This window comes from Pipistrellus kuhlii, unplaced genomic scaffold (assembly GCF_014108245.1).
Source record: "Pipistrellus kuhlii isolate mPipKuh1 unplaced genomic scaffold, mPipKuh1.p scaffold_m20_p_3, whole genome shotgun sequence".
NCBI lineage: Eukaryota > Metazoa > Chordata > Mammalia > Chiroptera > Vespertilionidae > Pipistrellus > Pipistrellus kuhlii.
Genome location: NW_023425529.1, coordinates 84,974,324 through 85,975,237, shown reverse-complemented (window position 1 = coordinate 85,975,237; position 1,000,914 = coordinate 84,974,324). Strand labels below are relative to the sequence as shown.

The window sequence follows — 1,000,914 nt, the reverse complement described above, 5'->3', positions numbered from 1 at the left end:
ATTGAAGACTACTGTATCCAGCAAGGCTATCATATAAAATTAAAGGTGAAATAAAAGCTTTCTTAAAAAAAAAAAAAAAAAAAAAAAAGTTAAAGGAGTACATTACCACCAAATCAGCAATGTAAGAAATGTTAAAGGGACTGCTTTAAGAAGAAAACAGGAGAGAGGATAATAGGCATAAAAAAATTAAAATGGTAATAAATAAATATGTGTCAATAATAACCTTAAATGTAAATGGATTAAATGCTGGAAAGGACAGGAGTGAATGAATGGATAAGAAACATGAATCATATATATGCTGTCTACAAGAGACCCACCTCAGAACAAAAGATATAGACAGATTGAGAGTGAAGACATGGAAAAATATATCCCATGCAAATGGAAAGGACAAAAAGAAAACCCTGGGATAGCAATATTCACATCAGACAAAATAAGACTTCAAAATAAAGGCCATAACAAGAGACAAAGACAGCCACTGCATAATACTAAAGGGAATGATTTTAAAAAATATATATATATAACACTTATAAACATATATGCACCCAATATATGAGCACTCAAGTACATAAAAAACAAACTCTTGATGTATTTTAAGGGCGAGATTGATAGCAATATAGTCATAGTAGGTACTTTAACATCCCACTGACATCACTGGATAGATCTTTCAGACAAAAATTTTAATAAAGAAACAGAGGCCTTAAATGACACAATAGATCAGATGGATCTAACTAATATTTACAAAACATTTCACCCTAAAGCAACAAAATATACATTCTTCTCAAGTGAACATGGGACAATCTCAAAGACGACCACATGTTAAGGCACAAAACAAGTCTATACAAATTCAAGAAGACTGAAATAATACCAAGAATCTTCTCCATTCACAATCGCATGAAGTTAGAAATCAATTATAATTAAAAAAAGCTCAAAAAACACTCAAATACATTGAGGCTAAATAACATGTTATTAAACAATGAAGGGGTTACCAATGAGGTCAAGCAAGAAATTAAAAACTTCCTGGAAACAAATGAAAATAAAATACAACTACCCAAATCATGATGAAAGCATTCCTGAGAGGGAAGTTCATAACATTACAGACCTAACTCAAGGAACAAGAAAAAAAAAAACAATAAACTATCTAACCCTACAACTATATGCATTAGAGAACAGTAAGAAAAGCTCAGAGGAAGTAAAAGGAAGAAAATAATAAAGATCAGAGGAGAAATAAATGACACAGAGACTATAAAATCAGTACAAAAAATTAATAAATCCAAGAGCTGGTTCTTTGAAAAGATAAACAAGACTAATGAACCAGCTAGCCAGACTCATCAAGAAACAAAGATGGCCGAAAACAGTTTAGCTCAATGGATAGAGCATCAGCTTTCGATTCCGGTCAAGGGCATGCACATTGGTTGCGGGCACATCCCCAGTGCGGGGTGTGCAGGAGGCAGCTGATCGATGTTTCTCTCTCATCGATGTTTCTGGCTATCTGTCCCTCTCTCTTCCTCTCTGAGAAAAATCAATAAAATATATTTAGAAAAAAAGAAAAAAAGAAAGAAAGATGATCCATATAAAGAAAATTTTAAAAATGAAAGAAGTGATATAACAACAGACACCACAGAAAAAGGATTGTACGCAAATACTCTGAACAACTATATGCCAACAAACTGGACAACCTGTGTGAAATGAACAAATTGCTAGAAACATACAATCTTTCAAAACTCAATCAGGAAGAATCAGAAAACTTAAATAGTCTAACAACAAATGATAAAATTGAAACAATAACTTAAAAACTTTCAGCAAACAAAAGTACTGGACCAGATGGATTTACAAGAGAATTTTACAAAATGTCCAAAGAAGAACTAACACTTATGCTCCTCATACTACTCAAAAAAAATCGAGAGGGAGAAACATTTCCAAACTCTTTTTTTTTTTTAATATATATATTTTGTATTGATTTTGTACAGAGAGGAAGGGAGAGAGATGGAGAGTTAGAAACATCAGTAAGAGAGAATCATCGATCAGCTGCCTCTTGTACACCCCCTACTGGGGATATGCCCGCAAACAAGGTACATGCCTTTGACCGGAATCGAACCCCGGACCCTTCAGTCCCCAAGCCGACGCTCTATCCATTGAGCCAAACTGGTTTCGGCTCCAAACTCTTTTTATAAAGCCAGCATTATCCTAAGTCCAAAACCAGATAAAGACAATAAAAAGAAAGAACATTACAGGCAAATATCCATGATGAACACAGACTCTAAAATCCTCAACAAAATAGTAACAAATCGGATTCAGCAATATATTATAAAGATCATAAACCAGGATTCGGTGGGATTTATTCCAGGGATGCAAGGCTGGTACAATAATCTCAAATGAATAAATGTGATATATCACATAAATAAATTGAAAGATAAAAATCACATGATCATATCAATGGATGCAGATCAAGCATTCCACAAAATCCAGCACTCTTTTGTGATAAATACTCTCAGTAAGTGAGAATAGAGAAATCAAATCTCAACATAATAAAATGCTTTTACTTTTTGCTTATTGAGTATGATATTGACCATAAGACAAACCTATGGTCAATATCATACTCAATAAGCAAAAAGTTAAAGCATTTTTCTTAAGAACAGAAATAACACAAGGATGTCTTTCACCACTCCTTTTCAATATAGTACTGGAAGTCCTAGCCACAGCAATCAGATAAGAAGACATAAAAAGGCATACAAATTGAAAAGGAGGAAGTAAAACTGTCATTATTTCCAGATGACTGATAATGTTCATAAAATCCTAAAGACTCCATCAAGAAACTACTACAGTTAAATGAATTTTGCAATGTAGCAGGATACAAAACCAATACCCAGAAACCAAGGGCAGTTTTATCCACCAACAATAAATTCTCAGAAAGAGAAACTAAAAAAAGCAACCCCATTTACCATTGCAACAACAACAAAATAAGATACCTAGTAATAAACTTAACCAAGGAGGTAAAAAGACCTGTAGTTGAAAAACTAGAGGACATTGAAAAAGAAATAGAGGAAGATACAAGTAAATGGAATACCATGTTCATGGATTAGAAGAATTAACATCATTAAAATGTCTACACTACCCAAAGCAATCTATAGATTCAATGCAATCCCTATTTACATACCCAAGGGCAAAGATCACAGAACTAGAATACTCCAAAAATTTATATGAACCACAAAAGTTGCAAAGAAAGAAGAAAGAAGTTGGAGGGATCACAATACCGGATAACAAACTATACTATAAAGCCTATATAACTCAAGCAGCCTGGTACTGGCTAAAGTACAGGTATATAGATCAATGGATCAGAACAGAGACCCCAGAAACTGACACAAACCACTACAGTCAATTAATATTTGACAAAGGAGGCAAGAACATACAATGTAGTAAAGACAGTCTCTTCAACAAATGGTGTTGGGGAAACTGGACAGACACATGCAAAAAGATGAACCTACATCACCAACTTCTACCATACACAAGAATAAACTCAAGATGGATAAAAGACTTAAATGTAAGGCATGAACCCATAAAAATCTTAAAAGAAAACACAGGCAATAAAATCTCAGACATCTCACATAGCAGAATTTTTGCCGACACATCTCCTCGGGCAAAGGAAACTAAGGAGAAAATAATCAAATGGGACTACATCAAAATAAAAAGCTGCTGCACAGCAAAAGAAACCACCATCAAAATAAAAATGGAATCCACTGTATGGGAGAACATATTTGTCAATGAAACATCTGATAAGGATTAACAACCAAAATACATAAAATACACCTATAACTTAACAAAAGGAAGACAAACAATCCAATTAAAAAATGGGCAGAAGACCTAAATAGACATTTCTCCCAAGAGGATATACAAATGGCCAAGAGACATATGAGAAATGCTGAAAGACACTAATCATGAGAAAAATGAAAATTAAAACCACAAGATATCACCTCACACCTGTTAGGATTGCTATCAACAAATGAGTGCTGGTGAGGATGTGGAGAAAAGGGAACCCTAGTTTACTACTGGTGGGAATTTAGACTGGTGCAGTCACTATGGAAAACAGTATGGAATTTCCTCAAAAATTTAAAAATGGAACTTACATTTGACTGAGTGATCCCACTTTTGGGAATATATCCTAAAAATCCCAAATCACTAATCAGAATATATGCACCACTATGTTCATAGCAGCATTATTTCAAATAGCTAAGATTTGGAAACAACTCAAGTTTTCATCAGTAGATGAATGGATAAAAAAACTGTGGGACATTCATACAATGGAATATATGCAGCTATATATAGACCCTTTGGGACAGCATGGATAGACCTAGAAAATATTATACTAAGTGAAATTAGCCAATCTGAGAAAGACAAATATCACATGATCCCACTTATTTATGGAATCTAAGAAACAAAAAGAATTCACCAATAAAATAAAACCTAAAGCATGGAGGCATGGAACAGTGTGAAATACCGCGATTTGGGGATGGGGAGATGAGAAGAGATAAAATAAAGAATGTATATACTTATATGCATAACCCATGGACACTGGCAATAGGGTAGTGAAGACCTGGTGGGGTGTGTGTAGGAACTAGAAGGAGGGGGGGTAAAGGTGGGGAAAATGGGAGATATCTGTAATATTATTAATAATAATTCTATATAATAAAAGCCTAATATGCAAATTGTCCCCTCAGGTGATTATTTGACAGGGAGTTCGACCATTCACTATGATGTGCACTGACCACCAGGGGGTAGCGCGAAACATGGCAAGCATCAAAAATGCACTGCGACCTCTTGCCAGCTACCTGGAGCAGAGTTGACCAAGATGGAGGTGCAGTGAGAATGCAGGGTGTCCACCAGTTTGCTCTCACTCCCTCTGCTACCATCCCCAGGGACACCAAGCTAAAGCCCCTGCACTGAGGTGACAGGCGCCCATGAGAAGCCCGTCACACACCTGGGCGGCGCAGCCTCTTCCAGGTGAGCCGGGCCGCAGCCACTGGGACCACAGGGGCTGGTTGGGCTCCCCGTGGTCTGCCAGGTTGGCCAGGAGAGAGCATGCTGCCCGCTCGGCTTCTGTGCAGCGCCAATGGGTGGCTCAGAGGTCCACGCTGTGCCCTGGCCTGCGGCATCTGGCCATGCTCACTACATCTCTGCATGGGGACTCAGGCGCCATGACTCAGGTGGGGGGGGGGGGGCATGCAAAGTCCAGGGGCCCAGATGCTTGCCCAGGGCCGAGAGGTCAGCTGCCCTTCCACGCTAGGCACTTGCACTTCAATTGCCGGCCAGAACTAGGGACTGCACCCATGCACAAATTTTGTGCACAAGGCCTCTAGTAAATATATAGAGAGAAATAGTAAGGAAAAAGCATGACTTACATGACTGTGTGGCTTTTCCATAGAACAAACTTGTGAGCACAGCATAAATCCAGACTAAATTTGTAAGATTTTGAACAAAACAAAACAAAATAATACTTTCCTATATAATAAAGCATATGTAAATTGACCATCATGCCATCACACAAGATGGCTGTCCCCATATGGTTAAAGATGGCCACAACAAGATGGCCGGCAGGGGAGGGTAGTTGTGAGCAATCAGGCCAGCAGGGGAGGACAGTTGGGGGGGGACCAGGCTTGTAGGGTAGGGCAGCTGAGAGCGACCAGGCCTACAAGGGAGGGCAGCTGGGGGCAATTGGGCCAGGAGGGAAGCAGTTATGATCAATCAGCCTGGCAGGGGGAGTGATTAGGGGGTGATCAGGCTGGTGGTAGGCAGGTGAGCAGTTTGAAGCCAGCAGTCCCAGATTGTGAGAGGGATGTCAGATTGCTGGTTTAGGCCTGATCCCTGTGGGGTCTCAGATTGGAGAGGGTGCAGGCTGGGCTGAGGGATATCTTCCCACCCCCCACAGTGCACGAATTTTGTGTACCAAGCCTCCAGTATATATGTAAGTTGCCATATTAACAAGATTAAAGGAAATAATCATATGACCACCTCAAAATATGCAGAAAAAACATTTAGTAAAATTTATTCTTGATTAAGAAACAATCCTATATAATAAGAGCCTAATATGCTAAGGGTCTGGTCAACCAGTCAGCCATTCAACCAATAAAAGCATAATATGCTAATGATATGCTAAGGCCCCTCAACTGCTCACTATGATGTGCACTGATCAGCAGGGGGCAAACAGTCAACCAGTCGCTATGACGTGCACTGACCAGCAGAGGGCAGAAGCTCTGACTGGTAGGTTAGATTGCTGCTGGGGTCTGGCCAAACGGGACTGAGCAAGACAGTTCAGATATGCCCTGGAGTCCCCTCCCCCACTGCAATCTCTCCCTAGCTGGCCAACCTCCCATGTTCCTCACTGGCCCCGATCATGCACTGGTAGGGTCCCTCAGTTTGGTCTGTGCCCTCTCGCAATCTGGGACCCCGCGGGGGAATGTCAGAGAGCCAGTTTCAGCCCGATCCCACAGGCCAAGCTGAGGGACCCCACTGGTACACAAATTCATGCACCAGGCCTGTAGTTAATTACATATAGGGAACATCTTTAACCTGATAAAGGTACCCACCAAAACCCCAGAAGAAATATCATATATAATGGTGAAAGTTAAGAATTATCATTAAAGACAGAAATAATAGTCTCCTTAATTATTTGCCATTCTATGAGTAAATACATACCAGCAATTTTTGATCACCAAATAGCAAGAAAAATGTATTTCATGGATTCCAATTTTCACTTCCTTTTTAATTTTAACATTTCTTTAATTGGGTTATGTCTTGTAACATCTGTGGGGTGACAGTCAAATTTGCAGCATGTTTTCTTTCTTAGTGATACATAAAACAATGTCGCAGTTTTTAGCTTGCCAATCTTTGCGGTAAAAAGACATAATATGATACGTTTGGGATAGATTTTGAGTGTATCAGTCTCACAGGTGGAAACTTGCGAAATTTTAGGTAGTCCCAAATGACATGATTGATTTACTTTTTAGAGACATCTAAATTGCTTTATAGATATTAGGTCATAAAATCGTAAGACTAAAAATCAGGAAGACCACTTGAGAGTTTTGCATTAATCCAGATGACCTAGATTAAAATCATAGTGACAGAAATGATGAGAGGCAAAGTCCAGAGTTAATACATGGAATCCAAAAAATTTCAACAATGTGCTCAGCCAGTGTTGCTCAATGGTTGAGCTTCCAAAAACCAGGAGGTCATGGTTATTTGACTCCTGGTCAGGGCAGGTGCCTGGTTTGCAGGCTCAATCTGCAATAGGGGGTGTGCAGTAGCAGCCTATCAATGATTCTCCCTCATCACTGACATTTTTATTTGCCTCCCAGTCTCTTCCTCTCTGAAATCAATAAAAATATATTTTAAAAATTTTGAAGAAAAAAATTCAATAGTGTAAACTGGGGGGCTAGATTATTGTAAACAGAAATTAATGAAATGATCAAGGTGAGCCTGTACAATTAGCAGTCCTGGAAATCTACCTGCAAAATCCAAATCCATGTCCTGGCAACAAAGAATTTTAGTATCTTGCTATTAGTTGGCACTTGATTTATTGGATTGATCCAGGGACACTGAGCTAGAACTGCAGAATCTCTGCCAAATTTGCCCTTCCCTTCATGGTTTACACTTCCTGGAATCTTCTTCTTTCTGAAAATAAGCACTACAGTTTACACTTCTTTGAGAAAAGACACTGTTCAGATAATTAAGACCCACTGCCTATAGTGCTATATTCAAACTTGAGTTATAGGAGGGTCTTAGTGTAATTTGATCTGAGATTGGTGTTGAAGATAGAGCTGAGAAGAATCCATTTCTCATTCAATAATTTTTTATTATACATACAATATTCTTTTGTGTACTGAAGATATAGCAGTAAATAATGAATAAAGTTCTTTGCCCTAAGGCACTTATTTTCCTAGGGCAACCTGATGATGAAAGTAAAGTGCACTTATTTTGTGTCAGACATAGTCCTAATACTTCAAATGAATCTCAGTCTAAAAGACAAAAATATAGGTACAGCCCAATATTAGAAAAGCCTAATATGCAAATCAACCAAAGGATGGAATGACGGAGGGAATGACTGATTGTTATGCATGCACTGACCACCAGGGGGCAGACATTCAATACAGGAGCTTCCCCCTGATGGTCAGTGCTCTCCCACAGGGGGAGAACCGCTCAGTCAGAAGCTGGCTTCATGGCTAGCAAGTGCAGCGACAGTGGCAGCACTAAGAAGCAGCGAGCAGGTGGGTGGTGAGGAGCAAGGGGTCCTGGACTGTGAGGGAGATGTCTGCCTGCCGGCTTAGGCGGGTCCCAGGCAGGCAGACACCCCCAAGGGGCCCCGGACTGTGAGAGGGCGCAGGCCAGGCTGAAGGACCTTCCCCCGCCCAGTGCACGAATTTCTTGCATCAGGCCTCTAGTTTTTATATATGAGGAAAGGAACACAGAGGTAATTCTTCCAAAGGTTACAAAATTAAGTGGTGAAACTGTTTTGGCTTATGCCTTTACAGGAACTAAGATTCAAATAACTCTCAGGTCAACTATATATTAGGTCTAGTAATAATTAATGTCGTTTTCTAATACTTTTTTTAAATCGAATTTATTTAAACAATACAACAAAATTTAATCAACAATATAGTTGCCGTTGTTTTCTACTACTTGTGCCCAACGCTCAGGAAGCATTTTAATCCCTCTGTTGTAAAATTCTTGTGATTTTGATGCAAAAAATTCGGTCAATGCATTTTTGAGGCATTCTTCATTGTTAAATGTTTTTCCAAGAAGAAAGTTTTGCAAAGAACGAAACAAATGGTAATCGGAAGGGGCAATATCAGGAGAATATGCAGGTTGAGGGAGAACTTCCCATTCCAACTGGCGCAGTTTTTCAGCAGTGATTCTTGCAGTATGCGGTCGTGCGTTATCGTGGTGAAGAATTACACCCTTCCGATTAATCAGCGCGGGTTCTTTTTCTCTTAAAGCTTGGGCTAACCTTTCCAATTGGGCACTATACACTGCATTTGTAATGGTTTGGTTAGATGGTAAAAGTTCATAATGAAGAATTCCTTTAAAATTCCACCAAACACACAACATCACTTTTTTCGCATGCAAGTCAGGTTTTGGCGTGGGCTGTGGAGCCTCATTTTTGTCCAACCATTGAGGCTGCCTTTTCAAATTAACATACAGCACCCATTCTTCATCTCCGGTAACAATTTGCTCTAAAAACGGCAAACGGTTTTGACCGGAGAGGAGCGAACTGCAAATTGTGACTCTTTGATTACGGTTGTTGTCGGTCAACTCATGAGGAACCCATTTTCCAAACTTTTGGACTTTGCCAAGTGCACGCAATTGATTGGAAATTGTTTTTTGTGAACAATTTAAAGTTGTCGAAAGCTCTTGTTGGGTAATTTGAGGATTTTGCACCAAAAGAGCTTGAAGAGCTTCTTGATCAAAATTGGACACACGGCCTCGACCACTCTTGTCATCTAACGAAAAATTTCCCTCGCGAAATTTCTCAAACCAATGCTGGCATTTTCTGGCGCTAACTGCATCTTGACCAAGAGCACTACAGATGTTTTTTGCAGCCTCACTTGCTTTTCTTCCTAATTGGAACTCGTAAAGCATGCAGTGCCGAATATGCTCTTCATCCGCCATCTTCTTAGCCCTAGTTTTGCAACAAAAACCAAACCAAACACAAACTTTTTCAAGCAAAACTTGTTAATTGCACTTCACACGTTCTGTAGATACCACGTGTTTGAAGGTTATGTCAATACAAGTCAATGCCAAGCAAGGTTTTAAACAAATGTTTAAAAACGACATTAATTATTACTAGACCCGATAGCAGCTTAATTTTTCCTCTTTAGCTCATGATAATAGAAAGTGATTACGTATTCAGGAATAGAAAACATAAGATCCTTAATTACTCTTTACTATATTCAACCCTTTCTTATTTTTCTTCTTAATTTTTCCTTTTGTTATTCGTCACTTCTTCCTACTTTTCATCTACTTCTTTTTGTCGTCAAACTCCCCTCTTCCTCTTCATCAGAAAGTCCCAGACAACAACTGACATTACCATCTTGTGTTAACAAAAGGAAAGACAATAAAGGAGAAGATCAATCAAAAGAGAGAGGGGGGGGGAAAAAAAGAGAGAGGCCAAAGGATAAATGTCATGATCACCAAATTTGTGACTCAACCTTCTGAGGCTTACAGCTGTAACAAGAAGTCTATCCTAATAAGGCAGAATACTAGTCACTACTGGTAGTGATGAGCAGGCACAGGATGATTATCTTCTGCAGATATTACCAAGAATTAATTACCACATCACACAAGGAATCGGAATGGTCAGCTTACTTCTAATATGCCTTTCAACTTCATGGTCTATTAGTCTATGAAATTATGGGGGGAAAATAGGATCTTCACTTCAAATGGCATTAAGATGTTTAAAAGCAAAATTTTAACATATTTAAAGCAGTCTATGTTTACCTTTTATATTTTTGTTAAGTAGGCATCTTAAACTGTACTAACCTGAATTACAAGACTTTCTGTGATTTGAAAACATTTGCAAATTCAGAGAATTGAAACTAATCTTAAATTCAGACAACTATTTTAGAACAGAAAGTTAAAAATTCTCAGATTATATACTATTTAGAGCACTGTATCTATAGCTGACATAAATCTGAAGGCAAATTATATAAAAATTAAATAATTAAACATGGAATAGGTAATTATAACAAAGTGATATGCATAAAGGAAAAGGAAAATTCAGCTATCCTGAGGGTGGGAAACTTTTATTCAATTAACTATTGTGCATTTACCAGTAATAGCTAATTATGCCTGAATAAAACTTAGCTTTACTAAATCTAAATTAAAATTTGTGTTGGTTAGAAAAACATTTATAAAAATCTACACAATTTCTTAAACTTTGATGTTGAACTAATTTTGAAATATGGCTCGCTGCTTGTGCTGATTTCTATAAGAAGACTTACTTTAAAACACATATATCGATATTTTTAATTTCAGAAAGGGAGAATGAGAGAGATAGAAACATCAATGATGAGAGAATCATTCATCCCCTGCCTCCTGCACACCCCACACTGGAGATAAAGCCTGCAACCAGGCATGTGCCCTGACTAGGAATTGTACCATGACAACCCAGTTTATAGATAGATGCTCAACCACTGAGCCACACTGGCAGGGCAAGAAGACTTACTTTTTATCCCTTGTTGATCATTTCTCATTTGTTTGTAAAGTGATATGTTTGCCAAACTGAGAAGACTTCATGAAAAATGTATGTGGCCATGGGCACCAGTGATATAAAACAGGTTTAGATAAAACAGGTTAGGTGAAGTCAGAGAAAGCCAAACCTAATACATTCTATCTTTAAATTACTTTGGCAAATGTTCAGAAATCTGGGTTATATAATACTCTGAGGCCTGAGTTTATTATTTAAAAGATGAACTAAAATATTAACTTTATATACGCTTTTCAGAGTATAATTTAGAGAATTCTGAACTCTTTTGAAAAAAAAGCATTTCCTGGTATTCTGACTACACACAGCGCATTCTCTTTTGCTAATGTAACAAGTTAAAGGCCTGAAGAAGTAAAGTCGGGGGAGGGTTCCCCATTAACACCATCTATATTAATAAAAGGCCCGTGGCCATAACACCGTAATGACCAAAAGAGCAGAGGCTCCCGCGGCGGGTGGGACAGGGCCTGAGTTACTAGTGGCAGCCAGCTACGGAGGGCGAGGCCTGAGCTACCAGTGGCTGTGGGCAGGGTGGCTGGCTGAGGCAAGCGGAAGCAAGCTACTCCTGCACACTAGGCCTCTACTATTAAATAAGGTAACAGCTTATATCAGATGCAGGCAGTGGTAAATTCTTGTCTCCAATGACATGATTCAAAACTCTCTTAAACAAAACCACCCCAAATCTGTCCTATTTAAAGAAACACAATGCTCTGGATGATAATAAATTTTATTTATAAAAATGGGAGCAGTTATGTAAATCACATAATGATATATTACAACAATTATGTAAAAGCAGAGAAAAGATGTATCAACTCAGATAATTCTCTATTTCTAGTTAATTTTCAGGATCACCCAAAAATATTATCTTTAACTCTATTTTTTTTAAAAACAACTTGATGAGCTTATTTATAATAACCATTCTTAATTGGTCAGAAATCTGACTAAAAAGATTCTAGCACTGTGCTGATGAAGTGTCTGAAAGACTAATTCAGAATCTAAGAAAAAGTAGAATTGAAACAATATGCAAACTAAATGGCATAATGTTTTTCATTATCTTGTAATATATCCACATAAATAGGTATGATACCGTGTTTCCCCCGAAAATAAGACATCCTCCGAAAATAAGACCTACTAACAGGTTTCCTTCTGAGTGAAATATAAGGCATCCCCCCGAAAATAAGGCCACCCTTAGGCTCTGTCTCAGAATGCTATTGCTAAGCATGAGAGATTTGGTCCATTGATTCTGAAAGAAATGGAGTCACAAGAAATTCACCAGGAAATTCAGAAATTGGATTGTTATGATGATGTTCCAGAATATGATGACATGATTGTCACTGAATAAATGAGTAAATTCTTGATACTGTAGGATTCACAGTTTGTCTGGTTTGTGTTGACAACTACCGTACTACCGTACCGTATACAGGTAATAAATTTCCTTTATTTTTATTTAACAAGAAATGTGTACCGTATTCTTCTTCATGGAAAAATAAGACATCCCCTGAAAATAAGACCTAGCGCATCTTTGGGAGCAAAAATTAATATAAGACACTGTCTTATTTTCGGGGAAACAGGGTATTTGCAGTTGTGACCTTTAGTAAAATTGAAAGGGCCACTTTTTTGTTATTTACAAATAATAAAACATAGTACATTGTGTAAGCTCAATATCACTATAAAAATTAAGCAAATGTAGCACTTATTAAGAAACTTAATGGATTGTTTGCAATCAGATGCTGTCAATCAGGAAAACTGCCCAATTGGTTATTTAAGTAAAAATACTCTAGAATAACCACAATATTCATGTTAACAAAATTAACACAAACTTCATTTAAGTTTGTCTTAACCAGTTGTTATCAATAAAACTTTTGTTTTATCTGCAAGCCTAAATTTTATGGATACAATTTTATGTTGTACTAGCTACACAATTAAACAAGAAAATCAGAGTAAATCCCAGGAGTCCCCAATAAATGAAGCAAATCACAAGTAATAAGCAAAGATTAAATCTGACAATTACAAAGCAGGTTTTCCCATGAAGCTGTGTGTTAAGGAAACATGCCTAATATGTTCCCAACAGTCACTTCAAAAAAGCTAAAGCACAGAGAAAGGGCAACACAGGACAAGGTTCCTTTCTCCCCAACTATTCAATTACTTTGTTGCTTTATCTCTTTCACCATATGGATAGTCCTAGGCCCTTTCTGTTTGTTCCCTCCTACTAAAGAATTTACTGGCCCCCAACCCCATTAAGGTCACAAGTGTATTCATGACTTTTTATATTTAATAGCAACAATCCTTTAACATAAAATACACTAAACTACACTGAATATTATGTGTAAACTTTAATAACAGAGTAAATAGATATTTTCCTCCAAAGTTTTACTACATAAATTTTATTGTTGACAGTATTACAGAAGGCCCCCATTTTCCCCTGCTGTGTCCCCATCCACCCAGCCCCTGCCCCACCCCAGGCCTTCACCCCATTATTGTCTGTGTTCACAGCTATCCGATCTAAAAAAGACGGAATATGCTGACTGTCACGCCCTCACAAAGATGGCAGCACCCACAGCCAATAAGGAAGGAATATGTTAATTGACTGCCGTGCCCTCAAATATGGCAGCACTCACGGCTACAAGATGGCGTCACCCAGTTCCCTCAGCCCAGCCGGTGGGGCAGGAACATGGCACGGCTGGGCCATTCTCAGGTGGGTCCAGCCACTCTGCGCGCCTGCCCCGGAGTCCCCCAGTCCCTTCATGCCTGTAACTGCCCAGGGTCAGCCCAAGGAGCAGGCAAGCCTAGGATGGCAGCAGCACAGACACCAGGGCTGGCCTGAGGCAGAGGCAAGCCTCGGATGGTGGCTGCCCAGCTGCCCAAGGCAACCTGAGGCTCAGGTAACCAGGGCCGGCTGAGGCTTCTGCTGCCAGCAGTGGTAGCAGCAGAGGTGTGATGGGGGAGTTGTCTTCCCCTGATCACCAGGTTGCCTCCCACCTGAGGGCTTCTGAACTGTGAGAGGGGGCAGGCTGGGTTGAGGGACCACCACCCCAAGTGCATGAATTTTCATGCACCTGGCCTCTAGTATATACATATGTACAATATATAAGTTCTTTGGTTAATCTCTTCCTCTTCCCACTATACCACCTGAGATCTATCAGTCTGTTAAACATTTCTTTTTCTGACTATCCTATATAATAAAAGCCTATTATGTTAGGTGTCTAGTCATCTGCTCAACCAATCAAAGCATAATATGCTAATGACATGCTAAGGCCACTCAACTGCTCACTATAACGTGCACTGACCACCAGGGGACAGATGCTCTGACTGGTAGGTCTAGCCTATTCAGGGCTGAGCAAGATGGGCTGGACACACCCTGGAGCCTTCCTGTGGTCTCTGCCTGGCTGGCCAACATCCCACATCCCTCCCTAGTCCTGATTGTACACCGGTGGGGTCCCTCGACCTGGCCTGCACCCTCTTACAATCTGGGACCCCTCAGGGGATGTCGGAGAGCCGATTTTGGCCTGATCCCGGAGGCCAGGCCAAGGGACTCTCTGGTGCATGGAATCATGCACCAGAGCTCTAGTCCCGTGGTTGGCAAACTACAGCTCACAAGCCACATGTGGCTTTTTGGCCCCTTGAGTGCGGCTGTTTCACAAAATATCATGGCCTGGTGAGTCTATTTTGAAGAAGTGGTGTTAGAAGAAGTTTAAGTTTAAAAAAATTAGGCTCTCAAAAGAAATTTCAATCATTGTACTGTTGAGATTTGGCTCTGTTGACTAATGAATTTGCTGATCATTGCTCTACTCTATGATAATAAAAGCAATTAGACCAGACAACTTTCTGAATGAAGTCAGGGCTGCTAGGGAAGCCCAGGTCCCGGGTGCCTGCTGGCAGCCAGAGGGAAGCTGGTGCCGGCAGCCGGGGGAGGAAGGCCTATTTTTGCATAAATTTTGTGCATCGGGCCTCTACTAACAATATAATAATATATGTTAACTGCAAACTATGCAGATAATTTATAAAGGTATTAAAGGAAGAAAATAGAACATGCCTGAAATTCTCCCACCCAGATATAAACCCTACTCACAACAGTATATTCTATAAAGGGCTGTATTCAAAAAGACTTTATTATCAATGTCAAGAAGTTTGCATAAAACAGTAAACTACTAAGTATTTTCTAAAGATTTAACTAAGTTTTTCCTTTGATATTATCTTTTCCTAACAATATCAAATACCATTTGAAAAAGAGCCTAGTATAGTGGCTTTCAAACCTTTTTGAACACAACCCACAGGAAGAAAATCATTTAATATTACATGGCCATATTCACATATAAACATATGTAATTGAAAAGAAGTTTCATGAAACAATTGCTTTAAATATATATGATGCACTTTGATATTTTTGCCATAAATAAATGTATAAAAGGCTGGTTGTGTAATGTGATTTCCTAACTCACTTATGACATACAATCTGCAATTTAGAAATCACTGACCTAGAGGAAAATTCCCTTCATTTAGTGGTCCAGCTTGGTTAGAGTTCTCCAAGTAACCAGAATTAAGTCATTTAAATCTTTGTTCCTCAGTTCAGCAGACATTAAGAAATACAGTTCAACAGACATTAAGAAAGTGCACCATAAACAAAAAATATATATAATCATGAGGAAACACTGATATTAGTAAGCAAAACTAGTAAATAAGGCAATCTTTCACACAAATATAAAGAATCAGATCCAAAATACCACAATAATTTGTGATGCTACCATCAATACATAATAAAATAACATGTCTTGACAAAACAGGCCCTATGAAATCAAGTTTTAGGGTTGACTTCTGAGAGTTCAATCTTACTTACCGGTTGGTTGCTAGGAAACCAAAACATCCTTCACCAAGGACAGCTAAAGCACCACCAAATGATTCTAAGTTACCCAGTATAATTAAAATAAACTGCAGGACAGCAGCACTATCAGATATTTAAAAAATAAGTCAGATTAAAGCTTTGAAATAGCTCCAGCACCTTCTAAATATGTTTAGCACTGGTCCTCAGGGCTATTTCACTTCCCCACTGGGATACTCCCAAAGAAAATTTCTGTAGAGATTTATTTCCTAGGAAATTTTACTATGGCATAAAAAACTATTTTGAATTGGTTTAGGACAGGAGTGACCAACTAGCAATAGGAGCGATACTACAAAACACTCCAATGTACAGTCAATTTGCATATTACTCTTTTATTAGATAGGATACTAGTGACCCAGCACGCGAAATTGTGCGAGACCCAGACCAGTGGGACATCGAGCAAAACCTGGGACCCAGAGTCAAGTCCTCACCCTCCCACTCATGCCTCGCCATGCACCAGCCTCCTGGTGACCCGTCTTTCAACTTGGCTGTGTCATGGTGCCCAGATATTTGCTCAAACATTATTCTGGAAAGTTTTCCATGAAGGAGTTCTTAGATAAGATTAACATTTAAACTGTGGAGTTTGAGTGAAGCTGTACCCTCCATAATATGGGTGGACCTCAGCCAGCCAGATAAACAGCTTAATGGAAAAGGGCTGATCTCCGCTGAGCAAAAAGGAATTCTTGCAGCAGACTGCCTTTGAACTCAAATGCAACTCTTCCCTTGGGTCTCTGGACTGCCTGCCCACCTGATATATAGATATTTTACTTTTCTAAAACTAAACAGTTTGGTTTGGATTCTTAAATTATATCACAAAAATACGTAGTGTTTCCTTTTGGACTCATCTTTCTTAAAACATCTATCATCAGCCCAACAAGGGTTCCAGTCACATCAAGGATTACAAACCCCAATTACTGATCTGCTATATATGATGATTAATAGTGATAAAATCTTTACTAAATACAATTATTAATTGCTAACGTTCAACTTCACGTGTGAAACAAAAAACTTCATAACTCTACAATCTCAACCAGTATTTCTATTAATAATAAAGTCAATGTTATTAAACAAAAGTTTCAATAACATTTTGGAATATTCAAATGGTATTTTTGAGGAATCTGTGCCATTTATCCAAATTAGTATGAAGTTTCTTGTGGCTAGTCAAAAACCCCACCAACCAGTTAAATTCATAAATCTATATAGACATGTTAAGGTAAGTATTGACATTTCATGTAAAACTGACTGGGAAAAAAAAGAATATAATTAATTATTGATTATATTTGTTCAATAGGGTAAATATTTCATCTGAAAATAATTAATATTTGAAAAGGATATAAAAAAATCAAGTTTTACATCTTCTGAGAGTTATTCTTCAGAGTAAATGCTTTGTTTCTATATATGTCTCATGTAGCTATAGTTGAAAAATTATATAACATCAAAACACCAAAATTTAATTCTCAGTTGGCAGGATGGTTGACACATTTTTTTTTCAAAAAACATGAAAATGAATCTTTCCTTTAGGAAATGAAGAATAATTCAAGAATTAGGCAGGTCAAACATTAACATGCATATTAGGTCAGAGGTTATCACTGGACACCATGGTTCAGTGGGCCTCTGTGTGCCTATAAGGGTTAGATGTTTAGAAAGAGCACTAAGAAGTCCTACACAGGCAGTGCAGATCTCATTAAGAAAAATAGGGAAATCAAGGAAGCAACAGTAGACAAATAATATATTACAGATTGGAAAATATTTTTGACTAAGAGATTATTAAACAGATGGCAGTGGCATATCAAGAAGGGTAGAGTAGTAGGATTGGTTTGCCTCAGCTGAATAGAAATACTTTATTACTGATATTATTCAGAATTGGCAGCACATGGTGATATTAAAAACCACTTTTAGCTTGTTTCATTATTATTTTAGAATCATCTACAGATAGTACATGTTCCTGTTGCCTACACCTTGGGTATACTGCTCCCATCATACCCACCTCTTCATGTAGCACCAACAACACAGATGACTAAATAATCTGTTATATACTATTCCTATGTCAAAGAAAACTTGTTTAAGGCACATTAACAGAAAGTATTCCCAAAAGAGAGGTAAAAGAATTGACTCCATAATTATTTTTACTACAATCTTTACTAATAAAGTGGTAATATACTAATTAGATCAGACAGACCATCTTTTAGACAACATTCCAAATGTCCTTCCTGACAAGCAGGGAGCATGGCCGGCCTGCAAACTACTCATGGCCCCTCGCCCAGGCAGGCCCCACCCCTAATAGGGCCTCCCACCCCCATAGGGGTGTGGCCAGGCTGCAAACTGCCTGCTACCCCTTGCCCAGGCTGGCTAACCCCCCAGTGGGGACACCCATCCCGATCGGGGGCGTGGCCGGCCTGAAGACAACCCGCTGTCCCTCGCCTAGGCTGGCCCCATCCCCCAGTATGACCCCTCCCACCCTGATTCAGGGCCCCCTTCAGGGCAGGCCAGCCAGCCCACACCCGTGAACTAGGCCTCTATCCTATATAATAAAAAGGTAATATGCAAATTGATCCTAACAGCAAAATGACCAGGATGACAGCTGGACCAGTCATTTATGAGGCACACTGACCACCTCTTTGTCCCTTTCCCCAGCTGGCAGGCTCCGATTGCCTGATGGCCACCCACGGCAAGGATGGGACTGGCGAGTGGGAGGGAAGAGCAGACCTCTCGGTCCCTTCCCCCAGCCATCAGGCACTGATCACCCAAAGGCGAATGGGGTACTGGGGATGGGTGGCAGAGGAGGTGGGGCTGGCTGCAGGCAGCTGGGGAAGATGGCCCTGATCATAGGCCAGGCCTAGGGACTGTACTTGCGCACAAATTTTGTGCACAGGGCCTCTAGTACTATATAATAAAAAGTATAATATGCTAAGTGTCTGGTCGTCCATTCAACCAATCAAAGCATAATATGCAAATGATAGGTTAAGGCCACTCAACTGCTCGTTATGACGTGCACTGACCACCAGGGGGCAGACACAATGACTGATAGGTTAGCTTCCTGACAGGGTCCAGCCGATTGGGACTGAGTGAGATGGGCCAGACACAACCTGGAGCCCTCCTGCAGTCCCTGCCTGCCTGGCCAACTTCCCGCATCACTCCTCAGCCTCAATCATGCACCAGTGAGGTCCCTCTGCCTGGCCTGCGCCCTCTTGCAATCTGGGACCCCTTAGGGCAGTGTTTCCTAAACTTCTGACATATGTGTACCCCTTCTATAATTTTTGTAACGCTAAGTACCCCTCGTACGCATGAGAACATAGAATTAGGCGCAGCTAAGCACGGTGCAGTGCCTATCCCCACCAAACTCCGGTGCAACGAAAAGCCCCACCAAACTCTTCCCGTACCCCTGGGGGTACATGTACCACACTTTGGGAAACACTGCCTTAGGGAATGTTAGAGAGCCGGTTTCAGCCTTATCCCAGAGGCCAGGCTGAGGGACTCCACTGGTGCACAAATTCGTGCACCAGGCCTCTAGTAGTTAATACTACTGTAAGTGGTTCAAGTACATTATACATTAACATAAAAACTTTAGGACTGGTTTAAATATCAGTTTGTATTCATGATGAAAATATAATTTATAATAAAATGCAACATTATCTCTATAGGAGGAAAATGCCCTTTTAGGCCCAGATTTCATTCTTTTAGAAATCAAAAGAAAGGTGAGTATCTCAAAAATAGTTATAGATTTTCCCTATGCTGACTCCACTACTTAAAAGCAGAAATTTTTAAGCTTCATAAAGACTAAAATAATTTCTCACTTTTGTTCTGTGAATCTATTTGTAACTAGATTACTCTAATTTTAATAAATATAAAGGTTGCATGAGGAAAATATTCTTTCAACCAAATTTCTGATGTGTTATCAATCTTAGTCTAAATAATTTCTAGATAGGAGAATTGAAGATAAACTAACTACCATTAAATGTACTTCCTGACTTATTGAAGGTAAATGAAATATAATATTGCAACATCTGATTTGAAGGACAGAAGTTAAATTCATTAAATATAGAGCAAAATGGCTGCCGAAGCCGGTTTGGCTCAGTGGTAGAGCGTCGGTCTGCGGACTGAAAGGTCCCAGGTTCGATTCCAGTCAAGGGCATGTACATTGGTTGCGGGCACATCCTCAGTAGGGGGTGTGCAAGAGGCAGCTCGTTGATGTTTCTCTCTCATCGACGTTTCTAGCTCTCTATCTCTCCCCCTTCCTCCTCTCTGTGAAATATCAATAAAATATATTAAAAAAATATATATAGAGAGAGAGAGAGCAAAACGGTTCAGTAGGGCTCTGTGTGCCGGTCAGCTGCACCTATCTACACATAAATAGAGATCAAATCATTTCCAGCACTGTGTTTATAACTGTTTGAAATAAAGGCTCTGTTATAAATCTTACTATAGTTGCTACCTTCACAAAGAAAAACAAAAGTACAACAATGTAATTATGTAGTAGAGAATTTGAGGTTTAAATAACTTTAATCTATTAAGTTTTAATAAACAATTTCATGTTAGATGATAAAAAAAAAGGCAAAAACTATTCTGCCACATAAAATAAAATCCAATTTCTGAAGTTTTTAAATTCTTAAAATTGAATGCACCTTAATATGTCAAAGCTTCTCAACGATATACTAAATTTTAATTAATAAAGGCTTAGTAGCATAAGAGTGCTACTAATATAGTGGATTAATATCTCCTAACAGGTAACTTAGCAAGCAGTTGGTTCCAAGCTTTATTTTCGTTATTCAGAAATATGTCAATTTCTAGAGTTTGCCTGGCCTTTAATAATCAATGAAAACAAGTGAATTCTTTATTTACAGACTTAAGAAAAACAAAAGCTTAGGAAAACAAATGTGTTCTCTTTCACCTCTTCAGTATATGACAGCTAGCTTTGTCAGAAAAGGACACAGTGTATAAAAAACTCAGTGCGAGGCTATGTTGAGGCTATAGCACTCCCACTCCCTCTATTAAGGTTTAAAGGCCTATAGAGCACTGATATCTAGACATAACTAGAAAATACTCCAAATATAAATGCATCTTTCTTGCTTAAATATAGCTACATATCAACTTACCAAATCTCTATGCAACACCCAGTTAGCATGCAGGTAGTGAATCCCATCTAGGATCTGATATAATAGTGACTTCACCATTCCCCGAGGTAACTGAACTGGCTTCTTATTTGCTTTAGAAGCTCGGTGAAACTTGATTATATGCTGGAGGGGGAAAAAAAGAAAAACATCACCAGACACTTAAAAAAGAGGGGGATGATAATGTGATGTATAATATTTTCCTAACAGAGAAAGAAACACAAGGATTTCCAAATACATTAAAAAAATAAATTCACATTCTGCTGAATAACAAGTCACTTATAAACTTCCTAATAACTGGAGTTAAATGTTCATTTCTAATCATAAGATAGTGTCTCACAAAATAAATGATTACAATAGAGAAGTAGGAAATAATGTGATTTTATTTTAAAGTATAATTAAAAATTACTTTGGGTATATTTAACCTTTATTTATCTAATAGAAAAATTTCCAGAACAGAATCTAATTTTTTTTTCCCTGTAGTGACTAAATGAAAAGAAAAACAGAAAAAATTTTAAGAGATACTTTCGCATAGATGTGCTATCTAATTTTGATATATGGGTTAAAGAAAGCAAATAGGCAAATAGTTCAATAAAATATACAACATGAAGAAATGATATGTAAATGATCAGTTCACACTGGAAATATTTAGAAATATGAAAAATTCCGATTAAAAAAAAAGTTTTGTACCCTCTGTCAAAGCTTTCTAGGTAAAGTATTAGTGGATGTCCAGGAAAATACAATACCACTTCATAAATATAAAAATGACCACTTTATAAATAACTGTATCTCAACAGAAATAAGACCCAATATCTCAAAATCTCGACAGCTTTTTTCATTTTAATAAAAGCACTCTAAAACTGCAAGAAAGTAGAGAAGTCAGCTGAGTCAGCTCTGTGGTATACGCCACAGCATATATGCACAAGAACGGACTGGAGCAGGACTTGTAAGCGGAAATTAAGCATGCGCTTGAAATTATTAATAGTAAACATCATTAAAAGAAGAGTGAGCTATTTTATATTATACGGTAACACTCATTTACTTCTTATTTTCTTATGATATAGGAATATCTAGTGATTAATGAGTGAAAGTATATTACCTTCCAAATATAAAATAGACATCAAAGACTACCTGGTGGGAAGTATCATTTACCACATATGTAGTATGATTAATCTATATTTTATTAGTAGCATTACATTATTTTAATTTTCTCCTCAATCACTTTTCTCAAAGCATTTAAGAGTAGGCAAAGAAAATAATAATCCAGAATGTTCTGTCACCTAAAAATGATGTGGCAATCAAGTCTGTTTAGTTTAGGATGAGTTAGTGGCTCTCAGAGCTTAATAAAATTAAATTAAAATACATAATCTTTTAAAAATGTAAAATCCACCATATAAAAGAAACACATATGGAGGGGAGATAAGATAATCAATTAATGCAACATACATTTCTTCAGTAATGCTTTCACTGGGGTTTTATAAATCATTTTTTACCAGTATTTTATAACTACAAAAAAACAGGGTGAACATTTTTACCTTTATTTTTATTACAGGACTATATAACAAATTTAAAGTATGCATACCATAAAATTTCACCAACACTTAAGTGATTTTATAAATCACACTTTTTTTCCTCATTTTTTTATTAAGGTATTATATGTGTACATATCTTACCATTCCCCCTCTCACCCCACTCCCATACATGCCTTCATCCCCCAGAGTTCTGCATCCATTGGTTATGCTTATATGCATGCATACAAGTCCTTCGGTTGATCTCTTATCTCTCCCACCTCTCCCTAACTTTCCTGTTGTAATTTGACAGTCTATTTAATGCTTTATTGTCTCTGTAGCTATCTTTTTGTTCAAAAGTTTATAATGTTCTTTATTATCCATAAATGAGTGAGATAATGTGGTATTTTTCTTTCATTGACTGGCTTATTTCACTCAACATAATGTTCTCCAATTGCATCCAGGTTGCTGCAAATGGTAAGAATTCCTTCTCTTTTTATGGCAGCATAGTATTCCATTCTGTAGATGTACCATGGTGTTCTGATCCAGTCATCTGCTGATGGGCACCTAGGCAGTTTCCTAAATCACACTTTTAATAACTATTTTTTGGTTACCCTCTGCTGTATTATATTCCAGTTCATTCATTAAAATATTCTAATTAAAATAAAATAAAACAAAACAGGTTTTAGTAAACTGAATTGTTATTTGATTTTCATTAAAATGAACATTAAAAGGACTTATCTGTCTTCAAAGAGTATTAATAAGAAGATGATAAAGCCAATATTGACTGTCTATACACATTTGGCAACATTACATACAGTATGATTTGTGGAATTATCATTATTATACCTTCATGTAAAGTGAAAATATTATGTACCAGCATTCTAGAAATCACAGTTTACACCAACCATTATCTCCTATGCGGAACTATGTTTCACTACAAATCATGTTTATAAACTAGCCAGTAAATCTACAATAATAAAAGTATAGTATGCTAATTAGACCAGATATCCTTTCGGCTTTCTCTCCAGGACAAAGCTGGGGCTGCAGCCACAGGATCAAGGCAGCCACGAGGCTGCAAGGGAGGGATCCAGGTAGCTGCAACTGCAAAGACCCACTCTTGCATGAATTTCATGCATCAGGCCTCTAGTCTTCTTATAAATTGGAATTACATTAATTTCATGATCACCTGATTTACTGAATTTGTATTAAAAGAACCCTAATTTGATTAGATTAGATATCTTTAAAAAGAACAGAAGCTAACAATAAAAGAAAAATATATACAACCAGCATGAACCCTGGACAACAGTTTCATAAAACAGAAAATTTCATGTATCTAATTTTCTGTTTGAAATAATTATTTCTAGATAACTTATAAAAACAATTTAAGTCATATCACATTTAGTATGAAAAATTAAAATCTACAAGGAGTGAAACTATTTCTTAAAAATCTGAAAGCATATAGCCCTAAGTGTTTTGGCTCAGTGGGTAGAGCATCAGCCTGTGTAATGAAGGGTCATAGGTTCAATTTGGTTCAAGGGCACATGCAACCTCTATCCCCAGTGTGGGGCATGCAGGAGGCAGCCAATCAATGATTCTCTCTCATCAGTAATGCTTCTATCTTGCTCTCCCTCTCTTTTCCTCTCTGGAACCAATTTTTAAAAAAATTCTGAAAGCATATAAAACCCAGGTAAGTTTCAATTTTTAAAAAATATATATTTTATTGATTTTTTACAGAGAGGAAGGGAGAAGGATAGAGCGCTAGAAACATTGATGAGAGAGGAACATCGACCAGCTGCCTCCTGCATACCCCCTACTGGGAATGTGCCAGCAACCAATGTACATGCTCTTAACCGGAATTGAACCTGGGACCTCTTAGTCTGCAGGAAGATGCTCTATCCACTAAGCCAAACAGTTTCGGCAAGTTTCAATTTCTGAAGTCTGTTGAAGTTAAAATTGTGTAGATAAGGCTAATTCTGAAAATTACCAAAAGTTTGATACTATTTTACTATTTTGGAAGGTGAATTTACTTTAAACAGTTTTTATGGAATTTGTGCTTGGTTTACTTCAAAATTTAGTATTTATAAGTGTAATTTACTAGAAGCCCTGTGCACTAATTCATGCAGCAGTCGGGTCCCTGGGTCTGACCTGTGGGATTGGGCCAAAACCAGCTCTCTGACATCCCTCGAGGGGTCCCAGATTTCGAGAGGGCACAGGCCAGGCCCAGGGACCCCACCACTGCACGATTGGGGCCAGGGAAGAACTCGGGAGGTTGGCCAGCCTGGGAGAGATCGCAGGAAGGCTCCATGGCATGTCTGGCCCATCTCACTCAGTCCTGATCAGTTGGACCCCAGCAAAAAGCTAACCTACTGATTGGAGCATCTGCCTCCTGCTGGTCAGTGCACATCATAGCTAGCAGCCTTACCATATCATTAGCATATTATGCTTTGACTGCTTGAATGGATGACTGGACAACTGGACACTTAGCAAATTAGGCTTTTATTATATACTAGAAGCCCAGTGCACAAAATTTGTGCATTGGGGGAGGTGTATCCCTCAGCCCAGTCTGCACTCTATATAATATGGGACGCCTTGAGGGATGTCTGACTGCCTGTGCCTAAATGGGTAGTTGGACATCCCTCTCACAATCCAGGACTGCTGGCTCCCAACTGCTCACCTACCTGCCTTCCTGATTGCCCTTAACTGCTTCTGCCTGCCAGCCTGATTTCCCCCTAACCACTCCCCTGCCAGCCTGATTGAGGCCTAACTGCTCCCCTGCCAGCCCAATCACCCCTAACTGCCCTCCCCTAAGGCCTAGTCACCCCTAAAAGCCCTCCCTTGCAGGCCTGGTCCCCCGCAACTGCTCTCCCCTGCAGGCCTGGATCTCCCAACTGCTCTTCCCTGCAGGTCTGCTCGCCCACAACTTCCCTCCTCTGCTGGCCTGGTCACCCCTAACTACCCTCCCCTGCAGGTATGATTGCCCCCAAATGCCCTCCCTCCCTTGCAGGCCAGGCCCTGCCCTCTCCTGCTGGCCATCTTATGGCGTCCACACGGGGCAGTCATCTTGTGTATTGAAGTGATTGCCAATTTGCATATTACTCTTTTATTAGATAGAAAGATAGCTGAATGAAAAATATAAATTATTTTGAAGATTTCTGAAAGTGAGTCAGGACATTATAATCCTTTACATATCAATATATATACAGGATGTGGCAAAATAGGTTTACAGTTATAAATGTGAGAAACACACATTGTGTTCTTGTATTTTTATTGAAACAGATATTATTTTGGTATTATTATTCATTAATCATTGTATTATTTTTCATGCAAACAATTATAAATCTAATTTTGCCAAACCCATATCTTTATTTATCTCAATAAATGCACTGCTATAATAAACTTAGAAAATACAATCCAGCATGCAAAATACAATAAAGTGTTAAAAGACCTTATTACTTTTAAATACCAGAAAAAAAATGTATAATTCACAGTAGTTAAGGTAATATGTACAGGGTGTGATTTTTAAATTGTACTCAGACCTCCCTTTTTCTCCCATTGCCCCTCCTCAGATCCTACACTCTCCAAGCCTTCATCACCATGTTGTCTATGTCCATGGGTACTACATGTATGAATATAGGTTTTTGGTTAATCTCTTCCTGCCCTCCCCTTTCCTCTTCCCTCTGAGATGTGTCAGTCTATCCCATGTTTTTATAATTCTCGTTCTAGTATATTTATCAGTTTATTTTGTTATTAGATTCCTTGTTCATTTATTTTTGTTTTTAGAGTAAATTGCTGATAGATATGTATTTATTGCCATTTTATTGTTCAGATTTTTATCTTTTTTTTTCTTCTTAACACATAACTGATCAGGATATAAGTTTTGAGACTATATTTCAAAATTATTTTGCCTATTCTATTACACATTTTTTAATATACTCTAGTGGCCCAGTGCACAAAATCATGCACAGAGGGGATGGTTCCCTCAGCCCAGCTTACACCCTCTCCAATCAGGAACCCCTTAGGGAATGTCTGGCTGCTGGTTTAGACCCAATTACAAATATGAATTTGCAGGAAACAGAGACAAAATCTCTGAGCGAAAAGGGACTAAATGTGAGTTCTATTACCAAGTAGGGGTCAAACTGAGAAGAGAACAAATTAATCCAAACTTTTTCAGATCCCAGCTTTTAGCACCACTTAAACTTTCCCATGTCTGGTCCATTTGTGAACAGCTGCCCTGTCCTTACTAATTTCATTCAAACCGTCCTGGTTTCCCCAGGAAATGCTTCTGAAGGAAGCTTACTTAAATCCTAATTGGCAACAAAAAATGAGGAAATATTAATCATCCAATTCGTGAAAAAAACTTGTGCGATTTTAAAAATTAGCTCAAGGTAAATTTAATAGATGAAATATGTCGTTCATCAAGCAACTAGGTAAGTGGAAGGTGAATTTTGCAATGCAAACATGCTAAACTCAAATGCATGTGCCTAATGGTCTTCTCATCATTTTGTGTGTTGATGTTATTGTTAAATTTTAGCTTTTCCAGCTGCAGCAGGAATTATAGAAGATGCATGTTTCTGGGCTCTTAAATGGACATAAAGTGCTGGTTCATTTCTTCTTCCTTGAAATCAAAACGTTTATCTCTCCTACACACAGCAATATAGAACTCCCCTAGAATCATCATGAACCAACGAGAAAGGTTTAGATAGAGAAAACGTGCAGAAAAAAACTATTTTCCAACTGTAGTTGCTCCCCTTTTATCCCCCTAGACTAAAATATTTGTACTGAGTGTGAATTATAGATTCTGATTTCTTGACAATAAGGAAGTTATACTTAAACCAGGTATTTGAAATTTTTTACTTTGGCAGCTAAATTACTCTAATTTTTACTGAAATTGAAAAGGTCTGAGTTTGTGTCCAATGATGTTATATATGCACTAGTGGCTCAGTGCACAAAATTGGGGAGGAGGTTCCCTCAGCCCAGTCTTCACCATCTCCAATCAGGGATCCCTTGGGGGATGTCCGACTACCGGTTTAGGCCCAATCCCATAGGTTTTGGGCCTAACCTGGCAGTCAGACATCCTCTCGCAATCTAGAATCGCTGGTTCATATCGCTCACCTGCCTGCCTGCCTGATTGCCCCTAACTGCTTCTGCCTGCCTGCCTGATCGACCCTAATTGCCCTCCCCTGCTGGCCTGATCTCACCCCCAACTGCTTCTGCCAGCCTGATCACCCTAAGTGCCCTTCCCTACCAGCCTGATCTCTCGCCCAACTACCCTACCCTGAAAACCTGGTTGCCCCCTACTGCCCTCCCCCAGCTGGCTTGATTTTGTCTCCAACAGCTATCCCCTGCCAGCCTGATCTCGCCCCAACGGCCTCAGACTGCCTGCTCACCTATAACTGCACTCTCCTGCCTGCCTGGTTTCCCCCAACTGCCCTCCCCTGCTGGCCTGATGTCACTACCAACAGCCCTCCCTTGCTGGTCTGATCTATGCCAATCAGCATCAAAAGCTCTGACTCCTGCCGAAACTGGTTTAGCTCAGTGGATAGAGCGTCAGCCAGCAGACTGAAAGGTCCCAGGTTCCATTCCGGTTAAGGTCACATACGTTGATTGCAGGCACATCCCCAAAAGGGGGTGTACAGAAAGCAGCTGATCAATGTTTCTCTCTTATCGATGTTTCTAACTCTCTCCCCCTTCCTCTCTGTAAAAAATCAATAAAATATATTATATGTATTTTAAAAAGCTCTGACTCCTAGGCAACCATTGCCTCCTCACACATCACCCAGATTTGGTTCTGACTGGTCGGTTTCTATGCCAGTCACAGTCAAAATCTCTGCATCCTAGGCAGCCATTGGCTCCTTACAGTTCACCCAAAGTTGGTTCTAATTGGTCGGTTTCTATGCCAGTTAGCATCTCCGGGCCTATCTCCGGGCCTAATCAAAAAGATAGGGCTGATCAACAGCACTTATGGAGGCCTGGAGAGAAAGATAAAGAGAGGCATGGCTACTGGCAAAGCCCAGAGAAAGAGAGAGGCAATGGCTAATCAAGAGCTGCCATGGAGCCGAGACCGGTTTGGCTCAATGGATAGAGCGTCGGCTTGGGGACTGAAGGGTCCCGGGTTCGATTCCAGTCAAGGGCATGTACCTTGGTTGCGGGCATATCCCCAGTAGGGGATGTGCAAGAGGCAGCTGATCGATGACTCTCTTTCATCGATGTTTCTAACTCTCTATCTCTCTCCATTCCTCTCTGTACAAAATCAATAATTAAAAAAAAAAAAAAAAAAAAAAAGAGCTGCCATGGAGTCTGTGGATCAGATCCTGCCTCTTTCTAGGCCTCTCTCTAGGCCTGATCCGCTGCCCCCTCGGCAGGCAGTGCTGGGACTGCAGGACTGAATTCTGGTGTTCGGTCGAGCCTTCAGTCAGTGGTTATGGAGCCTGGGTTTTTATATATTAGGATATCAGAATATTGTATCTCCAATATGGTATTTTACTTTATTTTATATTTTTATTTGTTTTTACTGTTGAAAGTATTACAGATGTCCCCTTTTTCCCCCCTCCATGGACCCCTCAGTCCTGTTTCTGCCCACTCCCCAGACCTTCATCTCATTATTGTCTATGTCAATGGGTTATTTATATATGCATATAAGTTTATATTTTTTTAAATGTAACTATTATATTTAACAAAGAAGTCAATTTTTAGATACTAAAGGTTTTTATAAATAAGAATTTTAAAAACAATCTTTTTAGTAAATACAAAATACTGAGGCAGTTGTTTGTATTGCAGCTGGACAAAGTATATTTAAATTCTAAGTTTATAATAATTTTTATCAATATAGCATTTTTTTTCATTATATAAACTAAACTAATAAAGTTCAATTACTTCACTAAGAATATTCAAATGTTTGGATCTTGATATTTAAAATTTTCTCATTATATGTCAGACAAACACTAAATAAATAAAAACAACAATCTAATCTACTTTCATTCTTTTTTTTTTAATATATTTTATTGATTTTTCACAGAGAGGAAAGGAAAGGGATAGATAGCTAGAAACATCGATGAGAGAATATCAGCTGCCTCCTACACATCCCCCACTGGGGATGTGCCCGCAACCAATGTACATGCCCTTGACCGGAATCGAACCCGGGACCCTTCAGTCCGCAGACCGACGCTCTACCACTGAGCCAAACCGGTGTCGGCTCTACTTTCATTCTGACCTAATTTTGTAGTAGAGCTCTCTTCCACAAAGAATTCTTCTTATAGAAAAATATGCCCAATTCTACTAAGTATAATTTTGAATTTCTGATAATGAAAATAGAAAATACATTAGAACACTGATTATCAATTGTGAATGATATTAAAATTATAATTAATAATATTTTCCTACATTTGTATCATATGTTTAGTTTATAAAGCTTTTTGAATGCAAAATTATGCTTCAAAAAATTCTGTAAAAAAAGGCAAGAAAAGTATTACATTTTACAGATGGAAGAAACTACAGCTTCACAGCCATTAAGACACTTGCCTAATAGCACATGACAACAGAACCACCAGATTTTCTAGTCTACCAAATATGATGTATTTGTCTCTCTACATGAGACCACCTTCTCATTTTATATTCCTTCACACTACAGAATAAAAGGAAAATATGCTGCTTTTAAATTTTACAACAAAAGTTTATACAGATTTTTAAATTTTTATCAAAAATGTACAGCTAGGCAACAATATTGAATAGCTGTTTATACCCTTCAGATTCTATTTTTTTCTGTAATATGTTACAAAGGTCAAGCTTGAAAAATCAAAATGTGACACAAAGCAAAATATTCTGGACTTGGCACTATATAAACCACATTTTATGAGATGACTTTTATTTTGAAATGTTTTTAGTTACTCTTATTAGGCCAGATTGAAACTAGTGATCCTATGTCTACCAGCAATTCACCTTACCCAGAGATCATGTTCAGCGTAGTCAAACAGAAGCCATACTTTTCTGTCTGCATGAGATAGAAACACCTTTTGAAGAGAGATGACATTTGGATGCTTAAGCTCTCGAAGTAACTGCAAAACAAAGGAAATTCACTTAAAAATCTTTGCCATAAAAATGTTTGAAAACACAATTTGTAAATCAAAGGCAATACAAACTGAATCCTAAAATCTAATAGTTTTCAATCCTAAAAATCTAGTAAGTCCTTATACAAATTTGACATGTCAATACAAGGTGCTTCAGTAATAATAGAGAAAAAAATCTTTGGGGAAAAGATATTATCAGAATAAATCTACCTTGTTATTTAGTTCAGTGGTCACCAACCTTTCAGACCTCATGAACCACCAGTGGTCGGGGAACCACTGTTTGGCAACTGATGGTTTAGCTGGTTTTTAAAAAATCTTTATTATTGAGAGTATTACAGATGTTGACCCTTTCTCTCCATTGCTCTCCTTCACCGAAATCCCACCCTGCCCCAGACCTTCACCACCCTGTTGTCTGTGTCCATAGATAATGCATTTATGCATATAAGTTCTCTGGTTAATTTCTTCCTGCCCTCCCTTACCCCTTTCCCTCTGAGATTCATTAGTTTGTTTCAAGTTTCCATGCCTCTGGTTCTATTTTATTCAGCAGTTTATTTTGTTCATTAGATTCCTTGTTTGTTTATTTTTACTTTTAGATTCAATTACAGATAGATATGTATTTATTACCCACATTTTTAATCTTTTTCTTCTTCTTAAAGAAGATCCTTTCACATTTCATGTAATACTGGGTTGGTAGTGAGGAACTCCATTAGCTTCTTTTCTGTGAAGCTCTTTATTTGACTACAATTCTAAATGATAGCTTTGCTGGGTAGAGTAATTTCAGATATAAATCCTTGTTTTTCATTACTTTGAATATTTCTTGCCATTCCCTTCTGGCTGGCAAAGGTTCTGTTGAGAAACTAGCTGACAAGTGTATAGGTGCTCCCGTGTAGGTAACTAACTGCTTTTCTCTTGCTGCTTTTAAGGTTCTTTTTGTTTAAAATGTTTTGCACTTTAATTATGATATGTCTTGGTGTGGGCCTCTTTGGGTTCCTCTAATTTGGGACTCTCAGTGTTTCCTGGACTTGTCTGTTTCTTTGACCAGTTAGGGGGAGTTTTCTGTCATTATTCTTCAATATCCTGCTGTCTATTCTCCTGGCAGCCCCATGATGTGAATGTTGGTACACTTGAAATTGTCCCAGAGGCTCCTTATACTATCTTCGTATTTTTGGAATCTTTTTTCTTTTTTCTCTTCTGATTGGGTGTTTTTTATTTCTTCAAATTCCATATCACTGATTTGTTTCTTGGCATCCCCTATTCTACTGTTGATTCCCTACAAAGTTTTTTTTGTTTGTTTGTTTGTTTATGCTGCTTCTGAGCCCCAAGGTAGGATGGAGCTACAATGATAGGCAATTAAGAATAGGCTGGCAAAAGAGAAGGCTGGGCAAGGCTGCACCCAAGGGCTTCCCCCTAGAAATGATCCCTTAAAGCAGGGGTGGAGAATGTCTGGCCTGTGGGCTGGATAAGACCAACAAAATCATTTGGTCTCGCCCTGTCAAAGGGGTGAGTTAAATAAATGTTTGACCATATATAAAAGGCTAACTTTTCAAAAATGTTTTTTATTGATTTCAGAGACAAGGGGAGAGGGAAAGAGAGAAACATTAACGATGAGAGAAAATCATTGATTGGCTGCACTCTCTACTAGGGATTGAGCTGCAACCTGGGAATCAAACCATGACCTGCTGGTACATAGGTCAACATGCAACCATCAAGCCATGCTGGTGAGAGAGCAGGCTAATTTTTAAAAATACATTTTTATCGATTTCAGAGGGAGAGATAGAAACATGAATGATGAAGAGAATCATTGATCAGCTACCTCCTGCATGGCTTGATACTGGAGCCTGCAACCAGGCATGTGCCCTGACTGGGAATCAAACCGTGACCGGATTCATAGGTTGATGCTCAACAACTGAACCATGCTGGTCTGGCAGCAGGTTTATTTTTCAGTTGATCGTAAAGTTTATCTTCATTTCAGTTAGTGAATCCTTCATTTTTTGCTGATCCTTTTTCATCTCTTTTTTGTTCTCACTAAGTTCCTTGAAGATCTCATTAAGTTCCTTGAGCATCCTTTTAGCCATTGTTTGAAACTCTTTAGTTTGCTTACTTCCATTTCATTTAGTTCTTTTTCTGGAGAATTCTTGTTCTTCCATTTGTGACATGTTCTTTGTCTCTGAAATTTGCCTGCTTCCCTGTGTTTGTTTCTATGTATTCAGTAGAGCTTCTATTTCTCCTGGAATTGGTAGAATGGCCTTGTGTACTAGTTGTTCTGTAGGACCCAGTGGCTCAGTTGGGCACTATAGATGTGCCCGTATGTGAGCTGTGTGCACAGTCCCATTGTACTTGAGCCTTGATTGCTGATCTTGTCACTATGAGGGACTGACCACCAGGCAAAATGGCTATGTGAACCAGCTATGACTACAGAGGGAGAGATGGTACGCAGGAGACACCCCTAGGGAGCAGAACATTTTGGTGCTCACTAGTCAGCCCCTTGAGTGTGTTGCTCATGGATATGGCAGGGTTGTAATCTGGCGTAGTCTGAACTGAGCACCAGGTGCACCAACTCTGCAGCCTCCTGGGAGGATCAAAATCAGCTACTGCCTATGCCCTGCCTGAAGCCACCTGGCACAAGCTAGAGTGATCTGCAAATAACTGTGCCCAGGAGAGGCCAAGCTGTGCAGCTGGTTGCTAGTGTCAGGCGTAGGGCCACTTATCAACAAGTATGGGATATGCTGAAGCCTGGTCCTGCTTATTTGAAAGATTTTAGGAAAGTCGATAATCTGAACTAGGACAGGCCATTCATATGGAAAAGTGACTGCAAACAACTTCAGTAGGCATGCAAACGGAGTGTGGTGGGGTTGCAGGGAATCACTAGGATGAGCAGTATGGACCATGTTAATGGAGACTCAGATATGACGACTGCCTGTTACGGGGAGGTCTCAGCAAAGGAACAATGACTTCTGCCAGCACTTCTATCTGGGAGAAAGCTGCCCCCAGTTACTGCCCTGATGCCAGACAATTTAGTTATTCCCTGCATATCCCTGGATCCTTTCAGGCTGCTGCCCTAGCACTGGAGCTCTGAGAGTGAGTCCCAGTAAGTCTGTGCAGCGGCCCTTTAATGGAAATGCCTGTGACTCTAGCCACCCTCGGTGTCACTCAGCCACAATCCCCTCTGGATTTTACAGCCTGAAGTTATGAATACTTCTCTTCCTGGCACTGGAACCCTGAGCTGAGGCTTCTAATGTGGCTTGGGACTCCTTGCTCCTCAGGGGTACCTCCACAGCCAACATATCCCTCCCAATTAAACAAACACTACAGGGTGGTGTCGAAGCAGCCCGTTATGTGCCTCTGCCACTCTTACTAGTCTCAATGTGGCTTTTTCTTTAATTCTCTAGTTGTAGGACTTCCGTTCCATCAGATTTCAAACAGTTCTGAAGGACGGCTGTTCTGTAGTTTCGTTGTAATTTTGAGGTGGTTGTGAGAGGAAGTGAGTACTGTATTTACCATGTTGACCCTCCTTCCTAGTTGGTTTTTAACTTTGTTTTATTTAATATATATTTTATTGATTTTTCACAGAGAGGAAGAGAGAGGGATAGAGAGTTAGAAACGTCGATGAGAGAGAATCATTGACCAGTTGCCTCTTGCACACCCCCTACTGGAGATGAGCCCACAACCAAGGTACATGCCCTTGACCAGAATCGAACCCGGGACCTTTCAGTCCGCAGGCCAACGCTCTATCCACTGAGCCAAACCAGTGCCGGCCTTTGTTTTATTTAAATACCAGAGGTCTGGTGAATAAAATTAGTGCATTAGTGGGGGGCTGGAGGGCTGTCCCTCAGCCCAGCCTGCAACTTCTCCAATCTGGGACCCCTCAAGGGATATCCAGCTGCCCAGTAGGATCAGGCCTAAATGGGACATCCCTCTCACAATCCAGGACTGCTGGCTCCCAACTGCTCGCCTGCCTGCCTTCCTGATTTCCCCTTAACCATGCCCCTGTCAGCATGATTGATGCTTAACTGCTCCCCTGCCAGCCTGACTGCCCCTAAATGCCTTCCCCTGAAGGCCTGGTCACCCCTAACTGCCCTCCTCTGCAGGCCAGTTTCCCCCAAAACTATCCTTCACTGAAGGCCTAACATCCCCCTCCCCCCCAACTACTCTTCCCTACAAGCCTCGGTCGCCTTCCCTGCAGGCCTGGTTACCCCCAACTTCCCTCCTCTGCCGGCCTGGTCACCCTAACTGCCCTCCCCTGCAGGCTTGATCACTCCCAACTGCCCTCCCCTGCTGGCCATCTTATGGTGGCCATCTTGTGTCCACATGAGGGCAGGATCTTTGACCACATGGGGGCAGCCATCTTGTGTACTGGAGTGTCAGCCAATTTGCATATTACTCTTTTATTATATAGGATAGAGGCCTGGTACATGGGTGGGGGGTGGATGGTTTGCCCTGAAGGGTGTAACAGATCAGGGTGGGGGGTCCCTTGGGCATCGGGCAGCCTAGGCGAGGGTCCTGTGGTGGTTGCAGGCCAGCCACGTCTCTTGGCAATCCAAGCGGAGGCCCTGGTATCTGGGATTGATTTATCTTCTATTATTGAAACTTTATAGTTTTGGAGGCCAGGGCTGGCCAGGGCAGGCAGGAAGCTTGGCTTTCTCCATCGCTGGGGGAAACCCAAGCTTCCTGCACTCTCCAGCTCCTTGACTGCCACCATTTTTGTTGGGATTTATTTACCTTCTATAATTGAAACTTTGTAGCCTTGAGTGGAGGGCAGGGCCAGCCAAGGTGGGCAGGAAGCTTGGCTTCCTCCTTCGCCAGGAGAAATCCAAGCCTCCTGCTTGCTCCAGCTCCATGGCTGGCTGTCATCTTGGTTGGGTCAATTTGCATACTCGCTCCTGTCTGGCTGGTGGGTGAGGCTTGGCATAGTGGAGTGATGGTTAATATGCATGTTTCTCTTTTATTAGTGTAGATTTTATATTTTTATTTTATTTTATTTTTAAATATATTTTACATCATTTTTTACAGAGAGGAAGGGAGAGGGATAGAAAGTCAGAAACACTGATGAGAGAGAAACAATGACCAGCTGCCTCCTGTACACCCCCCATCAGGAATGTGCCCGCAACCAAGGTACATGTCCTTGACCAGAATCGAACCCAGGACCTTTCAGTCCACAGGCCAACACTCTATCCACTGAGCCAAAGGGTTTCAGCAGTGTAGATTTTATTGTAGTAAAATTTTATAACAAAAAATTATCATTTTAACAATTTTAAGTGTACAATTCATTAGTAATAAGTTCATTCTCAATGTTATGCAACCATCCCTATTTTCCATTTTAGAAATTTTTCATTATCCTAAACAGAAACTTGGTATCCATTAAACAAAAAATCCCCATTTCCCTCTACCTCTCAGCCATTGGTAACTTCTATTCTACTTTCTGCTTCCATGAACTTGCCTATTCTATGTACTTTATATAAGTAGAATTATACAGTATCTGTCCTTTTTGTGCCTGGTTTATTTCACTTAGCGTAATATCTTTAAAGTTTATCCATATTGTAGCATGTGTCAGAATTTCATTCCTTTTTATGGCTGAATACATTCCTATGTAACTTTATACCACATTTTGTTTATCTATTCATCTGCTGATGAACATGAATTGTTTCCATGTTTTTGGCTACTCTGAATAATGTTGCTGTTAACATTGGTATACAGGTCCCTGAGTCCACTACTTTGAATGCTTTTACATAAATGCCTAGAAGTGAAATGGCTGGATCATATGATAAATTCTATATTTAATTTTTTAAGAAACCATCACACTGGTTTTACAGCAGCTATACCAATTTACATTCCCATTAGCAATGCATGAGGGTTTCAAATTCTCCACATCTTCAGCACACTTACTTTTTTAAACAGCTAAATCCTAATTGGTATGAAATAATGTCTCATTGTGATTTTGATTTGCATTTCTCTAATGGCTAATGATGTTGAGCATCATTTTATGTGCTTATTGGTCATTTGTATATTTTCTTTGGAGAAATGTGTATTCATGTCTTTTGCTCATTTCTGAGTTGGGTTTTTTGTTGTTGTTAAGCTATTATTCTTTATATACTTTAGAAATTAATGCCTTAACAGACACACAATTTAGAACTATTTTCTCCCATTCTGCTATGTTTTGACATCACAAAACAATTGAACTTGAAACAAATCTTTAGGTTGCAATTCTTTTAAAAATAAACTAATTAAAACATTAGAAAACACATTCATTAACACCAAATATCACATGAGAATTAAGATATGTAACTTTGTGAAATATAGTACCTATTTTTTTCAGGAATTTAATTATGTAGTAAAGTTTATTAAAATTTTGTAAACATTTTCATAAAATAATACATAATTTATAGACAGAAGCATCCAAATAGTACACATTTTCATGGGCTTAACCTTTCTCACCTCCTAGAAGAGTATTTTTCTATTTAAAGTCTTTTATCTCCTTATTTTATCCTAAATATTTAATAACCAAAGTGGCCCTAATTTTCCATCAGTTAAAAAAGCACTCCCATCCCATCAGGCAAAACACAAATAATATCAATAATGTCAAGAAAAATCTTCTAATGAAGCCTGGTATATTTTTTAAAAGTTAACTTACACAGTGCCTTCCAAATGTGTTCCAAATACATGACAGGCATGTAAGAATATCAAGGTCTTAGAACTTACAACTTCATTGCCTTTTATGAGAACACTGACACCAAAACAAGAATAATATAAACAGAATGTTAAGATATCAGGGGCTCTAAAATAAATTCAGAATGAATTGATTATATATTTTGTCACTTATTCTCTAAAAGGTGATAATTATTTTATTCAGGAGCAAGATTAAATTCAAGTTACACATTTCTGCTTTTAGAATATAATTTCAAACTTAAGAAACTTTAGAGATTAAGTACAAATCCTCAAACCTAAAGGCCAGTACCTAAAAGGGACCATATCCTAATTAATAAACAAGGAAAAGAATCTGATAGGGAAAGCCCAGAGCTCAGGGTCACCCAGGATAATCCAGCTGGTTGAAAGAGCTAAAGCTAGTGCTGAATTCATCTCAGTTCTGGGTCAGTGTTTTCTCCATTACCTCACACTTCTTGGCTAGGCAGCTATTTCAAGTCCTTTCTGGAAACTGGCAGAGTGGATATTAACACAAACAAATTCCAAAGCTCTGGCAAAAGTTCTCTCCAATTATTAGAAACCTACATATAAAGCTATTCTTAGATATTGCTTCAATTTCACCTCCAAGATAAGGTTTAGTTCCTGTATTTAAATTTTTTTTTAAAATAGCAACCATTTTATTAAGCTCTTCCAAGCAGCCAAGTTTGGTGCTAAGTATATAACATACATTATTTGAATCATAAATTAACCTATGAAATATGTATTTATATTACAGTTTTAATTTCTATAGTTTCAGATAACCAACCATCAACTATGGTCTAAAAATATTAAGTTGAAAATTCCAGAAATAATTGGGTGCCAATCTAAGTAGCATGATGAAATCTCATGCCATCTAGTCCCGGATATGAATCATCCCCCTTGTCCAGCATATCCACACTGCATACACTACCCACCCATTAGTCACTTAGTAACTGTCTCAGTTATTAGATTCATTTTCGTGGTATCACCATGCCTGTGTTCAAGTAACCTTTGTTTTACCAAGGTTACTAAATAATGAACCCCAAAGCCATTTACCTACCTTTTATTACAGTATATTGTCATAGTTGTTCTAGTTTACTATTAGTTATTATTGTTTATCTCTTATTGTGCCTAATTTGTAAATTAAAACTTATCCTGGGTAGCTATGTATAAGGAAAAAACAGAACTGACCCTCAAACAACATGGGTTTGAATTGCACAGGTCCACTTATAGATTTCTTTCAATAAATGCCATAAGTATATTCTCCTCCCAGAGAGGAAGGAGTGGGGAGACAAAACATCAGTGTCGAGAGAGAATCATTTGCCTTCTGCATGCCTCACCTTGAGGATCAAGCCCACAACTCAGGCATACACCCTGACTGGGAATCGAACCATGACTTCCTGGTTCTTAGGTTGATACTCAACCACTGAATCACGTCTGCTGGGCCCTTATGATTTTGTTAATACATTTTGTTTTCTTTATTTTAAGAATACATTATATAATACATATATTAAAATATGTATTAATCTAGTATTTATGTTATTCTTAAGGCTTCTGGTAAACAGTAGGCTTAGTTAAGTTTCTGGAAAGTCAAAAGTTATGCTTGGGCCCTGGCCAGTGGCTTAGTTGGCTAGTGTTGTTCCTATATGCCAGGTTTGTGGGTTTAATCCCTAGTCAGGGCGCATACAAGAATCCACTAATGAATGCATAAATAAGTGGAACAATGAATCAACAATTCTCTCTCTTTCCTTTTCTCAATCAATAAAATAAATAAATAAATAAATAAATAAATAAATAAAGCTCAGATTTTCAACTGTGCAGGACAGAGGGTGGGCAGCTTCAGTGCCCTAAACCCCATGTTGTTTAAGGGTCAACGAAAAGTATGTAGGGCTCAGTACTACCTGCTTGTTTTAGACACCCAGCAGGAGAACATATCCCCTGTGGATAAGGGGGGATTACAGTACTTTTATTTTACAAATGAGAAAATAGCGGATTAAATAATTTGCTCAAGATCATATTCCTAGGTAATGGTTAGAATCAAGATTTAAATGCTTTAAAAATTAATTAACTTTTAAAATACAAAGCCAATACTCCATGGCCAATACCAACCAATACCTCCCGAAACCTAATACCCTGGGGGCATAGTTCCTTTTACAATCTACACAAAAAAGGTTTAAATATATACTAGGTTATGAAATGAACAGTGGCAGGCACTGTGTCTTGCTGGACATTGCCTTACTAGCTTCTAACACACTGCTTGGCACCTGGTAGGCACATATTAAGTAATGGTACATATATAAATATATGAATAAATGAATTACTATGTTCAAAAAAGTGCCTAGGCTCCTCATCATAACCCTATGAGATACTATTGTAAAACCTATCTTACAAATGACAAAACTAAAACAAGGAAATTAAGTAAGTTGCTTTGGGCCCTTCAGGATAGTTAACAGGTAAAGCTAGAATAAGACCTCGGGTAATCTAATTAGGGTCTTAACCACTACCTACAATATTGTAAAATTGATGCTCTGACATTGTCAGAGCATTCCACATATCTGATAAATACAACTTCAGCATTTCTTCACCCCACACAGGGCCCCCGATATAGAAATGCCTATTTCTTAACATTTTGTACATTATTTTTTTGCCCTTTAGAAGATTTTGTGTCAAAACTATTTAAATAAAAAGGTTTAAATAACTTTATACAATGGTTTCCATTATAGAAACCATCTAAGTTTTTCTGATTCTACTGGGAATAAAATCTTATCATTTCCTTACTACTAAGATCACTGCTAAAAATATAAATGTTTTATTACATCATTTATAATAAACTTAATTCATTCCAATTGTACCATAAAATAGAAAATAGGTTAAGAAAACCTGTAATAATCTCAAAATAACTTTTAATTTTAAAAATTTTAAAGCAAAACAAAAATAATAAATTCTAAATTTATGCCATAAGTATGGCTGAATTAAAATTACTATGAAAGAATATAGAGAACTATTCCAAAATTTATTTTAATATTTTGAAAAGCTGTGGATCCTTTTCTTCAATAGAATTCTTGCAAATTAATTTTAGAAACAGGTGCTCAGGTTAAAGTGTATGTGGGCTTTAAAAATAAAGTCTTCACCTCTGCTCCCCTAAGCTTCCCTCTCCCAATTACAAGGCATCCTCTGGGAATAAGGAGGATCCACTAAAGCAGTTTGAAAATCAGTATGCTAAGAATTCCAGCTCACAGGAAATTTTGGAAACACAAAACAAACCATTTACAATACAATGAGGATGAAGATATGCAATGCTCTTAACTTTGGTAGAAATTCCCAGAGTTCTTTCCTTTCTCCCTTCTTTTAGAATTACTTAATGAGCAAAGACTACGTGTCAAGCCTAGTACACACTAATAAAGAAATGTCTTACAGTAAGTGTAGTGGGGGTAGGACCAACAAGTAGAAAATAAGTAAACAAATAAAAAGAAACTCCTTATAACTTGTAATAAGTGCTATGAAGAAAGGAAATTGGGTAAAGATTATCCTATATAATAAAAGCATAGTATGCAAATTGTCCCCTAAACCAGAGTTCTTGCAGGAATTTGACCAGGGGGTGGGCAGGCCAGGGGAAGGGAGAAAGGCCCTGGCCAGCGGTGGGGGTAGGCAGCCGGGGAAAAGAAGGGAGTATCCAGCCTTTAGCCACCAAGGACCCTATCATGCTCAAATTTCATGCATTGGGCCTCAAGTAAAAGAATAATCAAGGGGGTTGGGGAGGGGGCAAAGGGTGGGGTGGGAACCTGGTGGAAGGGGGAAGAAATGAGGAACCTTTGTAATAATATGAACAATAAAGATTGATTAAAAAGAAAAAGAAGAAGAAGAATGAAGGTAAGTGGTGGGAAAACAGGCTTCTCAGAGGAAGATTTCATACATGGAAGGGAGAAAAGTCTGATAAAATTTGGCAGAGAAGATGGGATTTTCTTTCCCTTTTTTTTATTATGGAAATTAGAGGCCTGGTACATGACATTTGTGCACTGGGGGGTGAGGGGGAGGAATGTGTCCCTCAGCCCAGCCTGCACCTTCTCCAATCTGGGACATCCCTCTCATAATCCGGGACTGCTGGCTCCCAACTGCTCACCTGCCTGCCTTCCTGACTGCCCTAACCACTTTTGCCTGCACGCCTGATCACCCCCTAACCACTAGCCTGCCAGTCTGATCAACACCTGCTATCCTGCCGGCCCAATTGCTCCCAACTGCCCTCCCCTGCTAGCCTGATCACCCACAACTACCCTCCCCTGCCAACCATGTTATGGCAGCCATCTTGTTACCACATGGGGGCAGCCATCTTGTGGAAGGGCATGATGGTCAATTTGTATATTACCTCCTTATTATATAGGCTTTTTAGAGAAGTATATAATATAGAAGAGTAAGGCAAATCCCTATATACATGGATTCTTGGTTCTTAAACTCACTTCATTCCAGAAGGATGTTGGGGAAATGATTTGTTTGAAAACCAAATCATATAGAAACTGTCAGAAAATAGAGGATAAAAAAATGGTCCCTAACTTTTTTCATGAGGACCCTATAATCCAGATACCAAAGGCAAAGACAAAGACAGTACGGCAAAGCATGTCAAACTCAAAGGCTAACACAGGCCAAATAAATAAGGATTAAGTTTATGTGGGCTGCAAAAGACCAAAATCTTCAATTTTCATAGAAATGTAGGTTTATTTCGATAGAGACATGCTGGATACAAAGTGCTGAAGAAAAAAAAATGAGTACTTGATATCATAAAATAATAAAAATTAATATTTTTAAAATAAAAATTAGCCCTAACCAGTTTGGCTCAATGGCTAGAGTGTTGGCCTGCAGACTCAAGGGCCTCAGGTTCAATTTCAGTCAAGGGCATTTACCTTGGTTACAGGCACAAACCCAGTAGGGAGTATGCAGGAGGCAGCTGATCAATGTTTCTCTCTCATTGATGTTTCTCTTTTTCTTTTTTTTAAATGAAATGTATTTTATATATTTATTTTTATTTTTATTTTTTTAATATATTTTATTGATATTTTACAGAGAGGAAGAGAGAGGGATAGAAAGTTAGAATAATCGATGAGAGAGAATCATCGATCAGCTGCCTCTTGCACACCCTCTTCTGGGTATGTGCCCGCAACCAAGGTACATGCCTTTGACCGGAATCGAATCCAGGATCTTTCAGTGCAGGCTTATGCTCTATCCACTGAGCCAAACTGGTTTTGGCTGTTTCTAACTCTTTATCCCTCTTCCTTCCTCTCTATTAAAAAACAAAACAAAAATCAATAAAATATATTTTTAAAATAAATAAATAAATATTAACATTTTTTCTTGAACATTAACTTACCAGATAATGAATAACAGCACAAATTAATAAGCGTAATGCAAATAAACCTATTTTTCTTGTTCTCTGAGAGTGAAATATTTCCTGTTGCACACACCAAAAAGTCAGTCCAAGACTAGTGTCGTGGCAATCGGCTGCTAAAATATTCTCTGATAGTATTAATGGAGAGAAATAGTGCGCCTGTACATAAGGCATGTAAGGGAAATGAAAGCAACACGATTATAGTAATCAGTCATTAGTAATTGTTGTAGTTCATTACTAATAATTATATATAACAGGATATTCTAAAAGTTAAGTTATGAAATTTTTATTAAAATGTTTCTCACATACTGTTATATTGGCTGGGCCGCAAAAATATTCATTTTGGGCTGCATGCGGCCTGCGGGGCATAAGTTTGACATGTTTGCAGTACAGGAAAGATAATTAGACTAACATCCTTCAAACTCATATTATCTAGAACTCCTTAACAACACAAAAAGCATTTGATAAAATTCAATATCATTTATGAAAAACTAGAAGGCAACAACCTAATCCTGGCTAATGACATCTATAAAAAAGCTGTAGTTAGCATTTTATGTAATGGTGAAATACTAAAATACTTGACCCCATGATTGGGAACAAATCACAGAGATCTGCTCTCACTACTATTCAACATTGCATGCAACGTCCTAGACAGTGCAATAAAAAAATTTAAAAGCATAAAGATGGAAAGAAGTAAAATCATTTTTAGTTATAGATGATATAATTATATAGAAAATCCCAATATATCACCAAAAACCAACCAGTGAATTTAGATATGTAATATATACATATGTAAGTACAATATATAAATATATATACAACATTAAAAAACCAATTGCATTTCTAAGTACAGAAGCAAATAAATGGAAAATAAAAACTTTCAAATAATTCCATGTATAATGTCAGAAAACATGAAGTGCTTAGGAGTGAATTTAACAAAAGATGTACAAAAACTCTATACTAAAAACTATCGATATAAAACACTGAGAGAAATGAAAGAAAACATTATAAAATTGAAAGTGCATCTTTCTAAATTCATGGCTTGGAAGTTTCAATATTATTAAGGTGTAAATTCTCTGAATGGATCAAAATCATAACCCCAGCAAGGATTTTTTAGAATTAGAAATTGACTAGCTGATTAAAAATTATAAATTAATAAAAATTAAAGATTTCTAAAAAAAAAATTAAAAATTTCTGTTCACCTTAGGCTGAAGAATCACAATTAGTATATTAATAAGCTTTCATATTCCTTTTTGTGCTTAAACTGGATTTACAGTTTTCATAATAAACATAAATATGTCTCCTGAAATCAATGGAGTTTTGTTTGTCTTTAAAACTTTTGGTTGAACTATAATAAACACAGAGAAAAGCACTCACCCACAAGAGCACAGCTCAGTGAGTTTTCACATATTAAGCCCATATAACCAGACTCAGAGTAAGATCAAGAAATAGATCATTACTAGCATTCTGAAAAATACCTTGTCCCCATCCATGCCACTCCATCTCCTCCAAAAGTAATCATTATCATGACTTCTGACGTCACTACCATAGTTCAATGGATTTTTATCCTTTAAACTGACTATAATATTAGGTGTTGAAGAACTGACAGTTAATGTACAGATTTGCCTCAAGATTCAAAATTATGAAAAATGTATCAATTAAATAAAATATGATTTCCAACCCAGCATACCTTTATAGACTCTTATTCTGTTTCTTTACTTTTACCTACTTTAGTTCCTGTCAACATGATAAATAATAAATGACTGTTAGTTAAAATTCTTATGGTATAGAATTTGTTAAATGAGTAAAATTATTTTTAAAGCCAGAAAAAAATACATTTGGACCCACTGTTTTACAATATTAAAAACTGAAAATCTCATGGGAGTAATACTCAATTTAATTGTATAACTAGTTAGTAGTGGATTAACATGAAAAATATTTTCCTTTGAAATCAAAATGAGATTCTAGTACCATATGGAAACCTATGCTCCCAAAAGAAAAAGGCATATATGTTTATATAAAAAGACAGATACTATGAAAATCAAACAACACGATCTCATTTTAAGGTCACATAAGTAACAACATCATTAAAATAGAAATGTTAATTTTATATGAACTAACATATGACATTTATTATACTAGATAAAATAATAAGAACTAAACCCTTATTTAGTGATTTTTATTGAAAAAATCTATATATTTACAATATATAGATAACAGAGATTGATTTAATACCAATAAAATAAATTTGCATAGAAATATTTGTTAGATTTACATGACACCTCTACATAATGAATATATTCTTCTACATATAGTTGATATGAAAATATTTACTAATTTTCAATTAATGTGTATATATGACAATCACAATTCAGAGACCTACATAATAGACCTTCTAAGACAGTTGGTAATAATGATGATAAAAAGAGCTCCACTTACTGCTATTTCTCTACATGCTGACATAGAGATTCCGGTTCCTTCTATTTGTTTTAAAGCATAGTCTTTATCATCTTTCCTGCAAAAACAAAGTTATTTTAATATGCAGATAAGTAAAAATTTGTATGCATTCAATAAAAAAATAAAAATTACATAGTTATACATTTAATGCCTCTCATATATATATGGAGTATCATACAAGAGAGATGTTTTTAGACAATCTAGTCCAATCCTATTATTTGAAGAGGGAAGTTAGATCCAAAGGAACGTAAGATTTGCCCACAGAAGACAATGGAGTTTCTGATTTCCAATAGTAGGTTTTTTCTGCTCTTATTTATGTTCTAGGGCCCAGTGCATAAAATTCGTGCACGGGGCGGGGGGGTGGGGGGGGGTGTTATCCCACAGCCCAGCCTGCACTCTCTCCAATCTGGGATCCCTCTCACAATCCAGGACTGATGGCTCCCAACTAACTGCTCGCCTGCCTGCCTTCCTGATTGCCCCTAACCACTTCTGCCTGCCAGACTGATCACCCCCTAACCACTCCCATGCCAGCCTGATTGATGTCTAACTGCTCCCCTGCCAGCCCGTTTGTCCCCAACTTCCCTCCTCTGCCAGCCTGGTTACCCCTAACTGCCCTCCCCTGAAGGCTTGATTGCCCCCAACTATCCTCCCTTGCAGGCCTGGTTCCTCCCAGCTGCCCTCCCCTGCAGGCCTGATCACCCACAACTGCCCTCCTTTGCAGGCCGGGTTCCTCCCAACTGCCCTCCCTTGCTGGCCATCTTGTGGTGGCCATCTTGTGTGCATATGGGGGCAGGATCTTTGACCTAATGGGCAGCCATATTATATATTGGCGTGATGGTCAATCTGCATATTACTCTTTTATTAGATAGGATAGAGACCTGGTGCACAGGTGGGGGCCAGCTAGTTTGCCGTGAAGGGTGTCCTGGATCAGGGTGGGGGTTCCCTTGGGACAGGCGTCTTCAAACTACGGCCTGCGGGCCACATGTGGCCCGCAGAGGAGTCTGATCCGGCCCACCAGGTTTTTTGGGCAGTGAGCGCAGCCGAGGTGTTACAGTAGGAATTTGAGAGTTCATATAGTCTGGCCCTCCAGCTCTCTGAGGGACCGTGATCTGGCCCCCACTTTAAAAAGTTTGAGGACCCCTGCCTTGGGACATGAGGCAGCCTGTGTGAAGGGTGTGTAAAGGGCCTGTGGTGGTTTTCAAGCTGGCCACACCCCCCAGCAACCCAAGAGGAGGCCCTTGTATCTGGGATATATTTACTTTCTACAATTGAAACTTTGTAGCCTGGAGTGGAGGCTTAGGCCTGCTAGAGCAGGCGGAAAGCTTGGCTTCTTCCATTGCCAGAGAAACCCAAGCCTCTGTGGCTGCAGCCATCTTGGTTGGGGTTACTTTGCATACTCACTCTGATTGGCTGTGTGGGCGTGGCTTGTGGAGTGGAGTGATGGTTAATTTGCATATTGCTCTTTTATTAGGTAGGATACACTTCCTTTCTATGTACAATACACACACATAAAAGAAAACTTGCTTTCTAAAACCCATACCCATTCACATGTTATTGATAGTAAGTTAAAAAAACAAATGCATCACTAAAGTACAAAATGGTTATAATTTAAAGTACCGTATTTTTCGGACCATAAGACGCTCCGGACCATAAGACGCACCAGTTTTTAGAGAAGGGAAATGAAGAAAAAAAGATTCTGAAACAAATAGTGTCCTAAAGTATTTTATGTGCATTAAAACCCAACATCACAGTCATAAACACATGTAATCAACCCTGTAAAGTAAACAGCAGCATTTAGAACCATTTTAGAGCCGGGCAAGCACACAGAGACCACACAGAGCCGGGCAAGTAAAAAAACTTTTTTTTTAAAGTATATGTGTAGGCTATATTTGGACCATAAGACGCAGGGACTTTTCCCCCCACTTCTGGGGGGAAAAAAGTGCGTCTTATGGTCCGAAAAATACGGTATGTTGGTATCCTCACATCCTCAAATTACCTTCAAAGAGATTCACTCAATGTGTGTTTATTAAGCAGTTGCTGTATATTCAGAACTGTAGGTACGAGGGTTACAATGGAATTTCCTCTTTTAAGCTTTCTATATCTACTAGACCAGATAGGTAAATAATTAATCTACCACAATAAAAAACAATAAATACTATGACAGGGCAAGTACAAACCACAGAGCGTATGTGTGTCAGTTAAGAGGGGAAATAGTGTGAAGGCCTATGAGGTGAGAGAAAAGCATTTGAGGAAAAAAGCAGATATACTAAACAACTGGAGATGGGGCTAGGGATATAATTAGGAAGAACATAAAAGTCTTTTTACTTAACAAACAACAGAAAGCACTCCATTGAAGATTTTAAACCAGAGAATATTAATTATATTTTACTTGGGGGAAAAAAAATCTTTAACTGTCTTTTGAATGCTTAGGGGGAGTAAATAAGAACAGGAGGTAGAGAGACCAGTTAAAAGAAATAGTATTAAAATTTCTTAGGTGAGAGATGATGGTGGCTATTATAGTACGGTGGTTGCTATAGAAAGTAAACAAGCAGGACCAACGCGGAGTAAAACCAACAGCATTTGGTCAATGAATATTAGAAATAAGGAATATGGAGGAATCAGATAAGTTCTGCCTCTGGCAACAGATCATTGACAATATCATGGACTGGAGTAAAATATAGCAGGAGAAAAAGATTTGAGGAAACAGGACTGTTCCATTTTGGGTAGGTTGAGTTAGGGTACCTGTGAGCCACCTAAATGAGGATGGCGAGCTAAATAAACACATCTAAAGCTAAAAAAATTAAATTAAATTTAAAAAAGTTTCTGTAATCAGCATATACATAGTAATGTAAAACCTGAGCGTAAATGAGACCAATGAGACCAACGGAGAAGAAATATAAAAAATAGCAAGAAAAAAATTTTCAAAAAGGGCACAAATAGTACTAAAAGTTGCCAAGAGGTCTAGTAAAAGGTGGACTAAAAAGAATATGCTGGGGGGAAAATAAAGAGTCTGCTGAATTTAGAAATGATTAAGTCACTATTGGATAGAGGCTAAAATAGTTGTAGTGATATAGTAGCAGAGTCTAGATAGCAGAAGACTAAGGGAATGAATGGGGCATAAGTAAATTGAAACAATAAATGTAGATAATTCTCTGAAGGGGAGAAAATAAAGCAGCAGCTGGAGAACACACAAGGTTAAAGAGTTATTTGTTTTTTTAAGATGGAAGAAACTTATTAAGTACTGACAGGAAGAAACCAGAGAAAATAAGCTGTTGATAGAGGAGACAGAGAAAAAGATTAAGAGAACAAAGACTGAAACATTGAAGAGATATTAGTGTCTAGAAAGAGAAATACTTCTTCCACTGTAATGGGAAGATGATAGAGAAAAGGATAAATATAGATGCAAAGAAGTTGGTTCAGAGGCACAAAAAAAAAATAAATGGAGGAGTTCTCATTGTGACGGCTTTTATACTTTTTTGATGTTAGAAATGAGGTCATATACTAAAAGAAGGGCAGAGATGGTAGAGCTGGAGTCCTGAATAGAGTGAAGGTTTCAATGAACAAATGCATAACTCCTTATAAAATCTATTAATTTAATACTTTATTTTAAATAATTATTAAAACCTATATAGTTTTATCTTTGTTTTTAAAATATATTTTACACCCAAACCTTGGTTGAGAAAACAAATACCAATTACAAAAATTTGTTTTATTACAATCAGCTTTTTCATATACTTTCTAGTAAAGCACCACAGGTTCTCATATTAAAAATGCAATAAAAGTATCTGTATTTGATGTTCATTAAGTCTGAATGAGTTCTGAAAGACTTAAAGAAGTTAAAGAGGGTGAAAAAAATAAAATGAAGGGACTGAGAAGTAGAAATGAGTAGTTACAAACAGTCATAAAGATGTAGAGTACAGCATAAGGAATATACTAGTAGTCAATAATATCAAAACTACGTATGGTGCCAGGTGGGTACGGGAAATATCGAGGGGAACACTGTGTAAAGTACATGATTATATAACCACTATGTAGTACACCTGAAACTAATATAAAATATTGATTGTAAATTGTAATTAAAAAGTAAAATTTAAATTAAAAATATTACTAAAGTAAATGTTATAGTAGTAGGACTTTGTCTTTTTGGTGCATGCTAGTACAATAATATTTTTATCTATCTATCTATCTATCTATCTATCTATCTATTTATTAGAGGCCCGGTGCATAAATTCATGCACATTGAAAAGAAATTAATTAGAAGAAATATTTTAATATTGCTATTCGCCCTTTCTCTATAATATAAGTGTCAACCAAATTCACCATTGACAATGACAGATGGAAACACACACATGTGATTGGCACCAGCAAGAGCTTTATACACACAAAACACACACATAAACACACACACTAGAGGCCCAGTGCATGAAATTCATGCACGGGGAGGGTCCTCAGCCCAGCCTGCACTCTCTCCAATATAGGACCCCTCGAGAAATGTCCGACTGCCCTCTTAGGCCGGATCCTGGTAGGATAGGGCTTAAAAGAGCAGTCAGACATCCCTTTCACAATACAGGACTGATGGCTCCCAACTGCTCGCCTGCCTGCCTTCCTGATTGCCCCTAACCTGCCAACATGATCACCCCCTAACCATTCCCCTGCAAGCTTAATTGATGCCTAACTGCTCCCCTGCCAGCCTGTTTGCCCCCAACTTCCCTCCTCTGTGGACCTGGTCACCCCTAACTGCCCTCCCCTGCAGATCTGGGTCCTCCCCAACTGCCCTCCCTTGCCAGCCTTATCCCTCCCAACTTCCCTCCCCTGCAGGCCTGGTCCCCCCCAACTGCTCTCCCCTGCAGATCTGGGACCCCCCCCCCCCCCCCCTACTGCTCTCCCTTGCAGGCCTGGTCCCTCCCAATTGCCATCCCCTGCTGGCCATCTTGTGGAGGCCATCTTGTGTTCACATGAGAGCAGCCATCTTTAACCATATGGGGGCAGTCATCTTGTGTTGGAGTGATGGTCAATTTGCATATTACTCTTTTATTAGATAGGATAAACTTATTTAATTAGTAAATTGACCATCTTTAACTGTCTTTTGAAGGCTTAGGGGGAGTAAATAAGAACAGGTGGCAGAGAGACCAGTTATCTGATTTAGCTAAATTTTTTCCAGCCAAGTGAAGCACCCCAACTTCTCTTTCAAGTAATTGTCAGCGACACAGCAGTAAATACTAACACGAAGTAGGGATTGTAGATCACGCAGGGAGAACAAAGGATAAAATATTAAACTGAAGCAGTACTTGACTATATTTTGCACAGTGAGAAAACCTGAAGTCATTTTCAAGGTCCACAATTTCTTTTTTTCAGTTAGGTCATGTTTCTAAGCTTTCTAAGTATCTGTTCTCCAGCTAATGAAAAGAAAATAGGATTTTACTGAGTCTCCTATATATCTACTCCAGGACTTCTGTGAGGATCAAATGAGATGAGGCACAGAAAACGCTTCAGTTACTTGGTTAAAGTGTAAATTGTCTGCACCTGGCATAAAGCAAGCCATGATACTGAGCTGAAGAAACTGCGAGGAGGCTAGTGGTCACTAGGAAGAGAAAGCCAGGCATTGCTATATGATGTCATTACCCGGCACCCACATTTTGTGGCATGGGGTCTCAGCTGCAATTGGTGGGCTGTCATTTCAGAGTGGTGGTGGGGCTGTGTCCCACTTGAGGGAAGCCAAGTGTTGCTTTGTGGGTGCCAGGTGCACAGCACCTTTTCTCTATAAATGGCCAGTGCTCGTCACGGCAGCTCCTGCGTTGAGTGTCTGCCTCCTGGTGGTCAGAGAGCATCATAGCGACTGATCAGACAGCAGAACACTTAGCATACTAGTCTTTTATATATGTAGATATTTTTTTAAATTCTTGACCAAGGACATTATTAGAGAGAGGATGGGAGAGAGAAAGAAACATCTATTTGTTGTCTTCACTACACTCCCTGACTGAAGATCGAACCTGCAACCCACACATGAGCCCTGACACAAAATAAAACCAGCAACCTTTGGGTGCACAGGATGATGCTCAACCAACTGAGCCACTCTAAGTGAGGCAATACTTTTTTAAAATTTTATTTATTTACTTACCCATTACTATTTATCCACCTCTACCAAGTAATAATTTCTTTAATCATTTTTTTATTTTTCAATTACAGTTAACAGAATTACATTACTTTCAGGTGTAAAACCCAGTGATTAGACATTAGATAACTTATTAAGTGATCATCCCGATAAATTTCATGCCCATCCAACACCATACATAGTTATTAGAATACTACTGACTATATTCCCTATGTTGTTCTTTACATGCCCATAACTATTCTGTAAAATCAATTTGTACTTCTTAATCTCTTCGCCTTTTTCATCCTTCCATCTGGCAATAATCAAAAGATTCTCTGTATCTATGAATATGTTTCTGTTCTGCTTGTTTATTTTGATCCCCTGAGGGGTCCTGGATTGCAAGAGGGCGCAGGCCAGGCCTAGGGACCCCACCAGTGCACAAATCCATGCACCGGCCCTCTAGTGTATTTCATAATTACACAATAATTATGGACAGTGATAGTGTATTATAAGCCTTGAAGTTGCTAAAAGACAAATATTTTAATTGTTCCCAACATACATACACACAAAAAATAACTATGTGATGGGAGAGAGATGTTAGCCAACACTGTGTTATTAATCACACTACAATATATACATTTATTAAATCAATACACTGTATACCTTATACTTATACAATGTTATGCTAATTATATCTCAATAAAAATTATTGCAAAAAGAGAAAGGATCAGGAATCAGGATACCTTTGGGCCTGTCAACAGCAGTTATAGAAGCTAGATGTTCTAGACTAGCTCTGCAATACAATCATGAAGTACTGATTACACTGTCAACAGCTATGGTATGGAGTTTAAGCTCTACATAAGAGCTGGCCTAGCTGGAGTGGCTTTGTGGTTGAGCATAGACCTATGAACCAGGAGGTCACAGTTCGATTCCCGGTCAGGCTCCATCCCAAGTAGGGGGCGTGCGGGAGGCAGACAATCAATGATTCTCTCTCATCGTTGATGTTTCTGTCTTGCTCTTCCTCTCTGAAATCAACTTTAATCTATATAAACAGACAGTTCTGAAGGATTACATCAACAGCTGCAATGACAGGAAAATGTTATGGAATAGTCAGCCAGATCAAGGAGCTTGCACCAGAATGAAAATCTGTGTACTGCTTCCTTCATGGAAAAAGTCATTCTTTAGGGGGGGAAAAACAAACAAAAAACAGCTGAACTAATCACTGAACTTCATTATGTAGTAAAAACTGTGAATTACATAAAGGCTAATGTGTGAAATTTAGATTTAATTATCTTTATTGTGTGATGATTTGGAAACATCATAAGCAACTGTTAATGTGTGCTGAGTTACAATAGTTATTGAGGGGAAAGGTCTGTAAGAATGCTGGATTACAGAATGAAATCTCAGTGATTATGCAAGATAATAAACCAGTTTGGTCCCAACACTATAGAGATGTGAGCTGAACAGCCTGGCTTGTTTTAGTGTGATACTTTTGGTATTTTTAATGATCTTAGTATCTCCAAGTAGAAAAAAAAAATGCTTTTAAATATACTATATTATTGCATCTTAGTGATATTTTAAGTCATTTTTCATAAAATTTACTTATTTTAAAAGATTAAAAGTTCTAATAATTCCTGTTCTTATTACTGTACTTTCAAATATTGCCTGGAATTAATTCTTAACTTTGGATACCATAATTAAGGTTCATCGTTTAAAACTCTTTTTGATTTTGCCTTTTGCGAATTAGGTCCCAAAATCAAAATAACAAAATTGACAAGAAGTCTTTCACAACTAAAATATCTTTGGATTTCCTATTATGAAAACTCTGTTTTCTCCAAATTCACTTATATGATAAATGACAAAAGTAATATTTAGAGTAGTTAAATGCAAATAAAATATATTCATGTATATACGTTCAGTGATTGCACTTTAAGAAGAGGTAGTCTCATGTTCATATACAAAAACTGATACAGTAACTGTTTCAAACTGATTTTTGGATCTAGGTATTAAAATTCCTATCAATCAGGGACAGCCATAGTATAATTGATGATAGAAATTAAAGGGTCATACAGGTTTGTTCAAGTCCTCACTATTCACACTATGTTCTAACACCCTGGATAACTGACTGAATCCTTATAAATTACTTATGTGCTATATGTCAATAGAGAAGCCATTCTCTTCTATTCTAATATTTACGGTTAACATAGTAATATTCCAGAGCTGTTCAATCTTCTCACTGATAGAATTATTTTCCCTTGCTAGAAAATCAGCTCTACCAGCTCCTAGATTAGGTAACTGGCTATTTTTGAAGCATTGTTAGGAAAAGACTGCACTGGAACCCCCATGGAAATAATCTTGCCATATTCTGTTAAGAACTAAAACAGCAGTGAAAACACCTTGTATCCATAGCACTCAATTACAGTGACACAACACTGTAATTATTGTATCACTGTAATTGACACACAATCATTAAATTACTGGAAGACTGTTCCAGCCAGAGACCTCAAACTGAGGATTCCTAGAAATTCTCCAAAAGACAATGTAAGAGAATGACAACACAGCTTCTCCCCAAGACCATCAAATCAAGCAGCACGAACAAGCTGCCATCAAGGAGCCAGGGAACAAGATCTAAATAGCCAGAACCAAAGATTATCATGCTTTAATCTACATGTTCTTATTCTTTATTCCAAAACTCTTCTCTTCCTTCTCTGCTGGTTTAAATTTCTGAATTATTAACAGACACTTGCTATCTCTAACAACGTTATACATAATATTGCTCTTTGTATCCCCTAGTCACTCCCTGTATGAATCCACTACCTGGCTACAATTTGATCAAGATTTCACTAAAATATGTTGAGATTGTTGAGATTATAGCCACTTTCTTTTTAGGTACAATTTAGCTCACTCTAATTTCTGGACAATTACACTCAATTTCTAAGCAACTCTATAAACAGGAAACTAAAAATAGTAAACAAGACAGACAGCCCCTTTAATGTCAAACCTAAGAAATTTTCTATCTACTCCAAAACCTTGGCTCTTGGCTTTAGAAGCAGATTAAAACTGTTAATAATCTTGTTCCATTTGTCAGTGTTACAGTGCTCAAATATTATTTCTAGAATCTTAAGTGAACACAGCCACCTTTGCTTCTGATGATTCAATAACTAACCTTACAAAAACAAAAATATGTATAAAGAACAAACTTTAGTACAATAGAAAGTCTGGTCAATGGAATCTGGCAACAGAGATCTGGATTTCCCTGAAACCAACCAAAAAGAGGGACTGAGAAGGTGAAAATAAACCCCACTGATAATTAGATTCTAATATCTCTAACAGATGAATGGCAAGCCAAGAGTAAGGAAATGAGAAAATAAAGCTTTGCTCAACTTTACAGTCCACTTATGAGTGAATACTACATTATTACCAAGATGTCCCAGCTCTGCTTCACTCCTACTCTTTAACAGAATGCTGACATACCCAACTACCAAAGTGACTGCACTTACGAACTGTAGTATCCAATCCTGGACTACATTCCTAGCCTTTCTTTAGAATCATTCAGCCCAAGCCAAAACCCTTGCCCACTTCATCTTATTAAGACATCTTACAGTGCCTAGATAGGTGTGTTCTCCCTTACTACAGCAGGCTAATAAACTTTATTTGACTACTAGTTGCTCTGCGCATGAATCCATGTGCCAGTAGGTTGCTGCCACCCTACTATAGCTCTCGCCTCCTGCTTGCTTGCTGCCCTGCCCCCTCCTGTAGCTTTCTGCTGCCCACTTGTAGTTCCCTCCCCACCCTCCTGCAGATCTGTGACCAGGTCATTAAGCAGTAGGTCATTATGCCTCAGGGCATAACAGATGATTAGCACATTCCTCTCCTATTATATAGGATAGGTGCATTCCCTGTGGCCTTTATCATTCATTATGCTCATTTATCTTACATGAAATTACAATGCATTAAAGCACACTGAAACATTTCTTTTCATTTAAATCCGGTCAATTCTGATAACAGAGCACATTCCAGTTAGCCAGGCTATATTTTACTAAAAAAAAAAAAAAAAAAAAATTGTCCTAATAATATGTTCTACTCTTTTGATCATTCTGACATATAAAACCCACTAGTTAACTTTTTGTTGAATGACATAAGCTTAGTTAACATTGTTAGAACTACGAAATCTAGAGTTAGTAGTTCTAACAATCTTTTAAACTATTGGCAATTTGGGGAAGTTTATGATATAAAGCAAAATCTAGTCACAAAGATTTTTCTACTTTAAGAAAATTAATATATTTCATTTTTGCATTCTATTTTTATTGTTTCCAGTATCTCTTAAGACTAATATTTAATATCACTTAATGGTTCTCATTTAAACTGACAAGGATAGCCTTCATGCATTGTTATTAAGAGTATAAATGGGTTCAACTATTTTATTTTTTAAATATATTTTAATTGATTTCAGAGAGGAAGAGAAAGGGACACAGAGAGAGAAACATTAATAATAAGATAGAATTACCGATCGGCTGCCTCCCGTACGCCCCACACTGGGGATGGAACCCGCACCCCAGGCATGTGCCCGAATCTAGAATTGAACCATGGCCTCCTGGTTCATAGGACGATGCTCAACCACCTAGCCATGCCAGGCAGGCGAATTCAAAAACAATCTGAAATAGTGACATTAAATATGTGTATTTCCTACACCTACAATTTCTTTCCTGATTATAAAACATGGAAAAGGTTTCATATAGCTACAAAAAGTGACATATTTGTGGAAGCAAATAGATAAGAGGCATATTATGTGTACATTACTGAGAATAGATAAGTACAATAATATGTGGTGTATGCATACATTAAGAGTATGTGGTCAAAAGCAATGAACTGGGTCTATATCAGTGGTTCCCAACCTTTTTTAGGCCATGCCCCACCTCCAAGAATCTCTAAAATCCTGATGCTACCCCAGTGACATATAATTCTTATTATTAAAATAGTGAATTCCTATTCATGTGTAGGAAGCCTAAAAGGCCTGTTGGTCTAAACAAGCTCCTAAAAAACATGGCATCCATAAAAGAGAAAAATAAAAGAATGAAAGGACAGCTGAAGTACTGAGAAAGAAATAACTAAGAAATTGTTTGAAAAAATAATAATATGAAGTGGTATAAAAAATAGCAAATAAAGTTTCAAAAAATATAATAGAGAACTGAAATGCATAAATATATCACAATATACACTGAGGGCCAGATTATTATGATATCTGAACACATAATAATCTGGATACTCAGTGTATATATTAGAGGCCCTGTGCATGAATCCGTGCATGGGTGGGGTCCAGCCAACCTGGCCTGGGGGAGGGGACATGGGCGGTTAGCCGGCCTGACTAATGGTCAAGAGGACAATCTGCATATTAGCCTTTTATTATATAGGATATACACTGAATGGCCAGATTATTATGTGTATAGAGATTATAATAACCTGGCCACTCAGTGTATATTTATATACTGTATGAAGCCTCTAGAACCATAAGAAATGCAAAAAATTCACTTTTAATAACTCATTCTCTAATTACCCCCCTAAAACTCAAACTGCCCCCCTGTGGGGCTTGTGCCCCACGATGGGAACCACTGGTCTATATATATAGTTAAACAGAAAGAGAAAATTTTTAAAAAGAAATCAGATTTATACCTCATAGAGGCCTGGTGCACAAAATTTATACCTCATAGAGGCCTTGTGCACAGAGGTGTGTGTGGGGGACACATGGGGTTCCTCAGCTCGCCAGCACCCTCAGGGGATGTCCAATTGCTAGTTTAGGCCCAATCCCTAGAACTGGGCCTAGTGGCGACCAACTGTTCTGCCGTTCGGTTGATTTGCATATTAGGGTTTTATTATATAGGACTTTGCAATAAACAACACTATAAACTAGGGGTGTCGAACTCAATCAGAGAAGGGGCCAAAATCTAAAATCCAGCCTAAATCGCGGGCCGAATGGTTTACATAAACTGTCATTGTGATGGAAACGCAGCGGAGTGCAGTGATGACAGCGCGGTGCGGGCCACATTGCAAGGCCTGGCGGGACGGATTTGGCCCGTGGGCCTTGTGTTTGACACATGTGCTATAAACAGATATGCTGTCATCCAGGCTTTGTTATTCCATTTCTAAAGCACAGGCAGAGTAGATTTAGCAAAATTCCTAAGAACCCTATGATTTTTGAAATGGCAAATGAATAGCATAGACTTCAACTTAAAGTCACCAGCTGCAATATCTCCTACGAGCAGAATCAGCCTATCCTTTGATGCTTTGAAGTCAGACACTGACTTTGTCTCTCTAGCTATGTGAAAGTACTACCGGCACCTTCTTCCACATAAGACTGTTTTGTCTACATTGAAAATCTATTAGTGTAGCCTCCTTCATTAATTGTTTAGCTAGATCTTCTGGATTACTTGCTGAAGCTTCTACATCAAGACTAGCTGCTTCATCATGTAGTTTCATGTTATGAAGATTTTTCTTAAAACAAACAAACCAACCTCTATTAGTTTCAACTTTTCTTCTGCAGTTTCCTCACTTCTCAGCCTTCACAGAATTTAAGACAGTTAGGGTTTGCAGTGTTTCCCAAACTTTTGACATATGTGTACCCCTTCTATAATTTTTGTAATGCTGAGTACCCCTCGTACTCATGAGAATGTAGAATTAGGCGCAGCTAAGCTTGGTGCAATGAATATCCCCCACCAAACTCCGGTGCAACGCGTACCCCCACCAAACTCTACCCATACACCTGGGGGTACACGTACCACACTTTGGGAAACACTGTTTAAAGGAATGTTGTGGCTAGTTTTATCTATCCAGACCACTAAAAACTTTTTCCATATCAGCAATAAGACTATTCATTTTCTTATTATTGGTGTGTTCACTGGAGTAGAACTTTTAATTTCCAGCAAGAACTTTTCCTTTGCTTTTACAACTTGGCTAACTGGTAATTTCAACCTATCCTGGCTTTGAAATGCCTTTCTCATTAAGTTTAATCATTTCTAACTTTTGATTTAAAATGAAGGACAAGATGCATGACTCTTCCTTTCAACTAAACACTTAAAAGCCACTGTAGGGTTATTAATTAGCCTACTTTCAATATTGTTGTGTCTATGGGAACAGGAAGGCCCAAGGAGAAGAAGAAAAATTAAACAGCTAGTTGGTGGAAGAGTCAAAATATAAATAACACTTAACAATTAAGTTCATCTTACCTAATAAAAGAGAAACATGCAAATTAACCACCACTTCGCTACACCCATAGCCAATCAGAGTGAGTATGCAAATCAACACAATAAATATGGAGGTAAATTTGCATATACAGGCATGGAGTGGAGTGAATATGAGGGAAAAGGGGGAGGGGGGGCGGTAGAGGGATCTACTGGAGTGGTGCTCCACACAGAAGTGAGGACTTGCTAGCTCCAGGAGACCTGGGAGCAAGGAGACACTGGCTCCTGGACAGCTAGGAGTGAAGCCAGGGGAAGAAAGGCATATTTTTGCATCAATATCATGCAATAGGCCTCTAGTTTTGTATAAGAGTGGTTCATGGTACCCCAAAGAATTATAATAGTAACATCAAAGGTCACTGATTACAGATCACCAAAACAAATATAATAACAATAAAAAAGTTAAAAATATTGCGAGAAATACAAAAGTGTGGCAGAGACAAAAAGAACAAAAGTTGTTTGGAACAATGGCATTGATAGATGTCCTCAATGCTCGGTTGTCACAAACCTTGGATCCGTAGAAGAACAAAAAACAAGAAAACCCCACAGATCCAGTAGGTGTGACTCAGTGGTTGAGCATCAACCCAAGAACTGGAAGTCATAGTTTGATTCCCACTCAGGTCACATGACTGAGTTTCAGGCTCAATTCCCAGCAAGGGGCAGGTACGAGGCAGGCATTCGATGATTCTCTCTCATCACTGATGTTTCTCTCTTTCTCTTTCTCCCCTATCTCTTTGAAATCAATCAAAATATATATTAAAAAAAAAAAAAGCCACAAATGAAAACCACACAGTATCTGCAAAGGGTAATAAAGCAAAGTGCCATAAAAACAAAGTATGCCTGCCGAATCAGTTTTGGCTCCGTGAATAGAGCATGGGCCTGCGGACTGAAGGGTCCCAGGTTCAATTCTAGTCAAAGGCATGTACTTTGGTTGTGGGCACATCCCCAATGAGGGGTATGTAGGAGGCAGCTAATTGATATTTCTCTCTCATCCATATTTCTAACTCTCTATCCCTCTATCTTCTTCTCTGTAAAAAAATCAATAAAAAATATATTTTAAAAAAACACAAAAAAAACAGAAACAAAACAAAAACAAATGAAGTATGCCTGTATTCTATGAACAAAGAGGACCAAGAGACCATGAAACAAACGACAATCTGAAGTTTCAAGTTTTATTTGAAGCATTCATAGACCTATGATCTTTTAATTATATAAAAATAAAAAATCAGCAATGTGAAAAAATTTAAATAATATATAAAATCTATTCAAAACCAAGAGAAAAAAAGCACAGCAATGATTATTAGAACTAGACTAACCCCAAAATATAAAGGTATTGGAAAAATTAATTTCTAAACAGCTCAGAAAAATGAGAGATACAAATTTAGATTCTCGATACCAAATTCTTAACATTTCCTACATATTATATAAGCTTTGCTAGTAGTAATAAATTGACCTTTTATACCTATAAAGAACTAAATTTTTCTAAATTAAAGTTGTCCTACAAGTCCTGGCCATTGTGACTTAGCGTTCAGAGCGTCAGACTGCGCGCCGAAAGGTCACGGATTTGATTTTCAGTCAAGGTCACATACCTGGGTTGCAAGGAAGCAACCAATCAATGTCTCTCTCAACTTTGATGTTCCTCTTTCTGTCTCTTTTTCTCTCTCCCTCCCTTCTGCTCTCTCTGAGAATCAATGGAAAAAGTATCTTCTGGTGAGTATAAACAACAACAACAACAAAAAAAACTGTCCTGGAGAAACCAAAATGGCGAAGGCGTAGGTGAGCAACTAGTCTGCCGCTTCCACAAAAATTTAAAAATTAAAACTGGGACCGGTTTGGCTCAATGGATAGAGCGTCGGCTTGGGGACTGAAGGGTCCCGGGTTCGATTCAGGTCAAGGGCATGTACCTTGGTTGCGGGCATATCCTCGGTAGGGGGTGTGCAAGAGGCAGCTGGTCGATGACTCTCGCTCATCAATGTTTCTAACTCTCTATCCCTATCCCTTTCTCTCTGAATAAAAAATCAATAAAATATATTTTTTTAAAAATTAAAATTAATATAAAGGACATCTATCATCCAAAACCACGAAAAGATTGGCTGAAAGAGAAAGAAGCACAGCACTGAAAAGCTGAGGAGTCCAGGTACGGAGGCACTCGAACCAGCTGGTGGCGAATCGGGCTGGTGGCAAACCGGGCTGGTGGCAGGCGACTGGGCACTCAGCTTTTCTTTTCAACCCAAAAGGAAACAAGCTCCCTATCACTTTGAAATCAAGTTTCTGTGGTCAGGTGGGGAACCTAGACGCCTACGGGGAGAAGCCCATTGGTCTGAAGTGAGGGCAACTCTTGCAGAGGTGCGCGCAGCAATCATTGTTTACTGCGTTGGATCACAGGGAAGCAGAGACTTGGAAACATGGACTTGGAAAGGCGAGGGCTGGAACAGCCATTGCTGTTAGCCACGCCCCAGCCTAGTGACATCCTGAGACCCCGCCCCACCCTGAGGCCCCGCCCCACCCTGAGACCCTGTCCTGAGGCCCCGCCCCCAGATTCTACAGACCTGCCCAGGCACCACACAGCTGCTTTTGCATATAAATGGCTGGTATTGTGGCAGCTTAATGAAATAAACTGCAGCTCCAACAACAAAGCTCCAGCAACAAAACCCACAAGTCCCAAGCAAATGAACTGTACCCATTGGTGATCCAAAAGCCAGTGTTCCTAGTGGTCAGTTTCAACCACTCACACCCATAAGTGACACATTCAAGAGACGGACTCAGTGAGCACCAAAGCCCCACTGAAACAAACCGAGTCTCCAGCGCAGCAGTTCTTCCTTTATAGACACAGCAGGTCCTCACAGACAATTGGCCTGGAGATCAATTCCTCCCAGAGTACCAACAGCAATCAAGGCTTAATTACACCAAGACTTTTCACTCAGCCCACAAAGAGATATACCAAAAGCGACCACCTCAGGTGATTGGGGAAGCTGAACTACTGGCCCCTATGGGTCACCTACCACACACAGCCAAAATGAGGAGACACAGAAACATGTCACGAATGGGAGAGATGGAAGAAAGTAAACTACGGGACAACACAGAGTTCAGAATCACATTTATAAGGTTACTCAAGAATCTCCTAAAAACCTTGAGAAACTTGATGAGACTCCAAGAAGCTTGGTGAGACCTTCAAGGACCTTAATGAGAATACCAAAAAAATGGAAAAGGACCAGTCAGAAATTAAGAATACACAATCTGAAATAAAGAATATACAGAAACTCAACTATAGATCAACGTACCCCAAGAATCAAACCAAAGATCTGGAATATAAGGAAGAAAAAATCACCCAACAAGAGAGGCAGAAAGAAAAAAGAATCCAAAAATGTGAGGATAGTGTAAGAAGCGTCTGGGACGGCTTAAAGCGTACCAACATCTGGATTTTTGGGGTGCCAGAGGAGAGTGAGCAGGATATTGAAGGCTTAATGGAAGAAATAATGACAGAAAACTTTCCTTATCTGGTAAAAGAAATAGACTTACAAGTTCAGGAAGCATACAGAACCCCAAACAAGAGGAACCCAAGGAGGGATACACCAAGAAACATCATAATTAAAATGCCAAGGGCAAAAGACAGAGAGAGAATCTTACAAGCAGCAAGAGAAAGACAGCTAGTTACCTACAAGGAAGTACCCATATGACTGTCAGCTGATTTCTCAACAGAAACTATGCAGGCCAGAAGGGAGTGGCAAGAAATATTCAAAATGATGAACAACAAGAACCTACAACCAAGATTACTCTACCCAGCAAAGCTATCATTCAGAATTGAAGGTCAGATAAAGAGCTTCACAGACAAGAAAAAGCTAAAAGAGTTCATCAACACCAAACCAGAATGATATGAAATGCTGAAGGGTATTCTTTAAGGAGAGGAAGAAGAAGAAAAAAGTAAAGGTAAAAATTATGAACAACAAAAAGACATAAAATACATACCTACCAACAAGCGAACCTAAAAATCAAGTGAATAAAAAATCTGAAGAACAAAATGGACTAGTGAATATAATAGAATCAGGGACATAGAAAGGGATTGGACTAACAATTCTCAGGGGGTGAGGGAAGAGATTGAACAAGAATCTTATACCTATGGATGAAGACGGGGGTGGGGGGTAAGGGCATGGGGTGGAGTTGGGGATCAGGTGGAGGGGAGCTATGGGGGAAGAGGGGTGAAAGAGGAACACCTGTAATAATCTGAACAATAAAGATTTATTATTTTTAAAAAAACTGTCCTACAAAACAATAGGTTGTATTTTGTAAAATGATCTGTCATGTGACATTTCAGCTGCTACAATAGTTGTAATTAAACACCTATAAAACTATTCATGAATCAACATCTGGAGAAAAGATCAATTGTGAGAAAATAGTTACCGTATAATGAAAAGTTAATGAGCAGATTTTCAAATTTTCCCAGATTCCACATCACTGACCAAGTGGTGGCTCTATGGATAATTTTTGTCTTTATTTCTACTATTATAAAGTAACTCAAAATGAAAACGTAACATATATCTTATAAACCTGATATCTAATAACGAGAGTGCCTACATGAAGACCAACTCTATAATTATACATCTACTAGAGGCCCAGTGCATGGGATTTGTACCCTGGTGGGGGGTGGGGGGGCAGTCTGCAGGGATTGGCCCAGTGTGGAAGCGCTGCTCATCCCAGACAGCCGAGCAGCTGTGGACCGCCCTCTGAGCAGCTGCTCCCACTGCAGGAGCAGCCGCTCATCCCAGTCAGCCAAGCAGTGCTCCCAGTGTGGGAGCGCACTGACCCCCAGGGGGCAGATCCTGCATTGAGCGTCTGCCCCTGGTGATCAGTGCGTGTCTTAGTGACCGGCTGACAGGTCATTCTGGTCGTTCTGCTGTTCAATCACTGAGTTTTTATTATATAGGATTTTGAATTGATAGCAGAGATCTAAATATGAAACAGACCTATAAAAGACTACAAACAGGAACAGAACCAAGATGGAGGCATAGGTAAATACCTGTACTTACTGCATCTCATAAGCACACCAAAATTGCAACTAAAAGACAGAACAACTATCATCCAGAAATGCAGGAAAGTTGGATGAGTGGAAGTTCTACAACCAGAGAGGTAAAGAAGAAAGTGCATTGAGACCGATAAGAGGTAGGGAGGCGTGGAAAGCGCTGACACCTGGGTGCGCTGCTTTTTTAACTTGGAGGGAAATACAAGCTCCAATTTGTTCTGAACTCCAGTTCCAGGTGAAACTCTGGGGACCCAGACAAATATGGGGGAAAACTAGACTGTCTGGCATTGGGGCAGGAACACGAGGGCAGCTTTTTTTCAGATGGAGGTGCTCAAAGGGATCATTGATCTTGTGCTGGGACCTCTCCTGGGCATGGCTGACTGGCACATGTTTGCTCCACCCTAGTTATTCCCTGAGACCCCACCCCACCCAATTTACAACCCCACCCAAGCTGTGTGCAGCAACTTTTGACAGGCATATGAATGACCTGTCCTTCTCAGCCTAAAACCTGTCAAACAGGCAGCAGATGGGTCAGGGAGGCCCAAAGCTATCAAAAGAAGGCCCAAGGCTGACAGCAGCAGCCTGCCTTGCTTCACCTTGCAGGGCCTTGTCTGGGCACTTCCAAACCCAATACAAAGAGGAAGAATCTGCAGATCACTCTGTAGCTCCTACTGGGTGTCTCCAGGCAGTGGCTGACTTTGCACCTCCTTCAAGATCCAAGAGCCAGTGTACCCAGTGGTCAGTGTGAGACCATATCAGATCACAACCCTTCACATCCATAAGTAACACACTCAAGGAGCAGACTCAGTGAGCACCAAAGCCCCACTGAAGCAAATCCTGCCCCATATGGGTGTCTCCTGCACAGCAGCTCTCCCTTTGCAGACACAGCAGGTCCTCGTAGCCAATTGGCCTGGAGGTCAATTCCTCCCAGTGATAGCAAAGGATCAAGGCTTAACTACAACAAGACTGTGCACACAGCCCACAAATGAGTACCAAGAGTGTCCACCTCAGGTGATTAGGGAGGCTGAGCCACTGAGCCCTATAGGACACCTATCACATAAGGCAATTCTATCAACTCAAAGAGACTTAGCAGCTACTCAATGCATAGAAACAAACACAGGGAAGCAGCCAAAATGCAGAGACAAAGAAACATGTCACAAATTAAAGAAATGGAAAAAGCAAACTACTGGCTATAGAGTTCAAAACCACAGTTATAAGGTTACTCAAGAATCTTCTAGAAACCTCTGAGGAACTTAGACCTTGAAGGAACTTAGTGAGAATGCCAAAAAATGGAAAACAATTAGTCAGAAATTAAGCATACACTGACTGAAATAAAAAATAATATACAGAGATCCAACAGTAGGCTAGAGGATCACAAGAATCAAGTCAAAGATTTGAAATACAAGGAAGCATAAAAACACCACCACCCAACCAGAAGAGCAAAATGAAAAAAAAATCCAAAAAATATGAAGATAGTGTAAGGAGCCTCTGGGACAACTTCACGCGTACCAACATCAGATTTATAGGGGTGCCAGAAGAAGAGAGAGAGCAAGATACTGAAAACTTATTTGAAGAAATAATGACAGAAAACTTCCCCTACCTGGTGAAAGAAATAGACTTCCAAGTCCAGGAAGCGCACAGAACCCCAAACAAGAGGAATCCAAAGAGGACCACACCAAGACACACCATAATTAAAATGCCAAGGGCAAAAGACAAAGAGAGAATCTTAAAAGCAGCAAGAGAAAAACAGTTAGTTAACTACAAGGAAATACCCATACGACTGTCAGCTGATTTCTCAACAGAAACTATGCAGACCAGAAGGGAGTGGCAATCAATATTCAAAGTGATGAATAGCAAGAACCTACAATCAAGATTACCCTATCCAGCAAAGCTATCATTTAGAATTGAAGGTCAGATAAAAAGCTTCACAGACAAGAAAAAGCTAAAAAAGTTCATCACCACCAAACCAGAATTACATGAAATGCTGAAGGGTATCCTGTTTTGTCTTCTGGATGGAAAGTATAGTGTTAGTTAGTCACCTATGACTGACTGGGTGCTTAACGTGTTAAGAAAAGGAAGACGAAGAAAAAGGTAAAGATAAAAAATTATGAACAACAAAGTGATAACAAATACATATCTATCAACAAGTGAGTCTAAAAATTAAATGAATAAAAAATATGATGAACAGAATAAACTTGTGAAAGAAATAGAATCAGGGGCATGGAAAGGGAGTGGACTAATAATTCTCGGTGGGGGGAAGGGGGTGGAGGGTGTGGGAAGAGATTGGACAAAGATCTTATACATATGGACAAGGACAGTGAGGGGATGAGGGCCTGGGGTGAGGTAGAAACCAGGTGAAGGGGAACTATTGGGGGAGAGGGGAAGAGGAACATATGTAATAATCTGAATAAAGATTTTTTTTAAAGGCTGATTCAAACAATAAATAAATAAACACACAAAACTACAAACAGGTAAGTTATTGCATCCTAGTCACCCAATTCTCCAAAACATAACCCATGGTTGCAGAGTTAACTTGTATTCTAATGTTTGATCTCCTTAAGCTGAATTAAAAGCAAAGTATTTAAATTGTTGATTTATAAAGAAACTTGGAAATGGCCTTTGGCTTGTATTTCCAAATCATAGTTTTCAAAATAAACCTATACTAAAAATACATCTATTAAATCTTAGATAAAAATACTTCATAAGACTTATCTCCAAAATAAAATATGAAAGAAAAAAATTAAATAGAAAAACGATCTGGTAAATAAGAAGTTAAAATAATGGACACCTATGGTGGATTAGAAAACAGCATCTTCAAAAAGCTCTGACATCTTTTCCCTGGTCTTCAAACTCTAGACTTCCAAAAAGAGTTGAAGTGAAAGAACAAAAGAGTCCACAGGGATGGACTATCCTCATTCTTTTTAATTCTTTTTCCTTTTTTTGGCCTTCCAATTGGGTGATTTCCTCTATCCTGTCTTCCTGATTCCTGATCCATTCTTCTGCATCATTTGATTTACTCCAGTCTATTTTTCATTTTAGTTTTTATATTCTTCAGTTCTGATAGGTCCTTTTTAAAAACAATCTTTACTTAACTGCAGAGTTTAATAAGCTTATTTTTATTACTATTACTTTGAACTATTCACCTAATAGACAGCTTTTTTTTTTTTTTTTTTTTTCAGTTTCACTTAGTTAATTTTCTCGGGTTTTGTTTGGAAAAATATTCTTTTATTTCCTCATTTTGCCTGCTAATTTCTATATATTAGGTAGGTCAGCTAACCTCCTGGTTTTGAAAAAGTGGACTTATTTTGAATGTGTCTTATGGAGTCCAATGGTGGAACCCTCCTTGTCACCAGAGCCAGGTGCTCCAGAAATATTCCCTGGGTAAACCAGTGTAGCCTCCTGCTGTCACTGAGCCACAACCTGGATAGCTGGCCCCTGGCCTGCTGGCTGTAAGGCCTGGCCACAACTGTTGCAGGCTCACTGGTATGCAGGGCACTGTTACAGACATACTGCTGTGTGTCAGTGCTGACTGAGGTGCCCACACGGTATGGCAGGGCAGGAGTCACTTTGGAGGGCTGCTAGCCTGGGTGGGTTCTCAGGGAAGTGCCAGTTGGGGTGAACAGTGTTAGCAATATTTGTTAATGGAGAGTGTCAGAAATTGTGCCTGCCAGTTTCAGACAAGGCAAGCTAAAGAAAGTGGGGGGCTGAGGGCACCTGCCAGCACTTCTGACTCAGGAGAAAGTTCCAACAGATCCCTGTCCCTCCAGCATGCAACCTAAAATTAGTCAAAGTATCACCTTCACATATGACCTAGGGTGCTTTTCAAATTACTGCTGCTGTGCCAGGATTCAGGAAGAGGACAACCTGGATTTTATATAGCCCTTTAGCTCTTCCAGAAGTAAGCCCTGCTGGTTTTCAAAGCCAGATGTTATGGGGCTCCTCTTCCTGGGTTAAGTCCCCCAGCCTAGGGTTTGGATCCCTTGCTCCATGGGGACAATCATCTGTAGTTGATATTGATGATAGCCGGTAAAAAGAGGGAAAAACCTAAAATATTTTTATATATACATTTATATTTTTTTTCAGAGAGGAAGAGGAGGGAGAGATAGAAACAATGAGAGGGAATCATCGACTTGCTGCCTCCTGCACACCCCCTACTGGGGGAAAAACCTCCAACCCAGGCATTTGCCCTTGACCAGAATCAAACCCGGGACCTTTCAGTCCACAGGCCAACACTCTATCCATTGAGCCAAACAGGCTAGGACTAAAAACCTAAAATCTCAATGACAACAATGAGGCACTGTGCCTGGAGAACTATAAGTAGAGGTTGCCTTAAATCTTGATTTAATGGTTTTATGAGATATTAAACTTCCTTACAATTTAAATCATTGTGAGACAAAATTTTCTATTATTTGCAGCCAAAAGCATAATAATTCATAAAACTATTAACAGCAAATTTTAGATTCAAATTATGAATCAAGGTAGCATAAATACCAAGGTGTTTGTTTTTGTTTTGTTTTAGATTTTAAAAAATGATCAAAAAAGGAAGCAAAATAATGCAGACACATTACCTGCAAATGAACAGTTAATAGAACTAACAGCTGATTTCTTAACAGGAACAACAGGAAACAGAAGAGCAAGAATATCTTAATATACTGAAAGAAAACAATTCCTAATCTAGAATTCTACACCCAGTGAATTATCAAGACTGATGGTGAAATAATGACATCTTCAGACAAATTAAAATAGAGATTGTTAGCAACAGTTTCATACTAAACAAAATACTAGAGTGTTCTTCATACTGAAAATGATCCAAAACAGTAATGCAGGCAAAAATAAGAAATGGTAAAGGTGGTAGTAATTCTAAATGACCATTGAGTGTATACAACAATGACAGTATCTTATTGAGTTTAAACATACAGAATAAAAATATAACACTATCATGTTAAATAAATAAAGTTGAAATACTCTAATATTCTTACACTGTTGGAAAAGGGTACATTGGAAAAGGATCCATGCACCAATTAATATTAGACCCCGGTAAGTAAAAAAATGCATGTTTTAATCTCTAGAATTACCATTAAAGAAATAGCAAGAGAGGAGGATCCAAGATGGCTGCTCAGGTAGACACCTAACCACAGCAGCACACAACAATTTCAATGGAATACAACTAAAATGTAGAGTGGACATCGCCCAGAGCTACAGGTAGTTGACTGACTGAAAATTCTACAACAAGAAGGAAAGAGAAAACAAGAAGGAAAATCAGAGGAGCTGAAAAAAAGCCTAAGGTACGGAGACATGCTGAGCGCTCGCACGCACGCGTGCAGAGAGGTCGCAGCCGGAGAGGAGGAGAGGGCTGGGTGCTGCCTGGTGTTCCCTAGCAGGAAGGAAATAAAACCCCCAGCCTGGGCTAAACCCCCGAACCAGCAGCGCTGACCCCCAGTTATGAGCCAGACCCTGGGGACCCAGGCTCCGGCAGGGGGAGACTCGGCTGTGAGGCGGAATCCCAAGCGAGCAGCGAAAAGCAGGGCCCCCGGAGTTACGCGCACATTGTGCGCAGAGGACTGAATGTTGACTCTGATGCTGGATTACCCTAGCGTGAAGAAACAAAGCCTCCGGCGGCGCTGAGCCTCAGTCCGGACTGCTCTGAACCCCAGTCCTGGACCAGACCCTGGGGACCCAGGCTCGGGCAGGGGGAGACAAGGCTATGAGGCGGAATCCCAGGGGAGTGGCGAAAAGCGGAGCCCCTAGAGTCGCGCGCACTGCGCGCAGAGGACAGGCTGTTGACTCTGATCCTGGACTCCCCTAGCAGGAAGGAGAAAAAAAAAGCTTCAGATTGGAGGAATGCGACAGGGAGCAGGAGCCCCTGCCGGACACCAGCCAGCCGGGCGCCTGCAGGGAGCCGGGCGACAGGGCCCCCGGGGGGGGGGGGGCGGGCAACAGAGCCAAGGCCAGGGGCTGCTTCCTGGGCGGCGCCGACCCCGGCAACAGGCTGGAGCAGCGCGGGAGCCCTCGGAGAACAAAGGGGTGCCACAGGCCAAGCTGCTGAGTTCCCAGAACAAGGAGGAAGAAACCAAAGTTCTCAATGTGAAGAAATCAAGTGAGAGCAAAAGATAGTAAAATTACTTAAGAAAGAATACAAAGAAGATCTTGAAAATTCAAAGACTAAGTCAGAACTCAACTCACCAGCCAACATTGCAACATAAATGCGTTAAAAAAAAAAAAAAAGGACAGAATGTTGGAACAGCGGCGGCCAGGCCTAGAGTACCCAGGCACAAAGCAATGGCAACCGGGCCCGGAGCAGCAACGGCCAAGCCCCAGAGCAGCAGCAGCCAGAACCAGAGCAACAACAGCCAGCACTGGAGCAGCCAGACCTGGGGCAGTGGCAGCCAGGCCTGAGGCGGAGGCAGCCAAGCCCAGGGAGGCCAGCCCAGGAACACCCAGACCCGGAGTGGCCGGGCCCGGAGAAGCCGGGCCCAGAGCAGCCGGGTTGGGAGCAGCCAGGTCCAGAACAGCAGTAGCCAAGCCCGGAGCATCCAGGCTGGGAGTGGCCAGGCCCGGAGCAGCCGGGTCTGGTGCGGCCAGGCCTGGAGCAGCGGCTGCCAGGCTGGGAGTGGCCAGGCCCGGAGCAGCCGGGTCTGGTGCGGCCAGGCCCGGAGCAGCGGCTGCCAGGCTGGGTGCCGCCAGGCCCGGAGCAGCTGGGTCTGGTGCAGCCAGGCCTGGAACAGCAGTTGCCGGGCTGGGAGCGGCCAGGCCCAGAGCAGCCAGGTCTGGTGCGGCCAGGCCCGGAGCAGCAGCAGCCAGGTCCAGAGCAACTAGGTCGGGAGCGGCGGTGACCAGACCCGGAGCAGCTGGTTGTGGAATGAACCAGAGCAACAGAGGCCAGGCCCGGAGCAGCCAGGCCTGGAACAGCTTGCTCCTCGCCTGCCCCTGCCCCACGGCTGCCTCTCAGACATAGCTGGAAACTTTTGTGGGAACTTGAGGGTCTGCTGAATCAAGTGACGAAGGCTTAGATCTGGATGTATAGGGCTGGGTGTTGATCTGTGAGTGCCTTGGGTGGGGCCTGGATGAGGCTGGTTGACCTATTTGGAAATGTCTTTTGTGTGAAATGTATCATTGGGCATGTATTATTGATATGAGAAAATGCTAAGTAACTGATTTACTATCTGAAAAGGGATTTACTATCGGGGAAAGGGAGGGAGGAAGAGACTGAACATAAACTGCACCTATGGATGAGGACAATGGGGGATGGGGAGGGGGCGGAAGGTGGGGTGGGAACCTGGTGGAGGGGGGAAGAAATGAGGAACCTTTGTAACAATATGAACAATAAAGATTGATTAAAAAAAAGAAAAAAAAAGAAAGAAATAGCAAGAGCATAGAACATCCAAGTTAATAAAAGGAATCTCTTTATAAAGACACTTGAAGATTCTATAATTAGAAAGGACAATGGAAAAATAATAATTCTGACACTGTTAAGAAAGTGACAGAAAAAAATTAAGTGGGTGACCAAGGAAGATAATATTATAAATAACGTCTCATTTTACCCTTAAACTCACAGGGAAAAATTTCTCTAAATATTAAAGTACAACCTTTCAAAATCTGTGTTAATGCTAATACAATATCAACCTTAAATCCTACCACTTTTATAGAACCTCTCCCCTGGAGCTAACATACTACTTCAGTGGTAGCATTACTCATAGCCCACAGATGACAGTGCTAGCTCAACTCCCTGGCGGCCCTTACCAATGCAACATCCCCCTCCCCCCTCCCCCCTCCCCCTATGACATCTCTACAGGTAATCTAATAGGGAGGGCTCTATTGTGCAGAAGCAATGACCAAATTATTATAAATATTCTCCTAATGGTCCGTTCCTTGAAATCTTCAAGGTCTTCCTTTTTTATAACTAAGTCACAGCTAATTTGGACATTCATTTAATGGTGTGTCTATATTTAAACCAAGCCCAAATTGAGTATCTCCAGTAAGTTGACTTTTTGTGGGGGGGAAAAAACAAACACAAAAAACACCCAAAAGGCTACTGATATTGGCATGTTTATTGGGGCTGAACCCACCAAGGTCTGACCAACCCATCCAAATATCTTCCCAAATTTGGATAATACTCTCTAGAGAAGAAGCTAAAAGGACTAAAACTAACAGTTGAAAACCTTACAAAGATTGGACTCATACCTCATACAAATCCTTGTAATATTTCCATCTTTGTGATTAGAAAATACATGATGGAAAGGAATACGGATTTATTCAGGATCTCAGGGCTATAAAATAGAATATTCATCCTCCTTCCCACTTCACTTTCCCACAGTACTATCACAGTCTCCTGTGATATATCACACTTGCAGATCTATGTCTTTCTGCAGTGTTTCTTTAGATCAAACTAGTTGATACTCGTTTGTCTTGAGAAAATTTACAGTACCTCTGAACAGTTACGCCAGAGGAGTTTACTGAGGCACACTTCAATTTTTCAACAGATCCTCAACCAGTACTTGGGGATCTTAAATATCCCTGGGTTTCTACTCTCTCTCTCTCTCTATATATATATATATATATAATTGATTTCAGAGAGAAAGGGAGAGGGAGAGAGAGAGAGAAGCATCAACGATGAGAATCATCAATTGGCTGCCTCCTGTACATCCCACACAGAGGATTGAGGCCACAACCTGGGTATGTGCCCTGACCAGGAATCAAACCATGACCTCCTGGTTCATAGACAGACACTCAACCAGTGAGCTACACCAGCAGGGCTCTATTCTAGTTTTAATATATGAATGACCTTTTGTTGTGTTCAAAATATGAGGTAAGCTCTAAGACGGATTACATTTTTCTATTTGAGCTCAGAAAGGACATAAGATTCCCAAAGAGAAGTTACAATCTTAATAAAATATACTATCTAGCTCATGATTTATCCTAAAGAGGTAAATCCCTTACTATTAAAAATTGTTCATAACTCCAAGGCATGTATCTAAGACACAAAGTTCCTAGATCCCACTGACTATTGTAGATAATGGGTTCCCATTTTTCAATAATTGTATGATTATTAAATTATTTAACTAAGTCCTCAATAACAAACCTCTTCCCTGGGAACCTAACCATGAGCAGATCTTTTGCAATTTAAAATAAACACTTCAACAACTTCCTACTCTGAGGTCACCTAATCATCATAAACTTTTCCACCTATTCATCCATGAAAAATCTGAACAAGCTCCTGGTGTTCTGACTTAACTTCATGAGAATAATCAGAAATCTAGAGGTTACTAAAGTTTCTCTTGACCCAGTGGCAAAAGGCTAACAATAGCCACAGTAAAGATCTTCTTTTAACTCCAATGTTCTTCATACTGTACAATCTTTGTACAATAGCTCACTGAAAAGACAAAACATGTCTGAGCAAGGAAGCTTAACTCATACAAAATCCTATTAACTTTATCCCTCACACATTTCCATTCATTGTTGTAATGCTTCAGGGATCAGCATTACAATAATGAATTTGGCCCACAAGTCAAATTCAGCCCATATTCTGTTGTGTGTTTTTTCACTGCCCATGAACTAAGAATGTTTTTTACATGTTTAAAGGTTTAAAAAATAAAACACAACACTGTTGTGTGGACCAGTGTTTAGGACCACTAAGCCTAAAACATGTATAACCTGGCCCTTTACAGGAAAGTTTGCTGATCCCTGCTACTCTTCTATTTCCCCCCAAAAGGGGAAACTCATCTCTGCTGTTATATTGTGCCCTGAATAGACTTAACATAAACTCCTCTAGAAAACTCATTCTTAATCTTCGTTGTTAATGGGCTTTATCTCAAGAATGAAACAAGAAAAAAGGAAGCAAAATACGTTGGAACAGATCTTAGCTTACCCATAGAATGTGACCCCTTAGTAGAGGCAAGACATGCCCAGACGACATAACTCAGTGCATTCACTACACTTTGCCAGTTAGCTAGCAAATTAACCAGAGATTAAAGGGTTAATATACACAAACTGAGAGTGGATTGTTTTGGGGATAGTCAATAATTTTGGAATGATCCAGAAATAATGATAGTTCTTGACTTCAATATTTATGCTTGCTAAAGGGATAACTATTATAAAGATGGAAGCCACCCCCCCCTTTTTTAAAAAGAATAGTTCATTGGCTTTTAAAGAGAAACATGGATGAGAGAGCACAACATGGATTAGCTGCCTCCTGCACGCTCCATACTGGGGATCAAGCATACAACTTCCTAGTGCATGTGACAATGCCCAATCAACTAAGCCACACCAGCTAGGGCAGAAGCCCATTTTTTAAAAAGGAGATAACATGAAGGTTAAATAAAATGCCCTGGCTGGTACTTATGGCAGACAGGCGTCCCTCACTAAGATCCCAGTCCACATGATAAGAAAAGACCAAATCTGGGTTCAAAGAAGCTATTAAAGAATGCCAGTGACTATCTCTGGAGTTGAAAGAGGAATATAGAGAGAAATTTGAGTACAGATTACTTAAATTAACTTCCAGTGCTCCCAGGACAGTTTCTTTGTGGCCTCAAAGGTCCTCAAATGGAACCTGGGGAAATTATCACATAAAATATATCCTGGTAAGGAGAAATTGGTTAGTGAATCCATTCAATGGGAAACTTTACTGAAATTGCTGAGACTACTGAAGTACTGAAATTGTTATGTCTCATCTCTCAGTAGAATAATTGTTCGGTAAAACAGTAAAAGTGAGTTATGGTCAGGAGTCCAAACCTCAAGATCTTTTTGAACATCTCCAAATGATTTTCATACAAGGGTTTTGAATGTGTCCTGGTCGTTGTTTGCTTATTCTTGGGGTAGACTTAAAGCCTTTCCAAGTTAGAAATCTACAGCTCAAACAGTAGCAAAAAAATAGTGCCTTTATGAAAGAGACTCCAGATAATTCCCTTGACCTCAGTCAGAGGTCACTTATGGGGCGGCTAATTCTAGGTTTTATTTGTATTGGGAGTTTCTGACTCCTACCCCCCTCTTTTCTTCTACTTCTGGCATCATCCATAGTTGAAGCAGGAGCAGGTACAGGCTGAACAGTCTATCCTCCTTTAGCAGGAAACCTTGCTCATGCGGGGGCCTCTGTGGATCTAACCATCTTTTCTCTCCATCTAGCAGGGGTATCATCTATTCTAGGAGCAATTGGGTCGGCAAGTAAGTAATTGCGGATTTTTTAAAGAAAATCAAAGACAATTTTTTCATGGAACTAAATAACTTTATTCTGTAATGTATTGCCCATTTTGATCAATGACCTTTTGCCATCTTTCAGGCAGCATCATAATCCCACGTTCAAAAAACTTCTGGTTTTTATTAGCAAAAAACTGAATCAGGTACGATTTGACATCATCATCATTATTGAAATTTTTACCATTCAAGGAGTTTTGTAAAGATCGAAACAAAAAGTAATCAGATGGTGCAAGGTCAGGACTATATGGTGGATGTGGCAAAACATCCCAACCAAGCTCCATTAATTTTTGCCGAGTGACCAAAGATGTGTGTGGCCTTGCATTGTCATGATGGAATACAACACCTTTTCGATTTGTCAATTCGGGCCGCTTTTCTTCAACTGCATTGTTTAATTTCGTTAGTTGTTCAATGTAGACATCAGAATTGATCGTTCGGTTGGGTGGTAAGAGTTCAAAGTAGACAATTCCTTTGTAATCCCACCAAACTGATAACAAAATCTTCTTTTGATGAATATCAGCTTTTGATGTTGTTTGAGTTGGTTCACCTGGCCTGTTCCACGATCTTTTCCGCTTGATATTGTTGTAAACAACCCATTTTTCATCGCCAGTTATCAGTCGTTTTAAAAATGGATAATTTTCATTACGTTTCTTTAGCAAATCGCAGCTGCTAATGCGTTGCGTTAACTGTGATTCTTTCAGTTCGTGAGGAACCCATGTATCGAGTTTTTGAACATAGCCAAGTTGTTTTAAGTGATTTTCAATGCATGTATGTGATACATGAAGCTTCTCTGCAATCTCACGTGTTGTACTGTGACAGTCCGAATTGATTATTGCTTTGATTAGGGCGTCATCAACTTCAACTGGATGACCAGAGCGTTTTTCATCTTTGAGTGAAAAATCACCAGAACGAAATTTGGCAAACCAATTTTGACACTGCCGTTCTTTTAAGGCTTCGTCACCATAAACAGCACATAACTTTTTATGAGCTTGCAATGCGTTTTTCCCTTTGTGGAAATAAAAAAGCAAAATATGACGAAAATGTTCCTTTTGATTTTCCATTTTTCAACGAACGCCAAACGAAAACTACAAAACAGATCAAAAAACTTTTTTTACTGATTAACAGCTGAATAGCCAACTATCAAATAACAAAATGTGTTTTACATTTGTACTACGTCTGCAAACCTAAAAATTCAACTGAAGCCATATATGTGCGAAACCCGCAATTACTTACTTGCCGACCCAATAGATTTTATGTTCCCATCTGAAGGAATACCAACCTGTCTCCCTTATAAGGGGTTACCCATTTTGCTGAAGCTATTATTAAAGTTTTCCAACGCCCTTCCACTTACTCAGAAACTTCACTGTCCATATCACCTCTAATCTTCAAGAAAAGGTACAGTGGTGCCTCACACAACGAACTTAATTCGTTCCAGGAGCAAGTTTGTTATGCGAAAAGTTCGTTATATGAAACGCGTTTTCCCATAACAATACATGTTAAAAAAAATAATTCGTTCTGTAGCATGAAATATGCTAAGATGACATAAAAAAAGATAAATTTTTTTGTTATTATTTTTATTTAGATACATCTAAAAACATATTTTTTTAAAAAAAAAACACACACATTTTTTTAATTTTAAGACAGACTAAGTAGAGTCTACCGAATCTTGCACATCTTCATCCATTTTCTGCTTTTTGGCTGATGGTTTCATGAAAAACCTGTCCAAAGTCGTTTGTTTTTCTCTTTTCTCCAACATCTGCCGGAAATAATGGACAAGAGTATCGGAGTAAAGATCGTTGATCCTGTTTGCTTCAGCTGAATCCTGTTTCATTTCAACAGAAACCACCTTCCTGCTTTTTTTAGAAGCCATGATATAAAAAAAATATTGAGTTTAACTTAAAAGGACGACTGCCGTGATACGTGCGTGATTTAATTCGTAATGAAGAACGATTGCCGAGATACGTGCTTAAGTTAAGCGCAGTGACTAACGACTGCCTGCAGTGCCTGCGCGGAAGGATGCAATACATCAGCAGCGATTGTGGAAGCTCGGGCAAAGCAGTTGTGGAAGCTCGGGCGACTTCGTTGTGTGAAACAAAGTTCGTTGTATGAATCATGAAACGAAGTTCATTGTGTGCAGCGTTCGCTGTGCGAGGCGTTCTTTATGCGAGGCACCACTGTATAACAAAAGGAATTCTGAAACTACTATTAGCAAAGATCTTAGAACTTCTATGGCCTAAGATACTGTCATTGCCTTTAATGAAAATGAAATACAGAACCTCGTTTCTCAAACTTAATTCGTTCTGGAAGGCTGTTCAAAACCCGAATCATTTTTCCCCATTAGAAATCATGTAAACTGAATTAATCCATTCCAGACCCCCCCAAATGATTCCCTGTTTTAATCTTTCTTATATACAGTACATGTGTATTATACTGTTCAGTCTATAAACACTTTATTTTTTTAAATATATTTTACTGATTTTTTACAGAGAGGAAAAGAGAGGGATAGAGAGTTAGAAACATCGATGAGAGAGTCATCAACCAGCTGCCTCTTGCACACCCCCTAATGGGGATGTGCCTGCAACCAAGGTACATGCCCTTGACCGAAATCGAACCTGGGACCTTTCAGTCCGCAGGCCAATGCTCTATCCACTGAGCCAAACCGGTTTTGGCCAATCTATAAACACTTTAAAACAAAAGGGACCTTAAATATAAATGGAAATTTAACAAAAAGAAAATATACAGTAAAAATGAAAATTTAACAATAATATTAAGCAGCAACAAAAACAAAAAAACAAAAAAATATTCACAGCACAGTATCCTGATATTTTAACAGTGGTAAACTGATTCATATCCATGTATTCCCTCCTTTGTTTGTCACCTGAGATGTGTGACTGATCATACAGGTATCAGCATGGAAGAATTATTACCAGATTGAAGTGAATTGTTCGAGATGGGAGACATTCGAGAAACGACATTCCACTGTAAATTCCTTCTGGAGCTCAACCACTCTTCATTTACGAGTTAGTACAGACCAGCTCATACCTTTGGGACAGGGGTGGGAAAACTTTTATCTACCAAGGGCCATTTTGGATATTTATAATTCCTTTTGTAGGCCATACAAAAATTATCAGCTTAAAAATTAGCCTGCTATATTTGGTCAAACATTTAACTAACTCATCCCCACTAATGCCTTGGCAGCGCCAGACCAAATGATTTTGCAGGTCTTATACAGCCCACAAGGCAGACATTCCCCACCCCTGATTTAGGAAATATCTCCGATACTGAACTCCATGCTACTGCTAGCAGACCTGGCCATACTGTCTGCCAGGAACTCATGCAATATAGTCAGTCTTACCATCAACAGTACAAACAGCTTTTCCGCAAAATCCTCTTAAACAACTCCTCTGTAACCTGAAACCTGGAGACATGGTTTTATGAAAGACACAGAGAAAGACAGTCCTTGAATCTGATGGAAAGAACTTATTTACTTTTAGCAGCTAGTTTGGCAGTACAACTGCTTGGAATCCTGCCTCTCAATTAAAAAAGTATAAGTGAGCTTTGAGTCACTGGAAGACTATTCCAATCAGACCTCAAGTTGAAGATTCTTAGGAATCTTTGGAACCTTAGAAGCAGAAGGTCTTTGGAAGAAGAATACTCCAACCAAAGCCCCCAGAACAAGACCAGTGACTATCATGCTTTAATCTGTTATTCTATTCTTTGTTTTCCTACCTATCTACTTTCCAGTTTTGCTATTAAGGTTACCTTTAACTAAGTTTTCCTATAAGGCCATTATGCTAAAAATTTTTTCATTTTTAGTCACTTCATGGTATAAGCCTGGCTAAAATTTACTCATGATTTGACTAAAAAAATAGATTGGGTGCCTGTGAAACAACAGAAATTGCTCACAGCACTGAAGGCTGAGAAGTCCAAGATTGAGGCACTGGCAGATTTAGTGTTTGCTGAGGGCCTGGTTCATACATAGCTAAGCTATCTTGTTGCTGTATTCTCTCATGGTAGAAAGGGCAAGGGAATTATCTGGAGTCTCTTTCATAAAGGCACTAATTCCATTCATGAGGGCTTGCCCTCCCAAAGAGCCCATCTCCAAATACCAACACTATGAATTTTGGGGAAACACAAACGTTCAGTCTATATCAATGACTATTGAGTTCATACCCCATTTTCCTCTGAGAGTCACCCAGCTTTCTTGGTACCATTTCATTATAAAGAATCAAATTGTCTTCTGAGTAACTGGACTCAAATGTTAAATAATTTTCTAAATGGTAAGTCCCACAAAATGCCATTTATCATATAAGTTCATATGAAGGAAGGTTGCTGTCTTCACCAAAACAATACACAGGGATCTTTCAAAGGAGGCGGCTTTTGTAACTTAACTTTCACAGAAATAGGCTTGGACTAGAGAACAGATAATATATGTGAAGGGTCTTACTTTCACATATCTCACAATGAAGATAAATTACTTAAATCCAACCCCAAGCTTTTCTGCTTTAGAGCTACCTTAAGGTATTGACATTAATGGCACCCCTCACCACCACCACCATTATTTTAATTATTCAAGCCAGAAACCTTAGAATAATTTCCAGCCCTCCCTTTCTCTCACTACTATCAATAGTTTGAGAGGACTAGAGCACTACGTTGCCCTATTATGGACTACATATATACCGTTTCCATGACCATTTCATTATTTTTAAAATTTTTAAGTATTGTTTAAAAAATATATTATGAGCGTGGGCTCATCAACTTTTATAGGCAAACCAACCATCTTCAGGTTTCAGCAGAGCTTATTGTATTTTTTCTAGATTCAGCCATTCAGGTCAATGTTTTCTAACTGATGATGGTTCCTTTAAAAATCTCAGCGCAGGTAGGCCTATATAAGTGATTTAACCTAAACACCCATCCAGTACTTGAGTTTCCTCTACAACAATTCCATCAATTTGTCATTCAGGATATACTTAAACCATCTGTAAAAAGATAGAATTCTTTATTTTCCACTTTGTGTTTAGACAACTTGGTTAAAAAATTGCTCCCAACACAACAATGCCAAAATGTATCTTTTTAGTGTTCAATAATTGGTCACAATTCTACATCTTGAATCACAAAGAAGCTACGTTCCTCTCCCACTTATGAGAAATAGCACCCACATGGGAAATCATACTTATTCCCTTCAGTTAACCTCAGAAGACTGAGGTTTATTCTTAAAATATCTTAATACTATTAGTAGCTAACTATAGATCTGTCATTTATGAATATACCTAAATTTACATAGAAATTCACTATGTTTTCAGCAGCAAACTAAAAGTATTGCAGGGACTCTATACAACTGTCCTATTTCAAAATTGGGAAAGAAACAATCAGCTCATAAAACTGAGATTTACAACCAAGCCCATATTCAACTTACCTGTATAATCTGTTTTCTATACTTCAAAATCCATCACTAAAAGCTTATATAAACTAAAAGTTTATATACTACAGTACCCAATATTATTATTTGCCTTTCTCCAAACTTGTTCTCGTTCTTCTCTTCCTACAATGTGACATTTGTCAAAAGTAAAAGAGTATTGTGATTATTTTATATAATAATAGGATAACATTTTCTACTTTGTTTTAACACATGATCTAAATGATACAGTGAATACCTGTTTCATGTGCCCAACTCCTACCCCTGTGTTTTTCTAGAATTGCCCATCCCCTACAATTTTCTGGAACTCATTCAAATGCTTATAATAAAAACAACCATATTTATACAACCAGATCCTAAATACTAAGTACAATTCACTGTACCAAACTTGAAATAATGTATGAAATGGGCCATTTGCAATAAACAAGTATTTACAGTACTTACTACAATATTTACTCTCTATTAGCAAATACAGAAAAGTGTCTTATAATGTGAGTTTTTATAACATAATGTAGCTATAACATCACCAATTAACTGGACAGGAAAAACCACCACATGAAGGCATTATTCTAATGCAAAATGGAATAATCACAGGATAAATAAGAAAACTAATAATTGCATACAAAGAATAGGCACACATAAATTGTTTGAGTATCTGGGTGTTCTTCTGAAACAGAACTGTTTTGTTTACCCAAGCATTCTTTCATGCTTTCGTTTACACCGGGCAGTGGTAACAAACAGTACTTCAAGAAACACAACCAATGCATTGCAGCAGCAGCACTATGGTTGCTATTTGCAAACAGACTTACTAGATGGGCAAAAGTAGGTTTACAGTTATTTGTATGGAAAATATAACTATCCTATATAATAAAAGCCTAATATGCAAATTGTCCTCGGGTGGTCATTCCACCGAGAGACTGCTCGCTATGATGTGCGCTAACCACCAGGGGGTGGCACGGAACATGGTGGGCAGTGACACAGTACTGGCAGTGGGAGCCAGTGGAGGCACTGCTGGCCCTGATGGACCCCAATGAGAGCGAGACCATGGAGGGATGGGGAGCAGGAAAGTGGGCAGTGCCAGGCCAAGACAAGTGCAAGCTGGAGCTGAATGCCACACCACCCGCCCCAACACCAGGGGACCCTGAGGGTGTGCTGGGGATCTGGGCCTGGGTCTCACGCAATTTTGGGATGCCACTGGTGGGTGGGGACTTGACTCTGGGTCCCGAGGAATACCCCAGACTCTGACAGGAGAGAGATTTTCATATGCATTTTGCTAATTTTCATTTCTGACACTTCTGTTATAGAAAAAGGGAAAATAGCAATATTAAAATATTTCTTCTAATTAATCCCCTTTTAATGTGCACCAATTTCGTGCACCAGGCCACTAGTTAATAAATAATAACACAAGAATAAATTGTGTTTTGCATACTCAAAACTGTAAACTTACTTTTGTCACATTCTATATTTAGGAAAATTATCTATTAACAATCTTAAATTCTTCTTTAAAAATTTGAATTAGAATACTTGGACATTGAAAAAACTAGAAAATCATTAATGACTGAACAAGTGAGATCAATTTAATAAATACAATAAAGTACATGTAACATATGGCCTTGTGAGAACTTTAAAACTTCTTTTACATGCTTTATCTTATTATGAAAAGGAACTTTGTGAGGTGAATTCCTTTTACAGATGAGAAATGTGATGTGCTCACAGAGATTACAAAAACTGTTTAAGCTCATAAAGCTAGCATACTGCATAAGATAACAATTTCATACCTAATGTTATGAGAATAAAAATTAATTAAGAAAACAAACACAAGAACACATTTCCATCTAAAATTAAAAGGCAAGCAGAAGCCGGTTTGGCTCAGTGGTAGAGCGTCGGTCTGCGGACTGAAAGGTCCCAGGTTCGATTCCGGTCAAGGGCATGTACATTGGTTGCGGGCACATCCCCGGTAGGGGGTGTGCAAGAGGCAACTGGTCGATGTTTCTCTCTCATCGACGTTTCTAGCTCTCTATCTCTCTCCCTTCCTCTCTGTAAAAAATCAATAAAATATATTTTAAAAAAATAAAAAATTAAAAAATTAAATTAAAAGGCAAAATACCACAACACTGCCATTATTAAAAAGTTAGTTGTAAAGTTATAATCAATGCAGTAACATAAATTTTCTAAAGTTGATATACTAGAAAGGAATTAATAAACTATTTGTATTTGCAGATTATATTAATATCTATCTAGAAAATCCAAGACAGTGAAGTCAAAGTGTTTAGAACCAATATGTATAAATATATAAAATCACATATTAGAAATAAGTATTTTAAAAAAATATATGATGAAAGATTCACAAATGCTATAAAAATTATTCACTAAGACAGGAACAGCAGAAAGTTTATCACTATTTGAGAACCATGGTATGTTAATTCTTTGTACTGTTTTAGAGTATATTTTTAAAATTCTGTAACAAATAGTTAACAAATAATTTTTTAGTATAAGTATATAACAAATATTGCACAAGACTAAGTGATACACAAGCCTGTACATAAGAATATTAAAATAAAATAAAATAAAATACCAAGTAATAAAAAATATGTGGAATCTATATGAAAAGTATAAAACTTTATAAAGATTCATAAGGTAAAATTCGAAATGAAAAAAATATAGCCAAATACTGAGTATGGAGAGTAGTTAATCTACATATTAAGCAAAATTTAAACCCAAGTCAACAATTTATTTTAAATCTTAAATTGTTGATTTTAAAGTTTACATGTAAAAATAGACAAGTATAACTTTTTAAAGAATAATAATGAAAGGGTATGACATTAACAGATATTGTAAAGCCATAATTCCATAGGTTTCTTATCAAATTTGCAAAGATTAAAAAAATAAACATACTATTTAAAATAATAAATATATTAAAGTACATGTAACTTATATGGCCTTCTGAGAACTTTACTGTTGTTCCTTATGAATGAGATTATAAATTAGTTCAAACTTTCTAGGAGAAAACCTTTATTTATCAAAAACTCTTAAAAAGTGACCCAGCAAATGTACCTCTAGAATTTTTTCCTAAGGGTGTCATGGAACAAAAATGTAGTAACAAAATTTTAATTGCAATGAAAAACTTGAATGTAAAAGTAAGATGTAAATGCAAATTATATTTTAAAAATTATGTCACCCAATACAGTAAATATATACAATAAAACTAAAAACGTTAGAGAGATGGCTAATATACATAACCTATTGTTGATGGAAAGAAGCAAGTTTCAAAGCAATAGGCACAATATAATCTAATTTAAAACATGCCTAGAACCCTAGCCCATTTGGCTCAGTAAACAAAGGGTTCCGGGTTTGATTCCCGGTCAGGCCACATGCCAAGAGGTTGCAGGCTTGATCCTCAGTGTGGGCATGCAGGAGGCCACCGATCAATTATTCTCATCATTGATGTTTCTCTCTCTTTTTCTTTTTTAAAAAACCAATGTATTCTTTATTGCAGACTGAAACTAAGGGCTCACACTGTGCTCTAATCTGGGGCTTCTCTGTTGTCCAGCTTTTCCAGAGAGGCCAGGACACACTCTCCAAGCAGAGTAGGATACAACTTCCAAAAACAACCTCTCTGAAAGGCCTGAGATGAGGACCTGGGGAAGTAGCACCTTGGCATTTGGGGTTGAACCAGAAAGGGAGGCCAGGGTGTCAGGCAAATCCAACCCTCATCTCCTGGGGACTACAGGTCACTCCCTCCCCGGGAGTGCCACACGGACTCTGAAAAGATCTGAGGCCAGGGGTGGGAGTGAAGGGCTGCTTTAGGAAGGGGGATGGGCACAGACTTGGTATTGGGGGAAAGCTGAGAAACTCCACCTTTCACTCCCAGACCATCCCCAGGCCTTGCTTCTTATACAGTAAGGTGCTTATAGGATTCCTGGGGATTTTCTGGAGTGCGGGTTCTGATCCCAGAAGTCCAGGATTGGGCCTGGAGCCGAGTTAAATAAAATGTTTTTTGCATATCAGGCAAATGCACCGCTTCTTCAACAAGGCGAAACCCCATTCCGGGCTGGGCTAGACTGCAGCCCTCACTTGTCCCCAACTGAACTCAGTAGCCCTGGAGATCTTATCTGGCCTTCTTGCCCTGAAAACCCTTTTCCCAGAGATTGACCCACCAGGCCTGGGAGATGAGCAGAGTGAACAGGCATCTCCTGGGACTCTGAGTTCTCAAGTGCTTGGTGACAGGCCTACAGTCTCCCAACCTATCAGCTTCTTGCCAAGACACAGGAGGCCTGAGCAGGGCAGCTTCAGGGCTGGAGTAGAAAAAGGGAAGAGGAAGGAAATGGGAACATTCTGAGAAAGGGTCAGTGCTCTGAGTGTGGAAGAGTGGCTACTGGCCCACAGATGCAAGATTTGTGTGGCCTGGTTTTCCCCAAGTCCTGGGGACTAAGGCAACTCCCACAGATTCCGACAAAAGTCCAGAACAGGTGGGTTCTGATCTGCTTGCTCCGTAGATGAGAAGGTGGGAGGTAGAGGTCAAGGGTTCTCCAAACCACAGGTATTGTCACAGGAAGCGGAGCCCCAGGCCTCACCTGGGGGAGCCGCCAGTCTCCCTGTTTGCAGTTCCTGACAGTCCTGAGCAAACACGGATGGCAGGTCATCCTATTGCCTGACCAGGCTCCAGGTTCAGAGCCTAGAAATGACAAGGTCAGCAGGGCTTTGAGTGGTGACCCAGGGGCTGGCCATCTATAATCCAACGGTCCATAGTGCCGCCTGCATCCAGGTGAACCAATGAAAAGGCAGCCAGTCTGCTGCCAGAAGGAGACTGTGCGGAGGGAGGCACAAGTGCAAATGGCTTTCTTTCTCTCTGGGCCACTCTCCTGTAGTTCAAGGGGTGATGCCAGGCACAGCTGGTCACTTGAGCAATTTTTTAATCATGAGGAAAGACAGAGCCACCTTGATCTGCTCCTGTTTCCTGGCCTGATGGCCGTGGGGCTCCTATGTAAACATTGTCAGCCCTGCTGCAGCCTCTGCACTCTCTCCTCAGCATTCCTCAACTCCCAGTTCAGGCTCCTGCCAATCTAGGGATCCACAGGGCTCAGGAAGGGGTACAGAGAAGGGTTGGTTCCCAGGAAGCAATAAGCAGATGCAGGTTGTCTTCTGTTCGTCTCAGGGCAGCGACTGGCTCTCAGCAACTAGAAGCAAGGCCTCAACCCACAGAGGCCCAAGAAATGCTCAGCTGCGAGCTCAGCAGATACCAAGGATTAGAAGACTTGGAGGCGTGTGTTCCCTAAAAAGCCTCCAAGGAACTCAAAGAGGCAGAGACCCACTGCCACTACCCCTTTCCCAAAATTATAAGTTCAGAAAGGGTGGGGGTCTGCCCAATTTTGCACAGAGGCTATGAATGCCCAGAGTCCTGGCTCTAGCTCCAACCTCGCCTCTTCCTCTGGGTATTCCAGGATTCTACAGCTCTAAGCTATCTCTCCTGTTCCGCTGCACCCCCTCCCACACACTGTTTCGCCCACCTAACCCCAGTCCCCCAAGCTTGGCCTCCCATGGGCCCTTGCTGCTCCCTCCTCTCAGGGTGCCGGGCCAAGTGGCCTCTGTCCCTTCTGAGTGAGCATGAGGAGGGAGGCTTAAGGTGGGGAGGCCCTCTGGAGACATAAGCACATCAAACTTGATGAGTGGCAGGGCGATGATGCGCACCTCGGCGTTCAGCGAGTTGAAGCACAGATTGATGCTGTGCAAGGCAGGCATGGCGGCTAGCTTCTCCATGGGCACATCTCATTCTCCTGCAGATTGATGGTCTCCAGTGCCGGCAGGATGATGAGCTGCTCAGGAAGTCATGAAACTGGTTCCGAGACAGGTGGGTGGCCTTGAGGTGCTGCAGGGCACTGACCTCGTTGGGGAGGCGGTGCAAGAAGTTCCCTTCCAGGCAGAGCTTTTGAAGCTGACAGAATGTGGTCATGAACTTGCTGGTGAGGGACTTGAGCTCACTGTTGGCCAACGTGATGAGGTGGATCTGGTCAGTGACATTCCGCAGGACCTAGTAGATGCCGATGGGATAGAAACCAGCTTGCACTCGGCCAGATCCAGGGTGTCAGAGTCACTCTCCACCATCTTGTTGACCTTCCTCACAAATGAGGCTACCACCTCACCCATCTTCCTCAGCATTCAGACGCTGGTGTCCTGCTGCCAGCCACCAGGCACGTATGCGGCTGACAAGGGGGCATCACAGCAACAATACCTCCTAGTGCCCTGCACAGCGCAGTCACACTCCTTCGGCTGCCAGCGGCGCCCCACCCAACAGCAGCAGGCGGTGATGTTTCTATCTCTTTATCCCTCTCCCTTCCTCTCTGAAATCAATAAAAATATATATATTTTTTTAAATGCCTAAAAAAAGTCTAGGTGGCCAAAATAAGGTGAATTTTATTTTCTTCTTAGAATTAATTTGCATGTTCTACTGTGATAATTATTATTCCTATGGTTTAAACAACATTAAGTGTCTTTTTCAAGTGACAGCTGACAAGAAGGGAAGAATAAAGGAAAACAACAAAGGCAAATGAACTCTAAAAACATAGCAGTTTATTCCAGGAGCCAACACATACAGATATTATATATAAATTAGATAATATATTTTAGAATGATTTTCATCCACAATGATTAAAATGAAGGTTTGGTGAATGAAAGTGAACCAGTTTCCTAAAAAACTTAATAAATTGGAACCAAACATACACACACATATTATTATTTCTAAAACATCCTAATACATTAAAAAAAAAAAAGTTAATACCAGATGTACTCAGAATTTAAATTTAATAAGCCACAGAATAGTCAAAAGAATTCTTAAGAAAGAATAAAGCTAGAGGATTCATATTTCCTGATTTTAAAACACTAGAAACCTAGAGTAATCAAAACAGTGTGGTAATGACATAAAAACAACCATATAGACCAATAAAGTAGAATAACTAGCCCAAAAATAAACCTTCACGTATATGGTCAAATGATTTTGACAAGGATGTGAAGGCCATTCAATACAGGAAAAAAATCTTTTCAACAAGTTGCTGAAAAGTGGATATCCATATGGAAGAGAATTAATTCAAAATGGACACATGACCAAAACGTACATAAGACAAAGGCTTCATGACACTGGATTTAGCAGTGATTTCTTAGACCTAACACCAAAGGTATAAGAATCAAAAGGAAAAAATAGATTAGACTTCATGAAAATCTTAAAATTTTATGTATTAAAAGACTATCTACAGAGTAAAATGGAAACCCACAGAATAGGAGAAAACATTCGCAAATCATCCTAATATATAAAAATCCTGGGTCCGTCATGTCAGGAGGCTCAACTAACGAGTCAGTCCTACAGTCAGTGCTGGGTTGCTATGGAGACCCAGCACTGACTGCTATGGCAGCAGGTGTAGTGACCCAGCACTGACTGCTGAGGGGGGGAAGGGGGGGGGCCCTACGAATCAGGCCCTTAGAGAGTCCTGAAGAGAGAAGCAGGGTTTGATCTGTAGTCTCTGTGGCAGCTGTTGATCAGCACTTGCCTCTCTTTTTTCTCTCCAGGCCTGGCAAGCAGCCGTGCCACTGTTTCTCTCCAGGCCTCCACTGGGGATGCGGATCAGCCCCACCTTTCTGATCAGGCCCCATTAATAGGCACAGAGATGCTGACTGGCATAAAAACCGACCAATCAGAACCAAATCTGGGTGAAGTGTGAGGAGCCAATGGCTGCCTAGAAGGCAGAGCTTTCAATACTGACTGGCATAGACACTGACCAATCAGAACCAAATCTGTGTGAACTGTGAGGAGCCAATGGCTGCCTAGGAGGCAGAGCTTTTGACGCCAACTGGCATAGAAACCAATCAATTAAAACCAAATTGGCTCCTTAGGGGGGAACAGGCCTGCAGAGGAGGGCAGTTGAGGGCCATCAGGCTGGCAGGGAAGGGTAGTTTGGGGGGGACCAGGCCAGCGGAGGGGGGGGGGGGACGGGGCAGTTGGGGTTAACCAGGCTGGGAGGGGAGGGCAGTTGGAAGTGAGATCAAGCTGGCAGGGAGGGCAGTTGGGGGTGATCAGGCTGGCAGGCAGAAGCAGATAGGGGCAATCAGGAAGGCAGGCAGGCAAAGCGGTTAAGAGCCAGCAGTCCCAGATTGTGAGAGGGATGTCTGACTGCCGGCAGTTGGACATCCCCTGAGGGGTCTCAGATTGGAGTGTGTGCAGGCTGGGCTGAGGGACACCCCCCCCCCCCAGTGCACAAATTTCGTGCACCGGGCCTCTAGTTTATTTTATAATGGATTCATATCCAGAATATATAGACAACTCCAAAAACTCAGCAACAAAAAGCTCACCATTTCTCTCCATTAATACTAGCAGTGACTATTTTAGCAGCCAATTGCCAAGTCATTAGTCTTAGATTAACTTGCTTGGTATGCGCAACAGGAAATATTTTGGTTTTCAAAGAACAAGAAAAATAGGTTTATTTGCCTTACACTTATTAATTGTGCAGTTATGCAGTGTCTGGTAAGTTAATGTTCAAGAAAAAAAATTAATTCTTATTAAAATGTTCTTTTATATGTTATTGATTACTCATTTATTTCAACTCTTTGTATTCAGCACATCTTTATCAAAATAAACCTCTGTTTCTATTAAAATTGAAGCTTTTGGTTTTTTGAGACCCACATAAACTTAAACCTTGTTTATTTGGCTGTGTTAGCCTTTGAGTTTGACATGCTTAATCTAAATAAAAGTAAAAGAGAACTAAGGGTCAGAGCTAAATCACTGGTTTGATGCAGAATACATTAAGAGCATCAATCATTTGTGATAGGAACAAAGTGTGGCAACAGTATTAAACTGGAATAAAGAAACTTGATGAAAGTAAACATAAAGATGTAAAAACATAATGATTATAATTTTAAACATCCACAAGGCACTTAAATTTTTTTATCCCAACGATTATAACTTTACAATGTATTTAACACCCATTATTTAAATATGTCATCACTGTACCTACTCCCATTTCTTCCTTACAGATAAGTTTTGTTTTTGGAGTTTTTCTTTGAGTATAATTGCTACAGGCTTTTTAGAAGACATAAGATTTGAAGCCCAGGCCTGTTAAGAGGTATATGCCTGGGAAATTGACCTGATATTCACCAGTCTTGCAGTAATGCACTGGGGATTTTACTAGCAACTTGTGCTTTGGCATGATGATCAGACTCTAGAACCATCCTTGATAGAAGCCAGGAGAAATAAAAACCCCTGTTGATATAGAAAGGGAGAAGCTTCTCTTGCTTTATGAAAACTTTGCTCCTTACCAATAGTATCATCCACAGCAAATATCCGGTGGGAACTTTGGGGACCTGGGAAGTTCTACCTTTAGCAGAGAAGTTGTTGTGTGCAAAGAGAGATGTAAAGGAAACTTATTGCAGTACTGTTGAAGAGCAAAAAAATTAAAACCTAAATGTCCTTCCACTGGACCAGCACATTACATTATATCCATAAAATGGAAAAATGAGCTGATGAAATGAATTACATTGTATGTACTGATATTGATCTCCAAAACATATGAATTGAAAAAAGAAGTGTACAGAATAATCTATATATCATGCAATTTGTGTTTAAAGATGACATACAGACCATTCTAAAGAATTAAGAATCATAACCCAGCAACCATTAAAGAAATTATTGCTTCATAAAAATTACGAGTTCACATGAAAAATGCCATAATATTGTATGTCAACTATACTTTACAGAAATAAATTAATTTTTAAAGAGAAAAATAATACCAGAAACAAAATCAAAAGGTGATTGTGTGTACAAACTAGAAAACATATACAAGAAAAATCAGTATACAGCTTGAGAAAAAATGAATGACTGGCCAACACAGGGATGATGAGATGTTAAGTTTTCACTTCCTCAGCATATTTACTTTTTTTCCATATGCATGTATATCTGCTCAAAATAAATAAAATATTTAAATAAATTTCAAGTCTGCCCATCCTATATAATAAAGATGAAATATGCAAATGGTCATTATGCTATGAAGTGTAACAACCGACTGCATAACAACCAGATCACATATTAGCAGGACAGTGGAGCAGCAAGCTACAAGTGGGCAGCAGAGAGCTACAGGAGAGGGAAGGGTAGCAAGCTATGGGGGGGTAGGGAGCTATAGGAGGGTGGGGCAGTGGGCGCAGAGCTACAGGAGGGCGGCAGTGAGCTACTGGCTACAAGTGGGCAGCAGAGTGCTACTGGAGGGGACAGGGCAGCAAGATATAAAGGGGGAAGGGATAGGGGGAGCTACCGGAGGGCAGAGCAGGGGGTGGAGAGCCACTGGAGGGCGGCAGCAAGCTACTGGTGAGCAACTGGCACACGGATTTGTGCACAAGGCTATTAGTACATACATATGCTTTTATATGCATACAAGAGGCCCGATGCATGAAAATTCAGGCACTGGAGGGGGAGGGTCCCTCAGCCTGGCCTGCCCCCTCTCACAGTCCAGGAGCCCTCATGAGCAGGAGGTAACCCCTTCAGGGGAAGGCAACGCCCCAATCACACTTCTGCTGCTGCCACTGCCAGCAGCACAAGCCTCGGTTGACTCTGGTTACTTGAGCCTCAGGCAGCCCTGGGTGGCTGGGCAGCCACCATCAGAGGCTTGCCTGCACCTTGGGCCGGCCCTGGGAAGCTGGGGGGCTGAGGAGATTGGGGTACTTCAAAGGCAGGCATGCGGAGCAGCCTGACCTGCCTGGAAGTAGGTCCAATTGTGCCGAGCATCTGCCACCCCGGTGGCACCGCCATCTTGGAAGACAAGGTAGTCAATTAGCATATTCCCTCTTTATTAGATAGTATACACAATTAGCTGATGACAATGATTATCCCTAGAGAGACAGATTTTCCTGAGTATCCTTAGTGCTGTTTAAATTTTTTTCAGGAGAATATGTTAACTTTATAATTTAATGTTGTTTTATAATAAAAATATAGTTGTTAAAAATATATAACCTTTGACCCTAAAGTTCCATGTCAAGGTATTGATACTATGTTGGAAAACTGCAAATATTTTCAAGAAGCTTTGCTAACTGTAATAGTTAAAATTTGGAGACTACTTAAATTTTGCCTGTCACTAGAGAATGGCAAATTAGATATATACTATGTTTACAAGCACATATATGTATATAAGGTGGTGCCTTAAGTAATTAAAATGACGACTTTGAGTTATATGTAGCAACATGAAAGTATGCATAATATTCTTGAATGGAAAAATATAAGATTATTGTAAGTTTCATTATAAATTACATCCATAAGAGTTACCTGGAAAGATGATGAGAAAAATAACTACCTAGGTGTACAGTTAAGGCTCTCAGTTTCTGTATACATTTCTGGATTATGAATTTTTTTAACAATGAACACATATCACCCTATGTAATAAAACCCTAATATGCAAAGTGACCGGCCAGAAGAACAATGGGTCACTATGACACACACTGACCACCAAGGGACAGATGTTCAACAAGGAACTGCCCCAGTGGTCAGTATGCTCCCACAGGGGGAGCACTGCTCAGCCATAAGCCAGGCTCACAGCTAGCGAGCGGAGTGGTGGTGGCGGGAACCACACCCGTCTCTGCTGCAGGCGGGCAGTAAGGAGCAAGGGGTCACAAACTGCGAGAGCCCTGGACTGCAAAAGGGCACAGGCTGGCCTGAGGAAACCCCCACCCCGTGCTCAAATTTCAGGCACCTAGCCTCTAGTCATTTTTATAACCAGTAAAAAAAAGTATTTTCTTTAAAAAAGAGAGAACTGCCTTTAATAGCAAGGGATGAAGAAATAAATGAATGATATTTACAGGTTGAGCTTCAGTCATAAAGCCAATATGGAACAAAAGATGGAAGTAAAGATTTTCTTCACTTTACCCTGAATGATAAGGCTAACTGTGACAAGACCAAAACATCCTAACTAATAAAGGAGTAATATGCAAATAGACTGTCACTCCAACACACAAGATGGCTACTCCCATGTAGACACAAGATGTCCACCACAAGATGGCAGATAGGGCAGTTGTGGGCAATCAGGCCATTGAGGGGACTCAGGCCTGCAGGGGAGGGAGTTGGGGGGAATGGGCCTACAGGGGAGGCCAGTTAGGGGTGACCAGACCTGCAGGGGAGGGCAGTTGGCGGAGGGGGGTGGGGGGGAGACACAAGGCCTTCAGGAGGGGACAGTTAGGGGAGACCAGGCCCGCAGGGGAGGGCAGTTGGAGGCGACCAGGCTGGCAAGGGAGGACAGTTAGGGGTTACTGGGCTAGCAGGGGAAGGCAGTTGGGGGCAACCAGGCCTACAGGGGAGAGCAGTTAGGGGTAATCGGGCTGGCAGAGGAGCAGTTAGGCCTCTATCAAGCTGGCAGGGGGATTGGTTAGGTGATGATCAGGCTGGCAGGCAAAAGTAGTATGGGGCAATCAGGCAAATAAGTGGTTGGGAACCAGTAGTCCTGGATTGTGAGAGTCTGTTGGGATTGGACCTAAATGGGCAGTTGGACATCCCTCAAGGGGTCCCAGATTGGAGAGGGTGCAGGCTGGGCAGAGGGACACACACCCTCATGCACGAATTTTGTGTACTGGGCCTCTAGTTTTGGATAAAAATCTACAAAATGTATTATAATGTAAGCTCTGGTGTCTATAAAAAACACACACACAAAAAAAAATCTTTAGCTGAACTTTTCTTTTGTTTTAAAGACTTTACTTAATTCAGACACCCCATTATATCTTTGCCCTTGGTGTGGCATATGGTACTGCCTACCACTCTTTCTGAAAATACTCTCCATGGTAGATAAGATTCTATCTATAAGGTCCTAGTTTTTCTCCACTCTGCTGTGTACAGCCAATAAGCTGTGTGTAGCACAATTCCTGTTGCACAATGGGGGACTCTGGGTTTCCTCCTCCTCAGAACTCAATTTCTGAGCCTCATGGATAGACATCTCCTCTTCTACATTCTGTCCTAGGTCCTCTTCTCACTCTACACACTATGCCTAGGCAATTTCAAAACCACTCAAGTATTTGATAGCACCCAAGTCTACCTCTATCCAGATCTCTTTCGTGAACAGTAGATTCATGTATCTGCCTAAAGGATATTTCTTCTTAGGTGTTTAACAGGCACCTAAAATTCAATATATCAAAACTCAATTCATCATTTTCTTCCTCAAACGTTCTCCTCTTCCTGTTTTGATTATCAATGTGAAAGGCAACATCTTGCTTCTCAAAACAGAAACCTAGGCCATTATCCTTGTTGTTTTCACTTCTTCCTCTCTCACATCCAATAATTCAAGTCCTATCATCCTCTCTGTCACTTCCCTAATTTAACCCACCAGCATCTCTCACCTGGGTTATTATTACATTCTTATAAATCCAGTTCTCTATAGCCATTCTAATTGTATCGCCAAGCAATATTTTTAAGTTGATACATCAATTGTTTGCTATCTATATAAAATCCCACAAATGACTCTCACTATCTTCAGAATAAAGTACAAAGTCCAGAAAGCATGATTTACAAAACCCCACTTACTTCTCGAATTTTATTTTTTAATAGGGGCCCAGTGCACAAATTTGTGCACCTTGAAAGGAACTGTGGGCCACAAGGCTCTGGTGGGTACAAGGTCGGGTCTTGGCCCATCCTCCATGCCCCCACCCAGCGCCTCCCGCCGTGGTCTCCGGTCCCCTCTCTGTGGCAGCTCCACTCCTGCCACTGCTCCCATGTAATGACAGAGCTGGCCTCACTTGCACCCACTGATGGAGCAAGTGGGGCCCGTGCCAGCAGTGGGCATGAGCAGGGCAGACACTAGCAGCGGGTGCAAATGGGGGCTGCTGCCCTGATCACCCCTCAGGAGCAGAGGGAGGTGGAGAAGCCCTCAGGGTTCATCGGAACCAATAACTGCCTCTTGCACCCACTGACGACACCAATGATTGGGACCAGCAGGTGTGAGCAGCAGCTCCAGTGCCAACTGCGGGTGCTGTTATTTACCTCAAATAAATAACTTAACACTTGTTTATTACATATTATTCAACCCCTACCACACTCCATTTTCAACCAGACTGTGCTATAACACCACTCAATCTTATTTAATAACCATTCACTTGGTAGTTTCTAATTACCTTTTAAGACACAACTGAAATAATCCTGGAGTCCCCAAGAGCAGATTAGGTACCCCATAGCAACCTATAATTTTCCCTATTACAGTCCTATTCCACTATATTATAATAACCTGTTTATGTGCCTATGCCCTTCAAAAGTCTTAAGTTCCCTAATGACTTATACCATGGGCTATTCACTGCTGAATCAGCTATATCTGGCATAGAACCTGGCATACTATGGACATTTGGTAAAGAACTACCAAACAAATCACAAATGTTCAAATGTATCTCTCTCACCCCCCAAAAAAACACTATACCTAAAAAAGAAACTATAAAATGTCAATATTTAAATGATTTAATTTTACATTTTTTAATTTACATTTTTTTAAATATATTTTATTGATTTTTTACAGAGAGGAAGAGAGAGGGATAGAGTGTTAGAAACATCGATAAGAGAGATTCAACAACCAGCTGCCTCTTGCACACCCCCTACTGGGGATGTGCCCGCAACCAAAGTACATGCCCTTGACTGGAACCAAACCTGGGACCTTTCAGTCCGCAAGCCGATGCTCTATCCACTGAGCCAAACTGGTTTCGGCTAATTTTACATTTTTTAAAGCATCTTCAGCCTGGCCACGTGGCTCAGTTGACTAAGGCATCATCCCCTACACCAAAAGGTTACAGATTCAATCCTGGTTGGGGTATGCAGGAAACAACTAATCTATGTTTTCTCTCTCTTTCTCTCTTCCCTTCCTCTCTCTGTAAAATCAATGGGAATGTATCCTTGATGGGGATCAAAAATAAAAGTACCTTCAATGTTGTCATCGTTAGAAAACAAATTACAAATATGACTTACTTTGTGCTTGACATTTTCTTGGAAACTGTATAAACAGCACTTTTTACAAACTGAGTTACATCATAAATATGACAAGGAGGGCTCACTTACTTAAAAATTCTTCTGTAAAGTGAAAAAACTCCAATTAATCTATTCTATAGGAATTTAAATTTTCACATGCTCTATTGGCCTTTCTTAAAGCAAAAGCCTTATAAAAATATTTTTCAATACCTACCTCTTCTTTCCCCCAAAATATACTACTTTAATATAAGCCATAATACCAATGATGGAAGCATTTTTGTTTGTTTTCAAATATATTTTATTGATTTCAGAGAGGAAGAGAGCGAGAGATAGCAACACCAATGATGAGAATCATTTATCAGTTGCCTCCTGCACGCCCCACACTGGGTATCGAGCTTGCAAACTGAGCATATGTCCCAACTGGAAATTGAACTGTGACCTCCTGGTTCATAGGTTGACGCTCCATGTGCCACACCGGCCAGGCAAGGATGAGTTTTTAATCTCTTTAGTTCTCTAGCCAACATATTAATATAAACAAACTCAGGTGTACAGAAACACCCAAAGTAGGTATTGCATCATGAGGTAAAAAATTCTTCTCCTTAAGATATTATTTGCCGAAATTCATGGGCCATTATGAAGTTATAGATCTTAAATGAGCTTGTCTAGAAAGATGAGTAACTGACTTATCTTAAGTAGTAGTTAACCTAAATAACTTTTTATTCACATAACAAAATAAATTTCAAGTATGAAGCAATTATGGATTTAAACAAAATTAAATGTCAACTGTGGTTCAGAAACTAATTATATTTTCCTTAAGTTTAGAAATATAGGTTTGATTTACATTTAAACTGATTCACAAGGCATATGTCAAAAAATACTTTCTTTGTAGTGGCTCAATTTTGGGGGCATTCCATTATTTTCAGCCAATTAACAAAGTTTATCTCTGCCTTTGGCTTTGGTTTTGTTCAATTCTGTTCCTGGTATCAATATAGCCAGCCCATCAGACTTTGCTCTTCTGGGTAAATCCACATGGTGCTGCTTTTCTATTCTATCATACTATGTTTAAATTTTTAATTTTAGCAAGTTTAAAAGGAAAACTTTTAAATATGAATTACAGGTATAACACAAATAAAAAAGTATTAAATATCTGTCAACATATGGCAATGTGCCAGAAACTGGGGGGAAGACAATTACTGCCCTAGAGGAAATTTATAATATCTAACCCATAAACATTCACCAGAAAGACCCAAAGGACATATAAACATTAACCACATATACACTGAAGTAGTTACATAATACATCTATGAAGGACTATGTTTTCTGGGCGATGAGTGAAGAGGGAATTATCCGAATTGTATGTTAACATAAAATAGTTAGAATTTCTAAAGCTAAATATTAGAACATATTCCAAGTGAGAGGAAAAAAATTCTAGCACAAGGTAGTCAGAATGGTGGTCTGATATGATGGAGAAGTTATATTACTTTATATTTCAGAATCACTGCAATAATATAAAGTGTGAACACTGTCCTAGCAATAGGAAGGCTAGTTGGGTCTTATAGACAAAGCAAAGATCTTGATCCTAAAACAAAGTCAAGGTAAAGGTATTCAAAAGTGATTCTCCAGCCACTTTGAAAAATTTTGGTAATTTCTCAAAAAGATCAACACAGAAGTACCATAATTCCATACCTGGATATATACCTAAGAGAAATTAAAACCTGTCCACATAACACGTGAAGGTTCAACTAGTACATGAAGGTTCACAGAAGCATTATTTATGACTAGAGTCCCAGTGCACTGCAGTGGGGGTCCCTCAGCCCAGTCTGCACCCTCTTTGCAGACCAGGAGCCCTTGGAGGATGTCTAACTCATGACTAAGGCCTGCTCTAAGCAGTCTGTCATCCTTAGGACTGCTGCAGAGGAGAGAGAGACTCCCGCCACAGCCGCTGTGCTCACCAGCCATGAGCCTGCTACTGCATTGAGCGTCTGCCTCCTGGTGGACAGTGCGCGTTATAGTGACAGGTCGTTCTGCCGTTCAGTTAATTTGCACAGTAGCCTAAGGATAGCCAAAAGAACGAAGAGCTCATTTTCATGAAAATTGGTGGCTGCTGAGTAGGACACAGATAATAAGGATAGTCTCCCACCACTCTCCCTTTCTGCTCACCACCAGTGCTCAGCAGCATGTCTGCGGTGCCACCCAATTGCTCACAGACCAGCTGTTCCCAGGAGAGGGGGAGGTCCTCAACCAGTTCAGCAATAAGTCCATCCAGCAGACCAAGTCCCTCAGGTACCATCTTACTAGCCTGTACCCTCTTACTAATTATACTTTTGGTACAAAAGAGCCCCTCTATGAGAAGGGCAGCTCTGTGGCAGCCAGTTTTCAACGCATGAGGGAGGAATTTGATAAAACTGGATGAGAACTGTAGAAGAGGTTCTGATTCTAACATGAGCACTGGCTACCATATGCTACTGTTTTACCCTGGGAACAACTTTCTTCAAGCTACCAAAGGAAGATGAAGATGAAGGACTAAAATGCTTAATGACAGAGATACTCGGTCATCAGGATAGAGTCCTAAAGACTGGGTACTGGTGGAGATCCAATTTCGAACATCCTCACTATCCATATATTCCTGCACATAATATAAAACCAAAGGAACATAAGTTGTTTTTGGTTCAACTTCAAGAGAAAACTTGTTTGCAGTCCCTAAAAATTACAAGCTGGTAGCTGCACCATTGTTTGAATTGTATGACAATGCACTAGGATCTAGATCCTATATTTCTAGTCTCTCTCAGCTTTTGAGCAGGTTCAACTTTATACACAACAGAATTCCCACACGGTGAAGTATGGTAAAAGAAACTGTGAGCACAGCTCTACAAAATACAGAATAGACACGGTAGAAATGTTTTTGTTTTATCTCTTTCCTAGCCCCTAAATTGTCACCTGCTTTCTATTGTTTCAATTGTAAAGTTGAAAGGAAGAACTAGATAGTGGTGTAAACAAATGTGATAATGTTTAATTTACTTTTGTTTCTATTCATATGCTTTTGTTACATTAAAAGATGTGGACTTCAAATAAAAAAAACAATTCAAATGTCCACCAATTGCTGAATGGAATTAAAAAATGAGGTATATCCATACAATGCAATATCATTCAACCACAAAAAAGAATGAAATACTGATACGTGAACAACATAGTCCCTGAAAACATGTTACGTAAAAGGCATAAAAGGCCAATACATATTACATGATTCCATTTATATGAAATGTTCAGAACAGACAAATCCATAGACAGAAAATAGACTAATGGTTGCCAGGAGCTGGAAGAGCGGCAATGTGGAATGACGGCTGATGGGCATAAGGTTTCTTTTCCGGGAGAATTAGTATCTCCCCAAATTTTAGAAATCGTAATGAAAACATAGTTCACTCATTTGTTAATTTCATTGGAATTTATGGAGTGTCTATTATGTATTTGATTCTATCATAATGTTTCTTGAGATCTTTCCCAAAGGCTTCTAGGCACCTTTTGTTATTAAACATCTTCCAAATTAAAAAAAAAAAAAAAAAAAAAAAATGCTGCTGAGAAGGTGGTGGCAACATCATCCAGAATTAAATAGTGGTGGTAATTGCACAGCCTTATGAATATATGTGTACAATTTAAAAAGGCAAATTTTATGGTATGTAATGTATCTCAATTTTTAAAAAGCAGTTCGCAACATTATCTCTGCCATAACACTTCTGATGGACATGACATAATTCCATTACTGAAGGCAGCTTGCTATAGCAGGAACAGATTTTGTGACTTTGACAATAACCATACTGAAGAATATTAAAAATCACTATACTCAAGGGCCTTCAAGTCTCAAGATCAAAATAACAGGTGAAAGTTACTTTTTAGTGACAACATCAAGAAATGCCTTGAGGTGACAAGAAATCTCTAAAAACAAACAAACAAAAAATCAGTAACAACAGGCCTACCAAAGCTGGTGTGAGTGAAAGGATTTACAAATTGTTTTGAAGGAGGAAAGGACTGTAGGATTTTCATTCACCAGCAGCAGTTAGTCCCAGAAAAAGAATAAGAAGACAATGAGGATTGGATTCAACAATAAAAGGCACTGTAAGAAAAATGACACCAGCTATGGGGCAAATATACATTTATCAACACTAAGTTCCCAACTTATATATGGAACACATTTCAAATGTTTGTAAATCATTATTCTGAACATATTTTTCCAGAGAAATCATTTTTTAAAAAGTAGTTGTTTGCACATAGCCTATAATAATTTATAATAATTAGTTATTATTTCTGTTTTTCTTGCTGAAATCCAGTATGCCAGAAGCCATTTCCCTACCTTCCATCTCTTCACACATCAAAGTCCCACCAAGAGAATGCTGCCCCTCCAATCTGTTGCCACCACCATCTCAGCAGCATAGAAGAGAATGTCTACCTACTCCTCATGTAGGTGAGGCCAAAGAAGTGTCATCTGCTATCCAGAGCTGTAATCAAAATGGAGTTCTGCCATGGCAGTTTTACATATGAGAGTCTTAAATCAGACACGTGGATTTCAGAATCTCCTTGTATTCTGATTTCCAACATTCTTGTAATGAAAAGCTGCCACACAGACAATTAAAGGTGTTCAGAGCATGCTGATAAATTTATCCCTGTTATTAAGTAACAGAAACTTTGTCATGTCCATTGGGTACAATGGAACATTTGAAGAGTGCATGTACTATACATGCAGCAGATAAAAAATGCTGGCAATAAAAAGAAATAGGGAGGAAAGGTGTAGGAATAAAAAAATTTTTAACCTCACAAAATGTTGGGGTCTGTAAGGGCATTGTAAAAAGTACCCCCCTTTGTCCCATTTCTGTAAAGGCACAACAGAAAGCACCCCTCATTTCCTCTTGAAATACGCTTTCTGATGAGATCCTCTCATCTTCTAATGGTCAAACAAAATGTTGTTATCTTTGAGAGGCTTTTCCTGAAAATCTTAAGCAGTTGGGGGCTTCCATCTCTATGTTCCAACAGCACTCTGTATTAGTAATTATAGTGCTTATTAAATTGCTACAGTTTATTTAGTATATGTTTGTTTCCCCCGCAGATCTCTCCTCAAATAATGGAAAATTTTATTCATCTTTCTAGTCCCAATACCTTGGACAGTGCTTGGCACATAGAATGAATTTCTTAAAATGTGGGGAGAAAAACTAATTTGCCAGACTTGCAAAAAAATGGGATATAAGCAAGAAACCTCTCAGTGGCCTATACCAGCGGTCACCGACTGGTGGTCCATGGACCACTACTGGTCCGTGAGGTCCGAAAGGTTGGCGACCGCTGGCCTAAACAGTAGATCTGAATGCACTGATACCTAAGGCAGATAAATTCAACTCACAGTAGGTAAGAAGTAAAAGTTACTCTGCTTTTCCCTTTCATCATGCTTTTTAAAGATTATAAGGAATACTCCTTATTGGGCATACAAAATCCCCAGTGATGGGGATTATTACATGTTGTATTTGGCACTCTGACATTTAAAGAAATATTTCAATTAAACTGAGTCTATATACAGGGACAACAGTAATCAAAGAAAAACTATTAAATTCCTTTGGAGAAATAAAGGATTCCAACCAACTTCATAGTTCAGGAACTAAAATAAAACTGAATAAAAGCTCCAGTGCAGACTGAATCAGAAGAGCCCTGTGCTAGCACCTAATGAATGGGTCACAGGGTGGGAACCGGGACTAGCCCGTAACTCCCAGCATCTTAAGAGATAAATAGGAAGAAATGTGAAGGTAGTATAAAACATGTTAGATAAAGTAGCTGTTAAGACTTTGTGAACTTCCTAACTTCTTTCTAGGAGTTGATGAGAATCCACATTAAAGCATGAGGCTAAGAAATATGGAGGTAAGCCATGCTCTAAAGTAAAATTTTTCTTTTCAGTTTTTACATAATCATGCATTAAGTATTACATTTCATATTCGTAATTTTTAGTTCCTTAATTCATAATACTAGAAAAGATCCTAAAAATTCTCAACTGAAACCCCCTAATCTTACCAGAAAGCAAGGTCTACAGGAGCAAATGACTTGCCCACGTCATATTGGTAACAAGAGGCAGAGTGTAAACGCAAACTCAGGTCTCCAGTCTTTCCAATTTTGAGTTCTTTTTACTAAATGAAGAACTTTCATATCTTAACATACATGTGTGCTATGATACACACTCATATCTACATACATACTTTAAAAAAAAAAAAACCACAGCCTTTTCAGAAATCTACTAAAACAAGTATACCAGTTGTCTGAAAAGACTAGTCCTGGGATAAAGCATTCATACTTTCAGAATGACCCACTAAAAACCAAATCTTGATGTCTATGTTTATCTTTATTCTAAAATATCAATTATATGAAGCATAATAGTTAAGAGCATGGGCTTTACAGTAAGAGCTGCTTGGAATCCTCTAATTCTGGCTCTGAAACTTTAGTAGTCATGTAACCTTGGAAAAATTTCCTAAGCCTCAGTTTCCTCACCAGCAAAACTATTAGAGAAAAACAAAACTGACTTGATATGGTACTTGTGAAGATTAAATAGAGGATGACCTTACAAGACTCTGCCCAGGACCTCGTACTTACACAATAACTTGGCTATTATTATTATTATCACTGCCTACTAATCTCTTCGTTTTCTATAAAAGTTTTCTATATATTTAAAACAAACACACCCACATACACCCAATTATTTTTTATCTGTTCTTTTGGACATAGGTTATAGAAGTCTAAGAACCCTATTCAAGAAAACTCCTTTTGGTCTGGCCAGCATGGGTCAGAGCACATGCCTGGGTTGCAGTCCCAATCCCCAATGTGGGCGTGCAGGAGGCAGCCAAGCAATGATTCTCTCTCATCACTGATGTTTCTACCTCTCTATCCCTCTCCCTCCCTCTCAGAAATCAATAAATATAGATTTTTAAAAAAAGAAAAACAAAACTCCCTTTGTCCCGGCCAGGTGGCTCAGTTGGTTGGAGCATCCTCTTGTATACCAAAAAGGTATGTGTGGGTTCAATTCCTGGTTGTAGCACATGCTCACGTTGCGTGCTCGAATTCCTGTTGGAGTGCACACAGGTGGCAACCCATCAATGACACATCGATGTTTCTCTGTCTCTCTCCCTTTCTCTTGCTCTCAAAAATCAATAAACATATCCTTGGGTGAGGATTAAACAATGAAGAAGAAAACTCCTTTTGCTTTTCTTTTTTGGAAATCAAACTCTTATTCCAAATAGATTTTTAAATTCTAAAAATGTCCAGAGTTCAGAACTTAAAAACATAGATTGTTTTTTTGCCTTCTCAGTTTTCCATTCTGTAGAACAAAATAAGTACAGCTGCCTAAATTCTGCAAAGAAAAAGTAAAATTGACTCAGAAAATTAATCCCCCTGCTTCTCACTAAAGTACCTTTTTAGCGTTCAGAACAAAGGACACTATCTCATTCATAACAATAGTAAGAGCGAATTATTCCCAATATTAATGGTGCATTTATTTTTTAACTCTATTAGAATTTGAAATCAGCACAATTATAAAAAGTCCCTTTTCTATGTATTTACATAATCATGCTTCAAATAAAGTATTTCTTCCTGCACCACATTCCTAAAATGCTGAGTTTAAGTGCAGTATACTAGCAGTATAGTGTTGCTAATCCTTTAACTCAAAGGAATGACCTTACAGACTGTGTATTTTCTAATTTTTTTCTAATAATTCATGTTCTATGGTGCTCTCTAGACAAATGAAACACAAAATTTAAATATTCATTTCAATAACCAAATTTGTATAAACAAAACATTTCATTTTATTGTAAATCTCAAGACTCTTTTTGAAGGTCTGGGTTCTGAGAATACTCTGAAATTTCAGTCACAGAATATGTAATTTAATTTGAAAGTAAATCAACACTAGAAAAATTATTGATCATCAACTTTCTATAAAAGATTTAACTACAAACTACAAATTTTATTTTACTAGGACTTAAATTACATTTCACTGACATAAGATTAAAAGGACCTCGTAAATACAATGCAGTATATTTTGCCATTGAGGTTATAAAAAATAAGCTAAACCAAAAAGTATTCCTTCTAGAAAACAAACACTGTTTTAAGTAATTTTTAAAACTCTGACATTGGATCCATTTTTTAAAAAGCTCATCCTATAAACAAAATCATTAAAGGTTGCTGGAAAACAACCCTGAAGAATTATAAATAAAAAAGTTATCTTTTCCCAAAATGCAATTACTTTTCGACTACCACAAATTACTAGGAAATGTTCATATACTATACATTAAGCTATTTTTAAATTGTACAATGCTTCTAAAATTATTTTCAGCCTAAATTAAAACCTGACCATAAGATATAAAATGTGGTTTATAGTACCTTTTGATAATATATGATATTACAGTTTTTAAATAACACATAAAATCAAAGTTAATTAAATTTGCAGATTTTATTAGCTTAAATTGGTAATGTATAAAAACAGAACTGGCTTTGTTCAGAGAGGTTAAAAATAATTTAAAGTCACCAGAATTTTATAAAACAAATGATAGACTGGTCAAATGTACAACAGTGTTCAATCTCATGGGATTGGGGGTATTATAATTATGCTAAAAAAAAATTATTACATTGGGAGATGGCAAGACCGTTAAATGTTTTTGAAAAATAATGTATGGAAAATAACAAATATAATTTTTTAAATATATGTTTTATTACAAAGTAATATTTCAACGAGAAATATAATTAAACAGTCAACATTCTCTCCAGACACTGATTCCTCAAATGTCACCAGACTATTCATTCTGCTAAGAAGTACTTTTCAATACATGAGGTACCCAGAGCCTCAAGTTTTCAAATTCCTATCTTTTGCAGATATCTGTACTGCTTTACTGTTGCATATAAACAATGAAATGCACAACCCAAAATCAGAATTACTCTATGACTCTTAGGATACATTTTATGTTTTTTAGAAAGATATCTCAGTAAATCTAAGGAAAAAAAATGTTGAATATACACTTCCTTTTTCAATATCCAGAATACTAAAGTAGTTATAAATATGGCTTCCCTTCCACACCCCCAGGTAACTTACTTCAGCTTTATGAAATGTTTCAAATTTAGTACTTATATAGTTCTAAACAAATCCACTTAAGTTGGGGGAAAAAGCAATTATTTTCATTGTTACACAGCAGCTAAGCAAATTAACAAAGATGATCAAGTAAAGCTACTTTGTTTATAATAAAATCTAAAGATTATATAATAAGCTGTGACATTATCTTTCCAGCAATGAGAAGGCAACAGAGAAACATCCGTTTATACAAGAGGAAACAAGGCATTAAATACATTTTCTCCTCAACTAAGAATTGCCTTCTCTTTTGTCAATATTACAAGACATTCATCTACTGACAAAGGAAAAAACGAACACTTCACTTGCCTGTTTAAGAAACTAAACGGGGAGCAATACCAATCATAGACTTAATTAAGCTATTAATAGGGAAGAATATTTAAAGCAAAGAGACTATTTAACGTTCATTGCTAGATGCTAAATTTGGGGGAACCAGCCGAACAAGGTAACCCCTATGTGTGCCTGCCATTTCACCCACCCTGCACCAAACCCCCATTGTTCTGTGTCAAACTCACACTAATGGTATCTAAACAGCAATTGCTACATTTATGTTTCAGAGGATCACTACGAGGAACTCTCCAGACGGGATGTACCTGCTGCTCCCTTTCCCCAAAATAAAACCCAAATTTGACAAAAAATCAATCACAAGCTGGTAGAGGAAAGGATCCCAGCTTCCCTTTCAGACTGGTGGATGTCACTCCAGCAGCAGGTGAGGAAATCCCCAGAAGTTTACCATAATAAATCGACACCCCCCGTCACCCACCCCCCCAAAAAAAGAATAAATGATCTAAGCTGACGTTTCATACCGAATTTCTTTTTTAAAATCTAGTACCGAAACCCTTGAAAAGTACACAGCCGGTGGAACAGAGACTCCTTTTCCCCATGCGCCACCGAAGTGGAGCCCGGAGGCGGCAGCACTCGGGGTTCTGTGGGTTTGGATCCCTCGTACCACTTCCTCCCCAGCCTGACGGCGGGGCAGATGCGGGTGCCGAGGAAGTGGGGGGCCGGCCTCCAGCGCCCCGCTCCCCGCGGGTACCTGCCGGGCCGCGGGCACCGCGGACAGACACGCACACTCACCCATCCTTCCTCTTGGCTTTGTAGACGTGCCCGTAAGTGCCTCGGCCAACTTTGCAGCCCTCGTATTCAAACAGGTCCTCGACCCGCTCCCGCTCGCTGCTCAGCTTCACTTTAAAGTCATAGTCCATTGTCACAGCCTCCGCGGCCGGGGCGCTGGGGTCGGGGGCCGGGGGGCGCGGGCGGGGGCCGGGGAGGCGCCGGCAGCCGCAGCCCCGGGAACCCTCCGCTCTACGCCCGGCGGCCGCGGCCCCGGCCCGGCTGCTGCGGCAGGAGCTGGAGGAGGCCCCGCGAGGGCGCGGGGGACATCCAGGGGGCGGCGGGCCGGCGGGGGTGGGGGGACGGGGAGGCTCCCCGGACGGAGGAGAGCAGAGCGAGCGGGGAGGGAGAGGGCTGGGGGTGGGGAGAAGGTTGCTCGCCCTTGTCCTCGCTGGCTCCCGGCGCCGGCTCCCCGGCTTCTCTCCGGCCGCGCGTCCTGCTCCCGCTGCGGGGAGCCGCCGGAGGCCGCTGCGGGTCCTCCTCTCCTCGAACGAACGCGCACTCACGCCTCAGCCTCTCCCGCACGCACGCTCGCACTCAGCCATTCACTCACTCTCCCATCCACTCACACAGAAAGGCAGCTCCGCACAACAGCCGGTGCCTCCTCAGAGAGGGGGGGGGGAGGGAGGGCACTCTCGGAACACGGCCGCAGCTGTCGCAAAAACGTCGCGAAGGCTCGGGCTCCCTCCGACCCTCCCTCCATCCCGCTCCGCCGCGGCGACTGCCCCCGCCAGAGCCGGCACCGGAGGACCCAGCGGAGCGAACGAGGGAGCTCCTGACCACAGCTGCAGCCAAGCGCACCACGTGGACGTCCCGACAGAGGCCAGCGCCCGAGACTACAATTCCCAGAATGCCCGGGCCGCTGCGGTTGCCACCTCCTCCTACGACTCCACCCCGCACAGTGTGGATATGGGAGCGTTGCATGATGGGATCAGTAGTCCAATATGAAATAAGTTTCAATCACTTAAACTTCTGGGGATTTCCTCACCTGCTTTTTTTATAGCGATATTGTTAGTGTCTGTTTTGAATCATAAACTTGACCAAAGAAAGTCACGTGTGGTGGAAGCTAACTTGTAGTAAAGTCACATTTTGTGCCACTTCCAAACTCCAGATTTCAAAGGTCATGATTTTTTTTTTTAAAAAGTCAGTATCTTTGTGAACAGCTGGTGTACTATCACTTGATGTGTTCTTGTCGTTCACTTTCTAATAAGGGCTGCAGAATGATATCAACATACTGATACACAGTAAAAGGGAACCATTGACAAGTGTCCATGCTAATCCTAAATAGTGTTACTCGTGACAGGTGACTATCCAAATGCTTCCCATCCACTCAGAGGGGACGTTATTTGAGCATGACCTGCACATCTGCCTATAAAAACAGCAATTTGTAGCCATGATTACAGCAGTGGATCTAAATTCATAGGATTTAATTTATTAATAATTTTAAAGTAGGGAAGGTGTCAGCTGGAGGAGTCCCGATACGTTGACAATAATTCCTTATTTGGTTTTAACATTCTTAATTAGATGTGTATTTTTTTATTTTATATTAATGTTATATTTGTATTTCTCTTAGAGTTGCTATTGTTTGCTATAATGCTCCCCACTGCCCACAGCACTTAATAACCTCTCCCACTTTTAAACCCCCTAACACTTTTTTCACCTTTCCTGTGGTATTCATCAAATTCTGTTTGTCTTTTATCTCCTCTCTCTCGATAGATTATAAATTCCTATAGGAAGTCATATTTGCATTTTCCATAATACCTATAATGCCTGGATTGTGGTACACAGGAAACATTGTTGAATTAATAAGTGTGTTTATTTCAAAAAGATTCATGTACAGATTGATAACAATGATGCCATTTTATGAAAACTTCTCATAAGTGTTCTCACATAAATTTCCTTGTAGAAAATAGTGAGTTCACCACTGGTTTCAATGAAGTTGTTTTTACCTAGTACATGAAATCTTTAGTGTTTAAGTACACTGGCTGGTTAGGTGGGCCTGATCGTGAATCCTGCTTTGCCATTTATTAGCAATGTGACCCTCAGTTCCTTTCTTTGCAAAATGGAAATACAAAAAGCCCTAGCTTACAGCAGGTGCACAACAAAAAGTAAACTTACATTAATCATTTGTTATATGTTTCTATTCAATGATATAAATTGGGTAATTGTCTAGCAGTAGTGTTTCACTTGCATTAAGTATAACATTTTCCCTAAATATGGATTTAAATAGACTTTTTCTGAAAAATGAATTTTGTTTTCTTGAAAGAGGAGGAGGGAGGGAACTTACACATAGATCTTGAGAAATCAAGCCACTGCACTGAAGGAAAAGTTGTGAAGACGCATAGAACTGGGCTTGGCCCTGCACTGTGTGCCCCACCCCATCACCCATCTTCTGCGTCATCTGCATGTGATATTCGCAAACCCTGCAGGTCCCAGCGTCTTTTTAAATATGTTTTTATTGATTTTTTTATTTTTTTTCTTTGAGAGAGAGAGAGGAAAAGAGAGGAATAGAGAGATAGAAACATCAGTGAGAGAGGAGCATCATTGATCAGCTCCTGCATGATCTCTAATAGGGATCAAACCCTGCAGGTGCCCTGACCCAGAGTTGAACCAGTGACCTCTTGGTTCTTGGGTCAAAGCTCAATCACTGAGCCACACTGGCTGGGCCAGATTCCCTTAAATGTACTTTTGACTACAGTTTTGACTCAATCCATTCTGTGGATGAAGGTAAGAATTCTCCATGAAGAGCCGAAACCGGTTTGGCTCAGTGGTAGAGCGTCGGTCTGCGAATTGAAAGGTCCCAGGCTCGATTCCGGTCAAGGGCATGTACATTGGTTGTGGGCACATCCCCGGTCGGGGGTGTGCAAGAGGCAGCTGGTCGATGATGTTTCTCTCTCATCGGCGTTTCTAGCTCTCTATCTCTCTCCCTTCCTCTCTGTAAAAAATCAATAAAAAGAATTCTCCCTGAAGAAAATGAGTTTTTTTAAAGTGAAAATTGTATAGATTTAAGATGTACAACATAATGATTCTTTTGTGTGTGTATGTGTGTGTGTTTTTCTGTTGTTGACAGTATTATAGATGTCCCCGATCCACCATCCCACTTTGCCCCTTTCCACCCATCCCCTATCCCACCCCAGGCTTCCACCACATTATTGTCGGTATCCATGAGCTATACATATATGCATATGTGTTCTTTGGTTAATCTTTTCCTGTACCCCTTACACCTCTCCCATCTGAGATCTGTCATGCTTTTGGATCTATTTTGTTCATCAGTTTATTTTGTTCATTAGATTCCACATATAAGTGAGATCATGTGATATTTGTCTTTTTCTGACTGGCTTATTTCACTTAGCATAATAACTTCCAGGTCTATTCATGCTGTCACAAAGGGTAAAACTTCTTCCATTTTTACAACTGCACAGTATTCCATTGTATGAATGTACCACAGCTTTTTTTAATCCACTCATCTACTGATGGGTACTTGGGCTATTTCTATATCTTAGCTATTGTAAATAATGCTGCTATGAACATAGGGGTATATGTATTCTTTCTTATTGGTGTTTCAGGATTCTTAGGATATATTCCCTGAAATGGGATCACTGGGTCAAATGGCAGTTTCATTTTTAATTTTTAAAGAAATTCCATACTGTTTTCCACAGTGGCTACACGAGTTTGCATTCCCACCAGCAGTATACTAAGGTTCCCTTTTCTCCACATCCTTGCCAGCACTTGTTTTTTGTTGATTTATTGATAGTAGCCAATCTTGCAAGGCTGAGGTGATAACTCATTGTAGTTTTAGTTTGCATCTCTCTGATGATTAGTGACATTGAACATTTTTTCTTATGTCTATTGGCCATCTGTATGTCCACTTTGGAGAAGTATCTATTCAGGTCCTTTGCCCATTTTTAAATTGGATTGTTTGTCTTCCTGGTGTTTAGTTGTATAAGTTCTTTATATATTTTGGAAATTAACCCCTTATCATACATATCATTGGCAAATATATTCTCCCATATAATGAGTTTCCTTTTCATTTTGTTGGTGGTGTATTTTTTTGTACAGAAGCTTTTTTAGTTTGATATAGTCCCATTTGTTTACGTTTTTCCTTTGTTTCCCTTGCCCTAGAAGATGTATCAGTGAAAATACTGCTATGTGAGATGTCTGAGATTTTACTGCCTATGTTTTCTTCTGGGATTTTTATGGTTTCACAACTTTCATTTAAGTCTCTTATCCATTTTGAATTTATTCTTGTGTATGGTAGAAGTTGGTGGTCTAGCTTCTTTTCTTTTCCTTCCTTCCCTCCATCTTTCCTTCCCCCCTCCCTCCTTCTTTCCTCCCTTCCTTCCTTCCTTCCTTCCTTCCTTCCTTCCTTCCTTCCTTCCTTCCTTCCTTCCTTCCATGCTTTGTCCAAATTTCCCAACACCATTTATTGAAGAGACTGTCTTTATTCCATTGTATGCTCTTGTCAAATATCAATTGATCATAATGGCATGGTTTGATTTCTGGGTTCTCTGTTCTGTTCCATTTATATATATTATATATACCTGTTCTTGTGCTAGTACAAGGCTGTTTTGGTTATAATGGCTTTATAGTATTGATATCCATCTAACTTTGTTCTTCTCTCTCAAGACTTATGAGGCTATTCAGAGTCTTTTTTTGGTTCCATATAAATTTTTGGACTATTTGTTCTAGATCTGTGAAATATGCCATTGGTATTTTAATAGGGATTGCATTGAATCTATAGATTGCTTTGGGTAGTATGGACATTTTAATTATGTTAATTCTTTCATATTAATGAACATGGTTAATTCTTCTATTGCAGTGATAAATGTTGTTGTTTTTTAGTTTCTCTTTCTGAGAGTTCATTATTGGTGTATAAAAATGCCATTCATTTCTGAATGTTAATTGTACAACATGATGTTTTGCTGTCTGTCTATCATCTATCTATCTATCTATCTATCTATCTATCTATCTAGTGAAATGATTCCTATAGTCAAACTAACAATGTTCCTACTGTCAGCAATCCTGGGGCAGGAATGGAAGCCAGCTTTAAATCAAGAAAGAGAAAAGCCTGCTTTCCTCTCTGAAGATAGGGTGAAAGTTAGAGGCCTGGACTCTAGGTTGGGAAAATATGTTATTATGAAGTAAGCTGGCCCCTTAACACAGCATCAGGATGGAGAGCTAAGAAAGAGATAGTCACTGGTGCCCCTTACAGGGGAGCATGGCTATGTGTTAAGAACAGTAATATCTGCCGGGACTGGTTTGGCTCAATGGATAGAGCGTCGGCCTGGGGATTGAAAGGTCCCGGGTTCGATTCCGGTCAAGGGCATGTACCTTGGTTGCAGGCACATCCCCAGTAGGGGGTGGGCAAGAGGCAGCTGATCGATGATTCTCTCTCATCAATGTTTCTAACTCTCTATCCCTCTCTCTTCCTCTCTGTGAAAAATCAATAAAATATATTAAAAAAAAAAAAAGAACAGTATTATCTAATACCAATTTCCGGTTCTTTCTTTTCTATGTGGTAATTTCCTTATGTTTTCCCCAAGCTATCAACCTAGTCTTTTCTGTGAAGCCTGTATGTATGTTTCCATGGTAAAAGCAAAGAGCAGCAGCCAGATATTCAATTATGAAAGGTAAGAAGTGGAACCAAAGCCATGAGCTAGGAAGGACTCATGAAGCATGTTAGTTGTTAGTATTCCAAACACTTGAGGAATGTAACCTGTTTTCAGAATGGACTTCTCATAGGTCAAAGCATGAGGGCTGAGACTTGTTATTTGACTGATTTGGAATTGAACATATCAAAGACATGGACATTTCAGTTTAATTTTCCACCTCAAATCATATTGATATCACAGATCTCTTTGCTCCATGATGAGCACCAGTGACATTATAGAGTCTATGACCTTCATTGACCCATGTTCCAAATAATGCACAAATAATGTTCAAGTGTCTTTTCATAAAATGTGATTTTATTTACATTCTAAATTTAATGTCTCCAATTGCTTCTCGGCCTTTTGGCTAAGATCAAGTGAAAATTTAACATCTTCAGTTGTAACATGCTCCCAAACACCCAATCCCACATTTCATCTGCCACCTGGACAGACTAAGGGGATAATCAACTGTCATGTCAAATTGAAAATTTCTGAAACTGAACATACATGCTATGCAATTCTATAACTAGCAATGCCTGTAAACAGACATTCTGTTGTTTCACTGCTAACCCTACAAGTTCAGGTCTTTATTAGCTGCTCATTGTCCTTCTCATAGCCAAATCTGCCTTTGTCTGGGCTGGATGCTTCCTCATACCATCGCTGACCTTTGCATTCCTACCCAACCTCTAAGGTGCAGCTCAGATGCCTAATTTCACTATGAAGCCCTACTTTGTTCATAAAACCAAATATAACCTTTTTTTCTTACCATGGCCTCCTACCCCATCCCTGGCACTCTTGTACTTGATTTGCAACTTGCATAAAAACATCCCTATTTCCTTGTATTTTTAGTCACTTATTTTATTCACTTAAAAAAAACAAAAACTATCCTATATAATAAAAGGGTAATATGCAAATTGACTGAATGGAGGAATGACCTGTCGCTATGATGAGCACTGACCACCAGGGAGCAGCCGCTCAGCTCAGGAGCTGCCCCCTGGTGGTCAGTGCACTCCCACAGGGGTAGCACCACTCAGCCAGGAAGCAGGCTCACAGCTGGTGGGCACAGCAGCAGTGGCAGGAGCCTCTCCTGCCTCCCCAGCAACGCTAAGGATATCCGACTGACTGCTGGCTGACGGCTTCCAGACTGCAAGAGGCGCAGGCCAGGCTGAGGAACCTCCCCCCCCCCCCCCCATGGCATGAATCTCGTTCACCACCTCTAGTCTATAATAATAAAAGCATAATATGCTATTGTAATTACACCTGACAACTGAATGACTGTCTGGAAGTCATTCTGGATGAAGCTACCACAACAGGGGTTGAGGCAGAGGCAGTTAGGGGTGATGAGGCAGACAGGCAGAATGGTTAGGGGCAATCAGGCAGGCAGGCAGGTGAGTGGTTAGGAGCCCACAGTCCCAGATTGCAAAAGAGATGTTCAAATGCCCATTTGGGATTAGGTGTAAACCAGCCGTCAGACATCCCCCGAGGGATCCCGGATTGCTGAAGCCTTGGCCCCCATGCACAAATTTCATGCACTGGGTCTCTAGTCCTTTAATAAAAGCCTTAATGATCGAGACTCTGGTTTACTCATCGCTATGTCTCTTACAGTGCCCAACACATAGTTTGCATAATTATATTTAATTAGAATGTGTTTAACCAGGTTAATTTCTAAAAGGTTGACTTGGACCTTAATAATAAAGGGGAAGCTGTCATTTTAAAACATTTAACATCTTGCCTCTGAATGTGTACTTTTTGTAGCATGCAGAGGGATTCAGTGCTTCCCCATAGAAGGCCCAAGTGAGACTTCGCAGAATCGATCACATGTAGTCTCTACATTTTTTTCTTATTAAATATAATTTTATTAATTTCAGAAAGGAAGGAAGAGGGAGGAATAGAAACATCAATGATGACAGAGAATCATTCATCCACTGCCTCCTGCATACCCACTACTGGGGGTTGAACCTGCAATCTGGGCATGTGCCCTGAATGGGAATCAAACCATGACCTCCTGGTTCATAGGTGGATGCTTGACCACTGAGCAACACTGGCCAGGCTGTCTCTACAACTTATAATTCAGTGATATCAGTATCAAATTATGCTTTAATTTTTTATTTTTTAAAATAAATCTTTATTGTTCAGATTATTACAGTTGTTCCTCTTCTTTCTCCCCATAGCTCCCCTCCACCCAGTTCCCACTCCACCCTCTGCCCTTAACACCCCCACTTTCCTCATCCATAGGTGTACGATTTTTTCCAGTCGCTTCCGGCACCCATCACACCCCTTTCCTTTGAGTATTGTCAGTTCACCCTGATTCTATTATATTCACAAGTTTATTCTTTTCATCAGATTTTTCATTCACTTGATTTTTAGATTCACTTGTTGTGTCTCCCTCCTGATTGAGAAAGACAACCACGTACTCAGTTGCCAGCCCCTGCCTCAAGCACACTTGCTTGCCTCTATACCTCTGCACTTTACTTCTGTAGCTCCTGTGAGTCTCAGTGTGCTTTTCTCTTTCCTTCTAGTTGTAGAATTTTCACTCAGCCAGCCTTCCTGTGGTCCTAGATGATGTCCATTTTGTCTTTTAGTTATAATTTTGAAGTGGTTGTGCAAGGCAGCAATTTCAGGTGTTTACCTATGCCACCATCTTGGTTTCTTATCAAAGTGTGCTTTAAATGTGAAGTATCAAACCTCCCATTCTAAGGTGGAATGTTTATTATCTTTATCACATATTAAGTATCTACATCTGAGTGCAGTGTGAGACACAATAAAAAAAAAACAAGTTAAAACAATCAACACTCAGGCCTTTTATTTTTTTATTTATTATTTTTTAAAATATATTTTAGTGATTTTTTACAGAGAGGAAGAGAGAGGGACAGAGAGCCAGAAACATCAATGAGAGAGAATCGTCGATCAGCTGCCTCTTGCACACCCCCTACTGGGGATGTGCCTGCAACCAAGGTACATGCCCTTGACCGGAATCGAACCCGGGACCTTTCAGTCCGCAGGCCGACGCTTTATCCACTGAGCCAAACCAGACTTTGCAACACTCAGGCCTTTTAAACTTTTCAAAAAAAATATTGTTGCAAAAAGTTTCTCAACTAACTTTATAAGCATCCAGAATGTAATTTAGGTCTTAAAAGAAAAAAAGAAAAGAAAAGAAAATGCTTCCAAAAATAACTTTTTCCTTCTCCCCTTTATCATGTGAGTGTCATTTGTTCTTATAGTCACTTCCTACACATGACTAGAAACATGGCCACTAGCAGTTGCTGAATTTGATATCAGATAATTTCTGTTATTAAAGAAGAATTGACTCTGTTTCTCAACTCCAGTTCTATGTGGTCTAGAAAGGACTCTGGTCCAGCTAGGTCAAGGGTCTATCCTGGACCAACCCAATGTCATGGGGTCAGATGAGAGACCACCTTCATTTGGAGGGATGAGAAAGATAGAGATAGGGAACTCACAGGAGAAGTGAAAGTACTGTGAAGGAGAGAAAACAGGGCAATGTGATGGAAGGCAGATATTAGACTCTAGAGAAAGATCCCCAAATTGGGAATCATTTCTAGACCTTTGTCCCTAGTTGTCCACCCCTATGAAATATTAATACCTCAGATATACTGAATATTTGCTTATGTACTGTGGTGTTTTAGAGGGCCAAAAGCCACTGTAATACCTGAAGGAATGGGGATTGCTTTAGATTGGGTGGATGGACAAGGACTCTCTGAGGTGATGATGCTTAAATTGAGGCCTGAATGATGAGGAGCAAACAGGCTAAGGTAAAAGAGCAGAGTGGTCCAAGTGGACTAGATGGACTATAAATGCAAAAGCATTAAGCTGGGAACCAAGCAGCAGAAAGAAGGCCTTTATGATAGGAGTGACACGAGTAAGAGAGAAAGTTGTGTGTCATGAAGACAAAGAGGCTGGCAGAAGCAGATTATATAGAGCCTGTTAGACCATAGTAAGAGGGTTAGATTTTATTTTTAGAACAATAAAATGGTATTAAAAGGTTGTGAGGAGGGGACTGACCAAATATGATTTAAGGTTTAAGAAGAATATTCTGGCTGTAATGTTTAGAAAGGATTGTAGGAGGCAAGGCTGAGATAAATAGATGATAGACAGATAGATAGATAGATAGATAGATAGACAGATAAATAGATACCGTATTTTCCGGGGTATAAGATGACCCCCTAATTTTACAGTTAAAACATAGGTTTAGACCTATATTCGCTGTATAAGACTACCCCCCACTTCCGAGGCAACACCAGTTCTTTTTTTAATAGACCGCCTCTCTGACTCTGGCCAATCTGAGCAGGCTTTTTACTAGAACACAGTGTAGCTTTGGGTACAGAACATGTATAATTTGCATGCATGAAAAGCCTGCTTGGATTGGCTGAGTTGGAGAGGCGGTCTAAGCAGCCTTGCAGTGATTGGTGTGGGATCGAGTTGGAAAATTTGTTTAGTGGCAAATCCAGATGATTTTCGGGATCAAGTTGGAAAATTCATTTAGCAGCATATCGAGGCGTTTTTTGGGATATACTCGGCGTATAAGACGACCCCCGGATTATTTATTATTTTTTTTTTCGGTTGACTATTTTTTGTTTCAAAAGTCGTCTTATACGCCGGAAAATATGATAGATAGATAGATAGATAGATAGATAGATAGATAGATAGATAGATGATAGACAGAGGAGGTAAAGAAAAGGAAGGAGTCAAGAGGACTTGTAAGGATGTTGCCACTTACTGAAATGGGGAAGACTTGAGAGGACCAAGTTTAGGAGAAAAAAGTAAGAGCTTCATTTTAGACATGTCAAGCATGAGATGTCTCATGTAAGCGAGCATAACTAATGGGCAGGTAGATATTAGACTCTAGGTAGGGGTGTCGAACTCAATCAGAGAAGGGGCCAAAATCTAAAATCCAGCCTAAATCGCGGGCCGAATGGTTTACTGAACAGTCATAAACTGTCATTGTGATGGAAACGCAGCGGAGTGCAGTGATGACAGCGCGGTGCGGGCCACATTGCAAGGCCTGGCGGGACGGATTTGGCCCGCTGGCCTTGTGTTTGACACATGTGCTCTAGAGAAAGATCCCCAAATCGGGATTAATTTTTAGACCTTTGTCCCTAGTTGCCACCCCTATGAAATATTAATGCCACAGATATACTGAATATTTGCTTATGTAGTGTGGCATTTTAGAGGGCCACAAGCCACTGTAATACCTAATAATTTTTTAGACCCTCCAGAACCAATTTTTTACCCCTTGTGGGTGATATCATTCCATTGAAACACATGATTTATGGATATACAAGTCATTTTTGACACTACTGTAAAAGTAGTTTTGGTGGTGAGATAGGGGTTGAAGTCAGTTTGCATTGGATTGAAGGGTAAGTGTTAATTAACTAAATGTAACAATGAGTGTTAGATACATTTATAACAAAATTGTTAAGAGAACTGACTCTAGCCATGCAATCTGGCTTTTGTACCCAAATCTGCAATGGGGTAAGCTGCTTTACTCTCTGGTGCCTCATTTTCCTTATCTATAAAATTGGACTAGCAGGAGTAACTATCTCATGGGGTTGTTGTGATGGTTAAGGGCATTAGTAATATGTGTAAAGTATTTAGAATTGTGCTTAGCATATGGTAAGTGTTCTATACATGTTACTAGTAGCTATTATCCTCTTTTATGGTGTTAGCTGTGAAGGAGAACTGAAGGATAGGGCCTGACTAATATAGCATCAGGCCTATCGCTGGAAGTGAACATGGGATTGAAAGAAACTTTATTAGTTAGAAGAGACTGGAGATATTTCATTGCTGAATAGACGGAACCAGTTGCAAGAGAGATATGAAGGATAATATGTAGTTCTATACTCCTAAAATAGCAAGAGAGAATGGGTCAGTGTGTAAGTGGAAGGCCTATGCTTGAGCATCTCCTTGTGGTTAAAAGGTGGGAAGGATAAGAATCATTATCACGTATACTTCTATTGCTGCCATACAAACAACTCCGAAAGGTAGACCATAAAACAATGAATTATTATTTCTTACAATTGCATAGGTTGGCTGGCCTTAACTGAGTGGTTCTGTTGATCTCACCTGAAGTTACTCATGTGGCTGCAGGGAGTTGCTAAACAGGAGTCTAAGATAACCTTATGTCTACGTCCGTAGCCTTGGTCCTGGCTCTTGGCTGGGCCTCTCCATTCAGCAGTCAAGCTCAAACTTACTTACCCCACGTGGGTGTGCTCTAAGAGGGCAAAGGTGAAAGCTTAAGGTCTCTTGAGGCCTGGGCTCTGGAACTAACACAATATCACTTTTTTCTTGGTTAAAACAAGACACAAGTGCAGCCCAAAAATGTAAAAGCTATCAAGACTACGTTATAAAATTTCCAAAAGCCTCCTAATATTTAAATTAAAAAAGGGGGTGATAGTGGAAAAATATCATGTAAGGGAAAATATCCTGTGAGTAAATTACATCTAGAAAATTTGTACTTTAGAAAATTAACTTTCATTTGAAATGCTAATAGCAAGACACCCATGAAAAACACACATGGTGTCAAAACAAGCCAGAGGAAAATCATTTGGGGGGGAGGGGATGAAAAAGGATCCCAAGTCAAATTTATATAAAATATCCCTTTATTAACTTTTGGTCAAGAATATGTATATTTTCAGAAAACAACTCCGAGACCATGTGGATTCCTGCAACAGAGAGGAATTGACAGGAGTGCTCCCGCCACGAAGACAGAAGAGAAACAGTCCAGAGACGGAAGACGCTGACAACGCCTTGCCATACAAGCAGACAGCAACTGTGTATCGCTGAAGGATGCCCAGGACCAAACCAGAGATGGTCGGACCTGCATCACCACCATTTGTCCACCAACCAGATATGAAATATTATGGCTGACATGTACACATAAGGAACTCTTTGACATTGAAATTGGAGCTAAAACAAACAAACAAACAAACAAACAAAAAAAAAAAACTGTTGGCCCAGAAAGGAACTCACTACAGACTGATTCATTTGCCTCTGAGCATAACCATTATGGCTTGTCTTATTTTTGGTTCTTATAAGGGATATCTTATATCAGATGATCGCACACATCTAGGGGAAATAAGGAACAACATAAACTGATGAACAAAAACAGATCCGGAGAAAGAGAAGCAGCGATCAGACTGTCAAACCTCAGAGGGAAGGTAGGGGAGGGTGGGGGTAAAGGGGAGAGATCAACCAAAGGATTTGTGTGCATGCATATAAGCCTAACCAGTGGTCATGGACAACAGGGAGGTGGGGGTATACGTGGGGAGGGGTTTGGGATGGAAATGGGGGGATGAGAACAATTATGTGATACCACAATCAATAAAGAAATTTTTAAAAGACATATATAAAAAAGAGAGAGAGATATCATCTTCAAATCACTAAAGGTTAGTCTTGCCCTAAAAGTTGTAATAGAATAATCCTATATAATAAAAGCCTAATGTGAGGAAAGAAAAAAAAGCAGCCCAGATTGAAAGAGTGGGCAAGTAGACTCTATCATGATGTAGGAAGTATAAAATACTGTGACCATGTTTTTTAATCTACCTAAGTATAGATCCATATGAATCTGTAGATTTGGTGAAAGTTGAAGCAGTTCCTTTTCAGATGGCTTTGGCTTTCTCTAGAAGGCAAAAGAAAGTTCTCCTGCTATGATGAAGAGATGAGGTGGAAGGTAAAAACAAACACACACACACACACACACACACACACACACACACTCAATGACTGCATATCTGAAAAGACTGCACATTTAATCTCTGAACAGAATGGGAATGAGAACTGGTAGGATTTCATAGTAGGGCTTGTAGCCAATGTCAAGGGCCCATTTGTATCGATAGGTGTTGCCTTGCATTTATAGAATATTCATCTGCTCTACTATTGAGATTTTCATCACCAGCACTCAACAGCCCAGGTGGAAGCCAAGGCAAAGACAGATGTTACATTCATCTAAGGTTAGGGCCTCACCAGGTGGGTATGATGACAATAAGGGGGTGGGTGGGGGTGGGGGGAGAGTTAGGATTATTGGCAGTAGAGTAGTTAAAGTGACAGATTATGACATTTAAGCTGGTACGGAAGAAAGGTAGAACATAATTTTCCCTTTTATATCATAACACGAGCTTGATTTTTTTTAATTTAAAATTTTTGCAAGATTATTTATAAAATAAATATCTGTGTAATTCTTTGCTTTCTTAATATTTGTGTGTTATAGTAAGACCTTTCCATCAAGTACATACTAAGTAAAACAGACAGCTGAATAATAATATAAGTAGCAGGTTAAAAGTTATTTTTCCTTTTCTTAGCTAACAGATTTCCATTGCTATGAGTGAGAAGGTCATCCCTAACTGGAAATCTCTCACATTAGTTGTTGATGAACTCTGCTCTCATGGTCTATAAGTATTCAGAATTTAAAGTATTTTTAAATTGATTCACAGTACTATGTAATCTTGTCTTTTTTTTTTTTTTTTACCATCATTGAATATCTTTTTCTTAAATAAGCATATTGCTTTCTATTTTTCCAGTTTAATATGTTTTGCTACACAATAGTGTAGCAGGTAATCTATATGAACACAGTTTAGTTCTGTGTTTACTTTTTCAAGACTTACTATATTACTCTGATTTATTCCAGTATGTTATACCTTCCAGCTAGCTGGACTCTGCTGCTCAGGTCCAATCACCAGAAAAGCCAAGTCTTTGCTGGCTGGCTCCTGTACAAACAAGGATCTCCTGTGAGCCACATAGCTCTCTATCACACACAAACATGGTGAGGTCACTCTACAATCACAATCACCTGACACTTAATACCCAAGGCTATTTGTTTCCATGCAACTCCATGCCCAGAACTTCTGGGATTTTTTTCTCCCTTAGAAGCCCTTCTCCCCTACCAGCCAAGGTCAAGTTCCATTAGATATTGTCCTTTCTGCTATGAAATCCTACATCCTGTTTAAATTTTAACATGTTTGTTTTATTTATATTATTCCTCTGCTCAAAAATCTTCTGGACCCTATGTGACCTTTCATTGCCTATGGCATAAAGTTTAAAATATTTCATCTAATTTTCCAGGCTCTGTATTTACTTTAGCCTGACTTATTTTAAGGCAGCTTGCAATAGAAACATTAGGATTAAATTAAAATAACTAGCTCTGCATAGCTAACTTTTCACAAACCGAGCTCTTCTGTATCTCTAATATCCTAACCAGTTTCTCATAAGCTGCTTCCTATTCAATAAAACAGTGGTTCTCAACCTTGAGTGCCCATTGGAAATATCTGGACTCACTCCAGCAGTTCTGATGTAATTGACCTGGGCTGCTGCCTGGCATTGGGATTTTTAAAGCTCCCTGGTGATGCTAATGAGAATCAAGGTAGAGAACCACCACACTAGAGCAAATTTATTGATGCTCCCTAAAACATTTGTCATTCTGCTAATTTTCCCATCAACACTCCTTCTTCTTTACTTCTCTAAATCTTACCCACTCTTTGAGATCCAATTCGGGTAGTTCTGGGTTTTTTCCTGATCACTTAGTGCAGATATACTCCGTAGCAATGACTTGTTTGCACTTATTTGACACTTAGCATTTTCCTTTTACCTGTGTGTTTATCCTATCTCTTCAACAGGATTCTAAGGTGTAGAAGGACAGACTGTTTTTTACAGCTTAAAAAAATTTTTTAATGCTTTTATTTGAAAAAGTTAATTATTCCTAAGCTAGTTTCCTGAAAAAGTTGACCAGTCCATTAAGTTCATTCCAGTGTTGTCCAGCAACCCCTCTTTGGTGAACTGCAATGTAACTGGTTTATTTTTTTTATTAAAAATTATTTTTCATTATTTTTTTATGGCTCTTTTATCCTCAGAACCTAACACAATACCTTTCACACTGTGTATTATTGTGTGTTTTATGGGAGGTGATGTTGGTGATGGTGATGATGCCAATTCAGTGCACTGACCCCTATCCCTGCAGATTACCTCTTTGTGGGACTATTACCCTTAAGCTACCAGAACCCCTTTTTACATACAAAGCTGAAGTACTACCTGGAATTAAGCCACCCCCACTTTAACTTAATGACTGTGGGTACAAGTATCAATTCTCCTGCTCTTATGGCCTTTGGTTGGGTCAGCACTGGAATGACCTACACTGTCTTCTATATCCCCTCTGAATTTAGGTCAAATTGTATTTTGTACCCTTACTTGGGCTTCTTTCCTTTCCTCTCACTCGCTTACTGGTTTTTCCTGGGAGCACTTCCTAAATAAATCATTTTCACATGACTTCTAGTCTAAGCTTCTGCCTTTGAGGGGGTGGGGGAAGAGCCAACCTAAGACACATAATAATAATGTGATAGTAGGAATAACAATAATCAATATTATTTACTGAATATTTTCCATGTGCAAGGTATTAACTCATTTAATCATCAAAATTAGGTAGGTACTGTAGTTATATACTCATTTACAGGTTAGGAAAATGAAGCATATATGGATTAAGTAATTTGCTCCCGGTCACACAGATAGCAAAAGAAGAAACTGAAAAAAAGAAAAGGATAAGCCTGCAGGGCAAGGACAGTAGGGGATCAAATAAAATAGAAATAAATTAATTTCAACCAAATTACTACTTAAACCCTGTGGGCTAGTTAGAATCTAAACCAGAGAGGAAGGGAGAGGGAGAGAGAGATAAAAACATTAATGGCATTGCCTCCTATATGCCCCACACTGGGGATTGAGCCTGCAACCTGGGCATATGCCCTGACTGGAAATCAAACTGTTACCTCCTGGTTCATAGGTTGGTGCTCAACCACTGAGCCATACTGGCTGGTCTCAGATATTTCCTACATGGAGGTTATTTCCTTCCACCTGACTTCTGTTCCATTCCTGCTCTGTTATTTATATGACAATATTTATTGAGTTTCTACTGCATGCTGTGCCCTCTGGCTTCTAGGGAAACAGTTGGTATATTGTCCGGAACATGATGGGTATTCATTAATATTGTATTTGCTTCCTTTCCACCGACATTGACATTCATATGGACTTGCCATATCTGTTCTGATGTCTCTTCTAGTAAAATAGTAAAGTATCAGAAGGAGGTGGGGTTGCAATGTAATGGAGGCAGAGCGGAATATGCTTCGCATGCAGGAGATTCACCATAGACATTTCTTGGTATTTCCATGCCTGATTGTAACTAAGAACTGGCAAATACAGCAACGACAGCCTGATAAGAGTGTGATAATCAGGGACTCAAAACCCTCAGTGATGAGTGCCTGGGCCAATTCATCAGTCCAGCACCTACAGCAGCAGAAGTGATATCTCTAGTGGAGGAGGATCCAGAAAGTGTGGTGGAGGAGCGAGATAATGAGTATCAGTTATAGCCTTGGGACCAGCTGTAGCAGTATGGTCTGTAATTAATCCCATTACCCTCCTCTTATGAAATTTTCCCAGAAATTTTGACTAAGACAAATTATGGAGAAACTGTGCTTGGATACAGTAACTTAATGTGAAAAGTAAGTGATCTAAGCAAAGGCAGGCTATAGTGAATTCTGTTTGTGACCTGCCCAAACCCATTTTCTAAGCTAGTGCATCTCTAGTCTAGCTGCTATGAGTGTTAAATAGCAACTCCAAAACAGGAGAATTGTCTTTGGCCAAAACAGGAGCCATCCCATTGATGAGGCTCTGCTGCCTTCCTGCCCCTGAAGATCTGGTCCAATAGCATAGGGCAGTGGTCAGTAAACTGTGGCTCGTGAGCTGCAGTTTGCCGCTCTGTTGATTAATGAGTTTGCCGACCACTGGCATAGGGGTACAAAAAACTACATTTTTGGTTAACACTGCTGGAGAATTTTGTGGGATTAGCTGAGTCTCATTCTTTCTTCTTTTTTTTTTTAAATATATATTTTATTGATTTTTCAGAGAGGAAGAGAAAGGGATATAGAGTCAGAAACATTGATGAAAGAGAATCATCAATCAGTTGCCGCAACTAAGGTACATGCCCTTGACCGGAATCGAACCCGGGACCCTTGTCTGCAGGCTGACGCTCTATCCACTGAGCCAAACCGGTTTCGGCTGAGTCTCATTCTTGTTTTCTTGTCTTCCTAGCCAGTTCTGCTTCCTTCCTCCCCTTTCTCCAGAAAGCACTCCCCTAATAAATCAAGGATCCTTGCCTCAGGCTCTATTTTTGGAGAACTTGACCCAACACAGCCTTTACCTAATTTGGTAGGTGAGATTGATGAGAATAGTGTTGAACACTATTTTCTTGCTCGAGCTCCATTCTCTCCTCTTCTAGTATGCCATCTTGTATAAACTCTGCAAAACTAACATTGATGTTACCTACACTTTCTTGCGACCACAGTTCTGGATGCAAATTATTTCTTCCAGTTAAATGTATTCACCAAAATGTGGAAAACTGAACCAAAGCAGAGGCCATATTTTACCCACTTAGGGCTATTTTTTCTGATGGTTTGGGGAAGGTGAGATTTTCTGCAGCAGTGATTCAGCTCTGGGTTACCAGGTCTCATAGTGTAGAGAGGTAATTGATGGCTCTTATGGCAGAGGTTTTCTGATGTTGGCTTCCAAGATCACTGTATTGTAGTAGCTGAGGCAGTGCATTTTTGAGCTTAAGACTTCCAGTGGCAACATCAGAGATGGTACCTCTCCTCTCAGACTGGGCCCCGAATGAATGTGGGAGTCTGTCCTATGCTCAACTTAGAGCCCACTCCTTTGTTCATGCGAATATTTTGTAGGTTCCCAATTCCCTGTAATAAATACCTTTCTGATCTAAAAGGGTAGTGTGATTTTTGTATCCTGCCTTATACTCTGGCTGATCAAAGGAAGATTCTTTAGCTGCAAGAACCCCAGTAAAAGAACCCAATTAAAAAGAGAATCTCACAAATGCATTTATTGGCAAAACAGCTAAGTCTCTTGGGTAAATAGAATGCTCTTTGTTTCTTTTCTAATTACTTACCTACTTGCCTATAGCCTCCACCTGAGAGGTCTTAGTCTTTTAGTCTATATGACCCTTCAGTTGTTTTACTCACAGTTTACCAACAACGTTTCCATGACATAATTCCAAATTGCCAGAAAATCTGGGATATGTATCTTGTTTTAAATAGCTGTGGCCTGAGTGATGAGGTCACATGGTTAGAGTTGCTCCTTACAAGCAGCAACTCTGAAAGGAAATGATGGATATTTCTAGAACACAGCTTTAGAAGGTTGAATTCTCCATTTCCCTGGACTCACACTTCTATCTGGAGGAATTTCTGGTAGAATAAAACTTTAAACTATTGCAATAGGTAGTTTATTACTTTGCTAGGGCTGCCATAACAAAAAATTTAAATTCTTAATTGTAAAAAGTCCTGAGTAAGAAGATGCATACACACTAAAAAGGCCAGGTACCATCCCAGTAAATGGAGAGTACAGCAGAGATTTTGGCAGACCCTGATACCTGGAAATACAGATATCCAGAATGATTCATCTCTCTGTCCCAGCTATCACTTCTTCTTCTTTTTTTTAAAAAATATATTTTATTGATTTTTTACAGAGAGTAGGAGAGAGTGATAGAGAGCTAGAAACGTCGACGAGAGAGAAACATTGACCAGCTGCCTCTTGCACACCCCCTACCAGGGATGTGCCCGCAACCAAGGTACATGCCCTTGACCGAAATCAAACCTGGGACCTTTCAGTCCGCAGGCTGACACTCTATCCACTGAACCAAACCGGTTTCGGCCCAGCTATCACTTCTACTCTCCTTTTCTAGTCACTTTGTCTTGGCTACAAAAACTGAAGCAAGGTATTGGATTCAACTTATATATATTGCCTATCTACTCACAAAAATCTGAAGCTTCTCATCAGGTAAATCATTTGATTGGATTTTGACTCAGGATATATACATTTTATCAGTTTAATATTTAAAATACTTTTGCACTCAATGGAATATTTCACTCTTTAAAACACATATAGATATATAACATTGTTTCTGCTTGGGTTTGGTATACTTCTATGAGGTTTCCTCTGACTTGTACTCACAATTTTTGAGGTCATTGCACTAACATGTATTAATCTTGTTTGCATTTTTCTCTGCTCATCCATGCAAAAGTCTGAGAATGTTGTGCCAAGTGCTATGCTAAGTTCTGGGACTATAAAAATGAATAAAATCATTTTTTAAAACAAGGAATTTAGACTCTTACATGAGGAGACTTATAAATTAACAGAAAATCATTGTAAGTACTTTCTCAGTGGCTTTGTTTCCATTGGAAAGGAGGGCAAGGACCTTTATTGTCTTTTTCTCTGCTGTTATCACTAGTATCTAATACACAGGGCACTCAATAAGCACTTAAGTGAATGAATGTGCTAAAATAGTTATACACAAAGGGACATCTTCCTGGTTTTATGTGTGGAGATTTGACTGGAGGGTGAGGTGAGGGTGTCACTTCAACGGTATAATTTAAAAAACTCTTGAAAAAGATTTCTGAGTTGAAACCTGGGAGGTAAAGGAAGTTAAATATATATATAGGGTTTGGCATTGCTTAAAAATTCCTCTGATGGTTGTCCTGTGATGCCAAGAGTCTGTAGAGGTATGCGGCAAAAATATCTGAAAGGCCTTGTAGACTGCAATATTTATTTCCACTTTAATATCTACAAGAATACGCTGACTTCTTTTTTACTTGTCTATCCACACTGGTAGCTCATCCATGCAAAGACAGTTACCCAAGCACTTAGTATCATGATGGAGAAAGAGTAGCTCCTCATTCCCTGAATGAATAAATGAGTAACAGCAGGGTGAGCATTGTGCAATGATTAAATCTTGTGGATAGTAAGATGTCAGGAATGTAGTTTATAACGAGGCAGAGCCCTAGTTAAGGGCTTAACTAATGGTGAGTTTAAGTGTCTCATCTCAGAAATAACATCAGACACGTGAGTGTGAGGGGTTTTCAAGTGCCTTCCTAGCGGTACAGTGAAGAAGCACAAATCTAAGCACTCCAGAATTGATTGGGATTTGTCATTTCCAGGTCCCTGTGAGCAGGAAGAGCCTGGCTGGTTAGCCATGGGGTACCCGAACATTGGGTAGACAGGAACAGACTGTTGGATAGCACTCTGTAGCCAGGCTCGGCAAACTAGCAACACCAAAGCTCAGAGTAGGTGCTGGTTCTTCCCGAGCATGGAACGCAGGCGGTGCTCCTGGGACCCTGCGGCTGCCGTGAGCGCCCAGCGGCCGGGTGCTCGGCCCCCGCAGGGAGGAGGCCCAGGGACGCCGAGCGCGATGCTGAACGCCGGCGTGGAGGGCGGAACGCGGCAGGCGGGCCTCCGGGATCGCGCCGGACGCAGTTCTCAGGAGCACTCCCGAGCGCCTCCTGGCCACGTAGGGGGTGAACCTGGCCGAGGGGGAGGGCGGCTGGGGCCTGCAGTTCCCCCTCCACACCCTCCCTCCAAAGACCCATCCCAAGCCGCGGCACCGGCTTCAGTAGAGATCAGAGGGCGCGGCGGCCGCCCGGGGCAAGCCCCTGCCGCCTCCAGGTCACAGCCGCCGGGGCCTGAAAGGAAAACCACCTGCCAAGGACTCTCCTCCGGGCAGGGGCACAGCGCCCCAGCAGCCGGCGGGGTCAGCTCGGGAGGACGCGCTGGGACCCACCGCCACTTCCGGGAGGCCCTGAGAAAGCTGGCCCTCCTGGACGGCCCTCATCTCTCCTCCGATTGGCTGGTTTCTCTCGGGCGGAGCTGCCCTCGCTGGTGATTGGACCAGCTGCACCGTCTGTCACCCGCCTCCGTGGGAAGCGGGTGCAGAGGGGAGCGTTCCTCGTGGCCGGGAAGAGGTTGGTGGGGCTCGAGCCCGGTCTGTTTGTTGTCGTGGAGCCCGCACCCGGCGCGAGCCTCCGTTGCAACCGCCAGAAAAGGAACCAGTAGCCGTATGGCGGGCGGGGGTGGCAAGAAGTGCAGGTTTAGAAGTAAGTTGGAGCCACCTAACCCTGGCAGCATCCGAACGGGGACGCGATAGGAAGGCAGGCCTGGGACCGGGAGCTGTGATCCCAGGAGAGGGACAGTGTAGGAGGCAAGGCCTGGATTCTGTGGCGAGGAAAAGGCCTTGGGGGAGCTTTTCATGATCGAATTATTTGGGGATCTAATTTTCTAGGTGAGCGTCTAACAAAATCCACTGGAGATTTTGCTTTGATTTTGCAGCAGGGTGGGGGACTACCCGCGGCTCCTAACCTTCGAAGAGACGACTTATTATTAAATACTTTAACTATCTTTTATTGCTTCAGATGGGCAGCTTCAAAAACACAAAAACCATTGAAAGATGGATACCATTGCATATATTAAAAGCATGTTGAAAGGAAAATTAGGTATTCATTTTGATTTAGTTATAGTTGATTATACAAGAAAATTACCTTTGAGGAAAAGCTCTTAAGTTTATGAATACTATCCAGGATAGCTTGATTTTATGATAGGATTCAAATTCTTAAATTGTTTAACATAAAAATCATATTATTGATGTACCTACCAAATATGCTCTTTACTAATGATGATCTTAGTCCTATTATTCTGAAAATAAAAAGAAATCTTGAGTCTTAAGATTTCTTTCGAGTCTTAAAATGTTAATTTGCATTTGGTTGGATAGTGCTCCTAGATCTTTCCTTAAAAATGATGTAATAATGACTAAAAAAAATCCTTGAATTGTAATTTAATGTTAGAATATGCATGGAATTGGATTTTGTTTACTCATACAATAGTTTAGACCTGTAGGCTGATTTCACTTTAAAGTAGTTTGCACCCTAGATGCGTTGGCTCAGTGGATAGAGCATCGTCTGCAACTGAAGTCCTGGGTCCAAGGTTTGATTGTGGTCATTGGGTCCTGCATGCTCCTCCCCGGCCTCTGCCTGGTAGCGGTTTGGGCAGGAGGCAACCAATCGATGTTTCTCACATCAATGTTTCTCTCAGTTTTCCCCTCTTCTACTCTCTCTAAAAATCAATGGAAAAATATCCTCGGGTGAGGGTTAAATATAAATAAATAAATAAAGTAGTTGGTTTATTAAACACTGAGAGTCACAACTGTTGCTTCATTGGCAACATAGTCATTTAATCGTCCAGCCTCTATTAAGTCATGTGTTATATCACATACCAGAAGTGGTTAAGGAATGATTTCATCCACAGAAACACCCAAGTTAGCACTTAAAGATTGACTTAGTCCTACCCTGGAAAATTCTGACCAAGGATTAGGGATAAGATCTGGGCATCTGTGTTTCTTAAAATTTTCTCGTGTGAGTTTGATGTGTACTCCTAGTTGACAACTGTTGCTTTAATGATTTACTAAATAGATTTGTTTGGCCCAGCTCGTGTTTAGTTGCTCAGTGGTCAACCCACGAACCAAGAAGTTTGATTCCCAGTAAGGGCACTTGCCCAGGTTGTGAGCTCCATCCCCAGTGAGGGTTGTGCAGGAGGCAGCCAATCAACCAGTGATTCTCTCTCATCATTGATGTTTCTCTCTCTCCCTCTCTCCTCCTCTCTATAAAAATCAATAAAAATTCTAAAATATTTATGAAACAAATAATTTCTTCCCCTTGATATTCTAATAATTTAAAATTAAGCTGCTCAGGAATGACATTTAAATATAATCCCAAAGATAGTGTTTGCCTAGAAACATCTGGGACTAGACCATTCCAGGTTTAGGGATGAGGTTTCGGAGAGGGAGACACAAAATGCTTTGACACACTTAAACAAACCTCAGTGCCATGCCTTGGGTATTTTTTCCTGTTAGACTTAAGGAGACATCAACTATAAGTCTATTCTAAGTTAGGCAACCCTGCTGAGAACCGCTGCTGTAGAGCCTAGGACAATTGGAAAACAGATTTTACATTATGATTCATTAACAGTAGCAAAATTACAGTTATGAAGTAGCAACGAAAATAATTTTATGGTTGGGGTCACCATAACATGAGGAACTGTATTAAAGGGTTGCAGCATTAGAAAGGTTGAGAACCACTGATCTATTCAATAAATACAGTCTGCTAAATTATTTTTACCTCAACAAAAGTATAATTGGATGAGGGTGGGGGTTCTAATATTAACATTTATGAGCTTTATTTTGGGAAGAATACCCTTGCTCAAAATAAATGTAAATAATACATTTCTAATAGCCATTTGCTTATTAAAAAAAAAAGGATGTGTATGATTCAAGCTTAAAATTTGTTAACATGAAGAACCCAGATATTTGAAACATTAATGAAGGCTTTTAGACCAACTGTACTTGAGAGTCAAAGGGTAAAAAATGAGATAATCACTTTGGTATTCAGGTATGAGATGTGTGGTGAAACCAAAGCCAGTTTGACTTAAATGATAGCTTTAGGCAAAGAAGTAGGTCCAATTGTGTTCTAATTCCTAGAAGCTGGTTTTAATTTTATATGTAAGTTCCTCACTGTAAGATTTGGCACGTGAAATCTTTGAGTAGGAGACAAAATTTTTAAATGAGTTTAAAAAAGCTCGCCGGGACCGGTTTGGCTCAATGGATAGAGCGTCGGCTTGGGGACTGAAAGGTCCCGGGTTCGATTCCGGTCAAGGGCATGTACCTTGGTTGTGGGCATATCCCCAGTAGGGGGTGTGCAAGAGGCAGCTGATCGATGACTCTCTCTCATTGATGTTTCTAACTCTCTATCTCTCTCCCTTCCTCTCTGTACAAAATCAACAAAATATATTAAAAAAATAAAAAATAAAAAAGCTAAGTTAAAAACATGAAGCCATGCGTAGTCTGTGACTAATACCTTGAATTTTATAATCTTGTTTGAACAGAAAGCCAGGAATCTCAGAATGAATCAGTCTAGATCTACATCAGATGATGGTGGTGAAGAAACCTTATTTCAAGACCATGATCATCCTGAAAATGAGAGAAGATGGCAACAAGAGCGTCTCCACAGAGAGGAAGCTTATTATCAGTTTATTAGTGAACTCAGTGATGAAGATTACCGGCTAATGAGAGACCATAATCTTTTAGGCACCCCGGGTAAGTGATGGTAAAAGAGGAAACACCTTTTTCATCATCAAAGAAGAATTTCGAAATAAGGAGAATTTTTTCCCCCCTTCTTCTTCCTTCCAAAATATCCTGTACTTTTTTTTAATCCTCACTTGAGGATATGCTTATTGATTTTAGAGAGAGGGGAAGAGAGAGAGAGAGAGAAACATCAATATAAGAGAGAACATCGATTGGTTGCCTTCTGTATGTGTCTAACTGGGTATGTGCCTTGACCAGGAATTGAACCCACAATCTTTCTGTATATAGGAGGATACTTCAAACAATTGAGCTACACTGGTAAGAACTTTTTAATATAACAAAATAGAAAATCATAGGTTTGTGTATTTTATAAATAGGTAAGAATATTATACATAGAGCACCGTTATACAACTGCCAAACTGACAGGTTAATGTACATAATATTTACATAGGTGGTCCTATTTTTATAAAATTATTGTAGTTGTGTGTCTGTCCCCTCTCCCCCCTGCTTATCCATAGTTTCTCTTTCCGAGGTTTCAGTTATCCAAGGTAAGAAATAAATTTCGCTGAAGCTGGTTTGGCTCAGTAGTAGAGTGTCGGTCCGCGGACTGAAAGGTCCCAGGTTTGATTCCAGTCAAGGGCATGTATTGTACATTGGTTGCGGGTACATCCCTAGTAGGGGGTGTGCAAGAGGCAACTGATCGATGTTTCTCTCTCATCAACGTTTCTAGCTCTCTATCCCTCTCTCCTCCTCTCTGTAAAAAAATCAATAAAATATATATTTTAAAAAAAAGAAATAAATTTTCATGCCATTCTGATTACCATTAAGAAACCTTTTTTAAAAAAAATATATCTTATTGATTTTTTACAGAGAGGAAGGGAGAGAGATAGAGAGTTAGAAACATCAATGAGAGAGTCATTGATCAGCTGCCTCTTGCACACCCCCTACTGGGGATATGCTGGCAACCAAGGTACATGCCCTTGACCGGAATCGAAACCGGGACCTTTCAGTCCCAAAGCCGACTCTCTATCCATTGAGCCAAACCGGTTTCGGCCATTAAGAAATCTTATGCTGTCCTGCGCTGGATGTAAACCATCCCTTAGTCTATCATATCACCCTGCATACATTACCCATCCATTACTCACTTAGAAGTTGTCTCTGTTATTAGGTCAACTGTGGTGATATTGGGGTATTTATGTTCAAATAACTCTTATTTTACTTAGTAATGGCCCCAAACCATTCACTTCATTATAGTATATTTTTATAATTGTATTATGATAGTTGGTGTACTTAATTTATAAATTAAACTTTATCATAGATATGTATATATAGGAAAAAACATACTATATATAGGGTTTGATATTATGCATAGTTTCAGACATCCACTGGGTGTCTTGGAACTTATCCCCTAAGGATAAAGAGGACTCCTGTAGTTAAAACCCAATTGTAACTTATTTGAAGCATTATAATTAATTTAACTGATTTAATAACTACCAAAAAAGTCCAATGTGCTCTATAAATTTTTTATAAATTTATTTTACAAATGAACTCATTGAAATTTGTATGCTTGTATCAATATATTATATATTTATATAGAGCACATTTGCATATTGTATATTGATGACCTATGTAATGAACTATTGAAGTTCAAGTAAATAAACATTAGAAATTTTCTCTATAAATACTCCCTTAATTTCTTTTTAACTTTGATGAAAATTCATGGAATTAAAGATTAAGTGTATCAACTGAGGGTACTTTATTAATTATTAAAATAAAGTCTTAATTTTAATAAAATATTAATGAAACCCAACCAAAATGATGTGTATTTGCAACATTTAAATATTTTTAACTGTCTTCAATGTATAGAACATGAAAACAATAAAATGTCTTCTACAGCTAAAGATTAGTCTTACCCTTCATGAGTTACAATAAAACTTTGTAATTTAAAGTTTTTCATTTCAGTGAACAATTTTTCATTGTTTTAGGGGAAATAACATCAGAAGAACTACAACAGCGGTTAAATGGAGTCAAGGAACAACCAGCATCTCGGCCTGACTTTAGAAATGGGACAAATACCAGAGGTACTGTGGACTCTCCGTGAGGAACGTGTCTGATTAGAGCAATTGCGGAAATGAACTTACTAGATCTTGTACAGCATTTTTTTTTTTTTAATAATTTCCAGTTTAGATGTACTACTCAGATAGCATTTATATATTATATGCAAAGCAGTATAATTAGGCAATATAGGACAGGGATGTGTAATTAGGTAATATGGACAGGCAATATAAATACAGAAATATCTTACACACAGAGATTTGCCTTCAGGGAGATCACATATATGAAATAGTATGCAATTAAATTAATTACCAGCATAGTTCTTTTTAATCTTAGAATGTACACACAACTTTGTTTAAAATAATATAACTAAACCTAGCTTCTAAAACTTTATGTAGGGCAATGCATCAGAAAACCTGTTTTACTTGTTTTGTTGTTTGCTTTGTCATTTTATTGAGCAAATACTAAATCATAATATAAGAAGCTGTGATAAAAAACAAAGTTCTTGTGAAAAGAATTCAAACTAAATAAGAAGTATATAAGTTTAAAAGTAAAGCCAACTTTAATGTTCTTCTTACCAGGTCTACTTCCTTCCCCAGAGGTATTTACAATATTACTAGTGGGTTTCATATGTAATGTAAGAGCATTATATTATTCAGGGCAAAGATTATTAATAACCAAAAAATGTAATGGCTCAATAAAATAGAAGTTTATTTCTCTTTCATGTTAATAGGCCAGGGAAGGTAGGCAAACTTTGCTCCATAAATCCTCCCGGACGGAACCCATTCAATCAGAAGTTTCTACAACTGTATTGTTTACATGTGACTAATGAAATAAAAAATGCAGTGCCACAGTCATGTTAGCCCCATTCGAGTGCTTAATAGTCACATGTGCCTAGTGGTATCTGCATTGGATAGGATAGATACAGGACCTCTCCACTATGACACAAAGTTTTATTGGACACAGCTTCTCCAGGATACTGTTTGCATGATCAAGCTAAATCACAGTCATATCCAGGTTCCAGCTGGCATGAGGGAGATGCAGGCACCAGCTTGAAAGTGAGATATATCACTTCCACTCCCATCCCATTGATGAGAACTTAGTCATATAGCCACACCTAACTGCCAGGCAGTCCAACGTGACTATTATGCTGCATTTACAATAAAAGAAAGGTAGAATAGATTTTGTTGGATAAATAGTGAACTCTTGGACACACACACTTACCACTACATTCTAGTAATTAAAGAAGGAAGTACCATTTAGGTAATGTTTACTTGCATTTTACTATGTGTTTTTCCAAATTAAAATGGAAATTGGATATTAACCCTTTTTCTACTTTATATTTAGATATGTAAATTATACTACCATATTGGTACAACTGGTAATACTGGTCCTTTGTTTTAATTGAAAATGTACTTACCACGTACAAAATAGTTTATATCTTTAAAATATGGCTAAAGTTGGTGTTTATTTTATACCTTCAGCTGATTAACAACCTTAAGACAACATTTAAAAAAAGTTTTGCCAGCCAGTGTGCCTCAGTGGTTGAGCATCGACTCATGAACCAGAAGGTGACTGACTGATTCCTGGTCACACATGCCCAGGTTTTGGACTCAATCCCCAGTAGGGAGTGTGCAGGAGGCAGCTGATCAGTTCTCTCTCATCATTGATGTTTCTATATCTCTCCCTTCCTCTCCCTTAGTCTCTCTGAAATAAAAAAATATATATATATTTTAAAAAGCTTTTTTTAAAAAATATATTTTATTGATTTTGTACAGAGAGGAAGGGAGAGAGATAGAGAGTTAGAAACATCGATGAGAGAGTCATCGATCAACTGCCTCTTACACACCCCCTACTGGGGATATGCCCACAACCAAGGTACATGCCCTTGACCGGAATCGAACCCGGGACCTTTCAGTCCCCAAGCCGACCCTCTATCCATTGAGCCAAACTGGTCTCGGCTTAAAAAGCTTTTTATGAGAGATTGCAGTAATGATATGAAACCAAAGCAATCTCATTTAATAGCTATTTTTGAGTAGAATAAAATCTATATAGTTAATGTGTATTAGTATGCCTTTCATTCAGTTTTGCACTTTGTATAATCCACTAGTTAAATAAGGAAAACTGAAGCTATTACCACAGTAGTAGTATCAGATCAAAGAAGACTATCAGGAATACATTAATTTCTAAAATTGATTCTTTCAATAAAATAAATTTCTAATCTGATTTGCATCAAATACTGTTATAGAGGTTGGAAATTTACCAGTGAATAAAATAAAATCCTTAGTCTTCATGGAGCTTGTTTTAAATGAACAAAAATGTATTTTGTTATTCAGTGTTTCCCAAAGTGTGGTACGCATACTCCCAGGGGTATGGGAAGAGTTTGGTGCGGGTACACGTTGCACCGGAGTTTGGTGGGGATATGCACTGCACTGTACTTAGCTGCACCTAATTCTACATTTTCATGAGTACGAGGGGTACTCAGCATTATGAAAATTATAGAAGGGGTACACATATCTCAAAAGTTTGGGAAAAACTGTTAATGCAAATTGGCTGTCACTCCAACACACAAGATGGCTGCCCCTATGTAGTCAAAGATGGCTGCCACCATGTGGACACAGATGGCTGTCACAAAATGGCCAGCAGGGGAGGGCAGTTAGGGGTGACCAGGCTGGCAGTGGAGGGAAGTTGGGGGTGACCAGGCCTGCAGGGGAGGGTAGTTGTGGGGGCGGGGGAGGGGAACCAAGCGTGCAGGAGAGGGCAGTTAGGGGTGACCAGGCTTTCAGGGATGGTGGTGGGGGGGACCAGACCAGCAGGGTAGAGCAGTTAGGAGCAATGAGGCTGGCAGGGGAGGGCAGTTAGGGGAAATCGGGCTGGCAGGGGAGCAGTTAGGCATTAATTAGGGTGGCAGGGGAGTGGTTAGGGGTGATCAGGCTGTCAGGCAGAAGTGGTTAGTGGCAATCAGGAAGGCAGGCAGGTGAGCAGGTGGGAAACAGCAATCCTGGGTTGTGAAAGGGATGTCCCAGATTGGAGAGGGTGCAGGCTGGGCTGAGGGAGACACCAGGCCTCTAGTATTATGTATAATGGCTAACATTTATTGAATTCTTTGTGAGTGCCAGGTATTGACTATTCATTTTATATACACTAGCTTATTTTATCCACTGTGACATTTATACTGCTATTGATACAGCTATAGAGAACTTAACATCCTAAGTTTTCCATAATATAGTTCTAACATTGTATTCAGAAAGCCAGTTTTCTTTAGCTGTACATTTTTTGCAATTCCTGAGAAATAGGAAATAAATTCCCAAGGTTACAAAAATATCTAGTTGCAAAAATGTCAATTGAGTTACCCTTACCAAAAGGATTCCACAAATTTAGGATGAATTATATATAAAATTTCCACATTATATAGTGATATTGCTATATGAATAAACCAGTATAGATGTATAATTTTTGTATAGGCATATTTTTCATTTGCCTTACTATTTTGCCTATAACAGGCATATAGAAAGCAAGGGTGAGGATTTCCTCACAGCTTTGCATGAATAGTATTTTACATAAATATATTTTAATATGCTAAAATAGTGTACTACAGGCCTGGTGCATGAAATTGGTATATTGGGGGGGGGGGGGGTACTGTCCCTCAGCCCAGCCCGCACCCTCTCAAACCTGGGCCCCCTCAAGTATGCCTGTGAGATTCCTGTGGGATTGGGCCTAAATCGGCAGTTGGGCATCCATCGCACAATCCAGGACTGCTGGCTCCCAACTGTTTACCTGCTTACCAGCCTGATCACCACCTAACCACTCCCTTGCCAGCCTGATCAATGCCTAACTGTTCCCCTGCCAGCCAGATTGCACCCAACTGCCTTTCCCTGCCAGCCTGATTACCCCCAATTGCCCTCCCCTGCCCGCCTGGTCGCCCCTCTCTCCCCTGCCAGCCTGGTCACCTCCAACTGCCCTCTGCAGGCTTGTTTGCCCCCAACTGCCCTCCCCCGCAGGCCTAGTCCCCCCAACTGCCCTTCCCTGCTGGCCTGATTGCCACCAACTGCCCTCCCCTGCTGGCCCAGTCCCCTGCAACTGCCCTCTCTGAGAGACCTTGTCCCCCTCCTCCCAACTGCCCTACCCTGCTGGCCTGGTCACCCCTAACTGCTCTTCCCTGCCAGACCGGTCACTGCAACTGCCCTCTCCTACAGGCCTGGTTGCCTGCAGGCCCGGTCCCTCCCAACTGTCCTACCCTGCCAGCCTGGTTGCCCACAACTGTCCTCCCCTGCTGGCCTGGTTGCCTACAACTGCCCTCCCCTGCCAGCCTGGTCACCCCAACTGCCCCTCCCTGCAGACTTGATCACCCCCAACTGCCCTTCTCTGCTGGCCTGGTTGCCTACAACTGCTCTCCCCTGCCAGCCTGGTCACCCCAGCTTCCTTCCCTGCAGGCCTGGTCCCCCTAACTGCCCTCCCCTGCTGGCCATCTTGTGGTGGCCATCTTGTGTCCACATGGGAGAGGCCATCTTTGACCACATGGGTGCGGCCATCTTGTGTGTTGGAGTGATGATCACTTTGCATATTACCTCTTTATTATATGGGATATCTTTTGCAAAGGTGTTTTTTGCCAATTTTTTATTAAAATGCACAAATGTTCTTCAATATAATTTAATGAAAACTTTATCTTACAAACTTTCAATAAAAAAATCTAAGGATAGATTTTAAGAATTGATCTTAAATTGATTTGGCTTGCTTTCAGACTCAGCAGTCCCTAGAGAAAGTTCAGATGAAGATTTTCTACTAGAATGGCTAAATACCATTCGTCGCACAGGCAATGCAATTCGAAGTGGACAAAATGGGAACCAAACTTGGAGAGCTGTGAGTCGAACAAATCCGAATAGTGGAGAGTTTCGGTTTAGTCTGGAAATCCACATCAATCATGAGAATAGAGGATTTGAAACTCATGGTGAAGATAATATAGGCATTCCACTTTCAGATATTAGCAGTGATCATACTACAAATAGACAGCAAAGATCAGCTAGTCCTGTGGCTAGGCGAACAAGAAGCCAAACCTCAGTGAATTTCAGTGGTAGTAGTTCCAACATTCCAAGAACTAGGCTTGACTCAAGAGGGCAGAATTCAGTAGAAAGATTTTTCTCAACCTCAGGAAGTTTAAGAAATGGAACTAGGAGACTAGTTAGCATGCCTAGAACTAGTGCTCCACGTGCTAATTTCAGTAGTCACACTAACCCGTCAGGTGATAGTGAACTCGGACAAAGGGAGGGGCAGCGATTTGGAGCAGCACATGTTTGGGAAAATGGTGCTAGAACTAATGTGACAGTGAGGAATACAAACCAAAGATTAGAGCCAATAAGATTACGGTCTACTTTCAGTAGTCGAAGCCGTTCACCAATTCAGAGACAGAGTGACACTGCTTATCATAATTCACAAAGAGAAGGTAGATCTTTACAACAAAACATTAGAAGGTCTTCTAGGAGGAGAGGTATGACTCGTGTCCTTTTAGAACGAGATAGAGCACACAGAGGAACAGCACATACCCCATTCTCTAGCTCAAGACTCGTGTCAAGAATAACAGTAGAAGAAAGAGAAGAATCTAACAGATCCTCGAGTGCTGCACGACACCCAACAATCACACTGGACCTTCAAGTGAGAAGGATGCGTCCTGGAGAGAACCGGGATCGGGATAGTATTGCAAACAGAACTCGGTCTCGAGTAGGGCTAGCAGAAAATGCAGTCACTATTGAAAGCAATAGCGGGGGCTTTCGCCGAACTATTTCTCGTTTAGAGCGGTCAGGTGTTCGGACCTATGTTAGTACCATAACAGTTCCTCTTCGTAGGATATCTGAGAATGAGCTTGTTGAACCATCCTCGTTAGCTCTTCGGTCAATTTTAAGGCAGATCATGACTGGATTTGGAGAACTAAGTTCTCTAATGGAGGCCGAATCTGAGTCAGAGATTCAGAGAAATGGCCAGCGCTTACCAGAGATGGATTCAGAACTAAGTAACTTAGTGAATGACATCAGCCAGCACCATGAAGATTCCTCTCAAGACAGATGGGCCCAAGAAGACAACACTGAAATGAGTGGTGAAGATGAAACCACTCAGCCTCATAACCAGAACAGTGATAGTAGAAGAGGTAGACTGTTGCAGAATTCAAATAACTTAGTGGAAACTGGAACACTACCTATTCTTCGCCTTGCTCACTTCTTTTTACTAAATGAAAGTGATGATGATGATCGCATACATGGCTTAACCAAAGAGCAGATTGACAATCTTTCTACCCGGAACTATGAGCATAACAGTATTGACAATGAACTAGGTAAAATCTGTAGTGTTTGTATCAGTGACTATGTAACTGGAAACAAGCTCAGGCAATTACCTTGCATGCACGAATTTCACATCCATTGTATTGACCGATGGCTCTCAGAGAATTGCACTTGTCCTGTATGTCGGCATCCTGTCTTAGGGTCCAGTATAGTATACAATGGATGAAGTGTTTAATAAAACAATGGTTTTATTAAAATACTGCATTTCAGTGGAGATGAGTATTCAAGCATTCTTTTGTTATTTGTGATGAACCAGGATGAAAAGTAACATTATTATAGTTAAACTATTTTTTGTGTGGTTTTTTAACTTGTTAAAAAGAGAACGTTTATATAAAATTTAAAATGTAAATGTTAAATTATCCAAAAGTACAGAATAGTTAATATTGCTAGAACCAAATAACCTTTACAATGATTTTATTTTGGTGATTTTGTCATGCTATGCACTTTTGTATACACTGCACAGTTCAGTGGGTTAAAAATCGATTTTCTTTTTCTTAATAGTACAATAGATTTTCTTAATAGTACAATAGAAACTTCAAATTCCATAGTCTTAGTACTATGTCCAGACATTGGTGTCTAAGCCTTTCATTACCTTTTTATTCTAAGGACAATATCTTCTCATGAAAAAACGTTTGGCTGAATGTTTGCTAAATGTATTTAAGTTACTTGAAATGTTAAATTTAATATGCAGCATACCATATGTGTATATATAGCTATATAATTTTAAAGTTAAAATATTTAATCTAAATGATACCAGTGTGGTGGTGGTTTAAGCTTTTCAGCTATTACTGCTGATGGCACAATGTTTAATATTTACAAGATCATCTCTGGGAGAGAGTGCATTAAGATATTTAAAAATAGAGATAATTTAATGAAGCGTCTCTGACAATCTGACTTAGACAGCAAGCAATATATAATACTGAACAAGTTTTTTTTATTTTTTTATTAGAACATGGACGTTTTAGAACATATAGGTTATTTAACTTGAGTTCAGCCTTTTTGTGATTTTTTGGAAAGTACAAAAATCTTCGATTATAATAAGTAAGGTACACAATGCGCATGGATTCTCAGATTTTATTTTAGCGTCTAAAGAATGTCTATAAAGAATCAAATGCATAGGTAATATGTTAAGTTCACTTGGAAGCCAAAAACTCCAAATAAAACAAAATACCCTTAAGAGAATGTAGAATTTATATAAACACAAAGTATGCTTTGAAGATCTATTTCTACCAATAAATATTAAAACAAAGCTGTGTGTGAACTGTCCTATTCCACTGTAGTATATTCACTCAAAAAATATTTATTTCATACCTACTAGGTGCCAGGCGATGTTAAGTATTGAGAATTGAGTAGAGCACATGTGTCAAACACAAGGCCCGCGGGCCAAATCCGTCCCGCCAGGCCTTGCAATGTGGCCCGCACCGCGCTGTCATCACTGCACTCCGCTGCGTTTCCATCACAATGACAGTTTATGACTGTTCAGTAAACCATTCGGCCCGCGATTTAGGCTGGATTTTAGATTTTGGCCCCTTCTCTGATTGAGTTCGACACCCCTAGAGTAGAGGATTAAAAGGCAAAGTCCCCATCTTCATGGGAAAAACATATTTGCTCTTAGAAATTGAAAATCAGTTGACAATGAATTACTGTTTTGATTTTCATGTTTGTAAATATATGATACTAGAGGCCTGGTGCATTAAGTTTGTCCCTTGGGGGGTTCCTCAGCCCTGTCTGTGCCCTCTCACAGTCTGGGAGCCCTTGGGGGATATCTGACTGATGGGTTAGGCCCGGAGGAAGCAGACCTAAGCTGGCAGTTGGACATCCTTATTGCTGCCATGGAGGCAGGAGACGCTCCTGCCGCTGCCACTGCACTTGTCAACCAAGAGCCCAGCTTCTGGCTGAGCGGCACTACCCTTGCATTGAGCGTCTGCCCCCTGGTGGTCAGTGAGCAGCCTAGCGACTGGTCATTCTGCCAGTCCGTTGATTTGCATATTACCCTTTTATATAGGATTGTTTTCCTGTGGTGAACTGCTTGGGCAAAGTCACAAGAACACATACCTGAAAACTAGATTCTGTAAGATTTTGTTATATCTCAAGATTTAGTTTTTCTTTATGATCAGTGGTTACACAGTAGAAGCAAAAGTAGGTTTTACAATTGTTAGTATGTAAAACAATTCTTTTATTATTTATTGTATTATTTATTATAACAGATGTAAACCTACTTTTGCCCATCCCTGTATTCAGTTCAATAGAGGCGTGCCCAGGAATTGTTAGGGAGTACATTTAATACCTGGAATAAAAGGTTTTAGAAAAGATCATTACTTCTTTTGAAATAAATGTTTATGTAGATCAGTTATGGAACACAGAACTGTGAAGTTTGATTTGAAAACTTTAAATACCAGACTAAGGAATTTTTACTTTACCTTACAGACTATAGATGTCTCTTGATGAATTTTAGTTCTGAGTGGTAAGATCATTTTTCATATTTCAGGAAGACTGGTGTGGTACAATGTGTAGAACACAGTGGACTGGAGAGAGATGGGAAGCAAAAAAAAAAACAATAATAAAGGAACTATCGTGATATTATCAGTTAGCATCATCATCATCATTTGTTATCTAACCTAGAGTGATGACAGTAAAACTGGAAAGAGAGAAGGATGTTAAAATATGGGGGGGGGGGGGGGGGAATGGGGGAAGGCATTTGGTTTCTAGTTCAATATGAAAACGTGGGAGGGTCATGTACTTACAGATGGAGAATTGCCTGAGTGGAGGAGGGTGCAAGCTATGTTGGTTTAGACACTGGTTTTAAATACTAATAGTCCATCGCGCAATATTGCGTACAGTAGGCCGCCTGCTGCTTCCACGGCCAGGAGGGTCCCCACTGCTTCCACAGGAGTCTGGAGGCAGCTGCGCCACTTCCGCAGGAGCCGGGAAGGACCCTTGCCAATTGCGCGGGAGGCAGGAGAGCCGAGCTGCTTCCGCAGGAGGTGGTCCCACCGCTTCTGGGCCTGTGCTCAGCTGTGGAGGCTGTGGGCCGGTCCTCCTGTCCACGTCTGTGTTCGTTCCAGCTGGGGGGGGCGGGGGAGGGGCGGTGCGGCCCAAGCCAGGGCATGGTGGCTCGCCGGCCCCCCTGTCTCTGTCTCCATCTACGCTCTGCTCTGGGCCTCACCTGTGCATGCAACCTCCTCCTATCTGGTCGTGACCTGTTATGGTATGTTGGCCTAATTTGCATATCCCCCCTTCTCTCTAGATAGATAAAACCTTAGTAATATTATCTCACTTATTTCAGTGTACCATTTGACAAGATCTAAATTTAGCATTTATTGCTCATATGGAATATTCCTCAGGAAGTCCTTCCCCTGGCCTGATTAGTTAAGAGAATTGAGAGGAAAGTGAAAAAAGGGGAAAATGAAAAAAATAGGAATTATTAATAAAACACACACACATACACACACACATTGATTATTTGTTTGACTTACTAGTAATTCTTTGCAAGACATGGTAGGACCAGCATGTGAAGAGATCCCAAATATGCATTTGAAATAGAAGCGGATGTGTACTATTTAGAAATCCCCTGAAAGCAGCAGTAAAGTTTAATGGATTTTGTAAATTGGCATTCTAGTTGGGAACAAAAGTGCTTTCTTTAATATTTTCATTCATTTCCCAGTAAACAAGGCTGATGACAAATACAAAAGCTCATTATCTATTTATAGCTTCTATTTTGCAACAACTGTGCCATTTGTGGTTCCAATTCAGAAAGGAACAGATAGTTGAACATTTTTCATTTGAATATTGTGTTCATGTCATGTGCTTAGAACTTTTGTTTATATTGCAGCAGTCTCACAAACTTCTATTTCTAAACTGCGTCAACTTGCCAATTGTTTCCCAAGTATTATATACCCTTTTACTTGTTCCCAGGTTTTATAGTTTCAACTAGCATTCTTATGTCACATACTTGATTATCTTTTATTCACTCATATGAGGTTATTTCAATGTTTAATGTGAATTCATAATTTAAACCTTCCAAGATCTTGAAACCTTATTGCTACCTAACATAGTAAGTGGCAGAGTTGAGGGGGTCAGTCACAGGACCATTTGCTCCAAAGCTTGTGCTCTTCCCACTGCACTGCATCTGAAGAAGCAGAAGTGCCCTGGAAAGTTTTCAGACTACTTTACCTCTTCTAAAGGTGTTTTTTTTTCCTAATTTTATAATTTGGTTATGTCATGTCTTTGTGATTACCCTAATTTCCATATTCAAATACATCCTTTCTGTATCAGGAATGAAGAGAGGAGGACTGCTCCTGAATGATAAAACAATCTGTTTTTTATGTAGGAATCAAGAAGAGGCATCTAAAGCAAGGCATCTGATGATGCTGTGTTAAGGACTAGAGTTAATAAGCTAACTCTGGGGCATTTCATGAATATTATTCCCAGACAAGAATTTATAATGAACTTCTAATCTTCCTCAGAGGAAGAATTGTGCAGAAATAGCACTCCACGTGAATGGGGTAGTTAGAATTCCCTTGGCATCGGCAGTAGGCCCATTTGTGGTCTCTTCCCTCAATTTTGTGTAACATCAGAAATCAGAGCTTGGATATCTGTTCACACATGTAGGAGATGATTTCCCAGGAAGCCAGACCCTTCTACTCAGAGGAGGCCAAAGGTTCTGTGTTCCAAAGCACTTGGTTATGAGTGTTGGTGGTGATTGTTTCTCAATCTCAAGGACAGATTATGAGGTGTTTTTCCCTCCATTAATTACGTGTGTATTAGGCCCTGAATATATCTGGCCTTATAATAACTGGGGACCCATAATTACAGTTATGCAATTTAGTTTTGTTTTTAAGCATTAAATCTCCAAAGACACCGAATTAGCCCCTATATTTTTCCTCTTTAAAAAAAATAAGTAATCACATTTCTTCTAGAAAAAAAAGAAAAAACACTTTTAGCCCTGGCTGGTGTGGCTCATTTGGCTGGAGAGTGGCAGGTTCAATTCCCCATCAGGTCACATAAATGGGTTGCAGGTTCCACTCCCGGTCAGGGGGTGTGTGGGAGACAACTGACTGATATTTCTCTCTTACATGGATATTCCTCTCTTCAAAATCAATAAAAACACCACCGCTTTCAGATGTATTTTTCCCCTTTACTATATTAATGTCTTATTTGAAGACAGAGTTATCTCCTCATGTCCCATAACATATTCACTTCCTTACACATTTAATTGCAAAAATGATCCTTAACCATGATCCAGCTGTCTTCTGAGCACTTCCAAACAATTTCACATTCTCCCCAATGGAGATGATCCAAAGTTAATTATAGTTTCTGTATTGTGAAGTGACACAATTTAGTCACTCTTTTGAGGGCAGATTCTCTCTGGATAGTGTTTATTCCTCCACTAGCTTGGATTTGATCCGGCTTAATTTCTACTATTTAGCTTATGGGATAAATGAAAAAATGAAGCTTCTGTCTACCTGATAAGGTGAAGTGGACTAAAGATCAAATTAAAAAGGGGAAAAGAAGTGTCATTGATGACATGGGTCACTGGGTATAGAATACACACCACATTTTGCTGAGTAAGCTTGGTAAGAGCAATGATCAGGACAGTGAGTCTCCTAAGTATCTCTTTGTTGACTCACTTATGTGGATGTAAGGTAAGCTGTTTGGCCAGCCAAGCTGGTCCAGATCATAAGTTAGGGACACCTTCAGAAAAGTGGTGGTGGGTGGGGATAGGGGTGGGAGTGGGGAGCTTTGAGGGGTACTTGTGATTTTGGCACTTTGATGTGAGTTCTTGGTTCAGGGGCTGCCATAATGTTGAACAGTCATAGGTTTCTATATAACAGGCTGAGTTTCGTTTGTTTGTTTTTACAATTACTACTTCCTGAAAACTTTAATTAGTTTCTTAACAATCTATTTTGGGATCTTGTATCCATCACCAGAGATCTTGTAAAGTATTTTTTTTTTTTTAATCTTCACCCGAGGATATTTTTTTCCATTGTTCTAGAGAAAGTGGAAAGGAGGGAGAAAAGGGAGAGAGAACGGAGAAGAGAGGGGAGGGGAGGGGAGGGGGGAGGGGGGAGGGGGGAGGAGAGGGAAGGGGAGGGGAGGGGGGAAGGGGAGAGGGGAGGGGAGAAGGGGGGAAGGGGGGAAGGGGAGGGGAGGGGAGGGGAGGATTCGTTGCCTCCCGCATGTACCCCAAACAGGGCTGGGGAATCTGCAACCAAGGTATGGGCCCTTGCCTGGGAATCAAATCTGAGACCCTTCCATCCAAGGACCTATGCTCTAACCATGAAGCAAACTGGCCAGGGCTAAAGTATTATTATTGATTTGCTACAAACAATAGTTATGGCCCTTACAATTCCTTTAGTGTTTTTCTTTTGATTTTTAACTTTTTGTTAGAAGGATCTTTCTATTGCTCTAATTCTTAGCTAAATAGATTTTGCTTGTGGAATAGTTGGGAACCCTTTTAAATCATCCCCTGAGTGTCACCCTTGTCCTTCTGCTATGTTTCAGAAAACTGTACTTTAAAATAGGAAAGAGGCATCCTCATTTGTGTCTGCAGGATGAAGCAGAATGACCTTCCTACTCTGACCAATAAGAGTCAGGTCACCTGTAACCATTTAGATTGAGAGAGAGTCATTTACATGATTATTCCCAGCATTGGATTACCTGATGTTCCCGGTAACTCCCTGTGCTACAGCTCCCCAAAATCACCACAGAGTAGTGGGTTGGCTAGGACTCACAGGACTCAGCATATAGTTGTGCCCAAGCTAACATTTGCCACAGGGCCAGGAGGCAAAGCCCAGTCTATGAGAGAAGAGGCTTATGGGATGAAGCCAAACAAGCTTCTAAGAGTTCTGTCCCAGCAGAGTCACACAATACACGCTCAATTCCTCCAGCATCAAACGTGACAAGCTAAGAGAAATGCTGTCTACCAGGGAAGCTCATTAGAGACTTGGTGTCCAAGGTTTTTACTGGGGCCTCATTGCATAGGCACCCTCAGCCAGCACGTACCAAAGTTCCAGACTCCCAGAGAAAAGCAGGTGTTCAGCATTATCCATATTCTATACACAAAACATTTAGGCACAGCAGACCATCCATATCAGTTAGGGGATGGTGGGGAAATTCCCCAAATCAAGTTTCCAGATGCCAGCCAAGGGTCAACCTTGCATGCAGGCCCTTCTGAGGATAGGCTGAGGCCTACTATGTGAATTCTTTTCTGCATATACTCACATTTTCAGTTCCAGCTCAGCACATTATCCACATTTGAGATTGCCTTGGTGAATGTCTGATAGGCTATTCCTTTGGAACCTCAGAGCTAACATATCTAGAACTGAGGTAATCATTTCCCCCAAAACTCTTCTTTACTCTCTCTTTTTTTGAGCTTACAATGCCTCTCCCATTTGCAAGTTCCACTAAGACAACCCTGTGTGGAGGTTAGGTAGGATAGATGTGGCTAGGATGAATCTGTCCAAGGGGTCAGAATGGACGGCAGGAGTACTTGGTACTCAAGACTATGAGTGCAAAGTGTCAAAGGTCGAGTATAAAATGAGCAATAATACACTGATCAGCCTCAGTACATAGGTCACCCTGCCCTGAGCAGGCAGACAGGCTGGCTATTCCAATGTGGGGAGAACCACACAGCCAAGTGGGAGAGAAGCTGACGGTTTCTGTGGGCTTTAGCAGAGCAGCTTAACCCTTTCACAGCTTAATTCTGAATGTATCTCACCATTAACTATCTATTTCATAAAGAGCAGTATTTTGAAAGGCAATTCCCTCAATCTGATCTTGATCATAATTTGATCCTTTCCCATTGCCAATAAGATGGAAGGGAAAAGGAGGGCCAACCCCACTTTGAAATGCTAATAATGATAACCAGCAAATCATCTTAATTTTCTGACATTTCATTTGTCCAAAGAGAATTCATGTTTATTGTCTCACTAGAGGCCCACTACACAAATTCATGCACCAGTGGAATCTCTTGGCCTGGCTTGTGGGATTGGTATGAAACCAGCTCTCTGACATCTCCAACGTGTCCCAGATTGCTAAAGGGTGCAGGCCAGGCTGAGGGACCCCACAGGTGCACGATCGGAGCTGGGGAGAGATGAGGGAGGTTGGCCAGCCGGGGAGAGACCATAGGAGGGCTCCAGGGCATATCTGGCCCATTTTGCTCAGTCCCGATGGGCCAGACCCCAGCAGCAAGTTAATCTACCAGTCTGAGCGTCTGCCCCCTGGTAGTTAGTGCATGTCATAGTGACTGGTTGACTGGTCTACTGCCTGCCCTCTGGTGGTCAGTGCATGTCATAGCAAGCAGTTGAATGGCCTTTGTAAATCATTAGCATATTACACTTTGATTGGTTGAACAAATGACTGGACAGCCAGACACTTAGCATATTGGGCTTTTATTATATAGGACTTGATATTGAGTAGATTTGATATTGTCTCTAGAGTAGGTTTAGTAAGGATTACTTATACTTTTTAAAAAAATATATTTTATTGATTTTTTACAGAGAGGAAGGGAGAGATATAGAGAGCTAGAAACGTTGATGAGAGAGAAACATCGACCAGCTGCCTCTTGCACACCTCCTACTGGGGATGTGCCCGCAACTCAGGTATATGCCCTTGACCGGAATCGAACCTGGGACCTTTCAGTCCGCAGACCGATTCTCTACCACTGAGCCAAACCGGTTTCGGCAGAATTACTTATACTTTTTCTGTAGAAGAAAAAGAAGTATGCAAAAGTGAATAATTTGTTCAAGTCAACCAAAAGGCCAATGACATCGCTAAAAACACACCTTGGTTCTCCTAATTTACAACTGGAGACTCTCCAGTTTGGTCAAACTGCTGGACACAGCTGTTACATTAAGGGTAGAATTCCATCTTTCTTCTACAGAACTGAGGTGGAGGACTACATAGCTACATAGGCAGCATCTCTTTGTGTTCCCAATAGTGAATAATCAGCCCCTGAAGCTTCCAGGCAGATCCAAAGCTGGGACACTGGATACCAGCCAACTGACTTTCAAATAATAAAACCAAACTTTTAGGTAGGAACATAAAATCCCAGGCACTTAATGAGCCTCATATTAGATGCATATTATTATTTTAGGAATCTGGGCCCAAGACTGCCTTAAGCAAAATCATTAATAATGCTGTACTCCTAGGGAGTATATTTAACCCACAGTTAGTTGCCTCAGGTATGATTTACAAGCAATTCTTTGCAGAAACAAGCCATTTTTCTAGTTAGTGTCTTAAAGTATTTGACTTCAATCAAGCGCTTTACTGAGGTTGTCAGCTATCTTAATTTTCAGCTCTGCCACCTGTAATAGAACACTCTTACCTTTCTTACCTCCTACCCACTCCTCATTCATCTTCTGCTTTAGTTATTTTTGCATGCTCAGCAACCCTTTCTCCATTCATTTGGGAAATTGTTCTTCTTCCATTTATGTTGTCCTGGTGGGGCTGCCAATCACATACCGTATTTTTCGGACCATAAGACGCTCCGGACCATAAGACGCACCAGTTTTTAGAGAAGGGAAATGAAGAAAAAAAGATTCTGAAACAAGTAGTGTTCTAAAATATTTTATGTGCATTAAAACCCAACATCACAGTCATAAACACATGTAATCAACTCTGTAAAGTAAATAGCAGCATTTAGAACCATTTTAGAGCCAGGCAAGCACACACAGACCACACAGAGCCGGGCAAGTAAAAAAACTTTTTTTTTAAAGTATATGTGTAGGCTATATTTGGACCATAAGATGCAGGGACTTTTTCCCCCCACTTCTGGGGGAAAAAAAGTGTGTCTTATGGTCCGAAAAATACGGTAATCTCTTTTGTGCGCAAATGTGACCAAATTAGCTTACACAGGTCATGAGGTAAGTACCTGGCTGACTATACAAGAAATTGCAAAATTGTTTCCCAAGATAGTCTTACCTAAACAGATAGGCAATTATTCCAGTACCTTGTATTTAATAATCTATTCAACACATCAACTCCACCCCCCAATTTGAAATAGAGGATTTATATAGAGGGTCTGTTTCATAGAACATTATCTATATCTCTACCAGTTGTTAAATATTCTAATTTTATAGCATCCTTTTATGAGGCTTGGATGAACACTGGAGTAGATATAATGGTTCTTTATTTTCAGGAGGAATTTGTGGAACTTCACTCTAGTTCTCTGCCATTTCATATGACTCATTCCCCTTCTGGATTTCTGTTTAATGCCAAATGAACAAAGGATCAGAATATATATATATATATATATATATATATATATATATATATATATATATATATATATATATATATATATTGTGTGTGTGTGTGTCTAGCTCAGTTGGTTAGAGCGTCACCTGGATATGCCAAGGTCACAGGTTTAATCCTTGGTCAGGACACACATAAGGAGCAATCAATGAATATATAAATAAGTGGATCAACAAATTGATGTCTCTCTCTCTCTCTCTCTCTCTCTCTCTCTCTCTCTCTCTCTCTCAAAAAAAAAAAAAGATATTGTTGATGATGAGAAGCCCGTGAATCTAGCAGCCATGACATCCTTCGGTAAGAGAGGTGGTGAACAATGACAAATCAAGTAAAATTAACAATAGTAAACCATTGTTTTATGGCTAATGCATGATCTCCAGCTCCTCTCAAAGTCTTCCTGGTAGTGTCTCACATGCTTGCAAACAAGTCCTCGAAGCTCCCACCACACTCTGAGGCTACAGTGTCAGTAAGGATCTGATATTGTAGTGGTCATATCTCAGATCTACCAACTCTGTAGCTGTCCCCCAAAACAAACTTCCTGTACAAGCAGACATTGAGGATTGGGTTCTTTTCCATGGTATTTATGGACATTAAGTGAGCAGGGTTTGGTTTGCTCAAATTCTCTCAATCATGTTACATATTTAAACATCCAAACCTAGGTAAAAGTAAGGAAAGAAACCACGTGGTAGTCACCTACCACAGTGAGATTATATTTTGCCTTATGGGAATGGAAACCACTGATCTCTGGTACTACTTATGTCCAATTTCCTTGCAATGATACAGGTAGTAAAAGAAGGGGACAGAGCTCTCCAGAACCTTGCAGAGAACTGAAAAGGATATCAATGTTATACCACTATTTACTAGACATGCCAGCATTGCACTGTCTTTTTTGGTCTCATCTTGGACCTTGCCCACGTATATTGGGAGTTTCAAGTTTCAACTCAGCATATCCCCTTAGGGGCTCAACAAAGTTTAAAAATAAGAATTACTGCCAAAACCGGTTTGGCTCAATGGATAGAGCGTCGGCTTGGGGACTGAAGGGTCCCGGGTTCGATTCCAGTCAAGGGCATGTACCTTGGTTGCGGGCATATCCCCAGTAGGGGGTGTGCAAGAGGCAGCTGATCAATGACTCTCTCTCATCGATGTTTTTAACTCTCTATCTCTCTCCCTTCCTCTCTGTAAAAAATCAATAAAATATATTTTTTTAAAAAGAATTACTGACAATGAAATTATCATCACAGGTACAAATTTGGTCCTTACCAAATCAATGTAGAAACACTTCCAGCAATCATTAATAAAATCTTCGAAAATATGACTAAAGTTGATCTGTAGCCAAATAAATGTCAGAAATCTTCTAAGTCTTAAAAGCAGATATGCCTAAAATAAATACACAAATTGAAAGGATCATTTTGTAACAAAGCATTCTCTTAAAAAAAAGGGCGAATCAACGAAGGAACCTCAAATGTTAATTATAAAATGTATCACTTTCCCAGAGGTTGTGCCATCAGATAATTCAGTCCACCAATGAACTTTTAACATTATAGTGTAAGCAGCAGAACCTCTAGGAAATCTGATATGGAAAAAAACAGATTTTTTTTTCATTTTCTATGTCAGGAAATTTGAATGAAAATTGATTAGGTTTATTTACAATATTTCAGTTACAGCTATATTTCAGAAATACCAGTACAGCATATGAAAATTACACTTTCCTATTACCAGCACCTAAGAATGCACATGGAGAAGCTGAATTTAGACCAAGAGAAACTAAGAATTTTAGTTAAATAACTAGAGGCCTGGTGCACGAAATTCATCCCTCAGCCCAGCCTGCACCCTTTCCAATTTGGGACCCCTCAAGGAATGTCCGACTGCCCATTTAGGCCCGATTCCAGTAGGATCAAGCCTACAAGGGCAATCAGACATCCCTCTCACAATTCAGTACTGCTGGCTCCCAACTGCTTGCCTGCCTGCCTTCCTGATTGCCCCTAACCGCTTCTGCCTGCCAGCCTGATCACCTCATAACCACTCCCCTGCCAGCCTGATTGATGCCTAACTGATCCCCTACCAGCATGTTTGCCCCTAATTGCTCTCCCCTGCAAGCCTGGTTCCTCCACCCCCAACCGGTCTCCCCTGCAGGCCTGGGTTCCCTCCCCCAACTGCCCTTCCCTGTAGGCCTGGTTGCCCCCAGCTTCCCTCCTCTGCCAGCTTGGTCACCCTTAACTGCCCTCCCTTGCAGGCTTGATTGCCCCCAACTGCCCTCTTTTGCAGGCCTGGTCCCTCCCAACTACCCTCCCCTGCTGGCCATCTTGTCGTGGCCATCTTGTGTCCACATGAGGGCAGCCATTTTTGACCACATGGGGACAGCCATCTTGTGTTTTGGAATGATGGTCAATTTGCATATTACTCTTTTATTAGATAGGATAGAGGCCTGGTGCATGTGTGGAGGCCAGCTGGTTTGCCCTGAAAGGTGTCCTGGATCAGAGTGGGGGTTCCCTCGGGGTATGGGGTGGCCTGGGTGAGGAGCCTGTGGTGGTTTGCAGGCCCACCACACCCCCTGGCGACCCAAGTGGAGGCCCTGATATCTGGGATTTATTTATCTCTTATAACTGAAACTTTGTAGCCTTGAGCAGAGGCCTGGGACAGCCAGGGCAGGTAGAAAGCTTGGCTTCCTCCATTGCCAGGGAAACCCAAGCCTCCTGCCCTCTCCATGGCTGCTGCCATCTTGGTTGGGTTAATTTGCATACTCGCTCCTGATTGGCTGGTGAGCATGGCTTGCGGGTATAGCAGAGGTATGGTCAATTTGCGTATTATTCTTTTATTAGATAGGATAAGAACAAATGCCTTGATGACCTTTACCCACTAAAGTATCTGACAGGTTTTACTTACATAGGTTGCCCCAGTCTAGAGCTCTGGTAAACTCAGTCACAGAAAGAGAAGGGGTAGGACTGGATTTTGTAGCTGGTAGAATTGGACACTGCATGAAGTGGCTCTTGTGCACCAAACATCTTTATATTACTTCTGAAGAATCCATCTTTTTTAGCTCTACAGGGTCAGACTTTTGCAGTTTCCAGTTATTTCTAGTTATCTGGTTCACATGAGGAACCAGCGTTGGACAGGGGACTTCAACTTTCCAAGTGCCTAGCTCATCTTCTATGTCTGTGTTTTAGTTCTTTTTTGATTTTCAGGATCTTTTCAGACAGTGTGCTAATCCATTGCCACTGAATTTTGAGTCTTCTCTGCCTTTCAGAAAACCTCTAACAATTGGAACAAAACACCCAGATTACTCCCTACCCATAGCCATACACCCAAACTAAAGGACTTATCAGCTCAGTTCTCCTTCACATTCGGCTGCTATGGTGTCAGTAGAAATTTATAGACTGTCCTTCCTCTAGCCTTTATTTATCTAAATCTATTCATCTTGAGCCCTGGCCAGTGGTACTTAGTGGTTAGAACATCAGCCTTTGCACCAAAGGGTCAAGGGCACACACCGAGGCAAGTGTGGGAGGGCAACCAGTAGATGTGTGTCTCTCCCATCAATGTTTTCTCTCTCTCTCTCTCCTCCTCCCTCCCTCCCTTCCACTCTCTGTAAAAGTCAATGGAAAAAAATATCCTCAGACGAGGATTAACAAAATAAACAAAAAATCTACTCATCTTGAAAGTCTACTTTTTTCAGGAAGACATGTTTATTTATTCCAAAAGAAGCTGTTGTCTCTCACAATTCTATCTACTTCAGGGCTAGAATAAGATCTTCAAAGGACTGTGGCTCTGAAAAGTTTTGGTGCTCCTCCATTATAATTCAAAATAAAAATAATTCTAAAATATAAAATATACATATAAAAGGTCTAACCAGCTTACCCCCACCCAAAATAATTGCTATTTAGATTTTTTAAAAAGATCAAATTCTTTAAAAAATGATTTTGATGCCCCTGATATGAGGTACTCAAGATGATGCTAAAGCGGAGTGTTGGCTCATCCACCTTTGCTGGAAGAAATGCATTGAGATTAGGGACTTTGGCTAATAATCACGGTATCTCTGAGGCCTAGACCCACATATAATAGGTGCTCAATTTGTTCAACTAATGAATAAAAGACAATCTTCTATATGTCTTAAAATATTTTGAGAACTTCATGTAGAGATTTTAAAAGAAGGGATACCACGTTGGTATACTCCTGTGTTTTTTTTTTTTTTTTTTTTTTTTTTTTTTTTTTTTTATCATTGTTGTTAATCTTCGCTTAAGGATACTTTTTCCAATGATTTTCAGAGTGGAAGGGAGGAGAGAGAAAACCATTGATAGGAATGAGACATACCTATTGTGTGTCTTGCCCTTGACCAGGAATCAAACCCGAGGCTCTTAGTGTGTGGGACAACATTAACCACACCAGCCAGAGCTATCCTGTGCTTTTTTTTTTTTTTTTTTTTAATATATTTTATTGATTTTTTACAGAGAGGAAGGAAGAGAGCTAGAGAGCTAGAAACGTCGATGAGAGAGAAACATCGACCAGCTGCCTCTTGCACACCCCCTACTGGGGATGTGCCCGCAACCAACCTACATGCCCCTGACTGGAATCGAACCCAGGACCTTTCAGTCCGCAGACCGACGCTCTACCACTGAGCCAAACCGGTTTCAGCTATCCTGTGCTTCTTAAGACAAGGGCTATGTATGAGAATTATTGAGACTAAACATAAGTCTTTTCTGACATTTAGTTGTTCAACATTACCCACCCTTGACAGCCTTGTGAAATGACTGCTCCGTCCAGGAAGTACTCAATCTTAGAGGAGCATTGTTGGGAGCCATCAGAGTTGGGACAAGCAACTCAGTCTTAAGGAAATAGAATTAAGTTCCTTCTAGCAGAAGTTATTCGGTGCCCTGAGGGCTTGGCCAGAAGATAAGATTAACCTGCCGCTTAGCATCTTCCTGCTGCTTAGCAACTTCCCCTTCCTGATCCTCCCCCCTAGATAGCCCAGCCTTGGAATGTTGCACCTTGGAATGTTATGCAAAGACCACTCTGCATAAGCAACCCTGCCCCCCTTTGTTTCTGCTGTATAAATACAGCCATTTCAGAGAATAAAATTGAGGCTTGATCAGAACCTTGTCTTGCCTCCATTCTTTCGCGTTCCTTGTTTGTTTCATTCTCTTAGGTGGTTCCTGCGTGCCCCTGTTGTTGTCCCGCGGGCTGGGACAGAGCATGTCAGGGGTTTCCTTCTTATTGAAAGGAATTGGAAGAGATAACTATGGTAGGCAGAATATTGCCTGCCCCATCCCCTTCAAAGATGTCTATATCCTAATCCCTAGAATCTGTGTATATTACCTTAACATGAAAGGGACTCTGTAGATGTGATTACAGTAAGAACCTTAAAATGGGGAGATCATCCTAAGTAATGGAGGTGGGTGGATAAGCAGTCTAATCACATGTCCTTAAAATCGAAGACCTTTCCCAACTGGTCAGAATCAAATACTGATGTGAAGAGGAGTTGGAGATGCAACTTTGAAGAAGAAGGGGCCCAGAAACCAACGAGTATGATTTGTCTCTAAAAGAAAAGGCAAGAAAAGATCCCCCTAATTGCATGCAGAAAGGAAAATAGCCTTGCCATCACTTTTTGTGTGTCAAAATTTGGACTTGTGTTAGAATTTTAATGCACAGGATCATAAAGATAATAAGTTTGTTTTAATCCATCAATTATGTTAAAAAACTAATTCAATGACCTTTAGGATTATTTGCCAGATCTAAGATTCCATGATGCTACATTGTTGGAGGAGAGATTGGATTTGAAAACAAATCCAAAGTTGAGGGTTATTGAACACTGAGGTGGGTTATCAAGTAGATTGTGAAACCCCTATCTCCAAGGAGCTTAAATATGGGAATGGATGACTGTGACCTGTCTAGATGAAGTATTACTCCTTGGAATCTATAAAGGAGCCCAGGCCCAGCTGGTTTACTAAATGAATGAGCATTTACCCATGAACCAGGAGGTCACGGTTTGATTCCTGGTCAGGGCAGGTCAGGGCACATGTCCATGTTGCAGGCTCAATCCCTAGAAGGGGGCAGCTGATCAATAGCTCTCTCTCTTTACTGATCAATAATTCTCTCTCTCTCTCTCTCTCTCTCTCTCTCTCTCTCTCTCTTTCTCTCTTTCTCTCTCTATTTCTCTCTCTCTCTCTCTCTCTCTCTCTCTCTCTCTCTCTCTCTCTCTCTCTCCCTTTATGAAATCAATACAAAAATATATTTTAAAAATGTTCAATAATAATAAAGATACCCAGAAGTGAAAGAGGCAGGGTCTATAACAGTGGGCAAATTGCATTTATATTTATTTATTTATTTATTTATTTATTTATTCATTCATTCATTCATTCATTCATTTAAATTTCCTTTAAATGAAAATAATTTTCCTTTTTATGTGTCTATTATTCATTTATTCAAATTGCATTTAAATAGAAACACGTTTCCTTCTGAATGCTCTTGGATTTTAAGTAAAAATGTCTAAATTGAAGCAATTTAAATCATTTTTCCTATTTGGCATGACATGAAATTTCACAGATCATTTACTTAAACAACATAGTCGTTGATAGCATGCCTAAACTGAGTCTGTCGTTTAATTCTGAATGATTGAGAAAGGCTGCGTATTTCCATTCATGAGTCTGTTACAATAGAAACCATTTGATTACACATACACTGAATGGCCAGAATTATTATGATCTCTGAATGCATAATAATCTGGCCCCTCAGTGTATATCCTATATAATAAAAGGCTAATATGCAAATTGTCCTCTTGACTAGGAGTTCCACCAGCAGGTAGACCAGCCAACCGCCCATGTCCCCTCCCCCTGGCTGGCTGGACCCCACCCAGGCACGAATTCATGCACCAGGCCTCAAATATTCGACACAGTTAAGTTCTTGTCAATGCCTGAAGGGAGGTGGAGAGGGATTGGATTAAAGGTAGCTAATGTTATCATTGTCTCCCTTGCATTTCTCTTCTGTTCTTGGGATCCAACCAATGTTCTCTTGTAGAGTCTAGTTTCATATCTGGGATGAGGAGGCCATTTAAGTATAGAGACACTGCTGCCCTCTATACTTAAAAGTCTGTCACCCAGGAGACACCATTAGGATAGGTTAAATAGTGGCCTGCAAGTGACCAGTTACAGTCCCCAGAATTCCTAGACCTTGCACATTAACCCCATTTCATCCAGAGGAAGCTGAAGCTCAGAGACTTACAGTCTTGTTTTAGGTCATCTCCTGATTTCTAGTCCTATTTTTGACTCCTAGTCAAGTGTGCTTTATACTCCAGGACACTGGTCCACGCTGGCTACAGATAGGGCTGAGGCTAAACATTTCAGGGACAGATCTAGCGTCGTTGGGAGTACAGCCTTTGGACTCCAAAATGCCTGGATTTAAATCCTGACTGCCACTTATTGGCAATGTGACCTTGGGTAGGTTACTGAACTATTAAGTCACTAAATAAATTTCCAGAATCTGGCCTAATCCCTAATTTGAAAGGGACCCAAAGAACAGGGCGATTTCTATTTTTTAACCAGCCCGTCATATGCAGGCAGGGAAAGGTGGGCCGATCAAAGGAGTCAGATATCAACTAAGATCCAGAAAATTAAGAGGCGCGATATTTCTTGCCCACCGGGAGCTCGCAGGCAGACATTTTTACCAGCTACACCACCACTCCCTGGGCTGTAAACCGCGCCTGATCCTCAAACATTCACCCCTCCCTGAACCGCCTTAAGTTTCCAGGCCCTTTCTTTCCCTTCCTCTTCGCCCCTGGCAGATCCCCACACTGAGGTTCTGGGGTCCCTCACGTTGCCCCGGGGCCAGAGGCAGGAGCAGCTGCCCTGGCCTCTGGCTCCGCGGCCGCAGACCCGGCGTGGGAAGCACGGCCCCCCGCAGGCCAGGCGGGCTCCCCGGGAGTCCCTGCCCGCGGTGGGTGAGAGGCGAGGGCGCGCGGAGCAGAAGCCTGACGCCTGCGGGCCCTCCCCGCGGTCAGAGGAAGGAGGCGCCGCCACACCCGGGACCATCCCGCGGCAGCAGCAGCGGCGCAAGACGCCCCGCGCCCGGTTCGGCCCCCAGTGGCTGCACAGAAGCGGGGATGCGCGCAACCGCTGACGAATTGCGCTGCGTCGCGGGTGGGGGTGGGGGTGGGGGTGGGCTGGGGGCTGGAGTAGGGGAACTGGGGTGTCGGAGTGCAATGAGTAGCCTGGCTGCGGGAGCATGGGAGTGGGGAAGGGGTCCCCGGGTAGCCTCGGAAGGCCTGGGGACCCCAGCTCTCCAGCTCGGATCCAAACCAGCGCGCCACGGCCAGCCGCGACCTTTCTGCGGAGGAACACGGAGGCACGCAAGCAGCTCACCGTCTGGATTTGTGTTTCAAACTGAGCGCCCTAGATCAGTCAGGTTTCCATAAATGTGTTGCTTGCTTTATTTCTTTGTTGTTGTTTTCCCTCTGTTTTGAAGCCTTCCACTGCAGGATGTCTGTCATGACTCTGACACGTTTTAATTTAGGCAATTCAGGGCAAAGAAAAAGTGAAGTGGGAGCTTAAGTCCACGACTTGAATTTTCACCCCCAAATAAAACCTGTGACTGGTTCGCCCACTGTGTTTTAGATAAAATCTATAATCTTACATGGTTTCCAGCCTCTGTATGATCTGCCCCCTTGGCCCTGTCTAAACCCACCCATCCTCTCCTTCTCCCTCCCCATAAGGTCTAGTCTATGGTCTTTACAGTTCTTTGAGACAAGTTATTCCTGCCTGGGCTAAGACTGTTTCCTCTGCTGAAAGAGACTTCCTCCTCGCTGCTTACCTCATTCTCATCTTTTATATTTCACTTTAAATGTGAGATGTCGACCAATATGGATGGTCATTAGCACCACTTTAACGCCAGCAGAAATCCCCAATTTGGGGTGTGATAAATAAGGAAATTATTCAGTGTAAGCCAGCTCAATGGTGATATAGCAGGGCGCATACTGTGAGGCAGCTGTGAGGCCAGCCAGGCGCCTCTTCAACTAGGCAGCTCAGCTCTGTTCTGGCCACTCTGCTCCTTTAAGCAACCTTCCAGTGTTTCAGCTCTAACCAGGAAAAGCAGCCTTCAGTGGAAAGGATGTGTGCTTACCCAGGGGAGCTGATTTATTCTATATAATAAAAGCCTAATATGCAAATTGTCCCCTCGGGCAGTCAGTGGACCTGGAGTTCGACTGCTTGCTATGACATGTGTTGACCACCAGGAGGTGTTGCAGAACATGGTGGGCATCAATGATGCAGTGCTTGCAGCTGGCAGCAGTGGAGGTGCTGCTGGCCCCAATGGGTCCTGATGAGAGTGGGACTGCAGTGAGATGGTGGAGCAGGTGAGCAGGTGACACTAGGCCAAGGGAGGTGCAGGTGTGGGTGCCAGTGGGGGCCTGATCGCCCCGCTGATTTCCCTGCACACAGTGATCAGTGGTGGCAGAGTGGAGCAGGGCCCCAATCGATTGTCCTGCAGGCGGGATGGTGAAGCAGGTGAGGGGGCAGCGAGGTGCCAGGTAAGGCTGCGGGGCTGGGGTATGAGCTGGGGCCCAATCTCTAGAGACCACCCTGAGGGACCCCACCCATGCACAAATTTGTGCACCAGTCCTCTAGTATAGATAGAAGTCTCTGCCCCTGGTTCCTGATTGGTCCATCTTCATGCAAATAAAGACTTCAAATCCTCTCAGTTTGATTTGTCCATAAAAACTCTCCTGATTACTGGTAGTTAGAATAGAGCCACTCCAATTGGTTGGAGCTGCACAGCTCCAACTGTATGGTGAAAGCCTCAGTCCTGTTGATTAAAAAGGATTCCAGAATGCCTTTATTTATTTATTTTTTAATCTTCGCTGAGGGATAGTTTTCCATTGATTTTTAGAGACAGTGGAAGAGAGAGGGAAAGACAGAGAGAAACATCACATCGATTGTTTGCCTCCTGCACAAGCCTCAGGGCCCAGGTCAAGGAGGAGCCTGCATCCGAGGTACCCTTGACCAGAATCAATCCTGAGACCCTTTGGCTCTATCCACTGAGCTAAACCGTCTAGGGGTCCATTGATTTTAAGAGGGAGTGGAAGGGAGGAGAGACAGAGAGAAAGAGAGAGACGGAGAGAGAGAGAGAGAGAGAGAGAGAGAGAGAGAGAGAGAGAGAGAGAGAGAGAGAAACATTGATGTGAGAGATACTTAGAGAGAGGGGGGGAGAGAGCGAGAGAAACATTGATGTGAGAGATACTTCGTTTGGTTGCCTCCCACACCTGCCTGGACCAGGGCTGGGGATCTAGCCTGCAACTGAGGTATGATGCTCTAGCCACTGAACCAAACCAGCGAGGGCCCAGGAACTCCTTTGTAAGGCTGGCTCAGATGGCAGAAGCACAGCACAGGCAGGGAGTTTAGTGCAGAGCAGGTAGTTCAGTGAAAGCTTTACCCTGAAGTGTAATTGATGTGAGTGGACCCTGTGTAGCAATGATACCTGTTTTAAAAATCCACACCTCCTTAGTCACCAAGAGCCCTTCTGGGTAGGAATCTTCTTTCTCAGTGTCCACAGTGTCACTCCCTGGAAGGGCCTTCACTGATCTCTCCAAACTTTATTCCTTGGCACTTAGCACAATTTATAATTTTTTAAAGGGGATCTTGTGTTTATTTGTCATGCCTATGTCGATAAGACTAAATTTCATGATGACAGGACTGTTACCAGCATTGGGGTTCTTGGATTCCCCAAGATAGAAATTGAGAGAGGAAACCCTAGAGAAATTTCCAGAGAGATTTTATTAAACTTATGCTCAAGCACAAGGGAGGCAGCATCGAAGAGAGAAAGGTCTTCTGAACTGGCTTGGGAGGTGGCTCTGCGTGGCTACCCCTATAAGCTGGGGACAAAGTGGGCTTGCACGAAAAGGCGGGCTTTTTGAAACTTGATATTTTTCCAATCCCCAGGCCCAAGTCCCTATGCTATCTTCGAATCATGTCGCTTTTACCTAGCACTGAATTTTCTGAACCTAGCAAGAGCTGGGACATAGTGGATATACCCTAAATACATATTGAATGTAGGAAGAACTTTCCAAAGGTGTAATTATAGACCTTTGATTTTGGGAAGGTGCAAGGTTCATAGTTTGCATAGAGGACACTTTTTTAAGGGTACATTACTTTTAGTAACAACTCTGTGTGTGTGTGTCCGTGCATTTCAAATGTATATTATTTTTAAAGCATTATAAAATATAATGAATGCTTATGTAAATTTATGTATTATTATAAAAAACATATAAAGTAGATGTTTTAAATAGCTAAGATGAAAATATTAGCTATAGTGAAGGCCTGGGGCAGGGGACAGAGTGAGGCTAAGAGGGGTCAATGGGGGAAAAGGGGACATATGTAATACTTTCCACAATAAAGATTTAATATTTAATATTAAATAAAGATTTAATATAAAAAAATGGCTATATAATAAAGTTCTAAAAATCTCACCCATCCTCCAACCCCCCAAACCCTTCCACCCCGAACCACACTTTGGAGCCCACTGTGGAGATCATTTGTAAGAAGAGATACTTATATTGTGCAGTCATACTGGGTCAGGAAACATAGAAACTTCTGCATGTGTAAGTGTCTCAAAACTGAATGTCCATCTTCTTAACATCATGGTCAGATCTCAATAAACCATAAATAGTCAATCTGTTTTCATGTTCCAACTCTCACAAGTTTCAGTCTGTTTATGGATATAGAAAAAGAGACAAAATAATCATAAGCAAATAAGAGTCCAGATCCCACTTCCTGTCTCCCAAAGAATACACTCACCAGCAAATATACACAAATGCACCAAAATGCCTAGGAAGGGTGGGGAAAGGAGAAGAGAAAGACGAAGTAGAATGGATTTAGGTGTGCCACTGGTTTTGAGTTCCTCACATCTGACAGAAGCTTCCTTCACAATTCATTGTATTTGTCTACTTTATTTCCATGACAAATGTCAGGCAGGAATATGATGCAGACAGCATATAATCCAACCTCAATATATAAAGGCACAAATATTCCAGAATTCCTACATCAAAGCCCACACCCTAATCCAATACTCACATTCCTCTTCCTATTCAAGGTTACCAAAGAAATTCTTTTTTTGATCTGTGTTTGGGTTCTATGAGATACCAAGTTGCATATGGCAATTGGAATTTCTGAAAATAATAGCTAACTTATTAATTAAAATAGAAAAAGGTGCCATTTCAGGGGAGAAACCTGGAAGATCTATTTTGATTAGATAATAAATTTGTCATTGTCAGCAATAAGATACATTGATATTTAATGCTCTTGAAGTTATATGAGGAAGATTCAATCCATCTTACATAGTATTTTTGCAAAAAATATTTAATATGAATCTAATTTGAGAAAATAAAAAGATAGATCCAAAATTAAGGGACATTATTTTAAAAAATTTTATTGATTCCAGAGAGAGAGAGATAAAAACATCAATGATGTGAGAGAATCTTGATTGATTGCCTTCTGCATGTCTCCTTCTGGGGGTCGAGCTCACAACCCAGGCATGTGCGCTGACCAGGCATCAAACTGGTGGCCTCTTGGTGCATGAACTGATGCTCAATCACTGAGCCACACTGGCCGAGCAAGGGACATTCTTTAAGACAATGTTCTAAACTCTTGAAAATGTTGATGTCGTAATTTTTTTAAAAGGTGGAGGAACTGCTGTAAATTCAAGTTGACTAACTACAATGTTTGGACTTTAATTGAATACTGGATCAGGAAGGGAGGAAAAAAAAAACAACTGCAAAAGACATTATTGAGACAATTTAGAAATTTGGATATGAATTGATATCAGATAATGTTATTCTAGCATATTAAATTACATACTAAATAATTTGAAGTGGTAAGGATATTGTGCTTATGTTATGTTCTCCAAGGACACATGCTGAAATAGTTATGAATAAAGTAACTTACTTCGAATGGTTTAGCATTCTCCCTTTACTCTTTAACTATATATAGAGACAGAATCAGCAAATTGGGCAACTATTTAACAATTGATGAATCTGAGTGAAAGGAAAAATGGGTGTTCATGTACTGCTCTCTCAACTCTTCAATAGATTTGAAAATTTTCAAAATAAAATAATTGGTAAATATAAACCCAGAGTCTGACCATTTATCATCCTCTCCATAACCTATCACCCTGGCCCAACTCTCTATCATCTCTCAATTGGATAACTGCAATAGAACAGCTTCCTAACTAGTATCTTTGCTTCTGCCCTGTCCCCTCCAATCTATTCCTCTCCCAGAGGCAGAGTGATGATGTAAGGTGTAAACCAGCTGTCCTCTGCTCAGAAGCTCGCAACAGCATCTGGATTTGGGGAGAGTGCAAACCCAGGTCCTCCAGGTGCGGCACTCCTTCCGGCAGCCATTTCTTCCTGCCTCTCCTCCTACTGTGCCTGGCTTCCTGCCTCAGCCACTGGCTCCTGGCTCCCTCCTTCTCTTTCCTGAGGCCTTTGCATTTGCTGTCCCCTCTATCGGTAAAGCTTCCCCCGATTTCTTCATGGCATCCTCACCTCCTCCGACTATTACTCAATCATACAATATCTTCTAAGAGAGGCCTTTCTTGTCCATTTCTTATTTCTGCTCTTTATTTTCCTCCATAGCACTGATCTCTGTCTAACATACCAAACATTTTGTTCTTTTGACTTGTATTTTCTGAATGTCACTCCTCATAATAGAATGTAAGCTCCACTAGGGTAAGGACATTTATTTGTTTTGCTCAGTGCTGTATCCCCGGCATTTTTAACTGTGTCTAGACTACACTTAGTAGTTATTTTAAAAATATGTGCTAGAATAAGTGAAAGCAAACAGATTTTATCTTCTGGTCATAAGCTCTCTTGCTAAGGACACAAAGCCAATCGAATATTCTGGTCATTATGTCCCCTTCCCTTTCCTCTTCATCTATCAATGCATATAATCAAACAAAATTCTCCACCAGCCCTCATTCTTCTAACAATGAGAACTCCCCTCCCTGACAATAACATCAAGTCATAGAAAATGTTTTGTTTATTATTAGAGGATACATTTTGAGTCCTCTAATAATAATGTTCTGACTTGGATTTAAGGGTCATTCCAATTCTACTGCTTGCAGAGAATTGGGTAAGCTCTACCATGACAGTAAAACATGTGTTCACAATATTTCTCTCTTTAAAAAAAAAATATTTTTATTGATTTCAGAGAGGAAGAGAGAGGGAGAGAGAGATAGAAACATCAAGGATGAGAGAGAATCATTGATTGACTGTCTCCTGCACACTCCTGAGCCCACAATCTGGGTATGTACCCTGATTGGAACTGAACCATGATCTCCTGGTTCATAGGTCAATCCTCAACCACTGACCCATACTGGCTGGGCTTAAACTTTATCTTTTAATGTTTGTCCCTCTTAATAGTAATATTATGTTATTGTTTTCTCTACATTTAAAATAAAAATCCAGTTCTTTTATAGAATACTAGAGGCCCGATGCACAAAATTCATGCATGGGTAGGGTCCCTAAGCCTAGCCGGCGATCAAAGCCTGTCTGTGGGCAACCTGTAGGGTGACTGGGGGGCTCCCCCGCTGGCCTGGGGCCGGTGGGCTGGGGGCAGCTCCTGCACTGAGCTGATTTGCATAGCAACTCGGGCCAACCCTAGGGACAGGTGGTGGCTAGTGGCCACGTTACCCAGCTCAAGTGGTTCAAGACTTGGGGTGTTCTATTTGAGATCCAGAGTGGTTGTCACAAGGTATTTTATTTACTTGCAGCAAGTAAAGGAGAGAGGAATTCATATCCAAAGCTCTACCTCCCCAAGGGTGGCTCAGCCTTTTCTGTTTGGTCAAACACATTGATTTCTTTACAACAGGCTACATTTACCCCATTGCCTCCAGCTCAAGCTCGTCCTGTTTACAACTGGTCTGCAAAACACTGTGCTACATTTTAACATTTAGTAAGAATAGTATTTTCTAAGAATGGCCCATATCTTGTTCTGTTTAACAGCCAGGCGCTCTGAGGACAGAGCAGCAGGCTTTGGGCTCTGGCCAGACCACTTCAAGCCTGACTGGCTAAGGACGTGGCCTGTCTGGGCCTCTCTTCCACGGTAAGCAGGACGCAGTGTCAGCGCTTCCCCCACAAGGCTGTGGCCAGAGCGGAAGTAACCACAAAGTGACCACTGAGGACACTCCGGCCTATCGTCGTCCGTGCTTAGTGATTGTGGCTGTAATAGGATCGTTGGGCACCCTTGTCCACCCTGAAAGCTCCCTGATAGCCTGGAGGCTCCGATTCTGCAGGGGGGAGGGGAGATAGTGGGGGGCTACACCGCTAGAAGGAGTAGCGGAAGCGGCGTTGCTCAGACCGCGGGAAGCCTGGCGCAGCCTCCCCCGGAGCTAGGAGTGCCCGGTTCTCCTCCGCCTCTGCCTGATCCTCCTCCATCTCAAAGCCTGTGGAGCCACTAATGCAGGGACAATAGAGACCCAGGACAGAGAATAAGAGTGAGGAGGCAGCGTATACCCGCACCGACTCTGGAAAGAATAGGCTGTGTCCGCGTCACGTGACCTGATCCAGGGCTGTAACTTATCAGTAATTTATTTTCCTCATTTGTTGAGGCCTGCTTCCTGGGGGCAAGGAGACAATGGTGTGAGCCAAATGGCAAGAGCTCCTGAAGGAACAGTTCGATGAAAAAGGCGCAGGAAGGCTAGAGACAGAGGGTGCCTTCCGGCCTCACCTGCAGCTAGGGAAAGCTGTCCTGCATAGTGGCAGCTTGTGGCATCGCCTGTGCTCCTGCTTCACCTCCCCGGTTGAAGGGTCAGTTTGCGGAAGGCTGTGTTGGGGACAGCGTTACTTCCTGTCAGGAGAGCTCTCTGGGCACCTTTCTGTAGGCTCTGAACCACAGTGTTCAAAAGTCAACTTTGGGCCCTGGCAGGTGTGGCTCAGTAGGCTGGGTGTGGTTCCATGCAAGGAAGGATTGCTGGTTCTATTCCTGGTCAGGGCATAAGCCGGGTTGTGGGCTCGATTCCAGTAGGGAGAATGCAGGAGGCCGCTGATTGATGTTTCACTCTGAGATTTGCTCTGTCCTTTCAAGCTACACATTTCAAAAACATTTCTTTTTAAGGTTGTATACTTCCTATAATGAATTGTTTTAATTAATTGCTGGGCTAGAGGAAATGAAGGTAAATGTGAGAAGAGTCTTCAGGGAAATGTTAAATGGCTGGCCAGAGGGCAATTCACCAACTGGCATTGTTGAAGAGCCATGGTTGAAAACATTAGACCCTGAGGGGTCATGGTTGAGTTGTCTAGCATTTCTTGTTAAATGCATTTGTTTACATATTAGAAACAAGACTGATGGAGTGCCAAGTTTTTATGTTTTAGGAAGTGAGAGTCTATAGTGATAAGCTGAAAAGTAAGCCCTCCCGCCAAAAGATAGCCATACCCGATTTGCCTCAAACGTGGGAAAGTTACCTTATTTTGCAGTTATGATTTAATTAAGGAGCTTGTGATGGTGAGGTCATCTTGGATTATCTGGGTGGGCCCTAACACAATCACATGTGTAGTATCCTTAAATAAGGAAGAAGGGTAGGGAACTTAGACACAAGAAAAAAGAGGAGGCCATATAAGAACGGGGGCAGAGATTGGAGTGCTTTGGCCACAACTCAAGATGCCAGAGTAAATTGATCTCATGCAATCCCAAGGCCAAAATAATAATAACCAAAATAGTGAAGCCATCAACAAAAAATTACAGCAAAATAATTCACCATAGCAACTAAAGAAGGAAAGGGGACTAAACCAATACTAAAAACCTCAAAGTGGGATGCCAAACGAGAAATATGAGGAGACTTGGCAGGCACAGCATGGTGAGATCATTAACCCAACTTTCCTACATGCTGTTTCCAGTATGAGTGAGCTGGAGGGAGACGGGGCTCCGGAAGGAAGGGAGTCAGCTCCGGGAAAGTGGAGTCGACCCTGGCGCTTGCAGGGAATTAGAAAAGGCCCGTGGAACCAGAGCGCAGTGGGCGAGGAAGTTTAAGGTAGTGGCAGAGTTTGGGGTGGTAGATTGGGGCAGTGCCTTGGAACATTTAAAGTTTGGGAATAGCTTAGACGAGGCTTACTAGAATGCTGATGTTGGAGATAGAGAAGTAGGCATAATCAAAGACTACTTCAAAAGTAGAATGTAAAACACTCAACCTGTTGCTGCACAAGAACTCGGCAACAAAATATATTAAATGAAACACAAAGTCTTTTCTTTTTTTGGGACTGAGAATCAAACAAAGATGTGTAATAGCACCACCCTTCTTCACTATTGTGGTAGAGTTACTAATCAATACAATAAAAAGAGGAAATAAGCATAAGCTTTGGAAAGGAGAAAAATCTACGTTAAACCATGGATGATGTGAGTGTGTATATAGAAAATACAAAAATTCTACAGATAAAATGTAAGTAATGAAAAAAGGCTGGCAGTTTGCTGGGCACTGATCAATATCTTAAAATCAATTGCATATCTATACTAATAATAAACTAGGGTTATCACTACCAGACAGACGACCTGTGCGGGCGGGAGCTCGCTCAGGCGCACTGGGCCCACCACCAGGTGTGGGGCCGAGCACACAAGGCCGGGTGGCCTCGGGGTAGGGGGTGGAAGTGGAGTGGGGGGAGGGGTTGGACGGACCGCGCTGGACAGGTCACAGAGCTGGATGGCGCCGGCGGGCTGGTGAAGGGCCACAGAGGCGCGGAGCTGTTAGGGCCGTGGCCAGGTGGGTCAGCGAGGCTGGGGAGCCAGGCAGGCCCCACGTCTTCGGGCGTCGCCGGGATGGGTGGCTGTCCAGAGTGGGAGAAAAAGCCCTTCTTTCTGGAAGAACGCGGATGGTTTAAAGATGCGCAGAGAAACTGAGGCGGTACCGACATGGCTATGTCAGTTCCCCTAGCCGCCTGTCGGTGCCTGATGGCAGGCTTCATTGTGAGGCGTAAGCCCAGATGTGGGCCAGGACGTGGCCTTGGCGGCCGGACTCACCACCGGCATCGCCTCAGCGTCACCACGTCACCCGCAGGTGCCCATCACTGCTGGTCTGTGGGCCAGGTGAGCCGGCACCGTGCATGCCCAGGGCAGCGCTCCCTGTGTTTCCATGGAAAGGACACTGTATGTGATTGATTCCTTACGGTTGAAACGGGCAGCCTGAACCTGCTTACGACGCGATCTTTTCTCCGTATTTTACTGCACAGTCTTCTCGGGCTCAGGGAACCGGCAGCCACAGAAGCGCCTGCTTGGCCATCCCACAGGCAGAGGCCACAGGAAGCACAGAAATGCCAAAACCCCAATGGAACCCATCGCGAAACAGACCCAGTTCACATATTGGAGTGGAAACAAGAAAACAGTGGCATTTGTTGGACCTCAGGTGGGACTGTGCCCGCCCTGTCTGCAAGGTTTCTGCACTTGGCCTTGGCCCAAGGGACGAGGAAGCTCTGCAAGCCTTGATTCTGGAGTTACGGATCTTAGCAAGTAGACAGGTGCACAAAAGCAGGAGTTGAAAATAGAAAGGTTAGACTGTGTGTGAGTGTGTGCATTTATACACATATATGCCCAATTCCCCCAGTCTTTTTCTGAGCTGTTTGAGAACATGCTCTACATATGACAGGATGCCCAGATACTCTCCTGAGTATTTCCCAAAAGCAGACACTTGTATATAACAATTCTCCACCCAACTGCATGAGGAAATCTCCATTCAAACGGTATTAAGGTTCAATCCAAAGACCCCTTTTGAATTCTGACAACTATATCAAAAATGTTCCCCTGTCCCCACCCCCAGGATCCCATCCATATAGGATGGGTCCTCTGTCATTCCTGTCCCTGACAGTTTTTTAGTTTTAATTCAAATAGACTTTTGCCCTTAAAAAAAAAATTTAAATAAATAAAAATAAAGAAAGACCTGCTGGATTGTTGAGGGATGTCCTGCAGGATTGGGCAGTCAGACATCCCTGAGGGGGGTCTCAGATTGGAGAGGGTGTAGGCCTGGCTGAGGGACTCCCCTACAACTCAGGGAAGGAATTTTATGCACAGGGCCACTAGTTTAATATAGTAGCAACAAATATTTTAAAAAATACAATATTAAAATATCATTTTACAATGGTAACAAACATTTGGAAAACATGAATAAGTCTAACAAATAATGCTCAAAACCTCTGAGGAAAAGTATAAAACTTTATTAGACATATAAATGGAGACATATACCATGTTCATTGATAGGAGTACTCAGTACTTTACGAAAATCAGCTCTCAAATTTATTGTAATCCCATCAAAAGCCCCAGGTGCTTGATGAGCTGCCGGTTCCCTGTGTTTTTTAAAGTCAATTGCACTTTATATATCTAATCAGAGTCAAATCTTCCTTGCTTTTTATATAGAATGCAAATACAGGAGCCCAACATAAGCATGCATTTTCATTATATGTTAAATGGTTTCTAAACACAGAACATGTATTGAAAAGCACTCCATTCTCTCCACTAAACTATAACCTAGTGAAATGCTTAGCAGCCTAATTACCAGAGTCACCCGGCAGGAAGGAAAACTGCAGGGGAAGGGCCAGGCAGGGAGTAGAGAGATGTGGATTCTAATGGAAATTTTTAATACTTTTTTCAATCTGTTTTCCTTTTCTCTTTTACCTTGCAGTACGTAGTTGTCACTGTTTGTCTAAAAGCTGATTTGGAGATGTTTTCTAGGAATAAAGTGAACATTTTTCTTTTTTTAATCCTCATCTAATGCTATTTTTCCATTGATTTTTTAAGAGAGAGTAGAAGAGAGAGGGAAAGACAAAGAGAAACATAAATGTGAGAGAGAGACATTGATTGGTTGCCCCCTGCAGGAGCCCTGAATAGGGCCTAGGCCAGGGAGGAGCCTGCAACTGAGGTACATGCCCTTGACCAGAATCGAACCCTGGGCCCTTCGATCCACAGGTCAAAGCTCTAATCATTGAGCAAAACCAGCTAAGGCTAAAGTGAGTATTCTTTAGACCAGTGTTTCCCAAACTTCTCTCATGATGAGAATCACCTGGTGGAGTTGTTAAAATTCAGATTCCTGAATCCCAACTAAGAAGTGCTAAACTAGAATTTTTGGGAACATATAGGTAAAATTGTATACTTAACTAGTGCTCAATGATATTGCCATTTTGGCTTCTATTCTTTAAATCTTGTTTTATGTATGCTAATTATTTTTCACAAAAATAGGATTTTAATGTATCTAGTATTTCATAACTTGCTTTTTCATTTAATAGATGTTTAATATTTTCTCATATCTTTTGTATACCTCATGTAATGACAGTATAATATTTCATCACATGGGTGCTTATTATTTACATGATTTTAAAAATAATTATTTTAATTTTTGTTACTATAAACAATGTATAATCTGCCCTGGCTAGTATGGCTCAGTTGGTTGAGTATTGTCCTGTTTACAAAAGGTTGCAAATTGGTCTCCTGGTTAGGGCACATGCTTGGGACTCTCTGTGCCTCCTGAACTTGTGTGATTTTTTTTTTCCCTTCACCAGATTAGGGAATTTCTCTGCCATTATTTCTTCAAGCACATTCTCAATCCCTTGCTCACTTTCTTCCCCTTCTGGAACTCTGAGTACTGTTGTTTCATGGTGTCCCACTGCATTCTTAAACTGTCCTCCTGTTTTTCTAGCTGTTTTTTCTTTTTGGTTTTCTGATTGAGTTATTTTTTCCCCCTAACCTGTCTTCTAATTCACTGATCTCATCCTCAGCTTCCTCCAATATGCTGTGTATTCCTTCCACTGTGTTGTTAGTGCTCTGTCATCCTTACAACATCCAAATGGAGATAAAAAGGCAACAGCTGATAGCAAGGATCCAAGATGGCTGCTCGGGTAGACACCTAACCACAGCAGCACACAACAATTTCAATGGAATACAACTAAAATGTAGAGTGGACATCGCCCAGAGCTACAGGTAGTCGACTGACTGAAAATTCTACAACAAGAAGGAAAGAGAAAACAAGAAGGAAAATCAGAGGAGCTGAAAAAAAAAGCCTAAGGTACGGAGACATGCTGCGCGCGGAGAGGTCACAGCCGGAGAGGAGGAGAGGGCTGGGTGCTGCCTGGCATTCCCTAGCGGGAAGGAAATAAAACCCCCAGCCTGGGCTAAACCCCCGAACCAGCAGTGCTGACCCCCAGTTATGAGCCAGACCCTGGGGACCCAGGCTCCGGCGGGGGAGACGGGGCTGTGAGGCAGAATCCCAAGCGAGCAGCGAAAAGCAGGGCCCCCAGAGTCGTGCGCACTGCGCGTAGAGGACAGTCTGTTGACTCTGATCCTAGACTCCCCTAGCAGGAAGGAGAAAAAAAAAGCTCCAGACTGGAGGAATGCGACAGGGAGCAGGAGCCCCTGCAGGACACCAGCCAGCCGGGGGCCGGGGCCCCCCCGGGGGGGGGGCGTGCCCCTGAGCCATCGACCTCTGAGCGCAGGCAATGGAGCCAAGACCGGGGGCTGCTTCCTGGGCGGCGCCGACCCCGGCAACAGGCTGGAGCAGCGCGGGAGCCTGCGGAGAACAAAGGGGTGCCACAGGCCAACCTGCTGAGCTTCCAGGACAAGGAGGAAGAAACCAAAGTTCTCAATGTGAAGAAATCAAGTGAGAGCAAAAGATAGTAAAATTACTTAAGAAAGAATACAAAGAAGATCTTGAAAAATCAAAGACTAAGTCAGAACTCAACTCACCAGCCAACATTGCAACATAAATGAATTAAAAAAAAAAAAAAAAAAGGACAGAATTTGGGAACAGCGGCGGCCAGGCCTAGAGTACCCAGGCACAAAGCAATGGCAACCGGGCCTGGAGCATCAACGGCCAGGCCCCAGAGCAGCAGCAGCCAGAACCAGAGCAACAACAGCAAGCACTGGAGCAGCCAGACCTGGGGCAGTGGCAACCAGGCCTGAGGCGGAGGCAGCCAAGCCCAGGGTGGCCAGTCCAGGAACACCCAGACCCGGAGTGGCCGGGCCCGGAGAAGCCGGGCCCAGAGCAGCCGGGTTGGGAGCAGCCAGGTCCAGAACAGCAGTAGCCAAGCCCGGAGCATCCAGGCTGGGAGTGGCCAGGCTCGGAGCGGCTGGGCCCAGGGCGGCCGGGCCCAGAGCAGCCGGGTCTGGTGCGGCCAGGCCCAGAGCAGCGGCTGCCAGGCTGGGAGCGGCCAGGCCCGGAGCAGCAGCGGCCAGGCTCAGAGCAGCCGGGTCAGGTGCGGCCAGGCCCGAAGCAGCAGCAGCCAGGTCCAGAGCAACTAGGTCAGGAGCGGCCGTGACCAGACCCGGAGCAGCTGGTTGTGGAACGAACCAGAGCAACAGAGGCCAGGCCCGGAGCAGCCAGGCCCGGAGCAGCTCGCTCCTCGCCTGCCCCTGCCCCACGGCTGTCTCTCAGACATGGCTGGAAACTTTTGTGGGAACTTGAGGGTCTGCTGAATCAAGTGATGAAGGCTTAGATCTGGATGTGTTGAGTTAGTATAGGGCTGGGGTGTTGATCTGTGAGTGCCTTGGGTGGGGCCTGGATGAGGCTGGTTGACCTATTTGGAAATGTCTTTTGTGTGAAATGTATCATTGGGCATGTGGTGGTATTATTGATATGAGAAAATGCTAAGTAACTGATTTACTATCTGAAAAGGGATTTACTATCGGGGAAAGGGAGGGAGGAAGAGACTGAACATAAACTGCACCTATGGATGAGGACAATGGGGGATGGGGAAGGGGCGGAGGGTGGGGTGGGAACCTGGTGGAGGGGGGAAGAAATGAGGAACCTTGTAACAATATGAACAATAAAGATTGATTAAAAAAAATAAAAAAATAAAAAAATAAAATATATAAAAAAAAGGCAACAGCTGAACATATATTTCCTCATGCTGTTGAGCATCTTTGCCACTAGTTTTCTGAACTCTATCTCTGATAAATTTCTTATCTCCATTTCATTTAGCTCTTCTTCCGGCAAATTCTCTCATTCTTCCATTTGGGGATTGATTTTTGTCTCCCAATTTTGGCTGCCTGTTTGGTTTTGTGACTATGTATTAGATAGATCCACTATGCCTCCTAATATCGAGTGCAGAAAAATGTCATACACTGTCTGTGACTGGCTCTGAGTACCCTGTTTGGAGCTACTAGCAATCCACAGCTTGTGGCTCCCTCTGCTGAGGATGAGTGCCTTAGGAAAGGCCAAGATATGCACCAAGGTCTGCCTTTCCTAGCCCTGGGCCCCAATTTAGATCAGGCAAAAGCTCAAAGTCTCTAGAGACCTACCTCTGTGTCAATCTGATTATATTCAGTCTTGATTAGCCTCAGGCTATTGACCACAGATTGGGTCAAGATGTTTTCCAACAGAGTGGGGCAATTGCTTCTGCCTGCAGGCTGATTGTTAGTCTCTTAATTGGCCTCAGAAACCTATAAGGTAGGGCAAGATGTTTTCCAGTTGGGTGGGGCAACTGCCTTCCACCCAGGCAAAAATCACCTGGATAATGAAGGCCAGCTGGATGATATCTATCCACAGCTTGTCTGCCTTCTGAGCTCTAACCCCAGAACCCCCAATTCTGGCTTCTGCTTTTACAGCTCCAGTCCACTCTGCCCTCCCTCTGCCAGAGCCCAAGGCGAGTGACTACACATGAAATTTTATGTGTTGGTCCTTTAAGAGGGTGCATGCATTTCCAGCTGTCTCTCCCTGACAGAGAGCAATGCTGCTGCTTCACATAGTCAGATGTTCTGTGGGCACCTTTCTCATTTCTGGTGCTCTGAACTGGGGAGCCCAGGTTGGGGTTTAGACCCAAGAGCTCTCAGTGACAACCCTCCACAGCTGAGATATCTTTCCAGACCTTCAGCTGCTGTCTATGGGTGCCTGGCCAACCCTTTCGTACCTCTGTATTTCCTACCAGTCTCTATGTGATCTTCACTTTCCCCGGTTATCAGGGTTCTCTCCAGCTAGTCTTCAGTTGATTATTCAGGATTTTTTTCCCTGTATTTTAGTTGTAATTCCAGTTTGGTCCTGGGAATGTATCAGTATAATATCCACTTACTCCTTCACTACCATCTAGGGAAAATTCTCTGCTTAAAATCTTTAAGGACTTCCTATTAGAATTAAATACAAAACCCTTCACAGGTTTCCAATCACAGTGACATGTTCCAGCCCTCCTTCCTTTCTCTCTTCTTCCATCTTTATCTTTTCTACACACTCAATTCACATTAAAAAATCCTATTCATTTGTTATATAGACTACTATTACAGCCCTCCTTTTTATTGTCTCTTTCCTCTAAACCATTAAGGCCTTTCCTTTCAAGTTGTTTTATCAAAATATTATATACTACCGTTTTATTTTTTCCCTATCCTCCAGAATTTCCTAAGGTAACTCTGTTGGTAGATGTATTCTATCATTCTCTTTTCAAGCTCTTTACAATGGTACTCAAGGTCTTTCACAAACTGACTTCACCTCACATTTCTAGGTAGTCTCATGTTTGTTGTTAATAGATCTGAATGTAAGCAGTTTAAAGTGGTGATCTCTAGACCTAGCCTGTTTGGCTCAGTGGATAGAGCTTGGCCTGTGGACTGAAGGGTCCCAGGTTTGATTCTGATCAAGGGCACGTACCTTGGTTGTAGACTCCTCCTTGGTCCAGGCCCTGTTCAAGGCTTGTGCAGGAGGCAACCAATCAATGTGTTTCTCTCACATTGATGCTTCTCTCTGTCTTTCTCTCTCTCTTCCACTCTCTAAAAAAATCAATGGAAAAATATACTTGGGTGAGGATGTAAAAATAAATAAATAAATAAATAAATAAATAAATAAATAAATATAGTGTAATTAAAAAATAAAATAAAGTGGCGATCTCTATGTTCCTTTTCAAATTATATCAATGAAAACTATAAATACGTGGATGCAACTTATTAAGTGGAAAAGGCAACACATACTATTTTACCATATGACTATATCACAATTTACTTATCTAACCCTCTATCTAGGACACTCAGGTTATTTATAAGCCCTTCATCATCTTTGAAAATCTTTTAAGTGTGTACTTGTGTATTCCTTAATTGAAATATTTTAGTGATAAAAATTGATTTTCACCTCCTTGATTATAAATGTTTGAAATGATTTAATTTATAGTAATTAAAATTCTTTGTAAATTAAAACTTTTACTTTCAAAAAGGAAAAGCATTAGTCAATAATTAGAGAGAAAAATAAAATATGAATAAAATTGTTAAATTTAATATTGACAATATTTAACGAAAAATGTAGCTAAACAGTCTTCACTGATATGTTCTTGGCCAGTTAACATTAAATTTCAAAGCACCCAAACTTGAAGCTTAGGAAATTAATAATCCAGTAAAATGGGGATTTATAAAACTTAATAATATTTTCCATCAGTGTTGTCATGTTTATTTCATAGAATATTTGGTAATGTGCATTTCTTTTGACTACATTACTGTAGCAAACATTGTTGGTTGACTACTCAGCATCCATTTTCCTCTAATTGCTTGCCAACAGAAACCTGGTTTTGTTCAGATATCCATCCTTTCTTTACATTGTTAAGTTCAGAGGTGAGTTCCTTTTTGGTTTAAGTCAATTGTGGTGATTCTATTCCTGAATATATGATTGGCTTAGAGATTCTGGCTAATGAGGTATAAGTGGTGCTGTGCTAAAATGCTTTTGGGGAAGATTATTTTTCTATTAAGAAGATTAGAGGAGATGGCCTCTTTCTGCTTCTGGAAGTTTCTTATCTGGATGCAATGCCTGGAATTGCTGCGGAGATCATAGGAGCATGAGGAGCCTTTTACCTCATCCAAATGGAGATATAAAGGCAGCAGCTGAACATACAGGTGGAGATCAGATAGAGATGGAAAACTGGTCATTGGTCTAGAGGTATATAGTTGGATGTGCTTGTTGAGGAGACAGATGAGAGTGAGAAAAGAAGTTCAGGGGCTTAAATTACTTGCTATCTATATAATAATATAACGCCAAATCTTGGGTATATGTCTGAAACACATTACTACCTAGATAGTGTTTAGGGAATCAGGTGAAAATGTTTGGATTCTATTTTAGGATCAGCACACACAGAATGACTTTAAGTGAAAAGGGAACTTTTCAAAGTCACTAAGCAAATCACTGAAACCTCAGGCAGAGATGTGGTAGCAATGGAGCATCTGGTATGCTCCCAGCAGGCTGTGGGGATTGGAACCTGGGACGTGGCAATGGCAACTATCGATAAATACCAGCAAATAAGATGCCCTCAGCTGACATGTAAGTTACATGAGTGGTTTCCAGGAATGTCAGCCTCATTCTGTGACTCATCAATGCTTTTGAATTTATTTGTAGTAAAGATTGTATTATGCAGTCACACACTTTGCCAGACCCTAGTGTGACATCAGGAAACAAGTAAATATTCCCCGACATCATGCAGGTTATGATCTAGTTAGGGAAAAATTTATTAAGTAATTTGCTTTGACAGAATCTTGACTATTCTCTGAAAAATATCCTTTCCCCAGTCATTGGGGTTCTGGGAAAAAATATTTCCTAACACACAAACTAACCCAACAATAAACTACCATATATAAATCACTTTGTTCCAAAACTCATAATTAAAGTCTTATTTCTCTCAGGAAGCTTTTTTTGGGAGGCATCCCCTGTGGAAAGGAACTTATTAAAGTTAAAGACATCTGCAGTCTATTGCCAGCCTGCATTTCTCGAAGCTGGCTGCTCAGACTTCTGGCGGCTGTTATTGGTTAGTAGTTACTCTAGCAATAGAACACTAGATGGAACCCGTGGCCTGCCCATTTCTTCTCAAAGCAGGCCAGCCATAGCCACATGTAGCCTTGGGTGTTATCCACCTGCTGACTTAAGCATTTGGTCCACTACCTAGCTAGAATGAAATACAATCTTCCCCTGTGAATTTATGATCACACACAAACTATAAGATCAGGTTTTCCCCAAATGAGGTGTTTTTAATCCAAGTCAGCATTTTGTCTAGTTATCTTAGTCTTTACATTTATGCCCAGACTGACCGGCCACATTTAATACTTTGAAAACTAAAAAAACTCAAAAAAACCCCAAAAAACAAAACACAAAAATTCATTTATATAACCGTGGACAAGTCATTTCTTGAGAATTCTTCCCTGTCCCCTCTCCCCCCCCCCCCCCCTACGAAACAAGAAGGCTGTCCCCAGGGAATCCTGAAATTTGACATCCAGGAATCCTCCGTTCTACGCAGGCAGGTGGGTGATCTAGAGGCACCTGTAAACCTGGGGAATACAGGCTACATGGGAGAGCTGGCGCCACTCCTGCCTGGGCGTATGTGGAGGTTGGGCTCCGGGATAGAAAGGTGGGTACCAGCTTCGGGCTGTATCTGTGCTGAAGCTTCCTTCCTTCGCGCTCACCCGAATTGCTCTACTGGGGCCAAACGTCCCACAGCCAGGGAAGCTGGATACCGCATCCAGAGGGAGGGAAGCGGACCTCCGGAAGCACGCGGTCCTTCCCCCCCCCCCCCCCCCCCCCCCGTTACTCCCGCGCCAGCTATCCCCTCCTCAGGCCCTGCCAGGCCACCCAAGTCCGTGGTCCCCAGTTTATGTTTTACTGGCTTCTTAACTTCCCTCGGGGCGTGCTGCAGACAGCCCGGAGGGTCCGCTGGAGCAGGGGCTAGGAGCTCGGGGGCCGGGGCGCTGGAGGCGCGGGGCAGCAGGTGGACCGTGCGCGGGTTCGGATGGGCTGAGGAGGTGCGGGGTCGGGAGGATCCGGGAGGCGGGGAGGGTGTGGACGGCGGGGCTGCGCACGCTCCCCGAGGAGGACTCCTCTGGACACAGCCCTGGACCGGGGGTGGGTCAGCCGTGTGCCTGCGGTTGCTGCCGACCACAAAGCAAGATGAAGCGTCACGGGCCACGTCCTGCAGACACCCAGCCTTCTCCCTCCTCACCAGCCACCTGCGCCTCGGGGGTCCCCGGTCCAGCAGCCGCGGGGCTGGCTCCGTGTGGGCTCGCAGCGCGGCCTTTCCTGGGAACTGGTTCTCTGCCCCCCCCCCCCCCCCCCCCCCCCCCCCTTCCAATCTACACAACCAAAGCTCTGGCGGTGGGCTCTCCCCCACGGGACCTGCGCTTATGACTGGCTCTCCGGGGAGTCGGATGCGGGAGAGGAGAGCGAACCGGCGCCTGCGGAGGAGCTGCGCGCCCGCACACCCGGCCCTTGGCTGCAAACGCAGACGCACAGGCTCACACTCCGGTGCTTCGCTCCTCAGAGTTTACCTGCTGCTCGAAGTCACGTCTTGCTGACCTGTGTGTGTAAATAACTATGTTCTGAATTGCACTGTCCAGGGCGGTCTGTACGTGAAGTCAGCATTGCTTCCCGGAAGCCACTGGGTGACCATTGGCCAGCATGAACGCCTGCCTCCCTGGGCTTTTAGGGGCAGAGTAAGGCTTGAGGGACTTTCATCAGGAAACACTAACGCTAACGGAAGCACGTTTATATAGATTTAGCAAGTGTGGTGCGTGCTGCCCTCCACTGACGATACATTTGAAATAAGTTGCCTCCAATTCCTACAACTTTATGCCTGGGTTCATTTATTTTTATTTTTTTAAAATACATTACTTTATTGACTTCAGACAGGAAGGAAGATGGAGAGAGAGAAAGAAACATCAAGGATGAGAGAGAATCGGTGATTGGCTGCCTCCTGCCCGCCCCGCTACTGGGGATCAAGCCCTCAGCCCAGGCATGTGCCCTTGGCTGGAATTGAACCTGGGACCCGTCTGTCCGCAGGCTGAAGCACTATCCACTAAGCCAAGCTGGCTAGGGCATATCTTGGTTCATTTAAAGTGCATAGTTGGATATTCTTTTACTAGGCATTCTTGTTCACATTCTTTTAATTCTTGATAAAAAAAAAAAAAATGAGGCATGACTATTGTTTTCACCTGCCCAATATCAAGGGGGCAATTTGTGTTGTGAAAATAGTCTCACTGAACCAGGAAAACACCAAACACTAAAAGCTGTGAACTTCTGGTTTCAATCCTCCCAGTTCTAAGTCAAACCAGGGCATCATTCACTATAGGGAAACTTACTCTCTTCTTCCTTTCCATAGATTCCTTTGGAAAACAATTGCATTATCTTTTCATGAAGACAAGGTTTGTTAGCAGATAAACTTTATGAAGTTTTTGAGCAGCCACACAAATTATTTTCTGAAAAGCAGTGCCTTTGTGTTTGAAAGAGTGAACGGTGTTTGAAAGACTGCCTGTTGTAAATGTCTTATATTGTAGGGAGGAGAGAGAATAAGGGGCTTGACAATAAGGGGCTCTTGTAGAAATATCATAGGGAGGGTAAAAATCAGCACAACCGACTCCAGCACTTGAGGAATTGTGAGTTTCTCAAAAACATGCAACCTGCTGTTCAATGACTTGTTGATACAACCGAGTGATCAATATTTTGTATCTCTGAGACATCTTTGGTACTCGTGTCATTTTGCCTTGGTCAGGTCAAATTGTGCCAAAGCAAACCTTTCCTGGGGTTTAATGTTCTCTAGGCACTGTGCTGGTGAATATTTGGGCCCTGGCTGGGTAGCTCAGTTGATTAGTGCTTCTACCAATATGCCAAGGTTGTGGGTTCAATCCCGGGTCAAGGCACATACAAGAATCAACCAATGAATGCATAAATAATTGGAGTAACAAATTTCTCTCTCCCTGCCCCTCTCTCTCTTTCATAAATTTTTTAAAAAAATTAAAATTAACAAAAGAAGATGAAGATTTGGCTCTCCAGGCAACAGGTGAGTAAAGAGATTCTCTGAGCCATATGTTCTGTTTCCTCCACAAATCACATGCATGAAATATCCTTTCCTGAAGTCCACTGCCTGGCTTTTAATTTCAATGATGTGTTTTAGATAGTTAAAGATTTTAAACATCAAATTTCTGTAGCTTCTAGTACAATGGGTAAGAGCACACACACACACACACACACACACACACATATATATATATATACAAACCACTCTTTTCACTTGTTTATGTAATTTTGTATATTTGTCTGATATGGGATTTCTTTTCTTTCCTAATAGCTTGTTTTTTGGTTTTGATAAAGGCTATTTGACTGTCTATCTTAGATTTAAACCAGATTAGAGTGGCATTCGACATTCTCAAGCCACTTAGTTTTTCTTCTTCCCATGGTCTCGTCAATGTCTGTGCTCCCCACAGAACCCCGCCTGGTTCCTCTGTGCTCTGGGCTTTCTCTTTGGCTGTGGTCTCTTCGCTCACCAAACTCTACTGCTTCCCATAGGCATTCAGTCCCCGTCCCCGACTCTCCTTGTAATTATTCGGGAAGTTTTCTTCACATATTCACTGATGGCAGCCCTCTGGTCATGACCCAGGCTCCTCTTAGGTTAGCCCCCTTTTACAGCTGGAGTAAACTCAGCGACACAGCCATCAGCAATACCAGGCCTCTTTGTCTCTCATATTTAAATAGGTATAATAATAATAATAATAATAATAATGTATCTCATAAGTAAGGATGGGAAATTAAAATTCATTTGTTATGGTGTGAATTGTTCTGAGTTAGGGGGAAATTTATAGGAATCTTTCTCCTGAAATAACGATTAAAAACATTTAAAATAGTGTAAGTCAGAGAAACCAAGATGGTGGCATAGGGTAGACACCCGAATGCAGCCTACCACAACAAATTTGAATTTAGAACTGAAAAACAGGGGAGGCATTGCCCTGAAGCGCCAGACGGCTGGCTGAGAGGAGGCTCTGCCATCTGGGAAGGAGAGAGAAGGCACGCTGAACCTCAGGAACTGTGAAGGTACGGAGAACTGTGTGCACGAAAAGGCACTGGCTTAATCCCAGTGCGGAGAGGAAGGGCCGGACCGAGATTGCTGCTGGCTTACTCCCTGCACGCAGAGAGGGCGGGCCGGGCTGAGTTCGCTACTGGCTTACTCCTGGCGCGGAGAGGGCGAACAGCTAACGCGGCTGGCTTTCTTGTCCAAAAGGAAAACAGAATCACCCTATTGCTCTGATAAATGGCCCCAGACAGGGAGAGGCCAGACTGTCAGGCAGTGGGCAGAGATCTCTTGGAGGTGTGTGAAGCCAGAGGCCATTACTGCGGGACTTGGGGAGGAGCCGAAGGGAAAACAAAGTTTGTCTGCACCAACCCGAGACTCCGCCCTACCTGTGGCTGAGCACAGAAGCTCTCCCAGAGGCTGGCTTTCTCTAAGGAGGGACTTGCAGGAATCCAAAGCTGGTCTGCGCCTTTACCAAAGAGCTGCGCGCGCGTGCCTGCAACCAATCTTCCAAAACTCCCACGAACAGGACTTTTCTAAGGCGAGACTGACAGGGAACCAAAGATTGTCTGCGCCACCCCAAGACCCCGCCCTATTCAAGCAGAGTACGGAAACCCTCCTAGCTGAGACACTGCTGATCCTCACAGCCAATAGGCTTGGAGATCAACGTTTCCCAGTGATACCAACAATAAGCAAGGCTTAACAACAAGACTGCACACACAGCCCACAAAGGGCTACACCAAGACTGTCCACTGCAGGTAACTGGGAAGGCTGTGCTACTGGGCTCTACCAGAACACCTAGCACACAAAGCTATTCCATAGAATCAGGGAAACAACTAAAATGCAGACAAGAAGAAGGACACAAAGGAAGGAGATGGAGGAAAAGAAAAGATTGGACATTGAGTTCAAAACTACAGTTATAAGGTTATTCAACAATATCCTAAAAAAGGCCGATAAAATAAATGAGACCTATGAGGATATGAAAAGGGAGCAACTAGAAATAATAAGGGATCAACAAGAAATGAAGAAAACATTGTCTGAAATAAAAAATATTATACAAAGTCCTAAAAACAGACTGGAAGATCGCAAGAATCAAGACAAAGATTTAGAACACAAAGAGCCAGAGGACACTCCTCTGCAGAAGGGAGAAGATAAGAGAATCCAGAAAGTTGAAGATAGTGTAAGAAACCTCTGGGACAATTTCAAGCGAACCAACATCAGAATTATGGGGATTCCAGAAGAGAGAGAGAGCAAGATACCAAAAGAGTACTAGAAGAAATAGTGACAGAAAACTTCCCCCACCTGGGGAAAGAAATAGACTTACAAGTCCAGGAAGCCTGCAGAACCCCAAACAAAAGGAATCCAAGGAGGACCACACCAAGACATATCATAATTAAAATTCCAAGAGCAAAAGACAAAGAGAGAATATTAAAAGAAGCAAGAGAAAGGCAGGTAGTGACCTATAAAGGAGCACCCATAAGATTGTCAGCTGATTTCTCAACAGAAACCATGCAGGCCAGACGGGAATGGCAAGAAATATTCAAGGTGATGAATAACAAGAACCTACAGCCAAAAATAATCTACTCAGCAAAGCTATCACTCAGAATCAAAGGACAGAAAAAGAGCTTCACAAATAAAAAAAAAGCTAAAAGAGTTCATCACCACCAAACCAGAATTATATGAATTGCTGAAGGAGGTTATTTAGGAAGAGGAAGAAGATAAAAGTTATGATCAACAAATACGTAGCTATCAACAAGTGAATCTAAAAACCAAGGGAATTAAAAAATCTGATGAACAATATTAACTGGTGAATATAATAGAATCAGAGGTATGGAAGGGGAGTGGACTGACGATTCTCAGGGAAAAGGGGAGTGGGGGTGCGGGAAGAGACTGAACAAAAACTGTGCACCTATGGGGGATGGGGAAAGGACAGAGGGTGGGGTGGGAACCTGGTGAAGGGGAGCAATTGAGGGGGAGATGAGGATCACATTTGTAATAATCTGAACAATAAAGATTTATTTAAAAATAAAATAAAATAGTGTAAGTCAGACCAAAAGACAGCAGGGTGCACGAGAGACGTTTTCTCCTCTGAGCTGCCTTGTTGCCAAGTTTACTAGTATGAATAAGAACACATTTACCTCCAATGTTATGTCTATAGCCTTTCCACCAGTGGGCTTTGTGCTCCATTCAGAGAGGTGGGACCAGGCAATGTTGCTCAACCTGTGGTGGCCCCTCACTTCATTTTGTCTTGGTTAATATATTTTCCTGTTATGAATCTTGCTCCCCCCAACACACACTATGTAAAAATCTAATTGGCTCTGTATTAACTAAAAAAAACCCACAACAACTTCTGGGCCAATAGATTACTATTTATCTGTTTCATATAACTTATTCCCAAAGCAGTAGCTGGGGCCTGGCTGGCATTGAAGTCAGGCAGCATCCTTCCACTTCAGAATTGTTTACAAGGTGTTTTAGAAAAAAAATATGTGGTACCGTTGTGCACAGAGTAGGAAGTATTTCCTAGAAAACACTAACAGGAAAAACAACCCCACCAGTAAACCAAAACAAAGCGAAAGTGGCAGTCATTACATTGTGCTCAATAAATGTTAGTTCTTGGATGAATTTGTAAAAGATGCTTTAGGAACTGTAGTATTCAATGTTCTTAACCCCATATACCCAATGATTAAAAATAATTTTTCTGTCCTTTCTTGAAGAATACGGGGAAATTTCAAAAGAAATGAATTGTTTGTTTCATTTTCCAGATAGTCTGTGACCTTATAACAATGAATTTTATGCTTGCGCCCATCAGAGACTCTGAAGTGTCTGCTTGCTTTGGTTGGAGAAGTCTCAGCTTTGGTCATGGAAGTAATTAGGACATATCACATAACTAAAGCGAGACAAATGTTCACTTTGCTTCTCTAGTCATCTCATATCAAACTCCCTGCCCTTTTATCTCACCTGTCCAGGCCATCTTCAGACTCCTGGTAGAGTTATCATCCAACTACATGACCTTGGCAAACTATGCTAGAACAACCGGCCCCACCTGCCTCAGTGCCTGCAGAATCCATCCTCCCTGACCCCCTCTCCCTGCCTGACCTCTCTCCCCACCCACTGATCCTGCCCCTCAAGACTGGCTTTTAGATGGCTTGTCTGCAGAGACTCCCCCTGCTGCCTAAAATGCCTTCTCTCTCTTCACCCAGCATAGAAGTCTCTTCTCCAGCCTCTTCATCAGTCTTCCCCTTGATGTTCTGGTTGAACTAATATTAGCACTCATCACATCTTGTTTCTATTCTATAGACTAAGTACCTTTTAAAAAAATATTTTATTGATTTTGTACAGAGCGAAAGGGAGAGAGATAGCAAGTTAGAAACATCAATGAGAGAGAGTCATCGATCAGCTGCCTCTTGCACACCCCCTACTGGAGATGTGCCCACAACCAAGGTACATGCCCTTGACTGGAATCGAACCTGGGACCCTTCAGTCCCCAAGCCGACGCTCTATCCACTGAGCCAAACCGGTTTTGGCCTAAGTACCTTTTTACTCATATACATCTTCCATATAGTAGATGCTCAATAAATGCTTGCTGGGTAAAGTTATGGCTAGATTAATAGAATAGAGTAATTCATATCTGGCTGCATTTTTTCTGTAGGTTTAGTGTTCTCACATCCTCTGGCAATGAAAGACTCATGGGTTTTAATTGGACCTTTATAACTTATTCTTATGGAAAGCAATGAAAATTCAGATCTGAGTAATCACTCGAACCTGTCATGTCTACTATAGAAAGCACTTTAAAGTTCCCTCCCAGCGTTCCAGAATGGGTGTGGACAGTTCGCTCTGGCCAAGAGTTTCCCTAGGAGCACACCTTCCCCAGAATTGGCACGGGCTCACTTCCAGTTTCTAATTCCACAGTCAATCTTGAATCCTTACAAGTTAAAATTTCATGATACTGATTTCAGAAGTAGCTTTGTAACAATTAACTAAAAGTTAGGCTATTCCAACAAAAAAAGTTCTAATGTAAGAAGTAAAAGCATGTCACATTTTTCTTCTCCTGAGTGTGTCATTTTCTAACTTCTAGGAAAGAAAATTTCTTTTTCTTTTTTTCTGTTATGTAATACACAATGCCTTTCTTTCTTACACACTCTTTTCTGCTGCAGTTTTAAAATAGCAACTACAGCTGGCAGTAGAGACTCTTTGGGGACTTTAAGGCCACTAATCAATTTCACAGCTGGAGGCAAAGTGCTTGGCTGGGAAATATTTTTTGCATGACATACAAGGTGCTGTGACCTCCGCAGGGCAGCCCGAGGGTTCAGCTTAAGGAGCAGAGAGAACTGCAGCAAAGTGAGGGGCCACCCGCAGGCTGAGCAACGTTGCCTGGTTCCACCTCTCTGAATGGAGCTCAAAGCCCAAACTTAACATATAAAGAGGAAAGTCCTCCTTTGAATAACACCCTTCCCTTAACCCTGTGGCTCCTCACCTTCATCAGGTATTGAAATCACAGACCTGGAGATTATTATGCTAAGAGAAATAAGCCAGGCAGAGAAAGACAACTACCATATGATCTCACTTATACGTGGAATCCAATGAACAAAATAAACTAATGAGTAGAACCAAAGATATGGATATAGCACAGAGCTGATAGATGTCCTAGGGGGGCTAAGGTGGAGAGGATGAAAGGAGGTGAAGGGAGTAGCTAAAGAACATACAATGCATAGCCCATGGGCACAAACAACACCGTGTGGAGAGCCAGAGGGAGGGGAAGATGGGTTCTAGGTGGAGGGGATCAAAATGGGAGAAAATGGGGGACATCTGTAATAATGTCAATAATGTAATAATGTAATAAAAACATTGCATAAAGGGGTTATTGAAACTCAATCTCGAGTTCTGATATTGTAGGTATGGGGTAAGGCTCCAGAGTCTGCAATTCTAACGCATTCCCAAAACCACCATAAGAACCTGCTGCTCTTCTCTACCCAATTACTTTACTTTCTTTGGATGGAATATTTACTCACAAGATAGTTTATTTCCATTGCATCTCACTGAAACATGCTGCTTCACTCACCAACACCTTCCCTTCAAATATCAATTTATTCTAATTGGAGGACGGTGCTAGACTAAGAAGCATCTGGTCAAATAATGGCACTTGCCTAATTTTTATTTATTATTTTTACTTATTTATTTTTTTAATTTTAATTCTCACCTGAGGATATGTTTTGTCGATTTGAGAGAGATAGAGGAAGGGAGACAAAGAGAGAAACATTGATGTGAGAGAGAAATATCCATCAGTTGCCTCCCCTATGTAACCTGACCAGGGATTGAACCCATAGCCTAAGCATGTGTCCTTACCGAGATTAAACGGACAACCTTTTTGGTATATGAAGCTATGCTCCAAGCCACTGAGCCATCCAGCTGAGCTGCTCTTGCCTAATGTTAGAGTAAATGTGTCAGGAGAGTAACAGAAAGGACTCTATTTAAAAAAAAAAATCATAATTTTAACAGATCTCCTTTCTTTAAGTTGCTAAACATATTTCATTGATATATGAGTTTCATTAACTGAGTATACTGTTATTGAACATCTGTGCCAGGATGGGGTGGGATTTTAACACTGCCTGCTGTCCAGACTATTTTTCTCCAGCAAATCAAGTTACTGTAGTTTTAATACATAGATATCAGTTTTCAAATGAAAGCAGCCTTCTTCATTTCCACACGAGGATAAATCGTTCATCAGGCCACAGGGTTACTTTCTGTAAAGTGAACCTCTCTGTTCTTGCTGGAGCTCACACCTCAGCCTATGGAGATCAAGAATGTAACTCCGTGGTTAAAAACACAGTTCTGGAGTCAGAGAGACCTGACTTGGACCTTAGAAATGTCCAGACCTTCATGAGCTTCTGCTGTGTATGTGTTTTAAATTATAAATTATCCTATATAATAAAGAGGTAATATGCACATTGACCCTCAAGCCATTGCACAAGATGGCTGCCCTCCAGGTGGTCAAAGATGGCCGCCACAAGATGCCAGCAGGGAAGGGCAGTTAGGGGCAACCAGACTGGCAGGGGAGGGCCAGCAGGGGAGGGCAATTAGGGCCAATGAGAGCTGCAGAGAAGGACAGTTAGGGTTGACCAGGCCAGCAGGGGAGGGCATTTGGGGGCAATTGGGCCGGCAGGGGAACAGTTAGGCATTAATCAAGCTGGCAGGAGAGTATTTAGGGAGTGATCAGGCTGGCAGGCAGAAGCAGTTAGGGGCAATCAGGCAGGCAGTCAGGCAAGTGGTTGGGAGCCAAGAAAAAAAAAAAAAAAAGCCATTATGCTCAATTAGTATTTGACAAAGGAGGCAAGAGAATACAATGGAGTTAAGACAGTTTCTTCAATCAATGGTGTTGGGAAAATTGGGCAGATACATGGAAAAAAAAAAAAAGAAAGAGAAAGAAAGAAACTAGACCACCAAGTTATGCCATACACACAAAAATAAACTCAAAATGGACAAAGGACTTAAACATAAGATGAGAAACCATAAAAACCCTAGAAGAATTAATAAGCAGCAAAATATCAGACATTTGTCATAGCAATATCTTTATTGATACAGCTCCTAGGGCAGTGGTTCTCAATCTTTCTAATGCCTAGGCCCTTTAATACAGTTACTCATGTTGTGGTGACCCTCAATCATAAAATTATTTTCATTGCTACTTCATAACTGTAAAATTATTTTCATTGCTACTTCATAACTGTAATTATTTTCATTGCTACTTCATAACATAATTGCTACTGTTATGAATTATAATGTAAATATCTGTGTTTTCTGATGGTCTTAGGCTGCTGTAGAGCCTAAGACCATTTTATGGTTGGGGGTCACCGCAACATGAGGAATTGTATTAAAGGGTCGAGGCATTAGAAAGGTTGAGAACCACTGTCTTAAGGCAATGGAAACTAAGGAGAAAATAAACAAATGGGACTACATAAAAATAAAAAGCTTCTGCACAGCAAAAGAAACCATCAACAAAACAACAAGAAAGCCCACTGCATGGGAGAACATATTTGCCAATGCTATTTCAGATAAGGATTTAATCTCCAAAATTTACAGAGAACTCATACAATTAACAAAGGAAGATAAACAATCCAATCAAAAAATAAGCAAGGGACCTAGTCACTTTTCGAAAGAGGACATACAGAAGATGCGAAGAGACATATGAAAACATGCTCAAAGTCACTAATTATCTGAGAGATGCAAATCAAAACAATAATAAGATACCATCTCACACTTGTCAGAATGGCTATCATCAACAAATCAATAAACAGTAAGTGTTGGCAAGGATGAGGAGGAAAGGAACCCTCTTGCACTGCTGGTGGGAATGCAGACTGGTATAGCACTGTGGAAAACATTATGGAGTTTCCTCAAAAAGTTAAAAATGGAACTCCCATTTGACCCAGTGAGCTCACTTCTAGGACTATATCCCAAGAAACCAGAAACACCAATCAGAAAGGATATATGCACCCCTGTGTTCATAGCAGCACAATCCACCATAGCTAAGATTTGGAAACAGCCTAAGTGCCCATCAGCAGATGCATAGATTAAAAAACTGTACATCTACACAATGAAATATTATGCTGCTGTAAAAAAGAAAGAACTCACTGTTCAAAACAGCATGAATGAATCCAGAGAGCATTATGCTAAGCGAAATATGCCAGTCAAAGATAAATATCACATGATTTCACTCATTTGTGGAATATAATGAACAACATAAACGGATGAACTAAAATAGAACCAGACACAGAGAAGCATTTAACAGAATGTCAAATCTCAGAGGGAAGACAGGGAAGGGGGCAGGGGCAGTAAGAGATCAACCAAAGGACTTGTATGCATGCATATGAGCATAACCAATGGACATAGACATCAGTGGAATGAGGGCATGTGCTGGGGGGTGGGAGAAGTCAATGGGGGGAAAAGGAGAAATATATAATACTTTAAACAATAATTTAAATAAAATAATACTAAAAAATAAAAAAATGATAGTAAAAAAACAAAACAACACAAAAACCCAACAGAAAATATAGTTCTCTAAATGTCACTTTATTTAATAAGAATGCTAGTATACCAAAACAATTCTATGAAGTTTAGAATTATTATATTGTATAATCTATTAATCTATATCATTTTGCTACTTATTATTTAAGTTTGCATAAACATTTATTGATTCAAAAAATAATGTTTCCTGAAGCTAACATGTATTCTTTTAAAGATAATCTTTACCGCTTTCACACTCAACATAGTCTTGCAATAATAAGATTGGTACTTCAACCGACTCACAGAATTCCACTTCAAGATTTTCACTCCAAGTTTCATGTAGAATTGCTTACTTATATTTGAAAGTAAACACTGTAACTAAATATCAACAACAGACCCCAATGTCACACCATGTTTGCATTTCTGATGTTGGCAGAATAATTAGGTACAATGGTAACCTATGTAAGCAGAGAGCCCCAGGTCACACAGTTTCAGAGATGCAGGGACTGTCAGTGGAGCAGCTTCTAAAGCTGAAGCCAAAGCAAATAGGAAGTTTCAGTTGATCCTGGAGGCCAAAGCTGAGCTCTAAATGGGACTATGCTTCTGAAGAGGTTTTAAAGAGTAAGTGAGGCAATGTATGTAGACAAGCTATAGCACGCGTGTTCAATAACCGACAGATAATGTTTTTCACTATTTTTACTTTTAGTCAGAATCTGTTATTTTTTTTTGCCTTTTGACTCCTAGTGAAACTTATCAGCAAGGCCCCTTGAGTCAAAACAAATCCAAAGTGAAGAATGGGCAATGTCTGTGCAGAAAGGATCTGGTCCCTTGGAGATTTAAGTTTAATGTATAGGAGCCTAGCTCCGTGCCTTGTTACCTCAGTTAACCAAACTTTCTGTGTTTCACTTTGCTGTGACTCTCAGTACCACAGCATCATGACAATTATTTCACCTCATTTAATGATATGTTGCAAATATGATTAAGCCCAGGACAGCTCCCAAGTGTATGGAATTTATAGATGGAATGTGTAGAATTATTTATGGTGATGTTTCAGAACCAAATGAATAACTATTGATTTTGGATGTAAAGTATGCTTATGGCAGCCTGTTCCAAGTGTGGAATATTAGGGTTCTAAGTGGGTAATTTATTTCACAAAAAAGGTTGGATTTCAGGACCAAATTGAAAATGTGACCTTATGGAGAGATGTGCACAAATCTTGCTATGAAAAGCTATTTAGTTCCTAGATAATCCACTGTTGTGTGCTACAGTAATTTATTACTGTAGTTGTATTTTGGATTAAATCTTTAAGATCATGTCTATGATGCAAATAAATGAGTTCTCATTCTTACATCACTCATTCAATAAGAAACACTACAATTCAGGAGCCTAGATTTAGGATTGGTGACTTGGAGAAAGATTATCGATAATTTAAAGTAAAATCACAATGACCAGCTGATTGCTCCCTTGCCTGACCCCACAAACCTTACCCCTGCCTCACTCTCTGTCTCCATCACTCAGCAGGCAATAAAACCAGGCTTCTCAGATTGACATTCCAGGTACAGAGTGTGGTTTTAGCCTCATAGCTATCTTTTTTTTCTTCTGATCTTGTAGATTGCTGTTTTTCTGTGGATATAATGTCAGTGCCTCTCTCCTTTAAATCTAGTGCTTGGGTGACTCTGTGTTATGTAATTAATTATAGCAATGTTCAACTTAACCATCTCACGTCCAACTTTTAGCCAGAAGATGGAGTGCAAGAGCCAAAGACAGGAAGTCTTGGGCCGTTTATGGCTTTCACATAGTTTCCTCTGTATCAAACGGCCTAGAATTATATCCTTCAACTTAGCACTTAGATTCAAAAGTTCAGCATGATAATATGTATAAAGTTAGCCAAGCTCTTAGGAGTGAGCTACCCAAATATGTTTTTTAATAAGCATGTAACTTAGATTTTATAATTCATTGACAACAGGTAAAAAATAAATCAGTGATCAGCATAATACAACGAGTTTTGGTTCAGGCCTGACAAGCAGTGCACCATTAGGGATGTTAGTGCTTTTTTCCTACATGTCCATATCATTGTTGGATATAAAACAGACTGCCAGAATGTTAACAATTGGTGATTATAGTGGAGGAATATATAGTTCTTTGTGGTATTCTTATTTTTACCTCTTTTTCTCTAAGTTTGAAATTATTTGCAAGTAAAGAGTAAAGATAACAACACGCCCCCCCCCCCCCCCCCCCTCGCCACAGATTTCCTAGTTTTTAGTCAATCAGACTAAGAACAAGAGCACGTGCCCTGGCTGGCGTGCCTCAGTGAGGTGAGCATTGTCCCATGTACCAAGAGGCTGCCTGTTCTGTTCCTGGTCAGAGAGTATGACAGGGTTGTGACTTGATCCCCCATAGGGGGCATGCAGGAGGCAGCGGACCCATGTTTCTCTCTTTTTTATCAGTGTTTCTCTCCTTCTCTCTCCCTCTTCCTTCCTCCCTCACTCTCCAAAATCAATAAACACATATTTTAAAAACAAAAACAAAAAACAAGAGTACTATATATTTACCTTAACCTACTTTTTAGGGGGAAAACGAGTTGATTACTATAGTTTGCTGAAATTCTATAGCCAATTATAAAATTAAACACAATGAGTATCAGTTAAGGAGTTCAAAGATTTGATACATGTCAATTATGATGATCCCAAGTTTTCATTACTCCAGGAATCTTGGGATATCCAGTGAGCTGGAGACATGCAAATAGTGCCAAAATCCCTCCAAAAGAGGCAGGGTCCACTTTCTGTGACATGTGGATACAGGAGGCTATTCTTGGACTTTTCTGCTTGTCTTTTAGAAAGAATCTTCTGGTTTATTGAGCTTGCTGTCTGTTCATGACTCAGCCACTGTGATACCAGCCCATGTCAGAGCACTCTGTTCCAGAACCAGGATTCAACAACTGGAGGGTTGTGCTTCCTGTATTTGGGAAGCTAAGTCTATTCAAATACTCAGACTTTAACATAAACCAAGCCCTGATCTGTTTCTCTGCCAAGACTACCAAAGCAGGACCCACCATAATGAAGAAAACAGTGGTGAGTGCTGGGCCTTGAAGTCAGTTATCCTTTTTTTATTATTATTACATGGAGTCTGGCTTAATCCTTCTCTTCCTATCAAGCAACATATGGATTATATTTTCTCAGAAATTAGGCTGTGTGGCAGTCCCATACAGGTTCTAGAAATGTATGAATGGGTTCAGACAGAAGTGAGGTTTTTTTGCTGGTTTGTTTGGTTGTGTTTTTGTTTTGTTGTGTGTCTGAGAACCCATTACCTATTCTCTACCAAGAGGAGATTAAATAGGGCTTTACAAGCACAGGTGAAATAGTACTTCAGGAGTTGGAGGTTCAGTTGAAAGAGCTGAGTTGGCCTCTCCTGTGGTTTCAGCACTCAATAGCACGACCACTGTGTTCAATCCAGTTGGCAAAGTTTTCTCAAGTGAAGTGAGAGATATGGGTTTTCTGCACTCTATAAATATGACCATTTATTGAGCCCAACATATTTATGTTCCCATTCATTCAGTGCTCACTTAAACTGTCCAATTTGCTTGACCCAGTCTATAAATGTATATTGCCTACTTCTGAAACTTACACTGGATGACTTTTGAGTGAGCAGGATTAGGAACTGTACGACTAATATAGCCCAAACCAGGTCTCAAGGTCACCTCCAAGCCACAAAAGTACTAAAATGTACATTATTCCAAAACTTTAATTAAAATAGTGGAACGAGAGAACAGACATATTAATAGAAGCAATTTTGTCTTATTTTAAAATAGTTTATTTGTTTGAGAAAGTGAGCAAGTTTGATCAATGTCAAAAGAACAAATATGAACCAGGTTTGCTGTTTTCTTTATTATAATCCCCCAAATTTTACATTGCAAAGCAAGGTTCATGGAATACTAGTAAGGAATCTCAAGAATTTAACTAATCCTGGTCCTATTGGCACAATTATCCTAACATTCCCCTCCTTCACAGGTTAGAGTTTATTTAACAAGTTCTTAAGGAACATGGGGGTTGGGAGGTTTCCTTGTCTCTTCAGCCATCTGCATTACTGCTTCTGCATCCACACTGGTTAGAGAGAGTTCTTTAAATAGCACTTTTTGTAATTTAACTCCACTCTTTCTGGTCAATTTTATCTGTACTGCAGGACCAAGAGCATCCTAAAATAATTCCTCATATTATTAAAGGTAGTTTTGTAATAACCCCCCTGACCTTACTTTCTTTAGGCGTATCTCAACACCTTAAACCTTCCTCTACTTTCCTGCTTTTCATTGTTCTCGCATTTTCTTCTGGATCTTGTATCTCCCAAGTAAATCGAGCCACTTTCAGAAATAAAGCAACTAAAAATATGTGCACCGTATAAAATCAAAATTGGCAATAGAAATTAAAAATGCCAGTGATTTGTGTATTTTCTCTAAGACATCTTATCTTGTTTGTGTAACGTTAGAAACCAGCTCATTGCAGTAAAGAGCTGACAAAGGAAATCTGACAATACTCGTATTAAAATGAACTGGCTGACATTCTGCAAGGGCTGGTAACTTCTTTTTAAATTATTCTGAAATTTTAGAAAAGTGGGTGAATTTAAATCTTTTTTTTTAGCTTATTTAATTACATACTTATTAGAAGAGACACTATAATGCTATCAAAGAATTTATTCCAATGCCTGACACACACCAGATGCTCAATAAATAGTAGTTATTAGGTGATTGAGCTTCAGTTGTACAACTATTCAGGTATATTTTCTAATATAAAAACATTTTTTAAAACTTTTCTTCTAATTAAGTAATGAAAGCTAGTAAGTTGGAGACTTTCCAAAAAACTGTTACATTATTACATAAGAACTTAAAATATGAAGTAAGAAGTGTTCAGAATACTGTAAAGCTGGGAAATGGTCTGAAGTACTTAAGTTTAAGGTGTTATTAGGATGCTAGCATTTTTAGGATATGGGACTCCTTAAACCTTTTCCTGCTCATTTGAATACGTTCTCCTTTATCCTTGCAATGGAGACATTTTGAGAAAATGCAGATGTGAGGTGCTATCCAAGGACTTTTGAACAAATACAAAGTTTAATTCAATTGATTCCCAAGACTGATTTTTTTTTTTTTTGCAAAAGCCAAAGACAATCTCTTACTAACCCAAAAGTTACAAAAAAAAAAAAAAAAAAAAAAAAAAAGAAAAAAGAAAAAAAAGAAAGAAAAGTTGAAATCATCAAATTGGGGAAGGCTTGGTTTGGAAAAGCTAAAGCATTTGGACAGGGATAATTACGATGACTGTGAGGCTGCACTGTGAATTCCACCATTCTGCTTCTGCTAAAATAAGCAGTACAATGGTTCTTTTATCTTTTTGTGGCTTTTTTTTTTTTTTTTTTTTTTTTTTTTTTTTTTTTTTTTTTTTTTTTTTTTTTTTTTTTTTTTTTTTTAACCAGGAGACTGGTGAGGCAGCTTTGAAGAGGGAAATTCCTATTTATACCAAATCTAAACACTCAGGAGAAATGGGATTTTAAAAACATGACCAGGTCATAGAAAAACAGTGATCTTAGTAATGAGACATCCCAATGAACCTATAATCCAAAATGTTTCTGAATTAAAGCTTTAATTAAAACTATGAAATTATATTCCAGGAACCTAGTTTTTTAGTCCGGATATAAATAAACTTAATTCCATTCTGCATAATATTGGATGTTTCTCCATCTTCTCTTAGTCTGCGGAGAGGAACCCCTCCCAGGAGTTCCTCTCACTGTGGGACTCCCCGCAGAGTGCATGTGTCCCCGTGGCTCCCCCCCCCCCCCCCCCCCCCCCCCCCCCCCCGTGCTTCTGAAGCCCATCCTCTGGCGATTGTTTCCTCGTGCAGCTGTAGCTCTGAGCGGAGCCGCCTCGTAGGCCGAGAACTTGACAGAGGGCATTGCCTGACCAACATCCCTAGGCAAAGTCAAGACTACCAGTGGCATCACAAAGAGCTTCTCCTGCCACTGATAAGAGCTGGTGGCACCAAGTGTGTGGATAGCTTACGCTTCAATTCCACGTGGTAACATCTAGGACACGGTGTTCTTTCTTGCATCATCTTTCACTGCAAGCCTCTCTTACCTCAAGCCTCAGATATAAGTCTATGGGGGTGGGGCCATGGGAGGCTCTGACTAGGACTTCCCTTCCCTTTGATCCCTTTGATCCCACTATCCAAGGATTTCTTCCCAGGGTTTTTTCATCATAGTCTTTACCAGATATTTTATATCCCAGTGGCTGCACTTAGAACAGCTTTAATATTTAGTGAAGTTTTATTGATTTCAAATTCACTGAAATTAACACTTCAACACTGAGTGTCTTTGTGCCTGCCATATAGTACATGGCCAGTAAATGTTCATTGACAGAGTAAATTGAGCCTACTCCAACTTAGACTTTGAGTGAGGACTTTAAGATGAGCAAGATTAAGTTTCCACCTTCAGGGAGTTATCTTCTAGATGGGAAGACAAAAGGAATCATAATCCCAGTTTTACCAATAGAGATATGAATAAAATGTTCTGGGGGAAATTGAACCTGGGTATATGTGATACTCGGGTCTTAGCAGCCAGTTGGCTACACTCCCTTCTCCCTCCAGTTTGGATGAGCACACATTTACTGTATCTTATTGCAGATGGATATCCAGTTTTCTCAAACTGTTTCTAGCACCTGCTCCTGTCACTTCAAGCCGTCCCCTTATGGTCCATAGGTAGAATTATGACCCAACCTGCCTCAAATTTTAGGAAAACCTTACAGTTGTCCTCCAGCCTTATTCCTGATGTTGGTGTATTAGAGGGAATAGAGAGAGGGAGGGTAGATTACTCAGCTCAGACCATAACAAAGTATCACAGCCTCTGAGGCGAAAAGCCAGAAGTTGGTTTTTCACAGTTCTGGAGTCTGGAAGTTTACACGGAGGAGCTAGCAGGTTTATGTCTCCTGAGTTCTCTCTGTGCTTGCAGAGGGCTGTCTTCTCATTGTGTCCTCACATGGACTCTTCTCTGAGCCCGAGTTCCCTGCTGCTCCTTCCTCCTGCTATTGAAGCCACCCTGTGACTTCATTTAATCTTGATTTTTTGCCAAGTATTGGGAATTAAGGCTTCAACCTATGAATCTGGGGTGACATAATTACATTCACTAGCTGATCATCTGTCAATATCATTTATAAGTTAGAGAATAGAGCCTTGAAAGTGGTAACTAGTTTCACAGCTGCAGCCTTTTTGTTTTTTAACTTTTATTTTTTTAGGTCTAGATTCCTTTTTATTGTGGTAGGGTTCAAATAATGTAAACATTTACCATGTGAGATTTACTATATTCACAATGTTCTCTAGTTCTAAAACATTTTCACCCCCCCCCCCCAAGAAAACTCGTACCCATCAAACAGTCACTTTCCCTTCTTTCCTCCCCCAGTCCTAGGCAATTTACTAATCTACTTTCTTTCTCTATGGATTTGCCGATTCTGGTTAGTTCATATAAATGGAATCATACAATGTGTTCCTGTTGTGTCTGGCTTCTTTCACTTAGCATGGTGCTTTCAAGGTACATTCGTGTTATAGCCTTTATTATCAGTACTTTATTCCTTTTTATGGCCAAAAATATTCCATTGTATGAATAGGCCAAATTTTGTTTATCTGTTCATCAGTTGATAGACACTGAGTTGTTTCTATGTTTTTTGGTTTTTATAAGTAGTGCCGCTTGCTGAAACCGGTTTGACCCAGTGGACAGAGTGTCAGCCTGCAGACCAAAGGATCCTGGGTTCGATTCCGGTCAAGGGCATGTACCTTGGTTGGGGGCACATCCCCAGTAGGGGTGTGCAAGAGGCAGCTGATCGATGATTCTCTCTCATCGATGTTTCTAACTCTCTATCCCTCTCTCTTCCTCTCTGTAAAAAAATCAATAAAATATATTAAAAAAATAAATAGTGCTGCTATGAATGTTTGCGTACAACTTTCAACTCTTTTGGGCATATACACTTAGGAGTGGAATTGCAGGGTCATACAGTAATTCTGTGTCTAATTTTTAAAGGAACTGTCAAATTGTTTTGCACAATCTTTGAATCATTTTATAGTCCCACTAGCAATCTGAAAGGTTTCTGGTTTCTCTACCTTTCTCCAACATGTGTTTTTTTCTGATTATTATTTTTATTTCCATTCTAGTGGGTGTGAAGTGTATCTCATTGTGATTTTGATTTGCATTTCCCTAATGACTAATGATGTTTAGTATCTTTTCATGTGCTTATTGGTTGTTGCATCTTTTTTTGGGTAAATAATCTATTCACATCATTTTCCTGGTTTTTAATTGGGTTGCTTTGTCTTTTTGTTGTAAAATTGAATACATACTCTGGATACTAGGCTTATCAAGTAACATGATTTGCAAGAATTTGCTGTAGGCTCTTTGATGCCATGTTGGTTTTGTTTATGCTGGTCTTTTGGATATTCTGGCATTATTGGAAGAAGTCCTGGAAGAAGTCCATATCTCCAAAAATAAAATATAACAATAGTAAACATCAGCATCAACATAAAAATGGTTCAGAAAACTCTGGGATTAGGAGTGAAGATGGGTGAGGGAGTGAAGTCTGCCTAGAGTTTAAAGTTAATGGAAGAAGAGAAAGAGAGCATTTAAAATATGGAAATTACTCTTCTGAAAGTCAGTATATTAATTACAAAGAAAAAATAGGTGGATAAAAGATGAAAAACTTAAAAGCATCAAGAAAGAAAACAAGCCGGGACCGGTTTGGCTCAATGGATAGAGCGTCGGCTTGGGGACTGAAAGGTCCTGGGTTCGATTCCGGTCAAGGGCATGTACCTTGGTTGCGGGCATATCCCCAGTAGGGGGTGTGCATGAGGCAGCTGATCGATGACTCTCTCTCATCCATGTTTCTAACTCTCTATCTCTCTCCCTTCCTCTCTGTACAAAATCAATAAAAAATATATAAAAAAAAAAAAGAAAGAAAGAAAACAAAATGTTATAAATTTTTTATTTTATTTTCAGATGATGTTAGGTAACTACAAGACAAAATCGAAAGAAATGTAAATTAACATATTTGTTGGACTTGAAGTCTTATTTGTTAACACAAATACTTTCATCTAAAAGAACTCTGGTAAACCAAATGTGAATTTTCAAAACTATATTTACAAAAGAGGGAGAAAAAAATGAATGAATTAGTGCAAGCCATTCTCCCTAACCAGACTGCTGACGGGTGTACAGATGCTAAGAACCTTCTGCTTTTGCTAAAACTTGCAGAAACAGCATTGTACAACTTGCCGTGTTTAGAACTGCCAGACAAACGACATGTGATAAACTCCATATGATTTGCATCAACCTCAGCTTGCAAAGTTATAAGTAATCATTTCTTTACTTATATGACTTTCTACTTGTACTGTTGAAGATATGTTAGAAGTTTGTTTTTAAGTCAATTGTATTTTATTCATATATAGTCACAGATTGAAAAGTGAAATAACCTGAAAATATACACCTGAACTTAATGTCTCTAGAATTCAACTTTTTAAGTGCTTTTTTTGTGTAGATTTTTTCACATATGTTTAAATACATTTTGGCAGACTGCTTGACATTTAGTTTTGATTATAATAAATTATTACGACTACCTATATGTTATGACTATTAGTTACAGTTTCCCAGAAGAGACTAGTAAAATAGTTTAGGTTTCTGTTAAGGACGGTGAGGGAGTTTCTTTTTAATTTTTAAAAATAACTATATTTTTATTGATTTCAGAGAGAAAGGGAGAGGGAGGGAGAGATAAAAATATCAATGACGAGAGAGAATCTTTGACTGGCAGCCTCTTGCACACCCCCTACTGGAGGGGATGGAGCCTGCAACTAGGGCGTGTACACTGACCAGGAATGGAACCTTCTGGTTCATAGGTTGATGCTCAGAGTTACAGGCTGTTTTTATTTCTTAAGGAAGGAACAAGACCATCTGAATATGTCCCCATAGAGAAGCTCAATAAGTATTCGATAAATTATTTTATAAAATTTCAATACTACATTCTAGATACACAAAGAAAAGATAAAAGCAGTCAGAAGGAAGAACAGAGCGATATAAGGGATCCACAGCACAATCCATCACCACACTGAGGAACAGGCCTCTCCTTAACCTTCAAGGAATAAAGAAGCAGAGCAATTAAAAAGAGGCTGAATTTATTCAAAGCTTTACATTTCCAAGTTTACCAGTTGTGGATTAAATCATAAACTATTTGAGAAGAACTCTGTGTATAAATGGTTGCACTGCCAGGACACTAAATCAATTCCAATGTGAAAATGTTCAACATTTCTTTCTTCATAAATAAACATTAATTGTGGGTGTGTTGGAGAACATGATAAATGAATAGTGGAAGGTATGGTATAGATACTGTCTGAAGAAATGTACAATTCTCTTGCATTAGTTTTTTTTTTTTTTTCCCCAAGAGAGAAAAGGGTGAAGTATTAACCCTCCGAATAACATTCAAATCCATTTATGGTGCCATAGGAAAATAATGATACCCAACTGTCTGGTGATTGGTATAGAGTTCCCAGTTACTCCTTGGCTTACTGTAATGGAGACAATAAAGCATGCTGGGCTGGCTTTAAAGTCCTCTAAGTTCGGGTGCTCTCCAGGCATGCTGACACTTATCTTATCAATTGGGCAAGTTATTGAGGATAGCAATCCTGTCTTCGTAGGGTGATGAGGATTAAGGGAGACTATGCATGTAAGACACCCCAGTGGCACAGAGTAAGCCCCCAATGAACACGAGCCGGCTGATAGTATTTTCTAAGAAAAAGACAAGCTGAAAAACTGTATTCCCTCAGCTTCTTCTGGTCTATTTTAAAGAGCCACTCCTCTGATAATTTTTCTGCCTCCCCTCCTCTCTCCACCCCCAGATTATGTGCTTAAATTGACACTTTATATCACCTGTCATAGCTTTTTTCATCTTTGTATTATATTTACTTATCCAATTCTTTGCTATTCTGTTCGATATCTGTCTTACTTCAGAGACTTTAAGGTCTGTTTGCAGGAAATAGCCACGATGTCTAACTTCTAGATGAATCCCCAATACCCAATACAGAGCAGAGTATATTGTAAGTCCTTAGCATGTATTTGTTGAATGAATAATTTCATTTAGAAATTTTTACTTATTAGATTAAGACAAGTTGGTGGCTGATGCATTTAAAGACATCATTTTATGTAGCCAAAACGACTAAAAAACCTGCTTGGAGAGAGATTTAGTGAGAAGAATAAGGTGTTTGGGGGTGGAGGGAGGTTGGTGTAGGATAGTTTTTCCTTTTGATTTGATTTGGTTGGAGTGGTGGAAGAGTGTCAGCCAAGTGTGAGTCTGTGCATTTACCAGGAATATTCCGTGTCCAAATGAACATCAGTGTCTTGCTGTGAATAAATTTGCCTTGTGTTCAAAGACTTGGAAGGAACCATTGTAGTCATCACATCCTACGTTTCACTTTAAAAACGTAGAAACCGAGAACAGCAAAATGCAATGATTCTTTACTGATATGGCTGAGCCTAGATTTCAGGTCATCTGATTTCCAGACCCAGTCGGAAGGGTCACTAAGTTCCTTTAAAAATAATCACTGCTGCTTTAATAGCATCAGCACCTGTTGTTTCAGCTTCCGCAAGAGAGAAGCTATTAATTTCTCCTCCATCAAAGCCGCATTTCTGGTCTGTCTGACCTTTGTTTTCTTCTAACTGCAGCTGTCTACACCAGTAAGGCCAGGCACCTCTCTGCTTGAATGCATTAAATCGCCACGCCCAAATTTAGAAAAAGGAAAAAAAAAGTCACAAATCAAGCAGACAGTGGTCAATCTGTGATGTTTTTCTCGAACTCTCTTCATTCCATCATTCCACCAGGCATGCGAACTCTGCCACCACCAGCATCCAAGTTCTTCCTCGCGGGGCCTGCGGCCAGCCACGACCAGGAAGGACATCAGCTGCTGGACGCTGAGAGAGACAGTGACTCTGAGCAGCGATTTCATTGTCCGAAAAATGTAATTATAATCCGTCTTGGGGAAGTTCTGAGAATCAAACCGAATTTTGAATGGCAGAGATCTTCAATAAGCAAGTTTAGCTCACTTTACATATCACTGTTTCGTTAGCAAGGCTTAGGTTGCATAAGTTGCGTGTTCTCCCGCGCCTGTTCCAGCCTGCAGCCCCCGTGGCCGCCCGCCGCTCTCCCACCGGGTCCGGGCGCGCCGGGCTCCGGCCCCGGGAGCCCAGGGGAGGGGAGCGCGCAGCACGCATGCGCGCCGAGCCGCCGCGGCCCCTCTTAAGAGCGCAGCCCCGCGGCCGCGCGGCGAGCGAGTTCGGGGCGGGCTTGGTGCCGGGCGCGGCGGCTTTGCGGGCGGCTGGCGTGCCCCGCTTCTCTGTAGCCCGGAGGCTGAAACTTTTGTGGGAGGCGCCCCGGCGCGCACCTCCCGGGAGCGCCGCGGCCGGGGAGAGGGGAGAGGCAGCGGCCCAGCGCAGTGAAGCGAGCCGCCGCTGCGGAGGCGAGCAGGGAGCCGGCGGAGCTGCCCGCCGGGGACCCCGCGCCGCCGCCGCCGCCGCCGCCAGGCTCCCGGGACTGCGGCCCCTCGCCCCGTCCCGGACGCCGCGTGAGCTGCAGAGATTGATCGCATGTCCCGCGGCGGGGGCCGTGGCGCACCCCGAGGGCCGCCGGGGCTGCGCGGCGGGAGCCATGCGGACCGAGGTCGGAGCTGAGCAGCCTGAGCGCGGCCGGGCAGCGCACTTGCTGAGCGCGGTTCTGGGCGCACCGCCCGCCTTCCCGGCCCCTTCCCGCCGCCCGCGAGCGGAGTGAGGGAAGAAAGGAGTGAGGGGAGGGAGACGCTCCCGGCTCCCGAGCGGTATCCCGCGATCCCAGCCCCGCGGCAGCGTCCTGGCTCCGAGTCCGCAGCGGCTTCCGCAGCGGTCACCGGACTGAAGGGCCGTCCCCTCGGGGATGCCCGGGGAGGGTCCTCTCGCGGGCCGAGCCTCCGGGGGATGCGGGAGGACAGCTCTGGGCGCCTTCTGAGTCTGCGCCCGAAACGTCCCGTCAGCGCAGACCCCCTCTCCAGGCTGCCCCGGGCAGGAGGAGGGCATGGCTTAGAGCCTTCGGGGCCAGCAGCCCGGCGTCGTTGGCTCCAGGGACGTCGCGGCAAAGGGCAGCGGGCGCTCCCTGAGAAGAGGGACGAGGTCCCGGCCCGAGCACCCCCGGAACTGGAACTCGGGGGCCGCGACTTGCCGAAGACCGTGCCGCGCTCCCCGGAGACGCGCGGCCCGCGCCCGGGTGCCATGCGGGGCGGCCGCCGCCCGCTCGCCGCTGCCCGAACCCCCGCCGCCCTCCTGCGGCTGCTGCTGGCCGCGCTGCTGGCGGCGGGCGTGCGGGCCAGCGGCGAGTACTGCCACGGCTGGCTGGACGCGCAGGGCGCCTGGCACGTCGGCTTCCAGTGCCCCGAGCGCTTCGACGGCGGCGACGCCACCATCTGCTGCGGCGGCTGCGCGCTGCGCTACTGCTGCTCCAGCGCCGACGCGCGCCTGGACCAGGGCGGCTGCGACAACGACCGCCAGCAGGGCGCCGGCGAGCCCGGCCGCGCGGACAAAGACGGCTCGGACGGCTCGGCAGGTAGGGAGGGGGTGCGGGAGCGGGAGGAAGGTTGGCTTTGCCCGGACAGTCCTGGGACCTGGAGAGGGGAACGGAATTAGGAGCGCTGAGATTTCGGAAAAGGGTCTTGGACCAGGAGGGGGTGCCAGCATCCCGGGCCAGCCGTTCTTGTCTGAGAAATGGGACACCAGTTCACTGTCCGGAGACTCAGTTTCCCCAGTTGTTAAAAAAAGGTTTGGGTTGGATTTTCCCAAGAGAACCACACGTCTAAGGGTGGGCCAAAGACAGCTCCATGATCCCCCAGTCCAAGGGAGGGCCTCGGGGCCGCTCCCTCCCATGCCGCCTGTCCCCAGAGGTCTGACTTCCAGGAAGGGTTAGCATCTTGGTTGTCCCAGAGGAAGCCCTGAGGGCTGGCGGGAGCACTTCTGTGAAGACTCCTCAGGAGGAAGCTCCTCAGGGCTCCCCGTGGGTGACCCCTTTACCAGATCCTGGAGACTCTAATCCTCTCTAGCAGGCTGCGGCATCGCTCCCCTGTCAGGCCGGGCCTCTGGTTTCTGGACAGTTGTCACCATGTTGGACTTGGGAGGTGTGACATTAGAGCCGTACCCAATCTTGCTCTTTGTGACTCTGATTTTTAAAAAATTATATATTTTTTCAAATTGCCAAAGCTAGAGTTGGAAAAATAAGTCCGTGTAAGAATTTGATAGGTTCCACTTCCTCTTCACAAACCTCCCAGAAGGCTTTCCTCCAGGGTCCATAACAAATATGTGTGTTCTAGAGGGAGGATTTAGGTTAGTGTAGGGGTAGAGGTCAGATGGCAGGCATGTCACCAAGAGGGCGGTGTCTCTCTTCTCTGCAGCTGGACAGGACTGTTCACAGGCACAAGGGCCGGGCGTTGAGTTACCTGAGTTGGTGCTTGTGGCATCTGTGTGGACAGAGCTGTCTCCCCTGCTAAGAGGCAGCTCTTTTTCAGTGCTGGTCCCTTTGCAGTCAAGCATTTTATTGGCAAGCCACTCCTGTTGTTCTGCTTCGCTGACTCTGAAGAGAGGAGAACTGAGGGTAATTCCAGAAAAGGTGGCATCTTAAAGCACAAGCTCAGCCTTGCCGGGTGTGTGGCCCTGGAAGGAAGCCTTGAGAAATGAGCCAAAGACGGAACTGCTGCTTCCGTGTGTCAGCTGGGTTGGGCTTAGTAATGGTCTCTAAAAAGTTAGGCTAGCTTCGGACACATCAGTAGGCAGCAGACTTCTCATGACACCCTGTGCTGTGCCTGGGTGCCTTCTTCACCCCACTTTTAAGTCTCTTTTTCCTGAAAATTCTGCTCCTCTTGATTCTCTTCTGCAGTTAAGAAGGACACCAGGCCTAAGGAAGCAGTGCTGAGGGATTGGAGGGGCGCAGCGTTCTTCATCCCTGCGTAGTTATTTACACTTCCCATTAAAAATTCTGGAAAGAGAACAGTTATTTCTCCCCCAAATTCATTATGTGGATCTAGGTTGCTTTCAGCTAGTTTTTGCTATAATGTTTGGGGTTTTTCTTACTATTCTTTCTTTTTTTTTAAAAAAAAATCCTCATCCAAGGATATTTTCCATTGATTTTTGGGGGAGTGGAAGGGAGAGGGAAAGACAGAAACATTGATGTGAGAGAAATACATTGATTGGTTGCCTCCTGCCTGCACCCTGACCAGGACCCGGGCTGGGGAGGAGCCTGCAACCGAGATACATGCCCTTGATTGGAATCGAACCGGAACCCTTCGGACTGCAGGTTGACACGCTATCCATTGAGCCAAACCAGCAAGGGCTCTTTTTATTATTTCTTTACTTCTTGACACCTTTAGGACTAGTATCTTAGTTTAGAGAATGAACTATTTATAGCATGTGGATGGAGATGCCCCCATCCCCTGCTCTAGTGTGCTTAAAGTGACTATGATTAGAACAGTCAGAAAGCCAGCTGTGCTGTAAACTGTAGCAAATATTTCTACCTGCTAAAGGAACACTATATATAAATACAGTATTTATTCTGTTCAGAGTGGATGATTAAGGAAATCAAATGTCAGCTTTGATTAAATACTTATAAAGTATGTTTTGCTTGTAAGGCATTGTTTCTCCATGACTTCATGTGCTACTGTATTCTAAAAACACTGACTCCAGGGGACAAAGGGTACCTCAGAGGTGTGGGAGAACTGGGCTCCCTCCTGAGGTTCTGCCTGTACCACTGAGCTGGCACTGCTTTGCCAAGACCAGCAAGACCTAGTCTCTGTCCCCCTGTGTTTTCCAAGCAAATAGTTAAGGACATGGGCAGGAACACACAAAGAAGTAGCTTCTCAGTTACCTCAGGTGGAATTCTACCAGAGTGGCTCCTGGCATTCTGGCGGCTCCTCCTTCTGATCCCTCCCCTCCCCGTCACTGGGTGTATCTTATCCAGCTTCTGGAAGCCCCATGCTGCTGTCCCCGTGGCTCACAAGAGTTTTTAGAGAAAAATAATAAAAAATACAGCTTGCTACCAATTTCACTAAAGTTACTATTTTTATTTTATTTTATCTCTTATGGTTTTATTTTTCAGAATAAACCTCACCTGCTAAATATGGTGCCCATTGCTTTATGCTCTGTAGGCGTTCCCTGTGGCTCCTCACACAGAATGCAGTGTGGGAATTCCAGGGTGACTGTTCCACCCCAGCCCGCTGGGCCTGCCTCGGTGCTGCCTAGTTCACTGTGGCCACTCTCCTTCCTGGAACAAATACCTTGTCACCCCCAACATTTGTTCTCCTCTGTACCTTGTTCCATGCGGCCTGAAATAACGTCCCTGCACACAAGTCTCTTCCCCTTTCCACCACCCAGTGACCCATGCGAGGCCCCTCTAACCTGCGCCAGTCTCAGCTAGATAAACATGGGGAGTTTTTCTTACCGTTTTTTTCTTTTAAATATATTTCATTGAATTTTTACAGAGAGGAAGAGAGAGGGATAGAAAGCTAGAAACATCGATGAGAGAAACATCGATCAGCTGCCTCTTGCACACCTCCTACTGGGGATGTGCCCACAGCCAAGGTACATGCCCTTGACTCCTTGTCTGGAATAGAACCTGGACCTTTCAGTCCGCAGGCTGACGCTCTATCCACTGAGCCAAACCGGTTTCGGCTTCTTACCGTTTTTTGACTTCTGTGCTTCACAGGCTCCTTTTGGAAATGGTCATGTCTAGAGTCTGATCTAAATTTTTTATTTATTTGCCTCTGGAAATAAAACTTGGTAAATAAAATATGGTAAATGGATTTTACAAGGAATACAAATAACTTGCTGGGGGAAGAAAGCTTCTTAGATAATTTCAACTCGTCTCTGTACAGATCTTACAACTATTGGACAAGTATGGATGGCTCAGTTATTGTAGGGATATTAGAACAGTCTCAAAACATGAAACACATGTTTTCAGTACATCGGTTTGCCTCAGCCAGTGCAGTTGGTGAATCTAGCTGTAAATATTAAACATTTTGCTTTAGAGGGACTGACCTGCCATGCCTGTTCAGTCTTCCCACCTATTCTGAGACGGAATAGAGGACAGTGCATATGATGGCACACAAACCAGCCCACCCGGGTCCTTCGGTTCAGTGTCGCTGCCGCTCCTTTCCGACCTCCGCTGCCAAGCACACTGATTTTTACTGCATATTTATAGTGACTCATAATGTTATGTTTTTGCCCTCCAGTCCCCATCTACGTGCCATTCCTCATCGTTGGGTCCGTGTTTGTCGCCTTCATCATCTTGGGGTCAATCGTGGCCGCCTGTTGCTGCAGATGTCTCCGTCCTAAGCAGGAGCCCCAGCAGAGCCGGGCCCCTGGGGGGAGCCGCTTGATGGAGACCATCCCCATGATCCCCAGTGCCAGCACTTCCCGGGGCTCGTCCTCCCGCCAGTCCAGCACAGCTGCCAGCTCCAGCTCCAGCGCCAACTCCGGAGCCCGGGCGCCCCCAACGAGGTCACAGACCAACTGCTGCTTGCCTGAGGGGACCATGAACAACGTCTATGTCAACATGCCCACGAACTTCTCTGTGCTGAACTGTCAGCAGGCCACCCAAATTGTGCCCCATCAAGGGCAGTATCTCCATCCCCCGTATGTGGGATACACGGTGCAGCATGACTCGGTGCCCATGACTCCTGTGCCGCCTTTCATGGACGGCCTACAGACGGGCTTCAGGCAGATCCAGGCCCCCTTCCCTCACACTAACAGTGAACAGAAGATGTACCCAGCCGTGACCGTGTGACTCAAGGTGCCGACTGGGTTCCATTATGAGACCGAGGAAAGAGGAAGCTGTGGAGTCGGCAAGGATTCTCAAAACGGCAGTCCATGCATGCTGGGGATGTTCATGGCACAATTCATTTGGATAGTTCCATTTGCCCCCAAACTGTGTGAAAACATCTCTCTCTGAATTAGCTTTTGTGGATGTTTTATCCCAGTGCATGATCGATCTATGACGGAAAAGGACATCACCTGGAGATGCCTGTGTTGTCACTGATGGTTGAATGACAAATCTTGAGCCCTTAAGTGCCCTTGAGGTATGGCTGTCAAAAGATTTTTGTAAACAGATGATTAAGGGTGTTTATTATATTGTTATTATTATTATTGTTTCTTTTGTTTTTGTTTTTTACTGTACCCAATCAGAATACCTATTCCTTGCCTCTTACCTGGGTAAGGCTTTTATAAGCATCCAAGGTTTAGGGAAAGATATTAGAACACAATTATTATACAAGGAAATCCAATTTGAGCTCCATGAGATTAGTCATTGGTCTCAGTATTTCATAGGTATTCTTTCTTTCATTGTAAAAAGACATATAAATGGTCTATTTTTGTGCTTTTTTTTGGTCTATTTTGTGCTTTTTTACCTTGTGTAGAGATCTTATTACAAAGTGATTTTCTACATTAAAAAGAGACTGAAAGAATTTGTTTAGTTACTTAACTAATGACGTTTCAGAACTCTAGGGTTTTAATCTTGAAATGGTGGGTGGTGTAGTAATAAAGCCATTCATCCCCTTCTTGATTGTATCTTCTAATTTTCCAACTTTACAGTGACATCTGAGAAGTAACTAGACTTTTTTATGTTGAAATTATAATCTATCACCTGCTACTTCTACAAATTACGTATGGCTTGGCATTTCTTTCTATTTGGTTTTTAGATCCCCATGTCTATGTAGGACCCAGTGCAGGTAATTACTGTCTTATAAATTAAGATCAGCATTTCTGCTTAGAACTGATAAAATATTTCTTGTTTCCCCTATAAATATCAAAGAAATGCTTTATAAAGGTTGAGTATAGCTTCTCAGCCATAATCCAAGGTTTTGGATGAAATTTAAACCACAAATATAATTTACTTTGCAAATCTTAAGGCTTTTTATACTCTTGTTATCAAAATGGCTTATTTTTCAGGCAATAGGGACTATTAAATCAGGAGAAAAGCTTTTCAAAGAGATATTGCCTTTCTTTCCCCACAAAGTTCTTATTTTTCTCTCCTAGTCCTCAGCAAGCACTATATTCATTACCAGTGTTCAGAATTATGAGATTCAAGTGAGTTTGTGTATTGTTTACTTATAAGAAATAAGTTTAAGTATGTGCAAGTAAATTTCCAACTGCTAGCAAAAACAAGATTTGTAATTAAACAAATGCATAAGGTTGGTCTTTGACACATTTATGCCAATGTCTGTTACCTTTCATCTACCCTATCTATCATCTATCTGTCTACCTACCTACCTACCTGTCTTTCTATCTAACAATCTAACATCTATCTCATGTCTGAATAATGTAAAACCACTGTTGGCAATTGGTATCTGCAAAGATACTCAAACATTTTTAATAACCAAAGGCAGGGGAAAATAATTTTACTTATTAATAAATATTTTATGGTATGAATTCCTAGGGGAGTTGTTTTTGTTTGTTTTTTTTTTTTCATTTTCATTCTACTTGCTAATTTTAGATGGTCTATTAAATCTGTTAATATAATAAAATTGCTCAAAATTATAAGTATTGCTTTCTAGAACCAAGAGACTACCTTTAAAAGTAATCAATATCTGAGAAGTTTATATGTAAATTCTATGAGCCAGTGACATTATTTTACATATTCTATGGTAAATGTTGACAACACAAAAGAGATAGTTCTTTTAAAAAAAATTTTTATTGATTTTTTATAGAGAGGAAGAGAGTGGGATAGAGAGTCAGAAACATCGATGAGAGAGAATCATCAATCAGCTACCTCTTGCACACCTCCTACTGGGGATGTGCCTGCAGCCAAGTACATGCCCTTGACCGGAATCGAACCCGGGACCTTTTAGTCCTCAGGCCGACGCCCCATCCACTGAGCCAAACGGTTTTGGCCGAGATAGTTCTTTTGAGATCATATTATAAAGTTACCTTGTCTTTGATGGTGGATTCTGACTACCTAAGGAAGTAAAATTCCTAGAAGATTGGAGGTAAAAGGGACATTAGAGATCATCAGCTTAGGGATTGGCAAACTTTTTTCAGTAAAGAGCCAGAGAGTAAATATTTTAAGATTTGCAGGTCATATAATCTCGTGCAACTACAAAGCTCAGCCTTTGCAGCACAGAAACAGCCATAATCCAATAAGCATGGCTGGGGTTCAATAAAACCTTATTGTTGGACTAAAATTTGAATTCTATAACATTTTCACATCACAAAGTATTCTATTTCTATTTTTTTTCTCTCCATTTCAAAATGTAAAAATCATTCTAAATTCCAGGGCTCTAAAAAGCAGGCAGTAGGCCTGATTTGTTATTAAAGACCACTAATCCCTGGTCTAGTCCATCCTTCCCCAGTGCAAGCAGCCCTCAGCCCATTTTAAAATACAGGGTTGAGGATGCTTATGTAAGAGTGTTTGCTTCTCTTATATAAGACTGTCCAACTTTTCTTTTTCTATGTGGTAATAACACAATAAAAGCAAAAACACACTTTAATAAATGACATGAGTTTTTCACTTGGTTCTACTTTCCAAAATACTATCATAATATATAAAAACCCAGGGTTGGTAATGACCAAAGGCTCGACTGACTGGATGTCAGTCCTGCAGTCAGTGCTGCGTTGTTGTGACGACCCAGCACTGACTGCTGCTGCTGAAGTCATGGTGACCCAGCACTGACTGCTGAGGGGGTTGTGGATCAGGCCCTCAGAGATCAGGTCTAAGTAGAGAAACAGGGTCTGATCCGTAGCCTCAGTGGCAGCTGTTGATCAACCCTTGCTTCTCTCTCTCCGGGCCTGGCCAGCAGCCACACCTTTTTCTTTCTGGGCCTCCTCAGGGCTGCTTATCAACCCCACCTCTCTGATCAGGCCTGGAGATAGTCTCAGAGACGCTGATTGGTATAGAAATTGACTGATCAGAACCTAATCTGGGTGAACTGCGAAGGCAGAACCTAAAGTGGGGGTTGAGGAGGGGTTTATGGGCAACAGCTGTTTGGTGTAAGGTGTAAGAAAGCGGTTCAATTTTTTAATGACCTGTTTGGCAGCATAGTGCATATGGCTGGCTAACAGTCCACATATAGGGACATCCCCTAAGGAGTCCCCAATTGGAGAGGGTTCAGGCTGGGCTGAGAGAACTTCCCCACTCCCCATGCATGAATTTTGTGTACTGTGCCACTAGTACCTAATGTAACATCATTGGATGCACACTCAGACCTTTTCAATTTTAGTAAAAATTGGAGTAATTTAGCTGTCAAAGTAAACAATTTCAAATACCTTTAAGTCTACCTTCCTTATTGTCAAGAAATCAGAATCTATAAGGTCTAATTTACATTCAGTACAAATATTTTATTGGGGGACAAAAGAGGAGCAACTACAGTTGGGAAAATAGTTTTTTCCGCCATGTTTTCTCTGTATCTAAACCTTTCTCATTGGTTCATGATGATTTTAGGGGAATCCTATATTGCTGTGTGTAGGAGAGATAAATGTTTTGATTTCGAGGAAGAAGAAATGAACCAGCACTTCATGTTCATTTAAGAGCCTGGAAACACGCAACTCCTGTAATTCCTGCTGCAGCCAGAAAAGCTAAAATTTAGTAATAACATCAACACCCAAAGTGATGAGAAGACCATTAGGAACATGCATTTGAGTTTAGCATATTTGCTTTGCAAAACTCATCTTCCACTTACCTAGTTGCTTGATGAACAACATATTACATTTATTAAATTTACCTTGAGCTAATTTTAAAAAATTGCACAATATTTTTTCACGAATTCGATGATTAATATTTCCTCATTGTTTTGTTGCCAATTAGGATTCAAGTAAGCTTCCTTCAGAAGCATTTCCTGGGGAAACCAGGACGGTTCTAACGAAGTTGGTAAGGACAGGGCAGCTGTTCACAAATGGACCAGATATGGAAGAGTTTAAATGGTGCTAAAAGCTGGGATCTGAAAAAGTCTGGATTAATTCATCCTATTCTCAATTTGGCCCCTACTTGGTAATAGAACTCACATTTAGTCCCTTTTCTCTTGGAGACTTTGTCTCTGTTTCCTGCAAATTCACGTTGTCTTTTGCTTATAGTTTCCGTCTCCCTCCCATATACCATCCTCCATTGTTCATTAAAGTGGTTTAAGTTAATGAACACACTTGTTTCTAGTTGCTTAAGCTTCCTAAATGCTTAAAAGGAAAATAAACTGTTTTTTTTTTTTCATGGACTTTAGATGGAGGCTTCTCATTAACATAGCCTGATCTCCCTCCAGTCAGTCAGAGTGTGAAATTAAAATGTGTAATGCGTATTTACTACCCTGTCCATGCACACCTGCACCCACAAGATGTGCATGAGGAGCTGGTCAGCGTCTGGGGCGGGCAGACTGACCCTGCCAGTCATTAGGATGGAATGCCAGCAGCTCAGGCACCTGTGGGCCAGACTGGACTTGATAAGTTCCTGCTAGGTAAATATGTAGCAGCACTAATGGCTAAGTGAACTTTCTAGGACTTCAAAAAAGTGTGATTACTTCCCCAAGTTTGCTTATTTCCTTTGCCTCTTGAGCAGGAGAAAAATCAAAGTGTCTGAGGAAGCTGTGTAATCTTGAGTGGAGGAAGCTCAACACAGAGTAGCTTTAAAAACCCAGGGAAGTCCTGGGAGCCCAGAAGTGGGTCTGGACCTGGCCATTGGGGAAGGCTCACCCTTTGTGACCCACTTCCAGAGCCCTATTCATTTTTCCAAGGAGCAGCCTAAATGTTACAAGGAGAAATAAATCATGCATATAAATGAGAACGCCATTCCTCATCACTCAACATTAATCCTCCTTTTATTCTCCTGGCCTAAATGATAGTCTCAAGGACATTTCCATCCTGCAGTGCCTCTCTCTTTCTTGTTTTAAGAGCCAGAAATCAGCCATTTTCATTCAGCTCATTCATTCCAAAACACTTACAGAAAATTTCTTTGACTTCTAAATTTTTTTAAATTGTAAAGCATGAATTATGATCCAAGTGCCTTTAAGGGATTGAGTAAATAAAAGATGACAAAAGTGAGAAATTATTAATTCCCCCTTCCTTCCCCCAAATTATAGCAGCAATACACTAGATAGTATGTTATTGATTTACACTTGCTTTTCTTCTAGATAGACTGATTTATCAGTGACAAATGGAAAATTAAAACCGGGTACAGTTACTCCTGTTAGGTATTTTTGAACATTAAATATAACCCCATTGCACCATGACAGAGCGCTTTGAGATAAAATACAAAGCTTTATGGATAGAGTTGGCTGAAAGGGTCATTTTGGTCTTCACACTTAAGTTTTCAGAATGCCTTCAACATACTCAAAATTGAAGGATCTTGACTCAAATCAAGAACAAGAAATTTAAAATTAATGCTTCTAAAACAACTTTTAAATGAGAGACAATAAAAGGGGTAAAAAGTTTATGATGGCAGCCTTAAGATTGATTTTAAACATAAAACATGTATCTTCATTTCAACCATCTTGAAGTGTAGGTCTTTTTTCTTAGAAAAATCACGCGTTACCCAGGCAGGATTTACTTGGGAGACGTAACAGCTGTGGAAGACTGAATACCATCTGCAACAAGTATATAAAGTTACCACACGTGTGGATACATATATATGTGTGCAGAACGATCACAGGAAAAATTGAAATGGAAAAAAACTTATTACATGAGGCTTTCTCATCCAAGACTCTGCTCTCAATTCTTCACTGTTTTTTAAAAATCGGAGTTTGTTTGTGGTGCTCCGCTTTCCTTGTAATTGTCTCTATAGGACTTCCTCTGACATTGGATGGACTCAGTTTAGAGCCCATTTCTCCCACTTAGGGGGTGGCCTTCACTTGCTTTCATATCTCAGACTTCAGTGTGTTCTCTGTCAAAAGGGTTGGTGTGGGGTCAAAGGATATGCATAGCACAGTACTAATGGCATCCAATGGGGTTTTATAATACACTCATAACTTTTTTTTCAGATATTTTTAACCTGCCCAATATAGAGAAACGCATAATTTATATTGACAAAATATATCAAACATATAATGCTCTTTATAGCAGAACTAGCTTTGGAGTGTTTTCTTATTTTTATTTCAATAACTTACCAGTTTTACCTAGGTTGGCCTGAATTTTTTATGTGTTAGATTTGCTTAAGAGACATGAGCAGAACTGGCCTTCTCTGACCCTTGAATCAATACCACTCTTTGGAATGCCCTAAGTAGCCTGTCTTATTTTTGGTACCATTGCTTTGTAAAACCACAGGATGTCCCTCCTCCCTGTATCTCTACTAGGTTTGGCTATTTCTACAGAGCCTTCCTCGTCTGCCACTTGGCACCTCGCTGAACCAACTGGAGTCCAGCAAGGAACACAAACGGAGTTACTTTATTTTAATTTTCTATTGACTTGTAACCAACATAAAGTAAAGCACACAAATCTTAAATGAACAGCTAGATACACTATGACCCAGGTGAAGAGAAAGAAATAATCCTGTGATAGCTTTCTTCAAAGATAAGTGCTCTTCTGATCTCTGTCATCATAGACGAGCTTTGCCTGGTTTTGAATTTCATATCAATGGAATCACACAGTATACTAGTGTACTCTTTTGTGTCTGGATTCTTTCATTCAATGTGACAACTAATGTTAAACGAAGCAGGAGTTTGTTGCTTTTAATTGCTGTGTAGTATTCCATCACCTGAACGTATCATAACTATTTATCCACTCTCCCGTTGATGGACATTTGGGTTATTTTCAGTTTGGTGTGGGGCTGCTAGGACCATTTTAAACACATGTTTGGTGAACATGAACACTCAGTTCTCTTGGGTGGACTTCCAGCAGTGACCGGCTATGTCCTAGGGTATATGTGTATTTGCCTCAGTAGATATGGCCATTGTCATTGACAACGCTCCAACCAGCTGAGCCACCTGGTAGGGACACCAGTTAATTCTAGCAGAGAGAGTTTGTATAAGGAATTGTTTAAAAAGGTGTTAGGGATCTGAAACAGCAAAAGGACACACTGAGGCAACACAGATATAGTAACTGCCTGTAACAGTCACCCCCCGCCCCAGGCCCAAAGGAACAGGGGAAGTGTGTGTGGGTGTATTAGAATCTATTGTAGAATTTTGAAACGGTCTTGACATGTTCACAGGGGGGGTGCCTGCTAAAGAATTCCCCTGGGAGACACAATGAGGCTGATTTTGGGAATGCCAAACATTTTGTTGATTTTAATCCTCACCCGAGGATATTTTTTCCATTGATTTTTAGAGAGAGTGGAGGGGAGGGGAGAAGAGACATCAACATGAGAGAAGACACACACAGAGATTGGTTGGCAGAGCCTGGGACTGAATCTATAATCCAGGCACATGCCCTTGCCTGGGAATTGAACCCTTGGCTCTTTGGCTTGCAGGCCAATGCTCTACCACTGAGACACACTGGCCAGAAACAAACATTTTTAAAAAATATATATATTTTATTGATATTTATATTTTTTTTTTTTTTTTTTTTTTTTTTTTTACAGAGAGGAAGGGAGAGAGCTAGAGACGTCAATGAGAGAGAAACATCGACCAGCTGCCTCTTTGATGTGCCCACAATCAATGTACAAGCCCCTGAATGGAATTGAACCTGGGACCTTTCAGTCCGCAGACCGATGCTCTACCACTGAGCCAACAAGGATTCCCTGGGCAGTTGCCTTGGTGGGGACTTGGCAGTCATCTTTTGGAGGCTGCTTTTGCACATTTTTTGAGATAAAGCACAGACTTTGGAGGAGGTGAGAGTTGGATTCAAGTCCCTCTTCCATCTTTGACAGCTGTGTGACAGTTCCAGAGACCTTTCTGAACTTTGTCAGGTTAGGACTCTCCATCACACCTCCTCACAGGGCAGTGGGTGGATGACGTGACATAACAGGGTGCTGGCCGCCACCAAAGCCTTCTCCTAGCAGGGTGTTGCTTCTATAGGCGACTTTCCTGGGCTCTGGTTTTATGTAAGTGGGAGGACTTTTGGTTTCATTTTAAATCATCTTTAAATCCTTACCCAGCCACGTTCTCCTGGGATCCTTTTGTTGTTCCCCTGCTTTTATGTGATTCAAAAAGCCTTAGCAATCAGGCTGCAGGGACTGGAAGCTGTGGACACCGGAGTGGGACAGGGCTGCTCTCTGCTCCTTTCACAAACACTTGGTGCAGTTTCTCTTTGCTTTTGTTCCTGTAGCACTTGCTTGTAACCTTATGTCACACTACCTAGTACTGTATTTAACTGTGCCCTTGCCCCTTATATGTCGAGTTGCTTGAGGATAGAAACCAAGACTCCCTCAGAGCTTAGTGACTCCTCAGCACCTATGCAGGTGTTAATATTTGCATAGGAATAAATAATATTTTAAAGTCAAGATTTTAAGTTTTTCAAAATGAATTTAATAAGAGGTATCATTAGGCCAAGGCATTACTACATTTACTTAAATGTAGGATCCAATATAACTAGGCATTATGTAGACTAGCACATGGATTTTTCTTTGATTACAACTAAATAAAATGCTTTTATTAGTTTCAGAGAGAGATGAAGGGAGAGCTCGAGAGAGAAACAAAGATGAAGGGGGCTCCATGCCCCCTCCTGGGGACTGAGCCTGCAACCTGGGCACAAGTGGAATGGGAGACCTCTCAGTGCACTGGACCATGCTCAACCACTGAGTCACAGGGGCCAGGGCACCACATTTTTTAAATAGCCATTCAGTTAACAATGCCTGAGTTAGGACAGGAACTTCAGCCTTATTTGCTTTATTTTTGGATCCTTCTTATGGTGATCTTTGTGAGAATGATATTTGCTGCTTCTGTCTAGATTTTAATCACAGAATGATTCCAAATATTTGGTCCCACAGAAGTAAGTGGGAATGGCAAAAGTGTGAAATCATTAGAGCCATCTTAAAACAATTTTTCTTAATAATAAGAAATTGGAAGACTAAAAGTGATCTGGAGTGGATTTTTCCTCCCTAGCTTTTATTATTGTTTTCGTTTTTTAAAACCAGTACTGCATTTCTATATTAGTTTTAGTTTTAAGAAATTTTAAATCTAATGAAAGGTGTATTGGAACAGAAAGTTCAATATTCAGTCAGCAATCATTAATTGAGAAGTATCAGAACCTTATTTGAGTCAGTGACTTCTCTATTTCACAATGTGATTATAAGAAAAAAAACCAAAAAACTGTGGACTGGACAGTGTGACTCAGTGGATGAGCATTGACCTTTGAACCAAAATGTCATGGTTCGATTCCCGGCCAGGTATTTTAGCTCACATTCATCTCTGCCATTGGTATAATTAGAACCTCACGACTACAATGTGCCTCGGACTGCATTGCATATGGTGGTGTTCCATGCATGCTGGTGGCCTTGGTTTGCTGCAGAAGCACCCCATCTGGACATCATCTACAAGGTGCTTGATTGCTGAAATGCATGCATATCTTTTTATATAGTGAGCCTGTTACATGCATTTTGAGGTTAGTAGCCCAGAGCCCTTTAATAAATTTAATTGGGGTGAGAGATAGGTGTATGTTAGATTGCATCTTATCATTTGGGAAGCAGCAGCAAAGCCAAGCCATTTTTTTAATGGAGAAGGAGAGAGATAGATACATCCATCAATGATGAGAGAGAACCATTGATTGGCTGCCTCCTGCACGCCCCCCTTGACCAGAATCGAACTCTCGATGCTTCAGTCCACAGACCAGTGCTGTATCCACTGAGCCAAACCAGCTAGGGCAGAATTTCCTTCCTTTTTAAGGCTGACTAATATTCCATTGTACCAACAGATCACATTTTATTTATCTGTTGAACATTTGTGATGTTTCTACCTTTGGTTACTGTGAATAGTGCTGCTATGAACATGGGTGTGTAAATATCAGTTGAGTTCCAGCTTTCAATTCTTTATACCCAGAAGTGAAATTGCTGGATCACATTATAAATCTATTTAATTTTTATTGAGGAACCCTAGTGTCATTTTAAGCCACTAAATGTTGAAGAGGTTTGTTACATAATAATAGGTAATATTCCGTTTATTTACATGTCTATCTCTCTTACTGGGCTGAGTTCTTTGGAAGCTTCATTCTTCTGTATTATTAGCACATAGCAATATGCCTGGAACATAAGTCTGAGGTGAGTGAATGGAAACTCTTGCAATCAGATGTGACCTTCAAATATTTATCAATCTAAATGGCAGTAGTTACTGATCATATGTAATGGACAAGTGCATTGTAGGGTCAGGAGTCTTGACTGCCAGGCATCACCACTTAGTTGCTGGATTGTGGAGATTTCAGAGATGGTGATGAAGGATACTGGTCTGCCCCTTTACTAATAGGGAACTGGATATTTATCAACTGATATGGAAGTATTTCAATATTTTAACAAGCAGAGGGTGGATGCTACACATCAGCCCTGTCATCACCATTGCTTGGAAGGAGGCAGGGAAGCTTTATCTCCAGTTCCATAGGTGAAAAAATTGTGCAGAGGAGTTAAGTGACTTCTGTAAGGTCATGAGGCTAATAACTGGCAAAATTTCTGAAGGCAGCTGCTTTGATTCTAACTTCATGTTCATCATATAACACAAGCTGCACCTGTGGCCTGATTGTGAGGAAGGTTATAACCTCCTTGGACAGATAGGCTTCTGTGTGAAAAATGCGTACTACAGAGAAGAGCAGGCCTGGAGTGCCAGAGGCTGCCTGGTGTAGAGATGGGTGCACCATTGTCTGAGAAGGGCTCTGATAAGGTTGACTATAATCAAGCCTCTAAGGGAGAAGAAGGGAGAGCGAGCAGAGAGATGGGGTGGGGAGGTAAGACTGGGTGTTGATGGAACTGGGTCTGGCTGAGGAAGAGGCCCTCTTTGGTGAGCAGAGAGGCTGCCATTAGGGGGGAAGGAAAGAACACCCTGTCACTTATCTGTATGGCCAGTAGGAAGAAGTCAGGACACAGAGAAATTTTAAGAGATTGGCAAGAGAAAGACAAGGACATTTGTTGAGTAAAACTTAACCATCCACTGGGAGCCACATATCTAGCCCTGGTGTCAGGCCGTGGAGGCTGCATCTAAGGGCAGTTACCACCTGCTATAAACTGAGTGTTTGTGTCGTCCCCAAAGTCCGATGTTGGAATCCTAACCCCAAAATGCAATGGTATTAGGAGGTGGCCTTTTGAAAGGTGTCTGGTCAGGAAGGTGGAACGCTCGTGGCTAGTATTGAGTGCCCTTATAATAAGAGACCTCAGGGAGACCCCTTGGCCCCACTGCCATGGGAGGCCCAGCAAGATGACAGCTGTCTATGAGTCAGGAAGCAGGCCCTCACCAGGAAAAGAACCTGCATCTTGAACTGGGCCTATCTCCAGAACTGGGAGAAATACATGTTTGTTATTTACTAGCCACTTGGTCCATGCATTTTTGTTATAGCAGTCCACGTTGACTCAGACACCATGTATGCTGCATGGCATGGTATCAGATTATGTAGCCTGTTGTTCATTGCCTGTCTCTCTCACTAGAATATAAGCTCCAGGAAGCTGGGGACCTAGCTTAGCTCACGGCTGCATCTCCAGTGTCCGGGGGGCACTGCGTATTTCAAGGAGCAGTGAGGAGGGGTGTCCTCGGAACGTCCTCCCAGCGCGGGCTCCCTGGGATGGTGGAGCCACGCTCCCAGAAGGGTTTGCTTGGCATCGGCACAGGAGCACACCTGCACTGCGAGACCCAGTGCTCCACCTCTGCCTGCTGGCTGAGGCCTTGGAGCAGCGGCCTCTGCAGCGTTAGCGGAAAGGCCCAGCTTCTCAGACAAACATCTGGCCACCTGGTCAGCCAGCACTGACAGGGCCCCGATGCATTTCCCTTTAGCACACTCAGTTGCCAGAAGTGGGTTTTCTCCTGTTTCCCCAAAATAAGAAGCGAGTGAAGCCTTATTTACCTCCCATGGCATCGTCGGAGCAGCTTTGCCAGATTCTCAAGGTTAAAAAGAATACTTTTCTTTTGTATTCGTGTACATTTGTGTCTACTCTGTTCTCTCCCACAGAACCATTGTGTGGGCATGTGCTTATGAACACCGTTTGAAAAGCACCCTGGACATCCGAATGGGGCTCCCTCTCGCACAAGGACCGGTGCTTCCAAGAGGCTCCCCTCATCTTCCTGCTCCTCCGTGACTCCCATCAGCAGGCCGATTGGAGCTTTTCACTGAAGAATTAGAAAGCTGGGTTCCATGGAAATGTTTCCAGTGAAAGTATTTAATAAATTTGCTCAGAGGTGGTTTCTGATATGAATGAGTAAGGGGTCCCCCTTCCCCCCTCCCCACACTCTCCCCATCCTCATCCCATTTTAAATGTAACATTGAAACAAATTCGAAGGCTTTTCTTGGGCCATCTTTGTAAGTAATTTGCCGGCAGCTTCTCTTAAGGACACTGGGAAGGGATAAAAGTGACTAACAGCTAAAGGGCTGTCCTATTTCAGCTCACGGCAGCTACTCAGACCCTCCATGAGGCCCTTTGGAAAGCAATCATGACAACCCCTGTCCCCAGCCAGGGGCAAGGCGTGTTAGGTCAGCAGGACTTCAAATCAAACACATCAGTGTGTGCTCAACTTCCATTTTGAAAGTTGGGGGGTGGGGGGATCAGAAAGCATTTCTTGGCAATTAATTTAAAATATTTCAAATGAAAACACATGTTCTTGAGACTATGGAGGAGAGTACGATAGCATTAAACCATGTAAACAACTCTAATAACAATGATACAGACTTCTGGGACAGACCTTCCAATTCCAGGCTCAGGCAAGGCTGTTCTCTAAGGATGGCCTGTGCACCCTTCCTGGAAGCATTCGTCACTCTGGAACCCAAACCCAAAGACAGCTCATCGCAAAAAGAGACAAACAGCCAAAGGAGGAGCTTCAAGGCCAACCCTGAAGAATGTGAAATCATTGTATTTATGTGTAACCTACTTTAAATAAATGAAAGCTTAATAGTTGGGAGCTGGACTCTGTGTGTTGGGACTTGTAGCTTTTGGTCGATGATTGCATTTTGTTACTTCTTAGGTCAGAGTGCCATGTGCTGTCCGGTTACCACTGCTTGACTTTCAACGATTATGGGAAAGTTCTACACATGTGGAACAGAGTGTAGTCAGACGGCATGAGGGGCTTTGATATACATGTCAATCCCTCCCATTATGTATGTGCCTCACACAAACAGTTTGTGAACAAATAGCAGAATCTGAATGATTTTTCAAAATATTCTGAGTTTTTTTGTTTTTTTTTTCCTCCTGAGAGAAAACTCCTTGCTTTAGGCAGAAACATAAGTTCTTTGAAGCTGCTAGGACCTCTCAAAGGTTCAAGTTAACACTGGTGATCACAAGTGAAGGATGATCTTTCCAAAAAACCACTGTGGCAGCCAAGGCAGATTTTGGAGATGCCACCAAAAAATGGCGAAGGTTGGAATAGAATACTTTACCACTGGTTGTGTGAAATGCTGTCATTTCCAGTTTCACATGATTATAAAAAGCCCAGGCCTATGTAGAGTAGAAGGAAGTCACTGCCTGCTGTTCTCGGAGCGGCAGGGCTCCGCCAGAAGTAAGGCTGCCCACTGCCCTGCAGGCCTGGCTACCAAGCCGGACTGCTGGCGAACCCCTTCTAATAGGACACAGGCCACTGGGAGGAGCCACTCAGCTAAGGGGACCTGCAACATTGACCTGGGCAATTAAGAGTTATTTTGGCTTCCAAACTCAAGCCTTTATAGGCAACCATCTCTCACAGGGAAGTCCTCTACCCTCAGGTTCTGTCCTCAGACCTGTGGGTGAAGGTGAAGCTGCCCAAACAAAGCCAGGCAGGCCCAAGCCAGAGCCTGATGCCACGTTCTAGTGAGGAAGCCTCTGCCCCATGTTCCCAAGGCCCACACATTGACACCAGCATGGCCTCTGCAGTGTGAGCTGTGCGCCCAGGCCCAGGGCTGCTCCCCAAGGCAGTGGACGCTGCCTGAATGCCAGGCACTGCTCCTACAGGGAAGGGATCTTTTTACACTTTTAAAAATAACATAGAGGAGGAAAACTTCCTTCTAGCCTCTTAGGTTCTGTGGCTAGTGTAAGCATTTAACTGAAATAAGGCAGATAAATGGGAGAAAAGTATACACATTTCATATATTTTTACATGTACATGGGAGTCTTCCGAAGGACAGTGAAGACTGCCCAGAAGCCGTTGGGCTCCAAAGCTTAGAAGGGAAGTTGTGGGTATGTGACCAGACAAAAGCTCTTGGGCCAGCGGCAATACACTGTGGGGCAGTGACCAGGGAATGCGGGGTGGGGGGATGAGTGAGGGAGGGTGGTGGTGGTGGTGGGGGAGAGACACACTAATGGAAAGCCAGGGCTATTTGGTAGGTTTGTTTGTACATGTCCATTCCAGCCTGCCCCTCCTTCCCCATCTCTGGTGATAAGAATGTTCTCGTCTTGCTGATGCAGGGAGGGCCCCTGTGTCAGGGGGAATGTGCTGATCTGCTTTTAGGCGGGAGTAGGAGAGCAGAGAACTTCTCCTGCATCCGGCGACTCTCAAGGGCCTTCAGCTCAAAATAGTCAATATGCTGAAGTGGAATGTTTGGGGGAGCATGCTCTGAACCCCTTCAATAACAGTGTCCTGACTTCATGCCTTGACGACAGAATTTAATCTCCCCACACTTCAGATTGCAGGGAAACTGAGATGTAGTAAAGGCAGTCAAGTAATTGTGGGAAAAAGACCTTCTAGGCACATTTTTTTCTTTAAATGATCAATCCAGACTCTGACCCTCTTCTCACGACGGGGACAGTCCTCTGGGAGGACACGGAGCTCATGCTAATCTGCAATTCAGATTCCCCCGCACTCCCGCCGCTTACCAGCTCTTCCTCCGAGCATTTCCCTGTGGCCTGTGCCTGCTGACAAACCGTGTGTGAGAGTCCGAAGTCCCTGTGGCACCAACTGCTTATTAGTGGGCGGGGGAAATCCAAAATAAAACACGGTCCAATCATTTCCCTTAACAAAACATTTATTTGAAACAGGTTTGTGCAGACATACACCAGTCAAGAGGATTGATCAAAGCCACAAATCACTACATTTCCCAAAACCTCTAAAAATACAAGTAAATGCCCTTCATTTGTATTCACTCCAGGAGGGAACCCAGCTCCGCTATAATGTGCTGCTGTAATTTAACAACCAGAGGACATTAATGGGATGTGAAAATGGTAACACTTCTGGAGGGAGGGAACAAAACCCCCGCGCTCCACAGAAGAGCTCACCGCTCTGCTGGGAGCCAATTAGAGGTGCCCCACAGCTCCGCTCCTCTCCGCATAACCAGATTAAAACCTCCCCGTCACAGGCAATATTTAAGCAATCTAAGCACAGAAGTGACAGCAGACAGGAGAGCACATGGCTTCACTTGCGTGAGGAAACACCACAAAGATGTTGCCTTCAAACGGGGATCCGGTGACCTGCAGGGAGGGTGACCCACGGAGGCTGGCCGCAGACCCGGCTGCCCAAGGCCGGCCCTGTGGGTGCCACCCCTGCAGCCGGCCTGGCTGCAGCTGCTGGCATTGCCCTCCGGAGGAGAGTTTGAAGGCCGGCAGCACGGGAGAGTGAGAGCCCTTGTATTGAGTTTATGAATGAAAAAATCAGAACTGTCTTTCCTTGCCCAGTGATCTCTTTGGAAGGAGGAAGGCTCTGCAACAGGGCAGACTTTCCTTTGCGGCTTCTGTATTGGTGTTTATTGATCCACCTGCACACCACGCTGCCTTAAAGAACCTAACTGAACCCAATCCCGGCGGGAGTGGGTTCACATCCTGATCTTTGGGCTCTCTCCTTTCTGGCTCTCTTTCTTCCACTCGGAGAGCTTGCCCATAAAAAGCTCTTGATAAGCTCTCTTGACCCCTGAGTTTCCTGGGCAGCACTATTTGGGTAGCGCTATTACTTCAACTTTCTTCTTCCTATTTCTGTCATAAATCACCGCTACCTGACACTCGGTTCCTGACTTTTAAAACGAACAGGACTCCTTTCTTCCTTTAGCCGGGACAGAAGAAATGCCGATGGACTAATCTTGTGTGTTTTTCTTGGTCTGATGCCTGGGAGAAAGCAGAGTAGATATCTCTTAGGCAACCAGAGCAAGAGATTGTCATTGGAAAATGAGCCAGCCTGGGTGTAAAAAGAATCATTCCTTTGTGTCCCCCAAGTCAGGGAGCAGAGGTGTTTGTCAGACTTAGCAGCGAAGCATCAGGCTGGGGGCAAGGAAATGCTTCCATTTCTTTTGAGGCTTCTGGCCGCTTCCATTTATGTTGGTTCAGCAGCCTTGCCTTCCCACTGAACACTGCACCCCGACTCACAAGTCCCCCATACCCAAAACACGGAGAGAGAGTTCAAACAGAGTACCCATATGAGCTTTGGCATTAGACGTAGCTGCTGTGATGGAGAATGGAAATGTGTACTGGGGGATAATTTGGGGTGCTGAGAAAAAAATACATGAAGAGCACAAATCAGGCTAGTATTATAGGTCTATCCCTTTTGAGAAAACTTATTAACATATCATTATGGGGGGGTCTATGACCCATGGAAACCCTTCTAATGGTTCTTCTTGCCCTTCAAGATGGACAAGTGGCTGGAATGAGGCTCAGTATTCTCCCCCAAGGCTACCCTGGGACAAACACAGCCTTCAGCAACAAAGCCAAGTGATGTTGCTCCCTCCTTGTGTGTGTGTGTGTGTGTGTGTGTGTGTGTGTGTTTTTGTGTGTGTGTGTGTGTGTGTGTGTGTGTGTGTGGCGGTGGGTTGCCTCCTCCTTGTTTGGGGAGGGGGGTAGAGGGACAGCTTTATTTTCACTATCTCCATCACTATTGTATTTGCCAATGAAATCATTTGCATAAAGACAGTATTTAGTGAATAGGATGGGGGATGCCACCTTTTGACTTGACCCGATAAACACATTTCTTAGCAAATTATTACTTCAGGTTCTGCTTAACCATAGTCAGTTTCCCTATTCACATTTTTTTTTTTTATGGTTCCCAGGAGATGAGAGCTACATTTCAAATGCTGAGGCTAAATCACTTCTTGAATTACGTTGGGACAATGACCCTGGGCAGTAATTCAAACCCTGGCTGAAATGTGTGCCGTTTTTTCACATGTTCAAAACCAAAGACAACATTCTATTGCAAACATTCTATTCAACTTATGGTCTAAGACATAAACACCCAGGACAAGAAGCTGATAGGAAGTTCTCTTCCGATGCTTCAAAAATAAAAATAAATAAAAATAAATAAATAAATAAATAAGATAAAGGTCACTGTTATAACAAATGGAGATTATAGACTAACGCTTTATTTAAAAAAATGCAACCTTAAAGTTGGTAATATATTCAACGATATGCATTTTCAGATGTTAGTTACCTACACTCACTTTTTTTTTTTTTCATTATTCACTGCTTCCTGACAAGTTATTACTGATTTTCACTGCCAGCTCCCTACAGCAAGTCCTGAAGCCTTGTCAAGGTAAAGGAAATGTCAACAGAGTTCTCAGTCTTGTTTTGCTGAAACTCAAGCTCCCGTTTTAGGATATTACTCCACGAGTGTTAAAGAAACAGCACCCCCTTTATCCAAACACAGGTCCTGTGTGCTGGACTGATCCAGGAAAGGGCCACGCACATATGCACCTGTGTGGGAGATGAGAGAAGGTACCGCTGGTCAAGAGGCCTGGAATATTCTGCCTAGAGACAGGATAGGCTCATCAGCTATATCTCCCAATTATTACAAAGCCCGTTCTGATCAGCAATGAAGTGCTAATCCCAACAACCACGTAGACATGGCTGGTTTACTCTGCTCGCTCCTCCTCTCTTTTCATTGTTTAGTTTCCACAGTCACCCTTGCCTGCCCATGCCTGAGTAGAGCTGAATTCAGAACCTAGTACTCCGAACCATTGGTCTCCCTCTGCAGAGTCAGCAGAATGGGCCAACAGCTCAAAGGAGAGTCGGCAGTCAGTCTGTGCAACTCTACACTAAGGCTGAGCCTGCCTGGGTTCTGCCCTTCAGCCCAATCCAGAGACAGGCCCCATGTGCTGACCGAGGGTGACCTGCCAGCCTGCGTGTCACTTATCGTGTGGCAGAGTGACAAGTCCCATGTGGCATTTCCACTGAGCTGACAGCCAGTGTATGCAACTCAGTCCAGTCCACCCTGCTCCCTGGGGAGGGGCTGTGTGTGTGACACTTTGACCTCAATTTAAAGATAGGACAAATGACACAGCCCCAGAGCCGCCCTGTCTAAATATTCTACATCACACATAGTGACAGCTGCTCCTCCTAGAAACCCAGTTTAGTCATCTGGCTACAAGATAGCTTAATTGCGTAAGAGAATAAATAGAAAGGCATCACATCACATCTCTGCGTGCGTATTTCATTATTGCAAAGACTCTTTAGTCTATTTCTCAAAAAAATAAAATAGAAAATATACTTAAATCTCAGAAATTTGAACTGTATTTAATGTGGAAGATAAAGTAAAAAACAAAAAACCCCAAACACCACACACACACATTCTAATTCACAAATCTGATTCAGAAGGTTTTCAGATCAAGAAAGAGTAAGTGTTTGACAAAGAACTGAGTTTGAGTTGCCTCTTTCCAAACAGACTTAGTTCTAAATGAAACCAAATAGCCAGGATGACTGATGCACATTCAATTCTCATTTTCATTTTTCCTCTGTATTCAGACCATCAACTTTATGGGTGTGCAACAAAGACATACACCTTGATTTGTGTTAATTATTAGACTCCCCTGCTCCCTGTAGCGGTAGTCCTTCAATGATGCACTTTGCTGGGTGCTATAATATTTAGTTTCATCACCTTTGGAGGAAGAAGTGGCAATTTTCTGAGCCTCACCTGTTAATTGCACTGCCTTGCTTCCCCTCAAGCTCTGGACCCTGGTCACCTCTTAAGTGAGGGATTAGTTTTCTTAGTTGATGAAAATCATAATTATTTCAATGCCCAGTAAGATGTAGATGTTCTAAAAATAAAGGGTTCGGAAGCAAAGTGCACTATTGTTTTATTTCCTAATTTAGCACAGCCATTCCCAGAGGAACCGTGTCATCGCAGCCAGGAACAGCTGCCCACAAGTATTTATGTTACGCTATCCAAAAATCTGGTTTGGCAACCAAAGCAGAGAGGAGAGAACGTGCCTCCAGGCTGGTTCTTTATTAAGGGCTCCAGGTGCTCACGTGACCGCCCGAAGGCATCCAGGTTCTGTCCAAATTTAGAACAAGGGACTCTGCAGTTTGGAAAGTCAATGACTTCCTTCCTTATCTTAGACTCAGGCCACTGCCTACTGTGAGCCATGCCGTAGGTAACACTGACTGAATAAGGAAGCAAGCCTTCTCGATATAAAAAAGCCTGTTGAAATGTTTGGAACTTTTTTCAATTAAAACTGCCTGTCAACATCTTGTTTAACCTTCTGAACATATTAGGCTGATCAGGACATTTGTCTGGGCTTCAGGACTTGATTTCAGAGTTCCTGCTCTGACGTGGTGGGAAGTGTCCTCTAGGCCCTCCTCCCTGTGTCTGTGTCTTGCTTGTTGCTTTCTCCTTCCATGGTCATCCTCCCTCCCACACTCAGGGGCCCTCTCTCTCAGCTGGGCTTGCATATCCTCTCTGGTCCCAGAGCGACAGAGTGACAGGTGTGTTCCTTCCCTGGGGAGACATGCTCTAAATTCATTCATTTTCTAACAATGAAAATCCAAAAGATGCTGTCAACTCCTAAGCAGACAAGCGTGAGACCTAAGTTAAGAGGATGCTGAGAGTCCCGTGGCCTGAAGGCTGGGACGTGCATATTGGGAGCCTGGCTAGCAGGGTCCCCTCCACCGTCCTGACCTGCAGGCTTCCCTGTCACCACAGAGAGGCAGGTAAACGTTAGAACGTCTGCAGAAGGGTTGCGTTTTCCCTTTAGTTATAGGAGGAAGAGGGCGGAGGAAGAAGGGACTTCTTGCGTCTGTATCTGTATCTGCGGTAGAGAACGGCCGGATGCGGGCTCGGGCTGATGCCCACCAGTGACCATGCACGGAGCACAGTGGCCAGCCATGCAGAAGGTGTGAGGATGAGAGACCCGGTGGCACTGGGAGGCCTGGGCCGACCCCGTGGGGAGGGCCCAGAAGGTGGTGTTGGAACACAGAAGGTTTGCCCACTGGGAATGTGGCTAGGAGGTCCACACCAACAGTCTCAGGTTTCCCACCCAGATATATTTATATGTATATAGGAAACCATAATATTTGTGATTTCATTGTAATCAAGACATTTATGCCAACTTCATACAAACATAATAGGAATCAAAGCAAGACAGTAACCTGCCGAAGGTGAAGTCTCCATGCTGTCGCTCGTGGACTCGATCTGTGAGGTAAAAGGACCGGAAGCCAGTGTGTCCGGCTCCCGGCCCGGGAGGGGCTTCTCACGCAACATAAAACCCTTTCATCTTCGCTCCCGGAACAACTAGTACTGAAGTTTAAATATCGGTGAAACATAACGTTCTTAATTTCACACCTCACAGAGCACAGCTGAAAGCTTCGTAACGACGTAAACAAAAGTTAGGCCAAGCACTGCAGACAAGGTGGAGGGAAGAATGGCTTCCCGCGGTGTCTATCCGGGTTTGCGCGGGAACACGTAACTAACCAACCGGCTGGCTAAGGCCACAGAAATGTGTTTTCTCGTATTTTGGCTGCTGACACCAGTCTCTTCTGACAAAGATGTGCTAACACTGGGTACAACAAACTGCATCTCTTCAATCAGGAAAACGCGACTCTGAGTTCTTCCTTACGTTCCAGCCTCATTTCCGCCTGGATTTCTTTTTGGTGGTGTCATAAGCACGAACGATTTCTTCCTGAGTAACAGCTCCATGCTCTTCCTGGGAGAAGGCGTACCCATCTGGAAGAAGCGCACAGGAGGAAGTGGGTAAGGGCAGGCCTGGGGGAGCACACGCGGTTTGGGAGAAGCTGCTTTTGAGGAAACGACAGCTGAGCTTCCACACATGGGCCCCCTCAGCCTTGGGTGCGTGGGAGCCTGAGACAGGGAGCCTGTGGCCCAGAAGGGGGGTGTGGGCAGTGCGGGGGTGGGGGCAGTGCGGGGGTGGGGGCAGTGCGGGGGAGTGGGCAGTGCGGGGGTGTGGGCAGTGCGGGGGTGTGGGCAGTGCGGGGGTGTGGGCAGTGCGGGGAGTGGGCAGTGCGGGGTGTGGCGGTGCGGGGGTGTGGGCAGTGCGGGGAGTGGGCAGTGCGGGGTGGGCCGGTGCGGGGAGTGGGCAGTGCGGGGAGTGGGCGGTGCGGGGGTGTGGGCGGTGCGGGGGTGTGGGCAGTGCGGGGGTGTGGGCAGTGCGGGGGAGTGGGCAGTGCGGGGGAGTGGGCAGTGCGGGGTGTGGCAGTGCGGGGGAGTGGGCAGTGCGGGGGTGTGGGCAGGGCGGGGGGGTGGGCAGTGCGGGGTGTGGGCAGTGCGGGGGAGTGGGCAGTGCGGGGGTGTGGGCAGTGCGGGGTGTGGCAGTGCGGGGGTGTGGGCAGTGCGGGGAGTGGGCAGTGCGGGGTGTGGCGGTGCGGGGGTGTGGGCAGTGCGGGGAGTGGGCAGTGCGGGGTGTGGGCCGGTGCGGGGGAGTGGGCAGTGCGGGGGAGTGGGCGGTGCGGGGGTGTGGGCAGTGCGGGGGTGTGGGCAGTGCGGGGGTGTGGGCAGTGCGGGGGAGTGGGCAGTGCGGGGGGGTGGGCAGTGCGGGGGGTGTGGCAGTGCGGGGAGTGGGCCGGTGCGGGGGGTGTGGCAGTGCGGGGGAGTGGGCAGTGCGGGGGAGTGGGCAGTGCGGGGTGTGGGCAGTGCGGGGGAGTGGGCAGTGCGGGGGTGTGGGCAGTGCGGGGGTGTGGGCAGTGCGGGGGAGGGGGCAGTGCGGGGTGTGGGCAGTGCGGGGGTGTGGGCAGTGCGGGGTGTGGGCAGTGCGGGGGTGGTGGCAGTGCGGGGGAGTGGGCGGTGCGGGGAGTGGGCGGTGCGGGGGTGTGGGCAGTGCGGGGAGTGGGCAGTGCGGGGTGTGGCGGTGCGGGGGTGTGGCAGTGCGGGGGTGGGGCGGTGCAGGGGTGTGGGCAGTGCGGGGTGTGGGCGGTGCGGGGGTGTGGGCGGTGCGGGGGAGTGGGCAGTGCGGGGGTGTGGGCAGTGCGGGGGAGTGGGCAGTGCGGGGGTGTGGGCAGTGCGGGGGTGTGGGCGGTGCGGGGGAGTGGGCAGTGCGGGGGTGTGGCAGTGCGGGGGAGTGGGCAGTGCAGGGGAGTGGGCAGTGCGGGGTGTGGGCAGTGCGGGGGTGGGGGCAGTGAGGGGGAGTGGGCAGTGCGGGGTGTGGGCAGTGCGGGGGTGTGGGCAGTGCGGGGTGTGGGCAGTGTGGGGGTGGGGGCAGTGTGGGGGAGTGGGCAGTGCGGGGTGTGGGCAGTGCGGGGGTGTGGGCAGTGTGGGGGTGGGGGCAGTGTGGGGGAGTGGGCAGTGCGGGGTGTGGGCAGTGTGGGGTGTGGCAGTGTAGGGGTGGGGGCAGTGTGGGGGTGGGGGCAGTGTGGGGTGTGGCAGTGTAGGGGTGTGGGCAGTGTGGGGTGTGGCAGTGTAGGGGTGTGGGCAGTGTGGGGGAGTGGGCAGTGCGGGGTGTGGGCAGTGCGGGGGAGTGGGCAGTGCGGGGGTGTGGGCAGTGTGGGGGTTAGGGGGTGCGGGCGGTGTGGGGGTGCGGGCGGTGTGGGGGTGTGGGCAGTGTGGGGGTGTGGTGGCAGGATGCAGCCTGGTGGGCTCATCGAAGGGGTTCTGGCTGCTGATGCTGGGATGGGAACGGCTCTGAGGGGCGGCCTCCCGTTTAGGAGCTGAGCTGAGCTCAGCCTGGGAAGCATAAACTGGGTCACTGGTCTGCACTTTCCCACCACCAAGCACGTTGTCCTGCTCCGGAAATGTGCGCCTGACGCTGCAGGCCAGCAGGGAATTTATGAGGCTGTAACGTGCCGGGCAAACACGCACCAGCTCACAGTGAAAGCTGGCAAAGGGCATGCTCAGAGCGGTCCTGTTTCTAAATTGGGCTGATTTGGGCTGGGAATAAGAACTTACAGTGGGTAACACTTCTTATTTTTATGCAAAGAAAAAGATCACAAGATAAAGGCAAGAGGAATTTAGTGATTGGCCCTGTGGCCACAGCAAAACTGGTTCTTACAATCAGCTCCAGTAATAATAGAAATAATAATAATCCCATATAATAAAAGCCTAATAAACAAATTGACCGACTGGTGGAATTACCAGTCAGTGGGGGCTGGGGCCAGTGAGTGGGCAGCGCCAGGCCAGCCAAGGCGGGAGGCAGTGGGCAGAGGGAGGGGACAGTAATCAGGGGGTGGCAACCGGCAGTGGTGGAGGGGCAATGGGGTGGGGCGTGGAAGGGAGGGGCGGGCCACTTGCTGGTCAGAGCTATCCTCTGATCACCCTTCTGGTTGCCTCCTGCAGAAGGGGGCAGACTGCAGCTTAGACCACAGGGAGCGGGCCTAAGCTGTCAGACAAACGTCCCTTGAGGGGCTCCTGGTCTGTGAGGGGGCACAGGCCGGGCTGAGGGACCCCCCACCCCGAGTACACGAATTATCATGTACTGGGCCTCTAGTAATAGTAATAATAGCAACCAACAATTATTAAACACTGTGTGTACCAGGCACTGTCCTATGTACTGTGCACAAATGACTATCTATTCCTACCCCTATGAGATAGATGCTAGTATTCTTCCCATTTCACAGATGGGAAAACTGAGGCATGGAATGATTTCACCATCTGCCCAAGATCACAGACCTAGTGAGTGTCAGTTTGGAGCCAAACCCAGGCAGTGTTTATGCAGGGCCCACCCTTTCCTGCATCACCAGTTCTTTAAAAGGTTTAGCAATAGTGGGCTTTCCTTCTTAATTGGTTCTGCCCACAGATGGGACATTTATAAGACTCCCTCTCTGTTGGCTAACCCTTCTGGCTCAGCGGTGCAGAAAAGTCCCACAGTTGGGCGAGACATTCTGACCAAGACAACACAGTAAAAAGCCTAACGAAGGTGACTCCCACCCACACCTATTTATGACTGATCAATAGAGCTGTTAATCATCATCGTCTATACAGGAGAAAAATAAATCAGAAAGTCTCCCGGATTATAATTAGTTATTCAGCTCAGACAGCTGGCTTAAAAAGGGGAGTGCTGGAGTATACAGACATACAATAACAATGTGTAAGAGAGCCTTTGAGGGGATGGAGAAGAAGAGACTTCAGAAGATTCTCAGGTGACTTCCTACTCTGTGTACGACCACAGACTCAGAGCTCTGTCCCTGGGCTGGCTTCCCAGTTCTGGACAGCCTGCCTGTCAGCACCACCCGGGAAAGCCGAGGGCAGGCGGGCCACCCTGGAGGCCACGGCTGCTCTCCAGAGGCGGGCTTGGGGCCGTCTGAGGACATGGCGGGGCAGCCGGGAGCGGGTGGGTGTGAAAGCAGAACAAGCAAGTAAGCCTGACCCAGAACAGAGAGCAGTCTTCCACAGGGACTCCTGTCTACCCGCTTACCTCCATCTCTAACAAAACCGAACCCACAAACCCCAAAACCCTACTCGGTGTGGTTGCCAGAGGAAGCAGCCAACCGCCTAGGCCAGTGTGAGCAGCACCTGGCTGGGTACTGAGCAGGCTTGTCACATGCCTGGAGCAGAAACTCAGAAGTAAGCCTGGAGAGGGGCTGCTGGCGTGTTCCGGCTCTTCTCCTGACCCCTCTCTCCCTCCTCACTCCCTCTCCCCTTTCCCCTCTCCTCTCCTTCCTTCCCTCCCTCCCTCTTCCTCCTGATGCTGGGCTGCCAGCCTGTCCCAGGACAAGTGCTCTTTGTGCAGCATCTTCATCGCAGTCCCAGAAGAGACACCTTTCCTAGGGATGTTTCAAAGAAAAATCTGACAAATACCACTGTCTCCTCCTGTAACAAGACTGTGTCCTGGGGTCCACGGGGACACTTCCTTCTGCAGCCTTTGAAAGGCAATGTTCCCAGTAAACACCTGATGTTTCTGGGAGTGGGTGGAGAGGGAGGGGTCAGGAGCCTTTGGTGTGACGGTCAGTTCACTGGAGGTGAATCTCTTTGGACCCAAGGTGCTGCCAGAACGATAGTCCTGCCAGGGCTCTGTGCCCCCAGGTGGATGCTTCTCACCCGACAGAGATGACTCTGGTCCCGAGCAATGAAAGGCCTCGGGAGTGCTCTTCCCGAACCTGCCTGGGACAGGTTGTGCTACTGCGTTCTCTGCCCTGCAGATGGCTTTCCCAATCTGCTCTGCTCTCACCATGGATCCGGACCTGGGGCTGAGGCACTGGGGGTAAGGGGCTGGTTCTAATCCCTGCCTGGCAGTAGCTTGGTCCCAGGACTGTGGCCTCTTTAAGCTTTCTGGGTCTCCTTGGTTTGCGTTCCTGTAAAACAAACGGCCTGGACCGGGTGAGGCCCAGGTTCTCACACTCTTGCCCTGGCTGGGTGTCCCGGGGCGGCAGAGCCCGCTGCCTCCGTGCCAGAAAAGGGCACCTGTCTCAGCAACCAGTCCGAACAGAACAACTGCCACCTCTCTTTTTGGATGTGTGTTCTGCGGGGAGAGGGGCGGAGGGAAAGGAATAAAAGGAACTTGTTGAGACAGAAACATTGTTTGGGAGCGTTCTTTTGGGAAAGGCATCTGAGCCTTTGGAACTGTCCACTCCCTATTAACCAGAAGGAGCGAAAATCTGGCCTTTCATTTGCTCTGTTTTTCATTCAGACCCCGCCTGTGCCTACTGGGAAGCCAACTGCAGTGGTTTTTCTGCTTGTAGCTCGATGGGCCCTGGCTTCTATCTGCCTCACTGGCATGAGGGCTTCGCAGTGGATCACTCCTCACTCAGCTTCCAGCAGAAGAGACGGCAGAGAGGGGCTCCTGGTCCAATAGCAAATCTTCTCTCGGGGCGAGCAGAGCACCCGAGGTCACTACCTCACTACCAGGTGGTCTCTGACAGTTCCTACTCACTGTCATCATGTTTGCACCTGTCATCATGTTTCCAAAATGTTGTGCACTAAGACTTTCTGAACCAGACTTTCTTAATCTCAACTGAGACTTAAGGTGGATTTTGCAATTCAAGACTAAAAGGAGGATGGCCCAATAGGACTACCCAGGGGGTGGAGATAAACTATTTCCCTCTCAGAAACCAGGTCTGGTTATAGTTAGAGTCACACTGGAAGAAGTGTCAGTGGGACAATGGCATTTGTGAGCCCAAAGTGGGGCTGCACCCCTCAGCCTGGCAAAGACACATCAGTTCACCAGCTCCTGTCTGATGACCATTAACCTGGCCTTGGCATCCAAACGGGCAGCTCCGGGGGAGCCCCCAGCGCTTAGCAATTCCCACTTCCGTTCATCTTTCAGGAAGTCCTGACAGTGCTGATGAGGGTGGCTAGACATGGGGTGATCTTCCTGGGTAAAGCACAGAGACTTTTTTCCAGTGATTGGAGAAAGCGCTCAGTGGTCCAGCTCTGAGCTCTCCCTGGCTGGCCTAGAACGTCTGCCTCCACAGAAGGAGGACAGAAGGAGGTGGGTGAAAGGAGATGCAAAGGCAGGTGAATCTCTTCATTATTTTGTCTAATAGGACATTTGGTGAAGTTTGTAAATTATGTCGGTCTTTTTTCATTATTTTGGAATAAAACTTCCCTTAAGTAGCATTCTTGTGAATCTGAGCTCTGATGATATCTTTATGTAAAAAATATATATTTTATTGACTTTTACAGAGAGGAAGGGAAAAGGATAGAGAGTTAGAAACATCAATGAGAGAAACATCGATCAGCTGCCTCCCACACAACCCCTACTGGGGACTGAGCCTGCAACCCAGGTACATGCCCTTGCCTGGAACTGAGCCTGGGACCCTTCAGTCTGTGGGCCAACGCTCTGCCCACTGAGCCAAACCGGGCACTGATAATATCTTAACAAAAGTAGCAGTTTTCTGCCTGGAAAAATATTCCTAATAGCAGTAGAATTGGGGGATACCCTGGGACGATAAGGGGATTAGACCATATGGGAAACACTGATTGGTGTGTTGGTTGGTGGCTCATAAGGAACCAAAAGTACTTCTAAGATTAGACTTTCCCCCAGTTTCCTGGGAAGACTGAGGCCCAAGACAGCTGATGGTTAGACCCAGGAGGACATGCAGGGGCCTAGACAAGCTACGCAGAACTTCTCACATCCCAGGAGCAGTTCCAACTGCTTGATAGCCTCGTATAGTTGTCCATGACAGAAACATTCTATTATCAATCAGGTATTACTATGCATTATGCTTCTTAAATGTGTTGTGATTTTAGAAGATTTTTCATTTTTGTACTTGCTCATTAGAATTCTTTTGTCCTTTAAAATATTAAAAATTCAGCAAAATGTTTAGTCGTTGTTTTAAGACATTTTATGACTCTTCCTCAGAAGTTCTCACTTGGTCTTTGATCTACACAGTTTACACTGTTAACTCATGAATCGTACAACTCTTGAACAACATAGGCCTGAATTGTGTGGGTCCACTGATATGTAACTTTTTTTCAATAAACCCTCTAAACATATTTTCTCTTCTTTATGACTTTGTTAATAACATTTTCTTTTCTCTAGCTTACTTTGTTGTAAGAATACAGTATCTAATACAATATAACATAAACAATATGTGTTAATCAGCTGATTGTGTTACCAGTAAGACTTATGATCAACAGGGGTATTAGTATTTATGTGTTGAGGGAGTCAAAAGTTACATGCAAATTTTCACCTGGGGTCGGCACCCCTAACCTCCTACTGTTCAGGGTCTACTCCCTCAATTCCTTCTTGATTACTTTGAAGCATATGTAGTTTGGAAACCAGCATGAGTTTCTCCGTGGTATAGAGAGGGCGCTTTACATCCATCATTGGGAACCCTCACAAAGACTAAGTAAGCTCATATTATTGTAACTCTGTTTTCCCCCAAAGGATAACAGAAGTTTCGAGAAATATGTAAGTTGCCCCCAGTTACTCAACTATGGCAGAAAAAAATAGTGATGCCTAACGTTTATTGGACTCTATATTGTCAGGCACAATTCTAGGCACCTTACGATATCATTTAATCCTCCCAACAGCCCCAAGTAGGTTCTCATATAATCTCCATTTTACAGATGTAGAAACAGAGAGGTCAACTTGCCTTCAATGACAAAATCGTCACCCCGCCGGAACCGGACTGAAGGCAGCTCAGCTCCGGAGGTGGACCTCACACACCTCACTCTTCGGATTTCCCTTCCAAGCCTCCTGACCTGACCCACTCTCTCGGATCAGAGACACCACAACTGTGATTCTGATCTGGGCCACACTGGGCCAGTTACTGTGCTGACCCCATCCTCTGCCAGGTGCTCTTGGGGCTGACACCACCTCTCTCCGGGGCAGTGGAGCACTAAAGGACACACCAGGCAGGTGAGGCCCCATGTGGAGCTGGCCCCTGCCCCTGTCTCTCATGTTGACATTCCAGTGGGAAATGAAGAGAGGAAGTGGATTACTAAGAGGGATGCCATTCCACCTTTCCCTTCCCTCTCTGTATTGCCAGACACCCCTGACATAGGTCCTTGAGCACCTGCCCTGTGGATGCAGTGATTATTTTCCCTAAGCTGCTCTTGGTCTACCATCGCTTCCTTCTCACCTCCTCGGGAGGAACGGGAAGCAGGAAGCGAGGCCTGTGTGAAGAGATGACATGTGAAGTGTAAGAGGGAGTGCGGGCAGAGAGATTGGCAGGTTCAGAGATGCAGGGTCCCACAGGCCTACAGGCCTTAGCACAGGAAACCTGCAATCTAATGTCACCCCTCAGCGGGGAGCCCAATGGCTGGATTGCCAAAATAAGCCTACAGCTTCCCCATGAACTGTGGCAGGGACCCCATCTGCTTTCATGGCCTCCCTTCAGCTCCTTTGGGCTCCAGTGCCACCTCAGAGACCCTGTTCAGAGCAGGTGCCTGCGGCAGAAACCAGTGGTCAGAGCGGAGACACCAGTGCTAGACATGGGGTGGCCTTCCTGGATAGAGCACAGAGACTTTTCCCCAGTGATTGGCATTATTTTAATTAATATACTAATCCTATATAATAAGACCCTAACATGCAAATTGACCAAATGGTGGAATGACCACGGAATGACCAGTTGCTATGATGCACACTGACCACCAGGGGGCAGACGCTCAATGCAGGAGCTGCTCTCTAGTGGTCAGTGCGCTGCCACAGGGGGAGTGCTGCTCAGCCAGAAGCTGAGATCATGGCTGAGGCAGGCAGCAGTGGTGGCAGGAGCCTCTCCCACCTCCATGGCAGGCGGGCGGTAAGGAGCGAGGGGTCGGGGTCTGTGAGAGGGGGCAGGCCAAGCTGAGGGACCCCATCCCAGTGCACAAATTTCATACACTGTGCCTCTAGTATTAAATAAAACCCTGCATATTGCTATCTTTGGGGAAACCAATTTAAAAGTAACATCACTTCAACCTTAGAAAAAATGCTACTGGGAGGCTGACAGAGGATCTTAACCACATCAGATTTTAAGTTTAAGAATTTTGTCATTCAGGCATTTGATTGGGTCCCAGGGAACTACCTATATGCAAGCTGTACTTGCCTCAGGCCAAACACACGCATTTCACTTCTAAACGCGGTGCTCCAGCTTGGCAGCTGTCTCCTTCCCTCTTAACGATGCCCAGGCCTTCATTAAGCTTCCCACCTTCCCGCGTGGGCCAGGTCTCGCTGGCCTGCGTGGGCCGTGGTGACTACTTACGTGGGACACTCTGCTGGATGGAACCTGCTCGGAAGAGAGTCGGGGGGGTCTTCTTGCTGAGCCTCTTTAACAAGTGGTCTCGCTCATTCATCCTGCAGGTAAATCAAACATGTCAGTCTCCAATTCACCTGGATACATCTCAAAGGTTCTGGTTGGATGACTTCCGGTTGTAAAATAAAACAAACGGGGGGTAGGGGGTTTGGAAGCTTCCTTCCCGCCGTCAAGTCAAACGTCCAGGTTTGCACACCGCGCACTGTTGACGGTAGATGCTATCTCGACACTTGGGGCGCACGGCCCCCTCTTCTAAAAGGCGCTCTGTGTTCGCCGCCCTGTGCACAGCGCCCCAGCCCTCCGCCTCCCTCCTAATTGAAGTGCACTACAAGTGCCCTTTCATACCGGGCAAACCCCGGCTTCCCGGAACACTTTGGAAGGAGCGATCTGTTTCTATGGTGAATGTCTTAAAAGCCTCAGTCCCACCTGCAGCCTCCTTTCCTCGAGCCAGCAAACGGCACTAGGGCCAGAGCCGCTCCCAGGTGCCCCGGACCCCGCAGGAGACAGGCTTCTTTCCACACTACCTGATGCTTATTATGAAACACAATAAAAATCAAGGTGAGCTTTCTTTGAAAACATAAGGATGGGGAGCTCTTCCTGCCTTTCCAGAAATTATTCCCGCCCAGGCCACCACAGCTGTGAACAGACATGAGCTGTCCCGGAGGACGGCGTCTCCATTCCTGTCAACCGAGTGGGTGCCTGAGAACGGCCCAGGCGGCCAGAGCGCTCTGATTCCTTTCCATCACTCTGCCTGCTCCCAAAGAGATTTCTACCCTGTTTCCCCGAAATTAAGACAGTGTCTTGTCTTATTTTTTTCTCCCAAAGTTGCGCTAGGTCTTATTTTCAGGGGATGTCTTATCTTTCCATGCGCTAGGTCTTATTTTCGGTGGATGTCTTATTTTCGGGGAAACACGGGTAGTACATAGCGTTCGCCAGTGCCCTCTATTATGGGGTAAATTGTGTCCATCCCCTCTCCCTCCCACACATTCATGGGCCCAATTCCTAACCCCCAGCACCTCAGAATGTGACTGCGTTGGAAGAGGGGGTCTTTAAGAGGTGATTGTGTTAAATGAGGTCATTAGGGTGGGGCTTTAATCCAGGACCACTGGAGTCCTCATGAGGAGAGGAGTCTAGGACACACGCAGAGGAAAGACCGCGTGGAGACAAAGGGAGAAGACGGACTTCTACAAGCTGAGGGGAGAGGCCTCAGGAGAAACCGAGCCTGGCCACACCCTGATCTTGGACTTGCAGCCCCATAACTGTGAGACAATAACTTTCTTTTGTTTAAGCCCCCAGTCTGTGGTACTTTACTATGGCAGCCAATACACCCCAATCTGCTGTCTGTGGGGACTGGAGGGTTAAGGAGCTTCAGCTGCTTGTGATCCAAAGCACCTCCCCTGGCCTGGCCCATGAGCCTCAAGCCCGAGGAGGCCCTTCTCCTGACCAGAGTCCATGTCACCACCTCCCTCCACCCCCACGGGCCTTTGAAAGAGGACCAGGGCCCTGGGTATTCTCAGTAGTTCTATGAGCTGAAGTTCATTTTGCACTTGGGTTTCCAAAAGAGAGCATTTTCTGGTCCTCTTGGTTGAAAGGACAATGTTTGACTCATCACCAATTAAAGGAGAGCCTGCGCTAGCTAAACATGTATGCACAGGTCCCTTCCCAGGGCAGGACTGAGCCACGGTTGGCAAGGGAAGGTGAAATACCCAAGTCAGCTAATCCTTCCCTGTGCTACCACTCTCCGGCTCAGACCTGCAAAGAATCTGGGAATCACCACACGCTGCCACCTTCATGAAGGTATTCACTGAGGTACAAACATTTTTCACCAAGATACATAGCTGTTACGTTGACTCATAACTTTCACAAACTTAGACACGGCTTGTGCTTTCCATCGCACTCATGCACCAAAACCTGTAAACGTCAGGAGTGGACCTGGTTGTGAGAACTACTTCAGATTTTAACCAAATAATAAAATCTCAAATATAAAGCCCCCTTATACTCTTCTCTGATTCCATTCTTCTTCCTTCTTCTATAATAAAGTTAGAAATAATATTTTGTTCATATTTCATACTTTGTTCTATATTATGCATTCACGTTAATATATAATTTTGTTTTAAAATATGTCTAAATGAAATTATTTATTTTATACTTCTAGTTTATCCTATTTTTGCTTTGTTCCTTCTTTTCTCCTTTCTTTTTTATTTATTTATTTTTTTTATTATATATTTTATTGATTTTTTACAGAGAGGAAGGGGGAGGGATAGAGAGTTAGAAACATCGATGAAAAAGTAGCATCGATCAGCTGCTTCTTGCACACCCCCTACTTGGGATGTGCCCACAACCAAGGTACATGCCCTTGACCAGAATCGAACCTGGGACCCTTCAGTCCACAGGCCGACGCTCTACCCACTGAGCCAAACTGGTTTTGGCATTTTCTCCTTTCTTATCATCTTTACATTATCTACTCACGTAGAGGACAAGTTAATCTCTTTTCCTTCTGGACACTTAAAACTTTTTAAAAAATTGATTTCAAAGAGGAAGGGAGAGGGAGAGATTCCAACATCAGTGATGAGAGAAAATCATTGATCAGCTGCCTCCTGCATGCCCCACACTAGGGGTAGCGACCGCAACCCCAGGCATGTGCCCTGACAGGGAATTGAACTAGGGCCTCCTGCTTCATGGGTCGACACTCACCAACTGAGCCACAGCGGCTGGGCTCTTCCGGGCACTTTTATAATCCTCTTTGTTTTTGGTGCTGTACACCTTCATAACAACACTTAGTATGACTAGGTGTAGATTTGTTTTATATTCCGCTCATTAGTCAATTGGAAAATTTAAATCAAATAGATAGCACTTAACATCTATTAAGAGGGCTATAATAAAAAAACAAACAAAAAGCAGAAATAACAAATATTGGAGGGAATGTGGAGTAAGGGGAACCCTAGCACATTACTGGTGGTACTGTAAAATGGTGTGGGCATTGTTCTCCAATCAGCTCAGCATGGAGTTACTGTATTAGCCAGGAAGTCCACTCCTAGATATACACCCAAAAGAATTGTGATCAGAATCAAATAGATACTTGAACACCAGTATCTGAAGCAACAGTTATTTACAACAGTTCAAAAATGGAAATGAGTTAGATATTAACTGATAAACAAAAACATTGTATATCCACACAGTGTAGTATCATGCAGCCATGAAAAGGAACGAAGTACTGATATGTGCTACACAGGCATAAACCTTGAAAACATTATGGTAAGTGGAGGGATACAAACCGAAAAGGCCATATATTGCATGATTCCATTTATAGGAAATCTCCAGAACAGAGATTTCCTGTGTAGAGACAAAAAGAAGACAAGTAGTTGCTGGGACTGTAGGTTGGGAGTGTGGGGAGGGGAATGGGAGTGACTGCTTAAGGCAAACACAGTTTTCGTTTGGGGAGTTGAACTATGTTCTAGGATTAGACATTAGCGATGATTCCACAACACTGTGACTATACCAAATGCCACTGAATTGCACACTTTAAAATGGTAAATTTCATGTTATGTGAATTGTATCACTCTATTAAAAAAAATCAATTAAAAAAGCAAAAAGGAGGGGAAAGGGCTCTGAATCAAGGTATATCCCCTCCCATCAGCTGCACTGTTGGTTTATTTCTCCAGTGGTGGCGTAAGAAGGTGCTGTCTTTGTTTTTTTTCTATCCTAGCTTAGCAGGTATGCTGACTGGAACGTGCAGATAGGAAATGTGCATGTAAACAAAAATTCACCAGAGGTACATGCACTCTTAGTGCCTCCCAAACAATAGTGATGAAACTCAGTCTCACACGAGTCTGTCCACCAGGCTCTGTTTAAAAGCTTGACATGAGGAGGTGGTGTGCTTCTGTCTCAGAAACTGAGCAGTGTTAAGAAGGAGAGGAGAGCTGAGAAGCCAGTGTTGGGAAATAATAAACTCTTTTGTCCACAGTCCTGTCAGGAGGCTATTCCTGCAAAAACTACGCACGCGTAACTGCCAAAGCTCAGGAGCATGGAGAATATAACAAATAACTGCACATTTGTTTTTAAATCTTGTCAGTGGTTATAGCTGGTAGGAATTGCAGCTGACACCTCAACAAATCCAAAAACAAATAGGTATTTCTAGAAACCTACCAGTATTTTTAAATTAATGCTGAACGGCCTTCAAAACATAAATTTAATAGGTTCCTCAAGAAAAAAGCTTGTCCAAAATTCCTTTTCCTTGAGGCAAGGCCAAACATCTACCAACTGATCAGAGTGTGGAAATTCTAACCTATTTTTAAGGATCCCTAGAAAATGAGATTTCACAGCCTCAATCCGTAACTTATTTTACTAATTATAATCTAAACATTAGGAAATGAGGACCATTTGGGCTCATGTGTATTCCAGACCTGCCTAGGCCTTTGTAGGATCACTTCATTCAGTACTCTTACAAAAAGTAGGTGTACAGTTGTGAATATCTGAAACAGAGTTTATTCTTGTATTATTTTTAAAATATATATTTTTATTGATTTCAGAGAGAGGCAGGGAAAGGGAGAGAGAGATAGAAACATCAATGATGAGAGAATCATTGATGGGTTGCCTCCTGCAGGTCCCACACTGGGGGTCGATTTTTATGGTTTCACATTTGTTTCATATGCCCACAAATCAGGCATATGCCCTGAGCAGGAATCTTATCGTGACTTCCTGGTTCATAGGGCGACACTCAACCATACTGGCCAGGCAATTCTTATATTATTGCTTATTAATTACTATACTATTAATTAATTATTTCATTTCCCACATGAACAACTGTAAACCTACTTTTACCTCATCTGGTAATGAGGGAAAATAACAAGAATAAAACTAAATAAAATAGGTTTTCCATGCAAACATTCCAATAAGATAGGAGTTACACCCTGGATTAGGAGTCCATCAATAATTCTCTTTTATTATATGGTAGTAAATTATTTTCTTTTTTTCTTTCTGCCAATTCATACCCAGCCCATTTTTATATTTATTTTCTTATTTTTATTTTGGATTCAAATTTCCCTACTATGTCCTTTGTACTTTTAAAAAAAATCTTCATTGTTGAAAGTATTTCCCCCATTGACCTCCTCTAACTGCCTCCACCCCTGCCCCAGGCCTTCATCACCCTATGGTCTATGTCCATGGTTTATGTATATACGCATACAAGTTCTTTGGTTGATCTCTTGCTCTCCCTCCTTCTCCTTCCCTCTGAGATTCCACAGTCTGTTTCATGCTTCTATGTCTCTGGATCTATTTTGTTCAAGAGTTTATTTTGTTCTTTAGACTCCACATCTTAGTGAGATCATGTGATACTTGTCTTTCTCTGACTGGCTTATTTCACTTAGCATAATTCTCTCCAGGTCCCTCCATGCTGTCTCCAAGGTTAAGAGAATTTTCTTTTTTACTGCTGCACACTATTCCATGGTATAAATGTACCACAGCTTTTTTATCCACTCATCTACTGGTGGGAACTTGGGCTGTTTCCAGATTTTACACAAATTGTAAATGGTGCTGCTGTGAACACAGGGGTGCATACATTGTTTCTGGTTGCTGTTTCGGGTTTCTTAGAAGTAGGATCACTGGGTCAAATGCAGTTCCATATTTAATTTTGAAGAAACTCCATACTGTTTTTCAGAGTGGATGCACCAGTGTGCATTCCCACCATACTAAACCTTTATCAGATGTATCATTGCCAAATATGTTCTACCATACAGTGTGTTCTCTTTTAATTTTGTTTATGGTTTCTTTTATTGTGCAGAAGCTTTTTATTTTGATGTGTCCCATTTGTTTATTTTCTCATTAGTTTCCTTTGCCCTAGGAATATCTGCAAACATATTGCTATGAGAGATGTCTGAGATTTTGCTGCCTATGGTTTGTTCTAGAATTTTTATGGTTTCATGACTTACATTTAAGTCTTTTATCCTTTTTGAGTTTATTCTTGTGGATGGTGTAAGTTGATGCTCTAATATTTTTTTTTCATGTATCTGTCTAATTTTCTCAACACCATTTATTGAAAAGACTGTCTTGATTCAATTGTGTACTCTTGTCTTCTTTGTCAAATAAATTGAGTGTTATGGCTTGGGTCAATTTCTGGAGTCTCTGTGCTATTCAGTTGATCTCAGCCTATGCATGTGCCAGGAGTACCAGGCTGTTTTGATTACAGAGGCTTTGTAGTATTACTTGATTCCTGGTCTTGATAGCTCTGACTTTGTTCTTCTTTCTCAAGATTGCTACAGTTATTTGGGTTCTTTTCTGGTTCCACATAAATTTTTGGAGTATTTGTTCTAGATCTGTGAAAGATGCCATTGGGAATTTAAGAGGGACTGCACTGCATCTGTAAATTGCCTTGGGTAGTATGGAAATTTTAATGATGTTAATTCTACCGATCCATGAACACAATATATTCTTCTACTTGTTTATATCTTTATCTCTATTTTTCCATTGTCCTATAGTTGTCTGAATACAAGTCTTTTACCTCCGTGGTTAAGTTTATTTCTAGGTATCTTAATTTTATTGTTGCAATGGTAAATGGGGTCATTTGTTTAGATTCTCTTTCTGAGAGTTCATTATTGGGTATAAAACTGCCATCGATTTCGGAGTATCAACTTTTTATCATGCTACATTGCTGAATTCATTTATTAAATGTAGTAGTTTTTTTCGGAATCTTTAGGGTTTTTTATTACAACATAATCTCATCTGCAAATAATGAGAATTTTACTTCCTCCTTTCCAACTTTGATGCCTTTTATATTTTTTTCTTATCTATCACTATGGCTAAGACTTCCAGTACTATGTTGAACAAGAGTGGTAAAAGTGGGAATCCCTGTCTTGTTCTTGTTCTTAGGGAAATAGTTTTAATTTTTGCCCCTTGAGTATGATTGGTGTAGGTTTGTCATATATGGCCTATATTATGTTGAGATATGATCCCTCTATTCCCAATTTGCTGAGAGATTTTATAAAAAACTAGAGGCCCAGTGCATGAATTCATTGGCCTGGCCGGTAATCGAGGTCTTTTGGGGGGCCAGCCGGCCGGGTGGAGGGACCCCAAGAAGTTGGCTGGCCAGCCCCCTGATCGAGGTCTACTGGGGGGGGGGGGCAGCTGGCTGGGGCGAGGGGCTGTGGGAGGTTGGCCAGCTGTGGGAGGTTGGCTGTGGGTGCGCACTGACCACCAGGGTGAAACTCCTGCATTGAGTTCCTGCCCATTGGTGGTCAATGGACGTCATAGCAACTGGTTGACTGGTAATTCTGGTCATTTGGTCACAATGGTTGCTTAGGCTTTTATATATATAGCTGGGTGTGGGATTTTGTTGAATGCCTTTTCTGTGGTTATTGATATGATCATGTGATTTTTTTTGTCTTTCAGTTTGTTTATGTCATGTATCACATTTATTGATTTGGGAATATTGTACTAGCCTTGCATCCCTGGAATAAATCCCACTTGGTCATAGTGTATGATCTTTTTAATATATTGTTGGATCTGGTTTGCTAATATTTTGTTGAGGATTTTAGCATCCATGTTCATCAAGGATATTGGCCTGTAATTCCCTTTCTTTGTACCCTGTTTCCCCGAAAATAAGACAGTGTCTTATATTAATTTTTTCTTCCAAAGTTGTGCTAGGTCTTATTTTCAGGGGATGTCTTATCTTTCCATGCGCCAGGTCTTATTTTCGAAGGATGTCTTATTTTCGGGGAAACACAGGTAGAGTCTTTATCTGGTTTTGGAATTAGGATAATGCTGGCCTCATAAAAAGAGGTTGAAAGTGTTCCTTCCTCTCACATCTTTTGGGATAGTTTGAGGAGGACAGGTGTAGTTGTTTGATTGTTTGGTACAACTCTCCTGTGAAGCTATCTGGACCAGGGCTTTGTTTGCTGGGAGTTTTTTGGTTCCTGCTTCTATTCCATCAGTTGTTATTAGCCTATTCAGGCTTTCTGATTCTTCCTGATTCAGTTTTGGGAGACTATATTCTTCTAGAAATTTGACCATTTCATCCACATTGTCCAGCTTGTTGGCATATAATATTTTCTTACAGTTCTTTGTATTTCTGTGGTGTCAGTTGTTACCTCACCACTTTTTTTTTTAATATATTTTATTGATTTCTTACAGAGAGGAAGGGAGAGAGATAGAGAGCTAGAAACATTGATGAGAGAGAAACATCGACCAACTGCCTCTTGCACACCCCCTACCGGGGATGTGCCCGCAACCAATGTACATGCCCCTGACCGGAATCGAACCTGGGACCCTTCAGTCCGCAGACCGACGCTCTACCACTGAGCCAAACCGGTTTCGGCACCACTTTTGTTTCTGATTTTATTTATTTGGGTCCTTGCTCTTTGTTTCACGATGAGCCTGGCTAAAGGGTCATCAATCTTGTTTATCTTTTCAAAGAAGCAGCTCTTGGTTTTATTGATTTATTGTTATTATTATTTTTAATGTCTGTCATTTATTTCTGCTATAATATTTATTATTTTATTCCTTCTACTTACTCTGGGATTTTCATACTCTTCTCTAATTATTTAGTTTCAGGGTTAAATAGTTTGTTATTAATTTTTCTTATATTTTTTTTATTTAGGCCTGGTAGAACTTCCCTTTCATGAGTGCTTTTGCTGTATCCCATAGATTTTGGGTTGTTTTGTGTCATTTTCATTTGTTTCCAGGAAGTTTTTTATTTCTTTTTTAATCTCATTTGTCACACCCATCGCTTAATAACATGCTATTTAGCCTCCATGTGCTTGAATGTTGAGTGCTTTTACTGTAGTTGATTTTCAATTTCATTCCACTGTTATCTGAGAAGAATGCTTGTTATGATTTCAATCTTCTTGAACTTATAGAGACTTGCTTTGCATCCTAAAATGTGGTCTATATTTGAGAATGACCCATGTGCACTTGAGAAGATATATATTCTGCAGCTTTGGGTGAAATGCTCTATAAATGCCTATTAAATCCATCTGATCCAGTATGTCATTTAAAGTCAATGTTTCCTTGTTAAGTTTTGGTCTGGCAATCTATCCAGTAAAGTCAGCAAAGGTGTTAAAGTTCCCTACCATGACTATATTGCTTTTCATCTCTCCCTTAAAATCCTTCAGAAATATATATACATATGTATGTGTGTATATATATATATATAATTTAGGTGCTCCTATATTGGGTGCATATATATTTGCCAGGGTTATAGCCTCTTGTTGCATTGATTCTTTTAATATTATGTAGTGATCTTTATTGTCTCTTGTGATGGGCTTCATTCTGAAGTCTATTTTGTTAGATATGCATATTGCTATCCCAGCTTTTTTTGTTTCCATTTTCATGGAAAGTTCCTCCCCTCCCCCCCATCCCCTCACTCTCATCCTGTATGAGTCTTTTGTTTTGAGGTGGGTCCAATCAGCTACCCTATGTATTTTGATTGGAATATTTAATTCAATTACATTTAAGGTTATTATTGACTAGTGGCCTGGTGCACAACATTTGTGCATGGGGGCAGGGTGTTCCTCAGTCTGGCCTGCACTCTCTCCAAACTAGGACCCTTCCAAGGATGACCTACTGCTGGTTTACAGGGATCGGGCCTAAACTGGCAGGCAGACATCCCTCTCACAATTTGGGACTGTTGGCTCCAGCTGCTTACCTGCCTGCCTGCCTGATTGCCCCTAACCACTCTGCCTGCTGGCCTGCTCACCCCCAAATGTCCCCTGCCAGCCTGATCATCTCCATCTGCCCCCCCCCCCCCCCTGCTGGCCTGCTCACCCCCATCTTCCCTCCCCACTGGTCTGCTCACCCCCAACTGCTCCCCTGCTGGCCTGTTCACTCCAAACTACACCCCCACCCTGATCCCTCTAACTGACCCCCACTGATTGCCTGCTTACCCCTAACTGGCCCTCCTGCTGGTCTGCTTACCCGCAATGGCCCCTGCCATCCCATCCAGCCTGATCAACCCCTGGCAACTCAAGGTCCCAGGCCCTCTCTTTTTTCTTTCTTTCTTTCTCTTTCTTTCTTTCTTTTCTTTCTTTCTTTTCTTTCTTTCTTTCTTTCTTTCTTTCTTTCTTTCTTTCTCTCTCTCTCTCTCTCCTCTCTCTCTCTCTCCTCTCCTCTCTCTCTCTCTCTCTTTCATTCTTTTCTTTTTTTTTTCAGTGCCTCCTTGAGTGGAGGCCAGGGCTGCCTGGAAGCAAGTATCTAGGATTTATTTATCATCTATAATTGAAACTTTGTAGTCTTGACTGGAAGAAAGGGCTGACCAGGATGGGTGGGAATTTTGGCTTCCTCCATTGCTGGGGCAACCCAAGCCTCCTGCTTTCTTCAGCTCTGTGGCCAGTCACCATCTTAGATGGGTTAATTTGCATACTCGCTCCTAATTGGCTGGTGGGCATGGCTTGGCGTAGTGGAGTGATGGTTAATTTGAATGTTTCTCTTTTATTAGTGTAGACAGGTTCTTATTTATTGGTATTTTAATTATTTATGCCTATGTTTATCTCTCTCTTCCTCTTTCTTTCTCACTCTTTCCTTCTCTCTTCTCATTAAAGTATTCCCTTTAGCATTTCTTTCAGTGCTGGTTTCCGTGATAAACTCTTTTAGTCAATCTTTGTCTGGAAAACTCTTTATTTCCACCCTCTATTTTGAATTATAGCCTTGCTGGATATAGAATTCTTGGTTTCAGATTCTTGCTTTTCATTACCTTGAATACTTCATGCCATTACCTTCTGGCATATATAGTTTTTGATAAAAAATTAACTGACAGCCTTATTAGAACTACTTTGTAGACAACAAAATGCTTTTCTCTTGCTGCCTTTAATATTCTCTCTTTGTCTTTAATTTTGGCATTTTAATTATTATTATGTGTCTGGATATGGGCCTGTTTGGGGTCTTCTTGTTTGGGACTCTCTGTGCCTCCTAAACTTGTGTGACTTTTCCCTTCACCAGGTTAAGGAATTTTTCTGACATTAGTTCTTCAAACAAATTCTCTGTCCCTTGTTAACTTTCTTCCCCTTCTGGCACTCCTAAGAACTGAATTTTGTTATTGTTGTCCCACTGCTCCCTTAAACTGTCCTCCTGTTTCTTTTTTTCTTTTTCTTTTAGGTTCTGTGACTGAGTGATTTTTTTCTACCCTGTTTTCTAATTCGCTGATCAGATCCTTGGCTTCCCCTAATTTGCTGTGTATTCCTTACACTGTGTTCTTTCTTAGTGTTATGTCCTCCTTAATAGTTATTATATCTTCTCTCATGATTTTGTGCATCTTTGTCATCATTATTCCAAACTCTATGTCTGATAAATCCTTTATCTCCATTTCATTTGGCTCTTTTTCTGGTGAATTTTCTTGTTCTTTCATTTGGGGCTTGTATTTTTATTTTTTATTTTTTATTTTTTTATTTTTGTCTCCCCATTTTGTCTGCCTGTTTGAGTTGGTGTCAGTGTATTAGGTAGGTCTGTATGACTCCTAATCTTTAATGAAGGATAAGGTCAGACACTGTTTGTGAGTGGCCCTGAGTACCCTGCTTGGAGCTATCAGTAATTCATAGCTTGTGGCTCCCTCTGCTGGAGCTGGGTGCCTTTGGAAAGGAACAAGATGTGCATCAGGATGTGCTTTTCCTAGACCAGAAGTAGATCACGCATAGACTACAAGTCTCCAGAGATCCTCCTCTACCTTCAGTCCAACTGTCACTCAGTCTTGATTAGCTTCAGGCTATTGACCACAGGGTGAGGGGAGAGGTCTCCCAACAGGATGGGGCAACTGCCTTCCCTCCAGACTAAAACCACCTGAATAGCAATGATTCACCAGAGAAAGATGCCTTTTTCAGCTTGAGGAAATGACTTAGCACAGGAAAGCTGGGTGGCTGCCCTCCGAACTCTAACCTCAGAGCCCCAATCCTGTCTTCTGCTCACACAGTACCAGTCCACTCTGCTCTCCCTATTCTGGATCCCAAGGTGAGTGGCTGCACATGAAATTTTGTGCATTGGCTCTTTAAGAAAGTACCTGCATTTACAGTGGTCTCTCTGGAAACAATCCTTCTTCTTTTCATAGACAGATGTTCTGTGGGCACCTTGCTTAGTTCTGGTGCTCTGGACTGGGGAGCCCAGATATCTTAGTGGGAACACAGCTGATATATCTCTCTTGAACTTCAGCTGCTATCTGTGGGAACCCAGCCAGTCCTTTTGCACTTCTGCACTTCCTACCAGTCTCTATGCAGTCTCTGCTTTTCATCCTTTACAAAGATAGGATATTGTATTTTGTTAAGAATTCAGATTACACAGAACAATTGGAGAACAGCCTGGCTGAAAAAAAAGAATAGGATTCAAGGTTACCTAACTTAAAATAAACTCCATTCCAAAATAATATAGATTCCTCTAGTTCTTCCTGGTCTCAATGTCTCCTCTGACTATCAAAACTAGGAACTGGAGGGAAGAAAGGTTTATACTAGCACAGATGTCACATTCTTACCCAGCAGGCATCAGTGGAGGCCAACTATGGAATCTAAATTATCTCATGCTGTCAGGAGGAAGGCTTTCATAAAGTCCAGCAGTAAAATGGGAATAGAGGGGAACTTCCTCAACTTGTCAAAGAACATCTACAAAAAAACATTCAACTAACACCATACTTTATGAGGAAAGAATGAATGCTTTCCCTCCAATATAAGAAACAAGGCAAAAATGTCCATTTTCTTATTCAACAAAGTGCTAGAAATTCTAGCCAGTGTATCAGGCAAGAAAAGGAAATGAAAGACACATGAATCAGAAAGAGGAATAAAAGCACTCCTATTTTTAGATAAAATGATTGTCTAGAAAATACCAAGAAATATAAATATATAAATATGGAAACAACCACACATATACAAGCAAAACTTCTAGAATGAATAAATGAGTTCAGCAAGGTTGTATGATGTAAGACCAACATACAGAAATCTGCTACATTTCTAAGTATTAGCACATGGATCCTGAAATTAAAAATAACAGTGCAATTTATGAAAACTCAAAAAATGAAATACTTAGATGTAAATCTAGCAAAACATGTACAGGATTTGTATGCTAAAAATTACATAATGCTGATGAAATAAACCTAAAAGGGCCTAAATAAATAGAGAAACATACCATGTTCATGGATTGGAAGACTTTATAGTAAAGTTATTAACTCAACTTCAAATTATACATAGGTTTAATGCAATTTCTATAAAAATCTCAACAATATTTTTTGTACATATAGACAACATTATTCTAAAAACTATATATAAAGTCAAAGGAACTAGAATAGTTAGAATTTTGAAAAAGAATAAAGTGGAAGAAATCATTCTAGCTAATTTTAAGACATGATATACTAATCAAGACAGCATAATATTGGTTGAGGAATAGTCAGAAAAATACCAAGAACAGAGTAGAGAACTCAGAAATAAACTCATCAAAGCAAACCCATCTAATTTTTGACACCAGTAGAAGGTAATTCAATGAAATAATCATTCTCTTTACAATAAATGGTGCTGGAGGAACTATGCATCCATAGGCCAGAAAACCTCAAAACAAACCTCTATACAAGTGTCACACCTTACACTGTTACAAATAGTAATTCACAGACTTAAAAAAGTAAAACATAAAACTATACAACCACTAGGAAAAAAAAACAACACAAAACAAAACCAGAAAAATATCATTGGGATTGAGCACTATGCAAAGAGTTCTTAGACTACATGAAAAGCATAGTCCATAAAGAAAAACTGATTAATTTTGGAGTCTGAGAAAGAGGCTGAAAGAACAAGCTACAGAGTGGGAGAAAATATTTGTCAACCATATATCTGACAAAGGACTAATGTCCAGAATATATAAAGAACTTGAAACTCAACAGGAAAAACCCATAGTATCTAATTAAAAATGGGCAACAGATATGGAGATGTTTTACTAGAAAGGATGTACATACAGATGGCCAAAAGCACATCGAAAGATATTATTAGCAAGTAGGGAAATGCAAATTAAAACCACAGTAAGCTATTGCCACATACCTATCACAAACACTAACAACAAAAAAAAGTGACACCACCAAATGCTGGTAAGGGTATGGAAAAACTAGATCACTTACACATTGCTGGTGGCAATGTAAAATGGCATGCATGGCCACTCTACAAAATAGTTTGGCAATCCCTTAAAAAAAAATACTACAACCATGTGGCTATATTAACAACCACTGAATTATATACTTTGAAAAGGTGAAGATTATTTGAATCTCAAAAAAAAAAAAAAAATCAGATAAACCTGGATTAATGTGTAGCCAACCCATAGAATTGTAAGCTAAATAAATGATTTTTGTTTTTAATTTAAAGGAAAAACCACACACTTAAATATGCAACTACTACTAACCCAGCAGTTCTACTCCTAGACATTTACCCTAGAGAAATGAAGACTATGTTCACACAGAAACCTATATACAAATATTTATAAGAGCTTTATTCATAATATTCCCAAACTAGAAACCCAGATATCCTTCAACAGGTGAATGGTTTAACATAACGTGGTCTATCTGTACCATGAAATATTACTCAGCAAGAAAGAGGAAGAGCCCAGCTGGCATGGCTCACTGGTTGAGCTTTAATCTATGAAGCAAGTCACAGTTTGATTCCTGTGTTGTGGGCTTGATCCCCAGTAGGGGATGTGCAGGAGGCAGCCAATCAATGATTCTCTCTCATCATTGATGTTTCTATCTCTCTCTCCTTCTTCCTTCCTTTTTGAAATATCTACATATTGGAGGCCCAGTGCATGAAATTCATGAACGGGGGGTGAGGGGGTGTCCCTCAGTCCAGCCTGCACCCTCTCCAATCTGGGACCCCTTGAGAGATGTCCGACCACCTGTTTAGGCCCAGTGGGATCAGACCTAAACAGGCGGTCGGACATCCCTCTCACAATCCAGGACTGCTAGCTCCCAAATGCCCTCCCCTGCAGGCCTGGGTACCCCCAACTGCCCTCCCTTGCTGGCTTGGTCTCCCCTAACTGCCCTCCTCTGCCAGCCTGATTACCCCCAACTGCCCTCCTCTGCTGTCCCGGTCACTACTGCCCTCCCCTGCAGGCCATCTTGTGGTAGCCATCTTGTGTCTACATGGAAGCAGCCATCTTTGACCACATGGGGGCAGCCATCTTGTATTTTGGTGTGATGATCAATTTGCATATTACTCTTTTATTAGATACGATAGAAAAGCATAATATGCAAATTGACCAAACGGCAGAATGACCAGTCGCTATGATGCACACTGACCACCAGGGGTCAGATGCTCAATGCAGGAGCCAACCTCTTGGTCCCTACCCCTGGTCGGCAGGCTCCGATTGTCTGATGTGAAATGGAGAACTGGGGATAGGTGGTGGTGAATGTGGACATGGGCGGGGGAGGAGGGAGGGACGGGGCCTGGCTGCTGGGAAGATCAAACCTGATTGGAGGCCAGGGCTAGGGACCCTACCAGTGCATGAATTTCATGCGTCGGCTTCTAGTTTGTACGAGAAACTATTGATGTATACAACAACCTGGATGGATCTCCAGAGAATTTTGCCAAGTGAAACAAGGTCACTACCCAAAGTTTCCATGTGGTAGGATTCATTCATATAACATTCTTGAAATGACAAAATTATAGAAATAGAGAACAGATGAACAATTGCCAAGGGTTAAGGAGAAGGCTAAAAGTCACTAGGCTATAAAAAGACACGAGGAATCCTTGTAATGCTGGACTGCCTTAATGTCAATGTTGGGGTTTTAATACCGTACTGTAGCTTTGCAAGATGTTACTATTGGGGGAAACTGAGTAAAGGGCACATGGAATCTCTCTATTATTTCTTTCAATGCCTGTGAACTTGCAATCATTGCAAAATATAAAGTTTAAATAAAAAAAATCCCTCTCAGTTTTTATGCATTCCCTCTATTTCATGTTTCTTTGAAGTCATCCTTTTTAAGCAGTGTGAAGAAATGCTACCTTACCGAGCTGCATTTAACGGGGGGCGGGAGACCTCATCCATCTCCTGCAGGTACCCTACCCGAGGGAGATGCTGTCCGCCACAGGCAGAGCCGTCTGACCTCATTAGCCAAACAGGCAAAGTCAAAATTGAGTGACAGCCCCGGCACATATGGAAACCATTACCCATTCCATGACTTTGCAATGAGGTGGTGAGATTCCTCTAAAACAGGCCAGGCTCTCTGGTCCAGTGCGTGAGCCTACGAAAGGTCAGGTCAGAGTCACGGGGCTGTTAGGAACAAATAAATTAGCAGGGCACCTGGCTGACCCAGAGAGGCCTCCGTGCAGTGCTGTGTGGGGCTGAGAAGCCCCAGGTGCAATGAGGACTAGTTAAGGCTCTGTGCGTTTCCTGATAGGGGCATTTGGGAAAGGACAAGACAAAACAACATTACAGTGGTGACGCACCATGCTAACCAGGGAGATGCAGCTTAGCAAACAGAGAGATATAGTAAGGTGTTTCCACCCATTGGACTGTGCTCAAAATCATATGCTTATTGCAAGACTTTCTCAAACCCAGGTTCCCTCGGTGCTCCCCTCCCTCCCTCTACCCCAGACACATGGTATTCCTTGCCATTCTGAGAGTACTCTAGTTTCCCACCTTTGCACTTGCTAGCTCTTTGCCTGAGATGTTCTTCCCACGGGTCTCTCTCCCTGAGTTCACCCAAAGCAGCCTCCTCTGCCCAGCTTACTGTATAACCTCTTCTCCTCACTGTCTATCCCTGTACTTTGCTTCTCCCCCCCCCCCCCCCCCCCCTGCCCACTTTTCACTACCAGAGTTTACTGTCTGTGTTCCCCACTAACATGTAAGTTCTACCAGGGCCGGAATTTTGTTTTTTGTTCACAGTTATATATGCAGAACCAAAATTGGTGCCTAGTACAGAGTAGATGCTCAAGAACTATTTATTGAAGGAATGAAGAGATGAATAATAAGTACAGGTGGGGCTAAAGTTTAAAAGCAAAGACAAAGATGGAAATGACAAGGCCACGGGGTCCTTCTCTTGCTTTTTCCAGAGGCCTCAGTGAGCACCCTCTCTGGCTGAGGGAAAGGTGGAGCTAGCCTCATCTCCCAGGATCTTGTCAAAAGGAGCTGCTTTTTTTTTTTTTAAAAATATATTTTATTGATATTTTACAGAGAGGAAGGGAGAGAGATGGAGAGCTAGAAATGTCGATGTGAGAGAAACTGATCAGCTGCCTCCTGCACACCCCCTACTGGGGATGTGCCCGCAACCAATGTACATGCCCCTGACCGGAATCGAACCCGGGACCTCTCAGTCCGCAGACCGACGCTCTACCACTGAGCCAAACTGGTTTCGGCAAAAGGAACTGGTTTTTAAAAAGCAGAATTCCTAGGGCCACAGGACTGCCGAGTCTACATTCTAATTTTGCCAAAAAAGAGTTGACACTTGTCAGACGGATGCAGTCTGGCTAAGAGTGACTTTCTAATACCATGCCTGGGAAATGCGCACTTCAGCCCAGGTCCAAAGCTCACCATCACGTGAAGCTTGAGCACAACAGCCTCATTGAAGCATGTTGAATTAATAAAGCAAGAAGGCCCATTAGACTGAGGTGGCTCTAAATCCGCAGCAACTTACATAAGCACCCCAAAAATGTAATTCTAAAAAATGCATCAGCTTTACAAATCTGAAACCTATGGAAAACCAATCACAGATAGCCCACTGGGCTTTAAAACACACACACACACACACTCACACACAATCAATAATTTCCTTATTGTGTTTCTCCCTTTTTTCTGTAAGTGTCCTTCCGGAGCTCCTGTCCCAGGAGTGCTCTGGCCCACTTCCGTTTTCGTGCTGCCTGGTTCCAATTGATTTGGAACATAAGCTCTTATTAAATATTTGAATATGCCTCAGTTTATCTTCTAAAGGGACAAGTGTGTGAATATAATAAAGGAGTGATGAAAAAACTCAGGAGAGTGGAAAGGTCACTTATAAAAAGGCTGTGATGATATTAAAGTATTTGATGATCATAGATAATAACTAGAGGAGAGAATGGCACAGGGTGCTCAAAAGAAGCAAAGGGAAATTTAAGCCAGGTATTAAGAACAGTTTTGAAGAGTGAAGCAGACTGGGTTGGAATATAATTTCCCGACGTTAGCTGACAGCTTTATCATGTAAAGTACTGAAAACTAAATGTTGGAAAAGCATCTAATATATGATGGTAAGGATATACAGATAATGATTGAATTTTATTTCTTAATTCCATTAATGTGAAGTTGCCCTTATATATAAAAAATAAAACAAATTTGCCTAGTAGAGCATAAGAAGGTTTGGATCAAGTTTAAACCATTGTTATTTCTCATGACTATTATTTTCTTTTCCAATGACAAACTTTCTGGTAGGCCCACTCTGCAAATTAAGTACAATAAAAATAGCTTTCCTGGTGCCATTTCTCTTCTTTTCCTTACAGGTCTCTAATACACAGCGTCTGGGCAATAAACATCGGACTTTACAAATTCAAATAGGCATCCAAACAAACTGAATAATTCAGAGCTGGCCACAGGGCCCTCCTGACTCAATTGTTGAAGTAATTAAAGAAAGATGAAGTTCATTACCAATTAGCCTCCTAAACACTAATTAAAGATAATGAGGGATCAAGGTGCCTGGTACAGCCCTCCTCTGTGTTCTCTGAGTTCATATGTGGGCTGGTGGCCCATGTAGGATGCACTGAGGAAAGGGATAAAGTGGATGCAGGTGCTGTCTTCCTGGGAAAATGCTCGGCCCAATTGAGGGAATACAATAAACGCTCTTGATAAGAATGACATAGAGGAAATCTTGCAGACTCAGCCTAAGTGTATTTGTTTATAGGACTTCAGATCATGAGTGAGTCACTCAAAGCTCAGCCCAGCTCACGGAGGAAGCTAGAGGACTTCAAGAAACTGGTTTTTAAACTATAGACTTCAGTCATGTTTTTGAGTTGCTTAAGCCTGTTCTAGAACCAGGTGTGTGTGTAAATAAGACATTATAGAGGGCTGAATGAACTCACGATCCCGAATACTCTGGAGTCTAGCCATGCCGCCACCAGCATTTGGAAGTGTTTTTCTCTCACCCTTCTCCACCTCCTCCCACGTGGAGGGATGTGATATTAGCAATGAAGTCCTAGGCAGACTCGCAAAGGCCATAGGAACAAGTAATTAGTGTGCACTTGAGCTTCCCTCACTTTTCTGGTGAATGCATTGTAAGTAGGCTGTGGCATGGGCTGAGGCATTCTTACAGTTTCTACAGCAACTGTAGATTGGTGGCTGAGCTGAGTGAGTAAAAAGTGTGCGGCTGCCACTCTCATCACATGTGAGTCAAGGCCTCTCCTGGGCTTCACACGCAGGTGCTGGGGCCCAGCATCCTCACTCTCAGATCAGAGAAGGCATCTGAGTGTGTGATGCTGCAGGGCAGGCAGTGAACATGAACAGCTGAGCTGATGCCCACACGTGGTGAGCCAGGGCTGGCTGAGCACCTAGGTGCTTGAGCTGGACCCTCCTCAGTCACTAACCCGTGACAGGTCTCCATTATCTAGTTGAGGTGCTTTGGAGTTGGAGTTAAAATTTCATTTTTCATCCAAAATCCTGTATAGATACATACACAACTTTGTTTCCTGTGGCCAAGCAGCTTCGCTAACTATCTGAAAATGTTCCTGGGTTAAAAAATTAACCCATACTCTTCAGCAGAAGATGAGTATACACAGTGGGTTTTCAAATCAGCAATGCAAAGAGAGCAAGAGTGGAGGAATTTTAAATTGAGGCCATACTTGCTGTAAAGTTCAATGTGGAACAACCAAGAACCATACCGCAGATGCCTTCTTTATGCTGATTTTTGAGAGTTAAGGTAAATGAAAAGGGAAAGTTAACGTTTTGGTGCAATTTGAGAGCTGATCAGATGGAGACCCAGATCGACAGCCTGGATTGCAGAAGGCTGAGAAATGTAACCCCGACTCCACTGGCTGGTGGCCGTGGTGGTCTAGGCAACTCCTCAGATCTCTCAGGTCCCCACCAGGAAGGAAGTGCTGTCCAGGAGGAGATGGGAGTGAGGTGATCCCCAGACTTCTCCAGGGCCTTCTCATTCTTTTAAAGCAGAGTTTAGAGAAAACTGATAAGCACATGGATAGCCAAGAGCCAAGCTCTTCAGAGGTCAGCCCTTGCCTTCTTCCAGGTAGAACAGCTGTTAAACCTGTCCAGTATTTCTGGCAAACCATTTATTTTAAAATCGCAAAGTAAGATGAGTGTCCACATCATTGCTTGCTCATGTTTTCCAGTTTGCAGAGGAGCCCTCACTGAAAAGACTAACCTGGATTACACAATGTGAGGCTGTCCTGACAGGTCTGGCTAGATTGCTTCACACTTGTTACCTAGCAGTCTGAGGAAAGACTCATTGCAACTGACGTGGGGATAGCATGGTGAAAGACATGGAAAAAATAAAAATACACAGGGCACAGGAGGAGGAATCTTCCCCTGCCTTAACTTTCCCAATGGGGGGAACAACCTTTGTATTACAATAAAAAAAAAAGAATTGAATGTTTGAAGTTATTTATATATTATTACTTGGCCTCTTCTTGGGTCATCCATAAAAATTATGAAATAGCAACTAAAAGTCACAATTTATCCCCAGTGTTTGACCACTGTTCTTCCTGAAGAAGTATACAGTACAGTGAAGTGCTGAAATCTAAGAGTATGATGCATTTCTGCTCTGAGAAGAGTGTTCTTTTTTGAAGATAAAGAATGACAGTGGGGGGTGGGGGGGGGCGCACAATGGTAAGATCTGTACACATATAATACTTTAATAAAAAGAAAAAGAAAAAAAAGAATGATAGTTGTCAGGGGGTTGGTGGATCCTTTAAAACTTTAATGCAAAGCTGACATGGAGGGATGTGGGGCATCGCTCTCATCAGTTTATCAGAAGGCTAAAGTAGACATTTCTTCCCTTTCCTGCTGAGGAACACTCAACAGTGACACCCACACCTCCAACAGAGATTGATTCTGGTGAGCCAACCTGTAAGGTTTGGCTTGGGATGGTCCCATCAAGGAAAACAGGAACTTGTTAACTGCTCATCAGGGCAAACTCCCCGCTCCATTGGTTTCGAACAAGGTTGCACATGGAGTGACCTCCCTGTAGTCAGAACAGGGGTGTGGGGCAAAATGATTATGACATGTTGGAGCAAAGTGAAAAGATGGAAGAAAAATTGGGTCCTTGATGACATTCCTGGCTGGGGACCACAGCCATGACTGCCCTAGAGCAGTATGAGCCAGCTACTTCTTGCATCCTGAAGAGCTTTTTGAATTAGGGCCTCTGCTATTTGGAACTGAAAGCATTGTACCTGATACAGGAGTTCTTTTTCCAAAATAATAAAGAAGTATTGGCCCAGGGACAGACTTTAAGGAACCAAGAGTGTATGCTCAGGACAGAGAGCAGGAGAATGCATGGAAAAGATATAGAGTGGAAGAGAAACAGAATGTGACCTTGGCCTTGTGACCTTGAGATATGCCTGGTGGTTATTTTTAAAAGTACACTTTTTAGATGTAATTCATAGCAATAATATGAATTTTATCAGCTTTTTATTCTTGTAACCGGCACACAGTATTTCCACAGAAGGAGTAGGTCTTGCATGAGAAACTGAATCCCACAACTTACCAGTGTCCTGAATGCCAGCGCGGGAGAGGGGTTTATGATCAGCCTCAGGGGCATCATTCTAAATTTGCACTTTTGGTTACTTAGTGCTTATCTGCCAGGCCCTATAATGTCCTTTTATCCTCAAAAAGGGTGTGGGCCACTGTAAGAAAACTTTTCCTCAGTGTTAAGTTGCTTTAGAGCAGAGGTGAGAGGTAACTTCCAAACACTTTCAGATGAAGTATGCACATCCCAATACGAACCTGCATGTGGGAGAGGAGTCCCGGGACACAGAAACTTTGCGGTCACAGGACAAACTGTGGAGACCCTGGTGAAGACTGGTCAACTGGCTCTTTTTTCATATTTTATATCCAAAGATCTCATTCTAGAGTTATTTCTTATGTGAGACTTTTGATAGTTCCCAGTGGCTTTCAGAATAAAGCCCCAACCTCATCACAGACCATATGATTTTGCTTTTACCTACTTATCCAACCTAACTTCTCACCACCCTGAACTCCTGTTCAGGACTGAGCTTTTCATTGTGCCTGGAAAACTCTTTACATCTGCCCAGCCATCCCCTGCAGCCCAATTCCCTTCCTCTGCTGGACTCCCTGATAAATTCTATTTTACCCTGGGCTCTGATGGCAGTTTCTCCATCACTCTATCAAAACACTTTTCACAATGTGTTCCTGTCTCTACCTATGCATCTGTCATCATTACTTGAATTTTTTTTTTTTATTGTCTAGCACGATCTCTAGAAAAATGCAAGGATTCAATACATGCTCATGCCTGAATTAGCATCACCAGGAAGGACGACAACACTGGCATCTCTGAGTTAGCGAATACATATGAGCAACCACGTGTAGAAAATTCTCAAAAAATCTACTTTTATCCAAGCTGACCCCTGTCAGAGAAACCTATTTAAAACTTCAACAACAGGATATCACCCAATCACACGCCTTAAAAAAATATCATGATCCTACTTGCTCAATGGGTGTTTTGTGAAAATAGTTTGTAAGAGTTTAGACCTAAATAGGTAATGGTTCATAGAAGAACATGAAAATTAAAAGCACACTGTGTCCTGCGCTGCTTGCAGATGGGTGGACAAAATGTTGGGAGAACAGATTATAAACGTCACTGTCAATTCTATGATCAGGTTTTTCTTTTGTTGTTGTTACTTCATTTTCTTTTGTTCCTGTAAACGGTAGAAGTAGGTGGGAAATGCTGCTCACTCACACACACATCTCACTTGTTAGAAATGTAAAAATATTTACTGCTGACACTAACATGAACAGCAGCACAGAGAATCAGAATGGCTAAAGAGAAGGTGCATTTGAGCCTGTACAACATTTCTAATGATGTCATACGTTGGACGTGCGCCAGCAGAGCTATAAAAGAACAAAAGTAAGAAAAAAAAAGAAACCTAATCATGGTATAAGCTGCTGTGTTCAGGAAAGGAATCAATGCAAGGAACACAGCAGTGACACAACGATGAGGTAAACTTGATGGAATGATGTGGTTATGTCCTCTGAGAATATTATATAAAAGGGAAGAAGAAAAAGTCACCTGTGAGAAACAATAAGAGCCTAGGATCTAAAGTACATAAATGAGGATGTCTGCTGGGCCTGATGGGAGAGGTTCCTGAAAGTCTGCAGGAAAATTCTTCCTCTGGGTCACACAGGGCACTTTGCCTGTGGACAGTCCTTACGAAACAGCACAGATACAAATTAGCTGTTTTTGAATACTGAAGAAACTAAAGTCAAAAACTTTGAGGAGCAGCAGAAATGTGATCTTCAGCCAGCTGAATTGGGGCGGCATGATTATGGACACAAGAAGAGGCCATGATGGAGCAGAACCCTATAGCTGCCACATTTCTCTGGGTTATCAAAGAAAAAGCTCACTTAGATTTTCCTTTGGAAAGGCATTGTGTCTCAAATGCTCCATATACAGAATATCTGTGAATGTCTTGGCAAAGAAGCAAAGAATACAACTGATTTGTCCAGCAACACGGCAGCAGCAAGGCTTGCACACAGCACACGGACACCTCTTTGCCTTTGAGTGCTGTGGTGTCTTTCATCTCTGCCGCGGGTGAAAGACTGCATGAACTAGGAGCGTGCCAAGGGTGCTGTCTCTGGCCTGTAGCAACTGGGGCAGTTCTTCACTTTTCAGTAGATTTATGAGGATGGAGAAAGATGAGAGCTTGAACAATGGGCCAATGAGCCCAAGTTCCACACAATAAAAGTATTTTCAGCAAGTTCCTATCCTCCCTTCTTTTTAAAATAAATTTTTATTGGTCTCAGAGAGGGAGAGAGAGAAACATTAATGATCAGAGAGAACCACTGATTGGAACAAACCCCATTGGGGATTGAGCCTGAGCCCTGAATGGGAATCGAACAATGGTCTCCTGGTTCATAGGTTGACACTCAACCACTGAGTCTTGCTGTCTGGGCGGCCTCCCTTCTTTTTAAAAACGCAAGTGCTTTTCTGAATAGGTAGGACACAGCCAGGAGGGCAAGAGATATGGGTAATATGTTAATGCTTTAATAAACAAAACAACTATCATTCTAGTAATACACCGAATAGCTAAAATTTCTCCATCTGAAATCCTCACTATTTCTTTTCTATTTTTTTTTAAATATTTTATTGATTTTTACAGAGAGGAAGGGAGAGAGACAGAGAGCTAGAAATGTCGATGAGAGAGAAACATCCACCAGCTGCCTCTTACACACCCCCTACTGGGGATGTGCCCGCAACCAACGTACATGCCCCTGACCGGATTCGAACCCGGGACCTTTCAGTCCGCAGACCGACACTCTACCACTGAGCCAAACCTGTGTCGGCTCTTTTCTATTTTTTTATTTGCAAGGCAAATATCTTTACTTCTGCAGAAGGGTGCACAAACACATGATCTGGAAGCACACACACACTGGATGGGCGGTCCGCTCAGGTTTTTATTTCTGACACACATGATCTGTCCCTCACTCTTGATTGGAAGAGCTTAGGCTCACACTCTTGTGTGATTGGCTAATTTAAAGGAAGGGGTTGACCATTGCCATTTCAAAATGGCAAGTCACATGAGCCAAAATGGCAGCTGCCTAAACTCCCTTCTTTGACAGGAAAGATTATTTGTTTATTCTCACAATTCTCCCTTTTCTTTATTTAGCTCTTTTCTTCAAACTCTGCTAACATTCTTTTACTTTCATGCTCTGCAGTGTCTAGGAAAAGATTATTTTGCTGTTGGTCAATGTTGTTTCAATTAACTTTTGCATAAGATCTCTCATACATGGGATGATAGATATAACAATTCCATTAATGTAACTCTTAATCAAAGAGGTGAATATGGATCCCACCATTTCCTTCCACTTTCCTAACCATTGCTCTAGTGAACTAGAGAAAGGATCCTCGATCCTAGGATTCTCAGCTGACTCAAGCCAGAGTTGTTAATCCCTGTGGGGCCTTAGTGAAGGTCCACTGGCTGTATTGTCTGGGATGAATGTACAACACTGGTCCCCCAACATTACACAACTCCTCCTTTTTCTGTCAGAATCCTTCCCAAGGCCTGTCCATTCTCCCATATCATCCTGCTGGTGGTATCTAGTTTTTCAGCTATACCTTTAACTGTATCTCGAGTATAGTTAACAATCCTTTGCTGGTTATAGTCAATATAATTAATCTAATTCACAATCTTGTTTATAGTGGGCCACTAGAACAGAATGGATTCAAATCCTGCAGCAATCTGATGAAATCCTCACTATTTCTGATTCTGATGAACTGGTTGAAGACCACATTTATGCTGCTCCTCAAAGTTTTTGACTTTAGTTTCTTCAGTATTTTTTAAATTTATTTTTGTTGTTGTTGTTATTAATCCTCACCCAAGGATAGCTTTTTGCATTGATTTTTAGAAAGAATGTGGGGGGGGGGGGGGAGAGAGAAAAACATCAATCTGAGACATATCAATTGAATGCCTCCTATATGCACCCTTACTGGGGCCAGGATGGAGCCTGCAACCAGGGTGCATGCCCTTAACTAGAATCAAACCCAGGACCCTTCAGTCCATGGGCCAAATCGGCTAGGGCTCTTCAGTATTTCAAAACTGATGGCTTTAATTTTTTTTATTCCATTAGTAATAAAAAGTTATATTTATCAGCAAATTCAATGAGTATATATATATAATTCTTGTCTAAATGATACTTTTTAATTTAAATACCAAAATTCTTCATTTTATATTCCTCAACTAGATGCATAAGTAATGTTAAAAAAATTGTGCTATTTCCTCTCTAGGTGTATATTCTTTCCAAAGACTTCAAAGCTTTCGAAGAATGTGTGTAACTGAACTTTGTGACTAAATTGTAATACAAGGATAATATATGCTTTTAAGATTACAGCACTATTTACATTCTTTCAAACACTAGTTTTTACACCACATTCTATATATATTAAATATTTTCAAAATATTTAACTAAAATATGAATCTATAAATATTTCATATAATTCAGATAAAATCTGAATTTTAAAGTTAACTTGTTTCTGTAAAGATTTCAGATTAAGGTTCTTTTTTTTAAATATATATTTATTGATTTTTTACAGAGAGGAAGAGAGAGGGATAGAGAGTTAGAAACATCGATGAGAGAGAATCATCAATCAGCAGCCTCCTGTACCACCCCCACTGGGGATGGGCCCGCAACCAAGGTACATGCCTTTGACTGGAATCGAACCCGGGGACCCTTCAGTCCGCAGACCGACGCTCTATCCACTGAGCCAAACCGGTCTCAGTGAGATTAAGGTTTTTATATTTGAATTTAGGAATAGGCTTATTAGGAAGGTTATATTGCATATTGCTTTTTTAAAGAAAACATTTTTATGTGTCCAAATAAAATAATACTGACAATGCATTGCTTGACCTATGCTCCAATCTGAATGTGTCAGTCAAGTAAGAGGAGAATAATCCATTTATTACATGATGCTATTTTAGGGAGTTTTAGTGCTTACATGAATGTTAATCATGTCTTTATATGACTCACATATTTATGATAAGAAATTTAAGCAAATTTAAAAATTATTTATGTATTTTTATATTTATATATCAATTAATAATTAAAGATAACTATGAAATATAATAAAAAATAAAAAAGAAATTTTCTGAGATTACAAAGTGAACTGTGAAACTGTTAAAACTGGCAATTAATCTTGGTACATCAGGATTTTTCTCAATACAACCCAATAGAAAATAGAAAAAAATTAGATATAGATGATATAAAACATCTGTCCTCCATAACACTTATTTCAAATTTTTTGACATTCTGAAAATCATTTGTTACCACTGGCTTTAAAACAAATAAATGTGCTAATCTGATCTTTTATAATAAATTTATACTAATAAATACTTTCTGTTTTATAGGTTAGGATTTTTCTTAACTTTAAAAAATATTTTTATTGATTTCAGAGAGGAAAGGAGAGGAAGAGAGTGATTGAAATGTCAATGATGAGAGAGAATCATTGATCAGTTGCCTCTTGCATGCCCCCCAACTGAGGATTGAGCTCACAACCCAACCATGTGCCCTGACCAGGAATCAAACTGTGACCTCCTGGTTCATAGGTCGACGCTCAACCACTGAGCCATGCAGGTTGGGCTTTACTTAACTTTTTAATTTGAGAATGGGATTCTATGGCTTTAATATGGCATGGGAATCACATCTTCTAGAAAACAAGGTCATACATTTCCCTTGCTTAAACCCTGGAGACTGACATCTGATTCCAGTCCTGCCCACAAATCCCCCAGTGTCTGCCCCTGCAGCTTTTTAGATGATTTTGCCCAATATTTTGAAGTCACCAGTCAAATAAAGTGTGTTCCCGCCTTGGGCTTTCCTACCAGCTCTTCCTCTGCCTGCAGTGTTTCTTCCCCAGATCTCTAACGAGTGGGCAATGTCTTCTATTGTATTTAGGTCTCAGTGTAAGTGTCAATTTGAGACACTTTCCTGACCTCTACACATTGTCATCCATTCTCCATTAGAAGCCCCTTTCATTTTCCTCCTAACAGTTGTCACTGACTCTCGTGTGTTCACTTGTTTGTTCATTGTCTGTTATTCCCACAGAATAGAAGCTCTAACAAAGTGGGAACCTGTCTGTCTCATTCCCTGCCACACCCGGGACTGGCATGTCCTCAGTCTTCAATACGTGTCTGTGGTGTGGATGAATAAATGAGTTGTCCCGTATTAAGTCTACTACTAATTCTATTTGCTAGGAAGCCAACATGTTTACTCATCAGTGAGTGTGAATTTCCAATTACCACCACCTGAGGTGCCTTGAGCCAATCCTAATTGCTAGAGGAAGAGAAAAAACACTGACAAACTGTATTATCACTGCCTTGTTAGAAAGGGCAGACTTAACTGGTATCACTGAATGGCTAAAGAACAGGCTTTATGATAAGTATTCCTGTGCTCTGGTCTCAAGAAGGATTTAATCCTAGGTGCACTACTGGAGACACACCAATTTCCCCCCCTGCTTTTATTAAAAGAGAAATCTCTCCAAAAGTCCAATAAACCTATTATTGCTAAGTACAGTGATTTCCTCTGCAATGACCACCTCCTAGCTGTAACTTTTACATATTCTTTATCTTCATCTCAACCACGAGGTCAAAGATATCATATTCACCTGTGACCAAACGGGCCTTAGTTATCTTTCCCAGCGGCAGACACAGAGATGGGGACCACGGTGCCTTACAACAATGACCACGCCAGGGACACCAGCTGTAATGAAAAGTGGCTAGCATTGATTCTTGGGTTCCTTTTCCTTCTGAGTCCAGTGCATCCAAGAGATTCCATAATTCTCTTAAACAAACTACAAAAACAACTCTGAACCTGTGCTTCCAGGGTGCCAGAAAGTCCACTCTTTGCTTCTCAGCTTCCTCAAGGATTTATGCGTAGCCCACTGAGAAATGAGCAATAGAATCTGGTTATTCTTGGGTTAGGTATAAACTCTAACTCAATTTCAGAATGGCTGTACCTGGTCACCTGTTTTCAGCTGCTTTAAAGGGAGAGGAGGAAGAGGAGTCAAACTGAAAAGCAAACAGGTCACTGATAATGAAGTAAAAAAGTGATTAACCAAGATCCTCTAAGAATCTCTTGAAGAACTAATCCTGCTTGGCATGAGGCATATCGGTATTGGACCTACATAAGGAAAAAAAAATTTAAATCTACCTTTGACTATTTCTATTATTGCTCATATGGGTTAAATAAAAACAAATTCCAGAAAAAGGACTGAAATATTTCATATTACTTTCAAAGGGACATAATGAGCCATCAGTACTAGTTAGTTACTGACATTAACTTCATGAGTAAAAATGATTTTTGAAAAGCGGTCTTATTGGCAAATAGAGAAAGTGGACATTAACTTAGGTTTTAATCCAAAAGTAAATTTTTTCAAGTCATCCTAAAATACAGCCTGAGGACATGCTATCAGTGCAGCATTGAGTAACAGCACACAGCTCCCCTCCCTCTCTCACAAGGAAGCGCTGTTCCTCCCAGTTCCTCTCCAGACATTCGATAAGGATGCTATAATCCTTTTATTACAGCACTGGGCAGTGGCTAAGCTCCTGGGCAGATTCTTGGTACTGTCAGCAGCACCACTTAAAGGTGCACAAGACATTCTTTTATTATGTCACAACAAATAACACATGGTATTTACAAAAGTTTAAATTATTAAACACTAGCCTATAACAACAACGATGATGACAGGGGCACTTGGGATTTAACAACCATAAAATAAGAGAGAATCTATTATTTTTAGTTGACACAGACAGCTTAAGCATTAACTAAATGCTAATTAGGCGTCTTGCTTCCTCAACAGTTTATTTTCCTCACCCTCTCCTGGTGCCCAGGATGCAGTCACCAGAAACCACCCTTTGGGAACCAGTCAGCCTTTCTGTAATTTCTTGGATCATTTGCTTCCTTTGTCCACCAATGCATTTCCTCCTTTGCTCTGAGCACTTGGCAGCGAGGCTGGAGGTTTCCTTTGGACATGTTGTGGACGCTCCGATTGTTTTCCTAAGATATTTGCTGGCATCGGGCCTTGCCCAAGGGTCTTTCCTACTCAAGATGAAACACATTCAACTCATTTCTTTTATAGACCACACCAGTCCCCGTGAAGGTGATTCTGGCTAGAGATCACCTTCCTCTGTTCTGTCTTCTTTCTGAGCGGTATGGAGGCAGTCACAGTGGCCACACACCCCTTTGCTCTATTTGCTCTGAAGTTGTCAGACTGTTTGACTTCTGTATTCCTCCAGAGGAGGGTCTGGTTTCTATGTTTGCTCCATACTCTTTCTACATAGAGGGATCTGAAAGGCAACAGCATTCAACTACCATTCTGCAGCTTCCTTGGAGTTTTGCACAGGATGTTGTCAAATTAGCAGACTTTGACCTTTTCCCTGCCTGGTGCCTCTAGGACTCTACTGCTTTCCACACTCTCCAATACAGATGACATTGAAAATGGAAGCACTGGGTGGCTCTCAATATCTTGGCTTTATGGAAAGAGGCTGGGCCGCACTGGGAAGGTCACTGAAACCGTGCTCCCTTTTCCGTGTGGGAGAAAATGCATGAGTAGGACATGCTGATAAGCTTAGGAGAAACAGAAAATGAGGCATGATTTCTGTTAAGCCCGTAGCATTGAAAACAAGAACAGGCAACCAAATTTGGATCTTCCCTAGATCCTAATACTAACCTAATAAAACCCTAAAAAGATAGGGTTGAGACAATCCTTAAAATCTGTTTATAAGCTATCAGTTAATACCAAGAAATTACTGTTAGTATTTCATATGATAATAGGCATTGAGGTTATAGTGTTTACATGTAATAACGCAGACATAATACATGTTAAAACACTTCATGTGATATTTAGAGCTATATCCTGCAGTGTATAAGGTAAAGTGCTGTCTAGGATTTGCTTAGGAGCAAAACCAGGCTAGATGAAGCAATTATGGCAAAATCTTGATAAGTGTTGAATCTGGACAATGGGTATATGTCAATTCATTGTGTCTCTCTGCTATTGTGTATGTTGAATATTTGAATAACTTAAAAAATACTTTTTAAAGGAATGTATTAAGGGAAGTCAGGCTGACACCACCATATTGGGAAAAGTCAGACACAGTGGAGTGATGTCAGAGTAGGCCTGGAGCTGGAAGCATCTGCTCCAGGATAAGAGTCTGTCTCCTCTGTCCCCAAGGACCCAGAGCTCAACCCAGCACCGACAGAGCCGGTAAAAGCAGTCCACGGAGAAGGGCCGAGGGCAGCATAAGGCACAGAGGAGCAAGGCAAGCTTGGTGCGGGGAGCTGGGGAGGGCAGGGAGGCAGGAGGCTAAAATGCACTGCAGGTAAAAAGAGGGAGAGGAGGCAGAAACCATCTGTGGCCCTGGTCTGTGCTTGATTCAACAGGGAGTGGGAAGCCATCCAAGGTTTCAGACCAGAGTGTCATGGCTAGGGCTGTGCTTGGGAAACAAGGTCTTCAGCTGTGTGGAGGATGGAGCAAAGAGGGAAAGGCGTCCCAGTGGCAGACCAGCTGGGATCACAGCACGGGATCGGTAACTGACCTCCAAAACAGGCTGTGGACAAGTGGGTGGAAAGCCGCCCATCTATGGGAAGGCACATGAGACTGATGTCCCTCAGGATGCAAAGATGAAGAGGAGACAAGGCTGAGAGGGAACGACCTGTCATTGCAGGGGCTGAGAACCACAATGAAAGGGCTGGTTCTGAGAGGGAAGGTGAGGTTAGGCGATGCCCTGCATTTCAGTGGATGTCCTGGGAGCAGTTCAGCAGGAGACTCTGGACTGGGGGAGGCGGCCTGACTGGTACAACCTCCTCTTTGCAAACAGGATGACTTGGGAAATGGCCAGGATTTTGAAATCTCCCCAATACCCACAATTCCAAAGCTCATGGCTCACAGGCTTGCCCACACTGCTCTGATATGCCTAGGATTGAGATGATCGCTGCCTGCTCCCTTTGCCTGAGGTGTATCCCAAAGATGTACCCCAGAGAATCTGCTATACTCACACTCTGTCTGTGCACTCTGGGTAAACCCATCTGAATTAAAATGGCCAGTGAAACTTAATTTTGATTCAGCTTCTAAGTCAGCAGATGGACATATGAGTATTAACACTTTCTGAATATCTACATATGCTATCGATTTAATATGTTCTATTCCATTTAAACCTCGAATCAAATGAATAATGAGAATACTAAAATTCAGAGAAGTTAATAACCCAGCCAAGGTCACATGGCTAAGTGAGTGGCAGGGCTTGGACTCCAACTCAGGTCCGTCTGCCTCTACAGTCTGTGCTCTTTTCTCTACGTCATGACCCAGCCATGGGAAAAATGTGGCTGGAAGTGAAATAAATCTTAACCAGGTGTTGGAAGCAGACATTTGCCACCTGGCCTGGAGAGATTTGCCAAAATGACACCATAATTTCCTACCCTTTTAGCTAATTAAAAAAACAAGAGAGTTCTGGCCTGTGTGGCTCAGTTAGTTGAGCACTGTTCTATGCACCAAGAGGTTGCTGGTTCAATTCTGAGTCAGGGCACAAGCCAGGGTGCCAGTAGGGGGCATGCAGGAAGCAGCTGATTAATGTTTTTCTCCCTCTCCCTTCCTCTCTCTCTAAAATCAATAAAAATTTATTTTACTTTTTAAAATCTTTATTATTGAAAGTATTACATATATCCTCCTCCCCCCTATTGACCCCTTCTAGGCCACCCCTGTTCCCTGCCCCAGGCCTTCACCCCACTATTGTCTGTGTCCATGGGTTATGCATGTCTGCATTCAAGTTCTTTGGTTGATCTCTTCCCACCTACCCACCCTTTCCTTCCTTCCCTCTGAGATTTGCCAGTCTGTTCCATCCTTCTATGTCTCTAGATCTATTTTGTAAAAACATATTTTAAAAAAAAAGATATTTTAGGGGAAATAAGTGTGGGAAACAGTGAGAAGAAAGCAAAGGGAAGACAGAAACTTGCATTGCCAATGCCAATATATTAAGAAAAAAATTTTGTCCCTGAAATAAAATAAATTATATTGGAGAAATACTACACAATAAAGCTGGTGTGCTTATATCTATTTTTGACCAGGCAGTTGTACAAATTTTGACTTGTACTTGTGACAACACCAAGAAGCTCTTTAAACATTAGTTTAAAAAACAAAGGATTTCTGCTTAAACATCAAAGCATATTGGATATATTTTAGGTGATTACTCACTCCAAATGTGGTTTTTTTTTTTTTTTGTTTTTTTGGGGGGTGAGTGTGTGTGTGTGTGTGTGTGTGTTGTTTTTAATAGAATTGGTTTTAGGAAGAGTATGAGGAGAGTGCTGCCCAGAGTGAGGGATAAGCTCTCATTGGTTTGAGATCTGGCTGATGTGTGGCAGGCTCTGTCCTGTATCAGGATTCCCAGGTTGGACCGGCGCCCTGCCTCTGTAGCAGGAGTCGTGATGAAATGGAAGCTGGGTGAGCACAGGCTCCCAGACGGAGGAGTGACTCAGATTTCTTTCCTGAATTTCTAAGAGGCGGAGGCTGTGTACATTACACTGTGTGCGCCGGCTCAGCCCTGGGGTCAGGAGCCCATGCATCAGCATTCAGGGAGAACATGAAACCCAAGGGGAGATTCAGTGATCGCGCACCATAAAGTGGTGACCTTGGCCAAAGGCAAAGAGTAAGCTATACTCAGGCAGGGAAAGCACTTAAGGAAAGAGAATCCCACCACCTTGCTGGCAAAAAGCAGGGGCAGCAACCAGAATTCCTTGACCTTGAAACTGGAGAAAATCAGCCCAGTGCCTTCCCCCCACCTCCCGTCAACTATGGTGAATAGAAGGAAGGTCTACAACAACACAAGGGTGTCCTTGTTGTTTATTCAAACTGAGTATGAGTGAAAAACTAGATGTTTTCATCAAATGTATTCACCTTTCTTCTTGCTTGACAAAATACCAAAAACTCTGAATACTCCCTCCCCCACACCAAGAAAGAAAAGCAATTCGAGGAGGAAAAATGCTAGTTTGTCCTCTTACTGACATTTTAGGGATTTGTTTAAATGATATTTTTAAAGGTAAATGGACATTAATGGGTCTTCTTCCATCAGAAAAAATTTGCATATGTTACACTTTAGGAATATAGAAGGGAGGAAATGACCTAAACATTGAAAAAAGGAATTCTTCCAATTAGCTCCTCATTTTTTAGACATGTGCGAAGTAAGGACATGCCTGGCAGACTGTTCCACACAGAGAGCAGCGGGGTGACTCTGGGGAAAGGCGACTGGGACGATGCTCTGGGGAAAGGCCTTCCACACAGTTCCGTGTAGAGATGGGTCTGGCCACAAACAGCCTGAAAAGGCTCCACCAAACACAGACACACTAAAACCAAGAAAACCACTGTTGTCATTATCTTCAGCATTTTTGAACTTTACTATACTTTCTAGTATGGAAAATATAGTTTTATCTAAGTCATGAGAAGAGGCTTATTTATGCATAAATTATGCAGGTTAATTTCAGAAGACAAGTTTCATCAATGCGACCATGCAGAAGCATTTAATAAAAATTTAATGCTTACCAAAATAGTGTAACAGTTTGGGGCTTAGACAATATTAATAAAATATTCAAGTCTTTTACTGAGTAAATAATGGGCCTAGAGGGATGCATAGACTGCCTAGCTACCATTTCAAATTGTAATTGTAAATTTGGCACATGAGGGTTTCTTAAAAGATTTTTGTTGTATTTCTTGTGCATACATTCCTGAGAAAAACTGCTAGTATATTTGCTAGTGACTTGGACATGGGCTTTATGACTTGGCGGAATGTCCTACAGCAGTATTTCCCAAACCTCTCTCCTGATGAGAATCACCTGGTGGAGTTGTTAAAACTACAGATTCCTGAATCCCAACTAAGAAGTGCTAAACTAGAATTTTTGGGAACATATAGGTATACATATATCCCCCTCCCTCCTATTGGTCAGTGAGAGGAAACTCTAGTTAAGTACACAATTTTACCTATATGTTCCCCAAAATTCTAGTTTAGCACTTCTTAGTTGGGATTCGGGAATCTGTATTTTAACGACTCCACCAGGTGATTCTCATCATGAGGGAAGTTTGGGAAACACTGTCCTGAAGGATTTCTGAATTGAGCTGAGTAACCCTGGGATGCAGGGATGCTCAGAACGCCTGAGGCGGAGAGGCTTTGCTGGCACCCGCGGCAGGACGGCGTGGGCAGGATGGCTGTGGGCTGTGGGGAGGACCCAACCCACGACTGTTCAACTTTGCTAGCACTAAATGTCTCTCCATCTGTGAGTTTTTGTTAGCTTTATTCTTAAGCCATGAGATAAGTGTCTCTCACTGGAGCCAAGTGACCACCTGCAAACCTATTAGCATTTCTCTGGGGACCCTTTTGACATGAGCTAACACACCCAGCACAGCAGCTCTGCACAGACAATGCAGTCAGCCTTCTTCCCTCAGCGCCACCTGACCAGACTTCTGTGTTTCCAGTCAGTCAGCTAACAAATGTTTGTGGTGCTTCTACCATGTCAGGCTAACAGCTAGAGAGAGATGCAAAATAAATGGAAACATCAGGTAGGGATCAGGAATAAGGAATGGGGAGTGTGGAAAGAGACCAGAATACTCAAGATCTCTCAACCAGAGTCTATAAATTTTTAGAAGAACAGAGCTGAAGAAATCGCCAACTCCTCCCCACTCCCATGGTGCTCCCTCCCCCAGCAGCACCAGAGGTGCACAGGACTCCAGCCAGGTGTGAAAGGAGCAAACAATGGTAAAGGAACAATTGTGAGGCAGCTCTGGAGAGGCTCAGCAGGACAAAACCTCTGGCAGAGAGCAGCACATGGCCATTATCTAGTTTGCAGATGGAACACCCAGAGAACCTGGGAGCAATTAGGAGGGAGAAAAACAAATGGGGGGCTGCTGAGGATGATGTGAGGGATGGAGTCCCAAACTACCTTCTGCTGGGAACTCAAAAGCGAGGCAAGACTCGGGGACCAGAGGAAAAGGAAACCATCTTTACCGCGTGGGGCTTGCACAATGACGTTCACCCACAGTCACTGCAGCCAGGGAGGTGACGACATTTACAAAGCGAGCAGGAGACAGATATTAAACGTAGGAGGTAGGAAACCACATCTGAACTCCGATGACCTTCTGATATCCATTTGAACATTTAAAAGTGAATTCTGAATGGGACAACTGAATTTTACAATTCTTTTTATCAACAACAAACAGAGATGGGCTTACACTGTCTTTCAAGGCTCAGTGCAGTAGCATGACGCCTCTGCCAATCTGAAGACCAACGGCTGATGTTCTGGTTCCTGCTATGGGTCAGGCAACATGCTGTGTTGTCCATATAGTTTTTTTTTAAATAAATATATTTTATTGATTTTTTACAGAGAGGAAGGGAGAGAGATAGAGAGCTATAATAGAAACGTCGATGAGAGAGAACCATCGACCAGCTGCCTCTTGCACACCCCCTACCGGGGATGTGCCCGCAACCAAGGTACATGCCCTTGACCGGAATCAAACCTGGGACCTTTCAGTCCGCAGACAGACGCTCTACCACTGAGCCAAACTGGTTTCAGCTGTCCCTATTGTTTCATAAACCGTAACTCCTTTTCCTCTCAAAACATTAGTTGTCTTCTCTAACAGATGAAGGCTACTCCTTTTGTCAGAAACACACTCTCATCATTTTTGTTTTTTCAATTTCTTTACATCCTCAAAGCCCTGTTTTTCATCCTATCTTGGACATGAAGCCTTTCTGAATCGGTTAAGCCAGAGCCTCCTGGAGGGCCCTCTTCTGAGGGCCCTCTGTGCTGCTACCTCATGGCCAGGTCGGCAAAGACCCTCCGCACATCAGCTCCAGCTCATTAAAGTGCAATCTCTATGCCACATTATATGTAGTGTTTTCCTGTCCAATGTTTGAAAGTTTTAGAATTTTGCTTTGAAACTCTTTTACTTAGAATTACTTATGACCTCTCAGCAACCCTGTGTAAACATTTGTTAATTTCAATTTGCAGAGATTTTCCCTTATTTTTAGAGCCTATGAATAAGTTTCTTTTTAGATTTCAAAGAATTTTGTAGGCCCTTGAAAATCTAGTAGGAGCTAAGCATTGTGCCTAAAGTATCTAAGGGCAGGACAGCCCTGTTCACGCCTGAGCCACATGCTACCTCACCTCTGGTAACAGGTAGATCTGCTGAGCCTAGGCCCTGCCGGGGGCCTCAGGATTGTAAGCTTACTGAAGACAGATTTTTATCTTATTGGCTGACTTTTTTAGAGTGACTAGCACAATTGCCATAAACGAATGCTATGGACTAATTTATTAAAGAATAAGTCCTAAATGAACACAAAACCCACAACTTCAACTACATATTATACAATCCCATTCCTAAAATAGTGACAATTATTGGAAATTATCTCCTTATACTTTTCAAAATGTTTGTTTCTCTTTCCTTTGAAAACATACTTTTTCTTTATTACTTTGAAAGATGGTACAAATAAGCAGACTATAAATAAGACACATAGTAGGAATCTGGAAGTATTCCTTATAGCTTTTTTTTCATTGGCAGTTAGCTACAGACTTCTTTCTAAGCATTTGTCTATAAAAGAGTATAGTTTTCCAGATGTCACATGTCTCTAATACAGTAGTGCCTCTTCATGACACTCACATTGCTCTTGGGCCCAGGTAAACTTCTTTGGTAGTTTTTGGGTTTTAACTAAATTTAATCTAATAACAATTTAGCATATGCGATTCAATAGAAACTACGCACCTGCTCAACTATGACGTGTGGGGAGGAGAAGGCTGATGCTCACTGAGAAATAAGGACAAGGAGCAATGGTATTTGTCTCCACAATCTAGCCAGTAAGATACTATACTTTCTCCACACCACTAGGAAATGATAATTCATTAATAACAAAGCCACAGCTATACATGAAGGAAACTGTGACACGATTTTTATGAATAATATGCACTTACATGAATGGCATACAAACTTCCATGGTAGATACTCACCCTTTAGTGTAATAATTGGGCCTGATATCCAAAGGCCTCGCTATTAAACTTTCTCACCTTAAGGTAATATTGCTACTATTTGTATTTTCTGCATCTGGCTTGCTTTGCTCAAGTCCAGACCAAGTCAAAATTCCAGTTGAACTTGTAGTCAGGCTCAGTGAACTAGAAAGTCAGGTTTTATGTTGTCATTGGGAGAGTGTGACTTAAGTCTCACCATGACTATATTCTCAGAGAATAACCAAAGTGCTTAAAACCGTGCACCCCACGCTCACATTGAAAACTGAGAAGAGAGAAACATGGGAAGGAACAGTAGAGAAAAGGGCTGGAGGACACGTGTTCTTCAAATAGTTAGATGGAGATGCCCACCTCTTTCCATTACTGTCCCGAAGCATTGCTTTTCCCATCTTCGTTTCCAGCTCCTGCACCTCCTCCAGCAATGTTTTATGACAGGTATGCTTGACCCTGTGTCACAAGGAAAAGGCAGTAAGAACATGAGACTTGAACTTTACACAGCTGTGAAGATTGGGTATTCTCTTGGGCCACATCTGGATGCCCTTTGACCGACTGCTGCTGAGGTTTGGGGCATTAGGGAGCATTCTCAGTCTCATGCATGGCAAAGACTCTACCTGGGGAGAATCAGGAGTCAGCCCCATAAAGACTTCTGCTTTTTTGCTGAAAGCCTGCAGATCTGAGGGTCACAGCCATTCAGAACAAAGACTGGGGTTCCTGGATATTCATGTGTCTGTCTAAAACTTTTCATCACATGATCTGACAACTCAGAAGATGCTTTAAATCCCCACCCTACTGGATGTGTGCTGGCCCCTTGCCCTGTCCTCTATGGTGACCAGAAAGTCAAGGGTAAGCAGCTTCCCCTCTTTCTTTAGTGTGAAAAGAGCCACTGCCATTATAGTGCTAGAGATCATGCTCTTCATGCCAAACCCTTGACCTGAGACTTGGGCTTGACTCAAATACCCAGGTACCGCTCCTCTTGCACAGCCTTGCTGCAAGGGCCTGCAGGTGTAGGTCTTGATGTTGTCAACTGGGGCAAGCTGGGCCTTTCCACCGCAGCTCAAACCTCAGCCGTGACACGTCCCTTCTCTGGAATTGGAGGAAGAGTTACTTGCACCCTCTTTCTGATTAAACTGAGAAGAATACCTTACAATGTTCAAGTAAGTTCAAGATCCTGACCTCAGGGTCTTCCTAAGATTGAGACTAAGCAGAAAGCTACTGGTTGAAAACAATGCAAGTGAAGAAAAGCATTTAACAAGATGCACGTTAGAAATATGGTGGAAAAAGTTGCAGAAAGAAAAGCACTAATAACTTTAGCAATGCAAGGCAGGCTTACATACAGGGTGGAGCAACAGTAGGTTTATGGTTGTTCATATGGAAAATAACACGATAAATAATAAATTGTAATAATACAAGAACCAATTCTGTGCTTCGTGTACTCACAACTGTGAACCCACTTTTGCACCACCCTGTATTATAAAAAGCTTTTCATTAAATTCAGTATAAAGGAGTATGAGGATCCTGCGAAACACCAGAGCTCAAAGACAGAAAAAGGACAAAGACTGAGCATATATCTGCAAAGAAGTGAAAAGTGTAACGGAGACATTCTGAAGGCTTGAGCTGCTATATTTAGTGGAATCACACACTCCTGCCCAGCCTCCACCTTCAAGGAAAGAAAGTCTATTGAGATAATGCCCAGTCATCCCCGAACACTCTGAGTTAATCTCTAATGGAGTATTAGTACTAAGACACTGTATATGTGCCTGTCATTCCTTTTCCCAAAGTAAACAAGAGAACTAAACCACACAGGTTTTAACACATAATACCTTAATTACATCAAGCAGTGTCCTGAGACTCAGTAGTGATAAAATACTGCAGTTCAAAGCAGAAACCATGGAATTTTAATTTAAACAATAATTGAGAAAATGTTTAACATTTTGCTGTGAAGAAGGCAGTCAAAAAGAAGGTTAACATTTACACTGTTCAATGTTAATAAACATGCTGTGCCTCAAACGTTCTCTTTTATCTCATGGGCTTACAGGGATATGCTGATAACAAGCCAACTGAGTGGCAACCCCCATCACAGTTGGATTCACCCCAGACAGACAGGGCCCATGAGAACGTGTCTGGTCAGTGCTCAGGGATGTGCACGCTCTCTCACTATTTCAGGATTGTCCTTACTCCACATCATCCTCCCTTCCTCCCTCCCTGAGGCCCCACACAGAGCCAGCAGGGTTCATCACCTCTAGACCAGCCCCCAGTGTTATTTCTTGGGCTGCAAGAGAAGAGCAACTCTAAGAATCAGGCTTGGAATAGGAAGACTGGGCCACTGGTCTCAGGACACTGGTTGTCAGAGCTTAGGCCAAGAATAAAAGGATGTGCCCCAGCTTCCACTCATTCACAGAGGGAAATGATCTAAATATCTGGAAGCCACCAGGCATCGTGCAGGTTCTCAGTGGATGTAACTGCATCCATGTTCAAGAGTCACGTGGCAATCCGAGAGCTAGCCTGGGAACCTATCAGTGTTTAAGAACATGAATGGCAACAATGGGGAGGATTCTGCTATTCTCCTCACACGTAGCACTAGGAGAGAAGGGATGCTAGCAACTTAAAAGTCTTTTCTCAACAACGTTTACCCAATAAGGCCTTAATTAGGCAGACAAATCTAAAATCTCCCCTGTCAAAGTCTGCATGTGAAATGACTAAAACCTAACGCAGGAAGGTTTAAGAAGCCAATCTTGAAGTATTAGCCCCTGGCCTGTAATTGAGGTCTCTTCAGGAACTGGAGTCTGGCTTGTTCTGAATCACAGCTTGGGCAGAGTGAGCCCGTTATCTTTGAGCAGCTAATCCCCAGTGGCCCAGGGCTTGCTTCATTTAACCCCATATCGAGAGACCAGATGATCACAAAGGGGAGGTGTGAAATTCATCTGTGAGCCCTCAGACAGTGCTAAAGGTATCTCCAGGTTATTAGGGAATTTTTAAATAAATAGATTGGCTTAGAATCTTGAACTTCCATTTCTTTGTTTCTAAAAGTTTCTCCTGGACTGTTCTTTTGCATGGAAGGATAACAAGTTAAAAGGAAATGTTAATTTCTAAATGTGGATGAAAATGTATACACAATGTGCTTCAAAAGAAATTAGTGTCGTTAGAAAGTTTAAGAAAACCAAGGCCCAATTGTACACAGAAATTTCTTATTACCTTTTATTTCCACTTAACTGCCTATGTGGGATTATAATAAGGAAATGAAGTCATTCTGGAATTGCTGAATGCATTGTGTGCTGACTGGTAGACTATAGGAGATACAAGTTAGGTTAAAGAGACTGATTTCGTGTTCAGTGGCCTTGAGCTTTATGTTATTTTTAGAAAGCAATCCTGACAAATTTCTCCTAGAGGAGAATAAGTACATGGCTGCTAACTTAAGAATGTTGTCATAGGTAAACATTTTGGAAGAGTGTAAGCTAAAGGATATTAAAATAGTTCTGGGCAATTTAAACTTCATGCTTCTAATAAAAATAGTCATTAGCCAGGTATCACATATAATCAATCAATGATTTTAATAAAAGATGTATTAGTTTGGTCCCTTATGAAAATTCTGGTGAACAGGATAACAGAGTAGGTATCTTACGGCATTAAAATCTGACTTAAGATAGTCTAACAATGAATCTTCATCCAGAAAATTGACAGATTTCATGGGAAAAATGACTGAATTACCTCATGATGTTTTTTTCTTATTCTTAACACTACAAGTCTCAAAATAGAAGAGAGAGACTAGGACAAAGAAGGGGGAAAATGCAAAAAGAATAACTTACTTTCTTAAGCACTCACAGAAATGTATGGGGAAAGGCAGGCCTACCTTGTGCTGGAAATTAAAAGCTCTTTTGAAATAGTTAACCACCAAAATCCAAAACAAAACAAAAAAATCCTGAAGATTGGTCCTAGGCAAGATTGAAAGACAGTAACAAAACTGAGTTAGATCCCTACCCTTGCCATCTGCCCTCACAGCACTCTCTGAAGTTGCGCCTCAGTTCTGACTCAATTCATTGGAAACTCTTCTTGTCCAAGGTGCATCATAGCACATCATGTTTTTCAATAAATATCTGACAATTTAAACCAAATGATGGGTGGACCTGGGCATTCAGGATTAATGTTTTAGTTCAGCATGCAGGAAGGGAAAACAGTTTATAAATCTGGGGTTCAGAAAGACAACTGAGAGTTCAGTGACACAGCAGCTCAGGTAGTGCTTTCTCTTTCTGGGAGAAGTCTCCAAATTTACTTGACTCAACAACAAATATCTCAGTCTGGAGGTATAATATGAGATAAAACCTAGGCCTTGTGGTCAGCTCAAATAAACTTGCAGAATTATTGTTTATGAGGAGAGAGGGGACTGTATTTTAGACATTAAATATGTATTATAAACTGAGCATGTACTTTGGGCAACTCCTCTAGATGAGCGCCAATATATGCCATCCTCCCACTCCCCCAAATAGACCAAGGCAAAAATGCATTTCTGGAAGTGCCTCTGGAATTCAGAAAGGGCCTTTCAGAATCAGCCCAAAGCAGGGGTGCTGTGCTCCTGGGAGGGCTGTCCTGGGCCTGCGGGGCAGGGCAGTGGGCAGGACAACACTGGTGGTCAGCCTCTGCTCAGGCTCTCCTCCCCTCCAGCAAGGCCTTCCTTACAGGGCCCCTAGCCTGCAAGACCTTTACTCTTTTTGTTTTGTGGAGCTGGAGGCAGGCTCATTTGCTTTAAAAAATGTAAGTGGTGCTAATTTTACAGTGCCAGGAGTCAAGAATAGGTAATATTCCTGCTTGAATGAACAAAGAATTTGCTTCCTGATTGATGAGGAAATTTTACTTGGAATGTATTGGAAAATATAAAAAAATAGAGAGAGAAAGAGGCAGACACTGTAATCTGAAAACATTCTCTTTGAAATGGTAGAAAGATACTTCTGCTAAAGTCTCACTTGGCAAATATACAGTCTCACAAAATTTTTTTTCCATGATATTCATTTAAGATAGTTGAATAAAATGCCCTAAGATTAACTTACAGTCAAATCACTATTGTCAGTCACTATAAATTTAAAAGTCATTGATGTAGCAAAGACCTAAAATTAACTTGATTATCTTACAAAATTGACAAAATCCGGTAAGGTAATATATTTTGCCACAATTAAGCTGTGTGCACGATAGAACTACCATTTTCTTTTGGTGCACTTAATAGATTGAGAAAACATCTTTTCTGACTATAATTCATTTCCAAAGATTCTGATTCTATTTATAAAGTACAGTTTTAGTAGGTAACATGGAAACAGTGGTAAATTGGAACATTAAAGAAATTAGAATTATTTAAATTTTACTAACAGTTGTAAAACTTAGTGAACAGAAGCAAAAAAAAAACAAAAAAAAAAAACACCACCAAAATATGTGCTATAAAATTGTGTCTCCTCTCCTCTCTCTCTGGTGCCATCGGCTGTCAAAATAATGCCAAAATGAAGACTCTTTCAAAAGACATCCGTAACTGTCAGGCAAGAACATTCTCATTGAGTGTGGGTGGGAATGAGTGAGAGAGAGAAATGAAATCTGATGTCTTTTCCTGGAAGGTTTGGATTAAAGTCTCAATTCTCTACCTCAGGGCCCCCAGATAATTATGCTTTGCCCAAAGAAAAGCCAATGCAAGAGTCTTAATTTTCAGGGAAGTTGGCAACTATTTGTAGGAGGGAGAAACCAGGCCTACCCAACTCAAAAATCAATATTATCTCATTTGCAGTATTCCATCTTTTGCTTACAGAATTAAAATTTACATTATCTTGTTGCTTCTTTTATATTGTGCACCAGATATTTCAGAAAGGATATATTTTAAAACATATAAACAAAACTTAAGCATGAATTATTTCCTGTTTAGCCTATATTATACTTTCATCTTTGTGGTTAATTTTCTCATAGACCTGTAAACTGACGCTCTGGAAGAATTATATTTGAAGAATTCCTATAGTGAATTACTTGGAAAAATAAAGAATACTTAACTCCAAGTATTTTGCAATTTGAAATGAATTAAATAGACACAATTTTCCTTAGAGACAGGCTATATTTGTGATCATGTAGCAATAACTTAGATATAAGGTAAATGGATTTCGAGTCACACTTCCTAAACCTGGAGGTATTGGGTCTGTAGTTAGAAACTTCCGCTTATACTCAAGTATAAGGAACATCCCTCTTGACCTTCACACAATGTGTCTTGGGACTCCCTTTTGGCTAAGGTGAAGCACAGGTTAAAAGGAAGAAAACCAAACACAACATCCTTTACATCCTTTGCTGGCAGGTGGCAGGAGACTGGTTTCTCCAAAAGTCTCATAGCATTTCATATCCTGTGCCAATGCTTGTGAAAGACAACTGCAGGGGCAGATGAGTAAGGCTTAGGGTTATTACAACAGTTTCCACTTACGCTCTCCATGCCACATCTTCGATCAAACATGCAGTAGGAACCAGAAATAATCCCAGCCAGAACTGTGCGGAGCTCAGAACCATAGCTGCCTGCAAGAAGCAGAAATGATGGGCATCTTTAATACTTTTCTTTCAAAAACATCAAGATATACTTTAATCAAGGCAAAACATTCCCTAACACAAAAACAACAGACAGCATTCAATTCAGGGACAGTTAAAGGTGCACCCAAGGAAGGATGTCAAGGGGCCTGATGGGACGAGCTCTTCTCCATCATCATCAGCTCTTGTCTCACTCCTTTATGAGGTGTTTGAAGCCCCTTTCCAATCAGAATACTGTCCTAAATCCCTCCTATGAGAAATGGGGACCACCAGACTCCTACGGAATAAACCTTTACCCAATAGGCTCCTTTCACCCACTTCACTCATCCATCAGCTCACGTTCCTTCACTGCTCATTAATTCATGGAACCAATATCTTGGAGTAAAGCACAGTGATTCTCAATACTCAGAAGAGGAGGATAAACAGATAATACATGCTTTGCCTTCAAGGAACTTAAAGTCATCTGGTACACACACACGAACATATGCAATTGTGTGGTGCCATTTACATGACACAGTGGGGTGTATATGTCATGATCATATTCTATGGAGCTTTAGGGAAAGGCTATTAGGCTAGAAGACTGGGAAGACTTCTTGGAGAAGACAGCATATGGGATGTGCCTGGAAAGATACGGGATTGGACCTGCTGGAGAAGGGTACAGGGGATGAGTCCAATTGGAAGGGTGGACGACAGGGGGACAGCCAGGAGCGCTACCTTTGAGGACACTGTTCCTGGCATACTGAGGCAGAGCTTGTTTGGGAGGAGCAGATAGAGAGGGTATGGAAGGAGAGAGTTGCAGGGCCAAATTTGATGTCAGTGAGGTAAGGAACTGAAAAGAATTTAGAGCAAACAAACGGGGGCTGGGAGTACAGAGTCCTTAGATTTTGGTTTTTGAGTGAGATTTTGGTTTTGGTTTTGGTGGCAAGGAACATGGAGCTGGCTGGCCATTGACAAGCTGGCCTAGAAGGATGGGATACTGGGAACAAGAACCGGGGATAAAGTGTGACAGACCCTCATGTTCATCGGGGTTCTGAAAATCTGGAGTTCTCACCATTTGATTCTGCCGGAATAGGTATTTTGCCACAACTCATTGTAGAGTGGAGTGAGGCTTAGAAGTGAGGGGCGTGGAGGAGATGTGGCAAGATTAATGTCAGGGACTCTTGCTGGAAATTGGTTGGGCGAAGAATCAAAGGGGTCCCAGAGCAGCCTTCCGCCATACTGCTCTTCTCACACAGAGAAGGTGTGGCCTCTGAACTCTCTCATGGGCCCTGTCTGCATCACTCAGGATCTGTGAATGCGAAACAGAAGCTTCACTCCAGCCCCAGCACTGGAGGACTCTCCTTTCTAAAAACAGGAGGGACGTCTTTCAGAAAGAACAGTTCAACCTTACAAATAGGTGAGTACCTTTTGCCCCATCAATCATAGCTTAGAATTCATTGCAAGGAAACAAGTAAGGAAATGGGTAAAGAAGCAAGTACCAAAATATTCACCATGATATGAACTATCAAGGAAAGTGAAGGATAAATGTCCAGGAAGAGGATTAAATACACTGTGGTCCATCCAAGGGGCTGCTATGAAGAAATTAAAGTGATATAGAATTACATGTGTTGACAGAGATGCCATGTTACATTCCTAGTGAAAACCTGGGTTCGGAGACAACCTCTTACAGGGCCCTGCATGGAAGTGGGTGTGTGGAAAGGAAGGAGATTGGCCCAAGCCTCAGAATTACACTTGAGATGCAGTCCACACACACGGAATGCCTTCTTTTCTTGTTGTTGTTACATATATATCACTATACATCAATATACATCATACTTTTTTTGTATTTCCTCACTTTTAAAAAGCACATTTTAGGATATCAAAAACAGTGGAGTGGCCAGGCCTTGATGGACTTGAGACTACTAACCTCTTTGCATATTGAGTGCTTATATGTTCAGGAGAAATGCATGGCATGGGATATCAGAAGGACTGTCTGAATAGGAGAATTGCTGGTTTTATTTTAAGAGATCTTTAGCTAGTTCTACTTCCTGATTTTTCTATAGAGAACATATATTACTTACATGAAAGAAAAAGTTATTCTCTTACCCCCCACCCCCAAGCAAACTTCCGGAAGGAGTTGAATGGTTAGTAGTCCCCATTCTGCAGTCCAGCCTTCCACCTCCAATAGCTAACCTCCTGGGTTCCCAGGAGCCCAGCTGAGGGGACTTGGGTTTTGCTCTTTCTACAAATGCCTAGGGCAGTGGTCGGCAAACTCATTAGTCACCAGAGTCAAATATCAACAGTACAATGGTTGAAATTTATTTTGAGAGGCAAATTTTTTAAACTTAAAACTATATAGGTAGGTACATTGTTATTAACTCAATTAGGGTACTCCTAAACTGGCCTTTGCTAAAAACTCAAGGGGCTAGGGCTGCATGTGGCTTGCAAGGCGCAGTTTGCCTACCACTGGCCTAGGGTGGTGCTTGGCCCTTGGAAGGCAGTCTTGTTCAGTCATATTCATAAAAGAATCCAATTATTGAAAGATAACACTTTACAACCATAATGTAATACTTTAAATACTTTATGAATCTTAGAACTTTTCACTGCTGAGGGGAATAAAGAAAAGGAACTTTGGACTACCCTGTTTGAAATATGAAGACCCTCCTAAATTAACACAGATAATTTGGAGATTTGAAAGTATTGTTATTTTGTTGTTGGTTTTTAAAACCTGGAGCTGTGAAGGTATCATATATATATAACTAATTTTAACAGTGTGTCTCCAGAAAGGTTTCTACCATCCTGATTTTCAGAATGACCAAATTCCTGAAGTATTTGCTAAAGCCACAGCCTTAGTCATTTAAATTTCGTTAGATTGTTCTTGTTTCTTAGCATAACAAAAAATGTTTATTGAGTTGAGCTAGGTGACAAATGGCTCTTAATTACTCTCCCCTCCCCTCCACATACACTATTGAGTGAGGTTTTAAAAACATCCTTTTGATGTGCTAACAGTCCCATTGGGAAGAAGGCACCTCTAGGTTAACAAGTCCTTAGCTAGCAGTCATTATTAACCAGTTAGGTGCCAAATACACAGGAACCACTCTGGTCAGTTAGAGGGAAGTGAGGCTCAGGTGGGCACATTTGAGAAATTAGGATACAAACTGGTGAGGGTGGAAGGGATGCACAGCAGCACCTCGAGTCAGGCAAGCACTTCTTAACCAGGGACACCCAGAGCCAGTAACAGGGGATCAGTGCACGCCTTAGCTTCAGTGTGCTACTCATCACACCACATGCCCTCAGTGCCCAGGGCCAGCCCTCTGGGAACATGGCCACGGGGGGGGGGGGGGTTGGGGGGGGGAGTTTAAAAAGGAGGCTGGAGTGACCCAAGCTAGGGAAGGTCACTATGTGTTCCCCAGTGTGGGGCAAATTTGAAAGGATGTGATAAAGATGGAGAAGGCAGTGGCTCACATGTGAGAAGGAAGCTAAGATTCTTTGCACATCACAGTATGCCAGACTTTCCATAGAGAACATCATTGAATCCTCCATAGTCCTCATTTTATAAAGAAGTATTAACTCTGCAACTTCCCCCAGAAGCCAGAGAATAGGGTCATCAGATTCAAACTGAAGTTCAAACCCAAGTCCTCCTCCTCTCGCCCCCCCCCCAAAAAAAAAAAAAAATCTCCACCTGCCTGTCCTGGCAGAAGAGACATCTCTAAGTTTAGAGAGAGCACAATACTCAAGGAACAAGTCTGACATCAATTTTACACCAGAAGCATGAGACAGCAAATTCAAAATTTAAGTAGGAGAAAAACTGCAGAGTGGGTAAAGTTACGAAAACAAAAAGAAACACAGGAAGAAAAATCTCCCTAATTCCTCTACTCCCACGGAGCAACAACAAAATCAAACCCAAACATAACGATAGGCTCCTAAGAATACATGTACTTGTAATCCCTTTCTCCGCAGCAGAAGAGAAAATGGGATGGCCACACAAAGCACTCAGCGAGACCACATTTACTTGCCACAGGAGGGAGGAAGCAAATTCCAGGCTGAAATCCAGTCCTTCATTTCCTGTAATCATTCTTCCCATACAAACGCCTAGAGCCTGGTGCCAATTTTAAGTTTCGATTTACTGAAAAGAGGAAGACATCTCAGTTTAATACTGTGCAACATCTTCTGAAGCAGGCAGGTCAGAAGCCTGGTGTGAATGCAAATGAATTTTCTGGAAAACAATCAAGTGATCCCCAAAGCACTGAACATACTGCTGATAGGTCAAAAAACTAGCCAGCACACTCCACCCTGATACCTAGTCCACCTGCACGAAAGGGGATTTGAGACTATAGACTCCACACAAACATCTGCCTCCTCAGCCTCTCTATTATCTGCACCTGACGGGAGAAATTAAGCAACCATCTAAAAGTTCCTACAAATACAATCCTATTAAAGACAAAAGATACAACCAGTACAGTCTTTTCAATGTTAATGTTTTTATCACAAAGCATAAGGTAGCTTTATCGGTGGATGCATTTTGAAACCCTCAAATGTTAGTGATGGTTCATTAACATCATCCTCTGAAAAGTAATCCTGTGTTCTTACCAAGCATATTTACCCACCAAGAGGTCAAAGCAGTGCTCTTGGAGGTTACAATTTAAGTACAACAGGTTGTTGAATATTGTAACTTTGTTCAACTTTATTTCATTATAATGTTGATGATGAGATGCTGTAGTAATTTTACTCTTGTTTATATCAATTAGTTGATGACCAAATTGGTTTTGTTGTATGTCAGTTCCTGTAAAGTAATATTAAGTGAGAACTATCCTATATAATAAAAACCTAATATGCAAATCATCAGAACAGCAGAATGACCGGTGGAACAACCGGTCGCTATGATGCACACTGATCACCAGGGGGCAGATGCTCAATGCAGGAGCTTCCCCCAGCCCACAGGCCCCAGGCCAGCCAAGGTAGGTTCCAGTGCCCCCCCCACCTCACGCCCCTGTCTGCCTCAGTTGCCCCACAGATCAGCCCTGATTGCCAGTCAGGCTTAGGGATCTTACCGGTGCACTAACTTAGTGCACCAAGTCTCTAGTACACTAATATGCACAAACCTTAAGTACTTAGTTATAAGATTTTTGACAACTGCCTACATCTGTGTAACTACCACTCAAAACAAGATATGACATTTTTTTTTCATTCACCCCAAAGAGTCTGCTGGGCCTTCTCTAAACAGTCTCCACATCCAACTGGCAATCACTGCCCTGCTTGCTGTCACTATGGCTGTTTTACCTATTCTAGAATATCACAAAACTGGAGAGACAGAATAGTAATTCTTTTGCATTTGGCTTCTTTCACCCAACACAATGTCTCTGAGAGTCATCGATGTTATTCCATCCATGTATCTGTAACTTGTTCTTTTTATTTTTTTCGAATAGTATTCCCTTGCATGAATATATCGCCATTTATTTATTCTGTGGATAAATGTTTGAGTTATTTCCAGTCTTTGGCCTATTATAAGAATAGGATGGTCTGCATATGCCTATACAGTCCTTTATTGTGTACATATGTTTCCCTTTCCTTTGGGTAAACACCTGGGGTTGCTCTGCATATGGGAAGTATATGATCAACTTTGTAAGAAACTGCGAGTTCTTTAAAGGGGTTGTTTGAGTGAAGTGAGTGTATGAGCATTCCAGCTGTGTCACATCCTCACCAACAATTGGTAGAGTCAATATTTTTTATTTTAACCATTCTGTGGCTCTCTGTGGTGGTGGGATTGTGCATGTGGGGTTACTCTGATACAATGCCATCATCCCATGGAAGCCACATGAGAAGAGGGACCCTTCTCCAATGACTGGCAGGGCAGCTCAAAGTTAAAAGCTACTGGAAGCAAGCCCTGAAGCTAATGAAGACTTTCCCTCTCCCCCTGCCCTCCCAGCACTAATCCCTGCTTCAGGGCATATAGAATGTGATGACTTTTTAAAAATTAGTGGTAACATTCAAATTATTAATTATTCCCAGCCTGTGAAGAGAAGGTATTTCCAATTTCCCCAAATAGGCTGTGAAGAGGTAGAGTACTGTCTCCGCAATTTGTCTACTTATTAGAGAGAAAGATAAGTCTTCAAATCCCTTGAATTATTAACTTATTTTCTTTTTCATGTAATGGTCATTTTGATTTCCTATTTTTTCTTTAGTGCCCCATTTTTTAATTTTTTTATTTTAAATATTTTCATTGATTTCAGAGAGGAAGGGAGAGGGAGAGAGAGGAACATCAATGATGAGAGAGAACCACCAATTAGCTGCTTCAGGGATTCAACCCTGCACCCCAGGCATGTGTCCTCACCAGGAATCGAACCCTGACCTCCTGGTTCAAAGGTCAATGCTCAACCACTGAGCCACGCCAGCTGGGAAAGTGCCCCATTTGAGAGACCAAATGGTTGGTCTAACCCAGTGGTTGGCAAACTCATTAGTCAACAGAACCAAATATCAACAGCACAAAGATTGAAATTTCTTTTGAGAGCCAAATTTTTTAAACTTAAACTTCTTCTAAGGCCACTTCTTCAAAATAGACTCGCCAAGCCGTGGTATTTTGTGGAAGAGCCACTCTTAAGGGGCCAAAGCCACAGTTTGCCAACCATGGGTCTAACCAAACGGCTGTACTAAATCTCCGGAATGACCCTGCACCTTGCTTTGCACTAACTTCCTACCATTTTTGGGGGTGTGCGAGACAGGCAATTCCTAGCAGTCTGGAATGGTAAATTAAAGCAGGGAAAATGGGACTCTCATTTCCGAGTTTAAAAGTGGTGCTGTGTAATCTGCATGTTCTTCTACTTTCAGGAACAAAAAAAGCAAGGTTCACAGGGACATACGTGCAGTCTCTATCTTCTCTGTCACAGGGGCACTTTCCCCGCAGGGACACCACGTACCAAAACTGACTTTCCTGCCGAAACCGGTTTGGCTTAGTGGTAGAGCATCGGTCTGCAGACTGAAAAATCCCGGGTTTGATTCTGGTCAAGGGCATGTATCTTGGTTGCGGGCACATCCCCGGTAGGGGGTGTGCAAGAGGCAACTGGTCGATGTTTCTCTCTCATCGACGTTTCTAGCTCTCTATCTCTCTCCCTTCCTCTCTGTAAAAAAATCAATAAAATATATATTTTTAAACAAATAAAACAACAACTGACTTTCCTGCCACAGAGGTGAGCTTGCTGGCTTCAGGAAATTATGCTGTGGGTCTGTGCGTCCGCAGCATAGTGTATAAATTATGAATTCATTGGCAATTCTAACAATCACGGTTTCTAGATTGCAATCCTGTGTCGTCGTTCAGAAAGCTAAGAGCACACTGTGCTGACAGTTATCTATCTTCCAGAAGAGAAAAACCAGATGTCCAACAGTTCCAACAATCCTGATCATTTAGAAAATTAGGCTCAACATTAAAGCACAGTATTTAGGACAGACGAATAAAAACGGCCCATCTTGCTGATTTCCATCCGAGTGATGAGCCCCCAGAAGGGATGAGTACCCCCCCCCACCCCCCCGATTATGACTTGCTTTCCCCCTGCATCTAGAAGGCCCAGAGACTCACAGACTGGTTCCAGGCACCCTCCAAGTTGCCTCTTTGCCCCCATAGGCCCAGGGCCCTGCCTAGATAGACAGAAGCCGCTTTGTGGCCATTCACTCGCTGGCTGCTGTGGCACCTAAATACAGTCTGGTGGCATCACCCACACTTGCTAAGGTAGAGTAAGGAGGTGCTCTGCTCACTCCTCCTCCTACAGACCTGGGTGAAACTGGGGTCTCAAATAAAGAGCTTGGTGGAGGCACCACTGGGAAAGGGAGTCTGAAAGGACCGAAGAGAGAGTGACTGGAAAGTGTTTCCTGAAAGGCTGAGGGGCTATGAGGATTTCTGCGGGAGGCGGGAGCACACGGCCTTTGCAAAGAGGCCTGCTGCAGTCAGCTCAGGCTGCCAGAACAGAATATCAGAGATCGAGGAGCTTAAACAACAGGCATCTGTCCTCATAGTTCTCAGACTGGGGTTCCCTCATGAGGCTCTCTTGGTGGCTTGTAGATGGCCCCCTTCTCACTATGTGCTCACATGACCTGTGTACCTGTGTGTGTGTGTGTGTGTGTGTGTGTGTGTGTGTGTGCGCGCAATTCTTGTATGGTTGCAATCCTTGTGTGGAGGAAGGGAGGGATGGGGAGAGAGCAAGCACTCTCTCTGGTGTCTCTTTTTGTAAGGGCACTAATCCCACTATAAGAGCCCCACTCTTATGGCCTCATCTAAAATTAATTACCACCCAACAGCCCCATCTCCAAATACCAACACAGTGAGGGATTAGGGCTTCAACATATGAGTTGAGGAGGAGGGCACAAGCATTTAGTCCATAACAAGCACAGGCAGTTTGCCTAGGCTCCAGTTGCAGTTTTACAACTTAATCTAACTTAATCACCATGCCTCACTGTCTTCCTCTGTAAAGTGGGAAAAATATAATACTTACTTTATGCAGTTACCATGCAGTTTCAATGAATAAATGTAAAGCACTATTTAAAAAGTGCCTGGTACATACTATATGTCATATCCATTACCTAGAATTGATTTTTTCGTACTATTGACATAAGCAAAAATCTTTAGACATCCTCGAAGTTGGGGACAGTAAGGTAGAGTGGCTCCTGAATAGGTTTTGAGGGGAGTTGGGTCTAGAAGGCTACATTCTGCTCCAACTGTCAGTGAAGGTTTACCAGGCACTGTTCTCAGATAGGTGGTGGGTTAAACTGTAAACTGAAAAATTCCTAAATTATGCTGCAAACAAGTTGCTTATTGGTGTTAGACAGCAAAATGTTAGTAGTAATGCAGGTAGAAAGGTAAGATCTATACTTTTTAAAAAAGTACATATATATATATATATATATATATATATATATGTTGATTTCAGAGAGGAAGGGAGAGGAAGAGACAGAAATATTAATGATGAGAAAGAATCACTGATGGGCTACCCCCTACACATCCCCTACTGGGGATCCAGACAGAAACCATGGGCATGTGCCCTCACCGGGAATTGAATTGTGACCTCTTAGTTCCTTGGTTAGATACTCAACCACTGAACACACTGGCCGGGCAAGATCTTTTCTTTATGCTCTAGTCTAAGCACATCTCACTTGTGCTTCCTGCTAATATGCTGTCTTCTGTTTTTGTTTTTTTTTAATTAATTAATTTATTTATTTTATTAAATTATTATCTGTGTACATATTTCTCATCATTTGTAGCAACCTGGATAGAACTAGAGAACATCATGCTGAGTGAAATAAGCCAGTCAATGAAAGAGAAATACCACATGGCCTCACTCATTTATGGATATTAAAGAACAGTATAAACTGATGAACCAAAGGACAGATATAAAGACAGTAAAGCAACAAGCAGACTGTCAAATTACAGCGGGGAGGGTAGGAAGATCTGGGGGAGATAAGAGATCAACCGAAGGACTTGTATACATGCATATAAATACAACCAATGTCTTCTGTTTTTGATGGACTAAGGTGGACTTCCTATCATTACACCAGGCCAAGCACTGTTGCTTATCTCTAGTCTCCATAGAATGGCACTTAGAGCCCAGACTCAGTGGTTCCTGTCCCTGAGTGAGGGATGTTCACCAATAACTTTGTGCCTGAATGGAAAAGAAAAAAGAGTAGGTGCTAATCTTTTCTTTCTGAGAAGCTGCATGCCAAAATGCTAAATACGGTGCCCGCCTGAATCACAGCCCCAGGAAGAGAGGAAATTTTCAACCTAAATTGTGTGCCATAGCTTAGCAGCTTCCATTGAACTGAGGGGTGAGTGGGGTCTCCTCAATCATACAGAACTGAACTGCTGTAGAATAATCAGACAATGGCCATTTTCCTATCCTTACAAAAGAATGAAAAGGAATTCAGAGCTGGAAGATCCTGAAGATCACCTTGGCTTTCAGGTTTTTCTGTAGACTCCTAGTTATCAGGAACCACAAACCAAAGACAAAAATCATTGTTTCTGGTGATAAAGACTTCTCCCACCCCTGGAGCTGGCTTGCAGGTACATAAGGCAAGTAGCAACCCACGTGACCTGAGAGGAGTGGCCCTGGGCAGAATCATCTCCCCAGCGTTTCTCTTTGACATTAATGAAGACAGAGACCATGGGAATTACATAATTAATAGAAGTGATACACCCATGCACAGATCTGAAATGTGAGATATTTATTCTGACTGGGAAGTCCTTGTCAATCACTCTTTTGGGCATTTGGAGTACCTTTAAGTGTTAATTTGACCTGGGAGACTTGTGTGTTTTTTTTTTAAGAATACCAATGTGTTGATATTTGCATAAAAGCACAAGAGAAACAAGATCTTAAATCTTCAATCTCACTCAAAGATTTGAAAAATAGATACTTTCATATTAAAATCAAGAATGTTTTTGCAATAATTTGAATAATTTCCCCCCTAAAGTCAGAGCCTTCAAATAAATATTTTTGAGAGGCCATGGGACATATCCCCAGGCCTCCGGGGGGCTTCATGTCTCCTCACTCCTCCACTGTTAGGAGTGTTTCATGGGCAAGTTTGAGGAAAGTGGAATTAACCGTCATGCATGCATACCTGAGTTAAACAATAATTTATACATTAGATGGTCTGTCAATAGGCAAAGGACATTCATAGGAATTGTAAGCAGGAACCATCATTGGACAAGAAAAGGTGTTGAGTCTTTAGCTACAACATGATTTTGTTCAGACCCAGGCTTTGCTTGGCTCTTCCTGTGGGTCAAGATTTTTCTGGTTCCCCCTCTTTGGGTTTCCTACGGGGCTTCCAAATCTATATCCCAGAACGAAGATCTAGGAGAAGGGTTCTCAGGAGAAGAGAAATGTCTCTTTGGGTACATGGCCACTGAGCTTCTCTGCTTCCCTGAGATGAGAGTTCGGATTTCTCAGTAGAGTATGGTGGTGAAGGATGGAATAGAATGGAATGGAATCATGCCTCTGGGCCTTAAACTATGACACTTAAACAAAACAGGTTAATTAATCTCCTTGTGCCTGTTTCCTCTTCTGTAAAACTGAGGTGGCCGAAGCCTCACAAAGCTGTCATGGTCCTCATAAGTGTTAGCAGTGTTCATAATACATTCCATTTCACCCAAACCTCGACAAGTCCTGCGCTAAACCTTCAAAAATAAGCATATACTTCTTCCTTCCTCCAACTTCTACCTTGCACCCCCACCCTCAAACATCTGTAAGGTGCCTTGTGCTGATCTTGAAACAGCTTGGGCTATAAAATGACTCAGATGGAGCAAATGAGCTCAGTGGCTGGCGCACAGTACCTGGGCGTCTGAGCCCCTGCCAGCTGGCTGCCATCCATCCTTCAGCTGGCCTTCCTTGAGCAGAACAATCTGGGGACCCCTCCATGAGACATTTTCTCCAATGTTTTCTTTAACTCTGACAACTGCAACTGAAATTTAGCAGCAGCTTGTGGCCCCCAGGGATTCCTTGAGCATATTTCTCTCTCTCACTCTTGCTGTTACTTTTTACTGCTCCTCCACATCAAAGTTCACATTTCTTTTTTAATAGGGAGATTAAAAGGTTATTGGGGAGAAATGACTTGACATAACAGCTTATGATGACCTACTGAATACTGCAAAAATATCCATTCCAAGTAGAAAATTAAGATATTAACATCTTGCTTTCTACTTTTCAAGATGATTTATTTCTTTCATGAAACTAAAAGCTTTACAGTCACAAATGATCTGCCTTCCTCCCTCCAGCAGTTTTGAGCACTCATCAAGTGTCATCCTCTCAGTTACTTATAAGAGACGCAAAGATGAAGAAAGAACCTCCTCCTCCTCACTTACAGGACTCTGTGCCCTGCAGCAGGTAGTGCTCATTATTAACCTACATACTCACCTCTTTGTATACACTGCTGAGTACACACAGTGATATATCAGCAGACCTTGCATTAACTCCAAACTCCCAAGAAAGGTATCTAAAATAATATACATGTCTATTATTCATCTAAAACCAACCCTCACATCTTCCCACCCCCTTCTCTAGTATTTCCTGTTTTCATTAATAACACCATTGGTCTGGGGCACAAATGAGAAGAAAGTAGGTCTTGGTTTTAGCTTCTACTGTCTTCTACCAAACCCCCCTTTCTGGGTATTCCCATATGTATTATTTCCAAACTCCATAGCAATTCCTGCAATTCTTTAAAGCATGTGAGAGAGCATTGACAGTTTAGAAAAGAATCATTTTTCTAAAAGGGAAGTAAGTTGAGTGAATAGAGGAGGCTTCTAATTGGCATACAAAGTCTCAAATCTCCTGCACAGAAATCAGGACCATCTTGGATGCTCTCTAGGTTCAAAACCTGGAGGCAAATGCTCACATTCCTCTAAATGTAGCTAGCAGAGTATCGCCAGGCCCTCGCTGCTCAGACCCTGCCCTTCAGATGTGACCCCAGAGACTTTGGGCCGGGCACAGAGTCCCATGTGACCCTACTCGATGTGGCAGTCCAGCCCTCCATCCACAGGGCAAGCAGGGCTTGGGGCATGGCACTGCTCATCTAAGTGAAAATACTCAGTTACACCCAACTTTCTACCACAAACACACACCCTCTCCAGGAAGATCATAGATATCAGGGTGAAAGGAAAAAGCTTTACAACTTTTAGGAAAAAACATAGAAGAATATCCTTTTGACCTTGACTAGCTTTTAGAAAATATACAAAATGACAGAAACGATGAAAGGAAAAAGATGAGTCTGACTGCATAAAAATGGAAAACTTCTGCACTAAAAGACACCAGAAGCAAAATTTAAAGAAAAGCCACAGATTGAGAATTGCCAATGGGTATTCCATGTGCAATTCTATACACTAGGGAAACTCAGACAAGCCCACAGATATGCATGTACAGGAATGTGTGCTATAGCATTTTTAGTAATTGCAAAAAAAATGGCAATGTAAATGTTTATCAATAGGAAAATAAATAAATTTTGATATATTTATATAACTGAAAAGAGCATTAAAATGAATGTATTACAACAATATCACTATGGATAAATGTCAAAAACAGTGGGAGATAAAATCATCCCAAACTACCTATTATTGAGTGGACAGGTGCATATAATACAATCTATATTAAGTTCAAAACCCTGCAAAAATCAACTTTGTGTATTGTTTATATTTTTGATAGGTTTATGCATACATAATACATGCACAAAAAATAGTAAACATTAAAGTAATGAGAGTATTTCTATTTCAAGGGGAAGGAGACTGGCACGGCAACTGGGGCAGGGAGGGCTCAACAATGCAGTTAACATTTTACAAAAAGACACGAGGCAAGCAGTATAGTAATATTTGAATAGGCCGGGTATTTAATGCATGTCCTTTGTGCCTGTGTGGGAAATTTGTCATCATGTTGAAAACTTCTATTCTGAGGCCATGGCGTGTGACACGGCTGTATGAGACCCCATATCAAACGCTGGGTTTAAAGGGTGGGTCCATAGGTAGAATTTACTAAGGTTCAGTTTAGATTGTGATGCTGCCAGGACCACTGGGGAACAAGAGGGGCAGTCCTTGTTCTCTAGCAGCCTTGGGTCACCACAGGAGGAGTAGGCAGAGTTCTGAGGCAAAGTGGAGTAACACTAGTTCTTTGGGATCATTGAGATTCCCCCAGCTGCAGGTGATGAAAAGCCCTCTGGCCAGAGAGCAGGATAAAGACCGAATAGGGAGTATATTCTGCTAAAGAAAAATGTGCTTGGGTTTAGGGTATATGTAGGGAAGTAAACCTGAAAAGGAAGGAAAGAATGTTGGGCTGAGGGGTTTAGATTTCACTCCTAGGACACAAAAAAGCTACAGAAGGCATCTGGAACAGGGAACATGGATCAAGGCACCAGCTTACAGGAGCTCCCAAAGTGAGAGCAGATTTTGGAGACCAGAAAGGAGGCCTCTGAAGTAGCCATGGGGACAAAGGAGAGCCTTGACTAGTCATAGGGGCAGCAGAGAAGGGAAAGGGCAGGGCCCAGCAAAAGCAGGAGCTGGCAATGAAGGGGAGGTGAAACCAAAGGTTCGGAGGCTGACCCGCTAACTTTCAGGAAGTTCTGATTTTGGGAAGTGTGGCTGTGGAGGTCACAATAAAGATGACCGTGGAGACTGATGAGGGCAGCTGTGACAACAAGGAAAGAGCTACATTTACTCTGTGCTGGTTGTGTGCCAAGCAATGTTCTCAGCCCTCTCTGTGAATTAGCTTATTTTATTCTCCCAGCAACCCGGGGGGCAGGCACTAGTGCCATTCCTGTCCCACAGATGAATAGCTCAGGCAAGAACAATCAAATAATATGGCCAGGGTCACACAGCTGGCACGTGGCAGAGCCAGGGCTGGAACCCAGCCATCAGACCCCAGAGCCCAAGCTCTCTCACCAGAGAGGTGGGCTAGACTATTTATCTAGGGGTCACTTGTACCATAGGGATGGGTGAACCTGAGTAAGAAAAGGCATGAGATTAGAATCTGGTTGACACCTATCTTAGGAGGTGGCAGAAAGAAAAGGAGTCAGGACCTAATTCAGTCATAGTCAGGGAGGAAGAAGACCCAGGATGGAGCTGTACTTTGAAGGCAAGGGCATTTTAGGGAAGATGTGGGGAAGGATGAAAGGAAGTGCAGCAAAATGCATTAATAAATGGGGGTGGGGGTGGGGGAGGGGATTATGGAGAGCCAGATTGTGTTTGGCCAGAATAATGAAATGGCAGTGGGAGAGGAGAGAGAATCTTGAAATGTAAAAATTCAAGAGGGAAACTGGTGGAGAGTGGTCCCAGAGTGAGTGAGAGGGCATGACATTGGGAGCCAAATGGGAAGAAATGGCTTTGGAAGTTCAAGGGTCAGTTGTGAACTCAAGAGATGGGAGGAAGGAAGCAAGAGTAGATGGCAATTGGAAGAGATCTCTGGGTGGCCAGAAGGATATGGAAGAAACTGATGGGAAGTGACCTCAATCCCTATGAGTAAATAGGTGTAGTCGTGTTCAGAACAAAGTTATCTGGGGCCACAGAAGAGAGAATAACCTTTGAATAATGCTGCTTGGAGACAGGAAGTCAAATAAGTAGACATGACAACACCAATGACAGCCCAACTTCTAAGACAAATAGGTCAATTTGATGAGGATACAAATAATTTGAGTTTTCCTAAAAATGTTGGTAGCCTAAGTAAAAGCTACGCAAGCAGATGGTGTGAGTGAGAAGGAAGAAAAATCAGAACCAAGAAGGGCAAGAGAATTAAGGAGGAGAATGAATGAACCACTTAAATAATTTATTTTGGAGTTCAGCTGAAAAAAGGGAAGATGAAGGCTGAGAGAACTGGTAAGGGTATATTCATAGAGTATCTACTGGACATCAACTATAAGGTTGCGATATTGATAACGACAATGAAGTTGAAAAGCAGTTTCAGTGGGAACAAGCAATTTCACTAGAGGTAGTAGGTGAACTGGAGTTGCTGTGAGCCCAATGGAATCGGATGCAGACAGTGTGCAGAAGACAAGAGATTTCAGTGCCAGGTAATGGAGGGGTAGCCTTGCCAAGGAATGGGGAGGTGCTGTGAAGGAGGACCTCAGAGGTGCTGAGGAAATCAAAGGACCAGGAAGACATGAAAAACAGAGGACTTGTCCACTACACTCCTAACGATGCGGCAAAAGTTAAGAGTGAAAAATCAGCGTGTATCTGACAAAGGTAGAAGGTACTATAAGTAGACACGTGAACTAAAGGGAAATGGCCTGGAGTATGCTTCAGGAAGAAGTATGTGGACTTCTACATCCTGGTCCCATGTCTGAAGTGAGAGCTATATTAGAATATATATTGTATAAGTTGATTGGATAGGTTTTTTTTTTTAAGCTAACAATCAACCAGATCAGTTGATTGAATGCTTTCAAAGGAAAATACTGTATTTTAACTTCTATAATGAGCCTAATATGAAAGAAAAAAAATGGATGGTAATTGGGCAAAAAACAGGGGCAAAAGGAGCATGTTAGAGATATGAGGCAAGCAGAGAAAAGGAGAAACTAGTTGGGGGACATATTTTGATCCTATATGCTCAATCTCAAGAATGTACTATGGACTTCATTCCACATATCCAGGACACTCATGACTTTTTACAATTGCTAAGAAATGTTGGTATTTTCCTAGCCCTTTCAGTGAACAACTGGACTTTGAATCTAAACTTGTCTCCCTTCTGCTCTATTCTGAGGTGAATGAACTGCCTGGGCTAGAAAGCTCCTGGGTGACTTGTGAAAAAAGCAGGCAATCCATTACGTGTCCTGTTTGCACCTTTGTTCCCATTACAACTGTAATTCAGATGAAATACACACATACACATGCATGTTTAGGTGTGAAAGTTAACACCATCTATAGTGATGTGAAATACTACATATGTGCAATGGGGTTAATTTACAGTTACTGTGGGATACATAACTCTGTAATTTCCTGGCTTTGGTCTGTATAGTTTTTCAGACTTGACATTTTATTAACTTTTTCTTTAAACCAGCTATCTGTCTTTGGCTAGTTTTCCCCACCGTATTAGCTTGCATATTTCCAAGCTGAATATCATGTTGTAAAAGTCTGTCCATTTCCTCTCATCTCTCCCAGTCCATCTGTATTTTTTTTACATCTAACCTCCTGGGTCCTCACCTTTTTTGGCTCTGTAAATTTAATTAATGTACTCTTGACTTTCTTTACCAAGCCACTTGAAAATTTACATAAAACAGATCCAATTTTTTCATCATATCCTAATAGAAACACTTCAGCTACATTTCCCTTTCCCATATATTTCAATTTATCTTTTCAATACAACTTCCCTAGTTTAAAATGAACAGATATAACTAAACATGAATATTTTAGACTGATTCTTCTATGGAAAGCCTTCTACAATACATTTGATGTTCTCCCATGTTAAAATTGGGTAAATATGTAAACAACATTTGCTATTATATACTTTTCATAAAATTGATATCTTCTTTTCTTATGTTTTAGCCCTGAAGGATTTATTTTGTTTTTATAGGACTGCCTTCCTATATTTCTATTAAATTTGGAGAACTGAAGATGTTTTCAGAGGAGAAACAAAATACAACAGTTATCCGTTTTTCCCATAAACACACACACACACACACACACACACACAAAACCCAACAAACAAAAAATGAGGTTACTCTGAATTGTTTTTTTGTTTGTTTGTTTTTAAAGAAAGAACTTGTAGCTGATTGAATGAATGAATTCTCCTAATGCATTTAAAATTTTGGATCATAGAATATTTATTGTAAGGATCCATTTTGTTTTTCCTCATATTTTATTTGCTTACTCAGTGTATTGTTTAATACCAATGATACACAATTTATGTCTCCTTCCTTGTTGGAAAAAATAAAACAAACATTTATTAGTAAGCTACTGACAATTTCTTTGTTCTCCACATGAACGACTTGCTTTCTCCCTAGCAGGAACATTTATATGCTTACCTCCAGAAAAAGCAACATATATACTGGTTGCTTCAAATCAACTCTAAGGCAGTAACAGTTGAGCTTACATATTTGCCTGTAATTCTTTCTGCTGAAATCCTTAACAGGCTATAAATATGTTCACAATGGAAACAATGGAGGAGAAAAATATGAAAAATGAGTTTTTGAATTTGGTTAATTTTAGAAACCCTTATTTAAATACTTTGCCTTACTTCTAATTTTTTTTTCGATGGCACTTACTGGTCAAGACAATTCTCATATCACCCTTTTCTTTGCAGCTCTTGAAATAATCTGATTTTAAAACCCAAACACTTACTGAAATGTACCAACAAATACATTTGGATTGCTATGAGAATTATCAAAATGAAGTTCATTAAATCTATAGAGAGCTATCCAAAAACAAGAAAGACAGACATTATCTCTGGTTAGCTTCCCACAGAGCAGTGCCACAGTAAGAGCTGGGGTCACAGGTGGTCCACTAAGAAGATACGAAAACTCATAACCTACGGCATTCTTGCCTTTGGACCTCCAAATCACAGTGTCTTGGGTAGTGAACTGAGTTGAGGGCTAGACAACACCATTGATGGAATAACTAGACAAAGAAATTCCAGGATGGCCAGAAATGGGGAGGAAGAAAAAGCTTTGTGATATATTGGGGTAAACTTCACACACACAAAAAGCCTCCAGCGATTCACCCTGGACCCAGTTAGACGTTCCATGTTGACACTTCAGTGTCATGATACATAGATTAGAACTTTAATGAAAATTTGTGGGATCAGGATTTCTTCCCTTCTCCATTCAGCTGGACTTATAGATGATGATTTACTATTTTTCTTTCAATTAAAGAACAACAGGAAAACATTTGTTTTGAGTCCTGATTCGCAGGCCCACCGAGGCTTGTTCCATCGAACTTCTCACTGAAGGTTCAGGGGGAGCCCTTCTGCGTCTCCACAACAAATTACTTCCGCAGACGCTCAGGCCCACAGCTTCCCTGAATCCTCCCTTATAATCCCCAACATCTGTTCTGTGTCCAGTGCTGACCAATGTGGGAATCAGTGAGTACTGGCTGTCAGCATCAGCACAGATGAGCACACATGCTCACAGAGCGTCAGCTGGCCCTGTGATTTCAGCTGAACACACCGGACATAAGCGAGGCTCCAGTTTAAACCATTTGCGACACAGAGGAAACACCTGTTTAGAACGCATCCAAAATAAACGTGTTGAGTATTTGAGGGGTTGGGGTTGATAGCAGCGGTTCAGGTTACAGAGCCTGGGTAGCTGGGTGCATTACATGCCCCAGATTCCTGAGTTGATACTAAAATGTATTTTTGAAATGTTTTTATTGAGGATTGTCTATATAACGTTGGTTTGAGACTTATTCCTTTTTTTGGGTGGCATGCAAAATTTCAACCTCAATCAAATGTCCCATATTACCTTATTTTGGACTCAAGTCTAGTACCTATCATAAAAAATGAAAACATAGTGTGCTGTTTTTAATATAATGCTCGATTTATATGGGAAAATGGTATGGTCCAAAGTACAGGTGAATCTCTGTATCAATGAGTTACACTATAATAGTGAGCCACTTGCACACTCCTACCTAATCAAAGGTCCAGCTGGGGAAGGGGGCCAGACTTATTCAAGTTGCATTATCAGTGGGGACAGTTTATTTTATTTGCAGTATTGCTTTGTTCCAAATGTATCCAAAAAACAAGTGAATTCAAATAACCAAGAAAGGCCACAGAATTTAACAAATGAGACAACATGTCCTTCAATTAGGCAGCTTGCCTAACTTAGCATAAGTTAATATGGTGAATTTAATGATTTAGTAATCTCCTCCTGCCTTAGTTTACGGTATACATATGTAAAATGATGCTATCTTATGTCTGCAGGTTGGTTGTTGGGCATCTAATAACATATATAGGTAGCTTAGGAGAATACTTGGCACAGGAATTTTTAGTACATTTTAAAATTTATCAAAATCTAACTCTCTAGAAATTTGAGGCCACTCATTGTCTGGCTCCTCTCATTCAAGACCCTGTTCTTGGCCTTCCATCATCAGCACCTGATACTCCAGCCACACTGATGCATTTTTCCAAGCCCTCAAAGTTCTTATTTTCACCCATTTTTTTCTCAGCGCAGCTGATGGTGCCCCACTTTGCTATTGTTCTAAGAATTCTCCTTCCTCCTTCCAAATTCAGTTCAAATATGACATCCTCTGCATCTCCAGGCAGAATGATAAGCATCGTCCCCTGTATTCCTCTTTAATGATATCTATTTTATTGCTACCATTGTTTTGCATGACTACCATTTCTAAGGCACTGAGCTAGTTATTGGCCTTATCCTGACTTTAACACACACAGATGAACCTACAACAAGGACATTATATTCCAATACATAAATGTGGAAAGTTTGGTTCAGAGAGGTCACATGATCTTCCTAAGCTTACACGACTGGCTAGAGGTAAGAACCATCATCTGATCTAGGCCCAGAGTCCAGAGTGCATGCTCTTTCCACTGTGCCCTGTGGGTTTGCATTACACTCAGTATTATGCTTGTTTACTCATCTTTATTAGACTGAAGGCTTCCTAATGGTTGGGATGTGTTCTCCACATCCCTGTATCCGCAGCAGCTGGTATGTCCCAGGGAGCCACTTATTAATAGGTTCACTAGAGACAATGAAGGGGGAGCTACTTCCTATACAGGCTTTCCATATCTACTGTAAATCCCATAGTGCCTACTTTATAAACATCTGGAAAGTAAGTGAAGGCCCAGCACGTAAGTACCATCCAGATAACACCTGTTTGTGAGTCTTTAGCAACTGACAGGATTTTTGTCTGGAGTCTTCACTTGGCATCAGGAGAACCTGACCTTGGGGGAGCTATCCAGCAGTTTGGGATTAGGTTAGGCCCTCAGCACCCAGGTCCATTTTGAGCTGATTGGGGAGAAACATGCAGTTGATGAGGGGCCTGTAATGTTCTCCCAGTCAGTTCGGACCGCCTCAGCCATGGCAGACATGACTGCTTGCCTTTAGATATTATGTGACCGCAATCCTGACTCTGGATGCTGTCTTCAGAAAGAGAGCCCCATAGGTAATGACAAACTCGCTGCAGCCGAGCGCACTGAAAATGCCTTTGGGGAAAGCCAGTCATGCACAGATACTCCACTGACCTCAGCTGTCTGTGTGGAGTTTCCATGCTTCAAGGCCTTCTCAGTCTGGGTGTCCTTTAGGGACCTAGGTGCACAACTCTTCTAGTCTCCCTGGATCTGTTGGCTGCAGCAAACAGGGATGCACTTACCTATGTGCTGGGATAATTCTGACAATTATCACTATTTATCAAAAACTGGTCCTGAGACAGGCATTGTGTAAGTACTTTAACATGAATTCTTTTATTGAATGAATACAATAAACACTATGATGTTGGTAGTTTCCACCACTCTAATCTCCTTCTTTCATGTAATATAACAAGACATAAAGCGATTAGGTGACTTGTCTAAGGCCAAACACACAAGAAGTGGTCCAGCAGGGCCATCCTGTGCTTGGAACCGCCATGCTATCCTGCCTGTCAGGCTATACTGAGTCTCAGTGAAGCAAAGAACATCTGTGCAAAGTGGAAAGGAACCCAAGAACCAGGCAGAAAAATGTAATCCTGTATCAGTGGAGGAGAAGCCGAGTAAACAGAAGTCAGAGTAAACGTTCACACACAACGACAACAAAGCTCTGGCACTGGGAAGCTTCAATAAGAAACTGAAAATTGGGAGGGCATTAAATATGGTTCCTTTCAGGTCTAAAGCCCATGACTGACTTCCCCAGCAGGCTCTGAGCAGTCAAAACACCCAGGACAAATCCCATAAGCATACCTAATTGAATAATACAGATTCTGTTTGCTTGGGTTTTTGAAGCATCAAAACAGTTCCTTTATATGCTTTCTTTGGCTCCCCTGCAGTTTTAATTATGCCTCCCCAAGGCTCACAGCATATTAAAATTAGGCAAAAAGGAAACCTGCGGCCTTTGATGCCAGTGACCACAAGGTGCAAGTCTTCTGGTTTGATCTCTGCTCCAGCAACTACCTCTGGTGCTCAATCCACCCAAAGGGAGATTTTTGTTTATTTTCCTTTGTGGGGAGGGGCAGTGATTACTCAAGTGATGAAAAGGTTTCTTTCTTGTGGAAAGTTGTGACAAAACAGGCACCAGGGAATCCCCAAGCTGACCAATCCCAAGAGCCTAGGGGGGGAGGCATCCTTTACCAATGACCACATTGCGGCCTTTGCCCTTTAAACTCCTCAACTGAGCTCCATAGTCAGCACAACATCCTCTCAGCCAGCTGAGCCAGGACTCGTCAGTGCTGCCTTTTTTTCTAATTTAGGGTAATGAAGTCACGTTATGCTGCACCATCTGATCTAGGCCCAGAGTCCAGAGTGCACAGCATGGAACTTTGTTATAACTCTACTTTACTCTTTCTTGGATGCTACTCATCATTTCTTATCAAATATCTTCTCCTCTGGGGTTGGCCAAGAACTTCAAGATTCTTCCCTGAAATGACCTCCATTTGGTTCATGTGTTTCAGATTGCTCAGCTCTCTCCCTGACTCAGTAATCTCAGATCGCAGCTGCCTCAGTCACTTGTTTCTCCAGCATGCCCACCCACCAAGGTGCTATGTTCAGCAGCGTGCTGGACACCAAGGCCAATGGGACACAATGCTTCTCCGGCATCTTACATTCAAGGTCAGGAGAGGAAAAGTACATAAAATTTCTGTGTATCGTATGGTTAAGAGCCAAAATGAAGATACAGCAATGTACCCAGGCAGAGATGACCTCTGGTTGGGGACAAATCCAAAATTCATTATAAAGTGACATGAACTGGATTTGTAAAGAATGGGGAGGGTTTCAATATAGAAAATGGAAATGGGAGAGAATTTACTCCCCATAGAGGCCCAGCAGCAACAAAGGGTGCAGGTGACAATGAAGAGTTTCGTTTGCTCAATCACACCCCATCTATGTGGGAGTTGGGAAAATTTTGCTGAGAGAAAATCAATGTTCTGATGCTTGAAATTAAGAGTTTCAGGGAAAAAGAGCTTTGTGCTGGGTAAGAGCATGGGGAAAAGGGCAAATGGACAGATTGGGAAGACCTGTTGGAGGAATAATGAGCAGGGCCTACTGATGAATTGGGCATGAGCATTAGAGACAGGGAGGTGCCAAGGTGGTGGTCTATACTGGCATAGATTGAAATAGGAAAATTAACGAGAATATTCCTACACTTAAGGGATAGCACAGAAAATAGAAATTGCAGGAAAGGTGTGAAAAATTTTGCTGAGAGAAAAATCTATGTTCTGATGCTTGAAATTAAGAGTTTCAGGGAAGAGGATGAGGAAGATTCAAGGATGACTTGAAGTAAAGATCTATAAACTAGCATTTGGAAGCAAACCACTTTCAACAATGGGCCAACGTGGAAGAAATTTGGGAATTATTCACATGGAAGTAATATTTGAAGTTGGGCACAAAGGAGAAGAAATTAGCAAGAGAGAAAATAGAGAGAGAAGAAAAATGTGACAGAACCTTGAGGAAACCTTGTATTTTAGAGGAAAAAGAAGGGAGAGCAGAGTAAGACTGGAGGGTAAGAGGAGAAACAGGAGCACTGCACCCGGGGGGAGAAGATAATATCAAATGCTGCAGAATCTGAGGAAGAGAAAAAGAAAGACTAACAGGTTCCAGAGACCAGAAAGGCACTCAGAACCTGTGAGAGGAAAGTTAAGTGGTGAGGGCTTAAGTCAGTGCCAGGAGGAGTGAGGAGAGGAATATGAAGGGAGGAGAAGAGCAAAGGTAGGTTCCTCTTGCCCCACACTTGCCAGTGAAACAGAGCTCAGAGTAATTTCAGGGAAGAAAAGCACGGACAAAGAAGGTGTTTGTGGGGAGCTCGTGTTAACGAGAAAGCCAACAAAGACAGATAAAAAATGTACAAGTCCCAGAGTTAGGCAACATTTTTATATTTGTTTTGTTTTGGGGAGAGGGTGTATCAGTTAGGTTATTTGTCTGTGTGTAACTAAAAATTCAATTACCATACAGTGGCTGCATTTTCTCCAAAATATATCTGGAAGTTGATACTTTCCTCTCAGTGCTATCAAGTACCCAGGCAAGTATTAACACCACCCTGGTGTTGGCTTTCTTTTCTCTTGTCGTGGCCGTTTAGTCCGCAGATGTCTGTTACAGCGTTAGGCATTCTATCTCCTTTCAGGGCAGGAAGAGAAGGTAGCCCTGCCTGCTCCACCTGGTGCTGGAAGCTCATGGCCAAAGTCCCTGAGTGCTGCAAAAGAGGGTGGGACATGGGATAATCCTCGAATAAAGCATGATCCAGGGAGGGAGAAAAGAGCTATAATCAGGAGAGAATAGGCGAACTTGAGAAGGTCATCAGGGCAATGTGATAGAGTCAACAAAATGGGTAATCCGTAGATTTACCTGCATAAACCTAGAACAAGTTCTATTATTGAAACACTACTTTTAATGATCAGTTTTCTTAGAATTACTTTGAATAATCATTTTATTTTTCTTTAAAGTCCAGCTTTCAAATTTGTGGAAGGTTCTTGCTCTATATTTTTAAAATATTAAAGGGCTGCATTAAGCTCATTTTGGAGAGGTAAATATAAATACAGGCCTAATGAAAGGTAAGCAGAAGACTGAGAAATATTGTCTACAATTTCCATTTGAACACAGAGAACTAAACTGAACAAGTAATTCTTCTACCTTCTTCAATGACAGAAATGACTCACTTTTGAATTGACTAAAAGGATACCAGTATCTACTTTTCCAAAGGGAGTCTTTAAATATGCACGTGTGCTGACTTTTTGCCTCTTCTGTAAAACAGACCCCAGTGTCTGCTCTGAGAAGCCCACAAGTGATCAGGAGGCTGTGACTTCTGCCAAGCAAGAGCTGCTTTCCAACTGACAGGGAGAAAATGGGAGCTTGCAGAACTTACCAATTGTTTTCTCTGGGGTCTGAAACCATAACATTTCCATTCAGAGGAAATAGTCTAGGATGTTTATTTTTTCTAACCTCATGAATATTAAAAGCACCATAATTCAAGCCAAAACATAAGAAAAATGAATGCAGTGACACCAAACGTGGGTGTTCTACATTCAAAACCGTCTTCATCAATGCAAAGTGTTTGAAGCAAAAGAAGATAAATGGTATAAACATAAAACTAGATCAAATGCAGTTTTGAAGACGAAATGATCACCATTTTATCTGGGCTTTTGCTAAGCTCTATGTTGGAAGGCAATATGAGAAAGAAAAGCATTGTTAGGTGAGTGGACTACAGAGAAGAACGAACAGACATCTACATAAAATTCAATGTGCCAATTCTTTTTTAAAGGTTCAGATTTATTCAGCCTGGATATACCATGAACCTCTGAGGATTTACATATCTTGAACTTAATGTGAAGAACTAATAACCAGTGAGCTGCTTAGATAAGACCTTATGAATATTCAAACCTTTAAAATCTTCCAGTGCCAAGACACACATTTCTCACCATGGACTCATCCACTGCAGCACATATTGTATTACTCCTTCTCCTACTCTGCTGGCCCAGGACCAGCTGCACTGTTACAGGAATACTAACTGGCATTAGGACAGAAAAAGTAACTGACAGTTACTGGCTTATTTTGGAATTGAGAATGACTCAGGGCTCCCCCCCAAAAATCAAACCTGATTTATTTTTTGTAAGAGAAAAACCAAACACTGAAGTCACTTCTGAAATAAAGAAGCCATTAAATTTTGTTCAGTAAAGTGAAAAAATACAGAATCTTAACCTTTTTATTAAATACCCCCCACTCCCCCTCCCCACCCAGTTGAGTAGTATAGGAGTTGTAAATAGGATGACAGTGGGGTTCCTGAGCACAAAGGTCAGCCCTGCTGGGGGTGGGGGAAACAATATGGAATTAGCATTCAGACACCTGGATTAGAACAAATTGAGCATGTGAGATACCAGAAAGGGGAGAAGATGAAAGAATAGAAAGTGGGCAGGAGAAAAAGGAAATACAAAGTAATCAAAGAAGAGAGGGAGCCAGGAGAATCTAGCAAAATTGCCTTGTCTATATTTGTGTGGTCCTCTGTGGCTTTAGGCACCCCGGTAAATTTCTACCAAGTCTTTCTTCACTCCACAAGTACCTCAGACTGTGATCTTGTTTAGAAATAGGATCATTGCAGATATAATTAGTGAAGATGAGATAATGAGGATGAGACTTCAATGTGACTGGTGTCCTTCAAAATGGAAGATTTGGACACAGACATGCAGACAGGAAGGGCTCCATGTGAACATGAAGACAGAGATTGGGGGTGATGCTTCCACAAGCCAAGGAACTCCAACAAACCAGCAGGAGCTAGAAGAGAGGCCTGGAATACATTCTTCCTCAGAGCCCTCAGGAAGAACCAACTCTGCCAGCACCTTCATCTCAGACTTGTAGCCTCCAGGACCATGAGATAATAATTTCTGTTGTTCAGGCCACCCAGCTTGTGGTACTTCCTTATAGCAGCCCTAGGAAATGAAAACATGTTAACAGGAGGTCTACTATTCATTGTTCAGATGCTCTTACTAAGCTTTCCATTACTCCACTCAATGGAGAGGCAGAGGAGACCACTGGGACAGAGTGGGAGCTGTTTTATAAGATGTACATGTGGGATAGTATCAACTCATTTAACTCTTGCAAAGGCAAGGGAAAATAAGTTGAAAGACAGCTTACTAGCTAGTATTATTTCTCCTACCAATGTAAGCTATTTGGAAAAGAATTACCCTTTAATAAGGATATGAATTCATCAAGTAAAAAGCCAGACATGTAACTAATAATATTATCATTTTCTGTATTGTCTTATGCAGCCAGAGAACAGGTTACTGAAAATGCTAGAATCACGTAAACCTATCTAGATGATACTCTTAGAAAAATAAAGCCAAAAAGGAATTAAATTATTCAATCTTCTGTCTACAGAAAGTGGAAGACCAAAGCCATCATAAAACACCCCCTCCGGAATGGAATGTGGGCAGCATCTTTAATGAGAATACTGCACAGGACCACCATTGTCCATTATTTTGAAACTTCTAGGTACAAGGGGACTTAATCTCATATCAATGCACAGAATAACAATGAAGGCCAGAGGCTGAGTTATCCCAAGGCTATAATGTGACTAGATGGTAGGATGGAATCTGGACTTGATCATTGTGCTTTCAGTCTTGATCATTTTTCTAAAATAAATGTTATCTAAATGGACATAAACATTAAGAGAGTAATTTTTCTTATCTTGGAAAAGGTAACAATAAAACACAGAAAAGATTTCACTCATTGAGCATCCCATGCCCTTTAGAGCTTAGCCCAGCCCTTGTGGCTGCAGACTATGGCTTACTCTAAGCGTTGTTGTGCCTTGTGGAGTGCTGGCTCGAAGCAGACGAACAATAAATGTCCACTGAAAGTGAAATAAAAGACTTTAATAAAATACTATTTTAGAAGACTTTGTGAACTGGCACGTGGACTGCTGCTCTTGGCAGAGCTCTGCTGGTGGATCTGGTTATGGGAAAACTTTACTGCATTGTTCGGCCAAATATGATAATTGCAAACCTTTTCTGATGTGAGGAGGGGCACTGTTTCTCACTATGTGTTCCTACCAAGACATGTGTTTTTAGGTTGTTTCTTGCTTTCTAAAGTAAACAGGGTAGCTGAGTCTGGATCTGCTTAACCCCACCTGTCCTTTCCCCTTTAAGTCGATAATAAAAAAAGGAGATTCCACATCAGCAAGACACAGCATCTAAGACTCAGTCCCCATAAAAGAAGTCGTTCTTTGGGTTCTCCCATAGGGAAGATTCTGGGTACAATGATGGGATTGAGGCTACAAGGATTAGAATTAGTGCATGTCACAGTCTGAAAGCATGGCTGGCAGGCAGGCAATTGAAATGCAAACAGATGAGCAACAAATGTGTGTAGCAGCCCAACCCTTTTTGGGAAACCACACCCTTGTGCAGGATATTTGGACACAGACAGGCATATTAGATGTGCCATACTAATTCTAGTAGCAGGCCAACCAAAGAATGCAAGGGGTTGCTAACGCTTCTGCTTAATGCTCTCTGAAGGAGCTCCAATAATTGCTTATTTATAACCTCTGAGCACTTGGTGGCCTTCCATGGAAGGAGCAGGCAACTGCCTACAGGAAACCAATTGCCCTGCCCACTGACTGGAAACACATGTTCCTTTCTGTCATCTTTGGGAATAGTTGCAATTCCACAATGTGATAGTTGTCAACTTATTTCCTTCTATTTGTGGTTCACTGAAACTTCAGGATCTAAAGAGCTCATCATCCTGTCACCAGACACTGTTAATGCCTAAAACACTGTTGCAATAATATATATATATATATATATATATATATATATATATATATATATATATATAGAGAGAGAGAGAGAGAGAGAGAGAGAGAGAGAGAGAGAGAATATGCAAATAGTCCAGGATGCCAAAACGTCATGATGGCTCAAGAGGAGGTTGTGTGTGCAGGTGGGTGGGAGGGGACTGCGTGCTTGGTGAGGCAAGCCATGGATAGCACAAGCCCGCAGAGAAAAGGGCCTTCCAGCTGCGGCACACTGACAGTCCCACCTCTGTGCCTGAGTTACAGAGGAAACACCTTTTCTGACCGCTCATTGGCTAAGCTCCCTGTATACCATTCACAGTGTTTTTGGTAACTTAAGTAATAAGGATCAAGAAGGTGATCTAGGGTTTTTCCACCTCACTCCTGGAGGAAAAAATAAAGGTCCGCTGCTGGAGGGGCTAAGTAATGTCATATCCTGCCCTAGCTGGTTTGGCTCAGTGGGTAGAGCCTCGGCCTGCTGATTGCAGGGTCTTGGTTGATTCTGGTCAAAGGCATGTACCTAGGTTGCAGGCTCCTCCTGGGCCAAGGCCCATGCAGGAGGCATGGGATCATGCATGAAGCAACCAATCGAAGTATCCCTCTCACAATGATGTTTCTCTCTGTCTTTCCCTTCTCTTCCACACTCTCTAAAAATCAATAGAAAAATATCCTCAGGTGATGATAAGGAAGAAAGCAAGAAAGCAAGAAAGCAAGAAAGCAAGAAAGCAAGAAAGCAAGAAAGCAAGAAAGCAAAAAAGAAAGAAAGCAAGCAAGAAAGAAAGAAAGAAAGAAAGAAAGAAAGAAAGAAAGAAAGAAAGAAAGAAAGAAATGTCATATCTTATGAAAGAGAAATCTTGAAAATGCCTAAAGAAGGTTGTCATTTTATCATGGTGAAGGGATTGGAGTCCAGGTTGATGAAAACACCTTGGTGGCTACAGCAGCAGGCAGTGGCAGCGGCAGTGGGGTGATGGAGGTGGTGCCTTTCCTTGACCAGCCCTGGTTGCCTCCTGCAGAGGCAGGCCAGACTGTGGCTTAGGCCTGCTCCCTGGCCTAAGCTGTCAGTAGGACATCCCTCGAGGGCTCCCAGATTGGAGAGGGTGCAGGTTGGGCTGAATTTTGTGCTCCTGGCCTCTAAGAAGACTAATAGTCATCCTTGTAAGGTCATCCTTTTATTCTAAACTTCTACAAATTCACATGGGGCCCTGATCAGGATCACTCCAATTTCCAAATTCTGAATACTAGAATAAAATTCTGAGTGTTTGGAATAAAATCTCTTAATAAGCATAATGAACTGACCACAAAGATTTTTTAAAAAATTGCATGTTAATGATTAGGATGATGGACACATATGTAGAATTTTAGAGTTGAAACAATCTTAGTGATCAGGAGGGATAGTTTCAATTTCTTATTTTACTTATGGGATATAGGCAATCACCATGCCAGGATTCTCCTGTTCTGTTAAAAAAAAAGTCAGCCAATACTTGCACTCCACAATTAAATGCAGTTAATTCTGCATCTTCAAAATTCACAAAATAAGGATATCACTGGTTTTCCATTTAAAATGTCTAAGAAATAAACCATAGAAGGAAAAATATTCACTATTGAAATAAATTATTTAACTTATTTCTGGTTTAGAACTATATTTAATATATATTTCACTTTTATACTATTTGATCAAATAAACACCAAGAACTGTACTTCAAACTATAAATATAATATTATTCTACAGTGTGTCACATAATTCATCAGAATAGCATATCTTGGCTTTTAGGCTAAGTCTTTCACACCAGCACAAGATTTTATAGGTAAATACATTAAGCATGACACATTAATATGACTTTACTTTTAGTTCAGTTTTTCTAGTAGCTGATAATTTTTTGACATGTTTTAAAAGGGAAAATGATTCAACAATAACTTCTCCTTGATATTCACTTATACTAGCTTATTCTGTTGTAGGCAAAGTCTTTAGCCTTGCTGTTGGTTTTGTTAGATGGTGTTTATTAGTCATTGCTTTTACAGTGTACGTGGGAGTGGGGGGGAAAAGGGCAGTCTTGCTTCTTTGGATACAAGGAAGGAAACAGAGTTTCTGCCCTCTGGATTCTCATGGTTTTTCTCAGAGCACAAATGAGTGAAAGTAAAATAAGAAAATGTTGGCCCTAGCCAGTTTGGTTAAGTGGATAGAGTGTTGGCCCATGGACTGAAGGGTTCCGGGTTTGATTTTGGTCAAGGACACATACCTGGGCTGTGGGCTTAAACTCTGGTCCCGGTTGGGGCACGCACATGAGGCAACCAATCAATGTGTCTCTCTCACATTGATGCTTTTCTCTCTCTGTCTCTCCCCCACCCTTCCACTCTCTCTCTAAAAAGAAAAAGAAAGAAAGAAAATGTTGGGAATATTCAGGAAAAGGCAGAGGAAGGGTGTGGGAGCTCAAAAGCCCTGGGGCAAACTGCAAAGCTGCAGTATAAGAACTCCTGGGGCCGCTTCAGCCAGAAATGGTATGCTTCTAATGAGGCCACAGGCTGGAAGGCTGGGAGACTTGGCAAAATTTCAGAAGTGGCAGGTTGGTGACTGATTAGGTTGGTGAGAGGAGGAGTCTAGCTCCTGGCTATATGAGCTGGTAGATGGTGGAGTCATTTTCCATTTTCGGAGACAGAAATGCTGACAGGTTAGGGGGATGCAGGGTTGCATCTCTCACACTTGCTGAACGTGGTGTGTGTGTGTGTGTGTGTGCGCTCGCGCGCGTGCTCCAAGCTGGAAAGTGGAAAGTCTGGAATGCATTAGGTCACAGAGTCTGGCATTTAGATGAAGGATCTAACCTTTCAGGCATTTAGACTTGGAAGTCATAAGCACACAGGTAACAGTGGAAGCTGGAAAAGCTAGACGAAAGCTAAGGATAGAGCCTTGGGGAGCATCAGCCTGGATATTATGGAGAAGGGAAAAGAGTCTAGAATGAAGAAGGCTGTTTGGAATATAGAAGAATCACAAAAGATGATTAAGGAAAAGAAGTGGTTAAAAAATAAAACAAAAACAAAACACCTACAGAAAGGTCTGTAAGAAGGAGACAAAAAATATTCTTTAAAATTGGAGTTAAGAGCTGATTGTAGACCTGAGTGAGACTAGTTTCAGAGGCATGATGAGGGCAGCAGTCAGCTCGGGTAGGTAAAAGGCTGAACTGGAAGCGAGAAGGGGATTTAGTAAAATAAACTTTCTTGTAAGTGTGACTGCAGAGTCTCTTAGGACTGAAGGTGGGGGTTGGTAGAGAATCCAGAGGGCTCACAGCATTTCTATTAATTTAGAGCATAGACTGCACCCTCTCTACTGGACCCTTCTCTTTAGCACATAAACAAATTACATTCTTTTACACACTAAAATCGAAATCCAAACCCAAATACCTCAAATCTCTATAGGAATCTGAACACAGTAATAAACGTGGTGGTACACCGAGCTAAGAATCTCATCAACCTTAAAATCACACCAATCCTAAATGTTAAAAGTTGTTATCCCTGGCTGATGACTTAGTGTAATTTTTGCAAAATGTAATTGCTATGTAATATACATATATTATAACAAACATACTTATGTATCTGAAAGAAAAACATTTCAAATCTAAAACTCAAAATTACAGTAAAAAAGTTGCAATCAAGATAATAGTTATAATAATAACAACCCCAAAAGTTGTATATTTAAAAATTAGCCCCTGGTCAATTAACTAGAAGTATGAACAATCAGCACATAGCACAGAGCCTTACAAATAGTAAATACACAATAAATGTTTGCTGGGGTGCATTCTAGGACACTTCTGTACTTGTGGCCGAAGCTCTGAGCCCTCGAGCTATTTCTAGAATCATACCAGCAGGCCAGGATTTCCTGCGGGTACAGGAACCCAATCTCAGTTTACTCTTGAAAGGTATTCACAAGCTCTTTTCCCCTGATTAGCTCAAAGACCACACGTAAGGAATCAATGAACAGAGAAGAATGTCATTTGCCATGATGCTGAACGCCTCAGCCAAGACCGTGTTTGTGTTTCCCCCCCTAGATGAACATGTGTTTTTTTCTACACCTAAGTCTTGTCTATGAGCTCACCTGAACATTCCAACTAAGAAGAACAATGCATAATTTTGGAAGATAATATATTAAAACATGCATGGCTTAATTTCTGGAAACATATATTCCTTTACAGGTGAATTTCATTTACTTTCTAGGCACCACTTAGTTCAGGGTGAGAAGTAAATTCATTATCTATAATCTTGGCTGGCACTGTCCTCCAATTCATTATCTTCCTCTATGAGGTCTCAAGCAACACAGATGCTCATACTGACTTTTAGGAATCACATATTTTAATACCCTTGCTTAAGAGGAATAATATTTTAAACCCCTTTTTCTACTGCTTAACTTCCATTTCTATACCAAACCCCAGGTAGCAACTTGCTTCCTTTAATAAGTCTTTTATGAAGAATAAATGGGAAGTTAATCTATAATAATAAAAGGCTAATATGCTAATTAGACCAGATGTCATTCTGGATGTTCTTCTGGATGAAGCTGGGCCAGAGGGAAGCCCAGGTCCCGGGTGCCTGCTGGCGGCTGGAGGGAAGGCAGCCTGGGTCCTGGGTGCCAGAGGGAAGCTGGTGCTGGCAGCTGGGGAAGGAGGCCTATTCTTCCATGAATTTCGTGCACCGGGCCTCTAGTTTAAAATAACCAGAGTAACAAATGTAATTCCCTAACATCATGTTATAAGTAGGATCCAAAATGAAATGAAACGTCCAGAGACACACTGCTGGGATGGATGGGGCACCAATGCCAGCCGTGTTAGTGGAGATAACGGTACCCTCGGTTTCACTGCTTCCAAGTCTGCCATGTACGGATGCATTAGTTTTAGGGGGGACAAAATGTTCACAAATTAGAGCAAATCTTCCTTAAAATAAGTCATTGTAATATTTAGCATCCGAACGCCTTCTCATTCCTTCTGCTTTGTGAGTGGACTCTTCTTTCTGGGTCTCCCTTTGGTGCCAGAGTAACAGACACGGTTTTCAGTTGAATGTTCCACACTGTGTGGGCCATGGGCCTTTTTTTTTAAAATCCGTACCCTGGGATATTTTTCTCATTTTTTTTTTTTTAAGAGAGAGTGGAAAGGAGGGAGGAGGGGGAAGGGAAGGAAGAGAGAGAGAGAGAGAGAGAGAGAGAGAGAGAGAGAGAGAGAGAGAGAGAGAGAGAGAGAGAAACATTGATGTGAGAGACACATCAATTGGTTGCCTCCTACTAGCAGCCCAACCCTGGCTGGTGATCAAGCATGCAACCCTTCAGTCCCCAGACCAACATTCTAACCACTGAACAAACTGGCTAGGGTCCTTTATCTTGTTTTTAATCATGGTTCTGGCTCTTTGTGCCACAATGCAATCACCAGCAAAAAGTAACCTTGTAATGGGAATATCACAGTCAAATTGACAAATACAGTATAACATTTTGACTTCCTCACTTCCTGTAACAAATTTCCCTCCCTCATATTTTAGTAATTGTTATTCTCCCCAAGAAAACCTTCTATCTACGTCTCATGTGCCTCTAGCATCTTGAAGTATTTTATTTTTATCGGAATTCTCAGGGAAGCCAATCCTTTAAGCTACACTGTTGCCCTTTCCTTTCTCCAATGCTCCTTATCTGGCAGCCTGTTCGAGTACATTTATGTGGTTTGGCCAGGATTTCCCCTTCATAAAGATGAACTCACTGAATCTAAAAACATATGTCCCTCTACAGATAATTAGTCTCTTTAAACATCCGCCGTGTCTTATTTTCTCTCATCTTCTTTTTTCATGGCCAACAATTTTGGGACTTATAATAGTCAAGGAATAAAAATGTATTCTCTGATATTTAAGGAATTTTAGAATTAAATAAGGTATCTTATTCTATTACACTCCATTGCTATTATACATCAATTAACATTTTAAAATGATACATTCCATTATGAAGAACTTATGTTTATACTTGCTGGGAGAAAAAAAGGCGTCTTTCCTTAAATATTTATCAGCATAGTGAAAGATGCTATTTTTAAACTTCACAAGACAGAATTTTCTAGTAAATTATTTATGTCAATATTAACTGGTAATTACTCCTGAAATTATAATTATTTGTATGAATTATAATTAGGGTAGTCACTGTAACATGGTATAGTAGCACAGTGTAGTGAGCAGGTCTGAAAGCACTCAGACCTGGGATTGAATCCCATCTTTGCATCTTAATAGCTCTGTAACACTGGGTACATTATTCAATTTCTCTCCATTTCTCAATTTGTTCAAAAAGTGTGGACAATAGGGTTACTTTGAGAAATAGATATAATCAATATAAAATAACTAGTATAGTATTTGGCTTGAATTAGACACCTACTAATCTAACCTGCAAATTTAGAAAGTCTTTAAATGGAAGAAAAAGGAAGAAAAGGAAAGGAAGGGAAGAAAATGGAAGGAAGGAAATGAAAATAATACGCCATTATGAGTGATATCTGGGGTCAGCCTTGATGACCTGTATCCATATTGGTGTCCAGAGGAAATGAGACCACTGTTCTGGCCAGGAGCTAAACTGGATGATGATCTCAAAGACACTAAAATTGTATCTACACATGAAGGTTGCTACCACGTGATTTAATCCTTTTGAGTTGAGTACGATTTGTTTATACTCCTAGCAGTCACAATGAGCGTGAGGTTTAAGGATTTAGGAGTGAGAGCAACTGGACTGATGGGAAAAACATAGGTACTAGGAGAACAGGAAACATGGATCCCAGACACTGTCTGGAACTCAGCAAGGGCTCAATAGATGATCTCTGTGTCCAAACCCCAAATAATTGATAAAAGAGGTATACAGAAAGAATGACTACAAATGAGTTAGAAATAAGAGGACCAAACAGAGGAAAAGCAGATTAACCACTAATAGGGACAATGACAACTCTGTAATACTCTGTTCAAAGTGAAGGTTTAAACAACTTCTGGAACCTGAGCAGTAAAATAAAACAGCAGTGGGCAGGAATGACATGAGTTGGGTTCCACGCCAGGTGTGTTGCCATCAGGACAGTTGAGTAACAGTTTTGGGGCTTCAGTTTCCTCATGAGAAAACAAAGGGTGTGGGAAGTGCTCTGAGATTCCCTCCACTTTGGTCAGCCACGTCTCAAACATCAGATCGCGTGGCACATTTTAAGTTGTGCCCCTGTGTCCGACCGATGCAATCTATAGGACTTTGCAGCAGCTGGGCAACGTCAGAAGAGTAAGCCTGAAAATTGATTCATAGCAAGGGCTGGATCTCTGAGGGTGCACGCAGCTGAAGCTGGGCCACGGGTGCTGCTGTGGTGACAGCCTGTCTTTCTTCCCTGGAATGTGTTCTTTGAGGAAAAGCAAGACCACTGAAAGAGGCAGGCAGGACCGGCACCCAGCCCTCTGCCTCAGACCTGCCGTCTCTGCCCACGGCCAGCCTGCGACACTCCTGAAGGTCTGTTCTGCGAGGCCCAGGGGAGCCTGGCCACAGACCAGGGAAGGAGCTGGTTCAAAGGCATATTCAAGATGAGTTATGTGAAAATTGCCCACAACATCCTTTTTTTCTTTTTCTCTCACATTGTTAGCATTTATTAAATCAATGTCTCCATTTCCCTTCCTGTATTTTAATCTGACTCACAGTAGGTGGAGAATGTTTTCAGAACCAACCCAGAGCTGATAAATAGCAGTGGCTAAATGTTAATAAAGGAACAGGGTTGAGATTGAACTAAAGCATGGGTTTAAGTAAATAATTATACAGAATCCATGATTTTATAAAGAAAAATTTCATAGAAATGTTTTATTTATTTATTTATTTTTTAAACATGATGATAAATGGAGGGAATGCACTGGTAGAGAAAGCATGATTTTAGACTTGGGAGGAAACTTTAAAGTTCATTTTAATCCATTGAATATTTATTAAATTTTTCTTGGTGCTAATCACTGTAGTTACAAAACAAGTGAGACGAGGTCCCTGTTTTTAAGCAGCTCTAAATATGTTAGGGAGACCAGTATGACCCGTGCCTGTGCTGGGTCTCTTCTGCACTCAGAGTTATTGAGTAGCCCCGCTCTGTTCATGTTACAGTGCCCGGCCCTGCAGCCCGCATGCTCTGGTAGCTCCAGCTGGGTTCTGCCAGTGGGAGGTTCTGGCATGAGATTAGAGGGTGGGAAGAAGATTGAAGCCAGGATTTGTCCCCTCTGCCTCGAGGTCTCCAGGAGTGGCCATGTTTCCCCAGGCACTTGGTGCTGCTGGACAGACCCACCAGGATCGCCACTCTGCTGTGACCCAGCCACTACACTGGGATACCACTGCCCTTTCCTTTGGCCCTCCAACCTAGGAAGGTGGGAACTTTCTGTTGTGATTCACTTCTGGGTTTTCTCTCAGCCCCTATATCACCTCTGCACCCTATTCTTTGAATTAAAATACACTATCCTATCTAATAAAAGAGTAATATGCAAACTGACTGTCACTCCAACACACAAGATGGCTGTCCCCATATGGTCAAAGATGGCTGCCCCCATTTGGACACAAGATGGACACCACAAGATAGCCAGCAGGGGAGGGCAGTTGGGAGGGACCAGGCCGGCAGAGGAGGGAAGTCGGGAGCACCTGGGCCTGCAGGGAAAGCAAGTTGGCGGGCAGGGGGGGGGGGGGGGGGTGACCCAAGTCTGCAGGGGATTGCAGTTCCAAGTCTGCAGGGGATTGCAGTTAGGGGTGACCAGGCCTCCAGGGGAGGGCAGTTAGGGGCAATCAGTCTGGCAGGGGAGCAGTTAGGCATCAATAGGCTGGCAAGGGAGTGGTTAGGGGGTGATCAGGCTAGAAGGCAGAAGTGGTTAGGGGCAATCAGGAAGGCAGGTAGGCGAGCAGTTGGGAGCCAGAAGTTCTGGATTATGAGAGAGATGTTCTAGCTTGGAGAGGGTACAGGTTGGGCAGAGAGACACACACCCCTGTGCACAAGTTTCATGCACTGGGCCTCTAGTCTATAATAATAAAAGGGTAATCTGAATTAGACTAGATGTCCTTCTGGACAAAGCTGGGGCTGCAGGGAAGCCTGTATCCTGAGTGCCAGCGGGCAGCGAAAGGGAAGCCAGCTCAAGACCCAGGTGCCAGAGGGAAGCTGATGCCGGCAGCTGGGGGAGGGAAGGCCTACTCTTGCATGAATTTCATGCATTGGGCCTCTAGTTTTAAATAATTAGCCTGGCTTTTGTACTGCTGGTTGACCTTGACTGATACAAGCTCTTTAATGATAGTGTAGTTTAAGAGCTCTCCTTCTAGCAGTTTGAAAAAAAACACTCAAGAGCTATCGGAGGGCACAGAGTGAAAGATTAATTTTGCTGGGAAGTCTTGAAGACCCCACAGAGATAGTAACACCTGTTATAGTGACATCTTGACAAAAGATGAGGGTTTGGTCTTTGAAAGGTGAGCCAAATCTTAATAGGTGAGGAAGGAGGAAGAAAGACCTTCAATAAGAAGAACATCATAACCAAAACTTGGAAACGGACAGCATGTCTCCAGCACAGGCAGCAGTGAAAGAGGTGGTGAGAGGGCAGGGAAAGGATCCCTGTGGGGCTCTTGGAAGCCCTTCACAAAGTCTGGGATTTGCTTTTCAGGAAGTTGTGACCCTTACCAAGTTTCTAAGCACAGAAAGGGTTGTATTATAGGAGTGAAGGAGGTTATGACATGGAGATCATCCAGAGTAGCTGTGCTATATTTGAGCAAAAGGTGATGATGGTCACAATCAGCATGGTAGCAGTGGGAATGTGGAGAGGAGTAGATTTGCAAAATATACTGATGAAGGAAAGGATGAGGTTGAAAAAAGATGGATATGTAGGTCAGGGAGTGGTAAGAATATAAGAAAAATTCTGTTTCATGTTTGAACAGAGAGATGTATAATAATGCTCATATGCACATAGGTTGTAGACAATGAGCTTATTTTTGAGTATGTTGAATCTGAAGTAACCATGCAAACACAGCTGGAAAGTGTGACAGGTTCTGAGAAATGCCAGTCTGGTGCTAGTGAAAGAGGTAAGAGCTAGAGATTTATATTTGCAATGCAAATATTTATATTTGGTTGAAGCATGGGAATGAAAGAGATGATCCTAGGGAGAGATAAGAAATCCATAAAGGACTGAACTAAATTCCATAAAGGTACACTATACTTAATGGCCAGAAAGGACAAGAAGAATCAGCAAATGAGATGGAAAGAAACAGGAGGAAATTAGGCAAAAGAAATAATTTAGATGTCAAAAGAGAAGAGTTTTAAGAAGTAGAAGGTAGCCATGGATATATCACAGGACAAACATCAAGTGAGATGACTGGAATGTCTTTTGCTCTGGTGTTGTGATGGTTAATTTCATATGTCAACTTGTTGAGGAGTTAAGAGGTCATCTGGTTTAATTCCCTCAGTTCACAGTTGAGGGAATAGATCCTGGGGCTCAGAACTATTTCATAGTAAAACTGGTCTAGTTCTTTGGCTTTTGATGATCAACCAGAATGTTTCCTACTAAAGAGCCCACTCTCCATGATGAGAACCAAGGTTTCTCATGGAGAAGCTCAGAAAGACTTGGTATTCTACATTAATCCCCTAACTAAAGTCACTTCAAGAAATGTAGGGAGAGGGGTTGCCAGTCATTTTTTAAAAATATTTATCCACACATCTTAAAACTTAATTCTTAACACTGAAATTATTCATCAGATCAAAAACTAAACAAACACAAAGCAGACTTCTGATTGACATGTTCTCAGTCTAAAGACCTTTACACCACAATTCAGGTGTTAGCATGCACACACACAATCTAGTTTATAAACTATATCTTTTCTTTGTGGGAGACAAATGACTATCATGAGAACTCACAACCTTAAATGTCTCCTTTCCCAATAAAGACTTGTCAGAAAGAAATACATGCTAGTTTTATAAAAGGAAGATAATTTCTTAATCAAGGAGATCTCAATGGTACTTGCAAATACTCAATTATACGACATTTTTTGTCATCTGTTGTTTTAAAAGATGAAAGTATTATTTTATTTATTTATTTATTTATTTATTTATTTATTTTTACCATTTTTTAATGTGTTTATGCTTTCTTTTAACTTCTAGGGATGACCTGACAGTGGGGCATCATGGAAGAGCATAGGCTTAAAGTGACAGCAGACAGTTCCCGTTATATCCCTATCATTTCCTGGCTGTACAATTTTGGGGTGATAATAACTGATAACATAGCAAGGGCCAGTATTTACTTGGTGCTGTATTGAATAAAATAATAGATGAGCCCATTTAATTGATCTCTGTAATTACTTTATGAAGCAGGCATTTTTATCCCCAAGCCCCCTTTCAGGGGCAGAAACTTAAGCTTAGGCATCTTAGTAATTTGCTTAGGGTCCCAAGCTAAGTTGGGAGAGGGACCCAGTTCAGTCTGACTTCAAAGGCCACAAGGTTACCCCGCGCAGCAGTTCAGATGCTTCACAGATACATCCTCCTCAGATTGGGTTGTACAATCTTAAAGGAAGGCTCCACATGAATTGCTAAGTAGAAAGTAGTGCCCACTCTATATTATAATGGGAGTGGAAAGGAGGAATGCTAGTTTACAATATTAACAATGATTAGAATTAGAATGTCAGCTGCAAAGTAGACTTTTGTTATGTGGCGAATCCCATCCCCTCTCATCCCTTCCTGACTTAGTTAAAAAATTAAAACTAATTCTCCAAGAACCTAAATACTGTACAAAATTATTTGTAAGATATCTAAGATTTGTGGTAATAAAGAGTGATGTGGCACTAGGTTTTGAGCTCATTTACCTTAACATTTGAAATGAAAATGTTTCTTTTCAAAGGGGGGAACTGAAGTATACAGGCTGGACATGAACTTGCGTTAAGTGTGAAAGCAGATGCTTTGGAACGTTTCTCCCTGTGCTGGAGCTGGCTGACCTGTCACTGACTAGGAGTCCTGAGCTGCCACGCTGACAATTCACTTCTTTAAACTACTAACGCGTTTCTTTATGATTCTGAGGATAGATTCTCAGCACATTCCCTCACGGTGAAGCCCAAATTAGTCCCCTCTCCTGGACTCCCACTGGGCTCCTCAGTACATCACAGGAGGCTGGCTGAGAAGACCTCTTTCTAGTCCCACAAATCATCCTAGTACCTGCTACTCTGACAGGCCCGGGCCATTATTTATTACAGAGTAAGCACTAGCTGACTAGGGTCAATTATTCCATTGACCAGGCATTACAATAATTCCTGGTAATTAAAAGAGGTACTTATGCGAATCTGGGTGCATATTGAAAGAAACATCAGTCCTTTTGTCAACTTGGCAAGTCTATTGTTCTGAGCCAGGCCCAACCAATTAGCATCTTTTGCCAATCCCTGTCAGCTGGGGCTTGAGAGAAGGAGAGAAAGGGGGTCAGTCAGATGCTAATTTAGATACAATTGTGTCAGGGCTTTTGGAAGGAGCTGGCTCTAAAGAAGCCACGGGGTTTAATGAAGCAAACAGCTTGGGTCCCGGTGACCCTGCAGGGGTAATTTTTAAAAGACCCCTCTGTGTTCCTGTGCCAAATAGCAGAGGGACATCACAAGAAGCCCTTCCTTTAAAAAAAAAATTGAGAGGGATAATCATCCGTTAAATCTGCTCATTAAACAAATCTCTCAGGCGGACTTAACGTGAATTAGCACTTCTCTAAAAAAGTAAAATGTGACATACAGGAGACAGTTCTGATCATTTGAAAGGTCACAGTTCCTTATTATAGACTCAGTTATTGTTAATGTATTAATATTTGATGATATGGAGCCAAGACCACCACCTTCATTCAACGTTGGGAGTAAAATAGTATATTTTCCTAACTGGAAACCAGGAACAACAAAAACACATTCCCCAGGTCCAACAGACCTAAGCACAAACAAAATAGAATTTCAAGTTTTTCAAACATAGAAATTAAGAGAAAAAGAAAACCAAATCTGTTGACTCCTTCTACTGCCTTCCACCTGCTACCTGCCAGGCTCACACATGGGGGATAGTAGCTTGACAGCCAAGCTCCCTCAGGACTGCAGTTCTCCAGGGAGCTCAGAAACCCCTGCACGCACTCCCCCGGGCCATTTGGGCTGGAGTACCACAGCCTGGACGCACAGGTTCAAGTGGCTGAGGCCCCAGGAAGATTCATGACTGACAGCGTCTGAGAGGCAAACTTCCCGGAAAATAGTGACATCTTTCTTTCAGAAGCAAAACATCACAGTGACACAAATACTTCTCTCACAGTCTCTCAGCCTTTCCTAAAGGAGGAATAATGAGCTCTCTCTTCATATTTACTTCATCATTTTTAGGTGCTGCGAATGGGCCTGTTAAGATGGTGTTTGCAACGAGGCATGAAGACTTACACAATTCTCCAACTTTGTCATCCTAGACCTTCAAATTAGAAGCTTATACCTATTAAAGTATTGTTTCATCTGAAAAGAGTAAAACAGCCAATCCTGGACCACGCTGGAGAGAAATACTTACTATTTCCTATTATAAAGAAAAGAGTGAGGCACGATTCTAAGAGACCAACACTGACACAGAAATGCTCACTGCAGCACCACGCACAGCAGCCAAAGGTGAAACAGCACAAGTGTCCGTTAGCAAATGAATGGATCACAAAATGTGGGGTTCAGGACACACTATCTCAATATATTAAGCTAAAGCAGTTTCGAGTAAGTGGCAGAAGAAGTGTTCTCCCCCATCTTCTCCTGCCCTTCTCATCTATTCTATCGGGTCTAGTAATAATTAATGTCGTTTTAAAACATTCGTTTAAAATCTTGCTTGGCGTTGACTTGTATTGACATAACCTTCAAACACGTGGTATCTACAGAACGTGTGAAGTGCAATTAACAAGTTTTGCTTGAAAAAGTTTGTGTTTGGTTTGGTTTTTGTTGCAAAACTAGGGCTAAGAAGATGGCGGATGAAGAGCATATTCGGCACTGCATGCTTTACGAGTTCCAATTAGGAAGAAAAGCAAGTGAGGCTGCAAAAAACATCTGTAGTGCTCTTGGTCAAGATGCAGTTAGCACCAGAAAATGCCAGCGTTGGTTTGAGAAATTTCACGAGGGAAATTTTTTGTTAGATGACAAGAGTGGTCAAGGCCGTTTGTCCAATTTTGATCAAGAAGCTCTTAAGCTCTTTTGGTGCAAAATCCTCAAATTACCCAACAAGAGCTTGCGACAACTTTAAATTGTTCACAAAAAACAATTTCCAATCAATTGCGTGCACTTGGCAAAGTCCAAAAGTTTGGAAAATGGGTTCCTCATGAGTTGACTGACAACAACCGTAATCAAAGAGTCACAATTTGCAGTTTGCTCCTCTCTCGTCAAAACCGTTTGCCGTTTTTAGAGCAAATTGTTACCAGAGATGAACAATGGGTGCTGTATGTTAATTTGAAAAGACGGCCTCAATGGTTGGACAAAAATGAGGCTCCGCAGCCCATGCCAAAACCTGACTTGCATGCGAAAAAAGTGATGTTGTGTGTTTGGTGGAATTTTAAAGGAATTCTTCATTATGAACTTTTACCATCTAACCAAACCATTACAAGTGCAGTGTATAGTGCCCAATTGGAAAGGTTAGCCCAAGCTTTAAGAGAAAAAGAACCCGCGCTGATTAATCGGAAGGGCATAATTCTTCATCACGATAACGCACGACCGCATACTGCAAGAATCACTGCTGAAAAACTGCACCAGTTGGAATGGGAAGTTCTCCCTCAACCTGCATATTCTTCTGATATTGCCCCTTCCGATTACCATTTGTTTCGTTCTTTGCAAAACTTTCTTCTTGGAAAAAAATTTAATAATGAAGAATGCCTCAAAAATGCATTGACCGAATTTTTTTGCATCAAAATCACAAGAATTTTACAACAGAGGGATTAAAATGCTTCCTGAGCGTTGGGCACAAGTAGTAGAAAACAACGGCAACTATATTGTTGATTATATTTTGTTGTATTGTTTAAATAAATTCGATTTAAAAAAAAGTATTAGAAAACGACATTAATTATTAGTAGACCTAATATACTCAGAGTGAAACAGCACGAATGCTGAGAAGAATCCAAACAAGCATGCCTTGCCAAATTTTCCCAGGGTACTACATGCAGCTCATACTCTTTGCCCTATCACATCTTTCCATGACTTTTTACTCTTCACCAAACCCAGCATAAAAACTTCCAGGTTCCCTGGCCAGTGTTTCTCAGTGGTTAGAGTGTGGGCCGCCCGCACCAAAGGGTTTCAGGTTTGATTCCCAGTCAAGGGAATGTACCTGTATTGCAGGTTCGATCCCCAGCCTTGGTCAGAGCACATGTGGGAGGCAATCAATAGACATGTCTCTCTAACATGTTTCTCTCTCTCTCTCTAACTTTCTCTCTCCCTCTCTCCTTCTCTTCTCCCATCCCTCCACTATCTCAAAAAAATCAAAGGAAGAAATAGCCTCCAGTGAAGATTAACCAAAAAGAAAAAACAAACACAAAAACACCTTTCAGGTTAACCACTAACATTTCTTTGGGCCTTTATTTCCTTATGACGGTTCCTATGATATACAATATATAAACGAATTTGTATGCTTCTACTAATTTATCAGTTTAATTTTTAGACCCCACCAGAGACCCTAAAAGATCAAAGAGAACTTTATCCCTCCTCTATAAAATATTCAGTGGCATAATGTTATTCAACCTTAAGAAGAAATGAAATTCTGACATTCACTACAACATGGAACAGACTTGAAAACATTATGCTACATGAAATAAGATAGACATGAAGGATGGATATTGTATAATTCCATTTATATGAGGTACCTAGATTACAGGAAGTATAATAAGGGGTGAAGAATGAGGAATTAACTAATGGGTGCAGACCTTCTGTTTGGGATAATGAAAAGTTCTGAAAATGGATAGTAGCAATGTTTGTACAACATAAATATATTTAATGTCACTGAATGTACATGTAAAATGGTTAAAAATAATTAAAATTATTATAAAATAAAATGGGCATAGTCAGTTGTAGTGATATTTATTACCAGTTACATTATTCTGGGAACTCATGTCATTAAGCTTGTGAAACTTACCTTAGGATAGTTTAATTATTACTAACACTTAAATATGTAAATATGTACTCAGAATTTCCTTTTTAAGAAAGTAAACAAATTATTATAAATAAGTAAATCAATAACTCCAATATATATTTGCGAGTCTCATATTCAGTTAAAATATATTAGGTATAAATAAAAGTTAATATACAGATAGTACTAGTAAATAGGTATACTCAAAGTTCAAACTATTGGACACAATCTAAAAATCTAATGCCATAATTCAATTTAAAGCGACATAAAATATATAATTTTAAAATACTCCTTAATATTGTTTTCTCCTCTTATAATCTGATAATATTTTCTACTTAAAAGTTAAGTATCACACACCAAAATTATTCAAAATTATTGAGTCAACTGTCTCCCCACAACAAAAAGCCAGAAAACTAGAATGCTGTTGAAGTAAAGGAAGTCGGAATCAAGACTGCCTGGAAGAGTTGCTTCTCTAAAGTCAGTTTCTTCAGAATAAAGCAGCAGTAGTTGGCATTTGAAATGTTTTCTTTCTCTTCGGAACCTGTTGCCTGAACAGTAAGTCATGTCAGGTTTGGCTCAGCCCCCTTGAGGCCTGAACCAAGTAAAGCCTGAAGTCACCAGTTAGCAACTACTGCAGTGACGGCGTCTGGAATGTGTTGAGAGCACTGAGTCTTAAAACAGAACAGCTGTTGTAGAATGCTGTTACAAGACACCTCTGAGGGCCTGGAGGCCGCACAGACACCCTTGTCTATTCTGAGTAAGGAGGCCAATCACTGCCTCATTCTTTCTTACAAGATAAGAATTTGCAAAGATGAAAGTCCAGGAGCAGTGTAAGGACTCAGGAAAATTCTCAGTTCCTTTGTAATCCCACCTGGGCAAGACACTTGATGGGTAAAACTGTCCAACACACCAAGGTGACTATTACCACAAACCCCTAAGGACTTAAAATAGAGTAACACATGCTGTGAGCACACAATGATTGTGACCTGCAGAAATTACTGAAACTGTTGATTAAAAGATCTGCTATGATATATGTAGGAGCAAAAAAAGTCTTTCTCAATAGGAAACTATCAGGTATTGAAGGACTATGAAACTTATTTTGAAAGTTTATTTCAAATCCTAGTATTTATATAAATTATTTCAATTTTGATATCTGGTAGGGAGGACAGTCTCATAGGAGTTGATTTATTATCATAGAACCTTTATTTGAAAAAAATCTGTCAAGGATATTGAAATAAGTTAGTATCTTATAGCAGAAAAGCAATGCAATAGGACATTTTAACTCCTGAAAAGAATTTGTAAGATCCTACCTTCCTATCATTTCATGATTTGGTCTATAACAGGATGCAGACAAAATCTTTTTATTCTATATTCCACTGAGCTGATTTAAAAGTAGAGTGAGCCCAAAGCATAGGTGCCTAACCTTGGATTAGAAATGAATTTAGGATACAAAGAAAGGAAGGGGTATGAAAAAAGCCTGTAATGGCAAAAAGGAAAACAAAATCACACACACACAAAACAACAGAAACAAAAACTCTGTGTAGCCTGGTAATCAAATAACGTTTTTGTCTTTAGAAAATGTTATTGCTATTATGCAATTGAAGGGGGACTTAGAAATTAACAGGTTCCCATCATAGGTAGTCATAAAATGATTGTTGAATGGCTGAATCAATAAACCCCTTTACTTTGTAAATGAGAAAAGCAAGAGATATAAAGAAATCTAAGGCCTGTCATGAAGAAACCCACTACGAAGGCCGAAATTCCAAATGGTTGTTAGTATAAATGATTATCAAAATGGAAGTTTGATTTTAATTTAGCTCCTTTTCAACATTATCATTTGTTGCAATGCAACAATATACCAGTTTGAAAGTATCCTGTTTTGACTGCTCATCAATAAGATATATTTATTAAGGACATCTGCTCCAAGTACTGTTGTAATCACCAAGGAGAAACAGATGAAGATCCAAAGCCTGACCAGGAAAGAGCACAGGAAAACATGTCACAGAGACTGGGGTTTGCTATCTTTGGGCTCTCATTTTGTTATCGTGATAATTAAGTAGAATAAACATTGGAAAAGTAGACCTGTGTAAGATGTATTCATAAATGAACGAGGAAAGGAAGAATGGGCAGATGTGGCTAGGTGAAGAGAAAGAGGGAAACATTTTATATAGGAAGAAGAAAAAAAGCATTCATTAATAGACAGAAGACAGGGGGAGGGGCCAGTGTCCAGGGAATCTGTAAGGTGGGTGAGGGAAACCTGGACAACTAAGTGGAGTTATGTGCAGAATCACTACAGATTCTGAGCAAAGTGACATAATGAAAATGGGCTTTGAGAAAAGTCAAGGTTGTGTTGTGTGTATTGAAAAGGAGAAACTGAAGGCAGGAAGACAGGAAGCAATAGAGGATAAGATAAGAAGGTTTACACTAGGACAGGGAAGAAAAAGTCAACAGGATGCACAGTCTGATTGGCTGTGAAGGGCAAATAAAGGGAGGAACAGTGAGATGATCAGAGGCTTGGGACTTAAGTCAAAAGATGAAGGACAAACAGAAATTAGCACAGATCTATTTTAAATGGGTGAGGAAGAGAAAAGATAAGTTTTAGACATGTAAAGTTTGAGGTAAGGACAGAAGAGATTATTATTAGCACACAGAAAGTACAGATGGTGCTAGCATAAAGATTGCAGGGAGAGTTGGGATAACTGTCACCTTCTAAGAGTTTTTCTTGAGGAGTACCAACAAAGAACAAAGGAGAAATTACCAAGACTTGAGGAGGAGACACAAGAGTGTGTTGAACACTTATGTGGCCACAGGCTTTCTCAAAAGCTCTCAGTGGTCTGCCAAGGTGAAGAAGGGCAGGAAGAGAAAAGATCATCAGAGAAGCAGGAAAGGAACCCAAGGGAGCACAGCCTCACAGGAGCCTATACTGTGTCCTTCAGGGAGGTAGGCAGCAAGAAATCGATACTGTATGTCAACAGGCAGAGGAGAACTGTAGAGAGTGCCTGGGAAGGCACATGGGCATTTCTTTAATTATTGCCAGCTGAATCCAGAGCGGTAGGCATAGTGCTGGAAACATATTCTGCCAAAAGGCAGAAGTGTTATTAGCTTGACTTTCATTTCTGCCCAGGTGCCAGCCAAGAACCAGGAATGAACAGGAATGAATAGAAAAATTTCCTGGTATTTGAGGGGTATAAAATAAACATGCAGCATCTGTTCTGGGTCACTGCCTCTCCATCAGAAGTGGGCAGCGGCCCAAACTTTTTACTTCTATCTCTGTCTGTCTATTTCTTTCATTTTTCTCAATCCCAGCCACCCCTACTCAGGAACTAGACGGCTCTCTAGCTGTGTTAGTCATGGAAGAGAGACAAATATTTACAGAGAACCATGATGGTGATGAGCACCAAGCCTGGAGTTTAGCTGGCAAACAGTGATCTCTGCATTAAGAATAGTGAGGACTCAGGAAGCAAACAAAAACTAACTACTCATCAACTTCAGACATTGAAGTAGTGGAGAGAAGACAGCAAAGAGAGCTCAGCACAGGGGATCAGGCAGGTGTTTTTCACAGCTCTTATTTTTAAGTAATTAAGAAAGACTAGAATATTAAAAGAGAAGGTGTGGAGACGGAGGAAGGGAGGGAGGGAAGGAGGGAGGGAGAGAGAGAGAGAATGAATAGGGATGAAAACAGAATTAAGGTCCATTAAGAAGAAATAAAAGATAGGATTAGAGAACAGGAAGAGGTTAAATCTGGAGAGGGTTAGGATTAGGAGAAAAAGAGAATATGGTATTTGTTTAAAAATGAGTACATTAGAGTTGTCACTTAGAAAGTCTTCCTTTAATTTTTTTTTTTTTTTAATACTAGTAATGTATCTAGGAGATCATGTGCTGAAAGAGATAGTAGCAGAGGTTAAATTTAGGGAAAGAGAACAAGGTGGGCCATTGACAGTAAGAGAAAAATGGGTAATTTGTGCTCTCTTTTCAGGACTAGGACAGAAAATATACACTTCTTACGTGTATGTGTGTATCTATCTCTGTCTGTGCAGGAATTGAGCTACACTACTGAATACTCCAGAAGTGGAAGACAGGAAGAAGACTAATATATAGATTTTGGTGAAAATCCATATTTTAAGGAAAATATGAGAATATGAAGCCAGTAAAAAAGAAGAGAGGAGACTCGATGAAAGGGGGAGTAACTACAGAGTTAATTATAACAACAGTGATCAAACTATATACTTAAAAAGTATATACAGAGAGTAAGTGGAAGTTACACTGACTCTCTCCGAGGACCAAACTGGAATTACAACTAAATAACAGAAATCAACTGAAGACTAGCTAGAGAGAACCCTGATAACCAAAGACAGAAAGTGGAGACCTCGTAGAAACTGGTAGGAAGTATGGAAGCTTGAAAGGGCTGGTGCGGCCCCTACAGACAGCAGCTGAAGGTTAGGAGGGATAACTCAGCTGTGGTAGTTTCCCACCAAGAATTGTGGAGTCTAAACTCCAAACTGGGCTCCCCATCCCAGAGCACTAGAACCAAGAAGAGTGCCCATGTAACATCTGTCTATGAAAATCAGCAGGGTTGCTATCTGATTGCTGGAAATGCAGGCAACCTCTTAAAGGGCCAATGCACCAAATTTGGTGTGCAGCCACTCACCTGAGCTAGAAAGAGAGAAGGTAGAGTGGACTGAAGCTGTGTGATGACAGTCCAGGGTTGGAGCTTGGTGAGCAGCCACCCCGGTTTCCGGTGCTGAGTCATTCCATTATGCTGCAGAGGAAATTTTACTCCAGTGGAACTTTGTTATCCACCATGCTGGAAGACCCCACAACCCATCCTGCAGTTGATAGCCTGAGGATAATTAAGACTAAGTGTCATTGTGAGTACAGACAGAGGAGGATCTCTGAAGTCTATGCCTGATCTATTTATGGGCCCAGGTTAGGAAGAACAGACACTGGTGCACATCTTGGACCTTTCCAAAGGCACCCAGACCAAGCAGAGGGAGCCACAAGCTGTGAATTGCTGTTAGCTCCAAGCAAGGTACTCAGGGCCAGTCACAAACAGTATCTGACATTGTCCTGCAATAGAGATTGGGAATTGTAGCAGATCTAGCTAATACACAGACACCAACCCCAACAGGCAGCCAACTGGGGAGGCAAAAACAAAAAAATCCCCAAATAAAAGAATAAAAGAATTCTCCAGAATAGATAAAGAGATAAGAAATTTATCAGACACAGAGTTCAGAATAATGATAGCAAAGTGCTCAACAGCATGAGAAATGATATAGTAACCATGAAGAATGACATAGCACTAAGAAAGAACATAGCAGAAAGAATACATAGCAGTTTCAGGAAAGCCAAGAATTAAATCAGTGAGTTAGAAAACAGGGTAAAAAAAATTACTCAATCAGAGAATAAAAAAAAAATAAAAAAAAACAATTAAAAAACAGGAGGACAGTTTAACGAAGCAATGTAATTACATGAAATGCAATAATATTCACATTATTGGAGTACCAGAAGGGGAAAAAAGTGAACACGCGATAGAGGACTTGTTTGAAGAAATAATGGCAGAAAACTTCTCTAGTCCCAAGCAAAAAGAACCCAAACAAGATCACAACCAAACACATCATAAGTAAAATGGCAAAAATTAAAGACAAAGAGAGAAGCTTAAAGATAGCAAGAGTAAAGCATTTTGTTATCTACAAAGGAGCTCCCATAAGGCAGTCAGCTGATTTTTTTAATTAACAACTCTATAGGCCAAATGGAAATGGCATGAAATATTAAAGGTACAGAAAAGCAAGGATCTGAAACCAATATTTCTATATACAATAAGGCTATCATTCGAAAATTGATGGTGGAATAAAGAGCTTCCCAGACAACAACAACAACAACAACAAAAGGCTAAAGAAGTTCATCACCACCAAACCACCACTGCAAGAAATGCTAAAGGGACTGATGTATTGAGAAGATATATATATATATATATATATATATATATATATATATATATATATATATATATATATATATATAGATAGAGAGAGAGAGAGAGAGAGAGAGAGAGAGAGAAACATAGGCATAAGAAATTAAAATGGCAGTAAATAAGTACCTATCAATAATAATCTTAAATGTAAATGGACTAAATGCTCCAATTAAAGACATAGGGTTGCTAAATGAAACAAACAAACAAACAAACAAAAAAACCAACCAAACAAACAAAAACACCCAATTACATGCTACCCTGTTTCCCCGAAAATAAGACAGTATTTTATATTAATTTTTGCTTCCAAAGATGCGCTAGGTCTTATTTTCAGGGAATGTCTTATTTTTCCATGAAGAAGAATACGGCACACATTTATTGTTAAATGAAAATAAAGGAAATTTATTACCTGTATATGGTACAGTAGTACGGTAGATGTCAACACAAACCAGACAAACTGTGAATCCTACAGTATCAAGAATTTACTCATTTATTCAATGACAATCATGTCAACATCTTCAGGAACATCATCATAACAATCCAATTCCTGAATTTCCTGGTGAATTTCTGTGACTCCATTTCTTTCAGAATCAGTGGACCAAATCTCTCATGTTTAGCCTAGGGGGGCCTTATTTTCGGGGGATGCCTTACATTTCACTCCGAAGGAAACCTGTAAGTAGGTCTTATTTTCAGAGGATGTCTTATTTTCAGGGAAACATGGTATTTACAAGAGACCCATCTCAGAATAAAAGACTCACATAGGATGAGAGTGAGGGATAGAAAAAATTTTTCATGCAAATGGAAATGGAAGATGAGCTGGGGTAGCAATATTCATATCTGACAAAATGAACTTCAAAATGAAGGCCATCACAGAAGACAATAAAGGTCAAAATATAATACTAAAGGGATTGATCCAGTAAGTGGATATAACCCTGGTAAACACATATGCACTCCATAGAGGAGCACCAAAATACATTAAAAAACTTCTAGAGAGATGAGCAGCAATACAGTCATAGAAGGGGACTTGAACATCCTACTGACATCACTGGATAGATATTCTAGACAAAAAAATCAACAAGGAAACAGAGACTCTAAATGACAGACTGATCAGATGGATTTAATAGACATTTATAGAACATTTCACCCCATGCTTTAGAATACATTCCTTTCAAGTGTACATGGGTCATTCCCAAAGACAGAGTATAAAACAAGTCTCTACAAGTTCAAGAAGACTGAAAACATATCAAGCATCTTCTCAGATCACAATGGAATAAAATTATAAATCAACTACAGTAAAATCATTCAAACACATTAAAAAACATGGAGGCTAAATAGTGTGTTATTAAACAATGAATAGGTTACCAAGAGATTAAGAAAGAAGTAAAAACTTCCTGGAAATATATGCAAATGAAAACAAAACAACCCAAAATCTGTGAGACATAGCAATAGCAGTTATGAGAGAGAAGTACATAGCATTTTTTTATTTATCATAAAAAAGATAAATTAATAATAAACTAATCCTACAACTTAAAGAATTTGAAAGAGAACAACAACAACAACAACAAGCCCAAAGTAGAAGGAAGAAAATAATGAAGATTAGAGGAGAAATAAATGATACAAACATTAAAAAAATACAAATAATCAATGAAACCAAGAGCTCGTTCTTTGAAAAGATAAACAAGATTGATGAACCATTAGCCAGACTCATTAAGAAACAAAAAGGGACCCAAATAAATAAAATCAGAAATGAAAGCAGTGAAGTAACAACTGACATTATAGAAATACAAAGGATTGTAAGAAAATATTAAGAACAACTATATACCCACAAGTTGTACAATATGGATGAAATGGACAAATTCCTAAAAAAAATAACATCTTCTAAAACTGAATTAGTAAGAAAACTTGAATAGGCCAAGAGACATATGAAAACATGCTCAAAGTCACTAATCATCCGAGAGATGCAAATCAAAATGACGATATAGTACCATCTCACATCTGTCAGAATGACTATCATCAACAAAACAAACTACAAGTGCTGTCGAGGATGTGGAGAAAAAGGAACCCTCATGCACTGCTTGTGGAACTGCAGACTGGTGCAGCCACTGTGGAGAACAGTATGGAGTTTCCTCAAAAACTAAAAATGGAACTCCAATTTGACCCAGTAATCCCCTTATAGGAATATAACTCGATAAATTAGACAAACCAGTCAGAAAGGATATATGAACCCCTATGTTCATAGCAGCACAATTCACCATAGCTAAGATTTGGAAACAGCCTATGTGCCCATCAGCAGATGAGTGGATTAGAAAACTGTGGGACATCTACACAATGGAATATTATGCTGCTGTAAAAAAGAAGGAATTTTTACATTTGCAGCAGCATGGATGGAACTGGAGAGCATTATGCTAAGTGAAATAAGCCAGGCAGAAAAAGATAAATACCACATGATCTTAATCATTTATGGAATATAATGAACAACATAAAACTGATGAACAAAAACAGATCCAGAGACAGAGAAGTATGGATCAGACCATTAAACCTCAGAGGGAAGGTAGGGGAGGGTGGGGGTAAGGGAGAGAGATCAATTAAAGGACCTGTAGGCATGCATATAAGCCTAAGCAATGGACCCAGACAACGGGGGGGGGGGGAGGGAATGAGTGGGGGGAATGGGGGGAAATGGGGGAATAAGGATACATATGTGATACCTTAATCAATAAATAAATTTTAAAAATGAAAAAAATTATTTACATTCTCAAAAATGCTTATAATTCATAGAAATGTTATTTGTGGTCTGATCATATAAAGCATTAAGTAGAAAAACAAAACAAACAACTGATTAAAAGCTGTAACCAAAAAAAAAACAAAACACCTCTCAGCAAACGAAAGCCATGGTCTGGATGGCTTACCAGGAAGTTTTACCAAACATTCAAAAAACAACTAACACTTGTCCATCTCAAAATATTCCAAAATGTTCAAATGGAAGCAAAGCAACACTTTCTACCCTTACTTACGAGACCAGCTTTATCCCAATTCCAAAACCAGATAAAGACACTACCAAGAAAGAGAATTAGAGACCAATATCCCTGATGACTATAACTGTTAAAATCCTTAACAAAATATTAGCAAATATGATCCAGCAATACATTGAAAAGATCATACACCACGACCAAGTGGGATTTATTCCAGGGATGTAAGGCTGGTACAGTATTCACAAGACAAATAAATGTGATTCATCACATAAACAAACTGAAAGGCAAAAATCACATGATCATATCAGTAGACCAGTGGTTCTACAGGGAGGCAATTTGATTTTTATGGGGAGCAATTTGAGAATGAGTTATTAACAGTGAATTTTTTGCATTTCTTATGGTTCTGAGGGCCTCATATACAGTATATAAATATATGTTGTAACATATTTATGCATTTCAGTTCTCTATTATATGTTTTGAAACTTTATTTGCTATTTTTTCATATCACTTCATATTACAATATTATTATTATTACTAGAGGCCCAGTGCACAAAATTTGTGCATGGGGGTGTGTGTCCCTCAGCCTGGCCTGCACCCTCTCACAATCCAGGACCCCTTGGGGGATGTCTGATTGCAAGTTTAGGCCTAACCAGACACTCACCTGCCTGCCTCATTGCCCCTAACCACTCTGCCTGCCTGACTGATCACCCCTAACCACTTGCCTGCCTGCCTGATTGCTCCTAACCATTCTGCCTGCCTGCTTGGTCATCCCTAATTGCTTGCCTGACTACCTGATCTCCCCTAACTGACTCTGCCTCAACCCCATCGCCATGGCTTCATCCAGAAAGAAGTGCAGAATGGCTGTCCAGTCTAATTAGCATATTACACTTTTATTATATATTTTAAACAATTTCTTAGTAATTTCTTCCTCAGTACTTCATCTTCCCTTTTATTCTTTTATTTTTATTTTTCTCTTTCATGGATGCTTTGTTCTTTGGAAGTTTGTTTAGACCAAGTTAATGGCCTTTTAGGCTTCCTCCATGTAAATAGAAGTTCATTTTTTGAATAAGAATTATATGTTACAGGGAGGCATTAGGATTTTAGAGAGCTTAGGTGGGAAATGGTCAAAAAAAAAAAAAAAAAAAAAAAAAAAAAAAAAAAAAAAAAAAGGTTGGGAACCACTGCAATAGATGCAGAAAACAACATTTGATAAAATATAACACCCACTTTTTTTTATGAAAACTCTCAGCGAAATGGGAATAGAAGGAGCATATGTCAATATAATAAAGGCCAAATATGACAAACCTACACCCAATATCATACTCAATGGGCAAAAACTAAAACCATTTACCCTAAGAGCAGGAATAAGGGATGAACACTTTTATCACTCTTATTCAATACTAGAGGTTCAGTGCACGAAACTCATGCATAGATAGGGCCTCTAGCAGCTGCTAGCTGTTAACTAGGGCCTTCCTTTCCTGGCTGCTGGCTGCCACCTGGGGCTTTCCTGCATTCCACACCTTCCCCTGGTTGTCAGTGCATGTCATAGCAAGCAATCAAAGCCCAGTTGGTCGAACTCCTGCGAGGACACTTTGCATATTAGACTTTTATATATGTAGATATGAATAGTACTGGAAGTCCTAGCAACAGTGATCAGACAAGAAGAAGTAAAAGGCATCCAAACTGGAAAGGAGGAAGTAAAACTCTCATTATGCATAGATTACATGCTATTATACAGAGAAAACCCTAAAAACTTTACCATTTAATAAATTAATTAATTTGGCAACATATTAGTATACAAAATTAGCACCCAGAAATTGATGGCATTTTTATACACCAATAATGAACTCTCAGAAAGAGAAACTAAATAAGCAATCCCATTTACCATTGTCAATAATAATAATAATAATTTTAAGATACTCAGGAATAAACTTAATGGTGAATGTAAAATACTTGTACTTGAAGAACTATGAAAAAGAAGATAAAGGAATATATAAAGCGGTAGAAGAATATACCATGTTCATGGATTGGTAGAATTAATAGCATTAAAATGTTCATACTACCCAAAGCAATCTACAGATTCAATGCAATTGTAATTAAAACACCAATGGCTTATTTCACAGATCTAGAACAAAAACTTCTAGAATTTATATGGAACCAAAAAATATACCAAACAGCCACAGCAATCTTGAGAAAGAAGAATAAAGTTGGAGGAATCACAAGACCAGATGCCAAATAATACTACAAAGCCAGTATAATCAAAACTGCTTGGTGCTGGCATAAGAACAGGCATATAGATGAATGGCACAGAACAGAGACCCCAGGAATCAACCAAAGCCATTATTTGACAAAGGAGTCGAGAGTATATAATGGAGTCAAGACAGTTTCTTTAATAAATTGTTTTGAGAAAATTGGACAGATACATGCAAAAAAAAAAAAAAAAAAAATGGAACTAGACCATCAACTTACACCATACACATGAATAAACTCAAAATGGATCAAAGACTTACATCTAAGTCATGAAACCATAAAAATCCTAGAATAAACCATAGACAGCAAAATTTCAGACATCTCTCTATAGCAATGTGTTTACAGATATTCCTAGGGCAAAGGAAACTAAGGAGAAAATAAGCAAGGGCTACATAAAAATAAAAGCTTCTGCACAGCAAAATGAACCATCAAGAAAACATAAAGAGAACACACTGTATGGGAGAACATATTTGGCATTGATACATCTGATAAAGGTTTAATATCCAAAATATATAAAGAACTCCTGCAACTTAACAAAAGGAAGACAAACAATCCAGTTAAAAATGGACAAAAAAATCTAAATAGACATTTCTCTAAAGGGGACATACAGATGGCCAAGAGACATGAAAAAATGCTCAGTCACTGATCAGAAGAGATGCAAATTCAAATGACAATGAGGTATCACCTCACACCTGTCAGAATGGCTACCATCAACAAATTAACAAATGACAAGTGATGGTGAGGATGTGGAGGAAAGGAAATCCTAGTACACTGCTGGTGGGAATGCAGACTGGTGTATCCACTGTGAAAAAACAGTATGGAGTTTCTGTGAAAAAATTAAATATGGAACTACGTACTATTTGACCCAGTGATTCCACTTCTAGGAAGATATCCCTAGAAACCTAAATTACCAATCAGAAAGAATGTATGCACTCCTTTGTTCATAGCAGCACAATTTACAATAGCTAGAATCTGGCAGCCCAAGTGCCCATCAGTAGAGGAGTGGATAAAGGAGTTGTGGTACATTTACACCATGGAATAATATGCAGCAATAAAAAGAATGATCTCTTACCCTTTGAGACAGCATGTAGGGTCCTGGAGAGTATTATGCTAAGTAAAATAAGCCATTTGGAGAAAGACAAGTCTCTCATGATCTCACCTATTTGTGCAATATAATGAAAAAAATAAACTGATGAACAAAACAGATCCAGAATCATAGAAGCAAGGAACAGAATGTCAAATCTCAGAGGGAAGGTGGGAAAGGGTGGGTGGGTGGGAAAAGATCACCAAAGAAGTTATATGCATATATCCATAACCCATGGACAAGACAATAGGATGGTGGAGGCCTGGGGTGTGGGGTAGAGGCGGGCTAGAAGAGGTCAATGTGGGGGGAAGGGGAGCATATGTAATACTTTCAACAATAAAGATAAAAAAGAAAGAAAACATGTATACACAGTTATGCACACAGTGAAAATGAAGGCATAATTAAGAATTTGACTATAAAGTTATTTCAAAGCTTTAAGACACATATACTCAATATTTCTCTCAGAAATCTTTAAAATCACCCCAAAAGTACAAAAATAACATTTTTATTATATATCATTAAGCAAAAAGTTATTCCTTTCTCTTTTCTCTCTCTATATATACACTACACTACACACACACACACACACACACACACACACACTCATACATGTGTCTTGGTATTTTAACTATTTTGCATTTAAGATAACTAAACATGCCTAACGAGAATAGGATTAGGATTATTGTTGGCCATTTTAAGCCATTTAAAATATTTTTGCTTATTTACTATGCTTACTTATGTGTTCACATTTAAGTCTCAAATTCTTAATATGTATAATAGATTTTTCTTCATAGGGAATCCATGAAACAATATGTTGTATCTCATTTGTAGATTTTTTATGTATTCATTTATATATTCATTCACATGTTGAATAAATATTGACACAGTGCAAAAAAAAAAAACCAATAAAGAACAAACACACACACACATATACACACAAAGGAAAATCCAATAAAGGTAGCTCATATCAAATTTTTGTTTTGGTATATTAACTAAAGAACTAACCTATATAATAAAAGCCTAATATGCTAAGTATTCAGTCATCCAGTTGGTCATTCAACCAAACAAAGCATAATATGCTAATGATATGCTAAGGTTACTCAACTGCTTGCTATGACATGCACTGATCACCAGGGGGAAGATGCTTCAATTGGTAGGTTAGCTTGCTGCTGGAGTCCAGTCAGGACTGAGCAAGATGGGCCGAACATGCCCTGGAGCCCTCCTGTGGTCGCTCCCCCAGCTGGCCAACTTCCTGTGTCCCGCTCCAGCCTGATCATGCATCGGTGGGGTCCCTCGGCCTGGCCTGCGCCCTCTTGCAATATGGAACCTTCAGGGTATGTTGGAGAGCTGGTTTAGGCCTGACGACAGAACAACTGGTCGCTATAATGTACACTGACCACCAGGGGGCAGCTCCTGCATTGAGCATCTGCCCCCTGGTGGTCAGTGCACTCCCACAGGGGGAGTGCTGTTCAGCCAGAAGCCAGGCTCATGGCTGGTGAGTGCAGTGGCGGTGGTAGGAGCTCCTTCTGGGGAGCAGCCTAAGCCATCCATCAGACATTCCCCGAGAGTTCCCTGACTGTGAGAGGGAGCAGGCTGGGCTGAAGGAGCACCCCCCTGAGTGCATGAATTTTGTACACTGGGCTGCTAGTCCTATATAATAAAAGGCTAATATTGCAAATCAACCAAATGGCAGAATGACCAGTTGCTATGATGCGCACTGACCACCAGGGGGCTCAATGCAGGAGCTACCTCTTGGTGATCAATGTGCTCCCACAGGGGGAGTGCCACTCAGCTAGAAGTCCTGAGCCTGGCTCATGGCTGGTGAGTGCAGCAGCCGTGGCAGGAGCCTCTCCCTCCTCTGCTACAGTGCTAATGATGTCCAGCAGTCGGCTTAGGCCTGCTCCCTGTCAGTCGGACATCCCCTGAGGGCTCCTGGACTGTGAGAGGGCGCAGGCCAGACTGAGGGACCCTCCCCACCAGTGTACAAATTTCATGTACCAAGCCTCTAGTATTTAATAATTTGCTAGATGTTAAGGATGCTTTTATAAATCTTTTAGGAATTAGAGTCTAATTGTAATGGAATGTGATATAAATAGGATATATAAAGTATATATATATAATAAAAGTAACCCTTGATTACTGGGATGGTTGTGTAGAAACCAGGGTATAAGGGAAAATTATATTTAACCTCTGCTATATGATTCAGAACTTTTCCCATGAGCAATTCACCAGACGGAGAGTGGAAAGATAACATTCTTGGCAGAGAAAAAGCATGTGCATAATCCATCTGCACAATGAAGACACACTAGGGAAAATACATATGTTTCCATAGGGGACTTGCAGGGGGACAGTGGATGGGTGGGAGGACACAGGCTGAAAAGTCCCCCAGAGAACTGATTTGCAGAGTCACCTTAAGCAGTTTGGGCATAAACTTACAGGAAAATGGAGAGCTGTTGAAGAGTGTTAAGCTGGGGATATTTACAGTTTAAAAAACCTCTCTCTGGTATCAATGGCTCTGAAGCCCAGGACCTTTTCAAAATATCATTTTCTGGACCCCACACCCAAAAGTTCTCATTCAATAGGTCTGAGGTGGAATTTGCACGACAGTGTTTTTTAAATGCTTTCCAGATTATGCTCATTCACTTATTTAAAAAATATCTACTTCCTGTTATTTTAAGCAGAGAACTCAACATTAAATAAAATAGACAAAAATTGCAGCTTTCTAGAACTTATGTATATGGGAAGACAAATCAAAGATGTAAGTAAATTCTATGGTATATCAGAAGGTGAACAGCACTGTGGATAAAAATTAAACATGGAAAGAAGGATAACATGGGTGGTTCGAGATATTGTACAATCTGTATAGTATAGATGGGCCTTGCTGAGGATTTGAGTAATGACTTGGAGTGGGTGGCAGGCCAGGAAACAGATTTTAAAGGAAGGGGGCAAAGTTCATAAGCCTGAGGATGGAATATACCTTGGGTTGAATGACAAGATCAGTGTGATAGAGGAGAATGTGTGAGGAAGATAGTAGCAAAGGATGGTCATGAATGCTCTTCTAGACCATCCCAAGGACCTACTCTGAATGAGGTGGGAAGCCACTAGAGGCTTCTGAATAGAGGAATGACATAAATGATTTAGGTTCTTGAAGGATCATTCTGGTTTGCTGTATTAAAGTAAAGACTGAGAATGCCCGGCATGGAAGTGGCAGACCAGGAGGGGGGTGTCAGGGTGGTGAGGAGCAATGTAGTCTGGATGGCTTTTGTGTGGAGGGCTGAGATAAAGGGAATAAATAAGAGATGTGGCAGCCAGACCAGTCAGGATGCTGTTGCTGTGGTCGAGAGGGAAAATAATGAGGGTAGTCCGAAGGAGATAAGCTCAAGACCAATGTTAGGGTACATACAGCCATACTTGGGACTGTTTGTACAAGAAAGTGTGGGAGTGGGAGAAGTCATGAATGAAATTCAGGTTCTTAGTTTGAGTTACTTGAAACAAAGACAGGATTTATAGCAGAAGAAACAAAATTTTTTTTTTCTGTTGTTTGCTCACTTTTGTTGCACACATGCATGTGTGTGTGTATGTGTTGGGGGTGTGTCTAAAGTTAATATTTTTACATGTTGATTTTGAGAGGCTTAGAGAACATGAGACATTTAGGGAGAAAAAATGATCAGTCAAAAAAGTGGAAATTCATTCAATAAGCCTGGGTCTGAGACCCAAGAAGAGGTTGGGTTGGGCTCAGAATTGGGATCACTAAGAGCAGTGGTTGATGCTGTGACTAAGCCATTCAAATGCTATAGCAGAAATTGTTTCAACCACTCATAATCCAAAATAAAAATCTCAAACACATAGTATTGACACTCTATTCTTTACCCACTTGATATGGGTTCTTAAGGATAGAAGCTGGATTTCCTATTTTAAAAGTGCTAATCATCTGAAAAATAACACAACCTGTTTGCACAGAGAAATTTCCAAAGGACCCCGGACCAGGCTTTGGGGAGGGTAATACAAAGACACTATGGAAGTTTCACTGTGCAAGTAAAGAAACAGGTAGGCTATTAGCATATCGCTCCACAGTCACATAATATTTCCTGGCTGGAGTTGGATTTGCCATTTGAAATGCAGAGATGATGGTGGAAGAAGCAGATTCCTGCAGACCTGTGGTACAATCTTCCTCTGGCTCAGTAAACTTTCCATTGTCCTTTTAAAAACCCCAAAGACCTTGTTTCATTTGATTGCCATGAATTTCTATTTTGATACCCTTCTTTATAAATACTAGGCAAGTTACTTAATGGATCGCAAATCTAGGTTAATATAATTAAATAATTTTGAATTAGCTTTACTTAGACATCATACAGGTTGGTAAATCAACTATCCTATCTAATAAAAGAGTAATATGCAAATTGACCATCGTTCCAACACACAAGATGGCCGCCCCAATGTGGACACAAGATGACCACCACAAGATGGCCGACAGGGGAGGGCAGTTGTGGGGCATCAGGCCAGCAGGGGAGGGTAGCTGGGGTGGGGGGACCAGGCCTGCAGGAAAAGGCAGTTGTTGTTGGTGGTGGGGGGGACCAGGCCTGCAGGGGAAAGCACTTGAGGTGAAACAGGCAAGCAGGGGAGGGCACTAAGGGGTGACTAGGCCTGCAGGAGAGAGCAGTTGGGGGCAAGCAAGCCAGCAGGGGAGGGCAGTTGGGGGCAACCAGGCCTGTAGGGGAGGACAGTTAGGAGTGACCAGGCTGGCAGGGGAGGGCAGTTAGGGACAATCAGGCTGGCAGGGGAGCAGTTAGGTGTTGATCAGGTTGGCAGGGGAATGGTTAGAGGTTTATCAGGCTGGCAGGCAGAAGCAGTTAGGGGCAATCAGGCAGGCAGGTGAGTGGTTAGGAGCCAGCAGTTCTGGATTGTGAGAGGGATGTCCGACCTCCTGTTTAGGCCTGATCCCTTGAAGGGTCCCAGATTGAAGAGGGTGCAGGCTGGGCTGAGGGACAGTCCCTCTCCACCGCATGCACGAATTTCATGCATCGGGCCCCTAGTTATTTTTATGCTTGTACATATGATATTTTCATTCAAATTGTCTTTATATGCATATTTCAGAAGAGCTATTCCCCTGAGCACCCAGTGATGAGCTATTGCCAGAAAGAGCAACGATCATTTACAAATAATAATCATATCCTGTTTGGACATAAGTTTCTCAGCCAACAGGGTATAAGAGGCCTTTGTAGAGTAACTGTAATTTAGCAAATGAGCTCCAGTGTGAAACTGAAGTTTACTTTGAAACCTCAGCCATCCATAGCAGTTGCTTTGTTATTAACGGCAATTTAAAACATGCATATTTACTCTCTCAGAAACTGACTTCTGAACCAACTTTGCTCCTGCTTCTAAGATTTGTATATGAAAATAATGGAATAATTTGAATATTAAAATGATTAAATTTTTTTTATTTTGTCCTATCACATTGATTTAGTTTCTTATAAAAGTCACACTTTAAATTATGTGTATGTAACATAGCCATGAATTTGTATTTATAACTATGATATATTTTTACATTAAAATACACATCTATTGGGTATAAATGAATTCCTTTACAGGTGTTGTGTGTTGGTTTGATAGGATTTCAAAGTCACTTGTTTATACCTTAAGTGAAGTGGCTTTAATCCACTTGTTTATGACAAAGGTAAAACAAAGTTGTTTCTAGAAGTTGTTTTGCCATAAGAGTGAGATAAGCTGTGGGAGGATGTCATCATCTCATCTCTTGTCACTGAGAAGTGTTCCATAGCTCAGCTGCTGAGGAGCCCGGCTAGGGCTTCTTGACAAGAACATGTGGAGAAGCAACTACAGCAAGGGAACATTTGACTATAAATACTCACAACCTGTGAGGAATAGCCAAGAATTTCCTTCTGGGTAAGGCAACACTTTGCTGACCTAAATACCTCTCTGAAGATCTTGATACACAAGATCTTCAAGGCGACTCTGGTTGGCAATGGTGCTAATCCTGCAAGGATCCCAGGAAGAGAAGGGACACCTATCTTGCATCAGCTAGGCACACATTGTAAGTCTGGGAGTGTTCACTCTAGGCAGCCAGTCTACCCAGCAACACTGGCATCTTAGTTCCCTACCAACATGTTCTGTTGGCACCTGGAAGTCAGCTTGTGATTGGCTAAAGCCATCTCTCCTGAGTGCCTACTTGTATAAAAAGGTCTACCTCATCTAAATTTGGACTTTCTTCCCCTTGCCTGCAATGATTGTGTAATTAGTCTATCATTTCTTTGGACTATGTTATTTCTTTACTAGAGGCCTGGCACATGAAATTCATGCACTGGGAGTGGGGGTGGGGATGGGTGAGTGGTCCCTCAACCTGGCCTGTTCCCTCATATAGTCTGGGACCCCATGAGGGATGTTCACCTGCTGGTTTAGGCCTGCTTCCTGGGGGTACAGGGCCTAAGCTGGCAGTCAGACATCCTTCTGGCAGCCTGAGAGCCCTTGGGGGATGTCCACCTGCCAGCTAAGGCCTGCAGTTGGATATCCTTAGGGCTGCCGAGGATGTCTGACTACCACCACCATTGCACTCCTAGCCAACAGCCTAGCCTGGCTTATGGCAGAGCAGAGCTCCTCCTGAGGGAGCACACTGACCACCAGGGGGCAGCTCCTGTGTTGAGTATCTGCCTCCTAGTGGTCAGTGCAGGTCGTAGTGACTGGTTGTTCCCAGGATCAATTTGCTGTTAGGATCAATTTGCATATTACCCTTTTATTATATAGGATTGGCTTATTAAGAGACATTATCCTCTATTGACTTATGACAATTCCTACACTAACCTTGTGTTAAATAAATTACTGGCAAAGACAAACTCAGTCTCTGAGCATAGTATGACACCCAAAACAAAACAAAAGGCATATACTTGCATTTGAAACTTTCCAAGTTCAAGTTCTACCTGTGCTTTTTTTCTTTTACACGAACAAATGCCACTGGAGCTCCTTCCTTAAGAAAAAATTTTCAATCTCACAAAACTCCTCAAGCCCTTTCAGTTCAGTCCATTGTTCTTTTTTCTTCCAGTCAAACTGATTCTCAGCTTCTCTTACCCTAATTCTACTCACAAAATCCTTCAGCCCAACACTATTAATTCTACTTACAAAATCCTTCGGCCCAACACAATTCATCAGCCACTTCTGCTGGCACCCAGATTGGCAGAAGCCTCCAGAAGTGTTTCTTCTTCCAGGCCTGGTGTTTTCAACAAATGTCACCAGCCTCCTTTGGCACCCACTTTAGCTGGTTTCTCTGCAATCACAGCACTGTTGCTACCACCCTGTCTTTCTTCCCTCCCTCCTTCCTTCTTCCTAGGCCAGTGGAGAGCCATCCCTGGGCCTCACCCTCTGGAACAGTGTCTATCGATAGTATATCACGGGCATGAATTCATTTGTGTCCAATGACTATATCCAGAGTTTTTGACAAAAGTGATCCCAAACTATTTCTGACAGATTAATACAATGAATTGAGAAGAATCCTGTAATAAGTGCCTTTTACCAAGTAACTATCAAAGGAGTTTATTGGACGCTTTCAAGCGTTATCTCACAAAACCCTTAATAAAATGGACTCTAAATCCTCCATTTGTCAGACATGCTCATGAGGTTAAGTAAGCTGTGACATGGCACACAGCAAGGGGCAGAGGGGCCAACAGCCTCCTGAGCAGAGCTGAAATGGCAGCCCTTCCTCACGCTGGCAGCAGTGGCACCTGGCAAGCCATCCCAGAGATAGACCGGCTCCACAGACTCCAGCGTCCAAACTGGGAACCACAAACAGCATGCATCCATGCTGGTCAGCAATGCCTTCCGCAGACCTGTACTAAGACAATACTTAATTCATATGTCCAAAGTGTTTGATAGAAACTCCAAACACCAGGCCTAGGAGCCATTAACCACCACTAACACTTTGTGGTGGCATTTAATGTCTTCAACCCTGGGTAGTGTTTGAAGAATATTTTCAATGGCAGCAGGTCCCTTAATGATCCCGTCTTCATTTTTATGCAAATAATCAAATGCCTCTGCATCTGCTCACAAAAGCAACAGGCCATGGTGCTAGGAGCGGAAAACCATGAGAAGCTTCTGGCTGGAGAGGGTAGAGTTCTGCCCTCCATATGCACAGGACGTCCCAGAATATCTCAGTGTGTAACAAAGAGATGTGGAAGAAAGGAGAAAAGGACACTAAGGGGTATGTATGTGAAAAAAGAAAGTTATTTGTTATTTCCATTGCTTTAACTTATTTTCCATAGGCATCCAGAAAATTCCACCCCTTCTGCCAAAATAAATATCTCATAACCAAAGAGATGCCACCTCATGCCAGACAGGCTGTACATGGTAAGCACCCAAGCTGACCCTACCCACTAATAAAAACAAGAAAAAGACTTCAAAGACTACACACCTCTGTTTCTAAAAGGATATGAAGAGTCAGAATCAAGCAAACAAAAACAACAAAATAACCTCTACAGTGCAGTCAGTCAGATATGTTACCCTGGGTACCTGTTCTTTTTAGCGTGTCAAACAAAAGACAGCTGTGGTTGGACTTTCAGCTTTTTGTCCTTCTCCCAGCATGGAACACGCTGGCCTACCTGGAGAAACACATACACTTCAGTGCAGAGGCAGAGACCGCACTGCATGCCCTCCAAAGTCAATCAGGACCTACTGTACAGACTCCCTACTGTGTGTGTGTGTGTGTGTGTGTGTGTGTGTGTGTGTGTGTGTGTGTGAGAGAGAGAGAGAGAGAGAGAGAGAGAGAGAGAGAGAGAGAGAGAGAAAGAGAGAGAGAGAGAAATTCCCAGGGATGAAGGTGGCTAGTGCCAGGGATCAAATGGTTTAGATCTATGAATATCCCAATTTCTACCCCTTTTTGAATTCTATAGGCTTTAACACAATATTTGAGTGGTATAACTTTGCCTGAAAGAAATATCAAGTACACAATGAAGAAAACCATGGGTTTCCTTGAGTGAGAGCAATGTACAGTATTTATTAATACAAATTTTCATTAAGCAAAGGTAAATCTCCAAGATAAGATAGCTTACATTTTTCACTCTACTTTTTGACTTGACTAAGTCGACTCAGGAGGAGAAGCAGGGTACCTGTCAGGCAACCCGAGGCTCACTCTCCTCCCTTCACAGTGCCCGTGGCCATCACGCAGCATGAGAGCTCTTCATCTGTCTCACCGCAGACCCTCGACTGCTGAGCTCTGCTGAACTGTCAAAATCCTGTCCCGCTTGTAACTTGGCAAATATGACTTAACTTGAGAGAAATTCTCTAAAACAAATTCTCATAACATCTGCCATGTCATTTTTAAGCAATAGCTTCTGTTTCTACAAAACTTAAACACAGCTTTGTTTTTAAAAGTGAAATTTCATAGGTCTTTTTTCATCTCCATGGGATATTCACTTCTGGCAATAAAAGGCTCCTACTAGGAACAAAACGTTCCCAAAAGTCTTAGCGTTTTTGCTCCATGGACTGATGGTCAAAATATCTAGTCCATAGCACGAAGGGAAAAAAAAGTCCTGCAAAGTGTCATCTCAATCCCCCAAATATCCATTTCCATAAGAAATCTGACAGAAGTAGTCCTTATTAAAAGCATATCAATTATAAGAAGAGTCTGTTGGTCATCATGACACAAGTATAATTATGCATCAGGGAAAGGAAACATCTGCATGGGTTCTTCCATCACTGTTTGGGGTGTATTAGAAGAATCTATAATAATAAAAGCATAGTATGCCAATGAGACTATACAGCTGAACAACCTTCCAGACATCATTTTGGACAAAGCCTCGGCGGTGGTGGTAGCCAAGGCAAGCAGGCAGGTGAGTGATTAGGGGCTATCAGGCAGGCAGACAGGCAGAGGGGTTAGGGGCAATCAGGCAGGCAGGAAGAGTGGTTAGGGGCAATCAGGCAGGCAGGCAGAAGCAGTTAGGGGTGCTCAGGGAAGCAAGCAGGCCAGCTGTTAGGAGCCAGTAATCCTAGATTGTGAGAGGGATGACTGACTGCCAGTTTAGCTCTGATCCCACCCACAGATATCAGGCCTAAACTGGCAGTCAGACATCCCCTGAAGGATCCCAGATTGTGAGAGGGTGCAGGCCAGGCTGAGGGGAGCCTTCCACCCACCATGCTTGAATTTTGTGCACCGGGACTCTAGCAAAATTATAAAATTGAACATAGAAATTAAGAAAATTTTACTGATGTGAGCATGGTTTTCATCTATTTAATATTTACTATGTACCAGGTATTCTGTTAGGTATTTAAAGATACCATATACAAAAGATGAAAAAGATCTATCTTCATTTTCAAATTAAATCAAACTGTAGACAACTATAAAGTGTTGGCCTAAAGATATATAGTTGCAAGTTGTTAGTTTTTAGCTGAAATTGAAGCCTTTGGTATATATGATGTAACTTAGGAAGAAAAAAAAAAAAAAAGTGGTTCAAGAAAGAATCCTTCAGACCAGTTATTTTAAGAGATAGGCCATAGAATAGGCCAAATAAATAAATAATAGTAAAGTAATAATCAAGAGAGATAGAAGAGAATTCTGTTTCAAGAGCAAAAGATAGAATTTCTAGAAGCAATGAGTGCTGAGTGCTGCCAGGAGATCAACCACCATGAAGGTTAAGAAGAGGTTATATTAGGGAGGGGGAGGGGGAAATGGCATTGACAATATCCAACAGGAAAGAGCTGAGATTTGTATAAAACCTATACTGAGCCTAAAATAATAGTCCATCTCAAAGAATACTTTATTAATATACCATTGAGCCTCAAGCAAGTGTGAATAGCGTTATGATCAGAACACATCTCAAAGGTTTTAAGAGGAATGAAATCATTTTATAAAGAGTTCTCTAGCTAAGAAATAGAGAGGAAAAAGTGATTTAAACAAAATTTATTCATACAATGTTCTGCCCATGAGATTTTCCACTTCCTGAAATCATAAAACCTTTTATTATTTTAAATAAATAATTTAAATTTATATTTATGATGATAAAACAAATTTAATAGAAATGAATAGACACTGGTCTTTGTTGGGAAATGGTGATCAGAACTGAAACAAAAACATAACAATAAAAATAGTAGAACAAATAAGTTATTTGTACAAATGGTGTACAAATAGCATGGAAGGTTAATTATTCCTTATTTAAAAAAAAAATCTCTCTCATGTGAAGGAACTTAAATTGTTTGCTTCCTGGCACAGTCCTTGACAGGTCATAGGAAAAAAACATGCCATATCAAGGTGAAGAAGCAGTATTTTCATATAAAATCAAACACATCGGAAGAAATATACCTATTCCAATAAAATTTCCATCTACCACAATGCCCCCACGAAGCACACACACTCCTCTGTACAAGCTGGTGGAAGAGTCCAGCTCCAGCACTGACCTCACTGATCATCCCAAGCACATGGATGCTTTTAGTTATGCACTGCACACAGGGTCCATATTTAGTTGCTTTCCCTTTGTTTTTAGCTTTTTCTTAACTTGATAAAGAAAAAAATCAAAAAGAAACTTCCCTTATAAGCCAGCTTCAGACATTTTATATAAGATATTTACAGGCATCTTTCAAAGTTCTTTAATGAAGAAAACTGTGGGGTTACTAAAGTCAGGACATTGTTTTGGTTCTAACCAAAAAATTCAGCCAAGAAATTTCACAGCAGCTAAAAGCCATTTCATCGTTTATGAGAAAACAAGACTGAATTATTCTACTAAGCTTTACAGAGTGAGCACGATACTCTGTCTAGCTAACTTGTGCTGCCTGTGGTGAGCAGAGGCCGGCATCAGCTGTGAGTGCCTGCAGTCCTTGGGGCTCTGGCCTCTGTTCTTTTCCTTAATCCCTTCCCCCCTTACCACCAATAGTGCCATCTACCTCCATAAACAGAGCCATTACTCCCGTGACTCTACCTACCATCTAAAATGATGGCGATTTCCAAGTCAGGACATTGAAATAAAAATTTTAGATTATTCATTACATAAGCAGCAACTGAAATACTTATTCAAAAACATCCTACTGAGATAAAAAGAACCCTGATATGCTTAGTCTATTAAAAAACAAATCTGGGAAACCAAGTTGGGAACCCTCAATAAACAAACTAAAACTTAATAATAAGAGAAACGAAACAGCTTCATAGGACAGGTGTGAAGAAAGTTCTACCCAGCTGGTGTGGCTCAGTGGTTGAGCATTGACACATGAACCAAGAAATCATGGTTTGATTCCTGTGGCTCGATCCCCAGAGGGGAGCATGCAGGAGGCAACCTAATCAATGATTCTCTCTCATCACTGATGTTGCTATCTCTCTCTCCCTCTCCTTTCCTCTCTGATACACACACATACACACACACACACACACACACACACACACACTGAGTCACCAGATTATTATGATCTCTGAACGCATAATAATCTGACCACTCAGTGTGTGTGTGTGTGTGTGTGTGTGTGTGTGTGTGTGTGTATGGTGCATGAATTCATGCATGGGTGGGGTCCAGCTAGCCTGGCCAGGGGAAGAGGACATGGGTGGTTGGCTGGCCTGCCTGCTTGTTGAACTCCTGGTCGAGGGGATAATTTGCATATTAGCCTTTTATTATATAGGATATACACTGAGTGGCCAGATTATTATGTGTTCAGAGATCATAATAATCTGGCCACTCAGTGTATATATACATATACATAAATATATATAAATATATATAATGTATATATAAATATGTATATATAGAGTTCCTAGCTCAGAGTGCCACATATGAAAACACCTACAGTACCTAATTAAAGCTGTTGCCTTCTTCTTTCTCCTTCTGTCTGAATTTATTATTAATGAAAGCTAGACTGGGGAAATAAGTTTTTCCTTATTTGCTAATGTCATATTTTAAAATGCAGACTTTCATTGAAGTTAGACATATACAACAACTGAGTGCACATATATTGGGACATTTCAAATGGTTTTTCATTTTCAGAAAATGAGTACCTATGGATAGAGTACTCAGAAAAACAAAACAAAACAAAACTAAACCCCAGAAACTTAGCAGAAAGCTTCTTATGCCTCTTCCGTTTCTTACTCATCCTCCCTCCACTTGAGCACAACCACTATCCCACTTTCCTGACCATAAATTAGTTTTGCAAGTTTTTGAACTTTCCACAGATGTAATCACACAGCATGGATGTTTACAAAGGCCACTTAGACATTACGGATAGCTGATTAGCAATCGGGAAAATGTTTTGTCTGCTAGTTGACTAGGTACTGCCAGCATGCCTAAATTGACGCTCCCTTTCTTTGCAAGCCTGACTATAGTGAACAGGGAGCATTCACAAAGATATGAAACCTGTGGAACACCAAAGGGCCAGGACTGGAAGCCTCCTCGTTTTTCATAATTATCCACTCTTATGGCAGGTAATCTCTGATGGCCCCTCTGGATAAGGCTCTGAGTCTCAGAACATTTTCCTATAAGCCACTCAACAGCCACCACATGGCACAGAAAGCTGCCATCTGGCTGAGCTTGGCTGCTGCTTGGCACAGGAACAGGGAGTGGCTGGGGGAGGTGCTCCGAACACAAGGCTGAGGCCTCTGTTCCCCTCCTTCCCACTGTCAGCATCAGCACATGTGGTGTGTAAGGCCATGCATGGCGTTGGTCTTATTTCACGCCACTAATCTGGATTTAGTGACCTGTTTACAGAAGGCAGACTGCACCTGCAGATGTGCCCCCAAAATAGGGAGGCCAAGAAGGTGGGCAATATACAACAGGCACTGTCTATAAAGCAGAAGCACAGAATTCCCTTCTAATTATAGAAACACAAAACTCAGCTAATGCCAAATGCCACCATTTCCGCATTGAGAATCTTCCAAAACAAGAGCTATTTTAGACTGATGACCTAATCCCAGCAATAAATACTTCATTCCACCAACACTACCCCCACATCCCAACTTCTTTGTTAGGGTTCCATATTAGGTGAGTTGGAAAATGTAATGTAATTTTATTGATTTGATCAGGTATAGAAAACCATACACCTCATCTAAAAGATGATATAACATTGTCTGACAGTTTCCAAACTAGCCACTGTAATATTCTTGGAGAAAAAACTTCCTTCAAACCAAATGCAATGTTAAAACAGTGGTGCATGAGCTGGCATCATGCTATTTAGAAGGCTGCTCTCTTAATCCAGCCGTTTTCCAACATCCTCTTTGGTAGTGTGTTCTTCATATTTTTCTCAGGAATTTTGAATCCACAGTCCCCTTTGCTTTTCTTTGAAAAATCTCTTCCTTCAACAGGAATGGTGGTCATTACAAGTTAATAATGAATTACCCAGGGCAAGAGAGAAGTGAGTCTAGGTAAATAGGCATTTCTTTAAGGAGTAATGCATGCAATAATCCCTGAGTTAAAGGCCAGCTTTAAAAGAGAAAAAAAAAATGCTTTTCTCTGATTGAACGGCCCTCCTATCAGGTTCTGACTTTAATTCTAAGAGAAACAAGACCTAGAATTAATAGGAATAGCACAACCAGAGACAGTGGGACACTCAGCTTGCTCTGGATTAGGACTGATCCATGTGGGCCATTGGTGACTCTAACACCAGCCACTCTCTATCCAGTCAATGAGCCGGAAAGGGACCATTCCTCAGACCATTGCCTGACCTAATATGTAGCCATTAAATTCCCTTCTTTCCGTAACATGCCTCCCACAACAGGTGGATGGATGGAAGGAGAGAAAGACAGGGTCAGGGAACAGGACAGGAGAAAAGAGGCAAAAGAAAGGAGACTGACCCTTTGTGAAATAAGTCCCGGGCAAAACAGGAACTGGAGGCCCGAAGGTCAGAGCGAGGCTGCTTGCTTGCCCTTGCTCCAAAGACAATGTCCCACGCAGGCAAGGACCACGAGCAAGCCTCTTTTATCTCTGTGGAGAGTTCTCTTGGTCACACAGAGGAACCAGTCCGCAGAGCAGGGAGAGGGGTGGGAGTGGACACGGAGGTGTGAAGAAGGCTCCAAGGGGGACAAGTGCCAGAGGCCAACGGATGAGAGAGAAACTGCAGCAGGGAAGTCAGATTCTGTTCACCCAGCCGGTTCCGGCCCCGTTCCTCAAATGCCTTACATTTCATAGCATGTTTAGGACATTTCAGGCCAATGTAAAAATAAGAGATGGGAGTGAAAATAGCCATCACCCTCAGAAACATCTATCAAGAGAAAGGACTTATCACTGACCCAGCTCAAGAGATCAGGGTGCAAAATTCCTCTGAAGCAAACTTGAAGCAAGAGCCAAAGCGGACACTGATTTGAGGATGATTCCTTGATTCCCTCGTACTCTGCTCTCTGAGAGCCTGTTAATGAGCAGAGAAAGCTGGAGGAGACAGGCAAGAAAAGAGAGTGGGCATAGAAGCAGGGAACTGCATTATCCACAAATAAATCAGTCCCTGGCTCTGGGAGTTGGTGTGTGGGTGATGAGTGACAGAGGACCAAACCCTGAAAGGACTTTCTTCAGCTCTTCAGCTGCCATCCTAAATCCTGAAGGACTGCAACACGGCTGTGGAGGAGGGAGCCGAGACCACCTAACTTCAGCTTGAACTGGTTTGCTGGAGCCAGTTAAGGCCACCGACCCTCCCAACAGAGGTCTCTGGGTCTTCACAGAGGCAAGAGTGCAATACCCACTGTCCTTCTCTTAACACATCTCCTTCCATGTTGGCAAAAGGTAGAATATTCAGGGTGGGCTAGATGGATGGGCTGAAGAGCTGGATTCCTCATATTTTTTTGTGTTCCCCTGCCCCAGATGAGCTCTCTTTCTCCTGAAGGGAGAAACTATGTGCACAAAAGGGATGAAATCACTAGAAATGAGAACTTGCTTTGGTTCCTGTCATCCTCAGCCCTGGGTTTCTGTCCCTCCTGAGCTAAAGGCAGTGTGTCTTCTGAGACTTTCAATCAAGGCCTCAGCGGCTTGTAAGATTTCCCCGAGTGTCTCCTGACTTGCACACGAAGGCTGCCTCACCGTTAGTGGGAGTTCTGTGTGGCTGCTGCAGACCTCAAGGTGGTATTCTCCCCGGAGTGGCCTACAGAGGACTGTTCTCTCACCTCTTAAAGAAATGGGCACAGGCCAAGAGACAAGGGCTGATCCCCAGAACTCAGCTCAGTGTTGGGAAGGTCAGACTGCCTGCAAGCCCTGCCAGAGGCCTGGGTCTCAGCACAGGAATGAGATGCTGGCTGCCCAACGCAGGAGGAACTAGTCACCTTCACTGAAGGCCTCCTGCCTGTCCCTTCCCTGAAATTTCCCACAATGCAGTATGAGACTTATGTACACATTAGTCTTTAGTAATAATAAAAGTATTTTTTCATAAATGAAATTATGTTGAAGACTCTAAGAGCACAGAGAAGGCATGTAGCACTCTGGGAGGGGGTTTGGGGGGTGGGGAGTGGGAGGTCTCAGAGAGAAGGCATTTGGAGGATGAGGGCTGCTGTTATGGGCCCTCCAGGCAGGCCTGGTCAATCCCAGCTGCCCTGCTGACCAGGCCTTGGTTCCTTGTCTGTAGAATAGGAATTGTAGTGAAGGTTAAATACAGAAAGCATTCAATAAAGTGTTGGCACTTTGTTACCTATTTTCATAGCAGCAGCAGCCCAGGCACAGCAGCATCAAGGAAAATATTTCCAGGTAAAATTAAAGAAGAACATGACTCTTCTCATTTATAGCCATCCCATTAGCTTCAGCAGACTAGTAGCTAATTTTTAAGCTGGGAAATAGTTGTCTCTTTGGAATAAATAACATTCAATGAGCTCCTAAAAAATGACAGTGTGAGAGTCATATTTTAAAAACAGTTAGGCAAGCTCACTGGTGTGACTCCATGGTTGAGCATCAACCTAGGAACCAGGAGGTTATGGTTCGATTACCATCCAGGGCACATGCCCAGGCTGTGGGTTTGATCCCCAGTGGGGGGTGTGCAGGAGGCAGCCTATCAATGACTCTCTCTCATCATTAATGCTTCTATCTCTCTCTCCCTCTCCTTTCCACTCTGAAATTAATAATATGTGTGTGTGTGTGTGTGTGTGTGTGTGTGTGTGTGTATATATATTATTACTATTATTTTAAACTGGGTAGATAAGCATCTTTGCCCAGCATGGCACGTGAGGATTAGTAAATATTAACTGGTGGTGATCCTTCAGCCCCTCAAATACTTAAGGAACATGAAGTGCCAAAAGTAAACCCCCCATTCAGCTTTATGGTACAAAAGAGTTGTCCTTAACCTATAGAACTCAATTCTCTTCCCTGTTTCTCACGGACTCAGTTTCGAAAGGGAAAAGGTGGATGTGAGCAGGTAATTGATATTTGGAAATGCTGACAGGCTGCACAGGACCATGGCACAGTCCTGCCCATTCTAAGCCTGGAAATCTGATCTGTATCAACTTTAAAAAAGAGCAGCCAGCAGTGAGTGAGCTTAAGCTTTTCAAATAATTAAGATTTTATCTATGCGAGCAAAGCCTCTCCAGTTCCACTCGGTGTGGCACTCAGCTTTGCATTGAAAACCTCCCTAATTCGATAACGATAATACCATCTTTTCCGCCATTATCTCGTGGTTGCAGGGCTATCTGGCTGATCCCAGTCAGGTTTTCAGGGCCACTGGCCCCTGCATTCCTGCCTGAGCCCTGCAGGAAACAGAGCCTCTGCAGCTGCCAGCGTTTATTTACACACATTCCTGCCTCAAATTGAATTAATGAGCATAATTTAACTCAGGCAATGTCCTCCTGCTCTCCTTCCTCTGTGCCCTGCTGGTTGGCCTGCCTCCTCCCTCCCAGCCTCCCGGGGAGGTCTTGTGGGAATGGACTCAGCACTCTGGGAGCATGGCCTGAACAAGGGCTTCAGCGCCTTTCCGTCCAAAGAACCACCGGGGCCTCTAGTTAAAATGCAGGTTCTTGTCCAGTAGCTCTGGGTTGGGTCTGAGATTCAGCATCTCTAACAAGCCTCTCTCTGGGGAGGCTGAGGCTGCCCAGCTGGGGGCCACACTTTGAGTAGCAGCATTACTGGAGGACTCACCTGCGCTGAACAGAACAAGCAATGCCCCGAGTCAGTAACCAAAAGGTGATGCTAACTTCTGAACGTTCCAACTGATCTGAGGTAACGTAAGGTTTATCAAAAGCACATGCACAGGGAGTCTGTGTACCTTGCCTCCCTTTCCATGCGTACATAACGAACACAGAGTAAGTCAAACCACAAGTCCTATTAACCCAAACACAGGCCTGCACAAATCCCAAAGCACAGGAGCTGAAGAAAGTATAGAATAGCAAGGCTGGGACCCTTACCTTTTACACAAAAGGCAAAAGTAACCTCACATAAGAATCATCGGTGTGACCGTGGTTAGACGCAGGAGGTCTGTTTATTGCATTGGGCAAGCCGAGAAGGAATTTCCCGCATGCTACGCCAAAGTCAGAGTGCAAGGAACTTTCTCTGAAGTGTGTGCAAGAAAACCAGCGGATCTCCTGTGTATTCACACTTTGTGCACCTCCGTTAGTTATCCCTGGCAAAACTCCCTCCAAACTCTACCAAGTGTGGAAGAGGATTAAAAAGAGGAGCAGGGAGAAAAACATTCCCCCCAAACAAAAGAAAGCAAAAGAGTATATTTGAAAACCAGTGTCAATGTGTTGGATTTTGTTCTTCCTGGATACAAATACATGTAATATCTTCAGCAATAAATATCCTTAACCTTGGACCCAAAACTGTTTGCCCAGGTCTACACAAATTCAGTATTTGGCTGCTTCAACAGAGAAAGGCTTTCATGTCAAATTTTGCACAGAAAAAGTAGGATTTGGGGAATTTTTTTTTTCCGAGGAAAGATTGAATTTATCATGGTACATATTTCACCAAGAAACCAGTAAAATGAACCACCTTTTTACCCAAACCACAAAAACGGCAAATTCCTTTGCTAGAAAAGTTGGCTGCTCCTGTTGAAAAGATTAACCTGTGCTGGGGTCGGGGGGAGGTGGAAGAGGCTAAAGGGGGATAAATGGTGATGGAAGGAGACTTGACTTGGGGTGTAAAACACACAATACAACATACAGATGATGTATTATAGAATTGTACACCTGAAACCTATATGATTTTATTAGCCAATGTCATACCAATAAATTCACTAAAAAAGATTAATTTGTGCTGAATAGCTTTATGGGGGCAATCAGGGGTAGATGGAACTAGGGGTACATAACAACGTGTAAAGATAAAGAGTACTTATCAGTACTTTCCTTTGTAAAGGTTCTTTCGGTACATTTACATAAATCAACCTTAACTGTATTCTAGAAAGATCCTTACAATGCTGCATCAACAAAATTCACCTCAAACTTTTCATTTTCAATCAAAGCTTCATGTAAGGATTATGGTTGGGGAGCAACTTCCCTTAGTTTTAGTAACTGATTTCCTCAAGCTGAAACTACCACAGTGTCTTAATTAATATGATGAAATAATGCTAATAACATTTTTTTCTTCTCTTTTTTCGTTGCTGCTGACTTGCCAGTATCAGAAATAAACAAGGGAATTATACTTTTTAATCGGAAGGAATGTTTAGCTACTCCACACGAAGCATGTCTGCCAAGAGGCAATACTGTATGGATTGGCTACTGATTATTATTTGAAGCACAAGTAAAGAAAAATTGTTACTTAGAGTTCATTAGACTCTGACATTAATCTCTGATTTTAGTATTATTTGACATCTGATTATCCATCTCAGTCCCTCTGCCCCAAGCAGGCCATCCTATGGACAGGCCCTTGCCCCTGCAGCTTATGTCCAGGATGCTATCTCCTTCTTACTTTCTACCTTTTTTTTTTTTTGTATGTAATATTTTTATTGATTTTAGAGAGATAAAGGAAGAGGGTGAGAGAGATAGAAACATCAATGAGAGAGAAACATCCAGCAGCTGTTCCTGCATGGTCCCTACTGGGGATCAAGTCTGCAACCTGGACATGCGCCCTGATCAAGAGTCAAACCAGTGACCTCCTGTTGTAGGGATGATGCTCAAGCAACTGAGCCACACCAGCTGGGCTGCTCTTTATCCTTTTTAGGTGGACCAAGCTCAACCTGCCTTCCACAGGCTCCCATCCTCTGCAAGTTTTCTTTAAAAATTTTGATTATTGTTTAAAGTATTACAAATAGTAGTACATATGTCTCCTTCCCTCCCCCCCGCCCACATTAACCTCGCCCCAGCCTTCCCCCCAAACATGTCCTCACCCCCCTAGTGTCTGTGTTCATTGGTTACACTTACATGCACGCATACAAGTCCTTTGGTTGATCTCTTACCCTCTCTCCAGCCCCAACACTCCCCTACCTTCCTGCTGAAGTTTGACAGTCTGTTCAATGCTTATCTCTGTATCTATTTTTGTGCATCAGTTTATGTTGTTCATTATATTCCACAAATGAGTGAGATCGTGTGATATTTATTTTTCTCTGACTGGCTTATTTCACTTAGCATAATGCTCTCCAGTTCCATCAATGCAGTTGCAAATGTAAAAATTCCTTCTTTTTATAGCAACGTAGTATTCCATGGTGTAGATGTACCACAGTTTTCTAATCCATTTATTTGCTGATAGGCACTTAGGCTATTTCCAAATCTGAGCTATTGTAAATTGTGCTGCTATAAATATAGGGGTGCATACATTCTTTCTGATAGGTGTTTCTGTTTTCCTGGAATATATTTCTAGAAGTGGGATTACTGGATCAAATGGAAGTTCCAATTTTAATTTTTTGAGGACACGCCATACTGTTTTCCACAGTGGCTGCACCAGTCTGCATTCCCATCAACAGTGTATGAAGGTTCCTTTTTCTCCACTTCCTCACCAGCACTTGTCATTCATTGATTTGTTGATGATAACCATTCTGACAGGTGTGGGATGGTACTTCATTGTTGTTTTGATTTGCATCTCTCAGATGATTAGTGACTTTGAGCATGTTTTCATATGTCTTTTGGCCTTCTGTATGTCCTCCTTTCTAAAGTGTCTATTTAAGTCCTTTGCCCATTTTTTTAAATTGGATTGTTTATCTTCCTATTGTTAAGTTGTATGATTTCCCTATAAATTTTGGAGATCAAACCCTTATCGGATATAACATTGGCAAATATGTTCTCCCATGCAGTGGACTCTCTTGTTATTTTGTTGATGGTTTCTTTTGCTGTGCAGAAGCTTTTTATTTTGATGTAGTCTCGTTTGATTATTTTCTCCTTAGTTTCCATTGCCCAAGGAGCTATATTGGTAAAGATATTGCTATGACAAATGTCTGCTATTTTGCTGCCTATGGCTTCTTCTAAGATTTTTATGGTTTCCCATCTTATATTTAAGTCCTTTATCCATTTTGAGTTTATTCTTGTGTATGGTATAAGTTGGAGGTCTAGTTTCATTTCTTTTTTCATTTTTTTTTTGCATGTATCTATCTAATTTTCCCAACACCATTTATTGAAGAGACTGTCTTGACTCCATTGTATGTTCATGCCTCCTTTGTCAAATATGAACTGAGCACAATGTCACTCAGTAGAGAGGAAACATGAAGGAAGGTGTCAGGGTGAGAAAACATCCAAGAGTTGTGCTTTAGATATTCCAGAGCATAAGATACTGGGAGACCAACCATGTGGATGACACAGAATTAGTCAAAATTGTACAGATTCACCATATGGTCAGTATTCTATAACATTATTCATTAGCTTTTATACAAGCTACACAACAAAAAAAAGTTACCGGGCATGTCTGAGGGGCCTGATTGGTGATGACTGAAGAAGCAGTTCATTTCATGCACACAGCCCTCCACTCCCACCTCAGTCACCTATTCTTTAAACTCTGACCTGTCTTCTACATGCAACTCAGTATGCTGTCATTAAGAAGTTTTCTATCTAAAGGGAATAACTGAAAACCTATTTTTCTCCAGTGTTGAGTGGAAGTGAGTGGTTCAACTATTAACCCTTTGCTTATAGTCTATTTACCAAATTATTTTCTAAGGCAATCTGCTAAGATTGACATATGCATTTCAGGTCTTGAAGGCTCTCTTTCTATGTACATTGAGGCTCTGTTAGGAAGCCACTAGAAAAAGGAGCATTTTCCCTTTGTTGGCAATCACTTGTAAAAAAGAATGTCTTGAATGAGCCCTTAACAAACACGGTGATGTTCCAAGCCATGGCTGAAGGTTTGGGGGCTCATAAAATGACTTAGGAATTTATGATGATAGTAATTTTGGTAATAAAACTCAGAGGTGTTGGGGTTTGAGATGGTTCTCTTGGTAAAACTGTGATCAAGAAACTAAAATTTAAACTTAAATAATCACAATAATGTACAAAAGCTTAGAAAGGCACCCATTCTAAGAAGCTCCCAGAAACTGATACTGAAGGAAAATTAGAGTTAAGGGAAGAGCCAGGGGGAAATGATAGAGGACATCAACGGGAATAAACAATAAAGAATTAGCTTCAAAGAAGGCAAAATATAAAGAAGACTAATGAATATAAACTTCACTGTGAAACTGAAAGCAAAATGAAATGGAGAATTCACAAACAGTACAGCTCCAAATATATCACATCATTCATCAAATGTTTAATGCTGAGAGTTCTTACTTTTAGGAGCTTGGTTCACTCCGTCAGAAGTTTGGTGGATAAAAAGGTGGGCTCTGCAGAGGTCTGGAAACAAACTTCAACTTTCTAGAATGACAACCCAATCTCAGTTGTTACATAAATGATACTGAGGAATAAAGAAGTAATTACTCGTCTTGAAAAAACATGTGGGGAGAAAGTGGCTCTAAAATGGCATATACTAGGTGGCAAGCTATCACTAAGATGACCTATGTCAGAAGAGCTTTATAAAAGGCCTGAATAAAATTCACATTTATGCTGAATTGTGAGAATACTACCTCCATTAACCTTATCCCACTAAATCTGAACCACTGAAAGCATTGGGGAAAAAATTAGTTTTTCTTTTAGCAAAATTAACAAGTCCCCATGTAGACAACTTTTTAATTATCTAAAGTTGCCTTCTTTTTCTTTTCCGGTTCTCTTGAGATATAATTGATATATCCTATATAATAAAAGAGTAATATGCAAATTGTCCCCTCAGGAGTTTGACCGACCAGGAATTTGACTGCACTCTATGACATGCACTAACCACTAGGGGACAGCATGGAATGAAGGAAGGCCCTGGCTTGCAGCTGGCAGCCGGGGAAGGAAGGCCTGGGTCTGTCCTGATTGCCAGCCAGGCCTAGGAACCCTACCTGTGTAGGAATTTCATGCACTGGACCTGTAGTAACATCATATTAATTTCAGGTGTGGAACATAATGATTTGATATACATAAGTATATACTTCAAAATGATAACCACAAGTTTAGTAAACATCCATCACCTCATATAGTTATACATTATTTTCTTGTGATGAGAACTTTTGTCTACTCTCTTAGCAAATATCAATGATAAACTACTGCTACAGTATTATCTCTCTATATAAAAGCCTAAGTTTGACCATCCAATCAATAGCATGACATGCAATGACCACCAGGGGGCAGATGCTCAATGAAGGAGCTGTTGAGCTGCAGTGACTTGGCAGCTTTGGTTCTTGGATGATGCACCTGGAACCAGAGAGGAGGGAGCCTGATTCCATGGTGTGTCACCTGAGAACCACCCTCTCGCAATCCAGGACCCCTTGGGGGATGTCAGAGAGCTGGTTTCAGCCCAATCCCTGCAGGCCAGGCTGAGGGACCCCACCGGTGCACAAATCCATGCACTGGGCCTCTAGTAAACTATAATATGATATTATAAATTATAGTCACCATGTTGTATATTACATCCCCACAACTTATTTATCTTATAATTAGAAGTTTGTACCTAAAATTGCTTCTTGAGTTTATATTCCCTGTGTAAAATAAACTAGTCTGGCATTATGAGCTATTTTCCAAAATCATGATCATCGCATATTTAAAAAAAAAATCTTAGTAATTTTATATTATAAAAAACTATTATAATTCCCTAAGGTAATATTTAATTATCTTCTAATGCTGGAAGAATTAAAAATTTTTACACAGCCCAGACAAGGCTATTATTTTTAAGATTCATTTTAACTGATTTAGCAGTCAGAAAGATTAATTCAGAATAACATTCATATGCCCTCTATTTCTTTTGTTTCTAAGAACTACTTTTCTCACATAATCATAAAAAGGCAAACTTCTAACTCATTATGTTACAGGACCTTTATTCATGGTCATTCTTATTCCTTTTTGATGCCACTTTGAGGAAAATTTCTCAACTGCCTTCAATGAAAGTTCGAAGTGCTCTCTTTTTAGCCTTCACTGCTCCACTTGGTCTTTTCCATCACTGAAAGACTTCTTGTCACCTACATGGCAGTCTCTTTGCCTCCCATTTTTTCTTTTCCCACCTCTGCTTCTTCTGGTTTTCCTGGATGCAGAATCCCTTTAGTTACTGCTTTTCTTTCCTTTAATTAAGATGTTGTATTTTAAAAATATATCTAGAGACAGAGAAGCATCAAACAGATCATCAAACCTCAGAGGGAAGGTGGGAGGTGAAGGAGTAAGAGATCAACCAAAGGACTTGGATGGATGCATATAAGCATAACCAATGGACACAGACACTGGGGGGCAGGGGTGAGGGCATGTGCTGGGGGGCGGGAGTGGCTGGGGAGAGGTCTATGGGGGGAAAAGGAGACATATGTAGTACTTGAAACAACAAAGATTTTTTAAAAAAGTGCTGTGTTTTGGGGACAGACTTTTCAAACCTTTAACTTTTTCTTTTCTTGTAATATCACTTTACTTGACGCTAAAAATTTATGTCCCAACTTGGCTCTTGATGCCAGATCCACCTCTTTAAGCCACCTCTTCTACGGCAACCGATGGGCCAGAAGGCTCCACCATCTGACTGACTAAGAAGTAATCCTGCCAGAGAGGGTCCATTTTTTCCATGAAATCATCCAAGATTTATTGGAGGCCAGCTGCTCACTAAACTCTACCTAAGCTTGACATTTTCTTGACCAAAATTTTCTCTCCAATTATGTGCTTATACTTATTACTCCAAAAATACCAGTCCTCTCAACAAAATAATGAAAATGCTGCCCAATGATGTACTGACTCAGGAAACATACATTTCTGCTAGAACTATCTGTGATCCACTATATTTATCGGTTTTATCTCCCATCGTAAGACAACTGGACAATGATTATCTCAGTACTTCCTTGAGTTAGGTACTAAAAAAATGCATTTTGATTCCATTTTTGCCTTTTCTTCAATATCAAATCCAAAACAAACTTTTTCCAAGAAGTAACTAAATTTTATTATTAACCCTTTACAGATTTCAATATCAATGATTATCATACAACAGATACCACCCATGTAGCTGAAATAGCTAACTAAAATTTTAACTGGAAAAGATCTAAAAATTTTGCAACTGAAAATCATTCTTTTGGTGGGGAAAAAAAGGTATATGCTACTGTGTTGTGTGTGTGTGTGTGTTTTTAATACACTTCTCTTTAGAAAGATGCTAAATTCATTAATCTATCAATCACTTAATATGTGAGGATCCTTGCAAGGTTATTTCCAAATGTTTGAGTATTTGCCACATGCTTGTGTTATGAAGCACATATTGCACAAAGCCAAATATACTCCCCAATTGTACATGAGAGGTTGTTAATTTAATTTTATCAATTCATTCATTTAAATATTTACTGAATGCCAGAGTAAGTGGAAGTTAGGTGCCAATAATATATTGAAGAGCATTCACTTTTCTCATAGAACTTACAGTTCAGATGAAGAAACTCATATTAATCATGAAAATGTAAATCTTTAAACATTGTGGTAAAAACATAAAATTTACCATCTTAATAATTTTAAAGTATATTGTTCAGTAGTGTTAACTATATTCACATTATTGTGCAACAGATCTCTAAAACTTTTTCATCTTGCAAAACTGAAACTCTGTTACACACTAAATTCATTTGCCTCTCCCTCCAACTCTTGGTAACCACCCTTCTACTTTCTTGTTTATACAAATTTGACTTCTCTAGGTACCTCAAATAAGTGGAATCATACAATCTTTTCTTTTTGTGATTGGATAATTTCACTTAGCATAATGTCCTCAAGATTCACCCATGTTGCAGTATGTGACAGAATTTCTTTCTGCATAAAGTAATTACTAAGCATAGATTAATAGCTCAGTTGTCCCCACATTTTAGGGAAAGCCCATGTAAGACCTGAGACCCTTTTATTGCAAGGGGTGAAAATCCAAGTCAGGTAGTCACACCCGGACTGCAGCAGAGGGACCTGGAGAACCTGGCAGTTGGGTTTCCTACTTGTCAATCTCACTTCCACTGCATTTAGTTCTGAAGAGTGACTCTGATTGCAAATATCTGTTGGTGAAAAGTTGTATTGTCCAATACAATCACCACTGGTCAGAAGTGGGTACTGAGCATTTGAAATAGGTCTAGTCTGACTTGGGATGTACTGTAAATCTAACATACACATGAAATTTCCAAAATTCCAGAAAAAGAATGTAAATTATCTCAATAATCATTTCTTTGATGTCACTTACATGTTGAAGTAATAATATTTTGGAAATGTTAGGCTAAATATGTTAATGAGACTAACTTATCCTGCTTCATTTTGCCTCTTTAATTTTCTTTTCTTTTTATCTAAAATTTTACATATGTTTCCTTTTTCCCGATTGACCCTCCTCCCCTAGCCATTCCCACCCTGAGTAAGCCCCCACCGCTCCAGTTTTCTGTGTCCATTGGTTATGCTAATATGCATGCATACAAGTTCTTTGGTTGCTCTCTAACCTCTCCTCCCCTTCTATTTGTCTCTGGTTCTATTATTGTTCATCAAATTATGTTGATCACTAGAGGCCTGGTGCATGAAATTTGTGCACAAGGAGAGGGGGTGGTGGTGTCCCTCACCCCAGCCTGCAACCTCTCCAATCTGGGACCCCCCACAGGATGTCTGACTGCCCATTTAGGCCTGGTGAGATCAGGCATAAACAGGCAGTCAGGCATCCCTCTCACAATTCAGGACTGCTGGCTCCCAACTGCTCACCTGCTTGCCTTCCTGATTGCCCCTAACCGCTTCTGCCTGCCAGCCTGATCACCCTCTAACCACTCCCATGCCAGCTTGATTGATATCTAATTGCTCCCCTGCCAGCGTGTTTGCCCCCAACTTTCCTCCTCTGCTGGCCTGGTCACCCCTAACTGCCCTCCCCTGCAGGGTTGATCATCCCCAACTTTCCTCCCTTACAGTCCTGATGCCTCCCAACTGCCCTCCCCTGCTGGCCATCTTGTGGTGACCATCTTGTGTCCACATGGGGGCAGGATCTTTGACCACATGGGGGCAGCCATCTTGTGTGTTGGAGTGATGGTCAATCTGCATATTATTCTTTTATTAGATAGGATAGAGGCCTGGTGTACAATTGGGGGCCAGCTGGTTTGCCCAGAAGGGTGTCCCAGATCAGGGTGGGGATTCCCTTGAGGGGTGGGGCAGCCTGGGCGAGGGGCCTGTGGTGGTTTGCAGGCCAGCCACGCCCCCTGGAGACCCAAGCAGAGTATCTGGGATTTACTTACCTTCTACAATAGAAACTTTGTAGCCTGGAGAGGAGCTAAGCCTCCTGCTCCTCCGTGGCTGCCACCATTTCTGTTTGGATTTGTTTACCTTCTATAATTGAAACTTTGTAGCCTTGAGTGGAGGCCTAGGCTAGCAAGGGCAGGCAGAAAGCTTGGCTTCTTCTGTTGCCTGGGAAACCCAAGCCTCCCTCCTGCTCTCTGTGGCTGTAGCCATCTTGGTTGGGTTTATTTGCATATTTGCTCTGATTGGCTGGTGAGTATAATGGAGTGATGGTTAATTTGCATATTACTCTTTTATTAGGTAGGATTATATCCCACAAATAAGTGAGATTACATGATATTTATCTTTCTCTGACTGGCTTATTTCGCTGAGCATAATAAGAGGCCTCTCTTAGAAAAGCTTCAATTTCCTTCCATGCTCTCTAGTTCCATCCCTGCTGTTGCAAATGGTAAAAGTTCCTTCTTTTTTATAGTGGCATAGTATTCCATTGTGTAGATGTCCCACAGTTTTTGAATCCACTCATCTGCTGATGGGCATGTAGGCTGTTTCCAAATCTTAGCTATTATAAATTGTGCTGCTATGAACATAGGGGTGCATATATACTTTCTGATTGGTGTTTCTAGTTTCTTGGGATATATTCCTAGAAGTGGGATCATTGGGTCAAATGGGAGTTCCATTTTTAACTTTTTTTTTTTTTTTAAATATATTTTATTGATTTTGTACAGGGAGGAAGGGAGAGAGATAGAGAGCTAGAAACATCGATGAGAGAGAGAGTCATGACCAGCTGCCTCTTGCACACCCCCTATTGGGGATATGCCCGCAACCAAGGTACATGCCCTTGACCGGAATCGAACCCGGGACCTTTCAGTCCCCAAGCCGATGCTCTATCCATTGAGCCAAACCGGTCTCGGCCATTTTTAACTTTTTGAGGAAACCCTGTACTGCTCTCCACAGTGGCTGCACCAGTCTGCATTCCCACCAGCGGTGCACGAGGATTCCTTTTTCTCCACATCCTCGCCAGCACTTGTCGTTATTGACTTGAATAAGACAAAGAAATCATTTTACCTTTTAAATGGTGCCATTAGAAAATTTTAAATTACATGTGTCTCCCATTATATTTCTATTGGATGGTGCTATTCAGGACCATTTGACTCTAAGCCATTTCGAATTGTTGGTACTGAGAAAAAGGCCTCTGTTAGAAAAGCTTCAATATCCTTCAATCTTTGCTTCAAATAATGAGTTCTACTCAAGCCTGTCTTCTATTTCTTGTTTGGGGGGGAGGAGAGGGGCACACTGAAGCCACAAAAGGAGACAAAGGCCCTGGCAGTCCAGGTTGGGAGACTCACAGTAGAAGACATTCCCTAGCTGCTTTTCCACAATATGACGACAGCAAATTTTACCTTTTGTGTTTGTAATGACTAATTAGGTTTCTTTTCAGAAGTTACAGAAATCTAACTTGAATCTTATGCAAAAATATTGATTTTTGTGCACCTAAAAGTTCAAAGATGCTCTGCTTTGGGCAGACTGGGATCTAGGAGTGCACTCACTGCTGTCTCTCTCAGTTCCGCCTTTCTCTTGCACTCAGCCCAGCCAGACGCCTCTCTGTGGTGGTCCCTAGCCACTCCAGACTGGTATCATCCTTATATCACAAATCCAGCAGCAAGAGATCTGTTCCTTTTCCCTATTTGCTTCTATAAAAATCTGAAATGTGTCTCAGTGGTCTGGTGTGGGTCACCATGCCCATTCCTGAATCAACAGCTGTGGTCCATGAGATGAAGATTCTGGGTGACTAGTCCTGGGTGTGAGTCCAGACACAGAGGGGGAGCTGAAGGGGAACTAGCACTGCCTGAATGTATGTTCTGAAAGAGGAGAAGGGATTTAGGGGCTGTGGCCAGAAAAGGGGAAAATGGATATAGGGCAGGTGACAGACGCTAAGAATGCTCAAGGCGTCTGCCGCTGCTGAACAGAGTCAGGGGGGTGGGAGAGACAGCCTTCTCAGCGCACTGGCAAGTTTCTGAACATTTAAACATGCTCTTCTTGCAAGTTCTACCATTTATCAAAATCAGGTTGCAATAGTTGCCAATCCCCATCTCCCATGAATGAAAGTGCACGTCAAGCATAGACTCAGGTAACCTAGATCTCTCTCTCTCCTATCTTTAGCTAAAGGGATGCCAAACCCATATGACAGCTGGCTAATCTAGCTTCAAAAAGCATATGATCTTCTCAGTGGATGTTTGATGTTTTACAACACGGACAGCAACAACAGTAATTGAAACTCTCCTAGTGTAAATCCTTTCACTATATTTTGGCCATCTCAGTACTGTCAACAATAACTTTTTAAAAAATACATACTTTTAAAATTGATTTTAGAGAAGAAGGAAAAGGGAGATAGAGAGAGGAACATCAATGATAAGAGAGAATCTTACTGGGGATTGAGACTGCAACCGGGTAAGTGCCCTGATTGGGAATTGAACCTTGACCTTCTGGTTCAGAGGTTGATGTTTCACCTCTGAGCCACGGAGGCTGAGCAACAATAGCTTTATATAATCATTTACATGGAATCGGAATACTTCGGCATGCCCTTAATAGTGTGCTGTGATTCTATTTTCTCCTTTTTTAGTAACCAACCCTGGTTGTCTTTTCTTGCAGGAATCCTTTATCTAGGGACCTTTTCTAGGCACCTCTACCTCTTCAATAGAACAAGCCTACAGAACTCCCATGTCTCTGGGGAGAGAGCCACAGCTACAGTCACCAGACAAGGCAGATGTCGGAGAAGTAAACCGGGCATAGAATCTCAACTCCAGGGCCGCACATACACATTTCCACATGTTTGGAGAAAGGAAAAGTTCAAAACCACATCAAACACACTCTGTGACCACTGGATATAAATATTACAAACAAACAAAATCAGCATGTAATGTGTACTTTAATTTGCTGACAGATATTTAAAAAATTAACATCAGAATGAATGACAAATGCCAACACCACAACAAAACCTTTAACCCAGAGAAAAACAGCTCACAATCAAAGCCGCCTGGCCTCTAATTAGCCCACAGCATCCCTGAAACAAGAGGCCAAAATAAAATAAACTGCCAGCATGGAGAAACTGTGCAGGGGGGAGGGAGAGCAGGAACAAAAAAATTAAGGCTCTCCACAACGTCCTGAAAGTGACTATTGTTTGAAGCCTGCTTTACTGGCGTGGGGTGGCGTGGGCAGAAGACTGCTGCTCAGACATAAAGTATGTAGATGCCGTCTAACTCCACACTTATGTTTTAAATATTCTTTTACACTGCAGACTAAGTCACTTCAGAGACAATTTAACGTTTTAAGAAGGATTGACTGGCATTTATACGACATCTGGTTTGCACCTAGCATCACCCTAAGCGACTTCCTCAGTGACTAGATGTTGGGGTTCCCAGCCTGATGGCTAGCAGACTTGGTCAGTCCCGGCCACTCCACCATGAGCCTGACCAACCTAGGCTTTATATTTGTGAATAGAAGAAACACGCCCAGCATCCACACGAGTGGAGAGTGTTTCCCGGGCACCTGCTGCTCAGAAAGCACAGGCAGCGTGTGCAGGGGGCGTGGCCTGGCGCGCCTGCCTAGGGTGGGCTTCACAGCTGGCTCCATAAGAGCTTGTTAGGTTTGTTGTTCTGCTTTTTGTTTTTCTCTTCCACTTTCACAGCAGCAGTAGGATTCTGGATTCCCTCCTTGTGGCTGAACAACTCCAGGCACCACATAACAACTATGACATGTATACTTCTTGGATGGATTTCCTTCAGAAGCAAACATGCTTCTTTCTTAGAATACCCTAGTGAATGTCTCCTCACACCTCCTTCAGGGTTTCTGAACCACTGCATGCAGCACGGGGCCGGGGCCACACTCTCCCTGGAGTCAGGGGTGGAAATGACTTCCCTAAGGTGCTGGGCTTCTTGCACGGGAGTGGTATGTGGAGGCCAACTGGGCCCTCAGGAAAGAGTGAAGGAGGATGGCAGGTGGGGACAAACAACCATGTCCCTACCCCACAGAAATTAACTCGAGGACACACCCTCTTCTGGCCCTCAGAGACGTCCTGGAACCATAGCTGAGCAAAGACGGCAATGGCCATGACCGTCACCAGTACTTGTCAGCTTACCTCCTAGAGCACAAGCAACTTGGAAGCAAAATCACTTACTTTTTATTGCATGTGGGAGATGACTGGGCCTGAGCTCGTACTGGGCTGCATGGTCCAGGAGAAGGCAATTGTTTAGGGAAGATTCAAAGATGGCAAATGGCAACCATCCCTCCCCCTGTTTGCTTTTAGATAGTCCCTTGGGATTTGCATTGTGTATACACAAGTGCGTATATAAAACTCCAAAGCAAATCCATTCCTGTATTTAGGATTTTAAAAAGCTCAACATATGCCAGAAACTAGTTGGAGCCTGGAGCTTGGCACTGCAGACAGAGTTCGCAGTTTGTAGGCTTTGAAGTGAAAGTTTTCCCCTCCTGTTTTACTAGCAATGAAAAGAATTTTAAAGGAAAAGCACCGGCGTTGGTGAGGAGTATTTTTCCATGGTGAACGATGTAATGTCTTTCGGTATAATCCTCTATTTAGAAAGCTAGATGCCTTAAAGCAGTCACTGGCACTGCCAGTCGTGTCTTACATAACCACCTCTCATGAGAAATATGTGGGTTGTGAATGTTTTAAATATACCATGTTCTCCTATAACACCCAGAACTGGCTTACACTGTCATGCAGTAATACGTTAGGTGTTTTAGAGCAGTGGTTCTCAAATTTAAGGGAAGCATAGCCTGGAGAGTTATTAAAAATCAGAGGTGGGGACTCTATACCCATAGATTCTGATTCAGTGTGTGTGTGTGTGTGTGTGTATGTGTGTGTGTGTGTATGTGTTCTGTTTTGTAGCTATGTATTTTTTTGTGGTGGAGGGTAGTTTGTCATTTAACAAGCAACCCAGGTGATTCGGATGTGGGTGGCCAATAGAGGTTAAAGAGAAATATCACATCTAGAACCTATAAAAAAATTACAATTCTATGGTCAACAAGAGTAATATTTCTATTTATAAAAATTTGAAAATAATTAATCACTCCAGGAAAAATAAGAGTCTGCTTGTTATACATTTGCCACAGGTTATTTTGTTATATCCTGTAGAGTAATCAGAGTGTGTGGTATCATTTTGACTTTGCTGATAAGGAACTTAATGCCGTTTAAATGATATAAAGCTAGTTGGGACACGTCGCTTGAGTTTTAAACAGCCAAATAAGATGGCATCTCCTCAGACACTCCTAAAGTGCAAAGCTCTGAGAAATGATGTGAAGGAAATAAAGCATATTTCCTGATCCAGTTTTAAGTCAAGGTCTCCTCATCTCCCTAATTCAAAGCTCTACTTCAGCAGACAACTTTGTCGTTCACCTTCAAGCACTGGCTTTGGGAACCCAATATGGAAAAGCTTGTCACCTATAGTTTTGCTCTTAGCAGAAAGAAAAACAAATGCTCCCCTATTACAGGTAAACATCATCACACATTTTTCCCCAGCTGAGAACTTTGGTGTTATCCCAAGGATAGACATAATTTGAGTTTTTAATTCACTTTAGACCTGGCTTAGGACTAGAAAAAAATGGAAAAACAGGGTATTCCTTAAAATCCCACAAATGTTGCCTATTTTCAGGAGAAAAAGTAAACAGATGACTTTTTTTTTTTAAATTTCAGTAACTTTCCCTGGGACTTCCTGGCTCCTTGTCTGGTTAGGTTTCACCCACCATACCTTGAGGTGCTTTAGGGAAGATAGAGACTCTGACAGTGGAAAATCACTCTTCTTTTATAGCCTTCCTTCCCTCTGCCTTCAGGGAAAACCTGCCTTCCCCCTCGTGAGAAAAACTCCAAATACAATGAATGAGACAAAGAAATATTTAATCAAATTAGCTTAGGAAACCCCAGCAGAAACAATGCTTCTTTTCAGCAGTTGATGATGTTATGAATAGACAACGTCTGGTGTGTTAGTCTGTCTCCGGCTCGGGGGTGAGAAATGCCCTTTGCCATCAGACACTAGCTTCATTCTAGAGCTCAAAGGAACCATATTTATTTGCCAAAGACATACTGCTTCATAAGCTACAAAAATGATTTATAAAAGTAACTAGAAACATTCTTAAAATAATGAACATGATGATGGTGGTGGTGATGATAAAGCAGTCTTTTTTCCTCCCTCCTAAGCAATCACTTAGCTCAGCTGCTATCAACAAAATATCACAGACTGGGTGACTTATCAGTAACAGATTCATTTCTCACATTACTGGAGGCTGGAAGTCTGATATTAGGATTCTAGCAAAGGCCCTCTTCCAGGCTGCAGACATCCAACTTCTCCTTGTATCTTTGCATGGCGGAAAATGAGTGAGCTAGTCCCTGGTCTCTTCTTGTCAGACCACTAACCCCCTTTATGACCTAATTACTCCTGACGATTCTACCTCCAAATACACCACCTTGGGGATAGGACCTCAATATATGATTTTAAAGGACACAAAAATGTATTCCATAACATCAACCTAGAACCACAGGGATGAACCTGGCGTGGGCATATTTTCAACAGTTCCCCAAAGAAGTCAACTCTTCTTTCTGATTACACCTGGGCCCAGTCTTCCCCCCCCCCCCCCCTTTTTTTTTCCCCCTGAGAAAGCAGAAAATTAGACTTCAGGCTAGCTTTAGCCACTCCACCCATTTGATTTTTGAAGTATAAAAAATGTTTTTAGCCTTGACTGGTCATGTCTGGGTTGCAGGCTCAAACCCAGGAGGCAGCCAATCCATGTTTCTTTTTCTCTCATTGATGTTTCTCTCTCTCTCTTTCTCTCTCTCTCTCTCTCTCTCTCTCTCTCTCTCTCTCTCTCTCTCTCTCTCTTTCTCTCTTTAAAAAAATCAATTAAAAAATCTTAATATTTTTTTTTAATATTTCTCTACCACTTTTCTTTTTTTAAAATATATTCTATTGATTTTTTTTACAGAGAGGAAGAGAGAGGGATAGAGAGATATAGAAACATTGATGAGAGAGAATCATCGACCAGCTGCCTCTTGCACACCCCCTACTGGGGATGTGCCTGCAACCAAGGGTCATGCCCTTGACCGGAATCGAACCTGGGACCTTTCAGTCCGCAGGCCGACACTCTATCCACTGAGCCAAACCGGTTTCGGCTTCTCTACCACTTTTCAAAGAATAAACAAACTATTGGGTATCAGATACCAAGTGAAATACTCCTAAAGTTGGTTCTGAGGTTATTTTCTGAAACCCTGTCCCCAATCTGAACTTTTCCAGAGAAAGACTGCAGATAATAAAGGGCTCTTTAAAAACAGACAGTGGATTACCGACTTAGAAACCCCATGACACGGAGACTACATTAATCATCTCATTCAATGACAGCCTCACTCTCAGCCAGTCATGTTTGATTTCAAACAGCATCTGCCTCAGGAAAACAAACCAACCAACAAAAAAGTTAAATGACATGATATAAGTAAAAAATTAAATGTTTTTATACTGAAATGACAGGTGATTTAATGTACAATTTCTTTGCTTTTGGATGGTAGAAATAGCTCATTAAATGTATTCAAAACGTCTCCAACTATGGAAATTTCACTATTAAGACTAGCCTTCAAACCACTCAGACCAGCATACAACTTGGATAGTGAAAATGTGGCATTTTAATGACTGCATGGCAGATGTGGTCCCTACACTTTGAAAGTCAGCCTCTTGATGGGAGCGAGGATCAGCCTAAGAGTGTCTCTCTGGTTTGGCACTGGGAGCAGCTTTTAAAGGACCTGGCTTTATTAGCCAGTCACATATCAACTGAGTCCATCCTGTCAGCTGTCGCTGTCTTCTAATTTAGAAAACTACCTACAGCAATCAGCTGCAGTCCCTTTTATTGTCCTGCAAGTAAAATTCCCAAATAAAATATTCATCAGACCTCACCCACCCTTAACTAGAAGGGAGGGAACCCAAAGCAGATATCTAGACACTGACAACTTACCTGACTATCATTGTTGTAAATACTTTTCTTGACTTGCTTTTTGGGGACAAACCACGTTGTATAAAAATATAATTGTTTTCCTTAAATGTACACAAAGTCTGTTTGCTGGGAAATGCTCCTTTTGCTATACAACAGTCTCCTTGATCCATTCACTGCTCTGTAATTTCCTCTGTCACTTGGATTTGAAAAAGAATGTATATGTGTTTGTGTTTGTTCTTTACAGAAAGCAAGGATGCATTAGGAATACAGGAGCCCACTCCAGTGGGAAATGTCTGAACCTCTGAACATCCTCTCACAAAGGCAGCCCGCTGGGCACCCTGCGGTGCATCAGCCGATTGATTTACCAATTGAAAGAGACAAGCAATGCCATCTTTAGATTATTTTACATGAAACAGCTGTTGGATGTATACCTGGACTGGGGCAGACCCAGCAGTTTTGGTTCATTACTGCAGAGTAAGCGAGGCAAAGATTATAGCAGCCAGGTGTGCCATGCACAGGCCTGCCCCTAAAATACGTATTCCTGAGCCAGGAACACCAGTGGGTACAGAGGAAGCCCCTGACCCACAGTCCTTTTCCTCCTACCCTTGGTCCTGCCCTACAGCACCAGCATCCTCAGGCAAAGGTGCGTGCACCCAGTGTTAGCATCCAAGGGGCTCAGTGCACACACTCTGCAAACACTAGTAGCAGCCCCTGGGCCCAGGGGCGTTCACACTGGCCTGGATCTGGGGATCGAACCAGATAGGTGTGGGAAGTGGGCTTTGGTTATTTGGGAAAGAAACTCCGAGTCCTAAGGAAATAGATTAGAAGTGGGAGTGTTGGCTCTGGGCCTGGAGAAGGTTTAGAACCTGGGATTGTCAAGCTTCTCTCCAGACCCCATACTGTGGGATTCTAAGATTACTGATGGCTCAATCTCCAACACTGGACAATGAAAATAAATAGAAAATAATATGTGAAAAAAAAGGAAACAAGTGTAAAAATCTTCTATCTTAGCCTCTTTAGTTCAAGAGATAAATAATGAAATATTCTGACTAATTAATGATCTTGTTAATAGAGATATTAGATTTATCTTTCACAGGTGACTATTTATTAACTAAGCAGAGTCTAAATGTACACTGAACATCAAAACAAAAATCGACATATTCATTGGATTATGAGCAACACCAAGTATCTCTAGTTTTCCAAGAGCCATGAATTGTACACATCAGAATTGTGTGTAATTCACACAGAATTCATTACAGAAATGTGGACATGCTGGGTAGGTCAGAGGATTTAGGTTGATAATGTTCACAACAGTTAAAATTTCAAATGCCATTTCCGTGCACTGGACAACCTCTTCCAGGTGCTTTGATTTTTTTCTCCTCCTGATACATTTCTATGGCAGGAGGCAACACTGACTCTCCTGAAGTTCATCATTGTCATGAGACACAGAAAGCCCACACACAGAAAAGGATCATTTCACGAGACACAGGAAGTCCACTCACAGTTAGCAGCACTGACCTGTCCTTTCATATCGGGAGCAATAGGAATGGTGGGCCAGATGGTTGAGTAGATGCCAAAAAACACCAGCCAGATCAGCATGCTCCCCCAGACAGCCAGGTGACTGAACTGCAGAAGAAAACACACACTCAGGCAGGGCTGCCCCACTGGCATGGGAGAGCCACCCGACTCCACCAGCTGCACAGACTCTGTGTCCAAGCCAGCCTTCCTTATGGGAAGAATCTGACAACTCTGGAGTCATTGGAGAATTCAAGCTCCTATTTCCTTGTCTCCAAAAGACTAACAATGAGTTCAAGAGACTAGTGGCTCCAAACTACCCTGAAGACGAAGGTGATTTGGCCTCCACAGCTAATCTTCCTCTACATCCACCCATCGTATTACAATAGAAGGCCTGTCTCATTCCTCACCAGCTGCTCCAACATGGAGCTATATAAAACAAGGTCTCATTAGTTTAGTAACAGAACACTGAATATACAAAACAATAAGTATGTGTTTGTGTTTGCTTATCATTTTGTGATATTATTCTTTTCATTTTCCAAATACTGTAACCTTAAAAAAAAATCTGGAATGGATATCACATCTTATGATGCCCCTTTAACCATCTACTGAGTTGTGAATTATTTGTTATTTGTCCTCTTAATATCATGATAGTCAATGGATACATGGAACAGACTGACAGGTGTCAGAAGTGAGGGTGGGGGGAGGGGACTGGATGAAAAAAGGTGGAGGGATTAAGCAAAAAACATATATATGAAACACAGACACGGGTAACACTGTGTTGATAGCCAGAGGGAAAAGGAAGCGGTGAGGGTAGGTGCAGGTGGGCAAAGCAGGGATAAATGGGAATGGAAAGAAACTTTGCTCGGGGCAGTGGGTGCATCACACAGCATGCTGATCCTGTTCTGCTGAGTTACACATTTGAAACCTGTGTGATTTTGTGAACCAATGTCACCCCAATAAACACTTCTTACTACCTTCTCCTTTAAAGTCTCAGGCTAACCCACCACCCCTCTCACCTGGATTAACTGCCATTGTTTCTTAAGAGATCCCCTGTTTCCACATTAATCTCCCACCCCTTCCCCATTATCTCAGCACAGAGTTAGGAGCCTGTTTAAACAGCAGTGACAGACAATCCTGAGACTAATGGTATAATGTCCAAACACGGGAAATAAACAGAATGTCTGAAATGGGATCTAATTAAACAAGTGATGGAATATTGGAAAGATTTCATACTCTAATAATGAACATATACTACAAAAGATATAAAATATTTGTAATTTATTTTTAAGTGAAAAAGATGACAAAGCTCTATGTTCTGTAATATTGTACATTATCTTTTAAAACACATAGAACAAAGTCTAGAAAGTCATATGGCAAAGTGGTCATATATCTCTTGGTAGTAAAGTTACAGAAATTAAAATTCTCCTTTTTGGCAAATGTGCCCTGATAAAATCAAACCACATTTTTACATGCAAAATAAAATAATACAGTTGGACATTGCTTACTGTTTTTCCAAGGCTTAAAAAGAGTATCATACCAGGAACAATATCTAGAGTAAATAGAGAAATAATTCTAGAGAAAACTTACTTTAGTCCAAGCTGTAGTCTCCAAACCAGCTTTCAGACAAACAGTGACAACAACATACTGTGAAAGAAAGGCATTTGGGAGACGGTGTTACCTTCGTGCCTTCCAGGAGGCATTCCAAGTACCCTCCTGGAGGCAGTTCCTCCGAGGCAGCTGCACTGGGCAAGTGCCATCTAGGTGCTAATCCTCCAGGGGCTCCTTTTAGGGAATGCAGACAGATTTACTTCAAGAAAAGCCCTCATGTTAATGGTTGTTGTCTCACAAGTAATAGTTAATTTTGCTCTTTATTTAACTTGGAAGAATTGGGAAAAATCAGCTTCTTCACTGTCCCTCCCTCCCCTTGTTCCCTTCCCCCCACCCCTCACACAGGTAGATCTGGAATGGTCATTTAAAGAATGGGGAAATTTATTCATCATTGTCCAGAAACTGTGACCCTGCTTAATCTTCACCAGAAAATGAGGTCAGCATTTCACAACCATTCTGAGCTTTAAGGACTCTAAAATATATAGTTTAAACATCTGAAATATATGATAATGAGAACAGCTTTATATAAAGGGTTTTGAGAAGCAGAGTCCACACCTGTGCTATTTAAGAATGGCTCAGTACACAGAGAAATAAACTTACCGTGTAAACAATATTTCCAACAAATAAATAGTCTGTGGCATGACCGTTGGCCAACGCAGTGTCTGAAAAACAAAGAAGTTATTACTAACGTCCGGAGGACAGCACTGCAGTCTGTTTTATTCAGAATGTAAAAGCAAAACTTTAGAAATATTTGTCAACATATAAAGGAATTTCCAAAATTATGTCTGTGATTCTGAATTATTTTCTCCAAATGAAGCAAACAAAATAGAATTGTCTAATTCAAGTCAGCTAGCCTAATGTGAAAATGCTGTTTTTTTTATTCAGAGGAATCAAAGCCTATTTTAAGATTGGGAATGGTTTCTTTGAATGACACAGACGATGGCCTATCTCCTTTTATTTTGTTTTATGCTCAAAGTTAGACCTGTGGCTTACTGGCCAAGTATATAGAAGTTTTGTGTTCAAGTTTTCAACCCACACATAATTGGGCTCAGGGATTTACCTATCTGCTTGTTGAAGAATCCTATTAAAGAATTAAAATCTTCTTAGTTTTCTAAAACACTATAATAATCAAGTGTAGTCACAGGTAGAATCTGGTAATCCTGGAACCCTGCACCTAGCCAGGGCATGCCCTTCTTCCTAATTCTAGAGTAGGGAACATAAGGGTTATCCTAATAGAGGAGAGAGAGAAAAAGAGAGAGAGGGAGAGAGAGAGAGAGAGAGAGGAGATGAGCACAGAATTTAAAAGAAGGTGGTAAAGAGAGACTAGAAGCTTAGGTAGGATTTCATGAAAAGGGAAGAAAGAGAACCCTAGCCTATTGGGCTCAGTGGATAGAGAATCAACTCATGGACTGAAGGATGCCAGGTTTAATTCGGGTCAAGGGCACCTACTCCAGTTTTGGGCTCAACCCTGGCCTGACAGGGCCACTTGTAGGAGGCAACCAATCAATGCATTTATCTCACATTATCTCTCTCTGTCTCTCCCCCTCACTTCCATTCTCTCTAAAAATCAATGAAAAATATCCTTGAGTGAGGATTAAAAATAAAAGAGAAGGAAAAGGGTCAATAAATAAGGGAGAGGCTAAATTAACCAAGAAGGTAACAAGTCAATGTATTACCAAACAGCTATTCAAAACTGTGGGGGTATACTTTTTAGTAACTGGCCCTAAGATTGTTTTAATAATAAATGTGACATTTTATTTTAATTAATTTATTTTTTAAATGTATTTTTATTGACTTAGAGAGAAAGGGAGAGGAAAAGATAGAAACATCAATGATGATAGAGAATCTTTGATGGGCTGCCTCCTGCACACCCCCTACTGGGGATTGAGCCATAACCAGGCATATACCATTGACTGGAATTGAACCCAGAACCCTTCAGTCCATAGGCTGATCCTTTATCCATTGAGCCAAACCAGCAAGGCTAAATGTGACATTTTAAAAGCATGCCTCAATAAAGAAACACTTGAAGTTAGATAGGAGAACATTTATTTGATTCTAATGTAGATTATAGCCTTGAAAGAGGTAACATTATTCTTTCTTTATACAAAAAATATTTATTTGAAGTTTACTTTATGCCAGATACTATTATGAGAACTGGGAAACAAGGTCCCTGCCTTCAAGTAGCTCACACTATAGTGAGGGAGCCAGAACATAAACACAAATACATGTGCAATAAAATGTCAGGTATAATCTATAGATATAAAAGCCTAAGCAACTGAATGACCGAATGATCAAACTACTGGTTGATTGGTTGCTATGATGCGCACTGACCACCAGGGGACAGATGCTCAATGCAGGAGCTGCCCCTGGTGGTCAGTGTGCTCCCACAGCCAATCTCCCATGGCTGGCCAACCTCCCTTGGTGCCTTCCTCCCGGCCCCAGCCAGCTGTTCCCTCACCCCCAATTGGCCCTGATCACCAGCCAGGCCAAGGGACCCCAACCTTGCATGAATTTGTGCACTGGGCCTCTAGTAAGTTCTAAAAGAAATATAAGGCAGGATAATGGAACAGAGCGTGACAAAGGCTGCTCTTTTAGATAAGAAATTCAAGAAAAATCTTTTTGAGAAGGTAACATTTGAGCAGATCTGAGCAGTATGAAGGGGTGCGTTAAATGAATATCTAAAAGGAGAGCTTCCAAGCAGAGAGAAATTGCAGCAGTCTGAATATAGACACATAGATGAGCTCAAAGACCATCACAAAGGCCAGTTTGGCTGGTGAAACTCGGAAATACTTAGAAGGGGCAAATTAATGTAGGCCATGGCAAGGAGTTGAGGTTTTATCATTAACTAGAGGCCCAGTGCATGAATTCATGCACAGGTGGGGTCCCGAAGGGGGTGGGGAGGCCAGGATGCAATCAGCCTCTGGGCGGTTGTTGGAAGCCACTTGGTGGCTACTTTTATATCCTTCCTTCTTTGTGGAGCATCTAGGGAGGGAAAGCAGCCACGGTGCCCACGGCCAACTTTCAAGAGGCCGGCAGCACTGTTGGAATTGTGCTGATGGTACTAGTTCGTCAGTGCCTGGCCCGTTCTCCGGAGATTGGACCTGCAGGACTACTGAGAGAGTGAGTGGCTGCCACCAGGCTGGTGGGCCACTGGGACAGGTTGGTCAGCTGAGTGGCACTCTGCTGTGGGAGCACACTAACCACCAGAGGGAAGCTCCTGCTTTGAGTGTCTTCCCCCTGGTGGTCAGTGTGTGCCATAACGACCAGTCATTCCAGTCATTTGGTTGTAAAGGTCACTTAGGCTTTTATATATGAAGATTGTGATAGGAAACCACTGGAGGATTCCGAGCAGAGAGTAAACTGGTATGAGTAATGTTCTTAAAGAAATAGTATAGCTTTTATGGCAGAATAGAGCTTAAACTACCCAAACTGGAGTAACAATAAGTGCAATGCTGGTGTGGAAATTATTGTAGCAATCTTCTCAAGAGGGTGGCACTGCTAGTGTGTAGGATGTGCCCAGTATGGTAGTCACTGGCTACTATAGTTGTTTATATTTCAATTAATTTAAAAATCCCTCAATGCTTGGTGGCCTTCAGAAGGGCAAACTCTTTGATTACCAACAGGACTGATGGCTCACTTAGGAAGAGACAGCCTCCCTGGAGACCCTGAAGACCACTGAATACTCTGGGCAGTGTGGCATGCGCAGAAGGAAGATGTGGGGAAACTAAAGGATACTTCCCAAATGTAGCTTCTAAAGTTTTATTATGCATTAATTTCTAACTTGTCATGATAGCAAAGTGCTACTGGCATTAAATAAAATGTTGACCTTGAGGTTACTTGAATACACTTAAAGTAACTGTTAATGAAGACAGGATTAACCTAACTTTTTAGTTCATCATTTCAGAAGGATAACTCATCATTACATTTTAATGTTCTGCTTAGGAAAGAGTGTCTCCTGCCCCAGTCAAAATAATATCATCTGGAAATAATTTATTCCTTGGAAGAAAAACTCCCAAACCAACTTGAGGTTTGGGACATGCCAAGCACCTCTGAAAAGATGCATCTTCTCAACAAGTCACAAGTTACCACTCTGTACACTCTGGCTCAGAAATTCCCATTGAATGGATTGCTCTCTTACAGGTTATATTTCAAACTAGAGGCCAGTGCACAACATTTGTTGTGGACGGGAGGAGAGAAAGGAAGGGGGTGTCTCTCAGCCCAGGCTGCATCCTCTCCAATCTGGAACCTATTGGGGGATGTCCGACTTCTGGTTTAGGCCTGATCTTGGGAATTGGGCCTAAAGCAACAGTTGGACATCCCTCTTACAACCCAGGACTGCTAACTCCCAACCGCTCACCTGCCTGCCTGACTGATTGCCCCTAACTGCTTCTGTCTTCCAGCCTGGTTACCCCCTAACCACTCCCCTGCCAACCAGATCGAAACCTAACTGCTCCCCTATTGGCCCAATTGCTCTCAACTGCCCTCCCTTGCAGGCCTGGTCACCCCAACTGCCCTCTCCTGCCAGCCTAGCTGCCCCTAACTGCCTTCCCCTGCTGGCCTGGTCTCCCCTAATTCCCTCCCCTGCCAGCTTGGTCGCCCCTAACTTCCCTCCTCTGCTGGCCTGGTTGCCCACAATGCCCTCTCCTATAGGCCTGATCACCCACAACTTCCCTCCCCTGCAGGCCTGGTTCCCCCCAACTGACCTCCCTGCAGGCCTGGTCACCCCCAACTGCCCTCCCTCCCCTGCAGGCCCAGTTGCCTTCAACTGCTTTCCCCTGCTGGCCTGGTCCCTCCCAACTGCCCTCCTCTGCTGGCCTGATTGCCCACAACTGCCCTCTTGTGTCAGCCATCTTGTGGTGGCCATCTTGTGACCACATGGGGGTGGCCATATTGTGTGAGGGTATGACAGTCAATTTGCATATTACCTTTTTATTATATAGAATGTTTTAGAGGCAAATCCCTGTGGGCATAATTTCTTGTTAAAACTTGCCAATAGCATACCCCTGAAGAAGAGATCAAAAGTCCTACAAAATCATTTCCTGACTAGAGTGGTAATTCCAACACAATAGTCAGAAAATATCTTTCCTGTAGTTTAGCTGATTTAATTTTAGTCAGATGCTGAAAATTCTCGTGATTTCTTCTTCTTTTTTTTATAAAGGAAAAAGAACCCCAAACCAACGTCAGTGGTTAGGTTCCCCAAGCCAGCCTTCCAAACATTATTCAACCCCATCTGTATAAATGTAGTGAGAACATTACTTGAGACAAAGCAGCATGGGATGGGATAGATGGATATTTGGGAGGAAGGGGACAGTGAGAAGGGAAAGGACAATTCTGGTGAAAAAAAGGGAATCAGCCCGCATAGAGGCCTGGAGGGGGCTCCATCCTGACTCCATCCTGACCCAATGGGATGGTGAGCAGCTGAGGGGGGATGGGGCTGAGGTAGTAAGTACCAGGCCTTGAGGTAAGCAGGGGCCAAGCCCTGCAAGGCTCTAAGAAGGTCCCTATTAAAGAGATCCACCAAAAGTGCATGTGGAGAGTTGTGATCTCACCAAACCTTTGTTTCCTTATGTTTACCAGCCTGACCAAACCCATCATTAGCACACAAAGGCTACCAGCAAGAGGAGGGGCAAAAAGGAGTAGTAACTAAGTGCCTGTGGCATTAAGAACAGTTGGCATTTAACTGAACAATCTGAGATGTCAGTTGTTTGCAAATCCAGGATCAGATTCACTCCTTTGAGGGCTGAAAAGAAAGAGGAGGGCGTTGCCGATAGCCAGTATGTCTCTTAGAGGCCCAAGTAATGCTATGGCTTCAGGATCCACTGACCCACAGCGGTGGTTAAGCCGGCTCTCCCAGGCTGATATTATTTGCAGAATCTGGTTGGATCCAACATAATGAAGGATTAGCCAAATGAGGTTTAGAAACACAGTCACTAACACAGACTATTGTGGACAATTGGGACAAAACCACACAGCTCTCCACATTAGCAGTGGCAGCCCAAAATGCTGCATGCAAAAACCACTTTGAAAATAATTGCGGGAAAACCCAGGGTTTGTAAGAAAAGTATGTCTCATTTTCCTAACAGACAGAATGATCAAGGAACTTACTTCAGAATATTCCAAAGGGCTAGGCTGATGACATTTATAAAGATGCCATTTCAATTAAACTCTTATTAAAAACATTACCTCATTACCCAGCTAAACCACAAAAATCTACTCAGAAACGGTTTTGACAAAAAGCAAAATTTGAAGACAACGTTATAGCATAGCACAGTACAGTCAGTGAGAGAGGATCGAATTTAATAATCAGGAAAACAGATGGGGTGGATTTATAGGTGTATTTTGAATGTAGTAAGAATCCATGGAACACATGAACTAACAATCACAGGCAGCTCGAGTACATGTGACTTGGTGGGGAAAATTAAGGTGGAGGTGGCACCATTCCCTTGACATCGAGGCCTGTGCCAAGAATTTGGGTTGGAGAGCAGATGCCCAGCTTCTCCTGCTTTCCCTCTCCTGCCCTTTTGCTTAGAGATATTTCAGAAGCACTTGTTCAGAGCAGCCCCAATTCCTGAATATTATCAGGCTGCCTTTCTCGACCTCACTTCCTGGGCCCTTTTAAGATTCCAGAGATTCAGAGGAGGTACAATGCCAACCAGCTACTCTTAGATTAATCTCAACAGTGAAAATGTATTCCAAGTTTCACATAACAAATTTACAAACTTTTATAACCCATTGTGTTCAAATGCTTGTACTGCCTGAACAATAACTGAAGCAAGGTTTTCTGCTTCCAACACTATGTTTTCATGAAGAGAAAATTTATTTTTTCCTTTCTCTGTAAAGAGTAGTAAAAAATATTGGAAAGAGTCTATAAAAGGTAGAGTTTACTCAAGTGTTAGTGATTATAATTACATTTATAACCAACATTGGGTTAAGTTTCTGGTTATATAAGTCTTTTGCTAGATTTTTCTCTCCTCTATGGCCATTTCTGATGAATATGAAACTCAAATTTCAATATTTTTTTCACTTGTTTACTAAAAATAGATTTTTATAAGGAAGTAAAGAGGATGGAAAGTACACTCAATTGCCAATGTCAAACAGCCACCTCATGAGGCCACAGACTTTTTGCTTATTCTTGGGTGCCCAGCTAAACAACATTCCCCAGGCTCTGGTACCCAAGTGGAGCCCTGAAACTACTTGTTGCCACTCAGACATGAGCAGAAGTAATGGCTCACTTCCTGCCAGAGATGGTTAAGAACAAGCTATCCTGCTCCTGATTGCCTCCCTTACAGCTTTAAGGCTGAGGCCATGCCTTCAATGGAGTCCCATTGTATTGAAATAGACCTGGTTTTATTTCTCTCAGGCACGGTCAGAATGCATACATGGAAATGAGGGGCCAGAAGGAAAATAATTTCTACTTACAGATCCCCAGAAACAGGAGGCACAGGATGCCATGCAGGGCCACATGGAGAAGCACCAGAGGAGGCAGAGAGGAAAGCATGGCCTAGAGCTGTTATTAGTGTTTTCAAGGGAAGAAATGGATAAGGCAGGGTAGATATGCTGTGTTAGCCTAGGATTCAATAGTTTAATAATTTCCACAGGCACTGGGTTTAGGGCAGCCCATAGTTATCTGTTCCCTGGCCCAGGGTTTATGTCAGGAGGTTATTGACTTGGTGTGTGGGGGTTTGATAAAGGAGATGGAGGGGGTATGAGGTCTAAGCTGGTTGTTTTGTATCTTGCAAGGAAGTAATTTGTTCTCTCTAGAAATTTGTTAACCCTAGGAGGGATAGTCTCTTCAGGATCAAGGCTCCAAATGTCAGAGCATCAAAAATACAGAAAATACGGTAACTACACCTATGAACAATGCAGTCCTACATTTGGTGGTGACGTGAGTGAGAAATAAGCCTTTACTGAGTAAGCCCCTGGGATTTAGGATTGTTAGTTGTAGCAGCTATTCCTACCCTGGCTAACACACCTTGATGCAACTTCCTGATAAAGTTATAAAGGTCAAATCTGGGTACTCTGGCTCACACTTATACATTACACTAAATCCAACTCTTTAAAATACATGTAATGTAGAGTTTATTAAAAGAGACACTGAAACAAGAAATGTTTAACAGAATGGAAATAATGGCACTTCCAACCAAACTGTGTTTGCAAACAGCAGTGCTACAGATGTGTGGCCAGGACACCTCCAGAGCTGTATCTACCAGTCCACCGTGTTTTGGGCACACCAACACAGAAAAAAATATATTTTGAATTTGGAAACCTGGTCTTATTTTAAGTGTATTATACTAGTTATTTAGATTTATAAGCTGTAGTTTCATTTGTATAAATCAAAAAGCTCCTAGAGTGCCCTGTCTTTCTAGTTTTTAGAGAGCAAGTTCCACTCACTTCATTATATGCGGCAGGATTTTATGAACATCCTCCGCTCTGCCCTGGCCTCTCAGCAGGTTTTTCCAGATGGCAGACCACGTGGAGCTACTCTTCCCCTTTTCTTTTCCATTTAGCATTTAATGTGCAGCTCTGGATCTTCTTTATTTTAGATCTTTTAAAAGCTGTACACAGTATGGTCAGTGACTTAAAGGGGAACAAATTGTCAATTTATGATTTCATGTACTTGCCTTTAAAATATAGTATTTTGTTGGTAAACTTTGTGACTGCAACAGCCCACTCTTTTGAAGGGTTAGAACATATTACAATTGGGTAGATTAGGGAAGTATTCATTAATGCAATATTGAAATCTTCCCACGTTCCCTCCATAGCAGCCCTTTAATCCCTCTACTTCTCTCCACTGCCCTTGTCACTACAGTAGACGAGGCAGCAGCCAACCTGGACTCCAACATTCATCCTTCCAGTGTGGTTACATTAAAATAAATCAGAACTATGTCTCTCTGCTTATCAGTGGCTTCTGTTAAACTTATAATACAAAGACTCACAAATCCCCCAAAGCCTTGGAGGGTGGATGTCTCCATCATTGTCATCCCAAAGCAATCTGAATCTCACCACTGTGTTCTCCACTGCCATCCACATATGCCTTCCCCATTTGAAATCACACTCTCAACCAGGCTATCCCCACAACGCTATTCTCTCTTCTCTGCTCACTGCTACTCATCCTTTAACTCTGTTGTCACATCCTCCAGGAAGAAAGCCTTAAAACTCAATGGGACCAGGTCAGCTTTCCTTGGAATACATACATTTGACCTTGACCTTTTTATCTTGCAATACTTCTTCTCGTTGTGCAATCTTGCCTTCCCTAGGTGTAAGTTCAATGAGGGCAGGGAATGTGCCTGTTATACATATGACTGTATGCCCAGAAGCCGGTACTGGCCATAAAGAACATAATCATTGTCTATTTCTTTATAATGAGTGAATGCTGAGTTTAAGAAGGTGCAACCTCAGAGAACAATAATGGCTTTGCTCAAATTGTGCTTAATGTAAAATAATGCAAATCATCAGGATTTACATGATATAAAATAGCCAAGTGTATAGTATCAAGTTTAGGTCATAAACAGTTCAAGCTAAAATGACCCAATAATGCCACGGAGAGAACACTATGTTTCATTTTATGCATGTGCATTACTTCAGTTTATAAAACATGCCTAATCTTCCAGCAGCGTATTTATTAAAAAGTATAAAATAGCTTTCTCCCAAAATGTTGAAAAACCTTGTTGCTTAATTAGTCCTAGTACAATAAGTATTCATTTTTTCTTCTGAAAGTGGGTGGGAATGGTTCTAAGGGTATGGACTTTGAGCAATCGAGAACATATATTTTGGGAAAAATTTTTCTGCTCGTAAGTATTCGGTATTCTCTTTTCCATCACCTCCCTCTTAAATTTCATCAAGAAAAATCGGAAAATTTCCTTTTTTAAAAATGAAAACTGATTTTACATTCTTTTGCCAATAACCACATTCCTCTTCAAGAAGGGTTGCTCAAGTATGCAGACGAAATACACCAGTGGAAAACCTAAGTGTGGCCTGAAACCAAGGCTCCTGATGAATTTCAGTGCTGTGAAGGTGACATTTCTGGTTTTAAACTAGATTCACTTTTCAGATCAAAGGGTGGGACCTGCAGGCAGGCCATGGGAGTAACCATAAAGTTGTGATGGTTGGAAGAAATCTGATTTACTGAATTGCTTGAGTGGAAAAATTTATTTTGAAACTTGAAATGAATCATCATGAACTCCATCAGGAAAGGAGTGCTTTGTAAAGTCTATCCAAAACCATGCAAAAATAAGCAAAGCAAAATTCTTGGAAGATTTCTAAAGAACGAACAATGTACTCACACCTTCTCAAAAATATATCTTCCCAACAATTATGTGCCCAAGTGAATAGTACTGACATGTACTTAAGACTCTCACCATGGACAGTGAGGAGAGAATTTCGGTGAAATTAATCATCTTTATGACACAACCCACATAGTATGAAGCGATGACATGAAGCTACCCTTGTGACCTTGGTGCCTAGTTAAGCAAAACTCCTTAGATTTTGAGTTTGGGCAAGTGTCTGAGGGACAGCTTCAGGCAGGACTGGGAGGGTAGAGAGAGGCCTAAAGGCAACACCCTATTAGACCAAGATCCCCTGCAATGCTTCAAAAGTGCCCCAGGTTGTCCCAAGTTGGTGCCATGCTCCTATGCTACTTTGGGGTGGGGTGAATACGTTCTTCTAAATGGCAATTCTAAGTATAACGGAACTCATGTATGTCTAGGGCAGTGAATCAGTACCCATAAACAAGCAATCCAATCAGTCTTCTCAAGCTTGCAAACTTTCTTGATTTCCACCACTGACTTCTCTACTACCCCTCACCCCCTACAATAACCCCGTGCTCTCTTGACAATCTTACATGTGCAAACTCCACCATGTGACTCTGTGACCTTAAACCCTTCCCTGAGAAAAAGTCCTCACCTGGGTTTTTGTGATCTTACCATCACCTAGCTTCTTTGCCCCCTTTTCCAGCCACCCCTTCCCACCACCCATACTCCTCTCCGACCCCTCCCTCCGTGCCACAGCTCTCTTGACCAGGGATGCTGTGCTGATCCCAGAGGGGAATGTGCGGAGACACGTTTTGGTTTATAGCTGCACAAGGGCAAGGAAAGAGGGGAGTGCCAATGACATTTACTGTCCAGGCCAGGGACACTCAGTGTCTGGAAAGGCTCATGACAGGCTGAATAAAGTCTAGAGTCCAGCCTCCACCCCAGCCCCACCCACTGGAAAAACAGTTGACCCCTGAATACAGGTTTGAACTATGTGAGTCTAGTTATATGTGGATTTTGTCAATAAAAAATGTAAATGTATTTTATCTTTCTTATAATTTTCTTAATTACATTATTTTCTCTAGTTTATTGCATGAATACAATACATATAACATACAAAATAGGTGTTCATTGACTGTTTATTTTATTGGTAAGGTTTCCAGTCAGCAGTTGGCTATTAGTAAATACATTTTTAGGAAATTGAAAGTTATATGTGGTCTTTTAACTGCTCTAGGGGGTCAGCGTCCCTAAGCCCCATGTTATTCAAGAGTCAGCTGGACTGCTGATGGCCTCTTCAGCTTCCTCCGCGGTGTAGGTCCTGTGGGCTTGCTTGGTCCTGGCTGGGATACTTTCTCCCCGCCTTTCCCTACCCCTCCTCTGCCCCACTTGATCTCGCCCTTCTCATCTTTCAAGAACTTAAATATTACTTCCTTGGAGAAGGTTCTTGCTTGACCCACTAGACTAGGTTGTATCCCTCTATTACAAGTTCCACCTGCAGTCTGTAGACAGCATGTCAGTAATAAAACATCGTTTACATAATTCCTGATCATCAACTCTGACTTCCTCTAAGCCCCCAGAGGGCAAGATGAGCTGAGTTTATATCCATTGCCCTCACTGTCAGGCCATCATAGATATGTCATGATTTTGCTGAATAAATAAGTTCTCAAAACATGTTTCTCCTCAACACACACATTCCTGTCTCCTGGGTTTAACCCTCCTTAAGCTCTCCCCTGGAATACCCAGAGACACACCTAGTATCCTTCTGTCATCCACCTTCTATCATTCACATGATAGATTAATGTTTTCAAATTGCTCTGATAATACTCTCCTTGATCTAAATTCCATATTGACTCTTCAATCCCTAAAAAATTAAGCCCCAGTTTCTTTTTCTTTTCTTTTTTTTACATTTTTTTTATTAAATTATTATCTGTGTACATATTTTAACATTGCCCCCCCCCCCATACATACCCTCCCGCCCAGAGTTTTGTGTCCATTGGTTGTACTTATATGCATGTATACAAGTCCTTCAGTTGATCTATTATCTCCCCCAGATCTCCCTACCCTCCCTGCTGTAATTTGACAGTCTGCTTGTTGCTTTACTGTCTCTATATCTATCTTTTGGTTTATCAGTTTATAATGTTCTTTATTATCCATAAATGAGTGAGGTCATGTGGTATTTCTCTTTCATTGACCGGCTTATTTCACTCAGCATGATGTTCTCCAATTCCATCCAGGTTGCTGCAAATGATGAGAATTCCCTCTTTTTAATGGCAGCATAGTATTCCATTGTGTAGATGTACCAAAGTTTTTGGATCCAATCATCTGCTGACGGGCACCTAGGCTGTTTCCAAATTCTGGCTATTGTAGATTGTGCTGCTATGAACATAGGGGTGCATATATCCTTTCTGATCAGTGTTTCTAATTTCTTGGGATATATTCCTATGAGGGGAATTACTGGGTCAAATGGGAGTTCCATTTTCAGTTTTTTGAGGAAACTCCATACTGTTCTCCACAGTGGTTGCACCAGTCTGCATTCCCACCAGCAGTGCACGAGGGTTCCTTTTTTTTTTTTTGCAACCTCGCCAACACTTGTCATTTGTTGATTTGTTGATGTTGGCCATTCTGTCAGGTGTGAGATGGTACTGCATTGTTGTTTTGATTTGCATCTCTAGGATAATTAGTGACTTTGAGCATGTTTTCATGTACCTTTTGGCCTTCCTTCTGTCTTCTTTTGAAAATGTTCTGTTTAGGTCCATTGCCCATTTTTAATTGGATCATTCATCTTCCTTTTATTTAGTTGTATAAGCTGTCTGTAGATGTTGGAGATTAAACCTTTATCAGTGGTAACATTTGCAAATATGTTCTCCCATACAGTGGGCTTTCTTGTTTTGTTGATGGTTTCTTTTGCTGTAAAAAAGCTTTTTATTTTGATGTAGTCCCATTTGTTTATTTTCTCTTTAGCTTCCATTGCCCTAGGGGCAGTATCAGTGAAGAAGTTCTTTTGGCATATGTCTGAGATTTTGCTGCCTGTGGATGCCTCTAGTATTTTTATGGTTTCCTGTCTTATGTTTAAGTCCTGTAAACATTTTGAGTTTATTTTTGTGTATGGTGTGAGTTGGTGATCTAGTTTTATTCTTTTGCATGTATCTGTCCAATTTTCCCAACACCATTTATTGAAGAGAATGTCTTGACTCCATTGTACAATATATTCGTGCCTCCTTTGTCAAATATTAATTGAGCATAGTGATTTGGGTTGATATCTGGGTTCTCGATTCAATTCCATTGATCAGTATGTCTGTTCTTGTGCCAGTACAGGCTGTTTTGAGAACAATGGCTTTGTAATACAGCTAGAAGTCTGGTATTGAGATCCCTCCTACTTTACTCTTCTTTCTCAGGATTGCTGTGGCTATTCAAGGTCTTTTATTTTTCCAAATGAACTTTTGGAGAGTTCTTTCTAGGTCAGTGAAATATGCCGTTGGTATTTTAATGGGGAGTGCATTGAACCTATAGATTGCTTTAGGAAGTATGGACATTTGTTTATCCTTTCAAAGAACCAGCTCTTGGTTTTGTTGATCTTCTGTATTGTTTCTTTGGTCTCTATGTCGTTTATCTCCGCTTTGATTTTTGTTATTTCCCTCCTTATGCTTACTCTGGGCTTTTCTTGTTGCTCTTTTTCTAACTCTTTGAGTTGTAGAGTTAGATAATTTGTTACCATTTTTTCTTGTTTTTTGCAATAGGCTTGTAGGGATATGGATTTCCCTCTCAAAACTGCTTTTGCTGTGTCCCATAGATTTTGGATTGTTGTGTTTTCATTGTCATTTGTTTCCAAGATGTTTTTAATTTCTTTCTTGATTTCTCTGGTAACCCAGTCCTTGTTTAATAGCATGCTATTTAGTCTCCATGTGTTTGATTTCTTTAAATTATTTTTATTGTAGTTAATTTCCAGTTTTATGCCAGTATGATCTGAGAAGATGCTTAATGTGATTTCTATCTTCTTGAATTTGAAGAGACTTTGCCTATGTCCCAAAATGTGGTCTATCTTTGAAAATGTCCCATGTGCACTTGAGAAGAATGTATATTCTGTGGCTTTGGGGTGGAATGCTCTGAAGATGTCGATTAATTCCATCTGGTCTAGTGAGTCATTTAGGATTAATATTTCTTTGCTGATTTTTTGTTTAGATGATTTGTTCAAGGGTGACAGTGGGGTATTAAAATCTCTTACCATGATTGTATTGCTATTAATTTCTCCCTTAATGTCCTCCAGCAGTTGTTGTTGTTGTTGTTGTTTTTTAATGTATTTGGGCGCTCCCGTATTGGGTGCATATATATTTTCCAGGGTTATTTCTTCTTGTTGGATTGCTCCCTTTAATATTATGAAGTGGCCTTCATTATCTCTTGTTATGTCCTTCACTCTGAGATCTAATTTTTTCAGATATAAGTATTGCTACCCCAGCTTTTTTTTCATTTCCATTCACCTGAAAAACCTTTTTCCATCCCTTCACCCTCAGTCTGTGTGCGTCTTTGTTTTCTGAAGTGGATTTCTTGTAGACAACAGATATATGGGTCTTGCTTTTTTATCCAATCTGTACCCTATGTCTTTTGATTGGAGCATTTAATCCATTTACATTTAAAGATATTTTTGGTAGGTACTCATTTGACGCCATTTTTATTCTATACCCCTGTGTTCCTTCTTTGCTTCCTATTTCTTTATTTTTACAGTAGACCCTTTAGCATTTCTTGCATTGCTGGTTTGGTGGAGATAAGTTCCTTTAGTCTGTTTTTGTCTGTGAAGCTTCTGATTTCACCTTCAATTTTGATTGACAGCCTTGCTGGGTACAGTATTCTTGGATTCAGACCCTTCCTTTGCATGATTTTGTATATTTTATCCCATTCCCTTCTGGCCTGATGAGTTTCTGTGGAGAAATCAGTTGCTAGTTTGATGGGGGTTCCTTTATATGTAATTTTCTGCCTCTCTCTGGCTGCTTTTAAGATTCTTACTTTGTTGTTGGTGTTTGCCAATTTAATTATAATATGCCTTGGCATCAGTCTTCTGGGATTCATTTTGCTTGGGACTCTGTGAGCATCTTGGATTTGTGTGGGTTTTTTCTTCTCTCTCTCAGGAAAGTTTTCTGTCATTATTTCTTGAAATACCTTTTCCATGTCTTCCTCAGTTTCCTTTCCTTCTCGAACGCCTATTATTCTAATATTGTTTTGTTTTGTATTGTCCCAAAATTTCATTAGGCTCTCCTCCTGCTCTTTAATTTTTTTTCCCAGAAGCTGCTTTAATTGGGTATTTTTTTCCATCTTGTCTTCTAGCTCACTGATGCAGTCCTCTGCTTCTTCTAGTCAACTCTTGATGCTTTTTATTGAGTTCTTCATAGTAGCGATGCCATTTTTATTTCTTCTTGGTTCATCTTCATTTCCTCTTGGTTCTTCTTCAATTCCTCTTGGTTCTTCTTCATTTCCTCTTGTTTCTTATTCATATCATCAAATTTCTCTTCCATTCTTTTTAGCCAACCTATGATCATTACTCTGAATTCTTGCTCTGGTAGGTCACTTGCCTCTAATTCATTTACTTCCTTTTATGGTGATGCCTGCTTTTCTTTCATGTGCGGGCTATTTCTTTGTCTGTCCATGGTCTCTCTTTTCAGGATGTCTGGTTATGCAGTATTCCTTCTCCTTTCCATGGCTGATTGAAAAACTCCCTTGAATCCAAGTGTTTGCACCAATTGGGGCGTCAAAGCTGTTCGATGGTCTCCTCTGCTGTGGGTTTTCCAGGCCTCAGAGAAGATCCTCCTTTCTTGGTAAGATAGTGCAGCCTTCCCTCTGAGCCCATAGCTCTGGGAGAGGTCTCTGCCGCCGCAGTGCTGGCTGCTTGGTCAGGAAATCCTGTCCAGCAGACCTTTACCTTCCTTTAGAGTTCTGCTACCCCTTAGCTTGCCAATCAATACTCCCTGAGCAACTCTCAGATGCTGCCTCTATCTGTTCTGGGACCAGGCTCAGAACAAGTCCGTCTGTTTGGCCGCCATCTTGTCCCCTGACACCTAAGTCCCAGTTTCCTAACCTCACATTCAAAGCCCTCTATAATCCAGCTTTTACCTGCTTCCTGAAACTTTTCATTATCTTTCACCCTTGAAGCAATGCACTTCTCACAGCTTTCCACATCTGCTCTAAAATTCCCTTCTTTGCCTGGCTCCTCCCTCCATTCCTACACATCTCAGTCCTACTTGACTCCCAGGTTAAGCCTAAATGTTCTCTTTCCTAACAAACTATTAATAATCCCAAACAAAAGGCATCTCTTTCTCAGCCCTCGGAAATCTGATAGCACTTTGTCTATATTTTACGTGAAACAGTGTATTTTATACTTTGTGCTGGAATTATCCGTTTGTGAATATAATCTCCCTCATCAGACTACAAACTCTTTGAAGATCAGACTCCATTGATCTATATTCCTACTACCCTTAGAATCTATTACAGTGTTTTGGATATAAATATTACATGAATTAATAAGGTTAATGAACAATGATGTAATCATTTTTGCTGCACACGAATAGTGAGAATTTAGCAATTAATTCTAAAATACTCATGCAGCTGAAAGTGGTTTGGCTCAGTGGATAGAGTGTCGGTCTGTGGACTGAAAGGTCCCAGGTTCGATTCCTGTCAAGGGCATGCACATTGGTTGTGGGCAGGAGGCCGCTGGTCGATGCATTTCTCTCATCGATGTTTCTAGCTCTCTATCTCTCTCCCTTGCTCTCTGTAAAAAAATAAATTAAAAAAAATCAATAAAATATGTTTAAAAAAATAAAATACTCATGCAATTTGTTAGAGGAAGTCAACTAATATTTGCAATTTATTTAATCTTAAACTATTTCACTCAATAGGTTATTGTTTACAATACAATTGAAAATATCCTCAATGCTGAAGCCTTAATAAATATAACCATATGATGATATCAATGATGATGATAATAATAGAAATAAGAAAAAAAAATCACCCTATTGACTGACTATCGGGCAAATTGTGAATTTGAGGAAAGAAGATAAGGGCAGCAGAAGCTAGCTTGAAATTCACTTGATGATACATCAAGTAAATTAGTAACATTTGGGAGTCTATCCTCTAAACATAGAGCATGAAGCAAATAAATGGATTTATGTAACAAAAAATCTAGTGAACTATAGCAATTCCACTATAAACTATAAGCCACAATTTCATACTACATAATCATAGCTCCAGGATTAGAAAACCAATGTTTTTACTGCAGAATGTGGCCATATTAGTTCCTTTCGAAGCAGGTAAGTAAATGACGATCTTGTAAAACTCAGAGTCCAAAGACAAGCATTTCAGACCAAAACAGAGTGTAATGTCTACATGTTAAGGATACTGGGTCTCGAGGTAATACTGCAGTCAACCTGCACTATTTACTGTCTTTTCCTAAGCACAAACAGCTGGGCTCAGGGACAAAAGAACAGTTGCCAAAATTGTCCTGATGTTCATCAGACATGTTGCTTCCCATCTGCAGTCGGTCCTAATAAAATGATGGCTGCCTCTACCACTAAATTGTCAGAACTACTGAAACAAACCATATCCAACACTCTTATATTCGTAAACCCATTGCAAAATCATTTCAAGAGAAATTAAATCCACCCTGAGTAAAGATGAATCACAGGAAAGCTTTAGAGTTAAACAAAAATGATCACACTAGAACATTCCTTTGGGGATGTTTTATTTTCTGATCTAGAGACTTAGGGACCCTCAAAGGGCCCCACAGAGGGCCTTGCATGTGAGGTCTGAGGAAATGGAAGGAATAGGTCATAGGGTAGAATAAATTGGCAGTGCATGCATTTTATCTGTCAGGATTTAATAGGTTAATATCAGTGAGGATGAATCATTTCTGCTTGAAGCACAGAACACATTGACACAGAAACAAAGAAGCTTGGAAACTTTATATTCTTTGGGTCTCTGAACAATCAAAGGCCTTGTCTAGTCAACATTTGGAGTAATTTTTCCCAGGGGAATTATCACTATTTGAAAGGGATGAAAGAGTAGCATTCTCGTGATACCTTTTTGTTTTCTGAGACTAAAAGCTGTCTCTGTGAGAGGGAGGCAACATTCAGATACATTGAGAAGTGTGCACACATGTGGAGTCAGTGGCTTTTCTCAAACATCTTCTAGCTGTAGGGTAGACTACAACTCATCAGCAGCTATGTCCTTAAACACATTTTAAATATTTGCTTGAAAAGTATATGCCAAGGAGAGGAGACTCAGGAAACTAGGTTAAGACTAAACTTTTAAAAGATTTAAGTTACTCTGCCTAAGGTTTGTGTAGCTTGGAAAATGAAAGCCCAAATAATTAACAAAAAATTTCAAACTCAGAGACAAGAGGCATCCATGTTTCATTATAGTATAGTGCTTTCCTTCAAAATCCTTAACTCAAACAGTTATTAAAAATAAAGTCTAGGATTCCTAGGATTTAAGCTCTCCAGGCAACTGGAAAGAAAATGGGTTTTTAGAGCCAGAGTGGATGAAACCTATGAGCTATAAACCTGAGACGAGGGCTCATTAGATTTTAGGTATGTTTTTCTTCTCAGATTTGGTCTTATGATCTCTAAGTCTGCAGAACTGGGCAAAAAATTGTGAGCAACTGGCAGGCGAGGGATTGCAAAGCTACTTGCTGACAGTGGAAATCAAGCCGTTACCGTGCTCCAGCGCCTTCATGGGAAACCAGAAGAGGATGAGGGAGTGGACCAAGGCGTTGATGCAGTGACCCCAGAAAACCTACGGGAAAACAAACCGAGGGAGTCAGGATCTGCCCACAACTCTGACCTCCGTGTAACTCAACAAACGCCTCATTGTGAGGGACACTGGCAGCATGCTGCACGGCTCCAGGAGTAGCATATTATTCTTGAAGTTAAACAAAACAAAGCAAAACAAAACGATTTCCTCACTTTTTACACACAAATGACTGGATGATCTCCAGATACTATTATTTAGTACAAAGACCTGAATGTATATACACATGTACTTAGACCAATATACAATCTATCCACATCTGAAAAAATGAATTATGAGCTGTTTTCTTTAGAACCCTAAGAAAGACACCAAATTTTTACAACCAAAGACAACAAATTCATCCAGAAAAAAGGTTATTTGGTCAAAATTGTTAATAGGAGACTGAAACTGTGTGTTTTCTGAAAGCATTAAAAACATTTCAAATGAAATTCTTACACAGCATTCTCTTTTGTTTTACTCCTTTAAATCTCTCCATTCAACTTTTTAATTTTTAGAATTTTGGTTAATATCATGCACATTTAAAAATTCTCTTTACCTTAACATTTGTAAGGTCAAACAAAGGAATGCAAAATTTATTTTCTTCTAAATTACAGTTTCATGAATGCATTTAATTATCCGTTTAACCATTGAGATAATAGAACTACTAAAGCCAGATTAAATTTACTTAAAAATTTACAGATTTATCTGGGAATTGTCATATAGTTTAATCCTAGGTAGGACAACATAAAATAATGAAAAGTTATAAGACAAAGAGGTTTTATTTTAAATGTTTACTTTCTTCCTCGCTTCTATACTCCCCTCCCCCGACTTCTTAGATCTCCACGGTGCCTGCAAATAAGCCTCAGATCCTTCTCAGCCCTATTACCTTTAAGGATCCATTCCCTACTTATTCTGCACCTTACACAGCCTTTGCATTCAAACTCTGTAAAAAACAGATTTGATTTATGTAAATAATGCTGAACAAATAGCCATTGATAAATATTTCCCACTGATGGAGTCACAGAAAACAAGGATTGACACAGTCATCCAAGTCTCCTGTGTATGAAACATACCAGAACCAATAGAATTCCTTTTATTTTTTTCCGGATCCTGGCATGCTCCAAAATAAGGCAGCTCTGAAGGAAGGCTGTCAGTAATACCTGGCTTAAAATGAAGTCTTCAGACATTGCTCTCTTTTTGAGAATTCCGTATGTCTTCCTTACCAAGCCTCCAGGGGCTACAAAAAAAAATCATGTACCCAACCAGAATCCAGTATTGTCACTGACCAGGGCAGTGGACCTCTGTTTAAACTTCCCAATCCCCTCCTGCACAAACCTGCCAGAAACGTGGCTTGCAGGTGAGCTCACAGCTTTGCCTCTTCCTCCAAGCCAGGCCATTCTTCCCTTCCGGCCGGTGGCAGCAACTGCTCTGCCACTCTCAGCTGTGAGTGGCAGTCGGGTGAGACCCCCTCAGCCATCATGACTGCAGAATCTCTGGGACACCTAACCCAGTGCCTGCCTGACTCTTGTCAAGATCGCCTGACCCTTTTTGTCTAATGTTTTTTTCTTTTCTGATTCTCTATCCTAAAAAAAAAAAAAAAAAAAAAAAAAAAAAAAAAAAAAAAAATACCCATGACTGACTTAATTTCTGTGTCCACATCTGGACAATTTTATTTACTAACTAAAGTAATATAGTTTTTTAAATGACAAAACATGTAATAGTGGTAAGAAGGCTCTAGCCTCCTAAGTGCAGGGCTTTATGAAATGGGGAGGGGCATGTCTGATGGCTGATCCTAAAGGAACTGGGGCCATGGGTGCTCCTGGCCACACTGATGTCTGAGGCACATGTGGAGAAGAAGGAAGGAGTTGACAAAGAAGAACCAAAAGGAGCACCATGTGCCACATGGCAACTTCCTTTCTGATTTGTCATCTAAAACTCACTGGGCTTGCTATGTTAAAGAAGGGCCCTGGTCTTACCTCATTCAACTGTTCTTTCTAGAACTCATGGATATGGACAACAGTGTGGTGGTGGTGGGGGCAGGGGGAGTTGGAAAAAAGGTGATGGAAAAAATAAAATAAAATTAATTAATTAAAAATATTCTCTCACCGGGCAGGTGTGGCTCAGTGGTTGAGCATCAACCTATGAACCAAGAGGTCACTGGTTCCCAATCAGGGCACATGCCTGCCTGGGTTGCAGGCTCAATCCCCAGTAGGAGATGTGCAGGAGGCAGCAGATAGATGTTGATTCTCGCCCATCGATGTTTCTACCTCTCTCTCCCTTCTTTTCTCTCTAACAATCAATATTAAAAAATATTCTCTCTGAAGCTGCAGTGATTTCACAGGCTTACAACTAGAGCAGGGAGACAAAAAGCAGTGCTGACTCATTTTTCAGGCGATAATTCTGTGAAAACATTCTGTTTACCTTTGTGTTGAAGCCTTCAGCATTCTGGGTAATTTTGTAGAGCTGTGGAAACCTGAGCATGCTCTCCTGAGTGCAAGATCTCTCAAAGATTCCCAGAGTGAAAGGTGGTAATGCGGTGAAAATCTGTGTGGAGAACAAGGAGCCATTAAAAGAGACCTTTCCATTCACACAGCTCAAGTGTTTCAGCTCCATGGAATGATGACTTAACTCTCAGGCAAGTTCAAACCTGAGCATCAATGATTCACAACTCCGGAGACACCATCCAAACAAAGAAAATAAATGAAAGACCATTTTCAACTATTGTTTAATCAGCATAAAATAAATATATAGAACTAAAAACAGTGCAAACATTTGATTAGCCAAGAAAGCTGGTTAAATGAACAGCTACCTTCCTTTGTAAGATGAGTGGTGATTTAGAATCACACCTTCCTTAGCTTTGTGAAGTGTGTCTTCTGTTAGTGCCAGCAGAGGCACAATTTTACAACCCCCCATCCTGATTTTATGATCAAAATTCAGGAAGCATGATGTACTTCATTATTCATTTGGCAGACATTTATTGGGAGTGAATTATGGGCCAGATTCTGTGATAAACCCCAGGAATACAGAGATAGAAAACAAGAAAAAAATGGAGAAGAAACAGGTCTCTGACCTCCAAGAACTCAGTCTACTACAGAGGTGGGACGGGATAGCCAGCAACAAGCAAATAAACAAACATAAAACACAGTGCTCTGCAAAATTACTCATGGGAAGAGTGGGGAAGGAGAAGAGGGAGTCAGGAAAGGATTCTCAGACCAAAGAGCATCTGAACTGTAAGGCATTGTACCTGTAGAATTTGGCAGGATGATAAGGGATGTGCATGAGAGGGGAGCAGGAGGAAGCACTCCATAAACGGACACCCCTCACAAAGCCTTGAGGCATTAGTGCACCTGGCACATTGGGGGGGGGGGGGGGCATCTAAGACATCCAGATGGTGGCTGGCTGAGGACTCAGTGTAAGACAAGGCTGGGAAGGTGATAGAACTACCTCCTGCGACAATGAATTTGGGGAGGTAGTGCTTCCTAATACTTTTACCTGTAGTACTCTAGAGGGGAGTGACATGCTTGTGTTTTTGTTTCCGAAAGAGAAAGCCAGATGCTGAAGAAGAGGTTGGAATAAATATGCCATTTCAGTCTGGGTGGCGCGGTAACTGCCTGTGGGTCATCCTCCTCTGTGGTCCGGGCCACGGGTCACCGAGGCTGTCTGAGTCCCTCACTGCTCAGCATCGGCGCTGAGCAAATCCATACCCGCAAACCTGGCAAGCTCTCCAGCCCATGGGAACTGTGAGCGTGTCTCTGAGAGAACTCCGAATGCACACCAGTTACGGGGAGCCTGAGAAACGAGCTTTCCCAGGTCTGCTGGGAGAGCCATCGGCAGCGTGGTGGAGGAAGGAGGCCAGCACAACTCGCAGGCTCCTCCCCTCACCTGGAGCAGAAGGGAAAACAGCCCAGGGATTTCAGTGCGCTAGAGATTTCAAGGAGAAAAAGACCAGGAGTAGTTGCCCTAATTTTCCTCACAATAACAGAAGTTATCTGTCTAATGCCTAGAAGAAGATGCTGGGAACAAACATCTCAGAAGCTCTGCATACTCTTAGCGCACAAACTGTCCTGAGAAATGTGCACATATGTACCCTGTTTGTGGTGCATACAGTGTACACCATCAATACTGCCATCTTATTTTTTCTTCTCCCTTTCCACCCGACTTTCTCCTTCTACCCTCTTCAAATCCTCCCCATCCTTCACCGCAAGGCTACCAACCTAGGAGGCCCTCTGAGAGTCTCACCCTGCTTACTGCATGCCTCACACACATATATACTGTGGAGGGGTCATTATTTGTTTTACAGAAATAAGACATTCACATTTTTCTTCATAACATTTTTCTCACTAAACAATACATCATGGGAAGCCCTCCGAGTCTCCTGGGTCTGAAACTAATGCAGCATTTTCCTGCTCACATAATAATTCATAGCATAGATGTACCATACTTTTTCAACTGTGCATTCATTTTTGTTTCTAGGTCTTTGTTCTCACAAACATTATGCAATAAACATCTATAATATATTATACCATTTTTACTTTGTATTTTATTTCTATGGGATGGATTTCCTGAAGTAGGGTTGCTTGGTAAAAAGATTTGAGTATTTTAAATTTTACCAGATTCTGTTTGGTTGCTTTCCTAAAAAGTTCTAATCATTTTCTTTTTCCTTCTCAAAGGACAACAGTAATCTTTCCTCTGCTTTCTTATCAACAATGGGTGTTATGTTATACTTAATATTCTCTAGTCTGAAAAAAATTAAAGGTACTAACTCTTTCTTTAAAAATATTTACATTTCCCCAACTACCAGTGATTTTGATCATGTTTCCATATAATTGTTGAGCATTTGGATTTGAAAATGTCTAGTCAAATCCTTTGTACTTTTTCCATTCATGTTTTATCACCTTTTCTAAGAGTTCTTTGCATATAATAGATATCAACTCTGTCTTTATGTAATAAAATTTCATCCAAATGCAATCTTTGTCTACTGGCTTTCTTTATAATTTCTTTTGCCATATAAAAGCTTTTAATTTTTATGTGGTTAAGGATAGCTTTGAAATGTCCAATTGTGGTTATGAAGTTTTTAGGAGTTTCTTCAGGAGTCTTATAGTTTTATTTTTCACATTTAAATCTTATTATATCTGGAATTTATTGACTATGTGATTTAAGATGGGGGTACAATTTTTTTTCCCCAAATAAAGAACCAGTTGTGAGAATACAACTAATTAATCCAAACTTTCTACTAAATGGAAATACCATCTTTGACATTTATTATGTTCTCACATATGATAGACCTAGGATTTAAAACTGAAATCTTGTTCTAGATTCTCTGGCTTATTTGTCTAGTTCTATGTTAATATCACCTAGATTTGCTTACAGTGGCTTTATAGGACAGTCTAATGTTTAGCAAAGATACGTTTACCCTTTTCATTGCCCTCTTTGGACATGCATGCTCCCTATTAAGAATAGAACCCACAATCTGGGCATGCGCCCTGACCGTGAATTCAACTGTGATTTCTTGATTCATGGGTCAATGCTCAACCACTGAGCCACAATAGCAGGGTATCCCTAATTTCTTATTTAAAATGACATAGTTTTAAAATATTACCATTTATGGCAACATGTTTTATAAAGAATCTGCATTATGTTATGTGGCTTCTTTCTTATTTTGCTTAGAGTTCTTATTTTGGGAATGGCAGCTGAATTGCCTCAAATACTTTTCATCATGTATTTTTTTGTGTGTGTGTGGTTGATACAGTGATATTTAGAATTTTTAAAATTTATTTTGAACCTCCTGTAAAATTTATTTCAACTTTACTTAGTCAAATATTTTGTTTTTTTAATACACTCCTGAACTCTATTTGCTGATGTCTTACTTAGAATTTTTGTATTTATATTTTAAGTGACACTGGCTAATAAAAACTATAGTTTACTTTAAGTTATTCTGGCTTGATAAAATTAAATAGTATAAATTTTCTGAAACAGTTTAAAAACAAAGTTATTGCTTCACTAAAATAATCAATAAATTTGGCTGAAATCCATCTGATAATGCTAGTTTTTGTTTGTTTGTTTGTGTGTGTGTGTGTGTGTGTGTGTGTGTGTGTGTGTGTGTGTGTGTGTGTGTGTGTGTGTGTGTTTGTCACTGCTGGCCTCTGTACTCTTATTCTATCCATAAAATAAAATGCTGTAGAAATTTGAAATACTAGAATAATAATGAGAGTCCAATGGGACAGCATTCATTCATTATTTGGAGAGATGTAAGTGTTTGTCAGTTTACTGCTATTTCATCTGCTATGAGAGTTACACTGAGAAGCAGTGATGTGCTACTTTAGCTGCCTGTGGGACTCAAACAAAGAAGAAAAAGAAAAGCATAAGTATTGTTTAAAGAAAATGAAAGGAAGAACCCAGTGCAGAAGAGAAAATGCCATACATGTCACAAACTGTCTTGCACTGGGTTTTTGAGGAGAGTGATTCTGGAGTAGAAAAATATTTCAAAATAGTACATTATTGGAATAATATAGTGAAATTGAAATATGGACTAATGTGGATTAGATAAGAGTACCATATCCTTGTTGAATTTTCAGATTTTGGTCATTACACTGCAGTTATCTAAGAGAATTATCTTAGCAACTGTGCAATAAAGTATCAAGTAGTAAGGACATAATGTCTTAACTTACATTCAACAGCTTCAGAAATAAATGTGTTACAAGGGTGTGTGCACATGTGCCTGCAGGCAAACCTCCATGTTCTCAAAAGCTTTGGTCCTCTCACCATGACTGAGTCTGAAGATCAATGACCTTCCCTCTGATCCCACTTCACAGATCCTTGATATCCACTCTCTACCATCTTTCCAACAATTGTACTGTCTGCTCCATAGAACCTTAGGGCCGTTTCACCTGGAAATTTATTTCTCTGCTGCAATATTCTCTTCACTATAGACTGGGGAACTAATGTAGATAAAAAATATTCCCAGCCCTATTGATCAAAGATCTTTGTGAGTCTTTAATGTGCATAAGCTTCACTAGAAAAATTTGTTTAAAATTCAGTATCTCTGAGAAATTCCATTAGGTTGGGTTGGAGATAAAAAATCAGCATCTTTAAGCAAATCCTGGTTATTCTCATGCAAGTGGTCTGTGGACCATATTTTGGCCATTATCATCCTACAGCCAGCCTATCAGCATCTTATGAAGAGTAGGCACACAATTTTAGTTTTTTAATTAATTTGAATTGCCCAGGACTGAATGGAACTAAAAGAACAATCTGGCTCTCATACTCTGAGTGTGAAAATAGGGCTAACCTTCATTTGTCATTTAGTCTGGTGATATGTATTCCCGTTGTGGCTTTAGCTCTAACTGACCGTCTCCCAGGTCTCAGCCTCTTGTTTCTAAATACATATGTGGGCATGGGTTTGGCCCTTTCTAGCACTAAATCATTATGGAGCAGTCAGCATATTTCCCCCTAAATGGTCACATAATTTTAACCTGCTTAAAAACAGTTTTAAATCCTGCAAAGTTAACAATCTGTCAAGGGGAGGTGCTTGAGTCCTATCCATGTGGTAGGTGGTTGGAGTAGCTTTTCTAGTACAGGTGAAAAATGAATACCAGTCCAGTCCTGCTCTCACCACCTGTCACCGCTGTCTATTTGGGTGTAAGTATTAGCAACAAACTTGTTAGTGCACTCTGTGTTGAGGAACACAGTTACTGACCAATGCTGTATATACCCAACATCCAAACAGTCTCAGTGTCATTTAGTCTTCATATCTGACTCTCTTAGCCTTATTTATTTATTTATTTATATGGATCTTAGCAGATGAGTTGGCACCCAGAATACTCCAGGCATCTGTTTTCTATCTTTTTTTAATTTTAATTTCTTTATTGATTGAGGTATTACATATTTGTCCTCATCCCCCCTTATCTCCCCCTCCCCGCTCATGCCCTCACCCCCCTGTTGTCTTTGTCCACTGGTTAGGCTTATATGCAAGCACACAAGTCTCTTAGTCTTTAACTGCACAGGACTGGGGCAACCTGTTATATGCAGTATTTTATACGAGGCACCTAATATAGTGGCTACTCAAAAAAAAAGAAAAAGGAAGAAAAGAAGGAAGGAAGGAAGGAAGGGAGGAAGGGAGGGAGGGAGGAAGGGAGGGAGGGAGGGAGGGAGAGAAAGAGGAAGGAGGGAAGGGAGGAACAAACAAACAAACAAACAAACAAACAAGGGTTGAATGTATGGATACCTTGAATATCCAGCCACAGTGTATATTCAAGCTGTAAATATTTATAGCACCACAATATACATTATTGTATATTACTTATGTCTGGTAACTTCCATATATACCTATTTATAATGAAGCAGAGAATGTCAGAGTTAGGGTCTAAAACAAGTGTGAAAGTGCAACTCAAAAAACCTGCCACACTGGGGTGTCTAAAGCACTTAGTACAACCCCCCAGCTCACCCCTGCCAGTAACACACAAAGCTCTGTAGCTATGTAGTCATTTAAGCTTGTAGTTTATATTTATTACAGCTTTTGCACTCATTACAATGAAGTAATATAAAAAGAACTTAAAGATCATTAACAAACACCAAATAAACTGGTTACCATTCACCACAGGAGCTGGAAGTCAGAATTCATTATTTTAGCGCTAGCTGTGAAAGGAAAGTCCTTCCACAGGACTGTTGCTTTTAAGAAACATAAAAAGGACACTAGATCACATCCTGTATGCTCATATATCTATGTTTAGAAATTCAGAAATAAAATCACAAAGTGGAATGAGTTTAAATATAATTCAGAAATTTTCTCAAGCTAAAAACTAGAAAATGTTGCACAGGCATTCAGTAAGGAGGTAACAAGGGTCCATTATCAAGATATATGGGTTAATAATTTCATGGGGTTATTCAAGAATGATCTGCTATGATTGAAACCATGTGTGGAGAGTTTGGGCTTCTGCAGGATGTGTCGCAGCAACAAAAGGCCCTAAAGATGTATTTGTGCTGACTGCTATGTATACAGATGATGGACTTAGATACACTTCCCAGACATAAACAGTAAAGGAATGTCACTGAAGTTGTGTGTGCTATCAGACAGATGGAGAATGCTTACCACATTGTACAAGCCGATGCACCAACGTTCAAATAAAATCTGCCCAGAAAATCCATTTACAAAGGCGAACCAGAGCTGAAAGAGAAGAAAGTTCATGAAGTTTTATATCAATATTGACCTAAATGTTTCCATTCACTGAAGAAGTAGCGGGAATGTGGACCACCAGCTGGACACAGCTGCTAAGGGATAAAAGCCACAGGACCGTAGCAATTGTTCTTTCATAAAATATGAATTTCCAATATAACAAATCTAAGGAAAATTTATATTAAGGCATACAATGATTTTAAGTGATAATATGCACATATTAATAGAAAAGCAATTGATGTTTAATTTATAACTAGTATGTTTTGTGTCAACACTTTTTCACTGGCTGGAAGAGTCTCTGAAGTTCCTTTTCCCGATAAAGCTGATTTGATAAATACAATTTATCTTTGTGGGACTTTCAAATAGATAAAAAATTAAATGAAAAACAACAAGAATTTCTCTGCTGGTCACATGTGCTCTTAGCTCATAAAATGCTGACCCTCCATAATCAAATGTCCACCGCTGTAGCAAAGGCGAAAGCATAATATGTGGAAGAAACATGCTTAAATCATGTTTTGGAGCAACATGGGTTGTATAAATAAATAAAATGTGGATGATTATTCAAGTCTTCAAGTAGTCTATAATTCTAATTGATTAGGCAAGACTGACATAAAAACTACTACAGAGCGAAGTGCCAGGGACTTGCATGACAGGTAAATAAAACTATTTTAGAGAATGATTGCTCGGGTGCAATTTGGAGAAGACATGGAAATGGTAAGAGTGGAGTAGAGCAGGGCAAGTCATCAGGTTGAAGAACAGGAACCCGACTTAAAAGGGAGTGAATACAGAAATAGGAAATACAAACTGCTGCTATCTAAAATTCAGCTAAATCAATATGCTACCACAGGATTCCAAGGATTTGTGTAGACGTTAAAAGTATTTCATGCTAATCCCAGAATCACAGATTTCACTGGTATAAAACTGTGACCGACTGAATCTTACCATGGTGGAACACTGGCAACACAGAATAGCTGCCCCACAATAATCTGGGTTGAGATAAACTCTGCTGCTGAAATTGTACTAAATCAGAATTTTCAAAATCAGTTTCTTGACTCCACCAGACTAAGTTTCTTGAGATAGGAATTATTCCCTCTCCTGTGCAACTGTACACAGTATATGATATTTGGTGCAAATAGGGACTCACTGAGTTCCAGTGGGAACAAATAAATATTTCCATTCAATTGCCAGATGAAGTTTTCTTAGGCACAGCTCTCATCATCTCTTTTCCTAGTTAAAAACAAAGCAAAAACAACCACAAGAACACAAACCCAACTACTGAGGATCCCTCCTAAGTCAGCTGCTGCCCTTAAAAAAATCCTTCCACAAACTATCTCCCAAGAGGTCCCAGGAGGCCTGGCTATTCTCAGTGAAGACATACTAGTGGAGAACTAAGAATTCAGAAGTTTCTGTTGTGCTCTGTACTCAAAATATTTTTACAATACCTATTCTAACATTTGCTCTTCCTAAAATGATGTTTCAGTCACACTGCTACCCTACCACTCCAGGCCTTGGCAAATAATCCTTCAGTGCAATGAGAGCCTGGATCCACAACCTGATTCAAACAAACATGTAAACTGTTTCAGGGGTTTTTAACTAACTTGCCAAGATTGCATCGTACATCTATAGTCTCTTATTCAAACAATTGAGCAAACATTGATAAATATTTAGTAAACACTATTTTACTGCTTAATTCAGTTAATTTATTGTCTTTTGTTGAAGGTGGAGCAGTGATATTTATACTGCTCCCCTTCCCAATGTCAATTGAAATTAGCAAAACTTGAAAATGGAAAAGAAATACTTTTAATGACACTATGAGAGAGCCCTAATTAAAGCTATAAATTACATAGAATAGAAAATAACATGACAAGATCAAGGGGGCATGCCAATAGCAGACAAAACCTACAAAGCCAAAAGATTTCTAAGAAATGCATGAAATAACCCAAGAGATAGCTGAACCAATTCTTACTTAGAGATAGAATCTAGAGGTAAGGACAAGTCATGGCTGTAGTTACTGGACTGACTGAATACAGCAGGCAAACCGAAGCTAAAGGACACTGGAGGCCTTTTCTCTTTCCCTCCACCCCAAGAAGCAAGTGAGGAGAATGGCAGGGTAGATGGAGAGTAGAGATGGCAATCAACTTAGCAGACACTTGGCAGACAACTGAAAGAAATAAATGTAAAATCATGTAACAAAACCCATAACATGCAGAACTTCACTGTCAGGCACATAGGCTTCTGACTCAAGGAGAAGAAATGGTGAGAGAGGTGCTTACTACTGAAAAGTGATGGGTGACCAACATGGAAGAAACAAAAAACATTTGATGAAAAAAAATGTTCTGAGACAAATTTGAAGCCATCTTTCCTAGATCAACAAAAATAATAAAGAAAAAAGACACTGTGACAGAAATAATAGGAAAGCATTTCTACAGAATAACCAGATCACTAGGCAGAATAAAATTTTGAATGCTCTTGGTGATCCCTTGAGAGCTTTAAAAGAAGTATGTGTTTTCATTAAAACAATATCTAAAATTGGATATGTACCATAAGATATCAAAGAAGGAAACAAATAAGAAAAGATGCAAGCTACATGAAGGAAAATAAATCCAAGACTTGAAACTCAGAGGGATTCACAATCAGGGATTTACAGTCAGAATGGAGTAGGCTTGTGAAAACAAATGTTGGCCAAAGGGCAAAGGTTAACATTGATTTTAAGAGAAACTGATAACCTTTCAAAGATGATTTTTTTAATTCCAAAAAGGTTGTACCTTAAAATAAACACACACGCGCGCGCACACACACACACACACACACATACACACACACACACACACCAGCAGCAGCAACAACAACAACAACAGAATAAGTAGATTAGAAAAAATGTTCAAAGATATAGCAGAATAAAGTGTTCTGAAATATTCTAAATCCTTAATCAGCCAATGGAGAGGGTACTCTTTGTCCTTGTCCCTAGGAAACAAAACAACAGATATAGAAAGATAAATACCCACACAAACCCTGATAAATAAATTCATGAGTTTTAAAATTCTATAAGATCAAATCTTTCTTATAATCCTCACCGAATAATATGTTTTCATTAATTTTGAGAGAGAAGGAGAGAGAGAGGAGAGAGAGAGAGAGAGGAGAGAGGAGAGAGAGAGAGAGAGAGAGAGAGAGAGAGAGAGAGAGAGAGAGAGAGAGAGAGATCAATGTAAGAGAGAAACATTGGTTGTACATGTCCTGCTTGGGGATGGTACCTGCAACCTTTTCATTTATGGTACAATGCTCCAACCAATTAAGTCTACCAGACAGGGCAAATCTTTAATATAGTCAGGCAAGAAAGCAATTAACCTGCAAAAGCAAGTTGGCTTCATTTTTCTCTCTAGCAGTACATAATACCAGAAGCCAATAGTGAATGTTTACAACTCCTTAGGAAAATAAAACATTGCAAGAATTTTAGCAAAATATAGAGACCAAGGAAATAGTAAAAACTGAAAATATTACATAAAATGTGATGATACAAATATGTCCATTATATTAATAATACAAAATTTTAAATGTTCAATGGTTAAAAAGTGAAACTCAAAATATATGCCATGTATAAAAGAAACATGCCCAACAAACATGAAAAAGAAACACTATTTGAATAAGATCAAATCCATAACCCTGAATTAACAAAGTCCAATAGATGAGGTTGTCACCTATTATTCTTAAAATACTGCTTCTCCTTCATTAAACTACAATGGGCTTCTATTAGTTCCTTGCAAGTACCAAGTATGGACCCAGCTTTATATTATATTTTGTACCCAAATATGAGACAATTATATCAATAGCATTTGGTTACTAAGCCATCTTTATCTTACTTGTTTGAAATGCCCTTTTTTATATAATAGATTATCATGGTATTTATAGAAATTTAGGTAGTATATTGGTCTCACTTCATATATTCAAATTTATCACAGATGGCTTGAATATTTAAATATAAAAACAAAACTCAAAGCATTAGGAGGAAACATTAAAAAAGTTTTTTATATATGAAGCTGACTATAGATTTGGAACTCACAAAAGAGGAATCATTTGAAACAGTTCATTGCTGAGAGAATAAAAATAAAGTTGAGAACAAATTAATAGTGAAAACATCTATAACATCTATTAAGATAAAGGCCTAAATTTCTTATATAAAGAGTCCTTACAAATGAGAAAGAAAACTGCTGACAAACTTTTAGGAAAACATATGCAGTGTGATCACAGAAAAAAATTATAAATATAGAAAATTTAACTTTTCTTGAGAACTTCATACATGTGTGGGCACACACACGTACACATACACCGATAAATATTTTTTAGATGAACCAAGATTTAAAAGTTTGTTTTGCTGAAACTGGTTTGGTTCAGTGATAGAGCATCGGCCTGTGGACTGAAAGGTCCCAGGTTCGATTCTGGTCAAGGGCATGTACCTTGGTTGCGGGCACATCCACAGTAAGGGGTGTGCAAGAGGCAGCTGATTGATGATTCTCTCTCATCAATGTTTCTAACTCTCTATCCCTCTCTCTTCCTCTCTGTGAAAAATCAATAAAATATATAAAAATAAATAAATAAAAAAAGAAGACACTTTGCAATGCCTGGACACATTTCTGAGGGTGTATCGGCATTTAATGGGTAGAGGTCAAATATTCTGCTAACTAACCTACAATGCCCAGGACAGCCCTTACAACAAATGTCAACTCTGAAGAAACCCTGGATGAAAAAATAAATTTATTAGAAATCTTGTTGTAACAGATGTTTTTAATAAGTAAAATAATGACATGAGTCAGGTTGCATGAAGCCACGATTATGTGTGGGTTTAGAAAGTTTTGTTTCTTTTTTTATTATCTCCCCTCTAGCCTAGTCTCACATAGGACCAAAGGCCCTACTCTTTAGAGGCCATACGAGCACTGAATGTGTATCCAAAACTTCACATATTTATATTCCTGTAACAGAAATATCCAATCTAATAAAGAGGGAATATGCTAATTGACCATCACTCTGTCACAAAGATGGCTGCAACCACAGCTGTGGCCAAGTTCCCATAAGGAGCCTTAAGGAGCAATCAGCAAGGACCTGAGGCTACACCCTCCCCCGCCCCTGTCAGGCTTGAGCAGGGACCTCAGGCTGCACCCCCACCTGGAAGGGTTTGACAGGGGACCTCAAAGTGCACTTCCCGTCCTGGTTCTGGGTTAGGGAACCTCAGGCTGCTCCCCCTGCCCCAGCGCCAGGGGACCACACGCTCCACCAGGTGGGGCTTGACAGGGAACTTCAAGCTGCGCCTTCCACCCCAGCACCTGGCCAGGGCACTGGAGGCTGTGCCCCCCTGCCTGACTGGGCTTGATGGAGGACCTCAAGGTGCACCCCCAGTGCTGGGTCGGGGGAACTCAGGCTGTGCCCCTGCCCAGTAGGGCTTGATGGGGGACTTGAGGCTGCACCCCTCTCCCGGTGCTGGGCCAGGGGACCTGAGGCTGTATCCTCTCACCTGGTGGGGCTTGATGGAGAACCTCAAGGTACGCCCACCCACCCCAGTCTGGGTTGGGGAACCTCAGATCACACCCCCCTGTCCTGGCGCCGGGCTTCATAAGGGTGGGACTGGCCTGGTCTGGATCTAGCCCTTTGGGGGGGGGGGTGCGACTGGTTCTGGGTCTCACGTGATTTTGAGGTGCATGTGGGTGGATGAGGACTTGACTTTGGGTCCCTTGGTGAGCCCCAGACACTGACAGAGGAAGGTTTTCATATACATTTTACTAATTTTCTTTCATTGCTGACACTTCTATTAGAGAAAGGGTAATTAGCAATATTAAATTATTTCCTCTAATTAATCTCCTTTAATGTGCATAAATTCCATGCACCAGGTCACTAGTATATTTATAAGTTAGTAATGAGAAATAACTTTAAATACAGAGCATGTTTTGCATAACTAAAACACTCAAGTTGTTGAAAATATACGATAAGGGGAAAACACTAAAAAATCAAGCATCTCTCTCAGCATTTACCTTTGCTTCAAGCCATTCTGAACCATGTAAAATTTTTCAATCTTCACTTCAGATTAACATTCTTGATTAGCTGAATGTTGAAATATTTCCTATAAGCGGCCAATGTTTTGATTCTGTCCAAGATGGCACTGATTTGGCCACGTTTCTTCAAACATTTTTGATATACACTGTATTTATACTAATTTTTATCAGTTGCAGGTGCTGCAGCATTTTAGAAAGTACAAACAAGCTCATCCTCAATATTTCCAGTTCAATTTCAATCTTCATTCAAATAATCCATCATTAGATCATCAAATCAGTTTATTTCATTGTAAATATTTGTGTGATAAAGACAAAAAAATTAAAACCAAAATAAAACAAACTAACAAAAAACCCATTCCTTCATTTCAAAATCCATGAGCTGGTTTTTTCTTACATTGTAATCTAAACACTCAAACTTGATTTTGTTTTGGCAAGATTTCCATAGGTGAAATGGAAAAAGTATGAGAACACACTGTATTTTTAAATATTTACATGAATGTACTTAGTTTTTATTTTATATATTCATGAGACAGGTACACAATGGCTCCCTGACACACTATAAAATCAGACTTTCACACTGGTTAGTTATATACAAATGTTAATTCATATACAAAAAGAAAGCCCAATTCCTAAACATTAAAGTCATTTGGGTGGAGCAGAATTTCCAAGCTGCACCAAACACAAGCCTTAATGCAAGCAGACGGCCTGTTCCCCTTCTGATGTGCAGTTACTGGGTCCACAGCTTGTTTATAGCCACTAAATTTTTATTTTTCTGGATTAATGGGGGAAAAGATTCCTCTGCTTTTACTTTCTTGTTAGCTAGGAATGCTATTAAATGAATACAGTCAAAGCTGAGAGAGCGAGGTCCTGCCTGGACGGCCTCAGACTTGGTGAGCTGGTGGGAAGACCTGCCAAGCACTGACGGCTTGCCAAGCTCCTGGGGTTTCTGGTCCTCAAATGTAGTGCTGTTATGAGCAAACTGACCCAAACTTATTAAATAGCTTTTCCTTCTTGGAAAAAATCTTTCTTTGCTTTAACTGCAGCCTTGCTGCCAAAAATGCAGTAACCATCTTGGCTAATTGCACAGACTCCTGTGTAAAGGTCCCAGCGCCATTGGACAACCTCAGTGGGCTGCTTCTGCCACCACTCAGGTTCTCAAGGAACAGCTGAAATACTTAGATGGTGTCTTGATTTTGGAATAGGAGGATCTGGTTTTCCAAGATCCATGGTAGAGATTTGAAGTGGAAAAGTACCCTACAGAGAGCAATTAAATAAATGAGCCATATGGGTTCTTGCAAAAGTGGCAATAACTTCATGATCTACTGATTTGCATATCAGGTCTGAGCTGATTAACCAGGATTAACCATATCTGTTTAAAAAGCAAAACACTATAATATTTTTGGAATTTGATCTGGCAATATGTTAGGTTAACAAATAAGCATGTACCTCATTTAGAAATTCTATTTTTAAAAATTCATTTCTCATCACTAAAAAGCACCTTTGTATAAAAACGTATCTTATTTTGCAGTGTTGTTAATAGCATAAAACAAAACAAACAAAACAAAAAGCATAGGGAAGAAAAACCCTAAAGTTATTTATTAAGGAGTAAATGTATCAAGTCTATGAAATATTAAGCACTTATTTATTATAATGTTAATTCTCTATATATGTACATGAAAATGTATGCCAAAAATAGTAATAGGTTGATTTAAAAAAGGCAAAATAAACAGGGAAAATCAGAGAAGCCATATGGAGTAGAAGTTATAAGAATTCTTCTTCTTCTTCTTCTTCTTCTTCTTCATCATCATCATCATCATCATCACCACAATAATAGCAAAATACCCTAAAAACTTCCCCCTTAAGTATCTTTAGTCCAATAAATTATGGGATTGAGTGAGCAGGGCTTCATTTCTAAAGTCTGTGGAGATGTAATAAAGGCCATATACTACAAACGCACAGCCATAATTATACTCAATGGGCAAAAACTACAAATATTTCCCTTAAGATCAGGAACAAGATAGGGATAGCCACTTGCACTGCCCTTATTCAACATAGTAATGGAAATCCTAGCCACAGCAATCAGACAAGAATAAGAAATAAAAGGAATCCAAATTGGAAAGGAAGTAGTAAAAATGTCACTATTAGCAGATGACATGATACTAAAGATTTTATCAAAAAACAACTGGAACTGATAAGTAAATTCAAAAAGTAGCAGAATACAAAATAAATATCCAGAAATCAGTTGCATTTTTATACTCCAATAATGCACTATCAAAAAGAGAAATGAAGAAAATAATACTATTTCACAATTGTTAAAACAACAACAACAACAACAACAAAAACTAGGAATAAATGTAACCAAGGATGTAAAAGACCTTTACTCAAAAAATTATAGGACACTACAGAAAGAAATTGAAGAAGATACAAATAAGTGAAAGCATATACCCTGTTCATGGACAGAAAGAATTAACATCATTAAAATGTCCATACTACCCAAAGCAAACTATAGATTCAATGCAATTCATATCAAGTACTAATGGCACATTTCACAGAACTAAAACAAATGTTTTAAAAATTTATATCTAACTACTAAAGATGCCAAATAGACAGAGCAATCTTGAGAAAACAAACAAACAAACAAAACAAAAAAACAAACAAACCACCAACTTTGGAGGAATCCTACCACCTGATATTAAACTGCACTACAAGGTCATAGTAATCAAAATAGCTTAGAAATGACATAAAAACAGATATATCTATATTTATAAAAGCCTAATATGATAATTATCCCTCGACCATTTAACCCTTCAACCAGTTGTTATGATGTGCACTGACGACCTGGTAGATTAGCTTGCTGCTGGGGTCCAGCCAATCAGGAGTGGAGAGATGGGCTAGACATACCCTGGAGCCCTCTCATGGTCCCTCCCCAGTGGGGTCCCTCGGCCTGGCCTGCACCCTCTCGTAATCCGGGACCCCTTGGGGGATGTTGGAGAGTTGGTTCCAGCCTGTTCCCCACAGGCCAGGCCAAGGGACTCACCAGTGCATGAATCCATGCACCGGGCCTCTAGTAGATCAATAAAACAGAATAGAGAGTCAAGAAATAAACGAATACCTTTATATCAATTAATATCTGACAAAGAAGGCAAAAACATATAATGGGTTAAAGATAGTCTATTCAATAAATGGTGCTGGAAAAATTGGATAGATACATGTCAAAAGTGAAACTTGACCACCTTCTTACACCATGCATAAGAATAAACTCAAAATGGATTAAAGACTTAAATATTAGGCTAGAAACCATAAAAATTCTACAAGAAAATTATAGGCAGTAAAATCCTGGGCATTTCTCACAGCAGTATTTTTTCTGGCACATTGCCTCAGGCAAGGGAAACAAAGAAAAATAAACAAACGAATGGGACTACATCAAGCTAAAAAGTTTTTGCACAGCAAAGGAAACCATCAATAAAAGTAAAAGACAACCCACTGAATGGAAAAACTTGTTCACCACTGATATATCTGATAAGGGCCACTGTCCAAAATTTATAAAGAACATAAAACTCAATATCAAAAATACAAAGCAATTAAGAAATGGGCAAAAGACCTGAATAGATACTTCTCCAAAGAGAACATATAGATGGCTAATAGACATATGAAAAGGTGCTTAATGTTGCTAATCATCAGAGAAATGCAAATTAAAACTACAATGAAATATCACTTCACATCTGTCAGAATGGCTATACTATATAATAAAAGGCTAATATGCAAATTGTCCCCTTGACTAGGAGTTCAACTAGGGGGAGGGGGAAGCCAACCAACTGCCTGTGGCCCCTCCTCCAGCCTGCCCGGCCCATCAGGGTGAGCTGGCCAGACCCCACCTGTGCACAAATTTGTGCACTGGGCCTCTACTCATCAATAAATCAACAAACAACAAGTGTTGACAAGGATGTGGAGAAAGGGGAACCCTCTTGGACTGTTGATGGGAAAGTAAATTGGTGCAGCCACTGTGGAAAGCAGTATAGAGTTTCCTCAGAAATTTTAAAATGGAACTGCCTTATGAGCCAGTGATTCCACTTCTGGAAATATTTCTAAATAAACCTTATTCATTAATTCCAATGAATATATGAACTTCTTTGTTAACTGCAGCATTATTTATAATAGCCAGGATTTGGAAGCAGCCCAAGTGTCCATCAGTAAATGAGTAGATAAAAAAGCTGTGGTATATTTACACAATGGAATACTACTCAGCTGTAGAAAAGAAGGAAATATTACTCTTTGCAACAGCCTGGATGACCAGAAGATCATATGCTAAGTGAAATAAGCCAGAGAATGATAAATACCATATAATTTCATTCATATGTAGAATCTGATGAACAAAATAACAAAACAAACAAACAAACAAACCAACAAACAAATGGAAACAGACTCAGAGAACAGAGGTGAAGGGTTCCTGGTTGGGTGAAAAAGGTGAAGGGGTCAAACAAACAAATAAAAGCCTCATAGACACAGACAATAGCACAGTGATTACCAGAGGGAAGAGGTGTGATGGGAAGTAAGAGAGGTTATAGAGGGGATAAATGGTGATAGAAGGAGACTTGACTTGGGGTTGTAAACACAGAATGTATTATAGAATTGTACACCTGACCTATGAAATTTTATTAACCAAGATCACCTCCAATAAAGTCAATCTATAATAATAATACTGTAACATGCTAGTTAGACTGGACAGCTTAATGACCTGGATGTCATTCTGGACTAAGCCGTGGTGGCGGGGCCAAGGCAGAGGCAGTTAGGGGTGATCAGGCAGGCAGGCAGAGTAGTTAGGGGTGATCAGGCAGGCAGGCGAGTGGTAAGGGGTGATTAGGCAGGCAGGCAGGTGAGTGATTAGGAGCCAGTGGTCCCAGGTTGCGAGAAGGATATCCGACTGCCAATTTAGGCCCAATCCTGCAGGGATCTCTACGGGTCAAGTCTAAACTGGCAGTAGGACAATCCCACGAGGGGTTCCAGATTGTGAGAGGATGCAGACTGGGATGAGGAATCCTCCTCCACCCCCACTCCCCACCCCCTACCCCACATGTGTCAAACACAAGGCCCGCGGGCCAAATCCGTCCCACCAGGCCTTGCAATGTGGCCCGCACCGCGCTGTCATCACTGCACTCCGCTGTGTTTCCATCACAATGACAGTTTATGACTGTTCAGTAAACCATTCGGCCCGCGATTTAGGCTGGATTTTAGATTTTGGCCCCTTCTCTGATTGAGTTCGACACCCCTACCCCATCCATGAATTTTGTGCACTGGGCTTCTAGTAAAAAGTAAAGATGGTTTAAGAAAAAGAAAAGAAAAAAAAAAAAACACAAAAACCCATCAATGGAGAGTCTCTTCTTTCTGAGTCAGGTGGACAGGCACAATGCTAGCAGCAAACACCACATATTTATAAAACTTCTAGGCACTTCTTAAGGCAAACAAACAAAATATGCAAGTTTCAGGATCCTGAACAATGTGTACAAGATCCATTTTTCATAAAACCACAGCAAAAATGTTCATGTGGATCCTATATGGCAAATAAGTGATGTTTTAAAACATTGATGTTAAAGCAATTCAGAATTAAATCAGTATTTATGGTTACTAACTTATAATGCTGTTGCTATTTTAAGATGGTAACATCAACAAAACATTTCAAAACTATAAGCACATGAGTAGATTAAAAATTTGTTAAGAAAGTGATCTAACTCTGAAGCCTCTATGTAAAGGAGCAAAAGTTCTTTTTAAATTAGGGTATTAACTGTTTTGAAACACAAGCTGCAAAAATCTTCCCCATTTTGCATAACAAAATGCAATCACTCCAGTTTGAAACATTTGCCTGTAAGATTTTGAGCTAAAACATTGCAGCATTTTTGCTAATATGGTTGAAACCAACCCAGTAGACAATCAAAAGTAAACCTCTCTCCTTCCATTCTTTGAATAAAAAAAAGGAAACAAATAAATACTGTGACAATCTAAATTATGTTGAATGGTATTAGAACCTCAAAAGTATAGAACAGAAATTTAACAGGCAAATAAATGTAGCATATGATATGCACATATAAATTTCTTGCTTTAGCATTTCCTTTTTCATTAAAATCCCAAATGATGCAAGAAGTTGAATCTTACAGTTCTAAATCACAAAAGTTAGTAAAAGGAAGTCTGGTAAATGCTTTTAAAGTTTGCTTAATTACTAATTTTTCAATGCCACAAAATGCCTGTTTCTGCAAAATTACATGCTCACACTGTGGAACATCAGGTAAATACAAAATCGTGTTCCCTCACATAAAAGGCCATAATACTGACCAGATGGTGTATGCACAATTAAATTGATTTTTAATAAGGAATTCTTGGCACAATAGAATGTAATCACTCCAAATTGTGTCAAGGACTACTTACTTTTTTTTTTTTTTTTTTTTTTTTTTTTTTTTATAGTTCAAGGCTTAGACTCTTCAGCCAAAATCCTGTGCTGTAGTGTTGGGGGACCAAATAGCTCTGGAGGCCAGTAATGAAATAATGAGCCTTTCATCTGGAGGTCATTGGTTAGGCTCTGCTATCGTTCATTAATGACACAGTTGTTCCCAACCTCCTGGTGTTGGAACAGTGGCAGGGGGTTTATTATAGAAAGGGTAGCAGAAATATGTATAAGATCACTTCATTTATGGACAGGACCTATGGCAAATATTTGAGAACATGTGTTTTATAAGCAATAAAGTAATGTTCTTAACATATTGACAGTAAGATTTAAAGCCTGGCTCCACAGACCAGGGTCATAAGAAGGCAGCAGAATTTTCATGCTGTCTCTCTACCCACATAAGCCACATGGTGCCTGTAGCCTGCTCAAAGTGTGACATTTGTTTTTATTTTCTTGTTCTGGAAAGGTCTATCCATTGTCTCAGAGGATAATTATAAAAATGAATAATTATTATTTTATGATTCAGTTATTGAACTAGTTACTAGGATTCTGCTTCAAACTATGCTCTGTGCTATGTGTAGGAGTCATGAAAGTGAAGCAGATACCATCTTTGCCCTTAAACAATTCAGTCTGTTTGGGGACAGGCTTGAGATAGATCAGAGGTCTGGAAAAGTTCTTTGGGAACATAAGAGAGAGAGACATGGGATCTGTCTATAGGAGTCACCGTGGCTTTTCCAAAGGTGTAGGCATTGGGCTGGATCTTGAAGTATCATATTCCATTCATCAATTTGGTGGTGGTGGTGTGTGGGGGAAGTGGCATTAAATGTACTTGAAACACCTTGCACATAATTGTAGCAGATGTGAATTTCCAGGTGGCTAGAATAAGAAAAATGAAGTGACAGGAGAGGACTGGGTTCATACTGTGAAGGATACTGGACAGGTGTTCTTCAAATATGTGAACAGTTATGCATAAACGCCTCAGAGATTTTGAAAAACTACATACCTAAATATCTAAAAAAAAAAAAAAAAGTCTCAATATACTTTTATTTCATGTAGCAAAATTTACCATTTTAACCATTAAATTGTATAATTTCATAGCATTAAGATCACTCACACTGTAACCACCACCACCATCCATCTCCAAACTCTTTCATCATCCCAAACTGAATCTGTTCCTAAATTTATACATTCTAGTTACTTTATACAACTGGAATAATGCAATAATTGTCCCTTTGTGTTTATCTTATATTTCTTAGCATGTTTTCAAGGTTCATCCATGTTGTAGAAATTATAAGAATTTCATTCCTTTTTAAGGTTGAATATTATTTCATCGAAAGTATATATCACATTTTACTTATCCACTCATCCATTGATGAACACTTAGGTTGTTTCTACCTTTTGACTACTGTGAACATTGGTGCCCAAATATCTGTTTGAGTTCTTGCTTTCAATACTTTTGGGTATACATCCAGAGGTGGGACTGTTCCTTATTATATGTAATTCTAGTTTAACTTTATTAAAAACCTCCATATTGTGTTCCACAACAGCTGCACTATTTTACTTTCTCACCAGCAAAGCACAAACATTGCAGTTTCTCTACATTCTCACCAACACTTATTTTTAATAAAAAAGAAAAAAGAAGCCATCTTAGTAGGAGTGAATTGATATCTTTCTCACTGTGTTTCTAATTTGCAATTTCCTAATGATTTAAAATTGTGATCTGCTTTTCATGTGGTTATTGGCTATCTGTCTATCACTTTTTGAAGAAGTGTCTTTTCAAGCCCTTTATTGATTTTTAAGTTGGATTTTCTTGTTATTGAGTTGTAGTTCTTTATGTATTCTGGAGATTGATCTCTTATCTGATATAAGATTTACAAATATTTTTCCCATTCTGTGGGTTGTCTCTTCACTCTGTTGATAGTATCTTCTGATGCACAAAAAAAGAAGATGATGTCCACCAATATGTTGTGAGAAAGCCCCTAACAAAGAAGGTAAGAAATCTAGGACCAAAGCATCCAAGATTCAGCACCTTGTTATTCCATGTGTCCTATAACACATCAGTGAATTGTTCTGAAGAACAACATATTAAGAAAAGTAAGAAAGAGGCAACAAAATATGCTAAACTTTTGGCTAAGAGAAGGAAGAAGGCAAAAATCAAACAAACAAACAAACAAACAAAAAACAACAACCCACTCCAGGAACACATTGCCAAGAAATGCAGGTTGTCTTCTCTGAGGCTTCTATCTCTGAGTTCAGTAAAAAATGAGATTTTTCTAAGAGTAACAAATAAATAGAAACAAACATGAAAAAAGAAATATATGAAGAAATATTTCTTCTGGTCAGAAAATGTATATCATTATTTTTATCTTGAACTTGTTTTATATTCCACTTGACCCAAATATAATTCAACCCAAACTTAATATATTTTGGTTTAAAATATGACCCTTCTATTGATCACCCTATTATACTTAACAAAAATAATGAATAGAAATTAAAATAAATTTTCTGTCGTTTAGAATTAAAACTAATTCTAGGTGCTAAAAATTATTTTAGAGTGAGTTTTCATTATAAGAACTAGTGGTATACAATGGATAAAATAATAAATAAAATTTTAGTAGAAATATATCTTTTAATGAGGTATATGGAGCTGAGTCCTCCCTGGCCCATTAGTTCATGTAACTGTGGAAGAATATTACCCCCCAGAGGCCCGGTGCATGAAAATTCATGCACTGGAGGGGAAAGGGGGTCCCTCTGCCTGGCCTGCCCCCTTTCACAGTTTGGGAGCCCTCAGGATCAGGAGGCAACCTGGTGAGCAGGGAAAGGTGACACTCTCATCACACCTCTGCTGCTGCCATTGCCAGCAGCGCAAGCCTTGGCCAACCATATATATATATCTAGACACAAAATGCCACATACTGTATGATTTCATTTATATGAAATGTCCAGAATAGATAAATCCATGGAGGCAGAAAATGGATTTGAAATTGCCAGATGCTTTGTTGTTGATGGTGGTAATATGATTTGGAGTGACTGCTAACAGCTATGAGTTTTCCTTTTACAGTAATGAAAGTGTTTTGAAATTATATATAGTGGTGATAGTTGCATAAGTCTGTGAATGTAGTAATATTCTTCAATTGTATACCTTTAAAAGAAAAATTTTATGTCATTGGAATTATATTTCAATAAAAAAACTTTGCTTTTAGCTCTCACCTCTCATTCCAACACCAGCTATTTATTTTTCTACATCACCCTATCATCATTGCAACATCTCAAATTCTCCATACCTGCAGTAGTGTAGAAGAAATGCAAGATTGCCTGAGATAAGACTTCCATTACAGTCCTGATTCAACCCCTAAACAGCCACGTGACTTTAAGCAATCTACATAACCTTTCTTTATGTCATTATCATTTGAAAAACAACTAAGTTGGGCTTGATAATTTCTATTGGATCTTTTGAATTAAAAATTATGCCATCATGTAGTAGATTTAGAGCACTTTACAGTGGAGGACTTTAAATGAAAATGCCTCAGAACTTCATTTGACACATGATACAGTTGGTTCAACATCTCAAATACCAAGTAATTAGCAGATAAGTTGAACTCTTAATCTATTAGAGAAAGAAGATATAGTTTAACCTCCCCATCTATTTTCTTTGTAATCCCAAATCTCTGATGACAGGCACAGTAAAACCACCTTATATATTTTTCTGCTCATCCATATTCTCATTCTTTCTGGTTTCTTGGCTAATTCTTACTCAAGGTCTTCGTTCCATTTCCATTTCTTACTATCATGCCCCAAATGTGAAACCTCTACCAGAATTTTAGCTCTTTAGTCTCTTCCTATAAACAGATTGCCTTGCACAGATTAAAAGAAAGAAATACTATCCCTCTACTCCCCAAAAGTAAAGTTGTTTACTTATTAAAAGAAATTTATACTTTTAGCTTCTGTTTCCAGATCAAGTGAGTCTTAGCCTCCACAACCAATCTCCAACCAGGACTGTATTAAAACTATTTTGACAGATTTCTCCCCACCTAATCATCAGATTTAATGACCATTATAAGTCCTCATTATCCCTCACCTCTTCGGAGCATAAGTAATGACCTTTCAAATTCATCTCTCTTTGGCTGCTGAGATGTGATATGACACTTGTATTCCAATTTTTAGTGTCACTCCTTTTTCACCCTTGCCATCTCCTTGTTGTGAGCCAGGCCCTTATATGGGAGTACCAGGAGACTCACTGTTGGGACTTCACGTCTTCCCTTTCATCATTCCTCTACCAGGAGCTCATCTATTCCTGAAGCCCAGAAAGTCTCTTTATATAGAAGACTTTCAAACTGCATTTATAATGCCAGCCTTCTTTTACTCACTGGCTACTGCCCAGCTTCATCTTTGTGTATCACTGCAATATTGAAAAATAATGAATAGACTTTGTTTTAGAATAGTTTTAAGTCTACAGAAAAATGAGCAGAAAGCACAGAGTTTCCATTACCACCCATACAGACCCAAAGAGTTTTTCCTATTAATATATTGGTGTGGTACACCTGTTACAATTGATGAGTCAATACTGATACATTATTATTAATCAAACTCCATAGTTTAGACTAGGGCTTACGCTTCATATTGTACAGTTCTATGAAATTTGACAAATGTAAGATGTCATGTATCCATCATCCCAATATCATGCAGAATCATTTCACTGCCCTAAAAAGTCCTTGTGCTTTACCCTTCCTGGCCTATATCCCTGTAATCACTATAATTTTAACATCTAAAACCAACTTGTCAGTTCTGGTTCAAGATAGCAATGCAGGAGGATCCTGAACTCATTTCATCTCACATATACACCAAATCTATAGTTACATATGGAATAATTCTCACTGGGAAAAACCCAAACTAGCTGAGCAACTCCTACACCTTGGGCCAGTGAACAAAATCCACATCGAAGCAGGCATGAGAGGAAGCTAAAACACAATCTCACTATGAACTCCCTCACCCAGAGCCATCCACAAATGGGAGGGAACTCACAAACCGGAGCTTCTCCCTGAGGAGCAAGGATTCTTAACCTACATCTAACACCTGGTATTGTAAGACCTCCCCAGAGAAGTAAGTTCCCAAAACATCTACCTTTGAAAGCCAATGGGGCTTGCATCCAGGGGACTCAAAAGGCTATAGTGCACCGAGAAACAGCTCTTAAAGGGCCCACAGGTGGACTCACTCATCCCAGGACCCAGAGCCACTGAAAAGTGCCCAGACTTTCTGTGGAAGAGGCTCATTTGGTTATATTAAATTATCAACCAGAGGGGCAGGGATCTACTTTAACACACATTGAGGGGCCTAGTGAAATATCCTCTAGGGACGGAGTCTGATAGGCACCATCTTTGCATTCTCCCTCTGCCATGTTGCAGAGCACTGGGATCTCCTGGAATGGAACTCATCCACCCATTTGGTGCCCTAGGTTTTACATATAGTACCTTAATTTTTGTGGCTGCCGCCTAAGGGACACCCTTTAATCAACTGGCTCTGGTAGCCAGTGGGGCTTGTGTTCATGAGTTTAATGGGATGGCAGCAGAGAAAGAAACAATTAGGAAATGGCAATCACCCCAGGGCTCAGTGAATAGGAAGCAGACAGAAACACCTATCATCTGGTCTTCCCTTGAAAGAGGTGTATTTGTGTACTTTAAAAGCTGCTGCCTGAATGTGTGGCTTCCAATCAGCCTGAATCTAGGTACTGAGATTCTCCCCTTTGGGACACTGACCAATCCTGGCATACTTTCAGCTACTGGGGGCCACTGGAAATAAAGTAGGGTGCTTGGCTAATTATGAAGGCTTGAGAGGCAGCCAAAAGCTAGGGTAGGGTGAATGATAAGGTTCATTTCCTGCATGAGGCCACTCCTTCAAGACTGGGAGAGGTAGCTGGTTTATCTAATCCACAGAAACCAACACAGACAGTCAAGGACAATAAAGAAACAGGAATCTATTTCAAATGGAAGGAAAAAAACTCAGAAAAAGACTTGAATGAAATAGAAATAAGTGACTTACCCGATAAAGAGTTTAAAATATTGGTCATAAAGATACTCATTGAGCTTGGGGAAAGAATTAATGAATACAGTGAGAACTTTAACAAAGAGACAGAAAATATCAGAAAGTACCAAACAGAAATCATGGAGCTGAAGAATACAATAACTTCACTGAAAAACACAATAGAAAGGTTCAACAGCAGACTAGATAAGAAGAAAAGATCAGTGAACTTGAAGATAGGGCAATAGACCATATCCAAGCAGAGCAATAAAATCAACACATCACTTTTCATCCAACCAGATTTCACTCACTATGCCCCCATTTGAAGTCTTACAATCTTGAGATCAAGATTTCATTTCTCCTTCTGTCACTCCCTTATCATTCATTCCCTTTGTGGTATCTTTTGTTTTCTCTAACTGCACTTTTCTTTGTTGTTCCATTCTACTATGAACTGTGAGATTCGGTTCAACCAGGGAATTTGCTGTACATATGTTTGTAGAGCAATTAGCTCCAGAGTCTAAAATGATCCCTGTCTTTAACACATGAATAATGTGCTCCTATCCCATCACCTAGAGCCTGATCTTTTGATTTGTACTCTAAAGTAGCAAATGCTGTATTACAATTTTGAGTTTAGAGTCTTTGAAATTCTTTTCACTTTCTTATAAGTGTTAAGATATACATACAGTGAATAAAGCAGTTCAGAAAAAAAACAAACAGACAGCTACATTGGTAATCATTAAATAGGTATGAACCTTCAAATAATGTAGAAAGTTAATATTATAAGAGCTGCAGCCTTCAACAAGACAATAACTTAACTATTTCTACAGTTTCCATATTTCATGCCGTGATGTGGCATTTTATAAACACTGTCTGTACTTAATTTCTGAAATGTCAGCATGGTTTTGAGTATAGAGTATGTGTAGAAACTATATCTATATGCATAGCTTTTGATTTCTACAGTAGTACACAGAGAGTTCCAGAGCAACCTTTAATTTTGAATAAATTATACTTATTACAGTTTTTTTTCTGACCAAATGAAAGATATATTACCTCATTATCCTTAAATAAGGGTAAATAAGAAAAAGTAAGCTAACTCTTAGGTATCTATTTCTAAAGCAAAGTCAGAATTTGTAGGAAATGAAAAAAAAAGTATTTTAACAAAATCCTTAGCCAAATATCTAACATACATGAATGGAAAATTTACAATCAAGAAAGCAAAAGCTGGCAATTGAATGTTTAATGTCAGTGAGTCAGAGAACTTACATTCTGGATCTAAGAACTATTCATCATTGCTAAAATTCTGATGGAAGTGTCTAACTGTTTAACACCCCATATTTCTCCTAAACAAACCTCTTTAAACTTAGCTAACTTTTGCCTTTTCTTTACGCTAGACATCTCTTGGACAGGGCTATGGTTCTAAGTTCACAGAATCCATTTCTCTACACACCGAGTGAAGAAGTCATTTAGCAGGGCCTTCAAATCGAGGCTGTGGCAGCTGAGTAGCAAGGTCACATTAGGCTCTGAGTCTCTCTCCAGGAGGGACCTTTTCATAGTGAAGCAAAATGTCTAACTGCAATTGTCTCCAAAGAAAAAGAGAAAAAGTTCGTATTTAAAGACATTTTTAGCCCTGACCGGTTTGGCTCAGCAGGTAGAGTGTTAGCCTGCAGACTGAAGGGTCCTGGGTTCAATTCCGATCAAGGGCATGCACCTTGGTTGCAAGCACATCCCCAGTGGGGGCATGCAGGAGGAAGCTGATTAATGTTTCTCTCTCATGGATGTTTCTAACTCTCTATCCCTCTCCCTTCCTCTCTGTACAAAATCAATAATATATATATTTTTAAAAAGACATTTTTAGACCTAGAATGTGTTTCCAAAAAGCTCTTGACAGTTTTTGTGACTCAATAATAATGAAGAAACTAACATGTAGTCTTATAAATGTAGACATAATAATTTCTCTCTATTTAATTATTAGATCAATAGAATAACAAAGCTACAAAACTCACATAAAATTATTCAACATCATAGAAAATTAAACTCCAAAACACATGTAGATTATTATAGTTAAGAGTTAAAATTAGCTTTCTCATCACTTGTCAGAGCAGACAGGCTTCTAAATTTTATAGCTTTTCAAGTAGGCATCACTTATTTCTACAATATCTTCACACTTTTAAAATAATATGTTTTTACTGATTTGAGAGAGAGGAAGAGAAAGGGAGAGATAGACACATTGATGAGAGAGAAACATCAATGTCAATTAGCTGCCTCCTGCACGCCCCTAAAGGGGGACTGAGCCTGCAACCCGGGCATGTGCCCTGACTGGGAATCGAATCAATGATGCATAGGTGAGCCACACTGGCTGGGAACCCATATTCACATTTTAATATAAATTGTAATATTTATTAATACTTCTTCCCAACCAAGAATCATCTCTATATTAATATCATTAAAACTACCATTTCTCACACCCTCAAAAAATGATTATAAATTAAGACAGGCACTTTCAAATACCCTAACAAAAACTAAGTTTAAACACAATGTTTTGCCAAAGCATACAATGCACTATATGCACCAGCAGTCACTTCACCAGCAGAACATTACTAATGTGTTCCTTTCTCAAAAAATGGATGTTTGTGCTTGGTGTGGACAATCATTTGTTATTTCTTCTGATACATAAATAGAAGTTTCAGCTGCTCTTCACATTATTTTAGCGTGTGCTCTCTTAAATAAGTTAGGCAAAAATCATTGTACTGGGACCTACTCTAAGGCAAAGAACAGGTAAAAGTCAATGTATTATTAACTAACAAGTTTTGTGAATCCACCTCAGTTTTACATGGAGAACCTAGGATACCCTTGAGTAAAGATAATAATAGAGATAGTTTTGGAAGGATGGGCAGAATTTCAATACTAAGGTAGGGGGAAGAAGCAAGTGGCAAGTTGAGTTTAGATGCTGATATAAACAAGAGAGCATGGCAGCACATCATATATCACCTGTGTGATAACTATTTATTAAAGGACTGGAGCAAAAATAAAATTATAGTATCTCTGAAATTGACACCATGAACCACTATTAAATGACTGTATTATCCCAAACACTGGGTTAGAATTTTGATATTCAGTTTCAGTTATATTATTAAACTCATTTTAGCATCCTGTTACAATTCTGTCACCTCATTTAGTTAACACCTACTATAAGTCAGTTAATTAAAAAAAGCGGTCAAACCTGACCATAAATATTTTAACTTAGAATATATAAATGTAAATTTATTCACCAAAACTTGATTCTATAGTCAAGCACTGCTCTCCTGCTGGAAGTTCCATTTTTCCATCATACACAGATATCACAACATACCAATACTATTAGGTTACAAAAGTCCAGTTTCAAATGTGTTTTTTTTTTTTGAAGTCATGAGAAAACTTGCAAGACAATTTGGATGCAAATCCTTCATGAATTTTTTTAATCCACCAGTTTTTCAGTTGTCTTATTCATATCTAATTAGCTTTTTAAAAAAACCTTCACCTTTGAGTCTTTCCAAAGTACACAAATTAGTTTTCATTAAAACAACACACTCCTTTACTTTCTGCACATGTATTTCATCACTTCATGTAAGAGTTTACACTATGTGGTTATAATAACTTACACTACCAGTAAGGAAGGAACTGCTGAGGGGGCCCATGGAAGAAAAGGGAAATCAAACTTCATTTTTCTCCCTCACAACTGGTAGCAACAAAATTTCAGTGTGAAAGGTTAGAGGTTTACTTTTATGATGAAGTTTTTAAAAGGTAAATTTTAGATTTATTTATTGCTAAAGTAATACTTAACATCTAAACCTATTTTACAAATAAAATCAGAACTGGCATGCACACTGATAGCAGAATTCCTATGGTTATAATTTCTATTACTTCTCAATCACCCATGTCCAATGGAACTTGAGAAAAACTCAAGTTAGATTAACATTTATCACCTTCCTATATTTTGCATAGGAAAAGAACTCATTTGGACTGTTGGTTTTTTCTAATTAAAATATTCAATTCATATTTCATAACACTAGGGTCATTTTTTTTAAGTTGGCAAGCATATACCAGGTGTTAGTTATTCTGTGATTCACCATTTTTGTCTTTGCCCAGAAAATATACTGCAGAACATACCAGGTAGTTACTGGTCTTCAAGGTCTCAATGAAGTTGCCACTATAAAAACTGTGCCTCAGTTACTGAATATGAATCATTGTTTCATTGCAATCATCTGTTGTTCATATTTGTAAAGACAAGTTCTAAAATGTATGTTTATTATTATTTTTTTTATTAATCCTCTTATAAGGATATTTTTTCCATTGATTTTTTCTTTTAGAGAGAGTGGAAGGAAGATAGGGAGGGAGAGGGAGAGGGTGAAGAAAAGGGAGAGGGAAGAAAAGAGAGATGTAAGAGAGACACATCAATAGGTTGTCTCCTACATGCACCCTGGTTGGGGCTGGGGATCAAACCTAGCAACCTAGGTACAATCCGAGACCCTTCAGAGTGCAGGCTGACGATGAACCACTGAGCCATACCAGGGTTGTTATACTTATTTTTAAAACAATAGGAAGTATCTCTAATGTAAGGCAAACATTTTGAAGTTCTAGCATCCAAAGAATGAATCTCTATCTAATGTAGGCTACCATGTAGATCACATTTTTAACATTTAAATCATCAAATAACATTTAAATAATATTTAAGTCATCAAACTTCAAGTTTCAAAGTGTATTTGAAAGTCTCCCAATAGCCAATGCAAGTGCTCTGGCATGGAGTGGGAGAAAGTCAGAACTGCTCTCTGATCGTGCTGCAAGTCCTGCCCCCTTCCTGAGTGCACCACCCACGCACAGGATGTGGGGGGCGGATTGTAAAGCAGCAGCACTGGGTAAAGTTTACCCGTATGAGTTTCCAAAAACATTTATGTGTTTGGCCAGTGGGTTGGAGTGATGGAGTCATACAGAAGCCTTGGAGAATTTGGCTTGATGCTGAGAAACAAGGGGATTTTTATTCGGGTCAAAACACTAACCCATTCCAGGTGAGCAGGTCTGGACAGCTTACCGGGCACGGAGAATACCTCAGAGAGAAGCTAGGGCTCCACGGCTATCCCAGAAGAGGGAACACAGATTCCACGTGAACCTAGAAATGCAGGCTTTGAACTGGGGTGGAGCACCCAGAGATGCATAAACCCACCCAGCATATTTTAATTCTCTTTCCATAAAGCAGATCTCTTCTGGCGGTAACTGTATGTAGCTTATTCAGACAATAGCCCAATGTGCTCCTCTACACAGACCTCAGAAAACCAAGCAAGATTAGGGCTCAGATTCAGGTTCCATGGCTGAATGGAAGTATATAGTTTTGCTGAGGATCAAAATGTCAGTAATTCTTAGTCCTGAAAGATGCTTTCTGATGCTTCTGCCTGAGATTAATAGATTTGGGCAACTGACAGATTTTAAGGAAGATCTCAGGCTCACAATCTCCTTTTAGCTGCTAAAACCATGCCCTAATAACACCCTAAGGTTATTCCTGCTGAGAATTTTATAAAGGTTACATTTGCCAAGCATGGAGGCAGGCCGAGGCAGGGATTGGAAATGAAAAAAGCTCATTACAGCTGTGATAGCTGGAGTCCCATTTTTCAGCATTGAAATACATACATTTTTTTTTTGTGTGTGATATGCTTAGTTTCTCAGTTTAGCAATCTCCTCACCAGGGACAGTTTTTTTTTTTGTTTTTTTTTTAAGGAAAAAATCCATATAGTGCCCCTGGATGTTCAGGAACCCATTATATAACTCCTTTAACATTCAATGAGTAGCTGAACCTTAAGTCGTACAGAAGATTCTTGAAAATCACTGGAGAGAGGATTACTAGCATATTAGGCATCTGGGCCTGATTCAAGATCCTATGTGATCATTTCTGATGTGAACATCTTTTACTTGACTTCTTCAGATGGACCTGTATCCCATTTAAGATTGTAGAATGAGGTACCTGTGTTTGTTAACTGTGCTTATTACTCTGCTCTTCAGTAAATAAATGACCTCAGCTTTGCTCTGACCAATCTACACAGATGCTGGTGCTCATCCCCACTATTCTCAGAGGTACTTGGTATAATGGCGACATAGGCAGTTAGTGTACTAGAATCAGATCATCTGGTTTACAGTGGTGGCTTAGCCACTGTTTGGCCACGTGACTTAAGCTGTATGTGCCTTAGCTTCCTCGTGTACAATGTGGATAATGGAAGTGAATATCTAATAGGGGTTGGGGGTATTAAATACATGTGAAAAGCACATATAACAGTGGATGGTATATATGGTTCAGTAAATGTTAGCTACTATTTTGAGGTTTTTTTTTTGTAAATACATTATTTCCTTTTATTTTTCCATCACCATTTTTCCCCCCTATACTCTATTTCTTGTTTTAGGATATATTGAGTCATCAGAAAATATTTCACCTTTTTAATTTCCTTTAGAAAATGCCTTAAATGTTCCCAGAGATCTGGATGTTCCATTGGAAATTTCCACATCTTATTTTCATAAAGAAGAGTCACTAGTTTGCTCTCCTGGGTCAAAGGAGAAAGTGTGAATTTGCCGCTTAAGAACATTCCTGTGTCCTAAAACGGCTTCATCTACCACCAGTGAGAGCAGCTGAAATCCTTGAATCCAGAAGCTGCTTCAAGAGGGGCCCTTAAACATACATGCAGAGAAAAAGTGCCTTGTTCATCTAATACAGTTGTTGGAAGCAAGTCTCCCATGGACTCCTCTCTCCAAGCTCCTGTTCAATCATGTCTGGCCTCCAATGAGGCAGACTTGTTTGTTTTCAAGTGATGGATTTCTGCCTTGCCCAATGTAATCATCCACCAAAACGACTCTCTGTTCAGGAAGGGAGTGCATTCAGGTGTTTAGACTCTGGCTGAAGATCACATGTTCATACCAGTTAACTGCCACCATGACCCAAAGAAGTCAGCTAAGTCCCATTTTATAATTAGGACCCTGACATGCAGAAGGGCCATGCAACTAAAGTGTGAATCAAAAGTTACATCTCTCAGTCTCTTCTTTCTAAAGATGGGCCTTCCCTTTAAGTACTGTCTTAATGCACTACAATTTGATATTATTTTGTATTAAGAATTTAAAACTGTTTGAAATAGTCTTTCCCACTGAGGTTTGGACACCTAGTTATTTAAAAAAGCTATCTATAAAAAGAAAAATCTGTACCCACAATAGGCCAGGTGGACAAAAGAGTACATGACTGCTGAATGGTTGTGTGCACCAAATCAGCAGGTGTGGATACCTCCTTCTGTGTCTGTACCTCACCCCAAAACACACACAGAAAGCTGAGCACCAGTGACATTAGAATCACTACTGTTTCTTACGCTAACAAACATAGTTTGATATTAGTCTGAAAGCTCATTATATGACACACTAGTGGGGTCCATCAACCTGGCCTGCAGAGATCAGGCCAAAATTGGCTCTCTGACATCCCTAGAGGGGTCCCAGATTGCAAGAGGGTGCAGGCCAGGCCGAGGGACCCCACAGGTGCACGATTGGGGCCAGGAGGGACTTGGGAGGTTGGCTAGCTGGGAAGGAACCACAGGAGGGATCCAGGGCATGTCTGGCTCATCTCACTCAGTCCCAATCAGACAGACCCCAGCAGCAAGTTCACCTATTGGACCGAGTGTCTGCCCCTGGTGGTCAGTGAAAGTCATAGCGACTGGCTGACTGGTCGACTGTCTGCCCCCTGATGGTCAGTGCACGTCATAATGAGTGGTTAAGCGAACTTAGGATATCATTAGCATATTATGCTTTGATTGGTTGAATGGATGACTGGATGACCAGATACTTAGCATATTAGGCTTTTATTATATAGGATGATGGTCATTAGTAATATACATCAATTGGACGTCTCAAGGTGAAAAAGAACCTTGTACTGAGGGTATCAGAGCCTTGGCAAAATTAAACAGGGAAAATAACACAAGTGTTAAGGAATTCTTGGAATAGAATTGACTTGGAAAAGGGATTTGTTACTATTGTATACAGATCCAATTTTCATAAATTAAGCATTTATGACATTACCTCTCAATAGTTCCCATTTACCAAGGGTCCCTTCTCCTGGATAACTATTCATATTTTAACAGAATCCAGTCATAAATGTTACATTGTTTCTCCTTTTTGATTATAATTAAGTATCAAGGCCTTAAATTTATCATGAATTCAGCATGGAATGTTTAACAAAACTTTAATAAGCCAAAAATGTGCCATTGTGAGCAGCACTAACACTGCTAATGGGTCTTTGGAGATCTCTCCCATAAGCAGTCAATGCCATTAAATAAAACAGTGTTGGCCTCCAAAATTTACAGATGCAATAGGAAGTAGAACATAAATTGAGTGAAACTTATATTAAGACAAGCTATCCATCAAATCCCTAAATAAATGTGCATATGTGCTTGATATAAGAATAATCTTATAGTTGCAGATAAAATGGATTTTCTTCAAGTGGTTAACACAAAGCTTTATTTGTATTAGAGCTTCTCTTAAGCAATAATTACTATGACCAATTACCACTTAAGTACAAAGTTTTAAAAACCCATACTTTTAAGCCAAAAAAGAACAAATTAGCATAGAAGAACTCAATAAAACACAGGTCATCTGACTGCAATGGGGACTAAACTGTTTTGGGGTACAATGTCCATATTTAATGAGCAATGTACCTGAGATCCAAAAACTGAAATAAAATTGAAGACTGAAATAGGCTTTACAGCAGAGCTGTTTTGTTTACCTTGCATCACAGTAACTTTTTATTATTACGTTGGTGCATTTAGAATTCAACTATTTAAAGGTATAAACTACCTAATGTTCACTAGAGACTCTTGAAAAGAGAGTTCATGAAACCCTAAAGTGAGTGACTTTTTGAGAAACTACTTAATAGTATTTATATTTCAGGGGAAACCATTTGTGAATAATGTGTGAGTATTACTGACAGCAAAAGCTATTGTAATAATGTAAGTTCCCCTAAGTGATACTTTTCCCATAAAATCCTAATTTTTATTGCAATGGCCTACTTTTGCTTCTGAGTTTTTTTTGTGATTTTGTTTTTAAAATGCACGTCAGCTATAACTCTGGTTGTCTTTTTCCTAACCCTCTCCCCCTTTATTATAGCATAAATTCACACATGCATAAATTAAAATAACATTTTATGCATATAAAATCAACATACCATTTTAGAACATTTAAAAATATCTATAAAATAGAGGAAAAAATCATCTATACATTTACTAATTCAAATATAAATGTGACTATATTGGTTTTTATCCTTCTAGTCATTTGTATGTACACATATATTTGCATATCTGAGTTTATCCTATCTAATAAAGAGGGACTATGCTAATTGACCTCACATAGTTGCAAATATGGCGGTGCCCACAGCCAATAAGGAAAAATATGCTAATTGACTGCCCTGCCCTCAAAGATGGCAGCACCCATAGCCAATAAGGAGAGAATATGCTAATTGACTGCCCTGCCCTCAAAGATGGCAGCACCCATAGCCAATAAGGAAGGAATATGTTAACTGACTGCCACACCCTCAAAGATGGCAGCATTCACAGCCACAAGATGGAGGCATCCAGTCCCTTAAGCCCCACCAAGGCGGCAGGTATGGTACAAGGCCGGGTCCACCCCCAGTGGGCCCGGCTGCTCTGCATGCCTGTCTCCGGAGTTCCCCAGTCCCCTTAGCCTCCCAGCTGCCCAGGGCTGACCCAAAGCACAGGCAAGCCTATGATGGCAGCTTCCCAGCCACCAAGGGCCGGTTCGAGGTGCAGGCAAGTGACTGTCTAGCTTCCCAGGGGCACCTGAGGCTCAGGAAACCAGAGCTGGCCAAGGCTTGCACTGCCAGCAATGGCAGCAGCAGAGGTGTGATGGAGGCATCTCCTTCCCTTGATTGCCAGGCGGCCTCCTGCCCCTGAGGGCTCCCAGACAATGAGGGGGCAGGCCAGGCTGAGGGACCCCGCTCCAGTGCATGAATTTGCATGCACCGGGCATCTAGTATGGTATAAAAATTGTCATTGTTTACCTTAAGAAGACTTTCTGCTGGTCATTAAAAATGCTCAGTAATCATATTTTTAAATACAAATTTAAGTGGCCTGATAAATGCAAATAACACCCCACATAATTCTTTATCCTAAAATGTAGGATTTTGCACAAGCTAAGACTAAGGGAGCAACTTGGCTAAGGAGTACAGTTTTGGGCTAAGAAGTGAAGCTGTAAGTGGCATTTATTATTGCATGTTTTAGTAGTTTTGTGTATTCTTTTGGAGTTCATTATTATCAACAGTATCTTGTACTAGGGACCCAGTGCACGAATTCATGCACCCTGAAAGGAACTGTAGGCCTGGAGGCTGCAGTGGGCATAGGGGTGGATCTCAACCCATCCTCAGCACCCCTGCCTGGCCCCTCCCACTGTGGCTCCAGTACCCCATTGGCTGGCAGCCCCGCTCAGCACCAGCCCCGCTCACACCCACTGACAGCGCCAAGCCATCGGGACTGGCACTGGCAGCAGGTGTGAGCAGCAGCTCCGGCACCAGCTGCAGGTGAGAGTGGGGCTGGCACCAGCAGTGGGTGCAAGCAGCGGTTCCAGTGCTGGCAATGGGTAGGAGCGGGGCTGTTCCTGGCAGCAGGTGTGAGCGCTGGGAAGGACCAAGGTGTGCAGAGCAAAGAATTTTCAGTAACCACCAGAGGCTCAACCTGATGACAGCAACTGGTGCCCCACCTTGGTCAGGCGCCCCCACTCACCTGCTTCTCCATCCTGCCCAATGCTCACCATGTTCCATGCTCTGCTGCCTGCTGCCCATGCCCACCATGTTCCACATAGGACCCCCTGGTGGTCAGTGTATGTCATAGCAACTGGTTGTTTGGTTGTTCTGCCATTCAGTCGATTTGCATATTAGCCTTTTATTATATAGGATGACCAGTTTAGGCTTCTTTCATTCCTGGGAAAAAGTCTCCTATTTGATAGCCAGGTGAGGATCAGGATGACGGGGCAGGTAAATGGAAACGTGACATCTCCTATGTGCAGATAAGCCACTCAAGGCTAGAGTTTAGAAAGCAAGATCCACATTCCATAGGGCATTTGTGGATTTGCTTAAAAAAAGCCCCACTAATGACCACACCAAGAAACCTGAGCTGTTTTAGTCAGTTGTGAAAGGTCCCTGGCAGCTCTTAATTATTTTCCAGAGAAAAATTAAAGCTGCTCTCTCCTCTACATAAGATTTACCCTCTTCAATTTTATAGTGATTTTTCCTCCCTGGGTCCATGTCCTTAAAGATACCTCTTTGAAATTTTGCCATTTTAAAAGGAATCAAGTTAAAGCTAGTGGTGCTGTTGGGTACCGCATGGCCATTTCGGATGAGTATGAAGAAACGCATCCCTGTGGGCCAATGCTGAAGATTTAAGATGGTCCCTCAGGAAGCGAGACCTGCTCTCTCCAGTCTGGGAATAGCTCTTCTCTGTTCTGTTCTTGCCAAGTTTTATCTTCTGGGAAGCAGCTTGAGCATTCCTTACGTGAAAAGGGTTTAACATATGTCCCACTCTTTCCCATCTTCAGTCCTCAGCACTCATACACAGTAAACACAGATGGCCCCCAAGTTCAGGCAGAAGACAATACATAGCCTTCTTATTGGATGATTTGATTTCCAGTATCTCCAGATAGTAAGTAGGTCATAACCACACAATTTAGTCCTTAATCCTAATTATGTATCCTTCATAAGAAACCAGGATCATACCAGGTGATCACAGTTCTGAAAATACGTATGTTTGGGAAATATTGTCCTCTGAACTCCAGATTTGAGTTTCATTTCATAAATAAATGTAAAGAAATGCCAGCTATCAGGTTTTGATCATTCCTCCTTTCTAAATATTGTCTAAGTAATAAAATACAATAAAATACCAGAAACAATTCTAAACTATTTTAAATTATTTTTCCTCTATCTTAAGCCAAGAAGATAGAGATAATTTTCTTTATTATTTATCAGCAGGTCTATTCTAGTGAATGTTAGAATGTTTTTCAACAAACTTCAATTTCTTTTGTAAAATATTTGTAATTAGGTTGACCCTAATCCCAAAAGGAGATTTTTTTATAAGTTTGATACATGGGATAACAATTCTTCTCCCTATTATTATTTTCTGAAAAAAGCTCACTTAAAAAAAATCACTCATTCCCTCTAAAAATATACATAAAAAATAATGTATGTCAATGTGCTGACAATCTGTCATTGTAAATAAATTCCTTCAGCTGTGGTTTATGATTTACTACTATATTAATATTTGAAGGTTAAGGAAATGTATAGAAACATGAACATTTTAACTTTCTTCTTGCAATTCAAAAATAATTAGGAACATGAAGTTTTGACAGCCCATTGGTATATAAATAAATTCCTTTCCCAACATATTTGAGCCATCTAAACTCTTCAGAAATGAGGAAACAGAATGGAGGACAATTCCTTGCTACTATTCATATATATATATATATATATATATATATATATATATATATATATATATATATATTACATGTATAACTTTCCCAAGCTTTCATTGTCTGGAAAGACACTAATGTACCCCAGTTTTGTAAGGTATAGAACCAATATTTTGACCACAGTCTTATTGCTGAATCAAAACATAGGTATGAATGTATGAATCACTCTTAGCAGGCCTAAAGATTAAAAAAAAGAAAGATTATAAGAAAGTGTGCGGGATTGTGGGATCATGAGGGAATGTGAATGTGAGTGTGTATGTGTACGTGTGGGTATGAAGGAGGGAGGGAGAGAGAGAGAAGGAAGAGAGAGAAGAGGGGAGGGGAGAGGGAAGAGAGTAGAGGGAAGAAGAGAAGGAGAAGGGAAGGAAATTCGATATTAATGAATGACCTTTCTGTTAGGTGTGGCACCTGACTCAAATATCAAGAAGCAATTACTAGAATATCTCTCTGCTTATTTTAATTTATTTTTAGATAACACTTTTCATACAATAAAATTTAACATTTTCAGAATACAGGTCTGTACACTTTGACAACCACATACACTTGAGCGGTGTGGCAGGCTGGCACGGCCATTGCATACTCAGCCCCAAGGCGCCTTCCGTGCAGCGCCAGCTCAGCCAGGCTCAGTGGCCCTGTGTGGGGCGGCTGAAAGGCTTAAGAAAGACAGAGAAGAGAAGGAAAGCTGGGTCTCGGTGGGATGCTGCTCCCTCATGGAGAAACAGCGCCATGGACTACAAGCCGTGTCTTTATTTTATAGCCAAATGCCACGAGGCAAAGTAAGGGCGTGGTCAAGATGTTTACAACATCCTCATGGGTTTCGATCCTACTCAGTTACATGCACCTGATCAAGCTTTGTTCACTTGCAGCCTATATCAGGCCACGTGTTCAGACCACAGGTTCAAACTTACAACTATAGTTGTTGGCTATAATTGTGCTGGGAGGGCTCTGCCTTCCAGGCTGGGACTTGCATGTAGCCACGAGAGGACTGTGCCCTCTCATTAGCCGGGCCCCATAGTGTGGCAACAGGAATACCTGATACTTTTCGGTCATCAGGAAACTGATAGTTTTAGTGTCACGGTCAGATCCAAGTAAATGGACACCAGGGTAGAGAGGTCAGATTGTGCTGCAGGGCAGTGCTTAGTCAATAAACCTCATGATGGCTAGCCCCTTGTAATTAGGTCTCTCTTCAATTAATTTATTATTTGTACAAAGTAACCTTCTACATCCCCCAAAGTGACTGGCTCAAAGGAACCAGAACCAAACTTGTTGGCTTGATGAAACATTCATTATTTGCTTAAAATAAAAATCAGTATACTAGCAGCTATTTGTTTTAGTGATTGTGGTTACTCAACAAGTTACCCCCAACACTTAGTGATCCAAAATAATGACAACATTAAATTTGCTCACAGATCTGTAACTGGGCAGTGCTCAGCACAGATCACACATCTCTGCTTCACTGGCTGGGGGCTGGAGTCCTCGGAAGTTCACTCACTCATGCGGCTGGCAGCTGAGGCCTAAGGAAGCTGTGGTTTTCCTACAATAGGACAGTTGGGTCCCCAGGGTCATGTCCCTTTTGTGCCCTATCCTTGGGATTCGCTGGGTGGGTATTGCTTGAGGCTGATACAAAGGTCCACCGAATTCAAAGCCAGGGGCACAGGCCCGATGCTCAGGAGAGGAAGCACTTTGTGTGAAGAACATGGGATTTAAAAGACATGTTAGTGTAGCCACTTTTGGAAAACATAACCTGCTGCTCTGTTATGAGCTGCCAAGAGGAGGAGTTGCCAGAATGATCTTTCAGAAGTACAAATCTCATCACATCACTACTGCTGTGCTTAAAATGCCGTGACCCACACATATCTAAGGCTGAACTGATCTCATCCCAGTTTTCTCTCCCCCTGCATATCTAGACGCTTTTCTCATACCCCGCCTTCAGCCATTCAGAGCTACTTGCAATTTCCCAGAGTCACAATTTCCTAGGGAACCTTCCTTCCAGGCTTTTCTTTAGGAATCACTTCTTCTGAGCCAGGGCCTCCTCTGAGATGCTCTTCTTGGAAGAAATAGCTGTGCTATTCCAAGAGCAGGAATCTGTGTTCTCAACCTGGCACTGGCCCCTGGCCAACTGTCCATTCACTACCCGAGCTTCCATTTCTTTATGCTTCCCTTCTCCCCATGGACAGATGTTCACCTCAAGGGCACTCCTTAACGAACATTCCTCATGGAGACTCCATCTCAGAGCCTCCTTACCCAGGGAGCCCAAACTGCCATGAACAGCACAGAATGATTCCAAATTTTTACTACAAAATTAAATGCAATTCATGCCACCGACCATGGTTAACACCCCCGATATATAAAGAACCCCTATAAATGAAAAAGAAAAGGAGGGCAGTGGCAGTATTTATCAAAATTATTAATTGATTTATCCTTTGACATGGAAGTTCCACTTCTGGGAATTTATCCAACACTGCTGTATAATCTGTTAAAGGAAAATGTTGAAGTTGGAAAAAACCCAAGTGTCCATCAATAGGGCACTGGTTAAGTAAACTATTTACCTAACTGAACACTCTGCAATGGGAAAGGAATGAGGAGGACCTCTAGCATGGCTGTGGAAGGATTCCTGAGACATACTGTCATGTCGCAAAAGTGAGGTGCAGGAGGCACCTCAGGGTGACAGAATGCAACCTTCTGTGTAAAAAAAAAAAAAAAAGACACAATGATGAACAATCGTGATTAAGTTGGTGTCTGCATAAAAAAATGCTGAGAGGACTATTAAGGACATGTCCGGGGCAGGAGCCAGTGAAGTGGACAGAGAGGAGGAGATTTTATCACTACATTTAACTACAGAGGGGGTTTAGAGTTTAGAACCATGTGAATGCATCATCTTTTCACAACAAGAAGGGGTTTTTTTTGTTGTTGTTGTTTGTTTGTTTTTAAACAAACCTCAGATCCATTTGGAACTAATTTTGGTGAAAAAGTAAAGTAATGATTATGAATTCAATATAATATTTTCTCCAAATGGCCCCCCGTTACCCATCACCATTCATGAAAGCTATCTCTTACTCATTTAAAATGCCACTTTTATGCTAAATCAAAAAGCCAGCTGCATAAGGATTTGTCCTGCACCATCCCAAACTGCTTTCATCACTATACCTTTTTACACCATGTTTAACATCTGGTATGATATAGTCCTCTTAACATTTTTATGTTCAAAATTTCCAGGCTATTTCTCATATTTACATTTTATATATTCTTCAGCATGTTCTTGTTTAAATAATTATTTTAATACTTTTTATGTATGTATATATGTGCCCATATATGTATGTGTGTGTGTGTGTGTGTGTGTGTGTGTGTACATATTTCTTACTATCCAAGAGTGGAATAGGTCTTTCTGTTTATTCACATTGACTTTAATAGTGGCAATTTTCTTACTACACTTTAGTATCGTTAAGTTCATTTTAAATATTATATCTTTTTTATATCTAAATTAGATCTTTTTTCTAACTCATTGTAGGTATAAAAGGTGATTATAAAAATTATTCTGATTTTAATCTTTAGAATTAATTCTATCAATTTGATTAGCAACAATAAAGACTTAATTGCTTTAAATAGAACTTAGTTTTTTTCTATTAATATTTATGCTTATTGCTTAGAAATCATTGATTAGCATTTCCTGATAAGGGCAGATATCACTTGTGGCATTCATGTTGTGATACATGTTACAGGAGAAGGAAGAGAAGGGGGAACAGCAGAATTATTGCTCATGACGCCTATCTGTGCAGACTCCAGCTAAAGGCAGGCAAGCCAGTTATGGAAGGAGCAATGCTGAAGAGGCTGCCTCTCCACCACAGACAGGTCTCTAGCCAACCACACAAACAGAAAGAGGAAAGAAAAAACAAACTCTACGAGCCAAAACTGGTTTGGCTCAATGGATAGAACGTCGGCTTGGGGACTAAAGGGTCCCGGGTTCGATTCCGGTCAAGGGCATGTACCTTGGTTGCGGGCACATCCCCAATAGGGGGTGTGCAAGAGGCAGCTGATTGATGACTCTCTCTCATCGATGTTTCTAACTCTCTATCTCTCTCCCTTCCTCTCTGTACAAAATCAATAAAATATATTTTTAAAAAAAAACAAAAACAAAAAACTCTACGAGCATGTGTATTATATGTGGTTTTTGTAAGTGAAAGGCAGTGCTTAGTCCAGGAAGGACTTCTAGAAGGATGGGCCTGGGAGAGCAATGGAAAAGCGATGGCTATCTGCTTGATGCCATTCAGGTGAGAAGAAAAATCCAGTTTCTATATACTAGTGACTTCCCTATTGTGAAATTCCATCAACCTTTTCTGATACATTCAGGGTTAAACTAACAAGATACTGGGAATACCTAATGTGAACTTTTAACATTTTCAGCAAGAATTAATAATTCAAATGCATCAGCTAATGATACTAGGAACAGATAAAAAACAAGAGTGGACGAAATTAGAAAGAAGATCAGAAACTGTATAATTCCATTCATGACATTCAAAGAAAGGCAAAATTATAGGGTCAGAAAACAGACCACCATTGCTAGAAACTGGATGTGGTTGACAACTCAGAGAGGGCTGGGGAGATTTGGAGGTAAATTTCTTGGACAAGTTCCCTATTACCCACACCCCCACAAAAGTCAGCTTTCATAGATTTAAAATATATTCAGAAATAACATCAATAAGAAAGAATCTAGGGAAATGTATTTTCCATTTTCATATTGACACATACTAATGGCAGGATATAGCTCATCGGTGTTTGTTCTTATGGTGGAGTGTCCCAAAGCAGGTGCATTTCAAAGTACTCTGAAGGCAGGTGGTGTAACTGATAAAACTTCTGGATACTTTAAGGCTAAGATTAACTTTACCCACCTGCAAGCATTGACATTATCTTTGTTGACCACAGAATCCCTACCCGTTTACACACAGGGAGAGGGGAGTTGTGTTTTCCTAGGCACAGAGAGCTGGTGCTCTTATTGGCCTCTGAAGCAGGCAGACTTCTTGATCCAATGCAGCCTGGAAAACGAGTTTGTCAACGTGAGATGGAAAGAAGCCAGTGAAACTCGTGTTCTGGGAACAGAGGAACCACTCTCACTTGGATTCCTTCCAGTGATTCCAGCAGAGTGGATTCTTCAGGGGATAGAGTTTTAAGGGACCAGCACACCAATTTTAATGTTTCGTTTACATGCTTCTGATGTAACTCAGGTGAAGTATGTGAGCACCAAAGGTTCTAGGCTAATTAACGAAATCTGTAAATGCCACTCTGGGCCAGGAGAGGAGATCAGGCCATAGATGATGTTAGAAGAATTATTTCTCAATTATGAACAGGTGACCACATTACTAGAATATAATTATTTATTAGCACCTTAATTATTAGCACAGATGGAAGCAAGCACATTTCAAGTTAATCTAACAGATTTAATCCTGGTAATTCTGCTCTATGTTGATTACAAGTAGCAGCAGTGTGCAATAAGAGCTAGGTCTGAGGTAAAACTGTCTGAAGATGTTGAAAGACTCACCTCCTCCCTGGAAGGTTTCCAGCAAAAGGTGGACTAGATGGCTACCCTGCTGTTGTGGGCAGATTCCCATTCTGAGAGGAGGCAGAGATCAGAAGAGACTCAAGCCCAAACAACACTGTAGTCCCGAGGTTTGTCAAATATTAAATACCCTAAAATAATGTTAAAGGCTAATCTGAATGCTGAGTGGTTGGCACTATTCTGAAAAGCTTTCCTAAATGACTTCACTCAATCCTCAGAAAGGATGTGTGTACTTTAGTATCCTCATAAACAGAGAAGGGAGGACCCTGAGGCTGGCAGTGGCCAGGAGGCATGCCCTAATCTGCATAGCTTGGGCTGGAAGCAGAGGCTCCGAGTGGTCCGATCGCACCCTTCCCATGGTGTCCCCGCTAGTGGCAGTCATCAGTGAGACAGTGCATGGAGGAGTGGTTCTAGAAAGACAATGCTTGGGGCTCATCAACTTTCTTCTCCCCACAAAGAGTTAACATGAGGTGTTTACCTGGCCAACTCCCCACCGTCATCTTGTTTTATTATGGTCAGTGTTATTCTAGTAAAATTTTACTGAAGTCCTTTCCGAAAGTAGGATACTACCTGGAATTCAGTGATATCCTGGTCCCTGATTCACAACCCCCTGGGATCCGCCACCCAGAACCCCACAACCATGGGAAACACTATTCCTACAATGGAATGCTGCTCAGCAACTAAAAAGAAGAAACTATTGATACAACATGGTAGAACCTCACATGCATTATGCTGAGAGAGAAAGACCATAAACTCATTCCACTCATGACATTGGTAGAAAGGCAAAACTATAGGATCAGAAAGCAGACGGCCATTTCTGGGGACTAGATGTGGTGGTAACTGTTGGCTATTCACGGAGCTGGGGAGATTTCTGGAGATGGCCCTCTTCCACATCTGAATGTAATGGCAATGGCACTACTCTGTGTATATGACTCACGGAATTGGATGCTGAAACAGGTACATTTTACTGTATGTAAATTATCCTATATAATAAAAGGCTAATATGCAAATAGACCAAATGGCAGAACAACTGAACAACCAAACAACCAGTCACTATAAAGTGCGCTGACCATTAGGGGGTGTGCACGGAACATGGTGGGCATCAGCAGCAGCAGCAGAGTGTGGGACATGGTGGGCAGCAGGTGTGGCAGGATGGTGGAGAAGGTGAGTAGGAGCACCAGACCAAGGCAGGGCACTGGTTGCTGTCATCAAGGTGAGCCTCTGGTGGTTACTGAAAATTCTTTGCTCCCGCACATCACAGTCCTGTCTGGTGCTCATACCCACTGCCAGTTCTGGTCCTATTTGTACCCACTGTCTTCACTAGAGTCGCCACTAACTCCTGCTGCTTGTGCCTGGCACTGGTCCCAATCTATCGGCGCTGGTCCCAATCTATCGGTCCTATCAGCATGTGGGAGTAGACACTGCTGGCCCTGATCACCTGGGGGCTTCTCCACCTCTCCCTGCTCCTAAGGGGCGATCAGGGCAGCAACTGCCATTCTCACCTGCTGATGGTGCTGGTCCCGCTCACACCAGCTGCTGTTGCCAGCTCCAAACACTCTATGTCGTCAGCCAGCAGACAGGGGACCTGGCGCCATGGCAGGAGGGGCCAGGTAGGGGCATGAAGGATGGGCTGAGACCCACCCCTGTGCCCATTGCAGCCTCACAGGCCACTGTTCCTTTCAAGGTGCACAAATTCATGCACTGGGACCCTAGTACCTTATTAAAAAAAAGAAAGAAGAAAGAAAGAGGTATATCATACTAATAAACACCTTTAAAAAATAAAGTTAATAAGGTGAGGCTAACAAAAAGGTAAAGCTTCTATTAATAGCTAATTTTATATTTAAAAAAAAGCATCTTTCAAATTGACAGTGACTGACAAAGAGACTATCAAAATAATACAGCTTAGTTAAAGGAGTAATACTAAACTTCATCTAATGTCCCCAGATAAAAGAGGCCAATATTTTAATCAATATTCTTTCACTATCATGCTCTGGAGGTATAAGCAGTATTATTAGCACTAATCTACTTTGCCTCCCCTCAGTTTGAAAGACCAGACAAGAAAGCATATATATATATATATATATATATATATATATATATATATATATATATATATCATATCACTTCTATTCTTGAAGCTTCTTTAAATAGTCCACTTGATCTGTCAGGACCTTGGGCTAAGAACTCTGAATTCTCAGGACATCTGTTGGAAACCAATATAGTGGCTCAAATGAGTTGTCAGAATGCAACAAGGATAATTTGCCACTTAAAAGTACAGGCATTTACTCAAGGAGAGGTGAGCTTCCTTATGTGATACTTATCGTGTTTCCCCGAAAATAAGACATTCTCCAAAAATAAGACCTACTTACAGGTTTCCTTTTGAGTGAAATATAAGGCATCCCCTGAAAATAAGGCCCCCCCTAGGCTAAACATGAGAGATTTGGTCCACTGATTCTGAAAGAAATGGAGTCACAGATATTCACCAGGAAATTCAGGAATTGGATTGTTATGATGATGTTCCAGAAGATGATGACATGATTGTCACTGAATAAATGAGTAAATTCTTGATACTGTAGGATTCACAGTTTGGTTTGTGTTGACAACTACTGTACTACCGTACCGTATACAAGTACTAAATTTCCTTTATTTTCATTTAACAATAAATGTGTACCGTATTCTTCTTCATGGAAAAATAAGACATCCCTTGAAAATAAGACCTAGCACATCTTTGTGAGCAAAAATTAATATAAGACACTGTCTTATTTTCGGGGAAACAGGGTATTAACTAGCAGTCAAAGCCAAAACACCCCTAAGTCGAAGAAAAAGAAAAGTGAAACGGATTAACATAATAATTCCATTTTACCTGTCTATGAAAAGGTATTTTAAAACTACAGGACCGCCAAAACCGGTTTGGCTCAGTGGATTAAGCGTCGGTCTGTGGACTGAAAGGTCCCAGGTTCGATTGCGGTCAAGGGCATGTCCCTTGGGTGCAGGTACATCCCCGGTAGGGGGTGTGCAAGAAGCAGCTGGTGGATGTTTCTCTCTCATCGATGTTTCTAGCTTTCTATCCATCTCCCTTCCTCTCTGTAAAAAATCAATGAAATATAAAAAACAAACAAACAAACAAAAAAAAACCTACAGGGCCAAAATTTATATTTCTTTCCTAAGTCAGGCTGACCAGTTTAGAGAAAAGGAGAATAGAAGGCACCCTGACCCTGATCCTCTCTAAGCAAAAGTAAGGTTGTCCAAAGAAAAAGGCAAACCTTCTCCATCACTACAGGGAGAGGATAGATTTTCTTTTTGTCTCTTCCTATTATCTGCTCCTTCATCCGCTACAAGAAAGAATCTTTCCTGTTGTCACTTTATTTGGGAAGGGGCGGGAGGAGGTAAAGGACAGGAAAAATGTAAAAAATAAAATGCAAAAAGTCTAGTTGGTAAAATCAACTTCAAGATATAAAATACATTTGAGAGTTTTAGCCAAAATAAAAGGTAGTTTAAGGTGTGTTTAAAGAATGCAATCAAAATTATCCTTTATTTTTACAAAAGATGAGGATAAACAAATTGTAAAAGTGAGTTAATCTTCTAATACTTCGAGTATACTTCTCTGTATGAAAATTTAATTGGAAAGATTTAAGTTAGTTTTTGTTTTTATTTTTTTTAAGGCAAATAATATAATGTGCTACGTGAGTAGTCTTCTCTGTCATTCTTAAAAAATAAAAATGGCCCAATAGATTCTTCTATGCTGCCCTCTACTGAGGTGTGTTTGATGGATGGATTATCTGTCCATGAGTCCTGTCTGGGGGCAAAGTCGAAAAGAAACGGCTCCTGCCTGAGGAAGTCAGAGCCAACTTGGTAAATAGAAATAACATTCAGCTGACAAGCATCCAGCCTGACAAGCACCCAGCACTAAGCTATGCAGGTGCTGTCACTGGTTGCCGTGGGAATTTAAGGAAGGAAAGAAAGCTGGGACGGATGAGCCCTGACACAAGAGGTGATGAGCCGGCCGAACTGGGGGTTGATTCCGCAGCACCAGATGGAGAGGAAGAGTGGGCGCCCCAGAGCAAAACCCAGCCCCAACACAAGGCAGACCTCTCAAAGCTCACATTGGCCTTTGCATTTCATTTTGTTTTTTGGACTCGAGCCTTTTTTTATTCCAGGAAGGTTTACACATTTTACGGTGTTAAGAGATTCAATTTTTAAAATATCAATGACGGAAATCTAGTGTGTTTTTTTTTAGAATGTTGGATCTTTATAATGATGCTTTTAGGTAAAGTAGCTACAAAAACATAAAAAGAGCACATAAAAAAGCAGTAAAGAATCTATTTTTATAACGTTCAAAGTGATTGTGTATCTCATAGGGGAATCTTTCCAGGCTGCTCATACTTCTCTGTCTTTGTTACTACTGCCTCCCACTGTGCTAATAAACTACCAGCTCTATAAACTCTGGCAAGGAATTAGACTTGGAGAGGACATTCTGAAGCCCATGCTAACTAGTTCTGCGGACACCTTCCTTCTGAAACATGAGATGCCGCAAAGGGCACATCTTCTCTGCTGTTTACTGAGGGCTCTGCTGACTGCTGACATTTATCTTGGAGCTGGAATAAACAGAGGGGGGAATGGGAGAGACAGGTGCAGCCTCACTTTAGCATCCTGACCTAATCCTTTCCTCCAGCCCCTTCACCTGATCACCTCCTACTCATCCTTCAGGTCTTGACTCATTTCATCCAAGAAACCTGAGGCCACCCGGCTGTGACATACCACTTCTCAGTTCTCATTACAAGCTGCCTTTCCCTAAGCCAGCACCCAAGTGCCTTCTATAATCACAGGCCCTCCTATCTGCATCCCCTACTCAATTCCAAGAGCAAGGGCTGTGTCTTGTTCATCCCACAACACAAGAGGCTTGGAGAATGAGGATACATGAGGCTAGGAAAGTAGAATGTTTCTGCCTTTTGACTGGGTGGCTCAGTTGGTTGGAGCACTGTCCTGTGTTCAATTCTGGGTCAGGGCACATATCCAGATTTTGGGTTTGATCCCCAGTCAGGGCAAGTACAGGAAGCAACTGATCAAGGTTCCTCTCACATTGGTCTTAGCATTCTGCATGCCATGGACTCAGTGGTCAACACCTGATTAAAGCTTTGAATAAAAAATGGGTGGTTTCATATTTGATAAAGCCACAGCCTTTACAGAAAGGTACATATGTTGATTGAGCTTTTCAATCACGTTTACTTATTAACAGGTTAGCATTAAGCTCATGACTGCAAATATAGCATTTCAAACAGTGAATCTATATCAGGAAATAAAACATCACCTCTGACAAGGCACAGGCCAGAGGAGGAAAGTTTAGCTATCAGGAATTTTGTCTTTTGCCACAAAGAGATTTCTTGTGTCAAGAATAAAATAAAAGTATATTTAATCCATGCATTATAACCAAAAGAGGGAAAAGTTACTGGATAAAATTTTGATCATGGTTTACAAAATCTATTCTCTATTAACTACAACATTTGCCCAAGTCAGTACCTTTTTTACACCATTTACAATGCAGTCTGGGTTATAGACACCAGGAAATAGACAACATTTTGGAATATTCTGATCAAATCCACATAATCTCTGTATATTAACGTTTAATTAAGGCTCCCCAAACAGAAAATAAACCAGACAGTACATGAAAGAGAGGGCTGCCTACAAGCAATTTAGATATAATATTTTCAAATAATGAGAGCCTGAAAAATGGAGGGGAAAAAACAACTCTCAGAGGTCCAATAGAAAAAAAAAAGTTGTAAAACAATTAAAGAGAATATGCATACGTTTTCAGAAAAATAAAATCACAGTATTCCACTAGCATTTTTAAAAATTTAATGGCAGTTTCTACATGAACCATAATTAATTTTACTGTTTTAGTTTGAAGACACATAAAACAAAATGCTGGTAAGGCTTTTCTCACATCCTGTCATATTCTAGAGTTCAGGCTTTTTGTTTGCTGGTTATTTTAGACTTGATAAGTCTTAACTGGCTTTCAATTAAATTTTATCATTAGGTTGCATTTGGCCTCAAAATTCCTATGGTTTAAATCTTTATTTCCCATTCAGTGGTATTTCCAGACCTCCATGTGAAATATGCATCCCGTTTTCTGGCCTGTATCCATACCAGTTTGATGACCCCAAAAAAAACATTAAAACTCCTTACATATGTTGCCAAAATAAGCAGACCCTCTAAATGGTATAAAATTCCCATTTTTTCATATCAATATCTATATGTTATGGTTTTTCTCAGTATTAGGAACCTCCCACTCCATAATCACCAGCACAATTGCAAAGTCTCCTCTCTATTTCAAAGTTAGCTGGATATATTATCTTTATGTAATGCCCAACTTCACAGGACACCTATATCCTAATTTTTTAAATATAAGTTAAATTTAAGTACTTATCTATTAAGTACTAAAATATATATTTTTAAATTTAAATTCTTCATTGTTTAAAGCACATGTGTCAAACACAAGGCCCGCGGGCCAAATCCGTCCCGCCAGGCCTTGCAATGTGGCCCGCACAGCGCTGTCATCACTGCACTCCGCTGCGTTTCCATCACAATGACAGTTTATGACTGTTCAGTAAACCATTCGGCCCGCGATTTAGGCTGGATTTTAGATTTTGGCCCCTTCCCTGATTGAGTTCGACACCCCTAGTTTAAAGTATTACATGAGTCTCCTTTTTCCTCCATTGTCCTCTTCCCAGCTGCTCCCATCCCCATCACATGCTGTCTATGTCCAATGCTTATGCTCACATGCGTGCACACAAGTCCTCTGGTTGATTTCTTATTCCCTCACCTACTGCTTTACCTCATAGGTTGGACAGTCTGTTTGATGGTTCTATGTCTCTGGTTCTGTTTTAGATCATATGTTTATGTTGTTCATTATATTCCACAAATGAGTGAGATCATGTGATAGTTATCTTTTTCTGATGGGTTTATTTTGCTCAGCATAATGCTCTTCAGGTCCATCCTTGCTGTTGCTAATGTAAGAGTTCCTTCTTTTCTACAGCAGCATAATATTTCATTATGTAGATGTACCACAGTTTTCTAATCCACTCATTTGCTGATTGGCATTTAGGCTGCTTCCAAATCTTAATGATGGTAAAATGTGCTGCTATGAACAGAGGGGTACATACCTTCTTTCTGATTGGTTTTTCTGTTTTCTTGGGATATATTCCTAGAAGTGGGATTACTGGGTCAAATGGAAGTTCCATTTGTAATTTTCTGAGAAAACTCCATACTGTTCTCCACAGTGGCTACACCAGTCTGCATTCCCACCAGCAGTGCATGAGGGTTCCTTTTTCTCTGCCTCTGCACCAGCACTTGTTGTTTATGGATTTGTTGATATAGCCACATGACAGGTATGAGATGGTACCTCAATGTTACTTTTATTTTCATCTCTCAGATGACAAACCTATAGTTAACATCCTACTCAATGGACAAAAGCTAAAACCATTTCCCCTAAGAACAGGGATGAGACAGGGATGCCCACTTTCACCACTCCTGTTCAACATAGTAATGGGAGTGCTAGACGTAATGATCAGACAAGAAGAAATAAAAAGCATCCAAATTGGAATAATAAAGTTATCATTATTCACAGATAACATATTGTACCTAGATACATGCAAATAAATGAAACTAGACCACCAACTTGCATCATACACAAAAATAAACTCAAAATGGATAAATGACTTAAACGTAAGATGGGAAACCATAAAAATATTAGAAGTATCCATAGGCAGCAAAATAGCAGACATACGTTGTAGTAATATCTTTACCGATGCAGCTCCTAGGGCAATGGAAATGGGATTTCATCAAAATAAAAAGCTCCTGCACAGCAAAAGAAACCATTAATAAAACAACAAGAAAGCCCACTGCATGGGGGAACATATTGATATTTGCCAATGTTATCTCCAATAAGGGTTTAACCATTTGTACATCATAAGTGTCTATAGACGCAAGCAGTGGACCCTTTTTAACTAAATTAAAAATATTGTGGCAGTTAACTGGTTAATCTCCAAAATTTATAGGGAAATCAAACAACTTAAAAAAAAAAGGGAGATAAGCAATCCAATTTAAAAAATGGGCAATGACCTGGACACTTTTTGAAAGAGGACATACAGAAGGCCAAGAGAAGTATGAAAACATTCTCAAAATCACTAATATTTTATCCGTTCCAAATAACCTTTCCTGGATGATCAGAAAGAACATACAAAAAATGTATACTTAGTGAATGCTTAAAGTGCTGACCCTGCTATGCCTTGAAAATGTACTCTACCCATTGTGGATTTTTGAATAACAAACTCCCAATTTGTTTGGGGGATTTTTAAATAACAAACTCCCAATTGTTAAATAGTGTAGGGACTTTTAAATAATTCAATTGACCCTTCTCTTAGGAATTACCAAGTAGTCACATCAGGACTTCAATGTTTATGGGAATCCTTCCCTAACCGCCCTACCCCCAATCTTTGTATTTAAAAAAATTTCTCCCATTGTTAAAAAGAGTTTTTAAAAATCAGTCTTTCTGCCCTAGCCGGTTTGGCTCAGTGGATAGCATGTCACCCTGTGGACCAAAGGGTCCTGGGTTTGATTCTGGTCAAGGGCATGCACCTTGGTTACAGGCTCCTCTTCAGTCCTGGGAGCCTGGTCGGGGCTTGTGCAGGAGGCAACCAATCAATGTGTTTCTCTCTCATCAATGTTTCTCTCTTTCCTTCTTCCACTCTCCCTAAAAATCAATGGAAATAAATATCCTTGGGTGAAGATTAAGAATCAGTTTTTCCTTTCTGTTTTTAAATTACATTGAGAAACAGTTACATAATGCTCGTGACTTATGCCCTAGGTCTCTGCTTACCATCTGCCCTATATATTGACAAATTTTCTGAAATCTCTTTTCCTATGTAACTTGTCTATTGTAGAATGAAAAAGGAATCTCAGCTTCCAGTAGTGGTCTGATTATTCCGTTCCCCTTCCTTGGCCATTCTTCCATCCCATCCAGCCCTATCTTCTCGCCTTTGCTAATGTATTCATTTTCCTGGCCCCCTACATAGACAGACACACCAGGAACTGGCTGATGGGAATCCTACCTGCCTGGCAAGGCCATGTAGTTCTGCTCCATCTAGACCACAACAGGGTTTTACCTTCTGAGAAATATGGTCCATCAGCTCACAGCCACAAAACTTAGCACTTACCGTATTTTTCGGACCATAAGACACACTTTTTTCCCCCCAGAAGTGGGGGGGAAAAGTCCCTGCGTCTTATGGTCCAAATATAGCCTACACATATACTTTAAAAAAAAATGTTTTTTTACTTGCCCGGCTCTGTGTGGTCTCTGTGTGCTTGCCCAGCTCTAAAATGGTTCTAAATGCTGCTGTTTACTTTACAGGGTTGATTACATGTGTTTATGACTGTGATGTTGGGTTTTAATGCACATAAAATATTTTAGGACACTATTTGTTTCAGAATCTTTTTTTCTTCATTTCCCTTCTCTAAAAACTGGTGCATCTTATGGTCCGGTGCGTCTTATGGTCCGAAAAATACGGTAATTGGTTTAATACAAAACAAAACTATATGTAAAGTTTGTTTTTCAAACTTTGAATGAGCTCCCCCAGGCATCCTATCTGTCTAGACGTTTCTGTTTTCCTCACGGTAGCTAGAGCAACAAAAAACCTGTGAATCCCTTTGAAATATTTTAGCATTTTTTTATTTACCAAAATACACATAATATAAAGTTTATCATCTTGATCATTTTTAAGTGTAAAAGTCACTGGCATTAAGTACATCCACACTACTGTGCAGCCATCACTACCTGGCTCCAGAACTCTTTGGGACACTATTGTCACAGTCTACAGGAGGCAGACAGAAAATGTCCAGTTAGTTCCTAATGATAAAAACCTAGTTTTAATCCACTGAACTATATGCCTAAAAAGGTGTATATTACTGTGTATTAATTATACTTCAATATCACCAATTAAAAGCAAATAATGAGGGATGTAGTGGGAGTGGGCTGGGGCAGTTGGGACCCAGGCCACAATGGGTAGAGGCACAGCAGCAGAGATGGGGATTTTATCAGGAGACATAGGGACCCGTGAAGAGGCTGAAGAGAATAGTGGCATTTATCCACTCACTCGTGGCCAACATCTTTGAGCAGCTATGCTTTAGACACTGTGCTGGGCAGCCACTGGAATTGGTAAGACGTTTCACAAAGTTCATCCTGACTGCATTATAGGTGATTGAGGGACAAAGCTAGTGGTGTTTGTCATCATTCAAGTAAAAAGTACTAAATTGAGGCAGTAGCAAAAGCAGGAGAGAGCAAAAGCTGTATATATTTTTAGTTTTACCTATTAATAGGCCACCATGAAATCACTATTCCATCATTTTGTTCCTATTTTTAGTCACTCCAAGGTTACTTTAGTTTGTTATGTAGCACACCAGATAAGCATTATGGTGTACCAAGTGAGTAGACTGTATTATGTCATGGTCTCATACTTCTTCCATACAACCTTTACTTATAAGTTAAATCATATAATATCCTCATAATAACAGCTAAGACTATATAAGTGTGTGTGTTTACATGCACACATGTGCATCTTTTTAATTTGCCAAATTATTTTTAGACTGTTTTTTAACAATGCCTGATTTCATGTATATCAGAGGACACTGGAGAAAGGAACATACTGGCTATGGTGAAGGGTTTCTCCTTGTGTTACAAAAATACAATTTAAGAGAAATATGTAATATATTTAATTTATTCTCACTTAATTAAAAAACCCTTAGAACACAAAACTAATCATTGCAAATGAGCTAATCAAATAACAGCAATCTTTGACCTTTTAATTCAAAACACATTAAAATAGCATGCATAATGTACTTGCCTATTTTTGAAATTATATTTAAGTGCCCATTGATACCACGGAGGTCATTAGGAAATAATAGACATTGTCCAAGTCAATGCTCTGACTCCCGGCTCAGCCACTGATTTTGTTCTCTTGGTTTTCGCATTAGTATCTCTGAGGAATACTTACTAAAAATTGGGCAGAGAGTAATAAAGACTTTTTATTTATTTAATTTGAATTTTGTAAAGAATGATTTCAAAGGCATTAGCAACTGTTGCCTAGCTACAAATGAAAAATTGATTTAAGGAACTCACACAGCATTTTCAAGGCTTCATTCCAAATAGAACTTCTCAGACAGACTAAAATTGTACTCTTTTCATCTTTAGCCCACTTAAAGTTAAAAAAAGAAAAAAAGGCAAGATAGTAGGTGTAAATGAGCAAGAAGAGCCCCAGAGGATGCTCTGGAAGCTGAAGGGTCAGGAGCTTCATGTAGGATGTCTTGATAAAAAGTCTAGACTATCTGTAATTGGCTGATTGTGAAGAAAACCAGATTATTAAGAGAACTTGTGAAGCCAACAGCTACAAGAGCTTAAAATGCATGTGAAACTTGGGATGGTGCATGGGAACAGGGACTCTAATACTCTATGTCCCCAAGTGCCATTTAGGGTGACTCCTATCACAAATGCAAAAAAAAAAAAAAAAAAAAAAAAAAAAAAAAAAAAAAGCCACAGGAAGAGGGGACAGACATCTTTAAAGTGACAAAAAGGAATTGTAAAAATGTGACTAGGAAGAAGATAGAAACTATGAAATCCATTATACAACATCTGAAAGTTCTTACTTGGAATGGGCTGAATTGAGTATTATAGCACAAGACAAGCAGATAAGGCAAATAGGCTGCCCTTTGTATAAATTAGGAAAACACATGTCTTTTTTCAGGTTTTCCTACGTTTCAGCCCCATTTATCCCACCAACTGGGCAACCTCATGCATTGAACAACCTGTGCAATCAGGAAAATGACTTGTTAGTTGTTTACTTACAGAATGAGTGATGCAAATCTATATGTTTGATGTGAGTATTCAAATGAAAGAGTAGACAGTTTGGTAAAGAAGTTGTTGGTCACAAAAAAACCACTTGTTAAATTATCTGAACTGAGTATTTTAAGGAACCATATCAGAAAGAGTTGATCTATGCGTAGGTTCTTCTTTCTACCAAAAGTTGAGAAATCAAACACAAAATAACCCATAATAGAATGAGACATTTACACCATTCACAATCAACATTGCTTTCTATTTCTCTTAGGGAACTGCCTACTTCCTCTTTTCTAAACACCTTTGGAAATCCATTAATCAAGATGGCCTCAAAGCCACACCTCTGTAGCAGAGCGGTTCTTATAGAAAGAGGGAGGTGGCTGGTACTCCCACTGAGAGCAAAGTGCCTTTTTCACTTTTCCTAGGCCCACCCCTTTCCCCATCCAGTTCCTGCAGCAAGTACATTTAATTTACTTAAAACTGAATCTGCGTCATGAAATACAGTGTGAAAACTCCATGAGTTCACTGAGAGATTTTTAATTACCTTATTGGTTTACTCTTCACTCACCTCCACATCCACCCCATTTAAGTAGTAGTGCCCAAATACCCCAGAGCAATAAAATATGCTCAGGAAACTTGAGGATTCCATGAGAACTGCAGAAAGAAATCAATTTCTTTCATTCTAGTTAAGAAAAATTAACCAGGTTGCCTAGACAAGTCTCAGAAAGTTGTGAACACTGCTGTTCAGGTTGTGGTCACCCTGTGAGGAGTGACAGCAACATCTGCTCATACCAAGACAAGCCCTGGATGGAGAGAGCCTTCCTCCACCTGGCGGGGACTGGGGAGTGGCACGATGCTGCTGACTCCGGCTTTGGTTACTCAGCATGAGGACCTACATCTAGTAGGTGTCCCCAGTTTCAAGGAGGTCATGTGTGTCACAGGTTTCAATAGGTCACAGTAGCACCATTTCTTCAACCTCACATTAATAAATCCTTCCTTAAGTTATTTGAAATACTGAAGATGCCCTCTGGAAAAGGCCTTACCAGTCAAGGAAAAAGTCCATGCTGCTCACCTCAATAATGTAGAGGACCACGTTCTTGTAGAAGCAGTACAGTATGCACTTTGTGACCCGGTTGTAGCTCCAGGCACCATGAACCAACAGGAGCTTCTCTAAGTAGGAAAACTGCAAAAAGAAAATAAAAGTTCAGAGAAACCCATCATCCTATATAATAAAAGCCTAATATGCTAAGTGTCCAGTCGACCGGATAGCTGTTCAACCAATCAAAGCGTAATATGCTAATGATATGCTAAGGCCACTCAACCACTTGCTATGACATGTACTTACCACAAGGGGGCAGACAGTTGACTGGTCAACCAGTCGCTATGACGTGCACTGACCCGAGGGGGCAGATGCTCTGACCAGTAGGTTAGCTTGCTACTGGGGTCCAGCCAGATGAGCCAGATGGGACGGACACACTCTGGAGCCCTCCTGCTATTCCTCTCCAGCTGGCCAACCTCCTGTGTTTTTTCCCATCCCTGATTTTGCACCAGTGGGGTCCCTCAGCCTGGCCTGCACTCTCTTGCAATCCAGGACCCCTCAAGGGTTGTTGGAGAGCTGGTTTCAGCCTGATCCCACAGGGGGAGCATCACTCACAACTGGCAAGTGCAACAGCGGTGGTAGGAGCCTCTCCTGCTTCCAAGGCAGCACTAAGGATGTCCAACTGCTGGCTTAGGCCTGCTCCCCCAGAGAGTCCAGGCCTGGATGAGGGACACCACAACCCCCCACACCCCCGAAAGCATGAATTTCATGCACCAGGCCTCTTGTTTAGGAATAAAAGTCATTAAATGTCCTTTAGAAGAAATGACAGAGAAGGTAATAGCGAAAACCATTCATGTAAGAAAACTAAAGGCCAAGATTTCAGGCCCAGTGAGAAAAGCTAAAATATCTCAAACCTACATAATTATAATTTCCCCCAAATATGCAGCTGGACATATAATTATTATTCTTGTGAAATTCTATTTATTTTTAGAGGGTCTTAATTATTAAAAGGAGGTGAAAGGGGACACACATATATACCTGACTTGTTTGCTCTGTCAGCCTGCAGGTTAAAAACAGTTACAAACACACAGAGACTCACAGACACTCACATGGACATACAAGCACATGTACATACACAAACACACATAAACACACTGTAACATAGATACACAAACAGAGACACCCACACACTCTGTCTTCACTTTTACATTCATTTTGTTCTTCTTTTTTCCAACTAGTATAGAGCCCTGCTTGCTAGAGTACAGTACAGTCAGGAGAAACAGAAACCAGCAAGCAGCTATACACTAAGTTAAGAATAATGAAATGGCTCTCTCAGTTTGAAATATTCAGCAATATTCAAAGGTTTTAACAAAATACTTGGAGAGAAACCAAGATGGCGGCATAAGGTATACACTTGTACGTGCTGCCTCTCACAACTACACCAAAACTACAACTAAAAGACAAAACGACTATCACCCAGAACCACAGGAATGCTGATTGAGTAGAAGTTCTACAACTAGAAGGAAAGAAAAAAGCACATTGAGAATGGGTAGGATGTGCAGAGGTGCGGAAAAACAGAGGTATGGAGGTGCGTGAATTGGGCTGGCAACTGGGTGCACTGTGTTTTTTTTTTTTTTTTTTTTTTTGTGTGTGTGTGTGTGTGTGTGTGTGTGTGTTTTGTTTTGTTTTGTTTTTCAATTGGTAAGGAGATACAAGCTACTGACTGCTCTGAACTCCAGTTTCTGGCAAGAGTCTGGGGACCCAGACTCCTATGGGGAGAAGTTGGATTGTTTGGCATCAGGTCGGAAAGTGAGGGTAGCTTTCTTACAAAGGTGCTCACAGGGATCATTGTTTACTGTATTGGGGTGTGGGACGCAGGGACATGGAGACAGAGACATAGAGATAGCTGACTGGCAGCCTTCACCATTTGCTACACCCTGGTGATTCCCTGAAATCCCACTCCACCCAATTACAAAGCCACCCAAACTATGCACAGTGGCTTTTGCATATGAATGGCCTGCCCTTTCACAACTAAACCTAACAAACTGCAGCTGTGTTGGACAGCTACAAAACTTCCAAACCCCAAACAAAGAGGAGAAACCTGCAGATATCCCTGTAGCTTCTGCTGGGTGGCCTCAGGCAGTAGCTGACTTGCACCTCCTTGGAAATCCAGGAGCCAATGTACCTAGTGGTCAGTGTGAGATGATACCAGATTTCAACTCCTCACATCTATAAGTTACACACTCAAGAGGCAGACTCAGTGAGCACCAAAGCCCCATTGAAGCAAGTGCTGACTCATAAGGGTGTCTCTACCACAGCAGTTCTTCCATTATAGACACAGCAGGTCCTCACAGCAAATTGGCCTGGAGGTCAATTCCTCCCAGTGTACCAACAGCAATCAAGGCTTAACTACAAGAAGACTATGCACCCAGCCCACAAAGGAGTGCACCAAGAGTGTCCACCTCAGGTGATTGGGGAGGCTGAGCCACTGGGTCCTATAGATAGCCTACCACATAAAGCCACTCCATCAACAAAGGGAAGCAGCCAAATGTGGAGACAAAGAAACATCTCACAAATGAAAGAATTGGAGGAAAGCAAACTACTGGATATAGAGTTCAAAAACACAGTTACAAGGTTATTCAAGAATCTTCTAGAAACCTCTGAGAAACTTAGTGAGAACTTCAAGGATCTTAATGAGAATGCCAAAAAATGGAAAAGGACCAGTCAAAAATTAAGCTTACACTGTCTGAAATAAAGAATAATATACAGAAATTCACCAGTAGGATAGAGGACCCCAAGAATCAAACCAAAGATTTGAAATATGGGGAAGCAAAAAGCACCCAACCAGAAAACAACAAGAAAAAAGAATCCAAAAATATGAAGATAGTGTAAGGAGCCTATGGGACAACTTTAAGCATACCAACATCCGAATTATGTGGGTGTCAGAAGAGAGAGAGCAAAATATTGAAAGCCTATTAGAAGAAATAATGACAGAAAACTTTTCCTACCTGGTGAAAGAAATAGACTTACAAGTACAGGGAGTATGAGCGCAGAGAACCTCAAACAAGAGGAATCCAAAGAGGACCACACCAAGATAAATCACAATTAAAATGCCAAGGGCAAAAGACAAAGAGAAAATCTTGAAAGCAGCAAGAGAAAAAACAGTTAGTTACCTACAAGGGAGTACCCATATGACTGTCAGCTGATTTCTCAACAGAAACTATGCACGCCAGAAGGAAGTGGCAAGAAATATTCAAAATGATGAACAGTAAGAACCTATAACCAAGATTACTCTACCCAGCAAAGCTATCATTTAGAATTGAAGGTCAGATAAAGAGCTTCACAGACAAGAAAAAGCTAAAAGAGTTCATCACTGCCAAACCAGGATTATATAAAATGCTGAAGGGTATTCTTTAAGAAGAGGAGGAAGAAGAAAAAGGTAAAGATAAAAATTATGAACAACAGCCGAAACCGGTTTGGCTCAGTGGTGGAGCATCAGTCCTGGGTTCGATTCCGGTCAAGGGCATGTGCGCTGACTGTGGGCACATCCCCGGTGGGGGATATGCAGGAGGCGGCTGGTCAATGTTTCTCTCTCATCGACGTTTCTGGCTCTCTATCTCTCTCTCTTCCTCTCTGTGAAAAATCAATGAAATATATTTTAAAAAATTATGAACAACAAAGTGACAACAAATACATATCTTTCAACAAGTGAATCTAAAAATCAAGTGAATAAAAAATTTTATGAACAGAATAAACTGGCTAATATAATAGAATCAGGAGCACAGAAAGGGAGTGGACTGACAATTCTCAGGGGAAAGGGGGTGTGAGGAGTATGGGAAGAGACTGGGCAAAAATCTTACACCTATGGATGAGGACAGTGGCGGGGGGCGGGGGGGTGGCCTAAGGGCATGGGCAGGAACACTTCTAAGATATTAATCCCTTATCAGATGTATTGATATTATTGCCAAATATGTTCTCCCATGCAGTGGGCTCTTTTTTCACTTTGTTGATGGTTTCTTTTGCTGTGCAGAAGTTTTTTATTTTAATGTAGTAATTTAGTATTGCTGTTCCCTTGTTGACTTTGTATCTAATAGATCTATCCAGTGATGTCAGTGGTGTGTTGAAGTCTCTCACTATGAATGTATTGCTGTCAATCTCTTCTTTAAAATCATCTGGAAGGTTTTTTGTTTTTGTTTTTTTTAATATATTTAGATACTCTTGTATTGAGTACACATATGTTTACTAGAGTTATATCCTCTTGTTGTATCAATTCCTTTAGTATTATCAAGTGGCCTTCATTGTCTTTTGTTATTGCCTTCATTTTGAAGTCTGTTTTGTCATATATATATATATATATATATATATATATATATATACTCTATGCCTTTTAATTGGATCATTTAAGCCATTTACATTTAACATTATTATTGATAGGTACTTATTTGTTGCCATTCTTACTCTTTATGCCTGTGTTCTTATTTTTCTCTATTTCTTCTTACATCAGTTCCTTTAGCATTTCTTGAAGTGCTAATTCTGTGATAATAAATTCTTTTAGCTTTTTTTTTTTTTTTTCTGTGAAGCTCTTTATTTTACCTTCAATTGTGAATGATAACCTTGCTGGGTACAGTAGTCTTGGGTTTAGTCCTATGGTTTTCATGACTTTGTATAATTTATGCCACACCCTTCTGGCCTGAAGTATTTCTATTGAGAAATAAGTTAACCATCTAAAGGGCATTACGTTGTAGGCAATTTTCTGTCTCTCTTACAGCATTTAAGATTCTTTGTTTTTAATGTCGCCACTTTAATTATTATGTGCCTAGGTGTGGGTCTTTTGGGGTTCAACTAGACTGGAACTCTGTGTTTCCTGAATGTGAGTGACTTTTCCCTTCACCAGGTTAGGAAATTTTCTACCATTATTTCTTCAAACAGGTTTTCTATTCCTTGCTTGGGTTCTTCTCCTTCTGGGACCCCTCTGATGTGAATGTTGTTACATTTCATGTTGTCCCAAAGCTTCCTTAAACTTTCTTCCTGCTTTTTATTTTATTTTTTTCCATTTGCTGCTCTGAATTTTTTTTTTTTTTCTTTCTATCTACCTTGTCTTCTAATTCACTGATTTGGTCCTCAGTTTCTTCTATCATACTGTTAAGTCATTCCAGGTTGTCCTTTATTTCAGCTATGTTGTTCCTCATTTCCAATAGATTATTTATTCTTTCAACCTCTTTTCATGTTGGTGTAGCTCTCTTTTGTCTCTAAATGTTCTTATTAAGCTACTTATAATTCTCATTAAGTTACTTGTAATTTTTTCCCTGAATTGTTTGACTACCCTTATTACCATTACTCTGAATTCTTTATCTGACAAAGTACTTGCCTCCATTTCATTTAGTTCCTTTTCTGGTGATGACTCCTTTTCTTTCATTTGGGTGTTGTTTTTTTGTTTCCGTATTTTTACTGTTCCTTTTATTTGTTTCTATGAATTAGATCAAACTGCTATGTTTCCCAGACTTTGGGTGTTTTGTAGGACACAGTGGTATAATATAGATCTCCTAAACTGGGTGTTCTAGGAAAGTCTCTTGCTTGAGTTATTTGGGTCCTCCTGTTGTAGTTGTGTCTTAAATGTTATTATCTCATTTGTGGATGGAATCTCTTCTCAAACTGGCTGACTATGTGGCTCATCCCCAACCACATCAAGCAAGCTGTTGTGGAGGTGCTGTCAGAACAGAAAAAAATACAACACAACAAAATGAGAAATAAAAGAAACAAAACTAAAACATACACAAGATCCTTACCAACAAAATCAACCACCAGAGAATAGAAAATTAGGAAAGAGAAAATAGAGCAAGAATGATAGAAGAATATACAGAGAAAAAGAACAAAACAATCAACCAACCAAAAAACTCCACACAAACAAAACAAAAAATGACAAAAAATGAAGGGTAGAGGAGTAAAAGGAATATGTAGGTGCAGAGCTAAAAATAAAGAAAAATAATAATAAATAATTAGGTGAATAGGGAAGGAAAATAGTTTAAAATAAAGAAAGAAGAAAAGAAAGAAAGATTTATTGAAAAGGAAAATAGAGGAGAAAGCAGATAGACCCAAAATAAGAAAAGTAGAAAAGATGAGATATGAGGATAAAAGGAAAAGAGAGAAAGAAAGAAAAAAATAAGGTTGTGTAGGAAAAGGGAATATGAAAATTAGCTACATGAATAAAACAAGAGAGACTAGAGCAATAACAAATCAATAAAGCAGACAGATAAAGAAGAATAAAAAGGGGGGAAGGAAAGAGAAGAAATTGAAAAAAGAAAAAAGAAAATAAAAAAGGAGGAGGAAAAGGTGAAGTGGCATTCATTTCAGCCAGCCAAGTTTAGTGGCCCAGAGGAGCTCCATTTGGATCCTACTCTTCCGATGACTGTGGCTGGCTGTTTTGTCTGCCAATTGTGGGTTTTCCCCTGGGATATTTTAGGTGCTAAAACCTATCAGAAACTGTCCTCCTTTGGCTTTCAGCAACCTGCTCAAAGCTCCAAGTGAGCCACAGATTGTGTCTGTCTCCACAGGACGTGGCTGCAAGCAGGAGGGCCCCATCTGCCCTCTAAAACTGGTTTGTTAGCGTGTGGAGCCCAGGGCGGGGTTGGTAAACTTCCTCTGGTTCTCCAGATTTCACCTCTACTTGCCTTTGCCTGTTAGCCAGCTGTCAATCTTAATCACTCAAAGTCTGTCTCTGAAAGGACTTTAGGCGGGGGAGGTGCTGCTCAGATTTCAGGGAGTGTGGTTAGTGTGTTTCCTGGTCCCAGGGCTGCTCCTCTGCAAATGGCCCAAAAGATCACTCTGCCGTGGGCTGGGCAGAGATCCTTGTATGCAAACCAGTGGGATTGGCTGCAAACCTGGACTTTCTATCAGCTCTCCCATGAGGGGAAAATACCAGACTAGACTGGTGCCCCGGACAGTGGGGCAGACAGGCCCTCCCCATCCAGTCATTGAGGGCTCCTGAGACTGTTCAAACCCATAGGCTTGGCCTCTGCTTTTGTTTCCACTGAAAAAGTCAGAATTCAGGGTGTGGTATGCAGGGGTCCTGAGAGTGGAGCAGGCTATATTACCTAGGGCAGGGTTTTTTATTTTTTATTTTTTTCTTTACCTTCCCCGTGGCTCCTCTAAGGAAAAAATGGTCCTTTCAGTTTGGACACTTGTGAATGACCAAATGCAGGATTCCTGGCATTTCCACATCTCCCTGCATTGCTTCCCACACCAGCCTCTCTTTAGGCACCTCAAACCCATGCCTCCCTCCCTGCACCAAAGCCTCAGGTGAGTAGTTGGAAACGAGAACTCCTGTGCTCCGGGTTTAGAAAAAACAAAACACAAAACTGTGGTTTTTCTCTCCCACTGGCTCTGGTTTGCTGGCTCCAGACTCTGCTGCTGCTGTCAGCAGCCCTGCCGCCTTTCACATGTATGTTATGTGGGCCTTGGGTCTGGGCTCTGCTGCTCCGGGCTCTGGGCCTCTATCTTTTGAGGGAACAGACCCTCCCGTAGCCCAGCACCCCCTCCTCTCTCAGCCCTCCAGTCTGCTGCCCTTGGGAGCTGGGTCAGCTCCTCTCAAGACCTCGTCTTTCCTACCGGTCTCCAGGTATTATACTTTCTGCCCTTCTCCCTCCTCAGCTGGATTTGATTGGTAATTCCAGGTGAATGTTCTCCAATTTAATTGTATTTCTATTATAGTTTGGCCCTGGGATGAGGTGCATGACGAGTCTGCCTATTTGGTCACCATTTCCTCCTCTCTGTTGTTGTTTTTTGTGTGTTTTGCTTTTATGGGTTGCTGTGCTCAAGCATGAATGGACTGTTATGAATTATCCTACCTAATTATGGTTTCTATACATTCAGTGAGCCTCACAGCAACACTGAGTTCTCCCTTGGTTGCCTTGAACTAAAACCTTAATTCCCTGTTCTGAGTCACTGGGCAGTCCATAGGCTCAACCCCATGACTCTCCTAAAAGGAACAATCAGGCTGTATTGAGCATGTCCACAAACATTAGAAATTCTTTTGCTATTATAAACTTTCTCTTACCTTCAGATGACTTTTGAAACTAAATTTAACTATCTGTAGAAAAGACAGAAAAGATAACATTTTTAAAAAATATATTATTTTCAAGAGGGAGCCACATAATGATTTCCATTAGCACTAAAGAAGGGGACTCAATTTGATGAGCTCCTCCAGATCAGGGTGAGGCAAGTCCCCAAATGCACACTCCAAAAGCGAAATGACAACTTCAAAAATGGCAGGAGTAGGTACATATGGAAAAATAAAATTTCCCATAAATGCTCATTAAGGATTCCCAGGAGGAATGAGGAATCATAAAGTAACTAGCTACACAAATAAAAAGGAAGTTTGTATTTGACCCAGACCCCCTGATGTTACACTTCAATGGGCACAGAGAACATCTGCTGCTCTCATCCCAAATGTCTCAACGTTAGTGCTGCAATGATTTATTTTCAGGAAAAAAAAATACCCTAAATCAAAATGCTGTTTTCATGAGGTCTTTCAGAAAACATTAAGAAGGTAGGGGGCAGGATTGATGCTCTCCTGAGAGTTCCCGGTGCAGGCACAGGCTGCCCATGGGCGAGGCACCAAATCAGAGATATTGTCAGTCCTGGGAGCTGCCCCGTGGATAACGGCACAGGCAGGCTGGAAAGAAGTAGATCCAGAGCTTTGCCTACTTCATAATTTTTCCGAGGACAATTCTTTAAGCTATTTTTTTTCTTCTGTATATAACCCTTTGGTATATTTTCTCAAAAAACCAATCAAGTGGATCATCCACATTAAAATGAACAGATAAACAAGCTGTTAACTTTAACCAAAGACATTTCTCATTTTATTAGGCAAAGAAATTCATAAAATTGTGGGCCTTCCCACTCAGTAACTATAGAGGAAGCACTGTTGGGGCTGTAAGGTGGGGAGGAACGCAGCCCTAAAATAATGGGAGCTCTGCCTAATTATGAGCAGGACCATAGGCAGGAGAAATGAAGACCCATGGACAGGGGGACCACTCATCCGGGGCAGGGTGACTGTTATGCTGGAGGGGCAAGAAAACCTCTAAATAGAGTTGGAAAGCCCTTCTCCCTTCTCCACCCTTCTTTGATGCTTTTAATTTGAAGAGAGCAATTGCTCCAGATTCCATATCCTATTAGCATGCAGTTTCAATAAGGCAGGCCATAGAATCGCCCTTCCCTAGACATTTTAAAGAAAAAGACAGACAAATATTTGCCTGGAACTCCTAGGAAACCTTTAAAGATCCCTTCCAGCCATATGATGCTATAACTCAAGTATTTAATAATGCTGGGGTGTATAACATCTACACTTTCTGACAGACTACAGGAAGCGTGAGTCCCCCAGGCCTTGGAGTAGTTGACACAAGTAAACGGGCAGGTGTGTGGAGCTGGTCCCCAAGGTCACACAAAGGTCTGGTGTTCTCGGACCCTGAATGCTCCAACCTGAGGCAGGTCACCTAAAAAATCCCCAGTGTTCCCACCTGTAAAATCAGAATTCCTCTATCTTCTTTGAGCAATTATCTTGAGGATTTATTCAAAATCAGCAAAGGAACAAGATTGATTTCATGCCCTTTTCAGAGCCATGAGGATTTTGTAATTCCTCTCTGGGTTGGAGAACCACGATCTGGAGGGGAATCGGAGAGGTGATCTAGTGCAGAGCCCTCCTTCGGGGAGATGAAGCCCAAAGCTGCAGAGGACCAGCCTGAAGCCCTGGGGGGCTGGAAGCTCTTTCCTGTTTTATGTGCAGCCCCTGGTCTCATTGCTTGTGTTCATGGGATTATTGTTAACACATTCTTCAAAAGACTAAACAAGGGATAAACAGGAGGGAATCCTCACTAACCCACAAATAAGCGGCATTTAATAACAGCACACTGCAATCAGGAGAGAGGAGGAAATGCTCTGTTTTCATTGTCCTGCTTAGATTCTCTGTATAATCATGCAGGCCAAATGGGGTCAGGTGGTTGGCTGACCCTTCACTTTTTGGACATCATTAAGGAGCAGACATGTTTTCTATCCTCCAGCCACCTGTACAGTAACTACAGTGCATTGGGGGCCTCTGCATGGGATGTTCCACCCAGAGAGGAATGGGATGAACTTGATTAAGTGCAGGAGGCTGTTTGCTACTTGCTGTGGGGTACATATGGCCCATACTCAGCTCATGTTCTCAGCACTGCTCCTCACAGCAGGCTGGCAAGAGAATTTTCCATAAAATCTGCCTTCACATAAGGAGAAGACACTCTGGTCTCTCTGTAGCTGTGACCAGGCAATGCCCTGGTCACAGCTACAGAGAGAATGGCAGCTGCAAATCATTGCTTTTCCCTGATCTTAAATGCCTGAGGAGAGAGCGTTGCAGCACCTCTGAAAGAGGGGAGATGCCACCGTGGGAATTGTAGAGAGTAGATGTTATGAACACAGCCATTCGGTGGCAGAGGATGACAGAAAGAAAAGCATGTGCAGCAGATGCATGAGTGGAAGGTAGCAGATTATCAGTCAGGGATGATATCTTGCCTGGATGACAGAAAGCTTGGCCAACCCACAGCTGGCCAAAAGAAAACTGACTGTCAGGACAGGGCATCCAAACTGTACAAGAGCAAGACTACAAAGTTCAAACATGCTGGTGGTTTCACCTAGATGGCAACCTCATAGAGGCTGGCAGAGTTTTTAGGGGGGGGGGTGGTGACTGTCAGGCTCAAGCACCACCCAAGCCTTCATGCCCAGCTGGCATCTGTCCACGGGAAAGGACAGCTGGTTAATCATGCCTCTGACCTGTGCAATGGCATAATCCGAGTTGTTGGTTGCCTGCATGCCTTCATTCCCACTGATTCCCACACCCACGTGGGCTGTCTGGATCATCCCAACATCATTGGCACCGTCCCCGATGGCGAGGGTGATGGCCTTCACCCGCTTCTTGACCACGTCTACTACCTCAGATTTCTGCAGAGGAGACACTCTGTAAGAGAAGAAAGAGGAATTATGACTGTATTGATCTTTCCAGAGGAAACAGCTGTAATCTTCATTTAGCTGCATTAAAAGGGCAGTCATCGGACAACTTCCAAATTCAATACATACGTTTTATGTTCATGTGCAAAAGAGCTTTCAGAAAACAGTAGCTTGTGGCTTTCAAGTATTTGCCAACTTCACAATGAAACACACAACTCAAAACTAACTTAAAACACAGCCCACCTGTAATCACCCTGCTCAGTGGGAGCCCCCGTGCAAACACCCCCGGGGCACATGTGCCCTCCCGAGGGACACAGGCAGTGAAGCTGGTCACACAGGCCTTGGGAAATGTATTCCCAGCAAATCAGAAAACTAGCACAGACTCCATTTTTGCTTTGGTGAACATCATTCACAACCTAGAGCTGGCAAGAGAATTTTCCATAAAATCTGCTTTCACAGAAGGGGAAGTAAGTTGGCAGAGCTAGAGAAGTGCAGAAAAAGGACGCAAGGAAGAAGAAAGAAGAAAGACTTCTCCATCTCCACCCCAGAGACAGAGACAGCATTGAAGGGCAGCCAAGGCAGAGGATTCAGAAGGAGACTCCTGGGGGTAGACGGTGTACTGAGGCTGAAGTGCAGCAGCAGAGCCCGAAGGGTGGACAGAGCATCCTCTGCCTGACAGGGGTTGTTTCCACAAGGAATCAGGCAGGTGGCCTTTTGTTCATAAGCCCTCAAGTCCTCTGGGAAGGAAACCTAATATAAATTTATGGTGTCTAAAGCACAGCAACATTGATTATATGAAGTGTTTTTTCCCAGTGTAAGATCAGACAATGAGGACCTCAGGACTGACTTATTTTTATTGTAAATTCAGAATTGATAAGCTGACTTGGGAAATTTACTGAATCATTACCACCCCCCCCCCCCCCCCCCCACACACACACACATACATACACACACAGACGAGTAAAAGACCTGTCTGGGTTTCCCAGAGGTACTGGCTGTGGCCACATGCGGATTGGACTTAAAAACTAGAATAGACACTCACAGACCTTCCCAGTAGAACTATAAGTTCTCATATGATCAACCCACAAAAATGCTTGTTTCCAAAGAAAACTTAAATTTTACCAACTCTGGAAAGAAATGTGTTTGGTGAGACAGCAAGCTGAATTTAAAGCACAGGTACTTTGAAGCCATTGCTCAGTTACAAAGAAATAAAAATTAGCAAGTTAGAAAAGGGGCTTTAGAAGCCACGTTGTCTGATCTAATTGATACCTCTTTTGGGATTTTCAGAGGGATTTTCAATAATAGGACTTCACAGTCTCCTGGGGTAGTTGCAACCACGAAAAATTATTATTACTTTTGTTGTTGTTGTTGTTGATAAGCATTAAAAAGTACTAATTCTGCCCTCTGGGTCAGACTAGAACAAATATAACTTTTTTTCAAATGTTAGGGAGGTTGAAATATAAAGATACATCATATCTTTCCTCCCACAGTTCAGTTTCTTCTGGCTAACCAATCTCAGGTCCTTTAACCCTTATTTAATAGGCATGCCTCAGAACTTAAAAAATAGCTCCCAAGTGTGAGCTTCTAGACAGCTGAGAGCAGAACAGAGCAGTCACCAGCTCCCTGGTAGCAGATGCTAGATTGACCTTAATGTAGCTTAAAATGAAATGAAAGATTTACTATTGTTATCATTGAGCTTCCTGTCAACTAAACATACAAAATTTCGACACACAGGGATATAAGCTGTATCTATTCCCTCCAATTTTGAGCAACTGCCACTTAGAGCCGAAGTCTGATCTTTACATTCCTCTTTTTCATTAAATTTCTGATTGGCAGGATGGGAGGCACATCTCACAATTAGAATTTGCTATGCAAATGTGATTTCTCATTTTATTTTTGAACTCAAAAGAAGCAGAGATCAAATATAGTATGGAGAAAATGACTTAGGATTCAAAGTGGAAGAACTGTGCATGACCTTTTCCTGTGCCCCATATGAACTATGTCATCAGGGAAAGCCATTTTCATCAGTCCTTGTCTTTTCATCAATGAAATGGAGAAAAGAAGAACCATCACTTCATGAGACGATTGTGGTGTATTTATGTGAAACCATTCTGCTTCCTAAAAAGTGCAAAGCAAATGTTATCTCTTACCCCAACTGCAAAGCCTGGGTTCTTTGGGTGGGCGGGGCGGCGACACATCTGAGAAGTACGTGTCATCTGACCCAAGGTTACAAAACTGTGTGTGTGCAGGTGTCCTAGGGGGGAAATTGTACATTTTCAAGGCAAATACAGTAACATCTCTCAGGTAGTGGTTCAAAATAATAGCTCTAAGTAGCCCAGAGTCTCAACAATAGATCATGCTACATTGCTCTGCATGATATATCATTGTGAAGCCGAGTTTTCATGGTTGCTATGATAAAGAGCAAATACACTGTGAAAAAAATCAGTGTGCAACAGGAAATGAGGGAAGCAGCGTCCACCTTTACGCCAAGGTTTGAGCAGTTGTACAGTGCTCATCAAGTGTACCCTATCATATGATTGGTAAGTGATTATGATCATTTGAGAATGAAAAAAAAGTATTATTCTTTCATTTATGTGCATTATTGTTTCAAATGTCTGCTAAATTTTTAGGATATATTGGGGTAAATACTCCTTGAATTGTTTGATCTTGCCTGCTTAATAGTTAGATACTGGTCAGTCTTACTTTTGGCTTAGGGGCTTTGCAAATGAATTATTGAGACATTGAGGTATTGTTAATCCAGAGAATCTGGGAACCTCTGCATTGACACTTGTCTCCATGGTTACAATAATTATGCATCAAGTACAATAATTCATCTATTGAAGTGGAGCTTCACCCAAAGGTGAATTCACTAAGTCTCCAAATCTTCTGCACCCATGAAGATATCACAAGAGACGATGGAACAGACCCTTTAACAGCACTGGGAGGCCTGAGTCTATGACTCCTTGAAACTTCATATGCCCCCCAAGTCATCAAGCAAGTTGTCCACTTTATCAGCAAACCTGAGAAAGTGGGCTGGAAAGAAAGGGAAGCTGGGGAGCAGCACAGCCCGCAGGCAGGAAGCTCAGCCACATGGACACTGTGCTGCGGGAGGCTCAAAGGGCAGTGATGGTGGAAGAGGGAAGGTGTTAAACAAATTCAAGGTTTTCTTTGAAGTTAAAGTTGTTGCTTTTATGTTAGGAGGTTTTGCAATAAGCCAACCAATACAAGATAAATAGCAAGTCAAATATACTCCCTATATTTTCCACTTTGGAATTTGGAGCTCAAGAAAGTTGAGGCAAGTCATGATTCTGATTACTTAAAATAAAATCTTTGAGAGTCCAACAGCAGCCTTTCCCCCACAAGAAATATAGAAAAAATCTGGCTGGGTATATAAACTAATTCATATCCCCGTGTTTTAGAAGCATGAGATTCTCATCAAGGATTTATTATGCCCCTAACTGCAATGCCTTAAGAAAACATAATTCTAGCACACACTAGGGGTTCACAACAGATGTCAAACAGCTAATTTCTACAGAACTGGATAGGCACCATTACGCTTCAGCCATACGTACTATTTTAGTGTGCCAAGTTACCACAAAGCACAAACTAGCTCATCTAAAATCTCAGTTTGTGATGTGGAATCACATGCCACACTTAATATGTATTTCCAGCATATAATACATCCAACCTAATAAAACAAGGATTCCCATCCATACCTGAGCCAAGCTGGGTCCTAGGATACTGCTATACCATATTTTGCTGAATTACATATAAAAATATAAATTCAAAGATCTTCAATAACTAGAGAGGTATTCTTCCCACTTTTCTTTTGGCTAACACATTAGATTCTAAAATAAAAAATAAGTCATTTTCTAATGGTATTTCAAAGTTAACACTGAAAGATAACCATTAGCAACTGCCTTCATAAGATTAATTAGCATGCATTAATTTATTTGATCTACAAAAGCCCTGGTCTCAGAGTGAGGTTTTAAATTCTGATTTTGCAATATCATTTGAATAAATTTAAGTCCTTTCTCTTCTCAGAACTCAGCTGCCCCATTTGTCAAAGAGGGGCTGGGCCTCCAATATTGATAGATGTAAACTGAGCTCACCTGGCCAGGGGCATGAAAGGAACTCTACTTAGGGGCACTTCAAGCACAGCCACAACTCTTACTCATTAACCAGATTTACCACATACTTTCATTAATTGGACTTCAAAGCATCTTTATTCTAAAAAGACAGTCCTCATGAATAAAAAAGAGCACTGAGTCTCAAATTCTAAGTGGGCATCGGAATCTTCTAGATAGAGAGATCATAAAACTAGATTCTGATTCAGGAAGGCCAGGTGAGTCCAGAGAATGTACATTTTAACAAGTTCTGAGTGATGCCCTGTTGCTTGTCATGGACCACTGAAGCAGCCAGCAATGGCCTGAACAAGAAGGCAAGTTCTCTCTTGTTGAAATGTTTTAATTGGCTAAGCTTACATTCCTAAAATACAGGATACTTGCAAAATTTTCACAGAGTGACATTTACAATTAATTAGCAGAAACACTGAATTTTGTCATCTCTTTCAAGCTTTGCATATGTAGGTTCTCCTTTGCTTTTAAACCCAAACTAGCAAGTACAAATTTAGGTTGGTATTTCATTTAAGAGAGTCTTCCAATCTGAGTATCTCACAGGAGAGTGAGAGGGTAAAATACTAAGCAGAATAAGATATATAAGAGTCCATATGTGTGTATTTTTAATGATGCAGAAATCAACATACATGATTTCATTTATGAAAGTATCGATCTTCCTGTTAACTGAAAGATAGTACCCTTATGAAAGAGATTTCCTTTGATTAAAAAAACATTAATATATTATACCACATTTCTTATAGCAGTCAGTGATCCACAATGTTTGACAATTGCAGGACCTTAAAAAAATCTCATATTGCGTTTGTAGATATATAAACACCTAACATATGTATCTAAAACCTAAAGCCAATTAAACTATCCTATGTACCTGTCTAATGAGTGTGCCACTGGCTGACTGACACCAACATGTTCTTTCTTTTGATGTGTTGAGTGCTCTGGCACAGAGCCAGTGGTCCAGACCTTCTGGACAGTTACCCTCTCTGGAACATCCCACACCTGTGCTCTGACTCAAAATGTGTGACTCTCCAATTTCATCTTTTGTCTCAGTTTTTGGTACATCTCACTGGAGCCCCAAGCTCCTAAAGCGGATAATTTTTGCAGCTTGAGGTAGTCCCTAGAGCATGGTCATAGACGTGAGACCAAATGGAGCGGTGGCAGGAGGAAGGAGGGTGAGTCTAGGTAAACCCAACAAGGTAGTTTACATATAAGCACAAAGAAAGATACTTAGACTCATTCACTCAACAGTTCTAAAGCAGACTTAGGTGCTCCCTCATTACAAAAACTTCCACACAGAGAGGAGCTATATTATACATGAGGAAGCCACTAACATGGTGCCTCAGAAAGATGCAAAACTATAGAAACTGTTCAGGCTTTATTTCAAGGGCTACAGCCTGACCAGGAGGCAGCCTCACAAAGGTTGGGTCTTGAGTAAAACACATTTAAAAATGCAGAATGAAAACTTGCAGAGAAAGTATAACCCAGGAGGTGATGAGCATGAGAGTGAAGCCCCATACACCTGGCCGTCACATGAACAACATGCACACACATTCAGGGATGAGCATTTCTAGCTTTGGCACTGAAGGCATTTCCTCTAAAGATAAAGCTATTATGAAGACCCTCCTGTTCTCCCACTTCACTCAATCCTTAAAAATTTCAAAACTGCACTTGATTTATTTCCTACAAAAAATGATATTCTTTCCCTAATATCATTGACGACCCTCATAAAACAGCAGACAGAATGACAGACCACAAGGGGACAACATGGACTACCTACATCTCAGGAACTAATCCCAAAATTGTTTAATAGGTTTATTTATTTCTATAAAGCCTATTTATGCAGTGTGAATGATTATATCCCTTATGTGGACTGTTTGTCTCTCTAACCTTCACTTTCATTTGGTTCCTGTCTAACCATTTCTTCACCCAACTCTAAATGCTAATACAGTGGACAGTCCATCAATAGCGACTAACTACCAAAACCATAAACCTAAGACTAAATTACATCCAAAGCATAGCTATAAATAATAGGAAAAAATACAGTTCCACTTAAACAAAAATACATGAACTTCCATATAAATAACAGACCCTAGAAACGTGCTACTAGTGTGTAATTGTGAAAGACTACTTCTACTCATAGATGGAGAGAAGGAAGGCAATACAAAAATGACTGAACATCTCTATGGGATCTAAATGTATCATCCGTAGAAAGTAGTTCAGCCTAGCTGGCATGGCTCAGTGGTTGAGGCACATGCCCCGGGTTGCAGTCTTGATCCCCAGTGTGAGGCATGTAGGAAGCATCAATAATTCTTTTCATGATTGGTGATTCTATCTCTCTCTACTTCTTTCTTCCTCTTTGAAATCAGTAAGAATATTTTTTAAAGTAGTTAAAAACACCCCACTTTTCTGTGATTTAGAGATGGACACTGCAAATTTTCTTGATCAAATATTCCAGTGGTTTTGACTCTTCTACTAATATGCTTTAAAATGTTATAGGTTTATTAAAGGCTTTTTGTGAGAGAGCTTAGTGGTGCAGAGCTGGCAACAATCTTTGGCTTTACATAGGGCTTCCTGGAAAGGGCTAACATACTACAAGCCTGGTCTTTTCTTTTCCCCTGGCTCTTCTGATCATAATGCTTTGACTATTATAAGCCAAAAGCTAGCTCTTGCGTATCATTTTGCATAAGCACTTTGAAGGCTTAACAGATACCAGCTTACCAAGTCTTTATAAATCGTCTCAGGGATGTCTGGTGATGCAAATTATCCAACCAAGTCTTTATATTTAAGTACCTCACCATGTATTTGCTCTTTGCACAATGATTTAAGTGTAAAATCACATATTTCACAAACTTAAATACCTTGGTACCTTTGTATTATTAATGACTATTCAACACAGTGCTTAGTAGAACAAGCATTTAACTTGCTGATTAAATAAAATGATGAACCTATATCTCATTTTCAGTGATAAAAATGTGCAAGGAATAACCATGAACCCTCATGTGACCCTGTGAAATACAGGTCAATATACCACAGGATTTCTTGAGCAACTAATCTAAGAGCCCAGATTGACCAATGGCATTATTTATTTTGGTAAGATGAAACATGTGTGCTGGGATAACATTCCCTGTATTTTACCTGTATCAGCCAGAAGGTTGTCTCCCTATGACTACACTGAGGTTGGATGCATGCTCCTGACACAAAGTGATAATGTTTGACTGTGCCAGGTCAGTCAAGAAGCAGGCAGCTGCATTATCATCTTGCTTTATATCTTGATGGTGCAATTCTATGATCACTTTATAAATTTAGCATATATATATATATGTTTTATATGTATAAATAATTCACCCTGCAGAAATCCATGGAATCCTATTATTAGTATGAAAATTATATTTTTAACATGGTATGAAAATTATATTTTTAACATGGTAAAGGGATTCATTTTTTAAAAAGATTAAGGTTAAATGTTTTCACATTCCAGATAAACTCTTTCTGTATGAATGAATTTTCAAAAACAGGAGCTGAGCTCTCTTTTACACTCTACCAAAAAGGAGGTGGAAAAAGAGAGAAAGAAAGAGAGAGAAGGGAGTAGGGAGGAGGGAGGAGGGAAGAGAAGGAGGGAGAGGAGAAGAAGGCAGGCTGTAATTAGGAGAGAACATGAGAGCTCTTAAAAATACTACTTATAGAAATGTGCTGCTTTAATAATTTCTTACAATTACTATTAATGATTTTCTTGTTGTTTAAAAGGTTCATTTAACCCATTCGATATTTAGTCATATAAATCTTAGTGTCACACACATACACACACAGAGAGCACAACATCGAGTCTTGATTTTCCTTTTAGTATTGATCTTGAAAAAAATAATCTTGCTAGTGTCTTAACAAGTATTCTTACTTTCATCTTTTGCACTACCCAGAGCTTAAATAAAATTATTCTAAGACAAATATTCTTAAAATCTGAAGTTACTCCTATATGAAATCTTGATTTCAAACTAAAAATTTCCTCAACAATCAAGAATTTTAAAGGAAAGGAGCCCTAACAACTAATTTGGGGCAAGGCATATTTATCACCATCTAATCTGATGACTGCCTTCACCGTCTTACGGTTACTCTCTTCTATCCAACCACCGCGCAGTTGTGAGTCAAGAGGGAACTTGATATTCTTTATTAACCGAACAAAACCTTATAACCTGATCCTGTGCTGGGGCTGTAAACGCTGCCTGTGCAGCTGAGGCTTTGAGAGTCGCTCTTAGAAAAGGGGAGGAGGACACCCTGTCTGCTCAAGATCGATTTACTCCCCAGCCCAGAAAGGGCCCACTTTGAAATCAGTATACCTTGCTTGGTTGTTCAGAATTTATGCACCCCCACTTGTGTCCATGACAATTTTATCACATGTCCAGGAAACAAAGCAATCAAAGTGGCACTGTGACAGGAGTATAGCTTCTGAGAACCTCACATCTCCACTAAATGATGTAGGATATATTAAGATCTGGGCAATCACATTTAGTGTCAGAAGTTAATAGGTTGTACGTTCTGAATTACATAGTCTTATATTCACTGAAATCCACTGATTAAAGTCTGTTTCTTTCTGTACGAGGCTGAAAAGAATGAAGGCTGGGATTTAAATAAAAGATATTAGATCCTTCTGTCCCCAGGCTGAAACAGGGATTAGAATAACACATTTAAATACCTTAATGTTTTTAGCACAAAAAGCATTAATTTGATACTCTGTTTCCTTGAAATGCTTTATTAAGGTCACCAAGTCCCTCTCAGGGGTGTCTGCCTTCCTTGAAGTTAACGCACATTTATTGTTCTCCGCTGCAAATTTCACTAGTATTTCAAAACAGCTGCCTGGCCTCTGCTGCGGGGAAGGTGGGAATAGGAAACAGAACCAAGAGGAAAGCTGAGAAGTGTTTGAGTTTTGACATTTCAGAGCAAGCTTATGGCTCCTTCAGGACCAGGCATCATGAGCTCATACACCACTGAAAACTGATGACGACCAAGATGCTTAATAGAATAATTTTAATTAGACCTGCTCTTTTTCTGCCACCTGTGCCTGGAGCAAAGACCATCTGGCTACAATCCAATAAATAAGCCAACTGTACCTACTTGTCCTCTGAAAAAAATGGGGCGGTCAGTGCACCTCCACCTTCGGCCCAGTCCTGACCCTAACAACTAAGAGCCCTGTGAGCCGCAGGAACAGCGGTGGCCAGCACATGTGCACTCAAACCTGAGGAATTAGTTCACATATTAATGCAGCTCCTTTTTTATTTTTTATTTGAGTGGAATTTGTTGGGAGGGAATAGAGGTAAATTAGACAAAGCTATTTCCTCCAAGTAGCATATACCCCTTCTCAAACCTAGAGCCTGTATTTAATAAGCCATAAGTCTTTATCTCAATGGCAGGAAATGATAATGCTTTTTAAATTACATGCATGTAAAACTGTTTAAACAAAGAGGTGAGTTTATATAAACCCACAGAATGCACAACTCTGAGAGTGAGTCCTTGCGCAAACTATGGGCTCTGGGTGATAATGATGTGTCAACGTAGGTTCACTGATGGCCGCCACCGAGCCCTCTATGAAGGATGTTAATAAGGGGGGACGCCTGAATGTGTGTGGATGGACTGGGTTGGGGGTTTAAGGGGGTGTACCTTCCCCTCAGTTTTGCTGTGAACCTAAAACTGTTAAAAAAAATTAGTCAATTTTTTGGGGAAAAGAAGCAGCAGCATTCTACATTATCAAAATTCTAGTAAAACATGAAAATGACACCTAATGATTTTATGTCTGCTAAAGTCCTGGAGAGTGGCAGGGAAAGCTAGGCAGACATGAGGCAAAAGGGGCAGGAGGTCCTGGCGGTGGTGGGATGAAGATGGGCATAGTGATCAACCACATGAGCGTCTGTGTAAAGACACCACATGAGCCCCAAGACATTATACACCTGAAGATCAAATAAACTATAACAGCCAGTTACAATGGTAGTCAATCTACTGCAAAGTTGAATTTGTAACTTGCTCTTCTAACTGATTAAGACTATCATAATGCCACTTCTTTGCATAAAGACTGGTCTGAAATGTAGTTAGCTGTGAACTCTGTCTCCATAAACAGACTGTGAGCTACCCGGTGGTAGAGGTTTGTTTTACTCATCTTTAAATCCCACAGCACCAAACATAATGGGTAACAAACGTTTGCTGAATTACCGGTTTTTTAATGATGAATTACACAACTTTTGATATTAAACACAACTCTCTCTCTCCTTCTTAATTATAATTATTTCCATTTCAGGTTCAAGAATACACTTACATACTATATGAATAATGATCATCTTGCAATTTGATTTAAAAAGGAATGTGAGAGAGTAAGAGTTTTTACTCATTACAATGCCTGTCAGAGAAGCCCTCTTCTGAACAGGCATTGTAATGAACCTTTGAGTTCACTTGGTAGCTATACTTTCCAGAATAGTTAATATATGAACAGACATGTGTATCAGGCTACCACCTATTCTAAGTATCAATGACCTAAAATCGAGTTTGCCTTTTATGGGGTTTGATAGGCAGGGTAGACGCTGCTAACACCTGCCGTGTTCACCTTGGCCTGCAGCTGCAGGGAACCAGTGCATGAGACCATGCCGCCCTCAGGACAGAGAGCCTAACAGAGCCTGGAAAGGAGATCAAGACCAGACTAGCTAGGTGCACAACCTCTTGTGTGAGGGCTAGTACAAGAGGGCAGCTAGAATGAAGAAAGTTTCAGCCAAGAAACTTGAGAAATAGAGGGAAGGTACTCAGGAGCACATACAGTAGGGACTCCTAGCTTTGTGCAGAGACTTTTACTTCTCATCCCTAAAGATCTTGAATACAATGAGGAAGGCAAGAAATGCCTATGCAGTCAGTACCTTGTAATTATATCTGGCCCATGGCTGAAAATGGGAGTCATCAACCAAACTGAGGGTCACCTGAGGGAATGAGACAGGGGAGGGTAAAGTACTTTATAGGAAGCAAAGTTTCAGTGGATATCCTCTCTTTCACTCACAAACACGTGCCTACATGAGCACACATAATAGCTCATTAAATTGAACTGGTATTCACTAAAGATAAAATCTAAAGAAGCATTACCTTTGGTGTTATATATTTTTTCAAGCCATGCAACAAAAATGACCTATCATCCACTTAATCACAGTGATCCAGTTTCCAAGGCAAAGTGACAAACGCATGGCAAACCTTCATTTGGCTCCAAGGTGACAATAACTGGTGTGTGGAGAAAGCCTTCATATTCCTACGGGCTGCTAAAAATTCCATTCTTTCTCCAACATATCCCCACATCCTTTTAAAAGGTCCTTCACTCCCCTCTAGGATTTTTAGTGTGCCCGCTGTGAAAGTTGTGAACAAGGGAGTAAATAACGCAGGCGATGACCACGTGTGAACATGAATAAGGAGGAATGGCAAGGAAAGGAGAGGAACCAAAAGATATGGTATAAATGGGATCCTTCTTCTATTTATCCAGATGTACTACCTCCCTGGTTCTGTTATTTCTCCTCTGTGACCACCAATGAGAATTCCAGTGTTCTTTAAGCCTAAACGCTACGTACTTTTTAAAAAAATGGAACACTTCACAAATTTGCATGTCATCCTTGAGCAGGTGCTGTGCTAATCTTCTCAGCATTGCTCCAGTTTTAGTATATGTGCTGCCCAACTGAGCATTAAAACCTACATTTTAAAGTCAAAGGCAAGAATATGAGACAATAATAATAATAATAATAATATAGGAACAGCTGATTGAGTATGTGCTATTTTTTCATTGGTAACTGTGTTAAGTGCCTCCCATACACTAGCTTATTTATTATTTATTTCTTTTTAAATTGTTTTTTTAAAAATATATTTTATTGTTTTTGTACAGAGAGGAAGGGAGAGAGATAGAGAGCTAGAAACATCGACGAGAGAGAGTCATCGATCAGCTGCCTCTTGCACACCCCCCACTGGGGATATGCCTGCAACCAAGGTACATGCCCTTGACCAGAATCGAACCCGGGTCCCTTCAGTCCCCAAGCCGACGCTCTATCCATTGAGCCAAACTGGTTTCGGCTTTTTTTTTTTTTTAATTAATTTTTTTTATTAAATTGGTTTTTGAGAGATTTATTGTTTCACTTAATTGTGCATTCATTGGTTGATTCTTGTATCTGCCCAGATAAGGGTTTGAACCCACAACCTTGGTATATCAGGACAATGCTCTAACCAACTGAGATACTCAGCCAGGGCTGCATTGACTAATTTAATCCTCACTGCAACTCTGAGAAATAGGTATTATTCTGACCACTTTATGGATAAAAAAACTAAGCCCAGAATCCTAACAAGTGGCAGGACAGAACCTAAACACAGCTGTGTCAGTCCAGGATCTGCATGCTCAACCACCTGCTACACTCGGCTATTGTGGAAACAACCATCGGTTGCTCTGTGGAGCAGTCAGGCCAGGCGGGGCTGGGGGACAGCCCACAGCTACAGATCTTCTACTCCCAACACCGCAGGAACACACGTCACCTTATCCCCAGTTCTCAGATTTCTGCCTGGAACTTGGGGATGTCACCACTGCCACCTGCCTCACAAGAAAGCTATGAAGACCAAATACATTATAAAGGTGGACAATCATTTTAAAAGGCAGAAAAAAACAACATATTTTAGTTTCTGCCTGACTCTTGGGTTAAGGGCCAAGCACCATTCCTCACTTCTCCATGGAAGATACTATCCAGGATCTGAGCTGAAACTATTCTTCCCCCCTAAGGTGCTGGCTCTTAGGATCTTTAAGATGAAGATGGGATGAGAACCAGCAGAGAGAAAAAAAAATGGCTGATATGTCCCTGTTTGCATTTATCATTCCTTCTGTATTTGTTTCCATGAATAATTTTATATAGACTTTCTTTATATTTGAACCCATTAATATAGTATATTCAACACTAATATTCATACACACTGAATATGAATATATAAATCAGATTGCAAGTTCTGGCAGGGTAAAGATTATGTCTTCAGTTTTAAATTTCCCATGCACTTGCTAAGTTTACCTATGTGAATCAATGTGCAGAAATAATGGGAGCAATTCTGGTATACCAGAGGAAATGGCACGCATGGAGATTTAGAGCAGAGAGCAAATGAAGAACAAAGAAAGAACTTTGTCACTGTCAGCACGCCTTTCTCAGTGGCTTTGTCTGGAGCTAACATGGGGATGGCCTGCCTCTGACATTGGAACTGTAATAATATCCGAGATCTTCTCCAGTACTTAGAACTATACAATTAGCCCAACGTGTCCTCATACCCTACCATTCACTGGAATAAATTACAAACACATGAAAAACATGCAACCATTACAAGCATGATCTTCATCTCAAGCAACATCAAACCTGGAGGACTGCCTGTTTTTCATCCCTCTACTGCAAATGGGCTTTCTACTTCTCTCATCTCAAAAGTAAAGCCACTATGGGTTTCATTCTTTTTAAAGCAATTGGAGAGAAACTGATTTAAAAAAAATTTCAGAGTATGCCTAACTATGTAAATGACACCAGAAAAACCAAATATGGAAATATTCACTGCAAGAATTAACCACTTTCAGTGAGCCTCAAATCCTAATGAAATTGATAATTATTCTTACACCACAGATAATCTACTGCTATAGCAAAATAATAATAATAATAATAATAATAATAATAATAAAATAAAATAAAAGTTCTTCATCTCTGAAATGAGGAGAGAAATTATGAAGAGAAACAAAATTGAAATTTGAGTTGTTCTTTATATTTTATCTGAACGATTTTAAGAGCTACGCCCTCTGCCTCCTTCCTGACATCAGGCAGTTCTCCAGGACGTTCTTCCTCGCACAGGGTTTCATCTGAGTACAAACCTCTAGGTAGAGCTCTTCTAAAATGGAATGCATTAACTTTTAGTCAAAGAAAAAGATTTTCCAACATTAGTGAAAAGACAGTTTTGACTGGTTTCCAAGAAGTTAGCGGCAGCCCATTAAGTCATATTAGTAAAAATTCAAAAAAAAAAAATCACTTAGGGTTTTTTTCCCATTCGAAATGTCTAAAAGTTCAAGTTTTTTGTGAGAAGCAAACAGAAGGCCATTGCTTCCTGGGAAGATAATGGCTGATGGGTCTAGGCAGTTAGCACAGTAATGAGCTCCTTCTGTTTGACTTGCCCACTGACATTCCTGAGCTGCAGAAGCAGCCGCCAGGGCCAGCGAGTTTAATAAGGCACTGATACTCCTTGTCAGTTTTTATTGCATATTTTGGGACTCTTTATCCACACATTACCGAGTTTAGATCATTAGTAGAACAAAGAAAAATATATTAAGCAATCCAACTCTGCAGATTGCAGCAAACTAGCCAAGCAATATAAATGTGTGGGGTAATTAAGTGAAATGGGGAGCCATGACCTAATGCCTTCAAGGTGCTGCAGCGATAAGACGGGCCTATCAATCGTGACGGAGTCAAGTGGTATCTACAGCTCTTGGGATAAGTCACACAGACATGGTGGTAAGTGAAAGGGGACCAATTTTTTTTTGAGTCCTAGAGTGAATGAAGGAGGGAAAAATATAAGCTAATGTTGGCTTAATGCACTTTAATGGCAATTAAGAAATAGCCATTTTTCTAGTTCTTCCAGATGCTATATTAACTAAGGAAATAGATTTCTCCTTAACTGTAAGGGCGAATTTTGATCACGTGGGCGGCGTTTCTCTTTTATGTGCACACCCACTCACCAAGCCTCAGGGAGAAGGAGAGATGCTTCATTCCAGAGCACTACCTCACAACCGTCTTGGGCTGCCAGTTCTCATGACCACAGGTCTGTAAGAGAGAACTGGGAGATGACATCAGACACGGAGAGGCCATCCCTCTCTGCAGAGGGTCACTGTCCCTCTGTGTTCCCCCATGAAGGCCAGCACCACAGCCATTGTTTCACAAACCAGTCAGCCCTCACCTCCATACATGGTTGGACTCAGATAATACTTGTGGACTGGCCTACCGCACTAGAATGAGAATCTCCAAACTTACAGCTACACACGCTCCAGTCTGTAAAGAAGGCAGGGTGTTGTATTCATTACAGGGAGGAGAAATGAATAACCACACAACCTAGAGCGTCTGGCCAACATTCATGTGAATCAGCACTGAGCTGGGCGCTGAATAAGTAGAAATGGTTTTATAAATATGTGGGGGTCGAGCCTGAGGGACAGCTGTGGGACCACACACCATGAGTGCTATCACTCAGTTTGTGGGCTCCCAGTGTGCATCAGCCAGGCTGCTTGTGGTTCCCCATCCCAGATTTACCTGCTGTTTGGCTCCTACAACATTCTTGTTTGTGCTGTGGCCAGTCGGGCTGATATTTCTCTGAATAGTGGTGCCACAAGTTTGTTACTTCACCCAGCCTGGTCTGTCCCTCTCATAAGGCCCAGCATGATAAGGAGTACCATGGGAGAGTCCCAAGACCCCACGCTGACCCAGACCCTGTCCCTGCTCCAGATACCCACTCTCCAATAATGGAGATACACACGGTGTATACACCCTTCAGCCAGGTGGGAAGTGAAGATTGCAGCTAAAGACTCAGTGGAGGTGGTTAGTTATGAAAGAATGGGCAGAAATAGGGCCAAACAGACAAAAGAACAGCTCAGGTGAAGGGAACAGTTTGAACAGATTTGGCAAAGACTAAATGGACTAAAATTACATGATGTCAGTGTGTGTGTAAACAAGAACCCTGATCCCTACTACCAATGGAAATATAACTACACTTAACTTCTGAAGAGTCAACTTCACTCCATGAATCTGGCCTAAAAAAGTAAATGGATAAGCAAACAGTGTCACAGGCATTACACCATTGAAAATGCTATAGCTCTAAAGTGTGCCTACCTGGAATAAGGTCATATGCTCACCATGCTGTTGAATAAGGAAAGCAAGTTGTAAACCTGCGTGCACTAAGTACACACACACAATCACACACACACACACACACACACACACACGTAGAGATAAAGTTTGTGGAGAAGCATTTTAGAAAGTGGTTATCTCTTCATAGAATGAATTTATAATAGGTGTATTATTCCTTCACTTTGTTCTCTCTGTTTCACATCATTAACCTGTATAACTTTTGTAATGATAAAGCAAATAAGTTCTTAAAAACAAAAGCTGATTAAATATCCAAGGCCTTTTGCTCAATTCCATACTCCTCTTTAAAGACCTATGACCACTTCTATTGTAGACTGAAGCCATTTGAATCATACTACACCACATGATGTATTTATTATCATATAGATAAGTCTGAATTTTCCAAATACAAAGCATAAAAAAGTCCTTGAAAACAAGATGCTGACATTTCTTTGCATTGGGTCTCTATGCCTCTCATTATGGTCATAGTTTTTATCACTCCTATTCTTTTTAAGCCTCATTGGAGGACCTATTTCAATGGATTTTTAGAGAGAACGAGAAGAGTGAGAGTGAAACCTGATCAGCTGCCTCCTGCTAAGGATTAAACCCGAAATCTGGGTATGCGCCCTGACCAGGAATCAAACTCATGACCGTTTGGTGTATATGATGGCACTAAACAATTGAGTCACATTGGCCAGGGCTGGGCATAATATCTCAGACCCACTAAGCATCTCTGGATGAGGTTGAATTTAAAATAAGTCAAGTGTTTGGGAGGTTCACTTAGCTACCTTCAAACAACCACAGAGAAAGTTGTAGAAGAATGAGGAAACCCACCCAATAAATCACACTTACTAGTACACAATAAGCTAGTTTCACCAGGAAAAGGTGGCAGTGTGACTGAAAATAGCAGTGTGACTGCCAGTTAAGCTACAATGTTTGGTAGGTTAGGTGTATTAATACATTTTTGTCTTCACAATATTTTCAAATTATGATAGGTTTATATGGGTGTAACCCCATCATAAATTAAGAAGCATCAGTACATTATGTTGCAGGAAAAAAAACTCACTTCAATTTTAAACTCTAAACAAATGGAACTGAAAATTCTCAGACTTTAAAATGCAAAGGTTGTTGTTATGTTACTTAATTGATCTATCAATGTAATCCCAAAAAGATTTCTATCTGCCCCTAAGTGACTCTTTCAAAATAGAAAGTTTACACATACAAATAGAAGCTCTTTACATGGAAATAATTACTTTTAATACTATCTAAGAAAAGAGTAATATGCAAATCGACCATCACTCCAACACACAAGATGGCTGCCCCCATGTGGACACAAGATGGCTGCCACAGGATGGCCAGCAGAGGAGGGCAGTTGGCAGGGACCAGGCCTGTAAGGGAGGGTAGTTGGGGGTGACCAGGCCTGCAGGGAAGGGCAGTTGGAGGAGACCCAGGCCTGCAGGGGAGAGCAGTTGGGGGGACCAGGCCTGCAGGGGAGGACAGTTAGAGGTAATCAGGCCTGCAGGGGAGGGAAGATAGGGGCAATCAGACTAGCAGAGAAGCAGTTAGGCATTAATCAGGCTGGCAGGGGGGTGCTTAAGGGGTGATCAGGTTTAAATAGGCAGACGGACATCCCTCAAGGGGTTCCAGATTGGAGAGGGTGCAGGCTGGGATGAGGGACACCACCTCCCCCCCCCCCCATGCACAAATTTATGCACCGGGCCTCTACTGTAAACATAACTGTCAATTATTAGAAACTAAAGAGACAATATTATAGCTATCTTAAGTAATTAATTATTCTCAATAGTGACCAGAACATCTGTTTTAATTTCCTTTTCACTTTTAAAGAAAATCTCTACAAAGACAAAGGGTTTGCTGCCTTCCACTCCTTTGTCTCACTGCAGTTTTGCTTTGTTCACAGGCAAATCTGCCCATGGCACCCTCTTAAATTCCTCAGGGGTCCCCTCCAGGAACAAGCTTAAGCTTAGTAGATCATCATTCCAGAGGCTTCCTGGTCAAGCTTTTGGGGGTTGATGGATGTCTACCACATTGATTGTGGTGATGGTTTCCTGGTGTTTGCATATACCCAAGCTTATCAAATGGCACACATTAAATGTGTGTAGGTTTTGTATAACAATAATAACTTAAACTATATGATAGTCTGTTTTATTTTTTAATTTATTTTGCTTTTAGATTCCACATTTATAAGTGAAATCACATGGTATTTGTCTTTCTCTAATTTACTTCACTTAGCATTATGTCCTCTGGGTCCATCCATATGGTCACAGACGATAAGACTGCATCCCCTTTTATGGCTGAGTAATATTCCATTGTAGGTATATACCGTATCTTCTTTATCCATTTATCTGCCAATAAACACTTATATATGTTGGATATTGTAAATAATGATGCAATAATTACTGTATGGTGTCAGGTGGGTACTAAACTTATTGAATGATCATTTTGTAAATATCTAATCACTATATTGTGCATCTGAAACAAATATATTACCTACTGTAATTGAAAAATAAAAATTTAAAAATATATAAAAGAGCCTGTTTTATTTACCCACATTTCTGCTGCCCGGCTTTTTTTTCTGCTGATAAAATATCCTCCTCCAATCCCCAGCTCCCTGTCTTCCTCAACTACCTTCTATTCCATTTTGAAGACCTGATGTCACCTTCTCATTAGAAGGGTCTCCTCTGATGCTTCTCCCCACCTCAGGCACTCCTTCCATGCCACTAGCCTAATTCCCACCATCCCCTGGTAAATCTCACTCAGAATATTTATCCATCACCCCAAAATAACCAGTTATGTGCCTGTCTTCTTCATGAGACTAATTTCTGGAAGGCAAAGACTATTCTCTTTTGTATCCTCAGTGCTTAGCTTGGCACAAATATGTCAATGATAATAAAAGAGTCAACTTTTATCTAATGGAAGAAAAACCAACAAACCGAAGGACCCAAGATTTCATGTTAATAAAAACTGATTTTATAACTTATATCTCATTTTGTGTTATAATTTCATTGTCCTCTAATGACTCTGGTTGCTAAACATATTTTAGCTTTCAAACTTTATAAAAATGTTGGCATAGGCCTGATCTGGGTTGCCTTATTTTGCTCTCCACGTTCTGTTATTGAAATGCCTACGGTATGTATATGAAGTGAGGATGGTGGGGGTGGTTTTTCACAAATATTAAAAAACGTTAAAATTAAAAGAGGAGAAAAAAGCATTTGAAAAGGCTATAACCCAAACCAGAGTAACTGCTAATACAAACAGGCCCCTTCCAAATGTAAGCGGCCACAAGTAATGGCTCCCCTCAAAGCAGCCGCAGTGATACTGTTTACTCTCTGTTCGGGGCTTAAAAGCGTCCTAGTTGATGAACAGACCCTGAAGCAGAAACATCTAAACTCCTCCTAATGCCCAGCAGAGCAGTAACTTCTTTTGATTAATTTACCAGCACTGAAAGCACAGGGAGAGATCAAACCAAGTTCTGTCCTGAACAATTAAACAAGCAGGCGGTGCCCCTGGGATGGTGTATGTCAGGATGAAAGCTGGATGGGGTCGAATGAAAAAGCAACAAATATCTTCACATTGATTAATGCTTATAGGGTTTTCCCCGCTTAAATGTCATAACATTTTATTCAATGGTCAAACCAAAAAGTTCATATAACATTTAAAACAGAAAAAAAAGTTCCAATAGCTTAAGAAAATTCAGATGTGTAGTGAGGAGAAAAATCAGGTCAGTTCTAAAGAACCTTCAAAACAGTTTGGCAGAAGTCTGAGCAGTTTATTGAAAGATCTTCAACATGAAACCTCATGAGGAAAATATTACCACCTCCTTCCATCAAAAAATAACTTGTGTACTATGAGTGAAATCTTCTTCATTGAAATTATTTAGCCCATTAATGTTCATTACCATCTATATATACCACTTTAAAAACATAGAGCTAAAACAACGTGGCTCTACTTAATTTAAAAAAAAAACTAGAATTTAAACCAAACAATCTCCCAAATCAGAATGAACTACGCATGAATATTGGTAAATAACCCATATAGATTTTCTGAATGATCAGCTGAATCTATTTTTTAAATACAATGACTCTCTTTATAATAAAACAATACTAATTTACATACTTAAAGAAAAATATCTGAACAAGGGCAACTAAAACTGCCAGCTTACTGAAAAGTCAAAATTTGTTCATTTTATATTTCAAGGAACATTTCTTAGGTAATTCAATATTATTTTCACAGATTTACTGGTGATTTTGGGCTGCTCACTACTATTCTTTCCTAATCTGTAAAATGGGGATGATGAAGCCACTGAGGATTTTAATCTGAAATGAAATAGTATATGAAACATGAATATTTAAACTCTATTCCATCCCTCCCCACACACTCTACTAGTGGGTCTGAGCTAGACTACTGGGGCTTCACCTCCACAGTTTCTGCCCAGATCTCACCATCCCGATGTTCATAGCAGCACAGTTCACCATAGCTAAGATTTGGAAACAGTCTAAGGGCCCATCAGCAGATGAGTGGATTAGAAAACAGTGGTACATCTACACAATGGAATACTATGTTGCATTAAAAAAAAGAAATTCTTACCATTTGCAACAGCATGGGTGGAACTGGAGAGCATTATGCTAAGCAAAATAAGCCAGTCAGAGAAAGATAAATATCATATGATCTCACTTGTGGAATATAATGAACAAACAAGCTGATGAACAAAGACAGATCTAGAGACAGAGAAGCATTGATTAGACTAACAAACCTCAGAGGGAAGGTAGGAGAGGGTGGGGATAAAGGGGCGAGATCAACCAGGGGACTTGCATGCATGCATATAAGCCTAACCAATGGACACAGACACCAGGGGGGTGAGGGCATGAGTTGGGGAAAGGGTGGGGGAGGGGTTAGGGTGGGGGATAAAGACATATATGTAATACCCTAATCAATAAAGGAAAAAAATAGAAAGTAAAAATTAAAAAAAAAAAAAGAGCCCATTCACTAGCAGCCTTAAGGGCCGAGTTTGTTCTGCGAGGTTCTCTGGTATGTGGAGGACATCGTGATACCTTCTATTGCTTCTGCCAAAAATGAAAATGGAATCCCTTTATATTTTTAAACTATTATGTGGAAAGACCACAAAAATTTGGGAATGCAAAACTGAAAATTGACTCTTCACTGGCCGCGCATTCTGTCCCTTTGATGAAGATATATGCGCCCAGAGAGCAAAGACAGACGGGCACGTTTTCTTACTTAAGCACTGTGGCTCGGCTGGGCTCGGATCCCTGACTACTACTAATGAGAAAATCAGGGCTGGCCATCAGTTCCTACCCACTTGTATTTCCTACATGTGTGCAGAAGGTGTCACCTTTTTGAGAAGAGGTGACACCCTCCCTTGTTGAAAAATAATTCAAGAACTTGGAGGAGCTGAGGAAACGCAGGAAGAGTCTCATTTAGAGGAAGCTGAGGAGCGGTACAGGGGGAGCAGGGCCCTGCTGGGCTCCAGACTCTCCCAAACGGAGCTACATGCATCCTACCCCAGAGGCTCTGGACACTGGGGTATTTTGAAAGAACAGGTGAAAAATTGTAGATGATATTACAATATTTAAACTATAATGAATTAAAAATGCCTAAGAATTATTCCATCCTGAATTTGACTCTGGTTGTAAGACTAGACTTTCACTCTGACCTGTTTATACACAATTTACCATAAAAATGCACCTCTAGCTAAAAACTCTTCAGCTAGAATTGTCAGACCTTCAACTGAGGAAACACTTGTCGTTTTCACAAATGCAATTTCACAAATATTTGAGCTCCTATAATATACAAAGTGACCTCAAATACTTTTCCATAGGAAGAGATCACTTTGTGTACAAAAAGACCACTTAAAGTAGTTTCAAATTCAAATGCAAATTCTTTTTAACAGCTTCATTCTAAGGAACTTCATTTCTCCCTATGTGCTAGAGTCACTCTCTCATTTCCCAACTTAAATAGCCACCGAGAGACCATGCCACGGCGCCTGTCCTGCTTGAGGTTCATGCCAGTTTACATGTTCCTACAGACTGCCGGGGGCTCTAAGGATGTCTTCCCTTTTGTCATTGGGGTTTTTATTTGTTTTTTAGTTTTTAGTGTTGAGTTGCCTTTATCATTAGTTCATTGAGAATGCCAGTTTCATTCAGCTGGAAAAATATTAATATGAATTATGTTATCCAGATTTTAAGTCTTTTCTGAAAAGCATCATTTGCAATGGGGAATCTCTCGGATATTGAATAGCATTTTGGCAAAGACTCACTGCAGAAAAATAAGAAATCAGCCCCAAAGGTATCCTGAGAATGGAGAGAACAATAAAGGGTACAAACATGGTTGGATTTAGTCAGTCTCCTACTTAGCATTCTGCCGAAGCCAGGGTGATCTATTACTATACTATTTCTCTTTTACTAAAATATTTTTGGGGCACCAGAAAATATTACATTTCTAGGATACTGAACTAGAGGATGAAATTCTGGTGTGTGTATGTTTTTTAGTTGCTTAAAAATACTCTTATTTAAAAAAAAAAGCAATAAAAGCTCTACTAGCATTAGAAATGAATACTGGCACTACTTTTATTCATGAAATATTACTGTCATTCCTTCAATATTATCCTATCTTTGTATCAACAATATCTTAGCTAAATTCATATTTACTCTTTCTGTAAACATTGCAGTCACCAGGAAAGTTCCGTACTCAGTCCCAGAGCAGGATATAGAATCAGAGCATAGATGGACTTTGAACAAGCCAAAGAAACATTTGTGTCCTCATGAGACAATCCTGAAAATGATGCCAAATCAAATGCAAGCATCTCACATCCGGTTTTTGGAACCAAAACAAAATATAAATAATGTTAATTGTACAACTGACTAAATTCTAGGCTGGGTCCCTTGTCACCAAGCATGCCACTTCCCATTGACATCAATCTGCTTGCAGCATAATGTGCATGGCTTGTCATATTATCTCTGAAAGCCAGTGGGAGGGTGAGTTATACACAATCAGCACTCCCACCTAATCCCTAAACTCCAAAGCCAAGTCAGAAGAGGTGGGTCTGCTCTAGTGTCAATTATATAACACAACCAAAACCACTGCAGTTTTCTCAAAAGGTGTTCATTTCCTCTCCCTTTGGATTTATTGAGCTATAATGGACATATAACATTATGTAAGTTTAAGGTATGCGCTCTGTTTATTTGAAACATATATTGCAAAATGATAACCGCCATAGCATTAGCTAACACCTGCATCACATCAATAATTATCAACTCATTTTTGGTGGAGAAAACATATAATATCTATTTTAGTAACCTTCAAAGTATGTAATACGATATTATTTAACTACTAGAGGCCCAGTGCACAAATTCGTGAACAGGGGATAGGAGGATGGTCCCTCAGCACAGCCTGTACCCACTCACAATCTGGGACCTCTTGGGAAATGTCCGACTGCCGGTTTAGGCCTGTTCCTGCAGCAGGATTGGGCCTAAACCAATAGTCGGACATACCTCTCACAATCTGGGACCACTGGCTTCTAATCGCTCATCTGCCTGCCTGATCACCCCAACCACTTGCCTGCCTGCCTGACTGCCCCTAACCATTCTGCCTGCCTGCTTCATTGCCCCTAATCACTTGCCTACCTGCCTGATCATCCCTAACCACTCATCTGCCTGCCTGATCACCCCTAACCCCTTGCCTGCCTGCCTGATCACTCCTAACAACCTCTGCCTCATCCCCACCTGCTGCAGCTTCAACCAGAAGGATGTCCAGAATGACGTCAGGAAGGTCATTTGGCTGTCCAGTTTAATTAGCATATTGTGTTTTTATTATTATAGATGATCCACCATGCTGTCCATTAGATCCCAGGACTTAGTCGTCTTATAACAGCAAGTTGGTGCTCTCTGACCAACCCTCTAACCCCTGGTAGCCACCATTCTAGTCTGTGTTGCTATGAATTTATTTTTTAGATTTTACATATAAGAGATGCCATACAGTATTTGTCTTTCTCTGACTTATAATTTCACTTTTATTATCTGTAGGACATGGGATCATATTTTCTGAAAATATATCTAAGGTCTTTTTCTCTGAGGATGCAACTTGTGTCAGTTGAGCAAAGTTAAGAACATTCCAGTATTTCTCTCTGGATGAAAGTACTTTAATTTCACAGCATGTCTTGTAACAATTTTTTTTTTTCTTCCTAAAAACACTGTCTGAGACAGGTTACTCTCATCACAGTGGCTTTGAGGTTTCTAACCAATGTTGCATAATAAGGACACAGTGCCATCTTGACTCTCAAACTAATTATCAGCCCATATCAATTCCTGTTTATTAATATTATTGGTATAACTGAAATTAACTCACAATTTCAAAATATGGAACCTTATGGATTAAAATTAAGCCCCCCCCCCACCTTAGTCATTTTTAAAGAAGCAAAGTGCATTCTAAATGAAACATGCAAACACACCTGCAGCTTGGTTGACAGTAGCATATCTGACCTTGTAACCCTGCATACTACTATATAATTGGGTAGTGGTAGCCTCATAAAGAGTGACATACACACATAGGGGAGGAAGGAAAGAGCAAGAGAGTGAATGCAAGTATCACAATGACAAAATCAAAAGGAATGGAGAAAAATACACAGTCCCAGGTTCAAATAAAATCTACAGCATTCATATTGTTTAGAAAAGCTGAGAAACTGAAAAGAATTGGGCAACTGTTAAGAAAATTCACACTTAGGGTAAATAAATTTCAGTCGCTTCCCTCTTACAAGATCAAGGAACATATTAGATGTTAGTTTATAAAAATTATCAAACTAGATCCACAATAAAAGAGAATTAATGGCTTTATATATTTCCAGTATACTAAAGGAAAGTATATACTAAAGGACAGTATATATTTTTTCTTTCATAAGTAATGGATGTAGTCACAGGATTAATTTACATCCTAAAACATTTCAAAATACTTTCCTTATAACCCCAAATACTCTTTCCAAGGACATTCCATCAATGAATAAATCAACTGTTAACGGATAGTATGCGTGTTCCTCAGAGGACCTTCACCTCATTCATCAATATAGGTTTTCATAACTAATTAGTATTCTTGCTAAGGTTAAGAAAAACTCAGGAACAGGTGAAGTAGATGAAATTGATCAACTTGCTGAAAGCTTTAGAACAAATCACTGCAGAACTCTTTCAATGGTGCTGCTTGACACCTCAAGACACATTTGTCTAATATTTCTTTAAGCTTTTCCAGTCCAACATATGCCAGAACCTGACTCAACATCTCCCATTACAAATGAAAAACGTGACTGGTAAATTCCATATGTAAAAATGAAGCTATGTTCCCAGTGTTTGTGACCACCCACTGTGGGAGCAATTCCTGATGTCTCCTCCACACCCTCAAGCTTATTCTCTGTGCTTCCTTCCCTGTGACCAGACCACCCCCCACTCTGCTACAATTCTGCAAGAATCTTTCCTCATGATACTATCTCCCTTGTTTTCATTTCCTAGGACTGCCATAAAAAAGTGCCAAAAGCAGGGCTTACCCCACAGAAATTCATTGTTTCATAGAGGATAAAATTCGAGATTAAGGGGTTAGTGGGTCACTTTTGAGGGCTGTCAGGGAAAATGGGTTTCAGGCTACTGTCTCCCAGCTCCTGGTGGTTTTAAGACAATCTTTGGTGTTCCTGCTTTTGTAGAAACATCACTCCAATCTCTGCCTTCATCTTTACTGGGAGTTCTCCCTGTGTGGGTTTCTGTGTCCATATTTCCTCTATGTCAGGACACCAGTCATACTGGATTAGGACCTACCCTGGTGACATCACTTTAATTTAGCTAATTACATCTGAAATGACTCTATTTCCAATTAAGGCCACATTCTAAGGTAGTGGGAGTTAGGACTTGTGCTACAAGAGCCCTCTGCCCCTTGGGTGCCATTGTACCACATTCTAGATACTTGGATTGAAAGGGGTGGTGGGGAGGCTTTCTCTTAAACCTCCCAAACCATAGCTTCTTCCACTTGATCTAAAATCCCTGGTTACTGATGCATATTTCTCAGAACAGGTGATCCAGAAGATTAACTACCAATAAAGTAAGTGTGGGTGGGAGATTCAAATAAATCAAATATGTTTGGGAAGCACAGTGCTCTCTATATATCTCTTTGAAAAATTCAATATAACCAATGCCAATAAGTGAGACACTAATGGTGGTGAGGAAGAGGCAGAAAATATTTTGAGAAATACAGTGCCTTAATTTTTAAATAAATATTTTTTATTGATTTCAGAAAGAGGAAGGGAGAGACAGAAACGTTGATGATGAAAGAGAATCATCTGTAGGCTGCCTCCTGCACTCCCCCTACTGGGGATCAAGCCTGAAGAAACCTGGGCATGTGCCCTGACTGGTTCATGGGTGCACATTCACCCACTGATCTATACTGGTGGGGCCAGAGCCTTCATTTTTAATTAGCCCCTGTCATACTTTCTTATGATGACACATATGTGTGTCCCTATTTGTTGCCCATTTTAGGCATGTGGTCTTTGCTGACGTTAACAATGCACTTTACATAGATACTTCATTTTATATATCTCACATGCACGTTGAGGAATTTGACCCTTAGAAATACTTTGTAAGGAAGGCTGCTGAGATATCCATCAGTAAACATCTATACTTCATGAACGTCAATAAGATCCAAGAAGAAGGCAGGCACCTGCCCTTGGGCATCATGGACTCAGGCCCAGACATCTCTCATGCATTTTAAGACAGATCCAGCCTCCGAACATAATTCTTCCAAGTTATGGTTCCAGTGCGCTCCCTGAAAAGGCTATGACTTTGAACCCTCATTGTGTAAAGGTAGTGCTTAAAGATCAATACTTCAAATTTCCCAAGCTTTTAAATTTAAGAACTAAAAAAAGTTTACAGTGATAATTTAAAATATATATGTAAAATTAACCAGCTGAACTCAGTATAAATGATCCCAATTTTGTTGGGAACATCCAAAGCATCATAGTTGGGAATCATTCAAGCATATGCCTTCTTCTTGCGCTGGCCAGTTTGGCTCAGTGGATGGGGCATTGGTCCCATGGAGCAAAGGGTCCTGGGTTTGATTCCGGACAAGGATATGAACCTGACAGGCACGTGTGGGAAGCAAACAATCATGTTTCTCTCTGTCTCTTCCCCTCCTTCACATTCTCTAAAAATCAATAGAAAAATGTCCTCAGGTGAAGATTTACATAAGCATTTTTCTCTCCATCAGGCTTGATCAGGATGTTGACCTTAGCCATGTCTATGTCATAGAGCTTTTCACAGCCTGTTTGATCTGGTGGTTGTTGGTCTGGACATCTACAATGAACACAAGTATATTGCTGTGTCCTATCTTCTTTGTGGCTGGCTCGGTAGTCAGGGGGAAAGTGATGATGGCAGAGAGGTCAAGTTTGTCTCTTCCGGGGGCGCTCTTCTGAGGATATACAGGATGCCTTTGGAGCTGGAGTCAAGGTTTCTCAGGCTACTGAAGGTGTGTGATGAGCAGATATTCTTTCTGTGTGGCTGTGGATACCTTTCAGCACTGCTTTCTTTGCCTTAAAAGTCCTTGCTTTGGCTTCAGCTCCAGGAGGGGCAGGGCTTCCTCTTTGCTTTTGTCTCCATCTTTGAGGAAAAAGCAAGAACTAAAATTTTGTTTGTGTGTATGTTTCAGCTTTCTGAGAGACATTTATATTCTGGATAATCTGCTTATTAATTGCTAATTATCATCAAGGACAAAATCAACTCCATTGCTTTAAAAAAACTAAGCAGCAATCTGATTTCCACCTTGCATATCATCAGCATCTTTATAATGTTAATTTATGTCCACATCTAATTGTCCATGACTTTTTAGAATTTGTTATTTTTAAACAAAATTTTCAAAGGCCTTTCCTATAAAACTAAAACATGATAACCTATAATTGTTCTTAAAAGTAGTTCTTTTCTTATGTTCTTAAAAGCTATACATGTTTTTAAAAGTATGATTACTAAAATAGATTTATTTACTATAGCTATATTTAAGAAAGGTGAACAGCACAGTGTTATAAAAAGAAAGGAATGCTTAAATGATTACCTTCTGTTGTTTTGGCCAAAGTTTTTGAGATTCTCACATTTTTCAGTTTTCTGAGATAAAATACTACAGGTCTATACAACATAATTACTTGACATTTCATATCAATCATTAACAGATCTAATTTAGCTTCTAGACTAACCTAGTTGGACCTAAAAATGTATTCATACACAAGAACTACTACAGCTGAATATTCCTTTAGCCTCTGCAACTACAAATGTGGAATTCATTATATTTCCTGCCAGCTCTGACTTTCTTCCTATAACCCTCTCGTGAGTAGTGACAATTACTACCCACCCCACCCAGCTCCAATGGTGGAGCCATCTTTGACTTCCCCTCTTTCCTTCTTGGGGCTTCACCCGGTTGATTTGCCTTCTAAATTATATTTAGGTCCATCTGTTTTGACCTACCCACTATCCTGCTCTCAATTCAGACCGGCCTCAATTGTTATTTTCCCACCCTCCCTGGTGTTATATCCATTTCTTCCAATGATTGCCTTCCAATCTCTCTTAAACAGTGAAATTATGGAAATGGAGATAAACACTGATGGTCATCCTTCTGCAAAATAAGTTATCTCTTTATTGAGGATGAGCTATATATTATAAGTGGTCCCTAATGGTCAGTCCATTATAATGTATTGCGAGGTCCAATGGATACTTCCAAATATTGCTATTCTTTGGCAATTCAGTACACATTTCTCCTGTTCACTTGGATCCTGCCTGCATTTCACATTATTTCCCCCCAGTTGTATTAGTGTACATTTTCCAAGCTGTATCTCATTTTGTTATTTCCTGCCTATATTTTTAATCTCCTTAAGGTATAATTATAATATTTCTGTTCTTTCAGATTTGAAATCTCCTCTGATTCAGGATCACCTGCCAACTTCATTAACATGAAGTTTATTCCTCTTTAAATAAAATGGGATCCATCATACAAATCCCCATAACATCAAGCTACAAAGGGTAAACCTACCATTTATGTTACATTTTATTTACTGTCTTTCCACTATTTTCCATCTGTGTGGCTCCTCTCCAAGCCAAGCTGAATTTATTTTGCAGTGGAATAGGGTCAAAAAGTACTGTAAAAAAATAAGAAGAAAAAGGATAACCCTTTCACACTGCATCGAGGCTGCGTGTGCCTCTCGGTTTACCTAGTTATAAAGTAACAAGCTAAAGTCCACAGGTTTCCCTCTTTAAACCTTTCTGATCTGTTTCCTTTTCAATACGGTGTGACTGAGGGAGAAAAGATTTTTTCCTGCAAACAAGAACATAAGGTCAACATGCTCCACAGAAGGGTTGAGTGGGATATGCAGATCTTCTGATGTCCAAGCAACAGCTGCACCTGGTGCCTCACAAATGGTATCACCAAGATGCCCTGGGACCTGTGTGAGAAAGTGCCACAGGGGTCTGGCGCTCCAGCAGTTGCTCTGACCAGGATGGGAGTGTGCAGACATCTGAGAGAAACGCCAGACAATTTCCTTCCCCTGTGAAATGCAGGACATGATTCTTCCACTCCCACGGCTCAAAGAAAAGGAAGAGCTTTTGCTCACAATTGCACACGCCAATCTATCTTCCCATCACACCTCCCTCCCACACTCGCCAATGAGGCAAGACCAATTACCAGCTCAATAATTAACACTATTTTTAAACCTTGAATGTTTCATGTTTCTTTAAAAAAGAAAACAAATATTCAGATACCCTGTACTCAACAGCTGTGACAGTTGCAGCCTTATCTTGCCACCTCATTAAAAGAAACAAACAACTACAAATCTTGTATTGCATCCAAAAAGTTGTCAGCCTGAAGTAAAAGCTGGAAGGAATCCAAGTGGCATGCACCCTTGATTCCAGTCATTTTGCCTGTAGTTCTTAACATATGTAAATTGAGAAACTGTTAGCAGAAGCAAGCCAGCTGAAAACAGATGTGTTTAGGGTCCACAGACACATTGTAGGGGCCCTCCAGGCCAGGCCCCCTTCCCACCCTTCACCACAAATCCCTTTCCACTCCCTACGCTGTGCTCCCCCTGCTTGCTTTCCACCTCCCTCCGATCAGCACACATTTTTATCATTTACTACTGACTAAGTTCATATGCCCAGCCAGGGCGGTAGACCTCAGAATAAGAATACAGGATATAACAAAATTCCACAACCCTACAACCTTCTTAGAGATTAAACCAGAGCAACTACTAGAAAAAGAGGTGGGGGAAGGAAGAGCCAGAGACAAGAGGATCAAACAAGGCAAGAGGACCATCACAGCTGTGTGCCAGAGTCTGTCAGTGCCGCTCTGCAGTGAGAGGTCCATGGCACTGGGGAGTTCAAACCCCAGTCCACGATTCCTCTGGGGGAGGGGGGGGCATCTTGGACTCTACTAGACTTTTCTCATGTATAAAACAGAAATAACACTTCTGAAGTCATTAGGTTGACATAAAAATGACATGAGCTAGCATACTTAATGCTCTTGGCCCAAGGTAGGAGACAGTGTTCAGACTCAACAAATAGTATCATATTTATAAAAAGTGTTGTCTGTTCTCTATCTATGGAAGTGATCATTTATAAAAACAGAAATAAGAGTCTGTTGTGGCCCTGACTGGCTGGCTCAGCTAATTGGAGCATCATCCTGTACACCAAAAGTTATGGTTTCGATTCCCAATCAGGGTATGTACCTAGGTCACAGATTCCATTCCCAGTTGGGGTGCATTCAGGAGATAACCCATCAAGGTTTCTCTCTCACATTGATGTTTCTCTCTCTCTCTCTCTCTCTCTCTCTCTCTCTCTCTCTCTCTCTCTCTCTCTCTCCTTCCCTCCCTCCCTCCCTCCCTCCCTCCCTCTCTCCTCTCTCTCTCTCTCCTTCCTTTCTCTGTAAAATAAATAAAAACATATCCTTGGGAGATGGTTTTTTAAAGAGTCTGTCATGCATTACTTTTGCCCGTGTACCTCTGGAGTTTAGTGACTGGACCAACAGATAAATTCTTCTTGGGCAAACCACAACGGAGGCTCGATATTTTACAAAATAACCAGGACAATTACCTAGGACCTATGTGGGGACAATTTCAAAGACAACAACAAAAATCTGCACACAAACCTAACCTGCAAATAACCAAGTTTGACTTTTGCTCAGGCTTGAGTAAGCTACTGACTTCTGTAAGGGTTTGTTTCCTCCTATTTAAACTTGGAGTGAAAACCCCTGCTCTTATTGTACTTGCTCACCGTCTGTTCCCTCTTGCTCACCCCACTATGCCACAAAAACGTCCCTCCTGCCTCATGGACACATGAAGTCATCATCTTACCACTGAAGTTATCTCCTCAACAGCTGATTTCAACCTTCCCCTCCCCAAACACTGAAAACCTCTCCCCACTGGGCCTTGATCGTTGTCTCATTTTTATTTGTTAGTTATTATTCCCCCTGACTCTATGTCAGACACTCTCATCCTCTCCCATGATCAACTACAATACAATGTCCATGTTGATCAATATCTAGACCAGGGACCAAAATCTACAGCCATGGTCAAATCCAGACCAGTGCCCATTCCTGTAAACAGCTGCTTTCTCAGCTCACGTGTGGCCATGGCCACTTCGGTGCAACAGCAAGCAGAGTACTGTTGCAGACACAACACCTGGTATATTTACTATCTGACCCTTTATGAAAAATATTTGTCATCCCTCAATGCAGATTATGTCCTGAGTCACACTTGTATTTGTCTCCACTTCACCCATTAGCATTTCACCTTCATGCCATACTTGGAATGAATATGAACTTGATCCCCACCCAGGAATGTTGGGTTCATCCCCAGCAGGAACCTTCTTTCACCATATTCGTGACAAAGTTAGGTCAATCTTGCCTCCTGTCTCTAAATCTCCTGGCTCCATCCCCACTGCCTCTCCAGCCTTTTTCCATGCCTTGACCCCTTCTCCCTTGGTATTCTGAAAAAATCTGTTTTCCTTTCCCTCATGACTTGCCTTTCTCCCAATCAACCTTCCCTTGTTGTCAGTTATTTTTCTAACATAAACGTCTCCAACTCTATTTCTCACTTGGTCTCCTCTAAGATATATCCCCTAACTCTTGAACTACATCTAAAATTGCTTCTCCCTTCACATGCAACACTCTAGCTAGCCAGCAATCTGTGCTAGGATTCCCAAGATGGAAGATCCAGAATCTACCTCCTAGTTGGGGAATCGGACCACATAACTAGATAGATGAAATATATCATCAGACTTTTTCTTGAGTCCTCCTTGAACATCAAATAGAACTAATCACTAGCTCTTCCCTGTTGCCACTGCACCTTAATCTTATCTCTATTAGGAAGCTTATCCCAATGAGTACTGACTATTTGTGTTATTCTGCCCCTTCCAGTAGGCTGTGAGCTCCATGAGGATAAGGGCTACTTTAAACAAACCTGAAATTCCACCACCTCACCCACTGGATAGCACAGAGTAGGCACTCAATAAATGCTTGCTAAGATATTAAATTCTTTGTAAACTGCAAAGTACTACAAAAATAACAGTTGAAAAGAGATAAAACTGTACTACTTAATGTTCTATGTTGAGTTTACTACCCACATCCTCTCCTCCAGGCATAAACTGGAGATGGGAAAAACCCTTTGCTGAGGATTTTATGAAATCTTACAAATGGCCTAAGTGTTATCATAGCAGGGCTGAGTTTCTCCCCCAGCTGGACACAGGCCTTTCCGAGTGCTGACCAGGAGGACAGAAATGGGGATAAGGATAAGGAAAAGGCAATCAGGAGAAGTGGTGATGCTTTATTTACATAGCAATTCACAACTATTATTAAAGTTTATCCAATCAAAGTTATTAATTGAAAGCATATCACATTCTGGTCACTGTGCTATTCCTAGCAAACTTGTCATGGTAAAAAAGGACTCAAAAAGAAATTTAACATGAATAGAAAGCCAAAGGGTAACTTGATCTTGTTTGTGTATTGGCAAGAGCTAATGTTACAGAAGAGATGACCAGCTGTTCTCCATCTCCAATAAAGAAAAAACAAAAGGAAATAGGGTTAAGCAGTGCCATAAGGTACTGAAATTAGGTAGAAGAAATAATTTTCTGACATCAAAGGGTGTTAAACACTATTTGTAGTTTACAGTTTTATTTCTAGGAGGTCCTTAGTAGTCTGAGAGGATCTGGGCAGTTCTATTTGAAAAAGGAAGATGGAACTGATAAATTCTCAAGCTACCTCTTTGGACCATGACTGGCTTTTTTTAAGTGGGTCCATTTATAAGTGATTAAGTGATTCAGTCTTGCACTTTTATATTATCATATTTTTTGGAAAAACTATTAAAATCCAGTACATGAGAGTGTCAGCAAAGCATGAAGAACAGAATAAGTAACTACTAAATTAGCATGACTGGAAAGTCTAAAGTTCCTAGTGAGAAGAATATAACTGGAGTGCTCTGGATCTAGGTTTTCAATCTCCTCTCACCATGTATGACCTATATGATTTTGTGAAAAATGTACAGAGTGCACCATAAAAAAATAAAACAAATGGGCACGCACATACAGGCACATGCAAACAAAAGTGTTACAAGAAGATAACAGTTATCTTAGAATGGTGACACCAGTAGTGATTTCTATTTTCTTCATTTTATTCAAATTTTATGATAAATATTTATTACTTTTACAGTTAAAGGAAGGAGATATTGTGCCCCTCTCCTCCTAAAAATAATCTGCTTTTTTGTTTGTTGGTTTGTTTGTTTATTTTTTGTTTATAAAATGATTCTTTATGCCATTTTTTATTATGCTATAAACTAACTTCATTGTTAATAAAAACACCTGCTGTCAGGTTATTTCCTTATTAGGCATTGAAGGCTTCCATGACAAATATCTCCCAATGTCTACCTTTCATGGTGAAGGCATGTAAAGTTGCTCTTTAAGAGTTTGTTAGTCTTAGGTCCTATCCATTCAATTTTCTCACATATGGGGAAATCATACCTCTGAGATATAAGAAAAACCCCCGCCAACTATAATATTTCCACATTTTGGATGGGAATAAAGGAAGAGTGGTAGTTTTGTACTACATTTTCAATAAATTTTAAATAACTTCCAAATGTTTATGCTTTCCAGGTTTATTCACACCTGTGGGACAAATCAGCAATAATACAGGATAAAATGTATATTTTTTCAACCATAAGCTAGTTCTTTATTGGACTAAATTACGTGGTTGTTGTTTATTTTCACAATTTTCATTCCTTTGAGACCTGACTGATTGATTCATAAAACACAGTGTCCATTCTGTTATCATTCAGTTTGTTAGAGCAATTCAGTTTATAGATAGGCTGAAATCCATTACAATGGACGACACAAGGAAAACGAAACATTCTAAGTTAAATATAATCTCATAGAAAATTTAGAAAGTACCTCTGTAAATAATTTCTTTACATAAGTGAATATTCTTGGCAATAAATTCAGGAGACATTTTATTTCTTTATATTAGGTACTAAAATGTAAATATATCTAGAATTTTCACAAATAGGAAATGGAGGCCCCAAAGTACGAACAGTTTGCCCAAAGGACTGTTGCTGATAAGGGACAGAATCACCACGCGGCCTCAAACTCATCTCTTCAAAGTTCGGCTCAGATACTTTCCCATCATGCAACGCGCCTCTCTGCAGTGACACTGATAGTTTGCAAAGGACCATAAGTACTTCCAAATTCCAAACACGTTTTTTAGGGGAATGTTGCCTCATTTCTACAAACCCAATGATGTGGGTGGAGGCACTTCTTTCTTCTTGGAAAAGCCCAGAGAGTGAGCACAGTGTTTGAGGCGCAAGAGGCTGAGAGGGGAACGCAGATAATGCAGACAACGGCACTGCATGCTGGGAGCTCTCAAGGACATCAGAGTTCTGAGAAAGAATACCGTCCACCTATGAAAACCGTCCACTTTATATTGTTCACAAGCTTCCCTATAATTCATATCAGGTTCACACCCCAAATGAAACTGTTTGCAAGTTTTGTGGTGTCCTCTCCTGTCCTCTGAGCGAAAAGACCAAGTTGTGTGCTGTGCACGTAAGGGCGTATTTTCCTGGCTCTACGTGACACTCCTTCTTGGCCACAGAACACAAGCCATCTCCTGTGTATATGTGTTGAATTTGCCATACATCCTATGCTTTATGTTTTAAACTAAAAAGAACATAATATTCTACTTTCTATCTGATAGTAGCCCTATCTTATAGAACCTTATCCCCCCCAAAATGAAAGTACGAAACTAGCAGGGTTTCCTCCAAATACAAGGTGTTCTGTGGCCAAAAACGTTTGGGAAGAAGATGGGAAAAAACCACAGGCACAAGAATTCAGTTGGTCGATATTTCAATGTCTGTGTCTTTAATACTTATCTTCATTCCTTCCTTTAAACAAAACAATAAAAATCCAGGAACTCCTCAAATCCCACCTGACATAGTAAGCTTTTGCAGAATCAATAAATTGGGCAGAGATTCTGCATATGGCCTTCTTTTAAGATGTTCATATTAGTTCTATTAAACATGAAAAACTGTAAAATTAGAATACAGAAGAAAATAAAACCCAATCCATAAAAAGGATCACATTGTGTACTCCCAGCGTGACAGGCCTTACACCACTGGAGGCCACAGACTCTGAGAGGAGCAGGGCTTTCACAGGAGCCTGCCACGTGTGCATTGTGGTAACAACAGCAGCGGGAAAACAGGACGGTACCAATAGGGTAGCAGGCAGTCCTGACACACAATGAAGCTTCTAAACCACTACTCTCTTTTGTTCTTTAAAACTAAAATCAATGTGATGGAGTTTCAGACTGTCTTAATCTGATTTTTGTTTTCTGATAAATTAAGTTAGACATGAGCAAAATTAAGTTTGGGAGGTGCTGTGTACTACATTCATTTCTGTCATAATGCTCTGTACCATATTAAAGACTAGGAGGGGGAACCACCACATTTAGCAACTGCACTTGTCTGTGCAGGACAACATTCTCTTTCACATTGCCAACAGCCTCCTGAACAGTTTTCCCTTCATCGCAATTTGGATGAGTACCTGAGTCTCTTATAAATCTTATATCTTGGCACCATTTCTAGCTTTTTCAGTTTAACAAAGTCAGCTAAAAAAACAAACAAACACAAAAACAAATAAGACAAACAAATATAGGACAAGGCTGTCTTCACCCAAGAATGTCTAAGAGAACAATGAAGATGATGATAATGATGGTGATAATAATAATAATACCAAACCAAGAGAAAGATCCAAGTATCACATAGATTCCAAATAAATGGCAGACTAGTTGAACTTAGACCTGAATTCTGATCATAATCTATCTACTTGTGACACACTGGACAAAGTGTTTAAACCCAGTTAAATGCGCACCCCAAGGCCTGTCCTGAAGGGCACTAATTAGGGTTAAATGAGACAACATACACAAACACCAACTATTGTGCCTTGTCTGGCCAGACTGCGGGCATGTGACACGGTGGTACTTTGTAGCCCTCTCTGATTCTCTGTAGGACAGAGGAGCTAAGAGGACAGGGAGAATAAGAGAGTGGAACAGAAATCAGAGCAAGGTTTTCTTGATTCTGCTTTTCAAGGTACAAGTGAATATGCTTAGCTTACAGTCCTAACGCAGGAAGAGGGAATAAGGAAGAGAAGCCGGGGATCCAAGAGAAGCAATTCAAGGGCACAGTCATGTAAGGTAACCCAATAATCCCAATGAAATCCTGTGCCAGAGAGAAGAGAAAGGAAAAACATCTCAAAGATTAGCACTGAGGGAATTTGAATGCGTCAGGAAAAGCATCTGCTGGTAGGTTTGAAGCAAAGTTCCATTTGCCCTGTGAAAAATAGACTTCAGAGTTCACATTAGCAGTTGTCACTCTCCAAAGAGAACACTATGGGATCAAACTTCACAATGGTTTTAGGCTCACACTTTCATACTCACAAGTTACATGCTAATCACAAATTTCCCCCGTACTCACTGAAGTGGATGCAGTGACAATGTCTGCTCGAAAGCCCATGGCTGTGGAAACAGCATGAGATAGACAACCAGACAGAGGCGATCTGTTCACAGTGCACTGGTGTGACCCGAACTCTGTAGTCCTCGGCTCAGAGGCTCAGAGGTTTCACCCTCACCATTTCCAGAATGTCATCTTAAATGTCTACAAGCAACAGTGTTGCCATCCTGACCACTTAAAATGTCCCATTTTCTCTAACACAGAGACATCCTATGTGGAAAGTAATATGACTTTGCCCTAACCGGTTTGGCTCAGTGGATAGAGTGTTGGCCTGCAAACTAAAAGGTCCCGGGTTCGATTCTGGTCAAGGGCATATACCTTGGTTGTGTGCACATCCTCACTAGGGAGTGTGCAGGAGGCAGCTGATCGATGTTTCTCTCTCATTGATGTTTCTAACTCTCTACCCCTCTTCCTTCCTCTCTGTAAAAAAATCAATTATATATATAAATATTTTTAAAGAAAGTAATATGGCCTTTAAGTATTGGGGACTTCAATTCTAGATGTGAGGCTTAGTGTTAGAATAGGGTACAAAATGTTGCTGACGCTTTTACCTCCATTATGAAACAAGTAATATTATTAGCCAGGTATGGTCCAGGTACCTTTCATACAGGAGAAAATGCAGGGTTCCAGCCAATTCTTTGATCAAGGCCCCACAGCTGGTAAGTGATGCAGCAAGTTCAAATCCAGGAGCACCTTCCTTCAAACCTGTTCCCCATGTTGCTGTAGCTTCTCAGTTGGTTCACACCAGAAATATAGATATTGTTAAATTCTAAACAATAATAATGAATTATTAATAGCTATAGTTATTCTATATAATAAGAGAGGAATATGCTAATTATCCATTATGCTGGGAGGCCTAACAATTGACTGCATAAAGACCGGGTCAAAGATCTGCAGGAGGGTGGGGCAGTGAACTATGAGCATGGGTGGTGGAGAGCTACAGGAGGGAGGCAGGGCAGCAAGCTATGGATTGGGGTGGGGGGGAGAGCTACAGGAGGGTGGCAGCGACCTACTGGTGCACAGATTTGTATGTGGGGCTACTAGTTAATAGTAATAAAGAAATAAAAACAAACACATTATTAAGAAATAATAAACATTATTCCAAGTTTTGACATTTGATAAATACATTTTTATAAAAATAGGTTTTGGTTGTAACTAAATCTGACACACATGTGATTGTTGACAGATGAGCCATATGCAAGTTAAGAGCAGGAAGGGCCTTGTAGATGACCTAGCCCTCACCAGACCCTGAAGCTAGAGAACCATAAGGTGCAGGGAGCTGCACATGGTAAGTAAGGCCGCGCACCAGCTACCCCGGGTGGGCTGCGATGCTGGGACCAGAACACAGCAGCCTCAACTCCAGATTCAGGGTCTGGTCAATTTAAGATTTCCGTCTGCAGTGGTTTCTAATATGCAGTCTCTGCAGAATTAATGTTCTGCCCATAACTGAGTCAAATGGGTAGGAAATTACAAAGGAGGGCATATTCCCAGTGCTCTGTCATACTTGAGGAAATGAAAGGACTTAAGCATATCTGGCTTGAATAAATATTTTCTCTATAAAAGTTAATCTACAATTACATTTAATGTGAAATATTATATAGAAAAACATCCCATGTGTTTTTGTTGCTGGAGGATACTTTAGAGTTTGTGTTTTATTACTGGTCCCCTGTGTAAGTCTGAAAAACTCCCTCTAGGGGATTATCCCGGATAACGGCTGACTTTGCCATAAGCATTTCCAGTCATTTAGGACACAGACTCTCAGGTTGTCCAATGGCCTGCAATATTTGCTTTTCAATTCTGCAAATACAGCTCTACCATGTGATGGCTCATTTGGCTTTAGCAAGAGAGAACATAAATAACAACACCAACAAAATCACTTCCCTGACTCTCCACAGCATTTTAGGGGAATATTTTTGTGAAACCAAACAATAAAAAAAGCTCTAAACTTCTGCTTGTAATGTTCTAATACTATAAACAATGTTTCTCAGACTATCAAAGTATATCACTTAAGGGTTAAGCTTGAATATATTTTCAAGTTTCATTGTTTATCTTGAAAATTTAGGTGATTTTTCCATTCTCCATCATACCATAGTTAGGATAAATTATATATAAATGCTTCTCTCTGAGACATGAGGGGAAAAAATATGTACCTCAAGCTGTACCAGGTTTTCTCTGTGGCTTTGCCCACCACAGGTCTACATCACGTGCTCACACACACTACACCCTAGTTGGATGTGGACAGGATACTAAAGGGGCCAGGCACTACACTGAAAATCAAGACAGAGAAAAGGGAGTGAAATGTACACATCCATGTGTCCACCCAATCCCCTACCTCCTCCTCAGGGCTATCCTTAACCATGTTCCCACTGAGCCTCCCAGCATTCCTGCCTTGTTGCTGGCTATTTCCTCCAGACCCTTGGAAGTCCAGCCTTCTCATGAAAAGGACTCATTGTAACAAGTCAAATAATTCCTATGTCCTTTAAAGCCAACCGTGGTCAGCAGAATAACAGCTTCCCAAATATGTCCACATCCCAATCCCTGTGACCTGTAATGTTGCCTTGTTTGGCAAAAAGGCACACTGAAGATATAATTAAGTTAATGGTCCTGAGAAGGAGAGATTAGCTGGGACTATCTGGTGGCCTCTAAACGGAATCACAAATGTCCTCAGAGGACAATTTTACTTCAGAAGAACACAAGGCGACATGATAAAGGAAACATAGATGAAGTGATGCATTTTGAAGATGGAAGAAGGAGTCAGAAGCAAAGAAATTTATTATTTAAAGAAATACTTCAGAATTCAGCATTCACAAGAAACTGAAAAGGCAAGGAAGTATATTCTCTCCTGTGATATTCCAGTTTTCATTCTCTTTTCCATTCCTAAATAAGATAATCCCATCAAAAGGGAAATTAATGACAGCCGTGTGTTTCTTTTCCCTATTTCCAGGAAAGAATCCAAGGACTAGTCTATATATAACATGGAGCCATGAGAAGCCAATTGGATATTCAATGTGGAGAAATAACTGCAGATGGGACCATTGTGTATTTTTGAAAGCAGTTAGTACAGAATACATGCTTAGCTCTTAGGAAAGTTCATTAAGCAGATAAAGTTTTTATAACTGAGTTGTGATGTTAGCCCCTGCTCAGATCCTCATCACTATTCAACAATGGGAAATCTGAGTGTTGTCCAAGGTTCCCTGGTCAGCCTCTCTCCCTACCTGTCCACTCTTTGACTTCCTCATCCACACGTCACATTTCTACAACTCAGATCAGTTATGTAACAATCATAAATCTATCCCCAGACTAGATATTTCTCCCAAATACTAGGCTTTTACTCTCAATTACTTTCTGGAAATTCCTGAATATTATCTCAAAACTCTCTCAAGAGCAACATGACTGTATTGGTATGTTTTTTCTAACATATTTTGCCACATGTTTTTATTTTTTATTAAAAACTAGAGGCCAGGTGCATGAAAATTAGTGCACTTGGGGGTGGGAGTGTGTGTGTGCATCATCCCTCAGTCTGGCCTGCACCCTCCCACAATCCAGGACCCCTCAGGTAGGGTCCCCAGGCCTGGCCTGAGATCAAGGCCTATCGGGGCTTTACTTCCTCCGGCTGCAGGAAGCTGCCCCCATCTCCTACCATTGCCACTGCTTGCCTTCTGTGCAGTGCTGCCTCCCCCCACCACCATCCCTCCCACCCCTGCCACTGGTCACCTCCCTATGCAGGTGACAGGTGTAGGGTGTGATAGCTTGGCCAGCCTGGACCTTCCTATGCAGGGTGATCGCTGATCAGCTTCACACCTGCCAGAGTCACTGCTGGTGACTTCTTTCTTTGCTGGGAGCGGGGCCAGCCCTGTGAGAGGCCATCTGCCTACCTGATCGCCCCTAACCACTTGCCTGCCTACCTGATCACCCCTAATTTCTGGTCTGCTTGCCTTATCACCCCTAACCATTCTGCCTGCCTGCCTGATCGTCCCTATTGCTTGCTTGGGGGCAGAGCCAGCCTGCATGGGGCTATCTGCCTACCTGGTTGCCCCTAACCACTGGCCTGCATATCTAATTACCCCTAACCACTTAACTGTCTGCCTGATCGTCCCTAACTGCTTGCTTAGGGGCGGGGCCAGCCAGGTGAGAGGCTGTGATGGTTCTGGTCTCTGGTCATTCCAGTTGTTCTGCTTATGGTGGCTGGCCTTTTATTATATAGGATTTTAATATTTATATTATTGCAGATGTTTCCTACTTCCCCCCCTTTTGCCTACCTCCCTTGGCCTTCACCACACTACTGTCTGTGTCCAAGGATATGAATATAAGTTCTTTAGCTAATCCCTTCACCTTCTTTTTCCAATCACCCACACACAATCTTTCCCTCTGGCACCCATCAGTCTGTTCCAGGTATCCATGCTTCTGGTTCCATTTTGTTCATCAGTTTATTTTGTTCATTAAATTTCACATATTAGTGAGATCATAAGGTATTTATCTTTCTCTGACTGGCTTATTTCTCTTAGCATAACACTCTCCAGGTCCATCCATGCTGTTGCAAAGGGTAAGAGATCCTTCTTTTATACAGCCACTCAATATTCCATTATATAATGTTACCACAGCTTTTTTACCCACTTTGGTTATTTCCAGATCTTGGCTATTGCAAATAATGCTGCTATGAACATAGGGTGCATATATTCTTTCTGATTGGTGTTTTTGGATTCTTAGGAAATTCCCAGAAATGAGATTGTTGAGCAAATGGCAGTTCCATTTTTTTATTTTTAAAGGAAACTCCATACTGCTTTCCACAGTGGCTGCATAAGACTATATTCCCACCAGCAGTGTACTAGGGTTCCCTTTTCTCCACACCTCGCCAGCACTTACTGTTTGTTGATTTAATGATGGTAGCTATTCTGACAGATATGAGATGGTACCTCATTATCTCTTTAATTTGCATTTCTGGTAATTGGTGATGTTGAGCATTTTTTCATGTCTCTTGGCCACCTGTATGTCCTACTTAAAGAAATGTCTATTCAGGTCCTTTGTCCATTTTTAATTGGATTGTTTGTCTTCCTAGTGTTAGGTTTTACAAGTTCTTTATACTAGTATATTTTGAAAATTAAACCCTTATTGGATGTATCATTGGTGAATATGTTCTCCCATACAGTGGGTTCTCTTTTCAATATGTTAATTACAACCTCCTTGTAGTATAGTTTGATATCCAGTATTGTGATACCTCCAACTTTGTTCTTTCTGAAGATTGCTGTGGCTAGTCAGATTTTTTGTGAGTTTTTTTTGTTTTGTTAGTTTGTTTGTTTTTTTGTTATTGTTCTATATAAGTTTTGGAATATCTTTTCTATATCTGTGAAATATGCCATTAGATTTTAACAAGAATTTCATTGAATCTATAAATTACTTTGGGGAGTATGGACTTTTTAATAATGTTAATTCTTCCAACCCATGAAGATGGTATATGCTTCCACTTATTTGTATCTGCCTTTATGTCCTTCTTCAGTCATACAGTTTTCTGATTACAGGTATTTTACCTCCTTGTTTAAATTTATTCCTAGGTACTTTATTTTTTATTGTTTTTACAACAGTGAATGGGATTGTTTCTTAGTATCAGACTGCATTAGTTTTGTATTGCTGCATAATAGACTTAGCAGTTTAAATAGCACCCATGAATTAGCTCACAATTTGTAGGTCAGAAGTCCAGGCCCAGTGTAACTGAGTCCCTGCTCAGGGTTTTCTTTTTCTTTTCTTTTTTAATATATATTTTATTCATTTTTTTTACAGAGAGGAAGGAGAGGGATAGTTAGAAACATCAATGAGAGAGAATCATCGATCAGCTGCCTCTTGCACACACCCTACTGGGGATGTGCCCACAACCAAGATACATGCCCTTGACCAGAATCGAACCCGGGACCCCTCAGTCCACAGGCTGATGCTCTATCCACTGAGTCAAACCGGTTTCGGCTGTTCAGGATTTTCTAAGGCTACAATAAAGGTGTTGGTAAAGGCTGGGTTTAATCTGGAGTTTGGGACCTTGTGGCTGTGTGGCAAACTGTGTGTAGGACTGAGATCCCCATTTCCATGCTGACTACATTTGGGGTTCACTTCCAGCTCCTAGAGGCCATCTACATTCCTTGTCATGCAGTGCCCTGAATCTTCAAACCAGCAACAGCCCATCAAATCCTGTTCGTATTAGTAATAATTAATGTCGTTTAATAATTAAATATTAATTATTTAGTAATAATTAAATATTCATCTAGTAATAATTAATGTCGTTTTCTAATACTTTTTTTAAATCGAATTTATTTAAACAATACAACAAAATTTAATCAACAATATAGTTGCCGTTGTTTTCTACTACTTGTGCCCAACACTCAGGAAGCATTTTAATCCCTCTGTTGTAAAATTCTTGTGATTTTGATGCAAAAAATTTGGTCAATGCATTTTTGAGGCATTCTTCATTATTAAATTTTTTTCCAAGAAGAAAGTTTTGCAAAGAACAAAACAAATGGTAATCGGAAGGGGCAATATCAGGAGAATATGCAGGTTGAGGGAGAACTTCCCATTCCAACTGGCGCAGTTTTTCAGCAGTGATTCTTGCAGTATGCGGTCGTGCGTTATCGTGGTGAAGAATTACGCCCTTCCGATTAATCAGCGCGGGTTCTTTTTCTCTTAAAGCTTGGGCTAACCTTTCCAATTGGGCACTATACACTGCACTTGTAATGGTTTGGTTAGATGGTAAAAGTTCATAATGAAGAATTCCTTTAAAATTCCACCAAACACACAACATCACTTTTTTCGCATGCAAGTCAGGTTTTGGCGTGGGCTGCAGAGCCTCATTTTTGTCCAACCATTGAGGCCGTCTTTTCAAATTAACATACAGCACCCATTCTTCATCTCCGGTAACAATTTGGTCTAAAAACGGCAAACGTTTTTGACGAGAGGAGCGAACTGCAAATTGTGACTCTTTGATTACGGTTGTTGTTGGTCAACTCATGAGGAACCCATTTTCCAAACTTTTGGACTTTGCCAAGTGCACACAATTGATTTGGAAATTGTTTTTTGTGAACAATTTAAAGTTGTCGCAAGCTCTTGTTGGGTAATTTGAGGATTTTGCACCAAAACAGCTTGAAGAGCTTCTTGATCAAAATTGGACACACGGCCTCGACCACTCTTGTCATCTAACGAAAAATTTCCCTCGCGAAATTTCTCAAACCAACGCTGGCATTTTCTGGCGCTAACTGCATCTTGACCAAGAGCACTACAGTTGTTTTTTCAGCCTCACTTGCTTTTCTTCCTAATTGGAACTCGTAAAGCATGCAGTGCCGAATATGCTCTTCATCCGCCATCTTCTTAGCCCTAGTTTTGCAACAAAAACCAAACCAAACACAAACTTTTTCAAGCAAAACTTGTTAATTGCACTTCACACGTTCTGTAGATACCACGTGTTTGAAGGTTATGTCAATACAAGTCAACGCCAAGCAAGATTTTAAACGAATGTTTAAAAACGACATTAATTATTACTAGACCTGATATTTTAAATCTCTGATTCCTCCATCTCAGACTGGAAGGCTAATGCATATGTCAGGCCCACTCAGATAATTTTCCTTTCTTAAATTCGACTAGGCCATAAAACATAACTCAACCGTGAAAGTAAATTCATCTTATTCTACATCTCAGAGATTAGGCAGGTGATGTCCAACAGAGGGTGGGAATTCTGGGGCCATCTTGGAATGCTGCCTAGCATGAGGGCTACATGCAAACTCTCTTCCCCTATTCTTCAGTGATCCCAAGCAACAAGTAATCACACTCACTGTGGAAATGGGCAAAGTTCTCTTGCTGCTCAGACCCTCTAGCTGGACCTGGAAACAAATGCTGACAAAATCCAGCTAAATGTTGTTTAAAGGGAATACAGAAAAGTCAAACGTAAAAGGATGAAAAGAGATGTGCCAGGCAGATGCCGACTGAAAGAAACTCATTATAGCCAAATTAATATAAGACTATAGGACCAAAAATCATTGCCAAAAATAATAAGTGGGGAATATAAAATTACAAGAAGGAGATGAGCCATCTCACATTTGCAAGGTTGGTAAGATTAAAACACCTTAAAAAAATACACATCTTGGCAAGGATGTAATCTGAGGAAACTTTTATAAACTGTTGGAAATTCATTTAAGAATATGCTTTTTAATTGTTTAGTGAAGTTTAAAATGTATATTGCCTACCACCAAGCAAGTGTACTTTAAGTATTATACGCTAGAAAAAATATTTGCACATGTGTACAAGGAGACATTTACTAATTTGCTCAGCCCCATTTTGACAAAAGAGATAAATAAATGCAAAGTAACAAATAAGTGCCAAGTGTGTTTGTTAATAACATATGTTGCAGAGCGAGAAAGAGGTCTATTCCATTTGACACCAGCAGAAAGGGCCTCATGGAAAAGAGGAATTGCAGGAACAAAGGCTCAGAAGTATGACAGTACACAGCATGGGTAGGTTACAGAAAATATACCGGTTTCATAGATCAGAAAGTCTGTCTGAAAGAAGAGTGGAACACAAAGCTGAGACTAATAACAGAGCTTATAACCTCAATGAAAGGCTGACACTACCCTATAGAAAACGGGGAACCACTGAGGAGTTGATCAGGGAAGCTCCAGGTCTAAATAGTACTTTAGTAAGGCTCTTGGATGGCAATCTCAACGGAAGCCTAGGAAGTAAAAAGGACTAGCTATTGCCAAGGAGAAAGAAGGAGAAAACTCACTGAGGAGGCTGCTCAGGAATGAAAGAGAGCCCTTCAAGGGGATTCAGAGCCCATGGCTCCCACAGTGAGATACCACATCCTACCTACCGGGATGGCTGTAATGAAAAAGCCACATAACATACCATGTCACATAACAATAAGCATTGGCATAGATATGGAATACACCGCTGATGAGAATGTAAAATGGTGCAGCTGCTGCAGAAAATAGTCTGTTCCTCAAAAAGTTAAGCACGCAGTTCCCATCGACCCAACAACTTAACTCCTAGATGTGCACCCGAGAGAAATGAAAACATGTCCACACAAAGCCTGTATGTGGATATTGATAATAGCATTATTTTCCAGAGCCAAAAGGTAGAAATAACCCAAACAACCATTAACTGATGAACAGATAAATGAATGGGGGATAACCACACAATGGAATATTATTCTGCCACATGAAGGAATGAAGTACTGATGATAGAGTCTATGATGTGAGTAAACGTTGGAAACATTACTCTAAGTGAAAGAAGCCGGTCACAAAAGACCACATGCTCTACTTATGTGAAATGTCTAAAATAGGCAAACCCACAGAGATGGAAAGTAGATTAGTGGTGCTTAGGGTTGGGGGCTGGGGCTCAAGTATACATTTTGTGGGAATGAAAATATTCTAAAATGGACTCTGATGACAGTTGTATATATCTGTGACTATACTAAAAATCACTGAACGGCATGCCTAAATGGCAGAATTGTTTGGTATGTAAATTGTACTTCAGTAAAGCTATTTTTTTAAAATTGTCTTTAAAGTGCCCGTGGTTTGGGCCAGCCATTGCTGGGGCTTCTACTCCCAGTTCCAGCACAAGGCCTAGCCTGGAACATGGGTGTATAACTTGCCTCCATCAGGCTGTGATGATGATTTAATAAGAGAAGATACATAAAGTTCTTAGCAGAAGCCCATAGCGGTTTGAAGGAAACTGAATGGGTGAAATAGAAAAGTTAGCCTTAAAAGAAATAATCAACAAGAATTCAGACCTGCTCATGGGGAATAGGTGAGAGGAGTCAAAGGGAGGGGGAATGTAAAAGGCAATGAGGAGCCACGTGGAGCGACGGTCATTAGTGACATCTAAAAATGTCATTAAAAGTCAGCAGCTAAAAGTCAGTGAGGCAGCAATGTTCTTGCCTGGGATTAATACTGGTTTATCTGCCTGTCTCTCTACCTACCAACCTACCATTTTTTTACAATTTAAGAGACAATGCTCACCTCAACTTCAGAGCCGCTAAGTCAGCTCCTCTCACTGTCTGTCCTCACAGACTAAGGAATTGGCAATACCACAGAAAAACCCACCTGCGGATGGAGAAAACCCATCCTGCCAAAGCACAGGTCATCTGATCGTCCTCCTCCTCTGTGAATTGATTAGTAAAATTGGGCTGTCCCTGAAGGTGGGTGAGCAGCTGTCCAACCAGCACAGGGTTGTGATGCTGTGGAAGTTTTATTTTGAAAGAAATGAAATAGGAAGACATTCCGATTTAAAGCCTAGAGCCACATCATGAAGGCTTTCTCAGCCACTTAGTTGAAGTCATGGAATCTAAGTGCTTAGCTGAGGAAGCCTAGGGTGAAAAGCATTCAGACACTGACCTATGAGCTTTTCATACAAATTTTAATTCAAAGAGCAAGTCTTCTAAAACCCTGAAATACATAGAAATTTCCAGTGGGTGTCTACATGCATGCATAGATGTTTTTATAAAGGAACAGAGGTCCATTTCTTTTCCATCCCTCTGCCATTTTGCACTAACTTTGTCCATTCATTCATCCATCCATCCATCCATCCATTCAGTTCTAATAAATGCCAAAAGCCAGTTACAGCAGAAGAAACATTCCAAAACTTCATTTGTTCTAAATAAAACAGCATGTTTCTAAAACATTACTTCTAACCAACTTAAAAATCAATTTAAGACAATTTACTGGTGTTTTAATCTTTCATTATTTTTGGCTAAAAACAGGGTTTTCTTTTCTTGATCCACATTCTGTCTCAGGAGGCTGGGGCTTTGTATTGGCGGTGTAGGGGGATGATTTCTAGATTGTTTCTGGTTCTTAAGCATTATCCTTATGTTTTTAAAGTAAATATTGGCTTCTGTAGCTCATTTGGCAAAAAAATAAATTTTTTTTTAAATCCACATTTCTCCAGACACAAAGAATGTCAGCAAAATAACAGCAAATAGGCTCTTAGCTTTGTATAGCAGCTAGCTTCCATAACCACAAAAGTGATAAATGAATGAGAAAGAACCAAGAGATTCAGAAAACAGGTCAATTAAAAGGAACTATTATTTCTAAGACCAAATGACATACAAATAGTGTGGTCAAGGCCTGGAGTGTGGTTGAAGCTGGGAGGAGAGGATCTAGGGGGCGAATAAATAAAAAATATATACTGTAATACTGTCAGTAAATAAATACATGGCATTCTGGGGCTTACTATCTCTAGGTCTTATTGGACACACACACACACACATACACACAAACACACACACACACACACACACGTATATATGTATATGTATATACTAGTATATGTAAATAAATCTGGTCAAGACCATTCAATGTGGAACAAAGAATCTCTCAACAAATGGTGCTGAGACAACTGGACAGTCATGTGCAAAAATAATGACAGTGGAGCCTTAACTCACAATATATAAAAAACAACTCAAAATAGATCAAAGACTTCAATGTAAGAACTAAACTATGAAACCCTTAGAAGACAACATTGGAATAAATCCTCATGATCTTGGATCTGACAGTGGCTTCTTAGTCAAGACACCAAAAACATAAACAAGAGATAAAATTGGAAAAATTGGGTTTCATTAAATTTAGAAGTGTTTTTGCTCCAAATAATGCTAACAAGAAAGTAAAAGGACAATCTATAGAATGGAAGAAAATACCTACAAATCATATATCTAATAAGATACTTGTATCCAAAAGATATAAATAACTCTTACAATTCTATAATAAAAAGACAATTCAACTAAAAAATGAGCAAAAAATTGAATACAAATTTCTCAGGAGAAATATAGAAATGGCTAATACGCTCATGAAAAAAATCTTAAACATCATTAGTCATGAGGGAAATACAAATTAGAATCACAGTGAAATACCACTTCACACCCACTCAGACGGCTATACTGAAAAACAGATAATAACAAGTTTAATTATGAAATGGGAACCCTCATACCTTGTTGGGGGGAATGCAAAACAGTATAATCACTCTAGAAAACAGTCTGTCAGTTCCTCAAAAGATTATTAGTAAACACAGAATAACCATATGACCAAGCAATTCCACTGTTAGGTACTGACACATACATCCTTACAAAAACTTGTACATTAATGTTAATAGAAGTAACTAAATATATAAAAGTCTAAGTGATCGTTACAACAGAATGACCGGAATTACCTATCAACCAGTCACTATGATGCGCACTGACCACCAGGGGGCAGATGCTCAATGCAGGAGTTGCCCCATGGCGGTCAGTGCACTCCCACAGCAGGAGCACCACTCAGCCAAAAGCCAGGCTCAAGAGCAGGAGCAGTGGCAGGTGCAGTGGGGCCTGGATGAGGGGGAGCCTCACCGTGTTTGGCCCCAGCTTGGGCTCCTCCCTGGCCACTTGCCTTTTAGCATACTGCTATATCCCTCTACCCCATAAGCCTGCAGTTACAATCTCCAGAGAACAGTTGAAGCTTGGACACTCTGAGTAACCAGGATGAGCTTGATATCACCACAGGGCTCCTGGAACTCTGCCTCAGGCATCGAGATCAAATCTCATCCTTTACCGATTGCCCCAGAGCTACAGAGGAAGGCAGCAATGTAATAGTGGCCACAAGGTGGTGACTATTGGGGTAAAAGTCAAAGAGAGATGGATCTGAAGGGTGGGGGTGAGGGCAACAGAGAACCCCCAGCCCCCACAATCCCCAACTTTGTATTGCTCTCCTTGGAGCGTCTCTTATCCAGCTCCGAGTGGTGGAAAGCATCTAGCACAGCCCAAGGCATCCACTGGGGACCTCCTGGCCACCAAGGCACAACCCTGGCCACAGAAGGGACATTTGGAAATATTTTTTCAGGAAGCCGCGGGGAGGAGGACAGACTCCCCACGTGACTTTCCAGTGGCTCACAGGGATGTGGGAACTTCCCGGGCACAATGGTGTGGGCTCCTGATTTCCTTTCAATGTGCACAAATCCATGCACTGGGTCACTAGTTATTCATAACAGTCAAAAGGTGAAAACAACCCAAATGTCCACCAATCACTGAATGGACAAACAGTATGTGTTACATCCATGCAATGGAACATTATTCAGCAATACAAAGAAGTGAAATGCACCAATGGATGACCCTTGAAAGTATAATTTAAAGAAGCCAGTCACAGAAGACCACATATTGTTTGATTCTATTTATGTGGATGCCCAGAATAGGCAACTCCAAAGAGACAGAAAGTAGATTACTTGTTGCTCAGGGCTGGGGAGGTAGGGAAATTTGGGAGTAACTAATGAGTGCAGGGCTTTTGAGGTGATAGGTAGGCGATGAAAATGTTTTAAATTGGCTAAGGTGAAAGTTGCACTATCTGTGAACAGTATGTCAATATATTAAAAATGATTCAATTGTACATGTCAAATGTATAAATTATATGGTATGTGAATTACATCTCAACTAGAGGCCTGTTGCATGAGATTCGTGCACTAGAGGGGGGAGGTGTGCTTCAACCCAGTCTCACCCTCTCTCGGTCTGAGGCCCCTTGGGGAATGTCAGACATCCCTCTCACAGTCCAGGGCTATCACAGTCTGGGACCCCTTGCTCCTTACCTCCTGCCTGCAGCGGAGGAGGGAAAGGCTCCTGCCACCACCACTGCACTCACCAGTCATGAGCCTGGCTTCTGGCTGAGTGGCGCTCCCCCCATGGAAGTGTACTGACCACCAGGGGGCAGCTCCTGTGTTGAGCATCTGCCCCCTGGTGGTCAGTACATGTCATAACAATTGGCCATTCCACTGTTTGGTCAATTTGCATATTATGCTTTTATCATATAGGGTAAAGCAGTTATTAAAATACATATTTGGCCCTAGCCAGTATGGCTCAGTGGATAGAGCATTGGCCTGTGGACTGAACAGTCCTGGGTTTGATTCTGGTCAAGAACACATGTGGGTTGCAATCTTGATCCCTGGGGTGGAGGCTTTAGGCTTGGGAAAGGGCTGAGCCTGCCATCAGAGGTGCCTGGAAGGGATGGGGCATGGGGAAGGAGAGAGAGAACCCCTTCCCAAGCCTAAAGCCTAAAGCCTGGGTCAGAGGCTTTAGGCTTGAGCAGGGGCCAAGCCTGGGATCAGAGGGAAGGGGGGGGGGGGGATCAATGGAAATATATCCTCAGGTGATGATATAAAGAAAAATAAAGAAAGATATGTCATACCTTATGAAAGACACATCTTGAAAATGCTTAAAGAAAGTCATTTTTTTCAGAGTGAAGGGACTGAGTCCATGTTGATGAAAATACCTTGGCAGCTGCAGTGGCTGGCAGTGGCTGCAGCATCAGGGTGATGGTGCTGGTGCCTTTCCCTGGTCAGCCCAGTAGGTTCCTGTGAAGGGAGGCCAGCCTCTGGCTCATGTCCGCTCCCAATGGGGAGCAGGTCTAAGCCATCAGTAGGACATCCCCTGAGGGCTCCCAGTATGTGAGAGGGGGCAGACTAAGCTAAGGGACCCCTCCCCAGTGCACAAATTTCATGCACCGGGCCCATAGTATTCAATAATAATAGCTATAAATGAAGCCAGTCACCCTAGGGAAGGGGCATGAGAATGAGAACGAAAAAAAAATAAGGTATGTAACTTTCAAAAGAAACATTTATCTAAATTTCCAGTCAATGCTTTTTTCCCCCCTTTTCGATTTCTAATGTTCAAGTGGAGATCTGATGAGCAATCTGCACTCAAAATGACATGCCAGCTCAGAGACAGAGACTTTCTGATTCTTCCAAGCACTTTTATCTTACATGGTATTAATTTCCTACATGTAAATAGTCCAGAAAGCACAGATAATAGCAGCTAAGCAAGTGTCCCTGAATTGGAAACATAATGAAAGGAGAAAAGAGTTGACTCTGATACCATTAACATTTTTGTTTCCATTGTTATGTCATAAGTAGTCTCAGCATAACATCAGTAACTGTCATGAAAAAGGAACTGGCTATGTCTAAGAAAATAAAAGTTCAGGGAGGGCCATTCACAAACATTTATTGAGCCTCATTATGTACTAACATTATTTTAAATGCTGATGATGGAGCAGAGTACAAAAGAGACAAAAACGCCTGCTTTAATGAAACTTATATTCTGTTGGGTGGAGACAGATTATTAATAATTAAAACAAAAGTATAGTCTGTGAGGTAGAGATGTGCTGCCAAGTAAAATAAAGTAAAGGAATGAACAAGGGGCACTAGTTTAGCCAAGTATTCAAGGGCAGCCTCACTGACAAGGTACTATTTTGAGCAGAGCCCTGAATCAAGTGAGCACATTTGCCAGGTGGTGTCTGGGGTAAGGGGTTTACAGGAAAGGGACAGATCCATCCCATAAGGGTCCTAAGTTCACAGCCTGCTCCTGCTCAGAGAGCCTGTGAACAGAAAGAAGTCCAATGTGGCCAGCATGGTAAGCAATGGGGAGCAGTAGCCCACTAAACCCATTTCATTTTACTTTGAGATGAGAAGCACTCAGTTTTTAGCAGAAGATGGAGCTTGTCTTTTAACCACACTCTGGGCTAACCAAAGCTGATCAGTAAGAGTAGGCATGGAAATCTACATCTGCCTACAGCTTTACAGAAGTCAGGCTATTTAAGGAATCAATTACATAAGATCAAAAACATCTGTATGCTGAAATACATGGATTAAATAGTAATTCATAATTGTACAAGCCACATGATTTTCACCGTCCAGCTCTTCCTCTAGACCAGTGGGCGGCAAACTGTGGCTTTGGCCCATTGAGTGTGGCTCTTCCACAAATGAGTTTGCCAACCACTGCTCTAGACCATGAAAATAATCCTTACTTTTGCTTTTATCAGGTGAAATAACTTATCCTTTATTGGAAAAGAATGATTTCAAATACAAAGCATTCCCAGGTTTATTTTACAAGAACATATTTATAAAAAGCTATCATCTCCTATGCATGCAATTCTCCCCAAACATCATTCACCTCTTCTTTCAAATCCGTTTACATACACAAACGCAGAACTAATTAAGGCAACTCCAGCTGATTGAAACAGCTACAGTGAGGATTCTATTAATCAGCTTGGGTAATATGGAAATCTAAGCTTAGTCAGCTCAGGCAGACCTATGAAGTTTGACAGATTGAACACTCAAACAAAAGAAATGTATTTTTTCATAGTTCTTGATGCTGGAAATCTTGATCAAGTGCCAGCCAATCTGGTTTGAGGTGAGAGCATCCTTCTTGGCTTACAGAAGGAGCTCACAAGGCAGAGAGCTCTCTGGTGTCTCTTATTATAAGGACACTAATCTATTGGATCAGCCCCCATCCTTATGACCTCATTTTATCTTAATTACCACTAATAGAATATATTTATGAAGACATTTGCATTAGGGATTAGGGCTTCAATATATGAATTTGGGGAGGACATAATTAAGTTGACAACAATATCAGATTTCCTATCACTATGTCTTTGGCCTTGAGCAAAGAACTAGTGTTATAGAAGACTGGAGGGGGAAAAAAAAGTGCACCCGTATAAACCCCGGGCCTGGTCACCTCTGAGTGGGGGTGAGTGACCATTATACCTTATGACAAATCACAGAACTGCAGGTAACCTTATGACAAATCACATAACCGAGGTCGTGGGGCCACACAATGAATAGAAGAGCACAATTCCTCTCCTTCTACACTCACACACTTTCACTCAGAGGTTAAACAGTCCACCTGATGCCTGACTAATTTACCTAACGAAGTTGTATGACTTCCTGGGAGGTGATCAAGCTCCCCTTCCACTCTCTTGGAGTGGGCCTAACTGCGTGGGGCCCTTACCTTACCGATACTGTCGGACAGGTTCAGAGGTCCACTTTCTCCACATGCCAGCCAGGTCCTAGGCTGAGGTCCAAGGGCATCTAGAGCCCCTGGTTCAAATCTGCTGAAATCAGCAGGGTGCGTCTCCCAGAGGCTTATCCCGTATCCCTGGGCCCCAAATCCAGTCCACACACAAATCCAGTCCACTCACTGGAGGTCAAAAAGTCCAGTGTGGTTAGGCTTCTCACATCAGGGAACCAGATGTTGTAGAAGACCGGAGAAATACCAAGCAATGTTTAGAGAAATGGAGTTACACAGCTTTATTACACTGGCAGATTCAGAGGAGGTTGTCTCTCAAATTCTGAGCAAACCAATACGGTAAATGCCCCTCTTTTTATCCCCTTTTGGTCTCTTTGTCCCCAAATATGGATTATACTTCCAGACCTTTCTTGGGCTTTGCAAAAAGCCCCAGGTGCTGGGGATCTTGAGATGACACCTAAGGGCCTGGCCTGGCGCCAGCGCTGATAACACCCCTCTGGGTTGTGTCTTGTTCATGGTTTTATGGTCATTGTAAAATGTGAGCATTTAGGTAACAGATCTGGGAAGACTAGGTTTTGGAGAAAGGGGCAATGTCTTAATTATAGATTATCAAAAATGCACATTGGATTGCTGGCACAGATTCAGATTGCTAGCCCCCCAACATCAGGGTTACACTGGAATTAGCCTTTTAGCCTCTCACTAGGAGAGTCACTTAGATCCTTTTCATGTATCAGTTAGTCCCTTTGAGTCCATTGAGTTTCAGCAAACCCGGAGGACTGGCCTTGCTACAGGTAGGATATGGACCCTAGTCTGAATAGGCCTTACCCTTAGCAAGGTTTGGCCTCACACAAAGTCCTCCCTCTCAGTCACTTTAACAGAGAGACTGAGTTATGGGGGAAATGCTTTACTTTCCTCAACATTTTTCCTTGTCCTGAGTGTATACCTAGGAAGAGAGATTTCCTACAAGGCTAGTGCTTCTAGCCCCAACATTAACCAATAAAGATCATCTCAACACCTTCAAGGTGAAGGCTCTCATGGCTCTGTGAAAACTGAGAGGAGTTTAAGAATCTTATCAAATGGTGTAACTGCTCCAACAATCCTGGCTCACAAACCTAAAGTTAAACAGAAGCCAGGTAAATACATCTGACTGAGGCAAAACAAGTTGATACAAGAGAGCACATATTTGGAGTGTCTGCTTATAGATATTCATACATCAAGAGAATGTATACAAAAAAGAAACAGTGTCTCCTAAAAATCAACTACAAAGCATTCACATTCCTCCAGCAGAAAATATGGGTAATGAATTTGTCCTATGAATGAAGATGACAAAGACACTTCATCTAGTGTCCTAGACTCTCCTCAACTGTGATGCATATTCCTTCTAAAGTTTTGCCCTTCTCAGATCCAGCCTGGGTCATGTGACAGCAAGGTATATGCTGCTTCCCCTGTTTAAAAGCATCCATCCCTTTCTGTAAGATGCAAGCAGAACTCACTTGCTTTAGAAAACTTCTGATTAGACCAACTCCAAAAGTAAGAATTAGGGCTTGCTATCTTCTGAGAATTAATTTTCAATCAGTCTCATTTTTATGTGTTGATTTGTACTTGTATATTTTCTAAGGTAGTTATGTTTAGGTTTTTTCCCCCTCACCAGAATGTAGGCTAAGGGAGACTATATGTATCCTTTAGTCTTTCTTTTCTTCACTCTACAGCAGCACAAACTATAGTGACTGATCAAAAGTGGCATGCCATAATGCTAGTTATAAACTAAACAAGGAAGCATTTTCTATAGCTTCAGACAGAATGACAGACTGTCTCTGGAGGAGTCTGGACACAGGGGACACCCATCTACACTAGACCTAGACTCAGGAGACACTCACCTACACTAGCACTTCAATTCTGGAAATTGATCCCTCCCTCCAGTGTCCTCTCAGACATGGCCTATCTTACAGGCATATCAATATCCCCTATCCTATCAACCCCAACTACACTTAGTCACTACTAGTAAGAGTTACTGGCTTTAACTCCTTAAAGACTATGTATCTTGACCAGGGTCCATCACAGAGAATCTGAAATTCTGTCCAATAGCTGATTTGAATTTCTACTATGTGTCAGGCTCAGGCTGCCACCACCCTGGTAGAGGTCCTCGTTGTAGCTAAATTGAAGTCTGCAAGGACTTCACACCTTTCATACATATTCTAATATGACAATCAGATTGTTGCCTCCCCCTAAACAATGCAAATTCTTAATCTATTCTGCTCAGAACACTTCAGCTCCTCACCATGATCATTAAAATCTTTCTTCACAGACTCTTGGAGTTAGACTGCAGGGTTCAAACCTCCCATCTGCTACAGGCCCTTGGGAATGTCTTCAGTCCTCTATGCCTCAGCTCTCTCCACTATAAAATAAGGATAATCGGTCTCCTCTCTCCAGGACTGCTTAAGGATTCTCAGAGGCAGTAGATGTTAAGTGCTTAAGGCTGTCTAGACATAGTGATAATCTGAGTATTAGTGTCATTATCACTAGTATTTCTCACCAGATAGCCACTTCTTGGAGCTCACTCTACACTGCCTCATCTTCCTAGAGCACTCCTCATTGTGAATTGTGTTACCATGTGTCATATCTGGGCCTTCCCACACATTGAGCCTTCTGGCAGGCAGAGTTGGACCATTTCTGTGTACTAGTATCCATCAACCTTAATCAGTGGACACTGCTTGCCTGGGCCACAGTGAAGAGCTGGGCAGTCTTGCGAACTGACTGGTGGTGAATGAGTTATCTGCTCAGTCGCAGTGACACCAATTTATTCCACAGAAATTTGTAACATCAGACAAAATATATCTCAAAAGATGTTTAAAAGTCCTCTTTTCCTCACATAATTATCTAAGTACATGTGACACTTAATCCTAAGAAATTAAATCCACCAGACACTGGACAATGGAACCACACTGAAAACTCCTGACAGCCATATTTAAATAAAGGAAGCACAAATAGGACCACAGCCAACTCCTCCCTATTTCTTTAACCCCTCTGATTATAAATATTTTAAAACTTCTGAAATGTTGGTACCAGCCCAATGCACTCGTTATTTATTATTGTTAAATAGCTATGTTTATACTTACATGGGTTAATATACAATTATCGCTATATAGGAATATAAATTCAGATCCCAAATCTCACTAAAGTAAATTAACATCGTTCAACATTTATATTTTCCCTTTTTACAGAAGCTTTCACTGCCTTCTATATTAATCTTATATTTTTCCCAAATTTGGTCATTCAAAATTTATATTTTGATGTGAAGCATTAAGGTTTGAAAAAAACATTGAACATATATCTATACTCACATGAAGTTACCTACAAATAAGCATAAGTTCCCTTACTGTTGTTATTTTCTGTTTCAGGAAAATATTTCAATACATATTCATCATGATTTTATAAAGAAAAAATAAGAACTTAAGGTCCAATTGTCTGTAAATAGACAAAATATTGTGATACCATAGGAGTCCCAATTTCTCAGACTCTAATATTTTCAAACAACACCTTTTCATTAAAACAAATAAAAGTAAGAAAAAAATGCACAAACGATTGACAGATGATTTTTAACTTGGCACTTGTATATTTGTTTAAGAATTATCTTCAAGCTGGTATATTTACGTTTGTCTTTAATGACTGATATATACAAGTGGGGAAAGGACACCACTATGAATAATTGCTTAGTAAGAGAAAAATGCTTGCTCTGTTTTTCTCGGATAACCCAGGTGTCAAGATTTTGATGGGATGGTGAGAGAGAGAATGGCTGTCTGTCTGTCTGTCTCTTTCTCATCTGCTGGCCTGAAAGGAACTAAACCACTGGGGAAACTCTGACAGAGCTCAGTTAGCTGATTAACCAGAAACAACAGAAACCAAATCTTTCAGCAAAAGCTTTCAGGCTCTGCTGACCCAGCAAAACTCTGCACATGACAGTAGTAATAAAGCTTAGACATCACCAATCATAAAACTCAAACCAATCCCAGGTTTCCAAGATTCGGCAGTTTAAGTTAGTGTCATCAATCTGACATTTCTCCTGTTGATAATTTACCTGTAGCCCTAAGTGGGACTAAATACAATGTCAAGAACTCTGAGAAACTAAACACTTGAATGCTTCTCACTTTTCATCTGTCTTCTCTCTAAAGTTAAGCAAGTAAGAAATTGAATCAGAGAGACTTTCAGCAGAGAAGCCTTCCTACCATTGGATAATATAGATGGACAAGGAATGAAATTCATGCATGGGGGGGGAGGGGGGAATATGTGTCCCTCAGCCCAGCCTGCATCCTCTCCAATCTGGGACCCCTCAAGGGATGTCCGACTGCCAGTTTAGACCTGATCCCACCGGATGGCAGTCGGACATCCCTCTCACAATCCCAAACTGCTGGCTCCCAACCACTCACCTGTCTGCCTGCCTGATTGCCCCTAACTGCTTCTGCCTGCCAGCCTGATCACCCCCTATCCACTCCCCTGTCAGCCTGATCAACCTCTAACTACTCCCTTGCTGGCTTGATTGCTCCTAACTGTCCTCTACTGCAGGCCTGGTCTTCCCCAACTGCCTTCCCCTGCTGGCCTGGTAGCTCCTAACTGCCCTCCCTTGCCAGCCTAGTTATCCCTAACTGCCCTCCCCTGCAAACCTGGTCGCCCCTGTCATTCCCTGCAGGCCTGCTTGCTCCCAACTGCCCTCCCCTGCTAGCCTGCCTCCTCCCACAACTGCAGGCATGCCTCCCCCAACCGCCCACCCCTGCAGGCCTGGTTTCCCCCAACTTCCCTCCCTTGCAGGCCCAGTCCCCCTCCCCCAACTGCCCTCCCCTGCAGGCCTGATTGCCCCCAACTGCCTTCTCTTGCAGACCTGGTCCCTCCCAACTGCCTTCCTCTGCCAGCCATCTTGTATCCCCATGGGGGCAGCCATCTTTGATTACATGGGGGCAGCCATCTTGTGTTTTGGAGTGAAAGTCAATTTACATATTACTCTTTTATTAGATAGGATGTCCAAAATCATCAAATTGTATACATTAATTATTTGCCGTTTTTGACTACTCAATAAAACTTGGGGGGAAAACAAAACAAAATGGAGAAGGCTAAAGTCCACATAATTGCTAATTGGGACCTGGTGCTTCCTGTTCAAAGTAGGGTACAGTGAAGCTTCCAGGGCAGAGCAGTTGTTATGGTTTTCAGAGTCAAAGAAGCAATATTGCCTATGAAAATCAGGAAAGGGAAAGCATCAATAAATTGGGAGATAATAAATGAGGAAAAGTATCAGATGTATAGACAGAAAAAATGGAAAACATAATTTTCTTTGGGACCAATTAATATAAGAGCTACTTAGCAGAGCTTCAATCAGAAAGAAGTCAATGTTGTCAGGAGAAGTGGAATTCTTGCCTAATCTAAGTTAACATGACACTTTATTGTATTAATGAAGCACAGTCTGAAATACTTCAGAGGACAATGAAATAAAAGCACTTAAATACAAATACTATCATAAGGCAAGACATAAGTATGTAAATATTCATGACATATTCCACATGTTTAATTAGTCACTATTCTTGATTCTTTTATTACTGATTTGTTTTTCTAGTAGGAAAGATGCCAAATATTATGAGCTTGTACTTCAGAATTTTGAACCACAATTTGACCTAACATCGCCCTGTTTCATTTGGTAAGCAGGATTGTCAAAAATGACATATACCAATGAATTAATCATGTACGAAAGGGCGAAAGGAAAAAACACAGGAAAAAAAGCCTTAAGTGAGATATCCATGAGCTCTTCTGGCATCTCATTTGGGTCCCAAAGTGTTGAAAGCAGAAGAGTGAATGGATGGAAGATCAGACAGACCCTGCTATCATAAATCTTAGACTACTGCCAAAAAGAGGAAAGTGCCTCGGTACCTCCACTATCCATTCTGTATCTGAGTTTCTGCACAGACACACTGGTGTGGAGATCATCAACAGAAGGGAACTGCTACCACATAAACCACTTTTGAGAATTGTTCAGAGCACAGTTCTGCTGAAAAAAGAAAAGTGATATAACACCAATTTATAACCAAAACCCCCAAATTTCCAGAGACTCATTCCCAATTACATAGCATATATTATACTTATAGGACAAACCCTACAATTAAATGCCCCCTACTAGATTTTCCCATCATGTTATTATGCCATACATGCCATCTTTTAATTTTGATTACTTTCAGCAGATGTCTTTTTTTATTTACTTTTAAAATTTTATGCTATTATTACAGTAGACATACAACATTGCATTAGTTCTAGGTGTTCAATATAGTAATTAGACATTTATACACCTTACCATATGATCTCCCCAATAAGGCTAGTACCCATCAGACACCATACATTGTCATTACAATATTATTGACTATATTCCCCATATATAATGCAGATTTTCTTAAAGAAGAGTTTCTTGTATTCTCAGTTTTATACTAAAATATTTGCCTACATCTTATCACATGTACTATACCTCCCTACAAAATTATTTTGCTAGTTTAAGACAAAGTTGATTTATAAATTTATTTTTCTATTTCTCACCTGAAGGAGTGTTACATATAAACAGTGATAATATATAACTTTTAGCTGGAGGGGAAACAGAAATCCCTAATAAAAAATTGTTATTGTAGAGTGATTTATATAAATTATTTTCAAAAGTAGCTATTTAAGATGAAAATAGTCCTTCATCTCTAAACATCAGTCATCATCAAAATTAACTTTGATTTTAAAAAGCTTAATCAAATGTATTATTGTATTCCTTCGCCTACTTTGGATTAATACTCCCAAGTCTCCAATATGCCAGCCTTTACAATGGTTAACATAAGCTATTTTTTATATGCTACAAAATCTATATCAATCTAATTTTCACCCTAGAGAAATATGGGTAAAACATGTGGATGACAACATTTTTTAAATTGCTTTTATTCAACATGGTACTGAAGAATCCTTATGTCTGAGCACGATCATCTATTATCACAGAGTAACAATAAGGCCTATTAGGACCAAATACAATTGCTGTACAGTAATCTTTCAAACAATATCATTCATTTTAAAGCTAAACAAACAAACAAAAATCTATTTGAAAATGGATTTACATTAATTGCATTTAATCAACAAATGAGCAAACCCATGCTAAGCCATAGTACAAACAACCCAAGGATAGGCTTACACCTTGACAAGTTAATAATACTCTCTGGAATAAAATGTCAAAGGAAGAAGCTGACTTATAACTAAACATGTACGATGTTGAGAAATCACATCATGAAAGAAACTAAAGAAAAGTTTTATTTTTGCAAGTGTATGTATGATTGGACCCCTACCAATGTGAAGGCCAACTAAAACATGATTCGTGGTACAATTCTAATTAGTGTGTCGGAACTCTGTTTTGATATAATTCTTGTATGTGGTTACAGGCTGCAGGATACCACACACAAAATGAATAATGCTCTGAGATTTCCTATTATTGTTCATTATGCCTCAGTAACTTAAAAAGCTGAGCCAGTTATTTTCAATACAAAGTAGTGTAAAGGTAGGACAGATGTACAGGTTTGGGGATATAGTCATAGGCTTAAGAGAGTCCACAAAATAGGTATAAGATTGAACTAGCTATGGGAAGGATATATGGCCAGTGTGTTAAAATGCTAGGCAATTTTGTTCAATCTGTGTTGATTTCCTTTTAGATTTTGCTAATGTAACTATCTGCTCATGTAACTGCTACAAATTAATCTCTCACCTGCTCCCTTTTCTTGGTAAGGCTGTGATTACTAACCAGAGGAGAATACATTTGTCCCAGCAGGAAGTGAGCTACTGGTAATCTCTCTCATTCTAAATCAAATAACCTCCTTCTTAAGTGAAGGGCACAATCCTTTTTGCAAATTTCTATGTTGCTTACTGTTGAATCTATTATTACTTTATGGAAATGAGTCAAGTGACTTAGCAAATATTTAGCTATTAAAATCATAGTGATCTTTATAATAATAATAATTTGTTAACCTGAATATCCAACAACTAGGAATGTTAAACTAATTATGTTTTTACATAACAAAACACTATTAAGCTTTTAAAAAAAATACATTTTATATTAGTATTTGACATAGCAACTGTTTATAACTTTTTTGCTTCACATATTTTAACAGTCTAACCCTCCTCCAATATATATTTGAACTAAAAGAGATCTAGATTTAAACACCAATTGTTAACAGTGAGCGATAAACTCTAGCCAGGGGAATTGTGAATGCTGTCTTCTTTCCTGTTGCTTATCTGCATTTCCTAACTTCTCTATAAGAAATATAAATCACTCTTTGAGTTACAAAATAAATCCAAAAAGTTTTTAGAAAAATTCATTGTGTTCCCTCTACCTTCTTCTCTTGACTGTCTTTATTTCCATGGCACCACAGTAGGTTTACATATGTTTATCTTTGAATCTATCCCAAAGGACAGAAGATTAAATACATCCAAAAAATAAATGATATCTTCTGAAGCTCTTAATTTGCACATCCAGTGGAAATCCCTGCTGTGGTGTTTTCCTTTCACTCCATCTCCTGCCCAGGGACATAAAGCCATAAATCATGTCTGCCAATGTGGCCACACTGGGGCCATGAGCATTCCCTGTGTTTGCAGGGAGGTGTGGGGAGGCCATCCGCCAGCTTCCTCTGAGGAAGGACTCTGATGATTCCTTCATGACTCTTTTCCTGATAATATGCACTAACTTTTAACATTTTTGGAAGTTCTAAAGAGGTCAACATTCCTTCCCACCTTTCCCACTGAATCTGAGCCTACAAAATGTATCTCTGTTTTGAAGGGGAAAAAAATAGCTTCAAAGAAAAAGTAAAAATAAGAAAATACACAAGACAATAGTTTTAAGAAAAGGAAACATGGAAAGAGAACAGAGAGTTCCTTCTTGAATATATCAAAAGTGATTTACACATTTTCTACATGACTCATCCCTTTGAGAATGACATCCTGCAATACTCTATACTATGAGGCTTCTACAAATTCTACAGCCAAAAATGAAGGTTAAAACAAAAGCTTTTGTTAGAAGCTGCAAGTATTAACAATAATAGACATGTGACTATGCCTTAGTTGATGTAGTCACCTACATGATTTAAGAGCCCTGATATCAGATTCAGGATAAAATGCTAGCTCGTCCAACACTAGCTAGAGCCTTGGGCAAGATGATATAATTTTTTGAGGCCTTTATTTCCTCATTTATACAAACAAAGACAATTCTTATCAAGGATCAACATATTAAGGATTGTAATTTATGACCTCTATATAACTTGCTTATATGATTTGGTCTTTCTAAAAGTTCCTAAAACCAGACCTAGTAAGTATGCTATCAACAGGCTCTGGTGACTCAGAGGAGAGTGATACAGTTTGTCGACCAAGACAGTAAACTCAAGACCAGGGAGTGAGGAGACGCACAGACAGGAGGACTGTGGCTAACTCAATTTACACATTTTGAATTTAAGGTCCACAAAGAATGCCAGTGTGAAAAAGTGCCAGACGTTGATGGACCTATAGATCTGCAGGCTCAAGAAAGGGATCATGCTGGACTGGGGAAGTCATCCATTTTCAACAATGAGTAATCATGAGACTCAAGAGGGGAGTTTCTGAAATTCCTAGAGTTCTGAATTAATTGTTCTAGGACAGGGCTTGGGAATCAGAATCCTTTCTGTTCATTTTCTTTCAACAAAGATTTCATTCAGATGAGTAAAACTTTCATTAACATTCCATTTCATTCAACAACCTTTTCATCTAAATGGATCAACTCTTTTATTCATTTGTTTACATTTTTAAGATAAAGTTCACATACCATTAACCCTTGTAAAGCATAATAAGTCAGTGGCACTTAGTATATCACCATGTTGTGCAACCATCACCTCTATCTAGTTCCAAAACATTTTCATCATCCTTACAAGGAAATCCTATAATCATTAAACAGTTGATCCCCGTTCCTCTTCCTCTTAGCCCCTGGCAACTACAAATCTGCTTTCTGTCTGTATGCATTTGCTTATTCTAAATATTTCAAATGAATGTAATCAAATTATATTGTATATGAGTGGTTTCTTTCGCTAGGTTTCTTTATGAGGTTCATCCATGTTGTAGCATGTAGAAGTCCTTCATTCATGTTTCATGACTGAATAATATTCCATGTATAAATATACATTTATTTATCCATTCATCTACTAATGGACACTTGGGTTGTTTCTTCCTTTTGAATAATGTGAATAGTACTGTTATAAACATTCAGGTATTTGTGTGATTACCTGTTTTGAATACTTGGTCGTATACCTAGGAGTGGAATCACTGGGTCAGAAGGTAATTCTATGCTTAACTTTTTATGGAGAAAAACTGCATAAAGTTCTCCAGATGATCCAATATGAATCTGGTGTTTAGAATAACTAGTGTAGAAAATGGAGGCAGTCATAAAAATAAATGGATACACTAGGGAGAAGAATATTTCAGGCTTAAAAACAAAAGCTTTTGAAAAACAACATGACTGGGGAGATGTACCACAGAAATATAGGAGAATCCAAGGGGGAATCATCATACCAAATGCTGAGGAGGAATCAAGAAAGAAATTGGGAGTCTGCTACATATGGCAAGTTGGAAGTTATTAGAGAGTTGTCTCTGCTAGCTTCACTGAGGGCCTGATTCAAAGAGTTTGGGGCCTACATGAGAAGCAAAGAAATAGAGAAGAGGCAAGTACTATATTATACTACCGTGTTTCCCCGAAAATAAGACATCCTCCGAAAATAAGACCTAGTGCAACTTTGGGAGAAAAAAAATAATATAAGACATTGTCTTATTTTCGGGGTAACAGGGTACTAGAGGCCCAGTGCATGAATTCGTGCACAGTGGGGTCCCTCAAACTGGCCTACAGGAATGAGCTGAAACCAGCTCTATGACGTCCCCCAAGGGATGTGAGAGGGCACAGGCCAGGCTGAGGGATCCCACTGGTGCACTATTAGGGTCAAGAAGGGTCGTGGGAGGTTGACCAGCCAGGGAGAGTCTGCAGGAGGGCTCCAAGGCATGTCTAGCCCATCTTTCTCAGTCCCGACCGATGGGACCCCAGCAGCAAGCTCACCTACAGTTGGAGCGTCTCCCTCTTGGTGATCAGTGCACATGATAGCAACTGATCGACCGTTCGACTGTCTGCCCCCTGGTGGTCAGTGCATGTCATAGCGAGGGGTTGAGTAGCCTTAGCATATCATTAGTATATTACACTTTGATTGGTTGAACTGCCAGCCAGATGACCAGACATTTATCATATTAAACTTTTAATATATAGGACTAGAGGCCCGGTGCACAAAAATCCCTGCATGGGAGGTGGTCCCTCAGCCGACCTGAAATTTAATTTGAAATTTCCTCTTTCTGTGCCAATTCCAGTTTGAACTCCTTTCCAATCTGAGACCCCTCAGGAGATGTCCAGCTACTGGCAGTTGGACATCCCTTTCACAATTCGGGTCCACTGGCTCACCTGCCTGCCTGCCTGATCACCCCTAACCACTCAGCATGCTTGCCTGTTGCCCCTAACTGTTCCCCTGTCAGCCTGGTCCCCCTAACTGCTCTCCCCTGCTGGCCTGGTCCCCCTAACTGCTCTCCCCCTAACTTCTCTCCCCTGCTGGTCTGGTCCCCCTAACTTCTCTCCCCCTAACTGCTCTCCCCTGCTGGCCTGATCCCCCTAACTGCTCTCCCCTGCTGGCCTGGTCCCCCTAACTGCTCTCCCCTGCTAGCCTGATCTCCCTAACTGCTCTCCCCTGCTGGCCTGATCCCCATAACTGCTCTCCCCTGCTTGCCTGATCCCCCTAACTGCTCTCCCCTGCTGGCCTGATACCCCTAACTGCTCTCCCCTGCCAGCCTGATTGCACATATCTGCTCTCCCTTGCCACCTAATCTTCCTAACTGTTCTCTCCTGCTGGCCTGATTGCTCCTAACCACCTATGCCTTGGCCCCACCACCATGGCTTTGTCGTAAGGATATCTGAAAGATGTCTGATCTAATTAGCATATTATTCTTTTATTAGTATAGATATACTATACTATACTATACTATACTATACTATACTATACTATACTATACTCTTCTTCATTATTTGCTCTTAAAAGCCAAAGACCATATCTCATCTCTGTTCTCCCATGACACCTAGGGATGTACAATGCAAATATCAAACCCACAATAAAATTCTTACTGGACTAAGCTGCTTACAGTCAAACAATGTGCCAACGTCCCAGCCAGATAGAGCAATCAATGGCAGTAGAGTACTGACTGGGAACTATTCTGCTGACCACACTATGATCTTTCCAGGATCCTAACTACATGGAAAATATTTGGGCATAACAATGTATAATTAGAAAAATTATTTCACTCTAATCTTAGGAAAATATATAACAAATTCTTACATTTTTTTTCTTTTTGCTGCCTAAAATATTGTTTCAGGTTAAAAGTATTTATCCATGTTACACATTCACCAGTCTCTGAATCAGTACTGACAGGAGACAATGCTTCATGATTTCACTGAAAATTTATTTTCTGAAGTATATTTTCTTTTATGATTAGAGAAAAGAGTAACTTTTACAACTATTATATTTTAAAGATGAAAAGTGAGAGTGAAGGTCAACTTTATGTTTGAAGTGACTTTTAATTTAACTTAAGTTTAAATTCTCAAGAAATAGCAAGCACATCTGAAGCATACAAGTGCTTTAAAAAAATAGTTTGTATTAATTTTTCTCAATCTTAAGTGTGAGAGCAGCCAAGAAATGTCTCCTGGAGCAGTGAAGTGAGCTCTCCTGGATTCCTTCTCTCAATTAGTGCTTCTATTTTGTAGACAGTAACAGTATTTAATTTGAAATTTCCTCTTTCTGTGCCAATTCCAGTTTGAACTCCTTCCTATGAAGGCTTTAAGTGTACAGCTTTCTGTGACACACAAAACATTCAAAGCAGCCAAAGTAAGAAGGGAGGGAAGATGTTTTTCTTTAGTATCAAGCACCTGGCAAGAAAAACACATGTCGAGCCTGGAAGGCATTCACGGCTCTCCCCTGAGAGTCCAAAAGGACTTGTTTTGATTTCCCTTTGAAAAACCATGAGGTTAAAGCACATTTGCTTTGATTTACAGTTTACCAGACTTTTCTGCGTTGTTTCTTGTTGTTTCTGCTGCTGTTGCTTATTTCCACTCACCGACAAGTCAGAGAGAGGCCCCCTGACCAATATGGTGATTGGCAGGGAGAGTCACTCTCTCCCTGAGTCCTCACTATGGGTGGGGCAGGAACAACCTCCAGTGCTGAGGACTTCACAGAAATCAGGTACCACCTACACAGCAACTTCCCGCCGTAGACATAAAGAGGAAATTATGTGGAAAAAAAAATACCTCCCCACCACTCTTTCTACTCTTCCTGCCATTTGCATGTCTCTGGTCTAACCTGCCAGAATGGAGGCATGGAAGAAAGCCCAGTCAGTTGCTCATATAAGAGAGCTTGTTAGATATGATACCAAACACAGGGACAAAAGAAAAAATTATTAAATGGATTTTAAAATTAAAATATTTTTGCAACAAATAATACAATTAATAAAGTGAAAATATGACCTACCAAATGGGAGAAAATACAGGATATCCAAAAAAATGTATAAACACACTATGAATAATTATGAAGACCATGCTTATTAAAATGCACTTCATTTTGAAAATCGAGCTATCAGCTGTAAAAGTGTGTATACATTTTTTGGGGACACCTGTATTTACAAATCATATATATAATTAGATATTTGTATCCAGAGTATATAAGGAACTTCTACAACTCCAAAATTAAAAAATAATGTGATTTTTTAAATGTGCAAAGGACTTGAATAAACAGTTCTCCAAATAAGACATAAAAGTGGCTAATAAGCACATGAAAAGATGCTCGACATCATTAATGATCAGGGAAATGAGGCCTTCTGTGAAGGCCTCAGTGAGCTATCATTTCACACCCACTGGGCTAACCAATTGAAAAGATGGATAATAATAAGTGTTCACATGGATGTAGAGAAACTGGAACACTCACATATAGCTAGTGGGAACATAAAAAGGTGTAGCCACTTTGGGAATCAACATAACATTGCCTCAGATGGTTAAACAGAGAGTTACAACTGATCTAGCACTTCCTCTCCTAGGTATATACTTAAGAGAAATGAAAACATATGCCCACACAAAGACCTGTACATGAATCTTCATAGCAATCTATCCTATCTAATAAAAGAGTAATATGCAAATTGACTATCACTCCAACACAAGATGGCTGTCCCTTGTGTGGTCAAAGATAGCCATCCCCATGTGTACATAAGATAACCATCACAAGATGGCCAGCAGGGGAGGGCAGTTGGGAGGGATCAAGCCTGCAAGAGAGGGCAGTTGGGGGGAACCAGGTCTGCAGGGGAGGGCAGTTGAGGGCAACTAGTCTGCAGGGGAGGGTAGTTGGGAGCATCCAGGCCTGCAGAGGAGGGCAGTTAGGGGCAAAAACAGGCTGGCAAGGGAGGGAAGTTAGGGGTGACCAGGCTAGCAGGAGAGGGCAGTTGGAGGCAACCAGGCTGGCAGGGGAGGGCAGTTAGGGGTGACCAGGTTGGCAAGGAAAAACAGTTAGGGGTGACCAAGCTAGCAGGAGAGCACAGTTGGTGGTGACCAGACTGGCAGAGGAGGGCAGTTAGGGGTGAACAGGCCAGCAAGGGAAGGCATTTAAGGGTGACCAGGCTGGCAGGGGAATAGTTAGGGGGTGATCAGGCTGGCAGGCAGAAGCAGTTAGGGGCAATCAGGAAGGCAGGGAGGCAAGCGGTTGGGAACTAGCAGTCCTGTATTATGAGAGGGATGTCCAACTGCCCATTGAGGCCCGATCCACAGGGGTCCCAGAGTGGAGAGGGTGCAGGCTGGGCTGAGCGATCCACCCCCTTCAACCATGCATGAATTTCATGCTCCAGGCCTCTAGTATATATATAAAATGCTTATATGCAAAGAATCCCCTCAGGAGTTCGACCGGGAGATTGGGAGTTTGATCGCTCACTCCAGAGGTTGGCATGGAATGAAGGAAGGCCAGCTGGGCGAGGAAGGCCCTGGTCGACAGTCAGAAGGCCTTGTTCAGCCCTGATCACCAGCCAGGCCTATGGTCCCTATCCATGCATGAATTTGATGCACCGGGCCTCTAGTCCTATATAATAAAGAGGTGATATGCAAATTGACCATCACTCCAACACACAAGATGGCTGCCCCTATGTGGCCAAAGATGGCTGCCCCCATGTGGACACAAGATGGCCACCACAAGATGGCTGGCAGGGGAGGGTAGTTGTGGACAATCAGGCCAGCAGGGGAGGACAGTTTGGGGGAACCAGGCTGGCAGGGTGGGCAGTTGGGGTGATCAGGCCTGCAGGGGAGAACAATTAGAGGTGACCAGGCCTGTAGGGGAGGGCTGTTGGGGGCGACCAGGCCAGTAGGGGAGGGCAGTTATGGGTGACCAGAATGGCAATGGAGGGCAGTTAGGGGCAATTGAACCAGCAGCAGAGGCCAGTTAGGGGTAACCAGGCTGGCAAAGGAGGACAGTTAGCAGCCACCAGGCCAGCAGGGGAGGACAATTAGGGGTAACTAGGCCAGCAGGGGAGGGCAGGTAAAGGCAATTGGGCTGGCAGAGGAGTAGTTAGGCACCGATCAGGCTGGCAGGGGAGTGGTTAATTGCAATCAGGCAGACAGACGAATGGTTAGAGCCAGCAGTCCTGGATTGTGAGAGGAATGTCCAACCGCCATTCACTAGGATCGGACCTAAGCCTAAATGGGCAGTTGGACATCCCTTGAGGGGTCCCATATTGGAGAGAGTGCAGGCTGGGCTGAGGGACCCACCCCCTGTGCATGAATTTTGTGCACTGGGCCTTTAGTATTATTCATAATAGTCTAAAGTATAAACAATCCAAATGTTAATAAGATGACTTTCGAAATGAAAAAAAGTCAACCAAAAATCGGGGGCAAAAGATCAAAATTGCACAAAAATTACCTGCAGATCTTGACGGCAAAGTAAGTCTTTTCTTTGAAGTGGGGGGTAGTCTTATACAGCGAATATAGGCCTAAACCTATGTTTTAACTGTAAAATTAGGGGGTCATCTTATATGCTGGAAAATACGGTAAGTAAGATAAGATATAACCATACAATGGAATATTATTCAACATAAAAAGGAATGAAGTATGAATACATCCCACAACCTGAATCAACCTTAAAAACATTATGCTAAGGAGACAAAATGATTTGACTGTGTGGTGGGTAAACAGTACAACATAGAAACCCACACCTGACACCTATTCGATGATATTAACCAATGCCATCCCCATAAATTTAATTAAAAATGACAGACTTTATGTTCCATATATTTTACTACAATAATAATAAAAAAGGAACAGACCACATCTTATGCAACTGCATTTATACAAAGTCCCAAATAGGCAAAAGTATAGAGATAAGAAAGCAGATAAGTGGTTGTTTAGTAGTTGGGGAGGGGAGTTTGAAGGGTGGGGGTGTATGAAGATTGACTAATAATGGATGAGAGTTTCTTTTTGGGGTGATTAAAATATCCTAAAATTGTTTGTAGTGATGGTTACAAAACTCTGAATATACTAGTGCTATTGAATTATATACTTTGGGTGAATTGTATGGTATGTGAATTATATCTCAATAAGTTGTTTAAAAATAGGGAGGGAGGCCATCATAAAACCAGGAGCCTGGTATTTCATTTCCAGATGCCCTGGTCATCCTTACTACCCCAAGTCTCTCAGAATTGCACAAGTTTCCTCACTCAAAGACAGTGCAGCATTCTCATTCGTTGTTTCAAACACATTTGAATTTGTTCCTTGCCCTTAAACATCCTGCAGCCACCACTCAAGAGCAGCATTCCTTCTGCCCAAAGGGTCCCCCATCAACCACTTCAGCTCTCCGGGGGGAGGGGAGGTAGGCTGAGGGAAAGAGAAAGAGAGGATGTTCCAACTAAGGAAAGGGCTCAAAATGGCAGAATAAAATGATAGAGAACTATCATTATGTGAAGACGGACAGTTCCATTTGGGTGAAGGGTTTATTTGTGGGCAAATGAGAACAGGTTCTTCGGTCACATACAGGAAACTGGGCTGGGGGTGAGGCCGGAAAGGAGACCTGGGAGCAACCACTGTCCTGAAGCCAGGCAGTGGGCTTGCCCTCTGACTCACTGGGCATCCCAAACAGGCAGTGTGGTGAGATATGGCAAGGCCCATTTTGTCAACATGACAACTGGGTACTCCAAGGCAACCTTGTCAGGACCCCAACACAAGACATGCTTAAAGCGTTGATGCAGTGAGAAAGTTAAAAGCATACTGATAACTGGCTTCTGAGAAAATATCATAGAAAATAATGTTTAAAAAGGTATAAAAGTATATAGCTACCACACACAAGCAGGCATTAATGAGATTACTAATCCGATGATGTGCACAGAGCATTACACTCCGTACCAGGTGCCGTCTAAACACAGTGCTCTCAGCAGTCAGGACTTTCCTCTCTCCTTTCAGGCTGTTTACTGAACTTCTCTGGGTGGTGCACTCATCTGTCAAATAGTTTTCTTTATAATTCTGTATGATTTTCAAATTTCTATCAGATCTGTATCTTATATAACCAGTAGCCACTGGGATGTAACAACTCTCACCCAAAAACCTTCTCAGACTTCATGAAAAGCCAACAAAGCCTTCTCATTGGAGTGTAACACGAAAATTAGCACAGCAAGGACCCAATCAATGCTCTTTGTTGAACAAAAAGAAACACCCACTGGAAATCAGTTAAGAGGCACCCAAATCCCACAGGCCTAGGAAGCTGAGCTCAGCCATCCAGAACCAAGGAACCAAGTAGTTAGTAGGACCTGTCTAACTTGCCACACCAGCTTGAGGCAGAAATTTTTCCAGTTTATCCCTCAGTGTGACTATGACTGGAGGCTCTGGCTCTTCTTTTATCTTCTCAGAAGACTATAAACAAAACAAAAATAACCACTAACTGTCTTCCACAAAATCTGTGAATGGACAGTTAATTTCATATTTTGGTTTTGCCTTTTTTATGAGTCTATACTCTTAAAACTCCCATGCATTGATCTCTTTTCTATAGATACAAGACAGGGACAAGTCAGAATATGAACCTCCCACAGCTGGTGCAGGCCTACCTGCAGCATATGACAGCTTTACAAGAGAGCGCCAAATCTAGGAAACTCCTCCTGACTTCAAAGGAGAGGGCATACTTGAGGGTGTGGCCATCGACGATGAGAGCTATGTCGTTCTCCTTGCCCAAAGAATTTCCAAGGTCCGTGCAGTGCTGAGTAATGGCTGCCCTTGTTGCCTGAAACAATAGTTGGGGTGGGTGGGGATAGAGGGGAAAGGTCACATTTTGTCTGATTAACATATCAAACCCAAAACAGAGGTCAAAAGTTCCTTGAAAAGAGAACATATAAAATATATGTAATATATATAATATAAACAAAGTTCAATTTGGTATATTTGTATATTAAAACTAGAGGCCCAATGCACAAAATTCATGCAAGGGTAAGGTCCCTAGGCCTGGCCGGTGATCAGTGTCAATCTGTGGGACGACTGGCAAGGCAATAATGGGGGCCTTGCTGGCACCTGCCTTGGCTGGCCTGGTGCCGCCTACTCACCAGCCCTGCCCCCTGCTGCTACCCACTTGCAGGACCCAACCCCCACTGCCACTACAATAAACCATCCTGGCTGCAGCCTATTGCAGATATACAGCATCCAAATTCTTTTTCTTTGGAAATGTAATTGCTAAAGTCCTTACAACTATCTTTCTCTCCCTCCTTTATACTACATACATATTATTCTTGGTGCTTCATAGAAGCTCTATATCAGTGTTTTTCAACCTTTTTTGGGCAAAGGCACACTTGTTTCATGAAAAAAATCACGAGGCACACCACCATTAGAAAATGTTAAAAAATTTAACTCTGTGCCTATATTGACTATATATAAAGTAATTCTCTTGAATAGGAATCAAATAAACACAAAGAAAGTATTTTATAATTAAGTAAACAAAATAGTGAAAAATTATAAAATTCTTGTCTTGTCTGCACCTACGGCACACCAGGCAACATCTCGCGGCACACTAGTGTGCCGCGGAACAGCGGTTGAAAAACGCTGCTCTACAAACAAATGTGTTTCTTGGGCAAATATATGTTGCTGATTTATTTATTAATTATTTATTGCTTAAAGTATTACATATGTTTTCTTTTTCCCTCATTGACCTCTTCTCAACCACTCCCAACCACCAGCACATGCCCTCACCCTTCTTAGTGTCTGTGACCATTGGTTATGCTTATATGTATGCATACAAGTCCTTTGGTTGATCTCCCCTAAACCCCCCAATCCTTTCCTCTGAAGTTTGATGGTCTGTTCAGTTTATGTTGTTTATTAAATTCCACATGAGTGAGTTCATGTGATATTTATCCTGTTCCTACTGGCTTATTTCACTTAGCATAATGCTCTCCATGTCCATCCATGCTGTTGCAAATGTTATTTTTTTCACAACAGCATAGTATTCCATTGTGTAGATGTACCACAGTTTTCTATTTCACTCATCTGCTGATGGGCACTTAGGCAGTTTCCAAATCTTAGCTATTGCAAATTATGCTGTTATGAATATAAGGGTGCATGTATCCTTTCTGAATGGTGTTCTGACTTCTCTGGATATATTCCTAAAAGTGAGATTACTGAATCAAATGGGAGTTCCATTTTTAATTTTCTGAGGAAACTCCATACTGTTACCCTCAGTGGCTGCACCAGTCTACATTCCCATCAGCAGAGCACAAGGGTTCCTTATTCTCCACATCCTTGACAGCACTTGTTCTTTGTTGATGATAGCCATTCTGACCGATATGAGATGGTTCCTAATTGTCATTTTGATTTGCATCTCTTGGATGATTAGTAACTGTGAGCATGTTTTCTATGTCTCTTGTCCTTCTATATGTCCTCTTTCAAAAAATGTTTATTTAGGTCCTTTGCCCATTTTTATGGGATTATCCTTTTGTTTAAAATATATGAGTTCCCTTTACATTTTGGAGGTTAGACACTTATCTATCTATCTACCTATACACATAATTATATAAAAGCCTAAGTGACTGTTATGATCCTACAATCAAATGACCAGTCGATCAGTTGCTATGACACACACTGACCACCAAGGGGAAAATACTCAATACAAGAGCTGTCCCCTGATGGTCAGTGTTCTCCCACAGCTAGCATCCTGAAGCAGGCCAACCTACGGTAGCCCTTCCCCCATCTGCCAGCCCTGATCAGCCCCTGCCCTCACCCAACCATCTGGACCCAATTGCTTTAATAGAAACTGAGCAAGATGGCCCTTGGTATGCCCAATTGGCTCTGATCACTGGGAAGGCCAAGGGACTCCACCTGTGCACGATTTTGTTAGCCGGGCCTAAACGATCCTTACGAATGGTCAACCCAGTCATTATGATGACACACTGACCACCAAGGGGAAGACACTCAATGCAGGAGCTGCCCCCTGGTGGTCAATGCACTCCCACAGCCAACCTCCCATGGCCTGCCAAACTCCCATCATCCCTCTGCCAGCCAGCAGGCACCTATCAGCTCCTGATCCATGGCCAGAACCAAGGGACCCCACCCTTGCATGAATTCGTGCACCAGGCCTCTAATCAGATATAATATTGGCAAATATGTTCTCCCATGCAGTGAGCTTTCTTGTTGTTTTGTTGATGGTTTATTTTGCCATGCAGAAGCTTTTTATTTTGATGTAGTCCCATTTATTTTCTCCTTAGTTTCCATTGTCCTAGGAGCTATATTGGTAAAGATATTACTGCAACAAACAGTATGTCTGATATTTTGGTGCCTATGGAGTCTTCTAAGTTTGTTATAGTTTTGTGTCTTATGTTTAAGTCCTTTATCCATTTGAGTTTATTTTTGTATACAGTGTAAGTTGGTGCTCTAGTTTCATTTTTTTGCATGCATCTGTCTAAGTTTCCCAACACTATTTATTGAAGAGACTGTCTTGACTCCATTGTATGCTCATGCCTCCTTTGTCAAATATTAATTGAGCATAATAGAATTGGGTTGGTTTCTGTTTTCTCTGTTCTATTCCATTGGTCTATATGTCTGTTTTTGTGCCAACACCAGGGAGTTTGAAAACAGTAGCTTTGTAATATTACTTGATATCTGGTATTGTGACCTCTCCAACTTTATTCTTCTTCCTCAAGATTGCTGCAGCTATTCAGGTTCTTTTTTTATTCTGGATGAATTTTTTGAGAGTTTGTACTAGGTCTTTGAAATATTCCATTGTATTTTAAGGGGGATTGAATTAAATCTATAGATTGCTTTGGGTAATATGGACATTTTAATGATGTTGATTCTACAACCCAAGAACATTGTATATTCTTCCATTTGTTCATGTCTTCCTCTCTCTCTCTCTCTCTCTCTCTCTCTCTCTCTCTCTCTCTCTCTCTCTCTCTTTTTAGCATCCTTTCATTTTCTGAATACATGTCCTTTACTCCTTAGTTAAGTTTATTCCTAGGTATCTTAACTTTATTGTTGCAATGGTGAATGGGATTTTTTTTTTTAGTTTCTCTTTCTGTGAGTTCATTACTGATGTATAAAAAATGCCATTGATTTCTGGGTGTTAATTTTATATCCTGTTAGGTTGACAAATTCATTTATTAAGTCCAGATTTTTTTGTTTGTTTGTTTGTTTGTTGTTTTTTGTTTGTTTTGGAGTCTTTAGGATTTTCTAAGTACAATATCATGTCATCTGTGAATAATGGCAATTTTACTTCTTTTCCAATTTGGATGCCATTTATTTCTTCTTATCTGATCACAATGACTAGTATTTCTAGTACAATGTTGAATTGGAGTGGTGAAAGTGGGCATCCCTCTCTTGCTCCTGTTTTTAGGGAAAATGGTTTTAGTTTTTTCCCTTTAAGTATGACGTTGGCTATAGGTTTGTCATATAAGGCTTTTATTATGTTGAGGTATGATCTCTCTATTCTCACTTTGCTGAGAGTTTTTTCAAGAAAGGGTGTTGGATTTTGTCAAAATGCTTTTTCTTCATCCATTGATGTGATTATGTGATTTTGTATCTCAATTTGTTTATGTGGTGTATCATGTTTATTGATTTTCAGATATTGTACCATACTTGCATCCCCAGAATAAATTCCATTTTTTTTCATGGTGTATGATCTTTCTAATTTAATACTGGATCCAATTTGCTAGAATTTTGTTGAGAATTTTGGCATCTATGTTCATTAGGGATATTGGCCTATAATTCTCTTTCTTTATATTGTCTTTATCTGGTTTTGAGATTAGGATAATGCTGACTTCATACAAAGAGCTTGGAATTGTTCCTCCCTCTTGAATTTTTGGAATAGTCTGAGGAAAATGGGTTTTATACCTTCTTTGAATGTTTGATAAAACTCCCCTGTGAAGCCATCTGTCCCAGGGCTTTTGTTTGTTGGAAGTTTTCTTTTGTTTTGTTTGGGGTTTTTTTGTTTTTTATTTTTTGTTTTTTTTACTGCTTCAATTTCCTCCAGTTATCAGCCTATTCAGACTTTTTGATTCTTCCTGGTTGAATTTTGAAGGTCATATTTTTCTAGGAATATGTCCATTTCTTCTAGGTTGGCCAGTTTGTTGGAATAGTGTTGCTCACATTATTTTTTTATGATTCTTTGCATTTCTGTGGGATCTATTGCTATTTCAGTTCTTTCATTTGTGATTTTGTTTATTTGGGTCTTCTCTCTTTGCTTCTTGGTGAGACTGGCTAAAGGTTCATCAATCTTTTTTATCCTTTGAAAGGACTAGTTCTTGATTTTATTTATCTTTTGTATTATGTTTTTTATTATTTTATTATTTTTTATTTTGGGTGTGTGTGTGTGTTGTTTGTTTGTTTTGGTCTCTATGTCATTTATTTCTGCTCTGATCTTTAATGTATCCTTCTTTCTACTTACTCTGGGCTTTTCTTGTTCCTCTCTTTCTAATTCATTAAATTGTAGAATAAGATAATTTATTACCAGTTTTTCTTGTTTTTTGAGGTAGGCCTGTAAAGCTATGCACTTCCACTGTTGTCCCAAAGCTTCCTTAGGCTTTTCTCCTCCTTTTTATTTTTTTCCCAAATTGCTGTTCATATTAGGTGTGTTTTCTTGCCCTGTCTCCTAACTCACTTATTCAGTCCTCTGCTTCCTATGCTCTACGATTGTAACCTTCCATTGTGTTTTTTTTTTTATTGTAGCTATATCATTCTTCATTTCCTCTTGATTTTTACATAAGTTATTGATTTTCTCATCCTACCAATTTATGAACTGTATGACCCTTATTCTGAATTCTTTTTTTCTGACATATTGCATGCCTTCATTTCATTTAGTTAGAGTTTGTTTTTTTGGTTTTTTGTTTGTTTGTTTGTTTTGTGTGTGTGTGTTGTGTGTGTGTGGTTTTTTGTTGTTGTTTTTTTTGGGGGGGTCTCCTTTTCTTTCTTTGGGGATTATTTCTTTGTCTTCCCATTTTGGTTCTTACTGAAGGGTCCAGATGCAGAGTTTTGAGGGGCTTGAGGCAGGAGCAGTGGGATTGGCAGGAGGGTTGTGCACTCCAAGACTCACCAGAGGGTCTAGGCACCTGGTAGTGACAGGCCTGTGGCTGAATTGGTGGGTTTGGTGGGAGAGTTGCACACTCTGAGACTCTTTGGAGGCATCTAAGCCTGAAGTGACTGGCTTGATGGGAGGGGAGCACACTTTGGGACTCACAAGGGTCTGCAACCAGGTAGGCTGGAGTCCCAGAGTCTGCGGGTCTTCAGATGAGGTAGCAGGTCTTTGGCCAGAGTAGCTGCAGAATCTGATAGGTGTCTGAGGTCAGTGTGGGTGGTAGTGAGGCTGGGCTCCTAGTCACAGCAGCTCTCCCCTTCAAGATGGTGTGGTTTCTGTGCCAAAGCCAGCCACCCAGTGAATGTTTGCAGCTGTAGCAGGGGCTTTATGTCTAGTAGAACCCAATATGCCAGCCCCAAGATACAGGATCTGTCTCTCTCTCTCTCTCTCTCTCTCTCTCTCTCTCTCTCTCTCTCACACACACACACACACACACACACACACACCTACACACTCCCTTTCCACTCCCTCAGGCTCTCTCACTCACTCTATGTTGCTGATTTAAATGGCAAGCATTTCCCAGCTTGCACAAGGTAATTTTTAAAGCACCCTAGAGATATTAGCCTATATAAATATAACACAAAATATTAATTTCTAGTCTCTGCTGAGATCTTCAGATTAAACCATTTCTCTCTTTGGGTCATCAGATTAATTTAAAAGAAAACTGACTTTTTTTCATATTATACAAAGCAACATACCAATTAAACTACCAATACTTTTTAAAATATTATACCAGCCTTGGTGCAATGTCTATTATCAAATCAAATTAAAGTACAGAACCATTCTTAAGATTAAAAAACTGATGTTTTGATTTTTTCCCAGTGAATTTATGTCTATGAATGGTATATCTGATTCAAATATAGGAAGGAAATTTTTGGCTTATAATAAAAAAAAAATCTGGATTGAGTTAATCAGGGAAGCACAACAGTCTGCTGAAATTATTTTGCCTGGACAACTATCCTTTAACTACTAAGTTACATTTTTACATGTAATTTATCATATGATAACATAAATTACAGTCTTAAAGAAGTGAGTTGAATGAGCAGGAATCCTTCTACCCATTATTAAATTGAGATCAACTATCAGCAAAAAGTAGAAATAGTTTATGTTATCTTCCTGTTCAGTTCATTCTCAACAAGAGATACTTGGCAATATCAGAAAGCTGTATTTAAGGCATGATTGTGTCTAAAGCCCTTGTTCTGGATTTGGATAGCCTGGTGTCTAGTCCTAAATCTCCTTGTATATCTCTGTGACTTAGGAAAACTATTTAACCTCTTTAAATTATGATTTTTGTCATGTGTAAAGTGGAGCTAAGAAAATTTACTTGACAGCACTTTTGTTATGAACAAATTAGCTCTACAATGTAATCTACTTAGGACTGGACTCTTGAAACTCATTCTTCCTCTGCTACTATTCAATCATTAAGGATTTCCTATATTAAGGGAAATACACACTTCAGCTACTTCATGCAGCAAATAGACTGGATAGACTGGACACTGAGGGCACTTCTTTCTCAGCTGGAGGAGAAACGTCATCGTGGACAATACTTTCTTTGTCAATGTAATGACAGAAAAACAATTGATAGAAAAGTACTCTAAGAATAAAACTTAAATTGACTTTTACTAAAAATTAAGATAAAGGAAACTTTCTACTTATTCTTGATTGAGTAATTCCAAATCTCAAACAAAACATCTATGCAAACATCTATGTGTATCTTATTGTATAAAGAACTTGACCTTCAGAATTTTGGTTGAGAGGAGACATTCCATCCACTTAGGGAAATCCCAGCTTGGCAGCCTGGTTGTGTTCACCAGGGAACTCTGACAAGTCTGGGCAATTCTGGAGGGTGTATCTGTAGGGTCAATGTGTGGCAGACAGAAAATCCTCCTGGGGAATAGGAATGAGTCAAGGTACATAGTTTTGATCCAAGACAATATGCCAGTGCTGCCACGGAGGCAGAATCTAGTCCAGTGTTCTTTACGCCTATGAGCCTCCCCCATTGATTTTTGAAGGAAATGATAAAGGATAAAAATCTAAGATGTGGTAACCATTGCTTGTGATTTTTTAAGGGTGCTTAGTACCCATGGAGATACTTTCTCTACTTGGGTTATTTCTGGAGCATGCATGAAGATAGACTAGACACTGAGGGCACTTCTTTTTCCAGCTTGAGGAGGAGTGAAAAGTCCCAAATTTTGGTGGTTGTCTACCTGTCAGTGTGTGAGGCTCCGTGGCATGAGTAGGGAGAGTATCACCAGAACCAGCCAGAGCACTGGGAATAAAGTGGCAGAAATATGGTAACAGAAAATTATGTTCCTGTGACATCTGCAATCTTCTCCTTCCCCCAAAAAATTGTAGGGAAGGACCTGCAAGGAAGCTGGAATTTTAGCAGCAAGCAGGTGGGGACAGAGGGAACGTATCCACCACACATTGACCCCTGGCAGGCATATCCTCCAGAGAGGCTCTTCCTGACAGCCTCTTACTATGTCATAGCCCACTGTGACCTCTGAAACATGGGTGATATCGAGTTTAAATACTTTCAAGTTGAACCATTAAAATGCTATGGACTGAATGTTTGTGTCCTTTCCAAAAGTCATATTGAAAGCTCAAACCCCAATGTGTTTGGAGGTGGGGTATTTGGAAGGTGATTGCATCATGATTCAATTATTGCCCTTACAAGAAGAGATAGGGGACTTCCTCCTTCCTTCCTTCTTTCCTTCCTTCCTTCCTTCCTTCCTTCCTTCCTTCCTTCCTTCCTTCCTTCCTTCCTTCCTTCCTTTTTCTCTCCTCCTACTTTTATCTCCCCTTCTAGACACATGAGTCAAACCTATTATAATCAGCTAACCAAGATATAATTGTCAGTTATCAGAGTACCTACTATGTTTCCGTGATGATTAAAAAAACAATAAATACCAAGAATGCATGTTCTTTTATGTTATCTCCCTTCATAAATTTTGCAATTCACAAAATTAAAAACGAAATAATGAAAATATAATATTCTACTTATAGGTATATCCTATTATAGATATCACCACCATTATACCCTAGCCTGCTATGGCTCATTTTAAATGGTTGGCTATTATACTAAATTAGAGGCCTGGTGCACAAAATTTGTGCGGGGGGGCGGGGAGGGTATCCCTCAGCCCAGCCTGCACCCTCTCCAATCTGGGACCCCTAAAGGGATGTTCGACTGCCCTTTCACAATCCAGGACTACTGGCTCACAACTGCTCGCATGCCTGCCTTCCTGATTGTCCCTAACCACTTCTGCCTGCCAGCCTGATCACCCCCTAACCACTCCCATGCCAGCCTGATTGATGTCTAACTGCTCCCCTGCCAGCCTGTTTGCCCCCAACTTCCCTCCTCTGCCAGCCTGGCCACCCCTAACTGCCCTCCCCTGCAGGGTTGATTGCCTCCAACTGCCCTCCCTTGCAGGCCTAGTCCCTCTTAACTGCCCTCCCTTGCAGGCCTGGTGCCTCCCAACTGCCCTCCCCTGCTGGCCATCTTGTGGTGGCCATCTTGTGTCCACATGGGGGCAGGATCTTTGACCACCTGGGGGCAGCCATCTTGTGTGTTGGAATGATGGTCAATCTGCATATTACTCTTTTATTATGCAAGTTCCATGAAGGCAGAAACTTGCTTTGCCAACCTTCGATCATACTAACCCATAGTAAGTGCTCAGTTAACATGCTGACTTCATAAATGAATTGACATGTATAACTTGGGATTTTAAACATACATTGTAATATCTTTAAGAGATCATTTATAGGTCCTGGAAGCATCTATTTGTCTGACCTCCTGATACAATTTGTGTTATAATTTCCTTAAAAATTCTTGGCTCTGGGTCTTCGTTATTCCTTGTCTCTTGGCCTTTTTGTCTTAAATTTTCTCTGCTCCTAACCTCCCTTTGTATCTATTTTCCATCTCGTTCTTCCCTTGCTTCATCTATTCAGAATCACGCTTTTGCCTTTGAGATTGAAAACCTTTCCAGACCCATCCTTGTAATGCTGTTTCCAGCCTTTACTTAGGTTTTAATTCCTATGCTTTCAATGCCCACTCAGCAATAATCTTTGATCAAACCCAGACTAGCCAGGTTCATTACACACGTGTGGCAGAATATAGGTCCCTTCTGTGCAGTTCTGAAGCAAGCCAATTGAAGGTATTACTATCACAAACAGTTCCTTATTCTCAAATGGACTATGATTCAAAAGTCTATTTGTAAGTTAGTTATTGGGCACTTAGAATCCATTTTCCCAAAGGAATGATGTTACAAATTGCGGTTGGATCTTAGAGCCTGTTAATACCTATTTAGCTTAGTCGCTAAAATTATACTGCAGTTTCTTATTTTAATAAAAAGCCAATTACTAAAAGTTACAATGGTCTTAACTGTTATGAGGAGTGTAAGGAGTTGGGGCTGGGGGTTTCATTCCCAGAAGATACAAAACATTCCAAAATCTTTTGTTACAATTTGCCTTTTAGAAATTAATATTAAAATATTTATTTCCAGCTTTTCATACATGTTATACAAATCTACTTTCCTTCACCATTAAAAACACACAATTTCATGTCAAAGTGAGTGATTGTAACTACAGGTTGACCCCTTAGCTGTGCCACTGCTCACCTTTCTCACAATTGTGCTATATTGTGATCCCACATTTATATCAGCACTTGCCTTTGCATTTTTTGTTTCTAAAATATAATTATCTAAATATCGTACAAACTGCTACTGTGTGACCTCAGGAAATGGTTGTCCATCTGCTGATAAAGATCAGAGGTTCCTATGATAGGCCCTGAAGTAAAGTTGAAGTGCAACCTGCTCAGCTTATGAGCAGATGGGATCTGAAAGGTGGTTGGTCCTACCATTAATCACTTTTTGGATTTAATAAACAATCCAGGATACACGAAAATTTCTGGAATCTGGATGCATTTCTACCAATTTGCAAGTAGAGGGAATCTTTCTCCAAAATTAAATAGTTCCAGCAACACTGAAATTTGCTGAAGCAGGTAACCCTCTCCCCCTCTGTGAGTTTGGCAGCGTCATAAGGAATTTCTTAGAGGCCATGGTAGCAGCAGCTGCCTTGGCCTTCACTTTGATGTCGTGCAAATTCCAATGGGCTCAGAGCTGATGATGCTGAAAACCAGGATGGTTCAAGTTTCACAAGCAGCAATTCAACCAAATCATGTTTAGCCTACAAGTTCAAGCACCAACTCCCTTCTCCTGAATTAACCTTGGGCTAGTAAATATCTAACAATAATGCTCATCCCCAAGACCATGAGTTCAGAATCATTTTGTTTTTACCATGTCATCTGTCTACTTTTCTTGTCTTTCACCAACTGTCAGGTGCATCTTTCCTCACCCATTCACCATATTTCCACCTCTTTCTTTTCTTTCCCTTTTCTTTTCTTTCTTTTTTTTTCCCTGTCATTTTCATTTCTAATTTAATCACATATCTTTCTTAATAGCATCGACTCTCAATACTTTTGAACTTCTGGACCTTAATGGGTTTATAAGTTTGTGAAACTTAAGAGAAGTACAAATCCAGCAAATCCATTGTAGGCTAATGAAGAAGGTCAAGGCTGAAACCATGATAATTCCGCATGGTCTCTACTGCCAGCTGCTGGTGCCAGCAGCGCCGGTTGCCTTTTGTTCTGGATGTTGATTTGCTTTAATCTATAAATATCTCTAAATTCAGAGTTCATTAGTAGATAAGAGGAATCTCTGTAAAATGTGTAACATTTCTAGGATATCCTATTTAATAATTCAAGGCAGATGAGACATCTCACAGTCATTAAGCAAACAATCTCAAGAGATAATGTGGCCTCTTGCTTTCAAGCACCCAGGTGCCTATCTGGCACCCTCAGGTCACCTTTGCCCTCCACCCCATCAGACATTTCTCTAAACTGGTCATCTCTACATCCCACAAGATATTTCAATTTCTGATAAAAATTCTAATTTTTTTAGAATAAAACAACCCCCAATTTACTAAAGTCACACGAGCATATAAACTTCTACAGAAATTTCCTTTATTTTTGGTTAATCAGCTTCATTGAGTTTATAGTTCACATAAAATTAAGCCATTTTAAGACAACTCAATGAGTTTTGCCAAAAGTATACAGTCTTGTAATCTCTCCCTTATTGAAGATTAGAGGCCTAGTGCATGAATTCATGCATGGGTGGAGTCCCTCTGGGTGACTTGCAGGGATCGGGCCGAAACCCACAGTCCAAAGCTGCCTGCAGCTCCTATCAGCTGCTCCCGTCAGTCCTGATCAGGAGAGGCTCATGCTGCTGCAGCAGTGCTCACCAGCCATGAGCCCTGCATCTGGCACCCTCCCAAGGGGAGTAGCATACAGAATGGGGTTGAACAGGCTCTCTTCGAGAGGGCACAGGCCAGACTGATGGAGGGACCCCACCGGTAAACGACAAGGCAGGAGAGGGACTGTGGAAGGGCTCCAGGGCGTCTCTGGCCCCTCTAGCTCAGTCCCGATTTGCCAGACCCCAGCAGCAAGCTAACCTACTGGTTGGAGCATCTGCCCCCTGGTGATTAATGCACGTAATAGTAAGCAGTTAAACAGCCTTAGCATATCATTAGCATATTATGCTTTGATGGTTTCTTCGGTTGTTCTGTTAGTTTATTTGCATATTACTCTTTTATTATATAGGACTAGAGGCCTGATGCACAAAATTCATGCATGGGGGGAGGGGTGCCCTTCAGCCCAGCCTGCACATTCTTCAATCTGGAACCCCTCGAAGGTAGTCGGACATCCGTCTCACAATCCAGGACTGCTGGCTCCCAACTGCTCGCCTGCCTGCCTTCCTGATTGCCCTTAACCACTTCTGCCTGCCAGCCTTATCACCTCCTACCCACTCCCATGCCAGCCTGATTGGTGTCTAACTGCTCCCCTGCCAGCCTGTTTGCCCCCAACTTCCCTCCTCTGCCGGCATGGCCACCCCTGACTGCCCTTCCCTGCAGAGTTGATTGCCTCCAACTGCCCTCCCTTGCATGCCTGGTCCATCTCAACTGCCCTCCCTTGCAGGCCTGGTGCCTCTCAACTATCCTCCCCTGCTGGCCATCTTGTGGTGGCCATCTTGTGTCCACATGGGGGCAGGATCTTTGACCACATGGGGGCAGCCATCTTGTGTGTTGGAGTGATGATCAATCTGCATATTACTCTTTTATTAGATAGGATAGAGGCCTGGTGCATGGGTGGGGACCAGCTGGTTTGCCCTCAAGGGTGTCCCAGATCAGGGTGGGGGTTCCCTTGGGATGTGAGGCAGCCTGAGCGAGGGGCCTATGGTGGTTTTCAGGCCAGGCATGCCCCCTGGTGACCCAAGTGGAGGCCCTGGTATTTGAAATTTATTTACCTTTTACAATTGAAACTTTGTAGCCTAGAGCAGAGCCAAGCCTTCTGCTTGCTCAGTGGCTGCTGCCATTTCTGTTTGGATTTGTTTACCTTCGACAATTGAAACTTTGTAGCCTTGAGTGGAGGCCTAGGCTGGCAAGGGCAGGTGGAAAGATTAGCTTCCACCATTGCCTGGGAAACCCAAGCCTCCCTCCTGCTCTCTGTGTCTGGTAGCTATCTTTGGGTTTATTTGCATACTCGCTCAGATTGGCTGGTGGGTGTGGCTGGTGGGCATGGCTTGTGGAGTGGAGTGATGGTTAATTTGCATATTACTCTTTTATTAGGTGGGATAGGAAACATTTCCATCACTCAAAAACATTCCCTCTTGCTGTTCTGCAGGCAACCCCCATCCCCTCATATCCATCTATGTCTGTCACTCACTAGAGCTTTGCCTCTTCTAGAATGCCATATAAACAGTTACATTTATAGTCCTTACAGTCTGGCCTATTCATTTAGACTAATGCTTTGAGATTTGTCCAATGCTGTTGCACTCACCAATAGTTTATTCCTTTTTGTTTCCAAGAAGTAGTCTAATCTATGAACATACCAAAATTGATTTATCCACTCACCCATTAGTATACATTTGGCTTATTTCCAGTTTTAGGATATTGTGAATAAGTCTACTATAAATATTTGTGTTCTAGTCTTAGAGTGGCCATGTTTTTTTTTTCTTCTTGGGTAAATATATCATAAGATTGGAACCACTTTATCATATCATCTTTGCAGATACATGTAGAACAAGTATATGTTTAACTTTACAAAAACTGTCAGACTATTTTCCAAAGTGGTTGTATGAGGTCACGTTCTCACCAATCCTGTCTGAGCTTTCTATCTACTCCTATCTTTATTAACATTTACATCATCAGTCCTTTAAACTTTAGCCATTCTAATGGTATGCATTGTTACATTTAGTAGTTTTAATATGCATTTCATAAATAATTAATGGTGTGAATATCTTTTAATGCTTAATAAAGTAAATAAATTTCTTTTTGTTGGGGTTTAAAGGCATACAACTAAGTGAAGTGGAATAATTCAAGTATTACACCAGCAACATTTCTGTGTAGGGTAATAACACCTGTGGACAGAAGCCACCCCCAGAACCTCTCTCTAGGGTAGTTGCGATACCCTATTTTTCAGTTTCTTTTTTCCTTTTTACATCTCATATCTCTAAAAATACTGCATTTTTCTGAAAAGGAATTCCAACTAATGTCAGAAGAGAGACTCAGGAAGTGGGGTGTATGAAAGAAAGCAGGCAGCAGCTGCTAATGAATAGTATCATTTATAAGAAAGAGACTATTTATTCACTTAGGCTTCGGAGCCTAGAAAGCGTGAAAACTATCAATCACCACCACTTATTGAAAAAAAATTGACTAAAAGTTGTGACAGAGCTCAAATCATTGAGGTTAAAAAGTTCCCTGGAAATATGTATTTTTTACACTTCTCAAAGAATATTAAATGTAAACCCAATGTGCTTAACTTATTTTCTTCCAAAACTCTAGATTTTAGTACTAGGAATTCTTTTACAGGCTAAACAAATATATTCTTAAATAGCTGTGTAAAATCAAGTATCAAAAAATGTAAATCCTTAAAGAAGCATTTGCTATTTAAACTTCAGCTATGAGAATCCTTTCTGCAGTTTTTTAGAATATGAAATTCTTTTTACAGTAGAGAATCCTTTACTAGGACATATTATTTCAAAGTTTCACTCTGGCAAGAAGAAGGTAAAATCAGCATTTGTAAGTGATCACTCTGATGTGTATAAAATAAATCTCCACAATCCTGCAGAACAGTACTTGTCATACATTTGTTCAGATGGAAGTCTATACTTGGGGACACAGCAAATCACTGCCACATTTAATATCATCACATTAACTAGGAATAATTTTGCTATGAACATAACAACCTTAGCTTAATTAATTTCTTAATCTTCTGGGATTTAAGTTTTTAACTTTTATTAACACCTCAAAGATATAGCCATTGCACTTACTATTTCTAAAGTCTCCTTGATTCTTGAAGGAATTATAAAGTGTCCAAGCCAAACACAATGGTGATCAAGTTTATAGATTTAGAAAGAAACTACTGCAGAAAATAATTCCTAGATAATTTGCAAAGTGTTTTAAGTTAACTATTTATGCAGGTAGGCCATACATATGTCAGGTATGAAGGAAGGAAGACAGAGTGTGATGAATCTCACACAAAAAGGTAAAATACCAATTGCAAACTAAAGATCTACATTTGATTCACAGTGATAAATGCTAATATATGTTATCATAGGAAGCCACCATAAGCAACACAAAATCATTTTAATTATTGAATTATTTATTTGCTACATGATAAAACAAGTTTCTTCAAACACTGATACTAACTTTTAAATAAACTTTACAGGTGCCATGTAAGAAAACTGTACAGATTTGTGCAAACAACAAAAATGGTAAGGAATTTCTGAAAGAGAACTAGTAAAGGCAGATCTCAAAAAAAAAAAAAAAAAAAAAAATTCCAAATGCCTGTGTGGCAGCTGCAGCTTGTGCAAATCTGTAAAGACTGTAGCCACATGAAGAAAATGGGACCCTGGGCTCAGATTTAGCACCTACGAAAAGTGCTGGCACAAAGGCCTGGGACTGGCTGTCACCCACAGGTTCCCAGGCTGCAGCTGAGCAACCATGGGTATGGTTGTAGAAAGAGACAACCAATTGCACCACTTTGACCTCTTCAATATTTCTTGAATGAGTAGAGTTGGGGTTGGGATAGAGAGAGTTATGTGACAGGAAAGAACAACTTTTTAAGAAAAATGTCTCATGTTTATATGGAACACTGTTTACACTTAAAATGAGAATACTTTCCAAATGATAGTCTCTAGTTAGTAAAGTCAGTGGCATACCCTATCCTATCTAATGAAGAAGGAATATGCTAATTGACTGCTACGCCCTCACAAGATGGCAGTACCCACAGCCACAAGATAGTGGGCCCTGTCCCCTCAGCCCCACCTCACTCAGTCCCTGCAGCATCCAGCCTCATCTAGCTTCAGTCCCTCAGTCCTCTCAGCCCCGCAGGGGAAGGCACTTGGGGGTGATTGGGCCACCAAGGGAGGCCAGTTGGGGATGATCAGAATGGCAGTGGAGCAGTTAGGCATCAATCAGGCCGCCAGGGGAGCAGTTAGAGGGCAATCATGCAGGCAGGCAGGCATGTGAGTGGTTAGGAGCCAGTGGTCCTGGATTGTGAGAGGAATGTCTGACTGCCAGTTTAGGCCTGATCCCACATGAGTCGGGCCTAAATTGGTAGTTGGACATCGTCCGAGGGGGTGCAGGCTGGGCTGAGGGACACCCCCACCTTCATCACAAATTTCATACATTGGGCCTCTATTTCTATATAATTTTTAAAATAAATAAGTAAAACTTTAGAAAAGGACTCATTTCCACTGGAAATCTCCACACTGATGTTGGAGGGGAAACCCTCATCACATACACATGGGCAGCGGCTCCCCAGGTTGTACAGCACTGCTAACCCACCCTCGGTAGGTGAGGGTGGGCCCCAGTGCAGACCAAGGCACTACTCACCATTCTCTTCTGCACAGGCTGGCTAAGAGTAAGGTGACGAAGCACAGAAGTTTACATTAAAATGTAGAGGGGAAAGAACCATGAGCACAAGTTAGAAAAATGCTGGGGTGGGGAGCAGGGTGGGACACAAGAAGCATTTGGACCTCCTCCTGGGCCCAGAGGGAGCCAGCAAAGCCAGCTGCTGCATACAAAAAGAGCACACTCATTTGTGGAAGATCACCCACCACCAGGATGGAAGAGAGATTGGAATAAGAACACTGACCAGCTAGGGAGGCTTCAGATGATGAGTAAAACCTGTGACTGGAATAACAGCCAGGAAGAAAGGAGTAAAGGGGGAAGTAGAAGACATCTGTAACACTCAACAATAAAAATGAATTTTTGAAGTAATAATAAGAAAATTAAAGGAGACAAATCCAAGAAATACATTTCAGAAAACAAAACACAGTTCTTGGTGAATGGACAGAGACTGAGGGAACAATTACCGTATTTTTCGGACCATAAGACGCACTTTTTTCCCCCCAGAAGTGGGGGGTTAAAGTGCCTGCGTCTTATGGTCCAAATATAGCCTACACATATACTTTAAAAAAAAAGTGTTTTTACTTGCCCGGCTCTGTGTGGTCTCTGTGTGCTTGCTCGGCTCTAAAATGGATCTAAATGCTGCTGTTTACAGGATTGATTACATGTGTTTATGACTGTGATGTTGGGTTTTAATGCACATAAAATATTTTAGGACACTATTTGTTTCAGAATCTTTTTTTCTTCATTTCCCTTCTCTAAAAACTGGTGCATCTTATGGTCCGAAGCGTCTTATGGTCCGAAAAATACGGTAGCTTCTAGCCAGGGAGATAAGTCAGGCCACTCAGTGGGAAATGATGCAGGAAGATTGTGGGAGGGGGTAGTATGTGACTGAGGTCAGAAGATACTGAATTTTAACTCTGTGAAGAGTTGGCTCTTTAAGAACAACCTACTGTCCCCTTCAAGGCTGGGGGGAGGGTCCACTGGGAGGTGGGAGCTTAGGGAGCCTCTTTGGCCCCGGACCACCCAGCACTGCTATCTAGGGACACTGCTACTCAGAAGTCCTCCTGACCACTATGACCCCGTGAATGTCTACAAAGTTCCAACTGAAGATCCGGCAGCCATCACTTGTTCTCAGTGGATCATATAAACTTTCAATCAGTGCTTGTTGAAGAATGGAAAATGAAACCATTTGGGGAGTTTCTTACCACTCTTCCGGGTGAAAAAGCAAACAAGCAAATCAGTCAACATACAGCAGGTGCTGAGAAAATGTTGGCCATCGTTATCTGGGGAATATTTGCATTTCCTGAACTCCTGACCTGGCCAGAACATTAACTCACTCTCCCATGAGTCACCTCTTCTCTGTTTGTGCTAGTCACTTGTGCATATCCCTGCATTTGTGTTGGGACAATGGCCTTCTAAAAAGTTGGGAGTATTTGAGACATTCAGTTGATGGGCCATTCACCCATTCAGTAAGTAGCTGTGGAACGTGGACTGTGAGGACACATCCATGCACACAAATCCAAAGGCCTACTGCAAGGAGCACGTTAGTGAGGGGACAGATATAAATCAAATATAAATCACATGTCACAAGTGCTCTGGAGGAAAATCAAGGAGGGCTTAAGAATCAGGGGTCCAACAGGAACTGAACATGAGGGACCTCAGTCACAAAGACTGAGACAGACCCATGGACAGAAGTCTAACAGTTTATGCTTAACTGGACGGTAGATTTGAATGGTGAGAAATAAAATTGATAGTTTGATTTTAGGTTAACTATTTATTCCACATAAAAAATTTTGTATCCAAAATTAAAAGCCAGGTCATTTCACATGAGAACTCAGATATCCAGTTTCTCTTGAAAAACTCAGTGTTTGGGAATCCTGGTCCCATGTTCCTACAAAGCTGCAGCCCTGACAAGTACATGGTGCTCCTACAGCCGGCCCAGGGGCTTTGTTCTCTGGCCCCCTCTCCGTTAGAAGTGGGAATAAATGTTGTTGGGGCAGGCATAGCTCCCTGGCTTGGGGAAACATCCATTTCATCACAATGCTTCTGGCCAAGCAGGCCTGTGCCGTACCCCCTCATTTTGGTGAGCACTGGTTCCCTAACTTCTAACAGAGCACAGCTCACACAGAAGCGGGCTCCCACGAGGGCTCTGCCCACTTCTCCTCGGTCTGTAGTGGGCTGTTTCCAATACAGGGACGGTGCAGATGCTTTTTTCCACCTCCTGGCAAAGGTTCAGCCCCTACAATTAAACTAGTCATTTTGAGAGAACCTACAGATTCCTCGATTTAAAACCCAAAAGTATCCAGAGGAATGAGGATTTCCTGAAGCTTCTTAAGTTGCTTTCTGCAGAGATTTAACCTTTAATCTAACACACACACACACACACACACACACACACACACACAATTTTCCAGATGGCTAGCATTTCTATAGGGAAAAATAAAGTGTCAGCTTCACTGTTTAAAACTTTGAATAGTGTTGCATATTGGATGGAGTTAGTAACTCTTAATGTGCCTAAGAGGGCTTCTTTTTATATATACTTTTGGGGACTCTCAAGCCTTAGTACTAAATGCTTGACAAAAGAGAGAAGTTATTCTGGGGAAATATATATATACACACATATATATTGGGCCAGATTATTATGATCTTTGATCTTTGAATTCATAATAACCTGATACATATATATATATATATATATATATATATATATATATATATATATATATATATAAAAGGCCTGGTGCATGAATTTGTGCATGAGTGGAGTCTGGCCAGCCTGGACAGGGGGAGGGGACATGGGCGGTTGGCCGGCCTCCCTGCTGATTGAACTCCTGGTTGAGGGGACAATTTGTATATTAGCCTTTTATTATATAGGATATGCACTGAGTGACCAGATTATTATGCATTCAGAGATCATAATAATCTGGCCACTCAGTGTGTGTGTGTATGAATATATATATATATATATATATATATATATATATATATATATTTATATTAAAAGAGAAACTATACAAAATATTTATATACTACATATACACTATGTGCTATAGAAAATAATATATAATAAATATATTATGCATACACAATGTATATAACAGAAACCACTTTTATAAACCTTAATAAATTAGAATCTGAGCTGTAACATGTAGGTTATATTCAAAGTACTGATACTATAAAGATAGAAACTCCCACTCCTCCTAATTTCAAAGAGTTAACTTTCTTGCAGAGGCATAGAAATTAAAAACAAAATAGGACAAGTACTGCTATAGAGGATTGTGGAAGAGAGAATTATAATGTAAATTAAAGAGAAATAGATTCTAACAGGAGAGAGTTAGGAGCAGGAGAAACCCACTAAAAACAATTGAGATTAGTTTATAATGTGAATCGTTAAAGCAGTGGTCAGCAAACCTTGCGAGCCACATGCGGCTCTTTGCCCTCTTGAGTGTTCTACCACCACTTCTTCAAAATAGACTTGCCCAGGCTGAAAACCGACTTCTGCGCATGGGCCATGAAGTTTCAATCGCACTGTACGTGCGCGCCCACATGTGGTATTTTGTGGAAGAGACATACTCAGAGGGCCAAAGAGCCACATGTGACCCGAGAGCCGCATTTTGCCAATCTCTGTGTTAAAAAGAAGTAATAGACGGTCTCCTCAGTAGAGAATAGGGACAGGCTCTTCAGCACAGGAAACAACTTTCAAAGGCAGTGCAGCTCTACAACTGTCCTAGCCTGCCGCGCAGCAGAACTACAAACCCTGGGGCAAGCTAGGTTTGGGGCAAGAGGGAAAGATCGTTGTTTAAGAAAGCTGAATTATAAGCATAACCAATGGATGCAAAACTCTGGGGAGGGAGGGCATGGTAAGATATGTACACATATAATACCTTAATAAAAAAAAAAATGGGGGGGGCGGGAGGGGGGGGGCGGGGAGAGAGAAAGCCGAATTTCTATATGAAAAAAGAAATGGTTGGTTGGTTCAGGGCTCAGTCCAAAGACCTTTCCTATGAGTATCTTTGGGGATTTCAGCTGACCATATGACAAACTCACATTTGTATCTCCAGGTAAAACCTCTTCCCCAAATTCCAGACCTACATATTCAACAAGCTAACTGGGTACCTGCACTTGGCTTTCCAATGAAGCATCCCAAACAGAGCAGGGCACACTAAGACCCAGATTCCTCCTTCCCAAGCCTGCTTTCCCCTGTGTTAAGTCGTTAGGGAACAGCAACAGCTAGGACAGCACAGTGAACACTTCCTTACTTTAGTTCCACACCTCTGTTCTCCCAGGTATCAAGCCAAAAATATCAGGGTCACTCTTATTCATTTTTTGCACATCCCATATAATCAATCCATTGGCAAACAATGTCACGTGTACCTTTGTTATTTAATCCTCACCCAAGTATATATTTTTATTGATTTTAGACAGAGAGAAGGGGGGGGGGATGGAGGGGAGGAGAGAGAGAAAGAGAGAGAAAGAGAGAGAGAGAGAGAGAGAGAGAGAGAGAGAGAGAGAGAGGAATATTAATACAAGAAAGAAACACCCATCAGTTGCCTCCTGTACATATCCCAACAGGGGACTGAACCCACAACCCAGATATGTGCCTGATGGGGAATCGAACCCACAACCTCTGGTGTATGGGATGATGCTCCAACCAACAGAGCCACCCAGCCAGGGCTCACTCAATGCCTTTGAAATGCATTGAGAATCTGGCCACATCTCACCATGTGCCTCCTCCAAAACCCCTGCTCTATTCTCAACATAACAGAGATCTGGTAACTCAGCATGCAAATCCTGATACTCTGGTTAGTCTTGCAAAGCTTTTGTCCTCTGTCCAATAAAAGCCAAGAGCTGAGGTAGGTGGGGCCTGGCACCCCTCCTACCTCAGCTCCTGCCAAGGTGCTCAGGGACATCTTGGTGTCCCTCAAACACTAGTCCTCTCCTGCATTCCCAGAGGCTTACACCCTCTTCTTGATGTCACCTTCTCCTTCTGAGAGACCCTATTTACAATCACACTTAGCCCTCACTCCCTATTTCCTTTCCCTGCTTTATTTCCCTCGGGGCACTTATAATGTTCAACCTTATATACCTTTTCCTTCCTCGTTTTGCTTAAGGTCTGTGCTCCCCACTAGATTACAAACTCCGGGGAGCCAGGCACTTTTAACTGACTCTTTCACTGTTGTCTCTTCCTGCACGGGACAGAGTCTGCTCACAGAATATATTCAAATCTTCATTGAATGAAAGGAGGCTCACAAACAGTAGCAGGGGAAGCTGGGAGACAAGTTCCAATACTCTGCCAACAGACACATATGTAATGAAGCCTGGACTGAGGAAGCACAGGATTGAAGACTTTTCAGGAGTCAAATGTACAGGGTTTGGTAAGAATGTGTGTGCCATGAAAGGGGCTGCTCCCTTGAACAACAGCTTAACAAAGGCAGAGGGAGGAGGAGAAAGGGTGGACATGAGGAGTTCAATTTTTGAGCATGTTAATTAAATGAGGTACATTAATATATATATTAATATATCCTTTTTAAATATAGTTCAAAGTAAAATAAATTCCTTCAAGACAATGATTATGGTTCTAATTATTCTTAATTTTGTAAGTCCAAAGACTCGCAGGGCTCAGATTCACTAGGTGTATATGCTACAGGTTACACTCCATCCTCCAGAACAAAAGAAAAATTACAAACACCAAAAATATGTGGAAAATGATGATTTGCAGAAGACCAGAGTGTCCCTGGTGCTTGAAACTATGTGAAGAATAAGAAAGAGAAGAGGCTCTGTTCTCCAGACTTATAGTTAATAGGCTCTAAATCCAGCACAGATTTGACCTTTGCTTTAAATAGATTTTCTTGGAGAGAAGGGAAGAAAACATTGATTCATCCGAGACTCCTGAACGACCTACTGTTCACATTACTTGGAATAAAGTCTGCTTTAAATCAGAATTCTTGAGACACAGAAATAAATATACCAAGAAGTTTCTAATTCTATGCTTTCACCAACTGATTATTTTCATTCACAACAGTGGACGAACTCGATATGGTCTTTCCAGAAGGCCCACGACCACAGAGCAGAGCACACAGAGGATCAATCATATCAATGCCATCCAGGCTCAGACTTCAGCTTGTCTCACGATCAACACTTTCAGTGAAACAAATAAGAGAAGTATGTGAAATGGGGGTAACTTGCAGGGGTTTCCAAGTGTTAATTTAGCAACATTGGAGGAGTTAAGGAAAAGCTAGGAGCAGAAATGTTTCCAGTAAGATCGAAAAAGGTTAAACCAGAATCATTCAATAACAGGACTGTTCACTTTGTAAATGTGAAACACACAGGCTTCCCACTCTGCTGAGCTCAGTCATTAAGATCCATGTCACATGGAAGGAGACTTGACTTTGGGTGCTAAACACGCAATGCAATATATAGATGATTGTACACTTGAAACCTATATAATTTTTTTAACCAATGTCACTCCAATAAATAAATTTTAAAAAATGATCAATGTCACAATGTCTGCCTTACTCTCTATTTGCTTATGTTTGGAAAGAATTTGAAAATGTGTTTTGGATATCTTGTAGCTAAATGACCTCAAGGCACCAGGAAGGTAATAAAGGGTCTGACTGCAATATTCAGGAGTGGTGGAGTCTGTGGCCAACTGGAAAAGTACCAGCCTACTGAAATCCATAGTGCTATACAAACAAAATACCACTTCAGGCTAAATTTGGCCAATTGACCATCAATCTGCCCTAGTTATCAAGCACGATCAGAGAATCAAGATAAAAAAGGAAATGATGAGTCATGTAACATTATCCCAAAACTATGAGCAAACCAACACTCCAAAATGCTTTGATAGAAGCCACCATTTATAATTACACATCAATCACCCCTAACTGGCTAGAGCATGGGTGGGGAACCGTTTTTTTGCCAACGGCCATTTTGATATTTTAACATTATTCAAGGGCCATACAAAATTATCAACTTAAAAATTAGCCTGCTATATTTGGTCAAACATTTAATTAACTCACCCCTAATGAGCCAAGGCCAGACCAAATGATTTCTCAGGCCTTATATCACCCACAGGGCAGACACTCCTGGCTCAGAGGAAAGCAATGGTGTCTGAGCAATTCTTTGAGATGAGGACTCCTTCCTACAAACAATCATTTCAGAGCTCTAATGACAACAATAAAATACAAACATGTAACATACTAAAACAATGAGTAAACCTACAGATGTGCTAACACACACACACGCATACTAATTCCAGTAGAAGTGTATCACTCTTCTAGCAAATTCAAGATTTTTCAGTCTTATATGTCTAGAAGACTTACAACCAAAAGGACAGCTTCAGCCCATAGAGACAGGGGTGATGTACAGACCCAGGAGAAATTGCTCATCTATACTCCCAAATAGAACCTCATCTTAGATGTCTCAGCTACCACAAGCTCATACTTAAGGGCAAACAAGTGTACACTTGTTTCCTAACTTGTTTCCTTGTCTATTTCATCCCATACACCATTACTAAAATCATCTCAAAGTGTAATATCAGCAAGCCATTTTCCTGCTCATGGTCTTTTGTCCTATCAACTGCAATATTTGGAGATCAATTCAATGTTGACTCTTTTTGCTTGTTTGATGATTTTATATTAATAGAGTTTTCTACTGTTTATGGCAAATGACCTCATAATCGCTCTCTAGTTGCTTTAAGAATTTTGTCTTTAAAATCCAAGGCAAGACTATTAGGTATACTAGTAAAAGTAAATCATAAATACATGAAACCAGAAGGGAACTGGCCTCCACAGCAGGCCAACTCCGGGTCCTATGAGAGTATACCTCATATTCCTTAAGTAACTTACCCGTCTACTGTGGGGAGAAGGCTTTAATGTTTCTGTAAACCAATACACTCATGTGAATCCTCAGAGCAGACCTTGCAGCACAAGAACTTTTGGGAAAGACATCCTGCAGCTGAGGACGGGTTCACATTCCTCAGGGTGTAACTCAATCAGTCAGCCTGCAGAAACTCAGCATTGACTGCTTTCTGAACAAAGCAAGCAGATGAACGCACCAGTGGGCGCAGGCCCAGTCACCAGCAGTGTGCCCATGGAGAGAAAATACTCCGCAATAAAGAAGGTGGGGGAAATTACTCTCGTATGCGTTTTAAGATTTTTTTATGACAGATGAAGAGAACTGCAGCCAATTAAAGCAGCAATACAACAAAGAAAAACAACCATCAGCGAGTGTGCCAGGCTGCTCCAGTCTCAGTCTGGAAGGTGATTGGGGTCTCAAAGCCAGACAGTGGGAAAGGACTTCATTCCTGATTACCAACTCTCAAAACAATAAGGAGCTTGGAGAGGAGTGTGTAAGAGGATCCAATTAACAACAGAAACCCACAAGTAATAGTGGAGGGTTTAGAAGGAAGACTGGGAAATGGAGTGTGGCTAACCAATACCAACTCTTCACTCTGTCTCCTTATATCTTCACTAAGGCTGAGTGGCACTTCCTATCTAATAGAATCTAAATTACAAAGAATGGCAATCACAGGTTGTTTTCTTTCAAATTTAGTGTTCCTTCAGCTACAGTTACACACAGAAACTGATATGCAGCAATTCTGCATGTACTTGACATGTTTTTCTTCTACATATTCAGTCAAGGACCAAAGTGTTCTTTTTTGGCCTGGATTATATTCAAACATGCTAATTGGTAGAGACTCTCCTTTATATTAGTTAGAGACTGACCCAGACACATCCCAACAGTCAGTCCAAAGTTCTCCTCTTTTCCTATCAATTTTAAACGATACATACACAAAGATAGAACAAACCACCAAGGATTCTCTTTGTTTGACATCTTAGATCACTGCTTTCACACAACTTCAGCAAACAAATAATTTTAAGGTGTTTTCAAAGAGAAAGGTCTTTGCTTTGTTTTGGTAAGGTGTAGGAAGGAGGTAAAAAGAAAAAAGATAAAATACTCATATGTGAGTAGGGGGAAAATCTCTCTACAAGATCATGTTGGCACTATTTCTTTTGCCACTAGGAGCCAACTATCGTTCCAATAACTACACTGGAGGCTGCACCAAAGGCTCCCTGCTAGCTTACCTCCCCTGTTATGGATGGAACAACAGGGACCACTGCCCTGAACTCCACAGCAATCAGGTAGTGCTGCTATCCAAAATTATATGCCTATCAATCTCTGGAAGAATAAAGAGTGTGAAAATAGTAAGGTAAACACTGAGTGAGAAACATTTCATTCTGCATCCAAGATGAGATATACCTTCCAAAACATGAACACTAATCCCAAGTTCATTTTCACATGCAGGAGTTCTGGGATAACAGATTAAAGATATTTATTTTCATGACACCCAAACTGTCTGGAGTCATGGGAGGCAAAGGCAATGAGCCCTGAAGGACCTTTTGCCACCCCTCCTGTCCCCAGTATTGCAAGTCCAGCTTCTTGGCACAGATTATTTTTCCAAAAAACAGTTTCTTAATCTTCAAAGACTCTTTTCTCCAGTAAGCCAGTCTAGAATTCCAAGTTTTCCTGAAGGCCCTTGCAAAAGAAATCAGCCATTTCAATATCAACTGTTTTCCTCCTTTTTGAGAAAAATACGCTGATTGTGTTTCTGCAATGGGAGTTAGGCAGGGAGGGGTTGGCACACTGAACCCATTCAACCTGAAGACCTCTGTACCATTTAGATGCACATGCCCCCTTCATAACTGCCAAGAAATCAAGGTCCATACCAAGCACAACCTAAACCCAAATTCCAGGAACCAATAGGCCTACACTGTGGAGATGAATAGAACCATGAATGTAGAAAGTGCTTGCATGACAATGGCAGAAGCCCCTCATTTTACCTTCAAAGAAACTGAGGTGCAGAGAGCTTCTGAAGACATGACCACTTAGCTCGGGGCTATAGAACAGCCCCCCTATCTAGAGGCTTTTAGAGCTTGACACTGTTTCCTTCACTCCATCTCCCCACACTGCTCTCTAAGCCTGGAGCACTACATCCACAACTCTGACCACCTTGGTCTCCACCATCTTCACTCTCACATCCCTTTAACCACCATCTGTTTCCTGGGATGCCATAACTAACCATAAATGGGATGGCTAAAAGCCACAGAAAATTATTCTCTCAGTTCTTGAAGCTAGAATTCGAAGTGTCACCAGGGCCAGGCTCCCTCTGAAACCTGTGGAGGAGAACACTTTCCAGTCCCTTCCTACCACTGGTGGGTACGCAGCAATCCATTGGCTAGCAGCTGCTGCTGACTCCAATCTCTGCCACTGCATTGACTGTGTGTATGCATCTCTTCTTTTCTTATAAGAATGCCAGTCATTGCACAGGCCCCACCCCTCTCCAGCATGACCTCATCTTAACCAATTACATGTATTACAATGACCCCGTTTTACAAATAAGGTCACATTCTAAGGCCCTGGGAGTTAGGACTTCAACATATTTTTATGGGTGACACAATTCAACCCATAAAAGCCACACAATTAGTACAGTCATACCCAAGGACCTACAGCATGGGATTTCCTGCCCTTCCCTCTCACTGAATTTCTACCACCCCTTCAACACTCCCTGCCTTGTTTAAAAAATGTGTTTTGTTCCAGTAAGCCACTAATAACTCACTCCTAATAACTTTCTCTGCTTGACTTACCTCCCCAAACTACCCTCTACTCCATGGATACTGATATTGTACTAATTCCCTTGACCTTCTGTTATTTCTATTTTTCCTGATCCACAAACAAAAATCTATATTCTCAGCTCACATTCTCAATCTACAGAGCATAAAAGGAGAAAGACACTAACAATATTAGCTGGTCTCATTTATATTACTTGACCTGGAATGAGCCCAGGGTGGTGGTGACTTGGACCCAGCCCTCTCCTGATCTTCTTTCATGATAACCACCTCAAGTTCCAGAATATTTATTCTTTCAAAAGAATATTTACTAGTATAAGTACTTACTGTATGCTACTAGGCATTTCAATTATGTTCAAGATTCGGTGGCACACAAGATTAGTGTAACCCCGCCCTCCCAGAATTAAGAGTATTATCAGGAATATGAACAAGTAAACATGCAGGACTAAGTGTGGTAGGTACCATGATTCAGGCAGATAAGGTAGCTAAAAATGCACTGAGGAAGAACTAACTCCAAAGGAAGTTAAATTGTAATATCTCCCCCAAGAGTCAGTCCTGGGATTCCTAACTTAAACTCTGCCTGTGTGATAACATTCAATTTCAAATCTCAACACTGCTGGTGATGGGCACCCCATTCAGCTTCAACTTTTCTTTCGTGTTTACAGCTAGATTTCTTCTTGCCATTTTCTAGCAACACATTCCAGTAGTACTTGGAATTCAGTAAGTCCAGGACAAGGGCTACCCTCCCGCCCCAATTTTTAGTTTTTCCCTATACTAGTCCTCTCAGTTAATTTACCACCAGGCTCTCAGTCATTCAAACTCAGAATCCCGGTATCTTTTTCGGCCCTTTTTCATCCCACTGCCTTATTCTCATTCCTTAACTGGCTTTCAAGTGTAATTTTAAAAAATTTTACTAGAAAACTTTTTCCTCCATTGTCTTTTTCCATTAACAAAGCTTTGATTCATATTCTCATTAATTAATTGTTATTATTATAAAGACATCATCACCAGGTTACCTTTCCTCAAATGTCTACACTCTGCATTCCAACTCACATATTACTTGCATTTTTACGGCATGTTACAGCTTATAAAATGCTTTCCCTCAACTCACTTTTCATCCTCACATCAGCCACAGTGACTGGTAGAGTAAGAATTAGTCTCCTCGTTTTATGAAGAGGAAATGGCCTGAGAGGTTAAGTGATGTGCCCAAGGTCACAGAACAAGCACTAACAAAGCAGCCATTCAAGACCAGGTCTGATTTCAAATGCAGAGCTCCATAACCACCCTGAGGCGAATTATTTTCCCAAAGAACATTTCTGATTCCAAGACTCTGCATAGAGCATGTGCTCCAAAGCCAGCCAGGACCTAAGAGATGTCTTCCAGAGTGGCTATAGTGAGGCTCACCTTTGCCAAGTTCCACCAGTCCTGCCCTCCAGCCTCAGAAGAACCCCACCCACAGGAGCTGCTCTCAGGCCAGAGACTGAGCTAGCAAGGTTTACTTTAGCACCTTGGCTCTTGGTAATTCAATAAACTCAGCAGTTCTCCAGTGGGATGTTTTTCCCCATAAACTCATCCATACTCCTGGCCACATCTCTCATCTGCTGCCAGCCCAATGACTAAGTACCTCCGCCTTTCTCCCCAACCTCTTTTATTCATTGCTGAAATGACCATCGTAGGCATAGAAATCTGTTTCCATAAGTACACAGTTTGATGAGCCTAACCTTCCCTGTACATACAGGCAACAAATGTTTAACGGCAATCCATTAGTCAAGTGCTTTGCAGGAACCAGGGACACAAGATTGAAAGCCTGTGTTCCTATTTCCTTACCTACTGCATCCTATGGAATTTAAGCTGTTGTGAGTAATCTTCCAATCATCTTGAACTTCTCAAATTCCTGCATTACGGCCATCATTAAAATGTAGACTTTCTCTAATCATATCACTTGCCTCATAACCCTCCTCCATAATATCTGTCTTTCAGGCTCTTCCTCTCTTATTTGCATCAGATTATCACAATACACTTCCAGAATCTTTGGACTGCTAATTCTCCCATCACCATTTCTCTTCCCTTGGAAGTATACATTATATACTAACACCCTTGTTCTCATCTTCTTTGCAACTATTAAATCAAACTTTTTCGTGTTTTATTTTTCAAGAAAGAGGACATTAAAGATGGTTGAATTAGACTATAGGCTGAAGTCCATGAGAAGGCACTTTCTTATATAAAATCCTAACAGAGATCACAGGTCATATATCTCTCTTCTGTTGCCCCTTATACTTCACCAAGTCCAAGCTTCTTTGTTCTTCTCAAACTGATCTTCACATTAACACAGTTTTCCATAACTATCTTCTACTGCCTCCTGCCTATTGGAGCACCATTCATTCTTTAAAAAAATAAAAATGAAATGCTTCTCCTCTTTCATCAACTCTCTCATGAGTTCAGCATACAGGTTTTTCTGACCAACTTCTAATAAATTATATTTAATCTGTACAGATAGCAAGATTTTAAGAAGCTTAGAGGCCAGACTAAGGAGTTTACATTTAAAATCTTTTTTAAAAAATATGAAACTTTATGAGTGTGAGGTAAGCATTGTCGAATAGAACAGTCTGTGATTATAGAAAAGTTCTGTACTGTTCACATGTGGCTATTAGCACCTGAAATATGTCTAGTACAACCAAAGAACAAAAATTTTAATTTTAATTGCCATTGTAGCTTTCAGATTTCAAGACTAATTTGATGCGATAACCAAAGAGTTTTGGAAAATATAAGTCTAATCCAGTAGAATGGGGGAGATAGTGTGCTGGGGCACAGCAAGAAAACTTAGCTTGGAGGCCCCTGGATACGATCCCAGGCAGATTTCTCTTTATCTAGAAAGGATGGGGAAAGGTGATAACTCTGCCCTATCACTAAAGCAGTAGGAAAAGAATAACAAAACAAAAATAAGGAGTCTGAAGTTTCCTAAATTCCTTCAAATAAACAAGACAACAATATTGAGTTTCCTATTAAATAACTCTAACAATAAATTTTGATTACCCACTAATAAGTTCATAGTTTCATTAAGTCAAATACAAAAATAATCCTAATATATAAAAAGCCAGGGGATGTCATGACTTAAACAACCAGACAGGAGGCAGCATGGGGTGACCAGGCCAGCAGGGGGAGCAGTGAGGGACAACCAAAGGACTGGGCCCTGGGCTCTGGCCAGGGTGTGGTGGCAGGAGGGAACTCTGGGCTCCTGCTGGGGCGTGGTGGAACTCTGGGTCTCCTATGATCTGGGGCTGGCCGACTTTCAAACCTGGGGCCCGGAGCTCCCTGTCACTGCTGTGCCCCAGCTGAGGCCCAGCCGCGGAAGGGAGCTCTGAGCCCCAGCTGGGGCTTGGCAGAATATTGGATCTCCAGCAATTGGGGGCATGGCCGGCCTTCCAACCCAGGACCCAAAGCTCCCTGTGGCTGCAGTGCCCCAGGTGGGACTCAGAGCTCCCTCCCGCCAGGGAGCAGCAACTGAAGGGTGCTCTAGGCCCTAGCCGGGGCACAGCAGAATACTGGGTCTCCCACGATTGGGAGCACTGTCAATCCTAGGGCACAGTGGAATATTGGGTCTCCTGCGATCAAGAGTGTGGCCGGCCTTCAAACCCGGGGCCCAGAGCTCCCTTCTGCCACTGCACTCCGGCAGGGGGGGCAGTGAGGGGTAACCAGGCCAGCAGGGAGGGGGCAGTTAGGGGAGACCAGGCCAGAAGGGGGGTAGGGTAGTGAGGGGCAACCAGGCTGGCATGGGGGGCTCTTGGGGGCAACCAGCCCAGCAGGGGGGTCAGTTAGGGGCAACCAGGCTGGCAGAGGGAGGTTGTTGGGGATGACCAGGCCAGAAGTGGGGGACCATAAATATGTAAACAAGAGAAGGATGCTCTCTGGAAAGAAAGAATGTTTCAAGCATTTCAAGATTGACAACTGCAAAGCAGTGGGCTCAGATAAATTCAACTTGGTTCCTGCTTATCCACTATTCAGGACCAGGATGCAAAGCCTAAGGACAAAGCTAACAAAACAGACACGTGTATCACTACCATTCCCAAAATTCTGTCCTGCTCTGGCCTCTTCATCACTCATGAGAACCATGTCAACTTCATATGTACACCATCTTTATAAAACCTGAATGCTAGCTATTTGGGGAACAATTTGAAATTAGGGACAAAGGAAATGAGAAAAAGCATCACCACACTTGGTTCTACAATAATCCTATGAAAATAGAGAAAAGAGAACAACTAAAGAGTCTATGATTGCCTTATATTCATTTGGTGACTGCAGTTTACTTTTAAACTATTCAGAAGAATTACCTGTGAATCTGATATGCTCGAAAGCTCACGAGGGAAATGATCTTCTGGAGGCAAGTGGGAAATAATTTAGACACAGTTTAAGTCTACAAGCAACTGCTCACTTCACCACTCCTTCCAATTCTATTCTCTTTGCAATTACAGTCATATTGTCAATTTGAAAAATTATTCATTTCACTTTCTTAATGGCCAAGAAATGGGAAGAAATGTACTACTGAGAGGAATTGGGGATGGGGAGAATGTGCCAAAGAACACACCTTCTCAGGAAGTTTCGATCTCATTTTGCTCTCCAAATCTGACAGGAATTTTATATGCTTTAGAAAAAGAAGGAATAAAAAGCTCAAGTCTGTTCCTGGGACTATAAAGAGACAAATATGCCACCTACTCAAAGAGACAGCAATGAGATGGCATCCCTGGCAGGGAGCCCATTCTACGCTCCTCACCCTGAAAAATATTACATTTAAACACCAATTTTCTTCAACCAGTTTGAGACCTAATGACTTGATGCAGAGGTCTCAAACTGACTTGAACATAACATTCAAAGAGATATAATTTATAACAATGCCTAATTTGCATTCTTAATCCCATGCATGGCCAAAGGGAGCTAGAGGGAGCAGTTTAGAGAGTCTGCTCTAGGTCCTCATAGACAGATATAGTTTCTTGGGGGTGCACATCTTAACCCTCAAAAGGAACCCTGGAAAGATGCCTTAAATGGATGAATCTGTCCATGCTAACCCACAGAGGGACATGGGTATGACGGCTTCTCTGAGGGCAGACACATCACTTTGGGCAGACAATGGAGACCCCTGGATGTCTGGGTTTTAACTTAAGACATCAACCCCATAAAAATATCTGAACAATTCCCAAGATTCATTCTATGTAGGATATAACCACGGTGGAGCCAAGACCAAATAGATTTCTCAATTGCAATCAAACTCCTGAGTTTCTTCTGTGGAACCACAAAAAAAAAATCATTTGTTTAAAACATAAACTTAATGATGTCAAAGCTACATATAAACTATATAATTTTCACCAAACATTCTGTACCAACTTTTTTTTTTACCCTAAAATTGTTTTTGCTTTTGGTTTTCTTCTGTTCCTATATGGAATCAAGTATAATTAGGACCACATAAGCCATTAAATACACCTTTTGAGTTACAGGGTTGTTGTTGTTTTTTATAAATTAGTTCATTAGCCGTTCTTCTTTCTTTTTTCAAACTTCATTGCTGTGAATCATCTTTTACCAGGATAAACCTGCTCACTGTTTTGATGGAAAAGTATGATTAAATTTGTGTCTAGGGTAAAAAAGCAAGCTTATTAGAGAAACAAAGCAGGGTAGACAGGGAGTAATAAATGCCAATTTGTAAAATATCATGAAATTAAACTAAATTAGTCAATAAGGTTGCATGGCTTTCAGCACCACATTTGTTAAAGTATTTTATTTTACTTCTATTCCTATAATTATATTGGTATTATCCATGACAGGATTAGAGTAATGATACTCAATTTCCTGTGTGGTAGGTAGCAATCAGCCATTGCTTTATAGCCATAGAAATTGGTCTCATTTGCTACATCATGGGGAATCTTGTAAGCCATACAGAATCTCTGTGAATCTAAACAAGTACTATCAAATAGAATCACATATAAATTTATAGATTGCCATAGTGCTCACTGGTAATAATTTCTGTAGGACTTTGCTAAGTGTGCAATCTAAAAGCCAAAGGAAAAAAAAAACAGAGGTAAAGAAGAAAGAATCCTGTCCCTCACCCTCTCTTTCCTCTTCTGTCCTGGTAGGAAAGAGGAAAGAGTTGAATGAAAAGATGGTCTTAATGTGAAAATTCTGTGATTTTTCAATCTAAAACACTTTCCATATTTTTATTTTAAAAAAGGAAGCTAAAGAGATTATTTTCATGGAATACTGACCATAAAACTACCAGATGCACAGATTTTTGTTTCTGTGCGGCTCCTTTTGTCTTTCCTACCAATGCCTTATATTATTCACATCTCCTGGTCTCCCAGACCACTCAAGCCTGTCTACTCCCACTCTGTAATTGCCTTCTTCATCATCTGTGACTCAGGCTCTTCTGGTCTCAAATAAGCATGCTTACAGTCTTAAAATGTTTTAATGGCTATCATATGCAAAGGAAATTAGATTGAATATCTAAGTTCAAAAAGGCAGAACTGGGACCTTATTGGTACAGATTTTGACCTGTCCTAGGGTCAAATTCATCTCTATTCAAAGAGGAGTAAAGCCAGTGCCTGGCAAACAATAGGCACAGTATCAGATATATTATTGATTTCGTGAATTTGGAGAATTAAAAAAATAGATCTGGGCATGAATTAGGAGTTTAGAAATATGGGAAATTTAGTACCTTAATTTTGTAAGAAAGCAGGCACAGATTTTAAAAATGAATTCCTTGTAGGTTTGTATTTAACTCCCCCTATCAAGTGTGTTAGAAAGAATATCTTCCGACCCTCAATTCCAAAGAGAAATCGAAAGCCTCTGCTGGCATAGCAACACACTGAGGTGATGCTGAGAGGCATCCAATACTTCAGAAAAAAGGTTATGATGCTACAATCTTAAAAAAAAAAAAAAAAAAAGAAAGAAAGACTAAGTTATCTTCTCTAGGGGTCTTGTAAGGACACACTGAAATGGAATCAGAATATCCTTGGGCATCTTGTAATACTCCTCTAGAAAAACACTAGCCAAGACAAAAAAGCATGCAAAGAGATGGGCAAAGAAAGGGATGAGAGACAGGCAGACAGGCAGATCCTAACTCCAAGTTGGCACCCATCCAAGGTGGATGACATGGCCTATAAAGTTCCCCATTAGACAGAACTTTACACTCCTTCTTGGTACCTTTCCAGAGGCTGCAGGCATAGCTGAGCAAGACATAAAACTATAAATAGGAAATTAAGTAAATAAACTTTCCAGAAATTAAGTTGCAAGGAAGCACAATGATTTCACATATGGGCCAAGCCTTCTGTGCTAGGGACCCACTGTAAGGTGGAAAATCATCAAACTATGGTTCAAGGTAAAGTCTAGACCAAAGAATACACCTAAGCACATAACTGGACTGCAAAAAAATCTGTAAATTTCTAAGTAAGGTGTCAGAAGGAATATCCTCTAAAACATGCAGTGTTGCTCCCTGCTTTTCCCAGGAAGTCAAGGAAACCAAGCTAAGGGCTTTCCCAGTCAGGTCCAACAAAGTTGTTTAAGATTGCACTTGTGGTGCTGTATTGATTTAATAGCTGAAAAATTGTAAAGCATTATTCTGAAAATTAGAGTCCCAGTGCACAACATTTGTGCACTGGGGTGGGGGCCCTCAGCCAGGCCTGTGCCCACTCACAGTCCCGGACTCCTTGAGGGATGTCCACCTGCTGTGGAGGCAGGAAAGGCTTCCACCACCGCTACACTCACCAGCCATGAGCCCAACTTCTGGCTGAGCAGCACTCCACCTCTGGGAGCGCACTGACCACTAGGGGGCAGCTCATGCGTTGAGCATTTGCCCCCTGGTGGTCAGTGCATGTCATAGCGACTGGTCATTCCAAAGTTCGGTATATTTGCATCTTAGAGTTTTATTATATAGGATAGCTTTCACTTTGTGTAGCTAAACCTAAATACTAATTTATTTGGCAAATATTAGTAAACATCTCAGACAGGAGGAATCTATGCCAAGAAATTCAGAGAATGTAAAGTGAGCCAATGCGTGCCATCCACATAAAGTCAAAAAAGAGGTAGAATATGTACCAAAAATAGCTATAATACAAGGCAAGAGCCAAACAGTAGTAAAGTTAAGTAAAAAGAAGTTTCAGAAATAAAACAAAGGAGTAGATTTTAACTTTGACAAAGCCATCCTAATCCCTCACAACTGGAAGAACAGGCATCTGGACTAGATTTTGATGGAGAGGGAGAGGTTGATTGTTGACACAGGAAGAAAGGAAAGTGAGGGAAAGAGAAATTGGAGTGAAACAAAATTACAAAGTGGGAACCCTCGGGTTTCGTACCAGAATGGTGACTGTCTGCATTTAGAGAGAACAGAGAACAGTAGAGTGGGAACTGGTAGGCAAATAAGACCAGGCTGAATTGTTGGAGCATCTTAAATCTGAGCCACAGAAGTTAGTAAAATGTTCTATTTTAAGTCAACAGATCAAAGAAGTGATTTAAAAACATTAGACAGGCAAAAACATTGCACAGTGGAGCAAACAATGGCCAGGCAAGGGGTGTGAGGCAATAGTGACAACACAGGTGAAAGGTCCAGGGAGAGTCAATAGGAAACCAACAGCAAGAGGGAAGGAAAAATCACTGCACTCTGACTCCATCCGCCTGGCTGTGGGACCTTGACTGCGGGGCAAGAGGCTGCTGTACAGCTGAGTCCATAACCCCCAGGCAGGAAAACATCGGAGGTCCTGAAAGGCTGCTTGAAACACAGCACATTTAGCTGAAAATATTACTATTCAGATTTGTATAACGGAAACATATCTTCCTTCAAAAAGTAATTACCCACCCCATTAGGCTGCCCCAAATCCAGAACACTGACAACATCAAATATAGGTGAGGGTTTTATGCAACAGAAACTCTCATTCATTGCTGGTGGAAATGCAAAATGGTACAGCCAGTTTGTAAGACAGTTTGGCAGTTTCTTACAAAACTAAACATCCTTTTACACATGATCCAGCAATCGAACTCCTGGGTATTTACCCAAAGGAACTGAAAAGTTATGTCCACACAAAAACCTGCACACAGATGCTTATAGCAGCTTTATTTATAACTGCCAAAACTTAGAAGCAACCAGTAAGTGAATAGATAAATAAACTGTGGTACTTCTAGACAATGGAATATTATTCAGTGATATGGGTTATCAGTCATGAAAAGACACAGTGGAACTTTACATGCATATTACTAAGTGAAAGAAGCCAATCTGAAAGACTACATACTATATGATTCCAGCTGTATGTCTCTGGATAAGGCAAAATTATGGAGATAATACAAACATCACTGTTTTCCAGGGGTTGGTGGAAGGGAGAACCTTATTCTTATTCTTAAAATACTGTACTTGAGCATTTTGACCTATCTGGTGGTTCCCTGATGAACTGGTACACAGAATAACCTTTGTTTTGCCACTACTCCCTTGGGCTGGAGTGGTTTTCCATGTGGTATCTGTTGGACAATGGATATACAGTACATGCCCCATGCCCACCTGGGGTAAGAGACAGTGGATGGAACAAGCAGTAGAAAGACCCCAAAGCCTGGGAAACAAGACGCTAAGGAGGAGTTTTCTTGAGGAAATAGGGCTTGGAATGGCCACCACATATACTATGAAAACTAGAGTGCAATGTGCATGTCCAGAACTGACACATGCTCAAAAACAATCTGAGAGAACCTTAGGTTTGTATATCTGGTAGTTTTGTCAACTCTGCACAAACAAGAGATGAAGGCTAAAGCAGTTGTAGGTGATCTAGCTTCACAGCTATGAAAATGGGAAAGTATTTTTTTTTTCTCTTTAGGTCCACACATTTAAGGAAATACCTCTCAGATCACTGTATGACCACTGAGAAAACAGAACAGAGACTTCAGCAACTACACATTAACAGAAGAGAGACTTTAGTAAGAACACATCATAAGGAATGTAGACTTTGCAAAAATAGATTGGAAAAGTCACTAAACAAATGGCAGCTTTCAACTGTCAACAACAACAAACCTAGTTAGGGAGAAAATCTGATTTGAGTTATCACAGTATCATATTTAAATATCCAGTTTTCAATAATAACAACAAAAAGTTACAAAGAGGCCCTGGTCAGGTGTCTCATTTGCTTGGAGTGTCACACTGTACACCAAAAGTTTGCAGGTTCAATTCTTAGTCAGGGCATCTAAGTTTCAGATTTGACCCCTGGTTGAGGTGTGTATGTGAGGTGACAGATTGATGTTTCTCACATTAATCTTTCTTTGTCTCTCTTTCTTTCCCCTTCTTCTCTCTCTAAAATCAATAAACATATCCTCATGTGAGGATTTAAAAAATTAAAAAGCATAACAAGAAACAAGAAAGTATGTCCCACTCACAGGAAAAAAAAATTAATTGAAAGGAATCATCCCTGAGGAAGCTCAAACATTAGACTTCTAGGTAAAATTTTTAAAATAACTGACTTAAATATGTTCAAAGAGCTAAAAGAAACATGACAAATAAATAGAGGAAATTAGAAAAATTATGTATGACAAAATGGAGAATATCAGTAAAGAGATAGAAATTATTAAAAGAAATCAAATGGAAAGTTTGGAGCTAAAAAGCATAATAGCTAAAATTTAAAAATTCACTGGAGGTTTAACAGCAGATTTAAACAAGTGGGGAAAGGTTTCAGCAAATTAAAAATAAGACAGTTGAAATTACACAGACTGAGGAGCAGAAAGAAAAAAGGATGAATAAAAATAAACATAGCCAAGGAGACCTAGAGAATACCATCAAGCATACCAGCAAAAGAATATGGGAATCTCAGTGGGAAAAGAAAAGTATAAAGAGGCAGAAGGAATATTTGAAGAAATAAAGGCTGAAAAATCCCAAATTTGATAAAAGACATATATCTATATTTTCATAAAGGTCAACAAAGTCCAAGACTATAAACTCAAAGACATCTACACACTTATAACCAACTGTCAAAAGACAGAGAATCTTAAAAACAGCAAGACAGAGCAAATCATCATGTCTAAGGGATCTTCAACAAAATTAACTGCCAGCTTTTCACTGGAAATCATGAATAGCAGAAGCAGTAGGATTAAATATTTAGAGTGCTGAGAGGGGGAAAAACCTGACAACCAAAAATCTTACATTCGGCAAAACTCCCATATAAAATGCAGGAAAAATTAAGACATTTCCAAATAACCAAAATATGACTTCATCATTAAACCTGCCTTACCTACAAGCAATACTAAAGAGAGAGGTTTCAGGTTGAAATGAAAGGACACTAGATAGTAATTTGAAGCCATAAAAATAAATAAAGAACTCCTGTAAAGGTATTTCTCAGATCACTGTATGACACCTTTGTTTGATTCCTGAAACTTCCTTTTACTTAACTTTACTACTGTTTTGTAGGTAAATACAAAATCCAGTACTACCCTATTTTTGATTTGCAACTTCTTTTTTGTTTTATATGATTTAAAAGAAAAAGTGCATAAAGCAATAATTATAAGTCTATGTTAAGCAGCACACAATGTCTAAAGATGAAATTTGTGAGAATAACAAAATAAAGGGATACAGAGCTATATATGAGCAGATTTATATATGCTATTAAAGCTAATAGTAAATTGTCATCTATTCAAACAACATTTTTATAAATTTATTATGTTAATTGTAATCCTCATGATAACCACTAAGTAAATAAAAAATACACAGAAAAATAAGCGAGGAATGTTTTAGTCTGGTCTGGGTACTATAACAAAATGGTACATAAAGAGCTTATAAACCACAGAAAGTTACTTCTCATAGCTCTAGAGACCAGAAATCTAAGGATTTGGGTTGGTCTTCTCATTATATCCTCATATGGCTAGGGGCTAGGGAGCTTTGGGGGGCCTCTTTGATAAAGGTACTAATACCATCATGAGGGCTCCACCCTCATGACCTAATCACTACTCAAAGGATCCACCTCCTAATATCACTTTGGGGAGCATTTCAATATATAAATTGAGGCGAAGAGGGGAACAATCATTCAGACCACAGCAAGGAGTGATATTGTTGTAATTAGCTAGTTATTAATAATAGCAAAGGAGAAAAGGGACGGCCAAACATGATAAGCATGTCATTTGGCACCTTCACCAGGAAGTTGTAGCTTTGCACTCCCCAGCGAACCACCAGTCTATTCCCTGCAAATCACTGGGGGGAAGGGATCCAGCTATGGCAAGATAGATGCATGCCCTGTAAAGTTGGGATGACACTTGCCTATCTATCACCCCTGGGAATAGAGATCATTGTCCAGAATGGGTGTGACCACTGCAAGCATGCAGAAAGCAGGGAACACTTAATCTCCTAAAGACTTGTTCACTCTTTTGTTCCTCCTGGTGCACTTTCTTGGCTCTCTTACATTCATCCCTATTGCCCACAGCCATGCAAACCCCCACATGCAATGGACTGGTGAGCAGCAGGGAACATAGCTAAGCTAGTCTGATGCTGTACTTGGCTCGGCTGCAATATGGAACAGGAGCTCTGGACACTGGCTCTAATGTTAGCTCTACTGCAGCCCCAACTATACTTCTATGACCAGAATAAGGGAAATGGGACTTTGGGAACGCTGGGGTGTAATTCCACAGAAACAAAGCTTTCTACTATATCTCATCCTCTGATGCGATTCTCAGAAAATTCTTTTTCTTGGGGTATTGCAAGAATTCCACTCCCACCTCCATTAACTGGAGGGGGTCAAATAGAATATCAGGCACAAAAGAAGGCTGGTAAGTGAAAGAGGCTAAACATAAAAATTACACATTATATTCACTCACAGAAAGATAACCAAAACAAAATAAACAAAAACAATCCAATTTACCATTGCACCAAAAAAAATTAAGATAACTAGGAATAAACTAAGGAGGTAAAAGACCTGTATTTGAAAAACAACAGGACATTGAAAAAAGAGATAGAAGAAGACATAAACAAATGGAAGAATATACCATGCTGATCGATTGGTAGAACAACATCATTAAAATGTCCATAGTATCCAAAGCAATCTATAGATTCAATGCAATCCCCATTAAAATACCAATAGCATATTTCACAGACCTAAAACAAACTCCAAAAATTCATCTGGAATTGAAAAAAAAAAAAAAAAAAAAAAAAAGACCCCGAAGAGCCGCAGCAATCTTGAGGAACAGGAACAAAGTTGGAGAGATCACAAAACCAGCTATATTATAAAGCCACTGTTTTCAAAACTGCCTGGTACTGGCACAAGAACAGATATATAGATCAATGGAACAGAACAGATAACCCAGAAATTGACCCAAGCCATTGTGCTCAATTAATATTTGACAAAGGAGGCAAAAGCATATAATGGAATCAAGACAGTCTCTTCAATAAATAGTGCTGGGAAAATTGGACAGATATATGAAAAAAAAAAAAAAATGAAGCCAGACCACCAACTTACACCATACACAAAAATAAACACGAAATGGATAAAGGACTTAAACATAAGACAGGAAACCATAAAAATCTTAGAAGAATCCACAGGCAGCAAAATATCAGACATGTCATAGCAATATCTTTACTGATACAGCTCCTACAGCAATGGACACTAATGAGAAAATAAACAAATGGGACTGCATAAAAATAAAAAGCTTCTTCACAGCAAAAGAAACCATCAACAAAACTGCATGGGAGAACATATTTGCCAATGTTATATCCAATAATGGTCTAATTTTCAAAATTTATAGGGAACTCATATATCTTAACAAAAGGAATATAAACAAATAAATTTAAAAAATGGGCAAAGGGCCTAAAAAGGTACTTTTGGAAAGAGGACATAAAAAAGGCCAAGAGACGTATGAAAACATGCTAAAAGTCACTAATCATTTGAGAGATACAAATCAAAATGACAGTGAGATACCATGTCACACCTTGTCAGAATGGCTTTCATCAACAAATCAACGAATCAACAAATGACAAGTGCTGTCAAGGATGCGGAGAAAAAGGAGCCCTGGTGCACTGCTAGTGGGATGCAGACTGGTGTAGCCACACTGTGGAGAACAATATGGAATTTTCTCAAAAAATTAAAAATGCAACTCCCATTTGACCCAGTAATCCCACTTCTAGGAATATATCCCAAGATACTAGAAACAAGGATATATACATCCCTATGTTCATAGCAGCACAATTTACAATAGTTAAGATTGGGAAACCGCATAAGTGCCATCAGCAGATGAGTGGATTAGAAAACTATTACAATGGAATACTCTGCTGCTGTAAAAAATAAAGAACTCTTACCATTAACAACAGCATGGGTGGACATGGAGAGCATTATGCTAAGCGAAATAAGCCAGTTGGAGATAGATAAATATCACTTGATCTCATGCATTTGTGGAATTTAATAAACAACATAAACTGATGAATAAAAATAGATCCAGAGACAGAGAAGCGTCAAACAGACCATCAAACTTCAGAGGGAAGGGGTGGCTGGGGAGAGGGCAATGGAGGAAAAAGGAGACATATGTAATACTATATGTAATACTTTGAACAGTAAAGAATATTTTAAAAATATTTTTTTTAAAAAATTACAAATTATATGTCCTAGCTGGTGTTACTCAGTGGTCAGAGAGTTGAGTGTGGGTTCAATTCCCATGTACTTGGGTTGCGGGTTCCATCCCTTCCTTGGTCCAGGGCACATGTGGGAGGCAGTCAATTGATTTGTTTCTCTCACATCTATGTTTCTCTCTCTCCCTTCCTACTTTCCACTCTTTCTAAAAATTAGTGGGAAAAATATCCTTGGGTGAAGATTAATAACAAAAAGTCATGTGTTATAAACTCCATTTATATGAAATAACCAGAGTAAATCCATAGATATAGAAAGCAAATTAGTGTTTGCCAGCAGCTGGGGTGTGGAGATGGGAAATGGAGATTAACTGCTAAATGAGCACAGGATTTTATTTTGGAGTGGCAAAAATATTTTGGAACTAGACACAGGTGGTGGTTAAACAACATTGTGAATGTACTAAACACTGAATTTTTCACTCTAAAATGTTCACTCTGAAATTTTGTTACTTTAATTTAAACTCATGAAAAAAGTAAGCTAAAAAAGAAAAGGAATGATCTCTAATTTTGTTTACATTCTGCTAGTAGTAAAAAGAAAACCACCAAAGCTTATTCCTTATAAGAACAAACTGAACCAAATTGTCCTTCTAAAGAATTAAATTCCAGAAGTAGTTTTAGAATCATCTCAACCTTACCTCTACCCAGAAAACCTTAATCTATTTGCCAATCCAACTCAATGTTTCATTCCTTTGCCCTAATTTCCCTGAAAGCAAAATTAAAATGCATGTTCATTTGTCATATTGCTGTTCCATTTCATCAAAAGGCTGAGAGCTTAACAAATATAACAATGAAAAAGGGGGAAAATACTTTTAAGTCAATATATTCAAATAATATAATAAACCCAAATATTTCAGAGAGTAAAGTTTAACTTGAAGTCATTAATTTAAAATTAATATTTTTTTAGATTAGACAATTAAAAAGTTCTAAGGAAGAGCTTCCTATGAAGTTAAGATCTCTATAATACCATGTCAACACTGAAAACACCAAGGCAAATTAGCCTTGCCCCAGGTAAACTTCCATAAGTTTGGTGTAGAGTCTTAATGTCCTTCCCATTGGCCAATATGGGAAGCAAAGGAAAGAAACATCAGCCTTAAAACTCTCACCACACATTTTATGACTATATAAAGCTTAAAAACCTAGTTCTGGATTAAAGGACCTAGTCAACATGGTAATTGTATGCAACTTCAAAATCCATGATTTCTGGTTTTCAAGATTGGATGACAGGAGGTACAGACTGGTTCGGATGAAGCCCTTACCTGGTACAGACACAACTGTGCAAACACAAATTACTGTTGCTTCCCTCGAGCCCCATAATCTTGTTCACATTTCACACATGTTGACCAATGAAAGTCTACACTTGATAAAAATAACACATCATCCCAATTCCAACCTATGTATTCTAAAATGCTAAAAATAAATAAATAAATAAATAAATAAATAAATAAGATCTGTCATGACTTTTAAGTATGTTGACTAATCCTGAAAAGCTGGAAGTTAACTTGCTTCTCAGGAAATAGGTACCCTGCCCTGCAAGGAAAAAATGCTAGGTTCACTACACAACTGCACCTTACTGTGCATGTAGACTCCCACCTTCCAGGACTCTGCTATACGTGGCCTTCATTGTCTCTGCTGCCTTGGACATCTGAGCTCTGGAAGAAATCATGCTGTGCTGCTCCTGGTATCACAGGCTTTGGTTATCTCTGATGCCACATTCTTCATTCACCAACATTTTAGATCAAAGTGTGGATGATCTTGAATATATGCAACAGGTGTCTTTTTAAGTGTCACACTCCTTGCAGGCAAGGCTCTCTACCATCCAAGAAGGTGAGTTATGTCACATGTTCTCTCAGGGTAAAGAGTATGTAGTCATTAAATGCAGGAGAAAATGACTGCCAAGCCTCAGGAAGCCAGAAACTGTGGCAGCAATATGCGAGTGGGCAAACCTTTCCTGTCTCTTTGACGGTATTCTGGTTCTCTCTGGAGGGCTTTCTATATCTTCTTCATCAACTGGTTCCCTCTTCCTACAGTCTTGCCTTCACGTGGCCCATCATAGTTCAAATGATCCAAACTTCGCTTGGCTTTCCAGCTCCAGCAATCACTGCCCTTGGCAGCTGCTCTCTCTGTCTTGAACAGTTTCTGGGGCATTCTTTTCCCCCTCAACTCAATTGAGGAATAACTGATAGATGTAATTATATATATTTGAAGTAAATAACATGATGAGTTGATACACACACACACACACACACACACACACACACACACACATTGTGGGATGATTAGCAAGATCAGTATAGTTACACATCCATCGCCTCACACAGTGAACATTTTCTCTGTGTGGTGAGAATGCTTACAACAGTATTGTAGGCAGGCCTGGAGACAGACACCTTCTCACAGTGACATATACAGGGACCACGGCATCACTAGTAGCGATGCGGGTGGGGAAGGCAATAATAAAAAGCTCAACTATCACTACCATTCTATTTAATTTCATATTCCCTCCTAAACTTAATCAACACTTAAGGCGTTTCACTCAACAGGCAAGAAAATACATTACTAATTTAATCACTCATCTTCTAACTTCTATACTTCCTAGTAAAACTTCAGAATTTTTAGAATTGCCCCCCTCCCTTGACATTCTGCTACAGTAACCCCTAAAAGTTACAGGTTTAAGTCATCAATGACTAATAGATTCTTATTAAGGAGACCTTCAAAAATGTCTTTGTTCTCAGAAAATGGCCAGAATAGAGGCAAAATTCATATTAGTTCTGCACATAATGGGTTGTCATAAAGTTTTATTGCCTTTCTCTTTATATCACCAAATAATGGGTCTAGAACAAAGAGAATCTAGTCCTGAAAAAGAAGCTGGTCTGTGATCCTAAAAAAGAGAATTTCAGATGCAACTCTGGAAATCTAGGGATAAAAGCCAGTAGCATGATTCATATTCAGTGAAACATAAAAGAAAACGGATTATTAGAACACTTGAGTATTACAGCTGATAAGGAAGTTAAATTGAGACATTCCTACTCTAGTTACTCAATTACTCAATTTCAACTGCAAAGCTGACTTAAAGAATACCTCTCCCATCTATGAATTCATAAGTGAGACTTGCTCAGTGATACAGTTAAGTTTAATTCAAATTTATGAATACAATGAACTTGAAATACAATGAACTTGAAATAAGTAAAAAATGAATTAATATTGAGGCACAAGTCACATTTGTACCAAATTAACTTTTAGAGGCATTAGGTGAATCTTATTAAACCTACATATTCAGGAGCATCATCAACTTTGGAACTGAATTTGAATCTAGGCTCTGTCATTTACTATATGTGATTTTGGCCAAGATACTTATCTCCTCTGAGCCTTGATTTCCTCAACAACCAAAAAGAGCCACCACATCTTATCTGGATACCTGTGCTTGTTCCCTGGGACAGCTGCTTTATGGCATCCAGCACAAAGTGCAGGGCGCCCATCCCCGCACTGCCTTCCTGCTGTTTATGTGCTCAGTGATTCCTTTTGCATTGGGGCTATTGCCTTCTGTTCACTGACAGGGAGTTTGGAAATGAGCTGGTATCTTCATATAAGGATTTTCTTCTGTATGTTACATACAAATATTACAGAATACCAGATCCCTTCAGCACAGACCTAGGTTCCTTTAATCTTTTCAGGGGCCTGTCTTAGATTCACTAGCTCAGAGTTTTAAGGGATATTTGCAGCCTAAAGACAGCTGCTCATCAGTCCCCTGATGTGTAAGGTTTGTTTGTTGCCACGCACTATTTTTTTTCCAAATTAGCCTGATCACTAATTCACTTTAGGACAATGACTGTGAACTCATGCTTCCCAAAATAACTGTTTGAGATGACAAAGGCTCATTGTTAATTTCCAATCAAGTTTTTGTCAGTTATGCAGAACATTTCACAAATATTCTCATTTTCATACTAAAGAATCTAAAAAATTAGTAAGACTTATCTCCTGTTCAATGAAATTAAGGGGAAAAAATATTCAATAGGTAAAGCTAGAGAACAATAATGTAATTAGGAAACCAGAATCACATATAGAGGCAGTCAGCATTCAAGCTTAAATCAATCATATGTCAAGGTTGCAAATTATTTTCCTTTAAAAAATGGGGAATCATCTTGGGACACCTTCAAAACTTGGCTAAGGCCAGGCCGATGTAACTCAGTATTTGAGCATTGGTCCATGTACCAAGAGGTCACTGGTTTGATTCTTGGTCAGGGCACATGCTCAGGTTGTGGGCTTGATCGTTGGTAGGGAGTATGCAGGAGGCAGCTAGCTGATCAGTGTTTTTCTCACATTGATTTTTCTATTTCTACATCTCTCTCCCTTTCTGTTAAAAAAAATCAATAAAACTATTAAAAAATAAAACTTGGCCAAGAATGCAGCCCCCAAAATAACTCTATCTCTGATGCTGTGAGCTTCCTTTGTGTAAACCTCCACCCATTAATCATAGTAATGATAACCAACATATGTGGTTTTTACAATATTCTATATGTTCTTTTAAAGAATGTACATATTTTAACTCACTTTAACCCTCACAAAATCCTAAGAGGTAGATGTAAGTAAAAAAAAACAAAAAACAAAAACCCACATTATATAGTTAAGAGAGCCTAGGCAAAGAGAGTTTAGGTAATTTGCTCCAACTCATGGAGCTACAGAGTAGTAGAACCAGGATTCAAATTCAGACCATCTGACTTCAGAATTCTTGAGTTAATCACTACTCTATGCTGCCTCAGGTCCTAGAAACAAAGAGGCTCAACATATCAATTTCATGCATGTAAATCATGGCTTCACATAATCATTTAGTATCTGAGTCTTTTTTCTCACTATAAACCTAATGCCTTATTTTTAAATATCTTTATACACACAAATTTACCCATCACTTCCAAAGAATGTGCTTAATCAAATTTTAATGGTCACTGGATGTTAGAAATAGGTACCGTAGGTAGGCCCCACTGTTCATGATTCAGATATTGCAGAGGTTGGCAAACCGTGGCTCTCGAGCCACATGCGGCTCTTTGGCCCCTTGAGTGTGGCTCTTCCACAAAATACAAAGTATGGCCGTGCACATACAGTGCGATTGAAACTTCGTGGTCCATGCACAGAAGTCGGTTTTTGGCCTGGGCGAGTCTATTTTGAAGAAGTGGTTCTAAGTCACACTCAAGGGGCCAAAGATTTGTAGTTTGGCAACCACTGAGATATTGGATCTCACATCTTTTAAATTTAGCTTTACACAGTAATAAAAGGAAAGAGGGTCTTGCCAGAGCTATGCACATTGATTTAATCCTGCTTGTATTCCTCATCGGTTTTCTACTCTTTTCTTTTTTCTTTCTTTCTCTCTTTCTTTCTCTCTCTTTCTTTCTTTCTTTCTTTTTATTTATTTATTTTGTTGTTGTTGTAAATCCCCACCCAAGGATATCTTTCCATTGATTTTCAGAGAGACTGGAAGGGAGGGGAAGACACAGAGAGATAAACATCAATGTGATAGGGACGCATCGATTGGTTGCCTTCTGCATGTATCCTGACTAGGGCAGGGGTTGGAGCCTACAACCAAGGCATGTGCCCTTGCCCAGAATTGAACCCAGGACCCTTCACTCTGTGGGCCGACGTGCTGTCCTTTGATCCATACTGGCCAGGATCCACTCTTTTCTTAAAGCAATTTTCATGTTAGCATATTATTTAGATATCATAAGCTAATGAATGAGAGATCAAAGAAAAATATTAGGCTCTACCCAGGCTAGTATATACACTGGCATTTTCACAGACAGAAGCTTTAACATCATGGACATTAAGCCCATGGACAGGGAGGAGCCGAGGAGGTGTTCCTGCAGCCAGTCCCACCCACAGCGGTGCACGTGTTTGTGCACAGCAGCAGCAAGGGGACCGTCGGGCTGTGCGACATGCACGCCTCAGCCCTGTGCGACTGACACGCTAAGTTTTCTGAAGAACTTGAAGATCCCAGGAATGGTCTTTCTTCTAAGAAACAATTTCCTACATGAATTCAGTCATAGTGGTCGGTGCGGGCTGACCTGAGACCTGTCAGTAAAGGTCTGAGAGCTCAATGTGGAGAGCTGCGCGTGGAGACCCCCGGAGCCCTCGAGCACCGCGGAAGCAAGCTGTGTTCTCTGAAGAAAGAAACAACTGCATCTCCCACAAGTCAGGGTGCTGCTGGGATCGTGACGGGGTCCTACAACAACTTCTTCAGGCTCTTTGACAGAACAGGCGGAGGGACGTGGTTCTGGAAGCTTCCAGAGAGAAGAGCAAGCCTGGAGCCAGGCTGAAACCTGGGAGAGTGTCCAGGCGGGAAGAGCAAGGAGGACCAGATCGGTGAGGACAGTTTGGATTCACTGAGAAGATTGTGCACCCGGCCTGGCCCCCTGCTGCCAACATGATTGCCCTGGCTGCTGCCAACAACCTGTACATATTCCAGGACAAGGTCAACTAGGAAGCCTTCCGGCCGAGGCTCGTCCTGCACCACGGTTTCTGTTGGGAAAGGGCTGTCCTCTCCCTGCAGTGCAGGGGCTCCCTTCCTAGACTGGACCCGGGGCACAGGCAGCCCGGGAGGGGAGGGAGCTGTGAGGGTCTCAGTGTAAGCTAAGAGCCCACTGGGGCAGACTGATGGACAGAGCTTAACAAAGCCATTACTCACAATGTATCTATTTAAATCTGAGCCGCCAAAACCGCCAAAACCGGTTTGGCTCAGTGGATAGAGCGTGGGTCTGGGGAGTGAAGGGTCCCGGGTTTGATTCTGGTCAAGGGCATGTACGTTGGTTGCGGTCACATCCCCAGTGGGGGGTGTGCAAGAGGCAGCTGATCGATGATTCTCTCTCATCGATGTTTCTAGCTCTCTAACCCTCTCCCTTCCTCTCTGTAAAAAATCAATAAAAATATATTTAAAAAAAAATCTGAGCCATCCTTTCCAGTTTATAGTCTAAAAAATAAACACCCAACGGAAAACTTACCCAGCATCCCTCTTGTTCCTCTGGTCTGACTGGGGCTCTCACATGCCACCATGCCAACTGCCTGGCCTCCCGCTGAGCAGGCTCAGGCTCGACCCCATCGTGTCTAATATCACAGCTTCTGGTATCACCACCGAATAAAAGCAACACATTATACAAAGTGTTTTTAATAAAAAACAATTTAAAGAAAGAACTGGTGTTTTTAGTTAGGTTCTAATATTTGATGAGTTAAACCCTTTCCCCAGATCCGTTACAGAATATACTACTGGACTTTCTGGCCCATTTATTTTTTGTATGAATTTTCCTAGTAGAATCACAACAATAATGTGTTTTACTTTAAGAAAGAAAACTCAAGCTTGAGGAGGCATCCAAAGAAAGCGGGGTCAAAGGAGCATTACATGGTCTCCCATCCCACATTAATTTAAGAGGAGGAAGAAGAGGAAGAGGAGGAGGAGGAGGAGGAGGAGGAGGAGGAGAAGAAGGAGGAGGAGGAGGAGGAGGAGGAGGAGGAGGAGGAGGAAGAGAAGAAGAAATGGAGACTTTGTAGAGACTTTCAAAGTTCTAACATTTACAAGAGTTAAACTTGTCTAAAATAAAGGTTCTGGGTTCCTTCCTGACCGCATGCTGTTAGAAACAACTGGCTTCAACTTGTTCTAGTTCATTAAAACTAAAAGGGAAAAAATGGCTAATAGAAAATGGAAAAGGATAGCTTAGCTCTCAGTAATTTAATTCTAAAGTAATAACATGCTTATTAAAAAATGGAAGGTCACTCTTCCAAAAATTTCCCTAGAGGCACAGCTGCCAAATCGACTTCTGATCTAGTCTTTACATTATTAATTCAATGACATAATAAAGCTGGCAAGGAAAAGCTTCCTGCTTGCCTCACAAAGGGAGACAGCAGTGCCCGAGTATCCTGCATGTTTTCTGAAGAAGTGGCCTGAAAAAAACAAGTCAGCTTAATTTCTTTTTAAACTGTCTGGGTAAATGACTAAGAATGCTTTTCTCTGACTTCTGGGAAAAGCTTCCCAAACTGGACTCCTGACTTCTACCCCTTCCACCCTTTGCCTTCACACTTTAGACACAGCAAAGCAGTGTCTATCCAGCGGCACAGAGACAGCTGAGGCCAGGACCCGCTGGTCCACTGGCTCAGGCAGGCAGCTGTGGAAAGGCACCAGACATGGAAGCCAGCCTCCTAACCATGACTTGGCAGCAAACTCTAATTAATAAAACTTGACCGCAAAAAGCTTGTGGATCTTAACTTGTCTTAAGTTCCAGACCTGGACAGCAGGTTGAAACCTGCTAAGATCATAAACAGCACAATCTATAGCTTTTGGAAAGAACTTTTTAAAACTAGTTTCAAACAGTCACCTCTTCCTCCTATCTGCAAAGAGAATTACATAGTGAAATCTGCCAGGCATGCTGAAGCAACAGCAGGTACACAACGCTGAGAGGGGAACAATTTGGGACATGGTTTTTATTGATATGAATCATTTGTTTGGTTTTTACTATTAACTTTCCTTTATAAACTTTCCTCCTATATTGTGTATTTCTGTCTTTAATTTTTCACAAGGACCAGAAAGTAAGTAACTATATAACAATATCACCAAATCTTGCAAAGGCATCGATACCCTTCATCCACGGGTGACTAGGACAGACCGTAGTAGGGCCATATTGGGTTTACTGGCTCAGTGCAATCAGGGGACCAGCAGGCTACCGGGAACTCTGATGGCTCCGAAACAGGTAGAGGGTGGGCTTGTGATCAATTTGGGTTCTGTTAGGTGATTTGGGGAGAGGCACACAAAAGCATAATTTTGATCTGGATTGGGAGCTGTCAGAAAGCAGGGGCAGATTTGTGATTCACTCTCTTGGTGATGTTTTCCTAGAAGATGGGAAGACCAAAGGAAGGCTACATATTAACGGGTGAAGAAGCGGCAGTCACTCATACTATCCTGTAAAGGAGAATGCCTGCTCATTGTTGTGTTTGGACATAGGTTCTTCATATCTGCCTATGTGGTAAACTTGGAAATCCTTATACTTTTTTTGAGCAATATGACTTAGAGAATCTTAACAAAAGCAAATAACTGACTGTGAAGTCATATCTCAGTAGTTCAACCAACTCTCTCTCACTAAGAAGACAGTATGTACAACCATACCAGTGGGCTGGGTACCAAGTGGTCCGACATACTCAGATGCCTCTATCAGTTCCTAAAGCGTCCCTGATTTCAAGGCTCCAAGTCATAAAAATGAAATTTTTTAGAAGTGATACTATCAATTGAATATGAAAGAATAGGATTGAAAGTGGCTGCCCCCTTTAGAAGAAAATGCCATGCCATTTTGGACAGTCCCCACCCAGCCTACTTCAGTTATTTAGGTTGCCTTTCTCATCCCTGTCTCATCTGAGCGTGTCACACCTGCTTTATAAAAAGGGACACCGAGGCACAAAGTTGGTTTCTAGGGAGGGAGGGGAGACTCTCTCGGACATTTCTGTGTGGCCATTAAAGTGTGCCGCTGCTAGGACTGAGCCATACTCAGCACCCACGTGTCTTCAGCTGGAAGAGACTAACATTCCTCCACTTTTCTAAAAACTTAAATTTATTGACAATAATATTATGATGTGTGTATGCTGACAAATGATTACTAGAATTAGTGAGATGATCACATTGTAATGTATATAAATAAATGTTGAGTCACTATATTGTACTCGTGAAATAAATATAATATTGTATACCTACTATACTTAAATTTAAAAAGGAAAATAAATACATGTATAGAAGTAATATTAATTAATAATATTCCATAATTTTCAAGTGTACAATTATAATTCAATACCTGGATACTCTATTATGTGCTCAGCACCTAAAGTCTAGTTTCCTTCCATTCCCATATATTTGACCCCCTTCCCCTTTTCCTTCTTCCCTTCCCCTTCCCCTCTGGTAATTGGCATTCTGTTTTCTGTATCTATGAGTTTATTTTTATTTTATTTTTTTAAATATATTTTATTGATTTTTTTACAGAGAGGAAGAGAGAAGGATAGAGAGCTAGAAACATCGATGGGAGAGAAACATTGACCAGCTGCCTCTTGCACTCGCCCTATTGGGGATATGCCCGCAACCAATGTACATGCCCCTGACCGGAATCAAACCTTCAGTCCGCAGACTGACGCTCTATCCACTGAGCCAAACCGGTTTCGGCTATGAGTTTATTTTTGTTTGTTTTATTAATTCACTTGCTAATTTTTGTTTTATATTCTATGTTACCTGATCCTGATACGAAGAATTAATCTTCAATATATTTTATTTATGTGGCTTTCTGGGATTAAAAAGCAAGTGTAGCTCCTATGTCTAAGCTTTTTATCAATCTCCTTGGACATGTTATATCCTGAATTAATGAATAAAACATTTTATAACAGATTATAAATTACAGTGATGTAAATCCATTAGGGCTTTTAATGAAAAAAAAATCCAAATTTAAATAATAGTACAATTCACTATGAATCACTAATAATTTAAGTTAGCATTTTGATCATAAGAGCATTTAATTTCTGAAGAAATGATGTAAGTCAAATAATTAATGAAATGATCTTTCTACTTAGTATTTCCTTAATGTCTTTCAAGTAAAATTTTATAATTTCTTCTTAAAGTCTCCTGTATAGTTTAGATTTATGTATGGACACTTTGTGGTTTTTTATGCTATGATAAATAATAACTTCTTAAAATTTTTTATTCTTTACTTATACATTGCTAGCATTTTTAAATCGAATTTATTTTAGTACATTATTTTATCATCTAAGAACCTTCCTAAACTCTATTATTAATTCTTATATGTAGATTCTTTTGGAATTTTAACATAAATAATAATAATACAATCTTTGAATGACAGTTTTGGTACGTCTTTCTAGACCTAATGGTTAATTTCCTTTTCTCAATATATCTTGCACACACATATTGAAACTCTGTAACATCATTCATGAAATTTAAAGTAGTCATCAATAGTAGGTAGCATAAGGAATGCATATTATAAAATACTAGAGGCTAGGTGAACAAAATTCGTGCATTGGTAGGGTTCCTAGGGCTGGGCAGAGATAGAGCCTATCAGGGTCTTTTGCCTGAGTCCTGGGCCTTCCTTCCCTGGCTGCCAGCCGCTGGCCAGGGTCTTCCTTTGTTCCGCACCACCCCCTGGTGGTCAGTGCGTGTCATAGAAAGCAATCAAACTCCCAGTCTCCTGGTTGAACTCCAGAAGGGACACTTTGCATATTTGCATATATATATATATAACTCAATATATTCACTCATTTCTTTTTTATTTTTTTAATCCTCACCCAATGATATTTTTCCATTGACTTTTAGAGAAAGTAGAAGGGAGTGGAAGAGACAGAGAGAGAAACGTTGATGTGAGAGAGACACATCAATTGGTTGCCTCCCACACACACCCGACCAGGGCCAGGGATTGAGCCTGCAACTGAGTTACATGCCCTTGATCAGAATCAAACCCCATACCCGTCAGTCCACGGGCTGACACTCTATCCACTGAACCAAACCAGCCAGGGTTCCACTCATTTTTTGATGTCTACTCTGTACCAGGCAAGAGCCTAGTTGGAGACACAACTGGGAGTTTAAATTTTTAAAAAGTCCTATCCTCAGTTTTTCTTTCAGAATTAGATAATCCTTCTCTATCCTCCAAATCCACTCCCCACATCCTGTCATATCTGCCTTCTATACCTTGCCTGACTATCTGTATGTTTTAGCCCTACACTTCCATCATTCCATGATCCTAGCACCGCTGTGTCGCCTGCCCTCATTCTGCCTTCCTCATCCAAGCTCCAGGCATGTAAATCTGGATGAAATACCACTAAATTCCCAAGGAACACTAGGGAATATTCTCTTTGTTTAAAGCATTCTGCAAAAACTCTTGAAAACAATTACCTTACTATTAAGATAGCTTACATTTCTGTCTTCCCATTAAGCTCTGAGTCGCTTGAGGATCAGAGGCCAGCCCTTTCCTTTTATCCCTCTCCAAAGCAAAGGGTCTCGGTACAATTACAGCAATTCTGTTTTGGATAGGTGACATTAAGACATTAAAATTTCTACACAAAGTAAAAATTCAAAATCAGAGCATGGCCTATAAAGCTTCTTACAGCTTGGCTGCACCAAGCGCTCCAGCCCCTCTTAGCCTCTAGCAGACAGTATTCCCTGAGCCACCGAACAGAAATCATCCTATGGAATATTATAAGAATTCCATGCTCTACTGAGTTTGTAAAAACCCTGGATTAAACCAATTTGAGTGGGTTTCTTGGCAGGGGACATCTCAAAGACTTTAAACTTGTTCTGTGGTTTGAGACTCTCCAAAAGGGGAATTTGAGATGCTGCACCCTCAAACTCACTTAGCCACAACGGCCCCTTCACATGAAACACCTATTTACAGCCTGCAGGACAAATGCTGAGAACCTTCCCCAAACTACAGCAATTTCCTTTTAGGAATAATTCCTCATTCCTCATTTTCCCCAGGTGCTTTCTCTCCAATTCATTTTGTCAGGGTCAGCTTTCCCCAATTTTAGCACACTCCTGTTCCATGTTTCCCATTATTTCCAGAGTGTTCTATTAATCTGTTGATGAGTTGTTTTTTTTAAATGTTATGTGGTCCTCCTTCCTGAGGTTGAACTCCGTGAGCACACTGGATTTTGGTCTTGTATCTCCAGCACAGAGTCAAGCTCCTGGGACATAGTGTGAGTTGACACATGCTACAGACACGGAAAAATCACATGCACACCAATGCAAATTCATTTCTTTCCTATTTTTGCTTCTCGGAGAAATTTCAGGAGATTTTCTGCAGCCTTTCTTTAAAAAAAAAAAAAAAAGTGCTTGCTAATTATCTGCTCACTGTTTTTATGTCTTCCAAACCAAACCCTACCACTATGGTGAATGTGGAGGAGGTTTGTCTTCAGAGTCCCAATTCCCCCGGGGAGGCCAAAAGAGATAAAATTTCAATTTGAAATAACTTCAGCAGAGTTAGAAGAGGCAAATGGAAGAAATCTTGGTACATGTTTTCTTTCAAATTTTTTTTTTTCATTGAAAACCAAAGATACATGGACTTATTTCCAATTCAACTATTTGGTACAGTTGAATTTAAAGGAAAATCTCATAAGTTCAAACTTCCTAGGAGAGTCTTACAAGATCATTTCAGTCATAATTTAAAAGCCTTAAGACAAACTGTTACTCATTAAAATTTAAATTTTTGTATAGCTGAGTTTATGACTCATTAGAATTTTATTTCTAAATGATCGCTTTATGGGACTGACGGCCACCCACGCCCTAATGGCATTTATTGCAGTGTGAGCACAATGTCGCCATTTCTATGGGCCAGTGATTTAAAGTCACTATGCATTTACTTTTAAGAAATTATTAATATTCATGGGTCCAATTTATTTGATGCCTACTCCTTCAGGAGCACAGTTCCAACTGTAGCAACAGTCCCCTGAGAGAATCTGATGGCATTTCTGACAACTCATTTTGAGATGCTGTCTCCAAGAACAACTGTAACTAGAAGAAGAGACAGCTCATGTCTATGTCAAGCTTGACGGAGCTAATCTACTTTAAATTCTTACATTTTTTGGTAAAGTTTTCAGTAGATTTTTAGATGCTACATTGAAGTTCATTTTTCTTCTCTACCACTTTTAATATTAAGGTGCTTTTTCCATCAACAAAAAATATTTGCAAGGTATCTTTATTTCACTATGATCTTGATTTAATTGGTGTAATATTACATCCAACTTATTTCACACCCAAATGCCCGCATCGGCGGGATTCAGAACTTTCCCACAAACTTACATAAAGTGGCTACTAGTCATCATTACTGTCACAGTCATTATTGTATGGCTGTTACTGAGAGGGTTTAGTAAGAAATTAATTTTGATGCTCACAGATAAGATTTTTAAAAAGACAAAGAGGTGATCTTCTCAGGCACACACTCTTCACCTCTTTTTAGAAAGGAAGGCAAGGCTGGAATTCAAATAAGCCCCTCCAAGGTTGAAGGTGTATGGTATCTGGCTGTACTCTTAGAAATCATACTGTGAGAGGAATCTCCTTAAAAACAGACTCACAAGTAAGGAATGTGGGCTATTAATGATACTCCCAGAAGAAAGGAAGTTCTTTACATGCTTATCTGAAAGAGGTAATTACTTACTTGGTGTATATACGAAGAGAACCAAAACCTTGACCCGGTTTGTAAAATGGAGCACACCTGGCCAGTTCTGCAGCGATCTCAAAGGGCATTATAACAGGATACCACCAATCACAAGAGGAATCCTAGCTTTTCTTTGCTAAGGGGAATAGGTTGAGGCTTGAACCAACAGACCAGCAGGATCTTCTTTTTCAACACTTTGGAAACCAGTCAAACATTTCTAGATACTAATTCCCATGCCTCAGAGGTTTTACTTAAAAGGCTGACTCACAAGCAGTTTATCACTTGAGCATAAAAGCATAACCATACTATCATTCGTAAAGCAGGCGTGTGGCTGAGAGTGCCTTCCAGAGCTTCCTCGCAGAAGCGGTGACAGCCTGGGAGGAGTGAGCAGAGCTCCACCTCTCACGGCGAAGAGCTGCTTCCCAGCTAAGTTGAAGAATTATTATGGTTTTCTCATCACGAAGACACATTCTTAGCCATTTCTCCCCTGAATCTCTGCTAAATTAAAGATACTGCCACCAGGCACCCCCACACAGCAGCTCAGGACCCCATCTTTCAACTATCTCTCCCCAGTGCGTTACTCTGGTGCTACCATCTCACTCATGTCCTTCAGCAGCAAACCAGGTAAAAGACAGGTGAACTGACTGACAGGAGTTTTGAGGCAAAAATTGGGTGAGTTTTTAATAATATGTAAAACTAAAAGAAATGGAGGTGTGATACTGTAGGGCAGTGGTCGGCAAACTGCGGCTCACGAGCCACATGCGGCTCTTTGGCCCCTTGAGTGCGGCTCTTCCACAAAATACCACGTGCGGGCACACACGTACAGTGCAATTGAAACTTCGTGGCCCTTGCACAGAAGTCGGTTTTTGGCTCTCAAAAGAAATTTCAGTCATTGTACTGTTGATATTTGGTTCTGTTGACTAATGAGTTTGCTCACCACTGCTGTAAGGGAACAAAATTTGCAAACCCAAATATGCCACATTGGCACACTGATTATTTTGAATTAAAGTTCTCCAGAAACAGCCAGTCTGAAAAGCACTCTGTGACTCTCCTTTATCCCCTTGAACACAGGAGATAAATCTCCCATCTGAAAGGAACCCTTCCTGACTAGAAGGTAGAGACACATAGTTAGCATCAAGAGACAACTACAGAGAATAAGGGCTAAGTGTGGTAAGGGGAGCTTGGGCGGGCCTAGTGACCAAAGTCCTCTCCGTGTCCCTTATCTCTGGGGGCATGACAAACTTTTGCTACCATACATTTGCTCTTCCCAACTCCCTGTGCATTGTCTTCCTCCCCTTCGAAGTTCAGATCCCCACCCCTTTCTTAATACCTCAGAACATATGAGCCTCAATTATTTGGTTATCTTGGATCCTCATATTCTTATGAAGCCTCCATACATAAGTAATTAAATCTGTTTTTAATCTTGTTAAGCTGTTTTATATTAATTCTATTATTAGACCATCCAAAGAATCTAGAAGAGAAGAAAGTTTTCCTCCCTGACAATATCTACTGATGGCAGCATTTTTAAAATACTCTGTAACAATACTGTAATAATGTTCCATTATTAAAGGTAAATTAGCACCAGCCTAGTACAAGTATAGCATTTGTCCTCTCAAGTTTGATAACAAAGCAGGAGCTCACCAGACTACTCTTTTCACATATAAGCAGCACACTCTTCCTTTTAGTCTATATAATCAAGAACCAGTAATTGGCAAAATGCTATTGAATAAATATAAAGTTTGGATCACTTCAAAAATGTACGTCTCTTTTCAACTTACCTTAGGACCAAAAAATATAAATTTATCCTGGAGGAAACCTAAGCACAATAAATTTATTCTGAACCATAGATAGAACTGTTTTCAGTCTTTAAAAGATATTCTAAATCTACATCATAATGTCCGATATGGTAACTACCAGCCACACGTTGCTAGTTTCACTTAAATTAAAATTAAATGAGATAAAGAACTCAGTTCTGCAGCTTCACATTCAATAGGAGGTTGCCGTATTAGACAGCACAAGTGAACATTTCCAACACTGTAGCATATCTTATTGAACATGTATATTCTGAAAACTATTTTTCCCCAAGTAAAGAATAGGGATATGGTTTTCTCTTGTTTAACAATTACCTGGGGAAATTATTCACTTGATGGGTCAGAAACTGAAAAGCAAATCACATTAAGCACTCTCAAAGTCTCAGAAAACCAACAGTCAACAATTCAAGATACAGCTGGGACCGGTTTGGCTCAAGTGGATAAAGCATAGGCCTGGGGACTGAAAGGTCCCTGGTTCGATTCCGGTCCAGGGCATGTACCTTGGTTGCAGGCGCATCCCCAGTAGGGGGTGTGCAAGAGGCAGCTAATCGATGATTCTCTCTCATCGATGTTTCTAACTCTCTATCCCTCTCTCTTCCTCTCTGTGAAAAATCAATAAAATATATTTTTAAAAAATTCAAGATACAAATACTATCATTAAGCTGTGACAATAGAGGCACCTGGCACAGGTGAAGCCTGTGGCCTCCTGCACAGCCAAAGGCCTCTGAACCAGACATAATCCTCAGAAAATACTCCAAGTCAGTCCCAGAAGCCTCACTGCTCTTGTAAATTAAAATGAAGTTGAGAAACAGGACTCTTAAGAATTTTTTTTTTCAAAAGATGAGGCAGTTGCCTTTGGTATGTTCAGAGTATTAATAAAGAATAAACATCCTGTTCATTAGCCAATCAAATTACTCAAGTTATCAGTCAACACTCCATTTATCTGATTATCATCAAATTATTAAGAAACGTATTTTGCATGCAATAACATAAGGCTGTCTCAATATTTCCCGTAGAGCCATTCACTCGAAGAAATACTTGGAAGATCTTTCTATTCAGAAGAGTACACAAGCAGCAGCTAGTTGCATTTAGCAAGCAACCACTCCATCACTTAAAATTGTTAGCCTGAAACCAAGCTTCATCAGTGAGGGGATGGACACTGATGCATGTAAATGAGGATTAGGGCTAGGGCATATTGGCAAGGAGAACACGCACTGTGAAATAGTGTCACACCAAATAAATGTTGTCATATGAAAAGGGGAAAGGATTTAGTCTCGGTTGATTAGTCATCTCTGTGGCAATCTACCATTTCTCTTGCACACATGACAATACCTGGTGTGACCCTTTTTCTAACCGATCTGGGTGACTTATAAATTGTTCTATGAACACATTATTTCCCACTAATTGCAAACAAAACTAGAAATATTTCAAGGCCATACAATTAAATCCCTGAACCACCTAGCTTTGGGTTTATGTGACCATATGGTCTCAATTCACTTAGAAATAAAACAGTAGAAGCAAGCCCCAAAAACCCTAAGCCTGATGTTCTCTCCCAGTCCCTGTTCAGAAAAGAAAAAGGGGTCTTTAACAGCATGAGGGTGGTGTGCATGTCCATGCTGGAATAACAAGCATCATTTTCTTTGAAAGAAATTGCCAACACAAAGCTTTCAGTACTATAAATACGTCATCATTTCTAAAGTCATTGATTTTGCCATAAAATTAAATTGTGGCTGCCATATGAACTGCAATATTATATTATCCTTTTCTGCCCACATCTTAAATTCTCTCTCAACTACCAAAATAATAAAAATATTAGTTTAAAGTTAACACAGAGAGCAGAGCAATTTACATCATATGTTAAACCAGTATTTCTTCCTCTGAGATCAGGAGTTTTGTACCGGAGGGAGAAAAAAAAAAAAAAAAAAAAAAAGAAGAAGAAGAAGAAGAAGAAGAAGAAGAAGAAGAAGAAGAAGAAGAAGAAGTAGTAGTAGTAGTAGTCGTCACATTGGCCTAAACAGAAAGACAGAGCAGAGGAAGATTTGATGTGTGGGAGAAGGGTGGGTTACCACTTAGAGAAAAGAAAGAGGAAAAGTGTAAGAGAGCAGTTCTATGGGACCTGCTATCTCATTTATACTACCTCTTTCATACTAGAACCTAGTTGTATAGAGCAAGAGTAGAGTGAAATTTTGGACACCTTTGAGAATTCAATATGGAGTCACTGTCAGTCATGACAACTATGTCAAGTGCTGTGTCAAAACTGAGGTAATGAGGTGTAATGGGAATGGCCTTAGGATGGGCCCAGACCCATCCAAAATCACAAGTCTAGACACTGGGATAAGGACTCCATCTGGACACGGATATGAATAGGACCACCACCCTATGTGAGCTATAAGAACTCAGAGCTCCTACCACCCAATGCTAGAGCTTGGCTGTACCATGGGTCATGCTTGGAGCTCTGCTGCACTCCCACTCTACTAGTTACATATAGCCACTAGAATCCTCAGTTATGACGTAACGCCCACCTCTTCACCTGAAGACACTACCAGTGACTGGGACTTGGAGCTGGACGATCGCTCTGCTTGCTTCTATCATGTAGCAATATTATCCTCTCTGTGTGTAACCTGTGCGTGACTTTGTTGGCTTACTGGGAGGCCTCCCCTAGTAAGCTTGGCATTGTTGAAAAACAAATGTGTGTGACTCATATTGTTCATAACAATAGTCTTCCCAAAAATTATAGCACATTTCAACATATATGTATCCTCTAGCTTTGTACAAAATATTTAGCAGCTCTTTAAATACCTAATAAAATTGAGTAAAATAGCTACATTTTGAGGTATTATTTCAAATGAAACTATATTATTTCTAAAGACTTGAAAAAGGAATTTATGAAGACTCTCTACTAAATTAAATGACTGATTAAAAAAGAAAATAGAAGACATTCAATTTGTAATAAATAAGTAAAATTGTCATTAGTTACAGATGACATATATAGAAAATTCTAAAGACATCACACAAAAAAACTGTTAAAACAAGTAAGCAAAATCAGTAAAGTTGTAGGATACAAAATCAATATACAAAAAATGTGGCATTTCTACACACTAATAACAAACTACCAGAAAGAGGAATTAAGAAAACAATCCTATTTACAAGTACATCAAAAAGAATAAAAGGCCTAGGAATAAATTTAACCAAGAAGGTGAAAGACCTATACTCTGAAAACTATAAAATGTTAATAAAAAAATGAAGGCACAAATAAATGGAAAATTTTCCATGCTCGTGGACTGGAAGAATTGATATTGTTAAAATGTTCATACTTTTCAAAGCAATCTACAGATTCAATGCAATTCTTATAAAAATCCAATGGCACATTTCACAGAAATAGAAAAAAAACAGTCCTAAAATTTGTATAGAACCACAAAAACCCTGAATAGCCAAAGCAATCTTGAGGAAAAAAGAACAAAGCAAGAGGCATTACACTCTCTAATTTCAAACTACATTACAGAGCCACATTAATCAACACAGTATGGTATTGGCATAAAAAAAATATATGAGTCAGTGGAACAGAATGGATAGCCTAGAAATATACACATGCATATTTGGTAAATTAATATATGACAAAAGAGCCAAAAATATACAATGGAAAAAGGACAGTTTCCCAGCATCAATTTTCCCTTCTCATTGTTGTTGGGAAAACTGGCCACATGCAAAAAAATAAACAGAACCACTGCCTTATACCAAAAACAAAAACTAAAAATGGTTAAAGACTTGAAGGTAAGATTTGAAATCATAAAATTCCTAGAAGAAAACTTAAGTGGCAAGCTCCTTATTATCAATCTTACAGATGATTTTCCAGGATCACACTAAAAGCAAAGGCAACAAAAGCAAAAATAAACAAGTGGACTACATCAAACTAAAAAGCGTCTGCACAGCAAAGGAAGCCATCAACAAATGGAACAGGTAACCTACTGAATGGGAGAAAATACTTACAAATCATGTTTCTGATAAGGGGTTAATATCCAAAATATACAAAGACCAACCCAATAGCAAAACAACAACAAGAAACACCTCACAAATAATCTGAGTCCAATATATATATATACACGTGTGAAATGGAGACACAGCCAGTCACATCACAGGCTGTTTCAAGAGTTGAATAGAAATAATGGAATTATATACCAATGCATGCTTTTTGGTTATAAGTAATTTTATTTAATTTCTAGTTACACAGGCAGCAACACAAAACTCAAAACAACAGTCAAATAATGCAAGAGACTACTTTTTCAACATCCTCTGGAGTGAACCGTTAGCAAAATCTCTCTTCCGGGGAAGGAGTGACAAGCCACCAGAGCTTGGCAGTAACAAAGCTGTAATGCGACTCCCAGGGTCCCCGCGGCCCCAGGACCTGCGCTTCTCACTGCTCCAAGGCATTAATGTCGGTTCCCACAAGAAGGTGTAATTTAATAATCTTTGAATTGCTGAGGCCTGTGTATTCTTAAACCTGAAGGCTCCGTGAGCAGCTGCAGTTCAATCACTGGAGTAGCCACTGTAATTCTAGACAATTATTTAACATCGTGTAGAAAATGCTGGCTATAGAGCCATATATTTTTAAGTCACGTTTGCACTTCCGCATTTATACACCTTTTTCTAAACACTTAATGTTTTCAAGACTACATTTGTTCTTCCTCAAAAAGAGATCTGATAGAGGAAAAGGTTTTCTCTTATTAAATAACATTTCTCATGTTTCTTGATTACTGGACTCCCACTTGTGTATCACTTATAATGAATAGTGTCTCCAGTTCTCTGCTCACTGAGGCACCATCTCTAGATTTACAACAAATCTCCTTCCTCCACTCAGTGTGTATTTTCTCAATGCCCACCCTTGCTTACTTAAAGTCCCCCCCACCCAAATGTGACTACATATAATTCATCATACACAATCCATTGTTGCTGTGACATTTCTTTGCACCATTAAAGAAAAACAAGACCTTTTAGTGTATTTTGATACAATTCAAATGCAAAAACCTTATAGATATCAGCTGATGCCACAAGCGACACACTACTGCAGATGGAATGAATTTATTTTAAAATGATATCGCTGTAAAATAGGAGCAAAGACAGAAGTGTAAAACATAGAGGGGTGATCATCAGGAAAACTGTACTAACCAATTTATTCGGGTAAATTGACTACTTTTCTGAAAAGGAGCTCACATATGGACACCACCTCCCCTGGGCAGGTGTAATTCACAACTTGTACTTACCCAACTACCGATAGCAAATCATCGTGACCAACACATAAAATTGCATACATACCTCACTCAACTGTGTTTAGTACTATACTTTGTGCTTGGGAAAGACCATATTTTTTCAACCTTCGTGCATTACTCCATAACATAGGTTCCATTAAAAAGAATGGAAAGATCCACACTAAACATCTTATTCAAATCAACTGGGTCTTCTGACAACTTAGTAACATATAAATTAAATTGGTATGACACTTAAAAATGGAAAGCACTTGCTTTTCCAAAGCCATCAATGCCATACACTGGGGGGAAGGGGGGCGGGCGGTTGACAGACCAGCAGAGGAAAGAAAAGTGAGGAACATGTCAGCTATTCAAGTATAAAAGAAATGCACAAATGAAAAAGCAAGACAAAATATGCCTCTTAGGGATTTCAATTCAGTGAGTGTCTTAAGCAACATCTACATGCAAAATATTTTAAATATCTCTAACACCAAGAAGTAATATCTTACCCTTTGCAATATCATGTATGAATCTGGAGAGTATTATGATAAGTGAAATAAGCCAGTCTGAAAAAGACAAATATCACATGATCCCACTTATATGTGGAATTTAATGAACAAAATAAACTGACGAACAAAATAGGTTAATAGACATAGAAACATGGAAGAGACTGACAGATCTCAGAGGGAGGGGTATCAGAGGGGAGGGAAGAGATTAACCAAAGCACTTACATGCATATATGCCATGGATAGACAACAGTGATGTAGGCCTGGGGTGGGGCAGGAACCAGGTGGAGAAAATAAAAACTATTTCCAAAAAAATTGAGGCTTTTCAACACTTTTTATCTTTTTTTATACTTTATACCTATTTTTCACTCTTCTCAACTCTTAGGCTATGTTATATTATATTTCAAATTGACATTTATCCCCCCCTTGATAATGTTGAATACATTCAATATTAGTTTAGACTTTATCACATATTTAACACTTTCCTTGTTTTTTATTCTTTTGTGCAACTCAGATCTTCTACCCAAATACATTTTCTTTCTATAAAAAATACAACCTTTAACATTTCCTTTAGTAAGGGTTAGCAGGGGGCACCATCAGCTTCTGATTGTGTATTTTAAACTTATTTTTTATATTATATTAGTTTCAGATATATGACAAATGATTCAATATTTATATGTATTGCAAAATGATCACCACAAGTCTAGTAAACATTCACTTCACATACTTCTTTTCCATTTTGATGAGAACTTCTAAGATGTACCACTTGGAAACTTTCAAATGTGTGACACAGTATTGCTAACCACAGTCACCATGTTGTATATCACATCCTCAGGACTTACAACTGGAAGTTTGTACCTTTTGACCCCTACACCCATTTCATTTACCCTGCATCCACCTCCTCTTACAATCACCAACTTGTTCTCTGTATCTATAACTTCCCTTAATGCTTTTTTGTTTCAGATTCCACATATCAGTGAGATCATAAGGAATTTCCTTTCTTTGTCTGACATTTTTCCTTTGCACAATGCCTTCAAGGTCCATCCATGTTGTTACAAATGGCAAGATTTCCTTTTTTTAATGGCTGAATATTTATCTTCATCCTATCTAATAAAGAGGGAATATGCTAATTGACCCTCACACCATTGCAAATCTGGCGGTGCCCACAGCCATTAAGGAAGGAATATGCTAATTGACTGCCCCGCCCTCAGAGATGGTAGCATCCACAGCCAATAAGGAAAAAATATGTTAATTGCTGTCATGCCCTCAAAGATGGAGGCACCCACAGCCAATAAGGAGGGAATATGCTAATTGACTGACATGCTCTCAAAGATGGCAACACCATAAGATGGCAGCACCCAGTCCACTCAGCCACGCACACCTGCCTCTGGAGTCCCCCAGTCTCTTTAGCCCCCTAGCTGCCCAGGGCTGGCCCGAGGCACAGGCAAGCCTCATGGCAGCTGCTCAGCCAACACCCGAGGCACAGGCAAGCCTCTGATGGCAAATGCCCAGCTGCCCAGGGCCACTCAAAGCTCAGGTAACAAGGGCCAGCTACAGTTTGCACTGCTGGCAGTGGCAGCAGCAGAGATGTGGTAAGGGCGTTGCCTTCCCGTAATTGCCAGGTCACCTCCCGCCTGAGGGCTCCCGGACTGTGAGAGGGGGCAGGCCAGACTGAGAGATACCCCCTCCAGTGCATAAATTTTCATGTACCAGGCCTCTAGCATACGATAAAGATGCATGTTGCCTATAGACTACGAATTTGATATTCTACACATTCCTGAAAAGTTTTAAGGCATCTAATAACTACTATTAGCAACACCTTTCTACCAGTGGTATGAAAATCTCCTATACCATGTAGGGATCACACTAAAAAAAATTGAAATTTTAACTATTAGAAGTTTAAATCCTATCATTTCTAAAAAAGGGAAGCTTATGGTAAACATACTCCATCTCAAGATACTTGTGAACACTGGTTTAAACACTTTGAAAGTGATGATTTCAATGTAAAAGACAAAGAGTGTCCAGGTCAATTGAAAAGTTTGAAGACCAACAATTACAAGCATTATTGGATGAAGATGCGTGTCAAACTCAAAAACAACTTGCAGAAAGATTAAATGTTGCTCAGCAAACAATTTCCAATTGTTTACAAGCAATGGGAAAAATTTTAAAGGAAGGAAAATGGGTGCCACATCAACTGAATGAAAGACAAGTAGAAAACCAAAAGTCGTCAGTAAAATGTTGCTTCACTGCCACGAAAGTCTTTTTTTGCATCGAGTTGTGACTGGCAATGAAAAGTAGATTTATTTTGAGAACCCAAACATACAAAATCATGGATTGATCCAGGTCAACAATCAACATTGACTGCAAGCCCAAATCACTTCAGAAAGAAGACAATGTTCTGTGTTTAGTGGGATCAGGATGGTGTGGTATGTTATGAACTTCTAAAACTTGATGAAACCATTCATACTGATCACTACTGACAACAAACAATCAATTTGAGCCATGCTTTGCTTGTGAAATGATTAGAATGGGCCAGAAGACACAGCTAAGTAATTTTGCTTCATGATAACGCACCATCACACACTTCAAAACCAGTTAAAGACACATTAAAAGACATATTCACAAGATCTTGCTCCATCAGATTGCCATGTATTCTGATTGACAGCACATGCACTTTCTGAGCAGCACTTCAAAACATACGAAGAAGTGGAAAATTGGGTCTCTGAATGGTTTTCCTTAAAACAAGAAAAGTTCTATTTGGATGGTATCCAAAAATTACCTGAAAGATGGGAGAAATGTGTAGCTAGTGATGGACATTAATTTGAATAAAGCACTTTTGATGTTTCTCTTGAAATTATCATGTTTTCTTTAATTACAAAATCCACGATTATTAACTGGTACACCTAGTAAAAGGAATCTCTAGTATTTAACTTCTGTAAATGCCACATGAATAACAAGGTAAAGATCTTCAAGTTTGGCTGAATTGGTTTGGCTCAGTGAATAGAGCATTGGACTGTGGACTGAAGGGTCCCAGGTTTGATCTGGGTCAAGGATATGTACCTTGGTTGCGGGCACATCCCCAGTAGAGGGTGAGCAGGAGGCAGCTGATAGATGTTTCTCTCTCATGATGTTTCTAAGTCTCTATCCCTTCCCCTTCCTCTCTATAAAAAAATCAATAAAATATATTTAACAAAAAAATCTTCAATTTTATCTATCAAACAATGATAAATTGTACATGGCCATGAAATAATAACTCTCTACATAATCACAGTCAAAAAAATTAACTTTAAAGAAATGAAACATTCAGTTTGGCATTATAGCTCTTGTTATTCCATACCAATGCTCCAAGACTTTCAGTGCTACTTGAATCTCCATGTGGAGATTTATCAATTGAGTCTTGTCTACTACTAACACTATAATCAAACTATACAGTAAGCTATTTATATGTCTGCAATAATTTCCTTTTCAGGATACACCAGACTTCAGTTTTACTCTGCAAAATCATTTTCAATTACATATTTAATCTCTACGTTATTGCTTAAATTACACACACACCGCCCTCCTGCCTCGATCCTGGCTGGAGACTCTGGCAGCAGCTGCCACACATGTCAGAAGGTTATTATTGTGTTCAATAGGAGCCACATGTGCCAGTCGGCCACAGCAATTTGTACCTATGACCTAATTCAACCTATCAGCTTTTGCTAATTTTATAAAGGAACAAAAGAATAATTCCTAGTACTCATAATTCAGAAAGGAAAAATAAATATTCCAGAAATGAGGCATAGAAGTATCATTTTCTCTCTAGACCCCCAAATAAGTACCTATTTAGAGACCTAGAGAATCCACCACAACACGCTATACTACACACTAACCTTAAAATTTAGATTTCATTCGTGGTCACTAAAAACTGGAAATAAGGAAAGGGTTCATATTCAAGCTTCTAGGACAAAGGTGTTGCTCTAGACATCATTCTACCCACCAAGAAAAAAAAAATGGGGGTGGGGGAAGACCAGCAAATGGATTCAATATGTAGGGCATATTGAGTACATGATCCTTAAATTTTTCTTTTTAATGTTTCAATATATCAAACATTGGTAATATAATTCTTCACCCAGTTCCCAGAAGACTTGCGATAAATCAGAGTAAAGGAACATGCTGCTGACCTCTCCCATAACTAGGAAGTACCATGAATGTTTTGTTAAAAGGTGACTCTCAAGCCTTTGGAAAAGATATCAAAGAAAACTGGCAGACTGTTCTTCTGTTGTACTAAGTATTGGGTATCTGTGTGGATGGTCAAGATATGGAGCAATGGAAACTTGTCACACTCCTCGAGAAAGTGAGATAGTAGAACAATTCTGGAGAGAAATTAGGCAATTTCTATGACACTTAAGATGTATCAAGTAGCTCAATTTCTGTTTTTAGGAACCTGAGAGTTTCCTACATGTGAACATAGGAATGTACAGACACAATGTTCTCAGCAACACTTCTAATAACTTAAAAAATGGAAAATAATTCAAACTGTCTATCACTAAGCTTTAAGTAGTATACAGCAATTCACTAGAACTAGAGTTATCAACACTAGTATCAAAACCATGAGTGAAAAAGCAACCTGCACCAAGATACATAAAATATGATAACATTTACATAAAATGAAAAATAAAAAATCTATAATAATAAAGGTTAAATATGTAAACTGACCAAATGACCAAACAGCAGATGACCTTCCAGACGACAACGCTATGACACACAATGGTGGCAGGCAGACAAGGCGGGTACGATGTGATTGGTCAGAGGTCAGGGGCCCTGCCATCGCCTGGCAATCACCCCACAGAGGTATGCCCAGGCTACCCTCTGACCTGTAATCGATCGCAGAGCACCATGATGGATTGCCTCAAAGACGGAGGTCCAGGCCACTGGCTAGCAATGCTGTGGCAGGTGGGTGGGGCCAGCCAGCAATCGCCCAGCAGAGGGAGGCTCATGCCAGCCAAGCAATTACACCTCACGCCTATTGCCCACAGGGGGAGGGAACCGGTGGTGGGGGACAGGAAGTAGTGCTGCACAGATGGCAAGCAGTGGTAGTGGCAGGGATAGGGCCAGCTGTTGGCAGCCAGGGTAATAAAGCCCCAATAGGCCCTGATCCCCAGCCAGACCTAGGGATCCTACCCAAGGGGTCTCAGATTGTGAGAGGGCAAAGGCCAGGCTGAGGGACACCACCCCTCCTACTTCCGTGTATGAATTTCATGCACCGGGCCTCTAGTAAGTTTATATATAGCTTATGGATACATACAAATGGATGGCAAAAATATAAAACCATTCTGTGACAGATTTCTCTCAAGCAACCGGACAAAGAAGAATTAAGGTGCTTCAATTATCTGTAATGTTTTGTCTCTTATAAAAACATCTGGTAATCTCTCTTAATTCCTAACTGTGCTTCATCTATTGATTCTCTTGTATCTTCTATGTAGATAAAACTTGTAATTATCATATTATTAATAAAAGTTGTCTCTCTATTTTAATCCTTAATAACTTTCATCTTGCTTCTTTATCTTGTCACACTGGAGCTGGCACCATCAGTGTAATGGTAAAAAGGACAACAGGCAGGTAACTTGCCTGTCCCATCTTACTTCAAGAGGAAGGATTCCATTGCCTGACCGTGAAGAATGATGTATGGCCCAGGTTTCAGTAGGTGCACCATATCAGGTTAAGGAATTCCACTCCTAATCTAGGTTTAAAGGTTTGTTGCTATTGTTGGTTAGTTATAAATGAATGTGAAATTTCTGGATTTTTTTTCCTGCATTTAATTAGATAATTGTATGGAGGTGTTTTTGTTTTTGTTTTTCTTGTACCTATTAATGAGGTAAAGTATATTAATAAGAGATTTTTAAAAAAAAGAAAACATACACTTACAATCCTGGAATTAAACCCAACTATATCATGTGTGAATTTGTTTACATTAATAGATTTGGTTTGCCACATTTTAACAAGGAATTTTACCTCTCAGTTCTCAGCTGAGATCGACCTCTAACTTATCTTATCATTCTGCTCCTGTTGGTTTTGATTTGAAGGTTACATTAGTATCAAACTACATTGCATAGTATCATAACATATTTTTCTTATATTCTGAAAGATCTTGTATAAAATTGGATTATATAAAATTATTCCCTAAATGCTTGACAAAACTAAAACATCACAAGGTTCTAGTGTTCGTTTTTAAGAAAAATTATAAATAGTGGCACCACTTCTCTAATGATTGTAGGATTACACAGTAAGCTTTGGTTTTTACTTGCCAATGAGTTATTATTCTCCAACATGTTCTTAAATCAGCAAGTCCTGTCATCTTACTTTGAAAATATTAGGTCTAGTAATAATTAATGTCGTTTTGATACTATGCACCCAGAATCTCACCTGCTAACTAGGCTCTCTGCTCCTGCCCTGGCCCCCCTATAAGCAACTATATTCCCTTTTAAAGGGTAAATAAGATCATACCGCTCTTCTGCTCAGAATTCACCAATAACTACCAATTTCTATCGAAAAAAGCCAAGTCATAACAATGACCTACTAACTTATATTATAGTTAGAAAAAATACTAGATGACAAGGTATTCTTTTTCTGACCAAGCCAAGTTTCCCTGGAGTTCTAAAAATCAGAACTGGCCAAACCCTAGGAACAACAAATTATTACTTTAAAAAAACTATCCAAGTGGTGCAGACATTTGAGCTTGAAATTAGTATTTATCAAAGATGACTTGACAGGTATGATAAAAGCTAATATACCAGACTTGTAAACAACTAACAATCTTTTCAGACAGTGGACAATAGGCAACACAGTACTATGATTATTTGAAAATGAGAATTGAATGAGGTTGTTTTTTGGAGCTACATTTCAAATTATGATTCAAGGAAGAGAAACCCAAGCAGAGCATGTTATTATAACTGATGAGAGAAGGCAGAAATTGAAGCTAGAGATGCAAGGTAGTTGGAATTTGTAGAGAAGCATATTGGAGAAAAATCACACACAGAAAGAACTTGAATCTATAAGGGTCACTTTGCAACTTTGAACAAACACTAAGTTATGCATTTATAGGATAAGACACCATGACAAAAGAACAAATCTCAGGCCTGTAAGGTAAACATTCCAAGAGCTCATATTAAATCAGGGGATATTTAAGTTCCAAGCAGTTACAGTGGAAAAATTATATGAATATACAGAGGCTTAGGTGGCAATTCCAAAGAGTCTCATCTAGGTAAGAAAGCTAAAGTAGTTCTAGAGTGAAGGCTACTAGACCCACAAGTAACTTCCTGCCAAAATTCAATCCTCTTTAAAGGAAAATAACAGAATCTAGATACTTAACAACAAAACATTAACAATAATCAGAATACAATAAAAATTACTAGATACTAAAAGCAATACACAAAAAAACATAAAAATGTTACCTATAACCAAAAGAAATATTAGCAAGTCCTAGCAACTCTGTAAACCAGCAGTAGGACATCCTTCAAGGGGTTCCATATTGGAGAGAGTGCAGGCCAGGCTGAGAAACACCCCATCCCCCAGCAGATGAAAACAAACCCAGAAAGGATAGAGAAATGGGACTGTCAGAGAAGAAATTAAAAGATTTATCATAGCCGAACCCAGTTTGGCTCAGTGGTAGAGCGTCAGCCTGCGGACTGAAAGGTCCCAGGTTCGATTCTGGTCAAGGGCATGTACATTGGTTGCGGGCACATCCCCGGTAGGGGGTGTGCAAGAGGCAGCTGGTCGATGTTTCTCTCTCATCGACATTTCTAGCTCTCTATCTCTCTCTCTCTTCCTCTCTGTAAAAAATCAATATAATATATTTAAAATAAATAAATAAATAAATAAAAAAAGATTTATCATAAATATTTTGAAGTATCTGAAGGAAAACATGAATATAATAAAGAGAAATTGAAGAGCCAAATGGTTCTTATATTATAGTTAGAAAAAAAATTCAACAATTTTGACAACTGCAAATCCTATACACTAAAAACTATAAAATGTTGATAAGAGAAATTAAAGAAGACCTAAGTAAATAAGACATATAGCATGTCCATGGATTAGAAATATAAACACCATTATAATGTCAAACTGCCCCCGCATTTATCTATAGATTGAATGTAATCTCCATAAATATTCCATAGGCTTTTTGGAGAAATCAACAACCTGATTCTAAAATGTATATAGACATGCAAAGTTCCTAGAACAACCAAAACAATATTAGAAAGAAAAAAAAATAGTTGGAGGATTTCAACACTTGCTATAAAGCTACTATAATTAAGGCAATGTGTGATGGTGTATAAAGAAAGATATATACATGAATGGAATAAACCATAGGGTCTAGAAATATAGTCACATATATGTATAATCAATAAATTTATAACTAAAGTGCCAAGGTAATTCTATAGGGAACTCATAGTGATTTTCACAGATGGTGCTAGAAAAACTAGATTTTCATATGAGAAATAATCTGGACCTCATAACATGCACAAAATTGGATCATAGACTTAAATTTATAAGCTAAAAGCATAAAATCCTAGAAAAAAGAGAAATCTCAGAAAATCTTGGAGTAGGTACATATTTCTTAAAGTACCAAAGCGCTAATCATGTAAAAAGAAGAAAAAAAGAAAACTGGATCTCAAAAAAATTAAAATTTTCTGCTCTTCAAAGGATACTACTATTAGTTTTCTATTGCTATGTACACTAATAAAAAGAAACATGCAAATTTACCATACCTCTGCTATACCCACCAGCCAATCAGGAGTGCGTATGCAAATTAACTCAACCAAGATGGTGGCAGCCATGGAGTTGGAGGAAGCAGGAGGCTTGGGTTGCCCTGGTGATGGAGGAAGCCAAGTTTCCCACCCACCCTGGCCAGCCCTGGTCTCAGCTCAAGGCTATAAACTTTCAATTATAGAAGATAAATAAATCCCAGATACCTGCTTCCAGCCAGTCCTGGCCTCTGTTCAAGGAGGCACTGGAAAAAAAAAAAAAAAAAAAAAAAAAAAAAAAAGACGAAAAGAAAAAAAGGAGAGGCTGGGAGCTTGGGTTGCCAGGGGTGATCAGGCCAGGATGGGACAGCAGTTGTGGGTGATCAGGCTGGTGTGAGGCAGGGCCATTGGAGGTAAGCAGACCAGTAGAGGAGCCAGTTGGGGATGAGCAGGCCATCAGTGGGGGTCAGTTGGAGGTGATCAGGACAGTGGGGAGGGGGGGGAGTTTGAAGTGAGCAGGCCATGGGCGGGGGGGGAGGGGGAGGCAGTTGGGGGTGATCAGGCTGGCACAGGGGGGGCATTTGGGGGTGAGGCCAGTAGCAGAGGGAAGTTAGGAGCGAGCAGAGTGGTTAGGGGCAATTAGGCAGGCAGGAAGGCAGGTCAGCTGCTGGAGCCAGCAGTCCCAGATTGTGAGAGGGATGTCCAACTGCTGGTTTAGGCCCCATCTCTGTAAACCAGCAGTAGGACATCCTTCAAGGGGTCCCATATTGGAGAGAGTGCAGGCCAGGCTGAGAAACACCCCATCCCCCACACCTTTCATGCATGAATTTCATGCACCAGGCCACTAGTATAACATATTACCACAAATTTATCAGCTTATAACAATGCCACTAGTAGGTATCTAAGAGAAATAAAAACATGTCGACCCATAAACTGCACAAAAAAAGGTTCACGGAAGCTTTACTCATAATATCCTCAAGTTGGAAATCATTGAAATGTCCCTCAACAGATGAATGAATAAATAAATTGTGGTACAACCATACAATGTAATACTACTCAACAAGAAGGAATGAACTAATGATACATGCAGCAACACAGATGACTATCAAAATAACTATGTTGAATGAAAGAAGGCAGACAAAAATAGAATCTGTTGCTTGATTTCTTCACATGAAATTCTAAGACAAGCACACGTAACTCACCCTGATAGAAAGTAGATCTGTGATTGCTGAGGCATGAAGAGGGTTGACTACCAAGGGGAATGAGTGAACTATGGATGATAATGGAAATGCTCACATCATAAAGTTCAATGAATGTTATAGTCACAGACTCATCAGGTCTCTTCCCCTGAGAGCTAGAACAATGATTGAAAAGGAGTGGGCCCTTGAGAATGTGAATGGGGGCACCTGTATCAATTTGAATGGATCCAAATCCCATGACCCCCAAATCCCATTCCCTCTCCTTTGCCAACAAAAGTGGACCCCTGGATGTGAGGGCGATCTGGCTGCGACATGTCACCCCATTGATCGCCAGGGTTGATTCGGCTGATCTGGCTGGCTAGGCGGGTATCCCCCTCCTCCCTCTCCGATCCATGTGCGTTTCTCCCGAAGCTGCGCGCTCGGTCGAAGAGGACGACTTTCCCCCAAGAGGAGAGGACCGGTCTTCGGTCAAGGGTATACGAGTAGCTGTGCTCCCCTGCTAGAACCTCCAAACAAAAGTGGACCCTTCCCCCTCCCTCCCTCCCTCTCTCTCTCTCTCTCTCTCTTCTCTCCTCTCTCTCTCTCCTCCTCTCCTCTCTCTCTCTCTCTCTCTCTCTCTCTCTCTCTCTCTCACTGAGATAGCCCTACACCATACTGGAGACACGGCCTTTAGTGCCAGGTCCTGTTTTATTAGTAGGGTATGAAGCTAAACCCCCCCCCCCCATTCAATATTTAAAACTAACTTTTTCAGAGAGAGAAAAAGTCTGCAGAATCTGCTCCTCAGTCTTAGCGGAACCTCAGGCAGTGAAGCAGCTCTGCTGTCCTCGATGTGGAGCTGCCGCAGCTCCATAACTTCCAGTGTGGCTCCAGCTGTGCCATATCCAGCCAGCATATGAGAAGAGCCAAGAAACCAAGTCAGGAGGCCTACTTTTCAATGGGTAACGCAGAAACTTCCCACCTTGCTTCTACTCACATTCCACCAGTGAGATTAAATCTCACGGCCACATCCAGCCACAGAGAAGCTGGGAAACGTCGTCTCTGCCACAGATGTTCTTAATAAATTTTACAAGATTTTGTTTTTATTCCTAAGAAGCCTTTCCACCCATGATCACATACTTATTTCATAAAACATTTTGTGTTAAAGAGTTAATATTTTGCTTAGAACACATTTACCCTTACCAATGTATCTTTCTTTATATGACTCAGCAAAAATAGTAGTGTGAGTGTGTGTGAATGTGTGTGTGTGTGTGTGTGTGTGTGTGTGTGTGTATTCCAGCAATTTTCAACCTTTTTCATCTCATGGCACACATAAACTAATTACTAAAATCTTGTGGCACGCCAAAATATATATTATATTTTTTCTGATCTGACAAAAAAAAAGGTATAATTTGGATAGCTATTGTTGCATTGGTTGTTGTCTCTTTTTTTAATTATTATTTAATCTAAAGAAAAAGAGGTCAGTGCTCCTGAATAAATAGTCAGGTATTGCAAGTTTTAAAAATTCTTGTGGCACACCGGTTGACAATCAATAGTTATGCCCTAAATTAACACATTAAAAACAGCTATACTTCTACCTAAATATGTAACAAATCTCCTATATTTCATAATTTGCTCAACCAATCGTTTCTTAGAAAATTCTAGCAAGGTTTTCTATAGATCTCTTATTCATATACATTTTTATAATTTTTGGTGTTACCATGTTATTTTCTTTATATTATTACAGCAGGAAAACAAGTGCTCCCCAAATGGTTTGGCACTTTTTGTCTTTTACTAACAAATATCAAAAGACATTTATTATTCAACAGCTAACAGTAAGTTTTGTGAAACCTTAACAGTAGCTGACTTGAATTTTTATGTTTATAAATTGCTGATAAAACTGTTGATTTTTATTCTCATACTTGGGATTTTTAGTTTTTAAAGTCTCACCAATTGTGAGATGGTTTCATATTACCATATCTTATATTTGAAGATACCATTTATACCTAGGGAAGGAGTCATGATTAATGATAACAGCCTGTGGGTAATTCTGAAATTTGTTTAACCTGTCAGATCTGATCATTGTTTTAACTTAGGGGTGTCGAACTCAATCAGAGAAGGGGCCAAAATCTAAAATCCAGCCTAAATCGCAGGCCGAATGGTTTACTGAACAGTCATAAACTGTCATTGTGATGGAAACGCAGCAGAGTGCAGTGATGACAGTGCGGTGCGGGCCACATTGCAAGGCCTGGCGGGACGGATTTGGCCCGCGGGCCTTGTGTTTGACACATGTGTTTTAACTCATCAAGTAGCAGAAAGAAAGCTTGAATGAGCACACAGGTCAAGCAATGCCATATTGTTGTAGCTTCTGCTTATACTATTGTTGTTCTCAATTCCTTTAAAAAAAAAATAAAATAAAAAAAAAAAAAAGAATCCTTTTAAGCCAGCATCTTATGAGTCAGTTTAACCAAAATTAAATATAGTCTATAGATCCATTTAACCAGTGCACCTAAATGTCAATGTTTTACAATGAGCTAAACGCAGACAAAAGAGTGAGGGCCCCAGCCTTAACCCTTCTGACATGTGGAACTCCATGCTTTCCTCCTACCATTCCTCCCAGAGCATTTCTGGTCAGTTTGCCAGAAATAAGGACTAATGTGTCAACAGCAATCCACATGCTATTATCAATAAAGCTGCTTTTTGGGGACATTTTTTTACCTAAAAAAAGAAAATCACATTTTCTTCTAACATATAATTGCCCTCCTGAGATGTATATCACCACATATTGCCCATCCTTATTTCAAAGACTACTGATCTCACCTATATGCCAGAATGTAGACCTTATTTTGGCAACAGCTGAAAAACTCAAAACAGAGGATAAACCCTGATTATTTATAAGCACTTGGGAGACCTAGCCTGGACATACTTATTAGTCAAGTGAAGGTGACAAATGCCAGCTCTGGGTCTTGAGGTAGGCCACTTAATTCCCCTTACATGTATATGAGACATGAAGTAAGGGAAGCAAGGCCTGATGCTTCTAATTCTTGGGCCATTTCCTTTGTCTCAATTTTCCTTGCTTTATCATCAGAGCCCAGCAACATTAAAAACTCTGCTGGGAGTTCTGCCAGAATTTACTATATTCTAATTCCTTGTCTAGCACTTTGCTTTTCTTCCACACCTAGCAAGTGAAATTCTAATGAGAACAGGAATGCCTTTAACTAAGGTGACCAGATTTTAACACTGGTAAGGCGAGACACCATTGACCGCGGGGAGGGGAGGGGTTCTTGAGGATCTCTTGGGATTCCCTAGTTTGTTGTGCATTCTTTCCAAAAAACGGGACATTTTTAAAATGCTGCGGGACGCAGGACAAATTGTTAAAAAGCGGGACATCTGGTCATCTTACTTTAACCCAACTGAAGAATGAGAGGGAAGGCGTAGGAAAGAGGAGGTGTAAGCAGGAGAGGAAGACTCTGTTAAGAAACATGGAGAGCAAAAACAGTCCTTAGAAATTGCACCTCTGTTCAACAGATGCCTAGTACATTAAAGTCATTATACCAAAAGATGTTCAAAACTGGACAAGAAAAAAGCATTCTTAACAGGTTACAGGGAGTCAGGCACAGACATATAACCTTCTCTTTGGCTTCACCAATCACCCCTTAGCCGAGGTAAACCAAATGTCTCAATCTGTGCTGTAAGTTTTATACTGCTATGCTGACTTCAAGTCCATTTCTTGGATTCCAGAGAAGGGCCAGTATAAAAGAAAGATAAAGGCTTACTTCTGAGTCACTTCCATGAAAAAAAAAAATAAAAAAATTTAAGACTGTGGATGCTCAGAACTGGAAATCACCAGGAAACAAAGGGGCTCCCTGGGTGTGCACACACACTATGTGGACTCATCCAAGGGGTCTGGGCATTCCTCTGCACAGCACGCCACTCTCCTGCCTGCCCATGTGCTATTTTGGCTTCCTCAGTTTTGACTCCCTCCTAATGTCAGCTTGTACTTGCCCATCATGGCAACTTTAGGCATGGCCTCATCAGCCTGGCTTTTAAATCACAGTTCTAACTGGAAACTGGAAAATTATCTTAAGTTTGTTCATTCACTCAGTCAAACATTTACTGAGCACCTAATTTGTCCAAGGCACTATCTTGAAGGTAGAAATGCCCAGCTTAAAAACAAATCAGACTTTTGCTCCATGGACGTTACATTCTAAGGAATCAGAGGGAGACAGATAGAATAGAAAGTATTTCACTAGAACAAAAACACCCCAAACAACCTGATTTTAAAATGGGCAAAGGATTGACTATTTCTCCTAAGATGATATATGAATGCCCAATAATCACCTGAAAAGATACCCAACATCACTAATTAGTAGGGAAATGCAAATCAAAATCATTCATGCCCATGAGAATTGCTACCATTAAAAATAGAAAACGTTTTAATAAAAGAAAATAACGGTGTTGGTGATGTGGAGAAATTGAAACGTGTCTACTTAAGTGGGAATGTAAAATAAACAACAGTTGTAGAAAATCGTGTGGTAGTTCCTCAAAGAGTTAAACATAAAATCACCATATGATCCAGCAATTCTACTTCTGGGATAGTATAGCCAAAAAAAAATTGAAGGATCTCAAAAAGATATTTGTCGCCCATCTTCATAGCAACAATATTCATAATTGTCCAAAGGAAGAAGCAACCCAAGTGTCCATCAACAAATGATTGGATAAACAAAATGCAGTACATACATATTAAGCCTTTTATAAAAAAGCAAATTCTGATGCATTCTTCAACATGGATGGAGCTTGAGGACATTTTGCAGAGTGAAATAAGCCAGACACAAAAAGACAAATATTCTATGATTTCACTGATATGAAGTACTTTGAATAGTCAGATTCATAGAGACAGAAAGTACAATGATGGTTACCAGAAATTGGAGTTATTGTTTAAGGGGTACAGAGTTTCAGTTTTGCAAGATAAGAAAAGTTCTGTAGATTGATGGTGGTGATGGTATAAAATATGAACACATTTAATACCACTGAACACTACAGTTAAAAATGGTTATGAGGGAAATCTGGTTACCTTCTTATAATCTCACATTAAATAATGATATACTTGATATTATTATTTTATATTTTATCTATAGTAAATATACTATAGTATATTAATAATATATATTATTTCCAAAGATGAAAAGTTCTATAGAGAAAATAAAGGCAAGTGGGATAGGGAGTGCTGAAGAGAAGGGAACTCTCAGATAGAGGAAAGGTTCCTCACAAGCCCAGAGCATGTGGGAGTTAGAGTCCAGGACCTGAGGGATGACGTGAGAGTCCTGGGCTCCTGGCTGGCAGAGGCACAAAGGATAAGAGGCACACTGAGATAAGTCCCCGAGCTCTCAGCCACAGGGGTGCTACCGTGGCAACGGTGCCTTGGAAGCACACAGACTCTCCCCCATCGTGCCTTTGGAGTCCTGAACAGGCAGGCAACGCCTTGGCCTTCGCAGTAGGACCCATAGCCTCACCGATTTGTAAGAACAGAAATCTCTGTATTGTACCCTTCACTTAAAATGGTAACTAATCCTGACATCTGCTCCCAGTGTTGCCATTTAAATATTCTGACTGGAATTGTGGCTGTGGGTGCCTGCTGGTAGCATGCCCTTGTTAAAAGTCCTAACAAATAAATCTCATTTTTTTTTAGCTCATATCTTCATATCAAACCACTTCCCAAATCACTGGTTACCCTCAAATCAGCTCCTACCCCTGGACTCAGCAGTGGCTTTAGGCCATGATGGGATGGGCACAAGTGAAAAATGCTCAGAGAACCATGCCATCCAATTCTGTATGAGCTGGTGGCACTGGATGTCAGGGCATTAATTGCATATGTATCCTATTACTTTATAAATTTCAACAACTCCTGACACTCAAATATTGTTTTTATTTTCACGTTTTTTTTAATCAGAAAGAAAATTCCACAAGTCTCCTTAGTAACCAACACTGGAGGTAACCATCACACTTAACATCCTATATAATAAAAGGCTAATATGCAAATAGACCAAATGGCGGAACAACCAAAATAACCCAACAACCAGTTGTTATGATGTGTACTGACAACCAGGGGACATGCACAGAACATGGCGGATGTCAGCTGTGGCAGGACGGTGGAGCAGGTGAGCGGGGTGGCCAGACCAAGTTGGGGCACTGGCAGCTGTCATCGGGGTGAGCACCTGGAGGTTACTGAAAATTCTTTGCCTCCCACATACTGCAGTCCCGCCGGGCATTTGCACTTGCTGCCAGCGCTTCCCTCTCACACCTGCTGCTGGCACTGGAGCCACCTCTCTCACCCACTGCCAGCGCCCAGTGCTGGCCCCAATCACTGGCACTGTCAGCAGTTGGGAGCAGCTGTGGCGGGAGTGGGCTGCCATCAGACAGGGCAGCCCAGTTTGATTCCAGGTCAGGGTCCATGGAGGGAAGGGCCGGGCAGGGAAGCAGAGGGTGGGCCAAGACCTGCCCCTGTGCCTACCGCAACCTCATGGTAGGATCCATAGCCTCACCAATTTGTAAGTACAGAAATCTCTGTGTCATACCCCTCTACTTAAAATGGTAACTAATCCTGTCATCTACTCCTTTCAAGGTGCATGAATTCATGCACTGGGCCCCTAGTAAATAATAACAGGAAGTTAAACCAGATTAAAACTATCCCATTTTAAATAAAAAATTCTGAGTAAGATATTAAGTATTATCATGTAGCAATGTTCTAAGCTTACTATTTTGATGTTTTAAAGATATGACTTTATAACATTCATTTGTAAAAACAGAAACACAGTTTTGCAATAGTTTAGTAAAAAAATAAACCTAATAATCAGTCATAGTAGAAACAAAGTTTAATACAGTTACATCAAATGCAACATTTACAAAACTACTTACATCCAAAGAATCCTCCTTCAGTTGGATGAGGGCCATATTCTGGGATACCAACCGGCAGGAATATCCTAAATAAAAGAAAGGACATCACATGTGAATTTATCATTCCTTCCAAGAACTAAAAGTTTTTCAATGGTTTTCTGAATTCAGGCTCCCTTCATATATCTTTCTTATCACCACTTTAAAGTTATCCGTTCATACAGAAGAACTGGGCAAAAGTAAGGGGTAGAAAAGTAAGTTTAAATTGATTTTGATTCTTGCAGGCAGTTTGAACAGAAATGATTGGGAAGGTCTTCAAAACTAATGACTAAAATAAATACTTGTCAATTTTCTGCAGGTTTGTCTTTAGCCTTGTATAACATTAGGATAAGCCTTGGGCTATCTAACATAATAGCAAACACATTAGGGAGACAAAAAAAATATAACGGTGCCCCTTTATCAACATAAACTTGCCTATCATCATATCGAGATCCCTCATCTGCTTTTTGAAAAGGAGGTAATTCTCATAACATATTTCAAAGATATACTATTCTACATTGAGAAAGTCACTTTTCCTATCAAATAGTTAAAGCAATCTCCATTTCAAGAATTAAACCTGGGTTTTAAAAAGAAGTTTGTTTTGGAACAAAAGTCTTCTGATATTAATTTTTTTCAACAATTTCTATCACCTTTTTATATAAAGTTATCTGTATAAATTATGCAAGAGAGGCTTTCCCACTTTCCCCCCACAGAAGGTGCACATATTTCCTATGAGGCTCTTTCCTCCTCAGGCTTTGCAGTCCAATCCGGACGCTGGAGAAACTGCCACACCGCACACCCAGCGAGAGCCTCTGCAGACTCCTCCCCTTCCAACCCACACACTCTGGGAGCAGGCGGCTCCAGCCAAGCCCAGGATCGGAACCCTAGCCCTTCTTTGCAACCACCCTCCACCCTCTCAGTGCTCCCTGACAGAGAGCTGGCATCAACAGGTGATTTTCACCAATCCTCCTCTCATTTTATCTCGTTGAGAAAGGACAAGAAAAGATGCCTTCCGCTTAGAAAACTGGCCTCACAACCACCTCTTTCTCAGTACCTTAAGCTAATGAAGCAATGACTTACAGAAAATGAAACAAATCATCAGCACACAGAATTTCAACCTTGCAGCAAGTACATATGTGATAATCTCAAGAAAGGGCCTTGCCCAGTTGGTGTGGCTCTGTGGTTGAGCATCGATGTATGAACCAGGAGGTCACAGTTTGACTCCAGGTCAGGGCAAAAGGCATACAATTTAGTTCAAGACAGGCAAGAATTAAGAACAAGAAAAAAACTTGTTGTTGTTTTGTTTGTTTGTTTGTTTGTTTGTCTTGGATAAATATTTGGATAAATATTTTTATTTGTTTATTTGGGAATATACAAAGTATATCCTTCACTGTCATTTAAGAGGGATATTTTCTAAATCACCTCAGAAGACAAATTTTAAAGCACAAAATTATGCCTTTTAACCCAACTGTTATTTTTTTTAAATCAATGCCATAAAAATATAGCCCAGGCTGTTAACAATAGTTATCTCAAGGAAATGAGGTTATTTCGCTTATTAAAACCACCACATATTATTTTAAAAATTGAAACAAACTGAATAGTTTAAAATCTTAATACCACATAGGCTAATACCTGCTAAACCTCTAAAACAAAACAAACAAAAAAGGAAGAAAACATGAAACAACTTTCTATGCATTTTCAAACTCATTCATGTCTATATTTTAACAATAGTGATGAGTAAAAATGAGAACTTCCCAGCATGCAAGTAAAATTTCTGCATGGTAGGACTAAAATAATTGAACTCTTTGTTTCCTGTTAAAATTTTACAAATGTATTCCTCCTCCCTATAAAGTCTTAGATTAGGTCCAGAAGGGAGGTCTATATTTTATTTTCATACACAAAAGGGGATATTGCAACCTTAATCACTTCCCTCTATGTTAGGCTTACTCCTTCTTTATCCCCAGAGACTTCCAGAAACTTTATGCACTATGGACTGTTACAAATTTAGTATAACTGATGCAAAAGGATTTGCTGGTAGTTCTTTATTTAAGCAACAGCTGCAAAAGTGAGCTATAATTTTTAAGCCCTAGCTTGCTGCTTTATTCTATATTTTTCAATTTAAGCAAAATGCCACTTGACAACTGAAGCTGCACAAAGACATTATGGGAAAACTTGAAGCATTTTTTTAACCCATTGCAGGGAGAGGGCAATAAATAAAATCACTGACACTTCCATAAATTTTAATATAGAAAGCTGAAGGTTTCAGAGAAGTAACAGGTTGTTGGTGGTGGTTTTTAAATTTGGAAAATGAAGTGAGATTTTGCTTAAAGAATTATCACACAGCACACTTTCTCTAGACCAGTGGTTGGCAAACTGTGGCTCGAGAACCACATGCGGCTCTTTGGCCCCTTGAGTTTTTAGCAAAGGCCAGCTTAGGAGTACCCTAATTAAGTTAATAACAATGTACCTACCTATATAGGTTAAATTTTAAAAATTTGGCTTTCAAAAGAAATTTCAATCATACTGTTGATATTTGGCTCTGTTGACTAATGAGTTTGCCGACCACTGCTTTAGACAGACCATGGAAGTTTAACACAGTTAATTGTGGTTTAGCTAATGTGGCAAATCAAATTATTTCAATCCAGGTTTGGAGTGCTTGATTTCTAATGTTTTTGGATAAAATGAGATCAACTCTTGGAGAAGAGCCAGGTATGAAATGTCAATCCTCACTTGTAAATTGAGATCTAGTTCTTTAATCTCACAGCCTAACAAGACGACCATAAAATGACTAAGACAGAACCTCTGGGGTTTCACTTTTTATTACAGCCGAAACGAATGTACACTACAAAGGTCTTAGTCTTTCAACTACCTGAGTACAATCAACATTCAGAGAAATCAAAATAGTACAGTCTATGGTACTTAGAGAAGGACTTGATTTTAAGACAATAAAATAACAATTCACACTAGAAAACATTACCAAACCAAATTTATATTTTTGCATCAGTATCTCTTTTTCTGAGGCAAGCTCATATTATTAAAGATATCCAAATCCACTTGTTTTGGTTACAGTTTTGGAAGGGTTAGGAACAATTTATCCTTCCTGGCCATACATCCTAAGATCAATCAAGCTAGGCACTTTTGGGATTCAACATGGTTCCAAACCCTCAACAAGTGTGTTGTTGCCTCTAAATATTTTCACGGAGAAAGTGGTCAATCATTATTTGAGTGTGAGTGTATGGATGAATAACAAAACTTTACTGCTCCAGACAGGGTCACAGAGGCTCGGGTGGAGTCCATAAGTCATCTGTAGAATGAGGAAGCCAAGGACTTGCCTATAGAACCACACCTGGGCACCTTTCCCTCCAGACCCTTCACACCCTCCCCAGGGATGTTCCATCACAAGTGAGCACACACTCAGCCTTGCCTTGTGGCCTCCTCCCTGAACTGGCCGATCGTGACCCATTCTGTGCTCAGTCTATTTTTTTTTTTTCCTCTTCAACAAACTCTTGAAGGCTCAAGTTTTAATCCTATCTCATCTGTGAAGTCTTCCCTGTGAAGCTCAAATATCTTTCCTTCTGGGAAGTGAATATCAAGTGTGGCGATCACGTGCTCAGATTTTCAGCACTCTCACATCTCTGTGACCTAGGTTAAGTTGTTTGATAATTCTATGCCTCAGTTCTATTTTTGAAAAGGGGATAATACCGATCTCCAAGGGAATTAAATACGAAACTTATGTAGCACAGTATTTGGCACATTATAGCTAACATTTTCTGAATAACTATTATTAAACCAGTCATGCTTAATACCTACGTTGTGTAATTACTACTTTCTTATCTACATACTCTTTAATTTGTCTCACAGGTAACTCATCCCCTTAGTAGAGAATGTAAGTTCCCCAGGCTGAGAGCAGAACATCAGGCAACAATGCTAGCTGCAGATAATAATTAAAAAAAAATAACACCTCTGACTTTCCTGGGGAAAACAACACTAAGATTGTGAATGCCACAAGCAAAGCCCAGCTTCCCCTGAGAAGGGGATTTGTTTTCCTTTTAATGGGCAAGGCAATCTACAGGCAATCACAGGATAGGCAAGCATCGTATTTACTCACATTTAAAAAAAAATTTTAACTACTAAGACTATAAGAAGTGGTTTAAAAGTATCAAATGATGAGGAGCAAAATGCAGAGGGCAATTCCAGCTCAGACATGGATGAGAATGAAAGCTATTTCCAACTTTCTGACTATAAATACACACTAGGATTTTGTTCTCACTCATCCCACATGCACTAGAAACAAATTACAGATTCTGAAAACTTCACATCTATTGCCTAACATTTTAATAGATGTTTTATCCATTGGTAATAAGGAAATGACGACACATAATTCACAAAGGCTACATTTGAGATTTCACTTTAGACTATCTGATGCCAAACTTTTAAGCTAAAATAGAAAATTGCCAACTCCTTGAACCACAGCTAGTTAGCATAAATGCAAGCACAGCACAGCAGGGGGCTGGCATTGCGCCAGTTCTAAACTACCTACAACCTACAGGCAAGATGACTGTCTATCTACATAATACTCACTGGCTCATAGGAGACATAACTATTCTGGAACTTAATTTGACTAAGTATATTTATTTTCCAGGTATGAACTAAAATAAGTTATCAAACTATGATTATAGGGTAGATCAAATGCTAAAAAGAGCCAAGAACCCAAACATATGTCATCCTATATAATACTAGGTGTACCTGTTAATAATGAGGATTTTGTAATCAAAGAAAACACAATAATTTCAATAGAACCATCAAAAGTGCTTTATTCAAATTAATGTCCATCACTAGCTACACATTTCCCCATCTTTCAAGTAATTTGTGGATACCGTCACAATAGAACTTTTCTTGTTTTGAGGCAAACCATTCAGAGACCCAATTTTCCACTTTTTTATATGTTTTGAAGTGCTGCTCAGAAAGTGCATGTGTCATCAATTAGAACAAGTGGCAATCTGAAGGAGCAAGTCTGGTGAATACAGTGGGTGGGCTAATACTTCCCAGGCAGGATCTTTTAACGTGTCTTTAACTGGTTTTGAAGTGTGTGATGGTGCCTTATCGTGAAGCAAAATTACTTAGCTGTGTCTTCTGGCCCATTCTGATCATTTCACAAGCAAAGCATAGCTCAAATTGATTGTTTGTTGTCAGTAGTGATCAGTATGAATGGTTTCACCAGGTTTTAGAAGCTCATAATACACCACACCATCCTGATCCCACTAAACGCAGAACATTGTCTTCTTTCTGAAGTCATGTGGCTTTGCAGTCGATGTTGATGGTTGACCTGGATCAATCCATGATTTTGTATGTTTGGGTTCTCAAAATAAATCCACTTTTCATCACCAGTCACAATTCGATGCAAAAAAGACTTTCGTGGCATTGAAGCAACATTTTACTGATGACTTTTTGGTTTTCCACTTGTCTTTTGTTCAGTTGATGTGGCACCCATTTTCCTTCCTTTAAAATTTTTCCCATTACTTGTAAACAATTGGAAATTGTTTGCTGAGCAACATTTAATCTTTCTGCAAGTTGTTTTTGAGTTTGATATGCATCTTCATCCAATAATGCTTGTAATTGTTCTTCAAAATTTTTCAATTGACCTGGACACTCTTTGTCTTTCACATCGAAATCATCTCTTTTAAAGCATTTAAACTAGTGTTCACAAGTATCTCAAGATGGAGCATATTCACCATAAGCTTTCCAAAGTATACAATAACTTTTTTTTCAAAATAAAGTAATGATTTAAAACTTCCTGCAAACGCTCTTTTTTTGTCACAAAATTTGACATTTTTAAGCATAAAAATATCTATGATATTAATAACACCTTAAGCAAATTTGACATATGAGGTTTTGAAGGTTGTTATCAATACAACAAAACAGCATACATATCAAATCGCAAATATATCAACATATGTGTAACTCCATCTATTGAAAAAAATCCGCATTATTAAGTGGTACACCTAGTAAAAGTGTGATATGCAAATTGATCGAAGGCCAAACAGTGGAACGACCATCCAAATGACCATCTGGGACCCTGCTATGAAACCCATTTGGTGCCAGGCCAGCCAAGGTGGGTAAGATGTGATTGTCAGGGGCCCAGCCATCATCCCATAATCACCCCGCAGAGGGAGGCTCAGGCCACAGGCTGGTGGGGCAATCGATTGCCCCAAAGAGGGGGGCCCGGCCAGGGACCAGCAGGCTGCAGTGGGTGGGCGGGGTCTCCCTCTAGGAGGGAAGCCCGGGTCCCGGATGCCAGAGGGAAGCCAATGGCAGCAGCCAGGGGTAGGAAGGCCTACTCTTGTAAGAATTTCATGCATTGGGCCTCTAGTCTCTAAATATGCACTCTGACTACATGTACTTCTGAGTACATGTTGCCTTAAAATTTTAAGAGTTGAAAATCATTAAGGCATCCTAATTTTAGAAAAGTTAAAATATAAAAACAATGTGCATCTTCAAATGAATAAAATATACTACACTTAGCCTCCTGTCAGCTAACTCAAATTTCAGCAAACAGATTTTGCAAAATTTTATGAATCTGTTTAAAATGATCCCTGCATCAGAAGTCAAAAGCCCTGAGACCCAGTATTTTCTTGGTCATTAAGTAGAGTGTAATCTTTATAAACTCTGAATTTCCCCCTTGAGCTTAAGGTTGTTCATGTGTAAAGACTGAGAATAGTGTCCAGAAAGCATGCCCAGCACAGAGCCTGACACTCAGACACTATTCATTTGCACTCTTTTCCTGACTTCACCTAGAGGTATGATTACTAGACACTTGATCTTCCTGCCAAATATCTCCTGGGTACTGTAGATGCACATAGAATGTACAAAAATGTACAGAATATCCAGTCAGTATAATAAGAGACAGATCAATAATGGTTCATGTTACCGAGGATTAGGGTTAAGGTTAGGGTTAGGTTAGAACACAGGTTTACAACCCAGACTATCTAGAGCAGTGTTTTTCAACCTTTTTTGGGCAAAGGCACACTTGTTTCATGAAAAAAATCACGAGGCACACCACCATTAGAAAATGTTAAAAAATTTAACTCTGTGCCTATATTGACTATATATAAAGTAATTCTCTTGAATAGGAATCAAATAAACACAAAGAAAGTATTTTATAATTACTTTATTATGAAATATTAAGTAAACAAAATAGTGAAAAATTATAAAATTCTTGTCTTGTCTGCACCTACGGCACACCAGGCAACATCTCGCGGCACACTAGTGTGCCGCGGAACAGCGGTTGAAAAACGCTGATCTAGAGCATGACCTTGTGCTACATGTAGCTGTTATCTGTGATCTGACATACGAGAGTCTAATAAAATGACTGACTATTAATAGATGTCTACACATTCTGTAACATGTGCAGGCTCAACAGATACCATAAGTCAGAAAATGACATTTAATCTCTCAACATCGCCCAGGGTTACTTACTTGAGTTCTGAATACAAAGTGAAAAATAATTCAGACATAGTTTTTTCCAAAGTACATCAGAGCCTGAGCTGTTACAAGCCTACTTCGTGACACCCAAGAGATTTTTGAATTCAACTAACACACTACACAAATGTATGTAGAGACAAGCTCCAGGAGAAATAAAAGATTTTGGCAAAGTCATCAGCTTATAAGTAGGAGGCATAATGGTCTTGAAAATTAGCTGCAAACTATCAAATTTAAAGTATCTTATGGATGTTGTTATACATTCTTTGAGAGAAAAAAAACACCACAAAATCATACAATTGTTATTTGTAAAAACTGGACAGGTATCTAATATCCCATAAGGTTCAGAGAAGCCTCATTGTGTGCAAGTAAAGTTTTCCTCAGAATAAGAAGCCATTTGTGTTTCTGGGTTGGTTTGCAGCCCTTTGCTTTTGTTTGTATTTATCCAGACTTGGCTAGGCTCTGGTGAGCTGCAATAAACGAAAGGAACAAGCAGGAAGAGGGACATGTTTCTCCAGAGGGCAGGTTGGTCTGGCCGTGAAAATTAAGTCTGGATTTAGGGACATAAAAAGACTGTTAGTCTAACAGAAACACTCAAGATCTAGAAAATTAAGAAAGCTTATCATTATGGTTCTATTTTAACTTGTGGGAGTTACCCACTTCTTCCATATTGCTCTAGAAGAGCATAAAACATATCCCTACATTTTTTAAAATATATTTTTATTGATTTCAGAGAGAAGGGAGAGAGATAGAAATATCAATGATGAGAGAGAATCACCAATCAGCTGCCTCCTGCATGCCCCCCACTGAGGATCAAGCCCGCAACTCAGGCATGTGCCCTTGACGGGAATCAAACCCAGGACCCTCCAGTATGCAGGCCGACACTGTAACTACTAAGCCAAACCAGCTAGGACATACTCCTAAATTTTAACTAAGAATTTCTGGGCAGCAGTCAACTTTATTTACACTGTATGAACAACAGGAGCCATAATTCAATAGCAGGTGCTTTAGGCCAAGTTTATATGGGAAACTGAAGGGCCAGGGTATATACATATAGAGAGGGACATTATACCAAAAGCCAATGTATTATCCTTCATTTATACAAATGTTACAATATCACCAAAAGGTTATAAGAAATACGTTTTTATTTTTTAGTAGTAGTAATAGGCCTTCACAGAAACTTCATCACGCTATTCTCCAAAAACTTGCATTTGAAAGAGATCTATCACAGATCAATGGACAAATTCTATAACTAATGCTTCAGAGGCTGCTCATGAATCACATGTTACTCTTCTATGACTTTATATTCAGCTGGTTGGGAGTTCAAATTGCATTTGATTAGCTATATATATCCTTGAGAAGAAATTATTAAATGGTTTTTGTCTATTTAAAAAAGATGAGATTTGGCTGGATAGCTCAGTTGGTTGAATATGTCCCATGCACCGAAGGGTTGATAGTTTGATTCCCAGATGGAGCACAATCTCTCTTTTCCTCTCTCTCTCTCTTAAATCAATAAAAAATAAATAAAAATTTTAAGGAGATGAAATTCACTCAATATGGTAGATATTGTCTACAATTGAGATTATCTAAGAGATAGAGTTGATTCAAAAAAGAAGGTGTAGGGAAAGGGGCACCAGGAAGACTACTCCAAACAGGACAAAATTCAGATGTTCTAGTATGCTACTTTCTAAAGCACATGTGTCAAACACAAGGCCCGCGGGCCAAATCCGTCCAGCCAGGCCTTGCAATGTGGCCCGCACCGCGCTGTCATCACTGCACTCCGCTGCATTTCCATCACAATGACAGTTTATGACTGTTCAGTAAACCATTCGGCCAGCGATTTAGGCTGGATTTTAGATTTTGGCCCCTTCTCTGATTGAGTTCGACACCCCTATTCTAAAGTGATATGTGACAAAGATGCTCTTTCCATAAGTACATTATAAGTTATGTAGTCCTCATATATTCATTTTATCACATATACACCACAGCTTGTAACACCATAATGGTGACAGAAATACCAGATGATTTAAAAATAATTCAAATAATTAAAACTAATTTTTAATTACTAGTTTCAATTCCTTTTCAAACTTAAAATGTACCTTTTAATACTGATAGAGTTATTTGTACTTAAATTTCTTTTCTTCAATTTTCATTTCTGTATAACTTAGCAACCAAAGCCAACTCAGATGAGGAAAAGAAAAATATAACTCTTAGAAAAATCTATTAATTGATAAAATCATTAAAATGGTTATCTACCTATATATATATATATATATATACGCCTAAGCGACCGTCCAATCATTCGACTGTTCACCCAGTAGCTATGACACACAATGACCACCAGGGGGAAGACACTCTGACCAGTAGAGGAGGGAGCCCGATTCCTCATGGAATTGACCATGGGTTAGGTTGCTGCTAGGGTACTGTCCACCCTGAATCTGGTTCACTCACACCCCAGACCCAGAGAAGAGGGAAGAGTGAGCCAGATTCCTCCCAGAATTGGCAGTGAGTTAGGTTGCTGCTGGGGCACTGTTGACTCTGAATCTGCTTCACCCACACCTCGGACCCAGAGAGGTCCCTTGGCCTGGCCTGCGGGGATCAGGCCAAAACTGGCTCTCCTACATCCCCTGAGGAGTCCCAGATTGAGAGAGGGAACAAGCCAGGCCAAGGGACCAACCAGTGCATGGACTCAAGTAATTATATAAAATAACTGCGTATGTAAACTTAGTGAAAACATGCTCTTAGTATCTTAGACTATAACTCTGTGAAGAAGGCAATAATAAAATCAAAGTTGTTAACTCTTAAATTCTATATCCCATGTAACTGTGGTTAATACTTTTCAGGAAGATGTAATATTTATAATGTTTATAATGGATAGATAATGCTCCAAAGGCCATCTTCATTTGATTTCAGTAAATTTTTATTGGCTTAGAATGAAGAGTTCTATGAAATATAATCTTCAATGCACTTGAGGAACCCCTAATTGTTTCTACAAGACACTTTAAAAACAACACAAAAACCAGCATCAGGGAATTCTTTTAAATTCATTACCTATATTGATTGCAGTTTCTTGTTTGTCTCCTGTCAGCACCCATATTTTAATTCCTGCCTTCAGCAGATTTGCTATGGTTTCTGGAACACCTGCTTGAAGGCGATCTTCTATGGCTGTGGCTCCAAGTAAAAGTAAATTCTAGATTGAAAAATACCTTCAATTAAACACTGGTACATAAGAGCAGCATTTATGGCAAAACTCTGACCAAAAAAAAGGCAGTCAAAATATTGTGAGACAATAATCATGTTTCCTCTACATTAAACCTTTGTTTTCAGATAGTTAATGATATTTAGATGTATGGCATTTCCAAGCTATTGCCAATGTCCAAACCTTTCCATACACATAGGCATCCAGTACTCTTTCATTTTTTTGGTACATCGGCTTTTTAGAACAGAAGTCACCTAGCAGAATAGGTGGGCAAGTCATCCTGATGATATTAATAGTATATGAGCCCTCCCTTGTAACTCTGAAAATGACTCAAGTATTATCTATATATATATATAAAAGCCTAAGCAACCATCACAACCAAACAACTAGAATAACAGGAACGACCAGTTGGCCAGTCCCTATGATGCACACTGACCACCAGGGGGCAGATGCTCAATGCAGGAGCTGCCCCCTGGTGATCAGTGCACTCCCACAGCCAACCTCCTGTGGCCGGCCCACCACCCGTGGTCCCTCCCCCTGGCTGGTCAACCTCCCACAGTCCCTCTCCCAGACCTTTCCCCCAGCCCATAGGCCCCAACCATTGGCAGTGCAGCAGGGTGCCAATGGTAGCAGTGGTGTCCAGTGTCTGTTCCTTCCGCACTCAGCCCAGTGACCATAGCTTTCTCTCCCAACCCTGCTGGGTCCTTTGGGCCCCCAGCTGGGATGGGGATCTAGGAGTGGATGGTGGTAAATACAGCCCCTTTCCCAGGGGGGGCAAGGGCCAGCTCTCTCCTCAGGGCCGGCAGCTAACCTCCTGTGCCCTGCCCCCCAGGCCAGCAGGCCCCAACTGGCCCACCGCCTGCCCACCGCGGTGGTGGCATGGTGGTTAGGGAAGGAGTTGGGGTGAGGCAGGGAACCATGTTGACATCTGGCATCCATTCCTTCCGTGCCCGGCCCGGTGATCATTAGCCAGGCCTAGGGACCCCACCCATGCATGAATTTGTGCACCGGCTTCTAGTGTTAGAGTTAAAACATGAGAAAAACGAATTCATTGAAAAGAAACTAATTCAACTGATGAGAAAAGCCAACTATTTCTCGAGCATCCACCACATATGCCTGATATTGCAGGTGCAGATTACCTTCTTAATCACTTTTTTCTGACTCCGAAAGTAAAGCAGGGCAAGTTGAATTCAGTTTTACTCCCACCCAAAATCCAATAAAATGACAAACAAATGAATATAAAACTCAAAAGCTGAGTATAAAATAGCAAAGTGGTAATAAACAACACACACACACACAGAAAGGGATGAAAAAGGCAATCAAGTAATGACTTCAGAGTTATAAAAAACTGAAAAATGGATGGACCAATGGTTGCTAATATGAAACAGAAATTGAAATCAAGCTACCAGATTTGAGGTGAATGAAAAACAGAAGCAATTAAACAAATGAAAAACTACAGGCCAAAATGGAGTCACTATCATTAAGCCATGCCACTAAACCAACATTTAATAACTAACCTAATTGCATTTTCAGCCTCTCCCTGCAATGAAATTTTAAACCAATCAGGCTGGAATCTCCTGGAAAATACTAGTGAGGTAATCTGCATAATAAACCCCCTACCTACCTCTTCCCAACAAAAGATAACTCAGCCTAAAAATAGTCCTTTCTTTTCTTTTACTAATAACGCCCCTGACACACCGTCAGAACCTATAAAAACCTTCAGACCACCCTTCTCATTGCTAGATGGGATGCTACCAATTGTTTAGTAAAGCCAATAAGATCTTCAAATTTACTCAGTTGAATTTTTTTCCTTTAACAGATAGAATCCAATGTATAGAAAGATACCTAAGGTCTTGGGATAAAATGAAGAAGACAACAACAACAAAAATCAAAGTAGGCAGCAGGGAGTAAAAATGTCAAAACTTTACATTATTAGAATACATAGGTGTGAGAATTCACAGTATGTACAATGACCTACCAGCCTATGAATTCTCATTGTTAACTCAATAGGATGGGATCATCTTGCTAAGCCTAATCTTGGGCAGACCTAGAAAATCATTGACCTGAAACTTCTTAAGAAATCACTAATACTTAGCTGAGGGCGGCTACACCTCAGACAGTCCGTAAAAAACTAAGTGTTTCTTAAAACAAGGTAAGGAATGGCTAGTGGTTGACATACCAGAAAATATGGCTAGTGGTTGACATACCAGAAAATAGAACATCACTCTACAGCAAAATATTCCAGCTCCCAGACTTTGTTCAACAGGAGGGTAAGCCCGTCATTGGGCAGTAAGGACTTTATCATGTGCAATTACCTTCTCAATGATCTCATAACACTTCTCCAGTTGCTGAGCTCTGTCTTTCAATATAGTGCTGGCTTCTTGATAGACTTTCAGCCACTCCTCATAATCACTCTCAGAGAGGTCAGCATATGCCAAACAGAGAGTCCGCAAACCTGCAAAACAGCCACAGTATATCCTGATGATACCACTAGTGGGAGGGCAAGCAGGGTAACTTCTCTCCTAGCTAATCTCATGTGGCTCCATTTCATACCAGAATGCCCAAAAACTTTTTTTTTAAACCTGCTGCTTTTTAAGTCACTAATTCAATTTGCACACATCTAAAAAGAGAATTTAAAAACAACTCTACTGTATTTTAATATAAACCACCTTTTCTATAGATTTGAGAGTACGTGAGAAGCTGTAAGAGTGAATTCCCACAGTAGAGAAGTACAAGAGTTATACAGGATCTATCTTTATATGTGCAGTAGCAGGTATCAGCAATTAGAGGAGGCAGGAGGCACATTTCAAGACATCAATAAAAACCCAATGTGCTATCCTGTGAAAGATCCAGACTTTCAAGCAGCCGTGTGTGTGTGTTTGTGTGTATGTGTGTGTGCACACGCACTCATGTGTGTATGCAGCCATAGGAACACATGAAGAAAAAGCAACAGTCAGCACTTCAGCAAGGCTCCAGCTTTCATCACATTCCCTTGCAGGAAACCCTGACATCAATGCTGTTTAAAGCCTTTCAGAGAACTCTTTTCCTGTTCCTCTGTGCGTCCAATGAATTATTTCCTGAAGTCATTAGCTTCCTCTGTACTCCTCCTGCTGGGTAAGCCAGTTTCATAAGGACCACAAGAGAGGGACAAGAAAATAACAGGAGTTTTCCAAGAAAGGGAACCATAATTACAAGCTGATTATACAGACAGTTTTGGCCTGCCTTTTCCCTCTGCACTGCTGGTTGGAGTCAGCAGGGACATATGTAGGTAACTGAATATGGACCTTGCCACACATCTTGTCACTGCCAAGGGCACAGAATGTGGGGGATGGGCACAGGGATTGGAAATGTATACTCCTCTAAAGCCAGCCATGTCCAACCATAACATGTCTATTCAGAGCACGACTGCTTATCCAGGCACCAGTCATAGACCCTTGAAAGTACGACTTAAGTGGTTAAAAATAGCATTTCCAAATTTCACTTACCTTCTGTGGCAAAATATTCCAGATGGCATAAAGTTTCATCCATGTATTTTGAATCTTTTGAAAGTCTACTGAAAATTACATTGTCCTATAAAATAAGGAAATAGTGTGACTGGCAATCCATAAGTAAACCTTTGGTTAGCATTCTGAACACAGCTTTGTTTCAATGGTGTTTATTTTATTCTCATGAGAATATTGAGTGGGCAAGTAGTGGGTACTTAAGTGATCTGGGGATCACTTCGTAAATTATAGAACTCTCTAACCACTAGGCAGTACACCAGAAACTAATATAAATAAGACTGAGTATCAGCTGTAATTGAAAACTAAAATTTAAAATATACACTAATAAAAGAGAAATATGCAAATTGGCTGTACCTCCGTAATGCCCACCAGCCAATCAGGCGTGAGCATGCAAATTAACCCAACAAAGATGGCAGGCTAATTTGTATACACAGGTGTAGAGTGGCCTGGGCAAGGCAGGACGCCTGCTATGAGGGGGAGAGCAGGATGTAGAGGGAGCTACAGGACCGGAGCTTGGGCCAAGACTGAAGACTGTAGGCTCTCAGACATCTGGGAGCAAAGCCAGGGAAAGGAAGGCCTATTCTTGCACAAATCTTCATGCAATAGGCTTATGATATAATAATAAAAGTTTAAAAATAAATAAATAAACATGTTGGGAAGACCATCAATGTAAGCAGAACCATCCAAGACACAGTGGTGCTGCATTCCCTCAAATTTGCACAACTCACACCAAAGTTTATAACACCTTTGTGCAGAAGTGAGAAGATAAAGGCATGTCCTAAATTGTTCAAGTACTCTTGCTTCCTGACACTGCAGAAGCTCCTCCTAACCAGGAGAGCACTGCCCATGGTGCAGAGAACCCCTTTCAGCTGAGAAACACATCACCCTCTGACAATTTCCGTGACTGACAAACAGGGCTGAAGGACTGGACAACTCAGATAACCCATCTAATATGCTATAAACTGTACAGTTTTAGGACACAGTTCTATTTTAAAGAAATGTAGTTTGGTTTGGGGAGACAGGTTGAAGAAAATTAAATACTATAAAAACTGCACTGTAGCATTTCCATATTTATACTGTTTAGTTACAACCTTCCTCTGTGGCACCCCATTGCCCTATCTATAATACTTGCTGTGGTACTTAGAACACAATGGCAAATAAGCAAACAAATAAAACACTTAAAAACCCTATCATGTGAAAACATAATCTTGATTTCAGTTACTATAAACAGAATTCTTTAATGAGTCCAGATAAAATACTTTTAGAATTCCCATGCATGACTCATTTTTTAAAAGCTCTAGCTAAGTGTCCTGAAACAAGAAAATGCTTCTTCCCACAATTGATAAAGGTTAGTAAAATTTTCAATTCATATTCTTGACACAGACTCATAAAATGAGCTTAATAATTCTTTCCTTCGACACATAGGACCATAACTTAATAAGATATAGTTTTGCAAGTCAGGCTCAGATACAGTAACATCTTTCCTTAAAGATAATACATTTAGATGTGATTACTGGGAGGCAGTCGGAACAAAAAGCCTGGCCTAGAAAACTGACCACAGGGGGGGCAGTAAAAATATGGCCACATAACCCTCTGTGATGAATAAAAAAAATAAATCACAAAAATTGAGAACTGCTGTTTTAAGTACACATGTATATATATATATATATATACAATCTTCATATATCTAATCATACAGGGTGGGGCAAAGGCAGGTTTACAGGTAATTGTATGGAAAAAGACAAGTAGGTCATGATTACAACAGCTTTATTAACTAGGGTTCCCACACTCACAACTATAAGCCTACTTTGCCCCACCCTGTATATATAAGGATTATCACAAATTACTTTATCTTCCCAAAGTTACCACACAATAATGGTAAACTAGAATCAGAATTCATACTCCCAGTATTTTCCATGACACAGCAAGATACTGTTTCTGAAGCCAGCTGTTGAATATAAGCTAGCTTTTCATTAGCCATCCTTGCCACCTTGGCTTGAATCACCATTATCGTCAATGGGCTTCACTACAAAGCCAACCTGATGGCCCACCTGAAAGAACCTTTCACCCTTGGGCAAATGACCCAGAATGAGGAGGACAGCCTTTGGGAAAAGCCAGATTAACAGCAGGGCTGCAAGAATGCCCTGCTGTGCAGGACTAGTCAGTACTTACAGCCCCTTTACAATAGAGCCGGAGTTGTCCTGAAGGAGTTCGAACAATTACAGACATTCTCTTTCTGTTGCTGTAGATATAAAAAAGGAAAAGAAAGTTCTCATTGGTCTGTTTTATAGGATCTTTGTCCTATGATTAAATGCCAGACAAGTCAAAAAGTGATCTGGCAAGCACCAAAATGACCAAGCTCCATTTTCCCCTATCTTTTTCCTCCAAGTCAAATTTTAATTATATATCTCCTATTCTTTTTATTTACATATAATGGACATAAAGATATTCCTTTCCCTGCTATAATAAACTCTCCAGTGTAGCTATTTATAGTCAAAGACACAGAAACAGAGAATTTGAGCATCTACTATGAACATCTAATTCACTTCTGACAATACTCTGTAAAACTATTTTTCTTTATTTTGCAGTTCAAAAATATTAAGTAACCTGCCCAGTAAGAGCAAAATGGAGAACCTTCACTGTAAATCCACCTAATTCAGAAGTTCCTCATTGTATTTTTTAACTGGAGTAGAAAGAAATTCATAGAACACCCCTAACTGAGCACTAAGTACTATCTAGCACTCCTTTCCCCACTCCACCGTAGACACTTCCTCACTCAGGAAGCCTCAATGGCTCCCCATTGCCTATGGATTCCTCTTCCTGCTGATCTCCAGCCAACCCTGCAGCCTCCCCTGATCTCCCACTCACCCTCTCACACACCAGGCTCCCAGCTCACCAGAAGCCTCACCGTTCTCCTTCTTTAGCCCCTCAGTTCCATGCCTGAGAGACACCATTTCATCCTCCTGAAATATGTCCCAACTACAGTGGGCCCTTGATCCCCCACCTCTTTGGCCTTTGAATAGATAGTTTCCAATGGACTGTAAGCTCCCGAGACTAGGGGACAGTATCTCTCCAGCTTTGTGTAAATCCCTGCATCCTAACCCACAGCACACTCTCTGATCTGGATTTGAATTCTCTCTGAGCTACCTGGTAGCCAGGTGCTCTAAGCAATTATTCACCCCAAATTTCAGTTTCTGTATAAAGCACGGTTGCCACCAATCACTTCAAAGGAGTGATTAAGTGGTATCTAGAAAAAGATGAGTCAACTAAAATGAAACAGAACCACAACTATAACCAGAAGTGACTTTTTTTCCCTCTTATTCACCTATATTTTTTAATAGATTCTCATATCTTCATCCATATTTACCTATTTTTATCTAACTCCCTTTCCTCTTCCTCATCCCTACAATAACTGCTGCCCCCAGTTAATGGAGCCACATAACAGCACAGTTTCCAGGACATCGACAAGAGATGGGGCACAAAACATCTGGAGAGATGTAGAGAGATGTTTGTTTATTTATTTTTTAAAAAAATTTTTGTTTTGTTTTTGTTTTAGAGAGATGGTTAGTAAGCCCCTTACCTCCACACATGGACCTGTCCCCAACCCTCTATGTGAACTACTACTATTATCAACTACCTTTCTCTCCCATTGAATACTCAATCCTAAGGATTCAAGTTTGCAATCCTAAAACTAAAGACTAAGGCTGGGAAGCATTTCCTAAAAGAGGATAAAAATTGATCTTTTTCAAATAGCTTAAAAAGCAGACAGAGCAAACAACTCATGAATCATTTAACAAAGGTTGTTGAAATATCCACCTAATTTTAATAAGAAAAGATGCTTTGGAGGTAACAACAGAAACTTGCTCTAGTATGAACAGTTCAATGTTGAGAAGGGGAAAACAAAACATTAAGATACTTTTATACTGAACTATGAATGATCTAGGGAAACAAGCAATCCAACAAGTATTCCCAGATCGAAATTGAATAAACTACACTGGGAAGACTAAGTCCGAATACGGAGAGTTGCCCTGCTCAGATCAAGTCTGTAGTGGGATGAATTCATCTTATCTATTCTTCTTTGTCTGTTCCCTAGTTCCTGTATGGGAGTACTCAGATGACCTGGGAAAACCAATATAAATAATGCCCTCATCATATACTCCAAACTATGCAGGCATGTCTGTGGATCCTGATGCGAGAACACCAGGTTCTCAAAACCTAAAGGAAAAGAAGGATATGGAAGCACAACATTTCATTTGAAAGTAAGAAAATTTACCTACTTTGTTTTCTCTAATGAATCACAAATTCCAGAAAGAAGAGGGTTTATGGAGATATATTTACTATATTTAATACTTAAGTGTTATATTAACTATACCATCATGCAAACACTCTGATGAAGTTATTACACACACACTAACATGTACATGTACATGTACATGTATATGTACATGTACATGTACATGTATATGTATATGTATATGTATATGTATATGTATTTTATTTCAAATGCATGAAAGAGAAACATACCTAGAAAATTCCAGGACATTAAGGATTCCAAATGTCTGTTCCTGCCCCATCTAAAGAAAGAAAAACGGGCTCTTAACTGAGATGCAGAGTATTCAAATCTCAAAACAACTGTCTCTCCATAACCTCTCCACATATACCTCTCTCCTTCATCTCTCTTTTTCTCCCTCTCCACTTCATTCTTCTATTCCCCTGCAAAAGCTTTTCAACAGTACTGGCTTCCTACAAGTCAGTCTGGTGGTGTCATAGCTCCCCCTTCTGGTAAAAGCTTCTAATTTTTCTCTAGTTAGGCTGTATAGCTACTTATAGGACATGAAAATAAAAAGACAACTTTCCAGCCAGTTACACTTCTGAATTCTGAATTTAAGACATTTTATAGAACCATGTGTATACATTATAGCATCCCCAGGGCAACCCTCTATAACACCACACATCAATTTTGTTCAGCAAAATATATGACTACCTGGTATTCACACTGAGATTCATAAAGACCATAAATAGCCCCATGTCAGCTCTGGTTAAGTTTATCTGCCAAATGCCTATATCCTAAATTTAGAAAAAGTTTTATAATTAAAATTTTCTTAGAATTTAGATTTAAAAACAAGGAAATATAAATCATTATCAGATTTTAGGACAATTAATCAAATATCCTTTCTTCAGGTTCTTCAAAGTTGGAACCTCAATGCTTTCAATTTCTCCTCAGAATATTCTAGATTATGTACGTGCCATTTTCAAGCTTTTTGATCAAATTTTGTCTCTATTTCTTCAATACATCACAGTGAAAAGAATGTGGGCTTTGGAGTTCAACAGATATGAGTTTGAGTTGTTTCTCCACTAAGTGTGTGACTTTCTTATAAATAATTATAGTACCTGTCCCCTAGATTGGAGAGGGAAAAAATGAAGTAACATGCAAATTACCAAGTGCATGATTGACACAAGGTAGCATTGAATAATCATTATTGCCTCATCCACAACTCCCCACCCCTTCTCTTTGTATCCTAAAATATAACTGACTGTCTGCTTAAACCATGTCAAGAAATAGGCACTTTTATAAGTTATAATATTTTATAGGTTTTAAATATAAGTAAAGAAAAAGGAGTACTGCTAAGTCAGGAACAATATCAAGTTATTATATGTTAGAAGTGAATTTCAAATGCATTAAAGAGGTCTAGGGGCTTAAGGATGAATAAACCCAAAAACCGTAACAATCAATGAGTGACCCCCAAATTGAGGGGCAGAAAAAGACAGAGGAGAGGAAGCAGGCTCTCTCCAGGCCCTCATCAACCCAGACTGGAGTAACAGGCAGCCCCACCAACTGACCACCATGGCAAACACCAGTGCCTCACCAGTCCTAACCTTCAACTTCCCCTGTTGGCCATTCTCAAGAATCCCTGTGTGATCTTATTCTTGATTTAAATTTGTTCCTACTACCAAATTTTCCCCTCAGGCTTCTTGAGAGGGAAAGTAAGAAAATATAAGTAAAATTAATCAACCCCTGGGCTGAAGGGAAAATAAAAACTCCTGTATATAAAAAGGATCTTCAATGCCAATTCCTTTCTCTCCCAGCCAAGAGGACTGAAGCAATAGAGCAAGAGCCTCCTTATGCAAGAACGGCTGGGCACGAGGCCACGGGGACAGCCTGCAGAAGCTGCTCTCAAAGCAAGTGGGCCCTGCAGCAGTTTCCCAACTATTACTCAACAGAGAGGAGGCCTCCTAAATGCTTTACTACAAATAATTTCACATCTATGTATTGACTTGTCAAGAAGCATCATTAAGAGAGAAAAGCTGTTGCAAATGCAAAAACAATATTAATGAACTAATAAAATTACGTATCATTTTCGGTTTTTCTACGGGCCTACTTTCTCACAGAAAAAATAATAGACATTTAGCTACCATATTTACAACAGACATGCTATATAAAATTATAGTCTTCAAAAAAGCAGGTGATCTACAAGGTGGAGAGGTGCCCATGTCACTCACAGCTTCTATGATGACTGAGTACGGTGTCCTGCCTGTGAACACGAAGCCCAGTTTCTTAGCTCCTTTCACCAAAGCAGCTTCATCTGTCAATCAAGAGTGGATGAAACATTGACTAAGCGCTGGTAATGCCAGAATTCTGCTTAGCAAGTACTATTTTTCAAATTAGCAAAACCCACACCAGTTAAAGAAGCCTGGCCTTATGTGCAGCTCTGTCTAGTTTAATGACTTCTGCTAGGACAGTGGTCAGCAAACTGTGGCTTGCAAGCCACATGCGCCTCTTTGGCCCCTTGAGTTTTCAGCAAAGGCCAGCTTAGGAGTACCCTAATTAAGTTAATAACAATGTACCTATCTATATAGTTTAAGTTTATAGGCCTCCTAAATGCTTTACTACAAAAAAATTTGGCTCTAAAAAGAAATTTCAATCATTGTGCGGTTGATATTTGGCTCTGTTGACTAATGAATTTGCCGACCACTGTGCTAGGAAATGCAAGATGGCCTGGGACCTCCTCCTGCCATCAATGTGTGGCTGTAGTCAGTAGAACCCAGCACCAGTTTCCTTTAGTTTTAACACTTACAGCCTTAGCCCATAATCTGTGTGAGGCCACAGGCAAATAGTGGGGTCTTTGTGGGGTGGGATATACCATCACATCTCCCACAAGAAATGCAAACACCCAAGGCTCCAGAGAAGGGGATAGCAGGGCACATGGGACAAGAGGTCTCACCTGGGGAGGAGGCCTGATAGATGATATTGTCTCCATCCTTTTCGGGAACAACAGTGTGGCACACAGCCAGAAGGGTGAGGAACTCCTGTATGCAATGAGCTGTGGGCTACAAACAGAAGAGCAAGTTAATCCTTCTGCTACACCACTGACACACATCAGTGTAGATCCAAGTCATCTGCTGCCTAAAACCCTGGAATGGCTTCCTGCTCCCTTTAAACAGAGGTTGATCCGTAGTGTGGGCTCCAGGTCCCCGTGATTTGGCACCTGCTCACCATCTCCCGCCATTCGCCCTCCTGTGCTCTCTACCGGCCACTTGGGTTTGCAATTCTTCCAACAATGCTCATCCTTCCTACTGTTCCATCCCTGCCCCTGACATGTGGTCAGCCAATTCTATTTACTCATCCTCTGGGATTCAGTTTACCAGTCAGTGCATCTGAGAAGGCTGTTGTCACCCTTCTTTTGGAACATGGTTCTTGAAGTGCTAGCCTTTGTGGTCAGGTTAGAACAAAGAGGAAGTCAGTGCCCCATCCTAGGACACGCCAAGCACCCTGCCACCTTCATGTTTCCTCTCACTTCTGTAAGAGCCGGAGGGTGAGCAGGTTGTCTTGCTCATGAATGTATGCTCAGGCCAAGCAAACAGAAGGCACTCAAATGGATGTCAGATCCTCGTACCGAGAACTGACTCAGCAACCACCAAGTCCCTGGTCCTTCCACACCATCGCATTGACACTTGCTCTACATCAAGTCTGCTCTCTTCGCAATCTCAGTGTCCCCGTGGCCTATTATATATATTTTTAAAAATAGTCATGGATATGTATTTAATACATTTATTTATCCTCCCCAACCCCCACACAAAAATTAATGCCAAGAAATCCATGGCATTTCTATACACCAACAGTGAAACTACAGAAACAGAGGCTAAAAAAGCAATTCCATTTACCATCGCACCAAAAAAATTAAGATACCTAGGAATAAACTTAACTAAGGAAGTAAAGGACCTATTTGCGAAAAACTACATGACACTGAAAAAAGAGATAGAGGAAGATGTAAGGAGATGGAAGAACATACCATGTTCATGGATTGGTAGAATTACCATCATCAAAATGTCCATACTTCCTAAAGCAATTTATAGGTTCAATGCACTCCCCATTAAAATACCAACGGCATATTTCACTGACCTAGAAAGAACTCTCCAAAAGTTCATTTGGAACAATAAAAGACCCCGAATAGCCACAGCAATCCTGAGAAAGAAGAGTAAAGTAGGAGGGATTTCAATATCAGACTTCAAACTATATTACAAAGCCACTGTTCTCAAAACAGCCTGGTACTGGCACAAGAACAGACATATAGATCAATGGAATAGAATCGAGAACCCAGATATCAACTCAAATCAATATGCTCAATTAATATTTGACAAAGGAGGCACGAATATACAATGGAGTCAAGACAGTTTCTTCAATAAATAGTGTTGGGAAATTTGGACAGACACATGCAAAAGAATGAAACTACATCACCAACTTACACCATTCACAAAAATAAACTCAAAATGGATACAGGACTTAAACATTAGACGGGAAACCATAAAAATACTAGAAGCATCCACAGGCAGCAAAATCTCAGACATATGCCAAAAGAACTTCTTCACTGATACTGCCCCTAGGGCAATGAAAGCTAAAGAGAAAATAAACAAATGGGACTACATCAAAATAAAAAGCTTTTTTACAGCAAAAGAAACCATCAACAAAACAACAAGAAAGCCCACGGTGTGGGAGAACATATTTGCAAATAATACCACTGATAAAGGTTTAATCTCCAACATCTACAAACAGCTTATACAACTAAATAAAAGGAAGATGAATGATCCAATTAAAAAATGGGCAATGGACCTAAATAGAATATTTTCAAAAGAAGACAGAAGGAAGGCCAAAAGGTACATGAAAACATGTTCAAAGTCACTAATTGTCCGAAAGGTGCAAATCAAAACAACAATGCGGTACGATCTCACTCCTGTCAGAATGGCCAACATCAACAAATCAAGAAAGGACAAGTGTTGGCGAGGTGTGGAGAAAAAGGAACCCTCGTGCACTGCTGGTGGGAATGCAGACTGGTGCAACCACTGTGGAGAACAGTGTGGAGTTTCCTCAAAAAACTGAAAATGGAACTCCCATTTGACCCAGTAATCCCACTCCTAGGAATATATCCCAAGAAACTAGAAACACCAATCAGAAAGGATATATGCACCCCTATGTTCATAGCAGCACAATCTACAATAGCCAGAATTTGGAAACAGCCTAGGTGCCCGTCAGCAGATGATTGGATCCAAAAACTTTGGTACATCTACACAATGGAATACTATGCTGCCATAAAAAAGAAGGAATTCTCATCATTTGCAGCAACCTGGATGGAATTGGAGAACATCATGCTGAGTGAAATAAGCCAATCAATGAAAGAGAAACACCACATGACCTCATTCATTTGTGGATGATAAAGAACATTATAAACTGATGAACCAAGAGACAGATATAGAGACAGTAAAGCAACAGGCAGACTGTCAAATTACAGGGGGGAGGGGAGGAAGATCTGGGGGAGATAATAGATCAACCGAAGGATTTGTGTACATGCATATAAGTACAACCAATGGACATAAAACTATGGGGAGGGAGGGTATGTATGGGAGGGAGGGAAGGGGGCAAAAAAAATCAATAAAATATATTTTTAAAAATAAAATAAATAAAAATAAAAATAAATAAATAAAAAATAGTCATGGATATGTATTTAATACATTTATTTATGCTCCCCAACCCCCACACAAAATCCTGACATTTTTCATTGGGATTAGACTGTATTTATAATTAGTGGAGAAATGACATCTTAATATTTCTACCTAAGAATACTGTATGTCCTGCTATTTATTAAAGACTTCTAAAGCTTATAAATATGGGTGCTAATATTTTATTCATTAATTTATTATTAATTCATTATTATTATTAATTTTTATTCATTCAAAAATATCTGCATGCCTACTGTATATGTGAGGCACTACATTATTGCTTTTTATATTATTAATGTAATCTTATTGCCATTATGTTTTATAAGTTTATTGTTCATATGTAAGTAAAATCATGTAATTTTATAAATTAAATCAATATCCAATTGTAAATAAACACCTACTCACTCTCCAAGGTGCAGTTGACTCACCTAGATTTTTAAGGCAGACAATGATGTCATCTCTATTCCTTTCCAATATATAGACTTGCTTAGTTCCCACCTGTCTGTACTTTCACAATGATGTTCAAAGACAGGGGTGACACCAGTTTCCTTGTCCTGAGGTTATTTTAAAATGACTATCTTTAATGTTTCATTCCTATGTAGGCAGCTGACCATTAATTTGAGATAGATTTATATTTTCACATTCAGAAAACAATTTTGTGTTTGTAATTCTTTATGGAGTTTTCTTTTCTTTCCATTTTTTGTTTTTTAGTCACAAATGGATAGTGACTAACATTTTTAGTTTCTCCTCTGACATGCTAATGTGATTTAGTAACAACTGCATAGTAACACAGAAGCATACAGCTACTTCTTATCTGGCTTCAGGGGGGAAAATGCTCGTTAAATTGTAGCTCAATGAAATTTTACAATTAGAGGATTTACAAATTCCCCAAGGCCTGCACTGCAAATGTGGTGAGGAAATCTATCCGAAAGCACATTAACTTCAGAATTTCACTTCCAGACTACCTTCTGCATCGGAGAACTACTCTCTAGTCCTGCATGTCAACTTTCCCACAATGAAACAATATAAAAAGTCTTAAATTTAATAGCAAATAAATAAGCTCAGCAGGAAATATTTTGAGCATAATAAAGAAGAGTTTCACATACACTCAAATTAAGTTACCTTGAGTAAAAGGCCAGATAAAATTCTTAAAGATCAAAAATATCCCCAAGACAAAATTAATCTACCTTTGGTTCCCCACTGAACCTGACAGTCTGTAACAAATTAGGGAAGTGAGACAAACTCAATTGAAGCCCATGGATAAGATGTTTATAATATATTTAGACAAGTGCTCCATGTTTGAAAGTAAACTTTTTTCACTAACTTCTAAGAAGGAAAATACTTTATAATGTTAAAAAACTGATTGTTTATTAGAGAATGTGTGTGTGTGTGTGTGTGTGTGTGATTTTACAAGTTAAACAAAATAGACATATAATATTTAACATTTTAACCATCTCTAAGTGTACAGTTCAGTGGCATTAAATACATTCACAATGCTGTGTATCCACCACCACTATCTATATCTAAAACTTTTTCATCCTCCCACCAAACACTGTACCCATGAAACAATAACTCCCATTTTCCCTATTCCCTCACCCCTTGTAATCTTTCTTCTGCTCTGTCTCTATTCTACGTGCCTCATATAATTGTAATTATATATTTGTTCTTCAGTTAACATTTTAATCTGCACCAAATGCTTTATACATCTAGAAATGAATGTATTCAATTTATTTAATATAAAAAATAGCAGAAAACTATACAGGTCTAAAATTATTTTACATTTCAATTTGCGGCTATAAAATACATAAGTAATATCTATATACAAATAATTTATTATTGAAGACTCAAGCTCAAAAGTCCTAGGCATAATACAGTTATAGTTTCTTCCTTGGTAAATCTTTGGAAAATTATCTCACAATTAGAAAGTCACTGGTTAGTGATAAAATTAAGGGATCACTTGAATTGTTCCTAGAGTTGATTCTCTAAGAGGCAAATTCCATCTTGACTATCATCAGTCCATACAAGCTTGAAATGACCCAGAAAATAAAAAATGATGACCCAGGGAAAACAGAAATTCCTTGCGGATTAAAAGTACTCCCTTGGGAGGAAAGTAAGGGATTTTTCTTGGTTAAAGGCTTTAATTTTAGTCAATGGTCCCAAGGGAATATAGATAAAAATGTAGGATATCCATAGGCTTAAAATCCTAAATTGCTTGCCCTAGCTGTCCTGGCTCGGTGGATAGAGCGTCAGCCGGCGGACTGAAGGGTCCTGGGCTTGATTCCCACCAAGGGCACATGCCTGAGTTGTGGGCTCCATCCCCATGGGGGCATGCAGAAGGCACTCAATCAATGATTCTCTCTCATCATTGATGTTTCTGTCTCTCTCTTCTCCCTTCATCTCTGAAATCAATAAAGAAAAAGCCTTAAAAATCCTAAACTGCTTCTTCCCTTGCCTCAACCATATTTTGGTGAACTAAAAGACTCTGCTGTGTATCTGAAACTAGCACAAAATAATATTGGATATAAACTGTAATTAAAAATAAAAATTTAAAAATGTTCTAAAACACGCATTGGATATATTTAATTTAAGCCCACACCTTATGCAAGAAAAACATTAGAGCCTACAGTCTTCATCATTTACAGTGGCGCTAGATGTTGAAGGTCATGTGGCTTAATTAACACAATAGCCAAAATGAAGAATGACCTCAGAAAGATTCAAGATCCTAGAAAACTTTTTTCAAGTGTTAAATATAGGCAAGTAGGCTTTTATTAAAAAAAACTAGAGGCCCAGTGCACCAGTGGGGTCCCTCAGCCTGGCCTGCGACTCTCCAACATCCACCACGGGGTCCTGGATTGTGAGAGGGCACAGGCCAGGCCAAGGGACACCACTGGTGCATGATCAGGGCCAGGGAGGGACCACAGGAGAGCTCTGGGGTATGTCTGGCCCATCTCACCCAGTCCCAATTGGCTGGACCCCAGCAGTGTACTCGCTCGCTCTCTCTCTCTGTCTCTCTCTGTCTCTCTCTCTCTCCGTCTCTGTCTCTCTCTCTCTGTCTCTCTCTCTGTCTCTCTCTCTGTCTCTCTCTCTCTCTCTCACTCATATATATATATATATATATATATATATATATATATATATATATTCTATCTAATAAAGAGGGAGTATGCTAATTGACCATCAATCCATCAGAAAGATTGCTGTACCAATAACTGAAGCCAAGTTCCCATAAGGAGCCTTAACAAGTAATCAGCAGGGACCTGAGCCTAGCCCTCCCCTGCCCCATGGGGCTTGACAGGGGACCTCAGGCCATGCCCCCTACCTGGCATCAGGCTGGGGGACCTCAGGTCACACCCCCCACTCCAGTGCCAGGCCAGGAGACCTGAGGCCAAGCACCCCACCAAGTGGAGCTTGACAGAGAACCTCAAGCCGTACCCCCATCCCAACACTGGGCCAGGGGACCTGAGGCTTCCACCCCCTCCTGGTGCTGGGCTGGGGGACCTGAGGCTGTGCCCCCCGCCACCTGGCGGGGCTTGAAGGGGCACCTCAGGCCATGCCCCCCACCCAGAAGGGCTTGACAGGGGATCTCAGGCCATGTCCCCCACCTGGCGGGGCTTGATGGAGGACCTCAAAGCATGCCCCCCGCCCTGGTCTGGGCTGGGGGGCCTCAGGCTATGCCCCTGGCTTGGCATTGGGCCAGAGGACCTGAGGCTACGCCCCATGCCCAACAGGGCTTGGCAAGGGTGGAACTGTCTGGGTCTGGATCTAGCCCAATAGGTTTGGGGGGATCGGGGGGCAGCCGGGTCTGGGTCTCATGTGATTTTGACGTGCATGTGGGTGGGCAGGGACTTGACTCTGGGTCCCATGGTGTGCCCTAGACTCTGATAGGAGGAAGGTTTTCATATACATTTATTAATTTTCTTTCATCTCTGACATTTCTATTATAGAGAAAGGGCAAATAGCAATATTAAATTATTTCCTCTAATTAATCCCCTTTTAATGTGCTCGAATTTCGTGCACCGGGTCACTAGTATATATATAAAGAGCCAGGGTCCGTAACATCCAAAACACCAAAGGGATGACTGTACACAGGCTGCCTGTGAAGCAGGCTCAGGTGGGCGGGGACTGGTGAGTGGGCTGAACTGCTGACCTATTGCAGATAGAGAATGGCAGGGCTGATCAGCATCCTCCCCAGGCTACTGGCGAGGCCGAGAGAGAGAGAGAGAGAGAGAGAGAGAGAGAGAGAGAGAGAGAGAGAGAGGGGGGGGGGGGGCAAGAGCTGATCAGCCCTTCCCTCTATCTCTCTCTGGGCCTTGCCAGCAGCTGAGCCTCTCTCTCTCCAAGAGGTCAGCAGTTCAGCCTGCTCGCCAGCAGCCTGGGGCGACTGCTAATCAGCCCAGCCTCCCTGATCAGGCCTAGAGATAGGCCTGCCTGGAGATGCTTACTGGCATAGAAACCAACCAATTAGAACCAAATCTGGATGAACTGCAAGGAGCAAATGGCTGCCTAGGAGGCAGAGCTTTTGACACTGACTGGCATAGAAACTGATCAGTCATAACCAAATCTGGGTGAACTGTGAGAAGCCAATGGCTGCCTAGGAGGCAGAGCTTCTGATGCTGACTGGCATAGAAACTAACCAATTAGAACCTACTCTGGGTAAACTGTGAAGGCAGAACCTAAGGTGGGGGCTAAGGAGGGGTTTTAAGGGCAATAGCTGTTTAGTGTAAGGTGTAAGAAAGCGGTTTAATTTTTTAATGACAGGTTTGTCAGTATAGTATATATGGCTGGCTATCAGTCCAGATATAAGGATTATGTGTGTTTGTCTGCCAAAAGCATCTCTGTCTGCTGAAAAAGGCTTCCCCCAACCCATTTAAGTAATCCTATCCTATATAATCTATCTATACTAATAAAAGGATAATATGCTAATTAGACTGGGTCAACCAGCCATCTTCTGGACATCCAAATTACTTCTGGACAAAGCCATGGTGGTGGGAGCCAAGGCAGAGGCAGTTAGGGGTGATCAGGCGGGCAGGGGAAGGAAATTGAAGGAGAGATGAGGCTGGCAGGAGAGGGCAGTTGGGGGCAACCAAGCCAGCAATGAAGGGCAGTTGGGGGTGAGATCAGGCTGGCAGGGGAGGACAGTTGAGGGCGACCAGTCTGGCAGGGGAGAGAAGTTAGGGGCGAGATCAGGTCAGCAGGGGAGGGCAGTTAGGGGTGATCAGGCAGACAGAGGCAGTTTGGGGAAATCAGGCAGGCAGAGGGGTTAGGGGCAATCAGGCAGGCAGGCAGAGACAGTTAGGGGTGATCAGGCAGGTAGGCAGGTAAGCAGTTAGGAGCCAGTGGTCCCAGATTGAGAGGGATGTCTGACTGCTGGTTAGACTGACTGTCTAAACCAGTACCGGACATCCCCCAAAGGGTCGCCGATTGAAGAAGGTGTAGGCTGGGTTGAGGGACCCAGACCCCTCATGATTCATACACAAATTTCATGCACCAGGCCACTAGTCTCTTAATAAAATTTTGGAAAGGTAAAATTTTTATTTTGCTCAAGTTTACCTAATTTGAAAACTAAAATTTTATTCAGAAAAAAATTAATAATATTAGATCTAATTTATACAGACAAGCTAATTATGAAATACTTTGATTACTGAAACTTTTTTAAGTTGTTATTTTTCAGAGTGTCCTTTAAAAAAATAGATTCATGTGATACTGTAGTTAATTATGGTTTGTTACAATAGTTGAGATAATGTGACATCATAATTAAGATTCAAACAGACCTAAGATAGGAGTCTCATTTCTACATTGTTTTCTGGGTAATCTTGGCCAAGTCAATCTTTCTATACAACTTCTTACCATATTACATCTCTGGAGTGACTCAATTGGTGTAGGAAATACATATCAAATGTTTGGCACCAAGTAGGATCCTATAACTGCTACATGTTATTATATCTTACTTTTGTTTTTTAAATTATCATAGTCAAAGGATATTGCAATTACTTTTCAAAATATATGACTTCATAGTTACACCACTGTGAAGAAATAGTACTATAGAAATGGTAATTAAGAAATAAAGCAACAGAAATATGAAATATTAGAGAATTCTATGGTAAAACTTGGCTTAATATTGATGTGCTGCTTTATAACTTCACCACATATTTCAGTCAGGTTTACATTAACTTATAAAAAGTGCTAACCAGAAAGCCTTTGTTCAAGATTACTTCCCTGAAATATTAACATCATTAAAGTGAGACTGCATCTCTTTCCCACACTCCAAATTGCAACTTTAAGGACACTACCCCTATACATAAATAAAGGTACGCCATAAGGTATTTTATATCTCAAGTGAAAAATTCTCTGCTCACATGGTGGTCCTCCATGTTCTTTAAGAGCCTGGGATCATCAAAGTCGCACGACTCACTAGGTTGACAAGACATCCGGCTGTGAAAGAGAATAGAAAATATTTATTCAGGTCGAAAGTTCCTTTAAGATAATTTAAAGGCAGCAAGACTCTCTTCAAGAAGAACCGCACCTAAAAAGCCCACAGATTTAAACTTTTAAAGATTTAGAATACTATATATTATTTCAATTCTTAACAGGAAATCTTTAACAGTACTACAAAATATTTTATAATTTTTATAAGATTTTATAAACAGCAACATAGTTACAAGGAGAAGAAACAGAGATAAAAACCAACATCTGACTTTGTCATTTAGGTTGGTCTCTGTATAACTTCTACCAGGGAAAACTTGTAAGAGCTGCCTGCTCAACCCAGGAAAAAATGTAGGAATTACTGCATTGTATCTATGCAACCACTGATGGCCAGGGCTCAGATATAGGAGAAAGAAGGAGGCAGATAATTATGAGAAAGGAAACCTAATATTATGGCTCTGTCCTAATTCACTAAAAAAAAAAATGTGATGTGCCAATTATATTTATGCATCTCTACTCCTTCCTGAAACCTTTACTTCAAGACAATAAGAGACAACAGCACAGTTGATGTCAATATAAATTCTGTATAGATACCAGAATTTAATACTGCAGAGAAAACAGAAACCAATAGCTTGCAAAGGGAAACACCTAAAATGCAAGCTGATGCCCCCAGAAAAACTGTGTGAAAGCTAAGGAACCTGCAGCAAGAGATAAAGGGAAGATGGAAACAAAACTGGTTCCAAATCCACCTAAGCAAGTTTCATCCTGCAAGAACCCTCTCTCATCCCATGTAGCCAGGCAGCTAAACCTTCTGCATCCAGAAAGAAATGGAAAGTTTATCCTTTAGAGAGGTTAAATTAGAATAGCCTTGAACACCAATTATAAAGGACATATGATCCCCTGTGTTCATAGCAGCATAATTTACAATGGCTAAGATTTGGAAACAGCCTAAGTGCCCATCAGCAGATGAGTGGATTAAAAACCTGTGGTACATCTACACAACGGAATATGACACTGCTGTAAAAAAAGAAAGAACTCTTACCATTTGCAACAGCATGGATGGACCTAGAGAGCATTATGCTAAGTGAAATAAGTCAGTTGGAGAAAGATAAATATCACATGATCTCACTCATTTGTGGAATATAGTGAACAACATGGACTGATGAACACAAACAGATCCAGAGACAGAGAAGCATCGAACAGACAAATTTCAGAGGAAAGGAAGGGGACAGGGAAGGGGAGGGAGGTAAGAGATCAAGCAAAGGACTTTCATGCATGCATATAAACATAACCAATGGACACAGACACTAGGGGGTAAGGGCATATGCTGGTGGGTAGGGGTGGCCAGAGAGACGTCAATGATGGGAAAGGAGACATATGTAATACTATATGTAATGCTAAATAATAAAGAATCTTTTCTAAAAAATTAGAGTAACCCTGGACTCATGGACATTGCACACACAGACAAGTAGGATAGGGCATCCCCCCAAAACAGGAGTTTCAAGTGAAATCTGATATACACTGAAAGATATAATCACCAACCCTCTGCTTCCACTCAGCTCCCATAACAACTGCAGTCACATTTACAACCCTTGGCAAAAACGAAAGTATTCTTCTCATGAGAAGAAGACTGATCAGCTCACAAGAAAGGCCCACACATTAACAACCAGGGACCCTCCAATAAAATAATAGGACCTGACTGGTCATCCCACAGGGAAGCCAGTTTGTCATCAAGCACACTGTTCCCGCCTCCCACACATATACACGCAGCCCTACTGATCAGTTTTGTCTTAAAACATGAGCAAACAACATCACTAGTCCTAAGGGAAACGTAAATCAATACTACAATGAGATACCACTTTATACTCATTGGAATATTGTTATATTTTTTTAATTATTTCATTCATTAACAAGTGGTTCAAAGATGTAGAAAAATTGTGCATTACTGACAGGAGTGTAAAATGGGAGAATTACTATGAAACACAGTTTGATGGTTCCTTAAAAATTTAAATATAGAATAAGCACATGATCCAGCAATCTCACTTTTATGTAAATACCCAAAATAATTTGAAAGCAGAGATCCACTTTGTACCAATGTTCATAACAGCATTATTAACATTAGTCAAAAGGTGAAAATACCTCAAATGCCCATCAACAGATAAACAGATAAACAAAATATGTATATACATGCAAAGAAACATTAATCAGCCTTTAAAATGAATAAAATTCTAATTCCTATTATATAACATGTACACTACAACCTTGAAGACATTATAATAGGAGGTGGAAAGTGAGTGGTAAGTATTGAACCAAGTACTTACTATTTTTTGTTAAAACCTATTAGTATCACTGTACTTTGAAAATCATATTCACACTTAAATTTTATTCTGGTTTTCTCTTGAAATAACAAACATGCAATTTTTAATTACTAACTATTCAGGTAAGACATGAAAATATAGAATTGTTCCCACTAAAGAATCAATACATGCTAGAATATACTTACCAGAAATCATCTGAGGATTGCTCTCGTGTCAGTTCTGGAAAATGACTGCCAGAGAGAAAAAAAATAGAGTGATTCCCAAACTATGAGCAAACGACAGGCATTTACACATAGAACATTCTCCAAAATATATCACATATTAGGCCAAAAAACAAGTCTTAATAAATTTAAGAAGACTGAAATCATATCCTATGTAATAAAGAGGTAATATGCAAATTGACTATCACACCCTCACACAAGATAGCCACCCCCATGTGGTAAAAAATGGACGCCCTCATGTGGTCACAAAATGGCTGCCACAAGATGACTGGCAAGGGAGGGCAGTTGTGGGGGACCAGGTCTGCAGAGGAGGGCAGTTGGGACCCTCAGGCCAGCAGGGGAGTGCAACCAGGCTGGCAGAGGATGGCAGTTGGGGGCAACTGGGCCGGCAGGGGAGTGCTATTGGGGCAATTGGGCCCACAGGGGAGCAATTAGGTGTCAATCAGGCTGGCAGGGGAGTGGTTAGGGTATGATCAGGCTGGCTAACAGAAGCAGTTATGGGCAATCAGGTAGGCAGGCAGGTGAGTGGTTGGGAGCCAGCAGTCCTGGATTGTGAGAGGGATGTCCAACTGCCGGTTTAGGCTCAATTCTACAGGGATCCCCCAAGGGGTCCCAGATTGGAGAGGGTGCAGGCTGGGCGGAGTGACACACCTTTCCTCCTCCCCCCGCCCCTCCCGTGCACAAATTTCATACACTGGGCCTCTAGTCCTATCTAATAAAGAGAGAATATGTTCATTTACCTCCACACCCTCACAAAGATGGCCCACAGCCAATAAGGAGGGAAGGAGGGAATATACTAATTTACTGTCACACCCTCAAATATGGCAGAACCCACAACCACAAGATGGCGGCATCCAGTCCCCTCAGCCCCACTAGGGTGGCAGGTCCAGATGCTCCATGCTCCTACCTTCAGAGTCCCCCAGTCCCCCAGCCCCTCAGCTGATGTAGACGTCTTACACATTCATATTTAGCTTTAACTCAGCCTGCTATTTTGCCTTGGATGGTGGCTTCCCAGCCACCCAGGGACAGCCTGAGGTGCAGGTAAACCTCGAATGGCAACTGCCCAGCTGCCCAGGGCCACCTAAGGCTCAGGTAACCAGGGCCGGCTGAGGCTTGCACTGCCGGTAGTGGCAGCAGCAGAGGTGTGGGAGGCGGGGACCTTCCCCTAATTGCCAGGTTGCCTCCTGCCCCTGAGGGCTCCTGGACTGTGAGAGGGGGCAGGCTGGGCTGAGGGACCCCCCCCTCCAGTGCATGAATTTTCATACACTGGGCCTCTAGTAAAACTATAAAATTCCTAGAAAAAAAATAAATGATAACCTTAGCTCCTTGACATTGATCTTGGGAAGGATTTTTTGGAGGTTTGACACTAAAAGCTTATAACTCTCAGAAAGTCAAAATATTTGACTAAACAGATAAAAATAAACTTATTTTGTTGTATCAAATCAGTTTTTCAATTAAGTAATAAACACACTTACCCATAGGTTACTCCAGCAATGCTGCACTTCTTGAAGTTCATAATATTGCATGTAAGAGTTCCAGTTTTGTCAGAAAACAGGTATTTAACCTAAATCAAAGAATAAGAGGAACACATACATCAATCCACCTAATAAAATAGCAACATGTTAATTTGTGACACCCACCAGCCAATCAGGAGTGAGTATGCAAATTAACCCAACAAAGATGGTGGGTTAATTTGCATACACACGCACTGAGTGGCTGCAGAGGGGCAGGATGCTTGCATTGCCGCCATGATGACAATGCAGGCGTACCTCACCACCACTGGCCGCTCTGGGCCTCTGAGCAGCAGCTCTGGCCAGAGCGAAGGTGATGCATGCAGCCAGGGAAAGGAAGGCCCATTCTGGCATGAATATTTATGCATTGGGCTTCTAGTAATATAAGATGCAAAAACCAATAAATAAAGTGTTTATTCTATGTTTTTTAAAAGCTGTATATATTTTCAAAAGTAAATTTCCTTCCAAATATATTTTAGAATTGCATAGATATTATATATAACAATTATAATCAAATATTATTAAATTAATATATTCTAATGCTTAGACCATTTAAAAACCTTTTTCAATAGCTAATTATAGAGTTCAATTGTGTGGAAATGCACAAAAGAGACTTAGTAACAGCCCTGGAGCCATTATAAATCTATAAGCATATTAAGTTCTACCACAAGGCATCTCAAAGACACTTCTAATTCTTCAAGATATTCACATGATCTCATACGGTATTCTCTCCTAATGTCCAACATGTCAAGACAACAAGCTCAGACTTTGGCAACCTTGAAATATCTCTTTTTAAGACTGTCTCTTAGCTGGGTTAAGAAGGCATATACTGAGCAGTATAGAACAAACACCATGCTTCTCAGTCACTGTTACATAATATAAAATTAATGTTTAGGTGTGTGTGTGTGGGAGAGAGAGAGAGAGAGAGAGAGAGAGAGAGAGAGAGAGAGAGAGAGAGAGAGATATTTGTTGTTCTATTTATTTATGTACACACTAGAGGCCTGGTGCATGAAATTCATGCATGCGGTAGGGGGTGTCTCTCAACCCAGCCTGTACCTTCTCCAATCTGGGACCCATCAAGGGATGTCCAACTGCCCACTGGGATTGGGCCTAAACAGGCAGTCGGATATCTCTCTCACAATCCAGGACTGCTGGCTCCCAATTGCTTGCCTGCCTGCCTTCCTGATTGCCCCTAACCACTTCTGCCTGCCAGTCTGATCACCACCTAACCACTCCCATGCCAGCCTGATTGATGTTTAACTCCTCCCCTGCCAGCCTGTTTTTCCCCAACTTCCCTCCTCTGCCAGCCTGGTCACCCCTAACTGCCTTCCCCTGCAGGCTTGATCACCCACCAACTGCCCTCTTTTACAGGCCTGACCTCCCAACTGCTCTCCCCTGCTGGTCATCTTGTGGTGTCCATCTTGTGTCCACATGAGGACAGGATCTTTGATCACATGGAGCAGTCATCTTGTGTGTTTTGGTGTGATGGTCAATCTGCATATTATACTTTTATTAGATAGGATAGAGGCCTGATGCATGGGTGGAGGCCAGCTAATTTGCCCTGAAGGGTGTCCTGGGTCAGGGTAGGGGTTCCCTTGGGGTGTAGGGCAGCCTGGGTGAGGGGCCTGTGGTGGTTTGAAGGCTAGCCATGCCCCCAGGCCACCAAAGTGGAGGCCCTGGTATCTGGGATTTATTTATCTTCTACAATTAAAACTTTGTAGTCTGGAGTGGAGCCAAGCCTTCTGCTCACTCCATGGTGGCAGCCACTTTTGCTAAGATTTATGTATCTTCTATAATTGAAACTTTGTAGCCTTAAGCAAAGGCCTGGTACAGCCAGGGTGTACAGAAAGCTTAGCTTCCTCCATGGCCGGGGAAACCCAAGCCTCCCTCATGCTCTCTGTGATCGAAGCCATCTTGGTTGGGTTAATTTGCATATTTGCTCTTGATTGGCTTGTGGGCGTGGCTTTGAGTGTAGCAGAGTGGTGGTTAATTTGCAAATTACTCTTTTATTAGATAGGAGGATTGGTTCTTTTTTTTTTTTTTAAGAATCATTGTATTTTTGTTTTCTAGTTGAATATTCATGGAGTAATTTAAGTAACAAAATTTGAGTACATATAATTTAGTACAGGGAACAAAAATAATTATAGGCATTGCCCAGAGTTTGTAAGATTATTATTTCTGTTTTTATTGTTGTTTTGCATAAGTGATTACAAGTTCAGAGACTAAATTGTAGGTCATTATTGCTCTTTATCTTTTTTTTTAATTTCTTTATTGGTTATGGTATCACATAATTGTCCTCATCCCCTTATTTCTATCCCAAACCCCTCCCCACGTATGTTCCTACCCCTCTGTTGTCCATGATCATTGGTTAGGCTTATATGCAGGCATACAAGTCCTATGGTTGATCTCTTCCCCTTTCCTCCACCTCCCCTGCCTTCCCTCTGAGGTTTGACATTCTGATCAATGCTTCCCTGTCACCGGGTCTGTTTTTGTTCTTCAGCTTATGGATTGGTTGTTTCTTATATATGCCCTGACCAGGGATAGAATCCACAACCCTGGCAAATCAGGACAATGCTCAACCAACTGAGCTACCCCACCAGGGCCCTTATATGTTTCTAAAGAGTGTTCACACTGTTGCTGGGTGCTGGATGTACTCCAGGGACCCTAAAGGGAAGTCATGTGTTACTGTTTTGTAAAAGAGGGTGAATAACATGAATTTCACTCTGTACTTTTTCTTAATTATACAATATTGCTATTTTTAAAGCAATAAAAGGCATTTAAGAAAGATTTTTTTTCAGAAAGATGATTAATGCTCCTAAATAAATATAAAATTATATAGAAATATAAAATTAGTATAATATAGATAATTAATACTTTATAAGTAAGTTTTATTAGAATCAGTCTTCTAATAAGGTATTTCTGCCTTGTTTTTAAAGATTAAATTAAAATATTAAAAAATGAAGATTTATAAGAAATTATCAAGATTTGCTATCACTTTGCCTACTGAATTTTAACTTAAAAGTTCCAATTCAAAACTACTTCACCATACAATTCCACTTAGGTATTTATCTGAAGACTTCCAAAACTAACTCAAAAACATATCTGCACCCTAACGTTCATGCAGCTTTATTTACAATAGCCAAGATATGGAAGCAACCTAAGCAATAGACAAATGAATAAAAGAAGTGGTACATAGTGGGGGGGAGGGTAGGAGAAACCATGGGAGGGTAAGGTCACATATGTAATACCTTAATCAATAAAGAAAAAAAGAAGATACAGACATTTAAAAACTGATCATTTAATTCCTGAGGCTAGACCAAAGTAATCAAATTATTTTTTAAAATTATTTTAAGAAAATCTGATTTTATCTGAATGTAAGAAAATATAAAATATAGAGATATATTACCTGCATATGCAGACATTTTAATTAGTGATGGGTCTATTCATGGATATAATTAACATGTATAACACAATATATCTGAGTACTATAGTAATAAAACAAATTAAATACAGTAATCTAACTTTAAGACTTGTACCTAGAGAAAGGTATATATTTTAAATAAATTTCCTTTTATAAATAAAAGAAAAGAAGTGGTACACATACTAGTATACATTGGAATATTACATTGGAATATAGTATACATTGGAATATCAGCCATAAAAATAATATCTTATAATTCTTCTTTCCATTTGTGACAGCCTGGATGGACCTAGAGGCTATTATGCTTAGTGAAATCAGTCAGAGAAAGAAAAACAAACATCATATGTGGATTCCACTTAAATGTGAAATCTAAAAAATAAATGAACAAATGAAACAGAAACAAACTCTTAAATACAGAGAACAAATCGGTGGTTGCCAGATGGGAGGTGGGTGGGTGGATGGGTGAAAAAAGGTGAAGGAATTAAGAAGTACCAATTGGCAGTTATAAAATAGTAATGGGGATCTAAGTTTAGCATAGGGAATACAGTGAATAATATTATAACTATGTGGATGGTATCAGATGAATCCTAGATTGAGCAGATTGATCACTTTGTAAGTTATATATATATGTCTAATCACTATGTTGTACACCAGAAATTAATATAATATTAAATGTGAACTGTAATTGAAAAATAAAGTAAAATTACTTCCCCATGCACCCAATAAGGATGTATAATTTCATACTAGTGCTTCTTGAGCACATTCAATCCTTTAGTTATTTAGGTCCAGTTCAATGGCATATACTGAGTACTATACAACCAATGAACACAGACAACATGGGGGTAAGGGCATGACTGGAGGGTGAGGGGGGGCAATGGGAGGATAAGGACACATATGTAATACCTTAATCAATAAAAAAGAATAAATGAATCTCCAATTATGAAGAAAAAAAATACCTACATGTTGTGTAGGGTTAAACAATACTGAGAATCTTAATCATTGTTTTCTCTACCATTTGTTCCTAACAATTTTAATAGTCCAACATAATATTGTACTGTATTTTTGTACTAAATTTTGTGCAGGTCCCTCCTAAGTGATAAGATATACACAAGCTCAAAAATGCAATTCAAAACTGATTAACACTTATATTTCATAATACTTTCAAATACTAGATAGCTCTTCAGATGTCAAAACCACATTCATATGGAAGTAATTTTGCAAAAATCTCTCCATGGTTCTTATAACACCAGTCTCCCCTCATACTCATGTCACCAATACCAAAGTTCCCAAAGAGGTTCTCACCTGACCAAGCTCTTCATTAAGGTTTGACGTCCTGGCCATAGCAGGAGTGTCATTTTCGATATAATACATATCTGTGTCCTGAGAGAGAGAGAGAGAGAAGGGGCTTTTCAGAAACTATATAACATTAATCCTTCATTTATAGACACTATAAATGCTAACTTTTAATTTTGGGTTAAAAATGCAGTGGCAGTTATTATAGAGAAGCACTGTGATACCATGAGAAAATATGGTATTTATATACAGAAGATTTGTTTTCAAAATGAGAATTTCATGACCTAGATTAACTCATATTCTAAGCTCAGCTAATACCCAATTTACAGGATTATTATGAGGATCAAATAAAAATGTACATAACCCCCTCTACCCTTTTCTAATATCTGGTGACAGAAGGAGACTTGACTTTGAATGGTAGGCACACAATGCAATATATAGATGATGTGTGTTATAGACTTGTACACTTGAAACTATATAATTTTATTAACCAATGTCACTCCAGTAAATTTAATAAAATTTTAAAGAATAATAATGAAAATTTAAAAAATATCCATGAAACCTGAGCTACATATACAGGCTGCTGAAGTCAAGAGCTTAATGTCAATGACAGTTCCTTAAAAATTCCACCTCTGCCCTAGCTGGTGTGGCTTATTGGATAGAGCGGCGGCCCATGTCTCCCATGGACTGAAGGTTCCCAGGTTAGATTCCGGGCAAGGGCAACGTATCTCAGTTGCAGGTCCGATCCCTTGCCCTGGTCAGGATGCATTCAGGAGGCAACCAATTGATGTGTCTCTCTCACATTGATGTTTCTCTCTCTGTCTCTCCCCCTCTTCTCCACTCTCTCTAAAAATCAATGGAAAAATATCCTCCAGTGATAATTAACAAAAATAAATAAATAAATACTTCCACTTTCATTCTTAACAATGGAATTCAAGTTTATTTACTGTCACCATGCATTTTTATATTTAATAAATACTGATATGGAAACAACTAAGAGGTCTTTCCTCAGCACTAGTGAAACTTCAAACATAAACAGTTATAGCCACTTCATTCCTGCTCACCCAGAAGACAAGCATCTGTTAAGCACTCTGCCTCCATTTTCTCACTGAATCCTTGTAAGAACCCTTTGAATAGGTTCAGATGCCCCAAGCCCATTTTATAGATCGGGGGGCTGAGGTGTTAGGTAACTAACTAGTCACTGCTATCACTGGCTCAGGGACACCTTTGCCAGAGATCCCTGGCCAAATCATAATCATAAACTAGTTAGTTATATTATTCTTTTCTGGAAGCTCAAGTGAATGGCTAAGGTTCTGAAAGAGCATTAGAAAGGAGTGGTTGGCATTTCTATAGTAGCTCAACTTTACACTCTGCTGTGATACTCACCCAGTTTATAAAAAGGGCTTGAGTATATTTCACAACCTCAAGAGTCACCAGCAAACTGATAGGGATAAGGTTGTTGTACAAGATGATGAATGTCAACAAGTTATATCCAAAATTATCTGAGCTTGTCTCTGTGGAAGAAAACCAGAACATCTGTTAGTTTCCACTAAGTTTCCTTTTATTTTATTATTTTGAAATTTCTCTAAAAGATGCTCACCAAAAAAATTTATTGGATTATGTATACATTTAGACATTGGAGTTAAAATGGTTATTGAGCACCTACTACATGCCACCAACTGTGAATACAAAGGCTACTAATATATAGTCCTGCCAAAATCGGTTTGGCTCAGTGAATAGAGCATTGGCCTGCGGACTGAAAGGTCCTGGGTTCGATTCCGGTCAAGGGCATGTAATTTGGTTGGGGACACATTTCCAGTAGGGGGTGTGCAAGAGGCAGCTGATCAATTATTCTCTCTCATCGATGTTTCTAACTCTCTATCCCTCTCTCTTCCTCTCTGTAAATATTAAATAAATAAATAAATAAATAAATAAATAAATAAATAAATAAAAAAAATGCACAGTCCTCTTCAATAAAGAACTGGATTCTAATGGGAGGTTGTGGGTAAGAGAGTAAACAAAAGCAGGCATGCTCCCCAATGTGACTGGAATCAGGTTACATTTGTTAAAGAGATATTCATAGGACATTGCAGAAGTGAGAACAGGAGATTTTTTTAAAATATATTTTATTGATTTTTTACAGAGAGGAAGAGAGAGGGACAGAGAGTTAGAAACATCGATGAGAGAGAATCACCAATCAGCAGCCTCTTGCACACCCCCTACTTGGGATGTGCCTGTAACCAAGGTACATGCCCTTGACCAGAATCGAACCTGGGACCTCCCAGTCCACAGGCCAATGCTCTATCTACTGAGCCAAACCGGTTTCGGCAAGAGATTTTTTTAATTTGAAGATATAGTCAACTGAAGATCTTCCAGAAGAATAGAGACTTCAGTCAAGTTTTGGAGGACAGAGAGCAGACAGCTAACAACAAAATGTTTTTTTAAAAAAAGAGGCTAGGCATTTTAAATGGTTGTAAGGAATATCTGCAACTCATTAAGGTATGATTATCTTTGGGACACGCCAAAGAATTGGTAAAATGAGGGTGGGGGGAGTGGAGTGTGAATAGGGAAAACAGGTGAAGAGAGAGAGGTAGGCAGAAGCTTTGAGTCCACTTATTAACCTGTTAACTGAGCGGGACCTATAAATATGTCAAACGTAAACAATACTGGGAACGGGTAGGACGTATAAATACGTCCTGGAAATATATGCTGCGCCCTGAGAGGGACGGTATATATTTTTTTGTAATCTTTATAATTCTTTGTAAAATTTATAATTTTTTAATTCGATGTTTCCATTTTTTTGTTGGTATTCTTTTCTATTTTTTTGTAATTTTGTATTTCCCTTTGTGCTTTATATATAAATAAACAAAAAAATATATAATTTATTTTAATTAAGTATAAATAATAATAATATGAAATTACGTCCTCCAGGTGTGACGTACTGACACGTCCTAGTGAAAGAGTACACACCCATTACAGGTTGCCTAATTAAAAAGAGAACTCCCCGGTTAACAGGTTAAAGATAAGAGTAGGAATGTCTTGATGTAACAAGACCCCTAAGAGATGAAACCCAAAGCAGTGTCAGGATCAGCTTGGGTAGGAGGAAGGACCAGGAGAGGGAAAATAGGGACAAGTTCTGTACATATCAAAAGGGGGAGTTCTTTGAACTGAGTCAAAACTCCATCAGTAACTGTGCAAATATGAAGTTTTATTGCATTTAACAGAGCTACTCAGACTTTACTATGAGAATTGAAAGGAATTTTTAGGGATAAAATAGGCAGGTTTGGGGAGTTTTAGGAATTAAGATGTCCATGGAAGAGAACAGCAGAGCTGCAAAGCTGGGGGCTTAGAGCTGCCAAAAGGCATACATTCACAAAATAAGGGGACTGGGAGCTGCCAAAAGGCATACATTTACAGAATAAGGGGACTGGGAGCTGCCAAAAGGCATACATTTACAGAATAAATGGAGAGAAAGCCACTCATTCACAGAATAAATGTGAAAGCCACAGGGAGTAGAAAAACGAAAGGGAGAAAAAGAAGGTGATCCCACATGGGGTTTGAGCTCTGAAGCTGTTATAGTGACCAATCAGGGGGGAATATAAACCTTAGGAAAGAGGGACTTAGTGGGTCTCTCTCTCCCTCCCCACAAGAGAATCTGTGCTTGTTTCCCATTAAATTTCCACCTTTCCTACACCACCTTTTGTTCATGGCTTCATTCTTCGAATCCACCTGGACAAGAAACTGGGAAATCACCTTTGCATCCTGCCCAGCAGAAAACAGTTTAATTTTCGTGTTTTAGAATAAAAGGCAGAAAGCATGTGGATGTGGAGAAAAGGGAACCCTCTTGCAACTGCTGGTGGGAATGCAGACTGGTGCAGCCACTGTGGAAGAGAGTATGGAGTTTCCTCAAAAAGTTAAAAAAGGAACTTCCATTTGACCCAATAATCCCACTTCTAGGACTATATCCAAAAAAAACCTAGAAAAACCAATCAGAAAGGATATATACACCCCTATGCTCATAGCAGCACAATTCACCATAGCTAAGATTTGGAAAGAAGCCTAAGTGCCCATCAGCAGATGAGTGGATTAAAAAACTGTGGTACATCTACACAATGGAATACTATGCCACTATAAAAAAGAAGGAACTTTTACCATTTGCAACAGCATGGATGGAGCTGGAGAACATTATGCTAAGAAAAATAAGCCAGTAGAAGAAAGAAAAATATCATATAATCTCACTCATATGTGGGTTATAATGATCAACATAATTTGATTAACTTGAATAGATCCAAAGACAAATGGCAGGGGGGTGGAGATTAGAGAGCAACCAAAGGACTTGTATGCATGCATATTAGCATAACCAATGGACACAGACAATGGGGTGGTGGGAGCTTGCTTAGAGTGGGAATGGCTGGGGGAGGGGAAGTCAATTGGGGAAAAAGGAGACATATGTAAAACTTTAGACAATAATTAGAAAAAGACAATATAGTTACATATTTTTATCCTTTCTTTTGGATTTAAAAACATGATGGCAAAACATCATTATATAAAATTACATTGTTGGACTTTTTTATAAAGATGTAATATATATGAGAGCACAGAGGAGTGAGGAGAGAATGAAGCTACATGAAGCAAAGAAATGACAAAAGCTGATAACTCAAATCCACAGGGAGAAATGAAGTAAGTAGGTGAATGTAAAATAAATGCATAAGTTTATTTCCTTTATTGCTTTCTGCTTCTTTAAAAGGTACAAGATTATATAAGTCAGTAATTACAACACCGTAATTGGGTTGATAGGAAGATGCAATATATGACAAAAATAGCATAATGCAGGGGAGGAGACAAATTTATTATATATTAAAGGAAATTTTCTATAATGTACTGAAATTATATTAGTACTAATCTGAAGTAGATGCTAATAAATTAAGGCATACATTATAATCCCTAGAACAACCCTAAGAAAATAACTTTAAAAAAATAGTTAAAAATAATCATTTGAATATAAAACAATCCCCAAATGCATCCCTCTTCACTTCATTACATGACTCCCAATCTTTCAATTCTCCTTGAAAAGCTACCATTATACAGAGTAGCCAAAGAGCAGAAAAAGATGGCACGGCCACCACACATGTGCTTAGAAATATTTCCAAAAACGTTTTGTCCTATTTCAACAAGCAATCCATCCCAACACTTACCCAACTTCTTGATGTACCAGTTTCTTCCACCTTGAGACCCATTCCAGTACAGGGCCCCTGCTGAGCTCACCAAGGCCATGACCAACAGGATGCCAAACAACACCAGAATCTGCACATTGGTCACTTTCTCAACATTCGATCTCTTGAGAGGAGCTTTGGTGGAATTCTGTACAACAGCATTTAAAGTCCGTGAGGATCACAGAACACACTCAGGGGCAAGGATTGGGGAGAAAGGGAGGTAAGTTATACAAATTCTACTCATAAAAAGTAAAAGACTATATTTTTGCCAAATAACCAATGAAATTCTTAAAATGTACCATATTCCTGAATCAGCAGCAAGTTTTATTTTTTATTTATTTATTTATTTATTTATTTATTTATTTATTTTGCTTTTAGGTGGTGTTTGTTTGAAAAAAAAACTGATTTAAATCCTTTATTATTGAAAGTATTACAATGTCTCCTTTTTCCCCCATGACCTCTCCCCACCCACTCCTGCCCCCCAGCACAGGCCCTCACCCCCCCACTGTCTGGGTCCATTGGATTTGCTTATATGCATGCATATAAGTCTGTTTTAAATAAAGATGACAAAAGACACATTCTATCATTTTCAAGAACACATTTCAACTCTACTTATTTCAGTCAAATTTAAAGTAATCAGAATATTGTTAATTCAAGAGAAACTTAAATATTTGATATTGCAAAACTTTGGAATTTTCAAAGTAATAACATAGCTCTATAATTAATAGGCAAAGATAAAATGTGAAAGTACATATTTAATTGAGAAAAAGACATACAAACACATACATATCAATAATGTAAAATAGAACATCAAAAGGTGTCAAAATAAATGGAGGGGCAGATAATTCATTTGGAAAATTGAAGAAGAAACAAGCAGGAAAAGTCAGGAAAGCTCTAATAGCCAGAAGAAATTTCAATGGAGACCTGAATCATAAACAGAATATAAACAGGAAGATAAAACAAAAGCATAAAATTAACTCAACATCTGTAAATGTAATAGTTGGGTTTCTCACTGCTGCTGGAGAAGGCAGCACAGCTAAAACAGAGGCCAGTGTTGGGAAGTGAGTTTAGACATATTCATTAAAGCCAGATTCAAGGACCACTGCACATCAGGTGGAAATTTTGGAACTATACTTCTCAGCAGTGGAAAACTCAGTAGAACTATTTGCACTAGACAGTTATGCACCTAAAGTCGTTTTATTAAAAATTTTCTGAAGGTAAATGTGGTAGGTAGAATAATGACCCCTACAATGATATCTATATCCTAAATACAGGCCCAATGCATGAAATTCGTGCAAGGGCCTGGGCCCCGGCCCCACCCACCGTGGCCATGGCCAGTGGCCTCTGCTGCCTCTGCCTTGTCCCTGCCACCGCAGCTTTGTCCAGAAGGAAGAACGTCCGGAAGGACATCTAGTATCATATTTTTGCTATATGAAGTATAAAAATTAGTTCAAAAATAACTGATTTAAATTAATGAATTCAATTAAATAAGACAATTTACTATACAATCCTAATTAATGGTGGTGAGGAGCAGAAGTAGTGAGAGAAATAAGGAGAGAACAAGTCCCTGCTTAGGTCCAAAGCTGATTGTCCCCTAAATCCAGAAAACAAAAACATTGATATTTCAAGCAGGGGGTAACAAATATCTATACTAATAAAAGCCATCATGTCATCATAAGATGGCCACCCTCAAGTCATCACAAGATGGCCACCACAAGATGGCCAGCAGGGGAGGGAAGTTGGGGGTGACCAGGCCTGCATGGAAGACTGGTCGATCTGGTCGGCAGGGGAGCAGTTAAGCATCGATTAGGCTGGCAGGGGAATAGTTAGGGTTGATCATGCTGGCAGGCAGAAATGGTTAGGGGCAATCAGGCAGGCAATCAGGTTGGGAGCCAGCAGTCTCGGATTGTGAGAGGGATGTCCCAGATTGGAAAGGGTGCAGGCTGGGCTGAGGGACAGACCTCTAGTGTATGGGCCTCTAGTATGATATACTAACAGAAATCTATGAGAAACTACCTAAAAAAAACAAAATAAAGGCACTTCCTTTCAAAATTTAAGCTCACAAACTCAAGCTTCCTAAATACAACATCTGCATTTCTACTCTTTTTTTTTTCCATAAAAACAGCAATTAAAAAAAAAAAAAAAAGACTAAAATCAGCATGTTTTTCAACAAAGAATGTTTTACCTGCATGAGTTTGGTGTCATGTCCAGTGTAAACAACTATGCCAAAGACCCACTGAGTGTTTCGAAGCTGTGTACCTCTTAATAAGATCTGGTCAGGCCCAAGGGAAACAGAGCTAAAAATAGGAAACAGCATTTGTATTCAATGGTAGTCTGACAAATGAGCATGAGCTGTCCTCTTAAACATAAATCCATGATAATCAAATGTTTTCTTTACTCAAATTTGAACTATTTCACTGAGACAATAAAGGTTACCATTGGCTTAACCTACAAAAGAGAGAGAGAGAGAGAGAGAGAGAGAGAGAGAGAGAGAGAGAGAGAGAGAGAGAGAGAGAGAGAGAGAGAGAGAGAGAGAGAGAGAGAGAGAGGAAGGGAGGAGAGGAAGGGAGGAAGGGAGGAAGGGAGGGAGGGAGAGAGGGAGGGAGGGAGGGAGGGAGAGAGAGAGAGAGAGAGAGAAGAGAGAGAGAGAGAGAGAGAGAGAAGAAGAAGAAGAAGAAGAAGAAGAAGAAGAAGAAGAAGAAGACCCAGAAGAAAGGTTTCTCTTATCCATTCATCACTACAAAAATATTTTTTTTTGCCTATAAAATGTTAGAGTGAATTGTATCTCTTATAATCTTGTTATGAAACTCAACTCCAAAAAAAAAAGAGAGAGAGAAAAGAAATGTTAAAATAACCAGAAATTTATATTATAGTCTATTATAGGGGGGGGGGGGGAAGCTATAATATTAAATTTGTCAAGAACAACTTAATGATTAGATAAAAGACTGAGTGGTAATTTAGACACTCAAAATGGGAGCCTGTGGACCGGCTCTGCACACTAAATGAAAACCAAGAAAGTAGGCACATATGGATGTTATGGTTATTCTGGGTTGATTACCAGATCAGGTTCTTCTCTATGGGCCTCTTCAAAATATATAGGTGGGAAGCAGTGACAAAAGCATGCAGATTAAAGATGGGCAGAAGGTAGAAACTGCACCCCAACATAATGACAAAAAATGATTCTCCAACAAGAAAATAATGCCAAGAGAACAAAGACAACAGAATATAGACAACAGTGACTGTTTTAAAGGAAGACTAATTGTTCTTCCTTTCATTTAACTTTCAAAAAACAAATGCTACTTTAAAGAATGCTAGTAAATAAATAAATAAGTAAATAAATAAATAAAACAGCTTCTCTAATAAATATCAGATTTCATACACTCAGACACCTCCCTTCTGCTTTTCTGGATAATTTTATGCAGCCAAAACCTTTCCTCCCTGGCAGGTAGTACACACAGAAAGAACAGGCAGGTGTTCTGAACATCATTTCAGACCCTCTGGCTATTTTTTTTCTTAGCAAAAATCAGTTATTTCATTAAATTTAAGCAATGGTTTAAAATCTATTAAAACAGTTTCAAAAGGTCAGTCTCTCATATCTACAGTAAACATGAAGAAATCTCACTGTTTTGAGATATTATGAAGCCAGAAAACAAACTAATATTTTCCAAAGCTTCAGTAGTTCTTAGTCCCATAAAAAATTTTTAAAAAAATAAAAAGAGGAAGAAGGAGGAGAAGGAGGTGGAGGAGGAGGAGGAGGAGGAGGAGGAGGAGGAGGAGGAGGAGGAGGAGGAGGAGGGGGAAAGTGATACCTTTTTCCATCTAAATTCAAGTTTCCAGTAAAGTCATAGAGATGCCGGTTGGGCCCTTCACATTCTACATTTCCCGATAACTTCATCAATATTTCCCTTGTTTGCATATCAGCAGTGCAATTCAAACCCTAAAATGTTCAATCAAAAGAGGAAATTGATTACAGTCTTTCAGATTTACGGGTAGCGTTCCACATCCCATTGTTAATCTAAAGAAAATTATAGCCGAAACCAGTTTGGCTCAGTGGTAGAGCATCGGTCTGCGAACTGAAAAGTCCCAGGTTCGATTCCGGTCAAGGGCATGTACCTTGGTTGCGGGCACATCCCCAGTAGAGGGTGTGCAAGAGGCAGCTGGTCGATGTTTCTCTCTCATCGACGTTTCTAGCTCTCTATCCCTCTCCCTTCTTCTCTGTAAAAACTCAATAAAATATATTTTTTTAAAAAAAAAAGGGAAAAAAGAAAATGATGAATACTATAACATATATCAAAAAAAAAAAAAAAAAGAAATCAAGCTATCAGCCCATGAGATCGGCCTTACAGGTAGCTTTGTTTCCTTTTCTTTCTTTGTTTTTCTTCTCTCTTCTCTTCTCTTCTCTTCTCTTCTCTTCTCTTCTCTTCTCTTCTCTCTCTCTCTCTCTCTCTCTCTCTCTCTCTCTCTCTCTCTCTTTCTTCTTTTCTCTCTCTCTCTCTCTCTCTCTCTTTTTTTTACAGACAGAAGCCTAATACAAAAGCATCAATGAAGCACAAAGTTAAGGTTCCACCATTGTGCTGGAAACATCCATGTTTGGCAGCAGTTCATATGCTCAAACAACTTCCAGAAAAGCATATTTAATTAGCTGTACTCTAATACCAGTCATAAACATAGAACAAAGCACCCCTTTGATACAGTATGATACTAGACCCAGTAACTCTTCCTTAAACAGGAAAAAAAAAAAAAGTCTAAATCAAATATTTGAGGTAGAAAAGAAAGATATGTGGACAGAATTAACAAATTCAACTTTATGCAGCATAAAATTTAAGTGTCAAATGTTTCAAATGTTTATTATGTTAAAAACTATTCTTCATTCTAGAATTTTAAAATATGGTAAGAATATATTTCTTTAAAGTTGAAGTTTGTGTCTTATAACTCACTCTCTATAATTAGAATCTCAATTAAAACAATGGAAAGGATAGTACCATCGTTTGTCTAACTTCATCTCTCCCATCCACCCCGCTGCTCAACCCAGCAGAGGCTCTCTCTGCCCACAGACACTACCAGGCAGCAAGTGCAGTGAGATCTAAGCTAGCGCACGATACCCTTCCTGACCCAAACTTGGGTGAAGCCACTTTTTTAGCTCTGCCATCACTTATAGGGAGTTCCCTTTACATTGAAAGGCATATTCTCCCCACAGTTTCCATTAGGGTTAAGACGTAACCTTTTGTGACAGAACACATTTTTCCTCTAGAAAAAGCACTGACTGGTACCTGTGGGGATCAGATTTGCCATATGAGCCTCCATAACAACACAAGTCATAAAAGGTAACTTTACCTGACGTATTTTAAGGTTCGTCTCCCCATCTAGATTAGCTGTTTCAACGTAACACATTGCCTGAGGTTCACTAAGGAAAGAGAAAAGAAGCCAAAGTTTAGTAAGGTCCCCTCCACAAATCCATAGCTAAAAATAAGTCTATTATAGGAACTATTATACGTCTGCTGACCAGCCCTTCAAAATAGTGTTACAAATGACCCTTGGACATTCCTAGGAGTTAGGGCACCAACACCCACTCTTCTGCACAGTAGAAAATACAAGCTTAACTTTGGAGTCCCCCCAAATTTATCTACTCCCAGTTGTCCCTTGGTATCTACAGATAATTGGTTCCAGGACCCCCATACCAAAACCGTGGATATTCAAGTCCCTATATAAAATGGCCATAGACAAATGCATACAGTGGACTCTGTGCATCCTCAGACTCCCAATCCCGGGTGGAAAACAAAACAGGTATCTAATGAAAAATCTTCAATAAGCAAGTGGGCCCACACACTTCAAACCTGTGTTGTTCAAGGGTCAACTGCACAAGCAACCACTTTAGTAGTAGTAATTAGTAGAAAGAAAAACACTCATCTTTATAACACTGATACAAGTGGTCTGCTCTTATGGGTCCCACAAAGGCTGCTTGACCTCAAGTAACAGAAATAGCTGAGGGTAAATGAGAAGGGGAGGGGCAGGTTAGGGCAAACGTGATGTTCCATGACCCTGACAGTCTGAGACCTGGTCTGCTCCTCCTGACCAAAAGTGCCTCCCCTGACACAGCCAGTACAAACCCATCTGTTCAAGAAAATCATAGCTCAAAGGGCTCAGGAACCAAGACACAGGCTTGGCAAGCCTTTTCTGCCCTGCACATTCCACTTTGCCCACAGGCAACTTTTTAATCAAAGCACCTAATTTGAAAGACAGAAAACTCAAAGAATAAAATTAATCAGAACAGCTAACACTTCCAAATCTTTGGGTTTCAGTGGCACAGTTAATAGCTAAGAGAATGGACTCTGCCACCCACCAGCTAAGTTAAAATCTCTTGGCACAACCTTTATTGGCTACATGATTCCAACCAGTTGTTCAATCTCTCTGCTTCTCTGCTTTTTCCGTATAAAGTAAGGATATCAAGGGTTTCTGGGAAGATTAAATGGAACAATGTGCTCAGCGGGCTACTTGGCACACAGTACAGACCCAAACACTAATGACCACCTGAAAACATGAGGTCAGCTCAGAGAAACAATCTCATATTCCAACCAGGCTTCCTGAGGGCCACACCAAAATGCTGGTCCCAAACTACCAAATGACCCACATTTTATGGAGAGTTTCTTTGTAACCAATGAGTAGGATCAAGCATGAATGCTGTCCCATGTACAGGGTGCTTTAACCATCTGTGGCAGAGGGTCTAGTTTTAAACCTATGCTCTCAACCAGAAAGTTCATGTTAAGACTTAAAATCTCATGTGTGATCATATCCAATAAAAGAAACACTGTCTATAACCAAAGAAAATCAAACTGTGTGAGCATCTATGATTTCCAACAGAAATATAGGAACTTTCAGTTTTCACATCATATCCTTTAATCTTGAATTCAAGAGTAAAAGTCTATTCTTATTCAAATTTTGGTATTCTTTCTTTGATATATAATCGTGTCAAGCCAAAGAAAAGTCAAGAACTGTGTTGCTCACTCTTTACACCACAAGTTATGATAACTTTCTAGTACAGAACTGCCTAGAAAACATGGCAATGATACTTGAGCAGCAAGGGAACAAAATGTGGACAATGAGGAGGAAGCACCACCTGCTGGTCATGTCAAAGCTGAGAAAATGCCTGCAGTTCTCTGAATAGTTTATAAAGGAAGGCATTGGGCTCTCCTGTGGCTGTACCCATCAGGAGAGGGGATGTGACGTTTCAGACAGGCTGCCACCTGGAGGTCACTGGAGGGATCACTCTATTATCTTGAATGTCTTCCTACAATAAGGAATAGCCCAGAATAGCCATGAGGGTAAATGAATTGATAGAGAAAGATAATTTAGGATTAAGGCAGGAAAGAGTGAATGACAGGCAATTGAAGAATAGGCCAGAAAGAGAAAGTTGGTGACTTTGGATGGAAGGGAAAGGGTGGCTGGAGAAGTCAGCAGATATCATTTTATATTTTATTGTTCTTGACATTTATTTCAAAAACTGTGCTCACTATAGCACCCCTGACCTGGAGGATAGCAGGATCGTGTCTGCTGGAAGATACTGCCCATTGACGACCTTCACAATGTCTCCCACTGTCACCTAGAAAACCAGGGACAAGGACAGAGAAGCATGAAAGAAAAGAAAGCACAAATGGTGATAAAGCCGGTTAAATATTTGAAGAAAAAAATTACTGTATAACTATGCCATTAAGTTTAAGATGAAGAAGCCCAAATTATTTTTCTTGATAAGAACAAAAGGAAAATCTTTCAATACAGACAAATAGTACTATTGCCTCTTTTCAATGATGCTAATTGAAAAGAAAAGAAAGGGATGGCGGACAAAGATGAGTCAGAACTATCAAGGTCTCATTTCTTTACAATTATTCATCCACTTATAAATTCCATGGCTGGATGCAGTCGGGGAGACTGGTTAAGTGCACAGTTCTGAATTCAAATCCCCCAGCTGTTAGTACTCCTTACCAGCTAAGAGTAACCTTGAACTAGTCCTGTAAAGTTTGTGAGCTTTAGTTTTCTCAGCTATGTAACGAAATCAACAGCACTTATTTCATGGGTTATGGGGAGGATCAATTGAGTTAACACATGTAAATGTCTCCACTTTACAAATGGAAAAACTGAGGCTCAAAGTGAAATCATTTGATCAAGGTCAGACAACCAAGATTCAAAGCTGAATAATGTGGCCAGTGGTATGATTAAAAAACATACTAAATACACTCATGAACAGTCCATCTAAAAGGTCCCCTGGAAACATGCCTCATAAAATAGAGAAGATTTGTATAGCCCAAGATATCGCCAGAAAAATCATCATGGCCAAAGTCAGAGGCCACCTTGGGAAACAGACTCCACTGGACAGAAGACCCCAAGCCATAGAAACAGGCCCCAGTCTGTAGAAAATGACTGTGCCTATAAATCCTTTAAATCACATCATATTTGCAGCTGGCAGGATGGAATGTGGGCTCTCACGTCAGGTAGGCCTAGGCTCAAATTCCAGTTTCACAGGGAAAACCACCACTGGCTTTGTAGGGCTGATGTAGGTCTAAGGAAGTGAATGGGAGCACCTGGCATGAGGCAGGCACATGCTCTGTGTTGGTCTCTGCCAGCATGCGTGTAGGTGAGTGGGCTCGGAGTATGACTGTAAAGACGGGCAGAATTCTCTGATGGCACAAGAAGAAAGGCCATTCCTAGTATATTATTCAATAGCAATTCACAACTCAAAGTGGGCACTATGCTTTCTGTTCTTATTCTAACCCATGTTACTATTCTCATAGAAATTAAGAATTTCACATAACACAATACTTGTGAAAAACTACTGGATCTTGCAAGCTGGGAGAATGGCCCTAGCAGGGGCCTACATCTGATTTTCGATAATACAAAGGAGGGTTTACTGAAAGGTGTCCTGTGAGTGCTCTGAATTGCTTATCACAGTGTGCGGGGAGGTCTAAGGAATCAGGCTCAAGGGTGGTATAACTCAAATTCTACCGGCTGTGTGTAACCTTGTGTAAATTTGTTAAAAAAAAAAAAAAAAAAAAAAAAAAAAGGCTGTGAATTTTTTTAATTCAAAGTGGGAGGACAAGGAAAATTATGGCTTTCTCTGATCTTTATTACTGAAATTCAGACACAATTATCTCTCAGTAGCATAGTACTAAGAAGTTGCACATACATTAAATATTACTTACTTAGAAATTTGTTTGAAATGCTTTCTAGTTGGTGTGCTTATGCCTGATTACCACATCAGGATATTAAACTACCTAAATCAAGAAGGCTTAAGGTGAAAAGAGATACACACACCCAAGGTCCCTGAATTCACTCTAGCCTCAGGGGATTTCTCAATTTGAAAAATAAGCCCAAAAGTCTCAAAATCAACCGAAGTTGTCAAGACCCACCCCAGAGCTACCTCTCAGCATTTACCAATGGTTCAGCCACAGCTTGTGGATCGCTGACCTGAGCAGAGCCCTGGCAGTTCCAGTTAGTGGGCATTGCTTTGGGAAGCTTAAAGCAAGCCAGTCCCATTGTGCCTGCACATCTGGCACTGTTACCACTGCCCTGTCATCACCAGTCCTCTCATCCTATTCTGAGCAGTTCTGAAGATATGCCTGGGTTTCCAGTGCCCTATGACTTAAACTGGTTACCTCCTGCTCATCCTTCAAGAGGGCTCATGAGCATCTCTTAAGGAAAGCTGTTCCTGACACACCCCACACACATACACAAGGTGTCCCCAGAGTTCAGCTAAACACTGCCAGCTGTTTAGCTGCCTATAACTTCACCACACCAGTGGTTCTGCAGTGTGCTCCCAAACCAGCAGCATCAGCCTCACCTAGAAACTTGCTAAAATTGCAAATTCCAGCCCAGCTGGTATAGCTCAGTGATTGAACGTCCATCTATGAACCAAAAAGTCACGTTTTGATTCCTGGTCAGGGCACATGCCCAGATTGTGGGCTCAATCCCCAGTGCAAGAGGCAGCCAATAAATGATTCTCTCTCATCATTGATGTTTCTATCTCTCTCTCCCTCTCCCTTCTTCTCTAAAATCAATAAAAAATATTTTAAAAAATAAAAATTTTAGGTGCCCACTTGGAACTACTGAGTTAGAATTTCTGAGCCTGGGGCCCAGCACTCTGTGTTATACTGCCCTTCAGGTGACTGGGGTGCCTGCTGAAGTCTGGCAACCGCTAGAGAAAACTGCAGCCAAGCTTTATGATACTCATATGCATCCCCAATACCTATCAGTCTCTGGCACATGCTGAGAACTCAATTTAAATAAACAAACAAAATGCATTTTCAATTGAAATAAAATAGCCAGTGGTAAATCATATAGCAAGTATTTGTCTTCAGTTTATTTTTCCTCCAAATGCATGTGAGAGGAAACACTCACAAGCGTTCAGTGTTTGCACAGCCATCAACTCCTGGGCACACAATTCAGAGATCATCACTCCATTTTCTGCAGTTTCAAATAGTGGCAACATCTTAAATCGTTCTCCACTGCAGCCAGTGTGAGTGCCTTTCTGGGGAGGGGCTGGCAATAGGCACCTCAGAGAAACAGGTCTGTTATAAGTGTGGTGGGAGCCCTTGCATTCTATAGCACTGGTAGCATCTCTACCCTCTGTGACTTAAGAGTTTCCAACAGCTTGACCAAGAGCCACCACACTTCCAAATGAGAGTACAGGACCTTGCATTGCTACCAACGTTAAGGTGTATCACAAGCCACTATAAAGGGGTTCCTATAGCAAACTAAATACAAAACATAAAGTAAAATGAAGGCTGCTGTTACCATATCACAGGCATTTTGAAGATTAAAAGATCATAAAGGCATTTTTAAACGTTGCTTATTAAACGTTTAGCAAGAGAAACTATTGTAAGTTTACCCTTCTAAAAAGTAATCTTGTTTTGAAATATTTTAATTAGTTTTGACTCCTATAATAGTAAGAGTCATCCCCAAAGCATCTGTGACATTTGAGAAGACTCAGCTAAAACAGAGACTCACCTAAAATGCTCATTTTGTCAGATACAAGTAACCCAGATGGCACAGCATATTTCTTCTAAATTTTCTATTCATCAGTATAAACAACCAAACACACACACACACACACACACACACACACACACACACTCACAATCCCCAAACCCTGCAGACCTCATACCTCCAGGGACATGGCGGCAAGCCGTCTGACTATTGTAACATTAAGAGCAGCAACTACTGGCTGAAACGGGCTATTTTCTAACCTCTATCCCACTGCTTATTGAATCTCAAAACTCAAAAAAATATTTAAAACACTGAATTGAGGTTAGTAGAACAGAATCAGGAAAACTGTTTCTTGAACTGGATATAGGAGCTAGAAAGTGCTTTGAGATTTCAGAAATAGCCATCAGGGATGATAACTTTCACAGCTGTGAACTGATGCAATGAGCGTTTGGTCAGTCCTAAGTAAATTTCGTGGGGAAACACCACATCTTAAAGTTTTCATTAAGTAGAGATGATCTATGCCTTAAAATAAACTTTATACTGTAATCAATATTAGCAATTAATTACAAGTCTCCAAACCAATACTTTTTAGCATAGCTTTAAAAATAGTTTTTACCTCTTTCCACATAATTGTCTGCCACATACCATTTCTTAACACTGAAAAAGAAAAAACATGCAAGTGTATAAGTTAATATTGATAATAAAAATCAGCTTTCCAAAATTCAAAAGACCCCTTTTAAAATTCCACTTATAAATCCCAACATACTATCTCCTTAGACATATAAATAGAAAACTAACACTCCTCCAATCTATGTACCTATGTACCATATATAATTCATTCATGCATACACATAAATATAGATGTATGTAAGTTAAATCTATTCATATTTATCCCAGAATAAAATAAAAATCACCCAGCTGTTATAAGAGTTACCAAAAACAAAACAAAAACTTGTCCTACAAGTCAATACAATAAAAGGTAGATAGAGGGAGGTAGGAAGCAATTAAAATCACTGACATGAATGCTTAGAAGTTTTTTGATATAAAATATGTCTAGCTCCTGAAAATTACAACCTTTTCTAAATTCTAAAAATACACAAGTCCTATTCAGATATTGACAGGGCTCACATTTTATTGCACTTGTTTATCATTTTGCTATTTCTTTAAAGTATTTATAGATAATTTCCTCCAATTTATCTCAATACCACTAACTACTTATCTAAACTTTTAAAAATCTAGGCCTTTTCTCAGGTTTCCAGTAGAAAAAGTGATTGGCCTGGTATCTTACCTATGGTTTTCTTTTTGTTTACTGCATTGTCTGCCTTATGTCGCTTCTGTTACAGAAAGAAAAAAGAAAAAAGTCCTTAGATTCAAAAGTTCCAAATGGATAAATGAAACAGCAAACAATAAGGGCCAAGGGGAGTGGGGAGAGGTGAGGAAACAAACTGCCTACAACACTAATGCTCTACAGTTCAGTTCAATGGTTCGCGACCAGTCCCACTTGCTGAATTAGCAGACAAATATAGATATGTTGTCATGTACTCTGGTTTAAATTACCATATTTAGATTCTACTGATGAACAAGCACCTTGAAGTATAAAACTTCTCACCCCTCCTTTGTTTCACATCAGACTGGAGAAATTATTCAGTATTATAAACACAACATTACTTGAAGCCATTTTACTGATTAAAAAACTTCTGGGGCAAAGTAGCTTTGCTTTGATTTGGATTACATTTAATCATTTGCCTATTCCGGGGAGGGGGGTAATGTGCATAAGATGTGTGCTAGAAATTGCAAGTATGTGGAGGGTAAGGTTGGGGAGGGGAAGGAGGGAAGGGAAGAGAAAGAGTATGGAGTTAGAAAAGAGGATGACAGAGTACCAATATGGCTGTAGCCAATGAACTTGGAGATACACTGAGATTAGTATGAGGAGGGAGAACATCCTTGCAAAATCACCTCAGGTACAGCCAGCACAATGCTGCTATTCTAGACTGCAATACATTTGCCACCAACTTAGCGAACTCTACAGGAAGATATAGGAACATCAGTCAGAAAAACCAAAGGGGGTCCAGGAAACTAATATTAGAAAACGTAGTTTGAACTATGTCTATGTCATTGTACAGACATTAAGGACACCGTATGTACATGTTTCCTCAAAAAAAAAAAAATGCCATCATGACCTTGAGAGGCTAATTAAGTTGTAGACCAATGTCCTGTCTTAATCAGAAAACCCAAAGCAACAAGTGAGTTATGTTATAATCAATACAAGGTTTTTTATTATCTGAAAACAAAAACTCACAAAATCTTCTACAATCTCTTTGATGCCTGCAATTGTTAAAATAATGATCAATGGCACCAGGGTGGTATATCTTCCTGTTGGAGATACATCTGGGATTTGCTGCAAGACAAAAGACCAAAAGAGAGAAGTTGACAAATTAAAATCTATGAAGAAAAAAAATGACACTCACCACTCACTCTTCTGCGGTTCTTTTCCATTTCTGCTACACCACAATTACCTTATTTTAAAAACTAGCTTAGTGTGTTACACATTTTTAAATTTTCATCTAACACTACTAGATGTAGAATAGAAAAAGAGTTAAAAATAAATAAATAAATAAATAAGACCCTCTAGCCGAAACCGGTTTGGCTCAGTGGTAGAGCAGCAGTCTGCGGACTGAAAGGTCCCGGGTTCGATTCCGGTCAAGGGCATGTACCTTGGTTGCGGGCACATCCCCAGTAGGGCAAGAGGCAGCTGGTCGATGTTTCTCTCTCATCGATGTTTCTAGCTCTCTATCTCTCTCCCTTCCTCTCTGTAACAAATCAATTATATATATATATTTTAAATAAGATCTTCCAGCCATTTCTCAATGTCTATTTAGTAATTGCAATGTATGACATACTTAAAGAAGTCTGCCTTTAAGCCAGATCATGTTAGTTCATGCAAACAATAACTGGATAAAGAAAGCAAATTACATTGAAGTATTATGACACTTTTTTAGGTAAATGACCTTTCAGCAAAATCTCATTTTGGTTATGAACCTCATCAAGGTTATGAATTTTAAATAGATTTTAAAGAAACATTACCTGTAATAAGGCAATGAAGAGGAAGAAGGCATTAGCAGCTCTTCTAATCTGCTCATATAAGAATCGAGGTAGAAATGTCAACACGCTGTACTTGGCTGTACTATAAATACAAAGAAAAAATCTACTATCAGTTATAAATACAAATTCTAAAAGACAAGAAAACACAGCTTCAAAATTTTCACAAAGGATTTTAAAAACAAAATATTTCAAAATTCAGGGCAAGTAAATTATTTGCTGGTCCTTGTGTACAAAGCTCCTTTTTATAAAAGGATGTACCTGATAAGAAAAAACTCCAATGTGATCTTTGTTTTTAAATTTTAATATATGTGTTCATTTCGTTTTCACACAGTGTAATCGGGAAATTTATCCACCCTCTAGCAGCTATGTGTTACAAACACAGTAAGCATATAAAGAATGTTTCTAGGATCACAGAACAGAAAGAGGTCCATGTTCCAAGCACAGTAAGATAGGAACACTGAAATAAAGAGTGAAGTGGAAGCACCAGTCGGGCAATTCACCCAAGCCAAGCAGAATTATTACTCCAGGATTTGTGATGCTCTACAATTCTTATTACAAAGTCGCTAGTTCAATGTAGAAAATCAACTCATAAAACATGCCCTGGCGAACAAGCCGGTGAACTCTGAGTGCCCACCACAGATGTTTGCCCAGCCACACCTGGACAAACTCCCTTCCTTCCATATATCCTTTATTGGGCCACCATTGCTCACACATTGCTCACCTGGGACATCCTCTCCATAACTAAACTATACTTCTCATCTTACCACCCGCAGCCTCATCCAACCTTGTATCTTCCATTAAGATTGGATAAATCCACACAGACTCTCTTTCTTCCAAGCCACAGTATGTTGTTTACACTATTGTATAGCTTCTGCTTTGCTTTACTTTATATTTATTTTTCTATCCCCAGAAGAGATTCTGAGAACAATAAAAATGTTTACTTCACCTTTAAATGTTCCTAGCACAGAGACCATAGCAGATAGTTAATGAACAGTGAAGTAATCCAAAGGCAGGAACTGAGAACCTGAAGGGGGAAAATGAACCTCACCTCCTTTGGCTGCTGAAAGGCGTATCCATAAAAGTACCTGTTCAACTCCTAGCTCACCTCCTGAAGATATGCCTCTGAACCAACTCTTAATTGAAATGAATTCTAGCAAGGTTATCTAGCAGGTTTCAAATATACAAGTGATTAAAAGCATCAAAATAGAAGGGCTCAGGAGACAGAACACCAGAGGCACTTGTACTGCCACAAGACCTGACAGCAACCAACCCTGGAATCACAAAATAAAAAAATCAAATCTGACAACTCAAAAAAAAAAAAAAATAGCAGCCTGAGCTCACTTTATGGAGCAGGAAAGTGTGCCATGTACCATTTACTGCCACTGCCTCAGAGAAGACCACCCTCATGGTACAATGGCCTGGTGTTTCCAAATACACAATGATTAGAGTCGTCCTTACACCCAGACTTATTTTTAGCCTTCTTCTGCTTAATGTATTAAATATATATGACAAGTTGCATGAAAACCACTTATAAAACAGTTCAAACTTAAAGAACATGATACTTTAAGGAATATCACTGGATTAGCTAGAAAATTTGCTTACACGTAGTCCTTACTCATCTATGTAGCCCTATGGGATGATAAGATGGTATCATGGTAAAATTCTGCCAGACAGAATAAACTGGCTGGCATTAAGCTCATTAAAGAGTAGTGAAAATATATCTAATCAATGCATGTGATGACTCATAGCACAAAGTTTTCTTCACTGCAGCTTACCGGACAAAGTCAAATGGAACATCAGACATTCCTTTATGGCAGCACTGCCCACTAAAATAAAGCAACCAACACTGACCATTCAAGGAAACATGAAAATTCACACACTCTAAGGTAAGACTTAATAAAGTATCATATAAAATATTTTGACTATAACATTTGAGCCCAAGATTCCAATTGTATAAAATAGACAAACACAATTGGCATACAATCCTATCTTTGGGTCTAATGTCCCCCTAGAGTAAAACACTCTGGACCCAATGTGTATGAAGGCCATCAGGGTAAAGGTTTATGTCAGAAAACTAAAGACAAGGGAAAGGTGGTAGAGGGAAAACATACCAACCTTTACTCTATTTAAACTAGAAAAATGAGTCTAAAATGTTTTCATCCTAAAATAGAATCAGCATAATAATAATTCAGAAAAATGACATTCATCCAGGAGATGGCTACTGTAGAGCTTTAAAATAATTGCCTTAATATACAACCCTTAGGTATCCTTTTACAGAATCAAATACATAATACTCCAAAGAGCTAAAGGCAGCCCCCATCAAAATCATCCTACCGGAAGAATTTATTTAGGGGAGTGCTTCTCAAACTTGAAGATGCTTCGAATCTCCTAGGAATCTTGTTAAAGTGGATTGTATCAGTCAGAGTTCTCCAGAGAAAGAGAATCAATAGGAGTGTATATGCACAGAGAGTCGTATTCTAAGGAATTGGCACATGAGGAGGTGGAGGTTTGGCAAGCCGGGAATGTGCAGGCTGGCAGGGTGGAGACCTGGGGGAAGATCTGATGCTGTTCGAGTCTGAAGGCCGCCTGCCGGCAGTTCCTTCTTGCCCAGGGAGGTCAGACTGTTTTAGTCAGGCTTTCAAACAACTGGATGAAGCCCACCCCTATGGAGGGTAACCTGTTTCACTCAAGCCCACCAACGCTAATCTCATACAAAAATCACCTTCACAGGAACACCTACAATAATGTTTGCCCAAACATGGTCCAGCCAACTTGACATAAAATTCACCATTTTATGCATAATCTGATTCAGTAGTTCTGAAGTGGGCCTGAGATTCTGCATTTCTAATGAGTTCCCACATGGGGCAATGTCGGTCCAAGTACTACACTTTGAGTGGCAACTACCCTTGAGGAGGTAGATTTGTTCAAATCTCCTATTTGAAGTTAATCTGGCTAAAAACTATAAAATATAAAAAGCTGGGAGATATTTATCATTCACTGTACCAAGAAAAAGAACATCTATAGGTGAAATGGACAAATAAAAGTGCTTCACGGCAGAAAAATTTGTTCACCCTGGTGAATTAGTCACCCCCAAAAGATTCCCACTCATTCTGCATATGTCAGCATCCCTGCCAGGGTAGCTGTTCGCAGCAAGGTTAGGCAAGGGCTATAAGCAAGTCCAGGCATTTAGCAAGTCTTAGAACCCAGAGAATGGGGAGAAATGACTGGGGGGGGGGGGGGGGGGAGACAAACATTTCCTATGGTTCACTCAGTTTTCCCTAAACATTTGCTCAAATGTTTAAAAGACCAGTGTTTTCTGAAATTAGGTGAAAGGAATGATGACTAAGGACTTGTCAAAAAACCCACCCATCCATCCTCAGATATTTACTGAGCCCCATTTACATACCAACTGCTGTGCTTGACACTGCAGGGAACCAACTGGTCAAAAATGCATTTGCTGCAGAGAACTACATTCTACAGGGGAGATTATGTTTTTTAAAACATATAGCAGACTAAATGTAGTGAATTCTGTGGAGGAAAATAGATAGGGAAGGAGGACAGAGAGGGGAAGGTACACTGGTGGAGGCCAGGGAGAGGGGTGTTATTTCACTGGAGTATCTGGGAAGGTTTCACTGAGCAGGTGTCCTGTGAACTAAGCACTGAAGCAGGTGAAGAAGCAGGAATGCACCACATGGATACACCATGGAAAAGACTCGCAGAGAGAGGGAACAGCATGTGCAAAAGCGCTGAGGAGAGAGCTCCTATTGTTCCTCCTGTGGGAGGACAGTGTGGGGAAATATAGAGACCACGAAGCTAACGAGCTGTGCCGCTCATGTTCACACACCAGCCTTTTTCTTCTCAGTAGAAAGGAAGTCTCCAGAAGATTCCAAGAAGACAAGATCTGGCAATAATAGCAATATGCAAATCCGCCCCCTGGGGAACCTGACTCAGGAGGGGTGGAACTTGGTTCTGTGTATGATGGACACTTTTTTCATGGTAACTGTTAGGATCTGACAAGTATGGGAAACAATCCATTAGAAAATAGGCCTGAAAAAATGTGTGTGGTGCTACCTGCCTTCCACTAATCACAAAGCACCTACAGAAGTCTGGTCTCCACAATGCAGCAAAAGCAAGGACACCGAGATGCTGCTTGAGTATGTTTTTCCAGCTGTGAGACAAATGGAAGTTGACAATGGCAAATCTAAAATGCAGTAGCTGCCCAAAGTGTAACTTTCCCTTAAAACAGGACACCAGAAAATGTGAGCAATAGAAATCCATACCAAGGTGTACAGACAGCCAAAAGCAAGCACAACTGTTTTATTCTCCTGCATTACATGGGCAATATGTTTCCTGTATGTGTCCAATGGACAGTGAGTGTTCAATTTGACTGAAGGCCCCTGTGAACCTCTCCAAGAGCTGGCTCTGAGCCCAGCCAGTGCTCCATGACCACATCTTGGAAACCTTCCACCTACCCAGGTCACTGTAAGAAACCATTCACCACTGAAACAGGTTTGGCTCAGTGGATAGAGTGTCAGCCTACGGACTGAAAGGTCCTGGGTTCGATTCCGGTCAAGGACATGCACCTGGGTTGCGGGCACATTACCAGTACGGGGTGTGCAGGAGGCAGCTGATCAATGATTCTCTCTCATCAATGTTTCTAACTCTCTATCCTTCCCCTTTCCTCTCTGTAAAAAAACAATAAAATATATATTTTTTTAAAGAAAGAAACCATTCACCTTTCTCCTCTCAAAATTCCTACTTAACAGAGAGTTATTAGAGGTAGAAGACAAGAAGACAACACAATGTCCTAAGAAGGTGGCTCAAGTCTTCATAACAATTTAATTCACTCATCCATGAAGAGTGCATTAAACTAACTCACAGGAAAGAGCAAGAGCAAGTGAAACCACTAAGTGCAATGGCCTCTCCCATTGATGTCACTGCACACATGAAAGTCACCCCAGAGAAGGTGCCAATGATCAGCAAAGCCTGTGGCCCTCTGTTCCTGGCGAAGATTCCTAATGCTTTGCCAACCATCCTTCCCAAATTACAGTCTGGAAATCCCCTCAAATACAAAAACTCCTGCTGACAAACAAGGCCTGTCAACATTAAACCATGCTATGGTACATCTACACAATGGAATACTATGCTACCAAAAAAAAGAAGGAATTCTTACCATTTGCAGCAACCTGGATGGTATTGGAGAACATTATGCTGAGTGAAATAAGCCAGTCAATGAAAGAAAATACCACATGATCTCACTCATTAATGGATAATAAAGAACATTATAAACTGATGAACAAAAAGATAGATATAGGGACAGTAAAGCATCAAACATACTGTCAAATTACAGCAGGAAGGTTAGGGAGAGGTGGGGGAGATAAGAAATCAACTGAAGGACATGTATGCATGCATATAAGCATAAACAATGGTTGCAAAACTCTGTGGGGGGAGGGCATGTATAGGAGTGGGGTGGAGAGGGGGGCCAATGTAAGATATGTACACATATAATACCTTAATAAAAAAGTTTTAAGAAATATTAAACCATGATCACTTCACTAGAAATGTTCACTTCGTTTTACTAAACTACTGAAATTTCACTAGTTACAAATAAAAGATTAAGAAGTTCACACTGATGTTTTTTTCAACACTTCTCCCAATTCTCAGTCTAAAGCTAGAAAATAAAATTGTTGGACACTACCTTATATCACAGTCTGTTCCAAGAATGCAGTAATTGGACCCAGACCTAGTCATACTGGTACTGTTATTCTTCAATAGGCTATGCATATAAGTTCTTTGGTAAATCTCTGCCCAACACCCCTCCCTCTGAAATACATCAATTTGTTCCATGATTCAATGTCTCTAGATCTAATTTGTTCCATCAGTTTATGTTGTTCATTATATTCCACAAATGAGTGAGATCATGTGATACTTATTTTTCTTTGGCTGGCTTATTTCACTTAAAATAATATTCTCCAGATCCTTTCATGCTGTCTGAAAGGGTAAGAGATCCTTCTTTTTAACAGCTGCATAGTATTTCAATGTGTAAATGTACCACAGTTTTTTAATCCATTCATCTACCAATAGGCACTTTGGCTATTTTCAGATCTTAGCTATAGGACTACACCCTGGAGACACCCTTATGGGGCAGGACTTGCTTCACTATAGCTTGAACATAGCTCTGTATATATTCTTTTGGATTGGTATTTCAGGCTTCTTTTTTGTTGTTGTTGTTTTTTTGTTTAAATTTTTTTAATTTATTTTTTTAATCTTTATTGTTCAGATTATTACCGATGTTTCTCTTTTTTTCTTCCACGTGATCCCCCCACAAACACACACTCCATGCCCTTACCCCCTGCCACTGTCTTCATCTTAGGTGTAAGATTTTTGTCCAGTCTCTTCCCACAGTCCTCACGCCGCCTTCAACTCCAAGAATTGTCAGTCCACTCCCTTTCTATGCCCCTTGTTGATAGATATGTATTTGTTATCATGTTGTGGTTCATAATTTTTATCTTTACCTTTTTCTTCTTCCTCCTCTTCTAAAAATTATGAACCACAACATGATAACAAATATATATCAACAAGTAAATCTAAAAATCAAGTCAATAAAAAAATCTGATAAACAGAATAAACTGGTAAATATAATAGAATCAGGGGCATAGAAAATAATGAACTGAGATATTCTTCTAAGAGAATATTTTTGTGATACACATAGAGATAGTGTGTAGTATCTACACTAATAAAAGAGAAATAGCCAAATTGACTGTCACTTTGCGATGCCCACCAGCCAATCAGGAGTGAATATGCAAATTAACCTGACAAAGAAGGCTGCGGCCCCATCCCCCAGCCACTCTGGGCCTCTAGGCAGCACAGAGCAGCAGGGTGGGGCAGGTCGCCTGCAATAAGAGAGGAGGGGATGGGGGGAGGAACTATAGGAGCAGCACTCCTGCGAGACCAAAGACTGAAGCCTTTGGCTGGGGCAAAGATGAAAAGTGGCAGCCAGAGCAAAGGTCTGAGCCCCAGGTGCCAGAGGAAAACAGGTGCTGGCAGCCAGGGGAAGAAAGGCCTATTGCACGAATCTTCATGCAAGGAGCCTCTAGTAAGTATATAACAATCTGATGGGGGAAAATAGAATTTATTTTTTTTAAACTGTTCCAGTAGAAAAATAAAGCAGTAAAAGCAAGTTATACTAGAAAAGAGACAAATATACTATACCTCACTACTTGGCCTTAAGGTAAATAAGTTAAATCTTCATCTACAAGAGAATTAAGAGAGATTTTTTTTTAATTGATCTCAGAGAGGAAGGGAGAAAGATAGAAGCATCAGTGATAAGAGAGAATCATTGATTGGCTGCCTCCTTCTTTCCCCCTACTGGGGAGTATTGAGGCTGCAACCTGGGCCTGTGCCCTTGGCCAGAATCGAACTCGGGATCCTTTAGGCAAACGCTCTACCCACTGAGCCAAACCGGCTAGGGTGAGAGATAATTTCTAAAACTAATTTAGAAATACTGTGGAAAACACCAAAATAATGTAAAACAGAGTTCAAAGTAGTTGCCTTTGGTGGAACAGAACCAGAATAGGAGAGATGAAGCTGGAGATTACTGATTTTCGTAAGCTTCCCTACTACTTAAACTTTTAACTACCTACATGTATAATTTCAATAATTATTTGATATTTTAAACAAAAACTAACAGTATCTAGATATAACTAGCAAGGAACCATCAGTTCTTTTATTTTTAGCTAATTTTAGGATTGATCATACATAAGGAATTGTTTATTGAAACATGACAGTAGGCTAAATACCTAATTTATTCTTATAATACTTCCCACCACAAAAAAATCTAGTAACCACTTATATCTGATACTAATCTCTACAGTCACTATGTTCTACCAGCAACAACAGGGAGCTAGGTCATGGATAAAAAAGGGAAATTCTAATCTAACAAGGAACAGACATCAGTAGAGCAGTTGGAGTACAAAACTTTTATACAATCATTTCTTTGAGAAGAGCAGTCTGGCTTTCAACTCAGTAGTCTACGCTACACCTCAGACCACAGGAAAATGAGAATAAAGTTTTTCCCACTTAATTGAAATCACTTTATCCTGAAAAGTATTAGCTCTTAAATTCTCTTCCTTCCTTTAATCCTCTGCCAAATTTCTAGAACATCTTTATTCTTTTTATCAAACCACATCCTTTCTTTTCTTCCCAGCCAACAGCCCAAGGGGTCATTTTCTCTTAACAAGCTTTTCCCTATTCATGTCTACTTAGCAGACAATCTGCAATCCATCCATTCATCTCAGCACTCTGTGTGTGTGTGTGTGTGTGTGTGTGTGTGTGTGTGTGTGTGAGAGAGAGAGAGGGGGGGGGGGGGGGGAGCGAGCACTTCTGGCATTTGCACACGTGGATGGGTGGAGGGAGGAGGAGGAACTTCTCTTCTCTTACACGTTTGAGCTCTAAATTGGCCACATCAAATATTTATTCTCTTAATTAACCACCTGGACCAGCCTTGGAGGCAAAGCTCACCAAACACCTCAGACCTACAGCACAGTGCCCTCTGCTGGCCAGTCATCATAGCAGCGTTTTCTGCGAGGTAAATCTTATTGGAGCAACAAGTCTGAACCAGATGAAGATCAAGTTCATCAATAATTTTCTAACACGAATTCTCAGAGAAGCAATATTTAACTTAGAGATTTAAAACTTTATTTCACTTTAATAATCGGTTCTTGCATATTCACTCATGGTTATTCAATATAAAAACACAAAGCACTATAATTCATTTCTAAGTAATCCTAAAATGTCTTCTCATCTTTTCATTTAATTTACTCATTTTATACCCAGTTAGATAACTTTTAAAAATCTCAATACATATTTTTGAGGGCCTGGACATAATCTGTATACAATTCACATACAATTTGTGGATCTCGCTTTTAAAAAAAGATATAAAATTATTTTTAAAAATAGAACACAAAGTGAATACATTTAATAATGGCATATGGAGGTCACAACGTAATACAGCTCATGAAAGCTGAAATATACCACACTTCAACTTCCAGAAAACACAGTATTTTTACTATATGATATTCTATATTTTTATCCTATTTTTTATTTCATCTGCTAAGATCACTTCTTATATAACAATTGATAATAGTTTCTATAGAAAGATAATCCATTCTTTTCTCTAGCTGAGGTTGATAAGTTACTTTACATTGATCTTTTGGTAATGTTTCTTTTAGCTTTATAATTCATGAGCAGTAAGTTTTTGTGATTGTCAAATTAAGAAAAATTCCTATCAAATTTCTTTTATAAATATAAGTTACTAGAGGCGGGGGGGGGGGGGAAGGGGGAATGGGTTCTCAGCCAGGCCTGCCCCCTCTCATAGTCCAAGAGCCCTCAGGGGTGGGAAAGGTGACACCCCATCATACCTCTGCTGGCAGTGCAAGCCTCAGCTGGCCCTGGTTACCTGAGCCTCGGGTGGTCCTGGGCAGCTGGGCAGCAGACATGTGAGGCTTGCCTGTGCCTCAGGCTGGCCCTGGGTAGCTGGGGGGCTGAGAGAACTGGGGGACTCCAGAGACAGGGGCACAGAGAGGAGGGCTGAGGCGTTGCCATCTTGTGGCTGTGGGTGCTGCCATCTTTCAGGGCATGACAGTCAATTAGCATATTCCCTCCTTATTGACAGTGAGCACCGCCATCTTTGAGGGCGGGGCAATCATTTAGCATTACTTTCATTGCTACTTCGTAACTATAATTTTGCTACTGTTATGAATCATAATGTAAATATCTGTGTTTTTCGATGGTCCTTGGCAACCCTACCAGCAGTTCTCAACCTGTATGTTGTGACCCACAAGTTGAAAACCACTGCTGTAGAGCCTAAGACATCAGAAAACACAAATATTTACATTATAATTCATTCACAGTAGTAAAATTACAGTTATGAAGTAGCAACAAAAGTAATTTTATGGTTGGGGGTCACCACAACATGAGGAACTGTATTAAAGAGTCACAGCATTAGAAAGGTTGAGAACCACTGTTCTAGAGAGCATCTTTCATATGTAATTCAACTACCTGAAAGCTCTTGCCACTCAACTATCTCCAATATTTTTACTGGGCCTCAAATTATCGTGGTATTGCTTTCATAGTCTCTATATTCATCTTTAATTTCACTTTAGTTCATTTCTCAAGAATTGCATGAGTGTTCCACACAAATGGTCTTATAGAGCGGATCTATGCCCACAGTGTAAACTAATCAATTTTTAAAATATGTGTTATTGAGATGAATCCAAGATGGCTGCTTGGGTAGGCAACTAGCCGCAGCCGCACACAACAATTTCAACAAAATACAACTAAAATATAAAATGGACATTACCCAGAACTACAGGAAAGTCGACTGACTGGAAATTCTACAAGAAGCAAGGAGAAAACCAGAAGGAAGCGCGGAGGAGCTGTAAAAGCCCAAGGTACGGAGACACGCGGCGCGCGGAGAGGACAGAGCCGGAGAGGAGGGAGGCCGAGTGCCTGGCTGGCGGTCCCAAGCAGGAAGGAGAGAAAAGCTCCGACTGTGCTGGGCCCAGCTCCAACTGCTCTGAACCCCAATTCTAGGCCAGACCCCGGGGACCCAGGCTCATCCATAGGGAGCGGGGCTGTAAGGTGGGACTCTGGGGAAGCGGCGAAAGGAGGTCCTGGAGAAGGGCCGGCCGGCTGTGACGCAGGATTGCCCTGACTGGGAAGGAGACAGGGGCTCCAGACTGCTCTGAACGCCACCTCCAATCCCACTACCAACTGAACTGAACCCCAATACCGAACTCATTGGGGGAGAGCATAGACAGTTTGGCAGCAGGCGAAAATCGAGGGCACCTTTCTCTCAGAGGCGCTCGCAACAAGTACTGAAGGACCCTGAGTCTCAGGAGTTGCATAGGGCGGGGCTGATGGAAGCCAAGGCTGTAGGCTCCACCCTGAAACCCCGCCCCATCAGCAAAGCTGCCTGCAAAAATGCCTAAACCAAATAGATCACAAACAAAAGAAATGGAGGACAAAAAGCGACTGGATATAGAGTTCAAAACCACACTTATAAGGTTGTTCAAGAATCTCCTAGAAAAGGCCGATAAAATAAACAAGACCTATGAGGCTATGAAAAGGGATCAACTAGAAATAATAAGGGATCCACAAGAAATAAAGAATACATTGTCTGAAATAAAAAATATTTTATGGAGTCCTAAAAACAGAATGGAAGATCGCAAGAATCAACTCAAAGATTTGGAACATAAAGAGCCAGAAGACACTCCTCCACAGACGCAAGAAGGCCAGAGAATCCAGAAAGTTGAAGATAATGTAAGAAACCTCTGGGACAACTTCAAGCAAACCAACATCAGAATTATGGGGGTCCCAGAAGATGAGAGAGAGCAAGATATCGAAAACATACTGAAAGAAATAGTGACAGAAAACTTCCCCCACCTGGTGAAAGAATTAGACTTACAAGTCCAGGAAGTGCACAGAACTCCAAACAAAAGGAATCCAAAGAGGACCACACCAAGACAAATCATAATTAAGATTCCAAGAGCAAAAGACAAAGAGAGAATATTAAAAGAAGCAAGAGCAAAGAAGGTTGTAACCTATAAAGGAGCACCTATACGATTGTCAGCTGATTTCTCAACAGAAACCATGCAGGCCAGAAGGGAATGGCAAGAAATATTCAAGGTGATGAATAGCAAGAACCTACAGCCAAAGATAATCTATCCAGCAAAGCTATCACTCAGATTCGAAGGTCAGATAAAGAGCTTCACTAATAAAAAAAAGCTAAAGGAGTTCATCACCACCAAACCAGAATTATATGAATTGCTGAAGGGGGTTCTTTCAGAAGAGAAAGTAAATAAAGATAAAAATTATGAACAACAAATACGTAACTATCAACAAGTGAATCTAAAAACCAAGGAAACTAAAAAAAAAAAAATCTGAGGAACAATATTAACTGTTGAATATAATAGAATCAGAGGCTGTTAACGTGTGCCTTGCTAATATCTCAAGGATAAGCTCCCAAATGCCTAGAGTCTGACCCCTGGGTAAAGGAGAGCTCAGGAGACAGCAGAAAGCACCACCACCTGATAATCTTCTTAGAAGCATTGGAAACTGCTCAGTGAGGCATGAATGTCAGTCAAGGTAACACTCTGGTATGGCTCTTCCAGGTTTCCTATAAATCTCTATCTAAGGTAAAAACTATGGGTCAGTAAGAAATACCTGTGGCCCTAACTGGTTTGGCTCAGTGGATAGAGCATTAGCCTGTGGACTGAAGGGTCCCTAGTTCAATTCCCATCAACGGTACATACCTGGGTTGCTGGTTCCATCCCCAGTAGGGGGCATGCATGAGGCAGCCAATCAATGATTCTCTCCCATCATTGATATTTCTACCTTTCCCTTCCCCTTTTTCTCTGAAATCAATGAAAATATATTAAAAAATAAATAAATAAATAAATTCAAAAAAATAAAATTAAATTAAAAAATAAATAAAATATGTGTTATTGATTTTTAGAGAGAGTGGGAGGGAGAGGGAGAGATAGAAACATGCTCCTAGTGGGGATCGAGCCCAAAACCTGGGCATGTACCCTAACCAAGAATCGAATGGGTGACCTCTCAGTTCCTGGATCAATGGCTAAACGCTGAGCCATACCAGCCAGGTAACACTTAATGAATTTTTTAAAAATTAACTAAGCCATTTAAATTCCTTTTGCAAGTTTAAAAGTATTCCTTAGTGATATAAAGTTCATTGCCTCTTCTGCAATGTGACACCTGAGTACTTCGATTACACCTTCAGATAAGTTCTATCATAACACAATTGAGTTTACTAGATTATCTAGGACAAATAAGACATTGGATACTTTCGCTAGTAATTTGCAACAACTTGTGTGGCATCTAGTTTACCACAGTATACCTTCTTTTCAAGTTCAGAGAAACGAGAATCTTATTTTTACCATACTACAAAGAAATACAGGATCAGACAGTGCATTTTTGGAGGGCACTCTGATATTTTTAAAAGAAAGCATTTGTGAGGAACTAATTTAGTGTCCCTCGAGCTGACACATACCCCTTGGAAACCATGGGATTGTTGCACTTGGAGAGTTCTGGTTATCCTGACCCAGGACTGCAGGCAGAGAGCACGGTGCTGTGAAGAGCTGTGACAGCCCCTGAAGATTATGGTGACGCCTGACAGCCATCACTCCAAGAGATAGATTCTCAAAAATAAGGCAGGCTCCAGGTGAAACCCCCGGGATTGGGGCCTAGATTCCCTGTAACCACCCTATTTCACCATTGTCAACCACTCTTCTTTCTTTCTTTTTTTTTTTAATATATATATATTTTATTGATTTCAGAGAAGAAGGGAGAGGGAGAGACAGAAACACCAATGGTGAGATAGAATCATTGATCAGCTGCCCACAGTGTAACACTAATGGAATTTTTAAACACGTTTTTATTGATTTTTAAAGAGTGGAAGGGAGAAGGATAGAGAGATAGAAACATCAATGAGAAAGAAACATCATCGATTGGCTGCCTTGTGCAGGACCCTTACTGGAGATGAAGCCCGCAACCCAGGAAATTGAACCCTGTTTCATAAGTTGACACTCGACCACACCAGCAGGACTCCACCACTCTTTTCTACTCACATCCTCTGCCCTTACTGTTTCCTCTGCCCGGTATGCCCCTTCCCCACCCTTCTCTAAATGGCTGGCTCCTATCCCCATATCTTGACACAAACATCACCTCCCAGAGAGGCACCTGCTGATCTTCCCCAACCCACCCTGACTCTTCCTCACATTCCCTGTGTATTTTTGATAGCCCTTATTAAAATCTGAAGTTATCTGGTCATTTTGTTTACTGTTTATCTTCCTAACTAAATCAGAAGCTCAAGTAAGAACTCAACAAATATTAAATAAAAGACTCTCTGGAGAGGAGAATCAGTACCTTTCTTGATAGAGTTTGAGATAATAGCTATGTGGTTCCTGAGTGATAAAAGACAGTGCCCACATGAAGAATTATCACTATCCAATTTAGGAATTAATATATGCCAGGCAGTTAACCTTTGAGACAACTCTATTCAGTGGGCACTCACTTAACAAACGTGGGAACAGTTTCAGAGCAGGTCCCAGACTTGCCCAGGATCACATGGCTAGTCAATAGTAAAGCCAAGATTCAAATCCAAGTGTGCCTGGCTCCAAATCTCATATTGTGAAACATGACACAGTCACTGGCTAATAATTAGGAATGATATCTTCGTAAGCCGCATTCTTTTGAGTTTCTTCTGTGTTGTAATACACTAGCCTTTGCCAAGACAGCCTTAAGTGTTACAGACTCAATTCAGTGAGGGCTCCAGTCTTAGTCCATTTAGGCTCCTGTAACAAAAATAGCCTAGGTGGCTTACAAACAGCAGACATTTCTTTCTCAGTTTGGGAGGTTGGAAAGTCCAAAATCAAGGTGCTGGCAGACTTGGGGTTTGGTGAGAGCCAGCCACCTGGTTCACAGACCACTATTTTTTTTTTTATTTTTTTTTTGCTGAGTTCTTGCAGGACAGAACTGTGAGGGAGCTGACTTGAGTCTTTCTTTTAGGCATTGATCTTACACACCAAACCTTTGCCTTCATACAAGTATTCTACAAAACTGAGATTTACAGTTTCCTCCTGATAGTCTAATAAAAGCATTACATATTCTATTACAAAAGCACATAAATCTGTTAATCCAAATGTGACTTGTATACAAAGGCCAACTCCACCAATGCCTAAGAGAACAAACTGTTCCTCTAAGTTAAAGGGTTTTTAAAACCCCACCTCTCATTTCATTTAAGGGCTGAAATGTATTTCTCAAAAGTGACATTTTGTTGAAAGGGTTGTTAGTAATCACACTCCCTGGCCATTACTGAGCCGTGTCACCTCCCACTTGCTGCCAATAAGGAAGACAACATTGACTGAAAATCCAGTGTCCCAGGCACTCTTTTCTGTGTGGGTTTGTATGGATTTTCTTTTTTACATCATTTACTTAATCTTCAAAATTTCCTTCATAGTAGGTATCAACTTCCCAATGTTCTCTAGGGAGGAAGTTGAGGCCCATTTAGTTTATCACCTTTTAATGTTTTGAAATTTCCTTCACTAAAACCTGTTCTTATCAGGAACTAACTAATGTAAAAATAAAAAAAATATTTTCTCACTTTTTAATGTAGATTTCATTTATAGCTTCAAAATTAGCCAGACACAATTTTAAAAAAATGACTCAGTTGTCCAATATTCAAATGGGAGCTGACAGAAGATTTTCCCCATCTAGTCTCCTCTTCAACAACTATTCATTTTCATTTCACAAAATTGTTCATTTGGCCTAGTTTAAAAAGTCCACATTCACAATTCCTCCATAGAACAGCAATTTCCCAAAAAATCAAACAATAGGACGAGATTAATCTTGGATGACTCACAGGGGAACATTGGTGCTAGGAGCAATCAGTGCTGTGAATAAAGTGCTCAGATATTACTGCCTATGTGAAAATGATCAGGAACACTGTCCCCTGTGTTCAGAGGGTTCTAATGCAGATGGGGAGACAAAACATACTCAAACCAAGAAACCTGAATTGTGCAGCTCAGATCAACATATACATAATATGAAATTACATTAGAACTTGATTATAGGGAGCAAAAAATATTTTCAAGAAATAAAATGACGGAACATGGGGAGGGAGATAGAGGCGAGAAAAGGATCTCCCCAGGTCCTATCTGTGCTTCCAGCTCTCCCACACACAAACTCACGGTCCAACGATGGGTAGCAGTCCTCATCAACCCTCCCAAAAGCCAACCCCACAGCTTCCAGAAACCAACATAAATCCCTCAACTATTTCTGAGACAATGACATACCTTGATGAGGTGGGTGAAGTTATATGAACTCCATTCTCACCTTCCCATTCTTGTTTTGTTAGCCCAACTCTGTTTCTTCAAAATCTTTAGGAACACTACCAAAAATTGGCACATACAGACGTTAGCTAAAGAGAAATCTGAGGAAATGCCTAACTCAGGCAGTTTATGAAGGGGGACACTAAATGGATATGAGAAGTGAAAGCTGTAACAAGAAAAAGAAAAAAAAAAGACAGTGATCTAAGGGACACCAGTGAGTAAAAAGCCACTAGGGACCAAAAAGAACACAGTGGCATTTATAGGCTAAACCTGCAGGTCTGTGTGAGTCTGCTGACAGCACAGTGACAAAAAAAAAAAAAAAAAAAAAAAAATCACGACTGAGTTTGGAAGACAGAAGATGGTGACCTGCAGAAAGGTAAGGAGGGAGAGAGTGTGAGAGAGTGAGGGAGCAATAGAGGAGTGTGTGGGCGTGGTGTGTGTGTGTGTGTGTGTGTGTGTGTATATAAGCTGAGGACAGTTAGATTCTGCAGGTCCTCCAAGGGGCTGCCAAACCGGGCAATCTTAGACGGCGGAGCCCCGCGCACAATCTGGACACTTCTGGGAGGCCAGCATGATCACAGAGACCACACCATCTTGAGAAACAGAGTTGCTTGAGACTAGGATCCTGACCTCGGCACCACACAGTCTGGTCTCAGACACATACCAGGACCCTGCAGCCACCAGGGACAAAGACCTGGGACAGCAGCTGCAGACCAACAGACAAGAATCCAGACTTCCCAGCCACAGACTTCTGTGAGTCAAGAAGCCTATCCCCCTCCCCGCAGGCTTGCGGGCAATGACACAGTGGCTGACAGAGCCGCCCCTCGCATGGGCCACAGCACCACTACAGGAATTTGAGCTTGCACGCGCATGGATACTGCGAATCTGCTCCCCACAACATAGAGCTTCTTAAAATATTCATGTTTATTGCATGTAATACTATATTTTAGGTCATTTTTCTTGGATAATTGGTGTCTATTGCAGGAAACATTATTATATTTGATAGTTTTTCTTGAAATATTAAAAAATAAATTAAAAAAATAAAATATTAACCACACCTTTCCCAACTATCAGAAAGCAGAGAATGCTATGAAACCATTCATAAATTGAAATGGCATTAAGCAAAGAAGCAAGTACCTTAGGACACAACTTGCTAACAAATGCACAAATTAAATCGATAAAACACAAATACTCACTGACACAGCTCAGAGCTCTGCCACTGAATGCTGAGATGCTAACTATGGTTCCAGGGAAGGAGACTGAAGTGCCATTCTTAACCCTTGGGGTGCACACTGCTTCTATAATTACTCACTTCAGGGGGAAAAAACACTAAATGCTATTTTCTTTCACTTTCACCTTTTTTCTTAAAAAGCAAAAATCTTCTCCAGATTTCTTTTGCTTAGCCAAAATAGACACTAATGTAGACCTTTAGTAAGTGAAGTGGCATTAAGGTAAACTTTGGAAAAGCAAGGGGTATACCTGTACAGCTACGTTAACACCTGTGTGGTAAATTCTACTAGAATATATTAAATGACATAGCATGAAAACGTGTAAAACAAAAATCACAAGCAAACTGACATAAAAATTTGTAACAGGATACTAGTGCTATTATCAGATTAATTGAATAGGCTAAGAATGCAGATTTGAAAAATGTAATTAAAACAGCTGAACAAATCAACCTTGGAGCCCAAAGGGAATCTCTCTTCCTCCTAAGAGCAGAGGGGAACCTAGAGTAAGTCTCTCACTCCTGGTCCCATTGTCCCACATGCCTCAGGCATGAGGACCTGCAGGAGCTGGCGCCTCAGCAATAACTGGCCAGAAGGTCAGCTAAAACACTGCTCTACCAGTGCCAGCCACGGGCTGAGGACACATTCGACCTCAGGATTTCAGAACAAAAAGAGACCTTGAACGATCTAATTGGAACACCTCATCTAGCACAGGATGAAACTGAGGCCTAGAAGATATCCATATACGGGCAGGTAAAGTTGCAGCTCAGTAATCAGGGACTCCGCATGACCATCCAGACCAGATCAGGATCGGTTGCTCCACCACACTGGCTGTGGGCAGAGACCCTGTGTCACCCTGACATCCACTGTTTTTCTGTGTGTGTGTGTTTTTTTTAATATATATTTTATTAATTTTAGAGAGGAAGGGAGAGGGATAGAGAGAGAAACATCAATGATGAAAGAGAATCATTGATTAGCTGCCTCCTGCACATGTGCAACAGGAGATCAAGCCCACAACCTAGGCATATGCCCTTGGCCTGTAATGAACCTGGGACCCTTCAGTCTGCAGGCCGATGCTCTATCCAATGAGCCAAATTGGCTAGGACTGTGTGTGTTTTTTAATCCTAACTCCAGGATATGTTTTTATACACTGAGTGGCCAGATTATTATGATCTCTGAACGCATAGTAATCTGGCCACTCAGGTGTGTGTATTAGAGAATATATATATATATATATATATATATATATATATATATATATATATATATAAATATATATATATTAGAGACCCAATGCATTAATTCGTGCATGGTTGGGGTCCGGCCTGCCTGGCAGGGGGAGGGGACATGGGTGGTTGGGCAGCCTGCCTGCTGGTCAAACTCCTGGTCAAGGTGACAATTTGCATATTAGCCTTTTATTATATAGGATATACTCTGAGTGGCCAGATTATTATGCATTCAGGGATCATAATAAGCTGACCATTCAATGTAGATTTGAGAGAAATAGAGAAAGAGAGAAGAAAGAGAGAAATATTGAAGTGTGAAACATCCATCAGTTGCTTCCCATATTCGCCCACAACCTAAGAATATGCTTTGACAGGGAATCAAACCCACAATCTTCTGGTGTACAGGACAATGCTCCTCAACTGAGCAACCTGGCCAGGACCCCAGTGATTTTTTAATAGTCTCCTCCTCTATGTTACAAATTATTTTCAGTAACAAAAATATGAAATAAAAACATTCAAAAACAACCAGAAAAGAAACAGATAGGAAACACTGTCTTTATATCTTAAACTACAATAGTAGCCTGATGCGTGAAATTGGTACACATTAAAAGGGAATTAATTAGAGGAAATATTTTAATACTAGAGGCCCAGGGCATGAAATTCATGGGAGACAAAGAAGGTAAAAACATATAAGTAGGGAAAGTTCCTCCATGTTGGGGCCCAGAATTTGAAATACAGTTTCCTCTCGGCCTGTGCATAATAATAATAAAGTGTAACTCCATCTCTCTAAGCGTTGCTTGGTTTTTCTCCAGTTTTCTGTAACAATGTCAGTTGTGGATTTGTCATATGTGGCCTTTATTGTGTTGAGGTATGTCAGTGAGCACTATTAACACTGACATTGCTTACAATTGCTGGTGCATGAGATAATAAAAAGCATATCAACTTTTAGACAGTTTTATTATTTGCACCTTAGGCAAACTGGTCCTTGGTCCTCCGTGGACTGTGTGGATTTGGGAGAGTTGTATAATATTATTTTATTGGTTTTTTCATCTGTGAAATGGGGACACTAGCCAAGACTAGCTTGGTTTCCCCCATGCCTCACTTCTGACCTCTCTTTCCTTAGGAGTGTCGGTTCAGGTGTGAGAGCACTGGCCCTCTGGCATTTTGTACCCCAAGGTGAGCCTATAAAGAAAGTGGCATGGAAACGCGTTACAAGGTGGGCAACCCTTCAAGGAATGGCACAACCCACCTGTGGCCCAGGAGGAACATACCATAAGGTTACTCTGAATCTTCCTCTGCTATCACACTCTTGCTTTTCCACCATCATGTCCCCAAATAACAAGCACAGTGACGGTATGTACTAGGTACCAAAAATAAATTTGTCAAATAAACAAAAATGTAAACTTCAACTGACATAAATGAATAAGGATGCCAGCTATCACATTACTCCCAAAGGCACCTCATTTGAGAGCAGATATATGATATCTGTTTTATCTGAAGAATCGACATTAAAAGCATTTAACTCAGCTACCCCCTTTCAAGAGTACATTATGCATAAAAGCATAACATTAAAACCACAAAATACATCAATTTCCAAGGCGCAAGTAACTGCTTTGGGGTTTTCACTTTGTTCAATAAACAATTAAGTGTGAAGGAAATCTTAGAACAATGTGACAAGCCAGTTCCTATTTTCTGTATAACTCTGACCTTCACCAGGATAGCCAAGTCATTTAGCAAAGATTGAGTGCTTATTGGCTAGGAGCTGTGCTTGGTGCTGGAGAAAATGCAAGATAAAATAGGCAGACTTTGCCACCAAGGATGATGCAGCAGAGGCGGAGAATCAGACATAAAAATAGATGTGATGCAATGTGTTAAGTTCCACAAAAGAAAAGTCTGCAACGCTGTGGCACAAGCAGGTGGCAGCTCAACGGTAAAGCGTGGAAACACAGGACAAGGAAGAAATTGTTTCTTTTTTTCTTTTTTTTTAATAAGTTTTTATTGTTCATATTATTACAAATGTTCCTTTCCCCCCCGCCCCCACCATTGCTCTCCTCCACCAGGTTCCCACCCCACCCTCTGCCCTTTCCCCTCTCCCCATTGTCCTCATCCATAGGTGCACAGTTTATGTTCAGTCTCTTCCCACGCCCCCCTCTCCCCTTTTCCCCAAGAATCGTCAGTTCTTCCATACCTCTGATTCCATTATATTCAACAGTTAATATTGTTCATCAGATTTTTTTAATTTCCTTGGTTTTTAGATTCACTTGTTGATAGTTACGTATTTGTTGTTCATAATTTTTATCTTTGTTTACTTTCTCTTCTGAAAGAACCCCCTTCAGCAATTCATATAATTCTGATTTGGCGGTGATGAACTCCTTTAGCTTTTTTTTTATTAGTGAAGCTCTTTATCTGGCCTTTGATTCTGAGTGATAGCTTTGCTGGGTAGATTATTTTTGGCTGTAGGTTCTTGCTATTCATCACCTTGAATATTTCTTGCCATTCCCTTCTGGTCTGCATGGTTTCTGTTGAGAAGTCAGCTGACAATCGTATAGGTGCTCCTTTATAGGTTACAACCTTCTTTGCTCTTGCTTCTTTTAATATTCTCTCTTTGTCTTTTGCTCTTGGAATTTTAATAATGATGTGTCTCAGTGTGGTCCTCTTTGGATTCCTTTTGTTTAGAGTTCTGTGCGCTTCCTGGACTTGTAAGTTTAATTCTTTCACCAGGTGGGGGAAGTTTTCTGTCACTATTTCTTTCAGTATGTTTTCGATATCTTGCTCTCTCTCATCTTCTGGGACCCCCATAATTCTGATGTTGGTTCGCTTGAAGTTGTCCCAGAGGTTTCTTACATTATCTTCAATTTTCTGGATTCTCTTGCCTTCTAGCTTCTGTGGAGGAGTGTCTTCTGGCTCTTTATGTTCCAAATCTTTGACTTGATTCTTGCGATCTTCCCTTCTGTTTTTAGGACTCTAAAATATTTTTTATTTCAGACAATGTATTCTTTATTTCTTGTTAATCCCTTATCATTTCTTGTTGACTCCTTATTAATTCTAGTTGATCTCTTTTCATGTCCTCATAGGTCTTATCCATCTTTTCTTGGCAATTCTTGAAAAACCTTATAAGCGTAGATTTGAACTCTATATCCAGATGCTTTTTGTCCTCCATTTCTTTCGTTTATGATCTATTTTGTTGTCGCATTTCGCAGTTACAGATGGGACGGGGTTTCAGGGTGGAGCCTGCAGCTTTGGCTTCCGTCAGCCCCGCTCTATGCGGGTCCTTCAGTGCTTGCTGCCGGCGCCTCTGAGAGATAGGTGCCCTCGATTTTCGCCTGCTGCCAAACTGTCTATGCTCTCCCACAATGAGCCCGGTATTGGGGTTCAGTTCAGTTGGAAGTGGAGTTGGAGGTGGCTTTCAGAGCAGTCTGGAGTCCCAGTCTCCTTCCCGTCAGGGCAATCCCGTGGCACAGCCAACCATCCCTTCTCTGCGCACAGTGTGCGCGCCTCCGGGACCTCCTTTCGCCGATCCCCGGGGTTTCGCCTTACGGCCCGGCTCCCTATGGCTGAGCCTGAGTCCCCGGGGTCTGGCCTAAAACTGGGGTTCAGAGCAGTCGGGGGCCCAGCACAGTCGGAGTTTTATCTCCTTCCCGCTTGGGAACGCCCGCCAGGCACTCGGCCTCCCTCCTCTCCAGTTCCGTCCTCTCCTCTCCACCCGCCGAGTCTCCCTATCTTGGGCTTTTCCAGCTCCTCCACGCCTCCTTCTGGTTTTCTCCTTGCTTCTCGCTGTAGAATTTCCAGTCAGACAACCTTCCTGTAGTTCTGGGCAATGTCCGTTTTACATTTTAGTTCTATTTTATTGAATTTGTTGTGTGCAGCTGCGGCTAGATGTTCACCTGGGCGCAGCCATCTTGGATGTTTTCTTCTAAATCAGAAATTGTTTCTTAAGAGTTATGAGATCTAAGCCTTAAAAGACAGAGCTCACCAAATGGAAAAGCTTTAGTACGGACATAAGGAACACACTAGGGAAGATACTGTGATTAACGACCGGCTGAGTAACTCACCACAGCCTGAACACAGGAAGAGGAACGTGGGGAGATGGGACAGTAAGTCTGGGGTAGAATGAGAACGGCCGGCCTTGTATATCTTACTGAAGACAAAGTAAAAATAGCAATGGTCACTGAACAGGAAGATCACAGCCCCTTTACTGTTTTAGAATGAAATCACCTGGATGGGAAATGGGCATAGAGGCAGATCACCACACTAGACGTGGAGAAATTAGATACTCACCCAGAGCAATAGAAACCATCTACTTGACAAAGCAGATCCCTTTTTCTCTTTCCCCCACCCCCACCAAGCTACTCCCTCAACCCTCAAAAGCTCTCTGCCGCTCCCGAATAGCCCAACTTTTCCGCAGAATCATCAGGGAAAATTGGTGTGGAAAGTTTGACACAGACACTGCAGAAAGGGAGAGGAAAAAAGTCATTTGAACTTCTTTAAATTTTTATACCATTATTTTAAAGGGTGCTTGCAGTGGTACACAGCAAGATGTAAGACAAAGCGTAGAAGACTTAAGGACTAGAGACACCATTAAAAATGACAACTTGTTAATTAAAGTAAAAAACTCTCTATAACGATGGAGATTTGCTATTTCAAAGAGCAATACGACCATTACATGAGTCATTTAGAGCAGACGGAGCCATAGAGACAGAAGTAGAGTGGTGGTTGCCAGCGTCTGGTGGGAGGGAGGCTTGGGGAGCTGTTTAATGGATATAAAGTCTCAGCTTGGGAAGATGAAAAGAGTTCTGGAGACTGGGTGCACAACAGTGTCAGTGTTCTTAACTACTGAATGTACACTTACAATGGTTACAATACTAAAGGTTAGGTGTACTTACCATGAAAAAAAGAAGAAAGCAATAAGCCTATCTGACCTGTTGTGGAAGTCCAGACATAAAATATCCAAGGTGTATTCTCTCTAGACATTGGCTCATTTGTAACCTCATTCAGTATTACAGCAGCCTTCCAGAGAAGCGTGCTTCCCGTCTGACAAATAAGGAAGAACTCCCTCAGCTGGTCACTTCACAGCAGGTTTGCTTTGCCCCATTTACTTTACCTAACTGCCTTCCTCTCTGGCTATTCAAGAAAAACACAGGGTTTCTCCCCCATTACAATTTTTTCCAGTAAATAATTTAAATGTCTCCATGATAAACTCGGGCAAATAATAAAATTAATCTTAAAAATCTGGTTGCTGAAAAAAGAAAATGTATTTTATTCTTTTAAGATACTCATCCTACTGAATTTGTGTGTTACCTTTTCATCTCTACAAAGCAATTCAAAACCTGCTTGTCTTTTTAATTCAAGTAACATGCACCCAGTTTAGTGGGAAAGTTATTGCCAAACACCATATAAATGCAAATAAAATAACGTCAAAATATGTAAAACACTCAGCGAGGTACTGTTTATTGTACATTAAACATATTAACTCATTTAATACTCACAATGGCCTAGGAAAGAAATATGCACTGTAGGATTGGGGTAACAATAAGTGAGGACTACCTTCAACAAAATCAGCCAGACCTGCTCAAACCAAATAAACCTAGATTTTTCTTATGCAGTGTAACATTTTTCAAACCTACACATCATGTTCTTACCAACCAAGTTACCTTGACATGCCACAGAATATGTGACAGCCTGCAGAGTGCAAACGCCACAAGAACAAGACATTGAGAGCAAAAGTAAATATCAGCACTGATGTCTTTTGTAGATTCCATAAAAATGTATTCAATAATTTTATGGGGCGCGTAAGCCTTGTCAAATGTTTTTAGAGACAATACACTTTTAAGTCAGAGACTATCTTCAAGGTCTTACGAAGCATGGCATACTTCTTAGAAATCACTACAATCTTGCACTCCTGCAGAACTCAACCAGAGCTCCATATTCACCATGTCCCAGACATTATTTTTCATGAATAAATGTAGACCCATTTTTACACTGTTCTAAATTTCAAAATATTAATTAAATGTGTTTCCAAAGGTAGACAGAATATGTTTCTTTAAAAGGCTAGACATTCTTATAGTATTCCTATTTTCTAATATCAAAACTTATGAGGTTCCTTAGCACAACAGTTTATCTTCAACTGCCATGTAAGAAAAGATATTTAGCTATAAACAATGTTAAATTAATATTTGCAAGCTACTTATATAAAAGGTATTATGATTTAAAATCAAAATCAGCTAACTTTCTTATAAAGCAATCCACTATTCCAAAATCCTTAAATGCTGAGGATTAGTTTCTATAAAAACTTATTTTATTCTATATCAAATACCAGCAATGTATTAAAAATAGTTTCTTCTCTCATATAGTAAAGTGTAGGACATGTGATTAAAAATATTTTGAAATACTGTCCATTAACCACCAAAAGAAAATACTAGCAAATGGGCCACAAAACTATAAATAAGTGGTCCTCAGAAATTGGAAGAGAAACATAAAAATATTATCAGCATTTCCTTAAAATTCATACATATTAACATGTGGTTTTAGAGTTTTAGGGTACAGTTTAAAGGGTAAAAATATAAAAACCTTTTAAAACATGTATTTTAATTTCTGTTAAATATAGGAGCAATGTACATTAGAGCTTCATTAGAAAAGAAAACTCCCAGTTTCCCAAGGCTAGCATAGAAGCCCAGTACATGAGGCGACCACACGTCCTCATGAGGAGGCCACACCTTCTCTCTGGGACAACACTACAAAGCTCTTCTCTATAAATGAGTCTGTGGCTGTCGCACTAAGTGTGAAGAGCACTATTAAATGCATTACAGTTCGTGAACACTAATTTAAATATGATATTATAATTAATATTTTGTTATAGCACCTAAAATATGTCCTGCTGCTTACAGATCAATTGCTGTTTTTTATGTGTAGAACTCACAGGAAGCCTCAGGGTAAAGAAAGAGCTTTCCACATCAGGTAAGCATGGACTGGAATGGCTTACCGAGTGAATTAATAAGTTCCCAATGGAGACGATGTTCACCTATAGGCCAAATGAATCTAAACACTAAGTAAGAGCTTTCTATACAATTTACACAAAGTGGTGAGAGGAGATTGGTAAAGGTATCAGTAGGAGATTGGTAACGGTATCAAAAATAACATAAATCCCATTATGTTATTTTTTTGCTATAAAGTTACCCAATTTTATAATAGCTATAATTTTGGCTTACAAATATGGCTAACCTAAGTCAAGACCTCCATTTAGAAAATAACTACGCTATACACATCACACACACACACAACACATACAAACACACACACCAGTACTTAAAATTACTTTTCCTGTAATGTCTAAGCATATACAGTGAACAAAACTTTATTGAAATACAAGTGGCCAATAAACTGTGTAACAGCTGGCGGGCAAAACAAGAATATGAGAAGTTAATGCTCTGTCTGCCCTTGACATAGTCATTATAGGAAATAACTCAATTTACTCTTATGTATCAACACTAGAGTGATTAATAAACTATAATTTGTAAAGGTAACATAAAAAATTAATATGAGGCAGTTTCAACAAAGATGGAATATTGAGTAGGTAATTAGGGTATTACTCAGCAAAGAGACTTGCAGCTTTAAAATAAAGAGCTCTATTTTTAAATTGTCAGAGCTTGGTAACACACTTCATATGCTAGACAATAATACTTTCAAAATCTTCACCGGTTACTAGAATAGGAATAAAGGAGTCATAAAAATTTTTATTGGATAATTTAAGTAATATTCCTTTACATAACTGAATATATAATTAAGTGTTCAGATTTAATATTAAACACACTGCCAGGTTCCTTAGAAAGACTCCAAATGGCTACAAAAGCAGAGTCCAAATGGCTACAAAACTGACAGCCCAAAACAAGGAAGAAAGTGGGGTTAAGAGTGGGGAAAGATACAGACTCTATATTCACAATTCATTAGCATTACAGTTATTCACTGGGACCAAGTTTAATGTTTTACCATTCTATAGTAAAGAATCTCAGTTGGTGTTTGGTGTAGCAGGGAGAAACCATGGTGGATTTAATGTGAATTTACACCCAACTTAATTCTTGCAGAACTCCAAAAGGAGAAGCTAATTTCTTGATTTAGCAACATAACACACACTTAAACACATCTTAGCCCTGTCTTATGCTCTCAGTACAGCATGAATACCCGTAAAAGTTGCAGGTTAGAAAAATACATACAAAAGCCCCTGACACCCCAAATTCACCTTGTTATTCCTTAGCCTGCATATGTACTAGTATTTACTCTCCAGGCAGTCTACACCCCTAGCACAAGGTAATACTCAAGTACACCTTACTTTCCCCCAGTAATAGCTTATCAACTGAATGATTTTGTTATCAAATAACTGGATAGTGAGCAACACAAGTTACATAAAAGAACAGTTTTAGTAATCATTAGTATAGATAATCAGCCTCTCTTTGGACAATATATCTAATATTGAACCTTGGGTTACATTCATATTCTCATCTAATTCTGGCCACTTTCTGTGTTAAGACACTATTCTAATTCCTGTTTACAACATTCAATATCTTCCAATCAAACCTATCTAGAGGTAGAGAAAGATCTGTCAAAAGTTGGGTATCTCTTCAGTAGGACTAGTGCTGTTCCCACCTTATTGGAAGATGACAGAGACAAAAGGACAGCTAAACACCTCCTGACACAGCTCTTGCACCTCTGACCCTCTGGGGTGGTCTAAAACTAGGTAGAAGCGAGTTATTTTGAAACCAATGACCTTGGCTCAACCCACTGTTCAAAACAGTATTTTTTAAAAATCCTCAGGAATACAAGAAACAGTATCACTACCCATGAACCCATGCCTGGGTTGTGGGTCAAATCCCCAGTGGAGAATGTGTAGGAGGCAGCCAATCAATGATTCTCTCTCATCATTGATGTTTCTCTCTCTCTCTCTCTCCCTCTCCCTTCCTCTCTGAAATCAATAAAATTGTCTTTTTTAAATGTGATAAATCAGCCAAAAACATTCAAAATAATCAAGAAGAATACTAACAATATGGATTACCATCCATGATTCTTAACTCAGACTCTCGGTAAGATAGTAACTAATGATAGTGACACATCTATATAGATATTTAAATATATATATTAAAGTTCATGGTAAAAAGTCATACTGATAGAACATGTGATCAAAAAATTTGGAGACCACTGATGAAAAATACAGCATTTATGTGACAGAGACAGGCCCACTCTCCCTCTGGCTAATGTCTTGTCTTAGGCAGAGCTAGAAGCTGAAACCCACTCTCCAGTAACCTTTGGAATGATAGTGCATGTAACAGATATTGAAGATATATAGAGAATAATCCCCATAATAGCCAGCAACATCCCAAACTCAACCTCAAATTCCTTTTTAACCACAACATGAAATAGTAAGGGTAGCTAAAAATCTAGGATTTAATTTTTAAAGAGTTGGCTTCATTTTGGAGAAGAGGATAGCTTAGCATTTAAGTGACCAAACCCAACCTCATAGATTTCAGGAAATTTCTCTGTAGAACATCCCTGAACCCCAACAATGGTCATGCTTCTTTTGTTCTCTCTAAGCATTGTCCCTCTGGAAAAGGTTGCTGAGTAGCATTTTCCAGTAAGCGTTTGATATTGAGTGGCTCAGTCATAAGTAGAATACACACTTAAATACTACTTTCTAGATAACTACACAAACGCTCACATGAGTAAACTCTGACCACAGAATTTTCTGCAGTCCATGTAGCTGCCTACTTTTTCTATACAACTAGATCAGACACTAAGCGAACAAACTCTTGGTGTTGCCATCTAAGGAAATGTTGTTTAGTACCCAGAGGGTAAGTGTTTTTCCACCTACCTAGCATGACAACCATATGGAGATACTGGTGCAGTTTCCATTGACTATCATCCCTTCAAAATAATGTCTGTGTCCAATAAAGGACCCAAACATATCCCAAAACACCCAATAGAAAGACAAATGAGCCGAAACCGGTTTAGCTCAGTGGTAGAGCGTCAGTCTGTAGACTGAAAGGTCCCAGGTTCGATTCCGGTCAGGGGCATGTACGTTGGTTGCGGGCACATCCCAGTAGGGGGTGTGCAGGAGGCAGCTGGTCGATGTTTCTAACTCTCTATCTCTCTCCTCTCTGTAAAAAATCAATAAAATATATTTTTAAAAAAGACAAATGAGTTAGCATTTAGTTCCTGCTCTCCTGGATACTTTCAGTAATTGTTAAAGTACTTTTATTTTAAGGTAAGTTTATACTTATAAAATAGCTACAAAAAAATGGCATGGAGTTGCCATACCTCTTTAGCAGGTTTCCCCACAATGTTAATATTCTATATCATGTTTACATCTTATACTCCCAAGGTAAAATGGTGAAAATTGATGAAACAATGTTGGCACAATACTACTCCACTTGCAGAATGTATTCTAAGTTCAACAGTTTTTCCACCAATGTTTGTTTTCTGTCCTGAGATCTGATTCAGAACTGACACCCTCATATCTCCTTGGTTCTCCTAATTAAATGTCAACTTGTGTTTTTCACAAATCCTGATACTTAACTTTTTTTTTTTATCCGTAAGATTCAAAAGTACTTACAAGTTCACAGAAGACAGTAAGAGTTAATAGAATATGGGAACAGGGAAGAGGGGGAATAAGTTTACTGACTAGATCTCTCAAATCAAATGCCTGTTTTCATAAATGGGAATGGATTGATATTTCTTTGATTAGTTCAAAATATGCTCCACATCTACCTCCTACAAAGTCAACTTGATAAAGATACCACTGCACAAGTCTGTCCTAAACATCTGCTATTTCCTTTGAAACATCAAATACAAAATTGGCCCAAGGCTAACATGCTTTTCTAAAAATACATTTCAAGGGGAAAAACCAAGATGGCAGCATAGGAAAACTCCTAAACTGCTGCCTCACACAATAATTTCAAAACTACAACTAAAAGATAAAGCAGACATCACCCAGAACCACAGGAAGGCTGGCTGAGTGGAAATTCTACAACTAGAGGGAAAGAGAAAAGCACGTGGAGAATCAGAGGAGCTGCAGAAGGCAGAGGTACGGAGGCGCGCACATGAAGAGGGTTGGCAACTGAGTGCGCGGCTGGCTTTCTCAATTGGGAGGGAAACAAAAGCTCCCAACTACTCTGAACTCCAGTTCTGGGCAAGACTCTGGGACTCAGACTCATTCAGGGAGAAATTGGAATGTCTGGCAGTGGGTGAAACTCGAGGGCGGCTTTTTCTCAGAGGTGCTTGCAGCAATTATCATGGGACACTGAAACCAAGGGGCCTCTTTGGGCAGGACAGACAGGAAGCCATTGCTGTCTGCTCCGCCCTGAGACTCCACCCCATCCAAGCTGAGCATAGAGACTTTTGCAAGTCTGTCTCATAAGGGTATCTCCAGCACAGAAGTTCTCCCAGTGTAGACACCCTGGTACTCACAGACAATTGGCCTGGAGGTCAATTCCTCCCAGTGATGCCAACAACAATCAAGGCTTACCTATAACAAGACTGTGCACACAGCACACAAAGGGGTACACCAAGAGTGTCCACCTCAGGTAACTGGAGAGGCTGAGCCATTGGGCCCTATAAAACACCTAGCACACAAAGGCATTCTATCAACTCAGAGAAGCAGCCAAAATGCAGAGACAAAGGAACAGGTCACAAATGAAAGAAATGAAGGAAAACAAATGACTGGATATAGAGTTCAAAACCACAGTAATGAGGTTTTTCAAGAATTTTCTAGAAAAGGCTGATAAATTTAGCAAGACCCTTGAGGATATAAAAAGGGACTAACTAGAAATCAAGCATACACTGACTGAAATAAAAAATAATATACAGAGGTCCAACAGCAGACTAAAGGATTGAAAGAATCAAATCAAAGATTTGAAATACAAAGAAACAAAATCACCCAACCAGAAAAGCAAAAAGAAAAAAGAATCTAAAATTTTAAAGATAGTGTAAGAAGCCTCTGGGACAACTTCAAGGGAACCAACATCTGAATTGTGGGGGTGCCAGAAGAAGAGAGAGAGCAAGATACTGAAAACCTATTTGAAGAAATAATGACAGAAAACTTCCCCCACCTGGTGAAAGAAATAGACTTACAAATCCAGGAAGCGCACAGAACTCCAAACAAAAGGAATCCAAAGAGAACCACACCAAGACATATCATAATTAAAATGCCAAGAGCAAAAGCCAAAGAGAGAATATTAAAAGCAGCAAGAGAAAAACAGTTATTTGCCTACAATGGAGCATCCATACGACTATCAGCTGATTTCTCAACAGAAACTAAGCAGGCCAGAAAAGAAATATTCAAAGTGATGAATAGGAAGAACCTAAAACCAAGATTACTCTACCCAGCAAAGCTATCATTCAGAATTTATGGTCAGATAAAGAGCTTCACAGATAAGAAAAGCTAAAGGATAAAGGCAAAGGATGGGGTGAGGACCTGGTGGAGGAGAGCTATGGGGGAAGAAAAAAAAAAAGAAAGAAACAATTGTAATAATCTGAACAATAAAGATTTATTAAATTTTTTTAAAAGAAAAAGCTAAAGGAGTTTATCACCACCAAATCAGTATTATATGAAATGCTCAACGATTCTTTAAGAAGAGGAAGAAGAAAAAGGTAAAGATTAAATTATGAACAACAAATACATATCTATCAACAAGTGAATCTAAAAATCAAGTGAATAAAAAATCTGATGAGCAGAATAAACTGGTGAATAGAATAGAATCAGGGGAATAGAAAGAGAGTGGACTGAAATTTTTTTCGGGGGGAAGGGTGTGGGGTGCAGGAAGAGATTGAACAAAAATCGTACACCTATGGATGAGGACAGTGGGAGTAGGTAAGGGTAGAGGGTGGGGTGGGAACCGGGTGGAGGGGAGCTATGGGGGGGCAAAAGAGGAGGGGAGCTATGGGGGGAAAAAAGAGGAACAACTGTAATAATCTGAATAAAGATTTATTTTTTAAAAAATAAGATAGAAATTAACTCAAAAAATACATTTCAAGAAACTCATGTGTTTAATGGTTACCTGAAACACTCAGTGCTGAAGTCCGATTTACATATTTTTATCTGCAGAATGCCTCAACAGCCTTGTCCAGGCATGTAACTCTGATAAAAGTTCTGATTACAAGAATTTCCTATGGCATTAATTGCTGCTGATATGTATAAATCAAGAACTCTCATTATGCTGTGACATTCATGATCAGAAAATACAGGACAGCAGCAGTTGATGGCTTGGAGATTAACCCAGTATATCTCCCTCTAATTTAAAAACAATGAATGGTAACTGTGTGAGATTATATGTTAACTAGGAGTCCAATGCACAAAATGGCAAGCCCCACCCATCCATCCACCACTCTGCCTTGATAGCCAAACCTCTCCACACAGAGCTCCAGAGCACCTGGCCCAGCCCCCCACCCCACTGGCCTTCTTTGGCTGCTGCGAGCCCCGCCCTCAGTCCTCGAGTTGCCTCAGGTTGGTCCCGCCTTCTCCAGGCGCTTCCCCATGCTTCCACCCCAACTCCAGAGCAACGCCTCCTTTCTCCCCCCCACCCCATGCAGACAGCCTCCTGCAACGGGTTGTTATGTGTTAATAGCATCCAGACCATTAGCATATTAGCTCTTTATTATTGTGATTAGCTACACTGTAGCATTTCACTAATTACACTAATAAAAGAGAAACATGCAAATAACCATCATTCTGCTACACCTACCAGCCAACCAGGAGTGAGTATGCAAATTAACCCAACAAAGATGGCAGTGGCCATGGAGCTGGAGCAAGCAGGAAGCTTGGGTTGCCCCTGTGATGGAGGAAGTCAGCTTCCCGCCGGCCCCCTGACCAGCCCTAGCCTCTGCTCAAGGCTACAAAGTTTCAATTATAGAAGATAAATAAATCCCAAATACCTGCTTCCAGCTGGCCCTGGCCTCCGCTCAAGGAGGCGCTGAAAAGAAAGAAAAAAAGGAGGGGTTGGGAGCTTGGGTCGCTGGAGGGTGTGGCCAGCCTGAAAACAGCCCTCAGACCCTCACCCAGGTTGGCATACCCCATGGCCCAATCTCTGTAAATGGACAGTCGAACATCCCTCGAGGGGTCCCAGGTTGGAGAGGGTGCAGGCTGGACTGAGGGAAACCTTCACACACACCATGCATGAATTTCATGTACTGGGCTTCTAATATATATCATCATGGTATACACCTTAAATACATACAGTTTCCTTAAAATATATAAACAAACAGATAAATAAAAACAATGTACATAGAAGAAATTTTGAGGCTGTCTTAAGGTACCCTGTTTCCCCAAAAATAAGACAGTGTCTTATATTAATTTTTGCTCCCAAAGATGTGCTAGGTCTTATTTTCAGGGGATGTCTTATTTTTCCATGAAGAAGAATACGGTACACATTTATTGTTAAATGAAAACAAAGGAAATTTATTACCTGTATACAGTACAGTAGTACAGTAGTTGTCACCACAAACCAGACAAACTGTGAATCCTACAGTATCAAGAATTTACTCATTTATTCAATGACAATCATGTCATCATCTTCTGGAACATCATCATAACAATCCAATTCCTGAATTTCCTGGTGAATTTCTTGTGACTCCATTTCTTTCAAAATCAGTGGACCAAATCTGTCATGTTTAGCCTAGGGGGGGCCTTTTTTTCAGGGGGATGCCTTATATTTCACTTAGAAGGAAACCTGTAAGTAGGTCTTATTTTCGGAGGATGTCTTATTTTCGGGAAAACATGGTAAGTTGAATGCTTTCAACATAACCAATTACTCTTGATTAGGACTTTTATACATGTATACCTTTGCCAACCTTGACATGGGCAGTTTCTCAAATGAGATATGTAAACCTTAGTTTTTAAAACACTGATCTTTGCATGAATCAAAAGGAAGTTATGACTATTTATCAGATCTTGGTATTATTTTTTAAGTTGGAAGCAACATAAGTATTAAGACCAGATCCCACCTAAATTCTGCAGCTCTAAACACTTAAAGGAGAATCATTCCTCCTTAGTGCACTTGGTAATGTTAGTTATTGAATTACACATGTCATCTATCACCACTATGCATGTACAAACTGTTTTTTAAAGATGATTTCTCCTCATTCTTCAAGACAGAAATGCCTTTTGACATTAGGATCCCAGCATCTATCTATCTATCTATCTATCTATCTATCTATCTATATAAAAGACTAAGTGACCATTACGACTGGTCTACCAAATGACTGATCGACTGGTTGCCATGACATGCACTGACCAACCTGGAACAGATGCTCAACGCAGGAGCTGCCACCTGGTGGTCACTGCACTCCCTCTGCCAACCTCCTATGGGCCCTCCCCCTGGGATAAGTGAGACAGCCGCAATGGCCCTGATTGCTGGCCAGGCTCAGGGACCCCACCCTGCATGAATCCATGCACTGGGACTCTAGTAATCTTATAAAACAACGATACTGTAAAGTTGGCACACATGCTCAGTTCCCCTTCGGCAAAGGCAAAATTTGATTTTAAACTTATGCTGGCAAAACCAACAAAATATTCCTACAAATAAACTTTCCTTTAAGTCAACCCACCCTGATAAAATGCAATAGTATGATCAAATTCAAGTGATTGTTTTAATGCAGGCTTTTGCTAGTTAAAACTCCCACCTGAAACTAATGACTCATTCAAAACTACTATCAATCAACATTCCTAATGCTTTGAAGACCTCGTTTCAAACACAGAAGAAAACAACCTTACAGCCCTGAAAGTCACTATTTCAATGGCATATGATAATCAAATTAAAAAACTGCATATGCCCTATCAGGATTTCATAAATATTCCAGTAAGTTATTTCAAGATATTTTCGGGGGGGGGTGGGGAGTTTAATTTAACACATTTGAAATTAAAGATTTCCCACCAAGTGCCTCTAAATAGCAAGTTTTTATACACATTTAATATTTAACTTAAAACACTTAAAATGAAATTAAATAATTCATAGGAAAGATCCAAAAGGGGGAGATCTAAAGAGATATGAAATAGAGCAGTGCTTGCTTAGAGCTGGGGGAGAAATGGGCAGAGATATGACAGCTAAAGGCACAGACTTCTGGAAGCCATAAAAATGTTCTCAAATTAACTGTGATGCTGTTTTACAATTCTGTGAGTATACTAAAAACAACTGAACTATATACACTTTAAATGGGTGAACTATATTTCAAAAAGCTGTAGAAATATTTAAAAGAAGATATTGTATACTTCAGGAAAAAGGGACCTTGTTAGGTAGACATATTATACCATCCTTGACAAGAATATGTACTTTGCTATATTCTATTAATCACTATTCCTAGAGAATGAAGAAAGTTATTATTGTTCTCAAGATCCTAGAAAATTAGTGCCTAGGAGAAAAAAAACATGTCATACTTCATAATTATGATAATGAAGTTTCTCCTTGAAAACATCTTGCCACAGCTCAGACAAAACATATTTTCAGTGTCAGCAACATCATTTCCATGGCATAGACATTCCCAGAATTTCAAGGAATTGCTTGGAATTTGGGATTACCAGGTTACCCATTCCCCTATAGGCTTTAGTCTATCATATCTGGTGAACTTCTTGCTCCTACTCACCAGGCCTAGCCTCTTTCTTAGATATACAGGTCAAAACATGAACTCTAGACCTTTATCTCCTGTTCTGAATTTACCACACCAACCCTCACTGACCTCTGACACCCAGCAGCCATCTCCATCTTTAGCAAACTTTGATATCTCCCTTGAATTCAAAAATGCCAGTTGCTCATGAAAGTAGGCAAAAGCTAACTGCCATGATCCTCGCAGTTCCAGCCAGAAAGTGGCGGGAGTAAGGAAGGTAAGTGAGAAACTGCCCTGGCAAGGCCCGCCTCCTGAGGTGGAGAGCTTCCAAATATTAATAATTCCATGAATTAGCATGAGCCTCATCTGTCACACGTGGTCCCTTCTCCTCAAACAGCTCAGGTTAGAAGCAAACAATCGGATAAATACTCCATGCCCAGCCACCAAAAAGAATAAACAAAAAAACATTAATCTTTTCTCAAGAAAAATTATATTAAGAAAAAAAACCTTTATCGACTCCCTTTTATGAAAACACTCCTTTTAATAACTTTATCAACTTTCAGCAAACATTAAGAAGCCTCAATTTTAAAAATTAATATTTTTATGAAACTTGATTTCAGCAATATGGAAGTGCTAAAATAATGTGGCTTATCATTTTTATAAAATCCTTAAACTACAATGCCAAGAAGCTTTATAATAAATCCCTTAATAATCTATGTAACTCACATCACCAATTAGCAATTCCTATTTAAATACACAGTTGAGATGAAACAAATATTCAAAAGCCATTTTATAGAACAGCAGGGGGCACATTTTAATTTATTGGATCCTATTCAGTACATTCTAAAATTTATGCTCATAGTTTAAGTGATGAGCTCAGAAATTCTATAAATTTTAATATTCACTACATGTCAATTAATTTAGTTATTCACTTACACAATGCTTTAAATAGAATAATTTATATCTACCTACTTTATTCCAAGCCAACCTGTACATTCCCATATTGATTTCTCCCTACTTCAAACAAGTACAAATCAAACTGTAAAACAGGTAGCCACTTGAAAGCTCTCTGATTAATAATAAAATCAGTCTCAAAAATCAGCTTTGAGTCTTGGTTTCAAATAGTTTGTGAGGCCTCTTTTTCAAATCTGCATTTTCCATGAAAACTAGAGAATTTAGATAAAAAGAAAGACCCTTATTTCATTCTCCCAACTTTAAGTATGCACAAATGGATACCAAAATTAAATTGGAACTAAGCAAAAATATTACTAACGTGTTTTTTAAATATTTTATGAAAATATTCTATAGTTTTAAAAAAGTGACTCTTCAATTCCATATCCTTATACAGTATAAATCTTTTTACAAATAAATTTTAGCTTTTTATTTTTTAATATATTTTTATTGATTTCAGAGAGAGAAGGAGAGGGAGAGAGAGAGGTAGAAACATCAATGATGAGAGAGAATCATTGACTAGCTGCCTCCTACATGCCCCCTATTGGGTATCGAGTCCACAACCCAGGCATATGCCCTTGACCAGAATCGAACCCAGGATCCTACAGTCCGCAGGCCAGTTCTCTATCCACTGAGCCAAACCAGTTAGAGCGAAATTTTATCTTTTTAAAAGTCATTCAATAGAAACATATATTAGAAGGTATAAGGAAATGGAGCTATATTGGCCGTGCAGGATTCTAAATGATTTCAAATATTTTTACACGAAGTTGTATGACCATTACCCCAAATGACACTTGACACACATTACCAGTCATTCCCCCTTAAGCAGCCCTGGTTACCACTAAACTATCTTCTGTCTCAATAGATTTGCCTCTTCTGGGTATTTCTTATAAATGGAATCAGATAAAAGCACACCTTGTTTTAATGCACTTTGTTTTATTACATTCCTCAGATGTTTTTTTTTGTTTTTTTTTTTACTAATTGAAGACAAGAATCTCCACCAGCAAAAAGATTAGGACTCATTTTATTGTAATACTTAATCACTTATAGTGGTGGTCCAGAATGAACCCACAAAATCTCCTGGGTATGCCTATAATATGAAGCCTTTTGTTACTGGCTTCTTTCACTTAGTATGTTTTCAAGGTTCACCCGTGTCATAGTATATATGAGTACTTAATTCCTTTTATGATCAAACTAGAGGTCAAATTTTGTGCACTGGGGGAAAGGGGGGTAGTCCCACAACCCAGTCTGCACCCTTTCCAATATGGGACCCAGACATCCCTCTCACAATACGGGACTGCTGGCTCCCAACCGCTCGCCTGCCTGCCAGCCTGATCACCCCCTAACCACTCTCGTGCTAGCCTGATCGATGCCTAAATGCTCCCCTGCCAGCCTAATTGCCCCCAACTGCCCTCCCCTGCCAGCCTAATCACCTCTAACTGCCCTTCCCTGCAGGGATGGTCCCCCCCAACTGCCCTCCCCTGCTGGCCTGGTTGCCCCTAACTGCCCTCCCCTGCTGGCCATCTAGTGGTGGCCATCTGTGACCACAAGATCTGTGACGATCTTGTAACCACATTGGGTGGCCATCTTGTGTGAAGGCATGACAGTCGATTCGCATATTACCTCTTTATTATATAGGATAATATTCCACTGTATGGCTATACCACATTGTATTAATTTGTTCATCAGTTGATAGACATTTTAATTGTTTCCACTTTTTTACTATTATGAACAATGTTGCTATTAACATTTTTGAACATTTGTGTACAGTTTTTATGTGGGCATGTTTTCATTTTTTCTTCATTATTTAAACTTAGAAGTAGAATTACTGGATCATATGGTTACTTTAAATTTAACCTTTTGAAGTACTTCCAAACTGTTACCCAAAGTAACTACACCATATTTCATTCCAAGCAACAAAGATTCCAATTTCTTCATATCCTCATCAACAGTTGTTATTGTCTTTTTGGTTAGAGCTATCCTTGTGCGTGAAATGGTAACTCATTGTAGCTGATGCTTCATATCTTAAACTAAGCTCACTCTTTATTTGAATTTGGTCTCAGCTATTCTTCTAAGCTACTCTTTTAAGTATATGTCCCAATGATCATTCTTAAAACCCAAAATAAAGCCTAACATTCACTTAATAAATGAAGGTATCATGTCCATGTAATATGCACCATTATTCTATTCCAAATCCTATCAAGCTACATTAATGTCCAACAGCCAGTTGTTTCTAAATAAAGATGTCAGGCTAAGCAGCCTATACAAGTGCTACTGCTTTAGTGCAATACTTAAAACACATAACAATAGCAAAGTTTTAGCCAGAGCTTTCTAGAAATAACACTAAATTGGAATTCAGGTTTGTCAATAATCTATGTGTAACCTGACCAATCACTTAACTTCTCTACACCTGAACTTGGTATTCTGAGCCACTCACAGAACTACATCCTTTGAAGTCACTCCCAGAGATAATGTTATCTAAGCCTGAAAATTTAATGAAATTTGAAAACGTATTAACACCGATGCCTAATGATCTAGCTTTCCACAGCAGGAAGAATTTGAGTCATAGTAGTCAGGCTGGGTTCTATTTCCAGCTCTGCCATTCAGGGTTCTATGACCATAGATACATTATTTAACACCTTGCTATCTCGGTTTCCTGATCTTATTGTAATAATGCCTTCTTCAGGAGGCTATGAGGATTTATAAAGCTAGTATAGCTAAAGCATCTGACACAGTGGGCAGCAAATAGTAGACATATGCTAGCTTCCATTCATCTTTCTGCTAACTCTGGGCAAAGTTTCCCAGCAAATAAAGACCTCTTACCAAATGTCCTGGACCATTCAGAGTTGCATGTGAGTCCTTCTGACCTGTGGGATTCCTTTATAAAGGAGATTCCCACATTATGGTCTGTAAATTGCTAAGAAGAGTTATCAACTGTATTAAAACAGGATTTGGTGTGAGGGCGGTGGTTCTTGGAAGGGAGCTCGGGGATGAAAAATATGAGAACTCATTTTGAATAAAAACTTTCTTGGGACTCACATTGCCTAAGCAAGGAATAGATGCAAAGAGGAGAAAAGTAAAGACTAAATACATATGACCCCACTGGAAAAGCGGGTGTAGACTGCTGGCTCTAGGGGGAGAGAGGGGGGAGAGTAGTGTAAGGAGCTGGAGGAAGCAGACTGAGGGGGGGAGGGGGGAAGAGAGACACTAGATGCGTGGTAAAGCTAACAAGAGGAAGGTGAGCCCCATCCCAGCTGTGAAGTCACTGTTTCTCGGTCTCTCCGCCGCCTTCTCTTACCTGATCTGGTTGTCACGGAATTTGTTGAGATGCGATTGGTTGAGGTAAATGGTGCGGGCTGCTGTCTCCGGCTGGTCTCCAGCAGACGTGGCCCGGGACATCTCATCATCTGCCTTTTTATAGCCCGAAGAAGGACGAACGGGTCCTGCAGAGATGAGGCGCAGGCAGAAAACAGCACAAAGAAGTCACACCAGGCAAGAGCAGAGCGAGCCGGGCTGCGCGCCGGCGGGCGGGGTCCAGAGGGGAAAGGATGCTCTGGGCGGTGCAGGGCCCGCCCTTATACCTTGGCTCCCCCTGGAGACCCGCCGCGCAGCTGCTCTGACTCCTCCCCGCCCCCTCCCGGCGCTCCACCCTCGCCGCTGTCCCTGGGGCCAAGGAGGCAGCCTCTCCGCGGTGGGCGCCCCGCTGCCGCCGCCCAGCTGGCCCCTCGGCGCCCGCTCCCTCCCTTCCCTCCGCCCGGCGGCAGCCCGCGCGGCAGGTGCAGGCGAGGGGCGATGCTGCCGGCTGCGGGGAGGAGGGCAGAGGCCCCAGCCTGCTGCCTGCGGAGTCCCCTCTCCAGACCCAGGGTCTGAGCTCCGGCACTAGGTTTCCTTGGCTTCTTGGACTGTGTGTAGGAACAAAAAGACAGCAGCAAAGGGGATGTGCCTTGCATTCAGTTACCACAGGAAAGGGTGGCGAAAGGAGATATCTCTGTGATCTGAAAATGAAATTCCCAACCTCGGTGTGAAGCGCTTGCTCCACGGTTGTCTCCGCTGTTCTCCCCAGACGTGCCTGACAACCTGAGTGAAGTAGCTTTATCAATCCGTTTACCGACAGATGCCCGATCTTTCATTTCATTGCTCAAGTTACTGTTTCAAGTGGTTAAGACAATGAGAGTCTACCTTCTTAAGATTTCATTTCAGTCCTAGAATCAAGCCCCTCGCCCTGTGCTCTTCCCATACACTTAAGGAAATCTCGTATGGAGACTAATGGTATGCCCATTACTAAGACTGCTACATACAGGCGCATACAGATGGTTTAACCACATCTCAGGCTACAAAGCAAGATCCCTCAGCGGAAGGGACCACTCAGCTCAGGAACTGACTTTCCTGGCGGAGTGCCTGAAGTAGAGGCTCCAGATGAAGCCTTCCCCCCTTTCCTTAAATACACACTGAGTGGCCAGACTATTATGATCTCCAAACACATACATCAAAGGCCCAGTGAGTGGGGTCCGGCCAGCCTGGCCAGGGGGTGGGGACATGGGCAGTTGGCCGGCCTGCCTACCGGTTGAACTCCTGGTCGAGGGGACAATTTGCATAATAACCTTTTATTATATAGGATATACCCTGAGTGGCCAATTATGCGTTCAGAGATCATAATAATCTGGCCACTCAGTGTATATTTGCTCTAATATCTGCCATGCTTTCCACCTACTGGTACTAAAGAAATTCATGCTGCATATTATTAAAGAAACTGACAACTCATTTCAATAAACATCCACTTCGCAGCTACAAAGAATGTTCATTGACAGAGAAACATTTTGAAACAGAAAGTTTGGGCTACTTAAGTGTGTCATCTTTTTCAAGTGATGAGAATCGCATTGGAATCCTTAGTGTAAGAGGGGAACAACCGTAACATAAAATTGTTTACTGAGAGCTGGCATCCTGTCCTGAACATGTTCACAGCCGGATCCCTGGTCTTAGGCCAGGTGTGAATCCACAGCCCCAGCCTGTCCCTTGTTCCAGGACCCCACCCTTCCGTCCTGCCTTCCTCCCCTCCAGCCTTCCATTCTCTGGGGTCCCCCTGGCTCCACAGGACACTGCTCAGCCCTCTGCTTATAGGTAAGGGGCAGCATGAGTTCCTACTTCAGTCCTGGCTGGCCTGCCAGCTCAGGTTCCCAGACTTTATTCAGAGGAGGCTGGTTTCCAGAGCATTGGCTGATTTAAGGAAATGGGGAACATCTTTGAAACGAGCCTCTATGAAAGTACTGCTATTCTCTCTGACCACTCATCCTGCTCCATATTTTCCACAGTGTTTACCATCATTACCTGACATTACTTATTTATGGTTTCCCATGGCTAAGAGCAGAAGCTCCAGGGGCAGGGACATATTTTGTTGGTTGGTTTTTTTCAATCCTCTCTCGAGGATATTTTTTCCATTGATATTTTAAAGAGAGTGGAAAGGAGGGAGAGGAGGGGGAGAGAGAAAGACATCTATGTGGGACAGACACATCAATTGGTTGCTTCCCACTCCAGTCCTGACCGGGACCAGGGATTGAACCTGCAATGGCGGTATGTGCTTTTGGCCAGGAATTGAACCTATGACCCTTCAGTTTGTGGACCAGTGGTCTAACCACTGAGCAACTCGGCCAGGGCAACAGGGACATGTTTTGTTCACTGCAGTGACATCAGCACTCGGACCAGTGCCTGGCACATAATGAATACTCATATGTGCTTGAATAAGCCATTTTTACCCAAGTCTTATAAAGGGTCGCTTTGAATCGTCCAGGCAGAGATGCAGTGATATGCACAGAGGGCTCAAACTCCATGTTCCTCTAGTGTCAAAAAGGTTCACTGGGAGACTGTCTCACTTACTGGCTCTCAACTCCAGCTGCACATATTGTCACCAAGAGAGTGCCCACTAGTCACTGGTTCCTGGCTCAACCCTAATAGGTTCTATTTAGTTTTGTTTTTAAAGCTCCCTAAGTGATACTAATGGACAGTCACAGTTGAGAATCACTTGTTAGAAGCTGCTGGGAACACAAAAACAAAAGATCTGGCTCCTGCATATACATATACAATGTTAACTAGTATAACCATGGTTGCCAGTGTGCCTCAGTTTAGGACCAAGTGACTAAGAGTGGGTTTGAACATGCTGAGGAGGGTCAGAGGTCAGCAGCATTTTTGTGCTTGGAGTGGGGTCAGAAGGCAAGTACAGATAGAAAAGCCCTAAAGAATAGGGATAGATTACTAGTACATTAGGAGGGAGGAGGGCATTGTAGAGAAGAGCCAGAAAAGGATAAGCAGGGCTCAATGCACAAAATGCATTAGGGCCAATTAAAAAAACAAAGGAAAACCAGCACCAGAGGACCAGATTAGAAACAAGTAGAAAGGAAGTTCAGAAAAACATAGCCCATAGCCAACTGTGGATGACTTAAAAACCCAGGAAAAAAGCTTGAACTTTATCCTAAAGGTCACATGAAGCCATAGGAAGTTTCTATGCAGGAGAGAGATGCACCTGATAGTGATGTACAAGTAGGAGAAAAAGAGGGGAGAATCCTATCATACCTAATAAAAGAGAAATATGCAAATTGATCGCACCTTCGCTATGCCCATAAGCCATGCCCACCAGCCAATTAGGGTGAGTATACAAATCAACCCAACCAAGATGGTGGTTAATTTGCATACCCAGGCCAGAGCAAAGACTGAAGTCAGCATAGAAAGAAGCCAAATGCTGCAAAAGGCAGCAAAGCTGTGAAGAAGCAAGCAGAGGAGAAGGGAGGGAAGCAGGAGGGGCTGGGAGAAGGAAGGGAAGCAGGCGGGGCAGCAACCTCAGCAGGAAGCCCTATTGCAGGAATCTTCCTGCAATGGGCCTCTAGTCTATATAATAAAAGCCTAAGTGACTGTTACAGAGGAACAACTGGAATGACCTGTCACTAGGATGCACAATGACCACCAGGAAGCAGATGCTCAACACAGGAGCTGCCCTCTGGCAGTCAGTGCACTCTCACAAAGGAGCGCCACCCAGCCAGAAGCTGGGCTTATGGCTCGCGAATGCAGCTGCCATGGCAGAGCTCTCCGGACTCTGCGGCAGCAGGCGCAGCAGGCCAGGATGAGCATGAGAGGCAGGCACGGCGCCTGGCCCTGATTCAAGCTCCTCCCTGGCCACCTGCCACTTGGAGCACTGTTATGTCCCCCAAAGGGTCCCAGGCTGCGAGAGGGCACAGGCTGGGCTGAATGACCCACTTTCCCCAGTGCATGAATTTTGTGCACAGGGCCTCTAGTTTATAGATAAGGAGATTGGGTAAAAAAATGAACTCTACAATCTAGAGACAAGATGATAAAAGCATGAATTAAATGGAAAACAGAAAGAAAAAAAAAGCATGATGAGAAATATCTCAAAAGAAAATGCTGCAAGATCTTTCTTTAGATTGAATGAGAAAAAACAATAGATCATTGGGACTTGAAGAGGAAAAGACTGGCACATGCATACACACACAAAAAGCATCACTGATAGAAATAAGAATGGAAACCATAGTTTTTTAAAAATAAGGATTTAAATGCTTCATAATAAATATTGGGCAGGAAAAGTATTAAAACAAGCAATTAGTGATGGCAAACATAAGGTAAAAATAATGCATCATTGTATTCTTGGTAGAAACAGTTATAGTTGCCCCACTAAGACTCAGATAATTTTATTCTATATCAATGGCCTCATCCTGACCCAACCCTGCTTTAGAGACAAACATTAATATTTTCAAAATAACACAAATCTGTTGCAAATGCATTGCCTAGGAAGACACTATTCCATATATAGCAAAGCACATTATGACTAAGGCTTCAAATTCAGACTCAGGAGATGAATCGTGAGTTAACACATTTTGAAAATGCCACCATACAAAATGAGAGTATATGCTTACAACTCACCAGATAAGCAAGTACAGTGTCAGCAGATAGTGAGAGTTTAATAAATATCTATTGAGAAAAAAACCAAAGTGAAAGGAAAAAATAAAGAGAAACAAGAGTTGGTAAATGGACTAATACTAGGTTTGTTGTAAAGTGGAAGTGCAGAAAGTCAGCTGACAGCCAAAGCCATGAGGCCTGAGCAGGCATTTCTACACAGGAGCCTCTTACACAAACTGCCCTTCATGGAGAAGCTGGCATTAAACTTGCCTACCTCTGCTCTAAACTACCTGCCTGCATTGTTTCTGCCCTCTGAGACAGCCATTATAAAGGAGTTCCTGGAATCCTATTTCAACCAATAGGCCTGAGCTTTCCCCCATCCATTTGAAGCTACATAGCGCAGCCAACCACAGTGGCTTTATTCTGACCAATCAGGACAGTTCTGTTTGAATTAATCAAACTGCAAGGATTTGGAGTCCTCATTTGCACCAGGACAGATCAATCAGGGACCAGGGGTGAGGACTTTTTGTCTGCATAAGCCAGCTCCCCTCTGACTCTGGGAGTGCACTTTCCCTTTCCACCCCAGACTAAAGAGCGATTTCCCCAGCTGAGCTGAAACACTGAAGATGTCTTACTGGAGCAGAGCAGAGCAGATCACTGTAGGCCAGAGCACTCTAGAGCAGAGTGGCACAGAATGGAGCAGATGAAAGCACAGCACAGTGCAAAGCAGGAACAAGCAGAGCAAATCATTGAGGAGCACAGCAGAGCAGTTAAACTGTAGAGGGGCCTGGCCCTAGGGCTGTCACACAGCCAGTCATGCTGTATCACAATTGAGCTGTTCAGCACTAAAGTTTTCTTCTTCACTGTGCCCCAATTTGGGGGTTCCTGTTGGCATGAAATTGGTGCCAACAACCATCGGAGGGCAATGCTAATGAGGTGACTCGTTGTGGGCCCCTCCCTAGACCTTTTTATAAGGGGGCTAACCATGCCAGGAAAGCTAACCATGAGATTAGAAGGTTTGGGTTTGCGTCAGTTGATATCAGAATGACTTCCTGACTCTGAGGAGGATAGGTGATTAAGTTCAATCCTGTGGCCAATGATCTAATTAATGATGTCTATATAATGAAACTCCAATAAAAACTATGGCACCAAAGCTCAGGTAACATAACCCGAAGATGTGCAAGTTTCACATGTGAAATCCCCCAAGACCTGGCCTTAAGTGTCTCTCCATTTATCTGGTCCTGATTTGTATCCTTTCTGATATAACTGTAATCACAAGTATAGTGCTTTTCTGATTTCTTGGAGTTATTCTAGTTTATTATTTAAATTAATAAAAATACTAAAAAAAGAAAAAAAATATTGAGGGCATGGCTCTGTTACTCCTGTTTGTCAGACAGCTGTGTCTTCCTGCACAGTGCCAGCCACAACCCTGAGACATGATGGTGAAGGTCAAAGTGAATGGACTTGGCCATATTGGGCATCTGGGCACCCGGGATGCTATTAATTCTGGAAAACTGGATATTCAATGACCCCTTCATTGGCCTCAGTTACATGGTCTGCGTGTTCCAGTATGATTCTACTCATGGCAAATTCAAAGACACAGACAAGGCTGAGAACAGGAAGCTTGCCATCAATGGAAAGTCTATCTCCATCTTCCAGGAGCGAGATTCTGCCAACATCAAATGGGGTGATGCTGGTGCTGAGTATGTTGTGGAGTCCACTGGTGTCTGCACTACCATGGAAAAGGATGGAAATAACTTGAAGGGTGGATCCAAGAGTGTCATCATTTCTGCCCCTTTTTCAGATGCCCTCATGTTTGTGATGGGTGTGAATCACAACAAGTTTGACAACTCCCTCAAGATTGTCAACAATGCCTCCCGTACCACCAAATGCTTGACCTCTTTGGCCAAGGTCACCCATGACATCTTTGGCATCATGAAGGAACTCATGAGCACAGTCCATGTCGTCACTGTCACCCAGAAGACTGTGGATAGCCCCTCTGGAAAGCTGTGGTAGATAGCTAAGAGGCTTCCCAGGACATCATCTCTGCTTCTACTGATCTGCCAAGGCTGTAGGCAAAGTCATCCCTGAGCTGAATGGAAAGCTCACTGGCATGGCCATATGTGTCCCCACCCACAATGTGCAGTTTGTGGATCTAACCTGCTGACCAGAGAAAGCTGCAAAACACAGTGACATCAAGAAGGTAGTGAAGCAGACATCAGAGGGCCCTCTCAAGGTGATACTGAGGATCCTGTTGTCTCCTGTGACAGTGACACCCACTCCTCCACTTTTGAAGCTGGGCTAGCATTGCCCTCAATGACCACTTTGTGAAACTCATTTCCTGATATGACAACGAATTTGGCTACAGCAACAGGGTGGTGGACAAGGTCCACATGGCCTCCAAGGAATAAGAGCCCCCTGGACCACCAGCCCTGAGAGGAGGAGAGGCCCTCAGTTGCTGGGGATTCCTTGCCCCAAATTGATCCCTCAATACACTGAGAACCTACTGACCTCCACAGTTTCTATCCCAGACCCCGTGAAGAAGGAGAGAGACTTGGGTAGCCCTACCTTATCATGCACCATCAATAAAGTCTACTGTATCAGCTCCAAAATTGAGGGAGTAATGGAAACCCTTGAATTTGTAGCCAGTTGGTCATAAGTGTGGGTGGCCTGGGAACCCCAGAGCGTGCACCTGGTGTCTGAAGTGAGGGCAGTTTTGTAGAGAATTGGTAGTTAGTATTAGAATTGAACTGTAGATATTACTCTGTGAACTCTAGAATGACAGCCAAAAGGAAAACCTTATTAACAGGTACATTAAGTCAATTGAAAGATAGAAGCCAGAGCTGCAGAAACTTGAATCGATTCTTCTTCTACTAGAACAGGCTCCTTCTGTGAGCTTCAGGAGTCAGCTACATCTGAGTTTGGTTTCTTCATGCTCAAAATAGAAATCGATTCTGTAAATCAGGAGTTGGCAAACTTTTTCTGTAGAGTCAAGTAATAAATATTTTAGGCTTTAGACCACATGCAAACTCCTCTCTCTCTCTCTCTCTCTCTCTCTCTCTCTCTCTCTCTCTCTCTCTCTCTCTCTCTCTCTCTCTCTCTCTTTGTTGTTTGCTTGTTTGTTTGCTAACACATAAGTCTTAAAATATAGAAGCCATTTCTTACTCACAGGCCAGATCTGGCCCATCCATAGACCATAGTTTGCTGACTCCTTATATAAACAAAGTTCTTTCATAATTAACAATCAGATTATATCCCAACTCCCACCTCAAGGAAATAATGCATTAAAAAATGTCTTCAAATCAATAAGACATGACATAAAATTCCTAGAAAATAAGTGTTCAGAAGTTGGTTATATGATTTTCCTAATTTATTTAAGTACAAAAAGTATGTGAGGTAGTTTCCTCTTTGCACTCAGAAAATTTTGCAGGGAAACAGTATAACCATCATGGAGCTTTGTGACAAGAGGCATATGTACAACACATGCACACACACATGCACACACACACACACACACACACACACACACACAGAGACTTTCAAGCTTAATTCTGGTGTCTACCTGGCACTTATGTTTCATAATCCTTCAGAACACAGGCACAGATAGTCCAGTGGCTGGGCAAGCACTTGGGCTATTTCTCCTAATCAAACACACACGATGGAAATGCTGTATAAATGCAAAAGGTGATTATGGTTGCCATGAAAAACATGATTTGGAGGTCTTTTCTGGACCCCTACTTTACACAAAACACAATCACCATAGGTGTGAATAAGAAGACAAAGAAACTAAGAAAGGGTTTGAAAAAGCAGCTATATTGAAATAAAGCTGCACATGTTTCAAAATATCTAGCTACCATAGGTCAAACAAGCTACCATAAGAAGAAATTTTTAAGATATATCTGAAATTAATTGTGCTATAACAGTGCATGTTGGCACTTTAGTTGGCCTCAGTAACTGTGACAATGAGATAAACTTTCTGATTTGAATTTTCTATCACCTTCTAAGAATAACTTTCAATCAAAGTTTTCAAAAAGTTATCTTAAGCAAAAGTTTAAAAGTTAAAAGCAAATGATGTAAACAACTTAATCTGTTTTATAGGAAGACAAAAATTACTAAAGTTAATCACCCAATAAAGAATTATTTGTATCTACAGGAAATATGCAACAATTAATCCTCAACAGAACCTCGTTCTAGGTAATGCATTGGCCTACTTCAGTACTCTCACCATCTCCCCTATTATGGTTGTACACATCGGTCACATGGCTGATTCCCTAGGTGAAAAATTCAGACTTATAATAAATACAAAGCTACTGAATTCTATGAACACCTGATGTTAACATTGGTAATACAATGAACTCATCACAGCTACCATACCAGATGTGACAATGAACTCAAGTCTAATCCAAAGTCATAATCCCACCCCCAACTTGATGAAAGGTAAGAACAAATCTCTTAATCTTCCTGACTCAAGTACTAATATGCTCTCATGGTAAGTATTAGATATAGTTAATAAGATACAAAGATACTATAAACTTTACTAAAGATTCTATTAGTGTATTAACTCATATGGCTGCAGTTGTCAAATGAAAAGGTTATAGTACCAAAGAGTAATTGTTAAATATATAAATACTAGAAGCCCGATGCACAAAGATTCATGCTAGAATGGGCTTTTCTTTCCGTGGCTGCCAGCACCAGCTTTCCACTCCAGCCCAGCCCCTTTCCACTCTGGCCCCAGAGCAACCTCTTTCCACTCCAGGAGTGGCCTCTTTCCACTTTGGCCCCGCCTTCCTATGCTGCCCAGAGTCCCTGAGAGACAGGAGTGGGGAAGAACACCTGTGTCGTTGCCATGACAACAATGCAAGTGTCCACCCCTGCCACTGGGAGCCTATATATGCAAATTAACTGTCATCTTTGTTGGGTTAATTTGCATATCACTCCTGATTGGCTGGTGGTGTAGCAGAGGTACAATCTACATGTTTGTCTATTAATAGGTAAGATCAACTACTACAATGCCTCAAAGCATACACAACCCTTTTTTCATCCAGAGTCATTTTTCCCATGTTGGCCAGGTAGTTTAGTTGGAGGGTCATCTCCATAAGTCAAAGTTGCAGGTTTGATCGCTGATCATACAAGAATCAACTAGTGAATGAGTAAATAAGTGGAATAACAAACTGATGTTTCTCTCTTTCTCAAAATTAATAAACAAACAAAAAAATTTAAGGACAGTCCTTTTTCACAAATGTCTTTGTATTTACTCACTTTATATTCCAACAAATAATTCTTTTAACTGGCCCACTTATAAGACTCAATTTTGTGTTTCAGATCACAAGGGCCACCAGATGTCCACCATTTCCTTCTAACTATATTATTCCTATAACTCATAATTCTAAATAAAACCCCAAAATTTCCTTACACACACACACACACACACACAAAAAAAAAAAAAAAAAAAAAAAAAAAAAAAAAAAAAAAAAAAAAAATTACTTACATATTACATTAACTAACCCAAAGAACTTTTCCTATTGTGTGTCACGGTTAATATTGAATAGTATCCTATATAATAAAGAGGTAATATCCAAATTGACCCTCATACCCTTGCACAAGATGGCTGCCCCATGTGGTCAAAGATAGCTGGCAGGGGAAGGTAGTTGTGGGTGATCATGCCAGCAGGGGAGGGCAGTTAGGGGCAACCAGGCCAGCAGGGGAGGGAGGGCAGTTGCAGGTGACCGGGCCTGCAGGGGGAGAGAGGGAAGTTGGGGGAGGACCAGGCCTGCAGGGGAGGGCAGTTGGGGGCAATCAGTGTGGCAAGGGGGCAGTTAGGTGTTGATCAGGCTAGCAGGGGAGTGGTTAGGGGGTGATCAGGCTGGTAGGCAAAAGCAGTTAGGGGCAATCAGGCAGACAGGAGGTGAGCAGTTAGGAACCAGCAGTCCCAGATTGTGAGTCAGACATCCCCTGAGAGGTCCCATATTGGAGAGGGTGTAGGCTGGGCTGAGGGACACCCCCCAACTCAGTGCACAAATTTTGTGCACCAGGCCTCTAGTTTATTATATTAAGGTTGCTTTAAAATTTTTATCATTGAGAGAAATTGTATGGCAAGGATCCTGTCTATTACCCAAACCACAGCAATGAATAATCAAAAACTCATTATTTCATTTATAGCTATCTATAGTGCATTAAAATGGGAATTTGTAACCTTCAACACTTATACTATGATTTGCATAGTATAAATAAATTTTTAATAGGAAGAACAATGTTGATTAGAGAACAACCATAAACTAACACTATGCTATCTAATATGATAGCCACACATGGCTACTGAAATGTGGCTAGTCAGAATTGATATATGCTGTGAGTATAAAATATACACTAGAATTTGATGATTTAGAATTTAAAAAGTATAAAATTGCTAATTGAAATAAGCTAGTCAGAGAAAGATAAGTATCACACAATCTCACTCATATGTGGAATCTAATGAACAAAATTAATTAATGAATAAAATAGATCTAAAGACATAGAAACATGAAACAGAATGATGAATTTCAGAGAGAAGTCAGAGGTTGGAGTGGGAGGAGAGTGATTAACTTGAGAAATTATATGCATACATGCATAACCCATGGACACAGATAATAGAGTAGTGAAGGCCGGGGAGGGGCAGGTACAGGTGGAGGAGGTCAATGGGGAAAAAGACCACAAACAAAGGGGACATCTATAATACTTCTAGTAATAAAGATAAAATTTTAAAATAAATAAAAGTATAAACTGTCTTAATTTTATATTTATTACATGTTGAAATATTTGGTATATACTAATATTAAATGAAATATGCTAAGTACAAATTTGCTCACATTATATGTCTATTTGGCAGCACTGGATTAACAGTTATAAAACTTCATTATTAATAATTATCTTATCCCTACTTACCTGTCGACATCCCCCACAGCCCTCCCACTCCTCATTAAATGTACAGCTTGTATCTAAAGAAGAAAATTTTCAATACCAGCTGCAGGAACATTTAACAGGGAAAATAGACCTATACCCAAATCACTGCATCCTCAGCTGTACTCACTCCACCTAGCTGTAACTTAGCCCTCTGGCAAACTCTCCATCCAGCTGTGATTTAAGAAACAAATGTCTATAGAGAAATCCAAGAAAATATATAAAAGTTTTTCACTAAAATCAAGTTTTCTTATGAAAGAACTTTAGTCTAGCCTTAGAGTTAAATACATATTAAATACATATTTAATTTATCCTTGTTTCTAATAATATTAACAAATTAGATTCACCCCTGCCTCAGATTAGACACAAACAAAGAGGGATGGGGAATTGCTACAGCCAGTGACACTAGTCAGTCAGATGTGACAGCTTACAGCAAGAAAGAGCACACACAAGCACAGCAATCCTTGAGGTAACAAATTAGAGAGAGCACACAGCCCTCAAACCCAGCAACAGACAGCCCTAAGTAAACACAAAATAATCATTTATGTTCACACTAGAGGCCTGGTGCATGGACTCGTGCACCAGTGGGGTCCCTGAGCCTGGCCTGCAGGATCAGGCTTAAACCAGTTCTCTGACATCCACCAAGGGGTCCATCCAGAGCATGTCCACCACATCTAGCTCAGTCCTGATTGGCCCCAACCAAACAGCAAGCTAACCTACAGGTCGGAGTGTCTATCCCCGGTGGTCAGTGCACTTCATAGCAAGTGGTTGAGCGGCCTTAACATATCATTAGCATATTAGGCTTTGATTGGTTGAACAGCTGACCAGAGGCCCAGACACTTAGCATATTAGGCTTTTATTAAATAGGATTGCCTTTTTGAGTTATTAAAGTTTGTATAACTACTGGCTGGGTGGCTCAGTTGGTTAGAGAGTTGCCCCATGCACCAAAAGGGTTGCAGGTTACATTCCCTGTAAGGGCACATACCTAAGTTGCTGATTCAATTCCCAGTTGGGGCAAGTATGAGAGGCAGCCAATTGATGTTTTTCTCTCACATCAATGTTTCTCTCTCTCTCTCTCTCTCTTTCTCTCTCTCTCTCTCTCTCTCAAAATTAATAAAATAAAATAAAAAGTTTTTATATCATTTCCTGAGGGGTCCCAAAAATAGCTTTGCTCCAAGTTATTTTTAATTCAAAAGTTTCCTATTATGTTTTGGTAAATTAACATTTAATTTTTCAAAACTACATTTTTAAGCATCAACCTTAAATATGAATTTAGTATCTATTGATCAAGCTAAAGAAGGTATTTGCTACTTTAAATACTTGGGATCTTCCTTAAAATATAAAATATCTAAAACGATATAGTGTATCATAAAGACATCTGTGTCCACGAATGCTTTTATAGCTGGTGAATTGATACTACATACTTAATACAAAGTTAAATAGGACAGCAATCTTAAAAAAAAAAAAAATATATATATATATATATATATATATATATATATATATATATATATTTGTGTGTGTGTGTGTGTGTGTGTGTGTGTGTGTGTGTGTGTTTTATTGATTTTAGAGAGAGAGGAAAGAAGAAGGAGGGAGACAGAGAAACATCTATCAGCTGCCTCCCACATGCTCCCTTCTTGGGATTGAGCTAGCAACTGGGGCATGTTCTCTGACTGGAAAGACAACCTTTTTTTACAAACACACTGTATTGATATTTGATTTACACAAAAATACCTTAACTATAAAAACCAATCATAAGTTTTTAAGGAGAAAAAAGCACCTAAATAGAATTGAATTATTTTAGTAAAGAAAAAAATCAATATGATACTTTATAGCACCTAAAGAATAAAGTATAACATCATCCTACTGTAGTTTTAGCCCTTGAAGGTGGGAAGATGCCAGAGATATGCAGGCAGCAGTCACCTATTTTTCCATTCCACATGTCACAATGATCTCTTGTGTGACTAACATTGAGCGAGGTTGTAAACTTCCATTCTCGATAAGTTCTCCAGCTAAAACCAATGGGCTTCCTTATATTCATGAAGATTGCATATAGCAAAGGATATCTTAGCCTTTTAAATGACATTAGGATTTTGAAAACTGAACCCAGCAAGATACTTGTGTTTTGGGTATGAGGTGAGTTTCCACTACTGTAATAACAACCCAAGTTAGATGATATCCAAGCAACTGGCTCCCTCAAACTGTTTCATGCTAAGCCTAGAAAGTCTCAGTTAGTTTAAAAGGCAAAAAAGCACACCACAATAAAAAACAAAATATACATTGAAGTGAGATTATCTTACTTTGAAAATTGACAGTTTAAAATACACAAATTGGGTTTTCTGTTTCGGACCATAATGGGTACAAGGTGGTCCAGAATAGCATGCTTCCACTATAACAATTAGAAATATGAACAAAATAGAGTAACAATTTGTTTTTATATTCAACAACAGGCAATGAGGAAAAGTAACTTGGAGAGAAAAGAAATAAACAAGGTGTACCCTATGGTCATATCATCTTTCTACCTGAAAACAATTTCTGGGAAAAACTGCAGTGAGGAGGGAACCTCCCCCCAAAACACCTGGCAGTCTCACAAAAGTGAAATGACAGAGATCTCAGTATGAGGGGGCGAAACGCTGAGAATTTACAGAGCAGGCACTGAGGAGAGGAGCTGTGCAAAACATAAGCTCCAGAAATTTGCATAGGGACCACCATGGATCTTTGGCTAAATTTTCCAATCTCATGGCTAACTGGCTAAATGGCATAACTCATCAAGGGCAGAAAAAGAGGAGAAACCAAGATAGCGGCATAGGTAAACACCTAAACTGCTGCCTCACATAACAATTTCAAAACTACACCTAAAAGACAAAACATCTATCACCAAAAATCATGGGAAAGCTAGCCGAGTGGAAGTTCTACAACTAAAACAAAAGAGAAAAGAGCATTGAGATGTGCATAAGCGCTGAAAAGCTCAGGTATGGAGGCGCACAAATTGGGCTGGTGGCAGGTGATTGGATGTTCTGTTTGTTTGTTTGTTTGTTTGTTTGTTTGTTTGTTTTCAACCTGAAGGGAGACAAGCTCCCGATTACTCTGAAATCCAGTTTCTGGGGAGATGTGGGGGACCCAAACTCCTACAGGGAGAAGCTAGACTGTCTGCCATTGGGTCGAAAAGTGAGGGTGACTTTCTTGCAGAGGTGTGCCCAGCAATCATTGTTTACTGCACTGAGGTATGAACATAGGGACTTGGAAATGAGGACACGCAAGAAGGCTGACTGGCAGCCACTGCTGCTTGCCACGCCCAAGCCTAGTGATGCCCTGAGACTCCACCCTGCACAATCTACAAACCCACCCAAGCTCCACGCAGCGGCTTTTGCATATAAATGGCCTGCCCTGTCACAACTTAACCAAACAAATTGCAGCTCTGGTCAGATAGCTCCAAAACTTCCAAACCCCAAGAAAAGAGGAGAAAACTATAGTTCCCCCTGTAGCTCCTGCTGGGTGGCCTCAGATAGTAGCTGACCTGCACCCCATTGGAAATCCAGAAGCTAGTGTATCTAGTGGTCAGTGTGAGACAACACCAAATTTCAACTACTCTCATAAGGGACACATTCAAGAGGCAGACTCAGTGAGCACCAAAGCCCCACTGAAACAAGTCCTGCCCTATAAGCGTGATTCCAGAACAGCAATTCTTCCATTATAGACAAAGCAGGTCATCACAGCCAATTGGCCTGGAGGTCAATTCCTCCCAGTGACACCAACTTACAACAAGACTGTACACACAGTCCACAAAGGGGTGCACCAAGAGTGTCCACCTCAGGTAACTGGGGAGGCTGACCCACTGGGCCTTATAGAACACCTAGCACACAAAGCTACCCTACCAAGTCAGGGAAGCAGCCAAAATGAGGAGACAAGAAAGCAGATCACAAACGAAAGAAAACAAAAGAAATGAAGGAAAACAAACGACTGGATATAGAGTTTAAAACCATGGTTATAAGGTTTTTCAAGAATTTCCTAGAAAAGGCCGATAAATTTAACGAGACCCTCGAGGATATGAAAAAGGATCAACTAGAAATTAAACATACACTGACTGAAATAAAGAATATTATACAGAGACCCAACAGCAGACTAGAGGAATGCAAGAATCAAGTCAAAGATTTGAAATACAAAGAAGCAACAAACACTCAACCAGAAAAGCAAAAAGAAAAAAGAATCCAAAATTTTGAAGATAGTGTAAGAAGCTTTTGGGACAACTTCAAGCAAACCAACATCAGAATTATGGGGGTGCTAGAAGAAGAAAGAGAGCAAGATACTGAAAACCTATTTGAAGAAATAATGACCAAAAACTTTCCCACCTGGTGAAAGAAATAGATTTACAAGTCCAGGAAGTACAGAGAACCCCAAACAAAAGGAATCCAAAGAGGACCACACCAAGACACATCATAATTAAAGTGCCAAGGGCAAAAGACAAAGGGAGAATTTTAAAAGCAGCAAGAGAAAAACTATGTGGGAGGTTGGCCAGCCAGGGAAGGACTGAAGGGAGGGTTCCAGGGTGTGTCTGGCCCTTGTTAATCAGTCCTGATCAGCCAGACACCAAGCAGCAAGCTAACTTATCAGTTGGAGCGTCTGCTGGTGGTCAGTGCACGTCATAGCAAGCAGTTGAGCAGCCTTAGCATATCATTAGCATATTACACTTTGATTGATTGTATGTCCAACTGGACAACCAGACACTTAGTATAGGCTTTTATTATATAGGATAATAGTCACTCTAATGGGTGTAAGTTGATACCTTATGGTGATTTTGATTTGCATTTCCCTGATGATTAGTGATGTTGAGCATCCTTTCATGCATCTGTTAATAATGTATGTCTTTTTAAAACAGATATCTATTCAGACAAGTGGATAAAAAAGTTTTGGTACTCGCCCTGACCGTTGTGGATCAGTGGTTAGAGTGTCAGTCTTCAGACCGAAGGATCTCAGGTTCCATTCCCAGTCGCAACCAATCTCTCTCTCTCCCTCTCTCTCTCTCTCTTTCTCTCTCCTTTCCCTCCCTCCCTTCCTTTCTCCCACTTTCTCTAAAAAAAAAAAGTCGTGATATATATATACACACACACACAATGGAATACTCCTTAGCCATAAAACATAATGAAATCTTACTATTTGTGAGAGCATGGATAGATCTAGAGGGTATTATGCTAAGCAAAACAAGTTAGAAAGAGAAAGACAAATACCAAATAATTTCATTTATATGTGGAATCTGAAGAGCAAAATAAGTGAAAAATAGAACAGAAACAGTCTCGTAGATACAGAGATCAGACTAATAGTTGCAGGAGGGGAGAGGGATTGGGAATCTGGTTGAAAAAGGTAAAGGGATTAAAAAGTACAAATTGGTGGTCACAAAATAGTCACAGGGATGTGAAGTACAGTATAGGGAATATAGTCAATAATATTGTAAAACTATATATGGTTTCAAGTGGGTACTTGAAATATTGGGGAACCACTTTGTAAAGTATATGATTATCTAACCATTATGTTGTATACTTGAAACTAATACAAAATAATATTGAATGTAAACTGTAATTAAAAATTAAAATGTAGCCCTAGCAAGTGTGGCACAGTTGGTTGAGCATCGTCTTGTGTATTCAAAGGTTGCTGGTTCAATTCCCAATTAGGGCATATACAAGGCTCAATCTCTGGTAAGGGGAGTGCAGGAGGCAGCCAATTGATGTTTCCCTCTCATATCAATGTTTCTCTCTCTCTCTCCTCCATTCCTCTCTCTAAAAATCAATAAAAATATTTTTAAAACAAAATTGGAAAAAAAATCTATTCAGATATTTTGCCCACTTGTTAAGCTGACTGTTTGATTTGGGATATTTTTTGCTACTGAGTTTTATAAGTTCTTTTGTCTAGGAGCTAACCCCCCTAGATTTTCTTCTAGGTATTTTATGGTTTCAAGTCTTATATTCAAGTATTTAATTCATTTTGAGTTGATTTTTGTATATGGTGTAAGATAGTGGTCCAGTTTCATTCTTTCACATGTGGCTGTCCAGTTTTCCCAGCATCATTTTTTGAAGAGACTATCCTTTCCACATTGTATATTCTTGGCTCCTTTATTGAACATTAGTTGGCTATATATGTGTGGGTTTACTAGTATTTCTGGGCTCTTTGTTATGTTCCATTGATCCATGTGTTTGTTTTTATGCCAATATCATACTGTTTTGGTTACTATAACTTTGTTATATTATGATGCCTCCAGCTTTATTGTTCTTTCTCAAGATTTATTTGACTCTACAGGGTCTTTTGTGGTTTACAAGTGTTTAAAAATTGTTTAACAGATAAATAATATAATACAGTTGACCATTGAAAAACATGAGGGTTAGAGGGACCAATCCCCTCCACTTGTAATTTCTGACTTCCCCAAAACATTACTACTAGCACTGTTGACCAGAAGCCTTACCGATAACATAGTCAATTAATATATATTTTATATATTTTGTGTGTTATATTCTTTATTTCTATAATAAAGTAAGCTAAAGAAAATATTAAGAAAATCATTTAAAAGTACATTTACTGGAAAACATCTACAAAGTTCAAACCCATGTTGTTTAAGGGTCAACTATAGTATACTGTGGATTTATACTAGAGTAAAATAGTGCAGAAGATAGGATGGGAATTAATTTTAAAAAAATACTACTGTAATAAGGTTTTATATTGAACATAAAATACTGCATTGTTATGTTGTAGAAAGTGAAAGAATACATATGGGAAACACTGGAACAATCACTAAAACAAAGCACACAGAGTAAAGATAAAATAGAACACCTAAAATACACCATTAAAAGTAAAAAAATAAATAAATAAATAAATAAAGGCAATAAAAGAGGAAAGTAAGGTACAAAAAAGGGATTAAATAAATAGCAAATTGATAGATTTAAACCCAACCATATTGATAAGTATATTAATTACTAGCAGCCCAATGCACAAAGATTCCTGCAAGAATGGGCCTTCCTTCCCCTGGCTGCCAGCACTGCCTTCACTCTGGCCCAGAGCCACCTTTCTGCCTTCCCACACTGCCCAGAGGCCCAAAGTGGCTGGGGCAGTGCAGAACACCTGCATCGTCACCATGGCTATGACGTAGGTGCCCCATCCCACCCCCAGCCGCTCAGCACCTGCATATGCAAATTAACTTGCCATCTTTGTTTGGATTAATTTGCATACTCATTCCTGATTGGCTAGTGGGTATCACAAAGATATGATCAATTTGCATCTTTCTCCTTTATTAGTGTAGATAGGTAGCAAATACTCCAGTTGAAAAGCAGGGATTGCCATATTGAATAAAAAGGCAAGTTCTAACTATATGCTCTCTATAAGAAATCTACCTGAAATATTAAACATAGATTAAATGGGATATGGAAAAAGATACCACGCAGACCATCAAAAGAAAGCTGGAATATAATAATATTAGAAAAAACAAATTTTAAAATAAGAATATCACATTTCATAATGATAAATGGGTCAATTCACTAAGAGTACTAAATCCTACATATTTATACATCTAATAACAGATACATAAGGCAAAACTATTATAACAGATCTGCAAGAAGACATGAGCAGATCAACTTATATGCGGGTTTTGGTGGGTTTGGGTCTGCAGTTGGGAATCTGCAGATTCAAAGGCCTACTGGTACCATCGGCAAATCTTCAAATGTGTAGATGTCAGTGGCCCTAACCCCCACGTTGTTCAAGAGTCAACTGTACTTGGAACAGCAGCCATCTCTCCTCCCAAATCACCTTTACCTGAAATTAACTTGCTGTCCCTTCTTTTGTAAGAGTTTCTATTGTTTGCAAAGCCCTCAGAGTGAAAAAGATCCTTTAAAGCTCATATTTAGCCTTCAATATATCTCAAGGAAATTACTATATTTCTGCTTAGGAGACTTTTAATGTTATAAAATTCCATCTGAGGTTAAGATTAATCATGATCTTTATAGTTTAAAACTCTAAATCTTGGTATGTTTTATTTGTTACACATAATAGTACAGAAAAATACTAATCTATCTCACAGTTAAAAGGATGAAATTAAACTGTGGGGGGAAAATACTAGTATAAGTGTTAGGGGAAAAATTACCTACAAAGCAGGACATTTTAGTGTTGGGTATTCGTTTACTGAGACCATTTCCATGGTCAGCCAATAATACTTATATAAATATGTCTGAGTCATAATTAGTATCGAGGCTGCAAAAAACTAAGTATCAAGTTGTAGCAAGATTGAAAAAATGAATGAGTAGAAAAGCCATAAGACTAGACAGGCTAAGGATTCCCAGAATACGTCACAGGACAGGTGCCGACTTCCTCAGCACGTGGACTTGGTGTCAACCACCGTCAATTCTGTGCTCAAGTCCCTGTTCCAAATGTAAAGGTGGGACAAAAACATTCATCTGCCAAAGGCAATAGATCTTGACAAATGGTACTTTAAATTCTTCCCCCAACTACAGTTTTCAGCAGTTGTAACTTTTACCAATTAAAAGAAGTTGCCTGAAATGCAGAATTCATGTTCTTTGCTTTTTATTATTTTGTAGCCATTGTTCTAAGATACAAGAACAAATAAAACATCTAATGTAATTCAGCAGGCTAGTTAAACTAAAGGAAATAGTCTGAAAACAAATTTTGGGGAAGAAAAAGTAATTTTAAAATAATATGAATAGCATGATCCCCAATCAGAAACTTATTGTTTTGAGCTCATAGATTTCATTTTGGTGCCCACTGAGGTAAACAACCTATTCTAAGACCACAGGTTATTATTAGACCATTTCCTATGTAGCTTCTGAGTTTCTTGCTATCTAAATACCATTAATTCATTTTAAGATTTTATCAAAATATTTTTATTGCAAAAAAATCTATTTTAAGGCTCTTGACATTTAAAATATATCTGGCTAACATTTACAAAAAGGAAAAGAATTCTCTAAATAATCATCTAGGATGTTTTTGCTTTTTTTTAAGCATGGCACCTCCTATCCCTACCTAGAAGGCGTAGGATTAAAAAATTGCTAGCTGTGGATTAACAATCTGCTAAAAAAAAAAATTAAAAAAAAATTGCTGCTCTTCTGACCCTCCCCCTTCACTCACGCCCCACACAGGCTGCATCTGCATTAAAACAGCTGTGGATGGTGTCTGTTACCTATGGAGCAACATTTTCTCCAGCCGCAGATCAGAGGCATGGCATTCAGTCCTCCACACGGAAGCATGAAGACAAAACTGCAGTCACTGTTCACAGGTGTCTAGGTATTAAGATAGCTCAAGGCTGATCCCCATGATAATCTGGGAGAATTACATTACAACCTGAAACTGTCCTGTTCTAATTCACCTGGCATGAAACACAGTTCCTGAGTACAAGAAATTTATGAAGAATACTATAGAGGATGAGGGGGAGAAATTTTTGGTATTTGTTTACTGAGACCATTTCCTTGGTCTCAGTAATTATATAGGATGAATTATATAGGATGAGGGGGAGAAATTTTTAATGAAAACAATAAACAAACAAATAAAAAACCTCTACACCTGCGAAATTGGCAAAGGAAAAAGAGGGAGAAGAGAATAATACTCAGTGACTCACCCTGGTATACTACAGAATTTCTAAATGAACAGGAAGCCTCTTTGGCTAGCCTTAATTCCCAGTCACATCTGGAGATTACTCCAGAGCCTGTGAGCAGGTTAAAGGGAGGACCATTACTAAGCCTCAGGCTGCCCAGCACCACACAGAGCTCCTTGCCCAACCTCCGTGCAGAATCCTGCTACACCAAGGCAGGCAACATCATCACTTCATCTAAGAAGGGCAGCCCTGGCTGGTGTGCTTCAGTTCGTTGGGAGGGTTGCCCCACGCACCAAAAGTTTACTTGTCTGATTCCAGGTTGGGATAAACATGGGAGGCAACCGATTGGTGTTTCTCACATAGATGTTTCATAGATGTTTTTCTCTCTCTCTCTCTCTCTCTCTCTCTCCTCTCTCTCTCTCTCTCCTCTCTCTCTCTCTCTCTCTCTCTCTCCTCTCCCTCCCTCCTTCCTCCCTCCCTCCCTCTCTCCTCCCTCCTCTCCTCCCTCCTCCTTCTCCCTCCCTCCCTCTCCCTCCCTCCCTCCTTCCTTCCCTCCCTCCCTCTTCCTCCCTCCCTCCTCCTTCCCTCCCTCCCTCCCTCTCCCTCCCTCCCTTCTTCCTACCTTCCCTCCCTCCCTTCCCTCTCTCTTTCTCCTTTCTTCCCCTTTCTCTAAAATCAGTGAAACACATCATTGGGTGAGGATTAAGGGAAAAAAAGAAGGGGCAAGTGGGTGACACCTGTGCCCCACCAAACTTCTTCCTGATTATCCCTACATAAAATGGCTCTTGGATATTAATCTTCAAATGCCATTAATTGTAAAGATCTCTCAGCAAGATGACCTTTGGTTGACACTTATATAGAAAACATAAGTCCCCAAACTCAGCATATTTAATAAAACCACAAGTAGAAAACATCTCTAATGAAAATCCAAAACATCTCTAATGAAAACTCCAAAACAAGTGGGAAAAAGATTAAAATCATATGACATTTTAAAAGCCTGTCAAGTTGCAAGGGATGTGCAGAGGTGATGGCAAACACTACCTTTGAATGTGAGGGCAAAGTAAGAAAGCCTTTTATATGAACTGGCCCCACACAAAGACATGCACGGAGACAAGCAGGAGGGTGAACATAGCTCTATTTTGTAATTTTCCCACCCTGAAGCACCTGCCGCCCTCAGAACACCGAACTGGGCCTCCTTGTTATGGAGACCATGCAGCAGCATCCAGGCCCATCTAACAGCGCCCAAGCTACGCTGTGGCCCAGAAAAGCCGCTGGCACAAACGAAGCACCGGAGAGCCTGCTCACTGACAAGTTCCAAGCAACACATCATTGTTTCCTTCAGGGAGGCTGTGGAGCTGCGGCTCCTCTCGCAGCACTGTTCTGGGTTCCTAAGGGAGAAATCTGACTCTGGGCTCAGTATCAGAAATATCTCATTGTCTCCTGAGCAGAGCTTTTCTCCTCTAACGAACACTAATTCTCCTGACAAATCATGCCTTTTGCTTTGGTTGCTTAAAGGCTCTGAAACAAGTATATTTTCATTGACCTCTAATTGTCTTGTTTTTTCTAACTCTTCCTTTCATCCTCTTTTTTCTTACTTATTTTCAATTGTAACATACTATTCCTTATTAATATGTAATAATAGGCATAATAATTATTTCTCAGAAAGACTATAGTGAAATAAAAGGACAGAAATATAAACCCAGCAAAAATTAGGCTTCATTGGTTCAAGCTACATTTTCTAACCTAACTCATCTCAATACTGTCTTGGATTACTTATAGAAAGCACAAATTCTTCGAAAGAATTCATTTCCAAAAGATGACAACATACTAGAAGTTCTTTTTAAAATTAGAGAAGGTTTTGCCCTAACTAGTTGCTCAGTAGTTAGAGCATCAGACCATGGACTGAAGGATCCCAGGTTTGATTCAGGTCAAGGGCATGCATGTACCTTGGTTTGCAGGTTCCCCAGGCTTAGTCAGGGTGCATGCAGGAGGCAACCAATTGATATGTTTCTCTCACATCGATGTTTCTCTCTGTCTCTCCCTCACTTTCCACTCTCTCTAAAAATCAATGAAAAAGCCGAAACCGGTTTGGCTCAGTGGTAGAGCGTTGGTCTGCGGACTGAAAGGTCCCGGGTTCGATTCTGGTCAAGGGCATGTACGGACTGCGGGCACATCCCCAACCCCGGGTAGGGGATGTGCAGGAGGCGGCTGGTCGATGTTTCTCTCTCATCGACGTTTCTGGCTCTCTATCTCCCTCCCTTCCTCTCTGTAAAAAATCAATAAAATATATATTTTTTTAAATCAATGAAAAAATATTCTTGGGTGAGGATTAACAACAACAGAAAAGTTAGAGGTTTTTAGAAGTGGGCTTCTTTCTTAAGTATTTTCTGGAATTTCCTAGGTTGAAAATCTCATACCCACAGGTTGCCCTAGAGATAGTCACTGATTGTAGGTTTTAAAACAAAACTGTGACTCTGTAAAGTAAAAAAATATAGCAAATCAATGAAAACAAAGAATTAAAACTCATCATATTTATCTTTAAAAGGCAATAAACCAAAATGTTAATAGTGAGTTAAGAATATGGGCTTTAAGCTGAAACCGGTTTGGCTCAGTGGTAGAGCATCAGTCTGCGGACTGAAGGGTCCCGGGTTCGATTCCGGTCAAGGGCATGTACATTGGTTGCGGGCACATCCCCGGTAGGGGGTGTGCAAGAGGCAGCTGGTCGATATTTCTCTCTCATCGAAGTTTCTAGTTCTCTGTCTCTCTCCCTTCCTCCTCTCTGTAAAATATCAATAAAATATATATTAAAAAATAAATTAAAAAAATAAAAAGAATATGGGCTTTAAGAATATGGACAATTTGCCGGGCTGGCGTGTCTCAATGGCTTAGTGTCTACCTATGATCCAGGAGGTCACGATTTAATTCCCAGTTAGGGCACATGCCTGCATTGTGGGCTCAATCTCCAGTGGGGGCCAAGCAGGAGGCAGCCAATCAATGATTCTCCCTTATTACTGATGTTTCTCTCTCTCTCTCTCCCTTCCTCTCTGAAATCAATCAAAATATATTTTTAAAAATATATAGACAGTTTGTTTTTGTTCCTATTCATGTTCTCCTGCTTTCTAAAATGAACACATTTTATTATTAGAAAAAGATTAAAATAGAAAGGGTTGTTTTATTTACTATTATATGTTATTTTTAATGCCCTCTTAATATTGGATTAACAAATTAAGGCTGCTTATCATCAACATATAGTATTTTGATTCTAAATTGGAGATTGCACAATACTAAAGGATCCTTTGGGAAATTATGAAGATTCTAGAGTGTCCACTTGTTTATAACTGGCCTCACTTCTCTCCAAAGCGGAGTCCACACTCCTGCAGCCTCTAGCCCTACTTATTCTTTGGAGTTCAGATAAAGCAGAACCAGCCTTTAACATATTTACTTAAAATTCATTGTAATTCTGACTCTAATCCTATTTAATGGTACATTTTCACCATCAGGAATCATTCAGAAATACTAAATGCAATCTCTGAAAATAGCAGGAAAAGTTTTATTTTAAAGCAGTCAGACTGATTTTATTTACACTGATTTCCTGAAAGAACCACAGCTTTAAAAGCTTTGACAACTGATTTTATAAGGTTTTGGTCTACTGGGGGGAAAAATTTTCACAGCATAAATATATCAGATTTTGTAGCATAAATATATCTGAGAAGAAAAAACAATGTGTTAACAGCTTAGTTTTTATTAAAGTTAAAGCAATTATTAGCAGCAATGTGAACATGGTCAAAATATTGTTCTGAACCCACCAAATGCTAATTCTGAGCCTGACTGAAAGATCATGGGCACAACTGCCAATGATCACACCTTAAGGCAAATCTGAAATCTCTAGCACTGAGATCAAGTTTCATGGTCACAAACCAATAAAAATATAGCCAACTATTTCAATTTAGTGCATGATTTTTTTAATTGTGCAAACTTTTACCTATAATTTAGAGGAAGGCTAAATAGGATTCTGTTCCACTGCTAGTTCCAAAAATTGTCTATGTTACATTTCCCTTATGCAGAGCTCTTGATCGGCAGAGACGCAATTCAATAGAATAAAAAAACTGCATGTTTTCAGTGGGGAAAAACCCATAAGATCCATTAACTCTGCAAATGGGGCTCAAAAGGCACAGAAAGTCCAACCCAACAAAAAACCAATTCTGTTGAGCCATCAATTTTGGTGGCATTCACACCACAGAAGAACTACAAGCTTGAGGTTAGATGCTTCCAAAATAAAAATCCCAATACAGAGATCATGTTGATAAAACAAAACGTCAACTGGACTGGCTTTCTCTCCCAGGAGACGCAGCACACACACATCACTTAACTGACCGCATAAAGGTTTTCTGTAGCCAGAAACTCCTGCAGTGCAGATGCCTTCTGCTGCTGACTGCCCAGGAATAAAGTTTCTATCAGGCTCCAGCAGAATATGTGTCCCAAGAAGAGTAGCTCGGATCCAAAAAGGGTCATTTAGCTCCTTCTCCCCCAAACTCCCATCTTTGCCCAGGGATGAGGCAAGATGAGAAGTAAAATGCTACCCAAGCCCCACTTGGGTCAACAACATAGGGACGTGCTGGTACCAGTAGAACACGTCCATCACGTTGGAAAGAGTAGAGTGTGCATTCAGTAAACCTGTATTTTCTCATGCCTTCTAGTGAAAACCTGGAATTAGAGACAAGTCAACAAAAGGAACCGGGCAGGGGACTGGCACTTTTGGAGAAAATATCAAAGGACATTTTACCTCTGTGATGGGACAGTATATAAAATATATATATAATTTTAAGTATTCATTAGAAAAAAAGAAAAAAAAGCTTGTGGTTTTTGTCACTGATTGGGTGGCACGCCCAGGGGTGGGCCTAATAATTGACTTGCAGTGACCAGTAAGTGTCCTAAATGCTACTCTGGCACCAAGATCCCCAGTCTGAACCTCTTCTCAGCCTGACATAAGAAAAGCATACATGAAGCAGGGATTAAGCACACTTCCCCTTTCACTACTGCTAAGCATATGCCTTCTAATATATGGTGTAGTTCTATGTGGAACTAAGCATTTCAGCCAAAACACAAGAATCAAGTATATGTACCCTATACTTTCACATATGCAAGTAACACTTTAAAAGCAAACCAGAAACAATGTGAATTGCAGAACCCTCCTGAGATTTTCAGTGAAAGCCCATACCACTTTCTCCTCTTCTCCCTCCCCATATACACCCAAGTCAAGGAATAGCATATGGAAAAATGCCTTTTCCATGCAACAATTCAACTCCCATGGGTAAGATCATAAGGAAAAGGGAATTAGAAGTCATTCTCCACACAAATTAGATTCCTCCAAAACAGAAAACGTGCAGGAGGAGTCTCACTAAAGCTGCCTATGCTCCATTCCACACAGAGCCAAGGAAAACTAGAGCTTGGTGAATCTCTAAATCAGCGTTTTTCAACCGCTGTTCCGCGGCACACTAGTGTGCCGCGAGATGTTGCCTGGTGAGCCGTAGGTGCAGACAAGACAAGAATTTTATAATTTTTCACTATTTTGTTTAATATTTCATAATAAAGTAATTATAAAATACTTTCTTTGTGCTTATTTGATTCCTATTCAAGAGAATTACTTTATATATAGTCAATATAGGCACAGAGTTAAATTTTTTAACATTTTCTAATGGTGGTGTGCCTCGTGATTTTTTTCATGAAACAAGTGTGCCTTTGCCCAAAAAAGGTTGAAAAACACTGCTCTAAATAACAGGAGTACTGGAGAACTCTGATCACAACCATCCCTGTCATCCAGTCTGTTTGAAGCAGGGGGGGGAGGGGGGGGGAGTATATTTAGAAAAAAATAAAAAATCAAGGGCATTAGGCTCCATGAAAGAACATTTACCACTTAAGAATTCATGAGTCACTCGGCCAGTGTGGCTCAATGGTGAGCATCAACCCATGAACCAGGAGGTCACAGTTCAATTCCCAGTCAAGGGCAAATGCTCAGGTTGTGAGCTCCATCCCCAGTGTGGGGTATGCAGGAGGCAACCAATGATTCCCATTCATCATTGATGTTTTTATCTCTCTGTCCCTCTCCCTTCTTCTGTGAAATCAATAAAAATATTATATATATATTAGAGGTCTGATGCACAAAATTCATGCAAGCACAGGCCTTCCTTCCCGCAGGCCTTCCTTCCTGTCAGCAGGTTCCCTCGAAGCCCCAGCTTCATCTGGTCTAATTAGCATATTATGCTTTTATATGTTATATATATATATATATATATATATATATATATATATACACACACACACACACACACACACACACACACACATACATACATACACTAGAGGCCCAGCACACAATATTTGTGCACGGGGAGGGGGGTGTCCCTCAGCCCGGCCTGCATCCTCTCCAATCTTAGACCCCTCGAAGGATGTCCTATGGCCAGTTTACAGGGATCTGGCCTAAACCGGCAGGCGAACATCCCTCTCACAATCCAGAACTGCTGGCTCCTAACAGCTCACCTGCCTGCCTGCCTGCTTGATTGCCATTAACCACTCTGCCTGCCAGCCTGATCGCCCCCAGATGCCCCCCTGCTGGCCTGCTTGCCCCAACCTCCCCTTCCCAATGGCCTGCTCGCCCCCAACTGACCCCCTGCTGGTCTTCTTACCCCCCAATGGCCCTGACCCCCATCAGCCTGATCACCCAGGAGTGCCCTCCCCTCTTGGCCTCTAACCACCTCTGCCTCGGCCCCACCACCATGTCTTTGTCCAGAAGAATGTCCGGAAGGTCTCCTGGAAGGTCTCCCAGTCTAATTAGCATATTACCCTGGTGTATGGGTGGGGCCAGCTGATTTTCCCTGAAGGGTGTCCCAGATCAGGGTGGGGGTTCCCTTGGGGTGTGGGGCAGCCTGAGCAAGGGGCCTGTGGTAATTTGCAAGCCTGTCACGCCCCCATGGGGTTAGAGTCCCTGCTGGGTGGGTGTGGCCAGCCTGGGTGAGGGGCTGAGGGCTGTTTGCAGGGTGGCCACACCCCCTTCAGGATGGGGGTTCCGGCTGAGGTGCTTGGCCAGCCTGGGTGAGGGGCTGAGGGCTGTTTGCAGGCTGGCCACAGCCCCTGCAGAGTAGGGGTCCCCACTGGAATGCCTGGCCAGCCTGGGGGAGAGGCTGTGGGCTGTTTTCAGGCTGGCCAAGCCCCCCAACAGGGACCCTCACCCCATGAGAGTGTGGTCCGTCTGGGTGAGGAGCTGAGGGCTGTTTTCAGGCTGGCCATGCCCCACAGCAATCCAATTTCCCAGCTTCTCCTTTATTATTTTTTTTCTCAGCAACTTTTTGAGCAGAGGCCAGGGCCGGCTTGAAGCAAGTACCTAGGATTTCTTTATCTTCTATAATTGAAACTTTGTAGCTTTGAGTGGAGGCCAGGGCCAGCCAAGGCAGGTAGGAAGCTTGGCTTCCTCCATCGCCAAGGGCAACCCAAGCCTCCTGCTCACTCCAGCTCCGTGGCCACTGCCATATTTGTTGGGTTAATTTGCATAATTGCTTCTGATTGGCTGGTGCTGTAAAGAAGTGATGGTCAATTTGCATGTTTCTCTTTTATTCGTGTGTGTGTGTGTGTGTGTGTGTATGTATATGTGTGTTTGTTTGTGTGTGAATATATATATATATATATATATATATATATATATATATATATATATATATATTTTTTTTTTTTTTTTTTTTTTTAAGAATGCATGAGTCCCCAGAAATCCACTTAGTTACCCATCCTGAGGAAACTGCTCTGGAAGTGTTTCCTTTTGAGAAATGTGAACATGGTCAGGTCACCTACAGAAAAAGATGACAGAAAGGAGATGAGCCAGCTATAATGCTTGCTAGTCTTCACAGAGACATCCCTTTGGCTCCCAGCTGAACCTTCCCAGGAGTTCCATTCATAAATACATGACAAGATGCAGATCTCGGATTTGGCTAGGAACCAGCAAAACCCCCAAACTGTCCCCTGGTTTAGCATGGGAACACACAAGAGTCCCAGAGGTTTATTAGCAAAGGAACCTCAAGTGCCTAATGATGTTGGCTGTGTAAGCTGTATAGGTCTTCATGCACAATACAAGCCCCAGAGTTTAAACAAAATGTGGTATATCAATACAATGGGATATTATTCAGCCATAAATACAAGAATAGTGATCTATTGTAATTCAAACTACAACATGAATGAACCTTGAAAACATTATTTTAGCTAAATCCAGACACAAAAGGCCACATATTATTGTATATGGTTCCATTTATAGAAAATATCCAAAACAGGCAAATCCATAGAAACAGAAAGTAGGTTAGTGACTGCTAGAGGGCTTGAGAAGGCCCAAATGAGGTTACTTTGGAGTATAAAGAAAATATTCTGTTCTTAGATAGTGGTGACAGTTCCATAACTTTGTGAATATATTAAAACCTGAACTGCACAGTTTAAAAGGTGCATTTAATGTATACAATCTGTAGCTCAATAAAAAATAATTATGAGCCAAAACCTCATGATTTGGCTCAGTGGATAGAGCGTCGGCCTGCGGACCGAAGGGTCCCAGGTTCGATTCCGATCAAGGGCATGTATCTTGATTGTGGGCACATCCCCAGTAGGGGAGGTGGAAGTGTGTAGGAGGCAGTTGATCGATGACTCTCTCTCATCGATGTTTCTGACTCTCTGACTCTCTCCCTTTCTCTCTGTATAAAATCAGTAAAATATGTTTTTAAAAAAATAATCATGAATTTTATTATATGCAGGATATATTTCAATAAAGACTTAAAATTTAAAAAATATTATCAGCTCATGCTTTACTAAGAAGCAACTCACACTAAAGCAAGATTATTACTTAATTAGTAATAAAGACAGTACTAAAACTGGAGCTCAAATAACCTCAGGTTGTTTTCTAGATCCTGGGGCTGGAGTGAGGGGTACCAATTCCTATTTCATTGTGATTGCATGAGATTTGCGAAATAAAATTCACCATTAGAACTCATCAATCAAAATCTATTTAGCAGAAACATATAAAATTAACAGTGGTAAGTTTTTCTGATCCAGTCAAAGATTTTATTATTAAAATAATCAGGAGACAAGTTATATGTGTATTATATATAATTAATATATGAGATATATATATAATACATGTATTATATGTGTGCATATGTATACACACACATGAATGCCTACTTTGTAAAATACATTTTAGGAAGGACTATGCACTTAAGCAAGGAGAGGTAATATTAAGGCTCTACCATAAGCTACTGCCTTATTTCTCTCAAACCATTTCAAACAATCCTCAGGTCTAACCATTTTTCATCCCTGAACCCACCATAGTGGCCTCCTGATGCCATCTTCTGAAATTGCTCTTCCCAAGATCAATGACAACCCCTTACCTAGCAAACCCACCATCCACACTTCTGTTCATACAAAACCTCTCAGCAGCATTTGCCCTCAAAATGCATCCCCCACTCAAGCAACAATCCCTAATTGGGCTTCTAAGAAGTCCTGGGCCCAGTTACCCTGTAGTTGATATTTTCTTATTTTCTTTCCACACAAGTGGCCTGCTTTGCCCATCCCTTACATGTGAGGTTCCTTGCTATCCCATTTTTTCAGCTTCCTTCTCCTGCTGTACATTCACCAGAGGTTATGGCATCCTTTACTAAGCTAGGCTCGGTCCTACATCTCTCCCATGGACATGAGCTCACATTTCTAGCTGTTAATTTAACAAATCCACCTGAAAGTCCCACATATCTTTTCAAACTCTTTAAATTAAAACTAAATTATATCATCACTTAACAAATATTTATTTTCTGTAGTAGAAACAGTAAACAAAACCCAATGCCTATCTAATGGAGCCTGCAATCTAGTCAAGGGGGCAGATAACAAGCAAATGCTTCTACAACATATTCAATATCTACCTAATAAAAGAGTAACATGCTAATCGATTGTACCTTCACAACACCCACCAGCCAATCAGGAGTATGTATGCAAATTAACCCAACAAAGATGGTGGGTTAATTTGCATACACTGGTGCCTAGCACCAGGGATGGGGCAGAACCATAGCAATGACACAGGTGTTCCGCACCACCCCAGGTGCTTGGGACCTCTGGGCAGCGTGGGAAGGCAGAAAGGTGGCTCCAAGCCAGAGCAGAAAGGCTGCTGGAGCAGAAAGGCTGCTCTGACAGAGCAAAGACCATGCCCGCAGCCAGAAGAATGAAGTCCCATTCTTGCATAAATCTTCATTCATGCATCAGGCCACTAGTAACAAAATAAAGGCTAAGGGCATAAAGAGTAACCAAGGAGTTCAATTTAGATGTGAGAGTCAAGGTGGGTCCTTCTGAGGAAGTGGCATTAAGCAGATAATAGACTGAAATGAGAAAGCAAACCCAGTTGGAGCATACATGAAGGAGAGGAGAGCAAGTGTGAAGGCCTAAAAAAGGGACATGTCTGGTATGTCTGAATGTAGCAAGAAAGCTTGTGTGCCTAGAGTGCAAGTCAAGGAGAATGCCAGAATAGGTCAGTTATATCCCTATGGCCTGATCATATAGGATCCTTACCTGTGATTGATTGATTGATTGATTGATTGATTTTTATTTTGCCATAATACATTTTAGACTATATATTCTAAGTAAGACTAAAATGCCAAATTAGTATTTGAGCATAAATACAAAAATGATCAGATTAAATCATAAAAAGATAAATCCAGCTACAGACTAGAGAATAAGTATTTGGAGAGAAGAACAAGTTAGGAGACTTGCAGACTCCAGCTAAGCAATGATGCTGGCTTGGACCAGAGACACAGTTACAGAAATAGATGGTGAGAACTGCTTACATTCAGAACTAATTTCTAAAGTAGAGTCAGCAGGATTTGCTGATTAAGTAGATGTGGGCTGAGGGAGACTGCAACAAATTTGGGGGCTCCATAACTGGATAAATGGTGATGCCATTTGGCAAGAAGGAAAGCACATGGGGAAGTGGGATATGTTCAAGTTAATATGTCCATGAGACTTCCAAAGAGCTCCACATGTTCACAGGCAAATGCAGGAAAGTAACTAACATTCTGTGCTGGAGGATCTACAGTAGTGAAAATGTGAATTTAAAGAAAAACCTTAGAGAATAGTATAGGGTCATATTCCATTTGCTTAGAGCATCACTTTTCTAACAAACCATCCATCTTTATCATCTCCTTTATTTACAGAAGTACCATACTCTTTCGCTTCTTCCCTGGCAAATTTTAAATATGTATGCTCTCCTGGTTAATTATGTGACCCTGTGGCACTGGAAACTCATAAAAGAACAAATGAAAGATGAAATAACAGCTGGGTATTGATGAGAACACAAAAGTAAAGAATATATAAAAAGTAACCAAGGGCAATTCTCCAAGAACAAAATGTACACTAGGTAATTAACCACAAATCAGGCAATGAAATGCAGCATCATTTGTGGTTCTGAGGTTTTGCATCATGGAATAAAATTTATGGCTGGAATTATTAACATGCAGGAAGCCTCAATTAGATAGATGGAAGCACTCCATTTATAGGAAAGTGGAACACATGAGATGATCCTGGAAACTGGTTAGTAAACACTTCAGATTATGACCTGGGGTAAAGACCAGCCAGCTTGAACTCCTAAAACTTACTACATTTACTTCTGCAGTTTAACATACGGTAATGGGCCCTTCTGTTTAGAAGTGCAATCCTTACAATAATACAGTCACAGTCAAGAGTCCCAGGTTCCAGTCACAGCTCTGGCTTTTGACAGGTCATTTGGTCTCTATGCATCTCCGTTTCTCAGTTTGAAAGTGAAAGTCAGGCTCAGTGATTACTAAGGTTCCTCCACCTCTGAGAGTCTGTGGTTTGCTCTCTAAACATGATCACTCCACATGGCAAACATGGGCCAGTCCTCCCACTCACATCACTGAATCCACTAACACAAGAAAAGAGCTACAGGCTTTTGAAAGATTTCCAATCAACCTGTGGGGAAATGACAAGTCTCATTAGTAATCAATGAAATACAGATGAAAACAGAATTACTGAAGAACAAAAATAGACCAGCCTTCCAGTAAATAGGAGCCTCTATTCCAAAATGATGACCAGCTTTCCTGTAGGTAACAATGGAGAAAGCCCTCTCCAGGCCAAAAGTCCTTTGCTCCAGGACATGCGCAGCCTGTCCTTTAGACAAGTCACAGAACATTTCTGGCTTCTCATTAATTAAAAAAAAGAAGAAAAAAGAGTGGGTTGAACTCCACACTACAGTTTAGCTTACAAAAGAATCAAAAACAGTAACTAGATTCACTTCATTTTTAACCTAGATTGTCACATCACCAAAGAGGTTGTAAATCGTTTGCAAAATAAGTCTGACTGCAAGTATGAAAGACACTCTCCCCACAATGACTCGATTTATCAGAGTACTTCACATAAAATCAAGCACAAAGTTAGATTTTTGTTTGTTTTCCAAATTAACAAATCGGTCCATTTGGCATTATGCTAGTACATCCATGTGTGTCCTGTCTAGGCTATGGGGTCCAAGAGAGGACAGGTCGGTGGGTGACCAGTTGGCTTTGCTGCTTCCCTGTGTCTACAATTCTCCAGTCCCTGGGCCTCTGCCTCCTTCTTGCCATTCTAATTAGAGGCACTATACCTAAGGTGGTTCATCTCAGCCTTTGCCGAGGTCTGAAGGCCTCAAGAAGCCTGAAGGCCCCTCTCACAAGCTCTATAGCCACCATCTGGTCAGCAGTTATGTGGATTCTAAGTAGGTTTGAAATTCACTCTCCTTAAGTGGATTATTCTGGCATCTGATACATTTTGAGTACAGCCTGTGGCTGTGGAAGGCAGATGATCTCTAAACAATAAAATTATGTCTCCATGAGAAATAAAGTGATTGCTTAAAAAATAAATCCCTTTAGTCACCAAATATTGTGGCTTAAGCTATAGTGGTTTTGTTTATAGTAAACAATCTCTTACTTTTAAATACTGCTTTATGCATGCTAACAGTCTTGCAGAAGTTTTCAGGTAAACTGATGCCCATCACTGAATAAATGCCTGGTACTCCTGCCCCAGCAGTACCCCTACTTCCAGAGGGTGCATTCACATGTTCCAAGCAGCTGAACCCAACCCACACCTTTACCTGCCCTGGGAGTGACTGTCTATCTCTACAGGTTCCTCCCCACCTGAGCCCCCTAATTTTCACTTTACAAAATAGCCTGGACTTTAAATCTGACCATTCACAGTGTTCCCTGCAAATGTAGCTAAAAATAAAAGAAATCTGTATGATTATTTGGAAAATTGTGCAAGAAGAAACATAATTATAGACAGACAAAAACCCCATTTTACTTGTAGAACACAAGGAGAAAAGGTGTCTTGGCAGGAAAATTTCTAGTTCTTTTTATTAATTTTCTTTGAATGCAAAAGGGGCTGGGGGGTTAAACTCACCCAACATCCCACCTCTTTAAAAAATATAGATATCAAGAGAATCCAAGATGGCTGCACAGGTAAACACCTAACCACAGCTGCACACAACAATTTCAATAAAATACAACTAAAATATAAAATGGACGTTACCCAGAACTACAAGAAAGTCGACTGACTGGAAATTCTACAACGAGAAGCAAGGAGAAAAACAGAAGGAAGAGCAGAGGAGCTGTAAAAGCCTAAGGTACGGAGACACGTGGCACACACGGAGAGGATGGAGCCGGAGAGGAGGGGGCGGCTGAGTGCATGGCTGGCGTTCCCTAGTGGGAAAGAGATAAAAGCTCCAGACTGTGCTGAACTCCAGACCCGACAGCGCTGAACCCCAGTTCTAGGTGAGACCCTGGGGACCCAGACACATAAGGAGGGAGTCTGGGCGGAAACTCAGGGGAGGGGCGAAAGGAAATCCCAGAGGTGCGCACATTGCGCGCAGAGGACGGACTGTTGACTCTGCTGCCAGATTGCCCTAGTGGGAAGGAGACAAAAGCTCCGGACTGTGCTGAGCCCCAGTTCCGACTGCTCTGAACCCCAGTTCTAGGCCCGATCCCTGGGACCCAGGCTCAAACAGAGGGAGACTGGGCTGTAAGGCAGATACCAGGAGGAGCAGCAAAAGGCAGAGGCCCTGGAGGCACACACATTGCGTGCAGAGAATGGACTGTTGGCTGTGCCATGGGATTGCCCTGGCGGGAAGGAGTTCCAACTGAACTGAACCCCAGTTCCAGGGGAGAGACTAGACTGTTTGGTAGCAGGCGAAATTTGAGGGCACCTCACTCTTAGAGGTGCTTGCAGTGAGTACCGAAGGACCCTGAGGAATACTGAGACTCAGGAGCTGCATAGGGTGTGGCTGACGGAAACCAAGGCTGTAGGCTCCACCCTGAAACTCCACCCCATCAGGGAAGCTGCGAAAATGCCCAGACAAGGAAATAGATCACAAACAAAAGAAATGGAAGACAAAAAGTGATTGAATATAGAGTTCAAAACCACACTTATAAGGCTGTTCAAGAATCTCCTAGAAAAGGCCAATAAAATAAACGAGACCTATGAGGATATGAAAAGGGATCAACTAGAAATAATAAGGGATCAACAAGAAATAAAGAATACATCGTCTGAAATACAAAATATTATATAGAGTCCTAAAATCAGAATAGAAGATCGCAAGAATCAAGTCAAAGATTTGGAACATAAAGAGCCAGAAGACACTCCTACACAGAGCAAGAAAGCAAAAGAATCCAGAAAGTTGAATATAATGTAAAAAACCTCTGGGACAACTTCAAGCAAACCAACATCAGAATTATGAGGGTCCTAGAAGATGAGAGAGAGCAAGATATCGAAAACATACTGAAAGAAATAGTGACAGAAAACTTCCCCCACCTGGTGAAAGAAATAGATTTACAAGTCCAGGAAGTGCAGAGAAGCCCCAAAAAAAGGAATCCAAAGAAGACCACACCAAGACAAATCATAATTAAAATTCCAAGAGCAAAAGACAAAGAGAGAATATTAAAAGAAGCAAGAGCAAAGCAGGTAGTTACCTATAAAGGAGCAACTATACGATTGTGACCTGATATCTCAACAGAAACCATACAGGCCAGATGGGAATGGCAAGAAATATTCAAGGTGATGAATAGTAAGAACTACAGTCAAAAATAATCTACCCAGCAAATCTATCACTCAGAATCGAAGGCCAGATAAAGAGCTTCACCAATAATAAAAAGCTAAAGGAGTTCATCACCACCAAACCAGAATTATATGAATTGCTGAAGGGGGTTCTTTTGGAAGAGAAAGTAAACAAAGATAAAAACTATGAACAACAAATACATAACTATCAACAAGTGAATCTAAAAACCAAAAAAAATTTTTTTAAAAATCTGATGAACAGCCGAAACCGGTTTGGCTCAATGGATAGAGCGTCGGCTTGGGGACTGAAGAGACCCGGGTTCAATTCCAGTCAAGGGCATGTACCTTGGTTGTGGGCATATCCCCAGTAGGGGATGTGCAAGAGGCAGCTGATCGATGACTCTCTCTCATCCATGTTTCTAACTCTCTATCTCTCTCCCTTCCTTTCTGTACAAAATCAATTAAATATATATATATATATTTTTAAATCTGATAAACAATATTAACTGTTGAATATAATAGAATCAGAGGTATGGAAGGGGAGTGAACTGATGATTCTCGGGGAAAAGGGGAGATGGGGATGTGGAAAGAGACTGAACATAAACTGTGCACCTATGGATGAGGACAATGATGGGTGGGAACCTGGTGGAGGGGAGCAACGAAGCGGGGGGGGGAGAGAGAGGAACATCTGTAATAATATGAACAATAAAGATTTTAAAAAAATTTAATTTAAAAAATAAATAAAATAAATAAATAAATAATATAGATATCAGAACTCTCTGTTCTCACTGCACTCCATTTTACATCCTCCTTTCAGGATTTGCCCATTTTCATACATGTAGGTTTATAAAGATATATATGTATGTCATGAGCTTCATGGTTCCTTCAGTATTTGTCTCTTTTTGAAGGTCATGGCTAATATTTACAAGAACCTGAAATAAAACATTATCATTCTCTTGAAATCACTTTTTCCATTGACTCTTCCAGGTTATCTATTTTGCCATCTCTTTCTTATTTCAGCTTAGCTATTTGCTATGGTATTTGGAATTTCTAATCTTGGATCCTGAGAACTGGATGTCTAAGATCTTGTCTTTTTGCTTTATATTTTGCATGCTTCATAGCAATTTACATATCATTCTCAGAACAATGTACCAATGTCCATAACCATCTCCTTCCCCTCTCCCCTGCCCCCCCAAAAAATAGGTCCAGGCAAATTCCTTTTCTGTAAATAGACACAGTAGACACTATCACTGAGCCCGCAGACTTTATGTCAATACTTCAGTAGACAGAGTGTATCACCACAGAGAAAGGATGAAAGCCAGTCTGCTGCTCTAGCCAGCAGTGTTATTTACAGAAATCATTGTTTGCAGAAAAAATTGAGCTTTATAAGAAGATAAATAAAATTTTCAAAACAGAAAAGGGCAAACAGGGAACAGAAAAATAAAGATGTTTCTCAAATAATTTCATGAGATGATATGTGAGTTAGCAAACTGTAATTAAAGGCAAAATAAAGCATGACAAGAATACTTTATTTCTCAAAGTATTATTATAATTCTTCACATGTTTGCAGAAAGCCCATTCTTTCTATAGTTAAGTTGTTCCTTTTGTAATACTCCACAAGAATCAGTAATTTTCTGCTTCCATAATCAGAAAGTTAAATGATTAGACATAAAATTAGTTTCCTTAAACTGTCAAGAAACTGTGAGAGCTGTCCCAAAGCATTGAGATATGCGGGTTCCCTGATTAAACAGTCTTTTACAATAAAGCCAACATTACTGTGGGAGAGAGAAGAGTTTAAGGCAATGGCTTAACACAGATAATCCATAAGGAGAACTCATTTATAAGACACTAGCACAAACTTTGAGAACTTTTACTGTGCTACACTACAGACCTAAATATCCACTGATGGGGGCTGGAAGAAAATGTCTTTCAACAGGATGAACACATCAATGTGAGTGACCCTGCCACTCAAAACAGGATCTTTTCGGCAGGAGTCTCCATTGTACTGCATCCTGTCTCACCAGAACCAGAAAGAGAGTCGGGCAGGCAGATACTCTCATTCAGGACTCAGATCAAATGCTTTAACACCAGAGGAAAGAAGGTCCTCTCTACTTCAATGGGGGTATTTTCTTTGACTACAAGAAAAGCCAGCTCTGTATCAATAAAATTAGGACATTCTGTACCAATTCTGTGGCAGTAAAACCCACCTGCATTCAGGCCAGCTTACATCATCCGATATAATAGCACATCTCCGGGAACAGAGTGGCGGAGTGCAGCCTGACAGCAATGACAACAGGATGGTATTAGCAGCCAACACAGAAAGCAAGGGGTGGGGAAAGAGTCTGTGGAGATGGCATAAGTTCCAGTTGTGGGACTGTCCCAAGTGATATGGCCCTACAAATAAAGAGTTCATCTGCCCACTCGAATAGGATGAAAAAAAATCCAAATTTACATATTCAGGTAGAGCTTTAAAGGGATGTAGCTTGCCGGGACCGGTTTGGCTCAGTGGATAGAGTGTCGGCCTGCGGACTGAAAGGTTCCAGGTTCGATTCCAGTCAAGGGCATGTACATTGGTTGCGGGCACATACGCAGTAGGGGGTGTGCAGGAGGCAGCTGGTTGGTGTTTCTCTCTCATCGATGTTTCTAACTCTCTGTCCCTCTCAATTCCTCTCTGTGTAAAATCAATTTAAAAAAAATTTTTTAAATAAAAATAAAGAAAAAAATAAAGGGATGTAGCTTTTCTCTAGGGGTAACTTTCTCAACTTCAGTGGCCAAAAAAATGTTGACCCTTTACACATCCTTGTTGCCTTTGATTCTGTCTGTTCCAGCAGGCAGCCTGAGAGAGCTGACAGTCAGAAGAAGAGGTTGGAAAAATTATTCAATGCTAAAAAGAAATGGGCTATCAAGCCATGGAGAAAACGCATAGGCATGTTACTAAGTGAAAGAAGCCAGTGTAAAAAGGGCTATACATACTGTATGGTTCTAAGCATATGACATTCTGGGAAAGGTAAAACTGTAGATAGTAAAAAGATCAGTGGTTGCCAGGGGGTACAGGAGGGATGAACAGGTGGAGCACAGAGAATTTTAGGGCAGTGAAACTACTCTGTATGATATTCTAATGAAGGACAGATGTCATCATACATTTGTCAAAACCAACAGAATATACAACAGAAAAAGAGAACCCTATGTAAACTATGGAGTTTGGGTGATATGAAGTGTCAATGTTGGTGCAGGGATGTTTGTAGTGGGGAAGGCTGGGTAGGGAACTCTATACTTTCTAATAAATTTTCTGTTAACTTAAAATTGCTCCTCAGAGGAGCTAGAGAAAATGGCAGCAGAATAGACAGACGTGTTCCGAGCCTTGTCCTGGAGCAGATAGAAGGAGCAGCTGAAGGTCGCTTGGGGAGGGTTTGTTGGCAAGCTAAGGGATAGCAGAACTCTAAGAGAAGGTGGAGGACTGCTAGACGGGGTTTCCTGACCAGGCAGCCGACACTGCGGCTGAGACCTCTCCCAGAGCTCAGACGGAACACTGCTCCACCTTACGAGGAAAAGTGGATCTTATTGGAGGCTTGGAAACCCACAACTGTGGCAACCACTGAACAGATGTGAGTCCCCAATTGGCACAAACACGCGGATTCAAGGGAGCTCTTCACTCCACCGTGGAAAGGTCAGATTTTGCTGGGGATAAGGTGAGGTATCTGGGTCGCGGCAGGGGCGGCGACGGGAGAGAGAAATGCACGCGCTGCAGGACCTGGAGGACCAGGGAAGTCTGGGCCTAGAAAAGTCCCTGGCTGTTGGGTCTGGTGTGATCTGGTGGAGGGGGTCCTCAAAGCTGCTAACAGAAGGGATCTCTAAAAAGCAACCCATTCTGATTTGACACAGAGAGAGAGCATAAGAATTTAAAAGGTGTGCAGTCTGCTTAAACTTGCACACAGACCCATCATTCGCACACCTGGACTTTTTCCTCTTTATTCCCTTGCTTCTGATTATTAAGCAAGGATCATCCAGTTTGACATATCCTGGGAGACTGCAAGGGGAAGTTGCTTTTCTGGAAACTGGGGATCAGAGCAGGGAGAGATCATCAGAGAGCCAGCTCTGAGGCAGCTCACCTCCACGAACCAGTCGTGAGGGCCACAGAGAAAGAAGGCTAGAGAAAACAAAGAGGCTGGGAAGTCAATCCAGAAATACTTCCACCTAGGGGCTGAATCACAAACTGACTTTTTTATTTTTATTTTTTATTTAATCAAAAATAAAGGAATATAAGAAATTAAAATACCGCCTATTTAAAAATAAGGTTTACAACACTGAGGAGCAGTGGAAAGCAGGGAACTGCAATACTGTCCAGACTGAGAAAACGACGTGCCAAACAGAATAATAGAGGAAGTGATTGACCTTCACTACTGCACATTTTTTTCTTCTAATTTTTTTTTCATTTTTTGCATCTTTTATTTAAGAAACAAATATTTTTTCTTTTTTCCTCATTTGATTTTACCTTTTTAATTATTACATTTTTATTTTCAATCAGCATTATTACTACTGCTATTTTACCTCTTTTTTCTTTTTCTTTTTTTAAGTGTCATTTTATTTTCTCTTTATTTAACATTGGAATTAGTGTTCTACATTCTATTTTCATCTTTCCTTTAGCATTGTTTAACCATATCTCAACAGGACCTTCATGCCATCACTCTCTTTCCCCTTTTGGTGTCCTGCTATCTTAACCCTTTCCTGCTTTAGATTTTCCCTATTCTTTCTGTCTATCCCCTGCTAAGATTTCACCCTACTTTTACATCTAATTTCCTATCCCTTGCTCCAAGTACATACACACGACTCTCTTTGCTGTCTTAACTATTTAAAAAATTGTTTTTCTCTCTGTCCTTTTGTTGTTGTTTGCTTGAATGTTGATTATATTGAATTTCTATGCTTTTTAGTGAGATTGTTTTTGCTTATTCTTTTGTTGTTGTTGTTTGGTATTTTTCTTTTTGCTTTGTTTTTGTTTGTTTTTTACTTCTGTTTTCCCTTGCCTCACTTGATATTAGTTGGTGTTGTAGTTTGTATTAATCTCCAAGTACTGTTGCTGGCATTTGCTGGGATTAGTGGTTGTTCTATTGAAATTTTCTCCCCATATATCTAGTTTGTTCCCCTTTTCTCTCTTAGTCTCATTCTTGTCTCTTTTATTTTTTTTCCTGTTTCCCAATTTCATTTTGACACTCCTTTTTTTCTTTTCTTTTTACTCTTCTTCTTTCTCTCCTATCCCCTAATTTGCCTTTCTCTGAGGGTCACCTTTATTGGAGATTATTAGTATCACAAATACATTTCTGTTCAGTACCTTGTGTGTTGTACCTGGTTGTGTTGTATTATATTTTGTGCCTTTAAATCAATGCAGGAGAGAGAGAACTACATAACCGTACAGCCTGAAAAGAGAGACAACGGGGAGACCAAGAAACAGCCCGCATATGAAAGAAAAGCAGGCATTACCAGAAAAGGAAGTAAACAAATTAGAGGCAAGCAATCTATCAGAGCAAGAATTCAGAAAAATGGTTATAAGATGGCTAAAAAAATGGAAGACTAATTCAATAATATGAGTAAGAACCAAGAGGAAATGAAGAAGAACCAAGAAGAAATGAAAAATAACATTGCTACTGTAAACAACTCAATAGAAAGCATCAAGAGTAGACTAGAAGAAGAAGCAGAGGACTGCATCAGTGAGCTAGAAGACAAGATGGAAAAAAAATACCCAATTAGAGCAGCTTCTAGGAAAAAAAAAAATTAAAAAGCAGGAGGAGAGCCTACGGGAACTTTGGGACAATACAAAACAAAACAATATTCGCATAATAGGAGTTCCAGAAAGAAAGGAAACTGATCAAGGAATAGAAAACCTGTTTGAAGAGATAATGACAGAAAACTTTCCTAATATAGGGGGGCGGGAAAAAAGAAAAAAAAAAAAAAAACAAAAAACACAAATTTAAGAAGCTCAGAGTCCCAAGCAAAATGAACCCCAAAAGACCGACTCCAAGGCGCATTATAATTAAATTGGCAAGCACCAACGACAAAGTAAGAATCTTAAAAGCAGCCAGAGAGAGACAGAAAGTTACATACAAAGGAACCCCCATCAGACTAGCAACTGATTTCTCAACAGAAACTCATCAGGCCAGAAGGGAATGGAATGAAATATACAAAGTCATGCAAAGGAAGGGTCTGAATTCAAGAATACTGTACCCAGCAAGGTTATCAATCAAAATTGAAGGTGAAATCAGGAGCTTCACAGACAAAAAAAAAAAAAAAAGGAATTTATCACCACCAAACCAGCAATGCAAGAAATGCTAAAGGGATAATAATAACTCCCTGTCCCCTCTCCACACCTGCCACCAAGAAGCCTGTCGCTCCCCTGCACCAGAGACCTCCTCTCCAGCACAGACCTTTTACTGGATGAAAGTCGAAAGAAACCCTCCCAAAACAGGGAAAGCTGGAGAGTATGGCTACGCAGGCCAACCCAGCGCAGTGCCCACCAACTTCACCACCAAGCAGCGCCCGGAGCTGGAGAAGAGTTTCACTTCAACAGGTACCTCACCAGCGCCCACAGCGTGGAGATTGCCGCGACCCTGCAACTCAAGGAGACCCGGGTGAAGATCTGGTTCCAGTACCGCCGGATGAAGCAGAAGAAGCGAGTGAAGGAGGGCCTCTTGCCCATCTCTCCCGCCACCCGCCTGGCAGCGAGAAGGCCGAGGAGTCTTCGGAGAAGTCCAGCTCGTCACCCTGCATTCCTTCCCCGGGCTCTTCTACCTCCAACACTCTGACTACCTCCCAGTGAGGCCGGCCCAGCCCCCGACTCCGCTGCCCAGGCTTCTTCCTCCTTGGGCTGGGACTTCTTACTCAAACCACATTCTTAGCTTATCTTCCTTTCCATTTGCAGTCTCTCTCTTTCTTTCTGATCCTATCTGGGCCGCTCCTGGGCAGGATAATGTGTTTACTGAGAATTCTGGACTTGATGCTTGATTGGGGAGGGAGGGGTGGGTGTGTGTTAATTTCTTAATGCAGGTGGGGTGCCAGCACCCATTTTCTGAGGGCCCCCAATTTTAGGAGAGTTCCACAGAACCTACTGTTCCTTTTAGATGCCCTTTGGAAAATTGCCTCCTTTGCCCGCAGAAACATGTCAAAGGGAAGCCTTCCATCTTTTATCTATCTGTATATTTACGGATCTCCCCTACTTTGTCCTCAAAGTGGGGTGAAGAGAAAGGAGAGAGTCCAGGAGCTCATGAAGAAAGAGATGCACTATGAACGTGTTTACACAATGAATTAATTCACCTTTTAATTTAATTCCTTCTCGTGTGTGAGTTTGCTGGTTGTAAATACTTTGTCCCAAGAGATTTATCTTTATATGGATTTTCTAGAAATGTTTAGATTAAGTGATTCAAAGAGGGTGGGCAAACTCTCACAGCTGGTACAATTTTATATGCGGTGATAGGTAAAAAAAAAAATAAAAGCCCTCATTTAAACTCAATCAGATGCCTCGGAGGGTAGCCTCAACGGGTTCTTTCAATGAGTGAAGAAGGCCTGCACACCACAAGGTTCAGAAACCTTGCTGCCTGGGCTTAAGTCTCTCCCCATCCCCAACCCCTTTCTTGTTTCTCTGGCCACACGCTATGTAAATTTTGTGCTGGGTTATTTGGAACCTAAAGGTATTAGTCAAACCAGCTTCTTCCTTCCTCAGTTATCTTAGCTGGATATGATGTATTTTCAGCTCAATCGTTAATGTCATGGATGGCACAATGAATGTATATTTTGTGTGATTCGTGAATAGTCTTTTGCATGTCGCACAATGTGTTGATGTCCCTGAAGTACAACACTGAGTTCTATCATTTATCCTTTGTGAGCCTATGATATTCCCCATTTCCTGTACAATCATGAACAGCTCTGAGTTCCTGGAGTGATGTGATCCAGAGTAGAGTTTACAGATCTTAAGATGTCTGTAATAAATATATTCAACTTAAAAAAAGAAGAAGAAAGAAAGGAAGAAAGAAAGAAAGAAAGAAAGAAAGAAAGAAAGAAAGAAAGAAAAGAAAAGAAATGCTAAAGGGTCTGCTGTAATAAATAAATAAATAAATAAATAAATAAATAAATAAAAATTTTAAAAAAGGTAAGAAGTTGGAAGCCAAGAAGGAACACAGGGGTATAAAATAAAAATGGCGACAAATAAATACCTATCAATAATAACTTTAAATGTAAATGGATTAAATGCCCAAATCAAAAGACATAGGGTAACAGATTGGATAAGAAACAAGACCCATATAACTTCTGTCTACAAGAAACCCATTTCAGAAAAAAGACGCACACAGACTGAGGGTGAAGGGATAGAAAAAGATTTTCCAGGCGAATGGAAATGAAAAAAAAATCTGGGGTAGCAATACTTATATCTGACAAATTAGATCTCAAAGTGAAGAACATAACAAGAGATAATGAAGGCCACTTCATAATACTAAAGGGAGCAATACAACAAGAAGAAATAACTCTGTAAACATATAAGCACCCAATACGGAGCATCCAAATACATAAAAAAAGAAAAAAAGGGGGGAAAAAAACTCCTGGAGGATATCAAGGGAGAGATTAACAGCAATACAATCAAAATAGGAGACGTTAATACCCCACTATCACCATTGGACAAATCCTCTGAACAAAAAATCAGCAAAGAAACATCAATCCTAAATGACTCATTAGACCAGATGGAATTAATTGACATCTTCAGAACATTTCACCCCAAAGCCACAGAATATACATTCTTCTCAAGCGCACATGGGTCATTTTCAAAGATAGACCACATTTTGGGACATAGGCAAAGTCTCTTCAAATTAAAGAAGATATAAATCAAACCAACATGGCCAAAAACATAAAAGTCATTATCTCCCTCCAAAACTTTGCTCCTCCTCCCAGTTGCCCCAACCAGAAATCTAAGCAGCATGCTTGCCTTTCTTTCTCCCTCATCCCTACATCTGATCCAGTTTCTCCAACTGTGTGCATCCACTACCCTCCACCCTCTCTGCCCCTCCAGTGGAGTCCTGGATTTGCCCTCCCTCAGTCCTCTCCTATTAATACTTTCCTTGATCACTCTCATCTTCAAGCCATTCTCCACAGTGAAACTAGAGTCAAAGTTCTCTAGTGAAAATCTTATTGCGGTTCTTTAAAGTCCTCCAGAGGATTCTCCATCACATGCAGTTGAAGTTCAAGTAGTTTAAGGAGGCTGAGCTTTCCAGACAGTTGTCTCCCCTCACAAGTGCCAGCCAGACTGGAATACTGCCAGCTCCCTCAAAGACTATCAGACTTATTAGGTTTCTGTTCATGCTCTTTCCTTTGCCTTGAACAGTCTTGCCATCCCAATACCCTTCTTTGCATGACTCAATTTCATTCAGTCTTAGATACTGCTTCCCCTAGGAAGCTTTCTCTTGCCACCATGTCTGGAGCTTCTCACATGTGCTGCCTCTATTTTCCAAGCTGTAGCACTACCTGTTATTCTGTAAAGCCTGTCTACTTGTCTAGGTCATCCACTGGCCTGAAGTTCAAATCCTAGTCATCGGCATATTCTCACCACTTAACACAGTGCCAGACACATACAAAGTAAGTAGATAGAGGAGTAAATGAATGAATGAATTCCTTTCAGCAGCCCCCCCCACACACACACATCTCTTCTGCTTTCAGAATTTATCTCACCAGTGATAAATAAACCAAACTGATAACTTTCATAAGGATATAGCAATCATGTATATGTGATTTTCCTAAACATTCCCATCTTCAAGCTCCCTACTCTTCTGAATCCTCAAACATCAAGTATCATGGATACAAATGCATCAAATCAGTAGGCAATATTCCGTTAAAATGAATATATGTTAAAAATATTTCCAGCCTGGACAGCATGGCTCAGTGGTTGAGCATCTACCTATGAACCAGGAGGTCGTGGTTTGATTCCTGGTCAAGGCACATGCCTGGGTTGTGGGCTCGATCTCCAGTAGGGAGCATGCAGGAGGCAGCCGATCAATGATTCTCTCTCATCATTGATGTTTCTCTCTCTCTCTCCCTCTCCCTTCCCTCTGACATCAATAAAAATATATTTAATATATATATTTATAGTTATAGTTATAGTTTATAGTTATAGTTATAGTTATAGTTATAGTTATAGTTTAGTTATAGTTATAGTTATATATTTTCAGGCCCTAGCTGATTTTCTCAGTGGTTAGGGCATCAGCCCTCTGATTGAAGCGTTGTGGGTTTGATTCTAGTCAAGGCACATGCTCTAGTTGCAGGTCCGATCCCTGACCCCTGGAGGGGAGCATTTAGGAGGAAATCAATTGATATGTCTCTCACACATCAATATTTCTCTCTGTGTGTCTCTCCCCCTCCCTTCCACTATCTTTATAGAAAAAAAAATAATCAATGGAAAAAATACCCTCACATGAGGATTTAAAAAAAAAAATCCTAGGCCATGTGTTCCTATTGAGTTATGGGAAATATGGCTGCCACACATCTAGAGATAACCTTCTAGTCTTCCTATGTGGAAAGAGGGCCTCGACTGAAAATTCTAGATGCAGGGAGTTGAAAACTTATTGCAGGTCACCTAGTGAGTTCCTGTAAAAGATGAAGATAGATTTTACCACACAGCCTAAATTCTATATAGACCTTTTTTATATATATATATATTTTCTCCAACACAATATGATGTGCACTTTCACAGCCTGGTTCAAGTCTCTTCTAACTCAGTCTTACAGCCAAAATGAACTGGGCTATGGAACAAGAGCCATTTACCAAGGAAGCCCCTCTAGATAGGTTTGGGAAAGTTAAAATTTAGAGGACTGTATTTCCACTAGAGTCTTTTTAATTGAGGCCCAGCCTGACTCAGCTACTCCCAACTATAAGGCAAAGGAACAATGGGATTAAACCAGTAAGTCATAGGCTTGTTTTGATGCAGACCCAGGAGCCAGCACTGTGGCAAACCAGCACAGGGGGGAGGAGCTATTTTTGAAAAACCTTTAAATCACTCCTGTCCTCTCGCCCTCAGGGGATTGGGGCCATGAAGCCTGCTTGTGGCTGATACCCCACTTTCCTACTCATATCTACCGCTCTGTTCTCCTAACCAGAAAGCACTCATCACTGTCACTCACAATCTGGCCTAACTTGTATTCATTGCTAAAGAAAGAACAGCTCAAAACAGGAGAATAACAATGATAATGTGGTTATTTTGGGAGGAAAAAAAGCTTCTGACTGCCACTTAAAGGACACAGAGCCTCCTCACCCCAGTCGGAGCACAAGCTTGTTAATAACGTTGCTCCCAGCCCTTTAGTTCAGATTCGATTTATAACTTGATACTCATAAGCATTTGCTATAGTGTGCCAGCCTGAAAGTTTTTGAGAAAATGCCACTTCAATTATGCCACTTATCTGGAGATCCTATTTTTAATACTTCCAGTAAAAAAAGAAAAATAATCTCTTTTATTTGCGTAACACAACCATTTGAAAAGGCTTTTGCATATTTTTTCATTTTTAACTTCACTATTCTGCAATATCAGAAGGGCAAGAATGCATTCAAATTTTACCAACAGAAGGTAAGAACCTTGTGTATAATAATTTCCCAGCTGGGCTGCACATTCACTGTATGCCAATTCACCTTTGTAGAAACCCAAAGTGCTCGGCAGTTGTTCAATGAATGAGTAAAAATTAACAATTAATGATAGATGCGGACTTGATAATAAGGAGAAAAAAACATCCTAGCTAATAAAAGAGTAATATGCAAATGGACCATCACTCCAACACACAAGATAGCCGCCCCATGTGGACAAAAGATGGCCGCCAAAAGATGGCCAGCAGGGGAGGGTGGTTGAAGGGAACCAGGCCAACAGGGAAGCGCAGTTGGGGGTGATCAGGCTGACAAGGGAGGACAGTTAGGGGTGATCAGGCTGGCAAGGGAGGGCACTGCACCATGCTTAGCTGCGCCTAATTCTACGTTCTCATGAGTACGAGGGGTACTCAGAGTTACAAAAATTATAGAAGGGGTACCCATATGTCAAAAGTTTGGGAAACACTGCACTAGTGGAAGTGCAGGCGGGAGCACAGGAGGTCCCAGGCCTCTTCTGTGCCTTGAGGACCGGAACCTGTGCTGTCTGCTGGCTGGTGCTGACCAGCTCAAAGATCCCCACCCCCACCTCTGTGGGTCACTGAACAGAACCATAATGATATTCATTATGATGATCCTATGTCATCAAGGGACAGTGTGATGATGTTCAAAATCCTCTGCTTACGAAGTGAAGAAATGTAGAATTCATTTTAGAAAGTGTTGGGGTTTTTTTGTTTTTTGGGTTTTTGTTTGTTTGTTTTTTAACATGATTTAAAGAAATAAAGGCCTGGCATTTGGAGAGAGATGCTGTAGTTATCTGGGTAAGTCATGTGTGTAGATCACTGTTCCTCAGAAACGCCAAGAAATCAGCAGTGACGTTATATGCCGGTGAGTCTGCAGATGTGCTCACAGACCAGCAGCAACAGCAGCACAGGTGGGTTTGTTAGAAATACAAAATCTCAGCTCCACCCCAAACCTACTAAATCTGAACCTCTGGAGGGAGGACCAAGCCATCTTCATTTTAACACACCTCCCATGGCCTCTGGTGCTTGCTTCAGTCTGAGAACTACTGCTCGGCACCAGGGGTTCCCAGGGTAAAGGGAGGGAGCTGGTCAAACATGCAGATTAGAGAGCCCGGGCCTGGCCTGTCTCTCTGAGACTTGGCCAGTCTACAGATTGGCATGTGGTGACTATTGTTGTAAACTATAGCAAACTTTTCAAGCAGAGGTAAAGACTAATAACAGTAATGGTGTTTTATTATACATATTGATGTAAATGGGGACAACCCTGGGGGTTATAACACCTGTCCCATGCCTTACTTCTTTTTATTCATTACTTCAATTAAAACTCTTTATAACAGCATTACTTTATCTTGTGAGTTTTTGTGATCATTCTCACCCCAGTTAGAATGATACTCTTCGCCTTGTCACATCTCAACCTCACCCTTATCCTTTAATAAAATTTATCATATTGTACAGAAAGAATCCTATAAATATCTTGCTCCTCTCCTAAGTTCCTCAAGAACAAGAACCAAGTTACATTCAAATTTGTATTTCCAGGACTTAGTTCAGAAATTTCAATCAACAATGTTTATTGAGCAGCTACTACATGTCAAACACCAGGGACCCAATAATGAAGCAGAGGAGACTAGGCTGTTCTCATGGCCCTACAGCCTATAGTGGTGACAATTAGACAATCTATATCTGGAAGTACAATGACTAATTATAAAGGAAAATTCCAGAAGGTTGTAAAAGAAGATTCCCTCCCAACTGCTATGCTCTAAATGTTTTGTGCCCCTCCTCCCACACACAACCTGGCTCCCCATATGATGGTATTTGGAGGTGGGGCCTTTGGGAGGTGATTTGGTTTTATATGAGGTCATAAGGGTTGGCCCCAGATGATGAGATTAGTATCCTTATGAGAAGAAGGGAGACCAGAGGCCTCTCCTTCTCCACCAAGTGGGAACTATGACAAATAAATGTCTATTGTTCCATCCAGTCTATGGGATTTTGTCAGAGCAGCCCAAACTGACTAATAAACACCAATGAAGACAAAATCTGTTCCCAGAAGTGGGATACTGCAAGGTGGAGTACTGAAATGGGGAATGTGAGCTGAGTTGAGGTGGATGAGGAACAATGAGGACCCCTCTCACATACACACACATGCACAATTAGGAAACTGCAATGGCTTCCCCCTCCCAAAGTGGAAAAGTGCTAACGCTAACCTGCGAGGGGACTATGACTTGCAGCCCACCTCAGAATGACCTACAAAAGCAGAAGCAGTTCAGCTGGCATGGTTCAGCGGTTGAGCATCGACCTATGAACCAGGAGGTCACAGTTCAATTCCCAGTCAGGGCACATGACCAGGTTATGGACTCAATCCCCAGTATGGAGCATGCAGGAGGCAGCCCATCAGTGATTCTCTCTTATCATTGATGTTTCTATCTCTCTCGCCCTCTCCTTTCCTCTCTGAAACCAATAAAAACATATTTTAAAAAAAAACACAGAAGTGTTTAGAAATGAATATGTATAAACAAAAAGGGGAAAAGAAAAGTTTAAGACGTGAAGGATGTCTACTGAGATCCTGCCACTCAGACCTGTTTGCACTCTTTCAATTCCTGCTAAAGCAAGCAATTTGAGGTTTATGGTTGCTCACCGCTGCCTGAGAAATCCTCAACAGCTTTCGAGGCAGAACCCCTTCAGTGAGGTTTTCTCAGGTTATTTAGTGCATTGGTTCCAAGCACAGAATGAGCCTGTTCTCTTTGTTTGATTTCTAACTGCTCCCCTGCCAGCCTGTTTACCCCCAACTTCCCTCCTCTGCCAGCCTAGCCACCCCTAACTGCCCTCCCCTGAAGGGTTGATCGCCCTTAACTGCCCTCCCTTGCAGGCCTGGTCCCTCCCAATTGCCCTCTCCTGCTGGCCATCTTGTGTCCACATGGGGGCAGGATCTTTGACAACATGGGGGCAGCCATTTTGTGTGTTGGAGTGATGGTCAATCTGCATATTACTCTTTTATTAGATAGGATAGTTAGAATTCATATTGTATGGGGAGAATTAGACAAAATAAAATGGAGGAGGGTTGGGATTCTACATCCCTAGAATGTTATTCTTCAAATAATTGTAATATATGTATAGTCATTGTTTTTACTATTAATTTTATAATAATTCATAAGTAATCCTAAGTTTCAGGTAGTGTTAAGTGCCTCGTATTCAGGGTGGGGTGAAAGGAGGATTACAATTGTTTGTATGGAAAATAACATTTTAAAAAATAATAATATAAGGATAAGCTCTGTGCTTTGAGTATTCACAACTGTAAATTTCCTTTTGCCCCACCCTGTATGTTACCTATTTTGGGTTTCTCAGTAACCACTGAGGTAGGTAGTATTATCACCTACACTTTAGAGATGAGGAGAGCAGAGCAGAGAGATTCCCCAAGGACACTCAGCTGGGAGGTGCCAGAGTCGAAACTCAAAAGCAGGCCTGACTAGAGGCATCTAGGTTGTGCCCTGACTAGACACAGGCCTGGAGTCAGCTTAACCTACAGCACAAATAAAATGAAGCTAGAGGATGGACTCTGGTTAGCTTCCCTTCCTCAACCAGCATGGATGCATTTAAGCCAAGGAAAGAAAGAGCAGGATAAACAGCTCACATGATTAACATGGTGCCCTACAATGCCTCGTGAGGGTTAACCCACTAAAATGCTGGCCCTTTGGAAACTGAAAGACCATCAGTTTTCCTTTAGAGAGCGCTACCTGATCCTGGGACACAGCTGTTTGCGTGGAATAAATGAGGAGCAGGCCTGCTCTGCAGACCAGCCATCGAGTGGGCCGCCTGCCAGCATCCACCAGCCCTGCCCTCATTGGAAATGGTGTGCAAGGTCCCTGAAGCTTTGCTTGGCCCACTCCAGGGACTCTCAACTTAAAATAAATTTTAAAAAATTTTTTAAAAAAAAGAGTTTTGGAGTAACAAGGTACTCAAGGTGCATGAACACCTGGAAAAGGAGAAAGCAAATAATAAATCACACTCAAATAATAAAACAATCAGAAGAAGACTTTGAGATGTCTCCCCCAGGAAATGAGCTTTCAAAGCATAAAGCAATGCTAGGCTATAATTTTAAAAATTAAAAATAAAAAATAAAATAGAGACTTGGAAATAGAATATGTAATTGTTGAAATAAAAAGTCAATAAATATTAAAAACTAAGGAGAAAAGAAAAAGAAAAACAAAGCTGAAGAGTGAATTACTGAACTAGAAGACAACGCTAAGCAATTCTCCCAAAATGGAGCATAAGGACCTCAGAGAGGGGCTGAAGTGCCACAGCAGACTAATGGCATATGTGGGCAGGAAGAAGAAGAACCCTGGGAGGCAATACTTGGCAAAGTAAGATAAGAAAGTTTCCCCCTAAAAATAAAGTTCTCAGATGGATGGGGCCTCTCTGCTGAGCATTTAACTAGTCGGGAAAAATACTTAGACCATCTAGTATTGAAATTTGAGAACACCATTAAAAACTAATAAAAAAGAAAAATAGCTTAGCTGCAAAGGAACAAGAATCAAAGTGACAGTGATTCTTATCAGCAAATCTGGGTACAAGAAAATAATGAAGGAGAATCCTTAAAGTGCTGAAGGAGAGGAATTTTGAGTCTAGAACTCTGCATCAGCAAAACCATTGCTAATTGTGAGGATGACATAAAAACACTTTCTGGGACACAAGGAATCCGTTTACTACTCACAGATGGTCACTTGAGGTCCTAGGGGATCTACTCCAACAAGAAATTAGTAAGTGCCTGCTAACTACTTTCTGAAACCAATCCAGGCAATTTCAAGGAAGAGGGAGGGAGGGAGTAAAACTGTGCCAAGGTTTTATATCTAAGGAAAATGATATATACTGTTTAATTCTAGCCATTGTTAGGAAAATATAAGTAATATATGTATTTATAGCCTATCTAGAAGAATAAATTTGCATGTACAAATTTTAAAAAGCTAAGGCAAAATATTATCAAAGAAAATCTAAAACACCAACAGCATCATCCATGAAAGAAAATATTGATAATGTGGATTTTGTTAAAATTGAAAACTTGAGCTCTGTAAAAGACTCTTAGAGAATAAAAAGCCACTGACTGGAAGAAAACATTGGCAAAACAGATATCTGATAAACAACCTGTATCTAAAACATACAAGGAACTCCTAGAACTCAACAACAAAGAAACAAACAACTTGATTTACAAATGGGCAAAGGATCTACAGATGGCAAATACACATATGAAAAGATGCTCCACATCATATGTCATTAGGAAATTGAAAATTAAAATGAGATATCATTACCCACCTATCCTATATAATAAAAGTCTAATATGCTAAGTGTCTAATCATCTGGTCAGCCATTAAACCAAAGGATAATATGCTAATGTAATATGCCACTCACCCACTCACTATGACATGCGTTGGCCACCAGGGGCAGACATTCTGACAGGTAGGTTAGTTTGCTGCTGAGGTCTGGCCAATCAGTACTGAGAGGGATGTGCCAGACATGCCCTGGTTGGTCAACCTCCCACATACCTCCCCGGCCCTGATCATGCACCAGTAGGGTCCCTCGGCCTGGCCTGCACCCTCTCACAATCAGGACCCCCAGGGGATGTCAGAGAGCCAGTTTTGGCCCAATCCCATAGGCCAGGCCAATGGACTCCTGGTGCACAAATTTGTGCACCAGGCCTCTAGTTGAATGAATAAAATCCAAAACACTGGCAACACCAAATACTGGTGAGAATGTGGAACAACAGGAACTCTCATTCACTGTTCATGGGAAATCAAATTTCCAAGCCACTTTGGAAGTTCTTATGAAATTAAATATGCTCTTACCAAAGGATCCAGAAATAATATGTTTTGGTATTTACCCAAAGAAGTTGAAAACTAATGTCCATACAAAAACCTACACGTGGATTTATATAGAAGTTTTATACATAATTGCCAAAACTTTAACTCAACCAAAATTTCCTTCAACAGGCTAATGAATAAATAAACTGTGGTACATCTAGACAATAGAACATTATTCAGGAATTTTTTTAATGAACTATCAATCCACAAAAAGACATGGAAGAACCTTATATGCATATCACTAAGCAAAAGAAGCCAACCTTAAAAGGCTACATTCTGTATGATTCCAACCAAATGATATACTACAAAAAGAAAAACTATGCAGTCAGTAAAAAGATCAAGGATTGGGGGATAAAAGGTGATGGACAGACAGAGCACAAAGGATTTTTAGGGCAGAGAAAATGACACTGTAATGGTAGATATACGTCATTCTACATTTGTGACAGTGCGACCCTATAGTGCTGACCTTACAGTGACACCACAGCACTGAATTCAGAATTAACATAGACATCATCATATCTAAGACGTCGCCTCAGCATAATATTGCTGGCATTGCCCTAGTGCATCTTGTCAACATTTCATTACACCCATGTCGGACTTAGAATTACAAAATACCTTTCTCACCCTGGGTACTTTAGTCATAATCCACAGCATTGCTCATAAAGCAAAGACCTCCACTGAGATATATCACAGACTACAGACAACATAGCTCTGCATTATACAGACTCAGAGATGAAGTCAAATCATATCCCTAAGCACAGTAACCACACACCACTGATACAAGGTATCAGACCATTAATCACAACACAAGTATCACTACACTGCATTTATCACCACAGCTCATAATTTTACCAATGTAGTTTTTATTTTTAATATATTTTATTGATTTTTTTACAGAGAGGAAGAGAGAGGGACAGAGAGTTAGAAACATCAATGAGAGACAATCATCGATCAGCTGCCTCTTGCACATCCCCTACTGGGAATGTGCCCGCAACCAAGGTACATGCCCTTTACTGGAATCGAACCTGGGACCTTTCATTCCTCAGGCCGATGCTCTATCCACTGAGCCAAACCGGTTTCGGCTACTTTTACCAATGTAGTTTAAAAGAATCTCCTAAAAACTCAGAGTTGTGAACAATATAAAAAGTCTAGCTTCATCCACTGGTAATAAAATCTACTTTATCTTTTCAATAAGACTCAGTGGCAGTAGTTGGCTAATGGGGTTTAAACACTGCTTCCTTGAATTTTTTTTTTCTTTTGTATTTACTTCCTTTGTTTTTCTGGGATTCATATTTTAAAAAGTAATACATTATGGAGAAAGTATATGCTAAGAGAGGAAATTTTTAAAATGTGTTTCTTTCAAAGAAAAACTAAACAATTAATAACCAGCCTCTGGGGAGAGAAAATGGATACTGAGATGCCCACTGGATGTAAAGAGGCTGTTCAATGGGCCAATAAGATTTGCCAGCTGTTCCCCCTGACTGTACAGCACTTGTTTAAAAGTTCATATAATCATGCACTGCAAGAGCATAATATTTGAAGATCCTCTCTTCAAACACTGACTGATAATATCTGAAAACAAAGACTCAGGCAAATAGATTTTATTAGAGAGTTAGGTTCAAAGAAATATAAGTTCACAGTACCATGACCCAGTTCATTTTCAAAATTCATTTTCGGTGGATATACTAGGTTGTGCCCAAGGGAGATTTTCACTCAGTGAAAGTGGAAGACAAAATAACTCTGAGAGGAATACTGGAGGAGTCTAAAGACATGGCTCTCATCTCTGTCACTGTCCCTGCAACACTGGGCAAGTCCTGGAGTTGGACTGTCCTAGCCTTGGTTTCCTCGCCGAGAAATGAGGGTGCCGGGTTGCCAGCTAATTTTTATTTCTAAAAGTCTGGAATTCCACGAACAGTCCAACAAAAAAATGTTTGTATGAGATGATATATAATGCAAGCCACTACACAGTTTTAACCTTTCTATTAGTTACACTTAAAAAGGTAAAAAGAAACATAAAATTAGTTTAAAAGGTAGTTTATTTAACCTGACATAGCCAAAATATTATTTCAATATATATTAAACATAAAACCGTAATGAGGTGTTTTACACTCCTTTTTTGTAATAAATCTTCAAACTCCCATGTGCATGTGACCCAGCACAGCTCAGTCCGTACACAGCACACATACAGATGTTGGTCATCATACTGGACAGCATAGATTTAGAGAGTCACCTTCAATTTGGACAATGTCAGACTCTAGAAAGTATTGCCTACTCTGTACAAAGTGTCCTGGGCTCTCTGAAGGGCATATATCGGACAGGAGAGATGGAAATATCACTTTTCCACTTGCCGATCACCAGGAAGAGCTGCTAGGTCAACCCCCCACCTCCCCGGTTTCCATGTCTACAGTTCCTTGATTCCAACTCATCCAGTCTCTCTGCCCTCATTATACCTCAGCTGATATAGCCCCTAACTGTGCACTTCATTTGCAATCTTCACTGGTCTTCACTGTTCACACCCAGCCCAATTTATTTTTACCTGCAGTGCCTTCTCAATCACTGGCCCACAGTGGAGTCTTCCCTTCCAGAAAATTTGCCTGAACCCTAACATCAAGAAGTCAGATAGTGGGAAAGTTAGAGTTGAATAAAAGTATTTCCAAGAATCAAGGAGGGTCAACATGAATATGAACTTAGGGAGTACCCAGAAAGTCTGTTTCTATTATTCTTACCATCACGAATGAACAGCACTGGTAATGTGGGGAAGGGTTGTGTAGGATTTGAGCAAGGAACACAACAGAGACAACAGTCACCTTATGCTCCTAGCAACCTGGCAGGCGGGACTCAACTGCTGAGTCCGGAGAATGCAGGGCACAGACAGGTCACTTAGTTTGTCGGCCACAGTAACTCTTTGGAAGTTCAAAAATAAAAATTCTTGTAGTTTTAAAACCAAAGTTATGTTTCCTCAGTGCATTAGAAAACAGAAAAGGAAATATTATAGAAATGCGTTTTAAATAGGGAAAATCGTCGTGTGGCTAAAAATAGTTGATAAGAGGCCTGATCCTGTGGTGCACTAACCTGAATATCTCATCAGCCAGCACACTGCTTCTCCCTTTGAACATGAGTGACCTTCTCCATGACATGAAGATATCTTTAAGGCCTGGGGGGTAGGAAGCATCCATCTTTGAACTCAGTGACTGGAGTGAGATTCCAAATGTCAGAACAGAGTACTTACTCCATGTAGGGCTTGCTTACCCTAGTTTCCGAGAGGGTCAGTGTCAGTGATGTGCTTAAAATATTTATGGTAATCCTGGGATCTCAGTGCTCTTGTGGCTAACATGGCATCTCCAGAGATAGAAAAGACTTCACTGACATGTCTGAACCAAACACTTCACTGACATGTCTGAAATGTGACATTTGCTTATTATTTGGATAAGATTACAAAAGAATGGAAAACACTTGCAGATGTAAAACCTCTAAGATTAAATCACGTTTTAGGATGAAATTTAAGACTACATCAGATTCTGGAACTTTACAGAGAAGCAATGAGCAAGGTAAGATGTGAACTGTCAGAGCAAGAGACTTTCACAGATAAAAAAAATATATGCACATGTACACACACACACACACACACACACACACACACACACACACATTGGTAATACAATATGTTGGCCCAGTGAGCCTTCCATGGTTGTTGCTGATGAATAAACAGTGTTTTATTCATGCATTCTTGTGAACAGATCTGTGCAGGTAGACCCAGGTGGCTATGCAGATGTGACTGTGGCCTTTTGTGCCATCAAGGTATTTTGCATGTGCAACTGAATATACCATTTCAGCACTGCTCTGTCTAGGTAAGGACCCTCTCCTAGTCCTGTTTCTGTGCCTGCCCTTGATGATGATGGGGAGAAACTCCCAGGCATAGAAATGAGATCACTTTTATTTTTAGCCTTCCTTAATGGTTGTTAACATTCACTCTGAGCACTTTTACCGGCCTAAATGGATGTAAGTAACCTTTTGTATTCAGTGTGGTATTGACCAGAAGTTATATTTAGAACATGTAAAATTCCAAGGAGGAAAGGTAGACACCATATTTAAAGAAGCTTATACACAGCCTTCCATAAATGTTTGAAAACCTCTTAGAGAATAATTTTAATTTATTCGTCTAACTGGCAACTCTATCAGATCAGGTTTTGAGATAAAACATCCACTGGAAAAGTAAAATCAATTATTAAACAATTGAAGCCATCAACTGAGGTGTTTATTGGCCACCTGCAGGGTAGAAAATGGCCTTGAAGGCAGGACTATTTTTTTTAAGGCAGAACCACTTTTAATAGAAGGTGATAACCTTCAGAGACATGAGAGGATGAACTCTATAATCAGAGTGCTTGGTGGGCAATCATACACCTGGATAATGACACTAAAAGTACAAGTAAATTCTCCGATAATAATTCTCCAGACGTAGCCATGTCCTAGGTAGACTTTCATTGCTAGATTTAGAGGGTGAAAAGATGACAACTGAAGTTTTTGCCAATTCTGCTGCTATGCACAATAAGTATCTAGGTGGAGGAGTTGTCCTTGATTGATGACAGGGGTGGATAAATGGTGATGGACAGACTTGACTTGGGATGGTGGATGCACAGTACAGTGTACAGATAAACATGTTGTAAAATTATATACCTAAAACCTGTATAATTTTGTTAACCAGTGACACACCAATAATGTAATAAAAAGGGAAAAAAACATGAGAAATATGTCATATTGCCAATATTGACTATATCATAAAGTTCTCTTGATGTATTCAATAATTAATTCCAGGCCTGCAAGGGAGGGCAATTGGGGGGGACCAGCCATGCAAGGGAGGGCAGATAGATACCCATCTTTAAAGTTCTCTTATACACATTACTAGAGGCCCAGTGCATGAAATTCATGCACGGGGGTGGAGGGGGGGGGCAGGAATGTCCCTCAGCCCAGCCTGCACCATTGCAATCTGGGATCCCTCTTACAATCCAGGACTGCTGGCTCCCAACTGCTCGCCTAATGGACTGCCTGATTGCTCCTATTCGCTTCTGATCACCCACTAACCACTCCCCTGCCTGATTAATGTCTAACTGCTCCCCTGCCAGCCTGATTGCCCTTAACTGCCCTCCTCTGCCATCCTAATTGCCCTCCCCTGCCAGCCTAGTTGCCCCCAATTGCCCTCCCCTGCAGGGCTGGTCCCCCACAACTGCCCTCCTCTACAGACCTGGTCCCCCCAACTGCCCTCCCCTGCTGGCCTAATAGCCACAATTGCCCTCCCCTGCCAGCCATTGTATGGCAGCCATCTTGTGTACACATGAGTTGGCCATCTTGTGTGTTAGAGTGGTGGTCAATTTGCATATCATCTCTTTATTACATAGGATTACTCAGAAATCATAACAACCCCATGAGGTACAAAATTCACTTTCATCCTCATCTGTAACAGAAGTAAAGGAAGCTTTTAATGTCATAGGTAGCAAATGACAGTATCAAATTTTGAATCCAATTCTAACCCTAAAGCCTGTTGTTTCAACCCCTATACATACAACTACCTCAAATAAACTTCGAAACATAATCTAGACCATTAAACCAAGTTCCAAAATAATTCATGACAGAGTTAAGTAAAATCTTTATTTATTGAGTAGCACAGGATAAATAGTACAGAAAATGAAGGAAATTAGGCCCAGTTCTTTATTTACTTCCATTTGAGGAACAGAAAACAATAAACAATGAATGAACTGTTCTTCTCCACTTAAGTATGAATACTGAATCAAGCAGGCTGGAGATAGTAGAAAGCACAGTGACCTTGGGAATTAGCTGGCCCTGCAGGAAATTAAACAGCATGAAAGGAACATTTCTGAATCATTTTTCTCACCTGTGAAATGAGGGACTCAGTCATCTCTGAGGTACCATCTAGCCCTTACATTCTAACATTACAGCTCTTCATACTTTCAGCTACCCAATTCTCCTCCTTCTCCCTGTGACACATGGGACAGATTGTTATGGGAAAACTAAGTCCACATGGGAACCTTATGTAAACAAAACACAACACCTCTGATGAACATGAAAAGGCAGAAGAAATAGATGGATGAGTGTAGGATTGGAGAACTCTAGGGAGGTTTCTGGATTTGGTCTGTGCAGTTACTGCCTACCTGCTCTTCATTGCTAATCTTTTATCATTTAGCCAAATCCATGAATTCAATAAGAGAGGTACTGGAAGCTTCCACCCTAGATACCACTGCTGCCGTAGTCCATATAAAACAGCTCCCCCTCCCTTTCAGTACTCACTGCCCTACCCATACACACACTCCTCCACTTCCCTTCCCTATTCATCCTCTTCATAAGCATCAGCACAGGGCGTGTGCTGGAACCAAGCACAGACCATAAGCTCTATGACAGCACACGTGCTCCGCTCTCTATCTCTAGCACCAGGAGCAGTGCCTGGCACACAGAAAGCACTCAATATATATTTGTTAAAATTCACAACTCTGTTTCTACTCCGTCTCCCGTACTACTGAAAGGCTCCTTCTTGATCAGACTAGACTCTCCATAAAGGCAGGAGGCCCTCCCCACCACATTAGTCTAAGAACTCCATTCCCTGGGAAAATGTCTGAGGCACACTGGCACAAAATAGAACTTTGGGGAATGCTAAAACTGACAAAAGTAAAATTGAATATCCAGTTAAGAGATATATCTCATAGGCAAAAAATAACAATCCCAGAATTATGTTTACTAAATAGTATGCATTTCAGCATCTAATTGTGAAGCACACTGTGATCTTTGACCCTTCTATTACTAGTTTGTAAAAAATGAGAAGCAGAATGTTAAGGGAGTAAACTACTGTTCATCCTGCTCTCTAGACCCTACAGGCCATATCAAGCAGGAAGTAACATGCCAAGCACTAAACTTCTTAAATAAAGAGGCTCTACTGTGTTATAGAAATAAGCAGTGTACAATGAAACTATAATAATATAACTCAAATGTATATTATATAATTATTTTCTTTTAATGAAAAAGTAAACTATTTTTAGATTATTTTAGATTCACAGGAGTTACTATATATATCCTTTCCTCAGTTTCCCTCGGTGGTAACATCTTGCAAAAATGAAATTGGATAAATCAAGATACAAAACATTTCCATCACCACAAGGATCCCTTTTATCAGGTTGCTCTTTTATCCCTCTCACCTCCACACCTGCCTTCATTTTTGGCAACCACTAATCCATTATCCATTTTTATAATTTTGTCATTTCATGAATGACATAAAAATAAGATCAGCCATCCTTTAACTTTTTGGGACTGGGATTTTTTCACTGGGTGCAATTCCCTGAAAATCCATCCAAGGTGTTGTTTATACCAGTAGCTGGTTCCTTTCTCTTGCTGAATAGTATTCCACAGTGTGGATGCACCACATTTTGTTTAGTCATCAAGCCAATGAAGGACATTTAATTTTTGGCTATTACAATTACAGTTGCCATGAATATTGATGTACAGTTTTTGTATAAAAATTATTCTATTTCTCAGGAATAAATGCCAAGAGGACAATTGCTCTGGCAAATGGTAGTTGCATGTTTAGCTTTATAAGAAACGACCAAACATTTTTCCTGAGTTGCTGTACCATTTTACATACCCAGCAACAATGTATAAGTGATCCAGTTTCTCTTCATACTTGCCACCATTTTTTATTATAGCCATCCTGGTAGGTACACCATGATTCTTTTTTTTTTTCTTTTTTTTTCTTTTTTAGGTTTTCTACTTTCTTTTTTTCATTTTTTTTCCTTGATTAAGGTATTACATATGTGTCCATATCCCCCCATTGAGCCATGATTCACTTTTAATGAACACAAAGACCCAGAGACGAAAGGGAGAGAGCCCACAACCATCTGGGAATCTTAAAGTATTTTCCTAGTCCCTTGTGATTATCTCAAGGTACACAGAAAATGAGCCTCTGCCCTTAATGATGCACTGGGTGGGAATAGAAGAGAACTTTGTTACTTAATACAGATCAGCTACCAAACTCAATAGTAAATATCAGAATCCCCATGAAATTCTGGAAGCATTACCTCCAGCTTCTAAGAGTAAAGCACTTCTGGTCAAAATTTTATCAACAGTAGTGTCAGCAAACTTAAGAAAATAAGAAAAAAATAAGAGATATAACAGTGATAAAGGAAGAAACAAACTTATTATTTACTGATAATGAGATTATTTGCTACACACACAAAATTAAGGGAATCTATAAAGTACCGAAATTTATAAGGCAGTTCACCAGGTTGTTGGATATACAATCATTAGAAAAACCCAGTAACTTTCCTAGATATCATCAACAACCAATTAAAAATGTAAATTTGAATAATCTCATTCCTTATGGAAACATAATAACCTTGAAATCAATCTTTTAAAATCATAGAAATCTCACAGGAAAAAATTGACACTTTGACAAAAGACATTAAATGATGAGAAATACCACACTTGTAGTTAAGAAGACACATATAAAACCTGTCTATTGTCCCCAAATTAATGTATAAATTAAAAGAAAATGTAACCAAAATCCTGATGTTTTTGTTTCTGTTTGTTTGTTTGTTTGTTTTAGAAAAGGCTCTTTAAAAATACATGTGAACCCTAGCCAGTTTGGCATGCCCAGGTTGCAGGCTTGATCTCCAGAAGGGGGCATGCAGGAAGCAGCTGATCAATGATTCTCTCTCATCATTGCTATTTCTATCTCTCTCCCTCTCCTTTCCTCTCTGAAATCAATATTTTAAAAATACACATGTGGAAAGCAACTCATCCAAGATGGCTTTAGGGTCATATGCATCCCTGTCCATGGCCCCAGGACGAATGACGAGCCCTGCCTCCTCCATAGTCACATTCATCAAAAAATCCTATTTCCTGTAAAACACACACACACACACACACACACACACACACACACACAAAAGCCTATGTACAAATATATAGATGGATGGAAGGAAAGAAGGAAGGAAGGGAGGGAGGGAGGGAGGGAGAGAGGGAGGGAGGGAGGGAGGGAGGGAGGGAGGGAGGAAGGAAGGAAGGAAGGAAGGAAGGAAGGAAGGAAGGAAGGAAGGAAGGAAGGAAGGAAGGAAAGGAGGGAGGGAGGGAGGGAGGGAGGGAGGGAGGGAGGGAAGGGAGGGAGGGAGGGAGGGGAGGGAGGGAGGGAGGGAGGGAGGGAGGGAGGGAGGGAGGAAGGAAGGGAGGGAGGGAGGGAGGGAGGAAGGAAGGAAGGAAGGAAGGAAGGAAGGAAGGAAGGAAGGAAGGAAGAGAGAGAAAGAAAGAGAGAAAGAAAAGGGACCAAAAAGAGCCAAGACATTTTTGCATCTTGGGCAAAGAAGCTTCCCAAAGCTTGGAGTGCTAGTTCTGTAGAAGGCAAGGCTCTACTTCAAGCTCCACACCTCTGTCAACTGAAAAGGAGATTCCAGAGCTCAGGATTCTTCTGGACCAGCGCCCATATCCAGCCAACCTCTCCTCGCAACATTTACAGCCTCACTGCCTCTATCCTCCTGCGTCATCATTCAAAAGCACCTTGTGAGGCCTATGCCTAAGTTCACTGAGTCATCCCAGGGAGCCCACACCATCCAGGTCCTCCCTCTTCCTCGTAAAGTATATAAATATTTTTGACAGTCCCCATCTTTTAAACCCATCCTCTCTGTCTTCTGGAATTTGCAGCCTATCAGCAAAATCCTCCACCTCGGGACTTCTATCCTTCATTACTCTGCTCTGATAACCCTGCTTCTCAGAGATCTCAGATCACTGTCTCCCCCCACCCCGCTCTTCTCCCTAAAAACTCCTTACTTTGACATTCATGCCATCGACTACATGAATGCAGTATTAGCCTTATAACAAAACAACCTCTCTGGAACTCATGTCCTCCTCCACCTACCACTCAATTTACTCTTCCCCCTTTTCTACAGAATATACTCAAAAGAGTTTTCTGGACATCCTGTTCCCATTATCTGTCCTCTTTGTCTGTCTGGAAACTGTTTTATAGATTCATCCCGATGATGATACAAAAACTTCCCTTTTCAAGGTCACCAATGACCTCCACATTGCAATGTTGAACAATCGCTTCTCGGGCCTCACCTTTCTGGAGCTCTCAGCAGCACTGGGCACAATCGAACAGTCCTTATTTCTGCACATGTGCCCCACCCCAAGGTGCTGAGCACCCTCTCCGGGGCTCCGCTGACCTCGCTGACCATTCTCTAGCCCCTTCACTACTGCTCTCTCTGCCTGACCATGAACTGTTGGCGTGCCCAGGACCCTGCCCAAGGAACCTCCTCTTTCTGGACACATCTGTTACATAATTTGCAGAACCCAGTGAAAAATGAAAATGCAGCTCAGCCAGTAGGGCTCAGTAGTTAAGTGTTGACCTATGAATCAGAAGGTCATGGTTCAATTCCTGGTCAGGGCACATGCCCGGGGTGTGGGCTCAATCCCCAGTATGGGGTGTGTAGGAGGCAGCTAATCTATGATTCCCTCTTGTCATTGATGTTTCTATTTCTCTACCTCTCTGAAATCAATAAAAATATATATTAAGAAAAAAAAGAAAATGCAGGTCCCTTGTCCAAAATTTATTAAGACTTTCAAGATAGCAGCAGCTGATCATTAAAGCAAATGTAAGCCTCTTCCATGAGGAGGGCCCTGTGCATGTGCAGTCACACACCCATGGAGCCGTCTGCTGAGGACTTTTTTTTTTTTTAATATATATTTTTATTGATTTCAGAGAGGAAGGGAGAGAGAGCGAGAGAAACATCAGTGATGAGAGGGAATCATGGATCAGCTGCCTCCTACACACCTCCATACTGGGGATCAAGCTTGCAACCTGGCATGTACCCTTGACTGGAATCAAACCCAGTACCTTCAGTCCACAGGCTGAGGCTCTATCCACTGAGCCAAACCAGCTAGGGCCGCTGAGGACTCTTGAATTTTTTTCTCTGGTCTAGAACAACACACCCCTGAACTCTAGGCTCAGACATCCGCTTCCTACTAAGCATCTCCACTCAGCTCTCTAGTATGCACTTCACCTGTTCAAAACAAAAAACCTGACCACCTCCCACTTTCCTTCACAAAAGAGAGCCCTGTTCTTTCTGCAGTCTCCCCATCCCAGTACATTCCTCCCGTTTCACAGACCAAAAACCTCCCAGCCAGCTTAGATTCTCCTTTCTACGTAAGCCTAATCCAAGTCACAGCAAATGCTGTTGGCTCCACCTTCCAACATATGGAGGATGTATCCACTCCCCCTCCTTCCACCTCAGCACTGCCACGGGGACCATCTGGCACCTGATTACTGCTGTCCCTCCCACTGGGCTCAGACCTGGTTCTCCACAGTCCAGTCTCAACCCATATGCCCTGTGGTAATTTCACGGTGGAAGTGCCCTCAAAATGAATTTGAAGGTGCCCTTACATTACTCAAATTTAAGAAAAACTGCTCTAAATTATCTGATAAGCTGTTTGCCTTTCACGTTACCCAACTACAGAAATAGTAAAATCACTGGTTCTTTCATGCCCGTTTTCTCAAAACAAACAAAAAGATGACGGGTAACCCCAGCTCCAAACTGCAAACGCTGGACCTTCCTCGTATCAAACATCTACCTACAAACCTTCCTGAAATGGAAAGAATCTAAATTATTTTTTAAACTCCCTTTCTACTTTTCATTGCCTCAGGGTCTGAGGAACCTGTCCTGTATCATAATTACATAGCATACAACTCAACAAGAATTTTGTTTCTGACTGTTTTGTGTGTATTTTTAGGGGAAAGAAGCCAGGCGTGAGTGGCAGGGCGCTGTCTGAAGCAGGTGCACAGGCGGCCCCCCGCCCTGGCGATGCCGCCTGCAGCCCCGGTGCCCGCGGGGGGTGCGGCTGCTACGCGGAGGCCCAGGGCCCGGGAGCCACACACACTCGAGTGACTGACCCTCCCGGCTCCCTCTGAGCCTGAAGGCAAACTCCTGCACCAACAGGCCGGCCGCCGGGAGAGAGCACGGTCTCCGTCCTCCCACCGCGCCCACCACCGGGGACAGCGGGCGCTGCGGTGCCGCCTCCCGGGCCCGGCCGCCGCCGAGCAGAGCGGACGGGCACGCGCCGCGCTCCCCGCGCACTCGGCCCGGGGCCCGGTCCCTGCCCCCCGCCCCCCGCCCCGGAGGGCTTCTCCGGCCTCTGGGTACCGCGGCGCCGGCCCGGCCCGTGAGGGCGGAGCGGAGCTCGGAGGAGGCTGCAGAGGCTGCAGGGCCCCAGGGAGGGAGGGGGCCGGCGGAGGGCGGGGCGGCGTCCCCCAAAGGCGCGGGCCCGCCCCGCGACCCTCCCACCCGTCCCTCCGGCTCACCCACGGACGCGCGGATCCTGGCCCTGCCCGGCGGGGACATCTTAGGGCCGTGTCCTGGCGGAGGTCGCTGGGCCTCTCGCCCCACTCGGGGGCGTCGCAGCCCCGGGCGGGGGGCGGAGGCCGCGCGGGCGGGGGCGCAGGGCTGGCGGCCGGAGGGTGCGGGGAGCGCGCGGGCTGCGGGGCGGCTGCGCGCGGTGCGGCAGCGGCGGGCCAATGCGGGCCAATGCGGCGCCCCAGCCCCGCAGCCGCCCTGCGGGCCGGGAGCGGCGGGGGCGGGTCCGGCGCCGGCGGCGGCGGGAGAAGGCGCGGGGCCGGGATCTCTGGGGATGGCTGAGGAGGAACCCGGACCGGTGCGCGGGCCTGCGGCTTTGGTGGTGGGGAGGCGATGGGGTGGGTTGCGGAGGTTGGGGTGTGATCCGCGGTTTAGGGTGCCTGTCTGGTGTTTGCCTGTCACTTCTCACAGGGCGCCTGGGTCTCCTGTGAGTAACAGTTCAGAACCCATAACTTCGCTTCTTTTCGCCGTTTCTGTTCTTCCGTGTCCAGGTTGGTGCGGTCAGTGTAGGTTCTCCGCAGGGATATTGTTTCTCCGGTGTCTGGGTCTGCGGTCTCCTCACCCGCGGCCCCCACAGCCTTTCTAGAATTAAAGCGGTAAAAGCCCTTGGAAGCACTTACCACACACACACACACACACACACACACACACACACACACACACCCCGACACACACTCACACCTCTGGCAAAGAAACAAAATCATTGAAAGGTGAAGTGACTTGTCCAAGGTCACTTGATCTATTTTTGTTTTTACCTGTCAATTGATGTTCAAACTGTGCTTCCTCCTCCTGAGCACAGTTCCATAGGGGGTTCGAGGGGATAACACACCTGAATCCTTTTAATTTCTGAAGAAAATTCTGACCTCAGAGTGAAAAAGATTTGTGTAAGAGTCTGACCCTGCATTTACTGCTGTGATCATTATGTTTCACGTAACATAAACTTCACAGACTGACAAGGAAAAGAACAGAGTTGAGCACAAAGATCAGTGCTGAGAAGATAAGGCCCTGTGTTCCCCAACTCCTCCCTGCCAGCCTCCTCTCCTCGGGAGTTTCTTGGGGGAAATGCAGTAAGGAGGGGCAACTTGCTTTGTCAACTGTAGGCTGGCGATTGTAGCTTCATGTAGGATTCCTTGCCTGGCTATTCTGGGCCCTCAAAAAAAAAAGTTTCTGATAAGTCTTTAGCAGGGAGCTGAGGAAGAAGAAACCTTTCTAAATTGTTGAGCTGAGCTTCAGAGTGGGAGACGTTTTCTCAGTGGGTCTTCATAGGTGCTGAGGAGGACCTTACAGCTAGTTACTCCTGGCAAGGAGTTTGTCAAAAACGTGGTCACTAATGGGTAAGTAAAATTTCTTATCAATAATAACTCTTTCAGGACCTAAGCAGAACTGAAAGGGACTTGAGCAAAACCCCAACTTTAACGTAAATTGGAAAAAAAAACAAAAACATATATTTCTACAACTAGATGGGAACAGAAAAAATACATGGAGGTTTTTTTAATGTTTAAGAAAAAACTAAATATGTTAAATGTAGTATGTTTGCCTTCCACCACAGACTGATGCAGTGTCCTACCCTGATTTATTGCAACCCCATCATGAAATGGGTTGTTGCTTCTGTTTTAATGTTTATCTTCTAATAACCAAAACTGTCCTGACAACTTCATAGTAGGTTAAGATAGTTCATTTGCACACCTTGAAGAGCACAGCATAGATGTGTGGATGTCACACTTGCACTTGTGGTATCTCATTGATTGCCATGGTTAATTCCCCTGACCTTGGGAAGTTAGAAAGATTCGCATGGCATTTGACCTAAATCCTATCTCTTTTATTTATTTATATATATATATATATATATATATATATATATATATATATATATATATATATATATATATATATTTCAGAGAGGAAGGGAGAGGGAGAGATAGATTCATCAATGATAAGAGAGAATCATTGATTGGATGCCTTAAGCCCTCAACCCAAGCATGTGCCCTTGACTGGAATCAAACCTGTGACCCTTCAGTCCACAGGCTGCCACTCTATCCACTGAGCCAAACCAGCCAGGGCTAAATCCTATCTTTGATGTCTTTTAAAGATATATATATTCCCAAAGGACAAAAGTGGCAAATGATCAGTATTCATTAATAAATAGCCTTAGAATCCAAATGACAACTGGTCACTCAGTAAATCCTTTCCCCCTTTCCAGAGATCTCTTAGGAGGAAGACAAAAAGAGCAAATGCAAAATGCAGAGCAGCAGGGATATCAAAAAAATGTATTTTGTCTCTACACTCATGGAAGCAAGAACTTCTCAAGAAAGAGAATCTGTTTCTGTTTCCTAGACTTGTGGGCCTTCACAAGTCTAAACAGAAGCAGCCTGAAGAAGAAAGAGAATTCTCGAAGAGACAGTCCAGGAAGGATCCACACCATCCCTGCCACTGTGTGTTGCTATGTATTGTCAGAGCAGCTCTTTTCTTCCTTGTGGATGAAGTCGAGGTAAAAGAGGAATTAGAGTTTTCTTTCCCTGAAAGCCAAATGTCTCCCTCCTCTCTCACTATCCTGTGTGCCCTCTCCCTAATGAGACCAGCCAGGACACATCCAGTTCCCCCAGAGAGAGGACGCCCTCTGATGCCTTGACCACACCAAGGAAGGAAATATGCACACCTTCTATTGACGGCACACTCCAGTGTTCAAGAAGTAGTGTTTCCGAGAATTCTTCCTATTACCATTTTAAATTTCTTCTATTTTAATTAAAACCCATTCTTCCTTACTTAACCACCATGGTTCTAGAGAACAACCAGCTAGCCCCTTCTCAAGAAGTTCCTTCATACAAATGAAGACTTTTAAGTCAGTTCTTAAGCTCTTCTATTTCTCAGACTAAAAACTCCATTTTCTTTTTTAAATGTTTATACATGTATACATTTTCTATATGGATACATATGTTTATCCTAATATATAAAAACCCTGGGTCTGTCACATCCACAACAACCGGAAGGCTCAACTGTTCAGGCTGCATGCAGAGCAGGCGAGTGGACTGAACTGCTGATCTCTCGGAGAGAGAGGCAGGGCTGATCAGCAGTGGCAGTGGCTGCTGGCAAGGCCTGGATAGAGAAGCAGAGTGACCAGACCCTGCTTCTCTCTCCCTTGCCAGCAGCCAAGCCTCTCTCTCTCCCCCAGAGGTCAGCAAGCAGTTCAGCCACTCACCAGCAGCTCCACCTCTATGATCAGGCCTGGAGATAGGCCCAGAAATGCTGACTGGCATAGAAACCAACCAATCAGAACCAAATTGGCTGGCAGAGGAGGGCGGTTGGGAGCGAGATCAGGCCTTCAGGGAAGGGCAATTGGGAGCTACTGGGCCAGCAGGGGAGGGCAGTTGGGGGTGATCAGACCAGCAGGGGAGCAGTTAGGGGTTAATCAGGCCAGCAGAGGAGTGATTAGGGGTTATCAGGCTGGCAGGCGGAAGTGGTTAGGGGTAAACAGGCAGGCGAACAGGCAGGTGAGTGGTTAGGAGCTAGCAGTCCTGGATTGTGAAAGGGATGTCCAACTACCAGTTTAGGCATATGGGATCAGGCTTAACCTGGCAATCAGACATTCCCAAGGGGTCCCAGATTGGAGAGAGTGCAGGCTGGGCTAAGGAACAACACCCCCCCCCCCAGTGCACAAATTTCATGCACCAGGCCTCTAGTACATATATAAACATTTTTTAGGGGAAGTGATGGCCTATTTGTTAAGACAGTCACAAAGGCCCAATCAGTTCAAGGGAACAGGAGATATATCTATATCTATATCTATATCTATATCTATATCTATATCTATATCTATCTATATCTATATATAAAAGCCTAAGTGACCATCCGACCTTTCGACCACAAGCGGGCAGATGCTCATTGCACAGGCATGGAAACATGGAACAGACTGATGAATCTCAGAGGGAATCGGGGAGGAAGAAAGGCGGGAAGAGATTAACCAATGATCTTATATGCATACTAGAGACTTGGTGCTCGGATCTGTGCACCAGTAGAGTCCCTCAGCCTTGCCTGCAGGGATCAGGCTGAAACTGGCAGTCTGACATCCCTCGAGGGGTCCTGGATTTCCAGAGGGTGCAGGGACCCCACCAGTGCACCAATCCATAAATTCATAATTCTTTATCCCTTTGCCCTCATGCATTTCTCCTTTGGTGACCCTAACATTTGGTGCTGAAAGCCAGGAGGGTTCCACGGGGATGGAGAGACATCACTCCGGCTTTGGTCACCCCAAGTTTGCTACTCAGAGAGCAGATGGCAGTGGCAGCTTGATCTGGGCTTACCTCCAAATCCTACTTGGGTGACATGATTGCCATCTTCGATTAGGCCTCCTACCCTTATGGGCCTTCCCAAACCAGCCAAGGAGGACACCAGATCGGGGCCCTCTTCTTCCCATTGCTGACCCCACACTTCAACACCCAACACCTGCTCATTTCATCTCCAGTAAGTGACAATTGGATCACCCTTTCAGATATCTGATTTGCACTTCTTAGACAAAAGACCTAGCACTAGGCCAGAAATCCTATCTGGTCTAGCTCTGGCCCCAGGACCAGGTCTCATAGCTTTCCAAGTTGCAGGGGACATCTACCATATGGATTAGACTAGGGGTGTCGAACTCAATCAGAGAAGGGGCCAAAATCTAAAATCCAGCCTAAATCGCGGGCCGAGTGGTTTACTGAACAGTCATAAACTGTCATTGTGATGGAAATGCAGCGGAGTGCAGTGATGACAGCGCGGTGCGGGCCACATTGCAAGGCCTGGCGGGATGGATTTGGCCCGCGGGCCTTGTGTTTGACACATGTGGATTAGACTGTCGTTCTCTCTCCAGAGCCTGACTAGTTGGTGGGCATGCACTCCCTCTAGTCTTGCTCTCTGAGTCTCCCTTCACTGTTTACCTCCTTTTGCTAATTTACACCATGGGGAATTTTTTTCCATCTCCCCCAAAAAACACTACTTTGGAATGTCTCAACCATAATCTAAACACACTCAGCTTCTCCACAGAGGTCCGGCCAAAGTGCCCTATCCACAATCTAAATTATTCACATTGCCCTGAGATCTTAACATTTTTCAGGACTTAGACAATTTCTTAGACCACAATGGGAAGTAGTCAGAGATTCCGGCCTTCTTTATACTCCTCAAATATCCTTCTCTCTGTCAAACTTGCTCTATTCATCAAAGCCTACTACTCTACTCAAAGCCCCTTTTGCTGACCCCAGATCTTTCTACCCTGAGGCCTCTGGTCATCCTTCCCTAACCCATTAAGTCCCTCAGAGTCTCCCTTTTACCCTCCCAGTCACTCCATTCTCCATTCCCCTCCAGGTCCTTGGAACCCACTTCTTTATGTCCCTCCTCCTACTTTCCCACTGTCCTCAGACTCCACGTCTTCCACCCCCTTGACCTCTTTACCAAGCTCCCTCTTACTCATTCCCAGACAGCCCAGTCTCCAATCCCTGTCCTTCCCCTCTGAGAGGTGGCCAGGACCAAGGGTACTGTCCTGGTACACATCCCATTTTCCATGTCCAACCTCACACAGATTGAGGGTCATCTTAGGTCTCTTTCCACCAACTGTCCTCTTTTACTAAGGAATGTGAGTACCTGACCCAGTCCTATGACCTGACCTGGCATGACATCTATGTCATTCCTGTTCTCCTCTCTAACCCCAGAGGAGAAGGAGTTGGGCTAGCAACTCAGGACCATGCTGATGCCCTCCGTAGCCATATGATTATCTGCCTTATTGCTGGACTCAAAAAGGCTGCCCATAAGGCAGTCAACTATGACAAACTTAATAAAGTCACTCAGGGCCCTGATGAAAGCCCAGTTCTCTTCCTCTCCCACCTCATGGAGGCCTTACAGAAATTTACCTCCTCAGACCCCACCTCCCTAAAGGGAACCCTTCTTCTGAACACCCATTTTATATGCCCCTGACATACACCACCAACTTTAAAAAATAGACACAGGTCCATAAACCCTTCAAAAAAGACCTTCTTAACCTGCTCATTAAGGTCTTTAATAAAGAGATGAGGAGATGCAGATCCCAAACAAAGGTGAGATCAGGCCAAGGCTGAGGCCCAGAGGAGGCCTTCCAGCACCAAGCCACCACATAAGCCTCAAATGAGGTGCCAATCCTCCAAACACAGGTAAGTCAGGGGCTAAGCCTCCTCCAGGCCCATGCTTCAAATACAAAGTCATGCAAAGGTAGGGTCTGAATCCAAGAATACTGTACCCAGCAAGGCTATCAATCAAAATTGAAGGTGAAATCAGGAGCTTCACCGGCCAAAAAAAAAAAAAGGACTAAGGGAGTTTATTATTACCACCGAACCAGCAATGCAAGAAATGATTAAATAAATAAATAAATAAATAAATAAATAAATAATAGGAAGCGAAGAAGGAACACAGGGGTCAAGAATAAAAAAGGTGACAAGTACCTATCAATAATAACTTTAAATGTAAATGGATTAAATGCCCCAATCAAAAGACATAGGGTAGCCGAAACTGGTTTGGCTCAATGGATAGAGAGTCGGCTTGGGGACTGAAGGGTCCCGGGTTCAATTCCGGTCAAGGGCATGTTCCTTGATTGTGGGCATATCCCAGTAGGGGGTGTGCAAGAGGCAGCTGATCGATAACTCTCTGATGTTTCTAACTCTCTCTCTCTCCCTTCCTCTCTGTAAAAAATTAATAAAATATATATATTTTTTAAAAAGACATAGGGTAACGGATTGGATAAGAAAACACGAACCGTATATCTGCTGTCTACAAGAAAGTCACCTCAGAAAAAAAGACGCACACAGACTGAGGGTGAAGGGATGGAAAAAAAAAGGTTTTCCAGGTGGATGGAAATGGAAAAAAAGCTGGGGTAGCAATACTTATATCTGACAAATTAGATCTCAAAGTAAAGGACATAACAAGACATAAGGAAGGCCACTTCATAATACTAAAGGGAGCAATCCAACAAGAAGAAATAACTCTGCTAAACATATATGCACCCAATACAGGAGTGCCCAAATACAAAAAACAAACAAAAACAACAACAACAACAAAAACTCCTGGAAAATATCAAGGGAGAGATTGACAGCAATACAACAATATTAGGAAAAAAGAACAAAGATGGCGGCGTAGGTAAACACTCCTAACCTGCTGCCATGCACAACAATTTCAAAAATACAACAAAAAAACAAACATCTATCACCCAAAATCCAAGGGAAAGCTGGCTGAAAGGAAGCCCTACAACTAGACTGAAAGAGAAAGAGCAGAATTCAGGGCACAAGCACTGAAAAACTGAGGTAGGGGGGCACGGACGCGATACGGGCTGGCGGTGGATCCCGGCTGGCAGGGGGTGTTGCTTTCTTTAACCTGAAGAGAGACAAGCTCCTAATCTCTCTGAAATCCAGTTCCTGGGGAAAGCTAGACTCTCTGCCATCAGATTGGAAAGTAAGGATGGCTTGCTTGCAAATCTATGCGCAAGAATATTTGTTTGCAGTACAGGGGGCTCGAGACACAGGGAGACACAGGAATGCGCTTGGAGAGGCAGTGGATGGGCAGCCATCGCTCTTGGCTATGCCCCAGCCTAGTGACGCCCTGAGAATCTGTCCTGAGAATGCGCCCCACATAACCTAAAACACAAACAAGCTCCAAGCAGTGACTTTTGCATATAAATGACCCTCTCTGTTGCAGTTTAACCTACAGCTCCAAGGAGGAGAGGACTGTGGTTCTCACAATAGCCCCTGCAGGGTGGCCTCAGACAGTAGCTGAACTGCTCCCCATTGGAGATCCAGAAGTTAGTGTTCCTAGTGCTCAGTTTCAATCCCTCACACCCATAAGTGACACATTCGGGAGACGGACTCAGTGAGCACCAAAGCCCCACTGAAACAAGGTGTGTCTCCAGCACAGCAGTTCTTCCTTTATAGACACAGTAGGTCCTCACAGACAATTGGGTTGGAGGTCAATTCCTCCCAGTGTACCAACAGCAATCAAGGCTTAATTACACCAAGACTTTTCACTCAGCCCACAAAGGGATATACCAAAAGTGACCACCTCAAGTGATTGGGGAAGCTGAGCTACTGGCCCCTATAGGTCACCAACCACACAAAGCCACTCCATCAACACAAGGCAGCAGCCAAAATGAGGAGACACAGAAACATGTCACAAATGAGAGAGGTGGAGGAAAGCAAACTACTGAACGACACAGAGTTCAGAATCACATTTATAAGATTACTCAAAATCTTCTAAAAACCTTTGAGAAATTTGATGAGATCTCCAAGAAGCTTGGTGAGACCTTCAAGGACCTTAATGAGAATACCAAAAAAATGGAAAAGGACCAGCCAGAAATTAAGCATACAATGTCTGAAATAAAGAATATACAGAGACTCAACTATAGATCAATGTGCCCCAAGAATCAAACCAAAAATCTGGAATATAAGGAAGCAAAATAACCCAACCAGAGAGGCAAAAAGAAAGAAGAATCCAAAAGTGTGAGGATAGTGTAAGGAGCCTTCAGAACGGCTTAAGCAGGGCTCCTCAAACTTTTTAAAGTGGGGGCCAGATCACGGTCCCTCAGAGAGCTGGAGGGCCGGACTATATGAACTACTAATTCCTACTGTAACACCTCGGCTGCGCTCACTGCCCAAAAAACCTGGCAGGCCGGATCAGACTCCTCTGCGGGCCGCATGTGGCCCGCGGGCCGTAGTTTGAAGATGCCTGGCTTAAAGCATACCAACATCCGGATGTTTGGGATGCCAGAAGAAGAGAGTGAGCAGGATATCGAAGGCCTATTGGAAGAAATAATGACAGAAAACTTTCCCTACCTGGTGAAAGAAATAGACCTACAAGTTCAGGAAGCACACGGAACCCCAAATAAGAGGAATCTAAAGAGGACCACACCAAGACACATCATAATTAAAATGCCAAGGGCAAAATACAAAGAAATCTTACAAGCATCAAGAGAAAAACAATTAGTTACCTACAAGGGAGTACCCATATGACTGTCAGCTGATTTCTCAACAGAAATTATGCAGGCCAAAAGGGAGTGGCAAGAAATATCCAAAGTGATGAATAGCAAGAACCTACAACCAAGATTATTCTACCCAGCAAAGCTATCATTCAGAATTGAAGGTGAGATAAAGAGCTTCACAGACAATAAAAAGTTAAAGGAGTTCATCAACATCAAACCAGGATAACATGAAATGCTGAAGGGTATTCTTTAAGAAGAGGAAGAAGAAAAAGGTAAAGGTAAAAACTTTGAACAACAAAAGGACATCAAATACATACCTAGCAACAAGTGAATCTAAAAATCAAGTGAATAAAAAATCAGAAAAACAAAATGGACTGGTGAATATAATAGAATCAGGGACATAGAAAGAAGGGATTAGACTAACAATTCTCAGGGGGAAGGGGGTCTGATGGATGTGAAAAGAGATTGGATAAAAATCTTACACCTATGGATGAAGACAGTGGCAAAGGTAAGGGCATGGGATGGGGTTGGGAATCAGGTGGAGGGGAGCTATGGGGGGGGGGGGGGGGTACACAGTATGGAGTTTCCTCAAAAAACTAAAAGTGGAATTCCCATTTTATCCAGTGATCCCACTTTTAGGAATATATCCCAAGAAACTAGAAACACCAATCAGAAAGGATAGTTATATCCCTGTGTTCATAGCAGCACAATTCACCATAGCTAAGATTTGGAAACAGCCTAAGTGCCCATCAGTTTATGAGTGGATTATAAAATTGTGGTACATCTACACAATGGAATCCTATGCTGCGGTAAAAAAGGAGTTCTTACCATTTGCAACAACATGGATGGAGCTGGAGAGCATTATGCTAAGTGACATAAGCCAGGCAGAGAAAGATAAATATCACATGATCTCACTCATTTGTGGAAAATAAAGAACATTATAGCCTGATGAATAAAAAGATAGATACAGAGGCAGTGAAGCAACAAAGACTGTCAAATTATAGCGGGAAGGCTGGGGAGTGTTGGGGAAGGGGGGAAGAGATCAACTGAAGGACTTGTACACATGCATATAAGCACAACCAATGAACATAAGTCACTGGAGCAGTGGTGGGGGTGAAGGGTGAGAGCATGTGCCAGGGGATAGGTGAGGCTGGGGGATGGTCAATGGGGGGCAGGGGGAAGGAGAAATATGTACTACTATTTGTAATACTTTAAACAATAAAATAAAATATAATGTTAACTGAACAACAGAAAAACACAAACCTATTGTATATATGGATTGTGATCTACTTTTAATATACATATATAATATGTATAAATTATACAACCATGTATAAATGTATAACAGAGAATTATTAAAATGTTAACTATAATTATCTGTGGGTGGTGATTTTTATTTATTTATTATACTTCTTGGTATCTTTCCATTTCTTTTATGATAGGATAATAAAAAGTGTCTTCTTAAGTGAATTGTAGGAATATAGTGAGTTCATCAGCCCAGAGTTGTTGCTATAATTTCACTTGGTTGAACATGTACAAAGGATGAATGTCACAAAGTGATCAAAGTGAGTATTGGTTGCCAAGCTGAACTGGGGGGGGAATAGGGATGCCATAATAACTGAGTAAAGACTCTCTTCAGGAAATGCAATTCAGCTGCCGGGTACTGGGAAATTCAGCAGCTAACACAGCAACTTGATGACAATTAAGCAGGTCTAAAAGTGGATGCACTTGCTTTATAATTATGATGATAACAACAATTAGCATTTTTAACTCTATGCCAGGTAATAAGCTAAATGCTTTGCTTTCTTATTCTCCTTTAATTTTCCAAATAATGCAAAGAGTTAAGCATATTATTATCTCTATTGAGTGGAGATAATAAGTTTAGAGAAGTTTAATAATTTGCCCAAGATCACACAGGAAGGTCATACATGGAGCCAGAATGTGATTTTTGGTCAGTCTGTCCAGTGGTCACACTCATAATTATTGTACTCGCCTATATCTTCAAAAAGTATTGCAACAGAAAAAGAAGAAAATATTTCTAGACAATCATTATAGCACAAACCAAAAAGCATACTTTTACATAAACAGAATGAAAGACTTTAATCAAGCATCTGTATTTTCTTTCACATCTGCTGACCAAAGACTTACAAAGGCAATGTCAGTTTTGAATACAGGCACTCACTCGTATACACAACATGAGCACAGACTCATATATTACCAAATTCTGAAGTTCATCAAACCTCTACCAGATGGTTATCTGTTATTTTGTCATCTTTTATGATTTTCAAGTGATTTAAGAAATATCATTAATTTTCAACATGCTTTCCTTACTCCTTTCTGCTTTCTACTTGTTCTGAGTTTTAAGAGAAGCAACAAAGATAGCTGAACGTTTGCACTAAGGCTCTTCCTGAATTATTTAACAACCAAAATGCGTTAGGTTGCATTTTGGCAGAGTATCCATGGCGTACTTGGGCCACTCCAAGCCCATGCTGTCAGGAGGGAGAAAGCGGGCTTGGAGTTGCTCTGGGCAGGAAAGCGGCAAGGAGCGGGGAGCCAGCCAGCACCCAGGCTGGGGTATTTACCCCACAGGTGGAGCACTGGCCAGTGAGGATCCCTCTATGTCCTCCTAGAGGATAGTGGCAAGATAACTCTGTCCCGTATGTCTGAACATTGGCAAACAAGTCAATAAATATGCCTAGCAAATATTCCCTCCAACTGAGAAGACTAACCCCTATTTTTATAAAACTGCTGTTTGAAATTCTCTGCTATTATTGTAGATGGTCCCATGCCCTTGAGTCAACTCTGTTATTTTTAGATGGCCCCTTTCTCTGTAAATTAACTTTGCTTTCTAGCTGCTTGAATAATAGAGAATATAAACTTGGCTGCCTGACCTTGTAGGCTAATCATCTGATGTAAGGTCCAGAAAAACCCTTATTTGGGAGACAAAGGAGGTGGAAAGATATAAATAGGGAAAGTTTCCTCCATATTTTGCTCAGAAAATTGAGAGACATCTCCCTCTGGGCCCGCTGGCATAATAAACGGTGTAACTGCTTTTCTCTGGGCATTGCTTGATTAACCTTTGGTCTTCTGTAAGCATCATTTCTTCCCTAAAATTATAATAAATAGGGAAGTGCACATTTTATGAATGCAGTGAATCCAGCCGCTAAATCTAAGTAACCAGCTGTGCAGAGACGCCAGTGCCCGACAGGTGGCGATCGTGTCCGCAGGCAGCGGTTCCAGAAGCAGCCCACCTGTGCAAGGTTATCAGGCCTGGGTCCCCGTTCAGGTATATATTGACCCCAGATCCTACCTCCACGGAGTCATCTGTCTGAACCAGCACAAGAAATAAAGAGGATAAATGGAGAAAAAAATAACAAGCGAGAAAGGGAGGTAAAGACAGAGAAATGTCCCCCTCCACACACACACACACACACACACACACACACACACACACACACACACACTCGCCCTGCCTTGTGCCTGTGATCCCACCTGGGCCCTGGAGCTGCTGGCCTCCCTGAAGCCCCACTTCTACCCTCCGTGCTCTCACTCCCACACTCAGATCCTTAAGAAAGCCCAGGCCCACTCAGCACCCTGTGCTTTTTGAGAGACCCCGACACGCTACACACCTCCAGGCCCTGCATGTTAAATACGCGTGTGGAGTACACAGACCCTCACCTGCACAGGTAAGCTTCGCTTCCACTCTCCAGCCTTTGCCTGCTCCATCACCTCATACTAGCTGTGTTGCCCTGGGATTCTCTCCCATCCCCTTTCATCGTGCCCTCTTCTATTTTCCTTCCCTCAGTCCCGGCTGGCGTCTCCATCACACACAGCTCCCACTCCTTCCTAACCCAGCAGTGCTGCCATTTGTTTCAGGGGTGGACACACATTGTAAAGCTCCAAAAATAGAGCCACAGAAAGCAGCACCAGGAGGAGGATGCAGTGCTAGACCATGGGTTGGCACCTGTAGCAGGAACTCGGAGACTGAGGGAACTGAGGGGAGGGGCCCGGAGCTGATACCTGATCCTAGTGTTAACCTGGCTCCAGAGTGGTCCCAGCCCAGGGTCAGCAGACCTTCCAGAAGATCTCTTCAGTGTAGTGTGTCACTGAGAGACAAGAGGAAGGCAGGGACTATAGAGGTCAGGAGTGTTCAGTCCTTTAGGAGTTAGAAAACAGAACCAACACATCTAGAAAGATTAAGGGAATAGAGATTTTCACTTGAGAAAAGATTTATCTGAGAGGGGACAACTACCCTTGGAAAATACAGCTTGTGGCTTACTCTGCCACCTAGCAAATACAATAGGTGTTAAATACTTGATTTTTTTAAGTTCGCATAGCTTTGCTTATTAGAAAGATTAAACATCTTTTCATATGTGTTGGATATATATATATATATATATATATATATGGCATATTCCTTCTGTGAATTGGCCATTGTCATTGTTTGTTTCTAACTGCCATTTATTCTCACTGTAAATATCTTCCCATTTTGTTCTTATTCTTCTAACTGGCTTAGAATGTTTTATGGGATGAGGAGGGAGAAGGAAAGTAGAGGATATTTCCCTCCCATTCCAGGTCTCTATTCTTTAGAGTTCTTTGAGTGCCAGTGGAATTGATCCAAAGTCTGTGTGTCTGACACTTCAAAAGGCTAAAACTTAAAACATCCGTTTAGAGTAAGGAAAAGGCACCATATGGAGAAGGCACCAACCTGGAATGTGGGAGCCCTGTAGTATCTCAAATACATCTTAGAAAAGTACAGAGTTCAGGCTTCTTTTATGTCAAGAGGAAGGAAAAATGGGAGGAGCAAGAGGTGAATGAAGACCACAAACATCTGGGTACCAGCAGGAGTCTGAGAAAGATTTTGCTAGTTGATGTGAATCTGGTCATTAGGTTCCTGCTAATTTTTGATACACAACACACACTTCCTTTATCTGTGAGAGGCCATAGGAACCAAGCAATCTTGAACATGATGTAGTCAGAGAAGCCAAGCATTTCATGACTATTTTAGAAATAGAATTCAGAAAGGACATGGGTTCTCAGGTAGCCAGATAAACAGAAGAGTCTGGAAAAGGGCAAGTTCCTGGTGTTACTAATTTTTTCCTCTTGTTTTCATTCACTTTACCATTCTTCTTTTTTGACTTCTAGAATTAAATGTGCTATGATTAAAACATTTCAAAACTCATATTTGTTCATCATAATTGCCCATTCTCAGTTGACTAGATTAGGTTTATATGATTTTGTGCATTAGGCCTTTAAGAGGGAGCCTGTGACCGAAACCCATTTGGCTCAGTGGTAGAGCGTCGGTCTGCGGACTGAAAGGTCCCAGGTTCGATTCCGGTCAAGGGCATGTGCATTGGTTGCGGGCATATCCCCATTAGGGGGTGTGCAAGAGGCAGCTGGTCGATGTTTCTAGCTCTCTATCTCTCCCCCTTCCTTTCTGTAAAATATCAATAAAATATTTTTTTTAAAAAAAAAAAAAAAGAGGGAGCCTGTGTTTTTTAGCAAACTCTTGTCTCTTCCTGTCAGGCAGAATCCCCACCAGATATTATGTGGGTGTCTCTTCCTGGCTCTGGTGCCCTGGTTTTGGGACCAGCCCTTTCTGCATCTCTACCCTTCCTATCAGTCTCAATGTGGCTTCTCTATATCCTTGGTTATAAGACTTCTCTTCAGCTAGTCTTCAATTGGTTATTCATGTTACTTGTTCTATATTTTATTGTAATTCCAGATTGATCCTGGGAGGAGGAAAGTATAATATCCACCTACTTTGCCACCATCTTGGATTCACATCTTTCTATATGACCAAATTGCATTTTGTCTGACTTACATTATCTGGAACTTATAGCATGAATTTGAAGATGTTTCAAGATTTACCATAAATATACATTTTTCTCTTTATTTCTGTTTCTTTTTTAATATATCTCAGCAAATGAGGTTCTTCAATATGCTGAAATTTTATATAGTAGTATATCTGGATAATAGGTTTTCTTTTGTGTTTTTAAATTTTTTGCAATAGGTATGTATTCTATAACCAGGAGTTAAGAGATGTTAAAAAAAATACTCTTATAATAATATTTGGTATAAAGCTACCCCTATTTTAAAATAATGATGTATATTCTTGACCCAGGTCACTTACTATACAAATTTTGTAGGTCAGTTTCCTTTCTATAGCCACTTAATCTATCTTCAGAATGAAGTTGTCTTTTTCTCCCAGGATGAAAAAATATATATATATTTGAAAATGTTGTGAACTCTGCAGAAGAATTGTGATGCGTTTATAAAGGAGAAACATAGAGGCTATTATGGATATTTTAAAGATTTTGAACTAAAATGACAAACTACAGAGAGTAACTATTTGGAGACACCAAATTAAAAGAGGGCAAGTTTTTCCAGGACATAAAATATACAGCATTGAAAAGAACTCACAAAGAAGTCAAATATGTCTCTAAAACTCTCGAATACAGCCTGGCCAGGTGGCTCAATTGGTTGAGCGTCATCCCATGCACCAAGAGGTAACTGGTTCAATTCCCAGCCAAGATGTATGCCTGGGTTTCAGGTTGGTCCCAGTAGGGGTGTGCATAAGGCAGCCAATCAATGCTTCTCTCTCCAAAGTTTCCATTTCTCTCTCCCTCTCCCTTCCTCTCTCTAAAACCAATAAAAAACGTATTAAAAATAAAACCAATCACCCATGTCAACCATTGTTTTGTTCCTTTTGAAACTGACCTGTTTGGTGTTCTCAGTGACTGATGTGTCTGGCCTTGTTGGAGAACAACGTGACACAGACAGCCCTGCTCTTTGTTGTTGTTTTTTTGTTTTGTTTTGTTTTTTGTTTTATGTTAAACCAGTATTAAAGACCCTTAACAAAGTGGCTGCCACTGCAAAGTGAATTATAGCAACTCCCTCCACATGCAGTGATATTTCTAGACAAATGTGTCCTCCTCTGGCTGGAGATTAGTCAGAAGGAAGGCAGGTACTATTCATCAAATGTTGGCCTGGGGAACCTGGCTGGCATGGTACAGTGGTTAGAGCATAGGCCCATGCACTGAAGGGTCCCGGTTTCAATTTCCTGTCAAGGACATGTACCTGGGTTGCAGGTTTGATCCCTGGCCTGGTCTGGGTGCATGAGGGAAGCAACCAATCAATCAATGTTTCTCTCTCTACTGTCTCTCTCTCTCCTCCTTCCCCCCTCCCTTTCACTCTCTCTAAAAAATCAATGGGAAAAAATATCCTGAGATAAGGATTTTTTTAAAAAAAGAAAAGAGAAAAAAATGTTGGCCGGGGACCATATTCATAAAAACACACAATGAGCAGCTTGACAATTCTGATTCTACATTTTCAGTTGCCCTGTTTGTCTTTTCCTGGGATCATCTCTGTTATACAGAGTCTATTTTGCATTTTTCAAGATTCTCTTTTTCCCCCATCCATGGAAAGGGTACTTTTGCAAATCCCCAGAGTCATTCCAAAGACATAACCTATCCAATTTACCTTCAAAGATCTTTAGGGAAGAGCAGTTTTATATAAAAATGATTCTCTCTCAACCCATCCAAGGCATTTCCCTAGTTTTTCAGTGTGGTGATGCCCGGAGCACAACTAGTGGGGCAGTATTTTCAATGGTTTGAATCATAGTGCTATATCCCAGCTTGTGAACTGAAACCAGAAATTAATTTCTCTCTCTCTCTCTCAAAACTAGGACATGACTCATTCAATCCTGCAGGAAAATTGGGAGATTCAAATTATGAATATAAATATGAAAAAGTAAATTATATATTTCAAAAAGTGAGTAAAATTAGGAATCAAAGATAGTGGAAATAAGCATTAGTTCAACCCTATATAAGAAAAGGTAAATCCCACTATGATTTGGAAATGTAGAGAGTCAGAGGTGGGTAGGGAGGGAGCCAGATAGAAAACTAAAAGCTTGGAAATGTAACTTGGCAAAGTGGCTGCAATCCCAAGAGCAGGCTCTCAAAACCTAATGTGAGCCTCAAAGGAAGAATTTACAAAAGGCACAATCACTTGCTCAATAGAAATTATAAATAGGTAATGAGTCTTTGTACTTGTGATCAGCCTCATTCATTAGGAAAACAAATGAACATATTAAAGAAAATCCTTTCTTATTCCCAAATGCGACCTTGATGTAAAAAGTTAATTAAGCTTGTTGCTGCTTCCTCAGAGACAATTCCATGTAGTACATATTCTAGTTCTATTTCAAATCCCTAGTCTGGGCTCCTCTTGTCATAGGTAATACTCATATAAATATTCATATATAGAACTAAAGTTTGTCTATAATTAACTGTGCCTTTTTTTCCTACTGGAAATGCTTCTGCATTTCCCAATCAGTTCCCTTTGCTCATCTTAATATGTATGTGGCCAGGCTAGAGCAGGTGGAATTGTGGTGATAAAAGAAGCAATGAAAAAGGTTAATCAGCTTAACAATAACCCTGAACATCAGACCAACTAGAAGCAATGAAAAATAAACCATATGGGAGCCTTGAGATCTCCATCTAGAAACAAGCACTGAATACATTACCATCATATACCTTTGAAAAGCATTACTGAGTTGACAAGTAAGCATCAAATGGTGGAGTGCAGGTAAGGGTAGAGAAAAATTAGACCAGTAAGCTGAAATGGGAATATTACGCAACAAGAAAATTTGTAAGATAGATTTTGTCCTGAAGGTGGAATTGTCTCTGAAGCCCAACAAAAGTAGGAGAGTTGAAATTTAAACTCCCCAACAGATGGAATCCTCAGCCTTTGCCGATGACACTCAGTGGTTAGAGCATCAACTCTGAACACCAAAGGGTCTTGTGTTCAATCCCCTGTCAAGGGCACATACCTGGGTTGCAGGTTCCATCCTGGCTAAGTGGGGAGATGAGTGGAAAGCAACCAATCTATGTGTCTCTTACATATCTCTCTATCTTTTCCTCCTCCCTCCCTCCTTCCCTTCCACTCTCCAAAAATCAATGGGGGGGAAAGTCCTTAAGTGAGGATTAACAACCACAAAAAATATGGGACGCTCAAAAGGAAAAACTTAACTTGAAGTTTAAATGCCAATCTAAGCTGAAAAAGGAATTAATGAATAAATTTGAAAATAATTATCCAGAATTACAGCATGGAGAACAAGGAAATGAAGAAAATATATCATTAGAAGACATAGAAACAGCAGACTTCCAGGTATGGGGTAATGGTGGTCACCTGCATCTGAACCCACATGTGAGGCAGCCAATCGATGTTTCTCTCTCTCCTTCTCTCTCTAGAAATCAATTTTTTTTAAAAAAAAAACATTTTTTTAAAAAAGGAGGAGTAAAAAAAGGATGAGGAAGAACAGGAAAGGGAAAAGAACACTAAAATAATTAATATATAAATTATATTCTGAGAAAACTCTCATAAAATAAAAGAAAACCTGAATATACATATTGAAAGGATTAACCAAATACCTGGGAAAATTAACATAGCCTAGTAAAACCATTATACTTTATTTTTTTAAATAAATTTTATTGATTTCAGAGAGGAAAGGAGATGGAGAGACAGAAACATCAATGATGAGAGTGAATCATTGATTGGCTGCCTCCTGCATGACCACCAACCCCTCCCCACACACACACTCCGCCCAATGGGAATTAGACTGGCAGCCTGGGCGTGTGCCCTGACCAGGAACGGAAACCTGATATCTTGGTTCATAGCTCAACGCTCAGCCACTGTGCTACACCAGCTGGGCAACAAATTATACTTTAAAGGTAAAGGGAGCCCTAGCCAGTTAGACCTGCGAACTGAAGGGTCCCAGGTTTGATTCTGGCCAGGGGCACATGCCTGGGTTGTGGGCTTGATCCCCAGTGGGGGACTTGTAGGAGGCAGCCGCAGCAGATCTATGATTCTCTCTCATCATGGATGTTTCCATCTCTCTCTCCCTCTTCCTTCCCTTCTGGAATCAATAAAAATATATTTAAAAAAAACAATAACTAAAAAAATACAAATGTATTATTTAAAAAAAAAGATAAAGGAAAAAATTCTCTGGACTTTAGGCAAAACGATCAAATATTTTACAAAGACAAGAGAATTAGATCACTATCTAAAAAGCAATATGCAGGTCCCATCTGTAACTGCGAAATGCAACAACAAAATAGATTACAAACGAAAGAAATGGAGGACAAAAAGTGTCTGGATATAGAGTTCAAATCTACGCTTATAAGGTTTTTCAAGAATTTCCTAGAAAAGATGGATAAGACCTATGAGGATATGAAAATAGATCAACTAGAATTAATAAGGAGTCATCAAGAAATGATAAAGGATCAACAAGAAATAAAGAATACATTGTCTGAAATAAAAAAATATTTTACAGAGTCCTAAAAACAGAAGGGAAGATAGCAAGAATCAAGTCAAAGATTTGGAACATAAAGAGCCAGAAGACACTCCTCCACAGAAGCTAGAAGGCAAGAGAATCCAGAAAATTGAAGATAATGTAAGAAACCTCTGGGACAACTTCAAGCGAACCAACATCAGAATTATGGGGGTCCCAGAAGATGAGAGAGAGCAAGATATCGAAAACATACTGAAAGAAATAGTGACAGAAAACTTCCCCTACCCGGTGAAAGAATTAGACTTACAAGTCCAGGAAGCGCACAGAACTCCAAACAAAAGGAATCCAAAAAAGACCACACCAAGACACATCATACTTAAAATTCCAAGAGCAAAAGACAAAGAGAGAATATTAAAAGAAGCAAGAGCAAGGTAGTTACCTATAAAGGAGCACCTATACGATTGTCAGCTGACTTCTCAACAGAAACCATGCAGGCCAGAAGGGAATGGCAAGAAATATTCAAGGTGATGAATAGTACGAACCTACAGCCAAAGATAATCTATCCAGCAAAGCTATCACTCAGAATCGAAGGTCAGATAAAGAGCTTCACTAATAAAAAAAAAGCTAAAGGAGTTCATCAACACCAAACCAGAATTTATATGAATTGCTGAAGGGGGTTCTTTCAGAAGAGAAAGTAAACAAAGATAAAAATTATGAACAACAAATACGTAACTATCAACAAGTGAATCTAAAAACCAAGGAATTTAAAAAAAAAATCTGATGAACAATAGTAACTGTTGAATATAATAGAATCAGAGGTATGGAAGGGGAGTGAACTGACGATTCTTGGGGAAAAGGGGAGAGGGGGGCATGGGAAGAGACTGAACATAAACTGTGCACCTATGGATGAGGACAATGGGGAGTGGGGAAAGGGCAGAGAGTGGGGTGGGAACCTGGTGGAGGAGAGCAATGGTGGGGGGGGGGGGGAAGGAACATTTGTAATAATATGAACAATAAAAACTTATTAAAAAAATAAAATAAAATAAATAAAAAATAAAAAAATAAAAAGCAATATGCAAAGCAAAACAACAAGGGAGCAACATTTCAAGGAAATATAAGGGAAAACACTGTGAACCAAAATTTACAAAGAAAGCAAATATAAACCACACATGATCTAGACAGCTCTCTCAAGATGAAGTCTTCTAGAAAAACCACTTAAACATGTAAAAGCTAAGGGAATGTAGGACCAGCAGCCTTCCTTTAGGAGAATCTCAAAGGATGAACACTTTCTAACAAAGTAATGGGGGAAATTAGAGCAATGGCAAACATCTATCCTATATAACAAAGAGCTAATATGCTAATTAGAATGAACAGCAGAATGACTGTCCGGATGAAACCACATGTGTCAAACACAAGGCCCGCGGGCCAAATCTGTCCCGCCAGGCCTTGCAATGTGGCCCGCACCGCGCTGTCATCACTGCACTCCGCTGCGTTTCCATCACAATGACAGTTTATGACTGTTCAGTAAACTATTCAGCCCGCGATTTAGGCTGGATTTTAGATTTTGGCCCCTTCTCTGATTGAGTTCGACACCCCTACTATATAACAAAGAGCTAATATGCTAATTAGAATGAACAGCAGAATGACTGTCCGGATGAAACCAGATCTGTGAGGGCCAGCTGAGGCAGCCAAGGCTGTGAGGGCTGAGCCCCTTTGCATGAATTTTGTGCACTGGGCCTCTAATTTAATATAAATCTAAGACTAAAAGATGGAGTGAGTGGAATGAGTTTCCATGCAAAAAATAAAATAAAGTTGTATTTCTCACACCATACATGAGTCAATTCCAGTTGGAAAAAGTGAATATCTTTATGGCTTCAACATAAGAAAAGATTTTTTAAGTAAACCAAAAACCTCCATAAAAATCAAAAGGAAAAAAATGCATAATTTCAACTGCATTAAAATTAAGAACTGCTGCTCATCAAAAGACACTATGGATGGAAAAGACAAGCCACAAAGCGTAATTAAATACTTGCAACATATATAACCAACAAATGATGGGTAGCTAGAATTTATGAGTTAATAAGAAAAAGATAAACAATCCAATAGAATAAATGCAAAAGATATCACATTTACTAACTGAAAAGAAAGCGTGAATGGCCCATAAACATATGAAAATATTTTCAATTATTATTTAATAATTAAAAATAAAAACCACTGGGAGATAACATTCAGCACCAGTTAGGCTGGCAAAGTGTAAGGAATCCCTCATGTTGGTGAGGCTGGGGAACGGGCTCACAATCACTGCTGGTGGGAATGTAAATCTACACAGCTCCTATGGAAAACTGTTTGAATATCTGCATACCTAACTACACCATAGAGGTGGCTATAAACCTTTTGTGGGTTGGTTTGTTTGTTTGTTTGTTTTGGGAAATTTTTTAGGCTATAAATCTTTTGACTATCAGCCATGAAAATACATTTTACAGCCCAAACCAGTGCCCCAACACACTTATAAGCGAAATCAGTTTAAGAAAACAATACTTGCTCTTACTATGTGTTATCTAGCCTGATCTTCCCTATTTTTTCTTACAAAAGTCTTCATTTCTTTTATACCAGCCCTGCCATGAATTTATATAGAGTCAGTCCCAGCAGCGTAGACTTCTTACCTTGGACCTTCATACAGGGCAGTTGAACCTAGACACCTTTCTTCCTTGATGTCCATTTTTGTCTGACCATTTCCCCCCACATTTTTCTTTATAATTTTTTCCCAGGAAGCTCCCTCAGTACATGAGGGTGCCTCAAATGCACAAACCACACATTAATTCTCCTGGTAAATATCTTCTTTAATCCTACAATTTCTGAATCATGGTGTTTGACATTCTAGACTCTTCCCAGTTTTACCATGGTAACGTTTGTGAGGCCTTCCTTCTAGAGTAGATACATTGATATGAGCAATATCAACTTTCATGTGGATTTCTATGTATGGGGACAAAGGAAAAATTCCATGTTTTCAACAAAGCTTAGGGATCATGTACAAAGTCTCTCTTCTTTTTCCCTTTCTGTTCACTGTTCTGGTTATTACTAACGTATCAGTTCTGATTAAAATCTATAGAAGCCAGTTGCATTTGTGGGGAGGAACAAATTTTCCTCTACCCACAAGGTTCTTCTGACTTCTCTAATAATTAAATAGACATGATTCAGATTAGCAAGAAAAGAATAACTAAACTTAACACACACACACACACACACACACACACACACACACACACACACATATATATATATATATATATATATATATATATATATATATATATATATATATATGAGAGAATTAGAGACCCTCTTATCAGCATGAGAGGTTCAGAGACAGAAGGGGGATTGAGATGTAATATTGCGGATTTTTTTTCAATAGATGGAGTTACACATAGGTTGATACATATATCATTTGACATGTATACTATTTTGTTGTATTGACAGCAAACTTCAAAACTTCATATGTCAAATTTGCTGAAGGTGTTAACATCAAAGATATTTTTATGCTTAAAAATGTCAAATTTCATGCCAAAAAAAGAGGATTTGCAGGAAGTTTTAATTCATTATTTTATTTTGAAGAAAAGTGCTGCTGAAAGTTATTGTATACTTTGGGAAGCTAATGGTAAACATGCGCCATCTCAAGATACTTGTGAATGCTGTTTTAAATGCTTTAAAAGTGATGATTTCGATGTGAAAGACAAAGTACATCCAGGTCAACAGAAAAAGTTTGAAGACCAACAAGTACAAGCATTATTGGATGAAGATGTGTATCAACTCAAAAACAATTTGCAGGAAGATTAAACGTTGCTCAGCAACCAATTTCCAATTGTTTATAAGCAATTGGAAAGATTTTAAAGCAAGGAAATGGGTGTCACATCAACTGAACAAAAGACAAATGGAAAACCAAAAAGTCATCAATAAAATGTTGCTTCAATGGCATGAAAAATTCTTTTTTGCATTGTGACTAGCGATGAAAAGTGGATTTATTTTGAGAATCCCAAATGCACAAAATTATGGGTTGATCCGGGTCGACATCAACATGGACTGCAAGGCCAAATCACTTTGGAAAGAAGACACTGCTCTGTGTTTGGTAGGATCAGGAAGGTGTGGTGTATTATGAGCTTCTAAAACCAGGTGAAACCATTGATATTGATCACAACTGACAACAAATAATCAATTTGAACCATGTTTTCATCATAAAATGACAAGAATGGGCCATAAGACACAGCCAAGTAATTTTGCTTCATGATGATGCACCATGCCACACTTCAAAACCAGTTAAAGACATGTTAAAAGATCTTGCCTGGGAAGTATTAACCCATTCCCTGTATTCACGAGACTTGAACCATTTGTTCTGATTGATGGCACACGCAGTTTCTCAGCAGCACTTCAAAACGTACAAACCTCTGAAAGGTTTGCCTCAAAACAAGAAAAGTTCTATTGGGATGATATCCACAAATTACCTTACAGATGAGAAAGTGCGTAGCTAGAGATGGACATTACTTTGAATAAAGCACTTTTGATGTTTCTTTTGAAATTATTGTGTTTTCTTTGATTATAAAATCGGCATTATTGACCAGTACATCTGAACTAGGGATGAAAGTAATACACTTTGGAGGCTTCATAGGCTCATTGCAGTGTGATAAAATGAGCAAATATTTAGTAAGTATAAGTTTGTTCTGCCCTATAGCTAGGTCAAAGGAAGTTATTTCTGATAGCGTCTTTTGCTGTGGGCAAGGCCTCTAATTCAAGTTCTTCTAGGTCAGCAACTTTCAATCTGTATGCAACACTGGTATGCTACAAGAATTTTTAAAACATATAAAACCTGACTACTTAGTCAGGGGCACTGAACTCTTTTCCCATAGATCTGTGGTCAGCAAACTATGTCTTGCAAGCCACATGTGGCTCTTTGGCCCCTTGAGTGTGGCTCTTTCACAAAATATCACGGCCTGGGTGAGTCTATTTTGAAGAGGTGTCGTTATGAAGAAGTTTAAGTTTAAAATATTTGGCTCTCAAAAGAAATTTCAGTCGTTGTACTGTTGATATTTGGCTCTGTTGACTAATGAGTTTGCCGACCACTGCCATAGATCGTCAAATAAAATAAAAAATGACATCAGCCAACACAACAATAGCCATTCAGTGTGAATGAATCAAAATAATACCAATTTTTTGTCAGATATATATATTTTTGAGGTGCAACAGAAGTTAAGTAACTAGTTTATGTGTGCCATAAAATGAAAAAGGTTGAAAAGTCACTGTTGTAGGTAGTTAAAGGGAGAAAAGATTTCTCTTGAGCTTGCAGCTAAAGTTGCATTTAGCTTAAAGTAATCTGCCTACCTCTGTGGTTCTTGCTGAACCCCCATGCATTCTGCTAAATTTGTTTTCATGACTTACTAATGGATCATGACCTATAGTTTGAAAAACAGTGCCCTAGATGCCAAAACCGGTTTGGCTCAGTGGATAGAGCATCGGTCTGCAGACTGAAAGGTCCCAGGTTAGATTCCGGTCAAGGGCATATACATTGGTTGCATGCATATCCCCAGTAGGGGGTGTGCAAGAGGCAGCTGGTTGATGATTTTCTTTCATCAATGTTTCTAACTCTCTATCCCTCTCTCTTCCTCTCTGTAAAAAATCAATAAAATATATTTTTTAAAAAGAAAGAAAGAAAGAAAGAAAGAAAGAAAGAAAGAAAGAAAGAAAGAAAGAAAGAAAGAAAGAAAGGCTGTGCCCTAGAGAACCTCTTACATGTTATGTCAGGAAACATGCAGAGAAATTCATGATGATCATTTATTCATAATAAGAAACAATGTAGAAAATATAAGGTGCTCACTCTCAGGTAAGGGACAGTTAACTTCACACAATGCATGTTTGTGCAATCATGGAAATTCATTGCTTAGAGACAACATGAATAAATATTGTAAATATATTTGCCGACTACCTATATATTGATCATTTCTATAACAGCAAAAAAACAAACATTATGGCCTGACAGGGTTTGGCTCAGTGGATATCAAGTGTCGGCCTGTGGACTGAAGTGTCCTGGGTCCTGGGTTCAATTCTGGTCAAGGGCACATGCCCAGGTTGTGGGTTTGATCCCCATGTGGAGTATGCAAGAGGCAGTCAATCAATGATACTCTCTTATCATCGATGTTCCTATGTCTCTCTCTTCCTCTCTGAATTCAATAAAAATATATTTAAAAAAAATAAAAGCATGTGCCATTAAAAAACCACCACAAAACAGAATGAAATATTTGAGGAAATGTGCATATGATTAAGAATTATTTTTAAAACACCAAAGGAGCTGAAACCGGTTTGGCTCAGTGGTAGAGCGTCGGTCTGCGGACTGAAAGGTCCCAGGTTAGATTCCGGTCAAGGGCATATACATTGGTTGCATGCATATCCCCAGTAGGGGGTGTGCAGGAGGCAGCTGGTCGTTGTTTCTCTCTCATCGACGTTTCTAGCTCTCTATATCTCTCCCTTCCTCTCTGTAAAAAATAAATAAAATATATTTTTAAAAAAGGAAAAGGAGAACAAAATTTAGAATAGTGGTGACTTCTGTTGGGATTCTCAGAGATGGGCTTGGGTAAGAATGCACAGGTAGCTTAACAATATCAATCATGTTTTGGTCTCTAAATTAAATGGTGATTTCATGAGGATTTATTATTATTACTTATAATTTATATTTACTTTAGTGTTATACTTAGTATTATGTATAACTTACTATGTTTATTTTGTGGTTAATATATATTATATGCTTGTTATTATAGACTTATTATATTATATCTGTATTTATATTGCCTCACATAACCTATACTTTCTCTTTTTATATGTATCAGATATATATAATATCTTTCTGATTTATTTATTTTAAATTTTAAAAAATATATAAAAATATCCTCAACATGTTTATTGATTTTTAAAGAAAGAGAGAAACATCAATGTGAGAGAAAAACATAGATTGGGTGCCTCCTGTACAATCCCTGACATGGGGTAGGGATGCAGGGGGCTGGGTGTCAAACCCAAAACCTAGGTATGTGCTCTGACCTGGAATCAAACCCCAAAACTTTTGGTGTACGGGACAACTCTCCAACTAATTGAGCCACCTGGCCAGGGCTACAGGGCTATTAATACCTGTTTAAGTAAAAAAAAGTTCCCATGTACAAGTATCAAGAGAGAGGTCCATAAGCTCAGAGTAAAAACAACTTTCCCCAGGTCCCACATCTCCAATTGCATTTCCTAAGAGGCGGCACTGGAATTCTGCGTGCTCCAGGACAACATTCCTAATCCACCTCCACTGATTTCCACAGCTTTGACACCATCAAACCATGGTGCCCTTTACATTTACACCAAACCCACTAAACCCGGGACAACCGCTTTAGCCCCTAGTTTCCACACGCAGACTAGTCTTTGCACATTGACCTAATCTCATCTCTCACCCGTCCTCAATTCTTGAATCTGCAATGCAAAGTCAGCTGTCAGCAAAGTCTCTGAAAGTCTCCAACTCTGAATACTATACTCCCTTCCATTCTAGCTATGATGGATGCCTGCCCCTTTCCTGTGGGCAATGCTTCCATGCAGCCTTCTTATTGTGTTGCTGCTCTCTCACACCCCTCATTTAGCTAGCGAGGAAAGCATGAGTGTCCTTGCTCTCATTACTGCTTCCAGGCTATTCTCCCTTCTTCAAAAATCCCTGAGTTCTGCCGAAACCGGTTTGGCTCAGTGGATAGAGCGTCAGCCTGCAGACTGAAAGGTCCCAGGTTCGATTCCGGTCAAGGGCATGTACATTGGTTGCGGGCACATCCCCAGTAGGGGGTGTGCAAGAGGCAACTGGGCACATCCCCAGTAGGGGGTGTGCAAGAGGCAGCTGATCGATAATTCTCTCTCATCGATGTTTCTAACTCTCTGTCCCTCTCTCTTCCTCTCTGTAAAAAATCAATAAAATATATATATTTTTAAAAATCCCTGAATTCTGAAGCTCAGACCATCAGACTACACCAATGGCTATCCCACCCCATTTCTCCTCACTTCATTCATTAAAGACTTTGGTTCCTGATTTATTCCCACTCTTTCCAATACTGTTCCTGCTGTATTTCTTGGTGACTCCAATATCCGTGTTGATGCATCCAGCCCCCTGGCCTCAGGGTTCCTGAACTTCCTTCCCCAGTGACTTTTATTTTCACCCTACTTAACTTCCACTCTCATGGTCGCTCAGACCGTCTAATAGAAGTGTCTGTGATGATGGAAATGTCCTGTGTCTGTGCAGTTCAATATGGTGATAATTTGTCACATGTGATTTGTCAAGTGTGCCTAGTGTGTCTGAAGAACTAAATATTTTAATTTTATACAATTGTAATTAATTTAAATTTAAATAGCCACCCAAGGGTAGTGGGTATAATATTGGAAAGCACAGCTCTAAACTATCATTGTCAGTAACTGAAAAATCCTCCTTGACTTGAATTTCAATCATCATATTTTTCTACCATCTATTTTTCTAGCACATTCACTTGAATATCAAATGTGTTAATCCTTCCACCTCCAAGGAACGAAAACCCACTGGTTCTGCAATTATTTCATTGTCTCTCAATTCCCTCTTTCCCCAGTTTAAATTCTATAATCCCCAAACCCTTTTCATTCTCTAGCTTCATTTTATCTGCTTGGCAAACAGAAAACCTGATTTAGTCCCAAGTCTCTGCCTTCTACATGCCTAAATCAGAACATCTGAATATGGAAAAGAAATATGCCCAACTCTGTGATATTGTTTCTTGAACATCGTCAGTTTATTTCATATATACCATGGGTTCTGCTCTAATCCTCTGGAGAATGTTGGTGTTTTGTTTTAACATGTCCTGCTTAAGTCCAGACCATAAGCTCCATTTTGCCTTCAGTTTGAGTCTCAGATCAGTTCTTTCACTGTTTGCTGCCTGACTTGGGTCTGCCCTGCACATGTGTGGTTCAGGGTTAGTCTGAGATTTATACAGGTTCTACTTCAGACTTAGGGAATCTTCTCTGTATTTTTTCTTTCTGTTGTTCCTCTCCCACCCCAACTCAAGGCCACAAACAAACTGTCTCTCTGCAGTCCGCAGGGACTCCCTTAACTGGCTAGAAAGACTGAGAAGTCGCTAATGGAAATGTACTAATAAGCCATTGGTGCCTATTCTCTAGCTTCCTGGACCAAACCATTGAGGGAAAAAAAATTTTTTAAGAAAATGGAAACTGTTCCATAATCTGCCTTCTATTGTGGACTCTTCAAAAATCTTCGAGTAGTTATTTAGTGATTTGTCCAGAGTATTTTTGTAATCAGCAGGAAGCTGGGTTATCAAGGGAACAAAACATAATAGCTGTGTTGGGAATCTCCCCATTCTCTTTGACATCTCCCTCAGCCCAGTCAGGTTTTCCTCCTCATCACCACCCAACTGCGCTCCTCAAGCTGACAGAGATTTCCTCTAATCAATTAACTCTCACCTTCTACAAGACATCCTCTGAAAATAAGACCTAGTGCAACTTTGGGAGAAAAAATTAATATAAGACACTGTCTTATTTTCGGGGAAACAGGGTATCTTACTGAATATTCTTTCCAAGTCTCCTTGGCTGGTTCCTATTCATCGCCCTGATTTTATTATGGAAAGCCCCAGAGCTTGCCCCTTTTCTTATTCTTTACTTTGTTAATCATCCGGCCTGAGAAGACTCCCAAATTTATAGCACCACTCAGGCCTGTGTTTTCAAATGCAGACTTGTGTTTGCAACTGCCTACTTAACAGGCCCACTTGTATGTCTAAAGGTATTCCAAACTTAAAATATCTGACTACACCCATGTTACCTCACCTTTTCCCCACTTCTTCTTCCTAAGTCTTACACTTCCCAATTAATGCCAACTCTATTTTTCCCAATGCTCAGACCACATTCTTTGAAGTCATCCTTGATTCTTCTTTTATTCATGCCCAAAATCCCATCTGTCAACAAGTCCTGTCAACTCAAACTTCAATATACACTGAGTGGCCAGATTATTATGTTCTCTGAATGCATAATAATTTGGCCACTCAGTGTATATACTATCTAATAAAATAGTAACATGCAAATTGACCTTGCCTCAGATCACATCACTCCTCTACACAAATTCTTCAAAGATTTAGCATCTCATTCACAGGGAAAGCTAACGTCCTTTTAACGGCCTATAACACCCTACATAATCTGATCTCCTTACAACTCTGATATTCTCATTTCTTCTTTGCAGCTGCACTGAAGCTCTTTGAATGGGCCAATTAATCCTCCTGCCTTGAGACTTATGCTATTTCTTCAGCCTCCTTTGCCCGTGTCTCTGCACAGCTCCTTCTGTTATCTCCACCTTTTCTCCTTACTTAAACATCATCTTGGTGAGGCTTCCTCTAGCTTCTTTATTTAAAATTGCCAGCCTTACCACCCTCCTAGCAGTCTTTATTCCTTTCCTACTTTCTTTCCACAGCACCTATCACCACCTAACATGTTTACATGTTTAACTTATTTTCTATATTGCCTATGTCCCCAAACTAGAATATGTTGCATGAGAGCTGAAATTTTTGTTTGCTGTGTTCACTTACCCACTCAGACTTTTACAAAGGTGTCTGACACATAATAGTTGCTCAACAAATATTTGTTAGTAGAAAAACATGGGAATGGTGTATGCATCATTAGAAGGAATTGCACTCTAGCTGATTAGAGCATGGGTGGCCTGTGTACTAAACGATCAAAGGTTCAATTCCAGTCAAGGGCAGTCTCATATCTCAGTTGTTAGCTCAGGTCCTGGCATGGTCAGGGCATGTGCCAGAGGCAGCCAATCGATGTGTCTCTTTCATATTGATGCTTCTCTCTCTGTGTCTCTCCCCCTCCTTCCACTTGCTCTGAAAAATCAATGGGGAAAAATGTCCTCTAACATATGAAAACATGCTCAAAGTCACTAATCATCCAAGAGATGCAAATCAAAACAACAATGAGGTACCATCTCATATCTGTCAGAATGGCTATCATCAACAAATCAACAAAAGACAAGTGCTGGCAAGGATGTGGAGAAAAAGGAACCCTCCTGCTCTGCTGGTGGGAATGCAGACTGGTGCAGCCACTGTGGAGAACAGTATATAGTTTCCTCAGAAATATATCCCAAGAAATCAGAAACACCAATCAGAAAGGATATATGCAACTCTATGTTCAGAGTAGCATAATTTACAATAGCTAAGATTTGGAAACAGCTTTAGTGCCCATCAGCAGATGAGTGGATTAGAAAATTGTGGTATATCTACACAATGGAATACTGTGTTGCAGTAAAAAAGAAGGCACTGCCATTTGCAATGGCATGGATGGACTTGGAGAGCATTATGCTAAGCAAAATAAGCCACTCAGAGAAAGATAAATATTACATGATCTCACTCATTTGTGGAATATAATGAACAACATAAACTGATGAACAAAAATAGAACTAGAGTCATAGAAGCATTGACAGACTGTCCATCCTATGAGGGAAGGTTGAGAGCAAGGGAGTAAGAGATCAACCAAAGGACTTGTATGCATGCATATGAGTATAACCAATGGGCACAGACACTAGGTGGGTGAGGGCATGTGCTGGGTGTTGGGGTCGCCACGGAGAGGTCAATGGGAGGAAAAAGAGACATATGTAATACTTTAAACAATAAATAATTTTAAAAAGACAAAAGAAGTCCTCTGGTGAGGATTAGCAAACAAAAAGAATGAATTGCATAATATACAAATGGCCAATAAGAATAAGAAAAGGTATTCAACATTATTAGTCACTAGGGAAATGCAAATCACAACCACACTGAACTACCACTTCACAACCGCTAGGATGGCTATAATAAAAAAAGACATAAGGGTACTAGATATGAAGGCACTTTGCTGGTGAAATGTAAAATGGGGCAGCTACTTTGGAAAAGTCTGGTAGTTTCTCAAAATGATAAATATAGACCCCTGGTCAGTGTGGCCCCGTTGGTTAGGCCTCTTCCAGTGCACCCAAAAGTTACCAGTTCTATTCCCCGGGTTGTGGGCTCAGTCCCTGGTAGGGGGCATGCAGGAGGCAGCATATTGCTGTTTCACTCTCACATCAATGTTTCTCTCTCCTTCTCTCTTCCTTTCTCTCTAAATATCAATATTAAAAAAATCTTTTAAAAATGATATAGCGTTACTATGTAACCTAGCAATTCCTCTACTATTATAGTTATAAACTCAAGACAAATGAAAACATATATCAACACAAACACCTCTATACAAATGTTCACACAGCATTATTCATAATAGCTAAAAAGTGAAAACAACCTAAATGTCCATCAACTGATAGATGGGTAAATAAATGTATCATAGCCACACAATTGAATATTATTTAGTGATAAAGAGGAATGAAGTACTGATATATCCTACAATATGGATACCTTTGAAAACATTATGTTAAGTGAAAGAAGCCAGACATTTCTATGAAATGTCCAGAAGAGGCAAATATGTGGAGCAAAATAGATTAATGGTTACCTAGGACTTGAGGTGGTGGTAGGGAATGGGAAGTGACTGCTAATGTGTATGAATTTCTTTTGGGGGTGACAAAATATTCTAAAATTAGATTGTAATACATAACTGTGTGGTACACTAAAAATCATTAAGTGCACACTTCAAATGGGTAAACTATATAATATATAAATTATATCTCAATAAAGCATCTTTTCTTCAAAAAGAATGAGTTGCATAATTAAAGTTGACAAATATTTAATTCACTATACTTGGTCAATTTTATTTTGTATCAGCTTTTTCTATTTCGTCTGTGAATTTTCCACAATTCCTTATACAGTATACACCAAATTAGTGGCCTACTCCCCAATTTCTTTAAACACTCTCAGTATCTAATATATGATCCAGTAGATTACCTTTAAACATCAAGGACAAGTTGTCTTTCCTGAATTCTAAAAACCTTGACCAAACTAACTCTAAGACATATAGTCTGTTCTTAAATAATGAGATTCACAAAATCAGAAGTTCCTTGTCTAGGAGTATTTGTTGATTCAATGACTGCTCAGAACTGGATTTTTCTTCCTACTTCATTGGTTTCTGTAACGCTGGGTTTTCGAAATCCTGTTAAAACCTGTGACTTGTTTCCTGAGAGAAAAAGAAAAATAGTTGAGACTGTATTATAACAATTATAGTAATTAATATTTATCACATGCTTAGCTTACACCAAGCAGATACATAGACACTTTACATATGTTAACCCATTTTAATCTTCACAACCAACCTATAAGATAGGTGTTATTATTTCTGTTGTAATGAGGCACAAATATGTTAAATAACTTGGCCAAGATCATGCACCTAAGTGGTGGAGTGAAGATTCTAATCCTAGTACCCTAGTTCTAACAACTATAGAGAAAATTAACAATGAATCTCTGAATTAACCTTTTCTCACTGAACGAATTACTTAATTCTGAGATATTTATGGAGTCAAATTAGATACTAAGTATTGAGGACAAAAAACAAGCAAACAAAAACAAGACATGGCTCCTATCCTGGAAATACACAATCTAATGTGGAAGATGAACATATCAACGTATCGCCAAGTAACAAAAATCTAACATGGCAAGCCTGTATCATAGGCCCAAAGTCTAACCAGAGTGAAGAGGTGGGAAGATGCAGCTGAAGACTTGCTGGAGGAAATGGGGAAGGATGAGGAAAGGTGGTGCTGAAAGGCCAACATTTCATCTAGATAAGACATAGCATGTGCAAAAGCAAAGTGGTAGGAAAGAACACAGTGTTGTTGAATGGTCTTAGCATGTGCGAGTACCAGAAGACGAGGCGGTAGAGAGTCTGAACTTTTAAATTTCATTTGAATCAATTTAAAAACTGTTAGGCCCTACAAGGGGCCTTTTATATTATGCTAACGAGTTTTGAATAAAGAACACCAAAAACTATAGGCTTTAGATAATCCTATTTGCGTTTTGAGCCCATAAGTATAAGAATTCTGATTATGGATAAGAGTAGAGACAATGAAAACAAGGATACAAGGGGCAATTGTTGGAACAATTGATATAGAGATTTTAATAAAGAAGTAAGTTAAATATCTGCAATTTACTTCTCTCTTAGGTATATAAGTCATATGTGGTCCCAGGACCATGGTTAGTACCATCTAGTAACAATGTCCATCAAATATAAAGCAAGTCACATATGTATTTTATATTTTAACTAGCCACATTAAAACAAGTAGGACATAAAATTAATTTTGGCAAGGTTTTATTTAACCCAAAATCTTATTATTTCAACATGTAATCAATATAAAAATATTAATGAAATATTTTACATTCTTTTTTTATACTAAGTCTTCAAAATCCTGAATGAATTTTGTACCTAATTGGTTTTCAATTTGGATGCTAAATTTGCCTTAGAATTACTTGACCTGAATATGAATTTCATAAAATTTACAATTGAAAAAGTAAACAAATATATCCATGTTGTTCCAAACACACTTAAATGTTGCCCAATATTTAAATCAAATGTCAGTTTTTAAAATGATTCAAATGAAATTTAAAAAGTTTAGTTTCTCGCCCTACCCAGTTTGGCTCAGTGGATAGATCTTCAGCCTGAGACCAAAGAGTCCGGGTTTGATTGCAGACAAAGGCATGTACCTTGGTTGCAGGCTCCTCCCTGGACCCTTGTCAGAGCTCCTGCAGGAGGCAACCACTCGATGTGTTTCTCTCACGTTGATGTTTCTTTCTGCCTTCCCCTCTCTCTAAAAATCAATGAAAAAACATCCTTGGGTGAGAATTAACAACAAAAATAATTAATAATAAAAGTTCAGTTTCTCAAGGATCCAAGATGGTGGTGTAGGTAAACACACCTAAACTACTGCCATGCACAACAATTTCAAAACTACAACTAAAAGATAAAACGTCTATCACCCAGAACCACAGGAAATCTGGCTGAGTGGAAGCTCTACAACTAGACTGAAAGAGAAAAGAGCACTCAGGGCATAAGAGCTGAAAAACTGCGGTATAGGGGCGCACGCACGTGCAATACGGGCTGGCGGTGGATCCCCACTGGCGGAGGGTGTAGCTTTCTTCAATCTGAAGAGAGACAATCTCCCAATCTCTCTGCAATCCAGTTCCTGGGGAGAAGCTAGACTGTCTGCCATCAGGTTGGAAAGTGAGGGTAGCTTGCTTGCAGAGCTGTGTGCAAGAATAATTGTTTGCTGTGGGGGGGCCCAAGATGCGGGGACTGGGTCAGAAAGGCAGAATACCATATTTTCCGGAGTAAAAGACGACTTTTGAAACGAAAAAAAAAAAAAGGACAGAATGTTGGAACAGCGGCGGCCAGGCCTAGAGTGCCCAGGCACAAAGCAATGGCAACTGGGCCCGGAGCAGCAACGGCCAGGCCCCAGAGCAGCAGCAGCCAGAACCAGAGCAACAACAGCTAGCACTGGAGCAGCCGGACCTGGGGCAGTGGCAGCCAGGCCTGAGGTGGAGGCAGCCAAGCCCAGGGAGGCCAGTCTAGGAACACCCAGACCTGGACTTGCCGGGCCTGAAGAAGCCAGGCCCAGAGCAGCCGGGTTGGGAGCAGCCAGGTCCAGAACAGCAATAGCCAAGCCCGGAGCATCCAGGCTGGGAGCGGCCAGACTCGGAGCGGCCGGGCCCGGAGCGGCCGGGCCCGGAGCAGCCGGGTCTGGTGCGGCCAGGCCCGGAGCAGCGGCTGCCAGGCTGGGAGCAGCCAGGCCCGGAGCAGCAGCAGCCAGGTCCAGAGCAACTAGGTCGGGAGCGGCGGTGACCAGACCCGGAGCAGCTGGTTGTGGAACGAACCAGAGCAACAGAGGCCAGGCCTGGAGCAGCCAGGCCCGGAACAGCTCGCTTCTCGCCTGCCCCTGCCCCACGGCTGCCTCTCAGACATGGCTGGAAACTTTTGCGGGAACTTGAGGGTCTGCTGAATCAAGTGATGAAGGCTTAGATCTGGATGTGTTGAGTTAGTATAGCGCTGGGGTGTTGATCTGTGAGTGCCTTGGGTGGGGCCTGGATGAGGCTGGTTGACCTATTTGGAAATGTCTTTTGTGTGAAATGTATCATTGGGCATGTGGTGGTATTATTGATATGAGAAAATGCTAAGTAACTGATTTACTATCTGAAAAGGGATTTACTATCGGGGAAAGGGAGGGAGGAAGAGACTGAACATAAATTGCACCTATGGATGAGGACAATGGGGGATGGGGAGGGGGCGGAGGGTGGGGTGGGAACCTGGTGGAGGGGGGAAGAAATGAGGAACCTTTGTAACAATATGAACAATAAATATTGATTTAAAAAAAATTAAACATTAAATTAAATAGTTCAGTTTCTCAATCACATGAGCCATTTTGCAAGTGCTCACTAGCTACATATGGCTGGGGGTTACAATTTTGGACAACACAAATTAAAGCACTAATTCTGAACCAAGGCAGAAACACTTACCAAACACTCCTGCTTTGCTTAAAATACATGCCTACTAAATATGTTTGTTATTATCAGAGAGCATTGGATTTTAAAAGTGGAGAATCACTAATTGTAAACCAATGACACGTAAAATGGTATATATAAGAGAACATTGTTCTTTAGACCAATCTTTTGTTCAGCTAATATAGAAGATGTAAACAATGATTAGAAAGAATCATTCTTAATATGATTGTACCTAATAATAATAATAATAATAAACACACACAAACAAGCCCCATTATAGAACTTTGGGCCATAAAAAAAATAAAAAATAAATAAATAAATAAATAAATAAATAAATAAATAAATAAATAAATAAATAAATAAAAGGTCTGGAAACATACTTGAATAACAATGCAAGAAATTGATAACTAGTCCACAAATGGAGGAAAATAATCTCCCCTGACCCCTGCTGTCAGTGGCCCTGCACTGCAGAGCTCCAATCTGGGGATCCTTGCATTTAGAACGATGATTGATCGCCAGAGGCTTTCTGCAGTATTGAAGAATTCACTACATGTTTTCCTTCCTAAACTTAATTGCAAGCAGATAAACCATCGTACCAGTTGTGTGAACAGGAGAGGCCTGGCTCTATGTGAGTTGGTTTTACCAACTGAAAAAAATATCTTCTCCTCCTTATTAGACTAGTCACAACACCAGTGAGCACAGAGGAGTCCTGTGATAGCTAAAGCGGAAAAGGGAATTGACAAAGCCAATGTGAAATGCAGGAGGTGATTACATTGGTGTGACAGGTAATTACACAAGTAATATTATGGGAGTGGGAGAGAGGCTAGGCAGTGGAGGGGAATGGGGTAGACTGGAGGGTAAATGACATCTCTGAAAGGGGCAGAGTAGATGGGGGAAACCGATGTATCCCCACCAGACCTATCCACTGTCGTTTCAGAAGTAAGAGATTTGGAATTTCATGTAAATCTGATTTTCAAAAATCAGCAAACATTCTGTGAACTAAGTTGCAGACCTCTAGTTTGCAACCTCTGATTGTAAAGTTACAGAGCAACACCAGAAATAGAGTTAAAGTGAAAGCTAAAGTCAAAATAAAAGCTAGGTGAGCATAGTGATTTTAAATAAAAGATAATATGAGCTAGATCATGGACAAAAAAGAGCAAAATTACTGCTGGGATCAGATTCAATCTAGGTCAGTTTATATCCATATCAGGAATAAGATAGATTCAATAGGCTATGTACTCATAACAATTAAGTAAAGTCCCTCTATTTAAAACTATATTTGGATTAAACCTCCTAAAATACACTGCCTCTACAAAACACCTGAAAAATGATGGGTGCAATGTTTTTTTCCAAATGCTTTTTAAACTCATAGCTGAGCTATCAAGACAGTAAGGTAAATTCCACAAGGCAAAAATGAAATGAAAGCTTGAGAAAAGGGAAGCACTGAGATGAGTAGCTGCCAATGATGTAGGTGTCGGCAGCTTTTTGGGAAGCCAGCCAATGCCCAAGAGCCTGTGGCATTCTTCCAGCAGTACCCCCATAAGACATTCTCCCCTTCTTTACCTAGTTGAGTGCCTGACCACCTAACAAAAGACCTTTCTCAGCCTCCACTGCAGCTATAAGACTAGATTTTGACCAATGTGATGTAGCAAAAGTAACATCTATAATAGTAAAATCATAATATGCTAATTAAACCAGGACGACCTTCAGAAGCAAGAGATTTGGAATTTCATGTAAATCTTATTTTCTGACAAAGCTGAGTTCGTGAGGAAAGCCCGGGTCCCAGGTGCCAGAGGGAAGCCAGTGCCAGCAGTTGGGGGAAGGAAGACATATTCTTGCATGAATTTTGTGCATTGGGCATCTAGTATGTAATAACTTAACAGGAAAAGAGGTGTTTTCTCTTCACTCTTCTTTTTCCCATGAGCTAGTATGCAAATACAGGGTGGGACAAAAGTAGGTTTATAGTTGTTCTTATGGAAAATAGTACAATAAAAGCCTAATATGCTAAGTGTCTGGTCGTCTGGTCAGCTATTCAAACAATCCAAGTGTAATATGCTAATGATATCCTAAGAACACTCAACTGCTCCCTGTGACATGCACTGACCACCGGGGGCAGATGCTATGACAGGTAGGTTAGCTTGCTGCTGGGGTTCAGCAGATTGGGACTGAGCAATCTGGGCTGGACACACCCTGGAGCCCTCCTGTGTCCCTCCCCAGCCCTGATCAATCGTGAACCAGTGGGGTCCCTTGGCCTGGCCTGTGCCCTCTCGAAATCTGGGATCCCTCAGGGGATGTTGGAGAGCCAGTTTTGGCCCCATCCCACAGGCCAGGTGGAGGGACCCCTCTAGTAATACAATAATAAACTCTGTGTTTCACGTACTCATAACTACTTTGCCCACACTGTATATTCCATCATGTAGACATTGACATTCCTCTCAGAATGGCAGAACGCTATTAGAGGATTCCAGGCCTCTGGGCCCACTATACTATTTGAACCGTAATGTGAAAGAGAAATAAATTATTGTGCTTAAACCACTGTATTTTGAGGTCTTTTAATAAAGGAATAGCTTTGTCCTGTATCTTATCACTATAAGCCATTCAAGGTAAGAGGATCAGAGAACCTCCTAGAGAACAGGGATACCAAAGGTCTACACTAGAATTCAGCAAACTTTTTCTCTAATGAGCCATAAAGTAGTGATTATTTTAGGCTTTATAGGTCTCTGTCCCAACTACTTAACTCTGCATTGTAGAATAGAAGTAGACATCTACACTAAGTAAACAAATGGGCATGGCTGTGTTCCAATAAAACTTTATTTATAAAAACAGAGAGTAGGCTGGATTTGGCCCACAGGTCATAGTTTGCCAACCCCTTTTACCATAAAAAAGGGAAGGAAGGAAGGAAAGAAGGAAGAAAGGAAGGAAGGAAGGATAGAAAGAAAGTAAGTAAGAGAGAAAGGAGTCTGATAAAGAAAACTTGCCTGTTGTAGCCTTGGCTCTCTGAAATGGAAGAAAATTCTACTCTGAGAATTCATTATTTAGAGCTGACTCTCAGAGGAATTATGGTTTCAATTCACCCTACATATGAGTTCTAAAAATTCTTCAGAGTGCAATGTTATGTGCTCTCAGGTGCCTGATAGAAGAAGCAAATGTAAATTCTCTTTGGAGGAATGTATCTTCAGCCACATAGAATATCCAAAGATAAATTCCTCCCAAGATGAGCTCATAAATAAAAATCACAAAACACACAAGAAGAAAGACAAGTCACATTGAGCAAAAGTCAACAGAAAAATCAACTAACACAATCAGCCCCTCTTGACTTTAGGTGTTGGATTTATCAATGACAAATATAAAATATGTTAAATAATGTTTTAAAAAGAGAGAAGTATAAGTAAGGAATAAGAGATTATTAAAAAATGACCAGGCATAATCTTTAAAGGCCGAATTAAAACTTCTGAAAGAGAAAAAAATAAAAGAATTTTTTTTTAATTGCCATAAAAAGATTTAAAGATGGCCTAAAACCACAATGACAATGAGGATAGGAAAAGAGGTAATACTTATGAAATTTTAGAAATTAGAATAAAGAAGTTCATCTCGGCGCTGGTGGGATCCACTGCCATCCGTGCCCCAGGGTCTCCGCCATGGTTCTGCGCTACCCCATGGCCGTGGGCCTCAACAAGGGCCACAAGGTGACCAAGAACGTGAGCAAGCCGAGACACAGCCGCCGCCGCGGGCGCCTCACCAAGCACACCAAGTTCGTTCGGGACATGATCCGAGAGGTGTGTGGCTTTGCCCCCTACGAGCGTCGTGCCATGGAGCTGCTCAAGGTCTCTAAGGACAAGAGGGCCCTGAAATTTATAAGAAAAAGGTGGGGACACACATTCACGCCAAGAGGAAGAGAGAGGAGCTGAGCAATGTCCTTGCAGCCATGAGGAAGGCAGCAGCCAAAAAGGACTGAGCCCCACCCCATCTGTATAATAAAACCTGTTCAGAAAAAAAAAAAAGAAAGAAATTAAAATAAAGAGCCGAGACCGGTTTGGCTCAATGGATAGAGCGTCGGCTTGGGGACTGAAAGGTCCCGGGTTTGATTCCTGTCAAGGGCATGTACCTTGGCTCCAGGCATATCCCCAGTAGGGGGTGTGCAAGAGGCAGCTGATCGATGACTGTCTCTCTCATCGATGTTTCTATCTCTCTCCCTTCCTCTCTGTACAAAATCAATAAAATATATCAAAAAAAAAAAAAAAGGAAATTAGAATAAAGAAATAGCTGACTTGACCCATCAAGAAAGCAAAATTTTACCCTACCCAGTTTTGCTCAGTGGATAGAGCGCTGGCCTACAGACTGAAGTATTACAGGTTCAATTCCTGTCAAGGGCACATGCCTGGGTTGTGGGCTCAATCCCCAATAGGGGGCATGCAGGTGGTAGCCAATCAATGATTCTCTCTCATTGTTGATGTTTCTGTCTCTCTCCCTCTCCCTTCCTCTTCGAAATCAATAAAAATATTATTTTTTTAAAAAAAGAAAGCAAAATTTAAATGTATAGTGGGAAAAAACTGAGAAGAAAATTATTTGTATTTCTGCAAGTAGGGGTGAAAGTGGAACTGAGAACAGAATTGTCCAAAGCATAAACAGGTGACAACTGTCACTTTAAAATGGAGAAAATAGGAAGACTGCTGCTTTCGTAACAAAACTTATAAAAACATTCCACTCTTTAAGCTCTTATTTTTAACAAAAATAAGAATTAAGAAGTTGAAACCGGTTTGGCTCAGTGGATGGAGCGTTGGCCTGTGGAGTGAAAGGTCCCAGGTTCAATTCCAGTCAAGGACATGTACCTTGGTTGCAGGCACAGCTAATCAATGTTTTTCTCTCATTGGTGTTTCTAACTCTATCTTTCTCCCTTTCTCTCTGTAAAAAATCAATAATATATATTATATTTTTTAAAAAGAATTCAGAAAAAAAATCTGCTATTTTCAAGAGTAATAAATTATGGACAAAATTAAGAAATTGGCTGGCAAACATCAACAGACAAAAATATATAAAATATACCTTTAAATATTTATATGTCCTTAAAAATAGGGGTGACTTTCAATGACATATTTTTAATTTTATTTATATGTAAATGTGATTTTAATTATATCTGTACAACACATCACACAGGCACAACCTGTATCAGGAATCTGAAAGTGGTAGTGAAGCTGGAGAAACTAATGAGCCAAACTTCCCACATACAAGTGGGAATGAGGCTCTTATGATATTTTCAGAAAATGAATTTTTTGAGATTCACATGGGAGGATGGGATGTGGAAGCAGGCTTTAATTAAAGTAACATTTCTCGGGTTCCAAAGTACTCTGCCCCTTAAGCCAATCCTGGAAAAGGGGCTGCTGGGAGTTCGGCATTCAGAAGCAGGACCAGTGTCCAGAGTTTGTTTCCTGGTGCAGCCTGGTGTGGTTTGCATTCAGGCCACATTAAAGTCCATCTGTCCTTGCTTCATGCGGGCACAAGGGAGAGCAGCCCCCCGTGGCAGGAGTCCCCAGGGGACTGGCACATGAGAGAGAGAAAGAAGGACCCAACTTCCTTTGTTTGGAAGTTTTTTGTTTGTTTGTTTTTGTTTCGTTTTGTTTTTAATTTAAATTCTTTATTGTTTAAAGTATTACATAAGTCTCATTTCCCCCACTGACCTCTCCCCAGCTGCTCCCACCTCTCCTCTCCCCCCAGCACATGCCCTCACCCCTTACTGTCTGTGTCCATTGGTTTTGCTCATATGAATGCATACAAGTCCTTTGGTTGATCTCTTACCCCCTCACCCCACCACCTTCCCTCATAGGTTGGACAGTCAATTCCAAGCATGTCAAACTCTAAGGTGAACCCAGGCCAAATAAACAAGGTTTAAGTTTATGTGGGCCACAAAAATAAATAAATAAATAAATAAAATAAAAAATAAAAAAAAAACCAAAGCTTCAATTTTCATAGAAATGTAGGTTTATTTCAATAGAGACATGCTGAATACAAAGGGCTGAAATAAATGAGTAATTGTTAACATAAAAGAACTTTTTAAAAAATATGTTTTTATTGATTTGAGAGAGGAAGAGAGAGAGAGAAGGAGATAGAAACATAATGAGAGAGAGAATCATTGATTGGCTGCCTCCTGCACACCCCACACTAGGGATCAAGCTGCAACCCAGGCTTGTGTCCTGACCAGGAATCGAACTATGACCTCCTGGTTCTTAAGTCGATGCTCAACCACTGAACAACACCAGTCAAGCAAAATAATAGAACATTTTAATAAAAATTAATATTTTTTCTTGAACATTCACTTACCAAACACTGAATAACTGCACAAATTAATAAGCACAATGCAAATAAACCTGTAGGGAGCAGTTATAGGGTTAAGCCTCAGACTGACCTGCTGGCAAAACCACAAACAAGTCCCAGCTTAGAAGGCACAGCCCTCAGCCTAATTAAGCCTGATCTTGTGACAGCCCCCCACTTTACTTCCTCACTGGCCTACTCACCCCCAATGCCCCCTGTGCTGGCCTGCTCACTACAAACGGCCCCCCCACACATTGTCTTGACCACCCCCAACTGACCCCCTCTGATGGCCTGCTCACCCCAACTGGCCTTCTTGCTGGTCTGCACACTCCCAACTGCCTCCACCCTCCCACCCCCCACTGGCCTGATCACCCCTATTGGAGTCCCCCTCACTGACCCCCCACACATTGTCTGACTGACAACTGCCGTCCCATCCTGGCTTGATCACCCACAACTGCCCTCCCCTCTTGGCCTCTAACCACCTCTACCTTGGCCATTCCACCATGACTTTGTCCAAAAGGACATCCAGAAGGTCTCCTGAAAGGTCTGCCAGTCTAATTAGCATATTTCCCTTTTATTAGTATAGATATAGAGAGAGGTCTGGTGCATGGGTGGGAGCCAGCTGGTTTGCCTGAAAGGTGTCCTGGATCAGAGTGGGGATTCCCTTGGGGTGGGGGGCAGCCTGAGTGAGGGGCCTTTGGTGATTTGCAAGACAGCCCCATGGGGTGAGGGTACCCATAGGGGGCATGGCCAGCCACGGTGAGGGGCTGAGGGCCATTTTCAGGCTGGCCACGCCCCTGGCAACTCAGGTTCCCAGCCCCTTTTTATTTTCCAGCCCCTCCTTTAGCAGAGGCCAGGGAAAACTGGAAGCTTGGCTTACGCTGAGGCCAGCGGCAACCCAAGCCTACTGCTCACCCCAGCTCCATGGCCGCTGCTATCTTTGTTAATTTGCATACATGCTCCTGATTGGCTGGTGGGTGTAGCGGAGGGACTGTCAATTTGCCTGTTTCTCTTTTTTTGTGTGTACATTATGTATAATAGGATATTGTAAAAATGTAAGTTACAAAATTTTTATTAAAACTTTTCTTATGTACTAGCCGGGACCAGTTTGGCTCAATGGATGAGCATCAGCTTGGGAACTGAAGGGTCCCGGGTTCGATTCTGGTCAAGGGCATGTACCTTGTTGCGGGCACATTCCCAGTAGGGGGTGTGCAAGAGGCAGCTGATCGATGACTCTCTCTCATCAATGTTTCTAACTCTCTATCTCTCTCCCTTCCTCTCTGTACAAAATCAATAAAATATATATTTTTTTAAAAAACTTTTCTTACATACCATTATATTGATTGAGCTGCAAAAATATTCATTGCGGGACACATGTGGCCAACAGGCCGTGAGTTTGACCTGCTTGGTCTGTTCAGTACTTCTACCCTGTTTCCCCAAAAATAAGACAGTGTCTTATATTAATTTTTGCTCCCAAAGATGCGCTAGGTCTTATTTTCAGGGGATGTCTTATTTTCCATGAAGAATATGGTTCACATTTATTGTTAAATGAAAATAAAGGAAATTTATTACCTGTATACGGTATGGTAGTACGGTAGTTGTCAACACAAACCAGACAAACTGTGAATCCTACAGTATTAAGAATTTACTCATTTATTCAATGACAATCATGTCATCATCTTCTGGAACATCATTATAACAATCCAATTCCTGATTTCCTGGTGAATTTCTTGTGACTCCATTTCTTTCAGAATCAGTGGACCAAATCTCTCATGTTTAGCCTTGGGGGGCCTTATTTTCGGGGGATGTCTTATATTTCACTCAGGAGGAAACCTGTAAGTAGGTCTTATTTTCGGGGAAACACAGTATGTCTCTGGTTCTATTTTTGTTCACCAGTTTATGTTTTTCATTATATTACACACATATGAGTGAGATCATGTGATATTTATATTTCTCTAACTGGCTTATTTCACTTATCATAATGCTCCCCAGTTTCATCCATGCTTTTGCAAATGTAAGAGTTCCTTCTTTTTTATAGCAGCATAGTATTCCATTTATAGACATACCATAGATTTTAAATCCACTCATCTGCTGATGGGCACTTAGGTTGTTTCCAAATCTTGTAAATTGTGCTACTATAAACATAGGGGTGCATATATCCTTTCTGACTGGTGTTTCTGTCTTCTTGGGATATATTCCTAGAAGTGGGATTACTAGGTCAAATGGAAATTTCATTTTTAACTTTTTGAGGAAAATCCATACTATTTTCCACAGTGGCTGCACCAGTCTACATTCCCAGCAGCAGAGCAGGAGGGTTCCTTTTCCTCCACATCCTCGCCAGCACTTGTCCTTTATTGATTTGTTGATGATAGCCATCTAACAGGTGTGAAATGGTACTTCATTGTCATTTTGATTTGTATCACTTGGGTGATTAGTGACTTTGAACATGTTTTCATATGTCTCTTAGCCTTCTGCATGTCCACTTTCAAAAAGTGTCTAGGCTCTTTGCCCATTTTTTAAAAAAATATATTTTATTGATTTTTTACAGAGAGGAAGGGAGAGAGATAGAGAGCTAGAAACGTCGAAGAGAGAGAAACATCGACCAGATGCCTCTTGCACACCCCCTACCGGGGATGTGCCCGCAACCAATGTACATGCCCTTGACTGGAATCAAACCTGGGACCTTTCAGTCTGCAGACCGACGCTCTACCGCTGAGCCAAACCGGTTTTGGCTGCCCATTTTTTTTTTTATTATTATTGGATTGTTTATCTTCCTTTTGTTAAGTTGTATGAGTCCCCTATAAATTTTGGAGATTAAACCCTTATCACAGATAACATTTACAAATATGTTTTTCCATGCAGTGGGCTTTCTTAATGTTTTGTTGAAGGTTTCTTTTGCTGTGCAGAAACTTTTTATTTAAGTTTCTCAAGTTGTCATGCCCATCCTGGCCAATTACCTGTTTCCAGGTGTGACTGACTGGCAATTAGCCTCCCAAGTCACTCAGACCTTACTGAGTAGGTGTCTAAACTGCCTTTGTCTAGGCCAGTGGTCGGCAAACTCATTAGTCAACAGAGAGCAAATATGAACAGGACAATGATTGAAATTTCTTTTGAGAGCAATTTTTTTAAAACTTAAACTTCTAAAGCCACTTATTCAAAATAGATTCTCCCAGGCCATGGTATTTTGTGGAAGAGTCACACTCACTGGGCCAAAGAGCTGCATGTGGCTCATGAGCCACAGTTTGCCAACCATGGGTCTAGGTTCTTTCCCATCAATAGGCAGGAACAGACTTGGCAAGTGTTAAATGCAGCTTTTAGGCAAAGCTGTGAAAAGGGCATGCCTATACTATTTGGTTTTAATTATACCCTTCCATTCCTTTCCTAATAAATAATAACCAGGTTATTACAATGGTATCAATATTTTAGAAACTTCTCAATAGGTATTTATTTATTTACGAGAGGCCCGGTGCATGAAATCGTGCATGGGTACACTCCCTAGGCCTAGCCTGTGATCAGGGCCATCTTCCCCAGCTGCCAGCAGCCACCCCGTCCCCCACTGCCACCCACCTAGGTTCCGTTTGCCATTGGGTGATGGGAGCCTGATGGCCAGGGGGAGGGACCGAGAGGTCAGCGGTTTCAGCCTGTTCGCTGACCCCACCCCTGGACCAGTGGGACAGGGGCCTTGGCCTGGCACCACCCGCATCCCCTGCCGCCCATCTACCCAGGTTCCTCATTAGCCATTGGGCAATCAGAGCCTGACTACAGGGGAGGAACCAAAAGGTTGGCCATTCCACCTGCTCTCCAGACCTGCTCCCCCACTACCACGCACCCGGGTTCCCTGTTTGCCACTGGGCTACGGGAGCCTTCCGGCCAGGGAGAGGGACCCAGAGGTCAGCTGTTCCTGCCTGCTTGCCGGCTGCACCACTAACACAGGTTGCCCTGTGAGTGTGGGGCAACTAGCGGGCTGGGGCCTTGGTCTGGTGCCCCCCTCACATTACCTGCCACAAACCCCCAAGCCTTCGGGCATCGGGAGCCTGCTGGCCGGGGAAAGGGACCAAGAGGTGGTCAGTGCGCTTCATAGTGGCTGGTTGAGCTGTGGTTCTGCCGTTATGGTCGCTGGGCTTTTATTATATAAGATTATTAAATCTTTATTGTTGAAATTCAATAGGTTATTTTAAAAGATAAAAATCATTACTTCTAACAAAGACTCAGTTTAGAAGGTCCAGTTAGGAGAGTTTATTTTAGTTTTCAAAGTGGCATATAATATACATATGTATATATATAACTTGTTCATGTTAGTTGGTATCTTTGAATAAAGAATCCTAATGAAGCAGCAGGAAGATGGCTCCTGATGGGAAGGCAGACTGCAAGATAGTGCATAAGTGAGAGAACGAAGGGAGGGTGTGTTGTCAAACGGGGAGTGTTTGTTGGTGATTTGAGGGACAGCTATACTCCAAAGGACTGTGGGAAGTTTGCCAGATGGGGTTCCCCTGACTGGGCAGCCTCCACTGCTGCTGGGAAGCCTGAAAATCCCGGGAATTTACAGCAGCACCCAGCAAACAGCTGCAAACCTGGGAGCACGGGTCCCCACGTGGCGTGAGCATGCGGGTTCAAGAGCTCTGTGCCTCCTCAGGAAAGGTCGGATTTCGCCTGGGATAAGGTGGGGTCTGTGGCCCCGGCAGGAGAAACATGCACTGTGGGAGCAGGAGGATATGGGGAAGTACCTGCCCAGAAAAGTCCGAGGCCATTGGGGCTGGCGTGATCCATGAATGTGGATCCACAGAGCTGCTAACAGAAAGGAACTCTAAAAAGCAACCTATAGCTGAACTGGAAACAAAATGGCAGCCTAATAATTTTAAAGAGTGTGCTGGCTGCTTAGACCCAAGGGGGAAAAAGACTGCACAGACTTGCACCACACGAGTTCACACATTTACTTTGGCTCTTTTTTCTCTCTTATTTTTTATCCTCTTTAAATTAGTGGTTTTGATTGCTAAGCCCAATACATAAGAGACTGCAGGGGAAAGTTGTTTTTCTGGAACCTGGGGATCAGAGTGGGGACTAAGGATCAGAGAACCAGCTCTGGGGCTGCCCATTCCCCCAAACTGGTATTAAGTGCCACAGGGAAAATAAAATCTAAACACTAGCTAGAGAGTGTTTAGACCCGAGGTCAATCCAGAAACACTGCCCAGGGGTTGAGTCACAAATCGACTCTTGTGTAAACACAAAGGAGTACAAGAATCAAAGAAATACCGCTGGTTTGAAAATCAAGCCTGTGGCCTACAACACTGAGGAGCAGAGGAACGCAGAGATCTTCAGTACTGTCCTGACTAGGAAACAGGCCAAACAGAACAGAAGTGAATGACCTTTACTACTGCACATTTCCCCAGCCCCCCATCTTTTACTTAAGAAACTAATTTTTTCCCCTCACTTGATTTTACCTTTTTATTACATTTTTTATTTTTAATCAGTATTATTACTACTATTTTACCTTTTAAGTGTAATTTATTTTCAGATTAGTGTTCTACATTCTATTTTCATCTTTCCTTTAGCATTTTACTCTACCTCATCTTTACCTTTATGCCAACACTCTTCACTTTTCTCATTTCGTTGTCCTATTTATCTTACCCTATTCCTGCTTCAGATATTCAATATTCCTTCTTCTCACAGTTAAAATTTCATGCTCCAAGTCCATACAGACCTCTCTCTCCTCTTTCTTCACTATCCAAATTTTTTTCATTCTGTCCTTTTGATGTTGTTTGCTTGGTTGTTGATTATTTTGGCTTTATACTTGTGAGATTGTTTTCTTTTTGTGTATTTTGTTTTTTGCTTCTGTTTTCCGTCACCTCACTTGATATTAGTTGTTTGTTGTTTGCATTCATCTCTAGGTATTTGCTGCTGGCATTTGTTGGAATTAGTGGCTATTCAATGGGAGTTTTCTCCCCATATAAATAGCTCTCCCTCCCCCCCCCCCGCCTTTTTTTATTCTCTTTCTCTTCTCTTACCTTTTTTCCCTTTTCACAATTTCATTTTTGCTCCTTTTTTTTTTCTTTCTCTTCTTTCAATATCCCATAATTCCCTTTTCTCTGATGGTCACATTTGGGGTATCACAAATACATTTGTGTTCAGTCCCTTGTGTGTTCTGCCTTGATGTGTTATATTTTGTGCCTTTAAATCAACGCAGGAGGGAGAGAACTACATAACCAGACACCCAGAGAAGAGAGATCATGGGTAGACAAAAAAAACAGCCAACATATGAAAGGAGGCATCACCAGAAAAGGAAGTAAATGAAATGGAGGTAAGAAATCTGTCAGAGAAAGAATTCAGAGAAATGGTCCTAAGGTGGCTGAAAGAATGGAATACAATTCAACAATATGTGTAAGAACCAAGAGGAAATGAACCAAGAAGAAATGGAAAACGACATTGCTGCTATAAAGAACTCAATAGAACGCATCAACAGTAGACTAGAAGCAGAGGACCATATCTATGAGCTAGAAGACAAGGTAGGAAAAAATACCCAAGCAGAGTAGCTTCTAAAAAAAAAAAAGAAAAGAAAAGAAAAAGAAATTAAAAAGCAGGAAGAGAGAACTTCGAGACAACACAAAATGAAACCACCACCACATAATAGAGGTACCACAAGGAAAGGAAACTGAACAAGAAATAGTTCACTTTTCAGCATTGTAACTTTTGTGAGGCTGATAGGTCTTTTCCTTTTTAATTATTGATAGGTTGGGTAGAAAAGAAGTACATTAGATTGAGTAGGAAAGGCAAAGAACATTCTGGGCCATGACCATTTTCCCCAGGAATCTCTCTCCTTTCTTCTGTTGCTGTCTGATAGCACTGTTAAGTGTTTGCTTCTGTTTCCATGGTTTGCCAAGGCCAGTTGAGGTTCATGTCTGTACATCTAGTCTCATTTAGTCTGAGTATGTGTGTTTTAACAGTCAGGCTGAAAAGGCTTTCTCATTAAACTTCTCAGTTCCTAAGATTCAAATTGCTAGAATTGCTCCCCTTCCCCTTTCCAAAGTGGGCAGACCACCCTCCATGCAGGGATGACTAACTTTTCTCTATGAATCTCTTCAGTGGGAAAAAGTCAAAGGCTACATCAGTCTGGTCTTTGCTTCTTTACTTTACATCCTAGGTCTTATTCTCCCTAGAGTCCCATGGCTCTTTCTACTTTATCTTGCCTCAATCTATATTCCATTATATACTTATAAAGTTCTGAGCATGGTGCCCAGAACAGACTATACACTCAATAAATGGGAAATACATTGATAGGCAGAGATAACTTTGTAAATTAGATTTAAATTAGACACTCCAACTTAGATTTTGCACGACACTGGCCCATAATAGTGAGGCCCAGAGTTGTGTCCCCTTATTAATAACCTTGTGATGTGTGCTCCAAAAAGTTCAGTGCAGCCAGGCTATTCAGAGTGAGACTGAAGCAAGGTGTGGGGGAAGGGATGCTAAAGCAGATCTTGTGATACACCATTCAAATCCAAATATTTCCTACATGTGAGAAATGCTCATCTATCCAAATTCAAATAATGGACTCGGAGAAAGAACTATAGCAAAAACGAGACTTTTAATACACTCTCAAGAGCGAGTGCCGCCGAAACCGGTTTGGCTCAGTGGATAGAGCGTCAGCCTGCGGACTGAAAGGTACCGATTTCGGTTCCAGTCAAGGGCTGTACCTTGGTTGCGGACACATCCCCAGTAGGAGGTGTGCATGAGGCAGCTGATCAATGATTCTCTCTCATCGATGTTTCTAACTCTCTATCCCTCTCTTTTACTCTGTAAAAAACTAATAGAATGTATAAAAACAAACAAAAACAAACAAACAAAAAAAAACGAGTGCCCATCCAAATGTACAGGCAAACCTGGGGCAGCAATCAGAGCCCATTTATTCACTCCCTCCTCCAGTTCCTCATTGGCTGAGTACTATGGGGTCACCTGTTTCCTCATACGTTACCGAGGTCTTATTACCCTTTGGCCATTCAAAAAAAAAAAAAAAATTGGGATATTAAAAAAAAACTTTTCTAGTTGCCTCCACCTCTCCGGCTAGTTGGGGCAGGTGCCTCGGGTGTTCCCACCACGATGCTGGCCCACATCCACAGTTCTTTCCTCTTAGATCCCTTCCCTCCTCCCTACATTCTGTTTGCCCTGGGGAAATTCAGCAGCCGTTTTCATCAAAAGCCGACCATGCTGGAGATGGATCACAGAGGCCCACTTCCTAACACACACACACACACACACACACACGCACACACACACACACACACACACACACACACACACACAAAACACACACACACACACACACAAACACCCCACTACTACACTTTTAAGGCACTACTCAATTTCCCTTGTTGCAAAAATTACTGTTTGAAACCAGTAGGACATTAACATGACCTTACTATATTATCACAAAGTAAGTTAATCTTCATTCATAATAATGCAAACAACCTTGTACCAACCACATTGAAATTAAATAAGATGCTAATAGGAAAAACAATTAACCAAGAATCTAATAAATTTTGTAAAACTTTGCTGAAATAAGATCCAATAATGCATATAGCATGCTGCAGTTCTCCCCAGAGTATAACATTTTATTTATGTAAATCCAGTCAAAATTCCAATAGAATCTTAAGAAAAAAAACTTGATAAACAGGTTATTTTAAAAGAGTAAGTGTCCTAAAATAGACATGCACCCTATCCTACCGTGTACACACATACCAAAATAATTAAGATATGGTGGCCTTTCTTATCAGGTACCAAAATAAAGCATCAGCCTCAATAATTAAAGCTGTGGAGTATTGGTGCAGGAATAGTAACCACTTACAAAGTGTCTAAAGCTTATGCTATGCAAATGCTTCAAATAGATGATATCCTATCCTATATAATAAAAGGGTAATATGCAAATTGTCCCCTAGACCAGGAGTTTAACCAGGGGGGTGGGGCAGGGCCAACCACCCGCAGCCCCTCCCTCCAGCCAACCCTGCCCCCACCAATTGGCCTCGTATATCCACTCCTTACCGGGCCCCAATCAGGGCAGGTCGACTGGACCCCACCCGTGCACAAATTCGTGCACCAGGCCTCTAGTTATTAATACAACCATCCATCTCTATTAGCCCTTTTGCAGATGATGAAGCTGAGGTCTAGAAAAGTTAAGTAACTTCCCCAAGATTTTATAGGGTACAACAGGGATCTGAACCTTAATGATTTCAGGAGTCCAACCTTTCTCACAAAAAAAATATCCATTATCTGCAGATATCCTACAAATCATTAAAAAAACCACACACACAAAAAAAACAACTTCCTAAATAACCTTGTATAAAAATGGACAAAGGGCCGAAACCGGTTTGGCTCAGTGGTAGAGCGTCGGTCTGCAGACTGAAAGGTCCCAGGTTCAATTCCAGTCAAGGGCATGTATCTTGGTTGCGGGCACATCCCCAGTAGGGGGTGTGCAAGAGGCAGCTGGTCGATGTTTCTCTCATCGACGTTTCTAGCTATCTCTCTCCCTTCCTCTCTGTAAAAAATCAATAAAATATATATATTTTTTAAATGGACAAAGGATATTAACATGCAAGTGAAAAGTATTTATGTATTAAAAAGTTCAACCTCACAAGTACTTAAGATTAATAATATAGTTTAGAGTTTGCTGGAAAATGGGTGTTCATACAAACTACAGGGGTATATATTTACAGCATTTTTGGAAGGCAATCTGACATTAAGACATATAACTGGTATGTGCTCTCAGCAATTCCTCTTCTGGAATCAACCCCAAAGAAACACTTAAACATAAGCATCAAGAACCGTGTACAAGGATATTCACTGCAGCCTTTTCTATTTTATTGTGCACAGAATTTGAGCAATGGGGTGAGGGGAATGTCCCCTCAGCCTGTCCTGCGCCCTCTTGCAGTCTAGAAGCCCTCGGGGATGTCCAACTGCCCCGGAGGTGGGAGGCTCCCACCACCACTGCACTTGTTGGCCCGCTTTTTGGCGCACTAACCACGAGGGGGCAGCACCTGCATTGAGTGTTTGCTCCTAGTGGTCAGTGCACATCATAGTAACCAGTTGTTCTGTCATTCAGTCTATTTGCATATTAGTTTTTTATTATATAGGATACTGGAAAGAACCTAACTGCCTACCAACAGGTATTAGTTGGAATAAATTATTCTACATCCATGCTACAGAATAGTACATAAAAAATAAATCTGCAAGGACTGACAGGAAAAAGTTTATGATATAGCATTAAAAGGGGGGAAAGTCACAGAATACATAAATTTTTAACCCATTTGTTAAAAAAGAAAAAGAATCTAAGAGAATGAGAAAATGAGAGATATAAAAAAGAGAAATAGAACAATAACATGTTGAAAAAAAGTTCTTGGTTTTTTTTAGTTTTGTTTTTTTTAAAGAGTCTAAAAGAATATATACCAAAAATAAAAAATAAATAAATAAAAATGAAAGAATATATACCAAACCATTAAGGAGTGAATACTCTGGGGAAGAAAGTGGAATTAGGACCTCGGGGTTGAAGGGGACTTTTATTTTTTACTCAAACTTACTTTCTGTATTCAGTCTTTATTAGTACATTTTTAAGGCAAGATGTACAAGTCTGTGAAAACACTAAAAACTGACCAAAGAGAATAAAAGAGCAACAATGAGAAAATTACATGTTAGGAACAACTAATACCTACAAAGATTTAAAGCAACTGACACAATAAATTTTATTGTTTACTTGATGAAAGGCTCTGGACAAAGTGAAGACAATGGAGACAATGACATGTTAAAACTCCTCTCATAAACTGATCTGTTACAAATTTCCAGCCCATTAAAATGTAAAATATATAAAGAAAAAAACAAAAAATGTAAATATTTAATTTTTGCAGTAAAAAAAAGTTTGTTCTAATTGTGTATTTAATTCTGACAGTAATTCAAAACACAAAATCACATTTCCCTAACCTTCCTTAAAATCTGGCTCTGGAGATTGCAGTATTAGAGAATAGTGCAAAATAAAAACAGCTTCAGAGCTTAGCATTTTCCTTATTTTAATGCATCAAGGTGCAAAAATTTCAGTTCTAAAAAGCCACATTCAGTTCAATTGCTATATGCAGATAAATAAAACAGATTTGACAATACTTTTATAATCAAACCTAACATTCTACTACAAGTATGTGTTTGTGTGTGCATGCATGTGTGTATACACACACATATTTATGTATTTATTTTAGAAAAAAGGTACCTTGGTGAAATGCTTCTGAAAATATTTGCTTAATGCACAGTATGTACAAAACCGTCTATATAAAAATTAAATTATTTTTAATGAAATTCCATGTTCATTAAAACATCCCGCCTGAAAACTGTAATTGAAAGATACATAGGTCTACCTAATGGTTTCTGTCTGAAATCATGGCCAAGGCCACTCTCTTTCCAAGGGCTCTCTTTTCACCCACTCTATGTCACTAGTACTAATAAAGACAAATATTACACAGATGCAACCTGACACGCCTATGTATTATTACCTGGAGCTGTTAAAACAGGGGAATAGTTTATAGTTGCTACAAAGAATACTTTTTTTTCCCTTAAAATATATTGTTTCTCTATTCCAAATTAAGCACTTACTTAAGACATTAAGAGGCTGATGAGCCGCTCCATTTGGTGTCAATATCAATAGCCCTATAGGAAAGAACTCTGTATTGGAATAGCTAGAAAAGTTGCCACTAAAATTATAGTGCATCCTTCACCTGCATAGAATCAATTTGGCTTAATAGCTCTTTGCTCCCAGAACACCAGTCTGGAGTTCAAATATGCTCTTGAAGGTTCATCTCAGATATGAAAAAAACATCTCATATAGCAATATGAGGACGTATAGGATAATAAAACCTGTTAAAATCTGTTCAACAAATTTTACAGCATCCCTCATCTAGAGTAGCTGCTAAAGGTTAAGGTGGGAAATGAGTATGGAAAAGACTAGGGCCTTTGAGTAGGTCAAATATTTACAACAATAACCATTTCATTAAGTCTTTAAGCAAATAACTGCAATGACCTGATACTTCTAGCTCATCATCCTACAAGCACTGAGAATTTGAAGCTGCAAAGGTGAAAAATGGAATACCCTTAGAAAAGGGGAACAGTCTGAGGCAAAAGTTGTAGGTCTGTAAATATATATTTTATATGCACACACAATTGTGTGTATTCTGTATGTATTTATATACATATTCACAAGATGCCCTGCAGTGTAGTTTAAAAGACCTTTATCAAGAAACCAACTGATTCGGTCCTAGAGTTCATACCACCTATATAAGAAACACAGGTGCATATATTCACATAATGTAAACTGTATCAACAAAAACATTGCTATTAACACAAGGTTCAAGAGGTGTTACCAACCAGCGATGTAATCAGAACATTTCATATACTGAGAATCAAAATAAAGAAAAATATACAACTGGCTTTCAAATTCACAAGAAAAAAGAAGTTAACAGGGCAAATCAGAACGAAGTTAAAATTCCAGAGTAGGGAAAAATATCAAAACTTTTAGAAATATCTTGGTATGCAATTAAATTACTGCATCAATTTTAGAAAAATAGACTCAGAATAAATGACGGTGCAATGGATTCTCTCAACACTTCTACCCATATGTTTATCTTTTTCCTCTTTTGTTTCCAGCTGGAGGTTTCTTCAACTGAAGAAGTTGTCCTCCGGTTCCAAAACCTGCAGAGGCAGGATTGGACACCCCAAATGTCAAACCAGCTGATGCCGTGATGCCAGGATTGCTGAAGTTAAACCCAGATGTACTTGAGCTGCCAAAGCCTTATGGTTAGGGAAAAGAATATTCATATCAGAAGTTAAGTCACAAAAACAAATATAAAAAGTACGGATGAGAGGCAAAGTTCTAGCTACAAGAATATATAATCTATAGAAATAGTACCTATCATATGGCCCTAAATTTCTAACACAAAATTTTATAGGAAAACAATTTTAAAAATAGCTAAGTGGCACCAATAGGGACAGAAGTTTAGTCATCCAGGTCAAAAGAGAAGTGTTAGTACAAATAACTAAAACTGCCACTTTCCGGGGAATTCAATATGCAAGGTGCCTTCCTTCTCAGCTCCTCCAGAAACATTTTATCAACATGTTAAAGATGCTTTCACAACATTTGGACCCACGCTTGCAATTATAAGTCCTTTAAGAAAATAACAACCCACAATTTTTAGCACAATACACCACCAAGTAATACCTATTGTTTTGATTTTGTAAGAACCCTGTGTAATTAAGAGCAAATTCTATTACTGTCTAGTTAACATATTTATAATTCTGATACCACTGAATTCTACTATCTTACTCTGTTGAAACTGTTTATTTTAGACGCTATTTAATATTAAATAGAATTCGCTTCAAATTTCCTCAATTTCAACACAATTTAACTGACATTACATCATTAATTAGACCTACTTTTTATCACTGAATGTTGCACATAAAAAATAAGTCATTATTTACAAATATACAGAAAATGCAAAGTAGAGAGTTTTTGGAATTTTTTACTGGAAGAGTTAGAAGATTATATCTATTTCAAAAAACGAACAAAGCAGCCAATTGTAAGATGGAATGTAATAACTAAAGATCTCTTTGGAAGAAAAATCATTCTCCTGAATGAATGATAAAAACTGGGTTAAAACTTAAAACCCAAATGGGTTCATTTTTATAATAATGAAGAAAACTGTTTAATCATGAAGCTAGTCTTTGGGTTCAAAGAATCTCTTAGTTAAGAAAGGACATAATTATTGATTTTATCAAACTAGTTAAGTGTTGTTAGAAATATTTTATAAACCCGACATTTAGCTTATGAGATAAAGCTGTATGATTAGGCTTGCATACATCTTCCAGAGAACAGAATCTAAGCCAGGGATCTTTTTTGGGTACTGGAAATAACAATACTTATGCTTTTAAATTAAATACTTTGTACCATAAAATTTGTCTGAAATTCAGACTGAAACACACAAACCTGCACTAAGACTTCCTGAGGGTTTATTTGTTGTTCCAAATCCAAATGTGGAGGCCCCTGTGGTGCTGCATCCAAAACCAGAGCTAGTTCCAAATCCTAGTGGAAGGGCAATAGAGAAATATACAATGGCATGTAAAACACAGGTTAAAGGATACTAAAAAGTAAAATCCCAAATTATCAAAAGGTCTAATAAATACAGTGTTGAAAACATATAGCCTTATGAAGGATATCTGCTATTTACACCTTTGCCTAAGACTTCTTGGGAAAGAACCAGATGAATTCTGAAATAAAACATTTATATGTATTTAGACTAAGTTTATGGCCCATTAGTAAATTTTTTTTTTCAAGATCCTTTCCAATGAACTAGAAATTTTAGTAATCATTCAAACATGATTTTAGTCAAACAGAAATAAACAGATCTACTTGGGGATATTTCATTATGAAGAAAAAAAAGGTTACATTTATAATAAGCATGACGTTCATAGTAATTTAAACACAGAGTACTGCAAGGTCATTTTACTCTGCTTTTTTACCCAAACATTTTCACTTTGCCATTGAAAAACTGCATAACTACATAATAATCAATAATAGGCTGTTATCATAGCATCAACGAATGTAATGAGAAAATGGGAGGGGAATCATCATGTTTTGTCTTAGTAATAGGATACTCACAATTCAAAAAATATTTTTCATTATATAAATCCCAAGAGATTTTGCTAGAAGACTCATTTTCATTCTGCTAAAAGCCAAGTGCTTAAAAAATTTTCAAATTCTTTTTAGGCTACTTCATAATCTAAAATATTGAGTTTGATAGTTTTACTGCCTCTAACTCTAAGAAATATGATGGCAAATTGGATTATAGACAGTAAGAATTATGCTATTATAATTCTAGTAATTCCTAATAAGGTCTACTAAATAAAGTCATAATAGCTTATAAACGTCCCCTCTTATGATGATAAGAGGCCCGATGCATGAAATTCATGCAAGAGGAGGCCTTCCTTCCCCCAGCTGCCGGCACCAGCTTCTCACTGGCACCCGGGACCTGGGCTTCCCTCACAGCCCTGCTTCATTCAGGTTGTCCAGAGGACATATGGAAGAAGTTTGGTCTAATTAGCTTATTACCTTTTTATTATTATAGATGTACAGTTTAGTGGAAATAATGAAACCTTATTCATTATATGACAATGTGCTCCATAAAACACAATCAATTTTTAATCATCCAGATCAGGTAATTATGAATGCATTTAGCATGTTTTTGCAGACTTACCTTACTAATTAGAATTAACTTATGAAACTATTAAAATAAATGCAATTGCTATGTATACAAATATGTGCATAGGCAAATATACCAAAAGAAGTTGAGCTGTTCAAATATACAATTAAATTATTTCCCCATTTAAAATGTCCGTTTTCAGAAAAAGGTAATGATTAGGTGACTGTATGATTAGGTGACAGAAGTAGTTTGGACTCCAAATTATGTTAAGACTATTAATTTTTTTAAGTTAAATTTATTGAAACTAAATAATTTTCAAGTTCAAATTTTAGCATATCATGTTGAATATAAGACCATCCCTGCCATTTAATTTTAATACTTTTTAATATTCACTATTCACAGATAAAATGATTTCTTAGGTTGTAAGTATAATATTAGACAGCACAGATTATGTTTGGAGAATTGTTTTTGTTTTTGGTATATGGAAACTTAACTTCCAAAATAGATCCTCTTAGAAATTTTTTACAGGCTAGTATCAATTCAAATGTATAATAGTGTAATGCAAGTATTAGAAAAGTTAAAGTGTACCTCCAAGGTTTGAAGAACCTAAGCCACTTGATTGCAAGCCAGTGCCAATACCTGAGCCGAATGGCGTTCCAAAACTAACTCCCAGAGATGGCTGTGGCCCTGGTATAAAAAAAAATAAAAAAAATGGGAGGGGGGAAAAACAAATTTGCCTTACTCTTTCAAGATTAAAGTTTTAAGAAATTGTTTTTAAAATGAACAGTAATAACTTGAAACAAATTCTATTTGCTAAACTTAGTTTTCAGGATGTCTCCCCAGCCTAATTTATTTGTCTCAACTGATTTACTTATCCAAAAAATTTTTTTTAAATTAACTAGTTCACACTAGACAATTAAGAGGTTACTGCACTGAAAGATGAATGTTAGTTTAACCTGCTAAATAATTTGAAATCTTTAATGTATTGTAAATTATAGTTCTTTCATAGTTTTTAGAATTATTTTAGATCTCCCCACTTGCTTTCTGATAAAATTAGTTGGTGTAATCAGTAAAGGTTTTTTACTTTTTTCTTTTGAAAACAAGCTCCTTTCATTAGAGTCAAGTCTCAATTGATCAAAAGAGACTGAGGCTAACATGGCAAAACTATCATGTTACTTCATAAGAGTAAGTACCCAAAAAACTAGGCATGATCTTTTTAATGAAATATAAATCATATATATACAGTAAGTAGATAAAAAACAAGACAGTGTTTTATTTTATTAAATTTATTGTTCATTTTAAAGCAAATCAATTACACAGTAACATGACAATTCCAAATTGTTCACAAAAAGTGATACTTAAGTCCTATTGTTAAGCTCTGTGCTACATTACACCACTTACCACCTGATTAAATAAGATAGATAATGAACATTTACAAAGGCACTGCTGTGTACCTTGACAGATTCAATACATTCAAGATTTCAATTCAGAAATTTCTTTGCAACATTTTGGAAAATGTACTCAGATGCAGATTAGTCATCCTTTTCCCATTTGTTACTTGAAAGACTTTAGCTGAGTTTGTTTGGCAAGAATAGCATTAAACTTGCCTCTCATTTTTAACTATATCCTTTTAAAACTAAGCAGACTACAAAAATCTAAAAATCTCTCATTTGATAAATAATTTATGAATACTTTTCAATAAATTTCATAGTACAATCTTCAGTCTTGTCTTTTTCAAGCACAGTGATCAGTGCATCTCAAAGTTGAGGGATCTGCCAAAGTAATATACAGATTAAAATTTAAAATTTTCAAAGAATTCAAAGCCTTCAAGTTGTTCAATGAATGAGGTTTGTATATTCAAAAGGTAGTGTAAATTAATAAAGCATTAAAAATAAAACTCAAGAACTACATTTTGCCACTCTGGGACAAAAACTGGACTTTTCAAATAGTTTCCACCCAGAAAATAAAAAATAAGAACAGCAGCCAGAGTTCTCATACTACTATTAAAAAATAAATTTAAAAAAAGTTTTAAAAATTTACACCCAGTTTGAGATCAATTTGAGAATAAAAATACTGATGAGCAGCTCTTTTGTAAAATGTTACTATAGGAAAAAGAAACTAAGCATATTAACTCTTATTTATAACAAAAATACTATGTAGAATTCACACGTCCAGTTTCTTTAACATTGAGAGGCTTAAGTGTCACATGTTAATAGGAGGCACTGCAGGTGGAAGACCCTAAAGAATAACGCACACCACAGCCCTCAGCCCTCCAGGCCATAAGAGTTACTCAAATAGCATGCTTTTTATTGAGAGGTGGTCTATTTTTAAGAGCAACTCTAATCATTGATATTCAGGATGTAGGTAACAAAGAACTCTAAAGATGACAAGACTTTCCATTGCACAACAGGTACATGATATTTTGAGTTTTGTACCTTCACACAAATTCTGAAGGCAACATTATTTATAAAACTAGTAGGCAAATGTATAACATTTTTAATAGTTTAAGACTCATAATAAATATCTCCCATGCCAAAGTATTAGCATATATATTATACTCTGGCCAGCATATAAATTAGTTTCATTATTAGCAAGCAGAATCTAAATCCCTCAGGCAAAAGTTACGTAAACAATTCAAGAAGTTTATTTTGAAATCTGAATACTCATTCAATGAGAGGCCCTTAGTGCCAAAAACAAAACCAAGTTAGTAGTAATATATTCCAATGATTGCCCAAAGTGAAATCTTCATGTAGAGTAACATTTTACAAAAGTTATGGTATAATATACTCACACACAACAAAATCAAGTTTAATACTGTTAATTCATATTTTCCAGAATAAGTTCTACCTTTTAAAAAGTAAAATTGCATTCATAGGAAAAGGACTAAAGTGCTAAAATTTTTAATAATTTTCACTGACCACTCAAAAATACCTAATGTAATTTGGTCATATTCTAAAATAAGTCATATCTTAAAATAATAATATTTAAAAAAAAAAAATGCCTTTCCCCAATTTGAAAATTTTCCCTTACTGATTTAATAGGGAATGTTCCTTTGGTTATAAAATACAACAAAAATCATAAAACCACAGGAAACTAAAACAAAATACTTAGTCTCCTATTTAATACTACATCTTAAATGTCCAAACCTACACTAACAGCTAGAAAGTAGGAATTCCTACCAAAACATCTCAGCACTCCTTGAAAACAGCAGCTAAGTCACATGAGAAAAATCTTATTTATGTAAACATCAAGAACTTTCAAAAGTGTCAAAACACAATAGCAAAACTTAATCCCAGCACATTAGCTTAAAACAATCTACCCTAAATTAAAATTATACTGAAAAAAGCCTAATGTAAATCTTAAGCTTTTAAAGAGGCTTCAGAAATACCGGTGGGTAGAAAAGTGTACTCAAACTCTACCAGCATGTAATTTACCCATGTATTCATGCTTATTTCATACATAAATAGCCTGCTGGTTTTTCCTCAATTCTCTTCAGCCTTCAGAAGCAATTAAGCATAAATCACACAAATCTAAATCCTGTTACATTTTAATTAAAAGCATCAAAGAATAATCAAGAAGTCACTTAAGTGCATACCTTCACATCAAAGACAGACAACACAAAAACCACCTTCACAAGGTAGTAGCCCAAGAAGCTCTCTGCTTTTTTACATTAATGAAGTCAAGATTCCATATGCAAATAAGAGCAAAATGCCTCTAACAACTCAAATTTTGTACAGATCAACAGTGATATATAAAAATAGCACACAAGCTTTATCTGGCTTCATCTAGATGGTTTTAAAAACCTGTTACTGGTATTTAAAAAGAATTCATCAAAGTCACAGGACAGAGGAATAAGTCATTTGCATAATGCAATTAATAGAGGTGTTTCTAAACAGGGTGTAAAATAAATACATTAACAGACTTCATAAATCTTGCTACAATAACTAATATCTTAATGGGGAGAAAGCATTAAAGAATGGACTATGGAGCCTGGTAGACCTTTAGAAAAACAAAAGGGAAAAAGAAAAAATGAAAAACTGTTGTTATGATTGTTCAGCGTCTCAGTTCTAAAAATTCATACAACTCAAAATGAAAACACTGTAAGACTTTTTAGGTTGATAAGTTACAATTCCTACCATCTGATTAAAAAATCCTTGTGTGGGTTTCAAAACTGCAGGGAACAGAGAAAACAGTCAGTTCCCCTAAAGTCTGACAAAAGTCACAGACAAAATTAAAGCATATGAGACAACTAGAGGCCCAGTACACAAAATCTGTGCAGGGGGAGGAGGGTGTCTTTCAGCCCAACCTGTACCCTCTCCAATCTGGGACCCCTCAAGGAATGTCCAACTGCCTACTGGAATCGGGCCTAAACAGGCAGTTGGACATCCCTCTCATTACAATCCAGGACTGCTGGCTCCCAACTGCTTGCCTGCCTGCCTTCCTGATTGCCCCTAACCACTTCTGCCTACCAGCCTAATCACCCCCTAACCACTCCCCTTCCAGTCTAATTGATGCCTAACTGCTCCCCCATAGGCCTAGTCACCCCCAACTGTCCTCCCCTGCTGGCCATCTTGTGTCCACATGGGGGCAGCCATCTTGTGTGTTGGAGTGATGGTCAATATGCATATTATTCTTTTATTAGATAGGATGGCTCCTCAACATGATTACTCTAAATTAAGCTACATTCTCCATCACCACAGAGAGCAAAGACCATACCTATTATACTGTTTATCTTTGCATCCCCAGAACCTAGCACATAATAGGCACTCATATTTAGAGAAATGAACATATATCTTCATATATCCATAAGCCCAAAATGTATGAATGAAAACCTACAAACCTAACTTAGAATGTGTAAGAAACACTTATCCAAACTTACGCTTATCTGATCTACTTTAGGACTGATATTGGCTCTAAAAAGTAAATTAGGGTTATGGTTGGTTTGATTAATTGGTTAAAGAATCATGAGAACTGAGGATCATAATTATGGGGTTGAGAGGGATTCAATCCCAAAATGATTTTTTCCTCCATAACTTGAAGATGCAACCCTACCTTCCAGTCAGCGAGGGAATACTATACAGTGCTTCTGTGAGCCACTATTCACATGGGTCCAGCCATGGAATGTGGAGGGATGTGAGAGGCATAAATCCACCGGCAGCCTTTTACTGATGGGAAGTCAATTCTGTCATCTCCAAATGTGAAGAACAATTTTTTAAACTGCCAATAATGAGAAACAGGGAATGCTTCCCTGTAGAGGCAGCCTGAATGCAATCTACATAACTTTTTCTTTTTCTTTTTACTTATTTTGTACTATAATTTACTACTGGAATATATGGAACTCTCAGTAGGATACATGCTACAGAATAGTAGGCTTTACAAAAAAAAAAAAAATGTATGAATGAGTAAAAAAAAACCTCTATATCCATTAAGACTGTATTTTTCTATACTAAGTTTTCAAGCTTAACAAGAAAGGAACTTCAGTAGTAAAAGACAAGTAGCAATCTCCGAAAGACCCAGGACCAAACTAACACTGCAGAACTGACCACAAATACGATTCTCTCTAAAAGTGGAATTATACCAAGGACTAAAATAATCTACATTCCAGTATCTCACCAATGACTTATATCTGCTCAACTTTCTATTCACATTTATTAATGTGCAATACAGAGCATCTCAAAACATTTTTTCTGCTCTTGCTTTGTTCATTTTGAAAATGCATAAACAAGTTTAGCATATACTTTCTTCCAAATTTGATTTAGAGGGCCTGTATTCTTTCTTGTCATTATACATATAAACAAAAGTATTGGCCTTCAACACACCTTAAGTCAATAAAAACAGACTTCATCCTGAATATTAGTATTCTGTAATCACTATGTATGAAGAAATAAGAATGCACCATATATATCATATATGAAAACTGCAATGTATGGCTGGATTATCTGACTTTAAATAAATGATACAATCACAATTTTAGAATCTATTACTTCTAAATGTAATTCAGTAGTGAAACACCATGTTCTAAAGGGTATTTATAGCAATACAGCAAATAACATTAAGTAAATTCACAATATTCAATATCTCATTGCTATATAATTATTGCTAAGACTACCCTGCGTTTATCAGGTATGTTTATAATTGTGTCCATCACAATTTTTAGATTGTATTGTATTCATAGAAATTTCTTCAGTGCTAACACAAGGAAGACTTATAAAAATGCACATAAATATTCTGCATTTTAACAGTAAGAAGCTATAACTTGAATGCATTCAGACCTGTAGCAGGCTGTTGCTGCTGTGTAAGTGTTGCAGCCATGGCTACGGCTGCTGCATTTGGAATGGTGCTGAAAGGGGTGGGTCCAGTAGTAACTCTGGGGGCATTCTGCCACTTCTTGACTTCTGCTCGCCTGGCTTCAAACACATCTACAGCATCTCCCAAGAACATCTTTCTGTAGCCAAGGTACTGTTCCTTGAGCACCTACAAGAATGAATAAAGAAAAGGTAATCAAGCTTTGTGTTGATTTTGGTAATATGTGAATGAATATATGAAACTAGAGACCTGGTGCACGAAATTCATGCACAAGGGGGGAAGGGGGGCGGCGTGTGTCCCTGAGCCCAGCCTGCACCCTCGGCAATCTGGGACCATTCGGGGGATCTGGCCTAAACCAGCAGTCAGACATCCCTTTCACAATCTGGGACTGCTGGCTCCTAACCATTCTGCCTGCCAGCTTGATAGCCCCCTAACTGCTCCCCTGCTGGCCTGATTGACGCCTAACTGCTCCCCTGCTGGTATGATTGTTCCCAACTGCCCTCCTCTGCCAGCCCGATCACCTCCAACTGCCCTCCCCTGCTGGCTCAATCACGCTTAACTGCCTTCCCCTGTGGGGCTGAGGGACACTCAGCTAGGGGACTCCAGCTGGATGAAAAGGGGCTAAGGGGCCTGGGCGCCGCCAATCTTGTGGCTGTGGGTGCAGTCATTTTGTGAAAGGTATTCTTTAAGAAGAGGAAGAAGAAGAAAAAGGTAAAGATAAAATTATGAACAACAAATACGCACTATCAACAAGTGAATATAAAAACCAAGTGAATAAAAAATCTGATGAACAGAATAAACTGGTGAATAAAATAGAATCAGGTGCATAGAGAGTGGACTGACAATTCTCAGGGGGGAAATGGTATGAGGGGTGCGGAAGAGATTGGACAAAAACAGTATATATCTATGGATGAGTACAGGGGTGGGGGGTAAGGGCAGAGGGTGGGGTGGGAACTGGGTGGAGGGGAGCAATGGGGGGGGGAAAGAGGAACAATTGTAATCTGAATAAAGATTTATTTTAAAAAAAATTTTTAAAATACACAAAATAGCCGGGACAGTTTGGCTCAGTGGATAGAGCGTCGGCCTGCGGACTGAGGGGTCCCGGGTTTGATTCCAGTCAAGGGCATGTACCGTGGTTGCGGGCACATCCCCGGTAGGGGGTGTGCAAGAGGCAGCTGATCGATGATTCTTTCTCATCGATGATTCTCTCTCATCCATGTTTCTAACTCTCTATCCCTCTCTCTTCCTCTCTGTGAAAAATCAATCAATCAATCAATCAATAAAATAAAATACACAAAATAACCTGATATCAGTAATGATTTTATATAATTCATAATTAATGTATAATTTTGTTAAACGTCACTGAGCCTCACTGGATCAGGTAATTTAAGGCTGTTTCAACAAAATGTCTCATGAAAATATTAAAAAAAACACCTCTTGTGAGGTTTCTATAAGAAGTCCAGAAATCTAATGCAGCTGAAAATAAATGGCAAACAGCAAATCTGATCATGGAAAATCCTTTGGTTTTTGAGAATATATATTTAAAAAAAAAAAAAAAAAGAGTGGTCAAAATTTCATGTAAGGGAGTTTTCAGCCCAGCCGGTGTGGATCAGTGGTGAGCACTGATCCATGAACCAGGAGATTAATTGGTTGTGGGGCGTACAGGAGGCAGCAGATAAATGTTTCTCACTCAGCAATGATGTTTCGCTCTCCCTCTGAAATCAACAAAAACATATTTATAAAAACAAAACATTCTTTGTCCCAAAAGTGAACCAATAATCCACTTGAGTCTAGATATCCAGAAAGATAAACTGGCAATAAAAACTTACCTTTACATTTTCATGAATAGATTGAAGTTGTGCAGCTAAAGCTACAAATGTCTGATAAATTTTCTGCATAGCCATTGACAAATCTGTAAGAGAAAATTATATTATCACACAAATATATACGATCAGTATTAGTTTTCTATTTTTTTTAATATATTTTATTGATTTTTTATAGAGAGGAAGGGAGAGAGATAGAAGCTAGAAACGTTGATGAGAGATAAACATCAACCAGCTGCCTCTTGCACACCCCCTACTGGGGATGTGCCCGCAACCAATGTACATGCCCCTGACCGGAATCGAACCTGGGACCCCTCAGTCCGCAGACCGACGCTCTACCACTGAGCCAAACCGGCTTCGGTTAGTTTTCTATATTTGAGTCGAATTTTTGGTATAGTTAATGTGTAGAAGGAAAAAAAAAAACAACTATATCTATTTCCATGGATAAAAGAAAATAGCAGAGAGAAGACTAAGAGAAGGATGTCTGTAACAGGAATCTGGGGGAAGGGAGCAGTTCCTAAGACTCTTGTCCTTGTTAGCCTTATAATAATTCATAATGATGCATTTTATACTTATAGGTAATGAAGATCTAATCAAGGACTTCTAAGAAAATTTTCGTATGGCAGCTTAAGACAATTACCAGCAGCTATTTAGAGTATTTACTGTTTAATAACAGCTTAACCCCTCTCCTACAAAAAAAAACAAACAATAAAAAAAGAGTATAAAAAAATTACTTCAGAAAGCATCTTACCTTGAGGAGCAATATGTGAATTATTTGCTTGAGTGGCAAGATGGTTTTCTAGTTCTTCAATCTGCTGTCTGTATTGCTGAAGCTGTACTTCAAACTGCTGAACCAAGATTCTGAAGTAGCTATATAAAATCATATAAAATCAGATCAAAAGGTTTAAAAACATAATTTTCTTTATATTCAAAATAACAAATAAATACAAGTGCCCATTGATGTAGGGCCCTTTGAGTTAATCTGAGATATAATGTATCTTTAAGTGGTGCAAATATTACTGAAACAAAAATCCAAACTCATAAGGTATCAAAAATAGATGTATATCCTTTTACTCCAATCATAAAAAAAAAACTACACAAAAAAACAATTAAAGAATTAGCTAAAAAGCAATTGAATACTCTCCAAAAGTATCAAGGTCATCAAAAACAAGGAAAGATTGAGTAACTGTTATAGATTGGAAGAGATTAAGTAGCAGTAACAACTAAATGCAATATGAATAGAATCTCAGTAGAAACAGTACTACTGTGCTACTCACACTGCTTGGCATATGACAAGCATTTGAAAAATATTAGCTAGTATCTCTAGAAACATGAAAGGATATAAATAGAAGATATGATATTTATCACATGTATGGTTATTACATGAATGGAAAATAGTTTTATAGAACAAAAAAAGCACAGTAAAATTCAAGTAAGTTCTGTAGTTTGGTTAAATTATTTGTGCCAATGTTAATTTCATGTTCTTATAATTACACTATGATTATGCAATATGTTAATATTAAGAGGAGCAGAGTAAGGGAAAAAATTCTTATTACCATTTTTGCATGTTATTTTGCTAAATCTAAAATTAGTTTAAAATAAAAAGTTTAAAAGTTTGTTAGCCTGCTGGGACCGGTTTGGCTCAATGGATAGAGCGTCAGCTTGGAGACTGAAGGGTCCCGGGTTCGATTCCGGTCAAGGGCATGTGCCTTGGTTGCGGGCATATCCCCAGTGTGGGGTGTGCAAGAGGCAGCTGATCGATGACTCTCTCTCATTGATGTTTCTAACTCTCTATCTCTCTCCCTTCCTCTCTGTACAAAATCCATAAAATATATTTTAAAAAAAAGAAAAAAAAAGTTTGTTAGCCAAAACCGGTTTGACTCAGTGGATAGAGCGTCGGACTGCGGACCCAAAGGTCCCGGGTTCGATTCAGGTCAAGGGCACGTACCTTGGTTGCGGGCACATCCCCAGTGGGGGGGGGTGCAAGAGGCAGCTGGTCAATGTTTTCTCTCTCATCGACATTTCTCACTCTCTATCCCTCTCAATTCCTCTCTGTAAAATCAATAAAATATATTAAAAAAAAAAAAAAGTCTCCTATTTTCCTACTAAAGTACTTCTGTGAGGATCAAATGAGTGCATTTGAGGCACAGGAAAACGCTTCACGAACATTTGGTTAAACCATAAAATGTTTGCACCTGGCTATAAAGCAATTTGGGTTCCTGGGCTGAAGAAACTCCTCCAAGAATAGTCTCTAGAAAGAAGAAGCCGAGCGTTGCTACGTGACATCATTACCTGGTGCCCACAGTGACCGTGACCGTTTCCAGGCTGGGCTGGGCTGTGGGCTGTATTTTGCGACATGGGGTTGGCTGCAATTTGGTGGGGTGTCACTTCAGGGCAGTGGTGAGACCTGTGTCCCACTTGGGGGAAGACAAGTGTTGGTTTGTGGGTGCCAGGTCTGTGGTGTTTATTTTTAAATGGCCAATGCGTGTCATGGCAACTCCTGTGCTGAGCAGATGCTCCCTGGTGGTCAATGTGTGTCATAAAAGGCTAAGTGTCTGTCTATCCAATCACAGACACTTAGCCTTTTTTATATATATATATATATATATATATATATATATATATATATATATATATAATAAGGCCTGAGTAAAACATAAATTTCTACTAAAAAATAAAAAAATAAACCCCAAAGTAACATGTAATTGAAGTGTAATGATATAATAGTTAAAAGCTCAGTTCCCAGCTTTCACTTATCCTTCAATAAAATGAGGATAATAAACTACCCTCATAGGGTTATCATGAGAATTAAATGGAAAAATCCATGTCAAGTGCCTATTAACTCAGGCTTGCTACTAAGTAAACTAAATATTCTTAGCCTGTATATTGTTTATATTGGTCTGCCTTTTTAAAGTGTAAAGGAACATTTGTTTTAAAAACTCCAATAACTTACTCAGCAGGAGCTGCATTTTCATGTTGGAGTCCAGGCGGTGTTTTCTGGGTTCTTAAAGCTATTTCAGCATTCTTTAACTCCTAATATACCAGAGGTTTAAAAGAAAACAAAGGACCAGTTAAAAGTTAGGCTAAAAATACCAACTATCTCTGGTTTGAAACTTCAAACAATGTCATTCTTGGAAGTTCATGCTGTGAGAACATAATATGGATAAAGCCCATTTTCAGGTAGTTAAAAACCTCTTACCAAAGAGTACAAACTATACTTTTAACAAACTTCATGATAAACTGAGAGCTGCTGATTTACTTTAAAAACAATGAATTTCTGTAGGAGTCATGAAGTTTATTCATCTACAGCAAAAGACTATGCCACTATTTAAAAATCTTTAAATGTAGAAAATACTTCTGTGAAAAAGGCAAGGTAGTAGTTAATAATGTTGAGGCTGATGATGGCAGCAGTTAATATTCTGGGTACTTACTACATATCAGGTACTTTGTTGAAGGCTTTACTTAACATGGTTAATCTTCAGTAACCCTTCAAGGTAGATACTACCCTATTTACAGATGTAAATAATGGAGTTAGAGACATTAAGTAATTTGCCCAAGGCCATGTAGCTGGAAGACCTGAGAACTGAACCTAGGCAGCCTAATCTTTTAAAAACTTACATTCACACTCAACCATTCTTAAACTGCCTTTGACTGGTCCTCAATGCCATTTCTATTTTCTAGTTAACTGTTATTCAAGGTTAATATTCTGTTTTAACCCTTACATCTCCCGTTCTTATCATTTCACTGACATTTCAACTTCTACTTATTTCTCTTATTTTTTGTTTAAAGGATATTATCTTAACCTTTATATTTCCTGCAGCGACCTCTTGTCCTCATTTTATTGCCAAACTGTTAAGTCTCTGTTCTTCCTACTTCATTTTCATTCTTCCATCCTATCTGACTCAGTACAAATGTCCTGGAGAGGTCTAGAGTAGACTATTCAAAACTCTGACCCCTGCCTACTTCTCTAAGCAATTACTCTTACCAGGCCCAGACTCACACTCAGTGCTCCTACTAGTAAACTAGCAGATCCTCTAACATGCCTATTTCATGCCTCCATGCTTTGCTCGTTATCCTTCCTTCCTGCCAGCCTGAGAAACACCTAAGTATGTTTCAAGAACCAACACAAAGGTATCCTACTCTGGATAGATGATGTAAGTACCCCCTTGAACCCTTTGTGCCTCATCACCTTGTACTGAAACATACCTGACAGATTTGTCGGGTCTAGTAATAATTAATGTCGTTTTTAAACATTCGTTTAAAATCTTGCTTGGCGTTGACTTGTATTGACATAACCTTCAAACACGTGGTATCTACAGAACATGTGAAGTGCAATTAACAAGTTTTGCTTGAAAAAGTTTGTGTTTGGTTTGGTTTTTGTTGCAAAACTAGGGCTAAGAAGATGGCGGATGAAGAGCATATTCGGCACTGCAAGCTTTACAAGTTCCAATTAGGAAGAAAAGCAAGTGAGGCTGCAAAAAACATCTGTAGTGCTCTTGGTCAAGATGCAGTTAGCGCCAGAAAATGCCAGCGTTGGTTTGAGAAATTTCGCAAGGGAAATTTTTCCTTAGATGACAAGAGTGGTCGAGGCCGTGTGTCCAATTTTGATCAAGAAGCTCTTCAAGCTCTTTTGGTGCAAAATCCTCAAATTACCCAACAAGAGCTTGCGACAACTTTAAATTGTTCACAAAAAACAATTTCCAATCAATTGCGTGCACTTGGCAAAGTCCAAAAGTTTGGAAAATGGGTTCCTCATGAGTTGACCGACAACAACCGTAATCAAAGAGTCACAATTTGCAATTCGCTCCTCTCTCGTCAAAACCGTTTGCCGTTTTTAGAGCAAATTATTACCGGAGATGAAGAATGGGTGCTGTATGTTAATTTGAAAAGGTGGCCTCAATGGTTGGACAAAAATGAGGCTCCGCAGCCCACGCCAAAACCTGACTTGCATGCGAAAAAAGTGATGTTGTGTGTTTGGTGGAATTTTAAAGGAATTCTTCATTATGAACTTTTACCATCTACCCAAACCATTACAAGTGCAGTGTATAGTGCCCAATTGGAAAGGTTAGCCCAAGCTTTAAGAGAAAAAGAACCCGCGCTGATTAATCGGAAGGGCGTAAGTCTTCACCACAATAACGCACGACCGCATACTGCAAGAATCACTGCTGAAAAACTGCGCCAGTTGGAATGGGAAGTTCTCCCTCAACCTGCATATTCTCCTGATATTGCCCCTTCCGATTACCATTTGTTTCGTTCTTTGCAAAACTTTCTTCTTGGAAAAAAATTTAATAATGAAGAATGCCTCAAAAATGCATTGACCGAATTTTTTGCATCAAAATCACAAGAATTTTACAACAGAGGGATTAAAATGCTTCCTGAGCGTTGGGCACAAGTAGTAGAAAACAACGGCAACTATATTGTTGATTAAATTTTGTTGTATTGTTTAAATAAATTCGATTCAAAAAAGTATTAGAAAACGACATTAATTATTACTAGACCTAATAACTCACTCCCCTAAAATATTGTGTTTTGATCTCAAATGCCTGTTGAAGTGCTGTATATAACATATACTTAAAAACGTCCATTGAGCTGAAATAGGTTTGGCTCAATGGATAGAGCGTCGGCTTGGGGACTGAAAGGTCCCGGGTTCGATTTCGGTCAAGGGCATGTACCTTGGTTGCCGGCATATCCCCAGTAGGGAGTATGCAAGAGGCAACTGATCGATGACTCTCTCATCAATGTTTCTAACTCTCTATCTCTCTCTCTTCCTTTCTGTACAAAATCAATAAAATATATATATATTTTAAAATGTCCATTGAATGCATGGCCTCAGCAATGTCTTCAACAAACCACTTGTCACTTGCCCTATCCCAAAATTTTAACCACCTTGCTTATTTAAACTCTTGAGTTATATACCTTCCCAAAATGATGTATGTAAGATTTTGCTTCCATAAGGTGCTGATTTACATATTCACAACACTGCTCCTCACCTCAGGATTGCTTATATTTCCCAGAAAAGCTTTATCTGAAGAAAAGGTTTTGGTATAATAAGATCAATAACTACTTCACTAAGGGAGTCAAAACATTTTTTTTTTCAATTGGTAATTCACTAGACTACAGGTAAAATACTAATTCCTGTATATGAAAAATTAAGAATAATCTTAGATCACATTTTTTTTGATAGCTCCTATAAAATTTTCTAAACTCAATTCAGATTGTTTTTTTTCCCTTAGGAAAATTTTATTTGACTCATATCTTCATTTGCCACCTTTATACTCTACCCCAATGGTTGGCAAACTCATTAGTCAACAGAGCCAAATATCAACAGTACAACGATTGAAATTTCTTTTGAGAGCCAAATTTTTTAAACTTAACTTCTTCTAACACCTAAATAGACTTGCCCAGGCCATGGTATTTTGTGGAAGAAACACACTCAAGGGGCCAAAGAGCCACATGTGGCTTGAGAACTGCAGTTTGCCGACCATGGCTCTACCCAATCTTTTATTATTTTATTCACCCCATTAGACTTTTATAAACTTTAGAGTTGTCATTTTTATCTCTAAAAGACATTATATTAACAAGTATGGTATGTAATAGGTTTTAGACAAATATTTTTAAATGGAATCATCCAGTGTTAACAGTATAAGAACTCCATTATAGTATTCATTTATCTTAATTTTTCCTCTATTACTTTGTTAATGACCTTTTTCATATAATTTCATATTTCCTATATGAAATCCACAATTTCATGTAATGTTTAATCAGAGTATAAACATTCGCCAATCTAAAAGCACGTTTTCCTCCTAGAAAAAAAACATATCTGAAGATATATTAAAAAAAAAGAATGGGGGGAAAAACATGGGGAATTCTTTTCACATTTAACCAAAGAATTCGTGAGTAGGAAATTTGAAAGTCAACAATAAAGCCTTTGAATTTCCTTTAATATCATAGGTTAGAATATCTATTTTAGAAACACATTTTTATTAAAAACATCACAAAGTATTTTCCAATAGTTGACTTGAATACATATAAGCTGGTACAAACTTCTAGTTATAAGTCCTAGAAATGTACTGTATAGCACAATGACTATAGGTAATAATACTATACCACCTATCTGTAAGTTGCTAAGAGAGTATATGTTAAAAGTTCTCATCACAAATAGTTAAAACGTTTTTAACTATTTGTTATGATAGATGTTGACTAGACTTACAGTGGTGATGATTTGCAATATATACCTGAAACAAGTGTTATATCAATTATATTTGAATCTATAAATATAAAACCCTAAGTGATGACTGGTCGACTATTTGACTGGTCACTATGATGCACACTGACCACCAGGGAGCAGATGCTCAATGTAGGAGCTGTCCCCTGGTGGTCAATGTGCTCCTTCAGTGGGATTGCTGCTCAGCTGACCAACGTGAGGCAGCTGCCGGGGCATGATCCTCTCGGCCTCTGTGGCAGTGCTATGGAGCTGCGGTGGAGGCAGGCGCAGAGGGAGCCGGGATGAGCAGGAGCACCCTGCCCAGGCTTGGGCTCCTCCCTGGCTGCCTGCTGCTTCGCACACTACTACATCCCTCAGGGGATGTTGGATTGCCAGTTTGGGGCAATCAGATTCGTGCACTGGGAACTCCATTTAAAATAAAGACACATAAGCACCTTAAATTTTTTTTACTTAAATTATCACTTCACTTATGAACAGAATAGCTCTCTGATAAGCCCACATTAAAAAAGAACTACAATGCCCAGCCTTAGTGGTTCAGTTGGTTGAGCATTATCTCGTGCACCGAAAGGTTGCCAGTTTGATTCCCAGTTGGGGTACATATGGAAGGTAATCAATTAATGTTTCTCTCTCACACTGATTCTTTTCTCTCTCTCCCTTCCTCTTTAAGCTTGTCCTCAGGTTAGGATTAAAAATTTTTAAGGTGCTTATGTGTCTTAGGCTGGCCAACTGCCCTCCCCTGCAGGCCTGGATCCCCCCACCCCCAACTGTCGTCCCTTGCTGGCCTGGTCCCTATCAAGTGCCCTCCCCTGCCGGCCTGGTCTCCCCTAACTGCCTTCTCCTGCTGGCCTGGTTCCCCCCAACTGCACTCCCCTGCTGGCCTGAATGCCCACAGCTGCCCTCCCCTGCCAGCCATCTTGTGGTGACCATATTGTGTCCTGGAGTGAGTCAATTTGCATATTTCTCTTTTATTAGATAAGATTAGCCTCAATACCATACTTTTTTTTAAAATATATTTTATTGATTTTTTTACAGAGAGGAAGAGAGAGGAATAGAGAGTTAGAAACATCGATGAGAGAGAATCATCGATTCAGCTGCCTCTTGCACACCCCCTACTAGGGATGTGCCCACAACCAAGGTACATGGTACATGCCCTTGACCAGAATCGAACCCGGGACCTTTCAGTCCTCAGTCCGACGCTCTATCCACAGAGCCAAGCCGGTTTTGGCAATACCATACTTATTAACTAAGACCTAAGACTAGCAAGTCATCAGAACTTAATACCTATAATGCATGTAATTTTATTTAATAACAGATAGGTTTTAAAAAGACATTTTCTATCCAGCTATTTTCCTCCTGTATAACAATTATGCCCACAGACATTTCTATAAAATAAAATAGTAGAATAAGCTTTAGAATTAGAGTAACAAGATCTGAGTCCAAGCTTTCCTCCCACTTATTAGCAAAGCTCTTTGCCTGTTTTCTTATTTATATAATGAAAGTTAACAACAGTAGATATGACATAGGGCTGCAGCAAAAAACCCAGTTTAGGGTTAATATGCATAAATTGCTCAGAATACTGCCTCCTCCATAGTATGCACCAGATAAAAACTAGTAACTATTATTATAACAATTTAAAAGTATATGAGCTATACAGTTTTCGTAGGCCTTCCTTCCCCGGGCTGCCAGCACAGGTCTTCCGCTGGCACCTGGGACCTGGGCTTCCCTCTGGCTGCCAGCAGGCACCCAGAAGCCAGGCTTCTCTCACAGCCCAGGCTTTGTCCAGAAGGATGTCTGGTGTAATTAGCATATTACGCTTTCATTATTATAAATGTTGTAATAAACTTTATAATTTTAAAAAAGAACTATTTCCATTAAAAACAAAACAAAACCCAAAATAAAAAACATTATGATAAAATAACTTCAAATTAGTTTACCTGAGCAGTTTCTATTTTCAATTTGTCAATATTGAGAGTGTTTCGTTGTAATCCACTGGCAGCCAATGACAGAAGCTGCTTTAGAGCTTTAATATCTTCTTGTACTTTAAGCATTGCTTTTGAAGACATTCTACTAATTTCTTCTTGGACCTGTTTTTGTTCCTTCACAAATTTCCTTTAAAAAATAGAAAACTGAGTTTTTTAAAAATACACTTTTGGTTTCCCCCACAAAAAAAAAAAAAAAAAAAAAAAAAAAAGTACATTTACAATAGGTTGTCAGTCTATTAAGTAGCAAAAACTAAAAATTCATCTACAGCTCACATGCTTTTTTCATAAAATTGCAGCTATATAATTTTAATATCTATTATTCTATTTTTACTCTAATTTCTAAACACATTTAAAATTTTAACCAAAATAAAAATATTTAGGAGGAAGAGATGTCCCCCTAAAATATATTCTCTCATTCAAAGGTGATTTATGTAGTTATACTCGACACTTACTGGAGATTTTCAACATCCTGGCAGATGACAGGAGGTAGATTTTCATCCTTCAGGGCTTTACTGTCCCTAAGAAAAATGCCACAGATGTATTAAAATCATAAAAAGTTGATAACTCAGCTTTACTAGAATGTGTTGATACAAGAAAATAAAGCAAATATTCCCCATTTATAGCTTTCTTGGATGATTTTAAAGTTCTTTAAATTTCCTGATCTATAAAATAGCTAACAAATCATGTGAATATTCCTTTACTAAAAAGACTGACATCTATGAAAATGTTTAGTCAAAGACTGGCACTTGACTAAACATTTGGGCGGGGGGGAGAATGAGAAAATACTACAGACTGCATGATATATTGAACTAAGTTCTCCCTGGCTCAAAAATTATGATTGATATTTTATTCAGTTAAAAAATATGAGAGAATTCTTTAAAGAAAGTCTCAACTTCTCATAATGAGATGCTCACAACATTTTACCTTATTATTTTTAAACTTCAGTTTATTCTTCACAAAGTAGATCTAGGAATAGCTTAAGAGAATCAAATATTAAATTTAATGAAGGCAGGAATAAGTGAATTTGATAGGCTGTAATGGAATCCTAAGTTAGACTTCAGGTGCAGACCCATTACTACTTCCCGAGTAAGCTTAGGCTAATCTCAACCTGTCAGCTTCCTTGTTTATATCACAGGACTAAAATACACAAAGAATATTTGGGAAGAGTGAACTTGGTCACCTTTAAAAATGCTTTCTTTGCCGAAACCGGTTTAGCTCAGTGGAGCGTTGGCTTGGGGACCGAAGGGTCCCGGGTTCGATTCCGGTCAAGGGCATGTACCTTGGGTGCGGGCACATCCCCAGTAGGGGGTGTGCAAGAGGCAGCTGATCGATGACTCTCTCATCGAAGTTTCTGACTTGCTATCTCTCTCCCTTCCTCTCTGCACAAAATCAATAAAATATATATATATATATTTAAATGCTTTCTTTAACATAATGCAGCTTAAGTGAGAAAATAAAATATATAAAAATAATAATAAAATTGTAATATGCTAATTAGATTGGAGAGTTGAATGACCTGGACGAAGCTGGGACTGAGAGGGCAGAGCTCCTGCACAAATACAGGCCTCTAGTCTATAACAATAAAAGCGCACTCCTAGACAACCTCCTGGACGAAGCCAGGGCTGTAAGGGTCCCAGATGCTTGCTGACAGCCAGAGGGAAGCCTGGGTCCCGGGTGCCTGCTGGTGGCCAAAGGGAAGCCAGTGCCAGCAGCCTGGGGAAGAAAGGCCTACTCTTGCACAAATTTCATGCATCGGGCCTCTAATAAAAATAACAATCTTCAAATACATATATGATGTAGATGGAGGCTATTATTATTCCTCTTCTACCTCAGGAAATAAATGGTACTGGCACAGTAATCTTCTATAATAATAAAAGTATAATATGCTAATTAGACCAGACAGCCAAACAATCTTCTGGATGACCTTCTGGATGAAGCTGTGCTGTGAGGGCCGAGGCAAGCTGCCATGGCTGCAAGGGCCGAGCCCCTTACACGAATTTTGTGCATCAAAGCATCTAGTTTATATATAAAAGGTACACACACACACAAAATCACACATGTATATTTTCATTTATATATATAAAAGGTGTTCCAAAAGTAAAGTTCCATGAATTGTTCAAATTTTAATAAGTTAAAAAAATACATACATATATTTGCATTATTTGTGGGAAAGCCAACCACTCCCTAGAAAGAACTGGCTACAGTATAAGTTTTCTTAAAGATTAAAATTTTGACTTTTTGTAATCTTCTAGGGAATATGTGTATTATTTTATTTTTGACAAAGAATGGTTAAAAAGTTTTCATTCTAAATGCCTACATAGTTCCATGTATTTCCAACAATACCATTTACTTACAATTTAATAAGTAAAACTTCTTAATTACAATATTTTAAAAGTTAAATTGTAAACTTACTCTGGTCTTGTTCCTGTTTTATCACCTAAAAAATTCAAGAAAGTTTGTGTAAAAATAGGTAATTTAACAATATACTACTACGAATATGAGTTTTAAGTTAATGCAAACTAAGGTTTAGACAAAAACTGTTACGCATTTCTTAGACTGCCCCTTAAATATCATGACTTGTCACAAACCCCAAACATAGCAAGTTATGAAAATATATTTATATATATATATAAAGAGTTATGTATTTGATTTGCATTTTTTTCTTTCAAGGATAAGAATTTTCTTTAATAAGACAATGAGAGAAAGACAAATACCATTATGATTTCATATATATAAGAAATCTAAAGAATAAAGTGAACAATATAGAAACAGATTCATAGAAAGAGAAAAGACTGCTGTCACAGGGAAGGGGGCTGCAGGTGTGGGTGAAAAAGGTGAAGTGATTAAGTAGTACAAATTGATGGTTACAGAATAGTCACAGAGATGTAGATTACAGCATTGGAAATATAGTCAATATATTGTGATAACTATTGACAATACATATGGGGCCAAGTGGGTACCTGAAACAATGAGAGGACCATTCTAAAGTATATGATTTTCTAAGCAGTTTGTGGCACATCCAAAAATATAGAATAATACTAAATGTAAACTGTAACTGAAAAAAAAAATTGTTTTTAAAACTACCTTACATAAAAAATGTCCCTGCCTGGCAGTTTAATTCCTAAGAGCTTTACTTGATACTTTTTAATGCCTAATCAGTATGAAAATACTAAACTATGTCAGATTACCTGAACTTCTCTAAAAATTTCATGAAAGTAACAAATTTTAAAATAAAAACGATTTTGTATCTGCAGAGCAAACAGAAGTTATCACAGTAATATCTAAAAATAGAAAAAAGTGAAAGTGCTCCTTCAGCAAAGCAAGCAGTGACCTGTACTTTGTTAAAGAACGTACAGAAAATACAGAATCACACAAAAACTCAATGGTTCCTTCCAGCCTTTTTCTGCACATACACATTTTAATCATGCTGTTTTTTTAATACACATGTATGTATGTTTTTATTGATTTTAGAGGGAGAGGGGAAGAGAGAGAGAAACATTGATCAGCTGCCTCCTACATGCTCCCCATTGGAGACTGAGCCTGTGACCCAGGTATGTGCTCTGACAGGGAACTAAACCGGTGACCTTTTGGTGCATAGAACTGCACCAAACAACTGAGCACACTGGTCAGAACCTTACACATACATTTTTAAAAGCAATCAGAATTATCTTAGCATGCTGTGAATATTTTCCATGTCAATTAAAATGACTTCAAAAGATAACAGAGTGCATAGAAGATGTAGCTGTATCATAACCTTTATACCCAACCCTTTTTTTTTTTAAGCAACAAATGTCTGTTATCTACGTGTGCCCTACTTGATTTGCATTCCAAGAAGAGGAATTTATTGGTCAAAGAGTATGCCAGGGCAGGCCTTTGACATATTACCAAAATGATCCCTTATAACAACTGACCCAATTTACCTTCCCATGTACAAGGAATAAGATAAGAGTATCTTTTCCATCACACTCTCAACATCAATAAACACAGTAAAAAAAAAAAAAAAATCATTGCTAGTAAGTAGAAGAAAAATACCACTTCATTATAATCTTAATTCATATTCCTGATAGCACTAAGTAAAACATTTATTTCAAATGTTAATTAGACAAGTGGATTTTTTCTTTTGTGAACTACCTATTTATGCTATATTTCCCTTATTGATTTCTAAGAGCTATTTCAACATTAAGCAAATTATTCTTTCATATATATGAAAGAATTATATATATATATATATATATATATATATCGTATTTCATGTCTATTTCTTTTTTTCTAAGTCTTGCAGAAACAAGGCCACCAAATATTTTGGTAGCCTCCTAAAAAATATGTTTGGGAGAGAGATTTTCATGTCTATTTTTAAAACTAGATCCTTATAATTGCAGGATACATCTTGACTTCAGAAATGTAAAATGTGGAAAAAGCAACATCTAGAAATCAAGTATTTTACCTGAAATTTGTCATTTACCTTTTATCTCTGAACATAGGGTTTTTTTGTTTAACTCTTTCTAAAAATATATATATATTTTATTGATTTTGTACATAGAGGAAGGGAGAGAGATAGTTAGAAACATCGATGAGAGAGTGTCATCGATCAGCTGCCTCTTGCACACCCCCTACTGGGGATATGCCTGCAACCAAGATACATGCCCTTGACCGGAATCGAACCTGGGACCTTACAGTCCCCAAGCCGACGCTCTATCCATTGAGCCAAAATGGTTTCGACTGTTTAACTCTTTAATCCAATTAAGTTTTTCATATTTTGTATCTCATTGTATGATATTTTTTTCCTTAGTTTGACATCCTTGTTCTATAAATACTGTCTTAGATCTGGTCAGACAGTAATATAAGGTAAGGATTTCATTTGTTTTCAAGTAGTTCGACTATTTTATTGAGTAGTTATTATTTTGTTATTTCTTTGATATTCCATTTTGCTATCTTCTATATATATAAAAGGCTAATACGTAAAGTGTCCCCTGAGGAGACTGGGAGTTTAATCACTTGCTATAATGTGTGCTGACCACCAAGGGGCAGCGTGGAACGAAGGTTCCTGCTAGCAGCCGGAAGGCCTTGATTGGCCCTGATCACCGGCGAGGCCTAGCGACCCTAGTATTTTATTAAAAAATTAATAAACACACAAACATAAGTATATAAAACTTGTACATGTTTTGAGACTACTGTGGACTCCTGAGTAGTCTCCCTAGCTTGCACTTCAGTAATATCCGTGGCCTACTAGAAAGGCTTCTTAACAGTTCTCCACATCTACTCTTGGCTTCCTACACATTATTTTCCACATGGTTGTCAGATGCCTTCTTAAAATACAGATCTCATCAGGTCACATTATCCAGATCAAAACCCTTTAGTTGATCAGTGTAATTATGACACTTAAAAAAAATGTTTTTATTGATTTCAAAAAGAGGAAGGAAGGGAGAGGGAAAGAAACATTGATGTGAAAGAGAAACATCAATCTGAGCATCAAGCTCATAACCCGAGCATCTGCCCTGATCAGGAATCGAAATGGCAAACTCTTGACAGATGAGGGAAGATCCAAGATGGCTGCACAGGTAAACACCTAATCGAAGCCACACACAACAATTTCAATAAAATACAACTAAAATGTAAAATGGACATTACCCAGAACTACAGGAAAGTCGACTGACTGGAAATTCTACAACAAGAAGCAAGGAGGAAACCAGAAGGAAGAGCGGAGGAGCTGTAAAAGCCTAAGGTACGGAGACATGAGGCACGCATGGAGAGGATGGAGCCAGAGAGGAGGGGGTGGCTGAGTGCCTGGCTGGCATTCCCTAGCGGGAAGGAGATAAAAGCTCTGGACAGTGCTGAGCCCCAGTTCCAACTGCTCTGAACCCCAGTTCTAGGCCAGACCCTGGGGACCCAGGCTCATACAGAGGGAGACTGGGCTGTAAGGTGGAACCCCAGGGGAGCGGCAAGAGGCAGAGCCCCCCGGAGGCGAGCACATTGGGTGCAGAGAAGGGACGGTTGGCTGTGCCGCGAGATTGCCCTGGCAGGAAGGAGACAAAAGCTCCAGACTGCTCTGAACCCCACTTCCAATCCCACTTCCAACTGAACTGAACCCCAGCTCATTGGGGGAGAGACTAGACTGTTTGGTAGCAGGCGAAACTCGAGGGCACCTCACTCTCAGAGGTGCTTGCAACAAGTACTGAAGGACCCTGAAAAACACCGAGACTCAGGAGCCGCACAGGGTGTGGCTGATGGAAGCCAAGGCTATAGGCTCCACCCTGAAACTCTGCCCCATCCAGGCAGAACACAGAGACTTTTAAGGCTACAAACTCAGGGAAGCTGTGAAAATGCCGAGACAAGGAAATGGATCACAAACGAAAGAAATGGAGGACAAAAAGCAACTGGATATAGAGTTCAAAACCACACTTATAAGGTTGTTCAAGAATCTCCTAGAAAAGGCCGATAAAATAAATGAGACCTATGAGGATATGAAAAGAGATCAACTAGAAATAATAAGGGATCAACAAGAAATAAAGAATAGATTGTCTGAAATAAAAAATATTATACAGAGTCCTAAAAACAAAATGGAAGATCGCAAAAATCAAGTCAAAGATTTGGAACATAAAGAGCAAGAAGACACTCCTCCGCAGAAGCAAGAAGGCAAGAGAATCCAGAAAGTTGAAGATAATGTAAGAAAACTTTGGGACAACTTCAAGCGAACCAACATCAGAATTATGGGGGTCCCAGAAGATGAGAGAGAGCAAAATATCAAAAACATACTGAAAGAAATAGTGACAGAAAACTTCCCCCACCTGGTGAAAGAATTAGACTTACAAGTCCAGGAAGCGCACAGAACTCCAAACAAAAGGAATCCAAAGAGGACCACACCAAGACAAATCATAATTAAAATTCCAAGAGCAAAAGACAAAGAATATTAAAAGCAGCAAGAGCAAAGCAGGTAGTTACCTATAAAGGAGCACCTATACGATTGTCAGCTGATTTCTCAACAGAAACCATGCAGGCCAGACAGGAATGGCAAGAAATATTCAAGGTGATGAATAGTAAGAACCTACAGCCAAAGATAATCTACCCAGCAAAGCTATCACTCAGAATCGAAGGCCAGATAAAGAGCTTCACCAATAAAAAAAAGCTAAAGGAGTTCACCACCACCAAACCAGAATTATATGAATTGCTGAAGGGGGTGTTTTTGGAAGAGGAAGTAAATAAAGATAAAAACTATGAACAACAAATATGTAACTATCAACAAGTGAATCTAAAAAACCAAAAAAATTTTTTAAAAAATCTGATGAACAATATTAACTGTTGAATATAATAGAATCAGAGGTATGGAAGGGGAGTGAACTGACGATTCTCAGGGAAAAGGGGAGATGGGGATGTGGGAAGAGACTGAACATAAACTGTGCACCTATGGATGAGAACAATGATGGGTGGGGAAAGGGCAGAGGGTGGGATGGGAACCTGGTGGAGGGGAGCAATGGAGGGGGGGAAAAAAGAGAAACATCTGTAATAATATGAACAATAAAGATTTATTAAAAAAAAAAAAATGGCAAACTCTTGGTGCATGGAATGATGTTCAACCAAGTGAGGCACACTGACCAGGGCTAATTACAAAATCCTATTATGGAATACAAGGCCTTTCATGATCTCTGGGATCTAAATCTTTCTGTTCTGTAGGTATACTGGCCTTCCATCAGTCTCATCTCTAGGCCTCATTCCATGCTGCTCACTCTTCACGGAATGCTGTTCCCTACTACACTTCATCTGATTAAATCCCACTAATACTATAGGTCTACCTAATATCGCTACTAGAAAAAGAAATCTCTTGACTGCCTTGACACATATAACAGATGAAGGAAAGGGGGATCTGATACCTATAGTCATGTGCCTTTATTATTCTACTAGAGGCCAGTGCACAAAATTAGTGCACTGTGTGTGTGTGTGTGTGTGTGTGTGTGTGTGTCCTTTAGCCCAACCTGCACCCTCTCCAATCTGAGATCCCTCTCACAATCTGGGACTGCTGGTTCCCACCACTTGCCTGTCTGCCAGCCTGATCAACGGCTAACTGCTCCCCTGCCAGCCCGATTGGCTCCAACTGCCCTGCCCTGCTGGTCCAGTCACCCCCAACTGCCCTCCCCTGCTGCCAGCTGGTTGCCCAACTGCCCTCCCCTGCTGGCTTGGTCACCCTAACTGCCCTTCCTTGCCAGCCTGGCAGCCCTTCCCTATAAGCCTGGTCGCTCCTTAAAGTCCTCCCATGTAGGCCTGGTCCTCACAAACTGCCCTCCCCTTCAAACCTGATCGCTCCCTTAACTGTTCTCCCCTGCTGGCTATCTTGGGGCTGGCAGCTTTAACCACATGGGGGCAGCCAATTTGTGTTGGAGTGATGGTCAGTTTGCATATTACCTCTTTATTATATAGGATTATATAGGATACTAGAGGCCCAGTACACAAAATTTGTGCAGAGGGGTGTGTGTGTGTGTGTTCCTCAGGCCAGTCTGTACCCTCTCCAATCTGGGACTTCTCAAGGGATGTCCCACTGCCCGTTTAGGCCCGATCCCAATAGGCCAGGGTGGGCAGAAAGCTTGGCTTCCTCCATCACTGGGGAAACCTAAGCCTTTTGCCCTCTCCAGCTCCGTGGCTGCCGTAATTTTTGTTGGGATTTACTTATCTTCTATAATTAAAACTTTGTAGCCTTGAGCAGAGGCTAGGGCAGGCCAGGGCAGGCAGAAAGCTTGGCTTCCTCAATCACCAGGGAAACCTAAGCCTCCTGCTTGCTCAATGACTACAGCCATTTTTGGGGGATTTATTTATCTTCTATAATTGAAACTTTGTAGCCTTGAGTGGAGTCCACGGTGGCCAGGGTGTGCGGGAAGCTTGGCTTCCTCCATTGCCAGGGAAACCCAAGCCTCCTGCTCGCTCCGTGGCCACAGCCATCTTGGTTGGGTTAATTTGCACACTAACTCCTGACTGGCTGGTGGGCGTGGCTTGTGGGTATAGCAGAGGTATGGTCAATCTGGATATTATGCTTCTATTATACAGGATGGGCACTGACTACTATACACCTTCAACCACTACTTCATTCTAAGTTCTGAGAAGATCAAGGCAATATATATGTCTATACTCTAATAAGACATGCTTTCGTCAGAATCAGAAAGGATGTTGTAAAACAAAAGTCATACACAAGTCCTAGCTGGTTTGGCTCGGTGTATAGAGCATCAGCCTTTGGACTGAAGGGTCCCAGCCCAGGTTTGATTCCAGTCAAGGGCGCATGCCTGGGTTGTGGGCCCGACCCCCAATGGGCGCATGCGGGAGGCAGCAGATTGACAATTTTCTCTCATCATTGATATTTCTATCTCTCTCCCTCCCTCTCCTCCCTTTCCAATATCAATAGAAATATATATATTTTGAAAACCATACACAGAACCAACAACAATAAAAAACTTTTCAAAATGAATTTGGCTAACTTTTAAAAAGAATATTCAGCATAGCAAGAGCACAGCAAGAAGAGAATTTTCCTACTCACTGCTGAGTACATAAATTGATAAAAACCTTCCTGGAAAGCAATTTCACAACATATTCGAAGAGTCTCCAAAATGTCCCTGTCTTTAAACCAGTGATTCAATTTCTAGGTGTTTGCCCTAAAGAAATAACCAAAATATGTTAAAAAAATATGAACAAAATTTAAAATAAAAGCAAATGTTAGACAGTATTTACTATGTGCCTTGCCCTGCCAAAGTTTTACAAACAGTAATCCTCAAACTAAACCTACAAGTAGGTACTGTTAGTTTCTCCCACTCATAGATACAAAAATAACTAAAGCACACAGAGAATAAATAACTTGAATAAGGTCAGAAAGCTTGGAAATAGTTGAACCATAATTTGAACCCAGGCAAGTTAGCACCAGAATTGACACTCTTTAAATTACAATACTACCCTGACTCTCTCTATAAAGATGCCCAAATGCAGTGATACTTTCCAGAGTAAAATAACTGGAAATAAACACTATCAATTAGATGATGGCTGACTAAATTGATATGTCCATTCATAGGATTAATATTAAGCAGCATTAAAATATTTTTAAATTACTGACATTAACAAATACTTGTGATATATTATTACATAAGAACAGATTTCAAATAATGTGTCATGCTCTCAAATAAAAAACATATATTAGCCCGAATTGGTTTGGCTCAGTGGATAGAGCATCGGCCTGTGGACTCAAAAGTCCCAGGTTCAATTCCAGTCAAGAGCATGTACCTTGGTTGTGGGCATATCCCCAGTAGGGAGTGTGCAAGAGGCAGCTGAATCGATGTTTCTCTCTCATTGATGTTTCTAACTCTCTATCCCTCTCCCTTCCTCTCTGTAAAAAATAATATATTAATATATATTAATACCTTTAGACATAGGCACATACAAATCTCAATTTTCTAGAAAAATAAAACCTTAAATGCACAGAACACAAAATTTATAAATATACAATGCAAACAAACTTTAAAGTAAAAACTTTACTACTGAATATATTATATATAACTAACAATTTTCCAGACATAGGGATTTAAGTTCCCTTACAGGACTGTTAGAACATAAAATTATAATAACATTACTTACTCTTTTTATCTGATGAACTGCTAAAATCTATACCACCAAGGCCTTCATTGCCTGTAGTTGAAGTAGCTGATGTGGTTCCCAAAGCCAAGCTTAAAGCATTCTGTCCAAGACCTACAAATAAGCTAAATGTCATTTATAAAATTCACTGAAAAAGTCTTCATAATGATTACCCTTCTGACCAAAGCACTCCAAAGCTTTTAAATTGGATTTCAGATTTTATTTATACTTGATTTAGGAAAATAACAAGAAACAAGTCTAGAGCAAGCTCTAAACCACATGTGTCAAACACAAGGCCCGCGGGCCAAATCCGTCCCACCAGGCCTTGCAATGTGGCCCACACCGCGCTGTCATCACTGCACTCCGCTGCATTTCCATCACAATGACAGTTTATGACTGTTCAGTAAACCATTCGGCCCGCGATTTAGGCTGGATTTTAGATTTTGGCCCCTTTTCTGATTGAGTTCGACACCCCTACTCTAAACAAAGACTGACAGTCTTGCTTGGATTCAACAGTATATGTAGTTTGAATGTGACTTCTTTTTTTTTAATTAAAAAGGGTCAGAATACATGTTAATTCAATACATGTGGACACTCAATTTTATGTTTGTAAACCCTCTCTACAAAAGCAGTATTAGTATGTTTTCAGGTGAATACATCTTGTCTTACAATAATGATTTAGAATTATATACTTTTAAAATACTCCAGTGTTGAATGTATCAATTAACTTGATAGGTGGAGTTAATTAAGGAATAATTTTACAACAAAGTACATCTATCAAATCATGTACATTTAAAAAAAATCTTACTATTTTATTTGTCAATTATACCTCAATAAACCTTGGGGTAAATAAGTAAGTATCTAGTATGAATGTATAAGAATTTAGTATAATATAAAACAAACCATTTTATTATCAATGAAACTTAAAGAACTAATACTTGGTTCTTTATATTCCCAGGTTCTTTGCATAATTTTTTTTTAAAGTAGACTTCATTTATTTAAATACTACCTTAATGACAAAAGAAATTAGAAGAGTTAGACTATAATTTTAAATCAATATATACTTGTTAATCCATACATTCCCAAGCTGTCACAATTGTGGGTGGTTTTGTTTGTTTGTTTGTTTGTTTTTTAAGACAAAATACTATTTACTTTAAAAACAGAGAAAACAGTGGAATGTACTGTTAAGAGCATAGGGTAACTGAAAATTGGATTTAAATCCTAACAATGTATGGAAAAAAACATAGCTAAATAAATAACTTCTTCAGTTTAAAAAAAAAAACACCAATGGCACTTTTAGGTTAATATAACCATAAATCAAACATTTAATACTGTGTCAAGAAAAAAAAAAAATCGACATACCTGAAAACTCAACAAGACACAAAAACAACCCCCTACCTTCCCTTTCTATTATTTTTGTGTCTTTGATAGAAATCTTTGGGAGAGGTATTTAAATATTTATCATGCAAAGAAATGTATGTTATAGTCATCTAGTGATTTTATTAGAAAATATTTTTAATACCTACAAAGTTAGACAATGACAAAATATTTGAAAGATCAATGAAATTTGAATACTACAAATTCTTACAGGTTATCTTGCCCAATTCCCTTTTCCCCCTTCCACTGACTTGGAATTACTCCATTAAATTTAGTATTTGAATAGAAGACACAAAAGAATTATAGCTTTAACAGAAATCAAGTCACATCCCTTTCTCTCTCCCACACAACCAGGTACTTAGTGAAACTACTGAACTAGCCATTATAAATAAATCCAAGTATTTTCAGAAATTCTGTGATTTCAACATGTATCAACTATTCCTAATATGTAAATTGTTAAACAGAAATTCTTGATGTTACATTATTAAGTAATTATACAACTTCTTCAAATAAAAGGGAAGTGTTTCTCACTCCCACAAAACCCCACTGGCTTTCCTATATTGGCATTAGCTATAGCCAAAATTCAAAACATCTGTAGAATCCTTGACATAAGGCTAATTTCAAAATAAGCATGAAATGAGAAATCAACCCGAAATATAAATATTCATTCAGTAGTCTTTAGCAGGTGAACTGATACTTAAGTATTACCTGACTAATAAAATTACTCAATATTGTATTTTACACTCTTGCCTTCAAAACATCTAATACCCTTCCTGACATCTGAAATAGAAAGCTACTCCTAGAATTAGAGCTTAAAAAGTTAAGATGGGAAGATGGCGACCGAACAGACGGACTTGTTCTGACTCAGGTCCCAGAACAGAAAAAAGCAGCGTCTGAGTCACTCAGGGAAAGTTGATTGGCAGCTGAGGGACAGCGGAAATCTAAAGGAAGGTAAAAAAAGGTCCGCTGGACAGGATTTTCTGACCAACCGGCCAGCACTGCGGCCGCGGCGGCGGCTCTCCCAGAGCTCCGGGCTTGGAGGGAAGGCTGCGCCATCTTACCAGGAAAGAAGGAGCTTCTCTGAGGCTTGGAAAAACCCACAGCAGGGAGGTCCATCGAGTAGCTGAAGCGGCCCAATCGGCGCAAACACTTGGTTTCAAGGGAGTTCTTCAATCACCCACGGAAAGGTCAGAGTTTGCGGGGAAAACTTGAGGGATCTGGGTCCCGCAGCACAGGCAGTGACGGTAGCCGCTGAGCTCCAGCAAGGCCCCGCCCCCCCACTGTAGCCGGGAGCGTAGTGCTGCCGCCTGCACTGAGCTGCGCTCAAAGAAGGCTGCAGCGAGAGTTCCGCCCGGAACACCCAGTGCTGGGTTTGGCATAATCTGGGACTTTTTTTAAAAAAACGCCAGGGGACACGGGTATAGGACTCTCTTTCACGGCCTGCGTTGAAAGAGTTCTAATTCAGGGTTCAGCTTCTGGAGAAGGGCTGCACACAAATGAAGAGACTTGAAGAAATTCAATTTGGCGATTTGGGGGGCCAGGCGGTAGTCCAATTCTAGTGGGAAAATTACTAGTGCTCTGGCCCTGCCATCCCCTTTTATTGAGGCTTTGGGGAAAACATCTTAAGCAATATAAACAGAAATTTACATGTAGCCCTTAGGCAGGAAATAACAGAAACACAGGACAAATAAGGTAGATTCTGCTTCAGCTAGCATAATTTCAACTAAAGGTTAGAGCAATTAAGGCTGTTGACCAGCCTTCCTGGCTTCAAGTCAACATCTCTTTTTCAGTGAAACTGATTTGGTTTCCAGCACACGGGACAGATTGTTAAGAATCGCAGCTGTCCTGACAAGGGCGGAACATCTGGACACCTTGGCGCCTGATCCCCTTCACCCCCTTGCTTCTGAAAACTAGGGAAGGACTGCCCAGTTGGGCATATCCGGGGAAATTGCAGGGGGAAATTGCCTTCCTGGAAACAAGGGATCGGAACTTTACAGATAGTCTGGGAGCCAGTTGGCACGCTGCCAGCTAGAGCCATAAAGAAAGGCAGCCAGAGCAACCAAAAGGACTGGGAGGTCAAACCAGAAACACTGACACCTAAGAGTTGAAGTACAAACTGCCTTTTCTTTTCTTTTCTTTTTTTTCTTTTTCTTTTTATTAATCAAAAATAAATGGACACAAATAACTAAGATATAGCCTACTTAAAATTAAGGATTACCTTACAAAACTGAGGTGCAGTGGAATGCTTGGAACTGCAAGACTGTCTGGCTCCGAGAATTAGGCGTGCCAAATACAATAACAGAGGAAGTGAATGACCACTACTGGACATTTTTATGCTAATTTTACCATTCTTTATTTTATTTTCATTTTTTACATCTTTTATTTAATTTTCATTTTTTACATCTTTTACTTAAGAAATTTTTTTCTTTTTTCCTTACTTGATTTTACCTTTTCAATTATTACATTTTTCAATCTCTATCATCACTATTACTACTGCTATTTTGCAATTTTTTTATTTTCTTTTTTTTTTTTCCTCTCCAGTACCATTTTATTTTTTCTTTATTTTACATTGAGAGTAACCTTCATTCTATTTTAATCTCTTCTATATCATCATTCAACCCTATCTCAACTTGACCATTACACCATCACTCTCGTACTAAACTTTACCCTTTTAGTCTCCGGTTTATCCTATCCCTTTCCTGCTTTAGTTTTTCCTCTGATTCTTTCTCTATACCCCCTCCTAAAGCTCTCACTATACTTATAGACCTAAGTTCCAACCCTGATCCAAGTGTATAAATAAATACCACTCTCTGCACTATATTAACTAGTTAAAACAAAACAAAAACAAAAACAACAACAAAAAAACGGTTCTCCTCTCTATCCTTTTCTCATTGTGTGAAGGTTGATTATTGTGAATTTTTATGCTTTTTAGTGAAATTGTTATGCTTATTCCTGTGTTGTTATTGTTGCTTTGTATTTTTTTTTAAATCCTGTTTTTATTTCTTTCTTTTACTTCTGTATATCATAGCCTTACTTAATAATAGTGGATATTGTAGTTTGTATTGATCTCCAAGTATTGTTATTGGCATTGGCTGTGTTCAGTGGTTGTTCTATGGCAATTTTCTCCACAGATACATAGTTTGTCTCCCATTTCTCTTTTAGTTTCCTTCTTCTCTCCCTCTCTCTCTCTCTCTCTCTCTCTCTCTTTCTTTTTTTCCATTTTCCAACTTCATTTTGTCATTACTTTTTTCCTTCTTTTTCTATCTCTTTATCCCTCTGTTATTTTATTTACTTATTTTATTTATTATTATTTTTTTAATTTTTCTTTATTTTATTTTTACCTTTCTTTCTTCTCTCCTATCCCCCAATTTGCCTTTCTCTAGTGGTCACCTTTGTGGGAGGTTATTAATATTGTAAATACATTCCTGTTAAGTGCCTCTTGTGTTGTACCTGGTAGTGTTGTAGTTTGTACCTTTAAATCAACGCAGGAGAAGAACCACCACATAACCAGACATCCTGAAAAGAGAGGCCATGTGGGGACAAAGAAATAGCCCGCACATGAAAGAAAAGCAGACATCACCAGAAAAGGAAGTAAAGGAGACAGAGGCAAGCAGCCTACCAGAGCAAGAATTCAGAATAATGATTATAGGATGGCTAAAAAGAATGGAAGAGAAATTTGACAATAACCAAGAAGAAATGAGAAAAAACCATGAGGAACTGAAGAAGAACCAAGAGGAACTGAAGAAGATCCAAGAAGAAATGAAAAATGACATCACTACCATGAAGAACTCAATAGAAAGCATCAAGAGTAGACTAGATGAAGCAGAGGAGTGCATCAGTGAGCTAGAAGACAAGATGGAAAAAAATATCCAATTAGAGCAGCTTCTAGAAAAAAAGATTAAAAAGCAGGAGAGCCTACGGGAGCTTTGGGACAATACAAAACAAAATAATATTCGAATAATAGGGGTTCCAGAAGGAAAGGAAACTGAGGTAGACATGGAAAACTTATTTCAAGAAATAATGACAGAAAACTTTCCTGAGGTAGAGAAGAAAAAACCCACACAAATCCAAGATGCTCGCAGAGTCCCAAGCAAAATGAATCCCAGAAGACAGACGCCAAGGCACATTATAATTAAAGTGGCAAACAACAACGTCAAAGAAAGAATCTTAAAAGCAGCCAGAGAGAGACAGAAAGTGACATACAAAGGAACCCCCATCAGACTAGCAACTGATTTCTCAACAGAAACATATCAGGCCAGAAGAAAATGGGATGAAATATACAAAGTCATGCAAAGTAAGGGTCTGAATCCAAGAATACTGTACCCAGCAAAGCTATCAATCAAAATTGAAGGAGAAATCAGGAGCTTCACAGACAAAAAAAGACTGAAGGAATTTATCTCCACCAAACCAGCAATGCAAGAAATGCTAAAGGGTCTACTGTAAAAATAAATAAATAGGAAGTGAAGAAGGAACACGGGTATAGAATAAAAATAGCGTCAAATGAGTACCTATCAATAATAACCTTAAATGTAAATGGATTAAATGCTCCAATCAAAAGACATAGGGTGTCAGAGTGGATAAGAAAACAAGACCCATATATCTGTTGTCTATAAGAAATCCACCTCAGAAAAAAAGATGCACACAGACTGAGGGTGAAGGGATGGAAAAAAGTTTTCCAGGCAAATGGAAATGAAAAAAAAGCTGGGGTAGCAATACTTATATCTGACAAATTAGATCTCAGAGTGAAGGGCATAACAAGAGATAATGAAGGCCACTTCATAATACTAAAGGGAACAATCCAACAAGAAGAAATACCCTGGTAAATATATATGCACCCGATACAGGAACACCCAAATACATAAAAAAAACTGCTGGAGGACATTAAGAGAGAGATTAATAGCAATACAATCATAGTAGGAGATTTTAATACCCCACTGTTACCCTTCAACAAATCATCAAAACAAAAAATCAGCAAAGAAATATCAATCCTAAATGACTCACTAGACCAGATGGAATTAATTGATATCTTCAGAACATTCCACCCCAAAACCACAGAATACACATTCTTCTCAAGTGCACATGGGACATTCTCAAAGATAGACCACATTTTGGGACATAGGCAAAGTCTCTTCAAATTCAAGAAGATAGAAATCATATCAAGCATCTTCTCAGATCATAATGGCATAAAACTGGAAATTAACTACAATAAAAATAATCCAAAGAAATCAAACACATGGAGACTAAACAGCATGCTATTAAACAAGGACTGGGTTACCAAAGAAATCAAGGAAGAAATTAAAAACATCCTGGAAACAAATGACAATGAAAACACAACAATCCAAAATCTATGGGACACAGCAAAAGCAGTTTTGAGAGGGAAGTTCATATCCTTACAAGCCTATTGCAAAAAACTAGAAAAAAGGCTAACAAGTGATCTAACTCTACAACTCAAAGAGTTAGAAAAAGAGCAACAAGAAAAGCCCAGTGTAAGCAGAAGGAAGGAAATAACAAAAATCAGAGCACAGATAAATGACATAGAGACAAAAGAAACAATACATAAGATCAACAAAACCAAGAGCTGGTTCTTTGAAAGGATAAACAAGATAGATGGACCTCTAGCCAGGCTAACCAAGAAACAAAGAGAGAGGACCCAAATAAACAAAATCAGAAATGAAAGAGGTGAAATAACAACAGACCCCACCGAAATACAACGGATTGTTACAAAATACTACGAACAACTCTATTCCAACAAACTGAACAACCTGGAGGAAATGGACATATTCCTAGAAAAATACAAACTTCCAAAACTCAATCAGGAAGAATCTAAAAATCTCAATAGACCAGTGACTTGGGAAGAAATTGAAACAGTCATCAAAAAGCTTCCAGCAAACAAAAGCCCAGGGCAAGATGGCTTCACAGGAGAGTTTTACCAAACATTCAAGGAAGAACTAAAACCTATCCTCCTCAGACTATTCCAAAAAATACAAGAGGAAGGAACACTTCCAAACTCCTTCTATGAAGCCAGCATCACCCTAATACCAAAACCAGATAAAGATAACTCAATGAAAGAGAATTACAGGCCAATATCCCTCATGAACATAGATGCCAAAATCCTCAACAAAATTCTAGCAAATCGACTCCAGAAGAACATCACAAAGATCATACACCATGACCAAGTAGCATTTATTCCAGGAATGCAAGGATGGTACAATATCCGCAAATCAATAAACGTGATACATCACATAAACAAATTGAAAGATAAAAATCATACAGTCATATCAATTGATACAGAAAAAGCATTTGATAAAATCCAACACCCTTTCCTGATAAAAACTCTTAACAAGGTGGGAGTACAAGGATCATACCTCAACATAATAAAAGCTATATGTGATAAACCCACAGCCAACATTATACTCAATGGGCAAAAACTAAAACCATTCCCTCTACGAACAGGAACAAGACGGATGCCCACTCTCGCCACTCCTGTTTGACATAGTACTGGAAGTACTAGCCATTGCAATTAGAGAAGAGGAGGAAATAAAAGGCATCCAAATTGGAAAAGAAGAAGTAAAGTTATCCTTATTTGCAGATGACATGATATTGTACATAAAAAACCCAAAAGACCCCATTAAAAAACTAATTGACTGAATAAATGAATTTGGCAATGTAGCAGGATACAAAATTAATGCCAAGAAATCCATGGCATTCCTATACACCAACAGTGAAGCTATAGAAACAGAGGCTAAAAAAGCAATTCCATTTACCATCGCACCAAAAAAATTAAGATACCTAGGAATAAATTTAACTAAGGAAGTAAAGGACCTATTTGCGGAAAACTACACGACACTGAAAAAAGAGATAGAGGAAGATGTAAGGAGATGAAAGAACATACCATGTTCATGAATTGGTAGAATCAACATCATCAAAATGTCCATACTTCCTAAAGCAATCTATAGGTTCAATGCACTCCCCATTAAAATACCAAAGGCATATTTCACTGACCTAGAAAGAACTCTCCAAAAGTTCATTTGGAACAATAAAAGACCCCGAATAGCCACAGCAGTCCTGAGAAAGAAGAGTAAAGTAGGAGGGATCTCAATACCAGACTTCAAACTATATTACAAAGCCACTGTTCTCAAAACAGCCTGGTACTGGCACAAGAACAGACATATAGATCAATGGAATAGAATCGAGAACCCAGATATCAACCCAAATCAATATGCTCAATTAATATTTGACAAAGGAGGCACGAATATACAATGGAGTCAAGACAGTTTCTTCAATAAATGGTGTTGGGAAATTTGGACAGACACATGCAAAAGAATGAAACTAGATCACCAACTTACACCATTCACAAAAATAAACTCAAAATGGATACAGGACTTAAACATCAGACGGGAAACCATAAAAATACTAGAAGCATCCACAGGCAGCAAAATCTCAGACATATGCCAAAAGAACTTCTTCACTGATACTGCCCCTAGGGCAATGGAAGCTAAAGAGAAATAAACAAATGGGACTACATCAAAATAAAAAGCTTTTTTACAGAAACCATCAACAAAACAACAAGAAAGCCCATGGTGTGGGAGAACATATTTGCAAATAATACCACTGATAAAGGTTTAATCTCCAACATTTACAGACAGCTTATACAACTAAATAAAAGGAAGATGAATGATCCAAGTAAAAAATGGGCAATGGACCTAAATAGAATATTTTCAAAAGAAGACAGAAGGAAGGTCAAAAGGCACATGAAAACATGCTCAAAGTCACTAATTGTCCAAGAGGTGCAAATCAAAACAACAATGCAGTACCATTTCACTCCTGTCAGAATGGCCAACATCAACAAATCAACAAATGACAAGTGTTGGCGAGGTTGCGGAGAAAAAGGAACCCTTGTGCACTGCTGGTGGGAATGCAGACTGGTGCAACCACTGTGGAGAACAGTGTGGAGTTTCCTCAAAAAAATGAAAATGGAACTCCCATTTGACCCAGTAATCCCACTTCTAGGAATATATCTCAAGAAACTAGAAACACCAATCAGAAAGGATATATATGTTCAAAGCAGCACAATCTACAATAGCCAGAATTTGGAAACAGCCTAGGTGCCTGTCAGCAGATGATTGGATCCAAAAACTATGGTACATCTACACAATGGAATACTATGCTGCCATAAAAAAGAAGGAATTCTCATCATTTGCAGCAACCTGGATGGAATTGGAGAACATCATGCTGAGTGAAATAAGCCAATCAATGAAAGAGAACCACCACATGACCTCACTCATTTGTGGATGATAAAGAACATTATAAATTGATGAACCAAGAGACAGATATAGAGACAGTAAAGCAACAGGCAGACTGTCAAATTACAGTGGGGAGGGAGGAAGATCTGGGGGAGATAATAGATCAACCGAAGGACTTGTGTACATGCATATAAGTACAACCAATGGACATAAAACTCTGGGGAGGGAGGGTATGTATGGGAGGGAGGGGGGCAAAAAAAAAAAAATCAATAAAATATATTAAAAAAAACAAAAAAAAAAAGCAAAAAATGCCTGTTCCATAAAAAACTCTGACTGAGGCTGTAAAGGTCTGATACATTATTTTCGGTATTGTTGGTTATATTTAAATTTTTCTTTTATAATTTAAAAAAGAGGGATTTAATGTGGCAACTAGAATGTCCTCCATGTCCCATTGAAAGGTAAATATATTAAAGATATAATATATACAAAAAAAAAAAAGTTAAGATGCCTTACAATGACTGTAGATACTAAATGATGCTAGATTATTCAACTGCTATTTATTAAAAAGATAAGTTTCTTTAGAAACTTTGACTCCTCAAACAGGTGCCTCTTCATTTCTTTATCTAGCCAGTCAATATTGAGAAACGAAAAAATGTATTTCTAAAATACTGCTAAAAGGTCCAATTTGGCATGAAAAGCATTACAATTGTTTTCATATGAAAAGAAAAACATAAATTTAATAAGACAAAGCAATCTGCTCAAAATGCCAAAATAAATTTTAAAACAAACATTATTTCTAGAGAATAAGTACCATCAATTACCTGATGTTGCTGTGTTTGTACTCTGGAAAAGTGAACCTCCCAAACCAGCTAAGGCTCCCCCTAAGGAAAGGCCTGTTGATGCAGTCGTAGTTGTGGCTGTCGTTCCACCCAAATTATTAAGAGTAAATCCTGTGGAAGCTATAGAAAGTGAGACTGTAAACCTTCAAGAGAAAACACTGTTTCTAGAACATCATAACAAATACAAAACACCTTCTTTAAAAAACTGATGTCCACGATAAAATTGACTCTTGCAAAAGCTACTCAATAAAGATAAAATTACATATACTTATGAATAAAGGAAAAATGAGTGACAGAAAAAAACTTTGGGTAATAAAAAAATGGTATCAGGTAACTGATTTCACACAGTAATAGAGTTTTCAGCCAGGCCATCAACTCTACCCTCAAATCTGAATGAATTTAAGCCAGGCAAGGTTTATGCAAACTTTTTATTCTTCCCTGTCACCAAAATACTCTTCGAAAACTAAGTATATATTAGTGATTTTACATTTTATTTTTCTTATCCTCTTCCCTGTTCTGCTCTCTGTAAATAGAGACCAACTTTCAAATTGGTCTCTGCTGCTTTAATGCCCAATGTTGATCTTTTACACAAATCAATAATTTAATAGGTCAAAGTTGCTGAACAACTTAAGTAAAAAAATTCCCCAATCTGAAGTTATATTTAATAAAGGTGGCTACCTATGTACACTCACCAAATAAAGTTAAAATTTAACCATAAAATGTGACCTTTTTTCCATTCTGCCTCACCTGCTGGAGTTGATGTCAGAGCAGATGAAAGGGTAAGACCACTAGCTGAGGTAGAATTAATAGGCAAAGCAAATGGTGTGGCAGATGCTGCAGGTTTATTGAATCCTAAACTGAAACCTGTTGTAGATGCAGATGTAGTGGCTGGAGTTCCTGTTTAAAAAAAAAAAAAAAAATCCTTACTTTACTATGACTTATATGTATTATATACCATACACCAATCAGGATCCTTACAAGTTAGTGATCCTACTTTTTATAGATAGAACAAGGATGTACTTCTGTATGTATAAGAGAAAAATTTAAAATTTGACACCAAATAATAGTGAATGGTCCTATTGAGTTAAGAAAAGCAAAAGAAAATTGAATCAATGAGATAATAATGAAATTCAATTTTAGTTGTACCCCTAGACCAGTATTTCCCAAAGTGTAGTACGCATACCCCCAGGGGTACGGGAAGAGTTTGGTAGGGGTATGCGTTGCACCGGAGTTTGGTGGGGATATGCACTGCACCGTGCTTAGCTGCGCCTAATTCTACGTTCTCATGAGTACGAGGGGTACTCAGCGTTTCGAAAATTATAGAAGGGGTACACATATGTCAAAAGTTTGGGAAACACTGCACAGAATTTAACCTTTCTTTTCTTAATACCCTAGCAGAAAAATGACCCATCTTCTCAAAACTATATACATGACAATTCTCTACTGCTTAAGATCCTCTTTCTTCTGGTTCCTGTGTTTGCCAGCACCCAGAATTCTTTCTACCCCAATTTTGTCCATCTCCACTTCATCTGTTCACTTAACTGATACTCCTATGGTTTACTTCCTGCTCCCTTACTTCCTAAAAGATCTCACTCACTTTCAGAATCTCAACTATAGGTACACGGTCTAAATCTACACTTACCTGAGTCTGCATTGGCTAGCCCTACCCTTATGTCCCTTTGGACCCCTATATTTCTCCCTATTAAGAAAAACTTTCCTAAACCCCCAGGGTTAATTCAGTTACTCAGGGCAGAAATCACAATCCCTTTTGACATCCCTTCTCTCCCTTCATTCTATTAGCCACAAATCCTGTCAAGTCTACTTCAGAGATATCCCAGCAATACAAGCATACTCTAAAACTTTAATTCAGGCCACCTCTCTCTCAGTAACTACCGTGTTTCCCCGAAAATAAGATCTAAGATAAGACATCCCCTGAAAATAAGGCCTAGCGCAACTTTGGGAGAAAAAATTAATTTAAGACACTGTCTTATTTTCGGGGAAACGGTAGTACAATAACTTCTTAATTTGTTTATCTGTTATCAGTCTCCTCTAGCCTATAATCTTTTCTTGGAATTACCTGTTACTCTTTTATTTATTTTTTTTTTTTAAAGAGGGATAGAGGGAGTGAGGGGCAAACAACAAAATACTCTCTCATTCCCCCTGACATAAGGTTCCATTCCCATTAGCTTTCGACTGTCTCTAAAATAGAGTCTAAAGTGTTGGCATATAATAAATCACCTTTCTTAACTGATAAAATCACGTTTCCTAAAACTGGCCCTCTTGCTCCCGAAATCTCTCCCCACCTCTGAAACCTAAACCCTCAGGAACGAAGTATTTTTCCTCCATCTAGAATGTTTCCTGTCCTTAAAATGAACTCCTACTCTTTCTCCTCTGCCTCCCTTGATGCCTTCCATGCACCTATTAGAGCATTTGTCAGAATACCTATGGGCACAGTTTATACTTGCCTATTCCCTTCACTTCACAACAGGCTGCGTGTCTTGCTAACACACTCAGCAGTTCCTGACATCAATAGCTAATGCTAAATGTTCAAGGCATTACACACAATGCCACAGAGTTAGGAAGTAGTAGCTGGAGGACCCAATTGCTTGCTCTTGTAGCCAATTGTCCAAAATTTGATGGTAAATATATATTTCTGTTGACAATAGGTTAAGTAGCAGCCAAGTGAAGGAAGTCCACTAATCTTTCATTCATTTCAATTTTTAGTTGAGGTTCCTCGATATTCTTTCATTCTTCCATTGCCTTTCCATTATTTATTGCCATACAGATTCAAGGCAGGCTATAATCCTAGTTATTCACATTCCCTTCAGCAGATAGCTATAGAAAACTAAGGGTTTGTTTTTTTTTTAGCTGGAAGGGAATCCAAAAACTTGTTATAGTCCAATTACCTAATTTTATAAATAACTAAAAGCTGCCAGATATTTTAACGACCAAAAATGGGCTCACAACTAATTAGTGGTACAACCAGGGCTTAATTCCAAGACTTCTGGCCTATACTTTGGTGATTTTTCCACTCAAATGACTCAAAAGACTGAAAAATGTATTGTGAAATGAATTTTGAAAGAAAAACTAAATCTGAATTAAAAATATTTTGATAAAAAGGTATTTTTAAAATACTCAAATACTGAAAGATTCTTTGATAAGTCAGCATCTGTGATCTGTATTCAGTTCCTTACACGCTTTCCTCTATACCCCAGCTCTGTAGGATATTAGGAAAGAGAAGAGTAAGAAACCACAGATCTAGAATCTTTCCTCAAAAGTTCTTACCCAGAGTTAATCCTGTAGTTATAACTGATGCTATTCCTGGAGACAAAAAGAGAAATAAAACGTAATCATCAGTGGAAGATGGCATTCTTTTGGTTTTTTACAAAGGCAAGACTCAAAATCGCCTTCAGGGAGTGAGAACACTGCTAATGACCAAACATATCACAATTTCTTCTTCCACCATAAGCATCTATATACACTGAGTGGCCAGATTATTATGATCTCTGAACGCATAATAATCTGGCCACTCAGTGTATATAAAAAGCCAGGATGTGGAACAACTGGTCACTATGACATCCACTGCAACCAGTGAGCTGGCCCGATAGGGAGCGGGGCCCGCAAGCCAACCTCTCATGGCTCTTCCCCCCACCCACTGATGCCTGATTGCCCCCGCCCCCCTGACCAGCCAATCACCTGCAGCCCCTACCCCCAGCCGACCTGGCCAGATCGGGCCCCAATAGGGGCAGGTCAAGTGGCCACTCTCCTGCTATCTCCTTCTCCTGACAGGCACTGCCCCAACCCACCCCGAATGGGGCCAGGCTGGCTGGACCCCACCTGTGCATGAATTCGTGCACTGGGCTCTAGTTAACTAATATAAACGCACTTCCTAGAGCACTGATTTTCACATTACAAGCTGTAAATAATTTAATTAGCAAATAAGATTTATAAAATGAAAACATTATTGCTTATAACAAAATTAAGCAAGGAATAAAAAAAAGCTCTAAGAAACAAAAACAAAAACACCCTGACAGAGCTAAGCTCACTGGCTCGTCTCATATTTACTCCTGCAGTTCTTTCATTTTTTATGTGTGGCTGTGAAAGTGTTGTAATTAATGCTGGAAGGCCTATGCAAAAGGTGGTAACAGACCAAGAGGCTCTGAGGATAGAGAATAAAGGATAAATAAGGAAACAACTTCAGTGAAACATATTTTTAGCTTATAATAATAAAATAACTGTAGTATTAAACACACTTTTTATTATTGTAATGTTCACCAGAAATCTTAACCTCTTGCCCTTTTACCACTTAAACTATTAAATTATTTAATAAATAATTTAAAATATTTCTTAAAAATGTAAATTATAGCTCTGGCTGGTATCACTCAGTTGGAGGGTCCTCCATATACCTAAAGGTTACAGGTCCAATTCTTGGTCAGGGCATATACCTGGGTTACAGGTTCAATCCCAGTTTGGAGAGGTATAGAAGGCAGCTAATCTATGCTCTCTCTCACATCAATGGCTCTCTCTCTCCCTCTCTCTCTCTAAAAAAAGATCAGTAAGTATAACCTCATGTGAGGATCTTTAAAAAATTTTTTAAAAGAATGTAAAGTATGCCGAAACCGGTTTGGCCCAGTGGATAGAGCGTCAGCCCATGGACTGAACGGTCCTGGATTAGATTCTGCACATACTCTGGCTGTGGGCACATCCCCAGTGGGGGGGTGTGTAGGAGGCAGCTGATTGATGTTTCTCTCTCATCGATGTTTCTATCTCTTTATCTCTCTCCCTTCCTCTCCGTAAAAATATCAACAAAATATATTGAAGAAAAAAAAAGAATGTAGCTGAAACCGGTTTGGCTCAATGGATAGAGCGTCGGCCTGCGGACTGAAAGGTCCCGGGTTCGATTCTGGTCAAGGGCATGTACCTTGGTTTCGGGCACATCCCAGTAGGGGGTGTGCAAGAGGCAGCTGATCGATGATTCTCTCTCATCGATGTTTCTAACTCTCTGTCCCTCTCTCTTCCTTTCTGTAAAAAATCAATAAAATATATTTTAAAAAAAGAAAAAAAAAAGAATGTAAACCATAATGTTATAGCAAAATAGGATGCTGACTGCCCCATATATGGTAATTAATGGCCAAATTGGTAAACTTGTCTTAATCTTCATTAAGGTAAAACAATGCATTCTATAATAATCTAATATAAAAATTTTAATTACTTTTATTTGCTATATTTAAAGAGATATAACTTCTTTAATCCTTCCTTATGGAAAAGTAGATCATAGCTAATGACTGGGCCTGTCATTGGCCCTTAATTCTACATCCCTATATTTCCTTTCATCTTAGGATTCACCATTTTTTAAGTCTACCATCAATGACAATACTTATAAATGGAGATTCAGTACAGACTTGAAAAAGGATAAAATCCCAAACCTACTCTCCGAAAAATGTGACAATCTTCCTTACCTGTATTTGTTCCTCCTAGAGTGAACCCAGTGGCAGGCTTCGATCCAAAGAGCCCAGTTCCAAAACCACCTGAAGGAGCAGATGTAGTTGCTGGAGTCGAGGTACTTCCAAGAGTTCCAAAATTGAGGCCCCCAGAAGGGTTGCTTATTAAGAAACAAACAAACACAAAATAAGGTCCACTAGAGCCAATACTGACTTAAGAGAAATGAAAATTAACTCTTCAAGGTGAATTTCTTGCATTTAACACTAGTGTCCTGGTATACAAATTCGTGTACAGTGGGGTCCCTCGGCCTGGCCTGCAGGATCAGGCCAACACCAGCTCTCTGACACCCCCTAGGGGGAAGGGGTCCCGGATTGCGAGAGAACGCAGGCCAGGCTGAGGAACCCCTGGCACGATTGGAGCCAGGGAGGGACATGGGAGATTGGCCAGCCAGGGAAGGATCGAGGGAGGGCTCCAGTGCGTGTCTGGCCCCTCTGGCTGTCCCGATCAGCGAAACCCCAGCAGCAAGCTAACCTACCAGTCAGAAGATCTGTCCCCTGGTAGTTAGTGCACATGATAGTGAGCAGTTGAGCCGCCTTAGCATATCATTAGCACATTATGGTTTGATTGGTTGAACACATGAGTGGACACTTAACATATTAGGCCTCCCATATAATAAAAGGCTAATATGCAAATCGACCAATGGCAGAACGACTGGTCTCCATGACATGTACTGACTACCAGGGGACAGACATTCAATTCAGAAGCAGCCCCTTGGTGATCAGTGTGCTCCCACAGGGAGAGCACCATTCAGCCAGAAGCTGGGCTCACGGGTGGTGGGCCCAGCAGCAGCAGCAGCCTCTCCAGCCTCCACGGCAGCGCTAAGGATGTCTGACTGCTGGCTTAGGCCTGCTCCCTATAGGCACCCCCCAAGGGCTCCGGACTTTGAGAGGGCGCAGGCCTGGCTGAGGGGACTTCCCCTCCCCCACCCCAGTGCACAAATTTCAGGTACCGGCATCTAGTTTATTATATAGGACTAGAGGCCCGGTGCACAAAATCCTTTCTCAAGGTGGGGGAGAGGGGTGTCCCTCAGCCCAGCCAGTGCTCTCTTGCAATCTGGGACCCCACAGGTAGTGTCCCTGGGCCTGGCCAGCAATCAGGGCCTATCAGGGCTTTCCTCCCCCAGCTGCCGGCAGCTGGCCCAGCCTCCGCCACTGCTGGCCTAGGCCTCCCCCTGCAGGGTGATGGCGCGGCCCCACCGACCAATCACATCGCACCCAAATTGGCTGGCCTGGCGCCAGTGCATGTCATAGTGTGGTCATCCAGAAGGTGGTCCGAACAGTTGTTCTGCTGTTCGGTCGATTTGCATATTATGCTTTTATTATTATAAATATCTAACGCATCTCCATACAAAAGGAACTAATAAGTTTAACCAAATTTATTTTTCAGTTATCTTTAAAAATAAATCCACACATAAAATTAATCTTTAAAAAATATAGTACCAATTATAAAGATAAGCATAATCTAGAGCAATTAAGACTTCAGATCCCAAGTAATTGTAAAAGAACCCCACATTCTTATTCTACTTTCACTAGTTTTTGTTTGAAAGTGAGCTTAAAATGGCCATAATTCCCTAGCCGGTTTGGTTCAGTGGCTAGAGCATCAGCCTGCAAACCGAAGAGTTGTTCAAGGGCACATGCCTGGGTTGTGGGCTCGATCCCCAGTGTGGGGCATGCAGGAGGCAGCCAATCAATGATTCTCTCTCATCATTGATGTTTCTATCTCTCTCCCTCTCCCTTCCCCTCTTAAATCAATAAAAATATTTTTAAAAAATAAATAAAAATGACAAGGAAATTCCTTGAATGCTGATAATTTTCCTTTTGAACTACTCCTTTACAATTCACATTACTAAACTCATTTGTCCTTTCCCAACATACCCAGAAATGGAAAAGATTATCTAAGTTGTCTTTACCATCTTTCTATTGTTACATTACCATATTTATGAGGTGGGAGTGTAGGTATCTTGCCACATAAAAAAAAATTAGTAAGAATTGGGGGTAGGGGAAGTAGGGTGACAGATAAGAATGAACCTATCCTGGCAAGAGTAAAATGCAACTCTGGCTGGTTTGGCTCAGTGGACAGAGTGTCAGCCTGTGGACTAAAGGGTCCTGGGTTTGATTCTGGTCAAGGGCACGTCAGGATTGCAGGCCACATAGCCAGAAGAGGGCATTCAGGAGGCAGCCAATCAATGATTCTCTCTCATCATTGATGTTTCCATCTCTCTCCCCCTCTCCCTTCCTTTCTGAAAACAATAAAAATATATTTTTAAAAAAGAGTAAAATGCAAAGCAAAATTACCCCTATCAAGATTGTGGCCCTAGCTGGTTTGGCTCAGTGGATAGTGTCGGCCTGCAGACTGAAGGGTCCCAGTTTCAATTGCAGTCAAGGGTACATGCCCAAGTTGCTAGATCCTCAGCACCAGGCATTAAGGAGGCAGCCTATCAATGATTCTCTCTATCTTTGATGTTTCTCCCTCTTCCCCTCTGAAATCAATTAAATATATATATGTATATATTTAAATTGTGTTCATCACAGAAATTCTCTTCAGAATTTTTGAAAGAGCAGCCAATAACAAGTGATGTGAACGAAGTTCACAGCTTTTCAACTGTTCTCAAGCCACAGATGAGGCTCTCTATAGCTGGAGAACAAATTATGAAAGCAAGCAAAAAAAAAAAGGAAAAGGAAAACCCCAAAACTTGACCACTTGATATTTCAAAAAATATGTAGGAGAGTTAACAGAGATTATAACAATTATGAAATCCCACTCATCCTACATATGTAATCCAGGCCTTTCCAAACAGACATTAATTACCATGAGGACTGAATGTCAGTTTTAAAAAACTTACAAGCCTGGGAAATTTCAATTTAAGGGGAAGGCAGTAGTGTTATGGCTGGGATCCAGTACCAGTTCCCCATTGTGCTGACATGTAGGTGATACTACTTAATCCTTTTGAGCATCTATTTCATCTGCAAAGTGGGACTAATAGTACCCTTAGGATTTTTTGTAAAATTAAGAGATCAAGCAGGACAAATTAACTTCACTCAATACAGGTTGCTATTATAGCTATCATTAGGAAAAAGTATAAATTCTACTAAGCACATATAATGCCAGCAAATCACTGGAGGGCTATTGGGAGGGAGGAGCTTAACTAAAGAGTAGAAATAAGTCTTCAACTCTGAATAGGAAAAAAAGAGGACATACACTAATTGTGTCTTAGTTTACCACTGATCTTAAAAATGATAGCAGGCTGGGGTGGGGTTGTCAGGGCAGGGCTGCAGGGCCTCACTGACAAAGCACAGATCTGTAAACACTTAAACTGAGCTTAAGAGAAACATTATAGGCATATTTTAATTTAAAAAGTTATTATGCTCCCCTTCTTCACAAGTCAGTAATATTTTTCAAAATATATTTTTATTGATTTCAGACTGAAGGGGAGAGGGAGAGATGGAAACATCAATGATGACAGAGATCCACAGACCGGCTGCCTCCTGCATGCCCCCCACTGGGGCTTGAGCCCACTGCCTGAGCAGGTACTCTTGACTGGAATTGAACCCGGGACTCTTCAGTCCCCAGGCCAACACTGAGCCAAAAAAGCTAGGGCCAATAATCCTTTCTTTACTATCTCATAAATATGCAAAAGATGTACAATGAAAATATGCATTTTAGACAATTAAAATATTTAAAATTTCTTGAAGACACAATGAAGTGCTTCATAATTAAAGTTGACAACATTACCAACGAAATACATCAAAGTAAAATGGTATTACTTTATCAATGGAGCAAAACAGAAATGTCTCTGTGGCAGAGAAATTTACATACTTTAAGAAAAACAAAAAGCTACCCCAGACCAGAACTCAACCCATTATCTGCCACTGACTCAAAAGGATGTGAGCCAAGTTGACTCCAGCAGATCAGTAATGTGATTTTAACTTCCCCAGCTTGCCTTAATGAGGACTTAATAACATAATAGTTAACATTTACTGAGCACTTAGCAAATGCCAAATATGCTACATTTTTCTACATGCTTTATCTCATTCAACAACTCTGAGGTAATTATATTCCTTTTCCAAACGCGGGAACTGAGGCTGGGAGAGGAACTTTCCCAGAGTGTTACCAAATCACCAAACGGCAGCAGGAGCAGTCAGGCCTCCAATTTAGTATTCCAATGGAGAGATGTTAGTCAGTCTTTCTATTTGTTAATTTATCCAAGCCTTTTTAAAACCGGTGTAAATCTTCCTAATTTATTACCAATAATAATACTTGATCATTCAACAGTATTTATTAAAGTCCTTATTATATTGTACATATATCAACAAATATGTATTGAGCTTCACTGTGTCTACTGGAAAAAAACAGTATGAAAAGGTCTCCACCCTCATGGAGCATCCATTCTATTGCTTGGATCAGACAATAAATAAGTCAACAAAAATACATAATGAACTGTTACAACTGTGGTAAGTGCTTTGGTACCGGGTACTATGAGGATATACACTTCATACAGACTGATGGGTCAGAAAAAACCTCTCTGGGAAACTAACCTTTTTAATCCCAAAAGTAGGCATTAGCTTGGCACGTGGGGTATGAGGTAGTAAAGGAATTAAAAACAGAGGGAACTGCCCTAAAACGGGTAAGGTTTGGCCAAGAAACTGAGAAAGGACCCAGGTTGCTAGAGCAATGTTTTTGGAACTAATTTCAGGACCCATTAGAGGGTATGAAATCAATTTAGTAGATAATATGCATTTTTAAAAAATGAAATGCATCAGAATAAGATACCCTTACTTCATATCAGTGCATCATATGAAGTAAAGGTATCTTTCTTGAAACTTTCCATTACTTGTGTTCCTAAACTGGGTGATAATATAAATACAATTTAATGGGTCTGGACCACTGAATTGGAGCAAACTAAAATAAGGAAAGATGGTCTCAGGATAAGCCTGTTGAAGAAGTTCCAAATTACTTGAGGACCATCGCAAGGTTTATTTTTACTTCATTCCAATAATAGTGAAAAACCTTGAAGGGAGGCAATGTGAATTTAAAAAAATATATCAACCTGGATACAATATAGTAAAAAGATGGACATAAAAGTAGATTTTTGAGATTTCATTGAACTAGTAATTAGGGAATGATGGGCACAGTTCTCATTTAACAAGGGAAAGGTGACTGGTTGAAAATCAGGGAGGAAACTTAAATATTTTCATAAGGATGTAAGCTTCAGGAGAGCAGGACTCTTATTTACGACCTAAAACATAGAAGTGTGTCCAATAAATATTTGTTCAAGGAATGACAACAGCTTGCAGCACTGAAAATGAAGGGAATAGAAAATAATTAAAATTACCAACTGTATTGAGTGAGAGAAAAGGAGGCATTAAGGAAAACCCCCAGATTTCTGACTTGATGTGTAGCCTGTGATCCTCCCCCCTTTGTGACTACAATGCTGAAGGTACTTTTGTCTCTTTAAATCTACAGCAATATTCTTTAAGCTTCTATGCACACGACTGGATTTAATAAACTCCACCTTTATCTTCAAAAGATTGAGTTCTAAAGATTAAGTCTGTCACCAATAAAATGATTTTTAAAGACTTTAATTGCCTCTTTCGGAACTTCCGCTAGTAAAATTTTTGTCACCGGTGTAGCAGGTTGCACAGAAATGGATGAATACATTACCTACATTTTACAATTTAATTAAGACAATGCGAGTCATTAAAACACAACATCCTCACTTATGCTCATTTGCGTACTGCTCAAGTTATGCTGTAAGAAGTAAAACAAAAACAACAGGACAGCAAGAGTCCCATGAGGCACCAAGACTTGAAAACTCGTTAACTACAAACTCATCAAAGCTCTACGATGTCTAAAACCGCATATCCCGAAACAAATTCATTACCAGGGAGCAACTTTTGTCCTTATATTTTTCTAAAACTCCACAATAAGCTATATTTCATTCATTCGTACAACATTCGCTCTGTGCCTACGACTGACAAACTGCTAGGGCCTTGCAGCCAGCCAGACCTCACTAGTAGGAACAATGTCCGAACCATCGTGGGTGCTGGGCCCCCACGACACAGAAGCCGTCCACCCTCCCCGCACGGAGTGCTCGGCCAGGGCGGCGAGCGGGGAGCCCACGAAGCCGGCGCGGGGCAGTTGTTTCTCTCCAGGCCGACGACCGAGAAAGCCAGCGGGAGTCAAGACGGGCGGGATAACCCCACGGGAACGTCCAGGGAAAACCTGGCCAGGAAGGTGAGGAAGCGCGGTTACCTGGACGCCCCAGTTCCGAAGGAGAACCCGCCGCCGGTGCCAGTCCCGCCGGCGGCTACGGTGGTGGAACCCAGCGTGCCGGTCCCGAAGGAGAACCCCGTAGACATGGCTGCCCCGGCTCAGCGCCTTCAGGACGCGGAAAGGAGTCTCGGGTGCTCCTCTCGCATCAAAGCCGAAGCGGGTCGGGGAGCATAGCTTCCCGCCTCGGCCGGGACCTGGCGGGAACCTCACACTCCAGCGGCGGGGAAGCGAGGCGGAGGCGGGCGGAACCAGCACGCAGGAGGCGTCCCAGCCCGCGGCGCGCACACAGCCCGCCGGAAGCCAGCGCGGCGCGCAGGGAACTCTGGGTGGGGCGGGGGCGGTGTGCCGCGCAAAGCACCCTGGGCCTGGGGTTGGGTCCCCGCCTACTCCCAGAGTCCAAACAAATCCACGCGATTTCTCTTCCGGTTTCATTTCGGCCACCAGGCTGACGTTGTCTGTATTCCAGCGCAGTTGTATCTTCGTTAATGCTATGTCCTTGCTTACATCCTAAAAGGAAGCGCAGAATCCCAGAGTTGGGAGGGCCCTATTGACCATGTCTATCCTCCCCCTTACACGAAAGAGGGTGATTTTAGTCTTTTGCTGCCTGCCATCCTCTGAAAAACGAGGAGGTATATGCTTCCTAACAGTTTGGCAATCAATCAATAATAATTCACTCATCGGTTCAACGACGTGAGCACCACCTTTGTGCTCCAGGGCGCGCGGGGCCCGCGGCTGCGGCCCCGGAGGAAACTAGGAGAGCATCCTTTGGTAGGCGGGGTGGCTGGCCCTGTGCGAGGTGCTGAGCAAACAACTGGACCGGCCTTCCGAATGGCAGCGGATGTGAAGTCTAAACAGTCTCCGCATTTCCTGCTCAGAGTGCGGGACCTGGGGCAGAGCGCGGGTTCCGTCCCTCCCGGACGGCGACCTCACGGCTTTGCGGCTCTCCGGTGCCACTACTATCACTAGAGGAACTGCAAAAGAAAGGCATTTAAAAAATTACAGAAAAACAGTATATAATATGAGATTTAGGTGTTCCGTGAGCAGCCCTGAAACATAAGAAAAAAATGGGATGTAAGGAAGAGATTCCCCTCTAGAGAAAGGATCATGAAAGGGTTCCTGGCTGCAGGGCCTTTTAGGTGCTGCCATCATAACATGGGTCTTTATTTTTCTGTTGGGCATTGTTTCAGTACTCCTCCCGTAAATGCGATTTTTTTTCCTTGCAATAAAATTTATCCATAAGCAACCACCAAATTTGCTCTCCTAAAACAGAATTCTCACCACAACATTGCCTTAATAAAAAAAAAACTCAGTGATTCTATTCTGGCTCTTGCTAACCTTATATCTCATAACTCCCCTTAATGCAGTACTTTCTCCTGCACTGAGCTTGGACATTGCCACCTGCTATGGACTGAATTGTGTCCCTCCAAAATTCATTCATTTCAGAGTACTTTAAATTATGCTGCAGTAACTCCCAAAATTCCACAGAGTGGAGCACTGCAGAGATGGCAACTGGAATGTTTGGTGAACGGTATTACAATCTGCCACATACCATGCACCAAGTTTAAAACTGGTTCCCAGATAGCTTCTGTGTGTCTTATTAACAAAAAAAAAAAAAAAAAAAGAAAACACTTTACATCTTATGTTTTACAGAAATAAAACTCCAATGAAAGCAGTTTCTATGAAAGCCCAGTTTTTTGGTTATTAAATTTTAAAACTTGCCGAAACCGGTTTGGCTCAATGGATAGAGTGTTGGCTTGGGGACTGAAGGGTCCTGGGTTCGATTCTGATCAAGGGCATGTACCTTGGTTGAGGGCATATCTCCAGTAGGGGGTGTGCAAGAGGCAGCTGATCGATGACTCTCATCGATATTTCTCTCAATCTCTCTCCCTCCCTCTCTGTACAAAATCAATAAAATATATTTTTTTTTAAAAACTTGACAGTAAAATAATCATACAATCTTTATGCCTAAAACCTATCCAACCAGGCAAAACCATGAAGCACATAATATGATCACTTTAGTACATTATACAGTGCTTTCAGTTAAGAACAAATATTTTGTCCTTCACTCAGCCTCCCCAAATGAGCACAGCCTGATTTGGATAAATTTACTGGCATGATCAGTCCTGCAGAATTAGAATGAGTTTCAGCAGATATCCAGACATCTCTGGGGATACTAGAATGCATTCTGCTTAACACACACATATACACAACCAGTATTTATTGAGAATTTATTGAGGCCAGCCACTATGCCTAAGTATTTCTGTTCCATTATTTCATTTAACCAACACAAATAACTCAATGGAGGAGATAAGAAGTACTACTACCACCGGTATTTACAGATAAGAAAACCAACAGTTAGGAGTGGCCGATTACCCAGTGCCCAGCAAAATGTGAAATGACAAAGTGCCACCGTAGTTTCAGATGCAGTTGCTGTCACATCCTTGTTGGTGAAGGATTGCCACATTCCCCAGGCTGAGACAGGCGGTAAGCAGTCACAGAAGCATGAGGCTCCTTGACAACCCCACCAGGCCCCCAGGTTGAAGTCGTTGGATTCTTTGCCATCTCTGATCTGTGTGCCCCTAGGAGCAGAGGCCATGAGCAGGTACACCAGCTCCGTGAACCCAGCATCTTCCTCTACCTGACCGTGGTGCTGTTGGCCATTGGCATGTTCTTCACCGCCTGGTTCTTCATGTATGAGGTCACGTCCACCAAGTACACTCTGGACATCTACAAGGAGTTCCTCATTTCCTTGGTGGCCTCACTCTCCATGGGCTTTAGGGTCTTCTTTCTGCTGCTCAGGGTTGGCACCCACGTATGAGCTTCCACAGGCTCCAACCAGGCAGCTGCACTGAATCCCTGCTTTTTTTTTTTTTTTTTTTTTTTAACCCCACAAAAAAGTAATTTTATTTTAAGAATAATAACCATTTTTAACTAATGCAAGTTAGTTTGTAAGTTATATTGTGACTACCTATGTATGAATGACTTAAATAGGGACTTTCCCCCTCTTTGTAAATTGGATCTACATTTTTACAGTAAAAATCAAGAACAAAAAACAAAAATAGGAAAAGCTCAAGCTGACCCTAGAATAATTTTCACCATGAGTTGAATTAAAAAGTTTTTCCCCCCTAAATATCCCAAATAAAGAAGGAGGCTTTTTTTTTTGTTTGTTTGTTTTTTACTATAAAATTGACAGCAGTAATTGCCATCCTTGGGTAGATTTTCCCCCCCAACTATGGCTATCAGAATAAAAGTTTAAAATATGGTCAAATATCAGATAAGAATTTCAACCACCCTGTGTCTAACCATATTTAAATGTAATTATATTTTTTCAATATTTTATTAACAACAAAGTCATATTATGATAGCAAGACATATTAGCATATTTATAATTTTACCCTCTGTGACCAGCCCACAACTTGCAGGCTTCCTCATTTGAACAATCTTTTGTTTAACTCTAAGTACCTTCCCATTGCTAACAACACCACTGACCCCAATGTCAGGCAACATTATCTACTCAGTAATTTGCACCAGTAGCCTCATTGTATTTCATTTAGCAGGAATCCCTGCTTTTGTAAATTAATTTTTTTTTACTGTTGCTGGAGGTGTCTCTCCTGCTGTTCACAATAAAGGATGATGTGTGACAAAAAAAAGAAGAAAAAGAAAGAAAGAAGAAAACCAACAGTTAGAGAAATTAAGTAACTGTACTAAATTCATACAGCTAGTAAGTGACAGAAATGAGATTTGACTTCAGATAGTTTTGATTCCAAAAATAATTCTGATTATAGTCTTGATCTTCTGCAATAATATACCTAAAAATAAAAGTTGAGAAATATAATCAAGTGAAATGTCCTTGATCTTTTAATGATTTATGTATTTGAGAAGCACCCAGATTAGGAAATATGATTGCTTTTATAATATTCCGTTAGCTGGTAAACAGTAAACATAATTCTAAAAGCACCAACATTTAGAATATAAAATGTTTTCTCACACGACAATCATGGCATTAAACATCTCGTGCATTTTTTTAAAATATATATATTTTATTGATTTTTAACAGAGAGGAAGGGAGAGAGATAGAGAGCTAGAAACGTCGATGAGAGAGAAACATCGGCCAGCTGCCTCTTGCACACCCCCCACTGGGGATGTGCCCGCAACCAATGTACATGCCCTTGACCGGAATCAAACCTGGGACCTTTCAGTCCGCAGTCCGATGCTCTACCACTGAGCCAAACTGGTTTCGGCATCTCGTGCATTTTGTAGGGAAATTAAGTAGATTTAAAAGTTTTTGTCTTGATTGAGAAAGAGAAACATCTATTTGTTGTTTCATTTATTTATGTATCCATTGATTGCTTCCTTTATGTGCCTTGACTGGAGATAGAACCCGCAACCATGGCATATATGGGGACAATACTCTAACCAACTGAGTTACAGGGACAGGGCCCAAGTGTTGTTGTTTTAAGAGAAAAAGTATTTATTTCTCAATACCCCTATTGCTTTTTTTCTTTATTGATAAAAGTATTTCGTATGTGTCCTTATCCCCCCATTGCCCTCGCCACACTCATGCCCTCACCCCATGGTTTTTTAAACAGTGTAAAAATAAATATTAAATATTAGGAAGAAATGAATGCAAATCTTATGCCTCAAAGCTTTGGAATGTTAAAACAGGGCAAATTAACTTTGTGACTGGGCATAATGCAACATTGCATCTCAAACAAGAAAGCAGATGTTATTTTTACTGACTGATGGCTACCAGACTGAAAATTGAAAACGTTGTTTAGAATTAGTCTCACTATATTAGCTTATTGCACTAATAGATGTGCCTTCCTTCCATTAATATAATTGTTTCCTTTATCTTTCTCATAAATATCCCTTGCCTTTGTCTCCTAATTATTACACTAATTCAGGTTTCTCCCTGAATCAGTGCTTCCTGGATAGCTATTCCTTTTCAGACCTCAAGTAAATATTTGTCGCCTCTCACTTTGGCTTTTTATATTTATGTTATTTCAGAATATGGGGGGGGGGGGGCGGGGATTGATGTTTCAAATAAGGCTAAATTAAGTATATCTGATTATTTCCTTAGATTAGATTCTTATGAGTAGAATTGCAGCTCCAAGTGAAGAGAAGGCATTGACATTTGGTGCTGTCCGCTGGTAGGGTGATGGACTTCAGGGACAACTGCCCTTCTAGCCCACCGAATTCTCTTTTCACAGCATGTTCTCAGGATTCCTTTTTATTTTTATTTATTTATTTATTTATTTATTTATTTATTTATTTATTTATTTATTTATTTATTTATTTAAAAATAAAGGATTCCTTCTTAAGAGCAGAGTCCTCTGGGGACCCCCTCCACAGCCAGCTCTGCGGTTCCTCTGCCAGCTTCCCAGCAGAGGGCCGCCTTCCGTCAGGCGGCTGAGCCCTCCACCGGCAGGGGGCACTGTGGCACGTGCGGCGGCCGCAGAGGACGCTCTCCTCCGCAAGCGCTCCGTTAGCCCCGCCCACGCCCCCGGCCGCGGTTTGGGGAAGTGTTTCTAGGAGACGGGCTGGCCGGCTGCGCCTGCGCGGCGGGCGGGCTCGGCGGGGGCGGGCTGCGGGCCTCGGCGCTCCCCAGCTGAACTGGTTCCCGCTGGGTCCGGGTCGCCGCCGCCTCCGCCCAGCTTCTCTCGCCTCATGGTGCGCCTGTGAGGCGGCCCACAGGCCCACGCCCCCCCGGCATGGAGCACATCCGTACGACCAAGGTAGTGGGCGCGGGAGGTCCGTTGACCACCGGCCGGGTCTGACGGGGGGACGCGGGAGGACGGAGGGGAAGAGGCGGAGGAGGTGGGGAGCTCGGTTGGCCTGACGCGGGCTGAGGGCCGGCCGGGCGGGGTCGGGTGGGCCTGGCCCCCCGCCCGTGGGTCCCGGCCGGGCTGTCGGGGAGGGGCAGGGGAAGTCTGGGCCCGGGGGGCTGGGTGGAGGCCTCCTGCGCCCGCGGGGGCACAGTCTCGCTTGTCAGTCCAGTTGAGGTGAGATGATTTGGGGTTCAGTCCCCTGAAATTGGTCGCCGCTCTCTCAGCATTTCTTGGCAAAATTGGGGCTGTGTTAGCTGCGAGGCTCTCGCCGCCGAGCCCCGGAAGCCGGTGGGTCTAAAAGGAACATTTTGGTGTGTGAGCTCTTCCTCGTTCACGGGCGAGTGTCTCGTGTCTCCCCGACCCCCGATGCCAGTTTTGGAGAAGCGGCTGAGGTCAGCACTGGGCCCCGCCCCGCTCTCTGCCTCCGTGTCCAGTCATTTAAACTTGGTGTTTCCGTCTCCGTGTCCCAACTTCAGTGTCTTCAGAGTCAATAACTCCACGGAGGAGTTACGGAGAAGGGGAAAATATTACTCCATATTTTAAAGTGTCTGATGGAATTGTTGTGCAGCATAGCTTATTAAACCCCATGCTTAATTTTCGTGTGTAAATGGCATTTTGGGGGCCTTTCACAAACACGTATTCTTCTGATTCCGTTACAAATGTTAAAACCGAAGGAAATGACATAAAAACATTACCAAATTATCTTACTTAGACTTAACTTTGGGAGGGAGAAAATATAGAGATCAGAAGAACTGAACAACTTGATTTTAAGATCTCTGGGAAGAGGACGGCTTACTGTGAAACGTAATTGTCCCCATTTTGCTGAAACCAGTTAACTGCTGCGCATCCTTTTGGCAGAAATACATCATCTTCCTTTGTTCACTGGAGAATTTGAGATGTCATTAAAATGTTTGACAAACCTTTTAAAGGTGTACAAGGACTTTTATTAGAACTTGATTTTAACATTGCCTATACCATCCTCCTATACAATAAAACGCTAATCTGCAAATTGTCCCCTCTACTGAGTTTATCAGGGGGCAGATGGCAGCCCCTCCACCCTATTAGGGACAGGTGGCCCCACCCTCCCAGCAGCTCCTCCCACTCCAGTGGGGGACAGGGCCAGCCAGCCAACCTCCTGCTAAATTCCCTGGCCTGTTTGGAGCTGCTGGCTGGATCCCATCTGTGCACAAATTCATGCACCTGCCTCTAGTATCTAATAAAATTGAAAATCTAAAAACTAACTCCCTTTAAATATATATATTTTTAAGAGACCAAAGATAAAGGAACTAAACGAACTAAGCAAACTAGAATTCAAGTGGCTGGCACTTAAAATTTGAAAATAGAGGAGTAAGTAAATAACCAAACTAGGAGATGGCGTAGAGGTGGAAAGGACTAGAGTAGGCATCAGATCAGGTTCTTGCCCGGGTTTCAGGGTTCCAGACATTTATTAGATGTATCTGTGTGCACATGACTTCCTTCTGTACCAGGTTGAACCTCATCTTTGCATCTTTCATAAGGCTTGCTACAGCACACAATAACAAAACAATAGATGCCAAAACCGGTTTGGTTCAGTGGCTAAGAGTCATCCTGCGGATTGAAAGATCCCTGGTTCAATTCTGGTCAAGGGCATGTATTATACCTTGATTGCGGGCACATTCCCAGTAGGGGGTGTGCAGGAGGCAGCTGGTCGATGTTTCTAACTCTCTATCCCTCTTCCTTCCTCTCTGTAAAAAAAAATTTTTTTTTTAATCAATAAAATATACTTAAAAAACAAAACAAAACAATAGGTGATTTGTAAGAGTGAACAGAAAGTTGGAAAATCTAGGACCCCTTTTAAGACCTTTGCTTTAAATTAAATTGCTGATTTTAAGACCTTCTGCTTTAAATTAATGATGAATGTATATATTAGTTTTTATTTGTATAGTTGTAACTCTTTGTTGTTTATTGCTGTTGACTTTCACTTGCTCTAGTGTTCCTCTTTACCAGTTGATGGTCTTTAATTTTCTGACTTAGTCTTACATCTTCCCAATGGGTCCATGCTGGTGGTTTAGTTAAGGTCCTTTTATGACTTTTTTAAGGACTGAAAGGCTTCTGACTAATTTTCTATTAAAATTACTCTTCAAGTGTGCTCCTTTATTACTTTGGGTTATTTTTCTAGCATTGGACAAGTTCTAAGTACCATCTAGTAATCTTAAGTGGCTGTATGTGGGCTGCAATTAAACATATTTGCTGGGTACTTGTTTTGTGCCAGGCACTGTACAGACACTAGGTATACAAGAGTGAGCAGAAAAGACATGGACCTCATCATGCATTCTGATCATTGTTGGATGGAGTATTATAGTTTTTTAAATTATAATTATAAGAATTATAAGAATAACTTTATAAGTTATAAAGATATATTCGAACATAGCCAACTTTTTGTTTCTATTATGCATAGCCTTCACATAGTTAATTTGCTGCAGAAATAATTGTATTTCAAGCTAAAAATGAATTGCTTTAAGTTTATTTAGCTGTTTTGAACTCAATGAAGTTTAATCAATATGAGTATGATCAAGAATTGACTATGGAATATTACTATATAACTAGTGATTTTTAAAAATATATATTTTATTGATTTTTTTATAGAGAGAAAGAGAGAGGGATAGAGAGTTAGAAACATCGATGAGAGAGAATCATCGATCAGCTGCCTCTGGCACACCCCCTTACTGAGGATGCCTGCAACCAAGGTACATGCCCTTGACCGGAATCGAACTTGGGACCTTTCAGTCCGCAGGCCAATGCTCTATCCACTGAGCCAAATCAGTTTTGGCAAGTGATTCTATGTTATTCAGACAGCTTTAAGCTGACCCTTGAACAAGGCAGGGGTAAGGGTGCTGACCCCTGTGCAGTTGAAAATCTGTTTATAATTTTTGACTCCTCCAAAACTTAAGTATCCAAGGGGGATTGATTCTAGGCACCTTCCCACATTGCACCCCTAAGATATAACAATCTGTGAATATAAAATGGCATAAATCAGTACATACAGTTGGCTCTCTGCATATGTGACCTCCCAAACCATGGATTGAAAACAGTGCATGTGTTTATTGAAAGAAAAAAATAAAATCCATTCCCAGCTGGTGTGGCTCAGTGGTTGAGCATCCACCTATGAACTAGGAGGTCACAGTTTGATTCCAGGCCAGAGCACATGCCCACGTTGCAGGCTCGATCCCCCATGTGGTTCATGCAGGAGGTAGCCAATCAATGATATTTCTATCTCTTCCTCTCTGAAATCAATAAAAATTTTTTTAAAAAATCCATGTAAAAGTGGACCCACACAGTTCAAACCCATGTTGTTCAAGAGGCAACTGTATTAAAAAAGTAGTAATTATATGCCAATATAGCCAATTATACACTATCATGTCACAATATATACACTATCACAAATAAGGTAATTTATACAAAATTATCACTAATCTTGCCCTAGTCAGTTTGGCTTATTGGATAGAGTGTTGGCCTGTGGGCCAAAAGGTCCCAGGTTTGATTCCGGTCAAGGGCACATACCTCGATTGCAGGTTTCTTTCTGGCCTGGACCCTGGTTCTCTCTGTCTTTCTCTCTCTCTCTTTTACTCCCCCTAAAAATCAATGGAGAAATATCCTTGGGTGAGGATTAACAACAACAAAACAAAACAAAAAATTACTAATCTCTTAAAAATAACACCACCAATTTGGTACATTATTTCCATTTACAAATGAGGAAATAGGTTTACAGAGTGGAAATAATCTGCCCAATTAGCTCAGGAGGTGTAGAGTGAAGATTTAAACCAAGGTTTGTCTAACTTCAAAGACTATGTAGTGTCTTTTCCATTGCCTCTAGTCTTAATCTAGTTGTAAAAATGAATTAATATATTTTTTGAACTATTATTTAATTTTTATTGCATATTAAGCTGGTTAATAAAAATTTGATCATTTCTAATAGCAAGTAATCTGTAAAAGCATTTTACTTTAAGGATTAATACTTTTTTATATTATCAATACATTATTTAAAATAGCTATTCCATGGTTAAACTGGTTTTGAAAAGTGTTCTATCATGTACAAATACAATGACTGCTACCCAAATTTTATTTGTTTTTTGTTGTAATGTTTTTCTAGTGTCTCTTTAAAATGTAGAGAAAGTTACAGTTCAATACACACAGGCAATGGAGTCATAACAAAAATTTTAAGTCATTTCCCCACTCCTTTATGCAAGATATAAAGAAGCTTTTCTAGCTTATACCTCTATTCTGTCAAAAGAAATCTGATAGATTTTTTTTCAATCAAAAACTATTATTCTCTTATGAACAGAATGATTAAGAGTGTGGCCTCCTATTAAATATAAAAGTCATTTGTGAGGGTTTTACTTCATGTTTAAGCAAAAAATGAAATTAAGGTGGTCATGAGCTCAGGTGTCAGATATATAGTTGTTTACCTAGTTTTTTTTTTTTAATATATTTTATTGATTTTTTTACAGAGCGGAAGGGAGAGAGATAGAGAGTAGAAACATCGACCAGCTGCCTCCTGCACACCCCCTACTGGGGATGTGCCTGCAACCAATGTACATGCCCTTGACCGGAATCGAACCTGGGACTCTTCCGTCCGCAGACTGACGCTCTATCCACTGAGCTAAATTGGTTTTGGCTGACATTATCTCTTGAATAAACTTCCAAATCCTAGCTAAGATTTAAGGCACTATAACAGTCATTGCTGGATTACCTAAAGGTAAAAACAAGCAAAATGTGTTAATATTAATTCAGAAATAAATCCTAAGAATAATTATAAGAGCTGAAATGATTACTTGACATCTATCTATCTATCAATCATCTATATAAAAGCCTAAGCAACCATTAACGACTGAACAACCAAACCACTGGTCGACCAGTCACTATGATGTGCACTGACCACCAGGGGGCAGACACTCAACATAGAGCTGCCCCCTGGTGGTCAGTGCGCTCCCACAGCCAACCTCCCATGGCCCCTACCCCTGGCCGGCTGACTGATATCCCGCTGTCCATCCTCCCTGCCAGTTGGCCCCCCCATTGGCCCTGATCACCAGCCAGGCTCAGGGACCCCACCCGTGCACAAATTCATGCATCGGCCCTCTAGTAAGTAAATAATATTTTTATGGTACTGTTTGTTGTATTGCTTATGGTCATCATTTTGTTTTGTTTTTGCTTACTAACCAGAAATTTATCAGATAAAGTGTTTTAGGTGACTATTAATTAAATGGCTTTCTAGTTCTGAAATTCAGAAATATATCATTCTGTTTTGGTCACATTTGGTTTAACTGAATGGCATCAGTAAAGATGTCAAGTCCAAATTTGAAATTCTAAAAGAGCATTTCCAGTCTATACTTATGAACATTGTAGCTACTGCCTGTCACTTTGAGTGCTAATTTTGCTATAATGAGATAGTTTTGCCAAGAAACAATGACAAATATGCAGAGACAATTTTTTAAGCAATCCTCTTTTCCTGCCAGGCTCCAGTCCTTTGGCTAGCATCATGTGTTGATGTTGAAATTTGTGCTGTTTGTGAATGGAACTTTACAGAATGAAAAGGAAGAATGCTTTCCTAACTTCTGTATGTAAGATTACTTCCTAGAGTTTGTTAAAGAATGGAATACCCCATGAAAATCTGACCCCATTAGGGGTCAAATTAAGTTATTCCAAAGTTATGCCTGATTTGTCTTAGATGGCTATCCCTTTTTGTCATTAGACTATGAGATCATACATGTATGTACACAAATATATATTACCTGTTACAAAGTGAAGGAAATGTAAAACTAAGAACGTATGAAGAATAAGGAGAACATTATATTGTTTTGTCTTTGAAATATGAGCCAAAAGATTTTGAGGAACATCTGAATGTTTTCCCCAGAAAATAATAATTGTGTTTTAAAATAAAATAGTGTCATTTTGAATCTTACTAATATTATCCCAATGTACAGGTGAGAAAATAAATTAGCAGAGATTAAGTGAAATAACTTCTCTTGATTCAACAGCTAGCTCTATTAAAGAAAAGGTGGAGCTGGAGACTTAAGTCCTGGTCTTTATGATACCAATCATGTTTTTGTAAGCATTACACTCTCCTGCCTCAGAGAGTAATTATCTACCGTATTCAAGAGATTTGAATAGTGAGGTAGATCAGTGTGAGTCAGAATGGGAAAGGAGAGGATAGATGAGAGCAACTTGGATGGTAGGATTTTTTTTTTTTAATAGGTAGCTGATTATGAATGTCTAGAGTTAGGGAAAAGGTCTGGTCCAGATAAATAGATTTGGAAGGTGTCAGTGTTTAGGTAATCAATGAAATTTCCTATTGTGATGAGTGTTAAGGCTAGAGCCCTGGGAATACTTTAAATGGGGTAATCACTGGAAGAAGGGCCAGGCAGAGTATTTGGGATACATGGGAAGTGGTGAATCACCAATGGGAAGAGAACAGGGAACAGTCTTTCCTATCTAATTTCCTTCTTTGCTTCTTCCTCTGCTCTCCACTTACTTGCCCCCTTCTCTTCTGCTCCCTCCTCTGGCTCTTTCCTCTTCCAGGGACTGTTCTAGGTACTGGGGAAATGGTGGTGAATAAATCAGACAAAAATACCTGCCCTTATTTTCTAGTTGGGGAAGATAGAACAATAAACAAAATTAATAAATCAAATATACATGTAATATGGTAAATGGTGGTAAATGCTGTGGAGACTGCCAGGATAGGGTGGGGGAGGACAGTTGTAAATATAGTAGTTAGAGACATCCTTATAGATAGAGATTGTGATGCTTGAGTACAGACCTGAAAGTGGTGAGGGAGTGAGCCACCTTAACATGGATGGAAGAGGTATCATGAAGCAGCAGGTATATATTCACAAATTGGCTAAGTCTTTAGTTTGAAATTTGTGTGCTGATGATCTTAGCAAAGAAAAAGATTCTATTTTTTTTTTATTTAAAAAAAGTATTTTAGGATTTGCAGGAAAGAACCAAATAATCAGTATATTTTCTCAGAAATTATCTTTTTTTCCCCCTCTAGAACTTTAGTTTAAATATTAACTAAATGTTTTGGGATAATTTCAGATTAATTTTATTATGTCACATCTATATAGAGATTTCCATATTGAAGCAGTCATATAATGGTTTTTTTATATGTTTTTTTTATTTGAATATAATTTTGCATTTACTAAGATATGAATAATCCACAAGGTGTTAAGGTCAGGATGGACTTTTTTTTTCTACAAAAATAAGTATTTAAATTTAAATTTATTTGAACAGGTGCTTTTTTAAGTAAAAATATTTCTCTGGCCGAAACCGGTTTGGCTCAGTGGATACTGCATCAGCCTGTGGACTCAGGGGTCCCGGATTTGATTCCAGTCAGGGGCATGTAACTTAGTTGTGGGCACATCCCCATTGGGGGGTGTGCAGGAGGCAGTTGATCAATGTTTCTCTCTCATTAATGTTTCTAACTCTCTATCCCTCTCCCTTCCTCTCTGTAAAAAAATCAATAAAATATATATATATTTTAAAAATCTCTGAAATTAAATTTCCTGTGGGAGAACTAATAGCCTTTTAAATGGTAGTTATTGATTATTTCAGAAATCATAATTTCAAAATGAGGAGTCTTTTTTCCCTTCAATTTTAGTAAGGGGAATCAAAATACAGGGTGGGTCAAAAGTAAGTTTACAATTGTTTGTATGGAAATGGCACAATAATTAATAAATCCTACGTAATAAAAGAACAACATGCAAATTAACCATCACTCTGCTACACCCACAAGCCACACCCACCATCCAGAGCTAGTATGCAAATAAACCCAACCAAGATGGCCACAGCCACAGAGCTCAAGAGGGAGGCTTGGGTTTCCTAGGCAATAGAGGAAGCCAAGCTTTCCGCCTGCCCTTGCTGGCCTAAGCCTCCACTCAAGGCTACAAAGCTTCAATTATAGAAGATAAACAAATCCAAACAGAAATGCCAGCAGCCATGGAGCTGGAAAGAGTGGGAGGCTAGGGTTGCCCCTGGCAATAGAAAAAACAAAGCTTTCTGCACAACCTGGTGGGCCCAGGCTTTCATTCCAGGCTACAAAGTTTTAATTATAAAAGATACATGAATCCAACAAAAATGGCTGCCGGCCATGAAGCGAGCAGGAGGCTTGGCTCCGCTCCAGGCTACAAAATTTCAACTGTAGAAGATAAATTCCAGATACCAGGGCCTCCTCTTGGGTCGCCAGGGGGCGTGGCTGGCCTGCAAAACACCACAGGCCCCTCGCTCAGGCTGCCCCATGCCCCTAGGGAACCCCCACCCTGATCCAGGACACCCTTCAGGGCAAACCAGCTGGCCCCCACCCATGCACCAGGCCTCTATCCTATTTAATAAAAGAGGAATATGCAGATTGACCATCCAACACAATATGCTGTCCCCATGTGGACAAAAATCCTGCCCCTTTGTGGACACAGATGTCCACCACAAGATGCCAGCAGGGGGGGCAGTTGAGAGGGACCAGGCCTGCAAGGGAGGGCAGTTGGAAGCAGTTAACCCTGCAGGGGAGGGCAGTTAGTGGTGACCAGGCCGGCAGGAGGGAAGTTGGGGGCAAACAGGCTGGCAGGGGAGCAGTTAGACATCAATCAGGCTGGCATGGGAGTGGTTAGGGGGTGATCAGGCTGGCTGGCAGAAGCAGTTAGGGGCAATCAGGAAGGCAGGCAGGTGAGCAGTTGGGAGCCAGCAGTTCTGGACTGTGAGAGGGCCCCGGTGGGATCAGGTCTAAATGGACAGTTTAACATCCCTCGAGGTGTCCCAGATTGGAGAGGAGGCAGGCCTGTACACCGGGCCTCTAGTAATAATAAATGAATAAGCTCTGTTTCATGTACTCACAATACTATGTGTGAGTGTGTGTGTGTGTGTGTGTGTGTGTGTGTGTGTGTATGGAAAAAGTATAGAATTAATGCGATAATGGTTAGCTATCTGGTTTTGAAGCCCTGAACAATTTAAGAAACTATCTTCAACCTACTGTGAAAGCTGTGGATTAAAATTTTTAACTTGGTAAAGGTTATTTAACTTTGTTACCTACATAGGAATAGATAGAAAGAAATACCTACGTTTTTTTCAAAACAGTAGTCTCCTGCACATCCATGGCCAACTCTAATTCCACTCTTCACTGGCAACCTTATGCATGTGTGTCTACTATTAATAAAGATGTACTGTGTACTGCACTGCCTCAGCTACCAAAGGATACAGAAGCAGAATGTGACATAATCTATGGTAGGGAATTCAGAGCCACAAAGAAATATAAAGCTAAGATATTAAGTAATAACATTCTGAGAAGGATTCCTATTGGGAGACAGAGCATCAGTGAGCTTTGAAGAATGCTTTGTTTGTATTTACTACTAGTTAAGCAGAAGAGACTATTGTAGGCAGGGAGAACAGTGTGAGTAAAAGCACTGAGTTGAACACAAAACAATGTTTCCAGTGAAGTGGTGAGGAGAATAAGTTGGAGTTTGCAACCATTTAATTATTTCCTGATTTATTTTTCTGGGGTAATTTGCTTCCATAATTCTACAAAATAACATTATTATATTTATTACTTTACCTGCTAACTTTAAGTAAAATATATTGACTCTTGGCTACAAAAAAACCATTTTTGCTTATTTATAAGACACCCCTCCTTTCTGTTTTCCTTAATATCTGTGTTAATACTTTTTCATAGGGTTCTTCTTTCAGTTATATTTATAAATGTAAATAGTACCTATGTTATTTGTGGCTTATATATTTCTAGGGGTATATGAAATTTAATATTCAATATTAAGTAAACTTATGTTTTTTAACAGAAGGAAAAAAAATTCGAAAATGGTACGTTTAAATCCTGGGGTAACAGAAAAAGAATTTATACTACTTTTGAAATGAGAAGTAACATTTTTTTTTTTCTTTTTTAGGTTGAGCAAGTGAAATTACTTGACAGATTCAGTACCAACAACAAGTCATTAACAGGAACACTATATCTTACAGCCACACATCTATTATTTATAGACTCTCAGCAGAAAGAAACCTGGGTAAGCAGGACCTCAATTACTATAATTGTAATAATGGTATTAATCTATTACTGTGCATTATTATGAATGTGTACAAAAAATTCTAATCATTGGTTACCAATCTCAACCAAAATATTTTCAGTCACCTAATCACTTCTACCCTCCCTCTTAATAAAACTGATATAATATGGAATGTGGAATTTTTTTGTAGAATATCAGGAAGACTCTTATTATCTACATAAATATATAAAAGATCTACCTATTCCCTTTAATTAAAAAAATCTAAATAATATAGGTACATGTTAATAGATCAAATGTCATGTTCCACAGTATATTTATAACAAATTGCAATTATGGTATTTATTTATTTATTTATTTATTTATTTATTGCTAGTACAAACAATGAGGTAATGTATACACTGTGCCAGGGTTTCTCTGGAAAATTGCCTGAGAGTAAAATTACTTAGATAAGTGGATATTCAACCTTCCTGAGTATGTCCCCTTTCCAAAATGGTTGTTTCATCATATTCTCGGTAGAGTGTGATACATTGTTCACTATCCTCAGCAAAATTGATACGGTCAAATTTAAAATTTTTGCCTATCTGGTGGATGTGCAATTGTGATTTTAATTTGTTGATTACAAGGAAGTTACTCTTTCTGATATTTTGTCTTTAGATTTTCTTTTATTTTTTTCTGTTGGATTGTTTGTCTGTTATTTATTTTGCAAAAGTTCCAGTTTTTAATGTTTTGCCATATATATGTTGTGGATAACTTCTCCCAGAGTATGGCTTGTCTTGCATGTAGTTGTATGTCTTTTAAACTTTAAAATTTTAGTGTAATAAATTTTCATTTTTTATTTTATGGTTTATGCTGTTTTGTGACAAGTAATCCTTCCCTATGTTAAGGTTCTATAGATTCTCCTATATTTCCTAAAAGCTTATGTTGTGTATTCTTAGTATAATTTTTTTTTAATATATCTGAAAAATATTTTGTTGGATGATATGACATAGGGATTCATTTTTATTTTATTTACACATAACTGGCATCATTTATTGATTATTTTATTCCATTAATGTGTAGTATCAACTCTGTCATAAATAAAGAGAGGACCTACTTTTGAGCTGTCTATTCTGTTCTTTTGGTATATTAATTACACTGTACCAGAGCACACTTTTATTGACTGTAGCTTTTAATATATCTTGATATCTCTCCTTGGTTATACTCTTTTGATTTCCCTACGAAGGCTATTCAATTGATAAGTGATTACAATAAGTAAGTTAAGATACTTACCTGAGATGATCTTGGAGAAGTTGTATTCCCTAGAGTAGGGGTGTCGAACTCAATCAGAGAAGGGGCCAAAATCTAAAATCCAGCCTAAATCGCGGGCCGAATGGTTTACTGAACAGTTATAAACTGTCATTGTGATGGAAACGCAGCGGAGTGCAGTGATGACAGCGAGGTGTGCGGGCCACATTGCAAGGCCTGGCAGGACGGATTTGGCCCGTGGGCCTTGTGTTTGACACATGTGCCCTAGAGGCTCTGGATTTCTTGCCTATCCAGTGTTTGCCCAGGAGTTTCCTCTAGCAAGGCCTTATAAAATCATTAGGCATATTCTCATCCATTCTGTCTACCCTTCATTTATCTGCTTACCTTAATATATTCTTTGTATATTATTCATCTCCTAGAGTACAAATAGAAGTTTCTCATAGAGTTTCTTTCAAATGTTGGGAATGTAGTTTTGGGGCAGCTAAAAGATAACCACATTGTTCCCTTTGCTCCTGTTGTTGTCTTTGAAATGCTTTCTTATCAGTATATTTCCATAATCTCCCCTGAATGAAGTCTATTTTGTATACTAGATCCATAGAAATGAACAAATCTTGGAGGAGCCTTATTTTAAATTTTTATTTTATTTTCATTTTACAGATGATTAGTTTTTAAGATCACATAACTAGTTAGTGGCAGAGCCAGAGCCCATCATCATTCTTTTGCTGCACATAATTTTGGGTCTTAATTGGAATCTTATATACATATACTAGAGGCCCGATTCATGAAGATTCATGCAAGAATGGGCCTTCCTTCCCCTAGCTGCTGGCACCGCCTTCGCTTTGGCCGGAGCCGGCTTTTTGCTTCAGCCTGGAGCTGCTTTTCTGCCTTCCCACACTGCCGAGAGGCCTGGAGTAGCTGGGGTGGTGTGGAAAGCCTATGTCATCAACATAGCGACAATGCAGGTGTCCCTCTCTGCCCCCAGCCGCTCAGCATCTGTGTATGCAAATTATCTTTTGTTGGGTTAATTTACATACTCATTCGTGATTGGCTGGTGGGCGTTGCAAAGGTATGGTCAATTAGCATGTTACTTTTTTATTAGTGTAAATATAAAAGCCTAAGTGATCGATATGACCAAATGATAATATAGATGTTAATAGGGCTAAATCTCAGCAACAAGTTTGAGCTACATATTTGTTATATGTGTCATCTGTTATATAAATTTTTAATTACCATAGGACTTTTGCTCACATTAGTCTTCTTTTTCAAGTTTTTTCCCCCTCATTTATTTATTCCCCTTTTTTTAAAAAGTCGTTATTGTTGAGAGTATTATATCTGTCTTATCTGTCTCCCTTTTTTCCCTTGCACTGCCACCCTTCACCCAGTTCCCACTCCATCCCAGGCCATTACCACTCTTTTGTCTGTGTCCGTAGGTAATGCATATAGGCATATAAGTTCTTCAGTTAATCCCTTCCTGCCCCCTCTCCCACCTTTCCTCTGAGATTCATCAGTCTGTTCCGTGTTTCCATGCATTTGATTCTATTTTATTCATCAGTTTTTGTTCATTACATTACTGGTTTATTTTGATCTTTAGATTCAATTATTGATATATATTTATTGCTGTTTTATTTTTATTTATTTATTTATTTTCCAAAATATTTTTTTTAATATATTTTATTGATTTTTATACAGAGAGAAAGGGAGAGAGATAGAGAGTTAGAAATATCAATGAGAGAGTCATCGATCAGCTGCCTCTTGCACACCCCCTACTGGTGATATGCCCGCAACCAAGGTACATGCCCTTGACTGGAATTGAACCCGGGACCCTTCAGTCCCCAAGCCGACGCTCTATCCATTGAGCCAAACTGGTCCCGGCTGTTTGTTTGTTTGTTTGTTTGTTTGTTTACAAAGAGGAAGAAGGGTCAAAGATAGAGAGCTAGAAACATCAATGAGAGAGAAACATTGATCAACTGCCTCCTGCATGCCCCCTACTGGGGATGTGCCCGCAACCAATGTACATGCCCTTGATCGGAATCGAACCTGGGACCCTTCGATCCGCAGGCTGATGCTCTATCCACTGAGCCAAACCAGTTAGGGCTATTTATTTATCTTTTTTATTCTTCTTCTTAAAGAATACTCTTCAACATTTCAAGTAATACTGGTTTGGTGGTGGTGAACTCCTTTAGCTTTTTCTTGTCTCTGAAGCTCCTTATCTGACCTTTGGTTCTAAATGATAGCTTTGCTGGGTAGAATAATCTTAGTTGTAGGTCCTTGCTGTTCATCTCTTTGAATATTTCTTGTCTTTCCCTTCTGGCCTGCAAAGTTTCTGTTGAGAAGTCAGTTGACAGTCTTATGGGCACTCCTTGTAGGTAACTAGCTGTTTTTCTCTTGCTAATTTTAAGATTCTCTCTTTGTCTTTAACCTATGTCATTTTAATTTTGGTCTGAGCCTCTTTGGATTTCTCTTGTTTGGGACACCCTACACTTCCTGGACTTATAAGTCTATTTTTTTTATTTTTATTTTTTTTATCCAGATAGGGAAAATTTTCTGTTATTATTTCTTCAAAGTAGATTTTCAATATCTCGCTCTGTCTTTTTTCATTCTGACACTCCCATAATGTGAATGTTGATATGCTTGAAGTTTTCCCAGAGACTCCGTATACTATCTTCATATTTTTTGGATTCATTTTCTTTTTGCACTTCTGATTGGGTGTTGTTTTTTTTTGCTTACTCATATTCCAAATTACTGATTTTGATGCTCAGCATCCTCTACTCTGCTGTTAAATTCCTGTAAATTATTCTTTATTTCAGTTAATGTTTGCTTACTTTCTGACTGGTCTTTTTTCAGGTCTTTGAGAATCTCACTAAAAGCCTTGAAATTCTCACTAAGTTCCTTGAAGCTCTTCTTAAGATCTTGAGCATCCTTTTAACCATTGCTTTGAACTCTGTATCTAGTCATTTGTTTGCTTCCATTTCATTTAGTTCTTTTTCTGGAGATTTTTTGTTGTTGTTGTTCTTTCGTTTGTGATATGTTTCTTTGTCTCAGCATTTTGACTGCTTCCCTGCACTTGTTTCTATGTATTAGGTAGAGCTGCTATGGCTTCTGGAATTGGTAGAGTGGCCTTGTGTAATAGGTGTCCTGGAGGGCCCAGTGGCTCAGTCTTCCCAGTCACCTAAGTAGTGCACTCTCAGTGTGCCCCTGTGTGCACAGTCTTGATGTCACTGGGAGGAAGTGACCTCCAGGCCAGTTGGCTGTGAGGACCAGCTGCAACTGCAGTGGGAGAGCTGCTGTGCAGGAGACACCTCTATGGAACAGGACTTGCTTCAGTGGGGCTCTGGTGCTCACTGAGTCTGTCCCTTGAGTGTGTCGCTCGTGGATGTGTAGTTGAAACCTGGTATAGTCTGAAGCTGTCCACCATGTATAACTGGCTCTGGGGTCTCCTGGGAGATGCAAAGTCAGCCACTGCCTGAGGCCACCTGGCAGAAGCTACAGAGAGATCTTCAGGTGCTGCTACTCATGTTGCGCTTGGAAGTGTTCAGATGAGACTAAGCTGCTGGTGCCAGGTCTTGGGCCTCTTACTGATTGGTATGGGGCATGCTAACACCAGCTGCTGCATCTTTGAGAGATTTTAGGAAAGTCTGAAGCCTGAGCCAGGACAGGCCATTCATATGGAAAAGCCGCTGCAAACAGCTTGGGTGGGACTGCGAATTGGATGGGCCAGCTTCTCGGAATTACCAGGGCTATCGAACAGTGTGAGTCAGGTTGATGCAGACTCTGGTATGGCTGCCAGTCAGCTCTGCAGTGAAGGAGGTCTCAGCATAGGAATAATGAACCCTTTGAGCAACTCTGTTTGGGAGAAAGCTACTCCTGAGAACTTACTCCAGTTCCTCTGCATATGTCGCTGGATCTCTCCAAACTGCCACCCCAGCGTTAGAGCTCAGAGGAAATGAGTCTGAGTAAGCCCATATGCCAGGCAGACCTGGGTCTCCTGCAGCCTCCTTATCACTCAGCCACAATCCTGCTAGTTGTATAGCCCAAAGTTATGAGGACTTCTCATCCTGTCACTGGAATCCTGGGCTGAAATGTCTGATATGGAGCTATAACTCTTTACACCTCACAGCAGGCCTCCACAACTGAGATATCCATCCCAATTAAAAATCACAAAACAAAATTCCAAACATGGGCCCACTTGTTCTGTGCCTCCACCCTCCTATCAGTATTTATATGCTTTCTTCTTTACTTCTTAGTTGTAGAACTTCCATTCAGGATTATTTCAGGCAGTTCTGAATGATGGTTGTTTTATATTTTAGTTGTAATTTTGATGTGGTTGTGGAAGGCAGTAAGTACTGTGTTTATCTATGCTACAATCTTGGTTCTCCTTGAAACTTTTCTTTTTTTCTTCAAGCTTTTTTTAATTTTATTTTATACATATAATCTTGCATGTGACCTTTAGACTTAATATCTAAAGTTTTAAAAACGAATAACAGTAGCATATAAAATTATCTATACTAATAAAAGCCAGTTGGCCCTTGCACCCTTGTGCGACGCCCTCACGTCATCACAAGATGGCTGCCCCCACATTGTCACAAGATGGCTGCCACAAGATGACCGGCAGGGGACATTTGTGGGTGATCAGGCAGGCAGGAGAGGGCAGTTGGGGTCTACCAGGCCAGCCGGGGAGGGTAGTTAGGGGCAAACAGACTGGCAGGGGAGGGCAGTTGGGGGGATCAGGCCGGCAGGGGAGCAGTTAGGTGTCAATCAGGTTGACAGGGGAGCAGTTAGGGGCAATCAGGCTGGTAGGCAGAATCAGTTAGGGTCAATCAGGTGGGCAGGCAGGCAAGTGGTTAGGAGCCAGCAGTTCCGGATTGTGAGAAGGATCCCAGATTGGAGAGGGTGCAAGCTGAGAAGAGGGACACCTCCCTCCCCTCCATGCACTAATTAAATAATACATATATATAATATAATCATCCATATCTCACCCTACCTTTCCTCCCACATACATACTACCCAAAAAAGCAGGTTGGAATTTTTTTTTTTTTTTTTTTTTTTTTTTTTGCAGGTTGGAATTTCAGTTAAATTTTTAGACTAATTTGGGATGATTTGATATCTTGCCAGGATTGAGTTTTATCATCCAAAAACCTGCTTCAATTTTAAGATCTTTTATTTTCCATAAAGTTTTCTATATATATTTTAAATTAGTAGGAATGCTATTGAACAAAGGGAAATCTTTTTTAGTAGCACAGAATATGTTAGGTACTAGGTACCAAATACCACCAAGTTCTGACTTTCTAGTAGGACTTTCCATTCATTCATTCATTCATTCATTCATTCATTGAGTATTTGTGATGGAGAAGTTACCAACAATGACACCTATATTTCCAGCTCAGTCAAATTTAAATATGAATGTGTAATATATATTACTTGAAATGCTTTTTTGTTTTTGTTTGAAGATGGTCATTATAATGTTTCAAGTACTTTGTTAGGTGCTAGAAATACAATGGTGCTTAACTTATAGTTTTACTTCTTAGGTGAAGTTTCTAAAATCTTAAGTAGAGAAATAAACATTACTACATAACAAATTACAAGTGCTATGAAAGGAAGAATTTAGGTTGATATTTGATAAGAAAATGTAGGGGACCCAACTTACTAGGGAAGGGCCATGGTGATTATGAGACTATACGTACTTCTCGGTGGTGAAGTTTTGTTTTGTTTTGTTTTTTTACCAGAATTGAACCTCAGACTCTTCAGTCCATGGCCCATGCTGTAACTCCTGAGTCAAATTGGCTAGGGCTTGGTGATGAGTTTTAAGCGGACACCAGAAATAACACTAGAAGTTCATAGGTGAAGAGGTAGAGAGCTACAATCTCGCAGTTAGTAGGAGCAACTGAAGAGTGTATATAGAGGACCTTGGTTCATTTGAGGAGCCAAAGATGGCTGTTGTCATTAGAACTTAACGATGTTGGGGAAGGGACTTGAAATGAGGCTAGAGCAGTGGTAAAGTCTATAGTCATACCACCCTGAATGTGCCCACTCTTGTCTGATCTCAGAAGCTAAGCAGGATGGGAGTAGTGAGAAATAACTAGATAGCTTTGCCATTTTTTTTAAATTGAGTTTTTAATGGTTAATTGTCTGCTTTGTAAAAAACAGATTGGGGATTCAAGAGTAGGATATGAAGAGAGCATTTAGGTTAATAGTTATAGTAATTAGATGAGAAATAATGGAAACATTGCAATTAGGAGAGTTATAGTAGAGATAGAGAGAAGTAGACAGGTTATAGAGATATTTAGGGGATGCAATTCTTGGGATTTAATGCTGTGTGAATATGTGGAGTGATCAGGGCACATTTCTGGCTTGGGCATTGTCACTTAAAACTTTTTTAAGTGTGACTTTGTAGTGTACGTATAACATTTGAGACTTTTTTGGACAGGACATTTCTAACATTTTTGCACTGTGGAAGAGAATAAGATACTTAGTGCTTTTTATAATGATGATCAAATTATTTTTTAATGCTGTAGATTTTGCATCATCATATTGGCTCAGTGGAGAAACTGGCTTTGACGACTTCTGGATGCCCACTTGTCATTCAGTGCAAGAACTTCAGGATTGTGCATTTCATTGTTCCCAGAGAAAGAGATTGCCATGATATTTACAACTCTTTGCTACAACTGTCAAAACAAGGTACTGTTCTTAGAGACCAAAGTTTGCTCAATTTTGAGATGGTTTATCCAAGGTACTTTATTTAGTATCTCATTATTGCCATTTTATAGTTTAAGTTACTCTTTTTTTAAAAAATATCTTGCTATTGATTTTTTTGAGAGGAAGGGAGAGGAATAGAGAAATGGAAATATCAATGAGAGAGAAACATCATCAATCTGCTGCCTCCTATATGCCCCCTACTGGGGATTGAGCCTGCAACTCGGGCTTATGTCATGACCAGGAATTGAACCATGACCTCCTCGTTTGATGCTCAACCACTGAGCTACACCTGCTGGGCTTACTAAGTTGCTCTTGAGTTGAATTCTTATGCACTCTATTCTAAAATATTTGACCTAAAAGTAATTAGAAACTTTAAAAAAAATATATTTTATTGATTATTTTTACAGAGAGGAAGAGAGAGGGATAGAGAGTTAGAAACATCGATGAGAGAGAATCATCGATCAGCTGCCTCTTTCACAGCCCCCACTGGGGATGTGCCCGCAACCAAGGTACATGCCCTTGACCAGAATCGAACCCAGGACCTTTCAGTCCGCAGGCTGACGCTCTATCCACTGAGCCAAACCGGTTTCGGCAATTAGAAACTTCTGATCTGAGTTGTAATAATGGTTTCCAAAGAAGGGATGATAGTAAGGACAAAATGAAGCATTTGTAGTACATACTTAAAACACTATAGATTTATATTAATGTTTTAGAAGTCTGTTGATGGCCAGTAGCATAGTCTTTGTATTTGTTTCTTAAAGAATCCCATCGCCAAGGGAGTGTCTTGGGAATTGATCACTAAAGGTAAAGTTAAGGAAGGTCATGCTCTTCTGATAGCATGGACTAATATATCTAATTGACTAGAGTGGAATATAGGGAGATGAGCAAAAGGAAAAGAGAGGGTAAATCCTACTTTAATAGAGATAGGAGTGAAGAAGATTTAGGCCCTGAAGAGGAATCTTATCACTACTATGTGTTAGGGATCTGGAGGCTTCTTTCCCAGCATAACTTGAATTACATAGAAATCTCCAGGGAGACAAAGCACATTAATTTTTAGATGTTACTTTGTTTGACACCTGCTTTGTAGTGGTCTAAGAGCAGATTTTTGTTCACTCTTTTATCCTGACACATAAAGCCTGTAACATTTATCCTGTTGTTCCAAGTCAAATCTTACGACTTCAGGGGCTTATGATTGTTTAGAAGTAAGTGTTCTCTCGATCTCTGTGCAACCTTTGCCATGTTTGGTCAAACTGTACTATAGGATATATAGACAATTTCATGTTCTATGTGGCACCTCTAATTTTTCATTATAGCATTAGTCTTTATATCTCATTTGAGAAAAGTGGTGGATAGGAATTTATGTGTGTCTTTAAAATTTTACTTTTAAGAAAAGGGAACATTGCAGTAGAATAATGTGTAAGTCTAACTGTATTATTTACTAGCTTTTACTGATGATATAAGTTGAATCTCAGATTGATATAATTATGCCTTTAGATATAATCATTTGCATCAAAGAACTAAGAAAATTTAACTTCAAGTATGTTCTGGAATTAGCCATCTTTTTGAAGAATTTAAAGAAAAATGGAGGGTTAAAGCTGAAAATTACTTTTATTTGTCGTTTATTAAGTCCTATAAATTGCATTTTAACATTTTTCATTTTGTATACTCTAGCAAAATACGAAGATCTCTATGCGTTCTCTTATAACCCCAAACAAAATGATTCTGAACGACTGCGTGGTTGGGAGCTTATTGACCTTGCTGAGGAATATAAGAGAATGGGTGTGCCAAATTCAAACTGGCAGTTGTCTGATGCCAACCGAGAATACAAGGTAACTTAGCAACCCTCTGGGAAAATTCAGAAAATGTTAATAACAGTTAGTACCAGAAAGTGTAATAGCAAAATCTCTCTATATTGCTGTTGTTGCGTTACTAAGTTTTAAAGTTTTATAAAGATGGTTTTTAATCTCATGGTTATGTTTTGATTTTTACAGATTTGTGAAACTTATCCAAGAGAACTTTATGTTCCCCGAATAGCAAGCAAACCAATAATTGTTGGTAGTTCTAAGTTCCGGAGCAAGGGAAGATTTCCAGTTCTTTCCTACTATCATCAAAATAAGGAGGTAGGCAGCTTTCCTTTTGATTTTATCAATCCTAATATATAAAAACCCTGGGTTGTAATGACCAGTAATGACCGGAGGCTGACCAACCAGGCAGACAGGCAGAGGGGTTAAGGGTGATCAGGTAGGCAGACCAGTGCTTAGGGGTGATCAAGTAGGCAGACAGCCCCTCGCCCCCAAGCAAGCAGATAGGGGCAATCAGGCAACCAGGCAGAGTGGTTAGGGGTGATCAGGTAGGCAGATCAGCGGTTAGGGGAGATCAGGTAGGCAGACAGCCCCTAGTGGGGCTGGCCTCACCCCCAAGCAAAGAAACAGGGAGGCCCAGGCCAACCAAGCTATTGCACCCCAGCCTGTTGCCTATAGAGGGAGGCCACCATTGGTAGGGGAGTGGGGCAGCGCTGCACAGATGGCAAGCAGTGGCAGCGGCAGGTGTGGGGCCAGCTGCCTGCAGCCCAGGGAAGGAAAGCCCTAATAGGCCCTGATCTCAGGCCATGGTGCAGGCCGGGCTGAGGGACGCCCCCCTCCCCCAGTACATGACTTTTCGTGCACCGGGTCTCTAATGTAGTATAATCCTTTTCAGGTTTTAGTATCCAAAACAATGCTCATTTTCATATTAAGATGTCATTATTTTAATATTGCTGATAAAGAAGTGCTGGCTTTTCACTCAATGATTTTTTTTTTTTTTTTTGTATTTTACAACAAAATTATCCTGATACACGGAAACTTTTGTACTTGTCATCTATCTTCCCCCTCCACCACCTCTAGTCTTTCCTTCCTTCTAGTAGTGACTTGAAAATAATGGGATTAGATAGATTCTCTTCCTTGCCTGTGGTTATCTTTTGATCCTGCTTGAATTGGGGGAAACCAAATATTTTTGACAAACCAACTATTGAGAAAAGGGAGAGAATCAAGGATATTTCAGGCTCCCATTTAATAGTAAGCTCTTCAAATTGGAAGGATTTTGCAATATGAAGAGGCAGAGGAGGCACCTTTATACTGAGATAGGGATTGACAATGTAGTAAAACCTTTGTATCCTGTAACAATAGGCCAGGAGGTACTATATGTTGAATACTTTATATGTATGAAATCCTCCTAGTAACTTGATAAAAATAGGTTCTGCTAATTACCTATAACTTTCAAATGGGGGAATTGGTTCAGAAAGGATAATCACTTTTCCTAAATCTCACAGCTGGTAAGATGAGTATTTGGAAGCCATTTCTGACTCCCAGTTTTTTGTGACCTGATTTTTTCCCCTCAGGAAGCTTTTAAACTCTTCTTTTTCTGCAGTGTTCTAAAATTTCACAGTGTGCCTTGGCTTGTTTTAAATTCTACCTGGAAATTCAGGTCTCAGTTTTGGGAAGTTGCTTCTTTATTTCTTTGGTAACTTCTTCTCTTTTATTAATTTTCTTAATACTTTTGTGAGTATTACTTGACAATTGGGTTTCCTAACATAAACCTTCATTTTTCTTCATTTTTTCTCCAATATTCTATGCTTGGACATGTCTGTAAGTCTCACCACAAGGTTCAGGGTAGTGGGGAAGATTTCCTGAAACTCACCCCCAATTCAGTGCTTAGATCTGTTTTGTTTTGTTTTGTTTTGTTTTGCTATAGTGTTTTAAAATATATATATATTTATTGATTTCAGAGAGGAAGAGGGAGGGGGAGATAGAAACATCAGTGATGAGAGAGAATCACTGACCTGCTGGCCTCCTGCATCCCTCCCACTGGGGATAGAGGCTTCAACCTGGGCATGTGCCCTGACTGGGAATCAAACTGTGATTTCTGGTTCATAGGTCGATGCTCAGCAACTGAGCCACACTGGCCGGTTTGCTGTGTTTTAAAAATCCAAGAACTGTTTCTTGTTTTCTGAACTTTCTAGATGGTTTTCTATTCATGGATGTGATGAACTTACTTTTCTTAAGATGCTAAGGATTTTTTAAAAAAGAATTCTTGTGCCCTCACATTAGTTATCTTTTTGTTTAGTTTCTTTTTTTTCCTTTCTGTTTATTTTGTGTGTTTTGTTGTTAGGTTTTTTTTTTTGTTTTGTTAGTTTGTTTTTCTGATTCTTGGCCTGCCTCTCATATTTAAGAGTGAGGTACTACAAAGCTGTTTAGAAGTTTGTATACATGATTGATTGTTATCTTTGGATTCTTCTTTCTCTTGTCAGGTTTTTCCCTTTGTGTGTGTAGTTTAGACTGGATCAGAGTATGGGAAGAGGGATGGGAAGACCTCACATTTTGTTATGTAGACTTTACTTAATCCTCCTGAGTTTAGGGGATGCAGGACTTCATCCCCAACTACAGCTGTTCCTATAGCCCAGAGTCTCCAGTTAATCCTCTTCATAGAACAAACTTTTTCTTCAGGGTGAGGGAACATCTGGTGTTGACTAGATCATCTATAGATGTTTAGCCAGTTCCGTTGTTTTCAATTTTTCCTGTACTCAGGCTTTCAGAGGTACCAAATCCTGAGCCTGTTGGGATTTTGCTGTTCAAAATACCTGATTCTTATTGACTCATAATGATTTAACATATTTCTTTGCTCTGGTAAATCAGTTATAATCAATCTGCATTCATTTCCCCAATTTTTATTGACATTTCTACTCTACCTTTGCTTCTTTTCCCATTTTCTTTGGCCTTTTGGTTTAATACATATTAAATTTCTTTATTAGAAATTCAAGGTGGATTTTAGAAGGGAGCAATAATAATAAGTAAAACTTTTTTTTTTTTAATAAGTAAAACTTTACACAAAAGTTCCTAATTTACTTTTCATAACAAAATTAGGGAGTTAGGACTAGTTATGGCTTTTGTTTGACACACCCATATTTGTATATACATTTTTAATTAGAAATCTGGGCTAAAGATAGACACTCAATGCCCAGCTTAACAAATCAGGAAGTAGGTCTGGAAAACATTAAATAAGACAATCCTTTGTGAGGTTGTGTTTTTTTTTTTGTGTGTGTGTGTGTGTGTATGTGTGTTTTAACTTTAAACAACAATAAATATCTAATCCAACATTCACTATTTCTTACAGATATTTTTGCCCTCTTAGATTGAGAGTATTTTTACCCAAATTTGATTTAAAACTCAGTTTATGTCTCATTTTATATGGAGACTAGAGGCCTGGTGCATAAAATTTGTGCATGGGGGGGGGGAGGGCAGGAAAGGGTGTCCCTCAGCCCAGTCTACACCCTCTCCAATCTGGGACCCCTCGGGGTATAACTGGCAGTCAGACATCTCTCTCACAATCCAGAACTGCTGGCTCCTAACCACTCACCTGCCTACCTGATTGTCCCTAACTGCTTCTGCCTACCAGCCTGATCGTCCCTATTTGCTCTCCTGCTGGCTTGATTACCCCTACCTACCTCTGCCTCAGCCCACACCGGAACCCAGGATTCCCTCTTCTAGCTGACCACAGGCACCTGGGATCTGGGCCTCCCTCCCTTTGGTCAGCCATAGGTCCCCAGGTTGGCTGCAGCCTCAGGGGATGGTGGGCAGGTGGCTTCGCCTGGGCTGCAGCCGCAAGTGCTGGTGCCTGGGACCACGGGGTGGGCAGCTTCTTTGTCTCCTGAGCCACAGCCAGCCGCAGGTACTGGTTTCGGGACTGCAGGGTGGGCGGCTTCTCTGTCTCCCAGCCACAGCCAGCCGCAGGTGCTGGCGGCTGGACAGCAGGCACTTCTCCGGCTGGCTGTGGCCTGGGATCACAGGGCAGGCGGCTTCTTCATCTCCCAGGCTGCAGCCAGCCTCAGGTGCTGGCACCCAGTTTTTCCATCTTCCCAAGAAAGTGGGGTCTCCCCCAGGACGTGGGGTGGGAAGGCTTGAGGCTTCTGCTGCTGGCTGCGGCCTGGGATCACAGGGCAGGTGGCTTCTTCGTTTCCTGGGCTGCAGCCAGCCTCAGGTGCTGGGGCCCGGTTTCTCTGTCTCCTCCAGGATGTGGGACGGGTGGCCATGAGACTTCTGTTGCTGGTTGTGGCCTGGAATCATGGGGCAGGTGGCTTCTTGATCTCCTTGGCCGCAGCCAGCCTTAGGCACTGGGGCCCAACTTCTCCAACTCCTACAGGCCTGGATCAGCTGGGGGCTGGGACTGCCGCCATCTTTCTTAGGTTAATTTGCATACTCACTCTTGATTGGCTGGTTAGCAGAGGTATGATTAATTTGCATATTTTATTTTATTAATGTAGATTGCTGACTTCTAATTAAAGACCCACAAACTTTTAGAAAGTAAAAGTTTAAATGTTGCTTGCTATTTTAAAAAATCCTGTTCTGAACTTATTGACTGATTTCTTACTTGAAATTGAGTTGAAAGTATCTTGTAATCTAGGACAGTGGTCGGCAAACTCATTAGTCAACAGAGCCAAATATCAACAGTACAATGATAGAAATTTTTTTTGAGAGCCAAATTTTTTTAAACTTAAACTTTTTCTAACACCACTTCTTAAAAATAGACTCTCCCAGGCTGTGGTATTTTGTGGAAGAGCCACACTCAAGGGGTCAAAGAGCCGAATGTGGCTCATGAGCCGCAGTTTGCCGACCATGGATCTAGCACATAGAAAGCAAGTTATCTTCAGATAGGTGATAGAGATTCGACCAGGTGTTGCTTCTAAGGACCCAAGGTATTTTCCCCCCCAACTAGGTAAGGAGGCATTTAGATTTCTTAGAATATTGGGAAAAATTAAGTAATACCAAGACATTGAAATAATATTTAGTTCAAATAAGATTTCAGTGTTAATGCCTTGTAATTGTTCTGCCAACTTTTAAACAGACAATACATTTGATTTTAACTTTTTTTTCTTTTAAGCATTTTATAAGACACTAGAGGCCCGGTGCACGAAATTCATGAACGGGGTAGGGGAGTGTCCTTCAGCCCTGTCTCCAATCTGGGACACCTCAAGGGATGTTAAACTGCCCGTTTAGACCCGATCCCAGTGTGGTTGGACATCCCTCTCACAATCCAGGACTGCTTGCTTGCCTGCCTGCCTTCCTGATTGCCCCTAACTGCTTCTGCCTGCCAGCCTTATCACCCTCTAACCATTCCCATGCCAGCCTGACTAATGTCTTACTGCTCCCCTACCAGCCTATTTGCCCCCAACTTTCCTCCTCTGCCAGCCTGGTCACCCCTAACTGCCCTTCCCTGTAGGGTTAATCACCTCCAACTGCCCTCCCTTGAATATCTGGTCCTTCTCAACTGCCCTTCCTTGCAGGCCTGGTGCCTCCCAACTGTCCTCCCCTGCTGGCCAACTTGTGGTGGCCATCTTGTGTCTACATGGGGGCAGCTTCTTTGACCACATGGGGGCAGCCATATTGTGTGTTGGAGTGATAGTCAATCTGCATATTACTCTTTTATTAGATAGGATAGAGGCCTGGTGCATGGGTGGGGGCCAGCTGGTTTGCCCTGAATGGTGTCCCAGATCAGGGTGGGGATTCCCTTGAGGGGTGGGGCAGCCTGGGCGAGGGGCCTGTGGTAGTTTGCAGGCCAGCCACGCCCCCTGGCAACCCAAGCAGAGGCCCTGGTATCTGGAATTTATTTACCTTCTACAATTGAAACTTTGTAGCCTGGAGCGAGCATAGCCCCCTGCTCACTCTGTGGCCTAGCCATTTCTGTTTGGTTTTATGTATCTTCTATAATATAATTGAAACTTTATAGCCTTTAGTGGAAGCCTTGGCCGGCCAGGGTGTGTGGAAAGCTTGGCTTCTGTTGCCAGGGAAACCCAAGCCTCTCTCAACTGCTCTCTGTGGCTGCAGCCATCTTGGCTGGGGTTAATTTATATATTCGTTCTGATTGACTGGTGGGTGTGGCTTGAGCAGAGTGATGGTTAATTTGCATATTATTATTTTATAAAGTAGGATGTTTTAGATATCTTTGCATAATCTGTTTTCTGTCTTTTTTAAATTAGGCTGCCATTTGTCGATGTAGTCAACCACTGTCAGGATTCAGTGCCAGGTGTCTAGAAGATGAACATTTGCTTCAAGCCATTAGTAAAGCCAATCCAGCCAATCGCTATATGTATGTCGTGGATACCAGGCCTAAAGTATGTGCCTTGAATACAGTATAGTTTGTTACCTCAGTTATCTTTGTTACTTTAATTAATAAGAGTTGATTAATTTATTCTCATTTAACATACTGAATCCTTGTTTTAAATTAACCCAGGGTAATCATACTAAGGAAATTAATTTTTTAAAGGATACCAACTTAGGAGACTAATTTCCCAGTAGCCCAGATGGTGATTTCTTATTTCTGCTTTCCTAAATATATATATGTCTATTGATGGTATAAAAGTATTATGTTACTGTGAAAAAATACTAAATAGTTTGTGCATTGTGAAAAGTTAGCAATTCTGTTATAATTTCAATTTCAATACATTGTGTATTAATGGACCTAAATTTGAAATATGTAAGAAAATACGTGAAATATATAGTGAGTTAATTTAGGAAACATTGAACTAAAGAATCATAAACAATGAACAGGAAATAATTGTTCTGTTAGCCATCCATTGTGTAAGGTTAAATTTTTATCAAATGTCACAATCCATTTTTTCTTTTTTATAAACACAATTAAATAGCCAATTCATATAGGATCCTAAAACTACAATAATTAAAATCTGCAATAGTCATAGCTAACATTACTCTTAATTTTTATTATAGCATCGCAAGCAGAGCTGGTGGGCTACACAAAAGGACATTGGCAGAATTATAGTGAGGATTTCTTCAAAAATCTGGAATGATGAAAAAATAAGAGAAAGCGATGAGAAAAAGCGAGTGAGCCATATAGACCACAATTATAGACAGCCTTTTTGAAAGGAATGGTAGTTGTTTTAGAAGTAATTCTCATCATTATGCAGTCTTACAAAAGATAATGGAGAAAACATATAAGATTAATTTTAGTAAATTAAGGAGTATTAAAAATTAGAAGCTGATACTTTGGTAATATTTGTTAAAAGGAAAAGACTTTTCTTAGAAGTCAAGAGTGTTGGTATTATCTCTTATAAGAAAAATTTTACTTCCTTGTATAATCTGGGATGATTAATTGGTTGGAACTATTTTTATGGTGCTATTAGATATAAAAGATGATTGTAATACAAGACTTTTTAAATATAAGATCTGAGGGTAATTTTCTTAGGACCTAATATGTCTTAATTGTATAACTGACTTCTACAGAAAAAATATATCTTTCTTTGATTTTTTTGTTTTACCAGTTAAACTCAAGTAGTAATAATGTAGAACATTTTAAATATCTAATCATTAGCTGATTCTCTCTCATCGATGTTTCTAACTCTCAATCCCTCTCTCTTCCTCTCTGTAAAAAATCAATAAAATATATTTAAAAAAAAAACAAAAAAGACAATGAACAAACTGATAACCCGAAACATGCTTCAAACTTTGCAGAACTACATGGCCCTTGCACACACACATAATCCTAGTAATCATAGGTGCTGAGTAACCAATGAGTCATTAAATATAATTTAACTGTACTTGTTGCCAACCTCAATCCAATGAATGATAAGCTACTATTTTTTCCTAAAATTTAGGTTCTGTTTTATCCAAGTACATAAGAATATTTAGTAAATTGTAATAATATGCTATATGAAATTAGTCTTAAAGAATTAAACATGGCAAAATTTTTTTATATATATATTTTATTGATTTTTTACAGAGAGGAAGATAGAGCGATAGAGAGTTAGAAATATCGTTGAGAGAGTCATTGATCAGCTGCCTCTTGCACACCCCCCACTGGGGCTGTGCCCGCAACCAAGGTACATGCCCTTGACCGGAATCGAACCCGAGACCTTTCAGTCCGTAGGCCGACGCTCTATCCACTGAGCCAAACCAGTTTCAGCAACATGGCAAATCTTAATAGCATTGATGTAAACACTAAAGGTCATGGGGCTACTGGCAGTCTGTTTTTCCATAAAGTGGTTTTTCCAATTTCTTTGGAACCATTTCTTAGAGCTGTATCAAGTTAATGGATTATATGCATTTTATATAATGTGTGGGCCTCTAGCAGTCTCTAATATGGAGGACCTAAAATAATCTCATGTATATTTCAGATCTGAATTTTAGGATCCCTGTGGCTTTGTGAATGATAAAGTGCTCTAGGCTTATTCTGAATTGAATCTCATAGCTTCATTCTGAAAAATAAAAACTACCCAGCTCTGCTTCTCTCTGAATCATTTAGGATTCAGATAGGAGATCTTTCTAGTTTTAGATTTTGAAATATTTATGAACACCTAAAGACCATAATTGGCAAACTGTGGCTCACGAGCCACATGCGGCTCTTTGGCCTCCTGAGTTCTCCCACAAAATACCATGGCCTAGGCAAGTCTATTTTGAAGAAGTAGCGTTAGAAGAAGTTTAAGTTTAAAAAATTTGACTCTCAAAAGAAATTTTGCCGAAACCAGTTTGGCTCAGTGGATAGAGTGTCGGTCTGAGGACTGAAAGGTCCCAGGTTCGATTCTGGTCAAGGACATGGACATTGGTTGCAGGCACATCCCCGGTGGGGGGTGTGCAGGAGGCAGCTGGTCGATGTTTCTCTCTCATTGATGTTTCTAGCTTTCTATCCTTCTCCCTTTCTCTCTGTAAAAAGTCAATAAAATATATTTTTAAAAAAAAGAAATTTCAATCATTGTACTGTTGATATTTGGCTCTGTTGACTAATGAGTTTGCCGACCACTGACCTAAGTGAATTAGTTTCATGAATTATTTGTGGGGAACTTCTTGTTTGACCTTTCAAATATATAGCAATCATATTGTTTCTTTATAGTATCCTTCATTGCTATTATTAACTTATTTTTTATGTTTTTATTGAAGAGAGGAAGGGAGAGAGAGAGAGAGAGAGAGAGAGAGAGAGAGAGAGAGAGATATCAATGTGAGAGAGACATTGATTGATTGCCTGCCCCAGGATCAGACCTTTATTATGGGCATGTTCCTTGACTGGGAATTGAACTGGCAACCTTTTGGTGCACAGGATGATGCTTAACCAACTGAGCCACACAGACCAGGGCGAGACTTTTGCTTATTAATAAATGGTAGTATATTTAATTGTGGTGAATTCCTTTAAATTGTCTGCTAGCTAAAATATAGTTTATTGTTTTCATGATATTTTGATAAGTTATTGGATAAAAGCAATTTGTCTCTAAATTTCTAAAACTTAAATTTTTAGCTGAATGCAATAGCCAACAGAGCAGCTGGAAAAGGTTATGAAAATGAAGACAATTATTCTAATATTAGATTTCAATTTGTTGGAATTGAAAATATTCATGTCATGCGGTCCAGCCTTCAGAAGTTATTGGAAGGTATGATTATTGCTTATCTTCTAGTCAGCCTTATTCCATAGAAATATGCTAGTCAAACATTAAAAATATTAAATTATGTACTTTGAAATTTTCTAGTAGTCACATTTAAAAAAGTAATAAGAAACAATTGATATTAATTTTAATAATATACCTAACCTAATATATTAAAAACATGTTAAACATGTAATCAGTATAAAAAACTTGTGATGATTTACTTTACATTTTTGCCTTTAAGTCTTAGACAATTTATACTTTCAGTACATCTCAATTTGGACTATCTACATTTCAGGTATTCAATAGCCATATTTGGGTAGTAGCTACTGTATTAGATAGTACAATGCTAATAGTTTTTATAAAAACTAGAGGCCTGATGCACGAAATTCGTGCACAGAGTGTCCCTCAGCCCAGCCTGCACCCTCTGCAATCTGGGAACACTTGGGTAATGTCTGACTGCCGGTTTGGGATCAGGCCTAAATCAGCAGTCAGACATCCCCTTTGCAATCCAGAACCACTGGCTCCTAACCTCTAGCCTGCTTGCATGCCAGATGGCCTCAAACTGCCTCTGCCTGCTGGCCTGATCGCCCTCTAACTGCTCCCCTGCCAGTCTGATTGCCCCCTAACTGCTTTCCTGCCGGCCTGATCAACCCCTAACTGCCCTCCCCTATTGGCCTGATTGCCCCTAACTGCCCTTTCCTGCTGGCCTGATTGCTCCTAACTGCCCTCTCCTGCCTACCTGATCGCCTCTAATTGCCCTCCTCTGCCAGTCTGATCTCCCCTCACTTCTCTCCCCTGCCAACCTGATTGCCCCTAATTGCCTCCCCCTGCTGGCCTGATGACTCCTAATGTCCTCTGCCTTGGCCCCTGCCACTGTGTCTTGGTCTAGAAGACATCTGGTCTAATTAGCATATTACCCTTTTATTAGTATAGATTACTATTGTTACTCTTTTTAAAAATATATATATCATTGATTTTTTAACAGAGAGGAAGGGAGAGGGATAGACAGTTAGAAACATCGAAGAGAGAGAAACAATGATTAGCTGCCTCCTGCACAACCCCAACTGGGGTTGTTCATGCAAGAGAGGTACATGCATTTGACCGGAATCGAAACTGGGACCCTTCAGTCCATAGGCCGAAGCTCTATCCACTGAACCAAGCCGGTTAGGGCTATTGTTAGATATTCTTGATGTGTCAATGCAATTTAGACTAATTTATGATAATGTTCCATTTAAATATTAAGATATTTTTCTAGTCATGGTATGGAATTTAAAAAATTAAAATATCAGACTTTTTAATTAAACACTGCAAATTTTTTAAAAAAATGAAATAGGAGTGCTTTTTTTAACCACAAGGAATGATAGCAAAATATAACAAAAGAATCTGTTACTGAATTTCTAATAGCATCTTTTCATTTATAAAGAGTCTTGCCTATTTATTTTGTTCTCTCTTCCCCAGTTTACTCATCTAGAGATAATCTTGAATAGGAGAAAGGAGGCTAGCCCATTCTAATTGAAATGTTTTTTCCCCCTCTTTTTAGTTAATGGTACCAAAGGGCTTTCTGTCAATGATTTCTACTCTGGTTTGGAGAGCTCAGGATGGCTTCGCCATATCAAAGCTGTCATGGATGCTGCAATCTTCTTAGCCAAAGTAACTCTTCGTCGCTTATATTTGATCTTGGGGTTTATAATGGTTGGGAAGGAATGAATTTATTGAGTGCTGGTACCTTTTCCAGACATATAATTTTTATTTTGCTTTACCTCTTTAATGAGGTTCATTTAATTTGAGCTTTAAAAATACCATTGAGCACTTAATGTATGGACTTAAAAACATTTCAAACACTTTAAAGAGCATGTTTGTCTTCTTATTTTTGTTTATATGCTTTGTGTTTTATCTTGTTTCTGAGAAATTGTATTGAGATAGCATTATCATTACAGTACTAGCTCTTCTTTATAATGCAACTAGAGGTCTGGTGAATGGATTTGTGCACATTGAAAGGAAATTAATTGGAGGAAATATTTTGGAGGCTGGGGAGGGACCGAGGGAGGGCTCCAGGGTGTGTCTGGCCCATCTCACCCAGTCCTGATTGGCCAGACCCCAGCAGCAAGCTAACCTACCAGTCGAGCATCTGCTTCTTGGTGGTCAGTGCGCAACATAGCAACTAGTGAAACAGTCAAATGAATGATCAGACACTTAGCATATTAGGCTTTTATTATATAGGACTAGAGGCCCGGTGCACAAAATTTGTGCATGGGGGAGATCCCCTCAGCCCAGCCTGCACCCTCTCCAATCTGAGACCCTTTGGGGGATGTTCAACTGCCAGTTTAGAATCAACAGTCAGACATCCCTCTCACAATCTGGGATTGTTGGCTCCTAACTGCTCACCTGTCTGCCTGATCACCCCTAACTGGCTGCCTGGTTGCCCTCAACTGCCCCCCCTGCCAGCCTGGTTGCCCCCAACTGCCCTCCTATCCCCCCGCCCCCCCCGCCAGCCAGTTACCCCCAACTACGACACCCCCCCCTGGCCTGGTCATTCCCAACTTCCTCCCCTGATGTCCTCGTAGCCCCTCACTGGCCCCCTCTGCTGCCTGCATTATCACCACTAACTGCCCCCCTGCTGACCTGGTCACTCCTTACTGCCCCCCTCTTCTGGCCTGGTCGCCCCACACAGCCTGCTGTTTAGTTGTTACTGTGAGGGCATCCTGACCAATTTGCATATTACCCTTTTATTAGTATAGATACTTAATGGTTTTTTAGTAAGTAGAACTTAATGATTCACTTAAATGTATTCTGTTAGAATCTAAGTGTGTGATCTTTCTTTTCAGGCAATAATGGTGGAAAATGCAAGTGTGTTGGTTCATTGTTCTGATGGCTGGGATAGAACTTCCCAGGTTTGTTCTCTTGGCTCTCTTTTATTGGATTCCTACTACAGAACAGTCAAAGGATTCATGGTAAGGAGTTAGAGTAAACCCTGGATTTTGCTGACCTCAACTTAATGGACTTCTGATTTAACAGACAAAATTTCCAGTCTGAATGTCATATGTGAAAATTAACACCCTGCTAATTTAAAAATTTTTTTTAACCAAGATTTACTTATAATCAAATTAACAGGTTATTTTTTTGTTATTAACTCACTGTTATTACTAAAATTTTTTGCTATTAATTCACTGTTATTAACAAATTTTAGTAAGCCATATGTTGGAAAAAACACTGTAGTAATTTTGTCAACATTAGTAAATATTACATATCTACAGCTATAGTTTACATATTTAAATTCCAAGAGTCACTGCTTATAAATAATGTTCAGGAAATGATTAGCATGTGATCTCACAGCATTGCCCATGTTACTTGGTTCTGTTGTTGTGTGACATGACTTTCTGCAGCAGTTTTAACATGTGCCAGCTGAAGTTCCCATGTGTGCTAAACCACACCCCAGCCATGTGCATTTGTTTACTCTCAGTGACTGGTGAATGCATTTACTAAATCTGCTCAGTATAAACTTAAAATTATAGTAATACACATAGGAGACTTTTCTATGAAATTTAACTTGTCGTATCTTCTTAATTTTAATCATACAAATGTGTCTATATAAGTAAAAACAGGTAAACTAATTTGTCAATTTTTTAACATACATTTAGAAAACCTTTTTTATTATATAACAGACTTTCTGTTTTAATAGACACTCCCTCACTTGAATTAGCCTGTTAAATTGATGTTTTACTGTATTTGGCTAGACCAGTGGTCCTCCCATAGGAGACATTGGATAATGTTAGGAGACAATTTTGATTGTTACAACAGAAAGGGTTAGCTGATAGACCCCAGGATGCTACTAAATATCATATTGTACAGGACAGCCCTAAGACAAAGTTACCTGGCACAATGTGCTGATGTTGAGAAATCTGGAGTTAGAGTGATTTTCATTTGTGCCACCTTTTGACAAAAAGTTTCAGATTTAAAATTTTTTTCCTAAAATGTTACAATAGAAATATTCAGTATTTCCCCTTATATTTATCTAATAAATTTGAGTAATATAGTAAAACAAGGAAATAGCGATACTTAAAAATTATATTCTAGAAAAAACTTTGTTCATACTGCTTCATTTGTTAACTGTAGTTACATGTTCCGAAGCATGTTTTATATCTGAAGATTAAATTTCTAATTGAACATATTTTTTGCTTTGTGAAGCTAAAGCCCTGCCTTCTGTTTTGGTTTTTTTAAATATGTTTTTTATTGATTTTTAGAGGAGAGGAAAGGAAAGAGAGATAGAAACATTGATAAGAGAGAAACATCACATTGATCAGCTGTCTTCCGCACACTCCCCTAGTGGGGGACAAAATGCACAAACCAGGCATTTTCCCGACCAGGAATGAAGCTAGTAACCTCTTGATGCATGGGACATAATCCACTGAGGAACACTGACTGGGTTTTTTTTTTATTTTTTTATTTTTTTATTTTTTTATTTTATTTTTTTATTTTTTACAGAGAGGAAGGGAGAGGGAGAGTTAGAAACATCGATGAGAGAGAAACATCGACCAGCTGCCTCCTGCACACCCCATACTGGGGATGTGCCCGCAACCAGTGTACACGCCCTTGACCGTAATCGAACCTGGGACCTTTCAGTCTGCGGGCTGTTGCTCTATCAACTGAGCCAAACCTGTTTTGGAAGGGCTTGTTTGTTTTTAATATTAACTCATTTTTTTCAAAATTTATATCTTAACTCATGACAAGTAAATAAAGAGATGTGAGAAAATTTTCATTAGTTTAGAATTATTAAATATAGTGCCATCTTAAAGCAAGGGAAGATTTAACATCACTAGGTCCCTATAACATTATGTGGCAGTGTTAACATATTGAATTTGGGATAGGGTAAATGGAAGTGCTGTTAATAAAATAATGCTCTGCTTACTTTGAGAGTGTAAGATAAGGAATATTTTCTTTGCCATGTTTGTTTTTAATGTGTTTCTTAGACATCCAAATTAAATCATGTAATACACTAGAGGCCCAGTGCATGAAATTCGTGCATGGGGCTGGGGAGGTGGGGCTCCTTCAGCCTGCCCTGCCCCCTTTTGCAATCCAGGACTGCTGGCTCCTAATTGCTGGTCTACCTGCCTGCCTAATTGCCCCTAACCACTCTACCTGCCTGCCTAATCACCCCTAACCACTCACTTGCCTGCCTGATGGCCCCTAACGTGCCTGCCTGTTTCATGGCCCCTAACTGCTCGCCTGCCTGATCACCCCTACCTAACTACTTGCCTGCCTACCTGATTCCCCCTAACCGCTTGCCTGCCTACCTACCTGATTACCCCTAACCTCTTCTGCCTGCCTGCCTGATCGCCCCTCACCACTTGCCTGCGTGCCTGGTCACCTCTAACTGCCTCTGCCTCTGCCTGCATGATTGCCCCTAACTGCTCACCTGCCTGCCTGATCATCCGTAACCACTCGCCTGTCTATCTGACGGCCCCTAACCGCTCTGCCTGATCACCCCTAACAGCCTCTACCTTGCCCCCACCACTGTGGCTTCATCCAGTAGGACCTCCAGAATGAAGTCTGGAAGGTCATTCAGCTGTCGGGTCTAATTAGCATATTACGCTTTTATTATTATACATGATCCAGGGACAATGAGAGAGTGTCCCAGGCAAAAGGAGCAGTGAGAGTTAAAGATTAGCTCTGGGACTGCATGGAATTAAACATGCATGAGTTTTGGGGACTAGGGACTTGGGTGCAGAAAAATATAGGGAGATAGGTGCCTGAGGAAGAGAAAACTAGAATGTAGGTAGTGAGAACCAGTAGAGGGCTTTAAAAAAATGGTTTGGTGCCTTGAAGGAAGAGGGGAGTGGGAATGGAGGCTAGGAGACCAGTGTAGGAACTATTGTGATAACTCAAGCTGTTCATGGATAGATGTGGGGTACATGAGAGGAGTCCTCTTCTAGGATGATTTCCAGGCTAGGAACTCAGTTGTTAGGATGGATGGTGCTGTTCTCCTACTCTTCCAGGAGAAGAGCAGAGGAATAAGTTTAGTGAGAAAGATTTTAAGTGTTAAGATGTTGGTGTGTAGAAAAATGGCAGGAGGCTCATAGTAAAATCTGAGGTTACAGCCTGAAAGTTATGTACCTGAGGTCACACATGTAAGAAAGTGGTGATGTTAGGACTTGAGTGCATGCATTCTGACTCCAGAAACTGCATTTTCACTCATCCCATTATATAGCCTTCTGAGAAATTTAACATTAAATTAGAGAAGTTAAAAGTGGCAATTTAGACACTGAAAAGAAAATACTTGGTATATCAACCCAAATCACTATGCTCAATTAATATTTGACAAAGGAGGCACGAATATACAATGGAGTCAAGACAGCCTCTTCAATAAATGGTGTTGGGAAAATTGGACAGATACATGCAAAAGAATGAAACTAGATCACCAACTTACACCATACATAAAAATAAACTCAAAATGGATACAGGACTTAAACATCAGACGGGAAACCATAAAAATACTAGAAGCATCCACAGGCAGCAAAATCTCAGACATGCCAAAAGAACTTCTTCACTGATGCTGCCCCTAGGGCAATGGAAGCTAAAGAGAAAATAAGCAAATGGGACTACATCAAAATAAAAAGCTTTTTTACAGCAAAAGAAACCATCAACAAAACAACAAGAAAGCCCACTGTGTGGGAGAACATATTTGCAAATGTTACCACTGATAAAGGTTTAATCTCTAACATCTACAAACAGCTTATACAACTAAATAAAAGGAAGATGAATGATCCAATTAAGAAATGGGCAATGGACCTAAATAGAATATTTTCAAAAGAAGACAGAAGGAAGGCCAAAAGGCACATGAAAACATGCTCAAAGTCACTAATTATCGGAGAGATGCAAATCAAAACAACAATGCAGTACCATCTCACACCTGTCAGAATGGCCAACATCAACAAATCAAGAAACGACAAGTGTTGGTGAGGTTGTGGAAAAAAAGGAACCCTCGTGCACTGCTGGTGGGAGTGCAGACTGGTGCAACCACTGTGGAGAACAGTATGGAGTTTCCTCAAAAAACTGAAAATGGAACTCCCATTTGACCCAGTAATCCCACTCCTAGGAATATATCCCAAGAAACTAGAAACATCAATCAGAAAGGATATATGCACCCCTATGTCCATAGCAGCACAATCTACAATAGCTAGAATTTGGAAACAGCCTAGGTGCCCATCAGCAGATGATTGGATCCAAAAACTTTGGTATGTCTACATAATGGAATACTATGCTGCCATAAAAAAGAAAGAATTCTCTTCATTTGCAGCAACCTGGATGAAATTGGAGAACATCATGCTGAGTGAAATAAGCCAGTCAATGAAAGAGAAACACCACATGACCTCACTTATTTATGGATAATAAAGAACATTATAAACTGATGAACCAAAAGATAGAGACAGTAAAGCAACAAGTAGTCTGTCAAATTACAGCAGGTAGGGTAGAGAGATTGGGGGGGGGGAGATAATAGATCAACTGAAGGACTTGTATTCATGCATATAAGTACAACCAATGGACACAAAACTCTGGGGAGGGGAGGATATGTATGGGAAGGAGGGGCAATGTTAAAATAATAATTTAATTAAAAAAAATATACTTGGTGATTATAAATTAAATTATGAGGTATATTAAATACTAAGAAGGTAAGTTGTTTAGGTTAGTTAGATAGTCCTGTTATTTCAAACAGAAAACAGATACAATCCATTCAAGAGGTTAGATATTAACATTGGAACTTGAATACAAATTTTTCGGTGCTCTCTTTATCATTTTTTAAAATATATGGATTTTTTCATTTATTTTAGAGAGAGAGGGAAAGAGAAACATTGACCGGTTGCCACCCACTGAGGACTGAATCTGCAATTTGGGCATGTGCGAATAGGGAATAGGACCAACAACCTTATGGTGCATGGGGCAATGCTCAACTAACTAAGCTACACCAGCCAGGGCTCTTTATCATTTTTTTTAACTATTATATAAGTAATGTACAAGTAAGCGAAAAGGTAGAGTGGTTAGGGGCAATCAGGCAGGCAGGTAGACCAGCGGTTACTTGTACAAGTAATGTACAAGTAAAATGTAACTGGAGTCTACTATCCACAGTTAACCACTGTTAACATTTTTTACATTTCTTAGCCCTTTCTCTTGGCAAAAATCATTATGCATACAAAAATGGAAATGCAGCAGTGCTTTATAACACATTTTTCACTTGAAATGTAATAAATACAGTAAAAATAATTTGTTATAAGACTCCTGTGTTTCTTTTTATGGATCATCTTCACTGTTAAATCAACCTCTAATCTAGGTTCTTGCTATCTTTTGCCTATAATCTTAAAACATTTGTTTTGTTTGCAACCTGTAAATGCAGTTTTTAAGATAATAGGATTTAATTCATTCTAAACAAAAATATTTGAAAGTAGTTACATGTAGATTTTACTTTTTTTCATTTTTTTGTTTTTCATTAAGGTTTTAATAGAAAAGGATTGGATCTCCTTTGGACATAAATTTTCAGAGAGGTGAGTCACTGTTATATATGTACATATTTTTAAAAATTAGAAAAAATAGTTTAGAATGCCAAAATGTTTCTGTTTTTCATGAACTTGTATGTCCAGTAGGAGGTGAGAGTGTGATTTTTTTTTGTATGAAGATTAATTTTTGTTGTTATTTCAATTCTCATATCTCTGTTAATTTTCAGGCAAGTTATTAACCTTCCTGTTTATCTTGATTGTAGTAGGTAAAAGGTAATAGATGCTTTAAAATTGTGGTTGAAAAACTTAGGTATAAATTGTTTCAATAAAAACATTACAAATTTTTCTGCAATGGCACAGTATTTTAAGGTTTTTGGTTTTTTTCTTTATGTTTGTTTAAATTTAACAACACCTGAACAATTGATTTCTTTTAGAGGCACATTTTTAAAAACTTTTTCTTTTCTGGGGGTGGTTAGGTGTGGCCATTTGGATGGAGACCCAAAGGAAGTTTCACCGGTGTTTACTCAGTTCTTGGAATGTGTGTGGCATTTGACTGAACAGTTTCCACAAGACTTTGAATTCAATGAAGCGTTTCTTCTGCAGATTCATGAACACATTCATTCATGCCAATTTGGAAACTTCCTTGGAAATTGTCAGAAGGAAAGAGAAGAACTCAAGTAAGATGGTTTGATTAAATGGGCTTCTTCTTAGCTGAGAACTACTATCAATTTTAGTTGAACTGAATAAAATACATTATGAAATAGAACTGAATTTTTTGTTAAGATTTTATTGTCTTTAGTTCTGAAGCCAGGTATACTCTCAATATCTTTCATATCCTCTGGTTAATAGTAGAATGCATTTTTTAAGTGTGTTTTAAAGTGTAGCATATATACAGAAAAGCACATGTATTATAGGTGTGAAGCTAAATAAATGTTAAACTTATCCACCTGTGTAACCAGCACTCAGAATAAGAAATATTTCCAGCTAAAACCGGTTTGGCTCAGTGGTAGAGCGTCGGGTCTGCGGACTGAAAGATCCCAGGTTCGATTCCGGTCAAGGGCATGTACGTTGGTTGTGGGCACATCCCCAGTAGGGGGTGTGCAAGAGGCAGCTGGTCAATGTTTCTCTCTCATCGATGTTTTTAGCTCTCTCTCTCTCTCCTTTCCTCTCTGTAAAAAGTCAATAAAATATATTTATTAAAAAAAAAATATTTCCAACACCCTCAAAACTCACCTTATGCTCCTTTCCAGTCTGAATTCTATATAATAAAAGGCCAATATGCAAATTTTCCCCTCGACCAGGAGTTCAACTAGGAGTTCAACCAGGGGGCAGGGCCGGCTGGACCCTACCCATGCATCAATTCATGCATCGGGTCTATAGTCTATATTATTATATAAAAGGCCTGTGGCCCTAACGCTTTAAAAACCAGTGCACATGGGTGGGTGGGGCTGTGAGTGCGGTGGGGTGGTGGGCGGGTGGGCAGGGCCGCGCGGTTTCACGCACTGGGCTTCTAGTATATATGTATGTTTATGTATATATATATATAATTTTAAATACTTATTTTAAAATCTTTACATTTCATTTCCCATAAAGTATTGGTCACTGTGTTTTAAAGTGTGATAAAAGATTGTAAAAATGTTGGATAATTTAAGGTAACATGAAGCCTTATAGCTCTCCTCACATTTCTAAATAGGCTGTTCTTTGGGGAAATAAGTTTACCTATGTTGGCTTCCAGTATGTCTATCCCTGATTGGGTCTTGCACCTGTTCTTCCCTAACTGGTCTTTGGGATTAGGGGCTTCTGGCTAGAAGTGTGTGTGTCTGTGTGTGTGTGTGTTAGGTTGGATTTCTAAGATTAGATTTTTAACAGTAGTCAATCAAGAGCAGTTGTAGATTTTTTAAGATCTGAGTGACATATTAGAGCTAAATATGGTGGTAGTTTGAAGACAGCCACATACTATCACTCCCAACAGAATTGAAGGCAGAATTGAGAGCAAGTGGAACATTCTAAAGATGTGTAAAGGAAATAAGTGAAATAGAGTATGACGGAGATAAACAAATCAGAGATGATTAGGACTTTAACTCTGTGCTATAGTATCTCACAGTGTTTGTGTTTTTTTTCATAATTAGGAGAGGTGACTTGGAGCACAGAGCTATTTTAGGAAAAACTATTGTCAATTATGAATATGAATATGCAAACATCCTTATAAATAGGAAAATGGTAATAAAATTACATTTTTTTTTTTTTAGTAGTCTTTAAGAACATATCTATTAGTTATCTTAGAGGTTATGGAAAAATGAGCAGATTCTCCACTGTTTCCTCTGTATCACTGGTTTATATTTCTTTGGTAAATATACTATCTAAATTAATCTACCTTTTTTTCACCTACTTCACCTTCATACTCTTAGATTTGTAGTATAATTGGTATTTTTAAATTCTTGAATACTGTCCTGATTTTTCCTAATTTTTAAAAAAATATATTTTATTGATTTTGTACAGAGAGGAAGGGAGAGAGATAGTTAGAAACATCGATGAAGAGAGTCATCGATCAGCTGCCTCTTGCACACCCCCTACTGGTGATATGCCCGCAACCAAGGTACATGCCCTTGACCGGAATCGAACCCGGGACCCTTCAGTCCTCAAGCCAATGCTCTATCCATTGAGCCAAATTGGTCTCGGCATTTTCCTAATTTTTTTGTTTTGTATCCACTTACACTTGCCCTGTAATACATGCCATTACAGTCCAAATGAGGCTAAACAGAAATACATTAGCATCTTACTCTATACTATAGGCCTAGTGCACAAAATTCATGCACAGGTAGGGTCCTTAGGCCTGACCGGTGATCAGGGCCTTCCTTCTTCCTGCTGGCCAGGTCCGTCCTTCATTCTGTGGTGCCCCCTGGTGGTCAGTGCACGTTGTAGTGAGCAATCGAACTCTCAGTTGAACTTCAGAGAGGACAATTTGCATATTAGCCTTTTTTGTATAGTATACTGTTGACCCTTGAACAACTTGGTGGTAACATATTGATTTTTTACGGAGAGGAAAGGAAAGGGAGAGTTAGAAACATCGATGAGAGAGAAACATCAATCAGCTGCCTCCTGCACACACTCTACTGGGGTTGTGCCCATAACCAAGGTACATGTCCTTGACCAGAATCAAACTTGGGACCCTTGAGTCTGCAGGCCAGCGCTCTATCCACTGAGCCAAACTGGTTAGGGTGTAAATACTATTTTTGATCATGAGTGGTTGAATCTGTGGATGTGAAACCCGAGGATACGCAGGGCCAACTCTCTTTATTAAAAAAAAAAATCCATGTATAAGTGGACCTGTGCAGTTCAAACCTGTGTCGTTCAAGGGTCAGCTGTATGTGTGTGATGATTTGAAGTACTGTATTTTTCGGACCATAAGACGCTCCGGACCATAAGACGCACCAGTTTTTAGAGAAGGGAAATGAAGAAAAAAAGATTCTGAAACAAATAGTGTCCTAAAATATTTTATGTGCATTAAAACCCAACATCACAGTCATAAACACATGTAATCAACCCTGTAAAGTAAACAGCAGCATTTAGAACCATTTTAGAGCCGGGCAAGCACACAGAGACCACACAGAGCCGGAAAAGTAAAAAAACTTTTTTTTTAAAGTATATGTGTAGGCTATATTTGGACCATAAGACGCAGGGACTTTTTCCTCCCACTTCTGGGGGGAAAAAGGTGTGTCTTATGGTCCGAAAAATACGGTAGGTGTAACATAGACCAGACGAAGATTATGAAATTCTGTGAAATAAGAGAGGAATCTCTTTAAGTATGTGGTTTGAAAGAAAACAATATACCTGTGTTGTGTTTGATAAACATAATCATTTATTAAATGATTATAAGTAGAAAAGCAGAGAAGAAGAATATAGAATTCAGAGACAAGGTGACATTAGACTGTGAATAGAAGGAAAAACTAAAACTTAAATCTACTCGTGAAAAAATTGCCGGCTTTATAAAACTGAGTATTGGCATCTGTGAGAAAGGCCTTTATGTTTCTCTTATTATATAAGGTTAAAGGAGAAGACTTACTCCCTGTGGCCATTTCTTCTGGATGACCAAAAGAAGTACTTAAATCCACTCTACAGTTCCAACTCTCAGCAGTTTGCTGTTTTAGAGCCAAATACAGCATCTTTCAATTTTAAGTAAGTTGGCACTTTGAATATTTATAAATATTTTTTAAAAAATACATTTATTTATTGAAATTTTTCCTTTTTTGGTCATAAAGGTTTTGGAGAAACATGTACCACCAATTTGATCGAACATTGCATCCCAGGGAGTCGGTGTGTAACATAATTATGAATATGAATGAACAAAATAAACAGTTAGAGAAAGACATTCAAGACTTAGAATCTGTAAGTATTCTGAATTATCTAATATAATATATTTGGAGTATAACTATTAATACTTGTGTTCTTAAATTAGTATATATAGAAACATTAGCAGAACACATAGTTGCTTCAAAGTTAGAACTCTGATTTGAATAGGTTAGTTTGAATCACTTTCCCTGAATTTTAAAATAAATTGAAATATCCTAAGTATATAGAGAAGTAGAGATATAAAGTAATAAATACCAGGGTATGTACCACCTAACTTTGTGAGATTGTAACATTTGTCATATTTGTTTCAGATCTTTCATGCTTTTGTTTTAAGAAATGAAACATGATATATTTGAAGACCCTTAAAGTCCTTTTCATGCTCCCCTCATGTACTTTCAGTTAACTTGGTGTTAATTATTCCTGTGAACATTTGTATACTTCTATGTATGTTTGTATCCAGAACTTATATTACTGTTTTGGTGATTTTAAATACTATTTTTATCATATATTAAACAATAAAAAAGAATATAGTTTTTGTATGCAGTATAAAGGGCAACAAACAACATGAATGCCCATGTACCTTTCACTCAGCTAAGAAGCTGCATGTTTGAAAAATATATAGAGACTGACATACTTCATTTTGCTCAATATTGCTTTGAAATTTATCCATGTTGGTATGTATAGCTTGAATGCATTTCTTTTGTTAGTGATTACTGAATGATATTCTCTTGTATGAGTAGCGAGGTCTATCCTTTCAGCTGCTAAACAATTAAATTGTTTTTAGTTTTGGATTTTCATAACAATTGAAATTGAATGACTTTTCATATGTTTGTTGGTCATTTGATTTCCCCTTTTCTATGAATGACTTATCTGTTTGCCTATCTGCCTTTTTCTTATTGATTTGCAAGAGTTTTTTATATCTCAGGCACTGATTTTTTTTTAGTTATATATATTACAGATGGCTTGTCCTTTCCATTTTATTTACAGTGTATTTTGTTTAGATGCTTTGAATTTTAATGTAGTCAAGTTTATCAATCTTTATGTTTTTGCTTTTTTTTTTTTTTTGTGCCTTAAGAAATTTCACCCTAGCTGGTTTGCTCAGTGGATAGAAGAGTCCCAGGTTCAATTCCGGTCAAGGGCACATGCCTGGGTTGCAGGTTCAATCCCCAGTATGGGGCATGCAGGAAGCAGCTGATCAATGATTCTCTGTTATCATTGACATTTCTATCTCTCTCTCACTCTGAAAACAATAAAAATATATTAAAAATAAAAAATGAAAAAAAATTAACAATGAAGAAGTTTCTCTCCACCCTAAGACTTTTCTATAATCTTTTCTTTGCCATCATATATAATCAAAAGTAATTACTAAGTATATATTTTAAAAATTCTAGACAGTTGTTATAAATTGATCTTGTCTGTCTCTCAGACGAGGGTGTTCCTTAGTCATCCAAGTAATGACTGCTTGAGTAAACTGTAAGAGGATGTGTTAAAAAGAGGCAGGCACAAGATATAGGTAATTCAGAAAGATCGGTTTGCAGACTAGTCCAACAATTTGGAGAGTGCAATACTTTGCTAAAGATTACTTTTAAAATCTTCTGTTCAGTTTTTTTAAAAATTTTTGTGTTTCTAAAGCATGTTGTACATAGAAAAAACATGTAGGTTTTAGGCAATAAAATCTTTAGCTAAATAAATGCCGAAACCGGTTTGGCTCAGTGGATAGAGTGTCAGCCTGCGGACTGAAGGGTCCCGGGTTCGATTCCGATCAAGGGCATGTACCTTGGTTGCGGGCACATCCCCAGTGGGAGGTGTGCAGGAGGCAGCTGATCAGTGATTCTCTTTCATCATCGATGTTTCTAACTCTCTATCCCTCTCTCTTCCTCTCTGTAAAATATCAATAAAATATATATTTTTTTAAAAATCTTTAGCTAAATAAGTGTGTATTTTTGTATTATTGTGATGTCAGGGTGAATGTCTCATATATATGTCTCATATACAGTTGTTTTAAACATATACTATGTGCAATTAGTAATTTTTTTCAAATTTATTTTTGTTCTAGAAAATTAATAAACGCAAAAATGAGCAAATAGATGGAGTTCTCACCAATGAATTGTTACATCCAGTTCATCCTGAATCACCTATCATCAAAACCTCCCTAAGTTTTAAGGAGCAGACTCTATTACCTGTGAATGATACTCTTCGAACTATAGAGGGCAGCAGCCCAGCGGATAATCGTTACAGTGAATACGCAGAGGAGTTTTCCAAATCCGAACCTGCTGTGGTCAGCTTAGAGTATGGTGTGGCAAGAATGACTTGTTAGGCTCCTAGAGTATTTTCTGGACTGACTGTAGTGCAAGAAATGGATTATTGTGAGGATGATCTGTGTGCATGACGAGAAGGAATTTGTCTAATAATGATCTTAGAGTTTAATAGTAGATTAATCGTTTAAGGAAGGAAAATAACTGCTCTTGTGAGAGGAATTAGTGTAACTGCTTTAGTTACATTAGTGTAAATGACATTTCTTTAAGAAACAAGTGATATTGACGTTTATTCAAAACACAATTTGCATTGTATACTAGCAAATTGACATTTCTGTATGATTTATATGATAGAGTCAAACATGAATAACCTTACTTAACTATAATTTAATTACCAGAAAACAGAACTTGACAAGGCAATCCCTTAATAAATGACATGGCATGTTCTTTCAATTATGCAACCATGTAACTGAATTTTTACATATTTTACCTATAGTGATGTTTAATGTTGTGCCATGAAAAATATTTCTAAGAAAGCCTTAAAATCTCAGTTTATTCTTTACTCTTAGGTTTTATAGCCAAGAGCAGAATTTTGTGTTTGGTTTTCTTTTTGCCAGCCTTGTTTTATCTGTGAAGTCTATACTCATTACTGCAGGCCTTGCATGTTACAGTACTCCTATATAGAAAGTTGTATAGGCACTCTGTTAAGTTCATGTGTAGCTCATTCTACTTCCATAGTCAAAATGAAACCACAGTTTTTATTCTACTTACAGTTTGCTTAGTACTACATGTGATGACTTATTAATTATAACATAGGTTGTTGATTTTTAAAAATATGTACTAAGCACATTTGACGATCTTTCATATGTGCATTACTGCATTGTATTGATTCTTATTTTGTGGTTGGCTTTATTCTTTTGATAACTTTGTAATTTTAAAAATATAAAGTTCTAAAACTGTTCTTAGAACAATGAATAATACACATGTATTTTTAAACTGTTTTACCTCTCAATGAGTTACTGCTCTTCCTAGAATATTTTACTTTCCATTTACCTAGACATTTTGGGATAAAATTAAAAGGGAAATACAGATAATTATATTTTGCTTGGTTATATGAATCTTAAAGCAGTCATTTCTATATGGAATAATATTTTCTGTTAATATATAAGGAAGAGTTTTATTTTACCTTGTTTTTTAAAAAAGCACAGGGCCTGGATGCCTGAGGTCAGGACTGCTGGAGGCACCTGGCTTCAGAATAGAAAATGTAAGTAATATGGTGGCACGAGCTATAATTCAAGGATTCTAAGAAATCTGCAGAGGGTCCTTCATGCTTCTCTTTATTATACCTATATTATTAGTTTTGAGCATAAATATCTTTTTCAAGTGGAACAAAAGCTTTATTGTATGAGAACTTATCAAATCCCATTTATTTTTCCAATGCTTTTCTGTATCAAGTTATGTAATAAAAATATCCCTTTGTAAGCAGTAACAGAAACACTGTATAGAAAATATAATTTGTGATATTTAAGCACTAGGACAGGAAACTTAATCTTTGTGACCACAAAGGGAAAGCTTTAATGCCTTGTTTGGTTTCAGTACTGATGGTGGTTTTAGAATCTTCCATGGAAGTCTTCTATAGTCATCTCTGATTTATTATCTTACAGTCTTCAACTTGAGGCATATATATATATATATATATATATATATATATATATATATATATATATTTATCTGTTCTCACATGGACTGAAAAATCAGTTAACATTCAATATAGGGAATATATTGGCAAAAGGCAGATTATGTATGTCTTACAACATTGGATTTATGTTCAGTGTGATTGGGAATGTATAGTATGTAAATTACTTCATATATTTAAAGGTAATTAAATGTTCATGTTTTACTGTAAATGTTTTGCTTTTGGAAAAGAAAAAATACAAGTGGGATCAAGTTATAGTTGTTTGTTTTCCCTCTCCTTGGCAAATGGACCTGCACCTTACACTAATCCTAACAGTATCAGGTTTGAGCACTTCATTTTCCAAAAGACAGATATTGACAGTGGGCTAAAACTTCCGGTAGATATAGCTGGTAATGTTATTAAATTTTCCTTTTGTGCTTTTGTCACCTCTTGTTGTTATAATCAGGATTTTATCTTGCCCTTACCAACTTGTTGATGGAAGGCAATATCCAATGAGTATGTACATTCAGGGTTAAATGTCTCTTCCAAGACTGATCTGGATGTAAACACAAGGAAAAAAATGATTGGCAGAGAAAAATATTCATTTTATTTGTGGGTGTTTTGAACAGACTAGCTAGGCTAGAAATAGCTCAGCGAGTCTTGACTAAATCAACATGAAGGGAAGCTTTCCTCCCTATCCACCAAATTATCTTTATTTGGTGGGATAGCAGGACAGGGCAGTAGTATTAGGATACTAAAAATAAAAAATATTAGGTTTTAGAGTAGATATTTAGAGTAGTTTTAGTTACCAGCAAAATTGAGAGGAAAGTCCAGATATTTCCCATGTACTCCTGGCCCCACACATTCATAGCTTTCTCCATTATGAGCATCCCCCACCAGAGTGGTACGTTTGTTACAATTGATAAGCCTATATTGATGCATCATGGTCACCCAAAGTCCATAGTTTAGAGTTCTCTTTTAGTATATATTCTGTTGGTTTGAACAAAATGTATAATGACTTTTAATAGTACCATACAGAGTGTTTTCACTCCCCTAAAAAACCTTTGTGCTCTCCCTCTTCATTCCTCTTCTTCCCCTCAACTCCTGGTAACCACTGATCTTTTTACTGTCTCCATAATTTTAGCAGAATGTCATGTAGTTGGAATCATACAGTATGTAGTTTTTTAGACTGTTTTCTCTTACCTAGTAATATGCATTTAAGGTTCCTTCATGTTTTTTATCATGGCTTGATGGCTCCTTTTTTCTTTTTTTTTCTTTTTTTCCCCCCTTTCTTAGCACTGAATCGTCCATTGTCTGTATATACCAGAGTTTATTTGTCCATCCACTAAAGGACATCTTGGTTGTTTTCAAGTTTTAGCAATTTTTAATAAAGCTTCTATAAATATCCATGTGCAAGTTTTGTTTGGACAAGAGTTTTCAACCCCTTTGGGTAAATACTAAGGAACATGATTGCTGATTTATATGGTAATAGTATGTTCAATTTTGAAAGAAATTGCCTGATTTTCTTCCAAAGTGGCTGCATGCACAATTTGCATTACTATTAGCAATGAATAGAGCTCCCATTGCTCCATATCCTCACCAGTTTTTGGTATTGTCAGTGATATGGATTTTAACCAGTCTAATAGGTGTGTAACTAGCCTGGCCTTTTTTTTTAAAAAATTATTATTATTTTTTTATTTTATTGATTTTTACAGAGAGGAAGGGAGAGGGATAAAGAGTTAGAAACAGCCGAAGCCGGTTTAGCTCAGTGGTAGAGCGTCGGTCTGCGGACTGAAAGGTCCCAGGTTCGATTCCGGTTAAGGGCATGTACCTTGGTTGCGGGCACATCCACAGTAGGGGGTGTGCAAGAGGCAGCTGGTCCGATGTTTCTCTCTCATCAACGTTTCTAGCTTTCTATTTGTCTCCCTTCTTCTCTGTAAAAAATCAATAAAATATATTTAAAAAAAAAAGTTAGAAACATCCATGAGAGAGAAACATCAACCAGCTGCCCCCTGCACACTCCCCACTGGAGATGTGCCTGCAACCAAGGTACATGCCCTTGACCGGAATCGAACCTGAGACCCCTCAGTCCACAGGCCGAGGCTCTATCCACTGAGCCAAACCAGTTTTGGCTAGCCTGGCCATTTTTTAGTTTTGTTTTTCAGGCCTACTTTAAAATACTGAAAAACTTCCACTTAACATTCTAAGTTGGATGAAATGCTGATCATCTGCAAAATTATATAGAGCTATTGATTCATTTTCATTAGCCAAGTTATAGCTATTTTGTTGGCTTTCCCGTGTAGTAACCCAGTTGGTATTATCATGTCTCGATTGATTAAAATAAAATGTAGAACCTATTTTAAAAAATACTTAACTAGAAATAAAACATCCTAAATAATCAACTGAAGACTAGCTAGAGAGAACCCTGATAACCAAGGATGGAAAGTGACGAACACATAGAGACTGAAAGGAAGGGCTGAATGGGCAGATGTTTCTATCTGCTTTGGCCCTTTTAAGAAAGTTCCTACATTCCCACCCATCTCTTCATGGCAAATAGCATCTTTTAAAAATTGCTTTCAGAAAGGGAGGGGGTAGGAGAGAACAATAGAAACATCAATGATGACAGGGAATCATTGATCAGCTGCTGCCTGCATGCCCCATACTAAGGATCAAGATGTACTCCGGGCATGTTCTGTGACTTAAATTGAATCTAGTATTCTTCAGTCCACAGACCAATGCTCTTACCTGCTGAGCCAAACTGGCTAGGGATAATTTTTTATTTTATATATATATATATATATATATATATATATATATCTACACACACACACACACACACACACACACACATATATACACACACACACACACACACACACACACACACACACACACATATATATATATCTCGGGTCTAGTAATACTTAATGTCGTTTTTTAACATTCGTTTAAAATCTTGCTTGGCGTTGGCTTGTATTGACATAACCTTCAAACACGTGGTATCTATAGAATGTGTGATGTGCAGTTAACAAGTTTTGCTTGAAAAAGTTTGTGTTTGGTTTGGTTTTTGTTGCAAAACTAGGGCTAAGAAGATGGCGGATGAAGAGCATATTCGGCACTGCATGCTTTACGAGTTCCAATTAGGAAGAAAAGCAAGTGAGGCTGCAAAAAACATCTGTAGTGCTCTTGGTCAAGATGCAGTTAGCGCCAGAAAATGCCAGCGTTGGTTTGAGAAATTTCGCAAGGGAAATTTTTCGTTAGATGACAAGAGTGGTCGAGACCGTGTGTCCAATTTTGATCAAGAAGCTCTTCAAGCTCTTTTGGTGCAAAATCCTCAAATTACCCAACAAGAGCTTGCGACAACTTTAAATTGTTCACAAAAAACAATTTCCAATTTCCAATCAATTGCGTGCACTTGGCAAAGTCCAAAAGTTTGGAAAATGGGTTCCTCATGAGTTGACCGACAACAACCGTAATCAAAGAGTCACAATTTGCAGTTCGCTCCTCTCTCGTCAAAACCATTGCTGTTTTTAGAGCAAATTGTTACCGGAGATGAAGAATGAGTGCTGTATGTTAATTTGAAAAGGCGGCCTCGATGGTTGGACAAAAATGAGGCTCCGCAGCCCACGCCAAAACCTGACTTGCATGCGAAAAAAGTGATGTTGTGTGTTTGGTGGAATTTTAAAGGAATTCTTCATTATGAACTTTTACCATCTACCCAAACCATTACAAGTGCAGTGTATAGTGCCCAATTGGAAAGGTTAGCCCAAGCTTTAAGAGAAAAAGAACCCGCGCTGATTAATCGGAAGGGCGTAATTCTTCACCATGATAACGCACGACCGCATACTGCAAGAATCACTGCTGAAAAACTGCGCCAGTTGGAATGGGAAGTTCTCCCTCAACCTGCATATTCTCCTGATATTGCCCCTTCCGATTACCATTTGTTTCGTTCTTTGCAAAACTTTCTTCTTGGAAAAAAATTTAATAATGAAGAATGCCTCAAAAATGCATTGACCGAATTTTTTGCATCAAAATCACAAGAATTTTACAACAGAGGGATTAAAATGCTTCCTGAGCGTTGGGCACAAGTAGTAGAAAACAACGGCAACTATATTGTTGATTAAATTTTGTTGTATTGTTTAAATAAATTTGATTTTAAAAAAGTATTAGAAAACGACATTAATTATTACTAGACCTAAAATAAATAATTAAATATATATATATATATATATATATATATATATATATATATATATATATTTTTTTTTTTTTTTTTTTTTTTTTTTTTTAAGGCAAGAGGACAGCTTAAGGGAGCTGTGGGACAACAGGAAAGTTAATATTTGCATTATAGGTGTGCCAAACAAGAAGAAAGTGAGCAAGGGATAGAGAACATGTATGAAGAAATAATGGCAGAAAACATCATAACCTGGTGAAAGAAAAAGTCACACAAGTATAGGAGGCACAGAAAGTCCCAAGCAAGAAGAACCCATTCGGGCCCACACCCAGACACATAATTAAAATACCAAAAATTAAAGATAAAGAATTTTAAAGGCAGCAGGAGAAAAGCAAGTTACCTAAAAGGAGTTCCCATAAGGTCTGTCATCTGATTTCTTTTTTTTTTTTTTAATATATATTTTATTGATTTTTTACAGAGAGGAAGGGAGAGAGATAGAGAGAGAGAAATGTCGATGAGAGAGAAACATCGACCAGCTGCCTGCCTCTTGCACCTCCTCTACTGGGGATGTGCCTGCAACCAATGTACATGCCCCTGACCGGAATCGAACCCGGGACCCCTCAGTCCACAGACCGATGCTCTACCACTGAGCTAAACCGGTTTCGGCTGTCATCTGATTTCTTATCTGAAACTACAGGCCAGAAGGGAATGGCATGAAATATTTAAGGTAATGAAAATCAAGGACCTGAAACCAAGATTACTATTTCCAGAAAGGCTATCATCCAAAATAGATGATGAAATAAAGAGCTTCTGGTTTCTTGGGATATAGTCCTTGAAGTGGGATTACTGGCTCAAATGGGAGTTTCATTTTTAATATTTTGAGGAAACCATACTGTTTTCTGAAATATAGTAGCAACCATACTTGGGTAAAACTGCTGTTTGAATTTTAACCCTACTATTCTGACTTCGACCTTCACTTCCTTGCTTTGTTCATCTCGCAATGGGCTTAGGGAGGATGAATTCAAATTCTAAGCAAGGTAACAGGCAGAACTTCCTTTTTTTAATTAAAGAGCCAGCCCTATGTGCACTTAGTGGTTATCTTGATGCTGGCCTTGAAAACAATACAGTTCTATCCAATTAAAAAAAAAGTGCACCTGGCATGGTATTGAGATTGTGGGCATATCTGTTCTCTGGCCTACAAGGTCAGACAGCTAAGTTTATCTTCATCATTCTTCAAATGAGCTAAAGCAAACTAGAAAGCAACATTTTATCTAGGAAGAACAGCAGAAAATTCCAAACAACAGTTTGTTGCAAAATAGGGGTTTTCCTTCTCAGAACCTTTAAAAATTACTATCTGCCCCTAAAGCAGCGCAATCACGTAGAGTCCGCCTGCGTGCGGTGCTCTTGCGGCTGTCCTGGCCAGATATTTCAATAAATCTTTGCCTGCTTTTTTTAATAAATCATCAGCCTCCGGTGGTCTTATTTTGAACCCAGGGTTCGACCCCACAACATTTTCCACAGTGGTTGTACCAGTCTGCATTCCCACCAGCAGTTTAAGAGGGTTCCTTTTTTTTTTTTTTCCTCTGCATCCTCGCCAACACTTGTTTGTTGATAATAACCATTCTGACAGGTGTGAAATGGTACCTCATTCTTTTGATTTCCATCTCTCAGATGATTAGTGACTTTGAACATGTTTTCATGTCTCTTCAACAATAAAGATTTAATTTAAAAATAAAAATAAAAATAACTAAACTTTAGGAACCCATATATTTAAAAAAGCCTATAATCAAGAATGATTTATTATCTTAAAAAGATCATATGTACTTGCTATCTTGTAAGAAAAAACACTAATTTCTACCATTTTTGCTGTTATTTCTAGTCAAGTAAAATACCCTTTTGTACAGCAACTTTTATAAAATAGTGGAGTGTGAAATTAATACATGGTTTAGCACATATGGGTTGGGACACTGGAGTTAAAAGCATTTGGAGATATAAAGTTTGCATTTAACAATATTTTTGGAGGTTTTGATGCATACTTAGAAACCCTTCTGTAAACCACCTACTCTAATCATTAAGCATATCTCTTGTTCTTAAAGGAAACAATTACTTTCCAACTAAGAGCAATAGATTGGGGAGCATACTTTTTAAACATTGTTACACAAGTGAGGGGAGAAATAAGCCTTTGTTCTAGCCATTGAGAGTTTGAGCTCTTGGTTACTGCAGCATAACCTGGTGTATCTAGTTCAGGTTTATGCATTGCATTTGGTCATAGCTCTTTAATCATCTTGAATAGTCCTCTCACCTTTCCCCGTTGGCATTGACTGTTTGAGCCAGACCAGTTGTAGAGCATTATCCCACTTTCTGCATTTGTCCGATTGTTTCCTCCTGGTGTAGTTTATCTAGTTCCTCTATTGTACCTCCTATAAAGTAGGCACTACATGAGATTCAGATTAATCAGTTTGGTAAAGATGTGTTCTAGTACTTAATGTTGAATTACTTAGGAGGGTGTCATGTCAGGCTGTTCTTATATTATGATGCCAGATTAGATCATTTGGTTGATCTCTCCAAGGTAACGGTATATTTCCCACCCCTTTGCACTTAGCAAATTATCTGCAGGATAATGTTTTGGTGTCAAAATGAATATCCAATTCCCTGGCAACCTATCCACTGATACTTGCCTGAATCAATTATTTCATTGGTTGTTCTGAATTTCTCTTTTTGTCTTCCTTTTGACATTTGTTTGCTGGCGTTTTTTATAGAGTGCTTTTACTCATCAATTGGGAAAATTTTTCTGGGGAAAAAAGGCATGGTAAATGTTCAGTTTTTCCCTCTTAATGGCTAACTTTGAGAGCAAGGGGTTGTGAAATAGTCACCTCTCCTTTTTGTAGAAATGTGGAGTTTTTATAATTAATTACAGTAAGTGGTCTTTTGCTTGAGCTGTTCTTAACCTAGTGGGAGGTGGGGGGAGGCTTTGTTTTTGTTCTTATCTTTGACACACACCTTTCAGCTTTTAACAAAAAACTGTTTTGGTCTCTGACACAAGTATATGCCATAGGCTCATCTTGTACTTTCAGAATTAGCCATTTCTTCAAGGAACCTTTGCTTCTGTTACTGAGGAACCTTTGTTTCCATTATGGAGAAATAATATTTAGAAACTAATCTCTAGGCATTAAATGTGTTTATTGCTATTGGAGTGTTATTGCTTCTAGGCCAGGGTTGCAGTGCCAGGAAGAATAGTTCCTATAACTTTGGTCTCTAAAAACCAGCAAAGATTGTGCTGAGAGAGATGGAGGGCTACTGGAATCCTAGGCAGTTCCTTTTAAAGGGACTCTGCTCAGAGTTCTTCTGATCACTCCCTCTGAGTTCCAGCACTTGGGCAGCAGCTTGAAGAGAACCAGAGACATACTGGGAAGAACTGAATAGTCTGGCATCAGGGCAAGAGAGCGGGGCAGCTTTCGGCCAGGCAAAAGTGCTGGCAGATGCCACTGCTCCTTTTCCAAGACACCCTTCCACAGAGCTGACAGGTGGGTACCATATCTCAGTTTCCATCAAATAGGCTCATACTCTTTGTTCTGCTCTGGTGATCACCTGAGACCCCGCCCCACCCAAACAGTGGGCCCACTCAAGCTGTTTCCAGTGGCTTTTCCATACAACTGGCCTGTCCTGGCACATGCTTCAGACTTTCCTAAAATCTCTCAAACAAGCAGCATCTGGCTTCAGTGTCCCCATACATCTTGCTAAGTGGCCCCAGGCCTAGCACCAGCAGTGGCCACCTTGGTTCACAACTTCGTCTGTCTTGGGCACCTTGAAACTCAGCACAAGTAGCAGCCATTTTCAGATTGCTTTGTAATTCATGCTGGTTGACTCTGGCAGAGCACAGGCAGTGTTGCATTATTCCAGGAGCCCCCCTAGAGCCAACACACCTACCCTGTTTTCCTGAAAATAAGACAGTGTCTTATATTAATTTTTTCTCCCAAAGTTGCGCTAGGTCTTATTTTCAGGGGATGTCTTATCTTTCCATGCACTAGGGTAGTAGACAGCTTCAGACCATGTTGAAACAGCACCCAACCATTTCCACAAGTGACACACTCAAGGGGAGCAAGTGGGCACCTGAATCCTGCTGAAGCAAGTCCTGCTCTGTGGGGTGGCCCTGGCACTGCTGACCCTCCACAATGGCTGGTGGTCACAGCTAGTCTTTACAGCCAACGGGCCTGGGAGTAAATGCCTCCCATTGAGGTGCCAACAGCAATCAAGGCTCAACTATAGCAGGAAGCTGTACACAGTTTGTGTGTGTGTGTGTGGAGGTGGATGTTGTATCTGGAGTGCCTAGCTTAGGTGAACCAGGAGGCTATCACTGGTCCCTACAGGACTCCTACTACGTAAGAGCACTCAACAAGAATGGGAGACATACAGCTCTACCTAATACATAGAAACAAACATAGGGAGGCTGCCAAAATGAGGAAACAAACACATCCCAAGGAAAGAATAGAACCTTCACCCTAACTCCAGAGGAAAAAAACTAAACAAAATGGAGACAAGCAATCTACCAGATGCAGAGTTCAAAACACTGGTTTTAAGGATGCTCAATGAACTTAGAGAAAACTTCAACAAAGAGAAAACAAAAATGGAAATAGGAAACAAAAACGAACCAATCAGAAATGAAAAAAATGTACTAAATGAAAATGAAAAATACATTTCAGGGAATCAACAGTGGAGTAAATGAAGCAGAGGGTAAAATCAGAGATTTGAAATATAAGGAAGAAAAACACAACCCAATCATAACAACTGTTATACCAGATGTGGTTTCTTCCTTTCTTTTTCCTTTCATTTTTTGTTAATCCTCACCAGAGGATATTTTGTCATTGATTTTTAGAGAGAGTAGAAGGGAAGGAGAGAGACAGAAACATCGATGTGAGAGAGAGACATCAATTGAGTGCCTCCTGCACACATCTGGATCAGGCCATGGATTGAGCCTGTAACCAAGGTATGTGTTCTCAACAGGGATGGAACCTGAGACTTCAGTCCACAGACCGATGCTCTACCATTGAGCCAAACCAGCTAGGAACAGATGTGATTTAAGTGCTTGAGCTATTATAATTTTTTTTAAATAAACCTTTATTGTTCATATTATTACAAAGAGTTCCTCATTTTTTCCCCCTCCACCAGGTTCCTACCCCACCCTCTGCCCTTTCCCCACCCCCCATTGTCCTCATCCATAGGTGCACAGTTTATGTTCAGTCTCTTCCCACACCCCCCACTCCTCTTTTCCCTGAGAATCATCAGTCCACTCCCCTTCCATACTTCTGATTCTATTATATTCAACAGTTAATATTGTTCATCAGGTTTTTTAATTTCCTTGGTGTGTTTTTTTTTGTTTGTTTGTTTTTTTAATTGGCTTCCAAAGGAGAGTTTAAGGTCAAAAGGAGTTTCGGGTGTGCCCAGATCCTATTCATCAAAATCTGGGCAAGCTCATTTTTTGGTACAAGATTTAGCATATTGAGACCTGGGTCAGTCAAGGTCCTATTTGTTCCTCATTCCAAGCACATGAATTAAGAAATCAGTACTGATAAGAGGATTCTGCCAATGCCCTCGGGCTCAGCTGATAAGAATTAAAAGAATGTCCATGTGCCTTCTCAGGTGGCTCTCTACATCTCACCCTTTTTTACTAATTAAAATAAAATTTCAGCCGAAATCGGTTTAGCTCAGTGGTAGAGCGTCGGTCTGCGGACTGAAAGGTCCCAGGTTCGATTCCGGTCAAGGGCATGTACATTGGTTGCGGGCACATCCCCAGTGGGGGTTGTGCAAGAGGCAGCTGGTTGATGTTTCTCTCTCATCGACGTTTCTAGCACTCTATCTCTCTTCCTCTCTGTAAAAAATCAATAAAATATATTAAAATAAATAAAATAAAATTTCAACATCAATAATAGGGCTCTAAAATTAAAAACAATTGCAAACAATACCAATGCAAAAACTAAAACACATACATGTTATTTTCAAAACTTGAATGTCATGAGCAAAACTCTGGCTATTAAATAACAATGCCAATGCAAAACAACAAAATGAGAAATAAGAATTATGGACATATTAATATTTTTAGCTACTAAATGAGTCTCTTTTGTTGCTGGTGTAGATTTACTCAAAGTCCTTGGACTTGCTGCACAAGACTTTGCAGAAGACTGGAAGCTAACAGATGCTAGCATGAGCAAGAACATGATTAAAGTAGCTTCCACTTCAGTCTTTAATTTCTTCAGATGACTCCATGTTGGCACCTCAGTCCCTTGTGTAGCCTTCAATTTTCTTCTCCCACTTTGCTGTCGTCTGGGCAACTCTCCTTTTGGGTGAAGGGACACAGGAGCTTCTCTGAGTCCATTGTGATGACGGACATAACACTCTGGTACCCAAATTGGCTGCATTGCTCCTTCTTTCATTTTGAACCCAGGGTTCGACCCCACAACACTCCGGGCCTGGCTGCTCTGGGCCTGGCTGCTGCTGCTCCGGGCCTGGCTGCTCTGGGCCTGGCTGCTGCTGCTCTGGGCCTGGCTGATCCGGGCCTGGATGCTGCTTGAGCTAATTGACTGGTACCTGGTATACAGCTGGTAACTGTCAAATGCTTCCCCCCCCCCCCCTCCCCCCCCCCCCCCCCCCCCCCCCCCCTCAATACTTGTTAGCAAGTACCACAGAAGAAGTTTGCTTTCAGTTGGCAAGGCCAGCAACATATCTTCATTGTCCTACCCTAGTGGTATATCAACTCTCCAACTCTATGTTAATAGTTTGTTCACTGGGATCTTAATTGCCTTTCCCTTCCACAAGACATGCTGGCCCATTACATTGATGACATTATGCTGAATGGAAGTTGCTATGTTATGCTGATTCGAGCAAGGAGTAGGAGCTACTCTGGACTTAATGGTAGGGCATTTGTGTATGAGAGGGCAGGAAATAAATTAGATAAAAATTCAGGGGCTTTCATCTCAGTGACATATCTAGGAGCCCAGTGGCACATGCAGAGATATCACTTCAAAGGTGAAGAAAATGTTGTTGCATCTGACCCCTCCTATAGCCAAACAGGCACAATGCCTAATGGTCCTCATTGGATTTTGGAGGCAACATATTCCTCATTTGAGTGTGTTAGACTGGTCCATTAACTGATTAAAAATATGCTGGTTTTGAGTGGGGCTATCATGAGAGAAGGCTCTGCAACAGATCCAGACTGCTATGCAAGCTGCTTTGCCATTTGGGCCATGTGATGAAGCAGCTAGGGATGCTGCTTGGAGTCTTTGCAAGCTTTCAAAAGGTGATTCTCAACACAGGCCATTAGGAATTTTGAGAAAAGACCTTCCATCCTTTGCAGATATGTATTCTCCTTTTGAGAAATAACTCTTGGGTAGGTAGTGGGCATTGGTAGAGACTGAATGTTTAACCGTGGACTACCAAGTCACCATGCAACCTGAATTGATGACTATCTAAACGGGGGTTATCTGACCCAGCAAGACATACAGTTGGATGGGCACAGCATCGCTCCATCATCAAATGCAAGTGGTAGGTATGTGCTGAGCAGTCCTGGAGGCACAGGTAAGTTACACAAAGAAATGGCCCAATGCCCACGATCCCCACTCTTCCCTTCAGCCTGCACGAATGGCTTCATTCAGAGTTCCCTACACCAGCTGATAAAGAAAGAGCATACTTAGGTCTGGCTCACAGATGTTTCTGCGTGATACACAGGTACCACTCCAAAGTAGACAGCTGCATGCAGCACTACAGCCCATCTCTGGGACATCCCTGGGCAGTGGTGGAGGGAAGTCTTCCCAGTGGGCAGAACTTTGAGCAGCACTTTGGTTGTTCACTTTGCTTGGAAGGAGAAATAACTACCAGTAGATGTGCAATTATATACCAATTCATAGGCTATAGATAATGGTTTGGCTGGATGGCCAGGAACTTGGAAGGAACATGATTGGAAAATTGGTGGCAAGGAAATATAGGGAAGAGCTAAGTAAATAGAACTCTAGGAGTGGGCAAAAAATGTGAAGATATTTGCATCCCATATGAATGTCCACCAAAGGGTGACCTCAGCAAAGGATAGGATGACCCATTCTGTGGATACCAGTCAGCCTCTTTCCCCAGACACCCCTTTCATCACCAATGGGCTCATGAACAAAGTGACATGGTGGTAGAAATGGAGGTGATGCATGGACTCAGCAACATGAAGTTCCACTTACTAAGGCTGGCCTGGCCTTGGCCACTGTTGAGGGCCAGTCTGTCAGCAGCAAAAATCAACACAGTCCCTGATATGGCTCTATTCCGTAGGGTGATCAGCCAGCTATCGGGTAGAAGGCTGATTACATTGACCCATCATGGTAGGGGAAGCATTTTGTTCTTACTGGAATAGACACTCTGGGTGTGGACTTGCTTTCCCTGCATGCAATACTTCTACTAAAATTACCACCTATGCACTAACAGAATATCTTATCCACCATCATGGTATTCCATACAGCATTGCTTCAGATCAAGGAACTCACTTCACAATAGAAGTGTGGCAATGGGCCCATACTCATAAAAGTAATTGGTCTTACCATTTTCTGTAGCATTGTGAAGTGGCTGGTTTGAAAGAACAATGGAATGGCACTCTGCAGACTCGGTTACAGTGCTAGTTAGGTAATAATACCTTTCTGGGACAGGGTGCTCAGGAAGGTTGTGCATGCTCTGAATCAGTATTTATCTCCAGGAATCAAGGGGTGGAAACAGGAGTAACACCACTATTTTTCCCCTAGTGGCCAACAAGCAAATTTTGTTTCCTGTTCCCACAATGTCATGCTCTGCTAGCCTACAGGTCTTAGTTCCAGAGGGAGGAATGCTTTTACCAGGAGATATAACAATGACTCAGTTGAATTGGAAGTTAAGTGTGCCACCTGACCACCTTGCGCTCCTCATGCCTCTTGGTCAATAGGCAAAGAAGGGAGTTGCTGTGCTGGCTGGCATGATTAATCCTGACTACCAAGGGGGTAATTGCACTGCAATTCCACATGGGAGGTAAGGAATACAGGAGATCCCCTTGGGCATCTCTTAGCATTACCATGCCCTGTGAGTAAGGTCAATGAAAAACTGTAACAATCTAATTCAGGCAAAATTGCTAATAGCCCTCACCCTTCAAGGGTATAGATTTGGGTCACTCCGTCTGGTAAAGAACCATGACCAGTGGAGGTACTTCCTGAAAGCAAAAGGAGTACAGGATAGTGAAAGAAAATATTTATAAATATCAGCAATGACCACATAACTAGTTATAGAATGATGACTATAATTGCCATGAGTCCTTGCTCCATGTTTTGTTATTAATACAAAAGAAATATTTTTGTGTTTTTCTCTCTTATATCCTTATCATGTAGTATATACACTGTATTGACTTTATATCATAATGTTTAAGTATTGTTAAGTTTTACATCATAACATAAGTTACGGGATATCAAGGAGAAAAGTAAATATCGCTTAAATACTTAGTTGTATGAAGGATAATTGTATCTTGTTAGGCAGAATTATCTTTATTTGGATATTAAACATGGTTTAGGAGGTGTGTATGAATGCCAAGTTGACAAAGAGCAAACTTGTGGTGTTTAATTTTGTATATCTATTTGACTGTTATGGGTTTCCAGATATTTGGCTAAGCATTATTTCTGTATGTGTCTGTGAGTATGTTTTCAGCCGAGATTGGTGGACTCAGTAAAGCAGATTAGGCAGGGCATCATCCAATCCATTTGGGGTCTGAACAGAACAAAAAATGAAGACAGACAGAATCATCCTTTCTTTTGCTTGAGTTCTTGAGCTGGGACATAAGTCTTTCCTGCCCTCAGACTGGTTCTCAGGCCTTTGAACTTGGACTGAATTGTACCTCTGGCTTTCCTTGGATCCCCAGTCAGCCAATGGCAGATCATGGGACTTCTTAGCTTCCGTAATCATGCAAGTCAATTCCTTATGATAAATTTATCTCTGTATATGGTTCTGTTTCTCTAAAGAACTTTGACTAATACAGGTATTAGCCTTAATTAGTACTAATACATTATCCTGTAGGACCCCAAGAGACCCTGGCTGCTATTCTTATTGTGGTATAATGTACATAATGCAAAATTTACCATTTAAAATATAAAATTCAGTGGTATTAAGTACATTTACAGTGTTGTACAGTCATCACCCATATCCACTTGCAGCACGTTTTCATCATCCCAGCAGAAACTCTATCCCATTAATAACGCCCCGCCGCCTCTGGCAGCACCCTTCTATTTTCAGTCTCTATGAATTTGATTATTCTAGTTATCTCATATAAGCAAATCTATACAGCTTATGTCCTTTTGTGTCTGTCACATTTAATTTATCATTATGTTTTCAAGGTTCATCGTATTTTATAATAGCATGTGTCAAATTTTTATTCTTTTTTATGCTGAATAATATTCCATTGTTGTATATACCACATTTTGTTTATCCATGCATCTGCCTCTGGACACTTGAGTAGTTTTTAATCCTCTGACTACTGTGAATAGTGCTGCTATGAACATTGGTCTACAATTAACTGTTTGAGTCTCTGCTTTCAATTCTTTTGGATAAATATCCATAAGTTGAACTGTTGAATCACATGTTAATTTTTTGAGAAACAGCCAAACTGATTTCCACAGTGGCCACACCATTTTACATTCCCACTGGCAATTCATGAGGGTTCCATTCTCCAAATTCTTGGCAACACTTATTATACTCTTTTTTTTTTTTTTTTTTTTTTAATAATAGGCATCCTACTGGGTATGAAATAATATCTCATTGTGGTTTTGATTCAATTTCCCTAATGATTAGTAACATTGATCATCTTTTTATGTGCCGATTGGCCATCTGAATATCTTCTTTAGAGAAATGTTTATTCAATTCCTCTACTCACTTATGAATCAGATTGTTTTTTGAGTTGTGGAAGTACTTTATGTATTCTGTATCTTAATCCCTTTTCAAATATATTATTTGCAAGTATTTTCTCCCATTCTGTGGGCTGTCACTTCACTTTGCTTATAGTGTTCTTTTTTTTTTTTTTTAAAATATATTTTCACTGATTTTCCACAGAGAGGAAGGGTGAGGGATAGAGAGCTAGAAACGTTGATGAGAGAATCATCTATCAGCTGCCTCCTGCACACCTCCCACTGGGGATGTGCCCACAACCAATGTACATGTCTCCGACCGAAATTGAACCGGGACCCCTCAGTCCGCAGACCAACACTCTATCTACTGAGCCAAATCAGTTTCAGCTTATAGTATTCTTTGATGCATAAAAATTTACTTTTGATGAAGTTCTAATTTTTTTTCTTGTTTGCATGTGCTTTTGGTGTCAAGTCCAAGAAATTATTGCCAAATCATGAAGCTTTCCTCCTGTGTCTTCAAAGAGTTTAGATCTTTGATCAATTTTGACTAAATTTTTGTTTATAGTAAGATATGGGTTCAACTTTATTCTTCTATATGTGGATAATCAGTTTTTCTAGCATAATTTATTGAAAAAACTGTCCTTTCCCCATTGAATGGTCTTGGCACTAGTACTTAAAATTAATCGCTCACATATGTGAGGGTTTATTTCTCTATTTCTGGATATCTTATTCCATTGATCTATGTATTTATGCCAGTACCACAATGTTTTGATTATTGAGGTGCTGTAGTTAAGTTTTGAAATTAGCAAATGTGAGTGCTCTAATTTGATTCTTCTTTATTTTCTTTTTTCAAGACTGTCTTGGTTATTCATGGTCCCTTGAGATTTCATATAAATTTTTAGATGTGCTTTTCTATTTCTTAAAACACACACACACACACACACACACACACACACACACACACATCTGTAGAAATTTGATAGGCAATGCATTGAATCTATAGATTGCTTTGGATAGTGTTGACATCTTAATGACATTGCCTTTTGATTTATGAATATAGGGATGTCTTTTCATTTATGTGTCTTTTTAAATTCTTTAAGCAACGTTTTATAGTTTTCAGTATACAAATTTTTTTATCATTTTGGTGTTGAATTTTGTGAAACAAATTTTCTGTATAAATTGAGGTGCTCATGTAGGTTTTTTCTTTTTTTCTGTTATTGTAGCATATTACATTGATTGATTTTTGCATGTTTAATCATTTTTGAATTTTGAAAATCACTCCCATTTGGCCATAATCTTTTTAATGTGCTATTGAACTCAGTCTGCTAGTATTTTGTTGAGAATTTTCCCATTAATGTCCACAAAACATATTGGTTTGTAGTTTTTTCCCCCCTAGAGTACCTTTGGGTTTGGCCCAGCTATTTTTTATTGTTGGCATGATATAGGTCAATAAACCAGAGGAAGAATGACCACCACCCAACACTGTCACTTCAGCAAGGAGAGAAGAAAAAACATTTATCAGCTTCATTAACTGACCCATCATCCTTCAACTCATCTTAAATTTTTCTTTTGTTATGATTGCCAAATATGTGGAAATTAAAATAAACATGGCTAAAAAGCTCATGTAAAGTATAAAAGAAACTCTAGACTCATTATAGCCATCTGAAAGCAAACACAAAATATCGTAAAATAAATGAAGTTGGAAATATGTTGAATAGCACACCTGAGTGTGAAATTGGGCAAATGGAAGCTCTTATTTAAATTACCAGGTAATCAGATGTTATAATCAGAGGCTGAGCCTGTGGTAAAGCAGTGAAAAAGTCACACTGAAAACGTAAAATGAAATAGGTGAAGCCAAAGCCGGTTTGGCTCAGTGGATAAAGCGTCGGTCTGTGGACTGAAAGGTCCCAGGTTCGATTCCGGTCAAGGGCATGTACCTAGGTTGTGGGCACATCTCCAGGGGGAAGGGGGGTTGCATGAGGCAGCTGATGGATGCTTCTCTCTCATCGATGTTTCTAACTCTCTATCCCTCTCCCTTCCTCTCTGTAAAAAATTAATAAAATATATTTTAAAAAAGAAATAGGTGAAATTAATTTAAATTATATATTTTATTTAACCCAATAATTCAAAATATTATTTTAAACAAATAATTGATACAAAATTATTAATGTACTATTTGAAAAACATTTCATGTTAAATCTTCAAAATCTTGTCCATTTTACACTTACAGCACTTATCAATTTGGACTAGCTACCTTTTATGTACTCAATGACCACATGTGCCTACTAATTGGGCAGCCATTGGATCTTGCTTGTTCCGACCTGTTGCCTAATTTAACTTTTGAAAGCTTGACAAATGAAGTTGTCAGATTTTCTGGCCTCTGTTCTTAACAGAGCCAACTGTGTGCTTATGTACAAGGTGGTTCCTATAGGAAGATGTAACTCAGTCCTGAAGCCTTTGATTTATCTAATGATGTATTCCTTAGAAACAGCAAACATTGTTTAGAAACAAGTCCTCGGCAAGCATTTTGGCACTTGCGGACAGGGAAGGAAGGCTGGTGGCTGAGTGTTTATGGCAGGTGAGCGCCTCAGGGAATTTGTTGAGGATTTTAGGTTCACTGCATCCGGCAGGAGGTAGACTTTTGGAACAGTTGGTAGACGGGGAGCAAAACAGCAGGGAGTTTAAGAACAAAAGTTGAGTAGGCAGAGAAATTGGCCTTTCTTCCTTCTCTTCCTGCCTGTGTGTGAGTATGGTGGAGGTGTGTGTGTATGACTGATGTCTGTCGGAAGGTGAGTGTCTTGGATTTCCAGTGTCTATCATCAACAGCAGCTCACTCAGGTCCCTGTCTTGTTCTATATTTCCCTTTCATCTCACTTGTGTTCCATTCTCTCTCCCCACCCCCCTCCCCCCCAAAAAAACTTCCTTTAATGTATTTAATATGTGCCTTTGTCCTTAAGAGTTTGTGTGTTTTAAATTTACATAGTGGTATTGAACATTTCTTTCTGTCCATTCTTTCTATCTTTGTCTCACTTATGCTATCCTTTCTTTTAATGCCTTTTCTCCTTAGGTTCTTTCCTTTCAGCCATTTGGCATTTATTGAATACCTAGTGTTACCAAGGTAGGAGGCTTCAACACCATACACTTTGTTTCATTAAAAGTCTTGTGATAGTTCTGCAAGGATGGTAGTATATTTTTGATTTTGTAAATGAATCAGCTCAGAGCTGTTAGGTAACCTGCCCACCATCATCACACAGCCAGCAATGTGGATTCACACTTCACCTTTCTAATCCCCAAATCCACACTCTTTCTGCTATTTCAAAAACCCTTCTTGTTATTCCTTAGGGGAAAAAAATGTATGCATCCCTCTTTCCAATAGGGGGGAGAGGGGAGATAGAAACCATTTTGGCTCTCTTGGGACCTAGGTAATCCAGTTATTTGCTGATTTGGTTATAACACCAGCTAACATTTATTCAGAGTTTATTGGAGAAGTAGTTAAGAGCACAAACTCTGGAGCCTGGCTGATCCTAGCTCTGCCCCTAAGCCCTTAAACATCTGGGCAAGTTATCAGCCCCTGCCTGGGGATAGAAGTCAATTTCTATGTGGTAGAGTGAGTAAATAGTAAGAAAATAGCCACACGCCTTTTCATTCATTCACCGGTTCATTCGTTTGGCAAACATTTGACAAGTCTGCATGTGCCAGGTTTTAGCTCTAGGAGCTGGTGATATAGAAGAGGACAAGATACAAAAAGTCTCTGCCCCAAGGAAGCTTATCTTCTAGTGACAACATGTAAGAAAGCTGATTCCAAAGGAAGGATAGGGACCGCAATTTGAGGAGAGAAGAATCATGAGGAGATGCTCTTAGCAGATAAAAACACATAATCCCCATATCTGGATTGATAGCCAGCTATATGCACTATTCTACCAAACTGGTCATTAAAAGATTGAACCGATTTCTTACACCTTACGCCAAACAGCTGTTGCCCTTAAAACCCCTCCTCAGCCCTCACCTTAGATTCTGCCTTTGCAGTTAACCCAGTATAGGTTCTAATTGGTTGGTTTCTATGCCAATCAGCATCAAAAGCTCCATTTCCTAGGCAGCTATTTACTCCTTGCAGTTCACCAAAATTTGGTGCTGATTGGTTGGTTTCTATGCCAGTCAGCATCTCTGGGCCTATCTCTGGGCCTGATCATAAAGGCAGGGCTGATCAGCAGCCGCCCCAAACTGCTGGCAAGCTGGTTGAACTGCTGACCTCTGGGAGAGAGAGAGAGACTTGGCTGCTAGTGAGGCCCAGAGAGAGAAGCAGGGTCTCTCCAGAAGGCGCTGCTGCTGCTGCTCAGCCCTGCCTCTCTCTCTTTGAGAGCTCAGCAGTTCAGCCCATTTGCCTTTGGGCATTTTGGATGTTATGACCCTGGTTTTATATACATATAAATTTATATAAATTTGGTGGCAATGTATTGAGTGGATTAGAAGGGAACCAGTAGTTTTATGTTTTTCAAAATATGATTCCTGGATCAATTGTGTCAGAGCATTTACTTAAAATGCTTTGTTCAAAATGTAGTGTTTTGAGCCCAGTCCCAATTCTGATGAATCTAAATACTGACTGGGCCTCAAATATCATCATTTTCATATACTCTCAGGAGATTTTTCTACACATTTAGGTGTGAAAACCACGGTCACTGTTAGCCCTCAGTAAATATTAGGGTTTTGTTTGTTTGTTTTTTGCTGCTGCTGCACATTATTATCATTGTAACATAGTTAAATCTTAATCCAGATCTTGGACTGTTTGCACAAGTGAGTGGGGTTAGAATGAATGTGTAGGCTTTAGCCAGGTAAAGAAAAGAGGAGAGTTACCCAGTGCCAGGATTTACCAGCAGCCCCTGAACGGATGAACAGATTACTCAGACACAGTTTGACTGTGAAAGAGAGGGCTTAAGGGGCCCCTGGCTCTAGTGGCCAGGGCAGCCTCTGTTGCTGGCCTCATTAGGCCTTTATTGGAGTTTTTATCTTTTGATACCATCAGTAGGTGAGTAATCTTGGGAGGACACTTGTTTACATTGTCCTCTAGGCAAGGGCATCCAGGGATTAAGCATAGGGATTCCAGTAAACACTGGGGTCTGCAATGCACAGGCTTGTGTGGGAAGGTCAAGGAATAACTTCAGCCCCTGCCTGGGGATAGAAGTCAATTTCTATGTGGTAGAGTGAGTAAATAGTAAGAAAATAGCCACATGCCTTTTCACTCCCCTAAGGCTCCCCCAAGTCAGAATTCCGATAAACAGGGCTGTTGGCATCCCACACACTTCCCCTTTATCAGAATGTCCTCCTTACAAACTTTCCAGCCAAGTCTCATGCTTCCCAACAATCCACCTAGAACAAAGGCCTTGAACCGAGGAAAAACATGGCTTTGGCTGGGAACTGTAAGTAGTTCAGAATATGGTCATAATGAAAAGTGTGACTAGAGAGTAGTGAGAGTTGATGTTGGATGTTATATTGAAGAAGATGAAAAAGCTGTTTGAACTTTTGTTTTTTTTTATGATGATTTTTTATTTTTTACAAATCTTTATTGTTGAAAGTGTTACATATGTCCTCTTTCCTCCCCATTGCTCTCTCTCACTCCCCTCGCTCAAAGCCTTCACCATCCTATTGTCTGTGTCTATGGGTTATGAACACATATGAATTAATTGAATGATCTCTTCCCCCCTCCACCTCCCCTGCCTTCCCTCTGAGGTTTGACAGTCTGTTTGATGTTTCTATGTCTCTGGGTCTATTTTTGTTCATCAGTTTATGATGCTCATTAGATTCCACATATGAGTGAGATCATGTGATACTTATCTTACTCTGGCTGGCTTTTTTTGCTTAGCATAATGCTCTCTAGATCCATCCATGCTGTTGCAAATGGTAGGAGTTCCTTCCTTTTTAAAGCTGTATAGTATTCTTTTTTAAAAAAAAATTATTTTATTGTTTAAAGTATTACAAATAGTAGTACATATGTCTCCTTTCCCCCCGCCCCCTCAGTGACTGTCCCCCACCAAGCCTCCTCCCCACTCCCTGACCAGCTCCCAGTGTCTGTGACCATTGGTTATGCGTATATGCATGCATACAAGTCCTTTGTTTGATCTCTTACCTACCTCCTTCCCCGCAACCCTCCCAGCATTCCTGCTATATTTGACAGTCTGTTTGATGCTTCTCTGCCTTTGTATCTATTTTTGTTCATTAGTTTATAATGTTCTTTATTTGAAGTTTTGGATTTAAGTGACATAGGTCAGATTGTATTTAAGAAGAATTGCTCTAGACTGGAAAGGATCAAAAAGAGGCTGTTGTGATAACCCAAGAGAAGATGAAGGCTCAAGTAAGACTTATGATAGAGGTGGTAGGAGTGAATAGACAGGGCTTGTTGAGTAATGCATTGTTGAGGGCTTGTGTGTGCATAAATACAAGTCAATGAAGCTTCCCAGGTTTTTCACAAGGGTTAATGGGTTGGATGGGACTACCATTCCCCCAGCAGAGCAGAATCAGGAATGTGAGGGAAAGATGGTGTTGGATTTAGGTATGTTACATTGGTGATATCTATGGGACATCGATGTGGGGGTATTTTATAAAAACCAAATGTGGATCGCCAGGATTGGTTTGGCTCAGTGGATAGAGCGTCGGCCTGTGGACTGAAAGGTCCCGGGTTCGATTCCGGTCAAGGGCATGTACCTTGGTTGTGGGCACATCCCCAATAGGGGGTGTGCAAGAGGCAGCTGATTGATGATTCTCTCTCATTGATGTTTCTAAACTCTCTATATATATCTCTCTCTTCCTCTCTGTGAAAAATCAATAAAAATATATTTAAAAAAAAAACAAAAAACAAAATGTGGATCTGGTATTAAGAGAAGATACCTCAATTACAGAGGGAAGTCTGGAATCCACTCATTTCTAGGGGAGGATTAAGCTATGGATATGCAGAAAAATTATTAGGAGCATATTGTTTATGTCATTGTCATTTGGCAAAAGCAGTTTCAAAATTAGCTAATAAGATAGACATCAGATTTCAGTGGCTTTATAGTTACTGGTAAGTGGACAATGAATAAGAAAAGACCATGAATGCAGACTACTTAATTTTAGGAAAAAAAAGTTTCTTAACTTCCCTATATAACTTTTCTATTAAAAGAACTGAAGTATACTAAACATCATTGACTTAAAACACCTGAATGCGCATGTCCAGTGGCATGGAAATGGAAAAAGAGAAATGTCTCCCAGGGAATTTTGGTCTTGGACATACATCTTCCAATGGCAAGGAGTGTCTCCCTCCTTTTGTCCACACTCGAGGTGCCTTGCAGTACCCAGCAGCTGCACAGTAGAGAGCTTTACTGATCGGATGGATGGAGGATATACAGGTCCAGCCTTTTTAGTTTTCAGTGTTTTGTTGTTGTTGTCTGCCCCCCCCCAGATTAAATGAAAAGAAAGAGAATTAAAAGAAACCATGCTACATATTGATACTAAGAATGATAATTTTAATTTTCAAACAGCCTGTCATTTTTTAAGTTTGCTAGGATTGTGTTTCTCTCTCTCTCTTCCCTTCTTCATAATTTGAGCAGAGCATTTAATCTAAATATTTTAGTATCTTGAAGAGCTTGGCAATGAGTTAGGATTTTCAAATTTGGATGTTGACACTAGACAATAAACACACAGGACCCTTTGGGGATGTATGTAACACTGCTCAGAGCTCTGCATGTTTGATGGCGATTCCACTTAGAAGGCCCGAGTTCTCTGAAGGCAGCCTCCTAGCAGCAGGGGCTGGGCCAGGAGTCAGGCCAGTGGCTTTTGGCCAAATGGTTTCTGAAAATGAGCAATATTAGTAAATATTTAATGCGCCTCCTTCCTATACAGCTGCTACAAAGTGCTGTCCTCTCCGTGAAGCTCTTGAATTGGGTGCTGTTTTCCTTGATGGTTCCCATGGAATGTTTTTTATTCTGTGTTGTATTATCTCCATTTGTCTTTTTCCCAATGCTTCCTCTAAAGCCTCTGATGTAGTATCCATTTTCTGGATCCTGAACTAATAAAATGTATAGCAGTTGCTCTCAGAGAGCTATATTTTAAAGGGTAAAATATAAAAAGAAAAGAGAGAATGCTGTTCTCTATGGTAAAGAAGAGTAAGTGGTAGAGGGATGCAACCTTCAGCTGATTCTGTTCAATTGGTCATCCCTGACCATGTGATGGTAAAGGTTTCAGGTGAACTTTATGAGGACACGTGTTTGATCCCTCCAGGCACTTAAGTTAATGTGCATCAAGTAAGTAGCTGGCTCATTATAAGCGACCAATTTATGTTGTTATGCAAGAAATATTTAGTCAATGGTCTAAGCCAGATATTTTTTAAGGCTCTGAAAAAATATTAACAGTGGTTTCTGCCTTCAAGGGTCTCATAATAGAGTAGGGGGAGTGATAGGCACATAATACCAGGAAATTGATAGGTGAAATTATAGAGTTGTGTTCATTATTCCACCTGTAACATTGCCTTGTACTTTTTTGTTATAGGAAAAAAGGAGGGGAGCTTTAGCTGTTTCTTGTGGGTCAGGAAGTTTCTACAGATGAAATAGTAGTGAGGATTAGGTTTAGAATGAGTAGGAATTCACCAGGTGGAGAACATTCAAAAATGAAGGATGAAGGAACACAAAGACATGAGAAGATTATGTAGTCTGATATGGCTGGAGCCAGGGCACTGGTGGGGTGAGGTGGTAGGAAATGAGGTTGGGAAGGCAGTGGCCAGATCATGCAGACTTTATACAGTACTCTCTTGAATGGGAGTGGGTGCTGTGCTATAAGCCTCAGTGAAATGGAGGATTTTAAGCAGGGGGTTCATGATTATACTAGAGGCCCAGTGCACAAATTTGTGCATGGGTGGGGTCCAGCAGGCCCAGCCCCAATTGGCAGATCAGAGCTGGGTATGTTGGAAGGAGGAGACGGTGGGAGGTTGGCCAGTCGACCTGTCCCGATTGGGGCCCAATCAGGGCCAAGCCAACTGGGGGGAAGCACCACAGGTGATTGGCCAGCGGACTCCACTCCTGATTGGTGTGGAAGAGGCCTATTGGGGGAGGGGGGCGCTGGCTAGGGGAGGGGCCATAGGCAGTTGGCTGAATGGCCCTGCCCCCTATTGAAATAGGGGGATGATCAGGGGCTGGGCCAGCCGGGGGAGGGGCTGTGGGAGGTTGTCTAGATGGCCCCACCTGCTATTGGGGTGGGGGATGGTCAGGGGTGGGCCAACTGAGGTGAGGGGCTGTGGGAAGTTGACCAGCTGGCCTTACCCCCCAGTTGGGCCAGTTTGTTGGTTGCAGTGGATGTTATAGCAATCGATCATTCTGGTCATTACGAAGTTACTATTGCTGCCTTTTTATATATATAGATTTTAGAAAGACATTTTGGAAGGAAGGTAGATTTTGTTGGGCAGGTGTCAGATGACTCTGGCACCTTGCCCCACACTACTTTATTGGCCTTGGAAGTGCACAGTGATGGATGGGAACCAGTGAGTAGATGATTTCCTGGTCCCTCTTCAGTGAAAAATGGGTAATCTGCATGTTCCTGAGCAGTGAGATTGAGCCCCAGCTACCCACAGAAGTGATCTGAGTAATTTATCCGTGTAATAGTTTTTGCCCCTCCCATCACTGTTCTGGCTCCCTTATTCCTGCTGCCTTGAGTGCCTCTCAAATGAACTACTGTGTTTCCTTGAAAATAAGACATCCTCCGAAAATAAGACCTAGTGCATAGAAAGATAAGACATCCCCTGAAAATAAGACCTAGCACAACTTTGGGAGAAAAAATTAATATAAGACACTGTCTTATTTTCGGGGAAACAGGGTACCTGCTCACAGGTTCCTCTGCTTTGGAGAAGGGAGAAAGGAGAGCCAGGCTGGGACTGCAGGTACCAATGAGGAAGCTCTTGTTCACATAAAGATGATAAAGGATCAAAGCAAAACATTAACTGTCAGGATGTCAAGTAGGAGACAAATCAAAATGTCTTGATGGCCAATTTGCTGTGAAGGGGGAGAAGAGAGAGGAATTTCTGATGTCTCCTGGATTGTTGGCAGGGATGCTGATATCACTGACCAAGCTGAGAAATAAAGCTTCTCCAGCAGAAATGGTGGCTGGGTTGAGTTTTAGATGATGAGTAAGAATTCACCAGATGTGTGAGTGGGAAGGTCATGAACTCCACTTTCACATAAAGAATCTGGGGCACTGTGGGAAATGCAGGCAGAAAGGGTTAGTAGGAAGTTGGATTCCAGAGTTTGGAGTTCAGGAAAGAGGTCTGTGTTTGGCAGTTTGTAACCCATGAAAGTGCAGGAAGGACAGGGGCCTCCTACATTTATTGAGTGTCTAATATCAGTGAAATGTAGCTCGGTTCCCAGGTTTTCAGAGGAAAGAGCAAGATACAGTGGAGAGTGCCATGAAAATGTCTCTATTTCCTACATCAGACTGTTCCCATCACTCTTTAAAAGAAAACAAAAACAAACAAACAAACAAACAAACAAATTCTAAAAGAATATTCTCTCCTTAACTTCAAGTGCATAAAAGAAGCTGCAAAACTGTTATTTTCTATAGCATTTGAGGTCTTCCTTCCTGACGTATGTCATCAGTTTGACTTGAATAAACTCAAAATTTTTAAAATTCAAAATAAAAGAAGGCTCATGATGAAGACTAAGGTCCTCTCTGAGGTAGGCAGATGGGCACGTTCACAGGTCAGGTGCACGGAGAAGCCATTGGAAGGTGCAAACTGTTCAAGGACAGAGTGTGCTGGGGGACTGAGAAGACCTGCCGGAAGTGGGGGTTTATTGGCTCTGCCAGCATAGACCATGCTCTTATTCTCCCCCTGTCCCTCTTTTTGGCTAACTTCTACTCATCCTTCAAGTTTTCTCTTAGGCCAATGGATCCCTGAATTCATGACCAGCAGGAAGACTTCCCTTTACTCCGGGTCAGGGTCGAGTGGGCCCCCTGTGATCTCCTAGCCATTCAGATACATCTCCGTGTATCACTGTGCAGTGAAAATTACGTGCCTGCCTCTTCAGATACATGATACATTCCTTGAGGACAGGAACCGAGACTTATGTCATTTTGTATCCTCAGCGTCTGACATGTAACTGGCACTGTTAAAATGAATCATTGTTGAAGATAACTGAGAATGAACCCAGGGAAACATATCAGGTAGGGGTGGATAAAAGACATTTGAGGCAGAAACCGGTTTGGCTCAGAGCGCCTGTCTGCGGACTGAAAGGTCCCAGGTTCGATTCCGGTCAAGGGCATGTACCTTGGTTGCGAACACATCCCCAGTAGGGGGTGTGCAAGAGGCAGCTGATCGATGTTTCTCTCTTATCGATGTTTCTAACTCTCTATCCCTCTCTCTTCCTCTTTGTAAAAAATCAATAAAATAAAAAAATTTTTAAAAAAAGACACTTGAGGAGCCTCTGAAGGAGCTGCTAGAGAGGAAGGAGGCAGTCATAAGCTACAGCCTTTAAAAGTAATTAACGTTGCATGGAAGAAACTGGTAAGTGCTGTGGGGAAAAGTAATATGCTTAGGAGGGTGGTCCTATTCTGCGTAGGAATGTAGGGAGCACAGTCCCTGTGGGAGGACTGGGAAGGGGCATGCTGCCCAGCCCTCATCCCCTTCGTTGGTCTGTCAGCAATCCTGTATTTCCCACCACAGACCCCAGGATCTGCTGGACCCTCCCCTACTGGTGGTTTTCTCTGCTAGTACTGGGTCTAGATACAATAAATTTATCCATCGTTTTTCTTGCATTTTCTGGGGATTTACTGCTACAAAAATGTTTTAATGTTCAAGAAATCTCAAAAAGTTGCCAGCCTCAGTAGCTGATGGCCTCCCTTTCAGTGTGTACCCCCGTGCAGCCTTTCCTCAAATCTCCAACATGCCCTCGTGCCCTTCCTCCCAGGTGATGGGGGGAGAGCTTCCTTCTTCACTGAGAAAACAGGGATGCCCTCAGAAAGAGTGCTTTAGCTTTCACCCTCCCCATCCCCATGTGGCCACCTCCAGGGACCAGCTTTCATGGCTCCCGTTGTCTGGTCTTCTAGGAACCCTGGATGTGTTTCGTTGTCCTCCTTCATGGAACTTTCTCCACCAGCAGCTTCCACAGGCTCCTCTGGCACGGGTGACGCCCTTGCTGCTCCAATCCCGCACAGCCCCGCACAGCCGCCAGTTCCTCCTGTCACCGGCGTCTGATTTAGAGCCTAGTGTTCATGGGGAGTTGGGAAGATTTCTCATATTTACACTTAATGCGGGGCAGGCATGTTGTGTTTCCTATGGTGGAGAGGTCCTCAAAGATGGAAGGTTAAAAAAAAAACCTAACAATTGTTATTCTTGACCTAGGGACATTTAATTGATATAATTTCTTTAGTACCCAAGCTCATGATGTCTGGATACCTATTTAGATTTATGGGATATACTGACATCTCTAATTTTTAAAATTTTTATTTATTTCAGGGAGAGAAAGGGAAAAGGAGAGAGAGAGAACCATCAATGATAAGAATCATCATGCCTCCTGCATGACCCTACTGGGGACTGAGCACACAAACCGGGAAAGGAACCTTGACTTCCTGGTTCATAGGTCAATACTCTTCTCAACCACTGAGCCACACCAGCTAGGATCTAATGTTTTTGTTTTTAAAGAAAGTGACAAACAAATGAGCTAAGAATCAGAAAAAAAGCAAAAATAACAAGAAAGCAAAAAGAAAAATTGACCAAAAAATCAGAGAGGTAAAAATACCATAAAGAGTTGACAGTCCTAGCTGGTTTGGCTTAGTGGCCAGCGTCTACCTGTGGACTGAAGGATCCCAGGTTCAATTCCAGCCAAGGACATATGCCTGGTATGTGGGCTCCATCCCCAGTAGGGGGTGTGCAGGAGGCAGCCAATCAATTATTCGCTCTCATCATTGATGTTTCTATTTCTCTATCCCTCTCCCTTCCTCTCTGAAATCAATTAAAAAAATATATATATATATATTTTAAAAGTGTTATTGACAAGAGGACATCGGAAGAGCAAGAAACCTGTTTCTTATGCTAACTTTCAGAATGTCCACTCTGGGAGAACTGGGTCAAAAAAGAAACCAGAAAAGGGATATGGAAACTCCATCACCTCTCACCTGGGGGTTCAGTGATTACTAGTCCCCCAGCTGCCACTCTTATTTCTGGTCTCAACACTGATTTCTAAAGTATACATTGGATCATGTCACTCTGTGCATTAAATCCTCCAGTATCTTCCCATTGCTCTTAGAATACCTCTAATCTCATCATGATGGCCCAGAGCAATTTCTCTTGACTTCCTTTATCTTACCTTGCCTGCCTTTTCTTCCAGTCTTTCTTTTTCTTTCTATTCTTTAACCTGTCAAGCGTGTTCTGGCTTTGGAACCATGGCCACACTGGCCCCTTTGACCCTTGTAAGCCTGCTTCCATGAAGCCTCAGCTTGACTCCTTTACTCCTCAGAGACCCATCTCTGCCCTCTGTGTCCCAGGCAGCCATTTCCATCACAGTGCCTCACTTTGCTTCATCTGTGGTCTCCCACTCCGGGGATGTAAGTTGTACTAGAAAAGGACTTCTCTAGGCATATTCCCAACTATATCACCAACAGCCAAATCAGCACCAGGCAGGGTGATTAAATTCCTAAAATGTGAAGTCTCCAGGGCAAACTTATTATGAATTGAATCTATAAAGTCAAACACAATATTTGTTGAAGAAATGACTGAATTAGTAATAGCAGTTTTGAAGTATGAAGCACAATGCTAATAAATAGAAAAATCTTTAAGTATACAAAATGGAAAACTTGTATAATCAGTAATAAATTTTTTTAAAATTGTTTTAAAGATTTGTTTTCCTCAAATTTCAAAATAGAAAACTGTAGCCCAGCCTCACCTTATACCATAGATGTGAAATCCTACATAAAATAGTAGCAAAATTAAATTTAACAGCACACTTAAAGAATAATTTACTGTGAGAATTCAAAATTTATGACAGGAAAAGAAATGTATTAATAAATTCAACCAGTAACTCAAAAAGGGGGGGGGATCTCAGGTGATGAAAGAGATTTTTATGAAATTTAGAGTTCTTGCCTTATTGAGATAAGAAAAATCCTTCAAACACTAGAGATATAAAGGTGTACATTTGGGATAGAATATATTACTCTACTAAACAACAGCTAACTTAAATGTGAAACCATAGAGGTATTTCCATGACATATCTGGGAAAATCCCAATAATGTCTGCTATCACTATTATTATTCACCATTTCTTACAAGTTCTGGCCAATGCAATTTGATAGCAAATAGAATGAGGAAAAAAATTACAGCTAATATTGTTGTTTACCTACAAAAACACCAAATAATCAAAAAAAGCATTTCATTTGATATGATTCAGTAAAGTAGTTGAATACAAATAAATATCTAAAAATTGCTTTCTTGCTTCTATACCAGCAAATTGCTCCATGCTTTATCTGTTCTGAAACAAATGGTCTGTCATAATTCAGAAGTGGGACCAGAGCTTTTTTCACTAAGAAAATATTATATTCTCTATCGATTGTGGTTTTGCTTCTTTCTCACCCTGGAGTGTGAGGAAGCTGCTGTACTTAAAACTGATCTTAAAGGTAAGAATCACTTAGATAAAGTAGGAGCTGTGTGTATATGTATGCACAGGGGTGGTGGTAACATACAATGAAGTATTTTTGTGTTGTTTAAAAGGTGGTTTGCAGAAAGAATTACTCAAGGAATCAACATTAACTGGTGCAGTTGAGTAATTGAAGACCGTTAGGTGTTCCTTTTTGGAAAAACAAATCAAGAGAGTATTGATCTCTGGAAGTGAAGATCACATAATGCAATGGGATTGAGTGGAAGAAGGTGAAGTGAGGTGGCACCTTCTTCTGGAGCAAAGGCAGCGAGGCATTATGAGTTTAACAGTCCTTACCTTTCCCCAGCGCAGACATTACAGTCCAGAGGCTTCAGTTTCCAAGGAAAGAGCAGCACATACATAGGATTCAAAATCCTGTTGCTTTCATGTCCCATGTTCTGTCCCTCCCAGCTAACAAGAGAGTTTCTGTCAGTAAGTTATCTTCTGTGCTCTAGACACCAGTTAGCCTGTGGGCTGCTGCTGGCCTCAGGCCATGATCGCATTTTCCCACTCTTTGATGTTGTGAGTACATATTTGTTGGGATCAGGTTGCTATCTTTCCTTGGAATGAATGATCCTTGTTTATGAGAGCATGTCTATGTACGATTTTTGCTGTTGTAATATCTCTTATTTTTGTTTGTTGATTATTTAATGACCTTACTTGGACTAGTGGAATGCCACTGTTCTATCTTTTTTTTTTTTTAATTGATTTTTTACAGAGAAGAAGAGAGAGGGCTAGAGAGCTAGAAATATCGATGAGAGAGAATCATTGACCAGCTGCCTCCTGCACACCCCCGACCGGGGATGTGCCCACAACCAATGTACATGCCCTTGACCGGAATCGAACCTGGGACCTTTTAGTCCACAGGCTGATGCTCTATCCACTGAGCCAAACCGGTTTCGGCGCTACTGTTCTATTTAACTCTACTTCCCCTTTTGCCTCTTTTTAATACATTTTATTGTTCTATTTTAATTTTTTTGGATTCATTTATTCTTTTAATTCACATATATTAACCATCTACCATGGAATTTAGTGGTGCTTAGGCCAAATCCAGAGGAAAAAACAACTTTGTCCTTATTGAAACACACTTTGAGCTTCATCAGTACTTTAAATCTCAGTGTGGGTAAGTTTTAGATTCTTTCTTAAGAGAATAGAGAAGGAAGAGAGAATAAGAGATTTTGACCCACGCTGGTGTGACTCATTGGGTTTGGTGTGGTCCTGTGCACCGAGAGGCTGCTGGTTTGATTTCCAGTCAGGGCACATGCCAGGGTTGCAGGCTAAATCCCTGGTGGGGGTGTGCAGGAGGCAGCTGATCAATGCTCTGCTCTCACATAGATGTTTCTCTTTCTCTCCCCTCTGCCTTCCACAATTCTCTAAAAATCGATAGAAAGTCTTAAAAAGAAAAAGAATAAGAGATTTTGGAATTCTAAAGATAGCAAAAAGCATATAGAAAGTGCCCCAAGCATCTGAGGGGATGGCTATTAACTTTGGTCAAATTTCCCTTAAGGTCAACAGAAAAAGTTGTTCTTAAATCCCATACACTTTAAAGATGATTGAGCTACAGGATCTCAATACCAGAGAAAATACTGGCATCATCCTGCAGATGTTTACTTACGTTCAGTTTATAAAACTTATAAAAGGCAGATGAAATTGGAACTGATCTTTTCCAATTAGTACCCATTCCTGCCTCTCTCTAACACTAGGCTGTTGGGTTTTAGGATGAGACTAAGTCTTATCCATCATTATTCCTGGTGCCCAGCACTCTGACTAGGACAGGGATAATTTTGAATAAATATCGATATTTGTTGATTGGTTTAACATAAAAAATAGTACATGGTGGCTTAGAATGTCCAAAATTAACCCCCCTTCCCAATTAAAGCCTGTTTTCTTCTTATTGGGGGATCGCATGAAAATAGATGCTTGCAGGGTAAATTGTAACTGCTTTTACAGGAAATCAAGACTTGGGAAAATTGTTTCTTTTGACCCCAGTTTTCTACCATGTCATTAAGGTTTACGAGGGAGATGAAAGAGCCAGTAAAGCTCCCCAGCACCCCCTGTCCTTAAATGGCTGCACCTTTCAGTGACTTCCCAGTGCACTTGGAATACAACCTAACCCCTCACAGCACGGGCAGCCTATGCTGGGCGGCTCCCTCTTGTGTGCTGCTGTGCTAGAATGTGATGAAAGGAACCTTTGTCCTCGTCTTTCCTTAGCGAAGATAAAATCCAATACACTGCCAAAGCCATGATATTACCACTTTATTACACAAATGCTTACTTCTTGAACAAGACAGAGATGGGAAATTAAACAGTGGGATACCAGGAGAAGGGGCTCATTCACAGTACCCTGGGCCTCAACTCCCCTTCCTCTGAAGGCCTGGGGAAAGAGCTATGTCTATTAGTAAACTGGCCTTGAAGAGCAGAGCCTTCACTGTGCTGAGCTGGGTTTCCCACTGAGCTGCCACGCAAAAGGCAGCGTGACTGGGATCCAACAACCCTGTTGCCATGGCCAAACAAGCATCCAAGTACCATCTCCACTGAGAAACAGCTGTGGGAAAATGCAGCTGCTGTCACCAGCGTCACCAGGGTTGTCTTTACCAGCACCTTGGGACTGAAACTCTAAATCCCCTTTCTGCTCCCATAACGTAGGATTAGCTCTGCTGGTGGTGGGTTAAATTTCATCAGGTAGGCCAGGGGTCGGCAACGTGCGGCTCCGGAGCCACATGCGGCTCTTTTGAACCTTTGCTGCAGCTCCCAGCAGGGCCGTCAGCAGGGGGCGGGCGGGGAGCTGTATCACTTACCTCTAATACTAATTTTTGTTGTTGGTTAAGCATGGGAGACAGGTCCTTTTGTAAGATGTACACTGTAGGAAATTTGTGGCTATTATATAAATTTTTTTTAAATAAATAAATAAATTAAATTATTATTTACATTTTTAAATTTAATTTACTTAATTTAATTTACAGAATATTGGGGGGCCTGATGAATTATTTTTATGACATGCATGGCTCACTAATTAATTTACAAAATATTGGGGGCCTGATGAATTTTTTTTTTTTTTTTAAAAGGTGACTTGTTGAGGCGGGCGCAGGGGCGGGGTGGGGAGGGAGCAGCTGCGCTCACCGGCGCTCTCTTTCGGTTTGCTCCGGAGGCGCGGACCCCCCTACGCTGAGGCGCTTCTCCTCCCGCTTCTTCTCCTCCTCCTCCTCCTCCTCCTCCTGCTTCTCTTCCTCCTCCTGCTCCCCCCCTCCTCCCGCTCCTCCTCCTCCTCCTGCTTCTCCTCCTCCTCCTCCTCCTCCTCCTCCTCCGCTTGCCCCGGTCCTGGTCCCGGCCCTGAGCGGGGCTCGGGGATGCCCGCCAGCATGTTCAGCATCCACAACATCCTGGCTGCACGGCGGAGCTGCAAGGATGCGGAGCTGCCAGTGGCTCCGACCCCGCTGCCCCTGTCGTCTTCCCGGAGCTGCACGGGGACTTGCTCTACAGCGCCCTCGGCAGTGCCGCCTCCTCAGCCAAACAAGGGGTGAGGATATCTGTAAGGCTGTTCTGGACTATTTAAGTGCCGAAAAAATAAACACCAACCACCTGGTCTCAGTGGCTACAGATGGGACACCGAGCATGAGAGGAGCACAGAAGGGCTTTGTGGCTCTACTGCAGAAAGCTCTGGGTAGAACACTGCTCTCATTTCATTGCATCCTGCACCAAGAGGCATTGTGTGCTCAAACATTTCCCCCGGAATGCACAAAAGTGATGGATGTGGTCATTCAGATTGTTAATAAGATAATGGCAGAGGGTTTAAACCACTGCCAGTTCCGTTTGCTATTGGATGAGGTGGAAAGCATATATTCTGACCTCCTGCTCCACAACAAGGTCCGGTGGCTGTCCAGAGGCGAGGTGCTAAAACGCTTTGTCGCATCTTTGGAAGAAGTAAAAACTTTTCTGGCCAGCAAAGAGTTCACCTTTCCTGAGCTGGAACAACCAGAGTGGCTGGAAAAATTACATTTTATGGTAGACATGACAGCACATCTAAACACACTAAATACAACCCTTCAGGGGAAAGGAGGCACAGCCCTGCACATGCTGGAGGAGGTTTTGGCATTCGAACCCAAGTTGACAGTGTTTGTCAAAGATTTACAGAGAGGTACACTGTCTCACTTTCCCTCTTTGAGAGAGTTCAAACAAAGTCATGATACGATAAATTTGGAATATTTGAAGTCTGCAATCACCACAATGCAAAGTTCGTTTGGGAAATGATTCTGTGAGTTCAGAGAGGAAAAAACCACATTATCCTTCCCTGTCACTCCCCTGGCGATCGATCCACTCCTATTGAATATGACTGCATTTGCAGGTGTAAGTCAACGTGATCTTGAGATGGAACTGGCCGATATAGCCGACAAAGGTATATGGGTGTCCAAGTTCAAATGCTTGGCCGCTACTCTTGAGGATGTTGCCTGTCAGAAGGCCATTCTGGCTCAGAATCATAAATGGAGTGATATTGAAAACCTTCCCAAACAGGACAAACTTGTGTTCGAAACATGGAATGCCATCCCCAACACTTATACAATATAAACATGAAAAAGTATGCATTTGGAGTCCTGTCGATCTTCGGCTCCACATATGTATGTGAGCAGGTCTTCTCCAACATGAACTATATTAAAAACAAACATCGATCACGCCTCACAGATGACAACTTGCAAGCCTGTGTGAAAATGAAGGTAACGTCTTACAGCCCTGATGTGCAGACACTGTGCACTGAGGTTCAGGAGCAAAAATCCCATTAACCAGGTAAATTAAATATTTTAATTAGCTATTAATTTGCAAAAATATATTTTACATTGTTAAGTGGAAAAGTCCTTTTTTTCTTCAGATTGACAGCTAACTGCACGATCCGGTATATAGCATTAAGGTAAGAAACAATATATGCAGTGTTATATTTGTTTTAAATGTCACAGTGGTTTTGCGGCTCCCAGGTTTTTTTTTTCCTTCGAAAACGGGTCCAAGTGGCTCTTTATGTCTTAAAGGTTGCCGACCCCTGAGGTAGGCAAAAGCAAAAGAGAGAACTGTATTAACCATCCTTTCTTGAATCTAGTTTTGTACCAGAGGAGAACATGTGATTCAAATTCCTGACCTGTCATTGCAAATGCAATTCCCAGATCGGGGGTGTGTTCATTTGGGATTACCTAGGAGAAAAGGGAGCAAATTTGAAACTCAAAATTTAAATTAAATCATAGTCTAGTTAATGTTAAATTAATTACTCCGTGTACAGTCACTGATAATTTCAAAATCTTAAATCCCCAACCTGAGGTAATTAGCTTTTGGTAAAGTAATTATCTGCTTTTGATTTCATTTGTGTCAACTGAACTTCTCTTTGAAGTAATAAGATCCAGGTGTTGTTAAGCTTGGGCCTTTTTTTCTTCCAGTTTTCTATTCTGTGGTCTAATAAAATGAATATTTTAGCTTTGAGCCATATAGATTTTTAAGAAATGTTTCATTTCAGAATAGGTTTAGGTTTACAGAAGAGTTGCAAAGACGATACAGGGAATTCTGTATATTCCATACCTGGTTTCCCCTCTTGTCAACAGCTACCATTACAATGGCACATGGTCACAAATAGGGAACTAACATTGGCAAGCCATTATTGAACTGTTGTTTTCCCTAATGCTCTTTTCTGTTCCAGGATCTTATTTAGGTTACTGCATTACATTAGGCGTCAAGTCTCCTCAAACTCCTTTGCTCTGTGATGACTTCTCAGTTTTCCCTTGTTTTCCATTACCTTGACAGTTTTGAGGAGTACTGGTCAGGGTGTGCTGAATTTGAGATCTGTCCCTCTATTTGGAAGTATCTAACGTTTTTCTCATGATTAGATGGAGGTTATGTGTTCTTGGGAGGAAGGGCAAGAGGTAAAGTGCCATTATAATCACATCATATCAAGTGCACTTGTTACTAACATGACTTATCACTGTTGATGTTGACCTTGATCACCTTGCAGAGGTGTTCACCTGGTTTCTCCATTGTGTTAGTCCGGGATCTCCAGAAAAACAAAACCAATAAGATCTCTCTCTCTCTCTCTTTTTCTCTGTATCTACACACTGATAGCCTATTACTCATATATATTATAAAGTATTATTTATTTATTTATTATACTAATATTTTAATGATATAAAATTTTATTTTATTTATTAATTATAAGATATTGACTTACATGATTATGGAGGCTAAAGAGCCTCATGACCTGCAGTCTGTAAGCCTGAAACTCATAAAGGGAAGAGGTGTAGTTTGAAGCCTTGAGAGCCAGAGAACCAATGGTGTAGATGGTGCAGATGATGGCCCAGTTGACAAGTCAGGCAGAGAGTGCATTCAACCTTCCTCTACTTTTTTTGTCCTATTCAGGCTCTCTACAGATGAAATGATGCCCATCCTCTTTGGGGAAGGTGATCTATTTTACTCAGGCCACCATTCAAATGCTAATCTCTTATGAAAACACCCTCATAGACACACCCAGAAGTCTTATTTAACCAGATATCTGGGCATCCTGTGATCTAGTCAAGTTGTTGCATAAAATAACTCCATATCCATTGTGGAGTTACTTTTTCCCTCCTCCCAAACTCTACTGTTTGGAAGCAAGTCACTAAGCACAGCCCATACTCAAGGAGTAAAGAGTTCAACTCCACCTCTTTGAAGACGTAATAGCTAAAATTATATGGAATTCTTTTTTTAATTTATTTTTTATTACAGTTGACATGCAATATTATATTATTATCATGTGTACAATATAGTTATTAGACACTTATATACCTTATGAAGTGATCACCCTGTTACGTCTACTACCTACTGAAATCATATGAAATTCTTTTGTAAAGGGTATTTGTCTTTTCTTCCCTGCTTATTCATTCATTATATCAGTAAGGACTCATTCATACTTATTTCATATTTTGAGTTATAAATGAATACTATGTTATTTATTTTGTTGCTCATTGTTTGAGCTTTGACCTTGGAGATCTTTTAGTTTGAAAATTCATCTACTTTTAAAGATGCAAAACTATTGTGAAGTTTAGAGAATATAAATTAGAAGTCAATGGGGCAGCAGAGTAGGAGGATGCTGCATGGATATTCTCCCAGGAACAAGCTGGAATTACAACTGAAATATGGAAAGGATTCCTGTAACATTATTACATTTAAGATTGTTTTTCTTGAAATGTTAATGTTTATTGCATGTGACATTATTATATTTAAAATCGTTTTTCTTGGAAAAAAATTAATTTTTACTTCTAAAAACAAATAAATGTAGTCAATGGCTTAAGGGTTAATTCCTTGGGGTGGCCTGTTTTGAGAAGGCCAACCCAGGGCAAATGACAGATGGTGGAGTAGCCTGTCTCTGAGATGCTGCCATCATTTCCTTCCCTCCCTGGACACAAAAGCCACTTCCCTGTTGAGAGTGGAGTTATTCCATCCTTCCCCTGAAATCTGGGCTGGCCCTAGTGACTTGTTTTGTCAGTGTTATTAGGCAGAAACAACATCTGGGGCTTCCAGTCTAGGTCATGGGAAGCCTTGCAGCTTCTCCTGGGCTTCCTGGAGCATCATGCTTGTTCTGTGGGAAGCCAGCACCATGTAAGCAGCCTGACCACCCTGAGACCACCCTGCTAGAGAAGGCCATAGCTCAGGGAGAGGCCAGGAGGCCGGGAGGTGCCAGGTAGAGAGGGAGAGGCCAGGAGGCCGGGAGGTGCCAGATGGGAGAGTGACTAGACTGTCCTGGAATGGTTCCTGCAGCCCTGTCTCTCCAGCCAGTGTCCGTGGATCAGAGATAGATTGCCTGGATGTGCTCTTCCAGCATCAGAAGCAAAATCAAATGGTGGTTTCCAGTGACCAAGTCTTAGGGTAGTTTTGGAACTGGTAAAAGGAAATTATGCTGATACTTGTGGAAATGCCAAAAAAGAATTTATTGAAGGGTATAAGAGTCAAGATTATTGAAGTAGGGGAAGGAGACTAAACACAACTCTGAATACAGTAGGCACACATGGGGATTGTTAATCAACTGGCAAGATGAGGTAGTAGGTGGAAAATTACTAGGTACTTGGGTAGTACTGAGGTGGGGGAGCTTGCTTGGATATTAAAGTTGGAAGGTTTTCAATAAACTGATTTAGACTCTGGGAAAACTGATTTGACACACTGAGGACAGGGGCAAGGATGAAGCCTGCAGGCCTGTGAAGCCTGACTCAAGTTTGGTCAACGAGGGAGTCCTTGTCTTGCACAGCAACTGAGACCAGAGAGCCAGTGCGAGGATGCCTGGAAAGCATCGCAGGTTGGCGGGAGATGTTCCCGAGAGCTTCTGGGTCCTGACTCAGAAGTAACTAGAAGAGCTGGACACCTTCCCTCTGGCCCTGGGACACGTTGCTCAAAAGATAGTCATCATTTAAATACATTTCCACATTTTAAAGAAGGATCAAAAAGAGGTCCTTCACTTGGGGAGGGACCTCTGTGGCCAGGGTTGTGGTGTCTGTGGACACATGAGTGATGGTGTTAGAGAATGAACCCCAGGCTGTGGGAGCAGAGAGGAGGGAGTAAGACTTTATGCTGCCTGCTAAGTAGGTACTGAGGAAGACTTCATGAGGGAGCTCATATCTGGGATCCTCACTTTATCATATCCTAAAAGAAAATCCTCACCCAAGGATATGTTTTTATTGATTTCAGACAGAGAGAGAGAAACACTGATCAGTTGCCTCCCATATGTACCCAACCAGGGATCGAACCCTCAGCCTAGGTATGTGTCCTGATTGGAAATCGAAACCTCAACCTTTTGGATTATGGGATGATGCCCCAACCAACTGAACTATCTAGACAAGGCTTTATTGTGTCCTGCTAGTAAATTGATTGCTTGCCTCCAAGATAGGCACCTCAAGATCATCTGCTTATCCCTATTTGCACTACTATATCTGATAAACTATCTGCCATAGGAGATGTCACCTGTAATGATGTCAATCTTCCCATTGCTATTGCTGAGAAACAGATGATTTTCTGTGAAGGGGTCTTTGTAATCATGGCTGGTCCCCAATGTGATCCCTTTAGGTATGGCATGAGGTTTTGGTGTGCCAGGGACCCAGCTATGTCCTTATCCTATATAATAAAGAGCTAATATGCAAATGGTTATCACGCCATAATGGCTCAGACACTGAACACTGGAGAGAGAGGAAAGGGGACCAGCCAGGCTACAGCCCGTGAGAGGGATAAGCTGCCTATGGAGCGCCAACAGTTGTGCCTATGGCCTGGGAGAGAGACAATCCACATGCCTCACGGTCCCCGCATTCCTGGGCACCAGTGGCTGTGCCTGTGACCCAGGAGAGGGACAAGCTGCCTACCCCATGCTCCCTGGTACCAACAGCTGTGCCTGCACCCGCGGCTCAGGAGAGGGGCAAGATGCATGCCCCGAGGTCCCGGGTGCCAGCGCCTGTGCCTGTGGCACAGAAGCCACCCACCCACAGTCCCCTGCAGCTGTGGCTGGCCTGGGCGAAGCTGGCCTGAGTCCTGGATGCCTGCGGCTAGCCAGAGGGAGGGAAGCCTGGGTCCCGGGTATGGAGTGAGGCAGAGGTGGTTAGGGGCAATCATGCAGGCAGGCAGAGGAGGCTAAAGGTCATCAGGCAGGCAGAGGGGTTAGGAGCCAGCGGTCCTAGATTGCTAGAGGTAGTCGGACATCCCCTGAGGGGGCCTGGATTGGAGCGGGTGGATGCTGAGCTGAGGGACTTCCCCTGTGCATGAATTTCATGCACCCAGCCTCTAGTCCTATATAATCCTATCTAATAAAGAGGAAATATGCTAATTTATTGCCACACCCTCAAAGATGGTGGCACCCACAGCTGCAAGATGGTGGCACCCAGTCCCCTCAGCCCCCCAGCCACCCAGGGCCGGCTTGAGGTGCAGGCAAGCCTCAGATGGTGGCTTCCCAGCTGCCCAGGGCCGCCTGAGGCTCAGGTAACCAGGGCCACTGAGGCTTGTGTTCCCAGCTGTGGTAGCAGCAGAGGTGTGATGGGGCGTCACCTTCCCCTGATCCCCTGGTTGCCTCCTGCTCCTGATGGTTCCTAGACTGGCAGGCCTGGCTGAAGGACACTACCCTCCAGTGCATGAATTTTCATGTGTCAGGCCTCTAGTAAAAGCATAATATGTTAATTAAACCTAACAGTGGAATAAACAGTCGCTATGATATGCACTGACCACCAGAGGGAAAATGCTCAATGCAGGTGGTGCCCTCTAGTGGTCAGTGCACTCCCACAGGGAGAGTGCCACTCAACCAGAAGCCGGGCTCACAGCTGGTGAGCACTGTAGTGTTGGCATAAGCCTCTCCCGCCCTCGCAGCAATGCTAAGGATGTTTGACTGCCATCAGTTGGACATCCCCTGAGGGATCCCAGACTGCAAGAGGGCACACACCAGGCTGAAAGACCCCCCCCCCCAAGTGAATGAATTTCGTGCACTTGGCCTCTAGTACCCTCATAAGAGCCCACTGACAGGTGGAACCTACTTTGTATGAGAGCAGTGAAAAGGACCCTTATAGAAGGTGTTGGCACGTTCTCCCTCTCCCCTAATCCAGGAAGGTCCTGTTATTCCTCAGAAAATCTGGGGGTGGCCACCATGCAGTCACAACAAGGGGGTCTCTGGAAGACATTAGGGGAGATGAGGTTAGCTGCCCCCAGCCTCTCATTCACCATCTTGAAGAAGAGTGGGAAGAGGGGGAAATATCTGAGAGACTCAGAAATACTTCAGAGCCTGAGCATATACCTAAAGGTAACACTTAAAAGATTCGATCATGCTGAATTTACAAAATCCTGGGAATTTTAGTTTCTCACCTTTCCTCCCTGCAGTGCATGGGGCTCCTGAGGAAGGGCAGCTCAGAACTGGTGAAATGCAGAGACCATTTCCTCTGCTCAGTGGGGGAGGGGTAGATGTAGGACACTGCCACATTTGGGTGTATTCCCAATAAAATTTTTATCCTGTGCCTCAGCTACTGAGGGGAAGGACCCCAAAACCATTTTCTGAATTTCATGTACCTAGTCTTTCTTTAAGCATTGGCAGCCTGGATGAATTGCTGTATTCCTTAGTGATAAATTTCATCTTTAATCATCTCTCCCACAAAAGGACTCACTATTGGTTTCAAGATAGTAACACAGAATAATGTGATAAATGGATCTTAGGGCCATAGACCTACTTTATGTGACACCAGGACTGTGGCTTGCCTAATGAGTTAGATGATATATTCATGATTCTCATGTTTCACTTTCAACCCAAATCCTAGAATATTCCATAAATATTATCTTATATCAAAGCTTGCAGAATTACTATTTCAGAAGTATTTTATTAGTCATATATTTTCTCCCTGGAATTGCTCTCATGAGTTCTTCCAGTTTGGAGCAGGTGCTAAACTAAACCTTGGTCCCTCAGAGGGGTGAGTGTCACACGGTGGTGGGTGAGGTTGGGTGAGGAGGGAGCTGCTGGTGGCATTTCTCCTTCCAGACCACAGCAGTGATGGTGGACAGGGGCTTGGTGGACAAACCAGTCTGTGTGAGCCTCCCAATGCCACTCCGACACACATGCCTGCGCCCACCTGCACATCCATCCTTAGTTCGCCATGAGGAAATGATAAGATGGTTTGTTGGACAGTGTTAACAGTTAACTAGCATTGAGAGCTTTTCCACGAGCTCAACATCTGGTGAGCATTCTGTCACTCAGTCCTTGCAACCTTCCTCAGACAGGTACTGTTCACTTTATGAAAGCAGAAGCTGGGGCACAGCGGAGAGGCCCCTGCTTGAGGTCACATATGGGTCAGCAGACCATGGATGCCTAATGCTGGAGCTTTCACACATCCCCCGCCCCGGCCTGCCTGGCACAGCACCTGACACGTGGTGAGGGCTCAGCGGGAATATCAGTAGCTACTGCTTTTATAGCCCTGACCTCTTCCATGGAACCAGAACATTCTGAACATCCTCCTGGCCAATCCACTGTGGGAGGGTAGCATCTCAACAAAAAACTAGGAAAAACCAGGCTCCAGTGGGTCTGGCATTTAGTCAGCTGTCCTCATGCTCACTCCGTGGAAGTTAGTTATCTTATAGAAATGGCTGAAGAGGCTTACCACTTACTGCTGCACACGCCAGGTCACTTTTCTGGTGGGGAGGCTTTGAGAACATCCATCTTTAATGAAGCAGACCAATATAAAAATGTAATGAAGATGGTAAAAACCAATACAGTTTTTTGTGAGAAAATTTTCTTGCATGACTGTTTCATTGTAGAGCACACACAGGATGTAAGGAAATGAGTCTACTGAAGTCCTCAGTAATTCCTTCCCTGCCCCTCTCTGTTATGCCTGCCTGTAAGCAGGTTGGAGAGAAGGAACTGTAAGGAGCTCCCCCGCTCCTCACTTCTCTCCTTCCCAGCTTCCTCTGTGCCAGCTTCCTCAGGGCCAGTTAGTATGCTGGTTGCTAAGTATGAGGGTGAAGGAGACAGGGGTGGTTCTGCCTCATGAAGGTTACAGCCTAAAGGGTGAAGACAGTTACACAAATGAGCATAGAAGTCGGGTGGAGAGACATGCTGTGAAGGCACGGGTTCCTGAGAGCATCCAGCAGTGGGCCTTCTTAGAGGAGCTTTCTCAGGGTTGGTGAGTTGTGAGCTGACCTTGAATTCATCTGGAGTGGGAAATGGGACAGGGTTGGGTGGGAGCTGGTACATAGGAAGGCTGAGGCAGGAAGGTGGCTGCAACCAGGTGGATGAAGGGACCAAAGGCAAGAGGCAGGGTAGAACTAAGTCCCAAGGGTCTTGTCATCAGGATATACGGACTAGGTCAAGGAGTTCAGACTTGATCATTCTAAGAAAAATGGGAAATTTACTGGAAGGCTGTAAGCAGAATCTCAACAATGAGAAGGGGAGGGACTGTTAGGCTGTGTGGAGCTCCTGTCCCCGACTCCTGCTCTGGAAACTCATCTGTAGGACCTCCCTGCTCCCTATACAGGTGGTCTTCCTCAGAGGGGCTTGGGTGCAGGCAATGTGGGCCAAGGTAACCACCTATGATGAATGGTGGTCCTGTAGTGGGAGTCATCCATTCAACGAATACCAAGTCCCTCCTGCGGGTAGTGATGTAATGATAGTTTCAATGAGGAGAAATGTAAGATTCCTTTTTAGGCAACAGTTGGAAAATCTCTTTTGTGGGATGTTAGGTGTTGTCCCTATTTGTTATCCAAATAATTGGACAACCCCCCAAGTCACTGGGAACCCATGTGAGGGCACCCAGTAGAGCTTCCAGGGGAGATGAGGAATGACTCTTATCCCTATAGACAACAGTTGTTTCTTCCTGACAGAAAGACATGTTCAGAGAGTCAGCACATAAAATATAAAGAAAAGCAGGACTAGGCCAGTTTCCCCTCCTGAAACACCCCTCTACATGCATAATACATTCTGAAAGAAAATGAAGCACAGCTGAGGCTGGGTTATCTCAGAGTGAAGAGAATAATTTTGTCAGTGTGGAGAGTCAAAAACTTCATAGAGAAAGTCTTTACCCAAATGCTTTACTTTTTTGCCCGATTTTGTTTTATTCAGGTTATTGGTCTAATTTCTTTTAAGGCCCTTGGCTTGTGAGTCTAAAGTCAAGGCTTTGCTTCTTGTCAGGAATTGTATATCCTGGGTTCATGTTTCTTTATAAGTAAGTTCGAGTTGGGTCTAGTTGTTGTTACTTGTATGAAAGTAGAGTGGGATGGTTGAAGGAATGTGGAATAAACTATTTCACAAGTGATTTCAGTGGTTGCCACTGATTTTGAGCAGCTCCCATACAAGTAATGGTGATATGAAGACAGCAAACATGAGACCACAATCATTCTTTAAGTATATGTCCAACTATTACCAAAAAAGTGAGAAAAATTATTCTTTTCCCCTTTTGAAATTGTGCTTAGAGCACATTTCTCATATTCAAGTTTCAAGGATTTTGAGAGAACACAGAATCAATTGGGCTTCTGAATGATGCCACATCCTAAAAAAAATAATTTAAGTGAAGTGCAGTTGAACTCAGCACCCAGGTTTTGAATTTGGTCTCAAATCTGCTAGCTGATCAGCTTTAGCAGATCCCTCTCCTTGGTTATTTATTCCAAATTTAGTGGGAAAATGCTTATTCTCAGAAAAACTAGAAGTTTTTAGACATAGAAGTCACATTTCCTTCCCTTGAACTCATTTAAAATCTGGCACTTGAATCCAAAATGATGGTAGAATAGGCAGATGTTACACTCATGAACTCCCAGGACCAAACTGGAATTACAACTGAAATATAGAGCAATGAAGTTCAAAGACCAACTGAAGACTAGCTAAAGAGGGTATACAGAAAAAACTACACAGCAAGACTGGTAGGAAGGGTGGAGATGCACAAAGGGCTGGCCCCACTCCCTTGGGCAGTGGCTGAAATCCCACAGGATATCTCAACTGCAGAAGTTCTCTATAAGGAGTATGGGGTCTTAGCCTCAAACCATGCTCCCTAGCCCAGAGCCGCAGAGCCCAGAAGAGGCATCCACATAACATCTGGCTGTGAAAATCAGGGGGGATTCTGTCCACCAGGAGAAACAGGCAAAATCTCCTTCACAGACATTCACACTGGGCTCCTGGGTAGGGAGGGTGGAGCAGACTAGAGATGCATGAGGCGAGACTGGGTTTGTCGCTCTGAGGAGAGAGTTGAAGGGATAGCTACCAGGATTCCAGTGTGAATCTTTCTCCCACAATGAGAGCACCATCATTCTTGGGAAGAGCACTCTCCTCCTTACTTCATCAGCCTGAGACAATGCAATGCTCCACCACCTGGCCTCCCTCTTGTTCCACCCTGTGGAGCTTGTGCTCTGCTCAGGAGTCAGCTGACTGAGCCTGGGTATAGAAGTTTGTGCAAACTCAGGGGGTATCAGTGACTGATTTGTGTGGCTTTGAGGTGAGGCCATTCTTCCCACTTCTCAGTGAACGTGACTGGCACCTCATCTTCCTGACTCTGGGTGGGTCTACCCTACTGAGGTCTGGGAAAATTCTGAACAGACTGAGTTTTGTGGCTCTGGGCCAGGGGACATTTCCCCCTTAAAAACCTGGCTAAATCTTGATCTGTTTGGGCCTGATAATTCTGCTTGTGTCATGCTGAGGTCTCCCTGAGACCCCACACTAACACAAAAATGTATGAACACACAGCAGGTGGTAGCTAGACTTGGTATACCATGGGACATTTGCTGACTGGCTTCAGACCCAGCCCTGGCACTGAGTTTGAACCTATAATACCTGGTGAACGCCACTGGTGACTCACTGAGAACCGACCTCCTGAAACTTGAGTACCAGCAGAGGCTCTTTCAGTGACTGAGCCTAACAGGCAGCTGGCAGGCAGAGGCACATGGAGGCAGATCTCAGGGTGTTTTGGGACTTTTGCTGACCTGCCTCTTGGCCCAGTGCTGGTACAAGTCAGTCTTGGGGTACATCTTGGTCCTTACCACACACACCCAGGCCAGGCAGAGGCAGCCACAAACTATAGATCACGTCACAGCTCCAAACAGGTTTCCCAAGGATAGTCACAGGTAGCATCTGGCATTGGCCTGCACAAGAGTGCCTCCAAAGAGGCCCCAAACAAACACAACCAGCTTCAGACAACATCAGAGTAGGATAGAATGAATTTTACAACTGGCATATCCAAAGGGAGACCTAAGCAGGCACCAAACCCTGCTAAGATGACTTCTGCTTCTGTGGCCAACAACTGGAAAGCAGATTGATACTATGATTGGGGTTGATCCTCACAGTCAGCCAGACTGAGGATTGATCTCCTGTACAAACAAGCCAATGGCAAACAAGCTCAATTACAACAGAAGGGCCCACATAACCCACACAAAGGATATTCCTGGAGCACCCAGCTCAAGTGATCTAGGAGACTGCACCCTGGGTCCCACAGAACACCTAATATCGATACATAAAGCCAATCTACTAAGACTGAGAGTCATAGTAGATCTAATACATAAAAACAAACACAAAAAGGCAGCCAAATTAGGGAGATAGAAACAGGTCCCAAATGAAAGAATGAGAGAAATATCCAGGAAAAAGAGCTAAATGAAATGGAAGCAAGCAGTTTATCAGCTATGGAGTTAAAAAAAATGGTTATAAGGATGCTCAAGGAAGTTAGTGAGAACTACAACAGCATGAAAAATGACATAAAAAACACCACAAAAAAGAACCATCCAGAAATGAAGAATACAATATCTGAAATGAAGAACACACTGGAAGGAATAAACAGCAGGTTGGATGAAGCAGAGAATCAAATCAACAATTTGGAAAACAAAAATAGCAGAAAACACCCAATCAGAGCAGCAAAAATAATTTTTTTTTAAATGAGGATAGTTTAAGGGAAATTTGCAACAACATGAAGTGTAATAGTATCTACCTAATAAGGGTACTAGAAGGAGAGAGAGAGAAAGACAAAAGTGTCGAGAACCTATTTGAAGAAATAATGATGAAAACTTTCCTAACCTGGTGAAGAAGAGAGACATAGTCCAGGAAGCACAGAGAATTTCAAATAAAGAGGTTCACATCAATAGACATCATAAATAAATGCAAAAACAAAGAAAGAATATAAAAGCAACATGAAAAAGACTGTTATCTACAAGGGAGCTCCCATAAGATTCTCAGCTGATTCTCAACAGAAATATTCAGGCCAGAAGGGAGTGGCATAAAATATTTAAAGTGAGTAAATCAAGACTACTTGACAACCAAGACTACTTGACACAGCAAGGCTATTACTTAAAATTGAAGGACAAATCAAGAACTTCCCAGACAAGAAAAAGGAGTCCATTACGACCAAATCAGAATGACAAGAGAGGTTAAAGGGTCTTCTTTTAGAAGAAAAATAAGGAGGAGAAGAAAACAACAACAACAGAAGAACACATTAATAAAAAATAAAATGGTGGCCTGGTTGGTGTAGCTCATTGGTTACAGTATTGGCTAGTAACTAAAGAGTTGAGAGCTCAATTCCTAGTCAAAGGACATGTACCTGGGTCGCAGGATTGATCTCCTAATGGACAAAATAAATTAACAAACAAAATAGAAACATATTCAAAGATACAGAGAACAGACTGACACCTGTCAGAGGGGAGGGAGTTAGGGGGCTGGATGAAAAAGGTGAAGAGATTAAGCAAAAAATGAAACAAAAGAAAAACTCATAGACAGGATGGCATTTATCAGAGGCAAAGATGGGAAGGGGAGCAGGGAAGGACTAGAAGATGGTAAAGCAAGGGTAAATGATGATGAAAGGAGACTTAACGTGGGGTAGTGAATGCACAATACAATATACAGATTTTGTATTTTAGAAATTATACCTTAAACCTATATCATTTTATTAACCTATTTCACCTCAATAAATTCAATTTAAAAAGAAAGAAAAAAACTCTGGCACACAACAGATAGCATAGCTAAAGTACTCTTTGGGATAAAATATCTACAATATTGTTGTAGACATACTTACCTTTATTATAAGACAGCTGAGGCAGGAAGTGGGCTTGCGGTTCTGGCCATGTGGCCGGAGCTTAGTAGATGAAAGGCACAAGGACCTCACATATCTTTATTATTTTTAATTTTAAAAGCCAAACACAGCCGCCCTGTCCAGAGTGGGGGTCTTTCCCCCGTTGCCTAGGCCTTAAAGCAGCTCCAGCACCAGAGCCGGGTCTTGGGTTGGCCTCCACATGCCAGGCCCCCAGGGTGCGAGGACAGGCTGCCTGCCAGTCTGGAGAGGACCAAGTGAACATGCCGGACAGGCACTGTCAGCTGAGAGTCGGGGCCCAAGGAACAGACCCAGAGAGCCCAGCTTTGCTTTCCCATCCCCACCAGGAAATATAGAGCCTCATGTCTCATCTCCTTTCTTCCCTTAAGGTACTGAACATCGTTTTAATCTTTCTTGCTTCATAGTTCACTTGTTTTCAGTTTCAGGTTTTCCATGCTTTTTTCTTTTCTTTAAAAAAAATAAATATATATTTTATTGATTTTTTACAGAGAGGAAGAGAGAGGGATAGAGAGTTAGAAACATCAATGAGAGAGAATCATCGATCAGCTGCCTCTTGCACTGGGGATGTGCCCGCAACCAAGGTACATGCCCTTGACTGGAATCGAACCTGGGATCTTTCAGTCTGCAGGCCAATGCTCTATCCACTGAGCCAAACCGGTTTCGGCTCCATGCTTTTTTCTAAGGTGTAAAATATTTAGGATCGAAAAGTAACATTTTAGTGCCATTTCTCTCATTCCTGAAACATCATAACCTGGCACCTTGTGCAGATTAAATATGTGCCGGATGAATGAATGAATTAGCAAATTAATTTATTCATTTATTTTTGGGGCACATAGGCAAATGCTAGACATACCAAAACCCCTAATAAACAAACCCCTCAAGTGAATAGAGAACTGAAACTGGGCTTATTAAAGGGGAGCGTGAGGAAATTAAAATATCAGGACTGAGTCACATGGCAGAAGCCTCAGGAGGACAGAGCAGGAGGCTGTCTTCCTCATTCTGAATGGAAAGCAGAAAGGTCCTCCTGGGCAGCTGGAACTGGCTGAGCTTCCTTCCACTGACCTGGTCCCCCGGTGATTGCAGCTTTTGAGTGTCTGACCCCAATACTCCCCTGGCCACCGAGTGGCTTTTTCCAGTGGTCCTTCGGGCCACTGCTTCCTTCCTGCATTGTTTTCACAGTCCTGCTCCGCTGGCCTCTGCTGGCTGCCTTCTGTCTTTTCTTTTGCTAATTCTGCCTCAATATTTCACATGCAAACTCCCCAAGAGAATAATCAGATTAGTCTAGTACAGTGGTAAAAATTAAATTAATCCCCAAACCCAGACCATGGATATTCAAACTAATTAAAACAAGCCACACTATTATGACCTGTGTAAGTGTTCACCAGAGCCAGGGGAAAACAGCAACAGAAGCGAATTTCTAAAAGTTAATCCACAAATCCAGAGCAAGCAACCCTGTTCTCTTTCCTTCCTCATTCCCCTACTTCCCCTTTTCTCTTCCTCTATTTTCCCTTTCCTTCTTCCTTCCATCTGGCTAGACAGTTACATTTTCTGTAGTAGCGGCATCTGCCGTATGTTATCAGAACTCCAACACCCCTTATATTGCCTCTGGCTAATTTTCACATTATATCCCAGCCCTCTTCCCATTTCCCACTCTCTCCTGTAAAAGTCCTAAATAATTTTTTTGTTTTTGTTTTTTTGTTAGTCACAGCATCTTCCCTCCCCTGCTGAGCATACCCAGCTCTTAGGCTGGGAAAGTCAGAGGTGGGAGTGAAGGCAGGCTGGCAGTGTTGCGCAATGGAGGGGCCAAGGCACATGGATCCCCAGGTGAGATCCAGGATCTCAGCCTGAAGGCACATGTCTTGGTGTGGCCCCCAAAATGGTTCCAACTTTGATTCAGTCTGTTCAGGGCCTTCAGAGGGCCATGCAGGAGCAAGCCTCTTTAAACTGCAGACTTCTGCTCCATTCTTGTCACCCAAACCAGCCATGAGTATGACGACTTCATTTCATGGAGGAAGGACTGATGAATGCTGTCCTGTGATTTGTTTTGGGCAGAGTCATGAAGTAGAAGTAGGTGGTGTTTGTCTTTGATACCTGTGGGACAAGTGATGGTCTACAAACAGCTAGCCCTCTTTTCCTTTGTTAACAAAATCTCAGTTTTGTTCTGAGATTGGTGACTGAGGGAAGATGAAATAGCTCTAGAGGATGAATCATGATTAATCTAAGACAATCATGGGAATCCTATTCCCTTTTGTTAGTGATTGGGTTTGGGCAGGAGGGGAGTTGGGGGCATGTGATCCACTTCTGGCCAATGATGTAAAGTCTGTTGGAGAATTTTGGGAAACATTTTCTGTCCTGATGACAAGAGAGGTACATGAAGTGAATTTACCATTTCTTTCCTGCCTTTGTATGTTATTGCGCATAATGTGATGCTTGGAAGAGTGGCAGCCATCTTGTGACTAACAGGAGAAAAAACAATAAGAGATGCTGATCCAGAGCCCTGATATCATCAAATCACTAGATCAATGTGGAACTTTCTAGTTCTATTCTTATTATATGTAATAATAAATGCTTGTATCCTGTTACTTGCTGTAAAAGCCTCTTGATGGATGTATCAGGCACCCATGTGCCTTCAGACCTTCTGTGAGAGGCCCACAGTGGGTTTAGTCTGGAGAAGGTTCTTGCATACCTGGCAGAGGAAGGATGCCAGGAGAAGATGGGACAGGTTCCTTTTAGATAACCCTTAGCCAAGAAGCAGCACTAGTCCCAGGAAATGTCAAAGCCGCTGTAGTCCCGCCCCTATCCCAGCCTGCTGGCTCAGTCAAGTGCACCTATTTGTCTCTCCAGAGAATTTGGCAAGGAAACAAATGGAGAGAACTCAGAATCAAGGAATATGCTCTACCCTGTTCTGCAGCATTGGCTAAGATGAGATGTGGTCTATATGGAAGCTGGAGCCATTCTAAAGCCATCTTGAAAGGGACTTCATCTGAGAAGGCCATGGGCAGGGACATTTGGGCAGCAGCAGAGAGTCTGCATATCTGTGTGAGTGGGGGACACATTGGCAGAAGTCCAGTACCTGATGGTCTGTGGGTGACAGAGACCCAAGAAAGGAGGATCTTTAAAAAGTAACATAAAATCCACCCCTGAAGAAAATCAACTTTGAACACCTGCCAGGTCCTGCAAACACCACCATTAGATCCCAAGGACACCTGTCAGGTGAAATGGGTCCTGCCCTTTCTCTGATCCCCTTCCCAGGGGTCACTGTGTGAGTGAGAGGAGGGATGAGTAGGAGGACTCCTGGAGAAATGGGGCCTTTCTTTTCCCCCCTGTAGCCTTCTAGCCAAAAGAAGAACCAAATTGGAGAGGAGCTTTAACTTTTCTCTAAAAATGTTTAAATTTTTGGAAAATTTTACATCTTATGAAAAAAGTCACATATACACAAAAGTAGAAAGAATAGATAAATGAACACTCACATACTCATCCCCTCCTCTCAACATTTATCAGTATTCTGCCTTTTGTGTTTTACTTATTCTTCCCCAACACTGTTTCCTGGAATATTTAAAAAAAATTTTTTTTATTGATTTTCCACGAGGAGAAAGGGAGAGGGATAAAGAGCTAAAAACGTCGATGAGAGAGAAACATCTACCAGCTGCCTCCTGCACACCCCCCACCGGGGATGTGCCCGCAACCAATGCACATGCCCTTGACTGGAATCGAACCTGGGACCCCTCAGTCTGCAGACCAACGCTCTATCCACTGAGCCAAACCGGTTTTGGCTCCTGGAGTATTTTAAAGCAAATTTCAGACATTGATCACTGTATTGATTAAGTACTTCAGTTTGTGTGTGATAAGGGCTTAAAAATCACACAGATATAAGCGCAATGCTATTATCACATCCAACCAAACGTAATACAGTTACCATAATACCCTGTTTCCCCAAAAATAAAACAGTGTCTTATATTAATTTTTTCTCCCAAAGTTGCGCTAGGTCTTATTTTCAGGGGATGTCTTATTTCGGGGAAACACAGTATCTAATGTGTAATAGGCAGTCCATATTTGATTTCCCCCCCTTGGCTAAGAAAATGAATTTTTCAGTTGACTTAATCCAATCAGGATCCAAGCAGTCTCTTCGAGTTCTATTCGTGTGATGGGTCTCTGAGGTTTTCACTTTGCTCCTGTGCCTTTTAACAGCCACTGTTGATTGTCCTCAAGCTCCACCATTTGGTTGTAAAAATTTGCTTTTCTAGCAATATAATTACTTCAGTATTAATTAGCTGGGTTTTTCTTATCATAAAGGATTCCCCCCCGTCAACTGCTTATTACTCTGAAGTACAGACTACATAGGAAAGGCAGACTAAATGTTAGATTCCTCCCCTTTGCATATCCATCTTTAGAACGATGTGTAGTTGTCTTGGTACCTCCAAGAAAGCCAATAGGTTTCGTGTTTTATTTGTATGTTTGATTTTGTAATATTACGGACTCATGAGTTTTCATATATTGATTGTGTCCATTCTTCTTTTTGATGCTGTGATCTTTGATGATTTCCTTACCTTCAGGTTCAAGATATCTGAGACTCATCTTTGTACATTTTTGCCCCAAATCTGACATTAGTCATTTCTATTATTTAGAGACAAAATCTGTCAGGAGAAGCATTTAACTTAAAATAATTTAGAGCCTCAAATAGTACATGGAATTGGACATTTTTGTTGTCGTTGATCCTCACATGAGGAAATTTTTCCATTGATTTTCAAAGAGAGTGGAAGGGAAGACAAAGAGAGAGAAAGACAGAGAGAGAAACATTATTATGAGAGAGATACATCAACTGGTTGTATTCTGCACTGGCCCACAACCCAGGTACGTCTCCTTGACCAGGAATTGAACCCATGACCCTTCAGGTGTGCAGGCCAATGCTCTAGCCACTGAGAAATACAAGCCAGGGCTGAATTGGACATTTTTAATTATAGAGAAGTGAGACTGTACTAAAACTGACAAAACGACTTCTATTTCCTGAGCCTGGTGAGAGTCATGGGGCTTACCTAACTCTGGGCCAGTAAATGAACTTTTTCAGACCCAGGTTTTCCAACTTGAAGGTGTTTTGAGCTGGAGAACCCAGTGCTTATGACAGGAATTGTCATTCACCTGAAGAAGCAGTTGGAGTCAGCTTCTCAGACTAACTTCATAGTAACTAAGACACTTCTGTGTTGGGATTTGCAAAGACCTGTTCAGTGAACTTCACTGCAGGGTTCATAAAAGCTGCTACTAACTTGAACGCAAGTGCAGCCAGGAGGAGTGTTTGCTAAAGAAATACACAACACTGGAGAGGGGTTCATTTGTTTAATCTTCAGCTCAAAGTAGCAAGTTTGATGACTGGATTGTGGCACACTATTGTGTGTCCTTAAAGAGGGCCACAGATCCTTTGCTTCTCCTCTCACCAAGAGGCACAGGCATTTCCCCCCACTTACATCTTTTCTGGCCTCAAAACTCACTTGTCCGATAGAATGCAGCGAAAATGTCTGGAAGCCTCACAGTGGTGCTCTTGGAACCCAGCCACCATGCTGTAAGGAAGCCCAAGCTGAGCTGCAGAGAGATGCCATGGAGGCCTCAATGTGGGGAAAGAGAGGCCTGTGGGGCGCATATGAGCCGAGGCACTCCAGCCCCAAAATGAAGGCATACGTGTGAACAATCTGCAGTGAGAGCAGCAGATGAGCCAATAGTCAGACAATAGTATCATAAGTAGTTTTTTTTAAATCATTTTTAAATTACAGTTGATATACAGTATTATATTAGATTCAAGCATACACCCCAGTGATTAAACATTACAAAACTTATTAGGTGATCATCCCCCAGAATCTCATACCCATCCAACACCATACATAGTTACTAGTAGCCCGTTGCAGGAAGATTCCTGCAATAGGGCTTCCTGCTGAGCTCTCCCGCGCCCTGCCTACTTCTCTCCCTTCTCCCCCAGCCTGCCTGCTTCTTTTCCCTCTCCCCACCCCACATGCTTCTCTTTCTTCTCCCTGTCCCACCTGCTTTCCTTCCTTCTCCCCTGCCCCCGCTTACTTGCTTCTCTGCAGTTTCCCTTGGCTTCTTTCTACCCTGTCTTGATATGCAAATCAACCGCCATCTTGGTTGGGTTATTTTGCATTCTTGCCTTGATTGGCTGTGGGCGTGCTTGGGTGTAGCAAAAGAGAGATCAATTTGCATACTACTCTTTTATTAGGTAGTATTATTGAATATATTCTCCATGTTATATTCCACACCCCCATGATTACACTATAACTACTAACTTGCATCTCTATTTTTTTTAATAAATATATTTTATTGATTGTTTACAGAGAAGGAGGGAGAGAGACAGAGAGCTAGAAACATAGATGAGAGAGAAACATCAACCAGTTGCCTCGGCACACCTCCTACTGGGGAGGTGCCCACAACCAAGGTACATGCCCTTGACCGGAATCAAACCCGGGACCCTTCAGTCCACAGGCTGACGCTCTATCCACTGAGCCAAACCGGTTTCAGCCTAACTTGCATCTCTAAATCCCCTCATCCTTTTTACCCATCCCCGAAACCACCCTTCCCATGTGGCAACCATCAAAATGTTCTCTGTGTCTATACGTCTGTTTCTGTTCTGATTGTTCATTTATTTTGATTTTTTAGATCCAATTGTTGATAGATATGTATTTATTGCCATTTTAAAATTTAAATTCTTTATTGTTAAAAGTATCATATTTGTCTCCTTTTCCCCCCCATTGACCTCTTCCCAACCACTCCCACCCTAGCACTTGTGCTCACTTCCCTGCTGTCTGTGTCCATTGGTTGTGCTTATATGCATGTGTACAAGTTCTTTGGTTGATCCCTTACCCCCCTGCCCATCCTCCCTGCCTTCCCCCAGAGGTTCGACAGTCTGTTTGATGTTTCTATGTCTCTGGATCTAGTTTTGTTCATCAGTTTGTTGTTTATAATATTTCACAAATGAATGAGATCATGTGATACTTATTCTTCTCTAACTGGCTTATTTCCCTTAACATAGTGCTCTTCAGGTTCATCCATGCTGTTGCAAATGGTAAGAGTTCCTTCTTTTGTGCAGCAGCATAGTATTTCATTGTGTAGATGCACCACAGTTTTTAATCTACTCATCTGCTGATGGGCACTTAGGCTGTTTCCATATCTTAGCTATTGTAAATTGTGCAACTATGAACAGTGGGGTGCATATATTTTTTCTCATTGGTGTTTCTGAGTTCTTGGATATATTCCTAAAGTGAGATTATTGAGTAAAATGGAAGGTCCATTTTTAATTTTTTAAAGGAAACTCCATATTATTTTCCACAGTGGATGCACCAGTATGTATTCCCACCAGCAGTATATGAGGGTTCCTTTTTCTCCACATCCTCACCAGCACTTGTCTTTGTTGATTTGTTGATGATAGCCATTCTGACAGGTGTGAGATGGAACTTCATTGTCATTTTGATTTTCATCTCTCGGATGACTAGTGACTTTGAGCATGTTTCACATGTTTCTTGGCTTGTATGTCCACTTTGCAGAAGTATCTATTTAGGACCATTACCCATTTTTTAAATTGGATTATTTATCTTGATTTTGTTAAGTTGTATGATTTCTCTATACATTTTGGAGATTAAACCCTTATGGGATGTCTCATTGGCAAATATGTTCTCCCATGCAGTGGCCTTTCTTGTTTTGTTGATGGTTTCATGCTTGTTTCCACAACTGTTCCCATTTCAACCTCAAAATTAAAATAGAAGCAAAAAATATTAGTCCAGTGACGTACTTAAACCAAGCTAATATAAATCTTAAATCAGCTTAACTGTTAATATGATTTAGAGCATCTGTTCTTTCTCAGCGGATCTTGCTATGTCTCAGCTGCTCAACAGAAAGTACTTGTTCTCAGCAAATGATGACAGCAGTGAAGTTCTATTTTTCTCTCTGAAATCAGGCCCAGTTCATCTATCCAAACTTTCTCCGCATGTCCTCCTAGAATCTCCTCTTCTACGGGTTTTTAAACCTTGAGTATACATCTCCCCATCTGCCCCGCTGTGACAATCGAGGCAAACAGCACAGGCTGCCACGGGTGCATGCCCAGCTGTCTTCCACTCTGCTGGCCCTGCCCAGCCTCTGGCAGCACATCTGTGGTTGACAATGAGTCTCATTTCACATTTTGGCTCTGCCATAGGCTTTGTCATGGAAACTGAACACACACCCAAAGGATTTTTGTTTTCTTTGGACAAGCTGCCAGAACAGCTGAGCATTTATTTTATTTTATTTTTTATTTGTATTTAATTTTTTTTTAAATAATTCTTTTTTGTTGTTGAAAGTATTACATATGTCCCCATTCTTCCCCCCTCCCTCAATAGGCCCCCTCCAGCTCACCTCCAGCCTTCAGCACCCTATTGTCTGTGTCCATGATAAGGGGCCATTCAGCAACAAATATCAAAAAGAAAAGAAGAGAAAAGCTGCTTGTCTTTGTTCTTTCTGGCCGAGGCATCCTTCACAGGGCTTCCTGTAACCCTCCAGTTCTGACCACCACGCTGGCTGCCACCTGAGCGTTCACAGGCTTCTCTGAGAGAGAAGGCAGCATCTGTCTTGTGAGAAAATGTCCTCCCTCCAGTATGTCTGCCTTATTGAGCTTCGGCCAGCTGCCTGGGTGTGGGACAGTAGTGATGGGGAGATGGTCCAAGATGCAGCAGTGTTGCTGGGTCACCAGCAGGAGGATGGGTGGGGAGTTTAGGGGAGGTGGTCAAGCAGGGCATTCATCCCTGCTACCTGCTTCTGAAAGAGTCAGATCCATTGGGGAGAATTCCGGCAGGGTGGTGAGGAGTCCAGAGAGAGAGGAGAGAAGAGGCAAATGGTGCTCCCCAGAGACTCCTGTTCCCCCCGGAGCACTCACACTGTGCAGGCTCCTGCTCTCTTCTCACTCCCGCTGTCAGGGCTTCTGGGAGGTCTTTCTCTGAGCCCGCCTTTCCCTGAGTCATGTGTACTCACCTTGGAAGCTTCAGGGGTTCTCAGTGCTCAGGACGGGAGTCTGAGCATATTGCTTACCCAGGCGACTCATTTGGCTCTGTGGTCATGGGACGCAGACAGAAGGTGAACAAAAGCCATGTGTTTGTCCAGACAGAGGTGCACAAACAGGGCTGCATATAACTTCTTTTCAAACACACAGTGATCTGCTTACTGTTCTATTAGTGGAATGATGAATGTATCCTGTCTGCCAGGATTTTCCTGATGTTAAAACTGAAAATCGCCCATCTACCCTGTTTCCCCGAAAATAAGACAGTGTCTTATATTAATTTTTGCTCCCAAAGATGTGTGAGGTCTTATTTTCAGGGGATGTCTTATTTTTCCATGAAGAAGAATACAGTACACATTTATTGTTAAATGAAAATAAAGAAAATTTATTACCTGTATACGGTACGGTAGTACGGTAGTTGTCAACACAAACCAGACAAACTGTGAATCCTACAGTATCAAGAATTTACTCATTTATTCAATGACAATCATGTTATCATCTTCTGGAACATCATCATAACAATCCAATTTCTAAATTTCCTGGTGAATTTCTTGTGACTCCATTTCTTTCAGAAACAGTGAACCAAATCTCTCATGTTTAGCCTAGGGGGGGCCTTATTTTTGAGGGGATACCTTATATTTCACTCAGAAGGAAACCTGTAAGTAGGTCTTATTTTCGGGGATTCACGGTAGGGACACCTCCGTCTCTGGCAAACCAGAATAGTTGGGTGCTATCTCCACAGAGGAAATTGGGGAGATTTCCACATGTTCTCTGAGGGTGAGGAGCATGTTTTACTGACATGTGTCCCTGAGTGGAGCAGCCAGCCTCACACATAGCAAATAGGTGCTTAATAGTGATGTGAGAGGTTTTCCCCTCTGGTGGTGCAGATGGAGTGTGCATCCACAAGGTCTCAGCGGTTGCTCTGAAATGGAGAAGCTTCATGTAGTGCTCTGCTGAGCTAGAGGTAAGTCTGAGGCTGTTGGACAGAGATCTCTCCTACATAAAAGAATCTGAGCTGTACCTGAAGCTCTGGAGCAGAGCCACCTGGGCCCGATCCAGTTGGGCACCCCAGGTAAGGACGGAGCTGGTTAGAGCCCTGATTTCTGCTTTTCTAATAGTGGAGTCACTACCTCTTGTGACTAGGGGAATGAAATAGTAATATATACAAAGCACTCAGCACAGTACCTGACACATACATAATAAGTTTTCACTCAGTATTGCCTATTATTATGTTACTTTTATTAGTATTACTAAGTAGGCTATTTTTAATGGTTCCTGTATTTTTTTTTTAAATGTTTTAGAAATTAAATTACATGAGTGGGAAATAAAGCCTTCTAAAGAGAAATAGGTGACACTTGAAAAATTCCCACTAATTGGATTAATATTTAAAAGATTCAGTAAATGAATCAATAAACTTCAAAGGAGAAAGAATTACTTCATCTCAGTTACGTGACAAGAAGGTGGAAATATTTTATAAAGAGCAATCTTGATTGGCAAGAAGATGGATGATTATACAGAATGAACCCTTAGCCTCTTGTTTTATAGGCTTTCTCACCATTATAAAGATGTATGTGTCTCAGGGAAATAATCTGATATAGATTAAAGGTCAATTAATGAATTTTCTGAGTTTATAGAATTCTAGGCCAAACAAGAGAAATGGCTTGTTTTCTATCTCACCAACTTCAGCCTGTTTCAGGAGACATCTGTGTATGGTAGCACTCATTATTCATAAGTGTTCTTTAAAACAAGAAAAAAATTGAACATTAGCTAGAATCTTTCAGGACTAAGGAACTATTTGGGCACGACTTGTTTAGAGTAGTTAGTATAATGTTTTAAAATGAGAGCATGATTGATTTATTTTACTACAATTTTGCGTCATCTCAAACATTCATTGTGGCTAAGGAAAATCAGTTCCTTTCCCAAAGTTAAAAAAAAAAAAAAATCATATAAGGATGTTGTCTGGCTCATATGTCACAAAAAAGGACACATATGCCACACAGTCAATTATCTATTTATTCTGGGATTAGACCTAAGACTGCACCAAGAACAGATTAAAATGATCTGACTTCATTAGCTTAATTAGGGAGCTCCAAATTAGATTTTTGCAGCTAAATTCTTCAGCCACGCAGGGTGAGCAGCTGTTGCCAGGCACCGGCCTCAGAGGTAGGGCTCCCACCGCGTCTGGCAAGCCCCGGCCCTTCCAGAGCTTACCTCAGTGAGTGGCTGTTGGGGAAGCTCATGGGCCACATCCTGCGGGCCTGGCTTGCTTTTGACTCGAAGAGCCACTTCAATCGTAGTTTCCAGGAGGGACTCCGCTGCCTCTGTTATAATTGGGACCACATACATAATTTGCAGGGCCCACTACAAAGTACACATACAGGGCCCCCTGTTCTAAAATAGTAACAATTTCAGGTTGCAACAGCAAGTCAGCTCAGGATGGAGCTGGCCCTGCTTTGCATCCTGAGCCACTCCCATACTTACCATCTAAGCTATGACTGCTTCTGTCTCTCAGGTTCCACCATGCCCTCTACTAGGGAAGCTGAGGTCTATAGGAAGTGTGTTGCCTACACAATGCATATGTAATCAGCTTATTTAGTGGTTGATCACCTTTTATCTTTTTTAAAAATATATATATTTTATAGATTGTTTTACAGAGAGGAAGGGAAAGAGATAGAAACATCAGGGAGAGAGAAACATCGATCAGCTACCTCCTGCACACCTTCTACTGGGGATGTGCCCGCAACCAAGGTACATGCCCTTGACTAGAATCAATCTCGGGATATTTCAGTCCACAGGCCAACGCTCTATCCACTGAGCCAAACTGGTTTCGGCCACCTTTTATCTTGGCCAGCATGTGATCCCTAAAAGTATTATAGTATTCATGAGAGAAAGTGAACTATCACCAACCAAAAATACCAAAAGGCACACTAGCCTAGGATTTGTATATTGTCAAGTGATACTGAGATAGATAGGAAGACATAAATACTATTCATAGAGTCTGGAAGCCTAAAAGTGAAGAGCTAGCATCTGCTAACAACAACAACAAACCTTGAATATTAGCAAACTTATAGACCAAATTGTATGACAGAAATGTTGTCAAAGATCTTTCTCAGTAACAATGAATTCTATTATTTGGACACCAGAGTGTCCAGTGAGGTAGAGACAGAATACCCAGACAAGTAAGCCTGAAGCTCATTTGTAACATTATCAGACCAGCCTATGTGACAGAGTGGCATCAAGTTCTGAACAAGTTCTGGGTCCATGGACCAAAGGTATCAACTTGTGGGACTTAGTTGGAACATCTGTAAGGAGGATTCTCTGAAAGGTCAGGGCCTCTGGGGGACCTTGCTGACTTGACCTTTTCAAACAAGTCTGACCGCTCCCCCCCGGGGGGTGGGTTACTAGAATCTTTATGTTTAGACTTCAAAACATCCTTGTTTGAAAGACACTACAGGTGCAGGTGCTTTCTCAAGGATGCTCACCCTGCTGATAGTATGGAGGTTAATTATAGTTCAAGCTGTTGTTACAATAAAAGCCTAAGAAGGCAGGCGAACAGGGCTATTTGCTCCTAAAGCAAACTACCGTGTTTCCCCGAAAATAAGACATCCTCTGAAAATAAGACCTAGCGCAACTTTGTGAGAAAAAATTAATATAAGACATTGTCTTATTTTCGGGGAAACAGGGTAGCCCCTTAGCCTCTCTTTCACAGAAACATGTGTCAGAGTAATCTATTGATTCACTGCTCAGGATCTGCTGGTCAGTCCTGGCATCAACTAACTCTCTTGATAACTTCTATGTTTAACCTATCTCCTTTTAGCCCCTTAACTGTGGGTTTTCTTCTTCCATCCTCTCTGCAGCTACATTATTCTCTCTTGGTCACTCCCATTGCTGTGACTCTTATCTCCAAGAACAAGACTCAGAGAGATCTCCCAACCCTGGTCTTCCTGAGCATTCGCTGTGCATCTTCATGTGCTTGCAGAATACTTTCCCCCTTCTTGCTAGATGCACCTGAAATTCAATTAGAAGCAAAGAGCCCCTCCAACTCTTCTAGCCATTAAACCTCAACACCCTTTGTGCCCTTTTCTCTTCACCCTTTGCTCTTCACGTTCAACCAGGTAATGACAGTGTGGCTCTACGTCTGTGATGCTTCTCTAATGTAGTTTCTTTTCCTGTCTGGTGCCGCACCTGTACTGATCTCCATGTTCCAGCTTTGCCCCTTCAACCCACCTGCAACAGACCATGATAGTCTCTCTTAAGTGCCAATATTCCCTTGGCCAAGAGAATACATTCTTTGACTTGCATTTATAACTCTGTCACCTAACCTTAATCTACCTTCAAGCCTTCTCCCCCAGTAGCTACTCCTTTGCGTGAGTCTGACCATCTAGCCCAAACCACAAATCACAACCTCTGAGCACACTTTTACTTCCCTCTCCTATTCCTACTCTCTATGCCACACTGTGCTTGGAAAGGCCTGCTCCCCACATGTGCTCACCAAGACCCTTCTCATCCTTCATGGTCCAATGCGACCAGGCCTATGGCACGGAAACACTCCTAAATCATCCCAGTAAGTGATCATTCCCCCTGTGGAGGGTCTGAATTCTTCTGCGTTGTACCTCTAAACGGCACGTGTCACATCCGGTCTTACGCAGAAACGTCTGTTCTAGATTTTTCAAGCTCACTAAGTTAAAGATTAAATACTAGCGATTCAATGTTAAGGGAGCTATCAGAGAAGCTATCAGAGCTGTTATATCCAGCTTTACTATATATAATGTCTAACATGGGAGGAGCCATCACTAACAATGAGAATCCTGTCTGTTAGTGTGTCATTGAGTTGGGTTGTTTTTCCTGAGCAGGATGCAAGGGTGATTTATTTCCTGGGTTCTTGTCCAGGTGGATTTAAAGAATGAAGCCATGCACAAAAGGTGGTAGATGAAAAGGGGGGACATTGGAAGCAAGTACAGACTCCTACGTAGAAGGGAGTCCTAAGGGGGTAACCCACCAAGCCCTTTTTTGCTAAGGTTTATGAAGGCTGCAGTTCCTTGTCTCTTCATACTGCCTTCCGATTGGTAGAATAGTAGCTTCAAACCCCAAACCCACCAGCTGTTCCCCTGTGTCTCTCCCCCTTCAGTGTTAGAATTCTCTATCTCTTGTGAAAATCTGTTTTCCTCTTTCTCCCTTTTGCAGGCATTTCTCTATTCCCTATGAAAGTTTTCTTCTTTTTTCTCCCCAGACCCTATGGCTTTTCCCTGTCTTCTGTGAGTAGATGTCTTCCTCTCCCTTTATCCTGTGGCACCTCTCTTCTCTCCCCTCTGTGAATATTTGCCTTTTGGCAGCTCCAAACCCTCACCTATGGAGTCCTCCCCCATGGATCCTTCTTATTCCTAAATCTCCCTGAACCTAAAAACTCCTTTAGGAGGAACCATCACTAGCAATGAGAACCGTGTCTGTTAGCATGTCATCACCTTAGTCCAAACCACCATCAGCCTTTTAACTGGCTTCACCATGTCCACCTGGTCCCCAGCCTCCAACCTCCACAAGGCAGCCAGGCGATATTTTAAAAGTGAAAGTCAGTTCTCATCAACCCCTGGTTTATGATCTTCCAAACTCTATAGGGGAAGAGCTTAGAATGATAATGTGCTTGGAAAGGGAGACTAAGAGAATTATCTCAATGCTGTATTTGCACACCAAGAATGCTGCTTTTTAACCAGAGTATAACTGGTTGAGGTTGCTTCAAGATTGCTAATGTGTTCCCCAAACCACTCAGCTGCTAGTACCTGATTCTGAGCTGGAGTGTGTTTAAGTGGGAAGAATCGGGAAAGAGGTGGAGGCCCCTGCACATCTGGGCCTGCCTTGCTTTGTAATCTGCCAGAGGGTTCTCTCTCTTGCTACCTCCTCTTCTTTCTTTTGCATTTGTTCTCCTCCAAACCCTCAATCAGCCTGCCCCTGCCTTCCTCCCTCTTCCTTCCTGGGGCTGCATGTCTTACCGGGTACTTCCTCAGGCTCTCTAAGGACAGGGAAATCTTGGTTGGCTTCCTCAGCCTTGTTCCTATCCTGCCTGAGAAGGAAATGAAAACAAGCCTGTCTACATATAAATGAGAGGTTTGGAGGAGTCATGCTCTGAAAATACAATGTTTCAAAGCTGAATGAGGGCAATTCCATTCAGGCCAGTGACAGAGTAACATCATTTTCACAAGTGCAAGGAGAAATTCTTCTCAGCTTACACAGAGAACCATTTCTT

General features: G+C 40.6%; 6 protein-coding genes, 3 long non-coding RNA genes, 1 other non-coding gene and 6 pseudogenes across 34 annotated transcripts in view; 9 read left to right on the top strand and 7 right to left on the bottom strand.

Moving 5' to 3' along the window:
- CDK8 (cyclin dependent kinase 8) overlaps positions 1-105,672 on the bottom strand; it is a 152,111-nt gene extending 46,439 nt beyond the window's left edge. For 3 of the 9 annotated variants that reach the window (XM_036455181.2, XM_036455184.2, XM_045588461.1), the window contains exons 1-4: positions 105,404-105,670; positions 45,280-45,355; positions 30,684-30,794; positions 21,218-21,358 (exon numbers count right to left, since the gene is read on the bottom strand). In XM_036455181.2, the coding sequence (XP_036311074.1) occupies positions 21,218-21,358; positions 30,684-30,794; positions 45,280-45,355; positions 105,404-105,531 (456 nt within the window). In that variant the 5' untranslated portion in view covers positions 105,532-105,670. Of the gene's footprint in view, positions 1-21,217; positions 21,359-30,683; positions 30,795-45,279; positions 45,356-105,403 lie in introns of those variants that run through there. The other 6 variants (XM_036455178.2, XM_036455179.2, XM_036455176.2 and 3 more) reach the window with 4 other exon arrangements.
- On the bottom strand, positions 84,263-87,036 carry LOC118728563 (annotated as a pseudogene).
- Positions 97,371-98,259, top strand: LOC118728564 (annotated as a pseudogene).
- Positions 105,673-124,803: 19,131 nt separating the features above from the next.
- Positions 124,804-139,681, top strand: RNF6 (ring finger protein 6). Of its 8 annotated transcripts, none has more exons than XM_045588460.1 (5): positions 126,134-126,670; positions 129,850-130,060; positions 132,034-132,129; positions 136,845-136,963; positions 137,610-137,819. In XM_045588460.1, exons 1-5 carry the CDS (start codon positions 126,230-126,232, stop codon positions 137,676-137,678), a joined length of 936 nt encoding a protein of 311 aa, XP_045444416.1. In that variant the 5' UTR covers positions 126,134-126,229; the 3' UTR covers positions 137,679-137,819. The 8 variants fall into 8 exon arrangements, with proteins under 8 accessions (XP_045444414.1, XP_045444415.1, XP_036311063.2 ...); XM_036455174.2 differs by lacking the exon at positions 126,134-126,670 and adding exons at positions 126,833-127,013; positions 127,329-127,409 and having other exon boundaries at positions 136,845-139,681; XM_045588458.1 differs by lacking the exon at positions 126,134-126,670 and adding an exon at positions 124,804-124,923 and having other exon boundaries at positions 136,845-139,681.
- Positions 125,673-126,747, bottom strand: LOC118728565. The gene is made up of 2 exons (XR_004990929.2): positions 126,619-126,747; positions 125,673-125,823 (listed from the first exon to the last, which is right to left on the bottom strand). It is a non-coding gene; the product is annotated as an uncharacterized LOC118728565 (long non-coding RNA).
- Positions 139,682-200,404: 60,723 nt separating the features above from the next.
- SHISA2 (shisa family member 2) lies at positions 200,405-206,887 on the top strand. The gene is made up of 2 exons (XM_036456517.2): positions 200,405-201,026; positions 204,694-206,887. The coding sequence occupies exons 1-2, from the start codon at positions 200,405-200,407 to the stop codon at positions 205,245-205,247; spliced, it is 1,176 nt and encodes a 391-aa protein (XP_036312410.1). The 3' UTR covers positions 205,248-206,887.
- Positions 206,888-222,745: 15,858 nt separating this feature from the next.
- ATP8A2 (ATPase phospholipid transporting 8A2) lies at positions 222,746-779,172 on the bottom strand. Its single transcript, XM_045588453.1, has 37 exons — positions 779,028-779,172; positions 713,005-713,149; positions 673,800-673,899; positions 673,015-673,113; positions 672,004-672,049; positions 671,332-671,372; positions 667,265-667,338; positions 665,076-665,145; positions 663,551-663,678; positions 661,927-662,038; positions 659,724-659,889; positions 655,915-656,042; positions 654,538-654,615; positions 649,779-649,867; positions 648,268-648,312; positions 645,698-645,773; positions 636,572-636,677; positions 635,850-635,932; positions 633,873-633,922; positions 631,521-631,590; positions 629,331-629,415; positions 628,161-628,300; positions 625,698-625,836; positions 615,153-615,217; positions 534,928-535,100; positions 462,658-462,841; positions 451,891-452,001; positions 402,292-402,366; positions 395,625-395,747; positions 393,131-393,209; positions 374,785-374,846; positions 374,164-374,220; positions 372,577-372,684; positions 279,271-279,359; positions 273,189-273,284; positions 235,161-235,252; positions 222,746-226,311 (listed from the first exon to the last, which is right to left on the bottom strand). Exons 1-37 carry the CDS (start codon positions 779,065-779,067, stop codon positions 226,214-226,216), a joined length of 3,522 nt encoding a protein of 1,173 aa, XP_045444409.1. The 5' UTR covers positions 779,068-779,172; the 3' UTR covers positions 222,746-226,213.
- Positions 259,648-280,080, top strand: LOC118729179. Its single transcript, XR_004991144.2, has 3 exons — positions 259,648-259,869; positions 265,452-265,454; positions 280,070-280,080. It is a non-coding gene; the product is annotated as an uncharacterized LOC118729179 (long non-coding RNA).
- On the bottom strand, positions 474,550-474,656 carry LOC118730971. Its single transcript, XR_004991696.1, has one exon. It is a non-coding gene; the product is annotated as a U6 spliceosomal RNA (small nuclear RNA).
- Positions 582,345-583,089, top strand: LOC118728471 (annotated as a pseudogene).
- Positions 718,971-720,171, top strand: LOC118729178 (annotated as a pseudogene).
- A 37,522-nt stretch (positions 779,173-816,694) lies between the features above and the next one.
- Positions 816,695-829,338, bottom strand: LOC118730687. The gene is made up of 4 exons (XR_004991575.1): positions 829,205-829,338; positions 823,801-823,813; positions 820,944-820,951; positions 816,695-816,705 (listed from the first exon to the last, which is right to left on the bottom strand). It is a non-coding gene; the product is annotated as an uncharacterized LOC118730687 (long non-coding RNA).
- LOC118730684 lies at positions 818,385-818,783 on the top strand (annotated as a pseudogene).
- Positions 829,339-831,803: 2,465 nt separating the features above from the next.
- NUP58 (nucleoporin 58) lies at positions 831,804-886,799 on the bottom strand. 5 transcript variants are annotated; one of them, XM_045588448.1, is made up of 16 exons: positions 886,462-886,799; positions 880,167-880,309; positions 877,993-878,028; positions 875,455-875,604; positions 874,690-874,827; positions 864,252-864,362; positions 856,065-856,089; positions 854,105-854,170; positions 853,605-853,779; positions 847,399-847,478; positions 845,197-845,315; positions 844,452-844,534; positions 842,589-842,790; positions 836,905-837,003; positions 835,104-835,199; positions 831,804-833,911 (listed from the first exon to the last, which is right to left on the bottom strand). In XM_045588448.1, the coding sequence occupies exons 1-16, from the start codon at positions 886,566-886,568 to the stop codon at positions 833,742-833,744; spliced, it is 1,800 nt and encodes a 599-aa protein (XP_045444404.1). In that variant the 5' UTR covers positions 886,569-886,799; the 3' UTR covers positions 831,804-833,741. The 5 variants fall into 5 exon arrangements, with proteins under 5 accessions (XP_045444404.1, XP_045444406.1, XP_045444407.1 ...); XM_045588450.1 differs by lacking the exon at positions 836,905-837,003; XM_045588451.1 differs by lacking the exon at positions 864,252-864,362.
- Positions 886,800-889,067: 2,268 nt separating this feature from the next.
- LOC118730685 lies at positions 889,068-890,095 on the top strand (annotated as a pseudogene).
- A 1,937-nt stretch (positions 890,096-892,032) lies between these two features.
- On the top strand, positions 892,033-937,978 carry MTMR6 (myotubularin related protein 6). 6 transcript variants are annotated; one of them, XM_045588444.1, is made up of 16 exons: positions 892,034-892,217; positions 902,228-902,344; positions 910,102-910,264; positions 911,954-912,111; positions 912,274-912,402; positions 918,291-918,425; positions 919,039-919,152; positions 921,554-921,686; positions 921,922-921,975; positions 923,221-923,330; positions 924,506-924,631; positions 930,165-930,214; positions 930,643-930,843; positions 934,211-934,342; positions 934,426-934,552; positions 936,573-937,978. In XM_045588444.1, exons 1-16 carry the CDS (start codon positions 892,194-892,196, stop codon positions 936,831-936,833), a joined length of 2,034 nt encoding a protein of 677 aa, XP_045444400.1. In that variant the 5' UTR covers positions 892,034-892,193; the 3' UTR covers positions 936,834-937,978. The 6 variants fall into 6 exon arrangements, with proteins under 6 accessions (XP_045444402.1, XP_045444400.1, XP_045444403.1 ...); XM_045588447.1 differs by lacking the exon at positions 936,573-937,978 and adding an exon at positions 934,828-935,342; XM_045588446.1 differs by lacking the exon at positions 902,228-902,344 and having other exon boundaries at positions 892,033-892,217.
- The last annotated feature ends 62,936 nt before the right edge of the window (positions 937,979-1,000,914 follow it).

Coding starts and splice junctions, on each gene's coding strand:
- NUP58 (XM_045588448.1), bottom strand. CDS start 886,568: ATGTCTACGGGGTTCTCCTTCGGGACCGGCACGCTGGGTTCCACCACC. Junction 874,828..875,454: donor TCTGACATCAACTCCAGCAG/GTGAGGCAGAAT, acceptor CACTTTCTATAG/CTTCCACAGGATTTACTCTT. Junction 864,363..874,689: donor TACAAACACAGCAACATCAG/GTAATTGATGGT, acceptor GCTTATTTGTAG/GTCTTGGACAGAATGCTTTA.
- MTMR6 (XM_045588444.1), top strand. CDS start 892,194: ATGGAGCACATCCGTACGACCAAG. Junction 910,265..911,953: donor GCTACAACTGTCAAAACAAG/GTACTGTTCTTA, acceptor TGTATACTCTAG/CAAAATACGAAGATCTCTAT. Junction 924,632..930,164: donor GAACAGTCAAAGGATTCATG/GTAAGGAGTTAG, acceptor TTTTTCATTAAG/GTTTTAATAGAAAAGGATTG.
- ATP8A2 (XM_045588453.1), bottom strand. CDS start 779,067: ATGTCCCCGCCGGGCAGGGCCAGGATCCGCGCGTCCGTGG. Junction 656,043..659,723: donor CTGGTACATCAAGAAGTTGG/GTAAGTGTTGGG, acceptor TTTCTTCCACAG/AGACAAGCTCAGATAATTTT. Junction 395,748..402,291: donor GCATCGGCTTGTACAATGTG/GTAAGCATTCTC, acceptor TTCTCCACACAG/ATTTTCACCGCATTACCACC.
- SHISA2 (XM_036456517.2), top strand. CDS start 200,405: ATGCGGGAGGACAGCTCTGGGCGCCTTCTGAGTCTGCGCCCGAAACGT. Junction 201,027..204,693: donor CGGCTCGGACGGCTCGGCAG/GTAGGGAGGGGG, acceptor TTTGCCCTCCAG/TCCCCATCTACGTGCCATTC.
- RNF6 (XM_036455170.2), top strand. CDS start 126,230: ATGGAACGCAGGCGGTGCTCCTGGGACCCTGCGGCTGCCGTGAGCGCC. Junction 126,671..129,849: donor GCGCCCCAGCAGCCGGCGGG/GTCAGCTCGGGA, acceptor TTGTTTGAACAG/AAAGCCAGGAATCTCAGAAT. Junction 130,061..132,033: donor TAATCTTTTAGGCACCCCGG/GTAAGTGATGGT, acceptor TCATTGTTTTAG/GGGAAATAACATCAGAAGAA.